Genomic DNA, 925,202 nt, shown 5'->3' with positions numbered 1-925,202 from the left:
ATTTTGAACCCAAGAAGGATACAGAGAAACATACAAAGCAGGCAACCTTGTGGAGACAGAGGCAGAGACGAGTTCAGCTACCACAGCTGAGGAATGTCTGGGGCCACTGGAAGCTGGAATAGGCAAGGAAAGATACTCCTTCAGAAACACTGGAGGGAGGAAGCCCTATCAATACCTTCATTTTGGACTTCAGGCCTTCAGAAATGTGAGAGAATACATTCTTATTATGTTAAGCCACCAGAGTTATGGCAGCCGTGTTACGGCAGCCCCCAGAAACTGGTATGTTCCCCATCAAAAAGACAACCAATAAACAGACATAGATGGATATATAAGTGAATGACTTGAGGAGTCAGTGAGTGGTAACTAATTCTCTACATCAAACCAGGGACTTTTAGAAATTTACTGGACAGCTAGATCTTACCAGGTGGGTAAACGGAGATATAAAGAGGTGAAAACACGTGCCTGAGGTCCCAGGATGAGTTAAGAACCCATTATTTCTGGACTCCCACTCTTTCCCACCTACCACCAAGTTTTGCTGGCACTCTGTTATCAGATTCTAAAGCAACTTCTTGTAATTGCACTTGATCTCTGCAAGAGCTTCATAACGGAGGCACAATCAAAGTAGGCTAGGCATTGCGATAGATGAGCTAAAAGCTAAAAAGGTGCAATTAAGAATCTCTTAACTGTAGTGTCAGTTGCAAAAACTCTTCCACAAGCTTGAAGGCTGCAGAGTGGGAGGCTGATACGTCAACGCTTTTCTCTTCTTTGCTTATCTCAGCCAATGTGATATTTTGTTCTTGTAGGGGAACGTGTTTGCTCTGAACCTCTCCACCTCTCTGCCTTAGCCCACGCTGTACCCTCTGCTTGGATTGCCTGGCCTGTATGTCTACATATCAAAATCCTACTCTCTTTAAGACTTAACTCAAACACCGGCTCTCCTCTGACCTTTTGAGCTCTGAGCTCTCTAGCATTTAGAGATGTCAGCAACTTCTGGGTCTTAGCTTGCTGGCCCGGCTTGACCTTGTACTAGCCAAGCAACCATGATTAATTACTCTGAGCCTTACTTTGTGCTAATTCATTCAATCATACAATCTTCAGCATTTTGTGAGCAACCAATATGTTCCAGGTAATGTTCTTAGTGCTGGAAAATGAGGGAAAAATACAGACAGACTAGGATCCTGCTGTCATAAAAATTGTATTTGAGATTGGGAGGGGCAGATAACAAACGCACAACAAATGGCATACTATCACGTAGTGGTAAGTGTTATGAAGAAATAAAAACAAGCTGTCTAGGAGAATGGGGGCAAGGAAACTGGAGGTTTAAAGGGGTATTCGTGGAGGAAATGATACCCTGGAACCTGATGAGGAAGAGCCTATCTGGAGCAGATATGGAGGAAAAGCACTCCCTGCAGAGACAGGAGCAATAGCTCCAGTGTGGAGCCTATCTTGGTACCTTCAAGGAACAGAAAGACCAATATAACTGGATCAAAGTGTGATGGGATAAGGGTCATTGGAGGTACATATGAAGAAGTAGACAGAGAAGATGCTGAAGGACCTTGTAAACTATGGAAAGGATTTTGGATTCCATTCTGTAAGTAGTGGGAAGCCATAAAAACATTCTAAACAGGGTGCTGTCATAATCTGATTTACTTTTTAAAAATGACTCTGGCTACTAAGTGCAAAATAAGCAGGGAATTAACAGCGGAAGCAAGGAGACCATTTAGAGGCCAATGTCTTAGTCTCAGTAATAGATGACAACTCCTGAGGTCAAGGACTATGCGGTGGAGCTGGAGAATGGTGGCCAGATTTGGGATACACTGTCGAGGTAGAACTGACACAATGGACTGGAGGTTGGCGGTAAAGGATGGTGTAATTACTTAAGGATTACCCCTAGGTTTCTGACTTGGGCCAGCTGAGGTGCCATTTACTGAGTGGACACTAACTCCACACCTCTTTGCTGTCATGATCCAAGCAGTGGCATCCCTGGATTTGTGAAATCTGTATTTGTGAGGAACGAGAATGTAGCAATTAAGAATTTGAGCTCTGGGGGCGCCTGGATGGCTCAGTCAGTTAAGTGTCCAACTCTCGATTTCATCCCAGGTCATGATCTCACGGCTCGGAAGTTCAAGCCCTTCACCAGGCTCCACACTGATGGTGCAGACCCTGCTTATGATTCTCCCTCTCTCTGTCTCTCTGTCTCCTCTTTCAGTGCTCTCTCTCTCTCTCTCTGAAAACAAATAAATTAATAAAAAAAAAAAAGAATTTGAACTCTGGAGGCAAACCTAGGGTTGAATCCTGGATCTGCCATTTCCCTGCTGTGTGTGTCCTTGGATAAGTGTATCGACTTCTCTATGGCTCAGTTCTCTCAACTGAAAAATGAGCGGTAGAGAACAGCTGTTATTTTGAGGATTTAATAAGATAATGTGTGTAAAGTGCTTAGTACAATTCCTGGGACATTAGGCATTCAAAAATGTTGGTAGTAATAGTCTTTGCTGCCCTCATTTCTTTTTTGTTGTACTTTCCTGGAAGAAGTATCCCAGCTCTTAAGACTTCCAGGGCTCCTGTGGTTCTTTCTGATTCTCCTACTCTCTGTACTATATAATGCTTCACCTAGGCTCCTCTTTGATAACATCATTACTCCTTGTCAAAACTCACTTGTCTCATGCCTAGCTCAGCCATTGTGTTGGCCTTCATTACCAGTTCCATTTGTACAGCTTTAGAAGAGGCTGTCTTATATAAGGGAATATTCATTGAACTTGGAGTCAAACATCTCATTCACTAAAACACAAGCCGGAACTTTAGTTTCCAACAAGGTAAAAAAAATTTTTAAACAAACCCTTCTGAACTTGTAAAGCTGAAATATCAAGAATTTAGAGGAGAAATTTTGTTGGGATAAGGCAAGAACTATTATTTACTACTCTCACCACCCTCAGAAATGGACTGGCAGCACAAGTTTAAATTCCAGTGAGACCAAAATAGCCCTATGAACTAGAGCTTAATGCAAGGCTTTGTGTACTGCAGGCACTAAATAAATACCTAATCAATTGGTCTGAAGGAAATGTTTGTGCACTGCACAATTGTACAATGATTGAAGAGTAGGCAAGACTAGAGATACTCAAACAAGACTTCATTTGTACTAAGTAGTAGGGCAAAGTTTACCCACTTGCTCTATAATTTTAATTTTCACCAAGCCTCAAGTCAATATAACTTAATATCACAGACCCAGATTTTTTCCTGCATAGTCCCCATGAAGAATTACTTATCTGCATAATTTAAAATAATTTTTACTGTCATGAAAGAACAAATGGTAATTAAGTGAGGTTCTAGCATTTATTAAGCCTTTGAGATTCCGTCTGTGTGAGTGACACTTAAGTCTTGTCATTGTAGCTAAAACTCTGCTTACTGAATTCCAGCTCAGTTCCCACAATGGTTTAGTGATTGCACCACAGCTAAAACAATTAAGCACATTTCTTGGAAGTCAAATGGGACTTGGAACAAAAGTGGAAATCTCTGAGTTTCCATTTGAATGGTGAGTTCAAAATGTAAATGACTTTCTTCTGATAAATACCAAGAGTAGAGAATGACAGGCAAATTTCTTACCTAATTAGGAAATACTTTTTACTGCTATAAAGTCTCTAGATTTAAAATTAGACGGGTTGTCAACCTATGGAATTGGTTGAGTCATGTAGACGTCTAATACAATAGAATGTGGATCTTGGCTTCTATATTTAGCTTCACTCAAATTCACTCTTTCCTATTTTTACATGCATACAGCCCAACTTAGTAACTGGTAATTACTGCATAAGATAAGAGATATCCAGGGTTTTTCTTAGATTGCAAGAAGGGCCTTGTCTATAGAATTATATTTCTCAGTTAATGAATTCTAATGAGATTAAAACTTGACTTTGACACTTTGACAGGTCACATGGAAAAAGACTGAGTCTGTATGGCCATTCACTGCCCCCTTAACCTCAATCTAACCACCTCAAAATCCATGCCCTTTACCATGGCAGTTCAAGCCCTTTTTAGAGGGATTAAAGTACCATAACAATTTAAGAATGTTTTTTTTTTTCTTCACTGTAATTACTAGCAGGAGAAAACTCAATGCACATGTTTGGTTATACTCATGGGTCTTCGGTTTTATCTTTATATAAAAAGTGTCAGGTATTTTAGGCGAGACTGAGATGGTCTTACATGCTACCTATTACAGAATAGGTGGTAAATGTATTCAGACATGATCATGCATAATAGCACCTCTCTGAAAAAGCCAAGCATATCCTGCTACATTAACAGCATAATTTAGAATTATTTAGGGTGCTTTATGAAATGCCTCATTTTGTATACTCCTTATTTATCCTTCACAGTAAGGTAACATTTAAAGGCAACAAAATGATTATGAACACCAGATAAAGGAAATGTGTAGGCCACAGTCATATTGCCAGCGTATTTACTGTCTTTATGAAAGCTCTAAATGGGAAAACACATGGTATTTATTTGTCTTCCGATCCCAACATATCTTTAAAATAAATCAACCTTGACCACATGGGCAAACTGCATTAAAAATTCATAAAGACTCTTTTTCAACAGGGCCAGCTGTTCTCCTTTTGATTCTAATTATTTTACTCAGGACAGGCACTGGGCATTTCCTACCACAAAGAGAGGTTCACATGTCTGTAACAGAACCTTTTTTTTTTTTTAATTTAATTTAGTTTTTAAATTTACATCCAAGTTAGTTAGCACATAGTGCAACAATGATTTCACGAGTAGATTCCTTAATGCCCCTTACCCATTTAGCCCATCCCCCTCCCACAACCCCTCCAGAACCCTGTTTGTTCTCCATATTTAAGAGTCTCTTCTGTTTTGTCCCCCTCCCTGTTTTTATATTATTTTTGCTTCCCTTCCCTTATGTTCATCTGTTTTGTCTCTTAAAGTCCTCAGATGAGTGAAGTCATATGATGTCTTTCTCTGACTAATTTCACTTGGCATAATACTGTCTAGTTCCATCCACGTAGCTGTGAATGGCAAGATTTCATTCTTTTTGATTGCCAAGTAATACTCCATTGTCTATATATACCATATCTTCTTTACCGATTCATCCATCGATGGACATCTGGGCTCTTTCCATACTTTGGCTATTGTTGACAGTACTGTTATAAACATTGGGGTACATGTGCCCCTTCAAAATAGCACACCTGTATCCCTTGGATAAATACCTAGTAGTGCAATTGCTGGGTTTTGGAGTAGTTCTATTTTTAATTTTTTGAGGAACCTTCTATTTGCCAGAGTGGCTGCCCCAGTTCGTATTCCCATGCAACAGAATCTTCCCTTCAGTGGCAACATCCAGAGCAAAATGGAAATAAGCTTAAAATAAAGGGAGGTGGATAGAAATTCCACAAGACCATCTCAGCTGCACATTGCCAAGAGAACAGACGAGCCTGCCTGAGAGCTCAAATGTTTGTTCTTGAGTCAAATGAATATGCTACTTGCTCTTCAAACAGATTTTACATTACCTACCCATTTAATAGTTTGGGACTAGCACTGCTGGACACCTTATACTTGGGAATAAAAGCTGTCTTACTGAATGAGTAATAGCAATTAACGGAGTACACCAAGATGAGTAGCAAGAAAGGGTTATAAGAAGGAAAGACATGAAAAATATGCATTGAAAATGGACAAAATCAATTTCATGTTAAATCATTAGATAATTCCTTCAATTGGAAATATACTCTCTTTTTATTCTTGGCTGGGAAGCCTTATAGACCACAGTTTCTAAGCTTTACCTTGCAGTACATTTCATCTAAAAATGCTAACCTCTCACTGACAAAGACAATTCATGATTTCAATAACATCCTCTTCTTCTACAGACATGTACATCCTTAACATTCTCAGGCTTGAAAAACTCTGCCAGGCGACTCAACTAGTCAGGAGGAAAATCCATTTCCAACGAGCTTCTTTTCCTTCAACTCTCAGCTCCCGGTGTCGTCTTGCTGCATTTGCCACCTGTAGCTTCTCATTTCAGGGGTCTGTCAATAAATCCCAGTGCTTTCAGGCAAACAAGCAAGGTTTCCAGGCCTGCTGTCTTGGAGGTCAGAATTACCTGTCTCTAAATATTGGCCCTGCCACATTTCCACTTAGGGACTCTGAATAAATTACTTTTAACCTCTATGCTTTAATTTCCTCATTAGTAAAAAATAACATGCTAGTACTGGCTGTTCTCTCTACTCAGCACACTCTTGACCAGCCTGTCCTTCTCCTAGTTAACTTATGTCACGTGTCTCTTCCTCTACAGCAGCGCTAACAACAGTAGACAAATTATGGAAAGAGCCCAAATGTCCACTGACTGGTTCCTGGATAAAGAAGATGTGGTTTATATATACAATGGAATACTACTCAGCAGTAAACAAGAATGAAATCTTGCCATCTGCAACAATGTGGATGGAACTGGAGGGCATTATGCTAAGCAAAATAGATCATTCAAAGAAAGACGGATATATGATTTCACACATATGTTGGAATTCGAGAAACTCAACAGATGAACATAGGGGAAGGGAAGGAAAAATAAGATAACAACAGAGAGGGAGGCAAACCATAAGACTCTTAAACACAGAGAACAAACTGAGGGTTGCTGGAGTGGGGGGATGGGTTAAGTGGGTGACAGGCGTTAAGGAGGGCACTTTTTGGGATGAGCGCTGGGTGTCATATGTAAGAGATGAATCACTGGGTTCTACTCCTGAAGCCAAGATTACACTGTATGTGAACTAACTTGAATATAAATTAAAAAAAAAATAAAATTAAAAAAAGCTCCCCTGACTTTCCTGATGAGGTCAACTCTCCTGTTACAGTAGGTAATACCTACCTAACACTTTAAACACTAAGAACACCTGCCTAATCAATTTTAGCTGCTTTAAAAAAATATTTTTTATTATTTTTAAAGATTCTCTGCCCCACCCCAAACAGCACATTATAGTGGAATATATACAATCACAATGGTAATAATAATACCAAACATTGATTGAGCCTTTACTATGGATGAGGCAGTTCTAAGCGTATTATGTGTATTAGTTTATTCTATATGACTCTGTCACAGTGTTCTATTATTATCCACAGTTATCGATCAGGAAACCGAACCTCAGAAAAGTTAAAAACTTGTCCATGCTCACATAGTGAGTAAATGGTGGAGGCAAGAATTAAGTCCAGGTAGTCTGGAAACTGCTACAATGTATAGTGGTAAAGTTTCCCGGTAGAAATCAGCAGACCTGGGGTCAAGCCCCAGGCTCGTCACTTGCAAGTTGAACATGTGAGTTCAATCATTAAGTGCATCTCTCTGCACTGCAGCTTTGTCATCTCTAAAATGAACATAATTGTCCCCTATGTATCTACAAGATATGACAAGGAGTAAATTGCAATAGTTTGGAGCACTTGATTAGCTCTCACGGGTGTGGATTATTCTTGTTAATCTTCCATAATGTTTGTAGAAGGGTTTTATAAACTCTAGAAGAGCTATTTAAATGTAGAGATGCTGCTACTGCTGATCACACTAATTCCCAAAGGGACATGATCACGGCAAGAAATTGAGAAATGAATCCAGGCTGGTCTTCTTACCACTTGGGTGTCTGGGTGCTTTGTCTTCTCTGTAATGTAACATTTGGGGAGATTACTTCACTGCTCAATTCAATAACAAGGATGTTGAAAACTAAGTGTCCTGAGATCATTTCACTTACGCCATGACCTCTGCCTGCTAAAAAGAAAATTGCTGAAGACTTCCTTATTTTATGCCAAAAGTCCATGATGAAAAAGGTCTTTCTATAGGAAAGTGTTTTATTAATCCCTACATCCAGGGTGATCTTTTCATAATCCAAATCTGAGTGGACCATCCCCTTGATCATTACCCTTCAGTGTGTTCATTGCTCTGGAAATAGAATCCCAAATCTTAATCTGCATGCCCAGCATGGTGGTCTTCCTGTCTCCTTCTTCAGCCACAGCACACTCATTTTCTGCTCTCACCACGATGGTCTTTTAAATCCCTTTCCCCATAGTGCTCTTGCAACCGCTGTTCTCTCTGCCCAGCACTTCTTGCCCCAGCCTCTCCTTCTCCTAGTTAACTTAGATCTTGTGTCTCTTCCTCAGAAAAGCTTCCCTGGCCTTCCTGATGATGTCAACTCCCCCGTTACAAGCTTTTGTTGGACCCTATAGCTCTGCTCGACCATTCTCAATGTAACTGTATATTTTTCAATATGATTACCTAACTTTGGACTCTCTCCTCCAGTAGAAGGGATGTTCCAATAAACCTATCAAAGGGTCAAGCCCTTTGTGCTCAATAAATATGTGTCTGTTGCACAAATGAACGGGAATATTCTGCCATCTTCACTGATTTCTCCATTTTCATTTGAAAAACAAATAATTACAGCCAAGCTCCCCTGCTTTTCATCCTCTTGAATATATGACTTGCTTCCTGGAAATGGCAGAATTTGGAAAGGTAAAGAAAAACACAGAAGGCCTTCCAAGATTTTCCAAATAGAATAATACAGAAAAAGCAAAAGAAAAGTGTATTTTTCTCCCTTTGTATAGACACAGTAGAGAAGAAACAAAGTAAAATGATTAAAGAGAAGGTAAGCATATTAAATTATAGTGACTTCCAAGAAGCTGTCAATCAAAACTTCTTTTTGAGAAGAAACTGGAATAATGGGAGCAATAAACGTAATGGGATTGTGAGTTTTGACGAGAAAATGTAAGAGAAGGAGTCAACCCTTCATTTTCTTTCACGATTTTAATGTGATTTAACATTCTGTCATAGTTGGCATGTTTTAGAAGAATGTCTTTCGGGAGTTTGTTTATGTTTCCCATGTTTCCTAGGCTGTGTGGCACGCTAGTGTGGAGTGGGGATTTGGAGTCAGATCCACGTGTATTCTGCCTGCTTCTGCCATCCACTACTTAAGTGACTCCAGGTAAGTTACTTCTCCCTCCGGAACTCACTTTGTTTGTCCATTAAATGGGAATAAAAAGTACCCATTTATGCGGTTACTCGGAGGAGCCAGTGAGATGAAGTAACAAAGTCTTGGCACACTGCTTGCCACATAGAAGGCACTTAATAAGTATTAGCTATCAGTATTATTATTGGCACTTCATGGTTATCTTTCAATATTCTAACCTAGAGACCTTGGTTTGCAGGTAACTTCATGTAAGTCACATGCTAGGTCACAGTGTGGAAGCCCAGGTGTAGATTCATGGCCTTTTTATTTATTTATTGATTTTGAGAGAGAGAGAGAGAGAGAGAGAAGAGAGAATGCGTGCATGCAAGCAGGGAAGGGGCAGATAGAGAGGAAGAGAGAGAATCCCAAGCTGGCTCCGTGCTGTCAGCGCAGAGCCCAATGCGGGGCCAATCTCACCAACCGTGAGAAAATGACCAAAGCCAAAACTAAGAGTTGGGCGCTGAACTGACTAAGCCACTCAGGCACCCCTAATTCATGGTCTTCTTAACAATACTGTGAGCTTACTCTTTCAGAGCAGGATCCATGTTTTATGCCTCTAGAGAATAAACCAATTAAATTACCTTATCCTGAATCTGGGAGTCTCTCTTTCTCTCTCCCTCTTCTCAATGCCTAAGAGGGTCTTCTCCTCTGGCTTACTGCATACTGAAAGAAGGATTTTAGAAGAGAACCTTGGGTTTACTCAAAGCAGTATAGGTGATTCACTTGAAGACTCACATATATGTATGCATGGGATTACTTACGAATAGAAGGTATTGTTATTACCCTGTCAAATCTAAGATTAAGGAAAATGCTTTCGTCAGAATAACCAAAGGATTGGGTTGGAGAACAACTAAAAAATCATTCCATCTACTATTCCCAAACCTGTCTCATTATTAGAATCGCCTGGAAACCTCTAGCTCTCCAGGCTGACCCAAACTACTAAATGCGATTTCAACAAAGTTGGAGCAGACAATCTGATGGTCTATACCTCTCCCTGGAGGACTGTGGTGATTGTTTACGGTTGAGAATTACTAACCTGGAACAGAGCTGACAAATGGGTATGATCCCATTGCCCACAGTGGGGACTGGGGTAGCTACTCGAGTGCTGGAATAAGAAATATTTTATCACTATTTCTGGGTCCAGTGAGAAAGTGTGCTGTGATCAGTCAACAATATTTCATATGGTCTCGGGTTAGGAAAATGGTGGCTCCTGTGCTTTGTACTTAACAGCACTGATCTGATTCAATACTTTCATTTTCATAATGTGGAAAGAGAATCAGAGAAAGAAACTGGGTTACACTACCAGTTCGCTTCAGCTATTTACAAACCCTCCCCAACATCAATGGCTTAAAAAAACAATCCTGTATTTGCTCATAATTTTGTGAGTTAACTGGACGGATTTTCTAGTCTGGTGTAATTGAGGCTGGATAATCTAGAATAATCTCACTCACATTTCTTGCACTTGGAAGACTTGTTAATCTGGTGGCACATCATTCACAATCTGGCTATAGGCTTAAATACAGCATCACCCAGCTGGCTAGTCTGAACTTGCTCACATATGGCAGCATGGATCTCAGCAGCAAGACAGAGCAAGGCCCAATGTGCAAACACTTTTAAAGGCACTGCTTGCATTGTATTTGTTAGGGTCTCATTGACTGATCATGTCACTTAGCCAAGCATCGCTTTAGGGGATTGAGAATTAAAGGACATCTCCTGATGGGATGGGATACAAAGTCACACTGCAAATGAGTTTGCACACAGACATGAGAATTCTTTTGATCATTTGGCTATCTCCAACACCTGCCTAAAATCACATGCTTGATTTATAGAAGAGCTAGGACTAGAACTCAAGGTGCCCAACTCCCAGATCAAAGTAAGTTTTTGCCTAAATTGAAACTAAAAGAAGTATTAGGCATATATAGCCTCTCTATGATATTTGGCCCTCGAAAGTAGGGCAGGCTTGGCAGAACTGGGGTTACAGATGGCCAGTTAGACTGTAGGGTATAGGACTTGTCATCACACAGATAGCCTGAAGGAAAATCTCCAAAAGGTTATAACAGACTTAGGTTTATGTGAACCAAGGTCATATCCAATGACACCCAGCTTCATGAGAGGGGTGTGGCAAATGGAGATTCCTACATAGTGGCTGCTTGGGAGCCATAGAGTGATAACATCATGATTCTAGGTGGTCCCAAAACCTGCCATCAGGATAGGGTCAACCTGGAAGGCAAGAGGGTGGATATTGAGAGCTATGTAAGTCGTTGACTTCTAGGGTAAGTTCCTCCAAGCTTTCCAAAGTTTAACTCTAAGACAGACCATTCATTTGGACCAAAATGTGAATGGCGTATCCTGGAGTAGTATTGGGCAATATGGTGGCCCTGGTTTCCTATTCCAATCAGGGAACTGTGGTGCAATCAGGAAAACAAAGTATTTTCCTAGTCAGATAAACCAAGTGAAATCTCTCACAACAATACTTCAAGCAGTTTGGATACAACAGGATATGCATAGGTTTGGAAGGTAATAAAACTGCTAAGAGCTATCATTTATCATCACCTATGTGCTAGACAAAAACTCACAGAATGTCAGTAGCTTTTTCAAAACCTATTCTCTAGATGAGAAGAATAAGGCTCAGAGAAGTCATGTGATCTATTTGCCTAAGGTAACACACTAACTAGTTAGCAAAGGCCAAGTCAGTGGCCACTTGGACACAGCCTACAAAAAAAAACCAGCATAGGCATCTGCTAATTTGCCTCTCTAAACAAGGTTTGTTTGAAGCCAAATCCTGAGCTCTTTTCTTCTACAGCATCTTTCCTCACCTCAAATACACTTTAATGTAGCTTTCTGCGCCTGAACTGGATCATCACCAAGACCATCAGTGATCCCCTCTTTCAGGTATGGTCAACCATTTCCCCTCAAATGGAAAAATGACTAGCTTGAGAATATATTACTTCGGCTCCCATTGAGGAAGATAAAATAGCAGAATATTTTATTAAAGTCGTGAGTCTAAAAAGAGAAACTAAAAAAAAAACAAAAACCTCTAAATATCATTTTTGCCCAGTTACTTGGAAATAAGGCAATTATCACATGATTACTCAGGCTGGTAATGAAATTAAGATAAAGTTTCATCAAAATAGCATATGCAATTTTACAGCCGCAACAGAATTGGTGTAAATATGAGCAGATGCGTCTGAATTTCTCAGATTTATAAATACAGAAACATTGTTCCCATTTGGGGTAAAAATCATTCTTTACTCTGGATATGGGAACAGTATAGCTCAGGGCCTTGGTGCTGGCAGAGATGGTGGGGAGTCATAGCCAAGAGGCCTCCTTGTTCTCTGCAACTTCCAACGGCAGATGCTCTTACCTGGGAGAATGTCTGTATTTCTGGCAACAACGATATACATTGGGGAGCTGAGATAACATGGTGAACTATGTATCAAACCAGAGGGATTTTCCACATAATACACTCATTTTTCTCTTTCAGGAAAGGAAGCAAAGCCATGCTAACGATGTCTTGAGTTTAAACTACAAGCAAGTCTGGGGCTCGAAGTGTATTATACATCAAAGTAGCTTAGTCAACGCGAAAGGACTTTACCCGGAAGTATGTGTGCCTTTTCCCCCTGGAACTTGCCTTCTTGCAAAAGAGTTAGCAGCTGAGCCATTAGTAAGTAACTTCTATTATTCCTTAACAGGGTTTAAGGAGAAAGGAAGGCAAGAAAAAAAAAAAAAAAGAAGAAGAAGAAGAAGAGAGAGAGTGAGACGAGAGAGAGAGAGAGAGCGCTCCCAGCTTCTGATATAAAGACTCCTGACGGGGAGGCATCAGGAAGAATCTGGGTCTGCTTAGAAAGCCTAAAGACGTAGGGGTCAAGAACACCGGCTCAGAATGGCCTGGGTTGTGTCACTTAACTTCTCCATGCCTTCTTTTCTCATCTCTAAGATGGTATTTTGTGCGTCTGGCAGCCAATGTGCATCGGAGAAACACAAGCCACTATTATACTGGTGACCTGGGGAAAGGAAGGGTAAGAGGTGGAAGTCCTCACCACTGTACGTTTCTTGCCGGCTGTAGGTGTTCCATCCTCCCCGTCTGGAGCCTCCTTCAACTCCCTCTTGAACAAGACTTTGGCAGAAGACCAGAGCAGCTGAGTCATCTTCAAGGAGGAGTTTTTATCACCACAGCCACTAAGCACTTCTCCAGTGGAAAAATACCCGGTGCTTCCAAGCAGCAGTCCTGAGCAGAGGGGTGGGAGTGTGGGGGCTTGAGTGACTGATGCGGCTTCCTTCTTGTCCCCAAGTCCCAAATAAGCAAGTCCCTTTCCCTCTGCCATGCCTGAAGTTAAGGGGGGCGGGGGGGCGGGGCAAATCAGTGTCTGCTTGGACACAGGCTACAGAAAACTAACATAGGCACCAGCTAATTGGCCTCTCTAAGAACCATTCTTCAACAGCCAGGCTTTCCATCCAGGCCTTTGCTCACCCCCGCGAGGAAATGCTGTTCAGGGGCGAACACATTTTGGTGAAAATATAAGCTCAGATGGGCCATCAAGAAGAAGCCCTCGTTCTTCCAACTCTCCCTCATGAATATTGGAAGCCCCAGAGCTCCAGCTCTGGTTTTCTCTTTTCTTTTCATTTTTTTAAATGTTTCTTTATTTTTGAGAGAGAAAGAGAGACAGAGCACGAGTGGAAGGGGGAGAGAGAGGGATGCACAGAATCCAAAGCGGGTTTCAGGCTCCAAGCCGTCATCACAGAGCCCCACGCGGAGCTCGAACTCACTCGAACTCACAAACTGTGAGATCATGACCCCCAGCCGGAGTCGGGCGCCTAACCGACTGAGCCATCTGGGCGCCCCCCTCCAGCTCTGGCTTTCAAATCGCAAGGTCTTATGTGATCCTCTCCCCTCAATATCGATTCCTACACAACTGTCGCCTTAAAACCTCCACGTGATTGGTTAACAGGCATTTCAAATTTAACACATTCCTCCACAATCTCCTAACTCCCCATCCCGGCCTCATGGCAACTCTCTCCTCCCTCTTCTAACTGCAGTTTCCCCCTAGTGGTTCCAGGCAGAAACTTTGGGGTCACCCTCAATTCTTTATTTCTCTCATCTCAAATATATCCTACTGGTTTTACCGTTAAAGTATTTCCAGAATCACATACTTCTTTTAACCTTAAAAAATAAAACTGCCAGTTATTTTACCAGCAAAAAAAAAAAAAAGAGTTTACTAGAGAATAACAGAATTGTAATCCAGAGCAGGCCAGCTGCAGCAAAACCACAGTCAAGCGAGTGCCTGGAACAAAGAGAAAACACCCTGTTTTGCAGACGGAAGGAGGAAGTTGTGAAGCGCTTATAAACAAAAACTCCATTGGGGTAAACTGGGAGTTGGAAGTATGGTGGCTTCTCATTGGCTGAGCTGTGACTGCCTCTCATTGGCTGGGCTATTGCCGGGGGAGAAGGAAAGCCTTTCTTCCCCCTGCTGGGAGTAGTAAAGTAATAGTTAAAGTAATATCCTGGGTAAGGTTCATTTCTTCCTGCTTGATTTTCAATTAACAGGAAGTGGTTGGGCCTGAGAGCTCCTCCTTCCAGCCTCCCCACTTTATTTTAGTGAGGTCTCCCTTTGTTAATTTTTATACTTCTCACTAGTGAACTAAGCCAACTTATCTCTCATTCGGGCTCTGGAGTAGCCCCCTGTCTGGTCCTCCCTCTATCTCTCCTACATTTCTTTTTTTTTTTTTTTTTTTTTAACGTTTATTTATCTTTGAGACAGAGAGAGACAGAGCATGAACAGGGGAGGGGCAGAGAGAGAGAGGGAAACACAAAATCTGAAACAGGCTCCAGGCTCTGAGCTGTCAGCACAGAGCCCGACGCGGGGCTCAAACTCACTGACCGTGAAATCATGACCTGAGCGGAAGTCGGACGCTTAACCGACCAAGCCACCCAGGCGTCCTTCTCCTGCATTTCTTTCTTTCTTTTTTTTTTTTATTATTTAAAAAAATTTTTTTTCAACGTTTTTTATTTATTTTTGGGACAGAGAGAGACAGAGCATGAACGGGGGAGGGGCAGAGAGAGAGGGAGACACAGAATCGGAAACAGGCTCCAGGCTCCGAGCCATCAGCCCAGAGCCTGACGCGGGGCTCGAACTCACGGACCGCGAGATCGTGACCTGGCTGAAGTCGGACGCTTAACCGACTGCGCCACCCAGGCGCCCCTGCATTTCTTAATCTATTCTCAACCCAGCAACTAAAGTCCTCCTTTATTTTTTTAAAATTTATTTATTATTTTTTTAAAATTTATTATTATTATTTTTTAATTTACATCCAAGTTAGTTTACATATAGAGTAATAATGATTTCAGGAATACAATTTAGTGATTCGTCACTTACATATAACAGCCAGTGCTCATCCCAACAAGTGTCCCTCCTCCGAGGGGCAAAGCCCCTTGCCGGTTTAGCCCATCCCCCACCCAACACCCCTCCAGTAACCCTCAGTTTGTTCTCTGTATTTAAGAGTCTCTTATGGTTTGTCTCCCTCTCTGTTTTTATATTATTTTTGCTTCCCTTCCCTTATGTTCATCTGTTTTGAATCTTAAATTCAATATATGAGTGAAGTCATATGATATTTGTCTTTCTCTGACTGACTTGTTTTGGTCAGCATAATACACTCTAGTTCCATCCACGTTGTTGTAAGTGGCAAAATTTCATTGTTTTTCATCACCAAGTAATATTCCATTGTGTGTATACGTGTGTGTGTGTGTGTGTGTGTGTGTGTATCCATTCATCAGTTGATGGACATTTGGACTCTTTCCATACTTTGGTTATTGTCAGTAATGCTACTGTAAACATTGGGGTGCATGTGCCCCTTCAAAACAGCACTCCTATATCCTTTGGATAAATTCCTAGTAGTGCAATTGCTGGGTCATAGGGTGGTTCTCTTTTTAATTTTTTGAGGAACCTCCAGACTGTTTTCCAGAGTGGCTACACCAGTTTGCAAAAGAGATCCTCTTTCTCTGCATCCTCGCCAACATCTGTTGTTGCCTGAGTAGTTAATGTTAGCCATTCTGACAGGTGTGAGGTGGTACCTCATTGTGGTTTAGATTTGTATTTCCCTGGTGATGAGTGATGTTGAGCATTTTTTCATGTGTCTGTTAGCTATTGAGATGCCTTCTTTGGAAAGTGTCTATTCATGTCTTTTGCCCATTTCTTCTCTGGATTATTTGTTTTTTGGGTGTTGATTTTGATAAGTTCTTTATAGATTTAGGGTACTAACCCTTTATCTGATATGTCATTTGCAAATATCTTTTCCCATTCCCTCAGTTGCCTTTTAGTTTTGCTGATTGTTTCCTTCACTGTGCAGAAGGTTTTTATCTTGATGAGGTCCCAATAGTTCATTTTTGCTTTTGTTTCCCTTGCCTCTGGAGATATATCAGGTAAGAAGTTGCTGTGGCCAAGATCAAAGAAATTTCTCCCTGTCTTTTCCTCTAGGATTTTGATGACTTCCTGTCTTATGGTTAGGTCTTTCATCCATTTTGAGTTTATTTTTGTGTATGGTGCAAGAAAGTGGTCCAGGTTTATTCTGCATGCTGCTGTCCAGTTTTCCTAACAGCATTTGCTGAAGAGACTGTCTTTATTCCACTGGATATTCTTTCCTGCTTTGTCAAAGATGAGATGGCTATATGTTTGTGGGTCCATTTCTGGGTTCTCTATGCTGTTCCTTTAATCTATATGTCTGTTTTTGTGCCAGTACCATATCATCTTGATGATTACAGCTTTGTAATACAGCTTGAAGTCCAGAAATTGTGATGCCCCCAGCTTTGGTTTTCTTTTTCAGGATTGCTTTGGCTATTCAGGGTCTTTTCTGGTTCCATGCAAATTTTAGTATTGTTTCTTCTAGCTCTGTGAAGAACGCTGGTGTTATTTTGATAAGGATATGTAGATTGCTTTGGGTAGTATCGACATTTTAACAATATTTATTCTTCCAATCCATGAGCATGGAATGTTTTTTCATTTGTGTGTGTCTTCAGTTCCTTTCATAAGCTTTCTATAGTTTTCAGTGTATAGATTTTCCACCTCTTTGGTTAGGTTTATTCCTAGGTATTTTATGGTTTGTGGTGCAATTGTAAGTGGAATCGATCCCTTGATTTCTCTTTCTGCTGCTTCATTATTGGAGTATAGAAATGTAACTGATTAAAGTCATCCTTTAAACGTACATCAGACCATGCCACTCCTGTGTCCTGACGCCCCCATCTCATTTGGAGTAGGAGCCACTATCTTCTTCATAACCCTCACAATCGGCCCCTGCCTTACATCTCAGGCGTCTTCTATTCTTCTCCTCCACTCACTTCCCTCAGCCACCTTGGCCTGCTTGCTCTACCTGGAATACAACATTGCAGTTTTGATTCTGCTCCAAGACCTTTGTACTTTCTGTTGCTTGTAACTGAAATACTCTGATCTTTTAACTCCTTCAGGTCTTCATTTAAATGACATCTTCAAGCAGACTTCTCAGATCCCTGTATTTCAAATTACAACCTGCACCCACAGAACCCCTTGCCTTCTTTCCCTGCTTCAGTTTTTACTGTAGCACTTACAATCCATCATCTGTCAGGTAAAAGAATTTAATTCCTCATTTGTTAATGGCCTCTCTACTTGTCCACTGGGATTTAAGCTAAAGGACGGTTGGGTGTTTTGTCTTATTTTGTTTACTGCTACATTCTTGGCACCCAGACCAGTATCTACACATGGTAGGCATAGTAGATATGCAATAATTATTCATTGAATGAATTTTTTTTTTTAAATTTTTTTTTCAACGTTTTTTATTTATTTTTGGGACAGAGAGAGACAGAGCATGAACAGGGGAGGTGCAGAGAGAGGGAGACACAGAATCGGAAACAGGCTCCAGGCTCCGAGCCATCAGCCCAGAGCCTGACGCGGGGCTCAAACTCACGGACCGCGAGATCGTGACCTGGCTGAAGTCGGACGCTTAACCGACTGCGCCACCCAGGCGCCCCTGAATGAATTTTTAAAATCCTATCAAAAGGCCCTACCGAAGGGAATGTGCTATTGGCACTGTAAAAGATGATTGAATTCTGATTCCTTGACATCTCATAAAATCAGAAGGCTCTTGAATGGCCTAACTGTATGTCCCCTTTCCGACTCTTCTCTCTAGAAAAGTTCTCCTAGCCTTGTTATCCAATAGACCAAACACAGTTTGTGTATCCCAAGTGGTAGGTTTCAGTTTCCTGCCAGCCCATGGAATTACTCAAATAAGCCAACCACACCCTCCCACTGGAACCAGGGGTCACCCTAGTGTCTTGGTAATACAACGCCTGCTTCTCACAGTCTCTGATTATTCACTCTGTTCCCAAGCACAAAGTAAAACCCCATGTGGCCGTGCAGCATGTGGTGTCCTCTTTCCCCAGATTGTGAATATATGTGATTAGTAAATGGCTGTCACCTTCACCTGTCTGCTGTTGGGTGTCATGTGTTTGCTCATTCCCATAGCCCTAGGGTGAAGAGTGGGTGATCAAAACAGGTACATTCCAGGGGTGCCTGGGTGTCTCAGTTGGTTAAGCATCTGACTTCGGCTCAGGTCATGATCTCCTGGTTCATAGGTTTGAGTCCCACAATGGGCTCTGTGCTGACAGCTCAGAGGCTGGATCCTGCTTTGGATTCTGTGTCTCCCTCTTTCTCTGCCCTCTCCCCTGCTCATACTCTCTCTCTCTCTCTCTCTTACTCTCTCTCTCCCAAAAATAAATAAGCTTCAAAAATTTAAAATAATTGTTTTTAGACAGGTACACTCCATAATAAAAGAATTTGTCGTACTAACTACCTTTTAGAAGAAGCTAAAATGTTCAAAGTTGAAATGAAGATGTGGTATTATATAATGGCTCTGTCCCAAGTTAGGAGACAAATCCATATGACCTGAAATTTATATATCTGTATGGTCTCAAACTATATTTTAATATTGTATGCACCCAGATTTCGTGCCATTGAATGACTATTTTCCTAGCTTTAGATATTTCAAGAAAAAGAGCTACAGGGCTCAGAGTTTCACTCGACAGCTTTGACAAACAAAATAAATGTAAGAGTCAGGAATCAATTGTGTAAAGTTAATTGATTCTCGTTTGGCTGTAACACATTTTAATTCAAATGTATCTGCTCAGATTATAACTTCAGTTACTGTGTCTAATAAGTGAGTCATTGTTCTAGATGGTAAGTTAGACCCACTGGAATTAATTGTTAAAATGTAAAATGCTGGGCAAGTACTCTACTGACCTGTCCAAATTCCTTCTCTGAAATTCTTTTGAAAGCTATAGGCAGTGCACCCTGGTAGTAAAAACAAATTGATACCTCTTCCGAAATTCTTACTTTGCCATTAGAAAGTTATAGAAAAGCTTTTGGTCTTTATAGTGCAGCTGTATTACTTATATACTACTGTGTAACAAATTGCCGCCAAACTAAGCAGCCTAGACCAATAAAAATTTATTATCTCATAGGTTCTCTAGGTCAGGGATCTGGGTGTGACTTCACTGGGGGGCTTGGCTCAGAGTTCCTCATAGGTTGCAATCAGGCTGTCAGATGGGCTGCTGTCATCTCAAGACTGGATCCACTTCCAAGTTCACTTCACATCATGATTGGCAGGCTCCAGTCCCTTGTTGGCTGTTGGACTGAGTCCCTTGGTTGGTCTCCAGTCCCTTGCTGGCTATTGGTCTGAGAGCCTCAGTCCTTTGACATATCTCATGGACCTTTCCATAGGGCGGCTTACAACAAGACTGCCAGCTTTTCCCAGGACAGAGAGAAAACAAGGGTGAACACAACACCGTGTGTGTGTGTGTGTGTGTGTGTGTGTGTGTGTGATCTAATACCCTGGAAGTAACAATATATCACTTCCACCATATTCTATTCCTTAGAATCAAACCATTAGGTCCAGCCCACACTCAAGGGAAGAGAATTACATGAGAATATAAATATTGGGGTGGGGGAGACTATTGGGGTCATTTCAGAGTCTGTCCATCATGGTATATATTGCTGGTATACATTGCACACAGGATTCCAGTACATATGAGGCCATCCTACCTCAAGAACCTGCAACTCCCCGAGAGCTGTCTTTGGCCACAGGAGCATGCCTGGCTTACAGGTGGGACAGACCATAGGGCAGGGGAGTTAACACCTCCAGGAACAGGCCTCAATTAGTAAAGGGTAGGAGGGAGTAGAAATAAATATTCCAGGCCCCTGAGGCCACATTGTATCCCCAGTGTCCCTGAAGGCACTGAGCTCTAGTTGCCACAGTGGTAACCTGTTTATGAAAGCATCCGTTGTTAGCTTTCTTCCAGGCCAGCCCTATTTTGACTCCTCTCTCCTTTACTGGCATCTCCAGGAATCACCTGTCAAGGTACTTAACTCCAGGGCTTGTCGCATGAACTGCTCCCAAGGGAACTAAGAAAACCGCAGACGGTAAACATTTCCTACACATGACAGCAATACCAGAAGAAAATGCCAAATGGCAAGGAGTTACACAGTTGTTTCAGTGGTTCTTTCTTCACTTAACAATTACTTACTGAGCAATTGCCACATGCATACACATACTGCTAATGTCCTGGGCACCCAAAATTTTTTTAATTTTTTTTAATGTTTATTTATTTTTGAGAGAGAGGTAGAGTGTGAGTGGGGAAGGGGCAGAAAGAGAGAGACACACAGAATCTGAAGCAGGCTCCAGGCTCTGAGCTGTCAGCACAGAACCTGATGTGGGGTTCAAACTCATGAACCACAAGATCGTGACCTGAGCTGAAGTCAGATGCTTAACCAACTGAGCCACCCAGGCCCCCCCCCCCCGGGAACCTAAAATTTTAAAAAGTCACTTTCTTCACTTTAATGGGGTGCTTTGAAATAAAGAAAGAATAGAACTCCACACTTATACTTAGCTCTCATGTTAGTTGCGGAGTTGGGAAAGAAATCTACAGTATGTTAATGTTTGTATCTATTCACTATTCTAACTTTGAGGACTATTTATTTATATATTTGTGTGTGTGTGTGTGTGTGTGTGTGTGTGTGTGTATCTGCATCACCTCGCACACATTTTGAAAGAAATACATGTCGTGTTTTTGATGATCTCAGTATCAATGTGCATGCTTCCCAGGGTCTAATCCATTCCACCTCTGAAAGGTTGTTGGGAAGGAAGCAGTCTAGGTAACCATTAGGATCAACATGCCCAGCAGCCTTTCTGCCAAATCTGTCACCATATGGAGAACTGGTCATGGACAGTCATGCAGCCAGGAAACTCTAGGAATGAAGTGAATAAAGGAAATGGATAGATGATCCCTGGCCTAAGCCTAACAGGATGGGTGACACATTCTAGAATGTTCTTCAGTTATTCTGAAGTCAGGAGATTCTGCTTTTTTTTTAATGTTTATTCATTTTGACAGAGAGAGAGAGTGCAAGAGAGTGAACAGGGGAGGGGTAGAGAGAGAAGTCCCAAGCAGGCTCCACGCTATCAGCACAAAGCCCATTTCAGGGCTTGATCTCACCCATCATGAGATCATGACCTGAGCCAAAATGAAGAGTCAGACACTTCACTGACTGAGCCACTCAGGCGCCCCAGCAGATTCAGCTTTAAAGTTTCCTGCATCTTCATGGAGGATGTCAATGAGAAATTATGGGGTGGGAATCCTCTCAAGTAACATAGCATACTTTGACCTACATTTCAGGGAAAGCAGTTTTCTCGGATACGCAGTCATCTCTGACAATCTCCTGAATAGGGAATTCCTCTAACTTGGAAAACTTCTCCAAAGTATCCCACACCTATTGATCAATTCAAAAGGTGCCCGTGACTACTATGCTTGTAATCTCAAAAGAAAATAATAATACCTCTCCAAAACAACTACAAAATAATTCTAACAGCATGATGTATTTCAGCAAAATCTCTGCCCATGTTAAGCTAGCTGTTGTGAGGTTTGGGATTTCCACAGTGCCATGAGTACAAGATAGCTTGGACAAGTTCTTTGTGGAATGGGGAATGTCTCCTGTCTTACACTTGCTCAACTCAAAATGACTGAAAGGATTTTCCTCGGGGTGTTTTAAAAACAACCCCCTTGAGGGGCGCCTGGGTGGCGTAGTCGGTTAAGCGTCCGACTTCAGCCAGGTCACGATCTCGCGGTCCGTGAGTTTGAGCCCGCGTCAGGCTCTGGGCTGATGGCTCGGAGCCTGGAGCCTGTTTCCGATTCTGTGTCTCCCTCTCTCTCTGCCCCTCCCCCATTCATGCTCTGTCTCTCTCTCTGTCCCAAAAATAAATAAAAAATGTTGGGAAAAAAAAAAAAAAAAAAAAAACAACCCCCTTGAGCTGAGATGGAGAGTGAGACATCCCAATTTGAAAAGAGGGGCTGTTTATAGGAAGTGGCAGACACAATTATTATGGAGTTGCTTTCTCACCTGTACTTGGTGTTAGTATGAAACGATCGCTTGTGTGTGGAGACTCTCAGATGTATTCAGGATTATCCTACCTCCTTCACAAAGCACTTCGAACAAGTAACAAGGACCCCAAAAGGCAAGGAACTATTCATGGCTGTTGCTGAGAAAAGTAGTGAACAATTACTGCAGGAAAAGTATAAACTTTGGAGTCGGACATATTTGGATTAGAAATACAACCGGGCTATGTTCACACCTGCATGGCTTTAGCAATTCATTCCAATTTGCTGAGCGTCAGTTTCCTCATCTGTAAAGTGGTAATAATGATACCTCCTTCTCAGGGTTGAGAACTAAATAAAGAATATAGGTAGAGATGCAGGCAATCACCCTTCCGTCCATCAGAGAAGCTGCCCTTCAGACTTTTATACATTTAGAAGTGATTTTTAACTGAACTGGGAAATGCCATCTGGTTTGTGGACAGTCATATTATAGCAGCCTTGACAAGAATTTAAAATAGTCTGAAGACTGGAGCACCCGGGCAGCTCAGTTGGTCAAGCATTCAGCTCTTGATTTTGGCTCAGGTCACGATCTCATGGTTTGTGAGATCAAGCACCGCATCAGGCTCTCTGGAGCCTGGTTGGGATTCTCTGTCTCCCTCTCTCTCTCTCTCTCTCTGCCCCTTCCCTGCTTGCTTACTTGCTCTCTTTCTCAAAAATAAATATATATTAAAAAAAGAAAAATAAAATAGACTAAAACCTAGTCACTTGACCCAGTGTATCAAGAATGGATTCCAAATGGAAGAATGGCTTTGAGAAGGAAGAGACTGTTCATGTCATCTTCAAAGTTTTCCAATTTCTGTACAGTGAATTCCAAGAACTGTGGCTGATTTGGACTTCACTTCCCAAGCCAGTTTTAACTCCTCCAGACTTAAGTGATCATCTGCTACTTTTGTCTCTCTGGCCCCATTCCTCCTTTTTGGTAATGACATCTTGGTTTTATTGTGGGGACTCATTTTCCCCTTAATTTCAGACAGTAGAGTTCAAGTGGGATTTGCTCCAGTTCACTGCCCCTGAGCTAGGAGACAGGAGTATGGCCTGGTCCTTAAGAAACAATTAGTTGGGAGACAGTTAAGTAAGAATTTTAGCTCAGTGTGTGCCAGGATTATAATTTTCAGTGAAACTGTGGGGAAAGGATTCTCTTCCCAGGGGTAACGTGCAAGCTGCTAATGAGGACTCAGATTCTTTTTTTTTTTGTTTGTTTTTAATTTTTAAAAAATGTTTATTTATTTATTTTGAGAGAGAGAGAGAGAGAGAGAGAGCAGGGCAGGGGCAGAGAGAGAAGGATAGAGAATCACAAGCAGGCTCCACACTGTCAGCACAGAGACTGGACATGGAGCTCGATCTCACAAACCATGAGATCATGACCTGAGCTGAAATCAAGAGCCAGATGCCTAACCAACTGAGCCACCCATGCACCCGAGCGCTCAGATTCTTGATAATGGAAGTTGATCCACCTTCTTCTGAACCTAATGATTTCCTAGAATTGTAAGGTATGTGAGTCTACAAATTTCCATTTTATTTTTATTTTATCTTATGTTTTGCTTCAGCCTGTTTAGGTTGGTTGTCTCCTGCTTAAAACAAAGAAAAATTGTTGTCTAATACCCAGATGATGATGACACTGTATAACATTTATTGAGCACTTATTATGAGCCAGACATTGCTTGAAGTCCTTAACAAGCTTTCTATTTCATTGACTCTTTTAAAAAATGCAGTGAAGTAGGTACTAATATTAGATCTATTTTATAGGAGAGAGAAATGAAGTGAGATGTTTTTAAGAAAACTGTCTGGGTCTACACAGCTACTCAGTACTAGAGCCAGAATTTGAGCCCAGTACTGTCTCGTTTCATGACATGTTCTTTATGATTAATAAAACATTCTGATTAATAAAAAGGAGCAGTGGTGCCTGGGTGGCTCAGTGGGTTAAGCGTCCGACTTCGGCTCAGGTCATGATCTCACGGTTCCTGAGTTCGAGCCCCGTGCCAGGCTCTGTGCTGACAGCTTAGAGCCTGGGGCCTGCTTCCAATTCTGTGTCTCCCTCTCTCTCTGCCCCTCCCTTGCTTGTGCTCTGTCTCTGTCTCTCTCTCAAAGAAATGAATAAATATTAAAAAAAAATTTTTTTTAAGGGTGCCTGGGTGGCTCAGTCCATGAAGCATCTGACTCTTGGTTTTGGCTCATGCCATGATCACGTGGTTTATGGGATCTTGCCTCATGTTGGGTTCTGCACTGACAGTGCAACACTGGCTTGGGATTCTCTTTCTCTCTCTGCCTCTCCCCCACTCATGCGTGCTCTCTCTCTCTCTCTCAAAATAAAAAAAACATTAAAAAAAAGCGCAAATGTCTTCACATAATGGACAAGAAACACTTGTCATTCCATGTGTTTATCCAGGATATAAAGAATAACTTCCAAACCACATTCTTTTTTATTCTAAAAGCAGTTTTTAATTCCAATCATCTGGGTTCTTCACTGAGGATGGTCTTATGGAAAGGACTGTGGCTAGCAGAATTACAACTGTGGCAACTATAGACTTTAGCCAGCATATGAGGACAGAGAAATGATTGTAGTCAAAGGCTGTCCTTGGACTTTACTAATTTCTCATGTGTGTGAAAAGGGAAAGGGGAGGGGAGTGGAGGTGGAGTATTTATGGGAAAATGTGGGCAGCTTGTTGAATTTTAGTGTTTTAAAAGCATTTGCTTTACATTATTTGCACTAATTAAAATGAAAGGTTCGAGGCTCCTGAGAGTTGACTCATTCCCATCATCCTAATATAGATGAATCGAGTTCCATTTGGTTGACGGTCTGATGGTCTGTACCAAATTTCTCAGTGTTGGCTGACAGCCTTGGAGAGATCTGTTCATTTTTACGTTTCAGTGAGTCATTCCATACACATTGCCGGCATTGGTTCCCTGAGGAGAGTGGGGGAGGAGGCAGAAAGTTTTCCAGGCAAAAGTGATGGGCTTGGAAGTTCACTGGGGAACAGGAAGCCATCAGCTTCTATCCAGTATGAATTTGGGGTTTAGGTTTGAAGCCTTTATTCCTGAGCTCAGTATTTATTAGCATGGGCATTGTGCTCTTGGGACAATGATTCAAATCATAGTATCTTCAGAGGTGAAGAAAATGGGTTTCTTTTGTTAAAAATCCAGCTGATTGGTCTTAACAAATCACACACACACACACACACACACACACGCGTCTGTGTGTGTGTGTGTGTGTGTGTGTAGGTGTTTATGTGTGTGCATGTATGTGTATGTATATCCCTTCCCACCCCAAACAGTTTCTTTCGTATATGAAACACAATTTGCCATACTGGAAAAAAGTAAGTGCTGTGGAATCAAACAGCTCTGGGTTTAAATCACAACTATTCCAAGTATTATCTGGCTTTAGGCCACTTAACCTCTTGGAGGCTCAGTTACCTTCTCTTGAAAATACAGATGATCTTGGGGGCGCCTGGGTGGCTCAGTGGGTTGAGGGTCTAACTCTTGATTTTGGCTGAGGTCATGATCCCAGGATCTTGGGATCAAGCCCCATGTTGGGCTTCATGCTGAGCATGGACCTTGCTTAAATTTCTCTCTCCCTCTGCCCCTCTCCCCTACTCTCTCTCTCTCTGAAATAAAAAAAAAAGTAAAATAAACTTACTTATAAAAAAACAAAAATAATAAAATGGGGTTGATCTTTACCTCTCATGCACATTTGTGAAAATTAGAAATGGTGTTCTCTTTGTGCCCAATACATAGTAGGCACTCAATAAAGCAGTAACTCATGGCATTTAGAATCCGAGAGACTTTAATATTTATTCTTTATTTCTGACTCTATCCTTCAGTAAATTTTGATAGCTTGGATTTGGGCAAGTTACTGGGCCTGTCTCACTCTGTTTCTGGCTCCGTAAAATGTTCTGTAACAATACCATGTACGGTAATTGGGGGATTCAGTGATGCATTGCCGCTAGTAATTATGAGTCCCTTTAATTCCTTTCACACAATGCACATAAAGCATTTCATACAGTTTCTAACACATAGTAAGAAGTGAATAGAGTAGTTGTTATTATTAGGTTAAATAATAGAAATTGCTATTATTCAACCATTTGGACCTGCAAAAATGGCAATTTCATATGGTTCACCCGAATATTATTGTTCCTAAAGGGTACCTGTAATTGTGGTCAAGGCTCTGTGTTTAGCACTCAGTAGCCTAGATGCTCTTGTTTTGTTTGAGCCGTAGAAACCTGAGATTAATTGCTACCTTTCTTCCCCCAGGACTTTGGGCCGTGATTGATTGAACTTCACAGGAGTCTAATTAATTCACCAGGTTCCCGTGAACTTCTCACCAGCTTAAGAAGCCACGTATCCCTCCCAGTGTTACAGGGGTAGGAAAGTAACTCTAGAGAGACTGGCTATGCTTGTGACCTACTGCCAGGGGATGGATGGATGCTCATGCTCCTCCAGTGCAACAAACACTCAAATTCCTGAATCTCAAGAATTCTCAGATTGTGCCCTGCGCTGAGAAAATGCATGCTACAGTGCGTCGATTCCTCTACCTTGCAGCGAATTCTCCTTGGTCGAATATGATCTTAATGATCTCCACGGGAAAAATAGTGATGATGTCAGAGGACATGATGGCTTGAACCAGGGTGATGGAGCTTCGGCAGTCAGGGACAATTGTGGAGTGTATGATATATTTAGTAGGTGGGGCCAGTTTGGCCACGATTATTGAATTATTTGGATATGGGGATATGAAATAGAAGAGCAAACTCATGGGCATTGGGAGGATGGTGGTGCCACTTCTTTAGGTGGGGAGGACCAAGGGTATGGAGGAAATCAAAAGAGTCCTATTTTGGCTGTGCTAAATGTGAGGTGCTTGCATATTAGTGTCTAAGTGGAAATGTTAGGAAAGCAGTTGAAGATACAATGTGGAGAGTTCAAGGCATAAGTTGGGGCAGGGGATTTATTGAACATCACTCTGTGTTCCCCATTATGCTAAATTTGGGTAGTGGTAGAAACAAAGACACATAGAGAAAACATTGATAAACAGAGAAATAACAGGAAAAGAGAACCAAGAGACTGAGCATCTGAGAGCAAAAGAGATAATGGAGAACAAAAAAGAACTGAGTGTCAAACACCTCTTGATTTGAGTTTGTAGAACGTGCCAGGCAGCGGGCTGGGTACTCTTGCATTCAATAGCTTGTGTAATGCTCATGGCAACCTCTGTTTCCCCTGAGAAAAGTGACACTCGTGGAGTTTAAGTAACCTACCTAAGCATCACAGCTCATCCAGGGCAGAGCCGAGACTCCGAACAATCGACCTGTCTCAATTCAAGCCTGTGTTCAGAATGAATAAGATGTTTATTCCTCCTTGTCAGTAAAATAATACAATTTGTTAGCAACGAACAAGGAACAAAGCTTAAGAAAAACACAGGTTCGAGGCACCCGGGTGGCTCAGTCAGTTGAGCGCCTGACTCTTCATTCTAGCTCAGGTCATGATCTCGCAGTTTTGTGGGTTCAAGCCTTGCGTCAGGCTCTGGGCATGCGTGGAGACTGCTTGGGATCATCCATCTCCTCTGTCTCTACCCCTCCCTGCTTTCTCTGTCTCTTTCAAAATAAATAAATACACTTAAAAAAAAAGAAAGAAAGAAAGCAAAGCACAGGTTTTTCCTGGCCTGCAAGATGCCAGGCTGTAAAGCCTCATCCCCTGGAATTCATGCCCTTTGAGTCTGCAGATTAGACACATCATTTGGAGGCAGTAGGGGAAAAAAGAAGTAAAAAGAAGATAACAATTCAAAATAGGGTCACTTGTTTAGAGTAGGGAGCAGAGATTTTGTTTTTATTACCACATGCAATCTCTATTTTCTATATAACTTCTTTCTGCTTGGGTTGCTCTAAACACACCTTGCCCTTCCACTGGGAATTTTCTGACCGGCTTATGGATTAAAATTGTCCTTCTATCCATTCTAGGCAGTCAATTATAGCTGATTATATTTAGTTGTTCCATAGTCTCAGCACATTGGTACCTTTGGTACTGACTTTTTAGTGGTATTTCTCCGGGAATTCATTGGTTTCCTTAACTGGAATGTCCAAGGGACGAATCTCTTTCAGGAACAGATGGATTCAGAAATTTAAATACTATTGTCAGGGACTCCGTCTCTCTCCCCAGCTCTAGGCTACACACCAATCACTTGGCTTCTTTTTCAGACAGGTTTTGTATCTGTGATGATGAGACTGTGTCTGGTTCTGCACTCCAGTCTTCTTTATAGTTTAGGATGATGAAGGGAATAGAGGTTCTGTCTCTCTGTCCATCTGTCCATGTTGCTTCTCAGAAAAGGTTTTCCTGATTGCACCACATGTCATCTCTGCAGCCAATCACACAGGAAGATGACTGGCTATAAGGGATGATGACAAGGTGTAAGGGAGGCAAGCCCCTGGGATTTACAGTTCGACGGGTACCATATGGGACGGAGGAGGGCAGTTTCCCAACATAAAAACAATAGACACGCATTTCAGTGCTTAGATTGGATAGAGACCATTGTTGTTATTAGCTTTGCTGCTATTTTATGCCAGTCTGGGGCAGTGTCCAAAGCCATACAATAAATCCAAGATTAGCAGCAGGTCCCTCATTTGATTATTGACAGAGGAAGGGTCTTATTTGCTTTCTTTTTTGAGAGCATTGCCTCAACCCTGAGCTCCAAGTAGCTCTGCGATCAGTTTCTGAGATCGTATCAGAGGAATGCCAAATCAACTTGGAAAGCAGACCTATTGAAATGTCTGAACAGATTCAATCCTCTCTCCGACCTAACAATTCAACTTTCTCTTTAAGTCCAAGGCCAGTTGTGTGGAGAAGCCATTCCTTTTCTTCTTGAGTCTAGGAAGGCCAATCTGGTTTATTATATCTTCAGGATTCAGTGCTCACATAATAATGGCTTTTTGATGGTCCTTTTGTGAGTTTCCTATAAGAGGAGCCAGCAAAATGGGTAGTTAATTTGGGGCAGAGTCACACCGCTGTCAAGAACGGCCGAACTGCAGCTCTTAGAATTGGCCTGAAGGTATGTTTTGTTTGGTATGTACAGTGTTGTAATGATTTGATTTAGTCTCCATTATTTTAAAAACAGGTGGTTTCACCTTAAAAAAATACTGATTTCTATTTTAGTGGAAAAGGTGGCAACACTGGGTGCACATTCCCACATTCAGTGGTTGGTGGGAGCTGAATCGTAGCTGCCTCTCTAGTTGGGCCTTCCAGCAGTCAGGAATGCATTCTGCTGGAAGTGATAAAGGTTTAACCCATAGGCACATGTATTGCTTGCTTAACAAGGAATCTGAGAAAAGGCTTGTTTAGGCTTCATCTAAGAGCTCAACAACAGTATTTTTCTATCCTTTGCTGCCATCCTCAATGTAGTAACATTGTTCCTTCTTCCTTATCCCATCAGTCTGAAGGGAAAGAGGCCATTCAAGGGAGTGGTCCTTGCCTGTTTATCTCTTTTTTTTTTTATTTATTTTTTTTATTTTTTAATATATGAAATTTACTGTCAAATTGGTTTCCATACAACACCCAGTGCTCATCCCAAAAGGTGCCCTCCTCAATACCCATCACCCACCCTGCCCTCCCTCCCACCCCCCATCAACCCTCAGTTTGTTCTCAGTTTTTAACAGTCTCTTATGCTTTGGCTCTCTCCCACTCTAACCTCTTTTTTTTTTTTTTCCCTTCCCCTCCCCCATGGGTTTCCGTCACGTTTCTCAGGATCCACATAAGAGTGAAACCATATGGTATCTGTCTTTCTCTGTATGGCTTATTTCACTTAGCATCACACTCTCCAGTTCCATCCATGCTGCTACAAAACGCCATATTTCATTTTTTCTCATTGCCACGTAGTATTCCATTGTGTATATAAACCACAATTTCTTTATCCATTCATCAGTTGATGGACATTTAGGCTCTTTCCATAATTTGGCTATTGTTGAGAGTGCTGCTATAAACATTGGGGTACAAGTGCCCCTATGCATCAGTACTCCTGTATCCCTTGGATAAATTCCTAGCAGTGCTATTGCTGGGTCATAGGGTATGTCTATTTTTAATGTTTATCTCTTTTTTAAGGAAGGGAAAAATTTCCCAGAAGCCTCCTAGACGTCTTTCCCTGGACCTCATTGGCCAGAGCTGGGTCACACAGTCACGTCTATCTGCTAATAAAAATATCGGGATTACCATGATTTGTTTGCACCAATCCTGATTCATCACCCAGGGTTGAGAACGTTATGACCTGAACAAAGTCGAGGTTCTGTTAGCAAGGAGAGAGGGTGTCAGGAGTGACCGTGGTGGGCAATCACCAGGTACCGCCCCGGAGGCTGTGCACTCCCTCTTACCACAGCTGTCTTCACTTCCTGTGGTCTTACCCCTGCCACCTTCACTCCTTTAATTTTATGTGAATGGCCTTTGTAGGTGTTTGCATTTGTGGCGCCAGGTACAGAAAACAACCTTTGTCGTTTTTTCTCGTTCTCATTTGATTCTGGCAAAACAAGATGCCTGGTTCGTTAAATTAGAAGAAACTTGATTCTAAGTTGCAATTGCCCACAACTAGCTGTGTGACAAGGGACATTGTGAATACTTCCTGAGATTTCCTTACATACAAAACAAGGGTGCTTTATTTAAGTGTTAAAATTCCCAGATCTTATCTTAGTACCTGGTATCTAGTAGTTGTTTAAGAAATACTTTGCCTTTTCTAACTCTTAAGAGCTTTGAAAATACATGAAAAAAGGGGCGCCTGGGTGGCTCAGTCGGTTGAGTGTCTGACTTCGGCTCAGGTCATGATCTCGCAGTTCATGAGTTCAAACCCTGCGTTGGGCTCTGTGCTGACAGCTGAGAACCTGGAGCCCGCTTCAGATTCTATGTCTCCCTCTCTCTGCCCCTTCCCCACTCATGCTCTGTCTCTCAAAAATGAATAAACGTTAAAAAAATTTCTTTAAAGAAAATATGTGAAAAAAGAACATCTTTCTTATCTTAGAATATTACTTTGGGGTGATGGTGTTACTTTTTCTATATAGAAGTATTCTGGTCTACATATAATACCTCCCCATTTAAGAAGCATGTGAGATAGAGGGGATTACAAATTATTTTGGAAGATTTTTGTTTGTTTGTTTGTTTTTAAAATAAACTTAGGGACAAAGAGATATTTTAGAATATAAAAGCTGTCAGTGAGAAAGGTGATATAATCAGAATAAAAAACATTTTTAGGTTTCCAATAAATTTATTTGCTCTTATAACAGAACTAAATCTCTGAAATCTTATTTGGTGGCAATCAGTTGTTTAACATGAACAATTAAAAGTGGTTTCTTTAGTTATATCAAATATATTTGGTTATATGTTATTCATAGAACCACATTATTTCTCTCCCTTTATTGTTTTAAGATCTGACTGTTAAATTTTTTTCCTATTCACATGGTATAACCAATACTAACTTCTAGTGAGCAGTGAGTGCTTACTGTATGCCAGACTCAATGCACAGTATGCAATAGGTACACCATAAATAGCTCTTAAGGCCAGGCAAATGAATTCAAAGCACGTAGAAGAATGTGGTCTTGGCCCTTCAACCCTGACCTAAATAAACACATAAGCGGGGTGGCACATGTACTGAAAGATACCTGGGCACAAAAATCAGATTGCCCTGGATTTGAATCTCCATTCTACCATATTTGCTAATCATATGTCTGCAGGCCAATCACTTCACTTTTTTAATAGAAGAAGAATTCCCACCCCTCCAGGTTGCCTAGGAATTAAAACAAACCATGAATGTTAAGTCCTTACTTCAGTGCCTCGCACGAGGTGAGGGCTCAATTGGTATTAGCTGCTCTTAGTAACCTGTCAACTACTGTTCAGCAGTGCTGCGTAACAAACTGTCCCACAACTCAGTGGCTCACAATAATAAGCATTTCTTTTTCTTGCCTGTGGGCCTGAGGATCAGCTGGAATGGTTCTCATGTTGTGGGCTGAGTGGGTCTGGCTCCCTCGAGGCTATGAGTTGGGTTCGGTTCTGCTCATCCTGTTTGGATCAGTGCCTGCCCAGGGACGTTCCTCTTGTGAAGGAGTGCAGGAGAGCAAGCCAAAGCATGCTAACATATGAGAAGACTTGGTTTACTTCATGTCCACATTGCATGGCCAGGTCCCAAGTCAGTGGGGCAGGCAAGTGTTCCACTCAAAGTAAATGTTTGCCGAAAATAATTGGTGTCTATCACGTTTTCTAACTTTGGCATCCGAGTAAAGCAGCCTGTTCTCTAAGTGTCCATCTAACTCTGAACTGCATACCTTTTGCTTTGCCAGGGCATCAGTACCCCTACATTAGATGTAGGTGGTCTGTGCCTTTTTCCCACGTGTTCATGGAATTTGGTTGCTTTGCATTAAGTCATACCAAGGCAATAGTAATTTGTGTTTCCCATGATACTTTGAAGCTAACTCTCTTGCAGGATCAAAAACCATGGGACTTTTATGTAATTTTCATGCTCTGTCTCCACTTCAGCAATGTTGATGTGTTTCCTGGGAAACACAGTATCATTATGGGATGATTGCATTAGTGAGCTGAACTACCTAATTGGTCTGGTATTAACCCCAAAGTTCTAATAAGTCGCTCAGAGGATTATACAATTTTATGTACAGCACTCTGTGGCTCAGTGATGTTTGGAATTACTTTGCTGCAGGCTTTAATATGCTTTTGTCTGTGTCACAAAGCCAGATGATATCTCAAGGATGTTCCTTCTGAAAGTTTACTATTTCACTCCCCAATTATTTGTCAATGCTGCATTACATCTGCATATGGATTTAGTATTTCGGTTATTTGTAAGTGACTCTGAAGGTGGATCCTATCAAGGAATTTTAAATTTTTCGAGGATACAGCTATGAATCGTGTGGGGAATGAGTCACCTAGCTAGTGAAGGAACCTTGCTCAACACCCAGCATATACGGTTAAGGTGCTTTGCTATTCTGTACTCATCTCTGCAGAAGCTATCACTTTCCTGATATCATTACTCTCCAGAGTTTTTTTTTTGTTTGTTTGTTTTGTTTTTTAAGTAGTAGCTAATGTATATTGAACATTTACGAAGTGCCAGGCACTACATGCTTAAAATGAATTGTCCCATGGAGATAATTGCCATTACACCATTTTACAGATGAGGAAAACAAGGCTCACTGAAAAGAGGTCTTGTCGAATTCACACAGTACTAACTGGCGGAGCCAGGATTATAATCTGGGAAGTCAAACTCCAGAGTCCCATTTGTTATCTACCACTCCTAGCAGTGATGGTGGATGTGAAGAGCTTTACAAAATCAGGAGTTCTAATCTGGAAATTACATGTATTGGAGACATCAAAGAAGAAAATGTCATATTCGGCAGTGAGTCAGATCTCTGCACTTTCTATTAGGAAAACAAGAAAAAAATGATTTGTGAAATTGTTTCAGTGAGTGGTCCAACCAGTATTTATTTAAAAAAAAATTTTTTTTTAACGTTTATTTATTTTTGAGACAGAGAGAGACAAAGCATGAACAGGGGAGGGTCAGAGAGAGGGAGATACAGAATCTGAAACAGGCTCCAGGATCTGAGCTGTCAGCACAGAGCCCGACGCGGGGCTTGAACTCACGGACCGCGAGATCATGACCTGAGCCGAAGTTGGCTGCTTAACCGACTGAGCCACCCAGGCACCCCCAACCAGTATTTATTTTAATGGCCTTGTAAATGACTTTAGTCCCATATTTATAGAATCAGTAAAGACTGAGGGAATTATTTATAGTTTCTGTTATGCTTTACTGCATTTTGTGGGGGAAAATATAATTCAAAGAGATATATCTGAGAACTTGGTGGTTTTCAAAGGGTTTGGAATACATCCCACTGGGCTCTCAAGGGCTCCTGTATTTCCATCATTATTTCTTCTTTTATACTATAGGGTCTACCTTCACAGAGGGGAATATAGATGTAAAACACTCCACACCAGGAATATAATGTCAAATCCCTAGCACATGGCAATTGTTCATGTATTAGAACTCAGAGAGTCACAATTTATCCCTCAAACTTGAGTTGTTAAGGTGCCATATGCAGCTGTAGAGGTAGAGCAGATTGGCAGGACTTCTGTGTTCAGAGTCTGGAGGAATAATGAGAAAGGACAGTGAGCTTCAGGGCTGGCGACAACAGCCAGGGAGGCATCCTTCAAAAGTGAGATATTTCCAAAAAAAATCTAATGGTGGTATGACAGTCATTACAGCCATAAAAAAAATAGTTTGGGGGCACCCGGGTGGCTCGGTTGGTTAAGCATCCGACTTTGGCTCAGGTCATGATCTCATGGTTCGTGGGCTCAAGCCCCGCGTGGGGCTCTGTGCTGACAGCTCAGAGCCTGGAGCCTGCTTAGGATTCTGTGTCTCCCTCTTCCTCTGCCCCTCCACCACTCATGCTCTGTCTCCCCAAAATGAATAAATTTTAAAAAGAAAAAAATTTTTAAAAAAGAAAATTTTTGGACAAGGTAGCAAAATAGTAAGATGATGAGGTAGTGAGACAAGTTGCTCTAAAACTGGTATTTTTTTACAAGCTTGTTATCTCAGTAAGCATTAACCTCTACCTCTCGCCTGACCTTCAGTCTCTACAGTTCCCCTTCTTCTGGTTCCAGTACCTAATTTTCTTTGGGGGCATGATTTCTCCCCCACTGTATGCCATTTTGATAGAACTATCATTCAAGGTACATCTTCTCCCCTTGCCAAGAGATGGTCCCATAACGGAAGCTAAAAAATTATACTTTGTTTCCCAGTATTCTGATTCTTTAATGAAGTAATGTGAAGGCAGCAAAAACAGTTGGAGCTGGTTCATCCTAGCTGTGGTGGCTGATGAGTTGGCCAATTTGCTCTTGCTCCCAAGATCCCCAGAGCATCACTGGTTCCTGGTAGCCTTTTTGCTGTCTGGTTTTCCAGCCTTTCCCTCAAATCTGAACTGTTCTCCTGGCACTCCCAATGAATTACTTTGTGCTTAAGTTAGATGGACCTGATCAATTTCTGTTGCTTGCCAACTAAGAATCCTAACTGAAATAGTTGGGTTTGTTACCATTAGCTATAGAAGAACAGTTTTAAAGATGAGATGTCTGAAAATATCTAATAAGTAGTTTCAGAAGAATAGCATTATCTAAAATTCTGAAGATAAAAATATAGCAAAATTTTTGCAGGAGCTTTTCTAATGTATGTTGAAAACACTCTACAGGGGCACCTGGGTGGCTCAGTCGTTTAAGCGTCTGACTTCGGCTCAGGTCATGACCTCGTGGTTCATGAGCTTGAGCCCTGCATCAGGCTCTGTGCTGACAGCTCAAAGCCTGGAGCCTGCTTCAGATTCTGTCTCTCCTTCTCTCTCTGGCCCTTCCCCTCTCGAGCTCTGTCTCTGTCTCTCTCTCAAAAATAAATAAACATTGGGGCGCCTGGGTGGCTCAGTCGGTTGGGCGGCCGACTTCGGCTCAGGTCATGATCTTGCGGTCCGTGAGTTCGAGCCCCGCGTCGGGCTCTGTGCTGACAGCTCAGAGCCTGGAGCCTGTTTCAGATTCTGTGTCTCCCTCTCGCTGACCCTCCCCTGTTCATGCTCTGTCTCTCTCTGTCTCAAAAATAAATAAAACGTTAAAAAAAATAAATAAATAAACATTAAAAACAATTAAAAGAAAACACTCTACAACTCAATGGAGGTCTGAATTATAGAACTGAAGGGGTGCCTGGTGGCTCAGTTTGTTAGGCCTCTGAAGCTTGATCTTGGCTCAGGTCATGATCTCACAGTCTGTGAGACTGAGCCCCGTGTCAGGCTTTGCACTGATGGCACAGAGCCTGCTTGGGATTCTCTCTCTCTCTCTCTCTCTCTGCTCCCTGCTCTCAAAATAAATAAATAAATAAACTTCAAAAAGAATTTACAGTGTAGAACTGAAAACACCTTTCTAAACTGATCTCTCCCTGGTAGTTATCACAAGAACAGAGAACAAAAATTCTGAATATAAGAAAGAGCTCTCCTAGGCCTTCCCCGGCCCCGTTTATATATAGGTTTCTCCCACTACCCAAAAGTAGAGCATGTCTATGTAAACTTTCCCAAGCTGAAATGAGACAAAACACAGACGCTATTATCATTAATATCTATGGAAAAATGTTTGAGCATTCCCAGACCCCCAAAGTACCTTCTCTTAGGCTTTTCTGATACCTTAGGACACATCTTTCTAATGGATTCACAGAATAAATGAACATAAAGCACAGATGTCCACAGACACAGTTATGGTGCTGAGATCTTGATGCTGAGACACTGAGTGTAGGTCTGGGGAAGGAACTCACTGGAGCCGCTCTCACTGCTCAGGGTGCACACTGCCTCGATAAGGGCTCACTGCAAAACACAAGCTGAATGCTATTTTTACTTGTCACCTTTTCCCGTTAAGGTGAAAATCCTCTTTGGATTTCTTTTGGTTAATGAAAGTAGGTACTAATTTAGGTCTTTCATAAAAATGAGGTGGCTCAACATTGAGCTTTGGAAAAGCAGGAGAATGGCTGTATTGAACTTATTCTCCAGCCTTCTTCTCTGAATAACAGTTGTGTCTTCTTCCTTCTGTGTTCATTCAACAAATGGTTTTCTTTGCTTTCTCTCTTCAGGTCAGGGAACAAAGCATTAGCTACTCTAAAGTAAAGTTGACTCAAGAGTAAAGCTACTTTTTATTCTTGGGTTCTTCTGAGAGCCTATGAATTAGTTTGGGGGTTAATCAACAGAACACACAATGGAATGATCTCCATCAGATTGTCCATCAGATTGTCATAAATAGATACATCCTGCAATTATCATCAGAATGATTTGTTACCATTTGCAAGTAGATGAAGAAGGGAGATGCCAGTTATTCATCAACATTCAAATCCCAAGAAGCAGTTTTCCATTCATTCACTTTTCCAGTAATTCTTTGGGTCTGGCTGGTTTTTGCTTGGCTTTTTCCACTCTTTCCCTAGTTTCTATTCTGCCAAACATCTAATCATGCTCGGATGCATTCTGCATAATAAACATACACTTTGCACTTTCTATGACTAGTTTAGTACAATAACATTTTAATATTAGTCTGTTCCTTCTCCAAATCCTTCTTTGGAATAACTATTTAGCAGTTGGACTGAATCTGTTTTTAGAGTGAATGGCAATAATAATAATAATAATAGTAATAAGGTTTCCACCTCGTGCTTGATAACTGAGGTATTAGTTTGTGCATCAGATATGGAGGAATCCATTCTAATTTAAGCCCTCACTTGATTCTTTCAGATACTTGACTGGAACCTCTTCTTTGATGTAATCTGAAGGCGACTATCAGCACTTAATATTTCTTTTTTTTTTTTTTAATTTTTTTTCAACATTTTTTTTAAATTTATTTTTGGGACAGAGAGAGACAGAGCATGAACGGGGGAGGGGCAGAGAGAGAGGGAGACACAGAATCGGAAACAGGCTCCAGGCTCCGAGCCATCGGCCCAGAGCCTGACGCGGGGCTCGAACTCACGGACCGCGAGATCGTGACCTGGCTGAAGTCGGACGCTTAACCGACTGCGCCACCCAGGCGCCCCTCAGCACTTAATATTTCTAAGAAAAATATGAGCATAGCACATGATTTTTGCAATTAGACACACATGGGTGTTTGTTTCGGTTTTCCCAAGCAGATCTCTGAGACAAGGATTACAGGACTGCTCCTTTATACAGGACGTGGTCACAAGGAACACTCATAGAAGATGGGATCAGGAAGGAAACCAATGAAGGGAAACCTCACGGGCCCGTCACCACTGTGGACGTCTGGAGCTTAGTGCTTTGGGAGAACCCCGAGAGACAGAATGTGATCCAGGTACCCCAGTGGAGAGGAAGGAAGCTGATGCATGCATCTACCAACTCCCCAGCTGACTTTGATTGAGAGCTGCCTTACGGGCATTCATTCTCCAGTTTTCCACCTGGACATGCATGGGCCAAATATGCTCCCACAGCCAGACAAAAAAAAAAAAAAAACCCCTCAGAAAGAGGCTCAGATGTTCACAATAAGCAGCTTTCAATGTGAAAAGACTGGTACTATGGGCTGGGCACGGACAGCATCATTTATCCACTTTGCAAATCTCAACATACAGGAAGTAGGGGTGGCTGCTCTCTGAAAAGACCACATTAGCTGCTCCTAATCACTATGTTTTGATAGGAAAGACATCCTTGCTCCAAGATTTTTTTTTTCCTGGAGATATTCAGAGATTTCTATATTTCAGAAATATAGTCATTAGAGAATAATTCCTTTGGGTTAAACTAATGGAAATCCACCCTGAACCACCGTCATCAGAATTACCTGGGAGTGCTTTATAAAAATTCAGATTCCTAGCTCTTACTCCAGACCTGCTGAATCAGAGCCCCTGAGGGTTGGAGGACAGAAAGCAGTTCTAAGAAATATTTATGACCTCCTCAAATTTGAAAATCCAGGAGTATTGCTATGCCCTTTTCCTGATGACCTTCACATTCTTCATTTTTAAAAATGAAAATATACCTTACTTTTTGCATTACAATGTTAACACATACTCACATCTATGTAAGACCTGCCTGTCTCATTTCACCTAGATCTCTGCCGTGCTTACCTAGCATGGGCTTGTCACATGGTGAAAGCTCAGTAGATATGAGTCAAATGAGTGAATGCTCATTATAGAAACTAGAATGCAAGGGTTTTTGGTGATTGAGTGACTCACACCTTTGTGTGAATAAATTTGTCAACTTTTTTCCTCTAAGGAAGGAGGGACAGATGCAATAATAGAACACGGGGAGCCAGAGGGAAAGAACTGACAAAAATGGAATAAGGATCAGTCTTGCCAGCTACCAGATTATCCATCTGTAAAATGAGGATGTAGGGAGCACCTGATGTTTCAGCCTGCCTGGTGTTGGTTATTTTGCCATTGGATATTCATACTGATATTCCTTTAGGAAACCACTCCACCCCCATTCACAGTCCATAGTGCTTGCTTGTGAGGGTATGACTTAGACCTGGCCAACCATCTTGTTGCATTTGCCCATAGGTGATTGACTCGGGAATGAATCTGTGATCCAACTGAGATTGGATCTTACAGTAGGATTTAATCCGGGTAAGAAATAAAAGAGACGCTTTCTCAAATGTATAGACAAGAGATGCTAAACATCTCTTGTTGGCTGGGCTCAGGTGATAGCATATACGCCTGTAATGGGTGGTGGCCATCATTATCACCACATGGGCGAGAGGCTGCCTAAGACTGAAATCAAAAGAGAAGGAAGGAGAACCAAGAGATGGAGAGGGACGGACTCATAAGGACATTGTTGAAGCTCCTGGATCCAGCCTTGCCTGAAGCTCTTATAACTGGCATGCCTGGCCACTTACATGAGGCAACTTTGGTTTTATTTTTGTCACCTGAAACAAGAAGAGTCTTGACTGGAAAGGAGAGCTTGAAACTAAATGCTCCAAGGAGGATTACCAGATTACCATTGAATGGTTTTGGCTGTCTTTGAAGGAGTTGAGCCTGAGCCCTTTCTCTACTACTTTCTATCTGGATGAAACTTGAACTATTACTTAGTGGTTGTACTCCTCAATTTTCTTAATATAGGGAACTTGGAATATTGTTTACCTCATTGTGTTGTGAGGATTACATACATGTTGCAGCCATGAAGGTGCAAACAAATGGTACAGTTATTCGTTAAAGCTCTTTCATATGAATTTTTCTCACTTTAGGAATCCCTTGGTTGTATCTAAGAAAGACATGCTTAATAACTCCAACATCCTCCATTCACTATTATTGCTGATGAATTGACCACATGGAAGGGTAATTTTTCTTTCTAAAAGTATTCAATACATTGGATAAGTTCTTTTTCTCCTCATTTCCAGGTTATGTGAGGCCAGCAGAGAAGCTTGTGGCCTCTTGCAAAGTAACGTTCAATATGATGAAATAGGGAAAGTATGGGGTTGAAGATTGCGGCAGATTGTATTTTCCAAAAATCAACACAACAGTGTCTCCCTTCCCACATGTTCTTTAGCATTGTGACTTTGTTGCTTTCATCAAGAGGTAGCATCTAACTCACATTGCTTGCTTGTGAAGGTCTGGGCATTTGTTAACTAACTGGGCATTTGTTAGTGATTCACTTGTACCATAGAATACAAAGGAAGCAATGCCATATGATTGTCAAATATGAGTCTGATGACTTGAGAGATTGCTTGTTCTCTAGATGCCCCTAACTGGAAGGCTACTCTCTGTACCAAAATGCCATGCTGTGAGAAACCTGAGCTACATGCAGAGTCCACGCGTAGGCATTCTGGTCCATGGTACCACCTGAGCCCAGCCTTTGATTAATTCCAGCCCAAGTGCCAGGCATGTGCATGAAGACACTGTTAGATGATTCCAGCCTTTACACAACACAGTCATCCCCTAGCCCCAAATATTCTTAACTGGGATCCTAAATGTTGTAAGCAGACAAGAGCTGCCCTTGCTATGCCCTTTCCAAATTCCTGATGCATGGAATCTGCTGTTGTTTTATGCTACTCAATTTTGATATGGTTGCTAATTATTAGCAATAGATAGCTAGAACATAGGGATAGTATGGCCATCAAGGAGCATTCTTGAGGGTTGAAGATATAATATTCACTGGGCCAAAGCTCTGTCCAACAGGACATGTATACAGTGGCAAAAAATTAAATAAACAAACAAATGGAAAACAAATGGACAAAACCCATCAGAATAGAGCTCAGAAGCTTAGGTTGCTAGATTTGAAAGTATGTTTGAGGGTCATCATACAGACTCTCTTGCTTATAGAAGAGAAAAATAACCCGAAGAGTCAGTGTTGCAATGGAAAGAGCTCCTGTTTAAGAGCAAAGACATCTAAATCTGTGCTTCCATGTAGGACATAACAAGCAAAGGTGGATAGCATAGCTCGAGCCCTGAATTCAGCCAAACCTGGGCTCAGATCTTTCCTTCAACCGTATACTTGAGTAAACTTTAACAAGCCTCTTCACTAGCCAAAGCTTCACTTCCCCCACCTACCGAATGGAGACACCAATACCTACTTCATAGAAGATACTTTCAGGATTAAATTAGATGAAAGAGCACTTAATGTATTGCCTGTAATGCGACAGTAAGCATTCTATGTCTTAACCACTACGTGAAAATAATTAAATATTACGCGCAAAGCTTCTTTTCACATTCTAACACACGAGGTAACTCTCAAAAAATATAAAAACACTACTCCACAGGAAAGCAAAATAAGAGTTGCAGCTATTATGGATTAATATGCACATTGTGCCCAAGTTCTTTAAAAGAATTATGTCCCTTAATGATCACCACAAGGCTGTGTGTCGGATACCATTACTTCCCGTTTCAAAGGAGGAAACTGAGGCATTACAAGTGTGGGTACTGTGCTTCAGGTCACACAGAGTTTAAATGGTAATCAGACTCCAGCTCTTAATCACTCTGCCGTATCATGTTTCCCTGTTAGAGACGCTCCCTTTCATTTTTGAGGTGGGGAGTCTTCTTTTAGGTCAAGTCAGCACCATCTACACTAGCAGTGTGATCCGCGGCCCTGCCAAAATACCAGGTCTCTCAGGGTTACCACACTCAGGTGTAGACAAGCGACTCCCTTAATGTACGCAACAGACTGGCTGAAAGGAATGGAGACGTAGCTGAACACAGAATGAAGACGGATTTATTTTGGTGCCCCATGGGTGATTCAGCATTTTCAAGGTGAATGTAATATGGGAAACATTGCCAGTTCCCGTTCATTGAAGACCTGGTGCCTGAGGCCAAAACCACTTAAGTGACTCAGGAAAATCTGTCCTTACCATTTTGCGTTGGGTATGGCTTCTAAGGATGGAATTGGTCTCTTGCTTTGATCTTTGGCTCAGGCCGGCAAACATCTCAAATGGTTTTGTTTGTTTTTAAAAAAAATTTTTTTAATGTTTATTTATTTTTGAGAGGGAGAGACACACAGAGTGTGAGCAGGGGAGGGGCAGAGAGTGAGAGGGAGACACAGAATCCGAAGCGGGCTCCAGGCCCTGAGCTGTCAGCACAGAGCCCGACGTGGGGCCCGAACCCGCACGAGCTGTGAGATCATGACCTGAGCTGAAGTCGGACACCCAACCGGCTAAGCCACCCAGGAGCCCCTCAAATGTGTTTTTGAAGGATTCTCAGGCTATAGTCCACTTCCTAACCAAGAGGTGAGGCAGTCAAAAATATTCACCAGACTTGCCCTGTCTGCTCAAAGTGTGACCCATGAACTATTGGCATCAGTATCTCCTGAGAGCTTGTCAGACACACAGAATTTCAAGGCCCTGCCCCAGACCCACTGACTCAGAATTCGCATTTTAACAAGATCCTTATGTGATTCATATACACGCTGAGATTTGAAAAACACTGTTTTAGACACATATTTACTGAAAACCTCCTATGTCATATACTTTTCTAAGCTTTAAGGAGGCTGATCAACTTTCTGGAGTCATGGGAGACACTGTACAGGAATCAAATAAAAAAAATCATTCCAATTCTTAATAAGTATTATGAGGAAAATAAGAGTCACTGAAGCTTCTGGGAAACTTTATTTAGCACCGTCAGGAAAGGCTACTTCAAAGATCTGAAAGCTAAATGAATAGAAGAGGCGGCTGTGAAAAGCAAGAAGGAAGGATGCTTCAGGCTGAGAGGTCAAAGGCAAGTGCAAAGACCAGAATGAATCTGGAGTGGCCTAAGAACTGAGGAAAATCAGAAGAGTGAGTGACAGCAAAAGTCACAAGAGATAGGTCTTCATTCAAATGAATGCACACTAAGTGCTAGGAAATGTCCTAGGGGCTGGAAACACTGCAATCAACAAAACAAAGGTCTTGTCCTCGGGAAGGTCACATCCTAGTGACCGAACCAGGTAAGTAAGAAACAAATGTGAATAACTAAATGCAGGATATGGACATAGGGAGTTATGGAAAGAATCTTATCGTAGGGAAGGTCTTGGCAAACTATGGCCCATGGGCCAAGTCCTGATGGCCACCTGTTTTTGTCAATAAAATTTCATTGGAACACAGCCATAGTTGTGAACTTATACATTTTCTAGGGCTGTTTTCCTACAACAATGATAAAGTTGAGTAGTTGGCACAGAGATGGTATGGTCTCCAAAGTCTGACATACTCACCCTCTGGCTCTTCACAGAAGAAGTTTGCAGGCCTCTGTCTTAAGGGATAGATCAGGGGTGGGTTGAGGGGATGGCTCCCTGAGACGATGATTGAGCAAAAAGGTAAGCAGGACCCTTGAGGAGTCTGAGTTTTAGGCACCACAGAATGCCATCGGATAGTTTTCAACAGGACAGAAAATGATCGAATACATCTTTTCAAAAGCTCACTGGCAGTCCATGGCATTCCAGCCTCGTTGGATTTTTGCCAATTTTCAGTCACCAAAAGCACCTGGAGAGGAGAGCTGAGGTGTTTTCCTTTTGATGTTGGCTCTGTCTCGGTGATACGGATTTTTGGCCAGAGTAATAGCCAAAAGATGCCTAATGCAGAGGAGACAGTCCCCTTTCCCAGCCTTGCATTTTATCATAGCATTATGATTAATAAGGGCTTTGTACGATTCCTTATGAGTGACTGATTTGGAACAATTCTTTGAAGGGGATGTAGTAATTTAGCCCCGTCGCATGTCTACAGAGAAACAAAGCTGCCTTATTTTTAGCTTAATGCCACGATTACTTTTGGATGTGTCTTGGCTGCATTTATTCATTCATCTATTCAACAAATATATATAGAGTGCCTATTATGGACAAGGCCCTGCATTTGGCAGGGGAGATGAAAGGCCTACCAGAGAAAGGTCTTAACTGAAGACGCAGCTCTCCGAGAAATCACCAGGCGAGTATCACATTCAAAGGGAGGCTCTCTAAAAGGATTAGAGCTTTGATATTAAAAAGAGGAGGTTGAAAGGGGATATAATTGAAACCATTCCAATCCTGAAGGGCATGGACTCCTTCAGCAAATCCAGAAATATTAAAATGAGGGTCACATAACAGGATAAGATGCTAAGAGTTCACATACCTGACATTTATGTAGCACATAGTATTTTTCAAGTCCTCGAAAGTAGATTAATTTAACCCTCACAATAATTACCAGTAATGTTATTACTTTAAGAATAATAAAAAAACAGAGACAGACAGAGCTTGAAGTAGCTTTTCCAAGATCACCCAGCTTCTAGTGGTGGAGCCAGGACTGGAAACCAGGGGTGTTTGACCCCCAGGCTGATAAGGCACATTATTCATTTAGTTGCTCATATCCTAGGGAATATTGCTAGATTCAGGAAAAGATCTGGGGGGGCACGGGGAAGGAAACTGGAAGTATTGTATCTTTGCCTTTTACAGTTGATTGTAAGGAAGATGGGGATCGTCTTTTACAGCTTTTTGTTCTTGGCACTTTTAACAGGGAACATGTCCTGGCCCAGAGTAGAAATCTTTATACTGTGTGGCAAAAAAAGTTAGCGGTATGTGAATCACCCTGTTCTGTGGCTCAGAACTGAAAATCCAAGCAGTGAAATTTTTCCTCTAGACCCAGTCTAAAGGCAATCGAAGGTTACAGGCCAAATCTAAGTTTATTATTCACAAGAAGTAATGTATAAAAGCATCAACAGATGAAGACAGTTTGAGAAGCTAATGAATAACAGTGCTAGCTAAAATGTATTGAATGGTTAATAGGAGGTTGGTATTGTGCTAAACATGTTATGCACATTATGTGCAAAACTCTCATGAGTTCATTATTACCATTATGCCTGAGACGAAGGAACTGAGGATCAGGGGTGTTGTTCATCTAAGTCTTAGGTGACAGAATGAGGACTTACACCCACCCATGTGTGAATGCAAACAAAGCTTATGCACTCTCTACTAGGCTAGCGCAGTTTTCTACGCTGCTGACAGCATATTCCATCCACGGACATATACCAATGTGAGTTTTTAACCTTTAATTCAACTGACCTGCCGGATTCTTGGCAGGGCAGCCAAGAAGGAACACAAACGAAGGTGGCTAATCTCTCTGATGTGCAACTCATGATCGATAGCTCCTGATATGCCTTCAGCTGTAAACTGGAGCCATGCTGACCTTTCTATCAGGGACTTGGGAAATGAGTCAGCCCAAATTACGCTCCAGAGGAGCCAATGCCCATTGCAACTCCAGATAGAGCAAGACATAAATAGGAAAAGCAGACTGATTAATTCCAGCCATACCATTTGTTAGTGATGAGTCATGTTAGGGACCACAGGGAGAGAAGGGACAGAGGCTTTCATTACTCTGCAATAAATCAGCCACTGTAAAGTCTATCTCTGTAGAACTCCCTTCACTGGGGTTTTATGCTATTAAGGTAGTGACAGAGTTCAAATGATTGGCTGATTGATCCATCCATTCATTTATCTGTCCAGGAAATATTTATTAAGTCTAACTATGTTCTAACTTGATATTCCATTTCATCCAAGTCTGTGGCCCTAAAAGTGTGGTCCCCCGATCAGCAGCATCAGCATCACCTGGGAACTTGTTAAAAATACGAATCCTGGGTCCTCCTAGACAATCAGAAAATGTGGATGGGCTCCTGCAATCTGTGTTTAAGAAGCCCTTCAGTTGATTAGGATAGGTGCTAAATCACTAATCTAGGCAACCCCTATCCCCAAAAGACTTCCCTAACCCCCCTTTCTCTCTAGTCCTGACTGGACCTTGAAAGCAGGATCCTGTTTCTCTCCATCCCTGCTGGGTCTCTAGTGCCTAGCACAAGACAAAGCACATTCTACGCCCTTAAAAATATATGCTAAATGGATGAATGAACAAAGGTATAAAGATATATACATGTAGGGTACCCTGTGTTTGATCCCATCCAGTTTCAAAATTTATGAAGAAGAGACCCAAGATTAGAAAGTTGGAAGGTCTTGGGGCGCCTGGGTGGCGCAGTCGGTTAAGCGTCCGACTTCAGCCAGGTCACGATCTCGCGGTCCGTGAGTTCGAGCCCCGCGTCAGGCTCTGGGCTGATGGCTCGGAGCCTGGAGCCTGTTTCTGATTCTGTGTCTCCCTCTCTCTCTGCCCCTCCCCCGTTCATGCTCTGTCTCTCTCTGTCCCAAAAATAAATTTTAAAAAAAACGTTGAAAAAAAAAAAAAAGAAAGTTGGAAGGTCTTAGTCAAGATCTCAAAAAAATCTCAGCACATCAGGGTCACAAGTACTAAGTGAATGTCAACCAAGGGGATATAAATGACTTTACTCCATATTCTTCCTTTTTTTTCTCTTTTGGAGTTGGACATCATGACCTAGCTCTTTTTCAGAGAAAATCACCAAGACATAAAAACTTTAGAATAAGTATCTTTGTCATGATTTATGATTATACAAAGGACTCTGACATGGAGCTGCTACCCACCTGTTTGCCATTCATCTCTACTGAGGACAGAGCAAGAGATAATGTATTTTAGAATAAGTGAAAATAATCTCAGAGAAGAAAAAAAAAACCCTTCTAACCTTGGGGGAAAAAGTATAGGTTTTTTTCAGGAGGCTCTTATTCATTCACTCATTGACTCATTCATGCAACAATATTTACTGAGCATCTAACTATGAGCCAGACATTGTGCACGCTGCTGGAGACACATCAGTGAATAAGACAAATAATTACAAACATGGGTTAGTTTCGAGCAGACTAAGTGCTATAAAGAAAATTATATGATTCTGTGAAAGTTATTCATATGGATACCTAAACTATTCTGGAAGGGTAAAGGCACGCCTTGGAAAGTAACATATAGTCTGGGACCTGAATGGGTAAATAGGAATCAGTGAACTAATAAGAACTTCTTTCCTGGAAACATTATAAGTGTTCTTATCAGGATGGTTTATCTAGATTAGGGGGAAGGTATAGGCAGAAAATAATTTGTGCCCAAGGGAGAAGTCATTGGTAACTTCTCAGGGCCCTTTTCCACCTGACTACTTAGATTTTCTGGTTACAGCAGTCAGAGAGAATGTAAACTAAAGGCAGGATCCAGGCCAAGGGTAGGTCATCTTTTGTTTGTTTATGAAGGCAAACTTTGGCATAATGACCATGATCAAATAATCAATGACCACGTTCTTAAAAGACAGAGTGTGCTGTGAAAGATAAAGATGACTGGCTTTGACTTTCTATGTCAGCTGGTGCCTTGGTTATTGGAAGAACCTGAGGACAAAGATTTGCTCATGGAGAAATATTCTGAAAATGCAAAGTCTGTATTCTGCAGACATCGCTTTTTACTTGTTTGTTTATTTGTTTGTTTGTTTGTTTCAAAGTGAGAGTGTGGTGAGACGCAGAAGAAATAAGAAATAGAAGAGTGGGGAGTTTAATTTTCACACACTGATTGCAAAAGACAGACCAAGAAAATGAGGATTATCAAAATTTATGCTTAGGAAAGCATGTGGTGTTGACTGGGAATGGGACCATCCCACTGGGCACGGGAATGATCCCTATGCCAGTTACAAGGAAAACATCTTGTGGGTGCAACTCAGTTTGTTATGATACATACTCTGTTAACCTGGGGTCAAATAGTACCCACTACAATCCTGCATAATTACTATCTCTTGCAATTGAGTCTGCCCATGCTAGGGTCATGTCCTGTGCACTAGCACTGTAATTATTCAGGAAGATCATGAGGATATTTGTTGCAGCTGTAATTACTAACAACTTCACCTTGAAATGTACATAAGTGAATCTTATTGTCAAGTGGCAGGCTGAAGTTAATAGATGAGAAAACATTTAGCTTCTTGAAGGCAAGGATGCTGGTTTCTTCCTATTTGTATCTTTTGTACCCAGAGTGCCTGACACTTTGCAGCTAGAGAGTTGGGAAAGGAAGGCTTGGGTAGGTGGGTCTGGGGAGGGAAGGAAGAAAGAGACGGAGGAAACCTAATATGAACTCTAGACAGGTGGTTTTCAACTCTGGCTATGTACTAGAATCATACAGAGAGACTAGTATTTGTATTAATTTTTACTGAATATTACGTGCACAAAGAGAAGTGTCCACATCATTAGCATACAGCTTGAGGGATGCACATCAAGAAAAAGACCCCTATTAGCATCTCAGAAGCTCCTTCTATGCCCCTTAGCATAGTCATAATGCATGTCATTACCCTTGACAAAAGGTAAACAGACTTCTAACACTATAGATGAAACAATTAAAATAAATCCTTTATTGTGAAAACAAAACAAAACAAACCCACTATAGATGAGTTTGGGCTATTTTTGACATTCATATAATTAGAATAATCAGAATATACTCTTTAGTGTCTGGCTTCTTTTACTCAACATTATGTGTGAGATTTCTCCATACCATGTGGACGATTAGTACGTTGATTCTCACTGTTTATAGTGTTCGTTTGTGTGAATATAAAGTTTATCTATTCCACTCTTGCTGGACAATTGGTTCCTCTTCTGCTTTGAGCTATGTTAAATAGTGCTGCTGTGAACATTTTTGGACATGTCTTTTGGTGTATGTAGGGAAGTTTTAGTTGAGATATATTTCTGTTGGGAATGGAATTCTGTTGGGAAACGTCACAGGGCATTTGCATGTTCAGCTTTAGTAGATGCCCACCTGTAGTGTGCAAGAATTCTAGTTCCTCCATATCTTCCTCTATACTTGGTATGGAGTGTCTGTCATTTCCACCATTTTAATGGGTATGTAATCATATTGCTTTGTGGTTTTAAGGTGCATTTCCCTGATAATTAATAGAGTACTTTTTCCTATACTTATTGGTCATTCATATAACTGCTGTTTTAAAGTTACTACTCTAGTCTTATGCCCAATTTGCTATTGAATTTTGTCTTATTCTGTTGGGTTTGTGGGAGTTCTTAATACATTCTGGATATGAAGCTCTGTTGGATTTGTGTTTTGTAAATATCTTCCCCCACTATAGGGCCTTCTTTTAACATTTCTTAATGTTGTGTTTTGATGGACAGAAGTTCTTAATTTTAATAAAGACTGATTTATCAGATTTTTATTTATAGTGTTTTTAGTGTCAGTTCATGAAATTTTTACTTGTTCTATGTACATAAATATATTTTGTTACTTTTTTCTTCTGGAAGTTTTACTATTCTATTTTCTTTATTTAGCTATGCAGTCCACTTGGGATTAGCATTTGCATACAGCATGAGGTTAGAGTCAAGATATATATATATATATATATATATGTATATATATATATATATATATATATATATATATATATATATATAAATTTTCTATTTGGGTGTCCAGTTGACCCAGCTTAATTTACCTTTCCCAATCATAACAGTCTTTCTTTGTCATAAATGAGGTGACTATATATGTCTGGGTCTGTTTCTGGACTCTTTTTCCTGTTCCATCTTTCTATTTGTGTATCCTTGCACCAATATCACACTGACTTAACTATTATAGGTTCATAATAGGTCTTGCTATCTGAGTGTAAGTCCTACAGGTTTATTCTTCTTTAAGACACTCTTGAGGACCTTGGTAGCTCAGTCAGGCGAGCATCTGACTTCGGCTAAGGTCATGATCTCACGGTTTATGGGTTTGAGCCCCACATCGGGCTCTGTGCTAACAGCCCAGAGCCTGGAGCTTTCTTTGGTTTCTGTGTCTCCATCTCTCTCTCTGCCCCTTCCCTGCTCACACTCTGTCTCTCTCTCAAAAGTAAATAATAAAAATAAAACTTAAAAAAAAAGATACTCTTGGTTACATGTGACTTGTTAGCATTAATTCGTTGGTTTCCACCAAAACAAACCTGCTGGGGTTTTGATTCGGATTGCATTGAATTGATTGGTTTAGAATTGACAACTTTAGAATATTGTCTTCTTCCCACTCATGTACATGATATATTTACCTAAGTCTTCTTTTACAGCATTTTATAGTTTTCAGTAGTAAATAGTCTTGCACATCTTTTGTTAGATTTCTTCTTTGCTATTTGGTACATGTTGATGCTATTGCAAATGGCACCTGTTCAGTTTTTAAAAAATGCTGATGCTTAGACTAAACTGTTTAGAGATTCTGATATAATTCATCTGGGATGAGGCCTCAGTTTTAGTGATCTACACAGCCAAGTTTGAGTCTAACTCTTTGCTTGCTCTTGGAAAATCAGTAAACCATTTGAGCAGTCATTTTATTATTTGAAAACATGGGATAAGAACATCAGCCTTATTCTGTGGTTATAATTTGATGCCAAATGTAAAATTCAGATGCATAATTAATTTGACCTAGATATTTTATTCTTCTAAGGGTAGATGGTAAAATTGATTTTATTTACAAAATACAGTAAAACCACACTAATTGAATGTTGATTTGATCACATTATCCTAGGGCCTAAGAGCTCTTAAGAGTGAAAGTAGGAGTCATCAAGATGATGTAATTATTTCCCTTAGAGGAGAAGCCTCCACTATTTCATTCAGAAACTGCTTATTCATACGTTCAAAACCATTCTAACAAGCTTAGTCACCTAGCTTCCCAGACTTCAACTGAGGGAAGAAGCAAGAAGGACAGAATAGAAGGCAAGACTACAAGAAATAAGACCATAAGCATCAGAAAAAGTGACTGTGAAGAACAGCAAAGATAGATGAACTCAAAGAAGAACAGGCTGGAACCATTCAGTTCAAGTTTGGGGGCAGGGGGAGGAAGAAGAGAGTTACACTGGAGATCATTATTTTGTTATACACAGTCTTGTAACTAATTACCATCATTTAAACCCCAAAGCAGCATAAAAATGCTGTGCGCTTTTTATAAGATGGTAGGGAAAATGGATAATATATTTTAAAAAAATTGTGTCCATCAACTGATGAGTGGATAAATTGTTTATATACACATGGCAATGAGAAAGAATGAAATATGGCCTTTTGTAGCAACGTGGAAGGAACTGGAGAGTGTTATGCTAAGTGAAATAAGTCATACAAAGAAAGACAGATACTGTATGTTTTCACTCTTATGTGGATCCTAAGAAACTTAACAGAATACCATGGGGGAGGGGAGGGAGAAAAAAAAATGAGAGGGGGAGGGAGCCAAACCATAAGAGACTCTTAAAAACTGAGAACGAACTGAGGGTTGATGGGGGGAGGGAGGGAGGGGAGGGTGGGTGATGGGTATTGAGGAGGGCACCTGTTGGGATGAGCACTGGGTGTTGTATGGAAACCAATTTGACAATAAATTTCATATTAAAAGAAAAAATAAACTTCAGATGTTTGAAATTTAAAATAAATAAATAAATAAATATAAATAAAAAAATTTTAAAACAATGCTTAAAATAAAATTTTGGCATTTCTGCCATCTGAAAATATACTTCTTTTCATCTTTTTGAAATATTAGACTAATGTTATTTTTACTTACCACCTCTCTGTGGGTAAAAAGGTAAGCACTTATAAATCTTTTTCATTGTACTCCCACCTTATGGGAAAATGCTATTAATTACCATCTGCCTGGCTCTGTCATGAGGCTGGCACACATCTAAAGTCTCCCCTGAAAGAGTGAGTGTCCCAGATTTAACCCTGTCTTTATAACCGTATTTGTCATTTAAATAGTTTAGAGCTAATCGTGTTACAATCTTGCCTGACTCACACATTTGATCTCCCTATGTTGCCTTCAGGAGCAAATTTAGAAACAGAATATTTCCATGGGAAACTGAATTATTTCTCCCTGGAATTGCATTTCGCCAATTCTTGCTCCAATATCTCTGTACCAAATACCAAAATAGAATGATCAATATTGCATTTTATCTGTGAAATTAGATCCTATGAAACCATTACTCAGCACAAAAGAAGCCCGAGCACATGTTTACTCACAGTGAAGCCAACCAACTCCAGATAAGTATCCGCCAAACATCTGGGAAAAGTCTAGGGATCTGGGTGGCAGATGTTGCCTTCTGACCACAAACAAGCAAAATACTGTAGGAGCTAGACCTTTGAGTGTTTCTCTACCTGAACTCAGCAAACATCGATTCAGTCAACAAACATTTATGCAGGTACCTGCTTTGTGTCAGCTGCTGGAGACATCTGATCGACTGAATCATGTCTCTGACCTAAAGGCCTATGGGCTGGTGACACAACAACTTACCATATTGTTAAATTTCTCCAGTGTTAGTATTACAGGGAAATTTACACAACATTGGAGCTGCTCTATTTTCTGACAGAAAGATGCCTAACGCATTAGGAAAGCTGAGATGTGCTTCAACAAAAGGCCAACTTAGCCATCATTTGGTTTGGCCAGTGACTTATTACTGAAGGCCATCTGGTTTTGTGACCGATCATAACCTGGAGTTTCACTCCTGGGTCCAAGGCTTTACCACCTATTAGCTGTGGGCACATTAATAGCCTCCTTTGGTTCTCAGCCTTCTCATCTACAAGATGGGAATAACAATAATACCTTTCTCCTAATTTGTTACTAAAATTATTGAATGAGTTAATATATGTAAAGCATTTAGGTAATTGCCTGGTTCTTAATAAGCTGTTACATCCAGTGGCAAGGCGTGAGGGGTGGCGATTTCTTTATGCTAGGTACCATGCCAATTTCTTTAAACGCCATATTTTATTTCATCTTCACACTAACTTTATTAGGCATATACTTCATAATCTTCATTTCACAGATGAGGAAACTAAAGATATATACAGCAGGGTTTCTCAACCCTGGTACTATTGACATTTTGAGCTGGATAATTCTTTGGTGGGCGGGGGGGAGTGTATTCTGGTCATTGTGGGATGTTTAGTAGCCTCCCTGGACTCTACTCACTAGATGCCATCGAAACAAGCTGTCAGTTGTGAAAACCAAAAATGTCTCCAGATACTACCAAACATCTCCCAGTACATGTGAAGGAGAATAAATCCCACACCCCAACCTAGTTGATAATCATCGCTCTACAGGAGAAGTAATTTATCCACCTCCTACCAGCTAGTAAGTAGCATAATTTGGATTTTTAATCCAGGCACTCTTAACCATTAGGTACCATTACTAGCAGCATACCATGCACTGGTTATCAACCCCAAGGGCATACTTGTTACCCATCCCAGGGAGGACTCTAAACACTTCTGCTCATTGCATCTTGCTATCAGAGTCACCAAGGAAAATACAATGCAGTCAAGCCCTGGATGAAACAAGGCTCTATTCACATGGAGAAGAGACAGAGCAAGAGCCGCTTCAGTAGTGGGGTTGGACAGATGCCATGAGATGCACATTCTTTTTTTTTTTCAATATATGAAGTTTATTGTCAAATTGGTTTCCATACAACACCCAGTGAGATGCACATTCTTTAAACAGAGACAACAGAGCACTGATTGAGCCTCCAAGAAGGAAAGACATTCGCCCACACACTGCTAAGCGAGACACAGGCTGTGTGGCACTTTACCTCCTCGTGTTCCAGGCCCAAGGTCCACTCTTATGCAGCCTGATGGGGGTTGAAAGACCCTGCACCTGAGACCAACTTTCCCAACAATTACATCCCCACCCAGTGTGTGGTTCTCAAAGTGTTGTTCCAAGACCAGCTGCATCAACATCACTTGGTAACCCGTTGGAAATGTAAATTCTTGGGCCCCATCCCAAATGTATTGAATTAGAAACTCTGAGGGTAGGACTTAGCTCTGAGTGATTCATTTGAGAATGAATATTGTTCAGTGGTTCCCAGACTAGGCTTCATGTTAGGTTCACCCAGGTAGCTTTCAAAAAAACAAAAACAGAAACAAACAAACAAAAACAATCCCAGACCTCGCTTCAAACTTGGTCCTGAGAATCTGTGTCCTTATATTTTTGTCTGTTTTGATTTAAGCTCCCTCTGGTAATTTTAATATGCAACCAGCTTTGAGAGTCAGTGGTCCAGTGGAAAAAAAAGTGATGGCTATTCAGACTAGAGTTCCCATCTTTATGTGATCTTGGACAATATTCTTACCCTGTTTAGACTGCAGTTTCCACATCTTTAAAAAAAGAGATGTCACTTGTGGTGAGAGTAGCATAACATATAGAATTGTTGAATCACATGCTGTATACCTGAAAGAAATGTAACAAACAATGCATGTCAACTATATGTCAATTAAAAAAAGAAAAATTAACTATTTAATTAATTTAATAAAGGGGCCAGATTAGATGTTTCTTTCATTTTCATTCTCTGGCTCACATTTCCAGGTACTAAACTCCTTGTGTTAACTCACCGGTATTTTTTTTTTTTTTTAATTCTCAAGTTAGTTAACAAACAGTGTAGTCTTAACTTGAGGAGTAGAATCCAGTGATTCATCTCTTACATACAACACCCGGTGCCCATCCCAACAAGTGCCTCAATGCCCATCACCCATTTCCCCCACGCCCATTTGTTCTCTGTATTTAAGAATCTCTTATGGTTTGCCTCCCTCTCTGTTTTTATCTTATTTTTCCTTCCCTTTCCCTATGTTCATCTGTTAAGTTTCTCAAATTCCACATATGAGTGAAATCATGTAATTTCTGTGATATCTGTCTTTCTTTGAATTATTTTGCTTAGCATAATACCCTCCAGTTCTATCCACATTGTTGCAAATGGCAAAATTTCATTATTTTTCATTGCTGAGTAGTATTCTAGTGTGTGTGTGTGTGTGTGTGTGTGTGTGTGTGTGTGTGTGTGTACGTGAGCATCTTCTTAATCCAATCATCAGTTGATGGACATTTGGGACCTTTCCTTAATTTGACTATTGTTGATAGTGCTGCAATAAATATTAGGGTGCATGTGCCCCCTTCAAATCAGTATTTTTATATCCTTTGGATAGATTCCTAGTAGTGCAATTGCTGGGCCGTAGGGTAATTCTATTTCTAACTTTTTGAGGAACCTCCATACTGTTTTTCAGAGTGGCTTCACCAGTTTGCATTCCCACCAACAGTACAAGAGGGTTTCCCTTTCTCCACATCCTTGCCAACATCGTTTTTTTTCCCCCTGAGTTGTTAATTTTAGCCACTCTGACCAGGGTGAGGTGGTATCTCATTGTGGTTCTGATTTGTAATGACGTTTGATGTTGAATTCACTGGTATTTTAAATGATCTATCATTTTCATTTATAATGACCATGGATAAGTTTCTTACCCTTTTTACACCTCAACTTTTTTCATCTGGAAACCAGATAGAAATACCGGGGTTGGTCAGAGGATATGACTTGGAGAGAGAAAACTCTGACCAAGTAAGTCCAAGTAAGGTATGTATTCTTGCTCTGAAGTTTGTCTTCTGCAACTGACTCAGTTACGAAGCAGGTGGCCGAGTCCATTTATCTCTGCCTGCAGGGGCTTGATGTAGGCACCATTACAGCTGGAGCTGTGCCACCCATGAGGCTCAGAGGTAGTGAAAAAGAAAACAAAAAACAAAAAATACAAACCTCTTCTGTGGGCAGTCTGGCTAGACTTAGAATGTTCTTGACCGACCAAGATATTCTGGGCATGGCAACAGCTAGAACTCTGGATAAATGCACCCAAAGGAACCTGAGAAAGGAGTAGTTGGCCGAGATGTCATTCCTTGCTCTCTCAAAGGCTCAGAAGACCTTTTCCTAAGCAACCTAAGGTTTTTTCTCTTAATCATTTGTGCTATTGCTGTGTTTTTTCTCAGGATGCCCACAGAGGGAGAAATGGGCTGTACTGATACAATCCCGAAACAAAGGAATGAGAGGAATATGATGGTATTCTTGAGAGAGAATAGAGAAAGAAAACAGAAAAAATGGAGGAAAGGAGGGCCTCTGGGAGTTCACACTGGCTTGCTTATTTCTTTCTTCGGATAAAAGAAAACCTGAGCTAATATCCCCATACACCATAAAAGGAAATTAATTTCCAATAGTGCAATAGTTGATAGAAACCCTCTAGAATGGTGCCCAAACTTATATTCATGAGAATCTTCTATGTATATATGCATATACATAATGCATCTGTATGTGTATATATATATATATATATATATACACATATATATATGTGTATATATATATATATGTATATGTATACACACACACACACACACACACACACGAACTCTATTTACATGCCCACCTTAGAAAGTAGATTATCATAACTTTTGATGGTCCTGCAACCCTCCCTCTAATGCGCATTCCCTTTTCTCACCTCTGAGAGGAACCACTTTCCTAAATCTTGTGTTTATCATTCTCTTGCTTTCTTTACAATTTTAATCTATGTGTATATACAAGAAAGATTATACTACTATTGCTTGTAATAACAAAGAAGTAGGCAAACCCCAAATGTCCACCAAAAATAAAATAACCAACAAGTTTCAGCCAATTCATACCAAAACAAATTAGGCATGAATGAAATAAACTACAGATATATGAATCAACAAGGATGAATCTCAAAAATATAATTCTGGGAAAGACAGATACCATATGGTTTCACTCTTATGTGGATCCTGAGAAATGTAACAGAAACCCATGGGGGAGGGGAAGGAAAAAAAAAAAAAAAGAGGTTAGAGTGGGAGAGAGCCAAAGCATAAGAGACTGTTAAAAACTGAGAACAAACTGAGGGTTGATGGGGGGTGGGAGGGAGGGCAGGGTGGGTGATGGGTATTGAGGAGGGCACCTTTTGGGATGAGCACTGGGTGTTGTATGGAAACCAATTTGACAGTAAATTTCATATATTAAAAAAATATATATATATATATAATTCTGGGTAAAAAAAAAAAACCCAAGTGGCAGAAATACAATATGGTCTCATTTTTATAAACAACAAAACCTAATAAATAATATTATTTAGAATAAAACACATTGCTATTTTACTATGTAAACTGAATTATCAAAAACCTCACAGCTTGGGGGGTAGGGGGGATATGGAACAATTTGGTCAGCTGTCTCTGGGATCATGATAGCAGTGTCATGTCAATGGCCTTTAGAATTTTTCTCCCGGTGACCTAGCTCCCTTTTAGAATTTGCTTCACTTCCCTGGTGAATGATTCGAAGTGAAACTGGTATAATTTCCTCTATTTCTGAGAAGTCATTTGAAAGATGGTGCTGGCTGCCCCTTGAAGTTTTCTCGACTGGTTCCAGAATAATAAAAAATCACCTGAGGTTCGTCTGACTCGAAGTCTTGAAGAGGATGTTATTATTTTGCAGAGGTGCTGAGAACTGATGCAACACATCATGTGATTTATGTAAAGGCTAAATTGCAGTTATTATCAAGCTAGCAACGGCTAGCTAGTACAGATGCTGATATGGATGGGTGCGATTTTTAAAATCATCAGCTGGTTTTTATTCTTCGGTATTGGCCTTTTCCTCTCCTCTAAGGGTACACATTTCTGGAACTACAGCTATCCTGATGGTTAATAATGTAACAGCAACACTAACAGAGGACTCATGACCTTCCAGGTATTGTTCTAAGGACTTCACATGTATAGAGTCACTTAATCCTCACAATAACCCCTGTGGGGAAACTGAGGCATGAGAGGTTAGAGAATCTGTTCAAAGTCACACGGCTGGCAGACAGTCCATGCTTACAATAACCACAGTCAGCTATCTGCACAAAGCCAAAGATGTTTTTGTCTGTTAAATGTGTAAATGTATTTTGAAAGAGACAGTAGAAAAGATCAGATCATATAATATATGTTAAGTAGACTCTACGCCCAATGTGTAGCTTGAACTCACCACCCTGAGATCAAGAGGTGCATATGTTGTACTGACTGAGCCAGCCAGGTGCCCTTAAATATATTTTTAAGATGCAAGTTTTTATAATTTTCCAGCTCAATAAACTCAATCTTCAGTTAAGTAACTTATGCTTGTGGAGATAAAACAAAGTGTTGCTAACTAAGACTGTTCTCTTAAATGTTAGGCTGGCTATATGTTAGACCTTAGGTTTCACTGGGCCGCCAAGAATCACGTCAAAAGAATTAATCCTTAAAAAGCTCCAGAAAAAAAGCTTTAATTAATCTACATAAGGAGAAGCAACAGCAGTCACACGTCTCTATTGTTAATACCTTTCCAGGTCAGGGCGCCTGGGTGGCTCAGTCGGTTAAGCGTCTGACTTTGGCTTAGGTCATGATCTCACGGTTCATGAGTTCGAGACCCACGTCGGGCTCTGTGCTGACCGCTCAGAGCTCGAAGCCTGCTTCAGATTGTGTGTCTCTTCCTCTCTCTGCCACTCCCCTGCTCATGCTCTCTCTCTGTCTCTCGATAATAAATAAACGTTAAAGAAATAAAAATAAAAATTACCTTCCCAGGTCCCCCTTTTCCCTAGTCTGCCGGAGTTAATGCATGTGCTCAGCCAGGGTTAAGAACACTATACTAGTTAAATGTGCTTCTCAAAGAGAAATCCTTGAATTGCCAGGATCAGAGTCATCTACAGTACTTATTAAAGAATACAGTCACAGGCTTCCCAAGTCAGATTCTCTTAATGGACACCTACATTTGAGGGTCATACTTCCAAAATTAGCTTTGTCTTCAAATGGAGAGGTGTGGTGAGAAACAGTCCCCAGATGCAGGCAGGGTAGGAACAGGGTGAAAAATAATTGTAATAAAGACATTTTCTTAATTTCAACTGAGGTTGATTATCTTATATATGTATTGGTCTCATGAATTTCTTCACTTGAAATACTTATGATTGCCTTAGACCAGGTTCTATTAGTTTTTTTCTTTAAAAAAATGTTAATGTTTATTTATTTTTGAGAGACAGAGAGAGAGAGACAGAGAGAGGGAATGAGTGGGGGAGGGGCAGTGAGAGAGGGAGACACAGAATCTGAAGCAGGTTCCAGGCTCTCAGTTGTCAGCACAGAGCCTGATGCGGGGCTCGAACCCATGAACCAAGTAGGACACTCAACCGACTGAGCCCCCCATGCTCCCCATAATTTACTTTTCTTTTACACATTAATTGGCAGGTATTTTCTATTCTGAATTCATTCAGCCTCCGGTAGGTATCTATTGAGCTTGGACCATGGTGCCAGCACTGCTGCAGGTGCTGGGGGTACAACACAGTGAAAAATGGCAAGGTTACTACTCTCATGAGGGTCTCTTCCATAGCTGTATGGGAAACAGACAATAAAGTATACAGTAGATACTCTAATACTAGATTTGGATGAGCACTATGATGGAAATGATCTCAACGTAATGAGACAGAAGTAGTACAAGAGGGGATAGTTGTGCCGAAGTCAGCTTGTCCTAGCTGGCAAGAGCTACGAAGTTAATTTTCAGGAGTTTTTCGAGCTGGTTGCGAAACGCAGCTCTGATTAAAATATAAAACACATAAATTTACAATTAAATGAATTGTGTTGAACACAAAGGTAACTTTGTGAGTACTCAGAAAGTAGTTTCCTAATTACTTGACTGCATTCCATCTATTGTCTTTCCATGTTACGGTGTATCTCTTCTCAAACTCTACCTTCAGTGATGTCGCTTGAAACAAGACATCTTGGGAGTATGTACACCATGAACTGCCAAACACTAAAAACCAGGGCTTGATTTATTGTTTTGTGGTTTGTCTAAATTTAATAAAGTTATGGGGAGAATGTTAATAATGCAAATTGAGCTGAAGAATGTGCCTTATAAGTAGCTGTTACATTGTGATTATCACAAAAATTGAGAAAAATATCTTTCGATATTTGTAAGCTATTATCCAATTCAGCACTTTCTATGGACTAGGCCATCAATATTTTCTTCCACACTCCTATATACAAACTCCTCCAAGGGTGGAATTCTCTGGGTTATTTAAAAACAAATACAAAACTGGTGAGAAATGTTATCAGCTATAAAGTGATTTCTTCTCCATGTGACTTGGCTGTTCCTTCTTTGGCTAAGCCTGTGGTCCCCATTACAGCTTAATAGGCTGTATCTGACAGAGCTCAGTGATGATATCAACAGTGACTTGGGTTGTTTCCCATTCCTGCTGTCTGTCAAGCTTCCTCTAGATTGGAAGCTCTATCCGTCAAATCAAGAATGTCCTGGAGATGGCTTTGATTGAACAAGCCTGAAACTATCCTATAAGAATGTCATGTCTTGGCCAACTCTATTGAGCTGCCACATGGCTTCCACTTGGATTCTACTTTCTGTTTTTTCCAACTGTTATCAATTATATCTTTCAATGAAGAAGTGTTTTTTTTTTTAATTTCTGTGCCCAGAAGTGCTACAAAACAGGAAATAATTGAAGACATGGAAACCAAGTTTTCTATTTTCTAGGTTATTAAGATTGGGTTGTTGAAACAAACTGGGTTTGTGTATAACTTCAAGGTCATTGCAATGGCAGAATTTAATAGAATCTATTAGAATACTGGCTCAGAAAAATTGTGTCACCATGAATTAAAACAATCAGGAGTAATCTAAATACAGATTTGATGAAAATCAGAGCTTTAATTCAGATTTGCCTCCATTAACGGGGCATAGGAGTATCGGGGAAGATATTCCAGTAAGAGGGAAAAAGGTGTCATGAATGGGAGAGGTCATGATCACAATGGATGCCAGGTATACGTATGTACCTGCATGTGTTGGAGAGGGTGAACAAAAGAAGAATGAGGAATGATTCATTCATGCTCTTTCCTCTTTTTCTTTGACTCTCGTCCTGTCTTTATTTTTCTTCTTGCCTTTCTGCTCTCTGAAGGCACCAAACATGGAGAATTATTGTTGGAATTTATCTCTTGGAAGTGGCGGAAAAAAATTAATTTCCCTAAAGTGTAGAGATACATTCTCATTCATTTCATCTACTCAGGGACCTTCCACTTCTGGGCTGTGTGACTTTCCTCGCAGAGTTAAAAGATTGAATTAATTCATATTATGACTATTTCACAAATGTCAATTTTTCTTGTGAGATTTACTTATCCATTAAATAAGTGGATAAATAAATTTATATATGTTAAATAAATTTATCCATTAATTTATTGCTAGGGACCATTTTACTCCTACAACCTCTCTGTTCAGCTTTGTTCTTCCAACTCTTACTTGGAATCTGTTACGTGGATGAAAGATGGTCAGTTGAGACATGAGGAAGAAATGAATGAATGGGTGAATGGAGCCAGAACCACCCTAAACTCTTGTTTCAATAGAGAAGATATGAGAGAAGGTTGTGTGTCACTGTGCATCCTTATTTCTCCCAGTTATCTTTTGCCTTTTTTTTTAACTGTAAGATCATAGCAGGCCTTGATCACTATTCCTGCTCTAATGCAGAATGACTTCCAGGACACTGGCTGAGATAAAATAACAGAATGTGGCTTTGAGTTCTGTGAACAAAAGAGCTCTGAATGCTGTTCTAGCAGTATTTTATGACATTATTTCTCCCATTGTGTGCTGCTTCCTGCATCTTTGCTGCTGCATATTGATTGAAAGTATCTAAAAAGAGTACTGAAAAGGGAAAATGGAGTCAGCCTACGATGTGTCTCTTATAGAGCATCAGACAGAACAGTGGGAGGGAAGGAAGGGAAGCAGATATAGAATAAGACAATTTGGACAAGGGACAATAAGGAGAGTAAAAAGGAAAGAAAGAAAGAAAGAAAAAGAAAGAAAGAAAGAAAGAAAGAAAGAAAGAAAGAAAGAAAGAAAGAAAGAAAGAAAGAAAGAAAAGAAAGAAAGGGCATTATAGTAGCAGGACTAAAGGGGAAACATGTAGAAAATGTTCTTTTGTCAATTCTTAGAATCTCAGGCCCCTAAGGGAGTTTCTGAACTCTTTTTGTCTGGATGTTAGGAAGAGATCTAATTTCATTTTTGGCAAGAAGGCCAAATGACAGAATTCTCAGGATTGTAAGGGACTCTATGTTCCAATAGTATAACCAAGAGCAGTGGTAGTGTCTCCTCTGAATCATTGCTTAATAGATATCTGAGCTGTACTTGCTTGCCTCCAAACGTCTGGAGCTCACTACATACAAGTATTTCATATTTGTTCTTCCCTATGCTGAGCTGAAATCTGTTTTTCGTCATTTCTACCTGTTTATCTTATATGCAAGTTCCACTGCTTACTGGGTAATCTTTGGAAAGTTATAGAATCTGGGCTTCGGTTTTTAATCTATAAAATTGGTATAACAGAGGGACACCTAAAATCAAGAGCTTCTGACTCTTGATTTCAGCTAGGGTTATGCTCTCAGGTTTCATCAGTTTGAGCCCCACGTTGGGGTCTGCACTAATGCGAGGAGCCTGTTTGGGATTCTGTCTCCTTCTGTTTCTGCCCCTCCTTTGCTTGCTCTCTCTCTCTCAAAATTAAATAAATAAACATTAAAAAATTAAATTAAATAAACATTAAAAATAAACAAATAATAAAATTGGTATAACAGTGTCTAGTTCATCCAGTCATGGTAAGAATGAGATGAAAATAATCCATTTGAAACAGTGCCCATCTTCAGGTCCTTCCATATTTTATTTTCTGTGGTTTCCAGTTTTCTACTCAATCAAAAGTCTTTTGGTTCTCCTATCATCCTTCAAAACCCTTCCCAGACCTAATATCCCATCTAAATTATTTGGTGACCATTTCCCAACTCATCACATTTTGCATCACCTGCTATAGAATCTACAGAATTTCAAGAATGTAAAATGATGTAATTGACACAATCTATGGATTGATATTGCCTGCTATTAAGATAAAGGTCTCCTTTGCTCTCTGATGAAGACTGAAACTTCCACTGAAGCCCTGAGATCATTTAGATAAGCTACCAATGATTCCAGAAAAACAGATAGAGTGGGGTCTATCTGCTTAAGAGCATAAGTTTGTTTTCTGTATTATTATTGTATTTATACTTTAAATATTATTTTATGTTATTTTATAAAATGATGCATGATTATGATAGAAAAAAGGAGAAAATAAAGATGAATAAAATATCTAACTTAGACAAAATATCCACATAAAATTGTTTTAGGGATTTTGTTTATATCCCTCTGGACTTTAAAAACAAATCTGTTAATACACAAATAGAAAATGTAAGTGTTTTCAAATGTATGACCAACTAATCTTTGACAAAGCAGAAAAGAATATCCAATGGAATAAAGACAGTCTCTTCAGCAAGTGGTGCTGGGAAAACTGGACAGCTACATGCAGAAAAATGAACCTGGATCACTTTCTTACACCATACACAAAAATAAACTCAAAATGGGTGAAAGACCTAATATTAAGAAAGTTAGCCATCAAAATCCTCGAGGAGAAAGCAGGCAAAAACCTCTTTGACCTTCTTACTCAACACATCTCTGGAGGCAAGGGAAACAAAAGCAAAAATGAATTACTGGGATCTCATCAAAATAAAAAGCTTCTGCACAGCGAAGGAAACAATCAGCAAAACTAAAAGGCAACTGATGGAATAGGAGAAGATATTTGCAAACGATATATCAGATAAAGGGTTAGTATCTAAAATCTATAAAGAACTTATCAAACTCAACACCGAAAAAACAAATAATCCAGTGAAGACATGGGCAAAAGACATGAATAGACACTTCTCCAAAGAAGACATCCAGATGGCCAACCGACACATGAAAAAGTGGTCAACATCACTCATCATCAGAGAAATACAAATCAAATCCACACTGAGGTACCACTTCACACCTGTCAGAATGGCTAACATTAACAACTCAGGCAACAACAGATGTTGGTGAGGATGGGGAGAAAGAGGATCTCTTTTGCACTGCTGGTGAGAATGCAAACCCCTGGTACAGCCACTCTGGAAAACAGTATGGAGGTTCCTCAAAAAACCTGCTTACACTACTACCAAGGGATACAGGTATGCTGTTTCGAAGGGGCACACGCACCCGTGTTTATAGCAGCACTATCAACAGTAGCCAAAGTATGGAAAGAGCTCAAATGTCCACCAATGGATGAATGGATAAAGTAGATGTGGTATATATTTACAATGTTACTCGGCAATGTTACAATGTTACAAAGTGTTACTCCGCAATCAAAAAGAATGAAATCGTACCATTTGCAACTACGTGACAGAACTAGAGAGTATTATGCTAAGCGAAATTAGTCAGGGAAGGACAAATATCATATGACTTCACTCATATGAGTACTTTAAGAGACAGAACAGATGAACACAAGGGAATGGAAGCAAAAATAATATAAAAACAAGTTGGGGACAAAACAGAAGAGACTCTTAAATATGGAGAACAAACAGGGTTACTGAAGGGATTGTGGGAAGGGGGTTGGGATAAATGGGTAAAGAGCATTGAGGAATCTCAATGCAGTTGCACTATATGCTAACCTACTTGGATGTAAATTTTAAAAAAAAGGAAAAAGAAAATATAAGTGTTTTACAATTTGGGATTATCCCATACAAACTGATCAACAAATCTTCTGTTTTCATTCTATCATACGGCTTGAAAGTTCTTTGAAGTTCAATGCATATTCTTTACAATTTTTAGTGCCTGGATAATATCCCCACAGTTATTTACTCAATTGCCTACAGGTGTGCAATTGTGATTCGAAATCTGTGATTTTATAAACAAGTGCTGCAATAAGCATTCTTGCACATCCATCTCTTTGCACTTATGTGCACTTATATTCCCTTAGAATAAATTTCTTTGTATGGAACTAGTGGTTCTAAATGCATGTATTTTTTTAGTCTATTGATTCCTATTAACAAGTTGACACCAAGAAAGAATGCATCTAAATCATGTAAAAACATGCTGACTTCCTCACATATTCTATGATTATTAAAAAGAAAGAACTCAAGACAGTGGCCAGCTCAATAAATGTTAGTTATTGTGGTCACTGTCAATATTATTCTATTACTGTTGTGTTTTCTTGATGTTGCCGTCATTTTCCATCTCTTCCAGTGGATATCTTGTGGTGTAATTAAAATGGAGTACTTGTTTTTTCCCTACAAGTATCCCACACTTCAAATCTCTATATCTTGTTCATGTTGTTTATTCTAATTGCAATGCCTTTTCCTTTCCTCCTCACCTGTCATTATCCTCCGCAGCCTGCAAAGTTTATGTCACGTAAATGAACTTAAATTCCTTTGTTGTTGTTGTTGGTTTTTGTTTTTCCCAAGCTCTCAACAAGCTCTATTGTTTGAATCTCTAGTAGAGTTCAGGATATTTCTCTCTGAATCGTGCTGTTTTGCATTCTTGATTCGGGGTGTAACAATTAGAATGCAACTTATCTGACTTTGAGGAATGTCTTTTTTTTATAGCTGCATCCCCTGTGGTGCCTAGCACTCAGACAGGGACATAGTACATGTTAAAAAGCAAGTGTCAAATTGAAGGGGCTACTACCTGATGCTAATGCTAATACCTCATACCTCGTGCTAATGATGTATTATCATCTCAAGCACCTTTACAAGAACGAGTTGTTTACTAAAAAGAAACTAATTAGTAGGCAAATCTTTATAGAAGATTTACAATCTCTCTTAACTGTGTGTGTTGGGTTTAGAGACTTTCAGTGAGGCATAGGCACACTTAATCATCGTATTTGAGGTTGTCTTTATGGAAATTTATATGCCAAGAGATAGGTTTATATGGAACTGGCTTCCCCAGGGCTCACAAATCTGACCACTGTCCTACTTTTTGTTGTTTACAGGACATTTACATTGAAGGATCAAAAATGATTTGCCACACAGAAATCAATGAAAACTGTTTTGATAACAATGAAAATCCCTTGCATTGGCATGGAGGTGTTGAGTTTATAAAGTGATTTAACAGATATTGCACACTTTCAAAAGCCATCTGAATAGGCTGCAAACTCCATGGTTAAAAAAAAAAAAAGATTAACAAAGTTTTCCATTTCTTTTGATACATCGGGTAGCACTAAGTGTGCTTCTCAGTAAATATGGTGGGTTCTCAGTAAGTATGGTCGTCCACCCATCAGGACCCAAAGACCAGAACCCAGTGGCATCCCAAACATCACTACATTTATACTAATTTAAACACTCACCCTGAATCCTAGGTCTGTACTCCTTTCTCATCCTCCAGCCAAGACAAAAAGGATGAGTGTGAGTGAGGAGGTGTCAAGCAACTTCAATATCTAATGACTTATATTCATTCCTAAAAGCCAGAGATGGGGATCATGGTTAATCCAGCTCTAAAATATGCTTTTTCAGGTTAATCTCCCAGGCCAAAGTTGTTTTTGTAGTAGTAGCTTATTCACTAGGCTTTTTGAAAAGTCAGAAGGGGGTTTAGGGGATTTACAGAGAAAGCTCAGATCTGGACGGCACCTAAATTCTAGTTCAGTCCTAGTGTTTGATGATTTGCCATTTCAGCCAGGTCCCACTAGGATATGGCTTGGCTTGAGAGATTGCGATTGGATCAATACTTCTCACTGCAGTGTTTCAAGGCAGCAGTTCTATGGTGTGGGTGGAAGGAGGCTCAGGGTGTTATTAAGCCCCAGGAAAGAGAGGGGGGTCTGGAGAAAAGGGTTGTAGTTTGCAGACCCAGGAAGCCTTCTGGCCTCAGAGTGGTGGACAAAAACCTTTGTTACCTTCATATGAAGATGTGCTCTCTATGGGTTATGTAATTATGAGGGACTGAATGAAATGCCCACAGTAATACACTTTCTGTTCTTCTACAATTCAGTTAGACTTGTTTTAAGAAAATGTTAATGAAAGACGTCTTCGACTACATTAGTGATATTTTGTTTCTTACTTGGAGGAATGAGTACACAGTTTTCCTCACAGTATATTTTATAACTTGCGCTCTACTTCAAATATTGCATATTTTTAAAGGGAAGAAAAAATATGATGAATGGCTTTATATAGTTGGCTGATAAATGATTGATTAATGATGTTACAATATTTTTCCTTTACACGTAAATTCCATCTCTAGTGATACAGACCTAGCATGGGTTGGGTCCGAGAAATGGACTTCGGGAGTGGGAGAGAGCCATTATATCTAGATTTCATATTCATGAAAGTCTGAAGTTTAGTCATTTATGATTATGTACACATAAGGTTAACATGTAGTTATGAAGGCACAGTGACAAGATTAAAGGAAAGACTCATCGTTCAACCTTGAGTTAATGCCCCATTACTGGACCTCATTGCCTGAAGTACACTGTGAATCGTTAATGTATGTATATATTCATAGCTGCACCACTATTGTTTAGCATCATGTGTTGGTATTTATCACACTCCAAACATTGGAAGAGGCTGGCCCTTCCCTGACTGGAGCGGAGCCCCGCCAATGAGGTGCTCCATGCAGAGAAAGATCTCTGAGTTGGAAGAAAAAGTTCAATCTCAGATTCACACCAAATGGGCCACGCAAGCCAGTTCTTATAGCCTTCCTGATTCTTCTACAGAACCAAACACAATGAAATGCATGCTTCTGGTGACTTGGGACTCCTTGAAGGGTTTAAGCATGATCTGTATAGTTTTAATAATGGCTAAATTTGATTGAGCTCTTCTTATGTTCCAGAGCTCTTTAATTATATTGTCTCATTTAATCTTCCCAACAGCACTATGAAATAGGCATTATGATTATGCCCATTTTACTGATGTGGACATTGAGGTTTTGGACGGTTAATTAACTTGTCCAAACTTCCACTATTATTAGTCTTCTGAGCTGGTATTTGAGCAGAGGTCTGTCTAACTTCAAAGCCCTATGTGTTTAAACAATTTGGAATTCTATACCCATTGTGGGTAATAAGAAGACGCTGGTTGATTGGTTGCTTGACTGTGGCCTAAAGATAAAAGGCTCCAATCATGTCCAAGTACAGTCAGGGATTTCTACAACCCCTTCATATTTCAGCACTACCTGTCTTGAAAGGACTTATAAACATTAAACTAGAGGCTAATGGTCACTTACTAGTAACATTCCTAAAGTTAGGAATGTGTGCCAGGCATATGGCATATGGCCATATGCCAGAAATGCAACCTTTTTGTAAATACAGTAAAACCTTGGTTTGCGAGCATAATTCATTCTGGAAACATGTTTGTAATCCAAAGCATTTGCATATCAAAGCGAATTACCCCATAAGAAATAAGGGAAACTCAGATGATTCGTTCCACAACCCAAAAATATTCATATAAAAATGATTACAATACTGTAATATAATACAAAGTCATCAAGAAAAGACAAAATATAAAGAAAAATAAACACATTAAGCTGCACTTGCCTTTAAAAACCTTCATGGCTGGTGTGATGGTGACAAGAGAGGAGGGTTATTGTGTAGGACGACTTACACAATCACTAACAGAATCACTGCTGTCTGTTGGTTCAATGGAATCTTTTTCTTTTCCTGTAACTTTAACAAGGAACCTATCCAACGACCTAGAATGCAGCAAAGCATTCCTAAGCTTACTATTGTATGCTTAAAGCAAAGGACCGTCCACAGGTGCTTTAAGTGACAACAAATACAATAGTGCCAGTTGTGGGCACCTTCCAACGTTCGGAAAAGTCACTGATTTCTGTAAAACGTCACGGCCTGAGACTGAGCATCCGAGCATGGGAGACGATCACCCACAATCCCAGAGAGAGAGGAAGAGAGAGAGACAGAGAGACAGAGAGACAGAGAGACAGAGAGAGAGAGAGACCTATTGACTCAGTTTTGATCATGTGACATTCAGTGTCATGTACTACTCCTATTGCAAGACATCGTTTATCAAGTCAAAATTAATTAGAACTGTTTGCTCATCTTGTGAAACACTCACAGAACAAGTTACTCACAAGCCAAGGTTTTACTATATTTTGCTAGAAGAAGATAGAGATTCTGATTATAGCACAATTTGGGAAACTATTCTATAATGTTTCTCTTATTATTTTTTCCAATATATTTTAACAATAAACAATAAGGAGAGAGGAAGGAAAGACATTTCAATCATCTGACAAATACTGTTAAAAGAATGCATCCCTTTGGGGTATGTGAATCTTAATCAACTGTCTTCTAAAATTCAAATGTCCTTGGGTGGGATGACTCACAATATTAATTGATAGGAAGTCAAGTCTAACAGAATAGTTATGTACCTGGGCTGTGGAATATTACAACTCTGGGCACAAATTCAGCTGCCCCCTAATTGATGATTGGTGTAAAAAGAGGATGGATAAGGGGTTCCTGGGTGGCTCAGTTGGTTAGGCATCCAATACTTGGTTTTGGCTCAGGTCATGATCTCACAGTTCGGGAGTTCAGGCACCACACTGGGCTCTGTGCTGACAGCATGGAGTCTGCATGGGATTCTTTCCCTCTCCCTCTCTCTCTGCCTCTCCCCTGCTCACTCTCTCTCTCAAAATAAATAAATAAACTTTAAAATTTTTAATTAAAAAAAAGAGGATGGATAAAGCAATTCAAACCATCCTATAACCCAAAGTATTTGCCCTACTAGTGATTATGTATGTACTATCTGTACCCATTATAATTTTCGTAAATGCAAGTAACAAAAAATTCAATTCAAATTCATTAAAAAAAAGAAGAAAAAGATTTGTTCTGCTTTAGGCTCCATTCTGAAAATTATTTCCCTGGGATCCAGGTTCTTTCTCTATTTCTCTTGGAAACTCTTTGCTCTCTGTAGGCTCCTTCCTTATATGCATTCTTCTAATGGGGTGACAAGATGGCTGCAAGTGGGTCCAGTCTTATATTCAGTTTCAAATTCAGACCTGGAATGCCTTCTTTTTTTTTTGTTTTGTTTTGTTTTGTTTTGTTTTAAAAGTAAAATGCTATGGGGCGCCTGGGTGGCTCAGTTGGCTAAGCGTCCGACTTCAGCTCAGGTCACGATCTCACAGTCCGTGGGTTCAGGCCCCGCGTCGGGCTCTGTGCTGACAGCTCAGAGCCTGGAGCCTGTTTCAGATTCTGTGGCTCCCTCTCTCTCTGCCCCTCCCCCGTTCATGCTCTGTCTCTCTCTGTCTCAAAAATAAATAAACGTTAAAAAAAATTAAAAAAAATTAAAAGTAAAATGCTAGAATAAGTTTTGATTTAACACATTGGCTTAGCCTATACTATGTTCCCATTTCTCAACCAATCACTCAGGTTAAGAGAATAGGGTGCTTCAGGAGTTCGTTCTGTGCCCTGCTCCCCCACATATCATCCCCCACAGCATAGGGGAGAGTGATTTCCTAGAGACAGTTGGAGTACTTTTATTAATTATGGGGGTTGATAAATTGTAGGCAGGCAAAACAACAAAATTCTACATATACACCTTTTCTTTAGAAAGATCTGTGCACTCCTGGATACAAATAAAGTGCATTCCCTCACTGGGGAAGAATACACATTCTTCCAGAAGAGAAAATTGCCAGCCACCTGATGGATGAGACTGCTGCTTTCCAGGCTGTTCTGAGCTTGGCTCTAGCTGCTGATTTGAAAAGTCCCCTCTTGCATAACAATTACACCTGGCACACTCGCTTGTGGGGAAAAAGGATTTTCTTCATCCTTTCTTAAAGATGCAATTGTTTCTGACAGCCAGTGTCATCTGCGGTGACAGATGTCACTTCTGACTCTCATTCACAGCAGACTGCTGAGCTCAAGGAGACTGCTAGTCTTTGACGATGGTTTTAACCCTAGAAAAGCCAGAGCACTGAAAGGTTTGGGTTCATGGGACTCTGTTAGTAATATATGTAGTAAGTCAAGGGCTCCTGATGCCACTGAATACAGCCCATGTACTTCCCTAGTTGTCAGCCACCACATGGTCTACAAATACACATGGTTGTTCAAATACACTACAGTGTAAAAGCCAAGAGGGGAAAACATTGGGTTTTGTTGTTTGCTTTATCTTTCGTGGTTCTTTGTGGCTAGCACAGCGCTGGACAGGTAGTAGAAGTTAAATAAATATTTGTTGAATGGCTGAGTGAATGATTGAATATAAGAATTTTAAATGATATTTAGCACTCATATGGGTATAATGTGTGTGTGTGTGGTCATACACGTATATAATGTGACTAAGGTCTGTTATTTTTAATATTTTTTTATTATTTATTTTTTGAGAGACAGAGACAGAGCATGTGTGGGGGAGGGGCAAAGGGAGAGGGAGACACAGACTCTGAAGCAGGCTCCAGGCTCCAAGCTATCAGCACAGAGCCCGACGTGGGGATCCAACCCACAAACCTTGAGATCATGACCTGAGCCGAAGTTGGACGCCTAACCAACTGAGCCACCCAGGTGCTTTCGGGTCTGTCATTTTAATCTATTGTTCACATGGGAAATTGAGGCACAGTGGTTAGGGAATTTGCATAAAGCCCAACAAGCAATTAACCATGGCTGTAATATACATTGTTTTAAAACTATTTTTGAAGTCTCTTATGGAAATTACTCAGCTGTTTCAAATATCTTTCTTTTTTATAGTGTTTTGCAATCCATTTATTACTTATTTCATTCAACATATACTCACTACAGAATTATTGTTTTCCAGACATGTTTACATTCTCATTTTTACGCTGAACCCCACAACTAATAGGTGCCATCCCTCAACCTACAGGGGAGGAATAGACACTGAGCAGGTAATGTGACTTGTCCACAACCCAAAATAGCAAATGGCAGCCTTAAGAATCAAAATGAATTATTTTAATCCCATGTCTGATGCTCATCTCCACTGGAAAAAGGCATTCTGTAATTTATTGAGTTTGGGGTATTGTCTGCTCCCTTTAAGTACCAGTACCTGCCCTCTATTTACTGAACTAGGCATCTGACATGCCCATTACTAGGCTTGGATGATGCATAGTTTTGAAATAAGGGCAGTCAGGCATATTGTTTTCCACAATTATGACTAATGCTGAAATTGAGTCTAGACTTTGCTGTTGATTTCTCAATCATTCTTTTCAGATGTAAGTTAATGAAATGGAGTATAAGACAACAGGTCACAATAAGCACAATTCTTCGATATTGAGATCTCTGAGTCACAATTTTTCAATGACTGATCTGGCAGAAACACAACTTTGGATTTTGATCAGCTCATCAAAAATAAGGACAGGAAGGTAACAAATTTTGAGTACAAGAAGAATCAGATTTCTCTGTCTACATGCCTCACTTGGGCTGTTTTCTCCACTTATGTCAACGCTTACATATCTGACTTCTTAATCAAGGTTATTAAGAAATATGATATTTTTGAACTCTGAGCTCCATTATTACAGTACACAAATTTTCTTAAATGTGTGTGCTTTGGAGATTTCAATCATAGAGGATAAAAACAACACAGATAGTGTTAAGGGCAAATAACTATAATTTTGTGACTCTAACTAGTATTTTCCTTCCAATGAGGTCAAAAAATCCCCATGGTCTATTTTATTTTTCATGTAGTTTGCTTATTTCCCATGTGAGCAAATTAGGGCATGGAGAATTTGAGAAAAATTTCAAAAGGAGACATTTTAGATCCAGAGGCATGTCCCTAGGTTCTTATCAACTCCACTTTCCCAGGCTGCTAGTTTGGGTTATATATTTCTTTAATAAAAGGAACAGAGTCTTAACTAAAACAATCCAAGTAAGGTGAGGAGTGAACTATCATAAGACTATTTGGGGGAATAATAAGACAGGAAAGATAACATGTAAGTAACAAGTAAGTAGATGCTTTGCTTTGTTTTAACTTCCATGGAACAGGGTTTTGTTTTCATTCACCACTGCATCCCCAGGGTGTAGATGACTGCCAGTGTTAGAATCTCAACATATACTTGAATGAATAATTTAAAAATAATAGTATGAATGAAAACAGCTACCATTTATTGAGTATTTACCATGTGCCAATTACTATGCTAAGACCCTTACCATGGATTAGTTTATCTTTGCAACAATCCACTGAAGCTGGCACCATCATTATCCCATTTAACAGGCAAGGAAGTGGTCTATTAGTTAATTAAATAACTAGCTCAAAATTACAGGGCTAGTAGGCGCAAGAACTAAGATGGAAGTACAGGACTACAGAAAGCCAGTGTTCTTAGCCACCACCAGAATCCCAAACAAAAATTACTGGAGACAACTAGGTCTGGCAAAAAATGGAATTTGAAAGACATTTTGTGTCATCTCAGACCTTATTTCTCTCCCCATCTTTTTCTGTATCTCATGGACCACAAATTCTTCTATCATTTTTGCTCATTTTTGGATCATCTCTCACTCTTGACTTGCCCTATTCCTCCCCTCTTCTCTGAATATCTTTTCTATATTTCATGAGCTCTGTTTCCTTATGGATTCAACTGCTTCCTAATATAGAGTTACGATGACTCTTGCTCCCTCATTTTACCTCAGAGGACTAAATCTAACTCATACCCTCATGTTTAAAAAACAAACAATAAACAAACTAATAATTTAAATTTCAGTTCCTACTGCCAAAAATCTTAGTTAGGGCTACTATGAAAAAGCACCATAGACTGAGTAGCTTAAAAACAATAGGAATTTATTTCTTGCAGTTTAGGAGGCAGGAAATCCAAGATCAGAGGGCCACATGGTGAAGTCTGGTGAGAACCCTCTCCTGGTTTGCAGATAGCTGATGAATAACCTCTTACTGTATCCTAAAAATGGTGGAAAGAAAGAAGAGAAGCAAGCTCTCTTGTGATTCTTATATGGGCACTAATCCTATTTGTGAAGGATCTGCCCTCATGACCACATCTAACCCTATTTACCTCCAAAAGGCCCCACCTCTCAGAACCATCACATTGTCGGGGTAGGGTCAAAATTACAAATTTTGAGGGCACACAAACATTCAGTCAGTAACACCAACCATCTCATTTCTTTTTGAGTGTTCTAAATCAAATCTGTGAGAGCAAGAATTCTGTTAATCCAGCTCTCTGGCTGACCTCACATCCAGTGTGAAACACAGGCCCACTCCGCTGGGGTTTGGGTGGGGCACTTATGAGCCTTGGCATACAGCTCGTTCAATGGTAGTGTTTAGAAGTTTACATGTCTCTAAGACATCATCCATTTTGGGCTCCTTATCAGCTGGGACACGTTTACTTGACTGTGACTTTTTTTAATCCAATATAAAAAAAAACAGTTTAAAAATAAAAAGAAATATATATGCTTATTTAGAGTATTAGCTGTGTTATCAAGTACCAGTGTCTTTCTCTCTTTTTCCATTGGCTCATCTTTCTCATCAGTGTCACTACAGGTAAAATCTTTCCACATATAGCCCATAAAGGCTGAAAGCTTACACTTTCACATTTCTAAATGTAGAAAAAAAGAGGAACCACACCTCTACCTTGTCACAAAACATGAAGTCCTAGCAAAAAGAACCCAGATTGTGTCTTAATGTCTCAATGGCTCCTACTATGGGTTATGTGCACATTTCTGATCCACTTGTAGTGGTTGGGGTGAGAGTGGAGGCAAAGTAATGCTCAGATAGGTCAGACTGAGTAACCTGCCAGAGATGAGTTAAAACTAATGCCACATAAATATTGTGGATTCTAAGTGGGTCTGGGGGATAATTTGAAGGAAAATCAGGGGGCTTCCCTCAGCAGAAAGGTGAATGAGTGCTGGGCCCGTGGATTTTCCAATTACAGCTTAGGATGCTGTGCTAGGTTTTGAGTCTGAAAAGGAAGGAAAGGCTCACGCTGTCCATTCTAGATCACTAGTGGCCTTATCATAAATGAAATCAGGAGAAATGAAAGACATGAAGCTTTCCCTATATGGACCCTGGTTTTAAGGCCTGTAGCAAGACTTCTATTTCAGAATGTAGGAGGGTGACAGATCCTCAGCAGAAATGAACCTGTGAACTTGGTCATAACCTCAACTGCTAAAAGAAAGCCCAGTTTCCTCATCTCCCAAAGTGGTTGGATGAGTTCTGCTGTTCATTATAAGAAGAAATAAGGTCCTTTAAAGGAAGAAGTTTAAATCACATGGGAAGTAAACACGGAGAAACAGAAATGCTGAAGTATGAGAAGAGGCAGATCATCTGGAGGAAATGGATTTTTAAAACTTTGGGTCCCACTCCTGATGACTTGTGTGACCTCAGGAGGATTATTTGATAATTTTGGGCATTAGTTCCTCTATCTGAAAGATGATAGAATTGGATTCGTTGATTCTTTCTCCTACTTATGTTTGGATTTAATTTGTGTTTCTTTTACTAGCTTCTGAAGATGGAAAATTATGCAACTTATTTTGGAGCTTTCTTGTGTATGAATACATGCATCCAAAACTATATATTCCACCAAAAGCACTACTTCTGCTGCATCCCACAATTTGCTATGTTTTTAGTTTATTTCACTTCAAAATATGTTTTAATTTCCCTTGAGATTTCCTCTTTGATCCATGGATTATTTATAAGGGTGTTGCTTAATATCCAAACACACCAGTATTTTCTAGACATCTTATTGTTAATAATTTCTAACAACACCATTATGGTTAAAGAATTTCAATACTATTAAATATACTGAGATTTGATTTATGACCCGGCATATGACTAAGTGACGTGCATTCGAAAAGCATGCAAGTGGTTGGTTATAATGTTTCATGTTTATTACGTAAAGTTTGTTGATAGAATTGTTCAAATTTTCTCTATGCTTACTGGACTTTATTTTTGTCTATGTGTTCTATTCATGAAACAGAAATCGTTTCTATTTTTTTCTTTAGTTCTGTCAAATTAAAAAAAAAATTAATGTCTACTTATTTTTGAGAGAGACACACACACACAGAGTGTGAGCAGGGGAGGGGAAGAAAGAGAGGGAGATACAGAATCCAAAGCAGGTTCCAGACTCTCAGCTGTCAGCACAGAGCCCAATGTGGGGCTCGAACTCACGAGCTGTGAGATCATGACCTGAGCTGAAGTCAGACGCTTAACCAACTGAGCCACTCAGGAACCCCTGCTTTGTGTGTTCTAAATTTCGGAAGTGGATGCATACAAACTTAGAATGTTTATGTCTTTTTGATAAGTTGACCCATTTTAATTAATTTTTTTAATTTTGTCTCTTTATGTCTCCTTATACTCTTTTTCTTATAGCTGACTTTATCTAATAATATTGTAGTCCCTGCAGCTTTCTAATGCTGTTTGCATAGCATATCTTTTTCCAGCCTTGTATTTTCAACCTGTCTGTGTCATCAGATTATGGTGCTTCTTCTAAACATCATTTTTAAAATTGCCTGATAATCTCTTACTTTTAATTGAAGAATAGAATCTGTTTACATTTTATGGAATTGTTGATATAGTTGGTACTACCACCTTGGTACTTCTTTTCTATTTGACCCATCTGTGTGTGTGTGTGTGTGTGTGTGTGTGTGTCTCCTTCCTGTCTTCTTTGGACAAATAGATGTGGTTTTAGAATTTCATCTCTTATTAAAAATTTTTAGTTTTATATGTTCATGTATTTTTTCAGTGATAGCTCTGGAGGTCACAATATTCATTTTTAACTTAGTGCTGTCAACCTTCAATACCACCATACTATGTCATGAAGTAATACCTTACAACAGTATGCTTCATTTCCCACTCCTGTCCCTTGTATGCTTGCTGTCATATTTTACTTCTACACATTCCATAAAACCCACTAAATACTGTTATTCTTTGTTTTCAAACAGTCAAACATTGTTTAAAGAAATGTATTATTGTAGATACATAGGTAAGTAGTGAAAAGGTCTTTACATTTACCTACATATTTATCCTTTCTCATGCCATTTACTCCTTTCTGAAGATGCTATCCTTCCAGCTGATATCATTTACTTTCAGCCTGAATAATTTCTTTTAGCATTCTTATAGTGCAGGTGTGCTAAAAACAAATTGTCTCTACTTTTATTTATCTTTCTTTTGCCTTTGGTTTGGAGGATATTTTCACCAAACATTGTACTCTAGCTTAACTATTTGTTCTTTCCATACTTTAAAGATGATGTTTTATTGTCTTTTACCTTTATTTTTTTTGTAAGAAGCCAGCTATAATTCTCATTAGTATTACCTAATATGTAACATTTCTTTTCCTTCCTTTGCTTCTTTTAAAATTCTTTCTTCAAGGGGTGCTTGGGTGGCTCAGTCAGTTGGGTGTCTGACTTCAGCTCATGTCATGATCTCACAGCTTGTGGGTTTAAGCCCCGTGTCGGGCTCTGTGCTGATGGCTCAGGGTCTGGAGCCTGGTTTGGATTCTGTGTCTCCCTCTCTCTCTGCCCCTCCCCGACTTGTTCTCTGTCTCCCTCTCAAAAATCAATAGACATTAATAAAATAAAATAAAATAAAATAAAATAAAATAAAATAAATAAAATAAAATTCTTTCTTCACAAAAAAAAAGCAAAAAAGGGGGGCACCTGGGTGGCTCAGCCAGCTAAGTGTGTGTTTTTGGCTTAGGTCATGATCTCACGGTAAGTGAGTTCAAGCCCCACATTGGGCACTGTGCTGTCAGCTCAGAGCCTGGAGCCTGCTTCAGGTTCTGTGTCTCCCTCTCTCTCTGCCCCTCTCCCACTCATGCTCTGTCTCTCTCTCTCAAAAATAAACATTAAAAATAAATAAATAAATAAATAATAAAATTCTTTCTTCACCTTTGCTTTTTTAACAGTTTTATGTGTCTGTGTCTAGTATGGTTTCCTTTTGATCGACCCTGCTTTTGAGATCTGTAGGTTGATGTCGCTCATCAGTCTTCAAATATTTCTTCTCCTTATTCTCTCTGCTTTTTCTGGGACCCCAGTTGCATATACAGTGGACAATATTTGATACAATTCACAGATTGCTGATGCTTTCTTATATATTTTGCATTCTTTTTCTTTTTGAGTTTCAGTTTGGAAAATTTCTCTCTTGGCCTGTCTTCAAGCTCACCCATATCTTCATCTATTGTCTTCAGTCTGCTGTTAAACCCATCCAATGAATTTTCCATTCCTATCGATTTATTTTTATTTCTAGTATTCAATTTGGGTCTTTTTAATGGTTCCTGCTGAAATTCCTCTTCTATTCACACACATTGTCCACCATTTCCTCTAGATTTTTTACCTATTTCTTTCATTATTTTAAGTTGTCTTGTACTATTAATATTTGGGTCATCTCCAAGCCTTCCTCTGTTGATTATATCTTATTTGACTACATGTCATGTGATCTTGCTTCTTCAAAAGTCTCACAGTTTTTTATTGTGTCCTACCTACTGTGTGTAAAATGCCAGCAGAGATTTAAGTAAACATTATTTGTCTCCAAAAATGATATGTTCCTTATTCTGTAGGACCAATAATGTTGGGAGCTAAGACAGTCTAACCTATATTTAGCTTTGATGCAGGTCTCATTAGATTCAACTCACCTGAAGGATTTTTCTTTTAGGACTTGAGATCTGAGTATTGGCAAGTCATTTGGGATTTCTGTTTTACAGCCTCTCCAAACATTTGGAATCTCTGAGACTTTTTTTTTGCTCTCCAGTACTGTATACCTTCTGGAATTTCTCTCAGCCCTCTGCTCCACCCTGAGCCTTTGGAGGACCACTGAAGTGCAACTTGTTGAACATCCCTTGGAAGAATTGCCATCAGCTCTCTTGCACTTTTCCTGTTCTTCAAGCACTCAGTGGAAGCCTGTGGAAAAAAGTTGATGAGTGCCATGTAGAATCTTTCTGTAGTTGAAGCTTCTTATAATTCTAATCTCTCATGCCAGGCATTAATAGTTTGTTGTCTTAATCCATGTTTTAACAGATTCCTCTCCCTCCCACAGTTCTACCAGAGATGAAATAACTGTTTGTTCTCTCCTCCCTTATCATTTGCTGGAATTTCGTTCATTAGGTTTCCTTGTACCATCAGCTCTCTGTAGCTTATCCAAGAAGTCCCTTTAGGGTCATTTTAATGATAGCTGTCAAATTCTGAAGACACCGGAAATACAAATAAACTGTTGGAGACAAGATGGGCATGGTACATTTGTATAATCAGAATGTGTCTCATAACTCCCCTTTTTGGCTACTTTTTGGTAGTTGAATAATAGAGTCAATTAACAGCACAGCAGCCAATGGCAATAAAATGGTGATGTAAGATGGCATACCAAGAGTCACTTAAGGCAGTCCCATGCTGGTACTCAGCACTGCTGAAGCACATCATGGTTTTTCTGCTTTATTTTTGCTACTATCGTTGTTTTCTGTAATAAGAGCTGTTCTGTTTGAGTAAAAAAAAAAAGTCTTCCTGATATGACAGATGTCGAGGTGGTTGTGTTTGCTTTCAGCAAATGCATAGGAGGACAATCTAAACTACATTCTGTGGAGAGGAGGTAATTGACCAAATATCAAGCAGTTAGGTCATAAATGGAGACAGTGTCCCTGCTGCGTTACAAGGGGTCTATTTGTTTTGGATCTGTTGCAGCATTGATGCATTAGGAAGAAAGAGAGAAAACACTTTGTATCCCAAAAAAGTGAAGGCTAGAAGCTTGACTGAGATCTCAGCTTTTAGTGAAGCACTGCCTCTTGCTTACCCAAGAGTTCAGAGCCCTCAGTACCCTAGGTCCAATTGAAGTCCCTAAGATTATGCCTGTTAATTAAGTCACCCAGTTCACATAGCCATAAAGAGATTCTACTTACTTCCAAAAAAGTCTAAATTTCCTTGCATAGTCTCACATCTGTCAATATTGCCCTTTTATAGTATGAACACTTAGGTCCCCAGAAAGTCTATTAAATCACCTACAAGGGCAAATGAATGACATTAAGTGCAAGGTGAGTTTGCAGCAGAATTGATTATTTCCTCAGCTGATATCAGTGGAAATCTACTGAGTCTCTACTGCATTCATGAAAAACAGATCATGTTTGACAAATGTGGCTGGATATTTTTATACATTTCCACTATTGCCTGATAAGTAGGAGTGAGGGAGGTGGAATTTCTCTGAATATTTGCAAAGTGCATGACATTGAACCCATAGGTGGAATGATTTATAAAACCAGAAATGCTTCCTTTCTTGGAAGAATGGGAGTCATCTAGCACAGTGCTTAGGAATATAAGCTTAAAAGTCAGACTTCCTGGGTTTGAGTCCTGACTTTACCATTTATTGGGGTAAATGTATAATGCCCCAGTCCCCAGGGTTTTAGAGGCATTTATTGCCTACTTCTTGTTATTCTTATAAACACAGTGGTATTTTCACAGAATTTTGCACCCTGTCTGGCAGTTGCTGCTTAGTAAGTGGTAATAACTATAATATGTGAAAATTAGATCCATGATAGAAGGCTGCAAGAAAACCCAATCGCTAGTATGGTAATAACTCTTAAGGGTTTTCTCCAATTGCATTTGTATACTCATGTTATTCTAGCCTGGGGTCTGATTGGACATTTTTTCCTACCAGTACAATTGACTGGCAGAGAATTTGTTGCTCAAAACCTGTTTGTTCAACTTTGTAATGCATGGTAGGATTTAGAAGAAGTGCATTGTTTGCTGTTCTATTTAGTTTTTTCATAGTTGAAAATTAATAGAGTTTGTGTCCTAGTGGGAAAAGAGGATGAGAGACATTTGGCTCCAAAGTCCTCTGGGTGTTACAGTAAAACCATCTGGAATCCACAATGTTACTGTGAATAACTGAGAGCTGAATGTCTCAAGGTGCAGGAAATGGGAGACTAAGGTAAATGTCTGTTATTTCTTGGGATAGTCACACCAAGATCTCAGCTACCAAGTCTAATATTTATGCCTATAACCCAGATAGGAATGCTGCCAGGGTTTGTTGGTAATGGATCTTACATAACGATGCCAAACAGAGCACAGAAGTACAGTTACTAATCTTATCTCTGGGTATTTAAATATTTCCTTGCCTCCTTCCCTTTTCCAAAGAGAAACAAGAAAAGCTAAGAGGTTGGAGTCAGCCTGGATTCAGATCCTATCTTTGCCTCATTGTAGATGCTAAGTCTCAGACTCCCCATCTAAAATTCGGCAGAATCAGTGATCACCTCACTGAGATAAGATACATAAAATATAATGTTCCACAATTCTTGACTCATCCTATTAATTCAGAAAAGAAAGTGTAAACTTACACATTCTCCCTCTTGAGGCTCAAGATGTATGAAGGCCCAGACTTGGGTTGGGGTTATTGGGGGCCAGAAACCTTGTTTTCAAAGGAGGTTCCATCCATCTTACTACTTTCAGCTGTATACCCACAGTGGATTTCACTGGGAATCTGCTGAAGAGAAGTAAAAAAGACCAACTTGGGAGCAAAGGATAAATAACGTGGCTTTCTTCCTTTAATTCAGATTGAATACACAGCTGTGTGAGAGGCTTCAAACCCTGCAAGATGTCATCAATGTCAATGTCCAGGCCAGGAATAAAACAGTGCCAAACCACCGACAGCCGCTCCTGCTAGGCAAAGCGTTGATCAGGGAAGGCTCAAAGCTTTGAGACATGTGGTGGGAGCTGCTCTTGGGCAAGAGAATCAATGGTGATAGAAGCATCAAGCCAGCATTAGTGTGCCCATCCTTCCACTAGAGATGCCAGGAGGGTCAATAGGGACCACAGGCCTGCTTGAAGCAAATATCCACACTCCGGGTATTTCACTCTGTGAGCTCTTTTGTGGCTTCCCACGATTTCTGTATTTCATTCAGGAAAGTTTGGAAATACTGGCTCTACCATGTTAGTTACAAATAAGTTAGAAGCCCAAGACAACAGAGTGGAGTCTTAATACTCACCTGTATCTCGTTTATCATTGTATTCCTCAGGGATTAGCACAAACCCTAAAATATTGATTATTTCTTTTTAAATTTGGTCACCATCTCATTCATATTCCCTTTCTTGTTTGTGTAGAGAAGCCATCCAATCCAACTCATCAGGCCCATTATACAGATAAGAACATTAAGGCCAAGAGAGGAGAAGGAACTGGCTCAGGATCACATCCCTACTCAGTAGTTGGGGATGACTGGAGTTCTTTGGAGTTGTTAGCAACAGCTATTCAATGTACTAAGTTAAGCAATAAACAGATAAATAGACAGACAAGTAAGAAGGATACCATACAACTCATAAATTAGAAGAGTTAAAGACCTAGGCGTTGAGGGAGATATGAGCAAGCATACTCAGTGGTCCTAGTGGTAGTAACTCATTAATAGTCTCTCCAGGATTCTACCATCATATCATTCAGCCTCAGCCACTTCAAGGATGTGGCTGTTCAAGATTCAAATTCCTGGAGAGAGAGAGACTTCATTTCTCATCAGGTCAATTCTTGTGGTCGGTCTGGACCCCGTGACTAGAATCACATGAGTTCAGAGTTAGGGTCAAATTCCCAAAGGATATTGAGGAAAAAAAAAAGAAAAAATATATGAAATAAGTGTATATTGCACGTTTAAAACAAGACAAACCATTTTCCAAAAGCAAAACTATTTCAACTATGTAACTCTTAACTTTCTAGAAAGTTCAGAAACAGGCACCTTCTTGGTATAAAATGGTTTCTTTAATGTAGCTTCCATCTGACAGAAGATGATCAAGGCCCTTGGGGCTGCCTCCAAATTTTCTTCTTGGGACCTGCCCCTGTTTCTGTATTGGAAGTAAGGGAACTTGCTGTTCCAAAGCTTAACTTAATCTAGAGAATGATGCAGACACGATGTAGAAGGTTCTCAGTATATATCTTAGCTCTCAATGCACATTTCAATCCTTTGGAAAGTCGTATTTGCAGGATTTTAAAAAGCTGTATCAATCATATGTTGGACAGAGTGAAGTTCAGCCTGAAGTACAACTATGGCCCAAGGAGAAGGTACCATTGCCTGAGGACACAGAAGAGTAGCTTTGGGTCCTGTCTCTGATATTTGCTACTTTAGACAAGGCAGCTTTATGTTCCCTCATCTCAGGTTTTTGTTTGGTTTCTTTTTTGTTTTTTTAAATCTATGGAATGAAGATGTTGAACTAAGGGCTTTCTAAAGAAATAGTAGAACAAGTGAACATGCAAATGAATTAATGTTTTAATATTTAATAAAACTAGACTCTATTCCATGGATGAGACTTATTGATTCTTTTAAACACAATTTCAGGACAAAGAAAGACAGACAAGATAGACACTAATCAAATATTTTCACGATATTCCATTTTTGTTCTGAGTCCAAGGCAAAATCTGCATTGAGATCCTATGGCCACTATTGTCTGCTCAGTGATGAAGGTGTGATTGTTTTGAGCACCGCTTCTCTTCATTCCTCCTTCCCTGACCTGAAAGTTGCTTGGACAATCTGGTGGACACAGAGGGTCAGCAGGCCATCCAACCTCTGAGCCCATTTTTATTATTTTATCAAGAGCAGAAATGTTAGGAAATACTGTCTTTCAATCACAACTCTCTGATTTTATTTGAGGCACTTGGGCAACTTCTCTTAATGGAAACATTAAACAGCAAGCAAGCATAATTTCTGAAGAAAGAGAATTTTTAGAGGGATCTTACAGATATTATATATTTTATTTCCTTTTTTATGTCCAATTTAACTTCTTTGGTGGGGCCCATAGAGTTTAATGGCCATATTTTGTTAATATTATTCCAGGCCCCTGCAAGGGAGAGGGAAAATTAACCACATCAGATATCAGGAGCTCTACAGAGAGTCTCCTTGAATAATCCAGGCACTCTCCTGGATTCTAAATATAGACTCTGAATCCTTGCTCTCAAGGAGCCCACAGATGGTGGGGTAGGGAGAAGAGCTGCTTTCCATCATCCATTCAATGCATAATCTATAGGTGTAATCAATACCTACCTGTGAGGTTGGCTAAAAACCACCCAGTGCACAAGTAAGCACGGCTAGGAGCTCACTGCCCTGTTTTGCCAGCTGTCCATCAGGTTAGAAAGGAGGTGAGGCAGATAAAGGAGATAGATTCATTGTCAGTATGTGTTACATCTCTCATCTGCAACTTTAAGAAAAGGTTTTTTCCTCCCAGGTCCCAGCAAAAGAACTTCACCAAAAGATAGCCTAATGATCAGACTTAACTGCCACTTCAATATTGTTAGACTCTGGGGAGGAAATGTCTCTCATTATCATAAGAGAGAATTATGGAGGATTTCTCTATGAACCATAGACAACCTCATCTCCATATTCATTCTTCCAGGCAGCTGTGTTGAACATGTAAATATTCCCCCTGCTGTGATTGTTAGTGCAGCTGGCCAGAGATGTTTTACTTTCTAGATGCAAGAAGATAGCAGTTATGAAGAGTACTGTACCAGGTAAGACCGTCCCTGTTGCCAGGTGCTGGTTTAGAGAGTGACAGCACCGGGATGGGACAAGGTTGAAGTTGTACATCATCTTAGTCAAGGTTTATTTGCTGTTACAATTAACAAATGCCTTCCCAAATTAGCTTAAACACGAAGGGGGTAATAGGAGAAGGATACAGAAGCATTTTATGGAACACAGAGGTGTTAATTATAGTCTGACCTCCAAAGAGACTGGGTGGAGAAATCAAACATCGACACTCTGTCTTCTGAGACCATACGTCTCTCATTTCCCCTCATTTCTGCACCTTAGTTTCACATTTTTCTCATTTCAACACTCCTGCTTTATCTCCATCTCTCTGCACACGGCACAAGATGTCTGTTCTCCCACCCCCTCCCCCCTTCACTGTCCATCCCCTGACTCATTCACCTGCCCTTGACATTCATATGTTGAGCCTGAGTAAAAACTGAAACTCTAATATCTTTGACTCTAAATTCCCAGGTGAAGAGTCTCTGATCCGCTGAGTGTGGCCTCTTTTATCCACCTACGATCCAATGGGTATTGGAAACCTTAAAGCCCAAATGTGGACCCCCCCAAAAGTCAGGTCTCATGTTCAGAACTCTTCACTGGGTACTGTGGTGAGCCCTCCATGTGCATGTCTTTGTCTGAAATTCATAGAAACCCTATTAAGTAGGGATTATGATCCCACTGCACACATAACAAAGCAGGTTAAGTAATTTGTCCAAGATCATACATTTGTTAACGGCAGAAGTGGAATTTAAGCCCAGCCCTCCTCAACTTCAAAACCTGCGCTCTTTACCACTACCCTCTCCTACTCTAGAACAAGACTTCTCAAATTACAATCAGCATCAGAATCACCTGGAAGCTCCTTAAAATCCAGATCTCTGGGCCCTATGCCCAGAGGTTCTGATTCTGTAGGTCCAGGATAGGGCTCACTTTGCATTTCTAACAAGCTCTACTATGAACCAAGTGCTGCCAGGCGAGGACCCTACTTCAAGCAGGGTGAGTGCACCAATCAATCAAGAAGCTAATCTCATAAGTTAACAAATCGGAGTTGTGTGAACATCCCAAAAGCAACTAGAATCAAAGAGGTTCTTGTGAGTTCATTTACTTGCTTTCTCGAACCCTGATGTTTTACATATTCTGTTTTTAACACAACTTTCTAAGAAAGGAAACCCTTGCTGGTACAGAGCACTTGCACTCTGAGAAACTCTCAGGAGTCCTGGAGACATACATAATGCATAATCTTTAGAGGTCATTGTGGGAGTTATCTTCCATATGTTTCCCCCTCGACCCTCCACTCAAATAAAAAAACATTTTGATGCTCATGAGAGTAGTAATTCTGAATTCTTGCTGACAGGGAGATGGCAGAGGTCAGTTTCCTGAATGAGGACACACATAAACTTGACTCTTTTTACCCCACATATTTTTTTAAATATTATCTTTTCAAAAAATTTTTTGTTTATTTATTTATTTTGAGCGAGAGAGAGAGAGAGAGAACAGGGAGGGGCAGAGAGAGAGGGAGAGAGAGAATCTCAAGCAGGTTCTGTAATGCCAGCACAGAGGCTGACACAGGGCTCAAAATCACAAACCATGAGATCAGGACCTGAGCCAAAATCAAGAGTTGGACACTTAACTGACTGAGCCACCCAGATGTCCCTATCTTCTTTTTTTTTTTTAAACTTCATTTATTTATTTTTAAAGAGAGATAAAGTGCAAGTGGGGCAGGAGCAGACAGGGAAGGAGAGAGAGAGAATCTCAAGCAGACTTCTCACTGTCAGTGTAGAGCCTGAGGCTCGGCTAGAACTCGTGAACCATGAGATTGTGACCTGAGCCAAAGTGAGATGCTTAACTGACTGAGCCACCCAGTTTTATCCCCCAAATATTTAAAAAAAATTTTTAATGTTTATTTTAATTTTGAGAGAGAGAGAGAGAGAGAGAGAAGGGGAGTGGCAGAGAGAGAGGAAGACACAGAATCGAAGCAGGCTCCAGGCTCTGAGCTGTGAGCTGTCAGCACAGAGCCCGAAGCTGCGTTTGAACCCATGAAATCATGACCTGAGCCGAGGTTAGATGCTCAATCAACTGAGCCACCCAGGAGCTCCCCCACCAAATATTTCTTAAAAGTTGTTCAAATCCAGCAATGAGAATGAGCTAACTGCTACTACACCCTACATTGTGGATGAATCTCAGACATCAAATGTTGAACAAAAAAAGCCAAACCAGGTAAGGTACATACTGCATGGTTGCATTTACGTAAAGTTCTAAAATATGCCAACTCCTCTATGGGGATAGAAATCAGGATAGGGGCACCTAGGTGGCTCAGGTGATTGACCAACTTTTTATTTTAGCTCAGGTCATGAACTCATGGTTTGTGGGTTCTGAGATTCTGTCTCTCTCTGCTGCTCCCCTGCTGGTGCTTTCTCTAAACAAACAAACAAACAAACAAACAAACAAACAAACAAACGTTAAAAAAAAAAGAAATCAGGATAGTGGTTTCTCATGAGGCAGGGTAACAACTACAGGGCATGGGGATGGCAGGGAAAGGATGGGAATGACCTTCTGTTTCTTTATCTGCATGTGGATCACACAGGCATGTTCACTGTGAAAATTCATCAGATTGTACATCTATGAACTAAGCACTTTTCTGTATGTATGTTCCAATGTAAAGATTTGGAGGAGGTAATAAAAAATCAATTGTGGGCAAGCAGAATATAAAACTATATTGAAAGGTTTGTCACAAAAGTGCTAAACTTTCACACCTAGAAAGAATAAGTTTGAGGGGCGCCTGGGTGGCTCAGTCAGTTAAGCATCTGCCTTTGGCTCAGGTCATGATCTCACCGCTCATGAGTTCGAGGCCCGCATGCTGACAGCTCAGAGCCTGGAGCCTGCTTTGGATTCTGTGTCTCCCTCTCTCTTTGCTCCTCCCCTGCTCACACTCTGTCTCTCTCTCTCTCAAAATAAATAAACATTAAAAAAATTTTTTTAAAGAATAAGCTTGAAAGGAAACACTCCAAAATGTTAACCATGGCTGCCTCTGGGCTGTGAAAATATGGCTGAATTTATTTTTTATACTTTTCTGCATTGCTTAAATTTTCCACAGTATGCATGTATTACATTTATAAAGACGTTTTAACCTACTAAGTTTTTATTTAGAAGCTTTTATTTAAAAGCAAATCAATTTTATTAAGGTAGGAACAAGTAAGAGGACCCAGTCCCAACAAACTCAGAAACAGAAATTCCAGGTCTACAAATGCCTATCTAATACAAATGTCAAAACAAAAGTGGTCATGGGAATTGAGGGACCTTGACATTCACTTTATCCCCCACAAATGATTACTTCCCAAAGTCCACTTTCAGCTTCTATTGGTATTTGTGAAGCAAGATTCATAAGAAAAAGGCACTTAGCAAGTGAGGAAATGATCATTTCATGAGGTTTGCAAAACAGGATATGAGTGCCCAAGGACCAAGTGATAAACAGAGTGATAAATGACATTTTAGACCAAAGCTCAGAGATGCTAAAAAATCCAGGAAACCCATCTTGTGCTTCCTAGTACTTTCAAAATGTGTGACAGTGATAAAATTGAATAAAACGATAGCTGTGTCTGTGGCCAGAATTTTTAAAGCATTCTTTCATCATTTCCCCTTGAAGCTCTAGAAGGGTAAAGTTTTTCAAAGAGGTTCTACTTTTTTTATGTTAAGAATCTCACGCGTGTTTGACTAAAGGGAAAATAAAAGTTTCTTGAGCCAAAGAGAAAAAAAAGAAAGGTGGTGTGATTTTCCATTCTGGTCTCCAAATGTTTCCTAAAGCTGCACTATGTGGCAACATCAAACACACATAGAAGGAAAAGGAGTCAGTGGGGAAGAGAGGCCAGTGCCGAACTGGCTGGCAGGAGCTCACTCCTTTGCTCCTTTTTGGAGGCAATTTTTTAGGGCTCCATGGTTATGCCCCCTTCCCTAAAAAAAAGAGGTAACTCTCTCCAGTTGGCAAGGAGTTAACCAATGATAAATATATGGTATAAAGACATACACACGCATGCACACATGCACACACATGAAGTACTATGTTTACATGTGTATATGAGCAGTGGCACAGCCTACCAGTAAGAACATAGGCTCTAGAATCAGTCTCCTTGGGCTTGAATCTTCCAGTCACTATATGTGTGACTTTGGGAAATTTATTATTATTGTTGTTTAATGTTTGTTTTTGAGAGAGAGAGACAGAGACAGAGACAGACTGGGAGCACAGGACGGGGAGAGAGAGAGGGAGACACAGAATCCAAAGCAGGCTTCAGGCTCTAAGCTGTCAGCACAGAGCCTGACAGGGCTCGAACCCACGAACCATGAGATCATGACCTGAGCCGAAGTCAGATGCTTAAGCATACCGACTGAGCTACCCAGATGACCATGGGCAAATTATTTAACTTGTCTGAAGATGAACTTCCTTGGCTGTAAACTCAAGTAATTTCTAATTCCTTCCTTCCTTACTGGGTTATTATAAGGATTATGAAAAATTACACATAAGGCAGTTATCAATTGATTGCCTCTCAGCTCCAAATTCACCCTTCAGTACCTGCTCTGCATTAATGGATGGAACCTCTTTAAGCATTTCTCCTTTACAGTAAGCACAATGTTAAGCTTTCTCAAAAAAGGGCACTGGAGGGACACCGCAAGAGGGAAAGGGCTCTCCTGCTAGCTCCAAAGGCTGCACTAAAAGTCACTGGTATGGATAGGAGGACATCCAGTGGGGATCTGCCACTATTGTGAGCACAGAATGTGGGTTCCTCTATGGCCTCACAGCTCCAGTTAGCCTCACCTTTCGATGGTCCCTTCAATATGACACTTACACTTAGACTCCCCCATACACACCTCCCCAACTCCCTCTACTAGCTTGCATGCCCAGTCACCAGTTTCACCCCACCTTGCCCCAAGGTTTGCTTCCTATATTCCCAGCAATTATAGACCAGCTCTGGCCCAACAAACCAGGGAACTTTTCTACCATCTAGGGAGCAGCAACTATACTTTCTCCAGTGGGGTCTGAACCCCAGCCTTGAAAAGGGGGCCCAAATTTGTCCTTTTGTGGGTACTCTCCCTCAGCTTTTCTACCATATAGAGTTATTTTATATCTCATAGTTAATCTTTTATCATAGGAACCAGCAAATTTTTCATATATACCACAGAGTGATAAAAGTAGGAGAAGGTCAGGATCAATAAAAGACAGCCCCAGAGTCCAATCTAGATAGGGGTCTCTTTTTACACAGCCTGTGATCTAAGAATGATGTTCGCATTTTTAAAAGAGTTCGATGAAAAAGAACACTAGGTATATTTTGTATTTTCCTATGTGTAGAACTTGACCTTTTGAATGTACACCAATGGATTAAACAGATACATATAGACAGCTTGTCTTTTAAATAAAAAGAGCAGAATAATAGTCACTAGAGGTGGGAAGTGAGGTTGCAAGTTTGTATGTAGATAATTTAAAATTAGGTATCTGCATTTTTGGGCTTAACAAGTCCTTTAGCCATTTTTGCTAATTTGAACACCAGGCATCAGTCTTTAGCCCAATTTCTTTTTTTTTAATATGAAATTTATTGTCAAATTGGTTTCCATACAACACCCAGTGCTCATCCCAACAGGTGCCCTCCTCAATGCCCATCACCCACTTTCCCCTCCCCCCCCACCCCCCATAAACCTTCAGTTTATTCTCAGTTTTTAAGAGTCTCTTATGGTTTGGCTCCCTCCCTCTCTAACTTTTTTTTTCCCTTCCCCTCCCCCATGGTCTTCTGTTAAGTTTCTCAGGATCCACATAAGAGTGAAAACTTATGGTATTTGTCTTTCTCTATATGACTTATTTCACTTAGCATAACACTCTCCAGTTCCATCCACGTTGCTACAAAAGGCCAGATTTCATTCTTTCTCATTGCCAAGTAGTATTCCATTGCATATATAAACCACAACTTCTTTATCCATTCATTGGTTGATGGACATTTAGGCTCTTTCCATAATTTGGCTATTGTTGAAAGTACTGCTATAAACATTGGGGTACAAGTGCCCCTATGCATCAGCACTCCTGTATCCCTTGGGTAAATTCCTAGCAGTGCTATTACTCAGTCATAGGGTAGATCTATTTTTAATTTTTTGAGGAACCTCCACACTGTTTTCCAGAGTGGCCGCACCAGTTTGCATTCCCACCAACAGTGCAAGAGGGTTCCTGTTTCTCCACATCCTCGCCAGCATCTATAGTCTCCTGATTTGTTCATTTTAGCCACTCTGACTGATGTGAGGTGATATCTCAGTGTGGTTTTGATTTGTATTTTCCTGATGAGCAGTGATGTTGAGCATCTTTTCATGTGTGTGTTGGCCATCTGGATGTCTTCTTTAGAGAAGTGGCTATTCATGTCTTCTGACCATTTCTTCACTGGATTATTTGTTTTTTGGGTGTGGAGTTTGGTGAGTTCTTTATAGATTTTGGATACCAGGCCTTTGTCTGATATGTCATTTGCAAATATCTTTTCCCATTCCGTCAGTTGCCTTTTAGTTTTGTTGATTGTTTCCTTTGCAGTGCATAAGCTTTTTTCTTCATGAGGTCCCAACAGTTCATTTTTGCTTTTAATCCCCTTGCCTTTTTTAGCTCAATTTCTTGACTCTGTTTTCATCCATTCTTGATTCACTGACCTCTAACAAATGAAAAAACAAAAACAAAAACAAAAACAAAACAAACAAATAAAAAAAACCCTCCTACTTTATTATAAAGAGTAGTTCATCTCTCTGTAGGTTAACTTCTAAATTCAGTTTGGAATCTCCCTTTGCACATCCAGATATTCATTAATGTACTCATTTAACAGAGAGCCTTGTTCTCCAGAGAGAAAAGTAACATAGACTGTGGCATCCACAAAGATGCATTGCCCGATTAGCCTATCAAAGAAGGACTTGCTGTCCAGCTGTGGGAGAACAAGGTCAGCAGACAAGGTTGCCGTCAGTTGTAGAAAGCCTCCCTACCTGAGATCATGCCCTGCCTGGGGAAGCCTACATTGAATGATTCAGCAAGGTGGCAAGAGGAAGAGCCAGCCATCTTAGTGATTCAAGGCATTCTCAATAGGCAAAATTTGCTCCCAAAATTCCGTGCCAAGTTGGCAAGTTTTGTTGGCTTGCATCACAGTTTGACTTATTCCTCTGCCCAACATGGTCCTTTCTCTTCTCTTCAGAGGTGTTAATCCCTCATAAAAATCTTGCACACTAAACTGTGACTCAGAATCTGCTTCCAGAGATTACAACCTTTGACAGATTTATATTCCCATTAAAATAAAATAATCTATATTTATTCGGCACATTCTTGAGTCCCTATTTTGTGTCAGACATTATACCTAGTAGTGGTGTTATAGTAGTAAAACAATTTATCTGTGGTTTCTGCCCCATGGAGCTTGAGGTCTGGTGGAAGAAACAGATAAAAAACACAAACAAATGAATAAGCATAGGTGGGTGAATGAAAGAAGTGTTTCCATTTATGTTATGGTTGACTGGTTAATATTATGAATACCTTCAGTAAATTGACCGAAGCCAACTTGCTTTGAATCTTTGGACAGAACTCGCTGATGGAATGTTGGACAGCCAGTTATCACTTTTTTTTTTCAGCTCAATGACTTTTCTCTCTGCCTCCTTATTCTTCATTAAGAAAATCATTCAGACTTCAGCTTTCTAGTTTTAGACATCCCCACTGGCAACTGGAGCATCTAGTCTGGGGACATAATTGAAAAGACTAAAGAATGCACTGAGGACCTTTTGGCTGATAGATGCTGAAAATGAAGCCAAGGTAGCTTGGTCAAGGTTTCTGGAATACCAGAGTTTCTAATTACAAGAGATGGTTATTTATTTCCTACTGACTCAACCAGTGGCAAGGTTTTAGTCAAGGTGATTTAAAGATTAGAGAGAGAGAGGTGGATGCTTGGGGCATACTGGAGAGAAAATTGGTTATTCTGCCATTAGCTTTTACTCTGCAATGTTTTTTGCTTCCAAAAACACTTTAATTGAGTTGGACTTTTTGTCCCTTGGGAATTGGGCAGGCTCCAGAAAGAACACATGCAGATTAGTTGTACATTTTCTCATTAAGTGTTATCTTTGTAAGCTCCCTAGTGGCAAATTAGCTACTTTTGAAGAGTTATTATTGCATCCAAGCCATCATGGATACTTTGGGTTTATGATGTAACCCAGAAATATTAACCCCCTCATGTGGGTGCTTAGAGTCTTGGCAAAGTTTACCCTAGCTAGCCAATGTTTGAAATAAATACATAAATAATAATAATAGTTAACCACTATTGAATGCTTACTATATGCTGAGCACTGTGCCAACCACATGATACATACACTTGCCCACTTGGTCCTCACAAATATCCTATATGGTAGGTATAATCATCATCTTCATTTTATAGAGGACAAAAATGAAGTTTGGATAGGTTAAGTAATTTACCTAGAACATATAGCTAATACACAGCAATGCCAATATGAGACCTTAGTGTGCCTGATTCCAAAACCACTGTCACGTTCATAATAAAGTAAGGCCCTATTCATTTGGAAGCCACCAAATCAAAGTTTCTAATGTAATTGTTCCATATTCAGCAACTAATGACATCCTATTTATATACTGCTTGCAATACTGTTTAATCGGCCTCTATGTCTAGAGTAAAAAAATGGCCCAGTCCAGTCCATTTTAATTCAATCCACTAGAAGATTCATATGGCCCATGGAGTGTTTCAGTTTCTAGGGAGGGAGAGGAAGACAAAGGTGAATAAGACACATTTCTTGCCCTCAGTGAGTAAGAGTCTATCAGGGGATTTTAGTCTTTATCATCTTGGAGTCTGTACTCCCCATTTCTAATTCCTTCTCTATAGAAGCTAGACCAGGAAGGGAATGAAAGAGACTCACTTAAAGCATTACTGAGACAACAGTTCAGGACTCAGTGTAATATTTGGCAAAGAACCAAATAAATCTCCCTGGCTTATATGAAAATGGAACTCAAGGCCTCTGCCTCAATCATACTATTAGTATTAAGTAGGCAAAGCCAGTCCATTACATGATTACACTATAATGGACACCATTTCCTTTGTGATATAGTTCCAATCACCATCTGATCAGCCCGCTCATTCAGGGGACACTGCCTTGCAGAAAATATGCCCCTAGCAGTCATATTTGAACTGCATAGTCCTATCCAAGCCATAATTTGTTAGTCAATGAATCAACAATAATACAAGCTGAGGCAATCAGATTATTTTCCCTGGAATTTTTTGTATACCTTATCCTTGTGAGTGGCTGAACCAGTAACACTGAAACTTGGGGGCCATGGGGTGGCCATACATTTGTATGTGACAAGGAGCAAAGAAAACCTGTCTGCTTCTAGAAGACAAATACTACTGATGTGAAGGGAAATTGCCAGGAGAAATGGAGAGAAAGTGATGAAAGTGTTTGAATTTCTGGTTTCTGTTTGTTTTTCTAAATTCTGGTTACAGTCCCCAAATCATTCCTTTATTCTTACAATAAATTCCCATTTCTGAGCATAAGCTAGCATGAGTTGGTTTCTGTCACTTGTCATCACTGACAGTGCAGAGACCAAACTTAATCTTCACCAGAGCTGACATGTACACTTAAAATATTGCCCAACATTAGGGGTGTTAGTTACCTCCTAGTTTGCATTATATAACCACAGGCAGAGACACTGACCTTCAAGGTGACTGAGTCCTTGAGCAATATATTTCTTGTGTTCAACTCAATTTATCATATATTTATTGAGTACTTATTCTATGCCAGAGACTGTGCTAGGTTTAAGATACAAAGATAAAAATAAAAATGGGTCCATGGGGCACCTGGGTGGCTCAGTTGGTTGAGCGCCTGACTTCGACTCAGGTCATGATCTCATGGCTTGTGGGTTCAGGCCCCACGTTGGGCTCTGTGCTGACAGCTCAGAGCCTGGAGCCTGCTTCAGATTCTGTGTCTCCCCTCTCTCTGCCCCTCCCCCACTCATGCTCTGTCTCTCTGTCTCTGTCTCTGTCTCTCTCTCGAAAATAAATACATGTTCAAAAAATTTTTTTTAATAAAAATAAAAATGGGTCCCCAGGGTCATAATCTAGGAAAGCAGACCAATGAAAAGTGGTCACAACACAACGTGATATAGATGACACAGAAGAATTCACAGGGAAAAGTCAATGACTGCCTCAGGAGGGATCAGGGGAGGCTTCATAGAGGAGGAATGCCTAGGCAAGTTCCAGTAGTGGGAACAGCAGGTGTAAAAGTATAAATAAGTGGAATAGCACGATATGTGTACAGAACTCTGGATGGTTTGCAGTTCCTGAAGGTGGAAGGAGAGTCAAGTATGGTGCAGAGCTACAGAGAGGAGTGGGTGCCAAACCACAAGGAGTTTTGCCTACCAGGCTAAGCAGCTGTGTATTATACTGTAGACTAAGGCTTCTCACATTGCAATAAGATACAAATCATCTGGCATCTCGAGAGAATGTAGATTCTGATTCAGCACACCTGGGGTGAGACTTGAGCGTCTGCACTTTCTAACAGACTCTATGGCCATGTCTGTGTTGCTGGTGCATAGACTGAACTTAGAGTAACAAGGCTTTAAGCGATAGGATACTGAAGGCTATGAAGTGGAGAATAATATGGTATTCCAGAAAGTCACCCTGCTGTACTGGGATGGTCATATTAGACAAGGAGGTGAGGAAGACTTAGGCAGAGAGCAGTTAGGAAGATATTTCAAGATCTACACGAGAAATGATGAAGAGAGGAATTACTCAGGTTTACTTAGTATGCAGAGTTAGAAGTTAAGAAGAGCTATCCCTTTTTTTTTCCTGATTCTGTCTGGACTTACGCTACAGAATAATTAATTTTAGATTTATGTTATTAAATTGCACAATATGTTCATTGTTTATTTTTTTATCCATTGCATTCTTAAAACCCATTTTAAAATTGTTCTCATTTTAACTTACAAAATCCACTCGGTAATTTGCAATCAAGTGGTTTTTTCAAGTGGGCTGGATTTGGTGCTAAAATAGGCTTGTGATGAAATGAATTCTTCGACAGGGAAAAGGAGGGTATTGTCATTTTAACTAGGGACAAATTCTGGCTCCAAGCACACCAGGGATGAGGTGACATCTTGGTTTGCATAAGAATCACCTAGAATGATTATTAAAAATGCAGACTCTTCCTCCCCTCTATACTTTCCCCCATCCTTATTTTGTATGCCTTACTTGGGCCCAGACAGCTGCATTTTTAACAGCATCCTCAACAGAATCCAATGCAGGTGAAATATCCAGGAGAAATTGAGAAATACCAGTGTAGCTCGTTGTGGAGAAACTAACTGCCTTCTTATATTGTGTTGTCTTTACTCGTTACTGACTAGTATACCAAACACACAGACAAGATGGACTCTTCTCCTAAGAGTTTATCTTCTCAATGAGTTGGGTGATCAGGACATTTTATATCTCTAACCAAGATCATTATTCCCACACCATGCTTATAAAGACTCTTGCATTTGGAAAGGCCCACATTACATAACCATCATTAATAACCCAAAAGCAACTTCAGAGTGTTCTAATATTCACTGTTTTATTTGATTCTGTGAATCAAATAATGAAATTCTTACTTTCCAGATCTGGGTAGAAAAACCTCAGAAGCAGTACGGGTCTTTCTCAGCATCACAAAGCCAGTTAAAGGTAGAAACAGTACATTAGAATTTCGCCATATCCTCAAAGCAAGGAAGACAAGGAACCAGAAATTATTTTAAGTTTATTTATTTATTTTGAGGGGGGGGAGGAGAAAGAGGAGGGTGTGGGGGGAGAGAGATAGGGAGACAGAGGACCCCAAGCAAGCTCTGTGCTGTCAGCATGGAGCCTGACATGTGGCTTGAACTCACAAACCGCAAGATGATGACCTGAGCCAAAATCAAGAGTCATATGCTTAACCAACTGAGCCACCCAGGTGCCCCAAGGAACCAGAAATTCTTATGGTCAGTCACCCCTCTGGGTATCCCTGAAGATCTGTGGTTCTCAACCACAGCTAATGTCAGAATCACCCTGAGAGCTCTTAAAAATCCTGATGCCAAAACCACACTCCAGAATCAGATAGGAAACAGTATCTGTATTTTTAAAAAGCACCCCAAGCAATTCCAATGTGCAGCCCAGGCCAAAAATCCTCGAGAAAGAACCTCGCCAGAGGTAGATTTGCTGTGGATTTAACAGAGCTTCAGCCTTACAGGTTTTCATTTCCTCATGGATTGCTTACAAGGATGCATATTTAAAATTGTATTTATGACTTTATTTTTCTCCACAAAGGCTCCTTGTGTCAGTTGAGGTTCCAGTTGGGGTTCTCTGAGAAGCAAACACAAACAGATGTGCAACATGTTTCCTGAGGGAAGTGGGGAGGGCAGTGGGAATAGGTAGGCAGAGACTTCAGATCTCAGCGCGGGTCTACCCCTTGTGAAGGGAGAGAAATAAGGAAGAACCGGGACTGGGATGGAAGGCAGGAGAATCAGGATTGGGTAGGAAGAGCCTCAGAACATAGAAAGGTATGGATGGTCTTGGCCAATGGGCCATCCCTGAACACGGTTACTAGTTAGATGGGTGTGGCGTGGAGCAGGAATAGTATGGCTTTGGTGCCTCTCTTGTGCTCAGTCCCTAGATGGAACAGCCAGACCTCAGTAAGGATGTCACAGCAGATCTGAGATGCTGTCAGCCCATTACGATACCTCCTGCAATTTCCCTTCAAGGGATATCTAAGTGGCACTCGTCCATAGCCACCACAATCCCATCTGTAGAAGCTTCATACCCCCACATCTAGATCCTCCCCTTTTTCTGGATTGTCACCTCAGGAAGGAAGGAATTGATCTGACAACACCATGGTTAATTTTGAGACTTTCCACTAACAATTCATGGGCTGCATATACAACCTTTTTCTTTCTTTCTTAAAAAAAAAAAATTCACTGAGAAAGCTTAGCTGTGATGTGCAAGTGTTTTCTCTTCAGTGAATAAACGTTAAGTGACTAAACACCACCAAGGTGGTGATCAATCTGTCAGCCTGTTGTCTTTAGGGACCTGCCATTTAGGAAAACAGGTGAAACTTGGATTTATTCATTCAGTTAGTCACACAACAGTTTTCCCTAGGTGTTTTCTAGATGACAAACACTATGTGATGCTGGGTGTTCAGGATACAAAATCTGGTTCTTGTTCTCATGAAACTTATATCTTGGTAAGAGAGATGGACCAAAACCAACGAATATATAAATAAATAAAATGATTACAGCTCATAACAAAAGTGTTAATAAGGATACAAAGTGTTTTGACAGAGACTAATGGGATGGGGAGCTATTTTAGATAAGCTCATTAGAGAAAACCTCACTGAAATAGGGGACATTTAAATAGAAACTTGAATTGGGGCACCCTGGTGGCTCAGTCGGTTAAGTGTCTGACTTCAGCTCAGGTCATGATCTCACAGTCCGTGAGTTCAAGCCCCGCATCGGGCTCTGTGCTGACAGCTCAGAGCCTGGAGCCTGCTTCAGATTCTGTGTCTCCCTCTCTCTCTGACCCTCCCCCGTTCATGCTCTGTCTCTCTCTGTCTCAAAAATAAATAAACGTTAAAAAAAAAAAGAAAATAAATAAATAAATAAACATTTAAAAAAAATAAATAGAAACTTGAACTCTGGAGATCAGGGTAGGACAGGGAGGAGGGAGGGTAGTGTTCCTGATACAGAGGAAATCTTGGGTTTGCTCTAAGTGTTGTTCTAAATCTGCTGTGACTAGAGTACAATGATTAATAGGAACTCGGTGAACAGTGATTTTGGAGAGGTGAGAAAGTCAAACAGACCTCATGGGCTATAATAGGAAGTCTGAATTGTATTTTAAATGCAAGAAAAAGTCATGGCAGGATTTTAAGTAATACAGCAATGTCAGTGGGATTAGAGGTAACATGATCTATCTGTTTTAGGGGGATTACTTTGGTTTGTGGGAATGGATAAGGGGGAAAGAGGGAAGAAGAGGAACCAGTTAGCAGACTGAATCTTGAGATGTGGTATTAGGTAGATGGCCCAGAGGCAGTGGGAGCACATTAAATTCCTCCAATATCATTTTTTTATAGAATATCTCAGTAGCTTTGAGAGCAACCAGGGTTAAAACATAGTAAGATATCAATTCCAGAGTGCATTTGAGGGCAGCACTAAAAAATAACATCTATGAGTTCTTTTACAGATTAAAAATGCTTCCCATTATTAGGTGTTAAACTCATTTTTTGATCTTTTTTTTTTTTTTTTCAATTTTTTTTTTTTTTTTTTTTTTTTTTTTTTGGGACAGAGAGACACAGAGCATGAACGGGGGAGGGGCAGAGAGAGAGGGAGACACAGAATTGGAAACAGGCTCCAGGCTCCGAGCTGTCAGCACAGAGCCCGACGCGGGGCTCGAACTCACAGACGCGAGATCGTGACCTGGCTGAAGTCGGCCGCTTAACCGACTGCGCCACCCAGGCGCCCCTCATTTTTTGATCTTGATTCTTTTACAGTATAACTTGAGTTAGATATTTTTTAGTAGATAACACTTTGTATTTCAGTGTTTGTAATTGCTTGTGATATTAGCTCTATGTTGCAAACAAAAAAGAAACGCTATAATTTATTGAGTTCCTACTATATGCAAGGCACTATATGAAGATATATAGGTATAGATACAGATAGAGACAGACGAAGAGGTAAGGAAAATCAGCCCTGAACAATTGAGGAAATGTCCAAGATCATATCACTTACATGCTACAGAACTAGGATTGGGACCCTTGCCTACCTTCCAAAAGCTTGTTTTGAGCTACTAAAAATATTGCCTACAGATCATTTTGTATCCTTGTTTCCTTTAAAGTATAGGAAGGAGAGCTTTTTATGTCAACATGGAAACACCACAAGTTTTTAAAGGATTCCTTTGCCCAAATCCAATTCTGTCTGCATTAGGAAAAGGCACGCTTCCATGTGTGAGGGGTCTGTCTCCATAAACTGGAATTCACCGTCTGAAGTTTCTTCTTGCTGATCTTAACCACACACTGGCTGCCTTCTGAAACCAAACCACAAGTTCCTGTGTCATAAGAAGACAAACCTCAACATCCCTAGAGATATCCCTCAATATCCCACTGGTGAAATGTGACTTGCTTAGCATTACACTAAACTCTTCCCAGAGGTAGATTTGTGGTTTGTTTGAAACATGTTCCATCTTATTCCCTAAGTAAAATAAGTCATCTCCTTAAACATACCTTATATTAGCATAGTGCTTTGCAGCTTGCAAAATACTTTTACTTTATATCATTTGACCTTTTAGGGACAACTAACACAGGCACTATCATCCTCTTAACAGATGAGGAATCTGACTCTCAAAAAGATAAATGATTCTTTCAAGCAAGGTTCTACATCTAAGAAGGGTAGGGCCAGCAGGAGTATAACGATTTCACCACTTTTACAAAAACTAGAAGTAAAGAAGTGGGAAGTGGTTATAACCATTATTATCTAGAGTAAGTTAGTCTTATAGATAGACTTATCCCCATATCAGGAGGAACTTTGGACCTCTTGGGGAAAGGGCTGGTTGGTAAAATGTCTGTAGATGTTTGCAAGAATGGTATAAATAACATAAATGTGAATCTTTTCTATACTTAGCTCCTCCTGGCAAGATCACTACTGATTTCCTGTCACTGTTTCCATTCACTGTTCCTTTCATTCACAGCTGGCTTCTATCAAGGATTCTTTTTCCTCCCATGCATTAAATTCCATTCCATTCAGAATCATCTTGAATCAAATATAACCAGGAGAAGTGCCTTATGGAGAATACCGAGGCCATGCCCATGCTTTGATTTGCAATGAAACACAGAAGGAACTGAGGCTGTTGAAACTACAAAAGAGCCAGACAGGCTATAAACTTATTCTGCAAACAATGAAAGGGAGCTCACCAAACATCAGAACCAAGTCTTTTTGGTAAAGCCTAAAAGGTGGAATCAAAAGCCATGAATAGAAATCACAAGCTATTCCATCCACTCATCCATCCAACAAACTCTGAAAGAAGAGTCCCAAAAATCAGTATTTTAATCTAATTGTGGACTCATTAAAGACTTTCCTAAGGAAATGACATTAAAATGGACTCCTGAAGAGGCCTTTGTCATAGCCAAATGAAGAGCGGGTACAAGCATTCCAAGCAGAGGCAAGTGGAAAAGTGTAAAGAACTTGGTACTTTCAAGGAGACCAATGAAAGCCGGTAGCTTACATAACAAGGGGGATCCTTGGAGGAGAGAGCAGAATGACGCAGAAAGCAGACCATAGAGGCAGGCCATGATAAAGCAAATCAATGTTAGCTGAGTGTAAAAAATATAATTCTAGCACACAGCTCTGTCCAAAAATGGACAGGGCTTCTGATGAACAAGGATGTAGAAGAAGCTGGGTGATCCTCAAAGAGAACACAGGTTAAAGAAATGAAATGTGAGACAGGGTGGAAGGAGGGGGAGTGGACTGGGTCACATGATGTATCAGGTCTCTTCCAGGGCTGAAGGTCTATAATTCCATTATTCCAACAAATATCCAATGTGGCCGTATGAATTTTTGAGAAATTCCCAGGTTGCCTGTCTACCTATAGTAAATTTTACATGCAACAAACCTTGGGACTTTAGATGTTGTAAACAACAAAAAATAAATAAAATGGTGAAAGGGGAAGAGACGTACAGTGGTGGATAAAGGGGTGTAGATGGTGTGGCAGTGAAGATTATAGACTTGAGGTCAATGCTTTTCACATGGGGTTCAAATTCCAGTTTCTAGATCGATGACCTATAATATTACAGTCTGGTAGCTAAGCATATGGGCTCTTATTTGTTTATGGCTATATTCCAGGCCTTAGAACAACACCTGGCTCTGCAATAAATATGCATTTAATGAAAGAATAAACAAAAGCTTCTGCTCTGGTGGTCTGCTCAAGACTGGCCCTCAGCTGTTGCAAAATGGAGATTTCTTGATAGTGTCCATATATTCCTGGTAATGACTGAGAGAGGCAGAGAAAAAGAAGTAATGAGATCCTAAGTATAATCAGCCCATAAGCCCTTCATTCCCGGGGAAGGGAAATCAGCTGCCCTCGCTCCCTTTGTGTCTCCCTGAGGCTCAGCTCTGGTCGTTTCTCTTTTCCTTCAAGGCTGCCTGTGATCTTCATTTGACCTGATTTTCCCTGCACAGTGTTACGACTGATGATTAGCAGGCTTGCCCTTGCCTGCTTTTGAAGACCCAAAGGAGACTTTGCCTGTGGAGATCCCTACCTCCAGCATAAACATGCACTCACTTTATTGGCTCAGAGTACAGAGCATTGCACAGTCATGGGCATTGTCTGATGCCGCCAGTAGAGAGCTCTGTGCTGTGAGCAGCCAAGAAGAAAAGCTGAGCAAGGAAGCAGAGTGCCTGGCAGTACATTCTTCCTCTAGTGCTTCCTGCCCTGGACCAGATCCCGGGTATTCCAGCAAAATCTCTGCATGATCTAGAGCTCCTGGAAATGGCCCACGGAGGACAAGACCCCCTGCCCGGTAAACAATAGTACAATGAAAAGAGCAGAGTCTCCTCTGATTGTCTGGGTTTCCTGAGGTTCGCTCTGTGTCCGCTGGTTTCAGTCCGGGTTCTCTGCAGTCTGAAGATTCAGACAGTAAACTTGTCATGATTACTCTAAGAGAGATCACAGGAATGCCATAGGAAGAGGCCTGGAGCCACAGCCAGCTAGTGGCTATTATTTATTCATTGCCCGTGAGGTGCCAGGCACATACATCACGTGTGATTGTGGCAAACACGGTGATGAGCCACCCAGATCCCCCTTCAAGCTGCTGCTGCTGCTGGATGTGCTGCTGGCAGGCAGCCTTTTCTCATCTGCCCTTTGTGACTTGTCCCAGCAGCAGAGAGCCGCCTTTCCCCAGTGACGCACAAGCATGACGGATCAAGGTGAATCTACAAAGGCTGGACCATCAGGACGGCTCTGACGGGCCATTTTGACTCCAGAGCTCCCTTGGGGTCAGCTGAGGCTGTCACTGGACTTGCACGGCAGTTTGACTTTTCCCTCTGCCCAATCCTGCTTCCTTCCCCTCCCTTCATTAGGTGTTTGTCCCAAACACCCTTCTTTAAAAAACCTTACTTACATGTTAAACTCTGCCTCAGAGTCCACTTCAAGGAGAATCTGACCTGTGACAGCAATGGCGGGTTAAAATAATCGACATATGACTTGCCCCATGCCCACCAAAAAGGATTCTGGACTTGCTCATTCAGTCTCCTCTCCTCAGAAGAATCCCATATATATGCAGGAGGAAGAAGCCATTGGGAAGAAAGGGGGATAAGAGGATTCAGGATGCTGCAGGCTGGTGGTAGGTGACTGGAGAAGACCCGGAAACTGTAAAGGATGAGGATATCTTCTCCCCCACATATTTCCATAGTTGCTTAAAATACAAACAAATGGCTTATTGTTTTGAAGTTATTTTTCAATTTCGAGAGGAGTGTGTTCTTGGGTCACGGTGCTACTCTTAATCTTGGCTGTGTGGGTCAACAGGGTTACAGTGACAACAACCTTCAGTGTTATGTATTATTCTTTCCATTTTATAAAGAAACTGAGGCAAGAGAGGCTACCTTCTAGGATCCATTTTGTTTCTGTGTGACCTTGAGTTTTCATTCAACTTTCTTGGATTTCATGGCTGAAAGACAAATGTTAAATGCCAACAATGCAAGGAAATGAACTAAACATTGAAATCTTTTACAATTTTAAGAACTCAATTCTTTACAGAATTAATAATTTTAAAGTATTTTCCTGTGCTCATTATTATAGGGTTATATGTAATTAATGAGGTAGTTGCAAGATCAGTTTTACTACCTTAAGCAATGCCTACATCATATACTTGGATTATCTCTAGTGCCTCGTGAAATATGCAGGGATGTACTGCTTTCCCAACTCACATTTAGAGAAACTCAGGCTGGGAGAAAATAATTTATTAGTGCAAAGATACTGCTGCTTAATTTTAGATCCAGAACACAGACTCAGGTTTCCTGATACTTTTCTAATACTTATTCCATACTATTACACTAATTCTCTCCAGCCTTGTATTAGTTGTCCATTACTGCACAACAAATTACCTTAACACTTAGTGACTTACAGCAAAAAACATTACTAATTTCCCACAGTTTCTGAAAGTCAGGGAGAGGCTGAGCTGGATGGTTCTGGCTCTGAGGCTCTCATAAGGTTGTAGTAGGGATGTCAGCTGGGACTACGTTCATGAAGGCTTGAGTGGAACTATAAAGTTGACTTCCAAGATGATGCATTCCCTTGGCTATGGACTAGAGGCCTTCATTTCTCCCTGGTTATCGACAGGTAGCCTTGATTCTTCACCACATGGCCCTTGCCATAGACTGCTTGAGTGTCCTCACAACATGGCAGGCAACCTCCCCCAAAATGAATGTTTCAAGAGGGAGAGCAAGAAGGAAGCTTGAGTGCCTTTTATAACTTAGCTCAGAAGTTACATACAACTATCCTTGCCATATTCCATTCATTTGTCATGATTTATTAAATCCAACCCATATTCAAGAGGAGTGGAATTCAGCTCCAGATCTTGAAAGGAAGTGTCAAGGAATTTATGGGCAGATGTTAAAACTATCCCAGTCCTGTTCTTTGGATTAAAAATTCCTTATTAATGGGGGCAGTGTTGTTTCCCCCAGGAGATTCAAGCCATCAGAATGAACCAGGGAACCAAAATCTTATTGCATGGGAAGTTTTTTCAGTGTCACATTAAATGGCAGTTTGATAGCCCTTTATTCTTTGGCCAGAGTTGGCTTCTAAAAAAATTCAGACAATACTATAATAATAATGCAATGATGGGGAACATCTCTAGTTTTTGCCTGTCCAGAATCCATTCTCATTCCTCTAATCTTACCTTGGGAACCCCCATTCACTTCTTGTCAGAGTGGAGCTAGTGATTTGAAGGAACTTCCTTCAGTTCCAGAGATGGCCATGTGACCCAGGCCAACTGGTATATTCTACTACCCTAATGACAAAGATTTGTTTTGAGACAGAAATCAAATGGGTTCATTGATAGTCAATACCCACATTTTGTTGGAACTATGGGGAGGAGTTTTCTTTCTACAGGGTTTGCTAGGCTTCTTCCATCATATGGGGAGAGTTTGTTTGTGAATGAAATCAGCACAGAGGGAAATGATACCAAAACATGGAGAGAGAGAGAGGAGAGAGAGAGAGGAGAGAGAGAGAGAGAGAGAGAGAGAGAGAGAGAGAGAGAGAGAGAGAGAGATTTTGATAATATTATTATTTGCATCTAGAAAATCCAGCATGATTCAGGCTAGCTCTATCCCTGGACTTTTTAAGCCACAAGCCAATAAAATCTTTGGTTATTTTAGCTGCAATCAGAAAGTCTTACTATACTATTTAAAGTAGTAATACCTATTTCTTATAGAATATTTATTATATACCAGCACACGTGCTGTGCTAGGACCTTAGTATCTTCTATTTCTTAAAATAATAACATTTTGAGGGAGATACTATTATTCTCTTTATAGATGAGGGTCAGTAAGGGTAAGAAATGTATCACTGGTCACCCCCCTGAGGAGCAGAGAAGTTTGGATTCGAACTAAGACTTGTGTGACTAGGCAACCATAATCCTGGCACTGTGCTGCCCTGCTTTCTCTCTCTCTCTATATATATATCTATATCTATATCTCTCTCTATATCTCTATCTATATATATCTCTATCTATATATATATCTATATATATATATAGATAGAGATATAGAGAGATATAGATATATATAGATATAGATATAGATATAGATATACATACATACATACATATATTTTTTAAAATTTACTGAGCCAATTGGTTAGGTAAGAGTAGTAATTACTACCAGCTATTCAGAGCCTGGTGCTATACTAAACTTGCATCCATTGTTTAATTCAATCCTCTCATTGGTTTTAGGATGGAAATTCTGCCATGCCCATTGCACAGATGAGAAAGGTGAGGTCCAGAACAGGTGATTTGTCCAAGGTTACAGAGCTAGTGTTGGTTTGCAGATCTCTCAGGAGCTTCCTGCGTAGAATCTTAAACCAGCTCCTGTCCTCAGAGGGCAGGGGGAGGCCTAAGAAAGAGGCAAGCCACTCCAGATTAATTGGTGGCAGTTTTAATAAGCAAAGAGAATTTACAAACAAGGCTTGTCTTGGGTGGCAGCAAGATGAATGGATCCCCACACTCACCCAACAAATCTTTAAAGTTTATAAAGTGGCTTTTATAAACTTGACTGGGTTCAGTCAAATATACTGCGTCGGTGTTTTCAACACCACATCACTATCTCAAAGCTATGTCCCGGAAGCAGCCTCTGGCGGTGGGAAAGACAAGTGGAAGCCCCATTCCAAGGACAGGGGAGGGGTTGAGGAGCCTCTGATAGCCGGGACATAGCTCAGTGGTCAATCAGTGGTCACATCTTTTCAATGACCTCTCCCAATAATTAGTAAGTAGTAGAACTAGGTTTTGACCAAACTATACTTGATGAGAATCCACACATATTTACTTTAATTCCAGTGAAGATTTGACAATTAATAGAATCCATGGATATTTTAGAAAGAACACCAGGGTGCAATTCAGGATATTTGAAAAACATTTTCTCTTCTTCCATTAGAGTGACCAACACATCTTGGGTTCCCTAGGACTTTCCCATCTTTAAAACTGGAGGTAGGCTGGTCTCTCTACCTTCCACAGACAGTGGCAAATAAAAAGACTAGGCTGTTTGTCCTTGGCTTGCATATAGAAAAGGGAATTGGGACTGAGACTCCTTGCCACCCAATCCCCAGAGAGACCAGACCTGGCTTCAGGATTCAAGAAAAGTTAAGAAAGCAGAAGATGCTGGGCTCCCTTAGCCGTTCATCCACAGGATAAGTTTGGAAGGCTGAACCCAGGATGTTCCAGTGTTGAAGGGAGTCTGAGCCTCCAAGATATACTTAGCTAATCAGCACCTTCAGTGCTGGGAGGCTGTGGCCTTTGCCAATTAAAGCACCTTATGAGGTGAGGACCTTTTTTTTTGGAGTAACTATGGGTAGTAGACAGCAGGTCATGGAATCAGAAACCTTAGGTTTGCACCCAGCTTGGCCACAACTCCTGTATTACCCCTGGGCCTTGGTTTCCCTATTCCAGAGGATACAGTGGGTAGTGACCCCTTTAGAGCTCTGCAGTGCAGATTAATGCTTTAACATACAACAGCGCTTTGTACACTGAAATGTTCCTGAATAAAATGGATGCTGCTACTGATGATTTTTTTTTTATCACATCTTGAAATCGGTATCTTTCTAGCTGAGGTTCTCATTCTGTTTTTAACTATGCACTCTTTTGAAGGATTCCATCCAAAGACTAAGAACTTATAAACTGTTCTGTGTGGAAAGCAGAAGAATGGCCCTTAAAGATGTCCATATCCTAATCTCTAGAACTTGTCCTTACATTGTGATAGATGGAAAAGGTGAATTCAATGTGCAGATGGAATAAAGTGGATAATCAGCTGTCATTAACAAGGGTCCTTAAATGTGGAAGAGGGGGCAGTAGAGGCAGTGTCTGGGTGATGCAGCATGAGAAAGGTGTGACCCGCCATTGATGGCTTTGAAGACGGAGGAAGGGGCATAACCAAGGAATGTGGAGAAAGCCTCCAGAAACTGGGAAAGGAAACAGATCCCCTTTAGAGCCATCAGAAGGCAATGTAGCTCTGGTGACACCTTGATTTTAGTTCACTGAGACCCATTTAAGACATCTGACTTCCAGAACCATAAGATAATTTGTGTTGTTTTAAGCCATCATGTTTGTGATAATTTTTTTTAGCAGCAATAGAAAATGAATACATTCTATAATCAAAACAATTCAGCAAGAAAAATACACAGGATTGTCATGGGAGGGGAAAGCAATTACTCACTGGGAGGCAGAGTGTTTACTCCTATTTCTCTGGGCAGTCTGAGAGTGAGCCTTTTAAGATTTTAAGGCATGGCATTTGATGGAGGCATCTCCAGCATTGCCCTGGGGCATTGTAATCCACAGAAGACACAGAGGTGGAGTCTTTAGAGGTAAACATTGGTAGAAACATCATCACCCATTTCACTTCTAGTGTATGCTTCTAAAGTCAGCCAAACTGCTCTTGGCCCTGTCCTTAGGTTTACTGGAATCAGTGTTTGAGGATAAACAGCACACCAGCTGGTGTTTCTTATGAGTTGGTTTCAATGTGTTTTTTTTCCACTCTCTTTAAAGAAAAGGCAGCCTAGCAAAATGGCAAGAGGACCATTTGCAATTAGACTGACAAGGTTAAAATTGTACCCCTACCACTTACACCCCGTGTGACCTTTTGCAAGTTATACAGCATCCCCAAGCCTTTTCTCATAGACAAAAGTGGGCTGATAAGAACAGCTCTGTGAATGCTTCAGGATGTTAAACAAAATAATGAAGGTAAAGGGCTTCACATGGTGCCTGGCTCATGATAAATTCTTCAGAAATGTTAACTGTTTTGCATTCCCCATTTCTGATCCAGAAGAAATGAAGGAAAGAATCAAAGCAGCCCAGCATGGGGAGTGTCCTATGAGAGGGTGGGCACAGTAGGATAATCAGAGGCAGAGTGGAATCCAGGAAATGGAGGGTGTTAAGCAGGTAACTGACTCGGCTGTTGGCAGATCTTTGCAATGTGGCTAAACTCAATTCTGATGAAAGGCTTGTTCACTCTGTCAGTCTTCCCAGACATGTCAAAACCTGTGTTTAAAGAACAGCCAACTAGGTGTTTGTGTACAGTAAGTATTCATTAAAACTCATTTGCAGCCCTGGTTGCTAGTTCACTAGAACACATCTTACTGAAGGCCTTTATGCTGTTAAGAGGATCCAAGGGTTCTACCAGGAGTCTGGGTAATTTAGTGGGCAGGGCAAGGGCCTTGGAGTCACCCAGACCTCATTTTAAACCCTGGCTCTGCCACTTTCCAGCTGCCCCTGTTTCTTGGCCTATGCGAGGGAGATAATGTTACCCTCCTTCCAGAAATCTTTCCCAGAGTAAATGTGAAATGCAGGTAAGGGGCTTGAATAACCCAAGCTGGACCTTGTCACAATAGTTATGCATCGTTGATACATATTATTTGGGCCCAGAAGGCTCGATTCTAGTCCTAGCTCCGTTACATAATATGACCTTGGAGAAATCCTAAACCAATTCTGAGGTTGTTCCTCCTTCCACACAAAGAGGATAATAAAAAGTGAAGCATCTACTTTATAGGGCTGTTATGTACACCAAATGAGACAAGGCTGTTATATAAAAATGTTATGTTTGGAGTTCATTAGAATATAAATTTTTCTGGTTATGTAAAATGGCCCAATAGTCCCATTTTTCTTCCCTGTTTGCCTGCCTCAGTGGATGGCACATTCATCAATGAGTTGTGTTAAGGTGGTGAAGTTTTAGCACTTTAGACCTCATGGATAATGTCCCATAGGGTTGAGCTCAGTAGACACAAGGTAGGGAGGTGATGAAAGGGTAGGGGAGAGTGCAATCAGCAGACAATTGATGTCCTCCTGTATAAAAAGCAGGACTAAGCTTCTGGATTCCAACAGTAGCATAGGAGCATCAGCATAAGTAATATAAAAGCCTGAACATACAGGGAACTAAGCAGGGATTAACTTCGTATGTTCCAGGCACTAAGCCACACACTTTCCCGGATAATCCCAATTAATCTTTTCAACAACCTTGTGAACTAGAAATCACTTTCCTTGTTTTCTAGCAGAGAAAATTGAGGCCCAGAGAGGTTAAGTAAACTATCCAAGATCACACAGACAGGAAAGAGTCCAGATGTATTCTGGGTCCAAAAGCAAGTCTCTTTCTATGCATCCACAATGCATCCCTGAAGTCCAGTTTTCTGATTCTGTGACTCTTCTGAGACCAAGGTTAGCCTGCACATCAACAGGATCTAATAGCATGCTTAAATCATTAAGGCAGAAGAAATGGGCAGAAAACATGAATAGACACTTCTCTAAAGAAGACATCCGGATGGCCAACAGGCACATGAAAAGATGTTCAACGTCGCTCCTCATCAGGGAAATACAAATCAAAACCACACTCAGATACCACCTCACGCCAGTCAGAGTGGCCAAAATGAAGAAATCAGGAGACTATAGATGCTGGAGAGGATGTGGAGAGACGGGAACCCTCTTGCACTGTTGGTGGGAATGCAAATTGGTGCAGCCGCTCTGGAAAGCAGTGTGGAGGTTCCTCAGAAAATTAAAAATAGACCTACCCTATGACCCAGCAATAGCACTGCTAGGAATTTATCCAAGGGATACAGGAGTACTGATGCATAGGGGCACTTGTACCCCAATGTTTATAGCAGCACTCTCAACAATCGCCAAATTATGGAAAGAGCCTAAATGTCCATCAACTGATGAATGGATAAAGAAATTGTGGTTTATATACACAATGGAATACTACATGGCAATGAGAAAAAATGAAATATGGCCTTTTGTAGCAACGTGGATGGAACTGGAGAGTGTGATGCTAAGTGAAATAAGCCATACAGAGAAAGACAGATACCATATGGTTTCACTCTTATGTGGATCCTGAGAAACTTAACAGAAACCCATGGGGGAGGGGAAGGGAAAAAAAAAAAAAAAGAGGTTAGAGTGGGAGAGAGCCAAAGCATAAGAGACTGTTAAAAACTGAGAACAAACTGAGGGTTGATGGGGGGTGGGAGGGAGGGCAGGGTGGGTGATGGGTATTGAGGAGGGCACCTTTTGGGATGAGCACTGGGTGTTGTATGGAAACCAATTTGACAGTAAATTTCATATATTAAAAAATAAATAAATAAATAAATAAATAAATAAATAAATAAAAATAAATAAATAAATAAATCATTAAGGCAGAGAACTTTAGGCGATATATTAGAACTTCCGATCCAGTGGGAGCCTTGGAATAGTCTTAGAATTGCTCACTTAGCAAATTTCATTGATTGTGGTGTGCAAATATTGACATACTTATATACCATTTCCCAAGGTAGATCCCATAAAATATTGTATTATTATCATCAGTAACATCAACAAAAACTGTAACTACCACAATTAAACTACAATTAAACAAACAACTATAATTCAAATTTACTGAGGACTTCTAAGCCAAGGCACAACTGAAATGCTTTAAATACACTATCTTACTAAATACTTAAAATGTTCATTTGACCTAGATACTATTATCTTTTTTTTACATGTGAAGAAACCAAGTCTTGACATGATTAATTATTAACATGAGAAAAAATAAGTTATTCTCTCAACTACATTTTTAAATTCTTTAATTAAACCAAGTTAAGCTGGTCTGCTTACTACAGGACTTCTCAGAGACTTAATGGACTCTGAGGTTCTCCAAGAAGGGAAGCCCTATTCAGTGATTGCCTGATGCATATGACATGGGTTGCTTTCTCTATTGGAGATCTTTTGGGAAATTCTACCCTTCTTTGATGGCTAGGTTGTCTGCTCTCCCTGGGCAAGCAGAGCTCACGCCTTCTGCTCATGCTGTTCCCTATCTGTTCACCTTGAAAAGCCACATTTTTTTTCCTTTCCCAGAAGCTCTTCATGTTTATGGACTCTGAGAGGGGTAGAGGAAAGTGTGAATTTCTTTTTATAGAGAACTGAGTCACTGATAGTTGGACTTAACATATGAGTTAGACAGTGGCTGTCTATTTCCTGAGGAGATGTTGAGCTTAGGTTTGAAACAAGGAGGTGAAGTGAGCTTTCCATTGTGTACATTGTAGAAGTGCTTGTAGGTGAGAAAGAAATGGGAAAAATGGGTTTGCAAAGGTTTTGAATATGAATGACAATCTGGGAACGTTTAAGGCTAGAGGCAAATTGCAGGCATGCATGGTTTCTTTCATCCATTCTCAATTGACTTTATAGATCTGTCAAACAGCTCTGGATAGTATAGAAAATAATGGAACTGTGGGGGCTTTCTGCCCTCAAAGGCTTTATATCTGTAAGTTTACATGAAAGAAGGAATAAGACAGGAGTAATATTTTATTTAAATGCTCTTAATTTTAGTTTTCATATGTATCTAATTAATGTAAAAATCACCTGGTTGTAAATCAGTTGCGTTGGCCACTTAAAATCTATTTCCTGGACTTCCAGTTTTAAGGTAATAATATAAAGTCAGCTTCCTCCTTTTGAAAATCACCCCCAGAACATGAAGGAATACAGAGACATAAACTCCATCTTGGATTCTTGGATTAAATCATCTTTGATTAAATTAAATGTATAACTCCCAAAACATAATATATGAAGACAGAAGGCAGTTGTAAGAATGATGTTAGATTGTAATGAAGAACTTCATAAAAGCTCAAGAATTGAGGGCACCTGGTTTTTCAGATGGTGACAATCAGGCTGAAAACAGGGAGGTGGTTTTGAAAGTCGGTATAAAAACCAGTTGGGGCACCTGAATGGCTCAGTCGGTTAAGTGTCTGACTTCGACTCAGGTCGGGGTTTGTGGGTTCAAGCCTGATGTCTGTGCTGACAGCTCAGAGACTGGAGCCCACTTCAGATTCTATGTCTCCTTCCCTCTCTGCCCCTCTTCCGTTCGTGCTCTGTCTCTCTCTCTCAAATATAAACATTTAAAAATTAAAACAACAACAACAACAATTGTACTTCTAGGTACCTAGACCGCTACTTCTATGACGCCTCACAAAATAGAAAGAAAGGTCCCTGAGGGCAGTGAACCAAAGAGGCTTCAAACCCAGGAACCCAACCAAGCACAGAGGAAAGTGAGAGAGGTATGAATAGAAAACAGAGACCTGAGTAAAACCTACTCACTGCAATAAGATACATACCCCATAGCTCTGTCCCATCCAAAGTTCTAACAAGCAGGCCTCTACTGGCTTAACCTTGCCCCATGTATAAGATTGAGGGATCCTTCTCTGGAGAAACTGAACTCCCCCTCACAAAAGGTCTGCTTGGGGATCTCAAATAAAATCCCAAACAAAATACCCAGCTGGCCATGAAATTTAAAATGAGCCCATTAGGTAACAAGCCCTAACCCTACACAGAAACTTTCCACTCACCATTTTCGTGCCTAACTCAAGAAATGAAGCAAATATTTGACAGAAGCCATTAATCTATAAGAGAAAGGGAAAAATAAAGTAAAAGATACTAGAATAAACAGAGACAATGCAAAGAGAGGAAGAAAACTTAAAACAAATTTTTAAAATATCTCCAAATAGGTAAGAGAAGACAGTGCATTCATGAAACAAGAAGAAATGCCTATATAAAAGGAACATTTATTGGAAATAAAAAGTATGATGGTGGAAAAAATAGTTAGGAGATATATACAAGGAAATCTCTTCCTCCAAAAAGTAAAACAACAACAATGGTAGCAAACTACAAAGGGGTGGACAGTTGGAGGTATTGGAGGTAAACAATAAGAAAATTAGAAGCTTTCTCAGGTAAGCTCATTAGTTGATTCACTAGAATTCTAGAGAAAGAGAGCTGAGAACAGAAGAGATGGCTTGGTTTGGGATCCCTCAGAAGCTGACTCAGATGCGGATTAGAGCTGAAGTTGTTAATTTGGGAGGTGATCTCAGAACAACAGTAGGGTTGTGGGATGGGGAAGCAGGGAAGGAAAGAAAGCTGTTAAAGTACAGATGGTCCCCAACTTTTAACTTCAGATTTTTCGATTTTATGATGGTGTTAAAGCGATACACATTCAGTAGGAACCGAACCTCAAATTTTGAATGTGGACCTTTCTCTGGGCTGGCGATATATGGCACAATGCTCTCTGGTGAGGTTGGGCAGCTGTGGCGTGGCAGCTCACAGCCAGCCCTGCGATCACAAGGGTCAAAGAACACAACCATTCTGTACCCATACAGCCTTTCTAGTTTTCATTTTCAGTACAGTACTCAGTCAATTACATGAGTTGCGCAATACCTTTTATAAATGAGGCTTTGTGTGAAATGATTTTGTCCAACTGTAGGCTAAGGTAAGCGTTCTGAGCGGTAAGGTAGGCTAGGCTACACTATGATGTTTGGTAAGTGACGTGTATTAAATGCACTTCTGACTTAAGATATTTTTAACTTATGGTGTGTTTATCAGGACTTACCCTACTGTAAGTTGAGGAAGATCTGTATGTGTTATCAAGCTAATCACTATGATAGGCAACTGGAACTCAGTCCATTTGGGAGGGTCTGGAGGGTAGTATAGAACACCCTCAAGAGTTGTCAAAACAAAGGTGAGTAATTTGGGATATTAACCCACCATTCCTCTTACACCACTGATGGATGGTGGATTCCAGGCATATTTGGTTTGTTCGTATGCAAGCCAAATGTCCTCCCATGATGTGAGAAAAAAAAAAAATCCCTCCTGACAGGTTCACAATACGTAGCTGTCTAAGTTTTCTAGAACTACTGTAACAAATTGCCACAATCTGATTGGCTTAAAACAACAGAAATTTATTTTCTCATGGTTCAGGACACCAGAGGTACAAAATCAAGGTGTGAGCAAGATTGGTTCTCTCTGACGTCTCTGAAGAAGAAACCATTCCTCATGCCTCTCTCCTTGATGTTAGTGGTTGTTGGCAATCTTAGGCATTCCTTTGCTCATAGACCTATCACTTTAACTCTGCCTCCACTGTCACATCACCTTCTCTTTGTGCCTGTGTCTTTGTGTGTCCTCTCCTCTTTCCATAAAGACAGCAGTCACTGGATTTACAGACCACCCTAATCCAGTATAAACTCATCTCAATCCTTAACTAAATCCATGTTCAAAGACCTTGCTTCCAAACAATGTCACATTCTGAGCTTCCAGGTAGACATGAATTTAAATTTTTTTTAATGTTTCTTGATTTTTGAGAGAGACAGAGTGTGAGCGGGGGAGGGGCAGAGAGAAAGGGAGACAGAATCTGGAGCAGCCTCCAGGCTGTGAGCAAGCTGTCAGCACAGAGCCTGACGCGGGGCTTGAACTCACAAACTGAGAGATCATGACCTGAGCCGAAGTCGGACACCTAACCAACTGAGCCACCCAGGCGCCCCAGATGAACATGAATTTCGAGGGGACACCATTCAATTGATTATAGCAACCTTTTGCATAGAGGCTGATGTTAAGGAGATATGGACATGGACAAGGAACTAGCCTCTCTTCAGAAATGACTGAGGAATGTTGTATACTTTGGAACAAAACGGATCTAGATTTTAATCTCAAAAAAAAAAAAGCAGTAGAGTTTAAAGTTGGGTGAAATGAATGTGCATCACTCATTGGTCTGTCCAGATTTTAAAGTAACAAAGTATCATTCCACTTAGAATTTTCGCAAAAGAATATGTGAGGCTACCGTGAGGACCACACAAGATATTCGAAAACAGTGCTTAGAGTGAGGAAGCTCCCAGTGCAGTAACACACATGAAACAATAAAAGAGTGGCACAAAACAATAAGCAATAAGCGATAAAATGATCAAAGTGTAGAATTCGCTGCCTGAAGTTTGGCAGTAATAAAGAATTTTATGAAATTTTCAAGGACTTAAAAACATGAGTGTCCAGGCTCAAATACCCCACTAAGTACACATCACAATGGAAGTAGACAGACCCAGGGTGAAGCATCATCATGACATTTCAGAAGATCTGGATGAAGAGAAGAACATACAATTTTCCAGAGTGAGTAATGGTACACTTCACATAAAAAAAAAAAAAAATCAGGAATCCAAATGGCATCAGTGTTCTCAATAACAAGGTTGAAAGCTAAGAGACAAGGAAATAATAGCTTCAAATTCTGGGGGGACATTATTTTCAGCCTAGAATTCTGTGTCTTCCAAACTATCAATCAAGTATGAGAATGGGGGAAAAACAGTTTTCGGGTTTTCATATTTCAAAGTAATTACCTTCAATGCACTCTTTGGCTTTATTTCAGTAAAATGTAAAAATGGACTACGAGGAATGGAATCCAGAAAAGATGAGCCACAACCCAGGCTAAGGGAATCCCCCAAGTGGTGGCTAACAGAAAACTCAGGGCTCAAGTGGCTCTAGAGGGATGGTGGTCCAGCTTGGAGTAGAACGGTGGAGAAATGTCTTCATAAAAATATTGAAATCAAGAGTGTAAAATTTTATATTGGAAAAAATGTATTGAAAGTGTTTTGAAGGTTTATTAGAATGTGTGGCAAGAGTTCATTGATTTACATAAAACTGAGCAATAAAAAGGAGTCCATTTTAACTTCAGGTAAGACAAAAGTAATATAAAAAATTAAATGTAATGATGGTACACCACGTCATTGAGCAGTGAGAAATATTTACATAGTCATAATAATAAAAGCACTGATGTATAGTTAATCAAAAATTGTGATATAATTCTACTGTAAGGGGTAGAGGCAAGGGAAATGGAATGTGATAGAACTAAACTCTTCATCTACCTAAAGAGGAAGTGAGTTGGTGCACCTGGGTGGCTCAGTTGGTTATGCGGCCGACTTCGGATCAGGTCATGATCTCACGGTCCGTGAGTTCGAGCCCCGTGTCGGGCTCTGTGCTGACAGCTCAGAGCCTGGAGCCTGTTTCAGATTCTGTGTCTCCCTCTCTCTGACCCTCCCCTGTTCATGCTCTGTCTCTCCCTGTCTCAAAAATAAATAAAACATTAAAAAAAAAAGAGGAAGTGAGTGGACAGTGTCTACATTGGAGATTTTGAGAAAAAAATAGGTTAGGCTTAGTTTTTAGAAATATAGGGAAATAGGAGCGCCTGGGTGGCTCAGTCGGTTAAGCGTCTGACTTCAGCTCAGGTCACGATCTCGCGGTCCATGAGTTCGAGCTCCGTGTCGGGTTCTGGGCTGATGGCTCAGAGCCTGGAGCCTGCTTCCGATTCTGTGTCTCCTTCTCTCTCTGCCCCTCCCCCATTCATGCTCTGTCTCTGTCTCAAAAATAAATAAACGTTAAAAAAATTTAAAAAAAAAAGAAATATAGGGAAATAACCACATGAATTAGCTAACGGGATTATGGTAGTCGCCCCTGAGATCAAGAGACAATAAGTGATGTGTTTTGGGGGATTGAATGTTTCCTGGTGATCTGAGGCTCTGGTTCTGTTCCCTGAGTCCCAGATTTCTCCAGGTCTTCTTCCAATTCTGTGAGCTGCCTCAGTTTTCTCCCTTGCCATGTAATTCAAAACATATTCTTTCTTACTTAATCCACCCTGAATTAAGATTCTGCCACAGCTCAAAGAGTCCAGGCTGTTACAATGATAGATGTGGATCCCATTAATGCACATATCCTGACTAACTCGCTTTAATAAACTAGTTCTGATCCACGCCTAACGTATAATATGTTCCAAATGTTTACTGAAAAGACCAAGCTCCTTATTATGACATCTGGCATCTTACCCAGATTTACCTCCCAACATCCCTAGTTTCACACCACACTCTAGTCAATACCAAACTTCTTTCAGTTCCCCCACTATGACCCCTACTTCCCTCCCCTTACACATTCTCCTCTGATGCTTTTCATACCTCCTGTTCTTTTTACATCTGAATAATGCTTATTTACTCTTAAAGACTCAGATCAGCTGTTCCCTCCCTCAACCTTCTCTGATTTAGTAGATTGGCCTTAATATTCCTCAACTGCACAGCTTAGTATGAGCACTTAAAATATGTTGTAATTCTGTGATTCTACTTCTGTATCTTCCTTTAGACAAGAAGCTCCTTAAAGGCTATACCTGTGTATTAATCATAACCAGTACTCATAGTAGTTGCTCAATAAATGGGTATTGAACTGAACAACTTAGCTTATGACCACATGGAGCAAGACAAGTGTGATTATCTTGATATTTTGGTTATCTATTGCTACATAAAATATCACTCCTAAATACAGTAGCTTGAAACAATAGCCACTTATTTTCTTATGATTCTGAAATGTGAGCATGACACTTGGTTACAGTTTGTCACTACTTTATGTGGTACTGACTGAGTCACACACATGCCTTCAAGTGAGAGCTGGAAAATCGAAGATTCATTCATATGTCTGGTGCCTTATTGGGGGTGATAGCAATGGCTGGGACTGGCTGGGCCTCTCTTCATGAGGTCTCTCATCGTTTAGTAGTAGCACCTGAGGTTCTTTACAAGGGAACTAGATCCTAAGAGGACACAACCGAAAGCTGCTAATAGTTTTAAGGGCTCATTGTTTGGGGTTCACAGTGCCACTTTTGTTACATCCCATCAGTCAAAGCAAGTGGCAGATCCGCTTCAGCTTAAGGGAGGGAGAATAGGTCCCACCTCTTGGTGGGAGTAGAGACATGTGCATACAAGGATGGGGAAAATTGTTGGCGTCCATATTTATAGATAAGCCACATTTGTTAATTACTTGCTATGGGTAGCTAAGCCAGATAATCTCATTCTTACATGTCTAAACCAAAATACTTATTTCTGTGGATTATTTTATCCTTGAGTAAGTCAAGAAGTGTGACTGGGGAGGAAGCAAATTGTTTTACATACGTTATTTTAATTACGAAGATAAAAACAGATCGATCGTTCATGATATTTGAATAGCTATGCTCAGACACAGATTTCTTTCCTTTTTTTTTTAATTTTTGAGACAGAGAGAGACAGAGCATGAACGGGGGAGGGTCAGAGAGAGAGGGAGATACAGAATGTGAAGCAGGCTCCAGGCTCTGAGCTGTCAGCACAGAGCCTCACGCAGAGCGCGAACTCATGGACTGTGAGATCATGACCTGGGCCGAAGTCGGACACTCAACCGAGTGAGCCACCCAGGCGCCCCCAGACACAGTTTTCTGATGCAGTTTTCTACAAATTGTAAAGTGATAAGTTGCATTTGTAGAAAGCTAATTGAGACGGAAGGGGCTAATGTGGCTCTATGATAGCAGGAAATTTTCATGAAAAATTACCTAGATAATATTTCTGAAAATATTAACTGTCCTCAGACAATATTTAAAATAATGTCCATGTTTAAAATAATCCATTATATGGAGTCATTCTGTTTTGAGACATACTTTTACATATTAATGTTTTAGGGAATATGGAATTCTAACAGAATAATGAATGCATATACCTGCATTTTAGACACGTCCATTACACTAATTACAATCTAGTATGACCACAGGTTTTTAATTACTTTCCATCATTGCTGCAGTCAATGAAGCTAGCTTTATCACCCACTATAATGCCTCACTTACAATAAATCTTCATAAAACCTGAAAAGAGTTTCCAATTATAAAATTCCAGAGACAGCCTTTTCTGTCTGGCTTTGCTTGGAGCAGAATGCAAAAATAAGCCTTATTTGCTAGTTAACCTGAGAAGACAAACAATAACATTAAGACTAACTAGGACTTGTCTCTTTTTCTATTCTACAGGACTATCCTCTTCTTGCATTTCAGTGTATTTTTCATCCTTTGTTGATAACAACTAACCACCTAGGACAGGAGAGTCAAGGCATCTGATATCCTGGGTTCTGGTTTTGGTTTTGCCACACATGAGCTGCCCTTAAGTCTTAGCCAAGTCCCTTAAACAACCTGACTCTTGTTTTCTTCAAGTGTATAAAAAGGATGAGCTCAGCTTTTCGGCTTCCTTCACAGAGAAAGACAAAGAAAGAGCTTTGCAAACTGCAAATCTCTAAGCAGATGGGAGGAAAGAAATTGATGAAACAATAAATGAAATATTGGAAACTATAAAGAATCAAAGGCCAATTTGGGCATTCATTATTTTGTAATTTAGTATTTATCGAGTGTCTAGTATGTGCTAGGCATCATGTTCAGGGCTGGAGATTAATAATGAATAAGATGGGTAAGGTCCCCCTTCCCCCTCCATCTCTGTGGACCTTGCAGCCTGACAGGGAAGACGTGTATTAAACAAGTAAGCAGACAGTAAATATCTCTAAGTGCTACAGTGGAGGGAACAGGACACTTTAAGAGAAACAAACAGGGAGAGCTAACTTGGTAAACTTTCCTGGTATGGGAAATTAAGTCTGTTGGGCGGTATAAAATCAGACCAACAGATAAAGGGGTACATAGGCAGGTGCAAAGCAAAAAGCAACTGAAAAAACGCAAGTATGCCTTGAGGATTCTGAGGAAGAGAGGGAGAGAGATAGTTACATGAGGTGAGAAACACATAAGCCATGAAAGGGTTTGCCTTGGATCATAAAAGCCATGGAAAGGGACTGACGGCTTCTAAGCAGGAGATTGATGGGATTGAGGCTTTCGCTTCACAAAGGTCATTTTGCCGCTGGGCTGTAAAGGTCAAGGATGGGCCTTGACCTGGTGCAGAGCAGGAGAGTGAAGATGATGGCTTAGGCGGGGACGAGCAGTAGAAATTGTGGGGATTAGATTAATTCAAAATATATTTTGGAGGTAAAATTGACAGGATTTGTTGATAGGATAATTGTCAGTGCAAAGAGAAAAAGGAGACTCCAAGACTTCTGGCTTAAGCAGTTAGAAGAATGGTTCCGCTGTTCACAGAAGTGGAGAAACTGGAATAAGCTTGTAAGGGAAATAAAAACATACCACTGCGGCAGGTTGAAATGGACAGTCACATGCAACGACCAAGATGGCTGGAGAATCAAGATATGGGCTAGAGAAATATGTAGGTCATAAGAGTACTGATTCCTGCTTCCAAATGTCCTCTGGTGCAGACTGAGGGAAAAGCCATCAGCTTATCATATTGCTCTGGTGCAAAGCTTAGTCATGCCATGCCTGTGACTGGCTGGGTAAGTGCTTGTCAGACCAGGATCAAGCCTTCCCCACTCCCTCTTGAATATCCATCCCCATCCAAGTTGCAAGTTTTATCCAATGACATGAAGATAGTATGTAGTTTTCAGACAGATATAATATTGCCCTTCTTGTGGAAAAAGCAATTGGTGAAACTTCTCCTCCCTCCCTCCCTCCCTCCCTCCCTTCCTTCCTTCCTTCCTTCCTTCCTTCCTTCCTTCCTTCCTGTTTGTTTTTCAGAACCCAAAGACACTGTTTTAAGAAGTGGTAAAATTAGTGGCTAGTTGTACAGGGCTAGGCTAAGTTCTGTTGAACACCTAGCCTAAAGCACCTATTCCATACTTGAGCCTGAACCTCACCACAGCTCTGTTAGGTAGGCAGGGAAGGTTGGGGATACTGAGGCTGGGGTAGGTGACATGATGTGCTCATAAATACCAGTCCTGTTATTTTGGTTTTACCCTCAGTGCTATTTCTAATGCCTTTGGGACTAGGAGAATTGGAATATAGTAGATCCTAAATTCATTATCATTCCTGGTTTTGACTATTTGTGAGCAACCTGAAGCTTCTGACTTGCAGCATGTGGTGTGTGTGTGTGTGTGTGTGTGTGTGTGTGTGTGTGCGCGCGTGTGTGCATGTGTGGTATATATTTTAATTTTTTGAAGCACGAATCTGAATTGCTGCAAGGCTGCTATGTGGGAGTGTGCGTACTGGACATCTGTTATTTTTGCCTGACTGGTATGTATTTTCCATTCTTTAGCAACAACTCCTTGGGTTTACTTTGGGGCTCTGTGCGTCACCTTTGGATACCCCCTTAGTGGGAATGTTAGCCGAGGAACCCAGCTCAACCCTGGAAAAGGTCCGGGCATATCAACCCTCAGTTCATCAACCCTCTCTCCAAGGAATTTGAATCTTTGAAACAAGAGATACAAGAATTGAAAGTGACTGGGGAAGATCCAGCCCTGCCATGATATCCTGAAAATACTGTCCATTCATTTCCATTATTTTGAGTAGAGATTGCCAAGCTTTTTCTGTAAAAGGCTAGCTAGGGAAATATTTTAGGATTTGTGGGCCATTTGGTCTTTGTCTCAATTACTTGACTCACAACTTTTCCTTTTTATCCTGTGGTCGCCCCACTTCTAAATAAATTCCTTTCTCTATTTAATGTTGGTAGAGTTAATTTATGTTGCTTGACACCAAAGAACTCTACTGATGTAGAGTGACTCTCTTGGCTGATGAGTGAGTCTGGTTTACTGCCCAGCATTCACATACCACTGGGGCTTTCTCTTTATGCCTCCACTAGTGTATGGAATAACAATTGAGAAGCAATTGCTAGAACAGTGTCTTGGTGAAAAAGAGCTAGGTCTGAGGATATAAACAAAGGAGAAGTGAAGAATCTACAAAAAAGATGGTGCTGAGTCAGATGTTTAGGATATATTAAAAAATTAGGATGTTGAGTTTATAAGTGGTTCAATTCAGTGACTTGAATAAGTATTTTATAATGAAAAAAATAAGTGGTAAGTTGATAACATAGCTTTAGTAAGTGTTCCAAAGAGATTTTTTTAAGGGTCAAGAGAAAGATTTAAACTGTTTAAAAAACAGTCTTTAAAAATTATTAAAATGAGGTTTATCAATGGTATAGGTTAATCCTAGGAATCCTGAGCTTTCCATATTGGAAGATCCTAAATCTGTACAAACATTTTCATATTGTGAACCTAGGGTTATGCATGGGTCTCAGAGATATTCTTCCAGAGTGACAAGATTTCACTTCTGTCAATACTTCCTCTTCTCTCTGTCCCCCACTGTTCTAACATAAAAGTAAATATTGCTGGACATCCTATTTAGATCAAGTAGATAAAATCATCAAGTCTTTTCACAATCTGGCACTAACAGGAAGACAAGATGAACCCCAATCCTGCCCTTAAATAAGTGTCCGTCTCACTGAGATGAGGGCATTACTCACCCAGGAAATGTCTGAGCAGTACGAAGTGGTCAGATCCATTCAACACAGAATGAATGGGTCACGCAAAGCTTCCTAATGGTGCTAAACACAGAGATACAATACAACTAGCTTCAACTCAAGCAGCATCAGAATGCTTGCTTTCCAGAGGTAAAAAGGATCTTAGAGGCCAGTTCCTTCATTTCCCACAAGAAACACCAAGACACAGGGAAGCTAACTCTGTCTAAGATCCTACTTCTGATTAGTGTGTCACTGAGACTAGAAGCTGGTGTTCCTGATTCTTATTCTCAGCAACTTGAATGTCTTAACTCAACTTCACAATAATCCTATGCAAAAGGCACTATGACTATCTCCTTTTTACAGATGAGACAGGCACTACAAGGGTAAGTAATTTGCCCAAGGCCATACAACTCGAAGAGGTTTAAACCCAGACTATGCGGTCCCGTATTGTGTTCTTAAACACAAATCCCTACTTTGATTCCAAGAGCATGAGTTTGTCTGCACACAGTTAGTTTTGAGATATGAGACAGAGAGAAGAATCTATTAAATATGGGTTTCCTTCTAACAATATGGCTCCCTTTGATCAAGCTCTATTGATAATTTTATTTTCTGGGTGTTTTGCAGACACTACATTTGATTGTTGTGGCAACACTGCAAAAGAGGTATTATTGTCCTCATTTTCAGAGGAGGAACCTGGACTGATTTGTCCAAAAACACTATAATAATAAGATGCAAAACAGAAATACAAACCAAGCCCTAGCTGGTCCCAAAGCCTATGCTTTTTATTGCCTTCCAAATTCAAGACTCTGGCTTTTTTATTGTTGTGCTCCAACTTACAGAGCATTTTTCTATACCTCCATCCTTATGTCTATAATCAGAAATGAGTTGGATATTCTTATTGAACAAAATGCATAGTATTCCAGCCAAGTAGTTCAGCCTTCAGGGTTCCCCATAGCCAAATTACGCAGTATTTGGAATGGAAGTCAGACAACAAATCCCACTGCAGTGGATTGAAAATTACAACCTAGCTGGGTTGGTGGCTGAAAAAATAATACGAGACACACAGATAATAAACAGCAGATTTTGGATGGGAAAGCATGGCATTAAATAATTGAAGCCAGTGAAAGTGGAATGTGGGGCCAAGTCTACACAGCTATTTATGAAACTGAGAAACGGAATATTGATGTTTGGTACCAGTACTGAGAGCTTTCTGGTTAATTACATTCCTGGGTGAAGTCAGAAAAATATGATACTTATATATTTGAGTGAATAAAATAATTTTCTGTCATTCACTGGGAAATTGGTTAACTCTAGCTTATCTGCTGTCTGTAAAACCTGGAAGAGCATTCTGTTGACTGTGAAACACTGAATTTGTGGTCTTGATATGTCCTTCTTGTTTTACAAGTTTGTTGACCACTTGCAGGCAAAGGTTCTTCTCAAAGCTCATAGTTGGCTGAAGAGACACAGGGACAAATAGATCTACATATGAAAACTACTAGAATAAGATCCCATTCCCTTCCCCATCAATCACTACCTTATACTGCTTTTTTTTTTTTCAGAGTATTAATCAGTACAGAAGATTATGTATTTATTTGCTTATTTGCCCAGTGTCCAATGTCCCATTGCCCGAAGTAGAATGTAAGCACCAGTGAAGCAAGGGTTTTGCTTGTTACTGTTTCCAACATCTAGAACAGTTCCTGGCATATAATAAACATCAGTGCCAAATGCAATAGACACAACAGAGGAGGAGGTGTTCAGATTTGTCCAGAGTGGGCTGAGGAAGGCACCAGAGCAGGCAGTGTTTCAAGAAGGGTGCTGGAAGGTGCAGAAGGGTTTATCTGTGGAGGAGTTGGGTAAGAGCATTGCCAGCAAAAGGAAAGGTAGAAATGGAAAGATGCATGAAATTGCATGATGCGTTTAGGTAGTCATGTTTAGTTGTAAAAACTGAGTCCAGGGGAGTGACTTTAAACAATATACAGCATGGACAGGTGAGGCCACATCCAATATACAGCAACGATACAATGTGTTAATCCCCCATTCACCTGCTCCCACCTGGCTAGGCACCACCCACTTCCCCTACTCCCACTTTGGTTTCCAAAAGTACTCACTCTCTCAAGGGAGCTTTCAGCACCTTTGGCTGGGCTCTCCTATGTTAACTAAGCACGCGGTTCTCTTTGGCAATCTCCATTCTACTTCCTTCAAACTTGGATACATTTACTTGCTCTACTCATCATACAATTATCTCAGAACTTTCAGTTGACATTCCTAGTCTCAGAACTGAATTAAATTGCTTTTGATGGTGAAGGTTTCATTAACCTCAGATAACTACGCAGTCCTTGAATGGATATGGAGAAGCATAAGTATTCTCCCAATGTGTCAAAATCCATAATGTGTCACTGTTTGGCTTGTACTTTTTTTTTTCTTTTTTCTTTTCACTAGCACTGCTTTTTGAATGAGTGCCAAGCTGTTTAGAGTTAAAATTCTTAGTCACAATTAACAGAGCACAACAAAGCTCAAGTCATAAAAGGGGGAATTACTGAGAGAACACTGTGTTATCCATGCAACCCCAAAGCAGCTGGGCCTCTCAAATGACTTCAAAAAGAAATGTGAAACTTAGGCAGTTTTTAATCTCTTAAAAACATTTTTTTTATTAGTTTTCTTTATTTTTGCAAGGCAGAGAGAGACAGAGCACATGTGGGGGAGGGACAGAGAGAGGGAGACACAGAATCAGAAACAGTCTCCAGGCTCTGAGCTGTCAGCACAGAGCCCGACGCGGGGCCGAACTCACCTACCGTGAGATTAAGACCTGAGTGAAGTGGGTTGTGAGATCAAGACCTGAGTGAAGTGGGTCGTGAGATCAAGACCTGAGTGAAGTGGGTCACTCAACCCACTGAGCCACCCAGGCGCCCCAAGCAGTTTTTAATCTCTTAATCTCTTGCTCTGTCTCTCCTTCCCTGCTGCTAGCTCTCTCTCACCTTTGCCTCTGGCTCTGTCTCACATTCCTTTCTGTCTCTTTCTCTATTCCTGTTTCCCTCCACTTGCAGTTTCTCCCTCCATTGGCCTATCACTCACTGTCTTTATCATTCTCTCCTCTCATTATTCCCCCTCCAACAGGCTTTCTTTACTTTTCCATATTCATAGCAAAGCCTTCCCTAACAATTCTCCAGATTATACTGCCTTCACGTAAGAGACCAGCTCAGATGACTGGCTAACCCCCTAAATCTCTCAGATTTCACAATCCATAGAAAAGAGAGCTGATTGGTCTAGCTTAAACGAGGTATCATCCTTGGTCCAATCAACTGTGAGCAGGGAAACAGCCACATGATACAAGTATGCCTAGAGAGTGGGGGGTACAGCATTCCTGTGGGGTAAGGAGAAGAATATTCTTCAAGGAGTATTTTTGAGTTCAACATATAATCTAAAAGGTGTCTGCTACCTTCAATCACAGAGTTTGGATGAATATTGACGGATGTATTGATATTCTTTTTAAACTAATGTGAGTTGATGAAGAAAGCTTGATGAGAGATACTATAAGGAAAGTCAGCACTCGTGGAGCCTTCTTGCAAAAATTGATCAAACTTTTGAACGCTGAACCATTTTGCAGATTTGTACAGTTCAGGTTCCTAGGTCAACAGCCTTTTGACATCACCAAAGGCCAGAGAAAAAGACAATAATATGTGATGATTTGTGTTACCTTTAGTTCAGATATGCTGAGACTCCCAATGGAGGCAAAAGAGACCCCTCAAGGTCTGGACTGCTTGGGGAAGGAGCTGCCTGCCTAATCACAGCTCACATAAACACTTGTGCTTGCCAAGCCTTCTGAATCCTCCTCAAAGCCATTACAGCTGAACTTGGGATCCTATTTTTATTTTCTAGGTAGTCTGAAATTAGATTTGCCGACTTTGCAGCTCCTGTCAGATGTCTGCTTCTCAAAGGAGAGATTTTTCAGACTTTGAGCCAAAGACTTTCAGCTCCCAGGGACTGTGGTTACTTTTTTAATCTCTCAAGGCAAAGCTCTGAATGGTGCTTGAACCTCTGAGCACAAACTCCCGGCTCCCTTTTCCCAGCTGTTAACAGTGGAGGTACTGCCCAAGCGTTCAGCTCTCTTTTGTAGGATCTGTCAGTATGAGAACCCCAGAGCCATGGACAAAGTCCAATGCAGTGGTGGTGAGATTAGGTGTAAAAGGTTTCACCTGGTAATGACCAAACTGTTTAAGATACATCTGGGCATTTGGTAGAGAATGGAAAAATAAAGATGGAAAAGGAATGGAGATGCTGTCAGTGAGAAGACATCTTTAATTTTGTCCCTCCCTTTCTTCATTCATTCAACAAATGCTCATTGAGTACCTTGTGTATTCTAGTTCTTGCATGTTCATTTAGGGCTCCAGCAGATGCTGGGGAAGCAGGAATATAGACACATGGGTCACCCTCCTGAAAGGGAAGACAGGCTGACCAACATATGAACATCAGTCTGGGGCTGTGGTCGGGATTATCTATGTTCCCTCCTGATCTCCCTTCTTGACAGTTTATTTCCATTTATGTCTACTCGTGGAGCCCAGATGAGACCTGGGTAAAGGTAGTGGTGCTGACAGAGATGTGATGGGCATTTCTGGATTTAGGATTTTCATGGCTGGAAAGTAAGGAAGACATTCCATTTGTAAGAACTAGCATAAGCAAAGGGTATGGTATGTTTGAGAGAGCAAATGGATAGGGATAGAACATTCATCACCATGTTATACTCTATATTTTCTTTCTCTTGCTTACCCACTATTGAACATCAAATGCTTGAGCATTTGTGTGCTTGTTATCATAAATAAATGTTATGATATAAACATTGCAGATACATAAAAATATACACCCCAATCCTATTGCCTCCACTGGCTTCCCCATTTAAGAAACATAAAGCAATTCTGGCTAATCTAAGTAGAATTAAAATTTATTAAATGATATTGCAAAGCTCAGATAATCACTAAGAGAACAAAGCTTGAATGCCAGCACACAGGAACAGTGCTCAAAATCAGTCCACAGAACTGATCCCATGAAGGTGCTGCAATGTTTCTACTGGGTACACACACTACATTGTCTCGTGGACACCACAGAGCTTGTACCACTGGACATTTCCTCTACCACTGTCACTGAGGCCTCCAGCAAGAGCTGCCATATCTACACCACTTTCCTGGAAAGGAATTAGAGCAGTTCTACTTTTTAATATCAATATTTTCAATTTTGAGCCTGGGTTGTCCATCTGATTGGTGGAGTCTAAGTACTGCCTGTGTCCCAGCTACAAGAAAGGCTAGGAAAGCCAGGATCTGATGTTTTCAGATAACTTTGAGAAAACACTTTGCCACAAGGGGAGTGATTTGCCCAGGCACAAGAATGGATTTTGAGTGCTGTACAACTTCCCCCCACAAAAAAAAAAAAAAAGAAAAAGAAAAATGTTCAATATATACACATATCAAAGGTATTGGCCATTATCTCTTTACTTCTCCAGATTTTCTTTTCCATGTAGCTATAGAAACATTTGAAGTAAAGTCCTTCTATATCTAATTTGTTGAAAGTTTTCTCATGAAAGGAATTTGAATTTTCTCAAATGCTGTTTCTGCATCTATTGAAATGATCAAGAGAATTTTATCCTTCATTCTGTTAATGTGGTCTACCATGTTAATTGATTTTTATAGTTGAACCATCCTTGCATTCCAGAGATAACTCCCACTTGGTCATGGACGACAATCCTATTAAATGTATGGTTAAATTTGGTTTGCTAGTATTTTGTTGAGGATGTCCTCATGTATCTTCATCAGTAATACTGGCTTTAGTTTTCTTTACTTGCAGTTTTTTTTTAATCTGGCTTTCATGTCAGGATAATGCTGGCATCATAAACTGAGTTTGGAAGCTCCTTCTTTTCAATTTTTTGGAAAAGTTTGGGAACAATTGGTGCTAATTCTCCTTTAAATGTTTGAGAGAATTCACCAGTGAAGTCATCTAGCCCTGGGGAGAATTTGATTACTAATTCAATCCCCTTACTCATCATTGGTCTGTTCATATTTTCTGTTTCTTCCTGATTCAGTCTCAGTAGGCTGTATGTTCCTAGGAATCTATCCATATCTTGTAGTTTAACCATTTGTTGGTATAATTGTTCATAACAGTCTCTTACAATCCTTTTTATTTCTGGGTCATCAGTTGAAATGTCTTCTAATTCAATTTTTATTTTTTGACTCCTTATTTTTTCTTAGTTAACTAACCATTTATCAATTTGTTTATCTTTCAAAAAAACAACTCATTACTTTGGTGATTTTTCTCTCTTGTTTTTCTATTCTGTATTTTATTTATTTCTGTTCTAATTTTCATGATTTCCTTCATTCTGCTAACTGTAGGCTTAGTTTGTTTTCTAGTTTCTTGGGGTATAAAGTTAGGTTATTTATTTGGAATCTTTCTTCTTTTTTAAAAATGTAGGCATTTATCACTATAAAATTATCTCCTATGGCTGTTTTGGCTGTATCCCATAAATTTTTATATATTGTGTTCAGCTTTTGATAAAATTCTTAGAAGAAAGTATGAAGGAAAAGCTCCATGTTAATAGCGTAGGCAGTGATTTCTTTGATATGATACCAAAAGCACAAGCAACAAAAGCAAAAATTGGCAAGTAGGACTACATCAAACTAAATAGCTTCTGCACAGCAAAGGAAACAATCAATGAGGTGAAAATGTAACCTATGGAAGGGGTGAAGATTTTCTAACCACACATCTGATAAGGGTTAATATTCCCCAAATATAAGGAACTCTTATAACTCAATAGCATAAGAACAAATAACTCATTTAAAAAATGGGGGGAAAGAAGCATACCAATACCCAACAGGTATATGAAGAAATGTTCAACATCACTAATCATCAAGGAGATGCAAATCAGGACCACAATGAAATATCATTTCATACCAGTTAGAATGGCAATGATCAAAGAACAAAAGATAATAAGTGTTGGTGAGAATGTAGAGAAATTAGAATTCTTGTACACTGTTAGAGGAAAAGTAAAATGATTTGCTCACAATGAAAAATAGTAACCTGAGCTCCTCAAAAAATTAAAAATAGTACAATAGCAATCCCACACTTGGGTTTATACCCAAAAGAACTAAAACTGGGATCTTTAAGAGATATTAGCACTCCTGTGTTCACTGCATTATTATTCACAATAACCAAGATGTGGAAACAACCTACATTTCTATCAAAAAATGAATGGAGAAACTAAGGTATATACACACAATGGAATATTATTTGGCCTTACAAAGAAGGAAATCTTGCCATATGTAACAATATGGATGAGGACATTATGCTGTGTGAAATTAGCCCATCACAGAAGAACAAATTCTGCATTATTCAATTTACATGAAGTAGCTAAAATAGTGAAACTCATAGAAACAGAGAGTAGAATGGTGATTGCCAAGGGCAGCAGAGAGAGAAACTGAGGAGTTGCTTTTCACTGGGTATATAAAGTTTCAGTCATCCAAGACAAATATGTTCTAGAAATCTGTTGTCTTACAACACTGTGCCTACAGTTAACAAAACTGTGTGTCACAACTTAAAATTTGTTGAAAGTAAATCTTGTCTTAAGTGTTCTAACCACAATAAAAAAATAAAGTAAGTCCATTTTCCCAGGAAAAAATAAAAAATGATTTATTCTGACTTTCTACCACTCTTAAGAATTCTCAGAAGCCAAAAGCCTCACAACATTATGAGCACTATCCTTCTAAGAAATGGAAATATTCTTCTGGGAAGCATAGGGCCTGCTATCTTTGACATGAAACAGATCCTTCTGGATAGTCTAGGCTTTTCAAAGGCCCATGAAGAAACAAAGGGCTAGGCTGCCTCTCAAGAAGTCTGCTGGTAGTCTCTGAAGACAAGCCAGGGATTCTGCCCCTTGGCCTAGCTGTCTTGGAGGGCAGCCATTCCCTGCAGCATCTTTACAGGCTAAGTACTGTCCAGGATGATCCTTGGGTCTGCTCCAGGCTATTATTTCAAAATACTATGTCCTAAGGAAATGCAAAGGCCACTCCAAAGCTCCATCCCTCCTTTAGAATGCAAACTGCTTCTTTAGACAGGGAGAGGCATCTGGCTACAATGAAAGAAGCCCCTGGAGTTAAGAGACCTGGACTTGGATCCCTGCTCTGCCAGTGTAACCCTCACCAACTCATGTAGCCAATCCTGGTTTTAGTCACTTTCCTAGCCTGGAAAATAGGTAATCGGCCCATCTCTAGGGCTTGAGCATTTAAAACAGACCTGAATTTAAATCCTTGCTCCAACATCCATGTGACTTTGGACAGACAATGTTGCCTGTTTGTGTTTCGGTTTTTTTCTTCTGTAAGATAAAAGTCAGAATACTACATCACAGCACTGTTATAAAGGAAAATTCTATAAACAAAACTGTTTTGTCACTTGCTGTTTCAGGTTAAAATACTTGTGTGGGTTTTCCACCGAATTTGGATCTATGTTAGTTGGATTGTCTGACTTAAAATTTGACCATGTGACTATATGGGCATTTATACATGGCATATTCCAGGGTAAGAAATGACAATGAGGGCAATCACTGAGTGTTTACTGTGCTTCAGACTTTGTACTCAGCACTTGACATGCAGTATCTCTTTCATTCTTCCCCACCAAGGAGGTGGTTACTATCATCATCCACCCTTTACAGAGAAGGACAGAGCAGCAGAGACTTATTTAACCCTGGGAAGAATAGATCGTAAGATACATAAACCCCTTAGCACAGTTTCTTATACACCTAGCGCAGTGCTTGGAAACTGGCAGTAATTATTACTAAACTGGTTGGTAAGTAATTTACTCTAATATCATATAAGAAATAAAATAGCAGCTATCTGTGCAATAGGTTATGTTAGACTTTTGATTTTGTGCAGATTCAGTGAAGACGTTATTGAAGAAAAGACATCTGAACTGACCTTGACAAGTAAATAGGGTCTCCTATGAAGACAAGAGCATTGAGGGTATATGGGGAGGGTGTTATACAAGCAACGAGAAAAGGCAGAAACAAAGGCATAAAGGCGTAAGAATACAGGATGTGTTTAGAAACTGCAAGTGGTCCAAGGCTGCTGGAGCAGACTGCACCGGGGATGAACAACAGGAGACCAGCCAGGATGTCAGCAGGTCTCTCAGGCCGGGAAGACTCTGAAACTTACCTTGTAGTCACAGACCTCAAACTGGTGGCCCACTGGCCATATCTGGCCAATGTATCTTTCATGTGTGCTACCCAGAGCTGTTTTCTTTTAATTTGAATTAATTATCAACATTTAGACATCTGATGTTTTCAACCAAATATCCCAATTTCCAGATTTTCTTGAAACTTGGGAATATTTGGCCCTATTGATTCTCCTTTCAACATGACATCTAGGGCTGAAAAGTCACTGCCCCTGCCCTGCCCGGCAGCTCACTTTTCCCTGTTGTTGCACTCAGGAAACTTCTTTCCTCTACCTTACCTATTTCCTATAAGCACATGGATAGGCAACCACAGCTGTGGGCAATGTGGAGTAATTAAAGGTCATCTAATGTCATCTACCTCTCTGCTAGAAGCAAAGAAATGTATTAATCATTGTTGTTTTCTTTAAGGAACTGCCACTCTAGCACCGGGCTGAACAACATGGCCACTTGCCACATGTAGCTATTTAAAATGAAATGAAATTAAAAAATAAAAATAAATAATAAAATTAAATGAATTAAAATTAAAATTTCAGGTCCTCAGTTGCACTAGCCACATTTTAAATGCCCAGTGGCCACATGTGGCTAGTGGCTACCATATTGAACTACAGAGATATAAATATTTCCCTCATGGCAGAAAGTTCCATTGGACAATGCTGCTCTAGAGAGCAACCAGAGCTGACACACCCGAAACAGAGGAAAATCAACATAAAATACCAACCAATTGGCTTGGGTAGTGATACGGAGGTTGAGGAGGATACAATTCCCATGACAACAAAGAAAGTGTTATGACGGAGCTAGACTAAGGATGGATAGGATTATAGTAGAACAGAGGAAAAGGGCAAGGTATGAGTAAGGAAAGAAGGAGGATAGTGTTAGAAATACATTGTTAGCAAATTATAAAATGAACAATTAAGAGTAGCTTAAGCAAGGAGAAGTTTATGTTTCTTACCTAACACGAAATCTGACTTTGGTTCAGGGACTCAGTGATGTCAGGGCCAGCATCTCTGACATTCTCGTGGCCTTTCCCTAATTATTGGAAGTGGAATGTTGAAGATCCAGCCTTTGTATCTTCAATAAATGTAGAAGAAAAGGAAAGAAGGTGTGCTGGCAGGTTTCCATTCATTGGCCAGAGAAGATTGAGTTCCAATCTGGAAATGGCCATGGCCATGACTGGAGACAGATGGTCCTGGCAGCAGAAAGCCAAATAGGAGCAAGAGAAGGAGTGGGCAAAAGTCACCATCAAGAAGGAAGATCTGCAGCTGATAATTAGAGACTGAGATCTCATGTAGCACAAACGGAGCTTGAGGGAAAACAAGGGCAACATGGTAGAGGCTCTTCTTGCCCTAACTACCTGATTTGTGGTTTCTCAGACCTATCTGCTAGATTAACTTATTTCAATACAGATTATTTATTTATTTATTTATTTATTTATTTATTTAGCAGTAAAAAACAAATAAACATACCACATATCATTACTTGCAAGATGACATGCAAGCCAACAACAATGCATCTCTCTGTGCCTTTCTTCTGTAGTCAGTCCCTCCCCTGATTGTCTTTTGCCTCCTTATTCTTATAAAGACTTCCATGATTACATAGGCCTATCTAAATGATCCAGGATAATCTATTTTAAATTTATCTGAGTAACACACTTTATTCTCTCTGCGATGTTAATTCTTCTTTGCCATATACCCTGACGTTTTCACAGGTTATGGGAATTAGGGCACTAATATCTCTGAGGAGAGGGCTGCATGACTATGACTTCCATGTGGATGTTGGCACAAGCTAACAGGAGATCAATCCAGAAAGTCTACTTTTAGGAAATATCCAAGAAATTAATAAGACAATAAGTATATATGCACTGTAATTTATTGTGTAGATATTTAGAATAGCAAAAATTGAGAAGGAAAATCAAGGTCTATGAAAAGGCTGGTGCTGAAACAAATCATAGCTCATCCATCTGATGCAAAACTCTGCAGCCATACCTATTTTCTGATATGAATGGTATCAACAGTATATCCAGTGACAAAAGCAGATTGTAGGATACTTATATGATATTATCCCAACAATACAAAATATATGTGCAAACATAATGCATGCATATACATACACTGAACTATTAACGGTAATTATTTCTGGAGACGTAGATTTGGAACATAAGAATTTTTCATTAGATATTGGCACTTTTTAGAGTAATTAGATATTATCAGAGTAAAATTAAGCTATGTCCTTTAGGAAGAACAACTTCAGTGTTGTAAACCATTTTACCATATCTGTATTATTCACCAATAGGTACTTCTATTGAGGACATCCTTCTTTTCCACTTGGGATTTGAATAATAGAGTCTAAAAGAAAAACAAGGTGCACTACTATGAGGCATTGTGTGTGTGTGTGTGTGTGTGTGTCTGTTTGCATTCAAAAATCACATACAAATCATGATTTTGCCACTTTAATTATCTCACTCTTTTAATTTTTTTTTTATAATCATCTACATGCTGTTCCCATTTGCCATCCTAATATTTCAGAGCTCATTCCACCCAGAACCTCGGAGTTCATTTGGTCATTTCTCACCTATGAGGTAGATTGTTTAACATTGAATTCCAAGTGTCTACAGACAGATGCACTGTCAACTACCAAAACTTCATAAGAGCCTACAATGTGCCAGTCGTGGTTTATAGCAGGCAGGTGCTGTCTTTGGGGGCGAGTTGTTGAAAGAGATGTGATCTGAACAAGTTGGTGAATTTCAAGCAGCACATTAGAGATCATCATACACAGGAGAAAGTGACAGTCAGGTCTGCCGAAGCTTTGCTGTCGTGTGTGTACTTTATTCATTTGAGATGTTTCCTGTATTCATTCCTTAAAGAATATTCTTTCCTTTGTTGCATGATTTAGAGTGTATTTCCCTTTGTAACAGGATATGCCCTAATTAAGAGAGTCAGCATGTCCCAAATTGCATTTTTCAGTACTGGTACTCTCTGTGGGGTGTATAGTAAGTTATTTCTCTTTTTTAATTTTTTAAAATTTATTTTTTAAATAATTAATTTATTAATTTTTAGTAATTGAGACCCTGTTGTAGGGCTCAGACTCACAAAAGGCGAGCTCATGACCAGAGCCAAAGTCGGATGCTTAACTGACTGTGCCACCCAGGGGCTCCAGAAAGTTCTTTTTTTTTTTTTTTAATATTTTTAATTTATTATTTTTTAAATTATTTATTTTCTAAATTTACATCCAAGTTAGTTAGTACATAGTGCAATAAAGATTTCAGGAATAGATTCCAGTGATTCAACCCCTATGTATAACACCCAGTGTTCACCCCAAAAAGTCTTCCTTAATGCCCCTCGCTCATTTGGCCCATTCCCCCACCCACAATCCCTTCAGCAACCCTCAGTTTGTTCTGAAACAAATATGTTCTTAAAACATATTTAAGAGTCTCTTATGTTTTGTCCCCCTCCCTATTTTTATATTAACTTCCTTTCCCTTATGTTCATCTGTTTGGTATCTTATATTCCACATATGAATGAAGTCATGTGATATTTCTCCTTCTCTTTTATTTCACTTAGCATAATACACTCTAGTTCCATCCACATTGTTGCAAATGGCAAGATTTCGTTGTTTTTGATTGCTGAGTAATACTTAAGTGTGTGTGTGTGTGTGTGTGCGCGCGCATGCGTCCATGGACATTTGGGCTCTTCCCATACTTTGGCTATTGTCAATAGTGCTGCTATAAACATTGGGGTACATGTGCCCCTTCAAAACAGCACACCTGTGTCCTCTTAATAAATACCTAGAATTGCAATTGCTGGGTCATAGGGTAGTTCTATTTTTAATTTTTGAGGAACCTCCATACTGTTTTCCAGAGTGGCTGCACCAGTTTGCATTCCCACCAGCAGTGCAAAAGAGATCCTCTTTCTCCGCATCCTCGCCAACATCTGTCGTTGCCTGAGTTGTTAATGTTTGCCATTCTGACAGGTGTGAGGTGGTATCTCATTGTGGTTTTGATTTGTATTTCCCTGATGATGAGTGATGTTGAGCATCTTTTCATGTGTCAGTTGGCCCTCTGGATGTCTTCTTTGGAGAAGTGTCTATTCATGTCTTTTGCCCATTTCTTCACCGGATTATTTGTTTTTTGGGTGCTGAGTTTGATAAGTTCTTTATAGAGTTTAGATACTAACCCTTTATCTGATATGTCATTTGCAAAAATCTTATCCCATTCCATTGGTTGTCTTTTAGTTTTGCTGATTGTTTCTTTTGCTGTGCAGAAGCTTTTTATTTTGATGAGGTCCCAATAGTTCATTTTTGCTTTTGTTTCCCTTGCCTCCAGAGACATGTCTAGCAAGAAGTTTCTGTGGCCAAGGTCAAAAAGGTTTTTGCCTGCTCTCTCCTCTAAGATGTTGATGGCTTCCTGTCTTATGTTCAGGTGTTTCATCCATTTTGAGTTTATTTTTGTGTATGGTATAACAAAGTGATCCAGGTTCAATCTTCTGCATGCTGCTGTCCATTTTTCCCAACACCATTTGCTGAACAGACTGTTTTTATTCTTTTGGATATTCTTTCCTGCTTTGTCAAAGATTAGTTGGCCATACGTTTGTGGGTCTATTTCTGGGTTTTCTCTTCTGTTCCATTGATCTATGTGTATGTTTTTGTGCCAGTACCATATCGTCTTGATGATTACAGCTTTGTAATACATCTCGACGTCTGGAATTGTGATGTCTCCAGCTTTGGCTTTCTTTTTCAGGTTTGGCTACTCGGGTTTTTTTCTGGGTCCATATAAACTTTAGGATTGTATGTCTAGCTCTCTGAAGAATGCTGGTGTTATTTTGATAGGGATTGTATTGAATATGTAGATTGCTTTGGGGAGTATTGACATTTTAACAATATTTGTTCTTCCAATCCAGGAGCATGCAACATTTTTCCTTTTGTGTGTGTGTCTTCTTCAATTTCTTTCATAAGCTTACTACAGTTTTCAGTGTATAGGTTTTTCATCTCTTTGTAGGTTTATTCCTAGGTATTTTATGGGTTTTTGTGCAATTGTAAATGGGATTTATCGCTTGATTTCTCTTTCTGCTGTTTCATTATTGGTGTATATAAATGCAACCAATTTCTGTGCATTGATTTTATGTACTGTGACTTTGCTGAATTCATGGATCAGTTCTAGCAGTTTTTTGGTGGAATCTTAGGGTTTTCCATAGGGAGTATCATGTCGTCTGTAAAGAGTTGAAGTTTGACTTCCTCCTTGCCAATTTGCATGCCTTTTATTTCTTTGTGTTTTCTGATCGCTGAGGCTAGGATTCCAATACTATGTTGCATAACAGTGGTGAAAGTGGACATCCCTGTCATGTTCCTGACCTTAGGGGAAGCTCCCAGGTTTTCCCCATTGATAACGATATTAGCAGTGGATCTTTCATATATGGCTTTTATGATAATGATGTAGGTCCTTTTATCTCTACTTTCTTGAGGGTTTTTATCAAGAAGCAATGATGTATTTTGTCAAATGCTTTCTCTGTATCTATTGAGAGGATCAATTTTATTTATGTATTGTATCACATTGATTGATTTGCAGAGATTGTACCAGCCCTGTGTCCCAGGTATAAATCCCACTTGATTGTGGTGAATAATTCTTTTAATGTATTGTTCGATCTTGTTGGCTAGTATCTTGTTGAGAATTTTTGCATCCGTGTTCATCAGGGAAATTGGTCTATAATTTTCTGTTTTAGTGGGGCCTTTGGTTTTGGAATCAAGGTAATGCTGGCTTCATACAATGAATTTGGAAGTTTTCCTTCCATTTCTATTTTTTGGAACAGCTTCAAAAGAATAGGTGTTAAATCTTCTTTAAATGTTTGGTAGAATCCCCCTGGAAAGTCATCCGGCTCTGGACTCTTGTTTTTTTTTTGGGAGATTTTTGATTACTGATTCGATTTCTTTACTGGTTATGGGTCTGTTCAAATTTTCTATTTCTTTCTGTTTCAGTTTTAGTTTATATGTTTCTAGAAATTTGTCCATTTCTTCCAGATTGCCCAATTTATTGGCTTATCATTGCTCATAATATTCTCTTATTATTGTCTGTATTTCTGCAGTGTTGGTTGTGACCTCTCTTCTTTCATTGTTGATTTTATTTATTTGGGTCCTTTCCTTTTTCTTTTTGATATATCTGGCTAGCGTGTTATCAAATTTGTTAATTCTTTCAAAGAACAAGCTCCTGTTTCTATTTATCTGTTCTACTGTTCTTTTGATTTCAATAGCATTGATTTCTACTCTAATCTTTATTAATTCCCATCTTCTGCTGGTTTTTGGTTTGATTTGCTGTTCTTTTTCCAGCTCTTTAAGGTGTAAGGTTAGGTTGTGTATCTGAGATATTTCTTCCTTCTTTAGGAAGGCCCAGATTGCTATATACTCTCTTCTTACGATTGCCTTTGCTGCATCTCAGAAGTTTGGGCTGTAGTGTTATCATTTCCATTGGCTTCCGTGTACTTTTAATTTCCTCTTTAACTTCTTGGTTAACCCATTCGTTCTTTAGTAGGATGTTCTTTAATCTCCAAATATTTGCTGTCTTTCCAAATTTTTCTCGTGGTTGAGTTTGAGCTTCAAGTATTGTGGTCTGAAAATATGCATGGTATGATCTCCATCTTTTTGTACTTGTTGAGGGCTGATTGTGTCCCAGTATGTAATCTATCCTGGAGAATGTTCCGTGTTCACTCAAGAAGAATGTGTATTCTGCAGCTTTAGGATGAAATGTTCTGAATATATGTGTTAAGTCCATCTAGTCCAGTGTGTCATTCAAAGACATTGTTTCCTTGTTGATTTTCTGCTTAGAAGATCTGTCCATTGTTGTAAGTGGGGTGTTGAAGTTTCCTACTATTTTGGTATTATTATCAATGAGTTTATGTTTATGATTAATTGATTTATGTATTTGGGTGCTCTCACATTGGGGGCATAAATGTTTGTAATTGTTAGATCTTCTTGGTGTATAGACCCCTTAATGATATAATGCCCTTCATCTCTTATTACAGTCTTTATTTTAAAATCTAAATGGTCTCAAACAAGTATGACTACTCCAGATTTCTTTTGGTGACCATTAGCATAATAGATGGTTCTCCAACCCCTCACTCTCAATCAGAAGGTATCTTTAGGTCTAAAATGGGTCTCTTGTAAACAGCATATAGATGGATCTTGTTTTCTTTCCATTCTGTTACCCTATGTCTTTTGATTGGAGAGTTTAATCCACTGACATTTAGAGTGAGTACTGAAAGATATTAATTTATTGCCATCGTGTTGCCTGTAGAGTTGGAGTTTCTGGTGGTGTTCTCTGGTCCTTTCTAGTCTTTGCTGCTTTTGGTCTTTTTTGTTTTATTTCATCTTTTCTTCCTTCAGCATGTCCCCCTTAAAATTTCTTACAGGGTTGGTTTAGTGGTCATGAAATCCTTTAGTTTTTGTGTGTCTGGGAAACTATCTTTCTTTCTGTTTTGAATGAAAGCCCTCCTGGATAAATAATTCTTGGCTGCATATTTTTCTGATTCAGCACATTGAATATATCCTGCTACTCCTTTCTGGCCTGCCAAGTTTCTGTGGATAGGTCTGCTGTGAACCTGATCTGTCTTTCCTTATAAGTTAAGGACTTTTCCCCCCTTGCTGCTTTCATAATTCTTTCCTTGTCTGTGTATTCTGTGAATTTGACTATGATATGCCTTATGGATGGCTAGTTTTTGTTTAATGTAATGGCAGTTCTCTGTGCTTCTTAGATTTTGATGTCTGTGTCTTTCCCCAGGTTAGGAAAGTTTTCCACTATGATTTGCTCACATAAACTTTCTACCTCTTTTTCTCTCTTTTCATCTTCTGGGACCCCTATGATTCAGATGTTATTCCTTTTTAATGAGTCACTGATTCTTAAATCGTGCACTTTTGCCTTACTTTCCCTCTTTTATTTTCTGCTTCATTATTCTCCATAATTTTTTCTTCTATATCACTGATTTGCTGCTCTGCTTCATCCACCCTTGCTGCTGTGGCATCTATTCGAGATTGCATGTCATCTCAGTTACAGCATTTTTAATACCATCCTGACTAGATTTTACTTCTATCTCCACAGAAGGAAATTCTATGCGTTTTTCAACCTCAGGTAGTATCCTTATTATCATTATTCTAAATTCTCCCTCAGACATCTTGCTTATATTAGTGTTGATTAAGTTCCTGACTGTCATTTCTTCCTGTTCTTTCTTTTGGGATGAATTCCTTTGTTTTGTCATTTTGGAGGAAGAAAAAGAATTAATAAAATTAAAATTAAAATTAAAAAATTAAAAAGCAACACAAAAAATGAAATAAAGAAAATTAGATCCTAGGTGTGCTTTGGTTTGGTTGTTGAAAGAAGCTTGATAGAAAAGAGAAACAAGGGAAAGAAAAGAAAAATAAGTAAGAAAACTTTTAACAATTTTAAAAATGTATACAATAAAATAGAATAAACTGAAATGAATAAAGTAAAATAGAATTTAAAAAATTACAAAAAAATGAAAAATATAGTAAATTTTTAAAAATATTTTTATAAAAATGGAACATAAAAATAAATTATTTCTCTTTCTGTATCCATGAATAAGAAAAGAAAAAGAAAAAAAAAATGAATAGATGGCCAATGAACGAATGAAATCTGAAGCACTTTACAGTCCGCAAACTAAGCAGGTGTAGAGACTTGTGGTGGTCCTCTGGGGCTTGATTGGCACAGTTGGATGGGGCTGGGTGTAACAGCTCCATTTTCCACTAGGTGGCACTTCTTAGCTTACTGGGGTGGACCGGTGTGACATGGGTGTAGGTGTGTATGTACTTGCACAACAGGGATGAAAATGGCATCACCCAGCTTCCCAGTCTCTTGCACCAGAACTCTGAGCTCTCACCAACCAGCAATCAAGTACCTCTCCTTTGTCTCCCACTCCTGTCCACACCCCACTTATACACTGTCTGTGTCCAAGCCATCAGCCTGCCAGGCAGCACCTCTCTCCCAAATTTTATCTCAGACGGGACTGTGTATCCAAACCCCTCCTTTTTTTTTTTAAATTTTAATGTCTATTTATTTGTGAGAGAGAGTGTGTGAGCAGGGGAGGGGCAGAGAGAGAGGAGACACATAATCTGAAACAGGTTCCAGGCTCTGAGCTGTCAGCACAGAGCCCAATGTGGGGCTTGAACTTGTGACCTGCAAGATCATGACCTGAGTCAAAGTTGGATGCTTAACTGACTGAGCCAGCCAGGCATCCCTCAAACCCCTCACTTCTGAGGGCTCTGTGACTTGGACCTGCTCTGACCCTCTAGGGGTGGGTCTTGCCGAGGAATGGCTGGGTGCTTGCTTGCCTCCGGGGAATGTGAATGCAATCACACTGCTGCAGAGGCTCAGAGATTGTGGGTGGATGTGGGCTCATCTGAGAAAAAGTTCATGCAATCTCATAAAGCAGCAGTTGAGGGGTTATGGTAAATCATAATACACAAGCAGCACCAGGTTTCACTGCACCTTAGCATCTTTGTTCCAATATGAGCAAACGTGGCTGTTCTCTGGGGTCTGCTGGGACCTTTGCCTGTGGGGAGGCCGTACAGCCTGTACCAAATGCACTCCTAGCAGGCAACTGCTTCTCCCTGTGTGGCCAGTGGACCCTTTCGACCTCACTGTCTGCTCCTAGGGATTTGCTCTTCCTACCACATCCCTGTTAGGTATTGAGCTGCAGAATTTCCCAGTCTGGTATCTCCTGTTTGTAGAGTCCTAATGATACTGAAACCCTCTCCTTTCTCATTTCTCCCTTTCTTGTTCAGTCACTTGTTCAGTCACTCTTTCACAACAGCTGCTTTTGGGGGGAATACTTTCCCTGTACTCTCCCCCTTGTCTCTGTCCTCTCTCTACAAAAACAGCTCTCTGCCCTCTCTAACTTCTCTCTCCCCCAATTCATCTCTCTGTACCACATACCTGCTGAGTTCTGTGGCTCAAGTTATTCAGATTGTTGTGTTAATCCTCAAATCAATTTTCTAGGTGTCAAAAGTAGTTTGGTTCTGATCTAGCTGGATTTCAGGGATGAGAGAAACAGAGAACTTCCATGCTGCTTCGCCATCCTGTACCACCCCCCCCCAAATTATTTCTATAGAAAGATAGCATCATTGATTTCTTTCCTCCAAAGTTTCTTTAATATGTGTAAGTGTATGTGTGCATGTATGTATTATGTATGTCATAATAAACATAGAAAAGTGACTTGGGAAGTAATATGCCATTCTCAGGAACAAAAAGAACTTGAGAGGCTCCAACCAATTCATGAGTGCATGATAATAATCTGTAAAATGAAGCCTGAGACACATTTACCAGCTAACCCTGGAGCTGTAAACCATCCTGTTGATGATCATTGGTCTCTGTTATATATCTTAAGCCTTATCATGGTAACATATTTGTGATATTATTTAATTTGCACATATATTAAAGAGAATAATAAAATGTTAACCATTTCTTGCCACAATTACTTCATCTACAAGTACATTTTACTTTAATCTTATTATTAATTTTAATTCTTAGAACTTTATATGCTCCATCAATCTACTATAAATTTAAAAGCAGTATGATCAAACAATTCTTGAATTGTTGGCTATAAATAAGAAGTGCAAAGTTTAAGAAGGGTGGTGATACATAGGGCTGGGCAAGTCATAAAAACTTTCTCATAATACCAGACTGCAGCGGTACCCAAGCCTGAACATGGATGCCTCACGTGGGCAGCCTAGACACATATAGCTTGTCAGACTCTAGATCAAATCTAATAAACATGAGTCTCCTGTGGATGGAATCCAGGAACCCCCAATGTTCAAAATCTCTCTTGATGATTTTCCTGCAGTATGTCCAAAGACTCAGTTTATAATTTATGAGTATATTCTATTTTGTTATGATTATAAAGGAAATTACTCAAGATGAAAATAAATAAAGGCTTTGCTAATTTGAAGGGTACCGTGAAGTAAGCAAGTTTTGCAAGTGAACAAATAAAATGCAGCTCTCCTTGGAATGTACAATAAATATTTATTAGTATTACAACATGTTTAATACTTGTTATTGAATGGTACAGCCTACAACACAGGCCTTAATCGAATTCTGTTTAAATTATGCCAGGCAATTAAAATGCACCCATATCAGCAACAAAGGAAGCATTAATTATAGAACATCATTTTGATTGGCTTCCTAAATCAGTACAGCACCTTTGGAAAGTGGTTTGGTCATATATACCAAGAGTCTTAAAAATGTTTACTATCTTTGCACCAATAATTTTCACTGCTAAGAAAGTCCTCTAAGGAAATAATCTGAGAAGTGGACAAATATTTGTATTTAAAATAGGTGATGGCATTTATGCTATCACAAAGTGGGAAATAACCAAAATGCATAACTATAGGAAACTGTATCAATAAATGATCATGTATTCACATGACAACACATTATGCAGCCATTATAATTACATTTGTAACATACTTAGTGGCAAGTGAGAAAATGTTGTACCATCTAATGCTGACACAAAAGCTTTCACACCCAAGGGATGCCTAAAGCTACCAAATTTGCTAGACATAGTAAAAGACATCTAAAAAGGAAGCTGGGTTTTGTTTACTTAATAGGAGGAGTGAGGCATGAACTGAAGAGAAAGTGCAAAACGGTTAAAGGAAACACAGTGGGAAGTGAGGAAAGAAAAGCATTAGGTACTAGATTGAACACTCAGAAACCACCCTCTACCCCTATCCTAGCACACACACACTCATCTAAAGGTCTAGACTAGTGTTTTTCCACCTTGGCTTCACATCATAGTCATCTTAAAAATCCTGATGCTCATGGGGCGCCTGGGTGGCGCAGTCGGTTAAGCGTCCGACTTCAGCCAGGTCACGATCTCGCAGTCCGTGAGTTCGAGCCCCGCGTCAGGCTCTGGGCTGATGGCTCGGAGCCTGGAGCCTGTTTCCGATTCTGTGTCTCCCTCTCTCTCTGCCCCTCCCCCGTTCATGCTCTGTCTCTCTCTGTCCCAAAAATAAATAAAAAACGTTGAAAAAAAAATTAAAAAAAAAAAAAAAATCCTGATGCTCAGGTTCTGTATCAAGCCCATAGAGTCAGAATCTCCAGTAGTTAGGACCCAGGCATGTGTGTGTGTGTGTGTGTGTGTGTGTGTGTGTGTGTGTGTGTGTGTGTGTTTTAGCTTCTTAGGTGATGCTATGTGTGGCCAAATTAAAAATCTGATTAAAGACAGTTAACACTGGGAGCTTACCCCTTGTGTAGTACAAAAGAGAATGATTAAGTCATGGCATTTAATGTTTCTTTTCTCCCTCCACCCTTCTGTGCCCTCAGTAGAGCTTTGAAACTATTCCCTAAACCTATCAGTGAATAACTGCTTAAACTTGCATCAAACTTTGTTTCAGGAAAGACAGGAGTGGAGGTGTCCTGTGGGCTCCCCTCTAGAAGCCCCTTGTCCCGACAGGGGCCTGGATGATGGCCCAGGAAGATCTTTTCTAGAGTCTTCTCCCAAAGGCAGCTAAAGGCACACCGTGGTCAGTCAGCCCAAAGTTCCAGCTGCAGACTGCCATTGGGTTACAGAAGCACTGATCAGTAGTCAATATATTTCCTATTATGTTAGAAGATTTACAAGAATCAGTTTGTAGTCTTAAGACTGGTTCCAAGTATATACACAAGCTTGGAATTCAACATTTAAAACTCCAGGAAAACATATCCACTTTGCCCTTTGCTTTAGTAGAAGATTTGGATATTGGTCAGAAGGAAAGATGGCCCTGGTATCATCACAAAGAGATCTGAAAGATGTCTCAGCTGCAAAATGCATGAATGAACCTAACAATTATTTTTTTTAAGTTTATTTGAGAAAGCATGAACCTGAGTGGGGGAGATGAAGCGAGAGGGGGAGAATCCGAAGTAGGCTCCATGCTATCAGCACAAGGAATCCCACGTGGGGCTTGATCTCATGAACTGTGAGATCATGACGTGAGCCAAAATCAAGAGTCAGACACTCAGCCGACTGAGCCACCCAAGCTCTCCTAAAAATAATTTTAAAATAAAGATTCACTGTTCCCCTAAACTGGGACTTGCAAACTGGCATCCCTAGGCCACATCAAACCCAAAATTGTATGGTGTGAAGCACACACGTTTACAAAATATTTGAATGTGAATCCCTTTAAAGGGGGTGTGCAATTTCAGCTCATCCCACCACAATTCTCACTACTATGCCAAGGCCACTTGAACCATCTGTGTCACATGATTGATCTCTGCCATCATCCAGTGTTTGATTCATGACCATTTTATGAATGGCCATTTTAAAGATGGGAAAATTGAGTCCCAGAAGAGGAGGGACTTGCCCAAGGTTATAGAAACTTTGTGTTCATTTCATATACACATAAAACTTTGTGTTTTATGGTATCTTAACTTTGAAACTTTGTGTTCTTTGGTATCTTAAATTCTACATTCTCCACAAAGATTAGCAGGTAACCCTAACCATGTTACAGAGGTTCCAGTCAAGAACCATCTTCTCTCTCCTCTCCATGAAGGATCTTGGACACAAACTTGGACCAACTTGTGACACACTGGTCAGGGCTGCTTTGAGAAACAGCTTTCGAGCTCTGCAGAAATGAACCCAAACAAATTACAGAATTCACCAGGGACAGGACCTGTAGCTCCATCTGACATCACTCTATCCGAGTACCAGCTGCCAAGTTCTGCTTCTGGCCACACAAAAGCTGGGTGGCAGATCATCAACAGCTACCCCACAGGGCTAAGATAGAGGGGAGCTAGCCAGGGTGCTGGCCCTGTGCAAGGAGGACCCATTATTTCCTGCATGAAACCTTTTCCTTTCGAAAAGAGGTCCACAGTGGAAACTAATAAATCTCCCCCTTGTGTAAGTGACAGGAAAGTTTGTAACTGTTACTTTCACTTTGAAAAGCCCACAGAAAAGGAAATGTAAATCTTCACTGTCTTGGCGGCCCTTTGTTCAACAAATAGAATTCAGTAAAGACATGGTTTACAGAGACAACCTTGTCTCCCCACAGGCCCCAGAGCACTAATTGATACATTAAAGAATTCAACGAATATTAGCTGAATGAATGAATGGGAACTATATAGAACTTACCCTCAGTCTAGCCCTGTATACTCAAATCTCTATTCCTCAAGGAAATGCCCCATAGTTGCTGCAAATGAAATCTGCTGTGTGTTTGGAGGGGGATGTTTTCTTTTTATTAGAGGGCTTTGGGAAAGATTTTTAGAGGAAGTGGTATTTGAGCTGCACCTGGAAGGATAAGGAGAGTCACAACAGGAAGATGTGCAAATCAGCAGGACTAGAAAAGTGTAGAATATTTTGAGGTATGAGCAAGGACCAAAGGAAACTGCTATGTCAAAACAGGGAATCCACTTGTGGTGGGAACCAAAATTTCATATGTAATGCATGGAAATTTGATTGAAAATGTATTCCAAAAAGAAAATAAAAATTTTTAAAAATAAGGTTAACTTATAATGATATATTTATATATTAGGATGTGTCAATTATCATCACTGAATTTTAAACAATGGATCAAGGCTGGGGTGTATGTGTGCGTGTACTTTTGACCAAATTTTATGGTAACATGAGATGACCTCTTGCACCTTATATTTGAGTTTCACAGATTGGCCATGAAGAGGTCATACCTGCAAAAATATTTGAGAACTCAATTAATTTCTCCTATATCATTTTTATGAACCTCATAAAATGTTTCATTTCTTGTCATGTTCATAGGTCCTTTGGCAATCAGTTCATGTTGTATTTACCTTGTACTGAAGGAAGTTGACAGTGTCTGATAATCAATGAGAAATCAAGGGCAGATAACTCAAAGGGCAGAGACGCTAGAGGAGGTCTTAACTTTATATATGTTTTTTTTTCCTTGGTAAATATTTTTCCTATTCTTATAGCTTTGACTTTCTTTTGGAATATCATTACTATGGAGATTCTGACAAATACTCAGGTTATAAGGATCCCTGATAATTGACTTTGGCTAGAATGTAAGATCTACTTTTTTTTTTTTAATGTTTATTTTTGAGAGAGAAAGACAGAGCCCGGGGCAGGGCAGAGAGAGGGAGACACAGAATCTGAAGCAGGCTCTAGGCTCTGAGCTGTCAGCACAGTGCCTGACGCGGGGCTCAAACCCACAAGCCAGGAGATCATGACCTGAGCCAAAGTCGGACGCTTAACCGACTGAGCCACCCAGGCACCCCTGTAAGATCTACTTTGAGAGGCTGTGGGTAATAAGGATGGCAAGGTTAATGAGGCCTTGAACACTGGTATGAAAAGGTGAGGGCTTTCTTTATTTTCTTAATGGACAATAGGGAGCCAGTGAAGGTGTTTGAGCACAGGAGTTAAGTAAACAAAACTATCCTTTAGGAAGATGTGTCCGCAGGGCTGGGGAGGATAGGCTGCAGTGAAGGCTACAGGTATGTGTAAAGTCAGGAGGCTGATGTAATCCATCAACACTCATGTTTCCTCACAGAATGTTTGTCTATGGGGAAAGGCAAAGACGTCTCGTTTATCAGTGCTTTCTGTCCTCCTTTGACTTCTATTGCAATTGATGGTGATACACACCTTCATTTATCTTTGTAGGATGAGAGACATTTTTCAGAGCCATTTGCATGTTTTAAGCAGCCCACACAGAGACTAATGTGATTGGCAATTTGGAACATATTGTCTTTATTCAGCTCCAGAATCATGCCTGAGGGAAGAAGGGTTAAGGACGAAGGAAGACAGCCCCCCCTTGCCACCTCTATGAAAAGTTGAAATTAATTTTTCATCTTGTGATGTTTACTTTAGAAGGAAAATAAATGAAAAGGCTAGACTTTTTTTTTTTTTAAAGGCTAAAGGCTTAGTGAAGTCCCTGAGATTAAGAAGGGTTGAGGTTATTTTTTAAGCCTTCTTTCTGAAGCAATTCATTTAATACAACTATATGCCATCCTTTTGGAGCCTCCAATGAAGTGACATTAAGTCCTGCACTTCTTCCAGAATGTTACATGAGAATACTTTTTAACTATGGTACTTAAATAAAAATCTGAATATATCCACACTTCCCTTCATTCTTCCTTTTCACAGCTCCCTAACCACCCCCATCACACACACATACTCACTAAACAAAGGATGTGTTCTAGTAGGAGGAGGATAAATGAAGGTTCAGTGGAAGAAAATTAATGCATCCAAAGAAGAATTTTGGAAGTTAGGCTTTCATTTTCTCATTTGAAGGCTCTGAAAGTCTGTATTTAGCCACCATAAACCAGTAATAGGTCTATTTCCAGAACAAATGGTAACAATGACAAAAAAAATGGGGTGAGGGGAGAACAGGGCAAGTGCCCCCCCTTGAAATAACAAATGTTTGGAATGTTTCAAAGGGTGTTGCTAGCAGGTAGAAGGGCCTCAAGACTGTTGGTCCATCTCTCATTTTCTAAAGCTTCTGGGGCTAAGATTTTGCAATGATTTTTGTAACTCTTCACTGGCTTCTATCCAGAGCCTTCTGCAATTTCTCAATCCTGAATCCTATGAAAACCAGAAAAATCCTAAATTGAACATAACGATGAGTTCTTTACTTTTAACCAAGTACTTTACCTGAAACGCTCAGCAACTAGTTCTTGGCAAGATAATGAAGGCAGCAAACACACTTCCCACCCCTTTCAGGCAGGCAACACATATATAGAGCTCCGACTTCAGGCTGGCAGTGTTCTGGCAGTGACTAAGGCAGAGAGGTTCCTGCCCTCACAAAATCGAGGGAGGAGCAGAACAGAAACAAACGACTGCAATAAATTCCATTACTGCTTAGTGCAATGAAAAGATGGGAGCAGAAATAGGGGTTGGGAGTAGAGGGGGCTGCTTCACCCAGGCTTATCAGGGAAGACCTTGCGGAGGAGGTAACAGGTGAGTAGGACTTATTTGACAGGGAAACCTAGGATAAACTAGGCAGAGAGGGAAAGGTTAGGACCTGAGGTCCCTGGGTGGGGGAAACACACACTTTAAAACAATGCTGGGAAAGTCTGACCTTGAGCAAATTCCCTCAGGCGTAAAGTTTCTCTTAAGAATGTAACAAACACCACCTACACCCCCTCAGGTTTCCCTCAGGAATGTGACAAAGGACCCAAATAAAAATAAGTACTGAACCATAAAATGTATGACCTATGAGGAATGGTATGGCTACTGACCACCTCTCATACAATGGAAGCGAGCCAATCAAAAAGGAGTGAGTAGGCATTTAGAGTTACCTAGCCAATAAGGGTAAAACCGGAGAAGGAACAAGGAGGAAGGTAAGGGGCCGACCCAAATCCTATAAAACAGAGTCCCTTGCCTACACTCCAGGGGCATTCACTTTCAAATGATCCCTCTCTGTAAAGAGAGCTTTCCTACTATTCCTACCTCTGATCTTATGTTCTAACAAAGTTTTGCCGGCTGCTCATTTATTTTGTATCCACATCTTCATTCTTTGAAGTGGAGAGACAATGAATCCGGGGTAATGAGGTGAAAAAAAAAATCCTGCAACACTTACACATATTTGGCCTCGAATTCTTATTTAACAAAGTCAGGATGAGCACACTGATCTAATTTGAGTCTTCCCAAAACAAAATCTGCATTTCAAAACCTGGTATTTTATCTTCCACAGCCTCACAAAGGTGCTTTCTTTCCACAAGCAAGAAATGGAGCCACTTTGTGGAGTAGGACACTCTCTAATGAGTGTTATAGGAAAGGTTAAATAAATGAACAATTGTATGGGGTTTTGGGGTTTACTATCCCCATATGACGGATGAGGAAATGGAAGTCAGAAAGGTTAAGTGAGTTCATTGGCAAAGCTCACACGTGCAAAAGATAGAGGAAACTTGGTGTCTTAGTACCGTGTTTCGGTTGCAAAATAGTTCTTCCATTTTGATGATGTATTCGTTCTCCTTTGCTACGTGCCAAATTATCCCCAAATTTAGCAGCTTTTGACAACAAACATTACCTCACAGTTTCTGTGAGGCACAGCCTCTGACTCAGTGTCTCACAAGATTGTCATCACAGCATCAGCAGGGCTGTGGGCACCTCAAGGCTTGACTGGAGAAGGACCTACTTCCACCATCACTCTCTTGGCAGTTGGCAGCTCTCAGGCCCTCATGGGCTGTGGCCAGAGGTCTCAGTTCCTGCCACATAAGTCTCTCCATAGGGCTGTCCACAATATGGTGGTTCAATTCCTTCAGAGCAAGGATATGAGAAAAAGAGAGAAAGAGAGAGAGGGAGAGAGAAAAGAGAGAGAGAGAGGGACAGAAGGAGCATAAGAGAAAGCAAACAAGATGGAAACCAGCGTTTTCGGTAACCTAATCATGTTAGTGATATCCCATCACTTTTACCACAATCTATTTATTAGATCTGAGTCACTGAGTCCAACCCACACCCAAAGGGAAAAAAAATACAAAAGGCATGGGTACAAGGAGGATAATTGGGAACTATTTTGAGGCTGCCTACAAAAAAGGTTATTTTCAAAGAAGTCTATAAGTCAAAATAAATTTTTCATTAGACAGCTATTTAAAAATTCAGTATTATATTTTGGTGTACATGATTAAATTGAATACCTCATCAAACCAATGATTAGAGATTAAAAATAACTTCATTGTTAAAATGGAAATAAAAAACAGCATTGATAATAATGCTAGCCTGAAATCGAAAGATTCAGACTGACAAGTGAAACTTAAAACATGTAAACATCTTTTCATTTTATTATATTCAACATCATGAATTTAATTCCAGGAAAACAAAATCATTCATCAATTAATGTCAATTTGGATTTTATAGACCGACTGTTTTGGCTGCCTTTATTTGTAAACCTCACAGAACAGGTGCTACAATTGTCCTCATTCTACAAATAGGGGAAAGCACAGTAAGGCAACTTGACCAAGGTCAACTGAGAGCAGTAATTGCAATTTAACATAAAAAAATCTGACTCCAGAGCCCACACTCTTAATTTTGGTGAGATCCTGAATCATAAGGAAAATAAACAATTTAACATAGGTTGCCAGCTCACCCGTGAAGGGATTGGCCCACATCTATTTGTTGTGGTACACTGGTTGGGAACCAGATGAACTCACTTCTACCTCCATTTCCTTTCAATCCAGTGACTTCCACTTTGCACTAGCAAATAAGTAAGCTAAGGGAACATGACTCTCCTGATTTGTCACACATCCAACTATCCAACTGGCCAACCATCCATCCCTGAACTCATTCATCCACCCAACACTCCTGACTCAACTACACATCCATCCATCCACTTTTCTAATCTTCCTGGTTCACCTGCCCTCAATTCCTGTTTCTCAAACACCAGGCATTAACACTCTGGCCTCAGTATCTATAGTCATATCTATATACTACTTATTCAATTATGATTTATTTAAAGATTTTAAGTGATCTCTACATACAATGTGGGGCTCAAACTCACAACTCTGAGATCAAGAGCCACACATTCTACCTATTGAGCCAGCTAGGTACCCCTCTATTATAATTTTTTAAAATATCTACTTTACTTTAAAAAATATAGCAGTGCCTAGATGGCTCAGTCAGTTAAGCATCTGACTCCTCACTTCAGCTGGGGCCATATCTCATGGTTCCTGAGATCAAGCCCCGCATTGGGCTCTGTGTAGACAGCAGTACGAAGCCTGCTTGGGATTCTGTCTCCCTCTTGCTCTGCCCCTCCCTGCTTGCTCTCAATCTCCCTCTCTAAATAAATTTTAAAAATAATAAACTTTGGAAAATATAAATGCCTCATTTGAGTTTACTCTAATATTTGTGAATTTGAGAGCTTTATATAGAAGTTTATTTTTCTCCAAATATATTTGGAAATAAATTCATGAGTTGATTTTTTTAAAGTATTTTACTTCTCAAAGGTACCAAACCTTGGGATTCAGTTTGGCCATCCCCAAGTGTTAGAAAGAGGAGAGGAACAGATGTACCCCATTGTCTTTATTTCAGGACCTACTCCACAGTTTGAGGTGGGCCGAGAATCTGGACACAGGGATCCACCTTAGCCTGAGGTTCTGGGAAGCGAGGGGTAAAGGACTCTCTCCCTGCCCCCACCCATCTATCCTTAGGCTTTGTGCAGTTGACTGGTTACAAATGAGATTGTTTTCCTGAACACCTGTGGGGCCATCCTTGAGTCAATATTTCATATTCATTAACTAATGAACAGCTGGAGGCCGGTAAAGCCTTTCTGTGAACGCTGCTTTCAGAGTGTGCTAAATCAATACCCCTCCCTTGATTGTTCTCCCTTCCAGTAGCTGCATTTGGCTCTCTCCTAAATATTCACTCCTGGGTGGACTTGTAGCCTCTGTTGACATCTCTTATGCCTAGTTGGGGCCTCTGAAATATGTATATTGGGGCTGTTAGGGTGCATGAAAATACAAGGAAAGCGGATCACTCAGACCCTCTCTTTCCTCTCCCTCCTTCCCCTCACCTTCTCCCCCACACCCTCCTGGTCCTCTCCTTCTTTCTCTATCTGCTTAATTCAATAACAATTTCTTAAATAATCTACCTCTTTATTTCAGGCCATATATCATGATGGAGAAGACTGGAGCAAGTGAAAGAGGTACTAGTTAAAATGTTCCCTTAGGGGCGCCTGGGTGGCTCAGTCGGTTAAGCGTCTGACTTCAGCTCAGGTCACGATCTCGCGGTCCGTGAGTTCGAGCCCCGCGTCGGGCTCTGGGCTGATGGCTCAGAGCCTGGAGCCTGCTTCTGATCCTGTGTCTCCCTCTCTCTCTGCCCCTCCCCCGTTCATGTTCTGTCTCTCTCTGTCTCAAAAATAAATAAAACGTTAAAAATAAAATAAAATGTTCCCTTAGTTTACCAAAGGTTTGGGAGGGGGGGATTTGAGTACTTATCTCTAGGAGTTGTTGTAGAATATATAAAAAAAAAAAATTATGTTCATAAACATGTATTTGATATATGGAAAATTCCTCTAAACACTAGTTTTGTTATTTCTTTCTCCATATCCATCAAAAGAAGTAATTTCTGATCACCCTTTTTTTACGATGCCATGTGACAATCAGATTATTATTTGGGAATACAAACATTTTAACAGATACTATTTTTTTTAGGCCTTGCCTTTTTCTGGGAGACTGACTTAGGCACGCTTGATCTTTATCCCTAGTCATGTGGCTCCACAGAATAATATGAGTTGCAAAACCGACCATGCTCTGCTTTTCTATGCCTGAGAGGAAGCGTTCATTGTAGTATTTAAAGGTGTAAGAGATGCTCTTTGTCGCTTCTTAAATATTCTTAGGGCGCCCTCTTCTGTTTCCTAACAGTTATACTGCAAATGATTATCTTGTTTTAGGCTGAAAAATCAGATGCAATTATTCTGATGTGGGGAAAGTAGGGTAGTGTTAACATCACCTCTAGCTGGCAGTGAAGCCAAAGGAGGCAGAGAGGAGACCGGACAGTCTACGTAGGGTTGTCAGAGCATTGTAACAATCACACTGCTTGTCAAAACTCTCTAGCAAATTTCTTGTGTCTTTTCTATAAATTCACAATGTTTGCAGAGAAATGAGGTATTATGATCCCTTAGTACAGGTGAGAAATGGGAGAAAATTTTTTCCTACTATTTATGGACTCTCCCAAGAGAGAATTATTCCTTGGCTGTTTAAGATGTAAGTAGTTGGAGGGGGTGCCTTGGTCGCTCAGTTGGTTAAGCATCCGACTTCAGCTCAGGTCATGATCTTGCAGTTTGTAAGTTAGAGCCCCTCATTGAGCTCTGTGTTGACAGCTAGAGACTGGATCCTGCTTCAGATTCTGTCTCCCTCGCTCTCTGCCCCTCCCCCACTCACGCTGTCTCCCTCTCCCTCTCTCTCTCTCTCTCTCTCTCTCTCTCTCAAAAATAAACATTTTAAAAAAAGATGTAAGTAGGTGGATATTTTCCTTCCTTCCTAGGACTGTTTGATTGTAAGTAGATGACACCAATGGAATTTAATTTGAGCAAAAGGAGGGAAATTATTACAAGTGTAGGATCCAAGGGCAGGCCCCAAGAAGGGCCATTTTGGTATGTGGATTACTTAGAGCTGAAGGCGACTGATACCCCGTGGGCTCAAGAGACATTTCTGCCACTCCCTTAACTACATAGAAGAATCTAAATTCGAAGCTCTTTTCAGGATAAGGGTTATTATCAGAGATAAATTTTATCTAAGTAACTCGTCTATATGGCAGGGCAAATATTTGTTTACCAAACATTTACTCTTTTCCATCTTCTTGTGAATTAATATTCTTTCCCTCTGAAGTCTCAGACCCTACCTCCCTTCTCAGTTCAGAATGATGTATACGTCTCATTTTGCCTGTCATTGGAATTTCCATGTGTGTGTGTATTCTCCATATGTACACTATTGAATTTTGATTTTTTTTCCTGTTAATCTGTCTCATGTCAATTTGATTCTTAGTCCAGCTAGAAAGACCTTTGAGAGGAGAGGAACTTTTGCTTCCTGGCACAAGATACAAGGGTGTCTCAGGGAAGCCAAAGACAAAGGCGTCTCCGGCAGAGACCGGAACTTGACACCAGGACTGACATTCTACTCTCTGCTATTTCTCACTCAGATCCCATCTGCCCATCTTTCTGCTTTTTAGTGTCTTCTGATGCCTCTGAGTTTTATGTCTGTATGTCTGTGACTTTGGGGACTCTCAGGGACCGACACCTTTCATCTCAGTCACAAATTACTGGGAGACAGAGAATCAGAGAGCCCTTGTTTGAGTCTGGTGTCTGGCCCTGAACTAATATGGCCAGAGGAGCAGCATACATGGAACTCAGCAGAAACACGGAACTCACTCCTGCATAGTTCTGAGAAAGAGTTCTTCAATCAAAAACTGATGCCTGAGCTACTTCAACAACTGACTAGAAGCCGGAGTTGGGCTTAAGTATATTCTGTTGCTCCAGGAGGAATTTCTGAAGCTTATAGCCCAGCCCTTCCCCATTCTGAGTGGCAACATCCTGATCAGTGAGGCCACTAAGGACAAGGCCAGAGATAGGGATGTCCTCTGTAATCAGCAGCCACAAACCAAATATCTAAGGACATATTCCTAGAACCCTCAGGAGAATAACAAATAAGCTCTTACATAAGTCTGGAAAGCTCCTAGTATGATAGGAGAAGGTAGGATTCAGTAGGCAGACAGGGAAAGACTAGGGCCAGAGGTCCCTGGGTGGGGAAATGAACCTATTTGGGGAAAATGCTGGGAATGCCTGACCACAGCAAACCCTATCAAGGCATAATGTTCCTCTTAACAATGTAACAGACCCCACCAACTCCCCACTCTGATTTCCCCTCAGGAATTTGACAGAAGACCTAAGTATGGCCATAGACCACCCCTACCCCTCATATAATAGAAACAAGCCAAGCCGGAATGGACAACCTGGCGCCTAGACCTATCAAGCCAATAAGGTTAGAACCTGAGAAGGAACAAGGGGGAAGGGAAGAGGGAGGGCTGACCAGAACCTTATAAAACAAGGACACTTGCTGATAGTCCACGGGCATTCACTTTCGAATGTCCTCTCTCCGTAAAGAGAGCTTTCCTACTATTCTTACTTTCTAATCTTATACTCTAATAAACTTTGGCCCACTGCTCATTTTGTGTCCACCTCTTCATTCTTCGAAGCAGTGAGACAATGAATCCCAGGTGTGGAGTAAAAAAAAAAAACCTGCGTGTGGTTTTGATTTGTATTTCCCTGATAAGGAGCGACGTTGAGCATCTTTTCATGTGCCTGTTGGCCATCCGGATGTCTTCTTTAGAGAAGTGTCTATTCATGTTTTCTGCTGCCCATTTCTTCACTGGGTTATTTGTTTTTCGAGTGTGGAGTTTGATGAGCTCTATTAGAAGCATTACTCCAATAGAGAGTGCTTTTTCTGTGAAATGGTAATACATTATTGTTGTTGTTATTATTATTGTTATTAAAGCAATACATATTTTTCACTGTCCCCAAACCCTATGGACAAGTAACACAACAGTCATTGAAACCCCCTCTAGTTTCTACCCTATCCCAAGAAACACCTAACGATAACACTTGAAAATATATCATACTCTTACAAAGAAACAGGCCCAAAATGGAGTCACTTATGTTAAGCCTCACCAAGCCTACCTAACTGCAGTTTCAGCCTCTTCCAAGAATGGAATTTTAAACCAATCTTTCTGGAATTTCCCAATCTGCACTAGTCAGGTAATCTACAGGGTGAGTCCTTCCTCTAAGGGAAGGTGACCTTTCTTTTCTTTTGCAAATAACATTTTGCCCCATCTTCCTTCTTATAAAAATCTTCCATTTTGTACAATTCCTCAGAACTCCTTTCTACTTGCTAGATGGGATGTGCCCAATTCACAGATCATTGAATAAAGCCAATTAGATCTTCAAATTTACCCAGTGGAAGTTTGCTTTTTAATAATACTGAAATATTTGGGGCACCTGGGTGGCTCAGTCAGTTAAGCATTCGACTTCCGCTCAGGTCATGATCTCACAGTCGGTGAGTTCGAGCCCCACGTCAGGCTAAGGGCTGACAGCTTGGAGCCTGGAGCCTGCTTCAGATTCTGTGTCTCCCTCTCTCTCTGCCCATCCCCTGCTCATGCTCTGTCTCTCTCTGTTTCTCAAAAAATAAATAAATGTTAAAAAACATTAAAAAAATAAAAATACCGAAATATTTTCCTTTGAGTAAATGAATTTGTATATGAGAATCCACCGTGATGACGTAAGACAGAACTTGAGGTGCAGGAACCTCAAGTTTTTCTAAACCAACCCAGTCACTTGCCAGGGTTTGGTACAACATCTCCTCAGACATTTTGATGTGTGTGCATACATGTGTGTAGGTGGGGGGAGACTTTCCTTTCCCACCTTGAAGTTACACAGAAATGTTTGAATTTATTCGGTACAGAAATATGGGGAAAGGTTTCTGGTCTTCAGTCCACTAGAGTCGCTCTCCTTGGGTTCTCAGCTTGATCTCCATGCTTTCTGTGCCAAGCCTGGGGTTGAGGTTCCCAAGCTCCATGACCCAGACCAGCTCCCTGGGCTTCAGTGTATGTTGCTTTGCCCTTTCATGGGAACTGTGAGTGCTTCACAGGGTCGTTACCATTCCTAGAACCATTTAATGCTTCAATTCTCCCAAACTCCAGAGAACTGACTTTCTTCCTCAAAGCCCCTTCAGATAAGCCCCTAACCCCCACAGCACCACTGCTACCTTTGGGTATTAATTCTAACTTGCCACCATATGACCTCCTGAAGGAATTTGCCTTTGAATGAACCACAACTGCAGGTAACTGTGGGGTAACCCAATAGCATGGGGGCCAGCAGGATTGGTGGTCAAAGAATTCACCCGAGGCAGAACAAAGGAGACAAAGTTACTGAATACAATGCAGGGCAGCAGCACAGCAAAGGAGAGACTGTCTACCATGAGGTGGTGATGAGAGGCTGCAACTATAGGGTGGAGTGAGGCAGTATGGGGATCTATGGAATTTTCCCTTTTTTATTACTGTGCCTGGTTTTAAGTAGCCCATTGGTGAGTGAGGGCCTGTGGCCTAATGAGCCTCTTTGCATTCGGGTCCATATTCACTGTGGGCCCTCTTGCCTTGCTCAAGTGTCCATTGTTGAAGCCTGTTGCCTAAAAGCAGCCTCTATAATAATTAAATCTGGCTGTACCTAAACCTACTTCTTTATAGTATGGTCATTTAATAATTTGACAGTTCTTGAGTGTATGTACAGTATGTAAATAATTACTTAAATCTATAGTTTCGTGTTATTTATAGCAACCATTTTTGAAAGTCCCTTATGATCCAGACACTATGCTAATTTCTTAACCTTCATTAGTTTTGATCCTTACCACAATTGACCTATGGGCAATTCAGTCATTTACCAAGGTTATAGTTGTATTATCAAATAGAAATATAACGTGAGTCACAAAGTTTCACTTATAATGTGAAGTTTTAAATTTCATAGGTAATTTAAAATCTTCTAGAGCTTATTAAAATGTATAAAAAGAAAAATTAATTTTTAACATGTTTTAACTCAATATATCTAAAAGATTATCATTTTTAAAACCAATATAAAACTTGATGAGCTATTTTACATTTTTTTATACTAAGTTTTCAAATATGCAGTGTGTATTTTTCATGGACAGCACATCGCAATACGGACTAGATGATGAAAACTTCAGCTAAATGGTTCTACCTCATCATTACTAATCATCAGGGACATGTAAATCAAAACCACAAGGAGATATCACCTCACACCTGTTAGAGTGGCTATTATCAAAAAGACAAGAGATAAAAGGTATTGACAAGGATATGCACTGTTGGTGGGAAAGTAAATTGGTATAGCCACTACAAAAATGGATGGAAGTTCCCCAAAAAATTAAAAATGGAACTACCATGCGATCCAGTAATTCCACTACTGGGTATTTACCCGAAGAAAACAAAACCTAATTTGAAAAATTATTATTAGTAGTATTATTAAAGCATCATTTACAATAGCTAAGATATGCAAGCAAGCTAAGTGTCTATGAGTGGATGAATGGATAAAGAAGATGTGGTATATATACAATGGACCATTATTCAACCATAAAAAAGAAGGATATCTTGTCATTTGCCACAACATGGACAGACTTTGAGGGCATTATGCTAAGTGAAATAAGTCAGAGAAAGACACTGCATGATCTCGTTTATATGGGATATCTTAAAGAAAAACAAAAATAAAGATGAACTCATAGATACAGAGAACAGATTGGTTGGTGGTTGCCAGTGACAGGGGTCGACGGTGGGCAAAATGAGTAAAGGTGGTCAAAAGGTACAAACTTTCAGTTATAAAACAAATAAGTCCTGGGGATGTCATGTACAGCATTGTGACTATAGTCAATAATACCATATTGTAAGTAGATCTCATCACAAGAAGAAAAATTGTAACTACAGGTGGGGGATGGATGTGAACTAGAAATACAGGGGTAATCATTTCCCAGTATATACAAATATCAAATCATTATATTGTACGCCTGAAACTAATATAATCTTATATGTCGATTATATCTCAATAGAAACCAATCGACCAAAACCAAAAAACAAATAAATAAAGAATTCTGCCCATGCTTAGGCCAATGGAATTTTTGGTCTTTGCTTTTGTTTCTTTATGGACTAGGAGAGGAAACACAATAGCCTTGGTATTCTAGAAGGGGAAGAAAAGATATACAAAGCACACACTAACATACTGAGATATAATATTACCGCTCTACCTGTTGTTGCCACTTTTACCAGAGCTCCTCTGCTGTGTACTGAGGCCAAGCAGAAGTTAACTAAAGCCTGGCCAGCCAGTGGGTAATTATGATTCAATAAGGCCTTGTTTAGTCAGTGAGGTTGCCTCAGGAAGGAGCCCAGCTCTTTATTAGCTATGTCTGAGATGCTGTACTCTTTCAAGGAATTTTGTTAAACCTCGTATTTAAGGAAACAATCAACAAAACTAAAAGGCAGCCGACGGATTGGGAAAAGATATTTGCAAATGACATATCGGATAAAGGGTTAATATCCAAAAATGTATAAAGAACTTAGCAAACTCAACACCTGAAAAACAAATAATCCAGTGAAAAAATGGGCAGAAGACATGAATAGAGACTTTTCCAAAGAAGACATCCAGATGGCCAACAGACACATGAAAAGACACTCAACCTCACTCATCATCAGGGAAATACAAATCAAAACACATTGAGATACCACCTCATACCTGCCAGAATGGCTAACATTAACAACTCAGGCAACAACAGATGTTGGCAAGGATGCAGAGAAAGAGGATCTCTTTTGCACTGCTGGTGGGAATGCAAACTGGGGCAACCACTTTGGAAAACAGTATGGAGGTTCCTCAAAAAATTAAAAACAGAACTACCCTACGACCCAGCAATTACACTACTAGGAATTTACCCAAGAGATACAGAAATGCTGATTCATGGGGACACACATACCCCAGTGTTTACAGCAGTGCTATCAACAATAGCCAAATTATGGAAAGAGCCCAAATGTCCATTGACAGATGAATGGATAAAGAAGATGTTGTATATATATACAATGGAGTGTTACTTGGCAATCCAAAAGAATGAAATCCTGCCATTTGCAGCAACGTGGATGCAACTGAAGGGTATTATGCTAAGTGAAATAAGTCAGAGAAAGACAGATATCATATCCACTCCTATGTGGAACTTGAGAAACTTAACATCATGGGGGAAGGGAAGGGTAAAAAAATAGTTACAAACAGAGAGGGAGGCAAACCATGAGAGACTCTTAAATACAGAGAACAAACTGAAGGTTGATGGTGGGGGGGGGTAGGGAGAGGGGAAAATGGATGATGGGCATTGAGGTGGGCACTTGTTGGGATAAGCACTGGGTGTTGTAAGTAAGAGATGAATCACGGGAATCTACCCCCAAAACCAAGAGCACACTGTATACACTATATATTAGCCAACTTAACAATAAATTATATTTAAAAAAAACCCAGAGGTATTAAAAAAAATTTTTTTAAGTAAGTTTCATACCTCATATGGAACCCAACAAGGTGGTTGAAGTCACGACCCTATGATCAAGACCTGAGCTGAGATCAAGAGTCAGACACTTAACCAATTGAGCCATCCAGGTGCCCCTAAATTTTATTTTTATCAAGATATAATTTACACACAGTAAAATTCATCCTTTTCAGCACATGGTCCTATGAGTTATCATAAGCACCACCCCAATTAAGACACATAATATCTCCTCCCCAAATTCTCATGCCCCTGTACAGATAATCCCTAACCCCACTCATGCCTCTAGCAATTACTTCAGTTTTTCTGCCTATTCCAGAAAGTCCTAAAAACATACTTATAGAGGACTGTAGAGCAGCCATTTGATCCTGGCCTCTTTCACTCAACATCATGCTTTTGAGATTTATCCATTTACTACTGCTTAATATTCCGCAGTATGGATATGTTATATTTTTTTTAGCCGTTTATTAGCTGAAAGATATCTGGATTGTTCTAGCTTTACAGATCACAAATAAAACTATTATAAACATTTGTATACAAAACCTAGAGGCATTTTTATTTGAACTGTATAAGTTTTATAATTACACAGTACTTCAACCACATGCTACATTGGCCTCCCCAAGATGTTAAATTATATACATGTACACACACACACACACACACACATTTAAATAACATAAATAGCCAGGGCACCTGGGTGACTCAGTCGGTTAAGTGTCCAACTTCAGCTCAGGTCATGATCTCACAGTTCTTGAGTTAGAGCCCTGCATCAGGCTCACTGCTGTCAGTGCGGAGCCCGACACTGTCCCCCTCTTTCTCTACCCTTCCTGGACTCTCTCTCTCTCTCTCAAAAATAAACATCAAAAAATAAACAATATAAGTAGCCATATATACTTGCTACTTTAAAAAATGTAAAATTAGTCAAATATTTTCAGTTGTTGACTCCTGGAACATCCAGTTCAGGATCAGCAAGAGCTATCCATTTGAGATGTTGAGCTTATGTTTCCCCCCATATATTCTCTTACTGACTGGTATTCACACACAGCAGTAATATAATAAATATTTCCCTTTGTTTTTGTTCCACATCACACTGACCTTATTTGCTAACCCCCTGCACTGCTCTGGACTGGGGCTGAGATCTTCAATCGTTGGCAACATGATGATTTACAACTGCCTGTCAGTGTTCCCAAGAAGTAAAGAAAAATGAGATCCTTCTGAAAATGTTATTTTGCTATTGACAAGGAAACTATTGGTACATCTGGTGGATTTCACTTTTACTACTTGCCATTGAATTAAGAGATCCAGATTTCCAACCTTTCCCAGAATCCTAAAAAGAATGGCCTTGACAAGTGCTATGATCTCAACTGTCATGCTAGACAACTGGCTAGGACAAAGATTAAAGCTTCCCCATTGGCTGCATGGTTAAGTATCTTAGTTTTGCTCTAGAAGGGAAGCTGGCAATTGAGTTAAAATGAGCATGCTTTGCAAACTTCACACCTTGTATGTGACATCTGTAAAGCATGGACTTCAAGTTATTGGATATTTCTTGATGGCTAAAAATAATTCTTTTGCCTTGCCTTCCTGATGCTTACCATATTATTTCCTGACTGTTTAAGGGAGGAGGAAGATTTATCAGAGAAGAGCCTTTTCTTCTTTTATTTCTATACCCAAGGACTGGGTTCTTGTTGCACATTTGCACATTTTCAAGTATCAGAAGGCTGAAACTCTGGGGTGCCTGGGTGCCTCAGTTGGTTAATAATCTGGCTCTTGATTTCAACTCAGGTCATGATCTCACAGTGCATGGGCATCAGGCTTTGTGCTGACAGTGCAGAGCCTACTTGGGATTTTCTCTCCCTCTCTCTCTGTCCCTCCTTCACTTGTATGTGTGTGTATGTGCACACACACACACACACACACACACACACACACACACACACACTCTCTCTCTCTCTCTCTCTCTCCCTCAAAATAAACAAACAAACATTAAAAAAAGAAGAAGAAGGCTGAAGCTCTGTGATTATGAGTGAATCAGATTTGAGGTTAAGTGTCCAGAAAAAAAGGGGGACAAACCCGTAAACAGCAATAATAATTGATGTCATTTATTGATCATGTGCTACTCGGCTGATACTGTGCAGAGTCCTATATATTCATTACAGTATTTATTACTCGCAGAAATAACCCCATATAGTAAATGCTTTTATATTACCCCCTTTTTGTAGATGAAAACACTGAAGCTTACAGAGGTCAATGGCTTGCTTAAGATGACACAGCCAGTATATGGCAGAGCTGGGTTTGGAATATAGTTGTATTGACTCCAAACTTATGCTTATTAATGACTAACCTTTAATTGCCTCTGGGTCTGTCCAATATCCCCTGACTCTTTCATCTGTTGGTAATAGTGGAATTGATGTGGCCTATATGCTGGACTGAATAATTGGATTTTCTTAAGCGATTTTTCATGGACCTGTGCCCCATGATGCCTTCTGTGGAGTCCATTTGTTATCTACTCCATATTTTCCCAATGTATTGCTTAATGATATTTCATTAATCTCCAGATACTAGAAAGACCATGGAGGACAGGGTTTTTTTTAGATTAAGTTTTCATAGCTAACGGTCTTTTGGATACACAGGTGGCATTTGATTTCTGAAGCTACCTTAGGTTGGATGTGGAAGTTCAAAGGAGCCAGAGAAAGGAAGGTTAAGTGTACAGGCTGAGAGCTTTGATGGGCCAGCAGCCATAACGATATGATGTAAAACCTCAGTTGCTTCCCAACTAAAATTTGAGTGAATATCATCCTTTATTTTACAGATGAGGAAACAGAAGCTCAGAAAGATGAAGAAACTTGTCCACGGTCCCTTGGCAAATAAGCAGTGGTGGCTTAATTTAGACTTTTGTTTCTTTTTTAAAAATTTCAGACTTTCCCTTCATTGAGCTGCTTCCTGAATTGGAGAAAGGATACGGACCCTAATTTCTTTGTGCCATTTACTGCCAGGGTGGTGGTGACAGTGTGAAGGCAGCTTCTTAAGCACACTGAAAGGTCTATCTTTCTGAGATAAGAGAACATTGGGAACCGGTTGTGCTTTTACTTTGGCCCAAGTGGGATGACATCAATGTCCCATCTCAACAGAAGAAGCAAAATGGGCCAGTAGGAGGTGGGTGCAAATGAGTAAATCTAGATGTGTCCAGGCGGTATCGCTCCTATGTAACGTCGATGAAATTATATCTGGAAGTATACGTTTTATGTGTGGATTAGGTTCTCAGAACTAACTGGGAAGAAGAAAATTGCAAAGAGACAAAATTATCCCTAAAAATTCCTGAGTAAGGAGACATGGAGACCGAACAATTGTCTTAAGCGTTTTCTCAGGCTGATGATGTTCCAATGTTAGAACAGATTGCTGTTTCTTCAGTGGAGCATGAGGCGAGAAGCTGGTTTGTGGGAAGGTGTCATGTGGCATGACCACCACTTCTCTTGAAGCGTCTGTAAGATGTGCACACGAGGAGAAACCCCATATGCATCTCTCCCGGGCTCAACTCATGATGGGGCAGAGTCAACGCACTACTGCCATCTTCCTTTCTGCTGTGTCCCAACATCTTGCCTGCAAGGCTGACGCTTGGGTGCAGAATCAGGTATGCAAGACATGTATTGTGTGGGGCAGGAATGACAGAACAACCTAAGACTTATGTCCATAGATGCGTCAGGAAGGATTTTTAGCAGCCTGGATAGTAAAAAGGGCAGAGATAGCAAAAGACACCTCTCCTCTCTTAAATGGGTGGTATGGATCGGGAGATGTCTTTTTACCTACGACCAAAGACTGCAGAAGGGAAGGAGAGAGAATAAAAAAGAGCCAAACCAGATATTTTCCAGAGTAATTTTCTTAACATTTTATTGTTTAAAGGAAAAAGAAATTCCTCCACCAAGAATAGAGAACTTACAATGAATATATGAACGTGTCAAAAGAGATTTTTTGTGGTCACTTAAATAATTTATGTGTTACATGGATAACCAAAGCATACAACCTTACAAGGTATTTACTATTTATGGATTTTCCCTCCCCATTTTATTGAATTGGTTTATTGAATTAGTCGCACTCACAAAGAACTGCTATGTGCTACTGAGACGCTTGAATTCGTTGAGCATTTATGGGGGATCTTTTTTATATTAGCGATTAATGTCTGGATTCAAATGCTATCAAGAGTGAATGTAAAGGGGTGCCTGGGTGGCTCAGTCAGTTAAGCCTCCCACTTCGGCTCAGGTCATGATCTCGCAGTCCGTGAGTTAGAGCCCCACATGGGGCTCTGTGCTGACAGCTTAGAGCCTGGAGCCTGTTTCAGATTCTGTGTCTCCCTCTCTCTCTGACCCTCCCCCGTTCATGCTCTGTCTCTCTCTGTCTCTCTCTGTCTCTCTCTCTCTGTGTGTCAAAAATAAACGTTGAAAAAAAATTAAAAAAAATACTAGAAAAAAAAAGAGTTAATGTAAGTTTTTTAAAAGCCTTGAAAGACATATTTCAAGAGGAGGCAGGGCTGAGAGGAAATACCTTGGTTCTCCCTCCTGCTGTGCTATCTCATCTTCTCTGTGGCTTTGGTCCAATCTCTGGCCATCTAGGCCTTCATTTATTTATATATTTTTTTAATGTTTATTTTTGACAGAGAGTGAGAGAGACAGAGCATGAGTGGGGGAGGGGCAAGAGAGGGAGACACAGAATCGGAAGTAGGTTCCAGGCTCTGAGCTGTCAGCACAGAGCCCGACACGGGGCTCGAACTCACAAACTGCCAGAACATGACCTGAGCCAAAGTCGGATGGTTGAGACTGACTCAGCCACCCAGATGCCCCGGCCTTCATTTATTTATAAACAAAATGATCATTTTGTACCAAATGACCGGAATCCTTTCCAGGTTTAGCACTGTCTTTCTTGGTTACATTTTGAAGTCTGGGGCTACCCATTTCAAGTCACATTTGAATATGCCATTTGAAAAAGCATTACAACTTCTTTTTTTTTGTTTGTTCAGAAATACTTTTTCCACACTCTGCCAGTAGAATTGCTTGAGGGCAGATCTCTCAAATGAGGCTCCGATGGGAGAAGAGAAGGGGAAGGAAGATTTGAGCTTCACAGATTGAAAGCAGCTATTCCCCCAGCAGGCCATGCACGCAGGGAAGAGAAAAATTGCAGGGAGGAATTTAAACTAAGTGTTGGGTAGCATTTCTTGGTTTGGAAAGTGGAGCGAGGGCACAAAAATATTATTTTTAAAAACCTCTCAGCATTTCCAAAAGTGAACCCCTTGAAAAGTTAACAGGTACTTCTTAGCTACTTCTGGTTTTTTTTTTTTTTTTTTTTAAATTTTTTTTTCAACGTTTTTTATTTATTTTTGGGACAGAGAGAGACAGAGCATGAACGGGGGAGGGGCAGAGAGAGAGGGAGACACAGAATCGGAAACAGGCTCCAGGCTCCGAGCCATCAGCCCAGAGCCTGACGCGGGGCTCGAACTCACGGACCGCGAGATCGTGACCTGGCTGAAGTCGGACGCTCAACCGACTGCGCCACCCAGGCGCCCCTTAGCTACTTCTGGTTTTGATTCAGCCCAAGGATATTTCATGGTCCAACATATTTGGAAACTGAGGTTGAAGTCTTTCTTTACTACAGAACTTCCGAGAGACGATAATACGTTAATGCATATTATGATTCTGCAAGCAAGAAGAAACACCCCAAGAAACTTAGAACTTCCAAAACTTCTTTGACCATGGAATATTTTCTATAATGTATTCTCAGAACTAGTGTTCCCTGGAACACAATTTGAAAATATGTTTCAGCTGTCTAGTATTAGCCAGTACAGAAAACTTGATTCCTGTAATCTGGTGTAATGGGAGAGAAAACTGTGATCTAATTAGGTTGCCATTTGAAATATCAATGACTCGGAATGCTGGGTAAGTATAATTCTTGCCACCTTCCTTCATTTGCTGAGCAATTCAAATGACCAAAACAAGTGACCAAAAATAAGCTTATCCTCTCTCACAGGACCCAGCCATTATTGCTATATTGGTTCAAAACATTTATCTGCTCCCCATTGTTTTTAAAAGTAAGACCTTTAACAAGATCTTCAAGGCCCTGTGTGGTCTGGCCTGCCCTGCACTTCAGCTTGGTTTAATGCCATCTACTGCACACACGTTTCTGGGGGCTGGATAACAAATTACCACAAAGTGACGGTAGGGCCATATTCCCTCTGAAGCCCTTGCCTCTTCCAGCTTCTGGTGGACCCAGGTGTTCCTTGCCTCATGGCAGCCTAACGCCAAGTCCTGCCTTTGTCCTCACATGGCCATCTTCTCTCTGTGTGCCTGTTTCCAACTCTTATATAGACACCAGTCACGGGGAACCTGCGTGGTTCAATCGATTAAGCGTCTGACTTCTGCTCAGGTCATTATCTCGCAGTCCGTGACTTTGAGCCCGCCCTGGGCTCTGTGCTGACAGCTCAGAGCCTGGAGGTGCTTGGGATTCTGTATCTCCCCCTCTCTCTGCTCCTCCCTGCTTGTGCTCTCTCTCTCTCTCTTCCTCCCTTTCTCTCAAAAATAAATAAACATTAAAAAAAAAGATACCAGTCACATTGGATTAAGGAACCACTCTACACCAGTGTGACCTCACACTAACCACTTCCATCTTCAATGACCCTATTTCCAAGTAAGGTCACATTTTGAGGTATTGGGGGTTAGGAATCAACACATTTTTTTGAAGGACACAATCCAACCCAGAACTATACCCTTGCTCTCTCCTTCATCAACTTCTTTAATTGCCTAGATCTCTCCCCCAAGCTCCTCATCCCAAGACTTTTGCAAATAAATACTCCTCCTTTCGTTATTCCACCTTACTCCACCAAACAATTTCACCACCTCTGACCTTTCTGACAGGGCCATTTCTCCATTTTCTAGCATCTCACAATGTATTCCAAGCACTGAGCTCACTGGTAATTTTATATGATGTCTGTAACTATTGTCTTCACATCTGTCTTCCCCATTTTCCCTTTTCATGGACAGGTGCTACGTCAGTTTCGCATTCAGGTGTATCCCTAGAACACTTAGCATAGTTCTTGGCTCAGCTTAAAACAAACTGTGCCTTAATATTTTTAGACAATATTTTATTTTTTTTCAACGTTTTTTATTTATTTTTGGGACAGAGAGAGAGACAGAGCATGAACGGGGGAGGGGCAGAGAGAGAGGGAGACACAGAATCGGAAACAGGCTCCAGGCTCCGAGCCATCAGCCCAGAGCCTGACGCGGGGCTCGAACTCACGGACCGCGAGATCGTGACCTGGCTGAAGTCGGACGCTTAACCGACTGCGCCACCCAGGCGCCCCAGACAATATTTTAAAATAGACAAATGAATCACTAGATCAATCAATGAAATTAAAACCTTTCTGAACAAATGTTCCAGAAAGGCATCTCTGCTACCTTTTCATGACTGCCAAAAGACACGTAGCCTAGGGCGGAAAGGGAGGGGAACAGAAACTCCCTGTGTGGCATGTTCCTCCTCACTCATGGCGGGTTGTGTCTGTGAAATTTTGCAGTTGCTCTGAAACTCCTGTCATTGTGAAAGCTGACTCTTGCAAAACAATGTAACGATCACAGCACTGCTGACTCTGAGTGCAAGATCATTTATGTAGCCGCTTTGTGGAGTGTGTATGTTCTTCCCCTGACAGGTGCTTGAAAAGAGAGTCTGTGCCATTTTCATTCAGCCAATCTCAGAGGAGAACTGAGCTCTCTGCCTGATTGCAAAGCTGGCTTTGCCTTCAAAGCCTGAAAGAGCAACAGGTGTCTCTAGCGACTGCCTGGCAGAAGCAGGGAGTACGTTACCTTCCTCCGTTAGAAAGTCTTATCCGAAGTGGGATGCTGCATCTAGTTTCATGAGAATAATCGGACATTGCTAGCCACAGATCCAAGGAGCATGTTAAATACAGTGAAAATCCTCCAAGAAAGTTTGGTTTGGGGATAAGGGTTTCATGGTTCTCCTGGTGGTTGAAAGTTTATAGCAGGGAAAGGATTCCCTGCAAATCATAACTGGCTTTCTTCTGTTCTCCTCTCTATTGAAGACCCTTCTCTAAAATCTTAGCCCTGTTCCTTTTGTTTCCCTTTTATTTAATCTAGACTCATGTTTCTCAAACTGTGGCCCACTGACAATGGAATCACCTAAAAAGAGCATGGACAAATCTTTATTTCTCCCCAGGCTTACTTAGACTTTCCAAGGTAGGACAGAGGAATACTTACTTTTTTTTCATTAAAAATTAAAAAATATATATTTATTAATTTTTGAGAGAGAGAGAGACAGAGTGTAAGTGGGGGAGGGGCAGACAGAAAGGGAGACACAGAACCCAAAGCAGGCTCCAGGTTCTGAGCCGTCAGCACAGAGCCTGATGCAGGGCTTGAACTCATGGACTGCAAGATCATGACCTGAGCAGAAGTGAGATGCTTAACTGACTGAGCCACCCAGGTGCCCCGAGGAATCCTTATTTTAAACAAAATCTATGGGGGAATTCTTACGTACCCTAACATTCAAGTACCACTTGCTTCGACTGGCAATCTATGGTAAGAGTTCTCCAATGAACATTCATAAATAAATCCCAATAGAAAAATCACATAATATTTAGGTTTTATGTTATTTAATTATTTAAATATTACTGTTTCAGCTAAAACGTTTTGAATGTAACAGAGATGTATGTACATTTAGATTCAAAAAAGCATGAAAAGTGTAACGGCAATCAATCTCATGTACTATGCCTCACCTTGTGTGAACAGCAGAGCAGATGGGCCATTGATCTTGACTACAGCTGATGGCACTAGAAGCACATGACCTGAGCTGGGCCAATCAGATTCTCTATTTTACAAAATCGAAATTAGCCCCAAGAATAGGACTAGGAGGTGAAGCAGATCTAGGGCTGTGGCTGGAGTTGGAGTCATGGCTATCATCTTGTCTAACTGCATGCTGAAGTAGAGGAAGTGTTAGAAGGAAGACAGAATGAAGTTGACATGCATGCATGAGAGGAAGCACTGGTCTTTCAGGGAGGAAATTTAGTTACTGGTCATCCAGTTCTAGGTACCAGCTCCTATTGGCAATGCACAGTATTTTCTGGTAAAGAAAAGACATTTAGTTTTTGGACTCTTGTCATCCTTATAACAAAGGTTATTGTCAATAAAAATGCAGAAGGTACTCAGTGATGAACGATGCAGAGAGACTATGGAGGAGTATCACTTTTCATTGAGATTTTTTACTCAGTGACGTGTTCCAGGACATGGGTCAGCCTGACACATATTTACATGTTCTGACTCAATATTAATCTTCTTCTATAATGTGTTCTGATCTGGTTTCTCCTGTCATATTATCTGACAACGCTACTATTCTTAAAAGTGGATTTGCAATTAGGGACCAGAGCAAGTGGGTATAACCTTTGACTACTTTATGGCATTGTCACCTAAGGGAAAATGACTCATAGGAAACATTTGTCACTAACAAGATTACACAATTTAATAAACGTTCTTGAGTATGTTTTATGTACCAGCACATCTTCGTTATACAGATTTATCTGAAACAGGTCATCTTTGGTATCCTTCTAAATGAAATCACAAAGCAATCCCCATAACTCAGTGTGGTGTGAATCATGAGAATCTACAAAAAAAGAGAGCTCTTGAGAAAAAGAAAAAAAGTTCATCAGAAAGGAAAACTCTGAGAGGCCAGAATTGAAAGACAAGTGATGATCGTCTTGTCTCTCTTAATCCTGTATCAGGAAATCCCCTAATTACTGTCTGTAGCATTTTAGAAAAAAAACATCAAAGAAAAGTATCTATTCAAATCCCAACATCAAGCATGATGAAATTTAATGAGCCTAAAGTAATAGTAATAAGGCCTTTTCCACTGCTCTACCCCAGACAAATTCCCATTATCTTCTGTTATTTTTGACATTTGTTCTCCTGGAAGAACACTTCAGACAAGGTCTTGGGTTGGAAATGGTCAGAAGATAAGGGAAATTTTTCATTAGTTCTACTCTTCCTCTCTCTCAGAGTCATCAACTTCCAGGATGTACATTTGTTTTCAGAATGAAGAGATGGTTGTCTTAATTAGCCTCACAACTAGAGCGACAGGCTTCTTTGAATTAAAATTGCATCAAAATAGACACCACAACAGGACTCAATTATTGCATAATTGGCATGAGTTTTAGATTGCTTGGGAAGCATTAACTGACCTGTCTCCAGAGTTGGTATGAGGAAAGATGTGGGTTTCTGATGCTTGTCATGAGAACTGTCTGATATTGCTGTCAAATCCAGCACATTTCTCACTATGGGGCACATAGGGTCTTTTAATGATGCTTCTCCTACATTTTTTGAAAAGGGCATCCTACCACATATCATCTGGTTTGTCCTCCAGGAAACACAGTCTGGTCTGGCGTTGTTTAAAGTATGTTTCCATATAATGCAATCTAAGTGTTTTGGGGATACCTAGTACTGATTCTTCTAGACAGAACTAACAAGCATGTCTTAAATACAATTAGGTGAGAGGTTGCACTTGAAAGAGAATTCTGTACTCGGCTAAGATTGGGAAGTCCCGGAAGCTCTATTTACCTCTTGGCAAATCACAATCTATGCTGTGTAGAACTGTAAACTCTGTGATGTCAGGGACCGTATCTTTCATACTCTTGTCATATCCCTGTGTTCAGTATAAGACTGGAGTATTCGTGAAAAAAAAAAAACAAAAACAAAACATTCATTAGATGGCATAGTAAAGGTTCGGAGGAATCCTTGAATAAGAATCTGTTTACCTTTATTTAACCTACTATTTCCCCCAAAGGTTTGATCACAGAACTCTTCTGTTTTTAAGGCAACACCACATTATACCCACAGAACACAATTTGGCAAATGGTGACCTCCATCATCATCCCTCCATGTTTTCCTAAGGTTTACCTTCTCCCTTCAGTAAAGAATTTAAAAAGTGTAGAACTGAGCCATTATTTAAAAAGATACATTTACACATCATTTTATATTTTAAAGTTACGGAAAAAGGAAACAATGGGAAAGAATTTGAAATGGTTAAGTCCTCATACTCCAGAGTCAGCTATGCCACATGTCCAAGACTTTGATAATTTTCATGGACAGTGAAACACAGAAACTTCTGAGTAATCTGGGCATCCAGCTTGAAAACAAAACATAGCCATGGAAAACTGCTCATACTGTTACAGGCTTCTGTCATTCTCTCAGACTACTTGGGCTATGTCTCCCTTCCTGTGGGGGTTTAGCCACACTGCCCTCCTTTGGTTCCACCATTTTGTTCTACTCCTTTTCACGTTGGTATCTTCACACAAGCTGCTTTAAAACCACTGTCCTTCTACCTAATCACCTAGGTAAATTTTCCTTAGCTTTCATATATGGGTTCAAGCATAATTTATTTTTCAGGGAAGAATTTCTGAATCTGTAACTTCAATGCATTCTAAACTTGTCCATTTTAGCATTCATCATAATCTTAATTAATTAGGTAATGAGTTGTTTAATAACCATCTCCTCTTTACATTGGAAGCTCCTGGAGACATGGAAGATGTTGGTCTTGGATCAGTGTGACCCAAAATCATGTGTTCAGGCACTCGATAAATATTTGTCAGATTAATTTAGACCTTATTTTGCAACTAAATAGGCCTTAGAAAACTTCACAGACCACATGTTAGCTCACACGCCTTTTTCTCTAACAGGACATTGTTCTTACTAAAAGAACAAACATAACTGTAGAAACTATTTGCATATTTAAGTACATTATGAGTGTTAGTTTTGAATAACCAACGTGGAGATTCAGTTCACTTGTACCTTTTATTCACTATGAAAATTATTCTTTTCTTGATTTCTATATCTCTGGCCAGCATTAGTTATTAAATAGTTGTATTTAATTTAACTGCAAGATCTATTATGTGCTGGGTGCTGAGGATAATGAAAATGATGTTAGCAGTCCTCTTCCTCAAGGAATAGGTCAATATAGCTAAAATGGAAGAGTTCCTATGAAACTAGGGCTGATTAGCATCCAAGAGAAATTTCATTCAATTGAAGTGAAATATATTGTGGACAAAAGTGGTCTTATACAAGGTCTTTCCTTTTAATCCCCCTTTTTCTCTTTATCTCAGGATCATCAGTTGCTCTAAAGTTGCAACTAAATTATGTTCACTACAAGCAAAGTAGATTTGGTTGGTCTGGTTTCCTAGAGACCTTACTTATTTTCCATTTTCTTTCCTTCTCTTTTCTCACAATGCCTTTTGATGTCCCTGTCCAAAGAACTGAGAAGCAAAAGAATGGCTGAAGAATGGCGTGAATGGAAAGAAGGAGGTAAAACCACTTAGCAGGTATTAGTAAAAAAATTATGTCATCCATATTGATTTTCTATAAGCTATTTCCATTGTTCTTTACTCTTCCTTCTTCCTTCCCTCTTTTACTCCCTCCCTTCTTCCCTCTCTCCCGTCTTTCCTTCCTCCCTTTCTTCCTACCCTCTTCTTTCTTTTATCTTTCTTTCCATATTTCCATAAGTCCTTCCTTTTGATCTTCTTAGTAGATACTGGATGTGTGTTATAGCTGATGCCTTTCACCAACACTATGAATATTGCTTTTGTGGATTCTCAAGTGCCTATATGCCCAAGAGATGTTCCGATCAAAAACTGAGTATTAAAGATGAATTATTAGCTAACTGAGGATTTCATTTATATTCCATCTGTCAAATCACATGTAAAAATTTCTCTTTATTATTGCTGTCTTTTTAATATCAAAATCTCTGCTTTTCTAATACTGAAAGCTGTAATCAAGCCATGAGGCTATAGGGAAGTTAACAAATATAATGGGGAAAAATACCACTTCACAGGAAAAAAAAAAAAAAAGCCCTAATTCCAGATGGTAACCATCTTTAGAGGAATCTTAGGCATGGTTCGTTTTGCATTGGAAACTCTCCCAATTCCAAATTCCAAAGAGTCACACTTAGAATCTGGAGACATAGTCATAAATCACCTAGAACTGTGATTTTCACTCTTTTTAAAGCAGTGGAACCCATTTTTCAGACAGGAAATTAAAATATTAAAATGACAGATTGGAGCTGCTTGGGCTGGCTGAGGGGTGCAGGATATGTCCTCTGCCCATTCTCCTTCTCCCTTGTCCCCTCGGTAAATTGTAAATTCCACAGAGCCCATTCTAAAAACCACTCGTTTGATTTTATACTAATTGTAGATGACTAACACTTCTGCTAATCTAACTTCACACTTGACATCTTTATGTGTGCTTCACTGATAACCTCAAACCCAATATGTAACAAATATATTCTTGCTGCCACTGTTCAGCATCCTCCCTAGACTTTGCAAATCTAGTGAGATTTACTTTCATAAATTAGGCTGGTGGGAAAGGTACCACAAGGCCTTCCTGTATTTTAAATTTGTCTCCATCCTTTAGAATGGTGCTGTGGTCCTAGAGCAAGGAGATCCAAGGTTACAGTCTTCTGCAAAAACAGTATTCTGTGGAAATCACTGTCTCTCCATAGGTTAATCCTGCTGTTATTTTGTTGTAGGGTTGTTCTCTTCCTTAGTTTCCATCTGCTTTGGTAGATGACAAGGACTTTCGAGAGCTCAAGCTGTTTTCAATTTTAGGGGAGAAGAAAAATTAGCCTGCCATTTAAGCCTCCCAGGGTCTATAATGAAGCACTCTGCTGAGAAGTCAGGTTTTAGAAAGTGGCTTGGATCTTTTCTTTCGTTTGAAATTTATGAGGACAGATTCCTTAAAATGTGCTGTGGTCTTGGAAGGGCACACTTGTAAATCAAATTTAATTTTATTTGCGGTAGACTTCGTCAACTCCAACCCAAAACATTTCTTAAACTGCTCAGTTATGGGAGGCTGCCTAAGACAAATGGTGGGTCCATGCCCCCACTATCCTTTATGAGAGAAGCCTCAGCTACTTCAATCCTTATGCCTTTCTTACATCTCTTATTGCCTATTAGCATCTTATTTCTCTCTAGTTATTTCATTTGGGTTGGTTATTTTTCCACAATTAGTTTTAGTATTCTCAAGGGCAGGATGAGGACTAATATCTACTGGCAGGCTAAGCACATGAGAGATGGAGAGATGAAAAATTATACACATTTTATTCATCGATAACCCCATCCACTAGTGGTTAATATAATCTATGCCAGAGTTATGCTGTCAATATTTTTTCCATTATTCTCTGCAGGCTGTTAGCAATTTATTTCTCCAAAAAATGGACAAAGGGAGTAAGTAAAAATATAGGAGCTAACATTTATTGAGAACCTACTATGGGCTGCATATGGTATCTAGTATCTTTTATGTGTTAATTTCATGATCTCCTCCCAACAATCCTGAAATATCAGAATTATAACCTTGATTTGACAGATAAGAGTTATCATTGGAATCTAATCTCTTTAGAACTCACACCATACCTTGTCTCTAACTCTGGATGCCGCCTGGGGTCTCATAAAAAGGACCTGTAAATCCTTTGCCCTTTGCCCTGAGAGAGTAAAACTTAACTCTATGTATCTTCTGCTTCAAAGGTCTTATTCCAGGAGTTAAACAGGGTCAGAGAGGATCCCAAATGAAAGCTTGTGTTACCCAATGTGTACTGACACTGGAACATGAACTCCTCAGGAGGGTTGAGAGGTATCGAGAATGATCTGTGACCAAATAAGTTAGGCATTGCTGGGCTAAACAACATTAAACTGAATTCTAAGAACTTTTAATTGACTAATTCATTCTATAAATATTTATGGAGCACTTGACACTGCTTTATGCTGGAATATAAACATGATCCCACCACTGCTCTTCTGCAGCTTAGTCTGATGGAAAAGACATGTTTAATAAGCAATCAACTATTTACTTGAGATTATAAATGAGGGCAAATTCTATGAAGAGACTGAAGAGGAAGAAATGATAGAGACTAATGAGGTAGAGGAGATATATCTGTATCCATCTATATCTATATCTATCTATCTCTATTGCTATTATCCATATCTACACCTATAGTAGTCAGAATTGGGAATTCATATTTTAGCAGGTACCTGAATAGTGGGATAAAGACTTGCAGAGTGAGTTGAAGATCTTTTTAGCCAAAGAGAAATGAATGTGTGAAGGCCCTGAGCAGGAAAAGATTTTGGAATGTCTAAGAAACTAAAAGTTGCCAGTGTGTCAGAATATATAAGGGAAGGAAAGTGACACCACCAAGAAGTCTGGAGAGGCTGAAAGACGTCAGATTGAACCTAGCTTTATCCTTTGGATTTTGTTCTATTTGGGACAGGAAGGGTTTAAGCAGGCACCCAATTTAAAGTATACTTTAATAGCAGCTTTGTAGTCATGTGAGTGGCTAAAATTGAAGCTCCATAAAGAAAGGACTTCGCTATTTTGTTTACTGTTGTCGTGCAAGTGCCCAATAAACATTTGTCGAATGAATGTATAGTCTGGAGGTAAGCATAAGGTAAAATGAAGAAGTCCAGTAAGACAAATATTGCCACAATCCGGGGTGCAGGTGATAGAGCCTTGGATCACGTTTAGGATGGGAAAGAGAGGAAAAGGTCAACAAAATTAAGGACTACTTCAGAGACAGCAATATTAAAACTTCTGAGTGGGTTTGGTACTGGAATTAGGCAGAAAGAAAGAACGAGGGACACTTCAGTGACTAAGTAGTTAATAACCAAAGCGCTGATTATTAGGGTATTGTCTCTCTGTAAGTCCACTCTCAGCAGTCGGCAGAGTGACACTAGGGCTTGGGATAAGCAAACCAAGTTCCTGCTTTCCAGCTGCTCCCTGTGCACCTCTGCCATTAGGGGGTGCCAAAGACTGAACAGCAGGAAGAAGGGACTTAGTTCCTCCTGATCACTTTCTGTGAGGCTTCTGCTCCCATGAAAGTCGCCCCCAGCCTCCCTGCTCTTTACCCTAGCCTCCTTCTTCCCATAGCAGAGGTTAAATCTAGTTTGCAGTTTCCCACGCTGACAGCTTCGCTGCCTTCCTCTGAGACACCAGCACTAACTGCTGCTCTCTTCTCAGATGTCTGAGCCTCATCTCTGCAGGTGCCACCTTTTCCAGAGTCGCATATTAATGAACTCCGACCTTTTCTCTTTGTTCTCCAGGCCTACAGCTGGTGGCTGTTCCTTTGACTGCTACTTAGGTAACAACTTAGTGTTCCGTCGTCTTTTCAGTTATCTACCCAGCAACTTTATATCTAGCTAATTCTTTATATTTGATCAATTCTCTGTTCAAATAACTGATTGGTTTCTCTCTCCCAAAGAGACCCTGATCAGTGCACTCGGGTTCTGATTTGATTGACATGACCATGGGAAAGACTGGAAGATACATGAATCAAGTGCAGAATGAAGAAATGAAAAAAACTAGATTTGAAGGTCTTAATTTTGAGATACCCGCAATAACTGTTAAGTGGAGATGTCAGGCAGGCACTTGGGTAAGTAAGTTTAGCACTCCAAGGAGAAGCTTAAACCTGAAATGTAATTTGTGAATTCAAGAACTTAGTTTTTAAAGCCACAGGGTGGGGTGATTTTACTTTGGGAGAGAACATAAAGAGATACAAGATTGGACTCAGAAAGAGAAGAAAAAGGGGCTGGGGGACTGCATTTACTAGGCTTATATTCATTATGAATCTACAATTGTTAAGGGAAAGAGCTGAATACATTTTAGGAAAAATTGGTCTAATCCTGTGCTCCCTTGTCCATGCAAGGGACTCTGCAGGGAAGGCAGTCCAGTGGGCAACCAGGTCCTCGGGTCTACTCTGCACCCGTGAGAAAATGCTCCCCCTTGAGGGCTATCTTGAACTGACTGCATTCTTGGATCTAGATGCCGAAGGACAGCACCCCAGGAGAGGAAAGCAGGGAGAAGAACCCCGTGTGCACCGTGTGAAGACATTTAGCTGTCAGCTGGAAGAAATGATCCCCTGGCTGTGAAATACAGCAGACATTAGCACCACCTGACCCCACCCAAGTCCAGTCTTCCAGTCTTCTCTGCAGCTTGGCAATTTAAGAAAGACATAGATGGGGGGGGGGGGGCGCCTGGGTGGCTCAGTCAGTTAAGCTTCCAGCTTCGACTCAGGTCATGATCTCATGGTTTGTGAGTTCGAGTCCTGTGTCGGGCTCTGTGCTGACAGCTCAGAGCCCGGAGCCTTCTTGGGATTCTGTGTCTCCCTCTCTCTCTGCCCCTCCCCTGCTCACTCTCTCTCTCTCAAAAATAAATAAACGTTAAAAAATTAAAAAAGAAAGAAAGAAAGAAAGACACATAGATGAACGCCAGTCCCTGACAGAGAGTCTTCTTACAGAAAGCAGAAATTCTTCTGCAGAAAGGGGGTCACTGGGAGGATCTCAAGGCAGTTCATTGGGCTGGAGGGCACCACTGGTCACCTGTATGACTCACCCTTACCCTCTTGTGGGTGTGAGGGCTGCACCCTCATCTCTCACAACAGGCCAATGGCCCAAAGAATTGCTGATGTAAAGGAGGTTAGCCTGGCATCTTCTCAGGCACACTTGTAAACTGTCAGCTAAAACCTGGCTGATGGGGGGGAAAATCTTTGAGGAAGTTACTGCAAGAGCCATTTAACATTGAAATCAAGGGATGGGGCGCCTGGGTGGCGCAGTCGGTTAAGCGTCCGACTTCAGCCAGGTCACGATCTCGCGGTCCGTGAGTTCGAGCCCCGCGTCAGGCTCTGGGCTGATGGCTCGGAGCCTGGAGCCTGTTTCCGATTCTGTGTCTCCCTCTCTCTCTGCCCCTCCCCCGTTCATGCTCTGTCTCTCTCTGTCCCAAAAAAAAACAAAACAAAAAAAAAAAAAAAAAAAACGTTGAAATCAAGGGGGAAACTTAACTGTGATGTACTAGCTTTAAAATGGCTTTTTTCTTCCTGAAAGAAAAGACTACTGAGTTACTTTTTTTTTTTTAATTTACTTAAAATGCACCTTCCAAACTATAAAAGCATCTCCTGTGCTGGACCTTCAAGGACCCAAGCAAAGCACGAGGCAGCTAAGACATATACAGATGGGCTAAGGGGAGGAATATCTCAGCACTGCCTTTGTGACTCTGTTTCCCCATCTGGAAGTCAGTAGACTTCTGTGATGAAATGTATGGGCTCCTTAGTCAGCAAAACCAGGTTTGTATCCCGGAATTAACATTATCTAGCTGTAAATGTTTAGGAAAGTTTACCTTTTCTGAGCCTCAGTTTCCTTGCTTGGAAAATAGGTATAAGAATTTGAAGCACAAAATGCTGTAGGGATAAATAAATTAGAGAATATCTCTGAAGACTTAGTTAGCATTGGGCCAAGCATATTGTGGATGGGCAATAAATGGTAGCTGATGGTAGTGGTTGAGGCAGCAATCAATGCAGTAGTGGAAGAATATCTTATATGGCTGGGTGAGACATCCCACCCAATTGTTTCTAGCAACGTGCTGAGGGGAGTGGCTACTTAATATAAACTTCTTGTTTAATGGCAGGTATGTGTCAAGCATCTGCCATTTTAAAGACCCTTTAAGCAAAATATTCTTCCTGATAAAGAGCAATGAAGACCTGTGAGCATGGCTTTGGCTTCCAAATGAAAGAGGTCAACTCATGATACAATCTCCTGCAAAGTCTCCAGATGATTCATGGCTCAGCCAAGGTGATAAATGACAGAACCTAAGAATAGAATAATATCATGAAAATTTAGAAAGACTGATTCAGAGGAAGGAAGAATTGGTGTTTGCCTTGAGTTTGAGTTGAAGGGTCTACTTCAAATTTTAAAGTGATTCTCATTCTTTATAAAATGCCTCCTAACTTCTGTGAGTTTTAACTAAAGCTGTAGTGGGGAGTCAATAGTTGGCTTAAAAGAGACCAGTCACATTATTTGTATTTTGATGAGCAAAGAGCACTTGAGATAAGTGCCAAAATGACATTCTGTGTGTGGTCAGAACCCCGTAATAAGCAGGTTAGGCTAGCTTTAGGTGTCGTAATAACAACTCCCAAATCTGAGTGGTTTAACACATAAACGTGTATTTCTGGATCGGCCAAAATCTGATGGGAATCGGGCACTATCTTAGGCTGCTACACCCCATTCAGTGACTCAGCAATCTTGTGTCCCTCATCATCTCAACACCTGCCCTCCATATTCCTCATGGAAAGGAAAGAGAAAGACTCAAGAGATACATAGGGAGATTTTACTGCTTGAGCCTGGAAGGAACACAGGACCTCTGTCCTCCATTTCATTGGCCGGTATTGGTCACATCTCTGCCAAATCCGCACAGATAGGATATGTGTTCTTCTGTGGCCCAAGAAGGCAGGGAGCACCATGATATGAGCAAGCCGTAGTAAGCCCCGCTAGAGACCCTGAGGTGATTTCAGGTACCAGTTCCCAGTTCCTAGATCCTCTTAATTTATTCCTTTGTTTAACAATTCTTGTAAAGTTACTCTGCTGTGCCCTGGTATTGGTGACATTTTGATTGCATGGCCTCTTGACCTCTCCCATGTTTGAGAGTTTTCCAACTGATAGGCCACCATGAGAGGAGGACATGGTACTAGCCGTGGCTCTCATAGTACGTGGCGACCACAACAGCGTTGTCATCAGGCGCTACCATAATTTTTGCTGAGACTCTGACCCTCTTTGTTTTCTAAACCTCATTTTCCGGTCTTCCTGGAAATTCTGTGAGCCAACCCCCCCTTTAAAAACAAACAAACAAAAAACTTAAAAGAGTTGACAGCTAGATTATGTTGCTCGCTTTCAAGAACTTGACTAGCAAAGCAACGTTCTAGATATCTTGCCAAGAGAGACCATCCAGCCAAAAGGACTACCCCCTTCTTTATATTCCCATGGAATTTTATTTCCTCTCACTATGTCACTTTTTCTTCTCTCGATGGTAGTGTTTTTTTGTATACAATGTCTCTCTGCTAGAATTAGGATGAGTTCCTGGAGAGCACAATTCATGTCTGAATTTGTTAATTTTTGCACACCCCATGACACCTGTCATAGTGCCTTGCCTGTGGCAGATATTTAATATATTTTTGTTGAGTAAGTGAATTTTTTCTTTACTTCAAAAAATATAGTCCTTGCCTTCAAAAAAGTTTACCATCTGTTAGGGATGCTAGACATGTAAATTAATCATGGTTCAAAACTGAAAGAAATGAGTGTCTTCTATTGCAGGAGTATGGTAGAAGATGTGACTCATCTTTATTGGGAAAGGAAGGTTAGAAAAAAACCAGGTTCAGTATAGATGATGGTTGAACCAAGAAATATTTGTTAGGCAGAAAAAGCAGAACAGAGGAATAGCCTTGAATTTTAAAAGAAGACATAGAAGTTCTTGGAAACTTTCACAAACTTCAGGTTGTCCATTGTGGCCACAGCACAGAGTCTGTAGAGCACTTCGTCAGGGTGTGGGGCCTGAGACATAACCAGGAACAAGGTTATGAGGTCCTTGACTACCATGCCAAGGAATCTGGGCTTTATTCTTGAAGCAATTCAGAACGTTACAAAAACTGAGGTGGGAAGGATGATATGGTGGCAGGACCCAGACTGCCACTTCAAGAACTCCGAGCCCTTTTGGGGGGCCAATGCTTTTCTCAGGCTTGTCTGCTGTACTTTCTGATTGTACACCAGATTGAGCAATGGAGTGTCAAGTGGCCCTCAAGTTAGACTAGATGCCAAACATACCCCTCCTTGTTCCCACTGTGTAACAACCCTACCTCTTCCTGATAAACAGAGTGCTTACCCTGTTAGGATAGTGACATCTGTTCTTTCTATTGGTCTCTTGTAATGAGGATTCTGATGTTCCTTGACTGTATCCATAACTTTTGTTCAATGAGAGTCTCACTATGTCTCTTGACAGAAGAGTTCCACCTTTTGGAACCAAACCTATAAACCTTCAAATGCCAGGGATATGGGAGAGTGAAGCATAATTTCCCCCAAGGGCGTCACTGGGAGTGATGGAAGCTAGGGACCCATGTACTCTATATGTTGTTGACATAGCATCAATAAGTGTCACTTGTTTTCATTGCGAGATGGATAAAGAAGATGATCACACACACACACACACACACACACACACACACACACACACACACTGGAGAATTACTCAGCCATAAAAAGAAGACAATCTTGCCATTTGTGACAACATGGATGGGCCTTGAGAGTATTACGCTAAGTGAAAACAATCAGAGAAAGACATGTATCATATAAATTCACTTATATGTGGAATCTAAAAACCAAAACAAGTAGAAAGAGACTCATAAATCCAGAGAACAAACCGGTAGGTGCCAGAGGGGAGGTGGGTGAGGTGATGGGCAAAATAGGTACAGGGGGTTGAGTTGTACAAACTTCCAGTTACATGAGAAGTAAGTCACAGAGGTGAAAAGTACAGCACAGGGAATATAGTCAATAACACTGTAATAGCCTTGTATGGTAACAGATGGGAATTACACTTAGCATGGTGATCATTTTGTAATGTAGAGAAATGACAAATCACTATGTTATACACCTCAAACTAATATTGTATGTCAACTATACATCAACAGAAAAGGAAGTGTCTATTATTTAGGATGTACACTGTAACCTGGGGGATGGTGAGCCCTCATTGAGAGGATGGTCTCTGACCTGTAATCTCTGCTATGCCTTCTATAGGTCATTCCATTGTTCTGTCAAACCAGTAGTTCAGGGTGATGCAGCATGTGATATGACCAATGGCTACCTGCCTTCCATTCACCAACAGTGACAGGATTCTCACTGGTTGGTGGATGATCCATTTCCAGGGTCTCATCTTAGCATCCATTTTTAAGACCACACATGGCACTAACTCTTGAAAGTTGGTCTCCCTAAGAGGAAAATTCTGAGATGGTGATTAGCATTCAGGAAGTTTATTAGAGACAGCTTTGGGGTTTAATACCTTTGAAATGAAATAGAAGGGAAGGGAAGGAACAAAGCAGAACTGGGAAGAGAGAGTACTTGGCCTATGATACAGTCTCATCAAAAGCCTCATCCAACCCCACAGTAATTCTGAAATTGGGAAAGTTCTTCATGGCTATCTCCTTTTAGAAGCGGGTAGGGCATTTATATCCCTGAGTCTTTATGTCACTGCATGTGTGCTGGAAAGGGGATGCTACTTTGGGAAATATGGCTTTCTTCAAGTAAGGGCATCCTCTGGGAAGTCTAAGAGCTGAAAGCTGTCAGTTAACAATCATCCCAAAAGCTGGGAAAATGTCTTTCCACTTTAAAAGGAGGATCTGGGATGCATAGCACACCATATCTACAACATGTGGGATGATTAAGAGGACAAAGTAAAAAATAAAATCAGGGGCGCCTGGGTGGCTCAGTCAGTTAAGCATCTGACTCTTGATTTCAGCTCAGGTTATGATCTCACAGTTCATGGGACCGAGCCCTACATTGGGCTCTGTGCAGATAGCACAGAGCCTGCTTGGGATTCTCTCTCTCCCTCTCTATCAGCCCCTTCTCTGCTCATGTTTTCTCTTTCTGTCTCAAAACAAATAAACTTTTTTAAAAAGATAAAACCAGAGAGATACTATATTACAAAAAATTACAGTTAGCAACTTGAGACAAAAAGACAACAGTCACTTAACCAAATATAGATGTATTTTTATCACATTAGCAAAAATCTAGAAGTAGGTACTCCAAGCTAATATCGCATTTCATGCTATCGGGGCCTCAAGATCCTTTTAACTTTTGCTCCTCTATATTCAGCATGCATGTTTCATCCTCATGGTCATGAAACAGCCACTCTACCTGCAGTTATTATATTCCTATTCAAGGCAGGAAAAAGACAAGTGAAGGATAGAAGACCTATGTAAGCTGAGTCTTTCCTTTTCCGAAATGATAGGAAAAAGTAGTTTTTTCAGAAGGATCCACCAAAAGTCTTCCACTTATATTTCATTAGCCAGAAAGGAGTCATACAGGTACTCCTAATGTCAAATGAGTCTACAGAGTTGAGGGTCTGTAATTGAGTTCCTGCTGTCATAAGCTCTGGTTCATAAGAAAATTGGAGTTCTGGTTCAAAAGAAAAAAGGGAAAATTGACACGATACTAGATGGTCAACCAGCAGTGTTGACCAGAGGCCGGTGGACACCATATCATGTAGGATCATTTGTATACATATAAAAGAAAGAGTTTAGATTTTATCCTGAATGCAATGGATGCCCACTTTAAGTTTTTTAGGGGTGAGTGATGTGACTTAATGTACTCAGATGGTGGGAGGCAGGATGAGTTATAGAGAGGAAGAGAGGAAGAAGGGAAGCCAGCATGGATGCTGTTGTAGCAGGTCAAGAGACAGATGAAATGGCTGAGAAGATTGGGTAGCAGAGCACGGGGGGGCGGGGGGGAGGGGGTTAAGGAGATTCTGAACTTCAACGTGCAACTGCCATCTTGGCTACATCCATCCCTCCAGCTCAGAATCCTTCTACCGTGTGGGAAGAGAGGATCCTGATATGTAAATATAGTATCCATTTGATTGGCCACTTTAATGGAATCTGTGGTCTTGGAAGGGGAAGCTAGCCTAAGTGATCACATCATCCTTACCCTCAGGCAAGTAAGGAGTCATTATCTTCATTTTATAGATGAAACCGTTGAAATTGCAAGCGACTGTACCACCTCTTTAATTTATAAGTACAGGCAATTTGTTGAATTTGTTTCTCAATCTGACATTTGTGAAACTTTGCTGGGTATCACATCTGTTTCCTTCCTCTATCCATACAATCTCTAGCTTTCTCCTCAGTTTCATTTTTCCTTTGTTTATTTTCTCCTCAGTTGACTGCATTTTCAAGATTTCCAGACTCTTCTCAAAAACTTTTTATGCGTTAAGCCAAAATTGCAAATATTTATAAACAGCAAAGAGGAGAGAACTCTCTGGTAGTCTTACATAGAAAAAACATTTCTGGACTGTTTCTGGCTTCACATAAGCAAAAATAGACCATCTGGCACCACCAAGTGGCCACTATGAAAATTGCATACAGAAAAGAGTAAAACTGAGTTTTGCTTTCTGTCCACCTGAGACTCTGGTAGAAAAGCCAGAGTCACACCAAATTATGATTTGAGTGCATCCATCCTGGAGTGATGTTATTATTACATAATAATAATTTGAGTGCATCCATCCTGGAGTGATGTTATTATTACATAAGTTTCCTGAACGCTGGGATCCTCTCGTGTATAGAAGAGAGCAAGCATTCTTTATATGATGAGGGAAAGGATCATTGCTTTAGATGTCTTTGATTTGCTGTATTCTTATCCCCATATATACCGAATCCCAGACAGTTTCCATGACTTATCTAAGGTCCTACAGCTAGCAAGCAAGAAAACTGGGATTTGATCACTTCTCTGTGGCTCTTTGTCCAGTGTTCTGACACCTATGATATAGTAAAATTACTGTTATATATAGACAATAGTGGCAAGAAGAAACTGTGCACTTTCAAGCATAAAATCAGCCTATGCAATGATGATGGATACAACCTAAATTGCCATTGAGGACTCCTCTGGCCTTGATTCCTGCACCACTTACTGGCATTCTCCAGCCATTACTAACTTCTACATGATAGGAACTCACAAAATATATTTGGAATGCATGTATGAATAAGTTTCTTTTCCATTCATAGTAGATGAAGTGAAAACAAACCCTGCCTCAAGCCATTTTATCTAAATGGTGACAGTTCACATCTGAGAAGCATTCAGGTGATCACGTACCCAGAATAGTATTTAACTCCCTTCCCATTGGGTTTGTCTCATAGGCAATTCCTTGACGCAGGAGAACTATGGAAATATGACAATTATGTTTGATTTAAGCAATCAGCCATAGGCTTTCTATATCAGCTTACTGTGCCAAATTGTCAACTTGTTGCATGATACCAATCGATACTGCAGAAAATATGTCTGAACAGCTATAGATGTGTGGGAACAACTATTCAGAACCCTGGGATTATCTCAGTAGCTTAACTTTTGAGAAATCCTTTCCAGTAATTGGCAGGAGATACAGTGATGGGACCTTAGCCGTGAAAATTTAATACTTCCTCTCAAACCTGGCCAAATCCTAACAGTGACCACCAATGGGTATTACATCATCATTTCTTTTAACCTGACAGCCTTTAACCTCATTAAAGAAAATCCTGCTGAACTTATACCTACAATTCTTTCTTCTATGCCTATGTCTGTTTAGAATTCCCCACTTTTATTGTATCAGAAAACATGGTGGCATAGTAGAAACGGTTGGCGTATTGGAACCAAAGTGTTCTGGATTTGAATCCTGGTATTACCCCTGAATGAATTTGTGGCCTTGGGCAAAACCTCAACCTCCCTGACCTTCAGTTTCATCAACTACAAATTAGGAGTACTCATATTTAATTTTCAGAGACACTGAAAAATTAGAGATAAAGTACAGCATCTGATGTATACATACACATACATATGGAGACACACACTAAGTGTTAAATAAATGGGAGCAATCCACATCATTATTACTATTGTTATCATTAATATAATCACCAAAAACAGCTGTTTACAAATCTACTTGTTCTAAGTTGGCCTGGGTATGGAGGGTCATTAGGAGGAATGTGGTTCTCTGGGTGCAGATACTGTATGTCAGGTAAAAGATCAAATGAGGGTATTTTACCTCTCTGCACTATCACGTAACAGGAACTAACTGGTTTCTGTTCATGATCCTTTGGACCACTCTTTTGTAATGTGTACAGTTGCAGTTTTCTCACAATGTGCAAGTTTAAACAGTGTTACTAGTGAAAATCTGCACGAATGCTTGCTGCTATCAAAAATATCCATCATAATTGTACCTTTATGATCTATTTTTTTAGCTCAAGTACTGATGCATTCAGAAGAGCTTTCACTTGGGGTAGTTCAAATCAACCAAGTTCATAATCGTGACAGCATTTATGTACTTTTGTAAATTAGTCATATGTTTACTGGTAAGAGATATTAATTCAGTCCTCACTGTTTATCAAGTGTATGTGTTCTCAGATCCTTTGTGATAACTCCAAGGTCTTCTAGGTGTCCACTGTCCCCGGAAGGCACCCCCTGATCTGTTCTCCCCCTCTCAATTTATGGTCAAAATTACTCTGGATTAGAGGTATGAAAATGGCTTACCAAAGTTCATGTGGATAGTCCATTTCAGAGCCAGAAATTAGACCCAAGTGCTGGAGCCTTTCTGTCAGATACTGATTGTGCCATAGTGAAGTTTCCTTTTCTTCCAGGTTGTCCAATTTGTTGGCATATAATTTTTCATAGTATTCCCTGATAATTGTTTGTATCTCTGAGGGATTGGTTGTAATAATTCCATTTTCATTCATGATTTTATCTATTTGGGTCATCTCCCTTTTCTTTTTGAGAAGCCTGGCTAGAGGTTTGTCAATTTTGTTTATTTTTTCAAAAAACCAACTCTTGGTTTTGTTGATCTGCTCTACAGTTTTTTTAGATTCTAAGAAGTTTCCTAAACTCCAATCACTCTTGTACAGCACCTTCAAAATTCTGTCCGTATCTTTTTTTTTTTAATTTTTTAACGTTTATTTTTGAGACAGAGAGAGACAGAGCATGAATGGGGGAGGGTCAGAGAGAGGGAGACACAGAATCTGAAACAGGCTCCAGGCTCTGAGCTGTCAGCACAGAGCCTGACGCGGAGCTCGAACTCACGGACCGCGAGATCATGACCTGAGCCGAAATCGGCCGCTTAACCGACTGAGCCACCCAGGCGCCCCCTGTCCATATCTTTTTATCACTATTAATACTATTCACTTAATACTTTCGTATCAAATTTAAATTTTCTCATTTCTTAAAACTTGGCCTTGTCCTGAGAAATAATATCCACACAATCACTGGTTTTAGATGCTAGGTTTTCCCTTAATCCTTATTAATATACAACTGTTGAAATTTCTTTATAAAAATGAATTTATGTACCATCTAGAATCATCCCAGACACCATCAGTAGTATACAGACCACCTAGTACACAAATGCCCTACTGTCTCCCCGGCCCAGGAATTTCAGTGTTTCTCTTTCTTTCCAATGATTTTCTTTTCCCTCTTGCATGTTTCAGTCAGTGCTCAGGACAATCATTAAAGATGGAGCTTTAAAGTATTATGAATTGAGGCACCTGCCCTGATGCCCCCCCAAATGTGCTTTAATATATATCTGAAAAAACATCTGTCTCTAATATGAATGTGCACAGCATGTCTAGGTTTGGGTTCTTTAAATACATTTGCTATTTATTCTTTCTGTTCCCAGAGATTGTGAAGGAAGGAATCTGGTCTGCTACAGTAAATAGAGCATGAAAATCAGGTCTGGCTTGAATTTTATCCTAGACATTAACCCTATCTCAGCTTTTGTAGGCTTATTCTTACTGGCTAAGGTATGGTTCATGATTAATCCTTTTCCCCTTCTGAGAAGCCCTTAACCCTACAGAGAAGATTGATATGCATCATGTTTTAAAACACTAAATGGGGCCATCCACATAAGTATTCACTGGATACATTTCTCTCTGTGTTGTCTTACTAGGGGCTGTATGTAAGTGAAGCATGGGAGAGCAGTGTGGTTAATAGGTACTCATACTTAGCCTGGCTCATTCACCTCTTTTTTTTTAATGTTTATTTATTTATTTTGAGAAAGAGAGAGACAGCGAGCACACACACAAGTTGGGTAGGGGCAGAGAGAGGGGGAGAGAGAGAATCCCAAGCAGGTTCTGTGTTGACAGTGCAGAGCCCATCACAGGGCTCAGTCTCACAAACCGTGAGATCGTGACCTGAACAGAAATCAAGAGGGGGAAGCTTAACCGACCGAGCCACCCAGGTGCCCCTCTAGTTTTTTAATATTAGCTCCTTACCCTACTTGAGTCTCAATTTCATCATCTTAAAGTGGGGACGATACCAGTAACTACCTCATAGGGTTACTATGAAGGATAAATAAGATCTTATAGATAAACATCGTAGCCTGATGCTTGACACTTATCAGGACCTTGGCAGATTTAGTTATTAGAATAGTCAAGGCTGGTTTGCACATTTAGGAATTTGGAGTTTTACAACCTATGTTATACATAAGTGGGATGCTTAAGAGATGCCATTTTAGAGGGCATGAAATGACTGGTGGATTCTCATTAAAAAGAGGAAAATACAGATTACTGCCTAGTGACTCTTTATGCTCCAATTAAATTCCTAAGTCTTCCATCTTAGGAAATCATCTCCATCACAATAAGGAAATAACAGGATTGCTATTTCCTCACAGGGATAATACCACTGTTGGGCCTGCCAAACACTAGGCCCTAGATCAAAAGTGGTCCACAGCCTTCTAAGAAAAGGCCACTTTTTTCTTTTAGCAGATCTTGCAGGGAGAGAACCATGCCAAAAAAAGCACAGGGTTCCACTAGACATTAAGCCAGTTGGTAAGGCAAATGCCACATGTCAGAAAAAAAGAAGAGGGAGGAGGAAGAAGAGGAGGAGGGGGAGAGGGGAAGGTGGAGGGGGAGAGGGGAAGGTGGAGGGGGAGAGGGGAAGGTGGAGGGGGAGAGGGGAAGGTGGAGGGGGAGAGGGGAAGGTGGAGGGGGAGAGGGGAGGGAGGAGGCGGAGAGGGGAAGGGAGGAGGGGGAGAGGGGAAGGGAGAGGGGGCAGGGGAGGAGGAGGATGTGGAGGATGAGGAAGGGAAGGGAAAATTCAACCCTTATGCACAGATTTTTTTTTTTTTTAACACCAAGACCACTTAAAATATAAACTGGCTGATTAACTGGAGCATTTGGATCTGTTTCTCTTATTTTAACAAGATGAACAAAGGAGGCTCACCCTGCTCTTTTTAATCCTAATTCATGTGGTCCCTACTTGGGAAGCAATGGTTCTACCATTTAAAACAACAACCAAAATGTGTGTAAGATGAACCGACACAAATCAAAGAGTCATAACTTGGAACTTAGTCTAAATCACTGGAAAACAGAAAAATAAAAATGAGGAACTTCATCTAATAGAGGGTATATGAGATTTATAGTCATTAAATAGGGTTACTTCAGAGCTCTCAAAGATGTTTCAAATGAATCTTTCAGATTCAGGTTTTGTTGGCACTGTAGCTACAGGAACTACAATGTGATAACGTAGTATTCCTTTTTCCACCTTTGGCTCCCCCCAAATTATCTAACTTGTTAATAACATGCTTTATAGGAAATGATGTTGAATTGATGTGCAGGCCACCTAGGATCTAGTCTCAACTCTGCTACTGAGTATAGCGACCTTGAACTAGCTTCCTCCTGGGGCTCATGTCCCTTATTTCTAAAACAGGGAGGGTGGGCTCCATTATGGCTAAACATCCTACAGTGTCATCACCCAGAATGGCAGTGTGTTGGCAACTAAGAAAGTATTTTAATGTGAGCAAGTTATTTGATTAAACTAGAAAACAAAGAGGGAATACATCAGTTTTCTAAATAATGTCTTTTGTAACATTTTCATGTGAAAGAAATACCACATTAAAAAAGGTTTTAAACCTCTGATCCTTAAAAGCCACACAATTTAAACAAATATTGTTCAAAACTCAAAGTTTTTATATGCTACCCTCTAGTGGAGACTAGAACCTACTCTATTAGTTCTATCTGAAAGTGCATTCAGATCTTTTGTTCGTAAGATAGAAGTAAGAGGAGTTTTGCTTACTGCAATCATTTTTAGTCCTTCTCAAAGTATAATCTAATGACCTGGGGTATCAGAATTAAGTGGTTAAACACACAGTTTCCTAGAGCCCATGAGAATGAGGCCCAGGAATCTACATGGTTTGAGCCCACTGGAATTTGAAAACCAATGATCTAGCTTCTTGAGAGGCGTGGTATAACTGTAGGCATTATCATAAATCTAGTGTCTAGTTAGGGTGCAAATCTCTACATCTTGAGGGGACATATATATTAAAATTCTCTTTTCTTTGTTCCATGGTTTAAAATAAGTAGAAAGTAAATACTCCATCAGTTTCATATAGACTTAAGAATAAGGATCATGGGGGCACCTCAGTCAGTTGGGTGTCCGACTTCGGCACAGGTCATGATCTCACCGTGTGCTGACAGCTCAGAGCCTGGAGCATGCTTCAGGTTGTGTGGCTTCCTCTCTCTGCTCCTCTCCCACTAGGGAAGGGAAGGGAAGGGAAGGGAAGGGAAGGGAAGGGAAGGGAAGGGAAGGGAAGGGAAGGGAAGGGAGGAAGGGAAGGGAAGGGAAGGGAAGGGAAGGGAAGGGAAGGGAAGGGAAGGGAAGGGAAGGGAAGGGAAGGGAAGGGAAGGGAAGGGAAGGGAAGGGAAAGGAAAGGAAAGGAAAGGAAAGGAAAGGAAAGGAAAGGAAAGGAAAGGAAAGGAAAGGAAAGGAAAGGAAAGGAAAGAATAAGGATCATGTTCCTTAGCACAGTACACAAGGCTCTTTACAGTTCAGACCCTACTTTCCCAACCACCAGGCCCTGGTACTTCCATTAGTTTCTTTGTCTCTGCCCCATATTGACACCACTGCCACCACTAAATTCCATATGGAACTCTTTAATAATCTATGAAATTGATTCTACATTTTTTTAAAGGTTATTTATTTTGAGAGAGACAGCACATGAGCAGGGAGGCTCCATGCTGTCAGCACAGAACCCAATGCAGGGCTCAAATCCATGAAACTGTGAGAGCATGACCTGAGCCAAGATCAAGAGTCAGGCACTTAACCAACTGAGCCACCCAGGCTCCCTGACTTTACATTTTTAAACATGCTATTCACTCTGCATGGAATATGCTTTCTCCCAACTTAAATTTAATAATCGTATCATTTTTAGTTATCATTAATAGAATTGAAAGGAGAGCGCTCCTTGAAGTCAATATCAATGGCAGGAGCATCAAGAATTGTCCTGTAGGCTGTATTTAGACTCTCCCATCTTCATACGCTGCTTTTTCCAAGTACGTGTGGGGTTTATTGCTATGCAAAAACAGCCTACAGAAACGGTGCCAATGGCCATTCCCCCTTCCAATCATCTGGCTGACCCTAAAGCCCCTTTCTTCTTTACTGAGTTTAGAAATACCTGTGAAGTAGACCCAGGACAAATATAAACAAAGATTGAAATGTCAACTTCATTTCTGACAAAAGCTTGGTTGAAGACTAGATCTCTGGAGACCAATGAAGGGAAGGTTTGGGACTATCGAACAAGCACACTAACCAAGAACTTCTGGCCTGCATTGTTTTGGGGTCAACATGGAAGAAAAGGAATCACATTCTGGTTGTAGATTAGCTCTCCCCAATTTAAAAAATGAACAAGAGTTTCCTCTAAGAAACCCCAGCTCTGTAGATACTCTGGAGTTGCCCCTCTGTGACACTGTTAGAAGAGAGAAGCGGACATTCTAAGCTCTAAAATATATTTTTCATTATCTATTCAAACGCTGACTTGACTGTAGTCAAGGATTCTTAACAGAGTTCAGTACATTCTGCTCTGAGCCAGTTGGCCTGGGCCAATCTGGTTGTTTCTAGTAAAGATGCTGTTTTGTACGTTACGGGAGACAGTTACATGTGATAGTAAAGACTTCAAGTATTAATGTGATAGTGAGAGGCTATTTCCTTAATGCAGTTTTACTGAGATAATTGTAGATTCACATGTGATTGTAAGAAATAATACTGAGCAATCTTGTATACTTTGCCTAGTTCCACCCAATGGAGGAAGTCTGCAAAACTATAAGTAATACCTCGGTCCCGATATTGACATTGATACAATCCACTGATCTTATTCAGATTTCTCCAGTTATTCTTGTACCCATTTGTATGTGCTTATAAATGCATATATGTGCGTACTAAGTTCGTTACAATTTTATAACCTATGTAGATCCTCTTTGTCAAAGTACACTCATCCGTGTCTACCATCAATCGAGATACTAAACACTTCCAACATCACAAATATTCATCATGTTTCCTTTTTAAAACCACACTCACCTCTCTCTTTTCCCCTAGATGCTCCCTCTACCCCTAAACCCTGTCAACTACTTCTCCATTTCTAAAATTTTGTATTAAGAGATCTTTATATGCTAAATACTAGTCTTTTGTTATATGTGGTTTGCAAATATTTTCTCCCAATGTGTAGCTTAGCTTGTCTTTTCATTCTCTTCATATGGGCTTTTTCACAGAGCACAGGTTTTTAATTTTGATGAGGTCAAATCTACTGATTTTTCCTTTTACCAATCATGCTTTTTGGTGTTAAAGTCTATAAAATCTAGACCCTGAAGATTTTCTCATATTTTTTTCTAAAAGTTTCATAGTTTTATGTACTATATTTCGGTCCGTCATCCATTTTGAGTTACGTTTTTTATAAGGCATATTAATCTGAAGTTCCTTTTGAAAAAAAATTTTTTTAGTATATTTATTTTATTTTGAGAGAGAGAGAGAGAGAAAGAGAGCATGCATGTGAGAACTGGGGGGGGGGGAGGGGGAGGGGGGCTGAGAGAAAGGGAGAGAGAGAATCCCATGCAGGCTCCACACTGTCAGCTCAGAGCCCGATGCAGGGCTTGAATCTATGAACCATCATGACCCAAGCAGAAATCAAGAGTCAGACGCTTAAGTGACTGAGCCATCCAGGCACCCCAAAATTTATTTTTAGACTATGGATATCCAATTGTTCTGGTGCCATTTGTTGAAAAAGCTGTCTCTTTTCCACTGAATTGTTTTTTCATCTTCATCAATAATTAGCTGGGTGTTTGATTTTGTATTTGGACTCTCCACTCTGTTCCATTGACCTACGCCTCTATCCCTCTGCCAACACAACACTGTTCCGATTACTGCAGCTATACAGTAATTCTTAATACTGAGAAGAGTAATGTCTCCCATCTCTTTTTTTTTTTTTTTTGGGTCTAATTGCTTTAAGTATTCTAGGGACCATGTATATAAATATTACAATCAACTTGTCTGTGTTTACAAAAACCTTGCTGGAATTTTGACAGAATTGTCTGTAGGTCAACATGGGAAAAACTGACATCTTCACTATGTTCAGTTTTCCAATTCCTGAACAGGGTATGTCTTTCCATTTAAGTCTTCTTTCATTCCTTTCGTTAGCATTCTGTAATTTTCAGCATATAGATCCCATACATGGTTGTGTTAAGTGTATATCTAAGTATTTAATTTTATTTGGAGTGACTGCAATGGTATTGTGCTTTAAATTTAAATTTCCCCATGTTAATTGTTAATATATAGAAATGTAATTGATTTGTACATGTTGATCTTATAACCTGAAAGCGTGCTAAACTCACTTATCAATTCTAGAAGTATTTTGTAGGTTTTTGGGAGTTTTTATTTAAACAATCCTGTCACCTGCAATAGAGATTGTTTTATTTCTTCCTTTCCTGATCTTTAGGCATTTTACTTCTTTACCTTGCTTTACCCTGGTAGCTAGACTTTCCAATATTACATTCAATAGGAGTGGTGAGCATAGGCATTTGCTTTATTCCTGATATTAGGGGAAAAGCATTTGGTATTTCACCAATAAACACGATGTTAGCTGTGGATTTTTTTTTGTAGATGCTCTTTATCAAGTTAATTCCCTTCTACTCCTAAATGCTGAGAGTGTTTCTTATGAATCAGTTTTGGATTTTGTCAAATGCTTTTTCTGTGTCAGTTGATATGATCATACAATTCCTTTAACTTGTTGATATGGTGATATATGGGTTGGCTTGGGGTTTTTTCTTTTGTTTTTGTTTTTTGTTGTTGTTTTGTATTTTTGCTATTGTTTCACAAATTCCTGATGTTCTGTTCACGTTTCTCAGTCTATTTTCTCTCTTATTTAGACCAGCTCAATTCTAGGGTGCCTTGGTGGCTCAGTCGGTTAAACGTCTGACTTCAGCTCAGGTCAGGATCTCACAGTTTGTGAGTTCGAGCCCCATGTCGGGCTCTGGGCTGACAGCTCAGAGCCTGGAGCCTGCTTCACATTCTGTGTCTCCCTCTCTCTCTGCCCCCTCCCCTGCTCATGCTCTGCTCTGTCTCTCAAAAATAAATAAAAATTTTAAAAAAACCCTTAGATTGGCTAAATTCTACTTTTGTGTCCTCAGGTTTATCAGTTCTATCCTCTGCCAACTTTATTCTTGAGCCTGTCCAGTGACTGATTTATTAGTGTTGTTGTATTTTTGAGATCTCTAGTTTCCGCTTTTTTTTTTTTAACGTTTATTTATTTTTGAGACAGAGAGAGACAGAGCATGAACAGGGGAGGGGCAGAGAGAGAGGGAGACACAGAGTCTGAAACAGGCTCCAGGTTCTGAGCTGTCAGCACAGAGCCCAACGCGGGGCTCGAACTCACGGATCGTGAGATCATGACCTGAGCCGAAGTCGGACGCTTCACCGACCAAGCCACCCAGGCGCCCCACTAGTTTCCGCTTTTAAAAAATAATCAATTTGATTACTCTGCTGAAGTTTGCTATTTTTTTCACTTCTTTCAAGTAAATTTATAATTGATTACTGAAGCATTTTTATGATGGCTGCTTTGAAACCCTTGTGAGATAATTCTAACATCTGATTTATGTTTGTGGATGTTGGCATCTGTGGACTGCCTTCTCTCCAAGTTGTGATTTTTCTTTTGTGTATGATGGGTGATTTCACAATGTATTGTGGACACTTTATTTATTATATTAAGAGACTCTACATCCTATTTAAATCTTTCTTTTTAAATACCTGTTCGGGTTTAATTTATAGGTCTTGGCCTACTTTTGTGGGCTGTGGTTTCATGGTAGTTTAATTTTCACAGACTTTGTGGTGTTACTTTTGGTCTGCTTGGTTTGTATGATCCTCCTCAAACTCCCACTAACTCCTGCTGTGCTGCCTAAGGCCTCGAGTGGCTCAGGGAAGGCTGAAGAGTCTGAGACTCGGCAGAAAAGGGCTGCTTATTTTTGGTGGGGTTCCCAGGGGACCCTCCTTGCCAGTGGACTTGGGTTTGCCTGATGTTGCCAGCAGGACTCTTTTTCTATCTGGGGGAAGAAGGAGTCTACGAGGCTGCCTTCTTTTGTTAGGTCAGGGGTTGGTCAATGATGAGTCCTAGTCATCTGCCCCTTTTGGGTGAAAGCCTGCCACTATTTTGTTCCTTAAGTCCTAGGGAAACCATCTCACTTTCCTCTTACAACCTTTTAGCCTTCTCCTTTGTTGCCCCCTGCCTCATGTCCAGGTTTAATATTTGTGCCTAGTGAGGAAGAGCAAGAAGGAACTCACCTACACCATCTTGTCCTGACCAGAAGTCAATCTCTTTTCCTTTCATTTTATTTATTTTTTAAATATTTATTTATGAGAGAGAGAGAGAGAGAAAGAGCACTAGTGAGCATGAGTGGGAGAAGGGCAGAGAGAGAGGGAAATGCAGAATCCAAAGTAGACTCTAGACTCTGAGCTGTGAGAGAGCCTGATGCGGGCTCAAACCCAGGAACTGCAAGATCATGACGTGAGCTGAAGTTGGATGCTTAAACGACTGAGCCACCCGGGCACCCCAATGTCTTTTCCTTTTAAAGAGATTCCCGTTTAAATAAGTAATTCCAAAAAAAATTTTTTTTTGTTTTGTTTCTGTGAGTCCGTTGCTACCTGCCATAGAGAAGACACAACATTGGCCTTACTGGTTTGGGCTTACTTTTCCCTTCAACAATCTCTCTTTTTCTGTCTCCGTCATCAGTTCCCCTCATCCTTCCAGCCCCCGCCCCACCCCCCCCCCCCCCCCCCGATCTCCTCCCATCTGCTGAGGGATAATTTTGGAGTGACTTTCAAACAAATGAAAAACCGGTGGCAGGGAATGAAGACACACAAAATGGAACAGGCTTCGTGTTAGGTTAAACACAAAGGGAGCTGTAAAACAGAGGTGACAGCATCAGTGGTTTTCTAGTGCTATTAAATTAATACTGTGGTTTAAAGTAAGAAGAGATTTGGGGCGCCTGGGTGGCGCAGTCGGTTAAGCCTCCGACTTCAGCCAGGTCACGATCTCGCGGTCCGTGAGTTCGAGCCCTGCGTCAGGCTCTGGGCTGATGGCTCGGAGCCTGGAGCCTGTTTCCGATTCTGTGTCTCCCTCTCTCTCTGACCCTCCCCCGTTCATGCTCTGTCTCTCTCTGTCCCAAAATAAATTTTAAAAAAACGTTGAAAAAAAAAATTTAAAGTAAGAAGAGATTTGATGGTAATTCAATTAATTTAAATGACTGATGGGGCTTCTATGTTTCAACATTCTTAGAGGTTATTTGTATTTAATACAGATCAAAGTGAAACAAAACAGATTAGCCTTAAAGGCATAATTTCAGATAGCTATGTGAGGAAGTTATTTCAAAGCAGCAAATTGTGAAGTGTGGTTGAGGGTAATTCAGTACACTCATTTTGGAGGAAGTTGTATTTTCTTTAAAGAACAGATTCTAGGGGTGCCCGGGTGGCTCAGTCAGTTAAGCATCCGACTTCAGCTCACGTCATGATCTCATGGTTCATGGGTTGGAGCCCCACATTGGGCTCTATGCTGATGGCTCAGAGCCTGGAGCCTGTTTCACATTCTGTGTCTCCCTCTCTCTCTGCCCCTCCCCTGCTCACACTCTGTCTCTGTCTCTCTCTCTTTGTCTGTCTCTCTCTCTCAAAAATAAACCATAAACAAATTTTTAAAAAAGAACAGATTCTAAAATTATCACTGCTTTGTTTTTAATCACAATATTTCATTTACTTTGAACTTTAAAAAAATTAAAGTGGAATGAAGATATTTAGGCTGGATCAAAACCAAGAATGAGCAGTACTGTTTTAAAGAATAACATGACACAAACTCCAGCTTCCTATGGGGATGACCGTTAATTAGGCTGTAAGGTACAGGCTCTTGTACGTGGAGTATGAACTGTGGTACTGGTTTCCAGCTCTCTTTGCAGATGCGACCTCCACGTGTGTCTGTGCGGACATTCACATTTAACGCTCTGACGCTATTCCTTCAAAACCCACCTTAGCTCCCCCTTGACAGGGGAAGTGTGACAGGTGTCATGCACCTGTTCTACCATTGTCAAGCAACTGTTTGATGCTTAAAAGACTTATGAGATAGAAGAAGGTTATGAGATGGACTTAGGTCCTTGATTATCTTATTTTTTATATCCCTGTTGAGCTAAGGAAATTCAGGTTAATTAGGCTGGGGTCATGCGTGAGATGGGGCAAATGTCTGACCTACTGCACTCCTTCTCTCCCTTTGTATTTTATCTCCTCACTCTTCATAAATTTCTTTTTTGAGTTTTTTAAAAAATATATAAAACACAGGGGCGCCTGGGTGGCTCAGTCGGTTGAGCGTCCGACTTCAGCTCAGGTCATAATCTCACGGTCCGTGAGTTCGAGCCCCGCGTCGGACTCTGTGCTGACAGCTCAGAGCCTGGAGTCTGTTTCAGATTCTGTGCTCCCTCTCTCTCTGACCCCCCCACCCCCCGTTCATGCTCTGTCTCTCTCTCTCTCAAAAATAAATAAACGTTAAAAAAATTTTTTAAATAAAAAAAATATATATATAAAACACATTACATCCATAACATGCAAAGCAATCAATATTGACAAGAGAAGAATTTATTTGTGAAGATAAAAATGTTCATTAGTGCTTTTTTCCTGTATTCACAGCACTCATCCATCTGAGCAGAACAGTCACCTCCACAATCTACACTCTGACAGAAAAAGCAAATGTTTTCCCTCACCATCTAGAAAATGTTTAAGGCAGTTTTCCCTGCATTCATGAAAAGAGACACAGATTTTCTTGTGGCTTCTGATTTGTGCTCTGGATGTATGGTCTTCTGAAGTCTAGAAGGAAATAAAAGAGGAGACGAATCTTTTGTGTGGAGGTTATAAAGACAGTGCGGAGGTGTGTCTGCAGGTGGGGAAATAAATGACATGACTGACAAATACGAGTGACCTCACCTTGGGATACTTGTCCAAGAAGGCACTGTCCCATAACTCATGACATGCCCGGTGAGTGAAACAACGGAAAGAACAATGCAACAAACATTGTCTATGATCCACAATGTCTTGGAGTCACTGCCAGTTACCCACACAGCCTTTGCCCTTTGGGACTCCAGTCTGTACCAGGAGGAAACCCTATTCAATTCATACGAGCACATCACGAACTAACTGCCCTGTGGTGACAACATTCCACTATGCTGTAATATTTTATACTGCTCCCATCTAATTATGCCCATGCACGCACCTCTCAACAATGCCACGGGACTTCAGATAGACCAAGTTTCTAAAACAGGACAGTGATGAGTATGGCCCCTATTTATCTCAGCGGTGGTTCAGTATGAAGATTTTTTTTTTAATGTAGGCTTTTCACAGGCTGCAAGGAGGTACCAACTATCAGGATCCACGTTCACTCTTACAGGAGAGACACAGAAATAATGGTGGCCTCCAAGATTACTTGTGCTTTACCAGGGGCTGGGGTTGGAAAAGGAAAGAGGGATGGCAAACAGAGGAGTAAAGGACCCCAGAGAATGGACCTCCAGGTTCTCTCCTAACACTGTCTCTGAGTGATCAGACTTTGTCCCACAGCTATTTCCTGCTCTCCAAGGTCATAGATTCCTTATATTGTTCAGTCATTGGGTAACCTAGCATTTCAGGGAAGCCTGGACTCATTACCAACCCCAGAATGAGTCTAACTTGATCTTTGCCATTTGTGGTAATTCTATTTCCCTTCCTGATCATTGGTTTGAGTGTGGGCATATGACATATTTTTAATCAATGATATATGAGGGTTACACCCTTAGGACTTCTGGAAATTCTTCCTGTCAAAAATAGAGGCCTAAGGAAGAAAGAAATTTTATTATCCCCTTTCCTACATCTGGATATATATTAAGGTTGACATGCCTGGAACTGCCACAGTAATCTCATAACCATGAGGAGAAGCTAAGAGATTTCATGAGGAATTTGAACTGGAACAAAAATGAGGGTTAGCCACTCAGTTAACCAACTCTGAAAAGGCTCTATTTGTAGCTTCTGGATAGATCAGAAAATAATTCTTTCCTATTGGTTAAGCCAATTATAGTTGAATTTTATGTTATCTCAGCCAAAAAGCATACCAAATGAATAAATAATCTGATGGAAAAAGAAATATTTTGCATCATTTCATGAACTCCTTGTGGATTCATGATCATCTAAGAATCATATAACTTTCTTTCTGGTAATGGGTTATACTACATCCCCTTCCAGATGTTTCTGAGAGTGCATACACTATACTCTTTGCAAGAATCTTTCTATAATTATTAAGTAAAATTTCTTTCACCATGGTCAATATGTGGAATAAAACTGAGGAAAGGGCACCCGTAATTAGAACCCTTAATTAGAATGAACTCATAAAATATTATGTAAGAAAATAAAAGATATGTGAATATATATGCAAGTTTAAAACCACAAGAAGAAAATACTCATTTTGAGAGTTTGCAAAGCAAATTCAGATCAGAGAGGTGGGAAGGATGTTAGGTTAAAATATATTTGAGTATTATAAGAAGCAGATACAGGTTCTAATAGCTGGATATGGGTGTTTGGACACCAGCGCAGAGAAGGCAGTCTAGGACAGAGGCCCTATTCATTCATGGAACTAGAGTTGAGATACCTACAATAAGCCATGAGTCACAGGGAAGACTCCGCCTCTGCCAGGTGGGGAAAGCAGCAAAGAAGCTTCTTGTATATCTAGGGTTGAGATAGAAAAAATAACCTCCCCAAATGCAGGCCCACCATCATGTGAATGAGCAGGTCCAAATTCACACCAACAGTAGGCAGCAAAAGCTCCTAATGGAGAAATCAACATAAAAATTGACCCAGAGCAATCCTTATCAAAATAACACCTGCATTCTTCATGGAGCTAGAACAAACAATCCTAAAATTTGTATGGAACCAGAATAGATCCTGAATAGAAAAAGCATTCTTGAAAAAGAAAACCAAAGCTGGAGGCATCACAATCCCAGATTGCAAGCTGCTTTATAAAGCTGTAATCATCAAGACAGTATGATACTGGCACAAAAAAGAGACACTCAGATCAATGGAACAGAACAGAGAACCCAGAAATGGACCCACAAACAAGGCCAACTAATCTTTGACAAAGTAGGAAAGAATATCCAATGAAATAAAAGACAGTCTCTTCAGCAAATGATGCTGGGAAAACTGGACAGCGACATGCAGAAAAATGAACCTGGGACACTTTCTTACACCATACACAAAAATAAACTCAAAATGGATGAAAGACCTAAACATTAAGACAGGAAGCCATCAAGATCCTCGAGGAGAGAGCAGGCAAAAACCTCTTTGACTTTAGCCTCAGCAACTTCTTACTCAATGTGTCTCCATAGGCAAGAGAAACAAAAGCAAAAATGAACTACTGGGACCTCATCAAAATAAAAAGCTTCTGCACAGTGAAGGAAACAATCAGCAAAACTAAAAGGCAACCAATGGAATGGGTTGCAAATGACATATCAGATAAAGGGGTTAGTATCCAAAATCTATAAAGAACTTATCAAACTAAGCACCCAAAAGCAAATAATCCAGTGAAGAAATGGGCAGAAGACATGAATAGACACTTCTCTAAAGAAGACATCCAGAGGGCCAACTGACACATGAAAAGATGCTCAACATCACTCATCATCAGGGAAATACAAATCAAAACCACAATGAGATACCACCTCACACCTGTCAGAATGGCAAACATTAACAACTCAGGCAACAACAGATGTTGGCGAGGATGCGGAGAAAGAGGATCTCTTTTGCGTTGTTGGTGGGAATGCAAGCTGGTGCAGCCACTGGAAAACAGAATGGAGGTTACTAAAAAAATTAAAAATAGAACTACCCTACAACCCAGCAACTGCATTACTAGATATTTACCCAAGGGATACAGGCGTGCTGTTTCAGAGGGGCACATGCACCCCAATGTTTTAGCAGCACTATTGACAATAGCCAAAGTATAGAAATGGCCCAAATGTCCATGTATGGATGAATGGATAAAGAAGATGTGGTATATATTTACAATGGAGTATTACTTGACCATCAAAAAGAATGAAATCTTGCCATTTGCAACCACATGGATGGAACTAGAGGTTATTATGCTAAGCAAAATTAGTGAGAGAAAGACAAATATCATATGACTTCACTCGTATGAGGAATTTAAGAAACAAAACAGATGAACATAAGGGAAGGGAAGCAAAAATAATACAAAAACAGGGAGGGGGACAAAACATAAGAAACTCTTAAATATAGAGAACAAAGGGTTGTTGGAGGGGTTGTGGTGGGGGGGGGCAGGGAGATGGGCTACATGGGTAAGGGACATTAAGGAATCCACTCCTGAAATCATTGTTGCACTATATGCTAACTTGGATGTAAATTTAAAAATTAATTAATTAATTTTAAGAAATGGACCCAGAAAGAGTGAAACCATGAACTCTCAGAAAAGGCAAAGCCAATATCCCCCAACAGGGTTATTTTCATAGCTCAGGAAACCCGTAATGCCACAGAAATCAGTCTCAGCCGAAGATGGGCTCTCAGTTGAAGATTCAAACCACAGGAGGGAGTGAATTACTGGGATGGAGTGTTAGATGGTACAACAAAAAGAAGAATTTACACATTAAGAACAAGAAATAGAAAATCATCTGAAAGGGACTTTAAAATGGTTATTTTTAAATTTTTTTTCAATGTTTATTTATTTTTGAGACAGAGAGAGACAGAGCATGAACGGGGGAGGGTCAGAGAGAGAGAGACACAGAATCTGAAACAGGCTCCAGGCTCTGAGCTGTCAGCACAGAGCCTGACGCGGGGCTCGAGCTCACAGACCGCGAGATCATGACCTGAGCTGAAGTTGGCCACTCAACTGACTGAGCCACCCAGGCACCCCTAAAATGATTATTTTTAAAATATTTAAATAGGTAAAGAGAAAATAGAAAGGATAAGGCAAGCACAAAACAGTATTAAAAAAGAACAGATATGGAAAATGGAAAAGAATACAATGAAAATCTTAAAATGAAAATCATAACTTACTACAATTTAAAAAAAGCAATTAACTAAACAACAAAACAAATACACAGGAAAAAAATACCGTATATATTGGAACATAGATCTAAGGAAATGACCCAGAATGTGTAACAGAGAAGTAAGAGAAGTTGAGTCATGGAAAATAGGAAGACAGGGTCTAAACTATGTCTGACAGGAATTCTAAGATAAAATTAAATGAACATGGGAGACCTGATGTTACAAAAGAAAATGGCTGAGAATTTTCCAGAATTGAAAAAAAAGTCATCAATCCTAAGATTTAAGGATCACCCGAGGACCTAAATAGAACAGCTAAAAACAAATTCATATCTAAAAGAATCATTGTAGCAAAACTGCAGAATATTACACAGAAGCAAAATTCTTAAATGCTACTAGAGATTAAAATACATATTCCTACGAAGGAAAAACAATTATATAGACAAAGACTTATAGTCAGCATAATAGCTAATATTTACTCAGTGACTGATGTGGGATGGACATTGTTTTTTGTTTGTTTGTTTGAATTTTATTTGAGAGAGAGAGAGCTCATGTGTGGGGGAGAGGGGTCGAGTGAGAGAGAATCTTGAGAAGGCCCAGGCAGAGCTTAATCCTACAACCCTGAGATCATGACCTGAGCTGAAGTCAAGAGTCAGATGTTCAACTGACTGAGCCACCCAGGCACCCCTGGACATGGTTTTAAGTATCTCTTACTCTCTTACTTAATGTTCACAGCAGTTTGATGGGAAAGATGCTGTTGCTAACCCCATTTCACAAATAGATATGGAATAATGGATAAAAGACAATGGAATGATGTATTCAAAATGGTGAGACATAATTCTATCCAGAGGTCTCCTCATCAGGAATGAAGCTGGGGGGTTGTTTATTTCTTTCCTGATAGATGCATTTAATAATCCATAAACATTTAAAGAGTTGAATAATAATACAGAATATGTGTTAAAAATAGCCACTCCAGACATGTCACATTGTCATAAATTCCTCAGAGTTATGTATGTGGTCATTATGTGTGTGGTGAGCACAGCAGAAACTGGTAGAGCAGATAGTTTTTAACCAAATCTTGGTTTTTCAATGCCAAACCAGACTGAGTTAAAGAAGCTGCAAAATAAAATATGCAGGTTAAACTGGCACAGTGATTCCTTTCCAAATATTTCTACAGCACAAAAGATGGTCTTCTGTATCAGTAAAACAAGAGCCCTTTAAGTATTTCAAACACACAAAAAATCCAGTACGAGGAATTGCTTATTATGATGGAAGAGCTAAAGAACCAAAGAGCGCTATGAAGCAACCTTACGTTTAGCAAAAGCAAGGTGGCTCCCACTCACCTAGGGCTGGAGTGACAAAAGCAGGAGGTGGCTATACCAGAGTTTAGGAGTCAGGGTCACCTGGTGGGCCTGTCTAATGGGAACTGAGATCATCGAAGGGAGCGACATCCTCTAGGAACTGGAGCCACACTGGTATTGCAGCAACTCTCGGCATTGCCACCTGAAACAGAGCCAGGAGCAGTGGGGGATATCCTGGCTTTTATCCTTCCCTAGCTCTCCAGGCTTCCACTAGAGCCTTCCATTAGTGAAACCCATCTAGACAGACGGCAAGAGAGCACAGGAAATGTAGCATCCCGCAATGCACACAACAGGCAGAGGATGCATGGTTCTCCAACTCTTCCGTCTGCCTGAGTTCCCCCACTTCAGTTTGCTAGTCAACGTAGGCCTGAAAGCGGCAGGTACGTTTTGTGTGGCAATGACTGAGCTGACCCCTCTTTCATGCAAAGGCAGTGCTTCTTTCCAGTCAGAGTCCTGTTCTACAAGCTCGAACTTTACTTAAGACCATCTATCTATCGAGCTTTTTTGCAATGCCTACGTCCTCTCAAAGCTACTCTGCCCAGAAGCTAATAGACGAATGTAAAAATAGCTTTAGCGGTCTTTCAGCATGGATTTTCTTATTTGTATTCTAAGTAACTCATTTAGGCAGACCTAGAAAGCTTCTTATTTGCATTTGTTTTGCCCACAGAAAATTCACAGTTTGCCACTGCTTCACGTCATAGAAATAATCAAAATACAAATTGCTTGAACTGTAAAGACAGCAGCTCAGAAAACCTAGGATAAGGAAAAAAAATTAGGGCACGTTTTAAACATAAGTGAAAGGCGTTTTTGCCCTGGCTATCTTCAACTTCTATCTGTAAAGCACAAGCAGAAAAGAATTTTGAGAATTACTTACTTAGTTCACAGAAACTTCATCTTCTCTGAAATCTTATTTTTGACCAAGTGAACCAGAAAAGATGTCAATGTTAAATCTGTTTTCATCTGATGTAGATAACCAGAATCTATATAATTTTTCCTGAATTATAGTTAAGCAATAACTACTAGTCATCTTTATCTACCATCAAAAGAAAAGCATCTGAAAGAAGAATATGCTATTGATCAAATGAAGAGTGTTTGTTAACTTTCATTTTATTATTTTTTTTTTACTTTATTTTTATTTATTTATTTATTTATTTATTTATTTATTTATTTATTTTTTTAATATATGAAATTTACTGTCAAATTGGTTTCCATACAACACCCAGTGCTCATCCCAAAAGGTGCCCTCCTCAATACCCATCACCCACCCTGCCCTCCCTCCCACCCCCCATCAACCCTCAGTTTGTTCTCAGTTTTTAACAGTCTCTTATGCTTTGGCTCTCTCCCACTCTAACCTCTTTTTTTTTTTTTTTTTCCCTTCCCCTCCCCCATGGGTTTCTGTTACGTTTCTCAGGATCCACATAAGAGTGAAACCATATGGTATCTGTCTTTCTCTGTATGGCTTATTTCACTTAGCATCACACTCTCCAGTTCCATCCACGTTGCTACAAAAGGCCATATTTCATTTTTTCTCATTGCCACGTAGTATTCCATTGTGTATATAAACCACAATTTCTTTATCCATTCATCAGTTGATGGACATTTAGGCTCTTTCCATAATTTGGCTATTGTTGAGAGTGCTGCTATAAACATTGGGGTACAAGTGCCCTTATGCATCAGTACTCCTGTATCCCTTGGATAAATTCCTAGCAGTGCTATTGCTGGGTCATAGGGTAGGTCTATTTTTAATTTTCTGAGGAACCTCCACACTGCTTTCCAGAGCGGCTGCACCAATTTGCATTCCCACCAACAGTGTAAGAGGGTTCCCGTCTCTCCACATCCTCTCCAGCATCTATAGTCTCCTGATTTCTTCATTTTGGCCACTCTGACTGGCGTGAGGTGGTATCTGAGTGTGGTTTTGATTTGTATTTCCCTGATGAGGAGCGACGTTGAACATCTTTTCATGTGCCTGTTGGCCATCCGGATGTCTTCTTTAGAGAAGTGTCTATTCATGTTTTCTGCCCATTTCTTCACTGGGTTATTTGTTTTTCGGGTGTGGAGTTTGGTGAGCTCTTTATAGATTTTGGATACTAGCCCTTTGTCCGATGTGTCATTTGCAAATATCTTTTCCCCATTCCGTTGGTTGCCTTTTAGTTTTGTTGGTTGTTTCCTTTGCTGTGCAGAAGCTTTTTATCTTCATAAGGTCCCAGTAATTCACTTTTGCTTTTAATTCCCTTGCCTTTGGGGATGTGCCGAGTAAGAGATTGCTACGGCTGAGGTCAGAGAGGTCTCTTTCTGCTTTCTCCTCTAAGGTTTTGATGGTTTCCTGTCTCACATTCAGGTCCTTTATCCATTTTGAGTTTATTTTTGTGAATGGTGTGAGAAAGTGGTCTAGTTTCAACCTTCTGAATGTTGCTGTCCAGTTCTCCCAGCACCATTTGTTAAAGAGACTGTCTTTTTTCCATTGGATGTTCTTTCCTGCTTTGTCAAAAATGAGTTGGCCATACGTTTGTGGGTCTACTTCTGGGGTTTCTATTCGATTCCATTGGTCTATGTGTCTGTTTTTATGCCAATACCATGCTGTCTTGATGATGACAGCTTTGTAGTAGAGGCTAAAGTCTGGGATTGTGATGCCTCCTGCTTTGGTCTTCTTCTTCAAAATTACTTTGGCTATTCGGGGCCTTTTGTGGTTCCATATGAATTTTAGGATTGCTTGTTCTAGTTTCAAGAAGAATGCTGGTGCAATTTTGATTGGGATTGCATTGAATGTGTAGATAGCTTTGGGTAGTATTGACATTTTGACAATATTTATTCTTCCAATCCATGAGCAGGGAATGTCTTTCCATTTCTTTATATCTTCTTCAATTACCTGCATAAGCTTTCTATAGTTTTCAGCATACAGATCTTTTACATCTTTGGTTAGATTTATTCCTAGGTATTTTATGCTTCTTGGTGCAATTGTGAATGGGATCAGTTTCTTTATTTGTCTTTCTGTTGCTTCATTGTTAGTGTATAAGAATGCAACTGATTTCTGTACATTGATTTTGTATCCTGCAACTTTGCTGAATTCATGTATCAGTTCTAGCAGACTTTTGGTGGAGTCTATCGGATTTTCCATGTATAATATCATGTCATCTGCAAAAAGCGCAAGCTTGACTTCATCTTTGCCAATTTTGATGCTTTTGATTTCCTTTTGTTGTCTGATTGCTGATGCTAGAACTTCCAGCACTATATTAAACAACAGCGGTGAGAGTGGGCATCCCTGTCGTGTTCCTGATCTCAGGGAAAAAGCTCTCAGTTTTTCCCCATTGAGGATGATGTTAGCTGTGGGCTTTTCATAAATGGCTTTTATGATCTTTAAGTATGTTCCTTCTATCCCGACTTTCTCAAGGGTTTTTATTAAGAAAGGGTGCTGGATTTTGTCAAAGGCCTTTTCTGCATCGATTGACAGGATCATATGGTTCTTCTCTTTTTTTTTGTTAATGTGATGTATCACGTTGATCGATTTGCGAATGTTGAACCAGCCCTGCATCCCAGGAATGAATCCCACTTGATCATGGTGAATAATTCTTTTTATATGCTGTTGAATTCGATTTGCTAGTATCTTATTGAGAATTTTTGCATCCATATTCATCAGAGATATTGGCCTGTAGTTCTCTTTTTTTACTGGGTCTCTGTCTGGTTTAGGAATCAAAGTAATACTGGCTTCATAGAATGAGTCTGGAAGTTTTCCTTCCCTTTCTATTTCTTGGAATAGCTTGAGAAGGATAGGTATTATCTCTGCTTTAAACGTCTGGTAGAACTCCCCTGGGAAGCCATCTGGTCCTGGACTCTTATTTGTTGGGAGATTTTTGATAACCGATTCAATTTCTTCACTGGTTATGGGTCTGTTCAAGCTTTCTATTTCCTCCTGATTGAGTTTTGGAAGAGTGTGGGTGTTTAGGAATTTGTCCATTTCTTCAAGGTTGTCCAATTTGTTGGCATATAATTTTTCATAGTATTCCCTGATAATTGTTTGTATCTCTGAGGGATTGGTTGTAATCATTCCATTTTCATTCATGATTTTATCTATTTGGGTCATCTCCCTTTTCTTTTTGAGAAGCCTGGCTAGAGGTTTGTCAATTTTGTTTATTTTTTCAAAAAACCAACTCTTGGTTTCGTTGATCTGCTCTACAGTTTTTTTAGATTCTATATTGTTTATTTCTGCTCTGATCTTTATGATTTCTCTTCTTCTGCTGGGTTTAGGCTGCCTTTGCTGTTCTGCTTCTATTTCCTTTAGGTGTGCTGTTAGATTTTGTATTTGGGATTTTTCTTGTTTCTTGAGATAGGCCTGGATTGCAATGTATTTTCCTCTCAGGACTGCCTTCGCTGCGTCCCAAAGAGTTTGGATTGTTGTATTTTCATTTTCGTTTGTTTCCATATATTTTTTAATTTCTTCTCTAATTGCCTGGTTGACCCACTCATTCGTTAGTAGGGTGTTCTTTAACCTCCATGCTTTTGGAGGTTTTCCAGACTTTTTCCTGTGGTTGATTTCAAGCTTCATAGCATTGTGGTCTGAAAGTATGCATGGTATAATTTCAATTCTTGTAAACTTATGAAGGGCTGTTTTGTGACCCAGTATATGATCTATCTTGGAGAATGTTCCATGTGCACTCGAGAAGAAAGTATATTCTGTTGCTTTGGGATGCAGAGTTCTAAATATATCTGTCAAGTCCATCTGATCCAATGTATCATTCAGGGCCCTTGTTTCTTTATTGACTGTGTGTCTAGATGATCTATCCATTTCTGTAAGTGGGGTGTTAAAGTCCCCTGCAATGACCACATTCTTATCAATAAGGTTGCTTATGTTTATGAGTAACTGTTTTATATATCTGGGGGCTCCGGTATTTGGCGCATAGACATTTATAATTGTTAGCTCTTCCTGATGGATAGACCCTGTAATTATTATATAATGCCCTTCTTCTTCTCTTGTTACAGCCTTTAATTTAAAGTCTAGTTTGTCTGATATAAGTATGGCTACTCCAGCTTTCTTTTGGCTTCCAGTAGCATGATAAATAGTTCTCCATCCCCTCACTCTCAATCTAAAGGTGTCCTCAGATCTCAAATGAGTCTCTTGTAGACAGCAAATAGATGGGTCTTGTTTTTTTATCCATTCTGATACCCTATGTCTTTTGGTTGGCGCATTTAATCCATTTACATTCAGTGTTATTATAGAAAGATACGGGTTTAGAGTCATTGTGATGTCTGTATGTTTTATGCTTGTAGTGATGTCTCTGGTACTTTGTCTCACAGGATCCCCCTTAGGATCTCTTGTAGGGCTGGTTTCGTGGTGACAAATTCCTTCAGTTTTTGTTTGTTTGGGAAGACCTTTATCTCTCCTTCTATTCTAAATGACAGACTTGCTGGATAAAGGATTCTCGGCTGCATATTTTTTCTGTTTAGCACACTGAAGATATCGTGCCAAGCCTTTCTGGCCTGCCAAGTTTCAAAGGAGAGATCAGTCACGAGTCTTATAGGTCTCCCTTTATATGTGAGGGCACGTTTATCCCTTGCTGCTTTCAGAATTTTCTCTTTATCCTTGTATTTTGCCAGTTTCACTATGATATGTCGTGCAGAAGATCGATTCAAGTTACGTCTGAAGGGAGTTCTCTGTGCCTCTTGGATTTCAATGCCTTTTTCCTTCCCCAGTTCAGGGAAGTTCTCAGCTATAATTTCTTCAAGTACCCCTTCAGCACCTTTCCCTCTCTCTTCCTCCTCTGGGATACCAATTATGCGTATATTATTTCTTTTTAGTGTATCACTTAGTTCTCTAATTTTCCCCTCATACTCCTGGATTTTTTTATCTCTCTTTCTCTCAGCTTCCTCTTTCTCCATAACTTTATCTTCTAGTTCACCTATTCTCTCCTCTGCCTCTTCAATCCGAGCCGTGGTGGTTTCCATTTTGTTTTGCATTTCGTTTAAAGCGTTTTTCAGCTCCTCGTGACTGTTCCTTAGTCCCTTGATCTCTGTAGCAAGAGATTCTCTGCTGTCCTGTATACTGTTTTCAAGCCCAGCGATTAATTTTATGACTATTATTCTAAATTCACTTTCTGTTATATTATTTAAATCCTTTTTGATCAGTTCATTAGCTGTTGTTATTTCCTGGAGATTCTTCTGAGGGGAATTCTTCCGTTTGGTCATTTTGGATAGTCCCTGGAGCGGTGAGGACCCGCAGGGCACTTCCCCCGTGCTGTGGTGTATAACTGGAGTTGGTGGGCGGGGCCGCAGTCCGACCTGATGTCTGCCCCCAGCCCACCGCTGGGGCCACAGTCAGACTGGTGAGTGCCTTCTCTTCCCCTCTCCTAGGGGCGGGATTCACTGTGGGGTGGCGTGGCCCGTCTGGGCTACTTGCACACTGCCAGGCTTGTGGTGCTGGGGATCTGGCGTATTAGCTGGGGTGGGTAGGCAAGGTGCACGGGGGCGGGAGGGGCAGGCTTAGCTCGCATCTCCTTAGGTGATCCACTTCAGGAGGGGCCCTGTGGCAGCGGGAGGGAGTCAGATCCGCTGCCGGAGGTTTGGCTCCGCAGAAGCACAGAGTTGGGTGTTTGCGTGGAGCGAGCAAGTTCCCTGGCAGGAACTGGTTCTCTTTGGGATTTTGGCTGGGGGATGGGCGGGGGAGATGGCGCTGGCGAGCGCCTTTGTTCCCCGCCAAGCTGAGCTCTGCCGTCCGTCCGGGGGCTCAGCAGCTCTCCCTCCCTTTGTCCTCCAGCCTTCCCGCTTTCTGAGCAGAGCTGTTAACTTATGACCTCCCAGACGCTAAGTCGCGCTTGCTGTCAGAACACAGTCCGTCCGGCCCCTCCGCTTTTGCCAGCCCGACTCGGGGGCTCTGCTTGGCCGGCGAGCCGCCCCTCCGCCCCAGCTCCCTCCCGCCAGTCCGTGGAGCGCGCACCGCCTCGCCGCCCTTCCTACCCTCTTCCGTGGGCCTCTCGTCTGCGCTTGGCTCCGGAGACTCCGTTCTGCTAATCCTCTGGCGGTTTTCTGGGTTCTTTAGGCAGGTGTAGGTGGAATCTAAGTGATTAGCAGGACGCGCGGTGAGCCCAGCGTCCTCCTACGCCGCCATCTTCCGGAACTCCTCCGTTAACTTTCATTTTAAATATATAATTATCTATAATATTAAATTTTAGCCATAATATTTTTATTCATCTATTAGCCTTCATAGAGATTAATGGTTTAATGAAATATTATAGTATTAACTCTGTTGGGCATTTTTGGTGATAGAAAGTATTTTTGGTGGTAGTGTAGTCAATTGTTAACTACTGTGTCCAGAACTGAGGTAGATTTTAGAAACTGTCCTAATTTTGAAACTGAGATTGTGCCCTGTATAGGGCTCTGTGCTGACAGCATGGAGCCTGCTTGGGATTCTCTCTCTCCCTCTCTCTCTGCAACTTCCTCCACTCATGCTCACTCTCTCTCTCTCTCTCTCAAAATAAATAAATAAACATTTAAAAACAAATAGAACTACCCCACAATCCAGCAATTGCACTATTAGGTATTTACGCAAAGAATACAAAAACACTAATTCAAAGGGATACATTCACCCCAATGCTTATAATGGCATTAGCTACAATAGCCAAACTATGGAAACAGCCCAAATGTCCACTGATTGATGAATGGATAAAGAAGAAATGGTGTATATATGTAATAGAATATTATTCAGGCATAAAAAATAATGAAATCTTGCCACTTACAACAAAGTGATGGTGTCAGACAGTATTATGCTAAGCGAAATAAGTCAGTCAGAGAAAGACAAATACCGTATGATTTCACTCATATGTGAAACTTTAGAAATAAAACAAACGGACATAAGGAGAAAAAATAGAGAGGCAAACCAAGAGGCAAACTCTTAATTATAGAGAGCAATCTGATAGTTACCAGATGGGAGTTGGGAGGGCAGATGAGTTAACTAGGTGATAGAGATGAAGGAGTTCACGCGCTGGGATGAGCACCAGGTGTTGTATGTAAGTGTTAAATCACTATATTGTACACCTGAAACTAATATTACACTGTATGTTAACTGGAATTTAAATAAAAATGGGAAAAAAACAAAAAAAATTAAAGAAAATAAACTGTCCTAACTTTTAAAAACTTTTTGTGCTATCGGGGTGCCTGGGTGGCTCAGTTGGTTTAGCATCCAACTCCTGATCTCGGCTCAGGTCACAATGTCATGATTTGTGAGTTCGAGTCCTGCTGTAAGCACGGAGACTGCTTGGGATTCTCTCTCTCCTTCTCTCTCTGCCTCTCCCCTGCTCTCTCTCTAAATAAAACTTTAAAATAAGAAATTTTTGTGCTATCAATAAGCAATTATTTCGACTCTTGAGCTGTCTATGTGTATACATTTTCTTTTTAACGTTCAGTGCATATATATAGTTAGTATCACTTGACCAGTTATGTAAGAAAGCTTTGTGGAGAGAGTGTGAGTGTATTTGTGTTTGGTATATTTCATAAAGAACATTAGCACCCTCTTCTGGATGACTCTGGAGGCTGTAATGAAAATATTCTGTCAATCTCTTCCCATTTCCTAACAATGAACAGCTTGAATTGTTCATTAAATTTGCTCCCGATTAAAGCACAACCTTTGAGTAATTTAATTACACCATATATTTCTGAAACACTGATAAGTGCTACCATCAAAAAAAAACCACTTCATTGCTAAATGTTACCCACTGGGAATAAGTGTTTGGCTTACGAAAAGGAAAAAAAAAATGCTGTTTCTACATTTCTCAGATTGAGTGTCCCCAGTGACTCCTGAATATACACAGCTATGCAAGGAGGAAGGAGCAGAAGGACAGACAAGGAGAGCAGACTTGAGCATTCTTCTGCCAGCTGTCAGTACTTGAAGAGCAAGTTTATGCCCTCCTATGCTTTAATACCAGCCACTGACATAATGAAATATTCTTTTATTCAACTGGACTTTTAAAAAAAATCAGATACCTTTTCAATCACACTGCCTGGAATTCCCCAGATGCTTCTGTGATAGATATCGTATTGAGACTGGTGATGGAGATGGGATGTACTTGCTTGATTCATTCATTCACTCACTCACTCACTTATTCATTCTACGAATATTTAGTGTGCATCTACTGTGTGGCAAGCACTCTTCTAGGTCCTGGAGATCTGGGGAACAGACTCCAGCTCCCGACTTCATGGAGACTACATTTCTGAGCGAAGGGACATACAATGCAGAAGTACAAACATGGTATGTCACATGATAATAATTTCTATGTAGGAAAATGAGAGTAAGTGGAATAAGAAGTGTTGGTAGGTGGTGGGGGGGGGGGCGTGTTTTATACAAAGTGGTCAGAAAGTACTATTGATAAGGTGACATTTGAGCAGAGACATGAGTTAAGTGCAAGTTTAAACCTTGTGGGTATCAGAGAAAGAGCATTCCAGGAGAAGGAACAGCAAATGTAAGCCCCTCTGAGGTGTGGCCCTGGATTCCTTTTAAATATTGCCAATGCTGTGTAGCAACTCAGCATGTAACACAAGTTATGAGCCTGCTTGAGCTTTGGAATTCGAAAACTTGGGTAAGATGCTACATATTAGCAACTGACAAAGTACTTAAAATCTCTGAGTTTTTGTTTTCTCTGCTATAAAATGGGATTTCTACAATTTCTTTCTTCCCAGGGATATTGTAAAAATTAAGTGAAATATTGCAGACAGATATAGCACTGCTCCCGGTATTGTGCTTAGTTCAGGAAGTGTTAGCTCTCAAACGGGAAAATGCTTCTCAGGGACACTTGAATTTTCTGCAACATTTATGTATTAAATGGATCACAAATGTTAAACTGGAATGTTCTTCTAATAGTAGTCGAAAATCATAATGTAAGCAGAAATACTTCTTTTTCTGGGTTGTCCTGGACAAGCTGCTTTACCTTCGTGAACCTTAGGTTTTGCAAAACGAGGATATTAAATCGGTCACTGCAGTCTAAAGCCTCCAGGTCATATGAGGGCTACTCTCCCTGTTTTAAACCCCCAAATAAAATTACTTTTCATAAGGATAATGAGGGGCTAGACTTTCAGGCTTGCTTTGGGCTGAGTTATGAGGCATGGAATTCAGTGGCTGAGGTCTCTGGCTATGGATTGTGACAATCTGGCCAAAGTGCTATCCCGAAAAGTTGTTCAATTTACATTTACCTGAAGAGCATTGCTTTCCTCAAACTCCTGTGTTCTTGAGATATTTTCAAGGGCTCCATTATCCAGATCTAACTCCAACACCTCCACTACCAATGAGCCTCCTTCCAGGATTAATTGTCTCTCAATCCCTTCTTCCCAAATTCCATTCTTTCTCTTTCTGCCTGTTGAGGGAAAGCCCCTTTCCAAGCTCACTCTGTAAGTCAGCTAAATACGGTGAGATGAAGTGTCTGAAGACTGTGAGGGGTGACTGAAGGAGCAGAAAGCAGAGAAATGATCCCTCCAGAACCATTTCCATGGGGGAAATGAGTCCATAAGATGGGGTGGAGAATCAGGAATCTAGTCTATTCCTCCTAAGGTGTCTTTGTCCAAGTTTGAAAAATTGTCAGAGGGTCAGGTAATGCAGGCTGCCTTACTCATCCTTAGAATTTTTAAACAGGATTAAACAGAACTGGTCAGAGCATTGAAGGAACAGCTAGCTGCCCAGAGGCAAAGTAACATACAGGAGGCCTTGGTGTGGCTAGCTGTTAAGTAGCAAAGTCTATTCGAGAAATTGCCCAGCTCATGTTAAAAATCTCCCTCCTTTTTCCTTGCAGAATTTATCAGAACCCCCAGAACCTGTTAAAGCTGATTCTGGAATTTACTGGATTTTGACTCTGGGCAAGTTGTTCAGCCTTTCCTGAGCCTCCGGCTCTGTTTGTAAAATGGGGGTGATGACAATTAGCCAGGAGAGTTGCCTGGCACATAGTATGGCTTCAGGGCATGGTAGCAATTATCAAGATAAAGGGGCAGCATGGTGGTTCTAAGGAGTTATGCATATTGTAAGGCACTTGCTAGCTGGAAGACAGCATGCTAATTTTGGTAAGATACAAGTAAGTATGAAATAAGAAATATACGAAATAGGCATGAAGAAGATCTGAAGACTGAAAAGTCAGATATTTTGGATGTTACATAATTAAGGTGTGGAAAAACTAATCATGCAGTTGGCAATCAGGCCTCATTTATTCCTCCTGAAGTTCCTACATGGCACCAAATCTACTCTAGTGGAAACTCGGAAGCAGTGACAACACAGGACATGGGAAATGGACACTATGCAATCACCTGCATTGAGACCAAAATCCATTGTACTAATCAGTTACTGGGATCTTTGCATAATTACACATGCTCATGGGACATTTACTGACTTTGTTAGCTCTCAGGGCTGCTAACATGTGACCCTTGGGACAAACACCATCCTGGTAAGAACTAGCTTTTTCTTTCCAGTGTGGAGATATTACAACACAGTCAGAGCATAATTATTAGCTGTGTGTTGGTGACTCAGTTTTTCATTTTCACTTTTCTTTTGTTCTTAACCCTATATAATATTTATTTGCTGTCAAATGAAGTAGAGACTGGGAAATAGTTGCATTAAATTCTATGTAATCCATTTCCCGAAACAAAAATAAACAAATATGTAACTCTTAAAAAGATTCTATTTAAACCACCTTAGGATTATTTAACACAATCTTTTTCATGTCAATAAGCATTTTAGGGAACATAAGGTGCAAAGGGCTAAAACAATGTGAGAATATGTTCAATTTCTTTTGTTTTTGGTTTTTTAATAATTTTTTTAATGTTCATTCATTTTTGAGAGACAGACCATGAGCTGGGGAGGGGCAGAGAGACAGAGGGAGACACAGAATCTGAAGCAGGCTCCAGGCTCTGAGCTGTCAGAACAGAGCCCGACACATGGGTCAAACTCACAAATGGTGAGATCATGACCTGAGCTGAAGTCGGATACTCAACAGACTGAGCCACCCAGGCGCCCCAAACTCTCTTTGAATTAAAGGTGGAAAATCAGAAAATCAGGAAATAATACTTGCAGTTAACAGACTGAAAAAATTTAAATATGTGATAAAATCCTAGTGGCTAAAGCTATGGAAAAGCAGAAATTTTTATTTTATTTTATTCTATTTTACTACTTTACTTTTATTTTATTTTATTTTATTTTATTTTATTCTATTTTTGAGAAGTATGCACTTCTGTACAAGATTGTGGTGGTATAACCTTTCCGGAGGGGAAATGTTGTCCTATCGATCAGTATTTAAATGATACTTTCCCTTGCACTTTCTCCTGGGAATTCCAAAGCTAGGACTTTTATTGTCAATATTCTTCCATAAATTTTCAAGCTAATGGACAAAGCTGGTTAATGTGGCTTATAACAACAGCAACAGCAATCAATGGAACAACAGAAATTACTACCTATATTTCACAAATAGGACATATATACATGTGATGAGATAACATTTTGTAATATTACCTATTTTGGGGTAAGACTGATTATCTTTTTCACCTGGTGTAATGGGTCCCTTGAAGCAAGGGACAAATGGCACAGCAGAATGCAAATGTTCTACGTAGAGAACATTTGGCTTTTGAGTTTCAAATGCCTAGACCCTGATATTTAGAAGCTTGTGCAGTAAACAAGAGAAACCTATTTATCTGCTAGTTGAGCTAAAGAGAAATAAAGATAATTGAACGTCCTATTTATCTGCTAGTTGAGCTAAAGAGAAATAAAGATAATTGAACGTCTTCCTTACCTTAGTTATTGGAATGAGACAGTCTCTCACTTCACATACCATGGAGTAATACGTATGGAAAATAATGAGGCAAGCAAATATGCTCCAATGTGAGATCTGCAAGATAAATTTTACATTAAAAGAGGGAAAAAACAATTTGAAAGTATGCATTCATTTGCATAAAAATGTTGTATGTGCTAAATGTTTCAAGGATATGAAAGAAATGAGTAACTGATTTCCTCTAGACACTGAGACTTTTCATTTTATACCATTTTCTAAAGATTTCTTTTAAACCAGGAGTATATATTACTGTTATAAAACATATTTACAATGCATAATAAAATATCCTTTCATCTTTATACCATGTTTTGTGATCCATTACATTGAATTAGAATTCCATTTATGTAGCATTTATTTCAATAATTTCAGAATAAAGGATGAAAATATGGGTCTTAAATATCTTTTGAGTGTGGCATAAAGCTGTCAAAGAGAACTCATTTGGTTTTCTTTTTTCAGTGACAAAGGGTGTTGCAATGTGCCTTTAAGGAAAACAACTCTTTCTCCATCGTTTCTGTAAAAGTCAACACGCAATTTTTCTCACCACAAAACTACAAAAAGTTTTTCTTAAAATGTTGATAATCAGAACAAGGACATATGATTTGAAGAACAGGGCAAAGTCATACATTTTCATATGCCCTAGCCTATGGTCATACATGTAGGTAATAGACACTGAACATATCACCAGAACTTAAATATGCAGAAAAGAATGGCTACCTTCAAAGTCATCCTGCAGTTATTCTAAGCCATGAAAACTATTTTGTAAGCCATTGTTTTGAATTGCTGTTAGAACAGATAGCATATTATTTTGATTGTTGTAACAGGTGCCAAGTAATCACCATTTGAGGGTAGATTTAAATTTTAATAGCAGCTAAAGGCCATTTAGAGTCAAGAATGGTAAGACAGTTGTTCAATAGAGATAATAAATTTACAATTAAAAAACAAGTGGGGTACTATAAAATAACATGATTGTTCCACAAACTCTGAAGGAAAGAATGTCTATTGCCCCAAATAAACTCTTTTTTAAATGTTTATTTATTTATTTTGAGAGAGTGCACTCAAGTGCACACATGAGTTGGGGCGGGGCAGAGAGAGAGAGAGAGAGAGAGAGAGAGAGAGAGAGAGAGAGAGAGAGTGAGTCAGTCCAAAGCAGGCTCCACACTGTCACTGGGGCTCAAGCTCACAAACCATGAGTTTCATGACCTGAGCTGAAATCGAAAGTCGGACTCAACCAACTGAGCCACCCAGGTGCCCTGAAACTCTTGAAAGTCTGCAGCATCATTTGAACAACTGTATTGCCTTCCTATCAGGCTACTTTAAAATAATAATTTTGATGAACGAATTTTAGCCTCTCTGTTAAAAATCAGTCTAATGACTCATGGTGGTAGCATTCTATATATCATAACTCTTTAAATATGAAACTACAGGATTTTAAAAACCAATTTAGTGGGTGCAACCAATATTAAGAATATAGAAAAGAAAATATCAGAGTTTATGATATGTAGTCAGGGAAGCACCATTTTATCAAACTTTGTTTCAGTTATGTATTTTTAGCCACACATTCATTATTCAGTAAAAATTTATTGAGCCCCTGTTTTGTGCTAACCCAGGGCTCTAGACCAGAATCTTGCCCTTGTTCAAATTTTGGGCCAGGTACTCCTTTATTGTGTGTATGTCTAGCAAGGAGGAGATTGTTCTTTGCGTTGTAGGATATGTAGAAGCAACCTAGGTGTTATGGGCTGAACTATGTCCCCCATATTTCATGATCACTCCTCTCCAGGTGAGTTTGGCCATGAGCTTCTAGGACTTCTCACTTGACCGGGCAGCTGGGTTGGTTAGTAGAACAAGAGAGAAGCAGAAGCTTCTAGTTTCTTAAGAGTCCAGAACGTGACACAATGTATCCCATTGACAAGGTAGCCCTAAAGCTAAATTAAATAGGAGGGAACATCAGCTTCACACTTTGATGAGAAAAGTGTCAAAGAATTTGGGGGTCGTGTTTCAAAACTGCCACATCTTCAAACAACCACATTAAGTGTATTTTCTATTAATATGTCCTAATCTTACAGACAACTAAAACAAAGAGAGATTAAGTAATTTGCCCAAAGTCACATAGCTTTTACATGTTATCTTTTGGTCTTCAAAGACAAACCACAGCGATTCTGCTGTTCTGTCTCTACTTGCGATTAGCACATATAAAACTCCACATCCTTCAGGGGTGCCTTGGTGGCTCAGTCAGTTGGGCCTCCCACTCTGGATTTTGGCTCAGGTCATGATCTCACAGTTGGTGGGATCACACCCCACATCGAGCCCCATGTCAAGCCCCACATTGGGCTCTGCACTGACAGCACAGAGCCTGTTTGGGATTCTCTCTCTCCCTCTCTCTCTGCCCCTTCCCTCCTCATGCACAAGCACACACTGTCTCTTGTTCATAAATAAACTTAAAAACAAAAAAACCCACTCCACATCCTTCATAATTTAGAGCCTGGAATAGCTGTTTGAGGGCAAAAGACACAGGGGTTCCATAAAATGAGAAAAATATGGATAGAGATTTTATCTGATGGTGGGCAGATTAAAAGGTGAAGGAACTCAGTAATCTGTGCAACAAATATGGAACGATTAGAAGATATGTGATCACAATGGAGTACTACATGGCAATGAGAAAGAACGAAATAGGGCCCTTTGTAGCAACGTGGATGGAACTGGAGAGTGTGATGCTAAGTGAAATAAGCCATACAGAGAAAGACAGATACCATATGGTTTCACTCTTATGCAGATCCTGAGAAACTTGACAGAAACCCATGGGGGAGGGGAAGGAAAAAAAAAAAAAGAGGTTAGAGTGGGAGAGAGCCAAAGCATAAGAGACTCTTAAAAACTGAGAACAAACTGAGGGTTGATGGGGGGTGGGAGGGAGGGGAGGGCGGTGATGGGTATTGAAGAGGGCACCTTTTGGGATGAGCACTGGGTGTTGTATGGAAACCAATCTGACAATAAATTTCATATATTGAAAAAAAAAAAGAAGATATGTGATCAACATGATGCTTGAATTTAAGCAAAATAATAATACATTAGAAAGTCTCTCCGGACTTGAGGTCTTTTTGAAAAAATTATTCCAGATAAAGTTGCACATGCCCATTAAGCATGCAGTGAATCTTTGAGCTTTTAAGAGGAAGTGCTCTAAGTAAAAAGTAATTTTATTAAAAGCCAAAACAACTCCTATCAGCACATAGCAGGAGTATGCATATTTTTTTATTGTGTCTCAGAACTGAATGCTAAATAGAGTCTAGTATTTTTTGTAATGTAAATGTAAGTGGTACTTAGCCATTTAACACAAAACCCAGTTCTGCCCTTCCTAACAGAAAATATAGAAATGTTTAAAATTCAGTGGAGGGCACATTACTGGCTTATTGACCAAACAGGTATCTTCCTCCAAGGAAGACACAGGAGCTATTCAAACTCATAGATATAATTCAAATGCATTCTTTTTTTTTTTTTTTAATTTTTTTTTTTAACATTTATTTATTTTTGAGACAGAGAGAGACAGAGCATGAACAGGGGCGGGGCAGAGAGAGAGGGAGACACAGAATCTGAAACGGGCTCCAGGCTCTGAGCTGTCAGCACCGAGCCCGACGCAGGGCTCGAACTCACGGATCGTGAGATCGTGACCTGGGCCGAAGTCGGCCGCTTAACCGACTGAGCCACCCAGGCGCCCCTGATTCAAACGCATTCTTAAGTATACAGTATACAGCGGCAGTTTGGTTTCCAATGACACTCTTCAACTGAAATTTGTGCTGTTTAAAACAAGACAAAACAAAATTTCCTTTCCTTTTTAATCTGAAGAATCGGTATAAGAACGATGATTATTTTCTAGCCAGTGATAAATACTTCTGCGTCCATGATATTCAGTATACCAGCAAGTAGAGATGAGGACAAGGTATTTGATCACCGAACTTCTACATTCCACGTGGGCTGGGAACCTGCCTGATGCATTCACTCTTGTAACCCCACTCCCTGGTACATTTGTGTGGAGTAGACATTCAACAGACAGTTCCTGAATAAATGAGATGTTTCTTTTGCTCCAAGAAATAATATTTAGTCAGAGTGTGTGTCCACTTAATGGACTTAAATCAGATTTATCAATACTTAAAAATATATTTTACCTCACTTCCTTAATTGTTATGGAGCAGCAGGGGCATTAGAGACAACTTCTCTTAAAATTTTTAAAAAATTATTTTATTTTATTTTGAGAAAGAGACTGTATGGACACATGGGTGAGGGGCAGAGAAAGAGAGAGAGAAGGAGGCAGGAAGGGAGAGACAGAGAGAGAGGGAGAGGGAGAGAGAGAGAGAGAGAGAGAGGGAGAGAGAGAGAGAGAGAGAGGGAGAGAGAGAGAGAGAGAGGGAGAGAAAGAGAGAAAGAGAGAGAGAGAGAGAGAGAGAGAGAGAGAGAGAGAGAGAGAGAGAGAGAGAATCTTACACAGGCTCTACGCTTGGCATGGAGCTGGATGCAAGGTTTGATCCCACGACCCTGGGATCATGACCTGAGCTAAAATTAAGAGTTGGACACTCAACCAACTGAGACACCCAGGTGCCCCTAAACTTTTCTTTTCTTTTCTCTTCTAGTCTTTCTTTCTTTCTCTCTTTCTTTCTTTCTCTTTTTTTTTCTTTATTTTTTTTTTTTAATAATAAAGAAACTGAGTCTAGAAACATGGACTGTAGCGTACCTGGCCAAAGTTCACAGATGCTGCAGAGACCCAAATCAGAGCTCCCCATCCAAGTGGACACAGACTTTGCCATACTCATTTTTTTTTAACGTTAATTCATTTTCTGAGAGAGCATGAGCGGGAAAGGGGCAGAGAGAGGGAGACACAGAATCCGAAGCAGGCTCCAGGCTCTGAGCTGTCAGCACAGAGCCTGATGTGGGGCTTGAACTGACGAACTGTGAGATCATGACCTGAGCCGATGTCGGATGCTCAACTGACTGAGCCACCCAGGCGCCCCTTGCCATACTCATTATTAATGCGAAAGGAAACACATCTATATCTTACCGAGTCAAGTACATGCCCATGTTCCCCCAGGTGGGGCTTGGCCCAGACAAGAGTAGAATCTATTACATAAATGTGTCCAAGCATTTGTGGTTTCTTTTTCTTTCTTTTCTTTCTTTTCTTTTTTTTTTTTTTAGCACTATTGCCCTGTTATTTTTTTCACTACCTTTACATCACCTATCTGACAACATTCAAATGCTGAAAACAACAGGTACTTGTTGTGTTTATTAATACAGTGCCTAGTACGTGATAGGTGCTCAACAAATTGTTAGTAGGAGGAAATAAAAAAAATAAAATTATGTTACAACATCCTCCTGAGTCTCACTTGTTCAATATATTGGTTAAATCTATGCAGGTTTACTCAGGGCTGGCTTCTCCACTCAGGCCAGGGGCACAATGCCTAGGAAGCATGAAGAGGCTCATAAAAATGTTTCAGTATCCTTTAAAAATCAGAAGAAAAAATTTATACGATCCAGTCTGGATTATATTCATCTTTACGCCAATGCAGTTATAAAATACAAGTTTTAGTATGTTTTTGAAAAGAAAGAGCCAGGAAGGCAAGTTGCTTAGGGCCCACGAAAGTTATACTATGGCCCTGGGCTCTCCTGGGATGCTTTAAGAGCTGATGCATGAAACTACAAACCTGCACTGAGCTCACTGAAAACCTACAGACATGAACATGGAGCTCAATGTGTGTACCCAGCAGTACACACATTGGAGAAAGTGCGCTGGTGTCTGGCTACTTGCTGAGAAATATACTGGGTTAACTAATGGTAGAGATGTTAAAGTCAAAGATGGAAACTCTGGGTGAGCTGCTCTCTCAAAGTTTATTGGGGAAAAGGATTCACAAGTTTTTTTCTGTGGACCACCCATAAGCCACATGTAATGGATCAGTTACACGTACATTACATGTTACATTACATGTAATGGATCCTCTTAGCCTCCTGGGGCTGCCAGTTTCCTAAGAAGCTGCAAAGGGAATACCTTACCAGTGGAGGCAGGAGCACACACCTTAGGTCAATGACTGCCAGGTGAGTGGTCCCTGATGGTAGGGATTGGGAGTGGCTTTCTGAAAAAGAGAAAGTCTTCCAGGCTGAGAGGGAACAAAGCCACTTACAACAGTATCAGTCAACTAGGAGCCTTCCTACTCACTGACACTGACCCCTCTTCATTTCTGCCAGAAACCTGTTAGCAAGGGAGAGAGGAGGAGCAAGGAAAGAGCGAGGGAAGCAATCCACAGCATCCTCCACCATGTTGGTTTGGGCTTAGGGAAGGATTTAACTTTTACTCAGTTGTGCTACTTTGATTATTAAATGAGACTGGAAATTACAAATTTCAGAATCAAGAAAATTGTAAATAACCTGTAACTTTTTGTTGAGAGAGCAATTCAAAATCATGTCTGAGGTTTCTTTCAGGGGCCTGGGGCAATCATGGGAGACAAAAAAATAAGGCAATTTGTTCAGTATCATCCATTTCAGTGGAAATATTCTGAAACAGTCAATACCTCCACAAATGGTTTCACAAATTCAGATTTCCCATCACTTGAATGTTCATTATTTCACACTGTGGAATAATCAATCTTCATATAAATAAGCAAATAAAATGAGCATAGAATTTAATTCATGATTCTATATGCCAAGTCATAAGTGAGGGCTGAGAGCTCCCACAGAGCCTTCTAAAAGAGGAAGATACTGGTCAAGGACTACATGACAAGCAGACAGCAAAAGGAGAGGCCTGGGTGATATTAAGGAAATTTCCATTTCATGGTGCAGAGTACTGATCACATCAGTCAATCTATTCTGGATACATACAACACATGTGTTTGTGATCACTTCTGTTTATATACAAATATTTGTGGAAAATATGGAAAATTTAGAGAACTTAGTATCAACCTGTTTTCATGTAGGGGAGTTGAATAGAACTGTTGAGGATTCAAAGTAAATGTCCCAAATATGTTATTTTTTGAAGTTTCTTCACTGCGTCAACCTAGAAATTTCTTTTTTTTTAATGTTTTCACCATCCGCCACCATACAGTTATTACAATATTATTGACTATATTCCCTATGCTGTACTTTTCATTTCTGTGACTTATTTATTCTATAGCTGGAAGTCTGTACCTCTTAAGCCCCTTTACCTATTTTGCCCATCCCCTACCCTCACCCCTCTGGCAACCACAAGTTTGTTCTCTGTATTTAAAAGTCTGGGTTTTTTTAGTTTGCTTGATTTCTTTAGATTCCACATATAAATGAAATCATGTGGTATTTGTCTTTGTGTGACTTATTTCACTTAGCATATCAACCATAGATATTTCTCTCAATTTCTATATAATTTTAATATACAACATATTTGTGAAGGTATTTTTCAAATAATTTTAATGATAATAAATGAGAAACCATTTACATATTTAAGTATCCCATTTATCTATTTCCCCAAATATAAGCATAAATTCTGTTTTCTTAATAATCTAGGATATGATTTGCTTATGTGTTGCAGACTATGAGTTTGGAGTTCTCTCTTGTCCAGCAAGAGAGCTGATGCAGAACTAAATATGAGAGAGGCTAATGTCCAGGAGGAGACAAGAACCCCAAACAGGGGTTTCATCTCCATATTCACTGAGCTCACAACATATTACCCACGTGGTGAATGTGAAGAAAACAAGATCTTACACATGTGAATGTGGAGGAAACAATCAGACAGTAATCATTAACATGTGTGTGTGTGTAAGAAGCAAAGAGCCTGGGGGAACATGTGGAGTTTGTGATCAAAGTACAAAAGTATTTTGTACAAAGTACAAAAGATCAGATGGGAAGTAATTTCCTGCAGGTGATATAACAAGTTACTCATGATCCCATTCTAACCCATTTGTGTAAGTAGAACCTCTTTCCCCATACCTAAAGAAATTAACTAATGATGAATTTGCTCACAAATGCTTGACCATGGAAAGGTGGGTGTGAGGTTTCGGGTTGAAATGAAAAGTCACACAACTGCTTTTAAGGTACAGAAGACTCATCTTAGAATTTATGCAACAGCCATTCCTGTCTGGTTCTTTTTTTTTTTTTTACTGTTACTTCCAGTGATTATTTCTCAGAAATAAAGAAATGTTAACGTATTTATTGATGGAAACACTGGCAGGTAAGTCTTTTGTAAGACTTTTTGCAAGACTTTTGAAGATCCTGTTCGCCAAAAATACCTACCCACGGCCCTTCGCGGAACTGATGTTTTAAGCCCATCCTATCTTTTCCAATTACATCCTATTCAAACCTAGTTTGTTGCATTCTACATTTACGGGCCACCAAAGGGGTGCCAGACACCAGGCTTAGCAATGAATGGGCTACACATATGATTGATCTATATTTCCTACCTTTAAGGAGACCATTTATTTATCCAATAAGCATTTTCTGTGAACCTATGATGTGCCACATTTCCTGTCGAAGTTGGAGATACAGGAGGCAGCCAAGATTCTGCCATGTGGAGCTTACATAATATAGTGGGCAGGTAAACACTGACAAGGTAAATTGGATCATAATTGTTATACAGAAGTAGAGGGTATTAAGATAGCACAGGACAAAGGCACCTAACTTAGTCTGGAATATTAGATAGGCTTCTTAGTTAACATCAGACATTACATTACAAGAAGTAGAATAAAACCAGAGAATTATAAGCTGAAAGAAACATTTTCTAAGTGAAAAGAGCACTGGGATAAGAGTGGCCAGTTCTGATTGGTTTATGACTGAAGGAAGTGGAAATCTAGGCTTCCCAGAATAGATGCCACTGGAACTGAGCCATGAGGGACATTTTATTAGGGTACAGTCTAAGCAATCTAACAAACTCCAAAACATAATGGCATAAACAAAGTACTACCTTGTAACAGATCAAAGATCAGATGATGCTATCATCCTCCAGATATGACCTTCATCCTTGACGCCAAGGTGGCCGCTACAGCTCTTGTCATCACATACGGATCCCACCTGGCCACAAGAAAAAAAGGATGTAGATTGGTATGTGGAGACAAGGAAAAAACCCTGTTAAAATTTAAAGTGAAAAAAGTAGGTTGTGCAATAATATACATGGTATTAACTCACTTTTATTAACGATAGCATATATGTGTCATTTGAAATAGATATAACATATACATTATATTTTTAAAATATATTCATATATATATGCATATACATATATTCGCATCCATATACTTCTATATAGAAAATTGTATATTCCTGTAAGCAATAGAAGTAGGAGGTGGGAAAAAAAAATCTTACCTTAGGTAGTTCTAGATTATTTGAAGTTTTATGTGTATTACTTTTATAAATATGTGAAACATAAAGAGAAGAAAGGATATCAGTGTGTTAATGTGCTTATATTTTCTCTTCATAAGCTCTCATGAACACAAATGCACACAAAATATACATAAAACCAAAAAAAATTACCTTTAATCTTCATATAGAAATAAAGCCATGCAGAGAGAATTACATTTCTCTTGCTTAATTTATAGATCATGCTAAGGAAAAAGTAATCCCATATTCATTTCACTACTCGAAGAGTTGTAGAAAATTGTGTTATTTGTTATTCTATCATTGAGTATGATGGGTCCCTGGCTAGTAAAATAAAAGCACTAAGTAATGATGGACTTTTTTTTTTTTTTTAACTTCAGGATGTTAACCTATGGTTGCTAGATCTATCATTTTGTTTTTTAATTAAGACTACTTTCTCTTCAGGGAAGTTTTAGGTTACAGCAAAACTGCACAGAAGGGACAGAGATTTCCTATATACTCTCTACCCCAACACAAGCATAGCTTCCTTTATTATCATCTTCCACTACCTGAATGGTAGAATTTTTACAACTGATGACATTACACTGACACACTGTAATCACCCAAAGTCCACAGTTTACATTACAGTCATCCTTGGCACTATATATAACATAGGTTTGGACAAATGTAAAGTGACATGTATCCATCACATGATATCAAACGGAGTATTTTCACTGCTTGAAAAACCCTCTGTGTGTCTCTTATTCATCCCTTACTCCACCACAATCTCTGGCAAACAATGTCATTTTTACTGTCCCCATAGTTTTGCCTTTTCTGGTAGGTCATATAGCCAGAATCATACACTGTGCTGCCTTTTCCGATTGACTTCCAATGTTTAATAGGCATTTAAGTTTCCCCCATGCCTCTTCATGGCTTGATTAATTTTTTTAATCAAACATGCTCCTCTCACCTGATTTGTACTTAACAACCTATAACACTAAGGTAAAATAAGGAATCCTTTAAAATAAAACCTTTAGAAATCTTGAAAATAAATGGGAAAAGTGCTCTCCTCAATAATAAATGACATTGCAAAAATTACTAGTAGCGAGATGAAAACTAGTAGGACATACGAGGATTGAGAGTGTGGAATACTTGGGAATAAAGTTAAGCAGGTAAAAGACTTTTACATTGAAAATTACAAAACACTGAAAGAAGTTAAAGAAGACATAAATGAATGGAAAGAAATGTGTTTTTGTGTACTGGAATATTTAGTAATGTTAACAGTATCCGTAGCGCCCAAGGCAATCTCCAATCAATGCAATGTCTATCAAAATCTCAATGGCAGGGTGCCTGGGTGGCTCAGTAGCCTGACTCGTGCCTAGGAGTGGTTTCAGCTCCAGGTCATTGATCTCACAGTTTGTGTGTTCAAGCCCTGCGTTGGGCTCCATGCTGACAGTGCAGAGCCTGCTTTGGATTCTCTGTCTCTCTCCCTCTCTCTCTGACCCTTCCCCACTCATGTTCTCTGTCTCTCTCTCTCTCTCTCTCTCTCTCAAAACAATAAACTTTAAAAAATCCCAATAGAATTTTTCACAGAAATAGTAAAAACAATCCTAAAATTCATATGGAACCACAGAGACCTTGAATAGCCAAAATAATCTTAAGAACAAAGCTGAAGGCATCACACTTGCTGATTTCGAAATATAAAGTTACAATAATCAAAATAGTTTGTACTGACATATAGACAGACGTAGATCAATGGAACATAGTAGAGAGCTCAGAAATAAACCCAAGCATATATGTTTAACTGATCTTTGACAAGATTATCAAGAATACCCAATGGGGATAGGACAGTTTCTTCAGCAAATGATGTTGTGAAACCTGGATATCCACACGTGTTCTTTCCACAATTAAAAAAAAGAAGAGAATGTGGATAATCGATGTATATTTTATATTTTGGATAATCAGAAGGTATAAAATTAGTTCAAGCTCTCAAGAGTTATTGGGTTCAGGGCCACCTGAGTGGCTCAGTAGGTTGAGCATCTGACTTTGGCTTAAGTCATGATCTTGCAGTTCACGGGTTCAAGTCCCGCATCAGGATCTCTGCTGCCAGTGCAGAGCCTGCTTCAGATTTTCTGTCTCCCTCTCTCTCTGCACCTCCCCTGCTCATGTGCATGTGCTCTCTCTTTCTCTCTCTAAAATAAACATTAAAAAAAAAATTATTGGCTTCACTTCCATTTAGCTGTATGAACTTGGGCAAGTCTTCAACTTATCCATGACTCAGTTCCACTATTTGCAAACTCTGGATAATACTAACTAATTTGTAGTGGTATAAGAAGCTTATCACAGTGACTGGCACATAGTACATCCTCATTAGAAGTCACTTCTAAGAAAGCTGTCGATATCTGCTGACCATGATTTGGGGAAAGGATTCTTTCATTTTCTGTCTTCTTCCTCTCCCTCCCCACTCTGTTTCTCGTCTTTCCTTCCTTCCTTCTCTTTTAGTGACTTTTTGGGTTTTAACCTGTCTTCTATTTCTGCCAAAGAACCTATGTAATTATACCTTTCTTCTGGGTATTATCTGCCAAGCAGGTGTAAAACTGCAGTGCAGTGTAATTTAGTAAAGATCTAATTTTAGGTATTGGATTTGTGTTTGTCTGTGAGTGGTCCAGCAGTGCCCTCACACACACTTGTCAAGCTGTGTGAAAGGACCTTGGCCAGCAGAGAATACAACCATGAAGTGACAAAAGGGTCAATTTTCCAATGTCTCGTGTTTGAATTAATCTGAGTTTGTTTTTGACTTAAAGGTTCATATTGGTAAGGAATAAGTAAATGTGTTATAATTGTTGAATAGGATGGGGTTTTCTTTGGACTCATTTAGAGTAGATACAAAAGCCATTTTGTCATACTGAGGCATGAGGTCTATAGACCATCTGGAGAATTTACTAAAATGACAAGCATGTAGTGTCTAATTTGGATTACAGACTTTTATTAAAGATAGGAAAGAATTCATCTGATCTTTCCTATCTTTATCATCTGTAAGGGTTTTATAAGTACATGTATGCAACTGTTCCCTAAAACAAGGATAAAATTATTGGAGATTGCAAATATTCCCAAGTAAAACTATTTTTAAGAACATCCTAACAATCCCTGTCAAAGCTCTACTTGTAAACATCAAAGAAATAAAAGAAGATTTTCACATTGAATCGTATGTTCTTGGAAAGTGTATGTATATTGGGAAGCCTCCCAAAAACAATGTTACCAATGTTCTTATCAACCCCCGAAGAAAATTCCCAAGATTAAATGACAAGCTTGGAGTTTAAGGAGAAAGGAAAAAACAAGAAACATTTGAAGGAAAAAGAAATGAGAATTTTGAAAAGAAAAAAAGGAGATAGAAGAAAATAAATGATTTTTAAGTGTTTATAAGTCATGGTGTATGACAGTCACTTGGGATGCCAATGTCATAGGCTGTCTCCCTACCATTGTGGTAGGTCTTATGTCTTGGCTTTTTAGCAGCTTTCTGTACTAGATTCTCTAATGCCAGGTATTATTCTGGGTCCTTTACTTGTGAAAACTCATATATCCCTCCTTACAAAGCAATGTGGATGTCCAGTTAATCTCCATTTTGCTATAAGGAAGCTAAATGAAAAGAGTTTAAGAGCCTTGCTCAAGGTCACGTAACAAGGGAGTGGTAGAGCCAGGATATGAGGAGTACAGTCGATCTGTTTCCAGAATTTGAGTAATCCTCTCTTACGCTAGACCCTTTTTTCAGGCAGTTAACACTTTAGTCAAGATGTATCCATTCTTTGGGCTTTATTTATGTCATTCAAAACTTGCAGTGGGTGACATGAGATTAACGCAAAGCGGGTGTGATCTATGAGTCTGTGAAAACATGGGAGTGATCCAAGAAGAATGTCAAGAAGGATGAGCATTTTGGAAAATGCAGTTAATGATGAAAGATAAAAATGATTAGAATGATTGAGCCTTTGAGAAGGGGAGGAGTTTCTTCTAATTAGGTTCATGGAAAAACAGTGGTAGAAGTTGTACGTGGAGTCGACAATGGTACCCATCTTTATTTCTTCAGAGACATTTCATTTATGTTTCAGCAAGAAAAATATTTTTGCCTAAAGCCTGTGACATTTTCAAATTTGCAATGGAAACTGCATAGTATCTTTTTTCTTAGAAAGTTACAAGGGTAGGAGAAAAATCATGACTCTGCTGTTTACTATCTATAAAAGCTTAGCTGAGAGTTTTCATTTCTCTGAGCCTGTATTTTCTTGTCTACACAAGGCAAGAAAGTGATACAGACTTATGAGGTTGATGAGGATACTGAGTTATGCCAATAGGGGCACTGAGCATTCTATCCAACATCTACTTAATACTGAGAGTCATTATTATGATTACTGTTACAATTCGTATTCCCTGAGGTCAATGGTGAATCTTTGGACATGCATTTTGGTCTTCTAAATTTGCATGTGTTCAAGCCAGGCCATATTTACACAGACATCTTTTGTTTAAAACAAAGATGCAAATAGAAATAGTGAAAGCATTTTGTGATGTGAGTCCACATTGGTCTTGACATTTGAATTTTTGCATCAGTTATGATTATTTTAATGTTTATTTATTTTTGAGAGAGAGAGAGAGAGAGAGAGAGAGCATGCACAAGCAGGGGAAGGGCAGAGAGAGGAGACAATCCCAAGCAGGCTCCATAACATCAGCACAGTGCCTGACGCGGGGCTCGAACCCACAAACCGGGAGATCATGACCTGAAGTGAAACCAAGAGTCGGATGCTTAACCAACTGAGCCACCCAAGTGCCCCTATCAGTTATGATTATTAATTAAGAATGATCCTGGGGCACCTGGGTGGCTGTCACTTAAGCATCTGACTCTTGATTTCAACTCAGGTCATGATATCATGATCCTGACATGGAGCCTGATGGGGCTCTATGCTAAGCATGGAGCCTGCTTGGGATTCTCTTTCTTTCTCTCTCTCTCTCTTTCTCTTTCTCTCTGTTCCTACCCCAATGAGTGTATGTGCATGCACACGCGTTCTCTGTCAAAATAAATAAGTAAACATTTCATAAAAAAGAATGATCTTATTTGAATGCTAGTAATTCCATAGACGCCTATGAAATCTTATTTTGTGATAAAGTTTCAAGCCAAGTAAACATACACACATCCTTGTATATTGTATTTCAGCCAGTTTTTTCAAAGTAGGCTTCAAGCCCAGCACAAAGCCCAAAGCAGGGTTTGAACTCACAACCCTTCGATCAAAACCTGAGCCGAGATCACGAGTCAGACACATAGCTGACTGACCCACCCAAATGCCCCTATATTGCAGCCATTTAAGACTGAAACATAAATAAAGATGGGTTTACTTGATCTGTGTGTTGACAGATAATGCTGCCACTTATTGTAAAATTCGAATTCTTGAAAATATTTCCACACCAACTCCTCGACTGTGTACCAGCCCCATGCAAGCCAAATTTATAAGCAAATAATTACAGAGACATGCTATTGGGCTTTGCTTTTGTACTCACTAGTCAAGGAAAGATTTGGAAAGTTTAGGTTAGCAGCATAAGCAGAGAGTTCAATATATGACATTTGACTTCCACTCATTACTTACTTCCGGTATTTTAAAGGTCATAACATATGGATAGTATTTTCTCCTGTATTAAGGTGCTATGGATAAAATTTTAAATTACTTTTTCCTCTTTGCCAGAAGAGATATAGGAAGATGAAACCCAAGCACGATATTTATTCCCTGTTATTGAGAGCAAGATTTAATTGTGTGAATAATTCAAGTTCATCTACTGCAGTTTGGTACTTCAGTTTTTGTAATGTTGATCCCCTGTGAGAGTCAAAATGGTCGTTTTTATAACTTAAATTTTGTTTATTTGCTTGTTTTACCACATGTTGACCTGGAACATATTGGATTTGTAATATATCCCACTACAGTGTAAACTCTGTGAAGGCAGGGATTTTGTCAAGCTCTTTATAGTACCGAGAACAGTACTAACACATAATAAGCATGCAGTCCTTACTTGTTGAATTACTTGTTGAAGTCCTAACTTGTTGTTAAGTCAAGGTTTCTCAACGGAGGCACTATTGACAGTTTTTGAATAAATCTTTGTTGTGCGCAGCTTTCTTTTGTATTGTAGGGGGTTGAGCAGTATCCTTGGCCACGACACTTTGGATGCCAGCAGGTGCCAATAGCAACTTTCTACCCCCCCTTCCCCCACCCAGTTGTGACAACTTAAAGTGTCTCCAAACAATGCCAAATGTCTCCGTGGGGAGGGAAGGACCCAAACCTCCCTCTGTTGAGAACCAGGGCAGTAAATGAATGAATTGCCTTGGCACGTCAAAGGAAGTCTTCATCAACCTAAGTCCCTGGTCGAAAATAAAAGAAGAATTTGGAAACTGATTTACATAACCAATACAGGCCACTAAAATGGATTGCTTACGCCTCACCCTACTTAACATGATTGTTGAGCCAATGCAATAATCTGTTATAGTAAGAAAGAAGTTATCTTTTGTCGTCTTGTGGCAGAAGAGAAGGTGTCACCCTCAGCCACTGAGAATGATATTGTGGCAGTGTTTATACCATCCCTCCTACTTCTCCCAGCCTAGTTCTTTAGGGAACCCACTGTTATCTCTGGGTCTGAAGACAGAGGTTCTAACCCCAAAGTCTACGAAACATTTAACATTGCAAATGTGATACAGAACTCTGGGTTATTTTGGTGATACAGCTGTCGGAAGCTCATACATTTCCGGAACGTGAAAAGCATCCTGTGACAATGTGTAATTGTTGTCTAAGCTATGACACATTTGCCATTTGCCACAATTCTGGCTTCCTTCACACGGTGTTTGGAGGACTGGAAAAATCTGCCACCATATTAGCGAGGAGAGATGTTGGGTGTGAAGAAAGACCTAGGGGGACAGACTCAATAATCACACTTCAGCTGTGCCCACTCCTCAGCTCAAATGAAATGCTAGTGGGCAACAGCGTAAATAAATCACTCTCTGTCGAAAGAGTCACGTTTAGATGTTTATGTTTAGATGACCCTGGGCAAGGTAGCTAGCCTTTCTAAGCCTGGATGCACTATCCATAAAAGAGGGGATTGAGGTGAGGTTTAAATGATGTATTTAAAACACTCAGCACAATGTCTGGCATGCACTGAGAACTGAATTAATATAAGCTATTATAATTATCATCATTAAGCAGGAGATGTTATAGCCATAAGCTAGTTGACTGTGATGGAAAGAGCAAGGATGCAAGGACAATGAGGTCATACAGATTCAGGCAGAATCATGGTTCAGTTACTTCCTAGCTGTGTGAATCCTCGTATGAATCACCCCAGGTTGTATTGCGTTGCAGTCACAAAAGACTTAAAAGTCTCAGGTACTTGCAACCCCAAATGCATTTCTTGCTCGGTTCCATGTGCATAAAGTCCAGCTGCTGCTCCGCTCTTCATCAGTATGTTGTTTTTTTTTAAGTTTATTTACTTATTTTTAAGAGAGAGACAGCGAGCACAGGCACGGGAGGGGCAGAGAAGAGAGGGAGAAAAAACACGAAGCAGGATCTGTGCTGTCAGTGCAGAGCCCCATGCAGGGCTCGCTCCCACAAACCGTGAGATCATGACCCAGAGGTGAAATCAAGAGTTGGATGCTTTCATAGACAGAGCCACCCAGGTGCCCCTGGTCTTCATCAGTCTTATGCCAGGGCTCAGGCTGTCAGAGTAGCCTCTGTGTAATAAATTGTATTTGTGGTGGTATAAGGAAACAAACAAGATGGCAAATCTCTGAAGGTTCTGAAAACTCCTGCCCAGAATGCACACATCACCTCTGCCCATATTTCAGTGGCCAAAGCAAATCAAATGGCAGCTCCTGAGTTCAAAAAGGCAGGGCTATGTAGAGGAGCGGTGCTGCGGAGAGTGGCAAGACTGTGCTACAACTGACCACATCATTGAGTTCTGGTAACAAACAGCCGAGGTAGATATTGTTGGCTCCATTTTACAGATTAAAACGACAAGTGAGGTCTTGAAGAGGCTAAGCAACTTCACACACAAGATTATATACATAGATGTCAGGTCACATACTAAGTACTTGATAACTGCCTTCTCTCCCCCTCCCCTTGTTAAGTTGCATAATGGCTTATTTTTGAAACAACTGTTTCCAATTGTTTTAGACTGTGTATGTAGGAAGAGCAGTAGGAACAAAACTGGCTGACTGCAGATGGTGCAACTGGCCCTTTGGAGTTCTTACGAAATTTCTAGTCTTCTCAAACAAAATCCATGGGCGGGGGGCATCTACTCTGGATGTGCTCTTTCTTACCCATATTTGGCCTGCGGGCTCCCCTTAGCAGACTCCTAACTACTCATTTCCATTTTCACCCCCCACTCTTAACTATTAGTCACCCCCCCCCCCGCCCCCCAACACACACAAACTCCAAACCTTTTTGGCAAATCTTGGTAGTAAACAGATGGGGTATCTGTGTTGCCCGGAGACCACTTCATATGTGGAATCCAGTCCAAAGCGAGTGAGAAGGAAGGGGCATATCAGCAACATGACTGAGTGGTTAAGCGCTCTCCTCCTCCTCCTTTTTTCTTCCTCCTCCTCTTCCTCCCCTCTACCCCTTACCCCCCTTCTCTTTTACTGCCTTTTTGAATTCAGCTCTGGCTTCGTCATCTATTAACTGTTTAAACTACAGCAGACCACGTCCCTTCCATGGCCCTCAATTTCCTCACCTCTAAAATGAGAATAGTGTAGTAACCCATGGGGGTTTTGTGACTATGTGAAATGCTGTTTATAAAGCCCTTTGCGCAATTTCTGACTCACAGAAGGAACTCGTTTGGTGTTGTTAGCTATTATTTCGGGCAAGGTTAGCAGCCCATGGGAAGGAAAAGGTAGGAGTTTGGGCGGCAAGGACTCAGCAACTACAGGATGAATTCGGAGGAGCTTCATTGGGGGTTATTTGTTCGCCAAAGGGTCTCGGTGGAAGAGCATGAGCTGAGAGGAACTTGAATTTCCATCCCTGTCTGGCCCCTGTGTTACCTTGGCTGATTCGGCCTCTGTAAGCCTATTTTCTACCTTTAACGTGGGCATGACCTCACACAGTGGCCTCAAGAATTAGCCTGCTGGCTCACAGTCCCCTATTCAAGCTGACTTTGACCCCCCCCCCCCCCCCCACTTCCAGCCGCGTGCGTCGGTCCCGACCCTCTCCTGGTGCTGGGGGCAGAGGCTGCATTACCCCGTTCTCGGTTGCACCCCGGCACCCGGGCTGCCTGGCCGCGCCGACGGCGCCCCCGGAAGGCTAGTGCGGACCAACGAGTCAACAGGCTCTCTTCGGCGTTCAGAAGTCACCGGACCTCACACACCTCCCCAGGTAAGGGGTGGGTGCCCTTCTCTCACCTGGAGCCCCCGTCCTCAGTCTGGGAACCGTGCTGCCGACGGAGCCAGCCGGCTCTCTCCGCGCCCCGGCCCCGAAGTTTCCCGGGCGCCCGAGGGCAGCGGGCGCGCGCGGCGAACGCACGGCGGAGCGGGGCGCTCGGCCTCGCCCGCCCCCCGCCCTCCCCTCCCGGCGGCAGCTGGCCAATGGCGGCCCTCCCCGGGCGCTCCCCCTCCCGCCGCCTCTCCCCCTCCCCGCGCCCTCCCCGCCGCCCGGCTGCCTCCGCTCGCAGCCGGGGCTCGCAGGCTTGGCGGAGCGCACGGCCGGCCGAGCGTCAGCCAGCCCGCGCCGGCCCCGCTCTCCCCGGCCCCCGCCGGCGCCTGCACGCCCCGGGCCTCGCCCCTCCGGCGCTTCCCGACGCGGGGCTCCTGGTCCCGAGGACCGCGCGGCGGCGGCCCCCGAACTTCATCTGAAAGGGAGGAGACGATGGACCCCGTGAGTCAGGTAGGGCGGACCTGGGTTGCGGAGGCGGGGGGGGCGCCCCGCGGTCCGGAGAGGCGCCCCAGCCCCTTCCTCACGCTCTCTCTTTCTCTCTCTCGTCTGGCCCGTCCAAAGCTGGCCTCCGCGGGCACGTTCCGGGCGCTGAAGGAGCCCCTCGCCTTCCTGCGAGCGCTGGAGCTGGTGAGTGCGGGCTGTGTGCGCGGAGGGGGGCCGGGCGGCGAGCCGTCAGGTGAGGCGAGGTCCGCAGGGGCGCCCTCCGCTGGCTTCCGCTGCGAGCCCGGGGTTCGGTCCCCGCTCCAAAGACCTCCCCACTTCGCAGGTGCCGTTCCGGGCTGGCGGGGACCGGCTGAAGGGACCCAGCTTGGCCGCGGGAATGTGGACGGGCTTTTGCAGGCGCCCCGAGGTGTCCTCTCGCCTCCCGCTCCCGCGCGCGCAGGGGCTGCTGTCGGGAGCCCCCGGGAGATGGAGAGATGGGAAGGGGAGCCGGTGGAGGTGAGGCTCCGGGCCTCACCTGCACTTCTGCGCGGGGTAGAGGCGGGGGGGTGGGGGGGGGGGGTGAAGGCTGGAGAGGAGGGACTCTTTGAAGGCTGGGCCTCCACTTGGCGGAGCTCGAAAGTTGTTCAGCACTGAGGCAGCTCTGCGCCCGGACTGGGATGCTGGAAGCCTGTGGTCAGCCGCCCAGCGGGAGCTCCAGCGAGGCGCTTCCAGGCTGTGAATGCTGTTGGTGGAGACAGCAGGAGTTCTTCCTTCCACGTTATAATTTCTCTACCCCGGCCACTCCTCGAGGGCTCTAATGATTTTTCCCAGGACAACCTACCCCTCCCCCCCCCCATCCCCCGATGCCCCCAGCCTTCTTGGTCTAGCTTCAGCCACTGGGCTCTCCGAAGTTTTGTTACTCTTTGGCTTTGTACCCCTATAAAAAACAAAAGAAAACAAAACACATTTTGACAGTCCTCTGGCAACCTGTCTGTTGACAAGCAGGGAGGCACAGAAACAGCTACTCACGGGGCCACAGAGCAGTGTTGGTGTTGTTGGCTGGGATGATGGTTATTCAGAGTGAAATCTGCAGGTCGCACATTCTCTCTTGCTAGGAGCTCTGAGAGGCAAGCGGACCTATCTGGACAGAAAGTTCAAAGCCCGTCATGTAGCATTAATCACAGGCCCTACCACTGACTAGCTGGGAAATTATGTAAGAGCGTGCCCCGTCCTCCGTGATCTTAGCTCCAAGGGCTAGCGTGTGGCTTTGGCTACACAACTGTGGTGCGTTTACACGGATGATCTACAGGGTAATCACGTTTGCCTTGTTTGTGGACCTGCATTAAAATGCAGGAATGTATCAGTTTGACATACATCAAGACAGCATTTGGAAAGCTTGAACTAGTGGTTCAGGATGGCCATTATAAAACAGTGGCCCTTACAGCCAGGTTAAACAAAGCCAGCAGGGCTCATGGTCTGGGAAGCTTCCGGTCGCTTTCTCAGAATTCTGCCCACATTCATTCATTCAGCCATTCAGTAAACATTCCCTGTGGAAAAGCAGGGTTTTTTTTTTTTTTATCAAAATCAGAACTCCATTGCCAAGCCATTGTGTCTCAAAACAAAATTCAAAGAGTTGACATCAATTTTCTGGTATCTCTGATTGTCTCACATTGTCATTTACCTGACACATTGTATTCTTTTCAGTCCTGTGACAGCATCATTCCATGTCACTACTCACCACACAGCCTCTACCAGTATGTTTCCAAGTACAGTAAACCTGGATGAATTTGTTTAAAATGCAGATTTCTGGACATCAGTTCACAATATTGGGAAGATGGGTGCCCAGGAATCTGCATTTTAAACAAGCTCCCTAGATAATTCCTATGCACTTTTAAGCTGGAGGACCACTACCCTAAGCTATCCAGGTTTCTTTCAAAACTCAAAAGCACTTTAAGTTTCCCTTCATCCTCACACCCCAAGCCTGGAAAAAAATGTGTGTCTTTTAACCTCAGCTTAAATATTACCTTCACGAAGTTGTCTCTTATATTGCCTCCTTTTCCTTTCCTCTACCCCAAACAGAATGATTCAACCCATCCTTTGGGCTTCCATTACATTTTATTCATGAGAATTTATCACACTGCATTATAGTTGTTTTTTTCTTGATGTGCGTGGTGAGAGAGAGAGAGAGAGAGAGAGCAAGCGAGGGAGGGAGAAGGAAAGAGAAAGGGAGAGGGAAAGGATTAGTAGAACATTTATTACACCTAAAATATTTATAGTCTTTCCTCTCTTTTAGGCCTCTAAGGCTATAAGGTGGAATAGCTTATGCTTGCAGATCAGTTACTACATTCTCTTTGTGGAAGAGAGCCTGAATAAGGGACAAAAACAAACAAACAAAAAAGAAACAAGGGGACAAACCAAAACAAAGCTTAAAAAGTCAGAGAAGTTAGTTGATCTACCTTTTTGAAAATCTTTTTTAATGTTTATTTATTATTGAGAGACAGAAAGAGACAGAGCATGAGCATGGGAGGGGCAGAGAGAGGAGGAGACCCAGAATCTGATGGAGGCTCCAGGCTCTGAGCTATTAGCACAGAGTCTGATGCGGGGCTCGAACTCAAAAACCCAGCGAGATCATGACCTGAGCCGAAATCAGATGCTTAACCAACTGAGCCACCCAGGTGCCCCTTGATCTACCTTTTATAAGTGCTAAGGTGAAGAGGTGAAAGCAGAGAAATAGAAGAAGGTTAGTTACTGAGCAAGTTTAACAAAGTGGAGAGAGAGAAGGAATATCTATGTTACCGTATGCATTAGTAGGAGGAGCCTCTCTGAGCCATCTTTTTCTGTAGGAGATGGTGACAATGAGAGAGCATGTGATCTCTTAGCAGGAAACTTGTTCTGTTTGTCTCTGTGTTCCCCCCTAGTGCCTTTCAGAGTTCTTGGTAAACAGTTAAGTGATGAGCTAAAGGTGAAAATTGATGATGACAGAGCACTAATAATACCCCAGTTTCTCCTTTTCTATGGAAAGCAGCTTTAAAGTTGGTGCTCCTTAAAATTTTTGAACTATAATCCTTTTGTTTTTCAGTATTTATAAATAAAAGTGTATATAAAGATATATGTTCAAGGATATTGACTGCAACATCATTTGTAGAGGAAAGAGCTGGAAACAGTAAGTCCATTCATAGGAAAATCATTAGTGTGTGATTCATATATGTTATGAAATATTATACTGCCATTAAAAAGAATGAGTTAAATTAATATGCATTGACCTTAAGGTCAGTATATGTAATTGTCTTTGATAAAATTGTCAAGTGCAAAAAAAAGGGTTTCATTCTTAATATTTGACAAAATTAAATTAAACAAGTGTAATTAAGTTCCATTAAATGGAAACAAGTGGCTTTCATTTTTTTAGTCAACAATTTATTCAATCAGATTTCAAAGTAATGCGCAGAGTAAAATACTATTTTTGTAAAAAATAGAAAAAGGGACATATAGTTGTGTGTGAGAGAGAAAGAGAAACAGATTTGTTTGAGCATAGAGAAAAGCATAGATGTGTACCACAGAACCGTTAAGACTGATTTTTTTCCAAAGGGTATAATTTGAGGTGTAATGGGAAGAGGAGGGGGTGAAGGAAAGCTATGTTATGCAGGAGGAACCACAGGCATGTCACTTGTCTGCAGTTGTGCACAACTGTAATTTTTAAAAATAACTTATATTATGAATGATTTCCTATGGATTGGCCATATGAAGTTGTGTTACTTCTAAAGACATCCACTGATATTGAATTTATAGCCTTAGGGTGAAACATGCACTTTATGTGCTCTTTGCTTAGGAAAGGCTCATGGATATAGTAGATTTAAAGTTTAAATAATGTATAAAAGCTAGGCCTTCAGGGGAAAGCTTTAGCCAATTTCAAAGACTTTGAAGCAAAACTTGCAATTCTTAATCTCTACTTAAATGAGGTCAAGGACTTCTCACTATCTTTTGAGTCAAAGTCAAAATTCAGGACATAACACTGATCCCAGTGGTCTGTTTCATTTATTCCATGATGATAGAATAGATCCAGCAAATCTCTTAAACTTTGATTTGGAAATGGTAAAAAAAAAAAAAAAAAAAAAAAAATTCCATTTACCCCATTTCTCAGTCTTACTCTGGAAACTAAGTTAATAGAATCCTGCCTTCCACTGATCACTCTTACTTTGCTACTTCAGTTCTTTGCTAGTTGGACTTTGGTCTTTTTTTTTTTTTTTTTTTTTTAAGTATCGTCAGCACATTTTTTTTCCCTGTACTATTTACAAAGCTCTGAATATATACCTGTGGATTTATGTGTACTAGAATGTGGCAGACCCCAACACATCTCCATCACCCAGGACCAGAATTAGTGTAGATGTAAGGGCATCAAAAGGACTTCAACTCCACAAATGATATTCAGCACAGTCTTCCAGCATCATGATGCTGCAAGTCCGGATTCTGTCCCTATAGAAATTCCTGCTAGGTCAAATTGCCTGATTCCTCTAATCCTTAATCTTTGACATCCATCTCAAATTGTGCTATACCATTTCTGCAACAACACTGAACTTCACATTTCCATTCTGCTTTTCCTTTCTGCCTTTCCAAAGGAAGCCAGCCAATCCAGAGATGCAGTGTGTCTGACAGATGAGCCATAGGGGCTACTACTTCATGTAAATGGAGGCACCTGCTTTGCATAAACTTCATCCCTGAATCTAAGTTCTCAAATATGTTTTCCAAACAAACAGAAGACAACATTCTGCTTACTTGATACTAATAGCGTTTATAATCATGATTGGTAGTAACAAAATAAAGCAATAATATAGTTAATAAGATATAATATATAATTAACATGATGTATCACCATTTTGAACACTTAATGAGAAAAGGAACGAGAGCTACCTTTCTCATGCAGGCTTCATGTGAGGCGCTATATTTTAGTGCTTTCAATACATCAGCACATTAAAATCTATATGACTAACGTTTCCATTTCACCATGAAGCGCAGGGACTTAACTAGCTGATCAAGAACAAAATTGTGGGAAGTGGCAAAGCCAAGATTTGAGCACTCTCACTCCCAACTGTATTCTCTTAAATGCTGCACTTTTCTGCCTTCTTCAGTGTGGCAGGCACCTGCTGTATCTTATCTCTAATCCTCAAAGAAATGTTAAAAGGCAGATACTATCCTATTTGCAGTGTTTATCTCACCCACTAAGATATATTTTTGAAGGCTTTTCTGAAAATGCCAAGGAGGGTTTGCATTTAGAGCCGAATATAACAGACATCAGTTGTCTTTTATATTGTTTTATTTTTTATGTTGGTTATTAATTAACCAAGGTCGAATAGGTTCTAATTAAAAATTAGTATCTCTTCATTTAAAATACATAGAAAAAGACTATGATTATAAAGCCAATAACTTAATCTCATTTTGTGGTCCTTTTTTTTTCTTTTCTATTTTCTTAAAAAAAATCTGTGTGCATGAGTCAGACAAATCTTTCTTTTTTTCCTAAGTATAAACAAGACAGGGAATTCTAACATGCGAGGTATTTAAATTATGAGCAGCAATCTGTCATTGAGGGCCTGATGTAATTTCAAAGCTACATTAATGTGGATTTAATTATAACTTTCTAGCCTCTCAATTAGTGACAAAAATCATGTGTGATTGGAATATGAATCAATAAATACACTTTTCATAAAAGAGCAACTCCCCAGTATGCTAATGGATTCATCACTTAATGCACTTCCAAGTTTATTAAGACCATTGGTGTTTGGCCCCATAAATACAGAAAAAAAGAGAAAAATGTTACTTATGTATTTGAATCCTGATTTTATTTTTCACTAGCATGGTGACCTGGGACAATTTATTTAATTTCACTAGACTTTATTTTCTCATCTCTAAATTGGATTGATAATGGCTCCTACTTCAAAGGGTTGCCATAATGGTTAAATGACTTAATGAAAGTAAACCCCCTTGCACGGTGCCTGGGCTATAAAAAGCGCTCAACAAATTATGAAGGTGGTGATGATGATGATAATGATGATAATGATTTGGGTGATTCTGGGGATGATGAAAAAGGAGAAAGTAGAAATCCATTGGAAGGTAATTTAGAACGTTATGGAAACCTCTTGCGAGTTAGAATCTTGGCAAAATTCAGAAGTAGAAAATCTGTATTCACCTTGCATGTACCTCTTTAAGCCCCTCTCTCTGTATACCATGCTGTCATGGTTGGGGGTTTTTGTTGTGTTTTCTTTATTTGTTTTTATCATTGCATAAATGATTCTTCAGGAACTTGCCCTTGGAGTATCTGCATTTCAAAGACCATTGCAGAGAGGTCAGTGTGGAACCTACAGGAAAAGGTCTCTTGAAAGAATTGCAGGCAGTTGGTTCTCCAGAGTTTTTTGTTGAGGTGCAGGCAGAGAATCTTCCTCATTTTTCTTAAATCATAATCCATAGACATTGCTTATGTTTGGAAGAGTTACATGTATCCAACTGAATTCTCCAAGTTGTAGATGAAGGCATTCATAGGATCAACCTCAGGCAGTTATTAACCACACCCTAATACCCAGCTACAGCTGGCACTTGGGAGTCTCCCAGGGTAGGGATCCTGCCTTCATGCTCAAGTAGAGACATTGTTCTTAGTTCTCTGTTCCCCAGAGGATTTACATCTCTTCCTGACCCAGGTAAGGGGGAAGCAAACAAACAAAAAAGTCCAGTCCCCTGGGTGGCTCAGTTGGTTAGGTGTTCGATTCTCAATTTTGGCTCAGATCATGATTTCACGGTTTGTAAGATCAAATCACAATTCAGCCTCTGGACTGACAGTGTGGAGCCTACCTGGGATTCTCTCTCTCTCTCACTTTCTCTCCTTCCCTCTCTCTCCCTCTCCCCACTCTCAAAGTAAATAAACTTCAAAAAGAAAAGAAAAGGTCACGTGTTAATAGAAAAAAAAATAGTCCCTAAGGAATATGTGTAGAAATACATGACTTTTCTTTGAGTCTTCATCTTCTTCAGGCATATGTTTGACTTTGGCTATATTTGTAATTATTCTTGTTCATTCTATTATCGTATCCTTTCTTTGAGAACCTCAGTTTCCTCACCTAAATACTGGGGCAATACCCTTTGCTTCTCACAGTGTTGTAAATTTTAAGTGAGATCAGGCGTGTAAAATACTTTGTAAACTATTAAATGTCCTCTAAAAGTAAAGATAATTGTAATCATCATGATGGTAATGATAAAGAAATACTTTTGTCCAGTCTAAATGACTCTGGGCAGCGCCTGGGTGGCTCAGTCGGTTATGACTTCAGCTCAGGTCATAATCTCGTGATTCATGAGTTCGAGTTCCCCATCAGGTCCTGTGCGGACAGCTCAGAGTTGGAGCCTGCTTCAGATTCTGTGTCTCTCTCTCTGCCCCTCCCCAGCTGGCACTATGTCTCTGACTCTCTCAAAAATAAGTAAATGTTAAAAAAAATTTTTTTAATGACTCTGGGCAGCATAAGATAACTGACCTAGTGTGAAGGTTGAGGCATAAAGTATGAGCACCTGATCTCTCTCTATGAGTGGTTGAGTCCTTCCCAACCACCAACCTCCCTCCAGTCTCTCATATTGAAATCCAGTTTCTTGCTCTGTACACATTTCACATTTCTGAGATGTTTTGGTGATGGTTTCTTGCTGATCTGATGGACTTTTGCAAATGTCTCTTCCTCTGCATGGAATACCACCGTTCTCTTCTAACCCAGCCCTATTTAGCTGACAAATTCCTCTTGTCCCTTGAGGTGTCAGCTTAGATGTCACTTCTCTTGGGAGGACCTCTCTGAGTAGACTGGTTCCACTGGAAGAAGTCAGCCTCCTGATGGCTCCTCAAGCACATTCTTTTTTTTTTTTTTTAAGTTTGTTTATTTTGAGAGAGAGAGAGAGGCAAAGAGAGAGAGAATCCTAAGGAGGCTTCGCACTGTCAGTGCAGAGCCCGATGTGGGCTCAAACCCATGAACCGTGAGATCATGATCCAAGGCTAAATCAAGAGTTGGACGCTTAACCTACTGAACCACCCAGGTGCCCCATCCCAAGCACATTCTTTAATGGCTTGTTTGCATTTTAGCTTCTAAGGCAGACTAAATGCTCCGTGAAGACAAGTTGTCTTGTTCATTACTAGATTCTAAGTGTCTAACACTGTGCTTGACACAGAGTAAGAACAACTCTTACTATGGAGATGTTTACAAATCCCATCAAAACATCAGACAGTAGGTGCTCAGTAAGTATTAGGTGAAGGAAGAGGGGGGAAGAAGAGAGGGAGGAAAGAGAATAAAGACTAAATAAATGAATCCTTGAGAACACATTGGATGTGGTGTAAATTCGCCTTCATGATTTTCATTGTAAGGAGGAATCCTAAGGACTCCTATAGAAATAATTGTTCAGCTGTTACTTTTGGTTGTGGAGCAGAGTAACTCACCTAGGCCGAGTCAACTATTAAAAGAAAGACAGGAGTTGTAGACATCCTCACAATAAAGGAGGTGAACTCTTACAGCAATACAAGTGTGAGGGCAATAACCAAAACACAACAAAAGTGTGAGGAAGGAAACAGGAATAGGTCTCATGTCTTGTGTTCAAGACAATGAGGACAACTGCCTTACCAAGAATGTTGCCGTTATTGTGTTTTGACCACTGTCCTGCTTCATCTCTTTGTGTTCCCTGTCTCTTCCCATTTACCCCATTCTTTCCCTGATTCTAATCTAATTCTAATCTAATCTCTTAGGACTAAGAGAAGGGATGTGATCGGTTCAGCTAATAATTCTTTCAGTGTGGACGCAGCTATCAGCCCCAGGCCATAGCAGGCTATGGATTGGCTGCCCATGCATGGATCAGATGCCCACTGTTGGCTCTGTCACTTACAGCCTGAGTGAAAAGGATCATGAGACTCAAAACATGTCTCCCTACATTGTTCTTTCAGGGGAAGAGTGGGAGGGATAATTCTTGAAGTCACCGGCACGTTAGGCATAGTAAGAAGTTTACATGTCTAGTGGAAGAATACATAATTTGTTTTATGAATACACTTTCCATTAAGGTAGTGCTGGCAGTTTTCTCAAGATGTTATGTCTTTGATATCTGGGACCAGTATTCCTGGAATTCTCTATGATGAGATCATTTGGTGGACTCACATTGGTAATGTTATTCGAGGGGGTGTACCTTTGGCTCTTCAGCTCACAGGGCTCCAAAGCTTAGGCCAACTTGTTCATCACCTCTTCTTTAAAGGAATGATGAGGTCTTGTCTGTGATTAGATAATCCGTTTGTGAAGGAAAATGTATTCCTTCAAACCACATGCACTTCATTTTTTAATTGAGCTCTGGCCCTTACTGTTAGAATACTACATTAATTACTACATTAACTAGTTCTTGTGCTTATTCCTGTGGTAAAAAACAGGAACGCACTAATGTGGTTTTTTTGTTTGTTTGTTTGTTTTTAGTTTAAGATTCTTATCCCACTTAATTTTTTTTTGTCCTGAATATCTACTCATGGAAGAGTCATTGGCTTGCCTGGTGTGATAGGTGCTGTTTGTTTGAGGGAGAGGAGGAGAGAAATTGGTTGACAAGCAAGAATCACCATGAAAAAAGGCAGCATGGTGGGTGAAGGAGCCTGGGCTTTGGCATGTGCCTTACGCTGGAAAACTGGCTCTTCTTCCCAGCCATGGAAAGTGGAGGTAACTGCATAATCATGCTGTTCTTCAGGGTCTGCAGCCATCGAAGGAGGAATGTAAGTGTCACATCTTTTGGTCGCCATAAGGGTTAAGTAAGATAATGTTTGCAAAACCTTCAGCACAGTGTCTAGTCCATACTAAGTCTTCCTAACTGTAACTAAGGAAGAGATTGTTAAACTTGATGATATGTTACCTATAAATGCACTTAACATTTCTAGCACAGTATAAACATGAAGTTTGCTCAATTTATTATTGCCATATTATCTTTTGTTTCTGTTATTATCTCTCTGTTGTGAGCACATTGATTGTGAGATGATCATAAAATAGATACAAGTGATATGAATACTAATACGTAGAGACAAGCACTTTAATAAGTGCTATACATGTATTATTTCATTTAATCTCACAATCACCTTTGAAGGACCAAGCAATAATTCCTTTTTACAGATGAAGAATCTGAGGCCTAGAGAGATCAAACTACTTGCCTAAAGTCATACAGCTAGTAAGTGACTAGAGCCAGGATTTGAACCTAGGCAATTGAATGGCAGACTCCTTCATCTTAATCATTTTTTCCGTCTTAGCTCTCATTAATAGCGACTACTCATTACCCTTAAGTCTTGAAATTAAATGATTTCTCCAGTGAGAACAGTGGGAACAATATATATCATTCCTTCTTAAAGTCATGTCTTCTCAATCCCAATTCAGGTCTCTTTTCACTATCATGCTACCAGAGCACAAACAAAATTTAAATGTCTCCATAATGACTAGGGATGTCCAAACCCTCTTAGGTACCTTTTTACTCCTCAAAAATATTCCCATTCCCTGATAAAGATTTGCTGATCTTGGGTCTCTTTTCTAACAAAATCTTTTTTTATTTAATTTTTAATGTTTATTTATTTTTGAGACAGAGTGTGAGCAGGGGAGGGGCAGAGAGAGAGACACACACACAGAATCCGAAGCAGGCTCCGGGCTCTGAGCTGTCAGTACAGAGCCCTACACAGGGCTTGAACTCAAGAATTGTGAGGTCATGACCTGAGCTGAAGTCAGACACTCAACTGACTGAACCACTCAGGCGCTCCTCTAACACAATCTTTATTCACTGATCTATTGTATAAAGAAATCACGTTCAGGAATGTGTTGTGAAAACATAATTATGAAGAGTTCTGTAGAATTCAGAAAGGATCTGGATATTTAGCAAGATGTGAACACTTAAATTCTTTTTTGGTGCCTGATAAATTACTCAAGCCAAAGGTTCCATCGTGGAGGCAGAAGGAGCAAATGAATTTTGTCTTTGCCGTGTGTGTGTGTGTGTGTGTGTGTGTATGTATGGGCTGCCATTCTTTGGATTTGTTAGTTTGAAGGATTTGTGTGCCAAATAAAAAGACATACCCCCTATGGCTTTAACAAGAAGTGCTCACATATCCATCTGGTCTACCATGAGACTGCCTGGCTATGCTTTCATGCCCTTAATTCACCTGATGGTTTTGCCTGCACCTGATAGACAGTTGGCATCCCCCCCTGGGCTCCTTCCTGAAGCTGGGATCCAAAAGAACTGAGAAGGCAGAAGGGTTAGATTGAAAGAAAGAGCAATACCAGGAAATTACTAGGTATGAACCCATGAACTGAGTGAAGAATGGCAAATCCTGGGAGATATTTAAGCTGGAAAATGGTGTAGCTGGATAAGTAGGGATTATCATGATGACTTAAGAGTGTGCTCACTTAGAGCCACAAGCTTGAGTTCAGTCACAGAAGTTGGATGAGTTCATAGGCAAATCAGGTTTGCTGAACTTCCAATTTCTAGGGATTTTACCTACAGCAAAAATATGTTTAAAAGATAAAAATGAATCAGTGGCTCAACGTTTAGACAATTCCCTTCATCTCCTTGAGCTATAAAATGAAGATAATATCCATTAACACAGTGCTGTGGAATAAAATGAATTAACATGCATGAAGTTCCTATCAGAGGGCTCAATAAATATTGACTAACCCTGAATCTAGAACACTAGACCTCAGGTGTCCAGGGAATCTTTCCTCTTTGGGCAGTGCCTGATGTGATACCTTTAATGTTCTTCTCTGGCTGCAGTTGTTTAAGGAAAGGGGGGAGGCTTATCTGCATGTTTCATAATCCTCTACTAGAATTTATATAAGAACTTCTATTGCCAGAAAAACATTACGAATTCTACTTATGAAACAGTTGAAAGCAAAAGCATGATTATTACATATGAATGTGAAATTTATCTTAAAAGATATGTACTTGTTAAAAAGAATCTGTATGAAATTGTTAGTGGTATTGTAGCTGTTTTAGGGGAAGCCACCAAGTTTACCAGCCACAGTAGGTATTTTGAGGTGTAAATATTATACTTTTTCTCCTTTTAAAATGATTTTAAATTGCAGACTGATTTGTGTGTGTCTTTTCATGTCTGGCTTTATTTGCTACCTTTGCCTCATTTGGTACAGAAAGAATACCTGGGCTTGGGGCGCCTGGGTGGCTCAGTCGGTTGAGCGTCCGACTTCGGCTCAGATCATGATCTCGCGGTCTGTGAGTTCAAGCCCTGTGTTGGGCTCTGTGCTAACAGCTCAGAGCCTGGAGCCTGCTTCAAATTCTGTTTCACTCTCTCTCTCTCTGCCCTTCCCCTGCTCATGCTCTGTCTCTCTCTCTCTCTCTCTCTCTCAAAAATAAATAAACATTAAAAAAGAATACCTGGTCTTGACTGTCAGCCCTATGACTGAGAAACTATGTGACTTTGGACGTATTATTTAACCTCTCTGGTCCTTGCATATTTATACCAGTGAAAATCATGATAACTAGCAGGCAGAATTACTGTGTTCATTAAACAATATAATATTTACAAAGAGTAATGGCACATAGCAAGCATTCAATACATACTTATTTTCTTTCTTTCTTACCACCAATGTGTAGAAATAATAAATTGGAAAATTCACAAGTGTGATTTTTTTTTCTAGACATTCCTAGATATCTTCCCTCCCTTCCCCCCACCCCCATACATGCACACATACATTCTTCATATTAAAGGCTGTAAAGATCAGGTCTTCATAACCCAAATGAGTTTGAGTGGGATAGTAAAACTTGGCAGGTGTGGTTTGAAAGGAAAGAACGATTAGACTGGACTGTCAAGTCCTAGATCAGTGTCCCAGACACATTGGAGCCCCAGGCTGCCTACAGGCTTTGGCAAGGTGACCATGCATTTGTGAAGCTATTTTCCAAAAGGAATAACATACTTCTTTGTTTTAAAAAAGGACAAAGTTCCCATAAATAGTGGGAGTTCCCATAAATAGTGGCTGTAAAGAAATGATCTCTTGCTGTGTGTCAGGTTGTATATGTCAGTGCTACCTACATTATGTACACAATCTCATTAATACCTTACAATGAATGACCTTATAAGGCTCATTGTACACAAAATAAGTAAATGACCAAAGGAGGATTTCAAGCCATGTCTGTAGGACCCCCTGCCCCTTCTCTGCCTGCCATGATCCAAACATACTGAGCATATATGTATTCTGAGGTGAATTTTTTTGACATGTTATTTGGAGCCATTTTATGTAGAAATAAAATGTTTATTAACTTAAAATCACAAACATTAGTAAATAGAAATTACCCAATGTCCTTCTGCTGAGAGATAACCAACACTGATATTTGGAAAAGTATACTTTCAGACATTTTCATGTTCATGTATCTTTTTTCCTGCAAAAATGATACATTCGTTTGGTAGGGTTGCCATTACAAAGCACCACCAACTGGGTAGCTTAAACACAGACACTTAGGGTCTTCTAGTTCTGGATGGTACAAGTCCAACCCAAGTATGGATAGGGTTGATTCCTTCTGAGAGCCTCAATGGACAACCTGTTCCATACCTCTCTCCTAGTTTCTAGTGGTTTGCTAACAATCTTTGGTATTCCTTAGCTAGTAGATGATATGTTGCCTCAATTTCAGCCTCTGTTTTCACATGATGTTCTCTTGTGTGACTGTGTCCAAATTTCCCCCTTTGTATATGACACCAATCATAAGGCATTACAGCCCATCCTGCTGCAGTATGACTTCATCTTAACCAATTACATCTGCGATGACCCTGTTCCCAGATAAGGCCACATTCTGAGGTACCAGGAGAAAGGACTTTAACATTTGGATCTTGGAGGGAGGACAGGATGGACCCAATTCAACCCATAACAGATAGGTAGGCACTAATTTATCACCTGTTTCGTTCCCCTTAATATGAGTGTATTTCCAGGCTACTAGATAAAATGTCTTTGTCCATAATTTCTGTGGCTATATATTATTATACTGTATGCCTGTCCTGGAAATTATTTAACTTGTTTCTAGTTTAAGTACTTTTCAAATGTATATTTGTAATAATTTTAACCTCCAAAGAACCAATCCCTCCATCAAAATAACTGGTTAGTGTACTTTTGTTATTACTTGCTTAATTTCTGGATGTAGAATTTCTGGTTCAAAAGGTTATATGTTTTTAAGGTGTTTGAAACAATTGTCAGGAATGAGGTAGCACCAGTGCACATATTATCATTTAAATGTCCATTTTTATAGATGGAAGTGAAATCTTGGCTGAGTATGTACTTAATGATGCAAAGAAATTGCACATTTTTTCATAACATTGAATATATTTTTACTTTCTTTTGGAAATATTTTAATGAACAGAATGGATTTGTAAAGAAGTAGCTGAGGGTGCCAAATTCATCGTTCTATCCACGTAGACTTTTATATAAGCTGCTGTCTTAATCTTTCTGGGTCATGGTACTACTCCACCGTTTGGAAATTATTTAGATTGCTATACTCTGACTTGGGTAGAAAAGGAAATACTAAGCCATTCTTTCTCTATTTCATTATATAAGAACAGATTTATGTAATTTTTAGAATGCTGAAGGTAATTACTATTGTTATAAAACCTTGATGAGTAGTTTTATCATATAAATTTACTATTCTATTTGCATTTTATTTATATTGTTCATATTGAACTTATTTATTGCAAACAACTTATTTTACTTTAAATGATACTCATAAGCGCTCAGTACCTTTCTGAAATGTGAAACTCATGTATATGTGACTCATATATAGTGACTCATGTATACAAATTTATACCATACCTTCTTCAAGTTTGAGACATTTAGAACTTTAACAATTGTTTTGAGGGAAAGGCAGAGTGGATAGTGTCCCTATACCCTGTGAGGAATCCTGGGGCATATCTGGCTGGAGATTACAGAACTCCCCTTTGATGAAGTAAAATAAATTCAGCAGCTGCCTGATGCCACGGGTGTTTATGTCCTCTCTTTCTTGGATCACATTCCTGACCACACTTGCTATCATCAACAGCATCAGCATTATGGATGCACTCTGCCTCTGCCTTACATATGGCTATTTTGGGCCACCTTGGCCTCCCTGTGAATTAAAATAACAGCTGTTAGCATTCACTGTATACTTACTGAGCTCTAGGCACTGTGTGAAATGCTTTCTACATGTTATGCCATTTAATTCTAACAGCTCTTTTAGAACGTATGCATCATTATTTTCCCATGTTTAAGGGACACGACTCTTAGAAAAACAAGTAATGTGTGGAGCGCCTAGGTGGCCCAGTCAGTTAAGCGTCTGACTCTTGCTTTTGGCTCAGGTCATGATCTCATGGCTTCGTGGGTTCGAGCCCCACACTGGGTTCTGCACTGGCAGTGTGGAGCCTGCTTAGGATTCTCTCTCTCTTCCTCTCTCTCTCTCTCTCTCTGCACCCCCCACCCCCCGACTTGTGCTGTCTCTGTCTCTCTCAAATAAATAAATAAACTTAAAAAGGAAAAAAGAAAAACAAGGAATGTTTAATTGTGTACAGTAGATAATAGAACAGCTGAAATTTGAACCCAAGTCTTCTGTGTTTAAAAAAGACCATGTGTGCTTAACCTAGCAGTAAGAGAGACGAAAAGTTCTGATTCTCTCCCAGGGACCAGATCCCTAACAGGAAGAGCCATCCTAGCCAACAGGTGTGCCGTCCACAGCTGTAAGTGAACCAAGGTTATACCTGAAGACAAGCCCCACCATCTAGCCAGGCCATTTGTACCTCTCGGGGGAAAAAAATATCCACCAAGGTGGATTCTGTGATGGGCAGGCAGAGCAAAGTTCTTAAATTCTCTGCAGTTCAAAGACAAGGCCTTTTTTTTTCAGGAATTGTTTTTTATTTTGTTTTGTTTTTTGTTTTTTTGTGTTTTTTTTTTAGAAGTCCACTTGATAAAACAAAGGAAAGGATAGTTTTGATTTGCTTTGAATTGGCACACTGGAACATGGATTTCTGCTTATAGGAACGTCTGCTTTGCCAGCCAATTCTTGAGTGGGACCACAGACCCAATGTTTCCATATAATTCCACTTTTCTTGAGAAAATAGATAAGGATTTTGATGCTATTCTTGGGAAGTTTTAACAGAGGAAGTATCTTACATTTTTCAAACATTATAAGAGCCATCCTTTGCAGAATAAACAAAACATGGCTGAATTCTGGATATGGCCCATAGTCTCCAGCTTGTTCCCACTGCACCACAGCATTCTGGCATCCTGGGAGCTTTGTCTCTGCACCCCTAAGGACCTGGCCAAGTTCTCTTCTTGCACAAGAGATTTTCAGGAGCAATTTGTCTGATGTTCCATCATTTCTGGTGTTCAGAGATTAATCCTAACTTGGTTTTTTAAATGATGGAATTAGTGAGTCCACAGGTCCCTTTTGCCTTTCTTCAGAGAAGATATTTTTTTTTTTCGCTAAGTGTCAAAAGCATAGAAATATCGGGACTATTCTTGGGCCAAAACCTTAATGGAACTGAGGCGGTGGCTTGTATTATTTGAGTAGGCAGTTAGTTAGGTTCTAATAGGATACCTGGAGGCCAGCAATGAGGAAGTCATGGACAACTGTTAGGGAAGCCAGAGACCTTGTCCTGGCAGCACTCCACAAGAAACCAGGTCAAACCAGACAGGCCCGAGTTGGTAGGTGCCAGGAGAGGAGACCCCTGACCAAATTAGGAAGAAAAAGTGGGAAACCCTGCATTCCCACCCCAAATAATGAATATTCCACCCTCTAATTAACAACTGTCAGGAAAAGATAGAAACCCCACCCCCAGGGTATTCTCTCTCTCTCTCTCTCTGTCTCTCTCTGTCTCTCTCTCTGTCTCTCTCTCTCTCTCACTCTCACTCCTGGAGAGTGTACTCTTGCGTTAATAAACTTTCCTGCTTGTGTCACTCATCCACTGTGTTGTGTGTCTGTCCTTGAATTCTTTCTCACGACAAAACCAAGAACCTTTGGTGACACTTTTGGGACAGTCTGGGTCAAGCCACCAGGAGAGCCGGGGGTCTCCCCAGTTGACGTGCAACGACAATGTAGGGGAAGTTGGTAATACAGATTTGGGTACTTGGTGAGGCATTGAGAAGAACTGAATTTCTCAGTCAACCAGTATAATCTCAAAGAATTCTGTTCATAAAAAGTACAGTTTAATTATTTATAGCTTAAGGAATCAATGAATGAATGTATCCTAATGGGAGAAGATTCTGGGTATTTATGCAGAGTAGGACTGTCCAACAGAACATTCTGCAATAAAGGAGAGGTTTTTATCTTCACTGTTCTATGTAGTCGTCACTAATAGCCACATGTAGCTACTAAGTACTTGAAACTAAAGAACTGTGTTTTCAATTTTATTTATTTTTAATTAATTTACCTTTAAATAGCTGGTGGTTACTACCTTATACGGCAGAGTGGTGAGAATCAGCCCATCCTTCTGGTTTACAAGGAGGGGGGTTGTGTTGAACTATAGTAAATAACTTAGATAGAGACTGGCTGCTAGGTAGTAGAATATATTCATTGTGAAGTGGCTCTGCTCTTTAGAAATTTCATTTTTACATTTATTGTTTAGTGCACATCGTATAAAGCTGACCGCCAGGAGTTTTTCAAACCAACTTGCAAAGATTTATTAGACTGCACATTCTCCAAATTTTACCAGTTCTTTAGTTTATGCTTTTTATGCATTTTACCTATTTTTATGTGCTTATGAATTTTTTACATTTACACATCTATTTTGTACATTGAAGTAAAAAGATGAAACAAATGAAAGAGTTTCCTATTTGCCCCCGATAATGAAGCAAGATGACAGTTGTCAAAGTTTGCATTAATTTGTCCGCGCAAGACTATCCCACAGGATATTAGGATTTTTTTAATGAGGTTATGCATTTTATTTGGGGAGCAGGATAAAAACTACAAAGACTGCTCAATATTGTGTGATACAGAGAAATTAAACATTTTCTTCAAGGTTTAGTTAGCAGGAAATCATGCTGAGACATTTATTCTACGATTAGCAAGGTAGTGTGGTAATGTTTTGACAGTGGCCATATGAACAGTGCCATCAGCATTCAGGGGGACATATAAGAGGAATAAGAGAATGGTAATCAGATTAAAGAGAGCGACAGTGGAACAGCTGCGTCAAGGTGGTGGTGTCAGCCATATGGACAAGAACTGGGAATGTACAATCCCGTGTGTATCACACACCCCATCCCATGTAGTCACTCAGAGAGAGTATGGAATTGTAGAGATGGCCCAGGTATCCTAGTTTTGCAGAATCCTAGTTTGATTCCCCTGTGTGCAAAACCTAAGTCAAAGGTTGCATCTCCGAAGGTAGTGTATTGGGACGCGATACCAGGGAGCAGGCATGAGAGACCAGGAGAGGGAAATGGAGATAGCGGCAAAATAATTGAAGGGCGCATTATAGAGTTGGTCCTCCTTGGGAGAGGTCGTTGCATAAACTCATGGGGCTTCCTGAGTAGCCTCATGAAATACATCTCAGGACTTTCTACCCCCAGGGGACAAAAGGACAGAACGGTAACCCCTTGGCTTCCATCCCTCATTAGTCAAGGGTGGCTTTATGGAAGTTAACTCCTGTTAACTCCTTTTGTTCCCCAAAAGCAGACTGAGAAGGATTCCTGTAGTTTATTGGGGAAGTAATCCTAGGAATCACTGGTAAGGGAGTGGAGAAGTAAAAATGAGAATGAACAGTAAGGCAAGAGAGAGAGTACATTTCAAATGTTACCACTATTGGCAACTGCAGGTTAATCCCATGGGGAGACTCTGGGGACCAGTGTGGAACACCTGTTGGCTCTAATTGTACCACCTGGCTACCCTGTGTGCAAAAAAAAAAAAAAAAAAAAAAAAAAAAAAGCTGGGAAATGTACTTTCTAGCTGGGCATGTTGCCTCCATGACAAAACCATTACTAATAGAGATAGAATGGATCTTGAGGAGAGATTTACCAGTCTCTGACAAGATACACAATAGATGTTCTTCAAATATTCTTTAAATGTTGCTGCATTCACCCCTTTGCTTTGGCTGAGCTAATAATGACAATAAAAATAATAGCAACAACAACCACAAAAAGATCCCATCCTGGTTCTTCAGTGTATCAGAGATCATTACACAGAAGTCATTTGACTGCAAGGAACAACCCATTCAAACAGGCTTAGAAAGAAAACATAGAATAGGAAGGTATAAGATTTATCAAAAGGTAAGAGGTAAGTCAGGCCTCCTGAGGGAGAGGGAGAGGGAAAAAGCCCTGGGAGCTGGAAAATTAGCTGGAAGTGTTTTTCTGAGTCATCCTGCTGAGCCTTTGTTGTATGTTCTCTTTGCTTCTCTTTGTGTCTTGGCTCCATTTCTCTGACTTTCTACTGTAAATATCTTGCTTTGCTTTTTTGTGTGTTCAAAGAAGACATATCTGCCCAAAGCCCGATTCTGACCTCACAGTTCAGGTGTCCAACGCTTTTGCTCTTGGCATAAAGTCTCAAAAGAGGGAAAATGGTTGACTCAGCTCCACCTATGGCATGGTTCACCCAAGGGTCCTGTTGCTAGATTTGGGGTGAAGGGCAGGACCATGTAGTATACAAGGCTAGCCAGTTTGTTTGTTTGTGTTTTTTGGTGGGGGGGGGGGGCAGGGAGAAATTCTTCATGAAGGAACAGTGGGGTAGGGAGAAAATTGTTGCTACCTCGACCTTACTAATACTAACTTTTTTCAAGTATGATAAAATGCAAAGTTGATAAGGAAGCACAGTCCCAGGAATTTGGTAATCAAAGCTGAATCACAAACCCCCAGGAGACTGATGGTAGTGGTTTCATGATAATTGAGAAACTAGCACAAAGGAGGTATCTCTGTGGGTGGTGACAGTCATTTAGATGTTGGGGATACCAATCTTCAGACTTATCTCCTGTGCAGCAGGATGAGGTACTTCCATGTCTTGTCTTCAGCTTCGTTGAATTCATTAATCATTAGAGGAGCTTGGTATTAAAATTAGCAGTAAATGTTGAGTGTCCTTGATTGCAGAATCGGGATATGTTTTTCACCTGCGCTCAAGAGCGATTCGGATATCCTTTGGCTAACTCTTCCAAGTTTCTTTGCCAGTTTCAGAAGAACTTGTCAGAGAAGAGCTAGTGGGTGAACAGAAATGGGCGGCAGGGGAAAGAGGGACTATGACTTGGCTTCAAATGATTGAATTTTACTTTGGCAATTAGCATTTAATAAAATTTGTTACCCAGAGCCCCCTTTTATTTTATTTTCTAATATGAAATTTATTGTCAAATTTGTTTCCATACAACACCCAGTGCTCACCCCAACAGGTGCCTTCCTCAATGCCCATCACCCACTTTCCCCTCCCCCCCACCCCCCATCAACCCTCAGTTTATTCTCAGTTTTTAAGAGTCTCTTATGGTTTGCCTCCTTCCTTCTCTGTGACTTTTTTTCCCCCTTCCCCTCCTCCTGGTCTTCTGTTAAATTTCTCAGGATCCACATAAGAGTGAAAACATATGGTATCTGTCTTTCTCTGCCTGACTTATTTCACTTAGCATAAACTCTCCAGTTCCATCCATGTTGCTACAAAAGCCAGATTTCATTCTTTCTCATTGCCAAGTAGTATTTCATTGTATATATAAAGCACAACTTCTTTATCCATTCATCAGTTGATGGACATTTAGGCTCTTTCCATAATTTGGCTATTGTTGAAAGTGCTGCTATAAACATTGGGCTACAAGTGCCCCTATGCATCAGTACTCCTGTATCCCTTGGGTAAATTCCTAGCAGTGCTATTGCTGGGTCATAGGGTAGATCTATTTTTAATTTTTTGAGGAGCCTCCACACTGTTTTCCAGAGTGGCTGTGCCAGTTTGCATTCCCACCAACAGTGCAGGAGGGTTCCCGTTTCTCCACATCCTCGCCAGCATCTATAGTCTCCTGATTTGTTTGTTTTAACCACTCTGACTGCCCAGAGCCCCCTTTTAAAATGTACTTGTATTCGGAGTTATGAGTGTGAATTCTGGAAGGTACATTGCATGTATCTATTGTTGGGAACAAAAATTTTTCCCTGCCTATCAAAGTTCTTGTGGCTAGTCTAAGAATTAAGTTGATAGGAAAGAGGTTAACAGCAGAAAAACAGACAAAAGCTAATCACATGTATAACTACTGTATACATAGTAGAGACCCAGGAAAACTGAGTAACTTCCCAAAATGGCTGAAGTCATTACCTTAAATACCATCTTCAGCTAAAGACAAGAAAAAAAAAAGTTGAGGATGGGGAGCTGGTTATGGGAGGTTGCCAGGAAAAGCACAGAAAACACGGATAAGGTTTTCATGCAGATTTAAATCCATGCCTTCTGCACTGATAAGAGTTTCTAGAGATTGGCTCATCATCCTCTTCCTGTACTCCCTTACAAATGAAGATTTCTCTTATAAATGTGAATGTTTCTTACAAAATAACTTCTACTCAGTTTTCAGAGCTTCTCCTGTGTTTGCAGTTTCTTTAAAATAATCAGCCTAAAATGATGCTTTGCCAAAGAGACATATTTTAAGGTGCTGAATTCTGCTATCCTACTCTCTCTTCCTTTCTGTCTGTCTGCCTGACCATCTATCCATCCATCTATCCATCCATCCATCCATCCATCCACCCACCTATATATATGTCTTCATTCTAAGGTTACATCAGCACAGAACTGCTGATTCCAATGCTTTGGTTAAAAAAAAAAAAAGTGTCATGGTGCTGGTATTCACCAGCCTGGTGCCAATCTTCAGGTTGCTCTAAGGATCAAGTAATTATGGTGGACTTTGTCCTCTGCCCAGATCCCTTTATCGAGCTAGTGCACAGCCCTCTCCTCCTCCCTCTGCTGTTGTGAATGTTGACTGCCAACAGGTCAGAGCTGCCCTTTCTCTAGAGAATTACCTTTGACTGAGTGGAAGTCATCACACCCAGGAACTTAACACTCTGTAGGGAAATGCACAGCCACTAACTGTCTAATACAGGGTACAAAAGGCGGGTTCCCTTCCCTCAAGGAGGGACCACTTTTGGTATGACTCACACTTCGGAGCCCTTGGTGAGGGCAGACTGTAGCTCACTTCTAGCTGATATTATGTCCTTGATCACCTCCTCCTCCTTCTCTCTCCTTCTTTTTCCTAAAGACCACACCCCCAATAAATGAAGAGCACCTAAATCTTTTTCTCAGGTTCTGCCTCTAGGGAATCTGATCAAAGATAAGAATGTTACTCTAGATAGACCTCATTTATAAAAAAGCATATTGCCAAGTAAAGCTGTAGAGGGGTCTGTTTCTATGAAATCCTTTTAGTCAATGCAGTGGACTATGATTTAGTGAAAAGAGAACTAGATTTGAAAATTGAGGCCTGAATCTTTGTTTCCCCATAGGACCTTAAATCACTTTCTGAGTGTCAGCTCCCTTGTTGGACAAATAGGAATACTACTATTCTTTCATGCTCTGTTATTAATCAGGCATTTTGTAGACCCAGGGTTTCTTTTCAGTAGTGTTACACTGACAAGTTGGAGAAATACATCTGGATATTTAGATGTTTTGGATAACCTTTAGGTATGAAATGTGCTTAGCACAGGACATAATATACATTGATATGGAACATTGTTTGGCCACCTCATACTGAATTTGATGCATATACCGGCATTCATTATTTTGAGAAATTTATTTTTGTACTGAAGTATATGAACAAAATGCGCTTAGCATAGTACCTAATATACATTGAGGGCCCTCAGAAAATGTGAATTTTGAGCACTTATTTTTAAATATCTACACTTAAAAAGACATATGTTTGTAAGTATTGACTGACTTAAAAGACAGCTCAAGCCATACAACAAAATCTAGAAAAGTCTTGTTAAAAAACAAAATTCAACTGAATAAATTTGAAGATCAAGTTGTCTGTATTCAGTGATTCATGAATTGGGCACATCTCATCTAGCAAGTAGAAAGGAGCCTGAGGAATTATACAAAATGAAGGTTTTTATAGGAAAGAGGGTGGGGTAAGGAAGTTATTAGCAAACCAGAAGAAAGGATTGTTTGAGGCAAGGTCACCTTCCCTTAGGGATGAGGACAAGGGTGTTTTCTGGGTTTTTTTAGGTGGATTACCTCATCTTCCTTGGGTGGAGGAGGGGACTGACAGATTATTTCATTGAGGCAGACCAGGAAATTCCCTAAAACTACATGTCTGGGGTAAGTTGATGCTATAGTCAGGTTAGGTATTAAGTACTAGTTTGCTGACTTACCCTAGTATAAAAGGATTCCATTTTGTGGTTTTCTTTAACAGGCTCCAATACTAGGATTTAGCCTTTGTTTTTTAAGTTGGATTGGTATGGAAGAAATAGATACAGGACATTGTTTGGCCGTCTCATATTGAGTTTGATGCACATACCAGCATTCATTATTTTGAGAGATATTTTTGTACTGAAGTATATGAACAATTAAAATTTCCTATAATATTCCTTCACCAAAGTAAGATTTTTCTGTCCTGAGGCTACGATGTGAATCTTCTGAAAATGACATATTGTAATTTATACAATTCTTCTAAATTCTCTGCAGCAGTGTTTTGCTTAAATACATATGACTTAATGAGGAGAGCTGAACTATTTTAGAAAATTCTCTGTAGAAACTTAGCAATAACTAGCAGGTGTATGCTTATGGCATTAATTCATGTCATTTCTTGACACTTCTAGATTTTGTAAAGTTCCCATCTTGCCCTCTACAGCACAAAAAGATTCAAATGCTCACCTGATGTCAAATGAATTAACTTCACTCTAATATGGAATGTTACACATAAGCTTCACTGGAATGGATGCTCCATGAGGATGAGCTTGTCTGTCAACTTCACCTCTACAATTCCATTACCTAGAGCTGTGCCTGTTTCATGATAGGCATGCAAATATTTCCTAAATGAATGGATGTATGAATAAATGAATTAGTCATTTTTCCACCTGGAATGTCATTTTTCATCAACATCCCTTGTTTCATTATTTTCTCCTCTGTTGAAATTTTACCCATCCTTCTAGAACCATCTCAAACTCCCAGGTTGTTCCTTTACTTCTTTGAACTTTCATAAAAGAAATGTCTTCTATATTGGAAGACTCATGGCTTTCCTGTATGCACTCTTGAGTTAGGCTGGTGTTTCCCACCATAAACTGAGCTTTTGCAGCAGGAACCTATTTTTATCATTCATATAGATTAGTGGGAGGGAAACAACACTTTTTAGAGCATTTCCTTCATGGCAGGCAATATGTGAGGGGCTTTATGTTTCCTCATCACTCCTTGAAGGGTTGCCATTATTTTGTAGATTAGGAGACTGAATTTTGGAAATACCATTATGTCCAATGCCATGTGACTAAATTATAGGAACAAGATTTAAATCTCAGTGGGCCTGACTCTGAGTTGATTATACTCTCCTCTATACCGCTTTATTGCAATGGTCTTCAAATTATCTAGGCATGTGATATATTACATTCTTCAGTGAATGAGAATATTTTATCAAAATTTTAATGAGTTTATTTTCATTATTGAAATAAACCATCAATAGTATTCAACAGCCACGCTGAATAAATGTGCATACTTTATCATCTTTTCTTCAAATGTGTCTTTAAAACTATTTTGGAGGGACCCCTGGGGAGCCTCAGTCAGTTAAATGTCTGACTCTTGATTTCAGCTCAGGTCATGATCCCAGGGCCGTGGGATTGAGCCCTGCATCTGGTTCAGCACTGAGTCCAGAGTCTGCTTGAGATTCTCTCTGTCAAAATAAATAAACAAACATACATATATGTTTGTATATATATATGTATATATGTGTGTGTGTGTGTGTGTTGTTTTTCTAGATACAAATATAATGGGTAGTCCTCATAACAAGCTTAGAAATTAACAGTGAGTTACAGGAAGGCATTTTATGTATATTTTCAGAGGTGAAGATTATTAGTTATAAGAATTTGCAAAGTATTCATGTAGAAATACTGGCTTTGGAGATATTCTACCTTGTAATTGTGAAGTCAGAAAAAAACTTGAGAATAAAATACTCTATATGAACTTAACACTTGTAAACATCACTGCTGTGTTCGTGGTGCCCTGGTCCAAACATCTCTTTAATGCAGGTTGATGTAGAGGAAAGGAAGCCTGAGTTTATTCCTCAAAAGACCTTGATCTGGGTCCTGTCTTGACCACTTACTAACTGGTGAAATCCTGGGCAAACCAGTTCCATGTACAAGCTTCAAGTGTACATACTGTGCAGGTGTTCAAATGTAGAATAAACTCATTAATATCTGTTTAGCCAATTTGCCAGATGTTGCAAATCAAATAGCATATGAGCCCTTTGTGCGAGCATGCCTACTAAGCGGTAACTCATTATATCCGTAGAAGGTACTTAATCCTCTGGAACCAGAGAAATTCATGTTCAGGTTTGAGCTCAATCACTTCCAAGTGTGGAAGAATTTTTAATCTTATGCATCAAATTGGGATACAAATACCTACGTCATATATTTATTGTGAGCGTGGAATTTTAAACTGTAAAAAACTAAGGACAGGGTTGACTCTTGGTAAGTACAGAGGATAGCTGCTATCAAGAGTTATGAAAACTGAATGTAGACTTTGGTTTCATTTATTTCCCCCTTTAAAAAATTCATTATCACTTCACAGACATGATCTTTTAGACTCTACCAGCAATTTTTGCTGAGGTTTTTAAAGAAGCCACACCACTGTTTGGTGTTACCTGGTGTTCTCCCTTAAAGCAGAGTGGTTCTTTTGAGTTGACCAAGGGAAAGCTGAATTATCTGGAGACACTGTCCATCATGATCTACTGTGAGGGTTAAGGGACATAGGGTTCATGTCCCAAGGAAGTCCCATGTAATTAATTAAACCCTCCCAATGGGTACATCTGGGCAGTTGAGGAGCAAAACTATACTGTCACCAAGGGCTGTAAAACTGATCCAACATAAAAACATGCTCCCACTTAACCTTGAAACATCACATGAATTCTCCAAAGAGTGCTTATGGCTTTTCTGCACTCTTTTCCTAGTTTAGGTCTGTTCAAAAAAGCTGTTCATTCCACAGTCAGTGATAATGTTTAAATGGCAAATTTTCTCAGAAACAGTAACAGCTGGGTTAATTTTATATTGTATTGTAAATGACTTCTAGCAGATCCTTTTCTCCAAGTGGGTTCTCTAACAGGGGAAAACATTTGGGAACTGAGGGGAGACAAAAAGGCATCACCAAGGCCAATCCAACTCCTGAAACAGTAAGACCTTCAATCAGCTTGAGAATCAGGTGAATAAGAAAAACAGGAGTGTGTGTGTGTGTGTGTGTGTGTGTGTGTGTGTGTGTGTGTAAAAGAAATCTTAAGTTCCTGGTCATTTGGATGTAGTTTTCCTCTCTAAACAATATCAGAATTACTAAGAGCAAAGGAAAGACCAATCCAGAGAAATGGCATAATTTACAAGGGAATTGATCCTCTAAATTGCAGGGCATGCTGCAGTTTTTCATTTCTTGTTAAAAGATTTTGTCTTTCTCTCAGTGCCTCCCAGCTGGAATTCTCTGATTTAAAAATATCACAAGTGAGAATCGTATGAATGACTCATGCAAAATACTCAACATTTTCTTCCTCTTGGGAGTATCAGTATCACAATCTCCCCCTTCTACCCCACCACCTTTTTTTTTCCCCAATAAAAATATCACATATATCTTACTGGAAGAAAAGGAGAGGATTCATAACGAAGGGTTCACCTTTCTGGAAATTAAATTTATGTTATTTAATTTTATTTAACATTAAATGTATAATTTTATTGTTTAGTGATGAGACAAATCAGTGTCTTAGTAAATGTGAGTTCATTTGATAATTTTTATTCAATGTTTTTTGTGAAGAAGATTAGTGTAGTGATTACAAGGTTTTGGACAAATTAAACATCAGGTAGGTCTTGATTTTGGTCCCCATCCTGCCATAACATTACCTGTAGAATGATGGGGAAAGTTAGACTCTTTCTGAGCCTCAGTCTCCAGATCTATATAATGGGTCCAGTTTAAGGATTACAAGAGTAGCCTCCAAGATGGCTTCCAATGACCCCTACCTCCTTGGTAGTCACATCTTTCTTTGTGTAGCCCCCCTCCCACACTTCCCTGAGTTGGTCTGCCCAATGGAGAGACCTGGGAGGCAGGAATCAGAAGCCTTCAGCCAACAGCCAGGGAAGAAATGAGGCCTTCAGACAATCACATGAATGACCTCTCTAGCTGGAGTTGAGCCTTGAGATGACCGTAGCCATAGCTGACAGTTGACTGCAATATCATGAAACACCCTGAGCCAGAACCATCCAGCTGAGCCCTTCTGGGTTCCTGACCTTCAGAAATTACAAAAAGTAGTAGATAATTATTGGTGTTGTTGTTATTGTTTTTCATTATTTATTTTAAGAGAGAGAGCAAGAGAGCAGGAGAGGGGCAGAAAAAGAGAATCCCAAGCAGGCTCCGTGCTGTCCGCACAGAGCCCAACACAGGGCTTGAACTCACAAACCATGAAAGCATCACCTGAGCTGAAATCAAGAATCAGACGCTTAACCCACTGAGCCACCCAGGTGCCCCTAAATATTTGTTGTTTTAAGTGGCTAATTTTTGAGCAGTTTTGTTACAAAGCAGTTGATAACCAGTATTTCCTGTCGGTATTATGACAGGAAAAAGAGAATTCCTTATACTATAAACAATTGAAAGCCTGTTGAGTATTTAAGTAATGAGTATATGAGATGTGTTTCAGATTTTTTTCCCTTATACAAACCCTATATTCTCTGTAGTTTTCAAACTATATGATGATTAATAATCTCCCGGAGAACTTGTTTAAAACACATACACCTAGGCGCCACCAGCCTATATTCTGATTAAATCAGGGGTAGGGCTGAGGCATCTTTATTTTTAACAAGCATCCTAGGTTTTGAGATACAGTCACTCACTCACACATCACCTCTCAGAGACTGTCCTTTGTCAAAGTAAGCTGTTAGATACTCTCAGAACCAGCTCCCGCCCTTCTTGTGTATCCTGGGATGACAACTCCCCCCAGTTTGGCATGGTATTTCCCCATCCCAACGCTGAAAGGCCTGTGTCCTGGGAAACTCCTTAGTGCTGGGTAGACTGAGATGATTGGTCATTTAGCGTCTTCCCATAACCACTGCCACCAGAATGCCCTGTTCACCCCCGATTTCTGCACCTCCTCCTGCCAATGTCCAACTCAACATTCAAGGCCCAGTGCAAATGCCTCTTCTCCATCCCAGACAGCTTTTCATATTCTTCTCCATTGTCCTGAGAACCTTTGGATTCTCAAAGCACGATTTCTTTTACTATATTTTATAAGAATAACATTTGCACCTTCTATATCCTTTGTAAATCCTTGGAGGCAAAGACTGCTGTCTTATTCATCTCATAATTGAATGTCAGCCTCCTTGATTCGAAATGTCGATTTAAGTTCAGGTGCCAGCTTGCTGCAGCCCTGAGGAGCAAGCCTTTGGGGCAAGGGAGAAAGCATCTCTCTTCAGTGAAGTTTCTTAATACGGTCCCTTTCGGTATGTTTGAATTTAACGCAATCCAGTGTTCCTGACTCTTGAAACATTAAATAGGTTGCCATTATAAATAGGACTCTGCACTAGGGCAGGTGACTTTTTTTCTGGCACCTGATGGTTCCCCACTGGCAGAGCAGACTGACAGGTTCCTAGGGACTTTCATTTATATATATTAACATCTGTCGGATTTACCAATGATGAAAAACAATATAAAATTAATTTGTAGATGGCCCGTTAAAATTTGCCAAGGAGTTCGTTATAACGATAAAGATCAAAGTAGCAGGGAACTCAATATGCTTAATTAGGACTTCAAAATGCAAAGAAATCAATCACAGCTCCCTCTTACTCATCCTTGAAAAGGATTCAGTTTTCCTTGCCCAATTTCAGATCGATTCATACAAATGGAAGACTGCTTTTTGGGGACAGGTGATTTTAATGAGGGATTTCACACCAAGTCAGTTTAGACTTGAGGAAGGCAATTCATTCAGTTCATCTAGGGAAGGGAGGGAGGGATTGTTTTCTTTTCAACTGTCATTATTTTTATTGTGCTTATTCTCCTAAACTATAAAATTTATACTCTCCATGGTGAAGGCAGAATAACTGGAGGAGGTTTCTAGATGATAATAATAATAGTAGTTGTCATATATTAAATACTTTGTGCAAGGTTCTGTGCTAAATGAAAGCATCTCTCTTTAGTAGGGTTTCTCATTATGCTCCCTTTCTGTATGTGTGAATTTAAAGTAATCTTGTGCTTTATCTATTGTTGCATATTGCATTATCCAACTTACTTTTCCCAGTCATACAAAGGAGGAGATATTGTTAAGGTCTTCATTTTATAGATGTGGAAATGGAGGCTCCAAGGTTAAGTAATTCACCTGGGACCCCACACAAGTTACATGAGTGAGGCAGGATTCAAAGTCAGGAAGTCTGACTTCTAATCCAAGTTTATAACCACTGTATTACCTTTCCTAGCACCTTCACCACCTTCTTAAACAAGAGCTTTCTATTGAAACCAACTTTATTTTTGGAAAATCACTTTAAAAATGGTACTAGGGGCACCTGGGTGACTAAGTCAGTTAAGCACCCGACTTCAGCTAAAGTCATCATCTCTCAGTTCGTGAGTTTGAGCCCCACATCAGGCTCTGTGCTGACAGCTCAGAGCCTGGAGCCTGCTTCAGATTCTGTGTCTCCCTCTCTCTCTCTCTCTCAAAAAATAAATAAACATTAAAAAAAATAAAAAATGGTTACTAATAACAAAGTGCTGAATTCACTTTAATTCTTTCATTCATTATATGTACGTTTCCCCAGAAGTTGTATACTAATATATTCATATTTTCTCATTGACTGACATTATAATTTCAGAAATGTTTCATCCTCCTCCGCCCTTTAATTAGCAGCTTCCTCAGCTGTTAGCTAGCAGTTTTACAATCTTTCCTTTCCATGCCATCCCTTCACCTCAGCCTCCCTGTCTGATCATTTTGTTTTCAAGTTGAAGGAATTCTTCATGAAAATCTTTTCTAATGCAGTCAGCCAGCTCTCAATTTACAAGTTCTTTAAATTTTGATTTTCATATATTAAGTTGTCTTAAAAAGAGGTCACACATGGAGATGAAATGGTCCTCATCAACAATCCTGTGTTGATAAGATTCCCAGGAGGGAACCTATTTAGAAAGTTCACTTTCAAGGAAAAAAAAAAAAACAAACAAAAACAGCCTCTGGTCTAATTGCAGTTGGTAAGAGACTAATAGAGATCTGATATCAGACTTGAGAAGGACATAGTTCACAGCTTTTAATCTGGCTCACATTAGGGGAAAATAATGAATAAGGATTTTTACCAAAGTAAAGGACTTTGAAGGACACAGAAAAGGAAGATTATATTCAATAATCCTAGGAAATGTTAAGGAAGAGGAAGAGAGTGCATCTTAATATCCGTCATATATGAGGAATAGTAGAACCAAATCCTTCATTTTGCTTTGGCATTTAAGTTGAAAGATAAAAGAGGCAACTATTTTTTGTTGTGTTTTCATTTTTGGAGCTTTTCACTGTGGTCCCTCTTTATTTATTTATTTATTTATTTGAGAGAGAGAGAGAGAGAGAGAGAGAGAGAGAATGAGCAGGGGAGGGACAGAGAGAGAAGGGGAAAGAGAATCTGAAGCAGGTTCTGTGCTGACAGCAAAGACCCTGGTGCAGAGCTCAAACTCACTAAGCATGAGATTGTGACCTGAGCCAAAGTTGAACGCTTAACCAACTGAGCCACCCATGAGCCCCTCACTGTGACCTCTCTGATCTCATTGTAGTTGGAAAGCCATTCTGGGACAAGGAATCGATCCAATCAGTGTTGTTTTCATACATATAACAGATCTTCAACAACTATTTCCTTAGGCAAATTTTATTTACTGACACGTATTTTATTTTTTAGCACTTTATTGAGGTGTAATTGACATATAATAAATGATATTATTACCGTTTGTCGTGCTTCTCATTCCTGTGCATAGATCCACATTTCTTTCTGGTATCATTTCTCTTCTGTTTGAAAGACTTTAATATTGTGTGTGTGTGTGTGTGTGTGTGTGTGTGTGTGTGGCACAGGTCTGCTAGTGATAAATATTTTCAGCTTCCTTTTGTCTGAAAAAGTCTTTATGTCATCTTTGTTTTTTGAAAGACATTTTTGCTGTGTATGAAATTCTAGGTTGTGAGGGTTTTTGCTTTCAGCATTTCAAAGATATTGTGCCACTGTCTTCCACTTGTTTTGGAAAATTTCCATAATCCTTATCCTCCTTCCTCTCTACATAATTTGTCTTTTCTCCCTGGCTGTGTTTAATACTTTCCTCTTTGTAATGACTTGAGCAACTTAATTGTGGTGTATGTTAGGTGTAGTTTCCTTCATGTTTATTGTGCATAGGACTTCATGAAGCTTTTCAGATTCATGGGTTTATAATTTTGAGCAAATCTGGAAAATTTTCAACAATTATTCTCCAATTTTCTTTTCTGCTCTTCCTTTCTCTGGGGACTCCAATTCTTATGTTAGGGCTCTTGCAGAGGTCCCACAGATCACTGATGTTCTGTCCATTATAAAATTCTTTATTCTGTGTTGCATTTTGGGTTGTTTCTCTTCCTGTGTCTTTAAATTGACCAATCTTTCCTTCTACAATTCTAACCTGCCATTAATTCTATCAAATATAGTTTTCATTTCAGACACTACAGTTTTCATCCCTAGAAGTTCAGGTTGAGTCTTTTTTTTTTTTTTTAATCTTCTATGTCTCCATTCAACTTCTTGAACGTCTGTAGTACAGTTACAGCTGTTACAATGTCCCTGTATGCTAATTCTAACATCTGTGTCACTTCTTTGTCAATTTCAATAGATTTTTCTCTTAATCATGGACTGTATTTCCCATTCTGTTTGCATGTTTAGTAATATTTGCTTGGATACTAGATATTGTGAATTTTACCATGTTTGATGATGGGTTTTTTTTTTCTATAAATATTATTGAACTTTATTCTGGCAATGGGTTAAGTTATTTGGAATCAGTTTAATCCTTTGAGGTCTTGCTTTTAGGATTTGTTAGTTAGAACCAGAGAGATATTTGGTTTAGGGCTAATTATTCCCCAGTTCTGAGGCAAGACACTTCTGAGTCTTCTATACAATGCCTGCCAGCTTTTCCACTCCTGCCAGCAGGCTCAGGTACAGTTCCCAGCCCTGTGTAGGCATCAGATCCTCTTTCCTTTAATCTTTGAGGTGGTCCTCTCTCCTCCATGGGCAGCTCACTCACATGCAAGTGTTGATGAGTTCTCTACTGAATATTCAAGGAGAGACTTCTACAGATCTCCCTCAATGATTCTTTCTGCCACCCTTTCCATTCCAGGGTCCACTCCTGCAAACTATAGAGACTCTGGTCCCCTAGACTCTCCTGTGCAATGTGTATGAGACACAAATAAGCGGCCTTCTTCTGCTGCCTGATGGCTTCTTCTAGATTTTTGTCTAAGATGAGATTTGTATGACAATAGACAATACCTTAAAGTTTTGTTCTATGCACCCACCTACCTCCAGCCCCTAGGTTTGCTCTGCTGAGTGAATGTTTCCTCATGCAGAGACCCAGTGCCCAGCTGGGTTTAGGGAAGAGCTCCTCCCCGTGTCCCACCCTCTACCTGCAAGGCTCAGCCCCAGCTCCTCCCCAACCCTACCATCCTAGATCCACTTCTTTGTCCCTTTGATGGAGTTGAGATGGAGTCTATCTCATCTCTCTCCATCAGTCTCTTATTTACTTGGTTTCTTCACAGAACACCTTGACTTTAAGGAAGAAGGCGGACTCTTTCTGTTTTGTCGAGTTAAAAAAAAAGTAGTAACATCTACACTTGCTTATAAAACAGGGAACCTACTGGCTTATGTGTCTGATAAGTCCATGGTTAGAACTGGCTTCAGGTCAGAAGTTCAACTCATGGTCATCCAAATTGATTAGATTTAACCATATGAACTTAATATTATTTGACAATATTGACTTTCAAAAAATGGAAACCTCATCATTTTAACCTCATAATTTTTTGTCTCTCAGCTCTGCTTTCACTTGTGTTGGCTCCCTCTCAGACTGATTCTTGTTACAGCCCCCCCAGCTTGTGTCTTCTCAAGTCCAAGTCTTCTGTTCTAAAGTCTCAGCAGAAGGTTCATGCTGGCCCACGAGCTCTGACGTGTGCCATGCTGAGCCAATCTTGAGGCCACTGGCGGCACACTAGCCAGCTTAGGCTTGGTCCATCTTCCAGCTCTAGAACAAGCAGTGGGCTTACAAGGAGAGCTGGGTTTTTTTTTAAGAGAAATCAGGAAGGAGACCCATGGGATGTGTTCAGACCATGCATGAGAGTATCTTGCCTCGGATGTTAGGGTTAAACTGGTAAGACCAGTGCATTAGAGGGGACACTGATGAGTTCCCTTCACTCCAAACTCCTCTAGCTAGCTCAAGGCTATCTAGAAGATACATAAATGCCATTTGATGCAGGTGTCCTTCCCACATTCTTTCAAAAATCAGATGTGTAAAGTTGAATGTGCACGAAGGAACAGAAGGAAGGCAAGAGAAGGCGGTAGTATTTTTGTTTTGTTTTATTTAAAAGTCTCTGCTTTTTTTGTGTTTTTAATTAACTTCTGGTTCTCCCCTTAACACATCACTATAAAAGGAAATTAGGTGTAATTGTATTTTATGAATCTCAGTTGTCAGTTTGAGAAATTTTATCTGTGCACCTGACAACCACTGACTATCCATGGGATAATAGTGGTAAAGAAATGACCTGATCGACTTCTCTGTAGAAGTGCTCAATATGGTATCTGTAGAGATGTAATCTGTAAGATAAAAATAGATAATGTGTGTATGCAATCTAGATTCAAAGTTGTGTGTGTATGTATGTGTACGCGTATACATACATACACACACACACATATATATATATACACACACATACACATACGTAAACACATATACATATATGCATACATGGAAGTATCATCCTCAAACAGGATATGTCTTTATCCAAAAAGTGCCTTCAACACCCAGGTTAAAGACAGTCTTCTATATGTTATTTTAAATTTAATACTCTAAAAAAGATTTTTTTTTCAATTTTTTTTTAACGTTTATTTATTTTTGAGACAGAGAGAGACAGAGCATGAACAGGGGAGGAGCAGAGAGAGAGGGAGACACAGATTCCGAAACAGGCTCCAGGCTCTGAGCTGTCAGCACAGAGCACGAAGCGGGGCTCAAACTCACGGACCGTGAGATCATGACCTGAGCCAAAGTCGTACGCTTAACCAACCAAGCCACCCAGGCGCCCCTAAAATTTTTTTAAAAAATAAATAAATTTCATACCATATCTGAATTTTGCAGAGGAAAGACTCTTGGGTAGGAGTTAGGACACCTAGGACCCACCCATCTCTGTAGTTAAATCCTTAAAAGACTTTTTAAAAAGGAACTTCCTCTTTCTGGGCCTCACTTTTCTCATATTTAAAAGAAGGTATGGGGCACCTGGGTGGCTCAGTCCATTAAGTGTCCAACTCTTGATTTCGACTCAGGTCATGATCCCAGGGTCGTTAGATCGAGCCCCATGTTGGGGGAAGGAGTAAAGGGGGGGCTCCATGCTCAGTACAGAGCCTGCTTGGGATTCTCTCTCTCTCTCTCTCTCTCTCTCCCTCCCTCTCCCTCTCCCTCTCCCTCTCCCTCTCCCTCTCCCTTTGCCCCTCTCCTTCTGCCCCTTTACCTTCCTTGCACTCTCTCTCAAATTTAACTAAATGGAGAAAGTAGGACAAGATGATCCCTTTGAGACAGAAAATTCTGCAGTTCTCTAAATGCCTCCCACCATTGGCAGTATGATAAATTCCAGTGGTGTGCAAATATGAAATAAATCTAACAATGAAATGAGTCATACTAAGTAATTCAAACAATAAAGAATAAAATATACGTCAGAATCACTCACCCCATAAACCAATGGTGCTTGACATATTGGTTAATTTTCTCCTAGACATCTCTCTCTGCCTATGTGCCCAAAGATATATGCATATGATTCTACATAAGTAAGGTCAACTGTACTTCCTATTCTGTAACCTGCTGACCAAAGACTTAATTTGCTGTTATTAAAACTGTAAATCCACAAACTGAGACCTAGGTGCCACCCAGCAGTCTCTGTTTCCTTAGTCAGCTCTCTCTCTTTCTTCCCACTGTTCTTCAGAGGGGCTATTTCAAACTGGACCACGTCTCCTTAAACTTCTGTCACAGCCATCTCTCCCTTCCCTGTCAGCAGATGCACTCATTTCTTACTTCCAGATAAAAGAAAAGGCATTTCCTTCCACTTCCTGTGGCCAGACCTGCTTACCTAACTTACCAGTGTTCACACACATCCTCTTCTCCTTCCTTCTTGACATGATGAGTGATGTTCCTTATCCTTTCATGCCTGACCTTTCCACTTGTGCTCTGGATCCCTGCCTCTTCCACCGTGGCATGGCTCAATGCAAGTCTTTGGTACGGAGCTCCCGAAAGCTCTACCCACTCCAGGACCAATAGCCTCTCAGTTCTTTGAACAGACTGACTGCTTTCCTGCCTTAGGACTGCTGCCCTTGTTCCTGCTCCTAGAATGTTCTTTTCTCCACTCCTCCCAGGGATGTTGCTTCATGTCCTTCAGATCTTCATTTAGATATCCTTTCTTTGCAAGAGCTTCTCTAATGGTCTCTGTGGATGCTTGTTCACCTCGATAGATTTTACACCAGAACCATGCTTGTTTCTTTCATAGCACTGATCACAGTAGACATTATTGGATTCCTCGTTTGTTCCATTGTTCATTCTCTGTCTCTCTCACAAATTTAGAAACTTCGTAAGGCCAGAAACTCTGTTTTAATCACTAATGTGTACTCAGAGCCTAGCAGAGTACCAAATACTATTACCATATATTGATTGAATGAGTGAATGAATGAATGAATATCTTCCTAATTTTTAAAGCCATTTCAGTTGAAGAAAAGCTGACATAATGTTTTATCTGGGGCCAACCTTATAAACATTTAGAGATTAAACTTTGTGGAATTTCCTTGAAGACATCATGGTTCCAGTCTGGGTCTTCTTGAACAAGGTGCACAGTCTTCTCAAAATTAATAGAAATCCTCATATACAAGTTCACATGAAAAGTAAGATATGAATAGACATTTTAATGTTTACAAGAATGTAGTCTTTTTTCTGAATTGTGTGGTGAGAAATACAGAAGATTTTTTTTTATGAGATAGCCCTTATTTCATGCATACAATATAACACCGGAAATTTCTTTTGGCTGACACAAAGCTTTGCATGGTGAAGACCTATTTCAGCCTGATGCAAGACGTCATAAATGTCAGATTTTCACAGACTATGAATTTAGGGTTTGGAAAAATATTTTTATTTTGTAATGCCATGTAATTTCTATCACCACACACGTAAGAACTATTTTCAGTATTGAAGTCAACAAAGAAAATCGTATTTGAAAAACACTTGTTATTTATCTATAAGATGTCTCAAATAAACACTGGCATATAATTCAGTCACTAAATAAGGAAGAAATCCCTGTAATTTACATTTTTTACAGTGGTCCAGCTAGCGTGCAGTAATGCAGTACTCAACCTAGCAGTTGCTGATGGGGTATTGTCTAACATTTAGTCGAAGAATTATGAAGAAGTTAAATGGTTAGATTATCATTTGCATCTCCCTTTACAGAAATTTAGCTTTTACTGAAATAACTTTTATTATAGGAAGCAGATTGGCGTAATTTTTATTTAAATGACAGCTTTTTTCCCCCTGATCACTAAAATGACAACCATTGTCGTCAAAATTGGGAAAATACAAAAAAACAAAAAGCAGAAAATAAACATCACTCATAATTATAACATCCAAAAATAATGCCCGTTGTTAGACCATACTGTGTATATATGTCCTACATAATTAGAATTATGTTATAAATATTATTTTATAACCTTGTATTTTCACATATCATGCTGTGAAAGTTTGTCATTGGGAATTTTTCTAAGATTACTTTTTTTAACGGCAGGGTGCTCTAACATATTGCTATATAATAGTTTAATGGATCTCTAAATCATAAGGAAATGAAGTTTTCACTTTACTATCTTATAAACAATGCTATAGGGAACATCTTCCCCCCCCCCCCCCCCCCCCCCGAGAGAGAGAGAGAGAGTGCGAGAGCGAGCAGGGCAGAGGGAGATAGAGAATCTTAAGCAGGCTCCATACTCAGTATGGAGCCTGACGTGGGGCTCAATACCAGGAGCTTAGCATCATGACCTGAGCCCCATGGGAACATCTTAAGATAATACAGCTTGGGGTGCCTGGGTGGCTCATTTGGGTAAGCCTTGGCTCACTTCGTGATCTCACAATTTCATGAGTTTGAGCCCCACATCAGGCTCTGCACTGACCACAGAGAGCCTGCTTGGAATTCTCCCTCTTTCTCTGCCCCTACCCCACTTGCACTCTCTCTCGGTCTCTCTCAAAATAGACAAATAAACTTCAAAAAAAACATAGATAATATGTCTTCATGCACATTTTTTATATTTCTTAATTATAAATTCTTAAAGCAGACTTAATGAGTCAGTGGGGCATCAGCACAACGACCCTTGGTTATTTAAAATGGAGGAGCATCTGGGTAGCTCAGTCAGTTAAATGTCTGACTTCAGCTCAGGTCATGATCTCATAGTTCATGGGTTCAAGCCCCGTGTTGGGCTGTGTGTTGATAGCTCAGAGCCTGGAACCAGTTTTGGATTCTGTGTCTCCCTCTCTCTGCCCCTCCCCTGCTCATGCTCTCTCTCTCTCTCTCTCTCTCTCTCTCTCAAAAATAATAAACACTAAAAAAATTATATGTCAAGGGACACCTGGGTGGCTCATTTGGTTAAGCGTCTGACTCCTGATTTTTGCTCAGGTTGTGATCTTAAGGTGAGATCGTCCACAGAGCCAGTTTGGGACTCTCCCTCTCTCTCTACCCCTCCCCTGTGCGCGCTCTCTCTCTCTCTCTCTCTCTCTCTCTCTCTCTCAAAATAAATAATTAAATAAAATGGATGTCAAGTTAAAGTAGAAGGAAAATAATCTTATGTATGGCTACCATATATTCTGAAAATATTCCTGTTCCTTTTAGTAGATATTTGCAGATTAAGTGGAAGAAAACTATATTCAACTTGCGGTGCTATAATAAAGGTATGCCTTGTTAAAAAAAATAAATAAATAACTCATTATAGAGAACTTTGAAATCCAAGAACTTAATCTATATTTCTCTACCTCTTGACCAGGAAGACAGGGTCCACGTACAGGTCCCTGCCCTGCCTGGTGTCCATAGAATTTAGAGAATTGTCTGGCACATGGCAGTAAGTTAGGAGGTACCTAGAGAATGAGTGAGTGAGTGAATCAACCATCATTGTTAACTGACTGGCTTAACAGAACTTTTAAAACCCTAACAGCTTATCTACACCTTTTGGGAACTGTGCTCCTAATTTGTTTACTGACTTTCTGAATGGAAATGGCATCACTATGAGAAGCAGACACAAATGTTCATCTTAGCACTGTGTTTTCTTCTGTGACCTTGTTCTTAGTTTTCCTCCTCTGTAAAATGAGGGTACAGTACTTAGTTTTCCAGAAATTCTTGCCATTTCAAAGAAATTGTAATCTAAAACCTGTTCTCTTTTCCCCTCCTTTGATTAAATCAATATTTTAAGGTTAAAAGCCAGGAGCATTAATAGTGCTAGAAAACATGTGTTCCAGAAAAAGCAGGGAGAACAAAGAGTATTACTTGGGAAAGCATGCTAGATATGGATTGGATACTTAACCCAGAAAAACCTAATTACTCAGACTGTATTTTTGAAGTATATGCCCTCCAGATATTTCTTTCAAATATAGAAAAGACTTTATATGTTTTAGAACTTATTTTTGGAAAATATCAATATTACAGCATTTTCATTTTGTCAAAATATGACTTCAAGAGGCTTAGTGCATTTCTGACCTTTAAATACAATAGCACTTTTTCTTTATAGTCTTAGTATAAAAGTAAACCGTATTTTATTGTAGAAATGTGGGTCCTGGAGAATAGTGCAAAGAGGAAAGTGTGTTTCATTCTCTCCCTAATCTTGCTTTGTTGAGGATTGTGGAGACGAATATTTACGTAAGAATCCATTTCTATTTCTGGAATAGAGTACGATGATTACGGTTAACAGTGGTTATGAAAGTCAAGTTATATATGGGTACAGATAAAGGAGAAATTAATTTTGAGTCCCTAAAGGATGAGTAGTACATGTGTCCAAATCTGTGACTTTGGTGGGGGCTTAAAAATGAGGACTGTGCTTTATTTGCTCTGTAGTTTGAATACCCAGTTCATTGCTTAGTGTATAGTGGGTACTTATTCTTCAGTATCACCTAGGGAAGGAGAAACTCTTTGCTCCTCTTTTAGGGAGGAGAGCCTAAATCTCCAGCTTCATGTACCCATATGAAAGATCTCCGTATGTTTATACACACCTGTTCACATGGATAGCCAATCAGAACATGAAGAAACCTCCCCTTGAATAAAATGAGCTGAAGGTTTTCTTGCACCCTACAGTAGAAAGCTCCCATTTAACCTTCTGAAGTTCCCCTTGAAGGGGTCAGCCAAAAAGCAGCCATGTCAGGCTGACTGGCAGGGAATTAGCAGTTCTCAGCTCTGAGAAGGCTCAAGTGTTTTCTAGTGTGTTTTTTAGTATAGCTGTTTTCTAGTGTGTTTACAGCTTGCCTGTCACCAAGGGAGTCCACTGTTATTACTAACCCAATTAGGTCTGTTACAACAGTAAGTGAGGAGAGATGTTGCCTTCTTGCAATGTCCCTGCTTGGCCAGAATGAGGAAAGTCTTCTGATGGAGGAATAGTATGAGAGCTGATGCTGATTGGAGAAGTACACAGCAATTCTCTGCATTCAGTGCTTAGAGGAGTATAGGGTTTTCATAATGTTGTCCGTAAATGTTTGTCATGAGCATTCTACAATGTAGGTGCTGGAGATATGAACACATGTAAACAGAGGAGATGGGCTTATACTCTGGAGTGTCACAAATGGATTAGGTACTGTGCTAGGCACTTTGCTTTCTCTAACTCATTGATTTTCCATAGGTTTTCAGGCACGTGGTCTTATTTCCACTTTATAGATGAGGAAACAAAGGCTCAGAGAGGTTAAACACTCTCCTGAGGTTACAGTTTGAAGTGATCTCAACATCTTCCCTACCCTTGAGAAACTCATTAGGGAGATGAATATACGGAGATGCAAAGAGATTTACAAGTCTCCATCTAAGGCTTACCTGCTCACTAAGAGTGATATTTTCTGGAAGAGCCTACTGAGTCAGTGTAAGGGCCATCGGTGCCATAGGGCATTTATCCTCCATAAGCATCCCCTTAAGGGATAGGGAGAGGCTGTTCATTGGGGATTATCCAATGAGAGCTTCCTTAGCCAGGCACTGCAAAGATAGGAGTGGAAGATAAGACCTTAAACCTCAAAGAAGCCTCTTTTCCAAGATCCAGGAGAGGCTCAAGAGAAGGACTAGTTTAAGCACATCAATAGTATTCAAAGTAGCAGGGCTCTAGTTGCAGAGTGTGGTGTTTGTCAGGGCAGAGCTTTTGACATTTGTTTCTTTTGAAGCAATGACAGAGCTTTTGAGTCATCAACAATGCTTTCTCTTCAGGGCAAAATTCTTAAAAACTGGGCACCAGTTTAAAAAGGGCTACATGTGATATTATGGATTGGCTCAAATATTAGAGATACTCACTTTCCAAGGGACAGTCCCCCTTCTTTCTCCTGACTTTATAGCTTCAGTTCCTAAAGCTCTGGGTCCTTTGGTCAAAGGGATGGGAACTGGGTAAAACAGTTCTGTGAGCATTTGCTGAGGTCCTACTATGAGGGGATAGAAAGATGAAATAGATTGAGTCTCTGTCCTCAAACTTGATCATTTCATTATTGAGATAAAACATACACAGTCCAAAATGCCTCAGTTCTGTTGGAAAGGTACTCCTTTAAACTTCCAGAGTGATTTATTTCAGAGAAGTTGTTTCCTGCTGAGGCATCCGGAAAGGCTTCCTGGAGGAGGAAACATTTTTGAGTGTTTGATCTGGGTTTAAAGACTATAGGACCCAGAGAGTTATAAAAGGAATATAAGGTGTGTAGGGTGGTTCTAGAATGGGGGTGGGAATTAAAACATGCAAACAAGAATGTACACGCAAAGAGAATGTATTAAAGTAAACTCAAAATAGCACAGGAAATAATGCTTGCTTTTCCCTCAGCACTCACTTTGTTCCAAGAATAATGTTAAGCTTTTCATATGCATTCTCTCATTTAGTACTCACAGCATTACCAAGAGGCAGGTATTACTATTTCCATTTTACTGAGGTGGACAGCAAGGCCCAGAAAGGTTAAGTAACTTGCTCAAATCACACAGCAAGTACCAAAGTCATCATTCAGGCTCAGACACTCTGATTGCAAGTCCTAATGTTTAACCACTTACACTGTACTGCCTCACTATAGTTCACTGTTGCTGGAATATTGGCCAAAAGCAGGAAATAATACTGAAAACTTAATAGTAATGATTATAATTGTCACTTAACCTCCAAAGAATATTTTCAGTGCTAAAGTACTAGGCACATTGCTTTGATTTAACTTAATCCTGACCACAGTTGTGGAAGTGTCATTAGTCTCATTTTAAGATGAGTAAACTGAAAGAATAACTAACCTGATAAAAGAATATTAAGGAAATAATAGATCTGAGCTTTGAATCAGTATCAGTGACCTCAACCATTACATTACATTGCTTCCCAAAACTAAGACCAGATGGTAAGAGTCTTGAAAGCTAAGCCAGGAAATTTGCATTTGTCTGTTGCCAACATGGCAGTATTAAATGTTTATGACCTGGAAGGTGAGATGGCTTGATCAGGGCTTTTGGATGATTAACCTGGAGCTGACATTGGGTAGACTATAGACAGCTTATAGAATGGAAAATCAAAAATAGAGGGGCCAATTATGGGACTATTGCAATAGTCCATGTAAAAGGTCTTGGTGAAATGTGTGGTCTAGTTGAATGGTCCTAAAAGGTCAATATAGACTCAAGGAGGTGAGAAAGGAATTGTATAGTATTGGGTTTGTGAATGGTTAGGGTGCTGTTTTGGTGCTTTGAAACCTGGATCTCTTGCTGGAGAAGGAAGCTGCCCATAGTGAAATATGTTGGCCAGGCAGCCACTTGAGCTAGCTATTTATCATGGAGACAACTGGGAGCTATGATTACCAGACCCTGGGTTGCAGCTGCAGCCACCCAGAATTAGCTTGGCCAGATGGTGATGGGTGACTGGCTGTTCTCCATAGATTTCAGGAGAGAGCACAACAAATATCACAAGTGAAAGGCACATGGCTTCCTATGAACACAGAAAACCTGTGTTGTGATTTTCTGATTCTCTGAAGATATTTTATTCTCATGTTTTCACAGTTAAATTAACTGAGGTTGATAATGGTAAAGAATGCTTTATACAAATCAGATTTTTTTTTTTTTAATGAGGCCATCTGGTGGGTAGTCTGCATTTATATCCTAATATCCAAAAAAGTCCTCCCAGCAGGTTAAAGGCTGAAATTTTCACTGCTAGTACAGTGTTAGTAGGCAGTATTTATAGCATGGCAGAACAGCCACCATGATTACAACTTAATTCTTGTGTGACAAGAGACAGAATGTTAATTAGATCTTCCAGATAATAGTAATGACCATTTATTTGTACAAGGCATTTTCCCAAATGTAACAGGTATGAATTCTCAGTATCACTCATTTGGGTATACAAGAAACACAGTGTTAATAGTTTCTTTAATAAAATAATTCGAACTCATAATCTCCCTAGTGGTCAGAACATCACCTACACACTTCTAAGGAAGGTCTGATCCAGAAATGGGTTGGTCCAGGTTTGAAATTTGATCATGTTCAGAAGCCCCCACCCCATTTATTCTCCCTTTTCACCCAGGGAGGATACTAAGCCCAGAACATCTCACAGGTGCCAACCTGGTGACAGTAGGAAGTGGGTGTCCTCTTTGTCTGGACCCACCCAGCAGGCCCTCTGCTGGCCTCTTACTCTCAACATGAATTCATTTAGTCAGACCTTGACACATCACCACATGGAGACCAGACAATGTGCCAGTTCTGACCCACCCCCATTGGATGCCTGGCTCAAATAATCTGGTAAGGTGAAGTCCAATCCTCTCATTATTCCCTGTGGAAACTACCCATGTAGCTGACATCTACACATAGCTTTTTGTGCCCACAACATGATCCTGTACAAGTCCATGCATCTCTCCTCCTCAATGTTCATGTTCCCCTCAAGACCCATGGGAAGTTTTGGATGTCCTGTCCACCATGCTACAGGGCTCCAGGAATCTTGGATCAATAAAAGGGGATTCATGTTGTCTCCACACCTGGGTGTCTGAGTTGGAGCAAGGAGCTGAGAAATTGTCATTTTTATTAATTGGTCCAATTTTAAGGAATCTAGCTCCAGGACAAATGGTGACCCATATCTCCCCACCTACATGGGCTGAGATGGGGAGAATAAAAGAAAGAATTGGTTAATACCTCAAATTATGATTCTGCCACACACACACACATGATCTCTAACTTCTGCAGCACTTCGTACTTTCACAATGAGAAAAATTAGGTTTAGAAAAGTTGAGGGACATGTTAGAGGCCCCACTGAAGCCAAGAGTAGTACAGGAATTTGGACCCATCTGTCTGACTGCAGAGGGTGAGCTCTTACCCAACACTCTACAGATAGCAGAGGCTGAGGCTGACTTTTGGGACCTCACTTAGAACTTAGCTCTCAGCACACATATTTGAGATTGTTGTGTGGATCAAATTACCTTGCAATGGATCTATTTTATTCTTTTTTTAAAAATTCATTTTTTAATGTTTATTTATTTTTGAGAGAGAGAGAGAGCGTGAGAGCTGGGGAAGGGCAGAGAGAGAGGGAGACACAAAATCCAAAGCAGCCTCCAGGCTCTGAGCTGTCAGCACAGAGCCTGATGTTAGGCTTGAACCCATAAACCATGAGATTATGACCTGAGCTGAAGTTGGACGCTTAACCAACTGAGCCACCCAGTGCCCCTCTGTTTTATTCTTCCATTTTCAGATATTAGGGGCAATAGGTGAGCCATGTCTACATTGTGTAGGTCTCATAACAAATGGAACCATACTGAGATTCTAGGGAACATCTCCATATCTTGGGGATTAAAAGGAACTCGAGCGAATCACTGATTGGGATTGCATTTTCTTTTCTTTTTTTTTTTTTTTTAATTCCAGATCCTTGAGTGGCCAGTCTTGTCCTTAAGGTGATTACCTGTAATGACAATACTGGAAGGTTGAAATCCTAGACTCTGGTCCTTGGTCTTTCACCTTCTCACAGTGATGCCCTGAAATCAGTATCTTCTTCTTCATCCATTGATGTCTCTCTCCCTGTTACATAGCAGCAAGAAAGCGAGTTGCAGTTATCACTGACTTTAAGATCTTTACAAGAAAGCAGAAGTTCATGGCAAGAATTAGACTCAATAACTCATGGAAATACTTGAGAGGTTGTGCTGGTACTCTTTCTAAGTAAGTATAGATAGGGCTAGTTTTAGGAGGTATAAGATGGAAATATGTTGGATTTAAATGGCCATCAGATTCTTTTCTGGGCTTCTAAATTTTACCAAAATTAATAGTAATATTTCTCAATCCATTACAAGACTAAATCTCTTACAGAAATACAATGAACCACTCGCATTTTATTTTTTAACTTATTCCCCCAGTGACAAGATGTATGTTGATTACTAGCTATGTTAAACTTGCAATCATTCATGCAAATTGGGAGGGGGAAAAATAAGTCACTGGCTGTGACAAATGGAAAATAAAGATAAATACACACACTATAAAAGTAAATGACTTTTCCCTCTGCCAAAATGACTAAAATGAAAAAGACAATACCAAGTGATGGCAAGAATATAGAAGAATTAGAACTTTTTTACACTGTTTAGGAGAATAAATTGATGTAACTTTGAACAGCTGTTTAGTGGTACCTACTAAAGTGAATACATAAATGTAGGTTTATTTTGAATATATGTGTAAGTGTCATATGCATGTAATAAATGCTCATGAACTACATATATGTATATGTGTATATATTATATATTATTATTACATACAACTGTATATAATACATCCAAGTAACTATTCTGATGTGTATGTTTCCCAAAAGACACAAGTATGTTCCTAACAGCCTATTTAGAAAACCACAAATACTATCAGTAGTATGATGACATTGTGGTGTATTTATACAGTGGACCACTTGCAGCAGAAACAATGAACAAACTGAGTTCTCACAACATTGATGAATTTCATACAAAAAAAATTAAAGAAACCAGATGCAAAAGAGCATATAGCATACAGTTCAATTTTTAAAAATAATCTATGGTCTTAGAAGTCAAGAAGACCATAGCATACTTCTCAGGTTCCGTTAATATTCTGTTTCTTGATCCAGGAACTGAGTAGGTAGGTGCATTCACTCTGTAAAAATTCATTGAGCTGTTTTGCACTTCTCTGTGTGTACGTATATGTCCAGAAATTTGCTTTTGAAAAGGCCATGTGTTAAAAGGACCAGGAAAGGTGCAAATGGGACCAGAAGCACAAATTAAGTACTGTTAACACATTAATTGGGCATAAATTGTAAAATGTTATTCAAATGTAGAATATCACGTATGCTGAATCTAAAGAAGATTTTAGTGGCCCCATCACTGTGTCTTAACATTACTTCTGAGAAATTCCACAAATATCAAATCTGTCACAAGACTAGTTATATCATTCAAGATGCTCAATACTGAGCCCTAACAACAAAATTTAGTACACCCTCAAAAAAACTATGATGGAAACACAGTGGGTGTTTCTTCTCATTTTTCTCCTCATCTCCAGGTTCTAGAAGCTCAGAGCCCTTTCTCTTTGGGTCTGTCCAGAATCTTTTATTCAGGCTGCACATTTCACCACAATTAGGTAACCTGTTTAGCATTACTAGCCTGAGTCAGCCCATTTTGTATCAGATGAAACTGGTCTATATTTAAAAGAAGTAATTCATAACGTACCAGCATAATCTAGGAATTTAATCATTAGGTTGAGAGTTCCAGGCCCCAGCCCCCTGACATGCCTATTCCCTCTGGCTTTGACTCACAATCATGTGTTTTCAAAATGGACAAGAGAATGAGCCCAAAAGCAAAATTGCTGGTGACTAAGAATAGGAGCCAGCAGTCCTGGGAAGAATGCAGGGCTCTGGAGCTTAGCAAGAAAGCTGTAGAAGCTTGTGCACTGTGTTCGTGCAAAATAAGCATCGGATTGGAAGACTGATGTGAGTCTGAAGAACCGAATTCCCCAGAGCTGGTGTCTGAATCCACTGTGATTAAGTAAACTTGCCATATTTAGTGGCTTGCATTTAAACACAAGCATCGTATAGCTTTATTTTTTTCTTTTATTTATGATAATGTCCATGAGAGGCCAGATTTGCTGTTTTCCCGAATTGACTGCCACCATCTCCAGGATTTATTAAATCAGATGTACTATATGAACTGCTCAATATATTTTTTATTTGAATGACTTGAATATAATCTTTAAGTCAAATCCAACCTGAAGGTTATCTCAGCTATTCCATTTTTCGAAATAGGGGTAGTCCTTACACAAGTGAGCCTGGGAGAACGCAATGTTTGTTTAGGTAAACAAATGAAAGATTTGGACTGTTTGGCACACTAGCTCTAGACCTCTCAACTCACAATCTACTTAAATATTAAAAATAATAACCACTAATAATTAAGAGTTTACTACTTGTCAGCCACTAACCTGGTCATTTAACCTACATTTTAATTATCACAACAATCCAATGGAGTAGCTGTTCTTCTTAGCCCTATTTTACAGGTGAAAAAACTGAGGAATGGAGAGATAACTTGTCCCAAATGACACTGATGCTTAGTGATCAGCCAGGATTTGAACCCAGGATCTAACATTGATTACCACAGGGGTGCCTGGGTGGCTCAGTTGGCTAAGTGTCCGACTCTTGATTTTGGCTCAGGTCATGATCTCATGGTTTGTGAGTTCAAACCCTGTGTTGGGCTCTGAGCTGACAGTGCAGAGCCTGTTTGAGATTCTCTCTCTCTCTCTCTCTCTCTCTCTCTCTCTCTGCCCCTCACTCTGTGTGTGTGTGTGTGTGTGTGTGTGTGTGTGTGTGTGTGTCTGTGTGTGTGTCTGTGTGTGTGTGTGTGTGTGAGTTTGAGCCCTAAGGGCTCTGTGCTGACAGCTCGGAGCCTGAAGCCTGCTTCAGGTTCTGTGTTTCCCTTTCTCTGCCCCTCTCCTGCTTCCACTCTCTCTAAATAAAAATAAATAAACATTTAAAAACATTTAAAAATATATAAATAAACTTTAAAAATTAAAAAAATGAAATAGATTAACACAGTATATAAAAAATAGTCTAATCCTTTAACCAACCTGCTTTGCTAACCTTTGCCCTGTCGTCATGATGTAGTAATTTTGGAGTAAATGGAACCAATTTGCTCTTAATCTGAATAATTTCTTGAATCAGATCAAATCTCCAGAATGTAATGTGGTTCTTTTCTTCTCTTTTCTTTATATATATATATATATATATATATATAGAGAGAGAGAGAGAGAGAGAGAGAGAGAGAGAGAGAGAGAGAAGAGAGAGAGAGAGAAAGCAAGGGAGAGGGACAGAGGGAGAAAGAGAGAGATTCCCAAGCAGGCTCCATGCTCAGTACAGAGCCCAACATGGAGTTCAACCCTACGACCCTGGGATCATGACCTGAGCTGAAGTCAAGTGTCAGATGTTCAACCTGCTGAGCCACCAGGTGCCCCAATATGTACATTTCTAGAGGAGAGGATTGTGCCCTCTCAGGAGAGATTGCGTTTCTTGGGGCTGCCCTGGCTTATACCTGGTCCTGGAGTAATTCATACTGTCTGTCCTCACTAAAGTGTCTCCGTACAGTAAATCATATGGTTACCCTGTAAACCTGCTTGTCTGCCTTCTCAAATAAGCTCAGGTGTCTAGAATAGAGGCTAGATCAAGGATGAGACTGGTTTCTTCATCTGACCCAGGACTCTCAGGATCAAGACTAAATTCTTGACCAGAAACAAGTTGTCCAGGCACCTCTGGGTTTTGCCCAGAAAGGTCATCCTTGCTTGGCCAAGCAGGAAGTGAAGATATCATTATTAGAGCAAGAAAGTAAATGCCATAGGATAGCCTTCTGAAATCAGGTGGCATGCCAGGAGGACAGGTGCCTTGTTTGCAGGGTGATGGGCATTCCTGCTGCTATTTTAGCCTCAATTTCGGCTGCCTGGGCTGAGAGAATTCTGTGATCTGGCACGTGTAGGCTCAGCTGTGCCCGGTATTGTCTTTCTGGGCTCTAAAGTGCTTCTTAGCCCTCCGGAGCCTTTTATCCAGTGAAGTCCCCTTTGGAAAAGCAGTCCTCGGTCTTTCATTCTTGTTCCTGGGATTGGTCAATCTCCCCTAGGTACTTCGGGTGCATTTTTCTGGAACACATGACTTCAAGAACAGACCTCTACATGGGAGTTAAAAGTCCCTTGCAAAATAGTGAAGGATCTGATAATTGTGAGTGTCCAGAATATTCCTCAGATTTGCTTAGGCACGACAAACAAACAAAAATATCCTTTAAATCTGGGTTTGGATTGCTATGTGAGTCATGACTGGATCCAGGATTTCACATGGTATTATTAGGATCTGTCTTTCTATCTCCATCTTTTAGCTATTCTCTTTGTATTTGTAACAGAGTTTCACCACACACTGCCACCATGATCACAACCAGGTTTGAGCTTCTGTGATTCTTGAGACCTCAGAAAGAGAGTGACCACTTCTCTCCCAGTGTGCAAGTCAGTCCTTAGATAAATGCCCTAACCAAACAAAGTAGGGACATAAGAGACGGTGAACACTTAAAAAGTGTTTTTGTATGCTAGTCACACTTCAATACTTTATATGTATTAATTCATTTAATCTCTCCATGCATCCTGTGAAAGAGGAATTATTACTATCTCCACTTTACATATAAGGAAACTGAGGTACAGAGAGATTAAGCAACCTGATCAAGGTCATATAGCTTGTAATTGCTGAGCTGATATTTGAACCCAGGGAGTCTAGCTATGCTCTTAACAGTCCATTTTAGTAAAGAGGCATATAACAGATAGCTGGCATATGATAGTGTATAATGGATGAGGACCGAACCGTTTTCTAAAATAAAACTTTCTGCTTAGGCAAAAATTAATAGTATAGTATACTAATTAGTGTACTAATCTTGTACTCGAGATGACGATTACACTTATACAGGTCACTAAACTCTGATCCTTCAGCATCACTATAAGGAACATACTGGTCTAGATGAGGGTCAGAAATACACAACACACATGCCACTGCCACCATTAAGCCCATGCTGTTCCTATGGCAGACATCGTTACTCAGTCACCACACTATCTGTCCTTTAAATCTGGGTGCAGCCTCAGGATCCTTTTCAACACACTAATCCAGGCAGCCTTGCTAACTGGACACAGTTTACTATTAAAAATGAAACCTGTTGCTATTTTAGGATTAAAAGATTTCTGGGGCGCCTGCGTGGCTCAGTCGGCTGAGCATCCAGCTCTCGATTTCAGCTCTGAGGATGATCCCGGGGTTGTGAGATCCAGCCCTGTGTTGGGCTCCTCGCTGAGCATAGAGCCTACTTAAGCTTTTTCTCTCTTTCCCTCTGCCCCTATCCCCTGCTTGTGGGTGCCCTCTCTCTCCATAAATACATACATACATACATACACAAAAGATTTCTAAAGACATTTCCAAGGCTAATGTTTCAGAATTCTTCTGAGGCAGCAGAAATAAAAGACTTTGGTTTTCAAAGTATAATCACAGAAGTTTATTCGGTGTTCATAAACAAGGGCAGTCCTTTGAATTCTTTAAAAATTCCCTCACCTATGCTCCATGTCATCCTGTGGACCTTTTCTCATCCTCTTCCAATAAGAACAGAAATAGTGATAACATACTATAAACCTCTTCTAATGTGCTCAGATACATTTATACCCACTCTCTGAAGTGCATTCCATCAGGACCACTGAGACAGGCCAGCAATCTAGAAGAGTCCTAGGGCTCAACTATAAAGGCACCTAAATATTTTTTACCTGGGGATCTTGAAAAACATTCTTTACAGGGCATAAACCTGTTCTTAAAGCCCTGGGTAGTACACCCCTCTCACTTTTGTTATGAGGAAGTTAAAACTCAGAGAGGTTAAGAGATTTTTCTAAAGTCATACAACTGAAAGTGACAGAATTGGGTCTTAGACCTCAGGCATCTACCAACAAATCAATAAATATCTAGTGAGCTTTTATATATAGTCCAGTGCTAGAAGCTGAGGGTTTGGAAAAGGCTTATTAAGCCAGTATGTCTATCCTACCACATACTTTTTAACTGGCAAGATGGCAAGAATCTAAAACACTGATGAGATAAAAAGTAGGTGCTGTATGATTTCTCAAGTTACCGTTAGCTGATAGGCAATCTTGAGGGTCATGCTTCCATCCTCTCTGGGGTGTGTTCCCTTTCAAAGTACACCTAGCATATAGATCTAGAATATAGATCTAGCATATAGAAAAAGTTTCAGAACCTACCCTAAGGGGAGAAGAAGAAGGGTGAGTTTTCTAGGGGGACTTCAGGAAGTCTTGTGCCTCTTCCCACCTTAGGAACTCGAGGCTTGTGGTTCCCTGTTCTTGACTTGCTCTTCCTCACTCTTCTTTACTTGCTACTCTGACTTATCCATTACATTCAGCACCAAGGTCCCTTCCACAGGAAGGTGTTCCTGATGGCCACCTTCCACCCCTGCCCTCAGGTTTGGTTTACCTTATGCTTGTGTGGTTTTGTAGAGTTCACCCAAATTACACTCCTGAAGGAACTTATCATTTAATGACTGTCTCTCACACTGGGATGCAAACTCCTTGATGGTTAAAATATGTCTGTCCCTTCCCCTGTTGTATCCCCAGGGTTTAGTTCAGTACTTTGCTAAGAGTGCCCCCTCAATGTGTTTACTGGGGGAAGAAAGGAGAGAAGGAAGAGAAAAGAGACATGTATACATCTTAAGGTCTGAACCTTGATAATAAGTATGAAAATGAGACGAGTACTTATTGAGCCATTATGTCCCAGGTTTCTCTCATTTCCCTGGAATGTAGATTTCATCATCCCTATTTTATAAATGAGAGAACAAAACCCAGGAAGGTTTAGTAACTTGCCTCAAGTCGCTCAGCCATTATGTGAAACATTGAGGATTTAAACTCAGGCTGACTCCAAGGTTCTTCTGGAGTCTCTCTTGTCCAAGCGCAGGGTTTCTCAACGTTGGCTTTATTGGGCTGCAGAATCCTTTGTTGTGGAGGCTCCTGATTCTTTGTGCGGTATCCCTAGCCTCTACTCACAGATGTCAGTAGAACCCCCCCCCCCCCCCCCGCCAGACTGTGACAACCAAGAATGATTCCAGACATGGCTAATGTTCCTAGAGGAAAATCATCTCTGGCTGAGAACCACTGCCTTAATCTGCTGCATCCTTAAAGAAGCAAATTAAAACTCACACTTCCTCAAAAACAGGGTTGTTTTTTTTTTTTCCCTAAACCTTAAAATTACCTTAATCTTGCTTCACTGAATTCAAATTAAGGAAATTTTCAAATCTGGTGGAGTCTTCATTGGTTATATACTCTCTCTCTTGGTACACCTTTCAGAAACTTAACATACAGCCCCCTACCCCCAGCCTTATGTCTTCTTTGAATCTAAAAAGAAAGAATAGCCTTGGTTTCAAGGGAAGGCAAACACAAAGTGATGGCTCATACTTAAATGGGGAATTTTTGATTTGCTATCAGATTAGCCCTTTTTTGTTTATAGCAGTCCACAGTCCAAAGATAGTTGTAGAATTAAATGTGTAATTAAGCTTTGTATTCTCCATTCACTGCATACGGGAGTTTTTTAAAGCCAAAATGTTTATTAAGACATTTTCTAAACAAACGGTATTAAAGAATGAAGAGATGGTCTATAGTAATAGAGAAATTGGTGACACCTGGTGGTGGATTGTATAAAACTTCTTAGAGTTTAAACAGGGTTATTATTATTTTTAACAATAATCTGGGCTATTTCAGTCAAGTACTATGAAGTATTTTTGGCTCACAGCTGTTTTAATGAACAGGGAAGGAGTGTATAATTACAAATGGTTTTGCTTTAGAATTCAGAATAGCCAATACAACCCCCCTTCCCCATGTAAAAGCTTTGTGCAGGCAGGAACGGTGACCAGAGGCATATCCATATGCTTATAAGACCTCCATCAGGAACTAGCTTTGGTTATTACAATCAGAATGTTAACCTTTGGTGGGTATGGAACGTGACCCACCAGGAGAGGATATGGCTTAGACATGGTTGCTGTAAGAGAGGGTCCAGTGCGAGGGTCCACCAGTTAACCTTTGGTGGGTATGGAACGTGACCCACCAGGAGAGGATATGGCTTAGACATGGTTGCTGTAAGAGAGGGTCCAGTGCGAGGGGAGATAGATGCTGCTTGCCAAAGGATGTAGTCAAGAGAAACCAGGTACACGTAACAGCCATCCTCATAGCTAGCTTTCATTAGCTCCTCTGCTGAAATTCAGCCTGAAATATCCAGATAATTATCTCAAACGCGCGCGCGTGTGTGTGTGTGTGTGTGTGTGTGTACGCGTGCAAGCAGATGGTGATAATTACAGGTCACTTCACTAGTCCCAGACACTCAGAATGCAAGCTGGCTGCCTTAGAGGTAAGTGCTTTTGTGAGGATTTGGAATTCTAGGCTGATTGATAATTGGTTATTTCCCTGCAGTCACTCCTGACCCTGCCTCTTGCTGATGAGCATTTCCTTTGACTCTTTGTAGCTGCTAAAATTAGTTTCTGTAAGGCATGCTTGAAAAACCTGCTGCTGGAAGATGGTTTAATTCCAGGATAGACACTGAACCCCTGATATGTGCCTTACACTGTCCCATGTCTGGGCTGTGAAGGCAACTGAGACAAAGCCCTGTGCTCAGGGGTACAAAGTCCCAGAGGAGACAATGATCACATTGATGTGATTTGTAGGGGGGCTCTGGAGCTAATAGCCAGGAAAGAATTCTTGAGATGTTTTTGAAGCAAAATGGTGTTTTTATTATAGCACGGGGACAGGACCTATGGGCAGAAAGAGCTGCATTATAAGCGTGAGGGGTGACCGATTATGTAAGATTTTCTATCCTATGGAGGGGAGGGTGATGTTAGGGCTCCAGGAAATTGAGTCTATAGGTTTCTGGAGGTCTTACTTTTGATAAGGTTGCTTTTTTCTGGTAAATCACTTAAGGCAGTTGCAAACTGATGGTGACTGTCCTGCAGGACTGTGATCTCTATCAGTTAACCACTTGTTTTGCCCTTCTCTCTGTTCTTGGGCAGCCAGGAGTGCTTGAGGAATGTCACACATATCCCATCTAGAGGGGGCACTGGGGGGGGGTGGAGGTTGTTAACTTGTACTTTGCCCTCAGCTTGCCTTTGGCTCCCTCATGAATATCAGTGTTGGGTTTGGTGCTATGGAGACAGCACAGATATGCACATGGGACATGAAAGAGGGCAGGGCCAGTAGAAGCCACCATACCTGGAAGTCCACAAGATTTCCATTCTCCTTGAGTTTAACCAGAGTCCTAGAAGTGGTTGCACCTTTGGGAAATTGTTCATCTGAGGGTGTCTTCAGATCTTGGTAGCCTTAACCCAAGTAGTATTCTCTTTCTCTTTTTTAAAGTATTCCCTATGCCCAACATGGGGCTGGAACTCATGACCCCAAGATCAAGAATCGGGTGTTCCACCGACTGAGCCAGCCAGGTGCCCCAACCTTCTCTTGATGTACAAAACTCCCTCACCCTTCTGACCTTGTACCTTCTCACCTTGTACCTTCTCTCTGGGCTGCATTTCTAAATCTTTAAAGGCCACTTTCTGGCCTCACTCAAGTCCAGGATAGCTTCCTTCCTTATGTCTCATTTAACAACAAATAGAAATATTGAAAACAACCCAAATGTTTGACCATTAGAATTTGGTTGAATATATCATGGGGTCATATGCAATGACAAAAAAAAAATGACGACATAGAAAATTGCTTAGAAAAAATATTCACAATACTTGATTAAGCAAAAATTCGATAGTAAAAGAGTATGCATAGTGTTTTTCAGTGGCCACAACCATGAATTGCTGCTTTAGGATGAAACCAGAAATTATCCCAGGAAAGTACTGAGTAGGAGGACTATCAAATAGAGTAGGATTCCAAAGATGTAATACATACACACCACACGAAATGGAATAAAGATTTATGAAATATTCACCAAAATGTTACCAATGATCACCTCTGGGTATCCATGAGCATGTAATATTTTATAATCTAAAAAAGTTTATTTATAGAATCTAGCCTCAAGGCTTCCAATAGGGAAAAAATAGTATTTTCAACAAATAATGCTGGAAAAATGACATTAACATACAAAAAAAATGAATCTAGACTCTGACCCCTTTTAGAAAATTTAAATCAAAATGGGTCAGAGACCTTAATGTAAGATGTAAAGTTATATAACTTCTAGAAAAGGACATAAGAGAAAATCTAAGTGACCTAGGGTTTAGTGATGACTTTTTAGATACAACACTGAAAGGACCATGAAAGAAAAAAATGGAAAAGTTGGACTTTATTACAATTAAAAACTCATTCTCTGTGAAGCATATGGTTAAGAAAATGAAAAGGGACCTCACAGATTGGGAGAAAATATTTATAAAACATATATCTGATAAAAGTCTTGTATCCAACATATATTTTTTAAAAACTCTTAAAATTCTGATAACAACACAACTCAATTAAAAGCTGTTTAGACACCTAGCCAAGGAAGAGATGCATATGGAAAATGAGCATTTGAAAAGATGCTAACATCAGATGTAGTTAGAGAATTACAGATTAAAACAACAGTGAAATAGCACTGCATTCCTATTTAGATGGCTAAAATGCAAAACACTGACAACATCCAATGCTGGTAAGGACATGGAGAAACAGGAAATGTCATTCCTTGATGGTGGGAATACAAAATTATACAGCCACTCTGGAAGATAGTCTCTACTTACAGTGTACCCTGGAAGGTAGTTTATCTGTCTCTTACAAAGCTAAACCTCATCTACCATATAATGAAGCAAATGTGCCCTAGATGTTTACCCAAATGTGTTGAAAACATGTACACACACACACACACACACACACACACACACACACACTGCCCACAAATGTTATAGCAGATTTATTCACAATTGCTAAACACTGGGAGCAGTCAAGATATCCTTCAGTAATTGAATGAATAAGCAAACTATGGTACTTCCATACAATGGAATATTATTCAGAAGTTAAAAGAAATGAGCTATCAAGCCACAGAAGTCATGGAAGAAACTTAGATGTTTATTGGAAAGTAAAAGAAACCAATCTGAAGAGGTGATATACTATATGATATTAACTATATGACCTTCTAGGGAAGGCAAAACTATAGGGACTATAAAATGATCATTGGTTGCCAGGGCTTCCAGAATAATGGGGGGAAGGAGGGAGGGATGAATAGGTAGACCACAGGGGATTTTTAGAGCAATGAAACTATTCAGTGTGGTACTGAAATGGTGTCTACATGACATTATGGATTTGACAAAACCCACAGAATGTACAATAGCAAGGGTGAACCTTAGTGTAAACTGTGAACTTTATTTAAAAATAATATATCAACATTGGTTATCAACTGTAACAAGTGTACCACACCAATGCAAGATATTAATAATGGGGAGAAATATGTTTTATGGTGGAGGGAGGGGGTAGAGAGTTGGGACTGTGTGGGAACTTCTGTTCAGGTTTTATATAAATCTAAAACTGCTCTAAGTAATAAAAGTCCATGTGTTTCTTACAAAGAAATCTAGCTTCCAATAAACCCTCTGAAGACTCTCTTTTGACATTTGACCCTAGTGGCCAACCAATTTAACTTCTCAGCCAATCACTTCCCATGAGTCGCAAATGGTGGAAAGTCTAGATGTCTAGTCCCTTCAAAATACCAAAGGAAGTGGGGGTGCCCATCTGGCTAAGTCTGTAGAGAATGGGATTCTTGATCTCGACATTATATGTTCAAGCCCCATGTTGGGTGTAGAGCTTACTTACAAAAATAAAAAATAAAATGATTAAGGGTTAATATTTTAAAAAATATCAAAGGAAGCATTGGTCGCAGCAGGGTGGGGAGTGGTTGTCTGGCTTTCTTGGTCTTTTTTCTCTCCTTTTTTGTGTATCTTTAAATATTCAAGTTGGTGGCAATGGAATAAATTTCTAAGCAGAAAATCTGGCTGCCTTTGGAGTCAAATGCCTTCTGAATATTTTTTTCAGAAGGTTCAGACAGTCTATCATTGCAGACAGTCCAAAGTATATGCATTATTCGAGAACCGTGGACCAGACTCTACGAGTTATGTATACAAGGAGGTAGTGTTATTAATTCCATTTAGAGTTGAGGAAAAGGGCAGCTCCAGGGGTCTGAATACTTTGCCCAGGGACACACAGCTAGGGAACATACACAGTGACATTGCAGAGACGCGTGATCACAGTCTCTACTCTGTTCAGACAGGCTTCCCAGAAGTGGGAACATTTCAGAATCCAGCAGTCCCACCACGTGTCAACTCATTTTCTGGCTTACTTTCTCCCCTTCAACTCTCGTTTTACATTGCGGCTTCATCACTGTCCAAAGAGGGGTGACAATGTCATGAATATTATGCTAGCCTCTTCTTTCTCCTTAAAGAGACACTATGGATGCTTCTTAAGGCTAAGCAAATAATCCATCTTCTAGAACCCTTGCCTCATGCTTTTGCTTATAAATTCCTTAAACACAGTGACTTTTCTTGGCTTTATCTTGATTACCTGGTATGCTGTCAGGTGCTTAGGTACCGTTTAGTAAAATCCTATTGAATGAATGAATGAATGAATGAATGAAACCATGCCTGTATCAAAACAGTTATTTGATGCTGACATGTTGTCATTATTGTTTATTAAGCACATTTTTTTTTTTATTATGTACTCCCTAGCCCCCAGGGAATCATGATGGAGTTCAGCAGTGAACAAGATAGACAATGTTCCTGCTCAGGTGGTATTTGCATTCTATTGCAAAGAGAAAAGTGGTGAGCAAATTAACAAATTTCATAGTGCACTTAATTTCTTAAATTGAATTTTTATTGAGATAATTGTAGATTCACATGCAATTATAAGAAACAATAGAGAGAGAGAGATCTCCTGTACTCTTTACCCAGTTTTCCCCAGTACAAACATCTTGGAAAATTATAGTAGGATATCATAATCAGGATAGTGACATGGATACAATCCACCTGTCTTTTCCTGGTTTCTCCACTTTTACTTGTATGTACTCGTGTGTGTGTGTGTGTGTGTGTGTGTGTGTGTGTGTGTGTCTACTTCTATACAATTTTATCACATGTGTAGGCTCATGTATCCACCACTACAGTCAAGTTAGAGAACATTTCCATCACCACAAGGATGTGTTGATGCCCTTTGATAACATACCCACCTCCCTCTTCTACCTTGTTTTTTTTTTTTAATTTTTTTAAGATATTTATTTGTTTTTGAGAGAGAGAGAGAGAGAGCAGGCAAGCTGAGGAGGGGCAGAGAGAGAGGGAGACACAGAATCTGAAGCAGGTTCCAGGCTCTGAGCTGTCAGCACAGAGCCTGTTGCAGGACTCAAACTCACAAACCATGAGATCATGACCTGAGCCGAAGTCAGACACGTCGGACACTTAACCGACTGAGCCACCCAGGTGCCCCTCTTCTACCTTGTCCTTAACTTCTGGCAACCAGGAATGTGTCCTCTTTTTCTATAATTTTCTCCCTTTTAAGGAAGTTATATAATGAAATCTTATGGTGTGTAACCTTCAGGGATTGGCGTTTTATTTTCACTCAGGCTTTGCTTCAAATTCATTCAGGTTGTTCTGTTACGGAAAACTGGTCTGGATCACCCAGCAGAAGAACCAAGCGCACTCGGAGATCTTGGAAGGAAGGAGGTTTATTTTATACCAGTGGGCTCAGAGTAGATTATTGTCCAGAGATCTGAGCCCAGAGCATCTACGGAGGGGACAATTTATAGTCTGTTACTTCCGCATCCCTCATTAGTAGTAATTGGGTGCCTGTGGCAAGCAGAATAGGAAGGAAATCCCGGAAGGGGTATCTTCTGACAAGGACTGGAATTCCCTTATCAGTCCTGTCAGCCATCTTATAACAGATTTTTCCTAATAGTTCTATGTATCAATAGTTCAATCCTTCTGACTGCTGAGTCTCGTCGATGGTATAGATGGAGCACAATCTAAGAATTCACTCACTGAAGAACATTGAGCCTCTTTTCAGTTAATGGCCATGATGAACAAAACTATTATGAACATTTGTATATAGGTTTTGTGTGACTATAAGTTTTTTCTCTCTCAGTCTTTTATTATAAAATGTTTCAAACATACAGCAAGGTTGAAAACATTTTAGTGAATGTACCCACCACCTAGATTCTACCGTGAATTTTTTTAGTTAATACACTTTATTTTTTAGAGCAGTACTAGGTTTACAGATAAAATTGGCCAGATAGTTTAGAGAGTTCTCATATAGTCTTCTCTATAGAATTTGCCTTAACATTAACATCTTGCATTAGTGTGGTACCTTTGTTACAATTGATGAACCAATGTTGACTAAAGTTTGGAGTTTACGTTAGGGTTCCCTCTGTGTGTTGTACATTCTGTGGTTTTGTCACATGCATAATATCATGTGTATACTTTCACAGTGTCATACAGGATAGTTCCACCACCGTAAAAACCCCTGTGCTACACCTTTTCATCCCATCCTTCCTCCCTACTGGAGCCCATGGCAACCACCAGTCTTTTACTGTTTCTGTAGTTTTACCTTCTCTACACTGTCATATAGAGGACGTCATACAATATGTAGCCTCTTCAGACTGACTTCTTTCATTTCTCAATATACATTTAAGGTTCCTCCGCATATTTTTGGCTTGATAGCCGCATAAATGTGTATTTCTTTTTAGTGCTGAATACTATTACATTGTTCGGAGGTACCACAATTTATGTATCCATTCGTTAATGAAGGCTATGTTGGTTGCTTCTAGTTTTTGGCAATTATGGATAAGGCTGCTATAAACATGTGTGGGCAGTTTTCATGTGAACATGTTTTCAACTCATTTGAGTAAATACCTAAGGACACATTTGCTGGATTGAAGGGTAGACTAGGTTCAGCTCTGTAAACTCCCAAATTGTGTTCCAGAGTGTTTGTCCCATTTTGTATACCCCCCATCAATGAACGAGAATTCCTGTTGCTTCACATATTCACTGGCATTTGGTGTCGTGAGTATTTTGGATTTTAATCACTAATAGATATATTAGTGATTAGTGCTATCCCATTGTCGCTTTATTTGTAATCCCCTAATGACATTCGATGTTGAGCGTCTTTTCTTATATTTCTTTTCCATCTGTATTTCTTCTTTGGTTAGATGTCTTTTCAGATCTTTTGCCCATCTTAAATTGGATTATTTATTTTTTTAATTGGTTTTTAAGTGTTCTTTAGCAGATATGTGTTTGCAAGTATTTTTTATTTGGTGTCCCGTCTTTTCTTGAAAGTATCTTATACTGACAAGGTTTTTTGTTTTGTTTTGTTTTGTTTTTTTTCATTTTAATGAAGTCCATTTAAATATTTTTTTTTCTTTCATGGATTGTGTTTTTGGTTGTGTACCTAAAAAGTCAGTACCAAATCTGAGGTCACTTAGAAACATTTTCTCCTATGTTTATCTTCTAGAAGTATTGTAATTTTGCTTTTTATATTTAAGTATATGTCTATTTTAAGTTGATTTTGTGAAAGTTATAAGGTCTGTGTTTAGATTCCTTTTTTTTTTTGCATATGAGGTCTAGTTGTTTTAGCACTGCTTGTTGAAAATACTGTCCTTTCTCCATTGAATTGCCTTTGTATCTTTATCAAAGATCACTTAACTCTAATGATGTGGGTCAATTTCTGACACGGAGCTCAGTGCTGGCCTGGATCCCAGGGACCATGAGATAGCTGAAACCAAGAGAGAGTTGCTTAACCAACTGAGCCACCCAGGCACCCCAAAGAGGTTCCTTTTTAATCCTGGTTTGCCTTAGAGTTTTTAATCATAAATGGCTATTGGATTTTGTCACATGCTTTCTCTGCACTGACAGGTACGATCATATGATTTTGTTTGTTTTACTGACATGGTGAGTTGCGTTAATTTTGAATGATGAATCATATTTGCATACCTAGAATAAATTCCAGGTACACACTTGGCCACTTGGTCATGATCAGTGACCAAATAATGACCCGGTATAAGTTGGTCATGGCATATAGTTGTTTGTTTACATTGTTGGACTCAATCTGCTGATGTTTTGTTGATGATTTTATGTATAAGTTCATGCAAGATATAAGTCTATAGTTTTTATTTTGTGATGTCTTTGTCTGGTTTTTGTGTCAGAATAAAGCTGGCCTCATAAAATGAGTTGAAAAGTATTCCCTCCTCTTCTGTTTTCTGAAAGAGATTGTCTAAAGTTGGTGTTAATTATTTTTTGAATGTTTGGTATAATTTCTAGTGAAACCATCTGGGACTAGAGATGTCTTTGTTGGAAGCTCTTTAATTACAAATTCAATTTCTTTAATGGTTATAGCAGTATCCAGATTGTTTATTTCATATTGATTGAGTTTTGGTAGTTTGCTGTTTTGGAGGAATTGGTCCATTTCTTCTAAGCTAGAATTTATGAGAATAAAGTTATTTGTAGGATTCCCTTATTATTCTTTTGCATTATTTTAAATAATGATAATTGCAGTGAATAAAATAAACAGGAATGATAAGAAAAGACCTCTCTGAGGAATTGATACATGTGTGAGCTGATATCTGAAGGAGTCAGCCATGGGAAATTGCAGAAAGCACTCCAGGCAGAGAGAGGTTAGTGCAAAGGCCCAGAGAGAGGGACCAGGTTGGCATTTTTAAGGAAGAAAATAATTGCTGGAGTAGAAAAAGCAACAGGGAAAATGGTTGGAGTTGAACATGGAGAGTACAGTGATTAAAGAATGCGGTGGCCTGGAGCTATGGGAAGGACCTTAGATGGTATTATAGGAGAAGCGGGATATCATTGTGATGAGGTTTTGGGGTGATCCTGAGTTTTGGAGCTGACAACCAAGAAAGAATTCTTGAAGATGTCTTCGGTGCAAAAAGGTGATTTTATTATAAAGCAGGGAGACAGGACCCATGGACATAAAGAGCTGCACTGGGGTTGTAAAGAATGACTGGTTATATACTATAGAGTTGGGGAGGTAAAGTCAAAAGGGAAGTTTCCAAAAAGATTTTCATATGCTAAAGACTTACAGATTACTGGAGGCCTACATATTGTCAAGATAAGTTTGTTTTTCCCTCTAGCAAAGCTTTAAAATTAATACAGTAGGGGGTTCCTGGACTTTAGGCTATTGATGAGGTTGCTTTTTTTTTTTTTTTTTTGTAATTGTACTAAGGTATTTGTAAACTGATGGAGACTCTCAACAGTTTAATAACCATCTGTTTTCTTTCCTTTCCTTTGTTCTTGGGCAGCCATGAGTGCCTGAGGAATATCACACATAATCCCACTTGGGGTTGGGGTTGGGTGAGATGCTAGCTTATGCTTGGCCCTCAGTTTGCCTTATTGTCCCTCATCAATTGGATGGATTAAGATAGGACAAATCATGCCTGGATTTATATTTTCAAAAGATCATGATGGTTGCTGCATGGAGAAAAGATTGTAGGAGAGCCAAGAATCAAAAGCCAAGTGATAATGAGTTTGCAATCGTTTCTGCAAGATGATGATGGCTTGGAAACTGGGGGCCGCAGTGAAGATGGAGACTAGGAGGCAGAGTGGGAACATGGTTTGAAGTTACTTTTCTCTCTTTGACTATTGGCCTAAATGCCTTTCCGTTAAGGACTAAGAATGACCACCCTTTTTTGTTGAGCATTCAGCAGAGTTAGTCTGTGAAGTTTAAATAAAGTTGAGACTATCAAAAATCATCTTAGCTAGGGGCTCCTGGGTGGCTAGTCAGTTGAGTGTCTGACATCAGCTCAGGTCATGACCTCATGGTCTGTGGGTTCAAGCCCCTCATCAGGCTCTGTACAGACAGCTCGGAGCCTAGAGCCTGCTTCAGATTCTGTGTCTCCCTCTCTCTCCGCCTCTCCCTGACCCATGCTCTGTCTCTCTCTCTGTCTCTCTCTGTCAAAAAACATTAAAATTTTTTTTTTAAATCATTCAGCTATATTTTGACTTTTCTTGTTCATGTATTCTGGCTGCTGCCACAAAGATACCATCGAATGGCTGGCTTATAAACAGCAGAAATATATTTCTTGGGACACCTGGGTGGCTCAGTTGTTTAAACATCCAACTCTTGACTTCAGGCTCAAGTCTTGATCCCAGAGTTGTGGGACGGAGCCCCACATTGGGCTCTGCACTGACAGCAAGAAGCCTGCTAGGAATTCTCTCTCCCTCTCTCTGTTGCCCCTTCCCTCCGTCTCACTCTCTCTCTCTCTCTCAAAAAGAAAAAAAAGATTCTCTCTCTCTCCTTCTAACCCCACCTAAAAAATTTTAAGATATATATATATATATATACTCTCAGTTTTGGAGACTGGGAAATCAAACACAAGGCACCAGCAGATAAGGTGCCAGGTGAGGTTCCTTTCCTTGTCTATAGATGGCCTTCTTGCTCACTAGGCAGAAGGGTGGGGAAGCTCTCTGGGGTCTCTTTGTAAGGCCATTAAGGCCTTTCATGAGCTAATTACCTCCCAAAGACCCCACCTGTAAATACCATCACAGTGGAGATTAGGATTTAACATAGGAACTTGTGGGGTGGGGCGGGGTTCAGTCTATATAATACAAGACCACCTAAACCCATGAAGTCAAAATAAAGTTCAGACTATCCGAAATCCTCTCAGCTAGATTTTGGCTTTCTCCTACAGTGTAAATTACCCGAAAAGTTTTGTGCAGGCTCATGATTCACTGCCTAACTTTGGAGGGTTTCTTGAAAAGGCTTTGGCCATTTGTTCTGTCAGAGGCTTGGGCCATTGTTCAGAGTGTTGAGAGATAACAAGAGTACAGTTTAATGTGCTACAGATGTCTGGGACGGTGACTCAGGCTCCTGGCAGAGATCCAAGGCAGGAAACCTGCTGCTGCCATTCGTATTCTCTGTGTCTATGCCGGAAATGGCTCGAGCTGTAATTTGCAGAGTTTATAGTGATGTAAATGCAGCCAAACCCCAAGTGAAGCCTCGCAGATGTACATCATTAGGAGAGCTCTCAGCCTCTCTTATATGCTGTTCAGAGGCGATTCATTTGCAATCAATTTCAAAGACTCTGTGGACGGGAAGAATGTTCTCTCATATTGTCTAGCTCATTTTAAAATCTGTCCTCCTGACATTTTGATAAAAGGTAATAACCAAACCTCTTGTGTTAAACAGAATGTGCTTATAATAACAAGCCTGGCATTAAAAAAAAAAAAAAAAAAAAGACCCAAAGTATCAACAGCCCTTTAAAAATGGAATGCATCATTTTCCATTTGACTCAATTGTCCAACTGTCTGCAGCACCTCTTTTGTCTTTACCTATTTTATGATTAGTTAAGGAGATCGGCACTTGCACTCATAAGGCAGAAAGCTTTGGGTACAAGTTTTAGAAGCTCTGCTTGTTTCCTAATGTGAAAATCCAAAGAAAAAAAAAACCCACCATTTTTTTGTTCTACTTAAATATATAAGCTCTTAGAAATATAAAGGAAATGGTTAATATGCAATTGTAATAATTAAATGTGAAAATTTAATATTTAATGTAATTCCTTATGTAGTATATTTAGATCCCAATGGGAAACAGATACATACGCAAACAAGATAGTTCATTATAAAGGGAGCATTAATAAAAGCATAGTTGGGTATAGGGGAACCACAAGGGTCAGTGTCTGGGGTCAGTAGCAGCAGTGTTCCTACCCCTAGGCCTGCCTCAATGGTACAGGAAGAAGCAGCTGTGTAACCTGGGAGGAGGGAACTGTTAAGAGTGGTGGCCTCCACTGAGGGGTAGAGACTGGTTGGGCTGGCCTTGTCGGGAACAAAACTGAGGAACCGACACCCTGACCTCACTCTTCTGCTTTCCCCCATCCTCTGATCTTCTGGGCTCCACTGGCTGAATCCAGACCAAACCAGAGGCCAAGAGAGGCCATGGTCATAATCCATCCGAGTTATCTCCTGGGAGAGGGCAGGGGGAAAAGAGGTAGAAAGTAGATCTGAATGAACAAATTCATATGTTTTTAAAGATTTATATCCTAACATATTAATTTTGAAATATTGCCTTTGCCTACCCCAGCATTTCCTGAAACTATTTCATTTGAACTCTTTTCATACATCAATTTTGTTTTCATCACTAGAGCCTGTAGAGGCTGCTTTTAAGCAAACAGACTTGAGCAATGGAATGTAAAAAGGGTCCACAGTGACCACCTGGCTGAATACAGACAGGCCCATCAGGCGACCCACCTCAAGATACCCATAGACCCTAACTAACCAATGGACTACTTACAACGAGGCAGTTAACCAAAAAGGAAGATTCCATACATTGCCATACCTCCTCGTCTTCCCTTCTTTAAAAACACTACCACTACCTTTTGTTACACACAGCCTCTCCTCTGCCGTCCTGCCTGCTACTCCCTTGTGGTGTATTCAGTAAACTTCTATCTCCTCTGTTCTGCCTCTAGTGAATTCTTTATTCACCGCCCACACCACTGCCACCAACTTCCACCTGATCGTCGTCCCCCATTTGGGGCCCCCATCCAATCGAGGGACAGACACTGCATTTAGATACCACAGAGCCATCTTTGAGTCAGCTAATACAGCTTGAAGAGACCTTCATTTTTTAAATACAGAAATCTTTTTTTTTTTTTTTATTTTTTACTGTTTATTTTTGAGAGAGAGACAGAGAAAGAGCATGAGCAGGGGAGGGGCAGAGAGAGAGAGGGAGACACTGAATCCAAAGCAGACTCCAGGCTCCGAGCTGTTAGCACAGAGCCCCCATGTGGAGCTTGAACTCAAGGACCGTGAGATGGTAACCCAAGCCGAAATTGGATGCTTAACTGAGGCACCCAGGCACCCCTAAATACAGAACTCTTAAATCTTTCTATGATCCTTCACTGGAATTTTTACCCATGTCACAAATATATATTCATATGTTATGACAATTTTAAGACTCTTCTTGTAGGTATGTTTATATACGTCACCATAGCTACTTACTGTTTTTCTTCTAAAAATGATTTTAAGAGATTATAATGATATTGTTCTTTGTACTCGAGAAGTCATATTAACAGAAAATACAATGAAATGTGTGCAGAATTTTTTTGCCTTTCTTTTGGCCAGTTCTATCAGCTTACCTTAATAATAACATCCAAAAGTAGGATTGATTGTGGTCACTTCGGAAATGTTATGTGTCCCGCAAGGGCCACTTGGTGATGGAGTACCCTATAATTTGAGAGACTCTGTAATGAAAATGAATATAAGGCTATTACTTTTTACTTCAGGAATAATGTTATGGAGGGAAACATTGTTTTGTTCAGGCATATATAATGCTGAAACTGTCTAGATCTCAATTTCCTCCTCTCTGGAATAAGAATAATGCTAGTATTTACCTCACCAGAGTTACTGAGAAAAATTGAACTGATGTAATTAACACAGAATTGAGGACGCGATAAGTGCTCGGTTTCATTTGGCTTATGTTAATTATTTATAAGGTTTCTAAATGGCCCTAAAAATCCATTTCCTTAAAGAACTATCTTCTTAACTGATGATTGCTTTTTTTCTTATTCAGGCTGGTAGGTAGTAGATTAACAGAGTGATTTGGCAATAATGAAATGCAAACTTGTCTTTGAAAAACCATTTTCATCTGGTTGGTGTGGATAAATTTCAGCATTTCCAGTTTGAATTTCAACAGGAGGCCGGCTTCTTTCTGGACCATTAGAAAGAGTTGATGAAGACCGGTTTATTCCCTGTCTGAATTCCACACACACACCTATTACCTTTTGTTAAGCACACTGTTGCTGAATCAAGGCAGATTTTTTTTTTTTTTTTTTTTTTTTTTTCTGTTGGCTGGAGAACTGAAGGCTCTTCTGCCTCATTGTGAACAACCGCCTCTGCCCAGTAGGTGGAGAGAGCATAGAAGATTTATCTGTACCTGCCGGGTAACAAAAGGTACCATTTTGACTCCATTTTGATTATTTATTTTTAGTTTCGTTTTGCTTCCCTTTTCTGGTCTTTTCATAAAGGTAAAATGCAAAAAGTTAGAATAATCCTTTGAGTTTGTTGAATTGTATTCAAGCCGAGGAAACTTAAAATGTAAGTTCTTAATAGTCTGGCATTATGATTCTGAAGTGCAGGTCTTTTGCAGCCACTGCACATTGAAGCTGGTAAGAAGACCTCACATCATGATTTTACATTTCAGTATCCCATCTACAGCATTTTAGGAAAGGAATCTTAATTCAAAAGACACCTTCCACATTTACAACTAAGTACTTATAAATGTTAAATGGAAAGGAAAATATGTACATTAATCTCTTCCTACCTACCTATGCACCACACACACACACACACACACACACACACACACCACAATTATTTTAAATGTTTATTTTTTTTATTTGGAGAGAGAGACAGCGTGAATGGATGACGGACAGAGAGAGACACACAGAATGCAAAGCAGGCTCCAGGCTCCGAGCTGTCAGCATAGAGCCCCACGCGGGACTTAAACCCACAAACCATAAGATCATGACCTGAGCCGAAGTCAGACACTCAACCAACTGAGCCACCCAGGCACCTTCCGCCTTTTTTTTTTTTAATGTTTATTTATTTATTTAGAGAGAGAGCATGAGTGGTTGAGGGACAGAGAGAGACACATACTTTTCCTTACAGCAAGCGCCTATGTCACCCTAGCTTCTCACTTGCTGGATCTAGTACAGCCCTGTGCTGGGGGGATGGGAGACGGGAAATAGGGGAGCCCTGTCTGGTTCATGTTTTCTAGCAAATGAGGACTTCATAGTATATACCGTGATGGAGGCAGAGAAAAAGTCCACATCGTACAAGGTGTGTGTGTGCGTGCACGCACACACGTGTGTGTTGGAGTAAAGAGGAGAGAGGTGTTGCACCATTATGCAGAACATCCCAAAGACATTAGACAAAAGTATAAAATCATGCCTGCAGGGGCTGGGCAAGTCACGTGAATGCACGAAGCAGGCTGGCCATTAGAAAAATCATCAGTGTGCTGACTGGAGAGGACACTTGCACTCAGTACTGACATCACGATTGGGAGTGTGCATGTAAGTGCATAAGAGACACAGACTGTGGCCAATCTGAGAGCCGTTGCCCCTCCTGATTGATAGGTTAACCAGCAGTGTGTGGACCAAAACATGTGTATAGTTTGGATCTGCTCCAGAGCCCTTCATGAGTGATTTCTTTCTTTCTTCCTTTTTTTTTTTCAGTGAGTGATTTTTTTTTTAGGTTTATTATTTATTTTGAGAGAGAGAGAGAGAGCATGCAGTGGAGGGGCAGAGAGAGGGAGAGACACTCCCAAGCAAGCTCCACGCTGCCAGTGCTTGATCTCATGAACCGTGAGATCATGACTTGAGCCAAAATCAAGAGTCGGACGCTTAACTGACTGAGCCACCCTGGCACCCCTTAGTGAATGATTTCTTGACTTCATATCAGGGTGCAGTTGCTCTGAGGTCACTTCTTACTCCCTCCTTGTTTTACCAGTGAGGAATTTGATAGCCCTCCTCCCCAACTAGGGATACATTAGGTCCTATCCTTATTCTCTTGAGTGTGCCCCTTCTGATACTGTGCTTCCTTCCTGCATATTTTCCCTTCTATTTGATCCTACTTGTTTCTTGGGTTGTCCTAAAGTGACCACTTATCCCTGATCTTTGTGGGTCTTACGGGAAGAAATGTGCTCAGTGTCTCAAAGGCCAGAATTCTGAGTGATCCGCTCAATTGGTCTTGGTGGATTTAATCCTCAGAACAGATAAGCACCATGAGTAGCACTCATTTACTTATTGTGGGTCTTGCTCTTTTCATCTGCTTACTTCATCTGGTTTCAGGGATAATGTGACACTCCATGCCTAATGGGTTTGACAGTTTGAGTTCAAGCTGCAATATTGCATAATTCCAGTAGAGGGCACCTGTGCTTTTCAAATCAAGTGTGAGGGCACTGTAGGGAGAAATCATTTATGCTGACCCGATGCTCCAAGAAACAGGAATCCTTGCTTTGTTGTTGTTGCTTTAAGGAAATTTAGGCCAGATGTTCCTTAGCTGAAGAAATTTAAAGTAGAAACAGTGGTGCTTTTTTTTTTTTTTTTGCACTTTCAGAGAGATCAAAGTCTGGGGCCGTGAATGATACACTGAGGAATATTATCTGAGATGACAAATTTATAAAGGTCAATGTGACATTTGGTTTTATTAATCCAAGGCTGTTTTTAGAGTAATATCATATATAGGATAGTGTTCAAAAATTTTCTAATATTCATGGATTCCATTTATCAGTATTTATTAAGAACTTGCTATGTGATAAGTAAAGTTCTAAGATACTTGGGGATACTTCAGAAACAATAGAAGGCTCATCCCTGCAGTCACAGAACTTGAGTTCCAAGTAGAGGAGAGGTAGAACAAATAAACAGATCAGTGGTGACCCAGTCAGTTAGTGGTAACTGCTGAGATGCTCTGGTAGACAGTATGGAGGTTGAGAAGCAAAGTGGGACAGGTAATATGAAACATGTTCTCTGAGGAGGCAACATTAAAGCTGACCTGAAGGAAAAGAAGGAGCCAGCCATAAACTCGGAGGAGGGAGTTCCATGCCAAAGGGATAGCAAGAATAAAGGTCCCAGAATGGAAATGATGAAAAGAAAGCCAGGGACCCTGGGGTAAAGTAAGTAGAGAGATGAATTGGATGGAATACACTGGAAGAGGTGATAAGGAACCCACAGTCAAGACTTGTAGGCTTTGGCAAGGGGCTGCAGTTGTGTTCCATGAAATTGTAGACTTGTAGTGTTGGAAGGGACCTTCAAAGTCACCTTGTCCAGTTGTTCTCAAAGCTTGCAGACGAATCTCCTGAGTATTTTGTCCATAGGCCAAGTCTGCTGGAAATTCTGATTCTGAGGTCCAGGATGAGCACTGTGGATCTGAGTCTTTAAGCTCCATGGTGTAGCTACGTAACTGGTCCTTGGACCACATTTTGAGAACATACTGATTTATCAGTTAGGGTTCTGCGGTTGCAAGCAACAGAATTCAACTGTAACTAACTGAAATACTGAGAATTTATGGAAAGAGGCAGCTGGGGAGCTAATGGAACAAGGGAAGGTGATTTGACAAGTCCCAAAGATGCCCCAGTCATCTGGATTTGCAGAAACAACAGGGAATTTCTTTTTAAGACACTACAGTTTAGAGATCAGCTCCAACCCAGGTTCTCTGCCTCCCAGTGCATAGTATTTGCTCATTCATTACTACATAGCTATTAGGCATCTACCAAGTATCAGGCAGTACGCTAGATGCTGATGGGACAGTGATGAACAAGACAGTCCTGAGTCATTGTGCCCTTTCTAAACCACATCTTTCTCTCTCCATATTCATTGAGCAAATATTTATTAAACACCTAGGTGCACACAAGGTGCTGTGGGTGAAATAGAATTCCACACAATAGTCTTCATCTTCAGGAAACATATAATCTTGTAAGAAGGGCACAGATAGAATGTTACAGGAATTCAGAGGAATAAGAGGTTGCTGTCAACCCACAGGAGCTGAGATGTCTTCCCAGGAATGAGACGGATCATCTTTTTTCATCCTCACTGACAGTGAGGGAAGCTTAGAGAGACTGCCTAGATTTCAGAATGCCTTGGGCTACTTGCTAAGATGGAACCTCTGACTTTGGCCTTGAACCTCCTGTGTTTTATGCAGCACATTCTGGGCCTATTCTCGACATTCATGATGGGTTATAAGGTCTTTGTTCTTCTGGCCCTGGAGTAGAGATTTGGGAGTTAGCCAGTAGTTGGATCACGATGTGGACAGATCAATCAGATGATTCAGGGCCTCTGCAGTCACACTCTTGCCTGACTCACTGATGACTCCAGTCTTCTCATCTAAGCTCCACTTTTAGCAAACTGTCCCATTCACTTATAAAACTTAAATTTTGCATCACTCCAAGCTCTCAATACATCCAGATATGTGGTTGAGGCAGGCTACTTAATGCTGAGGGTGGTGATATGGTAGGATTCCAGGCACAGGCATTTTCTTAGCTTGAAGATACATTATTTTTTGTGTGAATGTGAATGCACAAACACGTACTGCTGTCAGATTCTCATTTTTCACTCATTTATTCTTCATGCTTTGTGTTACATTTAGAAAGACCAGCAGACACTTTAAATTTGAAGGATGTGGCTTTCTTTTTTCTTTTTTTCTTTTTAATTTAAATTCAAGTTAGTTAGCATACAGTGTAATCTTGGCTTCAAAAGTAGAACCCAGTGATTCATCTCTTACATATGACACCAGTACTCATCTCCAGAAGTGCCCTCCTTAATGCCCTTCACCCATTTAGCCTATCCCCCCACTCCAGCGACCCTAGTTTGTTCTCTGTATTTAAGAGTCTCTTACGGTTTGCCTCTTATCTTATTGTTCCTTCCCTTCCCGTATGTTCCTCTGTTTTGTTTCTTAAATTCCACATATGAGTGAAATCATATGATATCTGTCTCTCTCTGACTTGTTTTACTTAGCATAATACCCTCTAGTTCCATCCACGTTGCTGCAAATGGCAAGATTTCATTCTTTTTCATCGCCAAGTAGTATTCCATTGTGTGTGTCTATATGTATGTATATATGTATATATATACACCTGATATCATATATACACCTGATATCATATATATCACATTTTCATCCATTCCTCAGGTGATGGACATTAGGGCTCTTTCCACAATTTGGCTATTATTGATAGGGCTGCTATAAACATTGGGGTGCATGTGCCCCTGAAGGATGTGGCTTTCTTATGAGGCTTTTTAATGCATGAAAGACAAGAACACAGATTCTTTTTTTATTTTTTTAATATGAAATTCATTGTCAAATTGGTTTCCATACAACACCCAGTGCTCATCCCAACAGGTGCCCTCCTCAATACTCCTCATCCACCCTCCCCTCCCTCACACCCCCCGTAAACCCTCAGTTTGTTCTCAGTTTTTAAGAGTCTCTTTTGTTTTGGCTCCCTCCCTCTCTAACCTTTTTTTTTTTCTTCCCCTCCCCCATGGTCTTATGTTAAGTTTCTCAGGATTCACATAAGAGTGAAAACATATGGTATCTGTCTTTCTCTGTATGGCTTATTTCACTTAGCATCACACTCTCCAGTTCCATCCACGTTGCTACAGAAGGCCAGATTTCATTCTTTCTCATGGCCACATAGTATTCCATTGTGTATATAAACCACAATTTCTTTATCCATTCATCAGTTGATGGACTTTTAGGCTCTTCCCATAATTTGGCTATTGTTGAGAGTGCTGCTGTAAACACTGGGGTACAAGTGCCCCTATGCATCAGCACTCCTGTATCCCTTGGGTAAACTCCTAGCAGTGCTATTGCTGGGTCATAGGGTAGATCTATTTTTAATTTTTTGAGGAACCTCCACACTGTTTTCCAGAGCGGCTGCACCAATTTGCATTCCCACCAACAGTGCAAGAGGGTTCCCGTTTCTCCACATCCTCTCCAGCATCTATAGTCTCCTGATTTGTTCATTTTAGCCACTCTGACTGGCGAAGAACACAGATTCTAAAGTCTCACTGCCTTGGTTAAATCTCAGCTCTGACACTTAGTTGCAAAACCTGGAGCAAGTTGCTGAACTGCTCTCTGCTTCAGTTTCTTCATTTATAAAATAAGCACTAATAATGATAACCATCTTATAGAATGTATCAGTTAACAAGTGCTATAAAAATGCTGCATAACAGGCTACTTTACACCCCAGAGATTAAAAACAATGATCATTTGCTATTTCTTGTATAAAAAAGAGTTCACTTGAAGTTGGTGGCTCAGGGTGAACTTGGCAAGGCTAGTTCTTCTTCACATTGCACAATGTGCCCCACCTGTTCCTCAGACCAGCAGAAGAGCAAAGGAGGCTTTTCTCATGGTGATGGCAGCATCATAAAGAAGGCAAGTGGATATACATGAGGCCCTTTTAAGACAGAGGCTTGGGGGGCGCCTGGGTGGCGCAGTCGGTTAAGCATCCGACTTCAGCCAGGTCACGATCTCGCGGTCCGTGAGTTCGAGCCCCGCGTCGGGCTCTGGGCTGATGGCTCGGAGCCTGGAGCCTGTTTCCGATTCTGTGTCTCCCTCTCTCTCTGCCCCTCCCCCGTTCATGCTCTGTCTCTCTCTGTCCCAAAAATAAATAAAAAACGTTGAAAAAAAAAAATTTAAAAAAAAAAAAAGACAGAGGCTTGGGGGGCGCCTGGGTGGCGCAGTCGGTTAAGCGTCCGACTTCAGCCAGGTCACGATCTCACGGTCTGTGAGTTCGAGCCCCGCGTCAGGCTCTGGGCTGAGGGCTCGGAGCCTGGAGCCTGTTTCCGATTCTGTGTCTCCCTCTCTCTCTGCCCCTCCCCCGTTCATGCTCTGTCTCTCTCTGTCCCAAAAATAAATAAAAAAAATAAATAAATAAAAAAAAAAAGACAGAGGCTTGGAATTGGCACACCATTATTTCTCCCTTGTCCTGTTGACCAAGGTGAGTCACATGGCCAAACCCAAAATCAAAGGGCAGAGGAACTGCAAAGTTACATGGCAGAGGGAGTGGCTGCAGGAAGGAGGGAAGGATAGGAGCAAATAATGCACATAACACCCAGGGTTATTTTTGAGAATTATGTGTTTTAATGTATGTTAAGTATTTAGAAAGATGCCTGGCACATAGTAAATACTATGCAGTATTTGCTTTTATTATTATTCTTTGCAGATGTCTTCTCAGTCTAGAAAATATTGCAGGAATGATCATTAGCATCTTGAGACAGAATGGAGCCTGCTCTCTAAGCTGTTGGTGTGCATATTTATAATAACCACCATCAGTATGTGTTGAGTGCTTTCCTATCCATTATCTACCTTGACCTTCACAGTCAAGCCAAGGAGTAGGTATAACTTTACCTTTTGGAGGTGAGAAAGTACAAGCTCACAAATATAGGCCAACTTACCCAAAATCACAGAACAGTAGATCCTAGGATTTCACTCAAGGTTTGCTCAGTTCAAAGATTACTTGCAACAAGACCAGCATCTGCTGTAGGCCCTAGGCTCCCGCCCCCCCCCCTCCCCAGATCATTCAGATTTCCAGAGCTAGGACAGCTGCCATTGGCAACAGCTTCCCCACTCATGGTCCCACATCCTCACTGGCTGGCACCCCAGTCCATTCTATACTCCTCAGCTACAGTGATAGTTTCAAAATGCAGTTTTGATCATACTAGTCACCTGAATAAAATCCTGAGTAAATAACTACTACTTTCAGAAAGCTTAAGATTCTTAACATATCCTACACGACCTTGATATGGAGTCCTGCTTTCCTTTTCGTCCACCATCCCCTCCCACGCTCCCACAGCTAGGTGTTCTGGTCCTTGCTTAGATCCCTTCCCTGGCACAGGACCTTTGCAGGTGTTGCACCCATGGCCAGGCCTCTGTCCCCTCTTCCTCTGGTGCTCCCCCTAGTTAACTTGGACTCATCCACCATGCCTACGCTGGAAGACCACTTCTCAGGAACAGCTTCCCTGACCTTACTGAAGGTCACTTTCTCATATCATGCATTTTCTTAGTGTTGCCCAGCCACCCTAACAGCACTTGTCATAGCTGTGTCCCTGTGCTGGTAACTGTATGATGTGAGTATCTTGAAAACCCACATAACTGCTTTAGAATCTTCAGTACAGGTGTGACGTGGCTCCCCTGCCTGTGACCTTCTGTACATGCCACCCGGCCTTGGGACTCCACATTCCCTCCTACTCCTCTTTAGTCTCAGCTCAGGCCCATATCCTCAGGGAATAGGATGTGGCATTTGTCTGGTGATGTCACATCCTTCCCCCCGCAGTACTTTACACACTTATTACTTTTTCGTTCAATGCCTGTCTTTTATGGAAGTCTGCGAGCTCCGTGAACCCAGCAAGGACTAGTGTGTTTATTGTACTTCTAGGAGCTAGCACAGGGCCTGGTGAAGAAGGTTGGTTAGAACTTGTTTAACCAAGTGACAGTGGAATCACCAGGCATCAGGAATGTGCTAACCATCCTGGTCTATTTGGCTAACTTCTTTCTTTCTTTCTTTATTACTTATTTATTTTTATTTTAGAGAGAATGCAAGCAGGGGAGAGGGATGGAGGGGAAGAGAGAGAGTGCCAGCAGGGGAGGAGGCAGAGGGGAGGGAGAGAGAATCCCAAGCAGGCTCCACGCTCAGTGCAGAGCCGGATGCAGGGCCCCATGGTCCTGGGACCGTGACCTGGAGCTGAAATCAAGACTCATTTGCTCAACCCACTGAGCCACCCAGGTGTTCCTGTTTGGCCAACTTCTGAACTTCTGTGGTGCTGTTTGGAACATTGTTCAAGGCCTACAACAACAGCATGGCATCTATAAAATACTACATGTTAGAAACTATGCTAAACAGTTTACAAATATTACCTCATTTAATCCTTAGAATAACCCTATTAGGGTTCTCTTCTCATTATCTCTACTGCAGATAGAGCAATAAAACTGAGAGATAGGTTAAATAATTTGTTCAAGGCCAGTAGGCAAAGGCACCTTCTGAATCTGCAAGAATAGATTAGTGCTGTCCCCAGTTTGCTGTGTTCCCAAAGAGCGCGATGCATTTGTCATTGTCATTATTACCCTCTCCTCATGAAACTTTGAAAGCCAGATGGTGTCACTCATCTTTCTAGCCCCCATGTGAATGTTCCTGGCATATATTAGGTACTCAATTAATGTATACTGAATATGAAATATATTTTTCCTGATATAAACCCATAAGCAGTTTTAGAAATGGAAAAGGAAGGTTTTCCTAACAGATTGAAGCAAAAACAAAAAACAAAAAACCAATGAAATCAGCCAATGTGAGCAAAGCAGGAGTCAAGGGTTAAAATGTAGAGGTTAAATGATATGGCACTGTACCCCAAAAAATCTGTGTCCCAGTCTTGCCTCTTCCTCCTAGCTATGTGAATGTTGGCAAGATACTTATCCATGATAGGAGTCAGATTCCCCATCTGAAACATGAGAGCAAAAATATTATCTATACCCTTATAGAATTCTTGTAACATTGCTATGATTCAACATGTGAAAAAAAATGCTTAGAATAGTGCTTTCACATAAAAAAAATAGTACAAATAGCAACTATTATTACAAATCTTTGTGACTTGGCCCAAATGCTCAACATTGGTGCCCTGGTTTCTCACATCTCTGGAATTGGAGTTGGCTTTCTTGGCTCTGGCAGAGTTCAGACTCTGTATCCTGGCTCTGTTCCTGGTTGTGCCTGTAGGGTGAACAGCCCTCATCTAGTTGCTGTCTGGGCTCTCACCCCTTCTCTGTTCCCTGGCCCCATGGGGAGGTGCTTCACTACCTGAGACCCAAAGATCCCTTCTGCTTTAGATGACCTGTTACCATCCTCCCTGGAACCTCCGTTTGTATCCTGGAGCCTGGCATAGCTACTTTGTGGCTAGGTTAGGATGGTGACCCAGGCATTTTGACATTAGAACCATTAAATATAAGCACTTTACAATTTACCTCTCCTTCCCCAAGAGTCTAAAAGTCATGTAGTGTTCTTCTATTTAATGTTAATACTTTTGTTCTTCTATTTAATGTTCTTCTGTTAACTTTATATAGCACTAAGAATTTCTAAAGACTTCTATTTTTTATTTAAAAATTAAAGTATTTTCCATGTTTTTTCTTAAAAAAAAAAAAAAACAACCTTCTTTTTATTCAAAATTAAACATCACCCGAGTACCAGACACTGTGCTGGTCTCTGGGGAACATTTGAATGAGCAAGAGAAGCCCCTCTCTTTTTCTTCCAGGTAATAACCTATTGAGATCCTTCCCTTAAATATAGGAATCCACAGAGCCTTATTTTTTACTTTAAGTAGATAAATCTTATCAGGTTCTCCAAACGAGAGTGCATCAACTTCTGAGAATTTTGCTGTGAATTAAATTTCTGTACCGGTCCAGAGAACAATAACTTTTCCCTTACTTGTCAACCCTTCTGCTCTCCTGTTGGGAGAACTGAGCCAAGAGTTGAGTTGATTGTACATTTGCAACAGAGAGTCGGTGTAAAATAACAGTGTGCTCCCGAAGAAGAAAAAGTAAACTCCTTGTTGCTTTGAGATGCCTCTTGAAATTTCAGGTTGGTAACTGCTGGCTCTCCTAGAGAGATGCCCTTTTCTGTTTGAAGTTGTGCCTCTCTCCTGCTTTTCTTTGCCACTGTGAAGTCACTTTGAACATTGCCCCCTGGCCCCAGGCCTTTGAAGACTTTTTGCTAAAGAGACCAGGCAGGTAGCAGCTGTGCAATATTCTGACTGTAAGAGACGTGGTATCTTACAAACACACTTGGCCTCAAGACCCAGCTCTGCCCCTTGTTATCTTTGTGATTTTAGTTAGGTTACTTAACTTTACCAAACTTTGTTTCTGTATGTGCAGAATGGAGATAGTGTTGTAAGCAACAGAGACTTACTTTGAGATACAAGATGTAGAATTTATTTGAAGATCATGAGGTAACGTGTAGGTTCAACAAAAATATAAAGAAGAAGAAAGAATCAGAATCAAGCATCACTGGAGATTTATGAATTAGGAACTAATGGCTGGTCCCATCAGCTTCTCAAATATACATCCTGGCCCCTACCCCTCTTCTGATGTGATGTCTCCACCTGGAGGTATAATCGGCAGATTCATATTCAAAACAAAACTATCCCCTCACTCCCTAGCAATCCTGACTTCTGTAAACATACTCCATTTCACCCTGTTCCTCTAGCCATTTTCTCATCTTCTTTTTTTTTTTTTTAATGTTTTTATTTTAGTTTTGAGAGAGAGAGAGATAGAGGGAGCGGGGGAGGGGCAGAGAACGAGGGAGACATAGAATCCGAAGCAGGCTCCAGGCTCTGAGCCATCAGCACAGAGCCCAACTTGGGGCTTGAACTCCTGAAGCATGAGTTCTAAAGTCAGACGCTCAACCGACTGAGCCATCCAGGCGCCCCCATCTTGTTATCTTGTAGCCATCTGTCATCTTCTATTTACACCTCACATCCAGTATATCAGCAATGCCTTACACGTATCCCATCCAACTGTATCCTAATTCTAACCACTTCTCACCTGTCACATGTCACCCACAGGCCAGGAAGTCCTCCTGTCTTAAATGGATGGTGGACGTGATCTCTTTCCTCTTCTCCCAGCTGCGTTTCTCACCCCTGCCCCACTTCTATTCTGCACATAGCAGTCAGCTTATTTTAAAAATAAAATCAAAACATGTCAACCCTCATTGAACTTCCTAATAACTTTCCATTGCATTAAAAATAAAATCCAGTATTTTAATTTTGACCTACAAGACCCAACATTATTCAGACATGGGCTACATCTCCACACTCATTGTGTAGCATTTTCTTCCCCGTTGGGCACATTAGTCTCCTCAATATTCCTTCAAAAGGACAAGTTCATCTCCATCTTGGGGTCTTGGTGCTTTCTGTTTCCCTTTGGCCTAGAATGCCATTCCCTTGATAGTCACATGGCTGACTCCCTCACTTCATTCAGGTCCAGAGTCACCCTCTTAAGAGGAATTATTAACTACTCTATGTAAAACAGCCCCCTACTTTCACTGTATTTCCTGTAAACTCCATAAAGGCAAGAAATACATATATTTGGTATATTGCTAAAATGCCAGGGGCCTTCTGGGGCACATAGGGGTAATAAATACCTATTGGAATAAATTAATGAATATGTTCAAGTGTTACTACTGGGATATACAGCTCCAAGTATTTTTCCATTCCATCTCTTAGGGGTTTTCAAATTTCCAAGAGTCTCAACGACCTGTTCTGAGTTGTATGCCCATCCCTTGGTCAGGGGAAGACAAGCCTCTGTTAAGTCAACACCCACAAGGCCTTGTGCAATGAAGGACTTGTGGCTCACTAAAGGCAAATTGGAGTGGTCTTACCAAGAAAGGCAGAAAGGATACTAGGCATTGAGTTCACATTATCTCCTCACAGGACTATTGCGAGGGTTACCTGGGATACTGCATGTAAACCATGCCACAAAGTACAGTGGGTGTAGCTTTCATTGCAGTCATGATTATCATGGGACACTAGTAACTGGAAACTCCCGCTGTGTCTTCCTGTATATATACACATATGAGTATACGCAAATATTATATACAAACATTATACAGTTTTATAAAGTAAAAAGTTGGTAGCCTTAAGCTACAACACATGAAAAAGAGCTGATATTATTAGAATATGTTCAACGATTGTTTTGGTGGTAGATGAGATTTTATTAATGTTCACCCATATATAATTCTTTAATATTGAGTACAAGAGGGATTTTTCCCCCTATTCCTTTGAATTTGAGTGTAGTTAATTGGCTAGTATGGCCAATACAGTGTGGGTAGAGTGTTGCATGACCTTTCTGACAGAAGCTTGAAAGGGCCGGGGCAACGTCTCCCTGGCATCTTCCTCCTGCCACCGTAACCAGAGATGTTTCAGATGGTGAAGCCACAGTCAAACTGAGTGTGTGTGTGTGTGTGTGTGTGTGTGTGTGTGTGTGTGTGAGAAGCAGAGCCTCCAATGCACGATGGACATATAATGTGAGTAAGAAATAAACCTTTGCTTTTTTAAAACTGATTAGATTTGGTGGTTGTTTGTAATATAACCAAGCCTATTCTGACCCAAACAAGGAACTTTACTCTTTTTTTTGCTCATATTAGCTGAGCAACCACTAAGTGACAAGCACTATGTTAGGAAGCAGGTTTCCCAAGATAAATAGTGCAGTTATCTCTCTATTCTAGTTTCATGGATGGGTTTAATAAAATTAGAAGAGTGTTCCACATTGCCAAGCTTGATACTAAGCTCTGGGAAAATAGAAGAGAACAAACAGATTCACATTTACCTTTAAGGACCTTACAGTCTGTTGGGACTTACACCGAATAATCACACAAAGATAGGAGTCACAATTGTGATGAATGCTATCGGAAGCAAGTACTGGATTCTGGGCATTAAAGGGGTGGGAGTGTCAAGGAAGGCTTCCCTGAGGAGGTAGGTAACATTCTTGCTGACACCCAAATAACGAGCAGTCATGTCTCAGCCTCTAACTGGGGATGCTGATATAATGACTCTACTTTCCGAAATCTGTTCCTTTCAGTGCCCCGATTCTAAAATTGTTCTGTATCTTCAGCCTCTTACTAGACAAGTAATAAGACAAAATTTCATAGAGAGCCAAAGCCATTAACTGAATGATCCTAAGGAAAGCAACTGTCGACACCAATAGAATCATCTAAACAATTTCCTGAATATGAGACTGGATTAGTAGTAAGTATGACACCAAAATTTCTATAATATTCACACAATACTACTAATCTGTGAAGTGGCAAATACAACTTCCAGTTTTTATGCCATCCAGAGTAATGTTAACTATTGAAGGCCAGCATCATTCTCCATAATTATTTCTTGTGCTACAGTTTTAAAAATTTCCCTTTGCATGACACCTGTGTTACAGTAGGAAATATCAGCCCCTTGGCATTTAGATATTAAAGCATCTTATTCTAAGGAAGATTTGAGAGGTAATAATGATGATTCCTCATGTTTACGCATTATCTCCTTTGAGTGTTAAAACCACCTTTCAAGGTAAGCAGGACAGGCAACATTTATTTTTCAAATGAGAATACTGAGACTTTGGAAGTTTCTGAGAGATCCCCAACGTCTCTACTTGGAAGGGACTGAACAGTAAAGCAAACTCAATTCTCTTGATACTGTGGTTAGAGACAGATGAGGTGTATTCATGATCTGGCTGCAGAAATACATGGCTGGGACTGTTGTTCTTACACCGACTCTTGATCTTAAGCAAACCACTTAGCCTTTCTGACCCTCATTTTCCTCATTTGTATGGTTAAGAGAATGATAGCTAACTCATGAGGCTATTGCAGGGATTAAACACGACGAGCTACTCCGTATTCATGTAATCATTTATTTACTTACATTTAGATATCATTTGAACCCTATTCAGTGCCAGATACTGTCTGAATATTCAGAATGCAGCCTTGGATGAGACAGTGTTTGGGTTTATGTTTAGAATAGCAGGTAATAGTGAAAGTGCCATAAGGCTCACATAATAGTGTTTCCTTCTGCCCAGACTCTTTTCTATAAACACCTATATAGACTCATTGCCTGCACCAAGTATGACAACTATGCATGGTAATGAGGAGGAACATTAAGTGTTAAAAGGAAATTTATTACCTCTACCTTATTACTACTATTGCCACTATTATCCCTGAAGAAGCAGGTTCTTTGATTTGGATGGATGAGAAAACGTTAAAGGGTAATACTGGCTGATAACAATATTGTAGTTATCATCTGCAGAAGCTTTCCCACACTTTATTTTCTCTGTCAGAGAGTGACCACAAATCTGGAAAGGTAAAACACACCACTGCTAAGGATATTGAAGCTCCATAAAGGTGAGGTTCAGAAATCTAAATTAGTCCGTTTGTTGTGTTCTGGGTGAATTGCCATTTTGTGCAAAATATTAAAAAGAGCTTTTGAATTTGCATAGATATTGGTGATGTTTTATAAAGGAGGAGGGTAACTAGATAGTACAACTTCTAGATTCAAGAACTTAAGGTCAATCCAATGCCAAATTCTAGGACAGATAATCAAATAGATAGATGGCCTATAAGCACATAGAGAAGGAACAAGGCATACTAGAAGTACTGACCTCACTGCCTTTAAAAAAAAAATAGGGTTATAGAAGATCAGAGTACGAGTGAGAGAGGGTTGAAGAGAGAGGGAGACACAGAATCTGAAGAAGGCTCCAGGCTCTGAGCTGTCAGCACAGAGCCTGACACGGGGCTCAAACTCATGAACCATGAGATCATGACCTGAGCCGAAGTCGGATGCCCAACCAACTGAGCCACCCAGATGCCCCAAGAAATCTTTTAAACAGATAAATCTGGATGCAACTAGGATTTGGGAAAGCCACTCAAGAGATTCCTGTTTTCAGGCAGCAACCTCTTTAACCTCAGCCACAGCAACTTCTTACTTGACACATCTCCAAAGGCAAGGGAAATAAAAATAAAAATGAACTATTGGGACCTCATCAAGAAAAAAAGCTTCAGCACGGCAAAGGAAACAATCAACAAAACTAAAGGCAACCAACAGAATGGGAGAGGATATTTGCAATTGGCATATCAGATAAAGGGTTAGTATCCAAATCTGTAAAGAACTTAACCAACTCAACACCTGAAAAAAACATAATCCAGTGAAGAAGTGGGCAGAAGACATGAACAGACACTTTTCCAAAGAAGACATCCAGATGGCCAACAGACACATGAAACAATGCTCGATGTCACTCCTCATCAGGGAAATACAAATCAAAACCACATTGAGATACCACCTCACACCAGTCAGAGTGGCTAAAATTAATGACTCAGGAAACAACAGATTTTGGCAAGGATGTAGAGAAACAGAAACTCTTTTGCACTGTTGGTGAGAATGCAAACTGGTGCAGCCACTCTGGAAAACAGTGTGGAGGTTCCTCAAAAAAAATTAAAAAGAGATCTACCCTATGACCCAGCAGTAGCACTGCTAGGAATTTATCCAAAGGATACAGGAATGCTGATTCATAGGGGCACATGTACCCCAATGTTTACAGCAGTGCTTTCAACAATAGCCAAACTATGGAAAGAACCCAAATGTCCAATGACAGATGAATGGATAAAGAAGATGTGGTATATGTGTGTGTGTGTGTGTGTGTATATATATACACACACACACACACACACACACACACACACACACACAATGGAGTATTACTCGGCAGTCAAAAAAGAATGAAATCCTGTCATTTGCAGCAATGTGGATGGAACTGGAGAGTATAATGCTAAGTGAAATATGTCAGTCAGAGAAAGACAGATATCATATGTTTTCCCTCCTGTGTGGAACTTGAGAAACTTAACAAAAGACCATGGGGGAAGGGAAGGGTAAAAAAATAGTTACAAACAGAGAGGGAGGGAGGCAAACCATAAGAGACTCTTAAATACAGAGAACAAACTGAGGGTTGATGTGGGGGATGGTGGGGAGAGGGGGAAATGGGTGATGGGCAATGAGGAGGGCACTTGTTGGGATGAACACTGGGTGTTGTATATAAGTGATGAACCATGGGAATCTACTCTGGAAGCCAAGAGTATACTATATACACTGTATGTTAGCTAACTTGACAATAAATTATATTTAAAAAAAAAAGGTAGGGGTGCCTGCGTGGCTCAGTTGGTTAAGCGTCTGACTTTGACTCAGGTCATGATCTCATGGTTTGTGAGTTCGAGTCCCGCACTAGACTCTGTTCTGACAGCTCAGAGCCTAGAGTCTGCTTCAATTCTGTGTCTCCCTCTCTCTCTGCCCCTCTCCTGCTTGTGCTCTGCTTCTCTCTGTCTCTCAAAACTAAATAAACAGTAAAAATTTTTTAAGTAAAAAGAATTAAAAAAAAATTTTTAAAGGAATTCTTGTTTTCAGTTTGGATAAGGTAATTTAGGGGCACCTGGGTGGCTCAATCGGTTAAGCAACTGACTTTGGCTCAGGTCTTGATCTCATGGTTTGTGAGTTCGAGGTCCGCATAGTGCTCTCTGCTGACAGTACAGAGCCTACTTGGGATCTTCTCTCCCTCTCACTCTGCCCTTCCCCTTCTCTCCTTTTCCCTCTCTCTCTCTGCCCCTCCCCCACCTCTCTCTCAAAATAAAATAAACTTAAAAAAAAAGAATTTAGTAGAGGATAGAGTCAGTGAATTCTTCATTGAACTGTCAGATATAAATTACGGATTCATATAAACCATAGGACAGATGATCTCTGTCCTTGGTCCTGACTCATTCACTGCTACAGATGACTTGTATTAAGACCTCATGTAGTGGTTCCCACACATCCAAATCAGCTGGGGGTGCGAGGGAAACACAGAACTGCTTGGACCTGCCATTGAAGATTATGATTCATTAGGCATGAGATGGGACCTGGGATGTTCCACTTTAAAGAAGTTACCTTCATCAGACTTGTCAATGACATTAGTTGGAGGATGAATTAATATATTAGGTGACTGAATTATGACCTCAAGTGACTGAATAAACTGCCGTGAAGACCAGTTTTAGTGAAATGACATTTTAAAAAGCAAGGATAAACGAAAAGCTTTACTTCAGAGGTTCTGAGAGCTATCTGCACAAGTATATGTAGGGGGAATGATAGTTTAAGGTTAGTAAGTATAGAAAATATTTAGAAGTTAGCTGACTGCAAGATAAACATGTGCCAGCAGAGGGCTGTGGTTTGCAATGCAGCTGATGTGAGCTGAAGCACAGGATATTGGCGAAGGGGTGAGAGTTCAAATGTATAATTCATAATTCCTCTCACAGATTCCAACAAATGACACCACGGCTTTGAACGTTGTGTTAAACAACCAGGATGTTGTTGAAAAATAGAATTTAGAGCTTGGAATGATCTACAGTCATCTAGTCCAAACATATTCAAACAGGGTTCCATGGATCGCAGACTCCACAGAGAGTCTTCCTGACTGGCAGCGGGAGGGCTTAGGTCTAGGAGGGAGTAGGTGGAGCTCAGCACCCCCACCCCAAAGGAAGTTCTGACCAGAGCAGCTCTGCTATTATGTGTTTTACATTTTATGTGTCCACATATGGGGACTTTGATTTTAAATTTGGTTGGTTAAAATTTAAATGGGGAAATAAAGTTGAAGAATTATTGAAGTTTGTCAGCCATACAATTTGTTGTCAAAAGTATCATCACGGTATATTTCCTCAAAAAGATGCTAAAAGAGGAAAGAAACATATTCAGTGCCTCTTTCATTAATTTGAGGAAAAACTGTTACCCAGGGCAAAAAAGGCCTGTGTTTCTTCAAAGGAGACACATATGTATCTATATAGATAGATAGATATCTTTATTTTGTGTGTATCTATATTTTGTGTGTGTATATATAAATGGATAGACAACAACATTCTTTCATTCACTACACTTTCTATTCAGCTGAGAAGTGATGCAAACATTTTGACCCTTGGTACCCTTTCAGAGTGATGAGTCGATTACTAGGGATATACCTCATATTCTGATTATTTTCCACATAAACAGGGTGAGCAAAGCATCTGTGAGATGCTTTTGATGTTCTATTCCCCGATTTCCTTTGTTGCAGCAATAGCTCTTTGCTATTTTAAACGGCATTGAATGTTGTCTGTATAATTCATAAATATTTGCATTTAGTAATTATATCAATAAAAGATCTGGAGAACTGAATTACGCTGAATCCATTTTATTTTCTGTAAAAGAGGCAGAATCTTAATTAGCTTTACTTCTAATGTTCATTAACCCACATATAATCTCTGATTATGTATTGAAATCAAGTAGAGTTTAAATCTTTTAATTGGAAGACTTTCTTGGGATAAAGTTGAGGGGTTTTCCCCTTAAAGGTTTCTTTTTCTTCTAAAATGCTAATTTTATGGGGGGGAGTGTCAAGAAGAGGAATATGTATGGTTTTAGATAAATTTAGACACTCACTGTTACTATAATAATAGGGCCAGAAGAGAGTAGCTTCATTATGCTATGAAAGAAAAAAGGCAGAGTATGATATAAAGCAAAAGCCATAAGTCACCCTCAGGAACATTCTGGATCACAACCTCAAATAAAGAGTGGGCGCTTTTATAGATAACAGTGTTACCTGGTAAGTCATTCATTGTCACTCACTGAGCAAGGGTTTATTGTGTTTTCTCTATGCTATTTGACCCTGTTGGGAAAACAGAGTAAATATAAGATATAGTTCCTTTTTGCTGGCAGCTCATCAATCTAGGTTAGAAAATAGAAGATGGATACACTTGTAACACACTTAGTCTCTATCCGGTCTCTATCCAGGAGTTACAATGAGTGATGCAGAGTAGGTTATTGTACCATTATTGAGAGCTCACTCTGTGCCAGGTACTGTAACGGATATGTATTATCACAGGCACTCCTTACAACACCCACTTTGAAAATTGAAAACACCTGAGCTATAGAGTGGTTAAGAAAAGTATCCAAGGTCATACATTTAGTATACAGAGTGAAGATTAAATGAATACTAAACACTAATCACAGTGGCTGGCATATGAAGTGCTTCATAAGCATTAGCTCATAGATCAGGTGGTGGTAGTGGCAGTAGGAAGGGTGTGCCAGTGTCCTTCATAACAGCCCTGTGAGCTGGTTACCTAATTATTCAATTGAGAAACAGGCCCAGAGAGGGTGAATGATTGGCTTGGGGACACCAAGCATTGAAGTAACAAAGCAGGAATTCCAATCTGTAATTTTCCTCCAGTCTTCCCAACTCTATAGCTTGGATTTTAGTTTTCAGAGGGTCAGTACACCCACTGAAAAATTTCTGCAGGGAATGACAGGGAGCATACTGGGAATTAAAGGTTAATGTGTTATGATGATGTTCTGGAGCGACTGGGTGGTAAGGAGCCAGTATGGTGGAGATTAGAGAAAGAAGATCAGTTTGGAGGTTATCACATCAATCCAAGTGTGATAAGATTGATGTAAGAGGATACAAGATATTAGCATATGGAGAAAAGGGAACCTTTGTGCACTGTTGGTGGGAATATAAACTGGTGCCACTGTGAAAAGCGGTATGAAAATTCCTCAAAAAATTAAAAAATAGAAATACCACATGATTCAATAATTCCATTATTGGGTATTTTCCCAAAATAAACAGAAACACTAATTCAAAAAGATATATGCACTCCCATGTTTATTGCGGCATTATCTGCAATAGCCAAGAGGTGGAGACAATCCAAGTGCCCACTGGTAGATTAAAGGATAAAGAAGATGTGGGGTGTGTGTGGAATATTACTCAGCCATAAAAAAGAATGAGACTTTGCTGTTTGCAACAACATGGATGCAACCTGGAGGATGCATAAGTGAAATAAGTCGGACAGAGAAAGACAAATACTATATGATTTCACTTATATATGGAATCTACAAAACAAAACAAATGAATCTATAAAATAAAACAAACAAAAAGCAGAAACAGACCTATAAATTAAGAGAAAAAACTGATGGTTGCCAAAGAGGGAGTGGGATAAAATGGGTGAGGAGTGGAAGATAAAAGAAAGAAACAAGATGTTGGCTTTGACGGCAAAGAATTGTTAAAAAAAAAAGAGAGAGAAAGAGGGATATGGGCTTCAGGGATGTTGAAAGGAAGGACTTACGGAATCTAGTGATAGGGTATGGAGCACGAAGGGAGAGCTTGCCTAGACCAAGAGCACATTGCAAGGCTGAAGACTGTGTCTGTCCCATTCACCCGGTATCTGCATTGCTTAGCACTGTGTGAGCCTCCCAGCAGGTGCTCAATAAACACATGCATAATATGTTCATGAATGACCAGAGAGAACAAGAGCATCAGGCCTGAGGAGTGTCCCACACAAAAGCAAAGAGAGTGCAGGAAAGGGCACTGGTTTGAAATAAAGAGGTAAGATCATTTGCATGTGCTGAGTCTGAACCGAAAGTTGCAAATGAAACGACTAGAGTTGAAGGTTAAGAGACCCAAGTTCTGAGGCAGTTCAGGGAAGGCAGTTCAGCTACCTAGTAGGAAGAGATGGCTCAATCAGTTGAAACGGCACAATGTTTTCAAGGAAAGTGAGAACAGAGCAGCCTGGAAGAATGAGACTGAACCTTAGCAACAAGAGCAAAGATAGAAGGGAGAACCTGGAAGGAATAACAAGAAATCTTTTAGCGTCATGTCCCCAAGGAAGGAATGCATTTCTAAAAGGAGGCAGCAGTAATGGTGTCCAGTGCTACTTACTGAGCCAGGGGAAGTAGAACGTGGAAATGGTCTTTGAATTTGGTCAAAGGAGATTATAAACAGGTTTGGAAGGAGCTATTTTATTTATAAGGTGTTGCTTCAAGTCAGATTGCAAGACTTGATACAGTGATCGCGGATTAGAAAATGAGGCCACTCGACAGATATTCATTCAAACCCGACCTGAGTGAGGGAGTTACTTAGAGTTGAGAAGGAAGTTTTATAAGATGCTGTTTTTTTCAAGATTAGGAAAAATAGGGGCGCCTGGGTGACTCAGTCAGTTAAGCATCCAACTTCGGCTCAGGTCATGATCTCACAGTTTACGAGTTTGAGCCCTGTGTCAGGCCCTGTGCTGACAGCTCATAGCCTGGAGCCTGCTTCGGATTCTGTGTCTCCCTCTCTCTCTGCCCCTCCCCCGCTTGCATTCTCTCTCTTTCAAAAATAAGTAAACATTATTTTTTTTTTAATTATGAAAAATCCTCCATACTTATGGTTTGTGTTCTGGGCCGAGTTGTGTCTCCCCTCCCTCCCCCCGCCTACCCCTGCAGATTAACATGTTGATATCCTAACTCTAATTCAGAATGTAACCATGTTTGGAAAAAAGATCATTAAAGAGGTGATTGAATTAAAATGAGCCGTTAGGTGGGGACCAAATCTAATATGAATGGTGTCTTTATAAGAAGAGAAAGAGAGAGGGAGACACAGAATCCATCCAAAGCAGGCTCCAGGTTCTGAGCTGTCAGCACAGAGCCTGATGCGGGGCTCGAACCCATGAACCATGAGATCATGACCTGAGCCAAAGTCAGTTGCTTAACCGACTGAACCACCCAGGTGCCCCTAAACTTCTGTTTTTTAAATCCCCAGTCTGTGGTGTTTTGTTATGGCAGCCAGGGCTGACTAAGGCAGTCTTCCAGGTAGGAGGTAAGGATAAGCATGGAAAGGATAGCCAGTATAGTGGAAACAGACCACAGAGAATATATGTACATGCAAAGACAATATAAAGTCAGTCGAGAAATTAAAACAGGTAAGTGTTGATTGCCAAATAACTTGTCCTGTGTGATATTTCTTTACCTTTTACTATTCTTGAAATATTTTAGTATTTGTCTTTTGTCCCCTGAATCCACCAATGCACCCTGTTGAAATTTGGAACCTGGTGATCAAGCTCTGTAAAATCTAATCTCTATTTCCATTCTGCTGCCTTTTTGTTGTTGTTGCTTTTAATAAATCACCACCTACTAGTGTGAAGGTGGAGGAGAAAGGGGATGTTGCTCTCAAGGCCTGCCATGTCATTATTTGTTATTTGGTAGTAATTCGGATAGTCACTGATCATCTAATACCCTATTTTACTTGTGGTTTTAAAGCATTTTTAATTAAAAAAAAAATTTTTTTTTATTTTACAAAGACAGAAAGCTCAAGCAGCGGGGAGGGACAACAGGGGAGAGGGAAAGAATCTCAAGCAGGCTCTATGCCCGGCATGAAGCCCAAAGCAGGATCCTGCAACCCTGGGATTATGACCTGAGCTGAAATCAAGAGTCAGATGCTAGCCAACTGAGCCACCTAGGTGCTCCGTTTTAAAGCATTTTTAGTCTGTCTCCCTTCTTGTTTCTTTATGACTGTATGGAATTTTAAGATTGATTTGGGCTAGTGAAGACGAAGAATTGCCTTCCTCATCTATGGAATTTAAAAACTGAGAAATGCAGAGTGCATTCAAACCCTCCTCTTGTCCCATGACCATTTGTGAAGAGTGTTGTGGATAGACCCCTTCAAGTTAGCTCATTTGAATCTTACTGTCTAAAGCAGACAATAAAATTTAAAAGCAGTCTGTGTGGCTCCATCCTTGAGAATTAGCCATATTCTTTCTGATTTTTGAAATATATTATTTTGCCGAATAGTCAACAAGTGTCTAGACGGATGGAGGTGGTGGGTCAGGGAAGGGATATGTTAATCCACTTTCATCACCTGAGTTCTTTCCCCTCAGGGAGAAGCTTTCCCCAAATCTAGCCCAAGATAAGAACAACCATATTTTAAAAAGCTTAGTCAGATTTCTTTAGAAAACCAGGTCCTTGGGAGTGTTCCAAAAGGATTGACTCTGCCTCTATCTGGGATTTCTTTAATCCTTTCATCGTCCTTTAGTGAGTTTAAAAACAAAAACAAACCAGGGTGCCTGGGTGGCACAGTCAGTTAAGTGTCCAACTTTGGCTTGGCTCAGGTCTTGATCTCACCATTCATGAATTCGAGCCCCACCTCAGGGCTCAGAACCTGGAGCCTGCCTCAGATTCTGTGTCTCCCTCTCTCTTGGCTCCTCCCCTGCTCGCACTCTGTCTCTCTCTCTGTCTCAAAAATAAATAAACATAAATATTGACAAGCTGTGTAGTGTGCCAATAAAGACTCTATTGGATACTTTCTTTTAATAGAACTTCATAATCTCTCTTCTTTAGAGGTCTGAAAACAAAATTTTTGCCCATCCAAAAAATTATACTGGAACTTAACTATGTCCATTTCACATTGTGATGTTTCAAGTGGACCAATACCACATGGCCTTTTGTATATTATTTGTGGGCATAGCTGGAAGTTTCTAAGCCAGAGGCAAAACTTCAGGATGGTTCTCTTAGAATTTTGTGGGGAGTGGGGTTCAGAATAAGTATATCTTCTGTTCTACAGCAATTTGGATATCGTTTAGATGTTATTCAGGCCCACTGGGGAAAGGAGGGAGGAATTTTATATTCTATACAATCACATTGAGCTTTCAATTAATGAGTGAGAATGCTGTAAAGTTTTAGAATGTTGAGTTACAGAAAGAATCCTGTATATACCTAGTGCATTCAAAAGCTCAGAAAAATCCTCCAAGTCCCATTGTTGAATTAGAATTCCAATTCTTCCTTTTTGATTGTATGGTTAAAGCACTTTTAGACACCAAGTCTTCAAATCCTTCAGTTTCCAGTTACACTTATATGATATTTTTAGTATAGTTGTGAACCTGGAAGAACCTATCATCAGTTTTTGCTGAGGCCTTAGGTTTGCAGTTAAACTCTATTCTACACATGCTCCCTGAAATGATATTTAATGCCAGTTTAACAATTTCGCTTAGTTCCACTTTAAAAAATATTAACTAGATGCCAGTCTGTCCAAAATTCCTGTCTCTAACCCTGACTTTCCCTTTAAACTCCAGACTTGAGTATGCCGTGATCCACTAGGTGTATCCAATTGGGTATCTAAAGGCATCTGGAAATTTACATGTCCAAAAAGAGGGGCACCTGGGTGGCTCAGTCGGTTAAGCGTCCGACTTCGGTTCAGGTCATGATCTTGTGGGTTCAAGCCCTGCATGGGACTCTGTGCTGACAGCTCAGAGCTCAGAGCCTGGAGCCTGCCTCAGATTCTGTGTCTCCCTCTCTTTCTGCCCCTCCCCTGCTTGCACTCTCTCAAAAATAACTAAACATTAAAAAAAACAAAAAACAAAAAAAAAAACTAAACATGTCCAAAAAGGAACTCTTGATTTCTTCTTTAACCTGCTCCTATGTTGTTCTTCTCCTGTCAGTAAATAGCAACCAACAAACCAACAAACCAACCAACCACCCACCCAACTAAACAAACCCCAAATCTAGAGGTCACCTTGGTTTCTCTCCTCTTATCTCCCTTCACATCAAATTCATCAGCAAGTACCGTCAATAGCACCTTTTGGACATATGTCAAATCCATATGCTTCTCTGCTTCACTATCCCTGCTCTAGTGGAAGCCATAACCATCTGTCAAGAGGACTCTTATGATAGTCTTCTAACTTGAACCTTCTTCTGGTCTTGTCCCACTAAATCCATTTTCTATATCATATAGCTGCAAAAACAGTCTTGTTACAATTTCAGTAAGTTCATATCACTCCCCTGTGAAACATCTAATAGTTTCTCCTTACACTTAGGATAAAATACAAACTTTTCATCACGGTCTACAAAGTCCTACGTGAAGTGGCCACATAGCTGTCTCTCTACGTCATTACAGACCTCTCTCTACCTCAGTAACCATTCTCCCACTACTCTGAGCTGCTTTCTGTTTCTGTAAAGGGGCAAAACTTCCTACCCCAGTGCCTTAGCACTTGCTGAATTCTCAGCCCAAAATGGTGTCCTGCCTGCCACTCTCTCTTCCCCCAGATCCTCACATGATCCATCAAGTCTTCCTCCTCCTCCAGGCTTTACCTCAGGTGCTAACTTACAAGAGTGATCTTTCTTGATCCTCTCATCCAAAGTAGCTATATATATCACCTTCTCTTTTTATTACTTCCCTTTTGTTTGATTCATGCAGCTAGTTACTGCCCAAAATTATTTCTTTATCTCTTGTTTGTTGACTCTCTTCTCCATTACAATGTAAGCTTGACCAAGGAAAAGACCATACTTGTCTTATTTGCTCTTACATTCTTAGTGCATAAAACAGGTCATGGTGCATAGCAAATGGTTAAATGAAGAAGCATCAAAACATTAGTATTGTAGTCTCACAAAGTTATGCCTTAGACTAATTTCCCTCTGTATCTTTGTCTCCTTAACTAAGTAAAACTGACTTAGCCATGTATAAGTTTAGGTGATGGTTTCATTGTTACATTGTCAACAAAAAGGTTAAAAGAAAAACGAAAACTAAAATATGTTGGTAGAGCCGGTAGAGTCTGATTCTGTGTCATCGAGATAGCATTTATAAAATACATCTGCTGTTAAATAAATTAAACATCGGGGCGCCTGGGTGGCTCAGTCGGTTAAGTGGCCGACTTCGGCTCAGGTCATGATCTCACAGTCCGTGGGTTTGAGCCCCACATCGGGCTCTGTGCTGACAGCTCGGAGCCTGGAGCCTGCTTCGGATTCTGTGTCTCCCTCTCTCTCTGACCCTCCCCCGTTCATGCTCTGTCTCTCTCTGTCTCAAAAATAAATAAACATTAAAAAAAAGTTTAAAAAAAATAAATTAAACATCTATTTAATAAGAAGCACATGCAAATACTCAATTTACTTAAAAGCACTAGAAAAAATGTTTTATATTGAAATATGTCAACAGGATGTGGCTTTTTTTTTTTTTTTTACCAGCTTTTTAGCCAGGAGACTTCCTGAGGCTTAAACAGACATAGTTTATAGTTCTAGATTTATAAGGCAACTTGCTCCTATTTTTGAAGTCACTTTCAGGTAAGAAAAGAAGTCTTATAAGTATAATTATCAGGTTTAATTGAAACTGTCAGCCTGGAAAGGAACAATAAAATCGCTTCAGGACAATAGCAAATTTCAGTAAAGTGATGCCAACCTATCATCTTTAATGAAATCACGTACTTTGAGTTAAAGTCTTTGTTTTAGTGTACTATAAAAGGTGGAAAAACATTTTTTAAGAGTCAAACAGCAAGGAAGAAGCAAACCAAGTGAGATACATTTTAGATGCTTTAAAAAAAAAACGCTGCTTCACAAAGACACAATGCAGAAAATTGGAATCTATGTTATTAAGCAAAAACATTAATTACATGGTTTTAAACTTAGCAGAGCACTGTAGAGTTATCATACAGATTGTTCTGTATTTTGTGGTGTTATCCTCTTACTGCCAAGTTGAATCTTTAATAAAACAAGTATAACAGAAATTAGACGAATGTAAGAAACCTGGACTGGCAGAATACATGGACACACAATATTGCACAGATGAACTTCACTGAAAAAGTCTCATTAGTACTGGCTCAGCAAGTAAAGAATAAAAAGTTCGAATTATGATTCTTTAGAGTTGATCTATGAGCCTATATTGCATTTACTGTAAGAGCGTAAAATCAAACATTTTAAAAAGAAAAATTGTACAATAGAGTGGAATATATTATATGGAGTTACAAAGAATAACTCCATAGATATTTTTGTATGTGAATAAAGATCTTTAGGATGTTGGTATTATAATTGGGTCAATGCTTGTAGTTTATCTACTACAGTCTTTCATGATGGAGCTTTAAGTTGTTTAAAGTCATTGCATTAAATCACATTACATAGAGTGAAAAAGATAATCACCTTCAAATTCTTTCTCTCTTTAGTCCCCTTTATTATGGAACTGTGTAAACACAAAAGAGAGGAGTGAGGAACAAACCACCGTATACTGATCAGCCAGGCTTACGTCATTTACTAAATTTGGGAAATTTTCAGCTATAATTTTTTTTACATACTTTTTCAACTCTCTCTTTTTCTCTTCTTCTCCTTCTGGGACTCTAATGATATGAATGTTAGATCTTTTGTTAGAGCCCCACAAGTCCTTGAGGCTGTGTTCAATCTAGCAAGGTAGATGACTTTTGCACAGTAACTACTCCATACCATTCAACACCACTGAAGATAGCTGTGGCCCCGACGTCCACTCCCACCAGCAAAGGGTGAGTGGGAAGCCTGGACTTCCAAATGAAGAACCCTAACTACCTGTCGCACCCCCCTTCCCACCCACGGTTACTGAATAGGCACCCCGACTTTCATGCTTGCTGGGCAGTAACGAAACCCCACCCCCAGTGCAGAGTCAGAGAATACTACCTGAGGAGCCGTGATTCCCACTCTCACCCGAGCAGCATTGCGTCATATCTCCTGCGGGAGTGGTATCAGAAGCTGGGAGAGTGGGGACTTTGCGCACTGCCTAGTGGCGAGGAGCTCATCCCCACTCCGGTGGTGGTAGTGGACAGAACAGTCACAAGACATTCCTCCTCCTCCAAGCCAGGGTGCTAGCACCAGAGACCTAGAGGGGAGCTGGGTTTCCCACTCCCACACCTACTACCACCAACACTAACAAGTATCCCTTCTGCTACTTGGGTTTCAGTGGAGGCCAGGTGGGGAACCAGGGCCTCTACGCCCACATAGTGGTTAACGAGGCAGCATTCGTTCCCCCTTTCCTGCCAAGGCAGTTTCCAAGGAAGCCGGCTAAAACACATATGGGCCATCATGCTATGAGACTCTGCTCTTTTCCTGCTCCTTTGTCTAGAGACAGTAGGCTTTTGTTAGGAATTTTTGTTCTGTGCTCCTTGGTGTTTTCTGGCTGCTGGTTTCTTCATCTCATCGTCTGTGATACATGAGGCAAAAAAGAAAACTCCAGAGATCCTGCCACAGGATAAATGGAGTTATCTGCTGTAGTGAACACCAAATGAGGGAGGGTGAATGGCTCAGGTAGAGGGTAGGTAAGGGGAAAGCATTTTCAGGGGTGGAACAGCTAGTGCAAAGGCCCTGAGGTGGGCACGTGTGGGTATGTCTGAGGAGCAGCTGAGGAGAAGCCAGAGAGGGGAAGGATGGGAGGTGAAGCCAGAAGGGCCAGCTAGGAGAAGAGTGGGAGCTGAGGTCAGAGTGGCCAGCAAGGCAACCAGTCACATGCGTCATAGGGAAGGGGGGCCACGGAGGCTTCTGGGTAGAGGTGGGCTTGGCTCCCCTGAGAGGGGTGAGATTGCAGGGAGGGATGAGGGTAACTCACACCTGTCACCCCATGAGCTGAGCCTTCCCCGGGGGCATTTGTATCGCTGGCAGGACCCCTCTTGTTTTATAAGATTCTTCCCATAAACATGTTCAGAATAAACAAGTAAGAAACCAAAAAAAGAAAACTCCAGGAGCTCACCTCCATGTTGTTTCTTCAGTCCGGTGTCTCTAACCAGTTTGCCTTTCTCTTTTCTCCTTTCAAGAGTCTTATGTTTGTTTTATATACAATTTCTAGGGCTTGTCATTGTACTAAGCAGGAGGAATGATGAAAACTATTTCTACTCCATCTTCCTCCTGGGCTGGTTTCCACTTTTTCACCTCTTCCCCTTTTTGTGCCATTTATTTATTGAAAAGAGGAAAGTTTTCCTTTTTCTATTTGTTTTGAAGAATTTCCAACATTCTGGATTGCTGATTGCATTTTTATATATCACTTAATCGATTATTCTATTTCCTGTATTTCCATAAATTGCCAATTAGAACTAGAGTCTGAATTAGCTTCAAATTTGATTCTTCAGAAGAATTATTTTATAGATGGTGCTGTGAACTTCACCCCAGGAAATGCTAAACATCTGGATATCCCACTTTTAGGGAGGTAAAGATCTATCAGGAAGTTAAGAACTGATTGGCCTTGCTTATCAATTATACAGTTTCCCATCAACATCTCTGAAGGCATTCACATTCAGTTTTCTTTCAGTCTTCTAGACTAGCACACCTCACCCAACCATATTCTGAACAAACTGGTAATAATATTATGGAGTAGCATATGGAAGTCAAGGGTTGAATTGGGGAAGACAGCTTCGTGTGAGACTTAGTAGCTCCCCAGAGAAAATAGAGGGTCTCTGCCAAGATTGTTCTTTATCCTTCCCACATTTCTCAAGCACACAAGTCAGTCCACCTCTCGTGCAACAGCATGAGCCACAGAACAAAAGAGGCCGTGAGTCACGCTAAAAGAACTGCCATGTGAAGTGACAACACCCCTCCCTACACTGATGTCAAGAAGCACATCTTGGCTTCATATCTATCTCCTCTATAAGAGTTCAATAGATAACTGGCAGTAAGATTGTGCTAAACTTTATTTAGTCGAATGTTTGTTTTTTACAGGACTTCAATTTATGTCATTAAGATGCCAGTCTTTAATAATCATAGTGATGGTGGATTTTTCCTTTGAAAAATAAACTCACCAAAGTAAAAACATGAAACAACTTAAAGAATAAAAAGATATATAGTACAGTGGAATATAGATATGACAACAACTCTAGCTATGTTACATCAATGCTTGATATTTGGGAACTTGTGACTAAATATCTAATGATTTTAGTGTAGCACTCAGGCAAAATGCCTTCTCCAAAGTATCACATCATTTGAGGGCAATCAGTGCTGGATATGAAATTCAGTTACTTAATGCCTACTTAGTTGCTCCTTTCCAAGTATGCTTTTTCCTGAGCAGGTGCTGAGAAGATTGTGTGACCTGAGGGCTAGTGTTCTAGAACATTTGATTAGACTACTGTGAAGGCGGGGCCTGGGTCTCTCTTTTTTATTGCTGTATCCCCAGAATCAAGTAGAGAATACAGAACAGAGTGAGTGCTTAATATTCTGAAAATTTGAAAATTTGAAATTTCTGTATACTAGTATATATCCTGCAGAATATTATCTTTTACTTCTACATAGAGCGTCCTTTGTTGAGATTCAGTTAAGATCAAGTTCTCACCTCACTCCCCCTTCCCTAAAGTCCACCTGTTTATGGTAGTATCTTTGTGAGACCAAAAGGTGTGACTTTGGGTTTCCTGTATCTTAACTAGTCAGTCTTAGGAACAAGTCTTGTAATGCCCTAACCGTGTTAGGGTTTGTCCTGGAAAAAGAAGGAACAGTATGTCCTAAGATAGACCAATTTCTGGTGGTGAGAACAACCATTCATTGTAATATGAGAATGTTCAAGTGTTTGGGAGAGTTCTGATTCTAAGCCTTTCAATCAATATTTTTCCAGCCTATTAAAGTGTGAATAACAATAAAAATTGTATGTATTTAGGTTGTACATGTGATTTTTAAGTGTACAATGTGATGATTTAATATTTAATGCATTGTGAAATCATTACCACAAGCAAGTTAATTAACACATCCATTGCCTCACAGATTCAAGTATTAAATCACAAATTTCAAGTATACAATTAAGTATTTTTAGCTGTAGTCATCATGTTGTACATTAGCTCCCTAGACCTTGTTTGTCTTATACCTGGAAATTTGTACTTTTTGACAAACCTCGCCCTATCCCCCTAGCTTCCCGCCCCTGGAAACCACCCTTCTCCTCTCTAGTTCTAGGAGTTTGACTTTTTTAGATTCCACATGTAAGTAAGATCATACAGTATTTGTCTATCTATTTCTGGGGTATTTCACTTAACATAATGTCCTCTAGGTTCATCTATGTTTTTGCAAATGGCAGGATTTCCTTTCTTTTTTATGACTAACTAACATTACAGTGTGTGTGTGTGTGTGTGTGTGTGTGTGTGTGTGTGTATGTGTGTGTGTTTGTATCAAATTTTCTTTATCCACTCATCTGTTGATGGACCCTTAGGTTTTTTCTGTATCTTGGCTATTGTGAATATGCTACAATGAACATAGGAGTGAAGATATTTTTTTGAGATACAGATTTCATTTTCTTTGGATATATATACCCAGAAGTGGAACTGTTGGATCATATGGTAGTTCTATTTTTAAATTCTTGAGGAACTTACATACTGTTTTCCATAATGGCTGTACCAATTTACATTCCCACCCACAATATACAAGGGTTTACTTTCCTCTACACCCTAACCAACACTTGTCTCTTGCCTTTTTGATAATAGCCATCTTCACAGATGTAAGGTGATATCTCATTGTGGTTTTAATTTGTATTTCCCTGATGATTAGTGATGTTGAGCACCTTTTCATGTACGTTTTGACCATTTGTATGTCTTCTTTGAAAAAAATGTCTATTCAGGTCCCTTTCTCCGTTTTGTAGTCAGCTTTTTTCCTTTCTTTCTCTTTCCTTTCCTTTCCTTTCCTTTCCTTTCCTTTCCTTTCCTTTCCTTTCCTTTCCTTTCCTTTCCTTTCCTTTCCTTCTTTCTCTTTCTTTCTTTCTTTCTTTCTTTCTTTCTTTCTTTCTTTCTTTCTTTCTTTCTTCTTTTGCTATTGAGTTGTGGCAAAATCCTTATACGATTTGGATGTTAATTCCTTATATATATGACTTGCAAATATTTTCTCTTATTTCTTGGATTGCTTTTTCATTCTTTTGATTACTTCTCTGGCTGTGCAAAATCTTTAGATTGCAGACAATTTAGTTTGCTGTTGCCCCACTTGTTTATTTTGTTGCTATTGTTCCCTGTGCTTTTAGAGTCATACCCAAAAAAATCACTGCCTAAAGCAATATCAAGGAACTTTTTCCCTATGTTTTCTTCTAGGATGTTTACAGTTCGGGGGCTTACATTTAAGTCCTTAATTCATTTTGAGTTAAATTTTGTGAGTGTTGTAAGATAGGAATCCAGTTTCATTCTTTTGCATGTGGATATCCAGTTATCTCGACACTATTCCTCATTGTGCATTCTTCGCACCCTTGTCAAAGGTCAGTTGACTGTAGATGCGTTGATTTATTTCTGGGCTCTTGATTTTGTTCTGTAGGTCTATGTGTCTGTTTTTATGTCCATCCAATACTATTTTGATTACTGTAGCTTCATAATATAGTTTGAAATAAGGAAGTGTGATGCCTCCAGCTTTGTAATCAGTATTTTGAGCTGACGTTTATGGAGCTCCTATATCTGTGGGACTGTGCTAAATGCTTGATATTGATTTTTCTCATTGAAACACAACCCAACCCTTTGACTTAGATGTGATTATTTACTCCTTTTCTAAAAGCTAGATTCTGGGGGTTAGGGATGTTAAATAACTTGTCAGTAAAGCATAGCTAGTAGCATTGAAGCTGCACTCAGTATCAGATTTTCCTAACCAGATAGGAGAGCTCTTAACCTCGACCCAGACTTACCCTTGAAATGCTTTAATTATTTCGGAGGTATTCTTGAGGTGGAAAGAACGTAAGATTTAAATGTGGGAGGACCCTTTGTGGCCAGCTCTCACACTTCCAGCTTTATGGCTGGATGCAAGTATGAATATGAACTTCAGTCGTCTAAAACCACGTCCTCAGATTTTGCATGTGTTGATACCCCGTGCACCATTTACTTAATATATACTTGAAACTCTTTTTTAAGTACAGAACTCTGAGGGTAAATACAGCAAAGAAAGCAGTTGTTTTTAAGAAAATACTAAATACTGCATAATGCTTTGAAGGTGACAAATTATGTGCCCCCCCCAACCCCTTTATTGCTTTCCCTCCCTTCTCCTCCCACCTCAGAGGTTGTCAGTACGTATTATGAAGGTGTTAAGGATGTGCTAGCACCAGACTGGGACTTTCTCCTGGATGTGATAAGTAATACTGAAAAAAATCTTAAAAAGGAACAATTTTTGGATAGTGTGTTTCAATGTCATTTAATATTGTATATTATGTAATATCACCTCTTATCCTGAGAATCGCCCCACACTTTGAGAATCACTGGTTTAAACTCTTTGAGGGGACAAAACATAAGACACTCTTAAATCTAGAGGACAAACAGAGGGTTGCTGGAGGGGTTGTGGGAGGGGGGATGGGCTAAATGGGTAAAGGGGCATTAAGGAAAACACTTGGGATGAGCACTGGGTATTATACATAGGGGATGAATCACTGGAATCTACTCCTGAAATTATTGTTGCACGATATGCTAACTAACTTGGAGGTAAATAAATAAATGGATAAATAAATAAAATTATAAACTCTGAGGATTTTTGTGACAAAGGAACGGACAGGAAATCACTCAGTGAACTGCAAAGTTCTTTTTTTTTTTAACATTTATTTATTTTTGAGAGACAGAGAGAGACAGAGCGTGAGTGGGGGAGGGGCAGAGAGAGAGAGGGAGACACAGAATCGGAAGCAGGCTCCAGGTTCCAGGCTCCAAGCTGTCAGCCCAGAGCCCAATGTGGGGCTCGAACTCACGAACCGTGAGATCATGACCTGAGCTGAAGTCGGACGCTTAACCGCCTGAGCCACCCAGGCGCCCCTGGAAAGTTCTTTTACAGCTCTTCCCTTTGGACTAGAGAAATATAAACTCATAATTTGGCTGTAACATTAATGGCACCTCTAGCTCCTCTCCCTGCAAGCACTAATTTATATTTTTCCAAAAAATCATCTAGAAAATGTTTTCAAATATTGCAGAGGCTGAGGACTTAGGAGTATGTGTCTAGACTTTATGTGAGGTCCCAGAGATGAAAGCCTCCTATCACAGGTTTGGGAAGACATGCATGCTACATGCCATTTACTATTCTAATCGTGGACTTAGCTCTTCTGAAGGACATGCTATGTGTAATCACTATGTGGAAAAGAACCAAATATGGTTCTTAACCTCACAGACTGTGAAAGCTAAGGGACTGAAGACCAAACGTTAGCTTTGTCCAGACCTTGCTGGTTAATTGCTGAATTGTCTCTTGAGAATTGTAAGTAGCTAGAAGTTGATTCACCTCTATTTCATCTCATGACACCTACTGGGCCCCTGTAATACATCAAGTGTATGGTCAGCACTAATTAGTTCGGTAACACATATACAAAGTACTAACTACGAATGAGGCTGCATAGTGTTTGGCTTTACACATTTCCCATTACCATCTGTTATTCATCCTTTTTAATAGATAGGAAATGGAGGCACAGTGCACACATGTACTAAATGGCTAAGTGGGACTCGAACCCCGTTTTGATTGGACCCCACAGCTTCTGCCTTAGTTGCGAAGCCTCACCCCAAAAATAGAGAAACAAATTTCTTCTGCCGTGTAGGAGTCCACATGTTCCATGGCTGCCTGCCATCTTAAAAGCCACGGGGCAGTGCTGAGTTCTGGAGTAATGACAAGGTGTCTGCCTTCCTCGTTAACAAGCTTTGTTTGAATTGTTTAGGTGGCATTCTTAATGTTCCTGAAACCTGCTTTGTGTTTGTTTAATTATAATATAGTCTGGCACTTTGACATTAAATTTTCTTGTTTGGCTGTAATTATCTTCTATGAGAATAAGAGCAGAGTTGGATTATATTTACTTCCTTTCTCCCTTTCTCTCTCTTTCTCTCTCCACCCTCCCCCCACCCCCCCTTAACATGCAATTCTGACTGTGACTCACTGTGCTCTGATGAGCCTCCACTCTGGGTGACTGACCTGGGATCAGCCTTAAGGGATGTGGCCACGCAGCCAGCCAGGGTCAACCTGGTGGGAGCTGGAGGCTGGTCATGCAAAACACAGCATGGTGCTGCCGTAGGTCAGCGCATCCGTCCGGGCTACAAAGTACGCTGTCTGTCTCCGTGGCTGATGGTGTGCCTCAGGTCACAGGAGAACCTCGACCACGCCGCGGGGACCCTGCTAAGTGGCCTCTGCTCTTCTTTCCAGATAATTAGGATTTTTCAAAACAAATGGCCTTGTCCCTCAAGAATCCCATTTCCCTGGGGTCAGGCTTTATTTGGCCCAGTAGTCCTCTTAGAAAAACCACCATTTCTTTAAATCAGTACTAGCCTTTAGTGCAACGTTCCATAGAGCGAAACAGATGTCTTCTGCTCAGACACAGTGTTTATGTTTGCATGATGCTCTCACCCAATCTTCACAACAATGCCTTAAGAAAGGGATACCTATAATTTAGCTCTTTGCATAACAACCTTTGCAGTTTTCACCATATCCGCGTACTACCTTATATCCAAATACACAACATTATATTTTGTTTCAATCAGTGTAATTTTTAAAAATAAACTTAAAAAAAACCCATGCAATTATGACAGAACTCCAAAATATTTAGAAGGGAGGATATAAATCTGTGATTTTTCTCATAGATAGACTTAACCTTTAGAGTTTTCCATTGGCACACGTTCAACTTAATGATCTTTAAATACCACCAGGCACTGCAGCCCCCCCCCCGCTTTCCATATTTAGGTTTATTGCTGGATAAAAAAGATTTTAGCGTCACTGTGATCCTGTGTGATTAGAACAACTTTGAATGTACCGTCCTAAGTCATCCCTCATTCCTCTGGCAAACCAAAGACTCCTCTTTACTAGCCCCATTTCAGAATTTGATGAGTGGTAGAGACAAAGGGGGTGGAGGAGATGGGAACTGGGTCATAGTCAAAGAGGCCAAGTTTATCAAAGGGCTGGGCTAAAAAAGCGAGGGAAACAGGAGGAAAGTCTTATAGGGTGGGGGCTGTTGAGGAGGTTTGGAGCTTTGAAGCAGCAGCTATGGGGTGTGAGAGATCAAGGGGTGGGAAAAAGCTTTGAGGATGTACAGCTATCTGTTAAAGTTGAGTTTTGCAGGAAGCTGACCCTGAGTCAGTCTCATAACTAGGACACTTGTCAGAATGGATTTGGATCAACACATGGGGATAGGAAGCAGGATCTAGCAGAGGAAGATGAACTATAGTGTAGTCACAAGAAAGACTTCAGCTGACTTTGTAGGAAGTCTAAAGATAAGATGACCCATCACAGCCCTCCCCAGTTAGGACCAGAGGCCTGGATTTTATGCCCATGCTCTGTCTTTGAGTGTCACTTGTCGCCAGAAGAGGGAGTGACTTTGGGTAAGGCTGCTCTCTTCAGCTGAGGCAAGCTGGGAAGGGGCTGACAGCTGGGCACTGTCCTCCAGTGGCATAATCTGCACCTAGAGTATTATGTCCCTTATTCCTGAGTGCATATCAGGGTGGTACATCACAGCATCCACAATGAACTGGACCCCATTGAATGTTGTTGATAAGCCCAAGTAAAGCTTGGAGGTATTTTTAAAACTATACATATAGTTTTTGCATGGTGCTTTAAAGTGTGACGGTGCAGAGTGAGTCCCAGGGGATTCCAGGAATTATTAGATTTATACCCAGAAACTTGATAGTAAATTCCCAAAACCATTAATTGATAACTTCTCACACAACACAAATTCCCATAAATAGGAAAAAGGAGATGAGGAGAAGTGGTTTTTGTTATATTTTAACAAAACAATTGTCCTGATCACCAAAATTAGATATTTTGGGACTTTACATGAAGAGGCTACATCTGGACTTTTCTTTTTACCAAATTATGATCAGCAAGGGTAAGAGTGGTGATCTCTTTGGAGTTCTTGTTAGAGAAATTAGGAATAAAAGAAGATGTTTTTTTTTTTTTTTTAGTCCCCCTTGTACATAGTTCATTAATTGGGTAGAGTGTGAGTTTGGGCTCCATTTGTAGACAAATACTTTTGATTCCAAATAACCAAAATATACCTTAAGCATAAAAAAGAGAGGGAAGAGGGAATTGTTAGGCTCAACATGACTAGGGCACAGTCCATTTGATGTTATCGGGTTGGCTTCATTGTTAGTCAGCCCTCCCAAAGATCTATTGGTAGTTCTGTGCTTACAACATCCCAGGTTAAGTACTGAGCAGAAAGAGTATCTCTTCTACCAATGGGTCCAGCCATCTCAGTGGGATTGATGCTCTTTGGCTCTGATTGGCTCCCTTAGATGATGTGCCCATTCCTGAACCAGTCACTGTGGTTGGGGGGAGTAGGGTACCGTCAATGACCAGGCGGGTGTTATGTGGCAATTTGGACATTCCATCAGCCTCTCTGGAAACATGTACGTTGAGAACGCAGTAGGGTGACTCCCCAAAGGAAAATAAACATGTGGTCAACATAAAAAATAAATAAATAAATAAAGGTATGTGGATGCCAGACAAAACCATCTGACATCTACTTTTCTTTACCAACAAAGTGAAAATTCTGCCTCTGCCACTTTTATTTGGCAAGTGACGTCCATTCTCTTTCTCTCATTGTTCTCGTATATAAAATGGGGCCGAGGGGCGCCTGGGTGGCGCAGTCGGTTAAGCGTCCGACTACAGCCAGGTCACGATCTCGCGGTCAGTGAGTTCGAGCCCCGCGTCAGGCTCTGGGCCGATGGCTCGGAGCCTGGAGCCTGTTTCCGATTCTGTGTCTCCCTCTCTCTCTGCCCCTCCCCCGTTCATGCTCTGTCTCTCTCTGTCCCAAAAATAAATAAAAAACGTTGAAAAAAAAAATTAAAAAAAAAAAAAAAAAAAAAAAAAAAAAAAAAAATGGGGCCGATAATTCTGACTTGGCAGGACTGGTGTAAGGATAGTTATTAATGTGTACATAAAAGCCCTTGGGAACATAGGAGGTCCTCGCTAATTAAGAACCATCATTATAGTTAATAGCAAGCACACTCTGGGCTCTATACTGGCGTTTCCACAAGTATTATCTCACTTTCGATTAGGAACCTATAAAAGCTTTTAAATTGGGCCAAGCACTAATGACTTCCACTTCTTCACAAGATATTTAATATTGTCTTAGCACCATGAAGAGAAAAGCATGTGATACATCAGCATTTTCTACCCTGCACACAAATTGGCAGCAGGAAAATAGGTCTCTCTCTAAAGATTGTGATAAACAAATGTGTTTTGTAGCCTAATTTTGAATCTTAATCAAAAGATTGAATAGAAGTAGATAGAGATCCAGTCAGGCCTTTCTCTTGAGGGCACATTTAGCAAATCAGAGTCGCAAGAATACATCCTCCAAATGGTACTCAGGTGGCTATTAAATACACCAAAGAAAGTCAGGAAACCCAGGAAAGTCTGAATGACTGAAATTCAAGGGTGACAGGTTTTGATGTGAGGAACTGAAAGGTTAGCGATAAATGAGACTGTGTACCTGAAAAAAAGATATCCTTGCTGATCCTTATAGGAAGATACGGCGTCACTGACAGTCGCTTCCTGGGCACTTGTATCTCATTGCCAAACCATGCCACCAGCACCATGTGAGAGGAAATAGAGCAGTCTTTTCAATCAGACAGACTTGGGCATCCTGTTGTGTGAACTTGGGCAAAATGTTCTAACGTCCTAAGAATGGATTCTTCATTCTTTCATACGTCCCTAATGACATGCCAGCTCCAGCCTGATTGGGGTTTGGGGCACCTGGGTGACTCAGTCGGTTAAGTGTCCGACTTCCACTCAGGTCATGATCTCATGGTCCTTGAGTTCGAGCCCCGTGTCAGGCTCCATGCTGACAGCTCAGAGCCTGGAGCCGGCCTCAGATTCTGTGTCTCCCTCTCTCTCTGTCCTCCCCTGTTCTTGCTGTGTCTCTCAAAAAATAAATAAACATTAAAAAAATTTTTTTTAAATCTTTAAATGCAGCCTTCTCCAGGGCCTTTCCCCATGTTCCCTCTGCCTGGAATGCTCATATCTAACTTGTCCTGGCTACTCACCATGCCCTCCTTCTTCTTGGAAGTTCTCTCTGCTCTCGAATTTCCTTATGCCTCAGATGCTCACTTATACCCCCAGAGCCCCCTGTCCTCTTTCTTGCCCTCCTGCCCTTAGATTGTCAGCCCACGAAGCTGGGGATCATATCTGCTATGTTCCTAGTTAGGTGCCCAGCACTAAGGATAGTGCTGGACCATAGCAAGTCCTCAATATTTATTTAATGGATTAATTATCATTAAAATGAGGTTTACTGTATTCATCACAAACCAACATCTTCTAAGCAGTTTTTGTCCTATTTATGGGGGAAAACATGGGGGATAACTCTTCTTAGAATCCTTTCCATTGCCGTTCAGAGCTCTGTCCAGGCTTAAAAATAGTCTTAGTGGAGCTTCTTTCTCCCACTTCCCCTTCTCAGTCTCTCCCTGGGACCCACCTTAGGCCACTACAGTCTCTGCCTAACCGGGACATGGAAAGTCCATGAAACTTACACCAATGTGTCTTTGTGACAGTGTGTTTAATATAGGCATTTGTTCTGGCTTCCTGAGGACGTTTGTGTCTGTTAGTCATTCAAGTAACAGGCATCTACAGAGTATCACTTTGCACCTCTCCCTGGACAGAGGGACTCTGGCCTCATGTTTGTCTGAATCTGAAAATTTCTCTTTCTGAAGGTCAGTAGTATCAGTAGCACCATTATTAGTGTCCCTTTTCATTTATTGAGCACTTACTTTGTGCTGCATCCTGAGTTAAGGGCAATAAAAATTGCTAACACCTATGAGAATGTATGTGCCAGAGACACAAACACATACTTTATATATATTAACATACATATGAATCCTCACAACAGCACTAAGGTGGGCACAATTATTACCTCATGCAGATGAGAAAAACCGAGACAAAGTAAAATTAAGTAGTTTTTCTACAATTACATAGGAAGATAGTGGCACAAGTGAGCTGTGAATCAAGATGAATGGGTTCAGAGTCTGATTTCTTGGCTGTTTTGCTAGCCCCATTTTACAGATGACGAAGCTGAAACTTACAGAAGTAATTTTATGTATGCAAAATCTCATGGCTAGTAAATAGCAGAGGCAAAATAATAATTCAGGTGTACCTAACTCTAGTGCTTTGACCCTCGATGACCATGCCCTTTGCCCTTTCCTAAGCTATGCTGCCTCTTCAGATGTGAGTAGTGAACAGAGCCTTCTAAGTGTGATCTCATATTATAAGTAATCTCCAACTCCATTAGGACGAGCAATTCTATTGCCTAACTAAAATGCACCATTAATAAGTAAAATTTGGTGTGCCTGGGTGGCTCAGTTGGTTAAGTGTACAACTTCGGCTCAGGTCGTGATCTCAAGGTTCATGAGTGTGAGCCCTGCATCAGTCTCTGCTGTCAGCACAGAGCCTGCTTCAGATCCTCTGTCCTCCCCCCTCTGCCCCTTCCCTCCTCATTCTCTCTCTCTCTTTCCCTTGAAATAAATAAACTTAAAGTAAATAATATTTGTATAACGATAAATATATCATGGAGAAGACACGAGAGTCTGTCCCAGGAATGGTACCACAGGTCCCTACTTCTTCAAGGTCTTACATTAGTAGGTGCAAAGTGATTGCCGAATTCCAGGCAGTAAGAGTCAACTTTTCAGAAATGATACGGCTCTTTGGTTTCAGAGGCAAAAATCAAATAGATTCTCAGGTTACACCATTATACACAAATTCTTCAAATGACCATTTTCCATCCCCATTTGTTCAACGAGAGGGATAGCATTATATATACAAAAGAACCTCTAAAATCAGGCTACTTACGATTTTTGAAGAAATGGTATTGTGTGTATGTGTATGTCTGCTTGTGGAATCCTGGAAATGTGCTATCTTTCCCATACTCTTGAACATCCCCTTGGGAATACAGCTGCATCCTCATAAGGCTATTGTAGGAATCCGTGGAGATAATGTATCGGGAAAGTACTTTGAAAACGGCAAAGCGCTGAACAAATGGAAAGCAGTATTATTATTATCGTCCCAGGAATTCAGTTATACCTCAAGTGCCGCACAGTTCAGCCATAATATCCAGCCCAAGCAGTAACTTCTTTTTCTGGAAAGTGGTGATGAACTAAGCCTCCATTTCTTATTGGGGGATGCTGTCACTCAGAAAACAACATTTCCTTTTTCTTTTTATTAGCTTTTGTTTACACAAGTAATTTATGATTGAATTTACGTGCCAGAAATTCCTTTTTTTTTTCCATTTATGTGGGGGAATTTTCCATTTTTTCATTTATATGGGGAAAAATGTACTAAAATATCATAGGTAAATTTTTAGTTTTTCTTTACTCACACCCTGTTCCCATCTGCCCTCTTTCCTCAGAGGCAAGCACTGTAGTGAGTATATTGTGATTCTTCTATGCATTTTTTTCTCTTCTATATATTTTTAGTTTTCCTATACATGCATATAGCCCTGGAAAACTAAACAGTGTGGCTGAGCCTAACATAATTGATATAATTCTGTATGTGTTATTCTTCAACATGGACTCAGTCATATATCACTGAAAAATAGGTCTTGGATGTTTATTCATTAGTTTTACATAAACCTAAATCACTCCTTGGAAAAGTTGTGTGATATTGAACAGGATCAAATACACCAAAATCTATTTTACCCATCTCCTTACTGATGAATATCTCTGTTATTTCCTTATTCTTTCTTTCTTTCTTTTTCTTTCTTTCTTTCTTTCTTTCTTTCTTTCTTTCTTTCTTTCTTTCTTTCTTTCTTTCTTTCTGTGTTATAGATAAAGCTAAAGTAAATAGTCTCATTCATGTCTCCTTCTGCATGTATGTAAGTGTGTTTCTCAGATACAATACAAGAAATATAGTTATTGGTTCACAGAGTATACAGGTCTCCAAAGTGCCTGCTCATTTCATATTTACTCCTTTCACTAGTGTTAAAGAGTGACTGTTTCCCCACATTATCATGGAACTGTTGCCAGATTTCTTCATGTTTGCTAATTTGATGAATAATAAGTGGTATTCTGTTATAGCCTTTATTTGTCTACTGAACTTTTTATTGATTTGTACAAGTTCTTTACATATTATGGTTAATAAATTATATATATACATATGTGTGTGTGTGTGTATATATATATATATATCACACAAATATTTTCTAAGCAGGTATAATTTTAATAGCTATCTAAAAGTATATGCAAATAGGATTTTGGGAATTATAATACAGTGTAGATCCTTTTTTTTCATCCTTCATGCCCCTACATAAATATCTTCTCCTCAGAAAGATCTTTAACTTACCAGATCAGATCAGGTCCCTTGATATACCCCTTTATGATGCAGTATGCTTTTACTTCATTGCATCTGGCATAATGCTAATTAATTATTTGCCTAATCATTATTTTTATACCTATTTCCCCTGTCAGAATGTAATCTCCCCAACATCAGGATTTTTTTCCCAGATCACAACATGACAGATAGTAGTATAAAATATTTGCTCAGCAATCAAATGAGCTTTGGAATAGGGCAGACCTGAATTCACGTCTTTCCTCTTCCCCTTTCCTGGTTGTGCAACCTTGAACAAGTATCTTAAACCTCTCTTAGCCTAAGTTTCCTTACTTATGACACATTTTATAATTCTATTTTCTGCTCATTCTTTCTTTTTTAAAAAATTCTCTATTAAAGTCTAGCTTTAACCCTACTCATTCTAACCCAGACTCTGATGTAAATTACATCTTGTTTTGACTCTGTCCAAGAGATTACTACTAGAAACACTGGAAAGCTGTGTTCATATCAAGCATGTCCTGGTCTGGTCCCCACGGACAATGTTAATGACACTCTTTGTATACTTAACATTTGTTCTTGCTTTCTTAAAAATTGGGCAATTGCATTCACACACTTTTTTCTTTAATATGGCAAAAATCTCTTACCTTTAAAGCAAATCCACTCTCAACTTTTCTGGATCAAAGAGGCCATTCAGCAATCTTCCAAAGAGAAAATGCTCCGCAGATTTCCCTGGGCAGTAAGTATGTTAAATTGCTGTAAGCCACACTGCCAAGATAAAACCAAATAAAGCTGAAACACCAAGTCTCATTCTAGTTCAGAATTACTTCTGCAGAATTTCATCTGAGAGAATAGAAATATGTTCAAAGAAATAAAAATGCCTTAAGTAATCATGCTTTAAGCATTTTTTAACCCAAAACCAATATTAACCACTAAAACAATTGTGAGTAATAGCATCAGAAAAAATGTTTGCAACTATCTCATATATATGAGGCAAAATTTATCTAATAAAAATCTTCGGTATAAATAGGTGCATCCATCAAGATATGGATTTACTAGTCTATACCACCATGTGAAAAACAGTGTGCTCTTATAATCCACACATGGTGAGTGATAATAGGTTTTAAAAGCTCTAAATCAAACTTGTTTCAGGGCCTGACCACTAAACAGTTCTGAGGGGAAAAATCATACTGGGTGCTGGTTTCTGGCTCCACTTCCCCAGTACTCAGCTGTTGGACGGCCATCCTTCTTTGCCTAAAACACGGGATTGTTGGAGATAACGCTACCAAAGGCAATTTGCACATTGCATCCGGACTCTGTTGGATTATTTCCTTATCATAAGTGTTCAAAAGTGGAAATAAGCCTCTTTATGACTTGTAGTATGTGAATTTATCTTGATGTCTTTCCAGAAGTGTGGCACACATTTTCAGTGCTGCTGGCAAAATATGTGCAGTGTGCATAGTATAACAGCAACAAGTAATTATAACAGTAACAAAATAATGATGACATTTAAAATTATAGTCATCTAATACTAATCATTTAATAATTATAACAGTAATAAAATGGCCAGCTCTCATATGTTGAGTGGTTACTGTGTGCCCGGCCCTGTGCCAAGCACTTTACACACATTATCTTATCCGAACCTCACAACACTTTGAGGTATGTACCATGACTCAGCCTAGTGCCAGATGAAGATACTGAGATTCAGAGAACCAGAGAGACTGAGCAAGTTGCCTAGGGTCGCACAGCTTCATTACATGTGAGATAATAATAGTAATAACTAGCAATAACAGATAACAAGCATTAAATATTTAATATCCACCAATTATTGCTTGTATAATACATCATATTCTATGTTACATATACAACATTATCTCTTTGAGTGTATGTGGCCTTATCACTATAACTATCTGCATCAGGTGTGCTTTAAATTAATTTTCTTTCTCCTTCTGTTTTTCTTTTTTTTTTTTAACTTTATTTATTTATTTTGAGAGAGAGACAGAGAGCCAGCAGGGGAGGGGCAGAGAGAGAGAGACACAGAGAGAGAGAGAGAGAGAGAGAGAGAGAGAGAGAGAGAGAATCCCAAGCGGGCTCTGCCCTGTCAGCCTAGAGCCCAACGTGGGACTTGAACTCAGGAACTGTGAGATCATGCCCTGAGCCAAAGTCAAGATTCGGATGCTTAATCTACTGAGCCACCCAGGTGCCTCTTCTTCTGTTTTTCTTACTTAATGGGTACAAAATCATTTCTTGGGATTTAATTTTTTGTTGTTGTTGTTAATTGTTAAGATGAACATCTCTTCTATTTTACTGCGCCAATGATTAAAATTCTAGAAATGCGTTGCATCCATCTAAAAGCTTAGGGGCGCACCTGGGTGGCTCAGTCAGCTAATGTCCAACTCTTGGCTGCTGCTCAGGTCATGATCTTATGGTTCACAAGTTCCAGCCCCCCGTGGGGCTCTGTGCCGACAGGGCCGAGCCTACTTGGGATTCTCTATGCCCGCCTCTCTCTGTCCCTCCCTTGCTGTCTCTCTCTCTCAAAATAAATAAACTTTAAAAACTAAATAAATAAATAAAAGTTTAGCTCTCTTACTTAATCTGTCTTCACCTCTATTTCCTCACCTCTGGTGATGATTACATGACTAAAGACATGTAAAGCATTCAGAGCACGTCCTGGCCCATAGTAAACAGCCTCATAAGGGTAGCTGTTAATCTAGTAGTGAGCCCACAAGTTTAAGCAGCCATCTAGGCTCGAACTCCTGACCAAACGTGGACTAGCTATCATTGCATTGGTTGCATACATAACATCCTTGGGGTGATTACACCTGCACACTGGACAGTCCCTTGTATGACATCAGCTCCACAATTAATAATTTTGGGGACTCTCATGCCCTCTCTGTGAAAGGACTTTCTTCTAATTGCCTTCAGTTCAGTGCTTCATCATATCGGAAGGCTCCTCAAGGTTTTGTTTTGTTTTGTTTCCTAAGAAAAACTATTAGCTTAAAAATGAAGCTTCGAGAGCTCCCTTCTGGTGAAACAAGTTTTATAGAAATGAAACGTGAGGAAGAAAATGATAAAACTAACTCTGTGGAGAAGTCAATATCCCTTGTCTAGGAAGGGAGAAGGTTTCAATCACTCCTTGAGACATCCTAAATCAGTATCCCTTTCAGAAATAATATTAGTTCAGGTATCACCCCTTTTTCAGTCGACATCTTTAGTTCCCAGATTGACAGCATCCTTTTTTCTTAACATGTCAAGAACACATTTGGTTAAGTCTCTGTGCTGTCAGGTTGTTAGTTGGAAAAGATGTGTGAGGGAGGGGCCAAGGTCACCCTCCAGCTCAGGGACCATCCATACTCAAAATGTGACAAAAAAGGCAAACAGTAAAATTTAAATATTTCGTGCCTATTTTTTATTTTATTTCCCGTGAGAGCTTTCTGCCCATGATTTATTTCAGGCTTCTCTAGTACTAGAATAAGGGAAACATTGACATGGAAAATGTGGGGGGGTGGGCTGGCTCTTGAAGGCTTTAAAGGAGGGAGAGAAGAGAAAGTGCCCTGTTGGGTGACAAGGTGTCTGGGAGTAGTCTTGACATTGCCATTAACTGAGACCTGGAGCCAACCACCTAAACTCTCCAGAATCCTAGATCTGGAAAATGAGAGTCAGTTCAAATTGGTAGCTTTTAAACTCCTTAATGCAGTGGGACCTTTTAAAACAATCTGAGTTGGAAGTCCTATGTATGAGACAGAAATCGAACTCCTCTGGTTAAAATAGAACTGAGGGCTCAAAGTGCTACATACCTGGCCTCTATTTCACTTACTCCTCCCTTCCTTTCCCCTGCTCTACTCCCTCCCTCACTCTCCTCTTTCTGGCAGCTTCTGAGGCGTCTCTGAGCTACTCTTGGACTCGGAGGATCACAGTAATGAAATCACTGCTTTCAGCAAACCCTAAGGTCGTACTGGTTCTGAAGATCTAGGCTGTCAGAAGCTCGGTGAATACTGGGCCATCTACATGGTGGAGAATAAAGCGTGTCAACCTGGGAATTAGGCAGACTTAGGTTTCAATCCATGCTCTCTCACTGACTAGCTGTGTCACTTTGAACAAGTCAGTTATCTTCTTTACAAAAACTCTTTTCTGAGGAAGATGATAGCTTCCTCAAAACATATAATAATGTCCTACGAACAGTTTTCAAGAGATATTAAGTCTCTTCTTTTCTGTGTCCCAAGGGTTGTCTTTAAAGAAAATATCCCTGGAGATAGCCAGGGGAGGGAGAAGCTTTTCACTGCTTCAAGAGGGCAGGATGAAGAGGAGTGAAAGGTTTTTTTCTGAAAAAAACCTGAGTTGCAAAATGATCAAGTGACCGGTTTGCTTCTGGGAGCATGACTCACCCCAGGTTTGATTGTTCTTCTTCACCTTCTGTAAATGAAGTCAATTCCAAAACCAAGAAGGGCTCTCCAGTTCAAGAATGAGGAAGTGACTGCATAAATGGAGGATGGGGCAAGGAACAGTGTCTTAAAAATAAGAGATCCTGAGTTCGTAGGTAAAGCAGATGGAATCTGAGGTGCCGTTAACAAAAGCACAGTCCCTATGACAAAGAGATAAGCTCTTTATTCTCGGCTGCTTCCAACACACACGAAGGGCTATATTTGAATCTGACCACATCGGGAGTGTACTTTCAGAGGAATTTATGAGATGATAGCTAGCGAGTGAATGATGAGGGAATCAAAACCACATCCAAGATGAGTGTCCAAAGGGCCTGGAGACCCAGGCTCGGAAGCAGGCAGAAATGAAACGAAGTTGCTTCTCAGAAGCTGAAACACAAGAGGGCTATGATTCATACTAGGAGAGGCCTCCTCGGGACCTGCAGCTAGAACGAATGGGGTGCAAAATGCCGGAGGAAGTTTCTCCAACTGTACGCCATTTAGCTTGAGATTCAGAGTCCTGAGGCTGCCATCTGATTAGATCAGCTCAGGTCACAGTGTTTGTGCCACTAGAGTCTAAAGGGTCTGGCATTATCATGGCAGTGCTTTACTCCCTCCCAATAACAGAAGTAGAGGTCCGCGGTCTTTGCCACGTGACGTTGCAGTTTCTCTCACTAAAGGACATACATTTGCACCTTGACTTTGCATTCAAATATGTAACTTGCTTTGGTCAACTGAATGAGGTAGAAGTGAAAGCATGTCTGTTCCTAGTCTAACCCTTGAGTGGCTTACCTTATTTATGTTTGTTCTTTTGTGCCTCTGTCATTTCCATGGGAAGAAAATGCCTAAACCACCTCTGAGACAAGAGTGGAGACAAGAGTCCCATGAAGCAGAACCATGTATTTGAGCCAATTCCCAGCTCATTCTGTAGAGGGATTGTTACGGAACCAGGCTGGAACGCTGGCGGAAAAACCAAGCGGCACTCGGAGATTTTGGTGAATTGGAGATTTATTTTACACCGGCGGGCTGTGTCTCCAAAGGTCTGAGCCCGGAATGCAAGTGGGGAGGGTAATTTATAGCTGACAGCCTCCCTATCTGTGGGGGTTTACCCCGCACACAGCAAACAAAGGAAGAAGGAACCAGAGGAGGGATCTCTAAGCTAGAGACCAGAGTTTGTTTTAGTCCAATCAGCCACCTTTGGTGTACTTTATCCACTTCTCCAACAGGATGGGTGAGGATGTTGATCCCAGCCAAGATCAACACAGCCATCCCAGCTGACCTGAAGATGTGCAAGGAAAAGAATGCCAGTATTTATCAGCAGATAAGATTCTGGGGCTCTGTCACAGCAACAGCTTGTTTGCCTAGTGAAAAACAGTGTATTAGTTCTCTATTGCTGCATAACAAAGTACCCCAACATTTAAAGGCTTAAAATAACTGTAAGTGCTTATTATCTGACATGATTTCTGTGGGTCAGGAATCCAGAAGTAGCTTCCCTTGGCGGTCTGACTTATGTTTTTCATGTGAGGCCACAGTTGAGATGTCAGGCAGGCTGCAGTTTACCTGAAGGGCTGGATAATTTGCTTGCAAGATGGCTTACTCACATGGATGGTGAGTCGGAGCTGTCTCTTGGCAGAATAGCTCATTTCCTTGCCATGTGGATTTCCCTATAAGGCTGCTTGCTGGTATGTCCTCATTGACATGGTTGCTGACATTCCCCACAGCAAGAAGTTCCCAAGAGAGAGAGGAAGAAGGAGGCCACAGTGCTTTTGGGGGTTAGCCTGTGAAGTCACACACTACCACTGTTGCAACATTCTGTTCCTTCGAAGAGAGTCACTAAGTTTAGCCCACACTTAAGGAGAGAAGAATTAGGCTTGACTATTAAAAAGAAGAAGTGCCAAAGAATTTGTGGACACATTTTATTTAATTATTTGTTTGTTTATTTATTTATTTAGAGAGACAAAGAGAGAAAGCAAGTGGAGGAGAGGGGCAGAGGGAGAGAGAGAGAATCTTGAGCAGACTCCACATTCAGCTTGAGGCCTGACATGGGGCTCGATCTCACGACCTTGGGATCATGATCTGAGCTGAAATCAAGAGTCAGACACTCAGATGGAGCCACCCAGACACCCCTGTGGACACATTTTGAAACCACCACAGGCAGATACTAGATTATGTGATCACTGAATTGAACAAAATGGGGGGAGGTGGTTCCCCAAAATAAATAAGGTAATTCCAATAAATAAATAAATAAATAAATAAGGTAATTCCCCCAATTAAAATATTCTGATAATTTCCCGAGATAAAATGCTATAGGAAGGGGAAGTAGAAGCTGAACAGTCAATAAAAATAAACACAAACGGAGGGAATGCCCACTTGAAATGTCATGCAGAGTAAGCTTAGACTCATTTGGTATGACCCAAGGACAAGGGCTAAGGGCTATATCAGGGGTGCCTGGGTGGCTCAGTCAATTAAGCATCTGATTCTTGACTTCAGCTCAGGACATGATCTCATGGATCTCATCCAGCTCCACATTGGACTCCAACCTGAGCATGGAGCATGCGTGGGTTTTTCTCTCTCTCCCTCTCTCTCTCTCTCTCTCTTTCTCTCTCAAAATAAATAAACATTAAAAAATATTTTTTAAAAATGAGCTATAGGGGCGCCTGGGTGTCTCAGTCGGTTAAGCGGCCGACCTCTGCTCAGGTCACGATCTCGCGGTCCGTGAGTTCGAGCCCCGCGTTGGGCTCTGGGCTGACGGCTCAGAGCCTGGAGCCTGTTTCCGATTCTGTGTCTCCCTCTCTCTCTGCCCCTCCCCCGTTCATGCTCTGTCTCTCTCTGTCTCAAAAAATAAATAAACGTTAAAAAAAATTTAAAAAAACGAGCTATAATAAAACAGAATGGCCTGATATATGTGATGGAAGATCCTCTGAGATTGTCTGGAAGCAAAGCAAAATTGGCAGTAGAGTGACTAATGGCAGAATCAAGGTGGGGGGTATAGGAACCAGAGGTAATACACACAAAAGGTTTAATTATGATGCTGACTAAGAGGCCCCAGTGTGAGAGGGAGAAGTTTATGAAACCTGCAGTGCTTTGAAACCTATAATGCAGGTGGATAAAGGAAGAGAGATAGAGAGATGGAATTCATGCACTCATAAAGGTATTATGAGGAAATCTATGAGGGGAACTACGAGTAAAATGGCAAAGGAAGAACTGAGAAGATAATTGCATTTGCTGATGAGTGGCCTGCAGGTGTGCACTCAACAGACTGGCCATGAATCAAATAAAGGCTTGTTGAGAGCCCTTCAGTTTAGAGCATGCGATTGCTATAGTCAATTACAAGTAAGAAGAAAAGGATGGCGATGCCCATTATGTTTACCACCAACTAGAACTGTATCAAGGTGAGGCTAGGAAGCGCTACTCTAACCACAGGGCATTGGTGGTCAGGCCTCCCTACTTCATATCACAGGTCAACTGGCCTCAAGACAAACAGCAAAAGGATAGGGAGAAAACACAATAAAGCCTGGTTGTCTGAACATTGGCTTACCCCAGTTGTCTGTGCAAAGTGTGACTGTCATTGTGAACTTTTTAGAGAGTCGTATGTCTAGGGCACAGCAGGAAGCAAACTGTAGGATCAGGTTAATAGCAGAACAAAAGACTTAGCTATCCTATCATGAAGGAATAGCACGTATCTGGTACTGTGACTGTGTTCATGGCGGACATCTCTAGTCAACTGAATGTGGCTTTGGGAATCCTCATGGGCATCAAGATGGTGCTCCAAACAGCTTCTGCCAATGGATCAGAGCTATGATGCAGGGTGAGCTTTATTAGCCCTCTATAGGATCAGACAGTAGGAAATGAAGAAAGCAGTGCCCTTGGCAAGGGAGACAAAGTATTCTCCAATCTGCTGACTCTCAGAGACATACATTGCTCCCTTGAGACAAAGAGGCCCCTGCTATTCATCCTTAATTTCATATATTCAAACCTATCTGTTTATAAAGGAAAAGAACTATTGCAAAGGAAGGGGCCCCCTACTGCCCTAGTTAAAGATGGAGTCAGAAACAGGAGAGAAGGGTTTGAAAAAGACCACTTTCCAGATCAGGTAACATTGGCATTTTGAGCTAGACACTTTTTTGTTGTGGGAGCTGCCCTGTGAGTTATGGATGTTTAACAGCATCCTACTCTCTAGATAACAATAGCTAGTCACAACCAGTAAGTTGTGACAATCAAGAAGAGTCAAATTTCCCGGTGGGGGGTGGGGGAGGATGGATTATGTACAGTATCTCTCCCAGTTGAGAACCACTGCTCTAGATGATAAAAATTATAGGATAGAAATCCAACATGAATTCCAGTTCTCATCTTGAAAATAAAATCATATTATATAACTCAGTTTTCATGATGTTAAGAACTTGAAGGATTCTAGAGAATTCTTTCAACATTTTATCTATATTAACTCCTTATGGCAAAATGTTAATAGAAAAAAAAAAAGGCCAGCCTATTTGTGACTGTGGGCGTAGCTGGGGAGACTCCTTCTCATTCTGATAATTCCAAGTAGAGGATGTGGGTATGAGTGTGGGTGTGGACTGTGTGTCCACTGAATGAGAGGGAACAAGTGGTGCCACAGGACTTAGGTCAATCCCACCTTCAAGCTTTGCTTTAGCTATTTCCTGGGCCTGGAACTTTCTTCCCTCAGGTCTGTGTATGGCTAGTCCTTTATAATCAACAGGGCTCAGTTCAAATGTCATTATTTAAGAGACCACCCAACCAAAGGTAGTACATCCCTCAAATACTCTTATCCTATTATAGTGTTGCATTTTCTTTTTTCTTTTTTCTTTTCTTTTCTTTTAGGATTTTTAATTATTTTTATGTTATTTTATTTTACTTATTTTTAAGTTTATTTACTTACTCTTAGTGAGAGAGAGAGAGAGCACAAACAGGGGAGGGGTGGAGAGAGAGGGAGAGAGAGAATCCCAAGCTGGCTCCATGGTACCAACGCAGAACCCAACGTGGAACTGTATTTCACGAACTAGGAGATCATGACCTGATCCAAAATCAGGAATCAAATGCTTAACCAACTGAGCCTACCAGGCACCCCTAGATTTGTTATTATTTTTAAGTAGTTTCTATACCCAATGTGAGGCTCAAACCTACAACCCCAAGATCAAGAGTCACATGCTCCACTGACTGAGCCAGCCAGGTACCCCTGCATTTTCTTCATAATATTTAATCTCTATATTTGTTTTCTTAATTTGAGCACATGCTTATTTCATATATCCAGGCACTTACCAGAGTATGAGCCCAACTGGAGCAAGGACCTTATCTTTTTCACTCATTGCCATATCCCCCCATGCCTGGCACTGAATGGCAGCTCAAGAAGTATTTGTTGCACAAATGAATAAAGTGGGGAACGCTTGACATATAAGTGTTATGGTAATGCTAAAAGTCTAGGGGGCTGTGGGAGCACACAGCATGGAGACCTAAACTGTCCTGGAACATGAAGGAAGTCTTTCTAGAAAATATGGCCTCAAGTATGAGAAACCAGAGGACTCTGGCCAGGATGAGAGCCCATTAGAGTAAACATTTATAGATAGAATAGTTACAGATCTCAATGTGTATAGTAATACGTTTAATCCTCAGAATAACCCCGTGAAGTGGGTATTTAACAAGTGAGAAAACAGAGGTACCCCCAGGCTAATAAGCTGGCTTACTCAAGATCGTACTGCTCATAGTATGGAGAGAAGAGATAGAACAGAGGATGTTCTAGTATCAGAGTGTACATCCCTAACCATCACGCTGATGAAGGAAGACAGAGGGGGTTATGGCTAAAGTCCCACAGGCAGGAGAGAACATGATTCTGGGAAGCTGGAAAGAATCCAGGATGTGTCATGCAAAGAGAACAAAGAAGAGGATAGCAAGGGTTGAAGTAAGTCAGATAGAAAGAAAGGAGCCAGATCAAGGAAGACCTCATCAAAAAACTATGCATTAGCAAACTCTTTGAGTCGTTTCTAATCAACACAACTCTTACACTGCAGATTAACATCAGCAATCCCACAAACAATTGGATGGATTTAATTTCTTATGACCAGGTCCAGTTTATCAGTTGGCAATATTTAGAAAAGTGTTCGTGGTAGCTGTCCACCTCCAACCACCATTTACGGGGAGAACAAAAACAGTGAGCCCAGGTGTTTAGCATCCTGGTTTGTTTTATTTTTTGAAGAAAAGGCAACAGAGCATTAGTTTTTATCCTGGAATAGATGGTTTGTCCAGCTGTAGATGCTGTAGAAAGGAAGCTGAATGTTAATTAGATGTCAACAGTAATTATGGTGATTATGTTTTTTGAATAGCTATTGGGAATAGCTGGAGCCACCTCTAGAATGTGCTGTGAATGACATTTTAATAGTTTTTTAAAAGAAAAAGAGAGCAGCCTGTTACTAAGGAAATTACAGTGAATAGAATTATAGTAAAATAGATTTCTTAACAAAGAACTGTAACAATGATAATAGTCACATGGGAGGTATCTACTGTATATTGAGGAAAATCATGAAAAAAATTTTTGAGACAGGATCCCTTATTTAAAAGAAAACCAGTTATCGTGTATCTTTGCCTCAAGGTTTCACTGGAATGTTTTATCCTAACTCTTTTTGATTTTCCTTAGAAGTGGGTCAGATCAGTTTTTCTAAACGTATCATTTTAATGATATTTTAATTACATGCTTTTATCTACCAAAGGGACTCTGTACTGCAATAACTTGTATGATCATCCACTTCATAAGAAGTTTGTGTTGAATTAATTTATTTTAAAATAAAATGACAGTTTGGAGTATTAACATTTAAGGAGATATTTATCTTATTTTTTACACTGAAGGATCTTTCCTTTTTATTAAAAAAGAAGTTACATGGTTCTTTTAAATAGAGCATCTGCTCCATGGATTTAACACATGCCATGGAAATCTTGGGGGTAAGAAGAGATTAACCTACCCTCTCAAGCCAGAATTTAAAAACATACAGAAGGGAGAGGCGTTGCACTAACTAATTGGTGATCATAAATTACAAACTAGCATTGTAGAGGAACGTACTAGCATTTGTTTAGTTGTGCATGCAACAAATTTTTGTTGAGCACCTACCACGAGTCATGAGAGATGAGTGGACAGTAACCTGCATTATTTGGTGACATTCCTAAGGGAAAGGACGTATTTCCATCAGTGTAAGTGACTCCCTACCTCAACTACTGCAGCCCCGGGTGCTCTCTGTGTCTCCCTACTGCCGGCTGAGAAATGTGGCTATACACAACGAAGAACACAACAGGCTTTGTCCCTGTATATAACTGTCTATGGGAGGGCATCAGAATTCAGTGGGCAAATGGTAAACAATGCGATGGATAATCTATCAGAGAAAATTCATGAAGCAGAGAGATCACATGGAAAGCATACAACATGGGTTAAGGAAACCTTCCCAGAAGAAATGTCCCATGAATTGTGAAGAAGGTGGTACCAGACGCAAAGGTAGGGCAAGAGTGAATAGCAGATGCAAAGCACTGAGGGCAAAGAGAGTGCAGCACAGGTTCAAGGAAGTGAAGGCTGTTCTACGTGGCTAGATCCTGCAGGATGGAGGAGGCCATGGTCAGTGTTGAGGCTGTAGACATGTTTAATGTTGAGTCCAGGTAAGTACATGGCCTGTGGATGACGTCAAAGACAGGACTTTATCTTCAGAGCAGTGGGAAGCAGATAAAAGGTGTTGAGCATGAGCGTGAAATGATCACATTAGCCTGAGAAGGATCCTTCAGGCTGCCGTGTGGAGAGCGGTTTAGAGGGACCGAGACTAGCGGCAGGGAAAGCAGGCTACTTACTAGATGATTCTGGGTAAGTCATGGGCGTGGCTTCTGTTAAGGCTACAAAAGAATAAATGGATTGGAAAGGAAGATTCAGTAATAGAACCTACAAAATTTTGTTTACTATAGCTTGAATTCTGTATCCGGAGAGCATTTCAATGTGCTGGTTTCAATAACAATAGCAGCAATCAAAATAATAGCACTTACGGGGCATTTACTCTATGACAGGCACTTGGAGTCAGTCCTTCTCATTTAATCTTCACAACATCACCATGAATTAGATACAGTCATTTTGTTCTTCCTACCTTATAGAGAGAAAACTGGGGATCCAAGAAGTTGGATTTCTTGCCCAGGATCAGACTACTAGTAGGTTGCAAAGCTGGGATTTGGGCAGTGACAGTCTGACTCCAGAGCCCAGGCTCTTGCTGGAAATTAATATTGGAGAGTAATAATGAGATTTGTATTATGTCTGAGTCTTGTATGTGCGTTAAGAGAGTAGGTTTTTTTTTTTTTTTCTTTTTTTTTTTAACCACTGATACCCTGTGTACTTGTCCGGAACAATATGCCTGTGTTTCAGGGAGATTTACTCCTTTTGCTGTAGAGAAAAAAGAATGTAGAAATCAAATAATTAGAACAAGCAAGGGCTAGCTAGATATCCCATACCTTCACTCTACCAGCTAATCTTCTAGGTGCTTTTATTTTTTTCTCACTGTGCTGGGTTTAGGGAATGCATTATTTTTAATCTTCCAAGCAACTCTAGGAGACAGGTGGTGTGGTTCCTTTTGATGAATTCAGAACCTAAGATCGAGAGAGATTTAGCTGTATGTCCAAGCTCATTCCCTCAGGACAGGGCAGGGCCCAGCCTGGGTCTGGTTCTCTTTTAGAGCATACTCCTGCCCCTCAAAGAGGAAAGGAAGACAGAGATGCACAAGGCAGGTAGACATTTGGGCAAAAAGAAACGAGGTGATTCAAAAAGTGAGAAAGAAGAAGGAAAACTTTATTGAGTATAGAATTTGGAGCCAGGCAATCTTACAAGTAGGTCTCATTAGAGTACCAGGGGCCTCTTCTATTCACATCACTGCCAAGTTCCTTGATAGCAGGAGTGTGTTCTTTTAACTTTAGTGCCCCACTTTGAACTCCACAACAATTAGAAGTCAGGACCAGAATGTAAGTTCCAGTCTAGATATTTTTACTGCTGGTAGAAGTGATCCAGTCACGTTTGGATTGTCACAGATCAGTCCAGGTTGATTAATTGAGACTCCAAGGAATGTTAGCTTGCCTCTGAATTTTCTTGGAATAGAATATTATCACGGTGCACCTGTCCTAGTCCCAGGATCTAATAATTGGAGGACTGAAAATATGTAACAAGTAACAGAGCACAGGCAGTTTGAATGATTTATTTAGTTATATAAAGTCCCACATGTACCTGGTGGTAAAGCTTGCACAGAGTTATTTCCATTGCATCTTGGTTTTCCATGGAGAAATCACATCAACAATTTAGGCTGGAGCAGTAATGAACCATTGCAATATAAACCAGGAGTGGCTCAAAAGTAGTAATGCTGTGGACAATTGGCTTCTCTATCCCTGTGATTAACACAGCGACTAATTTATAGAAAGCCTTCCCAAAAAATTGCTTGCATGAATGAAGGATAGCAAGATCAACTTATTCCTGTATTTTAAAGGGACACTATAGTATAGTGGTCAAGCCTATATGCTGAGCTTAGACTGTGTCCAAATCATCCTAGCCACATGCTTGACATTTAGCACTCTTGACTTCAATTTTCTCATCTATAAAATTGAGAAAATACTATTGTAAGATACTCCACTTAAACTGCTTAATAGGGCTTCACATATGGTAAGTGCTCATAGTGTTAGCTGTTAATTTATAAGCATTAATAACCTACAAGTGAAATGTCCTACTTTATAATCTTATATAATTTCCCAAAGATATATTTGCTGAAGAAAGAAAAGGAATACAGATGCAGAAGTCATTCCTTTGCAAGCTGTGCAATCTAGTCTTATTGGGGAGCAAGACAAATGGAGTGAGTAGAAAGGCTACTCAGAAGTTAGACTGTAACCCAGAGTGGGTGTCTCCATTTTTCCACCCAAATACAGATGCAAGGGCTCTCCTTTCAACACCACTATTTTGACACTGATAGCCCGTCTTTCAGAAGATTAGAGTACCCAGACTCATTTGAAGGGGGTAAGAATGGCCACTTGGATTGGGGCTCAGCAAAGTAATGGGCATACTAGGCATCTTTCTTCTGATTGATTCATAAGAGTCTTTAGAAAACTGACTAATTTGTCTTTTCACAATGGCAACATGGTGCTCATCCAAATGCCAATGGAAGTTCACAGATTTTGACTTGGTTCCCATTGACTGCACACACATATCCTTCACAGCCTCTGTGCTAACTCTGTCTTTCTGTTTCTCTTTTTGAGGTCTCTTCTCTCTAATCCCACCAACCTTCCCCAGGAATTTTGAGCCTGCTCACTCCCTTCTTCTCTTTCCTACCCCACAAAACCAGGTGACCTTTGTCTTGTCTCCCTCCAGATCAATCAATCTGCAGCTTTCATTCCTCTTATTCCCATATGATCATAACATACACCCAAATCCCTCATTCATTTCTCAGGGACTCCCATTGTGATTCTCAAAAGCCTTCTCTTCGTTCAACAAAACTCCTCATATATCAAGAACTAGGGCTTTTGAAGCTATTTTTAATGTGGACTTCAAGAACATATTTTGAAATTCAGAAAAACTAAACATCAATTTTGTTGTTGTTGTTCTCTTCACATTTCTGCTGTAACCACACCAGTGCTCCTTGAGGCAATGTGCTGCCTGTGGCTAACAGGAGGAAGGGTCATAATCAAGGGAGGAGAGAAAAGGACAAAGACTGACTCCTTATGATCATATCTTGCTATATCACATTCATTCATGTGGGCTCCCACTTTCAAGTCTCAACAAATGGGCTCCTATCTTTGACTCATTGTTGACAATGGCCCCTGGACTCTGCCCTCTTACCACTGCTATGAAGATGTAAAGTGAGGACTGTGGCCGTGAGGTTCTCCTGGAATTCATTTGTTCCTCATATCATACTATTCTTTATAAGATTTCCAAAGTATAAATATGTTTCATTAGATACATGTTGGGTGTTTACTATGTATGTCTCATTCAGCCTTCACAACAATCCTGTGAGGTAGGTACTGTTATTTCCTTATTTTACAGATGAGGAAACTGAGACTCAGAAAAGGTGAGACCATCATTTTTGCTATTTTCTCATGTAATTCTAGCTCTTGTTTTGAGGACTGCAGCCCCCTTGGAGTTAAGTATACCCATATAACGTGCTTTAAGTAAGTAAAATATGAGTAGAAATGATACATGTCATTTCTGGGTGGAAGCTCTCAGGGCCAATGTCCAATCCACCATGCCATCTTTCCCTGTGCCCCAAAGATGTCCCAGACGGTGGGAACTCCATTCACTTGCACCCTGGAATAAGGGTGACATGGAACAGAGCCCCATCCATACCTTTGTAGACAGGAAGCAACCTGCGACAAAGAAAATTTTGCTGTTTGAAGCCACTGAATTTTGGAGGTTGTTTGCTAACACACCTTAACCTTGCTCATCTGATTAATACAGAAGTCACTCATGGAATTATTTATCCATTTATTCATTCAACAATTATTCAGTATTTATTATGTGCCAGATTTGTGCCAGGTAATGCAATAGCAAGCCATGATACTTGTTTTTAGAGCCTCTGGTAACTTGTTCACCAAAGCCAAGCCCTTAATTAAATGATGGAGTCAGGTTTCAAACCCAGACCTTTGGCTTTCAGAGTTTCTGCTTTGGAATCCTACATTCTACTATCTTAAATAGAAATTTCTACAGTAGTTTCCAGTTGGTTTTAACAATCTTTCAGGTTCTAGGTCTGGTCTGTCTCAGACAGAATAATAGGCTGAATTGCTTAGGAGATGTCAGTTCAGTTGTGATGAGCAAAGCAGATAGGCTGAGGTTCACCACTGAAGAGAAGTTGAACAAGATACCAAAGTTTTGACCATCATTTATAGAGTGGGTGTTGGCCATGTTTTCTGGCTGCTTAGCGTTTTTATTTTTTTTTTATTTTTATTTTTTTTTTACATTTTTTTATTTATTTTGGGACAGAGAGAGACAGAGCATGAACGGGGGAGGGGCAGAGAGAGAGGGAGACACAGAATCGGAAACAGGCTCCAGGCTCCGAGCCATCAGCCCAGAGCCTGACGCGGGGCTCGAACTCACGGACCGCGAGATCGTGACCTGGCTGAAGTCGGACGCTTAACCGACTGCGCCACCCAGGCGCCCCAACTTAGCGTTTTTAAGTACCACGTTATGTTTCCAGGATTTTGCCACTTGATGAGTCCCATCTCCTTGGGGTGGGAGCCTAAAAACTCAGTTCCAGCCCCCTCTGCAGCTGGAACATAAGCATGAGACCCTTCTCCACCAATTCGATTCACACCGAATTCAGAAATGAGCAATCTGAGGGAAAAGGCTTACTGTGGACTCCATTTAGCTGATGAGAGCATTGGAGGTCCTGGCCTTAAAGACAGTGATGGCCGAGTTGACTGCCTGGCACACGCGGAATATCTGTAATGAGGTATAGTGTGGAAAGTAGCTCATTCAGTAGTACCTGTGCTGGGGTGGGCTGTGTGGGGGGGGAGTAGCCTTCCTCTTATTGGGCTAGTTTTGGAACATGATTTGGGGCATTATTCCTGGAAATTTGGCATCAAGCCCAGTTCTGTAGAACTACCCGCTGTCCTTTAATGAACTTTTCTGCTGAATCAGCCACAGTCAGCTTCTGCTTCTTGCAAAGTAGGAGCCCCAACAGATTCAGTGCAGAAGCTGAGTCAGAAAAGTTTCGAGCCAGATCCTGGGAAAAGAGAACAGCAAATGGCTAATCTAAAGGTTTGGCGTGGATGGACGGGTGGAAGATTAAAGTCTGGAAAATCTGAGATCAGAAGTAGTAAGGGTTCAAACGGAGGTGAGCTTCAAGTCCACTGTGAACAAATTAGAGTGGCAGCATCCTTCTTCAGGCCTAAGTCCTCTTCGATCTGTTCATTCAGTCATTCAATAAATATTTATAGAGTACATACTCTGTGCTTGGCCTCATGCTAGGTGGGGCATATCATGGTGGGTAAGTCAGGTATAATCCTAACGGTTTTATGTAGTGGAAAGGCTGATCATAATCAAATGATCATATTACTGAAACAATATATAATTGCAAACTGATCATGAAAGAAAGTTCTATACGAAGTGCATATAATAGGATGACGTGACCAAGTATGGGCGATCAGGGAAGGCTTCCCGAAGAAATGATTTTGAAGCTGAGATCTATAGGCTAAAGAAAAGTAGGGGGTGGGAGAGAGCATCAAAGCATGGCAGGAGACATGAACCTTGTGTGCAAAGACCCTGGAGACAGAGTGAGTGTGGCACATGGGAAGAACTGTAATGCTGAAACTAAAGTGAAGAGAAGAGGTGAGAATGGAGTGACATAGGGCTGCAGTGGTACTGGAGAGTTAGGGAGGATCATGCAGTCTGGAAACTCTCTTAAGGCTTTTGATCTTCTTCCTAAAATCAGCAGGAGGCCCCTGAAGAGTTTGAAGCCAGGTGGTAATACTGTCAGTTCTGCGTTCTAAAATGCCATGTTAACTGTAGTGGGTTCAATGGATGGGGTGGGGAGTGGAGTGAACGGAGGAACGTGGATTAGGATGCTCCTGCAATAGTCTAGGATAAAGTGAGTTGCTAGATTAGGGCAGAGCATTGACAGGAAAGAGAAAAGGAACGTCAGTGACCTTCACAGTGAGTTAGATATGAAGTGTGTGGTGACTCCAAGCTTTGCTCATGTGGGCAACTTAGGCAGGGACCATTGGAATAACATCAGATTGGGCAGCAAACAAGACGGGATTATGTCTTCTGTCTTGTACATATTGAAATCGGAGTGGTTTTATAACTTCCAAGAGAAGACTGTAAGTAGACAATTGGATAGGAATGTCTAAAGCTTCATGGAGAGTTTTGCACTGGAGATTTTGCTCCGTTGACTTTAAAAGAAAAATCTTCTGAAGGTGGGACTGCAAAAAAAGCAAGTTTGGTGCATTCATCCATTTATTCAGTGCAGTTTTACCCAGCATATTTCTTGCGCCTAGCACTGGGCATATGGAGTCATGACAGGGCCACTGACCTAGAGGAGCTTATAGTGTAGTTGAGAAATAGGTCAATACAAAAACATGATAAAATATAAGTAGTGGATTATTTTTTATTTATTATTATTATTATTATTATTATTTTATTATATTCTGTTATTAGAAACAAGTAATTTATGTATTTATTATTTTTGCTGTACTGCAAAGGTTTAGAGACATAGAGCAGTAAGTACATTGCTCTTAAGGAATAACCATCATAAAATATGGCTAAAGTAAGGGAACTGGGCCGTAGATGAGGCTACAGATGTATGCAGAAGGCTGGTGTCAGCAATCCTATAAGCATTTTGAACTTTAACCTAAACATTGCCAGGTGTGGCTTTTCATGCAACGAGAGAATGGAACTTAGGTTCGTGTTTTAAGTAGATAACTCTGCTGGAGTCATGGTGGATGGTTTTAGTGAGAGATCAATATTCAATATCCAAACTTGCTATCTGCCTCTTTTTAGTAGGTGGATTTTACGTTTATTAATGTTTTAGGGTTCCACGTGTTCATGTCATTATCTTACCTCATTTGCAGCACAAATTGGAAAATGCTACAAATCAGTGTACTGTTTATTATACTTTATCCTTTTCAGGATTAAATTAGATAATGATCACAAAATGGCAGTGGCTTGCTCACTTGTTAGAAACCATAAAATAACTTTCCTCGTTAAGTAACCATTTTCCTAACACGAAGCAACAAAATACAGTGTATATTTAATCTCCTTTTAATTGATACACATTGCCTTCTATCTATTTCATGACTTGACTATAAGTGACTTGAACTATAATGGTTTCTTATCTTTCTTGTCACCATTTGCAAAAGGCTCAGAGAGTAGCTGTCAATGAGAATGTTGAGGTAAAAGTTTGGGTTTGTTTGGTCTCAATTTAAATAATGAGTAAATAATTGAGAAAGAATTCTAAGGTGTCCCTGAAGGCTTATGTAATGGTGTATTTGGTCTACAAATAAAGCAAGATAGAAAATTAAATTCTGCTAGTTAAACAAAACCATTTTATTTGCCTTCATTAACACAGGGGTGATGAGGACAAAAATCAAGACAAGACCCTTGGAACAAATACAGCCCCAATACCACTTAAGCAGAAAAGACTTATGTTAAGCTAGAACTTTAAGTAGCAGTACTAAGATTGCTTTTGGCTTATCCCATTCAAATCACTGTGAGCTATTGTCTTATTGTCTATTGTTACTTGTAAATTGCTGGCTGTGGCTGCTTGGGGAAGTAAGTTCCCCCACCAACTGTTTCCCTGGCTGCCCAGATGCTAAGGTTCTACTGGTGTGGAAAGATAGTGAGGGGAGTTGAACATTAACAAAAAAAGTGACCTTTTAAAAGCTAGGAGCTGCAGTGTCATCCATTAAGGAGTCTTTTCCATGAATTTCCTTAGTAACAATCGGAGGTGAAAATAAGAAACCTTAACACAAAATATATCTCTGAAATAAAAGCAGGCTCTTGCTTGTTTCTTTTTCAGTCAGTAACTTGAGTTATCTTGATTGACAACCTCTCTTATGAAGCCAATATCGTGAATAAAATAATGATTCTTATGTGGGAAGAAAAGCAAAGAAGGCATACGGTGATTTAATAACAGCTTTCTGCTGGCTAGATAGCTGAAAACTTAAAATATAGTTGACAGTAATTAGTTTTGTGTTTCTTTTTTCTTAAAAATATAAAATGTTAAATATCTTTTTTAAAAAAATCCACAAACAATAGAGACCCACCTGACGAATTCCTTACTCTTTAGAGTCTTTATTAGGCTGTGAATATTTCACCTCAGCCTGGCTTCAAGTTTATTAAATTGGAAGAAATGTAAAAAAAAAAAAAAAAAAAAAAAAAAAAAAAAAAAAGCCTTTGCCCAACAAACAGCCAAGTGCCTTCTTCATCATGGGAACAGTGATAGTGAGATATCAGCAATGTTGCAGAAACAAACAAAAAACTATGTCTGCCTCTTCATTATTGCAATTCAGAAATATTGTATTTGGTCTACAAATACAATCTGTGAATCCAAAGATTCACATTTATCACAAAAACTTTCAAAACCAACCTCCACTAATGAAAAGACTGGAAAATGTATCCACTAAATATTTGGAAACAATTAAGATGAAATCCACCTGCTACTGAGTTTATTTTTCTTGAAGTTAAAAGAAAATTTATCTGGGGGTAGACAATATGTGAGTCTGATTGCCGACTATATAAACTATAACTTTTCAGCTTAGATATATCCTAGTTACAAGCAATAGCATTTGCACATACATTTGTGATTAAGTCTTCCCTTCAAGTACATGTGTATATTTTTAAATTTACCACTTTCTAACTTATGGTATGATGGCTAAGTACTTTTCCTTTTATCTCCAAGCAGTAAAAAATTTTTAAACCCAGTGATGCTTGCACTGTCTCACTAAGAGCCAACTGTTAAGTTTTCAAAGATTTTGCAAACTGCTTATTAAACGTGGTTATTATTAAATTTTAAATCTTATGAACTTACAATTGAATAAGTTACGTAAAGAAAAAGTAATAAACACTTAAAATTCACCACTTTCTACTTATTTTACTGTGTCTTACTGTTACCTGTGCCCTTGAGGTATCATGTATGTCATGATTCGTATCTGTGTATCGTATTCATACTCCTATCTGTATGGTAAAAAATATTGTCAAATGGCATGATACTGCACCCTTCTTCTCAACACTGGGCTTGACGATGCATGTTGGTACCTTAAAATTGCTCATGCTTGGAGTATTTATACCATGGAAATAGGAAAATGCTACAAATCAGAGTTTGATTTATTGTTTTGTTGACTGTCTGGACTAGAGATTAGAAAACTATGTCCTGAAAGCTAAATCTTGTCCCCGAAAACTAAGAAAGTTTTTTACATTTTTAAGGAGTTGTTTAAAAAAATATGACAGACCATATGTGACAGACATTTTCTGTGAAGGGCTGGTAGCAAATGTATCAGGCTTTGTGGGCCATAACCTCTCTGTCTCTGTCACTACTACTCAACTCTGCTGTTCTAGCACAAAAGCAGCCATAGACAAGATGTAAACAAATGGATATGGCTGTGCACCAATAAAGATTTATTCACAAAAACAGCTGATGGGTCTGATTTGACCCTCAGGCCATAATTTTCCAACAACTGATGTAAATTCTAAACAGGAATTTCTAAGTCTTTGTTCTGCAAGTGTCCCTCTAATCAACAAATGATAATGGCAATAATCTTTGGATCTAGGCAATGCCCTTAAGGAATTTAAAGTATCAATGACCTTGAGCTGCAGCATAGCTAATTTGAATCCCTTTGCAATTGCACTAAAGGAAAATTTCATCTCTGAAGGCTCTTTGGTCAATCTGTAATGGCAGTTGTGAAGTGAAGCTTTGTGGTTTTAAAGGCCCTCTAAAGTTGCTTGATTCACTAAGCCACACAGGTAACTCTTAAAAAGCAATAGAAGGTTACCAACAAGACACAGACATGTCTATATATTCAACCCACTGAACATTTAAGTGATCTAAAGGCGAATTTTTGGGAAGCACGCTTAACTTTACTGAGACTCTTTTCTGTTGAATCATTGCACATTACATTTCGGTTCACATGGTAGTAGGAAGCTTAGCATTATGTTGTATTTCATTCTGTTTTATAGGAGTATTTTTATGTGTCGCCACAAATCCATATCCATACATTGGATATATAGCAAACATGCCCAAGGCACAAATGTTATCACTATGCTTAATCTTTCCGCCTGATAATCTGGAAAGTCTAGTTGGTTATAGCTGCCCAGATGTAAGGCTCAGAAGCCACTAAAAATTAATGGAATGTTTCGCTTAGAGCCTTTAGAGTTTAGATTCATTTTTCAATTTCCTTTTCAAGGACAACATTTATGTGCCTGCATGTTCTTTCCACTTTATCCAGAGTTCCTCTACATGACTCCTAAAAAGGATCAGTAAGCAGCTCCACAGTTTTCCCACCTGTCAAACAAATGTATTTATTTGACACCTTGTGGGAAGGGTCACTGCCTGTACCTTGAGGGCTCTGTAAAATAATCAGACAATATAAGTAATGGTAAATCTGCCACATGTATAAATCTGCCACCTGAGTCCAAGGCCTAGTCTTGCCTCTGGCTAACTGTGTCAACATGGGCTAGCTGCTCCCCTGTCTTAGCCCCAAAATTGCTATAACTATGAAAACTGAAGTAGGACCAGACAAACCCCAATATCCCTTATAGTTCACACTCTGTGAGATCAGATACTTAGAGCTAAGAAAAGTCCCCAGGCACATTGTTCCTGCCCTGCTCACCCTCGGGGGCTAGGGGAACTTGGTTCAGGGCCAGAAGCTAAACAGAGTCTGGTGGTGCCAGGGACACCCCAAAGGTTTACAATTGGCACCCCTCACATCTTATCGGGTCTCAGACATGCTTAGTTTGGCCCATATAATATTCAATGATTTTTTTAAAAAATTGTTTGCCAATGTTTAAAAGTCAGAAAATTTCACATGAAAATTTGGATTGTAAGCTTTTCTTGCAAAATTGGAAGATCTAGCAACCTCTGTCCCCACATTTCCTATCTGGAGCCTAGTAGCAGATGCCCTCATTAAATGGGCCAGGGAGGTTCTAGAGTAACCATATCTTGAACACAGACTATGGCTGATGATTTTTCAGGAAAGGCATGTGAAACTCTCATGTGAGGGATCACAGTGAGCTTTACTTTGTAAACACAGAATAGAGAAAATATCATTGTAGACATCAGCTCATGAACAATGCCAGGAGTAGGTACGTTTTCTTTGTTGAAAGTATCCACTTGGAGAGATGCCAGTTTCTTCACATTACAACTTTTGTAGGGAAATAGCTATGGTAGTTTGCATAAAATTTTAAGACCATATCTACCTAGGAATAAATCTAATAAAGGAAGTGCAAGATCTTTCTGGAAAAAAATTTCAAAATGTTACTAAGACATATAAAAGAAGGCAAGAGAAGGGGTGCCTGGGTGGTTCTGTCGGTTAAGCATCCAACTTCGGCTCAGGTCATGATCTCACAGTTCATGGATTTGAGCCCTGTATCGGGCTCTCTATTGTCAGCATGGAGACTGCTTCAAAACCTCTGTCTCTGTCTCTCTCTCAAAGAAGAATTAAACAAAAACAAAAACAAAAACAAAAAAAAACTTTAAAAGAAAACAAGAGAAATTGATTAGATTTAGTGTGCTCATGGTAAGAAGATTCGATACTGTAAAGATGTACATTTTTTCCCAATTCGTCTATAAATTCAATGCAATTTTAATTTTGAAAATGCATCAAAATTTTTAAAGTAAACTTGTTATCAACTTTAAAGGAGTAAGATCCAGGAAAGGCCAAGATAATTCTGAAAGAGAAGACAAAAGAGGAGAAAATATCATAAATGTCCTATGAGGATTACTGTAAAGATATTCTAATTAAAACAGCATGGTAGGTTCAGTAATAATCAAATATGCCAGTGCATCAGAATAGAAATCTGAAAAATAGATACATAGGGGAATTGCATATAGGTGAATTGCTATATCTATCTTTGAAAATCAGTGGAGTAAGGATGAATTATTTGATATGTAGAGTTAAGAAAATTGGCTTTCTTTATAGAAAGATATTGTATTCCTACCTCCCTTTATACAAAAATAAACCCTAAAAGCATTAAAAGTTTAAGTGTGAAAAACAAAACTCTGAAACTGATTTAAAAAATAAGAAAATATCTTTATAGCCTCAAGTCTTAAAACAAGTAATAAAATCAAATATTATTTTTTATTTATATTTTTTAATCTATTTTGAGAGAGAGTGAGTGGGTAGGGGAGGGCCAGAGAGTGAGGGAGAGAGAGAGAATCCCAAACAGGCTACATGCTGTCAGCACAGAGCCTGACACAGGGCTTGAAATCACAAACCACTAAATCATGACCTGAGCCAAAATCAAGAGTCGGACACTTAACCCACTAAGCCACCCAGGTGGCCCTCAAACATTATTTTTTAAAAGATAAGTTACTTAGACGTTATTAAAATTAAAATTTTTATATGTCAAAAGATATTTTAAACAAAGTTGAAAGACAATAGTCAACTAGGAAAAGACATTTCCTTTACCTAATAACAGGCAAAGAATTTATACTCAGAGTAAATAAAGAACTACAAATCAGTGAGGGAAAAAACCCACAAATAACCCAATATAAAAATGGCAGAAGATACTAAGGGGCAATTTATACGAGAGGACACCTAGGTAGGCCATAAAATGTGAAAAGATAATCAACTTACTAGCAATCAGGAAGATTCAAATTAAAATAAGAGAAATGAAAATACATGTTCATACAGACTTACAGCTTTACTTGTAATTACTGAAAAACTGCCACCCAACTGTCCATTAACAGGTGAATGTATAGACAAAATGTGGTATATCCATACACTGAAACAAACCAAGTACTGATACACAACAATATGAGTGAATATCAAAAACTATTATGCTAAGTAAAAACATCCATACAAAAAAAAGTATATCTACTGTATTTCAGACCAAAAAATGATATACTTTGGTTAATGTACTTTAACAATCTAGAAAATAAAAACTAATCTGTGATGAAAGCAAGCAGATGAATTGTTGCCTGGTATATTAGCTTTTTATTGGTGCATGGTAGATGATAACAAGCAACACACAGGTATTATCCCACAGTTTCCGTGGGGCAGCATGAAGCTGGGTCATCTGCTCAGGCTGAAATCAGGGCTGCAAACTTTGCTGAGGCTCTGGGTGGTCTTTCAAGCTTTCCATTTCCTGGCAGAATTCAGTTTCTTGCAACTATAGAATTGAGGCCCTGAATTCTATAGTCACCTGTCATTACTACTACAGTGGGTTCTTCAAGGCCAACAGGAGACCTTGTCTGCTTTATCAAATCTTTGTGGCTTCTTTCTCTGACCTTTAGAACCTCTTTTGAAGGACTCATCTGATTATATCAGGCCAGCCTGGGATGACCTCCCTTTTGATTAACTTAATCAAGTTAATCAACTTGATTAGAGACCTTGAGTCAACTGATTAAGGACCTTAATTTCATTTGCAAAATCTCTTCACCTTTGCCACACAATGTGACCTAATCACTCCAGTGTTGCCCTACCCTATATACAGTTCCCATTCACATTCAGGGTGAGATAACACAGGATATGTATGCCAGGGGGTGGAGAAACTGAGAGTCATCTTAGAATCTTGTTTACCACACCTGGGTTAGGAAGTTGAGAAAGTGATGAATTACAAAGAGGAATGAGGGAATTATTGGAGGTGATGGAAATATTCAGTATTTTGATTGTACTGCTAGTTTCATGGGTGAATGCATCTCAAAATTTGTCAAAGTGTGCCCATTAAATATGTGTAGTTTATAATTTATCAGTTATGACTCAGTAAAGTTGTAAGTTAAAAAAAAAAAAAAAAACTTCATCAGATTGGCAAATTCCTGAAAGTCTAAAAGTAACAAGTGGAAGCAATGATGTGACATAATAGAAACATCCACACACAATGCTGGGGCGAGGGTATGGAAACTGGAGAGGAATTGGATCTGATGTATAAAAAATATGAATATGGCCCTAGCCTAAGACCCAAAAATTCCACTGCTAGATATGTATCGTAGAGAAACTCACCTGTCTTCACCAATAATAAACACAGGATGCTCTCCCTGTACATTGTTGTAATAACAAAACTCAACAGCTTTAATGTCCATCATCAGAAAAATGGACAATAGCTGATTCATAAAATGAGACACCATACAGGAGTTTAAAAATGAATGAACTAAGTCAGTATATCAACATAGGTCTCAAAAATCTAATGTGTCTACAGAAAACAAGTTGTAGAATAATTTCTCATTATGATAACATCTGTACAATAGAAATGTAAAATACTACCGCACATCACTTGTTGACAAATCCATGTAAGAAACAAATGTAAAAACATGGATGAGAAAAATACACATTGTGGGGACAAAAGGGAATGAAACTGAGGAGGGATGCAAAGGGGACCTCAGTTTCATTGCTTACTTTTTTTACTTTAAAAATTCCAGGGGCACCTGGGTGGCTCAATCGGTTAAACTTCGGACTCTTGGATTTGGCTTAGGTCATGATCTCACTGTGAGATGGAGCCCTGTGTCAGGCTCTGTGCTGGCATCTTGGGATTCTCTCTCTCCTTTCTCTCTGCCCCTTCCCCACTCACACTGTCTCTTTCTCAAAATAAATAAACTAAAAATTTTTTTTTATTTAAAAAATAAAAATTCTGAAGCAAATATGGAAAACATTAAGGTTTCTTAATTCTAGGTGGTGAGCATTGAGTGAATCTCATTTTGTCTTGTTTTTAAATTACCACCCATAACCCCTGTCTAACCATGAGAAAAACATCAGAAAAATCCAAACAGGGATATTCGTAAAGCCCTATTCACTTTGCCTAGTTGCTGTAGGCTTTGGAATCAGCCTGCCTAAATTCAGATTCAGGCTTTATGCCATTCAACCTGTGTGACCCAGGCAAAGTATTGAAGCTCTCTGAGCCTCAGTTTCTGCATCTGTAAACCAGAGATAATGAAAGCACGTAAAATGTGGAGTTATTATAGGTAATAAATGAAATAATAGATACAAAGTCCCTAAAATATCTTGGCATATGGTGAATGTTCAATGTCCTATATGTGCTATAATTACCTGTTATATGGATAAAGACATTAAGGTTTAGAAAAGCTGAGTTATTTTCCAAGGTCACATGCCTGTAAGTGGGGAGCATTCAAACCCTTATCTCCTCAAGCATCATGCCTTTCATTATACTAGGGATTATTGTCCTTGCTAAGCTATATGATGCTCAAGACTTTATTGACAAGTGACTCAAGCTGGAATTTTTCTTTTTGTTTCAGTAAATAATTTTGTTGCTTTGTGCTTGAATTCTTTCAAATTAATTTAAAATAATTTTTAAATAACTCTAAAACCCTATCAAGCCTTCTAAGTCTACCAAAATAAATATGCTTGTTGGGTATATCTATCTTGATGGCTCCATTTTTTTTTTTTTGAAGAAATCTCATGACAGAATAGTACCTTCTTAAACCTCAAATTTGGAAGACCAAGAAAGTCTCATACTATTTGTTTGAAAGGATGAGTTATACAGAGTGGTAAGTTCTCTATCTAAAAAATGTATTACAAAGCCCCAAGGAGACAATAAAATTTAAAAGAACTTGTTACCTTGATTTGATTTACTGCTTTTTTTTTTTGAAAGCTAACACTGAGCTGTGTATTAATATACTATATAAGATAAACCATTTCGTGGTGTATTTCAACTTGTCAGAAAGTCAGTTACATTGGTTACAGTTCAGAGGACATGTTCTCAGTTAAGAATAAAACATGTATTCACATTAATCATTTCCCTGGGGTATAAAGTATGTATTGACTAGTACGAGGCAGAAGCTGACCTTAGGAAAAGTAAGTACTTAGAACAAGGGTCTCAGTGGATTTCTGTCCTTTGATGAACTCGGGATAACTGTCCTAGTTGTATGCCATGTGAAACCTTGGCTCAGAAATCCCACGGCCTGAGTTCTAGTCCCAGCTCAGCCATTGATCGACTCTCTGAGGAGCTTTGAGCTTCCTATTTAATCCTTTTTTATCTTTATCTCCCACCTGAAAAATGACCAGTGGGTGGATGATAAAGCAGTGGCTCCCCAAACTGACTGTGCATCAGAGTCTCCTGGGGGAAATCTCAAAACATACAGATTCTTGGGTCCAGCACCAGATCTACTGAAAGAGAATCTCTGGCTGTGTGGCTTCAGAATCTGCATATTAAACAAGTTCATTCTTACATAGCCCACTTGGTTCTTGCCATGCACTAGTGTTTGATAACCACCAGAGTGATGAATTCTGCTTTACAAGGTCCAGGTCAGTCCTACTGCTACAGGACCCTGAGTCTGATTCTTCTCACCTCAAGAGATGGAAACTGAATAAATCCACAATTACCTCTAGGTACTGGTTTTCTTTACCTCCATTGGTGTCTGTCTGCTTATTTATATTTAACTTCTGATATTGTGATATCACAAGAAATATATATTTGGCCTTCATCCCCATTTCCTTGTACAGAGCTCCTAAAATCTTATAACTTCCTGGGTAACTGGGGTGATAGGAATGTCTTACATAAATGTCTCCTAAATCTGTTGGAATTTTCTGGGTGATAGGAGGAATTTCTTGGATGACATATTTTGTTGTAATGGGGCAATTCTTGCCATGACACCTGACACCCTCAGGTTGCTAGCAAGACCAGACCTTGATTAGAAGCTTGGAACTTTCAGCCCCCCCCAGCCCCCCCCCCCACCCTCCAGGGAATGGAGAGTGGGGATTGAGTTAATAAGAGATCATGTCTACATGAGGAGACCTCTAGAAAAACCTCTAAAAGATGGGGTTCAGGGAGCTTCTGGGTTTGTGAATGCATCCATGTGCTAGGAGGGTGGCACACCCCAATCTGCAGTGAAAGATGTCCCTGTGCTTAGGACCCTTCCAGACCTTACCCTAAGTACTTCATCTGGCTTTATAATATCTTTATAATAAGCCAGGAACAGTAAGTAAAGTGTTTCCCTGAGTTCTATGAGCCATTATAGCAAATTAGAAGACCAATAACCCGTGCTTATTGTATTCCATCTTCCCTCTTCCATGTAACTCTAGATTATTTAAATATCTGATAACAGAGGGAACATGTATTTTTTATTTTTAACATTTATTTATTTTTGAGAGACAGAGAGAGAGCATGAGCAGGGGAGAAGGAGAGAGAGAGGCAGACACAGAATCCCAAACAGGCTCCAGGCTCTGAGCTGTCAGAACAGAACCCGACGCAGGGCTTGAACCCACGAACCATGACCGACTGAGCCACCCACGTGCCCCCAGAGGGAACATTTAAATTAGATATTGTATATCCACTGTATGACATACTAGATAGCCACTAAAGGAAACATGATTTGTAACATAATTACCATTAGGGCAACTAAATGCATGCATATTGTATCAGCTATTGTTGCATAACAAACCACATAAAACTCAGTGCTTACAGCAATAGGTACTTACTATTTCTTGTGAGTCTCTGAATAAACAAACTGCTGATGATCATCTGGGCTTGGTCTTGTGTCTGAAGTCAGCTGTCAAGTTGGCCGGGATACCTACTGGTCTAGGGTGACTTAATTGACATGTTTAGTGGTCAGCTGGCTGTTGGCTGGGCAATGGGGGCAGCCAGACAATGTGTCTTTTAAGTGTCATTCAACAAGCTATCCCAGGCTTATTCTCATGCTTGCTGGGGAAAGTTTTAAGAAGGAGAGTGGAAACTACAAGACAATTGGAGAGCGAGACTCAAAACAGGTGAAACTTCATTTCTGCCACATTCCCCTGGCCAAAGTAAGTTATAAGGAGAACCTAGATTCAAGGAATGCAGAAATAGATTCTATATCATGCACAAGAAGAGCTGCAATGCCACACTGAATGAGTGTGGATACAGGAAAAGGAATAATGGGCTCAGTTTTGCAATCAGCGTACCACATGTATGCAAGAACTGGAAGGCACATAAAAATACAGAAACTGATCTGTTGGCAAGTTAGGGCTGAGGGTATGCTTTTCTTCTTCTTCTGTATCTTTGTTGTTTCATGGAGGTAGCTGTAGCATTGTCGGTGCAATAAACAATGACTGAAAGCAAAAAAAAAACAAAAAAAAAACAAAAAAAACCCAAAAAAAAACCAGTAAGGGGAGCCATAGTAAGAATAAGGTCAACAACTCCATTACTCACTGTACTGAGAGAATTGTATCTGTAATTTGTATCAGTAACTTGCATGTCATAAACCAATATAGGCTTTTGTCCCGTAGTGCATTCAGGTGGGTAGCAAGGTAAAGATCCTCACATTTCCAAAGCCAAGTAGTTCCCTAAGATACATCCAATAGCCTTGGGTCTCAAGTGGAATCTGGCCGTAAGATACCCAATTATTCTTAGCATATCTGCACACTCTGCATATTACAAGGGCTCGCACCATCACAGGGCTGTAACACTTTAGCAATCTCTAGAGCCCGTAGGGAACACTTCTTTCTTAATACCCATGATTTCTGACAGTTGAAGTTTTGCCCATGTAAGAACCAAGATTCCAGGTTTTTAAAAAAGATTGTAGCTATTCTGAATAGAAGTTATTCTTTAAAAGTATGAGTTGTTTATGTCCTCGTGCTTTAAAAGAATTGGTAGAAAACATTTTAGCAGCTTTTGACAATTTTTTTTTCTACCATAATGCAATGCCATTCTCAGAGCCCGTGGAGCAAGGCAAGGTTTCTTTGCCCTTACATAAAGTATTCTGAGAATTTATGCTTTAAAGTTCTCATTTATTTATTTCTGTTCTCTCTTGCTCCCATGAGCTCTAAGTGTGCCTGTGTCTGACAGTTTGTTCCATTTTACTTGGCTTCTTCCAATATGCTGTCATCTTAGAAAAAACAACTTTATTAGGATTTTTTGTAAAGTAAGAGAATTATGTTCTGAGTGAGGGCCAGGGAGCCTCTAATCTGAGTAAGGTGCATCATCTGTAGTATATACCTAGTGCCTTGCTCTTTGGCTGATTATTTCCTGGTACTTGCCTATATCCAGAGGCAGGCAGGAGCCAGATTATTGGAAATCCAAAGCCTTGGCTCACAGCCAGGTGTTGAGGTCAAGATATGAGTTACCCAAATGGGTAAATAAAATAAATGCATTATAGGTGGACCAGTTGTGTGTGGGACATTAAGCATGCCTTCATCTGATGTTGTCGAAGGTTAGTTTGCTGTGTAAAATTTGAACTTTTTCGAAGCATTGATTCAGTTTTACATTAGATTTTTGGGTGTGAGCTGAGTTTTTTCATCCATCCCATACCTTCATTTATTAATTTCTGCACTGAGGACGCTCACATGCACACAAAGACACACACAATGCTAGATATATGTACTCACTCAGGGTCTTAATAAATCTTCACAATAAACCTCAATGAAGATGTATATACTTGTAAAACAGTTTATTATGTAAAGGATGTGGTTGGCAATAAGGACTAGCAAAAAGTATGTACACTGTGTTGTCTGAGACACTTGGATTCAAATCTTGATTTCATTACATATTACCTAGATTTTTGCTTAGCCCCACATTTCTTTTCCCAAAATGGGGCTAACTCCTGCCTTAAAGTATTGTTGGGAGAATAAAACAAAAGAACATTAGTAAAATGCCTTACACAGTGCCTATAAAAGAGTAAGTGACCCACAGATGTCACCATCTTTCCTCTTTTCCTGTTCACAGAGTAGATGACAAGTGAGCTGGGTTTTGAAGGATGCATAGGAGTTCACAAACCAAATAATAAATCTCCAACAGGGAAAGGGTCCTTTTTTGTTTCTGAAAATGGAGGGTGATTTGTGAAGCTGTTGGCACGGCCTAGCAGAGCCAGAATGCTTTTCTGTTTCTTTCTTGGTCTTCAGGAATGTTAGGTCACTGACCTAGTGGATTTGTCAACTCACCTGTACCACTTCACGAATAAAACGTATTTGACCCCGCATCGCAAACAGTGATGTAGCGCTTAGGAAAAACAGGGAAGAAAATGCCAGAAATCACTAACACTGAAGTAACAGAATTTTGAAAATGCACAGAGGGAACATGATATCCCTTCCAAAGCCACATCCACATCCCAGCATCTGAAGCGAAATCGTATGTAAGCTTGAAATCTCTTTATTTAGAAGTGGTCTATCCATCTACTCAGTAGACACTTATTGAACACCTATCACTTGCAAGATCTTGAATTAAAGTGGGGAGACAAACATGAAGATGGCAAACTGTGACCCAGGGAGAAGGAGGGAAGGTCTACAAATGAGAAAAACCTTTAAAGGATGGCAGTGGCAATTTCCTTGGCCTTCGAAGGACAGGTAGGGTCATGGTTTTCCAAGAAGAAAAGTGAGGTCATTCTATTGCAGGGAACAGCATAAGCAAAGGGGCAGAGGCATTAAAGCAAATAGCTGGAAAGAGCAGCCTTGTATGTCGCCTAAATCACCAAGCCCATTAAAAACAGAACAAACACAAAGACAATTCATGCTGGCAAAGTAGAGCCAAAACCAACACAATCTTTCCTTGGAGCCCTCACAAAAATGTCATGGTTTCCTTCTTTCCATTCCCCACCCCCCACCCCCTACTTGTGATGTAGGCCTTTCAATGGTACCTGTAGGCATTGCAGCAATCACTGCCAAGGCCTTGCCGTGTGCACATGGCACTTAGTGATCTCGCACAGGACCTCAGCATCCTCCTGCAGGGACTGGATCCCTCAGCGTAAGGGCTTTAGGCCATCTAGCAGGATAGGCAAGAAATGCAGGGGAGGAGATTTAATGCTTGTGGGAGCCAATAAGGGAAGGGAGTTGGAGGCGAGAAGCATCAGCTTCCTGCACCTTGTGGTATCTGCTTATTAATGCATTACCTTTGCTTCCCTGTCTCAATCTCTACTCCCTTTCCTGGAATCACTTTCCAAATGAACTGCCTGCGCTTATATCCTTGCATCAGGAGGAACGCTGCAGGAGAGGGCAACCAAGGTGGCATTGCTTACGGCTACTTGTGCTACACAGGCCAGCAGAGTTGGTAAACTGACGTCGAGAGGGAGGGCTGGTTTGAGACAAGAGAGCAGAAGCCAAGCTGATGCTTAGGAGGAGCATTTCTGCTGTTCAGGGAGCATTTCTGGTGGTCATTGGACTTTGAGTTTTTAGTTTGTTGTATTTTAAGGAGGAGTAAATGGGGGTAATTCGTATGAAGTATTTAGACAGGGCCTGGCGCATAGATATCAACCATGATTGTTACTGCTGTTACTTCCGTAGTGGTTTTCTCCTCTTGTTTGTGTGCATGAGCACGTGCTTCCTCAACGGGAAGACAAGACCCAAGACACGAAAGAGGTATGAGGAGAGGGGGGCATGAGGGCTCATTAAGCATACCTCTACCCCCCCGGAACAGATTCCAGAAGGCAACATTTCTCCCTTGAGATGAGACTCCTCTTCCTACTCAGAGCCTTTGCTGAATAGGGAACTCATCTTCTGTGACAAACAATGGTGGCCTTGTGGACTATAACTGGACTCAAGCACTGGCTTTGTGCACTGTGAGGAGATTCTCTGACACCTGTGCCCTGGCCAACTCACACTGGCAAGAGGTAGTTGAGGGCTCTCCTGGATTATGATTCAGGAAGTCTGAGTTTGGAACTGATAATTCATGGTGTTTATAAGCTGCCCAGGTGATTCCGGATGTGCAGTCAGGTGTGAGAAGCATACTGCAAAGTAGCTTCCGTCTCCAGGATCCATATCTCAGAGCATTGCTGTGGCATAACAGAACGCACAGAATCTCAGGCTGACTCTCCTCCTCCAGCTAATGTCAGACAAGCTGTGTTATAGCCCCTTCCAGGGAGTTTCTGTCTCCACAATTTACATAGAGATGAGAGGAAAAGAGCTGCTCTTGGAGTTGAGATAAGTGACATTCTGGAAATATCAGAATGTCCTGTTCTTCAGATTCACTCTCTTAATTTGTATCATGCAACAACTTGGGAATGGCTTGAGAAGGAACTAACATTTTAAGGAAGACATTGGTAAAGCATTCTATTTTAAAAATAGATTCACAGCTGAAGAAGAAAACTGGTTTCTCTCTGTGTGGAGCGCACATGGCATTTTGAACTGTTCTAAGCAGGTCTGCAGTAATAAATAATCAATGATCGGGGAAGAACGTTTGCATCTTAGGCTTATGGGGAGAAACACTGAGCACAGGAGCTCCAATTAGTATTTCCAGTTTCAGTTCTCAAAGTACTTCCACAGGAACTGTCCCTCATTGGTATCCCAGATGACCTGTGAGATAGCCAAGATTATAGCATCTCTCCTTGTACAAGCTCTGAATCCAGACATTAGGGAAAACTGTAAAGAATTCAGAGGCATCCTCCAGAGTGGAGGGGTTGTTTTTTTTTTTTTTTTCAGTTAGTAATATTGCAGGAGATTTTATTGACCAAATGGGTTTTGTTGGTTAACAAATACTTGCTTTAAGCTAAATGGCCAAATCTTATATCAGAGGAATCCAAAGACACTTTGGGCATAAGACAGACTCAAGGCAAAAGAGAGATTTTTCAAAGATTTCATGAGCCCTCAAAATATTGCCCCAGGTCCCCGTGACCAGCTCCATTCTCTTGCCGCACAGCATCATAACTATATACATCCGTAAGATTGGGGCTGAAGGTGGGGGCTGAGAAGAGGGCAGGGAGAATGCTTTCAGATGGAATCATGACCAAATAGACCATGATTAGTGACCTTGGAGCTAGTGTGGAAACACTCATGTTATAAATTCTACATTTGGAAAGCTGCATGGAGGGAGACAGATTTTATCCTCTTTCCTACCTGTGCCCTATTTTATTTATTAAGACTTGTAATTTGTTCTGGTTTCTTGGAAGCATGCTGGTTTAACAGAGGGATTTTAACTCAATTTGTTGGAAGGAAAGGAAAACCAGAAAGCCATTTTGGAGGCATTTGAGTCTTAGATCTAACTTGCATTAGCAGGGAGAGAGAATGCATGTCACTTATGTTGTTAGAATTACCAGCAGGCCTCAGAGCCTGGAACCTGCTTCAGATTCTGTGTCTCCCTCCCTCTCTGCCCCTCCCCCACCTGTGCTCTGTCTGTCTCTTCTCAAAAATAAATAAACGTTAAAAAAAAAAAAGAATTACCAGCAGCCTTCCTTCTGTGTGTTACTTATGCAGCTCAGCATTATCATTCCCATTTTACAGGTGAAGAAATTGAAGTTTAGAAAAGGCTAAAAGGGTCACACGAGTGTGCAGAGTTGGCTATGACACCTCCCTTCATAGAGAAATTATCAGTGAAAAACTCATGTAGCTCTTGATCAAATTTACTATTCATTTCTCAGTGTACTGGGCAAGATTATTGAAAATGATCTTCATGTTTTTCTTCTCTCGCTCTTACTAGAGTGCTAACAAGATGCATGCCAAAAATGGACCTCAGGGATTCTTTCTGATATAAAGTCTTAATCCTTAATCATAGCAACAACTATTCATCTTGTGGTTCCACACCAGGCTTTAAGAAATATGTGTCAGGAACAGTCAAATTTGTAAGCCATCTATTTGTTGATGGAGCTCTCTCTATTATAAACAATGATAGGAGGAAAACAGAGAGCTGCATCTTTGCTTTTCTGACTAGAATCACAAATACAGTCTTAAGCAAGCTTTTATTCATTTTTTTCTTTTTCTTTAATTATTTAGCAAAGACATAGCTAGTCCCTACTGTGTGCAAAGCAATATTGGACTATGCAAGATAGAAGGAAGAATGATCGTACTGTCCAGAGGTTTATCGTGGGACCACTTTTATTTATTTTAAAAAAACTTTTTTTTACATTTATTTATTTATTTTTGAGAGAGAGAGACAGAGCACAAGCGGGGGATGGGCAGAGAGGGAAGGAGACACAGAATCCCAAGCAGGCTCCAGGCTCCTAGCTGTCAGCACAGAGCCCGACATGGGGCTCAAACTCACATACCGCGAGGTCATGACCTGAGCCAAAGTCGGAAGCTCAACCAACTGAGCCACCCAGGCACCCCATCGTGGGACCACTTTTAATGCCCAGAACATTTAATTACACCGGAGCAGCAGGTGTAATCACCAGAAATTATGCAATTCAGATACATCATTGCTTTTGCTATCCAGTGAGTACTCAGAGAAGCGATGTTCAGCTGCCCACCTTGTATATGATAAACACATTAACAAGGCAAGTAATATGGGGATTTATAGTCAGGACTTTTGAGTCAGACAACCCAGCTTCAAACCCTAGCTCTAACACTTTTTTAGCTGTGCAGACGAGGGCAAGTTCTTGAACTGAGCTAAACCTTAGCTTTCTCATTTGTAAAATGAAGACAACAATAGATTCTGGATCACAGGGTTGAATGATAATCAGATGAGAGAGTTCATGAACAGAGCTTAGGCTAATAGGCAGGAATAAATATAGCATCTTTATTTGTATCAGAAAGATTCACTGCAGGAAATGACAATTGCCAAATCTCTCTGTTAGATCAGCGGTTCTCCACACTTTTTTGTTTAAGATGTAAACTTTTTGTCCAAGTGCAGTCATGTACGGAAGCCTGGGATACAGAACAGCAAACAGTGGAGTGGTTTCAAGCAGAGAAGATGGAGCCCCTTGCACCTTCTTCCCATCTCCATTGTGTGCCATAGAGCATCTCTGTCGCATGCTTGGCATTCAGCTTTAAGCTATGATAGCAAAGATTATCCTTATATATTGTAATAGTGTTGTATGGCGACAGATCGTAGATACACTTGTGGTAAGCACAGTATAACATATAAAGAGAAGTATGCCAGGCATGTGCATGAATGAATCATGTGCATCATAATCACAATGAATATGAATCACCATATTGTACACCTGAAACGAATGTAATATTGTATGTCAACTACACCCAACAAATTCTTCCTTTATTTTTTTAATGTTTTTTTTATTTTATTTTTTAATGTTAATTTATTTTTGAAAAAGAGAGAGAGAAAGACAGAGCACAAGCGGGAGAGGGGCAGAGAGAGAGGGAGACACAGAATCCAAAGCAGGCTCCAGGGTCTGAGCTGTCAGCACAGAGCCCGACACGGGGCTCACACCCACGAGCTGTGAGATCATGACCTGAGCTGAAGTCAGATGCTCAACCGACTGAGCCACCCAGGTGCCCCTAATGCTTAATTATTTTTTAAAGGCTTTCTTTTTTAAAAGTTTTTTATTAATGTGTATTTATTTTTGAGAGAGAGAGAGAGAGAGAGAGAGAGAGAGCGAGAGAGAGAGAGAACAGAGAGAATCCCAAGCAGGCTTAACGCTGTCAGCCAGGAGCCTGATGCGGGACTAATTCCCACAACCATGAGATCATGACCTGAGCCAAAATCAAGAGTCAGATGCTTAACTGACTGAACCAGGCATCCCTAAAAAAATTTTTTTTGAAGATTATCCTTATAATTATATTGTGAGTTGAGATGTTTTGGTCATTTGTGCCATCTATATTCTAGTACATACAAGAATTTTGTCCAAATATTTATTTTACTGTGATGTTTGATATTTTAAAAATTATAAGACTAGGGCAATATGTTATGTGTTTCCTTTATAATTAAATACATCATAGAAGTTCAGCATTATTCATTCAGTAATTCAGAAAATATGTATTAAGCATTATTTATACACCAGGTAGGATCTTGCTTATGCAAGAAAAATCAGAAAGATCCTAAGTTCGTTTTGGGCAGGGACTGTGCGTGACTTTTTCACAACCAAATCTGCAGAACTTAGTACATGCCTGGCATAGAGCACACACTCCATAAATAGTTGCTGAGCTGAAATTTTTAGGCTAATGAATGATTACCCTCTCACTTCAGGAGATTAACAAAGTTTCTGTGGATTTGAGAATTGTTCTTCCCTGTTAAGAACGTGAGCCTTCAGGTAGGCTTTAGTATGTAAAACCTGAGTCCTTTGCTCTCTCCAGAGTCTGAGTCTTTCTGGGATATTGAATGGGACGAAGCAACTCGATTGGCTTGGAAAATTTAATTAGAGCAGGAATGAATGCAGGAGATTACCCAGTACATAAAAAATGTAGAGTTTTTGCCTGAGGTCCAGGAGATCATGGATGGACATCCAGGAATCCATAAACTCCACCAAGTATCAGAAAGATGCAGCTGTCCACATACATACCTGCTCTATAGGCTGGGTAGATTGACCAGTGTCCTATGAACATTCAGAAATACCAACTCTCAAAATCAATTTTCAGCAAATATTTATTTGCTTTAAACGACATGTCTCAGTGTCATTTCTCTATTCCCTCATATTCAGGGAGGAAAATCTGTTCTATCTTTCTGAACAGGGCATGGGCTCTCCTTTCCTTTCCACAACATGATAAGCTTTTCTCTCTAGAGAACAAAGGAAAGAGCCGTGCATCAAGTCTAAGCAAACAGTAGCTGGCAAAGATCGTCACTATCAAGGTTGTAACTGTCATTATTGTTTTTATATGCCAGATGTTTGCTAGGTACTTAGCAGTCTGTATGTATTAGTTTTCAAGTAGCCAATTTTATAGGTGAGGACATGTGACAAGACTACATAAATGGTAAGTTAGAGAACTGGAGCTCAAATCCACCTTTTTGTATGGATGTCAGGTTCCAGGTGGGAAAGAGCTCGGGCACTCAAACTAACTAATTGAGGGGAATTTTTAAAAAGAGGTGAATTAAAAAGATATGGGCAGGGTTAAGTGTCCGACTTTGGCTCAGGTCATGATCTCATACTTTGTGGGTTCGAGCCCAGTGTCGGGCTCTGTGCTTACTGCTCGGAGCCTGGAGCCTGCTTCAGACTCTCTGTCTCCCTCTCTCTCTGCCCCTCCCCCACTCATCCTCTGTCTCTGTCAAAAATAAATAAAAACATTAAAAAAAAAAAAGATATGGGCAGGGGGCACCTGGGCGGCTCAGTTGGTTAAGCGTCTGACTTCAGCTCAGGTCATGATCTCACGGTTTGTGAGTTCGAGCCACGTGTCGGGCTCTGTGCTGACAGCTCAGACCCTGGAGCCTGCTTTGGATTCTGTGTCTCCCTCTCTCTCTGCCCCTCCCCTGCTCCCTCTCTCTCTCTCTCTCTCTCAAAAATAAATAAACATTAAAATAAATTGGAGAAAAAAAAGATATGGGCAGGGTCTTAGTAAAGCAGAAAGGAAGGGTGCATGTGCCATACCTAGTAACTAACTAAGAGGAGCTGTTACTACCCAAGGCAGGAAGGGTCAACTGTGAGGGGAGAGAGAGAGACCGAAAAATTGTATGGAGAAGGCAACCTCACAGCACCTGTGGCTTTTGCCAGTGGGATGTAATCAATCATTGACCCATCAGGAGGGATTTAGAGAATAAATACCCAGACTTCAGTTTCCTCCCACTCTGATCTGACTGTATGTACTTCCCACTGCCTGCACCTCCCATTGGGATGGTGTGGGGAAAGGTTGTTCATTGATGTGGTCACTTAAGTTAGCCTTGTGGGACACAGTAGGTGGAAAAGGGGATCTAGAAGGAAAAACAGAAGCCGACCAGCACAACGCCTTCCTAAAGGGGAGTGCACATAACTATACATATTCTGCCCCCTAAATGATTCTGTCCATCCCTCATTAAGCAAATCATGATTGCTTGGCTGCCCTGTGTCAGGCACTTTGCTCTCGGCTGGGGGCACGGAGATGAGTACGATATTCTCCTCCCTTTGAAGAGCTTAGATTCATGGTCTTCAGAAAATGGGTCTTGAACATGTTCGATTAGCCATTTTAACTACCATTTTGTCTCCTTTTCCCTCCCAGGTGGGGCTACATTTCCAACCAAATATCCTAACATTCCTCAAACCTTGTCCCACTATATTTCTTAGCTTCCCCTGTTTCTATAAACTTCTCTTTTATGTTCAGCTTCTTTTAGCCAGCCTTGAACTCTAGTGAGGAAAGCTAATGACCTAATAAATGTGTTCAAGTGATACTGATTTTATTTTGTCTCAGATATTTGAAAAGGAAAAGATACAGAGTTGGAGAAAAATATTCTTTTTATTACAAAGGAAATAAAAGACAGGGAGTTTAGAAGGTTCTGCCCTGACTCTGTATACCTGTTTACATTAGAATAAATTGCATTTACCCGGGTAGGAGTTGTGCTCAGTCAGAGCAAGGAAGGCACCATTAAAGATGTCAAGGTTGTTCCATAAGTGGATTGATTTTAAGTGCTCTCACCGCTATAGCTTGAAAGAGTTGTAATTGTTTTGGAGGCAAAATGGAAGAAACTTAGCTAATTCCCTTACTCCTTTTTTAGTATGGCCAGAATAGTCTTATCTTTGACTACCTCCCTTCCCCCACAGGAAGGGAGAGATACTTATGGTGCTGGAATTTTCCTCTCTGTGTTTGCTAAGTGCTTAGAAAGCTAAGTCTCCCACTGTCTAACCCAGAAGCGGGGAGGCCTGAAAGGACTCCTAATGAGAGGCCAGATGTTTAAGACTAGAAGCTGTAAGGGAGAGGAACTGTTACACGCACCAGAAGGTGTGTCCACCAAAGGAGAGACAAGCTTTCCAGTTCAAAGAAAAAAAAATGTGTTTGAAGCTATCTGAAGGCCATGCTCAGTTGAAAGATCAGAGCTGAGGATTGGACCATATTGGAAATTAGCATTGCTAATGAGATCTTCAGAGACTCACAGATTATTTTAATCTACTTAACCTTCTCTATAAATACTCAATTTAGAAAACACTGTACTTCTATTTTTAATAGCCTAATAATAGGTAAGTGTTCTTTTTAAGGCAGTAGCAATACTGTTAATAGTACTTTTCAAAAAAGAACCCTCAAATAATGGCATATGGCATTATTTTTGTCAGTTTCAATGGCATGTTAGAGAGTGATAGCCAGTTGTCTGAACTATCTGATAACGTGGAGGGTAAGGACAGTTGAAGTGGCTACCTGACAGGACTACTTGCTCTCTAATGACAAATGCACAGTCAGGTATCCAAATATCAGCTTCTCTATATGGGCCTAGGTGCTCTGAACCCTGAGATCCCAAGTTTCTATAAAACATCTGATCGGTGTGGTTCACAATAGGAGTACTCCACTATCTTTGACATGACCTGACTTAATATGATGCTGAAATCTGAAGTCTTTCAAGAATGTTCCCTGGGTGAGGAGGTAAAAACAGTCTGTGTCCACTAATATGAATGATCCAATCACCCTTGTTCACCTGCCCTGCATATGAAGCCTAAGCTTCTCTCATTTTATTTTGTTTTATATATATATACGTGTATATATATATATATATACACACGTATATATATATATATATATTTTTTTTTTTTTTGAGAGAGAGAGAGAAAGAGAGAAAGTACTTGCAAGCCAGGGAAGGGTAGAGGGAAAGAAAGAGAGAATCTTAAGCAGGCTCCACACACTGCACAGAACTCAGTATGGGGCTCAGTCTTGCCACCATGAGATCATGACCTGAGCCAAAATCAAAAGTCAGGTGTTTAACTTACTGAGACACCCAGGTGCCCTAAGGCTAAGCTTCTTTTATGAACTTAGGTTTCTTTGCCTCTGTCTCAAGCCTAACTTGTTTTCATGTTGATTGATTCATTTATTTATACATTTGTTTAATACAACAAATGTCAACTGAGTATCTACTATGTGCCAAGTACTCTGTTAAATGCCAAGGATATAGTATTGAGAAAAACCAGTTTCCTACTTTCATAGAGGTTATCTCCTAGTGAAGGAAGGTAACAAATTAAATGAGTAATAAATAAACAAGGGCATAACAGGCGGTATGAAGTACCCCCAAAACCGCATCTACACACACACACACACACACACACACACACACACACACACACACATCAATGACAAAGAAATAATGAAATAGGGCAATGTGAAATGAGCTGGCTGGGAAAGAGAGTTTTGTGGTTTTTTGTTTTTGTTTTTTAGGGTAGGTGGTCAGGGAAGAAGAACCCTCTACAGAGCAAAGTATAGCTAAGAAGTGAATGACAGAGGAAGAGATAGCAGGCAAAAGATCTGAGGAAAGAATGTTCCAGGCAGAAGGAATAGCACGTACAAAGGTAGAGAAGGCCAGTGTGGCTGAAGAGTAGGGAGGGAGAGGGTTGGAATTAGATGCAAACAAAAAGGTATACAAGAGCCAGAACACATAAGGCTTTGCAGCCATGGGAAAGAATTTCAGTTTTACTTTAAACCTACTAGACAGCTATTGAAATATTTGTCTCAGATGAGTGATATGATTTGATTTATGCTTTTAATAGCTCAATCTGAATAATATATGGAGAGTGATTTATAGGGATGGGGGCAAAAGGATGATCTGTTGGGAGTCTCTTGCATTGGTTCAGGTGAGAGATGATCGATGGTAGGATGGTAGCAAGGGAAATGTAGAGAAGGTTAATGGTTTATTTGGCACAAAAACAGGGCAGAACAAGGTAAGTCAACCATCAGATGTGCATTGAACTTTTAGCCTTACACCCTTATCTAGTGAAAGGTTGACCTAGGAAAGCCTTTAGAAATCATTCAGTGGAAACCCTTCAATCTAAACATGAGGAAAACTGAAACATGGACACATTAGGGGACACAAAGGTCACTGAGAAGACCACTAGCAATCCCAAGACTGAGCCTCATGCCTCCCCTCCCACAGGATGTTAAATAAGGTGGCCAAGTCCATACAAAATCAACAGAGATTGGGCGTGGGACTTGTCAGCTTGGTACACCTTCTGTCTACACCAGGGTTCCCAGTCTCTACAATGTGAATCCACACGGTGGGAAGAGCAATGGAGTTATTTCAGGGTCTGTGTGTACATATGTGGATTACTCATACTCTGTAGGCTAAATAAATAAAAGTGTAGGTACAATCATGTAGAGTGGCATGGTTAACAGCTTGCTGTCTGGCATCCAACTTAGGTTCAAATCTTGGCTTTACCAATTATTAGACTGTGTACCTTTGAATAGGTTACTTAATTCTTTGGGTCTTGATTTTCTCTTTGGTAAACTGGAATGAAAATAGTAACTCTTGGGGCGCCTGGGTGGCGCAGTCGGTTAAGCGTCCGACTTCAGCCAGGTCACGATCTCGCGGTCCGTGAGTTCGAGCCCCGCGTCGGGCTCTGGGCTGATGGCTCGGAGCCTGGAGCCTGTTTCCGATTCTGTGTCTCCCTCTCTCTCTGCCCCTCCCCCGTTCATGCTCTGTCTCTGTCTGTCCCCAAAATAAATAAAAAACATTAAAAAAAAAAAAATTTAAAAAAAAGAAAAAAAAAAAAAGAAAATAGTAACTCTTCCTAGTTTTGTGATGCCCACTTAATGTAATCCACTTAGAAAGAAAGAAAGAAAGAAAGAGAAGTAGGAAAGAAGGAAGGAAGGAAGGGGGAAAGAAAAGAAATCACTTAGTAGAGTAGGAAGAAGGAAAGAAAAAACAAATTGCTTAGAGCAGTGACACAGAGCAGATATTCAAGAAATGTTCACTCTTATAATGTGGGAGACAACAGTTTTCTTTCTTTTACTTGAAATGGGGCCCTTAGTATTCAAGGCTGATGAGACTGAGTCACTCTCCACCCTGAAGAAAGTATTAAATGTCATTCTCCCCGATGGGTGTGTGGCTAGAACAGCGACCTCAACTCTGCTCTCACACTGCTCACCAGCAGAAGGTAGGAACTGTGGCCTTCAGCACAGGGACCTTACTCCTTCACTCAATTTTTCATTCATTTATTCAACAAATGCTTACTGAGTGTGAACTTAGATACCTGGTGGTTCTTAGGCTTTTTGTTCTGCTTCAACTGTGTTCACTTGCTTAATTTACTGCCTTGAGTACCTTCCTTCATTGAAATGCAGTGATTTTTCAATTGGCAGGTGAGGGGTGGTGGTGGAGGGAGTAAGGGGGCATAAGATTCCTATGAGAATTTCAAAGGGGCCATGGGGTGTGTACAATCTGAAGCATTTGTAAGCACCCTGAAGGCTTGTGTGTAAGGAACAAACAGAACAAAGCTGGAGGATCTTTGTCCCAGGTGTCTGTGTGTAGGGTGGGTTGAGAAGTACTGCCTTAGCCTCTTCCATTTGTTCCCCACACTTCCCCACTGACAGTGCCATGAGGTGTTAGCATGCCCATTTTACAGAAGACATACTGAGGCTCAGAGATCTTAAGGAACTTCCCAAGTCCACTTGGCTGGCTAGTAAGCGGAGGTTCGGAACTAGATCCTGGTTGCCTGACTCCTCATCATATTCTGTTTGTTCGTTTGTCTGTTTGTTTGGTCCTACAGCCTCCTACATGCCCAGCTGCTTTTCCCTTCCCACTGATTTATTAATGTGAATGGAGAAGGAAGGAAGGGAATCAGGGAGGTGGTGAAGATAATGATGATGTGATGCGATGTGGTGGTGGTGGTGGTGGTGGTGGTGGTGTGTGTGTGTGTGTGTGTGTGTGAAAGAGAGAAACAGAGACAAGAGGGGTAGGAGAACCCAGAGAAAGACTGGACAAATCCTGAATTAATAATACCCACCAACAAAAAACATAGTCCATCAAGGTGAGTTTCAGTCTGGCCATCACCAACTGCACAAAAGATGAAGCAGACACACCTGGGCCAACTTTACACCATTTCTGCACAGAGTGGGCCCTGAAATTGGGAGCGGGAAGGGATGAGGCATAGAGGTCTCTTGGGCCATTGTTGTGGTACAGGCCATTGAGAGAGGTCACCCTCAGGAAGCCAGTGTGACAGGAGCTTGGAAACCTCTCCGTGAATTCTGTGCCAATCCTCCCCAAACCTATTGCTTCAGGATGCCATGATTTCAGCCCCTGGAACTAGCCAAGCTAGTCTCCTCCCGCAGAGGCCCATTTGTAGAAAAAGCAGCCCCGGGTTATGTTTAAACCTCTGAAACCTTTTCAGTTTTATGATTTTGCAGAAGGCTTTAAGAAACACTCCTGCGACAAATGAGCAACCAAGTTGTAATCTGTCCCTTCCCCAGTTGCCAGAGCCTGAAAAGTCTTCCTGTACTATCCCCTTAATGATTATTTATGGCTGGTGCATGCATTTCCCAAATGGGTCTCATGCATAACATCCAGGCATTTCCATAAAAATGAGGGCAGTTTTTTTTTTTTAACAAACATATAAACATTTACCTAATCTATGCAAATCTATTCATCAAGATTTTGTAAAACCACCACTTCCCACCCACACCCCCAAGCCACAAAATCCTGGCTCCTTTTTGTTTCCCAGTTTGTTTCTAAGCGCTGTGTGGAGGGAGGAGGGGGCTCCCGGAGTAAGGGGGGAGTTGGTGCTCTCTTCATGATGCAGCCTGCCTGCGCACAGCAGCCCTGTGCTTGCAGTTGTGAGCAAAGAGCCAAGTGTGGGAGCTCACCATGATGGTAACCACCTCCCCACAAGGCAGGCAGCCTTTCACCAGAGGGAAGTATCAGGTTGCTGTAGTTCGGCTGTGGGTTGTCACTGTCTAATAATATGACCGTTTTTCCATCTCTCTGCAAATAAGGCAGAAGCTGCTACCTGATTGGTATAACATCTCACTTTCCCTCCTCATTGATTTTCTTGTTCTCCTCCTTGGCTTCATAAAAAGAGGGACAAGTGGCTGGTGCTGTGGACAGAGAAGCTTTATTTTTAGTATGAGACAACCTCTATTTTCTTTCAGGAGAGGGAAGTTGGATTATCAATTCTTTTGTAAATGTGTATGGTGATATTTGCTCCGGTAAGTTTATATCTCTCTTGATTTACTGCTGGCTGTGGAGGTGTGTGTGTGTGTGTGTGTGTGTGTGTGTGTGTGTGTGTGTGTTTACATGTTTACACGTTTAGGCTGCATACTTTTCTTTCCAAGTGTCTTTTTTGAAATCTTTGGTGGTAAAATCTTGTTGCTTTTTTTTTTTTTACTTTGCTTTCTTATATTCATATTTTTAAGTCAAAGAGGCTGTGCTATGTGATAGTGCGATGCTTACCTTAGTTGTGGAAGGATGTGTCAGGTTTCTTTTAACATAGTAAGGAAACTATTTAAGCAAACTTATATTTGGCTTTATAAAAATGTAATGTCATTCTACCCACCCCTCCCCTTTGGAGAGTTTAATGTCCTAAGTCTATTCATTTTGCTACAACCTCCTTACCATTTTAATTAAAGTTTCTTCGTCAGTGTCAGAGCAAGAATTTCTTAAACTCCATAAATAGCTAGCAGATATCCTATGCAGTGCCGAAAGGGGTATGCTAATTTCATAAGGTCTTATAAAGGTAGAATGAATGAGATGAGTTTCCCTGTAAGATCGGATATGTGCACCTTTAAATGAACTGAATTTATGAAAAGTGTCCAGATCATTAAAGTCATATCTCTAGCATTCCGTGAAAAGATGGAATCACAAGTGGCTGTTGCTTCTCTTCTGTCTTTCTTTGCACTGTGTATTTGTGCCACCTTCTGCCAGATGCCCAGCCCTGGCTCTCATGTTTTTGTATCTGAAGATGATTAGGACAGAAGTTGCCGTTATTAAGTTCAAACTAGTGATGACTTTTAAATGCATTACCTAGTTAGCTGCATTATTCTTTTGTTTCCAGAGAGCATTAGAAGGTCTGAGTTCTTTGTTATTAATTCAGAAGTCTGGGAGAAATTCTGTTAATATAATTACCCTAGACAGAGATGATAAGATGATTAAGTAATTGCTCTAACAGAAACAAACTGATGCCTTAAGTTTCTCTTTATGTTACACAACCAAGAAGTCTGCACAGGGTTTTTCATGGTGAAATGAATTAGAGAATATATTTATAATGAAAGTTAAAGGCACCCTTGAATGAGAAACAAGATGAGGTCTGACTATATATTTTTCAAAGATTTTGAAAGTCAAGATGGGAATATCATGTGTATGCCCAGACCTTTTATGTGTAGAATCTTCAGAATAGCAATTATTCAGATCCTGAATCTTCTAAGGGCAACTCATGGAACTAGTAATGAGTGTCTAGGAATGCACTGATCCTCAAATCTACTTTCTTTGGGGCATTCTGCCCCTCCCACACCCTTTGCGTGCTGGAACAAAGTTATCCTTTCCTACAAACAGAATTTTGAATTCGATTAATTTAGTTCAGCCTCAAAAACCCTACAAACCCGCATGAACTTCTGCTGCCTGTTAGCAGGGTCACAGTTTTACTAACAGCTTTCAATGCCATAAATCCTCACTGGAACCAAGTGTTCTTCTGCAGATCATTTATTGAAAAACAAAACTTTTATCCTTGGGCTGTTGGCATTTATGGCTAAACAAACGCAAGAGCATTGAACATCCCTCTCCCTCCCCACATACCCTCTCCTCCAACATCCCTAATGCCTTTTGTTATCCTTCTCCTTTCATGGCTTTGTAACAGGTTATGTACAGAGTTGTTAGCTAAAAATGGAGCTTATCATCACCTGAAGCTGTGCAGTAATATAGATTAATGAAGATGTGAGGTGGATAGCACCCCGCGCATAAAAGCATCTGTTTTTGCCTCTTGATTGCCAGTTTACAAAAGTGTTAAGCCTCCAAGCGTGCTTGGACTCACTGATGTAGGAAGGGCAATGGGGCATCTGTTTCTTCAATAGGTCAGGACCCTTAGTTTGACTTCGGGTTAGTGTGCATGGTCTTTAAAAGCATCCCTTCAGAAAACTCCAGCATGCCATGGCCAAAAAACTGTTGTAATCTATTCCAAGGAATAAAAAACCGTGCCATGTTGGGGAAGGTAATCTAGGGAATTTTTGTTTCACAATGAGATAATTTATTCTTTTTAGCAAAATAAAGAATGTTAATAGTGGTTTCCATTTAGTAAGTACCTACTGTATGCTTAACTGTGCCAAGCATTTTACATAGCTTATTTAACCTTCACAACAATCCCACGAGGGAGATAACACAACCCTCCCCCCCCCCCATTCTTCAGATAAGAAAACAGACCTAGGGCAAGTATGTAACTTGCTTGGGGCAACACGATGATGATGATGATGATGATGATGATGATGATGATGATGATATTGATGATGACAGAACTCAGAACCAGGTAGGTTCATTCTAGAGTCATGCTTTTCATCTCTCCCCTCTGTCAAGGCTTCACTTTAACCAGACCATCTTCAGTCAACTCCTAGACTGGAATGCTTTGCCGGGGCTTACAAGAACACACCATATTTTCATTACTGTTCTCCCCACCTTCCGACACTACATAACCTCCTTTTTCTCAGGCAGTGCTTTTGTGACTCCAAGCTAATTATGTGCTTGAAACTGGAGAATGTGTGTTTTATTTCCACTCAACTTGTGTATCTACAAAGATGTGGACTTGACGAAAGGGAGCCAGCCTACGGAAAGATATATGCAGAAGTGGCTAAATTAAGGTAGCTTTTTTAACTTATCAGAAGAAATCCATCCCTTTGACTTTCAATCTTTTGAACATAGGGTAAAAATAAAGATGGGATGATAACTTCAAAATCTCAAGTCTGGTTTGTCGTTAATGCAAATGTAAAAAGCAATTGCAGCCGAATCGATTTATTTGTGGAGAACTTTGTAGAATTCTCATCTTCCTTGTACTCATCCCAGCATGATTTTCTTTCACTTCTGGCTAGCTGGAACGGGCTGAGGTGGCAGTTCAGGTAGAATATTGCAAAGTGACTGTACCACCTGGGTCATTAAAAAATGAACACAGCTGCCGATAAGCATGCTGAGAAGCGTGACAAAGTTTAAATCCAGAGTCCCCAAATGCATTCTTTTGCACCTGAGCACTGGGCTGCCCATTTGAAATCCATTTAAGCCAATAAAATTCGGTTGAGTCTTATAGGGGGAAAAATGCGACTGACATAGAATCAATATGTTTGAAATTTCTTCTCAACTGCCAGTTTTCGGACTGGAGGCAGGGCACACTAGTCATGAGGTGAGTCTGTTAAATGCTGCATTTTATTCCCTCCAGTGAGAGAGAACAGATTATGAGTGATGGAAATGTTATCAGAAGCTAGAACCCAGCTCAGGACACCCTTACTATATTTCACCAAAAACCAGAGGGATCTGAAAAAATGAACAAAGAAAAAAACCACCCCCCACACAATGGGCACACTAAGAATTAAGGTTTGAGGTGTTGACACATATTGACTTCTTCGTGTGACTTGCTGTCTCTAATAAGCAGTAGCCTTTGAGCTCCCCACCTCCCGCCCTGGTGTCGACACCCAGTTAATTAAAAAGAATTCCGAGTGTAGTACACAATCTAATGTTTCCAAAATGATAGTCATTTCTGTCTGAGGCAAGCTTGGAAACTTATTGATTCTCTATTACTTCTTTTTCTTGCTCTTAAAAAAATAATAATTGGATGGTTTAATCAGAAAGTGTGGCATTAGAGCCAGTCAGGATAAAGACATTTAAATCCATCTGCTTTTTCCAACAGTATTTATGAAGATTCTAAATATATTAAGAGACAGCAAATGAGCACTTTTACTGTAATGAAATATGTTGTGCTCAGCCACGGTGCTCATCAAATACAGGCTCTTCCTTGAAACTAAACTTAAAGACAGTTTTATGAAGCGTATCATATTTCAGTCTCCATCTGCAAGATACAGCTTTCTTCACAGAGATGATCAAATCCAAAATAAAATAGCAGTAGGGGTTGTACCTGATCTTACCTATGTTTCCTTCTGTTTTTTTCTTTGGCTGTGGATACGTCTACTTAAACACATTGATCATTAAGAGCTTAAAAATGATCTATTAAGAAAGGAGAAAGCAGCTGGTGTAGGACGTAATGAGTGTTGGAGTAGTCCTGAATTTGTCATCAAACATTCTAAGCTGTGTTACAAACAGAGCTGGTGGTCCTGTTCCCTACTTGTGTAAGAAAATGGAATCAGTGAGGGTTTTGAGCTCAATGTGAGTACATGAAGTGCTAAATCCTCTAGAAGAGGTTTTTGGTCATGGGTGTCTCTTTAAATGTTTAAAGATTAGGGATGAGTTGAAAATGGAAACACCTCGGTCTTTCTACTCTGCCGACTAATGGATTTGCATAATTAATATGTTTTACAGTGGTCATTTTTTAACACAGATTCTAGCCAGAAATACTAATGGAAAATCGTTCTGGGGCAACTTGAAACACATTCCACTAGTTTCTGGAAAGCTTATTATTTCCAACACAGGGCAGTCACTTCACTGTGGAGCTTTGGGCTGGCCAATATAACTGGATAATCACTGACATGCTCCTTTGGGGGACTGATGTGTTGGGCACAAAAGGCTTCTACTGATAGTCTCCACGTGACCTCTTTAGCCCTGCTTATGGAATCTTCAAAACCTCCCACCAAATTATGACACATTGTCTCAGTGTAGACTTTCTGGCAAAGATGTGACAAATATTTCAGATTCATTTTATTTTTGGTATAACACGGCCTTAAGAATGTTTGTGTCCAGAGGTGCCTGAGTGGCTCGGTCGGTTAAGCATCAAACTTCGGCTGAGGTCATGATCTCAGGGTTCATGGATTTGATCCCTGTGTCGGGCTCTGTGCTGACAGCTCAGACCCTGGATCCTGCTTCAGATTCTGTGTCTTGGTATTTTTCTGTCCCTCCCCCACTCTCTCTCTTGTCTCTCAAAAATAAATAAATAAATGTTAAAATTTTTTTTTTGAAAAAAAGAATGTGTCCAGTACGAATTATTATTGCAAGGACTTTTAAGTCACAATATTGTTATCTGCCCCTCAGTGATGAACCCATATATCTTTATCTGGTTTTGGATCTCCATAAGGGAGGAAAATGGATACAATTTTTCAAGACCTATGGCATTCAAATTGCTTTCTTGTGAATTGAATGGTCAAGACTTAAAACAAATTTTTTTAACTGAAAAATTAAAAAAAAATTTACTTGGGGGAAGATATGAGAGAAAGATTGAAATATTGACTTCACCAGGCTTTCCTTCATTCATCATATATTTAAGGATGCCTGCCATGAGCCAGACACCATGCTAGGCATGAGAGATACAGTGATTAACAGGTAATATTTGCACTCCCAGAACTAAATGCCTTTTATTTTCCATTTTCTCACCTACACCTAGTTTCTATTTCATGGCCCAGGATGTGTCTTCTTAAAAGCATAATTGAACTGTTTTAGTAAGACATTCACAGGAAATATGTGCTTTTGGTCGTATCTGTTCATGCTCAGAGAAGGAATAAGAATGAATCCATGTATTTACTGATGTGATTACTGTCTGGCTGAAATGGATGGTTTGAAGGGGGTAGCTGAAAGAGTTCATGCAAAGCATGTGTCTTATAAGCATTATTTATTGCTTCTAGGGATTCTCAGATTTGATAGGCTGTGCTTATTCTTGCCCAGTGTTGGGGTAGAAAGAAAGGGAAGAAAATTCGACAGGGCAAGAAAATAAAGAAGATGACGCATAAACTGAGAGGGTACCTAGAGGATCTAATAAGCCAGGATTTTTCAATCTGAACACTATTAACATGTTGTCCCAGATAATTAAGTGATGTAGCGGCTGTTTTATGCATTACAGAATGTTTCCCACCACGCCTAGCCTCTACCCACGAGATATCAGTAACAACTACCCCCCACCAAGTTGTCACAACCAAAATGATCTGCAGACAATGCCCAGTAACCCCGGGTTTAGAACCACTAAGCAAGAAACGTCAGTGATCATCATCTGCTTTGACCCAAACTTCCCATTTCATTTCTACTTTTCTTAACTTTCAGATGCATTGCTGCATGGTTCACCCCAAGATTATTGCGTTGTTTTCCCCAAACATTCTGTATAACTTGCCCAACAAATACAAGCAAGGTATCTCTAAGTCTTTTTTTACTATTATTATCTCACACTTCTGTATAGCACTTCACCACATTCACTTGGCTTACATTGTCTCATTTCATCCCAGCAATCAACAAACGAGGCAGTACTAAAATATTACAAACTTTTAACAGATGGAAAAGAATGGACATTTAGAATGGCCATATATCTGAATTCTTGCAATTAATGATGAATAGAACTGGGATTCACACTCGCATACACTGACTAAAATTCCACTGTTTTTCTATAGAATTATAGTATTTAATTTAAAAAGGGGGAGAAGTATATTTAAAGCACACCTTTTTGAGGCTATTTTGGAAATAAATGCGATGTAGTAGTGGATGGAAAGCCTAGATTTGACTTCTGCCTCAATATTTATTAGCTAAGGAGTTTGGGACAGTCCATTTACACTCTTAGAATTTCCTCGGTAGTTCATGGAAAATAGGGTGATACATTACAAAAGTATCAGAAAGCCCTAGAGATCAGTCTAGCAAGTCTAGCTTTTGAAGTCAGATGGACCTCCTGTATGAATCGGCATCCCATCAGGAAAATATGACACCCCCAAACTGACCTCTTTTTGATGACTGTAAAATATCAAAGCTTAATTTCTTTAAGTCTGAAAATTGAAACCCTAAGAGGTGAGTTGAGTTTCTCAAGACCTGCTGGTGAATTTGGCACAGAAGGAAGACAAAAGCAGAGCTTAATGTCCTTCCAGACAAATGACCTGAAAAATCATTTCAAATGGGGAAAGGCCAGTTTATGGATCTGGCACATACCAGAAATGTACATGTTTTGGGTTGTTGCCAGATGTCTAGGTGCCTGAGTTAGGTCCCTAGTTGTTTTAATTGAGTACACCCAAGAATCTTTGGGGTGAGTTTAACCATGTTTCTAGCCTCATTAGAAGCTCCAGAGTAATGGAGCTCCTTGATGGATCTTAGAAGAGTGAAAGACATTGAGAACACACGAAGGGTGGGTGGTAATTTCCCATAGCACTCATCATACATGCTTTTGAGCTTGAATAGATGTATGGCTTTTCCAGAAGGAGGGCTCATATTGTACCTGTGCCCATATCCTTGTTAAAAGGTATCAGTAAGGGGTGCCTGGGTGCCTCAGTTGGTTAAGCGTCTGACTTCAGCTCAGGTCATGATCTCACAGTTCGTGGGTTTGAGCCCCGCGTCAGGCTCTGTGCTGACAGCTAGGAGCCTGGAGCCTGCTTTGGATTCTGTATCTCCCTCTCTGTCTGCCCCTCTCCCGCTCGTTCTCTGTCTCTCTCTGTCTCTCTCTCTCTCAAAAAGAAATAAACATTAAAAAAAAATTTTTAAGGTGTCAGTAAGTATTGAGACCCTTGGCACATTTGCCAAGGTAAAAGGCTTTGTAAGCATATTATTCTGGCAGAATGCCCATCAAGAAATGTCTCCTGCCTGCACTATCTTGCACTGTCTTGGAGAACTGACTTGGAATGAAAGGTCCAAATCCTAGCTCTGCCACTTACGCTCATGCATGGCTTTAGACCATTCATTTGTCTGCTCTGAGCCTCAGTCTCTTCATCTGTAAGATGGAAATAATGCTTGTTCTCCCTAGAATTGCTTAGAGGATTGCTGTCATTGACAATATAGGAAAGCCTTGTGAGACCTTGCAGGCCTAGATGCTATTGTGCCTATCTGCTATCACTATTGTCACTATCATTAATTCCTTTCTTGTGCAGGCAAAGACCATTCTGCTATCAGTTGTCATTCACTCCATGCCCTGATGAGTGCAAGAGGTTAGGGGAAATGTTTCCTCAGCCTACTAGGAAAATGACTGCAGTTATGGGATGTGTCTAAAGTAGTCTGGAAGTGCTTTGATGGGCAATTCCATCTCAAAGGGAGATTTATATCCATATTATAAATTGCAGAGACAGTATCATCGCTGAGGAATAACTGTAATAAAACCAAATGCAATATGGGTAAAGCAATTCCCTATGATCAGTTCATCTTAAGAAATGACCCTGAATTTTTCTTTCTACTCGCTTGGAACCTTCTCATTCTCTTCCATCCAGGCATAACCCATTTGCTGTGTTGAGTGAGAGAGTGGGTCGACATGACCTCTGACATCGGTCCATCATGTTCTAATACTTGTGTGACCTTAATCCTCCCCTCTCTCTATGTGATCCCAGAAGCTCCTTGAGAGAATTGACAAATGCTCAGGGAAAGGCTCTCAATGCCTGCGCTGGATTCCATGTTAGCACCTGATGCAGGAAATTCAAAAGTTTCTCATTTCTCATATTTTATTTACTTCTAAGCACCTCCTGACACATCTGATCAGAAACCTCAGTTCGCTCATATTTTTTTTTCCAAGACCGTTATCTGCTGGCAATCCTTCCCCAGATTCCCTTCCCTCAGCTTACCTTTTCACCCCAAGACTGGTATTCATAAAGTCCTCATCCTCCAAGGAATTTGGGAAACACTTTCTCCAAACCTCTCCCAGACCAGTTCGCCAGGATAATTTTTCCTCCTCTATCCTCCAGCAGAGTGTTTCTCAGCTTTTTTCTGTGGAAGACAAGGATGTTTTCTCACTCATTCACTCATTTACTTGTTCATCCAGCCGTTCATTTATGCCATCTACTCTATTTATTGAGCAGCGATGATGTGCCTGGCTCAGTGGTAAAATTTGGGATACAGAGGGACGCCTGGCTGGCTCAGTTGGTATATAGCATGTACCTCTTGATCATGGTCATGGGTTTGAGCCCCATGTTGGGTGTAGCATTACTTAAATAAAATCTTTTTTAAAAATTGGAGATACAGGGGCGCCTGGGTGGCTAGTCCGTTGAGCGTCCGACTTCAGCTCAGGTCATGATCTCACAATTTGTGGGTTCGAGCCCCACGTTGAGCTCTGTGCTGACAGCTCAGAGCCTGGAGCCTGCAGCCTACTTTGGATTCTGTGTCTTCCTCTCTCTCTCTGTCCCTCCCCCACTTGTGCTCTCTCTCTCTCAAAAATAAATTAAAATGGTAAAAAAAATTTTTTTTAAATAAAAATTGGAGATACAGAGGTAACTAAAACAGATGTAGTCCCTACTCTCCTAACATTTGCAGTCTAATGGGGGAAGAGTCCATTTAAAAATCCCTCAAAAATGATTTAATTACCCTCGTAGTAAGGGCTAAAAGCTAAGCCATCCTGGGTACTAATTGTGTGACAGGCACAGCGCCAAGTGCTTTATGCATATTAATTCATTCACTCTTCAGAACAACTCTTCGAAGGTGTTAAAAGGAGGAAGAATTGGAGCCCATAAAATCCTGAAGGACCTGGAGTCCTTTCATAAGTGTAGGGATATTGAATGAGGGTCGCACACAACAGGACAACATGCCAAGAGATCCTATAACTGACATGTATGTAGCACTTACCGTGCACCCATCTCTGTGCTCTCCACCTCACATCAGCAGCGTCTGGGAGCTTCTTGGAGTGCAGAATATTGGGTTCCAGCCCAGACTTAGTGTCAGAATCTACATTTAGATGATCTCTAGCTGATCCGACCTGCACAGTTAAGTTTTAGAAAGTCAGCTGTAGAACAAGTTAAAAGATTGGGCTTCCAGCCCTGGTTTTGATGCTCACTGACCGGTTGTTTGAGCTCCCCAGATCTTCTTTGCTTTGCCTCTTCAGTGAGGATGACCTCAGCCCTCCTCGTGGATGGTATCAAGGGTTACCTTCCTGCCACCACCTCTCTCCCCACCATAAGAGCCCTAAGCTGCTGGGAAAAAAGACTCTATAGAAACTGTGAGTCTCTTTTACCTCCAGGATCTTTTTCACCTAGCATGGACCATGGACCATCTACATCAGAATCACCTGGGGAGTTTATTATAAATGATGTTTAGGGGCACCGGGGTGGCTCAGTCAGTTAAGCGTCCAACTTCGGCTCAGGGCATAAACTCATGGTTCGTGGGCTTGAGCCCCACATCAGGCTCTGTGCTAACAGTGCCAAGCCTGCTTGGGATTTTCTCTCTCTCTCTCTCTCTGTCTCTCTGCCCCTCCTCTGCTCTCCCTCTCTCTCTCTTTCAAAATAAATAAGCTTACATTTTTTTTTAATTGAATGATGTTTAGGTTAAAAGTAGACTTCTCAGAGCAGCAGTAATACCAAAATATAGTGTAATAACGTCTTTAAACACTAAGAGGAAATGACTGTCAGATTAGAATTTAAGATGTAATTTATGCAGCACAAGGTAAGGTATTTATCCAGAACAAGGATGCAATAAAAACATTATCAGACAAACATTATATCACATTTAGTTTTTACCTTTAATTAATCCTTTTTTTGGGAGAAACTATCACTGTGGAATGTATACTTTGGATCTATCCAAACTTTGGATTCAAATTCTGGTTCCCTTTCCCCACTAGCTGTGAGACTGTTAGTCCAGTGGTTTATATTTCTTGAACCTCAGTTTTCTTATCTGTGAAGTGAGGAAAGAATTCTCCCCATGGGAGAATGAGGGGCTGTTGTAAGGTTCTCAATAGTATTTATAAGTATGTGGCATATAGTACTATACTAACTAAATCATAATTGTTATTATTGCTTGTTAAACAAAATGAAATTTCACAAAATTACTATCAAATTATCTATAATATCATGACATAATCATGAAATTATAGTTTAGTTGCTATAAATAGAAACCCACTTTGAAAATTGTAGAAGTGATGTTTAATTTAATTTCAGCATGTAGATCTTATCATTTCAATCATTCATCTATTTAGTCATTCAACACATGTTCATTAAGATTCTACTAAGTACAAGGAACTTTCCCAGTCACTGGAAATGCAGGAGTGTTATGTATTATTCAGAGGTTTGGAGATGGGGGAGGAGGGCAATAAACAAATAATAGAAAATGTTGGATCATGCTAAAAGCGATAGAGAAATATACATCAGGTCATTCTTTCAAACCCATATTTTTAAAACTTAAATTTATCTGGGGCGCCTGGGTGGCTCAGTCGGTTAAGCGGCCGACTTTGGCTCAGGTCACGATCTCGTGGTCCGTGAGTTCGAGCCCCGCGTCGGGCTCTGTGCTGACAGCTCAGAGCCTGGAGCCTATTTCAGATTCTGTGTCTCCCTCTCTCTGACCCTCCCCCGTTCATGCTCTGTCTCTCTCTGTCTCAAAAATAAATAAACGTTAAAAAAAAATTTAAAAAAAACCTTAAATTTATCAAGAGAAACCTACATTTAGAACTGTAAATAACTATTTTTTTATCTTTGTGAATTTTCAGATTTTCTCTCTAGGATTTCCTAAAAACCTAGAATTATCCTATTTGAAGAATTGAAATTGATTCAAGGCTTGATGACCAACTGGTACCAACCTTCCATCTTCCCATAGAAAGTTTGACAATGGCAGGTTCATGGTACTGAATACTTGACTGTGATGTGTCATTCCATGTGATACTAACAATACCAAGGAAACAAGTAGATTAATTGTATATTGAGTTTTCCATCAATTAAAGTAAACTGTAGCTTAGTTCATTTTCATGGGGAGCCTGGGTAACTCAGTAGGTTAAGCATCAGACTCTTGGTTTTGGCTCAGGTCATGATCTCACGATTCATGGGTTCCAGCCTGGCATTGGCTCAGCACAGAGCCTTCTTGAGATTCTCTGTCTCCCTCTCTCTCTCTCTACCTCTGCCCTGCTTGGGTGCTTGCTCGCTCTATCTCAAAATAAATAAATAAACATTTTTTAAAAATCTCCCTTTCTCAAAAAAAGACCACAAAAGATTCATCATTTTCCATTGACTAGGGATTTAGTACTGGTAAGTGGTGATGTGAAGAATCAAACTCAGGTCTTCTCTCCCCAAATTCAACATGAATTCTACTATAGAACATCTCTTTAGTTGACAATCCCTAAAAGCCTCATAAAAGAAAGGTAAGGACTCCAGGATAGTGAATGGCCTGTGTAATGTCATTGCTCTGCATTGTGGGGACTTGTTGAGGTTATTTAGGTTTAAATTATTACCATTGCCTAAATATGATGGTATTAAGGATGAAAGTGAAATAAATAATATACAAGCAAATAGAATTTATGAGCCATGGAACATCAGCTTCCAAATAATTGTACATATATTTTTTTTAAAAACCCACAAACCTGTTAGGCTATTATGGAATTTTCCAAACCAATTTTACATTAGGTTTAGAGCGGGCTTTTAAAGCATTCTACTCCTAATATCTTTTTTTTTTTTAATACCCTCTGATTTAAATATAGGAACAATTTTATTCTTATTCACTCACAATTGAAAATATATCTTAGTGAATTCTATGAGCTAAGTGTCCAAATGTACCTTAAAGATGTAACATCCCTCCTTCTCATTATCCCACTAGTCCACAAACAATACTACCATCTAATAATGAAAATATTAGAGACAATATGTTAAAAGAGAAAAAATATCAGAGCTATATCTAATTATTATATTAACTCTTCTAGCACAATTAGAACACAACTAGGCTCCAATGGAGCCATGTCCACTCCTAGACTCTAGTAATCTGTGCATCCAACATGGGGCTCAAACTCATGACTCCGGACTCAAGAGTCCACCCCTAGACCCTAGAACAGCCTGCACAGTGTGCTCTCCTTTGCTGTCTCACAGGGGCAGCCCAGCTGGGTGTTAAGGAAGGACTGCTTAAAGACCTGGGCCTTTCTTTGAAAGTTTCTCCCTACATGGGATCATCACTCTCCAAGCTAATAATGCCTTCTTTAGCTGTCTCAGAATACATCTCCAGAAATTATCTGAGGCTGTGATACATGATCAGAGCCCTCTTGTTTTGTCTCCTAAGGTAAGGACTAGCTTCCTGGATAATTCCTCAGTGCTAACTTTACAAGGATAGTTTTCATTTTCCATAAGTTGTGTTTTTTATTCTAGTAGCTCCATTCTATCAAATTGGTATGTCCACTTAGAAGGATCCCTTTTTATTATTTTATTTTTCTTCCTTAAGGTCTTAACAGGTCCCTGTTTTCCCCCTAAACCTTAAGAACAGCTAAGAACTTACCAATGAACATAGCACCAGAAGCACAGAAGGTACATTTTAATGAGCTCTTCAGTGATGTTTCTTGCATATGCCAAAATAAATTAGGTCAAAATAAGATTGAAATCAGCTTCAAGTTTTTCATCATCTAACAAACTACCATTATCATCTAGAAAGCAGGAAGAAGTGGAAAGGATCTGAAGAATAACAAAGTCATTAAATTCCTGTACGTAATAAAGGGTCAAAAGTCTCGGTGGAGCAAATTCTAATTTGTAAATTCTAATTTGTAATTCCCACCTAAGAAGGCAGGAAGAGGTTCTCCTGAAGAACTACACAGACCCACAGAGCTCAAACCATATTTGGAACACATTGAATATTTAGCAATCATTCGTCCAGGAAAGAGGAAGTCTCTACGACCTGACTGGGTTCCTGCCTGGCAAATGGAGGATTACTCCTGGCTGATGCTTTGGGTATTACTGATGACATCTGACATGATAAATTTGATATTAACTTGTTCCTCTTGCCTTTGTTCACTCTAAATGGTAGAAGTGTCAACCCACTTCTTATGAATCATCCTCTCCTTTCAAGACCCTCAATTAATTTTTTTTCTCACCTTGTCTCCTGATCCTAATATGCATGCACCTTTTGTGAAAATCAGGGTATTTGAGGCATTAACACTTTGTTTGCTTTTGATACATGATGAGGTAATTGAATTACTGCTTTAATAAAATCTTGTAAAATCTGCTAGTTAGGTTAATTCTTCCTTGAATTTATGTGATTTACTTAGCACTGCCCTCTGCTTCTCTCTGTCTCTGTCTGTCTGTCTGTCTCTCTCTCTCTCTCTCTCTCAGAGTTTCTCTGTCAGTTAGCTTTTGTTGCATAACAAAACACCCCAAAACTTAATGGTTGAAACCACACTATTTACATAGCTCAAAATTCTGTGGGTCAACAATTTGTCCTGAGCTCACCTGGGTAGTATGTCTGCTGGTCCTGACTGGGCTCAGTCATGATGCATTTATGGTCATTTTCTGGTTACTAAGGTGGCTGTCTTTTTAGGGGTTAGCCAACTGCCAGCTGTGAAAATGTGAATGACTGGGCAACTTATCTCTCATCACTTATGAGGCTAGCTTGTTCTCATGGCAATCTCAAGGTTCTGTGGAGTGAGCATGAAAGCTGCAAGCCCTTTTAAGCTTAGGCTTGATATACCTAGAAGGTTACTTTCATCACATTCTGTTGCTGAAAGCAAGTCATGAGGTCATCACAGATTCAAGGGTTGGGGAAAGAGACCCCATCTCTTGATGGGAGTAGCTACAAAGAATTATAACCATTTTTGCAGTCTATTGAGTACCCAACTATCATTTTATTACTGTGTTGCTTAATTCGTGAGTCCGATTTTCTTATCTCACTTATAGAATGTGCTCACTTGATTATCACAATCTCATCTGAACTTGGCCTCTTCAAAACAGGGCTACCTATTGTCTTCCTTTCCTCATAACCCATTTCTGGCAGCAAAACTGTCATTTTCCCAGGCTCTTCAATGGAAAACCTTATACTCCTTCCACACTCTTCTCTCTCAACTTTCTTTATAGGCAAAACTACCAAATTCTAGGAGAGTCATACTGAAGCATCTCTCAATCTCTCCTCCACACAACTCAGATTTCTTTTTGATTTCCTTGCTTCCAGTTGTTCTTCCATCTGAAATCTCCAGCACATTCTTTACCTATCTTTACCTATCTCTTCTTTCTCCTTCTCAGAAACTTACATGGCTCCCCAATATCCTACTATACAAGATCAAACTTCTCTGCCACACCCCACTTTCTGATTTGGCCCCAGGCTTACCTGTCTAGATTTATTTCCACTATCCACCAGTTTGGATTTTCACATTTCAATGAAACGAGACACTTTACCGACTAATACTCCTTAATGGCTTATGTTTTTTTTACCTCACACTGTTTTTCTTCACCCCCCTCCCTTTTTTTGTCTTTCAAACTCTAAACCACATACAACGAAGGCCAAGTTCTCCTTCCTATAGCAGCCAAAAAGCAATAGTCACAACAATTTCTCACCTTCCTGTTGTTCAGTTTTTTAGTTAGCCAGAACGATATAATTTGCTCTGCAATTATGCTTTATGCTACGTAATCCTAATATTCATGTGTGCTAGTATTGTCTTCTCCAAGCTAAGTTGGTTATCCTCAAAGGGAAAGAAATATATCACATCTTCCTTTTGGATTTTCCAGATTTCATAAGACCATGGTATGGGCAAAATAGAACATATTTCAACAGAAACATATTATATTGAGTTAAATCTCTAATTTAATTTCATTACTTCCTTTTGAAGATCAATTTATCTGTTATTTGAGGAAGCAGAAAGGCTATATGATCTATCAAGTGCACACAGCCTAATACTTAAGGGGCCTGAATGGAAATATGAGATCCTAAACTGATCTGAACTGATCCAGTGTTCTTTACATGGAGGCTGTAGCATCTTATTTCTAACAAAATGATTTCTGCTACCAAACTATAGGAAAATGCTGTATTCTCTCATTCAATAAAGTCACCCTTGACACCTCCCTCACCCACCAACACCCAACTCAGCTCTAAATCCTGTCAATGTTGGCTCCAAAATATCTCTCAATTTGTATACTTCTCTCCGTCTTCACTCTTAACCCTCTCTCTCCCTTGGACTATTGCAACTTCCCATAAGAGGTCTTACTGTTCTTCACTCTCCTTCCCACATACATTTCCTTCAAGCCCTTCTCCATGTAGTGATGAGAGTGACCATTTCTAAATTCAAGTCTGCTTATCCATCTCTCCTGCTTAAAATGTTCTAATAAATTCTCATTGTTGCTAGGTTAAATGTCAGTATCCTAAGCAGGATCCCATAAGGCACTGAAGCATCGAACCCTTGCCCACCTCTCCAGATCATGTCTTCCAAAATGCCCCTGATTGAACTGCTTCATCCAGTTTGGTTCTCCAATATACCCTGCTCCACCCTCCCATGGAGGCTTTACATATTCCATTCCCTCTGCCCACTCTGACGGGTATGTCATCCACTTCTACACATCCTTCAGTCAACTCCAGTTATTTTGGAGATTATTGGATTAATGTTCACCTCTTCCATCAAATTGTAAGCTTCTTGAAGACAGAAAGCCTCTGTTTATGCTCTTTAATGCAATTATTAAGTATAGCAATGTCTGGTGCATATTAAACACTCAATAAATAACATACTTGAATGAGTGAATGAGCAAACTAGTAAACGAATGAATGAATGAATGAATGAATGGCTATCTATGTTCTAGCTCTGTGTTCATGCATAAATATGCATGAGACACAGTTCCTGCCCTCAAGAGCTTAAATTTTGATTAAGAGAGGAAAGTATGTGAATTATGAAGTGTAGAGGGTCTAGTAGAAGTTTGAAGACAGAGGGATCAATATTCCCTGTGATAGAGGGAAGGAGAGACAGGAATGTGTATGAGTTTAGTATCATCACAGTTACTACAAATTGCCACAAACTCAGTGACTTAAAAAACACAAATTTATCTTACAGTTCTGGAGGTGAGACATCCTAAAATCAAGGTGTCCGCCTGGCTGCATTCCTTTTGGAGGCCCTAGGGGATAATCTTTTTCCTATTTCCAATTTCTAGAGGCTGCTTGCACTCCTTAGCTTGTGGCCCCTTCTTCCATCTTCAAAACAAGTAGCCTGGTTAAGCTATCTTTATATATATATATATTTTTTTTTGAGAGAGAGAGAGAGAGAGTTGAGAGTACATGATAGGAGGGAGAGAGAGAGAGAGAGAGAGAGAGAGAGAGAGAGAGAGAGAGAGAGAGAGAGAAAATCTTAAGCAGGCTCCACACTTAAGTGTGAAGCCTGATGTGGGCCTTGATCCCACAACCCTGGGATCATGACCTAAGCCAAAATCAAGAATCAGATGCTCAACCAACTGAGCCACCCAGGCACCCCAGCCATCTTTAGATCCATCTCTCCCCTACCCTCTCTGTTTTTGTCACCACATCTCCTTCTCTGACTCTGACCTTTCTGCCTCCCTCTTATAAGGACCTTTGTGAATGCATTGGGCCCACTCAAATAATCCAGGATAATCTCAACTCAGGGTCTTCAATTTAATTGCATCTGTGAATTTCTTTTTACCATGTAAAGTATTTATATGGCAGGAGATTAGTACATGGGCATCTTTGGGGGGGCATTATTCTGTCTACCACAAAATTACAAAGTGATATAAGAAGGTTTCATGAGGAAGAAAAGACACTTGAATTGAGTCTAAAAGACAAAGATGGGGAAAGCCCTCTAGGAAATGACAGCAGCATAGATGAGAGCTTATAGGCAAAGAATGGCCAAGATTTTTTGTTAGGAGGTATGATTGTAAGTAATTCATTGTTCACTATAGACAGAGAGAAGCTGGAGAGGCAAGGACATAGGTCTTGCATGCCATGCTTAAGAAGTTACACTTTATCTGGTAGGCAGTGGAGAGCCATTGAATGGTGGTAAGTGGGGAAGCAGAGGCAGCATAGTCAAATTTGTATTCTAAGAAGATCACTCTTGCACAGAATAGAGTCTGGATGTCCTGAGACAAGGCTGGAGGCAGGTACAGCTGATGGGAGACATTACCTTTACCCTGGGCAAGCGATGGTGGTAGCCTGGACAAAGGCAACAGCAGGTGAATGGAGAAGGGAACATAGCTATTACCATTACTAGGAATACAGGGGCACATAGGTGGCTCAGCCAGTTGAGCATCTGACTTCAGCTCAGTTCATGATCTCATGGTCCGTGAGTTTCCCGCATCGGGCTCTGTGTTAACAGCTCAGAGCCTGGACCCTGCTTCGGATTCTGTGTCTCTCTCTCTCAAAAATAAATAAACACTAATATAAAATTTAAGAACACAGAACCAGCAAAGCGAGGAGACTGAGTGAGTAGGATGAGAGAAAGAAGAATGCAGGATGGCTCTCAGGGTTTTGACTCTGAGGAGGGGACAGAAAGAGGTACCACAGGCTGAGGCTGAGCGTATCTCAAATGAGGCTATACTCATGGGTTCTAGGAGTGTCCCTAAAAGGAACACAGCCTTTTCATCCTCGTTAAGCCCAGTATCCTAATGTCATACCAGGTTGATTGTTTCATTCCCAAGACTTCATTGGACTTGTGGCGTTAAGAAATGAGAACAACATAAAAGTCATAGCCATTAAGGAGAGATGCTTCCTGTGAAGCAAGCTCTACATTATCCAGCTCTTTCCATTTCCCTTTGGCATTTGTCTATCTGTTCTTCCCAAGAAACATAAACATATCAACTGATAAAAGCCAAATGTAGCAGCTTCCTCCTTTTACTTGAGCAAGTCTGTCACCTTCTTCCATCTTTGTTCTGGCCTTTTTCTGGACTTGTGTCAAAAACGTTGCTTCTGATCTTTTCCCCCAGACCACTGGTTCTGTTAGGATTTTGGATTCTATTTCAGCATCTGCCAAATACAGTGGTAAGTCTGAATGAGTTCAAAAGGAGCTCAGGTCCCTCCACGTTCTACTCCAAAGGCACATTCTGCTTGTCTTCAAATGCTTCTAGGTTTGGATGAGATTCAAGAGGAGGATGTCTCTGGATCTTGCTAAGTATTCAAGTCATACAGTCTAGGATTCAACTACCGGCTTTACCACTTACTCACTGTGTGATGTTAGAGAAGTTACTTTGTTATGGCTCTCCGTTTCCCCAATGTCGAACCAGGGTAGTACCTATCTTGCAGACCTGTTGGGACGATCATTTCAAATAATGCATGTAAAGGACTTTACTCAGGTCCAGCATGTAGTAAATGCTCCCTCAGTATTAGCTATTCTTTTGATTATGAGTATTTTATTAATAATTACTATAATGTTGGGGCACCTGGGTGGCTCAGTCGGTTAAGCGTCCGACTTCAGCTCAGGTCATGATCTCACGGTCCATGGATTCGAGCCCCACGTCAGGCTCTGTGCTGACAGCTCGGAGCCTGGAGCCTGTTTCAGATTCTGCGTCTCCCTCTTTCTCTGACCCTCCCCTGTTCATGCTCTCTCTCTGTCTCAAAAATAAATAAATGTTAAAAAAAATTTTAAAAAAATTACTATAATGTTACTCATAGATCAGTAACAAACAGATTTCATGTAGTACATCTGGACTTATGAGGACTTGTCTGGTCCTGCCTCAGACCTCAACTTATGCCATTCCTCTTCTTACCCATGGCAGCCACCTTTCATTTCTTCAAACCTACCAAGCTATTGCCCTTCTCAGAATCTTCTGTCTGGGATTGTCCCTTTATCCATCTCTACCTGTTCCCAGCACTAGCTCCTTTTCAGTCTTTTGGGCCTGAGTGTTGCCTCCTTAAAGAAGTCTTTCCTGTTCATCTTATCTAAGAAGGCCCCACTGTTATTCTGTGTCACTGTACCTGCTCGTACCATCATCTCCTTTATCACAATTTTGAATTTGTTTATTCATTTATTGCTTATTGTTCCCACCATAGTATCAGCTCCAAGAGAGTGGCATCAATCTATCTATCTATCTATCTATCTATCTATCTATCTATCCTCAGCACCGACACACAGGCACTCAGTGGGCAGATAATAAATACTTACATTTAGAGGATGATGCTCATTTTTTTTAAACTTTAAGAAGAAAGTCCACATACCTCTGATAAAGTTGCATTAGATAACAGACTGTTCCCTGAAGAGCTATGTATCAAATAAGCCCTGGAATTCAGTGGTGTGAGTTTATTCTCAATAACCTTTGTTTTAGGTCACTGTATTACACCTTATTCCCAGATCATAGGGGACCTGCTTCCCAGAGTTGTTGATAACAGAGATCATAAAAGATGCCTTTCCTAAATTGTGCATTGATATAAAATGAGCTGAGACTTATCTCTCAAAGGGTGATATCCTCTCACCTCTATTAAGATTGGGAAGAAATGAAAACATTAGAGTGGGAAAGTATCCTTTGCATACTTCAGTGTGCATCCATTAAAACATGCATTTCCAACCAATCTCTGCTAAGGAAATCAAAACACCCTAAGGTTTCACTGGTCTCAAATCGGTCTCTTGGGCATGCCTTTGGTTTCCTGTAAGGGGAAATGTGCTGGTGTATGACAACCAGGGCTCTCAGAGAAATGAGTGTAGGTAGGGCTCAACCATTCCTGTGGGGGCTTTTCTACTCTGCAGATACAAGTCCAGCCGCCATGGCCTCCATCAACTACATTCCTTGGAGACAGCTTATTCCATTAGAAATGGACTTGGGGGGCACCTGGGTGGCTCAAGCAGTTGGGCATCTAACTCTTGGTTTCGGCTCAGGTCATGATCTCATAGTTCATGAGTCTGAGCCCCATGTCGGGCTCTGCACTGACAGCCTAGAGCCTGCTTGGGATTCTCTCTCTCTCTCTCTCTCTCTCTCTCTCTCTCTCTCTCTCCCTCTCTCCCTCTCTCCCTCTCTCCCTCTCTCCCTCTCCCTCTCTCCCAATCCCCTCCCTCCCCCCACCTCAAGATAAATAAATAAATATTTTTAAACAGCAGGGGGCGGGGGAATGTACTCAATGCCACATACAGTCACTTAGGTCTTCCTTGTGCCAGTGGGTTTCCCAGAAGGTTTCTGTCACTTTCTTCTATAATTGAGGGAACAAGATAAAGTCCCTGGCTTTATACTTTACTGTGGAGCATGTTGTAGTTGATCTTTTCAGTGAAGTGGTTTCTATTCAGGTTAGCCCCCTTGTAAGAAGTAGCCAGATCTTGCTCAAAAATCATATTAGGCAGAGTTCTAGTATACATGGAAATAACAAAAAAAAAAAAAGGAATTAGATAGTAACATAATTCTAAAGGAGGTGACTTATGATAAGTATTGAAGACAGTTGGAAGGAGTGGGAGAGACTGGAAAGTGCCTAGGAGATCGTAGTTGCCTGACAGGTAACCGGAGTACATGTGAGGGATAGGTCTTAGTAGCAGGCGTGGATGGTCTGCCACCAGCTGTGGTTTCTGATAAGTTTTTCTCTTTAAGGGCAGTGAGTCTTAGCCTGAGGTCTTTGGATAGCTGAGTGTGGTCTATTAGAGAGCCTCAAAAGGTCTCTGAGTCCACAGCGTCTGTGTGATAATTTTTTTAAAATTTTTTTAACATTTATTTATTATTGAGAGACAGAGAGAGAGAGAGAGCACAAGCAGGGGAGGGGCAGAGAGAGAGGAAGACACAGAATCCGAAACAGGCTCTAGGCTCTGAGCTGTCAGCACAGAGCCCGATGCGGGGCTCGAACTCGCAAACCACGAGATCATGACCTGAGCTGAAGTCAGACGCTTAACCGACAAAGCCACCCAGTCGCCCCTGTGTGATAATTTTTAAATATATGTGGTGATGAGAATTTTTCTATGAAGGAAGTTCACAGCCTTCAACAACTTCCCAAAGGGTAAACTGAGGTAGAATACCAACCACAGATACTCCCCATAGCATCCCTTCAGGACTTTCCTAGAAGACAACTATCAAATTTCCCCCAAAACAAGTTCATCCTGTTCAACAAATTAATATCAAATACCTGCTATGAACTAACCATCGCGTTTACCCTGATGACAGTTCTGTCATGTTGCTCTTTATTTACATTCATCAAAGAACTTAGAAAGTTCTCTAGCCCATACGAGTCCCATCTTTTAGAATTATGTCACTATTTTTTTGTTTAACTTAATTCCCATGAACACATAAGGTGACTCTCCGAGAGTATTCTAATCTTGCTAGATGGGTTAGAAAGTGGTATCTGTATAATATGGGAGCCAGAAGCTAAATTTTTTAGGAAAGGTCACTCGCTCTGTCTTTCAGTCACAGAATCACTAGATGGCTCCATATTTGCAGTCTGTTTTGCAGGGCTGAAGTTGATAGGCTAATATTTATGTCTCTGCTTATCAGCTTGGCCTATATGAACTCCATTTAACAATATTAGTACTCAGAAACTAAAACCAATATATTAAATATTAAGTAATTTGATATATTTTATTACCTCTTGAATTTAATCAATAGGAAGACATAATTGAACACTGGTGAGGATTTTTGTCTTATTGTCTAGGAAATAATGTCCTTTACATGGCATGTATGGTCCTTTAGGCTATGGTGATCCTTCATCTCATTAAAACATAATGAGAAAAAGCTGGTCTCTCATAATGAGGCAGAACTAAATGGGTTCTTAGAACAATCAATAAAAGATTATTAAGAAAGAAAATTTTGTCAAAAAAAAGAATATATTTTCCTCTAAGTCCTGCAGCGTTATAATAATAGAACAGGGTGAGACTTTCTTGCTTTCAAAAGCATACCACTCAGGAATTTAATTAAGATTAAACAGTGAACTTTGTCTATACATATACAGTCATATCTGGATTCATTTATAACATGATCTCAATTGTTAAAAATATTGAATAATGGAAATTTTCAATCACATAAAGACACAGAATAATTTACAAGACCAGTGCTCTAACCCCTGAGCTATGGAGCCTAGACACAGAATAATTTAATAAGCCTGTCTTTACTCATGGCTTAGCTCCAACAATAATCAACTCATAGCCAGTGTTGTTCCTTCTTATGCTCCTATTACTACACCTTCTTCCCAGGCATCATATCATTTTTCCTATAAATAAACTGGTATGTATCTCTCAAAGGTATTGAATACAAAAACACTATACTACCATATCTCACATTTTAAAGATTAACAAGAATTCTGTACCATCAAATATCTACAAATTCCCAAATGTCTCATGTAATTTCATGATTTTTTAATAGTTTCCTTAAATCTGGATTAAAAAAAATCCACCATTGGATTGATATATCTCTTAAAACCTTTTTAATCTGTAAACTCCTCTGTTTCAGTCTCCCCCTCTATACATTTTCCTCTCTCTCTGTACATTTTTGTAGTTTGTTTTTGTTGTTCTTGAATAAACAAGGTGTTTTCCCCTGGAGAGTTTCTCAGGGTCTGGATTTTGCTGGTTTAATCCTTATGGTGTCATTTTACATGTTCCTGCTCTTCTGGGTTTTTTGGTAAATTGGGCATTTGGGCAGAGAGGCTTGCTCAAATTCAGAGTTTGATTGATTTTTTTTTTTTTTTTTGCCAAGAATATTTCACAGTTGGTGAGGTCTTCTTCCATTAGACTAAGGCTAATAATATCTGATTGTGGGTATTTTTGTGTTACCAGTTAACACATATAGTTACAGTTTATAACCATATCAGCATCCTTCTTGATTTTGGCTTAGGTCATGAGCTCACGGGTTTGCAAGATCAAGCCCTGCATTGGGCTCTGCACTGACAGCACGGAGCCTGCTTGGGATTCTCTCTCTCTTCAGTCTCTGCCCCTCCCCTGCTCGCACATGTGCACACTCCCTCTCTCAAAATAAATAAATAAACATAAAATAAAATTTAAAAAATAAAATAAAATAAAATAAAATAAAATAATGGGTTTGTTCACTAGTACCCTCTAACGGTGACCAATTAAAAATTTAATTTTAGTTGTTTCTTTTAGTATAGTTATGAACTCATGGATTCAAACTATATGATTTCCCTATCTGAGTGGCCTTAGACAAATCACGTAACACCTCTAAGCTATGGTTCACCTAGTCCTAAAATGGGGATGATGATTGTGCCTACCTCACAGAGTGATGAGCCTTCAGAGATAACAATGTTTTTACAGCATGCAGCACACTGCCAGACGCAAATAGAATCTTGCTAAGTCTACTTAGCAACAGTTGTGTTCTTACTATGGTTTGAATTATAATCAGAAAATAGTACTTTAAAATCTACTTCAAACTGCTCCTATAGAACTTCTACTTTATACTACTTTTCAATATGAACAATACGCTGCCTTTTAACTGCCTGTTTTAGGTTTGCTTTTTTTTCCCATTATGTAATCAAAATAATACAGAGTAGCAAGTTCTCTGTTAGGACAGAGGTGATTTAATGACATGCTTCGTGTTTGAGAGGTTCAGAGGTTTTGACCTGGAAATCAAATGGTCAAAAAATTCAGAATAGTCAAAACAAGTCCATGAATGCCATAAAGTATCAACAGTGTAGACATGCAACTTTGCCTGTGAGGTGTTCAAAAGAAGTAGAAGAAGAATGGGAAGGCCTTCAAATCTCTATTTATAGTTATTTGCATATTTCAAAATTCTCTGACCATCAGTAGCTCTATGATTAATTCCGGGTTCCTGCCTCTTAGATCATGAGCTTAAATATGATGCCTGTTTATACTCATGGCTTGCATTTGGTTAAGTCCTGGATTTTATTTAATATAGCCACAAAACACACAAAAAAAATACAAAACTAAGCAAAAGAAAAAAACAAAATCACCTACTGTACTATTCTTTCTTTGGATTCTGTGCTTGTCTTTCATGAAGATGAAGCTGAATTTACAACAAAGTAATTTTGTTTTAAAAAGGAGAAAGAGTGAGGGAAACTTCTTTTTTAATGACCACACAGTCTAGTACAATGAATTAATTGAATGTACTCAATTGGTTAGGATCAGTATTGTTTTTCCAAAATAATCTGTGTTATTCTACTTTGCTTTAGGGTTATAAATACAACTCTAGTTCACAAAATGTTTGGATTTTAAATTTTTTTTTTCAACGTTTTTTATTTATTTTTGGGACAGAGAGAGACAGAGCTGAACGGGGGAGGGGCAGAGAGAGAGGGAGACACAGAATCGGAAACAGGCTCCAGGCTCCGAGCCATCAGCCCAGAGCCTGACGCGGGGCTCGAACTCACGGACCGCGAGATCGTGACCTGGCTGAAGTCGGACACTTAACCGACTGTGCCACCCAGGCGCCCCAAAATGTTTGGATTTTAAAGAAGAGGTATCAAATGTAGTGAATTCAACTGGAGTAGAATCCCAACTTGACTTTAATTTTCTGGATGTGGTATCTAAGGCAGACTTTTTTTGAAAAATGGGATATAAGGGTTTGACTTACCTTCACTTAAAAAAAAAATCTAGTCATGAAAACACGGCTTCTGGCCAAGAATAGTTCATGCCAACATATTCAATACATGTTACTGAACTATAGAGTGGTGGCTATGTTCCCTGGCTTATCTTGCTTTAATTTGCCTGTCAAGCAGAAGTGTGCCATTAAGATTTTCTTCAGTGCTGTAGAGAGATGGTTATGATAGGCAAGAAAATTCAGGAAGTCCGTATCACAGAAAAACGTCAAGTTCAAAAACACTACAATAAGCAACAAATTAATTCGCAAGACTCTAATCAGATGTCAGAGAAGTGGTGTCAGTTCTGGGTGAGAAGCTCTGCTGAATTTTTATTTTTTCGTGTGACTCCATTAAGACAGATATGAGAGAATTAGAGTTGATTCCTTTAAAAATAATTGCCATCACTGAATCTGATGAAACATAAGTCGTACTTTTTGACTTACTTGCCGATGGACCATATACTTGAATCCTAAGTTCCCTCAGTGTATTTTGAAATGTTTTTACCTTGATTCTAATGAGTGACTTTGTCAAAATATTTTAACAACTAAGTGGGTCAAAAATGTTGTTCCATTTACATCCTCTGCAAACATAAATAATTTGAAGGGATTATTGAAGACAATTCCAGAAGAGAGTGGGTTTTTTTTTATTTTATATATTTTTTCATCCAAATGGAAGTTAAAAACAGCACCACCATCTAATGACAGGCTCAAATTACTTTGCTCAGGTTACCCAGAGGTTGTTAAGCATCCAACTTTGGCTCAGATCATGATCTCACAGTTCATGGGTTTGAGCCCCGCATCGGGCTCTGTGCTTACTGCTCGGAGCCTGGAGCCTGCTTCTGATTCTGTGTCTCCCTCTCTCTCTGCCCCTCCCCTGCTCATTCTCTGTCTCTCTCTTCTCTCTCTGTCTCTCAAAAATAGAGAAATGTAAAAAAACAATTTTTTAGAGATGAACACCTTTCTATACTGCTGTTCATTCTTTATAACTATTGTATAATATTCCATTGATTGAATATCTCAGAATTTATTTCGTTATTCTATATTTTTATAAGCATGAAGATTGTTTCCAATTTATTTTTACTATTTCAACCGTGCATTTTACTTCAAAGATTTGTCAGGCTTTATCATGGAAGATAAAACCAAAGCAGAAATTTACATTTCAGTTTATGGACATGTGTTAAATTAAGCCTATTGCATATAAGGCATAGGATTTTCTAGGCACTGTTTAGGATGTCGGAAATGACCACTTAGTGAATGGGCTTTCCTATGCTATCTCGCCTTTATAAAATGCCTTGAATACTTGTTTTACTTCTTTCCCTCTGTCCCATAAGCTCCTATGGCAGACAGTGGAGACTGACTCACTCAGCAACCATTCTCAGCCTTTGTCCCCTTGCTTACCTTCCCTACAGAGCCCAGGAAAGTTGAATATTCACTTTCCAGTCTCCCACACAGCTAACCTGTCCAGGGACACAACAGCCATATTGTGACTATGAGGCAAAGACCATAAGAACCAAAGAGATGTCTATCCAGACGTCATCAAACTTTTATTGTTTAAGCTACTATAGGTCAAGCTTTCCATTTTCTGTGACCAAATACTTTACTAACTGATCCAGTCTCCAGGCTGCACATTTAAGACAATGAAAACAGAAACTTCTTCTACTGTCTCAGTAATTTGGAGCTCTCTTTCTGCAGCACCTGGTCAGAATTCCTCAGGTAATGGTGTGAAGTACCAATTCTGTGAGGCCGCTCTTGCCTGGGAGGATTTCACACAAGTCACAAAGTTTAGAAGGGCACACTATCCAATATTTGACAGATGGTGTGAAATGGAATGCAGTATGGAAGGTACTGGTGCTGGTTAAGAACACGGATAGTTATGTACAACGACAGAAGAAAACATGGCTCTATGCAAGAAAGCTTTCTGACAGTAGCTTTCAGTGCCTCCCAATAAGATCCAATTATATTGCCTTCCAGGGACAACTTGCAGTTTTTATTTTCACATGAATGTCCTGTCTGAGGGTTGTACAGGGTTATTCACAGAACCTTACTGGGTCAGAATATTGCTGTAACCATAAACTGATAGTAAAGAAGGTGCTTGGTCAATTTTCTTGGAAAAATCCAATTATCAGCAGGAGAAGACACACTAAAAGAAAGAAGAATTAGACAAAGATGAGAAGAAATGGAACATTAAGTTTTAAAGGTGTTCATCCGTTTGCTGGGGGCCTCCTGAGTAGCAAGTAGGGTATGAGGGAAGCCACCGTTCATCAAAAACTCGTTCTGCACCAGAAACTAACTTGACAATATGTATTCTTCACTTCTCCGGGGCTACTGTTGTGGTGTAATCAGCTCCTATAAACAACTGTGTTCCCAGAAATGCTCTTCAGGGGTTCTTGGGACAAATGGCTCATCAGGCCAAGATAAATCATAAAAGGCGAAGGGGCAAGAGGGGTTCATCAAAGGAAGTGGAGGAGGGGAATTGGGTCCCTTCAAACCTATAAACTGTTGAATGATGACGATGTATGAAAGTGAGCAAGCCACCAGCCCTGCCGTGGCTAACAGGTAGGAGGGACTTGGGCAGTGAAATTGACAGAGCCTTACTCACAACAAGCTTTTGAAGTGTTCCTGTCATGCCAGACTCTGACTCCCTTCCCCTGGTGGCCTGTGATGCTGCAGGGGGAAGGTTTGGCTTGCTGAAACAAAATACATGAGCTACCACTGGCATCCATTATGATGATCAGGGCTTTGTCCTATGGATGCTTTCTTTAATCCTCATTTGGCTTTCTGAGTATCGGTGTGATGGAGAACACCTTAAAATGCCCATCACTGACATTTCTGTATTAGTCTTTCCAAAGCATGTGCTGGCCAAGAGAAACCCCTGTCACAGCCCTGGAAAAGTTGAGAAGGAGGAAGATAAACTTTAGAGAAAGGCAGATCTGAGTTCAAACCATGACTACTTTACGTACCAAAAACCAGTGTGACCTTGGGCATGCTGTTTAACCTCAGTTTTATCATCTATAAAATGAGGGATTGGGGGATTGTGTCTCTACTTCAGGGGATTGTTAAGAGGATTAAATACACCAATATAAATAATATACTTACTGAAGAGATGGGCACAGAGAACCAGATATAATTGTTTTATTGTTACAATTATCATCATAATGTTTACTACTGTTTTCAGTGCCAAAATACGGGTTTCTCTCATCTTCTCTTGCCCATTCATTTGTATATTCATTCACTTGGTAACATTGATGAGCCATGTATGATGTTTTGGTGCAGCAAGTGATATAAAGAAAACTGCGACATGGTCCTCTTGGCATGGGGTCTGTAGACCTTAGAGAAGTAAGACACTGCTGGTCTTCCAACCCTAGTCCGTCCCTGTCTCAGTCCACACTCTCCATGGCAACCACCACAAAGGCCGGTCTGAAATGCAAATTTGTCGTGCCTCTCCCCTGCTGAAATCCCAATCCCCTCATAAAATCCGGGTTTCTTCGCAATGACAGACTGTTTCTGTAAGGGCCAGATAGTGAATATGTTTGGCTTTGTGGACCAGGATCTATGTTGTCAGTATGCAATTCTACCGTTGTAGTGTAAAAACATGTATACATCCATGAATAGATGTGACTGGATATGGCTGGATTCGGCCCCGGGGGCTGTAGTTTTCTGATCCCTGCTAGATGGTCCCTGCCTACCTCTTGAATAGTCAACTCCTTTCTTCCCAGCTTGCAGTGTCTGCTCCAGCTGTGCCAACTGCACAGCCCAAATGTGCGTCACTTGCTCACTTGAGGCTCTTTCTTTGACTTGCTGCTGTCTCTACTTAGAACAGTCTTCTCCCGGGGCGCCTGGGTGGCGCAGTCGGTTAAGCGTCCGACTTCAGCCAGGTCACGATCTCGCGGTCCGTGAGTTCGAGCCCCGCGTCAGGCTCTGGGCTGATGGCTTGGAGCCTGGAGCCTGTTTCCGATTCTGTGTCTCCCTCTCTCTCTGCCCCTCCCCCGTTCATGCTCTGTCTCTCTCTGTCCCAAAAATAAAAAATGTTGAAAAAAAAAAATTAAAAAAAAAAAAAAAAAAAAAGAACACTCTTCTCCCTCTTACTTGGATAAATCTGGCATGCTCTCCTGATTTCTCCTTAGCTCTCCATTTCTGCAGACAGCTGGTCCTCATGTCTCCTCCAATCCTCTGCAAGCACATACCATATGTACCATAGAATATGTGCTATATTTTCCTCTAGTGTGTTCCAGTTACACAGTAAAACACTGTCAGAGTGCCTTTTCATTCAGTTGTCTGTATCTCCAGATAGACAGCAAGTTCCCTAGAGGTGGAGGAGAGAAACAGCTTTACTTAGTCAACAAGTATTTAGGGAGCACCTGCTTCATGCCAGGCCTTGTACAAGGTGGTAGAAATCCAGCAATAGACAAAGACAAGTGTATTACCTTTCCCCAAGGAAGTGGTCAAACGAAACACAAATAGGTGACTACATAATGCCAAAAATGACAGATTTTAGAACATCTGCTCACATAAAAACAAACAAGCAAACAAAGACAGGGAGTAATGTGGCCAGCCAGGGTGGGGGCTGAGGTCAGGAAGCCCACTCTGGATAATGTGGCCAAAGAAGACTTCCTCTTTACACAGTAGCTCAACTTATTTAGAGAGGGCTGGGGGGATGAGGGTGTGAAAAGCTTGAAGCTGAGAGGAATGAGATAAGGTGGGCCAGGAGGTACAATTCCTTTTAGTAAGGCAATCCTAGCACACTGCAGTGCCTGAAAAGTAATAGGCCCTTGGTCAGGGTTTGATAACTGTCTCAGTTGCGTTCCCCCAAAGCAGGTCCTGGGACAAGAAATTTGGCTCACAAAGTTTACTTGAGAGGCGATGCCAGGAAGCACAATGATGAGACATTGTGGAGGGACACCCACTATGGATATAAATGGGCAATGGGGACTCAATCCCAAAGGGCAGCCTCTGAAAAACTATGCTGAACACACCTCAGAGTTTCCCCACAGAGGTGGTTGTATCCACCAATTTCCATCCCAAATTGAAAATTGCAAGATGGCAGAGAATTCACTCGAAGGGACTTCCACCATGCCCCAGTCCCAAGGCTGAGCATATTCATGCCTCCTGAGAAAGTCCTCAGCAGTGAGGCTTGGGTGTTGGAGGGGGAAGACTTTGGGGTGGCACAGACCAGACTGTTCCCATGAAGCTGCACTGCAGGTGGCCTCTAGGGTGAGCTGAGGGGATATAGGCAAAGCATCAACCACCTCTGCTACAATAACTAAGTGAATAAATGAATGAAAGGGTGAATAATTGAAGTCGAGAAAAAAAGAGTGAAGTACTTACTATGCAGTAAGACCAAGGTGAGTGATATGAAGTAACAGGAAATATGAACGAAGAAGGGTGAATCAATGAAAGAAGCCCAAGGCTCTTGCTCCCAGGGAGCAAGGAAAGTCCCTTGGGAGCAGTGGTTTGCTGGAACACAGCTGACTGTGCAGCTCTCTTTTCAATCAAGTTTGGAGGTATTAGGAGGGTGGCTTGGAATTGGCCATAATGGGAGTTTTACACCATGGAAATTGGCAAATCAAATACTAGATGCCATTGCTTTATGCCCCAGAGATCTGATTGTCAGCACACATAGCTCAGTGGCAATATGAATACCAACACTTGGTTTCAATTTTCCAATCCCTTTCATACTAGTGTCCTTACTCTCACTTATTCTTCCAAGGTATCCTTCATGCCTGAGGTTGTGTATCAGGTCGTGGAAGATGTCCCCTCCCTAACTTTTCTGCAGACCACAGGTCCCTATGAGAGCCATTAATCAGCCTGATTTCCTATCCTCCTCCAACCTAGTGCTTTCAATTGTGCCTCACAAATTAACCAGAAGGATTAATAGCATCTTTCATTGGTATTCCTTGTGTGATTCAATTAGTTCCAAGGAGGGAACTGCTTGCCCTCTTTCCAGGGAACAAAACCTTTGGTATCATTAACTGTGCAAAGATATTCCTGCTATGGGTGATTTTGGTTTATGGATGCTTATTAAGCCAGAAAGTGCAAGGCAATGCTTCTGTCTCTTTCACCTGAATCTATTTCTAATCAGTCTGCATGCCAGGGAAATCTCTGCTGGTTAATTTTGTCCATTTAGAGAATAATTTTTTGTTGTTAGGAACAGAGCTGTAGATCATCCAAGACGGTAGTGAAATGAGAGTCCATTTCAGGAGATTTATTTCTGTCTCCTGAATTCAAGGGGAGTGAATGATTGGGCCAGTGGTTATGATATTGATTATCTTAGACTGTACCAGAGGGTGAGGTGTCTGCTTTGTTTGAGAATTGGAAGCTTGAGGGAAGATAGCAACACAGAGGTCTTGTAATTTCCCTTGGTTGGGTAAATGGACTTTTGCCCCAGGGTTATGACCCCAGTGTCTAGGAAGGTGAATAAGTAGGTTGCATTGCCAGAAAAAATGCAGTGTTAGCTGAGGATGAACACACGGAGCCCAGGGTTCAGAGAAATGACACGTGTGCATGTACACACACAAACTCCATGTTTTCACCTCTCTCATCAAGGTGCATGTAGTCACTGTAAAGTCAGGCTCAGATGGAAGTCTTTCTCTCTAGTCCCTTGCTCTCATCTCTTCCTGGCACCCCACATCCCCAGTCCCCTAATTCAGGCTCTTTCCTCTCCTCAGACTTGCAAGGCCCATGCCCACTTCTCATTCCATCATGGCCACATAACACAGTTTTCCCTCTTCCATCTCCCAGCATTAGTCTTGCAGAGTCAAGCATCTCCAAGACACAAACTTTCCTCTTGCTACTTGTAATGGTCTCTCAGAGAAACCGTTGTCAAGCTAAGGAAGTTTCTGTCTCTTCACATATTCCAAGAACCTCGTTCTAAAATTCTCCACCCTATCAAGGGTAAAAAGGAGGAAGGAAAGAGAGAGGGAGGGAGGGAGGGAGGGAGGGAAATAAGGAAGGAAGGAAGGAAGGGAAGGAGGGAGGGAGGGAGGGAGGGAGGAAGGAAGGTATGAGAAAGGAAGGAGGGAGGGAAAAGGAAGGGAAGAAAGGAGGAAGGGAGAGAGGGAGGGAAGGAAGGAAGGAAGGACGGACAGAAGGAAGGAGAACAAAGAGAGCACAAACCATCCATTCTGCTTGGCTAGTGAGCTTGCCATTCTGTGCCCATGAGACCCTCAAAAGACATGGAGAACCTCAGGCCACTAAAGCACCACGGTGCATTTCTGGGCAAAGACTAGAACATTTGACAGTTATCTCCCATCCAGATGGCCAGAAATTGTTCTCCCTGCTGTTGTAGAGCTAAGCAGAAGAATGTTGACTCAGGGAGTCCACACACCAGGATTCTGGTTCCAACTCTAGCTGAGTTGGGGAAGTGAACGTTCCTCTCGAGTTCTCTGTCTTCATGAGTGTAGTTCTAATAACAATAGTAATAAATAGTAATAGTAGCAGAGGAAGAAGGGGAAGGAGAAGGCACTTCAATGTTTGTTGAGGGCTGTGAGCCTGGTGCTTTACATATGTTCTTTTAGCTGAAGCACACAAAGTCATGTGAGGTGAATAGTATTATTCTCAGCCTCTTTCACTGGGCAGTTGCCACGCTGACCTCGCACTGTCCAGCTTTTCCTCTCTGGGGGTTTCACTTGAGAGGTTTTCTCTTCCCGGGGCACTCCCTTCCAATCCCCACCTCCTTTTTGCATGGCTTCCTCTCCATCCTCAGTGTCTTAGCTTACATGTGACTTTCCTCAGGTGTAACTCCCTGTCTAGAAGAGCTTCTTCCCCACAAAACACATAACACAATTTGTAGTTGTTTCATTTGTATATTCTCTCTGACTGTCTCCCCGATCCAGCTGTGGGCTCCCTAGTGGGCTTTCTTTGTCTTTTCTCCTTTTTAACTTTTTGTTCCCCACCGGCTGGCACCTAGCAAATGCACCATTAAACGTCTGCTGAATGAACCAATGGATTAGTTCTGATTTAGGAGAGGTAGGAACTGAGAGGTTTGGAGAAGTTAAATAACTTGCTCCATGTCAGACGGCTAGGAATTGAACTCAAACTCGGGTTCTGCCTGACTTCCAAAACCGCTCTGCCCAGCCACCTAGGGAGAAGTGGCTGGGCAGAACTCTGGGAGGGGAACCCGGAGAGCGTTTTCCGAATTCCCTCCCACTCTACATTTTTCTTCAACACTAAGGGAATTTTGACCCGCCAAAGAGCTTTCAGCCCCCTCTCCCCACTCTGTCTTGATGTATTCCAATTACAGAACTAGGCCCCTGGCTGATACACTCTAAAGGAGTTGATTTCACTCTCCCAAATATGGAATCAACCATGCCTGTAATACGTTATTCACTCGGCAGGATCTGACTCTCCCAGAGTTGTACAGACATTATCTGTTTAATCCTCACCAAACCCATGTGAATTTGATATCGGTCACACAGTATGATTTCCCTTTAATCAGTGACGAGTGGGGGGAAGGGAGAAAGTTAACCAGAAAGCCCATAGGTGTCATATTCAACTCAAATACAATGTCTTATGTTTTCAGAGCTCAATAGACATTAAAAGAAAAGATATTGGTGTGTGTGGTTTTAACAGTCTGACGCTTTCCTTCTATGCATCTAACATTTTGAATAGTTAAATACATAATTACCATTCCATGTTAAGTTCATTACATGGTAGTACTAATCATATCTTACTGTATATAAAGGACTTTAATGGAAGATGAAAATCCAAGGGTATTCCCTTATAACTATCAAGCACTGAAATTAACAGGACTTATCTTTAAGTCCCTTCAAGTCTAACTTGCTATTTGAAGCCATTATGCTATTCTGGGACATCTTTAATATAGAAATGGTAAGCTACACACACACACACACACACACACACACACACACCCCATTGTTGTTCATAGAAGATCATATCACATATGTTAATTGCTGGGCCCAATACCTAGCCCATAGTAGGCACTTAATAATGGCAAGAATGGCCAATTCCTCCTGACCTTTATGTGTACTAGTGTTGATTACACACTTGGGACCCTTACCCCATCGAAGTGCATATATATAGCTTCCACATAAATCTCTGCATGAATTGAAAGGGGCTGCACATAAATACATATTCCATCTCATTTAATCTCTCGGTGACTCAAGAAGATACACAGGATGTCTTACAGGTGAGGAAGCTTGGACAGGGAGAGACCTATCTCCATAGCCACACCACAGAGCTCCGGGCTCCGTTACTCCACTCTTTCTTCTGGAAGAAGTCTTACCAAAGGCAATATTCTGACATGGCACAAAGGGCAGAGACATCCAGGATTATATAATGCAACTTAGATTTAAGCACAGAGCAGTTAATATCACTTCCTCCTTATTCCTACCGACAGTAAGAGCTGACAGAAAGAGAGCATTCGGTCCTGAGAAGTGAGCAGATGCATGCCACAGGAATAAAACACATGTTCCCTTCAGCTGTGGTGTTCCGTGTGTACGAGCCCCAGCTTGCAATGGGGATTGCGGTAGCTTCTCAACGCCTCCTCAGATCCTACAGGCAAATTAGGAAGAGAAACAAAGCAAAACAGATCAGCATTTCTGGAGCGCTTGGATGCTGGGTCCCTGGGGCCGATGGTCATGTAGATTTAGCTAGGAAGTAAGTCTAAATTTCCTATTTTATGGCCTGGAACATCTTACTAAGGAGCTCATCCACATCTATTTACAGTAATAGCTTTCATTAACATCTATTGAGTACTTATCCTGTGCCAGGGTCTGTTTTAAATGCTTTACACAGATTAACACATATAAACATAGTTTTCTCCTACTACATCTACTGTTTATTTTGGTCAAGTTGTTTCCATTTTTAAAATACTGGTTTTAAAAACGAATCACTTAAAACTGCCACACACGGAAACAAAAATGGCCCACAAAATATTACTTTACCTTTGAAGGTTTTATCATTAACCAGTCTTTTCCTATTAAAGTTAGACGGCCAACTCAGACCAACAGCCCTGATACTCTTTCACCACCGAGTAAGACTGACATGGCAGGTGTTATTGATAATACTCACTTCGCCTTCTTCACTTTCTGAATAGACTTGGTGACATTGCCAGTTCCAGCAGCCTTCTTGTCCATGCAACTTTCTGTTTTATATGATGAATAGCAGAATGACCCAATGGAGTTGTTATCAGTGCTGTTTTACTGATGAGGAAACCAAAGCGTGGGGAAATGAAGCAACCTTTCCAAGGTCTCATTCCAGAGCCCATGCACTTAACCCTTAACAATAATTCTGTTTTCTGTGTAAAGTGGGCTAGCATTCCTAATGGGACCCCAGACCACCTAAAGAAGCTGAATTCCAAAATGAAAATAAAATAAATGGGAGTATTACAACATGAGGCATTGTTAAGTGCCCTTGATTGACTTTCTTTGGAAATGAGCAGGAAATACTTTTGAATTTAGCCAAACTAAGCAAAGTTGAGCATTTGCTTCTCATCTTAGGCCATCCTTAACCTCCCAGATATATATCTTCTTTCTTGAAGACTTCCCTGATTTCCTGCTCCTAATTTTTAGTACCTAATTTCCACAGATCCATGTTCTACCCCAAGATGGACTATGACATTAATTGGTAACCAGTTGAACCTTTTAATAGTTGACATAGAGCAACTAACACAGAGTTTTAACAACCAGGAAGGCTTTGAGGTTGACATATACTGAGATCTTGTGCTCTGAAATAGTGCGTATTAGATACTCACCTACTCTCCCTCAGCCCTTTAGGTCTTAAATTCTGGGGCTCCTGGGTGGATCAGTCATTTGAGCTACTGACTTCAGCTCAGGTCATGATCTCGCAGTTGGTGAATTCAGCCCCGCGTTGGACTCTGTGATGACAGCTCAGAGCGTGGAGCCTGCTTCTGATTCTGTCTCTCTCTCTCTCTCTGCCCCTCCACTGCTCATGCTCTGTCTCTCTCTCCCTCTCAAAAATAAATAAACATTTTAAAAAAATTAAATTCTTACTATGGCTTAAAAAAAAAAAACAACCTATATTACTCCAAAAAGATAAAACATGTTTATTGCAGAAGTTACAGGCAAGCAAATTAAAGCAAGGAGACATCTCGAATTCTTCCCACCTGGAGATATCTGTCATTAATTCCTTAGTGTGTAATTTTCCAGATCCTTTGATGTGAGATTACATCTCTACTTTCTGAGGCATGACAGCTCGTTACACAGTCAAACACGGGTATTTTCTCCTCCTGTTCAGTTTTTCTCCAAGCAAAGTTACACCAGTTTGCCGGACTAGTTTTTCAAACACCACCTCCGAGGTCCCCATCCTCCTCCTGGCTTCCATCTCCCAGCCTGAACCAAACACAATGCCACATTTCGGAAGAACGTAACCTCTCCCAATTCAGACACTGAACTCTGATTGATGTATTTCACTGGATTAGCATCCTTCCAATGACTCTCTTCTTTCTTGCTTCTTTGTTCTCCACAGCTTTTTGCGATCTTTGCATTTGCAACATGCGGTGGCTATTCCGGAGGCCTGCGGCTGAGTGTGGACTGTGCCAACAAGACGGAAAGTAACCTCAGCATTGACATAGCATTTGCCTACCCATTCAGGTAGGGAACGGTGGCTCGTGCTTATAGAGAAGGCACCTTCTTCTTTCTGTGGTTTCTCAAAAGATAAGCAGTTTTCTAGAGACTCAGGGGTTAACAGAGAGGAGTCTGTCTGAGCCCACAGAACACCCGAACAAGTAAATGCCCACCTGCCACCCCACTCGGGGAGGATTTGTGAGTCCTACTGACTCTTCTCCAAAACATTGATACTGTTGGCCCAGTATTCGGAGCTGTCAGTAAGAGACCTCAGATACACAATTCCCTCCTCCCCATGCTTATTTCCTATCTTAAGTTCTTCCGAATTCTCTCTAGGATTAGTGTCACCTCTAATTTCATGTTGACTGTGCAATCTTGGTTGATAATGCCTTTAATAATATTAATATCTAATATTGCTTCCGTCTGCCAGACGCTATACTTAGCTGCTTACTTGGTTATCTCATTCAGTCCTTTTGAAGGGAGGACAATTACTATCAGCGTTTACAAATGAGGAAAGTGAGGCACATACACATTTGCCCACATTCCTCAGCCAGTATGTGGCAGTCAAGGTTGAGCCTCCCTGGGTTGAGCCCAGATCTCCTATTTCTATTGCTATACTTAAATTGCCTGAGATCATTTTTTCAATCTCTTTATAAATTCAGTCTGAAAGGTACCTTGTATGTGTCTGGTAGATGACTGGACACCTACCAGGGCTTTTGCCACATTGGATATCCTGTGATTCTGACCCATATACCCAAGTGGATGAACTGAATTCAATTTTAAAATAATTTCTTTCTGTAAAACTCCCAAATACTTGGCACCAAATAACCGGTATTATTTTTTAAAACAACTTTCAGCACAATGTTTCGGAACACTCTCTTGTTCATTTCTATTTAACACACATTTATCGAGTAATCACCTTGTGCCAGACATGGTGCTGGCTCTGGAAGTACAGAGAAAAGTATAAATTGATGCCTGAAAACTCTTCTTAAATAGGAGAGTACAATGTTTTCCAAAATCTTTCCCATGGAGCCCTAGATATTTAATGTTTAATGAAGAAAAGAAGGAGGGAGGGAGAGAAAGGGTGAGGAATCATTTAAAAATTATGTGGTCAAATAAATTTACGAAATACTTCTTAGCACTCTGCTTTTCTAATGCCCATTTCGAATCACCAAGAGAAATACAATGTTTCCCAAATACATTTGACCGCAGACACCTTTTCTCACTGAGCATCTCAGAGGATCTGTATATCATGGAACACATCCTTGTTATATTGATTTAGTGGACTTTCCCTAGCCTAAAACAAAAGTGCCTCAGCTTAGAGGCAATGAATCATGGGAAGTGGCATTTATACCAACATACCAAAGGGTTTTTAAAAGTAGAACTGATAAATGTTGCAAACACCTGTGCTCAAGTAGACACTCTCCACACTAATAAGAGAGTGCAAAGCTCAGAAATACTAAGCACAGAACCCCTAGTAATTTGGTGTAAAGAGCTACACGTGTGAGTAGACATAAGGCTGAGTTGGGGGTATTTGACACTTCTAAGTTCTGGAGGAACTCCTTGGTTTATTAGGGAGAAAGGCTAAGCCACTGCACACTCACGGATCAGTATCTGGGATCTAGGATAGGAGATCAGAATGGCTGGTTTAGGAGAGGAGATAAGAACTACCAATGGCTGGGATCTAGCAGAGGAGAGAAGAAATGTCAATGGCTGCACAAGAGAGGTGGCACACATAGTAACATTAGTCGTGAAATTGTATGGTCTGCATTGCCTTCTACGGTGATTTCGTACCAAAAAAAAAAAAAGTGGTAGGAACAGATGACTTCAAGGTCCGTCGCTTAAGATTTGAACATCATTAGGTCACCAAACGTTAAACACAAGTCCTTCTGTCTCTCAAACTGGAAGAGAGTGATCAAGAGACCTGTTTAGACAGGAAAACAGGGCCTGGTTGTTTGGGCTTAGGAGGGTGGAGAGCAGGATCATGTTTAATTTCATGCAATCCTTGGCTAAGTGTACAATTTGAAAAGACACTTGAAGCAAACAGTTTCCAGTATTGGGCTTAATTTTCTTCCCAAGACATATTACCCTGGCCCAATAAAAGGCAACTGAAGAAATTGGATAAAAATGTTTATTGCCACCTATGAGCACAGTGGCCCTCTTATTTGAGATGTTTTTACTTGGCTTTTGAAACAAAGATGACCAACCATTATTTTTTCAGTAGCAGAAACTTTTCTTCCAAACACTACCTTGCCCAAAAGCTCTGTATATAAAACGGACAGGAGTCCCTGAGAAAGGTGAAGCAGTTTAAGAAAGGGGCTTGAACCATCCAGCTGGTCCTCCTTAGCCTTCTCCCTGCCACACACACAGCCCATCTCCTGCTGCAGAATCTCTAGTATCTCCTTAGAACCCTAGTCCCCTACAGGCATTATAAAAACCCACTGTTCTAGAAGAAAGCAAGAAAGCTTTCCCACTCCGTTTACCACATCTGTACAACATTTAGTGTCGACCAGTTAGGAATGGTGATTAGCCTACCCATCCCACAGAATGTCTTGCACTTTTGTCCCATCTGTGTCAATCTAGGAGATACACATACCATTCCAGAGAGACCCTGTTTTACTAGAGTTGCAAGTTCATTCATATATTTAGATGCTATAAAATGTTATGCCATGATCTTCTCAGGGAAGATGTCAATAGTGAGTGAACACATCTAGAATTTATACAGATTATTTTGACGTCATTTGTTTCAGAAGAAATTGGGTTAGCAAGGTGCTAATGATATAAATCATTAAAAGAGTTATTTTCTCCTAAAACTTTACAAGCCAATGCCAATGATTTGACCATAATCTTAGAAATAAAAGAAGAGATTCAGCAGCTTCTAACTCTTCAGTTTATTGCAAACACAAGGAAGACAATGAACTCTAAGGCCAAGTCTGTAAATGACAGAGCAAAAAGAGCTACTTCACTTACTTATCAGATTATCAGATGTGGGATGAAGTCAATTTAGAAAATGCTAGATAGGGGCACCTGGGTGGCTCAGTCAGTTAAGCATCCGACTCTTGGTTTTGGCTCAGGTCATGATCTCACAGTTTGTGAGATCAAGCACAGCATTGGGCTCTGCACTGACAGCATGGAGCCTGCTTGAGATTCTCTCTCTCTCTCTCTCTCTCTCTCTCTCTCAAAAAAAAATGCTAGATAATTTACAAAATATTCACGTGCTGCTTCTGTTAAATATGCCAAAGTATGTGACTCCTTTATACCACCACATGTACATATTTTTGATTCACATCAGAAGGAATTTACATTCAGCAGTATATCCTTTTACTATCATCCAACCTTCCTTTTGATTCATGATTAAAATGAGCAAGTAATAGCTATTTTCTCATCTACCATATGTGCTAGTTTGGTAAAATAACAACAACAATTTATTTGCTAATTTGGGAGGGGGGTCTGGATTTAAAATTTCTTGTACTTTCTTTATACACAGAAGTGTGAAGTAGAGTTTTTATTAGAAGGAATTTAATATATTTGCAGAAAGTGGAGTCAAAGAATGCTAATCAACACTCTGCATGGATACCCGATGCATGTCAAATGAAAGATAAAGGAGGTTAGAAGAGAGACTTTGGGGGCTATGGGAGAAAAGGTTTTCATGGCAAAGATGAGTTCTGATGGGTCTGAGTGATGAATGAATAAATATGCAAATACGTATCTCAAGCCCGCAATGCACCAAACACTGCTGGCCACCTTCATGTATATCCTGTAATCATTACACCAACCCGGTGAGGTAAGTTACCATTACTCTGCTTGAGAAGACTGAATGGAGAGAAATTTGGTCAGCATCACACAGAAAATCAATTGCAAATTTTTGGATTTCATATGATCTTCTAATGTGAATAAAAACTGAAGATAACAATGTTCAGACTGTTTGAAGCTTGGTGAGTAGAGCAAAAAATATGACAGAGAAAAGTGATAGAGATGGAAAGATAGTTTTGGGCAAGATTTTAGAACACGTTGAATTTTTAAGGAATTGAATTAGGGAGAAGGAGTTAATGATGATAAAAAGAGAATAATAGGGAAAATGATTTTGAAGCAGAGAATATAGATTTGAATTTGAACATGCATTTTGAGGTGTTTTCTATCCAGAAGTCTTGTGCTAAAAGCCCCATGTAAGGAGAGAGACATGAAGCCTGATTGGGGTTCTAAAGAGTCATCTTCATGCAGTGAAACGAAAGTCCTGAGAGAAGGGAGGTCACCAAGAGATGTAGGACCAGGAGCACAGGGCTCAGGCGTGGGGGATGCCCGTGCTTATAACAAATGAAGGAGGGGCGCCTGGGTGGCTCAGTCAGTTGAGCGTCCGACTCCAGCTCAGGTCATGATCTCACGGTCTGTGGGTTCGAGCCCCGCGTCGGTCTCTGTACTGACTGCTCAGAGCCTGGAGCCTGCTTCCAATCCTGTGTCTCCCTCTCTCTCTGCCCCTCCCCCACTCTCTCTTTGTCTCACTCTGTCTCTCAAAAGTAAATAAATGTAAAAAAAAATTTTTTTTAAATGAAGACGGAGACAAATGAATGAGGAAATCCAAAAGAGCCAAGTGCAGAGGAAGTGGGACAAAGTGTGTGCTTTACAGAAGGTAAGAAAATGTCATGCGTGCTACCAGTCAGCACAAGTAGGACCACTGAGTACTTCAGAAAGTAAAGGAGTGAAAACTATGAAAAGGCCAGTGGATATAACTAATGGTGGTGATTAAGGACTTTTCAGTAGAAAAGAAAAGCATACAAGGCTGTTGGAGAATGGGAAATAGAATTTGATGTTTTCCCTCAGACAAGGAAAGTGCAAAATTCTAAGGATTCTAACCATCTTACATTAAGCCTGCATGAGATGATGTTTGTGGAGAAAGCAAGTTGGTTAGCCACTTTCTCATAGAGAACTAATTACTGAAAGTAATTAGTTCATTTGATGACATGGTGATAAACTTCCTACTTTGCCTAGACAATAATAAGGTTTCCAGTGTATAGGAATCATTTGAGAACAACTGAATATAAAGAATAAAAGATTTATAATGACAAATCAATTATTATGTCACTTACATGTATTGAGATCCCCCAGCAAAATTTAAAATATTAAGTTTGCTGTCAATTTCAAGTTTTCTTGTAGATTGGAGGGAACTGATCATTGCTTTAGGTAGTTAACACGATTACCCTTGATTAATTTACCCTAAAGAAATAACCAGAGATATAGAGAAGGAAGTAGATACAAAGGTATTTATTGTTGAATTATTTTAAGTTCTTCAAAATTAGAAATAACTTATGTCTAAAGATAGGGAATCAGTTAAATAAATTGTGGGACATTCATAAAATGAAAGACATTAAAAGTCATTTTCTCTGGGGGCACCTGGGTGGCTTGGTCGGTTAAGCGTCTGACTTCGGCTCAGGTCATGATCTCACGGCCCGTGAGTTTGAGCCCCGCGTCGGGCTCTGTGCTGACAGCTCAGAGCCTGGAGCCTGTTTCAGATTCTGTGTCTCCCTCTGTCTCTGCCCCTCCCCTGTTCATGCTCTGTCTCTCTCTGTCTCAAAAATAAATAAACGTTGAAAAAAAAATTAAAAAAAAAAAAGTCATTTTCTCTGGGAATGCAAGCTGGTGCAGCCACTCTGAAAAACAGTATGGAGGTTCCTCAAAAAATTCAAAATAGAACTACCCTACGACCCAGCAATTGCACTACTAGGTATTTAGTACAGGGGGTACAGGTGTGCTGTTTCAAAGAGACATATGCACCCCCATGTTTATGGCAGTACTATCAACAATAGCCAAAGTATGGAAAGAGCCCAATGTCCATCGATGGATAAATGGATAAATAAGATGTGGTATATATATACAATGGAGTATTACTCAACAATCAGAAAGAATGAAATCTTGCCATTTGCAACTACGTGGATGGAACTGGAGGGTATTATGCTAAGCGAAATTAGTCAGAGAAAGACAAATATCATATGACTTCACTCATATGAGGACTTAAAGAGAGAAAACAGATGAACATAAGGGAAGGGAAGTGAAAATAATATAAAAACAGGGAGGGGGACAAAACATAAGAGACTCTTAAATATGCAGAACAAACGGAGGGTTCTGGAGGGGTTGTGGGAGGGGGGATGGGCTAAATGGGTAAGGGGCATTAAGGAATCTACTCCTGAAATCATTGTTGCACTATATGCTAACTAATTTGGATGTAAATTTTTAAAAAAATTAAATTAAAAAAAAAGTGATTTTCTCAAGTAACATGTTAAACATAGGTGAAATCCTCTAGCATTGTATAAAGTGACTAACCGGGATATAAAACTATACATATGTAATGGTTCTTTTTTTTTTTTTTTTTTTTTTTTTTTTTTTTTATTTTTTTATTTTTGGGACAGAGAGAGACAGAGCATGAACGGGGGAGGGGCAGAGAGAGAGGGAGACACAGAATCGGAAACAGGCTCCAGGCTCCGAGCCATCAGCCCAGAGCCTGACGCGGGGCTCGAACTCACGGACCGCGAGATCGTGACCTGGCTGAAGTCGGACGCTTAACCGACTGTGCCACCCAGGCGCCCTACATATGTAATGGTTCTAATTTACTTTTATTTTTTACTAGCTGGCTGTGGCAGATACTTCCCTGCCCATATCTCCTAGTCCCTCGCCATTCATCCCTATACCTTTCATTGAAAGCTTTTATGACTGTTAGAAGTCTTTCTGGGGACACAGAAACTTGTTTGGTCAGTATGCAGGACAGGTGAAAAATTCTGGGGAGTTGCTCTCTCCTGGAGCAGCCTTCATCCAATAATACATGTGAGTTGGAGGATAAATATCCCCATTACCTCACCTCTAAAGGGATACAACTCTAAGGCACGTTCCATACCATTTCTCAGAGGCACCCAGCAGGATAGCTCTGCCCATCATGGAAACCTGGTCAGTAACACACCTTTTATTACCTTCTTTCCCTTTCCTGTCTCAATTCGCCACTGCCTTATTGGCGTTTCCAGGGATGAAGCCTCCAGAAACAACTTGCACTCATATCTTGATCTCAGGTCTGCTTTGGGGCAATCCAGCCTAAGACACTAGTATTGCTGAATTGTGAACATTAAGGAACTTGGATGGATAGATGGATGGATGGATGGATAAAGATAGATCCCTATTTCCTGTCACTCTAAATTCATCTTGTATAATGTTGATCATGTGAAAACCAGCTTGGTTAGAAATCAGTACCTTTAGTTCAAAACATCTTCCCTTATGGTTTGTAGTTCAGATTTCATATATGAAGCCACAGTTGTTTTTCTCTGTTCATGGTATCTTAGCATACATGGTAGGTCTCTTCCAATTGGAAGTCATACTAGCATGGACTTTAACCTCAGTTACTGAAAAATAAATGATAGCTTAGATTTTGGAAATGATCCATAACACCTCCAAAATAAATTTTGTATGAGACATAGTCTATACTTTGTTAGTCCTCCCCAAATATGTTCTCTACATGTGGTGATTAACCGCACATCTTTTCTCATGGGATACCCAAATAACAAAAACTAAATCATATTTATGGAGATTATGTCATGATCATTGCATCAAAATATTAATTTGTTTCTTGGTGGTGAGATTATGAATGAATCAGATATTTTTTTTATACTTGCCACACTTTGCCGTGTGATTCTTCTTCTACAATATGATTTTATGACTTTTAATACTGTTAATCTACTGAAACAACATAGTGTAGCTTGAGCTATAAAGATGGACCGCCTAGGTTCAAATCCTGACTCTGATACTTACTGGCTATGTTTTGTTGAGAAAATTGCTTAGCATCTTTGTTTGTTATCTGTAAAACAAAGACAGTGTTACCCATTTCACAGTAAGTAGTTTGTATAAAGTGGGAAATACTTAAAATAAGGCCTGGAAATCAGTAATTTCTCTTTTAGTATATTATTTTTACTTTCAAGAAAGGAACTAAAAATAGCTAAAAAAGATCGTTTTTCTAGTTAATTAGCAACATTACCCCCAAGACAACAGAACAACCCTTTATTATATTTTACCCAGAATGGTAGCTTCCCTAACCCTCTCTCTCCCATATGCAAACATTAAAAAGTATGTACATATTTAACTGTTTCATATTAGCTTGTTTTTCTTTTTTTTTTATTTATTTTTTATTTATTTATTTTTCAATATATGAAATTTATTGTCAGATTGGTTTCCATACAACACCCAGTGCTCATCCCAAAAGGTGCCCTCCTCAATACCCATCACCCACCCTCCCCTCCCTCCCACCCCCCCATCAACCCTCAGTTTGTTCTCAGTTTTTAAGAGTCTCTTATGCTTTGGCTCTCTCCCACTCTAACCTCTTTTTTTTTTTTCTTCCCCTCCCCCATGGGTTTCTGTTAAGTTTCTCAGGATCCACATAAGAGTGAAACCATATGGTATCTGTCTTTCTCTGTATGGCTTATTTCACCTAGCATCACACTCTCCAGTTCCATCCACGTTACTACAAAGGGCCATATTTCGTTCTTTCTCATTGCCATGTAGTACTCCATTGTGTATATAAACCACAATTTCTTTATCCATTCATCAGCTGATGGACATTTAGGCTCTTTCCATAATATGGCTATTGTTGAGAGTGCTGCTATAAACATTGGGGTCCAAGTGCCCCTATGCATCAGTACTCCTGTATCCCTTGGGTAAATTCCTAGCAGTGCTATTGCTGGGTCATAGGGTAGGTCTATTTTTAATTTTCTGAGGAACCTCCACACTGCTTTCCAGAGTGGCTGCACCAATTTGCATTCCCACCAACAGTGCAAGAGGGTTCCCGTTTCTCCACATCCTCGCCAGCATCTACAGTCTCCTGATTTGCTCATTTTGGCCACTCTGACTGGTGTGAGGTGATATCCGAGTGTGGTTTTGATTTGTATTTCCCTGATGAGAAGCGACGTTGAGCAGCTTTTCATGTGCCTGCTGGCCATCCGGATGTCTTCTTTAGAGAAGTGTCTATTCATGTTTTCTGCCCATTTCTTCACTGGGTTATTTGTTTTTCGGGTGTGGAGTTTGGTGAGCTCTTTATAGATTTTGGATACTAGCCCTTTGTCCGATATGTCATTTGCAAATATCTTTTCCCATTCCATTGGTTGCCTTTTAGTTTTGTTGGTTGTTTCTTTTGCTGTGCAGAAGCTTTTTATCTTCATAAGGCCCCAGTAGTTCATTTTTGCTTTTAATTCCCTTGCCTTTGGGGATGTGTCGAGTAAGAGATTGCTACGGCTGAGGTCAGAGAGGTCTTTTCCTGCTTTCTCCTCTAGGGTTTTGATGGTTTCCTGTCTCACACTCAGGTCCTTTATCCATTTTGAGTTTATTTTTGTGAATGGTGTGAGAAAGTGGTCTAGTTTCAACCTTCTGCGTGTTGCTGTCCAGTTCTCCCAGCACCATTTATGAAAGAGACTGTCTTTTTTCCATTGGATGTTCTTTTCTGCTTTGTCAAAGATGAGTTGGCCATACGTTTGTGAGTCTAGTTCTGGGGTTTCTACTCTATTCCATTGGTCTATGTGTCTGTTTTTATGCCAATACCATGCTGTCTTGATGATGACAGCTTTGTAGTAGAGGCTAAAGTCTGGGATTGTGATGCCGCCTGCCTTGGTCTTCTTCTTCAAAATTACTTTGACTATTCGGGGCCTTTTGTGGTTCCATATGAATTTTAGGATTGCTTGTTCTAGTTTCGAGAAGAATGCTGGTGCAATTTTGATTGGGATTGCATTGAATGTGTAGATAGCTTTGGGTAGTATTGACATTTTGACAATATTTATTCTTCCAATCCATGAGCAGGGAATGTCTTTCCATTTCTTTATATCTTCTTCAATTTCCTTCATAAGCTTTCTATAGTTTTCAGCATACAGATCTTTTACATCTTTGGTGAGATTTATTCCTAGGTATTTTATGCTTCTTGGTGCAATTGTGAATGGGATCAGTTCCTTTATTTGTCTTTCTGTTGCTTCATTGTTAGTGTATAAGAATGCAACTGATTTCTGTACATTGATTTTGTATCCTGCAACTTTGCTGAATTCATGTATCAGTTCTAGCAGACTTTTGGTGGAGTCTATCAGATTTTCCATGTATAATATCATGTCATCTGCAAAAAGCGAAAGATTGACTTCATCTTTGCCAATTTGGATGCCTTTGATTTCCTTTTGTTGTCTGATTGCTGATGCTAGAACTTCCAACACTATGTTAAACAACAGTGGTGAGAGTGGGCATCCCTGTCGTGTTCCTGATCTCAGGGAAAAAGCTCTCAGTTTTTCCCCATTGAGGATGATGTTAGCTGTGGGCTTTTCATAAATGGCTTTTATGATGTTTAAGTATGTTCCTTCTATCCCAACTTTCTCGAGGGTTTTTATTAAGAAAGGGTGCTGGATTTTGTCAAAGGCCTTTTCTGCATCAATTGACAGGATCATATGGTTCTTATCTTTTCTTTTATTAATGTGATGTATCACGTTGATTGATTTGCGAATGTTGAACCAGCCCTGCATCCCAAGAATGAATCCCACTTGATCATGGTGAATAATTCTTTTTATATGCTGTTGGATTCGATTTGCTAGTATCTTATTGAGAATTTTTGCATCCATATTCATGAGGGATATTGACCTGTAGTTCTCTTTTTTTACTGGGTCTCTGTCTGGTTTAGGAATCAAAGTAATACTGGCTTCATAGAATGAGTCTGGAAGTTTTCCTTCCCTTTCTATTTCTTGGAATAGCTTGAGAAGGATAGTTATTATCTCTGCTTTAAACGTCTGGTAGAACTCCCCTGGGAAGCCATCTGGTCCTGGACTCTTCTGTCATTTAGAATAGAAGGAGAGATAAAGGTTTTCCCAAACAAACAAAAACTGAAGGAATTTGTCACCACTAAACCATCCCTACAAGAGATCCAAAGGGGGATCCTGTGAGACAAAGTACCAGAGACATCACTACAAGCATAAATCATACAGACATCACAATGACTCTAAACCTGTATCTTTCTATAATAACACTGAATGTAAATGGATTAAATGCGCCAACCAAAAGACATAGGGTATCAGAATGGATAAAAAAACAAGACCCATCTATTTGCTGTCTACAAGAGACTCATTTTAGATCTGAGGACACCTTTAGATTGAGAGTGAGGGGATGGAGAACTATTTATCATGCTACTGGAAGCCAAAAGAAAGCTGGAGTAGCCATACTTATATCAGACAAACTAGACTTTAAATTAAAGGCTGTAACAAGAGATGAAGAAGGGCATTATATAATAATTACAGGGTCTATCCACCAGGAAGAGCTAACAATTATAAATGTCTATGCACCAAATACCGGAGCCCCAAATATATAAAACAATTACTCATAAACATAAGCAACCTTATTGATAAGAATGTGGTCATTGCAGGGGACTTTAACACCCCACTTACAGAAATGGATAGATCATCTAGACACACTGTCAATAAAGAAACAAGAGCCCTGAATGACACATTGGATCAGATGGACTTGACAGATATATTTAGAACTCTGCATCCCAAAGCAACAGAATATACTTTCTTCTCGAGTGCACCTGGAACATTCTCCAAGATAGATCATATACTGGGTCACAAAACAGTCCTTCATAAGTATACAAGAATTGAAATTATACCATGCATACTTTCAGACCACAATGCTATGAAGCTTGAAATCAACCACAGGAAAAAGTCTGGAAAACCTCCAAAAGCATGGAGGTTAAAAAACACCCTACTACAGAATGAGTGGGTCAACCAGGCAATTAGAGAAGAAATTAAAAAATATATGGAAACAAACGAAAATGAAAATACAACAATCCAAACGCTTTGGGATGCAGCGAAGGCAGTCCTGAGAGGAAAATACATTGCAATCCAGGCCTATCTCAAGAAACAAGAAAAATCCCAAATACAAAATCTAACAGCACACCTAAAGGAAATAGAAGCAGAACAACAAAGGCAGCCTAAACCCAGCAGAAGAAGAGAAATAATAAAGATCAGAGCAGAAATAAACAATATAGAATCTAAAAAAAACTGTAGAGCAGATCAACGAAACCAAGAGTTGGTTTTTTTTTTTTTTTTAATTTTTTTTTCAACGTTTTTAATTTATTTTGGGGACAGAGAGAGACAGAGCATGAACGGGGGAGGGGCAGAGACAGAGGGAGACACAGAAGCGGAAACAGGCTCCAGGCTCTGAGCCATCAGCCCAGAGCCTGACGCGGGGCTCGAACTCACGGACCGCGAGATCGTGACCTGGCTGAAGTCGGACGCTTAACCGACTGCGCCACCCAGGCGCCCCAGGAGTTGGTTTTTTGAAAAAATAAACAAAATTGACAAACCTCTAGCCAGGCTTCTCAAAAAGAAAAAGGAGATGACCCAAATAGATAAAATCATGAATGAAAATGGAATGAGTACAACCAATCCCTCAGAGATACAAACAATTATCAGGGAATACTATGAAAAATTATATGCCAACAAATTGGACAACCTGGAAGAAATGGACAAATTCCTAAACACCCACACTCTTCCAAAACTCAATCAGGAGGAAATAGAAAGCTTGAACAGACCCATAACCAGCGAAGAAATTGAATCAGTTATCAAAAATCTCCCAACAAATAAGTTTATTAACTTGTTTTTACTCTTGTCTTTAATCCTATGTGGGTTGTCCTTGAAGGTATCATCAGATCTGTATTTTTTTTTTCTCATTAAACTAATGGGTAAATGAAGCCCTCCCAAAGTGACAGAAAGGACAGTGCTCAGTGACACTAGCACAGCCCTTCCAAGGTTGTGTGGCCTGAATGGGATGGGAGAATGAGATTCTGAGTCTGATCCTCATGATTCTTGAAAGGGAATTTGAAGAGGGGTCTTTGTATTGAGGGAAAGGCGAGCTGGGGTGCTCAGCTGGGCACTGGCTGCATAAGCCCTGTTCCCCGTTTATAAATGTAGCCACTTGCTCTGATTCTGCTATTCCTGTTTGGAACATGGGGACAGGTGGAGGTTGATGCCAGGATATCTGTGGAGTTTGGGCCATTACCTAGTAAAACTAGCTCTGTTGGGGGAAAAGCATTTTCTAAAATCCATACCCTAGAGCAGTGGTGATAAACTGTTCTTTTTACCAGAAGGGCCAATTTGGGGAAAATAAAAATGTTAAGGGCTGTAATGTTTTATTCCTTGTGTTCAGGAAATGCTGCATTTGCAATTACATTTAAGCATTTGTTTATTGTTTCTCATTATCAAAGGGTTTCACTCTTTTTGGCTAACATTTCAGAAAAACTTTATAACTACAGTATTTCATCATAATGTTGTGCATTAAAATAAATTTTGTGTGTGATGAGACCTGGTAGTTCTATGGGGCAGGGAGAGCTGGGGAGATTCGAGGGTGGTGTAGCTGAAGGATTAATAGTGTATCTCTAGCCAAACATCTGGCTTCAAATCTAAGCTGTGCCACCCAGCAAATGGGCAAGTTATAACTCCTCTGGGCTTAGGTTTCCTTATTGTAAGAAGGAAATAGTACTGGGGCACCTGGGTGGTGCAGTCGGTTAAGCGTCCAACTCTTGATCTCAGCTCAGGTCATGGTCTCACAGTTTGTGAGTTTGAGTCCCACATCAGGCTCTGCACTGATGTTGAAGAGCCTGCTTGGGGTTCTGTCTGTACTTCTCTCTGACCCTCCCCCACTTGTGCTCTCTCTCTCTCTTTCTCAAAATAAATAAACTTAAAAAAAATCTTTTTTAAAAAAAGAAGGAAATAGTACTTTCCTCTTAGAATGGTTGTGACCATTCAGTTAAGTCATACAAGCTACTTGTGCAACACAGAGTCTGGCACACATGAAGAGCTCACTGAATTATAGTGTCCTTGTTGTGGATATGATTCATAGTTTTATTAATAGAATGTAGTACAAGGACCTGGCACCAGAGTATAACTGTAGACCAAGGACAAGGACAGCCATATTTGGAGATTTCTGCAACAACACAAGAGCTGTCATTTGTAGGGACTGTCTGCAGAGAGCACATAAAATGGTGCAGTGGCTGCTGGCATGGAATAGGCCAAATGGAAAAATTAGCGAATGACAAATTACTCCACCCTCAGCCCACAATTCACCTCCCAGCCTGTGTAGATTGGAGCACTTGTGTTGCAACACTTCCCCACAGGTGAGTGGTGATGAGGACTTAGAAGGATGCCTTAGTTTGGGTTCTCCCAGAAGCATGCTGAGACAAAGATCTGTAGTTGTCTTGGCAGGTGATCCCTGGAAGCACCAGTGAAGCATGGAGAAGGGGAAGAAAAACAATAATGAGTAGATTTATGGGTAAGGTACCATAATTGGCAATTGAGGCAACTGAGACTTCCAGGAAAATACAGCTAACATCCTTCACAGTAATTCTGTCAGGCAAGTGAGGAGGTTGGGGTAATTATCTACCAACTCCTGTTGGCCATTGGTCAAAACTACTCCTGCAACTTCTGTTAATTCCCTGGAGCTTCTTGTGGACCAAGCATGCCCTGGCAGCCCAACTGAGCCTTCAAGCAGAGATCTCAGATGACTATGTTAGAAGACCATCACCTATAGAAACCCACAGAGATGTGGATGGGTGACCCATGGCTTCTAATAATAAAATTCTTTAATCATCTTTCCTACACCTGTGAATGACCCCATGTTGTATCATTTAGTCATTCTCTCAATAAATACTTATTAAGCACCTAAAGTGTGCAAGGCTGTGAACTATGTGGGCACATGGCATGTATTAGTGAAGTGGACATAGCCGTCTCCCCCATAAAATTTACAATTACATAGGGATGGGAGGAAGACATTAAAGATGTAGGCAAAGAATACACACACAGAAAGAGTAGTGTTAATTTGCAGGAAGAACATGAACATTGTATGGAGAAGTAAAATAAGTGTTGGTGGGATGGAGAGAGTTACAGACACCTATATATAGAATGATCCAGAAGGGCCTCCCTGAGGAGATGGCATTTCAGCCAGTAAAAAGAGAAGAGGAAATAATGTTCTAAGCAAAGGGAACAGCATGGGCAGGGCTGACAGGAAATTCAGAAGATAAAGGGGATAGAAGGAGGAGCCATGCTGTGTTAGATTAACAGGTTGGGGAAAACCTCCCTGAGAAGTGACATTGGAGTGCTGACCTGCAAGAATTGAGAGAGGGAGAGATCACGAGAGAGCTTGCCTCAAAGACCTGAGGGGTATATTCCTGGTAAGGGGAAGAGCAAGTGTAGAGGCCTGATGTCCCAGCATGAAGAGACTGAAAATCAACCAGAAGACCAGCCTTGCTGGGTTGGGATAAGGAGGAAGGAGGGAGGCAGGAGATGAACTTGAAGAAGCGGACAGAAGCCGGATCACATGAGGTCTTGTGGGATCATATGAAGAATTTGGATTTTATACAGAGTGAGATGTAAGTGTAGGTTTTGAGCAATAGAGCCATGCAGCTTTGTTTTTTAAAAGATCTTGCTTGTGGCTATGAAAATAGATAGTCTTAAGGGGGCAAGGGGCAGTGGTGAAACCAGGGAGGCCAGTTAGGAGACAGCTGCAGTCATCCAGGTGGTGGAGGCATGGACAGGGGCAGAGGCAGTGGAGAGGGTGCTATGTGTATGTAGCATCTCATATTTGCATGGCCATCCATGCCTCGCTTCCTATGGGAATATGCATCCAGAACCCAGCCCTGTGTCTTGTTTTTTCCCTGCTTTCTCCATCGCTTTTGCCAGTAATGTTGGATAGCATTTGGTCAGTATGGGGGCCGACTTCAGTCTTTTAAGTTTCTTGTCCTGACATTGGTTTAGGGGCACCTTTTGGGGCCATGAGTTTTCCAACACTGCATGAGAAAGTCAACCAGAACTTCCAACAACACACACATAGGCAGCTGGCTGCCTTAAGTGGAACCTTCCACAATCCCATTGAGACATGTTTACACCCACATTTATGAGAGCCATAGGAGATGTATGAAGTGGACAGCAGTTCTACTTCATGAAATACCATTGTAAACGAGTCATGGCCTATATCAGTCAAGATCCAGTCAGGAGAAGAGAGCTCATCCCCAGTGGCACAATTTTTAAAAGTTAAGGTAGGGAACTAGGTAGACGAGGACCAAGAAGCAATCCAGAGGTTAGCAACTGTGAGATGCCACCACCACCTCTAAGGCTAGAGCAGGGGATGGCAAGGTAAGGCTCTCGAGTCAAATTCAGCCAGTGCACTGCCTGTTTTCACATGGTATGTGAGCTGAGAACGGATTTTATATTTTTTAGTAATTCCAAAGCAGCAAGAGCAAGAGGGGGAGAGACTCCTTGGTTTCTCCTTTTCTGCTTTGCTCCAGGTTCTGAACGAGAGCCTGCCATTGGCTGCACCTAACTGGAAGCCAGTTGATAAGCAAATCAAGCCCCTGGCAAGGAGCAGGGCAGAGAACTGAGAACAGGCAATGACTAGCCCAGAGTTCCTCTTTGAAACTGTTTCCTCATCTACGAAAATGAGAAAACTGAATTAAAGCCTTTTTTAAACAGAGAATTAGACCCCTAATTCTACGAAAGTAGAAATATATTGACTGCATTTTTTAGGGGAACAGTCGTACTCGGACTTGGCCAGGAACCCCGATGATGCCCCTGCCACTGCTACTTCAGAGGGAGCAGAAGGAAAGGTGAAGATTCAACAAAATTACTTATACAGGTCTCTTTCTTTCAACCTCATAGGGCTTGCTCTGATATTTGTCCTATTTAGGTAAAATCTGAACAGACTTTTAAAGACCAGGACTGGGGCACGTATTAAGAATGATTGTAGGTTACGTAATCAAGGCTGTTGTTTCTGTTGAGCTCCCAGAGGGAGTTGACAAGCAGCGGAGATGAAATGAGTGTATGCTGAATGAGTCTTTTATGTAGTTCTTGGCCTCACTGTGTGTAATTTTACAGAGCAGGCATGGGGGAGTGTGGTGGGCAGAACCTCATTACCTGGGAGAAGCCCTATGCCCCAGAAGGATGTTAACATGGCTTTTTTCAAAGTTACAAAAATAAGTTCTGGTTCTTTCTTTTATCTGTTTTCCTTCCTAGAAGTAGAGACACAGAGACTGAGACTGAGGTGCTTAGAAAAGAACAAAGAAATTTGGCTATAGTAATAGCTAAGAAAGTCAGAAGGAAACATCCCACTCATATCTGTATGTGTGTCCTGTCCTTTGAAAATGTTCTGCCTGTTCCATGGCCCCATCAACCTCTGTCTCTGCTTTCTTCTTTCCTGGAAACAGAGAAATGTGAGAACATTCTTTGCATCCCCTGGAGCTATCAAGCTGGTGGCCAGAAGTCACATAATATACTTTACCAGGTCAAGCTGGTGTCAGTTGAGTGGTGGTGACCAGTGTTCCCTCTCCTTTCCCAGCCCCATCCATCCTTGAAAGAATGGCATTTTGTAAGCCAGGAGATGAATTGAATTGTCTGGGGGCCACAAGGTCAAACAAAAAGGAGCCACTTGCTCCAGCTGCCTGCTTGCAGGATGTTCTACAGTCGGAACAGGAAAGTAAAAGCCTCAGGGCCAAGGGTGTGAAGAAGTAACAACTGTAAGGCTGGGAGTTCCATTCCTGATTCCCCTTCCAGGGTCCAGCTGTGGGAAAGCAGAGGCCTGGACATGACTCAGGACATTAGGATGTCTCTTGATGTAGGTTCAGGGACCCCTTACCTGTGTCTGTATCATGTAGAAAGTTTGGAAGAAAGAAAGAAAGGAAAGAGAGAAAAAGAGAAAGAAAGAAAGAAAGAAAGAAAGAAAGAAAGAAAGAAAGAAAGAAAGAAAGAAAGAAAGAAAGAAAGAAAGAAAGAAAGAAAGAAAGAAAGAAGGAAAGAAAGAAAGAAAAAAGAAAGAAAGAAAGGGAAAGAAAGAAAGAAAAAAGAAAGAGAGGGAGGGAGGAAGGAAGGGAGATAAAAAGAGAAGAAAAGAAAGGGAGGGAGGAAGGGAGAAAGAGAAAGAAAAAGAGGAAGAGAGGGAGGGAGGGAGGAAGGAAGGGAGAAAAGAAAGAAAGAGAGGAAGAGAGGGACGGAGGGAGGAAGGAAGGGGGAAGGAAGGAAGGAAGGAAGGAAGGAAGGAAGGAAGGAAGGAGGGAAGGAAGAAAGGAAGGAAGGAAGGAAGGAAGGAAGGAAGAGAAAGAAAGGAAGGAAGGAAGGAAGGAAGGAAGGAAGGAAGGAAGGAAGGAAGAAAGAAAGAAAGAAAGAAAGAAAGGGAGGGAGGGAGGAAGGAAGGGAGAAAGAGAGAAAGAAAAAGAAAGAAAGAAAGAGAGGTAGGTTGGTGAAAATGGAGATTCTGAGATCCCACCACAGACCTACCTACTCAGCATTCCTGCCAGGTGAGCCCAGGATTGACATTTACTAAGTCCCCATGTGATTTTTAGACACACAGAAGTTGGAGAATTGGTGACCTAGGGAGAGATAGGTAGAGCTTCAGTTTGCAGTTGCCTAATATTTTGTGTTTTAACATTGATAGATTTTTTCCTAAAAATATTTGAGGTTACACTTTGGTTTAAGCAGACACTTGCCTTATTTATTGTACTTAGTATGATGAAATAGAAAAGGAAAGTTAGAGTAAATAAGCAAATGGATATTTCTATTTTCTGTTACTTCCAAATTTTCTGTTGGGGCATATATTACTCATAGAATAAAGAACAATAAATGACAAAAAAGCAAATGTGGCAATATAAATTGGGTAGTAATGGGTGAACTGTAGCAATTTCACTACCACCCCATTATGTGCCTTTGAGCATGTTGCCCCAGACCCTACCCCCTGGCAAAAAAATGACTCAGGTGCTGGTTGCCTTTCCCTACTACACCAAGTGGAAATGAAGGTAGAAATCAGAACGTAGGATGGATATGTTAATTCTTCCATCTTTTTTTTAATTTTTTTAAATATTTATTTATATTTGAGACAAGAGGACAGAGTGTGAGTGCGGAAGGTGCAGAGAGAGAGAGGGAGACACAGAATCTGAAGCAGGTGTCAGACTCCAAGCTGTCAGCACAGAGCCCTTACGCAGGGCTCGAACTCACACATTGTGAGATCGTGACCTGAGCCGAAGTCGGGTGGCCAACCGACTAAGCCACCCAGGCACCCAATTCTTTCATTTTCTGTGTGTGTGCGTGTGTGCACGCATAATTATTGGTATGGTCATTATCCTCTTGACTGTCCGACAACACAGTAACAAGGGCTGAGCCAGAGTATTTTTATTCCCCTTTTTACAGAGACTTAAAGTTTTTCAAGATCACATAGCTAGTAAATGTGAAACCTGAAAACCTGTCTAAATCTTTTGATGCCCATGACTGTTTCAACAAAGTTGCTTACGGCCACCCCAAACCCTCTTCTAACAGGGATGATGATGCCTATAGCCATAGGCATCATCAGCATCAGCATCGTTATGGTCAAATAAAAGGTGATTTTACCATAGAAGAACTGTGCAAAGCATATCACATATGTTATACTCTAGCATCCCTGAGAGATAACATCCCTATGAGACAACAACTCTAAACTTCATGTGACAGGTGTACAAACAGGCTCATTGAGGTTGAATGACCTGCCCGAGGTCACACAGCTGATCAGTGGCAAGGCTAGAATTTGAATATCTAAGCTTGATGTACCTCAAGGAGTCTTCACCACTGTCCTGTAAGCAACCACAGTGATGTCCTTAGGTTGGCAAACCCCCACGATCACAGTGACTCCTTCCTTCCCTCCCACATCTATAGCCTCTTCCCCACGGACAGGCAAGCTGGGCAGGCAAGAAGGATTTAGGGAATGGTTCTCAGAGAGATTGTATTCCTTGGGACTCAGAATTACTGGCATTCGCTTTCCAGTTAACTTCCCAAGTCCAGGAATAAACTGTGAAGGAAACACAGTTCCAGGCTGGAGCTGTAATGATCACCCCTTTCCCTTTTTGCAGCTGGCTGGAATCTGAAATAAATGAGCTGTTGCCAATGCAGTTTGTAGAACTTTTCACTTTTTATTTTGAAAGATTCTGTTCCATAGTAGCAGCTGCCACTTGGAGGGTAGGTGTTAAGGAGTCAAATAAATGACATAGTTTTCTAAGAATAAAGTTATTCCAAAGGATGTACTGCTATGGCAGATCCTCATTTCCCTGGCAAAAAGGTAGATTTGGAAAGCAGCTGGAATCATTGAGCTGAGAGTTCCCACACACTAATCAGGAAGCTTGAACATCTTTGATTACAATGAAGGATTTATAGTTGTAATGCTCCTTAAGGCTAGCACTGAGACATCAGAAATAAGTGGAAAGTGCAGAGAACCACTTGCAGAGTTGGGACCTCTGAGATGCAATTGATTAGCTCTTGGCATCTTTAGAAATTAGCTGAGAATTATGCTCAACAACCTCTACATTCATGTTTTGTTTTAGCATACCTACCGGCGGCTGCGTTTTCCATCCCTTTTTCCTCTGTCTTACATCCCCTCATCTAAAACAGTTACACTGTTTCCTATTTATAACCACATTTTAAAATTATCTTTTACTTCACTAGAAAAAGGAACACATTTTATTTTCTGTCACTGTACAGAAGTGAATGAAGTAGAATATCAGAATCTCCTTTAAATGTAACTTCTCAGAGACAATCGCTATCAAGAGTTCTGATGGATATTTCAAACTTTTTCTTTGCATGTACTTATTTTTTTTAATATGTATTTATTTTGAGAGAGAGAGCATGTGCATGTGAAAGAGGGAGGGGCAGAGAGAGAGGAAGAGAGAGAATCTTATGCAGGCCCCACACTCAGCACAGAGCCCGACTTCGGGCTCTGTCTCGCCACCACGAGATCAAGACCTGAGCCGACATCAAGAGTTGGAGGCTTATGGGGCGCCTGGGTGGCTCAGTCGGTTAAGCATCCAACTTTGGCTCAGGTCATGACCTCATGGTTTGTGAGTTCGAGCCCCGCATCGGGCTCTGTGCTGACAGCTCAGAACCTGGAGCCTGCTTCCGATTCTGTGTCTCCCTCTCTCTCTGCTCCTGTCTCTCTCCTTCAAAAATAAATAAAAACATTAAAAAAAAAAAGTCAGAGGCTTAAATGACTAAGCCACCCAGACACCCCTGCGTGGACTCATTTTTTATACAGACTGATTGTAGTGTAAATATTATTTTGCAAATTAATTCTTATTTTTTTAAAATTGTTTTTATCTTTCCATGTCAGCCATTAGGGATCTACCACATTCTTTGGCCTCATCACTATACCACAGTTTATTGCACAACTATACTATAATTTATTAAGCTAATCACTTGCCAATGGACATTTAGGCCATTTCAGTTTTTCACAATTATAAATAGTGCTACAATTAACACAGTTTTATAGCTTCATGTGTAAGGTAAGTTCCTGGGGCAACGGTATAGCAAACCTTAAATTTTTATAGATTTGTCAAATCTCTCTTCAGAAAAGAATTTATATGCCCACTAAGAGGATATGAAGTTGCCTGGTTCTTCACATTTTTCCCAATATAGAATACTATAAATGCACTTATTTAATCATGGGAGAAGATAAACACTTTAGTATGTAATTATAAGACATTTGTATTCCTGGCAAAAAAATTTTGGAGAACCCTGTGTCCGTCTTTCTTTGTACCTGATTCCTGGCATAAGTACCTCATCACTTGCCCCCACCCCAGGTGTTTTATTAAATCGGCATTCTTAGTGCACTCCCAGAGATTTATTAATTGATACAACAAACATTCATTATGGTGCCAGGCATCGGGCCTGACCATGAAGGAAATTTAAAAATGAAAAGAGATTCTCTTTTCATGGAGCTTAGTCTTCAAAAAAAAAAAAAATACTCAACATTGATGAAATGGAGACACAGAGAGTTTACATGCCTCATTCAAGATCCATAGCAAGTCCTCAACTATACAAAAGCTCGCAGTAATTTCCCTGAAATCCTTACCTAATATTACCATCACACAGAGTCACAGTGCAGATAATTAGAATTAAGGCTCTATTAATCTTTACTAATGAAAAGGAGGTCTGTAGCAAATTGCCTAAATTAACAAACTGATATTTACACAGTGTGATAGAACTTGCTAAGAATTCGTATATCAAATTAATTTACATCATGGTGCTCGTCTCAACAAACTCTCATAAAATGTTGGCATTGAAAAGAGTCTGCCCAATAGTGGTTTCTAACTCCTCTTACTTCACAGATACAAAAATATCATAAAGATATTTGTCTTCTCTTAAAAACTGAGAATAAACTGAGGGCTGATGGGGAGTGGGAGAGGAGGGGTTGGTGATGGGCATTGAGGGGGGCACCTGTTGGATGAGCACTGGGTGTTATATGGAAACCAATTTGACAATAAATTTCATATTAAAAAATAAAAATAATAAATAAATAAATAAATAAATAAATAAATAAATAAATAAATTTTTAAAAAAGATGTTTGTCTTCAGGGTTAATTTTCAAGAACTTATTCATATTTATCTCTGTATTGAGTTTATTGCTTGCCCAAATCAGAAGGGACTGGTTTCCCCTTGTCTTTTTGCAAGTTACCACAGTAATTGTTAAGAGAGAGTAAATGCTGTGGTTAGTGAACCATTAAATATGATTCTTTTGTCAGTTTAAGCCATCATCTTAGACTGACATGAAGGTTGCCATTTCCAAACCTGAAATTACTACCCACCCTGATTATCATGGTCTTTAGGGATGGGATTCAGTCCCTCTGCAGAATGAATGTTCTCTAAAGAATGATAAAGTTTATTGTTTCCTTTATGCAGATAAAAAGTAAAGCATAAATGTCCCACATTGGAGCAAACGGTGCCACAGAAGAAAATGAATGTAAATGCCTTATGGTGTGCAAGACTAAATGAAAATGTAATGTGAATTACTTTCTAGCTCAGGCTCATCACTAGTGCCCAGATGACTATGTTTCTGTAGTTTTAAAAATCACTTCAATTTTCAACCAAATGCTGCTAGCCAAATAAACAGTGTGTCTCTAGCACTTTTTATAATGCTTTCTGGAAGAGAAACAGAGACAGTATGAAAAAAGGCAAAGCATACTCAGCTCTTCTTTCAGAGTCTTACTGTGCATCGCCAAGAGCCTACAGAGACTGGTTGAACTCTTGAACTTGTCCATTTACTCATTTGATCAGTAAAGGGTGCCAAGAACACCTTTGCCCTCTGCTACAGACCCAGCCCATGTGCAGCCATGTTTCAGTCCTGGGCCCCACCTCTTTTAGCTAATTGGATGATGGATAGACAGTTATTAGTTGGCCAACAATCTGTGAATGGTTGCTGGGACCAAACGAGGCTCATTCATTCACTTCACCCATTTTTGAATGCCTACTCTGTTCAAGGAAATCGTTTTGGTGCTGGAGATCCAGTGGAGAACAGGATAGATTGGGTCTTTCTTCTGGAGTTTAACATCGTAATAAGGGGAAGGAGCGAAGGAAGAAAACAAGCAAACAAACCAAAGACCAAGATCGTGTCAGATAACAACAGATACAATGACAAAAATTAAACAGTGATGTGGTGGAGAATAACTGGGAAGAAATGGACAAGGAAGTTCCTCTTAGGAGAGGATATTTGAGCTGAGACCTGAATGATGAAAAGGATGAGCCATGTGAAGATCTGGAGAAGAGATTGCTGCAGACAGAACAGAAGTGCAAAGGGAATAGGCGACTTGGTGCAGGAAAGGAGTAGGTAGAATAGTACAGCAAGAACACAGTGGAAAATGGGGAGATAATGGGGAGATACTGGGATGCAGTAGAGCAGGCAGGAAGCCAACATCAGATAAGCCTCATGAGCCATGTAAGGCATTTTATTCTAGATGCAACAGGAATTCTTTGCTTATAAGTAGGAGAGTGGCATGATCTGATTTACATATTTTAAGAATTTAAAAAAATTTTAATTCCAGCATAGTTAACATATAGCGTTATGTTAGTTTCAGGTGTACAACATAGTGACTCAAAGGTCCTATCCGTTGCTTAATGCTCATCACGATAAGTGCACTCTTTAATCCCCTTCACGTATTTCACCCATTTCCATCACCCACCTCCCCTCTGATAACCATCAGTTTGATTTCTATAGTTAAGAGTCTGTTTCTTGGTTTGTGTTTTTTTTTCTTTGTTCATTTGTTTTGTTTCTTAAATTCTACATATGAGTGAAATCATACGGTATTTGTCTTTGTCTGACTGACTTATTTCACTTAACATTATACCCTCTAGATCCCTCCATCTTGCAAAGGACAGTTTCATTCTTTTTATGGCTAATATTCCTTCTGATATCTTATATTCCACATATTTTTTTCTAAATGTTTATTTATTTTTGAAGGGGTGGGAGGGAGGGGCTGAGAGAGAGGGAGACAGAGGATCTGAAGCAGGCTCCGTGTTGTCAGCACAGAACCCAGCAGGGCTTGAACTCACGAACCGTGAGATCACAACCTGAGCCAAAGTCAGACCTGAGCTGAAGTTGGACGCTTAACTGACTGAGACACTAGGCTCCCCTATTCCACATCATCTTTATCCATTCATCTATCTATGGACATTTGGGCTGCTTCCATAATTTGACTATTATAAATATATCTGCAGTAAACATGGGGGTGCTTATATTTTTCTGCATTAATGTTTTCATGTTCTTTGGGTAAATACCCAGTTGTGGAATTACTGAATCATATGGTAGTTCTATTTTTAATTTTTTGAGGAGCCTCCATACTCTTTTCCACGGTGGCTGTACCAGTTTCATTTCCACCAACAATGCACAAGGGCTCCTTTTTCTCCACATCCTTGCCAACACTTGTTGCTTCTTGTGCTTTTGATTTAGCCATTCTGACAGGTATGAGGTAATATCTTATTGTGGTTTGAATTTACATTCCCCTGATAATGAATGATGTTGAGCATCTTTTCATGTGTCTCTTGGCCATCTGTATGTCTTCTTTGGAGAAATGTGTATACATGTCTTCTGCCCATTTTTAATTGGATTATTTGCTTTTGGGGTATTTAGTTCAATAAGTTCTTTGTATATTTTGGATACTAACCCTTTATTGGATATGTCATTTGCAAATATCTTCTCCCATTCAGTCGGTTGTCTTTTGGTTTTGTTGATTGTTTCCTTCACTGCAGAGAAGCTATTTTTGATGTAGTCCCAGTAGTTTATTTTTACTTTTATTTCCCTTCCCTCTGGAGACATAGCTAGAAAAATGTTGCTATGGCCAATGTCAGAGAAATGTCAGAGCAACTGCCTATGCTCTCTTCTAAGATTGTTTTGGTTTCAATTCTCACATTTAGGTCTTTAATCCATTTTGAATTTATTTTTGTGTGTGGTGTTAAGAAAGTGGTCCCATTTCATTCTTTTGCATGTTGCTGTCCACTTTTCCCAATACCACTTGTTGAAGACAGTCTTCTTCCCATTGCTTATCCTTGCCTCCTTTGTCAAAGATTAAATGGCCATGTAATTGTGGGTTTATTTCTGGGCTGTCTATTCTGTGCCATCAATCTATGGGTCTTTTCGTGTGGCAGTACCATACTGTTTTGATGACTATGGATGTGTATATCTTGAAATCCGGGATTGTGATACCTCCAGTTTTGTCTAGTTTTTTGTGTTTGTTTGTTTTTTGTTTTTTGTTTTTTGTTTTTTGTTTTGGGATTGCTTTAGCTATTTGGGGTATTTTGTGATTGCATGCAAATTTTAGAATTATTTGTTCTAGTTTTGTGAAAAATGCTGTTGGTATTTTGATAGGGATTTCATTGTATCTGTGGATTGCTCTGGGTAATATGGACATTTTAACAATTTTTTTTCTTCCAATCCATGAGCATGGAACATCTTTCCATTTGTAGGAGTCATCTCCAATTTCTTTCATCAATGCTTTATAGTTTTCAGAGTATAGGTATTTTACCTCCTTGGTTAAGTTTATTCCTAGGTATCTTATTTTTGGCGCAACTGTAAATGGGACTGTTTTCTTAATTTCTCTTTCTGCTACTTCACTAGTAGTGTATAGAAATGTAATGGATATCTGTACATTGATTTTGTATCCTGCCACCTTACTGAATTCATGCATCAGGTCTAGTAGTTTTTTGGTGGAGTCTTTAGAGTTTTCTATATATAGTATCATGTCATCTTCAAATAATCAAAGTTCTACTTCTTCCTTACCAATTTGGATGCCTTTTATTTTGTTTTCTTATCTGGTTCTTGTGCCTAGGACTTACAGTATGAATAAAAGAGGAGAGAGTTGACATCTTTGTATATTTCAAGAATTGTTTTAGCTGCTGTGTAAAAATATATTTTTTTTCAGGGGAACAAGGAGAACAGTTAATCTAAGCAACATATGATGGTGGCTTAAATTAGAGTTTTGGCAATTGAGAAGGAGAGAACTGGGAAGATTTAGGATATGTTTGATGGTATGGTCATAGACCAGGCTGATGGAAAGGATATATGGGAAGAAGGTAAAGCAAAGAAGAATCAAGGTTTGGGGACAAGAACTGAGACAATAGGGGTAGAGTGTTGGTGGGACATGAATCAGTTGTTCTATATTGGACGTATAAAGTTGAGATACTAATTAGATGCAATAATGTTTGGTTGTTTTTTAAAAACAAATGATTTAATGACCTATTTTAAAGAGCAATGGTAGACCAATTGGATTCCCTATTTGGAGAATTTGCACTAAGAAGCCAGAGAGAGGGAAAGATCTGCAGAAAATCACAGGTGAAATATAGTCAAAGCCAGAGAGGCTAGAAAGAGCTAAGAGCCAAAATTATAAGGAAACAAATTCTGAATCAGAAAGGAAGCCAGTTAGAACAGGAAAAAATATCAGAGAGAAATAGAAAACCATGTGGATACATTTCCCGGGGGGGGGGGGGTCTTGTGGGGGGGGGGGGGTGGTGAGCCATTTATCCCCAGAGCTGCCTCTATCATTTTTACTTCTAGATCTTTCCACACATGTCCTTCCAAAAAATTGCTCTTTTTCTTGATGTAACATAAGTGGATCTCTGTTCCTTTCTAATACACTAACCTAATTGAAATAAATGCCTCATCACACTGAGGACCACCAAGATGAATAAGATAAGGTCATTGTCCTCAAGGAGTTCACAGCACAGTGAAGAAGAAAAGATAATACAAAAAAAATGTTATGTAAAGTCCAAATGGAATGATGCTAAGGGTATAAAATACTATTTAGTCACCATTGGTACCACATGTTCTTTTGTAAGCAAACCCAAAATTAATGCACAACCTGTGCCTTAGAATCTGCACCAAGTAATAGAAACTACAAGTAATGATTTCTATTAGGAAGTGTATGGCCTTATATAAGGGAGTCTCTTCCAAATTTTGGTGAGGTTTTTACCATATGTACATACCACCTGGACTATTATTTACTTAACATTTTCATTTGGTTAAACTCACTTTAGAAACCTAATGCATACTTGAGCCTCGTCCTAAGCAATAAAGCCCTTGAAATAATAGTTTGCTGTACTCTTTATACATTTTTCTAATATCTGTAAAGATAAATATTGACTATGAAAATAAAGAGCAGTCCTGTGTGTGGTTAAAATCATATCACAGCCACCAGGGCTACCCGTACCAGATTCTTGGAAACATTCTTGAAAAGACTCATGTTAACACACTGTGACTTTGGACTTGGCTTTCACCAAGGAGCTGCTGTGCAATCCTGGGCAAGTCAATGAAATGAACATATATTTTCCCTGCCCACCTACAGTGATGATAAGTATCAAATAGCCAGAATATGTTCAAAGCTTTGCAAAAGAAACAGTACTCAACAAATGGCAGTGCTTATTATAAATGCCATTGTTGATTGTAATGTTTATATATGTGGGTTCCTGATATAAGTGCCACTTGGGTGATGCTGACATATAAAAGCCAAAAAAAAGATGTTTTCTCCTCTAATCTGTGTTCCAGAATGCTCCAGCTCTTTCTACGAAACTTATCTTCACTTATTGTCAGAACCACACAATTTGGACTGTGCTCAAAATCATTTATAGTTATTTCTAGAAAGCAAGCCTTATTTCCCAAGTGTATAAGGGAGTCCCCAGAAAAAGCACCTTTTGTCCAAAATGAGTTATGTATAAATAGACCATACAAAGTAAGTAACATGGCTTGAGCAGAGATTTAGTGCCACTTATTGGCTGCTGTCTTTGTATAAGATAATTAAGCTTTCACAGCCTATTTCCTGATTTGGAAAAACGGAATTAATAATCCCTATTGTATAAGGTTTTTGTGAAATTTAATGAAATAATGACAGTTAATCACTTAGCATTAGTGTCTGACCTATTGCAAGCTCTAAATGAGTATGCATTGCAGGAGGGATGAGAACACTATTCACCTTGGTGAGACCTGTATTAGGAGTCTGTCCTTGTTAGGAGTTTTGAGAATCATAGTACCCACCTCATAGCAATATCCTGATAATTAAGTGAAAGTTCTCACATGTGAACGATGTAAACACATGCTAAGTGCTTAGTATTGTTACCTCCGTGTTTATACTTTGGATAAATGGGATATAATGACTTGAAGGATTCTTAGTTGTAGAAAATTCAATGTTGAATGAAAATTGATGGTCTATGTTGTTTTGTTTTCTATGGTCTGTTGTTCAAAATACTGTAAGAATTTAGCATAATGTTAGAAGACAATAGATGTTCAAAAGATACCACTTAGTAAACAGGAGAAATTAGCGTCCAGTTTGTTTTAAATACCCAAAGGTCTTTATTGATAAAGATCTGAACTTGGGCTATTATAAACTAGCTACATGTGGCTACTGAACTCTTGAAGTGTAGCTAGCCAGAATGGAGCTCTGCTGTAAGTGTTACATGAGATTTGAAGGGCTTCATATGAAAACACGTATTAAAAATTTCATTAATGATGTTTTATATTAACTAGATGTTGACATGGTAATATCTTAGGTTTATTGGCTTAAATGGATTCTTTAAATTAATTTTACGTGTTTCTTTTCACTTTTTAAATGTAGCTACTAGAAAATTTAAAATTACATATATCCAGGTCCCATTGTGGCTTGCATTATGTTTATATTGAATGGCTCTAATCCAAGCCATTTCATAGTTCAAGTGTTGACAAAATATTGCAGCTCATCTCATAATTGTGCAATATCAGAGTGGCCTTTTTGCACCTTAAACAGTAGCAAATTTTTTTTGAAAATTTAATGTCAATTATTTTTATAAAACTTTTTGTCTGTTAAAGCCACTTTTTAAACTTATTGTGTGTCACAAGCCATAATTTTAAGAGGATAGTTTGGTCTTCTAGTTCCAGGTGTTTTGTTTTTTTTTTTTTTGAAGATTTACATTTTAAGTAATATCTACACACACTCACAACCCCAAGCCCAAGAGTGGTATGCTCTACCAACTGAGCCAGCCAGGCACCCCTGGTTTCAGTTTTGTTACTTGTTTATATCTTGTTATATTCAAAATGCATAAAATAATACATTGTAACATGTGTTACAAAATAGTAACATAACCAAAATCTAAGATAGTCATTTCCACTAAATTAAGGAGGATAGAAAATGAAAGTGCCCCCCAAACTAACAAAATACGACACACAAATGAATAATGTTATAATTATATAAATGAGTCTCAGTCAGTGGGGGAAATTAGGTGATGAGTCTGAAAACACTATCAATGGTACTTTGATTAATTTATATGAATCCAATATTACTTCTGGTCATACCCAGCAATGGTGTACATGCCCTAGCCAATATTCCATATTAATTTGTGAATCCAGGCGACTTTTACTAAAAATAATCATACATAAAATGCATATTCCCAAATCCCCATTAAGTAGACAGTATGTATAACAGGGTGACCTCTTAATGAGTTATCGTAGGTCACTTTTGAAATGAAGAACTTCGCAAAATAATGTGTTGTAGCTTTTAAAATCTTATATGAATGTGTGTGTTTTGGCCATGCATATTTGAACCTATGAGGAGTTTATAAAATGAAGAGCCCTTGTCAGCTAAGAGTAGAGAGAAACTAGTTATTTCATGAAAGTCTTGCAGACAACATTCCAGAAAGTACTGGAGCACCCAAACTAGTTTTTCTGTAAAGAGATACAAAGCACCAGCTTGCTTTAGTTCAGGATTTGTAATTCACCAAATAAAACAAACGAGGCATCATTGGTTCTTTAGTCCCATCACCTGCATCTTCCTCCTTTGTTCTTACCTTCTGATCTCCAAATTTACAAATTAATGGCTCCCCCAGAGTTCATTATAAGTCATCATTTTCCTCTTGTACTATAAGGAGAGTTAGCTTCCAAGGTTAGTCCTCTAAAGCTACTACATTGCCAAAATGGTATGCACTTATAATAAACAACACAGATGCCAGGTAATTAAATAAAAGAGGGTGCTACAAAACCCAGATATAATCTTTAAAATGTGTCTGGAAATCCATGCTCGAAGAAAAACCATTTTTATTTGGCAACTGAAAAGAGAGTAGGTGAGACTTCTGTGGATGTTCTGAAAGCTGATTGGGGAACTTGGAAGGACTGCGGAGGTGAATACCAAAGATTCTTCATGACACCTAATAGTATTTCTAAATGTTTGACTGCCTTATCAGTGATAGGGATATGTCCCCCGCATTACTCTTATATTCACAAAAGGTGTGATGAGATTCCTTTGTGGCTCGTGTGGACACAGGGTGGAAGGGAAGGGACAGAAAGAAAGCAGGACAGTGTTGACAGTTCTCTGAGATGGTTAAGAAAGAGTTGAAAGGTAGAAGAAGGAAGTTATTAAAGTGATTGTGTGTGAATAAAAGACAGTAACTGAACTGGGAAGGAAGGAAGGAGGAAAGGAAGGAAGGAAGGAAGGAAGGAAGGAAGGAAGGAAGGAAGGAAGGAAGGAAGGAAGGAAGGAAGGAAGGAAGAAGAGAGAATACAAGGGACATACTCTAAGGGGTCAATGATAACAATTCTCATCTACTGAGCTCCCATTCTGTTCTAGGACTGTGCCAAGTGCTTCACACACCTGTAATTTTCACAGTTAAAGGCACTCTAGTCCCACTTTTAAGTGAAAAAGCAAAGTTTGGAAGTTAGGTGTTAGGCTGAATCATATGAAATTGCCATTTTAGCCAGTCAAACCCACAGAATGTTGGCAATTTCATGTGGTTCAACCTAATACCTTGCCTCAGGACACAGAACTAGTAAATTTTGAAATGAGGATTCCAATACAACTCTACCTGTCTCCAAAATACTAACTCTTTTGCCCACTTACCACACTTATACACAATATTGGGGGGAAGAGAAAATGTGTTATGGGAGAAGCTTGATTCAGACAGGACCCTATTCTCGCCATGACAGTCAGGTGACACCACTAGGGAAGAAATGACTGATAGTTTTTCAGAACAGGTTGAGTATTCGGTCAAGAGCAGGACCAATGATTTGAATGCAGAGGTTATTTGAATGTCTGCTCTTTGTATCTTGAAAGGTGTCTACATTAAATACTTTATACATATTTTAAAAATTAAGCTGTATAGCAAAGGCCATTTCTACAATAGCATGCTTACGTTGTAATTTGGTTTAGATACATGACAAACATTTAATCCCTCCTCACCCTATGAAAGATTTATTGGTTGTCAATAGCTAGTGTCTTTAAGCAAATTACTCAATTCCAACTGGCTCTAAGTTTCAGGGAACAGCGAGATGAGTTCGATCAATGACATTAACATCTTGTAAAGGGCCTTCTGTAGACCATTTTGATTGACTTTTATATTTACATGACCCCAAAGATTTCATCCCTTAGCTGCAACCTCTACCCATCAATAAATGCACCTCCATCTGTTGTTCTGGGCTTACTTGCCATTCTTTCTGGATGTTATCACAGACCAGAGATTAGTCTTGTGTGCATTACCGCCTTCAAACTTAGATGCTGCTCTTTTCCTCCCTCCTTTTCCCACTTCCTGATTTCAAACCTGTGAGAGGAATTGTTGGTTGGATATGGGCCCCAGTAGCTGGAGCAGACAGTGGGAAAAACCTGAGTGGCTGTTGGAGAAGATGTGCTCCTTCCCAAGTTTGCAACTCCTACTTGTCAGCACTGTGCCCAGAAAGGAAATACTTGTCACTTACATGGCACAACATGCCCCAAATGTGGAGGAACACTGCTTTTCCCCCACTATATAGATAAGTTTGCCCAGTAATCCTCAAAATGGTTTTTGAGAAACGTTAGTCCTATTAAATGCTCCTCAAAGAAAGGACCAACACAATCTCAAACAGGTATCTGTATTTCTGTGTTCATCACAGCATCATTCATAATAACAAGACATGAATAGATAGACACTAGGAAACCGGGGGAAGGATATATATTAACTCTGTATAATTTTTTGCAAATTTTCTGACAATCTGAAATTAGTTCAAAATAAAAAATTAATAAAATAAAGATAGCAGAAAAACAAAGAGAAAGAAACGAGACTGAGCTATTCCAACACTAACTTATAAAAATACAGTGTGGGGGCACCTGGCTGGCTCAGTCTGTAGAACGTGCAATTCTTGAATTCAGGGTTGTGAGTTTAAATCCCACATTAGACACGTAGCCTACTTAAAAAAAAAATATTTAAAGAAATACAGTGTGAGACATGAATATGAGTCACATATGTCATTTTAAATTTGCTAGTAGCCAAATTAAAGGAAGCAAAAAGATATGGGTGAAATTGATTTTAATAATATCAAAGATATTATCATTTCAGCATGCACTCAATATAGAAAATTACTAATGGCATCGTTTACATTCTTTTTTGTCCTAAGTCTTCAAAATCCAGTATCAATTCAGATTAGCACTTTTCAAATTCTCAATAGCCACATGTGGTTCATGGCTATCACATTTCCCTATGCATCTTTTATTTCTGCTTCTTTCTACAAGGGTTTTATTCTTTCCCGCTATAAAGTCCACCTTCCTTCCTTCCCTCACATAGCAGCGTTAATATGTTCCAAGCATTGTTCTGTGCACAAAACTGACATAAATTCTCAGCTTCCTGGAGCTCCCTTTCTCAAGAGGAAGTGATTGACATAAATAGTAGCTATTGTAAATAAGTAAATTATATAGTAATTAGGTAAGTGTTATGGGGTTTCCGGGGACAAAGGTGGGTGTGGTGACTCAGATATGCGGGAGGTAGGAAAGTTAACTGAGGTAGGGTCTACTTTTGAACCCGGATCACCTTTGGCTGCATTCTGATTCTTTCCATTCTTGAGTTTCAACAGATTTTCTGGAGTGGAGGGAACAATGAGCGAGTAAAAATTATGCCTTGCTTTTATTTATTTGGTCCTTAATAATGAGTCAAGTCCAGCTCAGCCATAGAGTAGATGCTTGACTGAGGTTTCAACATCTTTTTTAAAGGAGTTAATGGCATTATGCACTGCCAGCCCGGCAGCTTTAGCAGAAATATGCATGAGCAGCTTTAGCGGAAATATGCATGAGCTACCTTGTGAGGATAAGGATATTTCAGCAGAACACAGAGGGTTGTGAAACTATGCAGCCCACTGCAATTTCTTGATGTGAGTCTAGAGAGGTTTGATCGATAAAGTTTGATTCTTTCCTTGAAATTTGAATAATTGCTTACAGCCTGGTGAATTTAACGTATCTTAAAAATTGATTGCTTCTCTCCAGAAGAGTGTGAGTTTCGTTGACCTTCTTTGTAACAGAGCATGAGGTTCCTTGTTTGTGTTTTAAACCTCTGGTCAATAATGGCTATTCATCAAAATGCCTCCCAACCTCCATTCCTTATGCTCTAGGATATTACAATAGAGTGAAGCCAGAAATATGTGTAAGTAATCCCCCACCTCAGCTTTTCAGAATTTGAGATATCTTTAACAAGTTAAAGGACAGGAGGCATGGCAGAGAATCGAGAGAGAGAGAGAGACAGAATTTGTCCTGCATTGATTATGTAAGGTGCTGCATGGAACGTATATTATTGGGGCTGGACCCAGATCACCAAATTCCAAATCCTGGGGAGGAGGGAGAAACCTGAGAATCTGGGTGGTTAATAAGGTTTCCGAGTTATTCCTATGCCCTCTGGGTATTGAGAATCGTGGACCCGGGCACCAGAAAGGCCTGCATTTGAATGCTGATGCCCCTGCTCCCCGGCTGGGGTGCTCAGAGGGTCTTTTAGGGAAGTGATACCGAACTGCCCCTTGCATGTTGGTGGCCTTCCTACCCATGAGGCTTTGTCACAAAGAGAAAGCAAGGGAATTTGGATCCAGCATACCGCATCCCACCGCACCAAGTCCAGCAGGATGATTCTTTGGAGTTCTTAATTGTGACATTTTAACAAACTGTTCTGCTCCCATTTTTTAATGCAATTGGAGTCAAGGCTGCTTTTGTTTCTTTGTTTTGCTAAGAGAAATGCAGGCATTTGTTTCCTCTCCTTTTCTTTTAACTTGGATTCCTATAATGCACGTATTTATAGTCCGAGGAGGCCAGAAAGAGAATGAGGACACACGTGCTTTCGAGGCCTGCCATGGGGGCTGGACAGGAACATGTCGGGCCCACAAAGATGAGCCAGCAAGCTCTTTGTTTGTCTTTCTGAGCACAGGCCTTTTATCATCTGTGGTCCCATCTAAATGGCTTTCTTAAAGGATAAAGGGCCTAAGAAGCAACTTGTAATTATGGGCTCTCCAGTGGACTCACATACTATTTAAAAGCACCAAATCAAAGAGAAACATATGAGGTTTCTGCTACTTAAGCTGGACCTAGGAGCCCTGGGTGAACTTACTTTTAATATAGGAGCCTCTTATCTTTTTTCTTCACTTTTAAAATTACACAGGTAATATATTATACAATATTCACATAATACAATTAAGTCATAAATAAAAGCTACTTCATACCAGCCACTTTAATTCTATTACCTGTGATTCTTTCTAGATTTTTCTAGACATATGTAAATATATATGCTACACACACACACACACACACACGCAAGTAATTGAGACTCTTTACATTGTGAATGACAGAAACACAGTTCAAAAATGTTTTAAACAAATGGGAGGAATCTCTTCACTTACACGATCGTATTGAAGTGAGGTAACTGGCTTCAGGAATGGCCAGCTCCAGGAGCTCCAAAAGGGTAGTAACCATTTCTCTCATCTCCCTAGCTCTTGGCAATGCTGCATTTCCGCCTCCTCAGTGGGCTTTTTCCATGTGTAGAAAGGATAGCTTTCATCAGACTTGGATTTACTGCAGACTTGGGACAAAATAGTGCCCATCCCCCAGTGTCATTGTCATCTCTGTTGCCTGACATGGTAAAGGAGAATTAAGATTGGAAAGGGAATTAAAATTTTTCATCAACTGACCTTACACTATGGATGTTATGTTGGATTATCTGGGTGGGCCCAAAGGAATCACAAAGGTTCGTAAAGGTGAAAGAAGTAAGTAGCAGAGTTAGAGTAGAGAAGAGGATGCGATGGTGGCAGTAAGGTTGGAGAGATGTAATGTGAGAAAGAGTCAAACTGCTGTTGCTGGATTTGAATATGGAAGAACGGCACCATGAGCCAAGGAAGCGAATGGCCTCTAGAGCGAGCCAGCTGGAAGAGGCAAGGACCTGGATTCTCCTGTAGAGGCTCCAGAAGAGAACACAGCCTGACTGACACCATGAAACTTGTGTCATGTTCCTCACCTACAGAAGGATAAGATAAGAACTTTGTCTTCTGGGGGCACCTGGATGGCTCAGTCCGTTAAGCGTCTGGCTTCGGTTCAGGTCATGATCTCATGGTCTGTGAGTTCAAGTCCCGCATCAGGCTCTGTGCTGACAGATCGGAGCCTGGAGCCTGCTTCGGATTCTGTGTCTCCCTCTCTCTCTGCTCCTCCTCCACTCCCACTCTGTCTCTCTGTCTCTCTCTCAAAAATGAATAAACATTAAAAACATTAAAAAAAAAAAAAAAAGAACTTTATGTTCTATTGGACCACTAAGCTTGTGGTACTTTGTTCTGGCAGCCATAGAAAACCAGTCAGAGCCTAACCAGCAAAAGACTTTTTCCTCCTCAAAAATCCACATTTTAAAAGTCTTTGGAAGACTTCTGACTAGCCAACTTGGTTTTTGCCCCCATCTCCATTCCATCACCATGTTTAGCAGAATAGGATACTATAATTGTCTAGATCAGGATACTCTTTATGGCAGAGAAACGGGATTAAGGGACTGATGGGCAGTCCCCCTTCCCAGAATCACATAACTGATATTGCAACAGAGAAGTGCCCAAAAGGAAGATGGTATTTGTTGTTTATAGTTTGTTCTTTTAATGGGTTTATGACATGCTTTTTGTGCTATAATTTGCTTAATTAACTTTGCAACATATTTTGGAGATACTGCATTTCAATTCATATAGGTCCTACTTTGTTCTTTTTAGTAGCTGCATATTATTCCATTGGGTAGGTGAACCAAATTTATTTAACCAAGTCTCCTGTTGATGGATGTTTCCAATCTTTGCTTACAAAGAAGACAGCACACCGTATTCTCTATGCATGTTATAGTTGTTTTTGTTGTGCTCAGTATTGGTTATGTGATGGAGAAGAGGGCAAGGACAAATGTAGTGGGTTGAAAAGTGCTGCCCCCAAATATGTCTAAGTCCTAACCCCCAGCACCTGTGAATGTGATCTTATTTGGAAACATGGTCTTTGCTGATGTAATTAAGTATCTGGATTTAGGGTGGGCCCTAAATCCCATGATGAGTGTACTTATAACACACAGAAAAGGAGAACACAGGGAAAGGCCATGTGAAGATAACAGGCAGAGGTTGGAATGATGCCTCTATAAGCCAAGGAATGCAAGGAATTTCCAGCAGCCACCAGAAGCAAGGGGAGAGGCATGGAATGGATTCTCCCTCAGAGTTTCTCGTAGGAACCAATGCTGCTGATACCTTAATTTCTTTTTTTTTTTTCAACGTTTTTTATTTATTTTTGGGACAGAGAGAGACAGAGCATGAACGGGGGAGGGGCAGAGAGAGAGGGAGACACAGAATCGGAAACAGGCTCCAGGCTCCGAGCCATCAGCCCAGAGCCTGACGCGGGGCTCGAACTCACAGACCGCGAGATCGTGACCTGGCTGAAGTCGGACGCTTAACCGACTGCGCCACCCAGGCGCCCCATTAATTTCTGAGCTTTGGCCTCCAGAATTGTGACAGGGTAAATTTCTATTGTTTTAAGCCACTTAGCTTATGATAATTTGTTATGGCAGCCCTAGGAAACTAATACACAGGTTTCGAAAACAAGCAGTTCTCCTGCCCGCCCTCATTTGGCTTGTGTCCAACTGCTAATCACCTGGGAAGATGGACCTGGTAGGTCAGATCATGTAAAGCTGTATGGCATACAGGAGTCGGTTTGCTTTTTGTTTCTTGTGAATGTGCTTTGTTATTTTTATTTTCTAGTGCCATTTGGTCTAAACAAATGGCAAAATTAGTTTACGCTTTGGAGTCAGCTCCCAGTGGATATATGGCTGAGAGGCAGACCCGGTGTACGACAAGTGGCAAAGCAAAGTGAAGAGTTAGGCAGAGTATTTCTCTCCAGTGATCCATGGCATCAAAGATCTTTAGTGGTTGTGCATAAGAGAAGTGAGTAATTAAAGGAAGGAAAGAAAGAGGGGAGGTAGGAAGGAAGGAAGGAAGGAAGGAAGGAAGGAAGGAAGGAAGGAAGGAAGGAAGGAAGAAAGGAAGGGAGGGAGGGAGGGAGGAAGGAAGCAGAAAGGAAGGAACGAAAGATAAAAAAGACTATGATGATGACAAGTGAGGAACCTTTAAGTGCCCAGTAGGATATCCTGCTAAAATGAATCCCTTTATATTTAATTCATCAACCCAGCTGAAAATGCTCATGATGTGCTTGGTGTCCACTGCAGTGACACAAGCTGGCCATCCCCCATTCTCACCACCCCACCATTACTGTTTCAAGTCAGATGTCAGAAATGCAGTGAACGATAGTCAAAGCAGAGAGCTAGGAGCTAGGAATCTGATACTTTTTTGATCAGTCAAGCACCCCCCCCCCAAAAAAAGGCAATAAGGCATATGCATACACAGGCATGATCAAAGTACACAGGTATGTCTCCTGCATTGCACTTTTTCTCATCTGCCTTCTGACATGTGTGAATTTGGAGCCAGGAAGCTTGTGCTTGGTAATTGGCAGCTGTGTTTTAACTGCAGGTCTGAATGTTTCGGGTGGGGAAAAGAAAACAAGAAAGAGACAGTGAGATGCCCATTTACAAGACGGGCAGTATATCACGGCACACCTTTAAACCTGCTGAAGGAGACAGACCAAGTCCTACAAGTCACGGAAAGTGGCACAACTCTACACAATTTCTACATGTCGTACTTGCTGAAGTGTACCTACTTTGGCCTTTGACTTCCTGGCATATAAATGGCCTTGGCTCCTGTCACTCCCACTGCTAGATTCCCTCCCCTCATCAAGTCTTATTGCAAATACCACCTCCCCTCTTCTTAACCTGGAAAGAACTTCAAGGGAACAGATCACACACCTTACTAAGTTGGAAAAGTTAACGCATATGGTGGGATGGGGCCATTTGGAGCCAGTAATTAAGTGAAGAAGTAAACCAGTATTCACAAGAATTGGATCAACCAAGAACTACAGGTTCCCAAATATGCCTTTTTAGCATTTCCCCTGAGCTCCCGATGAATAACCTTCCACTCTTGGGAGGCCTGAGACTTGCTCTTTTGATAGCCTCTCATGTTCTTGTTTTCTCAGTGCATTTAAATTTGATCACAGGGCAGAGCCTGGCCGGTCCTCTATGGCTTCCCCCAAGGACGTTCGTCTCTGATGTATGTTTAATGTTTTCCCTCTGTTACAGAGATAAATGTCATCGGTAATTCTGATTGGCAGGCCCAGTGTTGAAGGTCTGTAGAATTATGGGAGTCCCAGAGTCACAGGAATTTCTCTTCATTCCAACAAAGCATACTTAAGTAGATTAATGATGTGGACTTCTAGAAGCAATCTGGTTTTGTGAAAATTTTCAGCAGCTTTCCCCTCCTCCATTTCTACTAATTAATTTTCTTATTCTTTTTTCCCCTTTCTCTGTCTTTTTGATTTATAATTTTTGCTTTCAGCCCTCAAAACCTCTCTGAGCTGATTATGATACTTCCTTGCACTGAATGTCTCATTTGGCCTCTCCTGTTACCACCCCTCTGTTGTTTTCATTGCCTCAGTACCCAGAGGCCCCCTCATGCTTCTCGGATTAAATCTTCCACTTTTGCCATTGTCCTCCTCACTTTGCTTAATTAGATAATTTCAGAGACAGCTTTGAGGACCCTAAGTTTGCCCCAGTGCTAAATGGGGTTTTTACAATTATTATCTGGAAGCCTGGCCGCCATATCATCTGCTTCTTTTCTCTTCTTCTTTTCCCTTTCCTATCATCTGGGTATGAATAATGAAAACAGTCTTTCCTTAAATGGAAAACGTATAATATTGTTGAGTTCTTTTCCCTGAGTTGGCTATTAATGGAAATTGAGGCATATCTCTGTGCTTTTGGCCTGGGAAAAGAAATAGGGAAGGTTAAGACATGGCAATATGCATTGTCAATGATTAGCATCTTTGAGAGTTTTTTTTTTTTTTTTAATGAATTCTGTTTTATTACCAAACCAACAGAAATACATAGGGAATTTGGATAATTCAGAAAAGCACACAGTTGAAAATACATATGTGTGTTTTCACCTTACAAATTTTGTGTGGGTGTATGTGTATGTTATATCAATATTAATCTATTTTTACACACAAAAATGGGTCAGCCTGAACATAATGTTTTCTAACTTACATCTTAAGCTTAATGAATTCTGGACATATAAATTAAATTTTTTTACATAACATGACCATAGAGCCCCCTTTTACACAGATTTAACTAGTCCCCTATGAACAAGTATTTGGGTTCCTTAGTCCAACAATTAATTGTACTCATATAAACAATGCTATAATCAACATCCTTTATGCATAGCCATGACAGTTTTTTAAATAATTATTTCTTCAATAAAAATTTCTGAAGTTAGATTTGCTGTTCAAAGATATGAAATTTTGGTGAGCATTAGGTATTCAGGAAGACACCCAGAAGATTGAGCTAACTCATGCTGTTATATTGGCTTGGGTTAGAAGAGAACACCCCATATCAAACAAGCTCTTTCCCAGTCTTTGGTCATCTTGGACAACAAACACTGGATTATTCTTTTTTCTGGCTACATATACTTTAGAAATGTGAAAGACCATCGCTTTCCTCCCTTCTAGAACTCCCTTCTACCCCTCAGTCTTGCAGCTTAATGGATCACAGCAGAGTTCCAAACACCATGATTAGTCTGCACCTAACTTAGCTCTATTTATCTTCTGTCAATTTTTTCTATTTTTAATATCAGCTTGGTATGCATTTGCCTTTCCAAGTGTTAGAAAGCAACTTTTCTCTTGTTTTACATGTGGTTCGTGTTTTCATTAGAATCCTTGATATAGTCAAACATTCTTCTCTTTTTCCCTAACAATATATGTTCGTGAAATCTTTGAATAGTATTGTAAATGGGATGTCATTTAACCTTCCTTGCAAAGACTGTAAAAACAAGACCTGTGTATTCAGGGAAGTTAACATTCTGACTCAAAGGGAAAATACCTGAGGATCTCAGAGATCTACCTACATGTGTATTGACTGAATGCTGAAACTGAATTCTGACATATCTAGACCCAGATATTTTACAAACCAAACAGTGGACTGGATGACTCATCTCCATAAACTGAGAACTCTAACAAAGATGATGACACTATGGCAAAGGAGTATAAGCTCAGATAGACACTAATACCTACTTGGAGAATCACTATGATGGTTAAATGAGCTAATATGCTTTCAAGTGCTTTATAGGGTGCTTGGCACATGAATTACAACTCAGTGTATGATCATGGAGGAAAAGATATTTTAAGAAGCAGAGAAAATCCTACATTAAGTGACTTTGTACTGGAAAATCATAAAAGGGATATAAGAACTGATTCTCCTAATATAGAAATCAAGGATATAGTATCCCCTTTTTTCTTTACTATAAAAAGTGCTGTGAAGAATCTAGAACCTTCCTCAACTTAATTTTAATCAATTACAGCAGAAATTCTTTACTTCTTATAGAACCATGCCCCCCCCCATATGAGAATCTTTTAAAACTTTGAATTCTCAATAGAAATATGCACACTCACATCACATTTTGCAATCTGGGGCACCATCCTATACCAGGTGAAACTGCCCCAAAGCACAGAGATTGTAGGACATACTTTCATTTATCTGAATGAAGTCAGAAAGAAGAGGTTAGAGCCATCTCAGGGCTGCAGTTGGGTATACCTGATTTCAGAGCCAGAGATTCTAATCATTACCATGTGCTGGATACATCCCATGCCCTTCAGCACTTACAACATAGAAAGGAAGATAAGTAGGGAAATAAAGAAGTACAGTGCAGTGTGGCATGTACTGAAAGGAATGACTTAATGGGAGTGGGGTACAGACATCACAAAAACACCCACTTTGCCTGGTTTCACAAGTGCACTAGTGGTCCCTTGGTCTTTCAGAATCTTGGGAGATTCCGTGGACCATGTGGCATACCTTATGTCAAAATCGGAGTGCCAGATCAGAGGAAACTTAAAGATTCACCCATGGGGGCGCCTGGGTGGCTCGGTCGGTTAAGTGTCCGACTTCGGCTCAGGTCATGATCTCACGGTCTGTGAGTTCGAGCCCCGCGTCGGGCTCTGTGCTGACAGCTAGGAGCCTGGAGCCTGTTTCAGATTCTGTGTCTCCCTCTTTCTCTCTGCCCCTCCCCTGTTCATGCTCTGTCTCTCTGTCTCAAAAATAAATAAACGTTAAAAAAAAATTAAAAAAAAAAAAAAGATTCACCCATGTTCTGTCCCTCTCCGTCCATCCCCCTTCTCTATATGAGAGACATGAGCAGGGGAGTATAGGTGAACAGAAGCTTACCAGGAGACAAGCCTTCACCTTTCACTTGGCAAGTTTGAGCCCATTTGTAATAATCTATAATGTCTATGATACCCATGCCAGACCGTGAAATCTCTGAATTCTTGATACCAGATATCCAGAGGAGGGAACAGACATCCTTCACCCCCCCCACACAACCTTGTTTATAGAGTGCTCTAACAACATCCCAGGCCTGCTTGTTCAGCAAAGGGTTCTAATTTGGACAAGCAAGAAGGAAATGGCCTGACCATTCAATTACACTCAAGTGATAGCATGATATCTCCCACTTCCAAGGACATTGCTAACTCCATTAGCATAAGACCATTGATGCTTAGTATTTTCCCTCACACACACCTAAATTCAAGTAATTGCCTTACCACCGACCTGCCTTGTTGGGCAAGTTACTTAATGAGTTAACATGTACTGACTGCTGACTATGTATGTGGTAGTGTCCTTACTGTTTTACATATGTGGACTTGGCCCACCCTCCCAACTCTTTGAAGAAGAAATTATTATTATTATTACCCCTGGATATTATTCAGGATCAACAGCAAGTGAACAGAACTTGAAACGAAGAGCAGGCTATTAATCCTGAAGCCCATACCCTCACGCACAAGGCCATGGTGCCTCCAGTACAGCAGGTCAATTTCAACATTTGTAAAAATGGGATGGATCATGCTGACCATTCTCCAGAGAAATATTAGGATTAAATAAGGTTGGTTTATTTAATCAAATAGTGTCAAGTAATTGGGCCTCTGCCCATGAAGGGAATCCTTTTGGAAGAATGCACAGGTGTAGAAGTCAGGCTGACCCCAGATAGTACACAAACACCTGTGACCACAGCAAGCAAACCCACCCTCTATATCCACAGTGCTTTTTATTTGTTTTCTTTTTCTCACCTTTCTGCCTTCTCTTCTTGTCTACACTTGCAAGTGACTTTAAGTAGGTTAAAATGATGGTATTCCATTTTCTTACAGTCTTCGTTTCTGGCTATTTGGATCATTTTTAATCAACAAATGAGTTGGCTTTCCCCAAACTGCCTGGGTTGATATTTTCTGTTTGAACTGCAATGTTCTTTCAAAGGTGAATAATCAGAAACTATTGTCTGAAAATCAACGATACACTCCGAGGCAGAGAGCCAATACCGTTTTGTTTGTTGCTTTAATTACTGTGTGTGTGTGTGTGTGTGTGTGTGTGTGTGTGTACGCGCTTGGGTTTTTTGGATTGCTGTTATCCTTGCTAAAGGAATTGAACGCATATAAGTGACTCTTCCATAAACATTGTTTGAGCCCTGCATAGTGCAAGGCTAGCCCTGAGCAAAGAGCAAGGGACTACCATACAGCTCAGAAGTGAAGTTAGTTTCTAGCATGGGGCAGGTAGTAGGGGAAGGACAACAGGCTGAGAAGGATATAAAAGACAAAGAGCCATTAGAAAGGTGAAGGTAATGGGCTGTGGTGGCTCAGAGGGGAGAGGGATTGCTTCCATCAGGAATGATCACAGAGGACTTTCTGAAGGCAATGGCAATTTGAATGGGACCTTAAACAACTGAGAGAATGTGGACTATGGTGTGGTAAACCAGAAAGGGTGAAGGACACTCCAGCTCACAGAACATATCTGGAAAGTAGCACAGGATTAAAGAGACTTTAAGAAGAAGGTTAATTTTTATAAAGAAAATTGATCTTGTTTGCTGAGGAAATAAAGAGGGAATTAATCAAATTAACAGCCCTGAACTCATTTCTCACCATTGTTACCTGGCTCACAATTCCTCCAGTATAATACTGCCTCAGGGCCTTTGCACTTGCCATTCCCTCTGAGCTGAACACTTTTCCTGAATCTTTGCTTGGCTGGTTTTGTTTTGTCTTTCACATCTCAGTTTAAGTAAACCCTCTTAGAGAGAGCCTAACCTCTGTGAGGAGGTTGTTCTCCCTAACACCGCCCCCCAGTCATGCCACACTCTCCCATCTACCCACACAGATACACCTCCTCAGCATGCTTGATTTTTTCTTTTTTTTTTAAACCTTGTTTGTTTCATAGCACTTTCCATACTGTCTTGCCTGGCACAGAGAATCTCAACTCCAACATATTCCTACCCCGTGTATCTATATCACATCAAAATGCTAGTTTTCATGCAATCCCAGCAAGCTGAAACTCTTGATTTTTCATTCTAGAAAAATGGATGTGAAAATGCTTACTTCCCGGGGTGCCTGGGTGGCTCAATAAGTTAAGTGTCCAACTCTTGCTCTCAAGAGCTCAGGTCATGTCTCGCCATCATGAGATGGAGCCCCATGTCGGGCTTTGTGCTGACAGTGCAGAGCCTGCTTGGGATTCTCTCTCTCCCTCTCTCTCTGCCCCTTGCCTGCGTGTGCACACGCTCTCTCTCGCTCTCACTCTCTCTCTCTCTATCAAAATAAGTAAACTTTTAAAAAAATGCTTACTTCCCTTCAAGCATTGGTTCTCAGCCTGGCGCATATTAGAATCACTTGTGGAGCTTTTGAAACCCGCAGATTATTGAGCCTTAACCCAGAGTAATTAAGCCCAAATCTCTGCAGGTGAGGCCCAGTCTGCCCTAAATAGTTCTAGTGGACAGTCCCAATTGAAACCCAATGCTTTAGAAACAAAACACAGGGGCAGGCACCTTTGCCGATGATATTCCCTGCTTGCTCTGGCAGGGTGGGGGTGAGTTGCAGGATCAAGGGCCACAGGTCTGGAAAGCGAAAGCAATATACATTTCCTTCATTCCACAAAGGGTTAAGGCATATCTGCCATGTGCCAGGCACTGTCCTAAAGGGGTTCAGCGTGGAATGAACCAGACAGAGTGGCTGGCATTGTATCTGCCCCATAAAATGCTAAGCTTCTCTTGGAGACAATACTGTTAGACTGCAGGATTTGGTCATGAACCAAGTAGAATATTCTAATCAGACGTCCAAAGGAGTCTTCCCTTAGATCTTCACTTAACCAATGACATTATTTACTAGAGGGCAATAGCATGTTCCAGAAGTGCCAATCCCTTCAGAGTATGATTCAGAGTCATTGTCTTGGTCCATGAGGCTTGTCATGCTCTTATCCTCTGGCCTCATATACCAGCACCCCTCCCATCCCTTGGTACTCTCCAGCCACACTCCCCCATAAGCCTCTGCTTTCATATAATTGCACAATTTGTTCTTCCCAGCCTCTGCTCAAATATCACCTCCTCAGAGAGTCCTTCCCTGTCCTCTTGATCTAAATAGCATCCTAATTCCTCCCATCTTTTTGCCCTGCTTCCTTTGTTTTATAGCATTTATGTATTTATTATCTCTTCATTTTCTGTTTTCCCTAATAGAACATAAGCCTAAAGAGAACTGGACCATGTCCTTCCTGTTTATCGCCATATCCCCAGCACCTAGCACAGTGCCTGGTACATAGTAGGTATATAGTAGATGCACCTTAAGTATTTGCTGAATGAATGAATTTAATAAGGTTTAATTCTCATTGCAATTCTCATTGCATTCATGTGTATGGTTATCTTCTGTTGAGGGCAAGTTGAGACTAGGTTTCTAATTAGAAGTAAATGGTCTGCTTCTTAAATGAGTTAGTATAAGGAACAAGGGAATCAATATAAAGGAAAACAGCAAATAAATAGAAGCATAAGTGCTAAGAGGGTGGCTGACATCTGGGAAACCCTAGTCTAGAGCAGATCAGGAAACAAAGAGGAAAGAACAAGCCTGGAAGTCAGGGGACTACCATTCAGTCATCCACATCAGGATGCTGAATGACAGCAGTCACCTACCCCTACCCACAATCTTTTGTTATGTTGAGGTGCAGTTTATCTAGTATTCATTGAGCATCAGTTATGTGCTCTGTGCAGTGCGGGGGTAAGCATAATTTAGAATCCAATTCCATCTTCAAAGGGTGAACCTCAGAGATAGCCATGGGCACCATGATGATTGAAATCCAAATGTGATAAATAGAAGAAAGGCCCATAAAGGCCACAAAAGAGCAGCGTTTGTTTCTCCAGTGGAGACCAAGAAATCCTTTTCAAAAAAAAAAAGGCAAATTTCACAGGACCTTGAAAAAAATGGGTGATTTCAATAGGCAGGAATGGGAGCCAAGGCATTCCAGACAGAGGGGACAGCTGGAGTAAAGCCAGGCAGAATAGTGGCAGCAAAAAATTGGGGGGAAATGAGATCACAGGACACAATGGAAAAAATGTGTGGGCTTTACTGGAAAACTCACGTAGGACTTTCTGTTTGCTGGCTTTCGTTTGTTATTGCACCCATGTCCTCACAGAGAGGAACTTTAGGAAGGTATTTCTACTTCCAAATAACCAATCTCAAATCCATTTTCTTTCTGTAAAGAAGATATCTGGAAAACCCCATCCTGCCATTTCCATTGTAAGCAGGCAGGCAACAATCAACTGCTGCCCTAGATTTACATTAAAAGGATGCCTGACCTTGATAAAAAAAAAAAAAAAAAAAAAAAAAAACAACGCTCCAGAGAATGGTGGCCTTGGTTGCCAGAGTCCTAAGCAGCACTATGGACAGAGAACTGCTCTCCATCAGTACCAAAAATCCAAATAAATCTACCCTCGGAACTAGCAAGAATCCAGCCAAAGCAAAAAGGCTCTTGAAGCAGTCCTTCATCTCAAGGGGGAAAGAATCCTTGAAGAGCGATTTCCCCTGATAGGCAAGTGCATAAGCCTTCCTGCTCCCTCTCTGCAGCAGTCTCCTGATGGGTAATTAATGTCCTTTGCATGGCGATAGCCTGCTACTTTGCAGTATTGTGCCCCCCATGTGTGAAGCTCATGACCTCGGTGTCAAATTTTTTTTAAGTTAATATGATTTAATGTGGCACTCTATCTTCCCAATGTGCTTCAGAGTTAACATCGTACTTAATTTTATCAAAGCTCTTTGTCTTGAGTTACAGCCTGGAAGAGAAGATTCTAGGGAGGACTTTATGATATTAAATAGTGCATAGAGAAATTAAGCACCCTTCCCAGTGGTTCAAAAGCTCTGGATGGTCCCTAGCTCCCTTCCTAATGCTAATATCTGATTTCAATCTTGAGAATACTTCCACTTGGAAGATAACAGTAGGAGAGAAATATTCTCTGCCTCCAACCTCCCTCCCTTTCTCTTTCTGAGTAATAATTAAAAAAAAAAATCCATGGAGTCTCCCTCTTGATCTCCTTTTGTCATTAACATCTCACTTTAAACTAAAGTGTGTTTCACAGAATGTTAATGGCTGTTACACAACCTCAATTTAGAGCCAAATAAACTTTAGGGAAAACTGAGTTAAACAGTTAAGTAGGTATATTTACTGAGGTCATGTAATAAAACCTTTCATAGGTGACTCTGCACTATTAATATTCAAGAGGGCTGTGTATAATTTGTAGCATTTCCCAAATTTAGTGTTTCCATGGAACCCTTTTTTGATGTAGTGTCTGGAGAGATACGAGTTCATCAACCAGTGTTGAAATAGCAAAAAAGAGGCTGTCTCTGTGACAGAAGCTCAGATGTTCCCCTAGAAATTGCAACTCCCAGGACAGTTAGGATTGTTGCCTGAAAAACCATGAGGTAGGTCACATCACAAGAGCTGTGTTCAACCAGGCCACCTTCTCTCCAATTTTCTCATGTATATAATGGGGAGTCATAATACCTCCCTCTCAGAATTGTTAATAGAATTGTTCAGGTGACTAATTTGGAACAATGTAAGTAAGAATCCTCAGCAACATAGCAGAAGGGAAGCATGCATTCAATGAACAGTAACTGGTATCCCAACGTCCTCTAGGAAGTTCTTCTCTAATCTTACCATGCATCTAATCTCACCAGTTTGTTACAATGCAGATTCTGATTCAGGAGGTTTGGGATAGGAACTGGGATTCTGTGATCCTGTGCTGTTAGTTTGAGGACCGTAATTTGAGAAGCAAGTCTTTCAGAGATACAAAAGTAACAAAACAGAATCTCCACTTTTTTTTAATGTTTATTTATTTTGAGAGAGAATGCATGAATAAGCAGGGGAGAGGCAGGGAGAGAGGGGAAGAGAGAATCCCAACACAGAGCCTGATGTGGGGCTTGATCTCATGAACCATGAGATCATGACCTGAGCTAAAATCAAAAGTTGGATGCTTAACTGACTGAGCCACCGAGACGTCCCAAAACAGCATCTCCACTTTTAAAGAGTTATAATGTTTGGAGAGAAATTAGGTATGCCATGAGCTAACTCAATGGCAAGCAGAGACGGGTACAAAGAAGCTACTTGGGAGGACAAGGTTATTCTCAATCACACTAATTCACACTTGCTTTAGAAAGGAGTTAAAGCTGACTTTGAATGATGAGCAGGCGAGGAATCCTGGGTCCTGGCTGTGCCAGAAAGGGAACACATTCATGCAGGTAGGAAAGCATATGGTTAACTTAGGAGATGCTCATAGTTCTAGGGAGCCCTGGCATAATGGTGAAGAGGAGGGGCAGGTGTACAGTGATCCATGGACCTGGATGTCTGTGTCACAGGTATCAACAAAGCACAGGATAAGAGAGTTATAAGTAAATGTATTCGTTTCCCAGGGCTGCCGTAACAAAGTCCCACAAACTGAGTGGATTCAAACAATAAGGTTATTATCTTATAGCTCTGGAGTCTAGACGTCTAGATCCAAGTGTCAGCAGGACCGTCCTCCCTCTGAAAACTCCAGGGGAATCGTTCCTTGCCTCTTCCTACTTCCTGGTGGCTGCTGGCAATCTTCAGCATTCCTTGGCTTGCAGCTGCCCCTCTCCAGGCCCTGCATCCCTCATCATGCAGTGTCCTCCCTGTGTGTCTCTGTTTTCACATGGTCATCTTCTTATAAAGGCACCAGTCCTATTGGATTAGGGGCCACCCTACTCCAGGATGACCTCATCTTAACTAGTTTCCAAATAAGGTCACATTCTGAGGTACTGGTGGTTAGGACTTCAACATATATTTTTTGGAGGACACAGTCCAACCCATAAAAGCAAAACTGTATGCACTCATTAGGTCCAAGCAATCTCCTGTGCCCTGATCAGATTAAGCTTCAAAAGTAGCCTTTTCTCAGTGAGCATTGGGAACAAGTGAAGGATCATATGTCTGACGACCCTCTGCCTTCTCCATGTTCACCCCTCCCCGTGCATGACAAGGATCTTTAGGACATTCTGGGAGGTCACTGAACTAAGCAGAAAATGCAGGACACTGATATTAGAAAAATAAGGGCAGCATTAGAATTCCTCATGAAGCCTTCTTTCCTTTTTCTGCTTATTTCTGTAGGAATGTGAGGTCACTCTCAAGGAGTATTTGGGAATGTGAGCCCCTTCAGTTTCCTTACTGGTGTTTGCACACAGCAGGATTCAATAAAACAAGGATTTCCAATGTCTGTCTATCATTAGAAGTAGTGACCTTCCAGTCTTTCCTTTTGCTCTTTCCCAGTGGAAGACTAATGTAAACACTGTCAAGAATGTGAATTTTGTAGGCAGGCAGAGGGGTCAGTGGGCTATTTTATCAAATTAAACCACTCTCTTAAAAAAAATGGAACTACTAAAACATAAGTGGTTTTTCCTTTTTCAATTATATTCTCTCTGGCTAGATAGATGAATTCATTGTCACCTAGGTACATAACGTTTTGTGTTTCAAATAACACTGCTTCTTCACATCTTAGAGGTTACCAGCATGAAAGGAACATTTCACACAAAACCTCTACAAGTATGGCCATGAGCAGTAATAAGTTTTTCAAGCCTGTTCTTTTAGACTGATTGTCCATCCTCGATTAATTCAGAGTCACCCTTTCTCTGCTAAAATGAAGAAGAAAGTTGACTTCACTGTGTGGGCAGAAAAAAGGAAGATGTGAAAATAAAAGAATATGAAATGAGTATCTTTTTCAAGGCAATTGAAAACAAGTTGCAGGTTCTGTCCTTGCTACTGTCTCCATCTAAAGAAAATAAGCCCAAGCATCTCCTTGGGGCTGGTAGTTAATTTTAAGCCGTATTTAAAGACTGCTAAGAAACGCATTGGTGCCAATCTAGGCCATGGCCAGTTGTCATTTAGTCCCACTGACTAAAGAGATGCAAACACTAGGCCCCAGACATAGTAGACACTAGCAAGTTCTGACATCCTTACCTTCTCAGTCCTGTCCTAAGCAATTTAGTACATTGCCCAAGAAGACATAACCCTTGGAAACTGTAATATGCTATGCTAAGAGAAAATAAACTAAACTTCTACAGGTCAGGCTTAATTTTGCAAACTCCATTTCATGGAGATAATTGGCCACCAGGCGCTTACAGGAGGATTAGCCAGCTCGAAATCTCATCTCCTCCCCTGAAATCCTCCCCAATCCTTCCAGCCTGAATTAATCTTTCCTCCTTTGTGCTCCTATAGCACTTGATCTGTACCTCAATTATAGCTCTTATCACAGCCTCTGTGGCATTACTCTTATTTCTTCGGGTCTTATCTCCCCTAGTAGACTCCAGGCTGTCTAAGGAACAAGACTGTGTCCCAGTCATTTTTGTATTTCTGGCATCTAGGACAGGGTATGGCAGGTCCTCAATAGGTATTTATTGAAGAACTGAAGGATGGAATCGGAAGAAGGATTTTGTGATTTTCTCTATCATTATCAAATGTCACTTTCTCATATCCAACAAGGTCTTAATAAATCCTTTGAAGGAGAGTTCTGGAACACTTAAGAGATTCTGGGACTTAAAGGGAATAGGAGAATTTCAAGAGAATCTAAAGGTGAGTCTTCGGTGGAGATTAAAGAAGTCCACAAATACATATGGAAAACTCACTAGAGGAGACCTACCTGTTTTGGAGGGTCTGGGAATGGTCAGGGCTGGAAGCAGACTTTGTATCACTAAGAGTTTTTGAAGTTGCAAGTAACAGAAGCTGCCTTTGAGTAACAAAAGTGAAGTCATTTATTGGAAGGGCATAGGAAAGTTCACATAAAGAAAGGGAACACTCGGGAACTGGGCTTAAAAAATACTAGAAATGGGGCAGTTCAAGACACATATACAGCAAAAACTAAGGAATGGCTTTAATTCATAGTTCAACCCATGTGTTGCTACGATGCATGATTCAACTCAGCCCCTCATCTCATCCTTACATCATGTCATTCAAGGCCCAAAACCCAGAAAAATAATCTTGTTGGTCTAAGTTGGGTTTTACACTGACCTCTTGGCTTGCGAATGTCCCTTCCATAGAGAAAGCACAATCCCCCAAGAGATGTGATTCCCTGAAAGGAAATCAAGGTGCTATTAGCAAAAAAAGGAAAAATGAGTGCTTGACAACCAAAACACGGCTAATGACTACTACAGTCTTCCCATGGAAAATAGCCACATTAGAAAAGTACTTTAAGGAATAAAAGTATGTCATAACTAATGAGAAAGATGAGACTCTAGAACACTTTTATTTATCAGTAGATTAGAGCTGAAATTCAAGTACAACACACTTGGACATGTGCCGTCAAATATTTTATCCACAATGCATATTGCCCACATATTTTAGACAGTTTTTTACCCTGTTAAATTGCTTAGAAAGCCATCTTTTTAATAGAAAAATCAAAGGAATGACCTTGGAAAAAGTCACCAAATAATGACTCAGAAATTAAGGTATCTGAATTTCTGTCAGCCCTTTTCTACTTTCTATGTGAGTAGGGAACCAAGTTACAGCTAGAAAGAAAATTAACAAACTGAATTTTTCGGTGAACTAGAACTCCAGGAATTACTTACTGTCCTTTTCGTTTCTCACTGTAACACCTGAAAATTACATTTTGTCAGCAGATACTTTGGAACATTTCCTACCAATACTAATGGTTAAAGCTTTTTTTGATTTGGGGTTTTTTTCAAGTAGGTCTGGGAGAATATAAAGAACCTCAATGCTTTCCTTCTTGTTCCAGTCCAGGATATTAGACCTAATAATGGTTTATTAGTCAAGCTTTTTAAGTGCTTCTACGTATCAGATGCTGTACTGAAAATCTTTACATGTGTTTCTCATTTAATATTTATAAGAACCCAATGAGAATATACTCTTGGTATTAAGAAACTAGGAGTCAAAGGAATTATGTAACTTGCCCAAGGGTGCACAGCCAGTAAATGACAGAACTAAAGTAAAATACATAAAACATTGATGCAGAAAATGAGTACACACATACATTCATACATACAGTTACAGACATAGATATTAACCTTAAAAGTTATTTTCTGAAGCATTTAGATTACCTGTCCTTAAAAAGGGTAGGTCCTCAATAGATGTATACTAAAGGCAGGAATTTATAATGTGATTCTAAAAATATAACTTCCAGGAAATTTATGTGGGTAGGGAAAAAGATCTATCAGCATAAAAGAATATTTTAAATAGAATATAATGATCTGTTATTCCTTCTACTGACTCTGAAAATGGTTTTCAGTTGTTATATTAGGACTAAATTCAAAGGGAAAAATGATTGATTAAATGTTTTTGACCTCCGCATCTTTTTTCCTCCTGAGTAGCTTATTAAAGGCAGTGGTGGGACGTATTTTTCTGACTTTTTTTTTAAAAAAATCAGGGTAATCAGAAAAAATGTGGTTGGTATTAGCATACAGATAAACATATAGACTAATAGAATAGAGAGTACAGAAATAAACCTTTACATTTTATGACCAACTGATTTTCAACAAGGATCCCAGCCATAGTAATGGAGAAAGAATAATCTTTTCAACAAATGATGCAGAGACAACTGAATACCTACCTGCAAAAGAATGAAGTTGGACCCCCTACCTCACACCATATATAAAAATTAACTCAAAACAACTAATAGACCATGTAAAATCTAAAACTACAAAACCCTTAGAAGAAACCATAGGAATAAATCTTTATGTACTTTAGTTAGCCAATGGTTTCTTAGATATGACATTGACAGCATTAAGTAATAAAAGAAAAAAATAGATAAATTGTATTTCATAAAAAAAAAAAACTTCTGCACTTTAAAGGACACAAGAAAGTGAAAAGACAGCCCACACAATGGGAGAAAAATCTTCTAAATCACTTATTCAAAAAAGGACTGTGTCTAGCATGTATACTCTAACAATTTATATATATATAAAGAACTCTCTATAAAAGAACTCTAACAACAAGAAAAGACAATTCAGTTCTAAAATGGGCAAAGGACTTAAATAAATGTTTATCCAAGGGAGACATACAGATAGCCAATAAGCACACAGAAATATGTTCAATCAACATCATTAGGGAAATGCAAGTCAAAACTATATTGAGTTATCACTTCAAGTTCATTAGGATGGCTAAAATAAGAAAGACAAACAATAACAAATATTGACAAGGATGTAGAAAATGGTATCTCTCCTACATTGCTGGTGGAATTGTAAATCATGCATCCACTTTGGAAAACAGTTTAGCAGTTTCTCTAAATGTTAAACATATGATTATGTTAATGTTAAACAATATGATCGAGCAGTTTCACTCCTAGGTATATAACTAAGAGAAATGAAAACACACACACACACACACACACACACACACACAAACCTATCTACAAATGTTCCTAGCAGCTTAATTCATAAAAGCTCAAAACCCAGATGTCCACCAACTGATGAATGGATAAACAAAATGTGGTACAGCCACACAATGGAATATTATTCAACAATATAAGAGGAGTGACATGTTCAACAACTTGGATGAACCTTGAAAACATTATTGTAAGTGAAACAAGCCAGGCACAGAATGCCACATATTGCACAATACCATAAATATCTATCATGTGCTAATTCATAGAAACAAAGATTAGTAGTTTCCAGGGGTTAAGGGATGGAGAAATGTAGTGTGACTGCTAATGGATGTGAGGGTTCTTTTGGTGGTGATAAAAATGTTCTGAAATTAGATAGTGGTGTGGTTGCTTTGTGAATATACTAAACTCTGTAAATATACCAAAAACCACTGAACTGTATACTTTAAAAAGGTGAAGTTTCTGGTACTACGTTATGGTTAATTCTATTTCAATAAAGCTGTTGCTTAACCACAAAAACTATGACCAGCTATTATCTGTCTGAGATGGTAAGTTTGTGGTGTGCCTTGTAGTTCCCCAAACTTTCTATTTTCATACATTTCTGTAACTATCTACACACTCTACTCTTTGTGTTCCAACTTCTACCCACTTTCCCATCCCCATTCTAACCACTTTCCTGCTGTGCAAATGTGTTCTTCATCTTTCATGAATTGGCTCAAATCTCATCTCTACTAGGGAATCTCCTGGAATCCCTTGTTCCACTTTGAGCTGCATTTATCTGAAGATTCATCTGAGCACTATTCACATTTTCCATGGTAATTATCTCTTTATGTGTCTGTCTACCCTCTAGTGTGTAAGCTCCTTGGAGCATTTGTGTTTGTGTTTTGAGGTATGGCACAGTGTCTCACATGTAGTGTGTACTTAGAAATGCTCACTGAATGAGTGAATGAATGAATGAATGAATGAATGCTTAAAGATAGAAAACTAAAGAATATCTCCTAGTTGAAACATCCTATGATGTCAGGACTTGTCTTACCATAGAAAGTGTCTTAGATTTAAATCTTAAATACTTTGTGTGTTAAATTTAAACTAACTGTGGAAATCAATGCTACAATGAATAAATATTTGACTTCTAAATGTGAGATGTCAGTCCTCAAGTGTCCTAGGATAAGCTGAGCTTTCTAGGAGAAACAAGTAATTCTTGCCACATGGAAATCTCTTGCACAATTAACTAACTATGTTGCAGGGTCCTAAGACATTTCACTGGAGCATGTAGCCTTGGTTGTCAATAAAAACCCAAGATACTTTAAAGGTTGAATCAGAGTCTGTTGTAGAGGGAAATAGAGCCTCCGGTGAATAAATTTTATCCAGATTACTGTCCTTCTGTAACAATATCTCCCTGCTCGACTACTTAAGCTTCCTGTGGTTTGAAACATCTGAATAAGATTATCATATAGACAAAAGGATTAAGAATTTACAACGAGTTTTGATCTATAAATCTTTCTGGTGCAGAAATCCAAATACTTAATTAACTGATGGTAGTTATCATCTGATCCAAGAGATAAGTTAACTCTTATCCAAAAGATAAGAAACCACCCTCAATGAAAAAAACATAAGAAACCACCCTCAATGAAAAAAACAGACCAAAAATAATTGTCTGTATCGAGTGTACATCATAGAAGGTGAGGAGATGTAAGGGAAATATAAGAGGGTAGTAATTCCAAGCAGAAAAAATAATTAGTGTAAAGATGAGAATACATTCAGTGAAACGAAAGAAGCTGGGGTGACTGAGACATAATGGACATTAGCCAGCAGTATGGTAATTAATATTGCCTGTGGTAGACAAATTTATTGGTCACAATTCTTCATTCCGTTGCCCCAGTAGCATTTTGAAAAGCCACCTTTGCCTTGGTCTCACAGAGACAGGATCTGTTTCCTTGCCCCACTGAAGCTGAGTGTGGCAAATGACTTGGCCTTGGTCAACGGAACATGGGCAGAAATGAAGGCGTGTCATTCCCAACAAGACCTTAATGGGCATGGCATGTCCCTTCTTGTCATCCTTATGCCTCTGTTATCAGCAAAAAAAAAAAAAAAAAAAAAAAAAAGGCCTCCTTCTTGTAGATGTGCTCCCGCTTCACCTGGAGCCCCAGAGTGAACAGGCAGGGAGCAAAGCTACCGCAGCCAACGTGTTAGACACAGTGTTAAGAATAGATAGATGTTATTTTAAGTCACTGAGTTTGGAGGTGGTTTATTCAGCAGGATTATCATAGCAGTGTTAACTGATACAGTCTTCGATACTAATCTTACACATTATTAGTATACCTCTCTATTGTTCACTTTTCTAAACATTATCTTATTGGTCATATAGTCTACAGTTGCCAGATCATTTCTGGAAACGACGGGTTACTTGTAAATCACAAAACGAACCTGAGCCTAGCCATCTGGATTTGGAAAGAATAAACCTCATCTGACCAGACTCCTGATTTGTTCTAGCCATGTGTTTAGTTGAAAGAAAGCAAAGGCCTTTTCTCTCTTTTCCACCTCTGCACCAGGATATCTGTTTTTTTCAGGAACATAGTGTTAAGTTTTTGCATTCCTGAAAAAAATATATATACAACTCTGTAGCTTGTGGTTTATATTTTGGCATCTTTGTGTGTTAGTACTAGTCATTCAATAGATGGGCGATTCCTCAACAAAGTGAAATCCACCAAGTGAAGTGTGAAGTCACTTTTATAAACAAACCCAACTTGTGGCTCATTTTCACAAGTTTCAATTCCGAGGCTAAATTTTCCAAAAGAAGTTCAAGCTTTCCTGCATGTGTATCCCAAACTCGAACCTAATAGCGATGTAAATAGCAAATTAATCTCATCAGCTGTGGTGAGAAATATCATAGCGCTTCCTTCTCTTGAAGTACTAAATTTTTTTTTCCTCAAAATATATCACTTATTCACCAAGTAGTTATTGGGTGTCAGTCCACAAAGCATACCAAACAATACAGAGCTTCAAAAAAAGGGGGGGTTGACCTGCCCTAAGTAAATGTATCCCAAGAAATGACTTTCACAACGGAGACTGTTGGGACCTGTCTTAATTTGAATTCCCCGAGGCAGACCTTAAGACAAAGAGTTGGTACAGGGAACTTAATGTATGAGGTGAGCCCAGCAGGCACAGGCAAGGAAGTGGGCAAAGTGAGACCGAAAAGGGAAATGCCAAAAAGAAAGAGAGACAGAAATAAAGGAAGGAGGAGGAGAAAGAGAAGAACAGAGAAGAAGTCAGGGCGAGGGAAGCAAGCCAGTATGGGCAAGTGAGGTTCAGTCCTGCTGGAGATCCTCTGAGAAACTGTGCGGAACCTACCCAAGAATCCTAAGACCGGATAGCAGGGAGCCTGAAGCATTTGCACATTGATTTTTATCCCCCAGTGTTGGAAGGCTGCATCCAAGAGGGTTAATTCCCACACACCTCCTGCTGTGCCTACTTGCAGCAGAGAAGGCCTCCTCGGGCCAAGGAAGGCCCTCAGACAGGGAGGATTAGGTAAGGTGGGAAGTTTATCAACATCGGCAACAGTTGTCTGAAGTCAGGCGGGCCTAGGATATAGGGTGCAAGGCATCACCCTTCTCTGCTACAGGAACACAGCTGTTTATTCCATCAAGTGTAACAAGAGTCCATATTTACCGAGCACTTAATCTGTACCAGGCACAGTGCTAAGCCTTTTACAGATATCGTATTATTTAACCCTTGCGACAAACCCCGAGAAGTAGATACCATTACTATCATCCTCTACAGACAAGGAAGTTAAGAGGTTTGCTCAGGTGACAAAGCAAGTACATAGTGGAGATTTGAATGTGAGCAGTCAGATTCAAGGACTCTGGTCTAAACACTTAACTCATGAAGGGCAAGGCACAGAAAACAAAGACACCAGAAAGTCAAAGATGGGGAAAATAATGAGGCATGCAACGCTCTGGGGAAAAAGTGTACCTGAGTAATACTTTAAGAGTGACTAAGAAAAGTGCAGAAAAAGAAATGAGCTTGTGCATAAGATGGGGAAAGGGGAAGGAGGAAGGGGGCTGTAACATAATGGACATGAATTCAGCAAAATGTCCGCATCGGAGAGCACACAGAGTTGTCCTTGTTGCAGGGATAGGCATATATAACATGGCATGTAGCTCAGTTCATGTAGCAAATATGTATCAGGCATCTGTGTTATACTTGGAATGGGAGGTACAGAAATTAGAAAAAGGAAAAACAGACATGATCTTCTAGGGAAGAGATTTACACAGTAGATCTTCCTTGTTTCTGTTTTCTAGTACTGGAACCCTTTCTCTCAGTGAAGAGTCCATTCAGTGACATGTATGTGGCATGCCATCTCCTCTTACACCTTACACTCTCACATACACACTCACACACATGAACATGTATGCACACCCACACATGCTGGGCACTTGACTGAAGCCTGGCCGGCTAAAGCACCCTGTGGCCTCACTTTCTGGTTTTGACAGGAACTTGTGACCTAATTTGGGTTTTTCTATTGAAGCTGGGAGGGGAGTTGGCCTCTGATGATCAGGGGTACCAAACTGGTAAGATATAGGTGTGAGGCTATCATCTTACCCAGCTACGTGGAGAAAGATTAAAGCCAAGCAGAGGCGAGCATATTTGAGGAGTGGAAAGTGTCCTGCCAATTTTTTTTTAACTCTTGGGGTCAGCCTGATGGTAAACAAGAGGTAAATCTTATCCCAATTTTTTTCAGAAGAAAACACTTTAATGGCACGTGAAAGAAGGAAGAGATTGTCTAAGTGAGCTCTTTTTAACATGGCTTCTTCTAAAACTTGACCACCCAAAGAGGCAGGATCATAATCTGTTCTCATAGTCACTCTGCAGGACACCAGGATGCATGCATCCCTTCTACTGATCTGAGTCACCACAGGCCATTGGACCCACTGAATCTTTATGCAAGTGGGATTCTGAAATAGTCATATAGATTTCAGATGGAAATCTGAATAGGTTAGTTTTTCCTTTACTGAAAGAGCCAAATCTGTTGAGTACAAAATTCTGCTAATTATAATCCTCCTTTTATAAAACTCTTTCTCTTCTCATTCTCCTAATCCACTTTGGTTCATATTCCTTGGCTCCAGATCCAGACTATGAATGTTGGCACAGGTTGGCCAAATGTAAAATTTCTTTCCCAAGATTTAGGAGCCCAGAGAAGCTAAACATAGAAATGCAAAGTTAAAAATACTTTCAGAAAAGCATGCTTTCGAATCAAGCATCATATCCAGTGTCCTGATAGAAAATAGTTACCTTCTCAAGAGGGTACTTGGAATGAAAGTAAAAAGCCAGAGGAAAGGTACGAGGCAGCAACATAGAGGGAGGGTAAATCGAAGAGACAAGAAGAAATGGATCTTATCAAATTTTTGATATGCTATTGGGCATATTCTGCAGCTGATGCCTGTTTAAGATAAAGGATGAAATGGGCCTCTGTTTCTATCTGAGATGCTCCAGTCACTTGTAAAGCAGTTAGATTAAAGTTAATTGATTCCATAAATACTTTTGAGCACCTGTAATGTGCCAGGCACCATGTTAGGTGCTAGGAACACAATAAGGTACTAGAATCTCTTTCCCTACATGTTCTCTTCTGTAGTAGCCTCCTTATCCTAGAGTAGGATTTAATATGCCTGTGTTTAATTTTTAAGCTCAGGAGATGAAACATGGCAACTTATCATGTCTAGATATGATGCTCAAACCCAAAAATCAAGGAACTCTTCAGATGTTCTCAAGGGTCTCTGAACCATAGTTTGAGGAGTTCTGATCTAGAGTTTTCAGAAACATTATTTCTAGGATGCTAAACAAAAATAATATTGGATATAAAATTCCCTGCAAGACTTATTTGTAGCCTTATGTTCACGTGTTTAGACCTTGATTTTTAATTATCAGAAGGGGAAGCTAGATTGAGCTCCTGTTCCCTTCCCTTCAAACAGTGTGTGAATCAAGAGGAAATATGGGGCATCTGGGTGGCCCAGTCAGTTAAACATCCCAGGACTCTTGATTTCAGCTCAGGTCATGATCTCACTGTTGCGGGGTTAAGCCCTGTGTCAGGCTCTGCACTGAGTGTGGAGCCTGCTTAAAAGTCTCTCTCCTCTTTCTGCCCCACCCCCCATCTCTAAATAAATAAACACTTCTTAAGAAAGAGGAGATATAATCATAGGAGGGTTGTTTTTTTTTTTAATTTTTGTTTTGTTTGAGATTTTTCCAATGATTAAATACCATTTTTCTGTTTAAGACCTTATTGACCCTTCTATGAATAAATTGCTGTCACTAACCTCATTTAAGAATTCAAAGTCTTTCCAATCAATTCCTTGCCTACCATGTATGAAACTGCCTTTCTTTTAAGATTGGGCCAAACTGGGGCACCTGGGTGGCTCAGTTGGTTAACCATCTGACTCTTGATTTCTGCTCAGGTCTTGATCTCACGGTTCATGAGATGGATCCCTGTATCAGGCTCTGCACTGACAGTTCGGAGCCTGCTTGAGATTCTCTCTCTCCCTCTCTCTGCCCCCACCCCCAATTCTGCTCACTTTGTCTTTCTTTCTCAAAATAAATAAATAAACATAAAACTCAAACTGGGATGATTTGGCAGAGACGGAAGTTCAGAAGACTGGCTTGGATAAGCAGGAAGGGTTGAGGTGACACATGAAGGATCGCCCGACACCACAAACATGTATATAGACTCCAACAGGTAAGGGAAGGAAGCCATCTCTTTCCTTTTCATGGACAGTTTGAAGGATTAAGTCTCATTCTCAAGGCTAACTTCACCTCTGTAAGCAAGGTGAAGATGGCATTGGCTTCAAAGTTATCAAGTCATTTCCTAAGAATGCTGTTCCAGGAACAGTGTGGGGTGGCCCTGAGTCCCAAAGTTAATTCTCACCAAAACCAAATACGCAGGAAAACCATTTCCCTAGAGCCAATTTTCCAAATAATGATTTTGCTGAAAGATAGATTTTTCTCTTCTAAAATATGTTCTATGTATTAGCTGCACAGGGCCAACCCCCCCCCTCCCCCCCCCCCCACACTCATCTACATTCTTACCAGCCTTCACATTGAGGAACATCTTCAGTTTAAGACATGGTAGTAAAACAACTGGGGTAAAATCTCCTTGACAGTTTCAGGTTAATTGATTATTTGGCCAATTGATTTTTTCAGCCAATTAATTTTTAACAAATGAGTTTTTCTTGCATCAACCATTCTAAAAAATTTGCACAGCTCCTTCCTCTGCAGGCATATATGGAACTGACATAGATGGGCCCCTGAAGAAGGCTGAGGAAACGTCCGATCTGCCAGAGATGCATAAAGCATTTGTCAGGGAGGCAAAAGGAAGTCTATACCACTGTGCAATGAGAATCCCTCTGGACAGAGCAGTTGTAGTTGGCTGACTTCCTATATACTCAGCCTCTGTCTCCTCATCTGTAGGAATAATAATGATTATACCTCTCATGGCTCTGGTGAAGAGTAAAGGAAATACAGCATGTAAAGCACATAGTGCAATGGTTAGCACAGAGACAAGGATCAATACCTACTAGCTGTTATTGTTAACTGTTGTCAACAGTGACAGAAAACAGTTCCTCAAATGATACCTTTTCACCTCCAGGCCTGAAAGCCTCACTCCTTCAGCTCTCTAGCCACCAAACCCTCTCCACCCTCATTTAAATGTCAGCTCGGCCAACAAGTCTTCTCTGGTCCTCTAGACTTGCTTAGGGCCCCTATATATCCCTGGTCTTAACCTCATTGCCACTTACAGAAACAGATTCTTCAGTTATCTGCCTTTTCTTACAATAAATGCGCTGGGAGCAGAAAACATCTCCATATCGTGTACTCTGATAGGCATAAGCCCTAGCACAGTGCTTGGCACTTGGTAGATGGATGAATGAGTGAGTGAGGCATCAGCTGGGAGCATGGTCCTGAAGCCTGGTCCTGCCAGTGGGAGGATACCAGCACACAGCTGCACAGGTCTGACTTAGACCACAGGGTCTATGAGAAAAGCCTGAGAAGGTCTAGAAGGGTTCTGTTGAGCTTCTCCAGCAACCCCCAGAAGCCTGAGAGGTGGCTTCCATTTTTGACTTTTAGACCCTATGGCTTCTCCAACCTCTAAGCATGGGCTCTCTGGGCCACTGAAGAGTCTCTTCCCCATGGGAATTACAGAGTAGTAGAAGGTCCACTGATCTAGAAGCAGAAAACTTAAGTTGTGCTTCTTTTACTGTGTGACATTGATCAAGTGTCTTCACCTCTCTAAGTCCTGGTTTCCTCTGGTAGAACAGCTGAGGCATCTCTTTCTACAATCCCATGAGGGAAGAGCAGGGTCAGCTTCCAAGCATATATCTGTTCTAAGAATTTAATGAGATCTATCCTTTCTCCTTCTATCCTTTCTGCTTCCCTCCCTCCCTGCCTTTCTTCTTTATTTGACAAATACCTTTTGAGTATTTACCCTGAACCAGTTACAATGTAGAATTCAGTTATAGAGAGGCAGACAAAATAAATGGGATCCTTGCCTTCCTGCTACGTATAGTCTAGGGGAAGAGACACAGATAAGCAGGATAACGTCAACCATTTAGATAATCAGAGTACCAAGTAAAATAAGCGCAGTAAAACGAGATGATGTGATAGAGAATGACAGTGGAACACCCTCTTTAGATTAGATGGTCAGGGGAGGCCTCCCAGAGATGGTCACATTTCAGCTGAGACCCAAATGAAGAGATGAACTTGACAGCAGGCAATATGAGCTTAGTTCAGAGGCCCCAGGACTTGCGTGGGGCAAGTGCTAGGAAGCAAAAGAAGCAAGGTGGTGTGGTGATAGCAAACAAGCGGGCAAGATGCAAGTGACGTTGGGTTGGTCCGTGTGGGCCATGGCCAGGGGTTTGGATATAGCTTCAAGTGCAAGGGGAGGCACTGGAGGGGAGCTCGATGCAGGGGAGCGACATGTTCTGATTTATGTTTTTGAAAAATTTCTGGTCGCGGTGCAGAAAATGAATTCCTACATGTCATGTTCCAACTGCAGCTTGAAAATGGTATGATTAATCCCCTGGTTGCTGGCAAAGCACCAGAAACATGGATGACATTATATTTGCTGATAATAAAGGGCACTTTTTCCATCCTGAGCTGATAAATATGTTGAACAAGTGGTTTCTAGTTAACTAAAATGAACAGTGTTGCCTTGTGTCTTCAGACATTTTTTTCCCAAAAGGATTTGTGTATTTATGGTGATATTAATAACTGAAGAATTGGAAATTTACAATTCCATAGCCACTTGACGGGGCAATAGCTTTTTGGTGGTTTAAAGGAGATTGCATTTTGTTCTATATGTATAAGCAGTTACTGTTTATTTTGTTATAATCTGGCAGATATATTGAATTTCCTGCCCACCCAGGGTTCTGCCAGGTTCCCTATCCTGAACATTCAACGAGGCCAGCTATTATGTGCAGAATGAAATGACAGCAAGCAACAACAGATGACCAAATAGTGCTTGATAGGGTGCTTTTTGACAAAGCAAAATAGTAATAGAACACGCCGTGTTTCCAGGTCTTTGAAGTCTACTTTTTGAAAGCATTTTGGATTTTTAAGGTCCACTTTAGTAATTAGGCCTACACCTTGAATTTTGAACTTTGGAAACTCTTGGCACACCTAAGAATAGTGACAGTAGTTGCCAAATACATGCCAACTAAAATAAACACAATGTTTTCATTCAATGTTTCAATCTTAGTTGAGCCTCACAAAACCCCTATGAGAAATAGGCAGTGAGAAAGCTGAGGCTCAAAACTGCTACAAGATTTGTCTAAGATCACATAGCTGGTGCTTGGTGGAGTTACTTTATCTTGCCTTCCAGTTGGAGGAAAAACAAGTAGAAAGGTGGTGCTCCATTGGGTCCCAATGGAGACAAATAGAAGAAGGTATGCTAGGGCTGTAGGTCATTGAATGGACGAGTTGTCAAATATTCTGCATGTTGTCCCCAGGTATAAGAGTAGATGAGGTAAATAATGGGTAGGGTGAAGAACCATCCATTGGACAAAATGTAGACCAATGAAATAGCTTGAATAAAATCTTTAGAACCCAGCTGTTATTTCCACTTAGAGCACTAAGTCACCAAAATCAAGATTAGTAAATCTTAACCCTTTTGGAATTAGGAGACCTATTAAGAATCTGATAAACTTATGAAACATGACCCATATAAGTGATTTTTTATGATTATGAAGCTATCTGAAGTTCATCATGAACCCCTGAAATTCATCTGTAGACTTCCTAAGAACCCTTCAATCAGCCCCTCATTTTAAACTTGAGAACATGGAGACCCAGAGAACAGTCTTTACTTAAGATCACACACAAAAAAATTGGTGCACAGATAGGCCCCAGAATCTGTTCTCTCACTTTTAATAGTTCCCAGATTCTATTCTGCAGGCTCTAGACTCTGGGAGCTCTTCCATTTGAAATGACTGGCTCTCATCCTAAAAGTTTCCCCTTCTGCTTTTGGGGTATCCATATATATTTTGCTTTATGAAATTTTGATGATATTAAATAATAATTACTTTTCTTAATTATAATTTTTGTTTTGAATGTCCTCACCTCATCTGGCTAAATAAAAAATTGATAACTCTCTGGTAGGTACCAAATTTCTCCTGGAAGTTGTACTGATCCAAAAACTCTAAAATGCTGGGAGTCACTGCTCTTATTCACATGCCTCTCTATCTCCTCTCATCGCCCACCTGAAACAGGTGCAAACCATGTAGGAGTATCAGTCTTATCGTTGAATCTGATGCTTAACAGAAGTGAGGGGGCTCTACAGGGCCAGATTCCTTCTGCATATTCATACTGCACATATTGCAAAGGGAAAAAAAGAGGGAGGTAGAGTCTAGGTTGAAAGAGATCAGAGGGATATATCAACCAAATGCAATGAACTAACTTTTCTGGGTCCTGATTCAAATAAACCCACTTAAAAACATCTGAGACAGTAAAGAAAATGTGAACACTGGGCAGATAATTGATGATATAAACAATTAACTATTTTGTTAACTTTTTAAAAAACATTTATTTATTTTTGAGAGAGACAGAGTATGAGCAAGGGAGGGGAAAAAAGAGGCAGGCTCCAGGCTCTGAGCTGTCAACACGGAGCCTGATGCAGGCCCAAACCCACGAACAGCGAGATCATGACCTGAGTCAAAGTCAGACACTTAACCGACCAAGCCACCCAGGCACCCCAAGAATTGAGGTTTGAATTTAATAGTGTTGTGGTTGTATTTTTAAGAATTCTGATCAGTACATACTGAATATTTACAGAATATGGAGTTCTATGATGTCTGGTATTCATTTCCAAATGATCCACTGGTGGGAAAGAGGTGATGGTGGGAGGCACCGGGTGGTAGTTGAGATAAAAAAAGATTGGCCATGAGTTGGGGATGGTTTATCACAGGGAACAGAAACATGGAGGTGATAGTATGATAGTCTCTACTTTATGTAGATTTGATATTTTCTATAATAAAAACTTTTCTTATTTTTATTTTTTTAATTTTAGTTATTTATTTTGCCAGAGAGAGAGCATGAGCACAAGTAGGGGAGGGGCAGAGACAGGGAGACAGAGAATCCTAAGCAGGCAGCTTTTAGAATCCTACACTGTTGGGGTGCCTGGGTGGCTCAGTCAGTTAAGTGTCTGACTTCGGCTCAGATCATGATCTCATGGTTTGTGAGTTAGAGCCCCACATCAGGCTCTGTGCTGACAGCTCAGAGCCTGGAGCCTGCTTCGGATTCTGTGTCTCCACCTCTGTCTGCCCCTACCCCTGTTCACGCTCTGTCTCTCCCTCTCAAAAATAAATAAACATTAAAAAAAAAAAAAAGATTATAGAATCCTAAACTGTCAGTTCAGAGCCCAATGCAGGGCTTGAACCCATGAACCGTGAGATATTGACCTGAGCCGAAACCAAAAGTTGGACACTCAACTGACTGAGCCACCCAGGCACCCCAATAAAAGCCTTTTTAAAAGAGAAAAACAATAAGCAAATGGGACAACCTCAGTACACTCTTTATGGGAGTGCAAATTCCTACAACCTTTCAGCAGGGCCTTTTGGCAATTCCTACCAAAGACCCTAGAAATAATCCATCCATACCCCTTGTGATGGTTAATTTTACGTATTTACTGGGCTAGACTATAGTGATCAGGTTTTTACCAAACACTAGGCTAGATGTTTCTATAAAGTTGTTTTTTTTTTTTAGATGTGATTGACATTTACAAGCAGTTGACTTTAAGTAAATAAAGCAGTCTTCTCCAGGGCGTGAGTCACTCCATCCAATTAGTTGAGGGTTTTTAGAAGCAAAGACTGAAGTTTCCTATAAAAGACGGCATTCTATCTTCAGACTGCAATGCAGAAACTCTGGTTTTCTTGGCTTTGGACTCAAGACTGTAACATCAACTCTTGCCTGAATCCTTTGCCTACCAGCTTGCACTATGCATTTCAGACTTGCCAGGACCCACAATCATATGAGCCAATCCTTTAAAATAAATTCCTTATATTCCTTAAAATATATATCTTTATTAGTTCTGTTTCTCTAGAGAACCCTGACTAATCTACTCATTTACCCAGAACTTCTGCTTGTAGAAATTTATGCAAAGAAAGTTATCATACAAAGATCACAAAAAAAAAACAAAACAAAACAAAAAACATGTTCAAGGCATTGTTTTAACAGAGAAAGATTGAAGACAATCAAAATGTCCACCAGTGGGGGACCCTTTAAAAAATTATTGTGAAAGTGCACAATGTAACTATACAGAAAATTCTGGCCCTGTAATTCATCTATCCTATGCATATATTCTATGACTGTTAAAAATAAGGTAGATCTTCCTTTAAAGAAAGCACATGTATTAACCATACTATTAAATAAACAGCAAGTTAAAAACCCTGTTTGATTTTCATTATTGTAAGTTGTTAATACTGAGGATGGAATTATAACGGAGCTTACATTTTCCTATTAACATTTCTATATTGACTGAATTTTTTATTTTTTTTTTTAAATTTTTTTTTTTCAACGTTTTTTTTTTTATTTATTTTTGGGACAGAGAGAGACAGAGCATGAACGGGGGAGGGGCAGAAAGAGAGGGAGACACAGAATCGGAAACAGGCTCCAGGCTCCGAGCCATCAGCCCAGAGCCTGACGCGGGGCTCGAACTCACGGACCGCGAGATCGTGACCTGGCTGAAGTCGGACGCTTAACCGACTGCGCCACCCAGGCGCCCCTTGACTGAATTTTTTAAATAGCATATTTTGACTGAATTAATGAATCAAATCCATTTGACCTATATTTAAACAAAAAGTAAAATCAGACAGATTTCTGCTGCCCTCACCCATGCTACCTTGTGTTTATTAATGTTATAATTCTCTTTTAGTCAAATCTTTTACATTGTTTTTTCATAAAACATTTCTATACCAACCAAATAAAATGGATAGATAGACAGTTATGTGGACATTTAAGTTTAAGAAAGAAAACTGGAACTATTTTTGTTTCATAATTCACTTGAGTACAGTACCACAGTTCAAGGAAGGCAAACAAGATAGGAAAAAAGGATTTTCTCTGCAATATACAGATAACGACCTCATTATCTATTTTAATTTGACAATGTAGAGTCAGTCTGAGTCCTCTATGACTCAAATTCTATTTGCAGAAACTAAAATTAATAAATCATAGCTTCATGAGTATGGCAGTGCCTCTTTGCAAGCCATTTTAATGGGTTTTATAGAGTTTCCTTCTCTTGGTTCCACTGTAGGACATGCCGTGACCTCCACCAGTCCATTTCTTCTTAATCACCTTGTAGTCTTTTTATTTTGAAATGTTTGTATAAACACAAACTTGCGGGGAGGGGGATGAAATTTGAAAAGATCCTTCTTAACATAATACATTTACAGTAAATCGGATAAGTATCTTTTTGGCCAGTAGACATGAAAGCCACAAACTGGTTGGGGGTGGGGTGGGGGTGGGACGGTCACTTTCCAGCCATGTCCTCATGGTTGCAAGCACAAGAAATTGTGCAGAAGAGAGCACTGTTTGCAGTAACCTTGATAGCATTTTCCAGTGTCTAACTCAGTTCCCTGTGTTCAGGATGTATTATTACTGTCCTTCAAAAAATTACCTTCTCTAATGGTAAAGTGGAGAGCACAGAACGTAATGGAAAGTTCCTCCTATCGGGGCACCTGGGTGGCTCAGTCAGCTAAGCCTCTGACTTCGGCTCAGGTCATGATCATGCGGTCCGGAGCCCCAGCCCCACATAGGGCTCTGTGTTGACAGCTCAGAGCCTGGAGCCTGAGATTCATTCTCTCTCTCTCTCTCTCTCTCTCTCTCTCAAAAATAAATAAACTTTTTAAAAAGTTTGAAAAAAAAAAAAAGAAAGTTCCTCCTATGGAGACAATAAACTTTAATACATTTGATACATAATCACATCAAGGAGAAATGCCCTTATTGTGTTTAAGAGCCGAAGTACAGCATTTTGTCTTTCACTTTGTTTTTGTCTTTTAAGAAAACACTTTTAGTGAATATATGCTGTTGTTACAAGAGATGAAGCTGATTTTGATTCAACTAAAGTTAGGACAAAAATGTCTCAAAAATGATTCTGGCTGGCAAAAAATGCCATTTACCTGAAGATAAGGAAGCTGGAGATCTCTTAGTTCTAGCAGACGGGAGTACAGGTCCACCGACCTTCCTGGGAACAAACAGCATCATTAGAATCCCTGAGGCACTCCTAGGATGTTTGTGAACTAGATTGTTTTATATTTCTGCTTGCTTTGATGTTGGATAGAGTCTGGTAATGACCCTTTTAGTCAGCAGAGGCATCCTGCATATACTGATACTTCAGTATCAGTATCAGTATCAGTATCAGTATCAGTATCAGTAGGTCAGTATGTCCTGAGTCTCAGACAAACTCCGTCCCTTCTCCTTGGCAAGCTGAGGACGTCAACTTCAAGCTGAAGTTTCCAACTTTAGCAACTAAGTCCAAGTACTGGAGCCTTCTCTGAGTTCTCACTGCAACTGGAGTATTTCCCAAGACTGTTCTGAGTCCCCACCTTGTCCCCATCTTCTGCCCTTTCCACCCCAAACAGATCCTATACCTGCAGCCCTGAGAGGTCATTCTCCCCAGATTTTGACCATAGCATAGAAACATGCCTCATAACGAGCTGGTGGCATAAGGGAAAACCTTGCTCTAATCAATATGCAAGTCTTTAGAACCAGTTTGAAATCACCCATGAGCCAGGGGAGCAGCGGAACGAAAGGCCACAGCCTCCATACGTTCATCCCATGACCACTCATCTGTTGAAAAACAACTGAAAGTGACAAAAGGGAAAGCCAGCCATAGGAAGGCAATCAGAAAATCGAGCAGTTGTCCAAGAAGTCAGTAGACAGGTGAGGGATTAAGAAAAAATAATAGCACTGTATTTGTTTCACATAGGAGCTTAAGAATAAAAGCTTTGAGGTCAGATAGTCTCTGTTTTCAGGCCCTTACATCAACAAGTCACTTAACCTCTCATCCCCTCACTTTCCTCACCACTAACAGAAGAGAAATAGTACCCACTTCATCAGATTTGAAGGTCCAAATGAGATAAGATGTGAAGGCATTTGGCATAGTGCCTGGCCTGGCAATAAGTGTCATTGGTGATTGGCATCCAGCAGTGGCAGTAGTAGTGGTAGAATTGTCATTATCCCATATAGCATTGTCCCCTGCCCTGCTCCAGGTACAGTAAGAAAACCAGGGACATGGAAGACAGAGGGACTTGTCCTTTCCATCCTCCTAGAAAATCTCAACTCTAGTGCCTCACAACTCATTGCTTGGCTTCTCCAATGACTGGCCCATGGGGCTCAACCCATCCCTCTTGAAGGATTGAAGGACTTGAGCATAATGGAGAATTCAGTAGTTTGGAAAACTCAGAGGTGGAATTTGCATCATAAGAAAAAAAAAAAAACACCTCAGAGCTGGTTTCCAAGTTTGCTCCTTCTCTATGCCAACTGGGTGATCTTTGATGATTCTTTCAAGATGACTGAGCTCCAACTTCCTCATCTATAGAATGGAGAAGGTTGCTGGAGAGAAAAAAAGGAGATCTAGTGTGTGAACGTGTTGCTAAACTCTCAGGATTTTGTAGTGATTTATGCTGTGAATCATCTAGGCTAAGCAAGCAGAGGTGTGTGTGAGTGTATACGAGCACACACAAACACATTTATTATGCATACACATATGGCTAGTGAAAGAAAAGTCAATCTAAAACCAGACAAATGCCAATATTTTATACTGGGAAGAGAGAAAAAGAAGGAGCAAGAGGATTAAAGTCTCTATCAGCTGATAAAAGGATATTGAAACAGGGGCTGTGGAAAATGATCAAGTAAAGAGAAACGTGCTTAGCACCACCATTTGCCAGTTGCCCTCTGATTGTCCCTTGGCGACTTTAATTCTGGGGATGAGAAATTCTGTAACAGCAGTTTGCTCCCCAACACCCTTGATGCTTCCCACATTTGCTCCTGGGGGACCGCCACCATTGGGACATGTCATTCCTGTCCCTCCCTGAGCCACCCCCCAGATACATTGTTAGAGGCATTAGTCCTCTTTTCTTCTGCAGCAGGTGAAAGATAATGTCAATAATTTCAAACTCTTATTACCAGATGCCCCTAATGGTACAGTGCTGCATACACATGAATCTGTGTCTTCCTGTACTGAATACCTCACTTTGTGTAAAGAACCACAGGTCCTACAATGATCACAATTTCAGTGCACGAGGCATTCAAGTTCATTTGCCCTCTGCTTGCTTTGGAAGCAAATGTTAGAATGACCTAGATCAAAACTTGTTCATGGGAACCTTGTTTTTTTAATGTTTATTTTTGAGAGAGGAAGAGAGAGAGCATGAGTGAGGGAGGGGCAGAAAGAGGGGGACACAGAGAATGTGTGGGAGAGAGAACGCCAAGCTGTTTGCACAGAGCCTTACACGGAGCTCAGTCCCACGATCATGTGATCATGACCTGAGCTGAAATCAAGACTTGGACACACAACCAGCTGAGCCACGCAGACACTCCGAGATGGCTTGGTCATTTTTGTAGACATTCAGCTAGAAATCTAAGGATGCCGTAACTTCTGAGAAGGAGAGGCAGGAACGTACAGTAGTTATTAGTGTAGGCTCCACCTAATCTGCTTGCATTCAAGCCTCGTCCCTGCCCTCCACTAGCTACATGACTTCAGGCAAGCTCACTACACACTCCAAGCCTCAGTTTCCTCATCTGTGTATAACGGTCATAGTAATAGCACCTACCTAAGACAGGCGTTATGAGCATTAGATGAGAATCATGTCAGTAAAGAAGCTAGCACAATGCCTGGAGGCTGAAACATGTCAGTGGTTGCTATTGTAAATATTTCCATTAATAAAGCAGTGCCAACTTGCTTAATATTTTTCCAGGCCCCACAAACAGAACTAAAAGCTGTGGGTGCCTAGCAGCCCCTTTCGTGTAAGTGAAGCAGCAGTGAGATGTTTACGTGTTGTTTATGCATTGGTAAAAAATTTTTTAAAAATCTACTCTACCATGGACGCTTTTCTTTGGTAGACACAATGCAGTAAGACCCAACGAAATGCAATTACCCTTTGACTGAGGCCCACCCTGAAGGGAATTATACATTTGAAATCAACACAGTTGGATTTGGTCCCTTTTGCAGGCTCAGCAGTTGCTTCATGACGAGTTCATCATGGGATCAGAGGTGGTCCCCTTGGCTTCCAGGTTCTGTCAACTGACACACTCTGGCTATACAGAACAGTTCTTCCCTTGTTTAGGTTCTAAATGAATGATACTTGCTTCCAAAATTATTACAGCTGCTGAACACTTGCTGACTATAAACTCTCTTCCTCCAGAATAAAACATACATATTTACGCGTGTATATCTGTCTGATGCTTAAAAGACCCTCTCTGTTAAAATGTGTGTGTTTAGTAATATATACCAATCGTATAGCATTAAAAATGTTCAGTCCTATGAATTATTATGCTCAGACTATTTTGAGCTGACATGCTCGTTCTTTATAAATGATCCCTACTCCCTTCCACGGACGAGGCATTAGCTTAGAACGCACTTCCTTTTCCCCTCTTTCCCTTGATTTCACCCCAGTGTGACTGGTGGGCCAAATACCAAGCTATAAATCACTGGCGTTAATAAGTGCAGCAGATTTGTTAGTGATTTTTGCGTGCCTGTGCCTTGTACAGATAACCACAATTAACATTTACTGTAAATCAACGTAATAAGTTAGCGATAGGGGAAATGATATTCAGCTGATTGCACAGGGAAAAAAATCCAACACCCAATTCTTTTCTTCTCCCGCTGCCTGCCACCCCCACCGCACACCAACATTGCAGACCCAGTCTGTGCACGTCAGCTGAGGGAACTGGTGTATCAGAAGCACCGCTAATCCTGGCATCTGGAAAGCAAGTGTGCGTACCTCTGAATCGTTGCAGCAGGTGACATAGCCCTGCCTGCTATTTTTGTTTTACATGTTGTTCATTATAGGAAAATCTTTCCAATCTTTGACTTAAGATAAAGACCCAAAACTATAACCTGGCCCACAATACCCAACAGTGAGGGCCCCTGAGGACTTCTCCATCTCATCTGAAACCACTCATTTCCTTTTCCCGCCATGTTCCAGTTTTCCAAGACATATTTCATCTCTCCCCATATGCTGTGTTCCTGGCCTATGCAGGGTCTTGGTGCATGCTGTTTGCGGCCTATGTTTTAACAGCTTTACTGAAATGTAAGTCACATACTATACAATTCATTCACTTAAAATGTACAACTTTATGGTTTTAAGTATATTCACATCACTACATCCATCATCACAGTCAATTCCACAACATTTTTGCCACCCAAAAAAGAAATCCAGGGGCACCTGGGTGGCTCAGTTGGTTGAGCGTCTGACTTCGGCTCAGGTCATGATCTCACAGTTCATGGGTTTGAGCCCTGCGTCAGGCTCTGTGCTGACAGCTCGGAGCCTGGAGCCCGCTTCGGATTCTGTGTCTCCCTCTCTCTCTGCCCCTCCCCCACTCATGCTCTGTCTCTGTCTCTAAAAAGTGAATAAAACCTTAAAAAAAAAAAAAGAAAAAAGAAATCCTGTAACACTTAGCCATCATTTTAGATTCTCCCATCGTCCCCCTGGCCCTAGGCAAATGCCAGCCTACTCTTTGTTTCCATAGATTGGCCTTTTCTGAACATTTCATACGAATGGAGTCATACAATGTGTGGTCCTTTGTGACTGACTTTTTCCACTTAGCAGAATGCTTTCAAGGTTCGCTCAGCACTCCATTCCTTATTGATAAATAATATTCCATTGCATCGATATGCCACATTTTATTTATCCATTCATCAATCGATAGACATTTGTGTTGTTTGTTGTTTTCAGTTTTGGGCTATTATGAATAGTGCTGCTGTGAACATTCTTGTACAAGTTTTTGTGCAGACAAATGTTACCGTTTCTCTTGGGTATGTGTCTAGAAGTGGAATTGCTGGATCATATGCTAACTCTATGTTTAACCGTTTGAAAAACTGCCAGACTGTTTTTTCAAAGTAGCTGCACCATTTTACATTTCCACCAGCAATAGATGAAAGTTCCAATTCTGTCTAATTAGAATTTGTTATGTCAGTCTTATCTTGTTATTCTTACCCAATCTTGCCAACACTTGCTATTCCAATCTTACTGGGTTGTTTTTTTTTTATTATTATTATAGCCACCCTGGTGGATGTATAGTCATATTTCATGGTGTTTTCATTCTTAACTTTCTATATGGATCATTTCTACCCATTTTTCAGGCTGCAGCTTAAAAGTCACTTCCATAGGGTATTTTACATTGACCACCCCGCCCCAGGCTAGCCTCGGGCTCCTCTCAGGAAACCTGTATTTTCTCTCTAAACTTGAAGTTCAACACAGGCAGGGGCCGTCCTACGTTTCTCACTCTACCACAGCATCTAGCCATTGTGTGAACTACTGGCCACTTGCTAAAAATTTGTTGAATAATGACCTATTATGAAATCATGAGAGAAAGGTATGCATTACCTGAAAATCACCTATTTGAGAATCATTGGCACGATTACCTTTTAAGTCCATTTCATTTTTCAGCCTTCCCACAGACCAAACCATGGAGAAATGTTTTAATATCTCTGGCAAGGGGAGGAAAGGAACTGCACAATGTGACCATGACGAATGCTTCTCTTTTACTGAATTGGGCTACAAAGCAGAACACCTCTCTGGTGGGTGAGAAGCAGGAGGAGCCTCAGTAAATACAAGCAGGATCAAGTAGATGGTGTAAACAGCTCTTTCTCAAGTCAGGCAATAGTAGAAAAGACTGGGTTTCTGAGAAATAAAAATCTGAGGGATACTGCACGTCCCTGCATTAGCTGTCAACAGAGCCACATCCCTAGAGATTCTGGTTCACTAGATCCAGCACAAGGCCCTGGAATGTATGTTTGTAGCAAGGCCTCTAGTGAATGCAATGCCAGTGGCCCATGAGCGTCAAGCTCTGGAGTCAGGCACAGATTTAAATCCCTGCCCAATTTACCAGCCTTGTGGTTTAGGATGAACTACTTAATCTTTCTAAGCCCACTTCTTATTCTGTAAAGGGGGAGGGGGCAATAAAGTGCCTACATCATAGGGTTGCCATTGGGCATTCAATTAAACAATGAACATAAAACACAATTATCTGGGCCATAAGAAATGTTCCAATGTTAGTTTGCTATTGTCATTACTATTTTATCATTATAGTATTATCTAAAGTATAAGAGAATGTACACAACAAATCTGTTTTAAAGGCATCAAGTTTTGCTTAGTTAAAAAAAAAAAACCTTCTATGCGTAAATTGGGCAATGACCAGGTTCACCGATGGCTTTATCATTATTGTTACTTTCGTAGATAATTTGCCAAGTGGCACTTTGTTGATATCGTTGCTATGGCTATTTTCAAATGCCTCCCTAATACTCAAAGAATAATTTACTCATTTCTTATGAAGCACAATTTTGGCTCCTATATTAAATTACAGTTTAACACCTAGTTGACAACATGAGCTACTGTACTGGCTATAACATACTTCCTTAGGTGTCATTTATTGAGCAGAAAGTATTAGCCCCCAAACCTTATTTTTCTCTATTAGGTAATACACTGAGCCTGAATGCTTTCCTAATAGAACTTACTCTCTAAAATAGAAGTTCTGAAAGTTCAATCAAATTAGTATCGATCTGTCATCTTACAGAATCAAGAATGTTCATTCATTTATCCAAGTCCTATACACTGAATGCCTAACAAGTGTCAGTCATTCAAGATATACAAAGAAGAAGAAAATCAAGATTCCATCACCATGGAAGGGGCAGTGAAGACAGAAGAAAACAAGGAATTAAATACATCACCAAAACAGTGTGGCTAGTGATGAGTGCTATGAATGACGTTAACCAGGGCAATGGGATAGAAAATGTCTACAGGAAAGGAACTGTTTTAACTTAATGGTCAGAAAAAGGCTCTCCCAGAAGATGACCTTTGAGCAGACACAGGAATACCAAGAAGGAGCCAGCTATGGAAAATGTCAGGGGACAGAGTGAGGAAAAGGGAACAGTGAAATGACCACAAGTCAGGACTGTGCCATAAGGACCTGATGTAAGACCTGCTGGGTCTTATCAAGGAGTTAGGGATTGAGTCCAAGCACAATGAGAAAGCACTGGGGAATTTGAGCAGGAGGATGTCATATAGTGTAATTTATCGTCATTTCAGGTTCCTTTCCCTCCCCTCCTCCCCTCTGTCTAGAGTGACTAGCTACTGGGAAACCCAGTGGAATGATGTTTTCCTGTGACATTTCTTCCATGTTTCCAGCGGTAACCTCAGTTTCTTTAATGAACTTCTCCCAGAAGCATGCCGTAAAACTCCCCAATCACCCCTGCTTTGCTTTAGAACATGTAGACACCCAGCCCCTCACTTGGTCTCCATCGCATTGTAAAGAGTCTCCTTCATCTGGCACTTTAGGTTACACCAGGTGACGTTTGAAGTGCCCACCTGCGAAGGGAAGGAGCAGCAGAAGCTGGCATTGACTGGTGACTCCTCATCTTCTGCCGAGTTCTTCGTAACGGTTGCTGTCTTTGCCTTCCTCTACTCCCTGGCTGCCACCGTCGTTTACATTTTCTTCCAGAACAAGTACCGGGAGAACAACCGCGGCCCGCTCATTGTAAGTGGCTTATTTCTTGATATAACTTGTCTCTGTCCCGTCTGATTCCTTTCCCGCGGCTTGAAGGGCTTTGGAGTTATGCAAGCCCTCGGGGCGAGTATTTTTTTTTTTTTTAAATCACATTCCTTTTCATCCACACCTCTTGGATCTGAGACAGAAGCATGATGTCTGCCATTCCTTTGTGCCCCTGAACTGGAAAGGTATCACAAGACTTACTGGAAACCTCTGAAATAAATGGTTGGAAATCTCATGAGATCAAGGGAAGACAAGTGAGGCTTACTGTAGATTTATTTATAATTCCAGCATTATGGAGCCAGTCAACCGTTTTTCTCACTGGTTATTCAGACAGTGTGACTTGTGCTTATCTGAAATGCACTGTTTTGTTAGTATAGGATAGACGGGGCATAGAAGTGTCCATCCCTGAATACCCCACACACACCAGTCTCTCCTAATCTCTGTCTCTTTCCACCACCAATCCTCCTCCCACTTTCTTTTTCCTTATACACTGATCCAAGGACTCACATGGGTGAAACGAGTACAGCCCAGAATACCCACATGGGGACACACATACACACTTACAGGAGCACAACAACTCTTGGAGGGGCACAGTGGCTGGGATAATGGTTAAGGAAATAAATTTTCAACTTCTCAACCTTCACATGTACATTTGCCTAAAATTTATGAGAATGTTCTACAAGTGAAAATACCCGGCTGTCTTCTTTCTTAATTACCTATTCACATTTTACAAAAGAAAAACATCCTTCCTTTCCATCCCAGGTATCACCACACAATACATTGCTAGGAGGCAAAACCATTCAGTTGCTAATTAAAAAGGGACCATTTGAAATATTGATGTTGTTGGCGTTGAAAGCAAGTGATTCTAATGCCTGAGTAATGCACTCTTTTGCATATAAGGAGGTTAACAATTTCTTTATTTCAATAATATTGAAAAGTCCTAATCTACTCATCAGCTGATGGACCATTAAAAAGCAATTTCTGATGACAGATCACGATGTGATCAGGACATAGAACTCAGAAGGAATTCAAAGAAATTAATGGCATTGCCATAACAAAACTCCATCTGTTCTCATCTACTCATTTATGCAAGCAAGCTTTCTCAGCACATCTATAGAATGAAAAATGGGAAGAGAATTTAGGCTGAATCATAGCCCATTCTAGAAATAAGTAATATTTGTCCCCCCACAAAAATATATAAACTAATTGAAGAAAAAGCCCCACACATTTCTAATAAAATGTTTACTTTTTAAATTTAATAATTATTAAAATGTATAATACATTTATATTGTTTGGAACAATTGTGCATTAAAAATATTTACTAATAATATCACCCAACCCAAAATAAATTTTTGACACTTAAAACATTAGGGTCATGGGTAAAAGTTATTTGAACTTACAAACGTATATATTCATACATATAATAGGGTGATTGATAAAATGCTTTCCAATATAAAAAAAAATATTGTATTAGGGTATAATTTTGTGATGGAAGTACAATGGAAACACAAATCCATACCAAACAAAAATCACATGTAAAATTTCCAACTGCTAAAGAGGAACTCTTTTATTACTTTTTAATGGAAGATAGAGATTATCGAATACTCCATTGGATTCATTTAAAAATGGATACAATGGGTATGTTTTAAAATAGAAATATGTATTGCCAGAAATTATGTTCTTTGAACTATTTAGATTTTTTGTTTGTTTGCTTACTTACTTATTTTGAGAGTGGGTGGGGAGAGGCAGAGAGGGAAAGATAGAATCCCAAGCAGGCTCCACACTGTCAGCACGAGCCCAACACAGGACCCGATCCCACAAACTACAAGATCATGACCTGGGCTGAAATCAAGAGTCAGAAGCTTAACCTACTGGCACCCCAAGAACTATGTAGATTTTTAATAAGAACAAAATTAGATGTCAACTATATAGAAGTGGGAACATAATTTTTCAAAATTCTTTTAGGGATTATGTAAATAAATTTTACAGATATCTAACCTAATCTATATATTATGGAGATCTGAACTTTAAAATAAACACAGTTTGAAGGATAACTGGATGAAATCCCAATTTGCAGAGCTTTGTGATTCAGTTTGAAAGGACCCCCCCAAAATTCACATTTGTAGCCCTTTAATATGTTATCTTGGAAAAAGAAGAGTAATGCACAGAACTTGAATCTTTGAACAGGTGTCCTTTTCTTTTTTTTTCTCCCAAATTGAAGCTACTGGTCTTTATGGTTTTAAATTACCTTTAAGAGAGTCACCTAACTTGGGCTTATCCCTCATGTGATGTGCAGATATGCGAAAAGATTGCTATATATGTACCACAGAACCAACATGCATGCATCCGTGCATGAGTACATGTGGACACTGTTAACAGAATTCTAAAGTCAGAGGAAATGTCCTGACTTCCTGAGAGAAGATGTTGATTCAGCTAGTTTGCTCACCAAGTGGGAAAAGATGTATTTTGTTATATAAAACCACATTCTCCTCATGTGAAATAATCTTGTGAAGGTATGCTGCTTCATCTTTGTGTAAATAGTGTCTCCCATCCAGCAGGATATAATGAAATCCTGAATTGTGTACTACACTGGGTAGGTTCTGTTTTATTACATGGTGGAAGAAGGGGAGGGGCAGGAGAGATCTTTCTAGTAATAAAAAAGGAAAGGCTCCTAGATGAAACTTCCATGATATTAAACAACTGATATACTCATTACTTAGCAGATGAAAGTTCATTGACAAATGAGCCTGAGTCCTAAGAGTCACAGAAGCAGAATGAATGTCAAGGATCAGTATGATGCCATTACAACTGCAAATGGCAAGCCATTTCAATTCTTTTTTTTTTTTTTTTTTTTTATTTTTGAGAGAGAGAGAGAGACAGAGCATGAATGGGGGAGGGTCAGAGATAGAGGGAGACACAGAATCGGAAGCAGGCTCCAGGCTCTGAGCCATCAGCCCAGAGCCTGACGCGGGGCTCGAACTCACGGACCGCGAGATCGTGACCTGAGCTGAAGTCGGACACTCAACCGACTGAGCCACCCAGGCGCCGCAAGCCATTTCAATTCTGACCCCACCATGAGGAGGCCACAACTGGGGGAGAAGGAGTGGGCTATTCTACCCACCTCTAATTGTGAGTTGGCAGAGGACAGAAAATCGACACCGTGAGCAAGTTCTCAAGAAGGTGGTTCAAACCTAAGAAAACTTTCAAATGCTATGTTAACAATGATGGTACTCGTTTTCAGTCCATCCTGTTTATTCAGAAAGATGGCTACTGATCATTACTTGGTCATCTCAGATCTTGTTACCATCTATTCTTTTTTTGTTGTCACTTTGTTTTTAAGAAAACACACATTATTTCCTTCATTTATTCGTTCTCCAAATCAATCTTTTCCTATGAAACAACAAAGCTACCATATTACAGTGATGTGAACTAATTCAAGCAGTTTAAAGAAGTCGGGTATCATTTTAAGCTAGCTCACATCTACAACAATTTCCCATCTTGCTCTATAGTCCTCTAGGACATGATGTTACACATCAAGCATAGATAAGATCAGTGTATAGGAGAGTGATGAGATTGGTAATGACGTTGGTAATAAGAACAATAATGTCTACTGGTATTGATTGAATTTCTACTAAGTGTGAAGCTAATAGTCACAACAGCCCTAGTTTATGTTATTATTCACATGTAGAGAGGAAAGGGAGGCTCAGAGAGGTACCTGGCTCTCCCAGGTCACATCCCTAATAAAGCATAGAAAATTTGAACCCAGGTTTCCAACTCCAGGGTCCGAATGCATAACCACCGTGCAAGAGGGTCCAAAGTCCTGACAGGCATTATGCTATGAAGTTAGAGGGGTGGGGGCGGGTAAGACCAATTGGTTGATACACCTGGACCACTCCTAGACTGTCTTACCCTGGATACAGAGAAACCAGACCCTACAACCCCTGGACTTTTCTATTCATTTGATGCCATCATGGCTTTTTATTTGCCTTTGAAATCTATTTGGAGTCCTGGAATGACTGCTATAAATCTCTGATGCTAGAATAACTAGAAGGTTCTGTTTGTGCTGCTGTTTATCTCTGTTGCACATGGAAGATGTCAATGATAGAAAACAAGCTTTAAAAGTGTCCAGGATCAGTAGGTATTATAAATCAGAGATTCCCAGGACTGATTCCTATACATTTGCAAGCAGTTGTGAGAAATTTCAGACAGACTGGGGCCATGCTTACCAATGGCTGTTTTTTTTTTTTTAAAAAGTATCTCTTTCTACTGAATATGTTTGACGGGATGGTACACCTTTAAGTAAAACTGAAAATATGAATGCCTTCAGAAGTAACGTAATTGTTAATGATGCTGAATGACGCAATAGCAAGAAAGTCGGGCCAGAAGAATCAACCAGCCAGTGGACGTCACTACAGTGCATGCCTTCTTGTACAGATGAATAAATTACAGTTCTCAGAAAGCAGAAAGGGCCACCTGAATGGTGGCGTGGTTGTGAATTGAAATGTCATATCTGGTTAGATCATTTTGTCACGTTCCTTAGAGTACAGTTTTAAAGCCAATCTTCTGCCTGGATTTCTGTGTCAGGATATTCTGAGCCATTTTCAGATCTCATGTCAAATAGTCACACTGTGAGGCTTTGGGGTTTTTTTCATATTAATGTAAAGTAGATTAAAAAAAATCTTACAGGGCTGTCAAAATGCTCTAAGAATGAGTACATAACAAACACTGCCCCCCATTTTGGTGAATCCTTGTGACAAGAGGTTTGGTTTAAAGTAACTACTCTATACTTACCTGGCAGGGGAGATACCATGATCACAAAGGTGGTTTTCCCAGGGCGAGGCTTATCCATTGCACTCCGGATGTGCTGACCCCTGCGATTTCCCCAAATGTGGGAAACTCGACTGCATAATTTGTGGTAATGAGGGACTGTGTTCGCGCTTTCCCCTGGTAATTAATAAATAAATAAATAAAGTAACTACTCTAGGAATTTAGGAGAATCAATATGCACCGTAAGATTTTGTGGAAAACGAAAAAGCTGCATTATTTAAGCTCTGCTTTACCCATAAATGTTGACCGAAGGCAGTTTATGGGACCAGCAGTGCTTACCCATTGCAGGCACAGAGTGGTGTCCTGGCTCACATTTGTTTTATGCTCAATGCCTTCCAAATATTTTCTCATCTAGCCTCAGAACAACCCTGAGAGAGAAGTAGAGGAATTAGAATCAGCCCCATTCTACAGATTCAATTTACCACCTCTTTAGTGAGCACCAGGCCTTGGAAAATGTGTCCCTGGGAGATTAGAAACCTTGCCTGTTGTCAGAGAAGTTAATGGCAGAAGAAGGACTGAGACTCAGTCCAGTGATCTTATGGGTAATGGCCAAGAACCAGAGTCCTGGATTTTAACCCCCCTGTATGACCTAGTATTTAATAGTTGGAAGCCTTACTTCACCTGTAGAAAGAAGCTAATGATAACACATGCCACAGGGCTGCTGAAAAGAAAGGAGGAGTTAATGCCTACAAGGCACTTTGCACAGGGAAAGGCATACAGTAAGTGATAAATTAATGGCATCTAATGGCCACACTATTATTGCCAATAATTTTTTAAATGTTTTTATTTTATTTTTGAGAGAGAGAGAGAGAGAGAGAGAGAGAGACAGAGCACAACCCGGGGAGGGGCAGAGAGAGAGGGAGACACAGAATCAGAAGCAGGCTCCAGGCTCTGAGCTGTCAGCACAGAGCCCGGCGCAGGGCTCGAACTCATGAACATCGAGGTCATGACCTGAGCCGAAGTTAGATGTTTAACCTATTGAGCACCCAGGTGCCCCTATTGCCATTAATTTTAATCATTCTCCCACCCACTACTGGTAGGACCTTAGCCCAATAAATAAAAATTGCAGGCAGCTTCCTTTAATTGCTAGCGGCCTTCTCAATTCTTCTTTGCTTAGTGCCACTACCCCACACTCTCTCCTCTCTCCAATTCCCCCATGGATGGAGCTTGACTCAGGACTTCTTCTAAGACCACAATTGCTAGGTTGAACCACCCAGTTAACCTTTCTGTTCCTGTGACCCCACTCCATTAGACAACTAGAAGGTGGATTTTTAACCCCGAAAACAAAATAAGGCTCCCTGTTTTCAAGTGTGGGCTAAGGCCATCGCTAAGAGAGGACCAAACAAGGCAGGCAAAGAGCTAATGCTCAGAGTCTCCAATGCTGGTTCCTCCCAACTACATCTTTCTTAGCTGTAATCCAAGATGGAAATCAGAACTGCAGCCTCCGAGCTGAGAAACCTCTCTCCCTCCCCCATCTCTCCCTGCTCCGTCTTTTCTCAACTTGTCAATTCCACTTCATTTCTGTGTATTTTCTTTTAATAGATCATAAGTTCTTCCACAGGCCAAGCAACATGCATTTAGGGGTGAATTTAGAGCATCCAGTCTGGTGGAAATTATTGAATAATTATGACTCTCCTAGAACTGACCTGCTTTGGTAACTGACAGCAGGTGTACCTCTGAGGTCCACGGGCCAGGGCGCACCCTCCCCAAGTGGGCTGGGCTGGTAATTCAAGACAACTCCAGAGCATTTCGTGCTTGGTGAGAGGATGCGTAGAGACTGTGTTTGAAGTTCTGCCCCAGGTACACTGTATTTGATGCTAAAAAGAATAACATTATTTGAAGCCCACAAAGTATGTATCTTGTTAGTCAGAGGCACACCTGCCAGAATCTGACACTCCAGCCTCTGGGTGTGTGTGTGTGTGTGTGTGTGTGTGTGTGTGTGTGTGTGTGTTTCCTCCCCACTCTTTGAGACAAGAAGTGTAGACGTTGTGAAAGGGTATGGACTTAACCTTAAATGAACCTTTATCCAAACTACTACACATTTTGCATCAACAAATATATTTTTCCAGAATTGTACCACAGAGGAAGGGAAATAAAGTAATCCATTTAGAATGTTCCCAGCACACCATCTCCACATTTTATCAGATTTTATAGTCTCAGCTCTTTTCCAGCTTCTTATGATTAGCAACTCCTTAATTTAAACAAAGGTTAATTCCCACTGTATTTGGTGCCATGTTTCTCCAATTAGCTTGTTAAACGTGGTCCAATAGCCTTCATAAAGGCAGTGAGTGGCCCCCACCTCTTCTTATCCGGGGTCGGAGCTGGGGATTCAGAGGGTAGTTTAGCACGTCTGTCTGAACTCCAACTGTTTTTGTCAGATTTCCTTTCATCTCAGAGAACTCATCATTCAGTTAGAAAAACGGGGACCTGGAGGAGACGTGGCAAAGCCCCAAATGTGTCTTTCCTGCGTGTTTCTTTCTTCCCTTTAAAGCAATATGAAATGGGAAATTTGTCTACTCCATGGCCTATCGCACCCAAGAGAGATCGTTCCCTCTTTCTCAAATGGAATAGTGGTTTTCAGCTGGCGGGCAGGAGGGGGGCACATTTGGCAGTCTCAGGAGACAGTTCTGATGGTCACTACTGGGGGGGAATCCAGGGGTAGAGGCCTGGGATGCTGGTGAGCTTTCTGTAGTGTACAGGACACCACACCACAACCAAGAAATATCGGGCTGAAGATGTCAAGAGTGCTCGGGTTGACAAACCCCAACTTCTAGCAACAATCAGCAGCTGTTGAGTACCTGCTGGGCGCCGAGTACTATACAAGCTCTTTTCACGTCTTCTCTTTAAAACTTTCGTAAATGCTTTTATTTATTTATTTTGAAAGAGAGAGAGAACGTGAGCGGGGGAGGGTGGTGTGGACAGAGGATCTGAAGCAGGCTCCAAGCTGAAAAGCAGGAGATTTTGACTGTCAAGCTGACAGTCAAAGTCGGGTGCTTAACCCACTAAATCACCCTAGGGACCTTTCTCTTTAAATCCTTAAAGTAACCTTTCAAGTTTGATATTTAAATTCCCATTTTTGAGATGCAGAAACTGAGGCTGAAGAAGTGTAAGAGACCTGCCCCCAGGTTTCTTGCCCCAGAGGCAATTCAGGTCATTCTGACCTCTGCTCAAAAGTTGCTTCACTTTTATCTGAATCTACTTCTCGCTGTGCTCATTTCTTATGATCTAAGGACCTCACTCACCCCTGGCTGTTGGCTACTCTCACCCTGTCTTGTGTTTCCTCTTGTAGCTACCACCAACACATACACACACTCACACACACGTCTCAGTGTTAGAACCTTTATCTCCAAAGCTCTGCTTTCTGATCTAGCTGCCAAACTACAGAGGAAAATGGTGCCATATCCAATTATTTAACCAATTTTAGATGTTAACCTGGAAATTAACTCTTGTATTTCTTCCAGAGGACTTCAAGAGCTTTTATACTCGTCCTGACTCCATCTCTAAGTATGAAATTGAAGCCAGTTTGAATGTTTCCACGTAGCTCAGGGCATGAGTTTAAACTCCAGAGTACAAGTCATTTCGTGGGACTCAACAAGTGGTAGAAAGTTGGGAAGGAAGCGGGCAAAGATATTTCCAACTCAATTAACAGCTATCGGCAATTTTTAAAAATAATTCATCCTCTGTTCGTTTCTCCTTCTAGTACCCTCAGACACTGTTGGCTTTTAGTTTTGTGTTTCACTCAAACTAAAGTTGATGTGGTATTTCCTTTTTGATTCCAAGACAAAGCTCTTTCTTGGATTCAAGAGTAATGATCTTGGCTGCTTAAGCTCTTGTAGTTCCCAGGCCCTGAGCTGGGCACCAGAGACACATAGGTCCTGGCCTCAAGCTATTTGCTTTACTCTTGGTAGCCTTGATCTCTCACGGAAGAGAGTAAGGGGCCAGTGGTTACGAATTGAGACTCCATACCCAGACTGCCTGGACCCCAATCTTGGTACCAGCAGTCATCTGTGTAACTCTGGACAAGTTCTAGAACCCCTCCATGTTTGTTTCTTCACCTGTGAAATAGAGGTAACGGCGATTCCTAACCTCTTAAATTGTTGGTCAGATGAAATGAGTTAGGACACGTGAAGCTCTTACAAGAACAGCAGGTGCTCATTAATGCGAGCCATCGTTTTCATCAGCCTTATATTATTATCTATCCTGGTGTTTATTAAATCTCAATGGGTTGATCAGCTGCAAAACAAACCCACAGACTTTCTCATCTTTCACAAATGCTTTGGAAGTCTTCCTGTTGCACTGTCAACACCAAACCCTCTTTTACATTGTTTCTTATTCTTTGTGCCTCCAAAGCATAAGCTGCTCTCGTTACAGACAAATGCAGTCAATTCTAAGGTGGGGTTTCACACTGTCTGGCCTTTACATCACTTGCTTCCCCCTCTCTTGGCTCTCCTACCCCCAGCCTGGCACTCAGATCTCATAATTCAGGGAAAAGGGGAGAAAGAACAGAACCCCATTAAACTAACCAGGCTCCAGAGAACTGGAGCTTGAATCCCTTCTCAGCTGGCAAGTCTGAAAATAGCAGGAGAGTGTGAAGAGCCCCATTGTGTAACAGGAAGAAACTTGAGGAAATTTGATTGTTTGGGGGCATCCAGCTGAGAAATGAGGTTCAGACTTTCACCCTCCTCCTATCATTTTTTGAAAGTGGTGAAATCTTGCCCACCCCACTCCACCCCCACAAAGGCAAAAATATCCCTACTATTTCCTAAGTTTATTTCTTGGATTCCAGAACAAGCAGACACTCACAAAGAGACGCAGCTTTAGATTCACTGGGGCTCTCAGCCGTTTAAGGATGCCTTGCACCAACACCCACGGTTCATTAAACTTCCAAATAATTGGCACAAAGTCCAGAGCTTGAATCTTTATTTTTATTTTTTTGCAACCCTCTGAGCTCCTTCTCCCTGCTGGGCATCTTCATTTCCATTGCTTATTAGTAGGACCCTAATCAAAGCGGCAGAGCCACGCAAGGAAATGCTTCAAAATTTGCCCTGGGAACACAAAGGAAGTAACGCCAGATAGAAACTAGCTTGGATCCCTTGGCGGGGGTGGGTATTGAAAATATCTGAGAGGCTGGCCCAGCTGTGATTTCATCCTCACTACCTACTACCTACCTATCTGAGACCTATCACTTTGAATTTTTTTTTTCAACGTTTTTTATTTATTTTTGGGACAGAGAGAGACAGAGCATGAACGGGGGAGGGGCAGAGAGAGAGGGAGACACAGAATCGGAAACAGGCTCCAGGCTCCGAGCCATCAGCCCAGAGCCTGACGCGGGGCTCGAACTCACGGACCGTGAGATCGTGACCTGGCTGAAGTCGGACGCTTAACCGACTGTGCCACCCAGGCGCCCCTGAGACCTATCACTTTGAATCTGCCTCCATGTGGTTCTGAAACGTCTAAGAAACCTTTGAATGATTCATTGGCTGTCTCAAGGAATAAACAACTAAGCCTGAATTGTAATGAGTTTTATTGGTGGCCAGGTGGATTCACTAGCCAATTGGCTAGCCAAACTTATGGGCAGAAAAATAGGTCGATTTTGGCAACCTAGAAGTTACAAGGCTAAAAACAAATTATTACAGTGGAAAAATAACTTAGGAAAATTGCAGTTGAGCTAGAGAAGAGCAGGCTGAGATGTCTGGCGTTTTACCACGGTGCTTACTGCCACCCCAGTGTTGCTCTTGGAAATAGGAAAATGAAAATCCAAAAATGTCTATCAGCTTCTGAAGCACCCACTCTGTGTGCAAGACATATGGGGACTGCAGTAGCATGAAATACAGACTTTTATATTCATTATTATAAACTACTCTAGTTGCTTCCATTTGGATGGCTATATAATATTTCATTTTATAGAGATAATGTGAATTATTTAACCAATCTCTTATTGTTAGACTTTGAATTTTTCTCTCTCACAAGCAAGGCTAGAATAATCAGCCTTGTGCTCCAATCTTAACACATTTTAAATCATTTCTTTGGGATAAAAACCCAGAGATTTTCTTTTTTTTTTTTTTTTTTTTTTTTTTTTACATCTGAAAGCGTTTACAGTATCATGACTTTATTCATACTGATTTGCTTCATCATATGCAAAAAACCCAGAAATTTTCTTACTGGATTTTAAAGCAGAAATTTCTTTAAATCCGTGAAAAGCGTGTCCTTTAACAAATTACCTCTGAACTGAGTGAAAATTGGGACTCCAACCCTTGACTCTACCCTAGACCCTGCAATCGTATTGCTGTTGGAGAAAAGATCTCCCAAAGAGATCAGCAAAGAGAATTTTCTTCCCAGAGAGGAAAACAATAACGCAAAACTGCCCTGAGGATGCTGCCACTGACACACTGGCTTTGAAACTTGAGATACTAAGGGGACATCAGAAGTCGATTCAAGCCATATTTAAGTAGGCAGAAGCTGGGGCTTTAATTACCAAGGAGAAATCCCCAAAACAGGCATTAATCTGCATGGCAGCGTAAGCTTAGCCCCGTCTCCTTAGCTCCTCCTTAGCTCCTCCTTTGGCAGGTATCCTTTCTCATGGAGGCTCAGTAGTGAAGTTTCAGGTCATTAATTACTCCTCAGGCCACAAACAGAAGAAGGAAACGAAAATACAGAAATTCCATGACATGAGTTTTTAAAATAATGGAATGGCTTACAGGTTTCATCCTGGGGTTTCTCCAATGGCTGACGTTCCGTATGTGGCAAGCCAGCGGCTGCTTGGGGAACCGCAAGATCAGTAAGAGTCTGGCCGGCCCTGTCGGCTGCCCGGCAACCTCCTGAGCGGCTCTGCATAAATCTGGTGGCTCTTTTCAAACCCCCAAGTAAGCTGTTTCCCGCAACTTGCCTTGGCTCTTTTTCCCCCACTTGTGTCAATTGTTGATGAAGGATTGAAAAAACCAACAGCAAACAACATGGGATTAATGTCCCTGTTTTGAAGATCCAACTCTGGGGGAGCCCATTCTAGGCTTTATGAACCCCGCATGCCTTAGAGATCAGCACGGTTACGGGGAATGGGCTCAGGAAGGGGCTGCAGAAAGGTCAGAGTTGATTCATATTAGGTTCTAGGTATGGAGACTTTTTTTGAGACAGACAGAGCACAGACACATGCATGCTAGCAGAGAAGGGGCAGAGGGAGAGAGAGCAAATCTTCAGCAGGGTCCACGCTCAGCACAGAGCCCCATGTGGAGCTCCATCCCATGACCCCAGGATCGTTACCTGAGCTGAAACCGAGATTCAGCTATTCAGTCAACTGAGCCACCCAGACACCCCCATATGTAGATTCTTAATGAAGGGGTCTCCTACCTCCTGTCTTCCGTTTTTCTAGCCATCATTTCAAACATCTGTAGTTTGTGGAAATGAAGACTGGCTCCTCACTCCAGCATTCAAGGCCTCCAAAGCCGTGACCCCTTCACCTACTTTTCAGAGCCGTCTCCTTCCAATCCCTAATCCCTTGTTTTAGCCAAACTGGAGCCCTTATCATTCCCCCAAGATAGTTACTGCACCTCTGTCTGCCACTAGGAATGGTCTTTCTCCTCACCTCTCCCATCTCAGCCTATCAAAGTTAGACTCATCACCAAAGACTCCTCTCCAATGCCGTGTGTTCCATGAAATATTCCTTTACCTTTCAAATCTACCTTCACCTTCCACACCTTTCATATTCCTGAAGATCTATGAATTCCTGCTTTTCAGACCTCCACAGCTCTGTGTGAAAAAGGTTTTGTGTATGAAAACCATTACTAACTTGTATTTTAGTTAGACGTGGTTTTATCTGATTCCCCGATTCATTATTAAACATCTGAAGGGCAAAGACTATTTCTAACACAGCTATAGTTCCCTAACATCGGTATTAAAAGTGAAATGGGGGGCGCCTGGGTGGCTCAGTCGGTTGAGCGTCTGACTTCGGCTCAGGTCACGATCTCAAGGTCCGTGAGTTCGAGCCCCGTGTCAGGCTCTGGGATGATGGCTCAGAGCCTGGAGCCTGCTTCCGATTCTGTGTCTCCCTCTCTCTCTGACCCTCCCCCGTTCATGCTCTGTCTCTGTCTCAAAAAGAAATAAACGTTAAAAAAAAAAAAAATTAAAAAAAAAAAAGTGAAATGGGGGACACCTGGGTGGCTCAGTCGGTTGAGCGTCTGACTTCAGCTCGGGTCATGATCTCACAGTCTGTGGGTTCGAGTCCCGCGTCAGGCTCTGTGCTGACAGCTCAGAGCCTGGAGCCTGTTTCGGATTCTGTGTCTTCCTCCCTCTCTGACCCTCCCCCGCTCATGCCCTGTCGCTCTCTCTCTGTCAAAAATAAATAAACATTAAAAAATTTAAAAAAAAAAAAAGTGAAATGGGGTGCCTGTGTGGCTCAGTCAGTTGAGCATCTGACTCTTGATTTGGCTCTTGATTTGGCATGATCCCAGTCCCAGGGTTGCAGAATCAAGCCCTGTGTCAGGCTCCATGCTGAGTGTGGGGCCTGCCTGGGATTCTCCCTCTCTCTCTCTCTCTCTCTCTCTCTCTCTCTCTCTCTATCTCTATCTCTATCTCTCTCTCCCGCCCCCCATCCCTCTCCCCTACTCATATGCTCTATTTCTAAAAAAAAAAAAAAAAAAAGGGAAATGAATGACCTTTCATGCTAGACCTCAAGAATAGTGTCTGTTATAACCCTTCACACATTTGTCGAATTCCTCCTTTGTGCCAGGAACTGAGGTCAGCACTAGCTGCACATAACAAATGTCTCCTCCAAGAGAAATATGAGAATTCCCAAAAGCTCCAGTTGGGGTGTCCGTGGCTCTTGAACTAGAACTTCAGTCCCCACATGGATTTGACTTTCCATTTAGACCAATCATACATCTATCTGAGAGTTCCTCATGCAACCCTGTGTCCCAGGATAGCAAAGCAAGCAACAGGTAAGCTATAGTTCAACTCAATGTCCTTCTCTGATTTTTTTCTACCTATTGAACCAAATTGCTCTAACAGGACTTAGTTTTCATCAAAATTCCACTTCTAACTATGGGGCTTTTTTTGTATGTGCTCTTAACTATGTCTTTTGCTACAAGATTATTCAGAGCCTCCTCTCCTATCTTAAGCATTGTTCTTGCAACAAAGACTGATACCTGCTGACTTTGAGTAAGGCATTATGCTAGACACAGTTGCCTAAGCCTGCGTCTCTCCATCCTCTTTTGCCCTCTCATTTCATAGTTTATCTCTCCAAAACAGAAATACTTTCCTTCCCCAAAGCTCTGGAATTAGGGACAGAGGTCAGAAATTAAATGCTATCTCATCACTCTTGTTTAGAAATACAGAATCCTTATTGGTGTGTGAAAGTGGGAAATAGGAACCCATTTTTCCCATCTAAAGTTGAACAACAGCAAAGTAGAAGTGAAGGGATAGATTTAAATTAGAAAGACTATATTAAATCAGACCAAATCAAAGCTGATTTCACTGCAGGAAATGTATGCAGGAAAAGGTGTAATTATGAAAACTTGATATTCTGCTGCCGTTATGCATATTCACTTTATGAACTTCGACCTCCAGAAGCCACCTAGGACTGCTTCCCCATTTTTAATAAGTATTGAGAATGAGGCATTTCCTGAAGGGATTAAAGGAGGGAGGAGGATTTTTTTTTTTTTTTTTAAAGCTTAGCAGCAACATTAAAACAAAGGAACAACTATTCTTCTGGGTTTTGTGTGTGCTTTAAAAATACTCCAAATAAAACGAACCTTTGGGGAATCAGCAAAGAATTATGGCTTGGCAATTAGGGGGAACACTGATCCATCAGGGGGAAAAAAATCTCGCTATTAATTGCAACTTCTAAATAACATCAGTGAGTCTCTTGTGCAGTTGCTGGGAATACTTACCTTGGGCAAAGGGGGTTTTCAGAGGGTTCCCAGAGGACTCAGTAACTTAAAGACCCGGGCTAACAGCTGGATCATGTTCCAGTCAATAGGACACCACAGCGGTTAATGCAAAACCGTCCTGGAGAGGGACAAACTGGGAATTAGCTCGGACTGGCCCATTCATTCATTCTATGTGGCTGCCAGCCTCATAGATACTCTGTGGGGTTTTACCACACTTTAGGGAGCCTATTAAGCAAGGGCATCAGGACTGTTGAGGGGCTGATTTTTGTATGCCATCTCTCCCACCCCCGAAGTAAAAATCAATGCTGGGAACCCCTGAATTCCATCAGTCTTCAAGGATGTAAAACTGCAGGTATAACCATGAGTGCTGTGAGCTGCTTCGAAATCGTTACTCCTTTTGTCCTCCATCTTACCAATGGGGGCCCAGGGAAGTTGTCACTTGCCCAAAGTCACACAGCCTGTTCCAGAAAGCTCCATTATCGTCCAGTTTGTCTGAGTCCACCAAGAAAGGCTGACGTGAATCAGCCTCCTCATGCCCCTGTCTTCCCATTATTCCATGTCAGTCTGGTTCAGGGCAGAGGCTGTGTGAAAGGAACATGTGGGTAGTGCTGTGAATTTTCTTGTCTTCATTTACATCAAAAACAATGGCTGGCTTGGGGACAGGATGCCTCCACTGAAGTTGAGATAGATTTAACTCTGTTTTGCAAAGAACATTCACTTCTGAGACGGACCAAATTTCAGCCTCCCAGGTGGGTGCATCAGTTAGTGAAGCCATTAGTTGAATGTCAAGGCTTTTTTTTTCTTTTCCCTCCTAGAATCAGGGCTCTGCTTTCCCTGCTGTGGATGATGAATCTAAAATATTTATGTGGCTTTATAATGACTATTTAGCATTTAAGGCACCTGATATTTGCCAAAGTGCTTGACAATCAGTATTTATTAACAGGAAAATAACTGCTAGAAAATCTGTGCTGTGATATTTAGGGAGCAGGTTCCTTTGTGGCCATAGGGTATTTCTGGGAACAATGTTGGGGCCTGTGATTCAGAGTGAAATTCTGAATTGGCAGACTTCTGCCTAAGACCTCATACTTGAACTTCCCCCTAGTTTGCTAGACTTTATTCCAATAATCCTGAAGGATAGCATGATTTTATGCATTGCATTAATTCATTAAGCACTTCTTAAGTGTCAAGTCAGAGTTCAGGATGAAAAATTAATAAGATTCTGTCCAAGTCTGGGTTAGGTGCTCCTCCCATGATGCCCTGTGTTTTGACTTAATGGATGCTTCTCCACATTGGGATGGCAGCTGGGTGGGGATAAAATCTGGCAATGTCTGGATACATTTTTGGTTGTTGCTACTGGAGGGGGTGCTACTGGCATGTACTTGTAGAGACCCAGGATGGAGTTCAACATCCTGGAGCGCCCAGGCCAACAAAGAGTTATCTGGTCCAAAATGTCAATCAGTGCCAAGGTGGAGGAATTCTGTTGCAAGCCTTATCTCTCAGGTGTATAATTGTGTGAGTACATCTCAGCCTCTTCCCTGAAGATCTTATTTTTTAAGTTTATTTATTTATTTTGAGAGAGAGAGAGAGAGTGTTCAGGCAAGGGGCTGAGAGAGGGAGAGAGAGAATCCCAAGCAGGCTCCTTGCTATCAGTTCAGAACCAGATGCGGGGCTCGACTTCACAACTGTAAGATCATGACCTGAGCCGAGATCATGAGTCAGCTGCTTAACCAACTGAACCACCCAGGTGCCACTCCCCTTAAGATATTTGAGTGCAGAGAGACCATTTCTTACTTCTCATCGTATCCCAGCACCTAACACATACAATATAAAACTTAGTACATGGTGTTCAAATGAATTAACAAAGACAGTATCCTGTCCCTCTGGGAGCCTGAACCCATGATGTCTGGAATGGAGATAGGTAAACAGGCAATTTAAGGATAAAATGTGGTATGGTCTTCAAAGTACAGTCAGATAAGAACTACTTTGTGTGACCTTATAGTTTGTCACCCAAACAGACATATTGTGAAACTGAATGTGAACACGGTCAAGTAATGAAGGCAGGACAACAGGTGAAACCCTGCAAATGGCCTGTCCTAAACAAACGAGGCACAGTTAGAGCCCACATGTTACACACATGAGCTAGGTGTTAGACATATAGAGGAGTTCATGGGGAGTTGGAAAGTTTCCATTGCTTGTTACGCTATAAAAAGTTCATAGAAATAGGGGCACCTGGGCGGCTTGGTTGGTTGAACGTCCGAGTTCGGCTCAGGTCACGATCTCACATTTTGTGGGTTCGAGCCCTGCTTCAGGCTTTGCACTGACAGAGGGGAGCCTGCTTCAGATTCTCTGTCCCCCTCTCTCTCTGCCCCTCCCCTGCTCATGCATGTGCACACATTCTCTGTCTCAAAAATAAACATTAAAAAAAATTTAAGTTAATAGAAATAAATAAATAAAACCTTGCTAAAGGCTTATTCTTAATTCCAGGCCCCCATTTCAGGCCTGCCCTCTGCCAAGTGCTCTGAGGCCAACAGCTACCTCCTCTGCTTCTTAAACCTTCTTCCATCAGCCTCGCCAGCCTTCCAGATTTTCCTTCTTCCATGATCCCCTGCTGCCCTTTTGATCACAAACGTAGCGCCGTCCCAGCCTGAATCTCCACACCCATTAGCCTTGCTCAGTCACCAAGCGTTCCTCCCTGCACAGGAACCAGTTAGAAGTAGCAGATAAAAATAATCTTCCCCAGATACGGTTCTCATGGCTCCGAGCTCCAGGTGAGGTCTCTGTAATGCTGTGGCTACAGACCGAAGAGCTAGGCTAACTCTCCCTGGGGTTGGGGGGAAAAGCTTTACCGAAGAGATAATATTCAAACACACTGTCTTCAGCTTATTCAAAGGAAATTTAATTGTGAATCCCTTGGAAACATGAGGGGACAAGTCTGGGCTTCATGTTTCCTGGGTGGGTAGAACTATTTCCAGCAGCAAGCATACTTTGTCGGGAGGAGATAGAAGCAGGTCAGAAAGATCTTATGTAGAAACATGTTAAAGAGTGAAGTGAATAACGAGTGTGGTTTGTGACTTCTCCAAGCCTAGGCTTTGGAAGAAAGACATTGAGGCTTCAAGTTAACTTCCTATTTGTACTAAACTCTATTTCAGAGTTTAACATCTTTAGTGCAGTTATCATGAAAATAAACATCTACTTTGGTATAATCCAAAGTGTCATGGTTTTGTTATGAGTAAATATTAGGAACAATAAAGTTACTATCTCCAACTTTAGTGAAATAACTTGCTTTATTCTATAGTCCCCTCTGATACTTAACTGCAACAGAGAAATACCCAACTGAAACTATAATATGCCGTGTCTTCCTAAACTAGATTAAGAAGATTCTCCTTGCCACAAGATCAACAGCATCCATCACCTTTATATAGATTGAGATTTCGCTACTTGGTATGAGTTTGATGTCAAGTGGACCTTTCAGACTAAAATGTTACTGGTATTTGATATTCTCCATTCCAGCTGGCTTTCTTCGAATACACGAAACAAACACCAGATGGTAATTTGTATAAGGATAAGGGAACTGGTGCTAATTTTAGAAAGTTCTTGGCCATTTCCCTCACCCAAAGTTAGGAAGGGAATTCTCAGTTGGAATGACTTTCCAAGTTTCAAGAAGCAGCTGTCTGATTTTCTTAAAACTGTGCCATCATTCTGCTTAACAGTATGTCAGGCCAGACCACAGTATTCCATGCATAGAAAAACCTGTCATCTAAATCTTCTTCCCAGTCATCGATCGGTAAACACATCAACCGGGACAAAGGTGGACCTCAGAAACCCGTGACCCAGTGACCCACAGACACTCCCTTTCCTCATTCACTCTACCCCTAACCACTGCCATGTCAAGGTAGTCAAACTGGTTGAACCACTTTTTAATCTCTGGTCTGAACTGTCAAGTGGTAAATCTCACCAAAAAGGCTCACTGGTGAGAACTAAATGGAAGGTGTGCTGATGCAGAGACGGGGCAAAGCCAGGCCTGTTGGCAATTTGTGAAACAGACGGCCCTGCAAATATGATTCTCACACTCAGCTGTAAGGTAAACTGTGAACCGGGAAGCAACAGGTGGCCGGTAAAGGCAAGGCTTCAATGTGGTCTGCGTGTTTACATTTAGCTCTTAGAGACTGAAATCTTTCTAATTGAATTCAACAAACACTTACTGAGAAGTCATTATGTGCAAAACACTATGCTAAGCTCTGAGGTCCAGAGAAAGTTGAATTTTCAGGGGTCCTAGCTTAAGGGCTATTTGGCTCACTCTGCCAAGAGGGAAGAACAAACTGTTATATAAGAAGAGAGGAAGAACAAGGGATTGATTCCAACCATAGAAGCAGAATTTTTTTTTTTTTTTTTTTTTTTCCTGAGGAGCAGAAAGTCTAATGTGAAAACAAAGGTTGATTCTCTATGGGCAAATATGGTAGGAAGCTTCTTCCATGAGGAGAGAAATAGAGTGAGGTAGAGAACACAGAAGAGGGCAGAAGGAGGTGTGTGCGGGTGTGTGTGAGTGTGGGTTGTTGGTGAGGGTCAGTGTGGATGTGTGTGGAGTGAGGGTGTTTGTGAGTATGGGTATATGTGAGTGAGGATATGTGTGGTGAAGTGTGTGAATGTGTCTGAGGGTGAGTATATTTAAAGCTGGAGGGTTTATAAGCGATGAATCATGGGACTCTACCCCCAAAACCAAGAGCACACTGTATATACACTGTATGTTAGCCAACTTGACAATAAATTATATATTTTTTAAAAAAGCTGGAGGATTTAGTAGGCGATGAGGCTATTAAAGATGAGATAAGCCTAATTGTGGAGCATAGATTTATATTCTATAAAAGATCTCTGACCCCCCACCTCCTCCTTCCAAAAAAAAAAAAAATGTTCCCAAGGTAGGATAACTTCTAAGACACTTATCTACACTTTTGGAAGTTTTCTCTTGGAGAAGGATATTAGCAAACCAGTGTTTTAAAAAGCTTATGTTAACAACTAGATAATATGGTAATGGAGGTAGGGGGCTGATTAGCAGACAATTGCAATAGTGTAAAGAGGAAGCATAAGAGTCTTGTCAAACCCAAACTCTTTCTTGAGCACATACTACATACATACTACATACTACATGTCAGGCATGAAACCCCAAGGGCTCTGCATGCATTATCCATTTCAAGTTCACAGAAAGCCTAGGAGCTAAGTGTTTTTGCTCCCATTTTAAGGGAGGCCCAAGGTAAGTAACATGGCAGGTGAACGGCTGAGCCAGAAGTGCGTCCAGATCTGTCTGGTCCGGGGCCTGGGCTGGTAGTCACCACCTTACACTATCCCAAAGGACAGCAGGAGGGAGAAGGAGCTAAACAAGGCTCCCCAGTATGAAATGAGCCAATACCTGCAGAAGGAAGAGTAGGGTTGGTGGCGGGGGCGGGGGGAGACATGGAGTTCTTTTCAAACAAGTTAAATTGGAGGACTGTGGGCATCCATGTATGGATAGTAGCCAAAAGATCAGTGCAGATCTGAAATTCAGAGAACATGAGAATGTGGAGAGGGACTAGGAATGAAAGGAGAAGCTATGACTTCAGAATTCCCGGATCTTAGGGCTAAGTAAGGAAAGGGCTCTCAAAGAAGACCTCAGAACTTAAGGTAGCAGTGCTGACCATGAGAAGCTCTCCCTTCTAAAGGGTTTTGATATGAAAAAGTAGGAGATTTTCTTTAACTACCCCTAGCCAAAGAGAAGATTTTCAAATACCGTGGTACTTCTTACCATAAGTATAATTTTAATGGGGTACAAAGAACCCACACATACATCTTGATGAGATAACCATCCACGAGTCTGACACACGTGCACCCCAGAACTTCCTGAGTTCAGGGGGGCAGGTCCACCAAGCCAGCATACTGAGCTGATAGAGTTTGATTGCTGGGTGTCCCAGCATCATAGAGTTGGGTCCCCAGTAAATGGAACTGCTGTCTTCCCAGCCAGAAACCCGGGTGTTTTCTGTAGCACCTTTTCTCCATTTCTAAATAGAATCCCTCACTAAGCACCATCAAATCCATCTCCTTATTATCTCTTGCTTGAATCCACTGCCATGCCCCTAAGGGAGACTCTTGTCACCTCTTGTTGACAGTGTGACCATGACCTTTTCCTCCCCACATCCTTCCCCCAAGTCCAATCTCCCTGGAACAGTATATGTCGTACATTTGTTAGCCCATCCTATAAAGAGTCTCTGACTTAAAAAGGTAAAGAACCACCCTTTGCGTCATTTCAAGCAAATTAATTCAAGTGTTCATTTCTCTAGACTGATAAACCCACCAGGCTCTCTCCCATCTCAGAGCCCTTGTGCTTGCTCTTCCTTCCACCTGGAAGGACCTGGAAGGTTCTCCCTACATATCCACGTGGCTGGTTCCCTTATTTCCTTCAGGTCTTTACTCAAAACCTACCTTCTTAATAAGGTCTTCCTGGCCACCCTACCTAGAATTTCAGCACCCACTTCCCCATCATATCAGTTCCTATCCTTCTTTCCGGCATTAATTTTTCTCCATATCCCTTAACTACTACCCAAATCACTATGTACGTCAGTTACTTACCTTGTTCATTGTCTGTCTTCTCCGTGGGAAAGTACATTCTGTAAAAATTTTTGTCTGCTTTTGTCCACTACTATATTCCTCGTGTCTAGAAGCACAGTTGAGAGATGGAAAATGAAGGAACAATCAATGATGTTTACTGATTTTTTTGTTGTTGTTCGTTTCTTTCGGTGTTTTTTATTGTCCTGGATCATCTGGCAAATTTTCCTAGTTCTCGCTTGAAGTGCATAAGTAATTTCAAATTCTTTTTGAGGTTGGTTCCTTCTATCTAGCTATAAAAACAAACAAACAATAAACTTATCATCTGTCATTTTAAAGAATAACACTCTGATATTTCTCCTTAGTTTTGAATGCCAAGCGTGGCGGGGGTGGGGTGCGGTGGAAGACTGTTCCATTTAAAAATTATTAAAAATGAATTATGAATTTTCATTTGAAAGGTCTTCCATGCGTGCTTATAAATAGTCATTAGATGACTCAATTGAGGTAGGAGCTCTTTAATGGCTAAGGTGAAATTAGTCCCACATCCATTTTGTATTTAAAAACAAAGAAGTTGGTGCATATTCGAAAAAGAAGCCTCTCTATTTCATTACTTTTGTATGAGCAAAACTCATCAAAACCTCTTTAGAATAAAACTCCATTTTGAGAAAGTCCCACTTACCTTGCAGAAAATATATGTGTATTGATGATTAGCAGGTGACTTAGCAAACCAGACAGTATCTCTGGGAAGGACTACATTTCTTTCCCAAATTCATGAAATTAAGTGCCCTAGGGCAACTAAAAAATATGACTCAAAAAAACACTTCACTAACTGTTCCTTGCTGGTAGCAATACAGATCCGAAGTAAGGCACTGCCTGTGGGGAGTGAAATGCAGGGTAGCTCTCAACGTGGAAAGAAAGAGCCACAAAAGCCAGGCACGTGGTGCAATACAAGTGACTCCAAGGGAGAAACTCAGCTGATGCTTAGCCTCCAAAACGCTGAAGCATTAACCTAATGCAAAGGCCACCCTTTTAAATCAACCTAGAGTCAAAACTCGTTAGATTTAGTTACCACTCCACAGTCTCTGGTCCGGAAAAGCCAGTGGGTTGTCATTCTAGCCAAGTGGGTTGGTATCCAGCATACAGAGTCTCAATTCCAGAAAGGCTTCACCTCTGCCATCAGTAATCTGCTTTGGGAATTCATTCTTGATAAGTCAACCTCCTTGTTAGACGGTTCTGGCCTATGGTTGGTATATCGAGAAGTAATCATTTCAACAGTTAATATTTATTGAGAATTTGCCATGTGCCAGGCATGCAATGAGTGTTTCATGTATCTCATTTAATCCTCACAAAGTTGTGTGAGATAGGTATCATCCCCCAGTTTAGAGATGGGGGAACTAGGAGGGTTTAAAGATCTTGGCTGAGGTCACACAATGAGTGAGCGCTAAAGAATCCAGACCTGACTTCAGAACTGTAGCAATTAACCCCTGGGCTCTACTGTCCCACTAAAGAATGAAAAATAGAGAGACGGGGAAATAGAGAAGTGATCTCCAAGGGGTGTATTTCTACCACTGTTCTGAGTATGGTCAGAAAGCTATGTACTAAACCAGAAGAAAGACTCAGCCAGCCTCTATTCCAAATTGACTCTTCATAAATTTCTTCAAAGGAGCACTAGATAGAGAACCATTCTTTTGAGCCCTTTGAACAAGGTGGGGTTGGGGGAGTTGTCGCTGAAACAAAATCAAGCATAAAAATCTCATGGCCATTCCAAGCCAACAGGATAGCAAAGTGCGCTGTACGTGAACCTGACATGTGATCGTTCAATAGATGTGTTTATAAAAAAAAAAAAAAAAAAAAGGCAAAACCCAACAACACATGCATATGCATATACAAAAGATGTAAAGAAAAATAAAAACCCATTTCCAACTTGCAGCTGATCTGCTGCTGTCTCATCAAACAGCATCAGCAGAACAGTATGTTCTATCTCGGCTCCCTCGTGGTTCTCCCAGTGAGAGCAGCTCCCTGAACGGAAGCGATCCCAATGTACAAAGATACGTGTTTTTCATACGTGGCTGTTAAACACAAGCCCACACAACCTCATGTATGCACAAAAGCAAGGACACCGCCTGCCTTGGGAGATGGAAAGGTTTATCACAGATTATTTCAGTTCTTGGTGATTTTCTCATTACAGAAAGCTCTAAGACCCCATCTCCACTTGTGTATTCAATTCTCATATTTCCACCACATTTTAAAAGGTAATTGTGACTGCACGTGTGGATTTCTTTTTAACTTAAGCTACACACCATTACCTTAACAGGTACCATAATTTGGCTTTCACATTCTCTCAAAATCATCAAAACAAAGTACTTGCAAAATGTGTATTTCCCCAGTGTTTTCCAATGGGTTCAATACTGTTTGCCAAAGTGCATAAACAGAATGGGGAGGTTTGTAAAATATGGAACCAGGATGTTGCATTCTTACCTCCAGAATGGGGTGCAGCTTTTTTTTGTGTGCTCTTAAAAAAATGCTTTCTGTTTGGCATCATTTTTGTAATAGTGGAAACCATTTCTAAAGAAAGGGGAATTTTTTTTTTTTTTTTTTTTTTTTTTGGTGCCTCTTGTGGTTTGCCTCCCTCCCTCTCTGTTTGTAACTATTGTTTCCCCTTCCCTTCCCCCAGGGTCTTCTGGTAAGTTTCCCAAGGTCCACATAGGAGTGACAACATATGATATCTGTCCTTCCCTGACTGACTTACTCCACGTAGCAATAATACCTTCCAGTTCCATCCACGTTGCTGCAAATGGCAGGATTTCATTCTTTCTCATTGCCAAGTAATATGTTAACACTACCTAAAGCAATCTACACATTTAATGCAATCCCAATCAAAATTGCACCGGCATTCTTCTCAAAGCTAGAACACACAATCCTAAAATGTGTTTGGAACCACAAGAGACCCTGAATAGCCAAAGTAATATTGAAGAACAAAAGGGGGAATAATATTATGAGCAGCATTTAACTGAGGGAGCTCTGCAAACTGGGGCAAGATTATTACAGCTTCAGCTACTTTGTGCACATTTGTGTGGAATCAGGGTCCTCTTTGTGACTAAGAATATCTTATGTAGAACCTTCCCTTCTTTAGTAACTAATTTCTTCCTCTCATCAACAGGATACAATATGGCATATTATGAGATCTCATTATTACAGATTCTAATATACCGCGGGTCAAATGGAGCCCACATAGGCTCACTTCTCAAGACCAGATTCTAACAATAATATGCAGTTGAGCTAAATGCATATTATTGGACTTTTGTCTGATAATGTTAGTCCTAATCCCCTGAAACTCAGCTCCACAGGTTTCGGTAAGCTGCCAGTTCGGAAAAAAAGAAAGAAAAGAAAAAACAGCACATATGTGTTTCTTTTTTATTTGTAAAAGAGATTTTTATTCTATCTGCTTCTATCTTTAGAAATGACAGTGGAATAGGTGCGGCAGTGATTATAAAAATTACATTTGACACCATTCTGGGGAGGCATCATCTCAGCAAAGCATTAACGATTGGGGGTCCAGGCTCTGAAGTCAAACTCTGTGTCCTGGCTTTACCACTTTCTACCTGGGTGACCTTGAGCCATTAATTTAAACTCTCTGTGCCTCTGTATCCTCACTTGTTAATTGATGGTAATCACAGGACCTACCTTATCACTGAGAATTAAATGCAGTTAATGTTTAGCACAGTGGCAGGTGTATAGAAATTACCCAAGAAATGCTAGAAGAGAGGAAGTTATCTTAAAATTGAATTGGCAAAATGAGACCTACCTATATGAAAATGAGGCAGAATGTCAATGTACTCAAAACCGTGTGAGAGGGGTGCCTGGGTGGCTCAGTCGGTTGAGCAGCTGACTTCGGCTCAGGTCATGATCTCGAGGTCCGTGAGTTCGAGCCCCCTGTCAGGCTCTGTGATGACAGCTCAGAGCCTGGAGCCTGTTTCAGATTCTGTGTCTCCCTCTCTCTGACCCTCCCCCGCTCATGCTCTGTCTCTCTCTGTCTCAAAAATAAAAATAAACTTAAAAAAAAAAAAAAAGTGTGAGAAAGCTCGTCCAGCTGGGGGCCGTGGAGGGCAGTGGATGCTGGAGCAGACTGGGAAGTTTTTGTTTTTTTTTTTTCTTCAATATATGAAGTTTATTGTCAAATTGGTTTCCATAAACACCCAGTGCTCATCCCAAAAGGTGCCCTCCTCAATACCCATCAGCCACCCTCCCCTCCCTCCCACCCCCCATCAACCCTCAGTTTGTTCTCAGTTTTTAAGAGTGGGAGAGAGCCAAAGCATAAGGGACTGGGAAGTTTTTAAAGAAGTTCCCTCATAGGCTACGACCCTGCATGTCACGATTTATTCATGGACCAACAGTCCTGTTAGAAATGCAGACTCTCAGATTGACTCCAGACCTACTGAGTCAGAATCTGCATAAGAGGGGCGCCTGGGTGGCGCAGTCGGTTAAGCGTCCGACTTCAGCCAGGTCACGATCTCGCGGTCCGTGAGTTCGAGCCCCGCGTCAGGCTCTGGGCTGACGGCTCGGAGCCTGGAGCCTGTTTCCGATTCTGTGTCTCCCTCTCTCTGACCCTCCCCCGTTCATGCTCTGTCTCTCTCTGTCCCAAAAAATAAATAAAAAAAAAAATAAAAAAAAAAAATAAAAAAAAAAATAAAAAAAAAAGAATCTGCATAAGATCCTAGGAGATTTGTGGCACAGGAAGCTGAGAAGCCCCTGTCCTGGGACACATCTCGCACCTCCAAGCTTTCAGGCCTATGGTTATCTCTTATCACTCACATCAGCACTCTTAAAAGAGTAACACTGGGGAGAGGGAGACTCTTTCCCCAAACACTCCCACTGCAAAAAAAAAAAAAAAAAACAAAACAAAAACAAAAAACTGTAAATGTTAAATTCTAAGTTACATGTTGGAAATATGATAGAACTGACAAAAATAAGTGGAAACAGCTAACTAAGTAAAGCATGAAACAGAAGTTATGATTCAATTAATATTTATGCCTAGACAGGGTAAAAATCACAAATATTTATTTCATCTGGAGTGAAAATGAAAACCAAGAAAACATATGATGACTCTCTTTGGGAGGGTTTGGGCAGAAGTCTCTGGGACCCTCAGGCTTACAATAAATACATATCCCCCAGAATGCAACAGTATTTCACTTCCATGGTCTCCCTACCCTTCCTCTTCACATACATGGAATAACCACCCAGCCTTTCCAATGGTTACACTATGTATACAACACACATTGCAGACAGACACACACCCAGACTCATCCGCACTTGGACCCCTTTTCATATCTGCTGGATTTCTGTCCTTAGGCACCTGCTCAAATCTTGCCTGCCAGAGACACAGAATCTTAGATCTAGGATAAATCTGGAAAATGAGATGAGAAGGGGAGAACCAATGGTGAAAATACTAACATTTATCTTTTATTAGGTGCCTTGTGCAAGATGCTGTCCCACAGATTATCCTTTTTTTTTTTTCATTCCCTCATTAACTCTCTAATATAGGCTATTCATTCTCTCCTATTTCCATTGAAGGAATAAAGGCCTAGCAAGTCAAATAAACCATCCAAAGCTAGGCTGCTAAGAGGCAGCACAACTGAGACTCGAACCCAGTTTTGTCTTCTCTCCAACTGACAGAGTAAAGCCAACGTCTGTGAATCCAATAGCCACCTTTTTGAGGAATGGCTTCTACTTTGTAATTCAAATGTAATATTTTCCCTCACTTTCACTTGGTATGATGAGTGGCGAAGTGGCAAAGGAATTTTCCAAAGTCAGAGTAAATTTAAGCTGTAGATGGTGAAGTGCAGGATAATTTCCTCCTTGGTATTTTAGAAGTTCTTCATTTTAACCATCTGTTGAGGGCTGACAGATGGGTTGATATATGACAGAATAATGGGTCTTCAATTCTAGAAAGGCATAAGGAATGCTTGAAAAAAAATAGCAGCTCTTTTCATGAACCTAGCTGTGCTAACGCTTGCTCACTTGCAAAAAAAAAAAAAAAAATGGTGGGAGTAAAGTGTGAAATATAATCATAATCATCCCCCTAAACAGAAAGTTTCTCACAATTGCCAAAGGTCAAATCCAGTAAAATATGCCTATTCTAAAATTATGCTAATGTTTTCAAATCCAGTCATTTAAAAGGGCATACCGGGGGTAAGGGTAAGGTAAATAAAAATAATAAAACCAAAACCCCAAAAGCCCTTCTTCCATCCCTGTTTCCAGCCATTTCATTTTCTTTTTTATAGATAGCCAGTGTCATGAGTTTCTTGTATCTTTGAGATAATTTAGGAAACACGCAAATTTTTGAAATCCAAATGATTTTCCAAGTGACTATGCCAAATGTGAGCTCTCTGTCCTTTCTTCTTCCATGCAGTGGATATATATGAGAAGTTATACATACACCAGACATTTGACTAGGGACACAGGTGGTGAAGACTCTCCCATCCTCAAGGAACTTACAATCCAGTGAATGAAGCCAACATGGGAAAACACTTTAAATGCCACATACAGTGTACTTTCTGGGAATGTAACAATGATCAGGGCATTCACTGATTGTAGCAATGGCTCATTCACCAGGCATTCTCCAAGTGACCTTCCATGTCTTAACACAATTACCCCAGTTCTTTTCCAGTCGTGTATTGCAACCAGATGAAATATTCACATACACACACCTGGTTGCTGCCAGACTTCTTCGTTGGTGCCAAAGAGGCTTGAAGTTCTACCCACACAGAGCCACTGGCTCAAACTTTAGAGACTGCAATAACAACACTTTGGCCATATGCATTGGACTTTGGCAGCATGAATCTGTTTTCAAAAGAGCATCAATATACAGATTGAAAAAAAGAAGTCGTTACAGCTGAATTCATGGTCCAGCGTCATTGACCATGCCAAAAACAGCCCATGTCTCTTGAAGATTACATCATCTTCACCACCTTCATCTCCCTAACCATTAATGCAACCATTAAAATATTCTGGTCTCCACGCTTCACATTTTTATTTAATTTTGATCCTCATAATGATCCTGTCAGATGTGAACACTGCTTCCCAGAGAATTTTTAAATCCATGATCAGGTTTGCTTTATTGCATTATTTCCAGCCATGCATAGCAACTCTTCTGTCCTATCTGGGAGATATCAGTGGTGTAGAATAGTAAGTTAATAATAGGATTATGTTTTCACAGGACTATTTGACAGCCTGGATTTATCTCGACAGTTCCTTCCCACTCTAATATTATGTAATTCTGAAGGAGGAAGATGTGCCTTCTTTCCACTTGCAGGGAGGGTGAGGGCAAGAGAACACAGAGACCAGAGAGGAGCTGACTTGGTTCAGAAGGTGGCACCTGAAAGGTCTGCCAGCACTTTAAGTCAAAATTGCTCGGAGTAGCTTACTTGAAGAACTTTCCTATAAAATGCATCCATTTTTAAATACAGGTTGGAGGGGGGGATCTAAAAATATTTGGACAAATGAAGAAATTACTTTGGGATATCTGACATGTTTATTATCTATGCCCCTACTATTTGCCACTGTGTAGGTCATCTGTTTTTTAGAAAGTGTGTGTGTGTGTGTGTGTGTGTGTGTGTGTGTGTGATATCATATATACATACATATATGCACATCATGTATGCACATATATATCATATATACACATCATATATATGTACATATATATGCACATCAAATATATACACATATATACACATCATATATATACACATGATATATATACATATCATCTATATATATGACTCCCAAGTTTTATATACATAAAAAACTGTGGTAGAGAACTTTTTCTGTAAGTTTACTTATTTTAAGCAATCTCTACACCCATCATGGGATTCAAACTCACAACCCTGAGATCAAAAGTTGCCTGCTTTTCCGACCTAGCCAGTCAGGTGTGTGGGAGAGTTGTTTTGATCACACAGTGAGACAACATTCTAGACCAGGGTACATGGGACAGACGAAGTTCAAGTCTGGCTGCTTGTGACTCCAAGCCTCCCTCCATGTCTCCTGTATGCCACACTTCCTCCAGATGTTTCATCTATACACTGCCTGGCATCTGTTGTTTTCCAGATATGTTTACAGTGCCCAGACGCTTTATGCCAGGTAGACAAAGCTGATCGTTAATCGACTACATCTTAGTATTTTTATTGAGCTGGTTCAATGGCAGCCCCCAAAATATTTTGGAAGTGCTAAAAAATACATTAAAATAAAGAATATTGATAAGATGTTCAATAAACATCTCCAATTTCCAGATTCATCCTTGACTAACTCTACAAATGTGGGGGGTTTTTTTCCCCCTAGTTATTTTTAAGATGTCCAAAATGGTTTCAACAGTTGACTCACCTCTGGTCTAGGACTTGAGCATCTTACTTGTTTCTGTACTTATTGGTAGAAGTGTCAAAATCAATAATCAATCATTTGGAGAGAGAGCTGTTTTCTGTATAAGCCAAAAGCTCACCTGAAAACAGTTAACAGCCATGATTGTTTCCCTAAGCTTACGAACTTCTGAGAGCATACAGGTCCAGAAAGGCAGGAATCCTTTTGTACCACCATTTAGATATATAAACAGATCCCCTCCAGACCTCTTCACCTCTCTGGTTATTGCTTGGCTTTCTAAGGGGGAGAGGGTTGCCGGTGAGCAAGTGCAGAGAGCCAATAGCTTCAGCAGTCATGTGAGTCACCAAAATTCTCACTAGGCAAGCACTCTTTTCCTTCCTTTTAAACCTCCCTCTGCTAGCAGAATGACCCAATAAATCTTTCTGGTCCTGACCTATGTCAATGTGCATTCTTCTTGGGCATGGTATAAGCAGGTAATAGATAGAACTCCCTCGAGACACCAATTTATAGACCTTCCAGATAAGTCATTTTGTGGTGTATTTACTATTCAACATGCTTTGAGAACCACTGAAGGGAGGGATAATCCTAAGGAGATAGATTCTGGACGCAATCAGATCTGTGCAGCTCTCTCCTTGTCCACCTAGACTGGCTGGTGCCAGGCAGTTTTGTGTTTGTTTTCAAAACACCAGTTCCTTTTCCTGCAAGGCCATTATCATCATCTGCAATTACATATTCTTCTGGGAATATCTGAGTAAGATCTGTCCTCCAACAGAGTGAATGCTGGGATCATGTCTGCTTTTTTTAATTACTATATTCCGAAGACCTGGCACCTAGTTGGTTCCTACTGGAGATGTGTTGAATAAATAAATTAACCTACCTGATTTATTTGACCATCAAAACCCATTGAATAATACCAATACACTTTTCTGTACCGTTATTCAATTATATACAGAATTTTCCTATCTGTCTCCATGTGTGTGTGTGTGCGTGTGTGTCTGTGTGTGTGTGTGTAAATTCATTGGGGACTCACTATGTGTCAGGCACTGAGCTAAGTATTTTATTGAATTAGCTCATGCATACTTTACAAAAACCCTTTGAAAATCAATGTCATCATTGTCCCTCTTTACAGAGAGGAAAACGGAGGCTTAATAGAGTTCCAGAGCTAGTTAGTAAGAGTCGACATTTGAACCCAAGACTGACTGATTCTAAAGACAATAGACTTAACCATTATGTGATGCTTTCTTTTCTCAAAACCTGTATGTTATGAAATCTACCTCACAAATTGTTGATGAAGATTAAACAGAGTAATATATATGAAGGTCTCAGCGCAGTGCCTGCCTCAAAGTAAGCGCTGAATCTGTAGCAACTTTTACAAGCAATACTGCTACTATTTGTAGTGAAGAGGAGAGGCAGGGTCAACTGGAGATCAAGTCAGGTTTTAAGGGGTGTCTTTAATATTGATCTACGACAACATTGCAGCAAGCTAGTGAAGACTGCATCCATTCTGAGGTTGTCAAACAGCCAAGAATACCTCCCTCTTGCACAAAGATTATGAAATCAATTGTCTATGACTAAGCTAAAAGGAGGCAGAGGATCTTTTAAAAAGTCTTCTTTTCATAAAAAAAAAAAAACAAGAAATAGGAGGCCCCAGTTCCAAAGCTGAGGAACCACAAATCAATCGATAAAGTTCTCTGAAAAACAAACTAAAAAAGGGAAAGTACCGTACGTCAATCACAATCAAATGTAACTTAAGAAAAAAGAAGAAATAAAATCTTACCTGGATTCTCAAGCAGGAACCAGACTCTTCGCACATGAAACAAGATGACTGATTATTACCCAGCCCTTACAACAGATGATCCACTACATCTCTTTTCACAAAATTTCGATTCATTGACAGTGTGACAATAGTGAATCTTACGGTAATAACATAAAACAATCCAGGTAGTGCAGAGAGAAGGATGCAAACCACCTGAGGACTGCAACCCCTGCCCCGGCCCCGGTCCCTACTCCATTGTCTGAACAATACTTAGCCTCTAGTGGGAAGATAATACATATCGGCCGAGTGACTGGGGAAAAGGAACCAATAAAGCAATGGATAAATGAAGAAATGGGATTTGGAGCCCAATGGATCTGAGTTTGGTATGCAGTTTCTCTACTTACTACTTCTCTGAACACTCCCTTCTTCATCTGTAAAATAGAAAAAATTAAAAAATATAAATAAATAAATAAATAAATAAAAAACAGCTACCTTGCAGGGCTCACCTGAACTGAGGTGAAATATGTAAAGCATTTTAGCATCATGCCTAACACATGTCGGGCCTCCCATTGAAGCTAGTTTGGAATATATAATGAGGTTCACCCCTCCAGCAAGGGACATAGACTTTGGAGCTCGGCAAACCTTGTTTGCAAACGAAGCTTAGCAACGTAATGACCCTGAGAACTCCAGCAACTCAATCTTTCCACACCTTGATTTGCTCATCTGTAGAGTGAGGTCAGTAATAGCTGTCTCGAAGTGTTCTTAGGAGAACTGAAGGAATGATGTATGAGACACACAGTGTCTCATACATAGCAACTGCTCCATAAATGATAGCCATACGTACTAATATTGCAATTTCATCTTTATTATGAGCCAATAAAGTTATGGGCCTCTAAAAGCAATAGAGCACTTTAATAATAGATTAAGAACACAGATTCTGGAGCCAAAGTGCCTGGTTCCGAATTCTGGCTCTGTATCTTTCAAGCTCGATTTAACTAATTTATCCCATCTGGAAAATGGAACGATATACTTCATTCCATTTAACCAGCCACCATCCTGCACATGTTCTGAGAATAGAGGGGTGGAGTCAGATTTTCCCCTACATATGGCCTGAAATGCAGTCCCTGCTGTCCCTGCAAGCCATCTCCTCCCATGGGCTGCCAATACAGAAGGCCTAAGAGTCTTTGGTCACACTTGTCTGCCCTTAGATCTCCACCAGACCACTGGGGCCACGCACTGGGCTACTGTGTCAACCACTTTTGGGATCCCACAGGCCAGGAGGGACATGGGAGGCATGCTGGCTTTGTAAAAGCTAAGCTGAGAGGGGGTGCCTGGGTGGCTCAGTGAGTTAAGCGTCCGACTCCTGGTTTCAGGGCAGGTCATTGTGAGTTGGAGCCCCGCATTGGGCTCTGTGCTGACAGCTCAAAACTTGAAGCCTGCTTCGGATTGTGTGTCTCCCTCTCTCTCTCTGCCCCTCCCCTACTCATGCTCTATCTTTCTCTCTCTCAAAAATAAACATTAAAATTAAAAAAGCTAAGTTGAGAGAGGGCTACTAGGATCATCTCAGGCTCAAGTACCACGAGAAATTGTGACATCAGTGATCCAAAACAGGAGAAGAGCATCACTCTCACTTGGCTGTGGATGTGAACGTGCTTTCGTTTGTTAACTGTGGGTTAAAGCTGCACTGTCTTGGGGCGCCTGGGTGGCGCAGTCGGTTAAGCGTCCGACTTCAGCCAGGTCACGATCTCGCGGTCCGTGAGTTCGAGCCCCGCATCAGGCTCTGGGCTGATGGCTCGGAGCCTGGAGCCTGTTTCCGATTCTGTGTCTCCCTCTCTCTCTGCCCCTCCCCCGTTCATGCTCTGTCTCTCTCTGTCCCAAAAATAAATTTAAAAAACGTTGAAAAAAAAAATTTAAAAAAAAAAAAAAGCTGCACTGTCTAGTAAGGTACCAGCAGCAACATGTGGCTATTGGACCTGAAATGTGGCTGATACAGATTAAGATGTGCTATAGGTATAAAATACACACCAGATTTCAAAGACTTTGTACAAAAAAGTAAAATATTAATCATTTTAGGTATTCGGTTTTATTATATAAATATATATACTGTATTAATATAATTAACCACATGAGTTTCTTTTGCTTTTTTTTTTTTTTAAATGTCTATTTCTTTAGAGAGAGAGGGAGAGCATGAGCTGGGAAGGGGCAGAGAGAGAAGGAGAGAGAGAGACTCCCCAGCAGGCTCCACACTGTCAGCGCAGAGCCCGATGTGGGTCTTGAACGCACGAACCGTGAGATCATGACCTGAGCCAAAACCAAGTGTCAGATGCTTAACCAATTGAGCCACCCAGGTGCCCCTGCTTTTTGTTTTTAATGTGACTACTAAGAAATTTAAAATTACATATGGGCTTCATATCTCTGTCTCACCTTTTATCTCTGTTAGGTAGCACTCGAGCAGTCTCAGTGTTCCCTTTGCAGGTTGGGGTTATAAGCCTTTGCAAACTTCAGCCGTTCCCTGCCCTGCTTCTGTCATCTGAGCCATGAGTTATTTGCTTTTGTTCTTTAAATTATTTTCTTGGGGCTCCTGGGTGGGTCAGTCAGTTAAGTGCCCAACTTTGGCTCAGGTCATGATCTCACAGTTAATGGGCTCGAGCCCCGTGTCCCGCTCTGTGTTCAGAGTCTGGAGCCTGCCTCAGATTGTCTCTGTCTCTCTCTGTTCCTCCCCCATTTGTGCTCTGTGTGTGTGTCTCTCTCCAAAATAAACATTAAACACTTGTTTTGAATTTTTTAAATTATTTTCATAAACTTAAATACAATGTCTTTTTGAAGAAAACCCTGTACCACTACTGGGTACAAAAACCCAGCATTATTTGACATAATTAGGAGACAAACATAGAAATGAATCAATGGAAAATGAAAAGTACTGTATTCCAGCCAGGTACCATTGCTTGCATGAAGGCTCAGAGCCTGGGCACAATTTTCTTTGATAAATAGGTGTTAAATATCTGTTAAATAAACATTAGTGACAGATTAGTACCCAGCTGAGGCTTTCTTCTTTATGCCTCAGACTGAAAGAGAATTGTGGAGAAAAATTGTGGAGCCCAGTGTTATTTATTGCCATGTCTGAGTTTCCACAATAATGGGTAACTCAGACTTGAGAAAGCATGGGCATGATGGAAAAACCACTCACTAAACATGGAGCTCAATGCCCTGCATTCAAATCTCAGTTACTTGTGATGACTTGATCACATTTCTTAACTTCCCTGAATCTGTTAAATGGGTATAATCTTCACCTGCTTGCAGTTATTATGAAGATCAAATGATCTTCTTCTACATCATGTTAGAAACCAAAGACACTCTCCAGAAGTCAGAGGTCATTATTATTCATCCTTCAAATGAAACAATGAAATATACCTGTATGAGCGGACAAGAAGTTATTCCATCCAGATACTGCTTAGCTCTTCTCTCTTCCAAGACAAGTCCCAAGCTCTGTTCTGATCTGAGTTTCTATCTTGCTGCTTGGTTCCATGTTTCCTGATTCACAGCTTCATGCTGGGATTCCTGAAAGCTGACTCAGCAAAGCAAATCCATTTACACAGAGGGTGTGGGTGACTCCAACTGCCCCAAGTCTGGTAGAGGCTTTCAGGGTAGGTATCAGCCACAGAATAAATAACAAAGTCATCAAAGAGATGAAACAGATAATAATGCCATTGGAGGTGAAATCCTGAGAATATTTGTTAATAGATAGAAATGAGAGAATTGATATTATGGATATTACCAATATCCAGTGGGGCTACAGTGATTGAGGGAGACAGAGACAGGTTTACCTGGTTCTAAAAGATGAGGTTTTGTCACCAAAGAGGATTCCCTTTTATGCCCCAAAGTGATCTGGGACAAGTGTCTTTAATGTATTAAATGACATTCTAGTATGAAAATGAGTTTGCTTGTAGCAAATGAGGAGAAGTGGGGGCAAGAAAACACACCCAGCAAGCAAAGTGGAAACAAACCACCCAGCCAGCATTAAGCCAGGCTGCTCCCTCTGCTGACGAGGCTGTTTGTGTAGATCACTGAACACACACTTAAAACATCCTGCAGAAACACAACCAGGTAGCCTGTCCGTGTTCTCTCGGTAAAGAGTGTCAATGTTCTCAGTTACAGAGACCAATTTTATAAGCCACTTAATGAACCATGGGAAAATCTACTTATCTCTCTCAGCCACAGTTTCTTCAACTGTAATAAAGGCTAATCACATCCTGTGACTACTTTTTGGGCTTTTATGGGGACCACATAGATCCCAAGCGTGCGAGGTTTTTGGAAGCATAAAAGTACTCTAATGGCAGCCTCTCCACTCTAGGAGAATAAAGAACACAAGCAGAGCCAGCAGAAGACATCTTCCAAGGGTTAATATATGCACCGTGATAACCTAGCAGTTAATGTTACAAATCTACCTCTTCAGTTTCTTCCTCTGCACACTCCCTTTCTGTTAGATCTGGGGCAGGAGCATTTGTAAACAACCGGGTTCTTGTCTGCACCATCAGAAGAAAATCCCTGCTCCAGTGCAAGGCATTTACCTCTCCTGATTCAGAAGAGGGTTTCAGTAGACCATTCACATGGGACTAAGTAACCGGACTGAGAAAGTTATTCCATATTCACTTTAACTTCAGGTCTTCTGATTAGGTCATGCTAGTATTTCTTTAATATCCCTCTAACACTTGCTAATCTCCCTTTTAACAAAGATCCTAGGTTCTAAAGCCTTGTGCAAACATTCCCAGCTAGAGGTTAAGGTATTTTGTTTCACTGTGGAGCACTTAGGTTTGCAATCCCCTTCTATCTATGGCAAGTCCTACTGGCTTCGCATTATAGTACATGTATAATTTCCTTCTGAGATAACCTTATTTATGTCAAAAGGGTAATTTGCTTTAAATTAAATATTAAGCAATAACATAAGACTATGTGGATAATATCAAAACTGTTTTTAGGTACTGCCAAAATGACTAAAACTCAGAGAACACCAGCTAAGGTAATTATCTACATAAAATACACCAAAGAGCGTCTTTCCCCGCAACCTTACAGAAAGCTCACGATACACTGCAGTAATCAAGCCAGGCATTAATTATACACAAAGTATTTGACCTGTCTCTGCTTCAGTTTCCTCTTAAGAAAAGCAGGGCTTTTCTAGTATGTATGTCATAAGGTTAATGATGCCTGTAAGTGCTTAGCAGAGTGCCTGGCATGTGGGAAATGCTGGGTAAACACAGGTGACGGCAGCTGTGGTTGTGGCCCCGAAGACGACCTCTAGTTCGGGGGACAGATTCTGATGGATGCCCTGCCCCTCCACACCATGCTCTGTGCTCAGGACGTGGCTGCATGGATCACATCAGTGGGCTCCCTGCCCTCTGGGCTCCAGCTGATGTGGCCTATGGGAGCCTTGGCAGGAGAAGCACGGGGTCAGGGATTTGCTCCCACGTTTCCCGCCCTGCAAGTGGCCTCAAACTCGCGCTCAGTGCCGAAGCCAAAAAACAAAAAAGTTCAGGCTAATATATTCTTCACCTAGAATTTTTTACATAACCTCCCCCATATTCACACTTTGCTTAGTTGTGGAAAATCTGGCCCGGGACTACTTTCTGAAGCCCTTTGTTGCAAAACTCTCTATTCTAATGACATTTATTATTTGGTCCAATTATGAATCTTGATGCTGCTGTAGGGACAAATAGAACCATCTGAATTTCTGTCTGGAAGAGCCATTGATATAATCAATCAATGTCTTAATCACATTGCCACATTTTTTTATTTGATTTAATTATAAAATAAGGCATGTATAAAAATACATAAGCTTATATAAAAGAAAATAAATCATCTCCAATCCTACCACCGACCACTAGGTAAACTCCAATGTTATATACATAAATGTAAATATTTTAACAAAACTGAGAACATTTTGTATATTCCTTCCTTCCTTCCTTCCTTCCTTCCTTCCTTCCTTCCTTCCTTCCCTCCCTCCTTCCTTCCCTCCCTCCTTCCTTCTCTCCATCCTTCCCTCCTTCCCTCCTTCCTTCCTTACTTCCTTCCCTCCTTCCCTCCCTCCCTCCTTCCCTCCCTCCCTCCTTCCCTCCCTCCCTCCCTCCTTCCTTCCTTCCTTCCTTCCTTCCTTCCTTCCTTCCTTCCTTCCTTCCCTCCCTCCTTCCTTCCCTCTGTTAATAAATATTGATGGCAACTCTTCTGCCAAAACCCAGTAATAAGCAAGGTAGACAGTCTCTGCCCTCCTGGAACTGACATCTTACTGGGAAAAACAGACAAATGAAAAACCACATTTTCACTTCTCCCGACTGTCTTATGAGACAGATACTGTTATTGTCCCATTTTACAGTGAGCTAAACTGAAATTTCAAATTGTCTAGCAAGTTGTCCAAGAACACATAGTAAGTAGCAGGGTCAGTAGTCAGCCCCCGGTCTATCTGAAGACAGATTCTGAGCTGTTAACTTGTGTGAGAAATACCTTAATATGATAGGCTGATGCCTCTTTACAAAATGGTACTGGGGTAAAAGTTTGGATGTGCTCCCAAATATAACATATTTACCCTCAAGGACAGAGATCCTTGACTTCACTCATGAAGGCTATATATAGAAAATGATTCATTACTGTTTCGTCATATTTAAATTAACCAGGACTTCCAGTGTAACTTTTGAAATTTTAGTGTACTTGCTTTAAATAAGAAGATCAGAATTCCTTAAGGCAGCCATGAGGGGGGTATAGAACAATCAGGCTCACAGGTACCAGAAGCAGATGGCCAGGCTTACATTCCTGGTTCTACCACTTGCTAACTCCAGACTCTGAGCAATTTTACTTAACCCCTTAGGGCCTCAGTTTCCTCAAATGTAAAATGGGGACAGGATTAGCATCTGTTTCACAGTGCTGTTGTCAAAATCAAATGACTTAATTTATGTAAACTTGGAATAGTGCTTCACACACAATACATGCCCCACAAATGTTAGGTATTCTTACTATTATTAAATAAGTCTAAAAGTTTTGATACTATTTTCTCCAATTTCCAAGGGAGAGGTCTTCACATGACTCTGTTCTTGTTTCCCCATCCTCACACCCTTTTCTCAAGTCTATTTTTGATTATGATGAACAGAAATAATGACAGTTCCTGTCTCATAATTGGAAGGGCAGGGTATCTATAGCCCCTAAAAAATATGTAATATCAAGAGAGCAGAGTCCACATCTTGCATTTTTTAAATCCCTAATAAGACATTGCTCAATATCTGGCACATTACTCAAAAATTATTGTTTGAGGGGCACCTGGGTGGCTCAGTCGGTTAAGCATCCAACTTTGACTCAGGTCATGATTCACGGTTTGTGAGTTTGAGCTCTGCGTCGGGCTGTGTGCTGACAGCTCGGAGGCTGGAGCCTGCTTCAGATTCTGTGTCTCCCTCTCTCTCAGCCCCTCCCCTGCTTGTACTCTGTCTCTCTAAAATAAATAAACATTAAAAATTTTAAAAATTGTTTGAATGAAGGCATCCATGAATGAATCAGGTACTAGATTGAACATGAACCTGAATTTGTATTTGACACAATCAATCTGACTTACTTATTCGTAACCATTTCTCCAGTTTATAATTCAGACTCAAACACTTGAGTCTCTTGATTCCAAATATTCTTATTGATTGCTGTAGATACTGTATTTGTTTGCCTGTTTATACTACCATCTCATGCCAGAAACAACTTAAGATAGCTTACAGGAATATATGAAACTCAAACTGGAATTAATTAAAAATGAGAAGGGAAAGAAAGAATAGGTATATAAAACAAGGCTGGGAATAGGGTTAAAATATCCATGCCATTAAAAACCCTGTGAGCAGGTAACAAATTAGCCCTGAATTTTCTAGAGCCAACATGAAAAGGTCAACCGGTAAGTCATATTATTTGCAACAGCCCTTGGATGAAAAGATAACAGTTTCTGTGAAAATGCAGCCACTCTTAGAAGTGGACAGTCTAGAACATTGTCCACAAGAGCCACACCTAACAAATACCATCCACAACAGCATCCTTACAATGTAAGAGTTTCCCTGGTGTTGATCATGGGATCTTGATGAAAACTCCTTCAGTCATGTCATGAGGGAAAACTAACCAGAGCAAGTGAAATGTACCATGCCCTTGGGTAGGAAGGAGACACGGTGCAAGTTTTGTACTTGACAGGCTTATCATTTAGACTAAAACAGAAACCTTTCTCTTGGTATAGCAAATGTACGCTTCCTTTCCAGGTCAGGGTCTTTAGTATACTAGGTAAGCAGTATGAAATATTTTTATGTTAGTCAAATGTAAATACAGTAAATCTGAAAGACTGTCCTATATTAGAACATGGTCTGCTTAAGACATGGACAGTGACTCTGACTCCCCACCCGCTCTGAGTCATGAGGAGGATTTGAGAAGCATCCCCATCATCAGAAGCTTGGTATTGTTTCCTTAAACATTTAAACATCATCTTACATCATAGAGATATTGTTTCATATGGAAAAAGAAGCCTCTTTCCCCTGTATTCATAGCAGATGGTTTTGTAAGTCAGATCTGGATTTGAATTCTGGCTCTTCCCCTTTCTATATTGTTACCTTATATCTCTGGGCCTTGATTTCCTCATCTTTAAAATGAGTATTAATGGAGGGGGGAGGGGGGAAAAATAAATGGGTGATGGGCATTGAGGAGGGCACTTGTTGGGATGTCATATGTAAGCGATGAATCACGAGAAATGGGTATTAAAAACACTGTCTAACATGGCATTTGTAAGGATAATTTTACATAAAGCCTCTTGCCCGTAAAAAGCAGTCAAAACATTACGGCTATTTATTGCCTCCACTGAACACAGTCTCAAGCATACACTGGATGGCACGTAGATTTGTTCACTGAAAAACATGAATGAGTGAATAAATGAATATTGCTATCTAGGAGTCTTTAACAATCAGCAGATCTCTGTGTTTGCAGCCATCCTAACACGGCGGTTACAATCATAGGCCTAGAGGTTTAGTTGCCCGGGTGTGAGTGCTGATGCCATCGCTGATTATTTGTGGGTACCTCAGGCAAGCTATCTGACCATTCCCTGTCCCAGTTTTGTCATCCGCAAATGGGATAATGATAGGAACTTCCTCACAGGGGTGTTTTAGGAACAATTAGATGAGGGTTATAAGCACTTAGCATCATTCCTGGAACAGTTCAAGCATTCAATAAATATTACTATTATTTATTTTAGACAAATATAAATATCACAAAACTTTCTTTTAGCTGTTTTTCAACTTCCTGGTTCCATAGCTGTGGGATCTTGGAATTTCCCAAAAAGCAAGCCAAATAGTTGTATAAACTAATCAATTTGTTTCTAGAATTCACATTTCTCTTCCTGTTTTATCTTTCTGTTTCTATAGGACTTCATCGTCACTGTAGTCTTTTCGTTTTTGTGGTTGGTGGGTTCATCAGCTTGGGCGAAAGGACTGTCTGATGTCAAGGTCGCGACGGATCCTAAGGAAGTATTGTTACTGATGTCAGCTTGCAAACAGCCGTCCAACAAATGCATGGCTGTCCACAGCCCTGTAATGTCCAGCTTAAACACTTCCGTGGTATGTTTTCATCTATGCTTTACCTCCCAAACCTTTGTTTGCCACTCAAATGAATAGGAAAAATATCTCAGAGGTCACCTTGGAGATTTCTGCCTCCAAAATGAGGCCAGTCTAAAAGGCGATATTTCACTCCGTGTGCAAGATGATCCTCTGGCCTTCAAGTCTTCTATTGTCAGAACCCATAGGCTTTAATGCTGCCAATTACGGAGTCTTAATAAGAACGCAGCAGGTATTGGCAGCTGCTGCTTGGATGACAGTCAAGTCAAAATTCTAAGCCAGAAGCAGATATAAAATTTGAACTTTAAGTCTGACGCCTGCCAGAAGTAAAAGGAATATTTGATGGCAGAGAGGTTTCCTGGGAAGAAAACATTGTTCAAGCCACACATAGCTAGAATACATCCAGTTGATTGTCTGGAGGAAAAACACTCAGACCTGATAGAATACAGGAAAGCTGCACAGTAGAAAAAATACTTATAACAATTAAGGTAATTTTTTTTTTTTTTTAATCTTCTCCATGTTCCCGGTTTAATTGCCTGGTAACTTTGGAAAAGCTGAACTATATGAGTTGAACAAAGTCGAATATTTTCAAATGTATAGCTCTCACAGGAAGACAGACAATCTGACAGAGAGCAGGGCAACTAAATTGGATTCTTGTGTTAGTTTAAAGAAAGAAACTGCATGTAAGAAAGACAGAAACTATAATGGCAGCAAAGAGCAGTAGTTACTGAAGACTAGAGAACCTGACAGTATTTGCTGAAAGAAAAACATTCTTGAGCAGCCCCTAAAAATAATTATCTTTGCTTCAAGGTTAACTTCTGTTTCTACAGCTTTCTGAAATTTAATCGGAGCAGGCATTTAAGTAGGGGACAGGGTTGTCAGGTGCTCCCTGATGCTTTGACTATGAATCCTGCCTTGCTAAGAGAGGAAACATGGAAAGAAAGTATGTAGGAGGTCCTCGTCGTCATTTTTGCTCATTGCCGGACACACCCGCAGATAAACACTCGAATACTTGGAGGCATGTGTTGAAATAGACTCTCCTGCTTCCGTAGCATGTTTCTAGACAGGGTGGAATGAATGTTATTATAATCTTGATCTCAAAACCTAAGAGAACAACAAGAGAAAATCATCCAGTACGTTTGTTGGTTTAATAATCAATCTAATACATTATGACGTCCTACAGAGTCTATTTAATTCTACCTTTGCTGTCTCTAGTAAGTTTTAGACTAGGCGATGGGAATTTTGAATGAGAAACCATATGACGTGTCTCCTAAAATCAAAAAGAGGTATTTGCCTTTCTCTACCTGACTGATGTCACGTAGCATAACCCCCTGCAGGCCCATCCATGTTGTGTGTCAACTATACTCAGATAAAAAAAAAAAAATCCATGAAATTAGACACATAGGTACATATATAATTTTAAATAAAATATGGAATTAAAAAAATTTTTTTAAATCAAAAAGAGAAATGGATGGAAACCAGACAGCATGTCATGGGAGAAAGGACAGGTTTGCTGCTGTTACTGTTACGGATCTACATCAGTTAAAGGTCCTCCAGTTCCTGTGACAGAAAATTCACTTCAAACTGGCCAAAGCAAAATAATCCGCCTATCCCTAAATTCCGTTCTCTGGACCCCACTTATGGACATTCAACGTCCGTATGTGCTGGAGTGTTTGGGTTGCAAGTAACAGAAACTGACTCTGACTAACCTCATCAGGAAAAAAAAAATCTTTGGAAGGATATTAAGTAGCTCAGAAAACTGATGAAATCTGATGAAACAGACTGTTGAAAAAGCAGCATCTATAGCAGGACCAAGGTTCTCAATGTCAGATACCAAAGAATGTTGTATCTGACTTGCATTACTCTGCTCCTGATTTAAAGTTCCACCACAGAGCTCAAGCCACTTGACTGCATCGGGGTTTACAAGGGAAACAAAATTTCTATTAGCAAAAGCAGAGGGAAAGAATGTTAATCTGCCAGAACACAGCAATTTTTTTTCATTACAAACTCGTTTGGCTTCAAATCCTATTGAGCTAGCTTTTCACAAGAGGTAAAAGTAATTGGAAAAATACTAGCACTGTAAGGGCAGAACCCAGGACCAGGAATTATCAGGAAGCTGGACAGTTTACATTCTTCATCTCTCATCTCTCTCTTTCTGAATGCCTGTGACATTATTGTCTCTTTTCGGATGCATTTGTCTTTCTTTTTCCTGTTGTCTCAAGAGAAGATAGCCACCCCCCAGTTTCTGAGATTATATTTCTTCTTAAAGAAACATCTTGGGCTGAACTAAAATCACTCAGGTCTAATCCCAAATTCCGGGCAGAGAGCATCTCATTAGCTCATCTTGGGCCACATGTCCACCTTGGCTCAGGGTTTGCGGAATCCTGCAGAAGAAATATGGCTCACAGAACCAAACCACCTTGCCTACTAAGCAAGTGTAGGCTTTGGAGAAGGAGTCAGACACACCCCTAGGAGTGACCTCTACAAGTAAGTGGTTCAACAATAGCAATGATATTTCTACCTGGGTAACAAATTTACTTTCTCCAAAGCATCTTGGCATCTATGATTTCACACCAACACAAATAGGCAGGGGAGCTATCCAGACATTACAAATGCAGGTAGGTGCCGTGAAAGGATTTGCTCGCGGCTTCTCAAGTAGTGACGGCAATGCCAGAGTAGAGCCAAATTCTGTTAATGCTGCTGCCACTCGAAATGGTTCAGGGCACAGTTGTGGAGTCCATCTGCCTGGGTTTGAATCCTGGCTCCACGACTCAATAATTGACTGCTCTTGGACAAATGCACTAAGGTCCCTAAACCTTAGTTTCATTATCTGTAAAATGGGGCTCTTATCAAACAGACCTCACAAGACCATTGATTCAATGATATAATATGTTATAAGTCCTCTCAGCATAGTGCCCAGCATATGGCAGGTGTTCAATAAGTGTCGACCGAAAAGCTGCCTCGTAAATGCATTCATTTTCCTAAATGTCATATAGTGGTTAGAGCCCAACGAAGAGGGTAGGAGGAAAGAACGTGTTTTTCTCTCTCAACTTCTCTTTCCAAGGTTCTCTGAGCCTAACTATCCTATTCACAATTTCTACTTCTGCTTCTCCAGCTTCATTATAGGCAATCTTGACACGTCTTCTTGGCCAATCTAGATTTCACCTCCTCATTCTTCCTCCTGCTACGCACGGTGGCTTGCAGTCTCTCCTTCTGTTGCCTCCACATCTGAGCTTGAATCAAAATCCTTACTCTAACTTCAGCTGCAACAAAATAGCAAGAAAAGATTCAAGGGCCCACGTGCCAGCCAGGAGTCTGCAATACCTGTGTGATGACAGCGGGATAAGATGTGCCTGCTTCTGAAACATGCCCATGGGGATGCCTTGTTTGTGTACTCACTTTTAAGTTGCATGCCCCTGATTGCTAGGTTCTTCTTGAGCATCCCTTTTCTAGAAGCAAAGTAGCAGCCAGCAAAAGGGAGAAACCGAGCAAGGGGAAACATAAAATTAGAGCTCTGGGCAGAGCCATCTCTTGATATCTGAGAAGATTCCTTGATAGTCTTTTCTACTCCTACATTGACATACACTCACAAAGATACCGTTTAATCGAGATCTCCTCTTTGGTGGAAAATATCCTAGCTATTGTACACATCGATAAAAGGTCCTGCATGTGAATTAGAGTTTTGTCCGTGATTACCGAATTCATTTTGATCACACAACTATTATACTGTGAGTACCTTCATTATGTCTTGTATCTCCCATCAGCAAGGAGCCTGGAGCATGGCATAAGATAATGTTAAATAAGTATCAGCTAACATTAAAGGAAGAAGAGAGAGTGGAAGAAGAGAGAAGGAAGAAGGGGGGTTGGCGGGATAAACCAGTCTTTTAGATCAGGCGAGGGCCTACAGAGACTGCTCTGGCTGCCGACGTCCCTCAAGAGTATGGCCTTGCCATCAAAGTCCCATTTCAGTTTATGCTGCAGCAAAAGGGCCAAGCGAATACAGTTCATGGAAATATTTGAGAATGTATTCAGAACACTGCTTACCAGGCAGGAAGCATCTTCGAATGTGTCTAGCACCGTCTAGCTGCATTATACACATTCTCTTGAATCCTCACACTGTCACCCGAGGAACGAATAGCCTTCATTCCACATTAGGAAAACAAAATAATAAGTTGAGTTCCAGAGGCTAACTGCCTTGTCCAAGGTCACGGAGCAGGAAAGTGCAGTTGAAGCCAGTGTGATTTCAAAACCCGCAGGATGAGTCCAAAGGTGACATTCAGGTAATGTGTCCTGATCCACCTGCTGCTAAAATTCTGAAATACTTTGGTAAATAGCCCCTGCTCCAGGTCCCCAAGGCACCTCATCTTGACTTCACTGGCCCCCCCACCCCCACCTGCAGGGCACTTGGGACCCCCCTACCATCCAGCAACTGAGGATAGATGCTGGCCCAGCACCCTATAATCCAGAGCTGTGGCGGTGGCCCAAGTCCAATTTGAATGGTGATTGTTGAGCTGGAGTGGTTATTAAATATGCTTTAATGCCATCACAGCTTTATCTCATGCTGTTGTCTATCTCCGGTAGGGGGCTGTTACAACTGACTGCTTCTGGTTAATTCCCAGGTCAACCAGTGTGCCCTGGGAAAGGTGGCAGAACAGCTGTTCTCTTCGAGGCTCTGGCACTAGCGAACAGCTCTGCTTCCATCAGACAGGCAGGGTCTGGGGAGGCTACACCTGGTCGTCTGACTCGCCAACAACACCCTTTCGGAGAGTAAGAGGAATCTCCGTAGGAAAGCCTCACATCCAGTTCTTGGGAGAATACCTCATACCTCTCTGAAGCCCGTATTGCATTGAGAGTCTGGTTTCAACATTCATTTCTGGATGTGAGAGGCACAGAAAGTACAACTCTTCGAAGTCATAACCTCTGTGTACCCTCTCATTCATGTGCTGATCTGCACACCACCTGCACGATTGCTTATGCCATACTTTTTAAGTTGACTCATTTTTTTTTATATCATTACAAAAACTGGAAGAGTAGTCTCTCTAGCCATGAAGTGAAGGTAACCTTATAAATTAACGCGCTATTATTAAAATCAAAGTTCTCAACTCTGTAGCCCCTGAAGACTTCTTACAGACAATGAGGAACACCTCACTTGGGGAGACAATAAGCTTAAGTAGGGGCTCAGACCATGGAGTCAGACAGAACAGGGCTTGACTGTCGTCTACTACTTACCAAGTCATGTGACCTGGAACAAGATTCTTATCCTGGACCTCAGTTTCCACATCTTTAATACAGGTATAATAATACCTTCTTCTCAGACAGAATGAATGGACTGCCCTTTCCACAGTGCCTAACGTGTAGTAAGCATTCAGTAAAAGTCAGATATTCTATGGCTAAAATTGACAACCCAGCAACAACAGATGTTGGCAAGGATGCAGAGAAGGAGGATCTCTTCTGCACTGCTGGTGGGAATGCAAACTGGTGCCGCCACTCTGGAAAACAGTATGGAGGTTCCTCAAAAAATTAAAAATAGAACTAGCCTATGACCCAGCAATTGCACTACTAGGTATTTATCCAAGGGATACAGGTGTGCTGTTTTGAAGGGGCACATGTATCCCAATGTTTACAGCAGAGCTATCTACAATAGCCAAAGTATGGAAAGAGCCCAATGTCCATCGATGGATCAATGGATAAGAAGATGTGGCATATATATATAATGGAGTATTACTCGGAAATCAAAAAGAATGAAATCTTGCCATTTGCAACTACGTGGATGGGTATTATGCTAAACGAAATTAGAGAAAGTCAAATATCATATGACTTCACTCATAGGAGGAATTTAAGATACAAAACAGATGGACATAAGGAAAGGGGAGCAAAAATGTTAAAACAAGGAGGGAGACAAAACATAAGAGACTCTTAAATATAGAGAACAAACTGAGGGTTGTGGGAGGGGGATGGGCTTCATGGGTAAGGAGCATTAGGAAGACACTTGCTGGGATGAGCATTGGGTGTTATACATAGGGAATGAATCACTGGATTCTACTTATGAAATCATTGCACTATATACTAACTAACTTGGATGCAAATAAATAAACAAATGTTAAATATTCTAAATGAAACAGCGGTTCCAAATGAAAAATTGAAAGAGATCTCAATGTTGAATAAAAAGTAGCCGTATGTATTCTGAAGGATTTTCTGAAATTGAGATTTTTCTTGTGTTTCCATCTATCAACTCATTTGCTCTGATTGTCCTTTCAGGTCTTTGGGTTCTTGAACTTTATCCTCTGGGCTGGAAACATCTGGTTTGTTTTCAAGGAGACCGGCTGGCATTCCTCGGGACAGAGATATCTTTCAGACCCAATGGAAAAGCACTCGAGTAGCTATAACCAAGGCGGGTACAACCAAGACAGCTATGGGTCAAGCGGCGGGTATAGCCAGCAGGCGAGTATGGGGCCATCCTCAGATGAGTTTGGCCAACAGTCCAGTGGCCCCGCTTCTTTTACCAATCAGATTTAACAGGTAGTCTTTGCATTCTTCTGGCGATAGCCTCACCACCTTCCATTTTAGTTGCAGAAGAGTTTTTTAAGAGTTTCAATCAATTATTAATGCAGAGGGTGTTGAATGTAAATCAGAGATCTGTAGTCCTCATTAAGGCAGAAAGGCCTGGGTCGTGATAAATGGTACTTAGAGAGGAGACGACATGAGGAGATACATTATTCATCATAGATGCCTAATTGGAGAGTACCTTATTACATACACAGATACTTGTATGGTCGTTTTGTAGGTGTGTGGAGATAATGAAAGCATTTGGAAGCTTACTGTCTCTAGTATGTAATGTGCATAAAGTAAATTCTATACCCCTGAGTTTTCCTATGCGTTTTGATGCGAAAGAGGTTTTAATGATTTCTATAAGACAATTTGGTGTATCACACATGCATGTATTATTGTGTTTAGTTGCAGACATTGTAGGACTGTGAGTCTCTTAAGTATTTGTTTCAGACAGTTGCTCTGTATTTTTTTTTTTTTTACTTAATGAATCAGTGCTCATAAGGTTTAGTGCATGAATATGCGTTTTCTCACAAAATGAACATTGAAGTATATTTATGAAAATTTTCCAGTTTGCACCATGAATTTGTTACATGGACGTTTAAAGAAATGTATTCATTACTTTGTATACTTGCAAATCTGTCTCTTTGGCTTTACCCAATTCTGACTGCACCGTAACTAAGGTTTGGGATTTTTTTTCCGTATTAGTCAATATTCAGTGTTATATATGGTAACTGCCCAATACTTATTCTATCTACTTAGCTAAGTATTTACATTCTCGTAACTTTCTATGATGTTTTGTGGCTCTTATCCTATGGACCATAAACAATAGGCCCAATAACCGTTTGTGTTTATGGAGTGCTGTTTTCTTAGAGTAATACAGATGCAGATATCAGATACCATAGTCGAGAAGCTTTTGTGCTAATGTATTAATTTATAAAGGATGTTCTGTAGAACCTATACGAGCAGCCAAACTTTTAAATCCTATTTATTTGTAAAGCTAATATGTTCCTTGATCCAATTATTAGAAATTCTCAAGGCACAGCTTAACTTACCAATTACTAATTCTGATTTGAATCATAAATTAGAAATGACTTCCATGAGCAACTCTGATCCCAGAGACGGTTCTCATGAAATATTCCTCAGAATTTTTTCATTATCAAGAAAATGCCAGTCTTCCCTTCTTTGTTTTGACTCAATTGGAACATCAAGGCCTAACAGCGAGGGCAAACTGTGCATCCGTATTTCCAGATAAAAGTTGTTATCGATGTATAAACTCAGTGTGATCTGTGATGTTGGAAGCATTTTAGCACAAACCAGCTGTGGTTCTTAGATGATATCTGTAACCGGTTTCTGGACCCTGTTGGATAAATACTGTATTGTGATATCTATTTGACCTTAATAAAGTTATTGCTTACAGTGCTGGCTGGAGAGAGCAGAATTACAATAGACTCTGGTTAGCTTTAACAATGGAAGAATAAGTTATAAATGCACGGTGTTTCCACACTCTCCCCATGCCCTTGTTTCCAAGCCTAAGGCTGCTCATTCATTGATTCTCTCATTTTAGGACGCCGTCTGCACCCACTGCTATGCAAGGCACTGCGGCTATGGGAGCGAGATAAAACAGAAACGTGCCTCACCTTGAGAAGCTCACACTCTAGGAGGAGAGACAGACATTAAAATAAGCACACGCCACTTAGGCTGTGTGCAGCAAAGAGAGGCAGAGGATTCCACGAGAACATTTATCAGAGGGGCTTGAGCTAGTTAGAGGGAGGTCAAAGGTGCTTGAGACCTGAGGACTGCACCAGGTTTCCCAGGGACGGAATGGGAGGGAGAGAATCCCAGGAAGAGAACAGCCTTATAAAGCTCGGATGGTGGGAGGCAGGATGGATACGTCTGGTTGCCAGAGTGCAATGAGTGAGGAGGCCTCTCTGAGTCGAGGGCTGCTGGTGCCCTGCTAGGCGGCCGTGATTGGGATTTCTGTCCTTATCCCCAAGAGCCTAAGGGAGCTCACTAGTGGATTTTAAGCACAGGAGGGACGCGATGAGATCAGCATTTTGGAAAGATCTCTGTGGCTGCAGGGTAGAGTGTAGACTGAAGGACAGCCTGGGCGGAGGAGGTGGCCTTGACTGCTAACATCTACACGGCAGCAGGCTGGGCTTGGGACGGTGAGGGGCAGGGGGAGGGGGGACCTGGCGAGAGGCACCCCATTCACCTCTCATTTCCCGGGACACGGCTGGATGTGACCGCTTCCTTCAGCGCTCTCCAGGAGGAGAGAGTGGCCTCTGCTTCATATACCGTTGTGAACTCTCTGATGCGGAGAAACTCGAATAACCGGCACTTCTCTTCACCGGCCTTAGCAGCTCCGGAGGGCCCTGGGGCCCTGATCCATGGAACGCACTGCCTGTCCTGGTGGAGATAGAGACGAGCTTCCACGGTCCGCTGCAGATTCACAATGAGATGCTCCTGTAATCCGACAGGGATTTCACTAAGCTGGTTTTATTCCTTCTGGTTTCAAGAAGAAAAGCAGTAGACCTGGCCTTTAAAAAGGGGAGCAATCAGGGCAGCAGGAGAGCCTAGTTCTCTGTGTCCACCAGACCTAACTTGCAATTGAAGCTTTGCTCCTCCTGGATGTATTTTGGGGTAGGAAGGTGAAGTCATAACCTTCTTTCCTTGGAAGGAGGGAAGGCATCCAAGTGGAACAAACAGGTGGGTTCTGCGATCCCACTTGCCTGGGTGAAACTCCCCCCCTGTGCTGCCATTTCTTTGAGTCTCTTGTTTCTTCCACTGATCCCCTCTCCAAAGCCCTGGGACTTTTCTGAAGCCACAGCCTGAGACAAACACGGCCTGGAAATGTAGGGGAGTTAACACCCCAGGGACTATCCTCAATCACTGGGGGGATGTGGGCAAGTCAATCAATGCCTTTGGCAAGACACTTAACTTCTCATTCATTCACCTGCCCTCTTTCTCTGTGATGGGGATAATGGTAACGTCTGTCTCATAGGATGGTATCAGGATGAGAAAGGTAAGGCATGTAAAGGCATGAGAACACCCAAGAGACGCTGAGTTTGGAAGCACAGGAGGGTGATTCCAGGAGGCAAGAGTGAAAGGGTAAGGGGAGGAGAGAGACCGGGAAGGAGAGAAAACGGACAGGATTCCTGAGTCGCGTTCAGAGTGGCTCCAGCGGTTTGCCATCAGGGGAAAGAGGCTGGAGTATTTATCTACCAACCCCCAGGCCCCACTGGGTGAGAGCCCACATGGGGTGGTAATTTTCCCTCCTCTCCCGGTTGCGCTGGCCTACAGATTGAGCAGGCTCCTGTGACTTCAGAGAAACCAGCCTCATAAGTGTTCGGTGACAGGCTGGGATGGGAGGAGGTGAAGGAGCACGGGTGTCGCCACCACCCTCTCTTCCCCCCACCCCCAGGGAAGCCTTGAGGAGGGATAAGGGGGAGAATTGAAAGGTGCACGCGTGAAGCAGATCCTTGTCAGCATGAGCAGTAACTACCCTTCACAGCTGTGGCTGAAATTCGAGGCCGGCCAAGGGGAGCTACCTAGGGCATTGAAATCACCTTCTGCTGTAATCAGTGAACGTTACTACCGTCAGTCTGTAAAATGGCGATGCAGATAATCCGACCTGATAGGACAGCGACCTGGTCGTATGTAGAAAAGGTCAATGGACTGTACAATGCTCTACAAATGGTAGCTGGCTACTCAATGTTGAGTGGTCCACACTTAAAAAGCCTGAGTGTTTACAAGTCAAACTTCTAATTGTACTGAGATGAGCAAAATATAGCTCCTGGTATCTTTGAGCCCATACTCAAGGTTCAAAGACTCCACTAACGGACAAGTGAGCAAACCAAATATGTAAGACTAAGCGTTGATTCATGCTATGTAGGGAAGAAATGAGGCACAAGGGTGGGGAGAAGTGGAATACAGTGGTCAGTGAAAGCCTCTCTGAGAAGGTGTTGTCTAAGCTGAGACATGCAGAATGGGAAGGCATCGGATATGGGGAGAACAGGTCAGGCAGAGAGGAGAGCACATCCAAGGACCTCGGAGAGGAGATCGCCAAGCATCTTTGAAGAAATGAATGACAAGAGTAAAGCTGGTGGAGCTGGGACACATAAGGGGAGGGTGATGAGATGGGACTGCAGAGTCTGGAAGAACCAGACCACAAAGCGCGGTGTAGGACATAGGAAACAGACTTTATTCGAAGTGAGGTAGGAAGCCGCTAGGCAGGTAAGCAGAGTAATGACGTGATTCAACTTTCGGTTTGAAAAGATCCTTCTCTTGGGGCGCCTGGGTGTCTCAGTTAAGCATCCGAGTTCAGCTCAGGTCATGATCTTGCAGTCTGTGAGTTCGAGCCCCACATCAAACTCTGTGCTGACAGCTCAGAGCCTGGAGCCCGCTTCGGATTCTGTGTCTCCCTCTCTTTCTTCCCCTCCCCCACTCTCTCTCTCTCTCTCTCTCTCTCTCTCTCTCTCTCTCTCTCTCTCTCTCTCTCACACACACACACACACACACACACACACAAATAATAAATGTTAAAAAAAATTAACAAAAAAAAAGGAAAAGATCCCTCTCTCAACTTCCTGGCTTTGATACAGTGCTGCAGCGATAGAGGATGTCAGCGTTGGGGGTAAGCTGAATAAAAGGCTCATGGGACTCTGTATTATTTTTGCAATTTCCTGTCAGTGAGGATGCCGAGAATGGATGAATTAATTCATCCATTGATTCAATAGCTATTTATGAGTACCTACCATGTGCCAAGCTCCGCTTTAAATTGCTGAGGATTCAGATTTGAAGAAGACAGACATTATGTCTCTGCTTATGGATCTTACAGCCTGGTTGTTTGACAATAGCTTAAGCTGGTTCCTAGGTCTGCAGAACTGGGGTGGGGAAATCTTCAATCCTGACAGAAGAATCAGAAGAAGTTTTCACTGAACCTAGAACACTTGTAGTTTGATGTCCAAAGGTCATTACAACTGTAATTTCGTTTGACCCAGTGAAAAGGTGGATGCCTTGTGGCCATGTTCCCCAGAGAAGTAGACCCTGAGGCAAGAATTCAACTACAAGTAGGGGATTGGGAGAGGGAAGGAAAGAAGGGAGGCGAGCCAACTGATCTTGCATTCTGGAGGAGGGCAGAGCTGTGGGCCCCCAGGGCTCAGTCTCCCTGGAGATCTGGAGGAGGGCAGAGCTGTGGGCCCCCAGGGCTCAGTCTCCCTGGAGATCTGGAGGAGGGCAGAGCTGTGGGCCCCCAGGGCTCAGTCTCCCTGGAGAACAGGAGGTGAAAAGCAGCACCATGTTCACACTTAGTCCCGCCAGGGGGCAAAGGAGACGTGAGACGGACCCACCAACTCCTGCCAGTCGCTGAACAGTGACTTTGGCAGGGTGAGGATTCCCCAGAACTTTCAGACCACCCTGTGCATGGGGGACGTGGCTACAGCGGATACAGAGCTTTGGGCAGGGTAACAGGTGCTGGCAGGTAGGAGCCATTGGTGTCGGGTGTGTGCAGTGCTGAGTTCCAGGAGGTGGAACCATGGGTGTCCATGGATGGGCCATCGACAGTGTCTGCCACACCGAGGTTTGGCTACAGGAAGGAGCTTCACCAACTCAATGCCAGGAAAAGACTAGAACAAGTCCTTCTCCTTTTAATCCTAAGAGATTTTTTTTTCCTTTTAACTCCCCAGTCTACCTAGCATATAAATATGACTTAAACATGAATATGCCATGTGATATTGTCTAGCTGCCCAAAGACAACAATTTTAATAACCACTAACATTTTTTGTGTGCACGTATAGCACACCAGCCACTGAGCTAAGCACTCGACAATTTAACCACAAAAGCACTGAGAGGTGCTAGTATTACTCCTATACGAGGTTAGAAAACCAAAGTTCAGAGAATTGAGATGATGACAAAATCCTTGTTGTCACTGTCACTACTAAAAATAGCTCTTAACTGCTAATATCTCCTGAGCCTCCAATCTGCACAGAGAACTGTGCTGTTCACTTTATACCCATTTCCCTATTTCACGCTCGCAGGAAATGCGAGATAAAATACTATCTTCACACCCATTGAGCAGATGAGGAAAGTGACATTAGTCAAGATTAGGTAACCTATAGCTCAAGGTCACTGAGCTGGAACTAGTCAGATCCTGATTTTCAAGGCCAGGTCTCTTTGTGTCCAAAACGCCTTGGTCTAAACCACCTTGCTAGACCCCAACGGTGCCGCCCCACTGTTATACTACATTTTAAGCCAAAAGTGCTTTGTCCCAGTGGGGTGCATTCAACAAAGACCCAGACCATCAAGTGCTTCACTTGACCTTCCATAGGGATGCTGAGTCTCTAAGAGTTGCAAGGATAGCTTTTGTCACAATCATTTGCCAACGTGAATAGAATCAGACCCAATTCACTGAACAAGTTGATTAAGTCGTTAAGGTCGCTAAGGGTCCAGCTGAACTAAGAATGATTTCTTTTTTTTTTTTTTTTTTTTTAAATTTTTTTTAATGTTTTTTATTTATTTTTGGGACAGAGAGAGACAGAGCATGAACGGGGGAGGGGCAGAGAGAGAGGGAGACACAGAATCGGAAACAGGCTCCAGGCTCCGAGCCATCAGCCCAGAGCCTGACGCGGGGCTCGAACTCACGGACCGCGAGATCGTGACCTGGCTGAAGTCGGACGCTTAACCGACTGCGCCACCCAGGCGCCCCTAAGAATGATTTCTTAACATGCTCGCCTCGGAGTCTGAGGCTTTGCTGGGTTTTACGGCTCCGCTCGGCTGAACGCTCCTTAGAACCTGCTGGAAGCAAGTACTTCCAGGAGTGGCCCTGGCTCCAGACCTCCATGCACAATGTACAGTGAACATTAAGAGGCCGAGATGAAAATGGAAGGAAGACTTCATGAAAGTAGAAATATTTTAAGTCTAGTTGAGCAGTTTCACTAAAGGCACACGTGTCCCGGTTGATCAAACATAACCCTCGAAGGAGGTTGTAACAAATCTGATAGGTTTCCTGGTGGCTGAGAAAGGGTTTGTCTTTGAGCCTCTGCTCCTTTATTCATATTTTTTTATTTTTTTTTAATGCTTTTATTTATTTTTGAGACAGAAAGAGACAGCATGAGCAGGGGAGGGGCAGAGAGAGGAGGAGACACAGAATCCGAAGCGGGGTCCAGGCTCTGAACTGGCAGCACAGAGCCCGATGTGGGGCCTGAACTCACGGACTGCGAGATCATGACCTGAGCTGAAGTCAGACGCTTAAACGACTGAGCCACCCATGTGCCCCTCCTTTATTCATATTTTAATTGTCTGCCCTCTTGCAGCCCAGAAGGGTCTAACTGGCTTGTGCTGTGAACTGAAGACACTGGCACATGTGATCTTAAATTCATCTCCCTACTTACCAGAAACAATCTCCTGTGACACATTACTTGTTTTCATGCCACTTTGGGGAGTACACACAAAAAAGTAAAATGCAAACTCAACAGGCTTTCTTACTTAAAACGTTTTCCCTTCTTTTCTGTGAATTGACATTTCTTTCTCCTGGATATTTTCTCCTCTGGTCTCTTCTGACAGTTGAGTCTATTCTGATTGATCCCCACTGTCACATTGCTTCTAGAATTTGTACATTCTATCTATAGCTTACACATCGCCCCAAGCATCGTTGCCCTTTTTACAAGTCCTTTGTTAACCTTTCTCTCTCAAAGCTCCTAGACCCTCTTAAAATTTCACATTTATTAATGATATATGGTTCCATGGAACTTAGCGTGGAGCCACATGCCTTCATGAGGGAGTGCATTTTTCAATACAGACAATTGCTCAGAGGGGACCTGAGGCCCAGATCTATGTCGTGGGAGCTGAGACCTAGGTAGCATCTTCAGGCAATGGTAGATGCCATTGGTTTTATCAAAATGCAAACTGATCCTGTAAATCCTAGCAGCAGAGTGTAAACATGGTCTTGTAGTAGACCTGGATTCAAATCTGGATTCCATCATTGGGACCAGCCTGTGTGATCCTGTAACAGTGCCTCAATCTCTCACTGAGAGATTGAGTCTCTGAGCCCCAGACTCCTCATCCACATAATGGGAGAGCCTGGTCTCTGCCTCTGGCTGCCGAACCTAATTACCACAAACTTGGTGGCTCAACACAAATTTATTATCTTAAAGTTCTGTAGGATAGAAATCCAACATAGATCTCACTGGGCTAAAATCAAGGAGTTGGCAGAGCTGTTCCCTTCTGGAGCCTCTAGGGGAGAATCCATTTTCTTGTCTTTTCCATCTTTTAGAAGCCACCTACATTCCATGGCTCCTGGCCCTTTTATTCCATCTTCAAAGCCAACAACAGCAGGTCATGGGGCATCGCGCCGACCTCCTCTTTCGTCTCTCTTCCACTTTTAAGAATCTTTGTGATTTCTTCCAGCCAATCTGGATAAACCAGAAAAATCTCCTGACTTTAAGGTCAACTGATTAGCAACCTTGTTTTCGTCGGCAACCTTTGCCATGTAACCTAAGGTAGCCATAGTTTCCTGGGATTAGGGTATCTGCAGGTTCTGGGCATTTGGGGGTGAGGGACATTATTCTGCCTACCGTACTATCCCCCTATTAGGTAAGTCACTTTCCTAGCAGATTTGCCTCGTCAGAGTGCTCAGTAGCTGATAATAATAAAATGGAGAGTTGTTTCAATCACTAGCACTAAATTTTCTGTGAGAAAATGCCCAGCCTGTAACACGAATGTGTGGCAACTGATGGGTTTTCAATGTTCATATTTGAGACACCAGCTTTGACAATCCCCAGTCAGGTGGCCAGTGTTTATGACATTCCTTGCTGAAGTGCTCTAGTAAATTAAAATACAGTGTTTACTGATGGGATCCTGGAGGTTTCAAACATCCCTTCAGTCCAGCACGTGGCTGGAGGAACAGCTGGGGAAACACAGTTCTTCCCTCAATGTCCTCATAGTGCAACGGGAGAGATTACAGATTATCTGAATTTGTGTTATGTATTCATTTATTTATTTGTCCTTCATCTGTCTCCCACTCGAATATAAATTCCATGAAGGGCTGGGACTTTACTAAAACGTACACACCTGTATTCTCAGCACCTGGAAGAATGCCTGGAATATACCAGGTACTTGATAAATATATGTTGAACAAAGTCAGTGCAATACCTTATACACGCTATTATGTTTTTCATAAAATTTGCAAACTAGGCGATGTAACATTTTTGACAACCAGAGAGGAAAAAGAAACCTCTCTCCTATAAAAAGCTTCCAATGTATTTACAAACAGCTCACCGTGCGCCCACACAGAAAGCTCCCTGCCCTGCAGGGCCTGCAGACCTTGGACCTCACTGGCTCCTCTCAGTGTACTCTTTCTTACCCTTACTACCCTGGTTGGCAAACCTCACCTCCCCAGGTCACGATACAGTAGTCACCTGAAACCCATACCTGTGCATCGTGTTAAGGACTATCCATCGTACCCACCCTCCCCCGGTACACCCCTAAATAAGCTAATTCCATTTTAGGGGCAGTGAAAGATCTGGTGAATTTGTGACTGTGGGGAAACAGGTTCTACTTACATAAGTGGGTTAGAACGGGATCACGAGTAACTTGTTACATCACCTGCAGGAAATAACCTTCCATCTGACGCCAGTATACTGTTGTCCTTTGATCACAAACTCCACTTGCCCCCCAGACCCTTTGCTTCTCACACACACAAGTTAACGATTACTGTCTGATTGTTTTCTCCACATTCACGTGTGTAAGATCTTGTTTTCTTCCCGTTCACCACGTGGGTAATATCTTGTGAGCTCAATAAATACGGGGACGAAAGGCCCGTTGGGGCTTTTGTCTCCTCCTAGACACTAGCCTCTCGTATTCAATTCTGTGCCTGCTCTCTTGCTCAACAAGCAAGAACTCCAGACTCCTAGTCTGCAACACGTGATGACCGTGCAAGATCTTTGCCCGATCTTATAAAAAAGGAGAGATAAAAACAGTGAGGGAGGCAAACCATAGGAGAGTCTTAAATACAGAGAGGGCTGCTGAGCGGGGGCGGGTGGGAGTGGTAAATGGGTGAGGGGCATTAAGAAGGACTTTGGGGATAAGCACTGGGTTCTACTCCTAAAGCCAAGACTACACCGTATGTTAACCTATAAAAGAAAAAGAGAGAAGTCAGTCTCCCAGGGTACCAGGAGCCCAGGTGCGTGTTAAACTTAGCACATGCAAAACTAACCGTTTTCTATCTTTCCTTCAAGTCTGTACCTCCTATGTTTCCAATCTCAATCCTCAAATATTCCAAAAATCAGAGCAAGGAAGCCAGATGATGTAACCCATCAGAGATAGAGAAAGAATATCGTCATCTAATTCATTTCAACTCTAAGCCTTGGATGACCGTCATGAGATAGGGACTGTGTGCTTAAAGTCGAGCTTACGCGTTGCTGGTTTCTCGTGGAATCCGCTTTTCTGGTTCTCTCAGCCATCCCTGGGCATTCTTAACTGGTCTCCACAGGCTCACCCAATGCTTGGAGGCTAAGGCTAGTCCCCAGCCCAGCACTAGGGACCACCGTGGAGCAACAGAGCTCCATCTGCTCTGCTCCGTTGTGGAAGGAGATTCAGGACCAAGCCCTGAAGACAGCCAGTGTGATAGGCTTTGCTCCTCTGAGCATTCACAACAGATCCGGAGGAGCCCCCCAGGCCCAGGCTGCTCCCACCACATAGCACACGTCATGAAGCAGAGACCACGTTTTCACAAACAGAATGTGCCAGAATCAAAGGAAGGGTCCTTGTCCGGGACAGCAGAGAGGTTCTTAACCACCACAACCGACGATTTAGACCAGAGGCCAAATGGAAACAGCAGATCCAACCCTCCCACCTCCCCCTCACCCAGCCCTTGGCCTTGTGTTTCTAAAAACGACACCACAGCTTTTAGCAAATGCCCAGGCGAAGACCACATCAAAGGTAATGTGTCATAGGAGGCACATGACTGAAGTAAGACGATCCACGAAGAAGGATCCCAGAGACATGAGAGTCGTAAGCAAGCAGGGCTGAGCCTCACCAGGCTTGACTCAGAAAATGACCTTTTTCTGAGGAGCAGAAACTAGCCGGGGAAAGAAAAGATCGGGAGGGAGAGAGTCAAGTGCAGCAGACTTACCCTTTAATATGCTTTCACTGAAGCCCTTTCCTGACCCCCAACCAGCACTCCACCATGGTATTCCTGACCCTTCTTCGTTCTATTCCTACAAATAGAATTTGTAGGAATCAATTACTGTGAATTTTTAAACTGCCAATACCTGATTCTAATAGAATAAGGACGCTCACACTTTAAGGGGCACCAATGTTTGAAAATGTACTTACAAAATAAAACGGAAATAACCTTTTCTCTTGGCCTAAAAATATGGTTTAATAGCCACCATCGTTTGATAATTGGCCTTACTTAATTGAGCTCTGCTCAAACAGAAAAAAAAAAAGCAAACAAAAACTTAAGTGTAGATATTGATACCAGTGGAGGACTTTTAAAAAGTGTGATGGGGGTGGGGGGTGCCTATGTGGCCCAGTTGTTTGGGTGGCCGACTTCGGCTCAGGTCATGATCTCACAGATCGTGAGTTTGAGCCCCGCGTCAGGCTCTGTGCTGACAGAGCCTGGAGCCTATTTCAGATTCTGTGTCTCCCCCTCTCTCTACCCCTCCCCTGCTCACGCTCTGTGTCTGTCTCTCAATAATAAACGTTAAAAAAAATTTGTAAAGTGTGACGGGATAGGGGCGACTGGGTGGCTCAATCAGTTAAGTGTCTGACTCTTGATTTCAGCTCAGGTCACGATCTCACATTTCGCACAGTGCCTGCTTGGGATGCTCTCCCTCTCTGTTCCTTCCTTGCGAGTGCACACGCTCGGCTCTCTCTCTCAATATATAAATAAACATCAAAAAAAGGGGTGATGGGATAGAGGACCCCTGGAGGGGTGAGCATTTATACAGAAGCTGCAGGTGATCACACATGGTCCAGCCACAGCACTGGGGTCCTGTCTCCATGGTGCAGGCACTCTGAACAGTGAATACATTTTGGATGTGCCCAGTGCATGCACATCAGTAAACTCAGTTTCACAAAACCAGTCTTACCTTCACCATAGGACACAGACCCTCTTTTTTACTAGATTCAATTCTGTCCCATTCCATTGTACTTCTTCGTGTGTTTTTTAATGCTGGTCTCCACTCTCCATGGATTCCCAAACACTGAGGGTCGCTAATGGTTTGATCCAGATCATTGTGGATCATTTCTGCATGACCCAAAGTTTTGACATCAGATCAGAAGTGGGGGGCTTAATGGATAAGAGCAAAGCTTAGAACCTAGAAGATTCTTAGCCTGTTCTAACCAGTTCTCTCTGCCTTCACACATTTTTTTTTTTCTTCCAAAACGCCCTGTTGGGTCCAGTGAAGCCTTCATTTATTGGGAAACAAGGAATGGGAATTATATTTCATTGCAATGACTTTAAACGGGATGTCTGGGTTCCAGGAGAGAAGAAGTTAAATTACTAAAAATCGATTTCTTTCTTCCAGTTTGAAGTTGCCTGTGAGGGACAAAGTATCCCAAAAGGGGAAAGGGAAGGAGAGGCTGTTAACTGAACCAGCAAAGCCAGGCAAACAGACCCTCCCCTCAGGTATAAGAAATAGCAGCTCTCCTCCAATCAAGGACTTCGCGGGACTCTGGCCTCATTAATGCTTCTGAACCACAGCCAGCTGGGGACAAATGAGGGGAGCCCAGCAGGTGCTCTTAACGTTGGGCCTCCCTCCCTCCTTCCCTACATGGTTATTTGATTTGGCAAGCCTTTCTTTATTTTCTCCTCCCTTTTTTGTAGAAAGGAATATAATCAGAGGTCTCCCAATTCTGAGCCGCCCGGGTTGTATCCCCAGATCTTTCATCTAGATCTTTCCAGAGATGGTCCATGAAGATTTAAGTATACCTGTAATCCACTCATTCTCCACAAGGCAGTAGTGCCTCCCAGAAGGGTGGGAGGGCAGGAAAGTCCTACCCCTTGTGTACAAAGCACAGAGAATACACTCCATAAACAGATATGCTGTATGTCCGTGATCTTAAATTCTCACTGGGAGGTCATTAGGAAAAAATGCCTAAAAAGCTTCCTTAGGGATGTTAGTGAAAACTCAGCTGGGAAGTGCTGATGTTGCCCCATTTGTGTACGTAAAGAGTAGAGCACCGTACTGGTGCACCCCGTTCCAGGAGGCAGCATGCGGTAGGGTGGACGCTTGTTCTTGGGTTTCAAACCGTGGTTTGAATCCTGGCTCCAACACTTACTGGTGGTGGGAGTTGGCCACGTTTCTTAATGTGTGTCACTTTAATCTCACCTAGAATGGGGGGTAATAGTGGTAGCAGCTATCTCCTAGAGTAACGGTGGGGATTAATGAATTAACACACGTAAAGCACTTAGAATATCGCCTACACAGTAGATGCTCTGTAAGTGCTTGCTACATTGTGATTTTCCCACTTAATCATGTGTCTTAGAGGTTGTTCTATATTAATGGCTGAACGGTATTCCTGTGTGTGGGCGTACAACAATTTATGTAGGTCAGAAGCAAGCAAATGATCACCCACGAACCCAAATCCAGGAAGCCACCTGTTTTTGTTTTTATTGAGAGAGGGAACACACATGCGGGGGGGGGGGGGGGGCAGCAGAGAGAGCGGGAGTGCGAGAATCCCAAGCAGGCTCTGCCCTGTCCGTGTGGAGTCTGGCATGGCGCTCGAACTTCTAATCTGCAAGATCGTGACTTGAGCTGAAGTCAGAGGCTCAACCGACTGAGCCACCCAGGCGCCCCAGCCACCTGTTTTGGTAAATCAAGTTTTATTGGCACACAGCAATGGCCATTCATTTGCATATGGCCTGTAGCTGCTTTCACACTGCAACAACAGAGACCCCGAGGCCCACAAATCCTAAAATACTTGCTATCTAATCCTTTATGCAAAAAGTTTGACCCCTAGTTCAGACAATCCCCTTCTAAAGGATACATAGACTGTCAGATCCACATTCTGCTACAACAAATATCAGAGCGATTAATATATTTTTTAATTACTTTGAGAGAGAGCACGAGCAGGGGAGGGCAGAGAGAGAGAGAGAGAGAGAGAGAGAGAGAGAGAGAGAGAGAGAATCCCAAGCAGGCTCCACACTGTCAGCACAGAGGCGGAGCTTAAACTCATGAACCACGAGATCATGACCTGCGCTGAATCAAGAGAGGCTTAACCGAATGAGCCACCCAGGCGCCCCAGAGCCATGGATATTCTTAAACGGACATCTTTAAGCACACTAGCAAACACATCTAAAAGATGAATTACCAGAAGTGGGGTTCTTGGATCAAAAACTATAATTTTCATAGATAATGCCAATTCCTTCCTTACAGGTTATATGAATGTACTCCCACCAGCAGTGTTCAAGAGCACCCCTTACTCCCTTAAAAAAAAAAAAAATCCTTAACAGTGAACAAATCTGGGGCACCTAGGTGGCTCAGTAGGTTAAGCTTCTGACTTTGGCTCAGGTCGTGACCTCACGGTTCCTGAGTTCTAGCACCGCCTTGGGCTTCCTTCAGATCCTCTGTCCCCCCGCCCCCCCCCCCCCCGCCCTCTCTGCCCTTCCCCCATTTGTGTGCATGCAGGCTCTCTCTCAAAAATAAAAACACATTTAAAAAATGTTTACAAAAAATAAAAGTGAACAAATCCAACATAGCCGGCAGATACGTGTCACGAGCTTTAGCCTTGCAGCGACCCCAGTGAGCTAAGTTACATTATTCCTGTTTCACAGATGAGGAAACAAAAGGCCCAGAGAGGTTAAATAAACTGGCAAGGATCAGAAGCATAGGGGTGCTGTGGTTAAGAAAACTGGCCTTGGTGTCAGACTACCTGAATTTGAACTATAACTTCACCGCAATTATTAGTTGTGTGACCCCGAGAATGTAATTTAACCCCTCTATGCCTCCGTTTCTTTTTTTAGTGAGAATAACAAAAGTACTCATCATCCGGTGCAATACTGGGAAATACATAGGGGCTTTGACGCTAATGGTATTAAGTGGTGAAGCCACTGTTTGACCCCAGGTGTTTCTGAACTGGAATGGAAGCTCTTAAACACTTAAGCTGTTTCCCTTGGTGACAACGTATGATAACGAAGCATTGTAAATTTGCCGCATAAACAGCTATTTTTGCCTTTCCTCATTCTTAGAGACTTTTAAAACGAGCAGCAACTCTATCCATTGCTGCAAACATGCAAGTACAGAACCATGGCCCCTGAGTCTGAGCATGTCTCCACTCGCTCATCTACAATTGTTTGGAAATTCTGAAACACGAAACCATTCAGGCGTAAGGACTGCCAAGGAAACACGAGAACTATTTATCGTTCAAGTGTTTCAGATCATCCCCATCCAAAATAACACAGACAGTACCGAATTAGCTTTAGAAAGACACAGATAAAATAGAGGTTTTTTTAAAAAATGTTTTGTGTCTACACTAAATATACTCCTTCGGTTCATTTTTCTGAACAGAGCTGGCTCTCCTCACTTAACAGAATCTCTGTCAACTCATCACCTAAAATCTGGTGCACCACTGTCCCATAGGAATTTCTACGGTGATAAAGACATTCAGTATCTGGGATGACCAATGTGGTAGCCACTGGAGCCACACGTGGCTGTCAAGCACTTGAAATGTGACCAGTATGGGGGCGCCTGGGTGGCGCAGTCGGTTAAGCCTCCGACTTCAGCCAGGTCACGATCTCGCGGTCCGTGAGTTCGAGCCCCGCGTCAGGCTCTGGGCTGATGGCTCGGAGCCTGGAGCCTGTTTCCGATTCTGTGTCTCCCTCTCTCTCTGCCCCTCCCCCGTTCATGCTTTGTCTCTCTCTGTCCCAAAAATAAATAAAAAACGTTGAAAAAAAAATTAAAAAAAAAAAAAAAAAAAAAAAAAAAGAAATGTGACCAGTATGACTAACGAACTCAATTGTTACTTTTCTGTTAATTTCAGTTCACTTACATTGAAATTCAAGTAGCCACACCTGGCTAGTGGCCACTATATTGGGCAACGTGGCTCTAACCACCCCAGGTCTTGTGCATAATTTCAAGAGTTGAGAAAGAGCACTATGTGCCCAGTAAGGATTCCCTTAACACCTGGGAAACGAATTTCTGGACTCTGATGCCCCTCGAAGGGCTGGCGGGTGGCCCGGTAGCTTAGGTCACTGAATTGAATCAGGCTGCAACTATTGTGCATTGCCCACCTGAGGAGGCACAGAATGGAACCAAAGCGACTCTGTAGTCAGTAGTGCATAGGTCGCCAGCCATCGGCCCATAAGTCCCACCCAGCTCACAGAAGTGTTTCGTTCGGCCCACACAGTGCTTTAGAACTTGAATTAATGGTCAACATCTAAAATTCAAAAGATGTTGCATTTCAGACTTTATTAGCAAATCCCAAAGTCCTGACAACATTTCTCCCTGTAGTAACTGGAGCTATGATGATTCTGCTCCCTCTAGAGGGGACTTGCACTCTCCAGGTTGACAAAGTCCCCACCATTCCCTATTGTCTTCCCTCTGTCTCCCTTCGCTCATTTACCCAATGCCTGTCTGGCCCCAGGAGCCATGTGAGCTTGTGACGGCTACTCTAGGGCTTTGATCTGTCTCTGGCCATTTCCCTGGGACTTTCCCAGACGCATGTGCGTGCACGTGTACACGCACACACACAGTTTATCCATGTGCCTCACACTAATCATACCTTGTACTTCTGTACCTCTGTGCCTTTGCAAATACTATTCTTCTTACTTGGAATGCCTTCGCCTGTCTGGTTAACCCTGGCTCCTCTTTTGAAATCCAGCCAAAAGAATACCTCCTCCACAAAGCCGCCTGGATTTCGCCAGGCAGAGCAGGGCTTCTTGTCCTCTTCAACGAACTTTGTACATTCTGCACACTGCTGTCCTCATTGATTTCCCTCCGTCCTCCGCTCCACACAAGCATTTCCTGAAGGGAAAGACTAGTGTCTTACCTTAGCATCTCTGAACCCTAGCACAGGTGAATAAATTCTGAATGAATGAATGAATGAATGAATTCTGGAAACTGAATCTGTAGCCCAGGCTTCCTACAGGGACCAGGAGAAACTGCCAAGAGTTTTCTAACCTGCCTACTGGCCTTTTTTTTTTTAATGTTTATTTATTTTTGAGAGAGTGTGAGTGGGGGAGGGGCAGAGAAAGAAGGAGACACAGAATCTGAAGCGGGCTCCAGGCTGCGAGCTGTCAGCCCATAGCCCGACGTGGGGCCTGAACTCCTGGACCATGAGATCATGATCTGAGCAGAAGTCAGACGCTTAACCAACTGAGTCACCCAGGCGCCCCTGCTGGACTTTGATGATCAAACAAAGTCCCTAAGGCCTTCTAGCTTCCACTTGCCTACCCTTCCCTTTCACCTCCCCATCTTCTCACCAAGCCTGTTACACCTGCTGTTTTCTCTGCCTCTAGAAATAGCAGAGAACCTGTAACCATCCCACGGTTACTTAAGCTAATGACCTGGGAGTCGTTTGAGCCCCTTCTTCGGGAGGGATGTAAAATTTGTCCCCTTTTGTTCCCCGCTCTCCCACTGTCCCTGGTACAAATGCCTCATTTCTGATCTTTACCATAGATCAACAGTGGTAACAGTCTCCAACCTAACTCCCCACCTGTTTTCACACCACCCTGATCTATTCCTCCCCATAATCAATTCCTCACTGTCTAACTCCTCTGAAACATTTCCACAACTCCCCATAACCTTTCCACCAAGCATGATGGTTTCTTGGTCACTGTGCTCCAGCCCCAACAGCTTCCTTTCCGCACCTCAAAACGTTACATATGCTGTTTCCTCTGCTTGGAAGGCTCTTCCCGCAGCACTTCCCATGGCTGACTCTCATTGTTTAGGACTCAGCTCACATATCATCCTAGAAGCCATCCCTGATTCTCTCAACTTCGTTTCCCCCACCTAAGGGTGCTTGGGTGGCTCATTCAAACTTCCAACTTCGGCTCAGGTCATGATCTCACGGTCCTTGAGTTTGGGCCCTGCGTCGGGCTCTGTGCCAACAGCTCAGAGCCTGGAGCCTGTTTCAGATTCTGTCTCCATCTCTCTTTTCCCCTCTGCCGCTCACACTCTGTGTCTTTCTCAAAAATAAACATTAAAAAGGTAAAAAAAAAAAAATTGCCCCTACCTAAACGGTCACCCCATGCTACTCCATAATGACATATCAGGTTCCCTTATTCAAATCAGTAACTTTCATGCTTGTTCATTGTGTGTCTCTCCCCCTAAAATGTAAGCAGCTTGAGGTTGGAGACTCTATCTGCAACCCCAAGCCCTATACGGTGACCTCCTACAGCCCCCAAACCCTGCACAGGGATCTTGTACAGCCCTAAGCCCTACACACTTGCCTGGTACACAGTTGGCACCTGACCTATGTTGGTTATTGAATGTCAAACAATGAGTAACTCTGTGAATGAGTGATGGACAGATGGATGGATGGATGGACAGACATATACAAAAAGCAAGCATCTATTCTAACTCCTGCAACTATGAAGAAATCGTTCCAAAATGTGTCCCAGTGCGTTCTTTCCAAAAGCAACGCTTGTTTCACATTAGATATTTGGAAAGAAGAAATCTCAGAGTGTATAAGGAGATAGGAATGTTCCCTGATCAGTGGTGTCAATGATAATTAGGTGGAGGTAACTAAGGTAGCCGCTAACTCTTATTTGGATGTAATTTCAGGTACTCTGTGCTCCCTGAAACCTACAAAGGGCTGAGAGACTTAAAATTGGTTAGTGGGATTTGCTCAAGCAGACTTGCTATGTAACAATTTATCATCATGACAGGTGCTGAGGAGTTCAAGGCAACGTGCTGATGCCGGCTTTCCTAAGTCAGAGCTGAGGAGAAAACATATTTTGTTAGGGAAATTAGAATCCTCCAAATAGCTTCTTCAGTGTATTAATATCTCTGCTGGACTCAAGATTGGATATTTCTGTTTACAACTTTGTTATCTTTATTTGTATCCGTCCAATTTCAAACATGCCACTAGGAGACATATTGCCAGCTGTTTTACATTTTAAAAGTGCAATTGTATCAACACAATTTTTTTTAAACCCACAGGCACCTTATGGTGAGAATGCGACCCAAAATAGAATAAAACAAAAGCACCAGAAAATGCATAGATCTTGTGAGTATTCTGGGTATCCAAGTCTTCCAGGTTAAATCACACTCCCTCCAACACAGAAGCACCAGTGGAGATTTATATCCCATTCTATTTGACTTCCTCACGGCAGATTAGTCTCAAACTCTGACAGCAGCATACAAAACGCTTCCACTGGGTTTGAAAAGTATGTGCTGGAGACCTAAACTGAGAAAAATAAAGATCTGAGTGAAGGCTGCACACTCCAGTTCCCTGGGGGAAGGCAGGAGTACGTAAGAGTGGACCGAACACAGCAGCGAGGAAAGGATTAATCACCGGGTCAGAGGGGGGGGGGGACAGCCAAGAACTCCACCAGGACAATAGGGAAGGCTCACAACACTCCCAATTATCGAGCTAAGCAATGCTATGACCTCTTCGACTTTCAAAAGCACAGAAAGTGGCTCATTAGAACTCAGCAGGCGCACGGCTCTGAAAGGTGCACGGTATAGACAGGGAGGGAAACATCAACCTGTCTGTCGTGTGTCCACGGGATCCCTGGTTTTACAGCTAGGGATTTATGTCTCCATGTATTCTGTGCCTGGTCCCCTAAAAGACTTAAAACAATCCTGCTTCTATATGAAAACCATGCATAAGATTTTCTTGAGGGGGGGAAAAAAATTCAGGTTTTACAACTCATTCAGATTAAGATGGTTATAACTGGGGGAAGAAAGCACTGATCAGATGGGGCACAGGAATAAGAAAGAGGTTTTTTTACTATAGGCCTTTTATATGTTTGGTTTAAAGCCTGGGAATATATGATCTATTCAAAAATAAATTAAAAGTACATAGTTAACTGCTCTCTGGCGACTTTGAAAGCAAGCCTTTTCCCCACATAAGCTACCATTTGGGGAAAATGCAAGCGAGCGCTTCCTTGACAGGGTGAACAATTCCTTCAGTCTGTCAGCCAGACCTCTTTAAGCAGATTTTGTGGCGCTGAGCTGTCTCGCCTGATTTCTTCACACTGTGGGTATTAAAATCCTAAATTAAGAAGCCATGGATTAACCAAAGACTTCCAGACTCTCTTAGTGAGTAGTGGATTACTAACAATAACAAAGCCTAAAATCTTGTTTAATTTTCCATGTTAATTGACAGGATAATAGGGGTCGATTCCACACGTACGCGTGTGTCAGCTCCATCACTGCAATTATAGGGCATGTTTTATGTATGAGAGACCCCAGATTGTTCTAGTGATCATCAGAACCAGTCCCTCCCTCTCAAATGAGCAGCCGAAAAGTCTGCATAATGAGAGTCGCCAGTGGAAAATGGAAGGTTCTCGCTTTTTTCCCCATTACACTGTAAGAGGCTGTAAGCCCAGACCAATCAAATGTCCAGCGTTCTTATTCAGAAATTTAATGCCTGCTACATCGGACAGGCTGTAAAATGCTTTCGGCCATCTGTTGGCAACTTCGCTGGGTGGGCCCATGACAAAGCTACAGTCATTCCAAGTGTTTTTGCGGATGCCCAACTGAAGAGAGAAAAAAGGTCTGGCAAGAGACCCTCTGCATTGTCAGTAGCTTTGGGCCCTGTGCCTGCTGGCTTCTGGAAAACAAATCCGAAAGAATTGTTTCATTAAAAAACAGATAAACAAGTAAAGATGTCGCGTGAAACACATAACATGGAAGGATCAAATTCTGCCTGAATCTCTACCCGACTGTGGGAGTGTGCTGGCTGTCAGCACAGGGTTTTAATAGCAAGGGCCCATTATAAAGGCAAGACATCTCCGTGCACACTATTATGAGATCACAACAGCGTGGGCAGGCAGAAAGAGGGCGGCAAAATGTAGATATAAAACTTATTAGAGAAAGAGAGAGAAATAACAAACAAACAAATAAATGCCTGGCTACACGGTCTGAGGGCAATGAGTAGGAACAGGGATGCAGTGAAGTTCCACAAATGGGGTAGTGGCAAAGAAGTATGGGGATGTTGTATAAACTGTATGCCATCAGATCAGAAAATAGACTCTTGAGCAAAGCACTGCGCTCTCTGGGCATGTTCACGAACATACAGCAAGTATTTAAACAAGCTAATGTTTTCAACATTGCAGAGGAACTTTACTTCCGGGAAGATGGAAATGTACCTATTTTCCCTAATCCTCCTGCTGAGTACAACTAAAAAGCCTGGACATGATACATAAGACAAACACAAGTGTAAATGCTCGAGAAAAGAAAACAGATCTTCAAGGGGCCTCGGAACTCGGGCAACAGGGCAGTGGGTTCCCTAGGGTTTCCTTTTGTCTCATGTATTCCAGACTGGGTGAGGGGAAAAGCGATCACCCACCCAAAACACCAAAGGGCACAAAGGGAAAAACCCCTAACAAAAGCCTGCTCTCTCTAGTCGAAGGGACAGGAAAGAGACAGCCTAGCAAAACAGAAAACTTGTAGACGATAGCCGCTCTGCTTTAGCTAAAAACACCATTACACATGACTGTGCCCCACCCACACCCACACCCACACCCACACCCACACCGGCAAAGGTCAAGTGATGGGTCCAGACTTCCACCCTCTTCAGGCTGTAGTAAGTAGCCCCAAACACTCCATCAAGGTGGTGGCCAAGAAGATTGGGAAGGCGGCCAGGACCTCCATCCTCCAGGGCTGATAATGAGTCCTCTTGTCTGCCATGGTGTCAGCTGAGACCACGTGGGGAACTGGATGTCTACCCCCACCTGGTAGTAATAAAACGTCTCTTCCCCCCACCGCTAAGCAAATTTGTTGCCTGCTGATCTATCCGAAAAATATGGCTAAAAGTTCTCTAAACATAATGTATTCTATATTTTCTCTATTTATCTTGTTTATCGTGTGTCTCCCTTCTAGAACGTATGCTGTAGGAGGGCAGGGCTCTTTGTCAGTTTTGTTTTACGATTGTATCCTCATTGATTTTAATAGCCTCAGACTCATAGTGAGCGCTCAATAAATACGTGTTTAGGAGATGAATTGCAAGCTTATTTCTCTATGTGTAAAGTTGAGTTAGTGATACTTCTATTCCCTATTAATAGGATTAAAGGAGAAAACACAATGTTCCTAAGAATTCCTACAATTAAACAACAATTTTTTTTTTTTAATGAGCAGAGGACTGCAATAGACATTTCTCCAAAGAAGATAAACAAATGATCGGTAGACACGTGAAAATATGCTCACTATCCTTAATCATTAGGGAAATGCAAATCAAAATCACAATGCAATTCTATCTCATTAGAGTGGCTGCTACCACAAAAAGAAAGAAACAAAAAATTAGCATTGGCAAGGCTGTGGAGAAATAGAAACGCTTGTGCACTCTTGGTGGGAAGGTAAAATGGTACAGCTGCTGTGGAAAAGAGTGTGGCAGGTCCTCAAAAAATTAAAAGAATTAGCATAAGCTCCAAAATTCAATTTCTGGGTATTTACCCAAGTGAATTGAAAGCAAGGACTCAAACAGATATTTGCACACCCATATTCACAGCAGCACTGTTCACAAGAGCCAAAAAGTACAAGCAACCCAAGTGTCCACCAGTGGATGAAGGAACAAACAAAGCATGGCATATAGATACACTGGGGAGGGGGAAAATGGACAATTTTGTGTTAATGGGCACAGAGCTTCAGTGTGCAAGATGAAAAGAGTTCTGGTGATGGGTGGTGGTGATGCTTGTGCAAGAAAAGAATGTGAATATACCTCCCATCGCTCAACTGTACACTTAAAAATGTTTAAGGGGTACATTTTATGTTATGTGTATTTTGCCATATTTTTAGAAAAGTAAACAAAAACACAACAACATAGTAGAGACTCAATGGGTGGAGATCCTAGAGGTGGAGTATAAAATTTCTATCAAAACAATCTTGTGTTCTTGCCTATAATTATAGGCTAACAAAAGAGGACTTAGCTATGTATGTAGGTCTCATTGTCCTTTACACCAGGTCCCCACTTTAGCAAGATCAGGAAAAAGGGGAATGTCAGGGAAAGGCCAGTGCCAGTGGCTGCCATAACACTACCATGCAAAAGTTAGATCACTATTGCCTGGCTACCTACATAAGATCGTGTCTCAGCAGGAAAGAAAGGAAGTGTCTGGTTTCCTTATACTGCAGGAAAAGAGCAGAGCTGGCTATAAAATAACAGAATTAGATTAGGCCTTGAGAAAAAAAAAATCAATACAAGTTATCCCAATGCCCAGAGCCCATCGTTCCAGTTTATTCAGCTGAATTTGTGGCAACAAAATTGAAGAAGAACTCAGTCAACTAAATTATTCCTATCCAGTTCCCATTGGAAAGGAAAGGATCATCTTTACTAATGGAATTAAAGACCTTATTGAGTTGGAGAAGGAACTTCCTAAGGCGTATTCTTGCCTCGTGTAAGGAGTAACAGTGCTCAAAGACCAGATCAGGGCCCTGGTGGGTTGATGAGTCGGGCAATTGCCTTCCCTTGGCTGTGGAAACACAGGAGCACATAGTACCAGAAGACAAGCAATGTCTTCCCTGGTGGTGGTCTCAAACTGAGGTGATCCAAGCTTCCTCAACTTCGTTCTTCAAGTGAATTCATTTGGCCAAAGTTTTGATAAACTTCATGAAGTAGAAAGTTTTTATGCGGGTATACACCTATGTGACCACCTTCCGAATCAAGAGATCAAGCATTTTCATTATCCACAAAACTCCCCCCGTGCTGCCTCACAGTCACTATCCCTTTGTAAGGGTAGCCACTATTTTCACTTCTATCGCCTGAAATTAGTTTTTCTTGTTCTTGAACTTCATATAAATGGAATCATACCGCGTATATGCTCTCTTGTGTGTCTGGCTTCTTTATTCAACATGTGGGTTTTGAAGTTTATACATGTTCTGGTGTATTTGAGTTTTTTGTTATTGATGAGTAGTAGTTCAAAGAGGATAACCAAACAGCCAGTAAGCATGAAAAGGTTCTCAAAATCATCACTTATCAAGGAAATGCAAATTACAACCACAAGTGACACCAGAATGAATGAAACTTAAGAAAGACTGGCCATGCCTCGTGTTGGTGAGGATATCACAAAACTGGAATTCACATATTACTGGTGGAAGTGGAAAATGCAGTGATCCTTTTTGGAAAAGTATCTAGCAGTTTCTAAGAAAATGAAACGTAATTTATTCTATGACCCAACAACTCTATTCCTAGATCTATACCCAAGAGATAGGAGTGCACGTGTACACAAAAATACTTATAGAAAAATTTTCATAGCAGCTTTTCTCATAATGACCCCAAAATGGAAACATCACAAATATCCAGATACCTAAGCTGTCCTATATTCAAATGAATCGTTTTTGAGGTCCTGTGGGCGAAACACGCCCTTCTTCCTTGTCCTCTCTTCCCTTACTGGGCATGACACCCTCTTCTTAGGGATTCCATTTCCTCCTCGGGTCCCCCTGAAAGCCAGGAGGGGGGCACTGGACACTCTGTACCTCCCAGGACCACGTATATGCCCAACTTTCCTTGGTGTATGTCCCATTCTAGATTCTGGGTCATACGGTAGTCTACAAATGTCCAATACCATAAACATTTCCTGAGTAGGATGCTAGACTCGGAGAGGAAGATACAAAGATTAAGATGTAGTCCCTGCTAAGCAGATGCTGGTTGAAAGTGTGATTCCTGGAGTCCGAAAGACCTTTTCTTGACTCCCAAACCCTGTTGTGTGCTCTTGGGCAAGCCCTGATCTCATCTGTGTGAGGCATCCACACAATGCAAACGATAATAATCATGCCACCAAAAGAGCTTTCTAAGAACTCCATGTGGAGGGCATAGGACAATGAGCCGCACTTAAGAAGTTTTAATTCAATGCTATTGATGGTGATGATGACCAAAATCTAATGAGGAGAAAAGATACACCATAACTAATTACAAACACAAAAGGTCAGAGGTGTTAGAGGTAAAAGGCGCTTTGGAGAATTAGAAGAGGCTAATTTGTGCTAGAAAAATTCTAGTACGGTTTCTCATAGGATTTAGAGAGCGCTAGATGTCAGCTTAGGAAACAAGGACTACAGCTCTAATTTTAATGATCAAATAGTGCAGTGAGAGGCAACATGATATAATAAAAAAAGCATTAGGCTTGAGCCCATACAGCCTTAGGCTTGAATCTAGGCTCACTCATTTATTAGCGGTAGGATTTTGAACAAGTCCTTTAACACCTCCAAGCTTGTGTTTCATCATTTGTAAATGATGACAACTCCTATTTCTAGTGGTTGTTGAGCAGAAAAAGAAATCTTTATCAAATGCCTGGCACAACACCAGTTACTCAAAGCATACACGTTAACAAACACATGAACTGAGTGAGGAACTCCGGGTCCTCCCACCCAGTTCCTCTTGGGGGAACGTTGGTGGTTCTTTCCCAAAAGAAAACATCACGACCAACCTGGTGGCATTTGCCTACAGCCGTGAGGTCATAAGAGACATAGAAAAATCTAGCAGTCCTTTCAGGCAGGAAAATGCACACCTATGTAAAAATTTTACATAATTCAAGAGACTGTCAGGCTCCCCAAAATGTGATTCACGGAGTTGCCGAGACTCCAGAGGCCCCAAATAACCTAGCACCAGAAAAAAAGGGTAAGCCAAACTGTCAAAGACCAGTCTCTTAGAACCTCACTCCCATCATCTGCTCTTTAAGATTGGCAGGATAAAAAGCAGGGCAGCGGACCAAGGTGGGAGAGCAAAACCCTCTTCTGTGACTACACTTCTTGCTCCCTTGAATAGTTTCACCAAACCCCAGCACCGTTACCGCTGTGCTGACCGTCCGCTGCCTGTGCCCCCTGAGCCCACGTGCAAGAGCCCCCGTGTCGTTCCCTTCGGGAAACGTCTTGTGCGCGGGTCAGTAAATGCACGTGGCATCATTTGTGAAACCCCTGCTGACCTGCCACACCTTTCCTTCCCCCCAAACTGGTACCTACCTCGGTACGTTCCTGTGACACCCTCCTATTGCCAAAGGGCCAGGTGGATTGAGGGACTTTTTGAATTTTTTTTTTTTTTTCCGGACAGTTTGGCCCTGTGTGTAAATAGTATGTTTCATGATGTTACGAGATTATGGTTTCAGAAAAATAATACATTCTCACCTGAACTGTCAGCAGATGCTGCCATGTCTTTCTGAGACCTGCCTTGTTGCTCCTCTTTCCTGTCCCCTCCCCTCCCCTCCTCCTCTTCTTTTTCTTGCTCATCTGCATCATCACGCTGCTTCTTGCCCATTTGTTTGTCCCTCTCTCCTATTCCATCTGGGCCCTCCTCTATGCCCCTGGAGACTAATTCCTGCAGACAGCCTCCCAGGCTCCCCGGCTTCCCGGGCTGGAGATCAGAGTGTAGGCTACTTCTTCCACACCCCTCCCTATTTTGCCTGATTTCTAGCCGTGGCTGCTTTCCCTCAACCACAGCGCTGTGAAGTGACCCTTGCTCTAGGAATCCCGCTGTCACTGGGCTCCACCATGCAATTCCTCTCCTTGCCCCTTCAGGACTAAGGGTGCCAACGGTCTCTTATTGTTGCCAGGCTCTCGGTGCGTCACCACCCATGCTTAGTTTCCTAACTCCACCCACTGGGTAATTCTTCCATGGGTGTCTCTTGGACCATCTGAGTTAGATTCCGTGTCCTGCCAGAACTCTGATGACACAGACCTCTCGAACGTCATCTCCGTGACCACGACTGGTCGGTTGCTCCTCACGTATCAGACACCGTGTTGACTGTTTCGCCAACATTCACTCATTCTGCCTTCACGACAACCCCGTGAGGAAAGTATTCTTTTATAGCTGGCAAAATGGACTTGGCAGTTTGAAAGATCTTGTTCATTCCAGACACCACTAGTAAGTGACAGAGTCAGAATTCCAACTCAGACCTTTTTACCGCGTAGCCTCTCTTCGACCACTACCAACAGTCCCCCCATCCAGCCCGTGTCGGAATCATCAGGAATATGTGTTACAGGTCCAGGTTCTGGGAAACCTACCCAGAGCTCTCTGTGAGGAAACCAGCTGTCAGTTTGAACTTGGGCAGTGAGGCTGGCTTGAAGTATCCTCTAATCCAATGGAGATCATTGCACAGGCTAACTGACAACGTGCGGAGAGAGCTGGCATTAAAACTCTGACCGGCGCGGGCAACAGTAATGACCGAGGCCAAATTCTCCGCCACCCTCCCACCTCCTAGTTTAAATGAAAAATGCTAAGAGAATTAGAGTTAAGAGGTAGACGGAAGAAGGAAGAGAAAGCCCATGAAGGGAAGCAAGTGATGAGAGAGTGACATGGCCTTATGGACACAGTGACCCGTGATGCAGTAGTAAGATAGCAATGTCCTGGAGCCAACTTGCAGCCTGGACAATGACTGTTCTTAGCTTCTGTTGAGATCTGTCTGCTCTCCCCCATCAGCTCGCCCGTGATCTAAATAATCATTGGTCGCTTCTTCCTCGAACCAGACCTATTTGGCCGAGCTGACACAACCCCTGTGTTTTTTGTTCTTTGGGTTTTTTGTTGTTTTTTGTTTTTTGTTTTTTGTTTTTTGTTTTTTAACAGAAAGAGCTCTAAGCTAACACAAGAGGAGTAGCCTTCCCACCGGTCTTCGTACATTTATACTGCCCACCTCTCTGTGCTATTCTTCACATACAAGCTACGGTGATTTTTTTCAAAATGTAAATCTAACTTTATTACCCTCCTTGCTTAAAAACCACAAACACTTTCCTGTCCTTGTGGCCTAGACTGAAAATCTCCTACCGTGGCCTCCCAGCTCCTGCATGGTTTTAACCACCATGCCTTCTCTTCTTCCTCAGGCAGGGCCTCACTCCCCACCAGCCTCTCCGGTCCAGCCACACTGGCCTTTCCTTTAGTCCCTCCTGATCACCACACTCCCCGCTGCCCCTGAGATTAGCACAGGCTATTCCTTCTGCCCACAATGCAGATCCTTTGACTTTTCATCTACTTAACTCCTACTCATCATCCAGCATCACTTCCCCTGGGACACCTCCCTGGTCTCCCTGGCTGATACCAATCTCCTAGCATCCTCTTGCATGGTAGTGTTCCCAGGTATGACTTTTTTGCATGATCACTTGATTAATATGTCTTTCCCACTAAGCTGTCTGAGATCAGGCTCCATGTCTGGTTTTGTTCACTGTTGTGTCCCCAGCACCTTGTAGAGTGCCTGGCCTATCGTAGGCACTCAAACGTTTGTTGAATGCATGAATGGTTTAATGTTTACATACAATAACACCAGCAAAAGGCTCTTCTAAAAGTGCCTTATATAGTTGTCATGGAGTGAATGACAATAGTAACAGTGGGCAAGTGACTGTTGCTTAGGAAGGACCAACACACAACAGGCAAGCAGAGTATGTGTGGCTGTATGCACAGTACCCAGGACCAAGCCCTCCACTTGGAAGGGGACCCCAGTCTTCCTGGAGCCCCAACATCCACTTTAGCGCCTAGGAAAATGCCCAAAAGGTCAGTGACGTGTGGCTCTCCTTTAATGAGTTTTATTTAAGCCTGCAGGTGCATTTCCCAAGAGATCCTGTCAACCTGATGGCCAAGAAATTGCGAATTTGGTGCTTATTACCCACCCCAATCCAGCTTTAAATTGAATTGGGGAAACAAAGGGAACAAATGTGCAGCCTTGATTGCAAACTGAAAAGATGATACAATCAACACAAATATCTTTGATTGCCTCTTGAGAAACATTTGTGAATCAAAACTAGCAATGATTTTAACTGTGGAACAAATACTTGCAGATTATCTGTGACAGAGGGAAATTGATTCATATCATTCAAATGTGTCAAACTATGGCCAATAAATGAAAAATAATCTTTCTCATGTAATTTTATTTAGCTGTCCTGTAGTTCAAAACACTCTCTTAAACACTTCACAAGTGCTCGGCAATATTCTGCTAGGTGGAGGTGGGAGGTAGGGAGGGGAAGATTTTTGAGATAAACTGCACAGCTCTTGCCCTCAAAGTTCTCACAGACTAATGGAGGAGATCATGACAATAGAAAATAACACAAGTCATGTTGCAAGTATACTATATGTATGCAAAGTAAAAAGATAGCACATTATATGAAGGGGATGATAAGGGTGCAAAATTTCTAGAAAACTAAGAGGAACTCACCAAGAAGACCATAAAAGGTGTAAAATATCAGAGTCCAGCTTCCTAATTTTACAAACAAGAAAAATGAGGCCCCCAAGGTGATGAGATCTTGACTAGTTAATGCCAAAACCAGATCTTCAACCCAAAAATTTTCTTTAAGGGGTTGTCTAAGATACAACCAAGTACTATTGTTCTTACTGGCTTTCTCAAAAGCCATTGGGGTTGAAATATGGAGCAAATTTTGATTTGCAACTTGTAAGGGAGTGCGATTCATCTTCCTGCCTCCTATCTGGCCCCTTATCCAATCTTTTTCTGATACATCAGGTGGAACAACTTCCCCAAATGCAAACGTGATCATGCCATTCCCTTCCTTCCCACTGCCCTTAGGATAACGCCCAGAGTCCTTCATAGGATTCAGCAGGCTCTGGCCCCGGCCCTTGACTGCAGCCTCCCCTTCCACCACCATCTGTATCCTTCTCCGGGTTCTAGCAACTCTGTGCTTCCTTTGGTTCTTTGATCATGGCCTGCCTTCTCCCATTTCAGAGCCTTAATGCACATTGTTTCCTCTGCCTGGAACACTCTTCCTCCTTCTTCACCTACTGCTCAGATAAAATGCCATTACTCGGACCTGTAGACTGGGTTAGTTCTTCCCTGCCCTCTGTAAATGCTCTGCCAGTCCTCTGTATTGAATTACGTGTTTGAAGTCTGCTTTCTGCACTAGACTTTAGGCCCCAAGAGTGCAGGAACATGTCTCCGTCATTCATGATGTATCCTCTCCCTCCAACAGAGGACCTAGACTCTTCGGTAGGCTCAGCTCCTGGGGCACATAAATAAACTCCAAATCCTTAGTGTTTTATGGAACAAGAAGTTATTTTCTTTTTCTTTCTCATGTGACAGTCCGGAGTGGGGATTCCAGGTTTGTGGCAGACTGACTCCATGTAGCCTTGTAGGGACCCAGGATAAGGATGCTTGTGGTTTCAACATGTGGGTTCCAAGGTGTCCTTGATAATTTCTGTGTTAGTCAGCTGTAAATAAGAGAGAACAGAGAAGAGCTCACATGAAAGGTGATCACTCTTTTCTACTCCTTTCCCATTGGAGGGAATTTAATCATGTGGTTACATGAACGCAAGAAAGACCAGGATGTGTGGGCGAGGCACGTTTAAGCACTTCTTTCCTATGTGGCCAGGAGGAAATGGAGTTTGCAAGACAGATGGCTGCTGCACTAGAAGGTTCAGTGAAAGCTTACTGAAAATAAGTTGATTTTTAAATCACTGTATTGCTTTACTTTCAACGCAGAGATGAATACCCAGTCTCCAAAATCCTTATGTTTCTTTCATTTTGTTGGCAGCATTTCAGTATCCAAACAACTGGCTTCAGTGAAAGGTAAGACATGGAGTGACTGGGATGTGTGTATTTCCCCTCTACCATGACAGTGCACCGGGAGTTAAAAAGAACAGGACAGCAAAGGATGCCAGAAATGTAAGAGACCTCGTGGACAAATCATCAAATACCCATGTTTATAGAACTCTTTTGAGAACTGAAGTCCAGTGATAGGAATTAGTTTGCCCCAAGTTAGTCCATTAAAGGCCAAGCTGAAAGCATGGATCCCATGACTCCTAATTCAGTGTTCTTCCCACACGCGCAGTTGCCTGTCTATGGGTAGCATCCTCCGGAGCAAGACCATCCAGAGCAAGACCATCAATATCTAACTCGTGAATGGTCATTGGAACTCAGAATGCAAACAACCCCCAACTGCCCCTTGTTGGTCGAGTGAAAACTGTTGCCAACTCTCAAAATAGAAATATTTACACTCAGAATTCAACTTTATAGGTAAAATATCTTTAGAACTAACATATTGTTCTTTCTGTGGTAATATTAAGAAAAAACCCCACTCATATACTTGGCATTATCTTATTCCAAAATCTGTGGCTTTAAAATGTTCACAGAATAACAAGCATAAACTTGGATATGACTATATTGAAACTTTTTCTTCCTAAACGGCTGGCCAACGTCTCCAAAGGAGACTTGGTATTTTTACTTAAATAAATCTCCATCTTGATGGAACAATTGTTTTTATACTATGACAACAGAAAACCTATTCTGTTTTACAATATACACAATTTCGGACACTCGTGATAATTGTCCCGCATTTCTAATACAACTTATCCCTTCTAGGAAGTTGAGGGGAGTAGTAACTCTCCATCACCCTCACTGCCCCTGAACACACACACACGTGTGCACCACTCTTAGCACCAGATTCCTAGCATTGGACCATTGGGCCACATTTATTCCCATGTCCTAAAAAAACACAGGATAAACATGGCTCAACTTCCCAGAATGTGTTTTATTCAATGCAAGTAGTTCTAAACGTTATCCATTGAAATAAGGCAGGGATAGAGGATGAAGTAGAGGTGAGAACCCACATTTTCTCTGCTGGCTACTTGGGCGTATGCCCTTGACCTCTTGAGGGTGGGAGTGGGGGACGAGTACATCTCTGCCTCTAGCATCCAAAGCAGTTTTGTGGCAGAAAAGTTTGAGAAGCACTAGAGTATTGGGAAAACTACTGACCTAGACAGGAAAAAAAGAGACCCAGTTTTTATTCTTGCCGCATACTACCTGTGTGAACTTGGACAGACGACTTCTCTCCCATGGGTCTCCATTGCTCCATTTGCAAAACTAACTGCTACTAGGAAAAGTTCTAAAATGAGGGGATTCTGACACCTTGCTGTACTGAGAGTTGTGTTCCTATTACACTAATGTGTCAGGTACTTGCTAGATCCAGGGTTTAGATCTGTGTCCCACGTTCCACAGCAGGTGAGGAGAAAGAGGCAGAGGCTGGCCCTGAAGTTCCAGTCAGCTCAGTCCAACACACGTACACTAAGGCCCACAACACTCCAGGGCCTGGGAATGAGCGTACAGATAAATAAAATGTAGTAACTGCCCTTGGGAGTGTGCAGTCTAGAACTGTTCCGTCCAATAGAGCAGCCACTAGGCACATGAAGGTACTGAGCACTGAAATGTGTGTAATAGATAAGTCAGATTTAAGAGACTTAATATAAAACAAAATGGAGCCTGTTTCAATAATTTGCTTAGATGGATTACATATTGAAATGATATTTAAAAAAAAATTTTTTTAATGTTTCTTTTTGAGAGAGAGACAGAGACAGAGCGTGAGCAGGGGAGGGGCAGAGAGAGAGAGGGAGACACAGAATTGGAAGCGGGCTCCAGGCTCTGTGTTGTCAGCACAGAGCCTGACGTGGGGCTCAAACTCACCACATCATGCCCTGAGCCAAAGTCAGACACTTAACCGACTGACCCACCCAGGCGTCCCAAGTGATAATATTTTTAATACACTGGGTTAAATAAAATGTGTTATGAAAATAATTTTGTATGTTTCCTTTTACTCTCTTAATGTGGCTACCAGAAATGTTTAGATTATCATTACGGCTCACATTACATTTCTCTTGGACAGCACTGACCTAGAAGGAAATTTAGATAGCTGAAGAGTGTTCTAGTGTGAGGGTTATGATAAATGTATGTCTGGGGAAATCGAGAAGCCTAGAAGAGGGACCTGTTGCCCAATCTGGGGGTGTCAGAAAGAGTCGTACAGAATACACTGCCTGAAAAACAATATCTAAAGGCAGTGTGCATCATGGGGAGGGACCAGACTGTGTGACCTCGAGCAAGCTACCTAACCTTGCTGTGCCTCAGTTTTCTCCTCTATAGAGTGGGGATGATACGGGAACCTACCTACGAAGGCTGATGTAAGAATTAAGTGAGTTGAACCCTGTATATCCTACAGAGGAGGGGCTGACACGTAGAATACCAGCTCCATAATCATTCGTTTACAACTGTCCTCCAGAACACAAGCACCAGAAAACTTAGAATGTCTCCACTGCTGTTGTTCACGGTTCTATCCCCAGAAGTAAGACAGAGCCTGGTAATAAATATTTGCCAAAAAGTACTTGTTGGGAGAACAGAGTGAGTAAGGGGACTACACACAGTTTAGTATTATCAAAGCGTAAGAAGCGATGTCGGAAATAACAGGAGAGGTCGACATGAAGTACCTGGTTTAACACCCTCTCCGATACACCCCTTCCAGAGGCAAGAAAGCTGATAAAAGACGCCAAAAGAGAAACATCAAGCCCTTGCATTTTTATTAGGACTTAGCCCTTTACAATATGCTTTCACATATTTGCTCACAACTCTGTGAGGCAAACAGGAATTAAAAGGCAACACGCTGGGTTTAGTAAGGGAAGAACCCAGCCATAAAAACAGAAAAACAAAACATCTCGCAAAGTATCATCGGTGTTGGTAAGATAACCAGAGTGCCTTGTTAACTTTCATATGTGATGTTTTCTAGTTCAGTTTTTACCATGAACATATGCTATTTTATAGTCAGGACAAAAACTGCCTGCCGGGTTCAAACGAATGGAGGAGAAGGAAAAAGGAGTTGGCTAGTCCAGATGAAGTCCCCATCTAGAAGGCAGCCAGACGTCGAGTTCCTCGAAGGGTTGGAAAATGTCTGGTTCCACAGCCTCCACGGAGGTGGCCTTATAAAGAGATACTCCAAAGTGGCAGATCTTTCTGTGGTCTTTGAAATCAGACTTTCAAATGTTTCCTCTGCCGCTTCTGAGCGATGTGACCTTAAAACTCTTAATCTCGGGGCACCTGGGTGGCGCAGTCCGTTAAGCGTCCGACTTCAGCCAGGTCACGATCTCGCGGTCCGTGAGTTCGAGCCCCACGTCGGGCTCTGTGCTGGCAGCTCAGAGCCTGGAGCCTGTTTCCGATTCTGTGTCTCCCTCTCTCTCTGCCCCTCCCCCGTTCATGCTCTGTCTCTCTCTGTCCCCCCCCCAAAAAAAAAAAAAAAAGTCGAAAAAAAAAATTAAAAAAAAAAAAAACTCTTAATCTCTCCATGTGTCAGTTTCCAATATGTAAAATTGAGACACAAATCACACTTACCTCTGTGGGTTTTACTAAGCATTAAATAAGATTATGTGTGAAAGGCACCTGGCACGCAATAAACAAGGAGGGTGTCTGTCATTATTTGCAAGCCCACTCCAGACTGGAAATACACCCCTTCCTCACCAGAAAGAGCAGAGAATAGAGCAGCTCATACTAAAGCCTTCTCTAATTTATTCTTGGTTATTAATTAATGAATCAACTGGTCAAAATTACAGAAGGAATGTTTACCTCTTAAGGAATTAAGGTATTTCCTCTAAGCAATTTGCTTCTTAAAGACAGAATAAACGGAGTCTATTTTTTGGCCACTTAAGTTCAAGGTTACCGCCATATAGCGTCCCACCTCCTCAAGCACACACCCCAGGAAAGACAGACCCAAGCTAGAGGAATATGCTCATCTCCATGTATTTCGACGAGCCGCAGAGTGTTGGGTAATCGAGAAGCATCTCAATTCTGACTGTGGGTGTCAGGGATGCGACAGAGGTGAAGGGAAGAGATGGCTAAGGATGGGGGAGAGGGGGAGAAAAAGCTAACAATAAAATCCAAAGAAGCAGGGAATGTTCTGAGGTTGGCATTCTAGGCTAGATGGAGGCCCAGCCACTGGGTGAGCAGACAGAAGTGGGAAATGTCAAGCAGAATCATAGGCAGGTAAGACTGAGCATCGGGAACGAGGGAAGAAATCAGGGACTAAGAAGCTAAGGACATAGATTTGGCAGACACTCACTCCATGAATATATGTGAAGCATGTACCATTTGCCAGGCATTTTTCTAAAGATTCCAGGTGCCACAGAGCAGAAGACAGGCAGAAAAAAAAAAAAAATCTCTGCAGGAGGCTTATGTTTTTGACCAGGATTCAAATTCAAGCTCTGCCACTTACTAGTGGTGGGTCCCCAGCAAGGTCACATCCTTGCTTCATCTGTAAAGTGCTATGACGATGGAGATACATACTGTGTTCCTGAACTGGAAGAGTTGACACAGTAAATACAGCAATTCTCGTCAAATTTCTGCTAAAGCTTGAGCGCCCGGGTGGCTCAGTCGGTTAAGCGTCAGACTCTTGGTTTCATCCCAGGTCACGATCTCACGGTTCATGAGGTCAAGCCCCACATTCAGCTCTGTGCTGACAGCATGGAGCCTGTTTGAGATTCTCTCTCTCCTGTCTCTCTGCCCCTCCCTGAGCACTCTCCGTCTCTCTCTAAATAAATAAACTTAAAAAAAATTCTCTTAAGGCTTACTGCAAGTCGTAAATAATATACATGGAAAGCCCTAAAATAGCTAAAATAATTTTGAAAAAGAAGAAAGTGGGGGACTCACTCTCCTCCATATTAAGGCTTACTATATGTCTACTGGAATCAAAGAAATGCGATGTTGACAGAGGGACAGATGTACAGATCAATGAAACAGAACGGGAAACCCAGACACTGACCCATACAAATATGCCCAACTGATGTTTGACAAAGATGCGAGGCAAATCAACAAAGGAAGTATAGCATTTTCAACACCAGCTGCGGAAAGCAACTGGTCCTCCGCCGGTTAAAAACCTGAACCTCCACCTAAGCCTTACACCTTCTAGAAACATGAACTCAGAATGGGCCATGGATTTAAATGTAGACCATACAATGACAAAACTTTTAACTTTACATAGGACAACTCTTTCAGAAGAGGAAACATTGATAAATCAGACTTGATAAAAATTGGAAACAATTCCTCCACAAAAGATCTCAAAGGATTAAAAACCCAACAGTTTATGAACTGGGAGAAAATGTTTGCAAAGAAAAGTCTGATGCCTTTCTATGGGCTGTAAGCTCTCCATGGTCTTGTTCTCCTTTCTTAACCAAACCTCCTTCTTCTAGGTTTCAGTCACAGCCGTCTCCTTTCAGCTCTCCCGATGTGCCACACTCCTTCTAATCCGAGCCCTCGCTATTCTGCTTGAGCTTGGGACATTCGGCACAACCCTAATCCTAGCCTGACTACCCCACCCACCCCAACCCTTTTACATGGCAGGATCCCTCTCATCCATTAGGTCTTAACTTAAATGTTCATCTACTCACAGAGACATCCAAGACCAGCTATCTAAGTAGTCTTCCTCCCAGATGTAATTTTTTTTTAATGTTTTATTCATTTCTTGAGGGAGAGAGAGAGACAGAGCATGAGTGGGGGAGGGGCAGAGAGAGAGAGAGACACGAATCTGAAGCAGGCTCCAGGTCCTAAACTGCCAGCACAGAGGGGCTTGAACTCACAAAAGGTGACCCGAGCCATAGTCAGATGCTTAACCAAGTGAACCACCCAGCCACTCCCCCAGATGTATTTTTTAAATTTTTTCCTGTTTCTGTGCCTTTTTTGCCTCATACATCACGAGCTGTAAATCCATGTTATATATGTATATAGAGAAATAATTATTGAATGTATATAAAAGCAAATACATGCATAAGCACTTATCTTATTGATTATTACTTATTATCTCATTAGATTGTAAAGTATATTGTAAAAGAGCAGAGGCCACATCTGGGTACTGAGTGGGAAAATATTAGAAATATAGTGGGTGCTCAATACAAAAGTTGTGTTATTCTGTCTGATCATCATTCTTTGTATAAACAATTGTTGCATAGTACCTGGGTTAAAAATGGTAGGATTTTGTTTTTCTTTTCTTCTTACTCATTCATTAGATGGCATGTCCTAGCACCTACTATATAGCAGGAATTTGTGTTGGTCACTGGGAATACAGTGATGAAGAAAGATATGATTCCCTGGCCTCACAGGGCTTGCAATGTAGTTTAGAAGAAAGGCCATTAAAAATGCAGTAACTGGGGCCCTGGGTGGCTCAGTCAGTTCAGCATCCTACTTCAGCTCGGGTCATGATCTCGTAGTTTGTGGGTTTGAGCCCCGCGTCGGGCTCTGTGCTAACAGTTCGGAGACTGGAGCCTGCTTCGGATTCTGTGTCTCCCTCTCTCTCTCTCTCTCTGCCTCTCCCCTACTCATGCTCTGTGTGCGTGTGTGTCTCTCTCAAGAATAAATATTTAAAAAGGTTTTTTTTTTTTTTAATACGGTAACTATAACATGAGAGAAGTTCTATAATAGAGGATGTGTTAGAGCCTCAGAGGACAGAGAACATACAAATTTTTTTTGCTATACCTTGTGTAGTTCTCAGTGTCCACTGGGTGCTACCCACTAGAAAGGAATGAGTTAGCATCGCCCTTTCAAGGAGTTTAAACCAGAGAAACCAGCTGGGAAATCAGTATGTTTGAGGCCTTAGGTCAAAGAGGTCCCTTATCCATCATGATATCAAAGAGCTTGTTTCAAATGCTATTCTCCTTTATCACACTGGCCTGAAGTGATGATTTGATTGACATCGAATATAAACTCCACAAGAGCAGGACTCTGTCTTACTCACTGTGGTACCCTCAGTGCCAGGGACTGAGCCTAGCGCCAAGCAGGTACCCTTTAAATATTTTGCAGATCAAAAAGCCAACTGTGAGAGAGGTGAGGTGTTTTCCCAAGGTCACATGACAAGCAGGTGGTAAATCTTATCCTGATTCTACTAATTGTTATTGCTCCTGAAGGAACTTTTGTTTCAATTATTTAAGGACCTGGTGTCAGATGTCCCTACATCCCACTCCCAGATAGGGGGCAAAGAGTCCAAAGGCAGGGCCACATTGACATACATCTTCCAACCCTGCTCATCCCAGTTCCCTCGGAAAATACAACCCTGTGTCTGGGGAAGAACCATTTCTAACCTAGACTACATCATTGTACGTTTCTTCCCTCACAGCTCTCAGGAAGCGCTCAGATCTGGAAAAGGCCATTGCTACCATTGCTCTGATTTTCAGAAACTCTTCTGACCCTGATGGTAAACTTGGAAAAGCTACTGCCAAAAATCTGCTGCAAACCCAATTTAGGAATTTCACGGAGGTGAGAAAATGAACAGGCATGAAGAAACGGGGGCCACGCCAAACTGGGTGGCCCAAAGAGCCAACAACTCCAGCGAAAGGGCCCTATTGTTTCATTCAACAAATGTTTAATGAACACCTACCGTTTGCCAGGAAGCGAACTGAGCACTGAAGTTAATGCAGTGAACAAGCTAAAACTCCAGCAGAGTAGAGGGGTGCCTGGGTGGTTCAGTTGGCTAAGCGTGGAACTCTTGATTTTAGCTCAGGTCATGATCTCATGGTTTTGTGAGTTCAAGTCCCATAGCAGGTTCTGTGCGGGTAGTGCAGACCCTGCTTGGGATTCTCTGTCTCTCCCTCTCTCTCTGCCCATCCCCCACTCATGCTGTTTCTCTCTCTCTCTCTCAAAATAAATAAGCTTCAAAAAAAACTTAGCAGAGTAGAGAGAGATGCTGAAAAGGTCATTAGAAATATGCAAATAACCATGAAACAGTATGGCATGCATCGAAAGAGTAAAACAGAGGGACCATCTTGGGGCAGTCAGTCAAAGAAGCTCTCCTGGAAAATAAAGGTATAGCTGAGATCTGAAGAGTGAGCAAGAGTTAGTTTTGCAAGAGAGGAGGGTGGGCACTGAGAACGTAGCATTCCAAGCAGAGGCAATGGCATATGCAAATCCTGTAAGGCAGGTCAAAGATCTGGGAGAGCCGAGAAGGGAAAGGAAAGTAGGAAGCACTAGGCGATGAGCCTGAGAAGGTGGAGAGAAGCAAAATTACAAAGGCATAGCCTGAGAGCAGGAGGAAGCCAGGAATGTTTCTAAATCAAGGGTGAAGAAATTACATCACCTGCAGATGGGATTGGGGTAGGGGTCCGGGTGGGGGTGGGACAAAGAAAGAGTGTCTGTGAGGAAGCACTCCAAACAGAGGCCAATGATGACGGGACTAGGGTGCTGAACAGGAGAGACATCTGGAAGGTGGAATGAACAGGATCCGATAATTGACTGGCTATAGGGTTGAAGGACAGGAAGAGCAAATTATGACACCCCAGTTTCCGACTGTGGGAAGAAATGGGTGGTGGCCTCATTTCCAGAGAAGTCAAAGATTGGGGAATAAGCATATTTGAGGTGAGGTGGGGTGGGAGGAGAAATGATGAGTTCCATCAGAATTTGTCAATTTTAAGATGTCCATGAAACATTCCGGAGGAGAAACAGAGCAACAGGACATATGACTTGGGAGGTCAGAATAGAGATTTGTGTTCGCAATTCAGAAGTCAGAGTTAGCAGTAGATGAACAGTCACTGACCTGAAGGGAGTGACCTAAATTACCTAGAGGCGTATTTTCCAACCTTCAGTCATTTGAATACCTCCTTCAATATCTTTCCCATATCTGCCTAGAGTCTGTATTATAATTCACTTAGAACTTTTCTTCTTTAAGTTAACTTTCTTTTTAAATAAATTTATTTTATAAGAATACTTTATCACTGAGGCACCTGGGGGGCCCAGTCGGTTAAGCACCCGACTCTTCATTTGGGCTCAGGTGATGATCTCACGGTTCGTGATTTTGAGCCCCGCATTGGGCTCTGCAGTCAGGGCACTGCCTGCTTGGGATTCTCTCTCTCTCTCTCTCCCTCTCTTCCTGCCCCACCTGCTGTCTGTCTGTCTGTGTGTCTCTCTCTCTCAGTAAATAAACTTAGAATTATCTCTTTTTAATAACATTACTATTCTAAGTGTTAATTCAATGGGTAAGAGTGGAAGGTAGTAAAAGAATAGATGACTACTAACTTGTATTTAATATTTCATCCTGCCTCGCCTAAAACTGCGTTACACTCTACAAGCATACTTAGGGAAATGCTGGCTGAGGGGACATGCATAAGAAGAAAAGAGGGGTTCGTACAGAGTCTAGACCACCAATATTAGTAGGTAGAGCAAGAAAAAGACTTAAAGCAGTCTCTAAAGTTCTATGGGTGTTCGGAGATACTACGAAAATAAGTACTATAATTCCATGAAAATATAAATGTATTGGCTCTAGCATATGACAGTTACATCTGGTGTCATCCACTGGGGGAAGGTGGGCCAAGGGGACGACTTCCTGTGAATCTTGGATTATTTCAAAAGACTGTGTGAGAAATCGACTTTTTTTTTAATTCCACAAATAAAGTGATTTTATAAAAACTCAATTTCATTAGAACAGAGAATAGAATGTGGTTCCCAGGGGGAGGGGGAGGAGGAAGTGAACTGATAGAGGTCAAAGGGTACATATTTTCTTGCTTTCTTTTTTTTTTTAATTTTATTTATTTTGAGAGAGAGACAGCGAGCGGGGTAGGGGCAGGGAGAGGGAGAGAGAATCCCAAGCAGCAGCCGTGCTGTCAGTGCAGAGCCCATTTTGGGGCTCAAACTCGCGAACCATGAGATTATGACCCAAGCCAAGCTCAAGGGTCATTTAACCGACTGAGCCATCCAGGCTCCCAAAGAGTACACATTTTCAATTTCAGGAAGAATAAGTATTATTTGTATGATTATTTGATTTTTTTTTTTAAGAAAAATCTTTGTAGCCAGAAGTATCAGGCAAGAATTTGCCAAGCGGTAAAAAGTTCTGGGGAGCCTTTAAGGAAAGCGTGGGTGAAGAAATCCTATAACACTTGCCTACATCAGAGGCCAAACGAGATGACACGTTCTAGAGAGAAAAAGGCCTCATACTTGGTGGCTGGGCAGATCTTCAGGGAGCTTTTCACATGTATGAAAATGAGGACCTAGTGGATGGTCATCCTGATGTACAATCGCACCACCTACCCCTCCCCACCCCATGTAAGGGGACAGTTCCCAGGCCCCCGTGGATGCCTGAGACCACAGACAGTACAGAAGCCTCTCTAGACTGCTTTTCCTTATGCACACACCTATGATAAAGTTCCATTTATAAATGAGATGCAGTAAGAGACTCCTAACAATAATAATAAAATAGAACAATGACAGTATACTCTAGTAGAAGTTACGTGAACGTGGTCTCTCTCTCAAAATACCTTATCGTACTGTACTCACCCTTCCGGTGGGCATGTGAGATGATAAGATGCCACGTGACTGAGAGGAAGGGAGGTAAATGACGTAAGCACTGCCACGTCAACTTAGGCTTCCATTGACCTTCTGATGATCATCAGAAGGAGAATGGTTGCTTCCAAATCCCAGTTGACCCAGGCAACTCGAACTGTGGAAAGAGAAACCTCGGACCAGGGGGTTCCTGCTGTAATTCACCATCCCCTCTGAGAACAGCCAAGGGTAAAAGAAAGAGCCAAATCATGTCCCTCAGTGTAGATTAAACTTGAAAGAGGCAGACAATTTCTGGATCTCTGGCAGCAGACCTATCCAGGCCTCATGTGAAGTCCTGCTCTCTGCTCAAGATGACAGAAAGCAGAAGCCATATTTCAGGGGACTCTAGGACATTCTCAGTATTAATAGTGGTAACTTAACTTTAAGGAGCAAACATGGAGAGTAATGTCAGGACGCTGCCTTGGACCTAGCACCCAGCTCTGTGAGACTCCTCAGGGCAGGTAGGGGCACACACATCAACAGCAAAAGACCGCAGCCCCTTAATGACTAACTGGGCTTTGTCCTACATCCCTATGTGGAGCTCTCTGGTTAACTGAGATGGCACTTTGGGCTGAGGCCTGGGTTCTGAGAGGAACATCTCCTTTCTCACAAGCCTAACATAATTTGGGGGGATCTTAACACTCTATAGTCAGTCAGATAAAATAAAACTGAGCATTTATACGCACTGATAAGAAGATACAGAAACAAGATGGCTGATCAGGCCCCAAGAGAGCTACCTGGGCCAGCTCCCAGGTACTTAAAATACATAGAGAAAAAAGAGAGAAGATCTACAGCCACCTCTGACCTTTGAGCAGTGTATCCTTCCACTAGTAAGTAGTCCTGTCTCTGCCGTGGGCCCCACCATGTCCACAGAGCACTCAGCTGTCATGGAGCAAGGCAGGGGAAACTCTTTTTGCCTTCACTGTTAGGTGTGACCTCTTGAGGACAACCAGCCTGGAGAGACAAGAATGGTCTAGTCGGTAAGAGGAATGTATCATCATTCCTAAAGTGCTTTAGTCGTTGCTGTGATGGCTTTTTACAGCTAGCACATGGCTGAGCATTTGGGGTTGAACTAAATGCAAACACAGCCCAGAATACCAGAGAATCAAACGACCTTAATGTTGTTAATGCCACTTGGGAGGATATTTCACAGGCTGTGGTTGGAAACTAAAAAGCCTCTTCGTGGATGTACTACTCACATGTTTCCCCTCAATCTATTTAGGAGGACTATGGACTTGGGTGTGATTTGTGATGACACTGAACGCTGGACAATTTTCCAAAGCACAGATTTTTCTATGAGCATTTTTTAATTTCATATTTCTGGATGATCTTATTGTTCATTAGAACACGGAGTGAATACCTCTCATAACAGAGATTATATGTTGAAATTGTGAAAAATGTAACATATCTGTGCTTCTAGAGAGGCAGATGGTTAGTAGTTAAGAGTGTGGGCTCCAGAATCAGGCGGCCAAGACCATGAACTCTAGCTTCACACCAATAGCTGCCTAGGTTAGGGCAAGTGACTTAATTCTCACTGAGTCTTTTGATGCTCATCTGTTAAGTGGGGATAATAGTCATATATTCATAAGGTCACTGTGGAAATTCGGTGAAATAACCCATGAAAAGATTTAACACAGTGCCCCACTGGTAGCCCTGGTAACAACTTGACATCATATTGTTACTACCGTGTTATGCCATGTTACAAGAACATGTTAATAACATGTTTCTTAATTGCTTGTTATCTGTAAAATCAAGGTGGCACAATGAATTCGGTTTTTACTTATTCTTTATTCTCACAGGGACAAGAAACAAAACCAAAATACAAAGACCTCCTTTCTGAACTCGACGAGCACACTGAAAATAAGCTTGATTTTGAGGATTTCATGATTTTGCTCTTAAGCATCACTGTAACTTCAGAGTTGCTACAAAATATATGGAGTGTAAAAATCATGAAGTAAACAGCTTTAAAAATACAATCAGAGCACCTGGGTGGCTCAGTTGGTTAAGCGTTCCACTTCAGCTTGGGTCATGCTCTTGCAATTCACGAGTTCGAGCCCTGCGTTAGGCTCTGTGCTGATGGCTCAGAGCCTGGAGCCTGCTTTGGATTCTGTCTCCCTCGCTCTCTGCCCCTCCCCTACTCATGCTCTGTCTCTCTCTCTCTCTCTCTCTCTCTCTCTCTCTCTCTCAAAAATGAATAAACATTTAAAAAAAATTAAATATGCAAGTAAACAAAATAATGGCAGTAGACTGTTAAATGACTGAAGACTTTTCCATTTTATTTTTAGCTAATTGAGCAATTAATCCCATGAATCTGGGATTGCCTGGGATGGTTCTGATTGCTAATATTTAGACCCAATAACTCCAAAAGTGCCTGCATACTCTCCAGGAATGTTTGAATGATCTAGTCTCTGGGTGCTTTACAATAGGATACATTTGATACCACTGGGTACCAAATTGCTTTTGCTTAGTCAGTAGTGACTTAGAGCATCTTCCTTATAGTCTTTGAGTTATCACTTAATGAATGAATGAATGTTTGTTCAGCCTTTTCTGGATGGTACTGAGGATACAGTAACGCCCTAGCTACATACTCTCTGCCCTCAGACATGCCTGCAGAAGTCTAGCAGAAGAGGTAGATATTTAACAATGGATGTCAATTGCATATACACTATAATTATAAGGGCACCAGGATGCTAGAAGTGTTTATCACATTACCTGAGCTTAAAGGTCAGAGAAGCTTTACTGCAAAAGGCGAAACTACATGAGGGAAAAAAAAAAAGATCAGTGGATGCCAAAACTGTGGGCGGGAAATGGAGTTGTCCACGAACGGGCACAAGGGAACTTTTGGGGGGGAATGGCAATGTTTTATATCTCGATTGTGGTGGTGGTTACATGACTGCCTACATTTGTCAAACTCTTAAAACTGTATGCTACAAAGGGTAATTTTGATATATGTGAATTATACCTAAATAAACATAAAATCCCAACATCCCAATATCCTTGTAATCTGTGTGTCAACTTTTTATTGTCAACCAGCAACTTTTTGAGAAAAGCTTCTAAAAGTGTGTTTCAAGGACCCACATCCCCTATGTCCATGCCTGTGTTCTTGAGTTTAAATTACACACACACACGCACGCACACACACAGGTCAATGCCTGAGCCTTTGAGACAGACTTTCACAAAAACTTCTACTCATTGTAAAATTATTGTAACTTCAAAAGTCCCTCTGCCTTATCTCCCCTTTTCTTCCTAGTCCAGCATGGTAAGCCTCACATACATAATGTGAAGAAACTCTTTCAGGAGGGAGACCTTCACCCCTGGTCTCACCCTATAGTGTTCCCAATCCATCAAGATCTGACTCCTTGCTTCTTTCCACTTTCCAAACCTCAGGCATTCTTTTTTTTTCTAACATAACGTATTGTCAAGTTGGCTAACATACAGTGTATAGTGTGCTCTTGGATTTGGGAGTAGATTCCCGTGGTTCATCACTTACCACACCCAGTGCTCATCCTAACAATGCCCTCCTCCATGCCCATCACCCATTTTCACCTCCCTAGCCCCGATCAAGTTTGTTTGTTCTCTGTATTTAAGTTTGTTCTCTGTATTTAAGAGTCTCTTATGGTTTGCCTTCCTCTCTGAAACTATTTTTTCCCCTTTCCTTTTCCCATAGTCTTCCCAAATTCTACATATGAGTGAAAACATATGATATCTGTCCTTCTCTTACTGACTTCTTTCACTTAGCATAATACCCTCCAGTTCCACCCAAGTTGTTGCAAATGGCAAGATTTCATTCTTTTTCATTGCCGAGTAGTATTCCATTGTGTATATATCCCACATCTTCTTAATCCATTCATCAGTCAATGGACATGTTGATAGCACTGCTATAAACATTGGGGTACATGTGCCCCTATGAATCAGCATTCCTGTATCCTTTGGATAAATTCCTAGTAGTGCTATTGCTGAATTGTAGGGTAATTCTATTTTTAATCTTCTGAGGAATCTCCATACTATTTTTCAGAACGGCTGCACCAGTTTACATTCCCACCAACGGTGCAAGAGGGTTCCCGTTTCTCCACATCCTCGCCAACATCTGTTGTTTCCTGAATTGTTAAATTTAGCCACTCTGACTGGTGTGAGGTGGTATCTCCATGTGGTTTTGATTTGTATTTCCTCAAACCTCAGATATTCTACATTGAAGAGTTTACATACCATGTAAGAAAAACCTCCAGACTTTACCCTCTATCATCCTTTTAACAGGGGATACAAATGTTCAGTAGGGCTCATACTAAGTGCCAGGCACCATTTTAGGGGCTTTATAAACATTAACTCTTTCGACCCCCATAACAACCCTCTGAGGTATGTATTAATACTATCATCTTACAGATGAGGAAACTGAAGCACAGAGGTTTTGATTTTTTCCAAAGTCCTTGAAGTGGCAAGTTTGAGAGTTTTCTGCCCTCTCTGTGGGTATTGCTAATTTCGTTCTAATATTAGACTTTGTTGTGAGCAATAATATTATAATTCAACAGAAATAACTGCACATTTCAGGCACTGTGTGAGAAAGAGGTATCAGCTGGGTCCTGGGGAACCATTTGGCATTCCTCAAATAGAACTCTGTGGGCTGCTCTCCCTCAAAGCCCTTTGTATCCTAGTCACAAGTAGCTGAATATAAGGCAGCCTTGGTGACCAATGAAAAGGTCAAATTCACACCTTTCAGAGAAAGAAAAAAAGAGGTGCTGGCCAATGGTGTGATGAGGAATCTTGGAGCCATTCCAACCCTCTGGACTCCCAGGAAGAATTTTTGAAAATCTATCCCAGATGGAAAGTCACGCTCCTCTGAGGATATCAATTATAGAATCTATTTTAGCTTGATGCAAAGAATAAAAACAGAGCCAAAGCACGTGAAGCACTAGTGACAGATAAATCAATGAGCATGATGCTAAGACAGTAGATCACAAAGGCCTCCCTCACTTCTTGGTGCTCTTCCCAAAACTATGAATTCTACTCTTAAGACAAAGGTGCCATCTTGAAATGTTACTGGTCATCATAGGTGAGATTGTGGATGTAAATCTGTCTTGGGATTTCTTGGTTGCAAGGAACAAAACCCATTTAATCACACACACACACACACACACACACACACACACACACACAAAGGAAAAAGGGATGGGTTATATTCATCACCAAGGTATGGGGGCATATAATGAGATGAAAAGTCAGAGAATGCAATTAATGTGCACAAAATACTGGAAGCAGAAACAGAAATCAAGGACAAGATTTTGCGCTTACTTTCTCCTATATGAATTGGTTTCTTGTCTCTGCATCTGTCTACATGTGATCATTATTCTGCTTTCTCTCCCTCTGCCTCCTTCTCCTTTCCCCCACCCCATGCTCCCTTGTTCTCAGTTCTAGCCCTATCTCTATCTCCCTTTTTATCTCTGTGTCTCACTCAACCAGTTCTTTCCCCTCCTTGGCACAAGAGCAAACACAGTGTCCCCATCGCTAACTTCACCATTTCCTTTAAATGCCCAACAGACCCCCAGTAGCAGCTCAGAAACCGGATCCCAATCCCCAAGAGAGAGAATCTGATTGTGTGCATTTGAGTAGGGACTCTTGATCTTGTCTGCATTCAGAGAAGCAAATCACATGCCCACTCAGCAGGGACAGTGAGAAATGAGTCTTTGCAAAGTAGATGGGCAGGTTCTCAAAGAAAGAAGGAAGGAGCTGGGGAACAATTGACAGGGGAAATTAGCAAAAATCTCTAATGCCAAATCTGTAACTTGGACCAGAAGGTAATGTTATTTGCTTCTCAGGTATAAGCTCATTAAAAGTGTCTTGGTGGAATAATCTTTTTGTTATTCCAAGCAAATCCTTTCTTGCATTGTCACTGTATAAAAGGAGCTAACCTGAGCCTCCCTGGAAAGTTTTCCTGTGATTAAATATAGTTAAAAGATTCCTTTCCAAGAGCTGCAAGTACCCTTGCAATTTGGTGAGTGTGACAGAAACATACCCAGTCCTAGAACCCCTAATTTTCTTTATTCTAGTGTCTAAAAATGGGTCCAAGTATGAGATCAGGAACTGTGCTTTAAATAGTCCTTTGTAAGACAGGGAGAAAGGACTGGCAGCAAACCAACAGGCGTCCTGCTCATCAGCTGACCTTCAGTATCAGTAGAGCTGATGAGTGCTCTTGGGGAGACCAGTCTGCTGAATCCAGAAAGGGTGGCCCAGCCCATGGACAGGGGGAGACCATCCCTGAATTCAGGGAGTTCAGGCCTGAAATATTTATTGTGCCAGTCTCCTGTCATCTATTTACAATTTAGGCCACATGGATTCACATCTGTCTTTGATCCTTTAGGGGTACAATTGTGCATAATAAAATTCTGGAGGTGCCGTGGCATGCGGAGGGCCTCAACATTTCTTCTGCTCCAGCATACTTGAGGAATACCATGCATTCTTGTAACAAGTCTTCAATACTTCATCCACAATTCTGAATCTAAAGAACACACTGCTGTTTTTTTTATACTCATTTGCTGACAAAACATGAACTATATCTAAAGCGAGGCTGCTTGTAGTCTTGTTTTCCTCTACTTTTTGTGAGTGTTCAGACTTTGTAGCTGGGAGGGCTAAGCCCCTAGAGAAATCACTGACTCAGAGAGGTGGACCAGACAGTCAAAGGACCTGGACTCTGGGTCCAAGCTCTGCTACTACCAGTTGAGTGGCTCTGAGAAAGTCCTCCACCATTTTTTTTTTTTGTTGTTGTTGTTTTGAGGTGAGCCTTGTGTTTTTTCAAATATAAATTTGGGATCAGAATGGGACCGCTTTTCTTAAAGACGTTGCTGTGAGACTCAAAGAAGCACATTAGGGGGTGCCTGGCTGGCTCTGTCCAGCACCTGACTCCTGATTTCAGCTTAGATCATGATCCCAAGGACGTGGGATCAACAAGGACGTGGGATCAAACCCCATGTCAGGCTCCATGCTGAGTGTGGAGCCTCCTTGAGATTCTCTCTCTCTCTCTCTCTCTCTCTCTCTCTCTCTCTCCCCTGCTCATGCTCTCTCTCAAATAAAATAGAATATTTTTTTTTAATTTCAAAATATCCATATGCATATGACTTCCTTTCTACTTTGTCTGATTCAAGACAAGTTGTTATCATTATTATTATTAATAGCTACCCCATATAGAGCACCTACTATACCCAAGTATTGCCATATGGTCTTTTCCTGAATTCCCTAAATAACTGTGAGATAGGTGTTATCATCTCTATTTCACACAACAGAATGAAATTGAAGGGGTTGAGTGAGTTACTTAGGGTCACATAGCAATAAAGAGCAGAAAAAACCCAGGATTCCTCCCCACACCTGTGTTTTTGTGCCACAGTTGGGCTCCTGTCTCTGATAACATGAGTGGATGTAAAACCACCAACGAAGAGCTTCTCCATTATTTGAGGACTATACCTGATTACACCAAATTCTCCTCCAAAGCGACCAGGAAGGAGAAGCAGCAGTCGTTATGTTTCCTAGGTCCGGAACCCAAAGGGATTGAACAAGAGTGGAAGCAGAAAAGCAGTAACAATAAAACATGTTTTCCTGCCTCTTTATGCCGTTCAGGCTTAATTTTCTGGGGAATTCTTCCTTTGGAGGAAGGCAATGGAATGTTTAATCGGTGCAGCTTATGGCCCATGGTTTTCCTTGAACAAAGTGCAAATGGCAGGCAGGAGGCTGGGGGAGGAGGGGAGAGTGTCTTCCTGACAGTGGAATCTGCCAGGGACAATGGTAGAGATGCTGATGTGGGGGCACAACCATGAGTTTCACTCCCGGCTCCCCTCCTTTCTGGATCTCAGGTTCCCCCTCACTTAGTAAAGGAGGGCACTGTGACCAGATGTTCCCGAAAATTCCTTTCCATTCTGATATTCTTTCGTGCAGACCAAGAGTTTTTAAAAAGAAAATTATAACAAGGTGCCCGTGAGCCCATGGACAAATATTAATTACTTAAAAATCTGTCTCTTTTGCTCCTTTTTGCTGTGTTTTGACCTTGGCTGTCTGTGGCAAAGATCAATATATAGAGAGCTAAATGTCAGTAAACCGAGGATGTCCTAGAGAAAAAAAAAAAAGAAGAAAAAAAAGATGATTTCTCCTTTTTTTTTTTTTAGGTTAAAAACAGGTAGATATGCTTTATTTATTTTATTTTTTTTTATTTTTTATTTATTTTTTTTTTTTTGGGACAGAGAGAGACAGAGCATGAACGGGGGAGGGGCAGAGAGAGAGGGAGACACAGAACCGGAAACAGGCTCTAGGCTCCGAGCCATCAGCCCAGAGCCTGACGCGGGCTCGAACTCACGGACCGTGAGATCGTGACCTGGCTGAAGTCGGACGCTTAACTGACTGCGCCACCCAGGCGCCCCTATTTATTTTATTTTTTAAAGATATACTTTATATATGTTTTGCAAGTGCCATATAAACCCACAATTCATGTGCTCATTTACTGGCCTGTAAGATCTTTAAAAGCGGGAGACCTGCCTGTCTTATATGATATCCTGAACACCCAAAACACCACCTACAGCTTAGTAGCTGCTTGGTGAATATTGAACGAACAAATACGTGAATTAATGAGTTCTTCTCGAATAAAAGACATGCGAAGGAGAACATTTAGATGTTTGCTTAGATGCAGCTCAAAGTCCTACCAAAGGGGAGACAAAACACAACACAGTGTGCTCTAATGGCAAATGGGTGAGCTGGATCTTACTGCAAAGACTGCTAGTTTTTCTTTCTTTCTTTCTTTCATCATTTTTTAAAAATATGTATTTCAAGAAGGGGAGAGGGGCAGAGAGAGAGGAGAAGAGAGAGAATTCCAACCAAGCTTCACACTGTCAGCTCAGAGCCCGATGTGGGGCTCAAACTCAGAAATCATGAGATCGTGACCTGAGTTGAAATCAAGAGCCGGATGCTGAACCGACTGAGCCACCCAGGCGCTACCAAAGACGGCTAGTTTTAAAAACTGGTGAGAATGAAGATTTAGAGTTAGTTTAAGATTGCTCTCACTCTGGTTTAGCTCAGAACCAGCATATAAGAAGTGCAGAGAATATTCTCGAGATCAAAGGCACAGACCATGAAACGTCCCCATTGTTTAAACAGGGCCAGTGAAGCCACACAGAGTGCATAACCCATTAGGACAGAGGAACCCAGAATCTGGAACTATCTGCCAGCCATGATTATCTGGAGGCAGAGCCACATGATCACTCCTTCTGTGTCTTATTGATTTCTGGACCTCAGCCAGCCCCAGCCATTTTTTCAAGGCACATTTTTATAAGATAAAGTCATTTCACAGGGCGCCTGGGTGGTTCAGTGGGTTAAGCATCCGGCTCTTGATTTTGGCTCACGTCATGATCTCATGGCTGGTGAGATTGAGCCCTGCGCTGGGCTCTGGACTCACTGTGCAGAGCCCGCTTGGGATCCTCTCTCTCCCTCTCTGCCCATCCCTGCCCACCAAGGTGTTCTCACTCTCTCTTGCTCTCTCTTGCTCTCTCTCAAAATAAATAAATAAGGTTTAAAAGAAAAAGATAAAGCCATTTCAAAACTCAATGATTTAGGGGCACCTGGGTGGCTCAGTTGATTAAGCATCCGACTTTGGCTTAGGTCATGATCTCACGTTGGTGAGTTCCAACACTGCATCGGGCTCTCTGCTGAGTGTTCAAAAAGCCTGGAGCCTGCTTAAGATTCTGTGTCTCCCTCTCTCTCTGCCCCTCCCCTGCTCACGCTCTTTCTCTCTTTCTCTCTCAAAAATAAATACACATTAAAAATTAAAAAAAAAAGAAACAACAACAAAAACAAAATTCAGTGATTTATATTCAAAGTTACTTCACCAGCTTCATCTGCTTCTCATTCCTGGGTTTTGTCCCTCTTTGCTTCGACCTCAAAGAGATTTGTACCCCACAGTGGGACAAGTTAATCCTGGGAAATTTTTGGCCCTTTCAGCAGGAGAGACAGACACCTCAGGGTTAGGATAAGGGCTTATTTGGTTGTGAGGGTGCCGTATCTCTGCCAGCCTGTAACTGGCTGCTTTCTCAAAATCTCTTGTTTTGAAAGAGAGAAAGCTGTAGGTACTAGGGGGCCTCTGAGGGGCTTAATGAAAATCAATAATGAAATTCAAAGTGGAGAAAGGAGAGCCACAAGGAGGATTCTAAAGGACCTTCAATTTCTCTGACACTTTGGTCTTCAAGGAAAGAGTTTTTGATTCCCTCTGAAAAGCCCGCGTGGAATAGTGGAGACATTAAATTGAGCAGTAATGGGGCTCGTGGTTCAGGAGCTGTCCCTGCTAGATTTTCCCTCCACCCACCTCCTCCTCTGAAATCAGGATGGGAGGAGAGGTGAAGAATGGAAACCACTTCCAATCTCAGATGACCATGTGTGAGCGAAGGGGGGTTTCTTGGCTCTTAAGATCCTTTTTAAGTTAACGTACAGAGGGGTAATTGGGCCGAGAGAGGAGGGAGGGTTTGGCCTGTGCCCTGAAGCCACACAGAACCAACTGGAATCTTCATTTCAACTGTTCTGGGTGATTTGGGGCTGGAAGAGCATGTCAGCATAGAAATCCCCTCAGTTCTTCATGGAGCAACCCAGCCTAAAAACTGAGATTCTTATTCACGTCTGCACCCTTAGGACAGCTGATTGTTGGCGTGTCCACACCAGATGTTCACAACCGGCCTCTGTTCTGAATGGTCTGTGCTCATCCCGTTCAGGTTACATATTTTGAATGTCACCCTGTCGCAGACGCTGCTGATGCCCAGCCCGTGTCTTCTCAGCACACCTGAGTTCATCTGTCATCTCAGGAGACTATTTCCAGCCCACTGACAACTTCCTGCCGCAGGTACACGTGCCTCCATTCCATACAGCTCTGGGAGCTTGCTGTACAGCAGATGAGGGAGACGAAGGTGGGCTATGATCATGAGACAAGTCCAGCAGAAGGACCCCAGGGAAACTGAGCCCCAGTTACCCACAATGGGTCGTCGACCCATTAACACACCTTTATTATCTTTTCTCCTTGCCTTAATTCACTTTCCCTATTTCCTCAACTTTTTCCTTCCTAGGATGGCTTACCTATAAGCTTCCTGTACCTAAATCCTTGTCTCAGGGTCTGCTTTGGGGAGGAACCCAAACAGAGAAAACCCCTCCCCTGGTTCTCAGCACCAAGAATACTATTTTGCCTATCATAAGCTTTTAGACAGTACTTGTGGATGTCTTGGGAAATCTTCCTAGTGACAATTCGAGGCATTCCTTAGACTCTTTTAGAAGATGATTCGCAATTGGACATCATGAAATAGAGAAGATAAAATAGGGCCTTTATTCCAAGAAGAGAAGCAGCATATATGGGAAAGTAGGAGCATGTGTGGTAAATGCAGGGTAAATCGTTCTGTATGCCTGGGACTCCAGACGAACTGTGGCAATGAGACAAGAAATAGGTCTCTATCAATTCTGTCTCCCGTTGACCCATTTTCTTTGAGTTACAGCAGTAAAAGACAGATTTCAATATAGAACTGAGCTCAACTTTGGGGCACCTGTGTGGCTCAGTCAGTTGAGCCTCAGACTTTGGCTCAGGTCATGATCTCATGGTTCATGGGTTTGAGCTCTGCATCAGGCTCTGTGCTGACAGCTCAGAGCCTGGAGCCTGCTTCAGATTCTGTCTCTCTCTCTCTCTCTCTCTCTCTCTCTGCCCCTACCCTGCTCGTGCTGTCTCTCTCTCTCTCAAAAATAAATAAACATGAACAAAAATAAAGAAAAAAGACTTGAGTTCAACTTTAAGTTAAATAGGAAAGACTTTACATAATAATCCTGAAGGACTCTTAGTGTCTACATAACATTCTTTGAGGGTTTCTTCTCTAGGTCAGTGGTTAGCAAACTTTGTCTATAAAGGGCCAGATAATAAATATTATCTGTTTTGCATACCAATCAGTTTCTGTCATAACAGTTCAACTCTGTTGTTTTATCATGAAAACAGCCAGAGACAGTACGTGAAATGAATGGCAGTGGCTGTGTTCCAATAAAACTTTATTTGCTGTAGTTTGCTGACCCCTGGTCTACATGACCATTCCTCTGGCTCCATCCAGTTCTGCAACTCTAAGATACGTTTGTGATTGCCCTATGCAGCAGAGAGGTCTGGCTGACCGATCTTAGCAAAGCCTTTCCTCCCTCCTCCCCATGTGGACCCACAGTGAATGTGTTCCATATCAAGGTGCCCAGTCTACCTGGAATCCATTCCAACCAGCCATTTGCAGCAGCCTCTTTATCCAATTTTGTCCACAGTCTCTCTGCTAAGGAAGAGCAACTGAGCCTAAATTTAATTATTCTGCTAGGAAAATAAAAATAGTGTTACCCCGAGGCTGTCTGATGCCAAGAGTTTTCCATGTCATGGGAAGAGAAAAATAAATAGTGACTTGAAGTAAACAAGTCTTATCCACACCTCCTCAGGGGCCTAGAGAGGGATGAAAACTGGGGAAGCAGCAGCCAGTATAATATGGCAAGACCCCACACCACCTTCTTTATTTTTGTGCTTGAAGGTATAAGGACAGCAGTTGCTTCTGATATACCCATTTAGCCTGCATTTATTGACCACCTAATGAATGCCAGGCATCATTCCTTCATTCCCTAAACACCTATCAAATGCCCACTTTGTGGTAGACGGGACCAGCTACGTAATTTTGGGGCCCGGTGCAAAACGGAAATGTAGGACTCCTTGTTCAACAATTGTTAAGAATTTCAAAATGGTGACAGTGGAGCATTACACAATGCAGGGGGTTCTTCTAAGAGCTGTGCAGCTGCACAAGTCACACACCCACGGAGCCGGCCTTGGTGCTTCATGTTGATGTTACAACGATCCATATGGTGTTCCATAGATGAATCCAGTCCTCACTCTATAAGCTTACTAAGAAGACAGAGAAGATGTGAGTAATAATGGACCTGTCAGTGCTGTCCCCCCCCCCACTCTTTTAATTCCTTCACCATTTTTGTCCACATCGGACCCCAATGAATGCCCACATTCATCAGCCACCATCTACATCTGTCTGTCAGCATCTGACGACAGGCTGCCAGAGCCACTCTGCCTGCGAGCTCAGAGAACCAGAAGCCCTTGACCAACGGTTGACTTGTGTGGGAATCCTTCTAGGCGGCTGCCTGCCCCCTGCCTCAGTCAACTTTGAGGCCAGATGTGCACGGATTCCAGACCTCCCCTGTAGCACTAAGTCATACCCTAGCTTGGCTAGGGTTCCTTCCTTCTTCCCATCTCCTTGTCGGCTCTTCCTGAGAACATTTCCTGAGGTCACCTTGACCCAAATTCTCATTTCAGGGTCTGTTTTCAGAGATCCCAACCTAAGACACATGCGTATAAGTTGTGCTGGAGTAAGGTACAAAATGAGGAGCAGCACGGTAGAGATAGTGATAAGGAAAAGTGCTTCCCACTGGAGAACAGGGAGCGGCACAGGTGGGGGGAATCTTGGATGGGTTGAAATTCATGTTTGGATCTTGATTCAGGGATCTAATTTCAAAAAGGCTGAGATGAATGGCAGAAGTAGGGGAAGGTATTGCGCTTATTCTCTGTTTGTCCCTCCAGGTCTCCTTGGTACTCTTTTCTACCTAACTTGTGTCCAGGAGGGTGACCTCCATGGGTTGCAGCTACCTGCAACTTTGCCTCTGGCTTCTTGTTGGATGAAGCCCATGAGCTTGTAGCTGATAGCAGGGTGGAGGAGACTGAGCTGGACAGCCTTTTCCACACAGCTACTTTTTCTGTATCTGCTAACCTTTCCATCGTGAGGACCGTACCACCTCATGCTGGTTTCCCTAAACCCTGCACACCTCTGTGTAAACAGTTTCTTTTCCTAATGCTTGTCAGCTACCTATTTTGAGTGTACCCTCTGGGGGCGCCTGGGTGGCTCAGTCGGTTAAGCGTCCGTCTTCGGCTCAGGTCACGTTCTCACGGTTTGTGAGTTCAAGCCCCGCGTCGGGCTCTGTGCTGTCAGCTCAGAGCCTGGAGCCTGCTTTGATTTCTGTGTCTCCTTCTCTCTCTGCCCCTTGCCGAGTTGTGCTCTATCTCTTTCTCTCAAAAATAAATAAATGTAAAAAAAAAATTTGAGTGTACTGTCTGGACTGTGCAAGGACCCTGGCTAACACAGCTACGAAGGGGATGAGGACAATGCAGGTAAAAGGAAGAGCTCTCCCAAAGGCATGGAAGCCAGGCTTGCAGATGCTAAGGGAATAATGTGCAGCGAGTGCCTGGAGAATGCAGTAGGACTCAAACGACAAAGGGAGATTACAGACAAAATGTGCACAGCCATGGTATGTCGGAACAGAGCTGTGATGTGATCGGAGATGGGTTTGAGGGGAGAAGAGTAGACATGGGTAAGAAGGAAATGGACTAAAGACGAAATGGAAACAGGCTGAAGGATTTGGAGGCTACTTCTGGGATCCAGCAGGAAGGAGATAGATTAAAATGCAGCCCAGCTGGACAGGGTCCTGATGGCAATGTGATAAGAAAGCCATCTGTATCAGTCTCTCCGCCTTGAGGCCTTTGTAAATGCTGTTCCTTTTGCCTGGTGCGCCCTTCCACCTTCCCCTGACTAATTCCTTCTCAACTCCACAGGCTCAGCTTCACCATTATTTCTCTGGGAAGCATTTGCTGGCCCTCCCTTCTGGATTGCCTGAGGTCCTCTCGTCAATGCTCACGTAATGCCTCGTTCCTACCTATTAAGAGCTTATACTGCACAGTGACTACTTAATGTTCTCACTGCCGCTTTGTGCCATAAACTCTGTGAGGCACCGACATGTCTATCCTGCTCATCATTGTATCTCTAGAGCCCAGCCTCCTTCCTTAGTACCCAGTGGATGTATAACAGATGGATGGACAAAAGGAAAAATGCCTGGAGGCAATCAGCAGCCTCTGAATGTTACTGTTGGGCAAGTAGCTTGACCTTGAATTTCTAGTATCTGTTCAGGTGGCATCATTCACTCATCTTCCTGTGATATTTCTCAGGGTCTTATTTATCTCTAGAGCTGAATTTGAGAGGCCCATTTGACAGAGTAATAAATAGAGTCGCATTTCTTCTGAGGGATTTGGAATCTCTGAGCTGTTTGTGCTCTTGGCACAAAAGAGGACACTGACAGAAGAAGGCAGTCGCAAAAAAAAAAAAAAAAAAAGGAAATTACGAGAAGCATTTGCAAAGTAAACATCATTAAGAGCAGGGAATGAGGAGGCTAAAATAAATGTTTCCTGCTGAAGCCTACGTTGTATTACAAATCATGAAGGAGCTTGATTGGACAGGCTGTTGGTGACAAATAGCCTGCAATTCATTTCTTTCTTGGCTGACTTTTGGCCAACTCGCTGCATGATTCATGTAAGTGTTATTTAACAACCTCTCTACGTGCTGGGAGAAGATGAGGCTGGGGTCTCCCCCACAGAAACATCTGGTTTGGGGGGACCGATTCTGCTGCACATTATCCCTGAATGTATATGCTGTCATACCCATCAAGGCCCCCACACGACATAGCTAACACATCCCAAGAGGATCATTGCAGAGATACTGACAAAGGGACCACTCACAAAAGAGTGGACAGGGTCAGAGAAGCCAGCAAGGGCTGCAGCACCTGAACTTAGCGACAATGGGAGCTGCTGGGAGCATGTGGAGAGCAGACATAAGTATCCACAGTTTACAGGTGAGAAAGCTGGAGGGGGTCCACCTCACCAGGCGGTCTAAGTGAGGAAATGTAAGTGACGACACTTGGAACAATGAAATCCCCTGAAAATATCTCTGTACCTTTCCATTCCCATCTCCGTGCTTCTACCTTCTATTTGGTGTTCTTCAAACAAAACACATCTTCATGCCTCTGTGGTTTTAAACAAGGGCCCCTTCATTCTAGAAGCTTTCACTGGCCGCCTCTCCACCGTTCCAGGGGCATACACCCATTGTCTTTGCTTACCTAGTGTCCGTTCCCCCTGCTCATGACCATATACCTCAGTTTCCCTTTGGAAAATGGACTGTGTGGTCTGTCAGGGCGAGGGGGGATTAGCATACTCTGAACCTGCAGCGATCAATCACCGTGGTTGGTTCAGGGATGGACATGTATCCAATTCAAGCCAAAGAGTGCGGAAAATGATGCCATTACTCTCTAGCCAAAGGACTTCTCTTCCAGCAAGAGTTCTTAAACCAGTGGAATATACCTGGAGAGAGGTTCCTGAGAATGAAAGCAACACACAAGGAGCCACAGCTGAGAGATGGAGAGATTCACGGTGATTTGTGTGAGCGCCTAAGTCCAGCCTTACTGGACGACTGCAGTCCACGAAGCCAGGCTCCCCCTGTGCATCTCAGCGGTGTGAACCAGTAAGCCGCTCTTTGGGCTCAAGCCAGTTGCAGCTAGCTTTCACCACTTACAGCTCTTCCAGGTTCTCACTGCCCTGAGGCCATCCTTCCTGTGCTGTCATTCATTCTATATGGCCTGCCTTTTTCATGGGACTCCCCCCACCCCGGACCTTGAGTTTCTCTTGTTCCTCCTTGCCCAGGGCCCGGCACAAATTTGTAAGTGATTAAGAAACGTGGAGAGAAAGCAATACAAAGAGTCAAGTTTCCAGAATAAGGTAGCTCAGGATTCCCAGCTTTTTAATAGCAGTGATAACCATCATCGATGATGGTGGTGGTGATGGCTACCATGTATAAAGCACTGCTTTACGGCTTTATAAGCATTATCTCATTAGATCGTCAGAACTGCCACAGCAAGGGCTTGCATTTAATCATGTTGCTTATAAGGAAGAGGCTTGGGGCAGCTGGGTGGCCCAGTCAGGTAATCGTCTGACTCTTGATTTCAGCTCAAGTCATGATCTCACAGTTCATGGGTTCAAGCCCCGCATAGGCTCTGCACTGACAGCATGGAGCCTGCTTGGGATTCTTTATCCCTCTCCCTCTGCCTCTCCCCCTCTCACACTCTCAATCTCTGTCTCTCTCCCAAAACAAACTTAAAAAAAAAGAAAAAGAAGAAGAGGCTCAGAGATTTCAAACAACTTGTCCAAAGTGGTGCAGCTAGAAGTGATAAATACAAGATGTCCGCTGACCTCAGGCTCCGAAGTCCACGTTCCCGTCCTCCATATGCACAGCCCACAAGCCTTTCTTTTCCCCTCTCCACTTGCCTTAAGGAAAGCTTCTATCCTGACTTGGCCTCTCTTGAATGCTATCGGATCAGAGAAACAGGACTAAACTTATGTCCCTGTCTTGCCTTCCTGTGCCAGGCGTGGCCCTGATAGACCATGAGGCTTCACATCAGGCTGGGCCCAGAAGCATCTTCTCCAGTTCAGGAGCACTTCTGAGGCTGCAAAATATAGTGGCACTTAGATCATGGAGTTCAGATTCAAAAGTTCACAGAAAACCAAAAGCTTGAGTCCAACTGCTACAGGCCAATCTGCGTCCCCCTCCCCCGCCCCCGCCCGCCCAAATATCCAGGTCTTCTGTGGGGCCTAGAAGCAATCTAAACTACATATGAGCTTACAGGCTTTGAAACCAAAACCCACTGGAATGTGAATTCTGGTTCTGTAACAACCTGGTTAACCTCAGGCAAATCACATGGACTCTCTCAGTCACAGTTTCCTCTCAGGAAAATGGGAACACCTGCCTCAGAGAAATATCAAGAGAACATAGAAAGAATTGACATGAAGTCTGGGGGCACCTGAGTGGCTCAGTTGGTTGAGTGTCCGACTTTGGCTCAGGGCATGATCTCACAGTTTGTGAGTTCGAGCCCCGTGTGGGGCTCTGTGCTGACAGCTCAGAGCCTGGAGCCTGCTTTGGATTCTGTGTCTCCCTCTCTCTCTGCCCCTCCCCCCCCTCAAATATAAATAAACATTAAAAAAATTGTTTAATCAGTCAACATGAATTTTGTAAATTAATGATATCTGGCACACAAGAAATGTTCCAGTGGAAGAAGTTACAATTATTATTATCTAAATCTCATCCTTTTCAGGTGGCTGAGAAATAAGAAACTTCCAGAAGTCCTGTTGGAGTGGGAGAAGGGAAGTTCCTCAGACTCCACACCTACTCCCTATCCTTCCACACACACATTTATTTGTCCACATCTTTTCACAGATGTCTCCTTCTCCAGGGAGCCCTCTGATCCTCCTTCCCCCAGGACCAAATGGCTTCACTTAAGAATTCTACCCAACATCTAAAGAAGAATTAATGCCCTTCTCAAAGCTAATGAGGAGAACCTTCCAAACTCATTTTATTGAGACCAGCCATCACTCTGATACAAAAGCCAAAGATACCCCAAGAAAAGAGAACAGCAGGCCAATTTTCCCAATGAATATAGATATAAAAAACCCTCAACAAAATACTAGCAAACCAAATTCAATAGCACTTTAAGAGGATCAAACACTATGACCAAGTGAGATTTATCTCTAGTGCATAAGGATGATTCAACATAAAAATCAATTAACGTGACCCATCACACTAACAAAATGAAGGCTAACAATCACACCATCATCTCAGATGCAGAGGAAGCACTTGATAAAATTCAACACCCTCTCGTGGTTAAAAACTCCCCACAAACCAAGAAGAGAGGGAAATTACCTCCAAATCATAAAGGCCATGTATGGACTAATCCACGGCTGACATCTCACTCAATGGTGAAAAGCCGAAAGCTCTTCCTCCAAGATTAGAAATGAGGCAAGGATGCCCAGGCTCACTACTCGTGTTCTGTGAGTACAGGATGCCTGAGCACTTCGACCAGAGGGGACTGTAATGAGATGTTGAGCCTCGTGCTCTGAGAGGGTGACCAAACCTAGAGCAGCTGGGAGGCTGCCCTTTTCTTTGGAAGGTCACATCTGTGTGCAGCCTACGCCAAAGAGGCCTGCCACATCCCACTTCAGGTGCGAGGAGGGAAAAACAGCTCTTGTTACATTTAACTTTTCGACCTTATGTTTTCACATTTGCAGTGTTCACTCCCCACTTCCCTTCAAAGTTCCCGTCTGGGGCTCCCAAGATTAAAGGTCTTATGCGAACAAAAATAGCTGTTTCTCCCTGTCTTCGGAAGTGCCAATTGAGAGGGAAAGAGAACTAGAAGGTGGAGGGCACCATTTGGATGCTGCGCTGAGGCGGTGGTCTGGTTGACAGTGGTTGTGGGTCTTTTTCTAATATCTTTATGGCTTTTGTGGAAAATATACACATACACGTGTGTGTGTTCGTGACTTTTAAAATTCAAGCAAAACAGAAAAGAACAAAAAGGACATTCACAAGTATGCACTACTAGGATTTGGTGATTAAGAGTCTAGGGGAACTCTAGGGATGCCTGGGTGGCTCAGTTGGTTAAGCATCCGACTTGGGCTCTCGTCATGATCTTGCGGTTTGTGAGTTCAAGCCCCGCGTCGCCCCACGTCAGCTCTGTGCTGACAGCTTGGAGCCTGCTTCTGATTCTGTGTCTCCCTCTCTCTCTGCTCCTCCCATGCTCTTGCTCTGTCTGTCTCTGTCTCTCAATAATAAATAAGCATTAAAAAAAAATTTTTTTGAAAAAAGAGTCTAGGGAAACTCCAAGGAAACAGGGCTCCTAGGAGAAATGGCTGATTTCAGAGCAGGGCCAGGGAAGGTACAAGATGAACCTGGAACCTCTTCTTGTACCAGAAAGAAGGGAAGTGCTCAAAATCATCATCACCATAATGGAGGCATGTCATGAGATCACAGGAACCAGCCGGGGCCAAATCGAAGACAATTTAGGCATCAAAATAATCAAGGCTGTAATGAGTTATAAAGAATTGGCAATAGGAATACAGGAGTCCCTAATAAAAATACACAGAAAAAAAGTAATCAAGGAGGAAAAGGGAGAGCTCTTTCTTAGAATAGAATTCCTAGCACTAACAAACGAATGTCAAGGGAGTGCTGGAGTTGGGAAATCTTCACAGATGGCTGATGAATTACAAGGGATAAAAATGCTAACAATATAGTGGAGAAGCCACACAACACCTTGACCTAGTGATCAAAATTAACATCACCAGTGAAGGGCATATGGACGTCACGGGCCTCCAGGTATGATGCTTGAAAGGACACATCACTTCCATAGTTTTCCAGTCAGAAATGCATAACCTGAACCCAATCATGAGGAAGCACAAGGCTCATTCGAAATGATGAATATCCTATTTTTAAAGGAGGTGCACCAGATTTTCAAAAACTTTCTAGGTCATAAAAGGCGGTGAAAGTGTTCCAAATTAAAGGAGAAGAAAGAAATAGCATGACTGAATGCAATGGCCAATATTAGACTGGATCCCGTGTCAGGGGAAAGTAATCTAAGGGGCATTACTGGGTCAAAAATGGCATGTGAACAACAGATTAAATGAAAGCGTGCCAATGTGACATTTGTTGAAATTTTAACTTTACTCTGGCTTTTGGAAGAGAATATTCTTTTTAAGAAATCAACATTGAAGTATTTAGAGGTAAAGGGGCATATAATATGCAATTTATTCTCTAATGGTTCTGAAAAAAAAAATCGTAGAGCGAATAGCAAAGTAATTGCAATAAAATGTTAACAGCTGGCAAATCTGGGTATAGAGGACCCATGAGTTCTTTGTGCTGTTCTTGAAAGTCTTCTATAAGATTAGAATTGTTTCCAAGGACAAAGTTGAAAACATTTTAAAGACTCGAGGAGAAACATTCTGAAGACCTAAAACATGGTTGGAGATACGCCGTTTCATTGATTCATACACCCTCTTCCATTCATTCAAGCCATGGGCACTCACTGAATATGCTGAGTGTGTCCTTGCACCTGGCACTACAGCTACGGATGTGAATTGGATACAGTCTTGTCTTCAAGGAGCTTGTTTTAGTGACACGGAAGGAAAGTCATCCAAAAGTTGTTGTGATCTGGCAAGCCCGGGAGGCTTTCAAACATCCCACAATGCACAGGGCAGCCCCCACAAAAATTATCTAGCCCGAAATGTCTACAGTACAGAAGTCGAGAAACCCTGAACTAGCCTAAAAGCTTGCAGGAGTTCAGCTGGAGGAGAAGGATGGAAAAGAGAAGGGCAGGAGGAAGGGCCCTTAGGTTCAAGTGCAAGAGAGGTGACTTAAACAAGATAGAGGTTTATTTTTCTAGAGAAGCACACTGTTGAGAAGTCCGGGGCTGGCGTGCCAGTTCTGCAGGCACTAGGGAGCCAGACTCTGTCTTGTTGATCTGCCATCTGCCCCAGGTGCTCTCTTCTCATCATCCAAGTTGGCAGCTGGACTGCCAACCATCGCATCCTCATTCTCGCCCGCAGTAAAAGGAGGAAGGCACGTCCCTCCCGTGAAAAACACATCCCAGAAGCCACGCTCAAGACACTGGCTTGCATCCATCGAACAGAGCCTCTCACACAGCCACCCTGAATTGCAAAGGAGGATAAAAATGTAATCTTTAGTCCAGGAAGTGATGCGGCCAATTGACAACCACGGTGTTCAATTACTAAGGCACGAGGAACGAATGGGTGCTGGGTGACAGCTCACGTAAGTCTGCCAGAGATGTACGAACTAGATATTTGCTTTGGGACTGTTTGTCATGTTTATGTCTTTTTATTCATCTAGCTATTTTTCTAATATCCTTCCATTGCACTCGATGTTTGTAACTGCTGAAGAAACGAGTGCCGTTTGGTAAAACTGCAAATTACATGATAAATAAGGGACAAACCCCTTTAGGGAAGGGTGACAGGGAGGAGGACTTGCATTGTCCCCAAGCAGCAAATCAGAAAACTCAGTAGGAGTGTGAAGAACATAGAGAAATCTGAGCACGGGAAAATGAAGACCACAAAATTCCTAAAGGACCCACACAACGTCCCAGACAAGATAGTGGACTAAAGACACCAATTTAAAACTAAAAACTAGGGGCGCCTGGGTGGCTCAGTCGGTTGAGCATCTGACTTCAGCTCAGGTCATGATCTTGCAGTTCATGAGTTCAAGCCCCACATCCAGCTTGCTGCTCTCAGGGCATAGCCTGCTTTAGATATTCTATCCCCCTCTCTTTCTGTCCCTCCCTCAACTTGGGCTCTATCTCTGTCTCTCAAAAATAAATAAAACATTAAAAAAAAATTTAAATGCCTTTCCTGCATTTTCAGATGCTCTATTAGGCTATCAACAGACTGCTGAGGAGTCTGTTGTTCAAAGTGTGCATTTCTCAAAGGTAACTTTCCACCCTAGGACACTGCACTTCACGCTTGCTGGGATAGTCACTCTGGAACTTCTTGGGAAGTACCACCTGCTTCATTAGTCTCTCACATACTGTTTCACACTTTCTGGTAAAACGCTGCTGTCCAACTTTATCATCCAGGCCTAAACATGCTGAGTGTAGAGCTGGGTTTATAGGCAGACTTGCGGGGCACCTGGGTGGCTCAGTCAGTTAAGCATCCAACTTCAGCTCACGTCGTGATCTCACAGTTCTCATGCCATGGTTTGTGAGTTCGAGCCCTGCCACTGGGCTTGAATTTAAACCCTAAAAAATACATGCAGACTTGCCATCCAGGATGTCAAGCAAATTAAAAATATTTAAGTGTCAATATCCTGACAGTGAATTGCCAACAATTCTGACTTTGTTTGGGTGGGTGGGTAGGGTTAAATCTAACCTGTCACTCTGGAATAGAATTCACCCACCATTTCTGCTTAGCAATTATGCCAGATTTTTTCCTTGGAGACTGTTCCTGGTTAGGGAAATCATATTTGTGCCTCTTCTAAATATGCAGATACATACTCTAAACCTCTCATTTGTGATTCTGTAACAAAGAGAAAATAAGCTGAGAGAAAGGAAGACAACATTCTCATTTCTGGACTTAATTTGAAGGTGGCTTAACTCACTCTGAAACCTGTATAAGAGTAAAAGCAATTCCTCCTCTTTAGATACCAATTAGAATAAACCTTCTTATCAGGATGGGGTGCAGGTTTGGGGGAATCAGGTTGATTCTGGTTGTTAAGATCAGCCTTTCGGGTAGCAAGCAGGGCCACTAATCTCCTGAAATTTTGGACAAGGTGTTTTCTATCCCTACATATAATAACAATTTCTAATGTTCACTGAATGCACATTACCTGCCAAGCACAGTGCTACATCCTTCATTTAATCCTTTAACAGCCCTCTGATTTAGAAATTGTACCTTTGCCATTTTACAGATTAAGAGGCAGAGGCTCAGAGAAGTTAAGCAACTTGTTCAGGTCACAAAGCTAATAAATGGCTGGACTTGTAGTCAAGCTTTGGTGAGCCTGATTCACTTGCATTTTCTTAATTTTTCTTTTGAGAATTAAAAAAAATCTATAATTTCTCTGGGTTTTATTTTGAAACCTGATGTGAAATGAGACACCAATATTTTGTTTGTTACAAACGTAACCAATAGGCCTGTCACTCCTTAAAATGCTATTTACTTTTTTTTTAAGTATTTATTTATTTATTTTGAGAAAAAACATGAGTGGGGTAGGGGCAGAGAGAGAGAGAGAGAGAAAGAATCCCAGGCAGGCTCTGCACTGTCAGCACAAAGCCCGATGTGGGGGGTCCATCTCATGAACTGTGAGATCATGACCTGAGAGGAAATCAAGAGTCAATGTTTGACTGACTGAGCCACTCAGGCGTCATTGTTATTTACTTTTTTAATAACTAAATGACAAGGGGAAGTGTTTATGACACATGTTAAATGGTGAGAAGGGAGAAGCATTAATATATATACACAGTGTAAGTAATATATATGATATATCTAGAGTAATATATGTGATACATGTAGAGCCATTGATATGATACCTATTGAAGAACTACATAGAAATAGAATCTTGCATAGTGGTGAAGAGTCTGAGAACTGGCATCAGACTGTTTGGGAGGGTCTAAATCCCCCACCTACCTCTTACCCCCTCTGGGTAGCCTTCTGCAAATTCTTTAACTTCTCTGTGCCCTGTCTCTCAACTATACAAGGGGGGTTGGGGCACCTGGGTGACTCAGTTGGTTAAGCATCTGACTCTTGATTTCAGCTCAGGTCTTGACCTCACCATCATGAGTTCAAGCCCAGCATTGGGCTCTGTGCTGGATGTGAAGCCTACTTTAAAAAGAAGAAGGAGGGGGGAAGAAGAGGATGGGGGAGGAGAAGAAAGAAAGAAAGAAAGAAAGAAAGAAAGAAAGAAAGAAAGAAAGAAAGAAAGAAAGAAAGAAAGAAAGAAAGAAAGAAAAGAGAAAGAGAGAGAGAAAGAAAAAGAGAAAGAAAGTGGAGATAATAATATTACTTACCTCTTGAGGTGGCTGAAAGGATTTAACAAGTTGATTCATGCAAAACACTCAGCATAGCCCTTGGCACTTTAAAAACACTGCACATATAAATATGTCAAATAGATTTACAGTTGTTATAGCTGTATGTTATAATTATACACACTAATTTTTTTAGGTTGTCTATAATTACTTGTTTTGTTTTTTTTAACTTATTATACTCAGGAAAAAAAAAGCAATTTTTTTAAAAGTCTGTGTCTTAAGTGTTCCACTAATGCTGAAATACTCTGAAACAAAACAACAACAACAACAACAACAACAAAAAAAACCCTTACCAACTCCCTTTTGAGATATGCCTTTGCTAGGAGAACCCTCTGTCTCCCTCACTGAAGGCAGGCTGTTCTATTTCATAAACTGATAACGTGGGGAGCATTAGAGCAAGGGTTCGGTAAAAAATAGAATCCTTAAATAACCAATTGCAAGTTTTTGGCATATGAAAGCAAGAAGCAATAAATGTAAATAACTTCCAGGTAAATCATCTCTTCAAGTCCCTGAGGTGTTATGAGAATCGGGGCTGGGTTCTAGTGCATTATAATTTATAATTGGATCTTGAAGTCTGTTCAGTAATAGGTCAGGTAACAGGAGAAAGAATTAATCCTCAATTCACACCTCGTTGCATCGCCGGGAAGATCACTGGCCTGGACTCCACACAAGACAGACTCTGACATATATAAATAAGAAAGCCAGACGAGCCCCTGGGACTCTGATCCAGGCACTCTTACCCGCAGGGGAATGCTGAAGTAGAAAGCTGAGGATTCAAAATCATGCAGTTCTCTTGCTACACTTCCCCAGGCCTCAGATTAGGCTAGTGAAGCAGCGATGTATCTGTGTTTCTCCTGGGATGATCAATGAAAGGAACCAGCTGCAGATATCTGGGGAAACAATTGGGAGAAATATGTTTCCTCCAGCCGTGAGTCCGTCTGTCGTAGCCATATAATTACTAGTGTGCAGAGATACAGCATGTGGAAGAAAAGCTAGCAGACGGGTCCTGGCAACTCGTTACTCTTTCGGGAAATGTTGGTTCGCTGTTTCCTTGCAGGCACCCCTGCTCCCACTGGGAACTTGAAAGGCTGAGAAAGATAATCACTAGCTGTGTGACTTTGAGCTTGTTTCTTGCCCTCTCTGAACTTCATTTTTGCCATCTGTCCAGTAAGAATACCTACTTTGCTGCAGCTTTGTGAGGACTCCACACAATTCACTTACAGGGCTTATCTTAAATAACAGCCAACACCACAGAAATACAAATAATTATAAGAGAATATTATGAAAAACTGAATGGTAACTAGTTGGACAATCTAGAAGACATGGATAAATGCCTAGAAACATATAAACTACCAAAAGTAGGATGGGAAGAAATAGAAAACTTGAACAGACGAATAACCGACAAAGAAACTGAACCAGTAATCAAAAATCTCCCAGCAAACAGAAGTCCAGGACTAGAGAGCTTCATAGGCAAATTCTACCAAACATTTAAAGAAGAGTTAATACCTACCCTTCTCAAACTATTCCAAAAACTAGATGAAGAAGGAAAACTTCCAAATTCATTCCATGAGGCCAGCATTACCCTGATACCAAAAGCAGATTAAGACACCACCAAAAAAAGAGAACTACAGGCCAGTATCTCTGATGAACATAGGTGCAAAAATCCTCAACAAAACACTAGCAAACTGAATCTAACAATACATTTAAAAAACTCGTTCACCACAATCAAGTGGGATTTATTCCTGGGTTGCAAGCGTGGTTCGATCTTTGCACATCAACGTGATACATCACATCAATAAGAGAAAGGATAAGAACCATATGATTATTTCAATAGATGCAGAAAAAGCATTTGACAAAGTACAATACCCATTCATGATAAAAAAAAAAAAAAAAACCTCGACAAAGTAGGCTTAGAGGGAGCATACCTCACATGATTAAGGCCATATATGAAAAACCCACAGCTAATATCCTCAATGGGGAAAAACTGAGAGATTTTCTTCTATGGTCAGGAACAAGATAGCAATGTCCACTCTCGCACTTTCGTTCAACATAGCACTAGAAGTCCTAAGCACAGCAATCAAACAACAGAAAGAAAGAAACTTATCCAAATCAGCAAGGAAGAAGTAAAACCTTCACTATTTTGCAGAGGACATGATACTCTGTGTAGAAAACCCCAAAGATTCCACCACAAAACTGCTAACACTGATACATAAATTCAGCAAAGTTGCACAATACAAAATCAGTGTACAGAAATCTGTCGTATGTCTATACACTAATAACGAAGCAGCAGAAAGAGAAATTAAGGAAACAATCCCATTTACAATTGCACCAAACCCAGTAAGATACCTGGGAATAAACCTAACCAAAGGGGTGAAAGACCTATACTCTGAAAGCTATAAGCAATCTGTATCAAAATACCAACAGCATTTTTCACAGAGCTAGAACAATCTTAAAATTTGTATGGAACCACAAAAGACCCCTAAATACCCAAATTAATCTTGTAAAAGAAAAGCAAAGCTGGAGGCATTATAATTCCACTTCATGTTACATTACAAAGCCATAGTAATCAAGACAGTATGGTACTGGCACAAAAATAGACACACAGATAAATAAAACAGAATAGAAAACCCAGAAATGAAACCGCAATAATATGGTCAATCTTCGACAAAGCAGGAAAAAATATTCAATGGGAAAAAGATTGTCTCTTCAACAAATGGTGCTGGGAAAACTGGACAGCAACATGCAAAAGAATGAAACTGGGCTACTTTTTTTTGTACCACACACAAAAATAAATTCAAAATGGATGAAAGCCCTAAATGTGAGACAGGAAGTGGTCAAAATCCTAGAGGAGAACACAGGCAGCATCCTCTTTGACCTTGGCCATAGTAACTTCTTTCTAGATGTGCCTCCTCAGGCAAGGGAAACAAAAGCAAATATACACTATTGGGGCTACATCAAAATAAAAACCTTCTGCACAGTGAAGGGAATAATCAACAAAACTAAAAGACAACCTACTGAATGGGAGAAGATATTTGTAAATAACATATCCCATAAAGGGTTAGTATCCAAAATATATAAAGAACTTACACAACCCAACACCCAAAAAATGCATAATCCAATTAAAAAATGAGCCAAAGACATGCACAGACATTGTCTCCAAAGAAGACACCCAGATGGTCAGCAGACACATGAAAAATGCTTAAACCAGGGCGCCTGGGTGGCTCAGTTGGTTAAGCGGCCGACTTTGGCTCAGGTCATGATCTCACAGTCCGTGAGTTCGAGCCCCGCGTCCGGCTCTGTGCTGACAGCTCAGAGCCTGAAGCCTGTTTCAGATTCTGTGTCTCCCTCTCTCTGACCCTCCCCCATTCATGCTCAGTCTCTCTCTGTCTCAAAAATAAATAAATGTTAAAAAAAAATTTTTTTTAAATGCTTAAACCTTTTATCATCAAGGAAATGCAAATCAAAACTGCAATGAGTTATCACCTCACTCCTGTCAGAATGGCTAAAATCAACAACACAAGAAACAACAGGTGCTGGCGAGGATGCAGAGAAAGGAAAACATTTTGCACTGTTGGTGGGAATGGAAATTGGTGCAGCCACTGTGGAAAACAGTATGGAGTTTCCTCAAAAAGTTAAAAATAGAACTACCTTTCAACCCAGCAATTGCACTACTAGGTATTTACCCAAAGAATACAAAAATACTAATTCAAAGGGATACATGTATCCCTATGTTTATCGCAACATTATCTACAATAGCCAAATTATGGAAACAGCCCAAGTATCCATCAATTGATTATGTATGTGGATACACACATACACACACACACACACACACACACACACACACACACACAATGGAATATTACTCAGCCATAAAAAGAATGAAATCTTGCCGTTTGCAAGGACATGGATAGAGTTAGAGAGTATTATGCTAAATGAAATAAGTCAGAGAAGGACAAATTCCATATGATTTCACTCATATGTGGAATTTAAGAGGTGAAACAAGTGAGCAAAGGGATTAAAAAGAGAAAGATAGGGGGCGCCTGGGTGGCGCAGTCGGTTAAGCATCCGACTTCAGCCAGGTCACGATCTCGCGGTCCGTGAGTTCGAGCCCCGCGTCAGGATCTGGGCTGATGGCTCGGAGCCTGGAGCCTGTTTCCGATTCTGTGTCTCCCTCTCTCTCTCTGCCCCTCCCCCGTTCATGCTCTGTCTCTCTCTGTCCCAAAAATAAATAAAAAACATTGAAAAAAAATTTAAAAAAAAAAAAAAAAAAAGAGAAAGAGGTAAACCAAGAAACAGACTCTTAACTATAGAGAACAGACTGATGGTTGCTAGAGGGGAGATGTGGGGGGATGGGTGAAACAGGTGCTGGGGATTAAGGAGTCACTTATGAGCACCTGGTGATGTATGGAAGTGTTGAATCACTGTATTGTACATCTGAAATTAACACTACACTATATGTTTATAATTGGGACTTAAATAATTTTTTAAAAAAATAAAGTACTTCTTTTAGAACCCGATGCCCCATGAGTGCCCTGTAGCTATTAATATAATTACTGAAGTTTTGATTCTAAGAGCCTTAGGCGGGTGTCTGGGTCACCTGCCACCCCAACGAATTTGCTAATGTTTTGAATCCCTTAAGTCGTGAATAGTCTTACTTCACTATTATAAATAAGGCTTAGCTACAAATATCTAGGAAAGATAGCAACTTACTTAAATTTATGCTAGAAATGATCCGTATCCTAAAGAAAGAAAATGCAAAAAAGAAATGATCCATATCAGATCATAGCAAGTTCTTTTTTTTTTTTTAATGTTTATTTATTTATTTTGAGAGAGAGGGAGTGTACATGTGAGAAGGGAAAGGGCAGAGAGAGAGAATCATAAGCGGGCTCTGAGCTGCCAGCACAGAGCCCCACACAGGGCTCAATCCCACGAATCATGAGACCATGACCTGAGCTGAAATCAAGAGTGGGAAACCTAACTGATTGAGTCACCCAGGCGCCCCATAGCAGGTCCTGAAGAGTTTCCTCCCTTGAGAAAAAAAAACCTTTGCTGATCCCTCATTAAGCATTTATTGAGCACCAACTGTGTGCCAGGTCTGTACCAGTCTCTGGAGGGTGGAGAGGTGACAAACCTGTGGACTTTGAAAATGTTCCTCTCTTGCCAGGCTCCCGCTTCTCACACTCCTCCAGGTCTCCTTGGCTTAGGTACACTCATAAGGTTACAAAGGTCCTCGGATTCTAGAGCACCCCAACATTGCAGCTCCCACAACAGGATCTTCCACAGAACCGATGAGTCTTAGCCCCTACACTCAGGTGTGCAAGAAATCACTATTTCTTTGTTTTCATTAGACTCAGTTTAAATCAGTTTCCAAATGCAACCCCCTCCAGGCTAGGTGGAAATTCCGTGTTAGTCTCCATTGAGCACTGACCTCTCTGGCAGTCACTTTACAATCCAGGAGAATTTTGTGGTACCCAGAAGATAGAAAGGGCCCCAAACTTCCCATCCCCCATGGCTGTCACCAACCCCCTTGCTGTGCAAGCTCCCCATCTTGGAAGCTCTCAGCCTCTGTGAATGCACGGATTTGGGGAAAGCAGAAAGCCCTGGTGACTTCAGCCCAGTTACCCTTTGATGTCTTGCCTGCCTGAGAGGTACTGTGACTATGTAATGTGAGGGTCCCGCCATTTCTCCCACCTCCTCCCTCTCCCCCTCATCTCTTTCTGAATCCAGGAGGCTCCTTCCATCACAGAGCTTTGCGAACATTTTCTGTAAAGGGCCAGATAGCAGATATTTTAGGCTTTGCGGACCTGCCAATCTCAGCTCTGTTGGTGGGAGTGACAAAGAAGCCCCAGACAATACATAAATGAACAAGTGTGACTTCATCCCAAGGACCATTTACTTATGGACTCTAAAATTTCACCTTTATTTTTTTTATTTTTTTTTTTTTAAATTTCACCTTTAGAAAAATTTTATGTCACAAGCTTTTATTCTTCATTTGATTTTTTAAAAAACCATTCATAGTGTTCAGGCTATTAAAAAAAAAAAAAAAAAAAGCAGACGGCCAGCCAGATTTGGTACCTCGTCAATAGCTGGCCAACCCCGGCTCTACCCTCTTGTGGGCCTCAAGGAAAACTAGCATCATGTCCTCAGCGAGGGCAGACTTTTGGAAACCAAAAGTCATTCATTCATCCATTCTTTTGTTCAACAAAACCTTGCAGAGTGAACAACAGTCCCAGATCACCTGGGGTTGAGGACTTGTACAAGATTTTCAGTACCGCAATTTGGACAATCCTGGCAAACTACAACAGTTAATTGGCCAACCTGTTAGGTGTCAGTCAATAATGGTTCAGGAGCAAAGAAGACACTGTCTTCCTCTTTATGAGGCTGATGTGCTCTTCCCACAGGCAAATGCCTTTGCCTACAACTCCTGTTCTTGGCTGGGGATCCACACCTCTTCCCACGCACCTCCACCCCCACTGCAGGACAGGGGACGGAACAGAAAATGCTTGGAGGAAAAAACCCACGTTATCTTCTCAATGGACTGTCCTACCACACAGCGAAGTTGATAGTGTCAAAAAATGTTTTTCAGTTAAAATTTTAAAGATCTCTTTGGCTATATTCGGCGATTCCTAAATCAGGCAGCATCCAATCCAGTATATAGAAAGGAGCTCAGAAAAGCTATGCAAGGTAGGAGATTTTATAGACATAAGGGAACAGGAGCAAGGAAGTTTTACTGGGTAACAAAGCAAATTGGTTGTTGCAAAGTGACTTTCCTTATAGGGAGTTGGCGGTCCGGCAGATTAGCTAACTCGGGCTGATCAGGCGATGCCATTACTGGAATTTACAACCTGAAATTGTAATTAAGTTAAGCCTCAGTTGGTGACATGGGGATTAGCATAAGTGACTCCATTTTGGGTCTGTTGTCTTATCTTTAACATAATGTTGGTTCTAAGTGTCAAAGGGAGAGCAACGAGAATAAACCGGGAAGAGTTCTTGCCAGTGCAAGGTGAGTGAACTCACCCCTAACCCAAAACGTTCCCAGGCTTCTAGCGTGGTCCAAACACCTTTCATACCTAGACTCTTGTTGTACTAGTAAATGAAAACATCCCAAAATCACATTCTAATTTTTTTTTAACGTTTATTTATTTTTGAGACAGAGAGAGACCAAGCATGAATGGGGGAGGGTCAGAGAGAGGAAGACACAGAATCAGAAGCAGGCTCCAGGCTCTGAGCCATCAGCCCAGAGCCCGACGTGGGGCTCGAACTCACGGACCGCGAGATCGTGACCTGAGCTGAAGTCGGACGCTTAACTGACTGAGCCACCCAGGCACCCCCCAAAATCACATTCTAAAAATTACGGCCTGGGTAGCCTGGGTGGCTCAGTCAGAAGAGCATGTGACTCTTGATCTCAGGGTTGTGAGTTTGAACTCCGCATTGGAGGTAGAGATTACTTAAAAAAAATTGTGTGCTATCTTACTTGTGCAATCCTATTTGTCTAGTTCTGTGTTATATTTTGAAGCTTAAATGGATTTCATGAGAAAAGTCTAAATTTGAGGCCCTTTAGAAATGTGAGATCCAGTTAAGAAAAGCCCTCTTCCCTCACCCTGTCCCCACCTCACCTTGTCTTTATTGTCCCCCATGATAGAGTTTGGTAAAGTAATACAGCCCCATGAGAGCCTTTGTAAGTCTATTCAAAGCTTTTATTTAATTAGGAAACTTTCTCACTCTGGGACCACATGCCAGAGTGGTGAGTGATGCACAGACTTGATCTCAACCCCTATTAGGCCCCTCTGTCAGGCAGCTCTGTGCAGTGTACAACCTACACCACCATACAAAGCCACCCTGAGACAATCGTCTGGCCTTTCAGGAAAGAAATCAGACCCTTGTCTGAAGTTGAAGAAATAAAAGGGAAGGAGAGTCTAATTGCATCAGATGGCTTGGCCCCATCGTATCAGACATTCAGGGTAACTGGGATCCAAACTACTTGCTTCTGACCCCAGAGCAGTAATTTGCTTTGTAAGGAAGTGATTTCTATCTCTCAATCACTTGTGTTTTTGACAACCGGCTGTTTGTTGCCTATTGTTCTTCCTGTAGTTTTACTTACAGAATGTGCCTGCAAAGGATGGGCTGAAGCCTGGGCCGGGAAAGCTTTTGAAAGCCAGCCAGGCGGAACCTTGGAGACAAAAGGTCTTCAAACAGATATTATTTGCAACCCTGGGTTAAGCAGCTGCTAGGGGTGGAGGAAGGATAATAAAGAGTGTGCCCTAATTCAAGCTTCAAAGAGGAACTTACTTGGTTTAGTTGAGGGGGAGGTGATTGAAGGAAGCCCTAGAATAAGTGCTTTTATCTATCCACCATGCCCCTCCCACCACCGAGGACTGTTAATCAGGTACTGGAGCTGACGTCCCCTAAATGAGCAGCCCCGAAACGCTGGCTGACAGCTGGTAGTCAGGTTGCCATGTCAACAGGAAGAGACCCTATGGGATTTTGTTTACTCATCACCGTGTTCTCTGTCTCAGTAGCTCTTAGCTGTGGGAGAGGCTTAGAAACCTGATCTGTGACCCCCAGACTATTTCTTCAGGCACTGGAATTATTTTGACCCCTGTGGGATCCTGCAAAAGGAAGAGTGAGGATAGATGGAGGCTTCGCATACGGCGTCCTGCTTCACTATGGGGAAATGAACATTTCTGGTGCGGCTGTCACGTGTCTGAAATGCCGCCTAGCAGCTCCACAAATTGTGTTTTCTTTTATTCTCACGACTATCCTACAGCATTGCTATTAGTGTGCTCGTTTTACAGATGAGCAGAGGCAAAAGGGGCCTAACGGTAGAGCCATGGTTAACTAGGTGAGGATATGTTCATAAGATGGATTATTATGCAACCATTTAAAAAGCATATTTTTGAAAGATACTGCATGCCATATTTGCAAAACTATATAATACAGCAAACGCAAATGATAAAATATAGATGATGAATAAATAAACCATAAAAAAGTAAAACCCTAGAGTGGGACCCATGGGTCCATTTTAAGGGCCAGGAAACTGGGGCACCTGGGTGGCTCAGTTGGTTAAGTGTCTGACTTCGGCTCGGGTCATGATCTCATGGTTTGTGGGTTCAGGTCCCACGTTGGGTTCTGTGCTGACAGCTCAAAGCCTGGAGCCTGCTTTGGATTCTGTGCCTCCCTCTGTCTCTGCCCCTCCTCCACTTGTGGGTGCTCTCTCTCTCTCAACAGCAAAAAATAAACATTAAAAAAAATTAAATAAAGGCTAGGAAACTGAGGTAATATGCCCAAACTCACATCGTGATTCAAGATAGGGCTACTGAATGTCAAAACTCAGACGCTGACCCGGTGGTTGATGACACTGGTCTGATGTCCAACAGACAATACTCAAATTCCAGCCCCATCCCTTAGAAGCATGGTGACACTGAGCAAGTTACGAAACTGTCTGAGCAGCAATTTCTTCACCTGTAAATGGAAATTGAAACACCGACCTTTGGGTTTCAGAGGGGGATTCAGACCAAAGAGACACATGGATGAAACATGGTGAGAATTGAGCTAGAGTTTCATCCTGGTTTGTGGTCCCCAGAAGCAGACCCTGCAACAAAGATTTGAGTGCAAGTAGTTTATTTGGACATCGGTCCTGCACATATGGGGAGGGGAGTAGGGGAAGTGAGCCAGAATGGAAGGCGGCCAATAAAGGGTGTGCCATAAAGTAGATATCGCTATGGGTAATTGGAGCTCAATCCTGCCGGGAAGCTATAGGAGAATGTGAAGTGTGCCTCACTTACTGGGCGAGGCAGCCGCTGTGTTCCCTGTCTCCCTGTCCAGTGCTGAGCAAGGACTGCTCCTGATAGCATGGGCTTGACCATGCTGTTGGCTAGCTCTGGGCCAAGCCAGCTCCCACAGGCAGGAAAAAACCCCTCTGGCAGAGATCTGTAGACCCTCACAGTGAGGCTCTTTCTGTGTATGGAGTCGAGTGTGAGAAGTTCCCGGCGGGGCACCAGCAGCATCTGCTACAACTTTGAGCAAAGAACAGGATTCTGATACACAGAAAGAAGCAAAGAAAAGAAGTTTGGGGGCGCCTGGGTGGCGCAGTCGGTTAAGCGTCCGACTTCAGCCGGGTCACGATCTCGCGGTCCGTGAGTTCGAGCCCCGCGTCAGGCTCTGGGCTGATGGCTCGGAGCCTGGAGCCTGTTTCCGATTCTGTGTCTCCCTCTCTCTCTGACCCTCCCCCGTTCATGCTCTGTCTCTCTCTGTCCCAAAAATAAATAAAAAACATTGAAAAAAAAAATTTTTTTTAAAAGAAAAGAAAAGAAGTTTGTTGTTTTTTTTTTTTTTTTTTAAGTTCATTATGAGTCCAGGGCATCTAGAAAATCAACCGTAAGCCTACTTAATTTTTGAACCAGTAGATTTCCTTGTGAAATATTTCTAATCCTGAGTGTTTTTCCCCCCCGGACCTCAGAGCAGAATGATCTGGTGAGGAAAACTATCCATTAGTCTCCACCTCCAGGTCACCCTTGAAGGTTTTACACATGAAGTAAAATCAGGCATCTGTGTTCAGATCCCCCGTGCACCCCAGACTAACTCTGACCGAGTCACACATCCCTGCAAGCCTCAGCGTCCTTCCCTGTGAAATAGGAACAAAGCCTTCACCCCATCTCCCTCTTTCTGAACATGATGATTTTCCTAAGCCTCTGCTATGTGCTGCACCCTGTGATACCACTGGGAATTGAGAGATAACTGAGATGAGGTGCTTGTTTTAAAAGATCTTGCTATCTAGGGGGCACCTGGGTGGCTCAGTCAGTTAAGCAGCTGACTTCGGCCCAGGTCATGATCTCACGGTTCATGAGTTTGAGCCCCGAGTCAGGCTCTGTGCTGACAGCTCAGAGTCTGAAGCCTGCTTCAGATTCTGTGTTTCCCTCTCTCTCTGCCCCTCCCCTGCTCTCTCTCTCTCTCTCTCTCTCTCTCTCAAAAATAAAAAAAAAATTTAAACATTAAAAAAATAATAATAACAAAAAAGATCTTGCTAACATAGGAGACAAAGAAGTAAGCCACCAACCACAACACGATGAAAACAGTGTTAGCACAAAGGCAATGACATAAGGCTAAGACAGCCACAAAAAGAAATGGTTGGGAGAGAAAGAGCAAGGCTGAAGGGGGTGACACACTCTGAGCTTTGGGGTGGCCAAGAGAATGCCCCTTACAGATCTCCTACTGCCAGAGGGTAGCTGGCTGAGGCCCCAGCCGCTGGGGCACTGAGCCCCATCTTAGCAGGGACACCTTGGCCATGCCCCACAGGCCGCTCCCTTCCAGAGACTGGGTGTGGAAAGAATACTAAGGCAAGCCCATTCCTGGGAGCCGACTTTGGCCCTGATGACATTGCTGAACATTTCTTAGCCTGCATGGCAATCCGGATGCCTCCATTCAACTTTGTCTGTGTCTGCATTGCAGTGTGATAGCTTTCCCAGCCTTTTCCGGGTCCCTCCCAATTTCTTTATACACAGACATATTCTCTGGGGTGGGGGGGTGGAATCCCTCAATGTTTAATCCTGTGTTGGCATTTGCTTCTTGGAAAACCCAGGCTAACTGTCTTGTAGGATAAGTAGAGATTAAGTAGGCAAAGAAAGCCAAAAAATGCACACCAAGCAGGGGAGATGGTGTGAGCACAGGCAAGGAGGCAGGAAGAAGCTGGTCCTGTTCAGCCAAAGGAAGCACAGCAAACAGAGGGGTGCCTGTCTAGCACCTGGAAGGGCGGGAAGGAAGTGTGTGGGGTGGGAAGTAGTTCCTGAGCTAATTGGAGCATCAGATGGGGACTTGGGTCACTCATCCAGGACTTGTTAGGGGATTGAGCCTTGGTCTGGATGACAATGGGAGACTTTGGAGAATTTTAGGGAAAAGAGTAACAAAATCAGGAATGCATCGCTTAGGCAGCGAGGCGAAATGGATTAGTGGAGGACAGGCTAGGGACTGGGGGCGCCAACAGAAGGCACTGAAGGCGAGCCATCAGGAAGGCCTGACCTGGGGCGGGTGAAGGTGACGGAGGAGAGACAAAGGTAGGTTACCCAGGGTTCTGTTGGGAGCAGCCGATTATACGGAAGCAGACCAGGGCCCTGGAAACAATTGCAGAGAAGCTCACCAGCGCTGTTCGCTACAGTTCCTTGACGTTCACAACTTGCAATTCACATGAAATCTGGAAACACAAATAAGTCGACGTTTCCCCCAGAATGACACGCCCCAATCCTCCAAAGCCACTGAAATCATCTCATGCAACACACGCTGTTAGAACTGTGGTTTGTCAAATCAGCAGTCTGGCCAGCCAGTCGTGTCATGGACAGCACCTTGGCGGGTGAGGGGGGAGCCCGCGTAGAGCTATGCCTCACTCATAGGAGGGATCAGGGCTGAAGAAGGGTAAGGAGTGCTTAGTGTACACGTAGAAATGTCAGCATGGGGTTTTAACGGGGTGTGCACACTCACAAAGGACAGGAGGCCCTTCTATTAGGTTCCTATCGCTGCTGTAACAAATTATCACAATCATGCTGGCTTCAAACCACACAAGTTTATTATTGTAATGTACAGTTCTTGAGGTCAGAAGTCCAAAAGGGGCCTTTGGGGGCTAAAATCAAGCTGTTGGCTGAGCTGCCAGTACAGTCCTAGCTCTAAGGGTATGTCTGTCCCCTTCCTTTTCCTTTCTAGAGGCTGTATACGTCCCTTAGCCCCCAGCTGCCTCCCGGCAATGGCCTTGCTCCTACCTCCTTTTTTATTATCCTAGTTTGTTCTCCGATTCTGACCTTACCTCGCTCTTTCACTTGTAAGGACCCCTGTGATTACACCAAGCCCACTCAGAGAATTCAGGAAAATCTCCCCAACTCAACACCCCCAACTTAATCACAATCGCAAGGACCCTTTTGCCACGTAAGCTCATGTAATCACAGGTTCTGGGGATGGAAGGTGGACATCTCTGGGGGAAAGTTATCCTGCCTCCTGCAGCCAGGGACTAAATGCTGGGAAATATGACCATTTATGGAACACCAATCGCTGGAACAGGATAGGTAAGAACCAAGGGCAAGGATGACTTCCTGGGAGTTACCAGTGATGTTTTCAAATCCAAGAGCATCTGAGCTCAAGTTAAAGTTGCTGTGTTGAGAAGTGAAGTTTGGCTTTTTCTTCCCCCTCTCTTCCTGCCTGTGATCTACTTCACCAGCTCAAGAGTAAGAAGCTATTTTGGGAGGAAGAAAAGCCCTCTAGGCAGTACGGGGACATGCAAGGAAGCAGTGAAAGGCCCAGAATCATATGGTTATTATCATTCTGAAGTTCCTCCTCCCCAGAGGGTAATTGTCCTCTTCCAAAGGGTTCTCTCCCTCCTTGAAAGGTCTGTGCCCTCATGCTCCTGATTGCGGGATAATTCCGGTTTTGCGCGCACTCCCAGAAGCCCAGGCAGCATCCAGCTCGGCCCTTCCTGCCATCGAAAAGTCACGCCTCCATGTCTGATGACTTTATGGCTCTGTGGCAAAGCCAAGAAAGCTGGGGTGTCACGTTCTCCTCCTGACCTAGGATCAAAATCAGCAGCCTCTCCCTGACCTGGCTTCAGCAGTTTGTGATGGACTAGAGAACTGAATGGGACTTGAAGGTCCTGCCTGAATTTCCTCTTCCCCAGATTCAAGCAGGCAGTCTAGCCCTTGGAATGTCCTTGCCTCAAGAATTTTTGTCACTTGCGACAGTATAAACCCAACTATGAGATGACACCAGAGGTCACAGAGAATGTCTCAGGTCAAGTTCCCCACAAGAAGACACTGAGATAGGATTCATTTGCGAGCGATTTCTTAAGGACATGCTCCCAGGACAAGCTGCTGAGGCACCAGGGAAAGCAGAGGGAAGGCGGAAGTGCAATATCATGCAAAGCACCTGATCCCCTAGGGACCCCTGGGGGGCAAATTACACCCCAGAGTCTGTCATGCTAAAAGCAAGGGAGCTGGGCTTTCATAACCCTGCACTCGCTGGTCATTGGCTACGGGCAGCCCTTCCTTGCTCCCTGCAACTACACTGAGCATAAACAGTCCCTACAACAGAATGAGGCGCTCAGCAAAGAGTTGTTGCATATATTGATTGGCACAGTAAAACCTTGGATCGCGACTAACTTGTTCTGTGAGTGTTCTGCAAGATGAGCAAACATTTCTGATAAATTTTAATTCCATAAATGAGTGATGCCTTGCAATCCAAATAGTACGTGTCGTCTCAAGACCACACCTGAGCCAAAGGCTCTTGAAATTCACTTTGATATACGAGTGCTTTGGATTGCAAGCATGTTTCCAGAACAAATTAGGCTTGCAAGCCAAGGTTTTAGTATAATGATTCTTGTCCTTGCCTTTTATGTTGCTGCCACATTCAGTAAGATACGCAGTATGTAAAGCACCCAGTACAGTCTGAGAAGGTGTGCACCCTCCCTCTTCCTGAGGCTGCCCACATGGCAGTGTGCCCAAGGCATATCCTCAAGTAAATGGTTTGTTGTTGTTGTTTTAATGTTTATTCATTTTTGAGAGAGAGGGAGAGAGAGTGTGAGTGAGGGAGAGGTAGAGAGAGGAGACAGAGGGTCTGAAGAAGGCTCTGTGCTGACAGCAGAAAGCCCAATGCAGGGCTTGAACTCACGAACTGTGAGATCATGACCTGAGCTGAAGTTGGACGCTTAACCGACTGAGCTGCCCAGGTGCTCCTAAACAGTTCATTTTTTTTGTTTTTTGTTTTTTGGGGGGTTTTTTTTGGTTTTGTTTTGTTTTAACTTTTTTAAATGTCTATTTGTGAGAGAGAGAGAGACAGAGTGGGAGCAGGAGAGGGGCAGAGAGAGAGGGAGACACAGAATCTGAAGCAGGCTCCAGGCTGTGAGGTGTCGGCACAGAGCCCGACGCGGGGCTCGAACCCACAAACCGTGAGATCATGACCTGAGCCGAAGTCGGACACGACCGACTGAGCCACCCAGGTGCCCCTAAAATGTTTGTTTTTATGCAGATAAAGGAAGCGGGTCTTGTCGCTCCATAACCACCACCAATATTTTTACTGTCATTTCCCTGAAGCTAAATGTAGGTGGGACCATGCAGGGGAAGGATACAAAACTGGGCATCATACACTGGAATTTGCCAGAAAAAGAAGAGGATGACATGAAGCCTGGGAAGGACAAGGAGACCCTGACGATAAATGTGGCCTATTTACTCCCGAGACTTCATGGTTACTCGCCAGTTGCCCTGGAAATGGAGCCCAGCCCAGCAATCAGACAAACTTGTGTCGAGAAGATGGCTCCAGCCTTTATTGTCTCAGTGGCCTTGTGGGAGTAGGTCTCAATTTCCTCATTTGTAGAAATGGGGGTGATGTCATTAGTACCCTCCTCCCCTGGTTATTCTGAGGAATGAATAGTTAGCGAGTGAGGGAATGCCTCTACTTTTCCTCACAGAGAGTACTCAGTCATTGCTATCATTTTCATCATTTGACTTTTTGTTCCTTCACGAACTTCCCTCTGTCCATATTATTTATTCATTCACTCAACTAATATTTATTGAATGCTGACTCAATGCCAGATACCAGAGGAGGCCAAGGAAATACAGTCGAATGTAAGACAAGTATTTACAGGCTAATGGTTAAGACGGGTAATAATAATAAAGCATGTGTTTTTTACTATAGACCAGCTTCTATTCCAAGTGCTTTCTACACACTATCTCGTTCAATACTTTCACAGCCTCTCTGTGAGGTTGGTCCTTTTGTCCTCCTCATTAGACAGCCAGGATTTGAGGGGCTCATCTACTCACAGCAGGCCACAACCATCAATGGTAGAGCTGGGGACTGAACAGGCTGGGTCTAGAGCACCTCTGTTTCATCACCAAGGGAGATGATATAAAACCCAGAGGGCTTTACAGGGGAGTTAGGTTGATCTCCGCTATGTGACACGAAGTTGCCAGCCAGCCTCTAAGCCTAAAGTTCAGGAATACTCAGCACTCAACAAACTCCATGCAATTTGAAGGCTTTCAGGGGATAATACATTCTTCTTCCGCGAGACCAAAGTTGTGACAAATCTAATTGAACCCTGGGAGCTGCACGATTGCTTGTGATTTGCCCAGGATGAATGGCTCCGCTTGTCTTCATTTCAAAAAGCATTGCTTCCTGCCCGTGGCACATGGCCCTAGAGAATACATATTCTCTCCCCAGAAAATCAGCAAAAACTAATTTCCAAAATATTTCCAACAATCCGCCAACCCCCAAGCCCCAGTCAAATGAAATCAAATCCTGCCTCTCTTGAAGGTGAGGCTTTTTTAAAGAGCGAGCAATAGCCTCGTGTTTCATTTCAAATCCCCAAACATTGAGTATATTGAGGCTGGGAAGCATAAAGATTAATACTTCTGAGAGGATACGTGAAAGGAAATACGCGGGCAATTCCAAGTGACATCCAGCAAAGACACATAAATAAATGCTTATTAAGTTGAAGGAACTATGAATACAGGAGGAAACAAGTGTTGGAAGATTGGAACATGTATGTGCATCTATGTGTGCAGGTGTGCATACATACAGATGACCGTAGACACAGATATACGCCCATGTGTGTGTATGGAGAGAGAGAAATTTTTGCTTTGAAAAAAACTCCTCTTTCAATTTGTATTTTTATTAGGCTAAGGGATGGGTCCAGTGCTGTCCGAGAGTTTGCTTTTCCCTTCCCAGCCCCTTGTAAAACCTAAAAAGTCAGGCCCATGATAAGGAGTTAAGGTAGAACACCTGAATCTGCAGAGACATGTGGCCCTTGGAGCTGGCAGTTTGTCACCAAGAGGAAAGAACTCCTTTCTAGGGAACATCTAGGGAAGAAGAAATGGTGAGACAAAATCAGGTTAGACTTGATGCCTGTGTCCCCTGAAATGCACAGCACAGAACTTAACTGTGGGCAGGACTTCAAAAGAGTTAAAATGCTTTTTGTACAGAGAGAGAAAAACCTTTCCTTCCAGAGCTTCTGCCTAATTCGGGCATAGACCAACCCCATGTTGGGGGGGGGGGGAAGGCCACTTAAGCAGAAAGAAGTTGTAAGAATCAAATGAGTTACGATGTGGAAGATCCTTGAAGATGTACGTGCTACATGTTAGGGAGAGGGAATGGACGATTTCCATTTTTAAAAGACCTTTCGGGTAGGGGGCTGGATGGAGGGTGGACTGGAGGGTTGAACATGAGGGCAGGAAGAGCCTCCAGGAAACTGTGGACAGGAATCCTGGAGAAAGACAGGGGTGGCCTAGACTTGCTGGCTGCGTAGAAAACAGAGAGGAGGAGAGCCCCTCGGTGAATTGAGGAGGCAAAGCTGACAGGTCCTGGCCACAGCAGACTACGAGTAGAAAAGTGACCGGAGACATCACGGGTGACACGTAGGTTGTTTGGACCGGTGAAAGAGGACTGCAGTGCCGTTTACTAAGACGGAAAACATGCAAGTGAGGATTTGGTAGGAAAATTCAGGCTTTATGATCCACGTCCTTCAACGATATTTTTCATGTCATGTGATTTCCAAGTGGCTTTGGAACAAAGGTTCAGAGTGTGGCCTTTGAAATCTTGAGGGTCTGGCTTCAAATCACGACTCCACTGTTTGTTAGCCCTGTGACCTTGGATATGTCATTCAGCATCTCTGTGCCTCAGTTTCCTCATCTATAAGATGAGTTAAGGATGATAATCTCCGTCATAGTTCTGGGACTTACATCCTTTGTGTGGGGTACGTGGCACGGAGTCTAGCACGTGGAAATGTTCTCTATACATTTCAGTCCTTAGGATCTTTGTGTTACCACTGACTACAAAGTCAATACGCAGAATGAGCATCTGTGTTACTCGCCCCAGAATGGACTCAGCTGGTCTAAGCCCCTCTGAAATGATCGGGCCCTCAGGCGTTCACGGCCTTCCCTATCGCTTCTCGCTGACATTTCTCCCTCCCCCCCCTCACCCTCCATGTCAGGTTTAAGGTTACTTCCTCGGGACAGCTCGCCTGAAACCCTCAGGCCCACCCTAGGTGTGGAATCTGCTCTGATTCCCTTCTAGATCCCTGGCCTCTTCCTGTATATCATCATCGCAAATGTATTTATATGTGTGTATATGTATATATAAATCAAACACGCATAAGGTATATAATACATATAATGTATATGATACAGTATTATGTGTAATTATTATATGAACATATACGTGTGTGGAGGGAGAGAGAAATATATTAAGTCATTTAACATCCATCTGCCCAAACTAGACTTTAATCCCCGTGAGAGCACATTATATGATCACATCCCCAGGGCCTCGTTTAGGGTTTGGCATGAAACTAGAGCTTGATAAATAATCGTGGAATGAAGAATAGTATGGTGGTATTTTAAGTATTGTTTGCAAACTGATCCTGAATGTTCCTCTCTCCACCAAATACACATAAACCTCTAATCTGTGTTATTCTGTGGCTGTTTTCTCAGTGAAGAAATGGGCCCTCGGGCCCCCAGGTCACACACGTGTCTCATTTTCAGGCTCTCAGATGCTTCTGCCCCACAATTATTCAGATCTTGCACATCGGAGTTTCAGTGCTGCCTTTTACCAGCTGTGTGACCTTGGGCAGGCAACTTCACCTCTCTGAGCTTCAAGTTCTTTATGTATAAATAATGATAATAATGCTTCCCACTTTGTGGAGATGTGAAAATCGAGTGAGAACAGGTGCGTGAAGTTCTTTGCACAAGGCCTGGACTAGCTAAGTGTTCCAGATGAGTTAGCTACTACGGATATTATCGTGATGATCTTTATTCAGTTCCAATCATACTCTCAGTGAAAAGAACTTGCTCTCCCTCCTCACAGATCCACTGTATTTACACAGAAAGCTTCCCTGCTTTTCAGTCTCATTTTCTCCAGCTCTTTTAAATACCATGTGCTTGCAATTCTCTAAAAATGCATTGGTAAGAAAAAAAATGTTTCCCTGAGTCTCACAGGATCCTCCAGTTCAGGGGAAAAGCCAAAGTGGGAAAGGAGGATGATTGCCATGGGGCACGGTATATATCTACTGATGCAATTAAGACCATCCTCCCCAACGTTGTTCCAAAATTTCTATTAATGGAATCTTGAGGGGTTTTTTTTTTTTTTATCACAGGGGAAAGGGTGGAGATGATTCTCTGACAAATGAGGATGAGATTGGCTCCCTTAACTCACAAGAATAAACAAAAACGTTTCATTTCCAGATCATTCGTAATAGGTGCTATTGACCACCCACGCTGATCTCCCTGTACCTGGCCTGCATCGTCCCCCGGCTTCTTCAGGTATTGGCTGTTGATGCTCAGACCTGTGGCCTGTCTCCAGAGACTTGCCTTTGGCCAATGACCCGCTTAGTCAAAAGATGCCTGAGAGTTATGACTTTCGTTCTCAAGGACAGCCTGTGTTCAGCGACTGACTGATACGGGAGCAGAAAACCCCGGGCCCCTGGCCTCTAGGCAGGAGCCCCAGAGCTGCTACTGGGGTCAGGCTGAACTGAGTGAGGGGTCGTCCCCTCCCTCCCTCCCTTACAGGTCTTGGTGAGGTACCCTCTTCAACGTTTTTTTTTTTTTTTTTTTTTTTTTTTATTTATTTATTTTTGGACAGAGAGAGACAGAGCATGAACGGGGGAGGGGCAGAGAGAGAGGGAGACACAGAATCGGAAACAGGCTCCAGGCTCCGAGCCATCAGCCCAGAGCCTGACGGGGCTGGAACTCACGGACCGCGAGATCGTGACCTGGCTGAAGTCGGACGCTTAACCGACTGCGCCACCCAGGCGCCCCGGGGTACCCTCTTAATGAACATTTGCACAAAAATCCCCACTTAGGCTCTGTTGTTAAAGAACTCAACCTAAGATATTGGCCCCTGACAAGTCAAACGAGCTGTTAATAGAGTTAATGAGGCTATTGTAAAAGGGACTTTGATCACAGTGCCTGAGGATAATGGACCAAAGTACAGAAAAAGGAAGAATTTTAAACAATTGATCAGCAGCATCATTAGCCCTTAATTTTCCTTCACTGTATAATTTGCAAAAATCGTTCCGGTACATTTTAGACACGTGAGCATTGCCCTTCCTTTTTGGGATGAACAAAGTAGATTCAGCATATTCAGCTGCGTAGTCAATATTTGGTAGCTATTGCATGAATTAACTGTTCAAATAGCTTGCCTGTTACAGTTGGTTCACTCACTGGATACCCAACCCAGCCAACTTCCTCTACTCTAGAGTCTGGAAAATACTTTCCCAGAATCCTTAGGACCCAGTGGTTTCTACGTGACACATTCTCCGGCCAGTGAAATAAAAACTCCTGAGGAGGGCTTTTTTCTAGAAATAAAAAGGCAAAATCTCAAAATGAAATGCTTATCTTCTTCTCACCTGCCCGGAACAGGGACATGAGGCCAGAGGCACAGCAAGAACTCAGGAATAGAAGGAAGTGTGGGAGATGAAGAGGGAGATAAGACGAAGAGCCTGAAAGACTATAAACATCGTGGAGCTGGTACACAAGTCGTGGACCCCGCCTCCTTTTACAGGCAGCCAAACATGAATACTAACTCACTCAGATCTTGAGGCCATTGTAGACAAATGTGGAAACATTGCACATGGTTAGAAGAGAAGCTAACGCGTTATTTAAAAGGTCAGGGGCACCTGGGTGGTTCAGTCACTTATCCAGCTCTTGATTTTGGCTTGGGTCATGATCTCACGGTTCATGGGTTCGAGCCCCACTTCGGGCTCTGCACTGAGACCACAGAGCCTGCTTGGGATTCTCTCTCTCCCTCCCTCGCCGCCCCTCCCCGGATTGTTCTCTCTCTCTCTCTCTCTCTCTCTCTCTCTCTCAAAATAAATAAACATTTAAAAAAAAAAGGTTAAAAAATAAAAGGTTAGAGAGGAAAGTGCATGAAAAACATCAATAGAGCAGCAAATTTATTCAGTCTGCTAAAGAGGAAAATCATGGACTATCATGACAAATTGCTCTGTTTTCCAATGATGTCAGACCGAACTCCAACCCACCAAAAAATGAGACGTCCTTGCACAAATGCTGGATGCAAATACTTTCACTGCTACCGAACATAGCCCAAACGTTATTTTGCATCAGCCAACGTGTATTGATTAATACACAGCAGCACTATGAGATAGGTCCCATTATCACTTCCTCTTTATATGAAAAAATCAAGGCCATGAGACTCTACTGTCTAGTTTGGCAACCATTAGACACATGAAGCTGTTTGAAGTTAAGTCTAAATCATTTTAAAATGAAATGAAAAGTTTAGGTCCTCAGTCACACTAGCCTTGATTTAAATAAATGCCCAACTGACACATGTGGCTAGTGGCTACCATGTTGGACAGCACAGATGTGGAACACTTTCGTCATCGCAGAAAGTTCCAATGGGTGAAGTTGCTCTACTTGATGAAGTAGAATTTACCCAAGATTCTACGATAAGAACTTGGGCTGACCCCAGGCTCCACCTTGCAGGACATACAACCTCTCCTTGAGATAGTACGTTAGTTTCCTGTTGCTATTATCATAAATTACCACAACCTTGGTAGCCTACCCCGCCATAAGTTTATTATCTCACAGTTCTAAAGTTTGGGCATCTGACATGGAGCTCACTGGGCTAATATCAAGGTGTTAGCTGAGTTGCATTTCTTCTGGAGGCTCCAGGGGAGAATGCTTCGTTGCTTTTTCGGTCTTCAAGAGGCGACTCCGTTCCTTGGCTAGCAGCTCCTTTTTCCACCTTTAGATGGAGACATCAGGCTGAGCCTTCCTCACACTGCCATCTCTCTGGTTCTCTCTCTCCCTTTTGTCTCTCTTCCACTCATGAGAATGTATGATCACATTGGGCACACCCAGATCATTCAGGATAATCTCTCCATCTTAAGGTCATTTGACTAGCAAATCTGATTCCCTCTGTTAATTCCTCCTTGCCATGTCACCGAATACATCCACAGGTTCCAGGGCTTAGGACGTGACTATCTTTGAGGGCCACTATTCTGTCTTCTACAGACAACATACCAGGGTCTCCATGATCTGACCCTTCTTTCCCTTGAATCATCTTTATATTCTTTGTGCTCTAGCCACATAAAAATGCTCACCCTCCTCTACCAATGCCAGTCATTCCAGTAAATATTATTAAAGATCTTCTATGCTCTTTGATCCCAGGGAAATAAAGCTGATTTAGAGCAGGTCCCTACCTAGAGGACTTCTTCTCCCTGCCTTTGTTCTAAAATGCTCTCTCTTCCAGAAATGGCACTTCAAAGTCCCACCTACAGTCCAATTTAAGCACACCTAGCTTCTACTTATTCTAAAGATTCTGTTCAAATACTACCTTGTCCATGAGACAATGTCTGAGATCACTCCAGATATCAGCTGGTGGCAATAGGTCAGTGATGGAGCATTTGGCCACAGCTCCAAAGACGTTTCCAGCCACATCTAGGCATCCCCTCTGGTGACTCCAAGAAGCAGGATGTCGCTATAGAGTACAGATCAAGGTATGGACTGAAGTCAGGGGCCAGGGGTTGAATCCTACCAGAAGTGGACTTAACTTCTAAAAACAGCACATCTTTCTCCTTCCCTCTATTCTGTGTATATGTGTGGAGAAAGGGATGGAGGTTAGGGTCAATGAGAGTATTAAGATAAGTGTTCTGCTTGATTTCACCTTGTTTATTTCTTCTTTTTATGCTTCTAGTTGAAATGGACCTTACCAATATTCGTCATCCTTACATTTTACCCACATCCTTTTCAGGATCTTTGTTGGGTGGTGGGTAAAGCATCCAGCCAGGTCACAACAACACCAAGGACATTATGATAGTGATAAATGAACTTAGAGGAAATACAGGGCCCCTCCAAGGAGGACGGATAAATAAAACCACACTTTTCAGTGTGATTTATCTAAACTCATTTATGATAAGACATTGCAGGGCAAAGAGGCCACGTCAGAGGGGCATATCTCTCAGAGAAATTCAATAGCACCGAGGCAAACACCGAGGTTTTGGTGCGGCAAGGTCCCTAAATACAAGCCAGCTACCTCACCTGGTGCTAAGCTAAGAAACAGGGAACTCATACAACACTAGAGGGAAAAATGATTTTGTAGCTTTTTAGACTTTCTGAGAGGCTACAGAATAAACACAAAGTCATGGTTTTTCATACTTTTTTGATGATTTAAAGGATTTTCCAGGGTAATTTTGGATCTACACAATTTTTTGCCTTATGTGCTGATTTTAAACACTAACTCCCACAGAAGCTATGACTCTACTCTTAAATCCCTCCGCACCTGAGGCCTTGAGAATCATTCATATTATATGAGTTTCTTGAAAGGCTCTCTGATTCTAATCGAAACTGGTCTCACTAAATCCTAGTATTCATGTTTGCTTTTAAACAACTCACACCTTGGTTTAAAGTGCAGGAGCTTTTCCCAGGCTTGTTTCGGCCTCTTTTAGCATGTGGGCCCTGGCCCCAAAGAGCTTAGGGTCAGATGAGCTTTGAAGTTTAATTATTAAAGCAGCAATTACACAACTGAGAAGAACAAAATTGGAAACAAATCCAGCGGTTGATGAGGGGGTGAGCTTGAGAGGAGTCGTGGGGACCATAAGGAACGAGAGCCATGGAAATTACCAGGCAATTCAACCAGGGGTTTACATAACCAAATGAGAAGTAATGCAGTATGCTTTAGACAGTAGCCAAATGAGTCTTTCTTACTATTTCTTCTGCCTTTTTAGCAAAAAGTGGATGTAATTCTAAAACACGGCCTGGCCTTTGGGAGAGAGATAATGACCCTAGGAGGAAGGAGACATCAATTTCAGGATCGTCTTTCAGTTCAGGGGTGGTGGGGGGGGGGGGTGGGTGCGGTGGGCTTGGCAAATAACCTTGTCCTATTTAAAAAGAAAAGGTTTCCTTTCAGTGTGTTCCAAGGAACATCCATGTGGAGAGTGTTCTATGTGTAAAAAGCCTCTGTAGTCAGATAAGTCTGGCCTTGCAAATGTCCCTTACCACATTCCCCTCTTGGAAATTCACAGCATGGATTAGCATGTTAAAGGTTCTGAGAAGTCCTGTAGTAAAGAAATTTTGCTTAAACTCAGTATTTCCCAAACAGTCTTGTGCACAGATACCATTTTTTAAAAGATTTTATTTTTATGTAATCTCTACACCCAACGTGGAGCTTGAACCTACGATCCCGAGATCAAGAGTTGCGTGCTCTACTGACTGAGCCAGCCAGGCGCCCCACAGATACAATTCTTGCTGAAACATGAAAGGGTGTTCCAAAGAACCTACTTTGAGAAAACTGAACAACCTCCTGTAAGTTCTGTGAGGGTAAAGCCTGTTTCTTTGTGTTCACACTGCACCTGGCACAGAATAAACTAAGCACTGGCAAAGTATGACCAGTTTGCCAAACCCAGCCTATGAGCTAAGTATGGTTTTTACATTTGAAGTAGTTGGAAAAAAATCAAAGGCTGTATTTCATTACCTGTGAAAGTGATACGAAATTCAAATTCCAGTGTCCGTCACCAAATTTTTGGAACACAGCCACAACCACTTGTTGTGTATCCTCTCTGACTTTTGAACTACAGTGACAGAGTTGAAGAATTGTGACAAAGACCACAATGGCCTACAAAGCCTAAAATATTAAACCCTCAGCCCTTTGTGGGAAATATTGAACCTAAAGTACTTAACCCTCTGGCCCTTTAAGGGAAGGCTTGCTGGCCCCTGGAGCCGTTGTGCAAATCAAGTTGTGCAAATCAAGTTGTGCAAATGAATGGAAGTCTATTCTTACCACTCTCCAGAGTAAGCCATCACATTTTCTGGGAGGATCAAGGTTATAACTGCTTCCAGAATGATGCCGCCTTCTTTTTTTTTTTTTTTTTTTTTTTTTTTTTGGTTTTAATTATCTTTTTTCTGATCTCTGCTGTAGCTCAGCATTGACTCGAACTGAGCAACAGCTCCCATTCCAGGTCTCTCCATGCCTCAAATTGACCCTACTTTGCTTCACAAGAATCTTTTCCAGGCAGTTAAGCTCAGGTGGCAAGGTCAGGAATAAGCCAAAAAAGGAAAGGCGGTGTGTTCCCATAGGCTGGGTTTGGCAAACTGGTCATACTTTGCCAGTGCTTAGTTTATTCTGCACCAGGCGCAGGAGACTAAGTTTGGATGGCTTTGGCTGGGACATGAGGCTTGCAAAAGCATCACCCTCCGTTTTGGGAGAAGGTAAGGGATGAACACGGGTAGGAAGGGGAAGGATGGGAAGAGGCACTTTTGACTTATTTGTAAGCATTCTGATGGAAGACAGTGAAAATTAGCCCACTGAGAAAAGATCCAGGGGGTGGGGGGGTTGCCTAGGTGGCTCAGTCCAATCAGCATCTGACTCTTGATTTCAGCTCAGGTCATGATCTCAGTTTTGTGTGTTCAAGCCCCCTTATCAGGCTCTGTGCTGACAGCATGGAGCCTACTTGGGATTCTCCCTCTCCCTCTCTCTCTGCCCCTCCCCTGTTCATGCTGTCTCACTCAAAATAAATCCATAAACATTTTTTAAAAATAAAAAAAATGGAAAGCTCTATATTATTGAAAGAAAGAAAGAAAGAAAGAAAGAAAGAAAGAAAGAAAGAAAGAAAGAAAGAAAGAAAGAAAGAAAAAGAGAGACCCAGGACATGAATCTTCATTGCTATAACCCAAACTGAAGAAGAAACGCAGGGCACTGAAGTTAGGTACAGCCTGAATCCTGGCCCTGCCACTTAAGTTTCCATGTAACCTTAGGCAACAGTCTTAACTCACCTGGAAAATGGACCAAACAGAGTCACGGTAAGGGTTAAATAAGTTGCTTATAATTTAATAACCACCATTACAAGCATTAAGTCTTTTAATCCTCACCACCACCCTGAAGAAGAAGCTATTATTACCATTCCTATTTTACAGGTGGGAAGACTGAGACATGGAAATGAAGTATTAGACCCTGGATTTAAACCCAGAAAGTCTGGTCAGAGCCTCTGTGCCCATAACCACTAAACACCCACAAGCTGACACATTGGCACATTGGATACATGTAATTTTTAAAATACCTCTTGGGGCGCCTGGGTGGCTCAGTCGGTTAAGCGTCCGACTTCGGCTCAGGTCATGATCTCATGGTCCGTGAGTTCAAGCCCCGCGTTGGGCTCTGTGCTGACAGCTCAGAGCCTGGAGCCTGTTTCTGATTCTGTGTCTCCCTCTCTCTCTCTGACCCTCCCCCGTTCATGCTCTGTCTCTCTCTGTCTCAAAAATAAATAAACGTTTAAAAAAATAAAATAAAATAAAATGCCTCTTAAAATATAAAAAACAAAAAGCAAAACAATAAAAATACATGTTATTAGACTTTTGTTTTTCAACATATGTATGAAAGGCAGGGTTTCTGGAGTCAGACCAACTTACGCTCCAATTGTTGGTCCACTGTTTCTTAACATGATTTAATGACTGTTTATGTGTAGACCAGGCGTGTTGTTTCACCCTCAAATGTCAGTGTCATCTGTAAAATGAAGATAACAGCGCCTACCATACAGTGTTGCTTAAACATTGAGACAATGCCTGCGGAGCACCGGTGGTAAAGAATCTGGAAGACCATAACCCACACTGTCTCATGGCAGCTATTTTTTATTACCTAGAACAGCCTGCCCTCCCTTCTCTGCTCGTGAAATCCTACACCTTCTTCCAGGCCCAACTCAATCCCGCTCAAATTCTCCTGGGCCCCTTGTTAGAATTCTGCCTCTCCTGTGAGATGGAGGGAGCTTTGTGTGGCTCGGTCTCCCCAACTTTAGTGAGTTCCTGAGGTCAGCAATAATGACCTTGGACGGAACCTTAGCAAGATCCCACCCGAAGCTACCACCATGGAGACAACTGGATCCCTCCAGTTCCCTAAGGATTGTGCCAACTCTTCAGCCACAACCGTTTGATTTTTTAATGCATGGAATGCATCATCCCTCTGCTCACCACCCCCCCCCCCCAAACAAGTCATCAGGATCACATGGGCTGGGGGACCCCTCCACCTCTCTCCACGTCCCCTTCCTCTCAATTCCTGTCACACGAAACCCTCCTTCTCTTCCTCAAGCTTGCCAATTAGCATCTGCTGTTCTTTTGTCCAGGAAGCTCCTTCCTCTCCTTCCTCTTCACCTGACTCACTCTTTCACATCCTTCAGGTCACACGCCCCCACTGGCTGCCCTCAGAGCAGAAGAACCTTCTTCCTAAGCTCTAGCACCGTTCCAACGCATAACCGCATGTGTACATGGCACCTATAGCCTGTCACCCCTTTAGATCAGCATAGATATCATTTTAAATGTTCTTGCAGCCATAAAATGAAAAGATGCAGGTGAAATTAATCTTATATATTCTATCTAACCCAACATCCAAAATATGACCATTTCAACATGTTATCGATATACAAAGCTACTAAAGTTAAGTTTTACTTTTTTACACTAGGTTTTCAAAATCCAGTGTGTAGTTTATGCCTATGGCACAACCCAATGTGGGCCAGCCACATTGGAAGTGTTCCGTAGCCACATGTGGCTTGTGGCCATCATAGTGGGACAGCTCAGCACTAGACAACCCTCTGAGGGCACAGAACACGGCCATCCTATGCAGTATCCACATCACCAGACTATACTTGGCTCAAAGTAAGAGCCAAATATCTATTTGGTTTCAAAAAAAAAAAAAAAAAAAAAAGAATGTTTGTACAGAGGAAGAAGTGGAGACCCTGAGTGAAGAAGTGATTGGCCCAAGGTCCAGGACTAATTAACAATAATCTACTGCTGGCCCCAACTGCAGCCATATGGCCCCACTGCCTCCTGGAAACTGCAGGCATCTCTCTGTAGTCCTCCCCTCCAGCTGCAAATGCACTCCCACAGGCCAGCCCAGAGCATCTTTATTAAAAACTTTACCTTGAAAGACAGGAAAAGTTTGATATCGTGAGAAAAGTTTTCTATTACCTTGTAAATCCTATAGATTGATAGGTATTATGTAAGCGGCATTAACGTGCTATGCGCTTAACGGCTGCAGATGTTATTTTGAAGCTCTCTGTACAGCTATTGTGTTATCAGCAGAGATTTCCTTCAGGATTCAGGCTTCAATTTCTCTAGACGAGGCTGCGAAATGAGTCGGAGTTAGCACTACATCCCAGGGGCTGGTGGGGGTGATGCGGGAGTGGGGATCCGTGGGCCGGAGTGTGGTCAGCATATCTCACAACCCCAACCTTTATTTGTTCCCTCTGAAAAATCAGAGGTAAGGTAAGCCTGAGAAAAGTCTTTCTCCCTCAGAATGTTGCATTGTAAATGAAGGGAAGGTCATCACCAAAGAAAGGGGAAGTAAAGATGCAAAAAAATACAGGCTCAGCCTATATTTATAGGTAGAATAAAGAGGGTAACACAACAATATCACATTATGGTCCTATTTGCATTATGAAATTTACATTTCATTTGCGTATGCTGTAAGAAAGAGATCCAGAAGATTATTTTCTGAAATATTAATTTTAGTTATCATTAGGTAGTAAAAGTATGAATGATTTTTTATTTTCTCTATTCATGGCTGATCTATAGTTTTTAATTTTCTTCAATGAATATATGTGGAAAAAGAGAGAAGTGAAGAGTTTTAAGTAAATAAGGCCGCACACACATGTATACACTCAACATCTGATCCCGAATGTTCCAGTGGTATTTAAGCGCTAATTATTTTTGGAAGTTCCCAGGGACACCCATTGTTGCATTTGCTCTTTAAGTAAATGACTTTGCTCCTTTCATGCTCAAATTAGCACCGGGGACAGAAAACCAGCCCTGGGTGCTCTCAAATGGCCAGGAAGGCAGCCTCCCCTGGTATGTAAACAGAAACTGCCACCCACCCACCCACCCATGACCTCCTGGGGGTGGCAGTCGCCTCTAAAGACCAGGGTGTGGGAGTCGGAGGCTGGTCCTGAGAGATTTGGCACAGATAACAGAAGCTTTCCCAGGAATTCAGCCTAGAAGACAGGGGAGTGGCCCACCTCTCTTCTGTTTCGGTGATGATTAATTCAAAGAGTCATTGTCCCCCATTAGAATGAGGATCAAGGCCCATGGAGAAGGGGTGTTTCAAAACATGCTGGAGGGGTTTCATTTCCCTTACCTGGCAGCTGCCTCGCCAGGCAAACTCTTAGACGACTGGCTCCCAACCAGGTAGATTTTACCCTCAGGGAGACATTTGGCAATGTCTGGAGACATCTTCGGTTGTCACAAGTGGTGGGGGTTGGGACTGCTGGTATTTAGTGGGTGAGTCCAGGGACGCTGCTAAACATCCTTCAATACATAGGAAAGACCCCAACAGCAGAGAATTACCCAGCCCCTTAATGTCAATAGTGCCAAGGTTGAGAAACCCTGTCTTAGACAAAGAGAGAAACTATTTGATTGCTTTGAAGGAAGACATGTGCTTTCTTTGCTCAAGTGAGTCAGATCACCCACAGACACTTGGCTGTATTCTCCACGACCAGTGAGCCAAAGGAGAATTTGGGCTTGTTTATCTTTAGAAATTATTGTAATGTTCTGAGTATCTTGGTTATACCACCTATCAGTGAGCACTGGCCTTAGGAAGAACAGGCATGGAAAATGAGCTGAATTCCACACGTCAGCTCCAATCTAACGGTTGTAACTGCCAGGTCCGGTTCTCTGGAAGCCTATCTCGAGAAGGGCTTTGGGGATGAGACGCCTACCAGGGATCAAAACCTATGACGAGAAGGGAGAAGAAGCAGGATGGGGCAGAGGGAGAAGACAAGGCACAAAACAAGCCTGACAAAGCCTCAATCAATCTGGGGGTGCAAGGGTGGGGGGTAACTCTTCAGCTACATCTCCCATCAGAGCTGTCCGACAGTGCACTGGCATGGCTGGGCTTACGATCACCTACTCCCCTACCCACCCACTGGGCGTAGTCATTAGGTAAAGGCATGACTTGGAAACAGGATGGTTTCCAAGCAGGGGTGGCTCTGCAGCTGAGGCTGACCTTGCAGATGCTGACAGCTGGAGTGTCTTCTCACCACACTCCCTGCAGCTGGACAGCAACCCGCCCCCAAAAGGAACAGGGTGGCACATTTCCATGTCTACCACTGGGTGCGGCCACACCCAGCAAAAAGGGGTGCTGCAATCCATCTACAGTGTCTACCATGGTCCACCTGCAGAACGGCAGCATCTGTACCAGGCACTTGGCAGCTCTGAGTGATAAACAGGGGCCAATGGCTAAGACGTCTAACTATAGTACCACGGTGATCTTTGAGAATACACTGGGTCTGGAAGAAAACCAAAAACCGTGTAAGTCGAACGGGGAAAGGAACCTGCCTGCCATCTAGTTAACTCTCTATCGGGCTGGATTAACAATGGAAACATTCCTTTGGTGTCTGATATGAAATCTCACCTTCCTTTGTTAATTCCACATTCGCTTATTAAATACTCACCATGAGCCAAGCACGGAGCTTGTTGCTGGAACACAACAAAGAAGAGGGAGCCATAAGTAATGGATACTTTCCTGAAATTGTTGAGTTTTCCCTTCTTGCTTGATGGATTTGGCTTTTACCCAGTGAATTATGTTTATACCACCAGCCCATGGACCCCTTCGGTCTCTACAGCTGAGCCAGGGGAGCCCAGAGCTACAATAATGAAGCCTTTGGGGTTCTACCTAACCCCCTCTGCTAAGCCTCTATCAACTTAGACCTTGGAAGTCAGGCAAGAAGGGTTTACTGCTATAGCTACGGTATTTCTTGGACCAGATTAAAACAACCAAATTGGGTCTTGGAAGGACAGCATGAAAGTGCTAGTAGGGAAGATTGAGGATCCAGCATCCTGTGTGAGCCAGAAAGCTTATCCTGCTGATGACAGCAATAGCATTAGCGGCTAGGAAAAATACAAGTAGCAGTGGTAACATTTATAATAAATATAACTGATGGCTTTTCTCAAACACTATGCATTAGATGTCTTAGTAATCATCAAGTAAAGATTTCTATATTGACTTAAAACTAAAAGGTTGAGAGAGGTAAAGAACTCAGCTGATAGTGTTTGGCCTCAAGTCTTAACCTGTAGTCCGGTAGGTTGGTGTCCGTTAAGACGCTGCATAATGTTAAGTAGGAGCTGTTTAAATCTAATGGTATTGTTCATCACAATAAACACAAATTAAATTTGTCATAGATCCAATGGAGTCTCTGGACTGGCCTTGTAGTCATGTGTCCTAGTAAGCAATGTTTGCAATACATCAAGAACACAATAAAACTGCCAATTTTTCTTATTTAAAGCCATCCACAGAGAGTTTGTATGATGAGCTACCACAATGAGACACAGTTAATTACATTCTTAGGTAATTTTGATCCAAAGGGATCATTTTGCTTTTTCCAACTGAAAGTAAATCACTTGTTATAGATGAAGGAGTGTAATTTTGGAGCTGGATGGAATATAAGGTAACAATAATGAATGGAAGCAATTATGCAGATGCTGTGGCCCATGGTACCTTCTTTATCAGCTGGTGAAAATCTCCCCATTTCATCCAAAAGGGTTTCTTAATACAGAAAAAAAACATGTTTTTGAACTATTTAGCTTAGATTTCACACGGTCAACTAGATTTCCTCTTTGCTCTAATAAAATAATTCTAATAATTATTGTTGTTCTGCAAAGGAAGAGTTGTCTGGTAAGTAGTGAGTTCCCCATCATGAAGATATTTAATCAGACCCAGGGTCAACACTGAAAATGTTGTAGGGGAAATTCTTCTCCATTAGTCTATCAGATAAGGATTTGACTAGGAATCATTTGAGAGCAGCTGATGTAACCAGTGTTTGCTGGGGCCCTCTCTTGGGCCAGGTGCTATGGAATGGAACTTTGGGTGGGTCACCGCTCCTACCTTCAAGCAAAATATGGTCCAATAGTCCTTTTTAACTCTGAAGCTCTATAACTTCATCTTCCTGGAATTTATACCAGATCTCTCTTTCTCACCTTTTAAATATTTTCTTTGGTGTCAATTTTTATTTTCTATTATTATTTTCTTAATGTCTATTTATTTTTAAGAGAGAGAGAGAGACAGAGAGAGCACGAATGGGCAGGGGCAGAGAGAGAGAGAGAGACACAGCATCCGAAGCAGCCTCCAAGCTCCGAGCTGTCAGCACACAGCCCGACACGGGGCTCCAACCCACGAACCACGAGATCATGACATGAGCCGAAGTCGGACCCTCAACTGACTGAGCCACCCGGGCGCCCCAGTCTCAATTTTTAAATAATACTTATTTGTGTATGTTTTTTTAATAGAGAGAGAAATATTAAAAAATAGTATCCCACCTGCTTTCTGATATCAGTTAGCTCTTGCTGTATCACAAACTAGCAGCTTCGAACAGCAACCATTTACTATTGTAGTTCACATGACTGAGGGTGGGCTGAAGGCCGGCTGATCTAGGCTGGCTTCAGCTGGGCAGTTCTGCTCCTCGAGGCTAGACTCCTGCATCTATAAGTTGGCTGGGGGGTCTGGGCTGGGGCAGCTTCAGGCTGTATACAGATAAGGCATGGAGGGAGTGATTGAAAATCTGCGAAGACTTTTTCCCCACCGAACAAGAGAACTACAGACACTCTGAGCACCCTACTGCATAATGCTGAAAGGCAGGATCGCAATCCTGGGGATTAGGCTTGCTGGCCTCCTCCTTACTGCCAGAGAGAGCAGGACATTACCCAACAAGGGGATGCCATGTCTTCCGGACACCCAGAGAAGTACTCAAAGGACGTGAGATAAGGTTCCTCTGTCCCCGAAACTGACAGGCCAGGGGAAGCCCTGTTGTCATGAGGGAGGTAATAGCCTATGGCTGCTATACCAGTAGCCCATGGACAAAGAGACAGCAATGCCCCCACCACTGCTCAGAAAGTCCACAGCGCCTCAGCCCCAAAGCAGATAGGAAAATGACAAGAAACTCCAGGGCCCCAAGAGTCTAAGGGAGCCAGGAACCTTGAGGAAGAAAAATAAAATAGTCACAATAGACCTCTACGGCAATGAGGCAGACACAACTTCAACACAAACAGGATCACGATGACTTAGAATCATACGTCACGTGCACATGTGCACACCTTCCATACACACACGTGCACGCGCGCCCACACGCCCCTTCCTGGAACTAAAAATATAATTTTACACCTTAAAAAATCAGGTTGTGAGCTGAAACGGAGGGTGGTCACTTGAAACTCAAGATTAGTGACCCGGAAGACCAGGCGGAAGAACTCTCTGAAAAGACAGAACAATAATTCACTGGGTTAGAAATCATGAGAGCAAAGTTAAGAGATTTTGCTGCTAAGTCCTGGAGACCTAATTTGAGAATAATCGATTTCCTGAGGAGAGACAGAGCCAGGTGGAAAAGCACCGTAATTATACAAATCGAGGAGGAAAATATCCCCAGCCACAGAAAGAGCTGAACCTAGTTTCGAGTTGATTCCACAGAAAAGCCTCAGACCTCTTATAAAATTCCAAAATAAGGTATTAAAAAAAAGAAAAAGAAATGAATGTCCTACATTCTCACTACCAGACAATCCCTACTTACTTTATTTCAAAAATGAAGGTAGCATATGCGCCAGGTTAGAAAATTCAACGGTCTGTAAAACCCTGGAAAGAAAAGTAAGATCTCCCTTTATCCTCTGCATTTCCCTTTCTCCCCCAGACTTTCTCTAAAAAGGTAATCCCCAGAGCACCTAGGTGGTCAGTCCGTTAAACATCCAACTCTTGGTTCTGGGTCTGGTCATGATCTCACCGTTCGTTGGTTTGAGCTCTGCATTGGGCTCTGAACTGAGAGCATGGAGCTTGCTTGGGATTCTCTCCCTCCCCCTCTCTCTCTGCCCTTCCTCTGTTTCTTGCGCATGCTCTCTCTCTCAAAATAAATAAATAAACTTTAAAAAATACTCTTAAGAAAATGAGGGGTGCCTGGGTGGCTCAGTTGGTGAAGCGTCCGACTTCGGCTCAGGTCATGATCTCACGGTCTGTGAGTTTGAGCCCCGCGTCAGTCTTTGTGCTGACAGCTCAGAGCCTGGAGCCTGTTTTGGATTCTGTGTCTCCCTCTCTCTCTGACCTTCCCCTGTTCATGCTCTGTCTCTCTCTGTCACAAAAACAAATAAAAACATTAAGAAAAAAAAATTTTTTTAATGAAAAAAAGGTAATCCCCATCACCAGTTCCCTGTGATTTCTCACTGCCCCTCAAATGCATATACCAATATGTACATCTATAGAGATGCTTATTTTAATTTATTTTAATAAAAATTCTGTAGTTTACCAAACTTTATCACTTACTATATCTTCCATATCAATATATGCCTAATACTTTTTAATGACCAAATCTTTTTAATAATTTGGGCATGGTGTGATTTCCCAACAAACCCCTTATTAATGGGCTCTTTGGTTTTATCTTAGTTGTTATTCTCCTACAAACAAGGCTACCATCAACAGCCATCTAAAAAACCTTTTTTTATAGATATACAGGGAAATTCCAAGCATTAAAATTAACAGGCCATTAGGTATCTGCATTTTTATTGATTAAAGGCCTTGAAACATTCCCAGCACGCAGTAGGCACTTGATGAATATTTTTAAAAATAAAGTAAAAAGGTCATATTGTTCATCAGAACAATTGCACTGATTTATATTCCATATTAAGGTCTTTTCCATCATTGTAGTTTGCAGAATGGTGCCCCCTCAAAACATACGTCTGTATTCTGTCCTACAGAACCTATGAGGAGAATCATACTTGAAGAAAATCTTTCTGGGTATGATTAGGTGAAGGACCTTGAGTGGAGGAAAGCACGGTGGAACATACAGGAACCTGTGTCCTTGTAAGAGTCAGGTGGAGGAAAATCGGACAGACGCCTGGAGGAGAAAGACATGTGAAGGCAGAGGCAGAGATTAAAGTGACGCAGCCGCAGGCCCAAGAATGCCAGGACAGCCACCAGAAGCTGGAAGAGGCAAGGAACGGATTCTCCCGCACAGCCTCCAGAGGCAGCGTGGCCCTGGCACCACTTTGGACAATTCTAGCTTCCAGGACTGTTTATGGTGATTTGTGACAGCGGCGTCAGGAAGCCCGAGCCGCTGTTATTACTAAGCTGGAAGCTGTTGATCCCACAAAACGGAGTCTCTGGGGTTTGGAGGCAAATTGATTACGACTCAAAAGAGAGGTCAAATTCCCCATCGTGCCCCCTAGAGCGACCCTCTTCAGCTTCCCCCAAACATCTCCCCAATCGCTGTCTCTGGCTCAGCCGTTAGCTCTGGGCGATGCGTGAAACTAAGACCCCTCCCCGCCTCCTCCCTCCCTCCCCCCCCAACAACAACTAAACAAAGGAAAGCAACCCTCCGTTTACTAAGTTTTCTTGGTCTGGGCGCAAGCAGTTTTAATGCTAATTGATCCAATCCGGACTTTGAAAAAGAAGTTTATAAATCCTTTTTCTTTTTTTCCTTAAAAGCTCAGGTGGTGGCAGATGGAGAGTCACATATCTACATCCATCTAATCGTAATTGATCCAGCGAGAGCTTTGCTGGAGAGGGAAGAGCGTTTTCCCAGACAGTCTTTGGTCCCTGGTAAAGCATTATGCCATCTGGAACAAGGCAGTAGACTCCTTTCACAGAAGTTGCACAGCTAATTACCGACCATTCCAGCGCGCATTGGCTTAGAACCACGGCGTGACCCCCTCTGTATTCCAAGCCTCTGCTCTCTCCATGGCCAATTTTGACTTAATGAAACTAATCCTATTTTACACTTAAATAGTGCTTACAGTTCAAAAAGCGCTGCCAGATAGAGAAGCTCAACTTTTTTATGTTGTTTCTCACAACAAAGCCAGGAGATAGAAATGGGGTAAGAATAATCATACACATTCTCTAGAAGAGGAAGCCCAAACTTCCGGGGGGAGGGTGGGTGCATGATTTACCCAAGCTCCAGACTTCAGATCCACTAATGTCCTCCATACCATAATTCCTCCTGAGGATCGACCCCTCTTGGCTAGACGTAAATTAAAAATGAGCCTGTTTATTTTCAGGTGCTCTTTTTTGTTGGTGAGGTATCCCTGGATTGAAGAGGAATCGTCTGTATGTGTATGTGCAAAGGAGGCTAAATATCAAGGCATTTCTGATCATTCAAACCCCCGTTATACTCTGACTCAAACGTTAGTTCATTTGTCATGGTGCCTTTTACTTTGAATAAAAACACGTTAAAAAAAAATATCCCAAGTTGGGGCGCCTGTGTGACTCAGTCGGTTAAGCATCCACCTTCAACTCAGGTCATGATCTCATGGTTTGTGGGTTCGAGCCCCACGTCAGGCTCACTGCTGACACCTCAGAGCTTGGAGCCTGCTTCTGATTGTGTCTCCTTCTCTCTCTGCCCCACCCCCCCCCCACACTTGTGCTCTCTCTCTATCAAAAATAAATAAATGTAAAAAAAAATTTTTTTTAAATATCCCAAGTTGAACTCTATTTGGGTGTTAAACATGGATATAGCCTCTACCATCAACAACCCTCTGTTTTCCTGCCATCATGTGTTTTCTGACATCCAAGGAGGGAAATCACCAGAAAGCTCATACTTATTTATAAACTTATTTATCTAAGTACATAGCTCTGAAAAGACTGGAATTAGACATTTCCTTGGCGAGCCATTAATAAGTAAAGTTTTCAGGTGGCCATTCTCCATAGTGCTATAAAAAGAAAATTAAAAGCAAGATCAGTTGTGCTCTTTAAAAATCCTGGGAAAAAAATCCTGCGTTTTTTATGACTACCAGAAACCAAAAAAAAAAAAAAAAAAAAAAAAAAAAATTGTTTTCTAAAGATAATTCCCATTTTTGTTCTGTGGGTTATAGGATTAACAAGCAATTTGAATGAAAGGCAAGAAACCTAAAGTCATATATTCAAATTCACTTATTCACCAAATATGAGTGGAGGCCCCATTGCGTGCTGAGCATATGCTGGGCCTATAGCAGTAAGCAAACAAAATCTCCAGTTGTAACTAGCATACATTCCCCTGGGCAAAGTCAATGAATGTATATCAGTTCAGTCTTTGATTTTCCACAAAACGTAGTCAGAGACGGAAGGTTGGCCACACCTGATGTCCTTAGGAGACACCCTGAATTGGAAGACTATAGAAAGTTATAAATACAAACAAAGCCGCTAGTCTCACATATACAATTTAATTTTAGATGGCCAAGTTAAAAAAAAAAATACGTACACAAAAATACTACCCTTGCATAGGAATTTTTAAGGACATAGACGCCTCAAAAAGGTGCGCCTCTGGGAAACAGTATATGTTTGCCACGGACTCCTGGTGCCTGGGGGACTTCTTCCACTCTCTTGCACCTGTTCTGTTATATTTATACAAATTCCCAAAGACTGTGAGAAGAACACAAAACAGAAAGTGAATTATAATGAACTTGCAAAACGTTTATTCATCCCATGAAGCGTTTACCGAACATTTGCTATATAGCCAGCACCGTGATGAATTGCTTGTCTTCTCAAATCTTGCTCTGTGACCAAAGGAAAAACTAGAAGCAGAAGTTGGAGCGTTTCGTGGTTTCACATGCATTGAAAATTGCCTCTTTAGCACACGAGAGCTCTTCTGCGCTGAGGGAAACAGTTCTTTTTCTTGACTATAGTAGCAGTGGTTCCATGAATCTGTACTGGTGATTAAATGTTATAGAACTATACATACAGACAGATAAGAAAGTAAGTGCATGCAAAAACTGGTCAAATCTGAGTAAAGTCTATAGTTTGGTTGATTATATCATACAAATGTCAATTTCCCTGGTTTGGGTGCTGTAGTTATGAATCATGTTGCCTTTTGGGGGAGCTAGATGGTGGGTTCTTAGTACCCCTCTACACTATTTTTTACAGTTGTGAGTCTATAATTACTTTAAAATCAAAAGTTTAAAAAAGAATATGTCAAACTATTTTTTAATTGTCCCTGAAGTGTTGTCCCTTACACAATGTTGGGTGAGTTTCAAGCAGCCAACTCTTCAAAGAAACAGGAATGAATTAGGAGTAATAAACAAGAGGGGCGCCCAGGTGGCTCAGTCGGTTAAAGCGTCTGACTTGAGCTCAGGTCATGATCTCACGGTTCACAGGTTCGAGCCCAGCATGGGGATCTTGCTGACAGCTCGGAGCCTGTAGCTTTCTTTAGATTCTGTGTGTGTGTCTCTCTCTCTGCCCCTCCCCTGCTCATGCTCTGTCTCTCTGTCAAAAATAAACTTTAAAAAAAAAAGAGTAATATATAAGAGAAGAGAAACAAGGTACATAGGTCTTGATATAGCAGGAAATCAATCAATTGTTTCTCAGGGGACTAGGATGAAATAAGTAAATAAATAAATGAACTAATAAAAGCTGAGTATTTACTTTCTGCAGTATTTACTCTAGTATCTGCCATATGCAGATTCTGTTTTCATATTATTAAGTCATTGAATCCACTCAACATCCTTGTGAGATACATCTGTGTTATGAGCCACATTTTAAAGATGAGGAAACTGGGGCACCGAGATATTAAGTAAGTTGCCAGTGGCACACCATTTGTAAGTGACAGATCCAGATTTCGTCCAGCTATGGATTTCTAAACACCAACTGCCTAGGGTAGGGGACCAATGTCTTCTTTTACTTTAATGAGGCTCCGTGATTGCCTTCTGCATCACATTCTGGGTTCCACAGGACATGCGACAAAGGATGGTGTGTTCCAACCCGTGTAACTAAGCTTATTTTTATTTTAAAATATTTCTCTCCTCTAAGTGTCACGTGACTCTTCAACGTGCTGAGGTCTGCTCTCAAAAGTCCGTCAATTCATGAAAAGTGATTTCTATGTTAGGTCCACTGAGCTAGGTTGGAATGCACTTCGCTGCAAACCCCTCCTTTTCACCTAAAAAATCTGTATCAATACTTAATAGGGCACGTTGGAACTTGAAAGCTAATTGCTGAGTCACGCATCAAACATCCCATTTCAAAATAAGCCAGATGCACTGATCTCCATACACAGTAACTCTACCCTTGGTGATGAGAAGACCAAAGGTGGTGAATATCAGTCGAACGCTGAACGGGCAAAAAGTGGTTCAGTCTCCGATTGTTGGCCCTTGAGTCGTTCGTTTTAGGACAGAGTCTCATTATGCTTTGCATGATGAAGAAGTAATTCATTCTTACGGTTTAACACCCTAGATGAAAAATGGGCTTAATCAATAGATATTTAAGCACCACACCTGGATCGGTGGCTTCTCCAGCAAAAGCAGTTTCACACACAATGGTTTCCTTTGAAAAAGCACCAAATGTTAGCAGTAAAGGTTGCCTGATAAAACGTGTTTTGCCATGTATTGAGTACTTTAAGCATATGACTTTTTTAAAAATTTTCTTTTACATTTATTTATTTTTGATAGAGAGAGACAGAGCAGAAGTGGGGGAGGGGCAGAGAGAGAGGGAGACACAGAATTTGAAGCAAGCTCCAGGCTCTGAGGTGTCAGCAGTGAGCCCGACACGGGGCTCGAATCCACAAACCATGAGATCATGACCTGAGTCGAAGGCAGACACTTAACCGACTGAGCCACCTGGGCACCCCTAAGCAGATGACTTCTTACAAATCACCTCATCTTTCTAGGGTACAGAGAGCTTGCAGCCTAGGCTCCAGAAACTTCTAGCTATTCTTGTCTTCTCCCAGCTTCATCCCCACATCCCTCTGTTCACCAGGCCCTCTCTCAACTCAGATCTTTTTAATGATGCAAAGCCTCTTATCTTGGATGGGAGGTGTTATAGGGCTGAACTGTGCCTCCCCTCCCCCCAAATCCATATGTTGAAGCCCTAATCCACAGTACCTCAGAATGTGACTATATTTGGAGACAGGGACTTTAAAGAGGGAAGGCAGAATGAGGTCACATGGGTGGGCCTTAACCCAATATGACCCGTGCCTTTATCAGAACAAGAGATTGGGACCCAGACTCCACAGATAAGGGACGACCATGTGAGGACACAGAGAGAAGGTGGCCATCCGCAAGCCAACAAGAGAGACTTCAGAAGACGTCAAACTTGCCAACACCTTCACCTTGGGCTCCTAGCCTCCACAACAGGGAGAAAATAAATTTCTGTTGTTTAAGCCACCCAGTCTGTGGTATTTTTTTTTTTTTATAACAGCCCTAGCAAACTAGTGCAGGAGATTAGCTGGCATCCATTTCCTAAAGGAAGAGGCAGGGGAAAAAAGCATTAAAAGAGAACCAGCTCACAAAACAATGTCATGGTCAATCAGGACTCAGACAGGAATGTCCTTAGTAAATGCAGCAGGTGGAGAGAAAAAAGGAGAAAGGAAGACTGAAAATTCCCTTTCTTGTTCTATACTTCCTGGAATCAACCTCACCCTTCTCTAGCTGTTTATGTGGATCATTTAATTAATAAGCCTCAGCCAATTTCAAGATGGATTGTATACTCCAGAGTGTAGATTTTACCATCTGCTAAGAAACTCCAGGGTTGAAGATTTAGCTTTATAGCATATATAATCTATTTTCGAATCTTATTGTTGAGAAATGGTGGATAATGTTGGATTTCCATTTGTCTAGAGTTGTTTTTGCTGAAAACACATATAATATCTGAGGCAGATTTTGACCTAAGCCAAATTCTAAGATTGGATCTTAGAAATCCTAGTTTTGTAATACACAGAAATTCAACATAAGCAGGTAAGCTGAAATGACTTTATTTCCTTTCTGTGATGCCTGAGTAGATTTACCATATGCTTGTATGAAAGAACTTTTCATTGATCAACAATTATGGAGAAAATGTAGTCTTCTTTCTTCTACTGTGGCAGGATCACAAAAATACACTTATTGTTAATACCTCCAGGGTTTTTTTTAATGGTTTTTGAGAGAGAGAGAGAGAGAGAGAGAGCAGGGAAGGGGCAAAGAGAGAGGGAGACACAGAATCCAAAGCAGGCTCCAGGCTCTGAGCTGTCAGCACAGAGCCCGATGTAGGGCTCAAACCCACAAACTGTGAGATCATGACCTGAGCTGAAATTGGGTGCTCAACCGACTGAGCCACCCAGGTGCCCCAATACCTCCAGTTTTTTATTTCTATTTCCAGTCATGATCTTTTCCTTTTGACTTCTGTCTCCTGTTGAAAAACTAAATAAATGAAAGGCAGGAATCTAACCTGATGAGAGGCTTTTTAAAATCACACAATTCATAATAATCGTGTAACAATGAACAATCTGTATCTTACCTGCAATATACCTTCTTGCTCTGTATAAAAAAATTTAACGAAATATCAGCTTCAGTATCCCAACACGTGGTAGGCAAGAATTTCATTTTTTTGTAGCACAAGACTATTCTCACATCTATCCCACTCCTGATTTTTTGTTTCAAAAACTGCTTTATGGGGAATAATAAACGGGTCTCATTAACCATCACCAGCCTCCTCACTAAATCATAATTACCTCTACTTAGTGAATAAAAATTTGCCTCCAGCTCTATTTTTGAAGCCATGATATTCTGTACTCTGAAGAATTATTTTTGGATGGTGATGAAAACAGCTGCATTTCTCCATTCATTTCTTTGGCCTCTCTGCTCAGCTTCACATGGGTTCAAAACAGAAGAGAGAGTACCTGGATTCATCACCTATCTCTAAGCTATTCCCAATGGTTGTCGAACACCTGCCTATGAACTGCTTGTGTCAAAATAGTATGGCGAGCCGTTTGGCATGTCTGCTCCCAAATTGACTTGTTTAAAATATATCCTCACAGAAAATCTATTTCAGATGTTCTAAGGTAGAACCCAAGAATACGTTGTTGCAGGTTTTAAAAGAAAGCTCTCCAGCTGTTTCCGAGACAGAATAGGTGTAGAGCAATAGAAAAAGGGACCAGTGAGTCTCATATGCCAAGTAGCTTCCCCTGTGCCCCTTAAAAGCAACCCGAGGCAGAAGCCTTCAGAGTACGGTCACCAAACCCAACTGATTACAACTCCTTATATCAGAGGCTTAGAAAGAAAAATCGCATACTTGGGTTTGGGCTTGGAGCCTTCCTTAGCCATTTTGTGACAGCATTCCACGGTATTTCCGTATCTCCAAAGCAGGAAACATACCCAAGAAACCAAGCTGGCAAAGAAAACAGTCATCAGAATGAAGATAAAAGGGCTGTAGCGGTCCCTGGAGTTGTACGTGTTGATAGCTGGGTATGCAATGGTCACAACTTCTCCTGGCTGGGAAGTATTATTTCAAAGCAAACAGAACATTATTTTATGTTATCCGGGAACATTTGTGTACACATCGCAGCATCAGTATAGAGCCGTGGTTCTCTACAGACAGTGAGGTATCAACTCATGATGTAAGGATGTTTTAAACATCTCAGGCAATACTGAGGTACACCTGGGCCTAGAAAAGCCACTGATCGAAGGATCTGAAGACTTGAATTGTATGCAGTGACTGCCCTGTGAACTTGAACAAAACCGTTTCTCCTCTTTGACCTCCATTTTGTCATCTGTAATATCAAGGGATTGAACTCGGTGGCACCTGAGTTTCTCTTAGGCTTCTATGCCCCCATTATCTACTCTGCGCAGGGTAAACCCTTTAGTGCAGCTTGAGAGAGCAGTGTGTTCTTGAAAATCAAGTATTCTAGTGGAAAGATTTGTTATCCATGTTGTAAAAAAAATGCCTCTATTTTAAAGGATAGAAGACCATAAATACACTAACCATAAAGTCTATGGATCAGCCTTTATCCTTGGATAACACAGAAGATATTCCAGAGTTCTGCAGAGGCTTTGTGTGTCTACTTCTGAAATAACAAAATACCAAAGGGTCTGTTGAACTTCAAAGGATTATATCAAAGATCAGATGGAATGACAAATATAAGCCATAGAGGACAGTGCCTGGCACATGGTAGGTGCCCGTTACTGTGAATAACATGGCTGCAAGAGAATAATGTTTAAAAGGGCCCATTTGTAGAGTTTTTGAATCGATACAAGTCATTGACTACCGGGTTTCTCGGGTGGGCAGGACTTTCAGATCATTCACACACAATCCCTTGCTTGGAGGTCCTCCGTGCTCCACCTACAATGATCACAAATTCTCTCTCACCCCCACACTTTATACTCCACAGATGCACACCCTAAAATGTGGCCTGGTGGCTGGATGGGGTGGGGCCCAAGTGGGAAGGCATATGGGTGAAGGCGCTGCAGCGACTAGACTTTTAGCCTTTCTAGATGAGAACTCAAATTTGCAGTAGAACATTTCCCACACGCAGATCTGAATTAAATTCTCTAACTCTGTACTTCAGACCTGGTGGTTGAAGGCAGCAGCCTATTGGCCCACATAAATGTCCACAGTAATTGTATCCGTCCTGGGCCTGGTGGCTGCCAGGTTTCAGGTTATCATCAATTATGTGCACAAGGTGGTATTGTCGCTGCACGTCATCTCCAGACTCAAAAGGATTCTTCACAGTGAATTTTGGAGCATTTGAGGGCGCCTGGGTGGCTCAGTCGGTTAGGCGTCCGACTTCAGCTCAGGTCATGATCTCGCACTTTGTGAGTTCGAGCCCTGCGTTGGGCTCTGTGCTGACAGCTCGGAGCCTGCAGCCTCCTTTGGATTCTGGGTCTTTCCCTCTCTCTCTGCCCCGCCCCTGTTCACACTCTGTCTCTACCTCAAAAGTAAATAAACAATAATTTTTTTTTTTTTGAAAGGGTGTCTGGGTGGCTCAGTCAGTTGAGTGTCTGCCTTTGGCTTAGGTCATGATCTCATGGTTCATGTGTTCAAGCCCCACATCAGGCTCTCTGCTGTCAGCACGGAGCCTGGTTGCATCGTCCGTCCCCCTCTCTCTGCCCCTCCCCGCTTGTGCTCACTCTCTCTCTCAAAAATTAATAAACATCATAAAAACACTAACAGGTATACATGGAAACACATTAAAAAACTTTTTTGGGGAGCATTTGAACCTCTAGTTGGGTCAAGCCCAAAATGATGGCTTTTTTTCCTTTAAAAGGGATAATTCACAAATTATAATTATACTAAGAGACGTTAAAAGTTTTCTCAAGCTGCCTTACATTGCTTTTGGAAAACGGTTTGTATAAATAAATAAAACTCCTATTGTTCTCTGAATTTCTATAACTATACAATGCTTACAATAAAGTTGAAATCAATAAACCCAGCATAATAAATTTATTATATACTGTAAGCAATGAATTCAGTTGATTAGGAAAAAAAATTGTTTTAAAGGTTAAGATCATGAGTCTGGTCCCCATATGTGTTCAGCAAGCTTCACACTATTATTAAACTATTCTACCTAGTTGAGTTCCCTTCCTTTATCCTCCTCTCAGAGCAATTTTATCCCCTCCTTCAGCTTGGTCTAGATCAGTATCAAATGAGTCAGTCAGACCACAAGTATCCAGTAAGCCTCTAAGTTTCAAGTCAAGTCTCACTTGGCCTGGAGACACTATTGTAATCAACGTACACATCGTTCCCACCTCCGTGAAGTTTATCATCTAGCGAGAGAGGCAGACATTGAACTATTGAACTTTATAATGAATTGGCAATGTGTTTAGTGATCACGCTCCCACTCTTTCAAATACAGGACAGGAGGTCTGACCTCCATACTTTCCATACTTCCTGTTATACTGTCTCATGATACCCATCCGTAGTTTGCCTTTACAGAACTTGTCATACTCAATAATTTTGTAATTGTTTATGTTATACTAGTGTAGTGAACAAGCTCCAGGGGTATAAGATCCACATCTGTCTTGTGAGCTACCATGGACCCATGTCCTAGCACAGATTTAGTCTCCAATAAATTTCTTCCATATGTCATAAGATGATGACTGAAGGTGATAGGAGTCTGTGTGAATCCAAAAATAACACCGTGGAAAGCATCCGTCCTAGTGAATCTGCATTAGCATCATGTGGAAAGGTGGCCGCCGTTTCCAGCCAGTGCTGTGGACAGCAGTCATCCTCCCTGTAGCTTAACCTTCAGTGTTTTCCCCAGGGGTCCAAAGACCCTATTCAAGCATCCTTGAAATCGCTGGTAGCTCCATGAGAGCTACACGTGGAAGTGGAAAGAGTCCCTTGAGGAAACCTAATGCCAAAGCTGTAAAATAGCTTCACTTTTATAAACGTAGTTATTTCTAAGATTATATCATATTGAAGAGGGTATAACTAATGTCAATTTTACACAATCATGTGATTAAAAGAAATAATACAATTATCTGCCAGAAACCTTCTCAACGCGCATTTCAAAATCCTGTGAATCTCTGTCATGGCAGTTCAGCTCGAAGCCATTGACGTTTGTGCCAGGAACAACATTGTCACAAATGACTGCCTTACACACAGAGGGTATACAGACAGGTGCTACATCATTCTTGTCTTCGATGTCAACGGTGACCCGTCAGCAAGGAGGGAAGAGAAACATCACGTCCATGTCATGTGACTATTTATACACGAACTCAGAAATAAGCATCTGGGTAGAGACAGATCATTTAGGATTATTAAATAAAAAGCCGGGAATTTTGAGTTGGAAGAAATGTTCCCGCAGATCTGGGTTCTGGCTGTCAATCAACTAGTCAGTGGGCTTATCATTCCTGGGTCAGCTGTGACATTCTGTGTGGCCATTAGGGAGAGCTTCAGGTTCATCAGAGCGGTGAGCTCACAAACTACATAAACGGTAAAAAAAAAAAAAAAAAAAAAAACCCGAAGCTGAAAAATGATGCCTCTACAAACTGTCATCTCTTGAGCCTTTAGAAAATCTATGCTTAATGGCGCACGGACCCTGAGTTTGCTTCCTCTTTTGTAACTTAGGGGTCCCCTCTGCACCATTCTCTCAAGCACGGTATATAATTTTTAGTAACAATGTGATTACTTCAAAGTATGCTCTGACCTTAATTAGGGGCTGCTATCAACTTTTTCTTAATTAAAATATCATAAATGCGGACACTGTGATCTACATGGAAAAAGATGAAAATATCAAGGATTTTAAAATGTCAGTGATGGAATACCCATCAGCCTGGAAAGGTTATCTGCCCACCTCTTAGGTGAGTAACAGCTTCCTCAGTGACATTCGCAGGAAAATCCCTGGTGTGCTCATATTTGCAAGGATTATCTTTTTAAAGTGTGTTCTGTAATGTTCTAACAATACAGCTAAATTCTTGGGAAATGATTCATTGTCTACTGCTACTTGTATGGATTGAATATAGCTATGTGTTCTATTTAATATGTGAGGTGTATTCATGTGATTTCAGGGATGTTGTGATATAAAGCAAACAGCATAGGATTTAGAATCCTGTGAAATCTTTACTAAAACCTCGGGCCTTCTGCTTGCCAGAGACTTTATTTGGTACACATGACTTAACCTCGTTTTCCTCATCTGTAAAAAAAGGAGATCTTAATCTCTCCTTTCCTGAGGTTGTTAGGATATATTCATCCAGCCAGTGAATATTTATTTAACACTTACTCTGTGCTAAACACTGATCTAAACACAGAAGATACAGTAGTAAACCAAACAGAGTCCCTGGGCCGTTGCAATTTATATTTTAAGAGTAAGCAAAGCAGGGGCGCCTGGGTGGCTCAGTCGGTTGAGCGTCCGCCTTCAGCTCAGGTCATGTTCTCGCGGTTTGTGAGATCGAGTCCCATGTCCGGCTCTGTGCAGACACCTCAGAGCCTGGAGCCTGCTTCGGATTCTGTCTCCTTATCTCTCTGCTCCTCTCCTGTTCACGCTCTGTCTCTCTCTCTCAAAAATAAATAAAAACATTAAAAAACAAAAAGAGTAAGCAAAGCAATAAATAAATCACCAACAAAGCAATAAATAAATCACCAAATACATACATCGCACAATGTCATATGGAAATTGGCACTCGGTAGGTTAGGGAGATAGAGGGCAGCTGATGGGACCGTTTTAGTGGAGTGTTGAGAGAAGGCCTTCTTTTTTTACTCCCTTCTGTTTCCCTCCTCCTTCCCCATACTTGAAACGTGTCTTTAAGCAAGTATGTAGCTTCACAAAATATGTGGTGTTTGGTTATATCATTTTGATTTGCATAAGTGATATTGTGCTATCAAGTGTTCCTGTTTCCTACTTTTCTCGCACAGCACCATATTTTCTCCCTTTTTCCAATGTTGCTGTTTGTAAAAGCAGTTGTTTTTTTTTAAGTTTATTTATTTTAAGTCCGGGAGGGGAAAATCTCAGCAGGCTCTCCACGCTGTGCAGAGCCACAATGTGGGGCTCAATCTCCTGAACCCATGAGATCCTGACCTGAGCGGAAATCAAGATTCAGATGTTTAATCATTTATAAAACTATTTCTCTATTTCTTCTTGATCCTCAGTATCCCATTGAATGCATCGACTGTATTTTATTCTCTTAAGGATAAACAGGTGGGTTGCTTCAAAATTTCACCATCATGCACAACAGAAAAGACTTTTGTGGGGTACCTGGGTGTCTCAGGGAGTTAAACATCCAACTTCGACTTAGGTCACAATCTCATGGTTCGTGGGTTCGAGCCCCACATTGGGCTCTGTGCTGACAGTGCAGAGACTTCTTGGAATTCTCTCTCTCTCCCTCTCTCTGCCCTTTGCTGCTCACATGTGCATTCTCTCTCTCTCTCTCTCTCTCTCTCTCTCTCAAAATAAACTTTTTTAAAACAGGACTTTTGTGTGTTTCCTTGGGGCACAAATATGATGAGAGAGAGAATGTGAATCATGTGGCTATCTGGAAAACAAGCATGACAGCCTTGGGTAAAGGCTCTGAGAGGCAAGCATTCTCGGTGTGTTGAAGAAACAGCGAGAAGTTCACGTGGCCACGTTAAAGTAACAGGTAGAGAACTAAGAGCTGAACACGAAGAGGTAGCCAGGATGCAGATCCTATGAGGCACTGCCGACCTTAGGAATGACATTGGAGCTTATGCTAAGTGTGATGGGAAGCCGCTGAAAGCTTTGAGGAAGAAAGAGGGTGACTTGTCTTTTTCAGGATCCCTCTGGCTACTATGCGAAGAGTAGACTGTACAGGGAACAAGTAGAAGTGGAGATTCTAGTCAGGAGGCTGCTGCACTAGACCGGATAAGACCTCTGAGACAGGATGATGCTGGCACAACCAGGCTGTTAGCTGCGGATGGGTGAAGAGTGGAAGCATGTGGGTAAATGTTCAAAGTAGGGACAACAGGATTTGCTGATGGAATAGAGACATAATTTAGGGTATAAGATAGTGATTAAGTGCCCAGAGTCAATCCTTCTACCTGGGTAAACTTGAATACGTCACTTAACTTCTAAGCGTTGGATGTAAGATTCTTCTATCCACAAAAAGGAGTAGAGCTAACTACCTCACGGGATGGCATTGAAGATCAAAAGAGTTATCACAGTATTTGGGCTTTACTAGGTTCTCAGGGGGTGGGTGATGATGATGATGGTGACGACAACAATGATGATGGATTCCCCAACTTTTAGAGTCTAAAGAAGTATTTCCCTTTTCTGAGCTTGAAAGTCACATGTATTTATATCGTCAATTTACTTGTTACAGGCTGCTTAACTTTTCATGGGTTAAAAATTTTAAGCCCCCCTGAAGGCATGTGTGAAGTCTTACATTTTTTTTTGTAAGCCAGGATGCAGTGCACAGAGTAAACACCCAGTAAATATTTGATAAAACAGGAACTTGTGCATATCCTCTTTTGTTTATCTTTAGATCAGTCACAAATTCTTTTTGTAAGAACAGAGTCACCTGAAATTGTTTTTTTTTTAATTACTTGCTTTCCCTTCTTCTAATTTGTAATAAGTGAATGATAATTTCAAGTTGTGTCATCCTATACAATTTTGGGAGTTCATAAATGTCTACAGAAAAAACTGCCACCGGTATGTAGGTATAAAGATCACTCTCAGAGGTATCTTCCTGAGAAAACCAAGCCACATAATCCTGTCCACGTGACTGTAGTTCAGTCCCCGTGAAAGCCATTCTGTTGATGTAAATGGGCCTGGTGTTTGCCTCACAATGACACACGTAGGTAAACTAATCACCACGTAAGCAGCAAGCCAGGGGCTCTGTACAGTAAGAGAAAATGTACAGTGAGTCATTAGGCTGGATGAAGACCTTACCATTCTTCAATCCTACTTCTGTCTCTATACCAATGACAAACCATGGTCTCTATACCATTAATAACACTTACCACGTTATCAATACAGCACCGGTCACTCTTGTCTTTCAAGAATAGTTTGATGTTGCTAAAATAATTTAGAGCACACACTTTCTCCTATTATGAGATTCTCCAAAGAATTTACCTTGGTTAAATACCTTCCTGGTAAACAACACCTCCCAGGGAGAAGCAGCCTGGGATGAGTCCAGTTCTACAAACCCTGAGTAACTTCTGGTAGGTTTCCTAAACTCTGTGCTTGAGTTTCCTCATCTGTCTAATGGAAATGATAATATTGCCTGCTCTGAAGATTTGAGGTGAAGATAAACTCCATGAATATATAAAATGTACCTAGAACTGGCACATCATGAGTGGTCGATTTGCTATTATTATATATTTTTTAACCTCATGAGAATTGTTATTATTCGACCACTTCACGTTGTCATTGTTTGACCATTTCAGTGGCCATAAATTAGAATTTAATAAATCATCTCTAATATATCAAATCCCAGGCCTCTCTACTTACAATGGTCATCGCTATGCGAGGATGAAATCTGTCACAGTCCACACCTTCCACAGTGAGGTTATATCACTTCATGGTCTCATAGTCTGGCTGTGTGGTAAATTCAATCATTCCAGAGAGAGGGTGAATCCAGAACCGTTGTATAACCTGGATGTCTCCACTGGTTATTTTGTATGTCACAGTTTGGTGGGTGGTCTTCATCAAAGGCAGTCACTCTTCCAACTTTGTAGAAAGCTGCCAATGATATGCATGAAGGTTCGTTCTTGTCATGCAGAAACAATACTTTTAATGGCTGCCTAGGTCTTTGCCTTCCAAATAGTATTACAGTTTCTTGAAGGGATCATCTGAATCCATTTGGACAATGAAATGTGTTTGAAAAACCCAAACCCACATGAGGTAAGGCAGATTTACATACAGCTCTCTGTCACTCTAAATGGCATGGTATGAGTCAAATGATGAGTTAACAACAACTTTATAATATTAATAATCAGCTTACATATTTTGCATGCTTACCTTCTACCAGACATTATGCTAAGATTAGCATCAGATAATGGTTCACAGCATGCACTACAAAACCAGACTGCCTAGGCTCCACATCTGAGCTCTGCCACTCATTAGCTGTAACTCACTGGAAAATTCTATAACCTCCCGGGGTCTCATATTCTTTATCTACAAACAAGGAAAAATAATATATATACCATATAGACTTGTTGTGAGGATCAAATATGTTAAATAAAGCACATAGAATAGTGCCTGATACACAATAAATGCCATATAAGAATTAGCTATTATTTATACACATTATCTCATTGAATCTTCTCAACAGCCTTATGATATATGTACTATCACTGTCCCCATTTCACAGATAAGGAAACTACAGCCCAGTGGTGTTAGGTAACATGTCCAATGTCACAGAGCTAGAGTCAGGATTCAAATATGTGTCTGCTGAATCTATAGCCTATATTTTTTAATCACTATGCTATAATTTCAGCATGTAGTTCTGACAAATAATCTTTTAGAAGAAAGGAAGGTATGGTAGGTTGATCGCATTAAGCCCAAATTCTTTATTCTACCCGGGTCCATGATCTTTGCCCTGAATCTTAGTGTCCTCCCACATGACTTGTTTTATCCAATGGGATATTGGCAAACCTGTCACAAACAGGCCTTAAAAGCATTTTAGTGATTAGGCTTGCCTTCCTCCTCAACCTCTCCCTCTACCCTGAGAACGTGCTCAGACTAGCCTGTTGGAGGGACAAAGGAGCCCAATCATTGTCACCCTAGCCGAAGCCAGGCTAGACCAGCAAAATGCCAGCCAATCCCCATAATTCTGAGCAAGCTCAAGCCAACTCTCAGACTCACATGCTAATAAATGCCTATTGTTGTATAACTCTAATTTTTTGTGAGTTTTATTATACAGCATATGTATAGTGGTAGATGAATGATACAACAGGTTTATTCCTCATTTTCGACCTCAATTATACACTGCAGGGAAGATAATTGTCCTCCTCTATCCAGTGAAGTAAACACCACCACACAGTGACTAGGCTCACCAACACATGTATAGAACATTTCGGTTGCTGATAATCAAGACTAAAAAATTATGATGAAGAAACCATCTCATGGCTGTCCCCACCACCTTCAGTCTCACAGGATTTCCTTCTCTGCTTACATGCTCCCTTGCCAGTCTCTGACAATGAATTGAACACAACTCATAATACCAAGAACAAAGAAGACATATTTGTGAAAAAGAACTTAGTATTTCATTATGGCAAATCCAGAATACAGAAAATCCAAACAAAAAGCATCATTATTAAGTGAAAGTTGTCATAAAGGATATAGGACGACACAAAATAGATTAAGGGTGAGCTAGCCATTTCTGTCACCTGTTCCTGGGCAAAGATAGTGTCATTTTTACATTTAAAACCTGGGTGAAATATGGGAAGCCAATTCTTCTGTGCGTGTAAAATTAACCTTTCAATAAAACTAAAAGCTATTTTGAGCATCTTTAGCTAAGTTTAAAATAGAGTAATTATGAAACTCGACAACTCTGCCAACTTCCTCATCAAAAATTATTGGAAATGAAATATGTTTTCCCTTGTGATTTGCAACCTTTCATGATTTAATTTTCTTGTGTTTTCTTCTAAATCATTTCTGTTAAAGGATTTTTTTCTGCCTATGCCTACCTCTCTCTAGAAGTTTTTTGTCAATGAGAGATTGAGCTGTTCATCACATACCACCAGAAAAACAATTTTTGACTTTAAAGATTCCCATAATTTTGTTGAGATAAAACACCTCATGGAGTCCTCAAGGCATACTCAAATTCTCTGTGCTAATCAACGCAGTGTGAGAAAAGACTTCCCCACTAATGGATTTTTTAATGTCCTCAAGGTCTAGAGGTTAAATGTTTGATATTCTGAGGAGTATTTGTTTTCAAAATTTTAACTTTGTAACTTCCTCCTTTAAAAAAAAAATTGCCACTGAGTTGTGAAGAAGATTTTGTCTCCTATGATGGGTATGTATGGCCTCAAAACACCAACCCTTCCCTAATTTCATTCAGTTTATGTACGTTGGTAGGGAAGATCAAGGGATGGCTAAAAAAGAAAAATAAGAAGAAGAAAAGAAAAAAGCAAAGGGAAAGTTCTGGTGCATTATAGGTATTCAATAAATGTTAGTGGTTATTATCAATTATTATTATTATTATTATTATTACTACTACTACTACTACTGCCGACAACGCTGCCATGGCTATTGTTGGTGGGTATCATGTAGTTTACATACATATGACTATCGGTTAAATCTCATCTCAACTCTGTGACATAGTCATTGTAATCTCCATTCTACAGATGAGAACTTGAAGGTACGTGGAAGTTATGTGACCTTCCTGAGGTCATTTGACTACCAGTGGTAGAGACAGAATTTGAACCCACTTCTAGCTGAGTCCAATACTCTTGGGTTCTCTGCTATATCATGTTGCTTCCTTTTGGAGATCTAGAAGTCTTCTCCCTAGTCCAGACTAGCTATTCGGAGAATAGTGGACCTAAGGATGATCCACGTATCTCTTTGTATTCTCAGAACTTGTTTTCAGACTTCTGGTGACCCAGTCATCAAAATCCACTCAAGGAAAGCAGTCTGGAATACTAAACAGAGAACTGGACCAGGAGTTTGGATGTCTGCATTCAGTCACCATCTCTGCCACTCACTAGCTGTGGGACCTATCTGTATTGCCAGCCCTGATTTTCTTATAGAAAATAAAAAGGTTGAATCTTTCTAGCCCTCCCAAATAGACAGCACTGTAATTGAAAATCTTTCTCAAGGCACCTGGGTGGTTCAGTCAGTTAAGCGTCAGACTTTGGCTAAGGTCATGATCATGCAGCTCCTGAGTGCAAGCCCCGCATTGGGCTGTCTGCTGACCACTCAGAGCCTGGAGCCTGCTTTGGATTCTGTGTCTCCCTTTCTCTCTGCCCCTCCCCCCCACATGCTCACTCTCTCGTGTGCTCTCTGTCTCTTTCTTAAAAATAAATAACATTAAAAAAAAAAAAAAAGAAAATCTCCTCAGCCATCAAGACAGTATTAAATTATGCTCAAGAAAACATAGAAGTGTTCAGTACATTTAGAGAGTTTTTACCTTCAAACCATTAAATTATATTTCAGGATACATGTTGATAGATGAAAAAGAAACTGACATAACCATAAAACACCAAAGAAATGCTAGTCTCAAAAGTCAAAACCATGGGGATAGTGAAAAATCAGGGGTTTTCCAGGGGTAAAGGGCAAGGAAAGGACGAATAGCCAGAGCAAAAAAGATTTTTAGGACAGTGAAATTATTCCGTATGATATTGTAATGGTGGATACATGTCATTATATATTTATCCAAATCCATAGAATGTATACCACCAGAAGTGAGCCCTAAGGTAAACTATGGACTTTGGGTGATAACAATGTATCAATGTAGGTTGTAAAGTCAGTTAGGCATCTAACTCTTGATTTCAGCTCAGGTCATGATCTCAAGAGCCCCACATCAGGCTCTGTGCTGGACATGATGCCTGCTTAAATTTCTCTCTCCCTTTCCCTCTGCCACCCTTTTCTCTCTCTCTCTCTCTCTCTCTCTCTCTGTCAAAAAAAAAAAAGTAAGGTGAAAGAGAAACAATGTCAGATCTTTGCCAGTTAATCAATGATGGCAATGACATCTTTGCTGAATTGGATCATAGTTTTTAATGGCTAGAAAAATATTTTCACAATTTTTGTGACACAAGTATAGCTTCAGACACAACAGACTTTTAAGTTTAATCTTCACTATTAACATTGTCTCTATCACTTAAGTCTACACAATTAAAAAAATAATGAATCAAGCCCTGATATGCTTGATTTATTTGCCAATTTCCATGTTGTAAATACTCCCACCGTTGCCAATTTTAAGCTACCAACATAATGACCCTAAGTTGGAGGGGAGGTGCCATAGCACACCATTCTACACACAGAATTCCAGGTAATAGCAAAAATGTAGTAACATAAGTAAGAAAGACTGAGTTTTTAGTATTTATTAGTTTTTAAACATAATTTATGGAACTAAGCTTATATAATTTTATTTTTAATGACAATTATTAATAATCAGGTCATAAAGTTTCTGAAAATGTAATAATTGGCTCTTATAAGCCAGTAGGGTTTGACTCTAACACACAACTGGTTCCATCCTCCATCCCTTGAGGTATTCAAGCCACACCTGGAGGACCCACCTTCCAGAAATGCTGTAGAAGGGATATGTTCCTCTCCCGGATGACAGAAAATACAAGTATTACCTCTGCTGTCCCTTCCAAATGTAACATTCCTTGGTTTATAATAGCAAATATGTCCTGATGCACACCCAATTCATGGTTAAGATAGGACCTTGACCAAGATCTTAACTCCAGACCTGAAATCAGACCTCAGACGTTCATGGGATTTAAATTGCATGGATGATGCCCATATTATCCCTACTTTCTTTATGCTTGGACCTAATTCAGAGCAGAGTGGGAGAGAAGTGGAATAAAATTATTATATGTGTTTGCCATGACAAAAATCCTAAATCTGACATCAAATTTCAAGAGAGGCTTTGAGGAACCATCAGGATAATGGTCTGAGAGCATTACTAATGAAAATGAACTTCTCTGAAGATCTGGACCCCCACATTGCTCCTTCACCTGCTTGTGCTTTGTTAACTCACATGCTCCTTCCATTGGTCACTCATTTGAGATCTGGTAGGAGTTCCCTTGCGTATGCTTTAACATCATCGAAGTGAGGAATCTCTTAACTCCCGAAGTGCCTGCAGCAGAGAGTGAATAATGTGCAGCTTTAAATACAGGGCTAAAGTCATTGGCAGGAGCAATCTCTAAAATGATGGTCACTGTTAGTGTGAAAGTGAACAGTGAGTAAACACTCTGTTGTCGTGATGGTTTCATTCTACAAACAAGCTAAATGTGCCCCCAGGAACAGGTTAGTGGTGGATTTTGAAACCATGGTGGGATTCTCTCTGCTCCCAAATGATCCTTGTTCCCAGACTCTGCCTTCTCAAGGAACACAAATGAATTCTGGTGCCAGTCAAAGCAAGTAGTCAAAGGTATGTAATTTACTGCATGCCAGATTTTATCTTATACTAGTGATATACATATAAATGTATATAAATATATAATTAGCTATCTTATACAAACGAGTCTATTGCATTTTTACAAGTCCAATCTCTTCCATTAGAAAATATGTTGGGCATCCCTCTTGACCCATATGATATTCTACGTCCTGTTTTTAATGTATATCCTTGGGGGCAGAATGAAGAGAAACTAAGAAAACCCATGTTCAAGAATGGCTTTGATACACGCTCTGTGGCCTTGAACTAGCTTAACGTCTCAGAAGCCCCAGTTTCTTCATCAATAAAAAAGGAATAACATGAGTTTCAGTTCCTACTTCCCAGTGTGTATATGAGGGCAAAATGAGATCATGCCCAAGAAGGTTTTTTCACACTACAAAAGGTTAAGTAAAAAGTAGTCATTACATTTTATTCATGTCAGATGGATGCTTGTATATTGTGCAGTATAGAAAAGGAATTCTGTATCTCAGTCTAACAAGCCCAAGCTAACATATCAGAAAGTTGACAGAAAGGAGTTTGATGGTTACACATAAAAGCAAGCAACCTGGGGCGCCTGGGTGGCGCAGTCGGTTAGGCGTCCGACTTCAGCCAGGTCACGATCTCGCGGTCCGTGAGTTCGAGCCCCGCGTCGGGCTCTGGGCTGATGGCTCGGAGCCTGGAGCCTGTTTCTGATTCTGTGTCTCCCTCTCTCTCTGCCCCTCCCCCGTTCATGCTCTGTCTCTCTCTGTCCCAAAAATAAATAAATAAAAAATGTTGAAAAAAAAAATTTAAAAAAAAAAAAAAAAAAGCAAGCAACCTGCAAACAAGGAAAGTTTTTATAATAAAAATAAAATCATCATCAACATTCACTATGCAAGCTACTGATCCGTCATTAGTATTACTATCCCCATTTTACAGATGAGAAAGTCGAGGTTCACAGAGTTAGGTTTTTTGCCACCAGTTAATAAGTCACTGAGTGGGTACTAGGCCAGGTTGTGCCCACCAACATCTCCCAAAATGGCTCCTCTGAGACACTACTATGACAAATGCAAAACGCGAAGGTATACAAAGATAAAAAGGTTTCTTTATGGCAAGACTTCTTAGGGTTTCTGATGTGTCATTATATAGTTTTAATCTCCAGCTGTATATTATCCTTCAAACTTATTTGACCCTGGAATTCTTTTTTCGTGGATCATCTTGTTGAAATCCTGCTCTAAGAATGCCTATTAATTGTCTGTCCTGAAAATCTATGCCACCTTTGTCAAACAAGAAAATTTCATCTGGGACACATAGAACCTTTGCTTCAGAGAATCTGTGGCATTTTTATATCTTGATATATATTATTTTGTGTATTTTTCTAGGAATAGGGTCTATAGCTTTCATCAGCATCTTGAAGGTATTCCACGACCTCAAGAAAGGTTAAGAAGCACTGTTCCACAGAGAAGTGATTTATGTGAAAGCCTCTATATTTCCTTTAATAAATTCCATTTATGTGCTACAAGGGCAGTTGCCATTTATAGCTTTCCCATACTATGATTTTTATTGCATCTACAAAGAGTCAAAATCATGCTAATTAGCTGGCTTATAAAAACAGACTGAATCACATGTAGAGTGTTACAAGCGTCATTTATGAGCACTTGCTGTAAATATATTGGGGTGTGAGAACGAGAGAGGATGTGGATTTATTATGGTGAGAGGTTTTTTTCTCCTCTACATTGGAGAAAGGTTCAAATCTGATGAGAGGAGTGGATTTCATTAGTTAGGCCCTCAGGAGAAGCTGTAAGCAAAACATTCTTCCCAAAAGGTCGCTTGGACTATGTTATGGGCTTTTGCATGAAACAGTGAAATTCTGCCAGTAAGGAACAGAGAAAACACAAGAACATGTCTGGGCATAGTGTCATGCATGGGTCCCTGTCCTTCACAAACCACTGATTTACCCAGTTGGATCCCTGAATCCTACAAATCACAGTTGGAAACTTAGCCCCATCAAAATTCTTGTATCAGTGAGTCAAGAGGGATTTAACAAGCTCTGGATCTGTCTGTTGCTTAAAGTGCAGCATTAAGTTCCCATTAGGTGCAAACATGTACACGCATATCATCATCATTCCATCCTCCTATATCCATGACAAAGTACTCTTCCCCACTGCTTCCAGATGCAGCCTTAGAATCCTCAACTCAATAATCCAGGCAAACACTACTAATGGATTTGAGCTGGCACAGGAGATAAAACCCAAATACCAGCCCTATTCTGGGCTCTCTCTCACCAAGCATTGACATTCCACATCTTCTTGGACATCTTTGATGTCAACCACCTGCTAGATCACTTATTACCATACTTCCCATATACAGTAGATGCTTGGCACTCATAACAGATGTATGCAGAAGTGTTTGTGAATCTTTATTTTCACAAATATCCCCACAGCCACAAATTCACTCTTAAAAGGTGGTAATATGCAATCGAACATGTAAATGACGCTTTGGGGGCTCTTAATGTGTATTCTTATTTGTAAAACAACAAGCAGAAAGCAGCAGTGGTCAGGTGGTTGGCTAAGCCTCCTCCCCAGTTAGGCACCCTGCCCCGTCTCCACAGCACACAGTTCGAATCTGTGCCTCAGAGTGTTCTACAGTTAGGAAAATCATGACGGTTAAATTCACAAATGCCAAACGATTTATGACCATGCAATCTCGGTGGACCTAACCTCAATGTACCACTGCACCCATTCTAGCACAGGCTGACCCAAAGTGGTGGGAGAGCCATGAGAAGACCAAATGGCAGAAAATGAAATGTACTTTCATGAAGGGAATGAACTGTGGAACTTGACAAGTGTTCCATGGTTTGCATTAATGATGGGCCTGCCTATATCATGGGAAATAATTCAACTAAAATAATTTTTAAAAGCATCCAATTACCTATATATCTGGTCTATATATTACCCACTATCTTCTCTTTCCAGATAAGAGATGTTTGGCATTACTAAATGCTTTGTACTGAATATTTGTGTCCTTCCAAAATGTATATGTTGAAACTTACTCTCACAATGTGATGGTATTAGGAGATGGGGGCCTTTAGGAGGTAATTAGGTCAAAAGAGTGAAACCCTCATGAGTGAGATTAGAATCCTTATAAAAGAGACCACCGGGAGCCCCCTTGCCCCTTCTGCCATATGAGATTATAGTAAGAAGACAAATATCTAAGGACCAAGAAGCAAGCCCTCAACAGAAACCAAATCTGCCAGTGCCTTGATCTTGGACTTTCCACCCTCCAGAACCATTAGAAACAAATTCCTGTTGTTTGTAAGCCACCCAGTCTATTTTGTCATAGCAGCCTGAATGGACTAAGACACTAGACATAATATCATTTAAGTATCATGCATAAAGCTAGGCTCTACATGTCCCCTGCCACTCCCAGCTCCAAGGAGCGCTAGCCAAAGCTTTAAGAATTGTGTATTGTGGGGCACCTGGGTGGCTCAGTCAGTTGAGCATCCAACTTTTGGTTTTGGCTCAGGTCATGATATCATGATTTGTGAGACTGAGCCTCAAGTCAGTGTCCATTCTGACAGTGTGGAATTTGCTTAGAATTCTCTCTTTCCCTCCCTAGGTATTTACCCAAAGGATACAAAAATGCTGATTCAAAGGGGAACATGCACCCCAACATTTATAGCAATGCTATCAACAATAGCCAAATTATTTATGGAAAGAACCCAACTGTCCACTGACTGATGAATGGATAAAGAAGCTCTGATACACACACACACACACACACACACACACACACACACACACTGGAATATTACTCAGCAATCAAAAAGAATGAAATCTTGCCATTTGCGACAACATGGATGGAACTAGAATCTATTATGCTAAGCAAAATAAGTCAGAAAAAGACAAATATCATATGATCTCACTCTTATGTGGAATTTAAGAAACAAAATAGATGAACATAGGAGAAGGGAAGAAAAAAAAATAAAATATAAACGAGACAGAGACAAACCATGAGAGATACTTAAATACAGAGAACAAACAGAGTTGCTGGGGGGGGGGGAAGGGCTAAATGGGTGATCAACATTAGGGAGAGCACTCGTTGGGATGAATACTGAGTGTTATATGTAAGTAATGCATTACTAAGTTCTACTTTTGAAACAATTTAAAAAAAATTATGAACTGTTTGAGTTGCTACAAAGAGGTGAAAAAGACTTCCCAGCTCTAATGACAACTTCCAATCTATCTCATTCACCCCTTCCTCCTTTGCCAACTTAACAAAACTGTCCCAAATATAATGAATCTTTACATTTTAAAATCTAAAGTAAAGCATCTAAGGAAAAGGCATTTACTGCTCCTTGAAGGGTTTATCAAACCTAGGCCTGGAGGGAGGTGGGTCATCAAATACCAAAATTATCATTTCAGAGGTATGCCCAGCTTCAACTATCTCTGAGTTTTCGTAATCCAATTCCTTGGCAACCTTGTAGAATAACATTATGTCAGAAAAAATAAGGACATGGGGCGCCTGGGTGGCGCAGTCGGTTAAGCGTCCGACTTCAGCCAGGTCACGATCTCGCGGTCCGTGAGTTCGAGCCCCGCGTCAGGCTCTGGGCTGATGGCTCGGAGCCTGGAGCCTGTTTCCGATTCTGTGTCTCCCTCTCTCTCTGCCCCTCCCCCGTTCATGCTCTGTCTCTCTCTGTCCCAAAAATGAATTAAAAATGTTGAAAAAAAAAAAATTTAAAAATAAGGACTGACTTTTTTTTTTTTTAATGTATGTGTTTTAAGTAATTATTCTAGAAAAGGCAAGTGTATACCCATTTTTACTTAATAAAGATGCCATCAGAAAATTCCTGAGACTGGTCAGATACTGACACACAGAAGTAAGCAATTTGGTGCAAAAAAGGACACTTTGATCTTCTGGAGAAGGTTACTTTTGGACAAAGCACCCTGGCATAGTAGAAGAAAAGCATGGGTCGTATCTGTCTCCATCGCATGCTAATTGCATGACCTCAGGCAAAATCATTAAAAAGAGGAAATATTTTCAAAGTACTTTGTAAGTGATAAAGCACTATAATAAATGCAGTTATTCTGATTATGACAAGGCATTTACCATTTTTAAAATATTTATTGAGTACTAATTAAGTGCCAGATACAGTTGTAGGCATTAATGATATAACAATAAAAATATATGATCCCATAGCAGAGACTTGAAGACAATCTTAATATGATAGTATTGGCAAGAATCTCAGTTGACATTAATTGGATTGGGTCATTATTGATACCAAATACCCAGGTGTTTGGGAACAACTACATTTTTTTTTAAATTGAGCATGTGAGTCATTCACTTCATTTATTCATTAAAGTGTATTGAGTACCCACTATGCACCAAGCATTAGAGGAGGTGTTAGTACACAAAAATGAACCACTCAAAAACTTGGGTAAATCTAGAGTCTAATGAGAAAAGACCAATTAAATAGGCAGTTATGACAGAGTGTAGTTAAGTGTTTTGATAGGGGAAGTAGAACTTGTGAGCTTGTAGTAGGGAGAACATGGCCAGTTATGATAAGTAGTAAAAAATAATAATAAAATAAAAATAGAAATAAAAGCTTATAGGAATACATTACATTTAAGACCTAAAGGATAATTATGAAAATGTAGAAATTTATTAGAGGTGGGTGATGGGTGGAGGGATTTATTCGGAAATAGAACAAGCATATGTGACAGCCCAAATGTTACTTGGCATCATGTTTACAAAACTCCCATCTTTATCCAAACTCCATTTTTTTAATGACAGTTTGGCATAGCGTTTAAAATGAACATCAACCCAGGAAACCTCTTGGCTCAGTACCTAAGCTGCCAAATTCACAGCATATGCAAAAGCTCAACTTATAACTTGCAGAGTTTGTCAAGAAAATTTAGGGTTTGGACCAAAGAAAGAGAGAGGTCATCAATGGCTTTTATCAGCCATATCTTCTGGCTAAGGGGGAGTGTTTGGTGTTGTTTGGGTTAAGAAACAATTATTTCAACTTTGCAGGGATTGGTACCTTTAAATAAAGACTTATGGAAATTAGGAGTTAGAAGAGGGATTTTCCCATAATGGGAAGGCAAGAATCCCATAATGGGAAGGGGGGAAAGAAAAAGCTTACTGTGTCCATCTTCGGCCAATGGAAGGTTTACAGTCCTGAGAGGACAGAGAGAGAGAGGCTGATCTACCATCCCGGTGCCAGGAGAATGAGCCATCATCACACATATAGTCACACAGACTTATCTCTGAGGAAATCAGCATGATTTTTAGCCTCTGATTCATTTTTCCAGTGAAATAGGAAGTAAGTTATTTTGTGCTCATTACAAAAAGGAGAAAAATGACAGCTGGCAGCAAGATAACGAAGGACTTGCCCAAAATGCCTTCCAGCAGGACAGCAGACCAGGCCAGACTCCTCTCCACTGCATCAGAACTCTTATTGCTGAATCTACCGACCCTGTTCCAACTGTGGCCCTGCGATGATTCCATCTTGGTGGCAAAACTCCTTGGAGATACAGCAACCGGTGCTCATCTGGATGAAATTTGCATCATTTGGCACTTGCTCAGAGTCGTCCAGAACCGATCGGCCTAAGCTCAAAGTATAATGGATCGTGTCAGGAGGCTCATTATGATCATGGCACAAAAGGTTTGCAACCACTGTGTCTTTTGCAGTCATCTCTAGGCCTGTGTACCTGTTTTATTTTTTAAAAAGAAAAGCACTTTCGACGAATAGTCCTTTAAAATGTAACGTTTTCCCCCATAAATATCTACTAGTTTGGATAAAGCATGTGTGCCTGCTCTCTTTATCCTGGGGCAGACAGCCTCGCTTTGGAACGTGGGAAGCCATTTCCCGAAAGTTGCTATGAATTTGGTAAGACTTTCCTCATTATCTGGAAATATTCCTTTTCTGCACCCAGCTGGGTACTTATTTGGAAGTCTACCAAATACATCACCTCAGTGGAGAAACGCTGAGTGGGAGTCAGAGAATGCTCTGAGACTGTTCCAATGCAGAACACGGTATGGTCCAATCTCTATGTGGTCAAGGGGGACAATGCTTACCATTCTATAGTCACAGTGGACTTACTTCTATCTCTGTGTATCCACACATTTCTTCATTGGAATCTCTCTGCCCAAAAGTGTTTATGGTTAATTCTTCAACCTCTAAATTCTACTCATTCTCCAAAGACCAGCATAGCGAGTACTCTTTCAAGAAGCTCCCCTGAATACTTCAACCCCACATTTTGTTCCCCTTACCAGCTAGAGCACGCCCATATAACATAATATCTAATTATTTTATATTTTTTACTGCTGTTTTATATGTATTCATCTTATCACCCTGACAATACACAACCTCCTTACAGCAAACGGGATAACAAATACTCCTCCGGCCACCTCCAGGGGCTATAGCCCTGCATGCAGCATGTTTGACTCATTAACTGTGACTCTCCTGGGGGAAGAAAAGGAACGAGAGAGGGAGAGAAAGAAAAAGAACATTTACTGACTGCACGCCAACCCCTACACAGAGCACATTCCCTGCGTTGTTGCGTTTGATCCTTATAACAGTGTCATGAGCTAGGTTCAATGATCATTCTCCATTTGAAAGAGTAATTGGGGCCCAAACAAGACCACATGGGTAGTAATTAGCAGAGGCTGAGTTTTCTTTTTCATTAGATAATGAAGAATAAAGCTTGGTTGGGGGGCCCTGGGTGACTCAGTCGGTTCAGCAACTGACTCCGGCTCAGGTCGTGATCTCACGGTCTGTGAGTTCGAGCCCCATGTTGGGCTCTGTGCACACAGCTCAGAGCCTGGAGCCTAGTTTGTATTCTGTATCTCCCTCTCTCTCTTCCCTCTCAATCTCTCAAAAAGAAATAAACATTAAAAAAAAAAAAAAGAATAAAACAGGAAACACGGGGCAGCTCTCCTATGTGTACCTGAGAGAATGAGGGGGAGGGGAAAGAGAAGAGTGACAGAGATGTAGGTTTGGAGACTGAGCTTCAAATGGTAAACATAGTCATACTGACAGAGACACAATCCCATAATCCCTATCCAAATTCCAAAATCCAGGAGTTCTGAAACTCAGAATTTCCTCATAACACATCTGGCACCAAAACCTGATCTGACCTTATATTTTCGATGTTCAAACATTACCTGAAGGATCAGATCTTTCTTTGTCCCATTTGGTGTAAGTATCCCCATGTTTCACAGCAGAGATAAGCAGGGATTTGAATTGGGGGCACTTGCATAATAAATGGCATATATACCATATACATATCATATTCCTATCTTTCTAATTAAAAAACTTTATCCTGAAACATATCCAGTACTAAGGGTTTTTGATAAGGGATGATAATACTTTTATTAATATCATTCTGAAACACACACCACATGTACAGCACTATGCTCAGAATGTTACAGAAATTCTATTTATTCTTCACAACCACCCTAAAAGGCAAGTACTATTGTTATCCCATTTTATAAAGAAAGAAAATGAAGATTAAAGGCTGAAATAAATTACCCTAGATCACACAGTTAATAAGTGATAGAACCAAGATTCTAAGCCAGGTCTGTGATCCTAAAGCATAGGCTCTTAAAAACTTACTATCAGATCCGGGAAACCCTGCTTTCAGTAGGTCACTGCTCAGGACCAGAACAAGAGTCAAGGTGATGATCAGTCACATGCCCAGTTGAGCCGATAAATATAACAATACCTCTGCTCTCTACTCCAGTTCTTAACCTTGTCCCACCCCCACCCCGTAGCAGCTCACGTAATCAGATACCGATCACAGAAAGGTGAGTCGTCATTAATGCCACGGATATAGGCAGTGACTGGAGTTGCTGCACACAGCTGGTCGTGGTCACTCGCCTTCACAGAGAAGAACTGAACGCATGCAAACCCAGCTGTCTCCACATCAAGGTGGGTAGCAGTAACCACAGTCCCATGCTCTGTAACAAAACGGCACCCCTTGTGGCAAACTGGTCCATGCTGTCATTTTCAAAATTACTGTATTACATAGGGATGAAAAAGGTAAAGTGTGAGTTATGCCCCATTCATTAGAACGAAGACACTGATTCAAAATGTAGGCATGGCGTAGAATTGTTTATCACCAAAATACCTTCCTAAATCATATTATGTTAGCTGATGGCAAAGACAAAACTGTTTTTGGCTTAGGGGAACAGGGAACACTTTCTAGAAGAGGAGGTCCTTGTTTTGTGCCCCGAAAGATATGTAGGATAAGAAAATGGTTGTGGGTGGGAAATTGTTCTCAACAGAGGGAACATCATAAATATGAATATTGTAATGAGATCATGACTCACTGTACCTCCTTCTATGTAATCCATTCATTCATTCAACAAACATTTACTGAGTGCCAGCTATGTGCCAGGAATTGTGCTTAGTGATGTATATACCACACTGAAGTCCCTTGCCTTAATGGAATTTACAATCTGACCTGGGACACAAACGCTAAACCAGTGGAAAAGGAAAAATCATTCAAATTAAGGAAATGAAAACTGATGTGATAAAAATAATGTCTAATGGTCTGGTCCCGAAATAGGCAAGGACAGAGGTCCCGAGGCAGGCAGCTTAGTCATTTGGCTGCAGTGGCATCAACAAGGGGAGCTAAGGAACAGGATGAGATTGGAGAGACAGATAAAAGGGCTGCAGAAAACAGGGTCTTGGGATGAGGTGAGAAGTCTGGATTGCATTCCAAGTGCAAAGGAAAATCACAGGAGGCTGACACCCGGGGAAGGAATATGATCCAATTTGATATTTTTAAAAAATCATTCTGGCTGCTCTGTTGAGATTATTGGAGGAGTAAGAGTGAACGCCTCGCTTAGAGGTCTGGGCAGTAATTCACGTACAAGAGGACGGTGTCCGTCTTGATTGGGATTCCCCCAGAAGCAGAACCCAAGATGAGGATTTGAGTGCAAGCGGTTTATTTGGGAGGTAATCCAGAGCAACGTGGCGTGGGGAAGGAAGACAGGGAAGGGAACGCTGCCAATAAAAAGTGCTTATCAAGCATGTTACCACTGTGGGCAACTAGAGTTTAATATCACTGGGGAACTCCAAAAGCCAGCACATAACACACTCAAAATTTTCCCACAGGAGGGTAAGCAGCTTATACACCAATTCTCTTTGACATTGGCTGGGATCTTGTGGGGATGAACAATATTTTTCCAACATTTCTAAATTACTTTTTAAAAAATATTTATTTATTTTTTGAGAGAGAGAGCATGAGTGGGGAGGGGCAGAGAGAGAGGGTGACACAGAATCAGAAGCAGGCTCCAGGCTCTGAGCTGTCAGCACAGAGCCCGACGCGGGGCTCGAACTCATGAACCGTGAGATCGTGACCTGTCAGATGCTTAACTGACTGAGCCACCAGGTGCCCCTCCAACATTTGTAACATGCTGGGAAGGGGGATGTGCGAGGCGAGTGTCAGACCCCAAATAACTCCTCAAGCAAAGAAATGTAGATACTAGCAATTAGAAATCAGGCCACTGAAATCTTAAAGTCTAAGGACGTATGAATGGAATATTAACAGGCTCTACCATGGCTTAGATCTGCAGATGTGCTGAAGGTGGCCATATTTCTTCTCTCCTCAACCCCAGAAGAAGCCTTACATACCACATAATCTGATCCACCCTAAGCCTCAGACACAGCTGATTGGACAAGAAGTGAATGCCTGACTTCAGAAAGTCCAATCAGATTGTCTCACACAAAAATTGGGACCTGAAGCAGAAAGAAGAGTGCTTTAGATCTGAGAAGATAAGCTAGAAGGTCATGTATGGTGGGGAGCTGATGAGAAAAAAACTCTACAGGCCTGAGATACTCGGGAAGCCATTTTAGGTTTCTTTCTAAGTCAGCATGACTGTACGTAAACTTTGTTTAAACCAGAAGTCTGATTCATGGCCCACCAAGCATACATTATGCACCTGCTTTGTAAATGAGTAGCCTGAAGGAAAACCATCCTGTCCTTAAGATATCGATCAACGCCCCCTGCTCCCTTCATTCCTTAACATTAAAACTTGTGATTCCTGCCTGTATGCTAATCTATTATCTTCTGAGCTTTCACAAGATGTAAAAAAGTATCCAGCCCTGTGAAAACCGTTCATTTTCTGGAACATTCTTTCCTCTGAAAAATGTGTTTCCCAGGCGGCTATCCTAACTTGGGCTCGAATAAACCTCTATTTCTTACTTTTAGAGATTCTAAAGATTTGTTCGTTCTGCATTGACAAAGCTAAGATGGTCATTCTATGCCAGCTGCAAGTGAACAGAGTATCGGGTCTTGCAAAGAGTTATTCAACAGATATTTACCAAGCATCTACTATGTGCTTCTTGTAGGGGTTCTAAAAATGAAGACAATCTGATATCTGCCCTAAAGAAACTCAGTCTTGCAGAGGAGACAATATAAACACATGATAACAATAGCATAGAATAGGAGATATAATTTGTGGAGTGGAGAACAATGTTCCACCTACCATGGTCAGCTACAAAGTAAACATTCCATGGATCTAGTTCAAAGGTTAAATCTCCCAAGTTATCTTCCTCAGTTGCCTGGCATGCTCCATTGGTTTTCTCAGTTGGAATTTCTTCATCCAGCGTGATGTCAGCTTTCTTGCACAGAGTTGTTTCTGAAAGTAACACTCAAGACAGCATTTTCAATATTGAATAAACTTGTTTTGAAAGAAACGACTATTAGAGTAGCATTTGCGTGGTGTGTATATTTTTTTTCCTACCTTTCATGGTGGTAGAGGGGCAGGGGCTAGAAGTAGTAACGTTTCAGTGGAAACTATGACAATGAAGTTAATAGCCAGCCCATTTGTTGAGCCCTGGCTTATAGTTTAGACATAATGCCAAGCACTTTTCACATGTTTTCTCATTTATTCCTCACAGCAGCTCCCAGGAAGTAGGTACCATTTTGGTCTCCATTTTCCAGATGTGGAAATGGAGGGTTTTGGTTTTTTTTAAGTAACTTTTAAGTAGCAACGTGGCTGAGAGGTTTGACACCAACCCTATCTGTCTCCAGAGCCTGGAAGCATAAGCACTGTGGTCTCATCCCCCTATTTTAAGAACCAATTTCTTAAAATTACCAGTCCCCAGTATGACTTTATAAACTACTTGGTGATCGTTTTAACCAGAATTTTCCTTGAGGGTAGCGAGAGTTAATCCAGCCTACCAGACACTAAGAACATTTTGCACTAATAGCACCCGATTCTGTTGCAATCTCAATGCATTTTATTGAAACTATGAAAAGCTATTTTACTTTCCATTTTTAAGAAAGCATTTTCTTTGAAATCTTGTATCTTGAGCGACTGCTTACATCTACTTTTTTATCCTCCTTTTCAGCAAAAAAGAAAAGGAAAGAAGAGAAAACCATTTCATTCTGGTGGAAATGTCGCTAATGAGTTTCAGAGACAACATTTTCAGATTCAATTTTCAAGGTCAAATTAAAGGAATTTGTTCTATTTCCTTACCTGCAGGTAAGAATAGGGTCCTTATTGTTGACATTGATGAGGAAAATCTTTAGATTTCCAGCGGTAAACAATCCTCCAGGATCAACCACTTGAATAGGGAGAAACCATGAAGGCAGCCACAGAAAGACACATAGGACTTCATACTCACAGAAACAGAATCTATGGGTCTCACCAACTGGTTAAAACAATTGATTCATTTAGTTAAAATGTCAGTCAAACCAGTTATTTTAACAGTTGGGAATAGCTGACACTTTGTTAGGAACCAAATTAGTCAAATCAGTTGAAAGGAACTCAGAAGAATCTGTGAATCCCCATCAATAATAAAAAAGGGAAGGGAATCCCTTAGCATGGTAGAGAAAACAAAGCAATGGCTGGGGGTTCATACGTTTAAATGTCTGCTCTTCAGTATTGAAAACTGATTGACAAAGGCAAAGGAGGAGGTGTAAGAACACTTCAAAACAGCTTAATGACTACGTGGAAATATTAGGATGGTTAGATGATTAAAGAGTTTTAATTTTAGCAGAGATGCTTGTGGGTTTGAGGACAGATAGTGCTCAAAATGGGGAAAGCAAATGTACTCCAATGAAAGATTAATGCTCACGTCCATAAACTGTGGTTTCAACAGTCACACACATATCCCAGGAAACTTCTCAGTCCCAGGTAAACCAGGACAGTTGGTCACATGTTAGCTTGAAATGTACTGATGATTGAGACCAAAATTACTGTTTTCCTTCTCTTTATCCTAAAAATTAAACCAGTTCTCAATTTTCCTCTTATTCTGTAACTTTTACTAAAGGAAGATGATTATTTGTGAGATAACTTTTGACAAAAATCAAAAAGCCAGTACGCGTTCAAGAATAAAGGTGTTTCTTTAATAATTCTCAGAAGTCTCAAGTATAAGAGAATGGAGGGAATAAGTCATGTGGAAGATCCTGCAGCTGTAAAGACTACAAATTATGTTTGGTCTAGCTGAGGGCTGGAGAGTTGACAGAAGACAGTAAGGAAGAAATGAGCCTTGCTGAAATCTCTTTCATCAGGATTTGGACAAGCAATTCCATGGCCCCTGGATCTCCTTTGAAGGGAGGGAGTTGATAAAAATCAATGAGGCATTCCAAAATTCTCTTTCTTCTCACTAGTGACCCTAGAAACTCTGGAGTTAAGAAGAAAATTAAGCAATGGTGTGCTCTCCATAGAACTTTAGCCACATGTGGGGTGCATGAGTGGCTGAGTCAGTCAAGCATCCAACTTCAGCTCAGATCATAATCTCGTGGTCTGTGAGTTCGAGCCCTGCATCAGACCCTGTGCTGGCAGCTCAGAGCATGGAGCCTGGTTTGGATTTGGTGTCTCCCTCTCTCTCTGCCCCTCCCACACATGCGCTCTGTCTCTCTCTGTCTTCAAAAAGGAATAAATGTTAAAAAAATTTAAAGAAAAGAACATTAGCCAAATAATTATTTATTCTACTTCTGCAAACAGAGCTTCCTCTGATTCCAAACATACGAGCAAAGAGAAAGCTTTAGTTTTTACTTGTCAGGGGAAAAGTTAATTTCTTAAACTCCATTAATGATCTTTACTTCTATTTGTTAACAAATCCTAAGGTTGTGCACATCTTAGAATGGGCATAATCACTTTTCCATGAGGTATACCAGGCCAAAATAAAAGGAAATTGTGATCGACATTGTCTGTTATGCCCAGCAGTATTTATGAGATCAGATGAGGCAGAGGAGTTTCAGAGCAAGGGAAAAGAGATAAAGACTTTTTAATTTTTCTACCCTAAAATACATAAAGATAATACAAATTTAGGAGTGCTCTTCTCCTGCTGACTTTATGATGTGGGCAAGAGAAAGCATATTCCATTTTTGAATCCTGAATCTGTTTTTACTAAAGATGCTAACACTTAGGAAATTTCCTCTTCCTGTGAAGTGCCTTGAAGCAGACCTATGACGGAAAGGGGGGGGGTCATAAAAACCGTTATAAAAATAGAAATAATAAGTATGCTCCCAGTGGCTACCCATTTGGCAGATGTGGGAGAAAGAAGAGAAAATGTCAATCCATTAGCTTTTCAAAGTTGCTGGATTACACTGTGGATGACTTCTGTGTCCCAGCTACCCAGATTTAAAAAACGCCCACTTCACAGCAGGTGTCAAACACCACCGCGGAAATCATTTTGGTGCTTGGCTCAGTGGAAAGGGGATGATGGAGAGAGGGGTCCAAATAGCCACATCGAATACCCAAACAAGCAATTGTGCAATTATAGTTTAAGTGATGAGTTCATGTTGAAGGCAATGCCAAAAGCATCTTCATTGAACATTAAGGCCAGATGGGGGGAATATTCTTGAAGAGGGAACTATGAACCAAAAAAAGATATTTTCAGTGAAAGAAAAGCCAGTAGCAGTATTTACCTTCTAGTTTCACTCTCAAAATAAAAAACTGCTACTGTAGAAATTGTTCCGATGCTGTTGATTATGAAGCCCGAGCCCTCCGGGGAAAGGAAGTACTGTTTATAGGACAGTAAAGAAAAAGCAAAAGATTGCAAAGAACCAACTAGTTCCCTAGAGACATTGTGCATACCCTCATGAAGCAGGCCTGAAATCTCTTGTGTTCTGAGCCACCTGGTCTCTCCCCTTTCTCATGTGATAGGTGCTCATGAAATGTTTACCAATAATAATGATGATGAAATTATACTCCGTTCAACTGACTTCAGGCCAGACAACCTGCCTTTAAATATTAAAAATGGATCTTCATAATCTCTTACATTCAGTATGTTACCTGAATATCTCTCGCTTACTTTAGCCAAAGCTACAAGTAGATAAAAAGGAATTATAATGAGAGAAACATGCTATTTAATGAGAACTCAGAGATTATTTTGTTTGTTTATTTGCTGGAGCTGAAGATATGCTTGTTTGGGGGGCTTGGGAGGGTGAAAGGGAGCTATAAAAGAGAAAAATTGAAATACTGGGGCATCTGTTCATCTTATTTTATGTGCATAAGTATAAGCAATACTTTATCAAGATGTTTTTTTCTTATCATCTCATTGACTTTGATTCATACTATCTCTTAGTTATTCTGTTAAATGCTTCAAATACATTGTCTTTTAATTTTCATAACTCTGTCATAGGTTTGACATTATCCCTGTTTCACAGATAGGAATACTGAGGCTTAAAAAGTTCAAGCAGTCTGCTCCCAGTCTGAGACCTGAGCTTTTACATAGTGCCTCTCTGCATTGCCTCCCAAAGACAATCTTTTTTGTCAATGAGGGCAGGTGAGGTCAAGGTTTCTAGACTAGGTGCAAATCAAATGATTAGAAAAAGCTGGGGCAAAAATCCATGAGGGGATTAGTATCAGGAGTTAATTATACTGAGCCTATTGACTTAATAATTGTGTAGACCCAGAGATAATTTAATCGAGAAGATTAAACCCAGAAGGATTGCAAAGCAGTCTAAAAATCATGTGGAAAAATTAGTGACCTTTTAATCTATCAATTTTCTGATGAATCATCGTGTTCTGATTAATTTAAATTCATACCATCCATTGCTACACATATAACTATGATGGAATTGATTTCTGCTTTTTCTATTCAACAGTGTTGTAGAATATTAGCATTCGGGAACTGCAGAAAGATCCATCACATATTTACTTTTAAGGCAAACACAGGAATAATGATGCCCGTTTCATGGCGGGAGGTTGGAGAATGGTTGGTGGCTACCCTACCCGAGAGTGCTTGCAAGCACTAGGTCCCATTAGATACAAATATATATCATCTTTTTTTAAAGACACCCGCATTTATGTTTGTAGCCACTCAGGAATTGGCAGTTCCCAATTCAATTTCGGTATTACCCAGTTGCCAACAATTGTTTGGGATCAGCATATATTGAGAAGCTGTGTTTTTATGAAGTTTAATTTTTCATAAAATGAGATCGTCTTAAAAAAAAATAATAAAACCTGAAAGCACTGATACGAACAACCCCTGCAGTTGTCTGGGGAAGGCTGGAGCTGGTGGTTGCTAGGCAGCCCGGGCCATCACTGGGAAAGCCACCCAAATGAACGATCCCCTGAACAGGAAGGCAGTCCAAAGGACAAGAAATTAACTCTTTGTGGGGCCAGAAAACTTAGATTAATTTTGATCTATAATAACACCATCGGTTAGTAAAGAAATAAGAATAGCATCCATCCATAAGAATAGCAATGGCGGCCCCACTCTCAAGCTCAGAGCCATGATGAAAGCTTACAGTGGAGACAGAATGTAGAGCAAGGGGAGTCTTCTGTCCTTCTGGATGGACTTATCTTCAAAATCCAGTTTATTCCCTTCTCTGAAAGCCTTGTTCATGACTATTTGCTCTCAGAGAAGCTTGGGAATGAGAAATGTCAGAGCCCGAATTGCAGGCCAGACCCAATGAGAAGAGGTAGGACCTCAGTGCTTCAAGACAGCCACGGGGAACCACAACTACAGTCTTCTGTGTTGTTAGCATCAGGGGGAATAAAAACAACAACTGTGATGGCTATCAGTCACCGTGGCCCAGATTCTGTGCTCAGCACTTTTCATGAATTATTTCACTGAATCCTTGAAATAACGCTGAGATGGGTCCTCTCCTCAGCCCCATCTTACAGTGGGGGAGGCTGAGCCTTACAAACATTAAGAAAATGGTCTAAGAATAGTGGGTGAAGAAACTGAAACTCAAACCCAGGTCTTTCTGACTCTAGATCCGTAATGTTATACTGTCTTTCTCGTGGGAGACTGTCTCCTGGGAGAAAGGCAGTATATATTTCAATTTTTCTAACGTTTATTTATTTATTCTGAGGGAGAGAGAGAGAGAGAGAGTGCTCACACGAGCTGGGAGGGGCAGAGAGAGAGAATCCCAAGCAGGCTCCACACTGTCAGCGCAGAGCTCGATGTGGGGCTCAAACACATAAACCGTGAGATCATGACCTAAGCTAAAATCAAGAGTCAGACACTTAACCAACTGAGTCACCCAGGCACCCCTATATTTCTATTTTTAACAAATCATATTGAAACTTGTTTTTAAATGTTTTCAGTGGGTGTTAAAGAATCTAAGGTGAGGACATAGTGACAGAACAATCTGGTGTCACACTTTACAGAGGAAAAGAAGGGCAGGGCAGGGAAGGGAAGGGCAAGGAAAGGAAGGGAAGGGAAGGTGGAGCCCTAAGAAACTTTCAGCATTTGAAGATCCAACAGAGGAGGATGAATGAAAAAAGAAAATAAGAAAGACTACTCAGAAACGTGGGGGGAAAAATAAGAGAAAAAAATGTTACCACAGAATAATACTGATGGCATGATCTAGTATTTATTAAGTCCTACCTGCCAAGCACTATTCTAGGTCCTTTAATATATTACCTCATTTAAACTTCATAATAGCTTTGAGGTAAACGCTATTATTAGCCCCATTATAAACAAAGAAACTGAGGCACAGAGAGCTTAAGACTTGCCCAAGGTCAAAAGCCAGAAAATGGTAACACCTAACTATGTATTTTTAGGTTTATTTATTTATTTTGAGAGAGAGAAAGAGTGAGCAGGGGAGGGGCAGAGAGAATCCCAAGCAGGATTTGCACTGCCAGGGCAGAGCCTGACTCAGGGGCTTGATCCCACGAAATGTGAGATCATGACCTGAGCTGAAACCAAGAGTCAGACACTCAGCCAACTGAGCCACCAAGGCACCCCTAAAACCTAAATATTTTAACCTAGACTTCCCAACATGAGGATCTGAGCTCATGTGCTCATATATTGTGTCTGCTTTCATAGTCGGACCAAGGTAATACTTTTCTTGAAGGAAATTAGTACAGAAATATGATCTGAGCTAAATTTTTTCTGTATAACAAGATAATTCTGTGAGGTTTTTTCTTAAAGCACAAATATCAGCTTATCACTGATTGCTACAAAACCCTTTATAGGAGAGATACATTTTCCAGAAAATATTTTCAAACTGTAAGCACAGATGGTGATTCTATACTAATCATTCATTATGTTAGTGTAATCTTTCTTTTCATCCTAGAATGATGCAGAAAGTAATAGCACCTTGCCGTGAGCATTGTCTTCAGCAGAAGCACCATGGGACTGATGTTTGTCCTTGAAGTTTCACATGAGATCGCTTTTGGTTTCCCCCAGAGTATTAGAGCTCTCTCTTACATTCGCTTTACAAGCAATAAGAATGCTTGCTACCTGCACACCTCAACTGGACTATTAGAGTCCTTATTCTTCCTAGAACAAAGCCTTAATAACCACCTGTGATAAATACATTGTCCCGATGACTAGCTGAATTTAGGGACCCCTGTGCCAGCGTTCGCTATAACTTGGCTAGCTGAATCTACCCTCAGCCTCAAAATTCTTCTCAGCACTCCTTAGAGCATCTACCCATCAATCACACAGGATGTGCAAGTTGAAATGGATTTGCCATCCTGAACCAAGCCAGTTGTTGGACTTACCCAGGTGTTTAATGTTCACCTGGCCACCATTACGGCCTCTGAAAAGCAATCTTTACAAACCATTTTTGCAGTGTTTTTCAGCCTGTGGCTCGTGGACCAAATGCATATTTAAAACTTTCATCTATGAGTTAATTGTTGAAGCTGATAATTCAATGGGAATGCATTATACTGTTATCGCTACTTTTATGAAAATTTCAAAAAATATTTATTTGATATGCAAACCTACTTCATTCAGAATAGTGGGGCACAGAGGCCTGGGAACATGAATGTTTAACAGGCTAACCACAGTGATGTTTATGCATTCTAAATTTGGTTCTTTTATTTTTTTAATGTTTGTTTGTTTGGAGACAGAGCACAAGCACGGGAAAGGCAGAGAGAGAGAGGGAGAGAGAGGATCCCAAACAGGCTCCATACTGTCAACACAAAAGAGCCGATTTGGGGCTTGATGTCACGAAATCAAGAGTTGGATGCATAACCGACTGAGCCACCTAGGTGTCTCTCAAAGTTGGTTCTTTTAAAATGACTCTCAGGGCGCCTGGGTGACTTAGTTGGTCCAACTTTGGCTCAGGTCATGATCTCATGGTTCATGGGTTCAAGCCCCACATCGGGCTCTGTGCTGACAGCTCAGAGCCTGGAACCTACTGTGGATTCTGTGTCTCCCTCTCTCTCTGCCCCTTCCCCTCTGTTTCTCTCTCTCTCTCTCTCTCTCTCTCTCTCTCTCTCTCTCAAAAATAAATAAACATAAAAAATTTTTTAAATAAAAATAAAGTGATTCTCAATCTCGGCTGTACAATAGATTCCCTTGGGAGTTTTAAATGTTCCACTATCCAGACCACATCCCAGACTAATGAAATCAAAGTCCCTGGGGGTCTAACCTGAGCATCTGTATTTTTTTTTTAACTCTTCAGATAATTTCACAGTGCCACCAAGTCTGAGATCTATTGAGAGAGCACATTCTACCCCTTCTTACATGTCAATCCAATGGTCTATTCAGGTCCCACATTCTTCATGGATGGGGGCAAAACAGCATCGTTCATACTCTTGAAGGTTCTCTCCAGACGGGTTAACGCTGCATGATTTAAAGCCTGGTTTACACTGATGCTCAGCCCAGTGGCCTTAGGTTTTGGCATTGTCTTGGGGACCCCCGAGAAACAAATACTGAGATAAAAATTTATGTGCAAGTGACTTATTAATTAAATGCTCCAGGAAAACTAGGGTGGAGATGGGGGAATTTGGACAGAGAAGAGGAGAAAGCCAAGCAAAAGTGCTACCTCTGAGTTCCTTAGAAGCAATTTCAGCCTGATTCCTTGAGGGAGCTCACTGTGGACCTTATGCCTCTCAGTTGTCCCCACCCAAGGAAAAGGAGGCGGGGCTTCCCTACTCCTCACCCTTCATTCAGTGGTAAAGGGCCACCCCAGGAGACACAAATTTCCAGGTACTTCCTCCCCTTTGAAGTGAAAGAAAAGTCTGAGGACAGTCCTCCTCTTGCTGAAGGAACCAAAAGCACATGGAGGTTGGCACGAGAGAGAACAGAACACAGAAATGGTCTGGAGGTATCTGGGAAGAGAGCACAGATATCATACACTCCAGTCTCTAAAACTTCCTTCATTACAGCAGCTGAAACAGTTTCTTGGCTGAATCATGCTAGAAAGCAGTGTTAGCTAGCACATGAAGAAACCAGCTACCTTATGTGGGAGTAGCATTTAATCCTGTCCCAAATTCTTTGATAATTCTGATAGCAAATCGGCTTCATTTCAACTCTCAGTAGATTGGGAAGGGCTACGTGGAGCATGACATTGGGAAAGACTGTACGCTCCGGGAGGGAAAGTACTACATTCTATTAGTGACACCTGCCACTAGCTGACGAGCAGGAAATCACAGTATTGTCCATGAATTTGGGCGTCTAAGGTACCACTAGAATGTCTGCTGAGCTTTTCAAAAATACTGGTGCCTGGGCTCCACCTTCAGAAATTCTGGTTTAATTTCTCTGAGGAGGGGCCCTGGCAGCTGTGTTCTGTTAAAAACAAACCATGTGAGGGGCACCTGGGGGGCTCAGTCGGTTAGGCGTCCGACTTCTGCTCGGCTCATGATCTCACGGTTTGTGGGTTCACGCCCCGCAGCGGGCTCTGTGCTGACGGCTTGGAACCTGGAGCCTGCTTCGGATTCTGTGTCTCCCCCTCTCTCTCTGCCCCTCCCCTGCTTGCTCTCTCTCTCTCCCTCTCTCAAAATCATAAATAAAAACATTAAAAAACTTAAAAAAAAAAAACATGTGATTATATTATTGCAGCAAAGTTGAAGAACCACAGTCGTATTCAGGATGCATGGCCAGGCTAGTTCCCAGCTGTTCCAAGAAACATTTTCAGGAATACTTAAAAATAGTGATGTAAATCCTCCAAAACAAATATTTTCTTCCCAATTCCCGTCTTAGTGTCATAAAAATGTCTTTTCGACATGAATAGCAGAACATTTTTGTTTGTTTTGCCTCGTCATTTTGGATCTTCAATACAGTGTGGACTTGGAACAGGCTGGTCATTGCCAAATCTTCATTTGTCTTGTAAATAGACTGAAATTATTGATCTCTATGCTCATAGCCTTCAAATAATGACCCGTGAATATGCGTGTCTTTGTAAGTGTCTTTATAAGCCAATAACATTTACCTATAGGAAACGTTATTAGAATGTATACATTTGCCATTTGTAAGGCGAAATCATTTATTGTATAACTATTCCGTGTTGCTCTTTGTTACAAGACTGCAACAGCATGACTACTGGCTAAAGTATGTTATAAACTTGCATGCCATCTTGTGGAGGATGGTACGAGTTGTACAGTTATGCAGTAAATACTCCAAATATTTATGAAAAAATATGACTGTGGTCTTCTCCAAACATCTGCCTTTCGTGTGAAGCATTAAAGCTTATTTTCTAGGTAATGAAAGCTTTTCTTAAGATCACTTTTTCCCAAATCATATACTTCTTGAAGCAAAATTGTTCTTTAGCTTGAATAACCCAGATAATTGCCTCAATTCTCAAATTCGTTTGCCCAGTAGATGCCTACACTAGATATTTCACGACACACTAGACTGTTCTAAGAATGTCATATTGAATGATTCAAACCTTTCCTCCCTTTCTTCTGGTGTTACAAAGGGGTGAAATTTTAAGGCAAAGTTAGGGTGGAAGACCAGGCCACGGGGGGCAACTCAGAAATGAATCTTTCACGTAAATACCCAGAAGTGAGAGTGCTGAGTCATAGTGCTGTTCTATTTTTAACTTTTTGGGGAAACCATGGACTGTTCTCCACAGTGGCTGCACCGTTGTGTATTCCCATTAACAGCGTGCAAGATTTCCAATTTCTCCACAGCCTTGCCAGCATTTGCTGTCTTTTGTTCTGTTTTCTTTCGTTTTGATAGTGGTCATCCTGACAAGTGAGAGGTGATATTTATTGTGGCTTTGGTTTGCATCTCCCTGACAGTTAGTGACATTGAGCATTTTTTCATATACCTTTTGGCCATTTGTATGTCTTCTTTGGAGAAATGTCTGTTCAAGACCTTACCCCATTTTTTTTTAAGTAATCTCTATGTCCAATGTGGGGCTCGAACTCACAACCCCGAGAACAAGAGTCACAGGCTCTACCAACTGAGCTAGCCAGGCACCAAATGCTGTTAATTTCTGATTAACTTTTGTCATGTGAACAGCAGAATATTTTTGTTTGCTTTGTCTTGTTTTGTTGGCCTTTAATATAGCTATTGACTTTGAACATGAACCTTCATTTTCCTTCTGTAAATAGACTTAAATTATGGATTCCTGTGCAGTGGTTCCTGGGACGCTTGCCCTACTCCAACCCTGTGACACTGATCACAATGGGTTTTAAAAGAACCACAGAGAGCTCTTCCTGCTCCCAATAGGATGGCCACCCATAGTGTCCCCTCAGAAACAGTGATTGCATCAGTGATACAAATGGCTACAGAGACCATCTCAGGCAGTGGTTAGGACCAGTGCAGATTATCCACACCCTGCCCCTTTTATGAGACCATGAGGACACCTCCCATCGTAGCTTATATACCTCAGTCACCCTGAGACCTCAGTGTTCACCACCAGGACAATTGTTCATCCCACCTGATACCCAAACGCTCCCAATTCTTGAGAGGTCAAGAATTCAGTCTGTCAATGTGGCAGGGAGAGCTCCCGGGAGTAAATTCTGCCTGAAATACATGCAAATAAAAGTAAAAACAGAAAAAAAAAAAAAAAAAAGAATTCAGTCTGTCATCAAGAAACTCCTCTATATCCTTTACCCCTTCTCTGAACGTTCCGTTCATCTTTCACATTTCTCTGGACCATTCACTCTTCTCTCTTGGAGGGAGGAAATGCATCTCTTGCCTCAAATTTCCAGCACTCCCAATGGCTTCTTCCCTGTCCCCAGTCTCTGCTGCTTGTCTGGTTTTCTATTTCACTGAGACAAGTAGAAGTAATCAAAATGTCCCCTGGCCAGTCTATTTTAAATCATCAATTACCATTTTTAAAATTAAAATGACTCTCTTAGAGGGCTCCTTATTCCCTTCCCAGCTTTATTTCGCTCCATAACCTTCGCAGCACCTGATATACCCAAATATATAGTCTATCTTCCTGCCACTAGAGTTTAAGCCCCATGAAGGCAGGGGCTCTTGTCTGTTTCTTCACTGCTGAAGTCCCACTTCCTAAAACACTGCTTGGCTGGCACAAGTAAATGCTCAACAAATTATTGTTGGGTAGGCAAGAGAATGAACATGCGACCACTATATCTATTAACTTATTTGCATATGTCTCCTTATAGTCTGTATTCCTCCCTGTTTCCGTAGAACAGACTGTGTCACCCATGCCCTGGATGCTGTCACTCATTGCCTGCACAGGCCATCACTCCACAATCTTTGCCACTTCCTCCTTCACTGTTAATTTCTCCTCTCTACTGGATTATTGCCATCAGCATAAGACACGTTACAATACTTCTCATTATTCAAAAATAGAAATTTCCCTTGGTTTTACAACCTCCTCAAGATACTGTCTGGTTTCTCTGCTCTGCTTCTTAGGAAATCTCTTTGGGTATTGTCTTTGCTCACTGTACCCTCTTTCCTCACCTCTGATTCCCCTGAAGCTTCTCCAATCAGACTTTCTTTCTCACGACTACACTCAACCGCTCCACTTATCAAGATCACCAAAGATCTCCATTCATTCACTCATTGAACATCTGCTATGTGCCAGGCACTTAGCCTTCGGAGTTTCAGCAGTTGACATGGTGCCAGCTTCCGTGATCAATAATCTTAGTCTTTACCATTTCAACCGTTTGGCAGTATTCTCTCAATCCCTCCTTCCTGAAATACACTCCTGGAGACCCTCCACTCTCCTGATTTTCTTTTTACCTTACTGGCCTCACTCTGTCTCATTTTCTCAATCCTCTTTCTCTTTCTAACTTCCAAATGTTGGGACGCCCCCAGGCTCAGACCTTAAACTTTTTCTCTTCTCTCGTATATCCACGCTTTCTCCCTAGGTAATCTCATTTAGTCCTGAGCTGAAATACAGTTCACCCTTAATCAACATGGGCTTGAACTGTGTGGCTCTGCTTATACGCAGATTTGTTTCAAGAAATACAGCACAGTATTGCAAATGTATTTTCTCTTCCTTATGATTTTCTTAGCATTTTCTTTTCTGGGGTGCCCGGTTAAGCATCTGACTGTTGATTTCAGCTCAGGGAATGATCTCACGGTTCATGAGATTGAGCCCTGTGTTGGGCTCCATACTAACAGCGGGAGCCTGCTTGCGATTCTCCCTCCTCTCTCTGTCCTGCCCCCCTTGCACATGCATGCACTCTCTCTCTCTCAAAATAAATAAACATTTAAAAAAATTTTCTTTTCTCTAGTGAGAAAAGAGTACTCTTACTCTTTCTCTAGTGAGAAAAGTACTCTTACTCTTTATTGTAAGAGTACAGTGTATAATACACATAACACAAAAAAATGTGTGTTAATCCACTGTGTATATTATATGAGTAAGTCTTCTATATCATATGAGTGTATATTATATGAGTGTTCCTGACAACAGAGGGCTATTGGTAGTTAAGTTTTTAGGGAGTCAGTTATACTTGGCATTTTGACTGTGCAGGTATCCGTGCTATGTTGTTCAAGCTACTGACTCCAAATTGATTCTCTAGCTCCCCTGTCTTTGCTGAGCCCCAAATATTTTAATCTAGCTGCCTACCTTTCCTGGATGTCTAACTGGCTTCTCAGTCTCAACAGGTGCAAAGCAAAGCACTTAGTTTCCTCCTCAATCCCATTCCTCATCAACAGGGTTTTGCTCCCATCAAAAACCTAGAAACCATCTCAATTCCTTTTATACCTTTACACCCTACATCCAATTGGTCTACAAGTCTGACAACATCACTTTTAAACTATATGCAAATTGCCAAAGTGTTCAGCAGTGAAGGGTATTATGTCTATAACTTACTTTGAAATGTGTAAAGGAAAGAGGAGCCATTGATGGATACATACAAAGATGGATGGCTATATGATATGCAGATACGGTAAGATAGTAACTATAGAACCTAGTTCACTCTTTCAATTTTCCAGCTTTTCAACTCTTCTGTATGTCTGAAATTTTTCATAATAAAATGTCAGAGAAAAAAACCTGTAAAATTCAATCTCTCATCACCTGAATTCTAGACCAGGCCATCATCGTCTCTCACCTGAACTATTGTAATCATCTCTAAATGGTCTCCCTGCTTCCACTCTTGCCTCTATACAGTCGATTATTTCACACAAAAGGCAGCAAAATCTTTTAAAATGTAAATAACATCATTTATTCCTCTACCTCAAAACTTTTAAGGAAATTCCACATTAATCAAAATAGGATCTTCAGAACTTACCAAGTTAAAAATATTTTTTAATGGTTATTTTTGAGAGAGAGAGAGGACCGGGGGGGGGGGGCAGAGAGAGAGAGGGACAGAGGATCTAAAGAGGACTCTGTGGTGACAGCAGAGAGCCCAATACAAGGCTTAAACTCACGAACTATCAGATCGTGACCTGAGCCAAAGTCTGATGCGCAATGGGTTAAGCCACCCAGGCACCCCCAGACCTTACCAAGTTTAAAAGGACCTAAGTAATCTGGTTGCTGGCTACTTTCCAACATCATCTTTCTAACTCTCCTGACTCTGCTTTGCAGTCAAATCAGGATTTTTTTAGTTCCTTAAATATGCCTGTTTCTGCCTTTGCTCTTACTGCTGTCTGTCTGAAATAGTCTACCCCAAGATATATGCATGGTTCCCTCCCTGACTCCATTCAGCTCTCTGAGCAAATATCATCTGCTAAGAGAGGCCTTACCTAGCTACAATATACAAAATAATGCACACCATCATCCCTTCTCTTTGCCTTTCTCTTCACCTTTGCCCTACTTTATTATTTTTTTCCCACACCACATCCTATTTGATGTTATTTTGTTTATTGGTACTTTGGGTTGTAGTCAACTTTCCTCACTAGACTGTAAACTCCATGAGTAAATCTGCCTTATTCATGTTTATTCAGTGTGGTATTCTCAGCACCTAGAACAGTATACCCAGAATAAGCACTCAAGAACTCTTCATACAATGGATAAATTGAGCTTTCAAAAACGGCTCTAACTGCTTTGCGATCAATAGGTTTGCAAAATGTTTGAACGCTCTATTTAATATAAAAAATTTTTGAGCTATTTTATTGGAAAATATTTTATGATCTCTCATTGATTTTAAGTTCCATTCATTAAGGGCTTCGTAGACACTGGATCACTGTTGTGAACAAGGGAGATCCAATCCCTGCTTTTATGCAACGGATAGTTCCACAAGAGAGGCACTTTTTAAAGGATGACAAGGGGTGCCTGGGTGGCGCAGTCGGTTAAGCGTCTGACTTCGGCCAGGTCACAATCTTGCGGTCCGTGAGTTCGAGCCCCGCGTCAGGCTCTGGGCCGATGGCTCGGAGCCTGGAGCCTGTTTCCGATTCTGTGTCTCCCTCTCTCTCTGCCCTTCCCCCGTTCATGCTCTGTCTCTCTCCGTCCCTAAAATAAAAAATAAAAAAAACGTTGAAAAAAAAAAATAAAGGATGACGAAATGTGATCCCTATTTACAAAGGCAAGAAAAAAATAATCTCTTTGTCGAACAATAACCCACACTAAAAGTTGATTATTTTGAAACATTTTTACTTCTATAAATGTTTTCAGGGGAATGTGAACAGTTTTAATATTGGCCAAATGTACAAAAGGAGAAAGGATCTTGAAATTTTCCAGTTATAAACAGGCTCTGTCTAGAACAGAGTCAAGTTGAGGACGATTTGGTAAGTTTTGGTAGGCTGATTCAACATGAACAGTCTCACTGTAGTGAGCAGTATTTGACTTAGGACTGTCATCTGGCTTCAGATGTGTCTGAAACAATTAGCTTGTAGGGACTCGAATTCCTACCACAAACTTGTTACCAAATGGAAGACAGAGAAGATTGAAGGTCCTGGGTTATTGTAGCCACAAACCTCGTTAGGGTCAAGATTTCTCCTGGTTGCACCACAAGAGCCCTAATACACATTCTGAGATATTGAGGCTCACAAAAGGAAGAAATGGGCTCCTACTTACTAATTCTGTCTGCAGAATAGGTGCAGAAATGACACAACCTGATGCTTTCAACAGTTGAATACATTTTACCTTTTTGATGGTTTTCTCCCCACACACGAAACCTTAAAAAATTGAAAATGCAGATGCTATTCAAAAGACAAAATGAGAGCCTTTCCCCGAAAGTGATTATGCTTAAAAGCAACCAGAATTAATACCAGAATTGCCACCTCCAATTATAAGCAAAATTTACATATTCTGGTTTCTAACTCAATAGACTCATTTTTTTCTCCCCTTTAAATGTTTGTTTTACAGCTGAGTTAAAAAATAGGAGTGTATAATTAAAATTCTCAGATCCATAATTATAAGCTCTACTGCAGTATAATTGTTGATCCTTTTGATGAGTCCATCACTAACTGTGCCTCTTAGAATTTCCAAATACCACGTCACCACAAAAATCTGATCATTGTCAGTCTTCAGTCAATATACTTGACTGACTGGAAAATATTGTTTATTTCCATATATACTCTGTGGCTGACATTGATTCATTGCATTTATTTTAATCAAAGAGGGGGAAGTAATTAAAGCATAGAAATAGATTTCTATTTGTCATTAAATGGTGTATCTTTTTCCCCCAAGGGCTCGCATGAGATTTTTAGAAATTATGTTTTATTAGAATTTTTAAACATCTTCCCAATAAGTTAACAAAATATTGATTTGGCTGATTACTTCCTTGCCTATGATAAAATTCTCAAAAGGAAATAAAAGTTTACTAATGGAATGACAATATATAGCTAAGATATATATATTCTGAGGTTTGTCACTAATTTGGGGGGGGTAACTTAAAAGAAATAGTACATCTTGAAATGGAGATACCAGAAGAGATACTCAACGTCACTCATCACCAGGGAAATACAAATCAAAACCACATTGGTCAGAGAGGTGAAAATTAACTCAGGAAACAACAGATGTTGGTGAGGATGCAGAGAAAGGGAAACATTTTTGCACTGTTGGTGGGAATGCCAACTGGCGCAGCCACTCTGGAAAACAGTGTGGAGGTTCCTCAAAAAATTAAAAATAGAACTACCCTATGACCCAGCAAATACCTGAAAACTAGGTATTTATCCAAAGGATACAGGAGTGCTGATTCATAGGCGCACATGTACCCCAGTGTTTATAGCAGCACTATCAACAATGGCCAAATTATGGCTATTGTCCATCAAGTGATGAATGGATAAAGAAGATGTGGTTTCTATATACAATGGAATGCTACTTGGCAATGAAAAAGAATGAAATCTTGCCGTTTGCAACAATATGGTTGGAACTGGAGGATATTATGCTAAGTGAAATAAGCCAGTCAGAAAAAGACATATATCATATGTTTTCATTTACATATGGAATTTGAGAAACTTAACAGAACACCATTGGGGAAGGAAAAGAAAAATAAGTTACAGAGAGGGAGGCAAACCATAGGAGACTCTTAAACACAGAGAACAAACCAAGGGTTGATGGGGGGCAGGGAAAATGGGTTATGGGCACTGAGGAGGGCACTTGTTGGTATGAGCACTGGGTGTTGTATGTAGGAATCTACTCCTGAAGCCAAGACTATATACGGTATATTTTAGCCAACATGACAATAAATTATTTTTTAAAAAGAAGCATTCAATACCATTTTCTTCATAGAACACATTAAAATGTAAGAGAAATTCTAGAGTAAATGCTGTAAATAATAGAACTAATTAAATTAGGCAGATATTATGCAAACTGAGATAACTTATGTTTAGAGATAATTCTTTCCCCTTCATTATAGGAGATTCTACCGCATAAAAATCGAGTAGCATGTCTCAACTATAATGAGATATCACCTCATACCTGTCAGAATGGCTAAAATCAACAACACAAGAAACAACAGATGTTGGTGATGATGTGGACAAAAAGGAACACTTGTGCACTATTGGTGGGAAAGCAAACTGGTACAGCCCCTGTGAAAAAAGTATGGAGTTTCCTCAAAAAGTTAAAAATAGAACTACCTTATAATCTACCAATTGCACTACTGGGTATTGACCCAAAGAATACATGAATACCAAGTCAAAGAGATACATGTACCTCTATGCTTATAGCAGCATTATTTATAATAGCTGAGCTACAGAAGCAGCCCAAGTGTCCATCAATAGATGAATGGATAAAGAAGATGTGGTATATGTACAATGGAATATTACTCAGGCAAAAACAATAATGAAATCTTGCCATTTGCAATGACATGATTGGAGCTAGAGTATAATACTGAGCAAAATAAGTCAGAGAAGGACAAATACCATATGATTTTACTCATGTGTGGAATTTAAGAAACAAAACAAACACACAAAGGGAAAAATAAGAGAGAGAGAATCAAGAAATAGACTCTTAATTATAGACAACAAACCGATGCTTACCAGAGGGGAGGTGCGTGAGAGGATAAAGGAAATAGGTGACGGGGATTGAGGAGGGCACTTGTGATGAGCACGGGTGTTGTATAGAAGTACTGAATCACTATGTTGTACAACTGACACTAATATAACACTGTATGTTAACGAATTAAAATTAAAACTTAAAAAAAAAAGAAATGGCGATATTAAATCCTTTTTCATGAAAATCACCCAATCCCGTCCCAATTGCATCTTTCTTACCTTCCACCCAACTTTCGTCCCTCCCCACTGTCCCGCCATGTTACTTGTCCTCAAAGCCTGGGCTTAATTTCCCAAGGTGCTACTTAACTGTTTCCATGGACAGAATAAGTAAGGCACAACACACCTCTTTGACAGATAACTGTTAGGGAATAAGTTTATTTTACCATTAAGAAAGGAAAAGAAGAATACATGGTGAGCCAGAAAGCTCTCTCCCCCCAGTTTCTGTTCATGATGGTCAGAAGCATCTCTATTCCCTCAAGAAGTAGCATTTTTAAAGCAGATTTGAGTTGAAAGAACATGCATTTAAACTTCCAAAACTGACTTTCAAAGTAATAAGTAATAGAGAAAGCTACATGCTAACCCCCTCACCCCCACTCCCCTCACCCCTGAACAAGGAAGCTTATGAAGGTTATACGGATGGCAGTGGACAAGGTTGTAATGTGGATGGGTTATGACATGGATAGGTGGGGTATAGCTGAGACCCAGGGAAGCATGTGGAAGACCTCCACAGGGAGGAGTAGGGTCAGCCTCAAGTCACCCAGGGATCTCATTATTTCAGTGTGGGAAAGGAAGTGCGGCCATTTTTTAATCCTCCCAGAATGAACCCCAGACGTTGCTGACTTGCCCTTTCCGGATGTTCCCTGACTACCCCCTCTCCACTCTGATTGACATTAATGTAGCTACCCCAGGTTTGCTTGGATTGGTGTTACCAGGGTATATCTTTCTCCATCCCTTTACTTTTAACCTATTTGAGTTTTTGTATTTAAAGTACATTTCTTACAGACAGCATATAGCTGGGCCTTGTTTTTTTACTCACTCTGACAATCTCTGGCGTTGAATTGGTGCATGTAGACCACTTGTGTCCTTTGAATTAATATCTACTGTAGTTCTAATTCTTTTCTATTCATTGCATTTGTCCTTTGTTTTTCCCTCTTGTTTGTTTTCATCGATTCCTCTTATCTCCTCTCTTAGCATATCAACTTTAGTTCCTTAAAAATGTTTTTAGTTACTATCCCAGTGTTTCCAATGTGCATCCTTAACTAATCTAAGTATAGCTTCAAATAACGTTGTATTTACTGTATAAACGGTATAGGTATTTACCTTCATTTATTTCTCCTCCCGTTCTCTTCCTTTCTTTATGTGGATCCAAGTTTCTGATCTGTATTATTTTCCTTCTTCCTAATCAACTTCCTTTCATATTTCTTGCAAGTCAGGTATGCTAGAAATTAGTTTCCTCAGCTTTTGTTTGTCTGAGAAAGTCTTAACTTCTCCCTTGATTTTGAGAGATAATTTCACTGTATACAGACTACTTTGTTGATCTTTTCTTCCTTCAACATTAAAAAATTTTTTTTTAATTTATTTATTAGAGCTCCTGGGTGGCTCAGTCGGTTAAATGTCCGACTTTGGCTCAGGTCATGACTTCACGGCTTGTGAGTTTAAGCCTCACGTCGGGCTCTGTGGTGACAGCTCGGAGCCTGGAGCCTGCTTAAGATTCTGTGTCTCCCTCTCTCTCTCTGCCCCTCCCCTCTCACACTCTGTCCCTCTCTTAAAAATAAACATTAAAATATTTTTATTTATTTATTTTTGAGAGTGAGTGAGCAGAGGAGGGACAGAGAGAGGGAAAGAGAATCGCAAGTAGGCTCCATACTGTCAGTACAGAGCCCCATGTGATCACCAACCATGAGATCATGACCTGAGCCAAAACCAAGAATCAGACATTTAACCAACTGAGCCACCCAGGTGCCCCTTACCTTCAACATTTAAACATTTTATGCCACTCTCTTCTAGCTTGCATGGTTTCTAACAAGAAGTATGTTATATTTCTTATCCTTCTTCCTTTATAAGGCAAGGTGTTTTCCTTCTTGTGACTTCTCTTAAAATCATGTCTCTGTCTTTGGTTTTTTGAGCCTTTAATACGGTTTGTCTTGGGTGTGTGTGTGTTATGTGTAGATAGATACTTTCTGGCTCTTGATTTCAGCCCAGGTCCTGATCTCACAGTTCGTGGGATCAAGCCCTACATCGGGCTCCATGTTAACAGCACGAGCCTACTTGGGGTTTTCTCCCTCCCTCTCTCTCTCTGTCTCTCTGCCCCTCCCCTGCTTGTGCACACACACACTTGCTCTCCCTCTCTCTTGCAAAATAAATAAACACTTAAAAAAATAAATTAAATAAAGTAAATCCACTCTTGTCACATTAATTACTATGAGCTAGGTCTTCCCCTGCAATTTCATCTTTCCTCATGAGAGCGACTCCAGATTTGCCACATTACATCAGTCTTACAGTGGGATCTAGTATAATCTTTCCACTCTGTGGAATGCTAATTAGGCATTACATGAAATGTTAGCAGGTGTTACATTTTATTTAAAAAGCGTTATGGACAAAAAATTACAACAAATCTGATTAAACAAACATGTCCCCATTAGAGAATTCTTCAGGACATTTAGTATGCTGTGTATTGTGAATTCAGAGGAGACAGGTAGACATCGTTTCCCAAAATCATTTGATCACAAACTCCTTTTTTTTCTCATGGAGATTCTGATGGAAAGTGTATTTTGAGGACTACTCTCTGGTATGGCTTTGTTGGTATGACAGGAAACACACAGGTTTTAGAGTAAAATGGTCACGGGTTTGAACCTCAACTCCATAACATACTCTCAGGCAAATTGCTTAATCCTATTAGCCTGCTGTTCCTCACCTATAAATTAAAGACATAATAATCTAGTGTGTTTATCCATGAGTTGATATCGTAGTAGACAACAGCATCCAGTTCAGGGATTAACGTGGGGATTCAATGATATAAAGTGTGTGTGTGTCACACAATAAACACTGAACAGTCATTAATGTCACTGATCATCACACAGCAGGCTTTGAAACAGCGGTGAGCTCTTCCCCAAAGGAGAACCAGTTTTTCTTTGAAAAACAGGAAGAACCAATAGGAAGGCACAAGCAAATGAAAGTTATTGCCCAGTCGTGAGTACTTGAATAACACAGCTGCTCTGATCTACTGTGTCAGAAGGATGTATGTAGGAGTGTATCTAAATGTAAGTTCCCACAGCCTATGTCAACACTGAAATGTCATTCCATGTTTGGCAAAATTCACAAAGAACATTTCATGAGCTTTCCAAATATGGCCCAGGAACCAATTCCCTTCCACGAAAAGTATAGGGCCAGGGCCAGAAGCATTTCATCTGTAAGAGCAAGCATTTAGGAGTCCTTCATTTGAAATGAATTACTTGTGTTAATTGGCTAGTAAGTCATCGTGATTGCATGGTAGAGTCACAGCTAAATCCTATTGGACTGTGACGTGTTTTCTACCCTAAAATGTCAACATGGTGGGTGAGCTGCCATCGAGAACGCCAAGGAAACAATTAAGATATGATATCTGATTCCCATATGGTTGGAGTTGCTCAGGGCTGGATTCAATACTATAATCTTGAACAGGTTGATTTGCAGCAATACGCATGATTAGGTGGTTTAATTGCATATTGTAAAGGAAGCTGTGACCTTTCCAGTCCCATCCTGGATGTGGTATTGTGCTTTTGGGAGAAGGATGAGACAAATGTGTGGGGGGGAGCTTGACAACAGCAGTCTTCCCTTGTGTAATTACTTGAGTGCATTCAGTGCTTTTGGAAACCCTGTGGACAACGCCTCAGATATTAGTGGCCATCAACTGTTGGAAGAAAATCTGTAGAAGTCAAGTTGCCTTGAACAAGGATTTAGTAGCAATACCAGTAAATTGTAAATGTTGCAAATACATCACCAACATGTATAGTTATCTAATTTTTCACCAATGTGGGAAGGTAATACAATATTAAAAATGAAAGACATAATATTCTTGTCTTTATATAAAGCCATTAGCTAAAAGTGTTATGGCCTAACAAGGCCATACCGACTCCATATGGTACCAAAAATTAAAACATTACTATAAATCCTGTCATTTGCAAGATATTTTACAGTTTAAAAACTTCTTTCACGTTCATTATAATGTGAGAGAAAGCAATATGAGAGGAGACGAAGCACCTACTCTTTTCCTAATTGTACAGTTAAAACAGAAAAGCAGAAAAAGTTAAATGACTTGCAGTCATAATGTTAGGACTTAAATCCAAGCCTTCTGAAACCAAGGCCATAGTTTTCTACCTGCTCACCACCATGGTGTCTGTAATGGGAAGACACCTATTCTGAAAAGCAGCTCATGGGGTATTAAGAGCCCTGATGATGAGACCCAGAGTTTTGAAACACAAACTAATTCTGAGAGAAAGCTGTATTGTTTCTTGACAGTATGTGTAGCCGAGAGCCAAGAATGAGATGAAATGGCATAGCATCTTTTGTCAAAAGTTACCTAAGAATTAGGCTGGGCCTGCCTTCACAGGGTGGAATGTGCTAGAAGGGAAGCAGTTTACCCAGACCACGGGGCCCTCAATCATTTTTACCTGAAATGTCCTGATAGTTGAAGTAAAAGGTGTGCGTGGAACCTGAATTGTGGGGATAATTGACCTGATTGTCTGCGTGGCTTTGTATGTGAATGCAGTTACACATAAAACTACCAGGAACGGATACCCTCTGCTCCAACCCATAAATACCTTCAAAACAGCATCCTCCTGGTCCTTGGCTGCTGCTCTATAAATGTCTGTGCCGGGGGCAGTGTCTTCTGGAATATAAATCTCAGTAACTGCCAGAAAATGTATAACAGATATGCTTCAATGAGTGTCACCATGATAGACCCAAAAGCCCTCATTCAATCCAGGATTTGAGATAAAACTGAAGGTATGGTGCTTGCTTGGCACAGATGTTTTTATAGGGTGATTCCCATTAATCAAAATAATCATAACCATGATAATAATAATCATTAAATAGACACCTTTCATCAAGTATCTATCATGTGTCAGGTATAAAGCAAAGAGGTTTGTAAATTTAAACAATAACAATGTTGAATATTTCTGAGTGCTTATCAATTACTAGGCACTTACTATCATTGATGAGTTTATTATTATTTCATTTTTACTGAGGTTTAGAATGATTAAGTAACTTACTCAAGGTCACACAGCTAATACGTCAAAATTGTCTTATTATTTTATTAATGTCTGTCTTTTTCTTAAAAGCAGTGTCTAGAGGCACCCGGGTAGCTCAGTTGGTTAAGCATCTGACTTCAGCTCAGGTCACGATCTCACAGCTCATAAGTTCAAGCCCCTCATCGGCTCTGTGCTGACAGTTCAGAGCCTGGAGCCTGCTTCAGATTCTGTGCCTGCCTCTCTCTCTTCCCCTCTTCTACTCATCCTCTGTCTCTCTCTCTCTCCCTCTCTCTGTCTCTCTCTTTCAAAAATAAACATTAAGGGGCGCCTGGGTGGCGCAGTCGGTTAAGCGTCCGACTTCAGCCAGGTCGGACGATCTGGCTCAAGATCTCGCGGTCTGTGAGTTCGAGCCCCGTGTCAGGCTCTGGGCTGATGGCTCCGAGCCTGGAGCCTGTTTCCGATTCTGTGTCTCCCTCTCTCTCTGCCCCTCCCCCGTTCATGCTCTGTCTCTCTCTGTACCAAAAATAAATAAAAAACGTTGAAAAAAAAATTTTTTTTAAATAATAAAATAAACATTAAAAAAAAGCAGTGTCTATATCTCCACACCTTAACATGGACACATCACATGACTTGCTTTTACCAATGAGATGTGAGCAGAGTTCTTGAAATGTGCCTGTTGACTTGTGCATGGCCTCAGTGATATAGAAGGATGAGAGGTAGGAGAAACAGACCTGAACCCCACCCAAAGCCTGGAGCAGAACCAGGTTAGATCAGCTAACTGCTGACCAACCCACAGATAATTTTTTTTAACTTTTTTAAAAGTTTTTTTATGTATTTTGAGAGAGAGAGAGAGAGAGAGAGAGAGAGAAGGGGAGGAACAAAGATAGAGGGAGAGAGAGAGAATCCCAAGCAGGCTCCACACCGCCAGTGCAGAGCCTGATGCGGGGCTCGAACCCATGAACTGTGAGATCATGATCTAAGCCAAAATCAAGAGTTGGGCGCTTCACTGACTGAGCCACCCAGGCACCCCTATGCCACTGAGTTTTGAGGTGGTTTGTTATACAGCATTGTTGCAGCTAGAGGTAAATAATGTCTTACCTTCCTCAGAATACATCCAAAACTGTAGCTAATTCCCATAAGGCTTTCTAAGCCCTCCGTGTGTGAGCACTTTTCTTCCCATTCCTACTTGCCCACTGCTCTCAGCCACAGTAACTTCCTACTGTGTTTTCAAAGCATTTTAATGTGCTTTACAAAGTATTTTATATCATTTGATACCCCTAAGAATCTCATGAAATTATGAAGGAATAAGACATTTTGATCCCATTTTGCAGATGTAAAAACTGCAGATCCAAACCTTGCAAAAGGAGCTACAACTAGTTAATGATAGCACTGGGACCAGCAACCTGTCCGCTAACTTTGGCGAAACTCTGGATCCTGTTTTTGTATGTTTTACTTTGGGCAAATGACTTAACCTCTCTGTTCTAACTTTTTAATCACCTATTCAGCTAGTCTCATCTGTAAGTTTTATCTAGAAGGCTTATCGATAGGGTTTTATCTATTTTTCTATTCGGATATTTTAAAAGTAGGTAAACAACTATATTCCAAATGATGGGCTTAAAAAATTAAGGGGAGGGTGCATTATATCTCCATATACAAATTGGGGCAAACATTTAACTGAATCTTAAATTATGGGAGTCAAAGTCGATCAGACAGTTAAAGCCAAAGAGACAACGTATCAAGGAAACTGCTCCCTGGAAGGTAGAGTTTGAGATGCACAGACCCCTTTCTTCCACTCACCTCTGGCTGCTTCCTCCCTCACACTCTCCCAGCCACACGGGTAACTGGTTTTTATGACATGTCAATTTTCAAACTTCCAGGCTTTTGTTGATCGTGTTTCCTTTGATGTAATGCCCTTGCCCTTGAGTCCTCTTGAAGGAATGTTAGCTCCTTGGCAGAGTCTCTCCCAAGCTTTCTCCTCTGGGAGGAGTTTGGAGTTCTCCTCTGGGTTACAACTGCCCTTTGGGCCAACCTCTGTCCTGCCCGGATCACTGTTATAATAACAAAATATAATATAATAACACTGACATAGTACTGACTGAATACCAGGCTCTCTTCCAAGTACTGTATGTACTTAATATCGCCTAAGAGACAGCTTTTGTTTTTATTCCCTTTTTATAGGTGACAAGAATTAGAACAGAGGGGTGAAGTCATCTCCCCAAAATGATACATACAAAACCAGGATCTGAACCCAGGGAGTTGGCTCCAGAGTTCATGCTCTTGACCCCTATTTCCTGCGGCCTGTCATGATTCATCACGACTGATCATTTAAATATATGTTCATCCTATCAGTTTTGGACTCTCCTAACGCCAGGAGCCAATTCAGATTCACCTATGTAAGGCCCTTTGGTGGGAATGACAGATTGCTCTGAAGGGTTTTATCACTCAGAGCATAGCAGGCAGCATGGGTTTCATGCTCACATGGGTTCCCCTTGCTGTCATGTCCCATGAGGGTAACGCAGAGGGGCCCAGGTGAATGTTGTGCATGTAGCAGGGTGGCATCATATTTGAGAAACCCCAACATTGGGAAAGCCAAAGCTTCTAAAATGAGCAGTAAGTCTACCTGACCATTGTCCCAGAGGGAGAAAGTAGCTTTATTATATGAGGAAGGAAATAAAACTTCCTAACATGGCTCATAGGCCCTTTAGGTTCTGCCCTCCACCTCTGTCACAGTCTAATCTCTCACTACACCTCCCTTTAGTTCCCACCACTTTGGCCTTTTCTTAGTCCCTTCGCCTCACTCTACTCCTTCCTATCACAGGGCCTTTGCACATGCCATTCCCTCTACCTGGAGTTGTCTCTTTCTCTTCATCTATGTAATCCCTACTCATTTTGAAGTTTGCTTCTCATATGGGTCTTCCTCAGGGAAGACTTGCTAAGTCAAATGTCTTCCTCAGGTGCTCTCACAGACCCATGGACCTCTCTTTCACGGTTTCTATTACATTCACAAGTGTACATTTGGGTGTATTCACTGATTAATATAACTCCCTGTGAACCAGGAAACACCATGAGGGCAAGGACCATGTTCCCCCATGAGAGTCCCAGTTCCTTGCCCTGTGTCTGAGTAGGTCCCCAAAAGATACCTGTAAATAAGTGGATCTTGATGTCCCCAAGGGTTTTTAGAGTGTCTGATGCATAATGGCATCCCAGGGAGTGGGTGCTAAATTACTAACACACACTAGAAGATCGGAAGGGAGAGGATGGTAGTTTCCAATCTTGGGACCATTGTGGAACCAGGTGATAAAACTTGCCTACCTACTTCCTTCCCAGTGGTGTGCAGATGAAGGAGGCAGCCCAATGGTTGTATTACAGGCCTTGCGTTAAAGATGACAGGATCTCCACTCAGAGAAGCATGAGGTGAGACAGACACAGTGATTTTGGCAACCCACATATGTTCAGAGGCATTTTCCCAAAGAGGGCTGGCATTTTCAACGGCAGAATTTAGGAAAGCGAAAACCTCTTGGAGGAGACACAAAATTTTACTTTTTATAAGGATCTTTGCAATGTTTCCCAACCTCTTTCACATTGTGCAAGCACGAAGGAAAAGCACAATGTCTTTTGACATAAGACATGAAGACATAAGTCTTCAAATCAGTCGAGTTGGCTTGGTAGGATCATCAGGAACTGTGAAGGATCTCATAACTTACTCCACTTACAAGCTAACAAGTTAACCTGCCACAGTTCCATGGATGCCAACAGAAGACACAAGATGCCTGGGTCAGAGACTATGGTGATTAATTTTAGGCTCCACGACGAGGCCCATACATTTGCCCAAACATTATTCTGGATGTGTCTGTGAGGGTGCATCTGAACAAGATTAACGTTTATATTAGGGCCCTTGAATTGAAGCAAAACGTTATGGACTGAATTGTGCCCTCCCAAAATTTATGTGTGGAAACTAACCTCCAATGTGGCAATATCTAGAGATGGGATCTTTAGGAGGCAATTAAAGTTAAATGAGGTAACAAGGGTGGGGGCCCTTACTTTTCTTTTTATCATGTTTAGAATGTATAGCAGATGCTCAGTATTCCGCCCCCATTCTGTCCATACTCCCCTCTACTACATGCAGGAGGCCACTGACAGCATTGACACAGCTCAGCCTGGGTGGCAGTTTGGCCTGCCCAGTGCAAGCCAGGGTGCCAGACGGTTCATGCCCCTGGAGGTAGCCCTCCACCAACGACCAGCAGGGGCCTGGTGGTTGAACACTGCAGCCTCCTCTAATTCATAGTGGGTAACTCAGGAACTGGAGATGTGCTCCCCAATGGGATTGCTGCGTCCCCCAGCAGGACTGAGCTGTGGTCGCCCTAGGTGCTAATGTGCTTGGTAACACACTCTTTACCACCTGCCTGTTACCTCTCTCATTTTCTTATCCGCCTACCGATGTTTCTCAGGATCACCGGCCCAAGTTACTTGCACTTGAATCCATCTCTTTGGGTTCTGGTTCCAGAAGAATCCAAACTCCATTGACATGATAGAATCGTTTTGGGTTTTTTGCAAAGTACAACAAAATGCAAAGAATATTGCTGAGGCCATTCACAGTGAGAGAAGAGCATCTGGGAAGTCAGGCAGCCATCTTTGGTTAACACTAAACTTTGGAAAGGTCTTCTGGTTGTCCTTGGATCCCTACTCACTTCTCTGGCTTCATCTCTCCCTTCTCCCCTCTTTTTACTCTCTCTGTTCCAATAATCCTGACCTTCTTTCCTTTTCTCTACGCCACCTCTGGAAAATTATGCATATGGTTTCTAAAATTCTTTTTGCTTTCCAAAATTCTACCCATCCTTCAATTGCCTTTAAAATATCACTCCCTTCAGGGGAGCCTGGCTGGTCCAGTCAGAAGAGCATGCAACACTTGATCTTGGGGTTGTGGGTTTAAGTCCCACGTTGAGTGTAGAGATTACTTAAAAATAAAATCTTTAAGGGGCCCCTGGGTGTTTCAGTTGGTTGAGTGCTCGACTCTTGATTTCAGGTCATGATCTCATGGTTCATGGGTTTAAGCCCCACATTGGGCTCTGTGCTGATGGTGCAGAGCCTGCTTGAGATTCTGTCTCCCTCTCTCTCTACCCCTCCCCTGCTCACTCTCCATCTCTCTCTCTCAAAATAAATAAACAAACATTAAAAATTAAAAAAATAAAATCTTAAAAAAATAAAATAAAATAAATAAATAAATAAATATCATTCCCTTCAAAAGTGTGCTCTGATCTGCCCATGTTGGATTAGATAGTCTTTCTCGGTGTTTGCATGCCACCCCATCGTGACATGTGACCCATTTTATAATTACTGCCTTTCACTTCTGTGACTCCCCAGGAAACCATAAACTCAAATTGCAAGAAATGTGTTTATCCTGGACACTAAATAAGCACTTAATACATATTTGTTGAATGAATAATAGATAATACTAACAACTATTTATAGAACATTTTTTCACATGAATTTTAAATTTAATCCTCACAACTCTAGGACAAGGGGTACAATTATTATCGTCTCCACGATGTCCAAAACAAAACAAAGGCACAGAAAGCCCAAATGGCCTTAAATTACAGAGTTAATAAATGGTAGCAGAATTTGAACTCCAAACTTGTTTGATTTTTTTTTTTAATTCTTATTGCCTATTTTTAAATAATGGAGAAAAAATTGTTGGGGTAAAAATTGGGGAAAAAGCAAAAGCGCTGAGAATTTCAAATTTTGAGAAAGCCCTCACCAAACTGATAGCAATAGCTCTGGAAAGAAATGAGAGAGACACATCAGGAATGGACCTTTTTTTTTGTTTTTTAAGCAGTCTCCACACCAAACATGAGGCTTGAGCTGGTGACCCTGAGATCAAGAGTCCCGTGCTTTACCAACTGAGGCAGCCAGCCATCCCCAGGAATGGACTTACCAATCAAGAGGACTTTGGCTTAGATACCAGGACTGCATTTTACTGACCACATGACCACTTGGTCAAGCAACTTATCTGGGAAGCTGGAAGTCAACTATGGCTTGATAAAAGGGCTCCCTGGGGGATCAGGTGGGGAGCAGAACACTGTAGTTAAGAGATAAGTGATTTGGAATGTTGGCCATCATTTTAATAAAGATTTGCCATTCACTATCATAAGAAATGTAAGATTTCTTTTTACATCAATTCATTGTAAGTTTTACTAGACATGATGCATAAAATTCTGGGTAAAAAATGGTTCCCTGAATGATGGTATTCTATACAACTTGTGTCTAACTCTGCAGAACCAGGAGATTACTCAATGCTCAAATTCACAATGCATTCAGAGACAAAAGTCATTATATGCTCCACTGAGCTGGCCTACTTTGACTCTGTTTTTCTGTCTTTCCCTCCCTTTTATTTGTTCCCTGCTTCCCTTAATTTCAGCTGGGCCTTTTCCTGCTGGTAAAAGGGATGTTTCAGCTAAGGTGGAGTAAGGCTGGACTCCCAAAACATCTTTGGAAAATCAGAGATTAAGATAGTGCCCCCAATTCAGGCCCTGTTGTTTCTCTCTTCCCAAATTAAAACTCTGTTCTGGTTTAACTGGTCAAACAATTATTGAGTGCTTAGGAGGTAGGCCAGATATTGTTATATGATCATTTTTTGCAATGTACGACAAAACATAACAAATATTGTAACGCCCACTCACAGTAAGAGAAGATACATAAGCTCTCATACCGTGATGAATAGGGCTCTCTAAGTGCTTCCTCTCCCTCAAACCAGGCACTGCCTATCTAATGGGAAGTGTGATGTACTAAGGAGAATTGACGATGCTGCTGCTGCCACTTTTCAACTCTCAAGTTATTTCATGAACCTGTCTCTAAAGATGGTTGCAAGAGTCTCTCTGGTCATAGATATTTTCACCACCCTCTTTCCTATACCCACAAATCCCCATCTGCTTCCAAATAAGTGCTTTCGGTCATACCATAGCCCTTCTGTTTAAGCAGTGATCTGATAATTTCTGAACCATGACATTTGTAAATAGAAAATTTCTATTTCTGCTCACTGATTTCCCTCCGGAACAGCATTTCCAACTCTTATTGAGAATTTTGTTCTCTATAGCTGAAACGTGCATCTTGTTAGGTGTTCTGTGCATGTGTGTTGGAGGTCGGGGGGTGTGGTTATTTAGCAAAGTATGATGCTAAAGAGAATAACAGCCCTGCCCCAAGGACGTCCACTTCCTAATCTCCAGAGTCTCTGAAGATGTTACCTTGCACGGTACCTGGGACTTGCTTTGCAAATGTGTTTGAGGGTCTTGAGATGGGAGATTATCCTGGGTTGTCTGGATGAGCCCAATGTAATCACGAGGGTCCTTAAATGTGGAAGAGGGAGGTGGAAGAAGAGAGAGTCAGAAGGAGATGTGAAGAATGGTCAGAAAGATACAACTTTGCTGATTTTTGGTTTTTAGATGGAGGAAGGGAGTCACAAGCCAAAGAACATGGGTGACCTCTAGATGCTGGAGAAAGCAAGGAAATGGATTTACCCTAGAGACTCAGAAGAAAAGGAGGCCATACCAGTGCTTTGATTATTAGTCCAGTGACACCCATGTCAGACTCGTAACTGCAGAACTGTAAGGTGTACATTTCTGCTGCCTTAAGGCACTTTGTTTGGGGTAATTTGTTAGAGGTAATCAATTATGTAAGAGCATCTTAATTAGCATGTTGGACACAACTGAGCTGCCCATCCTGGAGGTGACAATGTGCTCAAACAAATCAAGCGACGTCACTGCTTTTCTCAAAATCTGTGAATAGCTCTTCATATCACACAGAGTGAAAGCCACATCCATACTCTGGCCTTCAGGCCCCACATGATAGGTTAAGTCCCCTATTATCTAACCGGCTCATATTCTACCACTCTTGTGCTCGCTCCCTCTGTCAGCCATGGAAGTCGTTTTGATCTTTAAACATAGCAAGCAGGTCCTGCCTCAGGGCCTTTGTCCTTACTATATTCTGTCCAAACTGTATTTTGCTCATTTTCTTACCATTCTGTTATGAGGTCCCTATATGAGAGAGGTCTTCTCAGGCCACGCTTACAAAAAAGAGCAACATACGCCACCCCTGCAGGCATTTCTGAGCCCTTGAAATGTCACATGTTATTTATTTATTTTCTGCGTCCTCCCTCCTACCTCAAATACACGCCTCATGAAGTTGGGGATTTTTATCTGTTTGCTCCCCGCTGTATCCCCAGTAACAAGAACGGTGTCTGACCACAGTGGGCATGTAATAAATATTTGTGGAATGAATAAGTGAATAAATGAATGAATGAAACGATTCTTGCTGGCTAGTTGGAGGAGGTTGATTAAGTCCTATTGACCTAATCAAGACTTTATTGACCTAATTAGGTCCTATCGACCTAATCAAGACTTTATTCTTTTGTGACACCGTATGCACTTGAAAACTTGCAAACAAGTACATGTCATTTCATTAGTTCAGAGTTTCTATTGAGCTCTACAGCTTGAATCATGTCAACAAGGACTTCTTGGCTTTTGATAGTGCCTCACTGCTACCACATTAAAGCATGAATGTCTCTTAAACTTTCTTTAATATATTTTTATACACTGAGAAACTTAAGACTATTTAGTTTTTCGCTAAAGGTATATTCTGAAAGACAGCTCAATACCTTGACCATATAATAATCTCTAGAAGAGAAGACAACAATGTTCAGAGCATAGTAACCCACCCACCATGTTGTTATTTAAACAAGTAGAGTTGGCATTTTATTATGCATTTCCTATCAGAATAGGTCCATAATAAACTCTCCACTTCCTGCAATTAAATCCATACGTCAAAATAGAAAGGATAAAAACGATGGACGTCCCATGGTGAATCATAAGGAGAGATTGTGAAAAAAAGACTTAAAGCCATGTTGAAATGCTGGCACATGATTTCGTCAAGTGATGGAGACTGAGGGGCTACATATTTTTACCCAAGGACAAGAGGATATTTGAAAACTGGTTGAACTTCTTCCTTCCTTTATTTTTTTAAAGTCCTACTTGGGACTTGAACTCCTGACCCTGAGATCAAGAGCTGAACTGAGATCAAGAGTTGGATGCTTAACTGACTGAGCCACTTGCACACCTTGAAAAAAACTGGTTGAACTTCTTTAATGGAGTTTGTGAAAGAATGGCCAACCACTGGGTAGAGGACATCCAGGATTAGTGGAGACTTTGGTGGAAAGGCAAACTTGTCCCCACCTAAACGGCAAAAGCCACCACTTAGCCCGTGTGGGAATGTGGACTGAGTTGTCAGATGTTTACATTTTTTGTGAGGATCCTAAAATGGAGACTTTTACGTGCAATGTGATACTCAAAACGTCTTATAGACCAAATGCAACTGACAATCTCTAGCTTGTGATCCTAGGCTTAAGATAAAAATCTTCACCCAAACGCCAATAAGTCAAAATAGAACAAATTAAACTGAAATGACATCTTTATTAAACTTCATTATATCCTATTTTGCTATATGTCCCACCTGCTTGAGTGGATGTGACCAATTCACCGGTTATTTTAATCTCTAAAAGACCGATGTATATACAAAACAGCAGCAATGGATTCAGGCATTCCACACCTTAAGAAAAATGCTATTAACAGAATTTCTGGAACTACAGAATAGCTCTGTCCATATGTAATTTTACATTTTCTAGTAACTGCATTTTTCTTAAAGACTTTTTTATTTTTAAGTAATCTCTACACCCAACATGGGGCTCAAACTCACAACCCGGAGATCAAGAGTCACACACTCCACTGACTGAGCCAGACAAGCACCCTTCTTTTTTAAAAAGAAGGTGAGGGGCGCCTGCGTGGCTCAGTCGGTTAAGCGTCCGACTTTTGCTCAGGTCATACATAATCTCACGGTTTGTGAGTTCGAGCCTGGTGTCAGGCTCTGTGCTGACAGCTCGGAGCCTGGAGCCTATTCGGATTCTGTGTCTCTTTCTCTCTCTGCCCCTCCCCCACTTGTGCTCTGTCTCTCAAAAAATAAATAATTGTAAAGAAAAAAAATTTGAAAAGAAGGTGAAATGGGACACTTGGCTGGCTCAGTCAGAGGAGCTTGTGACTCTTGATCTCAGGGTGTGAGTTTAAGCCCCATGTTGGGTGTAGAGATTACTTAAATACATTTTTTTTAAGTAAAAAAATAAAAAGGTGAAATTAATTTCCATGTAATATTTTACTGAACTCAATGCATTCAAAGTATTATTCCCACATGTAATCAATATTTTAAAATGTTAATAAGATATTTTATATTATCTTACACATATGAAATCTTCAAAATCCTATGTGTTTTAGACTAATAGCACATCTCCATTCAGACTAGCCATATACAAGTGGGTAATAATCATAAGTGCATGGTGGGTACCATGTTGGGCAGCACAGCTATAGAAGTTTGTTGCTGTTTTTGCAAATATTATTATTTGTTTTCATTGGACATATCAAATTTAATCATGCCTAAGAAATTGGAAATGACCTCAGAGAGGTTTTTTTTCAGTTTTAAGATACGCATCATTTATTCTTAGAATATCAAGCACATTTCACATGGCATTTTTTGGGCAATGACTACAGTTCGACTTTCACCCAATTCTCAAAGTGACTGATTCTAAAAACAAATGGTTAAACTCATCAACATCCATTCATGCAATAGTGAGGGAAAAAACGTCACTTAAGCCAATGTCTTGGTATTATGCATTCAAAATGTGGGTAACTGATTTTTAAATGCTTAAGTTTGATTTCTTGGGGGCCCCTGGGTGGCTCAGTCGGTTAACGATCTGACTTCGGTTCAGATCATGATCTCCCACTCATAGGGCTCTGGGCTGATGGCTTGGAGCCTGGAGCCTGCTTCAGATTTTTTGTCTCCCTCTGTCTCTCTCTGCATTTAAGTTACAATTTGGGGTGGAAATCAGCTTTAGGATCACTGATGGGGAAGACCCGGCTGACTGAATGGAAAGGTGACGTAAAAAAAAATCTCTGGGAGCAGTAAATAGGCGACCCACAGGTTAAATATGACCTGCAGGTCATATTTTTATTTTTTTATTAAGTTTTTTTAATGTTTTATTTAGTTTTGGGAGAGAGAAAGAGACAGGGAGACACAGAATCCAAAGACAGGCTCCATGCTCCGAGCTAGCGGTCAGCACAGAGCCCGACGCGGGGCTCGAACCCACAAACCTCGAGATCATGACCTGAGCTGAAGTCGGATGCTCATCTGACTGAGCCGCCCAGGCTCCCCTGCAGATCATCTTTTTAAATGCATGAGGATTCTTAGAAATTGGAAGCTGAGTAACGTTTGACCAGCCTAGCACTCCAGTTTGCCACACCCCCCACCCCTTCCTACTGTTTCCCACAGCTTCTCACATCTACCTGCCTGGCGCCTGCAGGCATTCATTCATGTTGGCAATCTCTGACTTGGTGGCAATCTCTGCTATCTCACCAGGAGTCAGCTGTTGTTATGGTTACCTAAATAGGATTATGCAATCTCAGCCGCGTTCAAGAGAAGGATAACGTTGAGAACAATAAAGATGGTGTTTTGACCAGATTTTGCCCTGCTCTTTTTGGTTTTTCAGAGGAACATTTACAAGCGTCCAGGGAACGACCATATGGATGTGACTCCCAGCCACACCCTGTGCAGGATGGTTGAAAAGAAAAGACGATTTACCAGGGTCTCTTTCTGTCTCCAGTAATCTCTACGTCATTAAACCACTGCAGTCTCACACTTGAACTGCGGCAACAGGATGCCTGCAGGTGTCTCGCTGTCTCCTCACCCCTCCCCAGACTCCGTTCATTTCAGCCTTAGTTATTTCCTGAATCTACACACTCTTATCTCAGTCTGCTCCTAGCCACCATCATCTCCAGCCTGGCCCAACTGCCTGCCTAATGACCTTTTGTCAACCATCCTTTGTCCTCTTCAACGCATTTCCCAAGCTGCACACAGCAATCTCTTTAAAACTCCAGTATAATGTTGCCCTTCCCTTGTCACCTCTGTTGCCACCACATTGGTCTCCTTTCTGCCCTCAAACATGGCCTGGCCCCCACCCATCGGAGAACCTTTGCTCTGGAGTTTTCCATCTGTGGAATACTTTTCCTCTCAGATTTTGCCCTATACTGCCTCCTTCTCCATGTGAAATGTCTCACCTCCAAGTCACTTCAGTAAGATGTCTTCTTGATCGCTGTGGCAGAAACACCCACTTCCGCTTGCTTTCTGCCATCTTTTCCTGGATTTTTCACAGCATTCTTTTTCAGAGCCTGCAATGCTTGATCTATGTGCTAACGTGTTTGGTGTCTGTCTCCTCCACTAGGATGTAATTCCTGGGCAGAGAATCGTGAATTGCACAGAATAAATGTGCATTGACTAGCTCCTTAAAAACCCTTATCGGGGCGCCTGCGGGGCTCAGTTGTTAAGCATTTGGCTTCGGCTCCGGTCATGATCTCGGAGTTCGTGAGTTCGAGTCCACATCAGGTGAGCTTGAGCAAGCGCTGTGAGTGAGCTCGAGCTCGGTGTCAGGTGAGCTCGAGCGTCGGTTAAAAGACGAGCCCCAGGTGAGTGCTGCTTCTCTCTCTTTCTCTCCTTTCCTTTCTCTCTTTCTCTCTCTCCCTCCCCACCTCATGAGATTCTCCCATCCCCTCTCTCTCTGCCCCTTGCTCACTTGCACTCTCTCTCTCTCAAAAAAAAAAAAAAAAAGAAAAGAAAAAACTTTATCAAAGTCATAGAGACATGAAAACAGAATGACGGTTTCCAGAGGCTGGGGGCAGGTCAGGGAGAGGTGGGGAGGGAGGAATGGGGAGTTATTGTTTAAAAGGTTCAGCGCTTCAGTGTCGCGAGATGAAAACAGTTCAGGAGACAGGTGCCCATGGTTGCGCAATAACGTGAACATACGTCGTGCCACTGAAATGTACACTGAAATCCAGTTAGGATGGTGGATTTTATATCATGCATATTTTCCCACAATTAAATGTTTGTTTAAATGATTTTTTGAAAACACTTAACAACCTCTCCATTGCTCTGAAGATCAAGACCACAATGTTTACTTTGTTCTGTAGGAACCAGCAGCTTTGGCCCTGCCTATCTTTGCTGCAGCCACTCTACCTTGTACATTTTCAAAGACATCAGACTTCTTCCCCCCGGGGCTTTGGCGCCTACTGATTCATGTACCTGGGACAGTCAGATCTTCACATGACTGTACCTTTTCCCATGTTCAGGTCTAAGGCTCCGCGATTCAGCAGGCAGAACTGCCTTCCCCGGCTCCTCATGTGAGGTTGAGCCTCACTATCCTACCGCCCTTCTCTATTTTCTTTGTAGCATTGCTTCTAACTAGCTGATGTTAATTTCTTTGGTTCCTCATTTGTTGCCAGCCTCACCCACATCATTTTAAGTTATGTTAGTTCCGAGATTCTGTGTGTTGTCATCCCAGTATCTTAGGCATCTAGAATCGCACCAGCATGCACTAGGCATTCGAGTAATTGACAGCTGATTGAATAAAGCATTCCTGGAAGGTAGCGGTTACTATTCCTGTTTTACGGATGAGAAAATGGGGGTCCAGGGAGGTTTTATCACTGCCCAAGGACCCATATCCTGTTAACGGCAGAGCTAGAGTTTAAAAACAGAATCGGCTCAAATTGGTGTCTGTGCCCGAGCTGTTCTCTTCACTCTTCTCTGTTCTACCTCTAGCTTCTCCACCTGTTCCAGGACACCCCGGAGAATCCATGCAATTTGTCACAAAAGCCAAAGCAGCAAACGGTGCTGCCTGTCACATACACACACCCGTGCGTGCATATACACCCACACAGGCTTGCGCACTCACCAACATGTGCGAACACAAGACACATACACAAATAAAAACCAGCTCTCTTCCTAACGTAGAATTGATCTCATTCATCTAGATATTTGACAAAACCCAACAGAATTAAGACCACTATTCCAGTGATCGATTGGAAATGATTGGCTCGTGGTTAAAGAGAATGCTCGTTCACTTATTCCTTCATTCAAGCTCTCATCATTTATCGCACTCTGGGAATTCCAACAACTGAGGAAAAACAGACCAGGGAGAACCCCAAGCCATTTTGGCTAAAGCACATCCAGTGCGCTGCATTTCATTGTTTCCCAAAGGACCACCCACTCTCCCAGGGCTTGGGTGCTATTTGTAGCCCTGGTTTACAGATGCGAAAACAAGCAGATAGGGTAGGTGAACTGACAGTGGCACTGGACCAAGAAACCTCTTAATCCCTCAATGTAATACCCTTCGTTCCTGACCCTCTTTAAGCTCTTTCTCACAGCCCTGGAACATACAAGACCCTCACTACTCCAGGTGTGGTTTGTGGACCAGCATCATCAGTATCACCTGGCAGTTTATTCGAAATGCAAATTCATGGATTTCACCCAGACCTCCTGAATCAAAATGTGTATTTTAATAAAATCCCCAGGTAACTCATGCGCACGTGAAAGTTCGAGAAGTATGCTTCAGATTACTGATGAGTACAAATGCAAAAAACAGGGTAATCCATGTAACTCTCTCTCTCTCTCTCTCTCTCTCTCTCTCTCTCATAGTTTTCTAGAATTTTCTTTCTTAGCATAGTTATTTCCTACTGAAAAACTCAAAAACGCTAGGGAGTGCGATGGGAATAAATCCTAGTGTCTGCTGCCACCTTGTGGTAAGAAAAATTTGCAGGCAGAATTTGCTCTTCCCCGGGAAATAAAGGGGGAAATCTTAGAAAGGAAAGGGATGGACCAGGCACTCAACCTTTTCAGCCCTGTGCTTTGAGAGATGGCTACAAAATTCTATGATATAATAAAATAACCTTGGGGTGTACTATGAGATGGCCAGATAACAACTGGCCTTTTTACCGTGTGTCTCCCAGGGCCGAGAGAGTATTCATCAGCTCTAGTTGAGAAACCTGACGAAAGCTGGGATCATTGATATCCCTACAGGGTCTTTTCTTTTTGGGACTCAAACATGCACATCTGAATGCCATAACCCATTGGTGCGTGATTATTTTATTACCAACCCAAATGGCAGTGGTTAGGCAATCAGGCCACCTTTTCTGCATTTGCCTTGCCCAAGCATCAGTGTTCCACAAAGCCAACCGGAATTTCCCACCGCTCTGTCAAATGCATCATTCCCAACCTCTGAGAAGTGGTAACACGGCCAGTCCCACCAATGATGTCTCTCACACCTAGAAGGGAATAAGAACAAGATTCCAAAACTTTCCTACATACTTCCCGCCCCCGCCCCCAACAGCCCAGAAGTTAAAAGCGCCTCTGGCACTGGCTATTTTGCTTTGCTGTTGTGAGCTGAAGACCTGAAGAAATCCACAACAGCTACGGCAGGTGGAGTTGACAGCAATGGACGCCCCTCAACTGTATCTTCCAGAGTCTAAGGGTGCCTGTGGAAGAGCTGGCCAGTACCGAAGACTCCAGCAACCCAGAAAGAAAAATGGCCCCTTCAAAAGGAAGGGGATGGAAAGGTAGGTAAACAGGAGTCATCTCCTTTTCTGTTAAGGGAGATTCTTTGGATTTTGCATTAAACGATGTTCACTGGGATGGTGAGAAAGGGTGGCATCTCTGTTTCAGCTTTGCTTTTAGAAATGAAGTCTCTGAATGGATCGGAGGTTGGGGGGAGGCGCGGCATTTATACATTGGTCGGGAAGCCTAGTGCCACAAGGGAAGCCTCATTTAATAGGAAAGTGTAATCGTGATGAGGAAAACCTTTCCTTTCCACCTGAATTTGGGTTTTAATGCGACATAGGACGCTAAAATAAGCACTAAGTTGTTATTTCAGTCTCAAAATTTTAGACATCACATGTCCTCTGTAAATACTATGATTTTGAGAATTCAGTACTACATTCTTTGGGAAGAGGCCATGATGAATGCTTTCTGTTCCCTTGCCCAGCAATAGGTACTGAAATACGTACTAATTGTACTTCACGCTGTGCACGTTCTTTAATCTAATGTTAAAACTGTCTTATATCTGGTATTTCCTGCCAATGGAAAAACCATAGACACAGGCATGAAATACTCCAAACATAACACATTTTAATTTGGAAAATCAATGAGATGATTTATTTTCCAATTTCTTTTGGCTTCTTTCTTACCAGATTCATGAGCAATAGCTCAGACATGTAGAAATGAGGTGTTTTTATGAGGCCTGAATCATCAAACACCAACCTTCTGAACTTCCTTGGACAAAATGAAATATTGCAGAGATTACCACTTTCAATAAGAAAATGAGGTTAAAAGGGGAAGCAGTACAACAAAATAAGTTCATTACCAATCAAGATACTTGAAAATTTAAGAAGGGAAGGGTTCTTTTCAAGACAAATTAACAGTTCTATTCCAAGGCCCTGGAATAAACTCACCTTTGTTAGTTATGTTATAAATAGATTGGGGGGAGCCTGTGTGGATCAGTTGGTTAAGTGTTCTACTCTCGATTTTGGTTCAGGTCATGATCTCATGGTGTGTGATTTCGAGCCCTGCTTTGGGCTCAGTGCTGACAGCACGGAATTCTTTGTGTCCCTCTCTCTCTCTGCACCTTCCCTGCTCACACTCTGTCTCTCTCAAGTAAATTTTAAAATAAACAAATCAATAAATAGGGAATGAGGGTGCAGGGCATGGTGTGGGAGATACATTCTAGAGATTTGGACTCCTTAGAGCTGGGCTTTTAATCTGAGAGATGACATGGATGGCTTTTGGGGTTCTTGAGCCTCCTGAAGTTGTATTTCCATTATTTTGGGAGTGTGCGTGTGCGCGCGCGCGTTTGTGTATTTATGGTAGTAGAAATTGATGGCTTTGTTAAATGATTCTCACAGGGCTCTATGGAAGATTATTCTTAGCCCATAAATGGTCTTTGGGCAAATTAGAAAATGGCATTCCATCTTTCAAACACTTTACTGCCATCTGCTAGAAAGTTACAGTAACTATACACCTCGATGACTGAATGTGAATAGCACCCCCTAGCGTTTGAGTGCATGTGTAACTGGAAGAACTCCTGTTCCAGTCCTAAAAGGGAGGTTGGCTACCCAACATGGCCTCCCTTCATTTGACTTCTAGCTTGAGGTCCCTCCTTGCCTTTTACATTTTTTCCTCTCATCTGAATCACATATTAGTAAAAGCTATCATTTATTAGGTGCCAAGTACATTAATTTTTCTTTTTATTCCCACATTTCTGAAAACAGTATGCCCATTTTCAAATGAGAAAAACCTAAGCTTATAGAGGTTAGATAACATGCCCAAGATCACATAACTAGGAAGCGTGGTGCAGGGTTGAACAAGACCATTTAACTCCAGTGCATGGACTCTTCTGAACCACTTCCCATGTGTAATTACAGAGAAGCTGAATGATTTAGGTCCAGGTTAGAGCGGTATTTTCTTGGAGGATGCTGTATGGTGGTACTCTAGATATTTTAGGTAGCATATGATGAAGGACATCTTTTATTAGTTATGAGCTTATTTTAATCCGTATTTGAAATACATGTCCCATATATATTGCAAACATAACATAATATAAAATCTGGGATTTCATCCAGAGAAATGAAAGTTTATATTCATACAAATGCTTATGTGTGTATTCATATTAGCCCCACACTGGAAACAATCCAAATGTTTTTCAATGAGCGAATGATTAGACAGTGGTAATCCATATCATGGAATATTACTCAGAAACAAAAAGGAACAAATAATTGATATATCCACCAACCTGGATGAATTTCCAGGAGATTTATGCTGAGTGAAAAAAAGTAAATCCCAAAAGATCATAGGCTGTATGATTCCATTTATATAACATTTTTGAAAGGACAAAAATTATACAAATGGAGGACAGCTTAAGGAGAGTGGGGGTGAGTGGGGAAGTGGGCGTGGCCATAACACATGAAGGATCCTGGTGGTGACGGAAATGTTCTATATCTTGATGGTATCGATGTTGTGACAGTTACACTTTTACAAGAGGTTACCATTGGAGTAAACTGGGCAAATCTCCCCATATCACTTCTTAAGACTGCCTGTGAAATGACAATTATCTCAAAATAAAAGGTTTAATTTTTTTAACCAACCGAGCCATCCAGGTGCCCAAGGTTTAACTTTTTTAAATCCCTGGGATTTTATGGATATTATTGTTTTGGATGACACTAAAGATAACAGCTATTTGAGGAAGTATATTAGCTAAAGAATGGTTATCATGATATAGATGATATTTACTCTAGAATAGTGAGTAACGCAGACATTGGGATCAGATCCTGGGCTTATTTAACCTTTCAAAGCTTTTTTTTTTTTTTTTTTTTAATTTTTTCTCAACGTTTTTTATTTATTTTTGGGACAGAGAGAGACAGAGCATGAACGGGGGAGGGGCAGAGGGAGAGGGAGACACAGAATCGGAAACAGGCTCCAGGCTCCGAGTCATCAGCCCAGAGCCCGACGCGGGGCTCGAACTCACGGACCGCGAGATCGTGACCTGGCTGAAGTCGGACGCTTAACCGACTGCGCCACCCAGGCGCCCCAACCTTTCAAAGCTTTAATCTGTCATTTATAAAAAGGAGATGACAGTAGGAAAAGGGTAAATTACATAAAATACAGGGAAGAACTTGAAAGAGTGTTCCGTGCATAGAAAGCTGCTAAGGAACGTTATCTATTTGTATTACTGAGATATGCCAAAATGATGAAGATGGTGTGTGACTATTTGCAATTTTAGAAACAAGAGTTTAGAGTTATTCTATCCAAATGAGTGCTCTGTGTACTTGCAGCATTTATGGGGCTTTGGGGACTGCGTCCCTTAATGACTACTCTAGCCGACTCTCCTCTCTGATCACTGTAGACTGGGAACCGCCAAATCCAGCAAAAGCCATCGAGACAAGGTTGCCTATTTGCCAATATGTGTTCTAACACTCACAGACCCGGATGAAAATCGGCATTCTATGCTTGGCCAAATTAACCTCTCTTTGTTTCAGTTTACTCATTAGTGAAACAGAGATAACAATATGACCTACCTCTCAGGGAGCTAAGAGGATAAAACGAGAGAGTGGCCAGAAGGCACTTGACTACAGTTGGGTAACAAAACACCAAGGAGTTGCTTTGGCTTGGTTTTTCTGGGATTTGATTCTTGGTCTTCAGTTTTACTTTTTGGAATTGTGTGATTAGGTCACAATTCAAATTTAGATTTTGAAGATTTCAGTCATTTGTTTCTAACTTTTTAATTTCCTTAAAACAAATTCTTTTTTAATTTTTAGATGGCATAGAGCTGTGTCTACCAACCTAGTAAAACAAAACATATTGGTGCCCAAAGATGAAACGTCCGGGGATAGCGACATGGAATTTCATGAAAGCCATCAAAATACAAAAAAAAACTGGATGAAGAAAGTGAAGACTGTTTTGGGAAGGATGCTGTCCTACAAAAGTAGAAGCAAGTCAGCAAATGGCAGCAGAGGGGCCTCCGCTAACCCTAAGGAAACTTTCCTTTCAAACCCTCAGAGCCTTCTTCCTAGAATTGTCAAGGACCTTCCATCCGCCAGGTTATTCATGAAACCAAGAATGAGAAAGCTGTCACAGAATGGTAATCAAAGGCAACTCATGGTTAAGTGTCAAGGCCAAGGGGAATTGTGAAATTAGGACGGCTTTGCTTGCTACCCAAAGTGTGGCATCTCCTGGGAGCTTGTCTGAAATGCAGAATCTCAGGCCCCGCCTGGGTCTCCCGAGTCAGAATCTGCATTCTATACCTAGCCCCAGATGATGTACTTGTGCATACATTTTGAAAAGCTCTGCATTAGATTGCCTTTGAGGTCCTTCCCAGTTCAACTGGTGGTCTTTTTTTCTAAAGCCCCTGTTTTATTTAAATGTGCACCCACATGCCTGTATGTGTGTAGACACATATATACATCTATATGTATACGTACACGTATATGAGAAAATCAAACTAAAGTAGGATTTTTCTTTTGTTTCTGGAAAGAGCAGTAATGCAGCCTTTGAAATAGCGATTTCCTACAGTGGAGGGTATGGGAGATTTCTATGAATATAATTTATGATTGGTAAATCCTAAGTAACATTTTATTTTATGTATCTAATTCCCACATTCCTCATGGAAGAATCAACATTTGAATTGTTAACTTGAAGTCTTTTATGCAATGCAGTGATGCTGTTTGGTGGGGGGGAGGGGTCCTATCAGTTATAACGAACATTACCACTAATATTTGCATTCTTCTCTGTAGCTTTTCTAAGTTAATACACTATTTTTTTAGAGCAGTTGTAGGTTTACTAGAAAAATGGAAGATACAGAGATTTACTTCCCATATACCCTCACTCCTTACCCCACCCACACAGTTTCCTCTGTTATTAACGTCTTGGCTTAATATGACAACGCCATCATGTGATGTCCTATATCCACCATTACGGTGCCAGACAGGGCAGCTCCACTGCCCTAAATATCTTGTGTAGCTTCTTCATGTCCTTTATAGCAGAGCACCAGGAAACGTGTGTGGCCCTAAGATAGGGAATCCACACACAATCCCACATTTCTCACAGTGATAAGGCTGCATACCTGGTGAGTACTACTTTTTCCAGAAAATAAACAAACACCCCCAAAGATGATGGCTTCCAGGTGACTGATGGCCCTTTTAAACTCTCTCTTCTGGAAAAAGCAGTCAGTAACGCTAGCATCCAAGCCTCTAGCAATTACCTGGATGGACTTACCTATTTTCATTGAAAATAGCAAAGACAACATGTTTCTATACTGATGGGGCTGAAGTTGAAGAGTCTAACAGGACACAGAGGATCCAATTCTTCCTTCCCATCTGTGTGCATTGGCTTATTTTCGTCTTAGTTGGAATAACCAATATCTATACCAAGATTTCTTCCAAAAACATGACTTTCAGGCCATAGCTCTAACATTACGACACTGTCTCACCTGTGGCCCAAAGACAGTGGCTTTTCCCTGTTGACCTTCACAACATTTTTAACAAATATTCACTAAATACTTATTTTATGTCCGCCACGCTATTAAGGAAGGAGTAGCGGGTGGAACAGACATGGTCCCGGATCTCATGAAGTTATAGAATAGAGGGACGTTCCAACACTAGGCAGATAATTACATCTGATGCCAAGTAGCAGCACAGGGCACCTACAGAAACCCATCATGGGTGCTCTAACTTTGGGGGAGGAGCCCTAGGAAGGCCTCCCTGAGGAAGGGACAACTAGAGTCAGATGAGGAGAGTGGGAAGAGTTTTCCAGGAAGAGGGGAGAGCATATTCATATCCCCATCTAAAAAGAGCACTGAGCGTAATAAAGAAAAGAAAGTAATTCAGTCAAGGAAGAGCCTGTGAATAAGGTGGTCAGGACGTTGTAAGCCACATTAACAATTTTTAACTTTCTCCTAAGAATTTTTAACTTTTTGATAAGAAACCATCAAATACTTTCAAGCTGGGGATTTAAATAATCTGATTTGTATTTTTTAAAGACAGCGCAGGCTGCAGAGTGGGGAGGGGATGGGAGGTCAGCAGATCCAGGAAGAACGATAGAGAGGCTCTGAACATTCATTCCAGCAAGGAACGATAGTAGCTTGGTTGGTTGCCAACAGTGGGGATGCGGAGGTAACGGGAGAAGCGTTCATAGGTTGAAGTTGTGAGATTTGGGGAAGAGCTGGAGAGTGGAGGGCAGGGAGAGGGAGGAGTCCCTGGGTTGAGCACCTGCTCGGAGGGCAGAGCCCCATTCACTTAGGAGCCACCACTCCTCGAGAAGTTCTTATCAATGGACCTTAAGCAAGATTGTAGGTGTGAGCACGGGGTGAAGGCACTGAAACACAGAGCGAATTGCAAACACCTTTTCCCCAATGCCCTGGTCAATCCCTTTGACTACATGAAATAAAAGCCTCATGCCCTGCCTTCTTTTTTTAATAAAAAGGAGAATAACCTAACCTTAGTGCCTTCTGCAGGCAATAACGTGGTTTGTTTTTACCATATAAATTTTAATGCCTATTTATGATGCTTTTTTATTTATGCTAGTGTTTTAAGGATTCCTTTGTAAAAGCATGTATTGTGTTAAGAATTGAACTGACATAAAGAAAAATATTAAGGAGGCTGGGTTTCACATGGCTCCTGGAAAATGAGTATGGTATTTGATGACTGAGCCTTGAGCCACATGGCTGGGGAGTGAATAGCTTTAAACATTGTTTCAATTAATGACAAGTACTCAAGGGATGGTCTCATACATTAGAGGGGTACTTTTTCTAATTCCACAACAATTAGAGGAAAAAGTAATCTAGGGCAAAAACGATGTCTCAAACACAGAGACGTAACCACCTTGTCAGAACGCGTTGGTGACCACTGAGGTCATGACCACGAGAAAAGGCAGATGTGTACAGGAGAAAGTGTAAGATTAGAAAAAGAAAACCCAGGGGCGCCTGGGTGGCTCAATCAGTTAAGTGTCCAACTTCCACTCAGGCTGTGATCTCAGGGTTTGTGGGTTTGAGCCCCACATTTTGGCTCTGTGCTAAGAGCTCAGAGTCTGGAGCCTGCTTTGGATTCTGTGGCTCCCTCTTTCTCTGTCCTCCCCTGCTCACGCTCTGTCTCCCGCCCCCAACTCCACTCAAAAATGCATAAACTTTTTTTTTTTAAGTTAAAAAAGAACAGAAATGAAAAAGCAAACCTATTTTTTGTCTTTAACCTAAGGAAAAAAAAACTACCGAGGGAGCATGGAATGCTGTCTTTTCAGAATACTTTCTTTTTTTTCTTTTTTTATGTTTGTTTATTTTGAGAGGCAGAGAGAGAACATGAGTGTGAGTGGGGGGGGGGCGCAGAGCAAGGGAGAGAGAGAATCCCATGCAGGCTCTGCACTGTCAGCACAGAGACCGACGTGGGGCTGGAACTCACGAACCGTGAGATCATGACCTGAGCCGAAATCAAGAGTCTGCTGCTTAATTAACAGAACCACCCAGGCACCCCCACAGCGCTTTCTAATAAGAAAGTTGACCATTGTGATCCTTACAAGTTCTTTTCCCCCTCCTTCTTTCTAAGCGACTATACAACTTGATGTTGTAGAAGCTGAGACAGAGGAGATAACCCGAGGAAATACTCTACTCCGGGCCAGGAGAACCACCAAGCGGTTGTCTGTGACATCCCTTCCTTCAGGACTGCAGAAGGTACAATGTTAAAACACACTCACCTCTACAGACTTTCATATAAGTCAGTGTTCATAATAACAATTAAGTTTTCATAATAAAGCCTTTAAATCTGCTGCCTGTGTCCTCCTCTCCAAGAATTTAGGGCACAGGAAGCAGGCTTTCTGGGTCTGATTCATCTACTTCTGACTCAAATGGTCCAGCTTCTACTATAATCTGGGCAATAGTAGAGTTCTGAGCTTTCCACTGATTTGTCAACCATTCAAATATCAAGTTAGTATATTATTAGCATCAGATCAATCATACATGGTATGTGGAGAGGAATTCACCACTGCCCGGTAGAACTTTGTGTGAGGACGGGGCACCTGGGTGGCTCATTGGTTAAGTGTCCGACTTCAGCTCAGGTCACGATCTCACGGTTTGTGAGTTCGAGTCCCGCATCAGGCTCTGTGCTGGCAGCTCACAGCCTGGAGCCTGCTTCAGATTCTGTGTCTCCCCCTCTCTCTACCCATCCCCTGCTCATACTCTGTGTCTCTCTGTCTCTCAATAATAAATAAACGTTAAAAAAAAAAAAAAAAGAACTTTGTGTGAGGATACAAGTGTGCACTGTCCAATATTGTAGCCAATAGCCACATGTGACTTTTGAGCCTGAAATGTGGCCAGTGCAATTAAAAAGTTGAATTAAAAAAAAAATTTTTTTTTTAACGTTTATTTATTTTTGAGACAGAGAGAGACAGAGCATGAACGGGGGAGGGGGAAAGAGAGAGGGAGACACAGAATCGGAAGCAGGCTCCAGGCTCTGAGCCATCAGCCCAGAGCCCGACGCGGGGCTGGAACTCACGGACCGCGAGATCGTGACCTGAGCCAAAGTTGGACGCTCAACCGACTGAGCCACCCAGGCGCCCCTAAAAAGTTGAATTTTTAATTGTATTTCACTGTAAGTGAAATTTAAAGATAGTCACACGTATAGACAGTGTGGCAGTAGACAGTCCAAGAGTTTCCAAACCAAAGCCTATGCTTATCTGTGCATATATAAACTTCAGCCTAAATTGCCCAGGCTATTTTTTTTTAAATCGCCTGAACTATTATTTTTTCAGTTTATTTATTTATTTTGAGAGGGAGATTGTATTTTGAGAGAGAGAGAATGCAGGAGGGATAGGAAGAGAGGGAATGAGAGAGAATCCCAAGCAGGCTCCATGTTGTCAGCACAGAGCCCAATGTGGGGCTCAAACTCACAAACCGTGAGATCATGACCTGGGCCGAAACCAAGAGTCAGATGCTTAATCAACTTAGCCACCCAGGTGCCCTAATTATTTTAAATATAACAAATAATGGGGCACCTGGGTGGCTTAGTCAGTTAAGTGTTCGACTTAGGCTTAGGTCATGATCTCGTGGTTCATGAGTTTGAGTCCCATGTCGGGCTCTGTGCTGACAGCTCAGAGCCTGAGCCTGCTTTAGATTCTGTGTCTCCCTCTCTCTCTCTGCCCCTTCCTAGCTCATGGTCTGTCTCTCAAAAATGAATAAACATTAAAAAATTATTAAAAAATACATAAATACAGCAAATATTTACTTAAAGCTAACTCTGCTCCAGTTCTAAGTGTTTTATAAATATTAATTCAGATAGTAATTACAACAATCCTATAAGGTAGATAGCAATACAGGGGCGCCTGGGTGGCTCAGTCAGTGAAGCATCAGATTTTGGCTCAGGTCATGATCTCACAATTTGTGAGTTCAAGCCCTATGACAGCTCAGAGCCTGGAGCCTGTTTCAGATTCTGTGTATCCCTGTCTCTCTGCCCCTCCCCTGCTCATGCTCTGTCCCTCTCTCTCAAAAATAAACATCAGGGGCGCCTGGGTGGCTCAGTCGGTTGAGTCTCCAACTTCGGCTCAGGTCACGATCTCACGGTCCGTGAGTTCGAGCCCCGCGTCGGGCTCTGGACTGATGGCTCAGAGCCTGGAGCCTGTTTCAGATTCTGTGTCTCCCTCTCTCTCTGCCCCACCCCCGTTCATGCTCTGTCTCTCTCTGTCTCAAGGATAAACGTTAAAAAAAAAAAATTAAAATAAATAAATAAATAAATAAACATTAAAAAAAAAAAAAGGTAGATGGCAATACTATTCTTATTTTAAGGATTGCCCTGGGAGGTTAAATAATTTGCTTAGATAAGTGGTAGAGACAGGCTTCAAACCCAGGAAGGTCTGGCTCTTGAGTCCTTAATCTTAATTACTATGCTGAATACTAATTGTACTGTCTCAAATGATAGCCACTAGGTATATGTAACTGTTTAGTTAAAATTAAATAAAAGTTCACTTCCTCAGTTGCACTAGCTACATTTCAAGTTGATTGCTAATGACATGTGGTTCATGGCTGTTGTATTAGGCATCACATAAAGAAAAAAAATTTCCATTTTTGCAGAAAGTTCTATTGAACAGTGCTGTTCTAGAGTATCATTGTCAGAATGCACCAATATTAGTTTTGAGTTTTGCCTTTTGTGTGTTAGGTTCGCATTCATTTTATTCCTATTATGTACTGGGCAATTTCTAGGTTTGGGGACTAAAAGACGTAGTCCTGTTTTGTGAACCTTATAGTTTAGTAGAGGGGATAGACATTAAACCATGGCTCTGCAGAGCACTGAGGTAAGGATAAGTTTTTGAATGAATGGCAATGGGACAAGTAGATGTTCATAGGGGAAAAAAGAAAATTGATCCCTATCTCAAACCATATACAAAATTAATTCCTGTTGGGTTCTAGATCTGTGTGGAAAAGGTAAAACCTTAAAACCTCTGGAGGACAATAAAAATTATTTCAGTATAGAGAAAGACTTCTTAGGAACAAGTATCACTGACCATGAAAGAAAAAAATGGATATATTTGGTTATAGCAAGAATGGCTGGTCAGCAAAAGACATTAAATTGAAGGTTGTCAACTGGCTGTGAAGAGTTCTGTTTAGTTCTCAGAATGATCTCAACAATGTATGTGAATTAATTGGTCACACTGAAAAATGAGACTATTTCCAAAAAAAATCAGGATTTTAAGCCTTCTCTTGAAAAATGGGATTTGGGAGCATTAGGCCCACAATTTCTCATGATTGACAGCAGGAGAGGTGTAGAGGCTGGCCCCTTGGCAGGAGGCACATTCTCTCCAGTTTACCACCAGCTGCAACTGGTTCTGTTTTACACAACCTGCCTGGACCATCTAGGCATTTGACATTAGAATAGTGGTATTCAACAAACACAGATATAACTTAGCAATTACCACGTGTGCTGAGTGTTCAGTAGGAAAAAGTACTGGGTTTTATGGGAGAGAGAAAAGAGGAGTCCAACTATATAGGTGGACTGGGGAGGGTCCGGCAAGTGACATGCGAGCCTGGGCAAGTTGGCTGGGCAGAGTGGTGGGTCAGCAGACTCGTCTGTAAACTCAGACACAGGGTAGGTCCCAGATGTGATTCCTCCTCCCACTGTGTGTAGGTCTAACAATAATTCCAAATACTAGTTACTAAGCACAAGGGGAAGGAAGAGTGAACCCAGTAAGACCAAAAGGAGCCTTTTAGCCAGGAGCCATGACCTAGGAATGATTTCCAATAGCAACACTATTAGGGCAGGTACTTAGAACCAGCAAGCCAGGGACGATAAGAAAATATCAGGCATGGGGTGAAAAGAACCCAGAGCTTTCTTTTTATGTTTGGAGACATGTCTGCCACGAAAATAAGGAAACCTGCAGAAAAGAGACCAAATTAACAACTGGATCCAGTGCTAATGAGCTTTCTGGGGCACTGGTCCTCAGCACCCCCCACTCTCACTGTGCTCAGCAGCTGCAGAGGCAATGATTTCTTCTTCCCCTTACGAACGACCTGCTTTTCCCGACACTGTATATTCTTTCAGAACCAGACAATCTCATTTCTCTGCACCCTATAGATCTCTTCAAAGAGAGCTCTGGGCACAAAGGAGATACATGGGGCGTGGAGAATAATATGAATACTGTCTCCAACCCAATGTTGTTATGTGGCAAATGTTCAGTTTATAAGAGAATGTCCCAAGGGTGAGAATTCTTAGTTAAGCACTGTCACAGAAATAATGTTTGTACTTCTTAAGCTGAAGTGGTTTTTTTTGCATTTTTATGATAGGTTCCGTACTCATCAAAAAAGAGATCCCACTTTCCAGCACTCAAAAAAAAGAAACATAGCGTGGAAAACATCCTCCGAAAATCAGATTTGACAGTGGGAAAGCTTCAAATGCAGGTAGTGGACAAAGGCTTTTGCTTTGTGTTTTTCAGAAGCATCACAGAGGGCCCAGTTGAACTGAACACACAGCCCTACTAGACAGCATGGCTGTGGGATGGAGTTAATGATTAGCATGAAGAAATAATGTTAGTGGGGGGCATTCTGAGGGTGGCTGAAGGATTGCTAAGGGCAGCTCGGATGATGCTGTGTGCCTAATAAATATTGAGTGAATTCAATTAGAATGAAGGCATGCACACAGCCTTCTTTTGAGAAGAAATGAGATCGTCTTTACCGCTGGGTGGTAAATGCATGTTTTCAAGCTCTGTTTGCCATGACTTGAATTAGAATAATACTTTGGGATTTACAAAACGTCCACCAAGTCCTGAACTTGTCTCTCAGGAAAAACAACCGCCCCTTTGGTTTCTACAAGGTTTTCCAACACTCGGCTACATTTCTTTGTATCTGTCATAGGTGGATGACCTCATAGAAACAGTGACAGATAAATCCATGAAGTTATTGGCCCAAAGACATGCGGAGCTTCAACAGTGTGAGTTTCTAGGGGATGAAATTCTTCAGTCTTCGAAGCAGTTCCAGAGGATATCCAAGAGAACCATGAGGAAGTATAAACTGAAAAATGTATGTTTCCCATATACCCGCTGCTGCTTCTGATTCTGTCCCTGATTGCACAGAACTTATCTTTATGGGAATTCTTATCTTTTGGTACATAATCCTGAATAAATCTCTCTAGTGAATTAATCAACTGGGGAGAAGAACATTTCTTAGAATATTCTGCCCAACAGTCCTTCAAAAAAATTCTTTTTTGAAAAACTGATTTTTAATTCTGAGTCAACGTAAGCAAGTTTTTGCTTCATAATTCTTCCTAATATTGGAAAACAGAAACATTGATCAGGGCATAGGAGGTCCACAAAGAAATTTCTCCCATGATTTGCAAGATGAAATTAGAGGAAGCCAGTTAAAGGTATTATGACACTTTTAATATGACTACTACTGAGCTAATTTTAAACTTTCATATTTAAAGATAAGAATTCTTAAGATTACAAAAATTTAACATTGTTTAAAGTATGATTCATGCGAACTGTCATGTTTCTGAACTAAAATAAATGGTAAGGATGGAACCTAACAAGTACTGAGCATTAAATTCCATACTTAAGAAAATTACAAATGATTCAGCCTTAGCTTAATTTTTAAGATGATGAAATCCTTTACGCAAGACCATCTTAACAGACTGTTTTTCTGAGACAACTTTTTCTTTATCAATTTTTTTTTTCTGCTGAAAATGACCCCTACATAATGAAACAGTAGGAGAAAACATATTAACAAAACATTTTATAACCACATTGCTCAAGTGTTGAGGAGAGAGATCTAGAAAGCAATGCATGTTGATTTACTTTCATCTTACAATTACCTCTTACACCACCGATTGTTAGTATCATGCAACTTCTCCCCAAATGAGCATACGCTACCCCTATTTTGAACATAATTTCACAAATTTGCAGCCCTCTTGAAGCCTATTCATGAACTCCATTTTCAAAAGTGGTAACAATTTCCAGATTGACTCATTTTCTCACCCACATCCTGGAAATGCCACTTTCTCACAACCTTCAACTTAGTTTATAAGCCAATCAGTGTTACCAGTTAAAAACTACCTACAACACTACTGAGCACAAAACATATCTGGCTTGAAAACATTCTATGAAACCTTTTGGGATGTTGCTTCCTACCTTTCAAGAATAAAAAAGGCATTTCAATACAAACAAATTGATATTAAAGTCTTTTTCCTTTGTGTAAAGAAATCGGAATGAACTGGGCATTAACATTTAAAAGGAAAGTAGTTCACTGCCAAAACTTTAAATCTCAAGAGTACAACAAGTTCCAAACACAGTGAGCATGTTGTTACTTCCGTATTCTTGGGAATGGTGAACCATTAGCCTGTCTATGGCTTGGAGTCTGTTTCCATGCTGGTTTCTTGAGCTTCTTCTACTTCGGAGAGCTTTTCATCATCTGTAGTTGAGAAAGAACCATAAAACTGCAGTCAAATTTCCTTAAGTTATATATTTAGCGAATACATGACAACATTTTTATCCTTTATTAGCTGATATATCTAAAAAGATGGCAAAATGGCAGTCTATGACTGCAATTGACCCACACAGTGTTTGGTTTTAAAAATGCTGTTTTGGCTGTTGGTGTTTATGAGCATAATCAAAATGTAAAATTTATGTCATAGAGTACATTAAAAAAATTTTTTTAATGCTTATTCATTTTTGAGAGAGAAAGAGAAAGAGAGAGCATGAGCTAGGGAGTGGGAGAGAGAGGGAGACACAGAATCTGAAGCAGGCTCCAGGCTCCGAGCTGTCAGCACAGAGCCCGACGCGGGGCTCGAACCCACGAACTGTGAGATCATAACCTGAGCCGAAGTCGGACGCTTAACTGACTGAGCCACCCAGGTGCCACTAGAATACATTTTTTAAAATGTATGTGAGAGAGGGGCACCTGGGTGGCTCAGTCAGTTAAGCATCTGCCTTCGCTCAGGTCATGATTGAACTGCTCTTGGGTTTGAGCCTCGCGTCAGGCTCTGTGTTGACAGCTTGGAGCCTGGAGCCTGCTTCGGATTCTGTGTCTCCCCTTCTCTCTGCCCCTCCCATGCTCACGCTCTGTGTCTCAACAATGAATTAATGTTTAAAAAATGTAAAAAAAAAAGTTTAAAATGTATGTGAGAGAATACATTTTTTTAAAAATCTAGGTTTTAGGCTTTTCTTTTCTTTTTTTTTTTTTTAAATTTATTTCTTTATTTTGAGAGAGAGAGAGGAAGTGTGTGAGCAGAGGGAAGGGCAGAAAGAGAGAGGGAGAAAGAATCCCAAGCAGGTTCCCTCCCACTCTATCAGTGCAGAGCCTGACGCAGGGCTCAATCCAAAATCAAGAGTGGGATGCTCAACCAACTGAGCCACCCAGGTGCCCCTAGGCTTTTCTTGAAAATGATCAGGAAATCAGACAGCATAGAAATTTCCAATTTGCTATAATCAATACAAAGAGCAAGTCTCCAGTTCCTGAAAGTACGTTCTATTCACTGACTATGCAAATGTGCTTATGTGCTAATTACTTCACCTCCTCACCATTGCCTGCCTGGGTCCTGAATTACTTCACAGCATTACTTTATAGCAATAAACTATAATAAACCAAGAAGAATTCCAAATCTATCACCTTTGAATTTCTCTTTATATGAAACACTGGTTATGTATTTAAATCATATATTGTTACATCTTCAGGCTTTTCTGCATATATACGGAAAGTTGAACTACATGAATGCCTTCTGGCATCATCCAGCTATACTCCTACTCTGAAACTGCAGGTATGATCTGTCAAGAAGACGTATATTTTAGAGGGCACACCCCTGGATCACTTAAAAGTCCTTATAAACATTCATTCCGTTGGGGCGCCTGGGTGGCTCAGTCGGTTAAGCGTCCGACTTCAGCTCAGGTCACGATCTCACTGAGGTCTGTGAGTTCGAGCCCCACGTCGGGCTCTGTGCTGACAGCTCAGAGCCTGGAGCCTGCTTCCGGTTCTGTGTCTCCCTCTCTCTCTGCCCCTCCCCCGTTCATGCTCTGTCTCTCTCTATCTCAAAAATAAACACACAAAAAAAATAAATAAACATTCATTCCGTGACTTCTACTTACTTTCCAGCGTTTGCTGAAGTTCGTGGATGGTACTAAGTAGAACGTGAAACTGTTTCCGTCTCAGTTCCAGCTGTGTTCATGAGAAAAGAGTTAATGCACACCGATCTATGAACATACACATATCACAGAGGCTAAAATACGTGTGCAAATACCTTATCTTCCACACTTTCTTTAATATGTGAAAGATGCTCCAGTTCTTTTCCCAGAGACTCTAGTTCCCTGAAAATAATAAAACAGTGTTACATTTTGCTAATTGGGGAGACAGAATTCACAATTAATGCCTAAATTTTTAATTACTAAAGAGTATTTAAAAAAATTTTTTTAAAGGATAAGAAGTTCTTAGACTCCATTATGATGAAACTTTGAAGCGAGGGATGATTTCTTAACTTCTAAATGTGCACTAATTTCATTAAAATCAAATTTCTAGATAATTTTTAAAATCTAAGAAGACACAGATAATAGGATATCATACCCCCAAGATTTGACAACTTTTAATGTTTTGTCATTCTTATTTGACAAAATAAGTCTTTCTTCTTCTCTTTTTCTTGGTAAAAGAACTAAAACACTGCAGATTAACTTGAGATACTAGAACCTTATTGCCTGTCCTCTATCTCAGGCCTTTTATCTTCCTCTACTCCCCAGTCAGGCAATCACTGTATCATTCCAACCCATATATTTATTTGTCCCTCTAAATTATATACAGTATTAGTAGATAATGGGGGGACGTTAACTTTATAAATCGTTACTATTCTGCAAGTATTACAGAAGATCAGGAATAATTTAAAATTCATTGTATGTCTTCTGTTTTTCTTTTCACTGATTGTGTTTTGAAATCTGAGTTTAAAAAGTGTATAAGGGGTGCCTAGGTGGCTCAGTCGGTTAAACGTCTGACTTCAGCTCAGGTCATGATCCCACAGTCTGTGAGTTCGAGCCCCAAGTCAGGCTCTGTGCTGACAGCTCAGAGCCTGGAGCCTGCTTTGGATTCTGTGTCTCCCTCTCTCTCTGCCCCTCCCCTGCTCATGCTCTGTCTCTCTCTGTCTCAAAAATAAATAAAAGCATTTAAAAAAATTTTTTAAAGTGTATATCTAAAAAAAAGTGTATATCTAATTTGTTTTATACTCCTCATTTAGTATTCTACTATATAAGTACACCATACTTTATTTATCCATTTTAGTGTGATGTATATTATATGAATTTATTTTTTTAAGTTTATTTATTTTTGAGAGTGAGAGGGACAGAGAATCCCAAGCAGACTCCACACTATCAGTGCAGAGCCAGATGTGGGGCTCGAACTCACAAACCACAAGATCATGACCTGAGCCAAAACCAAGAGTTGGATGCTGAACCAAATGAGCCACCCAGGTGCCCCTATATGCATTTATTTTAGACCTAGAAGCAGTTAGATTGGAGGAAGAAAAAAATTTAATCAAGCAGCATTAGAATATGTTATTGGGAAGATGTGACCCCTCCTTCTGAAACATACTTTGTACTCCCATAAAAATGGAAAACATAGGCTAGTATGTGAACATTTATGTATAAAGATTAGTTCCTTTCAAAGTAAACTCTAAACTTACTTTAGTGTCTCATGTCTGTCTGGATGATGCTGGATCACTTTTGCCAAAGCATCATATTCTGAAAGATATAAAAATATTTATCAAATTAAGGTTTTTTTGAACCTGGATATGAAAACAAAATGTATAACATGACAGATCTCTCTTAATCAGTTTCTGAGTGCATAAAGAAATAAAAACAACTTAAGGATGGAAAGAGTATTGCCAATGTCACTTGGTTGGCCTATAACTATAATCCATTATTTCAAAACTTTTTTATTCTTTTTTAATGTTTATTTGTTTTCGAGAGACAGAGACAGAGAGAGAGCAAGAGAGCAGGGGAGGGGCAGAGAGAGAGAGGGAAACACAGAATTCAAAGCAGGCTCCAGGCTCTGAGCTATCAGCATAGAGCCCTATGCAGGACTCAAACACATGAACTGTGAGATCATGACCTGAGTTGGAGTCGGACGTTTAATCAACTGAGCCACTCAGGTACCCCTATTTCAAAACAATTTTAAACAAGGACTTTTGCTCCCAATCTGTTTTTCCATTTACCTATCCCTAGGTAGGATATAAGAAGCCAGCAGAGTATAAGTGAACTTAAACCACTATTGATCATTAAGCAGACTGATTCTGATGAGGATCTTACTACCTATTTGCCCAGCAAAGAAAAGATCAGCTAGGTAAATATATCGTATCATTAATTTTGGATCTTAACAAGGGCAAATTACACATCTCATTCTCATTCTAAAGGTAAAGATTTCAGAAACTTAGAAATGATTTAAAATTCAGAACTGATAAAATTCCTTGTTTCTGTTCCACTGAGACTTTCAGGTTTCCTTGTTATTTCCTGTTGGCCTTTCTTATGAAATGATGAATGGCAGCATTCATTTAAAAGCCTCAGCTAATCCAGAAAAAGCATTGTAAAACATTTTAAAATTATTTTAGAATCGGTATTAATTATTAAATACATTGCTGTAAATTGGCCACTGAACTTGACCATATGCATTTTAGAACGAATTCAAAAAACAATTTTTTTAAAATAAGTAATTAAGCATCTTAATTGGTTCATTAAAATGTAAAATTCATTGTTTTGAAAATCAGCATATTAATTCAATAAAAGTGTGACTTAAAAAGTTTTTTTAATGTTTATTTTTGAAAGAGAGAGAGAGTCGGGGAGGGGCAGAGAGAGAGAGGGAGACACAGAATCAGAAGCAGGCTCCAGGCTCTGAGCTGTCAGCAAAGAGCCCAACATGGGACTTGAACTCACAAACTGTGAGATCATGACCTGAGCCAAAGTCACATGCTTAACTGACTGTGCCATCCAGATGCCCCAATAAAAGTGTGACTTTTATTTCTTTATTTAAAAAGAAAAAAATTTTTAATATTTATTTTTGAGACAGAGAGACAGAGACAGAAATAGAGTACGAGCAGGGGAGGAGCAGAGAGAGACGTAGACACAGAATCCGAAGCAGGCTCTAGGCTCTGAGCTGTCAGCACAGAGCACAACACAGGGTTCCAACTCACAAACTGTGAGATTATGACCTGAGGCAAAGCTGGATACTTAACTGACTGAGCCACCCAGATGCCCCAAAAGTGTGACTTCTAATAAAATTTTTTTTAGATTACAAAGTAATACGTGATCAGTGAAAAACAAAAACAAAAACAAAAAACCCTAAGCCATAAAACCCCACAGCCCCAAAATAATAACCGTTTACATTTTCTATTTCCTTCTAGTTTTTTGTATATAGGTTACAATTGTGATTATGCATTATATTTTTTATCTTTCTTTCTTTCCGTTTACATTATAGGAGAAGCAATGCCCCAGCCATTAAAAATTATTTTGGACTAGTTTTTATGGACTGCAATGAGGACAAACCCTGATTAAAAAACAAAAGAAATCAGGGCAAAACTAAACTTTACTCTTCCTCTTATTAGATATTTAGGCAGCTTGCAAATGTTTGCTTGCTTTGTACTTAATAAAAACTCACTGAGCTTAAATTCTTTTCTTTTATCTCGCAAGGAGTTCCGTGAAACAAATAACAAACAAAACCTGAGGTCTAGTGTATTTGTCTGAATTGCCTTTGCTGATTAACTGTAACATTTAGGCAAAGGGGTCTGAAGAGTAAAAAGAAAAAATGAATACTTAAGAAATATTTGGATAATCAATACCATCCAGCAAACAAACAAACAAACAAACCAACAAAAAAACAAAAAAATATTTTTTTTCCAGCACAGCCTTCCTTCTCCACTATTTTAAGGAATAACATAGCTTTAAAGAATTAAGTTTAGCTCCTAATTCTTTTTAATAATTCAGGTTGATTCTTACTGAAGATTTTACCACACAACATTAAAAACTGCATGAAAATAGTACTCAGTAATAAAGCATTTGCGCACTAAATTCCACAAAACCCTTACCTTGGCGATTTTTTCGTATTCGTTTTGCTTGAAGAATTTGCTTTTTGCACTCAGCAATTTTTTCATGTGCTCCTGCAATGCTACATTCTATATGAAAAGGTTTTTTTTAAAGACAGTTGTAACAACATGTATAATCTCCATCCATTTTTAATTTTAAATGTGTTTTTTTTTTAATTTTTTTTTTTTTAGCGTTTATTTATTTTTGAGACAGAGAGACACAGAGCATGAATGGGGGAGGGGCAGAGAGAGAGGGAGACACAGAATCGGAAGCAGGCTCCAGGCTCTGAGCCATCAGCCCAGAGCCCGACGCGGGGCTCGAACTCACGGACCGCGAGATCGTGACCTGAGCTGAAGTCGGACACCCAACCGACTGAGCCACCCAGGCGCCCCTAAAATGTGTTTTTAAATTAAGTTCCATTGCTAATGAAATAGATGCTGGTGGTTTAAAAAACAGCTGTAACGCTAAGTATTGTATCATATCAGAATACATTTTTGTAGCTAACATTTACTATATTCTATTAACATTGTTATTATTTTACCACAAACCAAAGAAAAATGTTAGCAGATATTGTCTCCTTTGGGTCATAAAAATTAAAATTACATGGAAACATTAATGGCTTTAAGTTTCTTTACCTATTTCTTTGTAAATTTTTTCATAATTTTCCATTTCTCTGAGATTCATATCATATACCAGCAAAGTTTTCCCCATTGAAAATTCACATTGGGACAGCGTGCTCAGCATACGTTGGTACTGGCTGTATCTAGCGAAAAAGAGAGAAAAAACAGAATAAAGGTTTTTGTGAAATACCAAAGTTGAGCCATTATAGTACAGGCCAAGATTTGGTAATTAAATCCTATCAAGTTCTAAGAGAATCCTTTGCTTTATTTAAAATAATTTTTAAAAAATTAAAAAAATTATAAAATACTTTAAAATATCTTTCCCTTACGTTTTCTTTCTCCAGATGTGATATACTTGAATTTATAAACTGCTTTAGTTACACGTGCAAAGATGAGACCACTGTTCTTATCACTATAAGCTAAATTCAAACAACTACTTGTTTGAATTTTGTTTAAAATACATTTTCAAATGTTTTCATTAAGATGTTTTTTTATGCTCCCAATTTTATTTTCACAATTTTTTTCACTCTTTACAAAGATCTATGTGAAAAGTTAATTCAAATGAGGGAAATTTTTCTAACACAAGAAAAATTATTAAATATGTATAAACCCTTGCAACAACTATCTATTGGCTTATTAAAAAAAGAGAAAATTGAGGTGCCTGGATGGCTCAGTTGGTAGCACAGGTGACTCGTGATCTTGGGGTCATGTGTTTAAGCCCCATGTTGGGCCTACAGCTTACTTTAAAAAAAAAAATAAAACAAAGACAATTTCATTTAGATATTTTGTCTAACTTACCTGCTAAAATTGACCAAATTAGTGAGCCAAAATTTAATTCTCCTTTCTTACCACCATACCTTCTGCACATTTTAATAAACATAAAGCAGGCTTCTGAATAGAAAGAAAGACCAGAAAAATCTATAGCTGATTAACCCAAAATTGCCTCCACTGGACACTGAAGGTGAGTGAAAATCTGAAATATTGATAGGCTGTATACAGGGTTTAAACTCTTATCAGCCCACTGGTGTAGAAACAAAAGTGAGATGAAATAAATACCCCTCTTCCTGGGACCCAGAGTTGCACCATTTAATGAAACTTTTCACTAGCAGATTGATTCTCCGATCATCTCCAGCACCATCTCCATCAATTAGGAGGCGCTTCCGTATGACTTCGTCTGGAGGAAAGAAGAACATGAATTAAAATGATGGTCTGACTCTTGTTGACTTTCAGAAACAAGTAACTGATACCACTATTTATGCATTCATCCAAAAGAAAACCACTGAGATGTGAGTGTACTTCACGCCTCTAAACTGTGTACTTAAAGGTGGTTAAGACGGCAACTTTGTTATGTAGGTTTTACCGCAATTTACATGTGTTATTTTTATGTCTCTGTCAAGACAGTTATTGTCTATTGTGTGCCAGGCAGTGTACTAAGGGGCCAGGTTACAGCCTGCACTAATGGATCTGCTCTTGTTGGGTTGCTAAGCAGAAATCGTTTCCGGGGACCATCAAAGAAATAAGCCCAGAGTTCTTGGAGAGCTTTTTTTTGGGAAAAACCTGTCCACACAGAGGGCTGAGGTGTTCCTATCTCTGACTAGTGTGAGGTAGAGGCAGAAGGTACAGAAAGAAAAGGTTTGAAAGAGGTAGTGGCAGACTGGGCAAAGAGAGGTGGGTCAGAGAAAAGAGAATGGGTTTATAAAAAAAAAAAATAAGTGTCATTTAGTCATTATGTCTGCAATGTTTCTTTCCCCATGAAGATTTTTTTTTTTTTTTTAAAGCTAGGCTGTCTCACTTTTGCTCCAAGGAGAAGAAAAAAGATAAAACAGAAGAGCAGGGCAGGTAATGACAAGGAGCTCTAAGTGGGGCTCTTGTCGGCCTGTCCGGCAGCCCGGAGCTAGTGTTCTTGCTGGACAAAGTAATCCTGGATCGTGACAAGAGAAAGGCAGGTTGAAACCCAATGAAACATAAATTTTCATCTACCAGATTTGCGAAGATCAAAATACCCGATAAAAAGGGTTGGCAAGGATCCTGAGAAAGTGCACTTACATACACTGATGGAAGGTACAGTGGCACCCTCTTTGTGGGGCAAATGGGCGACAACAAACGGTGTTTAAAACATACATCCCGGGCACCTGGGTGGCTCAGTTGGTTAAGCGCCTGACTCGATTTCAGCTCAGGTCATGATATCACGGTACATGAGATCGAGCCCCACATCAGGCTCTGAGCTTACAGGGTAGAGCCTGCTTGGGATTCTCTCTCTCTCTCTCTCTCTCTCTCTCTCTGCCTGCCCCTCCCCCACTTGATCTCTTTCTCTCCCCACTTATCTCTCTTAAAATAAATAAATGTTAAAAAAAAAAAAAAAAAAACTAAGATGCACCTACCTTTTTGACCCCGTAACTCCAATTCTAGGAATTCATCCCATAGATAACATCCCATAGATAACTGTGCACCCACGCACAGAGATAAATGTAAAGGGATGTTCTTAGCATTGCTCATAGTAGAAAGATTGCAAAGCTAAACATTTACCAGTAACAGACTGGTTAAATTATGAAACGTTCATATAATGTATTATGCAGCCAAAAGAATAACGTGGATGTACATACTGATGCCCAAAAATCTCCTTTGATACATGAAGTGAAATGAAAACAAAACAGGTGAAGAGAAGCATACAGTTAGCTGTTATCTGTGTGGAAAAGGGGGAGGCTTTGTATATGTGCATATGTGTGCACATCGCACATGTATGTGTTTGTGCATTCAAAGAATATCTTTGGAAGGAACACAGGAAAGTGGTAATAGTGCTTTCTTCTGGTGAAACGGACTACAAGGATGAGAAAAAAAATAGAATTTTCTGTATTATTTTGCAGAATTGTGTTTGTTTTTCATCACGTGCATGCATTATTTTTTTTAAATAAATTTTAAAGTGTGAATAATTCCTGGAGAGCCTGCATGATGAATCAACAGCAAAATCTTTGAACAATAGTTCCTGTGTGTGGGCAGAAGTATTTGTGAGCGCAGGTGCAACGGAGATAAACTTTAGAAGGCAGGTGGCTGCAGTTTTAAAATCTATTCTGTGACAACATCAGATAAACACTTTTAGAATTGGGTTTTGTTCTCGGAGTCATGGCTTTGACAGGCAGCTCAAGTTATCGATTCATCAGGTATTTTAATGTTACACTTTAAAATACAAACTAATGCTTTCAGTTTTTGACCACCAACAATGTTATTTGAGGAGCCTCAGACAAAACAGTCCTTGAAGAGATTAAAATGCAGAAAATGAGTTGATTTTATTTTTTATTGCAAACATCCTCTAACTTTGTTAAAAGTTACAGTAATTTCTACACTGGGCACTGGACACGGGAGCACCTGCTCCAGAGGGTGCATATTCTGATGTTTGATGCTGTTCCATTCCTTTCTTTTGGTCAATTTGTTTTCTTTCTTTTATTTTCTTTCCTTAAGTTTATTTATTTTGAGAGAGAGAGAGAGAGACAGAGAGACAGAGAGACAGAGAGAGAGACAGCAAGCACATACCAGTTGGGGAGGGGCAGAGAGAGAGGGAAGAGAGAGAATCCCAAGCAGGCTCCGCGACGTCATCCAGGAGCCTTACGTGAGGCTCGACCCCACGAACTGTGAGATCATGACCTGAGCAGAAGTCAAGAGGCAGACACCTAACTGGCTGAGATACCCAGATGCCCCATCAATTTCTTGTTTTCTTATCTGTGCTCTTCCAACCCCCCAACAAACCCCATCTTCCTCCCAGATACTGGGGCATCCTACTTTATTGAGGCCCAGGGATTTCAAATATAAATGCATTCAGGGAATAGGATATGGGAAAATTGGGGAATGAGTACCCACCCAAAGCGGGGAAACTATTACCACAGATGGCTTTTCAAGAGCTTTTTAAAGTTTGGTGACTAACTACAAATGTTTCAAGCACGTTTTGTGATCATTCCAGCTGCATATTTAAGATCTGGGTACCTTTATATATGCAATATATGTATTATATACATAATATAATAATATATTATGTATATAATTATAAAATTATAAAATTTTACAATTATAAAAATTTCTGAAAAATGTTTTGAACACTGTACAGGCCAAATAAACTTGGGGCAAAGGTTCATGAGGTTCATGTCTTATTCATGGCTTCCTCCTCAACCTCTTACACTGTGTCTTTACACTTCTGATGCTCAATAAATATTTTTTACATTGGATTTGTGGTGCCTGCCCCAGACCACCTGCCCTCTGAAGAGCTTTGTTTCAGTAAGATACTAACAAGGATCAGCAGGCAACCATCTTTATTTTCAGGTCCAAAGCCGAGATTTCTCTTCTTGTACAAAAGACAAGAATACTCGATCAATGAGCAGATGTGTTCACATGGTACCAGGAATTCTAAGGATGTGAGATAAAGAACTGAGCTCTTTTGCTCTAGGTGGAGACATAACATGCATATGAACACAAATACAGAGGAGGCTGGGAATGTTAAATAAGTGCCGAAGACCCATAATAGAGATTAGGAGGACAGCTCCCTTTGGCTTGGGGGGAGTTAGGGGAAGTGGAATTTGGGCTGCTCTCTTCATACTTAAAAATTACCAACCAAGAAAGCTAAGAGGTATTTTAACAATATCTACCTAAACTTCAAATGACATATGCCTTTGGCCCAAGGATCCTAGATAAACTTGCACATATGCAGTATGACATATGCCCATCAACAGGGGACTAGATAAACTTTGGAATAAGGATATGATGGAATACTATGAAGCCAAAGAAAAACAAAGAATGAGGAAATGTCTATGTACTGATACACAGAGCTCAGTTAAGATAACTTGATAAAGAGCAAAGTGAGGCAGTATGTATGGCATGTTTCCTTTCACATATAAATGGGGGGAAATGTATCCATACAGATACCCTAGAATGATATACAAGAAACTAATAGAAGGGGGGCGCCTGGGTGGCTCGGTTGGTTAAGCATCCGACTTCGGCTCAGGTCATGATGTTGCGGTCCGTGAGTTTGAGCCCCACATCAGGCTCTGTGCTGACTGCTCAGAACCTGGAGCCTGTTTCAGATTCTGTGTCTCCCTCTCTCTCTGCCTCTCCCCTGTTCATGCTCTGTCTCTCTCTGTCTCAAAAATAAATAAATGTTAAAAAAAAAAAAAAAAAAGAAACTAATAGAAGGGGTTACCAAGGGAGAGGGGCAGGGTAAGTGGGATAGAGAACAGTTTGGAAGATGGGGAAATATCTTTCTATATTATTTGACTTTTGAGCCATATGAGCCCTCAAAATCTGTTAGCTGCTGTTTGAAAAAGAAAGCTATGATTATGGTGATGGTATCACAGCTGTTTGCATATGTCCAGATGCAGTGAATTGTACACATAAAATATGCAGTTCTTTGTACAAAATTATACCTCAATAAAGCTGTTGGAAAACAGAAACAAAAACAAAGGGGGCGCCTGGCTGGCTCAGTCTCTGGGTTGTGAGTTCAAGCCCCATGTTGGGTGTAGGTATTACTTAAAAAAATAAAATCTTTAAATAAACAAATAAATGAATTTTTAAAAAGGAAAAAAAAAGAAAAAAAAAAGAAAAAAGCAAGCAAGCTAAAGTCCTTTCCCTGCCCCTACCACAGGCAGGGAGAAACCTGTGAGCTCCAGCAGAGGTGGGGAATCAGAGACTGGATGTAAAATGTGTACACGTGAGAACATCAGGGAGGCTGCACAAATCTTGGGACCCAAGGACAGAAAGGCAGTTAGAGGTCAGAATGTGGGCGTCTCCACCAGTGAATGCCAAACCAGCAGACTTGGACCTTGCTGGTGGGCACCTGGGAACTGCTAAAGATTCAGGAGCAGGACTTTCTAGGAAGATTAAGCTGAGGACAATGTACAAAATGGGCTGCATCTGGGAAAAGCCCAAAGGCAGGGAAGCTATTAGGAGGCTACCAAGGCACAGGCAGTTGGAGGTAAAATGGCATGAAAATTAGAGATTAGAATCACAGGTCCTGGGGCTCCTGGGTGGCTCAGTTGGTTAAGCAGCTGACTTCAGCTCAGATTATGACCTCATAGTTGGTGAGTTCAAGCCCTGTATGGGGCTCTCTGCTGTCAGTGTGGAGCCTGCTTGGGAACCTCTGTCTGTCTCTCTCTCTCAAAATGCCAAGGTGGCCTGAGTAGGAGTATGGTCAGACCAATTCTGGTACCACTGGGGACTCCCTGTCAAGGCAGTTCCGGGCCCTTCTCCCAATTCAGTCTCTTTCTTCAAAGCCAAACCCCTGGGCCAAAGTCAAAAACTGGGACCAAACATACAGTGTTTGCTTTGTGTGTGTGGCACCAAATTTCAACTTCATCGATAAAATGGGAATAAAACTTCTTCCGTAAAATGGGAATAGCATCTCCACTGTGAAGGAATGCTGCTGTGAAACTTCACAGAAATGAAATTACACAAAGGAGCACATGCCTTTTCATGGTGGGAAAGCAAGAAAAAGAGAAAAAGAAAGTTACTTATATGTTTACTTTTTTTTAATGCTCACTTATTTTTCATTTTTTTTTACTTTAGAGAGAGAGAGATTGAGTGGAGGAGAGAGGCAGAGGGAGACAAAGAGAACGAGAGAGAGAAAGAGAGAGAGATTGTGAGCATGGGAAAGGGGCAGAGAGAAAGAGAGAGAGAGAGAGAGAGAGAGAGAGAGAGAGAGAGAGAGAATCTTAAGCAGGCTTCATGCTCAGCATAGAGCCTGACACAGAGCTTGTTCCCACGACCCTGGGATCATGACCTGAACCAAAATCAAGAGCTGGAAGCTTAAACGACTGAACCACCTAGGCATCCCATATGTTAAATTTTTTTAAACATTTTATTTTTAAGCAATCTCCATACGCAATGTGGGGCTCAAACTCACAGCCCTGAGATCAAGAGTCACTTGCTCTACTGACTGACCCAGCCAGGTGCCCCTGCTTATGTTAAATTTAATCCACAACTTGTACCATCCTAAAAATCTTGAAAAGTGAGTAAACATCGTGGAAGGTATATCTGTAGATACATCTATACAACTACACAGGTATATATTAGGCACTTACGCATACAGAGTTTTAACCGGTTAGGATTTCTCCCAAATGTGCTTCTATCTCAAGCTTCATATTGCAAGGTCACAGTATTTCTAGCTTAAACTGCATAGACAGTTGTTGTCTAGAAAATTCTCTGGGGATAAAAATTCCTGAAATAACGTAAATAAAATAGAGCACAGCTCCAACAGCAATAAAATAAAAGGGTACGGTGTCAGTTTGAAAACAGCTTTTTCTTTTTAAATATAAAGATGGGCTGCTGATGGTTCCCAACACAAATGGCATGAGCATTGTTATTTTTAATGATGCCTCATCAATTAGCGCTAGACTGAACACACCTAAAATATGCTTTGTTTACTACATACATTGACTTCAAAAATTATCATCATGCTCGAAACTATTAAGTAACTTAAATGCTAATATTAATAATTTGGACAGGCCTTGGCCCACCCTATAAAAACAGTAGGCATGGCTTAGAAAACTATTTTAATGATGCTATCAATATTATTCCTTAGTTGTCATGATTGCTTTCTTTACTGACTATGAGGACCAGTGCCATCTGGAAAGAGCTTCTAACCCCAAATACCTAACATTTGTCCTGAGATGGTGGTTTTCTGCCTGACTTTAGGATTATAGGAAGATTTCCTACTGGATTCAGTTATATGTTGTGCCACAATTATACCCACAGTCTGCCATTCAAAATCACTTTAAAATCAGTTATGACACATGTATGCCGACAAGCAAATATTTACTCGCAAAATTGGGATGCATTTTGGACCCCTTTCTGTCTTATATACTGACCTATTTATTACCTAGAAGAAATATGTAATCACTTAAAACACCAAATAATCCTCAAAAAGCCCTTGCAAGGGGTTAGATTTTTAATACCCCATTTTCTATAAACAGAGAGGCAGGAAGAAATGACTGCTTTACAGTCACGAGACCAACTCCCCTCCTCCAAGCCTCGGGTCAGTTGACACGGCCATTTTAGCTGTGCTCTCATTTTATCTCGGAAAGGACAATCTCTCATAGACCCAGACTAACATTCTTTTCAAAATTCATCATTGTTATTAAAACCCTGATTACAAAACAAGGTTTCATAACACCTTGGGGCAAATATTCAAAATAGGAAAAGGAAAACAATGGAAGATAATAGGAAAATTGAAGGTAATCATGGGCCAACTTTCAAAACACTTCTTTAGGGACAGGTCAAGGCTTCACAACCAGTGTCAAGGGCCTCACGGTGAATGTAACTTCCTCCTAGGGCTAAGCTACTCTCAAGTGTGCCTCCCTAACCTGCTAGACCTTATAGCAACCTATAAGATTGCTTAAAAGCAACCTCACCTGCTTTTAGGAAATAGCAATTCTGTGACCTCCCAATGAAGATTAGCATTTCCTTTCTAAAGGCAGTTTAGCAAAGAATTCTGTTAGCACAGAAATGCACCACTGAATTTTTCTTGGTGTTCCAAACCAAGAAACTGGTGGATCCAAACTGAAAACCAGAGGGATAAATTTTATTTAACACTTTGAGACAAGATGAGCTTGAAACAGCGGGCTACTACAGCAATGTAGCAATATGTATCAAAATTAAAATACGTATATTCTTTGACCTGACTTCTAGAAATTATTCCCACAGGTGTGTGAAGACATCTATACAAGTATCTCTATTAGACACTACTTGTAAGAGAAAACAACTGGAAATAATTAAGTGCTTGGCAGAGAATTAATTTTAAAAATATAGCAGAATACTACACAATTGATACAAAATAATGAGGTAGAAAGAGCTCCAAGATGTAGTAGAAAGAGTTCTAAGATGTAACAATTATAGAAGTATATAGCACAGGTGTGCCTGGTGGCTCAGTTGGTTAAGCATCCAACTCTTGTTCTCAGGGTCATGAGTTCAAGCCCTGTGTTCAGCTCCACGCTGGGCATAGAGCCTACTTGGAAAATAAAAAGTGTAACACAGGAGAGTTTGTAAATGTTTGCATAAAATTTTAAAGTATACATACATAGTGGCCTACGACTAACATATATATAATGTTTGCAATATGCTATGTGTTTTTCACATATAAACAAGTTGAATCTGCGCGATAGCCCTATAAAGTAGATATTACTACCCCTATTTTAACCGTGAAGGAACTGAAAGTTGCTCAGATTAAATGTCACTGGAAATAAGGAGTAGAGCTGAGACCCAAACTCAGAAGTTTGGCACTAGAGAAAGTGCTTTTTACCCTTTACAGGCACTTAAAAATCATTCTGAAAAGGTGCACGCACACACACAAAACAGTTTCTAATAATTACCTCTGGGAAGAGGGATTAGCCACAGAAGGTGAAGTAGGGGGAGGGTTTTCACTTGTCACTTGATGCTTTTTTCTCGAATTGTCGGACATGCATTACGTTTCTTTTTAAAAATACCAACAGTGGTTATCTGGAGAGTGAGTTTATTGGTCATTTTGAGGTATTTTTCTTCATTTCTTCTGCATTAAAAATTCTATTATATGTCCTTTAATAAATCTATCATGTGTTAACAAGAAAAAAGGAAACTTTTGACCAATAACAAAAGGAAACCAAAGGAAAAAAGGAAACTTTTGACCAATAACAAAAGAAACTAGGGCCGTGCAAAACCAGTGTGCATGCAGACTGCTGTTAGATTTATCACTGGATCACCCCTGCTTATGGGGTTATTAGGCTGAATTATGTGTGTCTCATTGTTTTAGATTGCTTATGGTAAAATAACACGTAGCCCCTCCTTTCAAGAAGCTTAAAATCACTAAAACAATTTTGAAGGCCAACAATATCAAGAAGTCACAAAAAGGCAGTGGAAAGAACAGTAAATATGACGGTTTGCTTTTTCCATGTAAATATTGATCTCTTGTGAGATACTTAGAGCTAGTCTAAATACATTGCTGATGCCAAAGTAAATTACTTAAACCAAAATTAAATTTAAAAAAATTTTAATAAAGCAAAAATAATAGCGTTGAGGTCCTTTGTTTATCTCTAGATTTACTGAGACGTTTAGAGAAAGGTGCTAATAAAGTCAAGATTGAAACTCCAATCTTGCTTTGAGAAACCATGTTATCTTAGCTAAAGAAACATTATTTTATAGTTGCACTGTTAAGCCCTGTGCTGGGATCACAGCTGAAGGAACAAAGTGGCCAAACTCCATGACCACGAATGGAGTCATTCATTGATCCGCAATTGAAATAGGAATAATAGCAGCGGGCACTTGTACAGCATTTATAAGCTCCTATTTGATGACCATACATTCTTGTTTGTTCCTTTCACTCTGAAAAGTATCCTAGTTTGGACCATAAATTTGTCCTTCAATTTCGAAGTGCTTTACGTGTATTATCATGCCTCACTCTTGAAGAAACCCTATAAAGTGTGTATTACTATCTTCTTTTTACCCAGGAGTAGTGTTGCCTCTGCAGTCACAGGAAAATATACACAATCACATTATTAGAAAGTGACAGTACAGCTGCACACTGTTCTGCATATTGTTCACAGGCATGTTAAAAACCATTATTTCGGGGCGCCTGGGTGGCTCAGTCGGTTAAGCGTCCGACTTCAGCTCAGGTCATGATCTCGCGGTCCGTGAGTTCGAGCCCCGCGTCGGGCTCTGGGCTGATGGCTCAGAGTCTGGAGCCTGTTTCCGATTCTGTGTCTCCTTCCCTCTCTGACCCTCCCCCATTCATGCTCTGTCTCTCTCTGTCTCAAAAATAAATAAACGTTAAAAAAAATTTTTTTAAAAACCATTATTTCAAGTTGTAACAAGCATGTATTCAAGCATTATACTTTCTAATTAAAAAAACAAAGACATATATACAGTAGAATACCACTCAGCCATAAAAAAGGAAATCTTGTCACTTACAAAAACATGGATAGACCCTGAGGGCATTATGCTAAATGAAACAAGTCAGACAGAGAAAGACAAATACTATACGATTTCACTTACATGTGGCACCTAAAACACAACTGAAAAAACAATAAAAAACAAACAAACCCATACAGAGAACAGATTAGTGGTTATCAGAGGGAATGGGTTATTGCAGGATAGGTGAAATGAGGGAAGGGGGTCAATTGTATGGTGATGAATGGTAACTAGGTTTATCAAGGCAATCACTTTGTAGTGCATTCAAATACCAAACGATGTTGTACATCTGAAACTAATATTATGTACTCAATTCATCTCAATTAAAAACACTACCGTCAAAACCAAAAAGCTCTATTTTATGGAACATAGAGCCATAGCCCGGCTCCCTGCCACCCCTTTCCCATCTCCCATATGTGCTCTGGTACATAGATATATATACCTAATGTTCTCTGTACTGTAAGAAGTGCTTTTGAAATGATTCTATCAGGGTACTAACACTGTTTAACACCCTTTAAATTCACACACACAAAATACAAACTGTGAATATAGTTTAAATTAACAGTGACACCATTTAAACTATTTTTGCAGTTCGCCAAAATACTGGGTAGCAACAGGGGGAGGAAAGAGAATGGCTTTGCCAAGAACTAGCTATGTGACAGTAAGTCACTAACTTCCCGGGACCTCTATTTTTCCATCAATAAAATGGTAGTGTTGGTGATGATATCTATAGTTCAGTGTCCATAGATAACAAATACAGGGTCTCTCCACTTCCCTCTGAGGAGGGCACTTTCTCAAAGTAACCAGTGTCCTTGTACAGGGGACAGGGAATAAAGAGCTTCTTCTCCAAGAGTTCCCAGTCCAACTGGATAGGCAAATCCGTATGTGAGGATTACATGAGGGCACGGCACCTTGCCAGGCACCGCAAATCTGTAAGAGGGCATTAGCTGTCCTTTAGGCTCCAGAGACATAATTTTTCAGGATGACTGAGCTATCCAGGTCACTCCTCCATCTTCTTTGCTGCCATCATCCTAATCCAAAATCACCTCGACTCTTGGAATACTTCTTGTTGGCCTCCCTGCTTTGATTCTTACCATCCTAGAATTCATTCTATACACAGGAGCCCCAAATGATCCAAAAGAAGTGTGGGAGGGGTGCCTGGGTGGCTTAGTCAGTTGGGTATCGACTCTTGATTTCGGCTCAGGTCAATGATCTCATGGTTCCTGAGATTGAGCCCTGCATTAGGCTCGGTGCTGACAGCGCACAGCCTAATTGGGATTCTCTCTCCCTCTCTCTCAGAATAAATAAATGTAACAACAACAACAACAACAACAAAAAAGAGGTATGGGATCACTAATTTTTCTGCTTAAGATCATCCAATCATATCTAAGTATCAACAGAAGACAATCCAATCTCCAAGGCTCTTGGCGAGCTCCTGTTTACTTCTCTGACCTCCTTTTCTAGCATATCCCTCCTGGCCCACCTGGATACTAGCCCTTATCTTACTCCTTAACCTTATTCCTTATCTTCTCTAAAGGGCACAGAGCTTATTTTCGCCTCAGGCCTTTGCGCTAGTTGTAGCCTGTCTTGTATACTTTCCTGGGCTCTTCACAGGGTTGACCCCTTCAGGCCTTACTCTAAAGGTTACTTTTCAGAGAGATCATACCTGACTGTTGGCAGCCCTCCCCCATTATTCTTTCATATTCCATCCGGTTCTTTTTCAGAAGTTATTTCAGAACTTCGTTATGTTCTTTCTCAGAAATGATCTTACTTATTCGATTTTTATGCTATTGCTTCTGTGCCTCAAGCAGAAGCCAGGTCTTCCTTGGTAGTTTACTGCTATAGACAGCACCCCGAATTGGGACTAGAAAGTATGTTGACCTATCATACCCACTCCTCACTTCTGCTTGATTTTTGCCAAAAGCCCATTTGAGGAAAACCATGTTTACAGTATCTATAGTTCAGTGTCCATATTGCCTGAAAAAGTTATATTTCATCCTTTCTTCTATGATCTAAGTATTCTTTTTTAAAAAAAAATTTTTTTTTCAACGTTTTTTATTTATTTTTGGGACAGAGAGAGACAGAGCATGAATGGGGGAGGGGCAGAGAGAGAGGGAGACACAGAATCGGAAACAGGCTCCAGGTTCCGAGCCATCAGCCCAGAGCCTGACGCGGGGCTCAAACTCACGGACCGCGAAGTCGGACGCTTAACCGACTGCGCCACCCAGGCGCCCCTGATCTAAGTATTCTTAAAACAAATTAGCAAAAAAAAAACCAAAAAAAACAAAAAAAAAAAAACACAAAAAAAACCCCCACAAAAAACCCTCCAAAAAAACAAAAACAAAAAAACACCTTGGTCTAAATTAAGGCAGACCAGTAGAAGTATTCACCTAAACCACACGGCCTATTGGCTTTTGGATGCCTTTCTAAATTGTGAGTTAGCCTTCTTTGACCTACTCAGGGATGTGCTAAGTAACAGCCCTATGATCATCAGTGCCGATAAAAGGTTACAGATAGGATACTGCCTTGTCTTTATGGAGACTCTACAGATCAACTTTTTCTCTAGTGTTTAAATCACAAAGAACTGCTTATCCTGTGTATCTAATGTTGCCTTCTCTCATGTACACGAGATCACACAGTGATCTCACAGTGATCACACAGTGGACCAGGTTCTGCCTCTTGCTATGAACTAGTAGAGAGTCACTTCCAGCTGTCTTAATTAATGTACCAGATTTTACCTCTTGCATTTTGAAGATCATACATTTCTAATTTCTCTAGTCTTCCTTACTTTCAGTGCTCTGTTTTGCCATTTTCTCATCCATTTTTCATATTATGGTGAATTGCCTTAAATATTTTCTACAATGTATCATTTAAGCAAATTAAGTACTGAGGGCTACAATAGCAACAGGCATAAAATAATACGGTTACCAGGTGAAAGATCAACTGGTTCTAAAAAGAGAAGAGGTGAATATTTGAGGTGGGTCTTGAAGAATAAATGACAGTTACCAGGCTGGAAAGGGCAATCTGTGCAAATACAGAGATAAAGAAGACACAGCCCTCATCAAAGGAAAATGGAGAAGAGATGAGAAAACCAATTCTTACATTTAATAGTATTTGCTGAACATTTCTATATGTTGGACTCAGTGCAAAGCACTTTACAACTTTTATTGCATTTAAACCTCTAAACAACCCTTATGAGGTAGACTTTATTATTATCCCCATTTATAAAGAATAAAACTGAGGCCCAAAGAGGTTAATTAACCTACACAAGGTCAGACAGCTTTTAAGTGACGAAGTAGGGATTCCTGTGGCCTCTAAGGATATGTGGGGGGTGGGGCATTTGACTGAAGTTACTACTGTTTCTAGAACTCATCTTCCCTTCCCATCTTCCATGTTGACCCTACCTCAATAAATAGAGAAGTAGTACATTTAGCACATACTCACTCAAATCAGCAGCCTGGATTAATACTCAGTTCTTCCTCTTACATCCACTCAATCAGTCCTGGCATTCTATCTTATTCTACTTCTCTGTACTGTCTGAGCTCCCGTTATCTCTTACTAGGACTAGTGTAGCAGTAGCTGAGAGACTGGATGCACAGCAGTGAGGGACAAAAACTCTGCAGTCAGACTGCCTGGCTCTGAGCTCAGGCTCTATAACTTACTAACTGTGCAAACTTGGGCAAGTTACTTAACCTCCTTGTGTCCCAGTTTCATCTGTAAAGTGGAGTCAATGATTAGAACACTCCTTGACGCGTGATGAATACTATACAAATGTTAGAACCTAACTCCTCACTTCCCCTCATCATTCTTCACATAGTAGAGTGGGGTGGTGGCTTTTTTTTTTTTTTTAACGCAAATCTGATCATACCACACCAATGTTAAATTGTTTCCCATTGCCCTTAGAAATCTCTGGCTATAACTTTTTTTTTTTAATTTTTAGTATTCATTTTTGAGAAATAGAGAGGGCGTGAGCAGGGGAGGGGCAGAGAGAGAGAGGGAGACACAGAATCTGAAGCAGGCTCCAGGCTCTGAGCTGTCGGCACAGAGCTCAACGCGGTGCTCAAACTCACAATCTGTGAGATCATGACTTGAGCCAAGGTTGGAAGCTCAACAGACTGAGCCACCCAGGGGCACCGCAACTTTGTAAATTCTAGCCAGCATTGGTCATCTTTGAGTTCTTCCAACACTCTGGGGCTTTTGCACAGGTGTTTCCCACCTGGAACACGAGTCCAACCACAACTATTTATTTTTCAAAAATGTGACTAAGGTGGCTTCTTGAGTTCAAGCCCCACATCGGGCTCACTGCTTGTCAGCCCGTTGGCACAGAGCCTGATTAGGATCCTCTGTCCCCCCTCTCTCTACCCCTCCCCAGCTTGCACTCTCTCAAAAATAAATAAATATTTTTAAAATGGGATTAAAAGTAACTGTCTCACGGAGGCTAATCTTCGAGAATGGATAAGCCATCTCTGCTACATGCTGCTATAGTTCCCAACCTTGTACTTCCCCTGTGGAAACATGTGCCACCCTTAAAACTAATTATCCAAGGCGTCTTTCCACCAGAGTGCAACCTGAGAGGGGGAAGCAGTCTTGCCTGTTGGTTCTGGACTGTAATTCCAAGGCCTAGCCCAGATGGGGTAAATAAAACTGGAATGAAGCAAAGATAAAATTTCCCATGAAGCTCCTGGACCTGTAAGTAAGCCTCCCACTTCACTACTTACTGCAAATGCCCAGTTATTACTCTTCTTCCCATTGCTGGCCCTTTCATGTGGGGATCCTGTGGACCCACAACTTTTCACGAGTGGCCTGTCCACAGGCATCTACCCTTACTGGTCACCATCTCTGCAGATACATCCAGCAGCCCTAGACATTCCCTTCCCACATGGTAGAGGACTTCCTTCGTCCTTAGGTTCTCCCTACAGCGGCCCATCAGGCCTGTCCACCTTCCCCAAGGTGGCCCTCTTGTTTTATTTCTGTTCAGTCCACAGACCACCCCCTGGGTCTCTCCTCACCAGGGCCCAGCTTCCCTAAACTGTCCTCACAACTTTGCACAAACCCAGCCTCTGCCTGCCGACCCTCTCCCCATTCCTGCCCACAGACCACCGTACCCAACACATAAACACACACAAACACATCTTTTATTGTCTTGATCTACCCTATCCCCGCACTGGCTCCTCCTAAATCCCCCAAGCCCACTCTTAGATTGTCCTCCGCATACTCTGTCGACATCTATCCTTTTTAGATAATTGTCCCTAGTTGCAATCCAGGGCTAGTTCTCGGGCATCGCTGCCATCCGCCCCACTCTCTGGCCCCCCCCCCCCCCACCTGTCCAGAAGACCCCTGCAGGTGTCACCCTCTGTACGCTGACACCCCTAGAACCGCCCTGGAACGTGTCTCTTTGTCCGAGCTTGGCCCGAAACCGCGTGCCCTCACTCTCCAGCCCCTCCGAAGCCCTCCGGACCCCGGACGGCAGGGTCTCCACCATTCCCTCCCCTTCGCCACTGCTCGGACCCCATATTCGCACCAAGCGCTCCCTCACCACATCCGCCGACGGCCTGGACCCCTTCCTGGTACCACCCGCCCACGCACCCTGCCACCGTTCCCGGCCGCCGCCCCCCCCCCCCCCCCCCCCCGTGTGCTCCCAGCCCCGCGACCATCCTCCCAGCACACGGTCCCCCAGGCCCGGGGCGGACTCCGGCCGGGAGTCCCAGGGGCAGCAGGGGCCGGGGGAGAGGCCCGAAGGACTGGGGGGGGGGGGGGGGGTGGAGGAAGCGGCCGGGAAAGGCCGGCTCTCCGAGGGGGTCTGATCGCGGAGGCCGAGGGGCTCCCGGAAGAGGCCGGGGAGGCCGGGGGGCTCAGGAAGGCCGGGGAGGCCGAAGGGCTCGGCGCAGAGGGCCGGGGTGGCGGCGAGCGGGCCTCACCGTCAGTCACGGCTCCCATGGCGTGCGCGGCGGCGGCGGCGGCGCAAGCTGAGGCGGCGGTTGGCGGCGGCGGAGGTCAAACTCCCACAATGCAGCCGGGTAAACAGCCATGGAGGAGGAGGCGGCGGCGCCCGCGGCCGCCCGCTCCGACGCCTGAGCCGCGCCGCGCCGCGCCGCCGCCGCCGCCGCCGCGGGACCCGCGCTCCCCGCGCCCCCCGCACTGCCCGGGGGCGGCCGCGGCCGGCGCCTGTGGGGGGCGAGGCCGGCGGGCGGCGGCGGCCCCGGCTACAGCCCCGGCCCCCGCCGCCCCCCCCCCCCCTGCCGCCCCCGCCCGGCCCACGCCCAGAGGCCGCCCCGGAGGCCGCCGCCAGCCGCCAGGTGAGCTCCCTCGGCCGCCCTCCGGGGGCTTCGGGGGCTGCGGGCCACCCGGCTCCGGGTCCCCGCGCCTTCCCGGGGAAGGGGACCGCCGCCCCCCCCCCTCCCCGCCGCCGCATCCCGGCTGCCGCAGCTGGGGGTGGGCTCGTTCCGCCGTGGGGCGGGGAGGGTGGCGGGGACGCCCGGACCCGGCTGGCCCGGGAGGCGCAGGACTAGGGGCGCCGCGGGGGTACGGCGCGAGGGTCCCCGCGAAGTTGGCGCCCACACGCGCCCGGGGTCTCGAACGCGGGCACTTGCGCCGGGCGCGGCCGGCGAGCCGCAAAGGCCCAGGGTTCCAGGTCGCTCGGTTCCGGCGCCTGGGGCCGCCCCCTTCCCTCCCGGGCTCAGGCGGGTGCTCGCAGAGGGGGGAAAGAAACTTGGAGACCTCCGGGAGGAGTTGGCTGAGCGGCTGGGGAGCGCGGTGCCCGCGGACCTCCCGGGGCGCCGGGAGCCCATCGGTGACCTGGATGCGGTGCTTTATTTAATGCTCTCTCCGATTTAAAAAAAAAAAAAAAAAAAAAAGTCTCTGTGATTGTCCGCATCTTAAGGGGAAGTTGAAAGTGAAGTTGCGGGGGGTGGGTGTTGGTGCCCAAGGAGTAACGTTGCCTCGTGTGTAGAGTTACACATTTCCGGAGCACTCTGTAGATCATATTGGCATCTCTTCCCAAAAGTCACTTTGATTCAACTTCGATGAGTTTCTCGTAAATGGCAACATTTAGGTGGGGAGAGGCTGGAGGAAAACCAGAACCAGTACTGCTGATTTGATCTCCAGCGGGGGAGATTCACTTTGGCAGAAGGAGCGTGTGTGAGTTTTAACCCAGGTTTGGTATCTTCTTGAGCGTGAAGTTATTTTCCAGTTTTCCTGCCAGCCCCCCCCCCCCCCCCCCAAGTACCCTGCCTCTTTCACATCCGGGCTGAGGCAGTTATGTGGGTTGGATTTGGTTGTTTTTGGTTCTTTGCGAAACTTGGGTTCATTCTCCCTGTTTTGTCTCCGTTCTTCCGAAGAGGGAGAGCTGTAAATGCAAATGTATGGCAGTGAAGTGTGTTTAATCCCTAGCTGGAGATCCGTATATGTAAAATTTTATTCACATATAGGAAGTCGAAACTCTAATAATGCTCTAAAACCTTGCTTTCAAGAATTAGCACCTTCGACTTTTGGCACAAAGGAAAAAAAGATTACTTTGAAGATTGTGAGGTATAACTTGACCTCCGCTAGGGTGAAAAGCCTCCCCTGGCCTTAAAATAATACTGACTTAACCGCTGAGTGTGCACGGGCCTCAGGCTGTGTTCATTTTCTTGGTTTTAGAAGGAGAGAACATATTCTAACCAAAGCAAGACTTACTTTAAATCTTAGGACTACAAACTGTACATTGAAAGTGTTGCTTGATTATACATCCCAACTGCGTTTTGGTGAGGGTCATTACTGTTTAAAAGATCATTGTCGGGGGTGAAATGATGTTCTGTGTAAGCAGCTTGTTACTTCATCTTATCAAATAATGATTTTGAAACAGTATCTTAAGTGATTTAAAATAATCTTTGGTGCTGTTGATAGGAGAGTATCACTGCCCCTTGTAACTTAAATTTTTATGAGACCTTTTATCTGGTATTCACGGGTGGAGTTCTGGCCACTTTTATAAGTTCATTTTGTAACTAAAAATATGTTGAACAGTGCTAGAAGTTTTATAAAGCAGTAAGACCAAGAGACATTTGAAAGACTTTAAAGTTTGAGGTATACCTACAACTAAACATTTCTGAAAGCTCTTGACCCACCTGGTTGGAAACATGTCAGAATTTGAGCCTTTATGAAATGTTTAAAGTCTGCTTGCCAGCCACATAATTTATCTTTCAAATGAACATTTGAGAATTCTCTTAATTGACTTTATTCATATGTGTAGTAAAAGGACATGTTTTAGTAATTTAGAAGTAGTCTTTTCTCATATAATTATATCTTAATATGCTCACGAGTGTTAAAGTAGGAAGGACTAAGCTCTAGGCCATACTGATGTTTCTTTTATAAGGAAATCTTTGTGGACAGAAAGAAGTAACAGATTCTAAGCTCTAACAAAACCGATTTGGACTTTGAATTTATATGACTTTAGATTTGGTGATTTTATTCAAGTCGTTAGATTGCTGGTTTCTTGGAGAATATGGGAGTCTACTTGTGGAAGTTTGTTTGAGTGTTCATTTGTTATTAGCCTTCTGAAATTATAAAGGATGATGGGAGAGCTGGCTATAAGGTCTTTACCCTGGTCCTATGAAATGATGTAGGCATTTCTGCAGTATGCTTTTATTTTTTATTATTTTTATTTTTTTAAGTTTATTTATTTTTGAGAGAGAAAGAGAGAGACAGACAGAGCGTGAGCAGGGGAGGGGCAGAGAGAGAGGGGGACACAGAATCCAAAGCAGGCTCCAGGCTCCAGGCTCCGAGCTGTCAGCACAGAGCCCGACACAGGGCTCAAACCCACGAACCGTGAGATCATGACCTGAGCTGTGGTCAGACGCTTACCCAACTGAGCCACCCAGGTGCTCCTGCAGTATGCTTTTAGAATACAGGTTGTCATGAGGTCTTTGGACCTCTAGGGATCCATGAATTGACTTCAAGAGATTCCTGAATTTCCTATAGTTGTGACCAAAACTTTTTGTGTATGTGTGCCTTTCTAGGGAGAAGGTCTGTGGTTGTGTTATAAAAGAGGTCCAGGGCCCCAAAATGTTAGAGCTGTATGTTTTTATTCAATAAAATGGGAGAATAATCCTTGAAAGGAAAAAAGAAAATGTAGGTCTTTGTGCACAGTACTTGATGTTTAAAGTTGTTTTGGGTCTAGTCAAGTGGTCTTAGAGGTACAAAAACACTTCCCACTTTGTTGCCACAGGAAAGCATTGCCTGTTAGTTGATAAACCATTCACACACATAAAGGGCTTGACATGCTCTTCCTGGGTGCATTGTGGCTCTTTTTATTTTTTTAAGTTTATTTATTTATTTTTGAGAGAGAGAGAATGGGGGAGAGAGAGCATGTGCACGTGTAAGCAGGGGAGGGACAAGAGAGAGGAATCCCATGCAGGCTCTGCATTGTCAGGGCAGAGCTTGACGTGGGGTTCGAACCCATGAGCTGTGAGACCATGACCTGAGCCGAATTCGAGAGTAGGATACTTCACTGACTGAGCCACCTAAGTGCCCCTGTTTTAAAATTATATTTAAAAGTTTAGACCAGATAGACTGATGGTCAATAAGCAGAGATTTGATCTTGACAACCAGCCTTTGAAGCAAATGGTTCGCCCAGCTCCACTTTCTTATTGCTGTCCAGCAAATCTGAAACGTGACTGGGAGGTAAGCATTCTGAGCAGAGTGTGATGGGAAAAACAGTTTCTCAGTCAGGCAGATATAAGTTCAGATCTGGGTTCTTTCATTCAGTGTGGCTAAGAAACCTACCTGACCGTCCAGCTCCTCATCTGGGTAAAGCCTATGCGGTAGAGGTATGGGGAGGCTGGCATGAAGTTTCCTGTGTAAAAAACTCTGAATCCCTCACTTGGCCCGTATGAAGGACTTGGAAGCTAGGCGCAGGTAACACTAATAAACACCTGAATGAATGAATGAATGAATGAATGCGTCTAAACATGGTATGTGGTAATGATCTATATTATTTCTCAAAGTGTGATGAAAATATTAACAAATTGAAACATCTTTTAAAAATTAGGTTTTCAAAAACGAGTTTGGGTTAAGTGGTCCTTATCTTGTAGAGGTCCGGGGGAAGGTTGAGGGAAGATGATGGTGATTGGTGAAATTGAGGACATGGGTGCTGGGCAGAAAGAAACAGTGCCAGCCCACCAATATCATAGCTGTCTCCTTGTGTAAGATTCCACTTAACTTTTTCTCTTCATTTGTAATTTGAATGAAAAATCTAAACTAAGAAACTGGACATGTACTTTCTAGTCCATTGCCTCTGAAAATGTTTGCTCCTCTGCTCCTGACACGGACCCTCACAGGTGACCCTCACAGGTGTTCCAGGGACTTCATGAGTGGAAATTACACCTGTAACTTTGGCTGCCTGATTCTGACGTCTTTAAAATGGCTCCACAACTGGGTACCTGCATTGATGTTTCTCACCAGGGAAAGGAGTCTGGAAGAACTGAATTATGTTTTCCTATCTCTAAACACTGAAAGAAGAGAAGGTGTTACTAGTTAGAAGACAGATGTGATGAAAATACTTATAATGCTCATGGCTATAAGAGCATACTTGCTTCCACTGTTTCTGTGGTCTTTTCCTTTCATTTATTTGTGGTGAGCCTTCATGCCTCCTGCTGTCAAGTGAGGGTAGTGGTATGGACACAAGCTGTGATGGGGTTTGACTCCCATTTCCTAAGCTTTCTGGCTGTGTTCAGCTTGAGCCATCCAGCCTCTTTGAGTTAGGAGGAGGTGACCATTAAATGAGATAATAAAAGCAAAAGGCTTTGCTCAGCCCTAGGCCCCTCGTATAAATCTTAAAGGTACTAGGCATCTTGAGGCTGATTTCATTCTTGTCTTTCAAAGGAAAAGCTAATATGGTTTTTCAAAATATTCCCATGTAAACCTTTAGGGACCATCCTAATTCCAACTCATTAAAGCCTTTCAAATCTTTCTGGTTACCACGGCCAGAAATCTTTCTGTAGGTGCCCCAGCATCTACAGGACCTGTCTGCTTTTCTTAACAGTGGGGTTGCATTCTCTGTTAGGCTGGCAGGTTATGTCTAAATCCTGGGTATTTTAGGGGCCAAGCCAACAAGCATGCACAGGTTTGGAGCTGTGATCCATTAAAAAACTACATGGTTTTATGGCCTAGAACAGAGGTCAGCAAACTTTCTATAAAGGCCATTTTCCAGTTTGTCAGCCACCTCTCCTACCCCCATCCTCTCTGTCATACCTGCTCAACTCTATCAGTGTATCTAGAAAGCAGCCAGAGACATAAGTAAATGGCCGTGGCTGTGTTCCACCAAAACTTTATGGACACTGACATTTGAATTTCATATAATTTTTATGTGCCATGAAATATGTTTTTATTTTTTCAATCATTTAAAAACGTAAAAGCCATTCTGGGCTCATGGTGTGTACAGACAGCGGGTAGATTTGACCTATAGCCCATGGTTTGCTGACCCCTTGCCTAGAAGAATGTTAGACTCCTAAGTCCTATAGGTTTGTGGCATCATCAAGCTACCCCCTGCCCCCACACCCCTGCCTGCACACAGTGTCATTTGCCTTAAGTATTCTATGCTTTTGGTATGGCAGCATTACCTAAGGCCCCTGTCTTCCTCTATCAGGATGAAACTCCGTCAGGTTAGTTGTTCTCAGTTATAGGGTGTGGTTTTCCCTTTTTTAAAAAAATTTTTTTTTAATGTTTTTATTTACTTTTGAGACAGAGAGAGACAGAGCATGAGCAGGGGAGGGGCAGAGAGAGAGGGAGACACAGAATCGGAAGCAGGCTCCAGGCTCCGTGCTGTCCGCACAGAGCCCGACGCGGGGCTCAAACTCACGGAGTGTGAGCTCATGACTTGAGCTGAAGTCAGACGCTTAACCGACTGAGCCACCCAGGCGCCCTATCCCTTCTTAGCAGTATATTACTATATCACCAGTAAATTTTGTTTATTGCTAAAAATGTTCTTACCTTGCCAAGCTTTCCATAGGGCTTGATGTTTGACCCCTGTCCTGTGTGATGGTTTTGAGAGGAATCAGTGCCTTTGGAGCTGTCTTATGCTTCAAGTTCCTGTTGTCCCCTTGTCCTGACGGATGTAACCAATATACTAGGCCATCAATCTGCTGACTAAATGCTCTTACCTTAAGGAAATCTGTATGTGGACTCCCCCACCTCCTTTCTGCGTGATGTTTGGTTAACTAAAGCACACAAAGATTCCTCTTGTGCTCTAACCTCTGGAGACTAGCTCCAGGATTGATGTGTACAGAGCATGTAGATGTATATGTCTGTGTGTAATTTCATCCGGCCATCGCTGCAACGCTGAGGGCTGCTGCTTTTAGTTTCCCTGTTTCTCTCTCTTGACCCTTCTCTCTTGGTCATTGTATGGGATGCAGATTTGGTGACCTGGTAATTGCTGTAACTAATTCATTTATATTTTGCCTCCCTTTCTGCCTTTTAATATTCTCCACTAATTTGCTTGTTTTGCCCCAACTGTGTTTTTTTTTGGAGTTTAACTTTTCAAAACAACAATATTATGCTAAAAATAAAACCACTAGAAGTTACTGGGCAATTTAGAATTCCCCCCTCCAAATATAAACTTAATGTAATATCAGTTATGCACCAATGTTTTAGATATTTAAAGATAAGATGCAGTTTTTAAAATATTTTGCCATTTAATCTAGATAGTAGTAAAATATGTTATTACTCTTAGAATTTAAGGGTTTCTTTTTTTAGTTTTCAAAAAAATGTTTATTTTTGAGAGAGAGTCAGAGTGTAAGTGGGGGTGGGGGGCAGAGAAAGGGAGACAGAATCTGAAGCAGGCTCCAGACTCTGAGCTGTCAGCACAGAGCCCGACGAGGGGCCTGAACTCATGAACCATGAGATCATGACCTGAGCTGAAGTCGGATGCTCAACCGACGGAACCACCCAGGTGCCCAAGGGTTTCCTTTTTTTTTTAATAAATTTTTTTTTTTAATGTTTATTTATTTTTGAGAGAGAGACAGAGCATGAGCAGGGGAGGGTCAGAGAGAGGGAGACACAGAATCTGAAACAGGCTCCAGGCTCTGAGCTGTCAGCACAGAGCCCGACGCGGGGCTCGAACCCACGAACCGTGAGATCATGACCTGAGCCTAAGTCAGAAGCTTAACCAACTGAGCCACCCAGGTGCCCCTCCTTTTTTTTTTTTTTTTTAAAGGCAAATTTGGTACATATTTTTTGGATGACAATTTAGGCAATATGCGTTCAAAGTCATAAAATGGCAAGTCCACATCTAGAAATTTATCTTAAAGAAACGGTCAAATGTACATAGGTGTGTGTGCTAGACTGCTCATTGCCCCATTTTTTAATAATAGCAAAACGTAGGGGGCGCCTGGGTGGCTCACTAGGTTAAGCGTCGGACTTCCGCTCAGGTCATGATCTTTCAGTTCCTGGGTTGGAGCCCTGCGTTGGGCTCTCTGCTGACGGCTCAACCTGCTTCGGATTTTGTGTCTCCCTCTCTCTCTGCCCCTCCCTCCTCATGCTCTTTCTCTCTTTCTCTCTCTCAAAAAATAAACATTAGAGGGGCGCCTGGGTGGCTCAGTCTGTTAAGCGTCCGACTTCAGCTCAGGTCATGATCTCACGGTCCGTGAGTTCGAGCCCCGCGTCAGGCTCTGTGCTGACAGCTCAGAGCCTGGAGCCTGTTTCAGATTCTGTGTCTCCCTCTCTCTCTGACCTTCCCACATTCATGCTCTGTCTCTCTCTGTCTCAAAAATGAATAAACGTTAAAAAAAAAAATTAAAAAAAAAACATTAATTAGAAAATTAAAAAAATAGTAATAATAGCAAAACATAGAAAGTAATCCAAATGCTTGTGAAAGGACCGATTAAGTCTATCAGGACCTAACTATGCAGTGAAATACTGTGCAGTCTTTAAAAGGGATGATGCGGGGTGCCTGGGTGGCTCAGTCGGTTAAGCGTCCGACTTCAGCTCAGGTCACGATCTCGCGGTCCGTGAGTTTGAGCCCCGCGTCGGGCTCTGGGCTGATGGCTCAGAGCCTGGAGCCTGCTTCCAATTCTGTGTGTGTCTCTCTCTCTGTCCCTCCCCCATTCATGCTCTGTCTCTGTCTCTGTCTCAAAAATAAATAAACGTTAAAAAAAAAAATTAAAAGGGATGATGCAAGGGGTGTCTGGCTGTCTTACTCAGTAGAGCTCTTGATCTCGGTGTGAGTTTGAGCCCCATGTTGGGGTAGAGATTACTTAAAAATAAAATTTTAAAAGAAAAAAGATGATGCAGGCCGATATTCATTGACATAGAATGATGTTTAGGAAGAGGGTAGTATGACTATATGTGTAACGCGTGAATTTTTTTTTTTATTAACGTATGATTTCTTAAGGTGGACAAAACCCCGTGTATAGAAACTTAAAAGGAAGTATCTGAAAGGATATACCTCAAATAATGGGAATTTGTTATCTCTAGGTAATAAGATTGTGGGTGTTTTAAAAAAATACATTTTTCTCATGTAGCATTTGCTTTTATAATCAGGAAAAATAATAAAGATACTGAAGAATAAATATAGCAATGAAAATATCTATTTGTGGCTAATTGAACTGTCTTGACTACTTCCCTTCATTGTGTTGTATTAGATGTGAAATACGCTTTCTCATATATCTTAAAAATGTTTTCTGGTTTTTTAAAAAAAAAAATACTTTCTATTTTGCTAATAAGAATATTTTCCAGACCTTTCTAATAGGACAGAAAAAAATCCATACAGAATTAAATAACAGTTTTCAGAAGAAACATACTGAACGCATTTGCATGATAGTACATTGTGCCTCATTTCTTGTGAAAGATTCTCCCCCTGTTGAAATTCCTGTAATATCATAAGTAATTTGTGTGTACGGAGGCAGTATAGTGTAGCATTTAAAACCTGAGCTTCACTACTTACTATCTGTGTTACTTTTCTCCATTTAGGGCCTCAGTCTCCTCATATGTAAGATGTTGGCAATACAGGGGCGCCTGGCTGGCTCCCTCAGTAGAGCACACATGCAACTCTTGATCTCAGGGTCACGAGTTCAAGCCCCGTTGGATGTAGAGCTTACTGAATGAATGAACAAATGAACGGATGAATGAATGGAAATGCAGGCAATACCTTGGTAAGTTGTTGTGAAGATTGAAGGCAGCAAGTGGTTAGTAGAGTGCCAGATACTTAGCAGTCATTAAGGAGGAAGAAGTGGTGGGACGGGTAAAGGTACATGGTAGCAATGGTAATGATAGTGATAGTATCGGTGATGATAATGTCAGCCGCTAATATTTCTCTCCTTCTAGAGGCATGCTTGCATGAGGGCAGAGCCTTGTTTGCCACATTCACCAGCCTAAACCCTCTAACCAGAGCGGGTACCTTGACCAAGACAGGAGTGTGATCGAGGTTCAGCCTAGTCATGTCATGCTCCCTTTACCCGTGCTGTCTCTGTCCACTATCAAGTTGTTCAGGGGCTAACAGCTCACTAGCTTAGACGTGGTACTCCATAAATATTTGTTGAATGGATAGTGACCTAAATAAGCATTTCCTTCCTGTTGACAATGCATAGTGACAAACCTTTAAAAGAAGGTTTTGGGGGGCGCCTGTGTGGCTCAGTCGGTCAAGCGTCTGAGTTTGGCTCAGGTCATGATCTCACAGTCCATGAGTTCAAGCCCCGTGTCGGGCTCTGTGCTGACAGCTCAGAGCCTGGAGCCTGCTTCGATTTCTGTGTCTCCCTCTCTCTCTGACCCTCCCCCATTCATACTCTGTCTCTCTCTGTCCCAAAAATAAATAAACGTTTAAAAAAAATAAATAAAAGAAGGTTTTGGTCATCTTTAAAGTATATGGAAGGAGGAGCACCTGGGTGGCTTAGTCAGTTGAGCATCGGCTTTGGCTCAGGTCATGATGTCATGGATCGTGAGTTGGAGCCCCGCATTAGGCTTTGCACTGACAGCTCAAACCTGCTTCGATTATCTGCCTCCCTCTCTCTCTCTCCCCCCCTCCCCCACTCATGCTCCCCCTCTCAAAAATAAACATTAAAATAGTAATAATAAAGCATATTGAAGAAAATGCTGGGCACAAAAACTGTTAGAAGGGAGAGTCTGTTTTGATTTCTATTACTGAATGAATCGGAGCAATTTTGTTTCACTTTTTTTTCCTTTCAGCCAGTTACTTCATTTTTAGCTCAACTATGTTTGCACCTGCATCTTTGTGGTGTACCTGTGATAATTTTAGAAAATTTTCACTTTATTTTCACTTAAGTTATTTTGGTTTGGGGGTATGTTTTACTTTCCACCCTAAACCCCCAAGTTCTGAGATATATTTCAGTGTTTCTATGAAATTAGAAACATTGACCTGGTGATGAAGAATGAGAAGTACAACCACAGCAGGCTGTGACATACTTATTTGCAAAGATAGGGGCTTTGGGTTTGTTTGTAGGGAATTTTAGGAAATGAGTAGAATAAAAAAATCTAGAAATACTATGGTAATTCACTAAGTGTACATATCAGTTATGTATTGTAGACTAAGAAGAATCCACTCCAAAACTTCGTGGCTTAAAATAATGACCATTTACACAGAATTAGGGTAGGGCAGTTCTGCTGCTGCTCTTGTTGGGCCTGAGGTCACTAATGTGGCTGCTGCCCTCTGAAGCCTCCAGTCAGAGCTAGTCTAGGGAATCTCTAGCTCTAGGCATCTAGCTGGGACAGCTCATCTGACCACCACATTACCTAGCAGCTAAGACCAGGTAAATACCGTCATGTGCAGATGTTACGTTTCAAGAAGGTGAGAGCTGCAACGCAACTTGAGGCCTAGGCTTAGAAGTCCCACAGGGTCACTCTGCCACGTTCTGTTGATCAAGGAAAGCCACAAGCCCAGTCCGGATCCAAGAGTTGAAAGTAGGCACCACCTTTTGATGGGAGATGCTGCAGAGTACATATGACAGGTCATGCTGACTGCAGGAGCGGGGTGGGGGTATTGTTGTGGCCATCTTTGCAAACAGTATGCACCTGGCTTTTGTACATTAGCCCTTGCTTGCCATGACTGACAAACTCTGCTGTGAAGCACAGTGTTAAGTGCTTCCCTGTGTTATCTCTTAGGATAACTAACGCCTCTATGAGATAGGTACTATTACTACTTCCATTTTAAAGTTGTGATAAGTGAGCCTTAGGGAGGTTAAGTAACTTGTCCTAGATCTTTAAGAAGTTAGAGGCAGATCCTAAAAGTTAAGGAAGGTTTTCCCTGGATCAGTGCTTCTTAAATCCATTGCTAAAGAAACTTTCCTGGGAGAGAGGGAGAGGGAGGAGGGGGGGAAGAAGCATATCTTTAAAAATCTCAAAAGCATGGGGGCGCCTGGGTGGCGCAGTCGGTTGAGCGTCCGACTTCAGCCAGGTCACGATCTCGCGGTCCGTGAGTTCGAGCCCCGCGTCAGGCTCTGGGCCGATGGCTCAGAGCCTGGAGCCTGTTTCAGATTCTGTGTCTCCCTCTCTCTCTGTCCCTCCCCCGTTCATGCTCTGTCTCTCTCTGTCCCAAAAATAAATAAACGTTGAAAAAAAAAAAAAATCTCAAAAGCAAAATCCAATATCTCAAAATTTTACATGAATTCTGTAGCCTACTCCATGGTAACATCCCTTTGTTTTTGTCATAAAACTAATAGTTTAAAATTACTTGTCAAATTACATTTTACCCTCCAAATCTTTGAGAAAATAGACTCTCCTAGACAGAAAATCATGGCTGATCGGTTAAAGGTCTTCCATTGTAAGTAGTAGAAACGAAATTGGGCTACTAGAAGCAAAAAAGGAGGCTATTCGAAGGATGTGGTGTAGCTCTTCTAATTGACCATAGAGAAGCAGCAGGCCTCAGTGGACAGTCTTCTCAGGGTGCTGGACTTATTAACGTGTCTAACTCATTTTAACTGCATTCTCTACGGAGAGATCAGACTGGATCCTGGAAGGTGCCTTGGTTCCTGCTTCACCAAGAAACTACCTGCTGGTGGTGGTGCTTTTGGGGGGCGTGGCGGTGTTCCCCAGCAGGGAAGTGAATGGAAAGTTGATAGAACCCACAGATGTCTACTGTCTGAACATTTGTACGAGCCGCTTTGTGCATTATTAAACACATCTATTTGCAACCCCTTCATGACCTCTGGTTCACCCCTTTCCCTCCCAACCCCACCTGCCTCTAAAGGTTCTTAAACTCCAGTTTGAGAAGTACTTTTGTGACTCTTCACCATCGATTTCCATTTCTGCTAGTAATAAGTGCTTATCATTCTAAGAGCAATAACAAATTTATCCATTTTTTGCATAGTCATCTTTTCTATCATTTCCCTGATTTTTAAAAGAAAATCATATGAACTGTAATTTGACCATTTATTGGTTACAGGGTTCTTGTTAGGAACATTTTTACCTAGTGCATAGTGATCCCCTTAGGATACAGATAAATGTAATTATTGGCTCCTGTGCTAAATGTTCCCCATACTGCCCTGCTTTTCTTTTTCTGTCTTCTCCAGGTGTCTACTGGCTGTCATTGTAACCTTGCTACTTAAAAATAAGCGTTTTATTTTTTTGTTATTTAAACTATTTTTTTTAATGTTTTATTTATTTTTGAAAGAGCACAAGCGGGGGAGGGGCAGATAGAGAGGGACAGAGGATCTGAAGCGGGCTCTGCATTGACAGCAGCTAGTCTGAGTTGGGGCTTGTACTCACGAATCACAAGATCATGACCTGAGCGGAAGTCAGATGCTCAACCGACTCAGCCAGCCAGGTGCCCCACAAATAAACATTTTAGGTCTTACAAATAAACATTTAGGTCTTATGGGCTGAAGGAACAACCTACATCTGTATAGCCTTTAGCGTAGAAGTTAAACTATGTTTCTAGCAGTAAAATGTGCAAATGCAGTGTGATTTTTTATTCAGAGCATTTTCACACACACACACACACACACACACACACACACATATGTATATACACACACTCATGTATCAAATATACATGTATCAAATATATATACATATATATTCCTATTTTGTTTAATAACCATTTAAAGTCAGAAAAACGTATTTTCCCTATTTTTCATCTAAGCATATGGTTTTAGGAAAGGTGAGCCATTTCCCCTGCAACAAAGGACTGTTGGCAGGAAAACCGAGGTGTGACTACTCATGCCTTTGCTGAGGACTGTTCAAGAAGCCTCTCTTGTGGTTTCTCAAGTTTTGGGGATAAATTGGAGCTAGGTGAATATATGTTTGGCCTTTATGACTGTGGGGACATTGGTGTGTGATGGAGGTAGTTCCCTTTCGTTTATTCTTGACGTGGAGGACCAGTGTGTTTTATTTCCCCACAGTCCGTTGAGAAGCTGATTTGTCCCACCTCTTCTTGCCACGATTAGATTAGCTGGTTTTGAAGTACCTCTTGGAGCCCTTCAGTCTGGCCTTTTTTATTTTACCACGGTGTAATTACCACCTTGTGGTGTAGTCACTTGTCTTCCCAGCCCCTGGACTCTTCTTTTAAACGGTCTGCTCTGTTTTCTGCTGTTCAGGCCCACCACTACGAGTGATTTTGAGAGGAGTACTTGCCACTTTTGTTTAATTAGGGTCTCTAGACAGTGTTCTGTTAACAATAGGGTTGTATGTTAGGCCCTTTCCCCTTGCTGGTAAGGTGTCACTGTAGTTTGCACCATTAACACGGTCATAGTGGTAATGTGGTGGTTCTTATTTGGCCAGAACTTTTTGTAAATAGACACATCTTAAGACTTTCTCCATAGCTTCTAGAACCTTGTCCTGACACTTAACACTAGTTTTTAAATGCTCTTTTCCTGATTTGTTTCAGGTGCTGATTTCTACAGCTTCTAAACATGTTAACACTAGTCAGAGACTGCCTTTTTTTCTCTTGCATTTCTAGTTTGCCTCATTTTTGCAGGTATTTTGAACCTTTAGAATCCTTGAACTTAATCCTGAAAAGAGTGCCTATAAAGTTCTTCATTGAAAAATGCATACTTTTCATCTCTTTATATTTTGTTCACTGCTGTGTTTAAGTTTTAACATTCTGAACACAAAGACATTTTTAGTGTTTTGGAACATAGCTCTTCTTAGCTGCTTTGAAAGGAGATATTTAAGACTCCATTTGCTACTCCCTCCACTACCCATCCTGTTGATTATTATTGTTCTGGTACTTATAACTATAAATCATTTGGAAATCGAAGTTAGAAAAGAGACCATTTGCCATTACATTAGGACAGTTTAAAAGGAATCACTTGTTCAAATTTACTAGCTTCCTGAAGCTAGTAAAAATGTTTATGGTTTTTGAGATTCCGTGTGAATATATTTCATCACTACAAGACAGTGAGTAATATGTGTTTAGTTATTATAGATTATGAGAACAGTAGCTCCTAGAAAAGATAGTATTGCAGTTTTCTGTTTAGAACAATGATGGAGCTAAACTGAAAAATCCGTTTGCATAGTAAACAGCAGTCATGATGTGATAGGACACAGGTTTCTTAGTGTATCTGTTGATTTAGCTAACAGCCAGCAATGATTAGCTTTCCTTTCCATAGACCAGGTATCAAGTATTAATCAGCTGTAGACTGGAAAATTTTTATTGGCTAGCATTTGTAGTGGAAGAAACGCCACTCTTTGTGTCTGTAGTCTCTTAACCATATAACTACATATGATATTATCTGAGTGGTGTATTTACAGAGAGAAACAGTTCCCCCCCCCCTTTTTTTTTAATCTGTGTTAGTACTTTAGAGTATGAAAAGAGCCTACATGATCTCAGTTAAGGTTGTGATATGTCCTGGATAAAAATTACATGCTAAATCCAGTTTAGCATTTGTTTTTTCACATTTGAATGGTTTTATTTTATTGAGGGAGAGGGAGTGTGAGAGGGGGAGAGGAGGAGAGGGAGAGAATCCCAAGCGGGCACCACACTCCAGGGCAGAGCACAACGTGGGGCTCAATCCCATGACCCTGGGATCATGACCTGAGCTGAAATCAAGAGTGGGACAGTCAACTGACTAAGCCACCGAAGCACCCCTGGTTTCTTATTTTAAAACAAAAGTTGTGAAGTATAGTATAGTATTGAAAATCTTAAAATACACAAAAGCTAAAAAATATGATTTTGATTTTGAGTTTTAAGAATTCCGTAAAAAAATTATATAAATCTGGTTCTCGTGGAAAACTGAAATATTTGAATGTTTGCAGGGTTTTTGGTTAATAACTTTTTCCTGATTGCAAAAATCAAGTGTTTGAGTTAACCCCCTCTTAGAACAACTAAGAAAAAATAGGTATTTGTAGAAAAATTAGAAAACTTCACAGGCACAGAAGGAAATAACAGTTACTCATAGTTCCACTACCCAAAGATACCACTATTAATATTTGATGTAGATCCACCCAGCTGGTTATAGAGTTTCCCAATTAAATATCCTTTGGAATGAATGTTTATAAGTAAGGGTAATTAATGAGTGATAGGAATGGATATGTAGTGGGAATCAAGTTTTGTTAATCTCACTGCCTCTTAGGTGTTGCCCAAGGCAGGAGAGAGAGGCTTCTCCCCTGCACCCCAAGGTGGGAGAAGAGAGCTATCTTGCCGCTTGACTAGGCTTGACTAGGCTTGGCTGAAGTGAGGCAGAGCATCTTTTCTGCAGACTACTGTCTGTTTGCCTGTGTCTTTATCTTAGCAACTCTTCTATGTTAACTCTGAATGTCTACTGGTTGCAGCAGGAGACATTTGGAGTTCTTGGTGGGGTAGCTTGTTAAAGAAGCCACATCAATTCTTATCAGCCCCCTAGAAGAATTCTTTAAATCAACTCTTGTTCAAAAAAATGTCCCAATATTCAGAAATATAGTCATCTTCAGGTTACTTGTACTAAGTGAAAACAAGGTGGAGTGTTTAGATACTACCAGGTGAGGGGCATCTGTGTGGCTCAGCCGGTTAAGCGTCCTACTCTTGAGTTCAGCTCAGGTCATGATCTCAACGGTTCGTGAGTTGGAGCCCCACATCAGGCTCTGTGCTGGCAGCGCGGAGCCTGTTTGGGATTCTCCCTCTCTCTCTGCCCCTACCCTGCTTGCACTTTTCTCTCTCTCTCTCTCTCTCTCTCTCAAAATAAATAAACTTAAAACAAAACAAAACAAAACAAAAAACTTTGTTTAGATATTCCCAGGTGATTTCAATTAACATCTAACCTCAAATCCGGTCGCCTTGATAAAAGAAGAATCCGAAGGAGCTCAGAGCAGATTATGGTATAAGCATATGCCAGTCCTCTCCTGTGGAAAAGAAAAGTGCTAATCTGGTCAGATCTGTTAAAGAGACAGGCAAGGCTGAACAATTAGAATTTTCTCAACTTGCTCATCTTTTGCCTTAGTGTAGAAGAAAGATTTATCCTGGGATGAAAGAGCGAAAGAAGGAAAGCTCATGGGCAAGTGGCTAGTAATACAAGATGGTTGGCTCTCTTTCTGTGTGCCTTGGCCTAGTGGTAAGCAGATCCTCAGGTCTGAGAAACCAGCAAAGTGAGGTACCACGCAGGACGACTTCCCCAGGCAGTGATACAACTTCTTGGTGTTCTGTGTGAAAATACAATGCTGACTTTGACTCCACGCCCTTAGTGAGAGGAAACCCAGGGAGAAGTAGGAGGAAGTAGCATCTCTTCGTCAAACGTTTTCTTCTTGACACGTAACAGACTCCTGCCTAGAGAATTGCGTTGGGCTCTCCATTCTGCCAGCTGTCTTTCAAGAGCACCCTCCAGTGTTCTCCTGTACTGACCAGTTTAAAAGGTGTCATTTCTTTTTTTTTTTAATGTTTGTTTATTTTTGAGACAGAGAGAGAAAGTGGGGGGAGGGGCAGAGGGCACAGCATCCAAAGCAGGCTCCAGGCTCTGAGCTGTCAGCTTAGAGACCGACGTGGGGCTCGAACTCACGAGCTATGAGATCAGGACCTGAGCCGAAGTCAGATGCGCAACTGACTGAGCCACCCAGGCGCCCCTAAAAGGTGTCATTTCTGCTGGAGCATTGTAAGAGCTTACAAGCAAGGCTAGGTCTGAAGGTGTTGCTTTGGGAGATGAATAACCATTGTGATAACTGCTATATGCTAAGGAGGGAGATTGCTGGTTTTGCAAGTCTATAGTTTGAATTCTTAGGTCTGGCAGGAAACTGAGCCCATTCAGATGGTTCTGAAGACTAATGAAAGGATTATTTTCAGAGGAATGTTAAGGGTAACATTCCTGTCACCCAGGAACTAATAGCAACAGAAAACCATTATCACTATTAGATCCAAAGGAGCAAAGAGAAGAGGTAGCTTTACTGAAGTCCGGCGAGAGACCTGGAGCCGCGGGGGGGGGGGGGGGGGGGGGGCGGGGGCGGGGGACGCTGTCTGGCAGGAGCTATAGCCCTGGAGGGTTTCAGCCACTGCCTGAATCTGTAGCCCAGAGCGGAGAGGGAATAAGAAAGCAATGCTCCCCTCCACTTTCTTTCCTCCCTCTTTGATCTTCTTTCAGTGCCTTCTATTGGCCAAACTCACCTGGAGGCCTGCCTGTATTTTTTTTTAAGTTTTTTTTACATTGATTTATTTTTGAGAAACAGAGTGAGACAAAGCGTGAGCGGGGGAGGGGCAGAGGGAGAAGGAGACACAGAATCTGAAGCAGTTTCCAGGCTCTGAGCAAGTGGTCAGCACAGAGGCTGATGCGGGGCTCGAATTCACAAACTGTGAGATCACGACCTGAGCCAAAGTCGGACGCTCAACCGACTGAGCCACCCGGGTGCCCAAGGCCTGCCTGTATTAACCCAGTGATGCTACCCATGGACGTCAAGTCTTTGGTGCATTGAGCTGGGCCAGAGTGGTGGCCAATGGAGAGTTACTAGCACACCCTAGGCATATTCATACTCATGATTTCATCCTGCTGGCTCACCATTCTCACCTCCTGAAATCCCCAAATAAACCATGAAGCATATGAGCTATTGATTATGACTAAGTTCTATCTTTTAATAGAGTCCAAACAGTTACCCTACTCTTATCAGAGTAATTAAATATTCTAATCTGAACAATTCTCATAAGAATTGGAAAATCACTGAAAGACCTTCTCCTGGGGCATTTTGGTTTTGGTTAAAATTAAACTAAGATTAAAAAAAATAATGCATGTGAACTGTACAAGTGATTTATCCTAAAATATAAAAAGTATACTTTTGGTCACACATTGGTGAAATGGGTTTTTATTGTTAAAGTTAAGCTGCGGGGGTGCCTAGCTGGCTCACTCAGAGCACGCAACTCTTGATCTTGGGGTTGTGGGTTCAAGACCCCATGGGTGTAGAGTTTACTTAAAAATAAAATATTTCTTTAAATAATTCTTTTTTGAGTTTATTTTGAGAGAGAGGGAGAGAACATGCACAAGCAGGGGAGGGGCAGAGAGAGAGGGAGGGAGAGAGAGAAAATCCCAAGCAGGCCCTGTGCTACCCGCACACAGCCTGATGTGGGACTCAGACCCATGAACCATGAGATCATGACCTGAGTTGAAACCAAGAGTGGGTTGCTTAAATGATTGAGCCACCTAGGCACCCTTAAAAATAAAATCTTTGTAAAAACAAGTTAAGCTGTAAAAGTGGAACTTTTTTTTATCCTTGCATTTTATCCCTTCAGATCTATTTACCATAGATGAATTGGCAACAAAATTCTTACTCAGCTGATTTAGAAATATAAGAAGGATTTTAAGCTATTAAAAGAGGGTCTGTTTCGATCCTTGACTTTATTGAGCACGTGGCTTTGAGAGATGAAAAGATAAATAAGATACCTACTTTGCTTTCCAGAATTTAAGACCAGTGAAAAGAGGTCCACACCCAACTGTAGTAATCAGTGAGAGGTCCTTTAATAGAAGCATCAGCTGTGGGATTAATGAGGGAGAAGTGGTTTAGTCTTGTCTTTACCAGAGAATCTTTCCTATGGCTCACAATAACTTACCAAAAGTTTACACCTTCCTATGTTTTAGAAATAGAGATGACAAAAAGATACCAAAAGGCCCTGAGCTCAAGGAGCTGGGATCAGAGTGAGTCTTTTAATACTGTTTCATCACAGGCAGCCAATCTTTTGGTGGTTTCCCATTGCTTCAAGGACGGATGGTGTTGAAAACCCTTACCATGTCCCTCTGTAGTCCTCTGATCTGGCTCCTCCTGTATCTGTAGCCTCAGGTGCTCTGGCCTTTTAGTTCTTCAGACACACCATACTATGACAGTCTTTTCTCTTGAGATTCCCTTGGCTTCAAGGTTGCCTGCTCCACCCTCATCTAAGAACGTCTCTTCTGCCTCCTTGTCCTAGTTGAAATGATGCCTCTTTACCAAAGTCTTACCTGACCTTCCAGACAAAATTCAGGGATCTTATTACTTGTTCTAAAACCCATATATAATCAGGCACTTTGCTCTTCTTCCTCAAGCACTTTCAAATTTATCAGTGTAAATGATGGCTGTCTTCATTACCAGAATGTAAGTACGTTGAGAGCAGGTTACATGTCTCTTTCACAGCAATGGCTTCAGTCCAAGCATGGTGTTTAATAATGGTGCTCAATAAAGAATTGTAGAAAGAAGGAAAAAGAACTGTCTTTAAGCCTTGACTGCTGCCACTCATCAGCTCTGTGACTTGTGGTATCTTGCTAATTGAGACTTCCATTTCTTATCTGTAGTATGGCACTTAGTATGTGCTATGCACTGTGCTTATGTTATCTCAATTAAACTTTATCATAGAGGTGAAATGACTTGCTTAAGGTCACTGTAAATAGAAAACAGGATTTAAATCCTGATCTGTTTAATTACAAAAACTGATTGCTCTTCTCCACACCTTTATGTGATTGTCCTAGGGGTAACACCTGTAGGGAGGTCTTTGATACAGGGTAGTATGGATGCTCATTCTGAGGATATTGACATTCATGAAGAAGTGGACTGAAACCAGTTTTACGGAATCAGAGTATGGAATTAACTCCATTTATATGAAGGGGTACATGACTTCTAAACTGAGTCCTGAAGAAGTTAGCTGGGTCCAGGGGCACCTGGGTAGCTCACCAGTTGAGCATCTGACTGTTGATTTTGGCTCAGGTCATGATCTCAGGGTTTGTGGAATTAAACCCCCTATCCGGCTCTGTGCCTGCTTGGGATTCTTTCACTCACTCCGGAGTGCGCGCGCGCTCTCTCTCTCTCTCTCTCTCTCTCTCAAAATAAATAAACATTAAAAAAAAAAGTTAGCTCCATCCAGAAGGAGAATGTAGTACAAATGTCCCAAGGCAAGAACTGGGGTCACAGGGGGAAGAGTCTTGCAGGCTAGGCCAGGGAGTTGCTACTCTCTGTAAAACGCTGTAGGGAGACCTTGATGAGTTTTATGTATTGAAAATCTTTTGGAAGTGGGAAGTCCCACTTTGCAGTCCCCTTTGGGGGCCAAAGTGTCTATAGCCCTTCTCCCAGTTTGCATCTCTGTAGCAAAGGAAGCATTTTAGCTGATGGTTTCATTCCACTGTAGCACCCAGCACTAGTGTTTGAAAAGGAATTAGCAGCGTGAGGTAAGGAACGGATGTTTATGTTCAGTTGTTTGGTAGAATTCTGTTGTTTGTTGCTGTTTTTCTGTGAGGGTAGAGTGCCTGGCAACCTCACGCAGGTTACTTTACCTCTATAGCCTCAGTTTCTCATTTAGAAATTAGGGCTCATTAAAATGTCTGCCTCATGGGCTTTTGGCGTAACATCCACACAGTGCCAGGCACAAAAATAAGCTTTCAGGCAATGTTAGCTGCTGTTGTTAATACATGTTTCCTGTCCGTTCTGGCCCATGCCTCCTCGATGAATGTGCATTATTTATCAAACACAGGTTGACTTGGACATAGGAACAGACATTTTTTATTTTTTATTTTTTAACGTTTATTTATTTTTGAGACAGAGAGAGACAGAGCGTGAACGGGGGAGGGTCAGAGAGAGGGAGACACAGAATCTGAAACAGGCTCCAGGCTCTGAGCTGTCAGCACAGAGCCCGACGTGGGGCTTGAACTCATGGACCGCGAGATCATGACCTGAGCCGAAGTCGGCCGCTTAACCGACTGAGCCACCCAGGCACCCCAAGACATTTTTTATTTTTAAAAGATCGTGATTTTACTGTTTACAAAGATAATAAAATTGCCAAAAAAAAAAAAAAAAAAAAAAGACAGTGAACCAGTCACCTTACTGGGGCAGTCCTAGTGTTTCCTGGGTATGTTTATGATGAAATGCAAAATGTGAACATGAACTAATACCTACAGAACCCATTGCGTATGCCAGGCCTGTGCTTTCCATTCATTATCCCTGTGAAGTAGATTTGCTTAGATCTGTTTTACGGGTAAGGAAGTTATGATCTTTCTAAGGTGTTGATATCAACATTATAAGTAGACATTAAACCATGTGCTTCTTCAAACCATTTTGTACCTTTAGCGTTGTAATTACGTCCTGACTTATCTCTCAACAATTTCAGCAGCTCTGCTGGGAGGTAAAAATGGGAACAGGGCTCTTGATTGTTTGTCTAATCTATTGGATTAATTGGAAGCACCAGGCGTAATGTGCTGCCTAGTACATAGTAGAGGCTCAAGAAATGTTTATTGAGTATAAATGTTAGATGAGTGAGAAAAAGATGACAGAGAAAAGCAGTATTAGGGGCTGGCTCCAGCCTATTTTCTTCTAAAAAAACAAAAAATCCGAGGTCACCAAAGATTTTATTAGCATTGCCTGTTTACACAGACAAACGATTGGAGTCTGAGGTTGAATTTTCCTGTGTGTGTTGCAGGGGATTAACTCCAGTCTGTAGAGTTATCTACAGTTATCTACAGAAATCTGTTTGCTTCCCACTAGGTGCCCCCACTGCTGCAGAAGCTTCTGGTTCTGTCCTTGTGTTGGGCTCATCAGTTTAGTTTCAAAGAAGAAAAACTGTGTAACATTAAAATAAACAAACCATAAATAGGAAGGTGGAGCTGCTGCCATAACTCCTCACTAATATATTTCAAAGCCAGACCCAACTGATATTTGTATTTTCCTTTAGCTCAGGTAATTAAGAGTTGACATACTGTTTAATGTTAATGAGGGGAGAAAGGAGGAGACCTTCTTGATTAGAACAGCAAGCATGCTGCATTTAAATCTAGATTTCCTCTCTCTTCCCCCTTAACAGAAAAAAAAAATTTTTTGGAGGAATTTGATTATCATAAGGCATTTGTTGTCCATATCAAACCTGAAAGGTGGCCAGTCAGATGGTAGTTTGATTACTGAGCATCATCATGATTTATCATATTATACCACAAAAGGAAGATACTTAAAAGATAATTGTTGATTTACTATAGAAGTAGTTTGCGTAGAAATTTTAAAGTGTCAAACATTAAAAGACTATGATAAGACCCAGTTGCCCAGACCTTGGTTTCTAAATCCATTCTGCAATAAAAGGAACCAGACATGACTTAATTCCACGGCTGGGGCAGGGAATAAACAAGATGAGCCTGGAGCATCTTCTGATGCCAGAAAGCAAGAAAGTGCTAAAACAAAACACACCAATTAAAAACAAAAACACCACACAACGTACCTGATGGGGTGTGTCAAAGGGACACAGGAGCCTAAAAGATCTCCCAGTGGGTCAAAGCTAGGACAATTTAAACAACTAAATAATATAACTTTAAATTATAACCCAAGATGTAAAATAAATATAAATGAAATATACAATATACATATCTAATGTAATGGTGCTAATAAATATATAAACAAGTAAAAATAAAATATTAATATAAAAGGAATATCTGTGTGTCCATACTGATGTAAATAAATGATTGGCCAAGTATGCAGATAGGAAAGAATAGATAATCTTCCATGTAGAAGAATTTCCAATGATTTCTAGCAATAATCTCCCAAAAGGAGGTGAAATATAACTGTCCATCCCCTAAATGTGGGCTGTACTTAGTGACATCCTTCTGAAGCGTATAGTAGGGAAAGGGAGGAAATAAACCTTTACAGTGGAGAAACGTGACAAACACTACCTCAGCCAGATGATCAAGGTAACATGAACAATGATAAATGTACACTTGATATGCAATTAAAATGGCACTTTACTGTGGTCTTCCTCCCCAAATCTGATAATCCCACTATAATCCATGAGAAAGCCATTGGACAGTTGAGACTGTCTATAAAATTTCTAACTAGTACTCCTCAAAACTGCTGTCAAGATCATCAGAAAAGGAGTCTGAGAAACTGCCGGTTTCGAAGAGGAGTAAAGAGATATGACAAGTAAATGTAATGTGATATTCTGGATGGGATTCTGGAGCAGGAAATGGATATTAGGCAAAAACTAAGGGAATTGGAATAAAATGTGGACCTCCGCTAAGAATGATATGTCAGTATCGGTTCATTAGTTGTGGCAAATGTAGCATACTAATGGGAGAGGTTAACAATAGGGGAAACAGGATGTGGGGCATATAGGAACTCTGTATGGTCTTTACACCCTATTTGTAAACTTAACATCATTGTAAAATTAAAAGCTTATTTTTACAAAAAGACAGTTGCACGGACGAGAGTCTGTAGTTCAAGTTTAATTTTCATCACACTGGGAGCCTGAAGTAAATAAAAGCCCTTGGTGTTCTAGGCTGATTATGGTGTAAAGTGGGGCAACTCTTCTTTGCTGTCATCTTGTAAAGCCATGACAGTTTGTTTGCAGAATCAGAGAATGCAGGATTTTTAAATGTTCTCTTGTGGAATTTCCTACTGGCATGACTTTTTCCCCCCTTTGCTTCTGCCCAGTAGCAGTCCCTTGAGTGGCATTTGCTGTCCTAGTTAATCAGAGGGTAGGAGAAATGAAAAACTCTCCTCTTCCCCCTCCTATGAAGTTTCAATGGGCACTGGAAATGTAGGTCAGATTGCATCACTAGAAAGGAGCGAACAGGAAGGTATTTATGAAGTGCTGCCAACCTCTCTTTAGATTCCGACTTATGATGAGCCAGTGTTGAGCCAGCTTAGGTGTGAGATACATGGAATCGGGGAGTCATGTTTTTGATGTTGTCCCAGAATGTTACATTTAATCAGTGATAAAAAGATTTCTGTCTAAAGCTCAAGTGAGAAGAACTTATACTGGCTGTGTTTAATTTGCATCCCACCTTCTGGAATTCTTTTTGTCTCTTATTTATTACTGGTATGTGGCAGCAATTTATATTAATTTAGCCAGAGAGATGTTTGAATTGTAGAAACTATTGCCATGTGTACCTAAAAAAAAAAAGAAAAAAATCTCTTGTTTGGTAATCATATAAGTCTAATAATGTATTTTGCAAATTACACATAATCATATGCACAGTGGGATTAGCATACAGAAATCATAACATTTGTTTTTTATTTTTAAGGCTTCAGGTGTGCTGTTCCATGGCTTTCTACCTTTTTCTTTTCTTTCTTTTTTTTTTTTTTTTTTGGCTTTCTATTTTGTTTTTAGTGGCAAAGTCTTACGGATTTTAAGATAAGCCTTTAAGTGCATGTTTTTATTTTTTGCACATCATATATTACCTGCCCTTTGTAAGACATGCAGATAGTTGCTGCCTAAGTGGTCTATGTTACTCATGTTCTCATGAACAGCAAGCATCCTGACAGCAAGACCCATTATAAAACCTATTCCATTTCTACTCTTTCCTTGCTTTTATCAAGATCGTGGGTAGTTTGTATACAAAATGGAAAATCAGATGATAAAAAAATAATTGCATAGGCTTGAGTTGTATTTAATTTTACAGGTTTCATAAATGATTCTGTGAAATATGTTTATAATCTAACATACTTAGTTTAGTTTTGGTGTTTGTTTTTTTTTGATTTTTTTATTTTGAAATAATTAAAGATTCACAGGTTGGGAAGATAGTTCAGAGAGGTCCTGGTTACTCTTCACCCAGTTTTTCCCATCAATTACATGTTACCTAACAATATCAAAACCAGAAAAATGATGTTGGTATAAAGTATGTGTGTAGCTCTGTGTCATTTTATATCATGTGTAGATTTGTATGACCATTACAGTAATCAAGATACAGAACTATTCCATCACCACAGAAATCCCTGTTATGCTACCCTTTTATGGTTATAGTCATTTCCGTTAGCCTCACAATGCCTAACTCCTGGCAACCGCTAATCTGTTCTCCAACTCTATAATTTTGTCATTTTGGGAATGTTACATAAATGTGATTTTTTGAGATTGGCTTTTTTCATTCAGCATTTAAAAAAAGAATTTTATTTTAAAAACAGCATTAATGATAAACTTTTAAAAAACATATTTATTTTCAAAAGAAGTTGTTGCCCAGAGTTTAATTTTCAGACCTGTACTTTTCTAGCTTGGGTGTTCTATACTCTGTTGCTATATTTGAACAACAGCTAAAGTCGTATGTGCCGACGTAATAGCTGATTATAGCATTAACCTTATTGCGTACTGTTAAAGATGATACTACAAAGTTAAAGGGAAAACTACCCAGGGAAAAGTCCATCCCATCAAAAATTGAATACTACAGCTATTTACCGAGCAGGAGTAAGGAAACCAAATGTATACTTTAGTTATACCAAATGAAGTAACTGACCCACATTTGTGTTCATTTCTTCTCAGAACTTTTCAAAGAGAGATGTTTTGGAACATGATATTTAAGTGAAAGGTTTAAATATTTACATTAATTAGCGAATGTAAAGATCAGAGAATTGCTATACAGATCTTCCTCAACTAATTAACGGAGTTATATCCCAATAAACCCATCATAAGTTGACAATATTGTAAGTCAAAAATACATTTAAAACACCTAACCTGGGGACACCTGGCTGTCTCATTCAGTAGAGCGTGTGATTCTTGATCTCCAGGTTGTAAGTTTGAGCCCCAAGTTGGGCGTAGAGATTACTTAAAAACCTACCTAACCTCCCTAACATCATAGCTTAGCCTGGCCTACCTTAAACGTGCTTATGAGAGCCTACAGTTGCACAAAGTCCTGTAACACGAAGCCTGTTTTATAAGAATATGATGAATATCTCATGTAATTCATTGATTACCATGCTGATAGTGAAAACCAGAATGACTCTATGGGTATGCGATGGTTTTAAGTGTATGGGTGGGCAGGTGGTTGACCCTCATGGTCGCGTGGCTGACTAGGAGCTGTGGCCCCGCTGCTGCCTGACATCACGAGAGAGTGCCACACTACAGATAGCCAGCCTGGGAAGAGATCCAACTCCAAAATTCTAAGTATGCTTTTTACTGAATTTGTATTACTTTTGCACCACGGTAAAGTTGAAAAATCGTTAAATCAAAACATTGTTAAGTCAGGGACCTTCTATATGTGGTTAGTGTGCAATGTCACCATATGAAGGCTAGTGTCTGCATCATGTTAATAATATCTTATGTAGGAAATGGAGTCCTGTGGGTAGATGAGGGATGGGAACAAACAGCTTCAGAAGGAACAAATCTTCCTCAGATGACTGTATATTGTTTTCTAACAAAATATGAAAAATTCGGTAGGAGCTGTAGGAGGCCACATTAGTGTTTTGCTGCAAATAATGATATCATGGCTCTAGGGAATCCCATGTGGCCAGACCTGTGTAACTGAACAAATAGAAGGTGAGTCCCCAGGCACCATTCTGCAGCTCACTAAGCAATGAAATGGGGTTGTGAGCACTGCTCCTTGGCTTGCCCAGAATTTGTGTGCCTGAATGTTGTGCCCGAGCAGATTTTTTTTTTAAGTTATTTATTTTTGATAGAACGAACTCGTGTGCACCGGGGCAGGGCAGACAGAGAGGGAGAGAGAATCTCAAGCAGGCTGTGTACTGTCATAATGGAGCCCGATGCAGGCTCAAATTCCCAAACAGTGAGATCATGACCTGAGCCGAAATCAAGAGTCTGATGCTTAACTGATTGAGCCACCCAGGCACCTAGAATAGATTTTCATAAATGAGATACTCTTGTAACTGGCAATTGATCTTCATTTGGCTCTAGCTCCTAACATTTTAGGCGGTCTTCCTTCCTGATAGGAAAATACTCTTTGTAATTAAAGTCAACCTCTACTTACCATTTTAACATTATCTTCTGATCATCTTTGTTTTCTTCTCGCAACATAGGATTGTACTTGAAGTAGCTGTTGGGATAGAGGAGAGGGGAAGCAATCATTTATCGATCATCAAATGTATACCAGGCACTGTACAAAATGTATTAAGTAACTCTTCATTGCAAATGAGCGAATTTTCTTGGTCAGATTTAGTTAAGAGGCCTGCTGCCCAAACAGAATATGCATGTCATAAATAAATAAATAAATAAATAAATAAATAAATAAATAAACATATACATATATATATATATATAATATGTCACACATATATGTCATTTATGTCATATATGTTATATGTGTAATTTGATATATTTTATATAATTTATATGTATAAGTTGGTAACCTTATACATATACATAAGTTGATTTTTATATTCATGAAGCAATGTATGAAATATAGAGATGTAAGACCTACACTTCCTATTAGGAGCTCTCTATCCAGATGAGGAAAACCAGTTAAACTCCAGGAGTGAAAACTGCTTAACCTATCAATGCAACATATATAATAAGGTAATCCATAATTAATTACCAAATAGATCCTTCAGATTATAAATGCTGTAGTTTGGAGAAGGAAAAGATTATTGATCTCTGACCCTTGGTTGTGTCCCCTGTAAAATGCAGTTGATACTTACCTCATAGTGAGAAATGAATATGTACGTAGAAGACTTAGTATCTATATTGCCTGTTAGTACACCTTCAATAAATTATAGCTGAACTGTTAATAACAAAAATTTAAAAAAAAATTTTGCTACCCAATGCCTCAGTAGGTTAATAAAATACATGTTTATTTCTCATTCAAGTCACTGCTCAGTGTGGGTTTGGCAAGGAGGCTCTTGATTTATCCAGTCACTAAGGGGTTAAGTTTTGTGGTTCTGCCCACCTCTAGGTGCTGGGAGCTCTCTCCATTGTACCAGCAGTGGAGGGTATGAGAGATAGCATCAAAACAGGGGTTTGTTTATTTGTTTACATATTTAAAAACTTTTTTAATGTTCATTTATTTTTTGAGAGAGAGAATGAGCCAGAGCAAGAGCAGGGGAGGGTCAGAGAGAGAGGGAGATACAGAATCCGAAGCAGGCTTCAGGCTCTGAACTGTCAGCACGGAGTCTGATGCGGGGCTCAAACTCCCAAACCATGATATCATGGCCTGAGCCAAAGTTGGACAGTTAATTGACTTAGCCACCCAGGTGCCCCAAAACAAAGTTTATGTGGGTCAATTCTAGAAGTGGAACCCAATGTTTGTCTTCATGTTTTAGGACTCACATAGCTACACCTTACTGCAATGAATATTGGGAAATTTAGCCTAATTGTGTGTTCAGGAAGATGAGAATGTGGATATAGATTAGCATTGGCCATCCTTATCACAAATAATACTTAGAAGGGCTTAATAGAAGAGGAGGGACTTAAAGTAGGTAGAAAGAAGAAAGTAAAAGTTGTAGTAGATTGCCCAGCCAGCCTTTATTTGAGGTGGTATTTAAAAAGGAAGGGTATGGGACGCCTGGGTGGCTCAGTCAGTTAAGCATCCGGCTTCGGCTCAGGTCATGATCTCACAGTTCGTGAGTTCAAGCCCCGCGTCGGGCTCTGTGCTGACAGCTCAGAGCCTGGAGCCTGCTTCACATTCTGTGTCTCCCTCTCTCTCTGCCCCTTCCCTGCTCATGCTGTGTCTCTCTCTGTCTCAAAAATAAATAAACATTAAAAAAAAAAAAATTTTAAAAAGGAAGGGTAGAGGGTGCCTGGGTGGCTCAGTCAGTTAAGTAAGCATGAACCCTTGATTTTGGCTCAGGTCATGATTTCATGGGTCCTGAGGTCATGCCCCTGAGTTGGTCTCTGCTCTGATACCAAGGAACCTGCTTGGGATTTTCTCTCTCTCTCTCTCTCTCTCTCTCTCTCTCTCTCTCTCTCTCTCTCTCTCTCTCTCTCCCCCTTTCCCTCCTCTCTCTCTGCCCCTACTCTGCTCATGTGCACACACATGTACTCTCTCCCTCTCAAAATAAATAAATAAACTTAAAAAATAAAATAAAGAGGAAGGGTAGGGGAATTAAAAAACCCTGCAAGCATTATTAATAAAAATTACATATTTATCACACTAGCCACTGCTTTGACTGTGAGCCAGTTGGTAGTGACCTCAGGCAAGCCATTTAACTATTTTAGACTTTCATTTCCTCATTTATAAATGTTCTTCATAGTGCTGTGGTGAAGATTACAAAGGGTAGTACATGTAAAGTATTTAGCACAGGGGCTGGCCCAGAAAAACACTCAGTAAAAGTTGTTACTATTATTGGTAGTGTTAATAAGTATGCCTCCAGTGTTAAATACTGGCTAGCTGTTCATTTATTTGACATCGTTCCTAAAGGACAGTGCTAGAGTAGCAAAGAATGATTTGACTAAGTATATTTATGTGGATTTTAGAATTTGATAACCCTACTCCAGTGATAGGAGGTTAATGTCCCCCTGGCAGAATATTGGGGGAGAAACCCTTTCTGTCCCTCTGAGGCTCCCCTCCTCCCTGTCAACACCACAGAATTTTTATTCCTCTATCAAGAGGACAGTAGGAGTTGTGGCCTTGACTTCTCATCTCTCCTTCCCTTCTTTCCTCTATAGGTGGATTTGGCCTGGAAGAGTGAGGGTGGATGCCAGAACAGCTACATATTGCTCAGGCATAATTGCAAGTTCTTAGCAAGGCAGGAGCATCCCACCCCAGGCCCACATTATCTTGAGTGGTTGGGTAGCTGTCAGAGCCTGTGGTTCCACTGAATTCAATTCTGTTCAGCAGGCATTTATTAACACTTAAAATATCAGGCCCTGGGGATACAAGGGTGAAATGTTGCAGACCCTGCCTCTAAGAAGCCCATTGAGGGACTTAGGTGTGATGACCTGAAGAGGTTTATTGGGGTTTGTTTTGAAGGCTTGATATGAGTTGCTTGGAAAGTAGGAAGGAGAAGTTTCTGGTGGCAGGAACAGAGGTAGGAATTGCTGCGCTGGGTGGCAGTAGAAGGAATGTTTTTTTTTTTTTTTTTTTTTAACATTTTTTTTTATTTTTTTATTTTTTTATTTTTGGGACAGAGAGAGACAGAGCATGAACGGGGGAGGGGCAGAGAGAGAGGGAGACACAGAATCGGAAACAGGCTCCAGGCTCCGAGCCATCAGCCCAGAGCCTGACGCGGGGCTCGAACTCACGGACCGCGAGATCGTGACCTGGCTGAAGCCGGACGCTTAACCGACTGCGCCACCCAGGCGCCCCAGAAGGAATGGTTTTAAGCTCCACTTTAGTATGCAGCTGCCTCACTGTTACCCCTTTAGGGTCTCATCTCACAAGTCTCCGTTTTTTCTCTACTAAAGGAGTGCAGTGAAAGTTCCTATATCATAGAACAGGGAGGATTACGTGAGAGAATGCATTTAAAGGATTTACTGTGTGTTGAAAATGGGCACATAGTAAGTGTTTAGTAATTGTCAGCTACAACTGTTATTGTCATGTGCTTTTGTAATTGACGTACAGATCTACTGACTTGAGCAAGTATTTTGCGCAAAGTGGAGAATTATTGACAATTTTATTATATTTTTGTTTCTCCTTTAGGCTCATGGTGAAATAGTGTACCATAGTTCCAGTTGATGGAAAATGGCTTACCCCTCAGCTAAAAAGAGAGTAAGCCCAGTTAACCTCAGCGAAGCCTGGGGAAGTTGGGGCTTGAGATGGGAGAGCCACGCGACCTGAAATGGCAAGGGAAGTGAGGGATAGTTAAATGGAAACCTTTCGTGAGAAGGGAGGGGCTGAATGTGGATGGAAACCTTCTAGTGCCAGGCACTGTCAGAAAATGGAGGCTGTTTTAGAAGTGCTGAGATTCCATGTGCAGATTCACAGAGAATCGAGAAAGCCCTAGTGACTGACTGCAGAGACTAAAATGTACCCATGAAACCGATGCCAGAGGTGTTGGGAGTCCTTACTAGTAAGTGATTTCAGCTTCCTTTTTATTTTTTAATATTTATTTTTTGGAGAGTGAAAGTAGGGCAGGGACAGAGAGAGGGGGACAGAGGACCTGAAACAAGCTTTGTGCTGATAGGCTGACAGCCCGCGAGCCCAGTGCGGGGCTCGAACTCACGAATCATGAGATCATGACCAGAGAGGAAGTCGGACACTCAATTGACTGAGCCACTCAGGCGCTCTCTCAGCTCCCTTTTTAGCAGTTATGTTTTCCTATTCTCATTTGGTGTTGAATGGAGTGACTTGGGGCAGACCCTGAAGCTCAGTAGGTGGAAAACTCCAGCTGACCTTTGAAGGGGTGGATACCCAGTAGCACCATTGAAAGTCAGGCTGTGGGGAGTATAGAGTTTCATTCTTAAATTTGTTTTGCCAGGGAGAAAGCCTGTCAGGGTGAAAGCAAGGAAGAGAATGAGTAAACCACATTAATCCATATTTCTGGAGAATTACAGGTGACATGTCATCTGTTTTTAAAATGTTTATTCTGTGGTGTTTCATATGGGAGATCTTAGAAGAGCCTTAGGATAACAACATGAGCTCAGGGTCACACATAAGAGACAGGTGTATAAGGGGAACAAGTGATACAGCTAGGAGGGAACTTTGAAAAGAACGTGCCCAGTGACAAGGGGCAGCCTGTGACAGCATCAGCCAGTTATCCCCATGCAGGAGAGCTGGCCCCAGGGGCCACATTTATTAACTTTCCAAAAGCAAAAGGGAATACGGAATTTTATGTAAACCTTCCCACCTTGTAAGTATTAGCAGCAAATTCCTCTTTCCCCCTAAGATCGCCAAAGAAACAGACAATAAGGTGAACTGTTTTAGGCCTGTGGACTCTGCAGCGAGGGTCAAAGAGCGGAAAGAAAAATATGTAGTCCAGGGGTTAGGCCTTTCAGCTGAACACATGGTCAACTCCAGTGCCAGGCACGGTACCTGGCGTGGAGCACATGCTCAGTACGTTTTTATTGAGTAAATAAATGGAGCAAACCTCTGTTCGTTGTCAGTCTTTCTGTGGGCAGAATGGAGAGACCGGAGCTGGCCTCCCCTTAGCTCTAACTTAGAGAATCGAGTCAGAACTTGCGTTGCCGCCCTTGTAGGGCCCTCTCTACCCTCTTCACTTCCCTTTCATGCCCTTGAAGAGGGCACCTTCAAGTAGCTATTCAAGCTCCTACATTTAAGAAGGTTTAAGACATAAAAAGAAGTTTATGCTGTTCTGCTTCAGTACGGGGCCAACTGAGTTTAGTGTGTTTTTCTTTCCTCTATCATGGTTAGTGCATTTTTGTTTAATTTTGACAGACTTGGTTGGCAGTATAATAAGTGATCTAGATTATGCCTTAAATTACAGTGAGGCTCTCAGAGTCTTAAAAGTACATAAAAATGTTCTGGAAAATAAGTCATTTTCCCTGTAAAGGTTGATATTGTTCATGTAACAGTGTGGGCTGGTCTCTGTTTAAAGGTAATGAGGGGCACTTGGGTGGCTCAGTGAGTTAAGTGTCCCACTCTTGGTTTTGGCTCAGGCCATGATCTCGTGGTTCAGGAGTTCCGAGCCCCGTATCAGGCTCTGCGCTGACAGCATGGTGCCTGCTTGGGATACTCTCTCTCCCCCACTTTCTCTGCCCCTCCCCTGTTCATGTGCTCTCTCTCTCTCTCTCTCTCTCTAAATAAACTTAAAAAAAATAAAGGTAATGAGAGGATTTTTCTAAACCCTTGGACATTCTGCAGAATCTTCTTGTATAACAAATGCTGGTGGTATCTGCCCTTTAAAAAACAAAACTTTTGGTTTCCTGCGGGCCTGGACTCCACACCTCACGGCTTGTGCGCCATGGGTGCAGTCTTAGGGGAAGGAAGTGCAGGCCTGGTGTACTCTTCTGTCTGGTCAGAGGGAAAGAGAATGCAGAAGGACTCTGGCCCACTAGTGCCTTTACACTGGATTGGCTTTGGCTATGCTGCACTGGTTGCTTCTGGCGGGATCATTGGCTTCGCAAAAAGCAGGTAACGTCCAGTCACGGGCTGCTGGGCTTGTTTTTGGAAGTGTAATAGGCCTGGGTGCTTCTCAGCTGTCTCAGGATCCGAGGAACATTGGGTTTTCCTAGCTACATCTGGAACCTTAGCTGGCATTATGGGGATGGATGAGATTCTACCACTCTGGGAAATTTCTGCCTGCGGGCCTAATCTCGGGTGCCAGTTTCCTGATGGTCGCCAAACTTGTGTGTTGAGTAGACCCCATCAGTAGTGGTCATGTCCGAGCATGGACTCATGAAGATTTTAAAAACTTCCATTATTTTTTAGTGTATTAAGAGAAACAAATGCAGCATTTTCACATATTCTGACATTTTACTTAAAAAAAAAAAATGACATTGAACTTTCCAGAAGAAATCATTCACTATCATAGCCTTAAAGAGACAGTGGTTTGTAACCCAAGAGCTCCTTATTACAGTTTGATTCTTGTGTGTTGATGTTCTCTCTTCTCTCTGTGACTGTAGGTAAAGCCTCAAGGGGTAAAATGTTAGGTATCAACTTTGGGGACCCCAAAACCCCATGCCCAATCAGAACAGTGTGAAAAAAATCTCTTCTGAGCTTTAGAGTTTCTGTTCTTTGGCTCATATTAGAACACAGACCCTATTTGAAATTATGTCAAATGGAATATCAATGAAAATAAAATTTATCGTAAATAATAAAAAAAATTTTTTGATCTTTATTTTTGAGAGAGAGAGAGAGAGAGAGAGAGAGAGAGGGAGGGGCAGAGAAGGAGAAGGAGACACAGAATCTGAAGCAGGCTTCAGGCTCTGAGCTGTCAGCACAGAGCCCAACGTGGGGCTTGAACTCACGAACTGTGAGATCATGACATGAGCCAAAGTCAGATGCTTAACCATCTGAGCCACCCAGGGCCCCAATAATAAAAAAATTAAAAACAAACAAACAAAAAAAACACCAAAACTTTCTACTGTCTTGAACAAGATTATTTTTGTTGCACTTAATCAAGAATCACTTAAACTTTCAGGCTCAGACCAGGTGAGCCATTTACTCTGTAGGTCCAGGGGATTCTTAAACACTTAGGGAAGGAAATGCTTTGGGCCTCTGGTGGACCATACCTGGGACAGGAAAGTCCTAGAACCCCTTCCACCCACCTCCCCGCAGACCAGCTTTTTCCCTTTCTTTGCTCTGGAACTTCGTGGGCTCCTGGGTCAGATTTGCTCTGAGCAGCACTTCCATTCTTCTCTTTGCTGACAGGCTTTTTCCTATAGACTGAGAGTACATGGGAGTGGCTTGCAGCCTAGACCAGAGTAGACCTTCCTCATTCTAAAAAATTTTTTTTTCAACGTTTTTTATTTTTATTTTTGGGACAGAGAGAGACAGAGCATGAACGGGGGAGGGGCAGAGAGAGAGGGAGACACAGAATCGGAAACAGGCTCCAGGCTCCGAGCCATCAGCCCAGAGCCTGACGCGGGGCTCGAACTCACGGACTGCGAGATCGTGACCTGGCTGAAGTCGGACGCTTAACCGACTGCGCCACCCAGGCGCCCCTAGACCTTCCTCATTCTAAACTCTAGTTCCAAGGAGGACAAATAGAATGTCTCAGTTTGGGTCTTGTGTCCAACTTTGGCCAAAACAGAGGAGTTTGGCCTCCTCTGTTTAGAGGAATTCCTCTGGCTAGAGGAATTCAAGTTATGTCTTTTTTATTTCCTTTTCTCCCATCTTTAACTGGCTGTCATTTAAAAGAAAAATCTGGAGCACCTGGGTAGCTCTGTCTGTTAAGCGCTCGACTTCGGCTCGGGTCATGATCTAATGGTTCATGTGACTGAGCCCCACATCAAGCTTTGCACTGACAGTGCAGAGTCTGCTTGGGATTCTCTCTCTCCTTCTCTCTCTGCCCCTCCCCCCCCTCAAAATAAATAAACTTTAAAAAAATAAAAAGAAAAAGCCTTGTTAAAAATTCTATTTATTGAATGTTACATAGCAGGTGGTGAATGAATGAAAGCTGTCAAATTCTATGTTTCTATTCTTAGCAAATGCTTTCCAGTCTACCTTTTAAACAATTTCTCTTTGTCTTTGCAAAACAAAATTAAGTTGCTGTTTAGGCAGATTGGTGTACTGGCAAGGGAACTGAAAGAATACCAAAGGCCTCCATTCTAGTTCCAAGTCCAAACCATTTATTTGCTGGGTAATCTTGAGCAAATTATGACCTCTCTCCGTCTGTTTCCTTACTAGTAAAATGGAGATCATAACAACAGCTCTTTTGAGCACAGTGGTCTTGTGAAGATAAAAAAGGAGGACATATACAAACAAAGGATAGTTTTCTTCCCCCTATCCCGAGAGAAGTTACTATTTTTAAAAGCTTATTTTTAGTCGCTGCCACTACCTTTTTATCTCTTAGAGTCTCCCTTAAAGCATTTTTAAGGTATGCAGGCCAGTAAGTGGTGAATTCTTTTAAAGGTAGAAACTATCTTGGGGGCGATTTCGTAGAGTCCCCCAAATCTGGTGACTTGCTTGGGTACTTTGGCTGGTGATCTGGCTAGATTTCCTGAGGGAAAATGGGAAAATAGTTGACCTAACAACATCCTGTCAAGCACAGAGTTTAACCTGAGGCCAGTGCTGTTCAACCTCCACCTGGTCAGCTCTGAAGCAATCAGTCACCAGGCTGAGTGGTTACTTCTGACAAAACATCTTTATTGGCTGTCTCTATCCTGGTAATTTGTAGCTTCCTCTGAGTGATTTTGCATAGCTATAAAGTGTTTAGGATGTAAAGAAATGAATGTTGGCTTTTATTGGAAATAAGGCAGAAAAAGAACACTAAAATGGAAATCAGAAAAAAATTTAAAAGATAGGAGACTAAGAAGGAATTAGGAATCCAGGGAAGGGAACATCTGGCTTATAAAGATTGTAGGAATGGTTACTGAATGATTACATTACTGGGTAACATTTTGTGGGTGAATGAAACAAACTGTTTTTAAAAGGAAGAGGGAAAGGATATGATCCAGGAATAACTTAAAAGCCAATAAAGATAATTATGAATAAATGTTCAAAACATGGCATAGAATTTCAGCCGCTGACTTTTCAAAGATGCTTTATTAGTGTCTCAGACCATAGAAATTTTTAGCTTACTCTCCTAGATTATATGAAAATAAATAAAAATTAAGCAAAGCAACCTTCTTGCCATCCAACTTTGGTATGTAGCTTGTGAGAATTTTAGGAAGAGATGTGTGTTAATAGTGAATTTTTCATATGAAAGTAGCCTGCCTTGTGCTTTATACCTTGACAGCATCTGTTCCAAAGCTGTGTCATTACCTGTATTTGCTGTTGTTTCTCTTCTGCTGCATGTCAAACTTGAAAACCAGCCTAATTTTGTAATTCTAGATTATTAACCTTCAATCCCTCGACTCCTTAACTCAGTGCTACTCTACAAATTAATTTTAATAGTAGCCACATTCTACTTGAAATTTATATATACACATTTGTATGAAAATATGTAGATGATGGAGTACATAATTCCTTTGTGCTTTTTAGAGAGATGGCTTAATTGAGTTTTTGTTTTCTGTTTGTACTATTATGAATTGTTTATATAAATTGCTGAGTGATAAAGGATGGAGTGAGCTCTCTAAATAATAATCTCATTCGGTGTGTGTGTGTGTGTGTGTGTGTGTGTGTGTGTGTGTGTGTGTTTTAAATTTCTGATACTGACAGGTTTCATAAGGGTAGGCTTTCTGAATAACCATTTCAAAAATTAAGTGAAAAGTCATTAGTGGCAAATTACACACAAGGATTTTAAGCCTCAGGAGACTAACTCTGTGTACACATTGAATAGCCATTTATTCTTAGTTTGTTGTAAATATAGCCAATTAAATTCACTGTAAAAAAAAAAACAAAAAACAAAACAAAAACAAAACAACAACCTGAATTGCATTTGTTGTAAAATTGGTAAAGTGCTTGAATTTTAACACTTTGACATTTCAAAGCACATATAATAATTTTGGAACATCTGGCAACTAATGAGATTGTAGATTTCTGATTAGCTTTATTCTTTGTTTCATCCTTTTCCCCCTTTCTCTTTTTGTAGATCTGAACAGAATTAAGAAGAAAGAACTTCCACAATCATAGCAGATGAAGATCCACTGGTAAATCAATCAGAAATTTTGGCCTGCCCGCCAAGAAAAAGGTAATTAGCTGTCTCAACATAGCTCAGGTGAATGAATGCAGTGCTACTGATTATAATAGAGTTTGAATTTTACCAAAGGATGATGGTTTTTAAAGTTCAGGGTACCTGTGTAAGATCTCCAGTATAACCCTGAATATGATCTTACTGATATGACATGACTGTGAATTTAAGAGTACAATATTATTAGGTATGTGTTTGTCAAAAGAAAAAGTGCTAAATAACCATCTGCAACTTATAGGAGAACTTTGGAGATAGGAGCATTCCCTGTCCCCCATACATGTCTACTTTTTGCTAGGAATTTGTCCAAAGACATGCTCTTATGTTTCTGTCCAGTTCCACTTTACCTAGCTTCTCTTTTCTTTTCTCCACAAGCAATATAGAGCCAGCTGCTCGGAGCAGGGAAGATCCTAAGCAAAGTGTAAAATAGGCAGGAGTTCTTCAGGCACACTTTCTGGGCCCAGTGCCTTTGCCCAGGTCAGTACAAAAATAGCAGCCACTATTAATTGAGTTTCTCACTATATATTTGCCATTGTGCATTTACAATTTGGGGAAGAAGGTGGTAAGTTTCACATAATCTGAAAAAGAAGAAAAGTTCCTGGAGGAAATTTTTTTTTAAGTTTATTTGTTTATTTTGAGAGAGAGAGCGAGAGAGAGAGACAGCACATGCATGAGTGAGGGAGAGGCAGAGAGAGAGGGAGAGAGAATCCCAGGCAGGATCCACGTGGTCATCTCAGAGCCTGACATGGGGCTTGAACTCACAAACCCACAGATCATGAGCTGGGCCAAAGTAGAGTCAAACATTTCACTCACTAAGCCACCCAGGCATCCTAGGGAGGAATTTTTATTAAAACAAAACAAGAAAATCCATCTTCCTATCTACTCCTGAAAGGACTGAGGGGGCTTAAGATGCAGTTTAAGATGAGTCATTTAGGGATAAAATTGAACACAATCCCAACAGGGAAGACCAGAGTTTCAGCTTCTGAAATTGATCAGCTTGTATATTTAGGCAACAGACAAATGCAAAGCTTCAGTGAAGTTTAGGCAACTATAGCAAAGATGGAAGCAAACACTGTAAACAACACGAACATTCACCTTCAAAGATAACATTTTGAACAAAACAAACAGAAACAGGAACTTCAGGAAGGATGTAGCTTTTTTTTTTTTTTAATGTTTATTTTGAGAGAGACAGAGAGGGAAGGAACAATCCCAAGCAGGCCTCACGTTAGGTGCAGAGCCTGATGTGGGGCTCGATCCCAGGAACCGTGAGATCATGGCCCAAGCCAAAGTCAAGAGTCGGATGCTTAGCCATGTGAGCCACGCAGGCGCCCTAGGATGTAGCTATGTGTTTAGAATAAGTGACTGGGCTTTTCTGAAGTCTCTGCCTTCAAAATGGGCCTTTAAAATTTTCTGACCTGAAGCTGAAAAGGCAGACTCATCACAAAGGATGGCATTCATTGAGGAATGTCTGAAAAGTGCCAGAGAAGAGAGGAGCAGGGTTTTCCTAGATGGTAGTGAGCACCTGGCAGTGGTGGGATGTGGGGGTTCTGGGGGAGGTAGAGAGAAAACACATTTGACCAAAATGCCAAAGGAGCTGTTCAGCCTGTGATTTTCTTTGAGCGTCCACTCTGAGCAGAGGGATTGTTCTTGAGGAGGAAAAGAGAATAGGAGGTGGTTTTCACAGACTACAAGTATGACTTCCTCTTTTTTGAATAGTGTTCAGATGAAAAGACTAATATGATACCAGGAAGTCAATGACAAAGGGCAGGGAAGGAAGAAGTATAACAAACTCAAGTCTGCCGGAAGAAGTGTGACAAAGTCACGTCCAGACAGGTAGAAGCATGAAATGCGCCAGGAGAACTGTGAGAAACTGTCAAATTCATGGCCAATGTAAAAGGGCAGCCCCTTTTTAGTGTCAGCTGATTATAGGCCCAATACCTATTCAACAAATGTTTCTTGAGTACCCTCTTGTGTCATGCTGTACTCTCTGGGCATTGGGGATCAGAGGGACAAAAATCTCTGCCACTGTAGCACTTCTTTTTTAATGGAAATAAATAGATAATAGATAAAATATAGTAAGTGAATATATTGTACTAGATGGTGATAGTTGGTTGGGAAAAGCAGCTTAGGATAATGAGAATCAGGTGTGCTGATGAGGGCTGGAGCTGCAGTGTTAAATAAAGGTGATCAGGGTAGACTTTTTTTTTTTTTTTTTTTTGATGTTTGTTTATTTTTGACAGAGGGGCAGAGCAGGGGAGGAGCAGGGGAGGAGCAGGGGAGGAGCAGAGAGAGAGGTAGACATAGAGTCTGAAGCAGGCTCCAGGCTCTGAGCTGTCAGCACAGAGCCTGATGAGGGGATCGAGCCCATAACTGAGAGATCATGACCTGAGCCAAAGTCAGACACTTAACCGACTCACCCAGATGCCCCAAAATACTTGCATATCTTAAACTTACATAATGTTAAATGTCAATCATATTCCAGTAAAGCTGGAAAAATGGAAACATACAAATTGTATGTTAATAAGAAGTCTCTTTAATTACATTCTTTCACTTCCTGTTCTCCCTAAGTCCAGAGTTACCTCAACTGTTTTCTATGCATAGATTTGTCATTATGATTATTACGGTTTCACAAAAATAGGCACATAGTCTGTAGTATTTTGCATGTTGCTTTTAAAAAATTTATACTTTGGCTGCCTTTCCACTTGTTTCTTTTGGGCTGCTACATTATATGCTGTACTTTCATTTGTAAAAAAAAAAAACAGAAAAAAAAAATGTGAGAAGCAAAAGTGGGGCACCTGGGTGGCTCAGTCACTTAAGCATCCTGATTTTGGCTCAGGTCATGATCTTACGGGTTTGTGAGATCGAGCCCCCGTGTCAGGCTCTGCGCTGACAGCATAGAGCCTCTTTGGGATTCTTTCTCTCCCTGTTTCTCTGCCCTTCCCCTGCTTGCTCATGTGCATGCACTCTCTATCACTCTTTTTCAAAATAAATAAATAAACTTATTTTAAAAAAGAAGAAAAGCAAAGACCTCTATTACAAAGAGGATGAGGTATCGTAAAATATAAGAATAGCTAACACTTAATGAGTACTGACTATGTGACAAGTGCTGTTCTGAACATATTACATAATTGACTCCTGGTAACAACCTTGTAAGTTAGAATACTGTTGGGATACTGTATAGATGAGGGGTACATACCCTTGTGGTCCTCCTTTTACAGAAAAGCTAACTGAGGGAGAGGCAAAATGTGTCCTGTTCAGGCCCAGAGTTAGGCAGTGGCAGAAATGGGCTCCGGGACAAGTTTTACCTCCCACTGATGGTCGTCTCCCACCATCACCTCTTTGTAGGTCTAAACATTCTCATCACTCCCAAAGGACGGTCCTGTGTCCATTAAACAGTAACTCCTCATTTTCCCCTCCCCTCAGGCCCTGAAAGCCACCCGTCTATTCTCTGTCTCTGTACATTTTCCTATTCTGGATATTTTACATACATGAAATCATACAGTACGTGGCCTTTTGTGTCTGGCTTCTTTTACGTGGCTCGTGTTTGAGGATCCTCTGTGTTGTAGCATGTACCAGAACTTTACTCCTTTTAATTGCTGAATAATACTCCATTGTGTGTATACGTTGATCAGTTGATGGGCCTTTGGGTTGCTCCCACCTTTTGGCTATTTATTGTAAGTAATGCCATTATGAACATTGGTGTACAAATATCTGTTTGAGTCCCTGCTTTCAATTCTTTTGAATATATACATCTAGAAATGGAATTAGAGGATCTTATTGTAAATCTGTGTTTAACCTTTTGAGGGACTGCCAAATTGTTTTCCACAGGGGTTGTACCATTTTGCATTCCCACCAGCAATGTACAAGAATTCCATTTTTCTCTTACATCTTTGCCAAGATTGTTTTTTTCTGTTTTGCTTTGATAATAGACATTCTTTTGGTTGGAAATTGGTATCTTACTGTGGATTTTCTAGTATTTCTCTAATGACAAATGATGCTGAATATCTTTTCATTTGCTTCTTGGTTATTTGTGTTGTCTTCTTTGGACAAATGTCTGTTGAGATCCTTTGCCAATTTTGAAAATTGGATTATTTGCCTCCTTTTTTTTTGAGTTGTAAGATTTCTTTATACATTCTAAATACAAGTTCGTTATCAAATATGTGATTTGCAAATTTTTTCTCCCTGTGGAGTCTTTTTACTTTTTGAGAGTGTCCTTTGAAGCACAAAGGTTTAATGGTTTTGGTGAAGTCCAGCTTATCTCTTTGGCTCTGTTTTTAAGAAATACTTGGTAAGTCAGATTCTAGACTCTAGCTTATTAACCACTGATTTAGGATTGCTGCTCTCTGCTGCCACTCCCCCCAGAAACCATTTGGAAAAATGCTAATGCTTTGTGCAAATACCTGTTTTCTGAAGTGGAGAGAGGCAGAGAGCTCTGGAGAGTAGGGAGGGTAGATTTCTCACCAGTAGCAATTTTGTTTCAGTTCGATTTTTTCCTGCTCCTGAAGTTCCTTCACTTGGACCAGTGTGGTGTGGAGGAGGCTGTGATCAAAGTCTCTGGGTCCTGCAGGTTTTACATTGATCAAAATAGAGGCTAAACTAGGTTAAGTAGGTTAAAATGTCAAAAACTTTGCCTTGTGTCCTAGATTGTAGCATTTAAAATCAGAATGTCCATGGGATGTAGTAATTGTGTGTTTCTAGGAAGAAAGGTTTAGGGACTGTCACATCTAGAGGGTCATTTGGGTTAAGGTCTCCCCTTTTATATGAGAAAATATGTGTTTGGGGTAGGATTTGAAGACAGAAAACTACATTCATTCATTCACTCACATGTTTAGTGGAAGATAGTTAAGTCTGCATGCCATTTATCTCTACCAAGGAGAGGAACATTTTATTTTGGAGGTGGATGGGGGATTAAAGCCTCTGTGGAATAGTCTGTCCTTTGGGAAAGAAGCAGTACAAACCCCGATGGCTATAGGATCAGGGTGTACACAACAATGGGGAAAAGCAAGGGGGTCATGTTGGTGAGGTCTAGGACTTTGCTCAGAACTGGAACTTTGCTGGGGGAAGGAGGAAGAAAGTTGTGTTGTTCCTTCCCTCTTGTACTAACACACCTGCACTGTTAGTCCTGGAGTGTAGCCTTAAGGCATTTTGCTGACGAGCTTTGGGACCTGGCCACCACACATCTTATGGTAGGTAGATTCCAAGTTCCCAATGACACGCTTAGGTTGGGAATACAGACAGTCGATCCCTGGGAAAAGTAAGCATATATCTCATTGCTACCTTGCTTTCAGAACCCATACTCTTAACCCCAGTCCATGAAGTCCTGTGATTTAGAGGTGGGGATGAGTTCTCATGGGCTTAGTGTGAGGGATCAGGAAAGCTTTTGTTAAAGAAAAGGGATTTGAGGAAGGACTTGGCTAAACAGTAGGATTTAAGCCAAGGGAGGGAAAGTATTATAAATAGAGTGACCTTTATGAACAAAGCTTGGGGGCTGCGGTCTGGAGTGGGGAGCGTGTTTGAAACTATCAGTTGGTCATTTTGGCTGAATTGTAGAGTACCTGCTGGAGGGAACTCTGTGGGCGTGGTGGCGTGGGACCAACTCTAGAGGACCCTGAGTGCTAGGAGAGAAGTTTTTACTGAATTCAGTGGTCAGGGGGGAGCCCCTAAAACTGTTAGAGCAAGAACGGACATAAAACTAAAGCCATTCTTCATTCTGCAAGACTGGTGTGATAGTATAGCATGGGTAGGTTAAAATTGGGGCTTTCCATGTGACAGCATAAAAATGGCTAACAGTGCTTTTGTACTATGAGCTCTCCTAATACTCCTCATGAAGCAGATAACTCCTGTTTGACTAATTTTATAGATGATGAAACTGGTACAGAGAGGTTAAATATGTAACTCCCCAGAGTTACATAGCTAGTACGTGGTAGAACCAGGATTCAGCCTGGGCAGGTCAGCTCTAGAACTCCTGTTCTTAACTGGGGGCCCTATAAGGTGGTAACACTTACAGTCACTTCAGTGAAACACTGAACACTGCAACAGTACAAAGAAGACATAGGAAATTATTTTTAACAGTGTGTTTAATCTTTGCATTTTATTGCATCTGAGGCAGTGCACCAGAACTTTATATAGTCAGCCTCTCTTTATAGCTAAACGCTGGTCTGACTTTTTCCATTTTTTCCCCCATAACTTTTTCCCCCTTTTTCTTGTTTTTCTTTTCTTTCTTTTTTTTTTTTTTTGTTTTTAAAGCTACTTAAAGGCTTTAAGTGAAGATTTTAAATCAAGTTTGTTAGTAGTTTAAATTTGCAGGCCAGTATTAAATCCCTAGAAACACTTGATCTGTATTCAATTTACAGTTAAAACTTATTACTTTGTATTTTTAAATCTTTCTCTTCCTTCAAACAGTCTGGTATTAGTGGTGAATGTTTCTTTGGGAGAATTCATCCGTAGCTACACACATGTGATTAAGAAAACAAACTCAGTATTCAAAATTTTGCGCGTCTTGGCAAATGACACAGCTTGTAGAATGAATACGTTTCGGGTTAAGTCTTTAAAAAGATAATTGCCCTCATTTTTAAATTTCCACCTTTGCAACCATCCTTATTATTTCTGATTTTGCACTTGATTGTCAGGAATGCCAGCCACTGAGCTGAATTCAATTTCCTCCTTCCACTGTTCTCCCCCTGCTGGAATAGAGGTATTCATGACAGGCTTTAAGGATTTCACTAGAGGGAGCACAGTTAAAGGGTTCTTGCCTGCCAACCTCACATGCAGAAGAGAGCCCTGGCTCTGGAGAAGAAAGAGGGAGAGAGAGAGGTGTGGTCAGAGGAGGGAGAGGATATGAATCAAGGCTCAGCCAATTTTAAGAGAAATAAACCAAAACCAAAATATTCCTAATTCAGGGGATCTGAGTTTCTTGTTTCTCAAATGACTGCAGTCCTTTGGGGTTGATAATGGAGAATCTCTGTTACCAACCCTGTAATTTGCACAGATAAATATACCGTGGTTCCTGGTTTTCAAGTTTATTAAAATGTTGTAGTGGGACCAGTGGGGTTTTTTTCCAAATAAAAAGGAGGTTGTGTGGGCTCTTGCATCTTAGAGGTTTTGGACAGTTTCAGCCATTTTACATTAAACCAGATTTAAAGAGTGGAAAAGATCAACTTTTATTTTTGCCACTTAGTGATGCCTTTGGCCTTTGAACAAAGCATTTTACAAGTGGATCTGCTGTGCGAAGAATACTTTTTGTAAAGAGAGACCTTGTTACCCTTGGCACCTACTGGGAACGTCCCTAAATTTGGATGGTGAAGTCAGGCCATATTTTAAATGCATCCCTGGAAGAGATGAAATGTTCAGAATTTGGCAGCATTTCGCCTCTGACGGCCTAGTTCTTAAGCCACATACAGTCTAATTGGTGGTGACAGCCTTTTGCATAAGAGCATTTTGATGAATTAAATTATTTCCAGTACTTCTTATTCTTCTCATGTCGTCAGCAAAATCGCTATGTTGTGTTTACCTTGTGCCTACCAGGTACAATGTGTTAGGCAATAAGGAAATGTTTGATCAATTGAGTCCTCATTAGTCAAACCTTATAAAACATAGTATTTATCTATGCAGATAGATATTGAAGATCCTCATAGCTGTGAGACATAATCAGTATGCTGGCAGGAACACTGATAGCTTACAAGGCACACTACTATATTAAAATAATTACATTAAATGAATATAAATTGTATTAGCAATTTTCTTTTTATATTTTGGGGGGTATAGAGGACAGGTATTTAGGTAAGAAGTCCTTAGGGTTTTTTATTATGGCCTGGTAGGTAAAATAAGTATTTGAGTTTCTGCTGTACTCTTGTTTACAGACTGTGCCCTTTGTATAAGGAATACTTTGGAAATATTGCCCCAATTTGTGTATCAGAACACTGGACTTTCTCAGCTAACAGTTTTGACTTTTGTTGGTGACTCATTTGAACTGTGGGAAACCCAAACCAACTATGGATATCAGAAACTGCCTAATCTGGAAGGGTTTAGGACTTTCTTATGGGTGAAGAGAGTGTGGTAAATGCATTGGCTTCAGCAGAAGAAGATTGGTGGGGAGATGTCATAGAGTTGCCTGTTATCCTTCAGCTTCAAAGTTAAATACATTTCACAGATAAGAATTGATCTGGATTGCTTAGTTTGATATAAGACGCTTATGTATACTGTTCACTTTGTGTTAAGCTTTGTACCAACTTTCCGTGGATCTTTTCACATATTCCTCAGAAGAAACCTCGCTTTATCTCCATTTTACCTATTAGGACACTGAGGTGCAGACAGGTTAGGTAATTTGCTCCGGTTACACAACTTTTAAGTGGAAGAGCAAGTACATGGACCCAGAAAGAATTCCTAGCACCTAGGTCCAGAGCCCTCCTTAATGGTCGTTATTTGTTTTTTTGTTTTGTTTTTGTTTTTAAAATTTTTTTAATGTTTATTTTAGAGAGAGACAGAGACAGAGCATGAGTGGGGGAGGGGCAGAGAGAGAGACACACACACACACACACAGAATCTGAAGCAGGCTCCCGGCTCTGAGCTTTCAGCACTGAACCCGATGTGGGGCCTGAATTCATGAGCCGTGAGATCATGACCTGAGCTGAAGTTGGATGCTCAACCGACTGAGCCATCCAGGCGCCCGATGGTCCTTATTTGTAAGTCGGAAGTAATACACCTTCCCCCTTACACAGTTTTGCATGTTAGTTGAGATAACGTGAACAGTACCTCTGGCAATCTTGGCACCTAGTAGGAGCTCAACAACTGAGAGTTACTATTAGTAACAACTTCTCTTAATAAAGTTCATAATGCTGAGAGGATACTTATTACATTTCACTTTATATTCTGTTGTATTTTCTTTATTAAACGACTCAAAAACTGTAAAGAAAAAAGAAAGATGTGTTGAGCAACAGTAAGGACAGAAGTGAAGTATTATAAAGTGCCACATTGAGCCCATTGGCCAGAGGTTATATTAGTGAATCTTGAAGGATTTTCACATGTAAAAAGAGGGAAATCAAGCAGTGTCTTGAGGAAGTGGGTCTGTGCTTTCCCCTTATTTTCATTCTCACACTGTACTCAGAGATGAGAAGGGCTGTATTCAAATGGCAAGCTCCCTTTGCTATCTATATAGCTGGGTTGTTCTAAGCTTTTTTAAAAAATGGCAGCTCCAAATGACATTCAAATTCACAAATTTTCATTTCTCTCAAAAATTTTTTTAATGTTTATTTATTTTTGAGAAAGAGCGCGCAAGGAGGGGAGGGGAAGAGAAAGAGATAAACATAGACTCTGAGGCAGGCTCCGGGCTCCAAGCTGTCAGAGCCTGACATGGGGCTGGAACCCACGAACAATGAGATCATGACCTGAGCTGAAGTTGGATGCTTGACTACTGAGCCAACAGGTGCCCCTAAATTTTCATTTATCTTAAAGGTAGAACTATAAAATTCAAAGTTATTAATAAACTGTGTACTTTAATCTAGGAAAACTGAGAAGGTGGATATTTTAATATAATTTTACAGATTTTTCAGTAATTTGGGATGAATTAAAAATTCAAAGTATGCTGGGGCTTCCAATATTGAGGGCCTATTTTTTTTTAGTGTTTATTTATTTATTTTGAGGGTGGGGAGGGGCAGAGGAAGAGGGAAGAGAGAGAATACCAAGCAGGCTCCACACTGTCATCACAGAGCCCCATGTGGGGCTTGATCTCAGGAAGCCTGAGATCATGACACGAGCAGAAATCAAGAGTCTGATGCTTAACTGACTGAGCCACTCAAGTGTTCCTGAGGGCCTATATTAAGAGTTAGGAACCCTATTAGTACCAAACGAATTATATGTTTTGCCCCCACATTTTTCTCACTGAGTATCAGTGAGAAAAGGAAGTTAAAGCCTTAGAAATGATTTTTTTTTTAATCCTTCCAATAATTTCCACCATTTTTGGGGTTGTTTTGTTTCTACTACTTCTTAGATAAAGACAGGAAGCATGCATCGTTTCACTTTTTGAAACTTATGTTAGCATGCAATCCAGGAAAATTTTACAGTTATTTCTAAATCTTTTTAAAATAAAAAAATTGTGTGTGTGTGTATTTTTAACGCTTGTAAATTTTCAACTTAAACCCTTTCGTATAAGAGCCCTGCGTTAAGTTTAGATTGCAATAATATTTCCTTATTAATTTTTACTCTTAAACATTTTTGTTGGACTTTGTTTCTTTAGCAGAGAAGTTGGCCACCTCTATCATGCCAGATGTTCCAGATAAAAAACACGAAACCCTTTTTCTCCCCACCTAGAGAAAGCACCTGTAAGCAAACAACTATGACAGACGTGCCACAAGAGTGCTATTATTGCCACGTGAAACATGATCAAAATCCTTGTTTCTGTCACAGGCTTCAGATTCTCACGTCAGTTTGAAATAACAGAGCACTTACTGACAGTGGTTGGTGTGGTCTGCTACTGTTTCAAGTACTTCACACGCTTTAGTTATTAAGTAGTCTTTTATTTTGCTATCTTTACCTATCACTTAAGCAAAAGCTTTGCAGGGCGCGCGCGTGTTTGTGTGTGTCTGTTGAGGAGGGGTGCTAAATTTTGTGGGCTAGTGCTTAATTTAGTACACAAAAATCTGACAAAACTCTTCTAAACACATTTTCTAGAAGTGCTGTATATTCTCCTAAGCCCTGGGTCCCGCCCCTGCCGAAGGAAAGACAACCATAAAGAGGGAGGGACTAACAACTCCATCTGAAAATGAACCCGATTTTAAAATGGCAAGATTTTTAAAAAAAAATTTTCGGGGCGAACGAATCACTTCTAGGAGCAGTGGAAGGGGAAATAGAGAAATTTCGGGTAGTGTCTCCAAAACCTGTACACAGAATCACCGCCGCCTGTCTCTCCATCTTAAACTGGTTTCATGATCTCTCTTTGCTAGACGAGAAGTTCAAGTTCGCAGGGCGCACGCTGTGACCTCTAGTGGTGGGCATCCGGCGAACACCGGGGCTTCGGGCTGACACCTGGGACGGCACCTGGGCCGCATTTCCTTGCCGGCCGGTGGTTTCCTACACATTAGGCGGCGGCTTGCCATTCATGCTTTTGACAGCTGCGTGGCCGCCCGCGAGCGGAAAGCGAAGTGCTCCCTGCACCAGCCTCTGGGCCCCTGGTCCGAAACCTCGAGCGGGAGGGCCCGACGGCGACCACATTCGATGGTGCCCCGGGGCCGGCCAGCCTGCTCCTCCATAGGTGGCTGCGTTTCCGACTTCGCCCTGGCTCCACTCCGGGGGCTTGACGTGCAAACTTCGCCGGAGCGAGCTGAGAGGGAGGGACCGGCGTGGGGGAGGAGGCGGCGGGAGGCGCCTCTGCTTAAGGGAGCCGGCCGGGCGCCGCGGCTCGGACGGACGCGCGGACGGAAGGAAGGAGCGGGGCCGCCGGGCCCGGCCCGGGGATGCGAGCGGCCTCAGGGTGGGCAGCTGGAGGGCCGGGGGTGCGTCTTCGGGCCTCCCCGCCGTGGGCAGCCGTGGCTGGGGCGGGGGCGGCTCCGGGCGCCGGCCTCCGTGCGGGTCTCGGCGGCAGAGGCAACCAGGGGACCCTGCGCCGCGGTGGCGGGCCGCCGGCGGCTCGTCCCCTCCCCCGAGGGGCCGCGGGAGTCGAAAGCGAAAGCGAGCCCGGGCCGCGGACTTTGCGCCCGGGGCGGGGGGGTGGCACGGGAGGAGGCGGGTTGGGAGGGCTGGGCGGCCGGGGGGCGCTGTCAGCGAGCCCCACCCGGCCTGCGGGCCGCGCACGCCGCCGGAACTCCCCGGCGCCTCCTTAAAAGCGGCCCCCGCGCGACTCTTTTCCCCCTTTTTTGTTACATTGTAGGAGCGGAAAGAATGTCGGAGCGGGCCGTGGATGACGTCAGGGGGGAGCCGCGCCGAGTGGCGGCGGCAGCGGGCGGAGCAGCGGCGGCGGCCGCCCGGCAGCAGCAGCAGCAGCCGCAGCAGCAGCAGCAGCCTCCGCAGCCCCAGCGGCAGCAGCCGCCGCCGCCGCCGCCGCGGCGCCTCCGGCCGGAGGACGGCGGCCCGGGCGCCGCCTCCACATCGGCCGCCGCCGCAATGGCGACCGTCGGGGAGCGCAGGCCCCTGCCCAGTCCAGAAGCGATGCTGGGACAGTCGTGGAATCTGTGGGTCGAGGCTTCCAAACTTCCTGGGAAGGACGGTGAGTGTTCACGCCCTCCTTTTCCCCAGGTCCCTCCGTCCCCCATCCTCTGACCCTCCTCGCCTCCCCGCCCCCACCCTGTGACCCGCCCCCTCGGGGGGTCAGAGATGCTATCGCTCTGTTGGGGTACGCAGAGGTGCCCGCAACTACTCCTTGCGTGCGTGAGCGTGCGTCACACTCCCGGCCACTGATCTGCCTCTCCCCTCCTCCTGTGTGTGTGTATCTCCTAGGGACGGAATTGGACGAAAGTTTCAAGGAGTTTGGGAAAAACCGCGAAGTCATGGGGCTCTGTCGCGAAGGTGAGTCCAGCCCCCCGTTGGAGTTTGTGCAAGCCCCGAGGAAGTTTGCTTGCCCGCTTCGTTAGGGTGGGGAACTTGACCCTACCTTACTCACTCCTTACCCACGCGCGAGGATGCTGCTGCTTGAGGAGGAAGAAGGGGGAGAGCAGAACGATTGGAAAATCTGGTTTCCGGGTCTTCCTGTAATGGGGAGCGTCCTAGAACCCATTGGTGGAGGCCTGGTGTGGTGCAGTCTGAGCTGCGTTGCTCAGTGATAAGCTTTGGGGACTAGCAGTGAGTTGAACCCAAATCCCTTCTGGTCTCTCTTACTGAAAAACACAAGTGGAGATGGGAATTACTAGCTTGGAAAGCATTTCCACGAATGCTTTAGGCGGCTTTGGGAAGGAAATCTTGCCACCAGGAATTTTCTGCTGGCAATCAAAATTGATTTCAAACTTTAGAAAAGATAACAGTTTATCTGTGCGTCCTTACTTCTGTGAGATTCAAGCTGCAAAGTTTAGGATGCTACAGAAGGATCACCACAGCTGAGGAGCAATTGGCCAGACTGTGTGTGTGAGTTGCCAAGATCAAGGTGCGAAAAAGGCCAGAATTCGGTATCGTGAAACAAGCCTTTAGCGTCCATAGTTAGTGAAACCAGTGTCTAATTATTGGTCAGTTTTTAATAAAACTGATCCTTAGAGAAGGATATTTAGGGAAATATTTGTAGCTAAAGGTGTGTCTCCAAATGAAATGAAAGGTCAGGTATCTAGAAACTGTCACTTTTTTTTTTTTCTTTTCTTTTTTCCTCCTAAAATCCTCCTAGATTTTATTTTTCTTTGAATAGTCAACTTTGCTATCTAATGCCTGTGCCAGGCTTGGACACACTGCAGTCAGAAAGGACTTCTGGAGGCCAGTGAACTTTAGGTTAGTTTAAGTTGCTCTTTCAGTGGTGGTAAGGACAAGGCCTTACATGAGGTTTGGTGTCCAAAATCCTGAGTTTATATTCCCTAATGCAATTTCATTGCTTATATATAGCCGTTTACTTTGGCATAGTTATTGTCCATGGCCCAAGAATAGGTAGAACCTTGGCGAGCTGAATGTTTTAAAGTCCAGAGTTGGCCCATTGTTACTCTGTCTCCATATTTACTTCTTGTTTTTAGAGCCTCTCTTTTTTTCACGTTTTCTGTTTTGGTTTTTTGAACTGGCCTCTTGTTGGCCTCTTGGCGCTGAGAAGAAGAGTAATACCAGTGGCAGCTCTGTGAGAGCTTCCAATTGGAACAGATTATAGAGCAAATTAGTTGATTTTGAAAATGAGAATCGCTGTTTGAGAGCAAAGGAAAGAGAGGGAAAGCACAGGACTTGCTGGCGATGTTGCAATAGGAAAAATCAGTTGTTAGTCCGGTTTTAGTGTTGAGTTGGCAGTCCGCCTGGGCTTAAAAAATTAAAATCACTAGGTGGCAACTCTCATATGAAGTAGTTGGAGTAGAGCATTAGAGGACCTGACCCACTCCTGTTCTTAGTTTTTATTCTTTGGATATGGATACATTTCCCATAAGGGGTTTCTAAATCTGTGTGAAAACAGCATGCTAGTAATTATTGGTAATTCCCCAATAGAGGATGAGTAAGGGTATTAGTGTTTCACTGGGCAACTTGGTCTAGACTGAGACCCAACCACATTTAGTGGCTAGAATGCAGTTATTGCCATATTTATTATTTTCTGCTGGGACCTATTCATCAACAGGTTTTATTTACCATGAGGATCTAAGACCTCTTAACTACCTTCTTGAGGCAAAAAGGGCTCAGAGATTTGGTTGTGTGTGTTTCTGACCTACCAAATTACTAATGATTATTAGAGGTGCTGTTTTTTAAAAGTTGCTCTCACCATTCAGAGGATGCTGAAGGGGCCAGGATGGCTGAAATTCTGCCTGGCTGTTTGGCTTAGAGACTGAAGTTTTTAATTCGGTCACTTCTTGATTCATTTGTGATTTTATGGATTTTCTGAAACAGTTGAAAAATTCAAGCATGAGGATATTCAGCACTCATGCAGTGGGCTTTGTTTGTCTAACAAACAGCTCATGTTGGGCTGCTTAAGAAATGAAAATACGTTTTAAAATCAGCAAAAATTATTAGTTATCTTTTGTCTTTAGTGACGATTATTTCCTACCAAGAAAAGGTGTTGTGGAACTAAATCTGTACTAATTCCTCTTGGCAAGGAGGTTAAATGTAGATAAATCGACCACATGATTGAAGCACTAAGAATCAGAAACTGCCCATCTTGGAAGATGTTTGGGAATATGAACCAGACTTGTTGAGTTCTCATCCAGTTACTTTATGATTGTGGACTTAGGGGTAAAAGCCTGGGTATGAGAGCAAGTTGCTTAACCTTGTACTTGTTTTTTACCTCTCAGAATCTGGCTTTCCCTCTTTGTAAAACGTGATAATACCTGCTTCCCAAGGTTGTAGGAGTGGAAATTAAATTAGATAACATACCGAAAATGATTCAGTGCATATAATTTCTTCAATCCTTAAAACTGCTGATAATCTTAGACTTTATTTCTGAATTTAGTATTTATTTGGGTCAGGGGGTTAATATCTGGGACTTGAATGGGCTGTAGTGCAGTCATAGTTTCCTTGAAATTGTAGGCTAAACTGTGTACATCTACTGTTTTCTTAAGTTTTTTTTTTTTTTTTAAATGATTATTTTTGAGAGAGAGATAGAGCCAGGGAGGGGCAGACAGAGAGACAGACACACACACACACACACACACACACACACACACACACACACAGAATCAGAAACAGGATCCATGCTCTGAGCTGTCAGCACAGAGCCCGATGCAGGGCCTGAACTCATGAGCCATGAGATCGTGGCCTGAGCCGAAGTTCCAAGCCTAACCGACTGAGCCATCCAGGCACCCCTGTATGTCTACTTCCTAGTAATGTCTACAGCTTCTCTTGAATTCTCAGAGATCCTTCATTTATCTTGACCCCCAAAATTCAAAACTGGTAAGCCATGATTTTTGTCTTTTTTTTCTCCTGTAGCTTAGTTTGGCCAGTTCTCTCATGGTAAGACTGCCCAAGGGTTAAGGCTGTGGGAGAGGTTAGAACTATTGATTTAGATGGAAGTGAGGTTAGTTGTGGTTTAGCTAATGTCTCATCCCTTTTTTTCCTAATTAGCACAGGTAGGCAAATGTTAGGATAAAATTTCAGTTATCTTTTAGAGGTCATCCTGTTTCCATTTGCATCCTCACATTCTTATTGCCTTTGGTTTCTTGTAATTTGTAATTGTAGTTGATAACACAGGTGATCTGAGTGGAAACAGACGGATAATACATTTTGGCTGTTTTCAAATGATTAAACTTAGAAGATAAATTACTCTATTTTCCAAAGGTAACTTGTGAAATTCTATATCTAACAAAATTATTTTTAGATGAAATTGATTGATATGAGTAACTGATTAAAGTTTCCATATTAGTGACTGAACATATATAGGGAGCCTTAAAAAAGGAAAAACAAATGCCTTGATTTCTTGGCAGATTAAAAAAAAAAAAAAAGCAACTTATTCTGTCACCATTTGAAAGTATATATTATGTGGTGGCTCTTTCATTAGAATGTCAACTCCCAGAGGACAGGAGCATTGTTGATGGAGGTATAGTCATCTTCTGCACTGTTTGTGCTCAGTAAATATTTGCTGCCAAAAATGTATTAATTGGGCTACTTAGAAAGATTGAGTTGAGTCTCTCAAGGATGAAGAGGTCGAATCATCCAATTTTCCATTGTCTCCATGCCCTCCTCCCCCAAAGGTACCTATTCTGTGGGAGGTATGCTTTATGGCCCTCGGAAGGCCAGAGGCTGTCTTTCAGCACTTCCTGTTGATTTGTCCTGAGTTTAGCACTCCATTTACACTTTCCAGAAAGTGCAGACAGGACACCACCTCTCTTATCTGTGATATTTAGGCAAGGGAGTGGAATGGCGACCCAGAGTGTTAGCCACACTTGATGACAGGTGATTTCCCTGTCATAATAACAATGACATAATTGAGCCTAGGGCAAGATGAAAAAGAGGTTGGTTGGCATCTATAAGCAGCAAGATTAAAAGAAAAGAAAATAAAAGACTGACTCGGCATGGGCAGCCTCAGTCAACACTAACTGAGTCACCGTATCAATACTAAATTTTTCTTGCCTAGAGAAGAAAATGGTCATAGTTAGTTAACTGAAAACAAATAGGTATTTGTGTGAAATACTGTTAAAGTAACTGCATTATAAGCATAAAACCCTTTTCCTGAAGTGAAGAACATTTCTGTTTTTCTGTAGGGTTTCTTTCACCTTTTTTCCCCCCAGCTTTTTCTTATGAACAATTTGAAATCTACAAAAGATACAGAAAAAATTTTAATGAGCCTCCTTGTATCCTTCATACAGCTTAAACACCTAATGAGTCATGGCCCAATCTTGTTTCATCCCTACCCCACTCCCCACACTGAATTATTTCGAAGCATGTCCCAGACAGCATATCATTTCTTTAGGTTTTCTTCTTTTCTGCTTACATGGACTTCACCTTGTCTCCTGCAGAATGGAGTCTTTATGTGTGCTGTACCTTCTTTTGAGGCAAGCCAGGCTGCCCTTTCTGATATCTTTCATAGGTGTATGAGTGTTCTGCAGGTGGCAGTGTTTGCATTCTGCCTACATTTCAAGTGGAGATCGAAACTGAGCCTTAGGAATCCATGAGATCCAAGTTCACTGTATCTGAATCAGGTTCATACATTTAAGGAGCACTCAGGTGATTCGATTGCAGGTCACCCACACTTGATGCCTCACGGATGAGAGCTAGGGCTGCACTGACAATGGGCAGTTGTCTGACAGTTGATGTATGAAACTGTCTAAAGTCTGCACGAACTCCAGAGTGAAAGAGCCCCTGGAGACCTAGTGAGACACTCCCACAGAGCAGGGATTCCTTCCTCTTAGTTCTGGTTCCTTAGCTCTTTTAATGTAGATGACAGCCCGTGGACCAAATCCTGCCTGCAGCCTAGCTAAGAATGGTTTCTACATTGTTGAATCATTGAAGTAAAAACTCAGAAGAAAATGATTGTTTGATGATATGTGAAAAAATATGAGATTCAGATATTAGAGTCCATAGTAAAGTTTCATTGGAACATAGCCACAGCCATTCATTTACTTTACTGATGGTCTATGGCGGCTTTCTCCATACAAGGAACAGCAGAGTTGAGTAGGTGCAACCGAAGCCATACAGTCTGCCAAGCCCACAATTTACTGCTTGGCTCTTGACAGACAAAGTTTGCCAGTTCTTGTTCTAATGGGTTCCTTGGTTAATGAAGGAAAACTCATTCTGCAGAATGTGATTTTGGTACTCCTCAAACTTGTTTTGAAGGGGAGAATCTTTAAAATAGTAAAAGTTATTATTCTTAAACCAAAAATTTATCCAGTATTGAAGAAGTATGTTGGGTTAGAAGGAAGATGAAAGAATGTATGTGAGGTTTTGTGTAAGAAGGATCCCGTCCTTGTCCTCTTTTGTCATTCACTGCCACTTCTCTAGGGTATATGTCTGTTTCAGGGCAGTTCAAATGCAGAGCATCAACAGAGCTGTCATTGTCTCAGCTTTTAAGAGCCTTAAACTGTGAGGATGGTGATCAGCTTCTGTTAAGCCCCACTGGAGAAAGAAGCAAACTTTCATGGGATTTTAAAAAGGGTGCCTGACTCAAATTCTTCAGAGTTTCTGCCCTTGTAGTTTGGAGAAACTAGTTTGGAGCCCCATTGGAGGTCATTTTGGGAATTAGGAGGCTGCTTCAGCAGGAACCAGATCTGCATTTTGACTGATGAGGAGGGTATACACCATCCTTGTATCTCACACTTTTAAGATTTTGTACTTGCTGAAGAGTTAACACCTGGCACAATCCATGCTGAATTTCTCCACCCTCTAGGCTTTGTTGTTAATGGAGACCATGTGCGTTACCTGTGATGGCGTGGGGTTCCCAAGCTTTACTCAAGTTACAGTTTTGTTTCTTGTGAACTCTAACTTTGGGAGAAATTTGTGCATCGTTACTGAGTGTGACCTACATGTTCTATGGCCTCATTTCTTATAAGGATATCCTGCTTTCTCAATGCCACATCTCACAGCATACCTGTGTATATGTGGACAGCTTAAGCTTGGTGAGAACGTTTATTCTGTGCCAACATATGCTTTACCTTATGTCATCTTGTCAGCACTCCTGTGATCTCAGCATTCCCATTTCCCCCTTTTACAGATGAGGAAACTGAGGCTCAGAGAAATGAGGTACCTCAGTAAGATCATGAAGCATGTAAGAGACACTAACCCAGATCTGCCTGACTCCACAGTCCACATGCTTGACCCACTGCCGTGCTGAGCCCATTCCAGAATGCTCGCCTGCTTTTCATGAGCTTGAGCAGGTTGCTATGACCTTTGTTTTCTTTTCCTCAGCTAGAAAAACTGAACTTTACTACCCCTGCCCCCACATTTATTCTAAAGATACCAGAGCCTTTTCTTTGCTGTGCCTTAGAACAGTCTATAAGTTGTGTTTACCGGTTCCTTTATACAGATCTTTTCTTGGAGGGGGAGGGGACATGTGTGCGGTTTGCATTAGAAGTAATTGACTTTAAAAAAAGATGAAATGAAAGCTAAGGTTGTAGCAGATAGGAAACACAATCATCTGGGATTTGTGCCATTAGGAAAAAAATCTTTTAAAAAAGAAGTGAAATTTCACTATTTAAATAGCATTTCAGTGCAAGATTGCTTTTAATCACATTGATATTCAAAGTTTATGGCAGTATTTTTAATAAATGTGCCCCTCTGATTATTAAAGTATTTTTTGATTGAAGTTCTAAGGAGAAAAAGAAGCCTGTTAGTAGACTTAACAGTTGGAGTTACTGTACTTTTGAGAGAAAGGCAGAGGATTACATTTATATTCATCTTGTACAGCAGGGATTATTATAAATGAGCAAAAGAAGGAAAAGAATGATTTTTACATTTCAGGCACTCAACATAAAACTAGATTAAGTGTTCTTGTTCCTTTTTGTAATAAAGACCCTGCTAACATGAAATGCTTTTCTGTTCTGTGTAAGCTTATGGCAGGCAAAAGTCATAGGTTATTATCAATTACATCCACAATCTTAAAACAAAAAATATTTCCCTCCCAGGTTACACTGATGTTTTCCACAATCTTGAACTCCAGTAATGCAGGCGGGGGGGGAGGGGGGGGGGAGGGGGAGGGGGGGGACAACCCCCAAAATGAATGTTTTTAACCAGTGGTTCCAGGATTTTCTATTTTATACCAGAAAGTTTCCTAAATAAATTGGGGACCAATGATAGGGTTGCTAGCATTTTGAAATATAGATAATTCGACACACATATAGTTACTACCATTATAAAAGTATGAGGGCCATTGTTTTGGAATAAAGGACAGTTTTTTAAATTTGAAGAAAGTTTTAAAAAGACACAATGCGTTATCCTTATTTTTCTCATTTCTTTGTGGACTTATTGGAGATCATTATGTATTTTGCCATTTGAGAAGCACTGCTTTAAATCAGCTTCCTAAAATGTCTATCATGCAACCTTGCTTCTGTGTGCTATTCTTAGGAGTTAGGCAGGAAAGGGGTTCCATGTGGTAGGTTTAAAAAAGACAACTTGCAAGGCAGTGGTGGAAACTACTGATTCTGGAGTTAAACAGACTTAGGCTCAAATCTCAGCTGTGGCTGGTGAGTTAACTTGAGGAAAATTAAATAGATTTGCTAAGCCTCAGTTGACTGACTGTAAAGTGGGAATAGTGGTATTGCCCCATAGTGGTTGGAAGGATTAAATGTTGTAGTGCTGTTTCAGCACTTTGTGCAGTAGCTTGCAGAGTAACTGTTCAACATATGTTAATTGCTGATTCTGTTCATTTTATCAGTAATGAAAACGGGGTGTCCTGAGCGTGCTTCTGATCGGGTGCTCCTGCAGGACGTATAGGGGAGCAAGCAGCAGGAAGGGAGATGGCCGGTTTCCTTGAGCAGGCAGTATGTTGGCGGTCAGAGGAAACCTCAGTGTGCTCGGGAGGGCAGAGTGTAGGAAATGAACCCAAGTTTCGAGTTGTCTTAAGACTCCAGTGAAAATGAGAAGTGGGAATTGACATTTCTTGTTTCCTCCTTTAGACCTCTCCTTTTGACTTGCAGAGAGAAGCCCCGTGTGGTTATTTACTCTCTCCTGCTTGTACAGAGTGGTGCAGCTCCTCTTCTGGAAGCCTGAAGTTTGTCTTTTAGATAGCTTCTTAGAATGTTCCACAAACTTCTTTTTCTGAGCAAGAAAGGTAAATTGTAGCAAGTAGAGTAAGTTGTCTTCACTAAATTGTGAAAGGGATGGGATAACCGAGGCTCCTATTTGTATGATGGTGTGTGTTGGAGGGGAGGTGCTGAGGACAGGGGACGGTAGTCACAAGGGGTTTTCTGCCTGGTGAGGGAATTTAGAAAATTGCCTGGTCAATTCTTGTAAATTTCCATTCTAACTGGAAGCAGTTCTTCATTTAAGTTACCTTGTTCTCCTTGGAAACTATATGGACAGATAGGTTTTAATGGGAAAAAAATCATCATTATGATAGAAGTTAATACATAGTCATTGTAAAGATTTTACTAATGAAATATGGAACATGAAAACCATCATTCTTTGTAACCCCATTCTAGCCAATTTTAAATCTTTAATTACAGGGTTTGTATTTAGGGACGTTTATACTTGATCAAGGACACCCATGTTACTGCTTTGGGCACTTAACGACAGGCAGGACTTGAACTTGCTAGCCTGGTTATTTTGTTTCCTGACGAGGTCCAGGCCTTGTCTCTCGGCAGGCCCCAGAGTATTTTGTCCAGCATGATTCCTGCTTTGAGAATCCTCTGGCTGTTTTGCCTTCATTCATTTAGCTTTTCTCCCACAGACATTTGGTAGACCCTTTATCTGTGCCTTTTGCTGGTCTGGAGTCTGAGGGTACAACTGCAAACAAGGTAGGAAGGCACAACCCTAACCCTCAGTAAGGCAGTTGGTCAGCAGATATTTGCAGACTTACCCACTAAGTGCCAGGTTCTCTGATGGATGCTGGGGATAGAGTGACACAAGTCAGAAGGAGCCCCTGCCCTCTGCCAAAGGGAGACACAGTAAATACACAAACATTTTTCAAGGACATAGAGTGCTGTAAAGTAAGCTAATGATGTTGGGCGGGGGGGTGGTAGCTCTAGCTAACATGATCAAGGAAGGCTTTTCTGGGAATTTAGCATTGGAGCTGAGATCTAAATGGTGTGAAAGACGCTGTCACTGGTTCATCTGGGATGGGGGAAGGAATATTCCATGCGGATGGAAAAAACAATTACACAGCCTCTGTGATAGGAACGGAGAGGAATGGAGGAAAAATGAAGCTTATGAAGGTCAGACCACAAAGGCCAAGGTTAGGATTTGGGTTTATCCTACGCGTAAAGGGAGCCTACTGCAGGGGAATGGCCTGATCTGTGAAGTGTGAAAACCACCAGCTCTTGTATGCTAAGTGTTTCGAGGGAAGGGTGTGGAGACCAGGCAATTAGGTGAGAGGTGGTGATGGCAGTGGCAGGGTATCCTGTGGAGGGTATGGTTTGGAGGTGGATTTGACATGATTTCGTGAAGACTTGGATGTGGGTGGGGGAGAAAGGTAAGGATTGAGCAGCCGAGTGGTGAGGAGTGGCGGAGACAGTGGAGACTTGGTCAAGGGGCTCGGGTTTCGGCCACAGTGTGTGTGAGGTACTTAGCATTGGCCTGCAGCTGTGGAGTATACAGCCACGCCTGGTGGGGCAGCCTGGGCTGGTGGCGTTGTGCGCATCCATGTCACCTGCGTACAGAACCTGGAAAACTACGGGACAGGGTGAGTTCCTCCAAGGTGCGAGTGTGGACAGAGAGTAGAAGCGGGCCAGCGGTCCTCCTTGAGGGGGTGGGGTTGAGGAGGAAGCTGTGGGAGGGGGGAGGAATCGCTAGGAGATGGGAAGGGAATCCAGCTGAGCGTGGTTGGTATAGAATTCAAAAGGAGAAACACTTGAAGTGAGGCGTGATTGCCTATGTCAGATGCTGTGTGAAGTAAAGCCAGGCCAGGGAACTGATCTTTGGCTCTGGAAGTGTGGAGGTGATTAACGACCTTCATCAGTGGATGAAATGCCTCAGTGGAGGGGGCTGAGGGAGGGACTGGGGGTACTGTGAGGACCAGCACTGAGGAAATGGAGACGACAGATGTGGGCAGGTCTCCAAAGGGTTTTGCTCTGAAAGAAAATGGGGAAATGTGGCAGTAGCAGGACAAGAGTATGGATAAAGGGGAATAGGGAAGGTTTATTTTATTCCATTTTGTTTTGTTTTGGATAATACTAGGTCATATTTGTCTGCCACTGGAAATATCCAGGAGTGGGGGATAATTGATTGCATGTGAGAAAATAGATAAAACTATAAGGATTATGCTCTGAGATGAGAAAAGGGGATGGGATCAGTGCCCAAGTAGACTGGTCAGCTTTGGATAGAATGGGACTTTATTCTGGTATTCTGAGAGGAAGAGCCTGTAGATGCATTGCGGGTAGAAACATGGAATTGGGGAAGCATAAGGTAATTAGTTCTTTCCTGTGAAGTAGGAGAGAAGTTAGGAGGTCATCAGTTAGTTGAGAGTGGATAGGAAGAATTTTGTCTGCCAGTTTTCCAGAGAATGCAGCTGGGTGGAGGAGGGTGGATAGCCAAGTAAACTGGCAGTTACATATCCCTTGGAGGCTTCCCAGTGCACTTAGAGGGAATCCAAACTTCCTAGCAACCCTGCGAGGCCTTGGGTGGTGAGAAGGTAAGCCCAGAAAATCAGGCATCTCCATAACTTGGCAGGGAGGACAGGGTGAGTTGGTGGGAAAGCAGGGGTTAGTTAAGGAAGGCTTCCTGGAGGAGATGAATGGGGAAGTTGGCGCTGTTGTTAATCCTTGAAGGAGGAGTTAGCCAGTCTGGTGTGGAAGCAACTTCTGAGGTGGGGACATCTCTGCGTCGGAGCCCAGAGCTTGGCTGGAGCACTGGAGGGTAGGAGACAGAGGTGCAGCAGGAGACAGGTCACCCCAGGGGGTGGGCGTTGGGAGACCAGCATGGTAGCTATGTGCAGATTGAACTGGCAGGGGTAGAAGTGGAGGTTGGAGGCCAGTGGGGCATGGAGCCTGCCTTCTTCATGTGAAATCCTCAAGTGTTTATTTAGGTAACGAAAAACTGAGGAAGTGGGGTTTTAAAATACAATTTTACAGTCTAAAGTGGATTGTTTCTGTCTGGTAAAACCCTCTCATGTGTCTTTTTGTTGGTGTTCGTTCATTAATTCAGTCAGCCTGTATTTACTGAACACCTATTTTGTGCTAGATACTGTTCTCATTTTCAGAAAAAAACAGGAAATGTTCCAGAACTGCCCTTATAGAGCTTCTATCTAGTGAAGGAGACCGGTAACAACAACAAATTGAAACATCTATGTTAGGTGGTGATGAGTGTTCTGGAGAAAGATAAAGCATGGAAGCATGCAGTTTAAAATAGGGTGAGGAATTTTCTGAACCAAGGCTTAGAGGATATGAAGGCACGAGCCATCTGGATGTCATGGATGAGCTTTAGGCCGAAAGAACAGCAAATCCAAAGGCCCTGATGGGAGAGGATCATAGGGTGTTGACAGAAAGGCAGGGGACCAAGGTGTCTGGGAAGATGAGTAGGAGTGTAGAAGTCACTTGCTGAGGGCTTGGGGGTAAGTTGGAGAGGCAGACGCCACAGGGCTTTGTAGCCCAGTGAAAATTCAAATCCTTTTACTATGGCCTACAGGCCCTGCTTGGTCTGGCCTCTGCCAGGCTGTTCACCCTCCCCATCTTCCATTTTCCCCTTTGCCTATAGTGCCTCAGGCCTGCTAGCCTCCTTCCAATTCTTCACATGCTCTGGGCTGTTTCCCACCTCTGAACCCTTGCCTGTTCCGTTGCCACTGCCTGGACTACTACTGCTTCTCCTTCTGGCCCCACACCTTCCTTAGCTTAGGGGTCACCCTCCTCAAATTGAGTCCTTCATGTCGCTATCCCTTTAGAGCCCTTATCAAAAACTGTCCATTAGTATCTTGTGATGACGGAGAGCAAGCTATCATTCTTACTAAAACGTGACATTACTGTTAGATTGGGATCTGAATACTGGGTACAAGGAACTAACATGACAAATTTTTACACAAGTTGGCTAAATTTGCAAAATTGCTGTCTGCCTGGAGGGGAAAACAGTATAGACCACCTGGTAATAATAATCTTTGGCCTCTTGTTGGGGAGGCGTGGTAGTGTTCACTGCAATAACATTTCATTTCCTTATTGGTGATAAAGCTTGGTAGACCCTTGTTCCTCTCTGCTTCCAGTGTTCTAGCACCCTCTTTTTGGTCGAGTAACAGTGTGCTGTGAAAAGAGAAATGGTTTTGGTTTTGGAATAACTGGTTTTGTAGGAATAAATGACAGTGTGCCTGAATCCCTCTATTACATCATCAGGGGTTTCTTTCCCAAGATAAACTCTGTGCTTGTTTCAACCTCTACATAGGAAATTTATTTTCTTCCTTCCCTTTATTCCTGTTTCTAGGCCTTTTTCTGTCTCCTCTGATGAACCACTGTACTAGGGACAGGCTCGGAGTTTACAGCAGATTTTAGGTACTACACTTTCTCTCCTTATCTCAGCCTCATGTCTGAGGAGCTTTCCATTGTTAACTGGCAGCTGCAGTGACTGTGTCTTTAAAAGATCTTGTGTGTTGGGTAGATGTTTTCCTAAAAGCTGTTGGCTGTTACTGAAAATAATCTGTTGTGTGAGTTTACAATCTCTCCATGAATCATAGTTTTCTCATTAAGGAGATAGTTATGCGAGGGTAACAAATAAAACAACTAATTTTTTTTAAACTTTAAAAACCAAACCATCCAGCTAGATTACTCAAGTTGGTAAGCACTAGTATTCATCAAATGCCATGTAAGGGTCTGTAGAAATTTCACAAAGATCTTTTTTTCCTCACTAGTAATTCTGAAATAAGAACAGCTTCTTAAATACAGGATTTCAATAAATGACATTTAAGAATTATGAAATCCTGATAGCTATATGCTTTACTTAACACTGGGAAAATGCCTTTAAGAAGAATTTTAGGGGGGTGGGGCACCTGGGTGGCTCAGTCGGTTAAGTGCCCAACTCTTGATTTCGGGTCAGGTTATGATCTCATGGTTCATGAGTTTGAGCCCAGCGTCAGGCTTTGGGCTGACGGTGCAGAGAGCCTGCTTGGGATTCTCTCTCTACCTCTCTTTCTGCCCCTCCCTTGCTCACACTGTCTCTTTCAAAATAAACTTTAAAATCTGTATATTGGAGAAAAAAAAAATTAGGGGCACTTGGGTGGCACAGTCGGTTAAGTGCCTGACTTCAGCTGAGATCATGATCTTGAGGTTTGTGAGTTCAAGCTCTGTGTTGGGCTCTGTGCTGACAGCTCAGAGCCTGGAGCCTCTTTTGGATTCTGTGTTTCCCCTTTCTGCCCCCCTCCTCCACTCATGGTCTATCTCTTTTCTCAAAAATAAATAAACATGAGGGGCACCTGGGTGGCTTGAGCATCAGGTCATGATGTCGTGGTTGACAAGTTTGACCCCACGTAGGGCTCTGTGTGGGCAGCTGAGAGCCTGGAGCCTGCTTCGGATTCTGTGTCTTCCTCTCTCTCTGCCCCACTTGTGCTTACACTCTCTCTCTCAAAAAATAAACAATTTTTTTTTTTTTTTTACATGCAGATTCCCAGGGGTGCCTGGGTGGCTCGGTTGGTTAAGCATCCAACTTCAGCTCAGGTCATGATCTCGCGGTTTGTGAGTTTAAGCCCCGCATTGGGCTCTGTGCTAATAGCTCAGAGCCTGAAGTCTGCTTCAGTTTCCGTGTCTCCCTCTCTCTCTGCCCCTCCCCTGCTCATGCTCTGTCTCTCTCTGTCTCAAAAATAAATAAAAAAATTTTAAAAAATTAAAAAAATAAACATGAAACAAATTTTTTTTTAATTTAAAAAGAGGAATTTTATTTACAACTTGAAAAATTAAGCATCTTAGCCAATACCTTGTAGTGACTAATAGCATTATTAATGGCTGTCATTGTTTGACCACTTCTGTGAGCCAGGCACCACACACGGATTGCCTCAGTTAGTCCTTACAAAGTACTGCAAAGCAGGTATTTCCATCATCCCCATTTTAAGGATGAAAAAACTGAGGCTCAGCTCAGGAAAATTGACTTGCCCCAAATTACATAGCATCTAAGTGGCAATGCTGGGATTTCTGGTCTGGCTGACTCCAAAGCCAGATGTTTCCCTGATCTGTTTTTAGCAGTGGCTAATTTCTGCGTGTTGAACACTCCTTTATGAGGAGGCACTAGGAATTGGCTTTAACTTATTGGCAAACAGAGTGTCCATGCACCCACCAGAGAGCTGTTTAAAATCAAGGAACTCAGTGTTTTAGGGACTAGCAGCAGCAGTGAAGTTCTGGTGGGAGAGTGGGTGTACTGTCTGAGAACTTTGGACTTAAAATGTTGGGACTGGTGGGTTAGAGAGAGAGAGAGAGAGAGAGAGAGAGAGAGAGAGAGTGTGTGTGTGTGTGTGTGTGTTAGGCCATGCAGGGATTCACTTAAAATTCATAGTAAACATAATTTCTAAAGTGCACAGTGGACAAATGGTTAACTCTCTGAAAATAAATCCTAATAGTTTGTTAGCTGAGACAGGAAAAAATAATTTAGACATTTCTTGATATAACAGGGAAGTGGCATGCATACTATGCATACTAACCTTTTAGGACATTATCTGTTTTTTTTAATGTTTATTTTTGAGAGAGAGCATGTGTGCACATGTATGAGCGTGAATGGGGGAGGGGCAGAGAGAGAGACAGAGGATTCGAAGTGGGCTCTGTGCTGATGTGGGGCTCAAAGCCATGAACTGTGAGATCGTGAGCTGAGAGCCCAATGTGGGGCCAGAACCCATGAAATATGAGATCCTGACCTGAGCCGAAGTCAGATGCTTAACCGACTGAGCCACCCAGGCGCCCCAAAACAGTGTCTTTATCTGGACAGATAAATAAACACAGCTAATACAGTCTTTTATAATAATGCATAAATATGCTAACTAACTTGAATGTAAATTTAAAAAATAAAAGAAAAAACAAACAAAAAAATAATGCACAAAGATACTTATAATCCAGAGATTCTCCAGGAGTCTTTCTTTCAAAAATTAGACTCACTAAATTTTACTACCTTACTTGCCAAACCATTTTCTGGTTGGTATTAAGTAGCTGAATTGATCGATCGATCTCTTTCTTGTTTTCCCATCTCTGCTGGTCTTGTTGGTAGTGCTTCCAAAAGAGAAATAGGTTAGGGGCGCCTGGGTGGCGCAGTCGGTTAAGCGTCCGACTTCAGCCAGGTCACGATCTCGCGGTCCGTGAGTTCGAGCCCCGCGTCAGGCTCTGGGCTGATGGCTCGGAGCCTGGAGCCTGTTTCCGATTCTGTGTCTCCCTCTCTCTCTGCCCCTCCCCCGTTCATGCTATGTCTGTCTCTGTCCCAAAAATAAATAAAAAAACGTTGAAAAAAAAATTAAAAAAAAAAAAAGAGAAATAGGTTACAATAACAACAAAACTTTCCATCAAATATTTCTCTCTGCTTTGGTCATGTTGCATTACTGTGGTCTTGTCTACGTGCAGCACGACTGGCACAGGCATGTGGGAGTTTTCTTGAAGACCAGGCCGGCCTCCTCTTGCTGGCCGCAGAGCCACCCCCAGCTTTCTGTCTCTGCTCTGCACACAGTGGGTTCATCCTGCCCGTTGTCAGTGCAGAGATGATTGAGAACTGGGAATTACCTGTTCAGTTGCCTTTGATAGGAATCTACGGTTTTGAAATAGTTACGACTAAACTGGACATAATTTTTCTTTCTTTTTGTTCTTTCTTTCATTCTCTACTTTCTCTCTCTCTCTCTCTCTCTCTCTCTCTCTCTCTCTCTCTTTTCTTTCTACAGGAAAAATAGATCTTAATGTATATTTTAATGGTTTTCAAACAGTGCTGATTACTTTGAGAGGTCAGACTTTCATGTTTGGCTTTGGTAGAATTTAGCAGGCCCTGTTAAGAGACAGCTTTTCTTCCATTTTACAAGATAACAAGTTTTTATTTTTATTCCCAAATCCCCAGGAAATTTTCAGTGCTGTCAGTTTTATGAAAAGGTAATTAGGGAGCGAGTAGGGAATATGTCTTGCAAGCGGTTGGTTTGGCATCTTCCCTCAAGTTCTTATTTGCCTGATGAAACTATCTCGTAATAAGATCCCTTTGTGTGCAGCCCCTCTGCAGTTCCCTGGAAGGCCTTGGCCATAATTATGTCTATATCTGGGTCCTGTCAAATGACGAGAGGAGCCAGAGTAGAAGAACGGCCACCCTGACCTTTTGCAAATCTCACAGTTTAAAACTTGAGGTGGCTTCTAACAGACTCCTATTGCTTAAGGGTTTTTGTACCAGCGTTGAAGGCACTGAGCAGGTAGCTCCTTCTGTGGAGACATACCAAGAGTGTGTGCACTGATTTTGTTAAATATGGCTGCAAGAGGACCATATGGGGCATGGGAGAGTGGAGCAGTCTCTTTCAAAGAACCACTAAGGGATTAAAATGAAACAGGGGTCGAGAAGAGGTCAGCCCTTAAAGCTGGAGTCAATGGAGTGTATACTGGAAGTTCCAACTTCTTGTTTCTACTGCTTATCCTGGTATTTACTTGTGAGCACTCCCTCCCCACTCGCCCCCCAGAAAGTGGAGGGGATACATGAAGTTTAATTACTCGGAATTGTAACTGAGTTCTGATCAAGGGTTTGCAAGCACTAGCTGTAGATACCCACGTGTGGAGTCTGTGCATATAGGGTGCCTAGCCTTGACTATGGTGTCAGGAAGGAAGAGCCCCTAAGACCAGAGACGGTGTTCATGGACTTGCTCTTCCTGCAGAAAACAAGCCAAATCCCTGGCCTGTGAGGCCACCGAGGGTCAGATCAGTGTTCCCCTTTCCTTACAGCCTTTGCCTTCTTTTAGGAAGAAAGGTGCATCATTGCCATCTGTTGTGGCTGTTGTTTGGTTTTCTTTGCTCTTGGCTGTATTTTTTCTGGATTAGGTGGTGTACATTGTACACCCACACCGTAAATTGCCCCCAACCCCTCTACTCTTACTTAGGAAGAGCTCACATGAAATCCTGCTCCCATTCAGTGTTTCCTAGCTGGTATTCTGATGTGGGTGACCAATGCAAATTGGGACTGTGACACACCTGTGTCAGGACAGGGAGTCCTTTAAGTATAGGTGGAAGTAGACCATGAAGAACTAACACACACAAGGGTTTTGAAACAAGTGGTTCTTAAACTGGATTTATTTGAGCAGGGGGAGGTCCTCGAACCCCTTTGTAGATATATACGATATACTGTCTGTGTTTGCCTAAGTACAGTTATCTAAAAAGAGAGAATATGCTCTTGAACAGATACTCAGAAGCCTTTTAAAACCCAGTAGGGTTTGGCACCACCAATAAAAATACCCAAAGACTTTTTGCAAGCTTACAGCAAGTCTCCACTTTGTAAGCTTACAGCAAGTCTCCACTGTTATTTTGTTTGTAGTTAAAGTAGGTTTTTGGGTCCATATTCTAGATAATTTTAAAAATCTCCTATTCACTTTCTAAATCTTGTGGTTTGCTTACTTAATGTTCTCACAGCAGTATTATTTTCTGTAATTTTCATTAGAAGCCTAGTGGTATTCTGGCTACATTAAAGGTTGTAAGAATCCTAAGTTGGCCAGCTTGAGAAGATACCCATTTTTTGTCCTAGTGGTGTCTTGGGGATCTGCATCATTGCAGATAGACAGGCAGATAGATAAAAAGCTCAGTCTCACCTGACATTTTGAAATGAACCTGTTTATAAATTCAGGGCAAACAAGGGACAGGCTTTAGGACATGAGGTGGCCGCCAGGGTAATTTTTGTGAAACTCACATCGAATATTGTTTATTATTGCTTAACTGACTTCACGGATTCCCATTGCCCTTTGGGTAAAACTAAAACTACTTAATGTGGCTGATGGACAAAGTTCTGTTTGCCTGAGGCCACCATAGCCTCTCAGCCCCTTAGCCTTTCCCTCTGGGTTATGTATGTCTATCTGTCCCTATGTGCAGGGTCACTACCCCCTTACCCCAGACACCCTTCCCTGCCCTGCTCCCTTCTTTCGTCTAATCCCCTCCCCTGCCACAAAAAATTAACCTTCATTTCTTAGGTCCCTGCTTTGACCTTAGTTCTTCCAGGCAGCCTTTCTTGGGCCTCTGGTCCAGCTTTATGTCTGCAGCATCCTTTTTGTGTTCAGCCATAAGGAGAGCTTCCCATGTCATTGCATAGAGCTTTGCTTTTGTTTTTCTTTCTTTTTTTAAACTGCGTAGTGGTTTGTAATATGAATACACTGTGGTTGTTTAAAACTCGACCTCAGTGGATGGACATTTAGGCTCTTGGTAGTTTTGCTGCTTTTATCGACAGTGGTACAGTTCAAGTGCTTTTACAAGCTTCTTAGCACTAGTGAAATTTTTATTTGCTGGTTTTGTAAATGAGCAGACAAATGGAAGGTATATTTAAGTAGATAATGCCAAAGCGCCCTCCAGAAAGACTTTTCTGGTGTCAGAGGTCCATTGAGATGACAGAAAAGTATGTTGATGCCTGGGAGTGCAGTTCCTTTCTCTTGGAGTCTGCCTCTCCGTAAGGAACTGGCAGGGTCAGCTTTTTTTCCCCTGATCTCCTACTCCCCAAGTACTGGGCTGTTGAAATTGCAGTCTTCTATCCTGTAGAACCTTAGAGCCCTGTGATTTGAAGGTGCAGTCTGACCTTCAAAGTGTTGTTGTTAACAGAAGAATTAATTTTATGCTTCCTGGTTACAATGATTTGCTTCATCTGAGAATCGCAGACTACTGGAGTGTTCCCTCTTTAATCCACACAAAATCTGGGGTACCATTTTTGCCAACTTACTGTTGACTTTCTTCACCTACTCTGTAAGCCTCAGCCTCCACAGTCTCAAAGGCAAAAAGCTGTTTTCTACCTTCCTGAAGATAGTCTACGATGACTGAACTGTACATCTCATAACAGGATTTGGGGTTGAATAAGGAACAGACTGTTAAGTGACTGTCCTCTCAGCTACTTTTCTTTTTTTAAAAAAAAGAGGAAATAGAATTTCCCTGTGACTGCGGTAATCTCCCTTGTTTTCCCTCCTGATAAAATGGTATTCTTCCTTGGGTCCTGAAAAAAACCTTTGCAGAGTAGTTTGTTAGATAATCTTTCTGGGGGGGGGGGGGCGGTATTTGTTCCTGCTGAAGGAATAATGAAATTGATACCTCACAGATACCTATTGGACCAAATGGCTAGTTGATTTTTGTTGTTGTTGTTAGTTTGTATCATACTTAAGATGGAACCCCCCCCCCTTTTTTTTAAGGTAATTGGAAGTTGGGTGATTGATTCACAGATTTTGCACTTGAAAAGATATGGATGTTCATCCTAACTTTCAGAATCATCAGTTGCCCTAACTCCTTTGCAGCTAATGACCAACACTGCATTTGTACTGAGAAGCCAAAGACTAATTCCTCTAGGAGCTGGGGAAGTCTGAAAACCACCCCCGTGTGTCCTGTCCTCTCCTATCTGCCTGCCAGCTGGCAGCCTCTCCCACCTCCCACTGCCTCTTCCACCCTGCCTACTCGGAGGTTATGATTGCGTCTGGCCTCTCGGGCACACCGTGTGCGAAATTCTGCCACTTCTGGGAAGAGAATTCACAGAAAGAATTGAATTGCCTGTTTCTCTGAGTCCTTGGGGGCAGGGGATGTTTTTGTTTATGTTGATGGGAACCACTCTTGGAACGATGAATGGAGAGATCAGAAATGAGACAGTCATCCTACTACACACTTCTTTCCAGAGATCAAGATGGGATGGAGGAGTGCTGGGAAAGAGACGGCCTTTGTGAGAGGCAGAAAGGGAATACTTTTGGATGGTAACTGAGGGAAGAGAGGGTGAAATGAGGAGTGTTACATCCTGGTGACTCAGTTGTTTTTAAATACTTCCTCTCTGGGTTCCTGTAATCACACCAAGAGTTTTGCAGGGTGTTAATGCTTGTTGCTCAGCGCTTCGCATTTCCTGGGTTACAATCCCTGCTCCATCACTTCCCCGCTGACCTGGTTATTTAATACCTCTTAGCCTCAGTTTCTCCCAAGTGGGCATCGGTTAGAGTAGAGTTTCCCCCATAGGGGTTTTGAGGGTGCTGTAATTAATGGAGGGTTTCTCAACCTCACTGTTAATGAAATTTGGGGCCAGATAATTCTTTGTTGTGGGAGAACGTCCTGTGCATTGTAGGATATTTGGCAGCATCTCTGGTCTCTACACTAGGTGCCGGTAGCACCACCTGCTCCAGATGTGACAACCAAAAATGTCTCCAGACATTGACACCATCCCTCTAGGGGCAAAATTGCCCCTAGTTGAGAACTGCTGTTTTAATCATAAGAAGCCCCTCACTCAGTTCCTGGCATAAAGGAATGTCCTTCAGTGTTTGATGCCTATGAGGTACTTGATAAATGTTTGGATGGATGGATGGATGAATGTTGATGGTGTTATGCTATAAAAGATTGCTAGCTCTTTGCTTAGACATTGTATGGGGGCACCTGGGTGGCTCAGTCGGTTCAGCATCTGACTCTTGATTTTGGCCCAGGTGATGATCTCATGGTTCATCAATTCGAGCCCCGCATCAGGCTCTGTGCTGACATTGTGGAGCCTGCTTGGGTTTTCTCTGTCTCCTGCTCTCTCTGCTCCTTCCCACTTGTGCTCTCGCTCTCTCTCTCTCTCCCTCCCTCCCTCCCTCCCTCAAAAATAAATAAAAGAACTTGTATTGTGGGGGAGATTCCTTGCTGAGACTCTTGTGGCATTGCATTAACTAAATTCTTTTGGGTGACTACCAAGAGGAGCACCCCCTTCCTTCTCCTGAGTTTCACTGATGTAGCACAGCCGCACCCGAGAGGTACCAGAGTAACTCTAATTGCATATCCTTGATTCCAAGATGCCTCTTTTTGTTTTTAATATTTCTGAAATCAGAGTTGATTATAAAGTTGAAAGGTGTATTATTTATTCTTCCTCAGAGGTGGATATTGACACACTCTTGGTAGCAGCTTTGAAATGAAGGGATGTGGTATTTCTGGGGATGTCTTGGCTTTGCAACTGGATTGGAAGCTCTTTATGGGCAAAGGCTGTTTTACCATGCTGTTTTTTCCCTCGTACTCAGCACAATGCCACAAACATACAGTCTCGAACATTTGAACAGCCTGCACTTTTCACTGTTCTGTGATGATGCCCTTACTCTGCTTGTCGTATGGTTTTGGACCTTCACACAGCTCAGGACAAAAAACAGTGCAGCCTCTCACATGACGTCAGTACCAACAGTGTTTTCTTCCATAGTCCTCATTTTGCTCTTTCAGCAGTATGTATGAGTGGTTATTTGACCGTTCTACTGCATTTTGCTCACGGAAAAGAGTATACAGTACAAACTAGTTTTCTGACACTGCTGGTAAGAAACCGAGGTCTCAAACTTTTACAGGAGGGTTGCGTCGTATGTGCTTGTAACTTAGATTATACCATATGAGGGTACAGAAGAGAAAAACCAGTGTGGCTAATTTCAGTAGTCAATCAGTGCATATTGCTCTGAAATGAGCTTGAAAGGGAGGTGTGAATCAACTAAGATGTAAGTTCCACGAGGGCAGGATTTTGCTCACAGGTGTATTTTCAGCATCTTGGAAAAGTGTTTTGAGCATAGTAAGCACACAAATCTTATGAAATATTGATTGCTTTTCCTTTATTTGGACTCTGTTCTCACAAGCATCTCAAAGTGCAAGCATCTCATTGTCCTGTGCTTCTGGAGTTGAATTACATGGATTTTTTTTGTACAGTGAGGCCCCTAAATATAAGCCAGCCATTTCATTTGGTAGGAACAGCCATCTGTTCTAACATCAGTGACACAACTGGCTATGTGGGACTTACTGGTTGGCCTCCACACAGCATTTGAGAAATTTTCAAGGATGATTTCAACTGACGTAAGAAACTAACCAACCAATTCCTCTCTTAAAATGGAACTCCAGTGTTAAAAATCAAGACGGATGAAAATCATTAGGCATGCAGAGAGCTATATAACATCATTTATCTGTTTGGTGGACTTGAGCTGGGTTCAGGGGACTGTTTCATTTACCTTGAACTACTAGACCTATATCCCTGGAGACTGTTTCAAAAGTGATCTCTAATTAGAAGAAATTCTGTGATTTGTGTGTTGAGTACAGAATCCCAGTAACCTCTTGTTTGATACCTCTTAATGCAAACGGTTTTGTGTAAGAAAATAGGAGATTGCCTATGGTAGGTTCTAGGTAAATATGTGTTGATCGATTAATCTGAGATTATAATATCATGAAAGAGATGAAGGTCTTGCCTGGAATAGAGCTTGATTTTTCTTCATAATTCTACTCAGCCCATGTTTTGTGCCTTTGACTGGTTGGTCAGTTTTCAGTCAGTCCCTTTTCTTCCTGATTGCATATTCATGTTATAGTGAAGAATGGAAACATTATAGTCTTCTAATGACTTTAATCTGATTTGCAAGCCTTCTACAACTCAAATCCATTTAAAGAAAGGCAACAAGCCCCACGATAAGAAATCTCAAAAAGAAGAATGAAAATGTTCCCACTTTAGCATGGTGTAATTATTTTTGCTGTTCGGTTGCATAGGCAGGCTGCCAGAAGATAGGGGTACAAATTAATTAACCAACTGTTTGCAGAGATATGGCCATGTCATTACCGATAAGCACAGACGTAAATAAGGCAGCATGTCGGCTGTGTTTTTGAAACGAGGGAGGACAGAAATATGTTAACTAAAATAAAATAGACCAAAGGCTTACTGGAGTGAAGAGGCTTACTTTGTTAGTTTCCATTTATTAGTACATAAAGTTCTTCCCTGTTGTCTTAAGTGCTTCGTGATGTGTTGAATGAGGGGAGAAAGCGTGGATTGTCATGTTAGTCTTATAAGAGTATAGCTGAATGCTTTGTTCTTCAATGGAACATATTTAGATCCCATCCCCATCCACTGAAATCATTTCCCATGTAATTTTTAAGGTAATTGGGATTTATTAGGCCAATGGTGAATTTTACCTGCTACGTGTAAAGTAATGTATGTGAATAGTTTTACCCACACAACTGCCTTAAAGTAAACAGATTTCATAATGTCAGAAGCTATGTCCATTCTGTAAGGGTTGAATCTTTGTATTTCTTGTTTACCCTTCCCCTGAGGTGACCTAGTAGGACCCTTAGTAAATACTCGTTGAAGGAGGGAGTGGAGGAGCTCTGTGAACGGTGACATGTTCTTACATGCTGGTTAGAGACTAGATCTGGAGTCAACTAGATTTCACCTTTAACCCCAGCCCCACCTCTTGCCAGCTGTGCAGTCTTGGGTGAGTTACTTAATCATTCCATGTCTGTTTCCTCATTTGTAAACTTGGGCTAATAATAGTACCTATACCACAGGGTTGTTTTGAGGATTAAACAACATAAAGCTTGTAAAGTACTTAGCACCTGTCTGGCCCAGTGAATGCCTAATAAATGGTTGACACGGTGACTAGTGTTATTCCATTGTATTTTAAACATTGGTCTGACATTTTACTTGATGAACACTCAGACAAACAGCTGAGGAGAAATGAGTGTTTTACTTGAGGCATTGCTGTGAATTGTGACTATGCAGGGTGTTATCTGCTAGTCACATCTGTTTGCGTACCGTTGTGCTAACTGAGCTTTGAGTACCTTGTTCAGGTGTGTGCGTGCAGTTGTGCTAACTGAGCTTTGAGTACCTTGTTCAGGTGTGTGCGTGCAGTTGTGCTAACTGAGCTTTGAGTACCTCGTTCCAGCTTGCCCCGGAAGGACAAGGAGTGAAACTACACACTCTGAAGAAGTAAAACTGAGATAAGAGAATGCGTGAAGTTTTCTCGTGAAAGTATTGCCCATTAACTCAGAGTTTTTGAAACAGAAATGAGCAAACAGGCAAAACAAACTTGGAATACTTAAATATTTCCCAGTAGTAATAAACTACACCTAATCTGTTTAAACAGAAGAAGCCTTCGTAACATTAAGAGAGATTAGGAGTAGAACTAATTAACCAGAAGTCAACACTCCCCTTTCTTTCTCCCCTTAGTGTTCTTACAAGTCTCTCCCCTCCCCCATATCCACCCGAGACAGCAGTTAGACAAGTGAGTTTCCTGCACAAAGGGAAGACTACCAGAAATGATTATATAGAACTAAAAACATGTGATGTTGAGAAAAGTTGGCGTTAGGACCAAAAGAACAATTTGCACTTCAGTGATCTACTCTGACCCAGCTGCCTCCTAGGTCAGACCAACTGCTCTCAACCAGGAAGCATCTAGTATTTATGGAATGAGTGGAGGCATGAACGAATCTGATTGATTTAAGCTATTTTCACAGGCATCGATGAGAACATTAAATTGACGTGTATGAGTGCAACCACATCTTTTTAGACACAGTGAAGATTTATCTTTATTTTTTATTGTAATTTCTCATTAAATAAAACTGACTTTGGGGAAAGCTTTAATTCGTTTGAGTGTAAGTAGCAAGTAGTTTCAGGCCTTTGTGCCTGGGTCTCATCATTCTTGGAACCATATTTTAAATTCCTGGGTGACTTTGAATTATTGAAACTTAGTATTTATTCCTTGCCTGTTGTTTTTGTTTTTCCCATATGGGGGGAACACTGTTTTAGGACTTGATTTGTAAAGCATTTCTCTAAAGGTCGGGAGTCTTCAGGATGAAGGCTTCGTTGGTATCTTCTTGGAAGTCTCAGAGGCACCGAGGTTTCAAACGTCCCAAGCGTATGCTCCTCGTTCTCAGACCTGGCATTCTTCCAGAATTCCTTTTCAGAGACTGGTACCACCCATCCATCCTGTTCTGCAGGACCGGAGACTTGGCGTCATTCTCTGCATCACTCTTGTATCCAGGCCATTACCAAGTTGTGCCGATAGTGCCTTCTCAGTGTCTCAGAATCATACCTGTGCCATCACACTGCCATCCCCATGTCCATACTACTCCCTGTCTCCCACCTGTTCTGTTACAAACAGCTCTTGTCTGGTTTTCTCACTTAGGCTTTGGAACCATGAACCTCCCTTGTCCGCAGTGCAGTCTGAGCAATGTTGAAAATAGTAATAAGCAGTCTGATGATGCTATCTTCCATTAAGATACTTGAAGTAAGCACTTCCAAACGGCAGAGTAAGGACCTCTGAAAATCTCCTCCCTAAAAGCAGTGAGACCACTGTTCTGAATTGTCAAAATTAACTTTTTCGGCATTCTGAAAATGAAGACTGGTAGGATCTGTTGAAAACTGATACAAGAAAGAAGGCTGAATCTCTGTAACTACAGCAAACTCTGGGAGGTTTTTAACTCACCCTATTGCAAACCCCCCCACCAGCTCTATAGTAACTTTGAAAACCAACAACTATGGTACCTGTGAGAACCAGAAGCCTAGAAGCCACCAGAAGGGACAGAAGGGGTTTGGAGCTCCCCCAAAGTCCTATTTCCAAGCATTTGTCACTCTCTGAACTGCCTGGTAGCTCCCTAAAAAGTTCCATTCTCAGAACTTGGCTTTCTTGAGCTGACTCAGAGTTCACTATGTGTCCTGTCCCTACGGTGTTTATTAAAAACAACAACAACAAAACGCAATTATTGAACATTACAATGGTCTGAGGTGGTGACAGTCTGACCATCAAACTAAAAGGCAAACAGTGGGGAAAAGACATCAATTGGGGGACCTGAGAAAGCCCTCATTGCTTACCTTTGGCTGACCTTGAGGCTGTAAGCAAATGGAAGTGAAGGCTAAAGCAGAGTTGTAAACTGCTTGCTAGCACACAGACGGCATGCTCCAACACACACGTAGAGCCGCTCAACAAGGGTTGGGAGACACACTGGTTCAAGATATTTTAGGAAATCCCTGCCTAATAATTAGCTAACCACACAGAAACTTTTGACCTAACCACACATAACAGAGAATATAGGCTTTAAAACAATTAGAGTGGGTAAGTCACTTAACAAACAAGGACAGGTGGGTGTGATTTCCAGAGTTGCCACATTACATTATTTAAATTGTCCAACCTTCACCAAAAAATTAAAAGGACAACAAAGAAACGGCAAAGTATGGCCCACATGCAAGGGGAAAACACAGATTAGAGCCATGTCAAAACGAAGCTTTTTTTATATATTAAAATTAAGTTGGTTTTATTCAGACTGGATTGTTTGAAGTTGTTAATTATAATCCCCAGGATAACTACTAAGAAAATAACTTGGGGGGGGGGGGGATGGAGATAAAAAAGGAATGGGGCACCTGGGTGGCTGATAGGTTAAGTGTTCAACTCTTGATTTTGGCCTGGGTCATGATCTCACCGTTCATGAGATAGAACCCGGAGTCAGGCTGTGCACTGACAGCATGGAGAGCCTGTTTGGGATTCTCTCCCTCCCTCTCTCTTGGCTCCTCCCTCGCTTGCACTCGCTCTCAAAATAAATTAACTTAAGAAAAGAATTAAAAAGGCCTATTAGACTATATCAATTTAACAACAAAGGAGGTAGTAATAGAGGAACAACAACAAAAAAAGACACAATATGTATAGAAAACAAGTAACAAAATCACAGACCTAAATCTTACCAGTAATTACATTAAATGTAAGAGTAAGTACTACTCAACAGGAGGAAATGGGCAGAATGAAGCTTTAAAAATCACCTAACACTATGCTGTCAACAGGAGACCTACTTCAAGTTCAAAGTCAGAAATGTGTTGAAAGTTAATAAAAATTCAAATAGTAGTCAAAAGAAAACTAGACCAGAGACACCTGGCTGGCTCCGAAGCTTATGTGGTTCTTGATCTTGGGGTTGTTTGAGTCCCACATTGGGTGTAGAGATTATTAAGAGAAAAAGAGAAAGGAAGAAGGAAAGGGAGGGAGGGAGAGAGACTTAGATTGGCTATACAAATATCAGACAAAATAGATTTGAAAAAAAATGTCATTAGAGATAAAGGAAGACATATTATAATCTGAATAAGTCAATCCATCAGGAAGAAGTAACAATTACAAAGGCACATGCACCTAGCAACAGAGCCTCAAAATACAAAAAGCAAAAAACAAACAACTAACACCAAAAGGAGAAATGGACAATTAAAAAATAACAGTTGGAGATTTTAATAACTCACTTGAAAGAATAGATGCAATAGGTAGGCAGGAAATCAACAAGGAAGACTTAAAAAACATAAACCAACTAGACTAACCAACAACAGAATATATACTCTTCTCAAATGTACATGGGATATTCTCCAGGATCATATGTTAGGTCGTAACAACATAAGCCTTGGTAAATGTAAAAGGACTGAAATCATACAAGTACCAAGTATGATTTTTAAACACAGTGGAGTAAGATTAGAAATTAACAACAGAAGGAAATTTGGGAAATTGACAATTAAATAATATACTCCTAAATAAGCAGTGGGTCACAGAAGAAATCACAGGAGAAATTAAAAATACTTCAAAGTTAATGAAAATGAAATACAACATACTGAAACTGTTACACTGCAGCTAAAGCAGTACTAAAGGGAAAATTTAAAGCTGTAAACAGCTCTATTAAAAAGGAAGAATGATCTCAAATCAGTCATCTAACCTTCCACCTTAAGAAACTAGTGAAAGGAGTAAACAGCATGAAGCAAGCAGAAGGAAGAAAATAACAAAGATTAGAGTGTAAATAGATGACCTAGAGAACAGAAAAAAACATAGATAAAATCAGTGACGCCAAAAGCTGGTACTTTGACAAGATCTGAGGGCTTTGATTTTGATAAAACTGGCAAACCTTTAGCTAGATTTCCCATTACTCATACTATTAAAATCAGGAATTAGATGGCATCAATACTGACCTTATGGAATAGAAAGGGATTGTATAGGAGTGCTGTGAGCAACTGTATTCCAACACATTAGATAACTTACATGAAATGGACAAATTCCTAGAAAGATACTACCAAACCACCAAAATTCACTCAAGAAGAATTAGAAGATCCAAATAGACCTAGATCCGAATACGTAACTTTAAAACTTCTCACAAAGAAAAGCCCAGACCCAGATGGCTTCACTGGTGAATTTTACTAACTGTATAAAGGATTATAACCCATGCTACACAAACTTGTCTAAAAGATAGAGAAGGAGGGAACGCTTCCCAACTCTTTCTATGAGACCAGTACTCTGATCAACAAAACCCAAGACTGAAAACTACAGACTAATACATTCGATACACATTATACATAAGATATTCTACAAAGTACAGCGTACTAAGTATACACTGGGGCAATATACATTTGAGCAAGTATGCTCAAGATGGGTTTGCTAGATGGTCAGACTGAAAAAAGTCTGGATTATGATATGAATAATTTCTCTAATATTGGTAACATTATTCAACTTTCAGTACAAATTGTATGATCTATTTTCAGCGCTTCTCAAACAATGATGTAAACCATCTGGGAATTTTGTTAAAATCCAAATTTTAGTTTACTTGGTCTGAGTCAAGGTCTGAAATTCTGTAGTTCTAAGCAGGTTCTTGGTGATATGTAGGGTATGGTCCATGGGCTATACTTCAAGCAGCAGAGCTTTGAGGATGAACATAGAGTTGTGTGTGCTTTTTTTTTCATTGTGATCATTAAGATAGAAGATCTACAGGGGCGCCTGGGTGGGTCAGTTGGTTAAGTGTCTGACTTCGACTCAGGTCATGATCTCGTGCACAGTTCATGAATTCGAGCCCTGCGTTGGGCTCTGTGCTGGCAGCTCTGAGTCTGGCACCTGCTTTGGATTCTGTGTCTGTCTGTTCTCTCTCTCTCTGTCTCTCTCTCAAAAATAAACATTAAAAATTTTTTTTAATTAAAAAGAAAAGAACATCTACAGATCGTTTTTGTCTCTGATGTGATGAATCTCAGCCAAACTCAGGACACTTACTATGCTTTCATTATCTATTAAAAGTCAACCTTCTGGTGCATGTTTTTGGTAAGATATTTAAAGACTTTATGAATATGAGCTAATTACATTTTATAACATTCCCTTAAGGTACTTAATGAAAGATACAGATCTCTGGTTTGCTACATTCTTCACAGCCACATGGCTGCTGAACAATACTTAGCTATACCGTAAAGCAGATAGCATGCATAACATGCTAGCTGAAGGCTAGCCATTGAATTTCAGCTTTCACGTGTTTATGAGTAGTATGTAGAAAGGCTGATTTTTGTGTGTTGATTTTGTGCATAGGCTGAATGTTTGTGATTCCCCCCCAAATTCATATGTTGAAACATCCCCAGTATAAATGATTTTTGGAGTGAGGCCTTTAGGAAGTGATTAGGGCGTGAGGTTGGAGACCTCATGGGATTAGTGTCCTCATAAGAGAGGCTCCAGAGAGCTTTCTCACTTTCTTCATGTGGAGTACACAGGGAAAAGGAGTCGGTGATCCAGGAAGCAGGCTCTCACCAGACACAGAATAAGCTGAATTATAAAAATAATGTTGTTTTTGTTTTGAGACAGAACACAAGAAGGGGAGGGGCAGAGAGAAGGAGAGACAATCCCAAGCAGGCTCTGCACCATCAGCCCAGAGCCTGATGCAGGGCTCGAACTTAGCAACTGAACAGTGAGATCAGATCATGACCTGAGCCCGACATCAAGAGTTGAACGCTTAACTGGCTGTGCCAGCCAGGTGCCCCAGCTGGCACCTTAATCTTGGACTTTGCAGTCTCTGGAACTGTGAGGAATATTTGTTCTTTATAATTCACCTAGTCTATGGTATTTTGTTATAGCAGCCCAGACAGACCAAGGCAATTTTGTATCCTGTTATCCTTCTTCCTAACCTGGTTGATTCTGGGAGGTTTTCTTTAGATTGCTTTTGATTTTCCGCATAGACCATCAGATCATTTGCAAATAGAGATAGTATTTTTATTTCTTCTTTTCCAATCTGTATCCAATTATCCAATCCAATCCAATTCCTTTTCTTGCCTTATTTCTCTGGCTAGAGCTTCCACTATTATGCCGAATAGAAGTGGATATCCTTGCTTTGTTTCTGAGCCATATAGTCTTTGTTCATTAAGTATGATATTAGTTGCAGGTTTTTTGGTAAATGCTCTTTATCAAGTTAAGGAAGTCCTCTTTATTCCTGGTTATGTGGAGGTGGTTCTTTATCCTAAATACTTTTTCTGCATCATTTATAATAGTATGATTTTTCTTCCTTAATCTCTTAATGTGATTACATTGTGTGATTATGAGTTATTTGAAATGTCTGTTTAGTTTCCGAGTGTTTAGAAGTTTCTTGTTATGTTTGTCTGATTTTTAATTTGATTCCACTGTGGACAGAGAACATACTTGGTATGATTTCATTTCTTTTAAACTTGATGAGGTTTGTGGGGCACCTGAGTGGTTCATTCGGTTAGGCGTCTGACTTCAGCTCAGGTCATGATCTCACGGTTCGTGGGTTCAAGCCCCGCATCAGGCTCTGTGCTGACAGCTTGGTGCCTGGAGCCTGCTTTGGATTCTGTGTCTCCCTCTTTCTCTGCCTCTCCTCCTGTCCTTCCCTCCCTCCTTCCTTCTCTCCCTCTCTCTCTCAAAAATTAATGTTAAAAAAAAAAAAATTGATGAGGTTTGTTTTATGGATCAAGGTATGATCTATATAAAGCTAACCATTTAACAGCAAAAATGGCTTAGTAGTCAATGCCATTTTATAGTTAATGCTGTACTTAGTTATAGGAGAGCCATGGATTTTCTGCATAAAGGATACTGGGAGATGTGGGGTTGCATATTGACTGCCTTTTGAGCAAAAGAAGAAATGATATTCTTAATTGGGTCGTGAAATTGTAACTGTAGTTATAGTGTTATGTTATGTAACCATAACAATAATAAAGATAAAATTAAGAGCACTCTTTATCGAGTCCTTATATACGCTCTGCTTACGGTACCACCAGAGTGGTAACACTCTTTTAGCTCGCAGCTTACCCATTGGCTGCAAGCTTAGCTGAATGGTAGTGTTGCAAAGTGATTGTGGCAGCACTTCCAGATTTAGGACACGTGGCATTTTAGGCTTGGTTTCTGATTTGAAAGGTCAGAATTTACTGACAGTGTTTGGCGTAGCTTAAGGTACACATGTGACAGCCTGCCATGTGTACTGCCATGTTGGTCACCTTTGTAGCCAGACGTGCCTTCCCTAATGCAAATTCCGTAGCACTTTGGTACTTGCTTCCTCTCTTCTGTCCCAGGCACCGTATCTCAGTTTCAGTACAAGCAGTGACAACATTAGCACTTGTGACTTTTATCTAGGGAGGATGACTGTAAGACTGGCTACTCACAGTTACTGATTCATAAATATTAGAACTATTTTCTTTGATCTCATTCTTTGGTCTCCTGCTGTTTGGTTAATTGCTTTTTGACCTAAAACATCTCATTTTTATTTTTCTTTTCTTTTTTTTAATCCAGTCTTTATTGACTATATTAGTTTAGACAGGGCCTTAAACCATGTATATTTTAGAACACTGTTGATTGGCCAGTTTTGTCCCTGGTTGGTTCTATTGTTTAACATCTTATGGTCAAAGGAAAGTCTGATTTCCTTTAATTATTGGAGCAGAGGATATGAATTTGGGAAAACTGTGCAAGGTAGAAATAAAATTCTATTTTATCCTTTCCCAGTCGCGACATTAAACTTCATTTAATAGCAATTAAAAGCTTTTATGTTACTGATAATTACTTTTGACTATCCAGAATTGAGAGTTTGAAATAAATTTGAAATAAATTTGGGACTGACTGCAGCAAAAGCTTAGTATGCGCAGAGACCAGCCTTCCAAGTCTATCAGGTTACTTAGAAGTGTTTCAGACACTAATGGGGCTGAGAGTCCTAGTATCTAAGCACAGCTTAGAGGAACAATGAGAGCAGACCATCCAGAAGTAGCCTAAACAATCTGCTGTCTGATAGGATGCTTTGGTTGACTTTGATTAAACAAGGCAGAAGAGCAGAGATGTCCTGAGAGAGGCAGGGAAGGCACAGAGCAGTGGAGAGGCTTGTGCACTGAAGTGGAGAACATGTACTTGTGAAAGCCTACCTTCAACCTTCAGATCCCAGGTCCTCCACCTACTGGCTCTGTCACTTAAAGCAGGTAACCTCCTTGGTGCATCTCTTGCATTTTCTGTGAAGTGTGGGGATGGTGACCTTGAAATGTGCAGGTAGTATTATGAAGATCAGATGACTTAATGCTTTAGGCACTCTACCTGAAACTTAGGATTTATTTAGTAATTGTAAAGTTTTACTATTTTTGTTTTATGTGTTAATACCTCTTAGAGTTTCTTGTTGTGATTTTCGTTCACTGATAGATACCCAGTGCTCAGAATAGTGCCTAGGTATAGTAAGGATCCAATACATGAATGAATGAATGGTGTATAGAGAGTATTTGCCAGGATACTTCACACACATTAAGTACTTAATACCTACTGTTGTAAGAGGTGCTGTCTATAGATGGCAGAAATTGGGGGATTGTCAGTGTAACTCATTGACAGTAAAAGTAGAAATAATTATAATCATAATAGGTACAGCAGACCTTTTACATGTCAGACACAGTTCTAAGATCTTTACGTATAGTAAATTACTTTGTCCTCGTAAGTACCCATTAAGGTAACTGCTAGCATCATCTCGTTTTATGGATGAGAATACCGAAGCGAACTTGCCCAAGGTCATACTCCTGGTGAGTGATGATGGCATTGGGATTTGAACTCAGGAAGTCTGATGCAGAGGCAGGCCTTCCTCAGATTCTTTTTTTGAGAACCTACTGTGTGTTGGGCATTGTGCACCCACCCTCATGGAGCTTACATCTTAGGGACAGAGCCAAAACACAAATAACTAATGAGTGAAGAAAGGGAATTAGCTGAAGAGATGGGGGTCTGCTATCTCTATCTTTATCTTTTATCTTCTCTATCTTTAAATGGGGTGGTCAGGAAAGGTCCTTTTCTTGGAATATAAGCTGAGACCTGGAGCCAGACAGGCAGAGGATTCCATACAGAGGAGCCAGAATTAGCAAGGGTCCTGAGGTGGGAAAGTGATTGGCATGTTGGTAATTTTCAAGGAGACTAGAATTCTGGAATGGAAATTAGGGGGTGAGTGCCATGTCTTGAGGTTGCAGAGGCCAGGCAGGGCCTTCTAAACATTGTTTTTCATTCTGACTACATTGGAGAACCACTAAGGGGTTAAGTTAGACTAGGTGATGTTTGACTTAAAAACATCACTGGTTACTCTTGGGGTGGGGGGGGGGGCATTGGGGCTTGGCATGGGTAGAAGGGAACATAGCTACTGTTTAGATCAAAGACCAGAGAACCATGATAGGGAAGATGATTTAAAAGAAAAAAAAAAGGCTCACATTTTAAAGGACTTTGCACTGTTCTAAGCATTTTATATTCATTAGTTCCTTCAACAACTTATGAGATAGGTACAGTCACTTTACCCATTTACAGATGAGGATACTGAATAAAGGCTAGTAGGTGGCAAAAATGGGATCTGAATGCAGCCAATCTAGTTTCAGAGGTTGTGCTTTTAACCACTAGGCTCTCTTGCCTTTACAGAGTTTTTCCATCTTTGGCTTCCTCCCTTGGCCTCACCCTCCACCTACAGTCTCCTGGGTCTTGACCTGTCAAGTTCCTCCAGAGCTTGTCTTCAGTCGGGTTTCCCCCATTTTCATCGCAAAGGCACTTCGTGTCTCACTGTGACTTTTTCATCAGCCCTTAGGGACCACTGTATTCAAATCTGTGCTGCTCCCTGCCCCCCATTACCTAAGTTGATCCATACTCCTGCCAGAGTGGCCTTTTGTATCATGTGGCTTCCTCGCTTACTGGATTCTCCCTGTGTTGCAGGGTAAAGCCTAAACTCCGAAGCCTGGGCTCTGACCCTCTACAGTGAGAGGGGTGCCAGCAAGCCTCCTCTGCTGCACCCTCCCTCCCTTTCATTGTTTACAGGAAGGAGTGTGTGACCAGCAGTAGGAGCACGAGACCGCTTGAGAGTTTAGCTCACATTGTAAAATAGTCACTATTGTGTGTATGGCAGTCTTCTTTGAGTTTAATTAGTGAGAGCTGGGCCCTTGCAGACATTTCTGGTGTGTATATATTTTGTGTTTTTGTTTCTTTTGCTCACAGGTATTGAGTATTTACTGCATGCTCAGCACTGAGTGCTCCCCATGGATTAGTTCATTTAATCCTCAAAATAACACTGAAATATATTTCACAGAGGAGGAAACTGAAGTTCAAAGACATCAAATAATGTAACCGTGATCACCTAGCTAGTAAGAGGAAGAATAGGGACTTGAACCCAGGTACTCTGACTCCACAACTGCTCTTTGTTACTGTACTGCACCACTAGCGAAAGAGAATTTGCTGATGAGAATCAGGCCCTGAAACATGAGTTTTTTGCCAGAAACGGCCTCCAGGAATGGGATTGATCATGTGTTCAAGGGAACCATTCTCACCCTTCAATGTTTGTATCACTAAATGTATCACCCAATTCTAGTGGATGACTCTATGTCATTAAATGACACAAGGCACAATTATAACCTTGACTTATGATGGTACCACAGGGATTTTAATACTTTACTTATTATTCATCAAGTGATATATAACACATATTTATTTGCTGCTTCCTGTCGGTCAAGTTAGACATTGTCAGGCGCTGTCACTAGAGCAGGAAGCTGGATAAATACAGAACTTTTTCTAGTGGGAGGAAATTGAGGTTCACACAACTAGATAGATTGTTATAAATTGGGCATGGTACATTGTGGCAAGGCTAGTAACTAAGTCAGTGCTCTGGGAACATGTAACAAACAGGGCCTGTCTAACCAAGTCTCCAAGAAAGTGACCTTGAGGCCAAGACTGAATGTCATAAAACAACAAGGCAGGTAAAGGTGTGGAGAAGGTGGTGATTGCAGGCAGACAGAATAGCAAGTGCCTGGGTGCTGTGACAGGAGAGAGCATGATGTGCTCCAGGAACAAAAGAAAGGCCAGAAGGGCCAGATGCAAACAGCCAGTAGGGAGAGACGCAGGTCAAGGCTGTTCAAGGCCGCATGGGCCAGTTTTTATTCTAAGAGCAACTGGAAGCTGCGGAAGAGTTCCAAGTGCCAGTCATGACTTCACAAACACACAGCGAGAGCTTGCTTCTCAGGATCTGTGCTAGGGAAGGCAAGGAGTCAGCTGTCAGGCAGGGCTACAGAGGTGTCTGCCTATAAATGACCATTCATCAATCATTGAGTGAAGGACTGCGATGGGAAAATGAATGGTATGAGGAAGAGCACAGCAGAGAGAGCGGTGGAACGGGTTCTTATGAAAAGGCGGGAGTTCCAGGAAGAAGAGGGGAAAGTTTTCCACGCTACCGGAACTGTTCTGGCCAAAAGATAGGATTGTGGGAGTATAAGGCAGGCTCTGAGAAGGCCAAGCAGTCTTGAGACTGGAGCAGGTTGACTCACACCAGAGAGATGGGAAAACCAGAGTGATAGGGGCCTTGCTTGCAAAGAGGTGGGTCAGGGATCTGAGCCCCGCTTTGGAGCCAGCAGAGGTCTTCAAGGAGAGGAGTGGTGTTATTTCTTTATAGGCCTGTGACTTTGGCAGTAGGTTGGAGGAGCCTGAAAAGGGAAGAAACGCTGGGTTTGGTAGGAAGTCTGTCCTGGTGTGTGGAGGCCACTACCAGGGGCAGGGGCAGTGGGGTGGCATGGGGGAGGCAGATTTAGGCAGTGTTTCTAGAAGAATGTTGGGAGTTTCCTGGGCTTGTGAGCCCTGCAGAGCTGGTTCGGGGCACCTGGGTGGCTCAGTTGGTTAAACAAACCATTCTTGATCTCAGCTCAGGTCTCCATCTCAGGGTGTGAGTTCAAGCCCCAGGTTGGACTCTGCATTGGGTGTGAAGCCTCCTTAAACAAACACACAAACAAAAACCAAAACAAATGTCAACTCTGCCACTTACTAGCTTGTAAGATCTTAATGTCTGTGTGTCTTAGTTTCCTGACCAATAGTGTGGGTGCATGACCGCTGTCTCACAGGCTTGGGCGGAGGTTGTTGTGTGAGCACTTTCTGTGGCATTCTAGGGTTTTCCCTATGTTCTCTTAATCTTCCAACCCTGTGAAGTGCCTAGTGACCAGTGAATTAGGTACTGTTTATCATTACCATATATATGACACAAGAAGGAACTGAAGTTCAAAGAGGTTATGGAACTTGCCCAGAATGATAGGGAGTGGTCTTCTGTGTTTGCCACTCTGCTTACATACAATACCTGTGATAGAGCGTAACTAATTGGGGAAGGGGAAGCCCTTTGAAGAGAAGAGCTTTGAGCCAGACCTGCTAGTGTGTGAATGAATGTACTAGGCATCTTATGAAGACGAAGGGCAGAACCTAGCTGAGAATAGCTTTCTGGGTCTAAGGAGAAAAAGGAAGACCGTGTGCTCGAAGCAGAGTGAATCAAGGAGAGAGGAGCAAGGAGGAATAAGGGAACAGAAAGTGAGAGGGAGGTGGAGGAACATCCGGCAGGGCCCTGGAGGCTGTGGTAAGGGCTGAGATTTTATTCCTAAAGGAGTGGGAGGCCCCTGGAGACATGTTAATGGTAGTGATGTGATCTGTTGGAGGACTTCACAGAACCGCTTTGGCAGCCGTGTGGAAGTAACTGTAGACCACCTAGTAGATAAGACTTTTTCCACAGTCTGTCAGAAGGGTGCTGGTGGTAGGCTCTGTAGCAGTGGTCTTAGATAATGGAGGGAAGTGGATGGAGGTTTTAGAGTAGAGCCAACCAGACAGGCTGGTGGCCTGGATGTGATGAGGAAAGGAGGAGTCAGAGATGACATCTGGGTTTTCAGTTGGAGCACTCAGGGAGATAAATGGTGTCATTTACCGAAGAGAGGGAAGGTTTTGGGGGTGGGAAAAGGGCAGGGTGGAAAGTGGAGTTCTCTTGACCATGCTTATTCCATTTGAGATGTGTATAAGCCATCCAGATGGCGGCGTCTAGTAGCAGTTGGATATGTGAGTCTAGACAGAGCTCAGGAGCCATCTGGGTTAGAGATGGAAATGTGGAAGTCATTGGTATGTAGAAGTTGGGGAGCATGGGAGAAGGGAGACACCCAGGGTACTGCGAAGGTGAAACACTTTGTCACAGTACACGAGTTCTGCTGTCGGACTCAGTCCTCAAAATGGGGAGAGTAGCAGGAAAGTAACTGAACACATTCCCTCCTGTTTAGGGTCTGGTTTCAGGCAGAGAGCCTTCATTCTACATTTGCCTGTGGAGATCTGCACACGTGCCCATGTGTCCATGTACTTAAACCCAGTCCTTCCTAGTATGCTGGCCTGGGGTCTCCAAAGTACATGATGGCCTAGATGTGGGTATTGGTCTACGTGCTAATTGGGAGATTGGAGTGATCTGAATCCTGAGAAAGATTTAGGGCCTACACACAAAAAATCTATTTTTTCAAACTAGTCAGAGTGCATGGAGCCAGGTATGATTTTAAAACTACGTTATTTTGAAGTATATAATGGTATAAGTTGTATGTTTGCAGTGTATTTTACAAACTTTAAAAAAAACTCAGTGGTGGGGCACCCGGGTGGCATAGTTAGTTGAACATTCAGCTCTTGATTTTGGCTCAGATCATGATTTCACAGTCCCTGGGTTCGAGTCCTGTGTCGGGCTCCGCGTTGACAGTGAAGAGCCTGCTTGGGGTTCTCTCTTGTGTTTCTCTCTCCTCCTCCCCTGTTCTCTCTCTCTCTCTCTCTCTCAATATAAAGATAAACTTAAAAAAAAAAAAAAAAACAACTCAATAGTAGCTAAGTAGTTGATAGTAGCTTATCAATTCTTTTTCATATTTTGATATAAATCAATCTTTTACCTTTCTGCATTTGGGCAAGTTTTATATGTTAATTTGTAGATGGGCTCATTATAAATTTATGCTTTAAAAAAATTCAGAAACATACATACTGTCTCTCACAAAAATTATTTCATTTTCTCTGTTGTCACAACATTCCACATTCTGTTCCTGTTGCTAAGGCCTCTGGAATGTTCCAGTGCAGAAAAGGGATATAGAACTCTTTTTTTTTTTTTTTTATTTTTTTTATTTTTTTATTTTTTTATTTTTTATTTTTTTTTTTTTTAACTCCTGGAGACATTTTATTTAAATTTTTTTGTGTCTTCTGGCTTACTTTCCAAATATGGATATCTGAAAGTAAAGAATTTAGAAAGCTAAAATTAAAGTTGCTTTAGATTTTCATAACAGGAATTTGATTCCTTAGGGTAGCATGAACTGGATTTAAGTATACCATGTTTCTTTCCATGGGGATTATGTGTGCATGTGTGTGCATGCGCTCATGGCACACGTGCACACACGAGTGCAAATTTTAGGGAGTGTGATGAGGTAGCTGGTGAGATATTCTGAGCTCACAGAGAGAGTACACTTGAGTTTGAGTCCTGCTTGCGCTTTTTTGCTGGGTGACAATAGACAAGTTGATATCGCCTTCAGTAAAGTGAGGATTATATTGTAGGATAAACCATGTAATAAGTGCTTACATGTGCCAGGGCTTGTCAAATAGCAGTCTCTCAGTAAAGGCCAAGTGTTGATCATGATTACTGTCATCATCAATGGCAAATGATCTTAAGTTATTGAGGAAATTAAAGTTTTTACACAAGTACAGATTCCTGGTCCCTTACAGAAATGACCCCTACCTTCTTAATTTTACTAGTGTTTCCAAGTCTCACAAAAGGATCAAAGGAATCAGAGTAAAAACAGTTTCCTATATAAACACTATTGTGGCCAGTTGAATTGTTACAAAGTTGAAAAGATTGGCACAGGTTTTAATTTGCAAAAATGGCTTTATTTATAAAGGGGTAGGGGGGGTTGTCCCCAGAAGTATCTGGTATCTGGCAAAGTGATATATTTGAAACAGCATTGCTTGACATTGAGTGCTGTGGGAAGCCACACAAACCAGCACGCAGAGGCCTAACTCTAAACTGAGACCATTTAACTTAATGCTGTTTTAACTACTGGTTTAATTAATAAAACTAAATGAGCGAATTTCATTAATGAAACTGTTGATTTGATATTTATAGACATTTCACACTATAAATTACGAATGCCATATTAGTTCTATAATTCAGATTTTCTTTAATTTGTCCTGTATTGGAGGCATGTAGCACAGGGGTACATGGAACTTAAGGAAAGTACTTAAAATACATAATTTTATTTTTAAATGAAATGTCATGTCAAGAAATTGTAGCCATGGAAAATGGCTTATTATATGTTGATCATTGCATGGATATAACCTTTCCTTTTCTCCCACATGTACTATTTTTAACTCAATGTGGGCATGCTTTCAAGGAAAATAGCACATTGTTTGGTTTTTATTTTTCATTAAATTATTAAGCTTAGTCACAGAAGTCAGTAGTCTACTAGAAGCTTCTTACATTATCAGTCTATCAAAGGTGTTCAGCTCTGACATTCCAACTTATTGGAGGTGGAAACTGGAAGGAATTTCTAGAAATCACGTTCCTCTGATCTTCAAGGGACTAAATCCAAGCCATTGTTATGAGTCAGAATGGAATCCCAGCTATTGACGTAGACAAAGTACTTCATCTCCCTGTGAATCAGTTTCCTCGTTTTTTAGAGTGGGGTTGTAATGGTATCTACCTAGGCAGTTGTGAGAAAAGAATGAGATAATAGCACCTAGAAACTGCTCAGTGCTGCCACCGCATCCCAGAATCTTGTTGGTCCCTGGTATATTTCAGGTTTATAGCTGTCTGTGCAGTTTAGTGTAATAGAAACTGTCTAAGAAAATCTGAACTATATCCTTACGTAGATATTAGGTCAGTAATTTGATACTTGTGAGACTGATCACTTTACATCTCCTCAGGGCATTTTCCTGTAACGCTACCAAGATCACCCAAGCTGGAGAAAGTGTGAAGTTCAATCTTACAGGAAGGAAAACAGATGCTAATTAGATAATGGATCTTTTCCCCCCTTTAAACTTGGTATTTGGTCTCCTAAACTATTTGCCTAATTTTGAAATGTGCTAATTAATCCATTCATTGCAAATATTCTAAATAGTGTAAAAAACCTGTTTAAAATCACCAGTTGTCTTAAGTAATCTCTTTGGCCAACATGGGGCTCAAACTCACAACTCTGAGATCAAGAGGCCCACGTTCTACTGACTGAGCCAGCCAGGCACCCCTAAAATTGCCAATTTTGAAATACTTAAGAGATTAGATTCTCGATCTGAAATGTTAGCGCTATTCCCTACCTAGATTGTTGTTAATAAGTAACGATTCATGGTTATGACACTTTAGTTAGCCATGTATTACCAGATGTCTGGGGCACCTGGGTGGCTCAGTCAGTTAAGCATCTGACTTCTGCTCAGGCCATGATCTCATGGTTCGCGAGTTTGAGCCCTACATCGGGCTCTGTACTGATAGTGTGGAACCTGCTTGGGATTCTGTCTCTGCCCCTCCCCTACTTGCATGCTTGCTTGCTCGCTCTCTCTCAGAAATAACTAAAAAATATGTATATACATATATATGTGTGTATATGTATATGCGTTTATATGTGCATATAGGTATGTGTATGTATATATAGGTGTATATATGTGTATATATGTGTATGTACATACACACACACACACACACACATATAAATTACCAGATATCAAGTCACTTTCAGTTTTTGTGTTTATGCAGATAGTTTAGTTTCACGCTTGTGTTTTAATTAAGTTCTTAACTGTAAAAAAAAAAAAATCCAACTTGTATCTTGCCTTATTCTAGTAAATGAACTGAGATTAATATATGAAATGCTGTGTTTGTACACAAGTTCCATGTGTCCAGGAGCATCAGTATGTAAGCGAAAGGACTAGAGGTTCTTATGACCTGAAAAAAGAGTATAAAAATAATTTTCTTTGTATTATACTCTGACCAAACCAGCAGTTTTACTCTTCAGCGAAGCCTCTGCTTCCTTTCTTAACTGTTCCATGGAACTCACAGACCAGATGGCTGGAATAGAATGCATAGTTAAACAAATAAAACCATTAGATGATAGAGCTTTGTGAATCGTTAAGCATTTTATGTGGTTGCAGATTCTTCCCCATAATCCTTGGTCGAATTCACGTAAAGTTGCTTTATTTTATGAATGTATTAATTGTTTGCATTTTAGTAGATTTGTCTCTTTCGCCTCAGACTGATGATTTTTGGTGCCTTTTATTTGAGCTCTCTGGACAGTGTTTCTGTAAGTCTGATTTGATTTCTCTCTTACTAGTCACGGTGCCACATCAGGTATTTTTAAATGTTACTGCAGTGACGCTTGTACTGCTACACTTCATCTAAACCTTCATCTAAAGCAGCTCCTTTAGAATGTATTGCCGCCCCAAGTGGATTCCTATTAATCAGAACCAGATGAGTGAGTGATGCTCTCTTCTTTGTTGCAGACATGCCAATATTTGGTCTCTGTCCAGCCCACGATGATTTCTACTTGGTGGTGTGTAACGACTGTAATCAGGTTGTCAAACCGCAGGCATTTCAATCACATTATGGTAAGTGCTTAACCATTTAAAAATCATTATGAGAGGGTAAAAGGTAAAGCAGGATTAAGCTGAAGGCCAGTGACAGCATGGATAGAGTATAATATCCCTCCCTCTGTCAAGAAGTAGGCTTTCTAATTCATCGAATGGGTTAATGTCTCTCAGATGTTGGGTATTTTCTGAATTTTATTGAAATTGGACAAGGAATAATGTATTTTATGAAAACTCTTTTGAAATATTGAGTCCGTATAGTGAAAGGTTTATTTCCTTCTAGACCTCACCTCATGGTTGTGAATTCAGTGGCTGGTAAAATTTGATATATATATACATAGTATAGATACATGCCTTTTTAAAATGAAATGTGATTTTGAAACTTCCAAGTTCAGTAATTCTAAATACAGCTTGACCTCGTATTTTAATCTGTGAATGTGAGGAAGCTATCACATCTTATCCATTAAAATGCACACGTACTTAGAATGAAATGAAGCATTGCGACTTTAGGGATTTCATGAACCCCTGAGCCATCCCTGGGCTTCAAGACTCCATGCCTGCTGTCTGGGTGTTTAATCATGGAACAATCCAGATAAGATGGTTTTGCTTTGTCATAATGCCACCTAAAGTGCTTACAGTAGAAAAAAATTTAATGAGAAGATGTAGTTTTTTTACCCAGTTGGATTCAATAACAGCTCAGAAGTATTTGAATGACCACCTTGTTTCAGGCACTTTGATGTATAATATGATTCTTATGTCCATGGAGTTTATAATTTAGCTTATGAGACCAGCAAAATTAGCTAGACATACTTTTTAAATAACTTTAAGTTGTTTCCTCATTGTCCTTATTACTACAGATATGAGCTTGAGACACAGTAATAATGAGATCCCCTGTAGATAGTGTTTAAGTAAAGCTTCTGGGGAGGTGACCCTGGTGACTTGAGCTTTAAGTGATGGGACAGAGCCACCAGCGTGGCATTTGGGAATTAAAGCATTCTTATACAGAGGGACGAGCTGAGGTACAGACTGAAAGAAGCTCACTGTAGGTGGAGGGAGGTCAGTGAAGGTAAGTACGCACTAGAGAAGTTTGCCCTTGTGGGCAGGGACCCTGATCGTGCACAGCCTTGGAGGCCAGAGTCAGAAGACCCTTGGGGGGCACTCTAGGGCTTTCCTGTATAAGGAAGTAACACAGGCCCACCACACTGGTTAATTTGGTGTGAATAAATTGTAGAAGGGGAGAAGCAGGGAAAATAGTTCAAAGGTAAGACATGATAATAGACTAAGACTAAGGTGTGGAAATAGGGCTGGGGAAGACAGCATAGCATTGAAAGGCATTTTAAAGCTAGCACCTACATGGCTTGCTGTTGGGACAGTCGTTGTTATGAGTCACACCATCATATCCACATCCCACCATTTTTCCCCCCAAGGAATAAATTTTTTATGTAATCATACAAAGGTTTTTTTGAATTTCTGATTCTGAGTAGAAGCCCCGGGGTGAGCACTAGAGTGAGTACAAAGATGAATAAGATATTATCTTCCTGATGAAGACTTGTGGAGGTTAGTATTAGAAAAGGCAGTTAGTCAATTGCCACATATTTTGGAGTTAAGGATTTTGAAGCCAAACTAGACTGGATTTAAATTTAAACTTGGGGGGGGCCTGGGTGGCTCGGTTGAGCGTCCAACTTTGGCTCAGGTCACGACCTCACGGTTTGTGAGTTCGAGCCCCGCGTCGGGCTCTGTGCTGACAGCTTGAAGCCTGGAGCCTGCTTCGGATTCTGTGTCTCCCTCTCTCTCTGCCCCTCCCCCTGCTCGGGCTCTTTCTCTCAAAAAGTGAATAAACGTTAAAAAAAAATTAAAATGTACACTTGGAAGAAGCCTAAGTTGGTTGTTTTGCCTTGTGCAGATTTTCCAACCTCAGCTTCCTTTGTTGTAGTGTCGGAATGGTAATAGCAACCTCATACGTTCTCGGGATTGATTAAATGAAACAACATAGGTAAAGCCCCTCATACAGCGCCTGACACATAATAGGTACAAGAGAGAGAGATAAAAGTACAGCTGTGGATTTAGAAATGTTTGTGTCTAAAGTCAAAAAAACGGTGCAGGGTCTTAAGAATAAGGAGGAACACAGATTGCTTCTCAATGAGAAAGCTTCTTAGAGAAAATTGCCTTCTGGTTAGGGTATTCTGAAGAGTAGAGTAGATCTGTTGTCACATGTGCACACATGTTTTTCCTCAGTTTTTAGGTGTGTGATACATGTCCGTTGTGGAAGATGCAGAAAATCGTTTTTAAAAAATCACCTATAATCCCCTAAAATGGGAAGTGTTTCGATGGGGATAGATAGGGCTGCCACATACAACTTCATACAACTTCACAGTCTATACGCTGAACGGCCATACTTGGTGGCCCCAGGTTGGCAGTCGCCGTGATGTGAGCAGGCGCAGAGGCAGGAGATTGCCCGCTGTCTGGGATGTACTGCAAGGAGTCTCCATCAGCCGGAGCTGATGGAGCCACGTGTGGGTGAGCAGTGTGCAGAGACAGGCTGGGACGTGCTCAGAGAGCCCCAGTGCCTGCCCATTAGACACCCCTGGCCTCAGTGCAGACCTGCTGCAGGTTTTTCTAGCACCAGAGTGATGTGACTTCATGATCCTCCAGGGAGGATTGGTGGGCAGAGTGGATTGAAAGGGAGTGAGAGAGGAAATGGGAGTATGAAAACAGCTGGCTTGGCTCAAGGCCCACTTAAAGGTGTTACCTCTGCCAGGACTTCCTTAGCTAGAAAGGGTCCCTCTTGGTCCCCTCTTCCAGAGGCACTGCACACAGTTGTTCCAGCACATCTTATGGAGATGATTTTCCTTTTCTTTTTCTTTTTCTTTTTTTTCTTTTTTCTTTTAAAAAAAAATTTTTTTTAACGTTTATTTATTTTTGAGACAGAGAGAGACAGAGCATGAATGGGGGAGGGTCAGAGAGAGAGGAGACACAGAATCCGAAACAGGCTCCAGGCCCTGGGTGGTCAGCACAGAGCCCGACGTGGGGCTCGAACTCACGGACCATGAGATCATGACCTGAGCTAAAGTCGGACGCTTAACCGACTGAGCCACCCAGGTGCCCCTCTTTTTCTTTTTTTAATGTTTATTTTTGAGAGAGAGAGCGAGTGAGTGAGCACGCGTGTGGGGGAAGGGCAGAAAGAGGGAGAGACAGAACCCAAAGCAGGCTCCAGGCTCCAAGCTGTTGGCACAGAGCCCAATGTGGGGCTCGAACCCACGACTTGTGAGATTGTGACCTGAGCTGAAGTCAGACACTTAACCGACTGAGCCACCCAGGCGCCCTGCCTGGAGATGATATTCTTGATCTCACTCTCTCTTTAAGAATGTCAATATATTGAGGGGCGCCTGGGTGGCTCAGTCAGTTGGGCGGCCTGCTTCGACTCAGGTCATGATCTCGCAGTCCGTGAGTTCGAGCCCCGCGTCAGTCTCTGGGCTGACAGCTCGGAGCCTGGGGCCTGTTTCAGATTCTGTGTCTCCTTCTCTCTGACCCTCCCCTGTTCATGCTCTGTCTCTGTCTCAAGAATAAATAAACGTTAAAAAAAAAATTTTTTTTTTAAATGAACGTCAATATATTGGGGCGCCTGGGTGGCTCAGTCGGTTAAGCATCTGACTTCGGCTCAGGTCGTGATCTCACGGTTTGTGAGTTCAAGCCCCGCATTGTGCTCCGTGCTGACAGCTCAGAGCCTGGAGCCTCCTTTTGATTCTGTGTCTCGCTCTGTGCCCTGCCCATCCCCTGCTCATGCTCTGTCTCTCTCTGTCTCGAAAATAAATAAAATGTTAAAAAAAAATTTTTTTAAATGTCAATATATTGGGGACAGGGCATGAAGGAGTGTCATAAAATCATATTTCTACCCTTTTTCTGTAACAGCGTTTAGTACACCAAGTATCTTTTGATAAGATACTTGTTGAAGGAGAAAGGAAGGGTGGTCATTTCAAACATGTAAATGAGAAAATACGAATGCAAGGTTCATAGACTCAAAAGTCTTATGTGGACAGGCAAGGGGTGGGACTGATAAAGCCACTGGGTGGTGGACCTTGGTCCGTCTAGTGGCAAGGGAAATATTAAAACTGTAAGAGAGAAGAGTCCCTGGCAAAAAGATGGGACCCAAGTGTTCTGAGAGAGGGATTCAGCTGGGAAATGTTGAAGGAGTTCTGAGACAGCACCAGGGAGAAGGCTAATGGAGAATAAACGGGAGGTTTGGCCCTGCGTGGGTGTGTAGGGTTCGGAGCAACTGCATGAAGTTGAGGGAGGCACCATGTGATGACCCTGGAGTAGTTTGGGACTGAGACCCCCACTCACCTGGAGAGAAGGAGAGGTGGGCAGTGCCCTAGTACCAAGAAGCATTTTCACTGCGGCCAGTGTCTTCTTCTATCTTTGGGCATAGGGGTTGTAACAGGAAAAAGGGTTTTTTGGAACCCGTGTGGTCTTTTGTTAGAATTCTAAAAGGCCCATTCTTATGTGTTAACACCAAAAATAGTTTTCAAATTCAAGATCCTTCCCTGTGGCCATTGTAGTCTGTTTATTAGGTATTTGGAAGAATCCATAGCTGCCAATGGAGGGATTCTGTTTTCTTATCTTTTAGTGAAGTTGATGAAAATGTGTGGGCAGTCTTCTGTGAATTAAGGTGTTAGTAGTAGTCATCTGTGACTTGTATGAACAAGTGAGCAGTTGCTGCAAAATCAAACAGGCATTTCCTTTAAGAGCATGGCTGCCAGGGGAGAGAAGAAAGCTACAACAGCAACAAGGTTTGTAAATCAGTTCCTGTTGGTGGTAATGTTCTTGGGAACTGGTGAGAAGCTTATTTATCCATAGTAGTAAGAGACAGTCTACTTTCTTGCTAGCCGAACTGCCTTTTTTGGAGCTAACGGTTAACCAGGATTTCCATGTGAACAGTGATGGTGAATGATGGTAGTGTCATTTTGGCATTTCCAGTTTCTTGCAGGTCTGTTTGCTTTCGTAGTATACATTGCTTTCTATCTTGGAAGCTGCGTAGTAATACCATATACTTTCTTGATGTTTTAATGTTTTGAAGTAGTCCAAGATACTTCATATTTTTCTTAAGTTACTCATTATTTTTGAGAGCAAGATGTTCCTTCCTGTTAATTTCAGATTTAAAAGTATAATTTGAATCCTTGGATCCCAAACCTGCTGTGCATCCAAATCAAAGGGGAGCTTTCTAAAAGGGCAGCTTCCTGAGAACCATTCTGCCCAGCTAGATGGGAATCTCAGGGATAGGACTTAGGAATCTGCATTCTAAACCACTCCTGAGACCCGAGTCTGACCCACAGGCTGGCTGGGGTGCATTGGGATAACGGCAGATCTCTCCCCACTGTCAGGAGTTGTGGCTGTGTATTCCTGGTGCCTGGCACAGTGACTGACGCAGATGGGCACTCCAAAGTTTGTTGAGTCTAGCAAGGATGGCATGAAAGGAGGCCCCTGGTTTTTTAAAACTGGTTTTCAACTTTGTATCACATGCTGGAAACGTCCTGTTAATTGCCTCCAAAACTTTAACTAAGAAGGAGGGCTGAGATGGTGATGTTCCCTGTGGCCAGAAGCACCCTTCTTTTGAGCTTGTTTACCAAGTCGGGAGTCTCCATAATCGGTGTGTTGGTCCTAAGCTGGCTACTGAATAGCATAAAATGTGTAGTCCTGTTTACATCCATTGGCTATGGGTCTGAACAGATAGGATCAGCTGATGACTTTTGGGGTGCCTTTGGGGTTCCGTGTTGGAAGAACGTCCCATGTGATTGTGACACGCTGTGTGCTTGGGCTTCTCTGCTGCTCCTCTTGGAGTTTGCTTCCAATGAATACCTCGGTTCCTCCCAACCTGTCTTTTGTAAAGCAGACATGAGCTGATCTTACCTAGGTGAAGTAAACGAGTGCTGTTCATTCGGCTTGGGCAGATGCCACAGTTAGAATCTGTAATAAGTTGAAACCCTGCTTGCATTGTCAGCTGTTGAAGTATTTTGCCCCAGGTTAGTTACGTTGACCCGTCTGTTCACCTTTTGGCTCAGCCCTCAGTCCTGAGCAAGGCCTCATAGTCACATGTGCCTCTGCCACCTTCCTTTGATTTTAATCAACCGGGTTCAATGTTGATGATTCGCTTACATAATTCCATTTAGTATTTTTCTTTAAATCAAACCATTTCTGTTTAAAGTCAGTCCATTGCAAACAAAACCTTACCACAATCATCAACAGGAAGACTAGTGTTGTTTGCCATACATGCAAGGCGTAAAAATAAATACAGGGAAAAGATGATTAAATTCTTTGTTACTGTTCTTGCCGGTGCCAGCTCTGAGGCCTGCTCCCTTTGTGGAAGGGGAGACTAAGACTAGCACGGTTTAGGCAAGTGTTATCCACACAGTAGTTGTGATGTTATCAGAAGAACTGAAGGAGATGCGGAGAAAGGAGTAAGTTGTCACTTGAGCTTTAAGGTTGTGAATGTTGGGGAGTGATACCTGCTCCATGTTGTAGGAAACACCAGCTCAAGCTATTGGATTTGATTTCCTCTGGTGCTTAAGGAGCTGTCCACTGAGGCCAACCAACCCTAGCGGTAGGATTTATCATGCCTAGGAAGCAGAAATCTCCAGTCACATTTTGATCTGCAGAAGGATCACAGAGGACAAATACCCTTGGTCTTTTATGTATTGATAACGTACTGAACCCCTGCCAGTCACTGTGAGTGGAACGTGAGTCTGGTCCTCAGTGTGAAACATCTGTCCGTCCCAGACCTCTGTTCATAGATGGGCGTGGGGGCAGGGAGAGTGGGTGGCATATCATCCGTCTGGGTTTTTCAGAACTTGGTTTAAGCAGAGCTAGCAGAAACACTGCAGTGATCTTGCAGCCCTCTCTACTTGCAGATATTACGATCCTGCAAAGTTAACAGCCCCACACATTGCTTGGATTTAATGTTCCTTGAAGTGCACTGAGGTGGTTTGGATTCTTTTAGATGCCAGCATAAATTATATTTTTCAAAAATGTCATTTTCATCAGAAGATCAGTAAGTTGAAATGACTCCTGCATTTTTGAGCTAATTTAATTGATTTCAAAGAATGTTAGTATAAGAGCAAAATGAGTCTTAGTCTATGAGATCTGATGGGCTGGTTCTGGCATAAATGCTGATTCCCGTTGTTGACACCACTTAAACTAGTTGTGACCAGTGATTGCTGTCATGTAATTCAATGGATCTACATCACAAAGCAGAGGTTTTGCTGTTTCATAAAGAACACCCCTCCCCTTTTGCCATCTGATGGAAAGTAACAGTTTCGGGTATTTTCAGTGAGTTGTTTTATTTGGCTGTTGAGTAACTTTGTTTTTGTATGAAGAAAAAATGTTTCCCTGTTCGCTCCAGTGTGCCAGCTAAATTTGGTCACTGCATTTTTATAATCTGGGCCTGTTTCTACTTTGAAACTTTTAGTAATAGTGAATCTTTTTAGGATTGCCATTCACCTAAAAGTCCACAGATTAATGATGATTTTTAATAGCACTTTGATGATTCAGTAAGCATTTTTACATGTATTGTCTCATTTCCTGTTCTTTGAGGCCCATCGAGTGGATAGTTCTATTCCCAGTTTACAAGTAAAACTCCTAAATTAAATTTCTTTCACATGGATAAAATGTACCAGGCCAGGTTTTCTGGCTACTCCTATCTATTTCTCTTGCTTGTAATAAGGATGTATAGAGTTAAAAGAAAATCTAGGGAAGGTGTAATGAATTCCACATGTCACAAAGCTATCATTAGTGACAGATGTCCTAGCTCAGGTAGAACTTTAAAGGTGGCGTAGAGTAGCTGGGTCAGCATCATAAACTCATTACCTCAGAGCATTCAGTAATTTGAAGACATAATGGTAGTAGGTAGATAATTGATTTAGCATAGTTGTTGGATTTCTCTTTGGCCTGTTCTACTTTTTTAATCCTAAATCCGTAGTAGCTATCCAGAGCCAAGCGCCTCCTCTTTTTGTTCCAGCCCCTAACATTCTGTAGTTTCTTTAAAGAGAGTTGGTTGGCATATTTATTTCTGTAGTCAGTATAAAGATTGAAAGTTGTTGCCGAGCCAAAAATACTTGACTCTTTTGCTTGGGAGACATATGCCAGGCCTTTGTCCTGCAGTCAGAGCTGAGTCAGGGAAGGGAGCTAACCAGAGCAGGCACATCACAATGTGAATGATGTCAAGGTGGACGTTAATTTAACTCTCCGTGGAAATTCGAAGTTGACCATTTGACCTAAACTTCATGTCACGGAAAATAACATGATATAAAATAAATGCAGTGAATTCGGTTTTTCTTTGCCACAAGCCAAATAGTGCTAATTAATCTTTTCATATAACTTCAGTAGCATCAAATAAAGGACCAGTTTGTCCCTAGGTAATAAATTTTATCTTTTTCCCTCAGTTATGTAATAAGTAGTATCTTTAAGTAGTAGTATTTATGCCATTTGTAGGAGCAGCATTTAAACTTACAAAAATGTATTGATTTTTCCTCTTAATGAAATCTCTGTCTTTATTAATGTGCCTTTCCAGTTACTTTAAAAAAAGAAATAAGTTGGCTGTGATATTATTCATGCATTTAACAAATACTTATAGACTACCTAATGTCTGTTGTAGGCGTTGCTCCCCCTGAACGAAGAAAACAGTGTCTCTCATGCAGCTTATATTCTGGTTAGGGAGGGTGGAGGCAAAATCAAGTAACCTAAGATTACTTCATGTGGTGATAAATGCTGGGAATAATGTGACAGAGAATGATGACCCCTGGGCAAGACCCTTTAGATAAGGCTAGTCAAAGAAAGCTGCTCTGAGTTGTTGATATTGAAGCTCACTGAGAAGAGCCAGCCATTTGAAGATGTGGAGGACCATTGTTGACCACAGAGAAAACAGCAAGTGTAGATATGCTGAGATGGGCATGACAGGAAGACCAGTGAGGAGGTGGAGAAGCAGTGTGTCAGGAAATGAGGGGTCTGGGTTGAGGTTCCATAAAGGGGGGACTGGGGCCAGGTCGTCCTGGGCTCAGAGGCTCAGGACTGGACAATGCAGGCGATTCAAAGTTGCTGGAGGGTTTTGAGCAGGAAAGTGACTTGATCTCATTTATGGTTGCTCTGTGGGACACGGGCAGGAGTGGAAGAAGGGAGCCCAGATGGTAGGCTAGGCTGTTCTGCCCTAGTCCAGTTGAGAGCTGGGTCAGGAGGAAAAGCTCAGATTAAGACTGTGGCAAAGGCTTCAAGCTCTGGCTGGAATTGCAGTCTGCGTGGAAGTAGAAAGCCAGCGGGGCCTGCCCATGGTCTGGGGATTAGCAACATGGGGGAAGCAGGACGACGGATGACTCATGGCAATTTTGGCTCAGGCGGCTGGATGAATTTACCTAGTTTACGGAGCAGGGGCTTGTTCTTTCAGTTTGTACGTGGGCTTTCTTTTTCTTTCCTTTTTAATGAGGTGTGCTGACCTGAATGAAGAACCTTGATGTATCATATTCAAGTCTTTAGGCATTTTCTAAATATTGTAGGGGTTGAAGGTAATTATTGCAAAGATACCAAGCTTTGGGGTCATTTATTTTCCTTTGTTGTTGTTGTTTTGATAGAGCAGTTACCTAGGCATAGGGGCCAGGAAACAGAAGGGGATGTGTACACTTTCCTGGGAGGGGAGTTCTCAAGTTCTCATTTGGGTAACAAAAACATACTGATTAACAAAAACACATGCATTTGGGTTTGTTTTCATTACTAGGGTAGTAACATACCTTGTAAAAAAAAAAAAATAAGTATGAAAGAGGAGGATAAACATGAAATCAGAATGAATAAAGCTCCTCCATATTTTCAGGGCTGCAGTCTGGCATACACCCTGGGAAGGTTTCTAGTTCCTAGACTCATGTGGCTGCATGTTTCTTGTTTTCCCTCAGACACAGCCACATTAGATTTGTTACAGATTTACTTTTTTAACCTAATAATCTTATTTTTTCATGTTAATTCATATTACATTATTTCTTTCTTTTTAAAGACTGCCTATTATTCCATTCGCTAGTGTATTTAAACTAATGCCACCAGTTCTCTATTGATAGACATGTGGTTTTTCAGTGTTGCATTAGGACGGGCAGTGCTTTCAAGAACATTCTTTGGGAATGCCTGACAGTTATTTCACTGTATTGATTCATCACACAGAGGCTGGTCAGAGCTGCCCTCCAGGTTAGTATTATGGTGATTTCATGAACTACTTCAACAGATCTGATTTGTGTCACCAGAATAAGACAGTGAAAATGTGAGTTTCTAGCAGCATCAATCAGTCAATCAATAAAAATTGGCTATTTACCCGTGCTCTTCTTGACTTGTCTACTATACATAGAAATCATTAGGTTGGCTGTGCTTCAGATTTTAAAGCTGATATTTCAGGATATAAAGCCACATTTTAGTTATATTTGCTAAAAGATGTTTATCCTGAGTCATGTCACGAGACTTAATTTGTATGGTTAGTAGTTAAGATACACACACACCTGCTTTTTCCACCCTGTTTAACTGTGGTCTTACATGTGACCAGAAGAGGGAGTTTTTATCACTTCGTGATGCTGTAACACCTGGCTGGGTGTCCCTGGCTGGGACACTTCCTCCCAGGCACGGGCTAGTCCAAGCCCATAAAACAAACTGGTTTGAGGCAAGGGAGCAGTGGCTAAATTTAGTTCTTTCCGTCCTCATTTCACATTGTATATATAGAAATCCCAGTCTTTGGGTTTACTTCTGCGTTTTGCTATTAAGGCAGCAGTTCTCTGAACTTCAAAGAAATTTTATACCTTTTCCTCTTGTGTGTTTTGAAGTTTAAAAATAAAGAGAAAGGGGCGCCTGGGTGGCTCAGTCGGTTAAGCATCCGACTTGGGCTCAGGTCCTGATCTCATGGTTTGTGGGTTCGAGCTCTGCCTCGGGCTCTGTGCTGACAGCTCGGAGCCTGGAGCCTGCTTCAGATTCTGTGTGTCCCTCTCCCTCTTCCTCTGCCTCTCCCCCGCTCGTGCTCTGTCTCTGTCTCTAAAAAAATAAATAAAAATGTTAAAAAAAGGGAAAGATCAGGGAAGGTAACTATCTCAGTTTTAAAAGTTAAAATACAGTCAATAAGCCCCTAATCACACATGATAGAGCTCTTGATTTGGCATCTCCTAGAGTCAAAAATAAACTCTGGAATGAAATTTGTTTATTGCTTCTTATGCTTGATGTTTTTAAAAGATTGTTAGAATTCGTAATACTGGAGATTTGTAGTGAGCTTTAGAAAGTTAAAATATTGATGGGGCACCAGGGTGGCTCAGCCGGTTAAGCATCCGGCTCTTGGTTTTGGCTCAGGTCATCATCTCAAGGCTTTGTGGGTTCTGGCCCCTCGTCGGGCTCTGTAGCAGTGCAGAGCCTGTTTGGGATTCTCTCTCTCCCTCTCTTGCTGCCCCTACCCCACTCATGCTGTCTCTGTCTCTCTCAAAATAAATTAAAAAAAAGAAAAAGAAAGTTAAAATATTGTTTCACCAGAGTGACTAACCGGCCTTTTTTCTATGTGATCCTTACTGTGCTTAGTTGTGCTACTTGAATCTCAGTCTGTTTAGCCAAACAAATGAAATGGGAGCCCTAATCAGAATATGCTTGTTTGATGTAATCGCAGAATTTCACATTGTCTAAATTTTTCTTCCTCTCACAGTGCATTTTTTAAGAACAAAAATTTGTTCCTTATGGAGTTTTTGAATAATGCATGAATATATTAAATATATAAACATCATGTATTTTTACATAGACAAATGTATTAATCTCAAATATACTATTTTCAGTTCAGCCTACTTTTTTCTTATTTCATTGGCTTTCTGCCTACCCACCTTTTCCAGCTGTAATAGTCTTCTGTCTACTGTTAAACCATCTATGTAACTTGGTACATTATTAGTACATAACTTAGTATATACATGCTTCTATATTTTTCTCATGCTAATAAATTTATGCAGGCCCGTCTAATCCTTTCTTAGTAAGGACTTGTGGTCATAGTTTTACAGAAAATGGATTCTATGATGCACACTTCTGCTTCTTTTCTACTCAGCAATACCACGTGGGAATTTATTCACAGGCCAGGATAACACTATTCGCCCCATTTTAATGGTTGCTCACTATTCTAAGTTGTGGCTGTACAGTAGCTTCCTCATTGAAGTCCTCTGTGGACATACACGTATTTCCTCCTTTTTGCCTCCAAGAACAAGAGAGCAGTAACCATTCTCCTACATATGTCCTTACCTATTTGTGGTTTTGTTTCTGTGGGATTAGTCTCAGGAAGGGATTCCTGGGTCCGAAAGGGTACTTCTATGCATTGTTAATAGCTGCTACTAGATTGTTTTCCCCAAAGGCTATCATCCTTTATATCTATTAGGTGTGCTTGAGAATATCACCACCAGGAGTATTCAGTTTCTAAAATTCAGTTTCTTTTTCTAAAGTGTCTTAAGGGGCGCCTGGGTGGCGCAGTCGGTTAAGCGTCCGACTTCAGCCAGGTCACGATCTCGCGGTCTGTGAGTTCGAGCCCCGCGTCAGGCTCTGGGCTGATGGCTCGGAGCTTGGAGCCTGTTTCCAGTTCTGTGTGTCTCCCTCTCTCTCTGCCCCTTCCCCGTTCATGCTCTGTCTCTCTCTGTCCCAAAAATAAATAAAGTGTCTTAAAATGTTTCAGACACACACACAAATGTAATTGATTGTGATCTAACTCTGAACTAAGTTTCTGAAACAAGTGCAAACTTTTTTACTATCAGTGTTAGCATGGATGTTCTGTTTGAGTAATATGTAACGATAGGATTTCAAGAGATCTTTCAAAACAAGTGATGATTTTAAAAAAATATATTGATTTAAGCAATCACAGGCAATTTTCCTGGCATCTGTGGGAAATTTCTATTCATCCTACTTGGAGTTTACCTTTGGGAGAAATCTAGGTCAGCTAGGCTGAGATCCCTTTCTGCAAAATGTATAGGCTCCTAGAAGATAACATTTTGGGGTGAATTTAATTGCAGGACTGATGATTTTAAGAATCTGTTTGTTTTATTTCTGATATCATTATCCTCCTTGCATTTGGCATGATTGGTCACCTTCTAACAGTGTTCACTTTGTGTATCAGATAATGACTGGACTGAGGTCAGACTGTGGTTAACACAAAGCCTATGTAAATCAGGCCATGAGGTTATACTTACTTTATTTCCCTGCCTTTGAACAATTTGAACAGTTGAAAAGGGATACACGCATGAAGTGTGGCGGAGCCCTGAAGAGCCGTCCACCGAAAGATCAGATGATGGCAGCCAGAGGAAGGCTGCTGCATGGTATTAGCCCCCAAGGTGAATTATCCCCATTTAAACTTCATCTCCCACCTCTCCTAATCCGGCGTGAGTACCTAATGAGCACTGGATAATAACATAGCAACATTTCTTGGTGAAGCTAATCTGATTCTGGATAGCAGGCTTCCAAGCCCACAGCTGAATGAATCGCTTGGTATTTCCAAGTTTGAAAATACTTTCTCCCCCTTTCAAGTGTTCCTTGGCAGCAGGTAAGGAATGTTAAAGCTCCTGTAAGTGCCAATTAAGGCCAATTATAACTTGCCCAGCCTGCTGAGACACTGAAGTGAAGTCAGTGGAGACTTGTGGCTCCTGTAAACTGGAGAACTGGCTACCACCAGTGACAGGAGCACAGCCTTTACCAACTGCCAACAACTTGTTGGTTGCTGTGCTGAACACCACATGACACCTGCCGGCCTCTCAGGGATTTGATTTAGGAAATCCCAAGATTTGCTGGGGACATCACTAATTTCTGTAGCAGCAGTCTCTTTCTCCCGTTCCTTCACATGATGCCCACCATCCAGTTTCTCCTTGATTCCAATCATAAAAGCTAACATTTATTGAGCACTGAAGATGTGCCAGTCCCTGTATCATGTACGTCACCTCTGACCCCTCACCACGGCCCAATAGGAGGAGGCAGTCTTAGCATGTCCCCAGAGAGGACACCGACCCTGAGGGACACAAGTATCTTGGCCAAGGCCGCACAAGTGGAAGTGATGAGACTGCGGGCTAGCTGCCCCCTGAACCCAAGCCTTTGAGGCGTTGCCCTCCCTGGCTGCTGCTGGTGTGTGTGTTTGCTGTGCGCAGACTAATTCACGGAAGAGTTTTGTCAGTTCAGGACTCCCTTTGTGCACCAGAATAAATGTGATGCCTGCACGCCATCCGCAACACCTCCGATACCTTTAATTTTTAGTCTGTAAGGCATGGATATTATTCTACTAAAATGGTATTTTAGTCTCAGGCTTTTTTTAGTCTATAGTCTTTCATTTTTTTTTTTTTTTCATAAGAAGAAAGAAATGTGACCATGTCCCCATACCTAGACATTTAAACATGAGCCATCATTGGGAAACTTAATACCAAATAAGCTTCATTTGGATAGGATATTGGGAGATGGTTTGTAGAAAATAGTAATCATGCAGAGCTCCTGGGTGACTCAGTCGATTAAGCATCTAACTCTTGATCTCAGGGTCGTGAGTTCAAATCCCACTTTGGCCTCCACGCTGGGTGTGAAGCCTACTTAAAAAAAAGAAAAAGAAAAAATGAAAATAGTACTAATGCTGTTCAAGCAGAACAAAGTAGTATTTAATTAAGCATTTGCTTAACCATTTTACTCAGGGCACTCAGAGAGAAGAATGTGTGTGTTTGAAAAAGACAAGCTTTTGTGTATTTTTATATATTCTTATTGTACAAAGTTATATTTTCCTGGCTTACACTATCAGTCATCCCTTTTTGGATGTAGGTCTTAAAAATTTAAGTTTAAATTGTTTCTCTCTTGTTTATGCAATTGACTGTTGAACAACATGGATTTGAGCTGTGCAGATTTTACCCATTTATCCGCAGATTTTTTTTCAATAAATGTAGTACAGTACTGTAAATGTACTTTTCTTTTCCTTATGGCTTTCTAAATAATGTCTTCTCTAGCTCATTTTAAGAATACAGTATTTAATACATATAACATTGAAAATATTAAGTAGCTTTATGTCAGTGGTAAGGCTTCTCACCAACTGTAGAATTTTAGTAGTTAAGATTTTGGGGAGTCAATAATTTAACAGATTTTTTCACTTGGTGGGGGGGGGCAGCAGCCAGTGCCCCTAACCCCGACATTGTTTAATGGTGAACCATATGTAAAATTAAAATATAGATATGTATTTGTAGCCATTAAGGATGTTTGCTGAGGGACACCGGGGTGGCTCAGGTCATGATCTCACGATTTGTGAGTTTGAGCCCCATATCTGGCTCCACGCTGACAGTGCGGACCCTGCTTGGGATTCTCTCTCTCTCCCCGCCTCTCTGCCCCTCCCTGTGCTTGCTCTCTCACAAAATAAATAAAATAAACTTAAAAAAAAAAAAAAAAAGAACAAGGTTTGTTGCAATTCACCCTAGTTTTCACCAGGATTATAGAAAGATTTGATTATCAGAACTCGTGGATTGGCTGGGTTGTGTAATGATATTTTTTCCCCACAAAAGCGAACATTAGAAAGGCACGTATTTGTGCTGGGAGAAGAGCTAGGACTCTGGGGTCTGGCCTGACAGGTGCAGTGATGTGGAACGGCGGCTTCGTCTGAGAAAAGGCCCCTTATCTGTTTTGTCCTGTGACCAATGACATCAAGGAGATTCCTCAGCTGCCCCTTGGGAAGGGTGGGTGGGTGCAGACCTGTTGCAATCAAGTAGGATAGCAATGGAGTTTTTTCTTCTAGCTTAAGACCTTCAGTGAATTAATCTAAACTTATTTTTGCTAAGTAATTTTGAAAGATGTTTTCATCCTATGCTTGATCTGCTGATGCCCCTTACCTGGTGTCCTCCTGGAGTCTTTTAAAGACCACTATAGCTTTGCATTGTGTGAATGTGATTATAAGAACCCTGGCGGGGGGGGGGGGCGGGGGGGGACGGGGAGTAGGTTTGAGAAAACCCTCTGGATCTTAATATTGTTGCCATGGTCAGGATCTGATTGCTTGCCATGAAAATAAAGCAGTGTGGCTATTACTCTTTTGTTTTAGAATAAATTTAGAATTTGTGTCTGCTCTAATAGAAACCATTTCCTACGCCTCACAACTCTTTCCCACCCCTTCCAGGCCAAATCTTTTCCACACATGTAATTCATGACTTCTTGCCAAATATTCTCTATGGGGTGATGGGATTCTGTAGAGGAATTTCCCCCCTCCTTTTGACATTTAAAAGTGTTCATTCTGAACTATCAGACATCTGAGTCTATTTATGTGTGCAGCCTTTATCATCATAAAACTCAGATCAGTTGGCCATTTTTTCCATGTCTATTTGACAGTAAGATTTGGGGATTGAGAGTAGAAGAATAGTTTTATGGGGAGTATAATAGGGTTGACATAGAGAAACAGACCAGGAAGACACTGTTTTTTATAAAGAGTCATTAGGGAGACAAGTTTTTGGATTAAAAGTATAAAAGGTCCTAGCTTTAGTCAGTCATCTAATGATTGAGCACCAGGCTTCAGACAGTCAGGTGTAAATTGTTCTGAAATAAGATGTATTTTACAAATATGCATAGAAAATTAGTTAAGATTTTTGTTACTAGATTTAAGAAAGGAAAGTAGACTTCAGAGTGACAAATTTTAGTTATTTTTAAGTATAGATCACGGAGAAATAAAATGTCGAAAAAGACTGCGACTCTTTGTAGAAATGCATTGACTTTAAAACTTTCCAGTTTATCAAGGCTTAAAATGTAGGCTGTATAATGAATCATATAAATTTTCCAATATACCTGGAAGCAGCAGTGTCCATTTTAAAGGTATTCAGAAAAATCAGGGTGTGAGTAAATTCGCATTTTAGGAGGTTAAATTTATAAATTCCATCTTCCCCCGTTTGGGCAAGTTGCCTTTCAAATAGAAGGATTAATTTACACCAGCCAGGACGCCTTGTATGACCATATTAGTTGAAATTAGACTCCACCCCTTGTTTTCTGTTGATCTGCCAGGACCTTTGTAATTCAAGTGCTTTTTACAGTAGTAGCAAATGTTACATAAGACCAAACATGGAGCATATTTGGAGTTGGTGGGCAGACCCAAGTCATGATGCAAGCTTGCAGTAGCAAGTGTGCAATGAAGCACAACCAGATTATGTGAATGGAAGGTGACAAGAAGCCTTTCCAGAACAGCCCTTCCTCCGCACGAGGGCTGAAAGCTCCACTGGGTAAGTTTTCCGAGGCAGTTTTCAGAGGCTGGGCTTGGCCCGGGGCCCAGTTGGGGATGAGCTTGCGGGAGGTGGGTTAGGTCTTTGCTAACATTACATGGAAGCAAGCAGAGCGGGAGGAGTTCGCGCAGGCCTCTTTCCTTCTGGCGTTTGGCCTCCCCTGCCAGCAGGCCCTGGGCTGTCTGTTGCTGGAGTGGCAGAGGGAGTGAGCTCTGCAGAGCTGGTGGGTCCGAGCGGGTAATCACAACAAGGGGGATTAGCTGCTGCAAGCCGTCCACAGGAGCCATTCTGAAATGTCATTTGAGTGATCTGGACAAAGTTCAAACGCAGACAGGAGTCTAGTTTGTTATTAACTCCAACAAAATGCTGAGGTTTGCACCGCACGGTTCCCGTATCTCAAAACAGGGAAAGCATTAGTTACGCCGCTCTCTAAAAATGGAGGAACGTTGTAACACGCTTTAACTGTTTGTTTTTTATCTCACTTGTGGTAAGTGAGGTTTTATGACAAGCAGTTCATAGTGTTTCCTGTCGAATGTGTTTGAAAGCTGTTTGGTCAGATACTTCAAATCCATAGCAAAGGTTCCAGCAGAACACTGTGTCAAGAGGAAGAACAACTTCAAGATACAAACAGTAGCCCTGGAAAGTCATTCAGTTACTTAAATTGAGTGTATAAAAATTTAATTACAGACTGACTGCCAGAAAGGACGACTTTTTTCAGTCGTGTTATCAGGGTAGCCGGTACAGCCAAGCTGATTGTTTTGAGCTCTGTTGGGAGGAGGCTCTTCTCCAAGTTACCCTGTCTCGTGCTTCTGTCGGTAAGCAGGGAGTGAGGTGACAGTTGAGTTCTTTACTTTTCACTGGATTCACATTTCATGGCTTCTGCAGTAATGAGCTTGACCGGATAGTTTTAATTGAGGTTAAAATTTACCAGTTTGAAGGACTGTAAACAGATCTTAAACCTGTAACCAAATTGCTGTTAATTCCCTAGAATTTATCTTTTTTAAACTCTCTTTTGTCAGGCAGTTTTAGTTTTGCTCTTTGTAGTTTCGTTTTTGAATATTGGATTTTTTTTGGTTTTTTTGGTTTTTTTTTTGAATATTGCTTTTGATGTTCATTAGTTGACAGCCCCAACCTATAGGTGGGGCAGATACTGTGTTTCTCTTTTTGGGGAGCATTGCGGGCAGAGGTGGGGGTGGGGGGGAACAAACCTATGCTACAAACTCATTGAAAACATTGGCATTGTTAGGTAATGAATCATCCGTTCCTTATTAAACAGGGTGCTTAATGAAGAAGGCATTTTGGACTGCGTTCTGAGTTTGAGGTTTTTGGTGTTCCCGTGTTCACTGTCTCCTTCCCTCCCCCATCCAAAATAAAGTGAAATTAAAAGGATACCGAATTAGCAGGGACTAGCGATAAGAATGTGACTTCGACTCGATGCAGCACTTTGCAGCAGGTGATGCCGTCGTTCCTTTGCACCTTGGACTTGCTACTCTTTTTTGGCCTGGGAAGACCATGTTCCCTGTGGGGGTTCCTGCACAGCAGTTTTCATTTTTAAAAACACACCAAACAAAAACAATGAAAAAGAGAACTCGAATTTGACTTTTACCGGTTTCCTTTAATTCTGTCTTTCCTACGTGTGTATGTGTGAGTGTGTGTGTAAAATTTGGATTGCAGTGGTAAAGACATCCTTTTTTTTTTTTTTTTTAACTCCTTTTTGCATTTTGATATAGCTTTGTGTCTTTCATTTGGGTAAAACTGTGACCAAGGCCCAACATGTGACTAGAAAGAAGTTTGTGGAAGGACTGAGTATATTGATGCCTGAACCACACATGCTCTATAACAAATTTTGGGAGATTAAACTTCTAATGTTAGATCACTGAACTGTAGGATGCTTCATTCCCTAACCAGTGGAGGATTAAATCAGAAGTAACTAGAGACTGGTCGATTTTTGGTTTTGGCTCTTTTTTCTTTTCACATGCCAATACCGGAGAAACACAAACATTTCAAGTCATTGATGGAGTGGGAGGGAGACGGGAATGAATTCGGCGACAGTGTTGTGCACATCACTCGGTGAGATCATGTTTGTTTCAGGCAGGGTGGTTGCTTGCTATACTCTGCCAGCATCCTTTGGGTAACACTGTGCTTCCTGAGCACAGCAGAGAGAGGTCCTTAGGGCTGTTAGCAAAGTAGAAGTGTCAGCCAGCATGCCATTCGTTGCATGATAGCCCATAGTCAGAAATGGTGGCAGAAAATTAGAGTTTGGTGGCTGTGTTTCGCTCAAGGTAGAAGCTGCCTTTTCCCCAAAGGTGCTTTCACTGAAAACATCTTTGTGTGCCTGTTTGAGATCATGATGATAACCCGCAGTTCAGAGTCTGTACCTTGAACAGGGTTGCGAGAGCATAGGAAGGGCCCCATCAAGGAAATGAACTGATCATTCCGACCATTCACTCTTCCTTAAAACAAGCTTTCTTATGATGGTGATTATGAAGAAATGATGCTTCACACTCACGACCAAGGTGATCTCTGGTGTACCTACCCTTCAGCACCTCTTCTTTTTTCTCTATCATTTCATCTACTTTAATAAAAAAAACTTGGATTTTTAAAAAGCCATTTTAGCAGTGTTTGCAAAAGCCACAAGTTAAGATGGCAGGGGAGGAGGACCCCCAGATATTCAGTAAGTTTTTCATATTTCTCACTTGAAAGCAAAGTACGGAAAGAACAGTCCCCACGGGAAGAATTCCTGGCAAGAGGATTATTTGAAGTTGCCATATTTCTGCTCCCTTCTTAGCAACATTATTTACAATCCATTCACGCCTGTCCCTTCCCCCACTGGAGTCCGAGTCGTTCTCCCTTGTAATCTGCCCTTTGTGATCTGTTCTCTTTCATGCCGCTAGTGTGAATGGGGATGCTGCAGGGCGCACCCTGCCCAGAGACGTGGAAGTGCCAGGAGACCCGGAATACTTTTCGTGGGGCTTTTATTTTCATCATAAAGCACTGGCTTGAAGAGCTTGATAATTTGATTATAGACCTTTGGTGAAAAGTTGTTTCAAGTAGCCCAAGTGCTGTAAATGACTCTCTTTTCTGCACTTTCCCCTTATGTTTTAATTTAAAAGCACCTCTGCATTAGGGGGAGGAGAAATGCATTTGGCAGAAGTCGCAGTTGGAGACTAATTTGTTAGGGCAGCCAGTGTTGAAATCATCCTTTTCAATTAAATCTCTCTAGTGGAAATGATGCTGAGTGCTTTGTGGTAAAGAGTTTTTCTTCCTCACTGTTTTTCATTGCTGTTTGTAACCCACCTAAGCATGCTTTTCTGAGGCTGCCTCCCAGCTCCAATTTTGGCTAATTGTCCTTTGAGGCACTGCCTGTCAGAGGTCAGTTTGGGATTCCCCAACGTGAGATTTGAATGTTACAGAGACAGTCTTGGTCCGTTGGGTGTTTTTTAGCATTAGACTACACCAGGCTCTCTCTGGAGTAGTCTAATCAAGTGTCCAGGGACCCTAAAGAAGTTGGATCAAAGAAAAAGCAGATCTGGGTTAAAGAGAAACTGTGAGGACAGGGAGTAGGGTAGGAACACGTTTGCTGGTCAGACACACGCAGGTGCCTTTACATAAGAAGAAGGAAGTTTACAGGGAAAAGCTGACAGTGGAAGTAGTGAGCACATCATTAATGCTTCATGTCCATGGTGTGAATTTACATGGTATGCCAGTTTTGTTTTGTTTTTTAATAATTATTAGGAAAAAAACAGAAGTACTTTGTCAAACCGAAGTCACGGCTTCACAGAAACTGCTGAGGGTAATGCTAAATTAGATATGCCTAGTCAGTCACTGAATTTTGAAGAATATATTAAGTAAATAATAGTCCAGGTAAGGTGCAGAAACGACGAAAGATCTGGAATGGGATTCAGCTTTGAAGGTCAAAAGTCTTAGGGAAAACACTGATGTGCAAAGTAGATGTGGAAGGAAGACGCTCTGAGAGTTGAAAAATATATATGTAGTCTTCCTTTATAGTTTCCTGACCTTAGATGTTTTTATAGGGGTCATCTTTAAGAAAGACCGCTAATGCCAGCTGACCCTTCAGGAGTTGTGTTGGCAGCCCGAAAGTGCACTTACGACAGTTTGGGTTAATTGGGAGCTGGCGGTATAACATTCAGTTATTTTTCAATCTGGGTATCAAAATAAGCAATTTAATAAATTCTGTGAAGGGCCTGCTTAAATGAATGACCCTAACTTTCTAAACTGAACCTTTTGTTACATGCAGGGATTACTTGCTATGCCTGGCCAAATAATCCATATGCGTGCATTTAACGTTTTATAGCCGTGTGTGAGCTTGATTATTTAAAACAAACAGACAAACCCCTTATTTTAAAGGGGAGCAATTCTAGAGTATTAGTGGGATGGGACTGTCAAAGACCCCATGAAATCATACATTCCTTAAAGTGTGGATTGATATTTTTCATAAGGCCATTGCATACAGAGTACACACTCTTTTTAACCTTACCTGACCAGATCTGTCCAAAAGGGTGAGTTTCATTTAGAGATAAGTTGGTGAGTTTTAGGAATCATTTCTTCAATAATCTGCCTAAAATATCCGCCTTTGGATCCATAAGCTGAATTTGAGACCTTCCCTTCATTCCGTTCCATCACCTGCAGTTCCTCCTGAATATGACTCGTTTCCATCAGGAAAATGAACCAAATTTTTATTTTCAAAATAACTTTAGCTCAAATGAGCATTCCTTTTTTGTTTGGTGTGAATGTAATCATTTGTGAATGAATTCTAAAAGTTATTCCTCTGAGCTTTTATGAGAAGAGCTTGGATTGACACAGAAACTAAATATGTAGCTTCTACCTGTACTCCACGGGAGAAGATAAAGTGGGTTAGGTTTGTTTGTAAGTGATTTCTGCCTGCTTTGATAATCAGCATGCCTTTCACACAGGAGTCTGTAATTGGCATTAGCTGAATTAACAGGGGGCATGTGTCTTAGTGCCTGCTGAGTTCCCAGTGCCTGGTCTGTAGTCGGCCCTGAGCTTTGGGCTAGCTAATCCCCAATAGCCCTGCCCTGCAGGGTAGTTTGACGACAGATGAAGAGGCTGCCAAGGTGGGTGGAATCAGGTTATTGCCCAGTGTTACCAGCTAGTAGGTTGCAGAGCACGGCTTTGAACCCGTCTATCTCTGATTCCAAAGTTCTTGCTCTTTTAGGTAATCTATTTAAAAAGTACTTTTAATTTATGTATATTTTAATGTGTATTTATTTATTTTGTGAGAGAGCAAGAGCAAGTGGGGAAGGGGCAGAGAGAGAGAATTCCAAGCAGGCTCAGAGCTTGGTCTCACAAACTGTGAGACCATGATTTGAGCCAAAGTCAAGAGTCGGACCCTTAACCGAGTTGCCCCCCCCCCCCCCCCCCGCAAAAGTATTTTTTTTAAATTTAATTTGGATTCTGTTCAGGCTAGTTAATTACTTAGCTCACATCAACACTGTGCCTGACAGCTCTGATCCCTTACTGGAAAGGCAGCCATGACTGGCCAGAGACCAGAGAATGACCAGAAACATGCATTGTGTTGGTCCAGAGGGGGCCAGCCTAATCCTATAGAATAGGTATTCGCTGTTCTTAGTAAAACAGACCCATCTGGGAACTTGGTAAAATGATTCTTTTTAGCAAGAAAGACAGCCCTGACGGGTACTTTTCTACCAGAATTCACTCTACAAACCATCTTTGATGGTTTAAAACCCTCCTGAGCAAAAAAAGGAAAAAAAGAAAAAAGCTATCCTGGCTGACATGCATAGCTTATCTTTAGGATAGATAGCTTGCAAAAGGGAAAGATAAAATCTCAACAACAACCTGGGTTTCCCTTAAACAGATTCTGGATCCCCATCCTGAATTTACTAATATTCTTTCTCAACCTTGTGTGTTGAACCTTTGCAGTCTTTTGTGCTGGCGGTTAGCCTATTTTGCTGAGCCCTTGGGAAGATGGATGGGCCTCTTACTGATATATGCTCCAACCCTCACCTTCCCCTTCCCCTTCCCCCTTTCCCCTTCCCCCTTTCCCCTTCCCCCTTTCCCCTTCCCCTTTCCCTTTCCCTTTCCCTTCTACCTGCCTTTGGACCATGTATTATGGCTTGCTAATAACACCACACAAGGACAGGTGGAATATAGTGTGGCCCAGCCTGGGTACGAGAGTCAGCCTGCCTGGGATTGCATCCCAGCTATGCCTTTTAACTAACTGGGTGGTGTTGGGCAACCAACATGAGTCCTTTAAAGCCTTAGCTTGCTCATCTGGAAGAGGGGATCGTAACAGTATCTGCTTTGTAGAAGGATGGCCAAAACTGAATGAGATAACGTCTGTAAGTTACACATTGTGGTGCCTGACACATGGTTTATGCCCAATAGACAGTGACAGCTGTTGTTAATGTTGTTGAAGGTGAGACTTCTAACCAGTCAGTTGTTTGAAATATAAAACATTAGTGAAAAGAGCCCTGAGCAAAAACAAGTTTGTGAAGTGGTCTTAATTGCTATGAGATGCTCTTGCCTGCTCTTACCTGATAACCATTGAGAATGGGACAGATTGATTCTGTGCTCACAAATGATAATACGCCTTTATTTTGGCATGTGTGAAATTGAGGCTAGAACACCAAATGAATATTTCCCCCCTTTTAAAGTATAATCAAGTAAATCATATTCATTATAGAAAAATTAACATACAGAGGTTTTTTTTTAAATTTTTTTTATGTTTATTTACTTTTGAGAGAAAGAGAGAGCACAAGCAGGGAAGGGGCAGAGAGAGAGAGAGGGAGACACAGAATCCAAAGCAGGCTCCAGGCTCCGAGCTATCAGTCCAGAGCCTGATGCGGGGCTCGAACTCACAAACCATGAGATCATGACCTGAGCTGAAGTTGAACACTCAACTGACTGAGCCACCCAGGCGCCCCAACATACAGAAGTTTTTAAAAATAGACCCAGGGCACCTTGGTGGCTCAGTCGGTTAAGTGTCCAACTCTTGATTTTGGCTCAGGTCATATCTCAGGGTCATGAGATTAAGCCCCTCGTGGAGCCTGCTTGGGACTCTCTCTCTGCCCCTCCCCTGCTTGCGCTTTCTCTCTCAAAAAAAAAAAAAATGTATACACACACACACACACACACACCCTAATCCCAGGGATAACCGCTTAAAATTTGATGTATTTCCTTGTAGATTTTTTTCAAGAATGAATTGTTTGAAGTTAAAATTTGCTTTGACAGCTTTTTAGGTTTGTGCCCTAACTTTTACACTTGTGCATCAGAATTATTTTTCGTTATTTTCAAAGCAATATTTATTTATGACTTAAGGAGATCTAATTATTTGCTTTGAACTCCTTTTTGGTTTGTACCTGGGTATCAACACGTACGTATGTATATTTTTAAACCTCAGCGTGAATCCCAGATTGCAAGCTCAGTATTCTTGGTTGCTTTCCATTTTGGAAGACATAAAGACAGCTATCCTCTACCTTACCCTCCCTGATACCCTGCTGCTCCCTTCAGTGCCATCACATGTTCAAGCCACAAGGGGGAAGAAAGTCCGACGCATCCATCTCTGATACACTTGCACACAATCTCTTTTTCTCTCCCTCTCTTCCACCTTTCACCTCTACCTCTTTCTTCACGTCTGTCTGCCCTGTTTACTCCAAACCCCCAGCGCCCCTCCCCCCTCCCCCCCCAACAACACACACACTCACCCATGTCTGCCTCTCTGTGCTCTTTCCCTGTCTGTACTGTCTGTCTTTTGGGCTGCCTAACTATCTCTCCCTTTGCTAGAGCCATTCAAAGTGCCCCTCTCATCCAGGGACAACAGAGTATGCCTTCTCTGAGCTGGTGCCAGACCCTGTAGAGAGGAGTGCTTTGAAAACTCAACTTGGACTCCTCACCAAGCCACACTGCAGTTATGCTTAGCGCCTGGCCACCAGTTTGCCTACTTAATAAAAGGTCCCTAACCCTACCCATAACTTGCCCATTTCTCTTTTGATCTAGGAACAAACACTTTTTTTTTTTTTAAGCTGGAAGCCCAGTTTAAAATCTTATGAAAAATAAAGGCCCACAGTGAAAGGATGGGGAGATTCCAACTGAGCTGTAATTAAATGTTTTTTCCTCTTTGCTTTCTCTCAGAGAGTAAGCCAGATGCCGCCCTTTCCAGAGAATAAGTTACCAGACCATGATGTGAAGGAACAACTTTATTCAGCAGCATGACAAGGATTTGAGCTGGCACTTTTCAGCCAGAATCCGTTAACATACGCGAGCACACACGTGCGTGTGCAACACACACACACACACACACACAGACGCAATCTGTTTCAAGTTTTAATGAATGAAAGAAATTCATGTAATAGATTGCCATTCTTAGTTTTTAAATGTCTTTTATTACTGAAGTAGAAAATATAAATGTTATCGATACACCAGCTGATTTTTAATGCTAGAAAGCTTTGATCCTTGATTTTTCTAGTGCAAAATCCCCAAAACAAGTGTTAATAGACTAGAAAAGAAGCATCAGCTGAAGAAAATGGCGGGAATGGACTATGATGGGAATATAGAATTACAAGGACAGACTTGAAGAAAGTTCTGCTGTCCTACAGCACACATTCCTAAGAAATTACTGCACTGTGCAACATTGTGTAATAGAATCCACATGAGACTCATTAGGGGAATGGGGTTACGGGCACAGCACTCAAAACTTCATTAGTGACTCACACAAAAAAGATAGGAACCTAACAGAAACAGTAGCACAGTTTTCCATAGATTAAATGGTTAAAAATAGGTGAATACTAGAAAACGAACCGACACTTGCTTCTGGAAGCAGGTGTTGGAAGAGCTGCAGCCTGTGAGTTACTCTGAAGTAGTGGACGGAGGTTATCTGAGATCAAGGGAAAGTTGTAGCACCAGTTGTGGGTGGGTGTGGCTCCTCACATCCAGGGTGAACTGGGATGCATGGTGGATGCTTGGGGGAGGGGTGTGTTTTGTGTATGCCCATGTGACTCGGTGCAGCCAGGTGTCATTTTCTGCGTTGGCACAGTACTTTTTGCAGATGAAATCTTGTGAAAGCAGATGCAGTATTTCATTATGTTCAGATTGTGCCTTAGTGTATCAGTGGCTTCAGAATAGATTTACTTTCTGAAAATAAGCTTTACGAGCAAAACTGTATTTCATTAGATTGAGAATCTTATTTATATCACTTGATATCAAGAGAAAATACTTTTCCAATACTTTAAAATCACATTTACTCTAAGACACTTGCTTGAGAATTCTGATCCCCAGAGAACAGTAAAAGGGGTGTACTTCATGAAAGTAAGTTTTAGTTGGGAGATTTCTTCCTGTTCATACCACAAACATGGTATTATTACTCCTGCAGCACACACTTATCCTCCATGAGAAACAGGATGATTTCTGTGGGTGACCATGGAGGAATATTTTAATATTTATTTGAATGTATATAGAAAAAGTACATAACAAGCTCATCAGACCTACTGTTTCATAGATACTGTTGTTTGGAGAGATAGTTCCCAGTTGAGGGTAGTACCCTGCGTCACATTGGGTGATATGAGAATGGATTGGAGGGTAGGTTCAGGCTGCCCCTGGCAGAGGGGCACCACTGTGCTGATTAAGGGGCAGGGGACAGGACCTCTGATCATCCTGAAATCCTATACAAGAATTGTCCTGTCCAAAATACCAGTGATACCCCCAGAGAGAGACTGGCTAATGGCTGAGGAGGAGGAGAGAACAGTAGAGCTGATAATTTAAATAAAGATATTAAGTAAAAAATTTATGTGGCTTTGGTAAGAATGATGGAAATAACTTGCAGTTGATGGAAGTCCAGAAAGCAGTAGTTGAGGACAGGTAGCAGCAGTGAGCTTTATTTAATAGACCCTGATAGAAAGCAGTGTTCTCATTGCCCTACAAGTGTTAACTTACTCAGCCGTGGCTAATGGTTCTGGAGCATTAGCCTAGTATAAGGCTGCTCTCAACCTTGACTGCACAGTGGAATCACACAGGGGCACTTATAAGAGCCTGCATACCCAGACCACACCCCAAACCAGTTAAATCAGAATCTCTCTGGGTGGGACTCAGGCATCAGTATTTTTTAAGCTCATAGGTTATGCCACTGGGTAGCCAGGGTTGAGAACTACTGGTCCACGGCTGTTTGAAATCACTCCTCCTCACAAGACAAGCTGCACTGATGGTGCACATGTTAAGCGAAGGTCTGCTCCAATCCAGGTCTCACAGAGGCAGAGATGACCCAGACAGGAAGTTTCACCATCCAAGGAAGGCGGCAGAACTGGAAACAGATTTTTACGGTCCTGCCTGACAAGTGCTGGTGCTTTGGAAGGATATTCAGATAGTGTTTGGGGATCACAGAGGGGAGAGAAACTAAATTAGAAGAGAAGAAAAAAAACCAAAACCTCAGATGCCAAATTTGGAAAGTTACTAAACTTAAGTTATTTTAGTTTTCCTTTCCATGCACACAGCTTTCATCAGAGTAAAAAACAAAACAAAACAAAACAAAACCAAAACACAAAAGCAACAGGCGCTTAAAATCACTGTCAATTTAGGGGTGCCTGGGTGGCTCAGTTAGTTGACTGTCTGACTCTTGATTTCAGCTCAGGTCATGATCTTATGGTTCATGGGTATGAGCCCTGCATTGGGCTCCTCGCTTACAATCCAGAGCTTTCTTGGGATTCTGTCTCTCATCTTCTCTCTCTGCTCTTCCCTGCTTGCACTCCCTCTGTCAAAATAAATACATAAACCTAAAAAAAAATCACTATCATTTTAGCCATCCTAACTTGCTTGTGGCCTTTGTGCGGTCTGGTTGGACAATTGGAATTTTGTCTGTAGATCAGCATTATAATTTTGTCCTGTTGTGGAAGGTTCTTAAATACCTCATAAAGCATTGTTGAACTAATGGCCTTCTGGGAATAAGTCATCTCAGCTTCCCAGAGAGCCTCAGGACTGGTTAAAAAAAAAAAAAGAAGACTTTAGAAATAAACCGTTTGTGCGGTGCTGATAGTCACTGATTCCAGTTTGCTTAATTTTTTAAATATTCATATAGCTTCTGTGAAGTGGTAAGTAAATGTTGGATCACGTACATTTTAAAACTTAAAGCTAAGCCATGTGTCATTTTATTTTAATTTAATTTATTTATTTTGCCATGTGTCATTTTAAATCACAGGTTTAATCAAAGGCAGTCATCACAAGGTTCTTAAGTAGATAAAGTTCCTAAATAATTGTTTCAGATAGTACCATTCCTCAGCAGCTCTCAATTTATTTAGTATGGATTGCTTTATGACCAGAAAACCTGATTCTCCAGTGGGTAGACTTATTTTCAGGTAAACCTGTGTAGTCTGTACTTAACTATGAATTACTTCCGGGTTTAAAAAACCAGCGTAGCTCCTCGTGGTATTTTTGTCTTCTGCCTTTGGCATCTTAGCAGTGTGAACGAAAGCTATGCCATCTGTACCCAAGTGAGATTATTACAAAAGAGGGAGTAAAGTGATTCACTGGAAAATTTCAGCACAGGTTCAGAGGATGATAAAATAACCCTAGAAACATTCTTATTTGGCGTCACATGCTAGTGGGTAGTGACAGAAAAAAAATTAAGGTACAACTCGTTTTTTGACATTTGCGATTCAAAAAATTGGAAAGATGCTATGCTAGAAAGGAAGAAAGGAATCGGTGTGGTGTCAGTTCGTATAGCTGCGTGGATGAACGAATAATTTGCCTCTCTGACTCCTTGTTGGAGCGAGTGAGGTTCATTTCTAGTCTACAAAACCAAACATTCTCAGGTTTAGAATGGCTCTTTAATTTCCTAATGGCTATCTGCGTGTGATAAACCGCTTTATGCTGAGATGTTTCTGAAGCAGAAGGACCAGTTCCTAGAATCCTAAATAAGTCTGTGAGGCCTAGATAAGCCGTTTCTGAAAGCTGCTGAGTGAAATATATTTTCACTTAGTGACGCATATTCGAACCTAAATGTGTTGATTTCAGGGGACTCTTCCAGGATTCCATTGGAGACTTGCCTGAAGCAGTGTCTTTTTTTTTTTTTTTTTTTTTTTTCCTGTTTTTCTTTTCAGAAAGAAGACACAGCTCGTCCAGCAAGCCTTCTTGGGCCGCTCCTCCCACTTCAGTATTTCCCTTCTTCCCTTCTCTGTCCAAAAGCAAAGGAGGCAGCGGAAGTGGAAGCAACCGTTCTTCCAGTGGAGGTGTTCTAGGCGCATCCTCATTAAGTTCCAAGTTGCTGAAATCACCCAAAGAGAAATTGCACCTCAGGGGGAACACCAGGCCAATGCATCCCATTCAGCAAAGTAGAGCCCCCCATGGTAGAATGTGAGTATGGCCCAGAGGGTTCTTCGAGCTTCCCTGCCTGTTGTGGAACTGGGCACACCAGTAGCACCTGAAAGTGTTGTGAATCATGTGAAAGAGCTCCTGCTTTGGGGAAAGTCAAGTGTGTGTTGTTTCCTTTTGTTTCCCTGTTGTATTTTGGGAGACTTCACAAAACAGCAACAGCAGTAATAAGGTCAGCGGTACTTACTGATTGACTCTTTCTTGTGCGCCAGCTGTGGAAACTTGGCTCTTTTTGTGGGCTGTCATTTCATTATCACAACAACCTTATGAAACAGGTCTGGTTGTTATGCCCATTTTGCAGATAAGGATGAAGGACACGAAATGCGGTCGAGGAGCTTTAGCCAGACTCTGCAGGCAGACAGGCCTGGGTTCACATGCCCTTTCTATCACTTTCTAACTGCAGGGCTTTGAACAAGGCCCCGTTGCTCTCACAGTTGGAGAGTAACAGCCAGTGTGCAGTTATTGGGAGAAGTAGAATTAATACAGCAGTCTCAAGCGCCTGGCGTCGTGTCTGACCCATAGGAGACAGTAAATGAACGGACACTGGTGCTTCTGCTGCTGCCATTGATAACGGTAGGAATAAAAAAGTGAGGTGAATCCCAGATGCTGTTCTGGGATTTTCTGGAGCCTGCAAAGCAGACAGGGAAACAATGCCTTCCTCCCATCCCCTCCTCACCCCACCCCCCGCCAGTCTTGGGTTCACATCACAGTAGTGATGAGGGAAGACCAGAGGAAGTTCACACCACCAGGCAAGGCTTTGGCACGTTTGCACAGTGGATTTGTAGGCTGCCAGGCGCCGTGCGGTCACGTGAGGGCTCAGCCACGTACTCCACAGAAACCTATCTTGCCTCGTCATGGTAGCCCTCAGCCCTGGTGGCGGGTGGCTTTTCCCTGGCCTGCCTCCCTTTGGAGGGTATGCCCCACATCTCCGTCCCAAGGTCTGCTAACCTGGCTAATCTCAGGGCAGTATCTAGCACCTGCTGCCGCTCACGGACCTTGCCAGCTGGGAGAGGCCATCGCTTCTTGCAGTGCGTCTCTTGCTGTCGGGCTGTTCCAGGTACAGCTGTTTGGTGCTGTTTGTCCTGGTTGCTAAGCCCCGCCCCCCCCCCCCCCCCCCCCCCCCGCCTCTGCTCATTTGTCAGAAGTACAAGTACAGCAAGCTTGGCTTTCGTTCCTGGACCTTTCCGAAAGCCAAAGAAAATGCCAGTGCTATGTGTAAGTCACTCGCCAGCTTAACAGCTGTTTGAGCACGGACTCTACTGAACAAAGTTTAGAAAACCTCATCAGTCTGAATCTTCTTTATTTGGAGCTGGGTTTAAGAGGGGGACCAGGCCAACTGGTAGCTCCATACCAACATTTGCCATCCAAATGCTAGTGTCAGTAAGATTCCCAGAAAAATTAATTCTTTCTTAGTGGCACAGGTATTCAGTGCTCACCAGCTGTGTGCCAGACACTTATATTCTGAACTCTTATTATAGAAACTTTTTTCAGAGACTAGAGAATTATCACTTCAGTGACACATTACATAACTAAACATGGGTGTCCCTCGCTGATGGGCAGAGAGCCTCTTCTCAGAGATCTGGTTAGGTTCATTTGAATTCATGTATGTCTTTAGTGACATTTCTTGGACATACTATCTAACTCCAGTTATTCTTGCCCCTGTTCACTCAGTTTGATTTGTTTTGATGGATCCTTTCTTTAAAATGATAGTTCTCTGAAGATATTCTCTAAAGGTTTTACAGATAGTCTCTGGTCCTTTTAGACCCTTTCCCGTTTTGCATCTTGCAGGAATTGAGTTGGGTATCAGGCTTAGTTCCCCTGTGGACTCATGCGTAAGATTGTCCTGGATGATGAAAGACCACGTCAATCTGATGGTCCGCTGGAGTTTTTTTGCCTCACCAGAAGGGCTTCTAGATTGAATGAACGTGAATCGTACTGAGTTTACTGGGTAGTCCTGACACATTTTCAGAAGTCGCCTTTGGGAGCCTAGCCCTGTGCAGGGCGTGGGTAGATCCGGGCTCTGACTTCAGCCCTCTAGCTCACCCTTTACCTGGGGCTGCTGGCGCACTCGGGTGCTGATGTTCCGCTTCCCCCTGTGACAGCATGACGCCCTCTGTCAAAGTGGAGAAGATTCATCCGAAGATGGACGGCACACTACTGAAATCTACGGTGGGGCCGACCTGTCCTGCTACTGTGAGTTCCTCAGTCAAGCCTGGCCTTAACTGCCCCTCGATACCAAAGCCAACCTTGCCTTCACCTGGACAGATTCTGAATGGCAAAGGGCTTCCCGCACCATCCACTCTGGAAAAAAAGTCTGAAGATAATTCCAGTAACAGGAAATTTTTAAATAAGAGATTATCAGGTAACTTCACATTTTTTCTCTTCGTGTTTCTCTGTATATAATTGGGTATTCACGAGGAAGCAAATGGATTGCTGTCTGCAGGTCCGCTTTTTCAAAACTGGTCAGCTTCAGCTTTACGTGGAAGTTCCTTAGGTGCTCTGCCTTTGCTCTTCACTCTTGCTTTTAAAGTACACGTGTCTGTGGGTGATGTAAAAATAGCTTTCGAGCGGTGTCTTTCTGAATGGAGCGCAGCAGGAACGCTGACACGCACACTTCCTTTCCTGTCAAGCGATGGCAGTAGTCCCCCGCGCTCTTTGTGGCGTCTCTTGCTGTGGCTTGGCAGCACTCGCACGTTGTCTATTTTATATTTATTGATGATGTCGTAGATTTTATTCAAGTTAGAATTTGCCTGTTTTGAGAATCGTTCTACTGTTGTCAAAACTAATGAAGGATGAGCCCATCGATGAGCCCATTGTAATGTCTGTGTGCTTTTGGCAGAAAGAGAGTTTGATCCTGACATACACTGTGGGGTCATTGATCTCGACACCAAGAAGCCCTGCACCCGGTCTTTGACATGCAAGGTAGGTGGGCTCCTCGACAGGGCTGGGCGCACTGGTGAGTGAGTGCAAGGAGCTGGGATCGATGGCATTGCCCCAAGAGGGGATCTGATCCGTGGAGCGTTGTGGGTATTGTAAATGAAGGGACGAAGTACGCCTCGCGTTCAGGAAACGTGGAGCCTTTTGTTACAAACTGCCACTGTAAGAGACGTTTTGCTTCCAGTGTCCTCTCCAGGGGAATAGTGTTGTTTCCTAATCAGTCTGTTATTTTTGAAGACTGAAAGTATTTTTTCAGAGAGATTTAAAGTGAGAGCCTACCCTTTACTGTGGTTTAAATTGTATGGATTGAAAATAAGTCCAGGAGTTTCCTTGGTATATGTGTGAATACTCTTAAAATGCTCATGTAGGGGCACGTGGGTGGCTCAGTCAGTTAAGTGTCCGACTTCAGCTCAGGTCATGATCTCATAGTTCTTGAGTTCGAGCCCAGCGTCGAGCTTTGCGCTGACGGCTTGGGGCCTGGAATCTGCTTCGGATTCTGTGTTTCCCTCTCTCTGTATCTCCCTTGCTCACGCTCTGTCTCTCTCTCTCAAAAACAAACATTAAAATAAAAATGCTTGTGCAATCGGTGGCTCTTAAATTTTAAAGAGCCACTTTAAAATAATCTGATTTTGAGATACTTATTTTTCCAGTTCCAAAAAAATACTATGTAACATACAGTCTAACTTACGTATAAACTACGAAAATGTTACCATCCTCCTTTCTGTCCTGAGTTTTCCTTTAAAATGCCAGTATGCTAATAAGGTGGTATATTTGCTGCAAAATAAGAGTTGAAATGGGGTGGCGTCAGTGGAACCCCTACATAAATGAGCACGTATGCTTACATACGTTTCTCTGGAGAGTATCCCCAGCTATCCTTCAGAAGAGTCCAAAAACTATTGAGAATCAGTGCTTTAAAATAACTTGAAAACCCTTGTTTGATGGAGGGGGTGAAAACTGTAAAAAATTGTGTTTTCTAAAAATTAATAAAATTTTTGTTGTATTATTTTAAATTTTACCGAAGATTATGTTTGGATGAAGGACTTCAGGCCCCATTCCACCCCCTAACGGAGGAATGTTAAAATCTTCAGAAAGTGGAAGTGTTGTTTCTTGTTTTTTTTTTTAGTGTTTGTTTAGAGAGAGCGAGACACGGCAGGGGCAGAGTGGGAGGGGGACAGAGGATCCAAAGTGGGCTTTGTGCAGATAGCAGACAGTCTCATGCGGGGCTTGAACTCATGACCTGCGAGATGGTGACCTGAGCCAAAGTCAGACACTTGACAGACTGAGTGCTCCAGAAATGTTGTTTCTAGGTAGTTCTTATTTAAAAAAAATTTTTTTTTTAATATTTATTTTTGAGAGAGAGTGGGCCAGTGTGCATGAGCAGGGGAGGGGCAGAGAGAAAGAGGGAGGGAGACACAGAATCCGAAACAGGCTCCAGGCTCTGAGCTCTCAGCACAGAGCCCGATGCGGGGCTTGAACTCATGAACTGAGAGATCATGACCTGAGCCAAAGTTGGAGGCCCAACCAACCGAGCCATCCAGGTGCCCCTAAGTGGTTCTTATTTTAGTTTAAATGTCAAATTTAATTTTAGCATGTAGATTTTATCTTACAACAGTGGTTCTGAATCTTTAGAGGAAAGGCGCTGGCTAAGAGCTCCTTTAAATATCTAATTAAAAAAAAATTACAGACCACCTTCCCCAAGGAGAAAATACATACACACAGATGTTCTGAAATTGGCATTCCGTCTCAGGGTTCACACATATCCTTACCCCAAACCTCCCACCCTTGAATCTCTAGGCTAAAAACTCCTATCTCAGGACAGATTGCTTTTATATTTATTGAGCACCTGTAGTGGTCTCTTGTTTGAAGGTAACCGCTCGTGCTCTGTGGAACTAGATGCCCCAGTGTAGCTGCCCCTGAGGGAGTTTGTGAGGGCAGGCCTCAGCCCCGTGCCACGCTACACAGCTTGCCGACTGCTCTCGGCCGTCTTCCCGCCTGCCTGGCTCTCAGTACATGGGTTTCCCGATATTAGGGTGCCTGAGGTCAATGAAGGATGCTTAGTTTATCCAAGATGCCTTCCTTCAGTCAGCTCTGGTGGGGCATGCTGGTGAGCCAAAAGCTTTATCAATACATAATGTGCAAGACTGACCAACCTTCCTCCCGAACCTTTATTGACGGGTAAACAGGCTTCATGTGGATCCTGCGGTGTTCTCCTATCTCCCTTTTCAAGTCGTGCGTGCTCTCCTTGTGTTCTGTTTCGGGTGTCGTCTCTGTGTGAGCATGTATCTGCAGCCCTGGTGTGTCATGAGTTCGGCATAGAACTGGCAAGCCTGGCCTTGCGCAGGTTGCCCTTCCTTTCCTCCTGTGTTCTGTTTGTCCCTGCTTCTTCCTTTCCCTGCCTCTGTTTTGGCCTGAACCTGTTAAGCTGTGGAGGGCTGCCCATGCCTGAGTGCCTCTGCTGAGTGTCTCCCACCATGCTGCCCAGGTCTCTCCTGCCTCAGACCGACAATGTAGTCCTTCCTCTTCAGTGTCAGGGGACTTGATGCTGCCTGCCCCTGTCACTCGTTCCCTCTTGTCTGCCTGCCACCCTCGCTGTCATCTCCTCACTTCCTTGTCTGTCTGATGTCCTGTGTCCTGTCCTCTCTGTCTTCCATACAAATAGATTCTGGCTCTGGTATTCTTGCCCATTCAGTCATTGTAGAAAGTTCTACTGCATATATCTCGAGCACAGGCCTCATTCTGGGTCTCAGTGGACACACGCTTTGACAGAATCCAGACACCGTCCCTAGCCTTGAGGGGCTTACAGTCCAGTGAACGAGATGGAGGTTAACTTCATGATCACTCATGTATGTGTGAAGTGACCACTGCTGAGTAATAGAAAGGAAGGAGGCCTGTGTTATGACAGCCATCAGTAGGGGGACTGAGCCAGGGAAGTGTCCTTTGCCGTAGCAGAGCTGGGCTGAAACGAACATGATTTATCTGGGTGAAGAGGGGTGTTAGAAGCCCATTAAGCAGCATATGTAAATATTCTGTGATGGGGCAGAACAGACACGTTAGGACCTGAAAGGCCAGCCAGGAGGTTGAAGAGCACGAGGAAGAGGCACTTTGTATGAAAGGAGTGGGCGGCAGTGAGCCACGAGGAATAGAGGACCCGTTTCGTACCCAGTCATGGCTGCGTGGTACTTGGGTAGCCCTGAAGAGTTCTGACAGGAGTGAGGGGCTCAGCGGAAATCCTTCCGATTTAGTCTTCAAACCAAGCTGGGAAAATATTGGTCATCTCTGCCTCCTTTCTTGGCTTGACTTTGCTATGTTAAGTACTAAGGGACGTTCAGAGTCAGATGCTTCGACATCTGTCCAGAGAGATAGGCAGGTGGACCAGTGATGTTATATGTTCATTCATTCATTCAACACATATTAGAGGGCCATTATTTTTATATACTTTTTGTCTGAAGCATTTGCTGAGTGCCCAGAGCACTAGTAGGTAGCTAGTACAGCAATGAACAAAACAAAGTTCCTTATCTTCCTTTAGGCTACTTTCTTATAGATATATTTCATATTAAAGGAAATAAAGTGAAAGTTTAAAAAGAAACTAAAGTCACTGATGTAACTATCTCTGGCAGGTTAAATTTTGAGCAGACCTCGTGTTCAGTGTGTCCAGTCAGGAGGTAGGTTGTTACTGAATTGCAGAAGGACAGTTAAAGCCTAATTCCCCTCCAACCCCTAAATTATATCAAACATAAAAGCTTATAGAGCAGCAATACATTTGTATAATGTGTAGGACCATAAACACACACAGAGTACAATTTGTGTTACTTTTGTAACATAAAAGAGTGAAGGAAATCTATAGATGAATTAACTTGTATTTACGGTATGTGATTTGGGGTCACTGTCTACTTACATTTTTGACAGACTTAAGACCCCAGCAGTAAGGAATAGTCAGGTTAACTTGATTTTATCTTCTTCTAGGAATAGTGTTAGTCCCAAGGGAGCCTGAAAAGGCAAACAAACAAAAACAGGAATTATCAAATGCATTTGGTTTATGTGCCTAAGCAGGGGGTTATGTTAGTTACCCTGTTGGCATGACTTTTCTTTTCCTCGATGTGCCCATCTCCCAACTCTGAAATGGATGTCTTAGCTGTAGAAGTGCTGTCTGTCCATCTTCTTGATTTCCATAGTGAGTGTCTGTTTATAGGGATTCACTCTGCTTCATTGCCCCTTCGTGTTCACAGCCTTTCTCCTCGTGGCTTTGTAGTCTCTGTGTCTCCCCAGGCTTCCTCAACCAAAGCAGGATGCTTCCCTGCTTGCAAGATGCTTTGAGCCATTTTCTCTTGACATGGCATTTTCCCTGGAATAGAGAGAAACACTTGTCTAATTTTTACTTTCTAGCTGTTACTGGAAAAGGACACTTTTTTTTTTTTTTTTTTTTTTTTTTTAAGTAAGCTCTATGGGCAACGTGGGGCTTGAACTCACAACTCCACGAGCAAGAGTCACATGCTCTACTGACTGAGCCAGTACATTTTAGGGCATAACCATTTCTTCCCTTTTAATACTTAAAATGTAAATGGCCCAGAAAAGGATTTTTCTATTTGAGCTGGTGAGAGCCCCAATAAGTAAACTGTTACAATGGCAATGTCACCTGTTCGTTTCCACTGTTTGCCATTCACTTATATACCCGGTGGCACAACTAACATTCCTTTTTTCTTCTGTGGAAATAGCCTCACCAGATATGTGCTTCTACTCTAGCTAAAGAAAAAAGGTCACCGTCCTATGATTTTTAGCTTATCAGATAGTGAACAGCCTTTATGCTGATGGTCCAGATTTCTTGTTGTTTTTGTTTTTTTTTTTTTAATTGGTAATGGTGTTTTTGGATATATGATAGAGAAAAAATTATTACTGAGATTCCTCAGTTTTTCTATTTTTTTGGTCTGTAGACACATTCCTTAACTCAGCGGAGGGCTGTCCAGGGTAGAAGAAAACGATTTGATGTGTTATTAGCCGAGCACAAAAACAAAACCAGGGAAAAGGAATCGATTCGCCATCCGGACTGTCAGCAACCAACGCAGCCTCTCAGGGACCCGCATCCCGCCCCTCCTAGACCTCCACAGGAGCCACACCAAAACTCTCACGGAGTGATTCCTTCTGAATCAAAGCCTTTCGTAGCTAGTAAACCTAAACCTCACACCCCCAGTCTTCCAAGGTAAGTCAAACCCTCCAGCTCTATCCTTCCTTTAAAGAACAGACTGGCAGACACTGTGAACCCCCAGTGCAGTTATGAGATCGAGGAGTGTACATCAGGCTCACTCTAAGAAGATGAGAGATTTTTCTAATTGGGTTTTGAGGGAAAAAAATTGTCGAGTTCATCAGTAACTTCCAACCAGGGCTCTTCTGGGCCAAATGCAAGCAGCACGATGAAGCAAGAGTGATCTCCACCTCTGCTCAGTGTCAGGTGTCTATTTTTAACCCCCCTGAGCAGGGCCCAAAAGCAGGTGCTGACCGCAGGTTAGTGACTGGAATATTTCACATGGCTTTGACAGCAGTTTCCCGTTCATTTGTCTCACTTGTTGCAAAAATGCGGCAGTGGGAGGCCTTGCTGGGGATAGGCATTCAGCCTGAGTTTTTATAGCATCCCTTTATCAACCTATGTTTTCATTCATTCATTTGGGACCTTGGCCTAAGCACATATTAGGCATTTTAGCTGTTTAATGAGTAGTGGACCAGAATGTCTTATGAGAACTTCCCTCCATACCTCAGGGACAGTGAAGGTGGTACATGTGCATTTGTGCTTGTGTATTTAACGAAGTTAAAGTCACGGACCCTGTACCAAATTTCCAGAGAGAAAGGGAAGAGAAAGGTGTCAAGAATGAGGGCCTTCACTGTCGGCCACCGGCAGCAAGAACTTCGGCCTAGGAACATGCCAACTCTTGGTTGCTGTGCCTCACCTCCCCGCTCGCGGGCCTGCCCCGATGTGAGCCCTGGGTGTGAGCAGCCCGGGGGGGCACCCTTGGAGGTAGCTCCCGAGAATGTGGCCGAGCCCGGGCTGTCAGTTCCTTGGCACAGCCTTCCTTCGGCCATCTTCTCATTGAAATTTTTCCGTCGATGCAAAAGTCAGCCTAATTCTAGAATCATCGGGCATGTATCCATGTAGGAAGCACTCCGTGCCGCTCTTGGCGGTAGGCCGTAGATGGTCCACGTAAAGCAGTGATGCTTTGTCCTTCTCTGAGCGCCTCCTGTCCCTCTCAGGTGCGGAGCACATTGCCAGCTATTGAGTTTATTGCCTCCATAACCGTCATCCAGGTGAAATTTGAGGGGGAATCAAAGAAAGAATTCTCTTAAATTCTATTTCCCCTTCTTTGGGGAGAATACAAGAGGCCCTGAGCCACCCAGGTGGCTGTAGAAGGGAGAACCCTTTATAAGTTCCTTTGGGTAGATCTGGCATACAACTTCATGTGACACCATGCGGTTTGGGAGAGTGGATTCTTCTCTCCCACGCCACCTGATCAACATCTGTTGCCCCAGTGCTAGTGGGGGACCCCAGGCCTCCCTAGGTGGTCTTGGGCACGTTGTTATATCTGGGTTGAGGCAGCTGGTTGCCGGACGTGTGATCTGATCAGTGCTGCACTTTCTACTCACCAAGGCCTCCAGGCTGCCCTGCACAGCAAGGCGGGAGTGCCCCCATTGACCCTCCTCCAGTCCATGAATCTCCGCACCCTCCCCTGTCTGCCACTGAGCCAGCTTCTCGGTTATCCAGTGAGGAGGGAGAAGGCGATGACAAAGAAGAGTCTGTTGAAAAACTGGACTGTCATTATTCAGGTCATCATCCTCAGCCAGCATCTGTAAGTTCCACATGCACCCCCGACTTGACCCTCCCCACACAGCGGAGACAGGGCACTGAGGGCGGTGGGGGGGGGGGGGGGGGGTGGTTGCCAGGGATCTTGGCGTGAGTGCGTGTGTGTGTGAGACGTGGTCAGGGTGTGAGAGCAGCTCAGAACAGGGTGCCCCAGAGGCAGCACGCACTCAGTCCTGGGACACCTCTGGCTTTTGCCTTTGTCTTCCGTGGAACTCAGGGCTGGGCATCGTCACTTTCGTGCTTCACAGCCTGTGATACACAGAGTGCAAGTTCTTCTGTGGTTGTCTTCTCTCCTGAAGGAGAGAGATCACAGACAGGCCGTGCCGCTGCCGGGATTAGCAAGCACGCATGGTGTGTCCTCTCTTGCAGTTTTGCACATTCGGGAGCCGGCAGATTGGAAGAGGCTATTATGTGTTTGACTCCAGGTGGAACCGGCTTCGCTGCGCCCTCAACCTCATGGTGGAGAAGCATCTGAATGCGCAGCTGTGGAAGTGAGTGCCTGTCCCAGCGCCTCTGGGGCGGGAAAAGGGGGCTGACCTCACCTGGGGCCGCATCCTCTTTATGTCTTAAGGGACTGGTCTAATGAAGATAAGCTTATCTGAAATGAAAACGTGGCCTTTGACTATCCCTGAGAAGTCCCCTCATCATTTATTCATTCAGTCTTTTCAGCAAATATGTATTGCTCTGGATGCTGGGGTTCCAGGCAGTGAGGGAGTTTCCACCTGTGTGGGGTTTGCATTCGGGGGAGGGGGGCACAAAAACCACCAAACAGCAAATCAGTAGGGGTTATAGCTCGTCATAAGGGAGATTATGGAAGCTCTAACAATCACTGAGACTTACTGAGACCTTACTGTGTGCCAGGCAACTTGCATTTAATTTTCACAAGGCGCTGCCTCTGGTGACCTCAATTATCCCTACTTTACAGATACTGAAACTGAGAAGTCACACAGCAAGTTGGTGGTAGGGCCAGGGTTTAGACCCAGAGGCAGTTTGGTTGCAAACAAAGAGCTAAGATGGAAAAACAACAAGCTGGAGAGATTCAGGGCAAACCTCAGTGAAGAAGTGATCCTAGAGCAGAGATGGAGAGAAGGATGAAAAAAGGCAGCCAGGGGATGGTGGGGCAGGCAGAAAGAACCATGTGTGCAAAGGTCTTGAGTCAGAAAAGATCATACTTGTCTGAAAAAAGCAAGAAAGCGATCATGGTGCAAGATGAGACCTAAGAAGCTGGTAGGGGCCAGATGACCCTGAAATTGATTCTGAGTACAGTGGGGAGCTGCTGAGGGCCTCAGGAAGTGGAGCCATGTGCTCTGATTTACAGTGTAAGATGGTCATCTTGTGTGTCTGTATGTGGGCTGGTATTTCCTACATGGGATTTTAAGTGGAAGAAGAGTTCCATGGCCAGAAGGCTCAGCTTTTTCTCAAGTGACATAGTTTTCATTACTGCGGGACTTCTCAGAGTCTTTAGGGGGCACACTGTTCATTATACCTCTCAAAGCAGGAGATATTATTTATAATGTGGAACATCTCCCAAGCTCTTTTGACCTGGGAACATCTTTTAGGGGAGTATCTTTGGGAACTTAACGTTTGGTGGAACCTACTTTTGGAAATACTGAGTTTTGTTAAACCAAGGGGGCTGTCCACTAATTCACATGTCATTCCATATTCTCCATTTGGGCATCATTTACTAGAGCCTCCCTGAACAGACTCTGCCAGTACATCCACTTGCCTTGCTGCCTTGGTTTCCTGATAAAGTCAAAGGAAGCTGGTCAGAGGCCTTGGATAGTCCACAATCTGAAGAACCGCCTCCGTGATCATGAACAGGACTTGAGTTTATTCACTTAGAAAATCAGACCCAGAGCAGTGGTGCTCTACTTTTCAATTTCACATTTCTTCCTGGGTTTTACTAGATAAGAGGCTCCTCTTTCTTCTTTATGAAGGAACATTGCCCTTGCTCAGGAAAAATGGGGCACTGGTTTGTTGGGATTCTAGGGGTCTGTCAACATCCGAAAACCCCCAAATACGTGAAATCTCAGCTTCGTATTTCTTGAGATTGCCCACCAGGACTTGGGGAGCTCATTGAGCACCCTGAAATGTGGATTTAGTGCATTCCTAAGAGTTTAGAAGTGTCCTCAGAATGACTTTTTCCCATTATCCTGAGAAGTGGTTCATGGCCAGCAGTTGGGGTGCATATGGTTTCAGTTCCTAGTGGCTTGGCGGGGGGGGGGTTGTCCTCTTTCTGCAGTGAACCTGGGAAGACACAAGATCATGAGGTTGCCTCCACCGTCTCTCTCTTTGTTCTGTCAGAGGCTGACGACCTTATCAATCACTTGTTCCTAGCAAAGAGGAAATCGTGCCTTTCCGCTAACATGAACTTGGGTTTTAAAAAAAGGCCAGTACAGCAGAGACAGATGTTTTGCTCAGTGATGAGCTGGCACACAGGCCTGGGGCAGACAGTAGCTTGGAGTGAGGTGCTGCGAGTGAGGCTGGCCACTGCAGGCAAGCTTCTCGGGCAGCCCCTGAGATTTGGTGGGAGGAGCTGAGCACTTCTCAACTGCAGGAGAACAGTCCTCAGGTGGCATCTTTGATGCACTCAACAGAACTCCCAAAGTGGTCCAAGTTCCATCCTGCTGGCTCAGCCAAAAGTCCTCTCTTCCAGGAGGACCCCTGGTTTGGGTGCCACCCTCCTTAGTTCCTTACTCCTCAGTTACCTATTGCAGCTAAGGATATGTGGAAGTGGGATTTGAGTATGACAGTGAAATAAGTCATCTTCAATATAGGAATCTGGACAGTGGTCAAATTGGACTAGCACTTCCTCTGGAGCATGCCCAGGACCGCAAAGGCCAGTTCCAAACTCTGTGATTTCTGTCAAGTGCTTGTCCACTTTTGACTGGGGACCATGATTCCACATTCCTTAAGGAAGGGATGGGATCATCAGCAAAAGGTTTTTTCTTTGGTGGGGCGTGGAATAGGGGGCAATGTCGAGGTTACAGAATTTGTCAGATTGGTAATAAATTCACTTGGGTAAAAAAAAAGAAAAAATGAATATGAAGAGGTATACAGTTCAAGGTTTAGTCCCCCTGGTCCCCACATTCCTGTTGCCCACCCTCCCTGCCACCACTACCCCCAGACAGAAGCATTTTTATTAATTGCTTGTATATCTTTGCAGAGTTGATTTGTATGGACGTAGATCAGTACAACTACATATTCTTTATTTGTCTCATCCTTACGCAAAAGGTAACGAATGACCTAAAAGAGCTTTTTTACCAGGGACCAATATGTTGTGCAGAGAGATCCACATGTCTCCCTGTATGGAAGCTTTTCCTTTTCCCAGGATTTAGTTCTAGCTGCCTGATATTTAGGCTTCGTTTCCCTAAGCCACCTGGTGGCCGCGCGAAGCCAGTGCGCCCAGTGAGCCGGAGCAGTGCTACACGCCTCCATTTAGAGCAGGGCTTCTCAGAGGTGCCAGTGCCCACGGATTGCCTGGGGATCTTGTTGAGATCCAGATTCTGATGAAGTAGGTCTGGGTGGGGCGCAGGGACTCATCGTTTCTCATAAGCCTTTCAGGTACTGTCCGTGGTTGTCCTCTGTGAGTAGTATGGGGATAGAGCCCAGCTTCTCAGTCTTTGCTTCTTGTTGGAATCTCCCAGAGAGACTGAGAAACTTCTTTCATCTGGACCCCACCCCACAGGGACTTGGGTGTGGTCGGTCTGGATGGACGGATCTCTAGGGCCAGAGCTACACTCCTGATTGGGGGGGTTATAGCTGGGACAAATACAGTAAATAGTTCTTTTTATTAATAGTTACAAGCCTTAAAAAGCATCTGGAAAGCACTTTGGCAGCAGTTTAGGACAAGTCTCACTTGGAAGATGAGAAGCCGGAACCATAGCTGGTGCAGCGACTGGATCAGCCGTTGCTTGCCCTGTGAAGTCAGGACCAGGCCGGTCTTGGCACTTGCCTTCCATTCAGGCCATTGTCTGTGTTGCTACCTCGCTGTTGGTTCTGCCATAGGGGTTTTTGAAATTTTGGTGCTGTCACATGTTAGAATCGTAGCAAAAATGGAAAGAGGCCTCCCTGGTTTGCCATCTGAATGACTCTCTAATCCCCAGGTTGGTCCCTTGCCCGGACATTAGTAACAAAATACACTGTGCCATCATTGTGGCTGGAAACCCTGAGATGTGCTTCAGGCCTGAAGTTAGGACCTAGCAGTTGCTATGAAATTGTTCTGCCCTTCCTTTCTCCTCTTTGTTCATGAATTCTCTCAACATTAGTGCACCTTCTGTACTGCAGGCGCTGTGGGCACAGTTTTAAATAAGGTGTGCCCTGCTTTCTAGAGAAGTTAGTGATCCACAGTTACGTGTGGAAGCTGCCTTGAGTTCCCTGAAGTCTGGGAACTGGCAGAGTGAGTCTCTGGAAAACCAAGCGAGTCCGGGTGGTCAGTACAGATTTCCTAAGAAAGTGATGGTGGGCCGAAAGTACGAGCTGAGCAGAAGTTGGGGTCAGAGTATTGTAGGTGGAAGATGGACAGGGCCTCACGTCCAGGCCTGTTGTTGCGATGTAAGAAGGGTTGCTGGGTGGAATCTAGGAGGCAGTGTGAGGCTGGAGACCGGTGGTAGGTGAGGCACACAGGGCTTTCCACGCCATTGTTCTGAGAGCCCCGGCAAGGCCTTGCAAAATTTGAAGCAGAGAAGCGGCAGGATCGGCTATGCGTTTCAGGTTGATCCTCTGACGGGTGTGTGCTGCTCAGTGCCAGAGGTGAAGGGTCACCCCTCTGCGCGTTTCCGTGAAGGGCTCTGCTGATGATTACTCACTGCCCCCTCTTTTTGCAGGAAAATCCCACCAGTGCCCAGCACCACAACACCCGTCTCCACACGTGTTCCTCACCGGACAAACTCTGTGCCCACATCGCAGTGTGGGGTCAGCTATCTGGCAGCGGCCACTGTGTCTACGTCCCCAGTCCTGCTCTCGTCCACCTGCATCTCCCCAAACAGCAGAGCGGCACCAGCTCATGGAACCACACTGAACGCACAGCCCGCCGCTTCCGGGGCAATGGATCCTGTGTGCAGTATGCAATCCAGACAAGTGTCCTCTTCGTCCTCCTCCCCCTCCACACCCTCCGGCCTTTCCTCAGTCCCCTCCTCCCCTATGTCCAGAAAACCTCAGAAGTTGAAATCCAGCAAGTCTTTGAGGCCCAAGGAGCCTTCTGGTAACAGCACTAACTGTCACAATGCCAGTAGCAGTACCAGCGGCGGCTCAGGAAAGAAGCGCAAAAATAGCTCCCCACTGTCAGTCCACTCCTCCTCCTCCTCCTCTTCCTCCTCCTCTTCCTCCTCCTCCTCTTCTTCTCATTCCATGGAGTCTTTTAGGAAAAACTGTATGGCACACTCTGGGCCTCCCTACCCCTCAACGGTCACATCTTCCCACGGCATCGGCCTCAACTGTGTGGTTACTAAAGCGAACTCGGTGAGTGTCCGGCACGACCAGTCAGGGAGGGGCCCCCCCGGTGGGAGCCCCGCTGAGTCCATCAAGAGGATGAGTGTGATGGTGAACAGCAGTGACTCCACGCTTTCTCTTGGCCCGTTCATTCACCAGTCCAGCGAGTTGCCCGTCAACTCCCACGGCAGTTACTCACACTCTCACACTCCTCTAGACAGACTCATAGGAAAGAAAAGAAAGTGCTCGCCCGGCTCAAGCAGCGTCAACAACGGCAGCAGCAAACCCACAAAGGTTGCCAAATTGCCAGCCATGAACAACGTGCACATGAAACACGCGGGCGCCAGCCCAGGGGCACAAGGACTGACGAACAGTTCCCTCCTTCATCAGGTAGGACATGGACTGTGAGCCCCGTGGGGACGCCCCCGTTTCCTCTCCCTTGAACTCTTGCACCAGCTCGGACGTGCGTGGCAGGGTTGGTTAGTTTGCCTGTAAACACGTGTCCAGCTTTGTGGTCTCCTTTCAAAAAGGAAGCGTTCACGGCCATGTGAAGGTAAAACAGTGTATCTACCAGAATTTCTCATGACTTGGAAGATGCTCCTGGGTAAGGAAACCACGAAGTGTGTTTTAGCAGATAGGGCTGCAGAAGCTGCCCAGCCTGCAGGACGGCAGTGTCCCCTCCGCGGCCGGTGAGCGCAGCCCTGGGGGGCACGTCCCGTGCCGCTGCCTGGGGAGGAAGGCAGGCCGTGTCTTCCTGGAGAGTGCGTCTCTAGTTTGTTCCTCTGGAGAAAGCTGACCTGCAGTCACACTGGTCTAGAAAGGGATAGTTTAAATTTTAAAGACCTTTTAATAATTTTCCCATCAAAGAATTTCTCATTCTCTGGTTGACTGTCTTTATGTTCCCTCACGGTTTTCCAGGGAGGCAGGAAAACAGTAAGTGTGGGTAGAGACAAAGACTAAAATCTCAAATTTAAGAGCTTAAAAAGAGACATGAACGTGGCCCATTTGTACAGCAGTGGCTCCCTGGGTGTCAGGTTCATATGGAACTGTGACTTTCTCTCGTGCGTTCTTTGTTCCCACTCTCCTACCTGTTGCTGGTTTCCCCTGACCCTCTTCCCCCTGGAGCCCCTTCCTCCAGTGTCCTTGGCTCTGAGTCCCAATCTCTCCTCTCATTTCTTCACTCATCAGCAGATCTCCTCTCCTTGCTGTCGAGCAGGAATTTCAGCAACATCACCCCGGAGCCCTGATTTGCAGTGTGGGGGCTGCTTTGATTTGTTTCGTTTTTCATCTTCAGAACTTAACTCAAATGGCAGGTTAGGACTTCTCCAGAATATACTGGGAAGCTTCTTTCTGTGATAGATTTCCCTCCAATATCTGCGTGAATTAATACCCAGCGCCAAAGGTACAGGGAACATAATTATCGGTGAATTTAAATAGCAACTGCTTAAATTTTTCTCTATGAGCCTCAAGTCTATAGGGGTTGTTGGTATGTTGCTTGGCTCTTTGAGCAAGGGGTCCCTGGACATGTGAAAATGGGCTTTTACTTCTTGGTTTGTAGTTACTCATCATAGTTTATGAGCATAAAAATCCAGCGCGAACACTGCAGGAAGTAGTATAGCCATCTTTTAAAAACCCCCTTCCGAGTGTAGTTTCCTGATTCTGTGTGAACCTGGAGGAGGGATGTTCCGTTTTGCTGTGATGCCCAGTACATTACGTTACTGAGTGCGTCTGTCTTCACATAGACATCGCTGTGGCCTCAGTACCCCACAGGTGACAGGAGGGGAAGAGACTGGTGGGCACAGCAGTGCCTGTTGAAAATGAGGAAGTAGGACTCCCATCCACACAGAGCAGAAGCTCCCAGAAACTGGTTACTGATTTCAAAGAAACTGCAGATTTGGACTTGCATGAGAAGTTTGACCACTTTTACAAGTTATGCAATACTTTTCTTTTGTTTTTTAACCTGGTATAGCCCACACATCTGCCCAAGTACGGCTCTTAGCGGTTTGCCGCCTCTGATGTCCACCATCTGTGAGGGCTCTGTCCCACTAGGACAGGCTGAGTTTGGGGTATCAAAATTTGTTTCAACTTAAGTTTGTATTTGAGAAAGATTTCCTCTGTGTAGTGGAAAACTTTTTTATTACGCTGCACAAAGCTTAGGGTGGCCCATGACTAGAGATCGGAGGATCGGTAAAACCCCAGAAATGTGTTGCATGATTTTTATGTCTGTGCTCGTTTCTCTGCAGAAGGGATCCTATAGCTTCCATCAGAATCTTAAAGGTACCCATGACTCCAAAATGCTTTAAAGAATACTCCTCTCAGAAAAGTAGGAACCTCAAATCTGTTTATTGTGGAGCTGATTTTAAAATGGGTAACTGAGCTGGTTGAAGCCCTCTGTGCCAGGGAATGCCGGGGGACATACTGGGAAGCCTGGCAGGTGGGGCCTGGCAGCTTCCCCTGAGCCCTTAGTGTGCTCACGGCTTCTGCAGCCAAGGGCTTACGGTGGGAGAGTGGGGATCTGAGTTCCCGCTCCCCGGGCAAGGGCACTGCGTTGGGTATGAGTTTGCACACCTGTGTGTGCTAGCCCACGTGACCTTGTTCAGTTCTCAGCTGACAACCTGGAATACCTTCAAGGAAATGAAATCAGTAGATAAAACCAAAAGGCAAACATGAGAGCCTTTTCTCTCGGCTAGAAACCTGGCCTGCATCTCTTCTAGACGATTTTCTAAAACTTAGTCTTCTAGAATGATTGTGCCCAAGGGTGATGAAGGCTTTTGAAAGCTCAGGCCCAGTTCTATAGCTGACTGCCCCTGACATCTGGAGATTTTAGTGGCGCATGGCCTTTGGAATATTCGTGTTGAGCATCAGGGCAGTGCCGCGTACAGCTGCTTACTTACCTTTTCATTGTTTCCCCACCCCCTCTTCTTTGAAAGCCAAAGGCACGTCCCTGACAGCTGAACATGGCACGGGGAGGAATAATCTGGACACTTTTGACGGCAAGTTACACCTCCACTCAGCACTATGGACTCCACGATGCCTTTGAGTCTGTTTTCCCAACCTCCTGTGGGCCTCGAGGGTAGAAATCTGCCGGGCTGTTGTTGTAACGAGGATTTCCCTGAAGCTATGTCAGTAGCAGTGAGTACTCGTAAAGGACACTGGATCAAGTTCAGCCACCGAAATTGATTTTATCAGTGTTAAAGTGGTCTGGACTGCTTGCTACCAATCTGTGAGAAGTTTTTGCTTTGTTTTTTAACTTGCAGCACATCATGGAGCCGCTCTTTGAGTAGATTGGCTGGGGGAGAGCATGTCTTGGCAAAAGCATTACTGTAGACTTTCTCCTTTACTCCTCTCCCCGTCCCAGGTGTTTTTCTTACACTGTCTTCTGTGGGTCCCTCTCCAGCAGTTAGGTACCCCAGCTGGAGACGCCTTCCGGAGGAAGGCAGAGCTGCCCCCTGCGCAGCCCTTCGCAGAAGGGCTAGGTAGTTAGGTTCTTACAGCAACGCTCCAGGATTGGAATACGGACGTTAGCGTGAGGCACCGGGACAAAATAGCCTGTGTTTTCCCCCAGCCTTTTGCAGGTGATTTGGGATAGAAGCTGTCAAGAGTTTCTAACTTACAAACTGGTTTAAAGCCATTGATGCCCAGAAAGCGAGTATATGACATTTTAGAGGCTTACTTTTCATGGTACAAAAGCAATTCTATGTGATTTTTTTTTAAGAAAATGCAAATGCAAACTAGTTTTGATAATGGAAAGCCAAATTTTGGTTGGGGAAAGGGGGGGGGTGGATGAAATCACTATGGGGGAAATGTTTTTCCAAGATTTCCAAAGAGATGGAATTTTTTATCCTTCAAGTTTTCATGTTAAACAGTGTGGTAGATTGGGCTGGCTGTCCTGCTCAGTCTCCCATTTTTAAAAAATTGCCTTTGTAAAGTGAAATTATTAGGATGCAGCAGAAACTGTCATTCACTAAGTCATTAATATACTTAATGTTTCCAGGGCACTCTGTGCATTACCCTCAGTCTCTGTGGATACTGTCCTGGGACTCTGTAAATTTCTGTGTCGAGTGCTCCCCATATTGTGTGTGTATCTGCACTCCCCTTCCTGTCCACGTGTTCATTTGGATGCCAGTGGGTGGGGAGCAGGCACCCAGGGAGGGGAGTAGGCAGAGGTGTACGTGTGCCCATGCACAGATGCTGTGACGCATATAATAGTGTCTCCCCGACAGACCCTCCTTTCTGGGGATTAATGCCAGCCATCTTCCTGAGAGAGATTTGGAGACCTTCGTGGTTATTCGTTTATTTTTTTTGAATACCCCATCCCAAAAGAGCTTAATATGTTAAAACGTCATTGCTTAAGAAGGTATCATTGAATTTGGGGGATGAGCTGGGGCATTTTAACTGGTGATTCCACTCTCACAGCTCCTGAAACAATAAATAACCCAGGCACTTGTACTTAGAAGAACACACAAAGTTGCCGAACACCACAGGGTAAATTTCCCAAGGCTCTGATCATTGTTCTGGGCAGAGCCTGGACAGAGCAAATCAATGCATCCTTTTTTTCCCTACAGTTTTTGGGTTACAAACTTCAGTTTCAGGGAATTTCAAGTCAACAACACGTAGAATGAATAAATACTTGGTTACCAGCCTAATAATGTGAATTGCTACAGAATTACTCTTATTATGTAAGACAACAAAAACTTTATGCAGATACTTTAGCTATAAATTGATGTAAACTATTGATTTTTTTTTTTTAAAGGAAAGGGAGAGGAGTATCTTGTTCACTTATTATGCAATCAGTAAATATTTTTAAAAAATGATACTATAGGAGAGCTTATTAAGGAGAGTGCGTGGATGGGCCAGTTTGGTGCAGTTAGGAGAAATCAGTCTGGTTGTTCCGTCCCAGTGGAGGGAGAGAACGGAGGTAAGGGGGAATCAAAACGTCTTTAGTTGATTCCTGGGTGACAAGTGCAATGGGGTATGGGTAGAATTTATTTTCAGAGCCAAGGGGACTTGATGGATATAAATAAAGTTGCTTTTAGCAATGGAATTTATAGACAGATCATGTTGTTCCGAAAGATGTGAATAGGACCCATGATAGCAAGTTGATTCAGAATTATGTAGATATTTAGATAAGCGAGTGTTGATCATTTGATTTCTTAGACTGAGGTTTTAATTGAATTTCATTATGTCTCCCGGTAGTACACAGATGATCGGGATTAGGAAATTAGCCATTTTGGATTCTGCCTGCCACAAACAGACCTATTCTAAACAGTGCTATTAAATTTTAGACTGTTCAAATATTTTATTTTCTCCTACAACTACTTTTTATTATAATGAACAATTAAGACCATTTAAAACACGGGAGTACAAGTATTTTTTTGAATTAAATTAACTTGCAAAAACCAAATTTGCAGTGGTTGGGTTGTTTCTAGACAGACTTTGGTATCAATTTAAAACCAAGATAATTTTTATATTCTTTCCAATAGAATTTCATGACAACTCCTGCAGTTTTCTTAACCTACAAAAAAAAAAAAAAAATGTGCTGCAATGATGAACAAAGAATTCTACAAAACCTACTTTTGTATCTTTATTTTGGAATTTCTTGTTCTATTATAAATATGGAAGTATCCCTATTTCAGAAGACATATTTTGTTAAAAATGAATTGTACATATTTAAATATGTATTTTTGCACAGGTCTTTTTTTCTGATATCCTGTTTTGGTACAATTGAGATCATCTAGTATTTATTTATTAATTAATAAAAGTAAATACCTTTTTATAATTTGAAGTGGTTCACTGCCAAGCCAATAGTTCTAGAACCTGCCTCCTTTACAGTTTAAGGGATGCCTCTGTTCTGTGAAAGTCTTGTTGTCCCTTTTCATGTCTCGGGAGTGGATTCGTACAGACGAAGTGGGCATTGCTTTTCTCTAGTTGCCTGATTTCCCGATAGACTACATGTAACTAAGTGACACACTGCTTTTCTTTCGTTAGTGTTTTGTGTGTGAGTGTGCGTGCGTGCGTGCCTGTGTGTGTGTATGTGTACGCTCTGAGCACATGTGTGTTAGTCTGTGATGTGGTTTCAAACTAACGGAAAAAGTGCCTGAACCTAGTTTTAAGCTTCGACAGATTCTTTAAAAAGACTTGAATGTTCAGTTGAAACCTTTGGAGTTTGCTTTTTCCACCTAAATATTGTTTCTAAAATTTTAGGGGAGGGGTTGAAAACCACCGATGCTGGTAATTTTATAAGGTATTTTAAAATTAAGGCCTTTTGGTTCACAGTAATTCAACTGGTGACGTATTGCCCGGTGGCAGCAAGGGTTACAAATCTGTTTTGTCAGCCAGCAACTTAGATGATATATCTGTTTTGTTATTCACTCATGAAATACAGTTTAAAATAGAATATTTAAAATATTTTCTATTCCAAAAATATAATACAAAGTACCTCTGAAAACATTGCAAAATGTATAATTTGAAAAATGTAACTTATAAAGGCAGCTGTCTTCCTGCGAGAGTTCTGTTGCCAAGGAATTTCTTACTGTCTCATTATGTCCAGGGTGGGGAAGGGGGGGTGGGAGGGTGGGGGGCTTTGGAAATGATTGTGAAAAGTTTCATTGTTTAACAGAAAATAATCATTTTTACATTTTGTGCAAAACATTTTACATTTTCAGATCATTTAAATGAGCACTACATACTGTCAGTGTGAATGTAGGGCCTTGAAAAGCATTTTGCTGTTTTTTTGAGCTTGGTTATAAAAGCAATCTCCTGTGTTGAAATGTGTGAATAGTGTGATAATTTGTACACATAATCAAGAGCATCTCAGCTGGACTTCGTGTTGGCTGCTGTATAGAAACATGAACAAATGTCAAGGGATAGAAAATTACTTTGGATATTTAAAAGAGAAGAAATATATAGTCTATTTGTTTTGTAACAAGTTTCTGTAAATAAAATAATTTATACTATTTATAAGAAAAGGTTGTGCTTTGCTTTATGAGAAATTAGTTTGTGGAACAAACATGTTACTAAATGGGCAATAAAATTAGGACTTCTCAATAAATAAGGCTGGCTGCATGAAATATTTTACATGTTTCTGCCTCGTGATCCTAAACCCCTTTCAATCCCGTCTGACTTGCATTCATTTTTGGCATCAGACCCCCTTGTGAAGCACCTCTGTTTACCTTCCCTTCTGTATAAGCTGAGTACTTGTGAGGGCTGAGGATGTTTCATTCTTGGGCACAAAGCTTTGCTTCGGAGCAATTGATGACTGGGTAAACTGTGAACACTACTGCATTCTTGCCCTGCAGGTTTGTCAACAAAGGAAAGTCGATAGATTGGGAAACTCGTCTCTTTGTGCTTGCTTTTGTGTAAATGTGATGGCGTGTGGTCGGTTTTCCGTTTGTATCCTGAGGTAAGTTTTGTATCCATGGCTAGTCCGATCTCTTCCTTGCTTTTACGTACTTCTTCCTTCACCAGCAGTGCAGGTACATTTTGGTATTATTCAGCGCACAACATAAACTTTTTGTCTCTAGAAATTGGACAAGTTTGACAATTTACAAATCATTCTAAAAAATTAAAAATTATTTTTGTTGCTTGGATAACAAAGGAAGCAACTGATTTGTGTGTTGAAGAAAATGTCCAGATACTAAATGGAGTGAGGGTAGTTTCAACCCCCACCACACCATGGACTTCCCATTCCCTCCTTAGATCAACCAACTCCTAAATCATCCCTAAGAAGCTCCTTTTGCCTTGGGCGTCCTTCTTCAACTTTCTGGGAGGAGGTTCACTCAATTTTTTTTTTTTTTTTTTTAAGTTTATTCACTTCGGGGAGTGGGGGGAGGATCTCAAGGAGGCTCTGCGCGGTCAGTGCAGAACCCGACGCAGGGCTCGAATTGGTGAACCACAAGATTATGACCTGAGCTGAAATCAAGAGTCGGACACTTAACCAACTGAGCCAGCCAGGTGTCCTGGTTCACTCAATTTCTTAACGCTTTTTTACTTCCCTTCCCTTGCAGGTAACCTGGCCGTGAATAGCAGGAGATGCTCCCAATGCAAGGAAGGGGGGTTGGCAGGAAGGCAGGGTAAGGTCATTCTCGGCAGAGGGAGCAAACTGGGCAAGCATAGGTGGGAAGAAATGTGGAAGAGAGATCCATTCTAGGTGAAGCTTCTGGAAAGGAGGGGCTGAAGTGTTGCAGAAGTTGGTACCACATTGTCAAGGACCTTAAATGTCATGGGGCCTTCATTCTCAGGGACATACCGTTTAACCAAATGTAGCTGTCAGCGCCCCGAGATTGTCAGGGCTCAGAGCCGGTGTGGTGCAAGTGCCAAAAGTCAAAGCCATTTCGATCTTTGCTGAAAATCTCTTTTTCTTGCACTTCCCTCTCTTTTGCCTTACACCACCTCCTTTACACGTCTCTGCCTTGTCTCCTCCTCTCTGCCTCTGCCTATATATATATATATATATATATATATATATATATATATATATATAAAATTTATTGGCAAATTGGTTTCCATACAACACCCAGTGCTCATCCCAACAGGTGCCCTCCTCAATGCCCGTCACCCACTTTTCCCTCTCCCTGACCCCCATCAACCCTCAGATTGTTCTCAGTGTTTAAGAGTCTCTTATGGTTTGGCTCCCTCCCTCTCTGTTATTTTGTTTTCCCCCTTCCCCTCTCCCATGGCCTTCTGTTAAGTTTCTCAGGATTCACATGTGAGTGAAAACATACGGCATCTGTCTTTCTCTGTATGACTTATTTCACTTGGCATAATACTTTCCAGTTCCATCCACGTTGCTACAAAAGGCCATATTTCATTCCTTCTCATTGCCAAGTAGTATTCCATTGGGTATATAAACCACAATTCCTTTATCCATTCATCCATTGGTGGACATTTAGGCTCTTTCCATAATTTGACTGTTGTTGAAAGTGCTGTTATAAACATTGGGGTACATGTGCCCCTGTGCGTCAGCACCCCTGTGTCCCTTGGATAAATTCCTAGCAGTGCTATTGCTGGGTCATAGGGTAGATCTATTTTTAATGTTTTGAGGAACCTCCACCCCGTTTTCCAGAGCGGCTGCACCAGTTTGCATTCCCACCAACAGTGCAAGAGGGTTCCCATTTCTCCACATCCTCGCCAGCATCTATCATCTCCTGATTTGTTCATTTTGGCCACTCTGACTGGCGTGAGGTGATATCTGAGTGTGGTTTTGACTTGTATTTCCCTGATGAGGAGCAACTTTGAGTCTCTTTTCATGTGCCTCTTGGCCATCTGGATGTCTTCTTTGGGCTCCCCTCCTCATCCTAATCAAAGAATTCTCCTTTCAGCCAAACCTACAGTCTTCCCCACCTTACCCCACTGGCTACTCTGTCAGTCCTTTCCTTCAAGAAAGAAACTCTTGCTTCCGTTGCTAATGGGAGTTCTTTAAACTTGTCTTTCACCTTAGAAGGCTGTGTTTTTTTTCTCAGATGGTAAATGAGGTCACGGGAGTATATGAGTTTACCTAGGAAAAATAGGCAGCTATTAGATTTGGCTCATTATTATATTAAAATAATGCCCATCTAGGGGCACCTGGGTGGCTCAGTCGGTTAAGCGTCCGACTTCGGCTCAGGTCATGATCTCGCGGTCTGTGAGTTCGAGCCCCACGTCGGGCTCTGTGCTGACAGCTCAGAGCCTGGAGCCTGTTTCAGATTCTGTGTCTCTGTCTCTCTCTGACCCTCCCCGTTCATGCTCTGTCTCTCTGTCTCAAAAATAAATAAACGTTAAAAAAAAAAAAAATTAAAAAAATAATAATGCCCATCTAGTTGAATGCCTGAAATGCCCATCAAAGCATGTTGCAAACAGTATCACTCACAAAGCCTCTCTAGAGTAGGAATTTTGATCCTGTTCATATGGATGTGAAACATCTACGAAGTTAAGTGTCTTGCCTACGGTTCCACAACTCCTGGTGACGTCGCCAGGCTGTGAATTCAGGCCTATCAGATCGTGGGTTCTTAATCTTTTTCTTTCTTTCACAGATTACAAGAGTCGCATGAAAGGAGTTATGGATTCTCTCTGCCAGAGGCACAGACACACCGCATTTTATGTTCCACTTCCAGGACTTCACAAACCTGAAGGCCGTCCTCCACAGCCCAGGGATAGAAGAAAGCCCACGATGAAACTTGGGAGAAAGAGTGTATTTTGGTGAAGACAGATCGGTAAAGAGTGAAGTAAGCAGCTCAGGGAAGGCAGGGGATGAGGTGGAAATGGTTTCGTTAGAAGTTTAGACAGACAGTTGACACCCCATCGTCATTAACCCCATTGTCATTAACAACCCCTTCGTCAACCCACTCAGGTAAGGTTTGCATTTCCTCCTCCCTCTCTCTCCAGGATAATTGGAACAACAGGTACTGGTTGAGTGGAAAAGGTAGAACTTGAGCAGGGTGCTCAAGCAGGGAGCAAGGAATTTAAGGCCTGTGAGTGAGGGTCTGGCTCAGTCCATGATGATGGGCTTGATTGGGTATTCAAGGGATAGAACCGGAACCGTATTTGTAATCACCCTCCCGGTAAAGTCTCCTGATCCCCCTTCCAAGTAACTTGTCTGTGATGAGACAAGTTAAGTGATTTGTTCAAAGTCACAAAGCCAAGTCCACGTTTAATTTAGTGTGGCCGTTAACGGAAGAGGGGCTAACCAAAGCGGATCCAGATTAAAGAGTTAGGAGGGTGGCACAGCACCTTAAGGACAGGTCAGGGAACAGAGGGGTCAGATGGTGGGGTCAGAGTCGAATAGCAGGTTTCGGTTTTAACAACAGAGCTGTTCAGAGGTGCTTGTGATTCCTGCGTCCTGGGAGAGAGAGACTACGGCAGAGGACAGAAGTGGCAGGGGAGAGAGCCCTGGAGTTCAGCCTAAGGAACCGTGAGGCGAGGCTCTCACTGCATAGGTTGCCAGTTTCAAAGTCGTCAGGGTTGAGAGGAAGACAGAGCCAGCTGCTCGGTCTGGTGTAAATAGGCTGGAGAGCTTGGAAGTCTAAAGGCAGTGAGCACAAGTGAGTCGGTGGCATTGTAGGTGGTGAACAGCTTCAAAGAGAAGCCATTTTGAATGAGGGTGGAAATCCTAGGGCCAGAAGAGAGCAACAGTCTAGCAAACAGTGGGCTGCGTGTTGGCCCCAAGTTCTGCGGTATATATGAGGGAACAGCCCTTAACAGAGGACTTCAAGAGAAGCAGAGTCCTCAGAAACCAAACGCAGAGTTTTATCAGCCTCGATGTTACACTAATTGCAGAGACCCTGGAAAAGCGGGCCTCTGGTGAACTCTTAAGGGGGTTGGCAAAGTTGCCAGGATGCCACGTAGTGGCAGTCCTGACGACGTGGTCACTTCCCTGAGGCGGTCTCAGGATTTAGAACTGCTGGACCGAGACTGATCACGGAGTGGCCCATTGCCCGCCCTTGACTTTTCACATGCAGTGTGTACTGGGAGGTTTATGGCAGGGCTTTCTGAGTGACAGGAGGTAATCCTCCCCCTTGACCGTGTACTTCCAGGTTACAGTGAGCTGGACCAAACTTCTACAATTCTTAGTATCCTTTGTAGGTCTTCAGAAACACAGTAATGCAAACCCGTGTTGTGTCTGTGCCTTTGGAACCCAGGCTAGTGGTTATCTAAGCTTTTCATGTTTTCCAAATAGGGATTTAACTTCATTCCCCCATGGCCATTGTGGAGGTGGTGGGTCTCCTACAACTTATAGTTTGTACAGCATGAGGAAGGTGAGAGATTACCTTATCCCCCTCTCCCCCCGACCCCCATCATGGAGGAAGCTAATATTTCAAGCATCAGCCATTAATCCTCTTTAAAAGATAGGTTGGTGTCACCTGGGTCGCTCAGTTGTGGCTCGGTCGGTTAAGCATCCGACTTCGGCTCAGGTCATGATCTCATGGTTCGTGAGTTCGAGCCCCACATTGGGCTCGGTGCTGGCAACTCAGAGCCTGGAGCGTGCTTCGGATTCTGTGTCTCCCTCTCTATCTCTGTCCCTCCCCCACTCGCGCTCTGTCTCTCTCTCTCTCAAACATTAAAAAAAAAATTTTAAGAGCTCGGTTAAAAACAGCACCAAGGATTAATTGAAAATTATACAGTTGGTTTGCTAATGATCAGTAACCTGATCCGTTAATGCTTGGTCAGGTTACTAAAGACTAAATGCATTCAATCATAAAGTGTGTACAATATGGTGGGGGGGAGGGTAATGCAGGAAAAACAAATTCACATGCCACCAGGGCCGGCAAGCAGTAGAAGGCAACAGGGAAGGCCAAGTGAACCAGGCCATGATGGAGAGTATGTGCTAACCATTTAGCTTGACTGGCAATATGAGACTGGAGTTAGCCTAATGTGTCCATTCTTGCAGAGAAGCTAGATAGGTGATTTCTGAATTATGTTTTCAATTTTTAGATGGTGACCATAAATTATTTTTTCTTGAAAACTTGGGGGGTGGGGGGGACAGCGGTAGCATCGCAGTTTGTAGGTGACCAGTATGCAAGTTTGTATCATCAGGAGGCATCTTTTGCCATCCTGATTGGCTTTGGTGTTTTTGAACTTTTTGATCCCCACCTGTGGGAAACATGAACTTGGACCTAAAATTTCCTCGGCAAGCTTTTTATCAGATTTAAAATACTCTGTCAATAAAGCAGACACTAGCAATCCACAGTCCTATTTGGTAACAGACGGAAGTGTGTTAAAAACATAAGTTTCGGGGCATCTGGGTGGCTCAGTCTCTGTTAAGCGTCTGACTTCAGCTCGGGTCATGATCTCACGGTTCAAGAGTTCGAGCCCCACTTCGGGCTCTGTGCTGACAGCTCAGAGCCTGGAGCCTGCTTTGGATTCTATGTCTCCTCCTTTCTCTCTGCCCCTTCCCCGCTCACACTGTCTTTCTCAAAAGTGAATAAACGTTAAAAAAACATGTTTGGTGAGATCAAATACAAAAATCTCGCCAACTGTCTATCCTACAAAAGTTGGCTGAGGTACCTCAATTTATTCATCTTACATGATAACTTTCTACTAAACACTCAGGTTACTGAGAAATGCATTTTAGTAAGTTGCTGTTGTGTTTAGTGCTGTAGTGGTGTTTTCACGTAGATGAGCCACATAAGCCTGATTTCTCCTGCACTTTACAAATGAGGGGGAATAGGCTAGGAGAGATGAAGGAGGTTATTTCTCCCAACATCAGGTGGCCAGTGTGAGGGCAGCTGGGACCAGAATTGGCGTTTTCTAGCTTTAGTGTCAGTCCTGTTTCTCCCACAGCATATGGCCTCTTAGAAAGAGACAGGTTGGATGCCAACTTTATTTTCACCTCCAGATTACTTTGAGGTATAATAGTATTCCACTGGGATTTGTAATTTCATAGAATAACTTGTGAACATTATGTAACAAAGGGTCCAATTTTCTATTAAAAACTACACATACAGGGGATTAGAAATGGAGAGCATCAAAATGGTGACCGGAGCTGCCTCTCTAGGGTGTGGAATGTCAAGGCAATCTGCTTTAGTATCTGCTTTTTTTTTTTTTTTTCAAGTTTGAGAGAGAGCATGTGTGCATGAGTGGGGGAGAAACAGAGAGGGAGAGAGGATTCCAAGCAGACTTCGTGCTATCAGCTCAGAGCCCAGGTCGGGGTTGGAACCCACCAACTGCAAGATCATGACCTGAGCTGAAATCAAGAGTCGGCGGACACAACCGAGCCACCCAGGAAGGTGCCCCCCGCCCCACCTTGGTATCTTGAATTTTTTTTGCAATGAGCATATATTACCTTTTAGAAAAAGGAAAAAATGGACTCTTCACCTCAAAACTATTGTTTCCTTCATCTGTAAGGTAAGTTATTCTACTAGACAGTTATCAGCTACTAGAGTTGTGACTCTCCCTATCCTGAACTAGATGGCATGTTTCTTTTAGCTTAGCTTGTAAGTCATCCTCACCTCATTTTATGCAGTTGGGCTAAAATAGTGGAAAAAAAATAAAATCAAGTACATTGAAACCAAGTGGGGAAAAAGAAAAGTGTTTTGGGAACTCCCTCTCTAGACCAGGGGTAAGTCTAAGCCTTGAATGAAAAGCCAGAACCACTCTGTGATCACGTCAGGCATGGCGATCTTAGAGGTGGGAGCGGAGGAAAAGGGCTATTTTAAGAAACTGACATTTCAATCCTTTTTTTTTTTTTTTTCCTTTAGCATGCACTGCAGTGAGTCAGTTTGCTATGAACAGAATTCTACTCTTTAAATGGACACAAGGAACACAGTAAGTTCTCAGTGGGCTACAAGATGTTGGATTTCACAAATTGCCCGGATTTTCAGGATCCTGGGTTAAGAGTACAGTACTTCTATTCACGTTTTCTTCGAGAAATTATAGTGATCATTAAGGTTTTGTAAGTAAGCGTTTTTGGGAATCCGTGAAGTGGATATTCTCAAAAGCGTGAGGCGTGTCCAGCAATTTACTAGTCTGCCACCCACCATACAGCGCCTTCAGGAAGTAGACTTCTGTCGGAGCACAGCTCTGGTCACGTCACCGGCCCCCTTTATTATCTGTAGTTTCCTTGCACGTTTATCATGAATGTTGATTTGTGTCAGTTACCATCAATTGAGATGTTTTCTCCTCTGTCACTGACTCATTCCGATCACAAAACACCACCGTGCAAACTAAAAAAGCATACTTCTCTCCCCGTTTACAGTAAAATGCTACTTCAACTCAAACGGCTGTTGTCAAACTCAGAATTTAAAAAAGCTTCAGATCAACCCGGACTCACTCTCTCCCCACATTTTGCATCTTTCAGCAAATTCGGCTCCTGCTATGGACCGTGACACTTAGAAGGTTAAGTCAAATGGGGTCATTCGCTGCTTAAAACCTCCAGTGACTTTCCATCTTTCTCCTAGATACTTGCAGGTTCTTCCTCTTTCTTTAAATGTCACCTTAGAGGCCTTCTGTGACACCCCCTAGGAGAGCTCTTCACGCCCTAATTCACTGTCTCGTTTATCTGGTTTTAGATTTCGTTTTTCCTAGCACTTCTCCCCATCTGACTCACAGGGTTTATATTCTAATTCCAAAAAAAAAAAAAAATAGAACATCTTTGTTTTCCTTACTGTGGTGGTTTGTTGGGGGAAAAACAGATCCCATTGCCAATATCGACATAGGTTGTTGGGTTTTTTTGATCAGTGTTCGATGAGAGTGGTATATTCTGGACTCGAGGGTTAGGCAGTTACTCCTTTGGAGGAGACTACCATGTCTTCTGTGAGGGAAAGCTTGAGATGCATTTCATTTATCTGCTGTCTTTGGTGTACTACATGGGACACGCGGTGTTTACTTATGGACCATATGGAATGTATTATTTATTTTGATAGACTCCCAAGCAGCCCGTGCAGAGCCCAATGCTGGGGCTCGACTTCACAAAACCGCAAGATCATGACCTGAGCTGAAACCAAGAGTCGGTTGGTTAACCAACCGAGCCACCCAGGCGTCCCAAGTATGTACTCTTCTTCTAAAATTCAGGAGACTTTTGTATAAAGCTCAGATTTGAACTCCAACTCTATCGTCTCTGATTATCAAAGTGGCATTATTTTAATATCACCAGCCTCCATTCAATAAGAAAAAAGTAAATCGAAAGAAACAACAATGCAGTGTTTATTTTATACAGTTGAACTGGGCACATAGTAAAGTAAGCTATAAAAATTCCAAATAGTTATCTCTAAAGGAAATCCTTGGTTTACATGGTTTTACATATTAATTACTCTGGAAAGTTTCTGAACTCTGTTTAGTAGCAGATCTCCTTTCTTGATAGTTTCTTGGTACTGCCAGTTCTTGCTATCAGGTCTATAAATAAATTCAAGAAAAAGATGGCATTATTTACCAGTCACATTACTCCACAACAGTAGTCGGCCTGCTTTTAAAAGAATGCCCCTTATTCTGATACACAGTGATACACAAACTTAACAGTACCTGTTGGTTTCCACTATTTCATTTACTTTATCTATTTTGCAGTGTAGTCTCCCTGCAGCAATAAATCTGGAGAGTTCCCTATAATCAAGAGGGGGAGGGGAAAAGGCATTAGTGTTAGCCTTATACAGAATTCTTAAAAAACATAAACTGCCCTAAATACATGTTTCCACTCTCTCTCAAGGGGACATTTAGTTTGCTTCCAGGCTGAGCTATTGAATACGCAGTAGCCGAGAAGATCTTGGCATACTGCAGGCTCCTCTGCTGAGTACGAAATTTCCTATTTAGTGAATGAAATTATTCGTAAGCACATCTTTAAAGCTCCAAAGAAAAGCCTGGAGGGACAGAAACAAGTGGGGCAGGGGCATGTGATACAACAAGAGCAGATCATGCTCTGGATTTTCAAAATCCCTTCTGAGCATGGAGGTGGAAAAAAAAGCTGGCAAATTATTTTTAAGACCTAAGAAGATGCCAGGCTAAATTAGGATCAGGAATGAACAGATGATATTAGTCTGTTGTGAAAAAGGTCTTTTGGAATACCTATACAGTCATGACCCCAAACTGAAGCTATCTAGAACATGGTCAGACGGGACTAGCATTACCAGAGATCGTCTACCAACACAGGGAAAAGTAAATGCTTACAGATGTACAAAAGCTGAAGACTTTGCAATGCTACCCAAAAGAATAAATGGAAAGATGACTTCTTTAAAATAATCTACTTGTAATAGAACAGCTCAATTTAAATACAAAGTATATGACATATTACTTTCCCAGACACTAAAACATCCTGATCCTAGCATATGAACACCAACAAAAAAGAGACTGAATCTTAACAAATCTCTGACAAAAGTGCTGAGAATGGTATTAAGGCAACTAATTGTGACAAATCCCAGAAACTCTATTTAAAAACCCCCTGATAAACCTGGTTATGTAAAGAGAATATCTACATAGGATACCATCACCAAAACCAAGTCACAAACTAAATGACAACATGGACAGAAGATGTTGGCAGTGTAAATTACAAAAAAGAAAAACCAAAAAAACAACCCACAGATCAAATGGCTCATGAAAATGTGGGCAAAGTTATATACACAAGGAAGATCCATTTTACTCATTAAAAATGCAAATCAAAGCTGTAATGCCATCATACTGGGGAGAAGAAAGTAATGTCTCCCACTTACAGAAGAGCGAGTGATATAATAAGATGCAAAGGAACTAAACGTTATTATTGAATCTTGGTATTAAGAGTGAGAAAGAGGGGCGCCTGGGTGGCGCAGTCGGTTAAGCGTCCGACTTCAGCCAGGTCACGATCTCGCGGTCCGTGAGTTCGAGCCCCGCGTCAGGCTCTGGGCTGATGGCCTGGAGCCTGTTTCCGATTCTGTGTCTCCCTCTCTCTCTGTCCCTCCCCCGTTCATGCTCTGTCTCTCTCTGTCCCAAAAATAAATAAATAAACGTTGAAAAAAAAAAAATTAAAAAAAAAAAAAAGTGAGAAAGAATTAGCATTTTTTTTTTCAACGTTTTTTATTATTTATTTTTGGGACAGAGAGAGACAGAGCATGAACGGGGGAGGGGCAGAGAGAGAGAGAGGGAGACACAGAATCGGAAACAGGCTCCAGGCTCCGAGCCATCAGCCCAGAGCCTGACGCGGGGCTCGAACTCACGGACCGCGAGATCGTGACCTGGCTGAAGTCGGACGCTTAACCGACTGCGCCACCCAGGCGCCCCGATTTAGCATTTTTAATAAGGAAATGTATAATTTCGGAAAATCTGGTTATGAGCTTCAAAGAGCTTGAAAGCTGAAAAAGCTATGCTATTGGGAGATAGGTACAGACAGATACACAGGTGGCACACTTACTCTTCCTCAAAAATCTATCTGATCCAACCACTGGTCTTTTTCAACTTTTTTGGGTCGTCTAAACTCACTTGTGTTCATTTTGCAAAGACTGAAATAGTTCCATTTCCAGAGGCAGCTGCTAACCCATTTACAACTACTACTCTGGCACTGAGGTTCACACAGAAAATTACACCAAATGTAACCACCGGCAGCCTTAATGGTTGCACCCAGATCCAGGAACCTCTGAAAGCAGCTCTGACTTACACACAAGGTCTAGACACAAACTCCAGAATGCCCTCTGCTGAGGTTAGGACAGACTGCTCAACCCCAGAGCCTGACCGTGGATGCCCAAGGTGCTTGTCACTCCCAGCACCCCCAGATTTCAGAGCCTCACTTACCTGTGCCTGGACTGGTGGGGCAGACTCCTCAGTCTGGCATTCAGAATCCTGCTTGTCTGTTTCTGAACATAAGGCCACACCACACCCTCCTACGTTTTTTGTGCTGCTGCTTCCACCGAGAAAGCCCCCTATTCCTTACCTTCTTAGGGAAATCTTAAAAATGCAATGACCTCAAGTCTAAAGGCACACAAGGAGCCATCTGTGTCCGTTTCTCAGGCACTTGAATTACACATACTGACTCCCAGGTATGCTCATTCTGAACTCTACACCCCAAGAATAATCTGGGCGCAGCTTCCCTGCTGTTTACAACAACAAAACTTAACTGGTAAGTCCCCAGGTTTGCATGCAGGTCCCATTTCCCTGCTTTAGATCCAAACCACCTGTCCTCTCCTCTGTGCCAACCGAACACATCCCACGTTTGCTCGTCCTGCCAGCAGGGAGTATTTCCCCAAGCCTGCAGCATGGTGCCACACACACAGAAAGTATGCAGCAAGGATGAACGGAGTACTTACTGAACAAATAACCTAAAAAACCAGATTTGCATCCCAGGTTTCAAGCAGAAGACCTACCAACACAAAATGGTGTAATGCAGATCACCGGTAACCTTAAACCTGTCAACAGAGTAGTGTTTACTCAAGTAATGGCTCCTTCCCATTCTCCAACAATATCTAAGGAAGTGGAAGAGTGATGGAGAATTATGTTCAAAATTACTAATTCAGACCCTTCTTAAAGGGAGGAATAAAAAGGATCCAGGAAGGGGTGCCTGGGTGGCTCAGTCCGTCAAACCTCCGACTTCGGCTCAGGTCGTCATCTCGCGGCTTGCGGGTTCAAGCCCCGCCTCCAGCTCTGTGCTGACACCTCAGAGCCTGAAGCCTGCTTCAGATTCTGTGTCTCCAGCTCTCTCTGCCCCTCCCCCGCTTGTACTCGGTCTCTCCCTCTCTCTCAAAAATAAACATTAAAAAAAAAAAAAAGGGATCCAGGAAAAACCCAGATGTGAATTGGGTGTCAGAAATTCATTTCTAGGTAACAACTAGAGCTCTGTGTGTACATACAACTTTTGCCTTTAGAGCCGGCCTGCAACCATGAAGGAAAAAAAGTCACATACCATCTGAAATACACCATCCAGAACTCAGGTAATCATAGTAAGTTGAACACTGCAGTATGTCTAATGGCACATTCCTGCTGTTCTGCACCTTATCCACAATGTCATTTTGAGCCTCAAATAGCCCCCAAGTAGCGAAGGCTGGATCACCTCCGTGGCACAGTTAAGAAACTGAGGAAGGGACAGAATCAGACCAAGGCCACATAGCTATTCAGTGAGAAAGCTAGAAGCAGCCAGGCCAGCCCTGGTTTTGCATGCACTACTCACCACAGTAAGCCACCCCTTCCAGTGAGTCCTGAACAATCACATTCTTAACGGACACCCCCCCATTCCAGGAACCAACTCTGCTGGGCAGTAGTTACCAGATTGGAATTTCACAGACTAGTTCAATTCAGAACTAAAACCAACCTAGGCATACCAGCCTTCTATTTTGGTAACAATAATTTTTAAAATGCAAACAAAACAATCACTGCCTTTTTTCTTTCGAAGGAAGAGTATAAGGGGATTTCTGATAGTGACAGCTCAATAGAGGAGCTCAGGTCTTACTGAAGATCTGTGTCTCTCACCCAGATGTAAACATTACCTCCAAACAAGCCTATAAGCAAATATGCATGCTGAAGCAAGTAGGGATGGAATGTACGGGTGGCTAAACTTTACTTTGAAATGTTTGAAACCTAGGATATACAGATACAGAGTAAACCAGATACAACAAAATGTTAATGATACAATCAACACCATAACCCCTTAGCATTTCCTACAGATTTGAAATTTTTCATAATAAACCAGAAAAATCAAACCCCTAAAATGAGAATGTTCTTTTCTAAATGAAATATAGCATGATTTAACTTTACCATCTTGTTCATTGTGGGCCACTGAAAACTATCACCAACGTTTATAAGACCTGTATTTGGGAAGCACTGATCCAGATACTCTAAGGACAGCACATATTCTGAATGTGTACTCCTCCCACACCCTTGTCCAGGCCACCACCTATTTCCTCCATGAGCTACTGTACTGAACGGCCAGCTCAACTAGTCTCCCTGTCCCCTTGCAGTCTAAGACACAGCATGAAAACGTATCACTCTCATGCGTAACATCCTCCAGGGGCTTTCCACAGGGCCTAGATTAAAACCAAAGCTCCATACCATGGCCTACCAGGCCCTGCACAAACACGTATCTGCCTGACTCTCCCACAGCTCCCCCACCCCACCCCCCACCCCCAACACTACCAATACACTGCAGCCAAACACATCTTACTGTTTCATTGTCTCCGCAGATTCATTTCTATCTCAATTTACCTTATGTATTGATTTGCCTACCAGCTAACTCTCCCCATATAAAGAGTATTAAAGCCCATAACGACAAGGACCTGGAACAGCGCCAACCACAGCATAAAGGCTTAGCAAGTATTTGATGAATCACTGATTCAAGGGCTAAAAGTCCCATTTTTAACAACTAATGTGACCGGAATAGCAGCAGTAGCCAAAAAACCTGAGGCATTACCAGAGACAGTAGGATCTTAATGTGAGGTCTAAGAAAGGCATCAGAGTCATTACTATAGCAGCAATGTAGTCCACAGAGAAGGAACACGATACTATTGTAGTAGTAACTGGTCCTAACAACCTTTTCGCAAAATCACTTAACCTCTCCACAACTTGATATCCCCATCTGTTACTAAAAGGGGCATGTCATGAAGGCAGAAATGACAGATGACTGTCTTGATAATATTTAGAGAAAAACTCACTTTTTTTTTTTTACAATTGAGGGAAGCAATGTCCATTGAGAAAATGTACAAGTTGACACATAACTTCAAGGGATCTACATTAACATAATTGTTAAACTTACTGATCAATGAATTCCACACCAACACCAAAGGCTTCTGCCATATAGCCAAGAGTTAATGACCTATAGGATTCCAGCAGCTGGCTGTATGCATGAATTCTCATTTCTCTTACATAGTATCGATAATGAGGAGCAAAAAGCCAGTCCTTTTTCATTTCCTGTTCCACAACAGCTGCAACAAATAAGATGACAAATTGTAAGAGAGAAATCAGAGACCATGTTTATAACATAAGAATTAATAGCTTTGATTCTAAGGAGCTCTTAGAAGTCACTAAAAGTGGTTGAAATATATATATGGGATATTAACGAGCAATCCACACAAATTATTTTACTACATAACTACTATGCATCACTGCTCTGAAGAGTAAGGACACGGCAGTACACCAAAAAGCCAAGACCCTGCTACCACAGAAACTAAGTTTTCAAAGAAAAGAGATAAATGAATATACAAGACATTCTTAGAGAGTAATAAATTCTGTGTAGAAAACAGAAGAGTGACGTACAGTGACTAGGAGGCCTTCCTGCGGTTTGGGGTGGACAGGGAACCCCTCTGAGGAAGTGGCCAAACAGCAGGAGGCACAAAGCAATGCAAATAATGCAGAAGTCCCAAGGCAGGAAGAGCCCAGCTCGGCCCAGAATAGAAAGGAGGACAGATTCAAAACACAGCAACACAGAGACATATATGAGAAGAAGGAAGGTAAGCAAGACCAAAAAAATAAAAAATATGTTTCTGGCTTTAACAAGATGCAAATCCCTGGAGAAGGAGAACTGTTTTGTTTTGTTTCTTGGTTTGGGAGGTTTTTTGGAGGCAGGGAAAGGGAGATTCACAGTGTTCATGTGGATTCCCCTTTTAGACATCCAAGTGAAGATATCAAGGAGACATTCAGGCATGGGTCTGGCGCTCACTGGAAAGTTTGAGGCTGGAGACATGAATTTGGAAATCACTGCCATCCAGATGTACTTGACAGAATGAAGACGGGGACAAGAGCAATGACCAAGTCTGAGGCACTCACTAAGAGGTCTGACAAAGGATAAGGTGGTAGGTCTGGGGAAAACAAAGGTGTGTTATCGTTCAAGAGAACAAAGATGTGGGCATGATGCAAAGGCTGGTCAACATCAAAGGAGAGAAGGCTGAGTGAAGCAATGCGTGGTTTAGCAACATGGAAACCAATGGCCCTATAACAAGATAATGCTTATTCACATGAATAAAATAAATGCATAAATATCAAGTCATTATGTTGTATAGCTTAAACTTACACAATATGTCCTATCTCCATAAAACTGGAAAATACAGCAAGAAAACCCAGGGAGGAGACAGGGAATCTAACTGTTGGTCAGGATGGGTCATATCCATAAGCCTAACATAAAACATCTTCTGTCATTTATGTGCCATTTAAAAGAACACTGAAGAGTTAAATATAAACCATCCCTGGAAACAAGAAATGAATAAAATATCAACATAATTATTTTCCTCCTCTCAGACTGGTTAGCAGTACGGGGGCAAGGGGCCAGGCTCTCTTAAAATGATTTGAGAGTAGAAATGGTTTATACATAAAATAAATCCATGGGGACACAGAATATAGTCAATAATGTATTAACTTTGTATGGTGACAGATGGTAACAAGATTTATATGGTGATCATTTCACAATGTATATAAACATCAAATCACCATGTTGTCCACCTGAAACTGACATTGCATTTCAGTTATACTTCAATAAAAAAGTGTAAATGTAAATTGGCAGAGTATTTCTGGAGGGCAACAGTGATCAAGATGTATTGTGTTTATACTTTGTAAAATTCACTTTCTTGGGTTTCTTCCTAAGGAAATACGTGGAAATAGAAAAAATGAATTATAAGAGAACGTTCAAAACAAAGTTGTTCACAATAGGAGAAAACTGTAAACAGCGTAATTTTTCATCAGTAGAGGATGGATTATGGCACATCCAACACGCTGAAACAGAAGGTCTTTTAAGAGGGTAACCAGAGGGGCGCCTGGGTGGCTCAGTCGGTTAAGCGTCCGACTTCAGCTCAGGTCACAATCTCACGGTCCGTGAGTTCGAGCCCCGCGTCGGGCTCTGGGCTGATGGCTCAGAGCCTGGAGCCTGCTTCCGATTCTGTGTCTCCCTCTCTCTCTGCCCCTCGCCCGTTCATGCTCTGTCTCTCTCTGTCTCAAAAATAAATAAAACCTTAAAAAAAAAAAAAAAAAAAAAAGAGGGTAACCAGAACGTCCAAGGAGCTCCACGTGTTTGATTTGCCACCACATATGCAGTGTCTGATACGTGACAGCTGCTTACAAATACTAACTCAATGACCAACTATTTTTATAGAGACATGAAAAGATATTCACGTTATACTGAGAAGAGGAAAAAAAAGCGACTTAGGAAAGAAACAGCATGTAAAATACACCCACATATGTTTAACGATGGTGTTACATGCTTGTATCTGTGGACACAAATGTCCCTGAAGGACACATTTGAAACTTGAGAGCAGCAAACACCTCTAGAGAAAGGACCCTGGCAAGCATCAGTTAGGGAGACCCATTTTCTTCTTTAAATAACATTTTTTAAATTTCTCCATGCGTACGTACAACCTTGGGTTTTTTGTTATGTTGTTTTCCATTTCTTCAAGTATGTTTGAATGAATAAAAGATTTGGAAAGATCTATAAAACGGTTCTCTCTGGAAGAATTTTAATGAGTGAACACAGGTATGGATGTGGGAATAGGATTTTCTCTATTTTTAATTTTAAAAACAATCATATATTACCTAGAAAAAGATGCAGTTTCCTTTTTCAAATGAAATATTTTAAAGCACACACACTATAACCATCTGGAGAAGCAAAAAAGGTTCATAAAACCCAATAACCCCTACATGTCTCACTATACTAGAGAAGAAATGATACAAATAATGACTTTGTCATCAAAGAAAATTTAACCATTCTGTCTTCTGCATCTAAAGTATCTGGGCAACATATTAATCTGGTAGAGATAAAAACTGTTATCCACAATGTTTAAATAAAAGACTGATTAGGGATGGGGAGCATAGGAGGAGGTTAATACCTTAACCAGTTTCCAAAGCCATCAATTTCATATACGATAGTATTTTTTCCTCACTTTTCTCTTAAGTTATTGATTTAATTAACGCAACAGACATTTGTACAGAGCACTTACTAATATACAGGCAATGTACTGGTAGTCAAGTTCATTGCAAAGATTAAAAAAAAAAAAAAAACTCCCAACAATTCTAGTTGGAAAAGACAAACTAAGAAAGAACCACAAAGTCATGTGCTCTTGTAAAAATGGGTCGTATGACCAATAAGCACACAAGAGGTTCAACATCAGACAGATCAGAGTCAGAGAAATGTCAAAACCACCAGATAGCACTTCACACCCACTAAGATGTCTATAATCACAAAGACACAGTAACAAGTACTGGACGTGAGGAAACAAACTTGCACACGCGGCTGGTGGAGACTTGAAATGATACAGCTGCTTTGGAAAACAGCTTAGCAGTTCCTGAAATATTAATCAAAGAATTACCACATGATCCAGGAGTTTCACTACTAAGTACATATACACACGAGAGAAATGAAAACAAAGGTCTGCACGAAACACACACAAATGCCCATCACAGCCAAAAAGGAGAGACAACCCAATGTCCATCAACTGATGAAGGGGTTTTAAAAGTGTAGTATATCCATACAATGGAGTATCATTCAGCCGTAAAACTAAATGCAGCACTGGTAGATGTCACAACAAGATGACCGGTGAAATGGGCAACAGAAACCAGGCACAAAGTGCCACATATATGTGATGCCATTTATAGGAAATGTCAGAGTAAGAATATGCAAATCCATGGAGACAGAAAGATTAGTGGTAGCTGGGGGAAGAATGGGAAGTGACAGCTCAATGCTTCCAGATTTCCTTTCAGGGTGAAGATATTTAGGAATTCATGACGACTGCACAACTTTGTCCAATAAGGCCACCAAATTTTACACTTGAAACAGGTGAACTTTATGGTATGTAATTTATTTCTCAGTAAAAAAAGAGGAAGGGGCATGAAATAAGAGCTCCTCAGGAATGCAGGGGAGGGATTCATTCTGAAGAGGAGAAAGGCCCCACATGTGAGCGCAGTAATGACCAGGAGACCCACAAGCATAAAAAAGGAAGAACGATAATTCTGCAATACAATCCTGTGTGCAAACACACCTGAGTATGCATGAGAAGATGAAGCCAAGCAGGAAACGCATCATGGTAACGGCCCTGTTCCCACGTCACATTAGGTAAGTAACATCAATTCTCAAAAAGCAGCCTAACTTTTAATGCATAAAGAAAGCACTCCACAAACATCAGGCCAAAACCCACTTCAAAAATCGAACAAGCATTAGAGTCCCACCCCACCCTTAACAATTCTCATGAAGGCTATCTATTGAAGCAAATACTTTCTGGAATTTGCTGCATAAGCAAGAAAATGTATCAATGCCAAGTTCTTCAAGTTTCAGGAAGATCATTTAGGAAGGACCTTTGGGTTGACTTGATGCAAGGCAATTTTTTTATCATCTTAGTATTTGTGCTCAACAACAGAAAACCAAATGACCACAAAGGAATGGGGACAACAGGAAAATCAAGCAGATTTGGGTAGGATCATTTAACTACTTTTGGAGGGATACCACAAGTACTTTCATGAAATTATTTTCTCAATTCACAGCCCTTGAAAATGATTTGCAAATCAGCCAAAGATTTACATACTGCATAAAGAATGACTCACTGCTGAATTCAAGGCTCAATTAACATTAACCCAACAGGAAATGAAGGATTCCCTCACATCTTTCCCCATAAAACTCAATACTTGTAACTGACTATGTGCTCACTTCTGACTTCTACCCCCTTAAGACTCTCAATCAGGGTGTCTACCAAACTTCCTCATCAGAGGGCCAGACGGTAAACATTTTGAAGCCACTGACAGGCACAAAGCCCTCTGTCACATATTCTTCTCAGTTCTTTAAAAAAAAAAAACAACATTTTGTTATTTTTTTAGTTCTTTAAAAAAAATTTTAAACGGATATCTGGGTTGCTCAGTTGATTAAGCACGTGATTCAACTTTGGCTCGGGTCATGATCTCACAGAGATGGAGACCCGCATCAGGCTCTGTGCTGGGCTGATACCAAGGCTGCTTGGTATTCTCTCTCCCCCTCCTGCTTGCACACGGGCACTCTCTCAAGATAAATGAACTTAAAAAAAACTTTTTTCAAACAAACCTTTAACGGTGTGAACATCAATCTTGCCTACTGGGCTATACAAAAACAGGTCATAGTCTGCTCACCCCACTCCCTAAACAAAAGGGGCAAAACATTAGCTGCACCGATCAAAGACCAGCAGCTACCTGCGCAGTGTTTTTCACATATATAAAAAGTCACCTTAGTTATCTGCACACCGAATCAGGATTAAGACGAAGACAGACAACCAACATGAGCAACTGAACTCTATCCTTACCTAACGACTGGAAGAAAACCGAGTAACGACATTCATAGAGGGAAAACAGATATTGCCGAACTGCCGGAAGGCTGTGCAACACCTCCAGGATCTCTGCTCCTTTAATCACCTACAAATTAAAAAGAAACAAACACAAATGTGTGCTTTCGTGAGTACTTAAGTTAGAAAAGCAGGGAGTAGTTTTTAAATAGGAGTATTAAAGATGTAGTCGTTACCTTTTCCCGGAGATCAGGTCTTTCTAAGGCAATCATGCTGACATAGACAGTGTAAGTCACAAAGGTTTTATAATCCATAAGTTCATAGGATGTAAATGTTGAAACTGTGTCAAGGAAGAGTTCAGCTGCCTGTTTGAAATCACGAATAGCCACACAGTAAAGACCTTGATATACTTTTAGGCGGTTTCTCCTGTCCCAATCTCCTCCTTCCTCTATTAAGCTATAAATAAAAAATAGTAAGGTCACAACCTGGAAATAGACAAGGCCACTTTTTATCAATTTTGTGTTATTTTCAAAGAGAAAACAACAACTTGAATCAAAAAATATTTAAAGAAAATATTTTACTAAATAAGTACTTGAATTATTTGACCAATTTATTAGTTGTAAATAAAAGAGGCAAATTTCTTACATCGGTTTCTTATTTATAGCATAATTGAGAGAGAATATATCCCCAGCATTAAAGAGTACCTTTTGGCCTTCTCTGTGTTTCGTGTGATGAGATCATTATCCATATAAAATAAGCCAATCCTAAGAAGATAAAACACAATATCCAGTCGGTGACCCAAGGCCACGGTTTTGTCATATGTCTTGCGAAAGGCTGTCAGAGCACCCTCCTGTCAAGAAAAGCAAGGCAACAGGTGAGAAAAGTTGAAAGTTTCAAAAACTATCAGCTGTCTGGAATTTTCTTAACAATGGGTAGAAGGAACAGGTAGGAGCAGGGAAAAAATAACTTAGGCATAAACTGATAATTGTCGAAAGTGGGTGATAACTACATGAAGGTTCATTGTACTTTTCTCTCCACTTGTATAAAAAATACATCAAAATGCCTAAACATATACTCAACATTCTAAAAAATAATGTAAGAAAAATATTCACAATTTATTCACAATTATTTCAATATTCTTTGCTCCACATTTTCAGTACTTTTCCTCTTAATTATACTATACTTTATTGTAAATGATCACACTACTTAAAAGGTTAATAGAAACTTTCCCTAAATCATTGTCTATGAAAGTACAAAGGAATGTTTATTTAATTTTATGTTAAAGCACTGTGGGATGAGATTTTTTTTTAAGTTTACGTACTTTGAGAGAAAGCATGAGCTGGGGAAGGATGGGGGAGTGGAGGGAGAAGGGGAGAGAGGGAGAGAGGGGGAGAGGGGGAGAGAGGGAGAGAGGGAGAGGGGGAGAGAGGTAGAGAGGGGGAGAGGGGTAGAGAGGGGGAGAGGGGTAGAGAGGGGGAGAGGGGTACAGAGGGGGAGGGGGGAGAGAGGGGAAGGGGAGGGGGGAGAGAGGGAAAGACAGAGAATGAATGAATGAATATCCCAAGCAGGCTCCACTGCCAGCTGGAAACCCAACGCAAGGCTCAAATTCACTCACTGTGCAATCACGACCTGAACTGAAATCTAGGGCCAGAGACTTAACTGACTGATCCATACAGGTGCCCCTAAGATGTTTCTACTGCTTTAAAAATACCAACGTAAATACAATCATTTGTCTATACTTGGAACTTCTTTTTTTTCTAGTGTTTATTTTTGAGAGAGAGAGAGCATGAGCATGTGCACAAGATGGGGAGGGATCCCAATGAGGCTCTGCGCTGACAGCAGAGTCCGATGTGGGGCTCAAACTCATGAACCCTGAGATCATGACCTCAACCGAAGACAGGGGCTTAACCCATTGAGCCACCCAGACACCCCTATACTTGGTACTTCTTAGTATGTGTCTGGCCTTGTTTTATGTGATTATAAATTACACCTCTTAAATTAATAATAGGGGCTAGCAAGACAATGGGCACAGCCAGCACTCAGATCTTGGTTTCTAAGTACAACTCCCTTCCCACCCTGAGAAACAGATGATTCCAGGTTTGGAGAGTAAAAATAACAGGTGAGCCTGTAACATCCTCTCATATGAGAAAATAAGGACGACCAATGAGATGTCAAACAAAAAAAACCTTCTTGAAGGAGTTTCCACTAACCCATCTGTAACAAAATGAGCACCATGGAGAATAAGGACTGTAGTCAATGGGAACACAGTGAATAAAAATCCATTAAGTAAGAGTAAATAACATATTAAAAATGAGAGTAGGGGCGCCTAGGTGGCTCAGTTAAGTGACCGACTCATGATTTCGGCTCAGGTCATGACCTCAAGGTTCCTGAGTTCAAGGCCCGAGTCGGGCTCTATGCTGGCAGTGCAGAGCCTGCTTAGGATTCTCTCTCTCCCTCTCTCTTTGCCCCTCCCCTGCTCACGCTCCCCCCCCACTCAAAATGAAAAAATGAAAAGTTACTTAATAAGCATGGAAAATGATAGGAGCACATCACCAAGGGATAACCCCTGATGTTGACTCAACCGTGTCCTTGTTGAAACTCAAATCCAGAATCAACAGCTTTAAGTTGCTCACTCACACGTAATAACGTACCCTCTTTAAAACCAAAGCACATCACACAACTGGGAAAACCACACAAACTATCAGCTATTTTTACACTCTTCTGATTTTTCCAAATTTTTAGTGACCACATATCACATGTACAAGAAGAAAAACTTGTTTTAAGCCTAAAATAACAATAACTCTTGTCATTAACATTTAAGCACTCTTTGCCGGGTACGAAGCTAAGCTCTCTGCCCCATCTTTAACCCTCACTAAGTACGAACTGTCGTTATCCCCATTTTACAGATGAGGAAATGGAGGGTCCAGTAAATCATAATTACTGAAACCAGAACTCTAACCCAGCCCATCTGATCCAAGAATCCACACTATTACACTTTTTTATACTGATGCCACGACATCTGTCATCTAAATACTTCAGGAGGCACAACTTAAAATTAATGACATTCAAAGCCCATCCTCTTACCCACTATTAACACAGCTGCTAAATTAAAAATTCAAAAGATCTAACACCTGTAGGTATTTCCTCTCGTGCACTGACAGGAAAGAAATCAGGTTGCCTGATATGTGGAAGAACCGGCCATATATATGAAGACAAAAATCCTTCCCTGTCCCAGCAATGTCATTTCCCAGAATACTCTCAAGAGAACATGAGCGTATATACACAAGGAAGCCCATTGAAGCAACCAGCACAAACAGCTGAAAAGAACATACACGTCCACTATTGGCTGAAGGGCCAAGGAAACAGCCCTACAGTGGACTACTAGCTAGGAATTACCCAGAATGAGCGAGTTATGTACATTAACATGGAAAGATCACGACGTAATGCTGAATGAAAAAGTAAACAAACAACATGGGTGCCCTAACGTCCCACTTATTTAAAACAATTTTTTTAAGTAGTCTCTACGGGGGCTCAAACTCACCACCCTGAGACCAAGGGTCAACATGCTCCACGGAGCCAGCCAGAAGCCCCTAAAAAGTTTTTTTTTTTTTTGAAACACTATCCTACCCAGTTTCTACAGGTACATTTACATGCCTGTAATAAAAGAAGTAAAAAGGTTACCTTTCAGGAGGCAGGGAACAAAGAAAAATCAAATAGAACTTCAGCATTAACTGTCATGTTCGGTGTCTTAGAAGGCGACTCTTACTTCCATAAAGAGTAATTTTTTTTTTTTTTTAATTTTTTTTTTTTTTTCAACGTTTTTTATTTATTTTTGGGACAGAGAGAGACAGAGCATGAACGGGGGAGGGGCAGAGAGAGAGGCAGACACAGAACCGGAAGCAGGCTCCAGGCTCCGAGCCATCAGCCCAGAGCCTGACGCGGGGCTCGAACTCACGGATCGTGAGATCGTGACCTGGCTGAAGTCGGACGCTTAACCGACTGCGCCACCCAGGCGCCCCTAAAATTTTTTTTTTTTTTTCAACGTTTTTTTTTTAATTTATTTTTGGGACAGAGAGAGACAGAGCATGAACGGGGGAGGGGCAGAGAGAGAGGGAGACACAGAATCGGAAACAGGCTCCAGGCTCCGAGCCATCAGCCCAGAGCCCGACGCGGGGCTCGAACTCACGGACCGCGAGATCGTGACCTGGCTGAAGTCGGACGCTTAACCGACTGCGCCACCCAGGCGCAAGAGTAATTTTTTAACTCCACCAAAAGAGCCGATGCTTTCCAAGCAAGGTGAGAAAGAAAGGTGCACTACTGGGAATGATCCCGTGGTTGTCGAAGCGGTACACAACAACGTCTGCACACGCACTTCCGTGTTTAATGGCACTCCTGACAGGGTGGAGCAACAGAACTTTCTCTTTACTCACTCTTGTGCTCATTCACGAGGCCAGGTAAGCACATTACCTTTGTCTTTTAAGAAGGATGTTAATTTTTTACGTGAGACGTTATTAACCTAGAAAAGTGCTTATCTGCGGCTATACAAGGGGGGGGGGGCGGGGGGACCACCTGGGCTCACCTTGTCACCTATCCGGCACAGGTACTCGGCCTTCGCCATCATGGCATCCCGGATTTCGCTCTCTCCCAGATTCTTCTCTGCATCTTCCAGCTCCTCGTCCAAACGTTTCAACTCTTCCTCATTCGCCTTCTTCATCTTACTGAGCAGGTCTGTATCCATCTGCCAGTCGAGGGATTTGCACAGGGCTTCGTAATAAGGAGCCATGTCTGCGAGCCAAAGAGAGGGCCGTGACTTACGAGCGGGCGCCCCTGGTACCCTCAGGTCCGTGCCCACCCCCCTCTTCGTCTCGCACGAGCCGCTGTCCTCCCCGTCACCGGGAAGGAACGGGACAGAGGCCGGCGAAGGGCCTGGCGAAACGTAAACGCCTGCTGCTGGGAGGTTGGCATCGAAGCCAGTCCTGGCTGGGGACAGGGCAATCCTGTTTGCCTCCGGCCGGCTTCTGTTCCAAAAAAGCCTTCAAGCAGCGGAAAGAAGCCAGTTTGTGCACACGCGCCGCCAGGCCTGTTCAAGGATACAGAGCCCAGGGCCAGTGCCTGCGACGCACGACTCCGCGACCCCAGACTTCCCCTCCGTGCGGACAGCTGGCCCCTCTTACAGGACCGCCCCCGCCCAGGCCTAGCCGCTGAGGACCGCAGGTCCTGAGCCTTTCTTCTGTGCCGGCCACGCAGCTCGGCACCTCGGCACTCCCGCCCAAGCCGCCTTCAGAGGGGAAGGGCCGCCACACACGCAGACCCCTCTGACGGCACGGCGCCAGGGCCCCGAGGGCACCCCTAAGGGAGGGAAGGTCCTGAGAGCCCGAGAAGGCGAGCCTGGTCTCCGGGGGCCCGTCACGGGGCGCCCCGAGCCCCCGCGGGGAAAATGCCCGCGGGCTCCGGGACGCGGGGCCAGCCCGGGCCTAGGCCGCTGACTCGGCGCTCGCGCGGGCCTCACTATTATCCCGGACGGCCGCCATCAGCTCGTCGCGCACGGCCGCGTCTCCGCGGTGCTCGGGCAGGCTGAGCAGGAAACGCAGCTGCGCGATGCGCAGGTCGGGGTTCTTGGGCAGACCCTCCTCCTCGAGGTTCTCCAGCGGCATCTCGGCGGCGGCGGTAGCGGCTGAGGGCGGACGGCGACTCGACGCTGATCCGCGGCGGCTGCGGCAGCGGAAGCGGGAGGAGTCGGCGAGCGCGCCAGGCAGCCTCCGGCCCGGCTTCCGGTCCCGAGTCAGCCTCCGCCAGCGGCGTCCTCTGCTGGACGCGCTACGGAACACCTCGCCCGGCATGAGCGCCGGCGCCCCCGTGTGGTCCCAAACGGCTTTCCCTCGCTCTAGGCCCCCTAGAGTCCCTGTATGCTAGAGGCCCAACTCCCAAGTTCGATTTTCCAAAAGTCTCCCTCCCTCGCTTTTTAGCTAGTGTACTTTTCATTCCGTTCCTAAGTGACAGGAGCTGGCAAAGTTTTTGAAACTATCACCACCACCACCACCATCATCATCGTCAATAACAGCAACAATAAAAACAGACACCAAAATTTGTGGCATCCGTACTCTGCCCGAGCAAGGCCGTGTATCAGCTATTCAGCAAGG

The 925,202-nt window shown here is 41.4% G+C and overlaps 7 protein-coding genes, 5 long non-coding RNA genes, 2 other non-coding genes and 1 pseudogene across 23 annotated transcripts; 9 read left to right on the top strand and 6 right to left on the bottom strand.

Moving 5' to 3' along the window:
• Positions 1 to 44,724: 44,724 nt before the first annotated feature.
• On the bottom strand, positions 44,725 to 234,390 carry LOC131509960 (uncharacterized). Of its 2 annotated transcripts, XR_009260829.1 has the most exons (5): positions 234,257 to 234,390; positions 224,459 to 224,565; positions 215,521 to 215,616; positions 54,263 to 54,360; positions 44,725 to 44,849 (listed from the first exon to the last, which is right to left on the bottom strand). It is a non-coding gene; the product is annotated as an uncharacterized LOC131509960 (long non-coding RNA). The 2 variants fall into 2 exon arrangements; XR_009260828.1 differs by lacking the exons at positions 44,725 to 44,849; positions 54,263 to 54,360 and adding an exon at positions 148,506 to 149,203.
• Positions 234,391 to 234,505: 115 nt separating this feature from the next.
• SYNPR (synaptoporin) lies at positions 234,506 to 549,670 on the top strand. Of its 3 annotated transcripts, none has more exons than XM_058726300.1 (6): positions 234,506 to 234,728; positions 234,849 to 234,914; positions 425,041 to 425,165; positions 500,483 to 500,681; positions 541,517 to 541,708; positions 547,964 to 549,670. In XM_058726300.1, the coding sequence occupies exons 1-6, from the start codon at positions 234,720 to 234,722 to the stop codon at positions 548,219 to 548,221; spliced, it is 849 nt and encodes a 282-aa protein (XP_058582283.1). In that variant the 5' UTR covers positions 234,506 to 234,719; the 3' UTR covers positions 548,222 to 549,670. The 3 variants fall into 3 exon arrangements, with proteins under 3 accessions (XP_058582283.1, XP_058582282.1, XP_058582284.1); XM_058726299.1 differs by having other exon boundaries at positions 234,506 to 234,737; XM_058726301.1 differs by lacking the exons at positions 234,506 to 234,728; positions 234,849 to 234,914 and adding an exon at positions 388,247 to 388,635.
• LOC131509961 (uncharacterized) lies at positions 416,851 to 423,802 on the bottom strand. The gene is made up of 4 exons (XR_009260830.1): positions 423,625 to 423,802; positions 422,945 to 423,105; positions 417,665 to 417,898; positions 416,851 to 417,416 (listed from the first exon to the last, which is right to left on the bottom strand). It is a non-coding gene; the product is annotated as an uncharacterized LOC131509961 (long non-coding RNA).
• LOC131509962 (uncharacterized) lies at positions 432,310 to 439,421 on the bottom strand. The gene is made up of 3 exons (XR_009260831.1): positions 439,244 to 439,421; positions 432,924 to 432,969; positions 432,310 to 432,517 (listed from the first exon to the last, which is right to left on the bottom strand). It is a non-coding gene; the product is annotated as an uncharacterized LOC131509962 (long non-coding RNA).
• Positions 505,480 to 505,643, top strand: LOC131511266 (U1 spliceosomal RNA). The gene has a single exon (XR_009261459.1). It is a non-coding gene; the product is annotated as a U1 spliceosomal RNA (small nuclear RNA).
• On the bottom strand, positions 511,602 to 511,664 carry LOC131511238 (small nucleolar RNA Z39). The gene has a single exon (XR_009261433.1). It is a non-coding gene; the product is annotated as a small nucleolar RNA Z39 (small nucleolar RNA).
• Positions 549,671 to 576,716: 27,046 nt separating the features above from the next.
• SNTN (sentan, cilia apical structure protein) lies at positions 576,717 to 592,362 on the top strand. The gene is made up of 4 exons (XM_058723504.1): positions 576,717 to 576,826; positions 578,812 to 578,846; positions 586,192 to 586,331; positions 591,182 to 592,362. The coding sequence occupies exons 1-4, from the start codon at positions 576,717 to 576,719 to the stop codon at positions 591,338 to 591,340; spliced, it is 444 nt and encodes a 147-aa protein (XP_058579487.1). The 3' UTR covers positions 591,341 to 592,362.
• Positions 592,363 to 719,278: 126,916 nt separating this feature from the next.
• C4H3orf49 (chromosome 4 C3orf49 homolog) lies at positions 719,279 to 732,426 on the top strand. The gene is made up of 6 exons (XM_058723573.1): positions 719,279 to 719,400; positions 722,668 to 722,778; positions 723,151 to 723,473; positions 726,925 to 727,049; positions 731,148 to 731,261; positions 731,715 to 732,426. Exons 1-6 carry the CDS (start codon positions 719,279 to 719,281, stop codon positions 731,910 to 731,912), a joined length of 993 nt encoding a protein of 330 aa, XP_058579556.1. The 3' UTR covers positions 731,913 to 732,426.
• A 149-nt stretch (positions 732,427 to 732,575) lies between these two features.
• On the bottom strand, positions 732,576 to 756,487 carry THOC7 (THO complex subunit 7). 2 transcript variants are annotated; one of them, XM_058726293.1, is made up of 8 exons: positions 756,354 to 756,487; positions 740,578 to 740,695; positions 739,537 to 739,664; positions 738,904 to 738,990; positions 736,510 to 736,567; positions 735,088 to 735,154; positions 734,936 to 735,005; positions 732,576 to 733,265 (listed from the first exon to the last, which is right to left on the bottom strand). In XM_058726293.1, exons 1-8 carry the CDS (start codon positions 756,370 to 756,372, stop codon positions 733,198 to 733,200), a joined length of 615 nt encoding a protein of 204 aa, XP_058582276.1. In that variant the 5' UTR covers positions 756,373 to 756,487; the 3' UTR covers positions 732,576 to 733,197. The 2 variants fall into 2 exon arrangements, with proteins under 2 accessions (XP_058582276.1, XP_058582274.1); XM_058726291.1 differs by lacking the exon at positions 756,354 to 756,487 and adding an exon at positions 747,909 to 747,972.
• On the top strand, positions 756,371 to 804,033 carry LOC131509955 (atherin-like). 4 transcript variants are annotated; one of them, XM_058726297.1, is made up of 4 exons: positions 756,371 to 756,731; positions 765,376 to 765,557; positions 793,492 to 793,590; positions 803,819 to 804,033. In XM_058726297.1, exons 1-2 carry the CDS (start codon positions 756,371 to 756,373, stop codon positions 765,396 to 765,398), a joined length of 384 nt encoding a protein of 127 aa, XP_058582280.1. In that variant the 3' UTR covers positions 765,399 to 765,557; positions 793,492 to 793,590; positions 803,819 to 804,033. The 4 variants fall into 4 exon arrangements, with proteins under 4 accessions (XP_058582280.1, XP_058582279.1, XP_058582278.1 ...); XM_058726296.1 differs by lacking the exon at positions 765,376 to 765,557 and having other exon boundaries at positions 793,502 to 793,590; XM_058726295.1 differs by lacking the exon at positions 765,376 to 765,557 and having other exon boundaries at positions 803,822 to 804,033.
• On the top strand, positions 786,711 to 789,884 carry LOC131509954 (transmembrane protein 14C-like; annotated as a pseudogene).
• A 110-nt stretch (positions 804,034 to 804,143) lies between the features above and the next one.
• Positions 804,144 to 899,563, top strand: ATXN7 (ataxin 7). 3 transcript variants are annotated; one of them, XM_058726289.1, is made up of 13 exons: positions 804,144 to 805,051; positions 805,448 to 805,783; positions 806,014 to 806,082; positions 847,616 to 847,720; positions 877,005 to 877,257; positions 879,378 to 879,637; positions 880,115 to 880,197; positions 885,141 to 885,406; positions 886,844 to 887,042; positions 887,426 to 887,547; positions 891,883 to 892,876; positions 893,675 to 893,741; positions 895,417 to 899,563. In XM_058726289.1, the coding sequence occupies exons 1-13, from the start codon at positions 804,796 to 804,798 to the stop codon at positions 895,524 to 895,526; spliced, it is 3,120 nt and encodes a 1,039-aa protein (XP_058582272.1). In that variant the 5' UTR covers positions 804,144 to 804,795; the 3' UTR covers positions 895,527 to 899,563. The 3 variants fall into 3 exon arrangements, with proteins under 3 accessions (XP_058582272.1, XP_058582270.1, XP_058582271.1); XM_058726287.1 differs by lacking the exon at positions 893,675 to 893,741; XM_058726288.1 differs by lacking the exons at positions 804,144 to 805,051; positions 805,448 to 805,783; positions 806,014 to 806,082; positions 847,616 to 847,720; positions 893,675 to 893,741 and adding an exon at positions 863,666 to 864,918.
• Positions 813,293 to 826,204, top strand: LOC131509956 (uncharacterized). The gene is made up of 2 exons (XR_009260825.1): positions 813,293 to 821,441; positions 821,686 to 826,204. It is a non-coding gene; the product is annotated as an uncharacterized LOC131509956 (long non-coding RNA).
• An 8,517-nt stretch (positions 899,564 to 908,080) lies between the features above and the next one.
• On the bottom strand, positions 908,081 to 924,802 carry PSMD6 (proteasome 26S subunit, non-ATPase 6). The gene is made up of 8 exons (XM_058726290.1): positions 924,572 to 924,802; positions 923,642 to 923,847; positions 919,767 to 919,912; positions 919,299 to 919,518; positions 919,084 to 919,192; positions 913,596 to 913,764; positions 908,420 to 908,497; positions 908,081 to 908,293 (listed from the first exon to the last, which is right to left on the bottom strand). The coding sequence occupies exons 1-8, from the start codon at positions 924,714 to 924,716 to the stop codon at positions 908,197 to 908,199; spliced, it is 1,170 nt and encodes a 389-aa protein (XP_058582273.1). The 5' UTR covers positions 924,717 to 924,802; the 3' UTR covers positions 908,081 to 908,196.
• Positions 913,763 to 916,261, top strand: LOC131509957 (uncharacterized). Its single transcript, XR_009260826.1, has 2 exons — positions 913,763 to 914,289; positions 914,447 to 916,261. It is a non-coding gene; the product is annotated as an uncharacterized LOC131509957 (long non-coding RNA).
• Positions 924,803 to 925,202: the final 400 nt, after the last annotated feature.

Source organism: Neofelis nebulosa, chromosome 4 (genome assembly GCF_028018385.1).
Source record: "Neofelis nebulosa isolate mNeoNeb1 chromosome 4, mNeoNeb1.pri, whole genome shotgun sequence".
NCBI classification, from domain to species: Eukaryota; Metazoa; Chordata; class Mammalia; order Carnivora; family Felidae; genus Neofelis; species Neofelis nebulosa.
This window is presented reverse-complemented; position numbering and strand designations above follow the sequence as displayed.

Bases quoted from the DNA above. Each gene is read 5' to 3' on its own strand.
- SYNPR (XM_058726299.1), top strand. The intron at 234,915-425,040 runs GTGAGTGCGGGC...TGTTCTCCACAG, and splicing joins TCCTGCGAGCGCTGGAGCTG to CTTTTTGCGATCTTTGCATT. The intron at 541,709-547,963 runs GTATGTTTTCAT...TTGTCCTTTCAG, and splicing joins CCAGCTTAAACACTTCCGTG to GTCTTTGGGTTCTTGAACTT.
- SNTN (XM_058723504.1), top strand. From the start codon at position 576,717: ATGTGTGGCTGTATGCACAGTACCCAGGACCAAGCCCTCCACTTGGAA. The intron at 576,827-578,811 runs GTCAGTGACGTG...TTTTGTTGGCAG, and splicing joins CCTAGGAAAATGCCCAAAAG to CATTTCAGTATCCAAACAAC. The intron at 578,847-586,191 runs GTAAGACATGGA...CTTCCCTCACAG, and splicing joins ACAACTGGCTTCAGTGAAAG to CTCTCAGGAAGCGCTCAGAT.
- C4H3orf49 (XM_058723573.1), top strand. From the start codon at position 719,279: ATGGACGCCCCTCAACTGTATCTTCCAGAGTCTAAGGGTGCCTGTGGA. The intron at 722,779-723,150 runs GTTGCCTATTTG...TTTAATTTTTAG, and splicing joins GCAAAAGCCATCGAGACAAG to ATGGCATAGAGCTGTGTCTA. The intron at 723,474-726,924 runs GTAATCAAAGGC...CTTCTTTCTAAG, and splicing joins GAGAAAGCTGTCACAGAATG to CGACTATACAACTTGATGTT.
- THOC7 (XM_058726291.1), bottom strand. From the start codon at position 747,957: ATGCTAATCTTCATTGGGAGGTCACAGAATTGCTATTTCCTAAAAGCA. The intron at 740,696-747,908 runs GTGAGGTTGCTT...TCTTTCCTCCAG, and splicing joins TTGCTATTTCCTAAAAGCAG to ACGAAGTCATACGGAAGCGC. The intron at 739,665-740,577 runs GTATTTATTTCA...CTTTTTCGCTAG, and splicing joins TCTGGGTCCCAGGAAGAGGG to ATACAGCCAGTACCAACGTA.
- LOC131509955 (XM_058726295.1), top strand. From the start codon at position 756,371: ATGGCGTGCGCGGCGGCGGCGGCGGCGCAAGCTGAGGCGGCGGTTGGC. The intron at 756,732-793,491 runs GTGAGCTCCCTC...CTCTTTTTGTAG, and splicing joins AGGCCGCCGCCAGCCGCCAG to ATCTGAACAGAATTAAGAAG.
- ATXN7 (XM_058726289.1), top strand. From the start codon at position 804,796: ATGGTGCCCCGGGGCCGGCCAGCCTGCTCCTCCATAGGTGGCTGCGTT. The intron at 885,407-886,843 runs GTAAGTCAAACC...CTACTCACCAAG, and splicing joins CACACCCCCAGTCTTCCAAG to GCCTCCAGGCTGCCCTGCAC. The intron at 892,877-893,674 runs GTAGGACATGGA...TTCACTCATCAG, and splicing joins ACAGTTCCCTCCTTCATCAG to CAGATCTCCTCTCCTTGCTG.
- PSMD6 (XM_058726290.1), bottom strand. From the start codon at position 924,716: ATGCCGCTGGAGAACCTCGAGGAGGAGGGTCTGCCCAAGAACCCCGAC. The intron at 923,848-924,571 runs GTGAGGCCCGCG...TTTGGCTCGCAG, and splicing joins GGCGGCCGTCCGGGATAATA to ACATGGCTCCTTATTACGAA. The intron at 908,498-913,595 runs GTAAGTTTAACA...TCTTGATTATAG, and splicing joins GGTGTGGAATTCATTGATCA to GGAACTCTCCAGATTTATTG.